This window comes from Phyllostomus discolor, chromosome 1 (genome assembly GCF_004126475.2).
Source record: "Phyllostomus discolor isolate MPI-MPIP mPhyDis1 chromosome 1, mPhyDis1.pri.v3, whole genome shotgun sequence".
NCBI lineage: Eukaryota > Metazoa > Chordata > Mammalia > Chiroptera > Phyllostomidae > Phyllostomus > Phyllostomus discolor.
This window is the reverse complement of record NC_040903.2, coordinates 130,626,584-131,780,016: the sequence shown is the minus strand read 5'-3', so window position 1 is coordinate 131,780,016 and position 1,153,433 is coordinate 130,626,584. Positions and strand designations below refer to the sequence as shown.

General features: G+C 38.6%; 5 protein-coding genes, 1 non-coding gene and 6 pseudogenes across 14 annotated transcripts; 5 read left to right on the top strand and 7 right to left on the bottom strand.

Annotated features, from left to right (window-relative positions):
* Positions 1 to 102,434: 102,434 nt before the first annotated feature.
* Positions 102,435 to 127,073, bottom strand: LOC114492061. 2 transcript variants are annotated; one of them, XR_004903949.1, is made up of 5 exons: positions 124,292 to 127,073; positions 123,841 to 124,127; positions 118,006 to 119,103; positions 103,109 to 103,265; positions 102,435 to 102,777 (listed from the first exon to the last, which is right to left on the bottom strand). It is a non-coding gene; the product is annotated as an uncharacterized LOC114492061 (transcript). The 2 variants fall into 2 exon arrangements; XR_004903948.1 differs by having other exon boundaries at positions 123,841 to 127,073.
* A 21,856-nt stretch (positions 127,074 to 148,929) lies between these two features.
* On the bottom strand, positions 148,930 to 153,174 carry NKX2-1 (NK2 homeobox 1). Its single transcript, XM_028508124.2, has 3 exons — positions 152,558 to 153,174; positions 151,481 to 151,866; positions 148,930 to 150,543 (listed from the first exon to the last, which is right to left on the bottom strand). The coding sequence occupies exons 1-3, from the start codon at positions 152,920 to 152,922 to the stop codon at positions 149,807 to 149,809; spliced, it is 1,488 nt and encodes a 495-aa protein (XP_028363925.2). The 5' UTR covers positions 152,923 to 153,174; the 3' UTR covers positions 148,930 to 149,806.
* A 67,749-nt stretch (positions 153,175 to 220,923) lies between these two features.
* On the bottom strand, positions 220,924 to 222,775 carry NKX2-8 (NK2 homeobox 8). Its single transcript, XM_028505419.2, has 2 exons — positions 222,430 to 222,775; positions 220,924 to 221,769 (listed from the first exon to the last, which is right to left on the bottom strand). Exons 1-2 carry the CDS (start codon positions 222,584 to 222,586, stop codon positions 221,213 to 221,215), a joined length of 714 nt encoding a protein of 237 aa, XP_028361220.1. The 5' UTR covers positions 222,587 to 222,775; the 3' UTR covers positions 220,924 to 221,212.
* A 4,123-nt stretch (positions 222,776 to 226,898) lies between these two features.
* On the bottom strand, positions 226,899 to 227,327 carry LOC114493003 (annotated as a pseudogene).
* An 80,268-nt stretch (positions 227,328 to 307,595) lies between these two features.
* Positions 307,596 to 336,916, top strand: PAX9 (paired box 9). 2 transcript variants are annotated; one of them, XM_028507190.2, is made up of 5 exons: positions 307,596 to 307,711; positions 312,881 to 313,265; positions 314,030 to 314,656; positions 317,544 to 317,686; positions 326,566 to 328,125. In XM_028507190.2, exons 2-5 carry the CDS (start codon positions 313,262 to 313,264, stop codon positions 326,818 to 326,820), a joined length of 1,029 nt encoding a protein of 342 aa, XP_028362991.1. In that variant the 5' UTR covers positions 307,596 to 307,711; positions 312,881 to 313,261; the 3' UTR covers positions 326,821 to 328,125. The 2 variants fall into 2 exon arrangements, with proteins under 2 accessions (XP_028362991.1, XP_035884997.1); XM_036029104.1 differs by lacking the exons at positions 307,596 to 307,711; positions 326,566 to 328,125 and adding an exon at positions 336,791 to 336,916 and having other exon boundaries at positions 312,863 to 313,265.
* SLC25A21 (solute carrier family 25 member 21) lies at positions 329,145 to 812,509 on the bottom strand. 4 transcript variants are annotated; one of them, XM_028506740.2, is made up of 10 exons: positions 812,001 to 812,509; positions 530,361 to 530,409; positions 468,472 to 468,555; positions 382,221 to 382,287; positions 375,143 to 375,202; positions 371,762 to 371,869; positions 358,948 to 359,112; positions 335,058 to 335,239; positions 334,036 to 334,088; positions 329,145 to 330,955 (listed from the first exon to the last, which is right to left on the bottom strand). In XM_028506740.2, exons 1-10 carry the CDS (start codon positions 812,068 to 812,070, stop codon positions 330,894 to 330,896), a joined length of 900 nt encoding a protein of 299 aa, XP_028362541.2. In that variant the 5' UTR covers positions 812,071 to 812,509; the 3' UTR covers positions 329,145 to 330,893. The 4 variants fall into 4 exon arrangements, with proteins under 4 accessions (XP_028362541.2, XP_035885015.1, XP_035885013.1 ...); XM_036029122.1 differs by lacking the exon at positions 358,948 to 359,112; XM_036029120.1 differs by lacking the exon at positions 371,762 to 371,869.
* Positions 353,509 to 354,211, top strand: LOC118501311 (annotated as a pseudogene).
* Positions 506,785 to 508,365, top strand: LOC114492447 (annotated as a pseudogene).
* Positions 812,510 to 844,946: 32,437 nt separating the features above from the next.
* Positions 844,947 to 1,153,125, top strand: MIPOL1 (mirror-image polydactyly 1). Of its 4 annotated transcripts, none has more exons than XM_036029064.1 (13): positions 844,947 to 845,069; positions 893,021 to 893,157; positions 893,741 to 893,819; positions 910,486 to 910,699; positions 914,535 to 914,670; positions 915,913 to 916,018; positions 933,366 to 933,495; positions 946,275 to 946,308; positions 946,568 to 946,738; positions 978,269 to 978,376; positions 1,042,212 to 1,042,306; positions 1,098,466 to 1,098,696; positions 1,152,383 to 1,153,125. In XM_036029064.1, the coding sequence occupies exons 2-13, from the start codon at positions 893,137 to 893,139 to the stop codon at positions 1,152,447 to 1,152,449; spliced, it is 1,392 nt and encodes a 463-aa protein (XP_035884957.1). In that variant the 5' UTR covers positions 844,947 to 845,069; positions 893,021 to 893,136; the 3' UTR covers positions 1,152,450 to 1,153,125. The 4 variants fall into 4 exon arrangements, with proteins under 4 accessions (XP_035884957.1, XP_035884959.1, XP_035884962.1 ...); XM_036029066.1 differs by lacking the exon at positions 844,947 to 845,069 and adding an exon at positions 845,225 to 845,489; XM_036029069.1 differs by lacking the exon at positions 844,947 to 845,069 and adding an exon at positions 890,580 to 890,604.
* On the bottom strand, positions 1,055,256 to 1,085,768 carry LOC114491469 (annotated as a pseudogene).
* LOC114491468 lies at positions 1,123,448 to 1,125,961 on the top strand (annotated as a pseudogene).
* On the bottom strand, positions 1,130,959 to 1,132,001 carry LOC114492259 (annotated as a pseudogene).
* Positions 1,153,126 to 1,153,433: the final 308 nt, after the last annotated feature.

The following is a 1,153,433-nucleotide window of genomic DNA, read 5'->3' as shown; positions in this document are numbered from 1 at the left end:
GCAGTTGTATTTTACTGATGAGGAAACTATACAATATAAGTAGCATTCAAGAAGTTAGTTGAGCTCTGGCTAGTGTGGCTGAGTTGGTTGAACATAATCCTGCAATAGGAAAAGTTTCCTTTTCAATTCCTGACTGGGGCCCATGTCTGGGTTACAGGTATGGAAAACAACCAATCCATGTTTCTCTGTAACATCACTGGTTCTCTCCCTGTCTTTCTCCCTCCCTTCTCCTCTTTTAAAATAAATAAAATAAAATAAAAGTTGAAAATGTAGCACTATTTAACTCACAGCATTTGGTTTATACACTGTGCTGATTTTGTTGTTCTCCAGTAGCTTAGTTGTACCTTGTCTTGTAGAGAAAAAGTTATGCGTATTAGTACATCAGTCCTCCAATTGTATCCCAAGTTTAGCTCATCTAAGTTCCATGGGGATTTAGTCCTTCTCAAAATTGTGTTACTTGTTCTTTCCTTATATTTGCTCTATACTTTGAGTATAGGAGATCTTAAAGTATGGTAATAAGTAAAATGAAAATGAAGAAATAAAATAGAAATCTATATTTAATACCCATAAGGTAGTAATCGTGACATTTTAGTTTGAAAATGTCCTATGAATATGCTAGAGGGCCATTGGCTTAATGGAGTATTGAGGTCTGATGTTTCCTCTGACTGGGTAGATCAGCACAATGTGGAACTAATGTTCTTAGTCTAAGCAATTATGAATAAATGAACAATGGTGATCATTCTCCTGGAGTATTTTACTTCAGTAGTTCCTTAAGAGATGGTCCAGAGTTTCTCTTTTATTGGAGCATAATTCACCGCTTACGTTTTATTGATCACAGATCTTGAAATGGAGTGTGTATGTGTGCATATGTAAAACTCACTTAAGGTGACAAAATAAATGTTCTGTGACTCAGTTGGGCCAGGTAAGTATCTCAGCATTAATGTGTGAAGGGGCTTTGGGACAAATACATCTGACAAGCCACTGAGAAAAAAAGAGCTTTGTTATTTGAAGTGAGTGCAGCTACATCATACAAACAAATAAAAAATGTACCCTAAAAAATAAAGAAAAAGAAAGAGAAAGGGGGAAAACACCACAGCTTAAATTATATATTTGTAAATGTTCTGCTGTTTTATAATTTTTCAGTTAAAACTACAGTTTCTTTTTTATTCTTCTATTTTTATAGCCCAGAAGATAGACATTTGGCAAGCCATAATAGACTGCTCCTTTCCCAGGTATGTCCTGCTTGTTTCCTTTATCTGTGAATAGGAAATGGCTTAAAGGCACCTGTGTGATGAAGGTCCCAGGGGCAGCTGCCTGACCAGTGAATGCCTGATTATGTGTTAACATGCTTTGTCAGATATTGGCAGAATCTGTTCTCTTCTTTTGCCTTTTCAGCAAGGGTACCATTGACAGCCTGGCTACCCATTTATAGAAATGTTGTCCATCAAACTGTGAGGAAGGACAATAGTGTTTTTCTGTGGCCAGTGACTGTGGGAAACTTTCCTTTGGCTATTCAGGCAATTTTTAGAGCTTGCTCTGAAGAGGAGAGACTGATGAGTGCAAAAAGTACAATTAAGCAAAGCCAGACTTCAATTGAAGGCTCTCGTGTAGTCTGCTGTTCTCATTTTTTTTTTTTAAATTTAGAGGGGAAAAAACCCTATGGGTTTTCATGTTGCTGTGTGGCATTCAGCAGGGGGCTATTACAATCCTAAATTTTTTTTCTAGACCACCTAATTCTAAGTTAAAATTAAATGTAATGAGAGCCACTTGGAGTTCTGAATATTTTAAAGCATAATTCCCACAGAAGGGATTCGACCTAAACTGCAGTGAGCATCAGTTGGCTAATTATAGCTGCATTTTATATTACAGCAGGTGTCAGATGCAGTCATCTCAATAAAGTCCACATAATACTGTGGGAAATAACAAAGACTTTTCTTTGAATGTGGGTACTAATTTCTGCTAGGTGTCATATGAGCCTTGATACTTCTTATTGGCATTAACAAGAGCACTGCAGCACTCAGAAATGCTTTTTGCTTGGGATGAATTGATACTGTAAAGCACTTACCAGTCAGAGTTGGCAGATGTCAGTAGTTAATACTAATGTTGCAGAGGTCGGCATATAATGCAAAGAGTCTTATGTAAATACTCTTAGATGATGGGCTGGTTTTGAGAAGGCGCCTGAGCACTGCACCAACTCACTTAATGAAAGTTAAATAGATAGCAGTGGGGTATCTGCATTTACTTTGGCTCCTGCTTTATTGCAACTCCTCTAGAAGTGAAAGGCAGATGGTAAAGCAGTAAACTAGGTGAACAAAATACACTGGACTTGGGTAAAGGCTTGTTACACTCACCATCTTTTCCTTGAACTTGTGTGGGTGATTTGAATTACTAAAGTGATAGGGCAAAAGCATGCCTGAAGATAAGAACTCCTGTTGGGTAACAGATAAAACTAAAATGAATTTAGACTGCTTATGTCTGCAGTTGAAATTATGTCTGCAGTTGAAATACATTTGGACAATTGGCTAGGCAAAAGGCATGTCACTTGAAAATCATGACAGTTGTCCTGCACGGACTGTGTATCTCCGAGAAGTTGTTCCATTCTTCTCGGAGATACACAGTTTATCCAACCTATTGCCGTCACATTGGATCATAGCAAATGCAATCAAAACGGAGTACCTATTAAAATCTTATTACAAAATACCAACTGAGATATGACAAATGTGAACTCTTTATACACATTCCTCTCTGGGATCAATGCTGTTTATTTTACCAATTCAGAGTTAATAAAGCAAAGGTGGTGTCCTTAATTATGACCCCCAAATCAGTTTTGGGATCTCATTTTGGCAGGGTACAGTTTAGGATATCACATAGCAAGCCCTGTACAGTGCTGTCAACGATTAGGCAGAACTTCAAGGAGTTTGACATTCATTCAACACTGGGTCAGTCAACTTTCGGCCATGGTACAGGCAAAACTCTGTTCAGCCCAGCAGGAAAATCTTAGATAGAAAGAGGACAATGTCTGTCCTCAAGTGCTGACCACTTATTCACAAAAGCAGCATCCCTTGCAGCTCTTTTGAAGATTTTTGTTAATTTTCATTTAGATCAGATATGTCTATGAATTTTGATAAAGTTTAGGACAAAATTGTAAAATAGTGTACGAAGTCAGAAAAATCACCGTAAAGGAGAACAGATAATCTGCAAATGGCAATTGAGTCCTCAATAATGTTCAAGTGTTTATAATACCTAAAGCCTCAATTGTGGGTGTTTTATTTTTTATTTTTCTTACACAAATGAAATCTTTATTTATTATAGAAAATTTTAAAGCCATATGTAAGATACAAAAAATCCATAATTTTACTACCTAGCTCAGATATTATTAATATTTTGCTATATATAATGTTTATCTCCATTTTCTTCTATTATATACATATAAAATATATATGTAGATTTTAAATAGTGGGAAATAATGGGAAATAATATTATAATATACTTAGAATATCTTTATACTATTATATACTCTTCCACAACATAATTTTTACTGATTACATAATATTTAGTGCATACATATGCCATGCTTTATTTTTAAATTTACTGTTACTGTACACTTAGCTTATTTCCATTTTTTGGTGCTAAAACCATACTTTAATGAATACTCTTGTACCTAGATGTTTTTCTAAATTCATAATAATTTGCTTATTCCTGGTAGTGGAAATGCTGGATCTAAGAATACTTGCAATTTTTAATTAAAGCTACAGGTTTTAAGGCAATTTTCACAGAGAAGAAAAATATCTTTAGAATGAAATTCTTCATTGTTTTCCACCTAGGTGTGAAATTTTAATTGTAGAAAGATTTTAAAACAAAAGTAAGGAGTTTAGTTTCAAATACTAAATTGTGAATAAAATAAGATCTTCTGCCTAGGAAATTGACCAGCTATTATCTGATTAGTCAGCAGGTGGCTTCTGTAGTTATGAGATCTCAGTAAAACGAATCTATATATTGCGAACTATAAATATGCAGTGCCTGGCAGCACAGTGTGAATATCCAAGGTGCCAGGGTCATTATTTAGACCTTTATGGGGAAAGAACTCTGGTATATATTTAAACATTATATATGTAAATAATTCTGGTGTACCTTGAAACACTATGTGTGTATGCATTAATTGGTCTCATGACTTTAATATTGCAAAATTAAATAAAGAGTGAAAGGGTCCTGACTAGTGTGGTTCAGTGGGTTGGGTGTCATCCTGTAAACCAAAAGGTCACTGGTTTGATTCCTGGTCAGGGCACATGCCTGGGCTGTGAGCCAGGTCTGCAGTTGGGAACATGTGAGAGACAACCAATCGATGTTTCTCGCACACATTGACGTGTCTCTGCCTCTCTTTCTCCTTCCCTTCCCCCCCTCTAAAAACAAATAAATAAAATCTTTTTTAAAAAAAGAATAAAAAGGCCATTAGTTTTGGACTGCCTCTAATTTAAGCTATTCAGCTTCAACTGGCCTGCACTGTGGCTCAGAAATCTTTTTGTGTGTCAATTCTAACCATGCTTTACATAATAATTATGCCAAGTCTTCTTCATTCTCCCCCAGGCTAATCCAAGAAAACTCAAAAGAACCAGAGAAAGCCACTAACTTCCATGCTTTGCATTGATAGTAAAATAATGTATATTTTGATTTAATAGACTATTAGAGATATTAAGTGAGCTTGGAGATATTGTTGGGCTTTAACTGCTTTCCAAGTAGAGTGCTGTAACTAATCATTGAACCTAAAGAATTTAATTAAAGAACTTGAAGATATTAATCCTACATCGAACCCTTGCAGAGAGCTGAGACATTCGACTTTTGAATACTTTCAGTTAAGTGTCAATGTCCTATCTTAGCAATACATTTCAGAATTTAATATAGTCACTTAAATCCCTGTAGTTATTTCATGTAGTAGACACACACTGAGATAGTTGTCTGATATTTGGCACACCTATAGCAGCCCATCTGGACTACCCGTCTACCTGCTTTTGGGGAAAGCCCTTCTCCTCTACCGCCAGACATTAGTGGGTGTTAATAGCTGGGCGTGATCATGGAAAGAGTGACAACATGTCCTGAGATATGCTCCCCAAGGAGCAACATCAGAGGCCTAAACACTGTGAGGGAATGTAGAATTCACTAAACTAATCCAATGAGTACAAATAAACAAACAATAATAACAAACCCCAAAGGGGAAGACCAGTACCTGTTTTATGTAATCCTCCTACCTATACATGATGATTGATTCAGAGATGGGCAAAATACCCAGTCAGGGCCCAAAAAAGCCTTCCCTGGCACATTTTATAATGGAGATGTTGGGTAAGATCACTTTCCTCCCTGTCTGAGAAGACCTGAGGATGTGAGCTTAGGGCTCCTGGCAGCTGTGACTCCTACCCTACACAGAAACTGCCTGCAACTGCAGAGAACAAAGCTAACATGGGAGAGAGAAATAGAACAAGAGGCAAAGAGAGAGGATTGAGACAAGGAGAGAGAATGCATGCAAGAAACAGCTGCCGGCAGACTGATCCATCTGATTCCACATGTCCCAAAGGCCAGCTTCAGCACCTCTCTTCTTGTATTATGGCAATAGATAAGCCACTTATATTCCTTTTTATTCTTTTACATTAACTGATTAGAATTGGTGTTCTATTACCTTCAAACCTTAGAGTTCTGGCTAATAAAGATACTCAATTGTTTCTTATTTGTGTACCCTCAGTAAAATCTTTATAGTTTACAGTGGGAAAATAGAAGTGGGTTCTTTCTCCCAGAGCTCTTGGTAGGGAACCAAAGAAAAATATTGACAGGGTTGATATTTGAGAGTTCACACATGACAATTCATAAGACTTCTAGTTTTTGTTTTAGTGACTATGTAGTTCTTATTTTAATTTCATCTTTCAGACTAAATAATTCTATCATTCATTCTATACTTATTTACTGATGTTTTCGTATGTGCAAGGGACAGTAATAGGTACTGTAGACTGGTAAATAAAATAGCTCCCCTACCTTGAAGACGCTTCCAACTTGGTAGTAATCATGATAGCAAATACATATCTGGGAATTGTTCTAAGTGCTTAACATATTTAACCCTCACCATAACACTATGAAACAGGAATTATTATTGCCTCCCTTTATGGATGAGGAGACTGAGCCACAAAGGTTATGAGTAGCTTGTCCATGTTCCACAGCCAGGTGATGGAGCTGGGATTTGAACCTGGGGTGTGTCACTCCAGAGCCCAAGCTCTTAGCCACTACTTGCTGCCTCCTCTAGTAGTAAAGACTAAACTATAAGAGAAGTCTTCATGTAAGAAAGTTCATGTTAAGTTCTTTATGTAGTAAGTTTCAGAGTGGCAATCTTAATTGTACCTGTATAAAATGAATCTATAAGTTGTTCAACTATTTATATATGCAGAAACCTAACATGGAGATAAATAACTTTATTTACATGTTTAGCAATTAAAGCTTCTCCTTATGAACACAAGCTTCTTTAGTGTTTTCTAACATGTAACCATTTTCTCTGATTGCAAAAGGATACATTTATTTTGAATATATAAAAATATAGAAAATCTTGAGAGTTACCCATAATTTCCCCATCACTGTATACCCGTTGGTAATATTTATTATTTAGATCATGATATTGTCTTATAATTTTTATTTTTCTTAGGTAGGACAGTAATAACAGTGAATCCTATTTCTTTATTTCACCAAGTATGAGAAAGTTGATTTGTTTTTTATGTTTGATTATTTTATGAATGTTCAATTACAGTTGTCTGCATTTGCCCCCTCCACTTTCCCCAACCCCAGCCAAACTGACCTCCCCTCCTTGCTTCTACCCTCCCCCTTGGTTTTGTCCATGTGTTCTTTATAGTAGTTCCTGAAAACCCACATTGTCCCCTCCCACCTCCCCTCTGGCTGTTGTTAGATTGTTCTTAATTTCAATGTCTCTGGGTATATTTTGTTTGCTTTTTTCTTTTGTTGATTGGGTTCCTGTTAAAGGTCAGATCATATGGTATTTTTTTTCATGGCCTGGCTTATTTCACTTAGCATAATGCTTTCCAGTTCCATCCATGCTGTTGCAAAGGGTAGGAGCTCCTTCTTTCTCTCTGCTGCATAGAATTCCATTGTGTAAATGTACCATAGTTTTTTGATCCACTCATTTACTGATAGACACTTAGGTTGCTTCCAGCACTTGGCTATTGTAAATTGTGCTGCTATGAACATTGGAGTGCATAGGTTCTTCTGGATTGGTGTTTTAGGGCTCTTAGGATACAGTCCCAGCAGTGGGATTGCTGGGTCAAAAGGCAGTTCCATTTTCAGTTTTCTGAGGAAATTCCAGACTGTTTTCCACAGTGCCTGAACCAGTCTGCATTCCCACCAACAGTGCACTAGGGTTCCCTTTTCTCCACTACCTCTCCAACACTTGTTTGCTGATTTGTTTATGATGGCCATTCTGACTGGTGTGAAGTGGTATCTCACTGTGGTTTTAATTTGCATCTCTCTGATAGCTAGTGATGCTGAGCATCTTTTCATATGTCTCTGGGCTCTCTGTATGTCCTCCTTGGAGATATATCTGCTCAAGTCTTTTGGCCATTTTTTAATTGGGTTGCTTGTCTCCTTGGAATGGAGTCGTGTGAGTTCTTTATATATTTTGGAGATCAAACCCTTGTCCGAGGTGTTGGCAAGTATGTTTTCCCATATAGTCAGTTTTCTTTCCATTTTAATGCTGTTTTCTTTAGCCATGCAGAAGCTTTTTAATTTGATGAGGTCCCATTTGTTTATTCTTTCCTTTATGTTCTTTGCTCTGGGGGACATATCAGTGAAGATGTTGCTGCGTGGAATGTCTGAGATTTTCCTGTCGATGTTTTTCTCTAGGACTTTTATGGTGTCACAACTTATATTTAAGTCTTTTATCCACCTTGAATTTATTTTTTGTATGGTATAAGTTGGTGATTGAGATTCATTAGATTCATTTTTTTTTTTTTGCATAAAGCTGTTCAGATCTCCCAACACCATTTATTGAAGAGGCTATTTTTACTGCATTTTATTCTTCTTTCCCCTTTGTCAAATATTAATTGACCATAGAGATTTGGCTTTATTTCTGGGCTCTCTGTTCTGTTCCATTGGTCTATGTGCCTGTTCTTATGCCAGTGACAGTCTGTTTTGATTACAGTGGCCTTGTAATACAGTTTAACATCAGGTATTATGATCCCTCCTACTTTGTTCTTCTTTCTCAAAATTGCTGAAGCTATTCAGGGTCATTCATGGTTCCATATAAATTTCTGAAATGTTTGTTCTATATCTGTGAAATATGTCATTGGTACTTTAATAGGGATTGCATTGAATCTATAAATTGCTTTGGGTAGTATGGACATTTTGATGATGTTAATTCTTCCAATCCACGAACATGGTACATGCTTCCATTTGTTTGTGTCTTCCTTAATGTCTTTCTTCAGTGTTGTATAGTTTTTTGAGTACAGATCTTTTACCTCCTTGAGAACATTGGTTCTAATACATCTTATACAATTTCTATTCCAATTTAGCTTTAAAAAGATGCTTTTCAATATTGGGGTTTTTTTAGTATTTACACTGAGATTGGTTTATATAATACCAATCTGCATTAACATGATTACTAAAAACTAAGAGTATGCGCTAATGGTACATTTCACAGCTACTATACCTCATTTAATTCAGTGCCTGTTTCCTGATACCCATAAGCAGGGCAAACAGGCCACTCCTTATTTGAGAAGCACCAATCAAATTACCTTTCTTCAAGAAATAATTCTACATCCTATTGGAAATAATTTTTAATTGAAGGTGTTTCATTTTTAAGATTTCATTATTAACATGTGAATATTATGGAATCTTAATAGTCCTAACTAGTATCACCCAACTTCTTTTTAGAATATTAACAGGAATGAGTTGAGTTAATTTTTTGGAAAGGAAACTAGTATCTAGAAATGAGGAGAATGAGAATCAATGGAAGTTTAATCCACTAGTGAACTGGCCTGGGTTAAAATCCTGCCTCTACTATGGCCTGATTGTATTCAGCTTCTCTGTACTTCAGTTTCCATAACCAGAAAGTAGGAGACACCCCTTACTATCCTTGAAGTAAGCTGCCATAAGATAGGTGGCCTTGTTGGAGAAGCTCACATGGCAAGGAACTGTGGACAGTCTCTAGCAGCTCAGGGTGACCTCAATCCTGCAGCAGCAAGGAAATGAATTCTGCAGACAGCCTGGGGGAGGTTGGAAGCAGATGTTTCCCCAGTAGAGCCTCTGATGAGACCACAGCACTGTCTGACACATAGAATTCAGCTTGGTCAGACCCAGTTAAGCCACTCTTGGACTCCTGATCCACAGAAACCTTGGAATTATACATATGTGTTATTTTTAGCTGTTAAATCATGGCAATTGTTATTCAGTGTAGAAAACAGAGTTATGAAAGTCAATGAAGGACTGAAAAACTGTTCCAGATTAAAGGAGACTGAAATGATAGACAACTAAATGCTTTGCATGATTCTGAACGGGATTGTTCAGACAATTGGGAAAACTTTAACGGGGTCTGAGAATTTAGCAGCAGTTGTATCAGTGTTATTTTCCTGATCCTGATGGTTATTTTGCAGTTAGGTAGGAGGACATGTGGTAATAAACATTAAAGCAGTCAAGAATGAAAAAAAGTAGTGAATGAAGGTGTTTTTTCTTTCTTTTGAAAGACTGATCATTTTTCTACCAAATTTAAAAAAGGAAGCATTGCTTTCTTCTACCTTTCTCCTAATTGTTAGGAAAGGGGATAAAATAGAGGAAATTAATATTTGGGGTTCAATTACTATGTGCCAAAAGTGTAATATCCATTTCACATGAATTATCTAAATTAAGGCTTACAACAGACGCTAAAGGAAATATTATTGTCCATATTTTATAGATCAAGTAGATTGGATTATTATTCCCTGTTCTTCACTGCCTCCCTCTGCCGTGACTTTTCAACACCTCCCCCAAGAGTAGGAAGAGTACATCTCCTCACCCCACTGCTGTGGAGATTATTAGTCATGCAACTTACTTTGACCAAGGGTCTGTGTGCAGAATTGATGTGAACCAAGGATTAAATGTACTTGTGTGAACTGGTTTCTTTCTTGTGCTTCTGCTATTCACTGTGAAAAGAACCTGCCTGCATAGCTACTGTTCTGAGGAGAATAAAGAGAAACATAAGTAGACCTGAACCTAATTCAAAGCCTGGAGCCAAGCCAAGCCAATCCTGGATGAGCCCATCAGAATCAAATCTCCCCAAACACTTGGTGTACAAAAAATATATGCTTATAAGCATAAGCAGTTGAAATTTTGGAGTTGTCACATCTTTATTTCAGTGTGTCTGACTGATACGCTGGCTCAAATTCATATTCTTAGTTAATGAGTTTGTCTGATTCTAAAACCTATCCTCTTTATCCTACCTTATACTACTACAGCTCAGCTAAGACTATGTTCATGGAAACAAAACCCTACTAGTGCTAGGTGAAATATTTTTGAAGTGTCTTGTAGATTTATTTTTGTTTCCTATACTATAAATTTATATTTTTAACCATTTTTAAAAACATTCTCAGGCATTTATCATAAAATCTAATATTTATATAGTCAAACTGGTAACTTTAGGACTGAGATATCTTTGTATAGGCTATATTGATCACATTTTTAAAATGGGAAGTTTTTACATAATTAGGATCTATATTATCAAAGGTATGTTATTATGGTTAGGATATATATTTTGGTTACTTAGGATTTTTTAGGATATTGCCAAAGCACTATGATCCAAAGAATTGAATTTCCAGGTGGCCCATGGGAGATTTAAAAATTCTTCAGGTGAAATTCTGTTGGTATAAGAGAAACCTCTGGCACCCCACTTTGCATACCCCCAGCCTGCCTATGATTACTGCCATGGCTGCGGTGGACAAGAGGTGCACATTCAGACTCAGGTTTATATTGTCCCACTTCAAACATACACTTGTATGTTTCATTTTTTGCCAGGTATCTACTCCAGAGATACAGGAGCTTGCTGGACCTACCTTCAAAAGCAGTCCAGAAGCAGATGGAGTTAATACCACCAGGATGTTGTCAACCAGGTGGGGAAAGTTTGGTGGATGAATACTGCCGCCTTCTGCCTTTGGGGCGGCAGCTCTGGAAGGCATTCTGCATATTTCTTGAAGACCTGTGTGTAATGGAGCCACCTTTGCCCAACAACCATCTTGATAACACACCTGCTATCGCTACTTCCTCCTTTCCCGTCCCACTTGCATCACTCTTTTACTTCTGCTTCCTAGAATCATCTCCCAAGACAACTTCTGTACCCAAATTCTTAACTGCAGGGACCCCAAACTAAGAGGCGTTTCCCAGAAAGTGAGAAGCAAATACTCTTCCCCCGAACCAATATGAGTTTGAACATGGTAAGGGAAATGGGAATGGCAAGATTAGAGCTCAATGAGGACACCTCCCTATTTTGTTACTTGGGTTACATTGTCAGATGGTCAGTTGCCAACAAGAATGCACCAGTTTCACATGCTGATCTTCAAAAGGTCCTGGACTAAGTTAATAGTTGCTGGCACCTGCTTGCCTTTGTTTATTTTGTGGGGACATAATGCTGTGACTCCTTTGAGCAATTAGGAGGAATGACCTCTAGTGCTCAAATCTTCTCTCTGTGACTCACTAGATAACTTTAGGCCTACCATTAAGCCTCAGTTTCCACATCTAGAAAGAGAGGATAATAATTCTACTCTCATTAATTTGTTGCAAAGACAAAGTGAAAATTTTGTAGAAGTGCTTTATTGATTGTAAACACTTTAAAAACATTGGAGCTGGCAGAGTGTGTGCACCATGGGCCTTGGGAGGCAGACTGCCTTTGCCCAACTTACTAGTTGTATGACTTTGAGCAAATTACTTTTTGTGCCCCCATTTCCTCTTTTCTTAATGGGGATAATAACAACACCTAGTTGAGAGGGTCCTTGGGAAGATAAAGTAAGGCAACGTATGAAAAGAATTTAAACAGCACTGGAAACATAATAGTTAATAAACACTAAATATTATTACTATTACTAAATATTTGTATAATCAAATGAGTTTTTGAGTGCCTACAGTAAGCAAACTCTGAGCAGGAAACAATAGTGTATTATTGTAAGCAGCTAATGTTATTTATCCAAATGAATATGTGAGCCATGTACTCACATATGTACAGTACCAAGCAGTATATACGGAATATTGATAGAGGGTTGGAGTTGAGCTGGGCAGGAATTGAGAGATGGTTACTATTTTGATATATGAAGGTGGGGGTTGAGTGTTTTAGTCAGTGAGAGGTGCATGAACGAAGTCACAGACAGGGGAGTGTCAAGAGATTTAAGGTTAGACAAATGTCTTGGGTCCAGGTTGTAGAGAGTCCAGAAAGGCAAGCCCTAGAGCCTGGATTCTCTCTGGAGAGCAGGAGAGAGGCACTGAAGGACTTTTGAGCAAATTGAGCACCACATTAGGAAAATTAATCTGATGGTGGTTTATGTAAAAGAATAGCAGATGGAAGGCTTAGATACCAAGAGATCATTTGGAAGAAAAGTGTGATAGATTGTAATGGTGAGGTAACTGATAAAGGACTGAACCAAAGTAGGGCGGTGGGAGCAGAACAATCAAGACAGATGTGAGAGGCATTTTGCTGAGCAAGTCAAGATGCTGATGAGTTCTTTACTCTTGACTCACAGAAGAGAGCTTACCTACCTGGTTCACCTCAACACATAGCAACCAATTGTGAAAAAAAACCCACAGGGGGCTGGGGGAGAGAGAGAGATGTGTACACGGCTAGATAATACATTCATTCTTATGGTATGCTTTTGTGGGATTTGTCAAAAGGTAACCTTTCTACTCTAAAACTTATGCTTTATCACTCCAAAGTGCTTTGAAAGGTAACCCTGGAAACATTTTTAAAATGAGTTGATAATAGGTAGTGGCAAGTATAGACATTCCTAGAGAAGTAACTGTTACTTCTGACCTACCCACAAAGTTGGCTTGACCCTGTGATCACCATTGCAGAGTAGTCTGGGCCCACTGTTAATATCCCTATTTTACAGACGAGAACACAAAGGTGAAAAATGAGAATTTTATAAACTCCCTTTACAAATCCCTTTCATCCTTCCAGTCTTAGCTCAAATGTCATCTTCTCCCTGAGGACTTTTCAGAGCCTAGAAGCATTCTGAACTCCTTGAACACTTTTTAGAGTCTTTCATGACATTTGGAGTTGGTATTACAGTCATTTGTATAAATCTCATTTACTCAATTATAAGTTTCTTTAAGGTAGAGGCTATTGTATTCATCTTTATATTCACCTTAGAGCATTGTCCTAGTGCCAGACACATAGTAGGGGGCTCAATAAATGTTTGTTGAATTGAATGAAGTATGAACACTAATAAGCCCTATTCTGCTATGGGTATGTTTATTTGAATATGTAAGTGGTAGTTTCCCCAAGGATCCCTTGAAGAGTGTGTTGATACCTTAGCAGCTCTTTGAAGTTCTGGTGCATTTAATTAAATGTGTAATCTTTTTAGAGTTCTTGTACCAAGAAGATAGATTGCATATTTTAATGTATTCATTGTTTATTGCAAAATAAAGGCTTATGCATCAATTAAGTATTCAGTTAAAAAAGACACCAACGATAAGAAATAACTGGGGTTCAAGTATTAACCAATTTCAGTCTCCCTAAAATTAGATATTTTATCATCTGTCTTTTATTTCATATTCTTTTTCCCCTTTTGTTCAGAAATGATCCCTTGCTAGATAATCCCACTTGCTTCTATTTTTCTTACTCACCTGTTTTTACTTCATGTAAGGATTTTTCAAAGAATGCTGTGGTCTGGTTCTCTGAAGTGCAGTTTATCAAGGGGGCTTGCTTTAAGCCACAGAGAGTGTGCTTACAAAGGATGGAGCCAGGAGGGCGGGTGTGTCTTGCAGGCCAATGTGCAGCTGCAGCCTGATGGACTGATGCTGCTGTGGGGCTCTAGGCTGCCAGCCCTCTAGTTAAGGCCATACCTACCTTTGCATAGTCTTCCAGCTGCCAGAATTTTCTAGGCTTAGGGATACAGTAATTTGGTATCCCAAATAGTAACTTCCTAGAAGCATCAGGGGAGGGGCTTGGAATATCTGTTTTTAACAAGCACCCAGATTAAATCTTATGATCAAGTGAATTGGGACAGTTTCATATAGTGGCTTAAAATAACTGGCTCCAGTAGCTTTCACTCACTGGCTATGTGACTCATAAACAAGCTACCTTGCCTCTCTAATTTAGCTTTCTCCACTGTAAAAAGATAATTATAGTATTTACCTATTATTAGGATTTAGAATTAGAGTAAAAGATAGTGTATGTTAAATACTTAGCATAATGTCTGGGACATAGTGTTCAACAAATGGCTGAGATGTAGTGAACTCTCTCCCCTTTTATGATACCAGCAATCTTGCCACCTGAGAGTGTTATAGATCCTTAGGTCACATGATCCAGGAAGTCTTTCCTGTCTAATTCAAAGAGATTAACTGAGGCCCTGTCCTTACTAAATCTGTAGTATCTCTTCTAGGAGATCATAGTACTTAGATTTGAAAAGGGTGTAGAGGTGTATAATCCAATACCTTAATAGCATTGGCTTATTTTTGGTCTACTCCTTACTCATTTTCAGTTAATTCTCTTTTCATGTATAGTTGTAGATTACCCTTCTAGGACCATTTCCCTCCTACCTTCTCCTTAGACTAGACGGCCTCCCAGAGAGTTCCAGGATCACTCTCACACCCAGAAAATTCCCTGCTTTGCTTGGTTCTTTGTGTTTGTAGGGTTTGCTCTTCCATCTAGCATCTTTTCATGGCATCTCTGCCTCCCCTGCCCAAAGAGAAACTCTGTGAATGCTTCTCCTGAATCTTAAAAACCAGTATGTTTTCCTTGGTTCTAGCAATCTAAGAGTCAGCCTTATTAAATTTTATTATATGTTTGTCTAGTTTTCTGTCTATTTTTCTGAATCAGTGTTGTTTCTATTAGACTGTATGTTTCTGAGAGTTGGGATTTTTATTGTTTTCCATTGTCATGGAAAATTTCTACACAACTATGTAATAAATACACAGAAATATGATGCCAATGTTGGTTGTAAATATAATGGAGTGTCTCAACTGACTTAAACTATTATATTGCCTTTGTTTCCATAAAATTCTTTTCATCCAAAGGTATATTTGCCTGATGACTTTTTACTTTAAAAACAATGAAATGTACAATTAATCTTTGCCTCTGCATTTCTCTAATTTTAAGAACCACTTCTTTGTGTGTGCTAATTTGACAAGCAAAACTAACAAACATCTCCGGGAAATTTAGAGTACAGAATTTAGAGGCATTCATTTGCTTTTCTTGGCATTTACTTCCTTAAAGAAGTCAAAAAATTGTCGAAGCATGACTTTTTCATTCCCGAGACTGCATTGGCTATCCTTAATCAAGCTGTGCTTTTCTCAGTGTTCCCCATTTAATCTCCTAAAATACTTCCTAAGACTTTGCCCCCCACAATGGAATCAAAACTAAATGGTCTGTAATTTCCTCAAGTGTTCCCAGATCCTGTTGTACATAATGACATTGTGCTGGCCACTTTCCAGTCTGAATGAAGTGACCTTATAAAAATGTCTGCTCAGTCTTCTATGTCTTTTTTTACATTCTGTAGGGCACTTAGATACAGCTTGGCAAACAATACCTATTCCAAGACACACCATTCTTCACCTCAGTCATGTTATTTCCTTCATATAGGCAGTGCTGTATCCAGAGCTAAAGGACTTGTGTATAAAAGTTAATTAATATTTCAAAATAAGGAATTATAGGTGCATTGTGGCAGAAGACCAGACTGAATGACTTATAAATATCTGAGTTGACAGAAAGAAAATTTATTGTGGTTTTGTAAACTCTTTAAGAAAATGTCGAACTTCATTCAGTCATTAGATAGCTTTTATTGTAATCATGTTCAGTACCTTTTTTTTTAATAAAACAAAAACCATTTCCTACTTTATAATACAAAAACATTTAAAATTAGTCATTCCATGCTGGCAATTGAAAAGGAAGTATTTCACTTTATTGGTAAAGATAGATGTTCTTTCTGAACAATTTTGTTACATTCAGATGAGAAATATTTAATGTTCTGGTTGTCCTAATGCTCACACCCCCTTCACCTCCCCATCAAAAATAAAAAAAAAACAACAACAAAAAAGAATCAGGACACCTGGCAAGGACTAGGGAAAAGCAGCTAAGCTCACTGAAGGGACAGGGTGCTTCTCACATGAAGACAGACTGAAAATACAAAAACCTATTAGTGTGAAATAACAAAGGCTGAAAGGGGAGAAGTAACTGGGACCTCTGAATCCCCAGCTATAAGGGGCCACCAGCTAGTCCAGCTAATTAAATTTAGCTGCCCCATTTTTGTTCATGGCCCATATAAGCATACAAGTTTTATAAATTAGATACAAGTATTACAACTAAGAGTAGTTAAATAAATGGAGATATTGGGAGTTCTCAGCCCAATGGCAGTAATTTTATTATTTTCTTTCAGAAAAACTAAAGGATAATAAACTTGTGAGAGTATTTTGAAGTTTAGGAAGCAAATCAAGAAATAAAGATATTTTGGGGAGTTGTAAAGCTAGTAAATAAGGTGGCAAAAATTTTTTCCTTATAAAGTAGAAGCAAATAAAAATTATTTAAAATTTGGTTGTTCGGTACTGGAGTAAAGTGAATGCTTTTGCTTGTGCTGGCATGACTACAAGCACCACATGTGTTAGTGGGGGCCAGTGTGCATTCACTTACCTTCCCGCAGCATTGTTCAGCTCTACCAAACACCTACAAACACAGCACCCCCTTTGCAGGAGATTGGCAGCAACATTCTATTTAATTAACTAATTAGATGACTCATCCTACACCTAAATTAGCATTATTAGGTCTTTTATAATGATTGTTGAAACATTGTAAATTAATTTCCTTACTGGCTATGACTATTATTTGCTGCTATCACAGTATTAAGAGAGAATGCCATGCACAGTAGGAAATCTCTATCAGCAGAAAATGAACATGGTCATCCTTGGATCACCAATTAGGAAACCTATTGTGTAGCAAAAACATCATTTCTATGCTGTAATATGATCAAATAACCATTAATTACCGTCACTAGTGAGAATTACCTTCTTTGTTGGAGAAGTAGTGCATTTCATATTTATAGTTCAAAGATGTCAGGAGAAACCAGCAACAAAAACATCAATTTCTAAAAATGATACATGTAATCCAAATCATATTAACCTAACATGGTACATGTCAGATTAAATTAGCATAAGCTTTGTTACTGAACCTGAATAATATAGCTTACCTCTTAGCCTTTAGATCTATTGATTAAATAGTTCATCTTCACCTGCCTACAAATACAAATATAATCAAACTGCACTGTTCTCTAGGGAACTGAATGGGAAAAAAAAGCCCTGATAAGTATCCAATCCAGATTCATGATAACTGAAAGCCTGTTTCCTTGCCTAATACACAGATGACAGAATGAAGGTAAGTCCCCAAAGGCTATTCTTAGGGCTGGTGTGTGAGTGTGTGTGTGTGTGTGTGTGTGTGTAAATATGCATGCTTCCTATAACCAGGCTCCAGGAACTTTTATGAGATCCTCAAGGGGCTCTGTGACAGACCCACACCCCCTCTGAAGTGCACCACCATAGAAGTGGTGTGTGCGATCGGCCGCTGTGGAGCGGGCAGACCACTCGTGTGTGATCGCACGGTTCAGCAGCTTTGAACCGACTGGAATGCAGACGGGGGCCTCAGGACTGCCCAGCCAGGCCTCTGTAGCCTCTCTGGGCAGGGGATGGTGTGCTGGTCAGGAGCGGGAGCCCTGGATTAGGTTGTCAGTTCGGTCCCAGCTCCTACCCTTTACCTGCTCTGTGAAGGCAAGGCACCCTAACTCTTCTGTGGCACAATTTCCTCCTATTTAGAATATTACTTCCTTTAAAAGTTTATTTTGACTTTATATATTCTCAATTCTCAAGGAGTTTCTGGAGACCTGAACACCAAATGAAAGAGTAGTAAATTTGACTGTACAAAAATTAAAGTTGCTATAGGACTATAATTATCACAGAAAAATAACATAAATGATATACTTATTATAAAATAATTTAGCAGGAAAGAGGAAGAAAGGTATTGAAGGGAGGGTTGGTAATAAGTGAATTCAGTGTGATAACATTGATAATGCTGGATATTTAGTCCATAAAATTTGTTAATCTATTTTTGTATATAATAAAATTTTCTGAGATAAAACACTTTTTACAAATAAAACATAAAAGTATATACAGTTTCTGAAGAATAATAACAAATTAAGGGAGAAAATATAAGATGTATACTACTAAGGAGATATTTCTCCTAATATATAAAGAGGCCATACAAATCAATAAAGTACAAAAAAGCAGCATTTTAAAAATAGGAATGAACACAATTACAGAAAAAAAGAGAAATGTATCAAGTAATTTTTATTTTATAAAATATTTATTTCTTATTTATTTTAACCTATGTTTAATTAATTTAAATCAATATAATTTATTATACATTTTCATTTATATTTTATGAAATAAAATTTAATTATGTTTAAAATATATTAAGTAATGCTCATTTTATTCATAATAGGAGAAATATAAATTTAAACAATAGTGAGAATCCATTTTTATCTTATCAGCTTGGCAAAGATCAGAAAGTTTGATAGTGCATTGTGGGTAGGAGTATAAAGAAGTATAACTTCTTTGAAGAGCAATTTTACAATATCTGTGGGAAGTTAATATGTACATTCATGTTAGCCATCAATTCCACTTCTGGGAATAACTTACAGAGAAATGAATTGAAAGCAAAACACATAAGGATATTCAATATATTTGATTGTAATAGCAAAAGATTTGCAACACCCTTAATGTCTGTTAGGAGGGAACTGGTTAAACAGTTAAAAAGAATGAGGCAGCTCCAAAACATGAACTGACCTCTAATATGTCAAAAATGAAAAGCACAAGTAGAACAATATATTAGTACATGACCATTTGCGTAAAAAAATGCATGTGCTCCAAATACATAGAATAGGAATCTCTAGAAGGATACACAAAAAACCAGGAGAGTGGAAATGAGGTAGAAGAAGATATAGGCATGGGAGGGAATCTTACTCTTCACTCTATGCCCTTCTATTTTTTAAATTTTTTATCATATACATATATCAGCTATTTATAAAAGTATTTTTTACACTTAAGTGTGTAGAATTGTGTTGGTATGTATTGAATGCTCAATAAGTGTTATCTGCTCCTATTACTATTACTTCATTGTTACTCCAGCCTCCATGTCAGGCTTAATTTTCCACAACACAGCACATCCCTTTTTACAATACCAAAGTGAACAGTAATCAGTCCCCAAATATGCCCTCTGCTCTGCTGCATTATTGTGCTACTTATATTCATGTACTAACCTCCTCTTAGATGTTCCCTTTTCCATTTTTACCTATTGAAATGCCATTTGTCCTTCAGGACCCAATTCAAATACCTCCTCCTCCTGAATTTAAAATTAGCTGTGTAATCTCAAGAAATTTATGTAACTGCTTAAACCTCAGTTTTCACATCTATTAAGTGGAAGGTGAAATAAGTAAGGATTAAATGTGATAAGGCAAGTAAATCTGCCCCTGCATTTACCTAACATACAGGTATTGATCACCTCCTTTGCGTAGGCACTGTGACACGCACTGGGACTAGAGCCATGTAAATGTTGATAATGTCTCTGCCCTCATGAAGTTCCGAGTACACAGAGGACATCTCCACCCTGCCGACAGGTGCTATGGCAAGTGTGAGCACAGGGGAGGGAAGTGCGGAGGGGGTGCACCTACCCCCAAATGGCAAACTCTTAGGTGAGAAATAGTTGGGTTGGAAGAAAAGTTTTAAACAAAATCTGATTTTAACTTTGAGTGACCCCAAAGAAGTTATAAGCGGAAGCAGTAGAGAATTTTAAAAGATTAATCTCGGCACCTTTCATGCCTGCAATTGTCTTGGGACATTGGTCTCTGTGTGTGTGATAAAGGCAATCCCCAGGAAGGAGACGGTGTTCCTCCACCCTTGCCCTGGAAGCTCTGAGAGAAGAAGTCCCCTTGCTGCCCCAAGCCTATCAGCCCCACAAAACCAAGACATAAGACAAACCTCTGGACCATAAGACAAAAAATTAAGTTATTTACTAGAGAATCATGTCCTTCTCTAAATGGTGTTGCAGGGAGAAATTAAAGTTTGATTTAGATGTTCCTTTGTACCAACCAAGGGACAGGGTCTTCCCGAATTAGGAGTACAAAAGGATAATGCCTCCCCCACCCCTCCAGCTGCCCACAGAGGTGACCCCACCTGTGTTCTCTCTCCTCCCTCTGGTCACCCCATCTCAGCCCCTATCTCAAACCCCTCTTCCGGTCTCCAAGCTCGGTGATCCCACTGCTCTCTCTGGGACCAGTCCTCCCTCACCTCTCAAAAGGAAACTTCTTTCTCTGACTCCTTAACAGCACTTGAAAACTCAAGCAAAACCTCAAGTATGACTCAGATATGAGCTGAAGTTCCCCACTCAGTCCATAGTACTCTTGTTCCCTGAAGAAAAGGTAGTGAGAGTATAGCCTCCCCACTGGTGAGAGACGTGTCACAGGCAGAGTAAGTGCAACTTGTAATAACCAGCATTTCCTTTATCAGACTAATTCTCCATAAAGGAAAGAATATTTCTCCCATTATCCTGGCTTTGGCTCTCATGTTTAGGGACTATGACTATCATCAACCTCTGTTATCATTTTGCTCAGAAATATTTTCTAACAACTGAGGCCTCACAGCTTTATGAAAAAACAAAACAAAACAAAACAAAAAAAACCCTTGAACTAGTTGGAAGAATGATTCCAATAAGATTATTTTGACTCCAGATATCCTTCTGATGGAGGTAAAGAAAGACGTTTGCCAGTTCACATGCCATGAATTGAATAACTTTCTAAATGAATTTAAGTTTGGTTTGTCTTTTTGAGGGGAAAGCCGAACACACACATGCACATGTACATCCACACACAAAAACAAAAACAAAATCAAATAAAACAAAAAACCCCACCTCTGAGCCAAAACTAAAACTGTAATTCTCCGAAGAATCCTACAGGGAGCCCAGCTATCTCCACACGGCTTCTGCAGCCATGCCAGCTGAAACAGTAGGCAAGCGAGTTTTTATTAGTTGTGATCAAGTAGCCATGAACTGGAGATGTGATCAGGTTCTGCAGCACACAAAAATCACATGGGGTCCCAGTGGCATCTGCCAGACACAGCCCTAGGCTCCTTTCTGCATTTATAGAAAGGGGGAACCCAAGGCCTCTCTGAGCATGTGCAAGGCAACAGATTTATGCTGCCCTCTACTGGTGAGCAGCCCTACTGCAAACTTTTCATAATGGGAACAGGGCCTGGACTGATTGACTACTGCCCCAATCCCAGCCCCATTTCCTAGCAGCCTCAAAGAGAAATAACCCGCTAAACGTAGAAGCTGAAGGTCATGGGGCTGAGGTGAGAGTGAAGTGGCTGAGAATACAGTCCAGAAGAAGCAGGAAGACTACAAACCAGAGAATGTCACTATTAGAATCCAGTGTAGCCCACTGAGTATCTATGTATTTGCTCTGTGGATGGAAATTTTTATTCGGACTCTCTGGTGACATTTGAGTTACTTAGTACTGAATGCATTCTGCGATGAATTCAGAAAATGCATTTCACTAATGCTTCCCTAATTCATGGGGGCTGCTGTTTTACCAGTCACCACGATCCTTAATCAGTGGAGTTGTATAGCATGTAGATAGTCTGTAAAAGTGCTTAATAAAAATAATTTAATTCTAAATTACATGAGTGCACTTAACCCTAAAGATATTAAAACTGATTGTTTGATGTATTGCCATGAGTAGGTAGAAATTCAAAAATAAAAGCTTCCTGCACTTAAATCAAAGAGTACCAAGCTCATAGCCACTCAGTGCAAGCACATGCACCAGTGTCATGAAGCTGGGCTATGATAAACTAACCCATTTTAGGCTTTTAAACTGTAAATATGAAGTACTTGAGTTTGATCAGTGATGAGATACATAAGTGAGTTTTTCCAAGCAAAGTACTGTATGACCCGATAGCCTGATAGAAGCCTGTGGAGATCACCTGTCACTTGTTTGCCGACTTGGCGAGGGCAGCAGTGGGGCCCGCCAGTGGTGCTGGGCAGGGCTAAGATGAAATGGCAGTCTAGCCTCCAGCCTAGAGGCAAGTCCTGTGTGAGCAAGTAGGGAACAGCGGTGTTTCCATTGGCTGTGTCTTTACCCTTGGGTTTTCCTCATAACCTGTACATTTACGCTTGCTTAATTCACTCAGCACAATACCACGCCCATGAGGAAACTTCAGTCCATTTCAATTATGGATCAAAATAAATTTTGGAGGGGTATACTTGTCAAATTTGCAATAATTTGAACTAATCCTCCAACAATTTGACACTTTTTACTCAAATAGTCTAGTTTATATGATGCTATAAATATACTGAACCAGTATGATGTTCTGTGGAACATTCTTATTTTCCAGGTACCCTCTTATATTAAAATGGGGGGTGGGAGAGTTGATGTAATCTGGATCAAGAACACAAATATGTACCACTGTCTGTGCCACATGAATGCATGCTGCTGTGATCCCACCAGCCAGGTCACTGGCTTCATGCTGTGTATCTAAGGCTGTGTTCGTCTCCCCAGCAAGGATACTACATCATACATAGCAGCTGCAGTGAGACTACTATTTGGTTGAGTTTGCCACAGTCCATTGCCAGCTTCTAGAATTCATCTACTTTTTATGTTGAGCCAGAGTTGTGAGTTAAAAGGGGATATGATGGGAACCCCTGGCCCTGCATCCTTTGTGCCTGTAAGGGTGACACTAATCTCTGCCACTCTCATCAGGATGTAGCAATGCTATTGATTAATAAGCTTGGCAGGTGGGGAAGCAGATTCAGAGGCTGTCACTTGGACTTTCCTACTATGATAGATCTTACTACACAGAAGAATGAACACAAGTGAAGGTTCTTGCCACTCCCAAATATGTCCATTACAAACAATCACCCAACAACTAATGAAATGAGCATGGGCTGCATCTCAGTTCCAGTGGTCCTGGAATGAGCTGGTCAGGAACTCCATCCTTTGTCTAGTTTTAAACAAATTCCCACTAATGAGAGTAATTCAAGCACTTCAGGCCTCTAGATATTAGTGTCAACTCAAACCCTGTGTCCAACTATCATTAGTAATGGCCACAGGCTGCACTGGGGAAGTATGAGGGGAGGCGCTACTATGTATACCAGCCATAATGCTACAGAATCATCGCTCCTCATCTGATGAATGGACCCCAGGTCTGACAGCTGGCTCAGGTCCAAAACTAGACTGAGGGCCATGACTTTTTGTTTGTTTTTGTTTCAATTGAATTATTTATTGGGGTGGCTGCTTTTAACTTCTTCATCATCCACCCTTGATTTCTGTTGAGTGCATAAATTAAGCAATGCTCTTGTCAGCTGTCCCTCTCTCCTGCTCCTGGGAAAACTGAGTACTCTTAACCATCTCCATAGCTCTCTGAGTATCAGACTGCGCTGGCTGCCACTTCGAGGTGACGGCTCATTGAAAGAACTGTGGCCCTGGCTGGGTGGTTCATTTGGTTGGAGTGCCGTCCTGTGCACCAAAAGGTCGCAGTTTCGTCAAGGTTAGGCTGCGTACAGGAGGCAACCAATCGATGTTTTTCTCTCATCATCTCTCTCTTTCTCTCCCTCTCCCCATCACTCCCTTTCCTCTCTCTCTCAAATCAATAAACAGATCCTTGGCTGAGGATTAAAAAAATAAGATGCACACTGTTCATCTCGCTTTGACAGTTAAAGGCCACAATGTAGCCTATGTTGAGGATATTGTCAGCCCCAGTCTACCAGTACCGATTGTTAATATTTCCTACCGTGAGCCATGGCTTACACAGGACAGACATCACTGAGCTTCTCAGCAATGCTGGTGGCCTCCTCACCAGCTCATTCCTTACGACTTTGGTAAACAGAGTTATACTTCAAGCCCTCTCCCTTTGTGCTTATTTCCAGTCTTACATAGAGTAGCTGTTCTAACACACCCATTTCTCTGTGTCTTTTGATTCCATCTTGTCAGGACTTCTTGTTTAATGTGGGCTATTGCTTTACCCAAGCTTCCCAAAGTGTATTAGCACTGTCTCCTGGGCTCCTTGCCAAGAATTAAATCCTGTGTCCCAGGTGAATATTCTTATGTTGGTAAACTCCCCTTTATCCAACTTTACATTCTACCCTCTTTTATCCAGAATTGTTAAGATGAAATCCATAATACTGTTCTGGCTTTTTCTGTTCATTCTGGGTAGGTCCCAAAGACCCTTCAGCTTACAGGTGTGTCCAACCTGTGGCCTGTGAGCCACATGCAGCCTGTGATGGCTATGAATGCAGCCCAACACAAAATCATAAATTTACCTAAAACCTTTTTTTGCTTTTCAGTTTTCATTAGTGTTTGTGTATTTAACATGTGGCCCAAGACACCTCCTCTTCCAGTGTGGCCCAGAGATGCCAAAAGGTTGAACACCCCTATATGCTCAAGTTTATATGCTAAAATTATATGATAAAGTTTAGCATATAATCCCTTTCTTCACTTACAAGCCCAGTACTCCCCTGGCTGGGTCGAGCTGTGACTTGCTGTCAGTTACTGGTCTGGTGGTCAGGAGGGAAGGTGGGTGTGGACCCTGAGCAGACCATGTATGATCCAACAAACAGTCCCCTGCATCATCTTCAGGTGCGGGTGAGGGGCAGTCGCTTTTGGCAGGGAAGATCGGCTCCTGTCTGCAGGTCTGGAGGCTCCTTTCTGCAGCACAGTGCCCACCAGGTGTGCTGTGCTGGATCAGCTGATCAATCAATGCAGGAAATATGTGTGCATGGCAAATAATCGAGATCCCAATACTTTAGTACTTAAATCTGTAATTCCTTTGGAATTTATGTGGGGTGTGATGTGAGGTAAGAACCTAATTTCATTTTTCAAAAGTTACAATTGACTAATATTTTTCAATTGAATAGACCATCATTTCCTTGCTAGCCAGAAATGCTTGTTATCATACTGTGATTTGCATACTGGGTGTGTCTGGGGACTTTCTATTAAGTTGTGAAGATCCATGTGTCTAGTTTGGAATTAATATTCTGTAATTCTTAAATTATGAAGTTTTTTTTTCAATGTAAGTATTGTTCTTCCTCAGAATTTTTTGATTATTGTCACCCATTTATTCTTCCAGATAAAACTTAAAACGTCTTCATACGCCCCCTAACCTCCCAAAATGATGACTAGTGTGTTTGTTAGGATTTCTAGGCTAGTCAGAGAGTGTTGGTATCTTTACAATACGAAGTTGTTTCCTCCAGGAACCTGGCTTTTCTCTCAAATTATTCCATTTTTATTTTATGTAGTCAGTAAAGCTTTATAGTTTCCGTTAATAGTGCTTGTGATGTACATGTGTGCACGTGGGTCTATTGTGCATGAGTTTTTCTCTGTCTTCTGATATTTTATCAAAAACAATTAATTGTATGTTTTTATTGTTTACCTCTTCCCCTCCCTTCCCCCCCGCAGTGGTCTAATTGCTTTTAAATGACTCTTTTAGACTGAATAAAGCTGAGCTGCTTCCCTCTCCAAACATGCACGTTTTTCCTGCGCACTGCGTGGACCCCCAGGGGCGTGGCCCCGCCTCCTTCCTGGCTCTGGAAGGAAGTCCCCGCCGTTTTCACCGCTGGGTTCGATGCCCGGAGTTCCTTTCTGATCCATGTTCTGAATCATTTTATAAAGTTTTCCTCTATTTCTAGTTTATTAGGGGCTTTAATAAGAATAAATATTGAATTTTATCAATTGCTATTGGGTATTAAGTTAATTATTAACCTGGAAGGTGAGTGGCAGGGCCACTCATCTGAAGGAAGAAGTACACTGAGCAATACCTCGGGATAGTGATTACCTTCCTGACCCCCTCAAATGCCTATCAGACACAGACCCCAAATGTGACAGTACACGTACGCCACCCACACACGAGTGCGGAGATGGAGAAAACGCACTGTGCAACCACACCTTGTTTGAGGGCAAAGGAACACCAACAAATAAAGACAGTCATGGCAGCAGCCAAAGACGAAGGAGAAAGGCCAGGTGGCAAGCGTATTCTTTTGCCAGCGCACTGGGAGCCTTGACCAGAGAAGGGCTCCGGGCTAGTGGGAAAGAGACTTGTGTGCCTTTATCATGGCATTAAAGGATGCTTCACTATGGCACCCACATCATAGTTCAACCCCCCCTAAATCTTTTAAACTCCAAAACTCCAGTCCCTCCCACCTCTTAGTAGTGGAGTCTGTTTCTTGGAGAAAATGAACTGTCCCAGAAATTGAGATTAAAGACAGCCCTCTCAAAGGCATAATGAATAAAAGTGGGCTTGTTAGTAAGCAAAGTAAGCAAAATATATGTGGGAATCACTAAATTGTCCTTAGTGGAAGCCCCATTTGAAATTCAGGTCTTTATTATCTTGCAACATTTCCATTTACTGTTTATATTGTGTGCCTGTACTTACTAAGCTTCTCTCTTTCCATGACTGGGTTATGCCGCCAGGTTTCCACAAAAACAAAACAAAACAAACAAACAAAAAAAACAATTAAAAGCTGCTATGTTTGTAGGGTGAGCAAATATCTTTATTCCTCTTCTTTTAGGAATGTAACCCAGCCAGGTCTTTCCCGTACTTGACGAGGGTCAAGGCAGCTGAGAAGCTCTGCAAAGGCAGGATGCCTTCACTCTGGTCTGCCCGTGTCCTTCTGCTGTGGTCAGAAGTGCAAGAAGGAGCTTAGAAAAGGTGTCAGAGGGAGATTTGCTTTAGAGCCCCTAAAAATGCCTTTGCACTAGGAAGGGCTGTCTTGGAAACTGAACCCTCTATCAACTTTGCTGTGGAACTCATTAAGAAGGACTTTGTTCTAAAGAGGTGAAAAATAAACAACAAAACTGGTGCTAGGGCAAGAAACAAGGATACAAACAAGAACCAAATTAGTCAACAGGATTAGCAATTTCATTATCTAAATATCTCTGACAAGCATCTCCCTTTCTCCTTTTGATTTTCATTTCCTTAACTTTAGACCCTCATCACTTTTCATCTTTTTTTAAAATTTGATTTTAGAGAGAGAAAAACATTGACCTGTTATTCCACCCATCTATGCTTTCATTAGTTGATTCCTGTGTGTCTCGACCAGGGATTGAACCCGCAACCTTGGCATATCAGGATGAGGCTCCAACCAACTGAGCTACCCAGCCAGGGCACTTCTCATCTTCATAATTGAAATAGGCAACGCGCTACAGCTTCAGGAGATCTTTCCCCATCCACCAGCCTTGTGTTCTCTGCAGAGGTCACGACTGACCTGAGAAACACAAATAATCTTCTTAAATATATATATCAGGTGCGTAGGTTCAAGGTCATGCCAGCCTTGAATGTTGTGGCTTAAAATTAGTCACATACCAAGTGTATGCACCCAATACGTGTAACAATATTTAAGAAAAGAGTTTGTTTGTGTCTCTCAGATAAGCCTCAAGCTCTGCCAGGTTAAATGCAGACAGGATCATGTTATTGTATAACTAACCCCCCCCCCCCCCGCACCTGCAGTAGCATTTTCCAAAGAAGGGTCTTGCATTAGAGTCATCTGGGATGCTGAATTTTTAAATGCCGATTCCCAGACCTTGCACATCAGGATCAAGCATCTGGGCGTGTGACATTTTCCAAAGTGTCCCAAGGCATTCCTCAGCACACGACAGTCGGACAGCTTGTGATCCACAGTCTAAGTGCACACTCCTCGAGCATGAGAGACCCTTCATGCAACTCGGCCTATCTCTGCAGCCTCATCTCTGCCACTCCCCATTTGTGCTTACAGCTGGATCCAGCTGAACTACTTGTGTTTCGTTGAAACACGCCAGGCATGTCTCTCATCTGTGCCTCTTCACATATCAGTGCCTCCTTTTCCTTTGACTGCTGAAACCCTTGTGTATCCTAAAAGTCACCTCCTCCTTGAAGTCTTCCCTGGTGATGCTCTCTACCAGAGTGTCTTTCTGCCTTGGGGCTCCCACAGCGCATTATTCTGTTTCAACACTCACCCCAAGCTGTTTCTCTATCAGTACCTGCCTCTCCCCTAGATGGAAAGCGTCTGACAGAGGGCCTGGGTCTTATTTATTTTAGCACATCAGGTGCTTGATAAACATTGGCTGAAGAAGTGAAAGCATGTAACATGAGCATTTATATAATTTTTATCTTTCCAGTACACATAGTAAGAAGAGTAAAAAAGAACCCAGTGAAATTAATTCTAATGGTATGTTTTTATTTTAGTCTATCCAAAATATTATCATGTCAGCATGTAACCCATATAGAAAACTATTAGATATTTTACATTCTTTTCTCATAGTGAGTCTTCAAAATTCCAGTGTGTAGTTTAAAATTAATAGCACATCTCAGACCAGACTAAGCCACATTCCAAGTACTCCATAGGCACATGAGGCTAGTGGATACTGCAGGGGACAGTATGATTCTAGACTGGACAGGATGCTGTCCAGAGTCTCAGAGAGAACCTTGGCACGTGAAGAAAGCTGCATGCTGGTCTGGAGTTCATCCTTGGTGGTTACATGTCACTGGAATGGTTTTTACCAAGACCTTGTTAACCTTGGTCTCCCAGCGCTGCACAGAGCTGAGGCCGAGTTCAACCGCACGGGCCCTGCCTATGAGCCGAGCACAGCCCTGCGGCTTCGGGACTGTCAGCAGCCGGCAAGCCTGCTTCTCGCCCAGCCACTTGGAGCTGAGACACTGCCACCGGTCTCGGGAACATTAAAGGCGTTCAGGGAGAATGCTGCATTCCTTGGCATGCAGAGCCACACCCTCCAATGCCATCATCACGGAGGCTCCAGTCACCGAAAGAAAAAGCCACAGAAATGTAAATACAGTTCATTTGTAGATGCCTGGGTAGAGGTAAGCGCCGGGTATCCACACCCTCCAGGGCCATCATTCCATCTGAGGGAGGAGATTAAAAATAAAGTCTTAAGCAGGAAACTTAGAACACTTTTAAGACATGAGCTGTTTGTCTTGCTCAGGCCTGTCTGCTGCCTCCCTCTAACTCAGACTGCAGTGAGTGTTTGCTGGTCCCAACCTCTGCTCTCTTGGGGTCAGAACTAAGAAAAGAAAATGAGTCTCCATCTCCCGCCCCATACTCTGGTGACCTCAATTGAGAAACCCAGTGCCAACTGGCACCGAGTGTGGGGTGTAGCTGAGAGTCGGCTTGGCACTCCCAGCCTGGCTCCCTCTCAGTGCGCAGTGACCCAAAGCAGTCTTTCCCTCTGCGTCCCCTCCCCTAGGCCCCACTTTCAGTTAAAACAGTCAGGTACACAAATTAGCATCTGAACCAAAATGGTTTCCTGGGAAACTAATGGCAAAAATTCCAGTTTTAAAACATTTCCTTTGCAACCTAGGGAGCAAAGCCATGCTTTTCACAGGCACAAAATCCCTGAACCAAACTCCATCTCTTATAAGGCAGCATCATCTACCAAAGAGTCTGGAATAGATGAGAAATGTGATTCTGAGCCAAGGAACTGCATCGCTTGTAAAGCAGCACCACGACCTACCGGACTCGGGAACCCAGGGAAAGTGCCCTTGGAGGGGTTCAGGACGCACTGTGTGCATTTCCTTCCGCCTTGCTCCCGCGCACACCTTGCCCACCATTCACTCATGCCTGTTTTTACAGACGTTAAGCATTTCCTTGTTAATTTTCTTTTCACAGCATCCTCCTTCCTGCAAGAAGTTGAACTCTATAGAGTGTAAGCAGATAGGGGCCAGGTCAGAGGTTTGCCATTGTCAGCGAGAGCAGACCCAATATCATGCCTCTGCCTATCAGAGTGCACCCTTTGGAAATTGTCCGCGGGCAAAAATTGCACTCCAACAACAACAACGCTTTTGTACAGTGGTTCATAGTTTACAGACTGCTTTCACATACATATTTTTTCAATTCAACTTCACAGTATTGGAGTAGAAACAACAGGTTTGGTCTTTCTATGACGAGTTCCACTGGTGAACACACTGGGGGCCTCTGGGGACCTGGACTGGACTTGTGGGGTGCATGGGGGTCAGGGCTGTCAAGACATCAGTCCTTTTGGGAGGAGCTGGGTCTTGTGGGGAAAGTAGAAAACAGACAATAAGTCCATATAACCTGACTGAGGCATGCAGCATGCTGTAGGAACTCATAAGGGGACCCTCAATGCAGAATTTTAATATCAGATAATCCCTTCATCTGAAGAAATTAAACTCCTTAAGGACAGAATATCTGGTATCCTAACAAGCTAGTAAGGGTACTGTTGGCAGAGGGTCTGCCCAAGGAGCCCTAAAATCCTACAGCACTGACTGCCTCTTCCCTGGAAGGTGTAACTATTGTGTGTATGTAACATGCACCGTGTGCACAGTTGCAGTGTGGAATGACGTGTCATCGTCATAACATCAGGGGTGGGTCTAAACTGACAGGCCCGATGCCCTGCCAACAGGACCCAGACCACACACTCTCCGAGTGGGCATCAGCCCCCAGTGCAGAGCAACTACTGGTGTGGTCGTTGCTTAACGCATTTTAAAGTTCCCTTTTTGGCATTTTCTGCAGAATCTGGAGGTAATGTTTCCCCCTCTCTTTTTCTCTTGTTTTCTAATTACAGGAGTAATACATGCACATACTCATGATAAACAATTCAGTATTACACAAATACACAATCTGTAATTTGCACAGACTATACAAGTTGTGTAGACTTAACATTAACTTAAATCACTGCACAGCCCTTCTCTAGAGACATGCACCATAGGTTATTTAAGCAACCTTCTGCTGATGAACACTGAGGTGTTTTTATAATTTTTCAATCTTGTGAACAATGTTGTAAATAATACCCTTATAAATATTTATTTGCACATTGCTTTGAGTATTTCTAGAAAATAAATTCCTAGATGTTGAATTGATAGCATATTTTTTACAGACCCTCAGTGAAGTCAAAGCTTTAACTTCTAAGAATAATAAATAAGTGGTCTGAAATCTGAAAAAATTTTGGTCCAAATAAAACTTGACAACACACGGGGAGGAGAGGGAAGCACTGTGCCAATGACAGCACTAAATGCTTGTGTCGCCATTACTCCTAGAGGTGCGGAATGTACTGACATTACTGCTCCCATTTCAGACACGGGGAAATTGCAGCACAGAGAGGCTATACTTTTCCATGGTCACACAGCCAGCAAATGGCAGAGCCAGGATTGGAACTTAGGTCTTTCTGGTTCTTTTTACTATGCCCCTGCCACCATGAGATGAGATGGGTTGAAAAAAATGGCGGGGGACAGGATAGAGGGAAACCAGGGGCCAAAAGAGCAGTATTCAGGTACTTCTGCCTCTTCTCTGAATGTTGTGTTTCAATTACTTCATTTTGGATCATGAACTCACAAGGCAATACCAATGTTTTCCAACGTAACGCTTTACTTGTGTAGGATTTCCTCATCAGCACTGGGTTTTCCCTTCGTTCAAAGGACTTTCCTGGCACCATTCTCACGTGTTTCCACAGCACCCTCTGCAAACCCCCATCACATCATCACTTATTGCCCGTGTCTTGTCCTTCGTCCTCATTAGAATGAGAGTTTCTTAATAACAAAAACCATTCTCTGTTATCTTTGTGCCCTCGGTTCATAACACAGCACCCAGCACATGGTAAGTGCTCAATAAATTATTTCTTGCTTGAATGAATAGCCTCAGGAGCATTCCTTCCCCTAGACCTTCTGCCTGATGCACTTTGAGTCAAAGAAGCAAACTCCCGAGGTGGCGTGATTTAAGGGGTGGATATACGCTCACAACGTAAAGGATGCCAGGCAATTTGATGGCAGCTCCCCCCAGATGCAGTCTGTTTTCTCCTTTTCCCAGTGTGAACACACAGCTTGGCACCTCTTTACACTCCCCAGAAAGGATTCATTCACAACACAGGCATTCGTGAGCAATGTCGAGTTCACTGCAGGTTTTGTAGGGATGTTAAGGGAGGATTGTGGATGACTTAAGAATCCTGATCAGACAGTTGGTGTCTTTAAAGAAGAAGGCCTCTTTACCCCCAGCCTTGAGGTCACCGTTCCAGCTGAGGCAAAAACCTACCTCACCTGATGGCTGCTATCTCCCTCTCTAGCTTTTAGGAAATCTTCCTTATTAATCTTTATAATTATAATGCCATGCAAATTTATTGATTCATTACTATGTGCCAGGCCTTGTGCAGAGGACTTTCTATACATTACCTTGCTTAGCCTCTAGAACCACTCTGTTAATTGTTATTATTATTATTCCCATTTCAGAAATAAAAATATTTAAGATAAGGGAAATTCAGTAATTTGCCTAAAGGAGCTTAATTCACATGGGGTTTGAATGCAACTCTGATTCCGAAGCCCGTGTGTGTGCTTGGACGCCAGTCTCTCTGAATACAGATCTGACATTACGTCCTTGGCTGCAGTGGTCTTGACATTCCCTTCTTTTCTATCTTGGGTTGTTCTAGGGTGACCCAGAGGTTATGACCTTACCCTTGCCCTATAGGCCACCTCTAGCCTGGTCTACTGTCTTGCTCTTAATTCAGGCAATGTGGCTTCTACCCTAGCCATTGGCACATATGGCTCTGGACCTTTCTTGAAAATGAATAATTTTTATTGTACATCAAGTAACTATAAAAAATCTCGGATTCATATTATTAGATAAAAAAGGCAAAGTGAAGAGAAATGTATATGATATACTACCATGTTTTACAAAGCATAGAAAATCTACCTGGTTCTGGTAGTTTTGGGGTGAAATTGAGATTTTTATTGATCAGATGATAATTAGGGACAGGAGGAGATTTCATTATAGACCTTTTATAATTTTTGATGTTACGACCATATGAATATGTTGCCAATTTTAAAAATAGATAGGTGTTTTAACACAAGTAGCTTTCATGATGGGCAGAAGAGAGCAGTACAGTAGTTAGTAAACAATAATTTAAAAAATAATAAATGAATAAAATAATTTTAAGAAAGAGCACAAAGACAAAGAACCTCTTCTAGAAGGGCATCTCACATAAACCTGGTTATCCCAGGCACCAGTATTACGGGTAATCCAGGCAATGGTCTGAGAGCAATGAGTTGGTAACAGAAGGTACTGATAGGGTTGTGTATGTCCCATTTCCTACACTACCATGGCTAGAGAAGGTCAGGGCCCTTCTCTCTCATACAGCTAGACCTCACTAAATATTAAGTAGTATTAGGGAAAGATTGCCACACAGAATCCCTTTAACTCAAAGAGGAACAAGAAGCCATTTCAATGTGATTTGCTGAGTCCTAGAAAGACATCAGAACCTTCTGGGGCAGAAATGAGTCAACATCAACCCAACTGCTATTGAATAGCACAAAATAAAGGGCAGTCAAGTAAACATCTGTGCCCTCACTCGCATTCTTGACTGCAGTCTTGGAGCATGGACAATCTGCCCTAGCCCAGTCCCACACAGCTCCCGACACAAGTGACTCAAGGAAGCTTGGATCGCTTCTCAGGGACTCTCAGAACTTTGCTAGCTTCAACTTATTACCTTCCCAATACTTGAGCACATCCTATGATAGAATAAATGCCCGCGGCCAATCCTAGAAGAGACTGGCCTTCTCCGTTTTCTTTGGTATGGAGACAACCATGGGTTGAGACCTACTGCCCCTCTTCCCAAGATCAGAATGGACTGGACATGACTTCGGGCTTTCTCTACATTCAGATCCATCTCCCCAGCATGCAGGAATCAGGATAAATGGCAGCATAGTTTCTGTCATATCACTCTTGTAGCAGATGGGATTTTATCCAGATAGTATTTTAAGCCTTATTTTAGAAATCTTGAAATGACAAAAAAAAGGGGGGGGGGGGTTGGGGGACAATGAGTTTAGAAAGCTGACTTGCAGCTGTCCCCAGGCCTAAGGCTGAGAGAAAGTCCAGTGGATTCAGTGAGCCCCCAGTTACCCCGGAGTAGGCTCCAGCAGGAGCTGGTGATGGATGGCTGGGTCCTTTCAGTCCAGGACCCTGAACCCGAGACAGTCACTGATGTGTCCGATCGTGAACACTGATGTGTTCAGATGAAATCTGAATTTTCATGTTTTTCTTTTAAAAAATATTTTAAACATAAAAACTTCCAAATAATCTTAGTTTGCATGCAGGTAGTTTATTTGGAGAATGCTGTCAGTAACAAAACAGTTAAAGAAAAACACAAGCGAGTAAGGGAGGCATGATGGAGCAGAAAGAGAAGCTGAATTTACAACAAATGCTTCAGCTGATCCTTGTGGAGCTCTGAACCTGGGGTGGCCCTTCAGAGCTTCCCAAAACTGAAATAAGAGGGTGAACCTTCCATCCCTGTGCAGACAAACCACTGGATATGGGCTACCTTAGGGAGGGAGTGTAACCTAAGGTAGGTTACACTGAAGGAAATTCCTGGGGACGGACTCAGCCATGGATCTTCCACAGACAGCACCCTGGTAGCTGAGAGAATAAGTACCTCAGCTTATGGGTCCTCAAAGGGGATCTGGACACTGCACAACAGCCTCTACTACATAATCAAACACCTAAATGAATACTGAACAAATGCTTCATTGCTCTGAAAGTAGCGTGCAGTTAGTGCAGAGTGCGGTAGTGTGAAATTTGGTGGAGCAGTGCCCTGGTTGTGTATGTTAGGAAAGTTCTTTACACCATATTTGTCTGTGTATGATTACCTTCTGACTATGAAATTGCTAGCTCAGTAAGCAAGAGGAAGCTGATTAAAAGTCCTATCTATTCTAAAACCCTCAGAGGCGGGGCCTCTCAGGGCCAATTCAAAAGGAGAATTCTTGCTACAGATTCTTCCACATTTTTTCTATTTCTGTGAATTCCATGAGCAGGTGGCCACTACCTGCAGCTGATAATTACAGGCTTTATGTATGCTGTTCCATGAAAGGAACTCGTCTGTGGTGCCAGGACTGGCAGGGAACTATGCAGCATATGTTTGACCTGGTAAAAGGGGAAAAATACCCTTTTGTTATGGGCCATAGGGTTTTCAAGGCTGCTATCCATGGCAAATGCTCACCACACTTAAAGGCTAAGGGCCAAGCATACAACCTTTTAAGAGCTTGTCAATAGAAAGTCCATTCACTGAAAGCCTTGGCTGTCCCACGCAAGCGACGGGTAATCAGAGCCATATTGTATTCCCCCCTTTGTGAAAAGGTAAGAGTTCTATAGCTTCCACCACTGAAAATATTTAATATTGCACCTTTAATTTTCAATGATGATGGTGGTGATAATAATAATAATAAAGAAAATGCTGCCATGGACTTTGTAGATTAAAATGGATATTTTGATCTTTAGGGCAATGTTTTCTCTTCTGGGACGGAGCAAAGCAGCCATTTCACAATACCTGAGGAAATGGCACAGCAGTTCTGGGCAGGAATATTGTGAAAGTTCCATTGGAATTACAGAACAATTGAAACAGGGAATTGGCCCCAAACTGGGTACTGATGCCTTCCCCTCTCATTCTGCTCCTGGTTCGTGTCCACTGATACCTGCCCAAATAGACATTTATTTAAGTATAGATATTAACTAATACTGCATCATTACATTACTATTATTAGAGGTTTTGTTCAATATTAATAGTCACTTATATAATTTATTATGTGATGCTCATAATCTAAATTAGGTCACAAAGTGATAATATGAAAAAGTGGAGTGAGTGAATTCCACTGTGATGGCAATAAATTTCATCTTTCTGATTTCTAAGATGATTATTTGAGAATATGCTAGAAACTACATATTTGTTGAGCCATATGAACATTTTGGGATTAGAGACAAATTGTAAAGTTTTAGAATTAGAGGATACCTTTGAGGTTATTAAGTGCAAGTTTAACTTTTACAAATGAGTGAAGAGGCCCAGAGAGGTGTAATTGCCTCGGGTCCTATGTTCAGAACAAGGATCCAGGCTTCCCGATTCCCTGGCAGTCTTCTTTCCACTAGAATAAACATGTGTCTTGCTTATTAATATTATCTGTGTGTGTTAGTTGCAAATTTTTATTGATTAGAAAAAAAGAAGGCCTAAATGCCTTTTTACTAGACCAGGTTCAGGATTGTTTCTTGTAACCCAGAGAAAACTGGATTCGAGACTGTAAAGCCAACTTGATTTCAGCCTCAGGCACAGCAGATTACTTAACTTTGACTCAGAGGAAGCTGGACAACATACGATTGCACAGGCTGGGAGCTTTGGCATTTCTGGCTCTCACATCATTGTGCCCAGAATCCTTACAGATGTTCGAGGGTGGTTATAACAGCAGCACCCAGTAAAGCTTCCAAAACCCCTAATAGACAACCAAGACACCTAAAGATCCCAACATCCCATTTTGTTCAGATTTCCACATAATACACAGATTCACATAATGATGGCTTGGACACATCATCCTACTAAGAAGTGTTGAATCATTGTGTTCTGCTAAGACCAACCCTACAAATCTGACCCTACCATTCCAATATCCCAGAAAAGTAGAAAAGATAACTAGAGAGGTCAAAATGCAAGTCACTGTGTGAGAAAGCTTCCCCCTTTATATGTGTACCCTTGCCAGTGGTGTGGAGATCTTCAAAATAAAGAAGCAGCTTTTCTTACCTTTCGTTCACAGGGCTTTTTTTCTATGACTGCTGATTCCTGGAGTGTACGTGTATTTCCCAGTTCTCCATAGTTCACTCTCTGTCTTGAAAAGTCTAGTTTGGGACATGAAGTCATGCATGAATACCATGCTCTGCAAGGCTGGATATTGATACATGCTAATTTATAAGCAATGTATTTATTTCTTCAAATGAGTGTGTTGCAGATTTGTGTCTGGGGACAGATGGCAGGATTTATCAGATGGTGCTTGACACAATACCCGTTGAGCTCATGTTAAATCTGAAAACACTGCCTTAATGTGCATCTATCTTCTGGATGGCTACAGTCCTCACAAATATGCCTTCTTTTACCTTCCCTTTTTGCTATTCCGGGGCCTCTATTATAGAAAAGAAGAGTTCTGAGAGAGCTTTGTGAGTTGTGAGTGTGAACCACAGCCCGGAACCTTTCAGCCGTAACTGAGCTGGACATGGAGTTAGGACCTTGGCATTAAGTTTAGGATTAGTTAACTAAGGCTCTATAACAAAGTACTACATACTGGTGCTTTAAACAATAGAAGCTTATTGTTAGTTTAGTTCTTGAGGCTAGAAGTCCAATATTAAAGTGTCAGAAGAATTGATTCCTTCTTAGGACCATGAAGTTGAAGCTGTTCCATAGTTGTTTCCTAGCTCCCAGTGGGTTGCTGGAAATCCCTGACTCTCTTTGGCTTGTAGGTATATCATCCTAATCTTTGCCTTTGTCTTTGCATTGAGTTCTCCCTGTGTGTCTATCTCTGGGTCTGAATTTCCCGTTTTTGTAAGGATGTGGTCTTATCGAATTAGGGCATACTCTAATGACTTCATCTGAACTTGATCATATGCAAAGACCCTATTTCCAAATAACATTCACAGGTACTGGAGGTTAGAACTTGAATATTTTGGGGAAGGGATACAATTCAATTCATAACAGAGCTTCTAATGTAGGTCCAAGAAAGACAATGAGAATAATAGGATTGGACAGATACAGTCCTAATTTCCCTTCTTTCCTACCCCATTGGGTGCTTCCTCATTCTACAGTCCTGCCTAGCTATTCCCTGGATGGTGTGTCCCAAAGGAAGCCCCCTGTTGGCCTAGGATGGGGTCAGGCTTCCTTCTGTCTGCTGAGGCCTTGGGCCTTTGCTCAGATTCTAGGCCTAGGTTTTAATGCTTCTGATACCCAGCATCTGTGTGGGCTTCTGATCCCAAGTAAAACAGACAAATTGTCTGTGATCCTGGTCCTCTTTATCTAAACTTATGGATGAGGCGATATCAGGGTTGAGAACATGGGCTTTGAAGCCAGACTGTCAGCTCTGAAACTTCCTAGATGTGTCTCCTGGACAATATGATTCAATTGTCTCCTCATCTATAAGCCCATCAGGCAGTTATATCAGTGCCTGGCACTTACAGTAAACACTCACTAACATTAACTGACATTATTAGCTTATCCCTGGCCCCATAAGCAAGCTCTGGTTCTTGGAAAGGCAGGCAGGACAAGGGCAATGGGTGAAATATCAGGGTGAGGAGAGGACCCCAAGGACAAGCAGTAGAGAAAACAAGCACCTGTGAGCAAACACCTACAGTGGGGATGAGAGGGAGCCATGACTCAACAGTGAAGGAGCAGGGAGATGAGCGGACAGCAAGGGGTCAGGAACCATCTGGGCAGCAGACCCTTGGAGACAGCCAAGCAAAGAGTCTGGGGAAATAGTTCAGAGCCTCTCGTGTGTTTCTTTTCTGAAAGTAGGATGATTTCAGAGTGTGGGCAGGCTTGAGCCTCAGCAGGCACATATGGAGGTAGACTGGCAGTATGGGTGTGTGTGTGTGTGTGTGTGAGAGAGAGAGAGAGAGAGAGAGAGAGTGAGTCATCAGGAAATACTTGGCTCCAGTGCCCTGTTACATAAACTATGGTCCTATATTCCATACTTACAATCTAAGAAGACTTTGGGGACCATCCTCACATTCACCCTTCAAACTTGTCCTCTGTTTTCACAATGTCAAGTCCATGTCTTTAATCCAGAACAGCTGCCACCCTGGGCTGCTGCCACCACAGAGGTGCTCTGCTTGCAAAATTCTCTGTTTCATTGTCACTGTTTGGCTATTACCCCACTGCAAAGGAACAGTTCAACAAATGAGTTTAAACTATTCACTTTTCAAATATTAGGTTAAGACTATCTGAAGTTTGATCAAGATATGGTGGATAAGAAATCACTGCCCCTCCTAAAAATTTAGGTTATGATTCAAGTGCTCTTTTAAGAAGCATTTCAGAATGTTGACTGTATGCATTATCCCAGTGCCCAGCAACCGTGGCATAGCTGCATTTCGGCAGTCTTTTGTGATGAGAAATGTATGTGGGTGAAGCGTTTGGTCATTCAAAAAAGCACCAACCTTCTCCTGACCCTGCTATTCCCTTAAGGTACCACCCTACCTCTCGCCTTCCTTCTATTCCTCAAATTGTCAAGAAGCTAGTCCGTGCTTGTCTCCACTGCCTCACCACCCACAATCACATTGGACTATATAATCCTTAACCCTTTGCATCCTCACCACCCAGCTAAAACTGCTCTTTGTAGGGTGTAATTATCACGTCACCACGTCCCATGCTACATAACAACCTCTAACCTACCTGAATTTTCTGTAGCATTGTATAAATTTAAAATTCCTCTTCTCCTGAGGCTCCATGACCCTGAGCCACTCTGGGCTTCCTGTTTCTCTGACTGCTCCCCCTTTGGGTCCTTCTTTAGCTAGTCTATTAGCTGTAAATGAAGTGTGTCCTCCTGCCCTTTTTCTCCCCCCTTGTATCTCTCCCTGGCTGTGTCTAGTTTATTAGACACTGAAGGGCTTCCAGTCAGTGGGGTTTTGGAAACACAGAATATCCAAAGCTAGGTATGTTTAGCCCTGGGACTTTGCAGAATCTCCTTACAGGAAATGAGAACAAACATAAGCCCAAGCACCAAAGCAAGATGAACCAATGTAGAAATGTGGCACTGGGGTGCCATGCTTGGGTGCAGCTCAGGATAGAGGATCGGCACCAAAGTGCTTAACCATAGGATAAAGGAGGAGTCCAAAGTGGTCTGTGGGCCAGTGTGCTTGAAGAAGCTTATTTCTGATCGTTGTTTCTAGCAGCTTCAACAGTGTTCCTTATCTCTCCACGGGGGGTAGATATTCCTATTATACTTCCCCAGCAAGTCTTTATTACACTGGGTACAGTGTATTATATACTTACTAGTCTACATCCACCTGTAGACTGTAAGATCTGTAGAGCAAAGACCATATATATCTTATACCATTGTATTTCCAATATCTAGACCAGTGCTTGTCCCATGGAAACAGCTAAATAAATATTTGTTGAATTTGCGAATGAAAGGAGCAGGAGGAGGACGTAGGAGAGGGTAAAGGAAGTATAAGTGCTGATGGATGGAAGGAGATGTGACTTTGGGGGGGCAAGCACACAATACAATATACAGGTGATGTATTATGAGATTGTATACCTGAAATCTATATAATTTCATTAACAAATATCCCAATAAATTCAATTAAAATTTTAAAAATTTAAATAAAAGAAATAATGAGTAAACCATGTTATTAAATTTAGAAATTAAATAGGTAGAAAGTATGGGAAAGAAATCATACGTAAACCAAGATAAAATTTGTATACATTGCATACCATGAAGTCATGTAGCAATGTTGGAGGTGAACTTCCTAGCAGTCAAAGCAAAGAAAAAAAAATCAGTTACAAAATTTATAGTGCCTGTAGGATTTAAAAGAAAAGTTGCTCAAATGATGCACAGCTATCCCTGTGTTGACTGAAGAAGAATGTCTCCATGGATTCTCACGAAGAGCCACTGGCCGGGCTGGAGACGATGCACTCGAGAGTGTCCCTGTGTCGGATGCAGCCGTGAATGCTTCAGGGCTCCTTTTACAATGCCTTTCAGTGTGGGCCAACCACATACCCTACAGTGGTTCTATGACAGGAAGGCCAGAGGCAGGTAGCCAGGTGCCTTTGATGAAATAGCTTGACCCAAGGATAAAATTTAGAATATGTAGAACAAGGTAAGATTTCTCTGGTCAAGTACCTTTGGGAAATATTGTATACTCAGATTATTTTGGATATTTGCATGCACATTAATATGTATTAAATGCTCTAAGAAGTCCCTTCAGTAAAGAAACTTGGTCTAACCAAGAATTTTCCCAAAATAATTTTATCTTTCTATCATCTAATACCTGTTTACATTTCAGGGAAATTCAAAGATGACATTTTGGGGAACGTTTGTCTAGGGAAATTGTCTTCAGGTGATATTCTGTGAATTTGGTTTCTCAGAACTAAGTTAGGTCAGAAGGTATCCAGAGTGCTCCAGGTTATTCCTTTGGGCAAGAACTTGGAGTGCGGATATGCTTTGCTGTCAATTACAAATGGGCCTTTTGCTTTGATAGTCAACTGATTGGCAGGTCATCTACGGGGAAATAAAAGCACCTATCAGTCCTTTTGCTGACACCCTCCTGAGGTAGGATGCAAGGGCAGGCCAAATAGCGTCTTAGGAAACAGTCATGACTCCAGCCTGTTTAAGCCCAGTGATAGAATCTGAAGCAACTCAGTGGAGCACAGTCTCAAAATCTAACTCAGTCTGAACTTCAGTGATGGGATTCTTCCCAAGAACTCCTGTGTGCTTCCAGCAGTGGTGAGGAACACACTGCTGTTGTTTTTAGAAATAACAGCTATCAGTTATCTTAACAATTGACTCTACTCACCATAGGTTAATGTGACAGCAATTCAGGATGCTTGGTTTTTCTACTGAAACTTAAGATTTCAATCACTAAATCATAAAAAATCATACAATGCATTGACCCTTCTATCTGGGCAGGCATGCCTCAAACTAACAATAATGGGTAAATATAATTTCTATGGCAAGAGGGAGGAGAAATGAAGTTTTTCTCCTGGTATATCCCTTACTTCTAACCAAGTGAAGAACCCCTCTGTAGTATGTCAGAAAATCATCAGTTAAATGAGGAACCAGAGACACTCACAGTTCAAATCACCCAGGCCAGATGGGAGAGAGCCCTAAGAAGGAAGAGGAAGACCTAACTTTCATTTATTTTTCTGTTGCTAATCTCCTGGAAATCTCTAAACTATTTCCTGCCCTAACTTACTAGGTTTCATAAAATCAAGAAAGATCAAGCATCATATAAATGTATCAGGTAAGTGAGCTAAAATCAATGTTACATTCTGTTCTGGAGTTCATTATATTTTTGGCAGCAAATTTATCTCCCTAATTATGTTTTACTTCAGCTGAAATTAATTTTAATTGGTATTTCCTATGAACACACTGAATAGAAAGCAGGAAAATCTGCCTGAGATTAAAAATTGACCTTGAATAATCTGAAATTCACACTCACTATGGATGGCCTACCTCATCTACACCCATGACTTCACCCATCCCTGAAGCTCGGAGGGCTTCCAAATCAGCATGTCTCCTCCACCCCCCTCCAGAGCTGTGCATCACATCCCCGCTGTCTCTTGGACGTCTCCATCTATATGTGACATGTGCAATGTGAGTTCGTCATCTTTCCTACAGTTCTTCATCTCTGTCCCCACCCCCATAATCCCAACCACAGTGACTAGAACCACCTCACACCCAACTGCCCAATCCAAAATCTGGAAGCCACTCTAGATTCCTACCTCACCACTGTCTTTCCTGAGACTAAAATACAAATTCCCTTGGCGTGACTTTGAAGGGCCTTCACAGTTTAGCCCAGTGTTTCCCAGGGAAGGCTCTGCTGGCAATTGGGGCACAACAATTTTCTTCTCTGTGCAGAAAGCCCTTCTTATTCCTAGACTACCTACTAAATGCCATAACGATCCCTAGTCATCATCACATCCAAAAAAATGAAAAATGATCTTTTACATTTCCTAATGCTCCAGTGGGGTAATTTTGCCTCTAGCCGAGAATCACAAGTCTAGCCTTGCCTGCTTTTGCTGCCTTATCTCCCACTGTACTCCTTCACAGACCTGGCATTCAGCCATATAGAACGATTTGCTCTTCCCACACATGCTGTGCCCTCTCAGAGCAGGCCTCTGTGCCTTTGCACATGCTGTTTCCTCTGTTGGTAACATCCCCCTTTCAGCCTTCTCCTTATTAGGTCAGATAAAGTTCATGGTTTAAGATCAAATTCAAGCCCCTTTGTCTCTGTGAAGTCTCCCAGCCAACCCCCAACCACAGTGACCCCTCATCCTTGTAAACTCAGGTAGTAATCACTTCCCTTTGGACAGTTCTAGACACGCCAAGCCTCAAAATAGCTGCCATGCCCATTCTGCTTTGAGGGAAACTGCACTCCCCAGAGCCCTGCCCTGTGTAGACCAGCTTTTTGTTGACCCTGTGATTGCCTTGCAACTGCTAGACTCGGAGAGGCTCCAGGTGTGGGAACAGGTCACCATCCACCAGTATTCCATGAAGTGTCCTACTTTAAAGAGATAAAGATAAACTAGGTCCATTATATACTTTCTCTCTCCCTCTTTCTCACTCTCATTTATATTAAGAAATACAAACAGAGTGTGCCATTTGTCAGGAGCCGCTGCTGCTCAGAGGTCATGCGGTAGGGCACCGTGAGAAAAAGATTAAGAGTTAAAGTCCATGTGGACCATGAGAGAAGCAAGGAGACCTGCAGAGTCACAATGTCGCACAACGCCTGGCGTCCTCGCCGCCATGCCCCACTGGTCCCCAGCAGCACTGGCAGCAGTGCCGGGGGCCACTGCCGAGAAGCACGGAGGGACAGCAGGGCACTAGGACTGCTGAGTAAATGAGAGTGACTCCTAGAGTGGAGGCGGAGCTCTTCACGCTGAGCTGCCTCCAAAGACCTGCCGCAACCAGACCGTGACAGACCCTTTTCCTTTTCGACGCTGCATGCTAACCCAAAGAGGACAGGCTGGCTGAAGGGAAAGCTGTTCCTACTCTGCTTCCACCCAGCCATCCCTGTGGTTGCAGGCAAGTGTTTCGGGAGCACATTTTCTCACGTGTAAAACGGATAGTGAGTACCGGCCCTGCCTGAGACCCTACTCAACGATCAATTAACAGCATGACCGTGAACAAGTCATTTGACCTCTGTGAGCTCAGTTTCCCTAATTTTAAAATAGGATCAATGAAACCCACTTCACATAGAGGGCACAATAATCAAAACAGAAACTGAATGTAGGAAATACCTTATAAACTGATAATTACCATATAGGTCTATACAGTTATTATTATTTCTTTTTCCCCAGACTTACAAGCATCATGGAAGATATTTTTATTGGTGTTTTTAATTGTACATAAAGCATATTTACTAGCATTATTCTAACTCTTACTCAATTCTACTGACTTGGTATTACTTAAACCTCAAACCTCCTTTTACACTATTCTGTAACTAAAGATTATCATTTAAACTCAACAGTCTCAGTTATATAAGGGATTACTATACTTATAAGACACATTTATCATTTGCTTTTTTATCACAACATTTTGAAATCCTTTTGCAGACTATAAATCAGTGCCTTTTTCTGCTTGCTACCCACTGTTTCAGTTTTTTTTAAATTTTTATTTATTTATTTTTTTATTTTAATCATTGTTCAAGTACAGTTTTCTCCCCCCTACTCCCATTCCAGCCCACCCACCCAACCCTCCCCCCTTCCCCCCATTACCCCCCACCCCTAGTTTTTGTCCATGTGTCCTCCAAATTTGTTCCTGTAATCCCTACCCATTCCCCCCTGGAATTCCCTCTTCTCTCCCCTCTGGCCACTGTCAGGCTATCCCCTATTTTAGTGTCTTTGGTTATATTTTGCTAGTTTTGTTTTGTTTTGTTTTGTTGTTTAGATTCCTGTTAAAGGTGATATCATGTGGTATTTGTCTTTCACTGCCTGGCTTGTTTCACTTAGCATAATGCTTTCCAGCTCCATCCATGCTGTTGCAAAGGGTATGAGCTCCTTCTTTCTTTCTGCTGCATAGAATTCCATTGTGTAAATGTACCATAGTTTTTTGATCCATTCATTTACTGATGGGCATCTAGGTTGCTTCCAGCACCTAGCTATTGTAAATTGTGCTGCTATGAACATCGGGGTGCAAAGGTTCTTTTGTATTGGTGTTTTAGTGTTCTTAGGATAGAGTCCCAGCAATTCCATTGCTGGGTCATAAGGAAGATCCATTTTTAGTTTTCTGAGGAAGTTCCAAACTGCTTTCCATAGTGATTGTACCAGTCTGCAGTCCCACCAACAGTGCACTAGGGACCCCCTTTCTCCACATCCTCTCCAACACTTGTTGTTTGTTGCTTTGTTTATGATGGCCATTCTGACTGGTGTGAAGTGGTATCTCATTGTGGTTTTAATCTGCATCTCTCTGATGGCTAGCGATATTGAGCATCGCTTCATGTGTCTTTGGGTTTTCTGTATGTCCTCCTTGGAGAAGTGTCTGTTCAAGTCCTTTGCCCATTTTTTAATTGGGTTACTTGTCTTCTTAGAGTAGAGTCGTGTAACTTCTTTATATATTTTGGAGATTAAACCCTTGTCTGAGGTATCATTGGCAAATATGTTTTCCCATACAGTTGGTTCTCTTTTTATTTTGATACTGTTTTCCTTAGCTGTGCAAAAGCTTTTAATTTTGATGAGGTCCCATTTGTTTATTCTTTCCTTTATGTCCCTTGCTCTAGGAGACAAGTCAGTGAAAAAGTTTCTGCGTAAAATATCTGAGATTTTCCTACCTACGTTCTCTTCTAGAACTTTAATGGTGTCACGTTTTATATTTAAGTCTTTTATCCACCTTGAATCTATTTTTGTATAAGGTGTAAGTTGGTGCTCGAGTTTCATTTTTTTGCACGTAGCTGTCCAGTTCTCCCAACACCATTTGTTGAAGAGGCTATTTTTATTCCATTTTATGTTGCTGCTTCCTTTGTCAAATATTAATTGACCGTAGAGGCTTGGGTTTATTTCTGGGCTCTCTGTTCTGTTCCATTGGTCTATGTGCCTGTTTTTATGCCAGTACCAGGCTGTTTTGATTACAGTGACCTTGTAGTATAGTTTAGTGTCAGGTATTGTGATTCCTCCTACTTTACTCTTCTTTCTCAAAATTGCAGCAGCTATTCGGGGTTGTTTATGGTTCCATAGAAATTGTTGAAGTGTTTGTTCTATGTCTGTGAAATATGCCATTGGTACTTTAATAGGTATTGCATTGAATGTATAAATTGCTTTGGGTAGTATGGACATTTTAATGATATTAATTCTTCCAATCCATGAACACGGTATATGTTTCCATTTGTTTGTGTCTTCCTTGATTTCTCTCCTCAGTGTTATGTAGTTTTCTGAATACAGGTCTTTTACCTCTTTGGTTAGGTTTATTCCTAGGTATTTTATTTTTCTTTTTGCTATTTCAAATGGAATTTTTTTCTTGATTTCTGCTTCTGCTGTTTCATTGTTGGTGTACAGAAATGCCTTTGATTTCTGGATATTGACTTTGTATCCCGCTGTTTTACCAAATTCATTTATTAGGTCAAGCAGTTTTTTGGTGGAGTCTATAGGATTTTCTATGTATACTATCATGTCATCTGTGAACAGTGACAGTTTTGTTTCCTCCTTTCCGATTTGGATTCCTTTTATTTCTTTTTCTTGTCTGATTGCTGTGGCTAGAACTTCCAGTACTATATTGAATAGAAGTGGTGAAAGTGGACATCCTTGTCTTGTTCCTGTTCTTAGTGGAAAAGATTTTAATTTTTGCCCATTGAGTATAATGTTGGCTGTAGGTTTCTCATATATGGCCTTTATTATGTTGAGGAATGCTCCCTCTATTCCCACTTTACTGAGTGTTTTTATCATAAATGGGTGCTGTACCTTATCAAATGCTTTTTCTGCATCTATTGATATGATCATGTGGTTTTTGTCTTTGCTTTTGTTTATGTGATGTATTACATTTACTGATTTGCGAATATTGTACCATCCTTGCATACCTGGAATGAATCCCACTTGGTCATGGTGTATGATCTTCTTAATGTACTGTTGGATGCGGTTTGCCAGTATCTTGTTGAGGATTTTAGCGTCAATGTTCATCAGTGATATTGGCCTGTAGTTTCCTTTCTTTGTTGTGTCTTTATCTGGTTTTGGAATTAAGATGATGTTGGCCTCATAAAAAGAGTTTGGGAGTCTTCCATCTTTTTGGATTTTTTGAAATAGTCTGTGAAGGATAGGTGTTAGTTCTTCCTTAAATGCTTTGTAGAATTCTCCTGTGAAGCCATCTGGTCCAGGGCTTTTGTGTGTTGGGAGTTTTTTGATTACTGCTTCAATTTCTTTTGCTGTTATTGGTTTGTTCAGGCTTTCTGCTTCCATTTTGTTGAGTTTTGGGAGGTTATATTTTTCTAGAAATTTGTCCATTTCATCTAGGTTTTCAAATTTCTTGGCATACAGTTCTTTGTAGTAATTTCTTACAATCCTTTGTATTTCTGTGGTATCTGTTGTAATCTCTCCTCTTTCATTTCTGATTGTGTTTATTTGGGTTTTCTCTCTTTTTTTCTTGATGAGTCTGCTTAAAGGCTTGTCCATTTTGTTTATCTTTTCAAAGAACCAACTCTTGGATTCACTGATCTTTAGAATTGTGCTTTTAGTCTCTATGTCATTTAATTCTGCTCTGATCTTGGTTATTTCCTTCCTTCTGCTTGCTCTGGGCTATCTTTGTTGTTGTTCCTCGAGTTCTTGTAGACGTAGGGTTAGGTTGTTTGTTTGAAATGTTTCTAACTTTTTTAGGTGGGCCTGTATCACTATGATCTTCCCTCTCAGGACTGCCTTGGCTGTGTCCCATAAGTTTTGGGTTGTTGTGAGTTCGTTTTCATTTGTTTCCAAAAACCGTTTGATTTCTTCCCTAATATCATTCTTGACCCATTCATTGTTTAATAGCATGCTGTTTAATCTCCATGAATTTGAGTGTTTTGGGTTTTTTTCCTTGGGGTTGGTTTCTAGTTTCAGTCCCTTGTGATCCGAGAAATTGCTTGGTATGATTTCAATTTTTTTGAAATTGTTGAGGCTTGTTTTGTGTCCTATCATGTGGTCATTCTTTGAAAATGTTCCATGTACATTTGAAAAGAATGTGTATTTAGCTTCTTTGGGATGGAGGATTCTGTAAATATCGGTAAAGCCCATTTCGTCTAGTGTATTGTTCAATGCCTCAATATCTTTGTTGATATTTTGTTTGGAAGATCTGTCCATTTTTGATAGAGGGGTGTTAAAATCCCCCACAATAATTGTGTTGCTGTCCATATCTTTCTTGAAGTCCTCTAAGATTTTCTTTATGTATTTGGGTGCTCCTATGTGGGTGCATATATATTTACAATATTTATGTCTTCTTGGTGAATTCTTCCCTTGAGTATTATGAAATGACCTTCTGGGTCTCTCTTTATGGACCTTCTTTGGAAGTCTATTTTGTCAGATATGAGTATTGCTACCCCGGCTTTTTTTTCCTGTCCATTTGCTTGGAAAATTTGTTTCCAGCCCTTCACTTTCAACCTGTGCAGATCTTTTATCCTGAGGTCGGTCTCTTGTAGACAGCATATGTGTGGGTCATGTTTTCTTATCCAATCAGCTATTCTATGTCTTTTGATTGGAGCGTTTAATCCATTTACGTTTAAGGTTATTATTGATAGGTACTTATTCATTGCCTTTTATGTACGTGTGATCCTCTCTGACTCTCTCTTTTCCTTTCTTTCCTTAAAGCAGTCCCTTCAGCATGTCTTGCAGAGCTGGTTTAGTGGAGGTGTATTCTTTTAGACTTCTTTTGTCTGAGAAGCTTCTTATTTGGCCTTCTATCTTAATTGAGAGCCTTGCTGGGTAAAGTAGTCGTGGTTGCAGGCCTCTGGTTCTCATTACTTGGATTATTTCTTGCCATTCTCTTCTGGCTTGGAGTGTTTCCATTGAGAAGTCAGCTGTTAGCCTTATTGGGGCCCCCTTGTATGTTACTTCCTTTTTCTCCCTTGCTGCCTTTAAGATTCTCTCTTTGTCTTGAAATTTTGCCATTTTAATTACGATGTGTCTTGAGGTGGGCCTCTTTGGGTTCCTCTTGATTGGGACTCTCTGTGTTTCCTGTATTTGTGTGACTTTTTGTCTCATCAAATTAGGGAAGTTTCCATCATCACTTGTTCAACTAGGTTTTCTATCCCTTGTTCTTCTTCTTCTCCTTCTGGTATCCCTATTATGCGGATATTATTACGTTTCATATTGTCTTGCATTTCTCTTAATCCCTCTTCATTTTTTCTGAGCCTCTTTTCCTTTTCTTGCTCTTCTGGGTGTTTTCTTCTATTTTGTCCTCTAGCTCGCTGATCCGATCTTCTGCTTCATCGATCCTGCTTTTCATTCCTTCTACTGTGTTCTTCAGTTCAGAAATTGTATTCTTCATTTCCTCTTGGCCCTTGTTGAGAGTTTCTATTTCCTTTTTTATGCTGATGTAGTTTTCGTTGAGTTCATTGTAGCTTCCCTGTAGACTCTCGTAGCTCATTGTGAGCTCATTGAGCTTCCTGACAATCACTGCTTTGAATTCAATATCTGATAGTTGAATTGCCTCTGTTTCATTCAGCATTCTTTTTGAGGCTTCCTCCTTTCCTTTCATTTGGGGATTATTTCTTTGTCTTCCCATTGTTTGTGAGACTCTTCTTGTTCGCCTCAGCTTCTTATATTGATCTGTTCTGGCTCCCTGGGTTTATGATGTGAACTTCTTTAGTAGAGTAGCAGTGAGTTTCAGTGGTGCCGTTTCCTTGACCCCCCACACTCGCTGGTCTTGGGCTGTCGTTTAAGTTGGCTTTGTGTTTGCCTTTGGGTTTTGATTGCTGTTGAGTCTTTCTTTGGTGGTTCCTTCCCGCCAGCTGGTTAAATGTGGGTCACTCTGTCCACCACCTTCTGTATTTTGCTGTGCTGGTGAGGGCAGGTTGTGTTGAAGCTGGATCTTCTGTGTGTACAAGGTTTAAAGAAATCTTGTTCAGTTGTTTGTATTGGGTACTGTCTCTACTGTTTAGTTGTATTTCCAGATAAGTCCTGGATTGAGGTTTGTGTGGTTACTACTCCCTCCTTCACCTTCTTCTGCTGTTATCTGTTAGTGGTTCCTTTGTTGTTGGGTTTCCTCTTCCAGTGGGTATCCTGGTGTTCACCTCCTCCACCTATTCTTTTTTGTCATCTTGTTGTAGCACTCCCCTTAGGATCCGTTCTTTGTTCTTTCGGTTCTGCCACAATCCTTGGTCCTCTGTTTTCAAAAATGCTGAATATGTTGGTTGCTTGCCTTTCTACTCCATAGATTGGTCAGGATTTTCTCCCCTGAGCAGAGGAAAGCAAATCTGCTCCTTCCTACTCCGACGCCATCTTACTACCTCAGTTTAATAATAAATGGTTTAGAACCCTTACATAGCTGTGGATCAGTTTTTTCAAGATTATTTATTATATGACTCCCATTAGTAACCACTGATATTTTTTCAAATTCTTTTGTGCACCCAGAACTCCAAAAGTCCCTGGAACCTGAGCATCACTCTTTATCTTTTTCTTTCCTACCCTTCAATCAATAGGATTTGTTTTGTCTGTCTCATACATATCACTATAATGAGTCCACTGCTGTTATCCTAGTCCAGACCACCTGTGTCCTTCGCCTGAAAGCCTGCAGTGGCTCGGGTCCCTGGCTGGTCTTCCCCTGATCCGTCCCCTGTGCAGGTGCTGTGGGTGATACAGTGAGTAACACAGGCAAGGCATGATGTTCCACTGCCATGGAGATATTCTATACCAGTGGACTAGAGAAAAAAAGGTCTTCAAGAGACCCTCAATTTGCAAATTGTGATGAAGGCTAATAGAGAAACAAAAAGCTGAAATAGAGAATACAGGGGAAGGGGAATTGTATAAAAGGTAGTCAGGGAGAACATCTCTGAGGAGGTAACTTTCAAGCTAAGACTGCAAGAATAAAAACGTGCCAGGAGCATGCCGGGCAGGTGCAAAGGATCCAGGAGGAGGGCATATTTGAGAACCCAGGAGCACCTAGGGCAGTTGCAGCTGTCATTCTTCATGTCTGCAGGTGGAGCCAGTGCCCCTACCCTCAAGCACATGCAGCAAATTGTGTGGAAGTGAGAAGGCGGCACCCACCTAGCTGGGTAATTGCCTGTTTGACAATGTAAATGTGATTATGTTACTTAAGCAGCATCATGACTTCCCATTGTCCCTAAATGACAAACATCTTTGTGTGTGTGTGTGTCAAAGGTTTTTCATTGTATTTTTTCCATTGCCATTTATCCCCCTTATGCCCTCTTCTGCCTTCACCACCCCCTCCCCCTGCAACAACCACACTGGTTTTTCCTACCCGATTCCCCAATCTCGCGTGTTCCCGCTCTCTTTCTCATTTTGCACTGACTTTCCTGTGGTTCCCTGAATGCACCATCCTTTCTTGTGTCCAGAACTTACCTCCTCTGCCCTGCTGACTAGGCCATCCTTCCTCTTCCCTTCACTTTATCACCCCTTTGTCAGGTTTGAAGCCTTAGCTTAAACATTACTTCCCCTGACAAAACCTCTCAAAACATGTGTCTGGGAACTTCTATATCATTCACACTGACCTTTAGCTACTGCGTGTCTGATTCCAGTTACTGCAGTCACTTCAGATCTCTAGGAAGGGGTTTGGGGTGTGTTTTATGACTGCTTCCGGTGTGGCTGGCATTGTACCCATCAACTATTCTATGGCTGAGGATCTCAAGTTGTTCTTCAATAAACTCATTGTCTTTTAACACTCTTTCTGATGGAGTGCCCTGTACCTTGCCATTCCAATATTCAGAACGGCAGCTCTGTCCACGCTCTTATCCAAAGCTGTTGCAGATGTACCAGAAGACTACCTCCTAAAGGAGACCCCAAGACAGAGTAATAAATAGTATAGTTACCAACTCTTAGTGTTAGCAAAGTCCCTTTGGAGGCTGTAAGCTATGGAAGGAGGAGAAGTGAGTCCAGGTTCCTAGTATCATGTTCCCAAACTAATACAGAAAACAAATGCTGACATTCCCCTTTGACAGAAACCTACAGATAGGATCCAAAGGCAAGGGCATGGATTTAAGATGCCCCAAATCCTGCTACAGTGAAATACTGCTTTATATCAATTTCCTTTCATTAATGCTTGTATGCAACCAACGCTTTCTAAAGCATCTGGTTTTCAGAAACATGACAGCATATTTGTACACCCACATGTTTTAACCCACATGCATGTGTACTGCTTGAGACCAAACCTTAAAATAATAATGAATATTTATGCTTCTGAGCAGAAATGCCATGAGGTAATGCAAATGCAAATTAATGATTTATTAGTTAACAAATACCTTACACTTGACATTTTGTCATATTGCATATTCAGAAAAGACAAAGGGAGAGTATAATAGAGTAGCTGCCTTAGGTTACTACGTGGTCCCAGAAGTCTGCTTCCCTTCAGTCTACTAGGAAACCACTTCAATGTTATATTCCAAAGTCGGCTTGTAAGAGATATTCCTACTGAAATGTCCAGCTTCTCCCATTAGTTCTAGAGTTATCAACAGTATGAGTGCTGTTTATTTTACATACACAATTACTTGTTTAAAAAAATAATTTGAGGTGATATAGGTATATGTATGCAGCAAGATTAAAAGTAAAATTATAGGAAAGTAGAGGCAAAGGGGGAATAAAAAGTAGAAAAGCAAGATCAGTGATTTTCAATGGGTGAGCCACAAGAATTTTTACTATTTGGTCAGGGGCACTGACCTCTTTCCCCTTAGATTGTCAAATAAAAAAATGACGACAGCCAGCACAACAATAGCTGCCCAGTGCGAATGAATCAAAATTATACCTATATTATACCTATTTTTTGTCAGATTGGCAAAAAATATATTTTTTGGTGTACCGCAGACTTTCAGTAATTAACTTGTGTGTGCCATGAGATGAACAAGGTTGCACATTGCTGAGTAAGATAAAGCTGGTAGTGAGCAATTACACTGTTTCCAGGGTTTTCAGTTTCACTGCTATTTGACATAATGCAATTTTTATATGTGTCTTAGAGAGATTCATTATTATTCCCCACTCTGCATATCATTATGTTTTTAAATTAAAAAACAACTTTTTCTAGCATTTACCCACATTCTTTCCTAATTTTATTTGTAAGCTCATAAAAATAGACCATAGCTGATTCTAATGTCAGCTTTGGGATCATTGGGAGTAAATACTCTTTTAAATTATTCTATATTTAATAAATATGGTCAATGAATGTAATGTTGATGATATTCTCAGTCACCTGAATGACGGTCCCTGGTGAAGGTAAAAGAAATGTGGCATTGTCCATCAAATCATTTGATTCTCCCAACAAAACCCTACAGCTCACAATTCCTGACAGGGCCCTCTGCCCTCTGCAGAACAGACACCTCTGAGCATCCTGCAGTGTAGCTTCCAGGGCTACATTTCCCCAGCCAGCCAAGGTGCAAATCATAGCCAGGTCTGAAGGCACCATAATGGTGATATCCTAGGAAACCACTAGGTGGAAGGGATTTGTTTCTCATTTCAGTAGACCTGTGTTCTCTCAACCCAAGCCATCCCCTCCAGTGTACCAGAGCTTTAGATTAAGTATTTGTTCTGACTTTTTGTCATTGCATCTTCTAGATAAGTTTGTTCTTATTGTTTTCTCTTACAAAGAGACTTATTTTGAAGGGCACATCGACACATGCTCACCAGTTACCCTGAAAGAGAAATGTTATATTTGAAATGAGAAGGGTTAATTATTCAGACCTGCTTTTCATGTGTGGGAGCTGTCCTCAAGGATAGTTGGTTGGGTCAGAGATCAGTGAGCAGGTTGTGTGTGACCAGTGAAGGTGGGGTCCTCGTGGCCATGGAAAGTTAATGCCAACAGTGCAGGCAAGCTGGTCCACACATGCAAACGTGACTGCAGTGAATCACAGGAAGGTTTCCTTGAAGGTGTGAGTTTTGAGCCACGCTTTGGAGGAGGATGCGGGTGGGGGTAGGGGCTTCTTGGGGCCAAAATGGACATCGCCAGGATCAAAAACAGGAGAGGCTGGGGATGGAGGTTCATCCTGCCATGGCACAGAGCAGCTGCTTCTGAGGAGGAGTCAAAATGGACCCTGGAAATATAGCTCCAGCCCTGTTGGCCACAACCACCCAAGATTAAGGCAAAAGTGAGAAGGATGTCCAATTCTAGACAGGACGCGTATCACTCAGCATTAAGCATGAATAAGAGTTCTGTAGCTCTTGTTGCCTTGATGATGAGGCGAGAGGTCTATATTAAGGAGCAATAAAAATAAGGATTACAATATGATTAGAAGGCTGGCCTGAGTACACGAGTTTACATTTGAAATGATCAACACCAGGAAGCCCTTGGAAATTCTTGAGGGAGATGTGACATTATGCAAAGGGGGTTAATGAAGCCTATTCCAACAGCTGTGTCCGATGAATTGAGGAGGAGAAACTATGTGTGTGTGGGGCGGGGTGAGTGAGGGGCAGCAGTTCAGTAGTTGTGTCTGCTGCCCAGGAGCACTGTTGTCTGACCCTGAAGCAAGTGTGCTGATTTGGTGCCAAACCACAGGATCAAGCTTCCTGGTCCAATATAGTAGGCATCAACTTTTTAAGTTTAAAAAAATTGTGAAAAGATTAATGCAGCCTATTGATCTCTTGCCTCAAGAAATAGTCCACAGTGCCCTGACCGATGTGGCTCAGTGGATTGGGTGTCCTCTGACAAAAGTGAAAGGTCACCGGTTCCATTCCCAGTCAGGGCATATGCGTGGGGTTTGTGGTTTTTGCGCCCCTGGGGGACCATATATGGAGCATCATCAATATTTCTTTCCCTTTCCTTTGCCCCTCCATTTTCTTCTCTCTAAAAATAAAAAAATAAAATCTGAGTGGGAGGGAGGGAGGGGGAGTGAGGGAGGAGAAAGAAAGAAAGAAAAAGAAAGAAAGAAAGAAGAAAAAGAAGAAGAAGCAGAAAACAGAAAGCAAGAATTAAGGAAGCACGCCCCGTCCTCCTTCCTCTCTTCACGTTCCTCCTTCCTTCTCCTCCTCCTTCCTCTCCTCCTTCCTTCACTCCCTTCCTTCCTTCCTTCCTCCTTCCTTCCTCCCCTCCCCTCCCCCTCCCCTCCCTCCCCTCCCTCCCTCCCTCTCTCTCCTCCTCTCTTTCTTTCTTTCTCCCTCCCCTCCCTCCCCTCCCTCTCTCTCTTCCTTCCTTCCTTCCTCCCGCCCCTTCCCCCACCCCCACTAAGTTGTGGCTTCTTGGTGTCATCCAGTTTGTCAATGAAATATTTCTATGGGGCCTGAATTTGCTAACAATGATGGTTAAAGCAGGAACTTTATCTGGAGGGAATAAATGATCTTGTAAAGAGAGCAATTGCATTAATTAAGATAGAGTTCAAAAACAAACAAACAAACAAACAAAAAAGATATAGAGTTCTATCTTTACTGTGTTAGCAGTGTTACTGTCAAAAGCGGCCTTACTTTAGGTATCACCCAGTGCCCACAGCCAGCACACGGACAAAGACACACGCCTTTCTTTGACCCCTGGATAACAATCCAAAGTGCTGAGCAGCTTCATAAAATTCCATCTCAGTGCAATCCTTTTGAAAAAGAATGGATTCATGTACATATGGAATCAGTGGCATCTGCGCAGAGAAAGAGTGCAAGATAGAATGTGACGACTGTAGAAGGTCTGCTTTGGCAGAAAGCCATGAACCGCCTGAGTGCCATGGAGAGGCAGCGGGATAAGCTAATAGAGGAGGGGAAATATAACACCTCCCCCACCCCACCCACTTGGGCAAGGGGGACGCTAGGCCCTGCGCAGAGCAACTGTGCTGGCTGGAGGCTGATTCCCATGTTCGTTCTTCTTTACTGGAAAGTTTGTGTACTGACAACCTCTTTGTGAAAGTGTCTAAAAATAAAGAATTGGTCCATCCTAAAAAAAGTGGCATTATTTTAGAAACAAACACAAGCAGTGAATTTAACAGACCTAAGAAAGCAATGACTATAGTCTATATATGCAATCAACCTGTCTTACTTCTGGTCACTGCAGTGTGGCAGGCAGCTGATTGATGCTCAGCAGAGCACAGAACCTTAAGTGGAGCCAAAGCTATTACGATGAGGCCTCCAGTGCCTGTTTTTGCTTAGACTTGTGATTCTCAGCCTGGTTGGGCATCCTAATCTCCTGGGGAGCTTTTCAAAGACAAGGGATGCAGGGCTCTTGCCAGAATCTGAATCTTGAAGGTTGGAACCTAAATTTATCTTTATGTATGTCACTTTTTTTAGGTTCCTCATATACTCTGGCATGCAGCTGGAGTTGTGAGTTGCTGGCTTAAATGGTAAAGATGAGATGGTCTCACAGAAAGCACGTGCATGCACACAAACATTTCTGCGATAGCCAGCCAAGCTCACCCTTTTTTTTCTTACAGACGGAAGTGTTCGCAGGTATTCTGAGATTGTCAGGTTCCCTAAATCTCCCAATTCTTCAATTCATAGTAAGATCAGCCTCCAGGGTTTCCTTAAAGCTGAGTGCTATTGCAATATAGTACCTTTCCCCAAAACTTCAAAAGCAGTTTTTCTAAGTGAAGATGAGCCCTCACTCACTGCTCAGTGAGATAACAGGAAACTTTTTCTTGTAGTTCTCATTGGTAGTCTGTCCTCTGCCCAGCAGTGCTCACTGAGATCCACATTCCTTGTTGATCTCTCTTCCAAAAATTAAGAAAGGGGGAAAGGAATAGTTTCTGGATCCTAGGAGAAGAATTAGCCTCCCAAGAACAAAGTCACAGAGAAGCTGCTGAATTCTGAAATAATCTCTATTAAATCAAAACACAAAAAGGGAGGCTAATTCAATTAGCAAGTGATTCTTTTTCTTAGAATCAACTTCTTGCGCTACTAAGGATGGAGGACCGCCAAGCCCTGGTGCCCAGACTGCAAACAGAGAAAAGATTGGCAATGCTGGGAGTCTGTTGCCCAAAGGGCCATGGCTGTTCACTTCAGTATTAGTTATTGAAAAATTAGCAAAGTGGTAGGCTCTGTAGGACCTAGAGCTGTGTTCCTAAGATAAAGTACACTGATCAAACATGGAAAAAGGGAAGGGGGAAAATATTCTTCAGGGAAGTGGGGATCTAAAGTGCAGAGGTTAAGAGCTTTAGGGGAACATTTCACGTTCTGGCTTTCAAGTGAGTTGAAAACACAGTTCCTGAAAGAAATGCATCTTGAGAGTGCACTCAGCACAGAGCAGGGAGTTCTTAAAAAACAGTTTTGGGGGGAAGGGGAGGCTACTTGTTTACCATCCAACATGGTGTCTTGTATGTAACAGAACCAGAGAAATGTTTATTGAATTGAACACTATTTCAATATAGATTGGAGTCATATTTTTATTCTCTATAATTTGAAAAAGATACTCAGAATATTAGAGCTGATTCTTTGATCTTAATATTGTCAAACATCTTACCCAGAGTCCCAGTGTCTGCTCTGTTTCCAGCAGATGCTCACAGGAGGTGCAGGCTCTGCTTGTGAGCCCCGCCCTCTACAGTGGTGGCGCCTGAGCAATCTTGAAGAAACCCAAGGGCTTGGGGAGCATGGTTTGGAAGTCTCCAGTCTCAGACCTTTGTTTTTATAGGAAGGAATGAAAATCCAAAGAGTGCAAGAGTTGGAGCCAAGTGCTCTTTGCACCATTACTTAGGTGAAGTCCTACTAGAGGTATTCCTATGTATTTTCTCCCATGTCTGTGGATGTTTCGTCTTGGACCTGTGAGGTACAGTGAAAAGAGCCTGGGTTTGAGGATCAGACAGACCTGGGTCTGAATTCTAACTCTGCACTTATTTGCCCTATGTTCTTAGCATATAACTTCATGTCACTGAGTCTCCACTTCACTTGTCAAGTGTGGCTAAAATGCACATTTCAGATCTTAGCAATGTATGGAAAGTACCTGCTGTGTGGTTCAGTATATGTTGGTGCCCTCTTCCAGGCAGGCAACTGAATATCTGAGCATGTAGACAAGAGAGGTGCAGGATACTATCATAATAACAGTAATGGTAATAGCCATACATAGCACTTACTGTGTGCCGTGTTATGTACTTGGCATATCAGTATGATAACTCATCTAATCTACAGGACAACCCCATGCAGTCGGTACTATTTTTTTACCCCCATCTTACAGGGAAGGAATCTGAGGCACAAACTGGTAAATTAACTTGTCCCAGGTCACAGAACTAAGAAGTAGAGAAGTTGGGATATAAATGGTGACGACATGATTCAGAATCATCCTTCTTTAAAATCGTTGACCCTGTTACATGTGTCTCCCCATTCCCCTGCCCCCCTTTGCTTGACTCCGCCCAGCCCCTGCACCACCCCCAGCCTTCACCACGTTGTTGTCTGTGTCCATGTGCTGTGTATGTTTTCATATGTATTCTTTGGCTAATCTCATCCAGTCCTCCCCTTCCTGCTCCCTCTGACAGCTGTCAGCCTGTTCCATGTATCTATGACTCTGATTTTATTTTGTTTGTCAATTTATTTTGTTGATTAGGTTCCACATATGAGTGAGATCATATGATGTTTATTTATCTCTGACTGGCTTATTTCATGTAACATAATATTCTCCATCCATGCTGTCACAAAGGTTAAGAGTTTCTTCTTTTTTACAGCCATGTAGTATTCCACTGTGTAAACGTACCACTGCTTTTTTATCCACCCTTTTACTGGTGGGCACTTGGGATCTTGGCTATTGTAAATGTACTGACTCATGCCTTTAACTGACATATCGTTTCTGCAAAGGGGAGGGATAGGAAGCAATGTTGGAACAATGTGGGCAGGGACATGGGGGGACTTGGCTGGTCTGGGTGAGAGGAACATGTCGATCTGGCATCAGAGGTGTGTTTACACGAACAGAGGCATCTGGAAAGCAGACAGCTCAGGATTCTGGAGCAGAGAAAGCTGAGCACTCTCTAGATATTAATAGATACATATTTTAATACACCAAACTACCATGTACAGAGCACTTGCTATGTGTTGTATAGAGCACAGGCTTGTCTTATTTAATTTTCACAACAGAATCCTATGAGATAGGGCTGTTACCCAGAACCTTAAAGGTAAAATCACTTGCTTACAGCCACATGCTCACTAAGCAGTGCTAGTATGTGAAGCAGCTAGTGGGCCTTTTCTGCTGCATGGGTCCCCTACTTTTTTTCAAATACTAATTATAAAACTACATGTTCTCATAACTACCTTCAAAGTATTTTACCCCTCAGGACTAACATCATCTATGGATGTTGATAGTTATGTAATTCTTCACTTAGCTCTTTCCCATGTTTACAAGTGACATCTTCATATTTTCCTTTGCTAGGAAGCACCTCTCCACTCGGGCACAGTGGCAGCACTCTTTAGACAATGACCTTTACCCTGTCGTCACTCTTCCACATAGCGCCACAGTGATCAAATCATCTCCCCTGTCCATGAACAACTGCACTTGTGCAGCAGAAATGACTATTAAGAGGACTGGTGCAGACCCCCTGTTGGGAGCTCTAATAGGCTCGGCCCAAGACCAGGGAACTTACTATCACGCCCACATGTGTCCTCTTACAGGGTCGGCCTCATGGAAACAGGCACAATAATAGATTCAGACAAAAGCCAGGGATGATATTGAACTCACTTTCTCAGGAGAAACCTTTCTCAGAAGGCCACCACATTCTTGATTAGGGACAGCAAGCCCAAGGGGAGACATAGACTTGAGATTTTATTTTTCATGTCAAAGCTAGTGAAATTAATTTATATATGATCCCCCAGGGCTTTTATTTGTTTTCCTTCAAACTTGGCCTTTAGTTTGGAGACTCACAGTGAGGGGATCAGCATTAGACACGAGGCCTGCTCCTCTCACTAAAGCCTGTTTTTCTTTTTTTAATTGCAAAGAGTATCTTGGAAAGTGTTATTGCCACTTATTGTTTAAACAAGGCAGGGAAACCTAAAGGCTATGTGAACCCCTATGTGAACCATATCACTCGCCTTCCTTCTCCTAATGTATTTGCAATCCCATGGGTTTTACTTGATTAATTAGATACCAGGTTTCCAAAAATGTTTAAAGATAAAGCAAGTTTGTTTGTTTTTTCACCTGGTTAAAAAAGACCATTTGATTTAAGCTTAGGATGATGGTGAAAAGTAGAAACCTGAGTGACATGCCCATTTCTATGGGACACATGAAGCAATTCTGCAAGGGCATTTTCTGTGTGATTCTAGTTTTCTTTTCTGTTGCAATGCATGTATTTTAGTTGTTGTGTGTCAAAGTTTATACTCCTGCTTTAAAGCATCTCTTCAACTTTAACAGCATAAGTGAAATCACCCAAGTGTATGGCCTCATTGGTAATATGGCTTTTAAAATATAAGCCCTTCTCCATTATTCCCCTTGTCATTAACTGGTAAATTACTAATTTATTTCCTATTAGAATTTATATAGTTTGCAGCAATTAAGAAGAAAGGCATAATTGCTGACAAACCCAGGGCACTATTTAAATCACTTCCTTGTTGACAACATATTTCTCTTTCCTCAAACTGAATGTCACTGAAATCTGATTTGTGCAGAACCCTTGTGGACGAGCATGCTGCACCTGTCACCTGGGCGCTAGCATTCTGCTAAGGATCAATTTACATAACCTCATTTAATGGTTCATAAATCATACCCATTAAGCCCAGCTAACAGGAACCAAGGGTTCTAATTTATGCTGCCTTTCAGAGCAGAAAATTGGGAGGCTGGAGCCTGTGGATAAAGAACCCAGGTCTTGCCTTTGATTGTTGATTGTGATGGTAAATGTATGGATGATGAGAACAGATTTTCACTTTATTGATTTCCTGCCAAAGCACAGCATGCTTTATTGTGAAAGGGCGCCTTTTGGCAGCAATGCTAAAAGTGGCAGTTGTTTAGGAGCCCTTTGCCAAGACGAGGTCTAAGACAATGCAGAGTGGTAAATACTAAAATAATATCAAGCTGAAATGTCATTCTTTAAAAGAAGAAAAAAGAATCTCTAACCTTTTGGAAATCAGTGACCTTTTCTCCTCAGCAGTACCTCCCCCCACCCACCCTGCCACACAACCCCCCAAAACACTCAAAATCAAGAATTGGGACAAGATGCTTTATAAGACATGAAAAAACAATACTTTGCATCCTCTACCCTAAGCCACTTGCTGATGAAGGCTCATGCAAAATAATGCAGATGTCTAGAATCCTTCAGATAATGATATTTCAACCCGCGTGTTCCACTGAGCCAAGTTTGCAGCCTCTGCTGTCTTTCTTCTGCCATGTTCTGCTCTTTGGTTGAAAACCCAGAAACACCATTTTTCTCTCTATTTTCCCCTTTAGGTCAAGATATTTTATCCAACTATATATAGTTCTCTGCAAAATGCAATGTATAAAAGGTCATCTTCTCACAAGTGCTTGGGCTGGATTTCAAAATAGCAAAAGTGGTCCTAAGATCATTTTCCAGATGAAAAACATCTCTTACGTATTGCTGAGGCATATCAGTTCCCTTCTCTCACCTCAGTTCTGCCCCATAATGGGCACTGTATATTCTCATTTTAGCTTGTTCTCAACATTTTTCTTAAACACGGTGATTTTTTTTCTGATAAAATGCAGTACCTTTTGCCCCATCTCACTCCTCAAGGCAGGGTTTTCTGAAACATTTCACTTTCATTCTGGGTTGTGACATTGCTGTGGGGGCTTATTGAGGTGGACTCCTCCCCAGCCCTGTCTTTAAATCCCAAACCTGCCACGTAGACAACTGGTTGGAGCAAGGCAAGAGAGTAGAAGCAAGCTTGGCAATCACTTCTGTCTGCTTTTCCATTCAACATGAAATGTCTCCTGCTTTGTTACGGGTCTCTTTTCAAAAGGGAAAAATCAATGGTATGTGTGTCTAGTCTGTTACCTGGAAGGGTTGATCTACAGCTAGTTACCTCATGCTACTAACAGAATATAAGTGGACGTGCAGAGTTTAAGCATATTTGGAACAACTTATCTCCACCCTCCTGGTAACAGAACCCTCCTTTCCCAGGGGAGCCCATTTATATGAGGAAGATGGGATTGACCCCGCTCCCCACCTCCATCCAAAGGGGTAGACTTGTAACCCAGGCCTGGCCAATGAGAGGATAACCATGCCACTATCCGGTGATGAGCTCAAGAACGGGCACCAGATATGACCCCAGGAGCTGTCTGGAATTGCAGTCAGGGAAGACTATCTGTGTTCTCTGGAGTCATTAATCTGGTGGTATTTAGAGTCTGTCCAAGAAATGGAGAGAGAGTGACAGAGCTTCAAAGGTGTCATTTAAGGTCCTGGATCCAGCCATGTCTAAAGGAAGTTGTACCTCTGGGCTTGCTATTTTCATGATTCATAAATCCTCCTTTGCCCACACCTCCTTTTTAAAATTAAACTGGGTGTCGGCCCTGGCCAGCGTAGCTCAGTGGATTGAGCGTGTTCTACGAACCAAAGTGTCGCAGGTTCGATTTCCAGTCAGGGTACATGCCTGGGTTGCAGGCCATAACCCCCCAGCAACCGCACATTGATGTTTCTCTCTCTCTCTCTCTCTCTCTATCTCCCTCCCTTCCCTCTCTAAAAATAAATAAATAAAATCTTAAAAAAAAAGAAAACTGTTAAAAAAAATTAAACTGGGTGTCTGTAACTTGCTTTAGTAGTTCTATACAATATGCAAAGGAGTTTCATATACAAAAATGTGATGAAAAATAGAACTTTTTTATACTAGAAGTGAGAAATCCAAGTTCTCAATCTTGAAATTGTCACTTAATCTCACTAAGTTTTGGTTTTCTCATTTAATAAAAGGAAGTTCTATATTGGATAATATGTAAGGCCCTTTCTAAATCTATATTTTACTCATTCATTTATCCAATTATTCATTCATTTATTTAACAGATATTTATTGAGAGCCTACTGACTGGCACTGTACCAGGCAGTGGAGATTCAGAAGTGAACAAAACAGAGAAAACCCTTGCCCTTGTGGAGTTTACATGCTAATTAGTAGAGGCAGACACACAGGTAAGGAAGTATCAGGGAAGGTCAACACAGGGAAGGTCCGAAATTTTAAGTAGTTCTTCACGTACTTATGACTATACAACAAACTTTACACTTAGTGGCTTAAAACAACAAGCATTTATTATTTTTTACAATTGTTTGGGTCAATCACTGGATCTAAGCTCAGCTGGGAAGTTCTGCTGATCTTGCCTGGGGCAATTCATGTGACAGTGGTTACCGGCTGTTTGACTAGGGCTAGAGGGTCTAAGATGGTGTCACTCACATGTCTGGGACTTGGATGCAGTGTAAGTACTCCAAGAGAATGAGGGCAGACGCTGCAAAATTTCTCGAGGCCTAGGCTCTGAAACTCACCTACGGCACTTTCACCACTTTCCATTAGTCCAGACTAGCCACCAGTCCAGCTCAGATTCAAGGAGTGGAGGAACAGAATCCACCTATTGTTTTTTTAAATTATCTTTTATTTATTTATTTTTAGAGAGAGGGGGAGGGAGAAAGAGAGGGAGAGAAACATCAGTGTATGGTTGCCTCTCACGTGGCCTGCACTGGGGACCTGGCCTGCAACCCAGGCATGTGCCCTGACTGGGAATCGAACCAGCGACCCTTTGGTTCACAGCCCGTGCTCAATCCACTGAGCTACACCAGTCAGGGCCATAATCCACCTCTTGACGAGGTAGGCTGCAAAATAGTGTGGCCATATTTTTCAACCTACCATAGGTAGGGTGGCCAGAGAAAGCCTCGCTGAAAAGATGTTCATGTAAAGACCTGAGGGGCTCAGGGAACAAGCCATGCATGTATCTCAGGGAAGAGAATTCAGAACAGAGGGAGTAAGTATTACCCGGAGGTGGAAGAAGGAGGAAATGCAGGGAGCAGGAAGAAGAAGGCCAGTGTGGCTACAGGGAAGTGAGCAAGATAGAAAGTAGGAGCAGATGAACTCAAAGGGATCATGGGGAGCTGGTCCTTATAGATGGTTTTAAGGCCTCTGCCTTTTACTCTGAGTCAAAGGAAGGTTCACTGCAAGGTTTCGAGCAGAGGAGTCATAATTTGACTTACATGCTGGATAAGGACCACTCGAACTGCTGTGTTTTGAATAGATTAAAGGGGCCAAGAGAAGAAGGGAAAAGAATAAGAAATAAGCTCAGAAGGTAGTCTGGAGTCAATTTGTGGAAGACTTGAAATGCCAAACAGTGGGTTGGTGCAGTACTGGGTCCCTCCAAACTGGGACCCAGAATTTCTCATCATCTACAAAGGAAGTAAAGGAAGACAGGAAGTGGGGACTACTTTCCTTCTATGAGTTTTATTCACTAGGTCAGAAAGTTTAACTAAGACATTACATTTCTTTCATTTTGGTTAGAGTTACATACCACCTTTTCCTTAGGAAAACCTTGGTTAGGCCATAGTGATGTGAGACTTGACTTGACTGTCACTGGCATCATAGGCATTTTGGGAATATGATTCGGACACTTGGCTTTGTTATTAAACTTACAGACTAGGTGGTTCCTGCAGGGGGAGTGTTTCACAAGGACCTGTGGCAACCACTATTATGGGATGCTTAGTAACAAACAGTGCTTAACTATGCTTTCCTAACTTATTATTGTTTTTTCACATTATAGATTATTGATTTTATATTATTCTGCAACCCTTTTGGCAATTGGTTATTTTTAAAAATTTTTAAATATTTTATTTATTTATTTTTGGAGAGGGAAGGGAGGGAGATAGAGAGAGAGAGAGAAACATGAATGTGCGGTTGCTGGGGGTCATGGCCTGCAACCCAGGAATGTACTCTGGCTGGGAATCGAACCTGGGACACTTTGGTTCCCAGCCCGCGCTCAATCCACTGAGCTACGCCAGCCAGGGCTGGCAATTGGTTATTGATGAAACTTGACTCAATACTGAAGTGGAAGTTTTGCCAGCACTTACTAAATGCCATTTGTTTTGTGCATAGGAGCTTTCAAAACATGAAATTTATAGGCAGAATATGTGTTGATTATTTTTAGTTTAAAAGGAACAATGGAAGTTTGGTGGTGTGGGGCTTAGCATAAGCAGCTCTATTTTTCAGCCTGTTGTCTTGTTTTTAACAGCTCTGTTAGAAAAATCTGTAAAAATAACTTTAAATGGACATATATCTACATATCTAAATTTGTGGGTGCTTGACTAGTTCACCCATCAAGATCATCTTTGCCTTTCATTCTCCTTGAACCATTTGACAATCCTTTAAGTTGTATAAAACTGATATTAATGCCAATGAGTCTTTCTGTATTGCAAATTTGTTGTGTCTGTTACAGTGCAATTGATTGCTCTGTGTGGATAGATAAGATTTTGAGTCTGTAAGTGAATTCATTTAAACTTTCCTTTACCTCATATAAATGTGTTTTTTTATTTTTAATATATTTTATTAAGAACCCATTTCCTTTTTCTTTTGCAGTAGAAGCACATTTTTAGATTTGGATTTACTGACGGCATTCTTTATTCATGACCTTATTCTGTGGTTATCCACCAAATCTGGGGAATATCGTTATGAGTTCCTCTGGGTCAAGAGGCTACAGAAGCACCTGCAGGTCTCAGGAGTTAAGTCGCATTTCAGGAACAATGCAGAAATAAGTTTCGTGTGCTCCATCCTTTCTCTCGTGACTTTCACTTAGAGCATTAGCACTATGTTCAGTATTATCTAATAACTAACATTCTATATTGGTATAGATATTATTTCATTAATGTTGATTTTCTTTGATCATGGAAAATGCATTCTTTCTCTTTAGGGAAGGATTTTTAGTCAGCTGATCTTGTGAGAATGTCGAGGCTTGAGATCATTGAGTTGTCTGTATTTCTTCTTTTAAATCGAAGTAGCCCTGATATCATTTAGCAATTGGATGATATTAAAAATCCCAACACAGCATAGCTCTTCTATTGAAATTGGATTGATTTCTTTAGAGACCATTTTATCTCAGCAGCAGCCTGCAAAAAAAAAAATCCTCTGGATTTTTTTTTAATCTAAGCCCTCAGTGTTTTGAACATGAAAATACCCCTTCTCCCAGTAATTTGCATCTAAAAACAAAAGTGAAAGTGTGCGTGTCTGTACATATAAAAACCTAACACTTCACTCTTGTGCTGAACTTTTTGATTTCTCTACTTACTAGAGAGAATTACCATATTTCAAACGTGCTAAAATTTTCCTTGAAATATCTCACCAACCTGTAAACCCAAAGTTCTCCAAATTGCATATGCTTTTTTAAAATGTGTAGTTTTTAAAAAAGGAACTATAATGTGCCCCCACACTTAAAGTGTGCAGAAACTCAGTGAGTATCTCTCCAGCCCTAGGTTAAGGTCCTCACCTGGAACATGTATGTTTTTCTCTTGAGGCAACTTGAAGCCAAACCATGAAATTTTGAGACATTGTGGTGATGGTTCAAGTTACAAAATGATCCATTATAGGCTCTTTTAAAGTAGTGACCTCTAAAAGCTTTAAAGCAATTTACTTTGAACACATTTGATACTTCTTAGAAATACATATATCGTTGGGAGCAAGATTTCCCAAATTTTAGTCTTTTGTAAACCACATTTTTTTGCTTTATCTGCACATCAGTCACTTATTATTTACTTTATGGTTTTCTTTAAAAGGACTTTAAACCAGGTCCCTGTCCTTTTTGTTATTTTTTTATCTTAAGACTTATCCAAAGAAATAATATTCATAATATTGTGGGATTGATATGTTGATAATTCATTTTTCTGACTCAAAATAAAGGTATAACCATTAAAATAAACATCTTTATGTTTATATAGCACCAAAAAACAGTGGTAAATATATCACGGTTTGAAAATACTGGTGTGAAGAAGGCATTAGGGTTTCTCTGTGATGGGTAATTTTATGTGTAAACTTGACTGGGCAAAGGGATATCCAATAACTTTGTTTCTGGATGTATCTGTGAGGGTGTTCTTAAAAGAATTAGCATTTGAATCAGTGGGTTGAGAAAAGAAGATCCGCCTGCATTGGCGAGTCATCATCCAATCCTTTGGGGACCCCTAATAGAACAAAACAGAGGAGGAAAGGCAAATTCTCTCTCTTTTCTTAAGTTGGGCCAATCATCTCCTGTTCTCAGACATCGGACATTGGATGGGTTCTTGGGCTTTCAGATCCTGGGACTCACACCAGCAGCCCCCTGGCTCTCAGGTCTTTGACCTCAGACTGAAGTATACCACCGGCTTTCCTGCTTCTTCAGCCTGCAAAAGGCAGATTGTAGAATTTCTCAATATCCTCCCTAACTGTGGGAGCCAATTCCTATACTAAATAAATAGGTAGGGAAGTAGGTAGGGAGGTAGGGAGGTAGATGATTAGATAGATAGATAGATAGATAGATAGATAGATAGATAGATAGATAGATAGAATCCTATTGGTTCTGTTTCTCTGGAGAACCCTGAGTAATATAATCTCATTGCCTTTTTTCTAAGTGGCATACAGTCTTCCTGTTTGCAGGTGACAACTAGTGATAAGACTTGTTCTCCACCTTCCACTATTACAATAAGGTCTGCAATTCAGTCCACAGTCTTCTAGGTTGAAGGCTCACAGAGTTCTTGGTATAAAGAAAAGGCCCTGTTTCCCAGCATGCCCGGAATAGGCTCTGCATACCACCAGCAGCTTTCTCCCCCTGCAGCTTCTCATTGCCCTGGAGAGGGATTCCCACTCACTTGGATAAGTGTCTCACTTTCCTAAGGTGACTTTTGGCACCTAAGGCCTAAGATCAACAACCCCAGTGGCATACTTTTCTAGGTCTCTGTAACTACCTTGCATGTCTTTTAAAATAGATCTAGACTAACCTAATGCTATGTGTCAAAAGCCTTAAAATGCATATGTTTTTTTTAACTTATAAACTCTACTTTTAAGACTCTGTTCTAGAAAATAATCAGAGATTTGGACAAAGATTAATTTATAGGATACTGATTGTAGTGTTTATATTAATGAACATAAAGAATATGAGAGTCAATCTAAACTATAAAAGGTTGATTAAACTGTTATACATACATGTGATGGAATATTATGAAATGTTTAAGAAATCAAGTTACAAGACTTATAAAAATATTCATGACATAGTTAAGTAAAAAGAATAAAGGTATGGGGATATATGAGCACACTGTATTTTTCACTTATTTTGCTATAAATCTAAAGCTACTCTAAAAATAAGATATATTAGCCCTGGCTGATATGGTTCAGTGGATTGAGCTCCAGCCTGCAAACCAAAGGATTGCTGGTTTGATTCCCAGTCAGGGCACATGCCTGGTTTGCGAGCCAGGTTTCCCAGTGAGGAGCATGTGAGATGCAACCACACATTGATGTTTCTCTCCTCTTTCTCTCTCTTCCCTTCTGTGTAAAAATAAATAAAATTTTAAAAATAATAAAAAATAAAAATAGAATATATTAATTTTAACTAAAAATGAATAGATAAACAAACAAGTTACAAAATAGTATGTTTATATGATCCCTATTTATAAAACAAAAAAACCTATATACCAAAATAATAGTGTTTTTTTCTTCCAGCATTGAGTAGTGCTAATTTTCTTCTGTTCCCCAAATTTCCAAAGGATAAACATATAAATAATTTTTAAAGAAAAGAAGAAAATTAAACAAGCAGTATATATTGTTTTAAAAAGTCATTAAAGTGTGATAGGTTTGAAAAACTCAAGTTCCGCGTAGTTCAGAGATAGTCCAGGCTGCAGGAACCAGATAAAGAAAACTTAGGACTGTATGAATCCTGCCCCTTATCTTAGTGAAATCTTTTTAGGACAAAAAGATCTTCTAAAGAACAGGTTATTGTTCCTAGAGGAAGTTCTCAGGATGTCACACGACCTTAAAGACCTGGATTCCATTTCAGCTCACCTCATGCCTGCTGCAACACCCTAGCCTTCACTATCCTCCTCGGCAGTGACCTTCTAGAACAGCCCATAGTGTCTCAGAAGAGGTTGTCTTGGGCAGCAAAGGCAGACACAGGGCTAGGAGCCCACAAACAGGAGAGGGCTTGTTACAGTCTTGTTCTGGGGTTAAGGGAGAGATTCCAGTTTCCCTCTGCTCTGCTCCAACCAGTTCTGAGAAGGAAAGAAGGCCAGGATTCCTGGAAGAAGCACAGCTCAAGAATAAAGCTTTACCTCTGATGCTGAAGTCTCTGTACTGGTTTTGAAATATCTCTGGTGTATGTTGTTTTGTTAAGGCAGAAAAGCAAGGGTCATAACAGCATACAGTATGCTACCTTTTGGTAAGAAAGAGAAGAAAATGTAATTTCTCATTTGTTTACATTTCCTCAAAGACAGATTGGAAGGATATACAATACACTAGTGAAAAAATTTACCGAAAGGGAGATGGGAAATAAGGTGGACTGCGACGGACCTATGAGCAATTCTCAATAAATATATTTTTATATCGTTTTGATTTTAAACTATGCGGCTATATTGTCTACTGAAAATAAGTAAAATGCAACCGAAAATGGAAGAAAAATAGGAAGTTTGGTACTTTGAGGGGGATAGAGGACTGGAAGCAGGAGCTCCAGCAGGCAGCACGGGGCCAATCACGTTCAGCACCAGGTGGGGGAGTTATCAGACAGCTCTTCTGATGGACAGGCTGTGGCCCCTTAGGGTCTGGAGATCAACCTCGAAGTTTGATGAGAATTGACTTGGTATCTTACCAGGTTCTGACCCTTGTTCCCAGTCAGGTATTGGGGCCCAGAGCCACTCCTTCACTAGTGGGGTGTGGAAGCTATTTGGTATATAAGCTATTGACCTGCAGTTCTGGGGTGCAAAGAAGTGGGGCCTAAAGCAGAGCACACCTATAGCTGGGCAGATTCTAGATTAGTGGCCATGACCTGTAGCTCCCCCTGCTAATTCAACAGTCCCTGGGGGACCCACTGCTGCTAATTTGCCTTATGTGTTGATGTGTTTAAAAGCATGAAGGGATTGCAAAACATCACTCATATATCTGAATGTGTTATGTTTATAGGAACACACTCAATTCTTGGTTTTCCACAAGTGAAATTATCCACCAGGCAAGGATGGGGTCAGCCAGGAGAGGGTTGGAGCTGGATACAGAACATTCAGATATACATGTATAAAGTAAAAAAGTGAGTGTGGAGAGGAAGAGGACAGAGGGGAGGGAGACTGCCTGCATGACAAAAACTGTAGAAGGGGTTCCGCCTCTCCTTTCACTAACCTGGATATGGAAAGGTCAGATCAGAGGCCATGAAATTTTAGGGACTGGAAGGATGTTAGAAATCAATTAGTGGAACTGCTTCAATTTATCAACATGGGAACTGAATGTAAAACATCTACGTGGTAGGTGGAGGAAGGCCCATTTGTGCACACAGATACAGCATAGGATGTGTTATCTACTCACACAGAGATACACCGTGGAATGCTTTTCTACTTCCCAGGCAACTTAATTTACATTTGCTTTCCTTTAAAATATTATTATTAGTTCATTCTCATTGCTGAAATCAGTCATGAACATCAGACTTCTGTGTTTGTTTAGTATTTTGAAGCAACCCTCAAATACTGTGGAAACGGTTTCATTTACCTCAAGAATTTGCCAAAAAAAATTAATGATGACTGTAACCAGTAATGACTATTTTCTACTTTCTTTTCCTTAAGTAATTGACCATTAATTATAATATCAATAGACAGTGGGTAAGAAAAGCAGACCCATGTTAGGGCTATATTTCATTTGTCACTGTTTTGTATATATCATAAATCTCTAATATTGGGCTATTGTCACCCATGATGAATTATTGTAAGCATGTCAGCACATGGTGGAAGTCAAGTACATTCAAATACTACTCAGTCAGAATTGAATTTGGCATGATAGTCTCATAAAAGGGGGCTCAATTGAGAGTTTCCACTTGCCTGCTCTAAACTTGTCACTTGTAGGTGCTAAAGAGCTTGTTGTGTTGGTTTAATTAGTCAACAAATCGGTCCTTACTTGATTGCGTGGTCGTATCACATATGTTAACACTTCAGTGTTTGATGGAGATATTAACAAGTGACAAGAGTCTCTTGGTCTGTGGACTTTAAAGAAGAGAAGCTCTTCTATATTATTTCATTTGGCCCTGCCAATATTTATTAGATCATGCAGCCCGCAGGCTGCCAGTGAAAGAAAGACAACACAAACATTTTTCAGGGTTATGCTCATCTGTATCCCAAAGAAGGGTCACTGAACAATTGATGGGAGAAGAGCATAAGTAAGATAAGTGTTTTCTTCTACAGCTTACAAATTCATTATTTGATACAGTTTGCTGCAGACCTCCTTTGAGCTTTTTTCACTTAAAGATAATTTATGACGAGAACAGAGAGGTTCTTGAAAATGCTATAGCAACTGAAGCTGAATGATACCACACTGGTGCAAGACGCGAGTCACCAGAGGCTGGTGAAGAGGAAGTTTGCATTTGTATGAAGAACTGTATTAGTTAACATTCACCCATGGTGGGTAAAATTCTGATATTAATAGTCAATAAGAGATTCAAAGAAAAAGTTCAATAACCAAAATGGTTATTCCCAGGAGTGGGGATAGTAGATAAAAAGTTGGTGCCCTGAAAATTTGCAAAAGACCCGTCTATTCACTTTTTCTATAGCAGAACAAACAAAAGGGCCATGCTTGCTTTGAGTGACAGGCTTCATTTGTTCTGTCACCATTCTGGATGGCTTTTATCTGTGCGTTAGCAAGAATTGGGTCTCCAGGCCACGTGCAGCAATGGCGCAAAGCACATGAACCGGAGCCATCAGGTCATTCATTTCGGCAGGGCATTGCTTTGCAAAAAAAAAAAAAGAAAGAAAAAAAAAAACAAAAACAACAACAAAAAAAACACGTTTACATGACTACTAACAGTTAAAAAATTACCAGCAGAGACTTAACCAGTGAATATGGCAGGATATAAAATTATGAGTGAAGGTTTTTCTGGGAAGTTTTAAAATCCAATTTATTTTAGGAAACTACTTGAAAACCCCAAAGATCTTATCTCTTTGCCTCACAAAGAATAAAATCTGCCATTCCTCTCCTGGGAATAACTCACATTGATTTATCCAGTGTTTGTTTATGTGGTGGTCGCCATGACCAACACTTATCTCCTCCTCAACTACCACCATGTGAAGGGGCCCAGCCTGTGGTCACCCACTTGTCGGCTGACGATTGTGTTGTAACTACGGCAAAGCACTGGGAAGAGGTGTATGTGAATAGTTGAGACAACGGTGTCTTTGCACAAACATTCTCTGTACACACAAAATAGACAGTTTTAAGGAAGCTTTTATGTAAATACTATAAAAAAAACCCCAGCAGCAAAACTCTTCAGCTAGTTACAGCATCTTCCTTCCCCAAGGCCACTTCATCTTCAGCTGAGCCCTGGACTGGGGAAGCTGCAATGTCTGTGATAAATAAAGCCTTGTCCACTCTAAGGTGAGCATGGAATTGAAAAGGAGGAGTGCACTCTCTCTTGCTTACTTTCACCTCAGCTTCTGCTTAGCCTAAGTGCCAAATAAATCACCTTTAGGAGGTGATCAAGCCTCAAAACTTCCTCATCCCATCCCCTGCCATCATAAATGCTTTTATATTAGAGTTACAAATCAGTTCTCAAAATCAGCCAATCAGGTTTTACTAGGAAGCAGGCCTTCAATGAATGCTCTTTGACTAACTGATTGATTGACTAAATTATGATTGTCAGTCTAACCAATAAAAACAAAAAGTAATTTGACTGAGTGACTGTTAATAATGAAAGGTTAAAGAGGCAAGATGGGGTGCCCTCTACAAATTTACATTAAGAATGTAAAAGTTTTAGCAAAATATTTTCTTTTGAGGAGTACGAGTTGGAAAATGGGTTGGTTGGCTTACAAAAGATATGGGTACCTTCAGTGCAAGAATTTTCCTTCACTGAACTCTAAAGAAAACAAGAAGAAAGGCAAAGGATGCAGAGAATGAAAAGGCATTTGATGTAAGATGAAGAGGGAGGATTAGGGGGAGGGGTGGGGGAGTAAAAGCTGCTATAAGGGAAGAAAAGGAAGGAAGAAGGAAGTAGGAACACGTGTGACTTAATTTAAGTCTCAAACTCCCAGAGCTCCCAGTGATTTGCTATTACCGGAATGCTATAAAGAACATCCTTAGACATAAAGCTTTGTGAAGTTCTGAAAAGTATTGGGAAGAATGGAAGTATAAGGACTTTTCTACCTACTTTTTGTAATTCTGCAATGTTGGAATTTCATGTAATCAAAATGGATTGACTTTATAGACAGAAAAATATTAATTCAGAAACATTAAATTAAAAAACACTCTTGGAGCTGTGATTATTCTCAAAGAGAGGAAATAGAAATATCAGCCTACCGGGTTTAGCGATATAATAACAAGCTGTGACTATTAAATTTTTTTCAGTTTATTTAGGAATATTTACTTCAGTACGCAGGAAGGTTTTTGTCTCTTTAAGCATGTCTACGTTCAAAGAAGTTCGTAATCTTCTTTAGTTCTAAGAGATTGTTGCTTGCCTCCTCAAACAAGGACAAAAACACTTTTTTCCTGAACGGGTAGAAAAACCCTATTTAAATTATTTTTCCAGCCCCAAACTTCCACATGATGGGAAACTATTCATAGAAGTGAAATGGCCTCACAGAAAGTACATCGTGTTGCCCGGGGCCATGAAAGGGGGAAGGGACCAGCTGCAAAGGGGTGTGTGGGAACAGTTGGGGTGATGTGCCGTATTGGGGTGGTGGTTATATGACTGCATACATCTGTCAAAATTCATACCTCAATAAAGCCTTTTAAAAGTAGCTTTTAAAATGAATTAGTGCTTTTCTGGGCGACCATTTACAAGAATATTCCAAATTTCTTTAAGGATCAGGATGACTTTTCAAATGTCCTAAAACTACCCCCAAGAGATGTTTTAGATTGAAAATCTAAAAGGATCTTCTGTATTTAAATGCCATTTTTATCTATCTGAAACTAGCATAAAAGAATAAAAGAAGTACACATTTTAAATTACAGACTTTTATTTAATAATTCTCGTAGTTCTTTTCTCTTTTAATTTCCCTTTGGGGGTTATCCTCATTCTGGTATTGATATTTGGATTAAGACAAATATCCACCAATTCATTAAAAGTTTCTCTCATATAAAGGAATTCCATTTTTTTTTTTGATTGGTGCTAGACTCACAGACAGACAGAAATAAACTGCCATTCTTCTGTTTGATAGCCAGACGCTGCCAGTTGTAGCCAGGGCAGTCATGCTGTTAAATTAGGTCTAATGAAGGAGTAATTGCTTTAGATATAGTGAACCATTTCAAAGAAAACAAGGATTCTAATTGATTTGCAATTTGTTTGGCACATTGCATTGTCTGCGGCTATTGATTAGTCTTCTGGATTTCACACCGCATGTGTTTCCCTTTAGCAAGGGAATAGCAGGTTACTGATTACTTTCTTTCTGGGTTTAATGCAGCGGTTAATGTCTACTTTGTTCTTGTGTCATGTCACAGGCGAGGAAGGAATAATAGGCAAGTGGGTGGCCCTTTGCTAAGCAACTTCCCTGCTGCTCTGAGCTGTGTGCTCCAAGACAGGCTGAAAAGCAGATCAAGAGAAAGGGTTAGAATAGCAGGACTCACAAGTTATGGCCTGAGTCAGGCTAGACCCGCTCGAAACTTGGCTTTCCCCTCCCAGTCAAAGCGTAGCATGGGACGAAGCAGCTGGTGGTAGATTTGTTCTTGTATCCTTCGATTATTTGTAGACAGGATATGAATCTATGCCCATTGTTTTTGTTTAATAGGTATGCATACTAAATGGGAGCAGAAAAAGAATATTTGAGGTTGAGGCCTTTTGGTTCATTTAACCCTTTGGGAAGTGACATTTTGTTGGCACCTGGGAAGCACTTGTTGCTGAGGTGTCGATATGATCATGAAAATGGCTCTTATGTTTATACCAACTGCAGGGGAGGGAGAAAAAGTTCTCAGGGTTGCAGTCATTTCATTGCCCTCAAAGCACAGCAGGAATTATTAGCTTACCCTGGCGCGCCCCTTTTGTTTTCCTAGGGCTTTGCTCCCTCGGCAGATACTCATTTAAGACGAATCCACTGCTTTCTGAAATGTGTTTTGCAGTGGTGCACAGAACAGGCACTCACTTAGCGGATCTAATCCTTTCACAGCTCAGCTTGTTAATGTAGCAAACTGATGAAAATGGGAAATGGATTCTTTAATGAGACCGGTCCCTTCTTGGCTTTATTCTCCCAGTCCAACCCCCAGGCATTCATTCAAGTGCCCCTCCTTGCCGCTCCGAACCAGGATCAAGCACCCCCACTTCCCACCCAGCAAGCAACCCGTTTTCAGCACGCAGCCCCCCACCTCTGGGCCCCTTGCCTCCCCACGACTTCCCAGAGCTCTTGGAGGCTTACAAACAACAAAGGGGTGTGGGCAGTGAAAGGTCCCTTTTTCTCTGCATCAGTCACTTCCTTCCTCAACCAGAGCCCGTCTTCTCCTGAGTTCTGGCCCTCACCAGCAAGATTGTGGAGAGGAGTGGCATTCAAAGTAGCAAATGCCCAGGGATTGCATCTAGACTTATCAATCAAACACAATTTTGCTATACTACCCAACATATTTATATATTTAATATTAGTTTATTTAATGCAGTTTTTGTGCCTATTGGATTTATAGTGATCCTGATTGAGAATAGACCCAAGCAGGGAAAGTAAACTTGGGCTCTGGTCTTAATTCTTTTCCTTTTACCACTCTTACCCCCATGGGTCTTCCTAAAACCTCTGTACTCCTCCTCCTGAAATCACACTGCCCCGCACAAAGTTCTCAGCAGGTGAAATTCAGGGTGAGTGGAATATTAAAGGCAGCGTAGGAGTCACAACAGGGCAGTCTGCAGCTGGACGTGTTTGGAAGGGAAAATGGGGCCCACTCCACACGTTTGCCTTGCAGACGGCTGACGTGGGAAGGTGGACTCCCCACAAACCAGCTCGGGTCTCCTCCGGGCCTGTCCCTCCATTGCTCTGTGTGTGGCACGGAAGCTCGGCAGCCTTATGACACCTCGTGGGTCTCGCCTGAGAAGGTTGTTAACGCTCAAAATAAAGTACCCAGGATTGCAAAGCAAACCAATTACATTAAAGTTACCAAAATATTTTTAAAAACAAATTTATATATAACAACTTCTTTATTACTTATTAGTAGCACATTTATTGCTTTAAATAATAAGATCTATGGATGTATCTAGCAACTCCTATAATTTTGAAGTAATAACAAGTAATCAAAATTCCAGTAACTGTAATAACTTCAATGTGTTATAAAAACATCTGAGATTTCTCTTGGTGACACACTCACAGGCACTGATAGTTACTGCCTTTGTTGCCTGCACCTATAATCGAAAGGAGTTATAAAAATAAAGATGTATGTTTTCCATCCAAATTCACAGACCCCGCACATTCTATCAGTAAACCCACAGGCCCCTGCCTGCTGTAGTCACAGCCTCTTCCAGGGCCCCATCAGGCAGGTGCCCAGCAGCCTGTCCTTGTGGTTCTAGAAACAGAGGAGAGATGAGCATTTGGAGATGTTCAGCTGGTGGTGCCCTATGTCTGAAACCAGCTCATATCTGAGTCACTAAACCTCGTGGAGCATAGATGTCCTCCATGCCTTCAGAAACTTTTGCTCCTCCCAGCGCCCCCCCCACCCCCAATCTATAAACTCATGCCTATATAGGTTAAGGCCATACACCATAGACCCATGGAGAGAGGAGACCTGGAAAAAGCAAACTTGAGTCTATATGAGTTTATATGAGTCTGATTTCAAGACATACAATTCAATAAATAAAATCTTTCTGGGGGTTGGTAAGATGTAAAAGTAACAAAGTAAAGATATTATCAAGGAAAACTTTGCTCACATTTAGTTAACTTAGGTTGCTAGAATTAGTAGACAAAAATACAAATATTGTTTGAACATACTTATGCTAAAAGATATTTCTTGTTTTTCTGAAATTCAGGTTTAACTGGTGGTTCTGTATTTTATCTGGAAATCCTACATTAACATATCATATAAGGAAAACAAGTAAATCCAAGTATAGATTATAGTTAAGTGATGTGAGAGAACTTTTACTGGTTAAACAATTTTAAATCACCAAGGTTTTGGTGATTTGTTTTAAAATCAAAGAGGATTTTTGGGATTGAAAGGAAAATAAAGAGACGAGGTGTTAAAAGACAAGGAGGAGAAATGTGATGAGCCAGACGCAGGAGGAAGGAGCTGGAGACAAACACAGAACATTATTCTGGACTAGAATTCAGGGCAAGTTAGCTTTTGGCATCTTACCACCAGCACTCTGCTCTGATTCTTTTTTTTTTTAATTGATTTTAGAGAGAGAGAGGAAGAGAGAGGGAGAAAAGGAGGGAAAGGGAGACACAGAGATAGAGACTGAGAGAGAAACATCAATTTATTGTTACACTTATTTATGCATTCATTGGTTGATTCTTGCATATGTCCTGACCCGATATTGAATGCACAACCTTGGCATATGGGAAGGACGCTCCAACTAACTGAGCTACCCAGCCATGGCTCTGCTCAGACTCTTGAAATGGATGAAGACAATGTTACTTGAGTTTCCCCTTAAACCCCACAAGACATAGAAGAACAAAGGCCCAGGGAGGGTAAGCACCTTGCGGGAAGCTTCAGAGCAGGGATTTGCACCCAGGGCTGGCACACCAAAGACTTTACACTTGCCACCATACCTCACTGCCTCTCTAGCAATTAACACTCCAGGATTTTGTTCTCCCTGAGTCTTCCATTTCCACCTCTCCTGTTTACTAGAGAGGATTAAATTATAGGGCCCATAAATGTGTGTTGTATGTCAAACTACGAAGGCCTTCCTCCCCAGGGCCCTTCCTCTTGTCCAAGGGAGAGCAATCAAATTAGCCAGCTGCAAAACTCACTTCCTGGGAAGGAAAAGACAAGCTCGATCTAATTCTTTACTAAGAACAGCAGCAATGGCAACAACAGCAACACAGCAAAGCCCCATTATGACAGCGTATCCTGGCCTTCCCTTTACTCCTGAGTCATGGGAATTTGGACTTGGAGTTTTAAACTTGAGGACGGTGTGTTCAGATCCCAATAGCCCCTGGGGACCTATGCAATCTTGAATGGCTCACCTGTCCCATGCTGGCACTACCTGCCAGAAATGTCTGCCGTACCACACTCATGAAATTCCCAGATGAAGAGCCCTCAGAACAAGGGAAAAGTGTTATTCTATTCATTCTTTTCATGCCCCAGAGCATAAAAAAGGCAACCAGAAGTGAGCTTCAGATACTCTTTGGAAGTCCAGACTTGCTATAAATCACTGGAGATGGCGATGTTGTGTCAGCCCCGATGGGGCCCCACCATCCTCTCCAGAGAGCTGGCCCGTCTTTAAAGCTGCTCCCAGAAAAACTTCCCTGGAGTCAAGTTCCAATGTCCTCCAACCCCGGGATCCCATCCTCTCCTGTTGATGTTCAGGTGTCCCTCCCCTTTGTAGAGGTATTTTGTCTTGCTTTATCACAAGTGGTGTCAATAGGTTATTTATATTTTGAACTTGAAAAGAGGATTATACCAGGACATTTAATTTTAGTTTAAAAATATAGAAATTACTCCCATGTATGAAAAGCACTGCTTTAAAATGAAACAAAATAGTTCACTTCTTGCTGTCACAGCAGTAGAACTGGTAAGTACTTCTAAGTACTTCTAAATTGCTCCACTTTGCTATTGTCTGAGGTCCTTGATAAGCATTCTGCATTTTAAGCTTTATCTATTTCTCATCATTAAAAAGCTCATTAGTTAGTCAGTGTATTGGTACTTTCTTTATAGTTCATAAATTCAGATTATAGCCTTGCACCCTATAAATGGTGCCACTCATTAAATCATACAAAACACTAGCGTGGAGACATTTACTGGTAAGAATTAAAATTAGATTTCTACATTTAGGAGTCATAATAAAATGCCCTGTCTAAAGATTTTAAAGAGAGACATAAAATCAATAGCATTTTATTGTGTAGCTGGACTCAGCTTCTCACTGAGCTATTGCAAAGCTTAGGTTAGAGAGCCAGTGAATGACACTGCCCGTACAGTGCCTGATGAAGATGTAAGGAGTATGTACACCCAGGCTTGAGTTTTTGATACCAAGTTCTTCTTTTCCTGATCTAATGTGAATAGTATTTCCAGTGTCCCCACAGTGGTCAAGTTTTGCAATGATGTCCCTTCTAATATGGCTTTATTGGGAAGCTAATGTGTCTTCATTTGAACCCAGGATTCTTGAACACTATTTGGACAATCTTTATACTAGAAGAAGCCCATAAGTCACAGACTAATAAGCTATGGTTCAGATAGGAACCCAGTGACCTCACTGACCTTGAGTCCACACCCAGCAACCTCAAGATGTGCAGAACCTTCCTAAGGCTATGGCACAGTGCCGAATGTCTTGCTCTGACAGTAGGGATGGGGAGACAGAGAAGAAAATGGTGAAGAGTGTGTTGGGAAAATGGACTCCGCAGACAAGACCTCGTTCTGTTACCCAGTGTAAACAAGCCGCAAATGCAGCCTTACCCATCTATGTTCTAAATGGAAGCAGAGGGAAAATAACCTCCCGTAAAAACTGGGACTGACACTGAGTGAAAAAAGAATTTTAAAAAGCACACATTTATTCCTGCGTGTCCCTTGAAAACATGCATACACACACACACATCCTCCTCTGTGTCCTTATTCTTTCTATTTGTCATTTTGCCCTGGACTAGATACCACTGATCTGAGTGGACCTGTAATACTGCCACCTTTCCCTGAAGTGGCCTACCCGACTTCCATCGCCACTCTGTGTTCTGACAGGGAACTGTCTCCTGGTGCAGAGGCATGAGGTGATGAGGCTGGCATGGATGATCACAGAGCAGCTTGGAGGAGGGGATGAGGGTGGGAGTGGTTCAGAGTGCATACCTGTGGGGCACGGAATTACCCAACAAAATGCTCTAGGCTAGGTGTAACGTTTCTCATACTGAGGAACTTTAGGAATTATGCTTTCTGCCCTGTGCAGCACTTGATGGGTAGGCAAGTTCAGTACTGTATTTTTTGGACTATAAGACACACTTAGGTTTTAGAGGAGGAAAATAGGAAAAAAATTTTTGAAGCAAAAAATGTGGTAAAATATTTAATAACATGAATAACATAATATTTCACCAGTGTAAATGTAAACAGAACTTAACAGCAGCATTAACAACCATTATTCCTCCCAAATTTGCAGGGGGGAAGTGCATCTTATAGTCTGAAAAATATGGTAATTTTACCATGAATGAACATGACTCTTTATTGCCCCGCTTACAAAAACTATCTAGAATGAGAATAGTAGTCCTGGCTACATAGCCCCCTGTCCTTTCATTTCCTTTCCTGTGCATTCCCTGACCATAAGGTAGCATTTGGTTTAATCACTTTTATTTATTGAAGCCCATCTTTGAGAATCTTTCGTGATGCCCATGATGCAGGGTAGCATGGCTCCTTGCCCCGTAAGAAGCATCTGAGTTCACTGTTTCCTAAATACCAGCCTCTCCCTCTCCCCTGCCATGCTCCCCATTGCCCATCTGCCACCTTCCATGTCCACACCCCAAACAACTGCCCCAGTTTTCACACCATCCCCATACTGTGAACACCCAGCCCACAGAGACCAACAGCAGAGAACAACTGAGGAATTCTAGTTTCTATTCCCAACTCTACCAGGCCTGCCTCTGGAAACCTAAACTATTTTCCAATACAATGTGTCTTGGCATCTCGAGGTAAAAAACAATGCTGACATGAGTACTGAATACCAGTGTGAAGCCAGCAGTGAAGCAATGGCGCTGGGTCGTGATACGGAAGGCTGCACGCTCGCTCTAAGCCAGTGTCGTCACTCAGTGTAACCACATGTGTTCCTATGTGAGACAGGGAAGGTCCCCTGCTGAGCTGTCTTCTCCTGGAACATCTTTTAAACGTACTGCTCAGCTTTATTGCTCTCATTCGGATCACATTGCCTCACCACTGGGGAAGTTTAGCCTTTCCCAAACTTTATCCCCACATGTTGGTCGGCCTCTTGAGTTGAGGCAAACACCATGAAATTTGAGCAAAGCATTTTGAAGTTTTGTCTCCATGCTTCTCAAAATTTCTCAGTCAACTGTTTTTCAAGAGCACTGGTTTGTGTAGATAGCTCACTTTACACAATAGATACGCTTTTGGGAGTAGACAGTAGATTTTCTTGTGGATACCATTCTGTTTTAAATAGTACAAAAGAGGATTCACTATAGCAACAACTCATTTGATGAATTATGTTGTAAAGCAAAGAATGAAACACATTGCTGTTTTGAAGAGTAGATTGTCTTAAGACAAGACACACCTCAACACCCCATGCTTTGTGCTGCTTGGTGAGGAACATCGGAGACTCTGTGAGGTCTCACCTTAGTTAAACTCAGTAGTGATTTGTTCTCTGGATGACGCCTGCCTGCCTGACTCTTCTGGGCAGACTCTGCTCATTCCAGTTTCCTCCCACTTAAACAAACAGAGGATGTTGCTATGTTTTACCACAAGTCTGGCCCCAACCTCTGCCATCTCTCACTTCCCTCCCGATCTCCTGCTAAGTCAGGCTGTGAGCTCAGCCTCTGCAGCCTGCAGCCCGTCCTAAGGTGATTCCCTTGGCTTATCCTAATGTCCACTAAAGCCCTTCTGAGCCCTGACATTTGGCTCATATGGATACACGGACAAGGCCTCAGCACTTCTCAGGAACCCAGCCCTTTGCCTCCCCTATCCCTGCATTTTAGAAGTCAGGGCTACAGTGGGCTGTATTTCTTCATGTAGTTCAGAGTTTCTGAGATAGCAATCCATGTCTCTCATTTGCACAGTAAGCCAGCCTGCTGCAGCCCAGCACTGCAATAAAGCATAGCACACGTGGTGATAGCTCTTACCCAGGCCAACCCCGTACTCTTAACTCTGTACCAATTGTCTATGGAAACCATGGAGATCCATTGCCCCTTGTCCTGGCCCCCACCACTCCTAAGTAATCTAGTTCCCTGACATTAAATGGGCAATGACTTACTCACAACTGTAGAGAAGCACAGGCTTACCGTATGTATATTTTCATTGGTTTGTGTGATAAGCAAAATAAGAGTCCTTCAAAAATGTCCATGTTCTAGTCCCTGAAACCTATAAATATGTCACCTTACACTGCAAAGAAGATGCTGCAGTTGTGATTAAATTAAGGACCTTGAGATGGAGAGATTGTCCTGGGTTATCCAGGTGGGCACAACGCATCACCTAAGTCCTTAAAATAGGAAGATCTTGGGGAGAGCCGTGACTTCAGGAGGACAGTGAGGGAGATGCAGTTTGCTGTCTCTGAAGGAGCCGTGAGCCAAGGAGTGTGGGCAGCCTCTAGAAGCTGGAAAAGGCAAGGAAAGGGCCTCCTGAAAGGACTGCAGCCCTGGAGACCCCTGGACTTTAGCCCAACGAGATCCATTTTGGATTTCTGACCCCTAGAACTGTATGATAATAAAATTTGCATTGTTTACACCACTATATTTTTAGTAACTTGTTAGTCACTATGGGAGACTGATACAGTTTGGATAGCAGTTTGCTTTATTTATTGCCACAATTTAACTGACTTGAATACTTTAAGAGTTTTCATTGCATTTCTCTCCAGAGGGTTTCTGGAAACGAATACTACCTGGCCTTTTCATTGTTTTTTCCTTCACTTATAGGCTGACACTTATTCAGGCTTATTCCACAGAAAGGCTGAAGCAAAAAATCATCTCAGCATATAGCCCGAGACAAGAACAATCCACACAGGATGCTACATTTTCTCCCTCAACAAGGAGGGTGCAGGGCGTTGTGCAGGGGCAGCGAATGCATTAACTGAAGACACACTCCAGGAAAGAAGAAAGAAAAGATGTTTTGACCAGCTTGACTGTGGCACTTCATCCCTGGAGTTGTTCCCTGAGTCTCAAGTGCTGCTGACTGGGCAGCTTTCCTCCTGAGAGTGTCTGGCTGTGCTGCCCTGGGGGAAGGCTCAGGGCAGAAGACGGCAGCCATGACAGAATCCCAGCTCTCGCCACACCCCTCCCCTGCCCTCCCAACCATGAAAAGTTAAGAAAACAACCAAATGTGTCCCTCGGAAAAATGCCTAGTCAAGCAGTTGTTTCACCCCTGCCTGTTGAACATTTGGGTCGCCCGATGCAAATGTTAAAGCTGTGTTCAAACCAGAAAAAATAAAAATAATAAGCTGTCAGAATAATTACTAAGAACATGCAAGGATTATACAAAGTAAACTGCAGCCTGCAAAAAAGAGAATTGCATGTTAGCTAATTGTTAATTTTAGCAATCGCAGTGGCTAATTACCACGGCACACAGTGACTATTAGCTAGATGCCCCAGCACCTGCTTTCCCCAATGAACAGATCTCTTCATCGCTAGAACAGGAGCAAAATGTGTAATTATTGGCCATCATTGGGGCGATTTTTCAGTGATTCTTTTGTGCGATGTGAATAAAGCATAATGACATATTTTATTAGAGGGCAAATAGCTGTTTGTTAATGGAAATGATGTGAAATCCAAAAAACTAGAAGCTAGGAGCATGTTTTCGTTATCAGCGTGAATTCAAATGTATTTTCTTTTAACTCTTTATAAAAGGAGCATAGAAATCAAATCTAAACTGAGTATAATATATTTAATGATATGTACAAACACAGCATTGATTAATTACCTCAAATGCTTTCAGCGGTACACCATTTATTTTGTTTCAGTCGTGTGTTAAATTTCAGTATTTCATATTTAAATTCTTATTTTTTGGTCTGAGAGTCTTGGTGGAGCTGGCCTGCGTCACACCTCATTTCCTGAAGAATTCTTCTCACTGGGGTTTGTGGCGCTTGCCAGGCTTTGTTGCTTTGAGAGCTGTGCGCACCAGCATCGCCTGAGGAAAGGAGCATGAATTGGGTGGGTTGTCCGTTGCAAATGAGAGACCCAGAGGACAAGACTGGGACTCTTTCAGGCTTGGAAATGACATTCTTTTCCCTTCCATGACAAAATTAACAGATCTACCCGCACTACAGGAAGCTGTCAAAGCATTAAATCGATGTCTGTCTCTATCTAAGGCATATAAATGATCAGGTGTGAGTGTGCACATGGGTGTGTATGTGTTGATCTATTGGAAAACTTCTGAATGGCAATGATGCAACATAAGAAATCGGGTTTTTTCTTTCAGTTTCATCTCTTGACAAGCCTCTCAAACCTCTGTCTGCTTCCATTCCTTCTTCGCCCCCCTCCCCCAACCCCAATTTGTATTTTTATAAAGGGATAATAATTCTAAATATGGTGCTATGGAACTGGAGTCTAAACTCCTCTGGAACTCACCAATGAAGAAAAGAACATTTAAGAATGGATTAATGAAGAATCAATACTAACATGACCAACATATCTATGTTGTTTGATTAGGCTCGGAGTGGGGGGAAAGCTGGTATTAAGAGAGTGTTTAATTCCACTACATATTTATACCTTATTTGTATTTCTAACTCTGAACACTCTGTGCGGAATTCTTCCTAAACCACGACACAAGAAAAAGCACCTCTTGTTCTCAGCAGGAAAGATTAAAGGGCTGTGCTTGAGATGTGTGTTTGCTGAGCTTTCGTCACTCCGTTCCACTCTCAGGTTCAGTTATGAAAGTTGTGTGTTTTCAAAGGTCACTGGAAGGCAACCCACCTCTGTTTTCTGAGTGTGGGGAACTCGCTCCTAATCGGCAGGCTTATTGTTTTATTACACTGTTTACAAACAGGGAGAAACCCCCCCGAGTGGGCACTTCCCTTTCTTACCACAGGCTCCCACTATTTTAAGATGTAGATAAGTTCAGTATTCAGGTTCACTGTTTGACCCATTAAACTGGTATTGAGGTATAATTTGTGTGTTTTCCCAGTACCGTTGCACATAGAATGGGGTTCATTTCCACACGTTTGAATAAATTTATCCAGTTCAGTGAACCTGTTGTGAAGCTCAGCAAAACTCAGTAGGTGGCTTTAAAGTCCTGTAATTAGCCCATTACAGAAAATCTGTACTTTGGATTTTTGCACATTGGTTAATAAGCATAACGTGCTTCATATATAAATAACATTACATTAAATGATGCAATATAAAGGAATTAAAGGCCAATGGAGTTAAACAAAATACTTGAAAGAAGTCTCAAATTAGCATGTTTAATTCCAACTCAGTGCACAGGAAAAGCCTCCTGCTCTTACTGTACGAGCCCCACAAGCCTGCCATTACATGGGCCCTGCCCAGGGTGCCAGCTCCCCAGTCACACACCCGGCCTGCCTGCTCAGCTTCGGGAGGCCCTGCACAGCCTTACCTGTACCTCATTTCCTTCCATTTGGATCACGGACAAGGAGAAAAGATAGGGAAAAAGAAGAAAACAAAACAAAAGTCAGCCCAGCTGGGACCTTCTGGAATGATATTTGTGTGAACATGTCCTCCCTGACTCATAGGGACAGAGTGGGCCTGGCTCTTCCTTGCTGTTTGCTGGCTTTTATCACTCACGTGTGTTTGACAATCATTTCAGAATGAAGTGCTATGTGAATGTCATGTATACAAAAACTTAACCTTAGAAATTTTACTCTATACCTCTGCAATATTCTCTTACTCTGGCCCATTTGAAAAGGTTTTTCACCTCTCTGTGGAACGAAGTTGTATTTCCATTTAAATGGCCCCCAAATATAGTGTATCAGTAATGTCAACCTGTTTCTAAGAATCCAAGTGCAAGTTCAGTACATAGATGAAGTCGATTGTGGTTACATAACTGGCAACAGAAAACAGTTAAACTACAGCTCACCCTAGAATGTGAGCTCCATGGAGCCGGGAGCCCTGACAGTCTTGTTTTCCTTTGTGCCCCTCACCTGGCACAGGTCATTCATTCATTTATTCATCAACTATTTAATGAGTGCCTACTGCATGCCACACACTGCAACAGGTTTTGGAGATGCAGTGGTAAATAAAAGGAACCCCCACTGAAAGAAACTAGCCAATTGGCCAAAAGTCAACCCTGCAAAGTTAATTCATCACTTGGTCAGTTTACTGAATCACTGTCAAATTTACCAAATGTAATTATTTACCAAAAACATATCTCTTTTAACTATTAATATAATTTGCAACAATTTGTTGCAAATTATGGGATGGTTTCAGGTGATAAATTTTCATTTGCTTTTTATAGCAGCATTTTAAAGAATTCTAATTTGCCAAAGCTAAAGGTAGTTTCAGTCTTATGAAAATATATTATATTCAATATTTCATATTTTTGGATATATGTTATATTCATAAAATAGTTCATATTTTACTCAAAGTTTTCATTATTTTCCTTAGAAATATTCAGTCATACAGATTTTTAAAAGTCATTTACAGTTTTATTAATTATTTAGTACTTAGGAAATTGTTTTTGCCAATTTTCTATGATGAATATTAGTATATGATGTTGCTTCATTATTTCCTAGTTAATTTCTTATTTTAGCTATCTTTTAGCATTTTTAGAATTTTAAACAAATTTTTAAAGTCTTTTTTTTTACAAACTTTAGTTTTATGGTAACATATAAATCAAATTTGAGGTTTTATGATTCATTTAATTATGCCAATCTCTTCCTAGCCTCCTAGTTTCCTTTGTGCATTTTTCATGCTTGAGCAAATTTCCCTCTTATTTCAAATCATTTGGTACATACACCTAGATAAAAATATCTCGACTTATCTTTGCTAGAAAATAAAAATTAAAAAATTGAGCATTTCAGCCCTGGCTGGTGTGGCTCAGTGGATTGAGCACCAGCTGGTGAACCAAAGTGTTACCAGTTCGATTGCCAGTAGGGGCTCATGCCTGCGTTCCTGGCCAGGTTCCTAGTAGGATGCATGTAAGAGGTAACCACACATTGAAGTTTTTCTCCCTCTCTTCCTCCCTCCCTTTCTCTCTCTAAAAATAAATAAATAAATAAAATATTTTTTTTTAAATTGAGCGTTTCAGCCCTGGCCTTGTGGCTCAGTTGGTTAGAGCATCATCCTATAGACTGAAAGGTCGTGGGTTCAATTCTCCATCAGGGCACATACCCAGGTTGCAGGTTCAATCCCCAGTCGGGGTACATACAAGAAGGCAACCCATCAATGTTTCTCTTTAACATTGATGTTTCTCTCTCTCTCACTCTCTCCCTTTCTCTTCCTCTCTCTTTCCCTCTCTCTCCTTTCCCCTTTCTCTAAAAACAATGAAAAAATATCTTCAGGTGAGGGATAAAAAAGATATATATATAATATAAGTATATTTTAAAAATTGAGCATTTCACTTTTTATTTCTAATTTCTGTAATTTTTCTATTTTTAAAATTACAAATATAATTAATATTCATTTTATAATTTCTTGTTGTATGGTGGACTTTAGTTTTGTTTTTAGCAGTTAAATTTTTAAATTGTGGCACTACACATGGAGTGAGATTGTTTCATTTGACTTAGAGTTTTTCCCCATCTTTCTGAATGTCATTTAGAATTTTTTTCCACTCTTTCACTGAGGCCTCAAATGGCATAACAGTCTTGATTTTATATGACTAGCAATTAGTATCTAAAAATCTCTGCAGTTCATGTTGATTTAGTTGCTCTAAATCCATCTTTAGCAATTTCGTACTTAAGGATATGAATGTTAGAATTAGGGTACTAATCTCAAGTAAAGTTTTGGTTACTGATTATTAAATACCCTTTCTTGAATCTTAAATATATATGCTAAAAGAGTAAACCATTCAGTGATCCTTAGCTGTTAACAATGGAATGTTCCTTAAAATGCTATTATAAAGACAAAATTGAAACCAATCAATTAAACCTTCAGAGAAATCATCAAAAGTGTTGACACATTCTATCCTACATAATTTGCTGTATAATTTATAAAGAGAAAAATAATCCATTCTGTTAGACTGGTACATTGCTAAATGTGACAAAGTGTGATTCAGAAAGCTGGATTTCAAAAAACTATTTTTATAAGGGACTCAGAGCTAAAAACAAACAAAACCAAACACAGTCCCTGCTTTCACAGAGCTTGTAAGTGAAGGAGACAGGCAGGGATCCAGGAATCTCATTTCACAGTAAATGATGCCATGAGGGCATACCCAGAGGACTGAACTCCTAGGGAGACCAGGTACAGCAGGGTCAAGTTAACCAGGCAAAGGGGAGTGGGGGCGGGGGTGGGGGACAGTGGCCTTTCAGGAAAAGAAAAAATATGTGCAAGGCCCAGGGCCTAAAGCAAATATATGAGGCCTCCACAGCTGTCAAAGGGATGAATGATCTGCTGTAAGAACTTGTTCAGGTCCTCGGAGCCCTCTTGCAGAAGATGGCCCTCCTTGAAGCCGAGGCGTCCTCATGCCTGCCTCCTGCAGGTTGTGCCTGGAAGGCCTGCATCGCGAGACCAGCAGGGAGCGCATCTGTGAGCCCTCTCTGGTGCCCACAGAAAAGCTTCTCTGCCCCTCACCTGACCCTCTGTCCTGTCTCAAAGTTCTCCTAGAAATAGGTGTTGAAGGAGTAAGAAAGCCTTGGGTGGTAGCTTCAGACATTGCCGGCCATCTCCAGCTCTGGAAAGATGAGAATTCCTGGGGAATATTATTAGTAAGCTTCACCCTAAATAATCCCCTTGAACATCAGCTCTCTCAGCACTTGCCTAACTCCAGGCTGGTTTCCTCAGAATTTACTTTTCTAATGAGAGACACGAGACCCTTCCACAGAATGAGAACTTTAGGAGAGAGGATCTCAGGAGATGTGTTTTAACAACTGCCTCCTCAGATTATTTTACACCCCAACATTTGAGAACGCCAGTATAAATGCTGGAATAAATAAAACTCAAAGAGAATATCATGGCAGGGTTAATCTGATGGGGTTTTATCTGTTTCTTGGAGTAAGTTGTTTATTTTTACTCTCGCCCTCATGTTGAAAAATCCATGTCAAGGTGGCAGACGTCGCTGTTCTGTCTCTCCTAACCCCGAGCCACAGGCTTCTCCACCGGCTGGGCTCTGGGCCCTGCTCTCAGCATGGACCCTCCTTGCACACTCTGGGGTTTGGGGTGTCCTGGACCTCAGGTCCACAGCCACAGCTCCCAGGTGGGCCAGGGGTTCCTCTCTTTCACCCTTGCACCCATGTCCCTGGTATAAGGCCATTTCTTTGCTTAGCTGTGTGAGATTGTCCTCCCGCAGAAGTGAGAGAAATGTTCGTGCCTTCACTCAGCTTCCTTTCATTCCCTAACGGCTATCCCCAACCTTCACACACATATATACAACCCACACCACATAGTATTTGGAGGAATGAGATCTTTGGTCAGTTATTTTTGATTGAAAGTGGTGTTTTTGCTAGATAGCCCATGCATCATTGCCCTTGGCCCCTGGAGTTCAGTTTGCTGTAGGTAAGCTCTTCCCATAAAGGTGTACAAACACCCCTCAGTTACACTACTGCATGGGCAGTTCACTGAGAAGAGGGATGGAGCTGGAAAGAAGGAAGAATAAGGATTAAGAGATCGGATTATGGATCTAAACAGACCTGGGTCCTGATTCTGCTGTTTCCCAGAATCGTCATGTCACTTGAGAAAACCATCAAGTCACTCAGTAATATGAGGATAACAATAGTCTCCACTTTGTGTGATGTTGTGAGCATCACAATGTTTGCTGCAGCTCCTAGCATACAGTGCTTAAAAATGTTTGTTAGCTTTTACTGGTATTTTGGGGTTTTTTTCTTTGTTTGTTTGTTTTTAAATAAACTGACTTTTTCTGCCAAATGAGCAGAATGGCAAATAAACATCTAGAAAGCAGGCTATGGTTAGAGTTTATCTGTCTTTAACCGTACCTGGAGGCACAGTGACAAGTCCCATGATGCTCCCCTCCCCGACATTGCACACCAACTTTTGTGCCGTAAGAGGAAGGACACTGTTAGAACCTGGCCATTTCTCAAAAGATGAAACAAACAGAAGCACAATGGACTTTTAAGTTTTTGGACTTTAAACAATGTGCAAAGTCAGGCTCAAAATAGCATAAGCATCAGAAAATAATTTTTTAAATGTTCAAATTTATATTGTGGATATTGAACATAAAGCAACATTTTTAATGTTTGAAGTGTTGAGGAAAGGAAAAACCAAGTATAGGAAATTATTTTTCTCTGATCCACATCTTAACCTGTCACCTCTTGGGTGTGTTGGGAAGAAAGAAGTAGCTGAAGTGTGGTGGAGATGTACACTCAAATATTCATTCATTAAACCAGCTTTTACTGAGCACTTACTAAGTGCCAGGCTCGATATTGACCCTTGTCCTCATGTTGTACACAGTGTGTAGTAATGGAGGTAAACTTTTTTTAGATAATTATAATGCAGTGAGATGTGTATTTTTTTTAAGTAGTCTGGTTTCTCAGAACTTTCTCAGGTTACAGGAAAAGTGCCAAAACTTTCTCAGGCAGTTAAAAATAAGAAGGATCCACTGTCATCACAATTATTATCACCAAGATACTGGGCAACCGTGCACAGTTGTACAGAGCAAAAGGGTGTGCCAGTCATTTCATAGACACCATTGATTTATATACTTATCAGAGTAATTTTCTGAGAGATAAGAAAAAGGCAAGGGTATCACATGACTCTTTTTAATTTTATTTTTATTGTTGACACTGTAACAGGTGTGTCCATTCCCCCACAAGTTCGCCCGCCTCCACCCAGCCCCTACCCCTACTTCCCTTCGGCCGTCACCACACTGTTGTCTGGGTCTGTGTGTCACATGATTCTCAATAGTCCTGCCGCAATGGGACCACTTTTCATTCCATTAGACATTTAATTATTTGATCTTTAAAACAATGATGTGAGTAGGCATTATTTCCCCCCAACTAACAGATGGGGAGAACTAAGGAATAGAAAAATTATATGGCTTGTTCAAGGTCACAAAGATCCATACATGTGATGGTCATGGTTGAGGGCTAATTGAGAAGAATTAGTAATTTATATTCTGAATTGCTTTGCACAGCAGTCTTGGGGGTAGCACTAGATCCCAGCTGAGTGGAGAACCAGTTTACCTTTGATCCAGACAAATCCAAGCACCAGAAAGTGCCTGCTAACTGGAAACTTATGAGAATAGTAGAGAATCTCGATGCTGTGTTCCAGAGCGTAGACCAAGTCATTCCTGGAACATTTGCATTCTCTTGGTTGTTCTGAACTCTTAGCCATATGTAAAAATGGATAACCAGTTGGAATCTTGCTGGTTAAATTTACTCACTCCAGAAGTATTTATTGTGTGCTCATAATGGCACTGGAATGAGTTTGGACACCAACCCCCCTGCCAGGAAACCTACGGTCAAACAGGGTGATGAAATGAATGTAAATAACCAAGAGGTAGAGAGGCAATTGCTCTCGTGGTTCTGATGAGGGAGGGACTCCTAAGTAGGACAGCAGGAAAATCTTCACGGAGGAGAGGCCATTCGACCTAGAACTTGAAAGAGCAGAAGGTGTTGAATAACCAGAAGGGGGAGTGAGGAGAAGATCCCCAAAGTGGCCCACCCCAGGTGGAGGCACAATATAGGAAGGACAGATTTGGAAAATGCAGAGTCATCTGGGTTGAGTGAGCTGCGTGAAACTGCCCCTCTTCCCTGAAGTTTCCCAAGGAAACTCGGGGCGTTTTCTTGGGTATTTCCTTGGGAAACAGAAAAGAAAGGCTATGTCTTGATGTAAACACTCAGAATATCCCCTACATAGGTACTACTCAGTTTTTGAAAGGGGAGGGTTATACCTTAGTAAATGTTCCACATGAAAATATTGTTATTAGGTTTTATGGCAACGATATCATAAAACTTCCAATGATGCTGAGACTAACAGTTCAATATACAACAGATTTTCACTATTTGTGCCACCCTTGTTTTACTAACTGTAAAGGCCCCTATTTACCTCTCAGGGCATGGTAAAGATCTGTCGTATGATCACAATAACATGAGATAATTTATGAAAAGGATCAACCAGGTGATACCAGGACTAGGCATTATTCTTCAATAACAGCAATATGAAAACACAGTTGCCGTTTCTCTGAGCCTTAATATACCAACATTTTGACATGTACAGTTGTTTACATGGCACTTGTACCCCGAAAAGATGTGGATGAAATTTTACCCCTGCTCAGCCACATTCTTCTCCTTTAGAAAGTTTCAGGAGGAATATTTCAGAAAGGACTGGTTGAGGAAATGTAACTCACACTCTTTCATTTCATCTATTTATGGTCCCCAACTTATGATGGTTGGACTTAACAGTTTTTTCAACTTTAACATGGTATGAAAGCAATACACATTCAGTAGAGACTGTATGTTGAATTTGGCATATGATCTTTTCCTGGGGCAGCAATACGCAGGACGTTACTTCTCGTGATGCTGGGCAGCGGCAGTGAGCCACCACACCCAACCAGCCACACAGTGACCGCGGTAAGCAATCAATACCAACAATATACTGTGTTGCCAGTGGTTTTGGGGATATTGTGTTCTGAGCATGTTTATTAAGGTCGTGTAGGCTAAGCTATGATATTCAATAAGTTAAATGTATTAAATGCATTTTCATCTTAGGGTGTTTTCAACTTATCATAGGTTTACCAGAATGTAATCCTATAGTAAGTTGAGGAGGATATATACAGTTTAGAAAATTAAATTTACTTTTGCCGTCAGCTGCCTGGGTTTACCAAATATCATTTTAAATAAACTGTAATTGTGACTTGTTCTTTGCCCCATTGGGAAAAAATCACAAGTAATTAAAAGAAGACAGAAATCACAGACAGTTTTTTCTGTTTGATCTTGAACATGACCATCAGGCAAAGACAGTGATGTCACGGCCAAGTCTTGTCAAGTCTTGTCTGTAGAGTGATGAAGGGCGGTATCCACTTGCTGTGTGAGAACACTGTGTTGTCCAGATCAGAGGAGCAGAAATTAGCTGAGTCTGTTTCCAGTTTTGTGGTGTCACAGGTTGGATTTAAAAGGTGAGCTAGGTCACGTGATAATGGGCTGCCTTCATTGTAACATCTGACAGACGAATTTTTGTCATCACTCAATGGTAGAAAGAAAATGGGTTTGACTAAAAAGTTGTCTGTGCTTAGGTGTTAGGTAAAATAAAAATTAGGTTAGACTGTCTTTTTATTCAGCTAAAAATAATGCAAAACACAATTTTAAATACAAAATTTCTTGAGGTAGACAAGTTTCCTAGGGAAAAATAAAATTACTGAAATGTAAGATATTGTGTAGAGTAAGTACAATTGGGATATGCAAGTAAAATATGTGAAGGACTGGAATAAGAAGAAAGGACTTAAAAGTGTGAAAAGTGAACATTTAAGAAACCGGCTGAAGTAATTACATGTGGTAGGAGCACTTGGGATGATGATGAATGGGTGAAAGAAACTTTTTTTTTACTGTTTGAATAGCTAAACTTTAAATGACTATATAATATCTTTAATTTTTCAGTTAAACACTTGCTACACATTAGTCAAGTGTTCATATGTGTATTGCTTGCTTTATTATTATTATTATTATTCACTTTGTATTTGCCTCAAATAACTTCTGGGAGTTGTTGGATTCCAAATGATAGTGAATCATAAACACAGAAAACCCTGTAAAGCAGTTGGGACGGGGCCAGCTGAGGGGCTCAGACAGAGTATTCCATTGCTCTGACACTTCCTCATCCCCCTTTTATGTTCCACACTCTAAACCTCATAGAATCTCTCTGCAGATTCTGTAATTTCAGTTTTACCCAACTCATCCACCTTGTAATTATGAATATATGGACATAATTAACTGAATCACTTTGAGAGAGAAAAAAATACCCTACTTAAGGCTAATTAGATGAATCACAAATGCCCGGAAGAATGCATTTCAATAAGGTGAAAAACTTTGGATAAAAATTTGATGAAGTTTCCCGTTGCAGTTGACCACAAAGAATATTGATAAGTGTTCATTCCGTGTAGATTACTAAGTTGTACTGATTTAGGGTTTCAGAGTTTAGACGCTGCCGGTTGCCTCCGGAGGAGACCTGGCTGCACTCACATGTCATATGCATAGAAACGCCGCGCTCTAATTGGGGGTCTCCCGCCATCTGCAGACTTGCTTCCGGGCGCGCACGAAATGATCAATGGAAAAGCAGGGTCAGTCCAGGCAGACTGTGAGTGAAATTAAAATAATAAAATGTCTAAACATTTAACTGCAAATAGGAAATCTTTATACCCACCCACACCCTATTCTGTAGCATAAAGCTAAGGCACAATTATTCATATACCTCAAGTAATTTGCAGGCTCCATACAAAATCTCATTTAAAATAAGAAATTGCTATTTCTGCACATTTATTCTACCAAATGCCAGCTAATTGCTGCAATGGCCATTATAAAGAATAATTTTCGCTTAGTGAAAAAAAAAGGAATGAAGAGAACATTTTCTGGTTTTGTTCCGCTGCGAAGGCTCTATTCAGTGAATACTGAATGCACAGCGTTTCACTGCTACGTTTATTATGCTGAGAGGTCAAGTATTACACAGCATCTTGTATTACGCTTTGCATGCTAAGTATTTCACTTCACAAATTGACCCTCCGGTGTATTTACTACATAATGCTTTAAAAACCCAGCTAAAACGCAGGACAATTAGCAATACTTTCACTTCCAGTTAACAATGGGAACACCAATGTAGGTGATTGCATTTACAGTGTAGCTTTCTTCACAAAACATTTTTGACACATTAAGGTACTTCGGAATTGTGCAGTACCAGTCCTCTCTTGTGAATGGCTTTCCAGCATTTGCAGAGAGAAACAGTTACTCTATGTTAGAGCTTAATTGAAAAGAATTCAGCCACGGCCTATGAAGCACCAATTAGGGTGATATTATATCATAAAAAGCTGTAATATCCATTTTCAGACGTGTGCATCAGCCAATACAAAGTAGGACACAATTAAAAAGGTATATAGTTTAAACTCTTGTAACTGTTCAATTTAATTAGGAGTTCGGTATGAGAGAAAAAAAAAGCATGAGGGGTGGTGGGAGCAGGAAGAAGGAAGTTACCTGCAGAGCAGAAGACCAGCAGGTACTAGCTGCCCAAGAAGACCACATAAGTTGGTCCTTTCCATAATGCAAGTGTGGCTGTTTGTTTTGCCCCACAACTAGTTTTGAGGTTAGATGAATATTCATGCTGGTTGGAAAGTCCTGCTCTCCAGTAATTCAGGTGTCTGATGAGGTCTGGGAGGGAAAGAAAGCAGAACCTGGACCAGAAAAGCGGGAGTGTGGTATTGATGTTCTCTTGCCCACACAGATCAAACACAATTAAAAGGGAGTTAACTGCATTGCTTTTCATGAAGAAAGACACAGATAATTGTGAAATAAAATGGACATGGCCAGATTGGTGTAAGTGTCTCTACAGGCTTGGCTCTGAATATAATATTTAAATACTGGAACCTGCATGAAATCCCACTTTGAGGTGACAGCCGGCAGGTAATTATCAGTAAAACAACGCTATCAAAGTTCTCGCACATAGCGCGTTTGGCTGCCTGGAGTGCTTCTCCTTCCACGTCCTGCTAATATCCATTTCAGTCTGCTTTAATATGTGCACGAGTTGGGGCTTATTTTGAATTCCACTGGGTAAATGAGGACAACACACTCCGAATTTACATACTATACTCGTTCCTTTCATTTATAGAAGGTTTCCAGAGTATTTTTTGAATGAAACTGCTAACATCCAGAATAAAAACAGAAATATCTCCACTATAACTACAATGAAAATAGAAAGCAGCTCCTTTACCTATTGTATTTATTCTATTTGAAGCTATGTAAGAGTTCTGTGAAAATGATCTTCATTATGTTTAAAGAAGGAAAAGTCATTTTAACAATGTATCAGTGTTGATGCAGTTTTCTAAGGTATTCAAGGTATTGGAATTAGAAGTTAATTTTTTTAAAAGTCTGTATTTTAAAAAATGCAGATGGAAAGTCCTCATCTCTGATTTGAGAAGGTCTCTCTTTAATCCACGGGTTACTTCAGGCCTTTTTTAAATTTCCACCTCTTTCCTGACCAACAAATAAGAGGAACTGAAGGGACATTTTATTGATGAGATACATTTCAGTTTTAGATGATCTAAAATCAGATATCCCATGTTCCCTTCTCCTTCAACAAACTCTTCATGGCCTTTAAAAAAAATTCAGCAAACGGATAGTGGTATCTCATGAAAGATCCAAGGATGCCCCACTCTCAAGCCCACTGGCTCTTGCAGAGAATTCAGGAGACACAGGCATCACTTTGGAGCAACATCCGATACCCGCCATGGCTACTGATACCTTGAATTAAATTAGGACATTGACAAATACCCACAGGTACCATGGAAGTCTATAGTAAAGCCACATGAAATGGTACAATACAAGCTGGTTTGGTTTTATTGGCTGTACGTGTAACAAGAGGCATGTCTTTGCTGGGAGATTCTACCTTTGAAAGCTGGGCCAGTAAGGTGGAAGTGGTAGGAAAAGATGCCTTTTCTTTTCATGAAAATGGAGCCAAAATGCTTGTGATTAACATAAGAGGGACTTTAAGGGGTATGAGTGTGAAGGAATTTAGATAACTCTCAAGCAGCTACATAGGAATTATACACTGAATAATGTAGATTCTAGACCTTTCTATCCAATCTCTTTTCTGTGTTAGATCCCTCTTACTAAATGGAAAGATGGGGGAGGTTCAGTTTGCAAGTTTTAATGATGATTTAGTAGCTTGTATTAAGAGTCTTCCAAGGTGACAGTCAATTTTGCAAATGTTTTTCTGTTTGTCTTCTGACTAATGGTATTTCTGTAATTCTCACCCTATGAGGGGCTGAGAGAATTAATTATCCCAGGTGGTCTAGAACTGATTTGATGATGAAAATTGCTGCTGAGGTATCAAAGACCTATTTTTATTCTTTTCTGTGGGAAAAGAAATGTCCCTTCCTCCACTCACAGTTTCCATCTGAAAGATGCCGAATGGCTTAGGCATCAGCACCCCACTGTTCCTTCCATTGTAGTGTTTTTTATCTTATTCATCCCTAGAGCTCACTCTACTTGCTACTCAAGAAATAATCAAATTTTCTTTCTCTATAAATACCCAGGGGTCACAGTTCATACACAAGCCAGGGGCAGTAGGAGACATAAATGGGCAAAGTGGATGGGGTATATAGAAAATAAGGCATGGCTAGGGAACACCGGGGAAGGAAAACTGAAAATAAAGTAAATCACAGTACGGCTACAACCCAGAAGTGGTAGGAAATGAAGCAGACTATACCAACCAGTTGACCTGGGGATATTCTCTTGAGTTATTCCCTAGTAGAAAAGACAAATGTAGGAAAAGGGTATATAATATGATCCTATTTTTCTAAAAAAGTGGCCCCCCAAACCCATGCATGGGAATGTATATATACTTCTATGTAGGTATATGTATGTTTATATAGGATTATATGAGCATGGATTACAAATATGCAAAGATTCAAGCCAGTTTGATAGCATGGGAGTCAGTTGGGCGGCAGGAAAGGAGATGCGGAGGTAGGAGGTTTGCAGAAGGAAAAAAAAAGAGTCTGCACTAAAACCCTCAACGGGTACACTCTAAACCCATGTATTCATTAATGCAAAGATTTATATATATTATATATGTCCAAATCATTTCTTAATATAATAAAAATGCAAATCTGGTTAAATGAAAAGAAATGAAACATTCCAAACTAATGGCACTTGACTAAGATTTAGACTTTAGACTGAGGCAAGTGAATTCACATCACACAGTAGAAAAACTTAAACCAATTGCAGGTGCTTCCCAGAGGTAGATGGCAGCCAGGCAGACAGACCAAGCTTTCCAATGTTTTTTTTAAATCTCCAAAGTATATGAATCTGCCATCCCCATACCCACCCAAATCCCGCTCTTCGGGTTCTTTCCAGAGAATATAACCTCAAACTCCTTGCTATCCAAATGAGCTGAAAGCTATCCCAACAGTCTCAGTCTCCAAACAGAAAAGTGGGTTTGTTACAGTTGCTGTTAGTTGATAATTTTAATAATGATGGCTTAACCTGGGTTTTCTTCTAAGTGATAGTTCTGGCAAACCTATCCAGGCAAAGGTTTGTAATGCAAATTGGTGTACATTTTGGACTGGACCTGCTATACAAAGGACACTACGTGTCTGACAACAAAGTAGACTCAAAGAAGCTGCTGAACCTGCTGCAGGTTGGAAGTTTTAATAATTAGTATTCTCACTGTAGATACTAAACAAATCATTTTCTTTAATTGTGGACTTTGTTACCTCTGCAAACCACTTTTGTCGTTCAGCCAGCCGCATTGCAAGCAGAGAGACATTAATCAAAGAAGAAAAGAATTTTCCAAATTTGAAGCTTCCATTCTTAGTGCAGATATTTAGGTGTCTCTTAAGGCTGCCCACCATTTTCACAGTGGTGGGGAAGCCAGGAAAGGAGCTCATAGATTTCTGATTTCCATCACTCACCCTGTGCTATCGGCCTAAACTTCCATAGCCCAGCTGGTGAGACAGAGCACGCGGGCCTGAGCCCAGTGCCGGCCCTGCAGTGCATGCACGGCCCAGTGACCCGAGATAAGTCATTTGCACCCTCTGCAGCCTCGCCTTCTCGTGCGTTCTCTCACATCAGATCTCAGAGAACCCTGTTCGTTTATTTAATAGCACTTATTAAAATTTGTAATTATATGCTTATGTGTCTGATTATCTAATTGCCGTCTTCTCCACTAAAACATAACCTCTACATAGATAGGGACAATAAGCCCAACACCTATTATAGTGGCTGACACACATTCATATTCAATAAAAATTTATTGATTTAATGGATGAGTAAATGTATAAAATGAAGAAATGATCTCAAAGTACCCCACTGACTCTTACATACTCTTAGTATGTAATTCTCTAAATGCAAGAGGCTTTGGTTTTTGAAATTAGGCTGTAATTCTCAGTTGGTCCAAACATCATCTAGTAGACTAAGTGCCTAAGTGAGCATGGCTCTTTTCTGTATAGTCACTCTGAGAAAGAGACCTGCTATAAGCCCGTATCCCTGTAGGGGTCTGCAAGATGCCACTTTACCCATAGCTCTCTCAGCAAAGGGAGCTGAGCCTCTCAGCAGAACTGTAATTCATGAAGATAGGTATTTGGTGTTTATTCTATAATTCGTGAAGGTAGGTATTTGGTGTTTATTCTAAAAGATTTTTAATTTTCCCTGTTATTTTGTTCCTGGAGCTTATAATCCTAATGGTAATAAAGAATTACTAGAAAGAATTCACAGAAAGAAGAGGACTTAGAATGGTCTAGTTCAGTCATTTTCAAACTATATTTTAGCAGTAGGACAATGTTTTTTAAAAAAGAAGTCTTATACAGAAACTCAGTACTTTTATATGTTACTTGATATCTATGTAAATAGATACAGATTTTTTAAGGGAAGGAGGAAGGAAGGGAAGAAAGAGAAAAAGAATAAAGAGAAAGAAAATATATGCCCTGGTTGAAGTGAGAAAGGGCCCTCTCCCTCAAGCTTTGCCTTGAGTGAATTTCAAGGTCCCAAGGGTGGTGGACCATTGGGCTCCTGGTCCACCACCCTCCCTGCCTTCACCTGTCCTGCCTAATGCATAATGCCCTCTATTGTAATCACTGAGATCAGCTTTGTTCAAATGATTTGAAAGCCACCAGTCCGAATGACTATCTCCTCTTTTTTTAAACATCTCCTTTTAACAAATAAGAAACTAAGATTTGACGATTGAGCCACATTGTTCTTCAGTTTTCCAAATCCTTCCTTCCAAAAGTAAACCCATCCTTTTGTGTTTCTTGTTAGTAGATGACTCTGTACAGTCTTCTCCAAAGTAATTTTATATGAATCCAGATCATCTTTGCTCTGCATAGTTTTCTTACAGTTACCTACCTAACTACCACAATTTAATTTTACTCATATAATTTTCTTTTAACAAAACAATTTTTGGAACTATAAAAGTTTCATAAGCACTGCTTTCCTGTTACAAAAATATATGATTTATTTTAAAAACAATATTGACCTTTATAATCACAAGTGTAATTTTTGCTCATGTTTATTATGAAGAAACAGGGGTGAACTAAAAGGAGATGTCATTTAACCCTGTCAAATGAAACAAAGACTTCCTTATCCAAAATGGAAAGCATGAGGTACAGTGACTTGGTATAAAGCAAAAGCTATGTCTACCGAAGAGCAGACATGCAGTTATTGACCTGGAATTGGCATAGTGACAAACTGCTCTGCAAAGCTTCCTTTTCCCAATTAAGGTGTCTCTCTTGAATTGATTGAAAGCTATTTGATAAGTATACTTTTTTTCAAGATGGTGTGCTCAGTTGGGGGTCTTTCTATGAAACTGAAATTCCATCATTAGCTTTGACTAGCACCAGCTGCTGTATATATTCTGTGTGGATGTAGACCTCCACTGGTATTCCAAATAGTACAGGTGAACCTGCGACTCCAAAATGCTCACACATACAGTATGAATAATTAACACCTGATAAATGCAGAAGAGAAAAAACTCTCGTTAGAAGACACAGTAGTGGGTTCACAATCCCATCTCAGCTCCTCAGAACACTGAACCAAACAGGACTTCAGTTGTTAAAATAAGAAGCATTTTAAAATCTCTCCACTTCCTAATTTTTCATTATACATGATCAGGAATGGGGAAGTTGGGACACAAGATAAAACGTTTTAGTCTTGCAGCAAAGTTAAAGACAGAATCCCAGACCCAGCACATTCTAACTTATGTTTACTTGAGTGTTCTACTTGCAGCTCAACTTCCAGGAATTTGGGGCTTGTACCAGTCATAATTTTTCTCCCTTCTAAATAGTTCACCATCCATCACTACTTTACATGAAAGAGAAACTGTATTTATAATTGTAATGTTATTTCTGTGGGATATATAGTAAAATAGCACAAAAGAGTTAAAGAAAGTTCCTTACAATGTTGAATTTCTAAAAGCATCTACTTTATGTACCAGGTGTGCTAGGAGGACTTCTCCTAAGTATAGTCAGTATGTTCAGGAGATACGTTTTAAACCATGACAAATTTGAACCCATGAAATAAATACATTTAAATAAAACATGCCATAATAATAGTAGTACAGTGGTTGAGAGAGGAATGTTCTGGAGTTCAATTCCTGAAGCTCAGTTTCTTTACCTGTAAAATGGGAATAATATTACTATAAGGCTAATAGAGTTACTTCAAGCTCTGAGAGAATGCATAGATGGTATTTAGCATAACAGAGTATATTTATTTCTATTGCTGCATAACATATACCACATACTTAGTGGCTAAAAACAATACTCATTTATTATCTCAAAATTTCTACAGGTCAGGGCATCGCTTAGATGGTTCCTCTTTTTAGAGCCTCCCAAGACTGCGATCAAGGTGTCAGCTGGACTGTGTTCTCATTTGGTGGCTCAACTGGGGAAGAAACCCCTTCCAAGCTCACTCGTATCCTTGGCAGAATTCATTTCCTTGAAGCTTTAAGTCCAAGGATGCCAGCTTCTTCCTGGCTGTTGGAGGAAAGCTACTCACAGTTCCTCACCAAGTGGGCTTCCCCAGCATGGCTGCCTGCTTCCTCAAGCCAGGACAGTCTTTAGGATGAGTATTCTAGTAAGACAGAATCCTCTATTATGTAACACGATCATAGGTGGAACATACCACTTTTGTCACATTTTATTGATTAGAAGAAAGTCATAGGTCCTACCCACACTCAAGGGCAAATACCAGGAAGCAGGCTTGTTGGGGCTACCACAGATTCTGTGTATAATATAAAATAAATGAATAGATGTGTGAATGAATGGATAAATGAGTGAGTGAACCTGAGTACCAATTTAGGGATGAATAGAGTAAGCCATAGACCTCTTAGACATCATAAAACATGCTAAATAGTTCTAAATTTAGGACAAACAAATGGACAGTGGACTCTACACAGAACTGCTCAGTTGAAGCCACAATACAGGTATTCAAACTTTGTGAAAATAATATATTTAAAAGCTATGGGACCTGGGCTCTGAGGCCCAGAGAATATCAGTATAATATCCCAAGGATGCTGGGGAATGGAACCCCGAGGGAAAAATAGGGTTCTTAATATCACTTTAAAGTGATAACAGTCTTATAATTGAAGCAAAAGGCGAAATAAGAAATGAAATAAAATGGTCAAATACTGTTACAATTTTTAACTTGTAAGCAATAAAAATAACAATAAAAACAAAAGAGAATATTTACCAAAAATGAAAAGTAGTTATGTCTAAATTTATTTAAACATATTTATGAATACTACCAATATCCCAATGGATAAATGGGCAAAGGACATGATTATGTGATTCAGGCACAGAAAGTGTAAGTAGTAAAATAATTAGAAAAATGGTTTAAATCTAATATGGATGGGGCAGAATTCTTACAAACAAAATTTTTAAGTGCCAATCTCTAATTTTTGTTTTACTAGCTGATTACTCCAAGATGAGAGAGTAAACAGTAAAATAAATTACATTAGCATTGTTCACCAAACACCTGCCATAACTTGTAACTCATCCTGGGTGGATGGATGTTTGATGGTAATTGACTCTCAGTTAGTTGTAAGAGAACTGAAATGGATGACTTCATAACTACATAATCAAAAAAAAAAAAACAGGTTCACATTAGCATGAATCCAATATAGAAAAAAGGTATAAAATGTTCTTTCTAATTTGTTTCTACTACCCTCATAGCTGAAACTCAGTAAAACAGGTACAGATCAGACTCAGAAAGAACAAAAAACTAGGGTAAGGGATTAGGTATAAGAAGACACCACTTGCCCGATACTGAAGTCAGTGCCTTTATTTCAGTGAATGTCCTTCTTGACAACGCCTTGACGTCCGACGCCCTCCCCCTTCTCAGCAGGCTCGCTGGATGAAGCAGGTCAAGCTCCATTCCTGCACTGGGCACAGGGCAGACGCAGGTGTGTTTGCTGCTTCCCCCTCTTCCTTAGGCCTGTTCTGGGTAAACACGGGGTATCAGTTTTGATGCCAGTGATAATGTGCTAATGTTTGTCCACATGTGTCATCCTATCTCTGAGTCATTACAGTATGTCTCTTGTCATTGCCAGAAATGGAAAGGCCAACAATTACATGAATAACAGTAAGCACTCACTAAATATTTGTTGTTGCTTTTAATGTTATTTTTATCGTCGGTGAGAATGACACCGACAAGGATGGGTTTGTTCCTGGACTCCTGATGGGCTCCTTTGGTGTGTGGGAGGGGTGCACTCACCACACAGCGCAGCGGAGGCGGTGGGAGGAGGCCCAGCTGACGAGCTCGGCACCTGAAGATGATGCTGACAGACAAGCGGTGACAGCCGTGGCCAGGGCCTGTGGTTTCCAAAGACATCTCCAGGCTGACTAGCTACAGGGGGGCTGGTAAGCTCTTCAAACCAGTGCCATCCACCGCCCTGCTGATGAAGGGCAGGGTTAGTCTGGGACCTGAATAATATGGGAAAGGTGGGCCAAAGGGGAGGAAGTTCGAGAACCAAGCATGTGGTGGTTACAGTACCTTTCTGACAGAGCCACGTTTTACTATGCACTGGAGGAGGGGAGGAAATAGGGAGATCTTACAAAAGAGATCTTCAGAGGGAATGAGCAGACCACACATTGGTTCTTTACATTTGGCCCAGTGAAGGCTGGGTGTCCCAGCTGGTCTGCATGGGTCTCTTCCTTCTCAGTCTCTGGCACACTGTACATGTATTTGAGTCCTGCTGCTTTAACTGTGACTGCCCTAGACTGCCCGCATCAGTATGGCTTTCTTAGACTGTAAACTTTTACAATGCAGAGACCAAATCTACATAGTTCTCTTTGAACAGTGCGTAACACTGTAAAGAGGTAGATGAAAATGGTGCTACTTACAAAATATAAAAAATGAATGCAATTCATAAAGCCATTCTTGTTTGTAATAGTATCGATGGGGCTTGAAATGTTAGTACTGTGCTAGTGGGAAAACAGCTGTATCGCTTCCAACCCTTAATGTGAAACTGGCTTTCTTATTCCTCTTAAGATGTTTACAATTGTAAGCCCACTTCTCAAAGCCAACTGAAAATAATCAGCAATATGAACAGATTTATTTGTAAACAGATGGACACCTTGCTAGGAAAAATGACCAAGTGAAGCTAGGTAAGATGAAATATCTAGCAGTCATCAAGCTCATAGTCAATAACATTAACAGGAAAATGCTCACATTAAAAAAGCAAGTAAAAAAACATACGAACAGTTTTTCAAAGCATAGAAACATTAGAAAGAAATATACCACAACGTCACAAAGTATGTGGCAGGGGGAGTGATGGCAGAGAAGTGGCTTAGAGGTGAGCAATGCAGAAACAAGGCTAAGTAATGGGAAACTAACATTTCTGAACACCGACTGTGTGCAAGCATTGGGCTAAGTATTTAACCATATTAATAATTATTTTGATAATTAAAAAAAAGAATTGGAACAAGGCCACTGGGAGAAGAATGACTCCACAATGAACAGAAGCCGTCCATCTCAGCTCAGTGAAAAGCGCAGGAAGGCTGAGACGCTCTGAGTGAAGTCCCAGTGAGCAAGCACATGACATGACTCAGATGTGGTTAGGAGCCCATCTCCACTGCGGAGCAGCTGAACATGACAGCGAAGAGAAGAGTAGGAATTAGCCATGGCAACAAATAACAAGTGTTGGAGAAGATGTGGAGAAAGGGAAACCTTTCTTGTGCACTGTTGGCAGGATTGAAAACTGGTGTAGCCACATTATAGGCGTGTCTCAAAAAAATTAAAAATGAAACTACCTTATGACCCAGAGATTCCATTTCTGGGTTTTTATCTGAAGAAAACAAAACACTAATTAAAAAAAAAACAAACCCAGGTCTGTCCAGAAGGTATCCATCCATGCAACATGAAAAATAGAGACATTTATTGAACAAGATACAAGAAACATTGTACATAGGACAATGATGATTCAGCCCCCTTCAAAGTAAGCACCTTGGGACCTCACACAGTTCTTCCAATTGCCATCAGCTGTCCCATCATATTTTCCTGAATCTCACTGACAGTCTGAAATCTCTTTCCTTTCAAACCTAATTTTATTTTTAGGAAAATCCAGAAATCACAGAATGCCAAATCTGGGCAGTAGCATGGCTGAGTCACCTGAGTGATTTGATGTTTCACCAAAAACTCTGCATGAGACTTGATGCATGAGTGAGCACGTTGTCATGATGAAGCTGCCAATCACCGGTTGCCCACAGCTGAAACCTTTTGAATCATCTAAATAGTTTCCATGGAGGAATGTTCAAGCTTAATGCAAAGTTTGATGAAGATTCATTGCTCTATTCTCTTAGTCATTTTGAATGCAACAGCCACACAGTACACATGCTCATGCAATGGTGTCTACCACCCTCACTGACTAGTACAGTGAAGTCATCATTGTTCACACATGCACATTCCGGTCCACTCTCCTTGGCTGCCAGGTTACATCAATGTCACAAAAACCTTTCTCATTATATTAACAATGGCTGGACTTTTTCCAGACAGACCTCATATGCACCCCTATGTTCATTGCAGTATTATTTACAATAGCCAAGATTTGGAAGCAGCCTAAATGCCTACCAATAGATGAGTAGATAAAGAAGATGTTATATGTGTGTGTGTGTATATATATATATATATATATATGAACATGACTAGGCCATAAAGAAAACAATGAAATCTTACCATTTGTGACAACATGGATGGATCTAGGGGGCATTATGCTAAGTGAAATAAGTCAGAAAGAGAATGACAAATACCATATGATTCATTTATATGTGGAATCTAAGGAACAAAATAAGTGAATAAACAAAACAGAAACAGACCCATAGACACAGAGAACTGACTGATGGTTGCCAGATGGGAGGGGTTTGAGGGTCTGAGTTAAAAGGGGGAAAGGATTAAAAACTACAAAGTGGTAGTTACAAATAATCACAGGGATATAAAATAAAATATACTATAGGGACCCTAGTCAGTGTGGCTTAGTTGGTTGGGCGTCATCCAACAAAGTCAAAGGTTGCCAGTTCGATTCCTGGTCACAGCATGGTCCCCAGTTGAAGTGTGTACAAGAGACAACCCATCAATGTTTTCCTCCTCTTTTTCTCCTTCCCTTCCCCAATCTAAATAAATAAATAAATAAATGTACCCCATGGGGAATATAGTCAATAATATTGTTGCACTTTCGGCCAAGAGGGAGGCATAGGTAGATATGCTTAAAAACAAAAAACAACCAGAACTGCAAGAAAAATCAAATTGTATGGAAGTTCTACAACCAAGGAGTTAAAGAAACATTCATCCAGACTGGTAGGAGGGGAGGAGACAGGCAGCTGGGGTGGAGAGGACAGGGTGGCAAGGTGACTGATTGTGGTGGGTAAGGCAGGGTCTGGCAGACCAGGCGGTCCCAGAAGAAACTCCAAGTCTCACAGGAGAGTCTATTGGAGGGGCCCACAGAACCCTAGAACATATACCAGCCCACTCACTTGGGAGTCACAGACCAGAAGGGCCCAATTTGCTTGTGGGAAGTGGGGTGACTGACAGCAGGACAAGAGCCAAGCGAGCTGAATTGTTCCATCTCTGACATCTCCCCCACATACAGCGCCACAACGCAGTGACATGGGTTGCCCCCTGGGAAAATATCTAAGGCTCTGCCCTTTACAATGTAACAGCTGTGCTGAGACAAGGAAATATGGCCCAAATGAAAGAACATATCAAAAATCCAGAAAAATAACTAAGCTATGTATCAGATCCAGAGTTCAAAACACTGGTAATCACGATGCTCACAGAAATGATTGAGTATGGATGCAAAATACAGGAAAAAGTGAAGTCCATGCAAACTGAAATAAAGAAAAATGTACAGGAACCAACAGTGAAGGGAAGGAAACCTGGAATCAAATCAAAGTTTTGGAACAGAAGAAAGAAATAAACATTCAACCACAACAGAATGAAGAAACAATAATTCAAAAAAATGACAAGAGGCTTAGGAACCTCTGGGACAACTTTAAATGTTCCAACATCTGAATCATAGGGGTGCCAGACGGAGAAGAGGAAGAGCAAGAAATTGAAAAGTTATTTGAAAAGATCATAAAGAAAAACTTCCCTAATCTGGTGAAGGAAATAGTCTTCTAGGAAGTCCAGGAAGCTCAATAAGTCCCAAAGAAATTGGATCCAAGGAGGAACACACCAAGGCACATCATAATTGAGTTACCCAATATTAAAGAGAAGAAGAGAATCGTAAAAGCAGCAAGAGAAAAGGAGCAGTTACCTACAAAGGAGTTCCCATAAGACTGTCAGCTGATTTCTCAAAAGAAACCTTGCAGACAAGAAGGGACTGGAAAGAAGTATTTGAAGTCATGAAAGGCAAGGACCTACATCCAAGATTACTCTACCCAGCAAAGCTATCATTTAGAATGGAAGGGCAGATAAAGTGCTTCCCAGATAAGGTCAAGTTAAAGGAGTTCATCATCACCAAGCCCTTATTTTATGAAATGTTAAACAGACTTATCTAAGAAAAAGATGATTAAGACTTATGGACAGTAACATGACAACAAACTCACAGCTATCAACAATTGAACCTAAAACAAAACCAAAAACAAACTAAGCAAACAGGGACAGAATCACAGAAATGGAGATCATGTGGGTGATTATCAGTGGGGTGGGGAAGGCAGGAGAATAGGGGGAAAAGGTACAGGGAATAAGAAGCATAATTGGTAGGCACAAAATAGGGGGAGGTTAAGAATAGTACAGGAAATGGAGAAGCCAAAGAACTTATATGTATGACCCGTGGACATGAACTAAGAGCAGGGGGAATGCTGGAGGGTGGGGGTGCAGGGAGGAGGGGGATAAAGGGGAGGAAAAAAATGGGACAACTGTAATATCATAATCAATAAAATATACTTTAAAAATATAAAAAAGAAAAAGTAATGTAATATCTATGTACGGTGATAGGTGGTACTTGAAATATTGGGGGATCCATTTGGAAATTATATAAGTGTACAACCACTATGCTGTATACCTGAAACTAATGTAAAATAATATTGAATATCAGCTGTTGTTTAAATATAAAATTAAAAAATAATTTTAAAATGTTTTTTAATTAGCCAAATGGGGATTAATTATAGGCACTGTGGAGGTATATGAGAAGAGGGGATAGACAAGACTTTAGTCTATAATAGTCCCTAAATCTCATCCAGAATACTTGAGATCTTTCTAAATCTACAGTTGTGCAACCGAGAAGGCACAGGCCAAAGTAGCCATATCAGGTTGTAGGTAAAAACAAAATAAGATAAAATAGTGGATGGACAGTGCATAGAGAATGGAAGAAACTCACAAGCCATTTGCATGATCTGTGCTTGATGCTTTATATAGGCTAACTCACTGATCCCCTCACAACAGCATTCCATAACAAGTATGGCTTTCTCCACTTAACCTCTCCTACACTCTCTCTTGGTTCATTTGTGACATATACTTTTCTACTGATGTATCCCAGCAACATTCAAATGTGTTCTTCTTTATCCCATACCCACCTTGAGCTACTGCACTCCTCTACTCTGCCCTCTCCTTCAAAGCCCAAGTTCTCTAAATGGTCACTCACATGGTCATTTCCTCATCTCTGTAGATTCCTCAAGCCATTACCATCTGGCACCTGTGCCCTCCTTCTTCCTAAAACTGCTTTCTCCAATGTCACTAGGAGATTTCTTATTGCTAAAAATAATTGCATACTTCTATTTCTTATCTTACCTGATTTTTTAAAATCAAATTTAACCTATGAGCTGTAGAGTCACATGTCCAGCTACTTAATGGACACCCCACAACTTCTTACCTCAAATTCAAATTCAGTATTTTCCAAGCTGCACTCATATTCCCCCCAACACACCTTATTCTATGTCTCTACATCAATACGTGGCACCACCACCAAAACCAGAAACATTTGCATTTTAGCCAGATATTTCTTCTCCTCCACCCCCAAAGCACTCTCCCTCATCCTGACAGCACTATGGTCACCACCCTCACTCACCCAGCATCCTCATCCTCCCACTGCCCACCACCGTCTCCAACCTATCCCCTGGAATGCAGTCCAAGGGAGCTTTCTAAAATGCAAGTCTGATTATGTTAGTGGCCTTCTTTAAAATTTTCTGTGGATTTCTACTGTTCCTAACAAATGTCTGAAGTTCTTAATGTGGCTTGTGAAATTCTCCACCAGCTTCATCTTCAACACATCCCCTCTGTACACCACAACCCAGCCATACTTCTTGCTGTTACTCCACTGTAAGTATATTCTCTTCTGTCTCTAGCTGTTTCCAGTGCCTCAAATACTATCTCCTGGATTTTATTCTTCTTAGGTTCTTCCAAACCTTTAGGTTTCAGCTTGTATTTACTTCCCAAGGCCAGTTAAATATCCTTGTTATGGGCATCCATTGTATTGTGAATGCTCTCAAAATGGACTTCCACTTAACCAGCTCACTTGATAGACACCATTTCCTTTTTGAAGCATAGTGACTCCAGCCCAGCCTTACCAGTGCTCAAAGGTGGTAACATACTCTCAGGACATCCACCTTACTTCTGCTCCCAGTACTTGAATTGCCTTGTAGACCTAACAGGTGTGAGATGTGTTTGTTCCAAACTTTCTTTATACCAGTTTTATTTGTTATTATAACTATATTATTCAATGAAACATTATGTAAATCAATAAAATATGACTACAGAAGGCAAGCTGTTATTTCTATGAAAAACAATGTAAAAAAAGAAAAATAATATAGAAAAATAAATGTGCACTGCTAATAAAAACTGCTGTTGAGCCCTGGCTGGTATGGCTCAGTGGATTGAGCACTGGCCTGAGAAGTGAAAGGTCACTGGTTCAGTTCCCAGTCAGGACACGTGCCTGGTTGCAGGTCCAGTGCCCCAGCATTGATGTTTCTCTCCCTCTCTTTTTCCCTCCCTTTCCCTCTCTCTAAAATTAAATAAACAATAACTTAAAAAAAAGAACTACTGTCGACTTCTGGTCAAGATGGCAGTATAGTTAAAGATGACTCACCTTCTCACAAAACCACATCAAAATTACAACTAAACTATAGAACAACCATCACTTGGAGCCATCAAAAATCAAGTTGAAAGGAAAAATGAAATTAAACCATATCCATCCAGACTGCTAGGAGGGACAGAGACATGGAATGGGCTGATTCTACAATCATGTGTGGTGGATAAAAAATTCAGAATTGAGTACCCTGGGAGTAAGGACTCTAAGCCCCACACCAGGCCCCCAGCTCAGGGTTCCAGTTCCAAAAAGATGAGTCCCCATAAGTTATGGCTGCAAAAACCAGTGGGAATTGAGTTGGTGTAAGAAACTGATGGAATCACAAGCAGTTCCCCTTAAAGAACCCCCACACAGACTTACTCAGACTCACTCCCTCTGAGTTCCAGCACCAGCGTAGCAGCCTAAGAGGCACCTGGGGCATACTGAGGAGAACTGAGGTGTCTGACATCAAGGCAAGAGCTGGGGGGACAAGTTTCTCCCAGACAGAAATGTGGGCACAAGCTATTGTCCGTTTTCTGAACCCTCCCCCGCACAGAGCCACAGAACCTGCAGGCAGGTACCATAACTGAGACTCCATCAACCTGGCAAACACTGTTTTCACCACCCTGGAGAACCCCTGAGACTTCATCCCACCCAAAATCAGGCCCACCCAAGCTGTTAACAGAGACTTTTCTATATGAATGGCTAGTCTTGGTGTATGCCTCACAACTTCCTAAATCCTCTCAAATAAGCAACAGCCAGCCTCAGTGAGTCCCCAACCCCCATATCTCTAGCAAAGTGGCCCCAGTCCTGGCACTGGCACTGGCAGAAGCCAGCCAGATTAAAGTCAAAGCTTGGCTTCGCCTGGGAATCTCCAATCTCAGCACAAGTAGCAGCCTTCTCAGATTGCTATATAGTCCAGGCAAAATGGACCCAGGCAGAACACAGGTGGAGACTGACCCTGGCCAGCACCACTCTGGAAACCCCAAATCCTGGGCAGCCAGTGGACAGCTACAAACCACATTGGAGCATCACCACTGTGCCCCTGAAGAGCAGATCCTTCACAAAAGGTGGAGGTTGGTGGTCAGTAGTCACACCCAGTCCTTGCAGCTAACTGGCCTGGGTAAATCCCTCCCATTGACCTACCACTAGTAATCAAGTCTCAACTACAAGAGGAGAGTGCACTCAGCCCACATAAAAGGTGCATCTTGAGTACCTAGCTTGGGTGATAAGGGAAGCTGTGCCACTGGGCCCTACAGGACACCTACTATATTAAGCCACACTACCAAGACAGGGAGTCATAGCAGCTCTACCTACTACATAGAAACACACACAGGAAGGCTGCCAAAATGAGGAGACAAAGAAATATGGCCCAGATGAAAGAACAGATCAAAACTCCAGAAAAAGAGGTAAACAAAATGGAGATAAGTCATCTATCAGATGCAGAGTTCAAAACACTGGTTATAAGGATCCTCAAGGAACTTAGTGATGCCCTCACTAAGTCATGTAGTCAGAAACAAAGGATTCATTAATTGAAATAAAGAACAATCTATAAGCAAACAACACTAGAGTGGATCAAGCTAAGAATTCAAATCAATGATTTGGAACATAAGAAAGCAAAACAAAACAAAACAAAACAAAACAAAACCATGCAGAACAATAAGAAGAAAAAAAAGAATCCCCCCCCCCAAATGAGGATGGTGTAAGTGGCCTCTGGGACAACTTCAAGAAGTCCAACATTCATGTCATAGCAATGCTAGAAGGAGAAGAAAAAGAGCAAGAAACTAGAAGTCCATTTGTAAAAAAATAATGAAAGAAAGCTTCTCTAGTTTGGTGAAGGAAATAGACATACAAGTCTGGGAACAGAGAGTTGCAAACAAGATGGATGCCAAGAGACTCACTCTAAGACACATCACAATTAAAAATAGACCACACACAAGAGTAAATTCAAAATCAATCAAAGACTTATGTATTAGACCTCAAAGCATAAGAATTATAGAAGAAAACATAGCCAGCAAAATCTCAGACATTACTTGTAGCAATATTTTATTAGATATATCTCTCCAGGCAAGGGAACAAAAGAAAAAATAAATAAATGGGACTACATCAAACTCAACGTTTTTGCACAGCAAAGGAAATCATCAACAAAATAAAAAGACAACCCACAGAATGAAAGAATATATTTGCTGATATAACTGATAAGGCATTAATATCCAAAATTTATAAAGTACTTAACAAAACTCAACACCAAAAAAATAAATAACCCAATTAAAAAATGGGCAAAAGACCTGAAGACACTTCTCCAAAGAGAACATACAGATGGCCAATAGACATATGAAAAGAGGCTCAACATCACTAATCATCAGAGAGATGCAAATTAAAATCACAATGATATATCATCTCACAATTGTCAGAATGGCTATCATCAATAAATCAACAAACAACAAGTGATGGTGAGGATGTGGAGAAAAGGGAACACTTGTGCACTGTTGGTGGGAATGCAGATTAGTGTAGCTTCTATGGAAAGTAGGATGGAGATACCTCAAGAAATTAAAAATGAATCTAATTTTTGACTCAGCAGTTTCACTTCTAGGAATATATCTGGAAGAATGCAAAACACTAATTTGAAAGAACATAAGTACACCCCATGTTCATTGGAGCATTATTTACAATCGCCAATATATGGTGGCAGCCCAAGGGTCCATCAGTAGATGAGTGCATAAAACAACTATGGGATTTTTATATAATGGAATACCACTTGGCCATAAGAAAGAAGAAAATTTTATCTTTTGCAACAGCATGAATGGACCTGGAAAACATTATGCTAAGTGAAATTGGCCAGTCAAAGAAAGACAAATACCATGTGATTTCACTGATATATGAAATCTAATGAACAACATGGACTAACAAGGCAAATGGGGACAGACTCATAGTTGGAGAACAGATGACAGCTGGGGGCCATTAGGTAGTGGAAGGATGGAGCGAAAAGGAAAAAGGACTTATGGATGTGGACAACAGTGTGGTGATTGCTGTGGGGAGGGGATACAAGGGGACTAAATGGTAATGGGAAAAATACAATAAAGATTAAATCAAAATAAAATAAATAAAGACAAAAAGAAAAAGAAAAATGACAAAGTTTAAAGATAAGGAGAAAATCTTAAATGCAGCAAGAGAAAAGCAGTTAGTTAGCTACAGGGGAGTCCTCCTAAGATTGTCAGCTGATTTCTCAAAAGAACCTTTGCAGGCTAGAAGGGATTGGCAAGAAATATTCAAAGTAATGAAAAGTAGCCAAGATTGCCCTACCCAGCAAAGCTATCATTTAGAATTGAAGGGCAGATAAAGAGCTTCCCAGATAAGAAAAAACTACAGGAGTTCATCATCACCAAACTATTATTATATAAAATGTTAAAGGGACTTAATTGAAGAAAAAGATCAAAACTATAAACAATAAATTGGCAATAAATACATATCTATCAACAATTTAATCTAAAAAGCAAACTAAGCAAACAAGAAGAACAGAGACAGAATTGTGGATATGGAGGTCTATTTAATGGTTGCCAGCTGGGAGGGGGATGTGGGGGAATAGATTAAGAGGTGAGGGGATTAAGAAGTACAAATAGGAGGATCCAGCCAAGATGGAGACATAGGCAGAAACACATCACTTCCTTGCACAACCAAAAGAAGGATAACAACCAATTTAATAACAAAAAGCAACCAGAACTGCCAGAAAATAATTTTCATGAAAGTCCAACAACAAAGGAGTTAAAGAAACATTCATCCAGACTGCTAGGAGGGGCAGAGATGGGTAGCCGGGGTGAAGAGGACACACAGCAATACAAGGCTGGGAACTGCAAGGACGATCCCATATTCATGCACAGATAATCCAGAAAGAACAACAGGGAGCAAGACAGGCCGCAAAGCCCAGGGTTTCAGCATGAGAAACTAAAGACTCAAAGCCCCTGGCTGTAAAAATCTGTGGGGGTTGCAGCAGTGGGGGAAACTCCCAGTCTCACACAAGAGTCTGTTAGAGAGGCCCATAGGGTCCTAAAACATACACAAACCTGCCCATCTTTGAATCAGCACCTGAAAGGGCACTATCCCCTTGTGGGAAGTGAGGGAAGCGACTGAAAGTGGGACCAGAGCTGAGCAAGCCACATTATTCCCTCTCTGACCCCTCCCCCACATATAGTACCACAACACAGCAATGTGGGTTGCCCTGCCCTGGCAAATACCTAAGTCTCTGCCCCTTACCATGTAACAGGTGAGCCAGGACCAAGAAATATGGCCCAAATGAAAGAACAGATCAAAACTCCAGAAAAAGAACTAAGTGACAAGGAGATAGACAACCTATCCAATACAAAGTTCAAAACACTGGTAACCAGGTTGCTTACAGAATTGATTGAGCTTGGCTGCATAATAAAGAAATGAAGGCTACACAAAGTGAAATAAAGAAAAAACATACAAGGAACCAACATGAAGGGAAGGAAACCAGGACTCAAATCAAAGATTGGGAACAAAAGGAAGAAATAAACATTCATCTAGAACAGAATTCCAAAAAGTGAGGAGAGGCTGAGAAACCTCTGGGACAACTTTAAATGTTCCAGCATCTGAATCATAGGGGTGCCAAAAGGAGAACAAGAAAAGCAAGAAATTGGAAAGTTATTTGAAAAAATAATGAAGGAAAACTTCCCTAATCTAGTGAAGTCCAGGAAGCTCAGAAAATCCCGAAGAAATTGGATCCAAGGAGGAACATACCAAGACACATCATAATTGAGTTACCTGAGATTAAAGAGAAGAAGAGAATCGTAAAAGCAGCAAGAGAAAAGGAACTCCTACAAAGGAATTCCCATAAGGCTATCAGCTGATTTCTCAAAAGAAATGTTACAGGAAAGAAGGTACTGGTAAGAAGTATTCAAAGTCCTGAAAGGCAAGGACCTACTTCCAAGATTACTCTATCCAGCAAAGCTATCATTTAGAATGGTAGGGCAGATAAAGTGCTTCCCAGATAAGATCAAGTTAAAGGAGTTCATCATCACCCAGCCCTTATTATATGAAATGTTAAAGGGACTTATCTAAGAAAAAGATAAAAAACTATGAACAGTAAAATGACAATAAACTCACAAGTATCAACAACCAAACCTAAAAAAAGAAAAATTCAAACTAAGCAAACAACTAGAACAGGAACAGATTCACAGAAATGGAGATCACATGGAGGGTTGTCAGCAGGGAGGGTGAGGGGAGAATGGGGGAAAGATACAGGGAATTAAAAGCATAATAGATAGGCACCAAATAGACAGGGGGAGGTTAATAGCATAGGAAATGGAGAAGCCAAAGAACTTGTATGTACAACCCATGGACATGAAGTAAGAGGCAGGGGAATGCCGCAGGGTGGGGGAGAGTGCATGGAGCAGGGAGAGAAAGGGGAGAAAAAAATTGGGACAACTGTAATATCATAATCAATAAAATATACTTTAAAAAAAGAAGTACATATAGGCCCTGGCTGGTGTGGCTCAGTGGATTGAGTGCTGACCTGTAAACTAAAATGTGTTGGGTTCGATTCCCCATCAGGACACATGCCTAGGTTGCAGGCCAGGCCCCCATTTGGGGGCACAAGAGAGGCAACCACACAGTGATGTTTTTCTATTTTTCTTCCTCCCTTCTCCTCTCTCTAAAAATAAATTTTAAAAATCTTAAAAAAAGAGAGAAGTACAAATACATAGTTACAAAACAGCCATGGGGATGTAAAGTACAGCATAGGACATGGAGTAGTCAAGGAACATACATGCATGACCTGTGGACATGAACATTGGTGTGGGGATTGCCTGAGGGAGTGTGGGGGGGGGGTGCTAGGTGGAGCGGGGCAAGCGGAAAAATTGGGGCAACTTTAATAGCGCAATCAATAAAATGTAATTAAAAATAAAATAAAAGCTGTAAATGGAGAAATCATATATCTGAACAGGTTCTACTCTGAGATAGATTTGCAGGTATCTGAGTTCTTATCCCAATTTTTGAAAAATTGATACTGGAAATCAAAGGATATATATCACAGGTGTGGTATATATATATACACAATGCTGGAAAGATGACTGGACCTTCAATTATTGGCCACATACCTAAAGAAAAGTTCTTTGCTCTTCATCAAAAGATTGATAAAAAAGAATGCACATTTGATTTTTTGAGGTGAAATTCACCTAACATACAATTAGCCATTTTAAATTGTACACACTCGGTGGCATTTCGTGCATTCACAATGTTGTGCCACCACCACCTCTTTCTGGTTTCAAAACTTCCTCATCACCCCAGGAAAACACCCAGCACTGTTTAAGTAATCACTCCTCATTCTCCCTCCCCGACAGCTCCTCATATGCTTAAGTTGAAATAGAACATTTAAAGCATGTAGATAACATTTTTAATGATTCTCTTGTTTACTGAATTGTTTGATTACTCTATTGGTTCAACTCAAGTTGGGTAAGTGTGTTACCCTTACAGCTCTGTACGATTTTCACTTTTTTGGTGGGCTGTGTCCCAACCTCCAGGCACTGAGCACTCTGCAGGCAGGGCCCACGTTCAAGCCCTTCATTCATGGTCTGCAGCACATAGCACAACGTCAGGCACACTACGTGCTCCATATTTGTGGGAAATTAACAAGAAGTTAACTTGTCCAAGGAGATATCGCTTGCAAATGATGAGTCACAATTTAAGCCTAGGTCTTTCTACAGCACACTAAGCAGCAAATGGGAGCTGTTTGGGAGGTGAATTTATACAGCAATCACACTAGGGCTGATATCGAGGAGGGCTTACAATGTACTGGGTGCTGTTCTAAGCCCTTTTCAAGTATTACATCATTTAATTCTCCTAACACTCCTACAAGATGAATAGTACTATTAGCCCAGAAATTCTGGAGTGGGAGGTGGATGTGCCTGGATTCAATCCAAGTATTACAGGAAACCAGAAGAGACTTTGAGTCCAGGAGTAGCTTAGTCCAATGCCAGGAAAGAACCATCATTTTTATTACTTTAGTAACAGGACAACACATTTTAGGACTGGATTAAGGAAAAAGGAAGAGAGATAAGATGGCTAAAATGGAACCTACTTTAGAGTTTGCCCTCCTACACACATAGAAAGCGGGGGGAGAGAGAGTTCTTGTGTTGTGTTTCACAAGTGCTTGACTAAAATTCTTTTTTTTAAAATACATCCACCTTCTCCTTTTTAAAAAAGATTTTATTTATTTACTTTTTAGAGAGGGAAGGGAGGGAGATAGAGAGAGAAACATCAATGTGCGGTTGCTGGGGGCCGTGGCCTGCAACCCAGGCATGTGCCCTGGCTGGGAATCGAACCTGCAATGCTTTGGTTTGCAGCCCGCACTCAATCCACTGAGCTATGCCAGCAAGGAGGTATAATTCTTTTTTTAAAAGAGATTTTATTTATTTAGTTTTAGAGAGAGGGGAAGGGAGGGAGAAAGAGGGAGAGAAACATCAACATTTGCTTCCTCTCATGTGGCCCCCACTGGGGACCTGGCACACAACCCAGGCAAGTGGCCTGACTGGGAATTGAACAGGTGACCCTTTGGTTTGCAGCCTGCGCTCAATCCACTGAAACATACCAGACAGGGCTAATTCTTTTTTTTTCTTTAATTGCTTTTAGGGAGAGAGCAACATCAATGTAAAAGAGAAACATTAAATTGGTTGCCTCCCAGAGGTGCCTGGACCAGGGATCATCCACACCCTGATCAAGGATCAAACCCACAACTTAGGTATGTGCTCTTACCTGGAATCAAAACTGCAACCTTTCAGTTACAGGATGATGCTCCAACCCACTGAGCCACACCAGTGAAGGCACTTAGTTATAATTCTTGTGGAAGGTGCCATTTTTTGGGGGGGGTTGTTTTTGTTTTTGCCCTGTTGGGTACTACTGCATCCTGTAGGTTCAACCATATCTGCTGTAAACTAGAATACTGCCGTCTTCCTGCTAGGCACACTGCACTTCAAGGCTCTACCATGCCTGTGCCTCTCAGGGACCACTGCCTTCTACACAGCCAACCATCCCTCTCCTGGGCACCACTGCTGCTGGTTATGCTGGGTGCTGCCCCCAAACCCTGCAGCACAGCCCTGCCAACATGCACAGAGATCTGTGGATAAGTGGAGAAGAACACCTCTTTCTCTTACTGTCCACATCAGATGTTCCTAAAGCAGTATGGCTGGCTCTGTGACGTCTTAACAGGCTTGGTGAAGATGGGTCTTCTGGTTTTCAGTCACAGTCCTCTCTCTCTTGCAAGACTCAGTACTGAGTCCATTAAATCTGGACCTAGGGCAAATGAGACTCACCCTGAGGTACTCACAGTGACTGCTCTGCTCTAACATCTAAGGATTGTAACTGGGCTGGGCTAGTCCCACCTGACTCCCTTCCCCTTAGTCCAAGACAAGGGCAGATGATTTGAATCCTAAAGTGGGGACACTTTTAGCCTAGACCTGGGACTCCATTTCACTCCCACTCAAGACCTAGGGTGGAAATTAGAAGTGCGGAAGTGAAAGAAGAGCAGTTTGAGGCCCTGCAAGAGGTGGAGCTCAAGATTTGTTAAACCCTGGATGACAGACCTGTAGCACTAACATTCTGAGTTTCTCTGGAAAAGTTTAATATTTTGTTCCAAACTTTAGAGAGTTCTGTGAAGGAAAACAATGGCAGTATAAGAAGTAGAATTTTAAAATCTAGTTCCTGAATTTCTATCCTGTCCTGTCATCACAGGAATTAGTGAGATTGTACTCAGTATGCCACTTTAAAGCCTTGATTGAAATGCGTTTGTGGAGGAACACCTCCGTGCAGAACGCCAGGGCTCCTGCGGGGGGTTCAGACAGGGCGGGATGAATTCTGATTCCTCACAGCACTCTTGTGTGGGGAAGCAGCAACACAAATTGATACCCTGTGAGCTTTTCAAACTTCTGGAAGGTAGTTAGGGTGATTATTGTATTCTCCATTTTGCTTACCCATACGCTCTAGTTTTCTAGCAGTCATATATATTGGTTGGGCCGTTTTTTTAAAACGAAGTAAATACTCTTTAATCAGAGTTGCCATCTGGTGCCCGGAAGGCTGAGTCCTCAGCCTTGTCTTACCCTTCTCCTTGATCACAGATACAAGTGCTCAAAAGGAACCAGAGGACCTCTGGTTCGATTTCTTCTTTTGTTCCCTCTGCTTTATCACTGAGCAAATGGATCCACTCGACACCTCATGAAGCCTTCTCTGTGCATTGAAAACTCCAAGCTGTTATGCTAAATAATAACAACAATAGAAATAACAATACTGTGTCTGGGGCTGTTACAAAACAAACAGGCTGGGTGTGGATTGAGTGCTGACCCAAAATCAAAGTAAAAAGCCTTAAACAAAATGTTTCTCAGTGTGCCTCTCTGCCATTCATTTTTCAATGTGATTCTAAATAAATAATTATTCTACTCCATTTTTTAACAAAGAAAAATCTTTTTTAATATATATATTTTATTTGTTTACTTTTGGAAAGAGAGAGAAACATTGATCAGTTGCCCCTTGCAGGCCCCGAACGGGGGACCTGGCCCACAACCCAGACATGTGCCCTGACCAGGAACAGAACCAGTGACCTTTCAGTCTGCAGGCTGGTGCTCAACCCACTGAGCCACACCAGCTAGGGCTAAACAAAGAAAAAATCTTTTTGTGAGCTTTCTTCTAAAAGCATAAGAATCAGGTTAGTTTTTGGTGTTTTTTTTTTCTTTTCTCAACTCATGAAAAAGATATTCTTACGTATATAACTCTTGTAAACCAAGTAGGTAATAAAATTTTAGAGTTCAAATTCAAATATCTCTCTATAAAAATATCTTTTTAATAACTGGCTTTCTGTAATGTCTGTTTATGATTCAGCCATCCTGTTCATCATCATCACCACCACTACAAACATCTAGAGTGAACTCGAAGAATCTTTCTGCATAGTTGCCCCACTGTCCCCATGTTATTGAGAAAACCACAGTGCATGGAGGCTGAAATGACTTGCCTAGAATCCCACAGCTGGTTTCAGGCCCAGAGCCAGGTGTCAGTCTTGAATCTGCCAGCTCTTTGTTTTTTATTCTTTATTGTACCACACTGCTGTTCCATCTCCTTAGTTACTGGGTTAAGTTAGTACCATTGATATTTGGCTTCACTTAGGAAATTTAAAAGACAACTGAGTGTCTACCTTTATCACAACCCCAAGAAACCAACGCGGGGGTATAAACTGAGTCTGACGGAGCCCTCCTATCTCACTCCACATCGGTCTGCCCTGGTAAATCTAGCCCCCAATCTTAAGGGCATGCCTGTGGAACATCAGCAGAGGATTTTAGAATTTTCTTGGTACTACAACTGGTGGCAAGGTGGCTATGTCTCCCTTCAATCAATAATTCTGTTTTAGATTTTATGTATTTATTTTTAGAAAGGGACAAAGAGAGGGAGAGAAACATCGATGTGAGAGAGAAGTATCTTTCAGTTGCCTCTCATATGTGCCCCAGCCAGGGACTGAACCTGCAACCCAGGCATGTGCCCTGGCTGGGAATCGAACCAGCAACCTTTCGCTTTGCAAGATGATGCCCAACCAACTGAGCCACACAGCTCGGGGCTCAATCACTGATGTTTAACAAATTCTTTGAAAATACACAGTCTGAACAAAATGTTCTATTAGCAGGCAGCAGGCCTAAGCAATAGAGGGTGAGGCAGCATCCAATGGGGCTAGATTGAAATTTTTGATTTGGGGGTTTCAAACCCGTGTGGCATCTTGCCTCAGAGAGTAAGCACATAAGACTAGGGCACATGCCTGCCAAAGTGTGTCACATGAAATATTTAGGACATACTTATAGTAAAAGCTATTCATCATTTATCTAGAATTAAATTTAATGGGGCATCCTGTATTTAATCTGGCAACCCTACTCTGGAGGCCAATCCATATGGCAGCTATGGGCCAGATGCAGAGAATGCTTGTTTGGGGATCTCCCTGATGAGCCCAGAGCTAGAACTGAGCTGATGTGAGCTCGTCTGAATTAAGTCCTTGGTGGTACACATACATCGTTTTCTTGTGTTTCATCATCCACACGGGCCTTTTGTCTTTGATTGAAAGTCTCTGTAAACTGTGCCTGAATACCGCAGCGTTAATCACAAGCCTCCTGAAGTATTTTCACATTGTGTGTAATAAATGCCCATATACTTAGGGCTTAAAGTAAGAACTACTCACCACAATATTTAGTTAAAATTACAAAGGGAGTACAAATTAAGCCATCGTTTTGTTATGGTGTGTATTATAAGTCTTATTTAATTTCCCCATGTTCTCATATGTGTGTTTGTATAATTGTTGTGTCAAAACTTTCACTGATAAAGTATTTCAATTTGCTGCTAAAAGAAATACATTTTAAGGAGTAACAACTGATGTACATTTGGGCTAAATACCTATAATCAGAGTTGTTTCTCACCTGAGTCCCTCTTGCTGATGTTATGTAACAAGTGGCCCTGATTGCTGGCAAGAGCTCACTTAACATGTTCACATTTGTGCAGTAATTGCATAAAAATAATGACTCACTAGCACTTCAAAAAAGAAACTGATACTAAGTTTAGGGTAGACAGGTTACATGGTCACTTTACCATATCTGGAAGTCTAATTCCTAAATCAACAGGATTTTTCAGATGCTTTTCCACAGAGCTGATTTGAGAGCAATTACAGTGGTGGTGAGTCACCTGCCTTCATGCTCACCCACCTCTACGTTTCCACCTGCTTGCCAATACCTTCCCTGGGTAAGCGGGGATTTTCACTTGGGTGTATCCAGTATCACCTGGATAAAAATGGCTAAAATGAGCTGGGCAGGGGCATTGGTAACAGCAGTAGTAGTGATGAGGAGATTCAGTGCAGAAGTGTACAGGAAGTGAAACCACCCCTCGCTCCCGACGAGGGCCTTTCTGTCCCTGTGCTGTTTGTGTGGTGATTGTTTCACTCTTCAACAATCTTCTGACACTGTCTTTTATAATCATCAAGTCATCAACAGTTTTTCTCCCAAATTGTTTATTCTCTACCGCTTTCCTTCATAACCTCATAGTCTCAGCTCATGCCAGTAACCAGAGAATTCTCAAGATCTAATTCTATCCCACTATCGTCCCCCAAACCACCTTAGTGTGTCTGGGAAATTTATGGAGCTGCAATCCTGTCAAAGAAAAGTAGCATTTCTGTGGCAAAGCAGCTAATCTTTTTTAAATTTATTATTTTTTTTAATTAAGCCCAGTGCCAAACAGGGAGTAAAGGTAAACACACACCTGGTTTAGAATCTGAGCAGAGAGGAAGACTGTGTAAGTGTGAGTGTGTGAGGACATGTACGACATGGTTCTGGTGCATCTTCGCCTCCATTCTCACGACTGTGTGAATGGCTCTTGATTCTGCTCTGCGACCCCAGTCAGGAAGGCTGCTGGCAAGGAGCCTTGCTTGGTGAAAACTCAGACTGTTGCCTAAGCTGCCGGCAGCCATGCTTCCCAGCTTTCCTGCACCATCATCCCAGGGCTGCCTCCTCCCCGGCCACGCTGCTGTCCTAGCACATAAGCCATGGAATATTCTCCCTCTGCACCCCATCATCCCAGCTGCCACTGAACTCTGTTCAGTCAAGTTTGAAGAAGTGGAATGGCAGGCAGATATGTCACACACAGAACTGAGCTCAAGAACTATCAGTGGAAGGCATATTGGGGCAACTTCTTTTGCTGTATCAATTATGTGGCAATATCACAGAAAAATTGTAATTGTGCTTTTATATATTGATTTTACTTTGGGCAATTAATTCTATAAATAACACTTATAAAAGTACACAAAAATATGCATGTTTGCCAAAATATTATTTGAAAAAGGAAAAAAGACTAAAAATATCCATCAATATGGGGATAGTCATATTCATAATAGCATATTACTTGATATTTTCTGTACAGCTTCTAGAACAGGGGTGTCAAATTCATTTTCACTGGGGGCCACATCAGCTTTGTGGTTGCCTTCAAAGGGCTGAATGTAATTTTAGGACTGTGTAAATGTAACTACTCCTTAACAGTTAAGCGAGAGCTCGGCGCTGTTGCCAGGTAGAAACAAGGTGCTGGGCCAGATTAAACAAGGTGGAGGCCAGGATTCAACCCACGGGCCTTCTGTTTGCCACCTGTGTTCTAGAAGAATGAGGTTGTCTATGTGTAGGGCATGGAACATTAGCCAGAATATACTGCTCAGTGAATAAAAGCAAGTTCAGTGTAGCAAATATATTGTATGATTTCATTTGTGATTTAAAAGAACATATGCTTGCATATGAAGTTTTTAAATGTCTTCTAAAATATATGGAAAGCATTATTAATGGCTACCAATGGGGAATGAGATTAAGGGAGCTGGGAGGAAAGAAACTTTTTTTAAACTTTATATCCTGTTTGTATTTTTTTAAAGATTTTATTTATTTATTTTTAGACAGAGGGAAAGATGGGAGAAAAAGAGGGGGAGCAACATCAATGTGTAGTTACCTCTCATGTGCCCCCTACTGGGGACCTGGCCCACAACCCAGGCATGTGCCATGACTGGAAATCAAACCAGTGACCCTTTGGTTCACAGGCAGGTGCTCAATCCACTGAGCCACACCAGCCAGGGCCTGCTTATACTGTTTTTACAATTAAAACATTCACTTGCACCCAGCCATTTATTCCTCAGGTTCCTATGGTGTGTAGGTTATATAGGGTTTAATGATCATTTTTTACTCATAATTAGCCCTCACTTTTAAAATTCTCCAAAAGAGTTCTTCATGACTGAGTAAAGAGCTATGGCCAACATTAACTGAAGTTCACAGAACTAATTTCAGCTTTGTGGACATAAGTTCAAAATCCAACTCATATAGAAAACTGAGTAAAATTTCCCATGATTACAAAAATCATTGTGTTGAGGCTTCAGACTGTTGATGAGGCTGTCAATAATTTTAATATTATTCTTGACCACCCACAAACTTCCCATCAACACTTACCTGTGCACATCTTTTAAGGAATGAATTTTAGTTTGTATCTTGTGCCTCCAGCAAGATTTTCCATGCACTAGGATCAAAAATCATGCAAAACTTCGTACCATATTTCACAAGCCTACAGGAAGTGAAGAAGAAAAGATGCTTCCATATTATGCAAGAGCCCTGCTGCTAAAGAAGAGACTACTCAGGGAAGACTTACACAAAGTGGTAGATTCTGAGAGTAAGTTTTCAAATCCTGATAATTGGAACCATTCAGTCAGTCTCTGTGCCTGATCCTGAAGAAAGAGAACCTGAGACAAGAAACGAGAAGATGAGAAAATGCTAAGGTGAGAAAAAAGTAGTTGGTAGATACAATTGACAATAAACTCCAAATAGGTTCTCTTGAAGCAACACTTTACTCATGAAACTTGAACATAGCGAATTTCATTTGGGGTATAAATTTCCATGCACCTACCTTTTTCAAGACTTCTGGTTGCTAAGATGATGATGTCTTTGGTTACTAATTTAACAAAGTTTTCTGGTATCAAGAAGTTTTGCAATTTGCCTTTCTGTCTGCAATGCAGGAAAAAAAGTTGAGGCTGTACAACATTAATTTAAATATCTTGCATGATTTTTTTTGTCTTTTTGTAATAGCATTTTGTGTTTACAAATATAGAAAAATCTACATTTCCTTGGTAGTAAGATGGTAGGTTTATACTAGAAGCTCCAAACAGACAAACCAAGCAAATAGATCATTAATCTTGCTGTGATTATAACCAGGTATAGTTTATAGAAGTAATCCAAGCCTGGAATTTATAAACAATTTTAAGAGATCTTCAAAACCAAAGCATACTTCTTAGGTTATCCCCCAAACCTTTAAGAATTTCCACTTGCAACTAAATGCACAATAACCACTGAAATAAGGAAAAGAGGGGTTAAAACATCAGCAATGAGGAAGAAATAACAAAAATTAAGAGGAAAATAAAGCAATAGTATAATACCTTTGCTTGCCTAATTCACTTATTACCAAGCAGTTCATCTCCAATTATGAAAATAAATGTAACTTTCCAAGAAAAGTTTGCTTCCACAAAACTTATTCTTACTAGAATAAGTTCTAATCATTTGGTAATTTAATGTCAAATATACGTGTTGGCATAACTTAGGGTTTAAAGACTTTCAATACCTAGAAGGAGGTGTCCAGAAATAAATTATCTTGACAACTAATGTAAAGTCCAAATGCTCATGGGGCCCTATTATTGGAGTTACATGGGTGGAAGTATAGTTTTGAACTCAATTCTGCAGACATCTTGCCCACACATACCCAAAGAAGTCCATAGGGTTCGGATACCTCTTCAAATTCATAGAACAATTTCTCCTTTGAACCACTAATCAATTTTATTATGTGCAGTTTCTAAAATACATCTCTTTGCCCCAATGTCTTAACATTATAGTACTCTCTCATCAGAATATGGGTCGGATTCCCTAGTGTGAATCACTTATCCAGTTGCTTGCCTGATTATTCACATGTTTTTGAGATTTGTGAAATGTGGCAGATAAACAGGTTTATGCTGTGTGCAGCTTGGAGGGCAGCCAATGTCTGTCTGCCTATATAGCATATTTACTCTCCTTCCTCGAATCTCTCTCCGATACAAAGAAGCTGTGTTTTAAGACTAAAATCAGTGTAGCATGCCATCCAGTAATGTCACTGCAGGTGCTCATCCACTCATTTGTGGTGATTCTTACAGTGAAGAAAGTGAATCAATGATTCACCCAATGGACAAAGAAACAGTACAGTGACTGTTTGGAAAAGTCAAATGCAGGAACGAAGCCATCTCATCCAAAGGTGTGCTCTGATTTTAGAAAGTAAAATCTCCTACAAGAAAATCAGGAATTCTGTTGAAGTGCTCTGGCTGTACCTGCAGAAAGCCGTGGCATGCACCCTCTCTCCCTGCTTCTTCTGTTTTATTGCTTTTGTGTTGTACTTCTAAAATAAATATCAATAAATCATTGCAGTTAGATACTCTAATACAGACAGAAATGTACTTGACTCCCTACAGTCATTACAATTGGAGGGGACTCTGATTAGGATGCTTTACTTAATTAAGTGATATCGTCTAAAGAGAGTTCTTCCCTCCATTTTCTGTTTAACAGTCTTATAAAACACCAACAGAGGAAATTCATTCTGTTGTTTGCTTTCCTTGTTGTAAACGGTTTCTTCTCATTCATAGTTTACAGAAGATGTTGCGTTAATGAAATGGCTAATAAGCCAAAGACTGAGGTTCAGCTCCACACAGAGCTTTGTCAAATCAGCCCAAGCTATACCAGGCTTAAGAATATTTTTCTCCCTCAGTCTCAGAAATGTATTTTAAAATTTAGTTTTATAATCTGTAACCTAAAATCAAGATGATTCAAAAGAATTTTTTTCTCTGAGAAATTGTTCTTCATCTGGTTTATGTATGGTTAAAAATCTGTTTCTTTGAAAAATAGAAAATATGGGCAAAGAATAAGCAATCCTTATGCATAAGATGTTATTTGTGAGGCACTTTAATTTTACTGAAAGAAGTCATTAAATTTGGATTGCCAATACAAATATGATTATATATGTTTTCTAAATAAAATGTTATTATGTTGCAACTGAACTCATCCATTTATTATTTGTTTACCTAATGCTCAAACACATGTTTTATTCATAGATGCCTGGGAGAAAAAATTTTGCCTGATAATCACACCAAGCATATTTAACAAAAGCAATTCTCCTTTATTAGGGAACAAGTTAAAGCAGAATGATTTCATTTTTTTCCATTTAGTTAATTCAGAGTTGCAGAATCCTCAGTATACAGCTTTTGTTTCTCCCTCTGCTGCCTTTTATGCTTTTAATGTATGCATGCCTGTCCACTGATGGGAAAATATCATTTCCTGCAACTCTTCCTTTTTCCTTCTTGATGATTCTCCCCAGTGATTTCTGGTTTGGGTTAGTTTTCACTAGTTAGTTCTGTCAAATCATTTACAAGACTGACAAATTAAAGCCACGTAAATAGTTCACTATCCTGTTGAAGATATTTAACTCTTTTATTAGGGTGATTTTGAATCCTAAACATATGTACTCAGTCTTTGAAAAACAAATAATATATTTATATTTTTAAAGAAATTAAAAATTAATATAAAGTAGTCAAGAAAGTGAAGACTTACTAATATCTGTGAAATTGTTTTCATTACCAAATAGAACATTTTAAGAAAATGTTTGCAATTTTAACAAAATACCAATGACTTATATTAAATTTAGTACATTTATTTCTATTAAAAGCAACATAAATGTAAGCATTTTTAAATGAACTCAACTAGTTTACAATAGATTTTTTTAAACCTTAACACAACATACAGATAATAGCATTTAATGGCCTGAAATTTTTAAATACGTATGACTCAAAATATAAAAATAGATATTAATGAATCACATGCAAGGGGATTTTAACTAATTGCTAAACTATTAAAAGAACACTTTATAACATTGATAAGAACCTGAATTGTTTTAATTCCTGATGTGTATAGCTTGGTCATTTTTCAAGCAAAATAATAATAGAAATAATAATAATCCATAATTGTGAAATGAATTCATTAATGTTGTACAACTCTAAGGCTTTTGTTTTTGTTTTGTTTCTAAATGCATTAACACTAAGTCCTGCATAAAACCAGTATCTGCAAACATTCTGAAGTTCCATGTTTTCTTACCTCCTGAGTTAAAGCAGATTTGCCACAGAAAACCAGAAAGACAGTAAAGCAATGTGCCCCTGGGCATGTTACCCAAAGTAAACCCCAGAAGTTGTTCATAATTGCTTTTATTTTTTAAAAGATTGCTCTTTATTAAAGACAAGCCTTATATTAGTTCTAAAGTTCATTAAATATTGGTCATTTTCTAATTTTGTAATCTAGATAGTTTTTAAAACCAAAAGCTTAGTTAACCTGCTTTCCATTAAATAAACTTCTTTATAGATTCTCTTTAAGCTCTTCATTTAAAAAGGTGCCTTTGTCCTGAAACTAAACATATGGCTTGCCTGTCCCTGAAGAAAAAATTTAAAGAACTGAATAAGAGTAAATTCTGTTAATGATTTTATTCCATTCTCCTATGTCTTTTTACTTCTTTAGAAATTATGTAATTAAAAAAAATAAAGAATGTGGCTTTTTTTTCCCCTAAGACTTGAAGATGAATGAGCATGGTGTCGAGTGAAGTCCCACTGAAGTCAGAGGAGCCACGGAGTCATTATCTGGCACAAGAATGTGTCCCGTTTCGCCCGAACCAATTATTTTTGTCAAATGAGTTTTCTATCTAAATTGTTAGCCATAAGAAATAATGACGTTAGAGATCAGCAGAGTGATTTCAATATGCATCTTAACAGCATTATTATTTCAATTCCTAGAAATCAAACTAAATGCAATGGGGCCAATTTTGCACTGTTATTTACTGAAAACTGTTTTTTATTGGATCAGTGAATACTTGTAGCTAGTACTTCAAACCTGACATGAAGATATATCAGATTTAAAATTTTTTAACACAAAACATCACTATGTATTTAATAGGCTCTTTAGTCAGAAAAGATATTTACATCCTAACATAGCCTTTTTCTGTATTTGTAAGCTGAGCATTGTAAAGTATTTGCCATCAAAACCATTTGTCTCTGTAAAGCAGTAGGAAGAGTGAGTTTCCTAAAGAGCACCCAGCTAGGAGACACCTTCCTGCAATGAAGTGGTCTAATCTGTGCAAAGAGGAATACAAAGAAAAAAGTTGAGTGCTAGAGAGGATAGTTCTTTAAAACTTATTTTTTTCTTTTTACAGAAATATAGAAGGAACATTGAAGAAGGAAAATATTTAGCAAAAAGCCTTTTTTGAGAGCAGGGAGAGAAAAAAATCTTATGTGATATGAAAGGAGAAAACATATAGACCAAAACAAACAAACAAGAAATGAAAATAGTCAAAAGTGAACTCTGTAGTATTTGTTTTTTTCTAAAGCCGGTTTCCTCTAGGCACGAGGCGACTGCAGTCTGGAGGTGCACTTTGTAAAGGCAGGAGAACCAGATCGGCTCAACTCATTGGGAAGACAATTCTCTTATTAATAGCACCAGTTTCACAGGCATTTTTGCCTCTAAAAGGGGCACCTGCTAGACATTTACAAATTAGCTTTTATGACAGCGATAAACTACCATCAAGATGTGTATATTTTTAATCCAAGTTAAACATTTTAACAAACCATCTTACAAATCTGTTTCGAAGCACCTCAGTGGCCCAGAGGGAGCTCCACCTTTAATGTGAGAAGACAACATAACAAAGAACCTGTCTCTCACATGCACACACACAGGAATGGCAGGGAGGAAAAACAAGCGCTGCTTACAAGGAACAGACTATGAACTTCATGAAAACATGACAAAAGCAACATTTTTGCCCAAGCAGAACAATTCCTGATGTAGAATAAATGAAACTAAAGTAAAACTTTTGAGCAGAACCAAGTATTGAATAAATTTTAGAACTATAATCATGTTAGGTATCGCATATTCTTTTAAGACATATGATACAGATGTTAATGTAGATTACTTAGTCAGTATTCTGTTAATATGAAAATAGCTAAAATGCAGTCCTCCATTCTTTGTAAAATACTAATTAATCATTTACAATATATGGCTCAGCAGTCCAGGAAAAGCCCAGTTACCTTCACAGATACAATAACCATGCATAAATCATATAGTACCTCAAATACATGCACTGAATTTTATTTTCAAAAATTTACATTTTTCCTCATGTTTAAACACATACAAAATTAAAACAAACAATGTAACACAGATTATCCATAATCCTAAAACACAAATGGAACAACATTTGGGGATTTTCATAATCTTATTTTCATAACCATGACCTAAAAATAATTATTGGGAAGAACAATTGAAATATATCATACATTTTAACAACATATATTTATTTCTCCCCTTTTGCCTCGACTGTGGGAAACTTGTATTATGAAGATCAGATGGTGTGCTGATGTGAGAAACGCTGCAGAGCACCCTGTAGACTGGTTCTAATTAACTGCAATGCTCTTGTGTTCTCAGTTTTAGCCGCCACACACTGCACAATGTCTTTTATTTTGCTTTGAATGGATTGTTACTTAAAAACAGCTGATCTCAATACTCACAGCATTTTGGCTTTTTATCTCTTAAATTTTTCCTGCAATATGCTCTTTTCAATTTTAAAAGATAAATTTGAAAATATTTCTAAAGCATAAAGTGTAATCAGTTAAATTAACAGCACTCGTGTGGTCTTTCACATGTATTTTGCATGTTCTATAGTACGTGATTACATTCTCAAACCACATCTAAATTCCTCTTTAAAAGTTACACATCTGAGCCATAGTTTATGCAGAAAAATCTGAAAAGCAATTTAGAGCATGCGGCTAGTATTTTTTTTTTTTATTTGTATAAGTAGGCTACTCACCAGAACAGAGCTAAAACAGAGACCATGAGCAAGGGACAGGAAGGATTTCAGAATTAAAAGTATTAAATAAAATTCTTTGCACTCACCTTTCTCTGATGACTTAAGCTCAAGCAGCCCTGACAGAGAAAAGTCATGAATTTTCATCAACTTCACACATGTCATACATTTAAAAACATTTTGATTTGCCGTGGGACCCCTGCATGTCTCTGAAGCACATTACCAGTGCTGTGCTGCTTTGTAGGTACAAACCTTATGAACTCCCAGAGCTCTAGAAGATATATTACTAATGTAAACAGGCCCTTAAGTGAAAAAAAAGAAAAGAAAAGGAGCATTAAGTAACAGGAAGTTTCCAAGGAAATGCAGAATTTAAAATAAGGAGAGTATTATTAGAAGCCATACACTTTCTATAGTTTTAAGAGCCACAATTTTATCCATATACTAACTTTCTGAGAACATACAATTATCTGCCTGAGAAGCACTCATTTTGGAAAGGAAAATCCATAACCTAAAAATTGGAGCTAAATCCTTAATTTAGGTAGTAGACATTGCAAGTAATGAAATAGTTCTCTTTTGGTTCACATGAGGATAAAATGTGACTTGTGTCCACAGTTTCAAGATGGCTACCAACATCCTACTCTTTCCAGGAGGAAAGCTGAGTGTATTTAGTGCTATGCATTACAAAACAGAATTTTTGCCCTAAATAACACATTCTGGAATTATCTTTCAAATATTTCTGTTCCTTTCAAAGTTGCGGCAGATCGTGAAGATGAGGTAAGAAAGAAATAAACATTAGAAGAGATTAACAACTGCAAACAAAGTCCCAAATCATAGCATGATATAAAGTGGCATTACAGATCATTTATATTGCACTCCTCACTTTATAACTGAGAAAACTGAGACCCAAAGAAGTGAAGTGACTTCCCCAAGGTCTTACAAAACTGAAGATGTAAAGCTGAACTAAAGGCAAATCTCTTGACTCCTAATAGCACTCTTTCTACGACACTACAGTCCTTTAGCGCAGTAACAGAAATGTCACCTCAGGTGGGTGTCAATGACACCATTAGGTAAAACAATGAGCAATGTACACTTGACCCTAAAAGATATGTACAGGGCATACAAAATTAATCGGCAATCTTTACCCAATGTGAACAGTCATTTTCCTTAGAAAGATGCCTCTGTGGAAAATATCTCAATGCCCTCATTCTTGCCAGGATTTGAGGATTGTTTCTATTTAGTGAAATAGCACATTCCCTCCAAGCAGGCAGGTAAAAACAACCACCATGTAGTCTCACTGACACTAATTTGTCCCCACTTCCAGTCCATTCTCTAGTCTGCTAACTGCATGTCTTTCTAAAATGTGCATCTGATTATATGTAAATTTCTTCCATGGCTTTCCATCTGCTACATGATAAATCTATACTTCTCAGTCTGTCATTCAGAGTCTTCAAAACGTTTCACCCATGCTACCCCTTCAGTTTCACTCCCCATACTTGCCTCACACTTTCTGCTCCAGCAATATAAACTAGGTACGATTCCATGGCCATGATATGCTTTTCATTGTCATGGGCCTTTGTACATGCTCTTTGCTACAACTGGAATACCTGATAACACTGCTTCTCCTTCAAGAGTGAGCTCAAGCATAATCTTTTCTCCTCCTGCCAAGAATAGATGCTCCTTTCCCTGAGGTCCCACTGCCTTTTACACAGCCCTCACATTACTTTACTCAATGCATTGAACTGTATTGTCTGTTTACCGGCCTGACTCCTCAGATGCATTGTCTTTGAGGTTGGAGACATATCTTTTTCTCCATGCCTAGTATTTTGCCTACTGTGAGCACTCAGTGAGTGTTTACTGACTAAAGACATAAGTCAATAAACAGGCTATCATATTTTTTCTTATCACAGAAGCTTTACATTTTAGGGTGATATCCCCTAGTTCCTTTGCATAACTCTAAACTGGATATACATTGGCAACAGGATATTTGTATAAGCTCTGTTTTTTGTTTCTATCAATGATTTTCTCTATAATTTTATAATCACTCTCATTACAGTGGTTTGATTTTGGCATGAAGTTGGCGATGAAATGTTGACTCCTATCTGCAGGTGAATGAAGAGAAGAATTTGGGGGCAAACAATGAGTCACCATTTGCTCAGACATTGGTGAAGAACATTCTGTTTTATTGAAAACACACGTTGAAGGATTACCTGTAACCCACTAAGAGCGTAAAATGCATGTTTGGATAAAAACAGTAGGTGATATCAGTGCCAAGTGAGTGCTTTAGACAGGATTTTTAGTCTTACATAAATAGAATTTAGATTTAAGATTTAGCTTATTAGGGTTCTATTGCTGTTCAACTCGCCATCTTCCCCATCTCACTGAGCAAATGCTTCTGGAGGCACGTGTCTTCTAGGGAGCCTGCTCAGTTGGAACCAGGGGTACCCTTGGTACATATACATACACTGGCCACTTGAAATAATACCCTCATATTGATAAAAGGCTTCACATCAAAATAGAAAAGAATCTGCCAGTATAGCCTTTCCTGAAGATGTACATATCAGACCCCAAATCAATAAAGAGAGGATCCCTAGGCATTTTCCCTAAGGATTTTCCTAGGCATTACTTGAGCCAAAGCAGGGCACAGGGAAAAGCAGGTTTACAGTTGTAAAATAAATAATAGTATGATAATTAATAACTAATACAAGAAAAACTCTGTTTCATGTGCTCACAGCTGTAAACCTACTTTTGTCCACCCCTGTATAAGTCACAGGGCATCCCAACTCTGAAGCTACTTGCCATCTTTCGATTACCCCCGACTCCTCTCCATTGGTTCCATTGTGCCTCAGAGCTGCAGCCCCTACTCAAGTGTGAAGGGTGCTCACTAAGGGACAGAAGTTGGGAACGCTGTAATAGTAGCCTTTGCTTCTGTGCAGTGAACGAATTCCTCTTGCCGGTTGGGCCACCTTTCACAGAGGAGCCCTATGTGGTAGACCATTATCAATCAACACCAGTTTTTTAATTCTTTTCTAGTGAATGATACCACACTGGTCAGCTCCCATTCCTACCCCCTAAAAAATGATAGGATTTGAGAATTTCTGGTCCCCTCACCACTTCAGAAGAATTTTAGAGTTTTAAAGGTCTTGAATAGTGGGTGTGCCATAGAAAGTTTAAGCCTGGACTGAAAAAAGAAACTAACTCTAAGGATTTTCCTAGGCATTACTTTTTAGGGTGTATTTTGTGTTACATCTAAGCTTTGGGGGAGTGTTTGTTTTAAGCATTACAGCATTTCCTCAGTTTTCATTTGACTAGACAGAAGAATGTAAGAGATTCCTTCTTTGCTAACTACATAGAATGAGGCCTCTTTTCTGTCATGTTGAGTCAACCTACCTAGAATTTAAAAAATTTTTTTTTTTTACTTTATTGATTCTAGAGAGAGGGGAAGAGAGGGAGAGAAACATCAATCGGTTGCCTTCTGCACACACCCCAGCTGGGCACCAAACCGGCAGCCCAGGCAAGTGCCCAGACCCGGAATTGAACTGTCAGCCTTTTGGTTGGCAGGATGATGCCCAATCAACTGAGCCACACTGGTCAGGGCCCACCTAGAATTTTGCTAATTTTTTTGTTCACATTAAAAACAAGAAAAAGGTTAATCATACTCCTTTATCTTTATATTTTTGCATATCAGAAAAGACTACGACAAGAAAAATAGTGAAAGTGTTTTATAAATTCATTAATTCAACAAACTTATAGAACTACTGTGTGCCAGGCCCCATACGGGCACTGACTCACAGCAGACACACAAAGGGGAAAAAGAATATGGCTGTTTACAGATTTAATTTAAGAACGTCAGATGCCACATAGGCTTAGAATTTTCTTGTCTATTTTTCTGTTCTCCTGAAAAAAAAAAAAACTTCTTTACCAGGGAATGCTATTCAAGGTGGAATATGTTCATCAGTATAAATTCTAACTTTACAACTTAGTAAGCAAGAAAAATATATCTGTGTCTCCAACTTGGGTGGGGCAATTTGAAAGTTCTTCATGAACTTAGAAAAAGACATAAGCTCTAGTTTTCTCGATCAACTGAAATGAATCCATTACACTAAAATGGCTCTTAGTAGCAAGAACAAGTAATGATTTGCATTATAAGCTAATAAAATAGGCATATCTGTACAATAAGATCTTTTTATTCACTCTTATATTCCTCCCATTCTCATTCTCTCCCATTCCTGCTTAAATGAACTTGGAAGATTGTTCACCATTCAGTATTGTTTAAATTATAAGGCACAAATCTGTCATCTGGTTTTAAAATATTTTCCCCTTTGATAATGTAGATGAGTAATATCTATCTCCATTCTTTAAAATATGCTAATGTAATGATAGTGCAATTTTGAAAAATATTAGTTTTTTATATCTCACATCCAGAAACCTCCTGACATATTAGAAAGTATAATATTCTTCTAAAAATACACTTTGCTAGTTTTTCTGAACACTCATACTTCAATGAATTGAACTTTTCTATCCAAAAAGTGCCAAAAGGCCTCTCACACAAGCAAATCACAAGTCAGTCTGCAGGTAACGGTACCTACTAATAAAAGTTATGGTTTTATCATCAATCACGATAGTTCATTCTAGTCCCAAAGCCACTTCCAATGTACGAGCGTGATGAAAGGGCCTATTTTGCCAGTAAGGGAACCCAGGACGTCTTGTTTCACCCTTATGATTCTTTTGTTTTACACTCCTAGATTTTACCTCCTCAAGAAAAGTCCACTAACATTAGAGAGAGGTGCATTTTGCTTTTACAATGTCCCTGTATGCCAAACACCTGCTTGTTGAGGTAGGAAAAAAAAATATTTTCATATAATTCAATTTCACATTTCTCTGAAAGTTGAGCACCTAAATCTTAGCAAGTTAGCAATAATTTCTCTATTAATGCAATGCAAAAGCCAGAAGTTTGTACCAGTGACAAGAAGAAATAATACTCCAAATTTCATTAAAAACTCTTGATTTTTTTTCCCCACTACTATCTGATAAGGGAAACTTTTCCTGATTTTTGCTCCCTGTTAGTAATGAGGATCTATTTCTATCTGTGGCAGATTTCAAAACTGGGACTATCAAGTAATGCACTTACAACTTACTTTCCAAGGTAACTGCTTGAGAGCACCTATAATGAAGTCACTTCTTATCATTCTCCTCCCTGCCCTTCCCATGAGTGAATTCCCCATGAATGATTTGTTTTATATATAAATTTTAAAATGAAGTTGATTGGTGGATTTGCTTGTTGCTACTAAAGTTTTCCTGGTACTTTCTAGATGCTACTGCAGGATTACATGACTAATTTGCTCCTCTCCTTGTCTCCTGGCAGCTAAATGGGAACATTGGAGAGCTGCCAGGAGGGTAGGTAGCCAACCTGCTTGCCCTTGATTGTGCCTGCCAGGTTTTTAATAACAGAAGTAGGGTCAAGTAAGTGAAATCACAAACTGAGGAGAGCATTCTGAGAATGCAAAGGCAGTTAATGTCCTTCCAAGCCTCAGATGGCTGGCAACCCTTGGCAGAGTAATCTATGATTTGTGGCGCCTGACCCTTCCACTGTGACTGTTATCTGTGTATTCACTAGAAACATATTTACAGAATCTCTCCATTAGCAAAGATGCCTTCTGTGTGATTACCCAATTGTCATGGTCACACTAGGGTTTTGATACAGTTCCTATTCACAAATGAAAAACTGCACTAAACTGCACACAGGACTGGTTTAAAGCAGGGATCCTCAATCAAATAGATCAAGACTTCTCTTGGTAGATCTCAGAGATTATCACAGACTTGCCTAACCCCAAGACCACCCCACCCCATCCATGGCAAGACAGAATCTCCTTTATTCCCTCAAAGTCTTAAGAATTATGCTTAATAAAGTTAAGCATAATTAGCTATAGGAATTATCCAGAGATAAGTCTCCTTAAAATAAACTCCGCCTCGGAAAACATGAAGAGAGCACCGCTTACTTAAACTACTTATCGTTGCTACCATTTACACAGTGTCAGCAAAGGACTTTCTTCTCATTTAAAATGTTTTAGTTGCAAAGGCAGATAGCAACCTTTCCTTCGCTCTCATGGAATGAAATAAAAAGAACATTTTTTTTGTCCTCTGTGACGGGTGATAATGAGAGCACTTGTTATCCAAAAGTTCACCGGGAAGTTTAAAAGTGGCGTCTCCCTCTCCCCCCATCAAATAACTAGCATCGGGGTCCTCCGCGCCACAGAATTCCTCTTGTTTACACCCTGTGTTAACTCCCACGTTAGTGTTAATTGAGAAAGACGAAGCAGTAATTTAGGGAACCGAAAGAAATTCAGTGGGTGCAAATAAGTGGTCATGAATCATAATGGAAGGAAAAAAACAGCCCCGAAGTCGTCAGGTGTTTTCCACATCAGATGTCTGAGGACGCAGAAGTGACAAAGTTGCACCAGATCAGAAGGCGATAACGTCAACATAGATCAAGAAATACTACTCAAGTGACCTGACTTGACAGTAGTAACCACAGGCGACCCTTGGGAACTGCGCGGGGGTTAAACGCCCAGACACTCGCTGAGATTCTGAAGACCTGGGCGACTGGCCTCGCGCAGCCGGGCGGGGCGGCGCCGGCCCGCGCTCCGGCCGCCTGGGGCCTGATGAGGAAAGGCCGGAGGCCGCCGGGGCCCGGAGGGTCGCCGGGCCGGATCGCCCGAGGGCTGCCGTGCGCCCAGAAGGTACCAGCACCGAGGAGGAACTGGTAGGGGCGAGTCCACCGGGTCCGCCTGCCTGTGCCGCGGGTGCGCGCCGCTGGCTGCGGGGCCGAAGCGACGCCACGTCGGGGCCTCGCCGAGTCCCTCCTCCGCCCGGCAGACACTCCACCTCCGCGGTCTCCGCGCCGCGCCGTAGCGGGTCTGCTCCACCACAGGCAGGGAGACTCAGACCCGCACACCCTGCCCTAAGCCCACGCAGGGACCGTCCCGCTGCGAAGGGCGGAGCGCGCGGCTCCCAGGCGGGACCTAAGGGCCCTGTCCGGGGCCTGGGGACTCCCGGAGCTTGGGCGCCCCTCGCAGCTGGGAATCATCTCAACGCAGTGCTTCCTAGGCGACCTGAATTCAGCCCCCGCGAAGACACTCCGAGCTTTAGTAGCATACAACCGAGAAGAAAGAAGAGTTATTTAAGTGGGGGAGGGGCAGGAGGGAGGATTGGGAGGAAACGAACCGAAAAAGAAATCTCATCACCACCAAACCCATTTCTAAGAAGTCCTGAGGTTGTACGCATGGAGATTTTACTTTAAAGGCTGAAAAAAATTATTCCACTGCTTTTAATTGAAGTAAACAAAGTGCAACAAATCCTAACTCAAATATGATTGCAGTGAGATTAGGGTCTAATTGCTTAGGGTTCAGGTGGAATCTGCGGGCTAAATCCTACAGGGCCAATCTGAATTTCACAATCGTTCTGTCAAAAGGAGAGCGATGAGAGCCCACACGCTTCCTAACAAGTCATTTTTAACAGTTACAAGCTTCGCACAAAGACCACACAGGGCGTCTAAGAGATGCAAATCTAATCCCTGGTCATTCTACAGGCCTTTAACAAAGATGTGCTAAACCCTAATAGAAAAGAAATCAGTTCTCTGTCACCAGCCCCTGGCAAAATCTATTAGAGAATGGACAGAGCCGCATCTACAGCGGTGGCTGCAGAGGTTAAGGACAAGTACAAATAAGAGAGACCCAGTTTTGTTTTCCGTGTGAAATATCGGGAGAAGCTAACCCCAAGTGAATGACGGGATTCGATCCGTGGTTTCGCATTCATTTGAATGCTAGGAAAAAATAATAATAAACACATACACATGAAGACGTTTGAAGACTCGCTTTCTTAATTTAGTAGCGATGAAACAAAAATCCCTCAAAAGTTGAAAATCTCTGCCTCTGAAATTATCGAAGAATATTGAAGAGGGAGAGCCTGGGCATCGGGACCCGGCCGGCTGACCTCGAGCCGACGCTCCCCGTCCTTCCCGGGAGGAGCCTCCGCGGGCCAGGCTCTCGGGCCGAGCTGCGGGGCCGACGGCGGGCAGTGCACGCAGCCACCTTCAGCCCCGACGAGCCGGCGGCGGCCCGGGTCGGTCTCCGGCCTCACCCGCCGGCCCGGGGCCTTTTGGGGAGGCCGGCGCCCCCCCAGGCCGGAAGTCGTCTCCAAAGTGCCCTTGTGTGGCTGCAAAACAAACGAGGTCCTCGCCGCACAGCGCCCTGCCGGGGCATTAAAAGGGTTAATGCGTTGCTGCTAAAATGCAGCACAGCCAGTGTGCAAGACCCTTAAAAAAGGAAGGGCCGGGGATCCAGGCTCGCGGGGAAGCCCCCGAGCTGGCTGGGGAGGGGACTGGGGGGAGGGGCGGGATTCCCTTCTCCACCCGCAGGAGCGCAGCGCACAGAGGCTGCGGGCCCGGCCTCCCCTCGCCGCCGTCGCCCGGCTCAGGGCCCGCGCCGGCCCGTACTGGGGTCGGGGCCGCCCGCCCGCCTCGCGAAGGGACCGCAAGAGGAGACGCGGCCTGCGCGCAGCAGAACGAGGCCCGGCCGAGGGCAGAGAGCCGCTCGCCCTTTCGGAGCCTGCCTTCCAACCGTGGGAAGGGGCTCACAGCCCGAAGGTGAGGGCAGCGGGGCGCCGGGCTCCAAGTCCCGGCGGAATCGCCCAGCCGTTTCCTCGAGCGGCCTGGGCTCGCTCCACGTGGCTCGCCGCTCGAGGCCGCGCTGGTGGGAACGGGAGGGGGCGCTGTCCACCCACCAGGGTCGGGAAAGACCCAGAGTTTCTCCTTTTCCTGAAGTTTCCTCTTCAGTTGCAGAAAGGAGTGGTGGGCACTTGTATGAAGGAAAGGATTTTTGTGTTTCCACAGAAGTTTCCAGAAGCCACTCTTCCTTCCCCCAGGGGCTGCACCTCCGCCCTCCAGGTTCCCCCAGATTTGTTTCTCCCCTGGGTGTGAGCCCCGAGCTGGCCAGTCTGGAGTCTGGCAGGCTAACCCCAGTCCCTGGCTCCTCAGCCTCGTCCGTGGCCCTTTAATTTGCTCCAGCAGAGATTCCCTATTCTTAAATTCTGGAGGAGGAAGGATGGGGTTGCTAGATTTACCTTTTAACTCAGAGGTAAATTACTATACACACATCTGCTTCCTCCTCATCCTGTGATTTGCCTAACCAGGCAAGGTATATGCCTCAAGTTCGGGGTGTATTCATTCCTCCCTATCTACTGACATTAATTGAATTTCTCTGTGGTACAGCTTCTCTTTGCTTATGTAATTTTTCTCGGTAGTCCTCTGATAGGGTGACCTTGGCAGTTCTCTGGTCTTCTTACCCCTCCCTTCCCCCACCCCCAGCCTCCAACTAGCCTCCCACATGGGCCTTACTGGCTTTCCTTCTTTATCTCCGAGCGCGGCCACTTTATTGGCTTTTCCTAGTACTGACATTAGGAAAATGATAACGAATTGCCCGTGAAATAAGACTGTGCCATGAGGTTGGAACTGGACAAGAAAGCAAGTAAAACATAGGCACTGAAATGTAGAAGTAGAAAATGAGGAGGACGAGAACACTAATAGAAAGTAGATAATAAAGTCACATCAGGTCATCCCTACAAGAACACGATGCTCCTGCAGGCGATCTTTGGGTCCTAGTGAAGGTTTCCCGTATCTGCCTTGGGAGACAGTGTGTGTGTAGGGGGGGCGGTTCCCTGAGGAAGACAGTCTGGGATTTCTTCTCCTTGACAGAGATTGTTCCTGATGAGGCAACAATCCTGAGCCTGTGTATCCTTGGTTCCCAGGGAGGTCCAAGAAGGCTGAAAGGAATTAGCACAAATCAATCACAACTCCTAGAAATGGTCGTATAGTTCCCATGTCTGTATGGAGCAGTCAGATGGCTGAAACTCCCTGAACCAGCCTGTTCTGGTTCTCTGCTGCTGCTGTGGGGCACATTCTATGCACCCACTCTATCTACCCGGCCACACCTATGCTGGGGCCCTGTCCACAGGTGGGCGGGCTAGCTCCCCTTTCACCCTTGCAGATTGGGTATTTTTGGTCCCAGACTCCTTCTCACTCCTGCCAGTTCTAGTAGTTCTGTCCTCCCAGTTTGTAGGAGGTCTGAACTTTCCCCCTTGGCTCAGGGTGAATTAGTGCCTCAGGACCACTTTTGTTTATCCAAAGAATGGGTTCTAGAGAAGACAAAATCTAGAGAGTTTACAGCTGGTGTGTGTGTGTGTGTGTGTGTGTGAGAGAGAGAGAGTGAGAGAGAGAGAGATGTGCTTAGATCTTTGTGGTTTCTATAATTTGACATGTGAGAGAACATCTGAGTTTTTAGGACAAATGTTGCAGAAAATTGAGCAATCTGGCAGACTTGTGCAGAATCCCCTCACCACCATTCTCTCACACACACCCCCTCCATCTTGGGTTCTCCTGGATCTTCCCAGAGGCAAGAAATGCTTTGCAAGGACGTCTAAAAATACACTTGCCCAGGAGGCACCAACTTGAGGTTACCGAATTAGTCCCTTTCGAAATACAAATGGAATGGGCGTTGAGCACACATTGTTATTAGATTGGATTTCAGGCAACGAGAAAGCTCCTTAGACGTTGGTGTCTGGGCAGGGACAAAACTTCCCCTTTCCTTACTCATCAGGGAAGCAGCAAGCAGTACATTTGTTTGATTTTGTTCATTTGTTCAAAGAAAGATTGTGTTTTGAGATCATTTAAACAATTCCTTCAAGTTAGGGTTTGGATTACTGTCAAAACGCAGTGAACCAGTATCTTTATATTCTGGCATCGAAATTCACAGGAAATTTCTACTCATTTGCACACCAGACTTTTTGGAGCGTCTCCACACCAGGGGTTGGTGGCCCGGTGGGCGGGCGGGCTTTGGGGAGCCGAGGTGGTTCGGGACGTGAAACCAGAAGGAAAAAAACTACCGCCTGCTCTAAGTCAGAGGTGGGTGAAGCTGGGTGGGAGCAGACAGTGAGCCTGCGCGCTGGGCGGGGGGGGGGGGGGGGCAGGCCGCTCGGTGGGGGCCAGGGAGGGGGCGCGGCAGCGGGGTGAGGCCTCGGGCGCGGGTTGGAGCAGAGCCCGAGAGCGGTGGGGGGTGCTGAAATCCCGGCTAGGAAGAGCGAAGTCCCGGAAAGCTGCTTCTCCTGGTCCTGAAAACCAAAACTTTCCACAACAGGAAACAGCTGGAAATGTTCAGTGCCCACACTGAGAGCTGAACCCCCTGACAACCAACTTGAAACTGCGGGGCCACGAGTGACTCCCAAGTCTGGGGCGGCGCCACGGGGAAGCCGAGGTGCCCACCCCCGGGCTTCGGTCGCAGCTCTGCGCCGCACCCCGAAAGCATCCCGATGGCCCCGCCGCACCCAGGCAGGGCTTTGCGGCTCCAGCCCGCGAATTTTAGTCCCGGACAACCTATTCTGGCGGCTCTTCTTTTATAAAGAAGTTTGAATTTCCCATCAAGTCTTGTACCTGTGCACTCTTCTCTAAATGACTCTTCACTAGAGCCCAGGAGAAGCACAAACATGGTTCCTTTCTCACCTTTCTTGCTGTTTTTTCCCCCCTTCGACCATGTAGTCTGACTTCTCTAAGCAATTAAGTTATATGTTCAACAGGAATATTCGGTCCAAAATTCAACAGGACCAAAGACTGATGCACAAGGTCTGAGGCTTGAAGAAAATATTTAGTGCTCGCCTGCAGATTCTGTCACCCATCATCTGCTGGGAAAGCACCGGTATCTTTCAGCATGTCCGGCTCTTATGATTGCAAATGGCCCTGTTTTCAAATGGAAATAAGACTTGCAAACTGATTATGTGTATTGAATCGGAATCACTCCCTAGATCCTCTTGTTTAAAATGTATTGAAAAAAGGATGATGGCTGCAGACCTCAGTAACCAGCTCTGGCTCTTCTCAGGGAGGTCGATCTATTTTGCAACTTTTTGCTGTTTGAGCATGTTTCAGCTAGATAATTACGTTGCCATTGTATTACTGGTCCAAGGCAAATAAATGGCACACACACTGCCTCCCAGCAGGCTCCCCTGCCATCCCCACTAGCATCACCACTGAAACACCACAAACACACCACACATTCTCCCACTGTGCCCCAACTCTTTGAACCAAAGACGAGCTACAACCAGCACGACTCAGCTGTATCAAAAACGCCAGCAGAATCCCACACACTTTCACTAGGTACAGTTGTCCCTCCCTCCCTCCTTCCCTCCCTCTCTCCCTGCCTTCCTCCTCCCTCCCCTCCTTCCAGTCCTCTTTCTTTTCCTCTCTTGTCTTACCAATGAGCAGAGCCACATACACACAAACTCCCAGCTTCCATAGACACCCAAACAACAAAATCTAAGTATTTAGCCATGCCAAGAATTTTTAACAACTAATTTTGGACTGGTGTGGCATTGTAGTTGTTGGAAACAGTTCATACAGGAAGGTTAATGTTAACTGTTAGGGATGCAGTGAAGGTGCTTATGTGTTCCCACAGACCTCAAAGATTTTCTCTTTGCCCCCCTGTAGTGCTAGATTATGGTTGCCTTTTTTGTTCAATATTTCCAAAGGTTCTCTTGTTTCATTTCAGGATGAAACCTATGTGATGTACAGACAGCTACCTGAGCTATCCACGCTGTGTAAGTGGTGGATATGACAGACTGCAGCACTGATGAAGTTTACTGCACCTAGGCTTCAGCCTCACCAGTCCTGCCTGGGAGCGGTAATTAACATTTCAGATAATATTGCAGGTTGGTGAATAGTCAGGACCTGGCTACAACTTCTAGCCTTGGCCAGAGGCGGAGACGTGGGCTCTGGGCATGCCTGTGGTACATGGGTTGCATTTCTTTCTGAAGCACACTCAGAAGGGAAAGATGAAGACTTCCAGCCCAGCTCGCTCCTCCTCCCTTAGTCCCCACCCTTGCAGACCTTGAGGCACCACGGAGTGGCCAGGAAAGGAGAGGGGTTTAATCCTCTGAGGCTTCAGAGTCTGCCCTGAAAGAGCCCACCACTCTAAGTCTATTTAGAAACGTGGTGCTCTGGGTGAGGGTGGGCATGGGGGTTGCTGCAGGACCCTAACTTGCAGGGTTCCCTCTGCACACAAGCACACCCAGATGTGTTAAACCATTGAGCTGGTCTCCTAGGTTAGAACAGAGCGAGCAGCTAGCTTAGAGGCACCAGGTCTCCGTCCTCTTCTGGTCATTATGGTAATTCCCAGGTTTACATCTGTGCGCACGCACTCAGCCCTGTGTGTTCTGGGTGAATCAGGTAAATCGGTGGCAAACAAACCAAATAAACCCTTGTATCCTAGAGCTGTGGACACCTTCAAGCAGCAGCATCGAGAGGGAGAGTGCTAGGCAATGTCGAGCCCCTGCTGTTCTTTGTGATTTTCCCAAGAAACACTGTGAGGCTTCACGACTGGGGAATGGTATCCAGGGACATTTTTCATGTGGCCTGACATCTATGATTTTGTAAAAATGACACTAGCAATAATCACCATAATCCCTAGAAATGCAGTGTTTGACACTGCACCAACAGCCTGGCAATCAAAGACAAAATTCCTGGAAATGAATGAAATAGGATAAGGGAGAAGGAGAAGTTTGTCTTTTTCTTTTCCAGCTACACGCATAGACCTGCCCTCTTATTTCCACTACTCTGTGAAGGCCAGGTTGGCGGGCGGAGAGGGGGCCGCTACAAAAAAAAAATGGTCAGAAAGCATTTCCATTTGTTTTTGTTAACTGGAAATAGTAATACATGATTTATATTAATGATTTTCACTAGTGGGTAATGTAGGAGCAGCAAATGAAAACAATTTTTGTTATAGATTGCTTCAAGAAGTCCCATCTGTAGCTGTATGTCTCGGGCAACAAGTTTATTTTCTTTAAGAATAAATTTTAATATGTCCCTATAACATAATTAGTTCTCCAGTTTCATGTGAAGGTAAATTAATGTTCGAATTTAAAGTTAGCAAAACTAAGTAAAGTTTTTGTTTGTATGAGTTTTTAAGGGAAATTTAGTTTCATGTGACATCTTGGTTGAGGTAATGAATGTGTTCAACTTTCTTGCATCTTACAGGTTTTGTAAGATTCTCTACTAAGAGAATTCTATAATAATTTTTTCTTTTAAAGTCTATTATAAAATACATATAAGATAGGTACATGTATGCCTGTACCTCTGTAATACACATACAGACAAGCGTCTGTATGCAAATTCTTACACCTACATGCAGAGTAAGCAGAACCAGATGCTACTATTATGTTGGAGGAAAGAGTCATCTTTAGCAAGCCCTATTGCCTGCAATTTTTTTAATGTTTCTTCCCATTTCAGGCAGAGCACTAATAGTGATTGATTATATTGCCATGTCCTGCAAGTAACTCAAGAAGAAATAAAACAGAAATAAATTTAAACCTCACACTTTCCAAAACTGTTGCAATTCATAATCACAAAGACAATACATGTTTAGGAAGCAGAGACCGAATGGGGAACAGTCTCAGCTGAGGAGCCTGGGGCCATTCCTACAAGCTCTCCGAGTAGGGCTTTGGGTTACTGTCCGAGGGAAGTGCAGCCAGCCGCTTCAGCTACGGCTTCAAATGAGGCAAAAGCTGTGCTGTCAAGTTGCTGAGCCTGCTCATCTTCCATTCCTTTGAGAATAATCAGGAAAAGTTTAGAAACACAATTACATGGGGGAGAAGGCATGCAGACCCTGGTTCCCCCCTTGAATGAAACATAATATTTCCTCTATTCCCACTCCTACCCAATTCTTCCAGCTACTTGGGTGGACAAGCTCACCACAGATGGTGACTCAATGTGGGACACTCCTTCCAGAAGCTACTGGCCAAAGAGGCACTAGAAAACTCTGTACTCCAAGTTGAGGCAGGGGCCCAAACTGGATCCCACAGAGGGTGGCCTGAAGCTGCAAGAATACGATTGCACAACCACGAACACGCCAGCCAGGAAGGGGGGGGGCAGAGGAAGTGGTGTCTGGGATTCCTTATAGGTACCTGGTTGAACAAGGAAAACATTAGCCTTATCCCTCTCAATGCTCATGTCTGTCACTTCCCTTCCATTCTAAAAGAAAGCCGAATTTGAAACAAACAACACAGCAAACCATGCCTAAGAGCCATATCATCTCAGATTCACATTTCCCAAAAGGCTTTCTAGTTCTTCACGAATAATATCCTTGCTCACTCTTCTCCCCCGCTAATAATTGGGGGGAGGGGTGATGTCTAGAGAGACTGGGGACATTCGATCAGAATTCACCGAAGCTTCTCACAACTCTCTTGTTTATAGAAAATGAATGGTCTGCCTGGCTTGCTTTTAGTTTAGAAAAGGGGTCAGTCTTTATTGGCACACGTCACAAGATCCTGGACTTTTTTCCCCTCCCTTATCTTAAATTGACCCGCTTTTAAGATAAAGACATAATAGACAAAGCATTGACCTTACCTGGTCCCTAATGAGTTGGAAGTCAGAAAACCCGCTCTCATTTCCTCTTATCTCGGATCGTCTGAGAAGAGACTGGAGCTATCTTTTGTGCACTCTCGCCCGCAGCTAGCTCCTCACCGACTCCCATAAGCCGGCTAGCGCTCTGGGAGAGTGTTGCGGCCTTCGAAGTCTGAGAATTCTTCTCTGGGGTTTCAAAATCGAAGACCTGGCTTCGAAACCTAGGCCTCACCCTGCCTCAGGAGGATTCAAAAACGCTGGAAGGCTCCGGAGCAAGTCTTCCTCTTTCAAAGGCCAATCCCTAGCAGTGGCGAGAAGAGCTGCCTCCTGCCAGGCCCTTGCACTGGCGCGCGCGCGCCGGCCTCCCCTGCAGGAATAAGCACTAGGAGCGTTTCCCGCAGAGCTGACTGCGGCCTGGCTCTGATTTCACTGGGGGGCCGAAGCTAGCTACTTCCCACCAAGCCAGCCACTCTCCTAGAGCCATTGCCCCGGCTGCTGAGGCATTCCCTGCCTCCAGCTGCTTCCTGGCCTTGAAGACTCCAGCTGTCCCCGCTCTTGCCCCTGCTGGGGGCGGCGGCAGTCCAGGCTCCCTGCACCCAGCTCGGAGCATCTGTGACCCGCTCTTCTCGCCTCCTCTGAACCCGGCCCAGTCCCTGGCCCGTCAGCTGAGAGGGCTGCTTTCCTGCGTCTCCGACCAGCAGATCCGGGTTCCCAGGCTGGGGCGGGGGCGGGGAGCCGCTCTGGGATGCTAAACATCAAACAAGCCAAGCCTGGGGTTTCAGGCCCCGAAGCCACTAGAGCCTCTCTCCAGGGCTCTCGAGAAAGTCCTCGTGTTTACATGGCAGGGTGGGGGAGAAGGGGGGGGGGATGTTGTCTGCAAAATCTCCCCTGTGCCCCCGAAGCCGCTGGGGCCTAGGGATGGGTGGGGTGCTTAGGCGGGGGCGCTCAGCTTTGCCCGGAACTCAGGGCGAACTACGTTGCCGCCACTCGTGGGCAAGCTTCCGGCTCTTCCAGGCACTTCAGCGGCAGGAGTGTCCCCAAAAGGCTGATTTCTCCCTCACAGGAGGCCAGAGCTGACCTGAACCAGAGATACTGGAGACTGAGGGGAGGTTCACTCCGGGAGAAGATACCATCCGCTTCGCAGAGGCTGGCCAAGATGTGGGACTGGGGCTTATCCCTAGGTTGCTGTCTTTTGCTGTGACAAGGACGAGCGTGCACCTATTTCCCTAACAAGACGCTTCTAATTGTTTCCAGAGATGCTTCCTGCGGCTACAGTATCCAGGCCAGGAGCGGGAGCTGGTGGACCCCCAAAGCCCTATTTTGTCTCTGGGTTGACGGATTGAATTTACCTTTCCCCAGGACAAGTAAACAAACTTCGTACTAGGCTGTCTCTTTCTAGATGGCAAGAAGAAAAATGCTTTTGATAGAAACTCCATCCACTGCAAAGGTTATAAAGCTGAGAGTAGCACGGCTCATTAAAAGTGTGACTGTCAGGAACCAACTCTGGGCCAAGAGAGGGTGTGGATAGCAACCACCCTAGACATTTACCAGGCACAGCCCATCTTGTCCCCATGCACGCTTGTGCTGGGCACAGGGCAGGTTCATCAGAAGCTCCCCCACCCCACACCCATGGAATTGGGACCTTAGAGCCAGTCCTCTCCCTGGCCTCAGCTGGGTGACCTGACCACTTACACACCCTATCCTGAGACCACGGGGGCCCATTCAAGCATAAGTGTTCAAACTTCCTGGATTTTTCTCAAGTGGGAAAAACTTCCCGAGTGGGTCACCTTGTTTTCCAAAAGGAGATATTCCCCAACTGGCACACTCCCTAGACCCAACCAACTTTTCTTTCTGAACCTCTAAGTCTCTTCTGGGTATTGGAAACATATGTCAGCAGCTGGAGTCCTTGGGGAGAAGCCTGCCCTAGTGCCCAATCCTAAAGCATCACCAGCGAGAAGCCCCCAAGGAATTAAGCAAAGGGGACTTGAGTTACAGAACAAGGCCTGAGGCCTGGCGAGTTCTCTGACAAGTTACTGGAGAGTGAGGGTAGAGGTCAGGAAGAGAAGTGGAGATTCAATGAAATAAAAAGAAGAGAGGAAGTAATGAAGGGGATGGGCAAGAAAGAAAAAAAGTTGAAATTCTAGACAAATAGTGAGTACAGGTAAATATGAAAGAATCCCCCACACTCAAACACTTTCAGGCCTAGGAAAAAACTGCCGGCAGGGGCCTGTGTCCGCAGCCCACTCTGTAGCTTTTCCTCGCAGGCTTATCAGGCTGTGACATGGAAGGGACAACAGCCTGTCTGGGGAATACGATTTCTCTGTGTCCACCAGCACTACTTTCTCCTCCCCTCCCCAGGGCAACCCTGAGAGTTCCCCAGTAGCCACATCTGGGCACCAAAGAGACCAGGAAATAAGAGATAGAAAGAAACATAAAAGATTTTTATTTCTTTTTTTTTTTTTTTTAACAGGGGGCAGGGTAGTCGGGAGAGGTAGAGAATTGGGAACAAGTGAAAGATTCGTTACTACAAAGATTTAGGAGCCCAGAGATGGAAACTGGTAGAATAGAGAGCAAAAGTCCAGCTTCCAAAGTCCTGCCTGATGGGGGCAGGAGGGTGTCCCCAGGCCGGGAGCCGAGCAGGTCACTTCCTGAGGCCAAGAGGCCCTGAACAGTGGGGATCCGTGGCCAACCTGGGGCGAGGATAGCCATTTCAGAGTAGAAGCAAAGCTGGGAGGGACTTCTCCACTTTGGAAAACAATTTCCCACCGAATTCTAATTCCCAGGAGAGTGGGCTATGGATTAGAATTAAAAGATGGATGTTAAAATCTACAGAGCAGTCAGTTCGGTAAAAATAATTGCTCATTCGGGGTTATTGGCTTAGCTGTGCAAGACCACAGTGGACACTTCTGAGGTTTAAAAAAGCAGAAGCCTGCCTCTAAACACTAGTCCTTTGGTCTAGTTCTCTCCCCTTTCCCCTTTCCTTCCTCATGGAAGTAGTTTAGCTTTTCTCCTCTTTATGGTCGAACCCCAGGGCTGCTCAAGGTTTGGTTCTACTGAGTGTGGAGGCAGAAGGCCAGGGCTGCTCAGCGGGTTCGGGCCCCTGTGAGCCTGTAGACAATCCACATCCCCACCCCATCTGGCCACTGAAGAGTATGCTCCCCCACCAAAAATGCCATTTAAAGCCAAATCAAAACCAAACAAAAGGTGGGTTTTTAATCAGAAAAGGCATCTTTTTAATTTGTATAATTTATTAGAAGCTTCTTAAGAACTATATTTAAGCCAGATATCTACATAAGTTACAACAGAAAAAGACTGACGTTTCAAATACCAAACTGCCAAATAATATACACAGATTTGTCAGTGCCCATAAAAAATATGATGGGCAGGGGGTGGGAATGGTTTTTTTTTTTTTTTTAACAACAAAATGTACAGATTACTAAAAACTAGGCGTTTAGTCCAACTTTTGACAGGGTTTTACAGCTACGAGTTCACATCAAACATAAAACAGTTTTAGCCAGGGCTGGCAGGCTGAGCCTGGGCAGCGGAGTTTGCTGGGAGGGGGCATTTCCTGTGTCACTGACAAGCGGGTTCTGTAGAACTGTCTTTCCTCTCCCCAGCCCCGACTCCCCTTCAAAGAAATTCTGGTATTTACAAGCGAGTCCACCTTGCTGGCACAGGGAACCCAGAATGAAGTTTGCGACCTTTGGAGTCCAGAGCCATGCCAGCACAGATCCCGCTCCAAACTCTGCCCGTCCGGGCGTGGGAGGCCTCTCTGAATCACCTAAAGGACACCCCGAAAGTTGCTCTTATGTCCGTCTCTGTTTAAAGGCTCTTTAAAGAACTGGATTCTCTTAGTTTTTATTTTCTTTTTTTTTTAAAAAAAAATCCCACACATTTTAGAAGAAAAAAGAAAAACGAAAGACGTCCAGCAGTTTGGCCTTTGTGTTTTTTCCCTTGGTCTAAACCGGACAGGTTCTTAAGAAAAGCCGAAGCGCTTGGAGAGCCGGGTGGTTGACGTGTGTGGCGGGCAAGAGGAGAAGCGATGAGGCAGTGTGCTGGGCAAGCTGCAGCCCAACGTCCTCTCACCAGGTCCGACCATATAGCAAGGTGGAGCAGGACATGGTGCCGTAGTCCGAGCCCGAGGAGTTCAGGTGGGACAGGCTGGAGACCTGGCCCTGCAGCGCCACGGGGCTGGCAGCGTGGTGCGCCAGGTCCGGAGACTGGCCGGCGCTGCCCGGCTGGTGGCCCGGGTGTGCACCCAGGCCGGGACCGCCGCTGCCAACCGAGATCGCCGCCGCGGCCGCCTGAGCCGCCTGCGCCTGCTGTTGAGCCTGCTGCTGCGCATGGCCTTGCAGGCTGGCTGCCCCAGTGGCCGGGGCGCCCGCTTGGCAGGGTTTGCCGTCTTTCACTAGAACCGGCACCGCCACACGGCGCGGCGACTGCTGCTGCGCTTGCTGCTGCTGTGGGCACCCAGCGCCCCCTCCGCCGCCGCCACTGTCCTGCTGTAGTTGCTGCTGCGCCGCCTTGTCCTTGGCTTGGCGCTTCATTTTGTAGCGGTGGTTCTGGAACCAGATCTTGACCTGCGTGGGTGTCAGGTGGATCATGCTGGCCAGGTGCTCCCGCTCCGGAGCTGACAGGTATTTCTGTTGCTTGAAGCGTCGCTCCAGTTCGTACACTTGCGCCTGGGAGAAGAGCACCCGGCGCTTCCGGCGCGGTGCACTTGGCAACGGGGCCATGTTCTTGCTCACGTCCCCCAGTGAGCCCAGGCCGCCCATGCCGCTCATGTTCATGCCGCTCGCCGGGCCCATGAAGCGGGAGACTGTAAGCGACAAACGCACAGCGTCGGCCGGGGGCCAGGCCGGGCCAGGCCACCTCTTCCTTCTGCGCCTTTGGCTGGCCGGGCCGGGCCCCCGACGGCGCTCTCCTCACCTAGGCCGCCTCACCCAGAGAGGCCCAGCTGGGGGGATCTCCAGAGCCTGCCCTGGCCATGCCGTCGTCGAGGGGCTGCCTGGAGAGCTCCCACCTCAAACCCTGCTACCTCCCTCGGTCTCAGTGCTCCACCCCAAAAGTACAGTTGTTCTGTTAGTACCCAAACCCTGGCTGGAGTTAACGGGGTTAACGGGCCACCGGCGGTGAACTGGGCCCAGGCCAGGAGGTGGGTTTCCACGGTAAGACTCAAATTTGGGGAGTTTAGGAGATAGAGGTATTTAGAAAGCTAGAGGCCCCAGACGCTTTGCTTTGCCTCTTGCCTGCGCTCGCCTGTCAGCCCCGGTGCTGGCACTTGCTTGGCCCATTGAGATCCCGCTCTGGAGCTGCGCGCCCTCCCACCTGATTAGACTGGAGAGAGGCCGCCCCGGAGCCTGAGCGCGTCCTTGCCTGGCAGCATCCCGCCCCACCAGGCCACATCTCTCTGCACCTGCTTTCCCCCGGCTCCCTAAGTTGGGGAGGCACCTTCTTCGGCACTGCGAGGACTCCAGCGCAGAGCAGAGCTGCCAGTTGGCTGCATCTGGGAGACACCGAATACTAGCGCCGGCCCCCCACCCCCAGGTCCCGATACTATAAGTCTGTTCTTAGACCCCTAAGCCCAGCAGGAAGAAGAATCAATCCTCAACTCCCGCGCCCGACTCCCTGGCGCCGCTGCCGGGCGCCGACCCTGATGCCCCGCGAACAGCCCGCAGGCGCCGCGCCCCTCGGGCGGCTCTCCCCGCTCCTCCCGCGCGTAGCACGCAGCCCCTCAGCAGGGCGGCCTCACTTACTCGCGGGGAAGCGCGGGTCTGGGTTGGCTCCGTACCATCCGGGGCCCGAGGCGGTGTTCCGCATGGTGTCCTGGTAGGGAGGCAGCTCGCTCATGTTGCCCAGGTTGCCGTTGCAGTAGCCCCCCACGGCGGAGTGCGAGAGCTGGGGCACCCCCGTTGCTGTCATGTGGTAGGCGGCGGTGACCGCGCCGTGGTGTCCCACGGCGTGCTGCTGCATGGCCGCGGCCGGCGGTGCCGCCTGGCCCTGCCTGTAAGCCGCCAGCGGAGCCCCAAGGCCGCCGCCCTCCATGCCCACTTTCTTGTAGCTTTCCTCCAGGGGACTCAAGATGTCAGACACTGAGAACGGAGTCGTGTGCTTTGGACTCATCGACATGATTCGGCGGCGGCTGGAGGAGGAAGGAAGAGGAGGAAAAAAAAGGGAGAGGGGGAAGGCGAAGACTCGCAGCTTTTTTTTTTTCTCCCTCTGCCAAATATTCTGGTGTTACCTTAACGCCGATCCTGTTGGATGTACACGTAACCGAGTGGACCGAGTCCGCCTTAATTGGCTTGAGTGGAGGCTCGGGGGCTGCCTCGCGTTTGTTTTAGCCCGGCGCCAGGTTTTAGGCAGCTACCAGAGGCGGGGCATAAGCGCTAAAGCAACAAGACAATAGAAGCCTACATCTTGCCCGAGATAATTAGCTTACATGCTGATGACAAGGTAAACACCTTTAAGTTTCACTTGTCAGGATTTTTAGGTCTCAAAGAGGGAGAGAGAGAGAGAGAGGCAGAGACTCGACCCAAAGCATTTCTTCCCCCCTCCCCCGGACACCCCCACCCCTATATTTTGTGGGGTGCCAGTGGCGCGCGGGGGAGGGTGAGGCGGGGGAGGGAGGGAGGAGGGCACGGAGAGTGGGAGGGCAAGAGGTGGGGTAGGGAGTAGCCGAGGAGGAGGGATAGTGGTGAGAAAGGAAGGTGAATGCTGCTTTGCAACCAACTTTCCGAGTTACAAAGTGAACCACTTTTCAGTTCGGTGGGGTTCCCCGGGGCGAAGACAGGTGTTTAAAGGGAGGGGGCTAAGGGCTGGGTTGGGGGTTTCACCTGAGCCGTCTGGGGCTGCTCTTCCCTCCCGCCGCGGCCTCCCAGCCCCGAGCCTTCCCACTGCCTCCGGACCACATCAGGCTTCTCAGCGCCGGGCCCCAGTCGCCACCAAGTGAGCTTGAGAGTCTGGGGACGAACCCTGAGGCCGCACTGTTGGCTGCGTGTCTGTCAGTCTGTCTGCTTCTTCTGCTACCGTCAGAGGGACACCTCTGATCCCCGCCCCCTTTCCCTCTACCCAAGAGAGATTCCCCAGCGGGCGCTGAGCAGGGGATCGGCTGCCGGCGGGAGGCAGTCCCAGATCCCCGCGTCCTCCTTCCCTCCAGCTCAGGGTCTTCTTTGGCGGAGCTGGGTCCCCTCCTCCGCATCACGCCACCCCCTCCTTACATTCGGCTCCCCTCCCCACCCCACCCCACCCCCGGCCAAGACAAACACATCACTGGCAGTTGGAGATGGGAGGCTGGAGGGGGATTAACGCGGGGGCCATAGCTTAAATTGCCCCACCTCGAACAAACCTGGTGTCCCCGACCCTCGCCCAGCGCCTGGACGCGCGGGGTTCTGGAGCTGACTTTCCAAGGACATCACAGCCCCAGCACCCGAGCCCAGGGCCACGCTGATTTCCCCTCTGATGCTTCAGGGAGGGTGCGGGCAGGGAGCGTCCTGAGTGAACTGAGCCTGAACCCCGGCGGGCCCAGCTGGCCAGGAGGGGGCGAATCCCGAGGCGCGAGCAGCCCAGCAGGCGGGAGGCTGGGCTGGGGCTCTCCTCTGCCCAGAGCTCAGCCATGCAAAAGTGCACTTGCTTCCCCGGGAATAACCAAATATCTTTGTTTAAAGTGGCGGCGTAAATGGCCAGTCGCTTTGTGGCCACGCTGGATATTAGTAGATGAGGATCATTCTGCTTCAATTGGACGCCTCTCATCCAGTGAGCAAGAAACTGCTTAGGAGGAAGTGGGTTTCCTGTCTGCGCGTTCCCAGGCTTTAAGTGTGAGCCCCGTGCCTTGAGGGTCCTTGGGCACCTGAAGAGGAGGAGCTGCGCTCCCCAGCCCCACCGAGGCATCTGCCTCGCTGCTCCGGCCAGGCCCAACCTTCCGGCGGAGCAGACCATAGAACGTAGCCCTGCGCGGCGCAAATCCTGAGACCCACTCCGATTTTTTTTTTGCCCTTGGATTTTAAAAGTCTTGTCCCTTTGTTTTATGTTCTTTGCCTGTTTTGGCCTCCTCTCTGCCCTAGGGGCTGGGAGGGGAAGCGTTCCCCGGCTGGGCTGGGGCCTCCAAGGCACCGCGGGGGCCGGTTATGGAGGCTGCTCGAATTTGGTTTTTGTTTTCACATTTTCTTTCCCATCCTTGTAAAGAAGGGACTCCCAAGGATGAAGAGGCACTTTGAAAGATATAATTCAGCAGGTTAGGCGCCTTTTCCATTAACAGCGATTGTAGTAGGAAAGTTTTTTTTATTGGCTTTTTATTTCAATCCTCTCCTTGAGGAGTGCTCTGCACCCCTCCACACAAAGCCAACTTCTATACTAACATTCACTTTCCTCACCACCTACGACCGTTCCTAGGGGAAGAAAGCTCAGAGCACCCCTACCCCCATCGTGTGGGCCCGTGTTTCTGTGTGGCCCCCTTGGCGGCTTTGGAGCCAGCAACCCTGCGTCTCCACGCCAGAGGCGCCTGCTGGTTGTGCTGCGAAGACAGGCACCTCGCCGGCTCCTTGCCCTTCCTTCCAATGGGGTTTCTCTGGGGGGCGCTCTCAGAAAGCACTTAGACTCCATCAATTGTGCTTTCGTCAATGCCGTTGTCTAAACCTAGGGAGCAACGAAGGAAGACCACGTTGGGCTCAGGTGAACGGTGGAAACAGCGCAGATCTTATCTGCAGGCAGGACCCCAGCCTCAGGCCTGTGCCTCCAGCGAGGTCTTAATGCCAAGGCAGGGGTGGGTTTCCCAGTTACCGGTCTTTTTTTTCCCTTTCTTTCTCTACGCTAGGTCATACAATGGGTAAGTGTAGGAAACACCAAGTGCAGAACGGTTCTCCCAATTTCAATGCAATTTAGAAATAAAGGTAATTCTTCACAAGATTTTTGTGAGATTCAAGTAAAATTGGGCAAACAAAAGTGCTTTGGAAGCTTTGAAATGTTTAAGTTCAATGTCAGCCCTGGAGATTTCTTCTCTATCATTACCATCAGTACCTCTCCATCCGTAAGACCTAAAGCTGAGTGAAGGGGTGAGTTGGGTGTATCTTCCACAGTCCCTGAGCCTTGCCTCCTCTGCCCTGGTCCCTCGGCTGATTTCCAGTTCTGCATCAGGCACACGGCCAGGGCAAGTGGCTGGCGGCTCCCCGCCTACACCCTCACCCCAGGCCTGCAGGGGGAACAAGCACTGGGAGCCACACGGCAGGGATTGGGTCAGGGCACTGAGCACGAGAGGGGGATCTTGAAGGAAGGGGACGGGTGGGCAGGCCACTGCTTCTGTACCACCCTCTCTCCGAAACCAGGATTGTGCTGCAACCTTCTCCCCCATCCACTGCTCACCCCCACCCCTTGCTGCCGCACACCAGTACCAACCCTCTTCTAGATTTGGGCTGGGTCTCTCTCTCTCTCTCTCTCTCTCACACACACACACACACACACACACTCACCACTCTACACTCTTTCCTACATGCACTGCACTGTCAAGAATGAGCCCGAAAACTAGTGTCTTGTGGAGAAAAGGAAGATATCTATATTTCCGAGCTTGTCCAAGAAAAGTCCAAAGTCCTTGAGAGTCCCTTTCCTGGCCCCAACACCACTGCCTGGTCAAAGAGTGTTCTTTCAGTCGCCTCTTGGACTCAACTTTAACAGGACGGACCCTAGCTAAACCAGTAATTTCTTGATATCTGCAAGAAATTAGGAACCCCAAGTCCACCCTGCAGGGCCCGCACATCTTCCTTTAGCCCTCAACTAACACATTCTGGGGCGGTGGCAGGGCAGGGCCCAGTTCTGATCTGTCAAGGAGCTTTCCCAGGCGTGGCTGCACACCCGGGTCTCAGTCCGGGCACGATGCTTTGCTACCTCTGATCCGCCCGGGATATAGGACTCCAGGAGGCACAGACCTAGGCCTGGTCAAGGATGTTTGGCATTGCCATCCCCTTTAGCTAACCACCTCCGTGGCCAAAAGCGACCACCCTTTTCTCCTTCCCGGGTCACTTCCTTGAGATTTTAGAAGAGCGGGCTCCTACAGAAGACGAAGCTCAGACCTGGGATGAGAAGGAAATACCCGTTCTCAGCCCTGTCTCCCCCAACCACCACATTTTTCTAATTCCCTTCTTAGTCCTTCACACCTCCTCTTGGGCAGCGGCGAGCGACCTTGTTTCCTGGTGGTGTTATTTTGCTCTGAGTTTTATCGCAATCGGTGAATCATTCCACAAACAATTATTGAGTGCCGGCAGCTCTGCCAGGCTCTGTGCCAGGCCTGAAAACCCAGCCTCCAACAAACAAGACGTGGCCCCTACATATGTTGAGCTTACAAATTAACAATAAATCACCCAAATAATATGTAGTTATTTGGTGACAATTGTTACTCCAGGATCCAATGGAGATAGAGTTATGAAGCTCTGTGTGGGTTTCTGCACCATTGCCCAGTCTTCAAGCACTCGGGGGTGGTGGGCAGAGCACTTGGATATAAGTCAGAAGTTCTGGGATTGCAGCCTGGTTTTGCCACTTTCCAGCTATGTGGGTGTAGCTCTTATGGACCCCCACCGCACTCTGGAGCCGCTCCAGTCACAGCCAGAATAAAACAGAATGTTGTTTTCTGCCTCCTTTCTCGGGGCAAGACCCTATTTTATTTATCTTTGGTGCCCCCAGTGCCTCAAGAAATGTTGAATTAAGAAAATAAAGCCTCTAAGCACCTGTTTCCTGAGCTGTAAAAATGGCTATAACATGCCCTGTGTTGTGCTAAAAATCCAAGTATTTAAGGATGAGATCATGTGTGTGAGTGTGTAAATCATAACAATCGATAGCAAACGGAAGGGGTTATTACTTCTAGTTCCGCACCTGGGGCTTATAGAAATTGTGAATCCAGGACTCTAACTCTGCATGAAGCTCTCGGGTCCCTCATCTGCTCCTGGGCCCAGGCTTATAGAGGGTGAATTTTCCTCAGCCAAGTGCAGGCTCCAGAGCCAGACTGAGCTAGGCTCCCGGGTGCCTTCCAGGCAAGCCAGCCCAGGGAGCAGAAAGGCAGAACGCAACCCGACGCTGGGGATCGCTACTCTCCAATATGATATATCCAAAGAATGGAAACAGAATTCTCTGGAGAGCACCTTCCTCATCCTTAAGGATCTCACAGAACCCCATTGGCCCTTTTCACAGGCACCAGGATCGAGAAGCTCTGATCGTGCGCAGCCCGGGGATGTGCAATAGGGCGGCTTTCTCAGGGAATCCAGGAAGAGATATTCCGAGACCCGCGCTAAAGTGCGCTCTCTCTAGCGCTTCCAGTCTCAGCTTGACTGTCTAGGGTCTTGGTGGGAGACCTGTCTTTTGGTGGCCCTCTACTCAAATCGTGGACGTTGGGTAGGCCCTGGGGGCAGGAAGGGGTGGGGTGGCCAGAGGACGTCGGACTGAGGCCCCTGTGCAGTTCCCTCTTTGCTCCGGCGTGCTTTGGGGTTGGAATAGGAGACGGGGTAGTGAATTGAAGGCCAGATTCCTCTTGGAGAAGAGGAGAGTCTCACCTTGAGGCCTTCAGGATCCAAGAGCCCTGTCCTCTGTCAGTCAAGCCCTCCAAGAGGTTGACACCTACGTGGTCTTGAAACCCACCTATTTTCATGTCTTACAAGTGAAGCCTAGATTCAACTTGTTCCAAGGTATGTGTAGTCAGAATCCCTACCCTCTTTAGTAACTCCAGGAGTGCCCCCTGGAGGGAAGGAGTCTGGGGTAGGAACGAATTTGGGGACTGGGTTACAATGCAGAGATTGGGGGACTGAGTCGGCGCTAGCAGCACTCTTTGAGATTCAGAGAAACCGAGGCAGAGGTGGGAAGTCGGGGATATGTGCCTCTAGCTGCTCTGAGACCCAGCGAATTTGCTGCAGGGCACTACAGGAGACAGATGCACAGAGCCCCACAGCGAATTGGCTTGTTTCTGCCCAGTTCCTCGTTACTGTTTAAATTAAGAGACTCTAAGAGGGTGAGAGAGGGGGTAGTTGTGATTCCATCATACTCTGGACAAATGGGAAGGCTCCATCCTACGGAGCAGGGATACCCTTGGAGGAATCTTGCGGTGCGCGCAGCTTGGAGGAAAGTTTTGCAGCCGCTGCTGAGAAAGGACAGGTGCTGGAAGGATTCTCAGGACAGTAAAGCTGTATTGCCCCCGGATCTGCACAATCTCATTCAACTTTAGAGAGCAGAAACCTGCAGTTTTTTCCACCTTCCATCTCTCATCAAACTGCAGCCCAGCAGTGCGCGCCCATGGACTTGAGTGTTCGCATTTCTCGTGGAGTCGCTAGCAGCACTACGGTTTCTTTCTCTGCTTTCTCCTTTCCAACCTCCCATCCTTCCCCCAGCCCCAAACATTGGGTAGGGAAAAATTTCAGGTAGCCGCAGTAGCAGCTCCAGGAGCTCTCCGGGACATCTCCACAGCTCTGGCCTTTCGGAGAAGTGAGTAAGGCTGGCTTCCCCTTTAGCAGTGCGGGACTAAGGATCTGTTTCTGACAATTGCTGACCGAGGATGTCCGCAGCGCCCTCTTCCGGCCATTAGGGGAACTTCATCCTTAGGGCAGTCCTGGGGAAGCTTTGTTACTAGATCCAGCAAGGCTGGTCCTCTTGAGATTGGTAATGGTTCAACCCTCACTAATTTGCCCACCTAACTATTCATCATATTCACCCGACCATTTTTCCGGCTGTCAGTCTGTCCACCCAAAGCCATTGCAATATAGGTTATGACTGACTATTGGGATCACCCAGCCTCCCGCACCTGTTTGAAACATCTGGGGTGTAGATCACGGTACCTGCTATGATACTTAAAGCCCTTCTCTAACGATACTTTGGATTGGAATCTCGTTCTGAGAATTTCCTCTCTATATCCGGTGGCTATTGAACACATATTTGGTGGCCAGTGAAATAGCTTGCACTTTCTTCATGTCCAAAGTCTGCAGAAAGCAATGGCTCTACTTGCTTGACACAAGGGGGCTCTGTTTGCTATTGCAGCTGTAGGTGCATAGTGTCTAAAAATGTTGGAGCAAGAATACTTCTGAGACTAGCTGCAGCAGGACCGGTCCCCTGTAGCCCTGTAATCTCTGGCATCAGCTCAACCAGCAAGGCTTTCTCCTCAGTTATTCCCCCCCACCCCCCGCACTCTTGTCAAGACTGAATTCTCTCCACTTCCCTCCCTGGATGCCTAAATTACTCTGTTTTTGCTCTTTTCCACTTAGCCAGAATATCATTATTCCCACCCCCACAACTAAGTCATACTCTTCTTTTGTAAAAGCCCAATTGCCTCTTCTAAAACTAAATGTCTGACACACAGTAGGAGCTCAATATGTAGAATGAATGAATGAATCTTTATTACAATTCCCTGTTACATAAGTAAGACAATTTTCCCTAATGGAATGATTTTATCCTATTTCTTCCTAATTTTTAAAAAAGATTTGATTTATTTATTTTTAGACAGAGGAGAAGGGAAGGGAAAAGTGAGGGAGAGAAATATCAATGAGTGATTGCCTCTCACATGGCCCCTACTGGGGACCTGGCTCAAAGCAACCCAGGCATGTGCCCTGACTAGGAATCAAACCAGCGAACTTTTGGTTCTCAGGCCGACACTCAATCCACTGAGCCACACCAGCCAGGGCTCCTAATTGTTTCATATGTGTTTGTGATTTTAAGATCCTTTATTTTAAGGGCCATGCCAAATATTCACACATGTTTCCAGAAATGTGCCCAGTGTGCTGCATCATTTGATATTGTTAATCCCTCTTTTCAAAATTCTCTCATTGGCCTCAGAGTTACCACTCAGTCATGATTCTCCTCTGTCTCTGGCCATTTCTTCTCCATTGTTGGTGGACTTTCCTCCTCCACTGTATACCCATGTCCAGCTTCAACTGCCACCCATTGCTGATGGTTCCCAAATATGTTCCTCTAGCCAACCTCTCTCCAGAGCTTCAGTCCTGTATTTCCAGTTGTTTATCTCCTCCTGTTAATGTCCACCAAATGTAACATACCCTGCTATGAGCTCATTACCCTACTCCAACTGGCCTCTTATACTGTGTTCCTGATCTAGGTGAATGGCATGAACATCACCCCCTCCCTACTACCCCACTATCCCTTAGCTTTTGTATTATCTGCTTGGGCTGCCATAACAAAATACCATAGACCGGTAGCTTAAGAAATAGAACTTTATTTTCTCACAAGGCTTTATTTTATTTTCTGGAAGCTGGGAAATCCAAGATCAAGGTTGCACAAGTTTCAGTTTTAGGTGAAGATTCTTCCTGGCTTGCACAAGGCATTTTCTCATGGTGTCCTCACATGATGGAGAAAGATGTCTCTCCCTCTTCTTATACAGCCACAGTCTTATTGGTTCAGATCCCACACTTGTGGCCTCATTGAACACATTTAATATTAATTATCAACTAAGTGCCTTATTTTCAGCTATAGTCACACTAGGGGTTTGGGCTTCCACATATGAATGTACAGGGACAAATTTAGTTTGAAGCAACTCACAAGTCAGATTCCTAAACATCAGCCTTTTTCTTCAACGCATCCAAATGATCATAAAGTTATATCAGTTCTGGCCTTTGTGCTACTGTTATCATACCTTTACTTCTAAATATATGATATACTCTACATTACACAGTTATCTCTTAATGAAATATAAATATTAAGGAAAAGAATCTTTTATATTTTACACATAGTCACTATTTCTGGTGCTCTTCAATAGATCCATACTTATACCTCATTATTTTCCTTCTGTCTGAGGAATTTCTTTTAAACATTTCTTGTAGTACCGGACTGATGGTGATAAATTCTTTCAGCTTTTGCATACCAAACAATGTCTTTATTTTATCTTTATTTTTTGAAGATATTTTCTTTAGGTAGAGAATTATATGTGGGCAGTGTTTTTTCCTTGCAATATTTTAAAGATGTCACTCCACTGTCTTCTGGCTTACATTGCTTCCAGGAACAGCACATAGGAGAGGAGCATGGGGAGGGCTCAGCTTTCCTCCAACTCCCTTAAACTCTCTTTAAACTCCCTCCAGCCTCTGACATGGAGAGTTGGCTTTTACTCCCTTGGTAAGCACGGTTCCATGGCCCAGCTGCCCTCCTGCCCCAAAGGCACACAAGACTGTCACCTCTCACTGTATCCAGTGTGAACTGCCACTGATTTTTTCCAGAATAGCAGTCACTATATTTCTGTGTAGAAATATCAGAGTTAGACTTTTAAGCCTTTCCAGGATGTGATTGCCATTATCATGCCTGTTCTTCTCTTGGTAAGGTCTCTTATACATCACCCATCAAGATGCATTATTTTGGGAAAGTGAAGAGTAAACTACCATATAACTTTTCAAAAAGATACTTTGTGTTTAAGTTGAAGTTGTTCATTGAAATCTTGTCCCCTTTTAAAAACAAAGTATTAGGGGAACATAGATTGAATTCCAAACCAATTGTAACCTGGGCTTTCTGAAAACAACACTTGCACACACAACACACTTAAATAAAGGGAAAGTCCTGGACCATTCCTTCTGACATGTCCTAGGTAATGTTCCAGGCATTTCTGCATTCATATTACCAGAGAGGAGTACTATTTTCCTAATATTTATAGACAAGAACACCAAGGCTCAGAAAACACAGGAAAATGCTGAAGATAGCAAAACTAGTAAGTAATAGAGCTAAGTGTTGATCATTAGTATGCCATATTCCAAAATACAAAAGAAGTTGTAGCCTAGACGAATGGGATCATTTAAGAATTCTCTACCTATCCTCCATTCCACATGTTTTAATTTTGTAGGGTTTTTTTCTTTGACAGTAACATAGTTTGAATGTCTACTCACCTGTTTAGAGAATAATCTTTTGTCTAGCTCAGTAGTTCTTAACTTTAATGTGCATAAAAATACTGTATCGAATTATATACACAACATTTTGTCACAATTTTATAGAATTTTCTAGGGTAGTTTTGATATGCATACAAATCACCTAAAAAGCTTTGTTTTGAGTGCATATTCCTGAATGGGAGTTCTGATTCTGGTAATCGAAAGTACCATAACTTATCTTAGATTAAGCCTTTCTCAGGTAAAAAATAAATTCTGGGGTCAGGGGGAGGAGTTCCAGCCAAGGTGGAGGCATAGATAGATATGCTTCATTTCCTCACACAACCAAAAGAAAAATAACAACCAATCTAAAAACAAAAAACAACCAGAACTGCCAGAAAATCAGAATGTATGGAAGTCTGACAACTAAGGAGTTGATGGAGAAACATTCATCCAGACGAGTAGGAGGGGCAGAGATGGGCAGCTAGGGTGGAGAGGGTGCTCAGCAAGGCAGCACCTGGCAGTCTGGGGCAGGCAAGGCAGTGGCTGGACGACCAGAATATCTTATATTCGCATGCAGAGAAGCTGAGAGGAACAAATGGGGAGCAAGACAGACTGAACAACCCAGAGTTCCAGCACAGGAAACTAAAGCCTCAAAACCTCTGACAGTAAAAACCTGTGGGGACTTCCGGCCAAGATGGAGACGTAGGTAGATGCACTGCTCCTTCTTGCACATCCAAAAGAAGGACAACAACAATTTAAAAACAAAACAAAACAAAACAAAAAAGACAAGCAGAACTGACAGAAAATCGAACTGTATGGAATTCCAACAACCAAGGAATTAAAGAAGACATACTCCCTCAGACCAGTAGGAGGGGCAGAGACAGGCAGCCAGGAGGAGAGGACTGAAGGCAAGGAGGTGGCTAGCAGACCCTGCAAGGTAGAGACTGGTGGAGCGGGTGGTCCCACATTCACTTGCAGATAAACCAGGAGAAACAACTAGGGAGCAGGATGGACTGTGAAATTCAGGGCCCAAGCTTGGGAAATAAAGCCTCAAACCATACATTGAAAACACCTGGGGGTCCGAGGTGGCAGTGGGAGAAACTCCCAGCCTCACAGGAGAGATCATTAGAGAGACTCACAGAGTCACAGAATGTACACAAACCCATCCACATGGGAATCAGTACCAGAAAGGCCCAATTTGCTTATGAGAAGTGGGGAAGTTACTGAAATCTGGCAGACATTGGAGCAAGCACCATTGTTCCCTCCTGACCCCTCCCCCACATACAGCACCAGAACTCGGTGACATGGGTTGCTCAGCCCTGGTGAGCACTTAAGGCTCTACTCCTCAATAAGTAACAGGCACAACAAGACAAAAAAAATGGCCCAAATGAAAGAACAGATCAAAGCTTTAGAAAAAATACAACTAAGTAACAAAGAGCCAACCTATCAGATGCACAGTTCAAAACACTGATAATCAGGATGTTCACAGAATTGACTTAATTTGGTCACAAATTAGATTTAAAAAATGAAGGCTATGCTAAGTGAAATAAAGGAAAATGTACAGGGAACCAATAGTGATGGGAAGGAAACTGGGACTCAAATCAATGGTGTGGACCAGAAGGAAGAAACATCCAACCAGAAAAAAAAATGAGGAAAAAATAATTCAAAAAAATGAGGAGAGGCTTAGGAACCTCCAAGACATCTTTCAACATTCCAACATCCGAATTATAGGGGTACCAGAAGGAGAAGAGGAAGAGCAACAAGTGGAAAAGTTATTTAAACAAATAATAAAAGAGAACTTATCCATTCTGGCAAAGGGAATAGAATTCCAGAAAGTCCAGGAAGCTCAGAGAATCCCAAAGAAGTTGGACCCAAGGAGGAACACACCAACTCACATCATAATTACATTAGCCAAGACAAAAATGAAAAAAAGAATCCTAGAAGCAGCAAGAGAAAAGGAGACAGTTACCCACAAAGGAGTTCCCATCAGACTGTCAGCTGATTTCTCAAAAGAGACCTTACAGGCAAGAAGGGGCTGGAAAGAAGTATTCCAAGTTATGAAAGGCAAGGACCTACACCCAAGATTGCTCTATGCAGCAAAACTTTCATTTAGAATGGAAAGGCAGGAAAGTGCTTCTCAGATAAGGTCAAGTTAAAGGAGTTCATCATCACCAAGCCCTTATTTTATGAAAGACACTTATCTAAGAAAAAGAAGGTAAAAAATATGAATAGTAGAATGACAGCAAACTCACAATTATTAACAACCACACCTAAAACAAAAACAAAAGCAAACAACTAGAACAGGAACAGAACCACAGAAATGGAGATCACATGGAAGGTTATCAACAGGGGAGTGGGAGGAGGAGAGAGGGGGAAAAGGTATAGAGAATAAGTAGCATAAATGGTAGGTATAAAATAGACAGGGGAAGGTTAAGAATAGTACAGGAAATGTAGAAGCCAAAGAACTTATATGTACCACCCATGGACATGAACTAACAGGGGGAATGTGGTGGGAGGGGGTGTGCAGGGTGGAGGGGAGTGAAGCTGGGGAAATAGGACAACTGTAATAGCATAATCAATAACATATATTAAAAAAAGTAAAAACCTGTGGGGGTTGTGGTGGTGGGAAAATCTCCCGACCTCACAAGAGAGTCTGCTAGAGAGGCCCATATGGTCCTAGAATGCACTCATGCCCACCTACTTGGGAAGTAGCACCTGAAAGGGCACTATCTGCTTGTGGGAAGCAAGGGAAGTGATGGAAAGTGGCTAAAGACCTGAGTAAGCTAGCAAGCTGCATTGTTCCCTCTCTGACCCCTCCCCCGCATACAGAATCATAAGCAGTGGATGTGGGTTGCCCTACCCTCATGAGTGTCTAAGCCTCCGCCCCTTATAACAGGGGTGACAAAATAAATAAATATGGCTCAAATGAAAAAACAGATAAAAACTCTAGAAAAAGAATGAAGTGATGAGGAGATAGACAACCTGTCAGATGCAGAGTTCAAAACACTGGTAATCAGGATGCTCAGAGAAATGATTGAGTATAGTCACAAAATAGAGGAAGAAATGAAGGCTATACAAAGTGAAATAAAGAAAAATATACAGGGTTGGAGAAAATTGTCAATCCAAAGTGTGAAGAGAAGCCATCTATGTATTGAGCCCAGGGCTAGAAAAGAAATAAATTACCAATACTTTGTGTGGATTTATACACACACACACACACACACACACACACACACACATACAAGGAACCAAGAGTGAAGGGAAGGAAACTGAGACTCAAAGCAACAATTGAGGATAAAAAAAAGAAATAAACATCCAACCAGAAAAGAATGAAGAGAAAGGAATTCAAAAAAATGAGGAGAGGCTGAGGAACCTCTGGGACAACTTTAAATGTTCCAACATCTAACTCATAGGGGTGTCAGAAGGAGAAGCGGAAGAGCAAGAAATTGAAAACTTATTTGAAAACATAATGAAGGAAAACTTCCCCAAACTGTCAAAGGAAATAGACTTCCAGGAAGTCCAGGAAGCTCAGAGAGTTCCAAAGAAGTTGGATCCAAGAAGAAACACACCAACGCACATCATAATTAAATTACCCAAAATTAAAGATAAAGAGAGAATCTTAAAAGCAGCAAGAGAAAAGGAGACAGTTACTTCCAAAAGAGTTCTTGTAAGACTGTCAGCTGATTTCTCAAAAGAGATCTTACAGGCAAGAAGGGGCTGGAAAGAAATATTCAAAGTCATGAAAGGCAAGGACCTACATCCAAGATTGCTCTATCCAACAAAGTTACCATTTAGAATGGAAGGGCAGATAAAGTGCTTCCCAGATAAGGTCAAATTAAATGAGTTCATCATCACCAAGCCCTTATATGAAATGTTAAAGGGACTTATCTAAGAAAAAAAAGATCATAACTATGAACAGTAAGATGACAACAAACTCACCACTATCAACAACTGAACATAAGCCTTGGCTGGTATAGCTCAGTGGTTGAGTGCCAGCCTGTGAATCAAGGGTTGCTAGTTCAATTTCCAGTCTAGGGCACATGCCTGGGTTGTGGGCCAGGTCCCCCATAGGGGGTGCACTCAAGGCATCCACACATTGATGTTTCCCTCCCTCCTTTTTCCTCTCTCTGAAAATAAATAATAAATAAAATCTTTAAAACAATAAAATATTGAAAAAAACCACCAACAACTGAACATAAAAAACAAAAACTAAGCAAACAACTGGAATAGGAACAGATTCGCAGAAGTGGAGATCACATGGAGGATTATCAGCAGGGATGGTGAGAGGGGAGAATAGGGGAAAAGTTACAGGGAATAAGAAGCATAATTGGTAGGTACAAAATAGACAGGGGGAAGTTAAGAATAGTATAGGAAATAGAGAAGCCAAAGAACTTACATATATGACCCATGGAGATGAAATAAGGTGGGGGCAATGCTGGAGGAAGTGGGATGCAGGGCAGAGGGGGAGAAAGGGGAGAAAAAATGGGAGAACTCTAATAGCATAATCAATAATATATATATATAAAAGAAATTCTGGAATGCATACACAATTGTTTGAAGGTACTGGAAAGTGATCAAAATCAGGCAGGAACTAAAGGGAGTTGTAGTCTTTAATGGAATCGCTCACAGAGTAACAATCAAGCATACAAGGCTATTCCACAGACGGCATGACTCAGACCACGGAGGACAGGGAAGATAGAAGACAATCATAAAAGCCCTACTGTTTCAGCTTGATGACATAGTTAGAGGCTGCAGGAATATCTGGAAAATTAAGGTAGATGAATCCCAGAAGAGAGGACCCCATGCAGGGGTGGGGAACAGCTGTGGTGGGGGATAACTAAAATTTGGATTTAAAGGCCAATTACACCACAGGCTAATTCCTGAAATGCATACGCCCAGGAGAGAGTCCAAGGAGCTTGGGAAAGAACAGTACATGAAAGAATGTACAAGCTGAGCAGGAGATTTAAAGTTTAATTCTCACCAAGTCAAACGAATTCAGTGAACACCTCTGACTTTCCATCAAAAGAAAGCTTGCTGTGGAAAGTAAGACAATGTCATCCCAGGAATAAAACATTGACCTCCAGTATAAGGGGAAAATAAATATACCTAGCAATGTGTAAAACCAATGCTCCACAAGTTCAAGGGGGAATCAACTGGTAATTTAACTGCTTGGTAGAACAAAAATCAATGCTCTTCCAAGAAAATAACAGAATCCAGAATCCAAAGACTCTAAAATGTATTATTCACATTGGCCGGATTATAATAAAAAAATCACTGGGCATGTGAAGACATAGGAGTTAGTCCCCAATTTCTAAAGAGAGAGTAGTTAATAAAAAGAGATGTCTAGAAGACCAAGCTTTTGGAATTCATCAAAAAGTACATTTAGAGGACTTCTGGTTAAGATGTCAGCATAGGCAGACATGGCTCACTTCTTTACACAACCACATCAAAATTACAACTAAAATATAGAACAACCATTACAAGTGAACCATCAGAAATTGAGTTGAATGGAAGTCTGACAACTATGGAATTAAAGAAACCACATCCATCCAGACTGTTGGTGGGGGGGCACAGACATGGAATGGGCTGGTCCCACACCCACATGTGGTGGATAATAATTCGGGAAGGATATCTTGGGAGTGAGGTGTCCCAACTTCACACAACGCCCCTGAGTCCAGGTTTCCACTTCCAGGAAGATAAGTCCCAGCAACTTCTGGTTGCAAATACCAGCAGGGATTGAGTCAGTGGAAGAAAATCCTAGAGCCCCAAGCAGTTCCTCTTAAAGAACCCACACACAGATTCACCTACCCAGACTTACTCCCTCTGAGCTCTAACACCTGGGTATCAGCCAGTGGTGTAAGGCACCAGTGGTATACAGGGAGAAACTGAAGTGTCTGGCATCAAGGTAAGCAGGGGCCATTGTCCCTTTTCTAAACTCTCCCCCCACAACTCCTGCAAGCTGGTGCCATAACTGAGACTCCATTAATTTGGCTAACACTATTTGAGCCATGTGGAGATCCCCAGAGGTTCTGCCCCACCCAATTTATAGACCCCCACCCCAAACTGCTTTTCCATATGAATGGCTGGTCATGGCTCCTGCTTCACAACTTCATAAATCCTCTCAAATGAGCAACAACCAGCCTCAGTGGGCCACAGGCCTGGCACTAGCAGCAGCCAGATTAGTCATGGCTTGGCTTCACCTGGATATCTCTAACCCCAGCACAAGTAGCAGCCATCTCAGATTGCTTTATAGTTCAGGCATGGTGCCCTGAGCAAAACAGAGGTGGGGGCTGACCTTGGCCTGCACCATCTGGGAAACTCCAGGGCCAGTGCACCCAGTGGACAGCCACAAACCATGTCGGAGAACTGCCACCCTGCTCCTGCACAGCTGATCCTCCACTGAGGGTGGAGGGTTTTGGTCAGTGTTTACAGCCAATCTTGCACCTGACTGGCCTGGGTAAATCCCTGCCATTGACCTATCAAGAGCAATCAAGGCTCAACTACAAGAGGAGGGTGTACTGAGTCCACACAAAGGGTGTACCTTGAGTACTCAGTATTAATGATAGGGGAGGCTGTGCCACTGGACCCTACAGGACACCTACTACATTAAGCCAGACTACAAAGATAGGGAGTCAAAGCAGCTCTACCTAACACATAGAAACAAACCCAGGAAGGCTGCTAAAATGAGGAGACAAAGGAACATGGACCAAATGAAGGAACAGATCAAAAGTCCAGAAAAAGCTAAATGAAATGGAGATGAGCAATCTATCAGATGCAGAGTTCAAAACACTGGTTGTAAGGATGCTCAAGGACCTTAGTGAGGACCCCAGCAGCATAAAAAAGATCCAGTCAAAACTGAAGAAGCCCTGGCTAGTGTGGCTCAGTGGATTGAGTGCCAGCCTGAGAAATAGTTTGATTACCAGTTAGGGCATATGCCTTGTGGGCAGGTCCCCAGTCAGGGCATGTGAGAGGCACCCAACACAATGATGTTTATCTTCATCTGTTTTTCCCTCCCTTGCCCTCTCTCTGTACATAAATAAATAAAATCTTTTAAATTTTTTTTAAAAAGAAATGAGGGATACACTAATTAAGATAAAGAAAAATTTACAGGGAAAGAATGGTAGAGTGGATGAAGCTGAAAATCAGATCAATGATTTGGAACATAAGGAAGGAAAAGACAACCAATCAGAACAACAAGAAGAAAAACATTAAAGAAATGAGGATAGTATAAGCAGCCTCTGGGACAACTTCAAGAGGTCCAACATTCCCATCATAGGAGTGTCAGAAGAAGAAGAGAAAGCAAGAAATTGGAAATCTATTTGAAAAAAAAAATAATAAAAGGAAACATCACTAAATTGGTGAAGGAAATAGACATGCAAGGCCAGGAAGCACAGAGAGTCCCAAACAAGATGGATGCAAAGAGGTCCACTCCAAGACACATCATAATTAAAATGCCAAAGGTTAAAAATAAAGAGAGAATCTTAAAAGCAGCAAGAGAAAAGAAATTAGTTACCTACAGGGGAGTTCCCATAAGACTGTCAGCTGATTTCTCAAAAGAAACTTTGCAGGAAGAAGGGTTTGGCAAAAAATATTCAAAGTCATAAAAAACAGGACCCACAGACAAGATTGCTCTACCCAGCAAAGCTATCATTTAGAATTGAAAGGCAGATAAAGAGCTTCCCAAACAGAAAGAACTAAAGGAGTTCTTCATCAAACCATTATTATATGGCATATTAAAGGGACTTATTTAAGAAAAAGGAGAACAAAACTATGAACAATAAAATGGCAATAAATACACATCTATCAACAATTGAATCTTAAAGACAAACTAAGCAAACAAAAAGAACAGAGGCAGAATCATGGATGTGGAAGGCTATTTGATGGTTGCCAGCTGGGAAGTGGTTGGAAGAGAATGGAGAGAGGTGGGGGGATTGAGAAGTACAAATAGGTAGTTACAGAGTAGCCATGGGCTACTGTATAGCCATGTAGCTATACAGTACAGTATAGTAAGTGGTGTAGCCAAAGAATTTATACACATGGTCCATGGATATGAACAATAGTGTGGGGACTGCCTGAGGGAGTGGGGGGTGCTGTATGGAAGAGGGCAAAGGGATAAAAGTCAGAACAACTATAATAGCATAATATATAAAGTATGATTTTTAAAAATTACATTTAAAGATGCAAATATATATAATAATATGTTTATATTCAAAGACAATTAATATATTGTAATTATAACTGAACAAATGGGAGAAACTTATCAGAGATACAGAAGTTATTTGAAAAATCAAATGGGCCCTGCCTGGTGTGGCTCCATGCTTGAATGCTGGCCTGCAAATCAAAAGGTCCTCGGTTCAATTCCCAGTCTAGGGCACCCTAGAGGGTGCATTCCCAGAGGGGCATGCCTCAGTTGGAGGCCAGGTCCCCAGTAGAGGGTGTGTGATAGGCAACCACACATTGATGTTTCTCTTCCTCTTTTTCTCCCTCACTTCACCACTCTAAAAAATAAGTAAATAAAATCTTTTTTTAAAAGATTTGTTTTTATCTTTTGGACACACTACTGGGAATGGGAGGAATGGGAGAGGCAGAGAGGGAGAGTAACATAGATGTACAGGAAAAACATCTCTCAGTTGCCTCTCACATGCCCCCAACTGGGTACTTGGCCCGCAACCCAGCCATGTACCTTAACCAGGAATCGAACTGGCAGCCTTTCAGCCAAATCTTTAAAAGATTGTGTTATGGACACAATGTGTCTCAATAGAAGCTCTTCTACCTGCCTCACTGGCCAATCAAACATGGGTCACTATTTCTTGGCCTGACTTCTCCTTTCAGCAGAAAATTTATCAGAACCATTGCTAAGTAGCTAAATGTTCCTCTTCCTTTTATCCAGGGGAGTGGGGAGAATGTTGTAAAATAAAATAATATTATATTTTTATCAACTTTCTTTAGTTGAATATCTATTTTTGAAATTGATGAAATGCTTCTTTCATCACTTTGTCTAGATCTACCTTTTATCTTGAAAGCCTGGTTGAACATTTCTTCCCAGTACAATGGGTATAGCTGTTAGTAACATGACAATGATCTGTGTGCACTGTGGGTAGTTGATATTTTCCAACATGGCTTCAAAGAGAAAGAAATTTCTCTCATATATGATCAAATCTGTTATATTGGTTGATATGGTAAATGCTTCCCAAGTACAATGGTACCATTGAGTGTTTTTTGTTTTGTTTTGTTTTGTTTTGTTTTTTGTAGGATCTGCTATGCATGGTCAGAGAATCCAAAGGAAGTTCTATTCAAAGACTCATTGATTTGATGCCTGTTTAGTCAACATCTTCCATGCTATTGAGGCTGCAAATTATCCAAGAGGAGTTGCTTAACTTTAGTAGGCATTGGGCTAGGTCCTGCTTAAATTGCTGGATGTTATCATTCTGATCCATGTACAAGTACAGAATACCTCTCATCCTATTTATAGAGAAGCTCATGGGTTCCTTTCTTGTCACAGTCAATGTGGCTACATGCAAGGTTAAAGCCCAAGCCCCAGAAACACAGTATAGATGGTAATGGATCTTGGTATCCTGGTCAACATCACATGTTTTAGTGGAAAAAAAGACCTGTGGTTGGACTTTGGAACAGCAGCAATGTTAACTTGACAATACTGTCATAGTTATCCAATTTATCCCATACAGTTTAATTATTAGGTCTTGGAAGATTAATGTTTTAAGAGGTTCTTTTAAAAAAGATTTTATTTTTTTATTTTTAGAGGGGGGGAAGGAGAGAGGGAAAAAAAACATTAATGTGTGGTTGCCTCTCATGCACCACCTACTGGGGACCCGGCCTGCAGCCCAGGTATGTGATCTGACTGGGAATTGAACCTGTGACCCTTTGTTTCTCAGGCTGGCACATAATCCACTGAGCCACACCAGCCAGGGCTCTTAAGATGTCCTTAAACTGAGAGAGACTTTGTGAAATTGAAGAATAGGACATGACTGCATCAGGTGAACTTGCAATTTCAAATTGTTGATTCTGATTGTAAGCATCACATGCTAAATTTAACTTTTGGCTTGGATTCTTCAGGCCTCCCGGCTCACTTTGGCCACGAGTCCTCCTGTGATCTTACCATGTGCTCAGGTTGCTGTCTTGACATTTGGTTCTTATTTATAGTTTCCATTCATTCTTATTACAAGCATTTTTTCCCCTTACGTCCTTGAGCATGATGTAATATAATAACAGCTTAAAATTCTTGTCTGATAATTTCAAATTTGAGTCATCCTTGGGTTGGTATCCATTGATTATCTTTTGTGTATGTTTCTCATTTTCTCTTTTTCTTTTCTTCTTTGTTAAGATTTTATTTTATTTTATTTTATTTTTAGAGGGTAAAGGAAAGAGGAGAGGGAGAGAAACATCAATGTGTGGTTGCCTCTCACACGCCCCCTACTGGGGGACCAGGTCCACAACCCAGTTATATATCCTGACTGGGAATCAAATCAACAACCCTTTGGTTCTCAGACCAGAGATCAATCCACTGAGCCACACCAGCCAGGACTCTCTCTTTCTTTATAGTATAACTGAATTGCATCTATTGTTAATGATTCATTGTAGAGGTTCTTTGGGTTTCTGAGTTTTAGTTTCCACTGTGGTCTCTCTTTAAGAAAAAAGCTGTAAAAGTGAGAAACTCCTTCAGTGCTCTTCTGTTCATCTAGATGACTCCCTTCTAGTTTCTGCCTGCTTTTGGTTACTCTCTGGGGTTTTTAGGTAGTTGTCTTTTACATTTTGTTTAGAGTTTATAATTATAGCCCTGGCTAGTGTGGCTCAGTGGATTGAGCACTGGCCTGCAAACCAAAGGGTCACCAGTTCAATTCCCTGTCAGGGTACATGCCTGGGTTGCAGGCCAGGTCCCCAGTGTGGGAAACACTGGTGTTTCTCTCCCTCTCTTTCTCCTTCCTCTCCCCTCTCTCTAAAATAAATAAATAAAATATTTTAAAAATAAAATTTATAGTTATCTGTGAAAGATTTGGTTAAATAAGAAGCTACTTAGCCATTATAAGAAGAGCCCCATACTCTTACTTTTAATGCATTTGTGACTTTATATTAATCTTTTTTTGCAGACGGCATATAGTTGGGTCTTCCTTTTTTTACTCAAATTGATGATTTCTACCTTTTAATTAGGGTATTTAAACCACATATATTTAAAACAATTGTTAACATGGTTGGTTTACTTGTACTGTACTGCTGTTTGTCTGATATTTTCCTCATTGTTCTTTATTCTTGTTTCCCCTCCTTTTCAGCCTTCTTTTGGTAGTTGAGTATTTTTTTAATAATCTGTTGTAACATCACCTCACCTACTTTGCTTTAAATATTTATGCTATTTATGCTAAATGCTTTAATTATTTTAGAAGTGGTTTTTCTAGAGGTTATAATATACTCTTTAATTTACCGTAGTTTACTTTAAAATATTATAACACTTCATATATAAAGATCTTATAATAGTATATTTCAATTTTTTCTCCACATTATTTCTGCTATTGTCATGCACTTGACTTCTATATATGCTATAAACATTCTTATTTCAAAATTAAATGTAAAAATCAGAGAAGCAATCTTTTATATATACTTACATATTTCTTATTTCTGTTACTCTATCTTTTGTGTAGGTCCCATTTTCCATCTGGTATTACACATTCCTTCAGTCTGAAAAACTTCCATTAACCTTTTTTTGTAGTGCAAGTCTTCTGGCAATGAAGTCTGTCGTTTCTTTTTGGTCAGAAAATGTTTTATTTTGCTTTCTTTTTTGAAGATTTTTTTGGGGGTATAAAATTCTAAGTTGACAATCTTTTCCTTTTCAAACCACTTTATTGAGTTGAAATCGACATTACAAAAAGCTGTACATATTTAATGTATACATTTTTTTATTGTTGTCATGTTTTTTTAATGTTTTTTTTTAGATTTTATTTATTTATTTTTAGAGAGGGAAGGGAGGGAGATAGAGAGAGAGAAACATCAATGTGTGGTTGCTGGGGGTCACGGCCTGCAACCCAGGCATGTACCCTGGCTGGGAATCGAACCTGGGATACTTTGGTTCCCAGCCTGAGCTCAATCCACTGAGCTACGCCAGCCAGGGTTAATATATACATTTTAATGAGATGAGACAATTCCATTTCTTTCAGCATTTGAAAGTGTTATTCCATTGTCTTTTGTCTTCTATTATTTTTAACAAGAATCCCCTATTATGATTATCTTTGGTTTTCTGGCTGCTTTTAACATTTTTCTCCTTGTCACCATTTTCAGCAACTTGTTTATTATGCATCATGGTGTAATATTCTTTTGTGATTAGCACGCTTGAAATTTGTTAAATTTATTGGATATGTGGGCTTATAGTTTTCATGAAATTGGAAAATTCTGATCTTATTTCTTGAAAAATTTTCTGGACTTTCCCTTTATGGACTACAATTACAAGGATGCTAGACTGCTTGAAATTTTCCTACAGATCACTGAGCATTATTCATTTTTCTCTTTTTAGTTTGGAGAGATTCAATTGCTGTGTCTTCAAGTCCTGTCTACTCTCCTCTTAAGCTCATCATGTAAATTTATAATTGCAGACATTGCATTTTTTTATCTCTAGAAGTTCCACTTACTGTTTTTATGTCTTCTCTTTCCCTGCTCATTATATGTTCATATTTTTCTTTAAATCCTTGAATATATTTATAATAGTTGTTTTAAACTCCTATCTGCTAACTTATCTCCATAATATCTGGGTTTCTTTCTTTCTAAATGCTTTTTTTTTTCTGGTTCTGGGTTACATTTTTGTGTTCCTTGAAATGCCTCATCATTTTTTAATGGGGTGCTAGAGATTGTGAATGTTACATTGTTGAGTATCTAGATTTTATTACTGAGTGTTGGATTGTGTTTTGTCAGACAGATAAGTTACTTGCTGATCAGCTTGCTCATTTTGAGAGCTTACTTGTAAGCACTTAGGGCAGATCTACCATAGCCTTACTCTATGGTTCAGTTACTCTACTACTAAGGTATGATATTTCTGTGATCTGTGACTGAGTGCCTTAGAGTCATAAAGGCTCCTCACTCTGCTTATTAGAACTCAAAACACTTCTTAGCCCAGTATGAACTATGAGAAATTTTAAGTTTCCAGCTCCATTGATTTCCTGGCCTTCTAGAATCTCATCCTATTTATGTGCTGCTTATATTTAGGCAAAAACTTAAGAAGATGCAATGCATATTTCAGGAGCTCTTTCTTGGCATAGCTCCCTCCTCTCTAGTGCTTTGTCCCACACATTCCAGCCAGCACATCCTCTTCAAACTGTGCTCTCTGTCTCCAAAAGTGAGCAAAACTACTTATGCAGCTTATGCTCCTTTCCCCATGCCATTGTCCAGATTGTCCAGATTGTCCTTGCAGGCATAAAGCTGGGGTGATTAGAGAGCTCTACTCATTTATTTCTCTTTTCTCAGGGATCAAGACTGAACTAGTGCAGTCCAATATCCGAGAAGCTGTTTCTTATGTTTTATCTAGTTTTCTACTTGGGACAGTGGGAGGGTATACTTGGTATTAGTTACTCAGTCATGGAAGTGGAACAAGTGACCTTTTTTTTTTTTATTCCTTGCAAACTTCTTTAAACCAAGAGCTAGAGTTAATAGCTTTTAACACTTTAACAGCTGTATGGACATAGAACATATAGAATTAGATTTGAGTGAACAACTTTTTTCTTCTCAGGAGGCAGCTGGAGAAATGGTTACATAAGTTCTGGCACCTAAATCCCTCACTGCTTGTTCATTGCTTCTAATTTACTAGGGAAAGATAATATCATGTGCCAGTAAAGTAAAGGTATTTCTGCTAAATATAGTACACATTCAACTGGACAAAAGGAAGTCAGTAAGTATTGATGTGAAAGCCCCCTCCTAAGAAACAACAAAATAACCACAAAGTTAAACTGAGAAGACTTAGGAGAAACCAGCTAGTGTTTCCAAATTTTGAAATAAGTAACAGGAAGTAACACAGGTCATGGATTAGGTGGGGAACTTTATCAGTCAAGGTTCAATTAACGAAGCAGAATCCCTAGGAGATAGATAGATAGTAGATAGATAAGGTAAACATATACAACTACACTGAGATATATTTCAGAGAGAGAGAGGAGGCAAAAGAGAGTGGGCATTTTGTTACAGGAATTTGATTACAATTGTGGGCATTGGTCTAGAAACCTTTGTAGGGTTGTTAACTTCACATCTGATATTACAGCTTGGAGTTTATAGGGTAGGCAGCAGGAAGGAAAAGATGAATTTAAAGTGCAGGAGAGAAAGGACAAGCATGATCCATAAGCATGGCCTGAAACACACCAGGATGAACCAAAAACTGTGTTAGTTCTCACTGCCTCTATTCTCGATGGCATAGATATACTGCAGGAGAAACTTGCCCTTGGCCACGGAACTAAACACACACCAGGCCTAGGAGTTGGAAAAGCTGAAGGAGCTGAAGGAAGATGGAGCTGTGGCAGACCAACAAGATGAGCTAGCAGGTAAGTGACAACGTATGCAAACTATAAAACAAATGTCTAGGACTCACTCTTGTCCTTCAAATTCAGTACGAGAATATCTCTTGTGGCCTGCCCTAACTGGAAACATACAGCAGAAAGAATTCTGTGAGATGTAGTGCAGCCTAGCCCGTTGACACATTACAAAACCACACAGGGGCTCTTGGTTCCATGGGACTTTTCAGCAGTGCTAATTAACAGTTATTTTAAAAAGTGGCAGCCCTGACTTGTGTGGCTCAGGTGATTGGAGATTCATCAGGCAACTGAAAGGCTGTGGATTCAATTCCTGGTCAGGGCACAAACCTAGCTTGTGGGTTTGGTCCCCATCCAGGCTGTACCATGTCTGGTCAGGCACGCACAATCTCTGGTCCCAGGATGTACAGGAGACAACCAGTCAATGCTTCTCTCTCACATCAATGTTTCTGTCTCTCCTTTCCTCTGTCTCTTCTTCTCTCTCTAAAAAGCAATGGAAAATTGTCCTTGGGTGAGGATAAAGACATAAATTAATTTAGATAAATAAGTAAGTAAGTAAATAAGTAAATAAATGGAGTGGCAGTGGGAAACCATCAGGCGCAGAACTATTCCAGTGGACCAGCCTTAGACCCTATGAAGTCTGCAGCAGGAAGGCACTTGGCGAAACATTTGTACTGAACATGAATGACTGGCTGAATGGAAACAGGATACAGTCAGACTTGGTTCTTGACTATCTCCCATCTCGAACAATTCAGTTCTTGATGAAGTTATTCATGGAAAAAATGTCTTGGTTGTCAAACAAAACTTCTGTTTTCAACTGGACGACCCCTTCGTGCTGATACCAGTATGATCAGTCACACGTTTCTCAGGCAGCAAACAAAAAATGCAATGGGGGAGCATGAATATGATTCTGTTTTTGAACAAATCACTTCTCAAAGAGCCCTCCTAAAAGAAGTAAGTTTGAGAACTGAGGTTCCAGTGTATTCATTTTCTGGATAAAGACATTTACTGCCCAGCATAGCAGCTTCACTAGACACAGGGGAGAGGTACCACAGGGATGGAGTTCCTCTGCTTGGGTTTGCCAGCTTTTCATTATCCTTCTCATGAGCCCTAGGATTCCAGTTTACTATAGTTATATCAACTTGACTTCTGACTGAAAACAAAAGTACAGCAACAACCTGGGGGATAATGAGGAAATCAAGTACAATATACCTTGTGTGTTTATGGGAAAAGCCAGGCTTAGAAAATGCTTCTCCATTGAGGATAATAAGAAAGAAAGAGAACTAACATAAAGAATATGAAAAGGTATTGAAAAATAAAAAATGAAGAAAGTAGTTTTGAGTGAGAAGAACATACTTAAAAAAATATTTTCTATAAGGCCAGAATACCTGATTATTGTTCTCAAAAACACTTTAAACTTATTCTATGAAATAAAACATAAAAGAGGATATAAAATAGCAGGCCCCCCCCCCAAAAAAAAATAGCAGACTGAGATGGAAAGGAAGGTGATTGAGAGGTAGGGGAAAATACAAAGGAACTGGGATGATTTAAGGAGAGACATCATTATACAATGAAATAGCTAGCATATACTAAATTTGTATTAAAAACAGAGACTTCTGGCCAAGACGGAGGGGTAAGTCAATACACTTAGCATCCTCACACAACCAGAAGAAAGATAACAACCAATCTAAAAACAAAACAACCAGAACTGTCAGAAAATCAGACTGTATGGAAGTCTTACAACCAAGGAGTTAAAGAAGAAACCTTCATCTGGACTGGTAGGAGGGGCAAAAATGGGCAGCCAGGGCAGAGAGGACACATGGTGAGGCAGTGGCTGGTAGACTGGGCAGTCCCACATTTGCCTGCAGATAAAAACCAAAAGGAACAACTGGGGAGCGAGTAATCCCAGCCCAGGACAGACCACACAACCCAGGGTTCCAGCACCAGGAAAATAAAGCCTCATAACCTCTGGATGTAAAAACCTGTGGGGGTTGTGGCAGTGGAAAAAACTTCCAGTCTCTCAGGAGAGTGTGTTTGAGGGGCCCTCGGGGTCCTAGAATGTACACAAGCCCAGCTACTTGGCAGTCAGCACCAGGGCAGTGATTGGAAGGGCACCAGTTGCTTGTGGGAAGGAGGGGAAGTTACTAAAAGCTGAGTGAGAGCCCAGCAAGCAGCATTGCTCCCTCTCTGACCCCTCCCCCACATAGAGTGCCACAACAGAAGAAGCAGATTGCCACCAACTAGTGAATACCTAAGGCTCTGCCCCTTACAACATAACAGTGTGCTGACAAATTGGGGAGAAAAAGAAATATGAACCAAATGAAAAAACAGATCGAAACTCCAGGAAAAGACCTAAGTGATGAGGAGATAGCCAACCTATCAGATGCAGAGTTCAAAACACTGGTAATCAGGATGCTCAGAGAAATGATTGAGTACAGCCACACACACACAAAAAAAGGAAGAAGTGAAGGCTATACAAAGTGAAATAAAGAAAAAGTATACAGGGAACCAAGAAGGGAAAAAAGTCAACAATTTGCAACCAAAGGAAGATGTAAACATTCAACTGGGACAGAAAGAAGAAACAAAAATTTTTAAAAATGAGGAGAGGCTTAGGAACCTCTGGGACAATTTTAGATGCTGCAACATCCCAATCACAGGGGTGTCAGAAGGAGAAGAGGAAGAGCAAGAAACTGAAAAATTATTTGAACAAATAATGAAGGAAAACTTCCCCAAACTGCCAAAGGAAATAGATTTTCAGGAAGTCCAGTATGCTCAGAGAGTCCTAAAGAGGTTGGATCTAAGAAGAAACACACCAACACACATCATAATTAAAATGCCAAAGGTTAAAGATAAAGAGAGAATCTTAAAAGTAGCAAGAGAAAAGGAGACAGTTACCTACAAAGGAGCTCTCATAAAACTGTCAGCTGATTTCTCAAAAGAAACTGCAGGCAAGAAGGAACTGGTAAGAAGTATTCAGTCATGAAAGGCAAGGACCTACTTCCAAGATTACTCTATCCAGCAAAGCTTTCATTTAGAATGGAAGGGCAGATAAAGTGTTCCCAGACAAGGTAAAGCTAAAGGAGTTCATCATCACCAAGACATTATTACATGAAATGTTAAAGGGACTTACCTAAGAAAAAGAAGATCAAATCTACAAACAGCAAAATGGTAACAAATTCACAACTATCAACAACTGAATCTAAGAAAACACACTAAGCAAACAACAGGAAGAGGAACAGAATCTTAGATATAGAGATCATTTGGAAGTTTATCAGCCAGGTGGGGGAGGGGGGAGAATGAGGGAAAAGATGTAGGGATTAAGAAGCATAAATTGGTAGGTACAAAATAGACAGGGGGAGGTTAAGAATAGTATAGGAAGGGGAGAAGCCAAAGAACTTATATGTATGACCCATAGACATGAACTAAGGGGGATATTGCTAGAGGGAATGGGGGTACTGGGTGGAAGGGGGGGCAAAAGGGAAAAAATGGGACAACTGTAATAGCACAATCAATAAAATATATTTAAAATATAATAAGCATCCCAAAGTATTCCTCCTTGATCTTTATGCACCACATGTGAATCGGAACCACCTGCCCTGCTGCCACCCCCTCTGCACTACACCTTGTCTGTGCACCTCTCTGTCCATCTCAGTCTCCACCCCTTCTGCCTGTCTGGATGAATGTGGCTTCTTTAAATCCTTGGTTGTTGGACTTCTGTACAGCTCAATTTTCTGATGGTTCTGGGTGTTACTTGTTTTGAGGTCTAGTTGTAATTCTTTCTGTGGTTGTGCCAGGAAGTGAAGTGCATTGACTCATACCTTTATCGTGACCAGAAGTCATGATATTGCCTTTTAAGCAAAAAATATTTAATAAGCATTAAGTGTTGTTGTTGCTGTTATGTATGGTTATTTCCATTTATCCTGTTCTGATACTGATTTGGAAAAATCTCTTTGTATCTCAGCTTCTTCTGAATGATTGGGAAAATCCCACTAGAATTTAATAAATATTATGTGTAATTCTTAAGGGACTTTAAATCATTTGGGAATAAATCGAAACCAGTCTATTCACATTACTTATTTTGAACTTGCAGTTTTGAATTTCCTCTGCATGAGGGTTTGTTGCTCTTGTTCCCTGCATAATCCAGTCCAATGGCACAGATTCTAATGGCCTCATCACATCCTAGATTCGACAGAGTTAAGTGTCACTGAGTTTATTTTTACAGCCCCAAACCCTGCTAGTTTGAATGAATGACAATCTTTCCTCAAATAATATCCCCAAGTTCAAAAGCTCATTTCATTCACTGATCTTTTTATTTTTTTGTAACATTATTTAAATTTAACAAATTGCTGCATGTGATTTATTTTGAATTTAATTACAGAGCCAAAATGCCACATATAATTATGGATGTAAGTAGCAGTAATTCTTTACCCTGATGGCTTGGGAAAGGCTGTAAAATGTAGCAGAGTCTTTATACACAATCTCCTGTGAGCCTTCTCTCTGTGCCATTGAATCGTGCTGACAAATAAAGTATCAGAATAGCAACTAATAAGGGTCATGCTTTTGTGCTGAGCCCACCCCTTGCTCCTCATTCATACTGATGTTAATGGGATGTCATTTAACACAGCCCAGGAAAATTCATAAAATCAGACTGCTTGGGAAGAACATTTGATCAAAGATAGGCAAATCACAGCACTTCAGGAACTAGTTTAAAATAAGTTATATGACATAGTTCCCTTTGTTATGAGTTAAAGATCTAAAGGGCATTTATATATTCTTAGGGAAGAGATTCAGCAATATTGAACAGAGCAGGCAAATATGAAGAAAACAATGACCTCACTGATGATAAAACCAGTTTTAATTCTATACCATACAACTAGAGGGTTCCAAAATGGAACTGCAGCCCTGACTGGTGTCACTCAGTTGGGTGGGCATTGTCCAGTAAGGTGCAAGTTTGCTGGTTTGATTCCAGGTTCAGGGCACATTCCTAGGTGGCAGATTTGATACCCAGCTGGGGAGTGGATGAGAAGCAACCAATCAATGTTACTCTCTCCCATCAATGTTTCTATCCCTCTCTTCTTTCTCTCTCTCATCTCCTCTCTCTCTCTCTTAAAAAAAAAAAAAAAAAAAAAAAAGGAACTGCAGGTCCCACCTATTCTCTGGAATTTAAGATGGACAAGTACATTTCTGGGATTCTTCACTGAATGAGAGGTCTGGTATCATCTTAACATTAGATACAGGGCTTTTAGTTTACTAACTCTGAGGCCTTGGGCAGGCTACTTAACTTCCCTGAGTCTCAGTCCCTCTATTTATATTTTAGAGGTAATAATACCCTACAGAAGTGTTGTTTGGATTAACTGAATATGCACAGTGCCTGGTCCATAGTGGTGGACAATAATGTCAATTGTTATTAATTTACATGTAGCTTTCTTCTGTTTGGGTTTTTTTTTTCCACCTCAGTTCTTGCAGCCAGGTAAAGAATATATGTTTAGGGACTACTTATATAGTCTAAGTTTTTATATTGGCAGCAACTTTGTCCCAGTGGTTGTGAAGCCTGGGGGACTCTGGCTCCACTGCCTCAGTGGGGGCACTCAGCAGCTGTCTTTGTTCTGGCTGCTGTAACGAATGCCACAGACTGGGTGGCGTGAACAACAAACATTTATTTTTCACCATTCTGGAGGCTGGAAAGTCCTAGGTGATCATGCTGACAGATCCAGTTTCTGGTGAAGCCTGGTTTGCAGATAGTCATCTTGTATTGTATCTTCACTTGGTGGAGAACTTAGAGAGAAGAAGCAAACTTTATGTAACTCTTCTTATAAGGGCACTAATCCTTTTCACAAGTGTTACAGAACACAACAAGGGGGGCCTGGGAAGATATACTATTATTGAAAGAAGGCCCCGGGTCCGTTATGTCCGCCGCCAGAGGAAAGACGTCTCTCAATGCCAGAGATTCATGAAAAGGAAAGGAAACGTTTATTTAATGCTATACAAACTTAAAGTAGTGACCTAATGTCTTCACCAAAATCCCAAAGTCCCTTAAAACACCCACAAACAGACACAGTCCTTCCTTCCTTCCCCCTTTGCCCAGTCCAGAGTACCGTATCTCAGGAAAGGAAATAGAAGTCCTTGGCTCAGGCAGTCCTCTGGTTCTTCCCAGTTAGTACTCCATCTCGACTGGGAGACCTCCCTGGGTTCCCGGCACCCTCAGCTGAGTCGCCGGGATCTCTGCTAAAACCAGGTGGTGGTTCCCCCTTCTAAAGCTGCGGGGGGGGGGGGGGTCTCCACTCTGTCAAGGCCGCGTGGTTCTCCCTCTCTCAGAGCTGCGGGAGTCTTCACTCTGCTAAAGCTGTGTGGCTCTCTCTCCAATGGCCGTGATCCTCTCTGCACCTCCACGGCCACATGGTTCTGTCCTCTCCGGGCTGCGCATGGCTCTCTCTCCTAAAGCAGCATGGTTCTCCTTCTCCTCTCAATGGCCGCCAAGTCGGGGTTTTAAATCCCCGTGGCCAATCTTCCTCTGCAGCCTCATTTCCGACTCCTCCCACACTCGGCTTCACATGCCGGAACTCGTATCCTTCCAGCTTTACTGGGCTGCCATCATGAGTCTGGGCAGGTGTGGCCCCATGTCCTGGAGCCAATCCTCTCTGAGCTCCCACGCAGGTGCTGTAACTCAGGGGACCTGCTCCCCCCAGTTACATCTGGGTGGGGAAGTTACTTCTGGGTGGGGAAGTTACTTCCATTCCCCTGGCTTAGAGCTGATCACAGCTACTTAACATATCTATGCAACCAGTCAAAGGTTATAGATATGCCAAATGACCACGCCAGAGCTTAGCTGCAAGGCTGTTGCTATGCTAAACAGCTCTCAATGGCCCTGCTCCATTTGTCCCTTCCCCCAACCCACACCCTGGGGTGGGGGATGGAGACATCTTAAAATCTCCTGGACACCTTAAGTTCTGGACCGCATTTCAAATGCCCATTTGGGGTACCCCCTCTTGGCTGCACCCTGTAACACAAGGGCCCCACCTGCATGACCTAATTACCTCCCAAAGGCCCCACCTGTGAATGCACTGCATTAGGGGTTAGGGTTCAACACATCGTTTGGGACAACACAAATATTCAGTTCATAGCGGCAGCTCTCGTTTGGGCCAGCTCCCTTCTCTACCCTTGCTCAGACATTTTTCATAAAACAACTGAGATGTTATAAGAGGTTAAATAACTTTTTAAACATAAGGGCATGTTTAAAATTTGTTAGTCAAATTTGCCAATTTAAGGGAACTAGGGAGGCCCTGGTCAGGTGGCCCTGTTGGTCGGGGTGTCACTCTATACACCAAAATGCTGTGGGCCTGATTTCTGTGCAGAGCACATATCTTGGTGGCAGGTTCCATCCCCCATTGGGGTGCAAACAGGAGGTAACTAATTGATGTTTCTTTCTTACATTGATGTTTCTCTTTCTTTCTCTCCACCCTCCTCTCACCCTAAAGCCAAAAAACATATCCTTGGGTGAGGGTAAAATTTTTGAAAATTTTAAAGAAACTAGGGAAGATTTCATAAAATAAATAATAATTTTATACCTTGTCTTTGTGTCTCTGTCCATATTTTTCAAGTATTTAATGCATTTTTTAAGAAAATTTGGGATATTCTCACTTCTAAATTAACAGGATAAGTTTTAGAAATCTATTCCACAAGGTAAAATAGGTAGTTATGAAAGGGAAGAAGAAAGGAAAGACAAGAAGAGAGGGAGCCGGAATTAAATGTATATGTCCAACAGAGGCTCATACCCATTGATTTTATTTTCTTATTTTTTAAATTGTAGTAAATTTCTTGGGATGGCATTGGTTAATAAAATTATATAGGTTTCAGGTGTACAATTCTATGATACATCATCTGTACACTGGATTGTGCATTCACCACCCCAAGTCAAGTCTCCTTCCATCACCATTCACCCCCTCTTTACCCTCTTTTACCTCCCTGCACATCCCTTTCCCTCTGGGAATCACCATACTCTGATCTGTGCCTATGAGGTTGTTGTTGTTTTTTTAAGCTTAATCCTTTCACCATTTTCACCCAGCCCTGTAACCCCTTCCCCTGTGACAGCTGTCAGTCTGTTCTCTGAGACCGTTTCAATTTTTTTGTTAGTTAATTTTGTTCATTAGATTCTGCATATGAGTGAAGTCACATGGTACTTGTCTTTTCATTGATTTTATTTTTAAACCACTGTATGGAGAGAAAATTTCCACACCATAAATGTTTCCCATAGTAAATGTGTAATTCAGTGGTTTTAGTATACTGACTGAGTTGTGTGGCCACCACAACAATCCAACTTTAGAACATTTTCATCGGCTTGAAAAGAAACCTTACAAACATTAAGAACCACTCTCCATTCCTCACCTTCAGCCCTAACCAATCACTAATCTACTTTCTGACTCTCTATATTTGCCTATTTTGCACATACAGTATATGGTCTTTTGTGTCTGGATTCTTTCATTTACTGTAATTTTTTTAGATTTGACTACATTGGCAGATCGTGTAGCAGTTCTTCATTCCTTCCATTGACATTTTAAAGATTTTATTTATTTATTTTTAGAGAGATGGGAAGGGAGAGCGAAAGAGAGGGAGAGAAACATCAGTGAGAGAAACATGGACTGGCTGCCTCACGCACACCACCAACTGGGGACCTGGCCTGCAACCCAGGCATGTGCCCTGACCAGGAATCAAACCGGTGAGCAATTTTCCAGTTCAGAGGCTGGAGCTCAACCCACTGAGCCATACCTGTCAGTGACTTTCCATCGATATTTTAAAGAATATTTTATAATTTTATTTTATGTTTCAGGCAAAAATGTCTGATTTTAAGCCTCTGATGATAAATATAAGATATGATATATACTGTATTTTGCTGTGTATAATGTGCTCCCATGTACACTGTGTACCCACTTTTTTGGCCTAAACTTTCAGAAAAAAAAATCTTCCATTTTAATTTTTCAATTCAATTATTTATTTATTTATATTTAGAACCAAAGCAGAGTATCATATTCCAGGGTGTTATTTTGCATATGGATATCATTATTGTTTTCTAGAGTTAAACTTTTAACATATAAGCATAATTAAAGAATTAAAAACATTTATATAGATACAGACTTAGTACTACCCATATATAATGTGCATCCTTATTTTTCCTCAAAAATTGGGCAAAAAAGTGTGCATTATACACAGGAAAATATGGTAGTTACTTATAAAATAACAACTCATAAAATTTGCACACACTAGTGTATTGAAATCAAATTATGGTGACTTTAATAAAAAAGAGGAAATAGTTTCAAACAGACAGTAGAACTGATCTTTAAAGGTTAAATAAGGTTGCTTGGTGCTAATGTTAGTTGAGAAAAAAAATGCCCTGGATAGAGGAATTAGAAGAGATAGAGGACAGAGAATCTTTTCTCGGACAATTAACACAGAGCTTGTGTGTTAATTAAGGCCTTCTGTGGGTGACAGTGAAATATTGGTGCTGAAAGTTTTCATAGACTGTTGGAAGAAATGAGATGAATCGATAACTGATATAAGATATAGCTACAATCTACCTGAGGAATAACAGTGGGCAAAATTTGCTAAGGGGACAATTCCATCTTCCATGTTTTAAATAGACTTTGCTTTTTAGAGCAGTTTTAGGTTCACAGCAAAATTGTGGGGAAGGTACAGAGATTTCCCATTCACACCCTGCTCCTACACAGTCCTAGCCTTCCTCATTATCAACACCCCACCAAGAGCTGTACATCTGTTACAAATGATGAACCCACGTTGACATAGTATCGCCCAGAATCCACAGTTTATATTAGCGTTCCATCTTGTACATTCTACAGGTTTGGACAGATTAATAATGACATGTACTCAGCATTATAGTGTCATAGAAAGAAGTTTCATGGCCCTAAAAATCCTCTGAGCTTTCATTATTCAACCCTCCCACCCCACTAACCTCTGGCAACCATTGATCTTTTATCTTCATGGTTTTGCTTTTTCCCGGAATGTTATACAGTTGAAATCATACAGCATGTAGCCTTTCCATGTATATACAGTAATATGTATATAAGTTTTCTCCATCTCTTCTCATGGCTTAATAGTTCATTTATTTTTGTTGTTGAATAAAATATCAATGTATGGAGATATCACAGTTGACTTATCCACTCACCTACTGAAGGGCATCTTGGTTACCTCCAAGTTTCGGCAATTATGACATGCAGATTTTTGTGTAGCATAAATTTTCATCTCCTTTGAGTGAACACCAAAGAGCTCAATTTCTGGGGCAATATGGTAAGGAGACTGTTTGGTTTTGTGGTGTTTTGTATTTACTACTTTGGTGGCACTGCGCTCCTCCTTTTTCAACAAAGTGTCTGCCACTTTCATTTTGCACTGGGCTCTCCAACTTATGTAGTCAGCCTTTAGGGTCCCATTTAAAGGGCAAGAAACTGGGGTGGAAGTAGAAGACCTGCCTCAGTTCAGAGGGAACAAAATAGCTAAATAAGGGCCAAGCTTGTAGGTCATGGGTACCTAAATGATGGACATGGGAAGCACACTTGTGGGACATCAGCTGACGTGTGGATGTGAACATATGGGAGGGTAACTATTGCCAGGAAACCCAGCATTACATGGTGGGAGTCCTTTCTTTGCTTTGAAGGTACATTTCATTTTATTTTCCTCTTTTGCAATTAAAACATAAAGAAAAAAATTAACAAAGGCTTTTTGAAGTGTTTTGCAAGAGATCCAGAATGTGTACATGTTTTCCTAACCTGACCTAGATTTTTTCTACATGTATTATTCAGCAAAATCATGAAATAGCAGCACAGAAAGTAGGCTCAAAATTATTTGGTGATAAAAGCAACTTTTTGTGGTACAAGAAATAGAATCAAATGGTAATTGAAAGTTTGAGTGATCCTTAATTCAATGCACACATAACTACAAAAGTGAGAAGTTCTCATCATATATATATATATGACTTATTTTATATAATATTTAAAGTGTTATTATTAAAGGCTATTAATTCAGAATAAAACCTTAAAAATTCATTCAAAGTCCAACTTGTTACATTCCAATATTGAGTTTTAGTATTTAGAGTGCTTGCAAAAATCACTTTGCTTCCTTCTCTGGTAGCATGCTGGCAAACTCCAGGTCACCTTAGTATGTTAAGGATGGAATTCTTCAGCTGAACTCTGCATTTTCTCAACAGTTCAAGGTGCCTCTTGATGTATTCTCCTGATACAGAGGGATTTACACTTTTAAGTCTTAGAATATTGTGATGAAAATATCCTTGATTTTTTTTATCTATGAAGAGATCATTGTTTAATTTGGGTTGAGCATTTGAATTCCAATTCTTATCTTAGTTACTATGGCATAAATAATATGAAAGTAGCCAAGTGAGAAAATATATTTTTCTCCTTGACATTGGTCTTGGAAAATACATTTTTTTTCTTGATTTGAAACCAAAAGCAAAAGCAGCAAAAGCAAATAAACAAGTGGGATTGTATCAACCGTAAAAGCTTTTGTACAGCAAAGAAACCATCAACATACTAAAAAGGCAAATTACTGAATGGGAGAACATATTTACAAGTCATGTTATATCTGATAAGGGATTAATACCCAATATGTATAAAGTACCCATTCAACTCAAAAGAAAAAACATCTAAACAGTCAATTGAAAAATAGGCAGAGGATCTGAATAGACATTTTTCCAAAGAAGACATACAGATGGACAACAGGTACATGAAAAAGTGCTTAACATCACTAATATCAGAGAAATGTAAATAAAAAGCAATGAGATGTTACCTCACTCTTGTTAGAATGACAATTATAAAAGAAGACAAGAAATAAGTGTGAAGATGCGGACAAAAGGGAACCCTTGTGCATCATTGGTGAGAATGTAAATTGTTGCAGCCAGTATGAAAACAGTAGATAGTTCCTTAAAAAATTAAAAAGTAGAACTACCATATGATTCAGAAATTCCACTTCTGGGTATTTATCCAAAGAAAATGAAAACACCAACTCAAAAAGATATGTGTACCCCCATGCTCACTGCAGCATTGTTTCCAATAGCCAAGACATGGAAGCAACTTAAGAAAGAGTCTATCCACAGATGAATGGACAAAGCAAACATGACATATATGTATTTCAGCCATAAAAAAGCAGGAAATCTTACTATTTGTGACAACATGGATGGACCTTGAGGGTGTTATATGCTAAGTAAAATAAGTTGGACAAAGCTAAATACTGTATAACCTCAGTTATATGTTGAAAATAAAAAATACAAGCTCAGAAATACAAAGAACAGATTGGTGGTTGCCAGGGAGTGGAGGGTGGATGAAATGGGAGAAAAGAGTGAAAAGGTACAAACTTCCAATTATAAAATAAGTAAGTCATGGGGATGTGATATACAGCATGGTGACTATAGCTAATAACACTGTACGTATATTTGAAATTGGTAAAAGAGTAGATCTTAAAAGTTTTCATCACCTGGCTGGTGTAGCTCAGTGGATTGAGCACAGGCTGTGAACCAAAGCATTGCAGGTTCGATTCCCAGTCAGGGCACATGCCTAGGTTGCAGGCCATGACCCCCAGCAACCACACATTGATGTTTCTCTCTCTCTCTCTCTCTCTCTCTCTCTCTCTCTCTCCCTTCCCTCTCCAAAAATAAATAAAATCTTTAAAAAAAGTTTTAATCAAAAGGAAAAAATTGTAACTATGTTTGGTGATGGATATTAACTAGCTTTATTGTGGTAATCATTCATAACATACACAAATATTGAATAATTATGTTGGTCACTTGAAACTAATATAATATGTCTATTATTTCTCAATTATAAAATACTAAAAAAAGAAGATACATTTTTCTTCTCTTGCATGGCCATTATTTTTTGTCAGCAAAAGTATGATATATTAACTTAAGGTCATTAAACTTTCAAGAGAATTGAAGAATATATAGATATCTTGCCACATTCCAATATTTCTAAATATTTAAGGCTGTATTTCATATAAAAGGGAATGGTGTTCTGCTACTACGATTTTCAATTCCTTCTTGGTCTCTTTTGCTTTAACAAACTTGCTTGGTGATCTTATTCCATTATTCTGACTAAACAGTCTTGGGGGCTGGGCAGGAATGGCCAACCAATGAGTCTCTGAGTGTGAGGTCAAAAATGGTGGTGCAGAGGCCAAACTCTGCTGTTTTTGTAAACAAACTCTGTTAAAACACAATTACACCCGTTAGTCTTTTCTGTTGTCTATGTCTGCTTTTACGTCAGAGCAGCAGAGTTGAGTCATAGAGGGAGGAAGATCAAATGGCTTGTGAGGCTGAAAATATTTACCACCTAGCCTTTTACAGGAAAAATTTGCTGAATCCTGCCCTGTCTTATTTTCCCTGTTTAATAAGAAAATCCACCACACATTCAGTTTTAGAAGAAAAATCATGTGAAGTAAGCACTATGTTCCAGTTTTGTCCACTTACTTTTGTCATTCATACATGGACAGAAGAAGTATACTCTTCTCATCATTCTGTTCTCCAGACAAGTGAAAAGGGTAAAACATTATACAAGATGCTTCAAACCTAAATATTACTTTTGAAGCTGAAGGGTCATGAATAAAACCACTGTTATAAATCAGAGTTTTCTTTACATTTCTTTAATATTGAAAACCAGAGGTTTGGGAGTTCAAACTTCAATGCACTCTGAGGAATATTATCTCATTTGAGCTTAAAAATGAGATACAAACTCCTGGCTGGCATAGCTCAGTGGACTGAGCGCGGGCTGGGAACCAAAGTGTCCCAGGCTCGATTCCCAGCCAGGGTACATTCCTGGGTTGCAGGCCATACCCCCCAGCAACTGCACATTGATGACTCTCTCTCTCTCTCTCTCTCTCTCTCTCTCTCTCTCCCTCCCTCCCTTCCTTCCCTAAAAAATAAATAAATAAAATCTTAAAAAAAAAAAGAATCAAAAGACTGAAAATGGCCAGGCAATATTGATTAAAAAAAAGAGATACAAAATGAGCTCCAAACTCTTTTGATTTTGCATAAATTATTCCCATTTTACAGATGATGAAACTGAAAGTTAAATTGTTAAGTATATTTCAAGGTCAGGTTACTAAGTGAAAAGTTTGATTTTTTTTACATGATGTAATTTTTTAAAATTTTCAATTACAGCTTATATTCAATATTAATTTTGTATTATTTTGAACTGTACAGCATAGAGGTTAGATAATCATATACTTTACAAAGTGATTCCCCAGGTGTTTCAAGTACCCACCTGGCACCACACATAGTTATCACAATGTCATTGACTATATTCCCTGAGCTGTACTTTTCATCCCAGTGACTATTTTGTGACTCTCAAATTGTACTTCTCATTCCCTTCACCTATTGTTGGGAACTGCCCTGCCTGGTATGAGAAGCTGTAACCCCCACCAAGGCTAAGGCTGAGGGAATGACCTTGGACCATAAGCCACCTGGGAGACAAAAGCTTATCTCCCTGGCAGGAGCACCACTTCTGCTCCTTTTACTTCATCTTGCCTGGCCCCCAATGCTTGATCAGTTAGCCAATGATGGGTAAGAGTCCCCAAGGGGGAAATGATCTAAGACAGGCACGATTATGTGGGAGGCCCCCAAGGAAGGACTTTGGGGGCTATAGCAAAAGGGGGTGATGGACCCTCACCCCTCAGCTTTGATGTAGCCTGAGTCCTTATTGTCTGGGAGAAAATCTCCTAATCTTTTGGCTGCCTTACTTTCCTTGCTCCACCTAAGCCTGAAACAATGACAGAGGGGGGTGCAGCTCTGCTGGAAAGGGCGGGTTCCCTGGGTGATCAGGCCTAAGAAAGAATATGTAAAATCCTGTGAAACTTGCTTTGTTTAGAATGCTCTCAATTGAATGATAAGGGTCCAGGGAAAAAGTAAGTTTGTTTTTCTTAAAGTTTTACAGCTCTTTGACCCTGACTCAAAATAGGCCCTCAGAGTTCCTTGTTATCTAATGTTTGATCCTTATTTTCTGGCAAAGAGTAATAAGTTTTACCTGAATTCTTATGCAAACGAACCCAATAAAAGCCATTGAGGAAAAGGCTGTTGGTCCTTCTCCTATGAGAGATCGGCCACCTTTCCTCTCCAAGCAGATCATGTCTTGGTAGACTTATTCTCATCTGTGGTGGATGGGGGGGCTCTGCGGGCAGAGTCCCCCACAACCTGTTTCACTCAGCCTCCCAATTCCCTTCCCCTCTGGCAACCATCAATCTGATCCCTGTATCTATGAGTCTGTTTCTGTTGACAAGCTTGGTCTTAAACTTGCCTGATTCAGTGATATTTCTAACTACGTCTTAGCACCATCCGTTTTTATGGTTAATCATGGCATGTGCCAGTTCCTCAGGGTCTTCTACTCACCAGACAGTTTATATACAATGTTATTAGATCCTCACACAATTTCTTAAGATAATTGGTATTGTATGCATTTCATACAGAAAGAAACTAAAATAAGAAAGGTGTGGAACTTGCCCCAAATCACACAGCCATGAAAACAGTCTGACTCTGCAGTGCAAACTCTTTCTCCTCTGCCACAGCTGGGCTTCAGCTCAGGGCTGGCTTAAAAACGGATGATTCAAAGGAAGGAGGAATCTGTTTAAAGTCTATGATAATATATATGCACTTTTTCAATTTTTAAGAATAAATCTTTCTCATAATTTTTACTTCCTTGAATATTAACTAAATGTAGATAATAAAAACTCAAGTAGATAAAAACAATAAAGAAAAAGGAATGATTTTTTTTGAAATTCAGTGAAGATTTGTCATAGATTGATCTCACTCATCTAACTAGTTAGGTAGCTAGCTTTGTTTCTCTTTTAGAGGCGGAAGAGAGGGAGAGAAATGTTGATTGGTTACTTCTTGCATGTATCTGCAACCCAGGCATGTGCCCTGATAGGGAATCTAACTGGTGACCTTTAGCTTTGTGGGGTGATGCCCAACCAGCTGAGCCACAGCTAGGGTAGCTAGCTAGCTTTTAGCAATTTGGCAACTAATGTGATCAGAGACACATAAAATAATGAATTAACTAAACTTAGTTGTTTATAAATATTTATCATTTATTTGTTTGATATCTTCACTTGTTATATATCGCTGTCAGTTAGGATGGCAATTTCATGTATATACTTTACTGACTTTCTTTACAGGGACCCATACTCAATATTTCACACAGTGCTGCCTGTAATTAAAAGTATTAGAAATTTCTGAAGCTGAAAAAGGGACCTCTAGTACACTGCTGGTAGAAATGCAGAGTGGGGCAGCCACTGAAGAAAACAAGATGGCATTTCCTCAAAAACTAAAAATGGAACTCCTTTTGATCCAGTGATCCCACTACTGGGATTGTACCCCAAGAATCCTGAAATACCAATTTAAATGAATCTATGCACCCCAATGTTCATAGCAGCACTATTTATAATAGCCAAGTGCTGGAAACAGCCCAATTGCCAATCAGTAAGTGAGTGGATCAAAAAACAGTGGTACATTTACACAATGGAATGCTACGCAGCAGAAGGAAAGAAGGAGCTCCTACTCCTCGTGTCAGCATGGATGGAACTGAAGAGCATTATGCTAAGTGAAATAAGCCAGGCAGTGAGGGGCAAATACCATATGATCTCACCTATAACAGGAACATAGTGAACAAAACAAACAAGTGAACAAAATAGAACCAGAGGCATGAAAACAAGGAACAAACTGACAGGGACCAGAGGGGTAGGAGGAGGATGATAAAGGAGGGAAAAAGGGGAACAGCCTAGTTAAAGAACAAGTATGAATGAGCCATGGACGTGGACAACAAGATGTGATTGACTGTGGGAGCAGGGGCTGGGTGGGGCAGGGGAGAGCAACAGGGGAAAATTGGGACAGCTGTAATAGAACAACAATTAAAAAAATGAAAAGAAAAAGACATGAACCATTGATACATGCAACAGTGCAGATATATCTTAAAATAATGATGCTGATAAAAGAAGCCAGGCAAATAAAACCAGGTACACTGTACAGTTGCATTGATATACAATTCTAGGAAATGCAAAATCAGGTATAGGGACAGATCAGTGGTTGCCTGTTGATGAACAAGAGGAGGGTGATGCAGAATGGAGGGGTTACAAAGGGTGTAAGAATAATCTGGGAGGTAATAGATATGTTCATTATCTTAATTGTAGTCATGAGATATGCCAAAACTGTCAATTTTGCACATTCAATATAGGCAGCTTATTATATGCCAACTGTAACTCCATAAAATTGGTTAGCAAAACTCAAAAAAAAAAAAAAGAAAAGAAATTTCTCAAGCTGATAACCATTCTATGTGTTTGAAGTCTCATCAAAGTTATGCCTCAATAATTTCACCCTTTCTTTTCTATTACTGTTATAGTCTGTCTGACCTTATAGGAGAGAAGAGCTTTTGTAGGACGACCATCTGTCCACTACCCAGGAATGTGGCCCTCCCTGGCATGCAGGACTTTTAGTACAAGGACCAGAACAGGAGGAAAATTGAAAACAGTAAATTACCATATAACTGTGTATTGAAATTTTTAAAATCTGGGGCTGTAATTTCATTTTTGTTTCCAGTCATCCAAGCTATTTAGAATAATTTAATATTTGACCTAAAAGTGAGAACATTTATGTCCATTTTACATTTTTTATAAGATATGAAAATATATCTTATCTTTTTTAAGTGAAAAAGAGGTTTCAACAAGCAATCTTATACAGAAGAGTCCCCTAGTCTGTCCTCTCTTAATTGATACACTCTATACATAAAAAAGTGAAACATTGAAATTGGGGGTTCCCTGTGATTTATTAAGATTTTTGCCAGGGCCATTATTAAACCATTCTCCTCTTACTGAATTGAAATAACACATTTACCATATGAACTTGGATCTATGGTTGAACTTTCTAATGAGTTCTTTGCCTATTCTAGTTATATGTCATAATTATATTGTTTTGACCACAGTAACTTTATAGGTTTTTATATTTGGGACACATTTTACTTTTTCAAAAATATTCATTATATTTGTTATTTCACGTGAATATGTATGTGCATATAAATACATTTATTATTTCATATATGCATTTCAGTTTCAAGAAAAAATACATCTATTATTTCTGAAAAAAATCCTATTGGGATTTTGACTGGACTTAAATCAAGTGTATACGTTACTTTGGAAAAGAGTTATATTTTATCATGTTATTCTCTCAACCATAGCATAATGTGCCTTAATATTGACTCATGTTTCTTTTATGTCCTTCAGTAAAATGCTATGATTTTTCTCTATAGGTTCTTTTTTGCTCAATTTATGCCTGAGTATGTTTTAGTCCACTGTCTAGCTCATTTTCATGATCTGAATCCAACTCTTCCACAGCATACACTAAATGTGTGCTGACACAATAGCCACTAGTCACATACAACAGGCAAAATTTAAAGATTAAATAAAATTTAAAATTCTGTTCTAGTTTTATTTAGTTATTACTATGTTTTCTTTAATACCAATTTAATTATTGTTTTTTAAATTTTTATTGATTTGAGAGAGAGAGAGAGAGAGAGAAGAAAGAGAAAAAGAAACACCAAGTTGTTGTTTTGCTCATTTATCCATTCCTTGGTTGATTCTTGTATGTGCCCTGACCGAGGACTAAACCCACAACCTTGCACAATGGGATGACAATTTAACCAACTGAGTTAAGTGGCCAGGGCCCAATTTAATTATTCTTATCAATTTTTATTTTTAATAGAGTCTCATTGATTTTCTAAATATGTAGTCAAATCATCCATGAGTATTTTTTTACTTTAAAAAGTACATTTTACTGATTATGCCATTATAGTTGTCCTAACTGGACCCCTTTGCCCACCTCCACTGGGTACCCCCCATTCCCTCCAGCAATCCCCTGCTTAGTTCATGTCCATGGGTCATGCATTCAAATTCTTTGGCTATTCTATTTCCTATACTCTTCTTAACATCCCCCGTCTATTTTGCACCTACCAATTTGTACTTTTTAAAAAATACATTTTATTGATTATACTAGTTATTTGCTTAGTTTGCTTTTGTTTGTTTTTTTAGGTTCAGTTGTTGATAGTTGTGAGTTTGTTATCATTTTACTGTTCATAAGTCTTGATCTTCTTAGGTAAGTCCCTTCAACATTTCATATAATGAGGGCTCGGTGATGATGAACTCCTTTATGTTTACCTTATCTGAAAAGCACTTTATCTGCCCTTCCATTCTAAATGATAGCTTTGCTGGGTAGAGTAATCTTGGATGTAGGTCCTAGTATTTCATGACCTCGAATACTTCTTTCCAGCCCCTTCTTGCCTGCAAAGTTTCTTTTGAGAAATCAGCTGATGTCTTATGAGCACTCCTTTGTAGGTAACTGTCTCCTTTTCTCTTGCTGCTTTTAAGAATTTCTCCTTATGTTTAATCTTGGGTAATTTAGTTATGGTGTGCCTTGGAGTGTGCTTCCTTGGGTCCAACTTCCTTGGGACTCTCTGAGTTTCCTGAATTTCCTGGAAGTCTATTTCCTGTGCCAGATTAGGGAAGTTCTCCTTCTTTATGTTTTCAAATAATTTTTCAATTTCTTGTTCTTCCTCTTCTCCTTCTGGCACCCCTATGATTTGGATGTCACATCATCTAAAATTGTCCCAGAGGTTCCTAAGCCTCTCCTCATTTTTTTTTAAATTCTTGTTTCTTCATTCTGTTGTTTGATAGTTTGTTTCTTCCTTATGCCCCAAACTGTTGATTTGAGTTCCAGGTGTCTTCCTTTCATTGTTGGTTCCCTGTATATTTTCCTTGATTTCACTTTTCAGAGCCTTCACTTTTTTCTCTATTTTGTGACCATACTCAACTATTTCTCTGAGTATCCTGATTACCAGTGTTTTTAACTCTGCATCTGATAGGTTGCCTATTTCTTCATTGCATAGTTGTATTTTTTCTCTGGAGCTTTAATCTGTTCTTTCATTTGGGCCATATTTTTTTTGTCACAGTGTGCCTATTATGTAGTAAGGGTCAGAGCCTTAGGTATTAGCCAGAATGGGGCAACCCACGTGGCTATGCTGTGGTGCTGTATGTGGGGGAGGGGTTAGGAAGGAAGAGTGCTGCTTGCTCCACTCTCTGCAGGCTTTCAGTCACTTCCCCTGCTACTCACAAGCAAATTGGGCCCTTCTGGTGCTGATTCCTGGGTGGGTTGGTTTGTGCATGTTCTAGGACCCCGTGGGTCTCTCCAACAGACTCTCCCAGTACTGCAGCTGCTGCCTTGCCTCGAGTCCTCCCCACCTGGTGGCCTGTGTCTGCCCCTCCTTCCAGTCTAGATGACTATTTCTTCTTTAACTCCTTGCTTGTCAGACTTCCATACAGTTCAATTTTCTGGCAGTTCTGATTATTTTTTGTTTTTAAATTTGTTGTCCTTCTTTTGGTTGTGTGAGAAGGCAAAGTGTATCTACCTATACCTCCATCTTGGCCAGAAGTCCCCCGTCCATAGTTACTTAGGAAGACATCTGGATAACTTTGAGGTGGGGAAAGAACTGCTCACATAAGTTAGAAAACTCAAACTGATATAAATGATGGGTTTGCTATCTAAGATTTTTAAATCTGCAGATAGTAATAACTGGCATACACTGAATATTTTTTTAAGAAGTTTACATTTAGAAAGTGCTCGGGATAAGCTAGCTAAAACTTGGCTGTACTACTTTTGACACCTATTAGGATCAGCTATGCTTCATCATAGGTACTTTGAAAGTTTTCCATCAAGAAAGCAGGAATCGTAGGATTGACGCCCTGAAAAGGTGGAATTCATGAACAGGTAAGAACAGCCAGAGAAACAAGAGGGGGCACTTGAATCCCTGGAGAGTGAACATATAAGGACTGTGTTTTGGGTAATTAGGGCTTTTGATGGCTCAAGAGGAAAACAAACAGTATGGATGGCAATAAGATTACAAAGGAACCAAATATATCTGCGAACTCCATATTATGGAACACAATTTAAGAGAGGTTTAAAAGCCCAAAACCTCTTCTTTTGAAGTGACTGTAAGGACACTGGGTTACTGACAGTATACGGAGGCAACTGTGTGTGATGTATGTCGGTGAAAAGGTGGAAAGAACATTGGCATTTCTTTTCTAGTCAATAATCAAACAGCCATTGTCTTGAATCTAGTGGAGACTTTGGCCAAGCTGTATCATCTCTTAGTTGATGTCATACAATTTGAGACCATCATCTATCCTATAGAATGCTTCTAGGACATTCCATTACTTCTGCTGGACAACCAAAATACAGCACGTCAAGCCCATCTTCACTGCCCCACCAGTGTACTGTGAATATTCTAATTATAACAGACACTTGATATCACCACAGTGAACATCATTCAGTACAAAAGTTAGACCCTGAAACCTTTATTATTCAATCTTTTTAATGCTTAGAGAATTTGCATTTTACACTAAGTGGTGGTGTTAGCATCAAAATATGTGAACAATCCTGGAATATCACCCACCTTACTAAGTTGTGCTCCTGTCCTGCAGATAATAGTCCCCTCCACCAGGGGTCTCTAGCTCACTGACATTATCAGCATCTAACTCCTCCATCCAAATGCTAAACCTGTGCTGTCCAACACAATAGCTACCAGCCACACGTGGCTATCTAAATTTAAATTAGTTAAGATTACATAAAATTTTTAATTCAGTTTTTCAGTTGCACTAACCACATTCTAAGTGCTCAATAGCCAGATGTGGCTAGTGATTCCCATACTGGACAGTACCGATATCTAACATTGCAGGAAGTGCTGTATTAATCCTGTAATTTTAATTCCTCAATGTAGAATACTAGCTTAACTCATCAGTTTAGAACCCTAGGATCACACCATTAAAAGGACAAAGAGGCAGCACGTGTCCTGCCTGAACTGCCCCCACTAAGTCTTTAGTAAATCTTCCCTTTTTCCAGTTGGTGTCCTGGGTGGATGATGAAAATGGGTTCTCTGTGAATACATTCAATTTACTCTCCCTCACAGCCAGCATGTTATAGCTCTTTAATAACTCATAAATATCATTTCTTTTTTTCTCCAAGAAATGTGGTTTTGAAAAAAGAATCAGAAGGCCTTAATTTTTCCCCCCAAACACACCCTTACCAAGCTGAGAGACAGAGTGTCACTGGATTTCTCGGGGCCTACATCTGCTCCCTAGTTGGGCGGCCAGGTGTTCTCTAAGACCTAAGACACTGGAACCTACACCTAAAGTGCAGCAGGACTGTGGTGTGTATTCCTTTAAGTAAAACTAATTTCTGCCCCATGCAAGAGGGTCCAATATGCCTAGACCATGTGAGCATCTTCTGCCTCATGTCACAGATGAACTCAAGTCACAAAGTGATGTGTCTTCAGAACAATTTTGGTAAATAGCATTAGATAATTGTTGAAACCATATTAGAAGATAATTACCAATTTTAGTATAAATAGCATTTTTTCTTTTATTTAAGATTAGTGACTTTAAGAGAGAATACTAATTCCATTTTTTTGTTGCTAATGCATCACAACTAGTATGTCACTTCAGTAAGAATATTTCAAAATAATGATATGGCTGCCCTGGCTGACGTGGCTCAGTTGGCCGGAGCATTGTCCTGTAACCTAAGGGTTGCAGGTTCCATTCCCCGTCAGAGCACATGCCTAAGTTGTGGGTTTGGCCTCCAGTCTGGGTGCTGATCCCTGGTCCAGGTGCATACAGGAGGCAACCAATTGATGCTTCTCTCTCCCATCAATTTTCTCTCTCCCTCTCTCTCTAAAACCAATTTTAAAAAGTCCTCATGTGAGAATAAAAAAATGATAAAAATAATGATGTGGCTTTATTCTAAGGATCTCACTTACAAACTTAATCTAATATCTTGGTCATTAAAAAAACACAAAGCCTCCCTAAAATGGTTTCATTCATTGTTCCTCTCTGTAAGATACCACTCCTTAAAACGAATGCTACTCTTTCAATAGAAATGTAGCCACGGGCTCTGTTGTCTGTTCTGTCACTGACATTTTGAACAAGTATTTTAAAAATCATTTTATTTTAAATTAAAAAATGAATTTCTTTTCAAGCTTAATGTTTCCACTCTTCTCAAACTCTAGATGGAAAAAAATATTTTTAAATCCTCACTTGAGGATAATGTTTATTGATTTTAGAGAGAGGGGAAAGGAAAGAGAGAAACATCCTTCAGTTGCCTCTCCCTGACTGGGGTTTGAACCCACAACCTAGGTATGTGCCCTGACCGAGAATTGAACCCACAATCTTTTGATGTACAGACAATGTTCCAACCAACTGAGCCACCCAGCGAGGGGAAGATGAAAATGTTTCTGTATCTGGAATTTCTGTAGTGTTCATCCTTCAGTGGGTGGGCCAATCCTCGTGCATTTACATGTCTTTCATTGCTTATCACATCTATAATTCATAGTGGGCTGAATACAGGGAAAATCAGTGATAAAATGGGGTTTAAGAAGAGAAAACTATGGACAGGAGGAAACATGATTAAAATGGAAATGGTGGTCAGGAGTCTCAGTTGTTTTCCCCATGTGCTTTGTTGGGAGAAATTTAAAAAATAAAAAACTTTTCTGTCAAACTCCACCTGAATTTTTTCAAGTACAATGATATAAAGAAAATACACGCTAATTATGAGCAGGAACATTATCTATTAATATGTTAATGAGGCAGGTTTGCTAATGGTGAGAGACCTGAATTTTAATAAAATTTTAAGAGCTTCTTGATTACGTGTTTGTTAGTCGATATGATCATTTAAAATTATCTCTAGGTGGCTTGACGTGGAATAAAACCTACATTAGAACTGTATTCTAAACAGGCCTTAATGAAGCAGGTGAGGATACCATCTGTGACATAAACACTGTCAGCCAGAAATTCACTTCAAAAGAAATGTAAACTAGTTAACAGGAAACATGTTATCATATCTGCCAGTGACAGTTTTCAATGTGGGTAATTTATTTATGCATTTACTTGCTAATTTTTTTAAACATATTTGCTTATGAAAATAATGTTCAATTGAATTAATAGATACTGCCTTTCAATATTGGAAGGGTTATTTTTCATTAAAAAAAAAACAATTCCAGTGTCCTGTTTTGACAACATCCCATACATAGATGAAAACTGTTTTATCCACCTAAATCCAGACACCTTTTAGGAAAAAGTGCCACAAAAAGTCCAAAAGTCAAACCAGAATTAGTAGAGAAACCTCTCTGATGTGTCTTCTTAATAGGAGAAACTGTGTTACCTTGTTGTTCAAGGTGGTTTCAGCATTAAAGTGGGTGGTAATCCCTCCCTGTCTCTACAACATGTGTGAAGAGGCACCTGGCACCCTCCTTCATTTTGATTATTTGAAGCATGAGGCCCTGATTGGTGGTAAAACCTGGATTACAACCCAAGGCTTCTGAAGAGAGAGCAGATGCTGAGGGGGTCAGAATGGAGCCCCAGATGTAGACTCCAGCTAGATGAGCCTAAGGAACCCAGGGCCAAGCTGGCTCAGAGTCTCTGCAGGATGTGTGCAATAGGCTTTGTTGTCTCTTTGCAGGGATGTGGCCTGGATGTGGGTGGGACTTGTGGGTATGAGGCAGTGATGAAGGTGTTAATGAGGCAAAGCAAAAGTTAACGCTAGAAACCAAGGAAGGACAGCTGAGAACCCAGTCTCAGCTGCTGGAATCAGTTGCTTATGTGCTTAATAGGCCAAGAATGAAGAAAAGTGAAGGAGGCAGGTGGTGGGATGAGGAAGAGCAGCGACCTCTAACTCTCACCTGTCACTATGGCAGTTTGAAGAGAGGTAGCAGAGGAGAGGTTATGACAGTAGACCACGTTCACAGACTCAAACCCCATCTGAGAAGCCAGAGGTGCTTCCTCCATTCACCCAGCTTCTTAATTTCCCAGGTATTGTAATGCGGTTTATTTCATGAAGTCAATAAAACATATTTCTGTGGTAGTTATTAGAAATTGATAATAGTCTCATAAGTTTTTGATAGTGTCTCTAGTGAAATTTCCGAGGGTCTTTTTTAAGGTCTAAAAGAAACAATTTGAGAAGGTTAATTGGCCATTTCAATGGCTTCTAACTGGGACCTGTGTGGGGTTTTTTGAGGGCATGCTGCCCTCTAGGGGTTGAAGCACGCGGCGTAAGGGAGGATATCACGCATGTACGAGCCTTGTTTGTTTGGAGGAATGAAATACTTTGTTAGAGGAGTTTGGTTTTTTCATATAATAGATTCATTTTTTCCCCATCAAATTGTATTTCAGCTCTAGAAAAATTTTATTTTTATAGAAATGATTACCTATTCTAAAGGAAGCAATATCAGATTCAGTGCAGTCCTTTTTAGTCCTTTTTCAAGATTTAGTATTCGCCATGAGGTAAGGTGGATGGGACAGAGAGAAGTACACAAGCATTTTTAAAACCATAATACTCCCATTCTTGTTCATTCAGTGCAGTCTTTCCCCCTTTGCAGGCCGCGCTCAGATGGTCTGTCCCCACGCAGCCGCATCTGATTCTCGCTTCGATGTTACTGAGCTGTTCAGGTCCTGCAGTCAGGATTCAACAGGACCTCTATTTGAACTTAAGTCTCCTTGTTTTAAAATCAGTGCGCTTCCCATTTGCCACCAGAAAAATACAGCTGGTTGACACTTAGCTTTTAAACAACTTGTTATTTGACACTTTTCTTTTAATGCGTCTCTGATTTTGTACAATAATGATGGCTTTAACTTTTTAATAAATAAAAGGATTCACAGGTAGATAAATATATGGTAACCATACATTTTATCATTTGGCAACACATTCATCCAAAACCTCAATTTTGCTAACATAGCCTTGAAAAAAAAAACCGATTGTGAAAATTAGTGTTGTGGCATAGGTCAGGGGCCACAGATAGTCAGGTCTTAAAGAAATTCAGGGATTGAGCCAGAAAACTTAAAATAGCAATAGAAAACCAAAGTGGAGGCACGGGGCAAACTAAGGAAAATGGCGTATAAAGTAGTTAACCAGTTGAATCCTGACCTCCTGCAGCTAGGGTGCTTCATGCGTCCCAGGAGGACGGAGCAGAGAATCACAGCCCTTTCTGAGCGGGCTGTGTGCTCCCGCCCAGGTGGTTGCTCCCAGCTGGGACACTTTTGTTCCTTTCCCCTGCCTTCCACCCCAGCCCACACTAAACAGCATGGGAAACAAAAAGGTCAGGGCAGGCTGTAAAGCCGTTGTTCTTGCTGCTACAGAGGCTGTATTAGTGGAGAGGGAGTTTGTGGAGTGGAAAGCCACAGCACAGAGAAGGGTAATTCTCGGAGTCATAAACAGCTGCAGCTGGCACTCTACATTCAGCGTGCCCTCCAGACACATGCGCACACACACACACCTGAATAAATAAATACCAGCATCACAAAATCTAAGAATTGGAAATGACTTTACAAATAGGTCTTCTAACCCAGCTATCTAAAATGCACAAATCCTTGTCTGAGCTTCCCTAGTAATCCTCTAACTTTTAGCAAGTCCTTGCCTAATTACATTCACATAAATCTGCCTTTATCTTTAAATCCTCCAGACCTAGCTCTGACTGATGCTAGTGGATTGGATAGCAAATATTTCAGTCCAGTATATCTTTCTCAAATCCTGGCCCCTTAGACATAATAACAAGAATCCTACCCAACCCTCCGTCATGGCCTTAGTGACCAGCCTGCCCCACTCCCCGCTGTCTAGTCCTAATGTATTATGCAGAGGGCACTCCCAGCATGGTTGCTTTTGTTTTTAATCCTCACCTGAGGATATGCTTATTGATTTGAGAGAGAGAGAGAGAGAGAGAGAGAGAGAGAAATATTGATCCGTTGCCTCCCAGGGAATCAAACTTGCAACCTAGGTATATGCCCTGACCGGGGATTGAACCTGCAACCTTTTAGTGCACAGAACAACACTCCAACCAACTGAGCCACCTGGCCAGGGCCAGTGTGGGTGCTTTTCTAATGATGGTGTTGATGTCGTCAGTGATTTTCTTTCTTTTTCCACAACTTCTAAAATCATCTCCTTGAAGTGGAAAAACCAATGCTGACAAACTTCTAAACAGGAAAAATCGAACTGTCTGGGTCCTCTTCTTTTGTAAAAGAACTGACCGAGGAAGAAAAAAACCTGTTATTTTATACCTGAAGTTGCCTTAGAAAGTTGCCTGATACCCTTTTTTAAAATAATAGAACCACCTCAAACAAACTAGTTATAAATCTATTTGCTAGTGAGTGTGTATCTGAGGGGAGGGAGGGAAGGGGAGAGAGAGAGAGAGAGGTGGGGAGAGGTGCTCACTTTCCCTGCTGTCTAACCTAATGGGTCCTGCTAAATTTCAGGCCACTTCCCCAAGTCCAGGCCTCAATCAAATGGACTCCAGCTACTCAACACTTCCACACCCTCCTCCCCATCTCTTTTTCCCTTGAAGGTGTTTGAATAACTTGTTTTTCTATAGAAAGCTTTCTTTAGTCTTTGGGGATTTTTCCCCCTCAAATCTTTTATAACTATCTTTCTCTGGAAAATATGGCTTAGATTATATGTTCAGAAAAAGGAAGATGTAATATTTATCACCTCTATACCTCATGCTGAAATTAAAGAAGAATATCTCAAAGTTTTTAAAGCGCTATAAGTTTTACTGTTTCTTAGCAACACTGGATTTCTTTAGGCTTATCTTCTTCCTCATGTAGTCATCCCTAATTTCATTTTAAACCAGTTTAAAATCAGAACACTCAAATTCTAGATGGGTGTATTAACTTGCTTGGACATAAAGAACTCAATGACCCAGAGTGAGCACACTAAGAAGGAATTTTTACGAGAAAATGCTGTATTTCCTCTTCCTTCTTTCCCTGGAGAGCAGTTTGGTTCTCACTCAGGGTCAGAAGTAAAGGTCTATGATCTTCCCACCCATGGCCCCACCGTAGTCCTCTGAGGGGAGAAAGGATTAGAAGCCTGAGGCACTTCTCAAACCAATGTCTCAGCTCAGACCTCTCTGAGAAAACCTTGATCTCATCCCTGCACCGCACAGGCCTGGTTCTAGAGCACTGCTGCCTAATCTATTCATACAGATTTTACATGTATATCCTGAAAGGCTGTCATGTTCCAAGCACTGTACTAGGTGCAAGTAGTACAGAGACGAACACAATTTATATGGTCCCTGTCCTCATGGCAAGTAAGAGAAGTAAATAGGTAATTACAGAAGTGCACTTAGAACTGTGATGGAAAAGCAGAGTGCTGTATGAAGAGTGGGCAGATCCCTGGAAACTGAATGGGATTGAGGACAGTCAGGAAAAACCTCTCTGAGGAGGATACCTTTAAATTAAGGTCTGAAGGACCCTTTAAAGATAGAACAAGAGGAATAAATGTGAAGAACTAGAAAGAGGAGTTTGATGTTTTTAAAGAACTGAGGGATGTCTGCTTTCACCTCTCTTATTTGACATAGTACTGGAAGTCCTCACCACAACAATCAGGCAAGAAGAATTAAAACAACTAAATCAGAAAGGAAGAAGTAAAACTGTCTGTATTTGCAGATGATATGGTACTGTACATAGAGAACCCCAAAGATTCCACCAAGAAACTACTATGGCTTATAAATGAATTTAGCGAAGTAGCAGGATGCAATATTAATATCTGGAAATCAGTTGCATTTTTATATGTTCATAATGACTAACAGAAAGGGAAATTAAGAAAACAATCCCATTCACAAGTGCTTCAAAAAGAATAAAATACCTAGGAATATACCTAACCAAAAATGTAAAAGACCTATCTATACTCAGAAAATTATAATATACTTAAGAAAGAAATTGAAGAAGATACAAATAAGTGGAAGCACATACCATGTTCATGGATAGGAAGAATTAACATCATTAAAATGTTCATACTACCCAAAGCAATCTATAGATTCAGCACAATTCCTATCAAGAGTCCAATGGCATATTTCACAGAACTAAAATAAATATTTCAAAAAATTATATGGAACCACAAAAGGTCCTGCATAGCAACAGTGATCCTCAGAAAGAAGAACAAAGGTGGAGGAATCATGCTACCTAATATCAAACTGTACTATACGAGGCCATAGTAATCAAAACAACATAGTACTGACACAAAATCAGCCACATAGATCAATGGAACAGAACAGAGAGTCCAGAAAGAAACCCACGTCTCTATAGTCAATTAATATTCAACAGAGGAAGCAAGCTCATACAATGGGCTAAAGACAATTTATGCAACAAATGATGTTGGGAATGGACAGATATATGCAGAAAAACCAGATCACTTTCTTACACCATATCAAAAGAATAAATTCAAAATGGATCAAAGACTCAAATGTTAGACCCCAAACCATAAAAATCCTAAAAGAAAACATAAGCAGCAAAATCTCAGACATTGCTCACAGAAATTTTTTATTGGATATATCTCCCCAGGCAAGGGAAACAAAAGAAAAAATAAACAAAAAAACTAAAAAATTTGCATAGCAAAGGAAATCATCAACAAAATAAAAAGACAACCCACAGAACGGGAGAACATATTCGCTCATACATCTGATAAGAGGTTAATATCCAAAATTTACAAAGTACTTACAAAACTCAACAGTAAAAAACAAACAGCCCAATTTGAAAAATGAGCAAAGGACCTGAATGGACACTTCTTCAAAGAGAGCATACAGATGGCCAATAGACATATGAAAAAATGTTCAATGTCACTAGTCATCAGAGAAATGCACATTAAAACCACAATGAAATATCATCTCACACCTGTCAGAATGGCCATTGTCAATTAATAAACAAACAAACAAACAAGTGCTGGCTAGGATGTGGAGAAAGGGGAATACTCTTGCACTGTTCGTGGGAATGCACACTGGTGCAGCCACTGTGGAAAACAGTATAGAGACACCTCAAAAAATTAAAAATGGATCTGCCTTTTGACCCAGTGATTCCACTTCTGGGAATATATGTGAAGGAACCCAAAATACTAATTGGAAAGAACATAAGCACCCCTATGGTAAACACCACATAAGCAGTGTTATTTACAATCATCAAAATATGGAAACAGCCCAAGTCTCTATCATTAGATGCATAGATAAAAAAAACTGTGGGACATTTATGAAATGGAATAGTACTCGGCCATAAAAAAGAAAATTTTACCTTTTGCAACACTTGGATGTACCTGGAGAACATTACGCTAAGTAAAATAAGCCAGTCAGAGGAAGACATTTACCACAGGATTTCACTTATACATGGAATCTAATGAACAAACTGAACTAACATGCATAACAGAGACAGACTCATAAATGGAGAGCAGATGACAGCTAGTGGGGGCAGGTTAGAGCGTGGAGGAATTGAATGAAAAGGAAAAAGGACTCATGGACATGGGCAACAGTGAGGTGATTGATGGGGGAAGAAGGTATAAAGGGCTAAATAGTAATGGAAAAATACAATAAATATGAAACTAAAAAAATTCACATCAAACAAAAAAATAAAGAACTGTGAGGAATTCAGTATAACTGTTTATACTGTATATGTGTGTGGGGGGGGGGTGGTTTGGTGAGTGTAGGGCATTTGGAGGAGAAAGTGGCTTATGGCGAGAAATGAAAGTAAATAACAGCTATATCCCATGTTAGGAAATTTGGGCTTGATCCTACAAGAAGTGACTAGCCACTGCAGGGTGTTAAGCAGCTGAACAACATGATCAGACATGTATGATGTAAACACCACCATGAATACAATGTGGAGATGGAAAGTAAAGCCAGAAGCAAGGAGGAGACTGCAGTAACCTGTTGAAAGAAGACAGTGGTCCATACAGCACCATGCTCTGACCCCAGGCTTCTAGACCCAAGACTGGACCAGAGCTTCCAAGAACCATTATAGTTCCCCTGTATCATTCACTCATGAAGGTAACACTCTGTGAGGCAGGTCAGCTTGTTATTGTTGCACATTAACATGCTTTTTATTATATGTATTTTATGATGCTTTGACATCTTGAAACTTTGTGGATAGGGGAGGGACTCCTCCCAGGGTTAGCTAATTCCTAGAGACTGCAAGCAGCTTGCCTGTAAGCATGCCTTCCGTATGCAAACTAATCAATCCAGAGCCCCTACTCCAAACCACCTTCTCCGTCTGACTTTTATGCTCCAAGAAGCAGTATCCATCTGTGCCAATTACCCCAGGACTGGGTACTGGACAACTAGGGACCACCCCTAGAGCTCAGAGCCCACTGAAATTATTCAACCTTTCCAATCCTATGCCCAATCAGCTGCTTATCTTAACTAGCCCCTTCCTTCCCACAAAAACCTTAATAGAGTCTTTTGTTCATCATTTCCCCTTGTTCCTTCTGCCTCCTGACTGACCCTGGAGATATGATATGCCTCACTCCTTTTGGAAACAGTGACTAACAAACTGCCTTTTCAATGACAATTGTCTCCCAATCTGTTGTTCTCGCCATACCTGAATAAAAACAAAATCTCAGATACATCTTAAGATAAGTTACATTTCACCTAGGTGAGTCCCATCCTAATGAAGTCTTGAGACTCCATGACTAATTTTATTTAGGTCTAAAATGCTCTACAATTTTATTGAGTGCTTTTACATATTGTCCTGCTTATGTCATCTATAGTAGTTTTATGAGTTCTGTAAGAGAGTTAAAGTCTTTTGTGAACCTTAAACACAGATAGTATTAGATTTAGCAATTGGAAGATCATTGGTGGCCTTGATGCAAAGAGTTTCTGCAGAACTGTGGAGCAAACGCTTATTAGAGTAAGTTTACAGGAAACCAGGGGATTTCCCCTTGGACCATAAAGAATTAGCAGCAACAGGAATTACCCTTCAGCTATAAATAATAATGAACTTGATAAAATAGGTGAAACAATGGTTTTCAGACATTGGGCAATAGGCAACATAAAACAGTAATCACTAAGAGAAGGGAAACAAATGAGATGAGCTTTAGGATTTCCTACTTTTCTGTTTAGAGCCAGTTTCAGGCAATACTACAGGGAAGGTGAACCTGAAGAACCTAACACTCCTACTGAATTAAAGAGAATTAGATCAGAGTTTGAGGATACCAAGATGCCTAGAATCTATGAGGCAAAGTATTGAAAAGGAGGGTGCTTCATTAAGGAAAAGCTCTGAAGATCAGCAGAGGAGTCCTCTTGAGTCTTTGGCTGAATACTCACCTGCACATAAATGAGAGAAAACTCCCCAAAGCTGGGGACAGAGTAACCAGGACAATTCCTGGAGATCACACAGTGCTGGAAGGAGTTCATGTTCCCACCAACCAAGACAGAAAGATCCCATAATATGTTGGTTAGGGTCCTCAGAAGGGTTATACTTCAGTGATAAAACTAAATTAGTTCCCCACATATAGGCTGTTCTGGACTCAACCTAACAAAGCTTAAAATCCAGCCTCAGAAGAACCAAACTGATTCACAAGTACCTTAAACAGATGCCTGGGAAAAAAATCCTTAAAGGAATACAACAAAATACAGTAGTAAATAAAGCAAAATTCAAAATTCCACTTAAAATATACTAGGCATATAAAGAAGCAGAGAAATACAGCCCATAACCAGAATAAAAAGTAATCAAGAGACAGAACCAGAAATGACAAAATCATGGGAATCATAAATAAGGACTTTAAAACAAGTACTATAAATCTTATAAATATGCTCAAGGGTGTTTAGAGAAATATAAACTTGATAAGGAGAGATATGGAAGATATATAAGCATAGCTCATTTTATTGGACTTGACTTTATTGAATTTCACAGATGTTGCTTTTTTTTTTTTTTACAAATTGAAAGCAAGTCCTCCCACCAGCAAAAAGATTATGACTCACATTGTTTCAACACTTGCTTTATTGTGACACTCACTTTTTTGTGATCACCTGGAATTGAACCCACAGTAGCTTCAAGATATGTCTGTATATTTAAAAAAGGACCCAAATAAAACTTCTAGAAATAAAAATACAATACCAGAAAAGATAACTGAACTTGAAGATACTGCAAAACAAACAAACCAACAAGAAACACACACACAAATCCACACCACTAATTACTTTCTAATATACCTGTAACTGGAGCCCCAGAGGAAAGGAGACTTGGGGAAGATAAAGGGACATAAAATATAACTGAAGAAATAAGAACAAAACAATGCAGATTTGTTGAAAATTATAGGCCCATAAATCCAAAAGATCAAAAAAACCCAAGCAGAATAAGTTAAGCCATTTCAAGGCACATCATAATCAAATTGTAAAAATGCAGTGGTAATGAAAAAAAATGTTAAAGCATCTAGGGGGAAAGATACATTATCTAAAGAGAAATAAAGGTAAGGAGAAATAAAGGCATCAGGCCTATTATCAGATGTTGCACAGGCCAGAAGATGACAGAACAACATCTTTAAAGTGCTGAAAGGAAAAAAAAAATTAACCTGGAATCCTACACCCAGTAAAAATATCTCAAACAGAAACATGATCAATAAATTCAAAGTAATCCCAATCAAAATCCTAGCAGACTTTAAAAAATACAAATTGACAAGCTCATTCTAAATTTTATTTGAAAATGTAAATTACCTAGAATATCCAAGCTGATTTTGGGAAAAAACACAAAAGTTTTAGAATTCACAATACCTGACTTCAAGATTTACTATAAAGCTGGGTTATCAAAAAAGTGTAATAGTGGAGAGTTCCTGCCAAGATGGAGGTGTAGGTAGAAACCCTTTGCTTCCTCACACAGCCAAAAGGAGGATAATAACCCATCTAAAATCAATAAACAACCAGAAGCGCCAGAAAATCAAACTTCATGGAACTCCGACAGCCAAGGAATTAAAGAAAAAATCAACCAGAACAACGGGACCAGGCTGCCCCAGAAAAACCAAAGTGAGGTAGTGGACCAGGTGGGCAAGGCTGGCTGAGAGTGAAACTGAGCCTCAGAGTTGACTGTGGACTATGGTGGTAGTTGCCATGGTAGGAGAAACTTCTCATGGTAGGAGTCTCACACGGGAGTTCCTCAGAAAGTGGCTTGAGACAAGAAGGCGAGCTGCAATGTTCCCTCTCTGGCCCCTCCCCACAGCACAGGAAGGAGTGTTGCCCAGCCCTGGTGAATACCTAAGGCCCCGCCCCCTTACAACTTACTAGGTGTGCCAAGATAAAGAAATAGGGCCCAAGTGAAAGAACAGAGCAAAACTTCAGAAAGAGAACTAAGCGATGAAGAGAATGCCAACCTATCTGATGGAGAATTTAAAGCCCTGGTAATCAAAATGCTCACAGATCTGATTGAGCTTGGTTGAAAAATGAAAAGGCAAGTGAAAGATACCCAACATGAAATAAAGCAAAATATTCAGGGAACAAACAGTGACAGGAAAAAAACCAGGACTCAAAGCAATGATTTAGAACATAAGGAAAAAAATAAACATCCAACTAGAACAGAATGAAGAAATGAGAATTTAAAAAAATGAAGAGAGACTTACAAACCTCTGGGACAACCTGAAATGTTCCAATATCTGAATCATAGGGGTGACAGAAGGAGAAGAACAACAGCAAGAAATTGAAAACTTATTTGAACAAATAATGAAGGAAAACTTCCCCAGTCTGGCAAAGGAAATAGACTTTCAGGATGTCCAGGAAGCTCAGAGAGTCCCAAAGAATTTGAGCCCAAGGAGGAACACACCAAGGCACATCAGAATTACATTAGCTAAGATTAAAGAGAAGGAGAGACTCTTCAAAGCAGCAAGAGGAAAGAGAAGAGTTACCTACAAAGGAGTTCCCATAAGCCTATCAGCTGACTTCTCAAAACAAACCTTACAGGCAAGAAGGGGCTGGAAAGAAGTATTCCAAGTCATGAAAGGCAAGGACCTACATCCAAGATTACTCCATCTAGCAGACCTATCCCAAATAAGGTCAAGTTAAAGGAGTTCATCATCACCAAGCTCTTATTATATGAAAGGTTAAAGGGACTTATTTAAGAAAAAGAAGATCAAAACTATGAACAGTAAAATGACAACAAACTCACAGCTATTAACAACCAAACCTAAAACAAAAACAAAAACAAACTAAGCAAACAACTAGAACAGGAACAGAATTACAGAAATGGAGAACACATGGAGGGTTATTAGTGGGGGAGTGGGAGGGGGAGAGAGGGGGAGAATGTACAGAGAATAAGTAGCATAAATGGTAGGTAGAAAATAGACGGGGGGGGGGGGGTGGTTAGAATAGTATGGGAAATAGAGAAGCCAAATAACTTATATGTATGACCCATAAACATGAACTAAAGCAGGGGAATGCAGGTAGGAGGGGGTGTGCAGGGTGGAGGGGAATAAAGGGGGGAAAATGGGACAACTGTAATAGCATATCAATAAAACATATATTTTAAAAAATCAATAAATTGGGGTTCATCAGAATTTAAAATTTTTGGTTTTTGAAAAACAACCTTAAAAATAAAAGTGTAAGCCACTGACAGAGAAAATATTTTCAAAACTCACATCTGATAGAATCGACACTTTTGTCCACAATACATAAAGAACTCATAATAACATAGTAACAAGAAGACAAAAATATCCAGTTTATTTTTTAAATGGGCAAAGGATTTGAAGAGGCACTTCACCAAAGAAGATATTTGTTAGCAAATAAACACATCAAAAGATACTCAAAGTCATGACTCATTAAGTGAATGCAAATTAAAAGTATGAAATATGTCTGCAACTCACTAGAATGGATGAAATGTAAAAAGACTGACAAGCCCAGTGCACACTGAAGATGTGGAGCAACTTGAACTCTCATTTTAATTGTCACTGAGAATGCACGTTGCTGCGGCCAATTTGGAAAACAGTTTGGCAGTTTCCTTCACAATTAAAAGAATACTTTTATATGACCGAATAGTTGCTTTTGTTAAGTATTTACCCAAGGGAAATGAAGCCACTTGTACACATACAGACTTGTTCATGAATGTTCATAGCAGTTGTGTTATGACCAAAATTGATAATTTAAAGAAATGAAAACAACTACAAGAAACCAAACAATGACATAAATACATCACAAATTATCATGCTGCATGAAAGAAGTCTTACAAAAGGCCTCATGCTTTATGATTCCACTTATATAAAATTACACAGGAGGCAAAACTATAGTTACAGAAGTTGGGTTACTGTTTCCCAGAAGCTGGCAGGTGAGGAGAAGGAAATGACTACAAAGAGGCATGTGGGAGCATTTTTAAGGTGATGGAAATGTTTTATATCTTAATTCTGTGGTTTTACATGACAGTTTATACTTGTCAAAACTCATTAAATTGGTAAATGCTACTGTATGCAAATTATACCTCAAAAAAGCTTAAAACCAGAGAGAGTAGAAGAGAAATGGAAGGCTGTGAATATAGACAAGCATTTGAAGAGTTTTGCTGAAAGGAGGTGAGAGTTGGCAAAGGAAGTAGGGTCAAGAGAAAGTACTTATTTAAAGATGATCTAGCAGCATGTTTGTATGCTGGTGGGAATGATGCAATAGAGAGGGAAAATGATCATGTATACGCAAGAAATAAACATTAGGAGAGTGAGATCCTTGGAGGAAATAGGAGCAGGGACCACGCATCTGTGATAACAGTTGGGAAGACAGAGTATGAAGAAGCACTGACTATTAAGGTAATGATGTGGTGGCACAGGCCTGTGGGTGATGTCTCTTCTGGTTACTTCAGTTTTCACAGTACAGTTGGAACCTGATGAGGCCTGGGGAGGAGGTGGGAAGTTGAGGAAAAACAAAACGGTATGAAACAGTCAAGGAGGATAATGGGGGGGCGAATGATCTAGAGACACCTAGCATGATGGCCTGGCAACATTAAGGACTCATTTGACATCAGTAGTTATAAATTTAAAGTAAGTCCAATCGGTGTGGTTGTGTGTTTTCCTCCAGACATATGATGCTGCCTGGGTTTGCAGAATAGATGGAGAGTTGGATTTGGCAAGAACTATAGTTTTGCTTGTGTACAATGAAATGAGAGGGCCAGGGTATTGAAAGGGGGCTCAGGGAGATGATTATGATGATTGGCCATGGAATTAAAGTTGGGTAAGGAAGGAAGTGAGGGCATCAAGGGATTGGGGAATAACGAAGGGTCAGAGGACCAATGGATTGGAATAAAAAACCTGAAAGATGTACACTCTGCTTCAGTCAACAATCTGCATTTAGGAATTCGTCCTTGAGAGGTATTGTTGCATGTATAACACCTATAAAAATGTTCATTTCCGTATTTTATATAACAGTAAAATCACATGTAATACAATTATATAAATATCAATGAGAAGTGGTTAAATAAATTATAGTTGTAAGTTAAAAACAGGTTTTGTGGTGTTGTGTGTTTTTCTATCAGGTAATATACGAGGCTATGCTGTGGATTTATATGGAAGCTGGACTGGAACTTGGCTTCTGGCATTTCAAGTTAATGTTGTTTGTCCTTCCATTTTTCTGATACCATATTAGGATATAGGTGGACTTCCTAGAATAGTAATAAAGTAAAAGAGAATGCAATTAGTTCTTGCAGTGATTTTTTAAATCACCTACAGAGGAATCACAGCAGAAGAATCTTCACAGGAATAGCCCTCACATTAGGCAGCTAAACACAACAGCCTAACTGAGGATCAGCACTTGTGGTGTTTCCGATGCCCTCCTACCTGCTTGTAAAGTTGGGTGTTGACCGCTCTTCTAAATGTCACCAAAAGCCTGTGGCATAGACATTGTTCCACATCATGGGAATGGACATATTTCCTACTCTTCTGAAGACTATAGTATTATTTATATAATATATGCAGTATGTACTTTATAGTATGAAATATCACATTGCATATTTTCTTCCAGAAGTTAAAAGGCATAATTAACATTGTAAGCATGTGTATTTGGTCATAAATTAGACAGTTAAGAAGAATACAAATGTATTAGATATGATATTATGTCTGTGCAGAAGTGGACCCCTGTGGACCCACTATAGTCATTGTTAGTAAGAAATACCTAAGTTTAGATAAGCTTCTCAGGCTCCCTGTGTTGTCTGCAAATTAACTGACTGAGGATCACATAGTGACAATGACAAGAGAATGTCAATGTGAAACACATTGCAAAGGTGCCTCTCCAGAGAGATTGAATGCAACTAGACATCCTAAAATCAATTTAGAATTAATCATTGCCCTACTTTCCAAGGCTTCACAGACATGGGCTTTGGGTAATATAACCAACTAATAACCAGCTCCCCTATGTCTTTTTGTCCTGTTTCATAGTTTGTTTGTTTTTTTCTTGTTAAAGGCAGAAACAGATGTGGCTCCCAGTCCATGACTGTCAGCAGAGGGAACAATCCGAGGCTGCAGAGAAGAGGAAACCGAAGGCTAGAGAACTGTCTTTCCCAAACCCATATGATCGCAGTCATTTCTCTTTGTAGTTATAACTCATAATCATACAAATGAAATATTTCCCCTGCACTTTTAATAGCTTACCTGAGTCTCTCATTCATTATAACGTTATTTGATTAATGAGGAACCAAATGTATGAAAATAACTATATTTCTGAGCATGGCTTATTTATACACTTCTGTGTTTTCCATACTATCATACAAAGAAAATATGTTATTTTTAGAATACAAAAATCCACCCTACCTGGTCTCACAAGTGAGATTATAAATTAGTTTTTCCTCCTCACTAAGAAAAAGAACTAAACATTTTCAAAATCTGCTACATACACTCTTGCAATTAGTTCTTGCAGTGATTTTGTATGAACTTTGCAGCTCTATGTATGTATTTTACATGCATACATAGAATATTTACACACTAAAGACAGTTGTGGAATTAGGTTGTTGAGCTGTTAGGCATATGTGAAGTATGTGAGCGCATGTTCACTTTCCTCTCAATCAGTGACAAGTCAGGTGAAAAACAGAGAATATTCCTGCAGCATTTCCTGGACAACAAAATTCTGGGAGCTCTGTTTTATTATTAAGTTAGTCCCTTCTGTTCCTTCACACCCACAAACTGATAGAGTCATTAGCTTTATTTAAGGCAATGTTTCATCCACAAATCTGGGAAATCATAAAGTTTCACTCTATCTCTACATTTGACTTGAGTTAAATATTAAATGTTTGCCCCACTGAATTAGGAGCACCATTAAACACTTGGTCCAACAGATGACGGAATTCATCATTGTGATTAGATAGTAAAAACTTTCCCAGAAAAGTGGTTACTTATTTGCTCACCATCCTAGGTTTCTTTTGTCTTTTCCGGGTGCTTTGTGTCTCTTGCTCTGAATTTCAATTTTGTTGCTAAAAAAGCTTTCTTGTCATTTCACTGATACTTATCTAACTGTCAGACCCTGACCTGTTATGATGATTCTGGTTTGAGGTTGCTTCTGGTTGAGAATTTACCTTCCAAGAAGTAATTAAAACCTAAACTGATAACTTCTTTAGGAAGAAGAGTTGTTTAAAGCACTATTCTTTAGCAAAGCTGGTGGAGGAACAGACAACTCAGGTCCTTTTAATGGATGTTTGGCACTCTCATCTCCAGTTTAATTTGCAAGCAGCCTCCACTCCCTGTGCCATTGAATTCTGCCAAGTATCCCATCCAGCCTCTAGGGAAAGGGGAGGGGAGGGGGGGGCAGTTGGTATTAGGAGAGAAAAGCCTTCAGACAGTCCTTCAGAGCTTTTAGCTGGGGAAATACATTTAAAAAGCTGTTGGCTTATAAAGGACCACCCGGTGAAAATGCAGGAGGAAATTAAGCATGACCAAGGTCCCCTCGATGTTCTTTCCATAACACCCTACTCACAGAAGCTACAGTGAAACTTCAACAGCTTTGGAAATTACATGACCTCAGTAAAGACCTGGATACTTTTACTGGTCCACAAAGCAGGATATTGAAGATGAATTGATCTTTGACCTCTAAAATGGGATGTTACTTTTCTGCATAAATGATAAAACCCCTCCACTGGATGTGTTTAGAAAAACATGAGAAACCCTGTGCTTGGAAATTTGGGATAGATGTGTGACTGTTCAATAGCCTAATCGAATTTCCCTGGTCACACCACCATTCTATGGACCAACATTGGAAAGAACACTGTTTGCTTCTTTGGTGGGCTTATAGACTAAGGGACCTGAATGGTGGGTACACAGGAGGGATAGGTCACGTACCTTTAGTTGTTAGCTTGGGCTCGGGGTTAGAGGGCAGTTAACAGGTGCAGAATTAGAATTGTGAAAACAATTCAGGTACCATGTAGTAAATGCTCTCCTACTTCATGGCCTGAAAAAAGATGAGTGACCTGGAGGGATACACTTTCTTACTGCAGATTTTTGAATACTAAGTGATGCAATCATATACATGAAAATGATCGTGCCTTGACATAAGTACAGTACTTTCTCAACATCCCAAAAGCTCCTTTAACTGTCTAGTATTCATGTTTACAGATATCCCGCCTGGGCTGGTTAACTGAAACACCCAGAAAGGATAAACACGGTTAAAAATTTAGCCATGCTAGGCCCCCAATTATCCGGCCTGGGCATTTTATTTCTAAGTCTAAAATGTTTTAAAGGGGAAAAAATGTTTTAAAGGTAGTGAAGTGTGTGTGTGTGTGTGCACACGCATGTGTGTTGACGAGGCAAATTAATTGTGTAAACAAGGCAAGAGAACAATTAACATCTAAACACCACTGTTAGAAGGAAAGGTATAGGTTAACCTGGGCTCAGATAACTTCCTTCTAATCCATCAGGAGCACATTTTCTAAGATTCTAGAGAGCTAAATCGGTCAGATAAGAGATGTGCTAAGATGTAAGATCCTCTGAACAATGAGAAAAGAAAATTGAAGTGAAAATTGCCATCTCCACCCACAAGAGACTTAAGTGACATGAAGTGAAAATGTTTGCCATGGAAGAAGAGAGAGGACGATAGAGGATGATATTTAATAATAAAGATAACACTGGAGACTTAGGAAGGAAGAGATGACTGGGGAAAGGGCTGGGGAAGACTCCCCAGGGGTCTGGGCCTGGGGAGAGAGAAAGCTTAGAGGAGCTTATCAGAGTCAGTAGCAAACCAAACCCTGAGTAGACAATCGGTGTCAAGACAGGAGCAGCAGATGTTTTCCTGGAAGAATGGTGGAGTGATAGTCACAGGAAAATATTGTGACTTGCTGACAAGAGCTGGGCTTCATTGACAGCTGGATGAGAATGCACACAAGCAGACGCAGGGGAAGACAATGGCTCTGTCCAAAAGCTGAGGTTTGGGAGATGGGGAGGGAGGGAGGAGGGTAGAGGAAGAGAGAGAGGGAAAGAGACAAAAGGACACAAAAAACATGTCTTTTAGAGAAGCGTCTATAAGGTAACCAGGTCTGTGAACTGGGGAAATCAAATTAAACAAAGAGTGGGAAATAATTCCCACCACACGGTTCAAGGCATGAGATCCAGAGTTAGCTGCTGGGTTCAGATACTCTTTGTCACTTTCTAGCTGTGCGACCATGGACAAGTTACTCATAACCTCTTTGGCCTTCAATGTCTTCACCTGTAAAGTAGGAACTATAGTACCATCCCATGGGGTTGTTGTGAAGCTTGACTTAGTTAATATGAGTAAAGGAACTTAGAATATTGCCTGGTCTACAGGATACATTGAAATGTTAACAACTATGGTGCTATCACGTGATCAGCTTCTGTGAGCAGCCCTGAGCTGTGTGGTGTGCTTTTGGCATGCCCTCTGATCCCTCCAGACCATCCATTAGACATGCTTATGATGGTCAGGTAGTGCATATAGCATCACCACATCAAGACTGGGATTGTTCTCCTGCAGGGCAGTTTGCAGGGTGGCTTAAACGGGGGTTAAGCCAAGGACAATGGTGACACCCTGTGAGGTTTACAACTGCTTTGGACAAGTCACTCTCACATTGAGCCTCGGTTTTTGTTTTTGTTTTTGTTTGTTTTACCTTAAAATGGAGGTATTACTGTCAAAGTGCCTAGAACAATGCCTGGAGCATGCAAGTTTCAATACAGCCAAACCTCCATTCTTGAACGCCCCCATCTCGAAAACTTCAGTTCTCTACCCAAGTCATTCACAGAAAAAATGTCTTGGCTGTTGAACGAAACTACAGTTCTTGACCTCACAATCCTTTCATGCTAATACCTATGTAATCAGCCACACATCTCTCAAGCAACAAAGATTTAGTTTTCAAACAAATCGCTTCTAGAACAGCCTTTGGGAACAAATTAAGTTTGAGAACCAAGATTCCACTGTATAAATTTGCTGAGTGTGAATCTGCCTTGTGACGTTGGTGATGGGTGACAGATCTGAAACGCTCTCATGTAGGGAGGGAAACCCTATCTTTATAGCTGCTGGTAGAGAAGCCTTGGTTTTAGCTTCCCCTGTCAGAGCCTGGAAAACTGATCTGTTAGGTCAGCAAGGAAACTGAGTTATCTTTTCTGCTCATCACAGGTGCAAACAGAAGAAAATGACAGCCTGAGTCTCTAAAATGGGTCAGTAATGATGGGAGTGTATTTTTTAAAAAGTTTTTATTTATTTACCTTTAGAGAGAGAGGGAGGGAGGGAGAGAAAGATCTACATGTGCATGTGCGAGAGATACATCTGGTCAATCTGTTGGGCTGCCTCTCTCACACCCCCAACTGGAGGCCTGGCCTGCAACCCAGGCACGTGCCCTGACTGGGAATCAACCAGCATTCTCCAGAGCGCAGGCTGGTGCTCAATCCACTGAGCCATGCCGGCCAGGGCTGGGAGTGCATTTTAAAGTCCCATTTTAACTCCCATTTATGGCTTTTTTTCTCTTTCTCTAAAAGAAATGGTCTAAAAAATAGAGAGAGAAAAAGAAATCAGATAACAGATTACACTTTATGGCTCCTGATACTAATGTTACAGGAAATCACTGCCCTCCTCCTGCCCAGGACACAGACAGGCTTGCTCTGGGCATTCTGCTGTGCTCTGAGCACCTTGCTGGGAAGCAGATAAATGGTTTGTTATTGGTTAGACCTTTGGATGAATTTGGTTGAGGACATACTTTCCCAAACAGCCTCCTGGGAAGAGCTTCTCTCCATAGTCTTATGGGCCTCATTATTTAATAGGGTCTCTCTGCTTTGCACACCCTACTTAGTAAGAGTTACTTTCTCTGGAGCTCCAGGAAAAGAAAATGCAAGAAACTGAACAGGTAGTGATTTTGCACTTTCTTCCCAAGACATTTACAATTCTGTCACCAATAGCAGAAAACAACCTACTGTACCTCCATCCTTGAAGTAAACACCCCTGCAGGAGGAATCCAGCAACCAGCCAGCTGACCACAGGGACAAGTCCCAACTCAGGCCTTCTTCGAAAATTCTTCCCTCCTTTTGTTTCCCATCTCCTCTGCTGGGTTTAACTAGGAAGTCCCAGGGCAATTTCCAATATACGTCTTACAATGTCCATGATCTCTCCACAGTAATCATTTATCGGAATGATGTTTTATGATACAAATTTGATAATCTCCCATGCACACTGGCACCGTTCTAATTGAAGTTGTAAGGCCATAAATTTTGAGGCCTTTGTCTTTCTGAAGGCCACAAGGTTTAAAAAGATACTATTGTACTTCCTAACACCCACTACATTGTCACCAGGGACTGATTAAACAGAGTCCTGAATCGAAAACAGTGCGGATTTTGTCTAGGTCCTTTTCAGGCCTGACAATGCCCTTTTCAGTTCCCAAGACAAAAGGAGGTTTAAGGATTGAGATTCTTCCAAGATAACCACATCCATATGGAAGGCAAGGTGGCCAGCAGCTGAGACCCAAACACCCACTCCCTTCCCCCTCTGTCCTCCTTTCCCTCCCCATCGCCCCCCCCCCCCCCCCCCCCCCCCCCCCCCGCCCCAAACCCCAGGTGATAGCACCATCTAAGCCACCCTTCCTCCTCCTCCTCCTCCTCCTGGAACAAGAAAGGGGCCCTAAACAGGCCCAATGGCTACTCCTCACTGAGCCCTTGCTCCCTTCTTTGGATCTGTTGCCAGAACTGCTGGCCTTGCTCAGTGCCCTGCAGTGGGTGCCAGGCGGAGAGGTCCTCACTTCCTCTCTAAAGAGTGACCGATGCACAGGAGGCTGTGCAGTTCTATTGACCACGGCAAAGCGCAATTAGTGAGGGGTGAAACGCTCGCTCCCCCAGCCTAGTGTGCTATGGGACAGCTGATGAATTGAGTCCCAGCATGTCCTACGTTGATGTCATGCCATCAGGGCTCTCCAAACTGGTCCTCCTTCAACTGGCAGCCCCAAGGTGGGTCATTCTCCACCACTCTTTGGTTTTTTCACCACTTCACCCACCAGGAGTAGTGCCAAGAACAGGCAGGGAATCACAGGTACCATGATAGGCACTGAAAGGCTTAACTGGGGGTTAAAAGGTCTGCTCTCCGAGGCCCAGAGCACTGGCCGCTGCACTCCGGAAACCGACGACGGCTTGCAGCCAAGCCTCGGCTGCTCCTGCTCCCGCGCAGAAAGCCCCCCCCCCCCCCCCCCCCCCCCGCCGCCGACTCCCGCCCCCGGCCGCCCGGAGCGATTGCACATCTCTAGAGAATCCACACGGAGAAGCATATGTCCTGTCTTGGTCTTGGACGACTGGATTGACTTCTGGTGTTTGAACCTGCAGCAGCTTGGGGAACCCAGAGGGGCCTTCGAGTTCCTTCGGGCCAGAACCACCCAAAACTAACAGGGACCCCAGAGTTGCTCTGCTTCCTCGCTCTCCCTCCCCTCCCCCCTTATATTCCTAAAGCCATGTAAGGACTCCAACCCAGCTCAGGGTGGGGCTTAATTCACCTGGTCATAGAAAAACACAGCTCCCACCTACATTCCTGCAAGAGCGCACGAGGACCCAACCCTACACATTTTATTTTAGCACCACGTAGAGGAAAAATATTCTATTTCTTTTAAAATAAGTTGTTTCCCATACAAATGGCTATTTTAAAAATATACAATGAAGGTTCAAGCAATAAGATCTAACTTTGGGGCTGGCCGTCCAGGAGATGAGGAGATGGGGCGCGGGGGAATATGACGGAAATTCCCTGTGCGCTGGCTGGCTCGTGAGACCTGGGCAGGGGACCTTGGTGCCAAAAGACATTGAGCTTGCTGGGTGGTGAAGCCCGGGGAGCGCTCCTGGTCATGGGCCCCACCCCTGCACCTGCCTTCGTGCGTACTACAAAGTCTGGGGTAGGCCCAATGCCCTCGCCCCGCAGCTGCCTCACCAGTTCCAAGAGACCAGAGAGGGGGTCGCTAAGTGCTGGTAGGCGGGGAAGAGGCCGAGAGCCGAGCCCGGCCCGAAGGCGGCGTAGCCGGGCAGAGGGCAGGAGGCAGCTGAGAGAGCGCCGTTTTTGTCCTGGGCAGCGGCTGTGCCCACGTCGCTGCTGCCCCCGCACGGCTGCCCATCGCGCACCAGCACGGGTACCACCACACGGCGCAGCAAGCCCGGCGCGCCGCGCAGCTCTGCAGAAGCTGCCAAGTCGGGCGACTCCGCGGCCCCGGGCGCACGCGTGCGCTTCAGCTTGTAGCGGTGGTTCTGGAACCAGATTTTGACCTGCGTGGGAGTGAGGCGCAGCACGCGCGCCAGCTGCTCGCGCTCGGGCGCGGACAAGTATCGCTGCTGCCTGAAGCGCCGCTCCAACTCCAGCGTCTGAGCTTTGGAGAACAACACCCGCCGCTTCTTCCTCTTCTCCGCGTCCGAGCTCGGAGATGCAGGCTGAGCCGGCGGCCGCTGCGTCGAGTCCGGCGGGCTGGTCTCTGGGCTGCTCTCGTCCGAGGCTAAGGACGGCAAAGGAGACAGGGCCTGGTGAGGCGCCGGCCGCTCTGTGCGCCCGCTGCTTCTCGCGTGCCCGCGGAAGCCCAGCCACCTGCCGAAGGGAGCACCACTCTCCCGCAGCTTTTGAGATGAAGCCATTTCCTTCCCTGGTCCCACACCTGGGCAACCACCTCTCCGAATTCAGTGATCTTTTTATACTACAACTTGAGACCGCGCCCCCATTCAGGGCCCTCTTGAAACAAGTCCACACTGGTCTTGTGGTGATGCATTTACCTCAAGCTGGCTCACCAACACTGGCCACCTCAGGATCCAGTGCACCACAGTTTGCAAAGGTTTGCAAAACCCTGAATCCAGGAGAGCTAAGTTCGCCAATGCTACCATCCCACACTGAGGACTGGAGAACATGACCGTGTTTTCAGCATTTCAGGGCCCGGCCCTAAATATTTAAACATTCCCGCCCCTAGAAACAGAAGCCCAAGTACCTGGCGTCAATTCCAGGCGCAGGGATCTGCTCTCAGGATATGCCTACCGGGGGATGCAAGGCGTAAGGGTCTGAGGACAGAGCCTACGGTTTCAACCCTGGGGTAATCCACCCCCGCAGGGGCCGGGCGCGGAATTCTATTCGCTCCCTCCACTCCCGACGCCGTCCTCCGCTTACTCACACGCGTAGCTGCCGCGCTCGGATCCCAGCCAGGTGGCACAGGATCTGGGACAGGGGGCACGTAGCTCGGGCTCCCGCCTCCGCAGGTGATGGGTGTCCTGCTCGGGTAAATCCAGGAGGCTGCGTACGGTGAAGCTGAGGCGTCCAGAGGTGGTCATGGTAGAGGAGGGGAAGGAGGCGAGGGGCAGGTCAGGCTGTGAACCAAGCGACGGCCGCTCCTACTGGCCGGCGTGAGGGGCGCACGCCATGCGCTGGCTGCCGAGATATTAGCGCGTTTACAGCGGAATCCCTTTCTATATAAACAGTTCTTCCCACCCAGGACGCTTTGAAAGGCGAGGTCCTGGTCTCCAGCGTGTTAAGTACCTGAATGAGTGCTGGACCAAAGCCCCCGCGAGCCCGGAAGGTGCCACCTCCGCCCCCTGCTCCGCCCCGTCCTCCGCCCCTCGGCTCCCCGTTACCTCCCAGAGGCAGCAGGAAGCAACCCTCGGCATTAGCAATTCTGTCTGATTAGCGCAAAGTGTGGACAGATAATGGGGATTGTTGCCGATGAATAACAGCTTGGGTGGCGAGCGGTGGCCAACACCCGCCTGCCCATCCCCAGCTTCCTCCTTCTCCTGGCTGACATAGGGCCTGGCCCCGCAGGAGCGCAGGAATGGGTGGGAGCGGCATGGGTAGTTTTATGAGCACCCAGGAATTTATTCCCTGTCTGCTGATTCCTCGAGCTTGTTTGCTAGAGTGTTTGTTTCCCGCAATTATCTAGAAAGTGATTTACAAGGCGGCGTTAAACTGGCGGGCTCTCGTTCTCTTTTTGGTTGGGCGCCTCTAAGGACTGAGGCGAGAATTCCTGTGGGCACAGAGGGGTCGCCTGGCCCCACCGGCATCTGGGCCAAAAGTGTTGAAAGCTGCTTGGAGACTCCCCACACCCCAAAGGACCCCTGCAACTTCAGGGGTGCTGGGGAAGGGCTGGCAGCATCTGGGGAGCCCTGGCTCGGCGCGCGTTTCCCCATACCAGCCAAACAATTTATTACAAAGTGGCAAACTCGTTGGCTGCCCATCGCGCCCTCCTCAGAGCTGAGCCCAGACCCTACTTAGAGTTCACGGGCGGCGCCGTTTCGCAGGGCGGCCTGCGAGGGCTTTGCAGCCTCTTTGGCGTCGCTAGACCCTCTGGCGCCACTTGTAAGCCCTAGCTCCTTGGCCTCAACATCAGACCCAGTGCCAGGAATGTGGCCTCTGCCCAAGAGCAGGCCTCCAGCCGGGGTTCCTCACTCGGTCGCTGCTGCTGGCCTACTCAGGTAATGGGCTGATCCGGATAATTAGACGTGCAGCAAAGACGGCCTGCCCAGGGTTCCCCGGGATCTTCTACTCCTCACAGACCAATCCAAGGAAATGATCGATGTAGAAGGCTCAGGGAGCCACGGGAATTGCATGCATTTTGATGGCCCGTCGTTTCGTCAGGGCCGCGTTTCAGTGTATGACTCAGCGGGTGCATTTTCACAGGTCTCTCCTTCGGCACGCCACTGGTTTGGGTTTCTGTTTGTTAAATTTAGTGAGGGGCGCGGTGCTTGGGTGGCCCGGTCCACCTGAGCTGAACTCGGACCTGGCTCCTGTGCAGTTGCCGCGGCGCCGCTGGGCCTGGCGCACCCTCCCAAGCGGCCTCCCTGTCAAGCGTGCCCAAAGCGCCTGGGGCTGTGCAGCGCGCTGGGTGGTCGCACGGAGGCAACCCCAATACAGGCCAACTGCTAGGCCCTGGACAAAGGGGAAATGGAGCTCGACGCCCCGGACCTGTTGGAAGCATTTGTTCCAGTCAAGATTTTGCATTTGTTCAGTCCGAAATAATGCGTGATTGACGCCTGCTCACAATGCACTTTAGCGCGCCGGGATAAATCAGAGCTTGTCCGTGTTGTCATGGTTTTCAATGGGGTTCAATGGGATTGGGAGCAAGATCGACTCTGCTGGCTGTCTCTCCGCGGCCTCGGCAATAGATTTATTAGTTATGTCTTTTTAAATAAGATTAAATTGAAATGACTTGGTTGTCCTCTCTGAGATGGGGAGGAGAAAGGAACAGTGGGTAGGCCAGGGCAGGGCAGAGCGGGGAGGGCAAAGGCAGAAGCTGGAAACGAGGCTCCCAACCGCGCCCCAGCCCCAGCACCTAAGCTCCAGCATCCTAGAGGTTGGTCAGGTCACAGACCTGCCTAGAGCCTGTGGAATGCTCTTTGGCTAGAGCTCCAGGCCTGGCAGCCTCTCCAGCCCACCTCTGAGAGAGGTGGAAGAAGGGCAGTGGCAAAGGCTGTCCTAGGGAAGCAGTAAGACAGACCTCAAATTAGGGTCTGAACTTCCAGGCGTGGTTAAGCAAAAGCTGCTCTGGTTTGGGAATGGTTTGTCATCCCAGCTCTGTCCCCAACTAACTCTAATCAGCTCCTCAATCTGAGCCTCTTGTTTTTCTCATCAGAAGTAGAGAACAAATTTGGTAACTTCGAAGAACTTTACCAGTTTTATGATTCCATGTCTCTCAATTTTTCCTAAAATCATCATTGCATTACCCTCGTATGCTGGAATTCTCACCCCCAGGACACTGACTCCACACTCTCCAGAATGTCCTAGGACCTGGTGTGCCATCATTTGCGTTTCCAAAAGACCTTCCACAAGAGTGGCATGGGTGGATAACAATTTTGTAAAGAGAACGAAGTCAGTAGAAGGGAAAGAGGAATCTTTCCTGGACTGACTGACCTCTCTTAGCCTTTTAATCTATTTAACATCCTAAGCCCACACTGACGTGTAGAAATAAGTAAACGGCACTCTTCAGTTCTTAAGAGCTCTTTAGCACCAAATATTTGTTTTTACTCTTAGTATTAGGCTCCCAAAGAGGAGATGCATCCCTCATCCAGCAGTTGTGCTGTGGGGAGGGCCTAGTCTGAGATTAGCTCCAAATATTCCTTCTGGCCTCACCACCCTGCCCTGGGAACAGTGCTCCCAGGCCCCAGCGTGTGTTTTGAGTATCCCAGGGAAACTCTGTAACTCCTTCTTCCAGAAAGCACTGCACCTTCCTGGCTTGTTCTGGGATTCTCCCCTCTTTGGTGGGTGCCTTTGTGCCGGTTCAGTCTTCCTCTCAACTCTGCTTTGGGGCTTTCTCTAAATTATCTCCAGCAGTCAGAACAGTCAGGACCTGGGAGTTCCAGGAGGTTGCTTCATTTACACTGTTCCTTCCGAAGGAAGGCATGGAGGAAAGGGGGTGGAGAGCTAGAATTGCTCGAGAAAGGTTTCTTTTCTTTTTTTTTTTAAACGGAATTCCCTTTTTTAAAAATATTTTATTTATTTATTTTTTAGAGAGGGAAGGGAGGGAGATAGAGAGAGAGAGAGAGAAACATCAATGTGCGGTTGCTGGGGGTTATGGCCTGCAACCCAGGAATGTAGCCTGGCTGGGAATCGAACCTGGGTCACTTTGGTTCCCAGCCCTCACTCAATCCACTGAGCTACGCCAGCTAGGGCCAAGAAAGGTTTCTTTATGGCCTCCTCACATCAGATGAACTAAAAGACATGGAAGGAGAAAATTATTTTGACATTGGGCCAATAGAAAAAAGTAGTCAAGTTATTAAGTCTTATACATATTGGATATAATCTATATGAATTGCCTCCAAGGCATAAGTAAATATCTAACCAAATAGTCTTTCCAGATATTAAAATACTGTTTCATGTTCTGGACACTTATTTTGCAATTCAGTATAACTTGTGAGTATTATTATATAATTAGATAAGGAGCTACTTCCCTGTAATTGGAGGCAGTTCCTCGTAATCCCAGTCAGGGTTTTTAATCTTTAGGTGCCTGTGCCACAGTGAAGGCATTTAAGCCGTCTGCACTGATCATCCTTTCACAAGTATTGTCTCAGATGGTCATCACTGCTGTGCACTTAAGAGTTTAAGACTAGAAATTTCTGAAGCAAAACTTGAGTATCTGTTTTTTTTTAAATGACTGCATCTATGTCTCACATTCTGTTTTTAAATCCTTCCATTTTGGTTAAGTGTCTCACAAAATCCTGCAAATCTGTACAGGACTGAAGAGAGGCAACTTTGCAAATTCCCCTTGATAGATGGAGGGCCCTCAACTGCCAGGACATTTTTCTCTGCCTCGTAGCAACTGCCCTTCCCTTTTTATCAGTATTCTGGTTAAAATGGCAAAAGGAAAACAGAAATGGGCTTTTGACACTTCCAAGAAGAAGTGAATGATCTTGATCAGCTTTAAGATGGAAAGAAAAGGCAGCATTTAAAATCAGACCTCTTTGCCTTTCCTTCTGAAAACTAGTGGCCGTGAATAAGTAAACATTTCTCTTTTAATGGCTGATAACCAGTTGCATGGTCATAGTCCGGGCCTGGCTGCAATCTCCTTTAGCTGTGCTGATGATGTCCACAGCACACGGGACAAGGGGCAGCGTCGGCGTTCGGCCTGGGACTTCAGTGCATCTTCAAAATGGCCTCTTTTTTTGCCTTTTAATTATTTTTATTACTCAAAAAAGCTTCATTTTTTTATTTAGCTTTCTGACTCTGTGCTTGTGCCTTCAATACTTTCACAACAAGTTTCTGCTCCTCAGTCAGGAAAGCACGCTCGATCCTGTCCCAGACACTTTTAGCACCCATGGATCCACGATAGGCCCTGCTGACAGGTTTTTTCGTTTTAGACAACTTCATTAGAACTTTAGATCTCACAGCACGAACTCCACGAAGTCGGCCTGTGTACATACCACATGCAGATTTTGGTGCTTTCCCAACCTTTTTGGTATGGAGGTAAACCATCCTATTGCCAGGGGTTCAGGACAGTCTAGTTTTGTTAGAGGCTGTATTGCAGGACAGCCTCTGACAGTATGTCAAATGCTGGACCATTGTGAATACCTAATGGCACTGTTCCCAGAAGAGCTAAAATGGCCTTTAAATTGTATCGTTTGGTGTCAGATGACAAGATTTGAAAGATCCCACCTTAAGTTCCTTAAAGTATTGACTTTACATGAACTTTTGGTGGTTATTCTTCATCTCTAGGAGAAAAGTTTTTCTCTCTTAATATGTTTGTCTGATTGTTTAGGTATATACGTGAAAAAATAGGGGGTAAGATGGTTCAGTGAATTAAAAAGTAAATGTATTTAATTAAATGTCTGTAGTTTCCATTTCCTAAAGAACCAACAGATAACTTTTTAATTTCTAAATTAGTTTATTAGTTTATTTAAATGTTTATCATCTCTCCCGTCCTTTAGAATGGTATAATAAGGTAGCTGTGATAGCACGGGACGTAAGTTGTCAGAATGAACATAACAGCCCATTTGGGGAGGGTGCCAAATCTTATTTGTCCAGAGCTGAACTTCTCATTTTTGTCTAACTTTTTATTGTAAGGTACCAATTTATATTCCCTTAACTGACACAAATATAGTTTGTATAACACAGGGTCCTTACTGATGTTTCACGGCACAGGTTCAGGCCCCAAGTCACACTCACTGTCACGTACAGACACTAGCAGAGGAGACTGGCCCCAGGGACTTGTTTGGTGATATCTGCCCAAGACCTCACACAGGTGTGCCAACAGTACATACGCATACTGAGCACCACTTCCATACAAGCCAATTATTTTATTTTAGTTGCCCCAAATGAGGCACCTTTTTTATACCTTTACTTTGTTTGACATTAACTTTGTGATTTTAAAAGGGTTGCATTATTAAAATGAGATACTATATGTGTCCTGTTTGACAGCAGTTTAAACACCAAGCCAATGATTATTCTGGAGAAGTATTTGTCCATATTTGGTGAAGACAAGGACCACAGTATCTCAGAAGGCTAAAGAATCAAATATTCCATTTTCTTATTAGTGATGATGACAGCAGTAGTAATGAAATATCACTTTATGTTTTGTGCATTTGAGAAGGTTTGCATTGTGCCCTCATACCTGTTAGCACATCCTGAGTCAGGAGAGATTACCCAGAAGAAGCAAAGCTTAAGGAGAGACTTGGAAGCACATGGGCTATGGTAGCCCTAGAACTGAAATTAGGAAAAAGAGTGAAGAGGGCCTAGGGAGGAGTAAGAGAGCCTATTGTTATACAAGGTGGGAGAAAAGAATGATTAAAAGGTGAAAGGGAAACAGAGCCTGCTTCTTTAGAGCTACAGGTTCAATTCATCTCAACTCAGAAAGAAAAAAAAAATGCATGAACATGAAGGCTCCAGTCCATAGCCGCTTCTGTATTCTTTCACAAAGCTTTTATATTTCTAAAAACTAATGACAATAGCTTCCAGTTGTAAGAAGAGTAAGCCCTGGGGATGGACTGTACAGCCTGGTGACTGTGGGTGACAGTATTTTATATGTGAAAGTTGCTAAGAGAGTAGATCTTAAATGTTCCCATCACACACACAAAATACTTGTAACTGTGAGATGGAGACTGTTAACTAAACTAATTCTGGTAATCATTTTGCAATTGACACATATATCAAATCATTATGATGTATACCTAAAACTAATATAATATTATATGTCAATTATATCTCAAAGTTTTAAAATATAAATGACAATAGATAAATTTCAGCTTTTAAAGCACTTCAAGTTTTTCTAGGTTTTTATTTAGTTTATGCTTAAATAACCCTTTGGAAATTTTTTTCCCTCTTCCAAGAGGAGGCAAAAGTGCACAACAGGAGCATGAAATAACAACCTGCAGGAATTTTCCCACAAAAAAAAATGGTAAAAGAGAGTTGTATATGTTTACTGCCGTCTCTGGAAACCCCTTAGCCAGCAAAGGTGGCTGTCTTTGTATTCTTGATTAAAAGGGTATTTGCACTGAAGTCACATACCACACAAAGGAAACAAAACAAAATAAAAATGTCCTCCGTGTTCTGTTTTTCAATCATTTGTGAGAAGGAGGTTCTTGGCCTTTATCACTGTCACTGAAAAGTTCTTCATTGCAAGAGACATTCCACTCGCCCTGCTTCCCGCTCACAGGGAGCTTGCCATGGAAACTACCTCTGCAGACACGGGGCAGATGTACAGATGACAAAGCTCACCACCGAGCATTTAAGGTCTAGCTTTATCTCAGCAGCAGTGTATGAAGAACACTGTTTAGAATTTCTTGAGAAATTTATTGTTCTATTTGTCTTGCTCTGAACCTTAAAACCCATAAATTGGGCTTATTCAAGTTAGGAAACAACTACGTAATGACTTTAAGGAAATTCTGATACTGAAATATGTATGTTAGGTATTGTTAGGTATTTAACACAAATATATATATGTATTTATCTACATATATATAATAAAGCTGTACTTTTTTTAGATGATGTTTTAAATGATAGCTTGAGTATCCCCTGATAAAAAAGTCATCTTTAATATATGTTTGTATTTTTTAATTGGTCATGACCTTTAATTAAGTGAAAAAAAGAAAATTCTGCTACTGGACAAGTTTCTTATGTTTAACAAGATCTATCTTAAACTGTTGTGGGCTTATCCTTAAAATAACATTTTGCTTTGTAACACGAACCTGAGGAAATTTAATACAGAGTGCTTCACTTATGTTAAAAACTAATATTGAAAAATTACACACAAGAATCATATATTTTTATTCCACCTGTTTGTCAATTTTCATTTAATTTGTACATTTGTAATCAGTTCCAGGTCACTCTCCTACCACGTCCCCAAAGTCTGTCTCCAGCTGTGCTCTCTGTCCACGGCCCACACAAGCCCGACACGGACCGCGTACGTCCATCACTCATCTTCATCGCCAGCTCCTCAAACAAATGAAGCTTGTAAAAGCTAGGTTGGTATGTTTTTGGACGGCTGTGGTGTCAGGCATGCACATTTTCTGAATGCATATTTGAAACTCAGTACTTTTCTTGGTTGTGGTGTGAGAAAGAAATGGGTGGTCACACATCGCATTTTAGTTGCTTCTTTGGCTACTTAAAAAAAAGAAAATCTTTTTTTCTTAAGCAAAAGGATTGGGCTATAAAACAAATGTAGGGGGTTGGGAATCAAAGAAGTAATATATGTACCTAAAGTTAGATGTTGTATTTCTTACATGTTAAAATGATTAGTAAAAAGGACAAACTGTGGAAAGCTAAGATGGCAAAGGCAGGGGGTTATAATAAGTAATAAGTCATCTGTGGTGAATTTAGTTTCTGATTTCTTCTAAAATAAAATAAAAATAAAAACCACTCAGGTTTCATGAATTATCATCTTAATCATTTCTTTCATAGAAACACTAGGAAAAGTACCTGAATATCTCTTTTCACGATGCACACTTGTGTTTTTTCCTCTTATTGAGATTTTCCTATTATTTGAATCCTAGTAAGGCCCTGATGCTCACAGCAGCTGATTGTCACAAACGGCATCCTGGAGGGGCAGGCAGCCTGGAAGGGGAACCTGCTAGTGTCCCTGATGCACGGAAGTGTTTGCATAGACCAGGTGTAGAGGTGACTGGGTGAAGGGAGGGAAGAAGGGAGGAAAAAATGAGAGTGGGTGCCTGGTCAGCTTGGTGGCACCCATGTCCATGCCACCACGGTTTTGACCAGCTGGATGGAGGTTGGTGAAAGGAGGCCCTTGGCAGGGAGCTGTGACTGTCCTCTCTGGAGGTGCAGCACCAGGAAGGGCAGAGAAGGTAGAGTGGTTTTGTTCAGATAACAATGAAGGAACTTGAAGGCCTGTGAAATTTTAAAAGTCCTTGTAGGGAACCAGAGGCCAATTTCTAGGAATCCTGTTGTGATTTGCTTTTTAGCAACATCTCAGTGACTAGCAGAGTGTGATTTCATCTGGTCTAAGTTGTATTTGTTTCCAAACAGCTTAACAATGCTAATTGGGCGGCACAGAAACCCTTTGTAAGTTGCATTTTTTAAAAAAAGATTACTCACCCCAGCAATGAACATAGATTGAAAACCAGTTAAAAGCCAGTGAGAACAAATGTGTCTTAAATGGAGGATGAAACAAAGGGAAGGTGGGGGTACATCCCCTAATGTCAATAGGCAGAAAGCTGCACGCGCATAATGGCCAGGAGAGCGACCACCCAAGGTGGTCCCAGTCAATTCTGGGGACAGAGACCTGGAGATGGGGCGAGCGTTGGGGGAGGGGTGTTGGCAGGCCAGCTACCCAGAGTCCTGCTCAGGAGGGAGCCTAGGTGGTAGGGACTTTCTTATTTCTGTCCACTGCCATGCTTCTAACTACAGCCAATTTCCTTCATCCAAATATAACCCCGATGGCAGGAGGCTGCTCTGGCTGCTGTGGCCATCAGTCGCTCCTAGCAGATCCAGAAGGCTTTCATGAGAGGGACTAAGCACTAATGAGAGTCAACTGAATTACTCAAATATATAACCCCCTTCCACTCTCCACCACAAGGCTGCTCACCCACCCAGCCCTATTATCAGTAACATACAAATCCCTCAAGAAGCAGAATTTTTAAGAAAATTGTAATCCACAAATACATGAGTAACTAATGAATACCAGGCACTGAGCTAGTACTAAGGCTGATCTAGGGAAATGCAAGGCCCCGTCCAGGAAAAGCAATCTGATTTTTCTTTCCAACATGTGCAAGATTTGGGGATCAGACAGGAAGAACCAGACCTGGATTTGAAGTCTGGCTTATGCAATAAAATCTGAGTGATCTGGGCCAACATTTATAATTTCTTGGAGCTACAGTCCCTCATCTATAAAGTGAAAATAATAATTGATATGGGTGTTGTGAGGATTAAAAAGATATTTGATGCAAGGGGGTGCCTGTCAGGGTGCTTGCCCATAGTTAGCAGGCTCTCAGCCAATCGTGGCAGCTGTGGCTCTAGCCATACCTCAGGGGCGGGAGGTGTGCGGAGAGGGTGGGTGTGGCACTCACACAGCCTCTCGGAGTTTAGAATTGTCAGTCACAGAACTGAAGCAACCTTTATCTAGCTCACAGAAAAAGAAGCTGAGGCACAGAGAAAGGATGAGTGACTTGCCCAGCACCTCACAGAGTCTGACTTGGATTCCATATTTTCCTAATGGTTCTCTCTTCTCTAGCACACCCCATGTTACAAGTCCCTGAAGTAACTTCTCCCAATAGAGTGAGGAAAAAGCTGCTCACAAGAAATTTCCTTAAATTCATTGTCATTATCCAGACCCTCTAGTTTCAAAACTTTAACCTTAGGCCTATTTGCTCCTTGTGGCTCTCAAATTTCTGTTCGCCTTGCGAAGACTCTCATTGCACTTAATGGAAGGTTAGAGGCTCCTCCTCCCAAGCCCTCGTGTTTTCATTTCTGGGTGCTGCTGTAGCTGCTTCAGGTGTTTTACCCCAGTCCCTACACTTCATCTTTCTCAGAGCATGAGTCCCTGAAGTAGCATCTGAGTCCTCTCAACTCATCCAGAGCATCTCCTAGTAAAGTTCTTTCTTTAGCACATATGAAACACCACATAAGTACAGAATCAGATGAATTGGAAACAAAAGCATTAGCTTGGAGAGGACCAGAATCAAGGCAAATGTTGACTACTTTAAGAAAGCAAAGGGAAATGCAATAACACTTTTTTTTAAAGGATAGAATTCTTTGCCTCCTGCAAAAAATGGAGAGAATGGTGCTTCACGGCAAGGCTGTCTGTCAGTCATGTTGGTTCCTGGGATCTCCCTGGGCGGCTGTGTGTGAAAGCGGTGGGAAGAAGGCTGTACATTTGATTCTGCGGGTCCTGTGCGCCTCACCTCTGGCTGCCTCACAGCGTCCAGGCAGCCTTCACTCTACAAGAGGAAGTGAGCCAGCTCCCAGAGTCCTCAACACCTAGGCACCCCTGCCCAAGGTCACACATGCTCTCCCATTCTGTGGTTTTCTAAGCATCCTTAGCTCAACACTGTCTGCTTTTCCTTTTAATTGCTCTCAGAGCATTTCAAATGTGTTAATTCCATCTTCCTAATTCAGTTACAAGCCCCTCAAAGACAGGCACTGTGCTCTACGTCTCTTCTGTACTCTCGAAAGAAATACCTGTCCATGTATTTGACTGGCTTAAGACTGTATTGTTAATATAAGACTATTGGACATTTTAGGTATGAAAGCACTCCATTAGAAGGAACAAGTTTCTTCTTTACCACAGGTATATTTAGTTAGATAAGAATATGAGTCAGAATTAATTTCCTACCCAATACAAAATCATTTCCTACTGGAGGTATTGTGAAATGTCGTGGGCAAGAAGTATGTTGAGAGATGTGACCCCCAGTTTGAGAGAACTGACAACCCTTCCAATCCCAGAGCAAAGGGATTCTGTTGTTTGTACAAAAAGTTCTCTTCCTTTGGTCTGTTATTAGACACAATAGATGGTAACAGCTGATTCAGAATAGTTACAGTCTAGTGTATAAATATGTAAACATGGGTAAGTATCTATTTAGACAATTTAAAAGTGTGTCTCATTTACCCAATTATAAACAGCTGTCTGAGAGCAATTACAATTTATCATGTAAATGCTTATTTGCATAATTTGAAATATGAATATTATTTGCTTGATAAAGACTGTAAATAAAAGGCAACTTCAACTTTCTCTTACTTGGAGTTTCATGCTAAGTTTTTACCTCACTGGGAAAAAATTTGTTCAAAATGGGACTTCATTTTGTTAATTCTAGCAGGTCCAGATAATAACCAATTTAGTAAGAAAAGAGCGAAAGTTTTAAAGTAAAGGTGGCTGGCTGAGAAGCAATGACAAGTGTTGCAGTCCTCAGCTACATTCACTCCTGACAACTTCCCCTGCGGGGGCAGCGGATCGCCTTACGACGGCTCTTACTGAACGCGTGTGTCTAATGGCGACTTCTTTCAGGGTGTTTAGCATATTATTCCATGTACTACTATTTGACATACATATAACTTTGAAATAATATAGCCTTATTTTTAAAAATAAGTATGTTTCCAATTGTACTGAGGACCATTTCTCCTTAAAATGTAATTTCAACTTTTATGAGAAGATGTAATAAAATGGGGACATCAAATTTTTCATTCAGGAATTACCTGATGTATTTGTTTTTTAGGGTTGCCTTAACCAATTACCACAAGTGTGGTGGATGAAAGCATCTGAAACATGTTCTCTCCGACAGCTAGAGGCTGCAGGTCCGCAGAGCCATGCTCTGCCTGAGGGCTCCAGGGAAGAATCCTGCCTTGCCTCCTCCTGGCTTTTGGTGCTCACCAGCCGTCCTTGAGTCCCTTGGCTTGCAGCCACAGCATTCCAGTCTCTGCCTCTGTTGTCACATGCACTTCCTCCCTGTGCGTCTGTATTTCTGTGTCTCTCTTTTTATTAGAAGGACACTACTTATTAAATGTAAGGCCCATCCTACTCCAGTGTGACCTCATCTTAACTAAGTACATCTGCAAGTTTTACTCTTTCTGAATAAGGTCACATTCACACAGACCTAAGGTTAGAACATGTGTTTGGGGAGGGTATGAGTCAACTCACCATACTCAAAGAGCACTAATATGCAAAGTAATGTCTCTGAGCACTGAAGGAGCCTGAGATATTATCCAAATTGCCCTTCCCCAAAAGTAATTTGTATTTTGTGTGATTTTGACATGAAAAACAGACAATTATATTATTTGAAAAACTAAGAATTCATATGTGATATACATTACATAGTATATTCTATAATTATTATATAGTATATTCAGCAAATATTCAGTTTTCAAGTGAGTTCTGGCCAAGTGGAGGTGGAGGTAGAAACGTTTCACTTCCTCACACAACCAAGAGAAGAATAACAACCAATTTAAAAACAATAAACAACCAGAACTGCCAGAATAGCAAACTGCATGGAACTCTGACAACCGAGGAGTTAGAGAAACATCCATCTAGAACAGGAGGAGGGGCGGAGATGGGCAGATGGGGGGGCAAATGGAGGAGAGCGGGGGAGAGGACCTGTGGCAAGGCAATGGACCCCACAGGCCAGGCAGTCCTACCTCACTGGGAAACTAAAGTCTCAAAACCTCTAGATGTAGAATCCAGTGGGGTTTCGAAGGCTGGAGAAACTCCCAGTCTCACAGGAGAGTTGGTTGGAAAGTAGGGCTAGAGCGAAACTAGTCAGCGGCACTCTTCCCTCTCTGACCCCTCCCCCACAGACAGCACCACAACGCAGCAAAGAGGGTTGCCCCACCTTGCTGAATACCTAAGGCTCCTCCCCTTACAACATAACAGGTGCACAGAGACAAAGAAATATGGCCCAAATGAAAGAATAGATCAAAACTCCAGAAAAAGAGCTAAGTGATGGGAAGATAGCCAACCTATGTGATGCAGAGTTCAAAACACTGGTAACTAGGATACTCACAGAATTGATTGAGCTTGATCACAAAATGAAGGAAGAAATGAAGGCTACACCAAGTGAAAAACAAGCAAAATATACAGGGAACCAACAGTGAAGGGAGGAAACCAGGACTCAAAGCAATAGTTTGGAACAAAAGGAAAAAATAAGCATCCAACCAGAACAGAATGAAGAAACAAGAATTCAAAAAAGTGAGGAGAGGCTTAGGAACCTCTGGGACAACTTTAAACATTCCAACATCCGAATCATGGGATTTCTAGGAGGAGAAGAGGAAGAGCAAGAAATTGAAAACTTATTTGAACAAATAATGAAGGAAAACTTCCCCAGTCTGGCAAGGGAAATAGACATTCATGAAGTCCAGGAAGCTCAGAGAGTCCCAAGGAAGTTGGACCCAAGGAAGCAACACCAAGACACATCATAATTACATTACCCAAGATTAAAAATAAGGAGAAAATCCTAGAAGCAGCAAGAGAAAAGAAGAGAGTTAACTACAAAGGAGTTCCTATAAGACTAACAGCTGATTTTTCAAAAGAAACCTTACAGGCAAGAAGGGGCTGGAAAGAAGTATTCCAAGTCATGAAAGGCAAGGACCTACATCCAAGATTACTCTATCCATCAAAGCTTTCATTTAGAATGGAAGGGCAGATAAAGTGTTTCTCAGATAAGGTCAAGTTACAGGAGTTCATCATCACCAAGCCCTTATTATATGAAATGTTAAAGGAGTTTATCTAAGAAATAGAAGAAGATCAAAAATTATGAATAGTAAAATGATAACAAACTCACAACTATCAATAACTGAACCTAAAAAACCAGAAATGAGACCAATTAAGCAAACAACTAGAACAAGAACAGAATCACAGAAATGGAGATCGCATGGAGGGGTTATTGGTGGGGAGGGGTAGAGGGGAGAGTGGGGGAAAAGGTACAGGGAGCAAGAAGCATAATTGGTAGGCATAAAATAGACAGGGGGATGTTAAGAATAGTACAGGAAATAGAGAAGCCAAAGATCCACTTCTAAAGAGGAAGCTAAAGTATGCCAAGCACAGTGCTAACCATTTCATGAAAGGTAGCTCATTCAGACCTCATAACCTGGGAGTTATGTTTTATGATATCCTCATTTTAGAGATGTAAAAACTGATATTCTGGTGGGGTCCAAAATCAAACAGCCAGTAAGTGACAGAACCAGTGTAGAAATTTGAATGCTTCTGTTTCCAAAGCTTGCAGCTTTGTCACATATCTTGAAGGCTATCACAGTGTGCCTGGCTGCCTGCTGTCACTTCCTTGGCTGTCCTACTCTCCCAAAAGTGCTCAGGAAAGCTTCCTGTCCATTTCAGCAACATGTTGCTACATCTCCACTAAGTGACTCCTGGTTCCTGGGAGGATACACTGGCCAACTGGGAGCTTGAAAACCTTCATTGACCAGGAGGGGGAAACATAACACATCTCCATGGGGCCCCTGGGAAAATCAAAGCAGGAGAAATCAGGACACCACAGTGATGAAGGGGTGAGAAAACAAGCGGGGGAGTCTGAGGACAGGCACTCGAGTTGCCCACTTCCATGAGCAAGACCCTAAATTTGAGCTCATCAGAACTGAGGTGAAGCGGCAGGTTGAGAGCCTATCCCACACTGGGGGTGTCCAACCGTGCTGAGCAAGCAGGAGAGAACTACTGAAATCTCATGCCCATGTTTGAACTATCACAGCCCCAAAGTATTGCATCTTCTCTCAGCTTGTGTGAAATTTTGCTTCTCTGCCTTTTTAAAATTTTATTTTTTTAATCCTCACCTTAGAATATGTTTTATTGATTTTAGAGAGGGGGTTGGGAGAGAAAGAGAGAACATCGATCAGTTGCCTGCTGCATATGCCCCAACCAGGGACAGCACCCACAACCTAGGTAAGTGCCCTGACTGGGGATGGAAACGGAAAACTTCTGGTGTACAGGAAGATGCTCCAACCGAGTGAGCCACCCGGCCAGGGCTTCCCTGCCTTTATCATGTCTCCACTTGTTGCAAGTTTCCCAGAGCAGGGGATTGTTGTCACCACCTGTCTATTGTGTGTGTCCTGTCAGCTCAACGCGAAGGCAGGCCGACTGAAGGCGGAGTCTTCCTCTCCTGCAGTCCCCACATCACCCGCAGTTCCCACAGGGCCGCAAGACCACATCCTGTCTCAGCCCTGGACGTTCAGAGAGAACCATATCTCAGAAGCATAAATAAGGAAAATCAGTCATTGACCAGCTGGGTTTTAGTTTTTCTAAGTTAAAATTTTTACTTTTAGAAGAAAAGGCATGTTTTGCTCATACCCAGTTTCACTCAGTGAAAGATCCCATGGCTTATATAATCTGTGTGGGGCTTCCGTGCCTCAGAATGCCAAAGGACCAATTGGTTCAGGGTCAATTCTAGTATTCACAGAAATATGCAGAATCAGTATTTAGCACTTTTTGGTCGAGATTCCTCTTTTTTTTTGTCAGGATCTTTTTCTTTTTGTTCTAGCTAGTGAAAATTAAATCTAGTACAGGAGTCTGATTTCTGTGACTCCAAAATCATACATTCTAAAGCCCACACTGAGAAAAAATGAACTTCAGTGCTTTCTTTTCTAATTGTGCTTTCCCGTTCAAATCACAAACAAAGGTCCATTAGCATTTCATGGTGCCTGTTAGTGAGGGACCAGTGGGGTCATAAAGTGCACCAGGCAGAGAAACTTCCACACGGGCATAAAGACGAAGTTCCCCTGGGTCCTACATGGCTCCTGAGTTACAACAAAAGTCAAGAAACCCAGTTGGAATCACCACTCTGTCTCAGTACTCTCCAAAGATTAGGACCTTTACCAGAAAACCAGGTAGGGTAGGTCCTGTCCCTCTCTTGCCACATGTCAGTCTGAACTCCTTGTACCACCTTCAGCCATGCCTCATTTACCATAAGTCCTAATACTTTTTAATTTATTTCCTTACCAGTCTTCATAGCAAGCCTGTGGAAGAGGCTCATTTTTCTAGCTCCTTTATAGATTAGCTTCAGGGTAGGATTGTAAGTCAGTTTTGGACACTAAGTATGACATTTGAATTTTTGAGAATCAATCATTTCCCCACCAAGGGCTATTAATTTATTATTGCTAGTTTATTCATCTATTCATTCAGTCACAAGCATGTTTGAAATGCCTATCTACCATGTGACAACTGCAGTAAGTTCTGGAAAATTATAGTTACATAATATTTCACAATTCCCAGAACAGAAAGTGAATATTTCCTTTGCTTTGTTTGCAGTTCTAGAAGGTATGTTTTATTATCTCTACTTTACAGATACAAAAACTGACAGTACCCAGAGGGGAGGTGGGAAGGGATAGTGGGGGAAAGGGAGAAGGGTTGTCGATGAACACGTATAAAGACACATGGACAAAGCCATAGAGGGGTAGGTTCCGGGGTGGGGGGTGGGGATGGCTGGGGTCGGGGGAAGTGTTAGAGTGAAAATGGAGACAAGTGTACTTGAACCACAATAAAAAGGAAGAAAACGTTAATAAGTTTTTATCATAAACAATTTTTCTCTAACAACTTGAATAATTTAGATGAAAAAAACCTGAGGTTCAGGCCCCAGAGCCTTAATGAGGACAGGACTGTCATCTAAGGTTAGACTGTGGTGAGTACAAGGAGCAGATGCCTTTTTGTGAGACTGTGCTGGAAATTTATAGTAAAAAAAATGAACCGAGCCCCTGGCCTTGAGGGGTTGAATGTTTAATATACTCAGATATGCTACCACAGAATTTGCATGAAATTTATGATCCAAACAGACACTTCGAGAGGGCAAATGGGCACTACAATAATTATGCCAGGAAACTGGTACAAACTAGGTGGGATGATTTTCCTTCCCCCCAGCCTGTCTGTCTGTCCAAGGAGAAACATATTTGCACTCACAGAAGCTAAGCACGGCCAAGGAGTGTGAAGGGGGCCAGAGTGGGGGCAGAAAGACCGAGGCAGAGAGGACTGAGGGGAGCAGGAAGCAGTACCTGGGTTGAATGCATGCACCAACCCAGTAGTCAGAGATGAGCCCACCACGGGAGGCTGGTGCTGTGATTGGGGTGGGCAGAGGCTTTATTTTAAGCTGCAACAGAGAAGAGGGAACGTGAGCAGAGACTATATTCTCCAGACAAAATCAGTCCATCTCGTTTTCCGTTCCCTTTCAGTAAAGCCAAGCTCTGTAGTGGGTGAAAATCTTCAAGATCTCCTTGTTTTGGCTGGGAGTCTTTTCATATATGCCTCCGACTCAGGAATTTATTCTCTAACTATGCAGTTTGATATTATTAAAATAATTATTCCCATTGAGTGGGTGCTAACTATGAAAAATTGCAGAGGGCAGGGAAGCTACCTTCCTTTGGTCACTGACTGGATGCTAATAAATGGAAGGAGCACAGTGTGCCCAAGACTGAGACTGAGTGTCTGTGGTCCTGTGGCAATTGAGTCTCCGAGCTGGAAGGAATTTGAGGCGATTATTGGTTCAGCCTTCTGCCTCCAGACAGTGACCACACACTGGGAAGAGAACTGTGGGTGTCAGGGAAATGTACACCCTTCTCAGACTGTCCCCGAGGGCCCTCCTTGACCTTTTCCTGCCCAGCCCACAGCTCCCACCACTTCCTCGCCTGTACTCAAGGCTCCAGCTGTGCTGGCAATGCTGCCTGACACCTTTGGAGCTCTTAGATGCCCTGGGCAGTTTTCTGAGCATTTTACACATGTTATCTCAGTTATTTTTCCAGCCCTGTGAAGGAGTTTATACTGTGGTATTTTTTTATAGATGAGGAATCTGAGATACAGGGAAGTTAAGTAGTTGTCCCAAGGCCACAAGTGGAGACTTGTGTCAGCGCCCAAGGCTGACCTCTACTGGGTTCAGGTCTCTGTCTGACACACCCTTCACCTAAGGGCTGTGCCTCCTGAAGCTGGTTCCACGTCCTGGTCTGGGGGGTGCCCGCATCCCCTGTAGGCACCCGTCCTGGCAGCTTCAGCCACTCTGTCCTCCCCACTGGTTTGCTGACTATCTCCCTGTCTACACTGAGAAAAACTCTTTTACCTTTGGTTTCTAGCACATGGCCCATTATCCGCAACTTAGTAGGCTTTCAGATACATTTAATACAGTAAGATGTACATAGTCAGACAGCAAATTTTAAAATGTGCTGACTTGCCTTTGCAGTGCCCAAGCGGGGACACAGCCGACACACACGGAGCACAGTGATGGAAAAAACACGGCTGCAGGAGGCGGGGCTGTGAGTCCTGTTTGTGACTTTAATTTAGAAATGGTGTTTGGCAGCAACTATTTTTCACCATGGGCCAGTTAAGACTGAATTAATAATAAAAATGAGGTACTATTTTTAGAAAAATACCCTAAAAAGTACTCTGGAGCCTGTTGCTAGACGTGACAGGTGGCATCACCTACCTGGAGAGCAACTGGGTAAAATGTATTGTAACCATGGGAAACTGTAACAGAGGGGAACTGTAACTCCTCCCACCAGTCTGTTGACATTGTTTCTGTAAGTGCTGACCCTGACTAACATGTACCTTATAAAAAACAAAGCGTGTTTGTGTAAGATTTCTAGGAGCTATTGCTCAAAAGATATAGACTTTGACCTCCAGGCATCCCAGCTCTGAGAGATTTGCTGACCTGCAGCTGTGGGGCCAGGATGGCATGAACTCAGAACATCATGAATCCAGGGTGACTAAGCCAGGGTGATGCCTGCCCTACCATCACCTGCCTTATCGGAACGGACAGTGTTCGCCAGCATGTAGAGAACTTTTCAACCTCCTTTCTTGATCTTTTTGTTCTGTTCCTTTTCCCCTTCTTCTAAAACCCCCTGCCTCCACTGAGAAATGGAGATGGGCTTTGAGATGTGAGTCCTCCATCTTCCAGACACCTCGCATGTGAATAAACCACTTTCATTTACATCAGCACCTGCCTCTTGATTATTGGTTTTCATAGCAGCAGACAATGGGACATGCATTCAGTTTCAGTATCAAGGCCCTTAAAAATGTAAATAGCTTTTGACACATTCACTTTTTAGGAATTTTTCCAAGGTAACATTAGGAATATACAAATATGTCTGCATAGCTATTATTGCAGGACTGCCTTAAAAAATGGAGAGTTAGAAGTAACCTAGATGCCCAGGGTCAAGGGCATGGTTAAGGTCACTGTGTTACCATCATATGCCATGTGCCCATAGAATCTATGATGATACAGTATAGGTTTACAGTAGCATATTAAACAAATAAACAAAAAATCCTAGAATATAAGACTCCATAAACAACATGATTTCAACAATGTAAGAAGTGTATGAACACTAGAAGGAAATACACTAAAACATTAAAAATTATTATCTCTGATTGGTGGAACTGAGTAATTATTATTTTTATAGATTCTTTTACTTCCTAAGTTTTATACATTGGACATGTATTACTTTAACATTTAAAAAAATTAGGTTTCTAAAACACTGCATGAGACATATAATGTTATTACAAATGAATAAAGTTGAGAGATAATATGTCATTTTATAATTAAATAAAAAATATATCATTCTCTCTAAAACTAAAAATGAATGAAATCAGACAAATATTTAAAAAGAGTTATAGTAAGTAGAATCTAGATGGTTTCATGGAAGGATAAAAGCACTTTGGATATCAGATAATCTAATTATAGTATTTGTGTCAATAATTGTACAACTTAGAAGACTTATTTAACCTCTTTTTAAGTTTCTTCATTTGTAAAAACGAACTGGTTGGTCTGATGATGTCAAGTTTCCTAGTTTCCTGCTGGTCCTAAAAAGTCTATGGCCATTATCTATTGATTAGTCCATCATTTATCTCAGGTGCTCACAAGAAAATCCCCATTCATGGGCTGATTTAACCGCACTAGATGAGGTGCTGAGTGCGAATGCCCGAAAACCTTCCTGAGCAGCCGAAGGTCGGTGTCTAATTCCTTAGATGAGAGGCAGTGCGGCTGCGAGGGCCAGAGCGGAGAACAGGGTGGAGGAGGGATGGTGGGGAAGGCGTGGAAGTGATGTGAGAGGCCAGATGGGCAGAGGAGGAAGATTCCTGTTCCGATACAATCAGCAAGGGCTGCGTAGTAGGCAGGCTGTGGTTGGGCTTGATTGATCAATGGTTGAGAGGCTGCCTGACAACTCACCAAAGGAAGGACAGAGGCTGGAGGAAGGACAGAGGCTGAGGGTGACCTTTCACCCTCAGGTTCCCAGCCCCAATTCCCTGAAAACCCAGGGTCTTATCACCCTGTGGAGTTAGGAGTGAGTGACTGAAAACAGAGTTCCACCCAGGACATGGCCAAAGGGTAGGTTTTTGACCTATGGTTGAAGACTAGTGAAAGAAATGCTTTTCACCAGAAAGAAAGAAAGCATTTGGCCCAAAATGTAAAAGAGGGGTAAAGAGAAAGGAGGAGCACTCTGCAATTCAAAAAAACCTGTGTCCTAACCCTGACTTTGCTTCAGTCTCACTGGGTGGCCAGCAGACCATTCAGCCTTTCCTGCCGCACTTGCTCTGGCAAGTGCACTTGCTCTGTCTCAGTAAAATGGAGACAGCATTCCATGTTCCCAGCACCATGGAAGGTGTTAGGGGAGTCACAGGTGCCATGAGTAACGGTACTGTATAAATCCAGAGTGTCCCAAGTTCTATTTTTCTTTCTCCTTGGATCAAGTGAATCTGGCAAGGGGTGAAGGGAAGAGATGAAAGAAGGGGAGGGAGAGACAGACAGAGACAGAGACAGAGAGACAGCGAGATCAGTTTCCTTTGAGCTAAGGGGCCAACCCTCTTCTAATCATACTTCCCAAAATAGCAGATGTTAAAAAACAAAAAATCCTACAACCAAAATTCAACCCCAGATTATATACATTCTTCTGAGTCAAAGAACATTTAAATTCTGTGAGAAACACTGAATACTCGGAACACCCACATTACTATTACGTGCGGCAAACAGTAGCTGTTCATTTCCTTCTCGACATTATTTTAATCTGCTGCTGGCTCAGTCACTGTTGCCCTTTGTCTTGCCCATGAAGTCTTCTAGCTTTGTGCTTTACCTGTTGTTCTAATAATATTTGATTAACATGTCCTCAAGGGTAGAGGCAATGATTTTTGCTCCCCTTGTATTTTTAGAGGGACAATGTAGATACTTAAGTTCATGTCTCAGTTCAAACCTAGCACATTCCTTCCAGGGCTGTGACTCCCAGCATTTGCATGTGGCTGTGCCCTAGTGAGCGCAGTGAGCCTGTTTGTAACTCCTGCATGATGCAAGGGTCGGTCAGGTGAAGGTGTTCAGCACATTTTTATTTACGGATTTAATTGATCCTAATCCAGAAATCTCTGAAACCACAACAAATCTGTGCCAAGTACCTCCCATGAAGGAGGATGGTTTAAAGGCCTCTGTCAATCACCCAGCAGAGGAGATGAGTGCCCAAGTATTTTTGATTTTAAGGAGCCCCTTTAATCCAATCAATTTCAGAGACTCTTACTTTCTTCCTCTGAGCCAGATGGATTAATTCTATAAGAGCATCTTTTCCATTAAAGAAACTGATTGCAAACTTCCCTTCTAATTTTGAAAATGCTCACCTGCTTAAAGCAAACGGTTCTGGAAAGGTACCTTCATTTTGCTTCAGTTATTTGGCCAAGGAGAGTGGAGCTTCAACAGAAGTGTAAGAAGTTAAAATTCAACATTCATCTGCATTCACAGAGCAATTTGTGCCTCAGGTCATGGCAGAAACTATAAAGTGATCTTGACCTCATCAGCCACTTTTCATGCATATTAATTATTTGGTTATGATAATATATATTATATATTGAGTTATGAATATATATAAATATTCCCTAAGTAAGGGAGCCATGGGGATGGTGAGTGTAAGAAAGCATTGAGTTGGTTTTTAAAAAGAAACAATGATCAAAAATGGAGAATGACCTAAATATCCAAAATCTGGAGAATCAGTAAATGAGTTATTAAATTGTTTTAGAACCACTGACACCAAAGAAATACAAAGGACTGTAAGAAAATATTACAAACAACTCTATGCCAACAAATTAGACAACCTGGACAAAATGAGTCCATTTCTAGAAACATACAATCTTCCAAAACTAAATCAGGAAGAAATAGAGATTTGAATAGACAGATTACACCTAGTGAAATTAAAGCAGTAATTTAAAAATTCCCAACAAACAAAAGCCCTGGACCAGATGACTTCACAGGTGAATTTTACCAAACGTTCCAACAAGAACTACACTTCTACTTCTCAAACTGTTCCAAAAAATTCAAGAGGAGGGGAGGCTCCCAAACTCGTTTTATTAGGCCGGCATTATTCTAATTCAAAACCAGGAAGCCCTGGCTGGTGTAGCTCAGTGGATTGAGCGTGGGCTGTGAACCAAAGTGTCACAGGTTCGATTCCCAGTCAGGACACAGGCATGGGTTGCAGGCCACGGCCCCCAGCAACCGCACATTGATGTTTCTCTCTCCCTCTCTTTCTCCCTCCCTTCCCTCTCTAAAAATAAGTAAGTATTAATCTTTAAACAATTATAAAATAAACATATACTTAAAGAAACAGGTAAATACACTAGAAAAAAATAAAATTGTAGACCAATTTCCCTGATGAACATAGATGCTAAAATCCTTAACAAAACACTAGCAAACCAAATACAGCAATGCACCAGAATGATCATACACCATGATCAAGTGGAATTGATTTTGAGGATGCAAGGCTGGTACATTTGCAAATCAATTAATGTGATACACCACATAAAATGAAGTACAGAAACCACGTCATCATATCAATAGGTGCAGGAAAAAAGCTTTAATAAAATCCAGCACACATTTATGATAAAAACTCTCAGCAACATGGAAATAGTGGGAACATACCTAAACATAATAAAGGTCATATATGATAAATCCACTGCCAGCATCATACTCAATGCGCAAAAACTACAAGCTTTCCCCTTAAGATCGGGAACAAGACAGGGATGTCTGCTTTCATTTCTCTTATTCATCATAGTCTGAGAGTTCCAGCCACAGCAATCAGGCAAGAAGAAGAAATAAAAGGCTTCCAAATTGGGAAAAAAGAAGTAAAACTGTCATTATTTGCAGATGACATGATACAGTACATACAGAACCCCAAAGATTCCACCAAGAAACTACTAGAACTGATAAATAAATTCATTAAAGTAACAGGATAGAAAATTAGTATCCAGAAATCAGTTCCTGTACTCAGAAAATTATGACACTGAAGAAAGAAATAGAAGAAGATACAAATAAGTAGAAGCACATACTATGTTCATGGATAAGAAGAATTAACATCATTAAAATGTCCATACTACCCAAAACAATCTACAGATTTGACACAATTCCTATCAAAATTCCAATGATGTATTTTACAGAAGTAAAATAAATATTTCAAAAATTTATATGGAACCACGAAAGATCTTGCATAGCAACAGTGATCCTGAGAAAGAAGAACAAAGTTAGAGGAATTACGCTAGCTAATATCAAACTATATTATAAGGCCATAGTAATAAAAAAAGCCTGGTACTGGCATAAAAACACAGACACATAGATCAGCAGAACAGAGTAGGGAGCCAAGAAAGAAACCCACACCTTTATTGTCAATTAATATTCAACAGAAGAAGTAATCACATACAATGGGCTAAAGATAGTTTATCCAATAAATGGTATTGGGAAAATTGGACAGATACATACAGAAAAATGAAACTAGATTACATACTTATGCCACACATAAGAATAAATTAAAATGGATTAAAGACTTAAATGTTAGACTTCAAGCTGTAAGAATCCTAGCAGTAAAATCTCAAACATTGCTTGTAGCAATATTTTTTCCGATATATCTCCTCAGGCAAGGAAAACAAAAAAATAAAATATAAAGAACAAATGGGACCACATCAAACTAAAAAGCTTTTGCATAACCAAGGAAAACAGCAACAAATAAAAAGAAAACCCACTGAATGGGAGAACATATTAACCAATATATTTAATGTGTTAACATCCAAAATTTATAAAGAACTTACAAAACTCAACACCAACCCCCCCTGAAAAAAAAAATCCCTAATTTAATTTGAAATGGGCAAAGGACCTGAATAGACTTCTTCACAGAGGACATACAGGTGGCCAATAGACTTATAAAATGATGAAAATGACAATGAGATACCATCTCACACCTGTCAGAATGGCTATCATCAATAAATCAAAAGAACAAGTGCTGGTGAGGATGTGGAGAAAGGGGAACCCTTCTGCACTGTTGGTGGGAATGCAGACTGGTGCAGCCACTATGGAAAGTAGTGTGGAGATACCTCAAAAAAAAATGGAACTGCCTTTAGACCTAGTGATCCCACTTTTGGGAATATATCTGAAGAAACCCAAAACACTCATTCAAAAGAACATAAGCACCCCCATGTTCGTTGCAGCATTACTTATAATCACCAAGATATGCAAGCAGCCCAAGTGCCCATCAGTAGATGAGTGGATAAAACAACTAGGGCACAGTTACACAGTGGAATACTATTTGGCCATAAAGGGAAGAAACTTTTACCCATTTGCTACAGTATGGGTGGACCTGGAGAACATTATGTTACGGGAAACAAGCCAGTCAGACAAAGACAAATACCATGTGATTTCAATCATATGTGGAATCTAATGAACAAACTGAACTAACAAGCAAAAGAGAGACAGGCTCATGGGTAGAGAGCAGGCTGACAGCTCTGGGTGTTGGGGAGGGTGGTGGTGAGGGAATGAGGGACCAAGCAAAAGCAAAAGGACTCAGGAACAAAGACAACAGTGTGGTGACTGCAGGGGATAGGTTTGTTGGGTGGAGATGGAAGAGGGATAAAAAGGGATAAGTGGTAATGAAAAAATACAATTAAAAAATAAATAAATAAGTTGATTTTAGTATATTTATATGATGGAATACTGTCAAATTATGAAAATCATGCTTCCTGAAGAATATGTAATGAGATGAGAAAATATTCACCACATATGTAAAATGAAAAGAGAAGTGTACAAAATAGTATGTACAATTTGTGAGACTCTTTAGTCCTAGGGAAAAGGTTGTGCTCTGCAGAAGTTCAAAAAAAAGTGAAATGGGTATAAATGTAGTAACATTTAGGAATGATTCCTAAAACCTGACGGCACGCCATGGAAGCCTGTTTCAAAGCAATGTGAAGCACCTTCCCTCTTGGTATGGACTTCAGACCGGGAAGGTTAAAGGGGACTTCCATCTACATCCTTTGAATTTCTGACATGACAACTTGTACTTGAACAACAATAAAAAAGAATATATTTGTATATTGTGAATTTTAAAATCATATTTTTAAAATTTAAAGCAGAAGATGTAAAGTACAGCATAGGGAAGGAATATAGTCAATAATAGCATAACCACCAGGGATGGGGACAGGTGGGCACTTGAAATATTGGTAAAATTTTGTAAAGTGTATGATTTTCTATCCACTATGCAGTACATCTGAAACTAATACAGAATAATATTGATTGTAATCTAAGTGAAAAATAAAAATAAAAAATGAAGCGGGGGGGGGGGGGGGGATACCAGAAGAAAATATTTCCTAAATGTTAATAAGAAAATACTTCCCAAATGTTAAATCTCTGACTGGTGTGATTGTGGTGAATTGATGAAACTGAAGACCTTGCAGGGTTCAAGGTCTTCACCCCTTGACAGTGGATTCAAGATTTAACCCTGGTTCTCTGTGTTCTTTCCACTCTATATGATCTTTCTAGTTATGTGTCCTTAGGTGTTCTGTGGTCAGGTTACTGCTAGGGGGAAAGGGGGGAAGAACAACTCTGGGAGGTGGGTGGCTGTCTTTATTCATGTACTTTAAGGCTCCAAGTTCAGCCGTGGGAATTGGGCACCAGGCCAGTAAACCAGACAATAGGGAAGGAGATGGAAATAGCGCCACCAGCTGATAAAAAAAAAAAAAAATCTGCAGCCTCTTTGCCGCTCTGGTCCCAGCACGAATTCCAGGACGCGCCCCCAGAGACTGTTACCCAGCAGGTCCGAGTGTGGCCCAGAAACTCTGCATTCGCACAAGTGTTCCACGTGGTTCTCAGAACATTTCATGAGAAACCCTGTTCTAGAGTTCTTATGAATCCAGAAAACAAATGCGGGGAGTGCCACTCTCTCCCTTCCGGACTTACAAAAATACTACCTTCTGAGTTCTTTTTTCTTTCGGAATGGTCTTTATGCCCATATAAAGCTGATTCCACGGAATTAAAATGTTTGGTGGAAGCACGGGGGTGACAGGAGGGGGTAGATGGAACGGTGCAGTGTGACTGAGTGGGGAGAGTGTGTAGAAGCAGCGGTGGCTCAGGGAACAGGCGAGGCAGCAGCCACATGAGCGCAGTGGGGATTAAAAATAAATAAAAATATTCTGTCTAGATAATGACACTGACAAATACAGGACAAAACGAAGTATGATCTGTTAAATAAGTCATTGTCAGAGGATTGTAGAGAAAATAGTTAGCATTTAGGCCCTCATAATTAACTTAGCTCGAGAAAATGCTATTAGTTCACTAGGATGAAGAAGAACCGAAATAATCAGGTTTCCTCCCGAGAACGTCCAGATCGTGGATGCCCTGGAAAGCAAAACAAAGGTCCTGTGTCGCCACCTAGAGTCCAAAGCTCAGAAGTATTGGCTGAGGAAATTTAGATCTGGCTGGCTCTTTAGAGAGCCAATCTCTCTGTCCAAGTTTAATAACAGCGCTTAAAAGCCACCAGCTTCAGATGTAAAAATGTTAACCAGTCCTTTTTTTTAATAAGACATAAATATGTGTTTGAATGCAAGCCTCCATGATGACCAAATCATTTCAGGATGGAAAAAATATTTCTAGAACCGTGATTAAATATGAAATTGAGCATGTCCGTGTATGTGTGTGACTGAGGGGGTGGGGGCCAGTCTTAACTGCCACTATCTAACTAGATGACTTTAGCAAAATCACTTAACCTCTCAGGTCCAGTTCCTCATACATAAAATAAGAGGACTGAACTAACTTGACAACACTACAAGCCGTCTAAGCCCTAAAATTCTGTTTCTAACAATCTGGAATCTATTGGTAACCCAGACACTGGTTTAAAAAAAATTGGCATCATGTGCAGAAAATGTTGGTAGACTGCACTATTTTGAATGTGACCTTCTGCATCAAGGAACCATGCATGTCTTTGCTGCCCTCTAGAGCTCTCCCTGAAATTTGCATGAATATAATACAAAAATCCCCAAATGAGGGACTGGCTAGCTTGAGATTTAGAGCCTGGCAAACCCCAGCAGTCCCAGGCCCATTTGTTTGTTTGCTTTTAAAAGGAAGATTTATTTGACAAGTTTCATTTAGTGCAACACACCTAAAAGGAAGTCATGACATAATGAAATATTCAAATCAAGGCCTTGGAATTTTGTATAAATACCAAGAGCAAAATCTTGAAGTATTGATATCGAGCCTCAAATTTTCCTGATAAACTTAAAAAAAAAAACCTTAAACTTATGTGCCTTAGAAGTTATTAAATGAAACTAGAATTAACAAACATGCCAAATGTTTCACATTTAATTGTAGACACAGCTCCTATGTTGAATTTTACAAAAAAAGCATGTCTTTCAACATGCATCCAGTGATCCATGTAATGTGGTGTAAGAGCAACATTTAACATAATTCAACTACTTTAACCTAAATATACTTACTGCTTAAGTACATCTCACAATAGAGCTAACTTGAGAAAAGCCAAAAATTGTTAAACAGTTATAGTTTAGTCAACTTTAGTTGTTACATCCTAGATGAATATCCATGTTCAAAAATACTGAAATTTAAGTCTTTAAAACAATCCTGATTTCCAATTAGAGTAAACATAAATCACAAGCTGGTGTTGCCAAACTGTTAAACTTTAGTTTTTTTTTTCTTTAAAATAATGTTGACCAAGAGTGTGTGATAAGGATCAATGACACTCCCCATCCGCCACTCATACTGGACGTGCTGGAAATCCCTCCCATTCTGTTCACTCCCATGGACACATGGCTTCCACTGCTGCAGTAGCCACTATGCACTGTTCCTTGGATTCCCATGCAACCTCTGATTGAAAAACTACTGGAGGTTTCCTGTGAAGCTTGGTTACATCTGCTCTGGCCACCATAGCCGCCGCCATCACCACCACCCAGCTTCTGGCTGTCTGGGCCACCCTAACCTAACGAATGGGTTTGACCAGCCCATGTCTCCCATCATTTGACTACCATGATGAGCACCACCACTTACCCTCGCTGTAGAGTTCGAGAAGAGTTCTACATGTATGTTTTTTGTATTTGCTTTGTCTTTTGATACATCTGCCACAGCATCTTTATGAGTTGCAAACTAGGCATCTGCTCTCCAGCTACTCTGTCATCAGGGACAGTTTCAATATGTACTCTCACAGGGTTGAGTAGTGACGTTTACATGTTGCTCTCACTAGCTCTTTAAGGTCATCCCCGCATGTGTACAGTGTCCCCATTGTACGCCACCATCCCCAAGTCTGTGGTCAGACATTCCTGAAAATCAATAATTGAAGCCTCTTCCAAATCTATCTGACCCAAAACCATAACTGTCTTTACAGCCATTGTGATCATCACAGCTTCCCTAACCTCCTCTGTAAGCACCATGCCTCATCCTTTCAAAGCTAGCCCCCACCAGTGCTGTCCTACTGTCCACCAGCTTCAGGTCTGTCTGTCCTAGGGACCTGGCCCCAGCATGGCTGGTTGCTTTGGGGATGGATTGTAGTGAGTTCTAACTTCATCTCTACTGCTCTAAAAAGTTTTGATATACCTGTGCCCGATTATTTCCTTGTGTTTCTTCAGGGCCTTTTCAGCTATTTCCTGTGAAAAAAACAGCACAAGGGTCTTCCCCTATCCCTCCTCTGGTAATCCACTGGCAATGTTATCCCATTTGGCACAATTTCCAGCCTGAAGAAGAATTGAACCACTTCTTCCTTGCAGCATCCAGAGCAGAGTCCTCTAAGCCGTACAAAGCCATCATTGGCTATGTCAGGGCTGTTCACACCAGTGTGCTTCAACACGCAGTCCATTTCAACATTGCTTCTCTGGAATACTTAAAAATGTGTGTCCCATAGTTTCTCTCTTTTTTTTTCAGGGCCAATCTGACTTCATCTTCTGATTCGAGTGCAACAAAAGCCTTGCCACTCAGTCTGCCTTCTCTACCGTAGATGAAATGAACTCCTTGACCCTCATTCTGAATCTCACAGTCAGGAACAAACAAACAAAAGTGCTGCACTGTCCGAGGAACAAGACAAGGGAAAGCCCGGGACCTTCCCCAGGAATCCATCTCTGCCTTTGGGCAAAACAGACTGGTCACACAACTTCAGTGCAGCTGAGCAAAATCCCAGGCACAGTTTTTTTCTGCAACATATTATTCATTTTTTTCCATTCTTGTTTCATTTACATCTTCTGGTCCAATTCAGTCCAATTCAACCATTTATTTCAGAGTTCTCTCCAAATTCTTCCCGTTTATGGCTTCTGGCTATTAGAAGTTAAGCACACACCATTTATTTGGAGAAAAGGGCCAATTTTTCTGAAGGATTCTCCGCTCCATAAATGTGTCTCCTCTGGGTAAGATGTACAGCATCACCAGGGAGGATTACCTGTTCTGATTTCTGGAGCCAATGCTTATAAAAACTAATGCCAGGCTCTTTCTTGTATCAATTCCAAGAAACATGAGCACCAAACCTCCACTGCTCTGAAAGCACAAGACCTCTGCTGCAAAACTGCCAAAGAAACATGGGGCCATGGAGTTCAAGGTCACCAGCTGAGTCACAGAGGAGCCCCATTTTGTCTTTTCCTGGAACTATCATGCAGTTCTAAATATTCTCAGAAATATAGCCAATCTTTGATTCATTTGATCAGCTAGTTCATGGGCTATACATAAGGGACAGCTTAGAGAAAAGTGGAAACAATGCCTTTTGCTAGTTGCATCTTTCTTAACATTGACAAAGGCAGGAGCCTTTAAGGCAGGAGCGTTCCAATTCAGTTGAGATTTTTACCAACTGTAAACAGCAGAGACTCCTGCTGTTGATAAAACAGCACTGACACGTTTCAAAATTTATGGTACGCCCAAAGTTGAAGTGTTGATAGTGACCTATCATAAACACAAACACTCCGTAAAGCCAGTTCTAGGCTACCTAGAGGTTATACAATGGCCCTTTCAGGCTTACTGCTGAAGAGGAGACCCAACACCCCTCATTTCTTGATCTATGGCCTCTTCAAAGTCTAATTAACTCTAGGGGCCAGGCCCCTGCAGGGTGTGAACTCAGGCACAGAGGGGACTGCAAAGCTTTTTAGGCATTTGTATATCAGGAAGTGGATGAGGCTTTGGAGAGAGATTTGCAGAGCTGCAAATGTTCCTCACTGTTCATAGTCATAAAAGGATCTTCCTGTAGTTAATCTTAAGGGATTATTAGTGTTTACTATAGCTCTAAAAGGACTGCCCATAAATTTGGCTTTTCAACTTACCTGTAAAGCAGCTATTGGGACAGCCTAGCAACAGCCGTTTCCATTGTTTAGTTAAGGCGCAGCACCCTTAAATACCCAGGGAACAGAATAGTAAATAACCTATGCTGTTGCTGGCCATGTGCTCCACTTTTAGGCTCTCAGAACCCCTCTTCCCTACCCTTCCCAGAGCCCTGACCCCTTTGCTTTGGCATGGTCCAGAGGGCATCCTTCGTCCCACCCACCTAGACCACGATGACTGTGGAGAACTGAGGAGTAATCAAACCACAGAGGCTCCAGAATAGGTTCTACTTAGAAGTGAAAGGTCAGATAAAGCCCCCCTTTTTACGGTATATCGTCATTGTATATGGCCTAAAAACATGTTCAAAGTGTCAGGAAATGCAGGCTAGTGGCAGAATTGAGGAAGAAGGTAGAAGTACTTTATGGTGGGCATTACTGCTGCTTGCTGATATTTCCAAGCCCCTCTTCTTCCATGTGCTCTAGACGGCTGCTCCTTCCCACTCTCTCAAAGCAAGTGACTCTGTGGCTTGTTTTGGCAAGTGAAATATGAGTGAAGGTGAAGGTGAATTTTTCTGTATCACTTCTGTACGGAAAAATTTAGAGTTGTGTGAGACTCTCCATGCCCGTCGTCCCCTTTATGGAAGCACATGTTAATGTCACAAGGCCACAAGACTGAAGTAAGCAGGAATGTTGAGCATGCCTCCCCTCCCCCCAACAAAGGATAGTCACCTAGAGAGCCAATGGGTCTGCAAAGAACTTTGTGTGAGAAGTAGGCCTTTGTGGTTTAAGCCACTGATTTTCTTGCAGTTGTGTGTTACAGCATATCCAGGCTCTCCTGTCCAGTACATGTCTTCATGCCACTGTAAATGCAGTCTTTTTCATCTGAACACCATTCTCCCCAACGAGGGAGACAGGTTCCTATTTCTCTCTGATCTCCATAAACATCACAACAACAACCTAAACATTTGGCCTATGGGGGAGCTCCACCTGCAGAGTCCCCCCCACCCCCGTCCACCACGGATGAGAATAAGTCTACCAAGACAAGATCTGCTTGGGGAGGGAAGGTGGCTGATCTCTCAAAGGAGAAGGGCCAAGAGCCTTTTCCTCAATGGCTTTTATTGGGTTCATTTACACAGGAATTCAGGTAAAGCTCATTACTCATTGCTGGGAAGTAAGGATCAAATAACAAGGAACTCTGAGGGCCTATTTTGAGTCAGGGTCAGATAGCTAAAGAGCTGTAAAATTTTGAGGAACAAACTCACTTCTTCCTTGAACCCTTATCAGTTAATTGCGAGCATTCTAAACAAAGCAGGTTTCACAGGATTTTACATATTCTTTCTTAGGCCTGATCACCCGGGGAACCCGCCCTTTCCAGCACAGGGCAGCACCACCCTGTCATTGTTTCAGGCTTAGGTGGAGCAAGGGAACTAAGGCAACCAAGAGACAAGGAGATTTTCTCACAGACAATGAGGACTCAGGCTTTGTCAAAGCCGAGGGGCGAGAGTCCATCACCCCCTTTTGCTGTAGCCCCCAAAATCCTTCCTTGGGGGCCTCCCACATGATCGTGCCTGTCTTAGGTAATTCCCCCCTTGGGGAATCTTACCCATCATTGGCTAACTGACCAAGCATTGGGGGCCAGGCTGGGTGAAGTAAAAGGAGCAGAAGCGGTGCTCCTGCCAGGGAGATAAGCTTTTGTCTCCTTAGTGGCTTATGGTCCAAGGTCATTCCCTCAGCCTTAGCCTAGGCGGGGGTTATAGCTTCTGATACCAGGCAGGGCAGTTCCCAACATTGGCCTACCCTACTTTGATCTTTCTTGCTCTAAAAATATTTTCCTTGCTCTGAAAATTAATTTCCCTTTTAGCTGTCTTACATACTTTTTGTCAGACTCGCTTCACTTGGGACATTAATGTTTCTAGCCTGGCCATTACATATCTGGGCCACCCTCTTAGGTTTGCACCCGATATTATGTCTCCTCCCCACACATGCACACTGCCCATCAATGGTACCTGTTGTCCGTAAGTCTGGACTCATTAGGGTTTCTTTGTGAACTTCCTTTTATTCTTCCACACCAGAATCATGTAAAAGTGCATTTTTGAACATTCTCAACATTCTTAAACGGCCTTCCCTTCTCGAGATTCCTGTGATGGAACTATGTCTCTTTTGCCTTTTTCTTTAAAACCTGTTTCCCACAAGTCCAGGACCATGGTTTCCCAGCTGTGTGCTAGGGTACACTGAACACTCCTACAAACTCACAGGCTCACTGCACAATATTTTAAACTGCAAGGAAAACACAGGGATACCCAATATGCATCAGACATTGTATGAACTACCAGCCAAAGGTTGCTTTACATTTTGCAGGTATCATGTCTTTGCAAAGTTGGATTTCAAGTGATTACTGTCATAAAAAGTAAGTAACATATGAAAATCAGCACAGAGCAGAAAACGAGGGTGGTAGTGCCATATCCGAATCCAAAGTTTGGAAAGTTATGCAGTGGCAAGCAGGTACACCCATTTAATAACTGTCAGTTACTTAAGAATAAAATAAAAATATCATCTTCTCTTGACATCAATATTTCAATTAATATTTTAAAATCAGCTATAAGTTGTTAGAGCATAAATACTTGCTTAAGTTGTTTGGCCCTAACTATTTATAAGACATGAAATTGTTAGGTATCCCTGAGACATTGAGATCATCACGAACTGAGAAAATCTGAGAACTTCTGGTCTAGGAATTGTCCAACCATATTCAAAAACTTGTCCTAGTACATCCTCAAAAAGACATGGTTCTCTCTCTTCAACAAATGGTGCTGGGAAAACTGGATACACACATGATACAGAGTTATGTTCAGCTCTTACCTCACACCATATGGATAACTTAACTCAAAATGGGTCAAAGATCTAAGTATATGACCTAAAATTGTAAAACTTTTAGAAGAAAATGTAAATGTAAATCTTCATGACCTTGGATTTAACAATGGTTTGTTAGCTATAGCATGAGCAGAAAAATAGTAAGTAATAGATGCATTGAACTTTGTCAAAATTTTGTGCATTTATCAAGAGAGTGAAAAGACAGCCCACAGAATGAGAGAAAACAGTTGCAAACACATCTCTGATAAGGGTCTAGTATCAAAAATACAGAAAGAATTCCTATAACTCAAGAACAAAAAGACAACCTAATTTTAAAATGGGGGGAGGATTTGAATGGAGATTTCTCCCAAAATATATACATAGCCAGGTAACAAGCAATGAAAAGAGACTTATGTCATTAGTCATTAGGAAAATTCATGTCAAAACCAAACGAAATACCATTTCCCAATCACAGGTTGGCCGTAATAAAAAATAGAAAATAACAAGTGTTGGAAAAGATACAGAAGAATTGAAACACTTTTTCATTGCTGATAGGGAAAAAAATGTAAAGTGGTGTAGCCACTGTGGAAAATAGTTTAGCAGTTACTCAACAAATGAAATGTAGAATTACTGAGTCATAGAGCGATGCAGATCCTGGCCTACAGGATTCATGTATGTTGTGGTTGCTCGTGAACAAATACACACGGACAACAGAAGTCCTGTAGAGAAAAAGGGATGGCATTGCCACTCTCTGAGAGAGAGAGGGCCAGAGGGCCAGAAGCCCAGAGGCCCCCAGCCACTGCCTGGACAAGTTTTATTGCTTTTCTGGGTACATTACGTCAGGATGGTCCTCATTTACTCTGCACAGGTTCGCTGCAGGTGATTACCTTTTACAGATAACAAAGGAAAGAATGTTGCTAATCACTTCAAAGAGAAGGATGTTGCAGATCAAGGGGAAAAGTGGTTGAACCGGTCACACTCCATACTTGGGAGGTTTAGCTCAGACTTTAGGAAGTTGCAGTAAGCCCTTGCTGCCTCAATTCGAGGTGAGGGAGTTTTAGCAAAAGCAAGTCTCATAGTGACCTAGGTACAATGCAGGCCTGATTCCCCATGGGAAAACCTATCCGTGGGCGTGGTCCTGTGTGCTGACTTGCTTCCCACTGGTTTTCCACGTCAGAGCTGAGCTACTTTTCCACACCATGCGAAATGGTTCCCCACAATAGAGCAATTCCACTCCTTGATATATACCCTGAAGAAGATAAAACAGGTATTAAAACAAATACTAGTACACAAACATTTATAGCAGCACTATTCGCAATAGTCAAAAGGTAGAAGCAACCCTAAAGTCCATTGCTGATGACAGGACAAACAAATGTGGTGTATCCATGCAATGGAATATTATTCAGACACAAAAGGGAGTGAAGTACTGATACATGAATAGATGTAGATGAATCTTGAAGAGTTCATGCTGTGTGAAATAAGCCAGATGCAAAAGGCCACATGTTGTATGCTTCCATTTATAGGAAATATCCAGAACAGGTATATCTACAAGAATAGAAAGCAGACTAGTGGTTGCCAGGGGCTGAAGAAGAAAGAATAGGGAGTGACTGCTTAATGGATACAGGGTTTATTTGGGAGTATTAACAATTTCTTGTAACTAGACTGAGGTTATAGTTGCACAATATCATGAGTGAACTAAATCCTTACTGTATTATATACTTTAAATGTCTTATGGTTCATTTTATGTTATATGAATTTTATCTCAATTACATATGTATATACTTTGACTCTGCTATCTAAATGTTACCAGAAATAAAGACCAATGTCTCTAAGCCAAATCAATTATCTCCTTAGCAGATGTGTTATATTATCATGTGGCTTATTGCCAACCATTCTCTACCAGTGGTCCAGTCATTTTGCTGCCTGTGATTTCCACTGATTCATCATCCTGAAATATTTAACTGGAAACTACACTGCTTAAAACTAGAAATTCTATGTGTATTTTATTGCGAGTTTTTTTTTCAGTGCCCATGGCGGGTGGTTGCTAACATCTGCTTTGAAAATTTGCAGGCTAAAATCATTATGGCCTTAGGCAATGGCTTAGGACTTTGGACCTCAGTCACCTGCTCCTCAGAGCAGGTTCCAGGTCTGCTTCTTAGGACTATTTCTGACCCTGCCCATAGTCTGTATCTTATCCCACTGCCAAGTAGAGGTGGGTTTTGGTTGGACCCCTTCATTTTCAAAGGATCTTGACTCTACTCTTAGCCAGTGACTGCCTTTTCTTTAATTAACAATTTAAAACATTTGCCCTTCAGGTTATTGCCAGAAATTACAATTTTGAACTCTCTGCTCTCCAACACTTATCCAAAGTTTCAGGAAGCAGTTATAGGAGCTGGCTTGAAAACACAGGCAGATGTTTCTCTAGATATTTTTAAATTTTACCATAGGATTCTCCCAGACCACGTGAGTCTCATGCTTTTTGTAGAAGTGTGGATCTGTGCTTTGGCCTACTCTGAAGGGTTTTATGAGAGACTCACTTTAGAATTTAGTGGGGCTGTGGTTGGGAAACCATCCGTCATGACTGAATTCCCTCTGTAAAGGTCTTCCAGTTATAAGGAAATTATGTACTTCCACTCATGACCTAGCTTGTTGGTAACTAGTGGAAAGTATGAATCTCAAATCTCAGCATTTCTTCCTCTTTGAAATTATCAAAAATTTCAAAGATAAAAATTTCAAAAATGTGTGACTCACCCCAGCAACTGCCAAGACCTTAGGATATGCATTTTCCTCTTGGCCTCACTTGTTTGTACCTACTGAAAAGTATTCATCTTGAGGCTCTTTTCACTGAATTATCAAAAAAATGTCAAAGTTAAATTTGTGATTAATCCATAGCAACTATGGATATAAGATCTTTGGATATACATTTCCTGTTATTAATATTATGATTTTTCTTACCATTTATTTGCCATATGCTCCTTTCATTATTTATTTTTATCATTTTATTTTATTTGTGCATATATTAAATCATTCGTAGAACATTGGTTATAAATAAAATAAAATAACCATCTTAACTCCAGTTCCATCTCTTCTTTGCCTAACCACATATTTCATTTGACTTTTTAGAGCATTTTTTATTGAGTCTAATTAAAGACTTAACAATAATGATGATGATGACGACAACAATTATTGGTTGGGAGATTCTATGAGCAAGACTCTTGACATAATACATGTCTCATTTAATTTTTATGACCACCTCTCAAGGCAGGTACTATTTCCCTATTTTACAAAAGGAAACTAAGACACTGGAGATTTAAAGTATTTGCCCAAAGGTAACATTAGCAAATGACAAACTGAGGACCAAGTACTCCAAAGCCCCCATTCTTTTCTCCGTTCCAGTCCACCCACTCTGTGGGATGATGCTCTTTTACTTTTTTATAAGAATCATCATTCTGCTCTGGCTGGTGTGGCTCAGTGGACTGGGCACCAGCCTGTTACCCGGGGGGGGGGGGGGGGGGTGTCTCCAGTTCGATTCCCAGTCAGGGCACATGCCTGTGTTGCAGGCCAGATCCCCAGTAGGGGGCACTTAAGAGACAACCACACATTGATGTTTCTCTCCCTTTTTCTCCTTCCTTTCCCCTCTGTAAAAATAAAATAAATAAAATAAAATAAAAAGAATCATCATTCCATGTGTTTGAGCTGATACAATGACATGTACCAATAAAAACCCAATGGTTTATTTCTTCATTAGTGATGGGAACATGGGGTGGGATCTCTTAGTCATTTAATAGGTTATTGTCCTAAGTGATTGAGCAGAGCTCCACCATCATCCTCTTTCTCCTTTACAGAATTGAAGTTAGAGCTTAGACCACAGGTGGGGATGGAGGTAAAAGAAGGAAGCAGATATATATACATATATATAAAAGGATGTTGTACTAGATTCCCAGTGCAGGGCTAAAGAATGAGAAAGGAACTGGGGGTTGTGTCTTCATTAGCTTGTAGGGTTAGCTAATTTGGTTAAACTTTGGTGGAGTAACAAACAGAAAGCTGTACTTTAGTATGTTTTAAAGTTAGGTTTATTGAGGAATAATTTATATACAATAAAATTTACCTTTTGAATGTAGCATTGGATGAGTTTTGATAAATGTGTTCAGTCATATAGCCACCATCATGATCCAGATGCAGAATATTTCCATCATTTCACGAAATTTTCCTTCTGCTCCTTTGCAGTCAATCTATTCCTCCTGACTCCTCATCCTTGGCAACTACACAGTGTTGCCTGTTCTAGAATATCATATAAATGGAATTGTACACTGTGTAGTCTTTCATGTCCATCTTCTTTTACTTAGCAAAATGCTTTTGGAATTCATGTATGTTATTGCATGTGTCAATAGTCCATTCCTTTTTACTTCTGAGTAGAATTCTATTGTGAATAGAATTCACATACATGGAAGTACCAAAACTCTTTTACCCCTCACTACTTGATGAACATTTGGTTTGTGGCTTTTATGAATAAAGTTGTTATGAATATATGCCTGCAGGTGCTTGTGGGAAAACATCCAGGAACAAGATTGTTGGATTGCATAAGTGGATATTTTACTGTAAGAAACTACCAAACTGATTTTCTTTCTTTTAAAAAAAAATTTCATTTATTTATTTGTAGACAGAGGGGAAGGGAAGGAGAAAGAGAGGGAGAAAAACACCAGTGTGTGGTTGCCTCTCATATGTCCCTTACCTGGCCTACAACCAATGTACATGCACTGACTGGAAATCAAACTGGAGACACCCCAGGTTGCAGGCTGGTGCCCAGTCCACTGAGCCACACCAGCCAGAGCACCAAACTGTTCTTTAAAGTGGTTATACCATTTTATATGCACACCAGCAATCAGTAAGATTTCTAGTTGCACCCTGTTTTTGTCTGTACTTGCTATTTTCAATCTTAAAAATCTCAACCATTCTAGTGGATCTGTAAAACTGTCTTACTGTGATTTTAATTTGTATTTCCCTAAACAAAAATGATATTAAGTACAATTTTTAGCTCTTCTTTTGGCAAAGTATGTGTTAAAATCTTTTCTCATTTTTATCAGATTATTTGTCTTTTCATTATTGACTTGTAAGTACTCTCTATATTTGGGATACAAGTCCTTTATCAGATTTGTGTTTTGAACATATTTTCTCCTAATTTGTGGTTGTCTTTTTCTTTTTCTTAATATTATCTTTTAAATGGGAGTTTTAAATTTTGATTAAATCCTTTATAGTTTTTGCTCTTAAGTATAGAGTTATGATTCATTTCAAAATAATTTTGTATCTGGTAAAAGGTAAAGGTAGAAATTCGTTTTTTTTTACATGCAGACATTTAATTATTCCAGTTGTTCAGTACAATTTATTAAACATCTGCCCTTTTTCTAATTCAATGACTTTGGCACCTTTGTCAAAAGTCAGTTGACCATATGTGCATGGATCTATCTATCTATCTATCAATTTATCATCTACCTATCTATCTGTCATCTTCTTACATCAATACCATATTATCTTTATTTGTATTAGACATCAATATCAGGATATCTGTAACATTATAGTAAGTCTCAAAATCAGGAATTATGGATCCCACAACTTTGTCTCTCATTTTCAAAACTGTTTTGGAGGTTGTAGATTCTTTGTATTCCCAGATGAATTTTAGAATCTGTTTTTTAATTTCTAAAAAACCCAACCTCCTGATTCTTTTTAGTATTTGTTGACTCTATTGATCAATCTGGGGAAGAATTGATACCTTAAAAATATTGAGAATTCAAATCCATAAACTCAATGAGTTTATACGCTATTTATTTAGATCTTCTCTGTTTTTCTTAGCATAAAAGTCTTATAAACAGTTTGTTAAATTTATCTCTCAGTATTTCATTTTGATGTTATCATAAATTATACTTGTAGTTCAATTTCCAATTGTTAATTGATAGTACATAGAAATACAATTCATATTTATAATGACTTTCTATCCCTTTACTTGCTAAACTCACATAGAGGTTCAGTAATTGTTATAATTCTTTTGGCATTTTCTATGTAGATGATCACATCCTCTATAAGTATAGTTTTGCTTGTTTCTTTCTAAAATATATGACTCATTTACTTTTCTTGCCTTATTGCATTGACTAGGGCTGCTGGTATAACCTTGACTAGAAGCAGTGAAAGGAGACATCCCTGCTCTCTTCCAAGCTTTGGGGGTAAAGCATTTAGTCTCCCACGATTAAGCATGATGTTAACTGTAGGCTCTTACTGATGCCTTTTTTCAGGTTGGACATTTCCTTCTATTGCAGAATTATTTAAAGTTTAATCATGAAAGGACTTTGTAAAATGTTTTTTTCCTGCATCTTTTTGGATGATAATATAATTTTTCTTTTTAAGTTTATTGATAATACTGAATTACATTAATTGATTCTCAAATGTGGAACCAATCTTATATTTGCATGATAAATTTCACTTTATTTACAGTGTTGATATATTATCATTTGTATATATTACTGGATTCTATTTACTAATATTCTGTGGAGGATTTTACATATATGATAATGAGGATTATTGTTTATTATTTTTCTTGTAATGTCTGATTTAGGTAGCAGAATAATATTTGTCTCAGATAATTAGTTGTAGAGTATTTTTTCCTCTTTTATTTTCTGGAAGACTTTGCAAAACTTGCATTTTTAAACTCATATATTCCTATTCATTTTGCCCCTGACCTGCCATCCTCATCTCAGGTCCTTTGTACATTATTCTTAGAAGTATTTTAAAATTGTCTTCATTGAACTAAGAAGACAAGGGTTTTCTACACATAGAAGGGGTTCCAATGCCCTGAAAAGGGCACATGTGTGTCTCTGTGTGTCTGTGTTCATGTGCTTCTTTCCAAGAATTATTGTATGACATGAGACACCCTCTTTCATCATTCAGCCTTTCTTTTCATAGTGGAAGAGGAACTCATGGAGACAGGCCATATATGCATGTGGCATTTTCTTTGGAGAGTTACTGGGGAGCATATTATGTGGGAGCCAAGCTGTAGGAGGAAAATGAATGACACAAAGCTATTTTCATCCTTGCTTAATGAAGGTGGAGAGCAATGATGAGAGTCAGTAAGAACATACGCCTTCAAGGCTCTTTACTGGTGTACGTCTACATCATCTTTAGCACCGACCAGCACAGCTTTGGGGTTGTTCAGGCCATGGAGGGAAATTTGCTAGCAAATCAGAAGATTCAGCATCCAGTCCCTGAGTCGCTGTCATCTAAGTGTAAGAAAGAGAGCCTTGCCAGAGCAAGGGGATCTGGATCCATTCAACTTTACCAGTAAACAGTGGGCTGCATCCCTACCCTCTGACATAGGGGTGGGGGTATTGCTCTCCCCTGCACATGGCAGTCTAGGCTCGGACCCTGGCTGGTTCCCTCCCTGCTCCCAAGGAAAGACAGTTTGTTCTGGAAGATTTGCTTAGCCAAGGATAACTGTAGCTTCCAGGGAACAGATAGTACAATATCTCAAATTATGATAACTTGAGATATCAATAAGCAAAGCATTTGCAAAAGGGTGGACAAGACAGATGAATACCACTCCATGACTAGTAATAGTGCAGTTCCATTATTGCTCCAAGTCTGAAAAGAAGAGGGGAGGACATGGGTTCTAGAATCTGAATGAAGCAAACTGTATGAAGAGGGTCTCCTGGTAAGAGCTGCAACCCCATGGGACAAGGGTGAAGAAATGATACCCCTATCAGTGTTCTACACTGGCCAAACCAAAAGGGCAACCAGAGATCCAGGGATCCAGTTGATGTGGTCCACACTGGTGAGCCTCCTGGGGCCCAGAGGGTGGAAGAGGGAAGGGAGTGCATCTGGAGGGACAAAGGGAAGACACGTGGTGGGTAGCTGTGGACCAGAGTCTTTCCCACACTCCCAGCCCCTCATCAGTGGGTACATGTGCCTCTCCATGCCCTTCTTGGCATCTGCTCTGAGGAGGGAAATCCTCTGAGGGTCACCATCTCTGGAGTGGAACCAAAGGGCCCATCACTGGGATCTGGCTCTTGGCACAGCAGCTGGGCCACCAGGTAAGGCAGATTGGAAGGAGCCAGAAGCCACACTCTTTCCCTCAAAAGAAAAAAAAAAAAAAAAACAAAAAACAGGCCCCTGGAAAAAGCTAAATGACTGTGAGCAAAGTTCAACCCCTGCTCATTCCTGTTAATATCCTCTGGCAGCCAGGGCCACTGAAAGCAAGCAGGAGTCAGGAAAATTCCAAGAAGCTTTCACTAAAAATAAATAGCCTTTTCTTACAAGATGACCAGCCACTAATTTGGCTGCAGTACTTCTGTCTGAGGAGAGGCCCTTTGGCTACAGAATATGAATTTAAAAACTAAGCTCCATCCAAAGTGGCAATTAAGGGCTTTACTCAATCATAATAAACCTTGGTCTTCCTTTCCTGAGCAAGCTCCACATCTCGCTGCCAGAGCAAACCTGTCAGCTCGTTCCTGGTTTCCTTCTTAAAACAGAGCAGAGCCATTTCACTCCACAGAACAAATGCTCCCAGATTGCTCTTTCCAGGCTCCCTGTGTCACCGGAGCAGCTCTCAGAGTGCCTTCACAGTGCTGACATGGACTGACAGACCCCAAGCCTCCATCACCTTCTGGCCTCGCCCAGGCTTCTGGGAGACCTTCCACTAAGGCCGTGCAGCATGGCGGGTAAGGATGCAGGCTTTATAACCCCAGTCATGGTGTGTGCAGGAACAGAGAAAAAATCTATACTCTTTCTTTACAGTATTTATCAAAATTTGCAATTTTACATGTAATATTGACAAATATTTTTATCATGTGTGTATTCACTGCCTCTTTCTCTCCTGGCACTGCCCACTCACCACCCTCTGGTTTCTTCCATCTTGGGATCAGCGTTGGGAGGTGGTGTGAAGCTGGAACAGGAGCCACAAAGTGAAATGTTTGCAGGGACAAGGCAGAGACTCCGTGGATAACAGGAGCATTGCAGAAGCTGCTGAGAGGGGACGTGAGAAGCAAAAGGCAGTGAATCTCTGAAGTCAGCTCAGCCAACTATTGCCAGGCCAGAATGCAGCCCCCTTGGAGCCAGGTCTAATCATGTTTCAAGTCAAGTCCAAAGTTTGGATTTCTGTAAAAAATTTCTTGATTGTTACAGAAGCCAGACAAAACAACCTGCAAGCCCACGTGGTCTTTGCTGGCCAGTATGTGACTCCTGGGCACGATGATGCCCATCGGAAATAAACAGCAACAAGGTAGGGGGACAGCAGGGTGACAAGCTAGGGTTAAAAGAGTCCTAGGTGGGGAGTTGAGAGGGTATTAGGAGGAGCAGCTGCCAATGGTGAGGACAATTTTGAGAGTGGCTGAAATGGAGAGACGTGATTTTAAAGATGCTTTGCTATTCATTAAGAATGGACTCTGATGTCCCCTAAAGCAAGGGACATAAAAGAAAGAATAAACAAATGGGACCTCATCAAATTAAAAAGCTTCTGCATGGCTAAAGAAAACAGCATTAAAATGAAAAGAGAACCGACTACATGGGAGAACATATTTGCCAATACCTCGGACAAGGGTTTGATCTCCAAAATATATGAGGAACTCACATGACTCCACTCCAGGAAGACAAAAAAAAAAAAAAACAATTAAAAAATGGGCAAAAGACTTGAACAGACTCTTCTCCAAGGAGGACATACAGAGGGAACAGAGACATATGAAAGGATGCTCAACATCACTAACTATCAGAGACATGCAAATATATGAGATACCATATCACAACAGTCAGAATGGCCATCATAAACAAATCAACCAACAAATGTTGGAGAGGATATGAAGTAAAGGGAACTCTAGTGCACTGTTGGTGGGAATGCAGACTGGTACAGCCACTGTGGAAAACAGTATGGAATTTCCTCAGAAAACGAAAAATGGAACTGCCTTTTGACCCATCAGTTCCACTGCTGGGATTATATCCTAAGAACCCTGAAATACCAGTCCAAAAGAACCTATGCACCCCAATGTTCATAGCAGCACAATTTACAATAGCCAAGTATTGGAAGCACCTAAGTGTCCATCAGTAAATGAATGGATCAAAAAACTATGTTACATTTACACAATGAAATTCTATGCAGCAGAGAGGAAGAAGGCACTCCTACCCTTTGTGACAGCATGGATGGAGCTGGAAAGCATTATGCTAAGTGAAATAAGCCAGGAGGTGAGGGAAAAATACCATATGATCTCACCTTTGCCTGGAACATAATCAACAAAAGAAAAAAGCAAGCAAAATATAACCAGAGACATAGAAATTAAGAACGATTTGACAGTAACTAGAGGGGAGGTGGGAGGGGATAATGAGGGGAAGGGTTTTCAGGAACTACTATAAAGGATCCATGGACAAAACCGGCAAGGGGAAGGATGGAAGCAAGGGAGGGAGGCTGGTTTGGTTGGGGTTGGAGGGAGTGGCTGGGGGAAAATGCAGACAACTCTAACTGAACAACAGTAAAATAATTATTTTAAAAAAGAGAGAGAATAGACTCTGCACTTGGATGTTACCTCAAGAGATTAAATAAAGATTTTAACTGACAACTCTAATTGAACAACAGTAAAATAATTATTAAAAAAAGAGAGAGAATAGATTCTGCACCTGGATGTTACCTCAAGAGTTTAAATAAAGATTTTAATTCTTTCCATCATTCTTTGATTGGCAGACTGTGTGGTTCTGAGTTGACTCACTGTCATGCAGAGCTGTGAGGCTGCTAGCCGTCACTAAAGATGACTCCCATTCCAGTATTATGGGCTGTGCCCATTGCACTATGAGCCACCTGCAGGCAGGAGGAGGGCTGTTTTGCTTCCCATTGTTCATTGCACGATCGCTTCTGCCTTCGTGCTGCTTCCTTATGAGACATAAAAATTTAGTTTAAATTCTCCTTCATTTCCCCAGTCAATCAACATAACCAATTGTGGTAAAATAAATAAAGTAGGAGAAAGCTGAAAAACCCACAGATTAACAAAGATAGAGTGGACTGCTCCTAAGGCTGCACCCTGACGCCAGCTAGGCTGGTGTTCCGGGGACAGGAAACAGCCTGAAGAAAACACACTTGCCACCACTGCTTGAACCAGCGGTATTCACAGATGGGAGGAGGCTTTACTCTCCTTCCTTCAGCCTTAGGTACTAGCTGTCTGTGCTGTGCGGAAAAACTACAGCGGTCGCCGTTAGCTGCAGGGCCTCCAGTGGCTGTCTGAAACCAAGGATAGTGCCAAGCTCCTTATATACTGTGTTATCCTGTGCATAATACCTGCAATAAAGTTTAATTTATAAATTAGACACAATAAGAGAATAGAACAATACCTAATAACAAAATAGAATAATTACAACAATATGTTGTAATAAAAATTATGTGAATGTAGTCTCTTTCAAAATATTTTACTGTACTGAACTTACCTTTTCACTTAAAGGAAGCACTTAACAGCTTCCCTTTGGTATATCCAAATTGCCAGTATCACTACTCTTAGACTTTGGGGTCACTATTAAGTAAACTAAGGGTTACAAGCACTGCCACACCGTGACAGTAGATCTGATAACCCAGATGGCTGCTACTAAGTGACCACAAGGTGGGGAGCATATCCAATGAGGATACACTGAACAAAGGGATGATTCATGTCTAGGGCAGGACAGAGCAAGGTGGTCTGAGATTGCATTATGATACTCAGAACAACATGCCACATAAAACTCATGAATTGTTTATTTTTGGAATTTTCCATTTGATACTTTCCAACCACGGTTGACTGTGGGTAATTGAAACTGTGGAAAGCGAAGCTGCAGACAAGGAAGGACCACCGTACTCCAAAACTTAGTGATCCAAAACAAGAGTTACTATCTTGCTTTCTGATTGTTAGGAATCCAGGAGCACCTCAGCTGGGTGCCCCAGACTTTAGGTCTTTCACAAGGCTGCAGTCCACTTGTTGGCAAGGGCTGCAGTCACCTCAGTGCTCAGCTGGGGGAGGAGCCACTTCCAAGCTGACCTTCCTGGCTGCTGGCAGACCTCAGGTCCTCGCTGGCTGTTGGCTGGAAGGTCAGGTGGACCTCTCCATAAGGCAGCTCACAGCAGCATGGCATCAGGCTTCCTTCAGAAGGAACCATTAAGAGAGTGAGTTTTTCTGTAATCTATTGTCAATACTGACATCCCATGAAGTTTGCTCTATTTTATTTATTAGAAGCAAGTCACTAGGCTCATCAAACAATGAAGAGGAAGGGAACCACAGGGCTAGAATGCCACAAGATAAGGATCCTTGAAAGTTTTAATCTAGCCTTGTTTTTCAGGGTCGACAAAGAGCATGAGTAGTGATGTGATGACCCTACACCTGTGGACATAACACTGGCTCATCCCTTAAAATAATCGAGAGAATACACATAATTATCCGTATCAACTATCTTCCTAAAAGCCAAGCACTGATGTGTTATAGGCATGCACCATGGACATGCACCATGGACATGTCTTGGGGAAAGTTGAGTTATATCACAATCTGTTGAGGAGAGTGAGCCTAAAACATAAATCCAGTGAATTTTCTCCACTTTCTCCTGTGACCCCTGGGTTCGAGTTCTGTTCTGCCTTTTACTAGCTTTGTGACTCTCGGCAAGAAACTTCTCTAAAGCGCCATTTCCTCATCCATGAACTGGGGTTAATAATACAATTCATGTCACTAGGTTTTGGGTGGGACTAAATAAAAATAATTACAAATATGAAGATGGTGCCTGGAACATTATAGGCGTTAAAGAAATTTTGGCATCTATCATTGTCATTATTATTCCATCTCTAGTTTTTAATCTAATGTTCTTCTTTCAAACTGTCTGCTCTTAAAGCCTGGTGTGCCTCCCCTTCTGATGAATAAAAAATTGGTCAGTGCTAAAACCTCAAGGACAGTTCTTTCTGGCACCAATGTGTCTAAATTATAATCATAGCTTTTGGAGTTCTGATGCTGGTATTTGTTTGGCTTCCATCAGAATGAAGCATCTCAGAGACAGAACAGACTATCACATAAACGTGCAGAGAACAAGATGTCATTCTTTGGAAGAAGCAAAGTTGATCTGTCACGCTCTACCTCTTTCATTATTGTCCATGTCTGAATGGGTGGTTTCTTGGGGAATCCAGACAGAGAAAGGGAATATGCTCTCAGATCTTATCACTTGAAGATATGAGGCCCCAAGTGTTTGAGAAAGATGGCCCACAGACATTTGCTCACCAAAGTTACACTCTGGAGCTCAGCAGAGTAGAGTGTCTTTCACTGCTTGCCTGAGGCTATGTTAGTTGCATTCCAAAAGTTTAGAAATACATGGGAGGACATAAGAGCGATGAAATAATTGTTGACTTTTCCATGTGCTTTGAAAAGGACTAAGGAAGACAAAGGCACATTTTTTTTCCTTTCTCTCTCAACCTTTTTTTTTTCCCCTGAGAAGCTGCATAATTTTGACCCACTTCACATCCGCCTCCTGCCTCTGGTTTTGAAATCTGCAGCCTGATGGCTTGTTTGCTTGTTAGCATGAAAGGCTTGCTCTGGGTCTGTGCTTGCTTGTTAGTAAAGAACCAACAAGCACTGCAGTCCAAAGGTAATCACACAGTGAAATCACTTCCAGATGCCAAGCCCCACTCCTGATGGTGAAAGCAGACTTTACAATTGCAGTGGACCAGGTATTCAATGGCTCTCACCCAATCCCATTAGGGTTCTGAACACGCACATGTGTTCTCGTCCTCCTTTCTTCCTCTCCCCTCTCTCCCTCTTATTTCCTTCTCTCTCATTCCTTGCTTTCTTCAACCCGGGTCAATTTTAATCTGAAGAGCAAAATCAAAGCTGGCTATAACCCAGGCTCAATTCTGCTGTAAGCACCCGAGCTGCTGTTATCCTGGGATCTGTTAGATGATGATAGCTCCCTGTCAGAGCAGCAGCTGTCAGAGACAGAGGAGCAGCTCTCTCTTCCAGCTCCATCCTCCCAGCCTGTCACAGGCAAAGTGCAAACACAAAGACTGTTCTCCAGCGGTTGGTAAAGTTGTGACCAGAAGGATCATCCTGCCTGCAGAAAAGAGGTCACCACCCGTGTGCAGCCCAGAACTGGCACAAATGAGACCGTCAGGGCCAGAACTCACACTGGTCAAACACGTGGGGGTCAGCAGAGACATGGGAGACAGGGTTTCAGGTCCCTACATGCTGAGGAGGGGAGAAAGAGAGAGTGAGACCAAAGGAAGAAAAAGACTGAGCACTACAAGATCATTTTTAGAGTTATTTTATTACAGTGCTAAAGTCTGAGAAATTACAGAATCCAAAAGGCTTTCAAAAGATGAATTCTTCATAGACATATCAATTTGTCCCCTCAAAAAGTGAGTACCATGAAATCCAATTTTATGTCCCATCTCAGCTCAATCCCTGAAAGAACTTAAAGTGGCAGAATCTTTCCTTCATTCACTTTTTAATGCCCTTCCTCCATGCTCCAGTGAAAGGCGTGGCCATTTGCAAAGACAGGAATCTGTAGGATTTGATCATACAGATGTAGATAGAACACGAATGAAGTACTTCTATATAGCCAGTAGAAGGGCTTTTAAAAAAAAACTTCTTATTTTGCTTGTATGTAGTTAGTATACTTATTAAGTTATTACTTCCCTTGTGAATAATTCATTAAATTTTAAATGCAACACAAATGTATTTCTTCCCAGGCAGAATAGCATGTAGCTAGCAGTCAACCATTCATTCCCAGATGTTTATATCCACAGGGTCCAAGAACTCCATAAAACTAGGATAATAGCACATTGAAAATATCTGGCCACAACCCATAAAAGAACGTGCATAATAAAACTGCTTCTACCCTCCAACTCTCCCCCCAATGCAAACCTTCCAAATGTTTCAAAGTAATTTTCCAAAGGTGTAGTGGGGGTGGATACCTAAAATTCTATATTCTCACATTACTGAGACCAGAGTTCAAGATCAAATTGAAGAAATAGAAGTATCCAAACCCTTTAAAAAGAATCTCTTAAAAAATAAAAACCTAGAAAAGAATTTTAAATGGCTGGTGAGCAGTTAGCTTTATTATAAAAAAAAAATAAAAGGGGTGTGTATGGGTGTGAATATTTACCCCCAAAATAATTAATGTATTTTCCAAATGGCAAGATTTTCATCATGTTGTTAACATGTAAGCCCCTGTTGCTTCTTCAACCATTTGTTAATGCTGTTTTTATTTCCTTATTTGGTTTTGGAAATACAAATTATTTTATATCAGCTTCTTAAATAGCTACTCTCCTTAGATGCACAATAATTTATGCCAAATAGCAAAATCCATTCATTTCTGGATTCCTGTTAGAAATAAGAGAGATCCAAAATACTGACAGATTAGGTGCCCCATCAGTCATGTTATCTCTTGGGCCTTGTCTGCTTCCGAGGACAGACTTAGCTATATAAAGAAAACTTTGCTTCTGCTTCAAGGGAGGTAGTAAGGCAATGATAAGAAACTGGTTGGCATCAAGCAAATGGAAGGAAGATCTAAAATATGAGGATGTCCATTACATACCATAGCTACCCAGGGTGGTATGAATAGTAGTGTACTCAGGGAGGTGGGAAAGGTGAGGGACTTGAGTCCGACAGTGGAATAAGGCTCAGGGGACAGAGGGGAGAGGGGATGTAACCAGTTTTATAGTAGAAAGCAAACCGTATTTGAAGTAAAAATCTGAGGTCAAGTTAGGCTTTTCCTCTTAGTAATGTGACTTGGGCATAGTTTCCTCATCCATAAAGTTAAGATAATCACTCCTACTTTGGATGGTTGCTGAAGAGACCAAAGGAGCTAAGAGGCTTGCAAGTTGTGAAGTATCATGAACATTTGCCTTATCAGAGTGGATAAAATTATATAAAGAGTTAGACAGTTGATGAAATGAAAACATCTTAGAATCTAGCCTCACTTTTATTGATGCTCAACACATGCTTGAGTAATGTTTTCCATCTCATTTCTTTATCTGTTAAATAAGGATTGCAATAGTTGTCTCACATGGTTGTTGCATGATCAAATGAGAGACTATGCACATGAGATGTGTGAAGGGTGAGGAACGATGCAAACTTAAGGCACTGTCCCACTCAGAGGAAACACAACATATGCTCATTGGTTCGTTCACTTGTTCAACAAGCATTCTTTGGGCATTCAGCTATGCCAGGCTCTGTCACACCCTAGGAGTCTATGGTATACAAGACGGACCTGACCTTGTCCTCATGGAACTTAGTCATGTTTATTAAATTACCTGCAAAGTGAAATAGGTAAGCCTACTTTTTTGAACTACATATTTCACTATATTTGACTACACTTACCAAAACCACAGAGTCAACTAAGTTTAGTGGAAACATAACACAATAAAAATTAGAAAATAAAAATTCAGTTTCAGATCTTCTTGGGTATATCACTCAAAACCTTTGTGGTCTTGTTTTTCCATCTTAAGACTGGGCTAGTACAGGTTCTGTGTGCTTCAAAGGATTTCTCTTAAGAGAGTAGGTAGGTACCCTTATTGTAAATCTGATAGATTTTAAAACAACTACAAAATAGACTACTGGGCAATTGACCTGATTTCTTCAGCAGCCAATGGCATGAAGAAGAAAAAAAAAAGAGAGTGTACTAAAAGATGCTTGAGAGATATAACAACAAATAATATGTTGACTTTGGATTAAACAACCATCTGTAACAGACATTTTTAAGAAAATCATGCAAATGTGAATGTTACCTGAGTTTTGGATGATACCAAGGAAATACTGACAATTTTTGCCAGGTATGATAATAGCAATATGAGTTTATAAGAAATGTCCCATAATATTTAGCATATATAATAATGAAATGACTTAACATCTAGACTATTATGAAGTAAAATACTGAATAAACAAAAAGATGAGTATAGCCCTGGCTGGTGCAGCTAGGTGGACTGAGTGCTGGCCTGGAAACCAAAAGTCACAGGTTTGATTCCCAATTAGGGCCCATGCCTGGGTTGGGGGCCAGATCCCCAGTAGGGGACACATGAGAGGCAACCACACATTGATGTTTCTCTCCCTCTCTTTCTCCCTCCCTTTCTCTAAAAATAAGTAAATAAACAAATGCAATTTTAAAAAGATGTGTATAGAACAAAAGAAAGGAAATAGAAGTTTTCATCAGCCATGTGCATATACAGACACACTTTACAGTCTTATCTTAAAGCCAGCATCACTCACCCATTTTTCTCACTCCTCTGATACACAAAATAGATTACAAAACTCTTTAATGTGGAAAAATTTTACCTAATTACTTGAGCTCATTTTGGGGTGGGAAAAAAGAAAGGAAAAGAAGTTTCCAAACTTATTTCTCTATGATAAGGTGTCATTAAATGTATGGATTCTAGACTCAAGCTAAGTGATTGAGAAAATTTGGGCATGCATGGCACCGTGTCTGACCTTTGTGTGGTTACAAAGAGGGAGGCTAAATGGGTTAAGCGGGGTAGAGGTAATCAAATCTTTCCATAAATCATTTGATTTCTTCAGACTCAATAAATCTGAAAACGCAAGGCATTCTTTTGAGTTTACATTTAAGCCAGGCACAAGTCTGCTTAGCTAGTGCAGACTGGCTGCTGAAACTGAGTACCATGCAGTTTGCAGCATCTTATCTCCTTCACTATCCAAAGTGTAGTCCTCAGACCAACAAAACTGGCATCTCCTGGGAGCTCGTTCGAGATGTAGTAGGTCAGATCTCACCCCAGAATTACTGAATCAGAATCTACATTTTAACCTGATTTGCAATCATTATCTGGTCATTAAAGTCCAAGGTTCTAAAGCTTAGATAATCATCAAAAAAAGTACCACAAGGAACCACAACATTATCATTTGCGTGACTGTCAGGAGAAACAAAGCAACTTGCACCAGGAAAATTTCAGAACACCACTTGGTCTTGAGATAGTCACATAGTGAAAGAGTTGACCTTACACGTACAATTTCCCCAAATCATCCTCCACCAGCTGCCATTTATGATAGACCAGCGTGATGACTGTGTAACCACCTGGGCGTTTGCCGCTTCCCCGCAGGTGTCTTTCTTGCTCTGAATGTTGGAAACCACTGACTCCCCTGAGAGTCTGAAAGTACAAAACAACAACACCAGTAGCCTTGCAATACTTTGTCTCTTTGAAATTTGGAATTTCCCCAGAAGTGTTCTTAAAATATTCTGACCTTGACTTACTCAACCTTTTCTAACGACTCATACCCCCAGGGGTCAATATTGTGTTTCTTATGAATTCTTTTCTGCATCATCACAGCCTAAGAGCCTGCAAAGGAGGAGAAGGGGCTATGGCAACGATCCCACCGACCGGCTCTGCTACCATTACCACTTTCTCCCTCGCCACCACCTCTGGGGATTTCCCCTCAGCAATACAGCCCTTACCTTACCTTTAGCCAGCAACTGTGGCTGTTGTAATTTCTTACTCTTCACCTGCGAAAGGGATGACCTTCTCTTCGCCAAAGCACACTATCAGATTCACTTATTCTGCTGAGATCCATTGTGCAAGCTCGGCATGTTATTCTTTGATGACATTTATTAAATATTGCCACCAGCAGTCTACTCCATTTATGGCTGCTTAAAGGACTTTCCCAGCTCTGTTTCTCTGCAATAAAATGTTGTCAAGTGGAATTAATGCCAAGAGTTCAAGACTGAATGATAGTAGTGCAAAGCTGATGATTTGTGTTACAAGCAAAAGCACACTCCCCTTTAAAAATGCCTAGAGTCTTTTGTTTTCTGTAGTCCTGGAAACCTGGAGGTTCGAATGGTGAGCATAATAGGAACATCCTAGGTGCCATAACAGCCCCATAAATATCTCCTCAGCAGAGCTGTGCATCTCCCCCTGGACTTGAAGAGCTTTCTTTGAAGTCATAGGGCAGAGGTTGTGCCCGTGGAAGAGGTATGCAACTTATTATCATTATCCACCATTGCTTTAGAAGCTTTTAAGTAATACTAGATTTACCACATTTTTCTTAACAGCAAATTTTAGTTTCATCTAGTGTTTCTTCTGAAGCCTGAACCAATAAACTGGTTTGTCTTTGTAGTTGATCTGCCACAGTAGTTCCCATATTTTTCTGCCAAGAAGCCCTTTGGAATCAGATTAAATGGGTAACATGACATTTATAGTCTTAGAGATTAGAACACCTGGAAAGAGGCCCAGAACTTAGTCTCTTGGGGGACCTCCTAGTACAAAGCAGACTGGATGTTGTTGGATGGATGTAACTCAGAGTCAGCCTTTTGCCACTGTCCCCTCCTCAAGTCAAGCCTCACCTGGAGCAGCACCATTCGGTGGCAGTGCCTAGGACTGTCCACAGGAATTGTTCAGTAAATATTTCATCTTCTTGATTTGATTTTACTGAAGTGCTCATGCAAAGTTAGTGTGCGTGTAAATTGTTTGCATTGAGTTTCATTGTAGGGAAGGAGGAAGACAGTTACAGACCAACTGAAAACCTCTGTTGCTGGGTAAGTTTATGCTCTAGCTCTCTCTGTTGACAAAGCCATCATTTCCCTCACACACGCACACACACACACACTCTCTCTCTCTCTTTTTAAATTATCATTACAAAAGTAAACTATGAAAAAAATTAGTAACTGTAAATAAGCATTCTACTACCCAGGATAACCTGCGTAGAGTTTTTGCTACACTATAGTTCAAATATTTCTCTGTATGAGTATCTATGAACACACTCTTTTGGACTTTTCAGTAAACAGTGTGCCTTGCCCTTCTGCCCTGCCACACTGTGCCCAAGGTCCCATTGAGATGATTAAGAAAAGGTTAGTTTTTAAATTCAAACTGTTAGAGCAGTGCAAAACAAGACTAAGGTCTTTAATTAGTCAAAATACGGGTAGGGACCCCCCCCAAAACCAGAATTACCTTCTGGAGGCCAGGCCCCTTGTAGTACAGGCTTCCCCTTCTAGGTGAGTGTTCTAGAAACTCATCTGTATCAGTGTACCAGCTGCTGTTGTTGTGAGAGGCTACATTCAGCTTCAGTGATTTTTTTTGAAGACTCTTTCAATGTGTTTGCCCATTTCATGATAGGTGATTTATGAGCCCACCTGCCCACACGCACTGAGTGTTCAGCAGTTTTTGACCAAAAATGGCCTGACCCTCCTGCCCCAGCTTCCCTTAGCCACCTGATTTTTTGTGACTAACTTTGTTTTGTTTCCCCAGATGGAAGAAGTCCTCAAAGGGAAACATTTTGCCAATGTGGAAGAGGTGAATTAAAAAATGGCAGAAGCACTAAAAGGCATAGAACTTGACAGGTTCAAAAATTGTTTTGAGAAGTGGAAGAAAAGTCTCAATAGATGTATTACATCAAATGGAGAGTACCTTGAAGGTAACTGAAGTTTAAACATGTGAGAATAAATATACAAGTTTTTATGAATAAATTGCATTTTTGGGTCCCCCCTCATATTTGGAGAATTCTGACCAATAGAAAAGAAAAGCCATTTGGTAAGCGGAGGAGTTACAGTAGAGGCAACAGAAGCCCAAACTTCAGAGATAAAGGCCTTCATCAGGGGATATTTGCGGGAGAGTCACTCAGGTGATGCTCGCTTCGAATTTACTAATCAGTCTGGGATGTTAAAGAATTGCCTTTGGGACACCTGGGATAAGCAGGGCTCACTCTTTCTTCCTCTCTAAGTAGAATGAACAGTGAGGCAGCTTTTGTCTTCCAGAGGACTAGGAACTATATCTGGAAGGTCCACTAGTGACTGAGTTGGGGGCTAAGGAAAGCAACACTAAGCTTGAGATAAATCTGAACTCCCACAGCAGTTCAGGAAAACAGGCAGGGCTGCCAGGAGAGTTAACTCTGAAGAGCTACCCCAGAGAAATGCCCTCCTGCCTTTGACCGATTTCAAGACGCCCCAGCTCAACCACTGTCTCATACTGAGAACATGGAGTCCCAGACCAGACAGTAGTAGAGCCCTGGTCCCAAAGTTCTGAGGGGAAATTACTCTGAACCCAGTCAAATTTCAAATGTGAGGGCTAAAGAAAGGCCCTTGCAGACACACATGAATTCAGTAAGTTTAGAAAAGCACACACCCAATAAGAAAAAATTACTTCTAAAATAATCCAGTGAAACCTCAAAATAAGCCAAGAAGGAAGAAAACATGAGATATAAGAAGCTGCAGCTATTGGATATGACCTAGAAAGATCTAGAAGTGAAAAGGATGATTAAAGCCAATCCCTTACACAGAGTTGTGTGGAAGATTCTTGTTTGAGTGACAAAATGTTCAAGACTGAGGATTATATTTTCTTTTCTAGGGAGATTTATATTCATGCAGTAATAATTTTCTGAATGTTCCACATAGTTTTTTAGTTATTATAGTCAACTTATTGATAAAGGACATAAGACTAAGCTATGGTTTAAGAAGACTGTAATCACTATAAATACAAATGAAATTATATTTTGGCCAAGATGGAGGCATCAGTAGATATACTTTGCCTCCTCACACAACCAAAAGAAGGACAAAAACAAATTTAAAGATAAAAATAACCAGAACTGCCAGAAAATCGAACTGTATGAAAGTTGGACAGTCAAAGAGTTAAAGAAGAAGCATTCATTCAGACAAGTAGGAGGGGTGGAGATGGGCAGCTGGGGTGGAGAGGACTTGCATCAATGTGTCAGCTGGCAGACCTGGTAGTCTCACATTTGTGTGCGAATAAACTGGGAGTAACAACTGAGGAGCGGGACAGAATGTGCAATCCAGGATTCAAGGGCAGGGAAATAAAAGCTCAAAAATCTGTCTGAAAAAAACCTGTGAGGGGAGAGGTGGTAGGAGAAACTCTCAGCCTCACAGAAGTGTTCATTGGAGAGACTCAGAGGTTCTTAGAACATACACAAACCCACCCACACGGGAATCAGCACCAGAAGGGCCCAATTTGCTTGTGGATAGTGGGGGAAGTGACTGAAAGCCAGTGAGCTGAGCAAGCAGCACTGTTCCCTTTGGGATCCCTCCCCAAGATACAGCACCACAACAAAGCAAGGTAGGTTTCCTTGCCCTGGCAAATACCTAAGGCTCACCCCTTACTACATAATGGGCATGCCAAGATAAAAAAATATGGCCAAATGAAAGAATAGATCAAAGTTCCAGAAAAAATACAACTAAGCGATAAAGAGATACCTAACCTATCAGATGCAGAGTTCAAAACACTGGTAATCAAGATGCTCACAGAATTGGTTGAGTATGGTTGCAAATTAGAGGAAAAGGTGAAGGCTATAAAAAGTGAAATAAAGGAAAATGTAGAGGGAATCAACAATGAAGGGAAGGAAACCAGGACGTAAATCAACAGTTTGGAGCAGAAGGAAGAAAGAAACATTCAACCAGAACAGAATGAAGAAAGAAGAATTCAAAAAAATGAGGAGAGGCTGAGGAACCTCTAGGACAACTTAAAACATTCCAACATCTGAATCACAGGGGTGCCAGAAAGAGAAGAGGAAGAGCAAGAAATTGAAAACTTATTTGAAAACATAATGAAGGAAATCTCCCCCAATGTGGCAAAGGAAATAGACTTCCAGGAAGTCCAGGAAGCTCAGAGAGTGCCCAAGAAGTTGGATGCAAGGAAGAACACACCAAGGCACATCATAATTACGTTAGCCAAGATTAAAATGAAGGAGAGAATCCTAGAAGCAGCAAGAGAAAAGGAGACAGTTACCTACAAAGGAGTTCCCATAAGACTATCAGCTGATTTCTCAAAACAAACCTTATAGGCAAGAGGGGCTGGAAAGAAGTATTTGAAGTTATGAAAGGCAAGGACCTACACCCAAGATTACTCTATCTAGCAGAGCTATCATTTAGAATGGAAGGGCAGATAAAGTGCTTCCCAGATAAGGTCAAGTTAAAGAAGTTCATCATCACCATGCCCTTACTGTATATGAAATGTTAAAGGGACTTATCTAAGAAAAAGAAAAAGATAAAAAATATGAACAGTAAAATGACAATAAACTCACAATTATCAACAACTGAACCTAAGAACACAAAAACAAAACAAAAATGAACTTAGTAAACAACTAGAACAGGAACATATTCCCAGAAAGGGAGATCACACAGAGAGTTATCAGCAGGAAAGGGGAGAGAGGATGATGGGGGAAAAGATACAGAGAATAAGAAGGATAAATGATAGGCACAAAATAGACAGGGGGTAGTTTAGAATAATATAGGAAATGGAGAAGCCAAAGAACTTACATGCATGACCCATGGACATGAATTAAGGTGGAGGAATGATGGTGGAAGAGGGAGTACAGGGCAGAGCAGAATAAAGGGCAGGATAATGGAACAACTGTAATAGCATAATCAATAAAATATATTTAAAAAAGAAGATTGTAATCAGCATAAATATGAATGCAGCAATATTATATTGTATTTTATTATTTATTGATTTTTAGAGGAAGATATTGATTTGTTGTTCCACTTATTTATGTATTCATTGGTTGTTTCTTATATGTGCCGTGACTAGGGGTTGAACCTGCAATCTTAGCATATTGGGATGACTCTAACCAACTGAGCCACCTAGCCAGGGCTCAGACTAATGCAATTTAGAAAAGAGGAATTGAAAACAGAGGGAGAGATGAAAGCCATTCAAGTTCCAAAGTCCTTACATTTTGTACCTAGAGGCCAATGTATAAGGACTGACTTCAGTAAATATAAGAAATAAAAGGATACTTATGTTTTTCTAAGTTACAATGATAACTGCTATAGAAAAGTGGAACCAGAAACTATTAACAGGGTCACAGGGACAGTGAGGATCACGGAAAGGGAGAATTTAGTTTTTATTTTACTTAACAAAGTACATGTTTTACCTTTATAGTTATACATCTTGAACATCTTTCCAGGTGTAGCTCAAATGTTACCAACCTGTGGATATAACTGAGATCACATTTATATTTATGTCCAAATTGTGATGGTCTAGAGTCTTCATTTACCCATTTGGGAACTTAGGTCCATTTAGTATCTAGCCATTATTTCTGGGGCAGTAGCAAGAGGACCCCTCTCACATGGCCACAGTAAACTCCCCCAGCTCCAGCCATAATGATCTTTTTACTGCTCTCTCCCCTGTTTCTTGGCATTTCATCTATTTTTTTGCACATCATTATTATTTCTTGATCTTCACAAAATCTTCAGGTACTTATTGTCTCCTATGCCAAACCTTCAATTCAAAAGTAAAACTTCTAATTTAGAGGAGACAGGAGAGGTAGAGGGATAGTCTACACAGCATCAGGAGGAAACGGGCCTAACACAACCAGAAAGGGCGCCAGCCTGTGGGGCACTCGGCTTAGCCTCTCGCATGTCTGTACGGTAGTGGTGTTACATTCAAATGGAGACTTCGGGGACAAGAGCAGATGCCAGAGGGGCCCTAGGTTCGATCCTGTATATGGCATTTTGGGGTCACTGGGAAATTTGAAGTGCATCTAGTTATTTCATGGAATGAAAACTGAATACATCCTAACGTGGAAAGAGTAAAAAAGCAAGTGTGATCTCATTTAGCAAGTGCACATAGAAATAGATATAAAAAATACGCTAAAGATTGATAGTGGTTGTCTGTTGTTAGTAGGAATATTTTTTAAATTCACATTTGTTTTTATTTTCTACTTTGTTACCCATATACTCCTTTTCTAATAATAAAAGGCTATAAAATTCCCCCTGAGACTTTTTTTTAATGAAGTCTAGTCTCTGTTTCCTTTTCCTGGATCTTGGATCCATTCCTCCTCTATCAACATCTAACTCATGAACAAGAGAACAGGTCCTCCTCTCCAACAGTATTTTCCCCCTTCTCAATCAATATTTTACTCTTGGAAATATGGGGGCTCTATAGATAAGTGACCTGGGTAAGTAAGGCTGGTGAGTCATACAAGTGGAAGTATTCTGGAATTCACACCCTGGTCGGCACAGATGCAGACTTCATGGGCATATCTTGTGTTTTTAATTTCTTAGCCTCACCATGGGAGACGCATGAGTATCTGAGGGTCAAGACATAGCACATTCATTCCTCAAATCATAACAATGCGCCCAAGTTAAGATGGACTTTAACATCTCTTATGCTATTGCTGACAAATAGCTGATTGAAACCTTAAGGTTTCCTCTGTCGGAAAAACATACACTAGTTATGAATGGCATGTGAGACTTCAGCACGAGGCCCCTCTTGCCTCACAATGTGAGCTGCACATGTGCACCCACACTTGACTCTGACCCTTAAGCATTTCCAACACTAAGGATGTTAAAAGTGTGCTTTCTTGAAACAGCTCTTTCCCAGGTATTCACAAAAGACACATAGAATGGAGGTGTATTTATAACTCTTTGAAACCAATGCGAGTTCCACACGAGCAGAAAAAGACGAGAAAAAAAATCACAAAACTAAACAATAACTTTTCATGTTATCCATACAAATGTCCGGTCTTCTGAGAATTTGTGTAAAGTCACATGGCTGGAAGCAGCAACACATAACAACTGCTGGGAGATTTATATGCTGGATGGGGGAAGGGGGGACAAGGCTGGAAGGGATGCAGAAGGTAATAATGAATAAAGAATTTTAAACAAATTCAAGTCTAAGTAAAATAGGCATTTCATATGGAAAAGAGTGATAGAAAAAAAGCACTTAATAGACAGGTTTTCCAAATCCTCACATGTACAGAACTCCTACACCACAGCCCTCTTCAGCAAATGTAATATACAGTCCCAAAGAATTAAGCCCTTGTTAAAATAAAGTTAACCTTAGAATTGTTTTATAGCTTCATTTGTCCTACTGTAACTTAGGTGCATTCTGGCACAGGCTACTGCAATTGGCTCCCAGAAAGATTTTGATAGAACAATTTTATCAACAGCAGAGATGGTAATCCTGATCTCCAACATCTCCATCTTCTCCTCCATTCTTACTGTGAGTAGTCAAGTCTAGGGACCTTGTAAGATAAAAATGTCTCTCAATGCAAATTGCTGTGATTTCTTTCCTTATCTTTAACCTAAGGTAAGCTAAGGGTATTAGAGTTCAAATGGTCTTTATGGGTCATTTATTTAAGCCTCAAATTTTACAATTGATGCAGAGAGGGGAAATGGCTTCCCAAAGTAAAAAACCAGACCTGAATCCAGCTCTTCTAAATCCCAAGTCCAGAGGTGTTTACAATCAACCCCACAACTTCAGGATCACTTGCAGATAGGATACTTTATACACTGTGCTTAATTTAGTCCTCTTCTGAGTAAAGCAATGCAAAACAAAACGAAAATGAACAGAAGGCCTAAGAACCAGCCCCCGCCTCCACAGACAAATACACCCTTCTCTTAAGAGCACGCACAGCACGACCACAGTGGTGTCCATAGATTAATGTATACAGGCCTTTATTTCAGCCTGCCAGAATTAATTGTGTCTTCCTAGCCCCTCTCACATAAACGCTTAGTCTATTGTTTAACTCTTCAAAATGATCATTGTATTCTCATTATCCTAAAGAACATATTTCAAAATGAGGAGTGAAATATTGCTCCTCATTGTATAATTTGTAATTAGTTGTTCGCATGGATGTTTCTTCCTGAGAGTTGTGAGACCTTGGACTGCAGGCAGCTGCCGAATTTGTCTCTCTGGGCTAACCATGTAGGAGAAAGAAGGAACAAATCAGATCAACAAGCAAACGGACAGTCACATCTTCTGCATGTCTCTTCCTTCCCTTTCTAGAAGATAATTTATTATAGTTACCAGGGAACTATATTATACAGAACTCCAGTTTAGATCCTTAAGGTTTTGCCACTAAATATTCCTAAAACAACTAAGACTTGGTAAGCTTAGAAACTAAACTTTAGTAAGGATTTGAAACTACTGGCATTAAAATATATATCTATGATGTAATTACTCTTCATCTGAGAGTCTTTTCTACCTTGTGGATTGTACAATGGTTTTAAAACTACCTGAATTTGACTTTCACTCTGCCTGGCATCTAGGAAAGAGTAAAAGCTCAGAATGCTGAGGCAACGCATTCACTTTTGCATAGCAGTTTGTCCCCAGGAACCACACTGCTTAACCACACTTTAAAAATATGTTTTCATCCCATGTGTCCTTAGGCTCTTCAGGTCCCATGCTGCACGGGCCTAGACCTAGACCTAGCTGGACCTAGAGGTCTGTGCAGCGCTGTGCTGTTTAACAGCTGGCTCTCTGGGAGGAACAAAAAAGCCTTGTTGGGAGCAACTTCTGATTTCTGTGGTGTCACTGCTCGCCCACAGCAAATTTAAAGCTTCCAATGTGATGTCACCGAGCATGGAATTGGAAAGGGATGCATAGTAGCACACAATTGTATTAAATAAGTTATCGTGTGATTTTCCACCAAATGCACATAGGAGACACAAACAACCTCAAGAACACAGATGATAGGCACATGTGGCAATATAATTAGGAAGTAATAAGTTCTAAATATTTATTACCTTGTTTAAAAAACTAATTGTAAATGTATGTAATGTAGTTGTTAATAATGGTCGAGTTTCACAACTGGCTCACTAACTTCCTGAAATCTTAATAACCAATCGCCCAAGCCTACAGCACACGACTGGGTCTACCCCACAGTGCCATGTGTCTCTCATGCGAATGTGGACTCACTATTTGATCTTTCTTGCCTCTGTTCCCTCACATGAAAAATGGGACTAATAATAATACCTGCTTCACAGGGGCTTTGTGAGTGCTTAGAACTGGGGCTGGCATAGGTAAGCACTGCGTAAGTGCTATCTATTGTTGCTATTATTTTTCTTTTTAAGAAGCCTAAGGGGTTGTTTCTAGGATTCAGAAGACAAAGGGCAGTTTAGCTATTGGAAGAACTTTCAGACTATAACCATGGCTCAGACAAAAGCAGCATCAAAGGAAGCAGATACAGAATGTGATTAAACTGAATATAACTTGATCAAATCCAACACTTTCCAGACAGAATTACATATTACAAAATGCAGCTTCTCAAGGCAGTTGGATAGCCAAGGAATCTGTGTAATTGAAACAAACTGAAATAAAATATGAACTCTTATGCAAATGTATCTTTTAACAATAATAAATTTTAAAATAAAAATAAAATGATGGCCCTCGCTGGTGTGGCTCAGTGTTTTGGGCATCATCCCACAAACTGAAAGGTCACCTGTTTGATTCCAGGTCGGGGCACATGCCTGGGCTGTAGACCAAGTTCCCATTTGAGTGTGTACAGGAAGCAACCAATCAATATGTCTTTCCCTCTCTTTCTCCCTCCCTTCCCCTTTCTCTAAACATAGCAAAATTTTTAAAAAATAAATGACATAATAGCTAAAAACCAAGTTGTATGACACAATGGAATACTAAGCAGCAAAAAGAAGGTATCCTACCTTTTGTGACAACATGGATGGAACTAGCAAATATTAAGCTAAGTGAAATAAGCCAGTTGGTGAATGACAAATACCATATTTATTCTCTTATGATAGGAATCTAATGAACAAAATAAACTAATGAACAAAATAGAACCAGAGACATGGAAACGTGGAAAAGACTATCAGCTGCCAGGGTGGGGGAAGGAGGATGATAATGGTAGAAAAAGGGGAAGGGGCTAGACAAAGAACATGTATGAATGAGCCACAGACGTGGACAACAGAGTGGGGATTGACTGTGGGAATAGTGTTGGGCTGGGCAGAGGAGGGCAAAGGGGGGAAAATTGAGACAGTTTTAATAGAATAATAATAAAAGATAAAAACCAAGTTGCATTCTTTTAGTTTCCATCTCATCTTTATAATAGCTAGCATCAGAGAAGAATAAGAAAATCTTCACCTAGCAATGAAAACTCTCTGAATTATTAGTCCACCAGTAACACCTATGTGACCTCAAACAAGTTATTTAATTTTCCTGCATCCAGGTTTCCTTGTCTATGGAATGAAGATTATAACAGGCCCTCCCTTACAGCATTGTTGTGAGGATTAGGTAAGAGCTGTTATATGATTTACACAATGCCTGGCAGAGAGGACACACTAATAAATATTAGCTTTTATTATTATTACTGCTTGTATACTTTGTTATTGAGATAGTTACATGCAGCATTTAAGGGAGAGTTTTGATAACTAATTCTGTTATGAGGGGGGATGGAAGGGAGACTACAACGAATTTCCTTCTTAGCAAAGTTGGGCCAATGACATTTTTGTCTCTCTTCTCCTATTCTAATGTTAATCCACAAATATTTTGAGATACTCCATAGAAAGCAAATTTTACTGTTTTAGGGCACAGGTACTGAAGGAACTTATGTCTCACACCTTTCTTGAACTTGATATGATGGAGAAATGAAGTGAGCCTCTTGAAGGCCAGGGTTTAGCATCACTTGCATCATTCACTTCTCCTCTATCTTCATGAGCTGTAAGAACTCACGAGCCTCCAAGATCTGCTGACCTACTGCAACATGTCTGACTTGAAGGAGATGTTACTTGCTAAAGCTCTGAATAACTACCAGTAGAGAGAATAATCAATAAATCCACAAATACAAGTGTTGGTGAGGATGTGGAGAAAAGAGAGCCCTTGTGCACTGCTGGTGGGAATGCAGATTCCTCTGTTCATGGCAGTGTTATTTACAGTAACCAAGCTATGGAAGCAACCCAAGTACCCATCAGTAGATGAGTGGGAAAAAAAGATGTGGTACATTTACACAATGGAATTCTACACAGCTATAAAAAAATAAGTAACTATTACCCTTTGTGACAGCAGGGATGGACCTGGAGAATATTAGGCTAAGTGAAATAAACCAGTCAGCGAAAGACGAACAAACACCATATGATCTCACCTATAAGTGTAATCTAATGACCTAAATAAACTGATGAACAAAATCAGAGGCATGGATACATGGAACAGACTGACAGATCTCAGAAGGAAGAGGGTTGGAGGGGACTGGAAAAGATTAACCAAAGGACATGTATGCATATATGCATAGCCCATGGACACAGACAACAATGTGGTGAAGGCCCAGGGGGTTGGGGAGTCATGAGCAATAGAATATTACTCAGCCATAAAAAAGACTGAAATCTTACTATTTGCAACAGCATGGATGGACCTAGAGAGTCCATCAGTGCTGGACTCTCTAGCTGCAGTGAATCAGTGAAATGAGTCAGTCAGAGAAAGATAGAGACCATATGATTTCACTTATGTATGCAAACTAAAGAACAAAATAAATAAACTGGTGATTGCCAGAGGGGAAAGGAGCCTGAGGCACTAGGAAAAAGTGACGAAGGAACTAAGAAGCACAAATTGGCGGTTACAACATACTTACAAAGAATTAGGTAAAGCATAGAAAATATAGTCAATAATATTGTGATAACCATGTATGGTGCCAGCTGGGGTACTGGAAATATCGAGGGGAACACTATGTAAAGTATATGACTGTCTAACCACTAAGCTGTACACCCAACACCAACACATAATTTTTAAAAAAGACTAGAAGAGAGAAATCAGCAAAGTTTTTTGATGAATTTAAAAATCAACATTTTAGTAAGAGCTAAAAGTCTTTCTATCCTAATTGAATTTCACACTACACTTTGGTCAGGGCATGTGGCCATTTATCTGGGGAAAAATAGGTCAACAGTTTAGAAAAAGAACCCCCTGAAACCCCAGGGCTACTCAGTCCTTCTACAGCTCCACACCCAGGGGTTATTGCTATCTTTTTTTATCCTCACCTGCAGACATGCTTATTGATTTTAGAAAGAGGGAAGAGGAGGGACAGAGAAAGGGAGAAAAACATCAATATGAGAGAGAAACATTAATTGGTTGCTTCTCATAAGCACCCCAAATGAAGACTGAACATGCAATTTAGCTATGTGCCCTGACCATGAATTGAACCTGCAACCTTTCAGTTTACAAGATGACGCTCCAACCAAGCCACACCAGTGAGGGCTCACTATCATTTTAAATTAAATTTATTGCTTGAACAACAATAAAAGATAAATAAAATAAAATAAATAATTTAAATTCATTGGGGTGACATTGGTTAATAAAATTATACAGGTTTTTTAAAATATTTTATTTATTTACTTTTAGAGAGAGGGAAGGGAGAAAGAGAGGGAGAGAAACAGTCATGCATGGTTGCCTCTCACACTCCCCTCACTGGGGATCTGGCCTGCAACCCAGGTATGTGCCATGGCTGGGAATCGAACTGGTGACACTTTGGTTCACAGGCCAGCACTCAATCCACTGAGCCACCAGCCAGGGCAAAATTATACAGGTTTTAAGTACACAATTCTATGATACATTATACTACTGTGTGTGCCCACCACCCAAAGTCAGAACTTTTGTCACCATATATTTGACCCTCTTTCCCCTTTTCTATCCTTCTACTCCCCTTTCCTCTGGTAACCACCATGCCATACTGTTGTCTACGTCTATGAGTTTTGTTTGTTTTTCTTATTTATTCATTTGTTGCTTTTAGTTTGATATCACACATATAAGTAAAATCATATGGTTCTTGACTTTTTCTGTCTGACTTATTTTGCTAAGTGTGATATTGTCAAGATCCATCCATGTTGTGGCAAATGGTAGTGTCTCGTCTTTTTTATGACTGAGTAATATTCCATTGTATATATGCACCACATCTTTATCCAATCATATATCAAAGGACACTTTGATTGCTTCCATGTCTTGGCCACCATGAATAATGTTGCAGTGCATAAGTACTGCATATATCCTTGTAAATAAATGTTTCAAATTTTTCAAGTAGATATACAGAACAGGGTTTTCTGGGTCATATGGTAAATTTATTCTTAATTTTTTGAGGAGCCTCCATACTATTTTCCATAGCAGCTATACCAGTTTACCTTCCCACCAACAGTGAATGAGGGTTCCTTTTTCTTTACAACCTCTCCAACACTTGTTATTATTTGTCTTGTTGATAACAGCCATTTTAACAGGTGTGAGCTGGTATCTCACTGTAGCTTTGATTTGCATTTCTCTAATAGCTAGTCAGTTGAGCATATTCTCATATATGTTATTTGTATGTCTTCTTGGAAGAAGTGTCTATTCAGGCTCTCTGCACATTTTTTAATTGGATTGTTTGTTTGGTGTTGAATTGTATGAGTTCTTTATATATTTTGGATATATACCCCTTCTCAGAGCTATTGTTTGCAAATATTATCTACCATTTGCTTGTCTTTTCCTTTTTTTGTCATTTCTTTTGCCAGGCACAAGCTTTTTAATTTGATATAGTCCTATTCACTTATTTTGCTTCCCTTGCCTTTGGGGTCAAAGTCATAAAATCTCTCAAAGACTAAATTCATAATTTTAATATCTATGTTTTCTTCAGTGTAATTTATTGTTTCAGGTTATATTTAGATCTTTGACACATTTTTAATTAATATTTTTATGTGGGGATAAACAGGGTAGTTTTATTATTTTGCATGTGGCTTTCCAGTTTTCCCAGCACCATTTATTGAAGAAGCTTTCTTTTCTTTATTACTTATTTTTAGCTCCTTCATAAAAATTATTTGCCCCTATACATGTGGGATTATGTCTGGGCTCCCAATTCTGTTTCATTGGTCTTTGTGTTTCTTCTTCTGCTAATACTGTGCTGTTTTGATTATTGTTGCTTTGCAGTATAATTTGAAATCAGAGAGTGTGATACTGATGGCATTGTTCTTTTTTTTTTCCTTCAGGATTACTTTGGCTATTTGGGCCTTTTGCTCTTCCACATGAGTCATGATTTTTTGTTTAGTTCTATTTCTATAAAAAATGCCATTGGGATTTTGATGGGGATTACATTAAATCTGTAAATTGCTTTAGCTAAAATGATTAAAACAATCAATAAAAATAGGTATAGGAGGCTGATTCAAGATGGCAGAGAAGTAAATAGAAATTACACTAACCTCCTCCCAGGACTAATTAGGAATTACAACTAAATTGTAGAGAAATAATCCTGAATAACCAACTGAACAGTAGCTGGAAAGAAGCCTAATAACTAAAGGCAGAGAGAAGAAACCCCTGCACCAAAATGAGACTGGTAGGAAGTGTAGAGGCAGTGTGAGAGGGCTGGTTGGGGTCCCACAGGTGGCAGCTGAAGATTCAGAGGGATATTTCAGTGTCTGGGGGGGTCCCCCTGAGAAGTGGGGGTCTATATCCCGAGTTGGGCTCCCCAACCTCAGCACCAGAGCTGGAAAGAAACCCAATAACACCCAGCTATGAAAAGCAGCAGCATTTCTCTCTGCCAAAGAAACACAGAGAGCCTCTTAATGGGCCAATACACAAAATTTCATTTGCAGTCATTTATCCTGGGATCCAGCACAGGGAGAGCAGAGAGGACTAGAGACACTTGAGGAAAGTCTGGGGTTGGTGGCTCTGGGGTGAGAACCGAAAGAACAGCCACCAAGGTCCCTGTACTAAGTCATTCCCCATACTGCAGAAGCCACCTCTCTCAGGCAGAGCACTCCCCACCAAGTGGCATCAGCTTGAGGGGAAGAAATAACTCCACCCACAGGAGTTACTCTGCCTTACCCTGTGGTGCTTAAGCCAGTCTGTTGATTACAGCTTGAGGCTATTATCATTGATTAGTTTAACAAATAGGGTGGAAAATACAAAGAAGGAGCCAAAGTGGGTAGACAAAGAAAGAGACCCCAATGAAAGAACATGAGAGTTCTCCAGAATAAGGACTAGGTGAAATGGAGACAAGCAGTTTATTAGAGAGTTAGAGGAATCATTATAAGGATATTCAACAGCATGAAAAAAGACATAGAAACCACAAAAAAGGACCAGTCAGAAATAAAGAATGCAATATCTAAAATAAATGATACATTGGAAGGAATAAACAGTAGGTTAGATGAAGCAGAAGATTGAATAAGTAATTTGGACACTCAGGCAGAGAAACAAAACGCAACAAGAATTTTAAAAAATGAGGATAGCTTAAGGAATACTGTGGACAACATGAGGTATAACAAATGGGATTACCAGAAGGAGAAGAAAGTGAGCAAGGGATCAAGAACCCATTTAAAAAAAATAAAGACCAAAAACTTCCCTAATCTGGTGAAGGAAAAAGACACAAACCAGGAAGCTCAGAGAGTCCCAGACAAGTTGGACTCAAAGATTGGGAAAGATCATAAATGAAAAATAGCAAAGCCTAAAGACAAAGAGAGAATCCTAAAAGCCACAAGAGAAAAGCAGGTAGTTATATACATAGGAGCACCACTTAGACTGTCATCTGATTACTCAAAAGAAATATTTCAGGCCAAAAGGAGTGGCATGAAATACTCAAGGTGATGTAAAGCAAGGACCTACAACCAATGCTGCTTTACCCAGCAAGGCTATCATTTAAAATCAAAGGAAAAATAAGGAGCTTCCCAGATGAGAAAAAGCTAAAAAAGTTTGTTAACAACAAATTAGTACTGCAACAATTGTTAAAGAGAAGAAGAAGGAGAGGAAGAAAAGAAGAAGACAATGACAAAGAAAGAGAAGAAGAAGAAAAGAGGAGAAAGAAAACAAAGGAAAATAGTCTAAGAATAAAGGGGTAGTAAATACGTATCTATCAATAATCACCTTCAATGTAAATGGCTTCAGTGCTCCAAGCAAGAGACATAGGGTATCAAAAGATACACACAGATTAAAACTAAAAGGATGGAAGAAGATATTTCATGCAAATACAAAGGACAAAAGAACTGGGGTAGCTGTACTTATCTGACAAAATAGACTTTAAAACCAAGGCTATAGTAAGAGACAGAGAAGGACACTACATAATGATAAAGTGAATGATCCCACAAGAGGCTATAACTCTAGTAAACATTTAAACACCCAACATAAGAGCACCTAAATATGTGAAGCAAATCTTAATGGACATAAAGGAGAGATTAACAGAAATACAGTGATAGTCAGGGATTTTAACACTCAATTGACTTCAATGGATAGATCTTCCAGGTAGAAAATCAACAAGGGGACAGTGGCCTTAAGTGACACACTAGATCAAATGGAGTTAACTGATATCTTCAGAGCATTTCATCCCAATGCAGCATAATATACATACTTTTCAAGTGCACATGGAACATTTTCTAGGATAGACCACATGTTAGGGCACAAAACAAGTCGCAACAAATTTAAGAAGATTGAAATCATATCAAGCATCTTCTCTGACCAAATGCTATGAAACTAGAAATCAATCACAAGAACACTAAAAAACACACAAAGACATGGAAGCTAAACAGCATGTTATTAAACAATGAATGGATCAACAACTAGATCGTGGAGAAAATCAAAAGATACCTTGAAACATATGAAAATGAGGGCACAACAATCCAAAATCTGTGGGACACTGGGAAAGCATTCCTGAGAGGGAAATCCATAGCATTACAGGCCTATCTCAAAAAAAAAAAAAAAAAAAGAAAAGAAAAGAAAAAAAACACCAAAAAAAGCTCAAATAAACAATCTAACTTCACACTTAAAGGAACTTGAAAAAGAAAAACAAACAAAGCCCAAAGTGAGTATAAGGAAGTGTTGCACGTGGGTCACCGGCCAGCAGTGACCACGGAACGCTGTGGATGGCTTGCCGAAAAACACGCGAGAAACAAACATGCACAGAGACAAACTAGTTTCTGTGGGGAAGTAGGGACGAAATGGCCACCCCCCCTAGTGGGGGGCGCCCCGATTTACTGTCCATACATGCTTTTATTGGGCTTATTTTGCATAATAATTCAGGTAAAGTACAGTACTTATCAGGGGGAAGTAAGGAACTATAGAAAACAAGGAACTCTGCTGGTCTATTGAGTGGGGGTCAAAGAGCTGTAAGGCTTTGAGGAACAAACTTCCTCCTTGGACCCTTCTCATTCAACTGAGAGCATTCTAAACAAAGAAGGTTTCACAGTAATTTACATGTTCTTTCTTAGGCCTGATGACCCAGGGAATCTGCCCTTTTCAGCACAGAGCTGCACCACCCTGTCATTGTTTCAGGCTTAGCACGGAAACTAAGGCAATAAGGAGATTTTCTCCCAGACGATGAGAACTCAGGCTATGTCAAAGCCGAGGAGTGAGAGTCCATCACCCCCTTTTGCTGCAGCCCCCCAAGTCCTTCTTTTGGGGGGCCTCCCAAAGTGATCGTGCCTGTCTTAGGTCATTCCCACCGTGGGGAATCTTACCCGTCTTTGGCTAACCGACCAAGCTTTTTGGGGTTCAGCAGCAGAAGCAGCATTCCTGCCAGGGAGATAAGCTTTTGTCTCCTTGCTGGCTTCCAGTTCCAAGGGCGTTCCCTTAGCCTTAGCCTAGGCAGGGGTTTCAGCTTCTGATACCAGTCAGGGCAGTTCCCAACAAGGAAGGAAATAATAAAGATTAGAGCAGAAATAAACAAAATGGAGTCTAAAAATTGCTACAAAAGAAAGATCTATGAATCTAAGAGCTGGTTCTTTGAAAAGATAAACAAGATTGACAAACCTTTAACCAGACTCATTAAGAAAAAAAGAGAAAGTATGCAAATGAGTAAAATCAAAAATGAAACGGGAAATGACAACTGACACCAAAGAAATACAAAGGATTGTAAGAAAATATTATGAACAACTACATGCCAACAAACTGGACAACCTGAACAAAATGGATATTGTTCCTAGAAACATACAACCTTCTAAAACTAAATCAAGAAGAATCAGAAAATCTTAATAGACAGATTACACCTAGTGAAATTGAAACAGTAATCTAAAAACTCCCAACAAACAAAGGCCATGGACCAAATGGCTTCACGGGTGAATTTTATCAAACATTCTGACAAAAACTAACACCTCTCCTCAAACTATTTCATAAAATTCAAGAGGAAGGAAGGCTCCCAAACTCATTTTATGAGACTAAAATTGTCCTTATTCTCAAGCCGTATAAAGACACGACAAACAAAGAAAAGGCCAGTATCTGTGATGAACATAGACACCAACATCTTCAACAAAATATTAGCACACCAAATACAAAAATGCATCAAAAAGACTATATGATGTGATCAAGTGGGATTTGTTCTGGGATTCCAAGGTTGGCACAAATCAATAAATGTGATTCACCACATAAATAAAATGAAGGATAAAAAAATGAATGATCATATCAATAGATCTAAAAAAGCATTTTATAAAACCCAGCACCCATTTATGGTAAAAACTCTCAGCAAAGTGGGAATAGAGGGAATATACTTAAACATGATAAAGGCCATATATGACAAACCCACTGCCAGCACTATACTCAACAGGCAAAAACTATAAGCATTCTCCTTAAGACCAAAAACAAGACAGGGATGTCCAGTTTCACCTCTCTTATTCAACATGTACTGGAAGTTCTAGCCACAGCAATCAGACAGCAAGAGGAAATAAAAGGCATCCAAATTGGAAAAGAAGAAGTAAAACTGCTATTATTTGCAGATGACATGATTCTGTACACAGAGAACCCCAAATATTCCACCAAGAAACTACTAGAACTGATAAATGAATTCAGCAAAGTAGCAAGACACAAACTTAATATCCAGAAATCAGACAGATTTTTCTATGCCAATAATTAAGGAAAATTAAGAAAATAATCCCACTCACAATTGTTACAAAAGAATAATTACCTATGAATAAACATAACCAAGGATGTAAAAGACCTGTACTCAGAAAATTATAAGACACTGAAGAAAGAAATAGAAGAAGATACAAGTAAATGGAAGCACACACTGTGTTTATGGATAGTAAGAATTAACATAATTAAAATGTCCATGCTACCCAAAGCAATCTATAGATTCAACAAAATTCCTATCAAGATTCCAGTGATGTATTTCACAGAACTAGAATAAATATTCAAAAATATATATGGAGCCACAAAAGTTCCCACATAGCAACAACAATTCTGAGAAAGAAGAACAAAGTCGGAGGAATCATGCTGCCTAATATCACACTACTATAAGGTCATAGTAACAAAAACAGCAATGTACTCAGTGGATTGAGTGCCGGCATGTAAACTGAAGGTTCGCAGGTTGGATGCCAGGTGAGGGCACATGCCTCTGTTGTGGGCCAGGTCCCTGGTTGGGGGCATACCTGCAAGTGGCAGCTGATCAATGTTTCTCTCCCTCTGACTCCGTCCATCTCCCTCCCTTCCCCTCTTTCTAAAAATAAATAAATACAATCTTTAAAAAACAAGAGAGAGAAAGAAGTAAAAGGCATCCAAATCGAGAAAGAAGTAAAAGTGTCACTTTTTGCAGAGGAAATTACTTTTTATGTAGAATCATTATACAGAGTCTTTATAAAGACTCCACCAGCACTGGCTGGTGTGGCTCAGTGGATGGAGTGCCAGCTTCCAAACCAAAGGATCGCTGGTTTGATTCCCAGTCAGGGCACATGCCTGGGTTGAGGGCCGGGTCCTCAGTAGGGGTCACTCAAGAAGCAACCACACATTAATGTTTCTCTTCCTCTCTTTCTCTCTCCCTTCCTCTCTCTCTAAAAATAGATAAGTGAAATCTTTTTAAAAATAAAAAATAAAATAAAAGACTCCACTAAAAACTATTAGAAACAATAAACAAATATAGTAAAGTTGCAAGTTAAATAATCAAGGTACAAAAATCCATTGTGTTTCTATATACTAACAATAATATTTCAGAAAAAGAAATGAAAAAACAATTACTTTTGCAATTACAACAACAACAAAAAATACCTGAGAATAAACTTAACAAAGGATGTGAAGGATCTATATACAGTAAACAACAAAGTATTACTAAAAAAAAAGATTGAGAAAGACACGAAGTAATGCAAAGATATTCCATGTTCATGCATTGGAAGAATCAACATAATTAAAATATCTCTATCATTTTTCACACAACATGCAAGTCATCCCTTTGAAAAATTTTGAAACCCACTGAGCTAACAAAGAACACAGCCAAACCTGAATAGCCTTTCCCCTAAATGACTTAGATACTCTTGGGACCACCTCTTACAGGTGTAAAGTGCATCTAAGATCAAACAAGATCTTATTTAGGCCCTCCCTCCTTCCCTATGTTCCTCCCATTCCCAAGGAGAACCTATGTATTGGTGAGCAGTCAGTATATTAAGGAGCTTAAAGGCCAACCAAGGTCCAGTAAGACCCATTTACCTCCTCTTTATGTAATATTTCTTAGGGAGGAATAAAAATTAAGGATAGAAAAGTACTTTTCCAAACAGGTGAGTGATTATTGAAATAAAAAATCAGAATTATACATCTTTCCTTACATCAATGATCCTAATTAATAACCAAATTAATTGACTTCATTTATCGTCTAGCTTTACACTTTTGCCCTTGTGTCTCAGTTCTGTCCTTTGGAGCCACATGGAATAATTCATTTAGTTGCTCCTGCAACAGAATTTCATTGACTGCCTTCTGTGAGCAAGGCATTGGGTTACTGAGCAAACAAGATGGATGTGGCTCTACATTCATAGAGCATCTATAAGGAAAGGACAGTCAAGTTTGTTGAGGATGGCTTACCCCATCAGTCTCTGAATTACAAACTGAGAAAACCTTAACTGTATTATTTTGACAGAATAAGCTCTACATGTTTTCTATGTCTTTCAAGTATTTGAGGACAATTATGCCATCCTTCCCGAGTCTTCTGGTTTCTGTTAACAATCCCAGTTTCACCAGCCATTACTAGACTTAGTTTAAGGTCTTTCACCACTCTGATGGCATCACTTTGCACACACACTTCCATTGCCAACCTCTCTCTTAGATATGTAAAGACCAGAATGTGTGAGACATGTTCTGATTCCAGTGAAGCAGAATAATCAGCCTTACGTTAGATGTGCTACTTGAGCACGAGCTAAGAACATTAATATACTAGGCTTATGTTGAGCTTGCAGTCAACTGGAGGCCTCAACGTCATCTATGCTGCTATCTTTGACAGTCCATATATCTATGCAATTATTCTGTATCTGAAGGTAGAATTTTATACTTACCATATATTGATTAGTGTCACTTATGACTAATTATCCTATCTACTTAAGGTATTTTTATACACTGATGGTATCCTCTTCCATATTTCTTATCTTTTCTGTCCTGTTTTTCACAACTACGAGGGCATGCCAGCAGCTTATCAGCCTGAAAACCATCCTTTGGGTCCCTCTTGCATTCCCATAGCATTTTGTGACAACATTATATTCTTTTTTATTGCTAATATACATGTACATGTCTCACTGAAGACTATGGCTTATTTATCTTTGTTTCTCCAGTAATGAGCCCAGTTCCTGACACACAGCAAATGCTTAAAAGTATTTTTTTGAAGAATGTAATGAGTAAATAAGCTATTCAACCAATTATATCACTCAGGCCACATTTATTAATCTTAGCTCCAAGGCTGACATAAGGAACTATTTCAAATGCCTTATTGAAGTACAAATCTACAGCTGTACTAACTTTGCTACTTTCCATTTTCCCTCCATTTTGAATAAAAGTCACTTTATTTCTTTATGCCTCAGAGATCCCATATATAGACTGTCAAAGCTTTTCAAGATTGATAAGTGAAATAGTATGTGTAAAAGCACTTTACAAAATGAGCAAATGTAAGAAGTAAGCATTCCCTCATTCTAGAAGCCTTATCAAAAGAGGAAATTATGTTTATTGACCTTGCAAGAGCTTGTGGTTTGTGGCTTTCAATTAGGGGCAGGAAGTTAAGCCTCTGAAAAAAGTGGCAAGGAAAGGTTCAAGGGTGAACCCTGGAACCAAATCCACTACAACCCCTCTGACTCCCTGTGGAGCCTGGCTTTGAGAGAAGGCTGATGCCTTCCATCCAGAGCTTTCCCTCTTGCCTGGTCTTTGGGGGCTTCCCAATGTTCATGTTGAAGGGTCCAGATAGGGTTCCTGCAGATCTTTGTTTGGGTGGGCCTGTGGGAGACTTCCAGTAAGCTATCAAAATTCACACTGTGTGAATGGGGGAATTGTACTTTGCCCTAGGAAAGAAGAAAGGAAGAAAAGCTGGGAGATAAGCAGGGAGGTGCCCGTGCCCTGCCAAGTGGGTGCCAGCATGTGCAACGTTTGCTCTGTTACAACAGGATATCCTTGAGAGGAGCCAGCTGTCTGCCACTGTTTATGAGATTCTCTTCTTCAGTCCGAGCATCTTACTGCCTTTGATATTATTGTCTTATTGAAGCTATAAAGAAAGACCACACATTTTGGATGAATCATCCAAAACCAGAGGTAGAGCCTCAGACACCTGGATTCTGCTATTTGGAAGCGAGGTTCAGCTTGGTTGTAGAATCTACTTGTCTTGTGGCCACCCTCTCCTTGACTTACAAAGAGAATTGGAGGGTGCCTGAGGATGGAAACAAAAATTTGCTTTTGCCAGGGGGAAATAGTTGGCCCTATAGAGAATCCCAAGCTAAGAGCAGCATTTTATCATCCAAATGGTCCAGTTAGGCCATATCTTTATTCTCTGACCTTGTATCCCCACACCAGTGATTAACACATAGCCAGTACTCAATAAATATGAATATATGAGTGTGCCATTCCAGATTAATGAGGATAGCTACTTATAGCCCTTTGGTCAGAACTTTAAAAGCACAGCAACTCCTCTCTAGGACTGTTCAGAGAGCCAGATAATTACAACAAGAGCATAACCCAGAGCAATTCACCAGAGATAACACAGACGGGAGGATTCCACCTTGAGATTCTGAATCCCTTCACAGCCATCCTGGGCTGATTTTCATAAGATATGCTTAAAGTTGCTATTAATGTGTAAAGAGAAATGACCTACTAATCCGCTACTGTTCCACTCAAGTGAACGATGTTCACTAACAGAAAAGCCCAAGTTTTCAAAACAAGGCAAGAATAAAGGCAGAGAAAGGAACTCAGGAATGGTGTGTCCCTGAAAGTGGGAGGGAGGACGGGAGGAGGGGGGTTGGTGTTCGAGTGTAATTAACTTCAGAACCCTAAATCTGAAAATGGTTCTTTCTGTATTTCTGAATGTATTGTTCCCACTTTCACGTAATTTCTTTTTTAAAACGTTACTTTCAAAAATGTCTAAGCTTCTTGGTACAAACAGAGAGGAAAAGCCTTCTTTTCCGTGGAGGTGCAGATAGCGGCCTGGTGACCCCCGGGGGAGGCTGGCTCTGCTCAAGTCCAGTGAACGGAGCTGGATCCCTTCTAAAAGGCTTGACTCCACTGCAACCTGAAGCCTGCCTTGGGGGCCGCAAACACCCCTCAGCTCAGGTCACCTCCTCCTACTTCTTGCTGGAGCCTAGGGGCCCGAGATGCCTTGGTAACTGGTCAAAGCGGTCTCATCCTTCTGAGCCTTCCTCAGGCCGGGCGCACAAGAACTCGGATGTGTGCTTGTTCGTAAATCCTCCGGGAGCCGAGGACCTTCCCTTCATCACTTGGTGGGGACACCCACCAACGGGGAGTAGTAGCTGTTGCCACACGTATTTCGCGTTGTCACTTGGGGAAATAGCGCGGGCTAGGGCACTAGCGCGACGCCAAAGTAGCCACGGCCGCAGGCCACCCGGGAGCCGCACTTCCTGCGAGGTTTCCTCGGGAGGTGGCGCCACAGCCCGTGCGTGCGTGCGTGCGCCGCGGCTTCCCGCCTCGCCTTTCCCCGCGGAACTCCCGCAGTGCGAACGCCAGGTGGAGTGAGTCGCAGTCCCCCGCCCGAGCCGCCGCCGGGACGCCCGCGGCTGTGCTTCCAGGAAGCTCTGACGAGGAGCCCGCGGCGACCCGAGTGTGTGGCGCGGGCCGCAGAAGCCCTTCTGAGTCTGCTCCCGCGGCGATGCCCTAGGCGCCCTTTGTTGGGCCGTGTCTGCTCCGGGCGCCTCAGTGGGAGCGCCCAGGACAGGGCCTGGATAGGAGAGGAGGGGCGATTGGGAGCCTTTTCCCCCACAACACCCCCTTCGCCCTGGAGATCCCAAGCCCACTCAAGGGGCCACGAAACATCTTAAAGAGACCTTGAGCTCCGAGCTCTTCAGGGATTCTAAGCAGGCAGTTCTCAAGTCCTATGAAGGGCAGCTTGGTCTCCGGCCGGCGGCGGACGCCACAGCCCCGCTGGCACCGCCGCGCAGGGTCCAGAGCGCGCTGCCCTGGGAGGCCGGTCCGGCGGGTGGGGCTGCTCTCTCCTGCCCCCAAGCGTCGGGGCAGTAAAGGGCTCTGGCCCTTTGTTCTCAGCAGATATGGCTCAGGGTCCGAGTCCCCGACGCGCGGCTCCAGGGGCTTAGGCCCAAGGGAAAATGAAGTGCAGCGGGCACAATTTCATTGAGCTGGAGGTCCCTTTCCGCCAAGTGCCGGACGCCGAGCCTGGGAAGTGGTGGGAGAACCGGGGAGGGCAATACCCACCGATAACTTTCCCCAGAGCAACAGCGTACATTGGAAATTGCTTGGAGTGGAGATCTGCACAGGTCCGTACGAAAAAGTAAGGGGCCGATGGTCTTCCCTCTGGGGGAGGGGGAGATTTATTTGTTGTTACACTTATTAAACATTCATTGGTTTATTCTTGTATGTGCCTATACCCCAGGCTTGGAGTATAGGGACGAAGCTCTAACCAACTGAACTACCCCACCCCTGGGCTGCCCCAGCAAGTTACGGAATTCAAGTCCGGATATGGGTCGAGTGCCTGCGGCCGATTTCCCAGGTTTTCTCTCGCCTCTCCTCCCATCGCTCTGCCAGAACTCCTGCTACTTTCTCTGTCACAACCCTCGCCCGAAGGGGAGTAGCTGTCTGAAGAATGCATAGAGCAGAGGCTTCGTTTTTTGTATCAGTTTTCGTTATAGCTCTCTTCATCCAAATCGCAGGACACTATTCTCGGCTTCACTTCCACACCATGTTTGACAGCAGACAAGGTAGGGCTGGTGGTGTACGCGGACTTCAATCTGAACATGAGAGCTGACGCTGTGAAATAGACACCTGGAGTTCTTGGTTTGACCCTGGGGAGCGTTTCTGAGAATGTGTTTGGGGACAGTCGGGCAAACGAGCTCTGGCCCACTCCTCCTTCCCTTCTTTGGGACAGTTTGGTAGGACGAAATGCTGGGTCTCCTAAATCGTTAAGATTCTCTCATTGGTTAGAGAAGTCTTGAGAAACTTGTTTTGTCTTTGAGAAGACTATTATCCACCCCTTAGCGCTTAATTATTTAATGACCGCCCTCTGGGCTGTACAGACATACACAGCCTAGCATTCACTGCTTCTGAAATAAACTCTCCTCAGACCCCCACTCCCACCAAAGACCGTCATTTAGTTTACTTGAGTCCATTTAAAATCTAATTTTAGAGTCTTGATACATATTCTTGCATTTTGTTATATGTGTCATTTCATTGTGAATAAATAATTTTCACCAAGTCTCCAAATTGCCAATCTGATGAAGGAGAGCAGACTTGAGGCCTTTCCAACCTTTAATAAGAAGAGGAAGACTTCATGACAGGGGTGAAAAGGGGCTGGGGAGCTGAGCCAATGGGCAGCAGGCCTTTACTATGTGCAAAAGCATTCAGACACATGGCGACCCTTTCGCAATAAAACTTTATTGATGATCGTTTGAAAGTTATGGCAACTCCAAGGTTATAAAACTTGTCATAAAATACCAAGCAGTCATTAGTTTACCTGACCTCATTTCAATATAAACTTCCACAAAACATTTTATTTTGTTCCTTCCTATAAGTGGGGAAAAGAAATGGAGGTTAGACACAGTGGCCCATTATTGAAGACCCAAGATCTGCAATTTGACAATCTGACCTTCATCCCTGCAAATAAAGCAGTGAAATTCACATTGTTCTTTGCTGGAAATATTATTATGGAAGAGTTCATAATAACAGTCCAACCATACATTTGATCCAACCATACATTTTTAGCACATACATATCCTGGGTTCAGATTTGGATGGAGACTTGTTCGCTTTTGGAAGGTCTTGTGAAGTACCTTTAACAGTTGTTAAAGAGTACTTGTTCCCTAAGCTGTGCATAAGAAGTCTAAGAAGCAAATAGCCAAGCTTTATTTGGCAACTGACCTGAGGAGTAAGCTGTATAAAATATTCAGTTGGTATTCAAATCTGAGAGGTCAGATGAATAACCATCCCCTCTCTACTTCCAAAAATGACCTCAAAGGAACACAGCAGCCCAAAATGAGATCAGCACTTAAAATTGTAATGCAGAAAAAAACCCAAACTGATGTTCCAAGAAAGCTCCAGGAGATAACTGGCTGGAGCTGTGTCAAAATCATTGTTTCTGGCACAACTGTAAATGTGGACTTAAACCACTGATCACCAGCCACAAAACACTGATAATTTTGATTAGCTTCTCATCTCCCCAAACTCTACTTTGGATTACAAAAGGTCATATTCCCCTAATGCTATATAACTAAGGTCATTCTACCTGATTTTAGGACAATGGCACTTGTGAGCAAGTACAGAGGGCAAAGGTTGACCTTGTGTTAGCTTCATTCTAATTTCTCCTAAACTTGTAAAGGTCTGGATATACTTTTCACGGCTTGTTTAAAATATAAGCTTCAAGATAGATCCAGGCATATATGCATTTATGGTGGTTTAAGCATCTAATGTGAAGAATGCTAACTGCTTTATGACCTCACTGGAACTTATCTTAGTAATGTTATGCTTAGTTTCCTGGTGTGCTTTAAGATATTTCAGGGATTTCATGGAATTTTAACTAGAAAAGAACATTTTAAAAATCAAAATCTTATATAAAACACTGCTTTCTTCTAGGGAGTGTATAAGATAGGGGTGTGTGTGTGTGTGTGTGTGTGTGTGTTTGACAGAGAGAAATTAGTGTATCAGAGAAAGGGGTAGAGATAGAGCTAAAGGAAGAGACAAGTGTAAGATACAGTACTAATGAAAGGGCAACCTCTCCTGGTGTTCACAGCTTCCTCTAGTTGGTGGGTACAAGTTGCAGTAATTTCATTTATCACTTCATACCCCCATGTTCGTGGGGATAGTGAGGTCATGCATCAAAGAAAGGTTCTGTTTCCTCAATTTAGCACTGACTTCTAGGAGAGGTAGTGGGAACATGGTTTGTGGACCTACAGAGCAGCCCTTAGGCTAGACTCGGTATTTTTTAATCAGATTTAGAAGCACATACTGGATCTAAATTCAGCCCTTTGAGTTTAGGACATTTCTGAAAACCTAACAAAGTTGTAAGAGATAAGTTATTCAGAGATAAGTTGGCAAATTGTTCTTATAGCTGAGCTCATTGGGTTTATTTATTGAGATACACAGACATACATACATAAATGCACTGGAAATATGTGTCGTGGCAACAACAGCAATGAATTTAATTTGCAATGTTTGTATCCCTCTGCTCTTAATCCCATCAGTTTGCTTTTCCTAGGTGCTTTAAGTGGATGATATAAAGGAGAAAAGTGTCTCCATTTTAATTAGTGACAAAAATATTTCACTCTTCTTCTATCGTCCTGCTTAAAATAACTATTCTTCACACTCCCCCCTGCCAAATAAGGTCATTTAGACTTTATCCTGATGCACACTATCTTCACATTCACATTTGGCTGTATTTATGCATACTTACCAAAAAGGCTTGATTATTAAAGAAGCATTCATTTGGATTCATCTTTTTGAGCTCTCCCTTACAACAATATTCTGGGAAAGGCATGGAAATTACCTAAGTGAATTTAAAAAATGCTTTCAGTGTCAAAAAATTGTAAAAGGACAGCACATCATATACACAGTTTCTTCTTACAGTCTCTTCTGTTTAGAGACATGAAGTCGTTAGAAAATGTGCCCAATGCACTATGTGCTCCTTCACATCTCTGCCACACTTGCTTTCCTGGGTGATCTGGTTCATTAAGACTTAACCATATGATGAGAATTATGTCCTTGGGGGGACTTACAAATATATTTGTTTGAAGTTTTTTGGACAGTTGGCTGATAGAATTGTGAAATACCAAATTATGCCTTGAGTTTTGTACAGATGACATGTACAGACTGCATAGCTTTGCCCTCACTATTTCTATTGACAGAAGAAACTTTCCCTTATGAGGAAAAAATGAGGCTTTTATGTAGTATCATCTGAGTGTATGTAATTCATTCCTTCTATATAACTCAATATATATTTTACCCAAAGGCATATTTCCCCCAATGAGACTAATTTGCTCTGATAGGAATAATAATGCCTCCACTGCACTAATACCTTTATCCCCCAAACCCTCATGTGACTTAGCAGCTTGATGATGAAACACGCAGATCATGTGCACGTGTGGCCAGAAGCTGTGGTTCATCTTACACATAACTCTACAAGGTTAACCCTCTAGGTTCTCTGTCTGTCTTTCTTTCTTTTCTTTTTCTTTTTCTTTTCTTTTTTTTTTTTTTTGTCACAGGACAGGGAGTTCTTGAGAAACAGAAAGTCTTAAGGTGAGTTTGTTTCACAGCTGAAACATAGAAAAAAATCTGATTCCAAAGGAAAACTTATGCACACTTTTTTGACTACCCTTACACTGAAAAAGGATTTGGAGGAGACTCTGGAAGTCATAATTTATATGTAACTTAGCAATGTCTGAAATTCCAAGCATGGAACTTAACACATCTTTCTATTATATATTCTCCTCTTGGGAAAACTATGGATGGATACACACATTAAGTTCTAAAATTAAAATTAAGTACAATACACCTTACTTGCTACTTATGCCAATTGCTATTTTATGTCAGAGTTGAAGAAATGGAGCTGAAATGAATGATAAAACTTTCTGGGTTTAGTGTCCGGAAGATCTGGGAGGTATGTAAACATTTACATCATACCTCTGTCTTGTTTTGAGTTGACTGCTAGTTGCCTACAAGTTAATTTGCTTTCTTAAATATTTAAGCCCATTTATCAATACCTGCAGTGCAGTGCTTTCACCTAGCAAGTAACCATCGAAATCTATTGGCATGAAATGCTCAGTCTACAAATGGAAAATGTACCCAGTCAAGTGGCACTACAATATCCCCCTCCCAACTTTAAACATAGCAGCAGCAGTGCCTGGTGGCTGGAATGGGCTTTCTGGGGAGGCTTGTAAATACACAATGTATTATATAGCCTGAGCAGTGAGGGTGATTTAACCCAAGTAAAAGAGTTTTGATTTTTCTATTTCCTGACTTTCAGGGGTTAAAAATTTTAACCTAAACTGGCATTGTGGAAAGTTCTTTACATTGAGTAATGGGATCATTATTTCTTCCCCCACTGAAAGGGGTGTCTCAAGAACAGAACCATGTGGCTAGGCAGAATGCAATCCCAAAGGGAATAGTATATGAATCGCTTAGGCAATAAAAACTGCTTTGGGAATTTGTGTTGTCAGCTCGCCAGTACATCAGATTCACACCTCTGGTTCTGCAAGAAGGTGCTAGGGGGTTTTAAAAGGTCCCCTGTGGTCATGACCTTGGCTTTCTGTCCTTCTAAGAAGTGACTCCCAGGCCAGCCACTGTCACCGGTTAGCGTCTTGATCCTGCAGGAAATGGAACCAGCCTGTTCTCCCAATCCTCTGTTCCCTGGGAATCTAAGAATGACAGCCACACTGTTGTGGCCTCCACACCATACATAAGAACTTGGCCCGGCATTTCTGGTGCTAATCTCAGGTTGTTGCAATCCTGTCTCTCCCCCCTGCAGCCATTAAACCTAGAGGCTGGATATAATTCAACAACTGAACCAAAATTGTACCATCTTAATATGTAAAAGCTGAAATAACATAGAACTGTAGGAATTAGGATCAAATGCAAAATGTTGGTATTGTCTAAAAAACCCTTCTTTATCTTATTAATTCTTCCCTCAAGAAGTTTTTTTCTTTGTTTTTACTATGCTCCTCATTATTACTTATGTTTTTATTCTTGATGCTCAACTAAAAATGATTTCATTAAGTTCGCTATCAAAGTACATCTGTGAAACTAAAATATACTCACCCTTAAACATCTTTTTTTAAAATATGTGAGTAGTTTTTAGATGTGAAAATTTCTTTACAGCTTAAACAAGCCTTGAAACATTTTCCCCACACCTGCACAAATTACATACATGTCCCGAACAAAACCAATAATATTTACTCAAGTTTTCCTGAAAAGTAATTTGGACTAATTCACATCAATTTTAAAATGTTTCATTTGGATGAAAAAGACAGTGAATCATAAAGGCAGTAATTTTCCCCCCTCTGTCCACGGATGTGGTGGGGATTGAAATTAGTTTACCTGCAAAAATGTACCATGCTTTATCTCTCATCTCAGAAAAGAAACACTTTGAAGAGGCTTTGTTTATATATTTATTTAGTTCTTCCATTACATGTTTCTCCGTTAGCCACCATGTAGTCACTGAAAACCGCATTGTTGGGTCCCTCATCAATTTCCCCAGAGCTATCCTCCAGTTGTGTCAGGGGAAAGGTGGTTACACTTTTCGTTCCCACTGACTCTTACATACAGCTTGTCTCAAATGCCACTGACAGTGCGGAGGAGACGGGAGGTCAAGTTTTCCCTCTAGTAGTGAGCAGATTTTCAGTTTTTAGACTGACAGGATGCTTGACTGGCAGAGGGAGGCAGAGAAGGTGAGCTCTGGATGCTTCCAGTGGGCCTCTTGGGGTCCTGGAGCAGAGAGCCTACCCGAACTTATCCATTCTCGGGAGAACCGAGCCCAGACAGGACGATAACTTTTAGGACCCCGCGCACCAGCAGAAGATTGCTGGAATAAGGACCCTTGCTGCAAGAATAGTCCGTTTCCTCCTAACCTGCAAAGCGCTGGTGATTCCGATCAAGATGTGGGTGGCCAGATCCTGGTGTGGAGCACAATTTCTGTCCTAAAACTGAAAACACCAGCTTGGGATTTCGCAGCCCAGCTCCTGGTGTCCAAGCTGGAAGAAGTCCCGCACCTCTAGCCCCCATTCAACAATGGAGCGAATTCCGCCCAAGCCACAGCTAGAGAAGATTTCCCCAGGCCAGTAAAACCTTAGCCCAAAAAACCTGGTGGTTTTCTCTTTTCCTGGTTACCACCTCTGTCAGGGTGTGCTGAAATCTTTTTATTATTACGGTGTTTTAAAGGAAATATTTATTTCTCTGCTGTATCTAGGGTAATGAGAAAAGAGTTGAGCTGACTCCAAAATGCACCCCAGAGCAAGGGAAAGCCAGGGAGGGAGTGTGGCTAGTTACCACGTGTACTTCAGAACCCCTTAGGTCTAGCTAGCTGTGTTAATTAAGGGTTCTAATTTTATTGCTCCTCGGCTTCTTCTGTTTTGTCGCCACTCCAGTGGTCTTAAAAAGAAACGCCTACAGGTACACACCAGAATGAATTCCCAAGAAAGACAAACGTGGATTTCTCTGCCTGCTGGTTGATAGGAGAGCGCACCAGGTGGGCAGGTCCAGTCAGTCGGGGAACAAGTGTCAGTGAAGCACAGTTCATGCCCAGTTCTCCACGGTCTTCGTCCAGCTTCCCTCGAAGCCTTTCAGCTGCGGTACTCCAGTGGGGAGGGGACTCTTTGGGTCCCCACAGTCTCTGAACTCCGCGCCTTCATGCTCCGGTTAGCCCAGACCAGCAGGGGACAGTAACCGCAACTGGATCCCTATCCCAGTCTCCCTCCCTCACCCCTTCAGTCCGACACGCTAAGTTGTCTGGAGTCTGTGCTCAGGAGAGGAGGGTAGGGTGCAGTCCCACTGTGCCTTTGCCGCAGGCTCTCAGTACTGCCTTAGGCAGGTTTCTCTAACTGTTAGTGGGGAGTGGGAAAGTCCACTTTCCGTGCAGACACCTGGGGTAAGGAGGCTCCTCCTGGGGCTTCAGCGTGAGCTGTTCCTGCAGAACAGAGAGATGGGGAGAGCAAGGACACTCGGGTCATGGTGGGGTTCACAGCCCCATCTACTTAACCAGGTGATCTCATTTAATCCTAGTGTCTTGTGTGTTCTTATTTCATCTAAGTCTGTTTTATCTGTTGTGAAACGGGAAAGATAATAATACTTCCTTTGTAAGATTATTGCGAGCCCTCAGCAAATGGAAGGATGAGTTGGAGAAGGGTGGGCCCATTGCTCCCTTTCCCCGCGCGGAGCCTCCGCAGTTTCCGGCTTTCCAGCCGCAGCGCAGGAACAGCTCCCAGCCCAGAAAGAGCTCACAGCCCATGGTCCTTAGTAGCCTCTGGAGACCGCGAGACGATCCAGCCTGGGATCCGGTGGGAGATGGGCTTTTGGTGAATCATGAAAAGACTGATACTGGGGTTTGCCTCGGAACATGGTGGAGATAGGTACCGGGATTTGGAGCCTAGTGGAGTCGAGGGTGGAGGAGGAATTGGAATGGGGAACTGAATGTTTCGGGCTATCAAAGTTCTGTGGACGTTCAAAGGCCTTTCCCAACCCTGGCAAAAATCATTTAGGGAGCGCGATCCCCATCTGCCACCTGTAGATGGCGCTGTGACGAGGTACCTCCGGGGGAGGCCGACGGGGCCTCGAAGACCGCGGGAAATTTTCCAGGCCTCGGACCCTGCCTCTCTGTTCCCGGCCACCGCTCACTGTTTCGCGGGGGGCAAGCGAGGACAGTGCAGCAGGAGTCCCCGTTCTCGGGGTCAGCGCGGCTGGTGGTGGAATAGCTCGGAGAAGGTGGCTCGCTGTAAATCCTGTGCCTCGAGAGCAGCGCGCGGCGCGGGGCGGTCCCGCCGTCCCGCCGGTGGCCCGGGCTGCAGGGCCCGCCAGGCGTCGCCGGACGCCACGCGACTCTCGGTCACACCGCCCCCCACCCCGCCCCGCAATCCGAGGAGACCCCGAAGTGAGCGGGACACGGTTCCCTGCATCACTGAAGATAGGAGGCATGCCCGCGCTTGGCACCGGGACTGCGGCCGGCCCGCAGGTGGGTTCCCGCGCTGGGAGCCCGCGGGCAACGAGGACCTCGCGGGAAAGCTGCAGCCCCGGAGCCGCCGCGAGGCGGGGCGGGGCGCGGGGGCTGCCCGCGGGCTGGGCAGTGGCTGGGGGGCCGACACCGAGGCGCAGAGGCGCGGCCTGGTTCGCGTTTATCTTTCCCAGACAGCCTTTAGGCCAATCGGGTCTTCGAGAGGAGGCAGCGGCCCTGCTCTCTCAGGGACCCTGTGGGCCGGGTCTTTAAAAACCCCGAAGCTCTGCTTTCCCCACTCGCAGCTGCAACCCTCTCGGGCCGCCTCAGCTCGGGGCTGCACAAGGGCCGCAGACGGCGTCCTCCCGGGTCGCGGGGCAGCTGGAGGCTGCAGACGCTGCGCCCCGGCTGAGGGGAGCGCACTCCCCCGGCGGCGAGAGGCTCGGCCTAGCCCCCTGCAGGGACCCTTCTCGCCGAGGGCCCTGACCAGGACCCGGTTCTAGACGACACTGACCGGCCCGCAGCCGCGAGGTTCGCCCGGCGCGCAGAAATGTGTTCTCTTTCATTCGCGGACTTAATAAACACATGTAACCATATCACAAGGGGCCCCGCGCCGCCCTTCTGAAAGTAATTCCGCTGTTGAAAACTGAAAAATGGGTGTAATTTGCGTTCAGAAAGTGATGCTGGGGTCACGGCAATTTCCCGGGCCGTTATTTATTTTTACTTAAAGTCTTTAGGGAAGATTTGCTTATATACTCAGAAACCTTCCAGTGCGAGCAATCCTGCTCGCCTTCGACTTTGGGGGAAGGGGTGGAGAACAATTACTGAGTGACGCTAATATGGGGAAACTGAAAAGAAATGTCGATTGTTTTTATTGTAACAGAAGGAGTGAGCAAACAGAAAAACCAACCCCGAGTGATCGGAAACAGGCAGGCGGAGAATTAAAAGCGGGTTCCAGGCGGCAGCAGGCCCCTCCCCTGCCCACGGCAGGAGACCGCGGGCGAGGAGCGCTCGCAGCCCTGGGGCCGACCCCAGGCTGGCAGCCGGATAGCCGCGCTCTGGATCGCCTTGGTGGGCTACTGTCTTTTGGGGAAAGGGTCTTGTTTCGGAGCATCGTCCGCAGGAAGGCAGAGAGGCCGCAGGGAGGCCTTGGCAACTCTGGGAGAATCCCCCGGGCCTCTCCGGGGGCCCCTGCGGCCTCTTCTTGGGCTGCTGCGTCCAGTCGCGTCAGCAGCCCGGGAAGCCAAGCTGGCAGGTCAGTGTGCCGGCGCCCCACTCCCCCAGCCCCCACCCCGCCCCGGCTTGGCTAGGGCTGAGGGCCACGGAGGGCCATCTCTCCCTCGCTGCTCGGCCTTTTCCTCCAGCTGACGCCCCTGCCGCCCCCCATGCCGCCCCCCACCCGCCTTCCAGGCGCTGATCCTTCGGCTTCAGCCCGGGGTGGACCCTCCCTCCCTCGCCTCCGGGACTGCGTGCGGTGCTCGCTGCCACTCTGCAACGGTCGCTGGGGGGTGGAAAGGGCTGAGGAGAGGCCGCTGACCCTGCGAGACCAGGACCCGGCCGTGGGCCTATCGGTGTTGAAACCCACGGCCGGTGTTGGCAGCACAGCTCCGTGAGGATCCGAGAAATCCAACTTTTTTCTCGCTGCACCGCGCGCTGTCCTTTACTTACCCTACGAGAGCCGCTCCGGGTGCGGGAGCCGGATGCGGGATCTCGCCTCTACCTCGTTCCTCCCTCAGACGGATGAAAGAACTGTGTTTTGCTCTGTGTTTCAAAAACCCACCCAGGAGCTCATATTCTGACTGTTACAAATCCCCGAAACTTCCCCGCAGGGCAAGCTACGGGCACCGCCACTCCGGCCTTACTTGAAGTCCTATTTGTTCTGGCAGGGGGCTAGTTGGAGGAGCCTGATGCCTAATGTTCGCCTGTGCCAACTCCGCTCTTCGCTCTTCGTTAAGTGCGACCGGGAACAGCAGACCCCTCTCCAGCGCAAACACGGGCCGTTCTCTAGCTATACCCGCACCCCTACCCGCAGCGGTCGTCTCTGGCTCGTAGACCTGGGTATGCAGGCACCTGGCAGAACAGCCCAGGGCATCCGTTGAGGTTGGAGATGCAAGGGAGGGCTCCCTGCTCCCAGCAAAGCATGTTGCACCCGGGTCGGACCTCGGCATCCCCCAGGCGACTCTGGCCAGGCCGCGCTAGGGCGGAAGGAGCTGGATTCTAGTCCACGGTCCAAATACCTCCTCAGACAGCACTAGGGCCAGGAGGGGGTCGCCGCAGGTGACCGCCCGCAGCACTGGGCCTGCTGACAGATTTATGAAGACTTTAAAGCACCTGGCCTCCGCCCGCAGGTGCAGGGTGACAGTCCACCCCAAAAGGCGCGTTGCGGAGTAAAGTTCTCCAAGCCGCAAGCCCAGGCGGGACTGCCTCTGGAGTCCTGAGCCTCGGCTCCCCTCGGGCGGAAGTACATGTTTGCTCCCTTCAGTGCTGAGCATAGGGATTCTCTCCAAACCCCGTAAACCCCTTGCTTCACACTCTCCCGCCCGGCCAGTTTCTAGTCTCCCACTGAGTAAATATTTACCCAGAGAGTGGGTCTCTTCTCAAAGGAGGCCTCGACAGCGCCCTGGAAAGGGCTTTTGGCTTCTCCCCAGCCTGCATTAGCTGCAGGCCGTACTGGTTGTGTTTTGGTTTTGGTCTTAAATTTCTTTTAGTCGAAATTCTTCCGATCTCTGTGTGATCTCCCGGGTCCAGAGAGGGCAGTAACCAGGGGGACGCTGACCCTAGCTGACCCCTTGCTCTTTTTCGAAGTGCTGCACCCCTATGCCCACCGCCTAGGGTTGCTGCTCCTCAGACTCTCCTTTCCTCCTTTCTTCTCTCCTGTCTTCCCCTCCTCCCTCCCTCCTTTCTTCTCTCCTGTCTTCCCCTCCTCCCTCCCTCCCTTCTTCTGTCTCTGTCACTCTTTCAGGTCATTTGTCTGTGTTCATCTGATGGCCTAATACCTGGCCACAGCACTCATGCCTCCCGTGGAGGGTTCAGAATCAACCCCTTCCTCTAGGATTCCCTGAAGCTTCCATTTCTCTTGCCCCAGGAGCCCCATTCTGGGCTTCCCGGGTACTTGAGTTTTCCAAAACACCAAAGATTCTACTTGTACTGTCGGGAATGCGGGGAGCTGAGCGCGCTGTACCTCCTCTTTGTCCCCCAACCCACCTACTGGAGGTGTGATGAGGCCTTGTCGGGCTACCACAGAGCAGAGAGTCCCCGCAGCTATGACCATGTGCCAGGCCAAGGCCAAGTCCAGCAGGTGGAAACGGACAGATAGCTGCGGACCTGTCCATTCAGGAGCTCCCGGAGATGAGGCAGCTGCAGGAGATGAGGGAATGGGAGTGTGTTAGGTCCACCTAGTCAGAACTCTGAATAAGAGTCTCTAGGCCTTTCTATGCTGGTGCTGTAGATCCAGCTATAGCCCTCAAAGAGAGCTCATAGTTTACATGAAGCACTGGGTCTTGCCAGCCCCAAGGCAGAACAGCTTTTTACTGACACCACAGCCCCTCAAACCCCAAAATGTTCACTGGGTGCGCTGGGGCTGAGCAGAGTCCGCCCACAGTAGGTTGCTACTCACTGTGTGTTTCTGAGGGGGAAGGGGCCAGAGGGATTCCTGATCAAGATGCCCAGCATGTTTCTTCCTACCAAAAAGCCTAAGGCAGAATCATAAGCTCTCCTCAGACATTTCAGTCTCAACTAATTTGTACCCCAGCCCCAAGAAGGAACTGCTGCTGCTGCTGCTGCTTTTAAAAGCTTGGATTCCAAAAGACCTTTGCGTTGTAAAGTGCCTGTCGGTGTGACTCAACAGGTATTGGGGGTCAGGACCAGTGAAATCCCTATCAAGTCAAACTTTGAGATTTGAAACAGTTGGGGAGAGGGCAGGCAGATAAGTTCAAGTACTGTATTCCTAGTTATGGGAAATGGATTGTAAAGAATGAAGTGTAATCAAATTCATCTTTCCTTTATCTTTTAAATCCTTTGTACCTGGAAATTTGAGCATAGAATGCCTGCCATAGAAGAATAAGAATCTGAAGATTGCTCTTCATTCCAAAAAGCACAGAGGATCGTTAGTTTCTACTGGGTTCTTGCCACTTACTTCCCCGGGATCTTGGCCCAGTCAGCTTCTCCGTAGACCAGAGTAACACACATGCCTTGAGACTGTGAGAGGATCAGCCCAAGTCCTGGAAGGAGCAGTCAGTTAATAAACAGTATGCGTATCATAGACCTGAAGCAGGACAACTGCAAAGTTCATTTTAAAACAATGTTCCCCGTATTGTAAAATGTTGATAAGCATTCTCTATAACTCACACTCAAAAGGAGAATAATTTGACCACCCAAGAGAGAACTGTACACTTTAGAGTAGATTTAGGGTGAACGAAGTGGAAACTCAGAGGAAGGCTGAACCCCGGGGCCTCTGGTAGGTAAACCGAAGATGCGGGCATTGCATACACATGCAGACCAGGTGTTCATCTTCCCGGGATAAAGTATTTTTTATATTTAAACAAAACCCCTTTGCAGTGGTTTTGTGGTGGTGGGGGAAACCGGCAGATGTTTGCACCGGGCGCCAGTGGGCCGGCACCTCGGCGGAGCGCAGGGGCGCTCGGGCCTCCCCTGAGCGCACCCCACGCGCAGGCATCAGTCCAAGGTGGCTGTGCGCTCGCTTCAGCCGCGCGTGGTTATGTTCTCTGAGCCCCGCGTGGCCTCTGTCTGCAGCCTGCGTGGCTGCAGTGTTCCCCGAGCTCCTGGACGCACCCTCCGCTAGAGACTGTGGTGTGGCGCTAGTCCCGTGGCGGGGGGGGGGGGGGGGGGGGGGGGCAAGGAGAGGTTTCCCTCTGGTGGTAAGCGTGGCCTCCTCCTCTGACTTTGTCTCCCCTATACCTCCCAGTCTCTCCGATGGGCCCACCTTCCCTCACCTTCGCTTTCATCTCCTGGGGTGAGGTAATGTCCACACGTAACAATTCTAAGAACTTCGTAGGCGCCCCCCCCCCCCCCCCAAGTCTCCTCAGCCCCTTCTCTCTTCGAGTCTGTCATATGGTGACCAAAAGCTTTAATTTGCTTATTCAGCATTTTCATCAGCCTGATTTTGCTGTCTACTTGCGTTATTCCTCAGAAGGTGTCAAACACCAATTTCCATTTTATTGAGTCACCCAGGTGCGGAGCAAGCATGATGAGACAGCGGAAGGACTTTCCCGGACCGTGCTGTCGCTCACCGGCCCGCACCAATCACCACGCAGCTTGCCCTCGGGCCCTCCTCTGTGAGGGGCGTGTCCACAGTGAGTGATAGACAGAGCCGCCCGCCCCGCTCAGCCCAGCCCACGTTGCTGCTTAGATTGAAATGCAGAACTCAAGCCACTTTCTACGGGGCACAGACTTCCTTTTACTCCTTCCTTTTGCACTCTCGCCGCCTCCTCCGGGGAAGAAGCGGAGGCACCCACGGCCTGGGGCAGCGACGGGCTGGGCCACTGAGGCCGTGCGAAAAGTTTCTTTCTGGGAGCTCGGAACTGGGGCCCGGTTGGTGTGCTGCTCGGAGCAATGGGTGAGTGGCTGCGGGGGACGCTGTCAGAGCCGGAGAGGGAGGGAGTAAGCAAGAGAGGGAGGGAGAGAGAACGCGAGGGCGCGCACCTCTGAGCGCTCACACTCTCCTTATTGACTTTGCTCTACAACTTGTAGGAACACGCTAAGGGTCAGAGGCGCACAGCAGTTCAGTCTAAACTCTGGCTACTGGGTTGCTGTTGATGCCATTTTCTGATTTTAAGAGAAAGGAGCGGTGGCATCCGCAAGCGCCGCAGCCCCAGTGGCAGACCAAGTTTTGTTTCACATACACGCACACTGGCAAACAAAACAGAAAAAACAAAAACAAAAAAAAAGAGCTTCCCCTAGAGCTTGTCTAATTGCGCAGGTCCCCAAGGCGGGGCGCTGAGGATCAAGGGGGAGCAGCCCAAGGGTTTAAGCGCCCGGTAGCCGAGTAGGAGCCAGTTGCAGGCGTCAAGACCGGTTTCCCCGACTGATTCCGAGACTTTTGAACACTCGGAGCGGCCCCGCGTCTCACCACTTTATTTGTTTCTAGCGGCCGCAAGCACCACCGGAATTTGGGAGGGGGTCTGATTCGACCGCGGTGGTTTGGGGCCGTTCCTCAAAACTCAGGGGCCGTAGGATGTGAGGAAAGCCTGGGTCGTCAGCCCTGGGCGGATGCAGCCACCTTGCCCCCCGCCGCGCACGGAGGCCGGAGGAGGCCGAGTGGCAGGCGACTGTCCCAAACTGCGGGTGCGCGTCCCTGCGCGCCCTGTGTTTGTTTTGCAGAGCCAGCCTTTGGGGAGGTGAACCAGCTGGGAGGAGTATTCGTGAACGGGAGGCCGCTGCCCAACGCCATCCGGCTTCGCATCGTGGAACTGGCCCAACTGGGCATCAGACCGTGTGACATCAGCCGCCAGCTACGGGTCTCTCATGGCTGCGTCAGTAAGATCCTGGCGCGCTACAACGAGACAGGCTCGATCTTGCCTGGAGCCATCGGGGGCAGCAAGCCTCGGGTCACTACCCCCACTGTGGTGAAGCACATCCGGACCTACAAGCAGAGGGACCCCGGCATCTTCGCCTGGGAGATCCGGGACCGCCTACTGGCCGACGGCGTGTGTGACAAGTACAACGTGCCCTCTGTGAGCTCCATCAGCCGCATCCTGCGTAACAAGATCGGCAACTTGGCCCAACAGGGCCATTACGACTCATACAAACAGCACCAGCCTGCACCGCAGCCGGCGCTGCCCTATAACCACATCTACTCCTACCCCAGCCCCATCACTGCGGCCGCCGCTAAGGTGCCCACGCCACCTGGGGTGCCAGCCATCCCCGGCTCGGTGGCCATGCCGCGCACCTGGCCGTCCTCGCACTCCGTCACCGACATCCTGGGCATTCGCTCCATCACCGACCAAGGTAAGGAGGGCTCAAGGGCCGCTGTGAGGATGTGCAGAGCCTTTCTCCGCATCCTCGCTAGGGTCTCAGTATTTGGGGCCTCGGCCAGTGTCTATCCCACCACCTGGGGCTTTTTCCTTTGGAAATATAAGGAGTCTTCCCAGGGGGTGTCCTGATCTCATTAACTTGAAATTCATGCCCTCGGTTTCCTTGCCACACACAGTCTCCTGCCTCATCTCAAACTACCAGACCCATAACTTCCCCCCATCCCCAACACATGGTTCGCATTTTCCACCCTCCCCCGCCTCACCCGCCACCGCAGCCTCAGACCTGCTCGCTCACTTGGGGAGCACGGCCGGGGCCGGACTTGGGGCGCAGCCCGAGAGATCACAGCCCGCGTTGGGCTGCTGGCTGCAGGCAGCTTGTGTGGGGATCAGATGCGGCCGCGAGGAGTGGAGCACCCTGTGGAAAATGCAGTATTCTTCTTGAGGATTCTAGCAATCAGGCCAAATTTGCTCAGGCAGGAAGTTCAAATGTCAGCTAATTGGTTTCATTCTTATGCTTCACTTCGTTTTCCTCGGAAACGGAGGTCCGAAAGTTACTACTAGCAACTTGCATGTTACTGCATTGCCCATTCTGGGACAATTTTCTGCTATGTTTCTTTCTCTCCTTCTCTCTCTCTTAGCTGAACAGACATCACTATATACATATCTTAGAAAGTGCCACCAACCACCGCCGCGGTGGAGACAAAATGCTCGGCGATTCCCTGCTGTCCTCTCTTCTGTTCTTTTCTGTTTCTCCGCTCCTGCTGCTTCCTTCTAGGCTCCTGAGGCCCCCGGAACTGCAAGTGGGCATCTAGCCCCTGCATGTTTTCAACGGTGCCACCCCACAGTTCCTTTCCTTTCTCACCCTTGACCTTGCGGTGCTCTCAGTGTCTTTTCTGCTTGATAAGAACGATTCCCGGAGCCCTTCTGTTCCCTCCGGCTTCCTCAAGAGCCCCGGGTTTGTTTTCTTTTACTGCGTTGTTAAAATAAAGCAAAACAAAAAAAATGGCATAAATTTCTTTCTCGGTAGGGCGAAAAGAAAGTCAGAATATCCCAGACACAGAATTTAAATATTGCGGAGACAAAGAGCCTACATTCTTAATTTCTCAGCCAAAGTTTAAAATGTGTGGAGGAAAAATTAAATAGGAAGGGGTGGTGGAGGAAGTAGTTCCTTTGATTAGTTCCTGCCTTTCTTATTTACCACCACATTGGCACAATTATCTTTTAAATCATTAAATCAGAGCCCCAATTTCTCATCTTCTTGTTCCCTGTGAATTTACAAGACCCTTCTAGGAGTTCAGAGCTGGTCTGGAGCTTTAGTTGGAGAGTTTGCCCTTGATTTATAGGATAAACTGACCTCACTGACATTTAAAGGAAGCCCCTGTTCATGGGAAAGTGTGAGATCAGCAGAAATGGGGGCTCACCGGGGGATCTCAATTTCTTAAGATAACTTCAGGCTTGTGCCCACCGATTGCCTTTTGTCTGGGAAGGCAAAGACAGACTGGCAGTTCTGGGCCAAAATACAGTTTCCTGGTGCAAATTGGAACACAATCTAATTCTTTGGAGAGGGGGAGGGACAGTGAAAGGAGACCGACAGAGTTGAAAAGAAAACTTTTCTTCTCTGGGGATCCTACAATCAGACCAAATGTCAGTTGGAAAAGTATTGGATTGTTGAGAGTAGTAACTCTTCATTCTAGATGTTGTTGATTCTGGATGCTAGCTATAAATAACCTGTTTTCTGACAAATCTGTGAATATAAAAAGATTGTTTCTAAAATGGACCATTTCTACAAAACTTCCAAGCACTGTGTCAGATGGAAGTATTTAAAATCAAGTTGTAGTGGCTCTGTCAAACTTTGGTCCTCCACCCATAGGTCTCAAAGACAGAACACACTGTTCACAGTCTTCAAACATCTTCTGCTTAAAATTGCACTTGGTCACTTAAAGATGCCAATGATTCAATATGCAGTCCCTTAGGTGTTGTGGTAGTCAGTCTACGCCACATAACTTACTTGCATCTCTATTAAGAACATAAAGGATAACTGGTGCCTTCATTCCTTTAACAAACATTTAATTCTACTTTCATTTTCTTGACCTTTTATATCATAAAATCACCACAAAATGATGTGCATGGCATTTACAATGGTAATTGCAATCCTTTTTTTTTTTTTTTTGAGTCATGTGCACATACCCTCATATTCCATGTATAGAGAAAGGGTATCGAGGCTGGTCACACACAGGGGAAAACCTATGCACATGTATTTTGCATGTGTATTGCAGGCAGCATTTCGTTGTGTTTGCAAAGAACTCTGCAGGCCTTTTGTTCCATTCATTGACAGAACTACCAGGTCCCTACTCTAGAGAGCATTACCTGGATGTGTCTACGCCCAGCACGGAGGTGGTTCAGCCAGGATGCTCCTCTCTCCCTTGTCAGTCCTTTCCATTCCCAGATTGTTGTAACCCCCAGTCCACGCTGGGTTAGGACTGGGGAGAACGGTACAACCAGCTTCACGGGGGCTTACCCCGATTTGGAAACATTTTCGCAAAACTGTCAGGTTCCTTCCACTGGTTTCTCTGGGGGAGCCAGGGAAAATCAAAGACCGGTTGAAAAGAAAAAAAATCTTTCCGAAGGCGGGCGGGTGAGAGATCTGGGAGAGGCCTACTCTGAGGCAGTCCACTTTACCGGGCCCTGGGCAGCAAGCCGCAGAGGCCGCGCGTAGGCCCGGCGCCCGTGGGAGGCCGAGGGCCCGGGGTGGAAGGAGGTCGGAGCCCTAGTGCTCGCTGGTCGCGGGTCGCGGGTTCGGGTCGCGTGTCAGGAGGGGGCACGTGTTTGGGGCCACCAGCCTGAGGTCTTCTCCTCCCCAGGAGTGAGCGACAGCTCCCCCTACCACAGCCCCAAGGTGGAGGAGTGGAGCAGTCTGGGACGGAACAACTTCCCCGCCGCCGCCCCGCACGCGGTAAACGGGCTGGAGAAGGGAGCCCTGGAGCAGGAAGCCAAGTACGGTCAGGTGAGGTGCGAGGGGCGGCTGCGGCTGCGGCTGCGGCTGCGTTTGGGCGCTGGAGGAGCGCGATCCCTTCCCGACCTCGGCGGAGGGAGGGGAAGCCCAGGCCGCCCGCAGGCCCCCGCGCGAGCCGGGCCGTGCCAGACTGCGGGGGGCGGCGGGAAAGGCTCCCCCTTCCTTCCTGGGCGCAGTTGAGGCGTCGACCCCCGCCAGGGTCGCGGAGGCCTGGAAGCGCCTCCGCGCCTGTTCGGAGCCCTTTCCGCCGGTCGTCTGGGGGCCAGGGTTACCCGAAGAGGGCCAGGGGGCGCTTCCGAGAGGCTGCGGGGCGAGTGTCCCCCACGCCCGCCCGTGGAGCGTGGAGCGCACGTGGGAGGTCGCGGCTCCGCAACTGCGGGGGCCTCGCGCTCCGCTCCGGCGCGCGCACACCGCGGCTCCCGGAGGACTAACCAGCGTGGCTTGTCCTGTGGTAGCGGGAAGAGGGCAACCAGATAATCTTAATAAAGTTACCATTTCCCGATTAAAGGTCACGTCGGAATCTCCCAAGGGAGCTTAGTGAGAAAACCTCAAATTATACGGACTGGCTGTGGACCGTTTAATTTTTTTCCCTCTGTCCCTCCCCCGACACTACTAAAGAAAAATTAAGCCACCCGTGTTTCTTGTTTTCTATTTTTTTTTTCTGAGAAAGATCAAGCAACCACAACAATAAAAGCCCCAGAGTTTGGAGTCTAAATTCATCACCATGCTAAAATCACGAGTTCAAAGCCCAAACTCTCTCTCTCCAAACAAAAACCAACAAAACAAAACAAAAGACAACAACAACAACAACAAAAACCCACCAAACAAAAATTTAAAGCAACGTAAGATTTTTTTCAGCAGATGAAAAATCCATACCCTGGGCGGGTATGCAATTTCTTAATATCAAACTCGAATTCCAAAGCCTCAAAATATCCAGTTTTCACTTCATTCTTTTGAAGTCTTAACACATTCCATGTTTTCTTATCTGTAAAATCCAACTTTTTAGGTAGAATGGAACTTGTCACTTTTATTTGCTGGAGAGAAAAACTTAGTTGTTATTTTCTCTAACAAACCCATTTTCACTTCCTCTTCTCTCCCTTATTTTGTTAAAGTGGAGTCAGATACATATTAATAGCTCTCCCATGATAAATATCACAGAAAGTAACAGCAAGGAAGGAGAGTCCTATTCCTGAGTCTATTCCTACTATAAAGAATGCCAGTGAGAAATTCTAAGAGAGTTTGTCATTTTCTTTTACAAAAGGGCCGGTCGTTTGTAAAGAAGAGGCAGTATGTATAATGGTTAGGAACTCTGATCTTCTGGTACCACTGCCACTTATGCAAGTCACTTAACCTTTTAGAGCCTTCATTTCTTCATCATTGAAGTGGGGAAATAATACAACCTTAAGAGATGTGAAGATTCAGTGAGATAATGCAAACATATGGCATAGAAAGCATTCATTAAATATTACCTGTGGCTATAAGTGGTGGTTAGAGATTGACCCTTGAAAACAAGCAATTAAAAAAATCAGAATATACTTTGTTCAGGGGACTCATAGTCAAAAAGTGACAAGGTATTTTGTTACAAATAATAGCAGTGCATATAAAGTACCTAGCATAGTAGAAAGCATTTAACAGGTGCTCAGTAATTTTTATTAGGTCATCATTTCTTAGAATAACATTGTGAAGAATAGTTTAAAAAGTAGTCTCTAATTTCCATATATAATTTGATAATCCAAAACCTTTATGTTATTTCCATAATCCAGAAATCCTTATGATTATTTCTACTGTTTTGAATTACAGAGCTAGTATTTAAACTTGTTTAGAAATGGTTAATTTATACATACACATACCTTTAATAAAGAAAAATAGAACACTTTCAAATTAACTGCTTTGTAATTCCAAACATTGAAAAGCAATTACATTTAATACAATGAATATTAAATCACTAAATTATTAGATTTATAAAAGCAAGTAACTGAAAGAAATAAGTGACCAAATAAATATTGTTCTAAGAGAACAAGTCAAATTTTTTTCCAGAAAAAATATTTATATCAAACTTATATTTGAAAAGTTCTTAATTGAAATATACTAATCTTCTGCACTGGCATATAGTAAGATAATTCAAATGATATAAAATTTCAAAACCTGAAAAGTTTCAATGGACAATTAAATCAGCAGTTACTTTATTATAATTATCAAAATAGTGCCTATTGCTGAAGATGTGCTAAGCAGGCACATAAATTTAGACTGTCATTTTATGAGCAATTATGGAATTTATTATTTTAATATGAATTTATTATACATTTTGAAAAATAGCATGGTTTAAAGCAAAGTTAAAGAAGTACACCTAGCTCCAATTAAGTAATTCACTAGAATTCAAATATCCTCAATAGAGGCATACCTAGCAATTTTGGAATTTAGACATTCATTTCCTTGAGGGTAAAATTATACATTAATATTTGCTTGTAAACATGCAAAGAGGCAAGGAGTGTTTTATATACATATTGTTATATATGTATATATAATTTTTGTATTTGAACAAAATTTGAAAGTCTTTGGTAAAAAATACTCTTTAAAAAATTGCCATAATACTTTCAGGGCCTTTATGGTTGTTATTAAATAGTGCAATATTATATGATTCCAAATTTATTTTAGTATATAAAGGAGGAAATTGAGAATTCAGAATTATAGGATTTAGAACATAATCTATTTCCAGAAGACACCTGTAAAATTACCTAAAAGACTGAACTGACAACTGATTGTAGGTAATCCAGTTTCCATGTTCAGTTTAAACTGCAAAGAAAGATGCCCGATTGCTAATAATTAGAACCTTATGCACATTTGTTACACACGCACCCCTACCTTTTGTTTTCAAAGTTAGCCCATTATTAGTTTAGAATATTCAAACTTGTCTTACACATTAATATTATACTGCAATTTATATTGTCTACCTCTGTGGACAGGAGAAAAATAGTATTTATCTACTTTTGTTTTTTTTCCACCTACATTATATATTAGGTTAGAACTCTATAATCTCATGTTATTCTGAATGGTAACAATGTTCTCTGGTTCTTAATTGCTGGTTTTCTTCTGCTGAAATCATAAAACCTCTATTGAATGCAATTGACTGGCAAAAATATATAAAGAATAATGGGCTGGAAATAGCTATTCAAGTTTTTACATGAGAGTGAATCATTGCCTCATTTTATTTAAACAGTTTATAAACAGTTGTATAGCATTTGAAAAATATTCTATAATTGGGCATACTTTCTCAGAAAAATATATTGCATGTCTGGTGCTTTATTTAAAATATCTGAATTGTAGATTTATAAGCTTTGAGTATCTTCATTTTGGGGTAGCAGATACTTAACTCAGACAGCAAGTTCAGTATAATATTAGTTACAAACTGAGATGTAAGAAATGAAGAAGAGTCTATAAATACTTGAACTTAAGAAAACATTCAGAGGTATGAAAATATTTGAATTCAGAGACATAAATTAATCTGAAATAATGATAGTAATTCAGAATATTGAATATATTTATTACTATATTATTTTAAAAACTGGCAGTCCTTGTAGACATAGTATTTTATGAAAAAATAAGTTAATTTGCACTGGGTTTTTCTTAATATCAAATAAAGTTAATTTTGTGTTAAATAATTTATTATTTTGTAGAGAGACTGCAGTTTAGGTAAATGCCAATAGAGAGTCTTTGAAATTCATAATGTTACCTATTATATAAAACATTGCTTGACCTGCTTAGATTTTAACTATTAGTGTTCTAAAACAAAATTAATGATTATGTATCAGTAAAATGTGTCATAAAAACTGCAAAAAATATTTTTTAAAATTTAAGACTACATCTATTTTAGTAACATTTAGAAACATAAAACTTAGGAAAAAACCTTAAATAGTAGTTTTGGATTACCTGGAGACATTTAGATCTGCCTTGGGATAACTAAGCATAATTAAGATCCTTTTGAATGAATGTTGATACCATATTTATAACTGTCATTTTATCAGATTTGTTTTGCTAAGTCATTGCATAATTAACTAAGTTTAGAATGACAGCCAGAAATATGATTTCACCATAAAATGAGAGAAAATCTTGTTTATGTTCAGATTTGAACTACTTTCTTGTTTATGATATATATTGAGGTTGAAATTCTAGGTGAAGCACATCTCTGTGGCTACATCGACTTCATTATAAAGCCAAGGTAAACTCATTTTAGTGCAAGAGGAGGACCAGGTGGAACTGATGAGTGGATGAAAGATTCTGGGTAGAGAATTTGGCACTACTATTTGTATTTTCTTCAAGAGTGAAAATGTTGAGTAGACAATTTCCAGAATTTGAAGAATAATAGTTTATAACCTCTAATTGCCAGACAATTGTCATACAAGGGTTTTTTTGTTTGTTTGCTTTGTTTTGTTTTGGTGGCCATTAGTGTTAGGGTGCTAATGCATTTCCATTTTCTCAGAGGTGGGAATAAATGGACCAACCATCAAACAAATAATGAAATGGCTAAGTTAGAAGTTTATTTACTTTTTTCAACAGCTTTATTCATTTTGCTTATGTAAAGTGTAATACTTGTTCTGTGATAAAGGATGCCTACTTTTTTTTAAAGCAAGAGTATCATATGTTTTGCTTTCAAAAGGGTGCCCTAACTGAAGTACACAAATGATTTTGAAATACCTATAATGTGTCCTGTTTTGTGAGGACATGAGATGATTAAGGCAAGTCTCTGTCCTCAAACTGTTTATAATCTAGCTCTCTGCCAATATAGCTTCTCAACATATTCATTTAAAAACATATTCTCAAGACCTGGCAAATCTGCATTTCTAAACTTTTAGAACAAATAAAATGAAAACTCATACTTTTCATTCATTCTTGTGACAACCTTAAACTAAACTACATTGCAGCTTACATATTTTTTTTTCTGGACAATTTCCTTTAATGTCAGTGGGATAAAATCTGTCTTTTCCTAAAAATATTCAACAAAGTAAGTGACTTACTTTTTCTAGGATATGTATTTTGGTCTGTTTCACTTTGTATTATTAAATCTCATTCTCAAAATTAGTCCCTCATTCAGGGAGGACCCTTGTACAATTCTTTGGAGGAAAGGATTGTCTCATTGCTTTCAAGGAAGATATCCATACAAAAAGAGGTGGATGGATTGAGGTCTTATTTATGGAATCTTTAGGTAAAGTCATTTTCAAATATGAGATTTCCATTACATGCCCATTGCTGGGGTTTCATTTGGAAAATTTGTTTACTCTTCCCCAGGGATTCCATATGTTGGTTGATTTATAAATCATATTTACAATCCAATTAAATAGAGTAATTTAGCATGTTTGCTCCCTCTATATTTATGGTGTACATTTGGTAGTCTCTACTCAGCCTAACTAGCTTTTCAGATTAATTACATGCCCTTCACTGAAAACATTAAACAGATTTGGGGAGTTAAAGTCATGTACTCTTTTACTTGAAAGAATAAACAAACATCAATGCTACCTGTGTTGCTTTCCTTTGTGGTGGAACATTTTACTCTTTCAGTGATTGCCTCATAAATAACAATTACTTTATCCAGGAGAGATTTATATCACTTACTAATGTCATATTTCAAAATTAATAGTGAGAAAGTTGATGTGTTTATTGAGTCACTAGAATGAATAGTGAAGGTGGCAGTTACCTATGAAAGTATGTTTATTTTCTTATTTGCTTAATGCCATTTCCCCCCTAAATTTCTAAATCTGAACTTTAAAAATAAAAAGAAAAAAGATGATAAAAACTTTTCATTCCAAATCTGGGTCATAATTTAACCTGAGGGAAAGTTTAGAGCTATTTTTATACTGTTTAAAGTTTTTTTAGCAAACATTTTAGCCTCCCCTTGCCTTTTTGTGGACATCAAACTTCTCTCAGCTTCCCTTCCTACCCTGCATTTCTGCAACACAGAAGATGCCAAATCTCTAAAATTACTTTATATTGCAGATTTTATAAAGCTTTGAGATATTTATATTAATAAGAATAATAATATAAAAGCAAGTTTGGTGCCTTCAGTGTGAGAAATTGGACAAACATGGAAAAATTAGTAGAGTTTTCACACTTCAAAAACACATGTAGTCATAGAATCAGTAGGGCACCTGAAGGTAACTCAGGCCTGAATCCAACGGTGTGCCTCCCTCTCAGCCCGGGGAATGCTGTCTAAGATGAGACTGTCATCCAGCCTGGTTTCTCAGGGGGAAAGATTCTGGGCAAAAAGAGTATAAGGGGACTGTAGACATAGCAACAAAATAGTCGAGGAGCCCCAAATAAAAGGGGGCATATCCAGAAGCAATTGTTTCAAAAGAAGGGTGTAAGAGGAAGAAAGGGAAGATAACAAAGCAAGCATTTCAGAGAGAACTGTTATTTGGATAACAGAAAAATACAAAGATTAAATGAAGACATAGAAAAAAGTTAGCTATGATGACAAAGAGATCTCATCAACAGATTTTTTTCCCTGCTAACTAGAATGTTGTTTCCATCATGTATAATATTAAATAGTCTAACCTTATGTATTTATACATTGCTGAGCAAAGGTTTTCCTTATTTTAAAAGTAATCATTATTACCTTAACATTTTAATCTGAACTTTCCTATTTTACTTTTCATGCACATTAACCTCAATAGTACAAAATATTAATTCATGGTGGAATTGAAGAGGCTGAGTGTGGATGCAAATATCATCCTGCAACTGAACTGGCATGATTCCTTTCCAAGCTAATTCCTCATAGGTTATTGGCAAAATCCTAAATAAACATGATCAGAACTATAATCTTGATGCAATGCTAGATTTCTTCTGCAATTTGATAGCTCACTATCTTCATACTCATCTGCTGAGAGCCTTACAGTGCCTCCTTTGAGCCATTCTCAGAAAGAAGGAAAAAAGATTTTTTTTTTAAAACTTAAGAAATAAAATGGGGCTATAGCAATGGGAATTTAGAAGAAAGAATCTTTTTTGTTATCTCAAAAGGAGCTCCAGTTTCAGATTAAATTGTGCCTGCCTTTTAACTGTCCAACAAAAGCAGAAAAATATTTGCTACAGAAGATTCTGCATCAGACAAGGGTGATAACTTCTTTTAACACATGGCCATGGACTGGCCAATTGCACTAGGGTAAACGACTGAATTCCTCAATCCACATTATTGTGTACCAAAAGAGAGTAAGATTTCATTTATGTTAGATAATGATGCGCAATAGTTTGTTTCTTTAAAAATATAGTATCATGCTTTGGGACCCTTGTAATACATTTTAATTTTAATTCAACGTTGTGTTGTGCTCCTTATATATTATCTTATAATTAGTGTAAACTCAATAGTACAACACAGTCCTCATTATTCGATGAAATATGATGAATATTTCTCCATGCCAGGACACATGCTCCCCTTCCCCGTTTTTCCAAGAACAGGCACTCTGGCAAAGGGAACGGGAGGAACGTGCCCTTACAGACCAAGGGCACAATGTTTAACCCCTCTACTTTTATTCTTATCTTGTCAGCAGTTCATGAGCAGTGTTAAATCATAGCCATGTGTATATCCTACTCTAAGCATTAACCCTAAATTGAGAAAATCATTTTGAGACCCCATCACTGCATTCTCAGAGATGTGGAAGTGAGAATAATAACCACATGAATTAAATTAGAAAATAATTTCTATGTTGCAATTGAATTGGAAAAAGCATCTAATTAACATATGCCTGTTTTACTTACCTCTAAGGATTAAATCAGTTTTACTAATAATAAATCTATTATTTGCATTTTTACTTTCACTAGGAAATATGTTGCTATGTTAATTCACTCACATCACTACCAGGAAAAAGGATGTACTCTTTATTTTTAAAAAATGTAGAAATTGAGGGAAAAATTTTAAGTTACTTGAAGAAGGATGCTGAGTGTTCATGCCAGAATCGGATTAGAAATGAGGGTGTTTTAGTGTTGTTAATAGTAACAATACCAACAATAATCAGATGCCAAGAAGGGTACTGTTTCTAGGCGCACATGCCTGTGAGAGCTGCTGCATTTTGTTTGCAAACTGAGATTTTACATTTAAATTCATTTCAAGAGATTTGTCCATGTGGCTTTTAAAAATTCACATCACAGGGCCCCAAAACTTTGCAAGCCAATTTTCCAAATTCAAAACCACACATATGCAGATTTTTTTATAGTTGAATCTCCGGTTTCTTTTTTGATAGAATAGCTCTGGAAAAAAATGCCCCCAATGTTCATTTAAAAACCCTAAAAAGACAAACAGCCTGATTTTGCATGTCCTTTGTCCAATAAGTATTTACAACATGACAATTTAAAATACTGACCATGTTTTATTTAACAAAGGTTGTGCTCATTTTGAGTTTCTAAACTGCCAGCCCACGCTCTGTGCCCATTTTTACTGGAAATGAAAGCTGCACCAACCAGGCCCTACACAAATGTCTCAACAAAAAAGCCGAACAAAACCAAGGTATGGGGAAGGCTGACAAAGGCATATCGATCGAAGAACAGATTCCAACACTATTTAATCACTGCTAATTCTTTCCGCACCCTGCATAGCCTTCCTATAGTTCTGAATGGCAAAGCAAATACTGTGAATTTTCTGGCCATAGCCTCCTCAAAACCATTGTGGAAAGAATGATATCTTGTCTTTTGGCATTGTGTTTGTTTAAGTAGCAAGACTGTGAATTTAGAACAACTTAAGTTCAAATCTGAAAAAAAAATCAGAAAGTAGAGTCAGAATATTGTTAGTTGTTACTACTCAAAACTCACGGTCTGCTTCTAGGAACCTGTGAATGCCAATTGCTGTAAGGTGCTTATTTTCACCTCCTCTCTTTTCCTGCTCCTCTTAGGCACCAAATGGCCTCCCGGCTGTGAGCAGTTTCGTGTCAGCATCCACCATGGCTCCTTACCCGACCCCGGCCCAAGTGTCACCTTACATGACCTACAGCGCTGCTCCTTCTGGTTATGTTGCAGGACACGGATGGCAACATGCCAGTGGCACCCCACTTTCCCCCCACAACTGTGACATTCCCGCATCGCTGGCGTTCAAGGGAATGCAGGCAGCCAGAGAAGGTAGTCACTCTGTCACCGCTTCCGCACTCTGATGGGAAATTCCGTCTGCAACAGCCTCACCCAGCCGCCCCCTTCCGCACACCCTCCCCCTCCTGCCCTCCAACCCTTTTGCCTGGAGAGCTGGCTGTATGGACTCACATCCTTTGTGCTGATGACAATTATTTCTTGCCATAACTTCTCTCTCACAGAAAACCTGACAGGACGTTAGAATTTAAAAACAAAAGCAATATTAAGGACTGAATGAGACATTTGTGCTGCCCACACACTGTTCTAATGTAGTGAAGAAACCTGCACCCCTCAAAGGGCTTAAGGAACTTTTTAAACTAGTCTTTGGTAAAACCACATGTGTATATTTATTCTAAATCGACCTAAACTTTTGAAATGTGCAATTGTTGAGATTTTGCAAAATCAATAAAGGAAAATACATATAGAAAAAAGTTATGCTACACCCTCTAATCAAATAAGGTGACCAAATAAGTCTTAATTCGTCATTAGGAAACCAATCAATAATTGATTTGTTTGAGTGATCCTTTGTTTATTTTTAAGAGGTGACCTATTTTGTTGGAGAATATATGTATAACACAGCAATATCTGAATTTAGCTTCTCCCGGTGTTCTGACTTGGTTCCAAATATGACAATGTTTATATTTCCTATTAGTTTGTAAATATGGACTCTGGATGGTGCATTTGTGTTTTCATTCCGTGGGATACCCCTCTCCCCCAACCCTCTCTATTTTTTCTGTCTTTTCACAAAGGTGACTTTCTGGCAATGTCTTTGTCTCTGTTTGGTGGCGGGCTGCTCAGGCTCCTGGACCTGGACTTGCCATAAATTCTGTGTGTGCAGTGAAGGCTTCCACATGTCATGAAGGACGTTTTCTTTCTACAGCAGAGGATTCAAAAAACAGCCTCAACAAGCCAGTCTCCCATTCTGTATCCTACCTAATCCAACAACACACACGCCAAACATGCAAAGACAAGAGAGGGTGGAAAATATCTGAACAAGAAGGCTCTAAGGGAAGTCACTTAGAAACTTACGTTCAATGTGAAACACTTTGCAAAGACACTTAAAATGAACTTTATGTTAAGAAAACCACTGTGAAACTAAATTGTACTGTTATTGTTGGCTTACCTGTGTGTTCAGCAATCTCAGCCCAAAATTATGTTGTAATTTAAAGAAAATGGAAAATTCTGCTCTAATGAATGTACAAATGGCTTGCTGTGAAGTTTACATTGTTGTACAGAAGTATGTTTCACATGTAGGTAAACTGGTGGTGGTATTAGAAATACAAATCCTATTTAATTTTTAAATTTCCCTTTATTCATTTCTGGAGTTACAGGACACAGTTTAACTGATAAGTCTTTCTAGACCAATTTTAATGTTAATAATAGAGCTGTGGGGTATATGTGTGTGTGAGTGTGTGATTATGTGTTGTATTTTAAAACAACTGATTTTCCTGGGCAAAATTCTACACTTTTTATCTCTTCTGTTGAGAACGTTCGTCCTGTTTGGCAATACAGGCTTTAAAATACATTTTTAAAACATTGGTACAATCCATCTATTGGAAAATTAATATATTGCAAGTTTTCGGTATTCTGTGCAATAACGACAAGGGCACATCACTGGACGTGGGTGTGACAGATGTGTTCGTTAGGCAATTTCGACGTCTTCCTGTCTGTGCTGTGCACAGCCCACGTGGCAATCCAGCTCCCTCACATTGGTTTCGTGGCTTCATTTAAAACTCAGATGGCTAGATTAGCTAGGTTTTCAAGTCACTAGGATATAAACAGTAAGCAGATTGCTGACCTACAAGTTATGTCCGAGGAGCTGCTTTCTTCAAGCAGCAGATATCATATAGAGAGCTTTGAACTGCATTTATTTCTAAAGCAACCGAAATTCAGTGCTACAAACAGAGGATTATAACTTCAGGAGAAGAATAAGCAGAAGGAGCAGATGAACTCTCAGGGCCATAGTCTTCCTTTGATCTTGTAAAACTCCTGTTGACATCTGGAGTTCCTAGTCTGGTGAGAAAATAGACTATAAACCTAGTGAAACAAAAATACCGATCCAATATCTTGGTGGAGACTTTAAAACCATACCATACAGGGACTCTCCTGCTGCCCAGAAAAAATGACATAAGGTACAGGATTATTCCTTATCAGATGTTTTTAGGTGGCTATTTGTAGTCTTTAAAAAACTATCAATTGTTTGTATGGAAACATAACTAAATGTTATTTTCTTTATCTAAATTAAGAAATCTCTTGTTATGCTATTTATAATTTTTTTCTGGTTCTGTGTGCTTTAAAAATCTAATATTAATGATATCAAAGTCTTCTTGTTTTCTTTTCTTTTCCCCCCTCTAGGTCTTTTCTTAGTAACAGTGAATTCACATGAAATAAATTAAAAAAAACAACAGAACCCCAAATACAATTTGCTATATGGAGCAATTATGGTTTAAAGCTACTTTTAAAAATAAGAGAAGGAAAATGGGATGGGATATGAGGTTGAGATTGTTGGACTTCTAAACATTATTACTATTGAGTAATGTTGACATATTTCCTCTGTTTCTTAGGGGGTGAAAGTGTTTTTTAACTGGCAAGTGCATTCTTCAGAGATTCTCTTGCATCCCATCCACACGGAGAGGTGGAAGAGTCAATTCCATGGGCTCTCTCCCCGCGGAGGGAGAATTACCTGCAAGGACAGGATGCAGTTGTACAATAGACACATTCTTATTTCTCTTGTTTTTCTCCTACTTTCGATGACACTCTTTTGAATATTGGGCTGAACTATAAATTAAAGAAAAACACGCTGGAAAGGATGTACAACCGAAGGCTGCGTATGTATATACAGCATGTCAAAAGCCTTTATTTTTATACTTCAAATTCTCTAAGTTAATAAAAAGTAATAATTACCATGTTATCTTTTATTTTTTATTTTCAAAATGCCTTAGTGACATAGCTTCATGGTAGAAATACCCCACAGTCATAGTTAATAACAGGTGTCACCTAGAACATGCAGATATTTTGGGTGATTTTTAGCTACTGAAGTAGCATCATTTAAGGATGTGGATATAAAATTCTGTGCTTATATCAAGGCCAAGAAGATATTTTTTGAAGTGTGTTAGAGCAGGAATCTTTGGAAATGCTAAGAATGTACTTCTATTTTGAAACGTTATTTTTCCCAAATAATACATATCTTAACATTGCAAATAGACTTCATAGCTTGAAGCTGGTACTTATAACTAGTAACCTGGAAATGTTCTTTACTTGAAACATCCTTTTTAAGAGTGGCATAGTAAGAGTAGTTAACAGAGGTATTTGGATGCAAAGGCAGACAGCACAAATGGGCCCAAAGAGTGGTTCCCACGCGTGACTCAACATGAGCGCATTTCAGCGGCGAAACTGGTTTTCAAAGGGAACAATGTGAAGGAAAGCAGTTTAATGTCACTTCGTGTTTTCTATTTGTCATGAGAGACTGCAAATATCTAGATTTTAAAGTATGACCTGCTTTAAACAACATTGCAAAATATAAAATAGATTTTTAAAAGTAGAGCTGAGATATGTATTATTACTAAAAAAAGATTTACATTTTAACATAAAAGTCAATATTTTTAAAAGACCATTTTAGTGCACTTCAAAAATATTTTCATTGTGACTTTTAAATATTATTTATGGAAGACTTTAATTCTTATCAGAAATATTTTAATTTTGGCTTTTTTTAACTTTAAGCATTTCTTGGCCTCTTGGGAAAAAACAATCAAACAATGGATTTTCATTGTGTAATGATGTAGGTTAAGCATAAGTCACAAAATTTATATTGCTTTTCTATGCTATTTTTCTATATTCAGTCTCCATACTTTATGGTTTTATATTATTTTTCTTCTTACAATTTTATGGCTATAGCCAGAACTACAGTCTCAAATTATGTAGACATAACTTTTGAAGTATCATAATAGGTTTTGTTCTTAAATTGTTTTCCCCTTTATAATTATATATAATTGTTGCATAATTATAATTCGTAATTGTGTCAGCTTAGCTGATTGATAGTCTCAAAGTGCTATATAGCAAATATGAATTATCTTAAGGGGTAAAAACACTTCATAGGCAATCACCAGTTCTCCTGAAGCCATGAATAGGTGTATTCATAAACCAGCAGCATCACTGCACCACCTAGAAAAGAAAAGAGCTGGCTTTTATCACAAATCCTGTAAAAGTGTTGTCTTTCTCATAGAGTTTCCAAATCCATGAAGTCCCATGCAGCCTATTGGGCCAGGGCTGTTCAGAGCCATCCGTTCTTGAGCTCTAATACATACACATAAAACTCTGTGGAAAATTCTCAGAGCAAAATCGAGACCATCTTGAGTCTCCAAATACATTTTTTCCCCATGAGTTTCTGTAACTTTCATCATTTCTCACCAGATTCTTTTTCAGGCACTTTTAATTTTTAAAAGTAAATAAATATAGACATTTAGTCATGTAAGGGCATGTGGCTTTCTTGCGAACAGAAGCCTTCAGATTCTTCATATGTAGGCAAAGGATTTATCTTTTTCAGCCCATAATTAACATTGTTGTAATTGCATGCAAGAAGAAAATCTCTAAGATGGTGCTTGACAAATGAATCTGGTTTTCTCTTACAGCTTTCAAATTGGATTGCAATGTGAAAAATAGCTTCTGAATATTAAAAAAATATGAATTGCAAAACTAAGCTAGCTTTCAACCTCCTTTTGTTTTCATTCCTTTTGTCTGCCTAGGACATATGTATCATTTGAAGATTTGGTAGTAGGGGTTGGGTATCATAGGATCACCATTCGTCTTGATAAAGAAAAGTTATATAGCTCTCTGAAAAGAGACTTACTATGTAATATGTCAAGAGGAATGTGATACAGGAATCATATTCCTATATGTGATTATAGGAATCAAGCCTTCTGAATACCTAGCCATCAGGGGAGCATTTGTATGTGGGTGATTTTGTGTTCTATCTGATGCAGTAAATTGCACATGTTCTGTGTCCTTTAAGACAATCTCTATCCTTTCATGTCTGTTTGAAAAATATCACAGAGTCAAAATGTGGATAAATATCCTCAGCACAATAGAGAAGACTTGGCTGCATGAACAGAGGACTGACTTCTGATGGAAAGAAATAGAAGTTGATCTTGGTTTTAGTTATTTTGTACACACTGCCATATGCTTTAAAAAAATATACAGGCTGCACATGTTTGTGTAACCATATACCAAAGATAATGATCTGCCTGTAATTTTCATTTTTAACCCATGAAGATGCTCTATTACACCCGTCTCACTGCCATAGCCCCCTTGGCATGGTGGCAAGCCAGGAAGGACACATGGCAGAGGATTGTTAAGATGTATGTAACTGCTGTGGTTGCTCTCAGTAACTATTCACTACATAAGACAAGAACACACAGAATTAGGATAGTTTTCAGCCTACTGATATTTAAAGTTTAAACCACAGACTTTGAGATTCTCCTTTCACAGGAGGTACCTATCAGTAACTTCACAGAGCTACTAAGGCTGTTACAAAAGCAAGATGAGATGCTTCTCCAGAGTGAAGGATGGAAAGGCCAAGTTCATTTTTCTTTCTTTTTTTTTCACTTTCTCTCTCTCTTTTAAATCTTATCCTTAACTCAAAAGTCTTACCTTTCTATCTACCTTTCTTTCCTTTGGGTCAGACTTGGATGTTTGGATTGAGAGTGGAGGCCAGGTCTTTGAATGAGATTCCCAGTTATTCAGTGTTGTTTATTTTGGACAGTACATTCACAACAGCCCTTTGCATTGGATATAACACCACAGCAACTCAGGACACCTTATGCAAAAACATTTTAAAGAGCCAACCAAACATTTGCAAGCCTCCAACAAAACTTGGGGTCAGATCATTTAAAGAGTTTTGGATTAAGTTTCTAGTCAATGACCACTGTAGTTAAACTCTCCAGGGTCTTTACCCTTTTCAGACCCATCACTCCTGAGAAAGATGGGTTAGAGCCAATCCTCTGATTTTCCCTAATGCTAGGTTGACTAGCAGGTTTTTACTGTGTGGTGAAGGAAAAACACCACATACTTCCAGAGACAGTTGCAAAAATCACCAATATTCTCATTATTGTACTCTTTTATACACATGGGCCAGTGACTAACAGAGGCATGTCTGAATCTCAAATGTGAAGCAAAATCTATGCTCAAATGCCTAGAAAAGTTGGGACAGATGGTTTGGGAATTGAGCAAGTGTTTTCTAAATAAAAGAAAGCATGAATTGTTTACCAGCTTCAATTTACAGACTGTTCTATATCTCAGGTTGGTAGAAATGCTGGTTTACTGGGTTGAGATCTAAGGGTAAGTGTGCATGCACAGGAGGGTGGTAGGGGAGAAGGATATGAGCGTTACCTAAGAATGGGAAAGGGAGAGAGAGGAGCAGGGGAAGGTTCTAGGGAAGATTACCAGGATGTCTAAGTAGGTGAGTGTGGCCTGCTAAAAAAAATGTGTGGTCTAGTGTATACTTCTGTACTTATTCACAGCATTGTTTATAATCCAAGACTATTTGCCCAGGCGGTTGAGTCTGTAGCAGCTATTTTCTTATCTATTTACATTGAGGCAGCTGACTCTCCCTCAGGGAATGGCAGCTGTTTTTTTTTTTTTTTTTTTTTTTTTTTTTTTTTTTTTTGTGGGCTGGCGTCCTGAGGTAAGGCCCCGAGCCAGGAGCCTCCACCAGTATGCTGACAGAGGCTGAGAAAATGAGCGCCAAGCTCCACCACTCCCTGGAGGTGACTGTGCAGACAAGTGGCTCTTGCTGTTCCTGGAGGCAAAGTTGCCCTCCTTTTCTCTTTCGGAAATGGAGTTGAGGCAGGAGTAAGAATAAATTAGGAGCACCAAGAAAAGTTTTATTGGACTGGTCCCTGACACACTGAAAATCCTCCTGTCCAGCCAGATGCCACAATGTATATACCTGAGTGCTCACTCCAACTCCAACTGGCTGTGGATCCTTTCCTATTGACTCAAGCTGGCCTTTGGCTTCTATCAGCCTCCAGCAAGATCATAAATAGTACCTTATAAATACAGGTAGAACATTTCTAATGGACACAACTTCAGTAGCTTGAATACTCACAGGCAACTTTATATCCTCAATGTTTCTGTCTTTCACAGCGGGAGAAACTTTTATTGTGTTGCTGATAGACATCCATAAGAAAAAAAGAGACACTAGAACAATAAAGAAGGAAGGGTCTAAGTAATAAAAACACCATTACCTGGTCCAAGCCTCATAATCTTGGGAAGCAGGCCTTTGTACAAAGCTAGAATCCTGTAAGTGAAAGGAAAAGAGCAACATTCTTATTCTGAAGTCAAAATGGAGTTTTACCTCAGCTTTACTGAGGTGCTGATCCAGCATTTAAAAAAATTGTTTGAGATTATACACATTCTAAACCAGACAGTATCTGGGTAAACAGTTTCTGCAACAAATTGGACAAGGGGAAAGACTTCATTAATTCTTCATGACCCAAGCTATGCTGGTCTTGTCCAATCAGAAGTGTGATTTCCATCAGCATGATGGCTTTTGCTTTCAAGACACGTCTTACTTTCGAGACAGCTATGTATAGGCACACAGTGATTTTTGTCATTGAATTTAAAAGGCCACCAACTGAGTCTTCACATAAGGAAGTATGATTCAGTTTAGATCAAAATAACAAAACAATACTTGTTTACTTGAGAATAAGACTTAGGTGAGGAGGGATGAAGAGACAAAAGTTAAGACTTAAAAAAAGACCAGCAGAAAAAGGCACATACTTCAAATTTTTTCGGTATTTTTTAATGTAAATAATATTTATACATACTTTAAATTTTTAAAAGAAAACTACTTTCATAGAATTTTCGTGTTTAATTCTCCCAAGAGAATATAGTTAGGATAATTAAGTGACATTTTAAGTACATTCACACTCAGAAGACAATGATTCTCCTGCCCGTGTGTCTTAATAGGACATATGATATGCAACAGCGTATTGTGCAAGCTAGCAAGTCAAAAGGGCACCTCAGCATTTTAAGACAGACATGCAGCATATTGTGTGGTGGTAGTTCGTGGTTCTTGATGGTGCAAGAACGTCTTGTCAACAGGTCATTATTGCGTTGTCTCTCAAAGTTTGCCACCTATTCCCGAGAGCTTCTCAGACACACACCCAATTTAAGAGGTCTTAATGGCTGTCAGCAAAACGGAAGTACAATAAGATTTGAACAATCCTTGAAGTTTTGCTCATTTATTAAAATAAGAATGTGTTACCCTTCTTCCTGATAGACTGTTGCCATCGTTTTAAAACAGGTTCTGTACTTGATCTCTCCAGGAACTGGCTGAGGCCCTTGAATCCTACTTTTGGCAACATCAAAAGGGATGTTAATGACTGAGGCTATTGTGCCTGAGAGAAGACCAATCCCAAATTTTCTCAAAAACTCCAAGGTTGGATCCTAAAAGAAAAGAAGAATAAAATAACAGAAAGGGAAGTGGAAGCCCCTGAACCGGTTAAACGCTACAAAGTGATATGCACGTAAGCAGAGCACCGCACTCCCGGCACCCTCCTGTTATTCCAGCGGAACACATTAGGACTTCCTAGGCTGGAACTTGTTTTCTTGACAATCCCATTGGCTATGTTTTTACACATGGTCTAAATTGCTGAAGTACACATTTCCTCACACAGGATTTATAAACACAGTTCATAAAGAAAGACTGGTATGGCATATGGGGATGATTTGTATAATTGGGCTTCACAATGTACTTAGTATTACTGTATCAAAACAGGAGAAATCCAAGCACACTATTAGCTAATTGGCCAGAATATTTTACAAATGACAGCAACTTCCACCATGAAGCCTACTAAAATGCTCATTTGTGTGTGGACCCCCAAACGTTAAATTAAATCAAGGCTACTCTCGGTCTGCTTCTATTCCTCTCCAGGTTTTTTGCATTTATTTTCACGTGTAGCTGATCCACTGTACTGAGAAGTGCTAGCTTCCTGTTATTAACAAACCAACTTGGGGAGGCCGCAAAACAGCCTGTGACATTCTGTGCGTTATAAACAGTAGTAAGTCACTGGACTAATTGGCTGAAGAATTTACAACCCATTGTTCCTGAATCTTATTCTTCCTTCATGGCAAAGGAAGCAAAGGAGAGACAGAGAGAGAGAGAGAGAGACAGAGAGAGAGAGAGAGACAGAGACAGGGACGGGGTCGGGGAGGGGGGAGAGAGAGAAAGGGAAAGTGGGAGGGCCAGGGGAAGAAAGAGAGAGAGAGAAAGGTTAAAAGAGAGAGAGACAGTTCTTTCCATTTAAATTTAGGTCCTTTACTTTGGTCTGATTTGATTTTCCACCCCTCCCTGCTCTGCTTTCCAACATCAAAGTATTTAATTAGGTCTTATGTAGGAGTCACTTTCCTTCAGTCTGTTTTTGTGCCCAGTGAGCTCACATTATGTTTCGTTATAATGAATTTGCTGGGAAGTTCTCATTATGTTTTCAGCCTCAGTCTTGCCCCAAAGACAGGTCATCTCATATACCATAAGCTGCCAGAAGAAGAGAACCCCACTTCCACATCTGTCCCCTGCCCTCTCTTCTGGTCAATATTTCAGAAGTATCTTTACAGAGAAACAATCTAGGTTATGCCACACTACTATTTTATGTAGCAGGGGAACTAAAAGGGGGAAACATCTCAGCCTAATTAAAAAAAAAATGCAGGTCTGAGCATTGCATGCTTCTAGGTCTACAGGAGAAGAAAACCTCTGTAAGTTTTGAAATTTTCAACTGAACCAAGAGCCAGATACCATCACAGAAACTTCTGTGTGGCTAGATATAAAAAAGCAAGAGGATTGGTAATAATTCTTGGATCCAGGCCATACAGGTGCTGGGTAGATTTAAAGGGATTTAAAAACCAACAGGGTGTTTCAACGGGAAAAACAATGCAGTGATTGCAGTGTGAGTGAGGTGTGCTTAAATAATCCCTGCACTCTGTTTTTTTCTCTTTTACAAGGAGAGAAAAATGCCCCTATGTTGGCCTTCTCCATTATGGCACAGAGCAGAGCTGGCACTCTGGAGAATGGCGGACTCAGGACCTGCTCTGGTTGTCTGACCTTGCACAAGTCACCAAATCACAGTGTGTAAAAGGGATGTTTTTTACATCTGCCTTACCTTTGAAGTATATAATTTTTCTGAGAAATAAAAACAATAATAGCAATGATAGTTCTATGGGTGTTATACAGGCCTGGCAGAAAATGGGTAGTATTTTTATGAAGCCTGTTTTCTAAAGACTGAAAGCACCCTATAATAAGACTCTCTCGTGATGTCTCTGTGATGCAGCCAAGCTCTCTTCCCATTTCAACTGAGGACAAGAGCAAAAGGAATGGCTTGTATGCACAATGTCCTTCTGAAAAGTTCAGGGGAACTTGTCAAGCATGCAGCCTCTTCTATCTCCTGATGTATTTGCTGAGGATTAGAATTGAAGATGAAGGGTAAGCTAAGACACCCAGTGAAGGTCATGGTGCTTGAGACACTGTTGTAGACCAAAACCTAAGGTCTTTGAGCCATCGTAGTGTTCACTGGCTCTGTGTGTTGACTCGGTGTTTTCTGTACATTTCCCAGCACAATAGTAAGGTCCCACAGTAGTTCCCAAATCCAGCTGTGCATCAGAATCACCTGGGAGCTTTATAAAACATGGATGCCTGGGCCCCACCTCAGATACATGTTGGGTTCCCAGATCAGATTCACCTGGCAAAGTGCCTGAAAACTGTTTTAAAAGACCTTCAGTATTTCTGAAGTTGCTGGGCTGAGACCCATGTCTGGATTCAGTGGCTGTGATATTTCACAGGCAAAGCAGATGGTCAGCTGCTCCCACTCTGGACATTCTAGAAAGGAGAAAAGTCTTCTTGGGATGGTTGAGAGGTATCCTTCACCACCTGGTCTTAGAGCCTCTAGCCAGTCTCTTCCTCTGAGACCATGGTCTGCCTCAGGTAGCAACCTGGCCTGGGTGGGACCTCTCAGCTCACCTCAGCTTTCTTTGCTACTTTTTGTCAGTCATTCTCAAATGAATGCAGCCCCTCAAATGCCCCTTGTCTTCAACCCCTCCATGCTACTCCCACTCCTCTGGCTTTAGTTCAGATTCCCAGCACCTTCTCCAGGTCTTGCTTTGTTCTTGCCTTCTACTATCTATTCCTCACCAAGATTCTCTTTTCATAAAAACAGATCTGCTTTGGGTATCTCTCTACTCAAAGACCTTCAGTCTTTCTCTACTTCATGGAGATGAAAGGCAACGCTCCTTTGGTTTTTTTTCTACAACATGCTTCCGACTTATCTCTCTAGCAAGTTCTATACTTTTACCCCCAAACCCATACCACAGTTACACTGGTTAGATCATAATACTGCAAATTTATACTAAGCTTTTCTCTAACTCCATGCTCTTCCTCAAATGATCCCTATAGCCCAGAATGCCCTTATTTATCATTTTTACCTACAGCAGGGTCCAGCTGAAATATCATGTTCTCCAAGAGATTTATGGATCCTGGTCAAAATTAATTTCTTCCTTACCTGTATGCCTGAAACACTGTCTGAACAACCACTGTTCTTGCTATGGCTCACTTTGTGTTTGTTTTATTTTGCTCTATCTATCTTGCCTGTTGGATTGTGAGTCAGCACAGCATAGAAGACTCTTGTGTCATCTCTTGCACAGTGTTCAGAGTAGGTGCTAAATAAATGCTGATTGGCCTATCAATGTACTTATTTACTCTTTTCATTTTTAGAGAACATGCTTATTGATTTTAGAGAAAGAGAGAGAGAAAGGGAAACATTGATGTGATAGAGAAAACATTTATTTTTATAGACACTATGAGAATCAAGCTTAACCTTTAATCACTATTTCTCAAGAATCAGTGTCTTCTAGCCTGGACGTGAGCTCCTATTAGAATTTTATATTTCTGTCTTTCAGTCAGGAGGCATTAACATGGGGACATGAGAAGGCACTGGACATTTGCAAAGCAGACTATTTTAGGACAAATGAATTGATATTTTCAGGTCACAGAACCAGGTCTAGAGCTTGCTTGACTTTACTGTTCAGTGACTCAGAGAAAAAGCCGTAATATAGCAGACTGACCAGATTTTAGCAAAATAAAGAAATGGGTACAGAGTAAGCTCTTGAAATATTATTCTTTGGGCTTCTTTTAAAAAATTCTCACCCAAGGACATGTTTATTGATTTTAGAGATGAAGCGGGGAGGTGGGGGGAGAGAGAGAGAAACATTGATGTGAAAGAGAAACATTGAACAGTTGCCTCCTGTGTGCCCCAAACAGGGGTTGAACCTGCAAGCTAGCTATGTGCCCTGACCAGGGATTAAATCTTCAACGCTCTGGTGTATAGGATGATACTCCAACCAACTGAGCCATCCAGCAAGGAATGGGCTCTTCTTTTTTTTTATACTTCCTGATCTTTCCCCTAGCAGGGAGAGGCATCCACTTGCCTCAAGAATGAGGATTGTTGGACTTATGGCCAAGATGGAGGCATAGGTAGATACACTCTGCCTTCTCACATAACCAAAAGAAGGACAACAATAAATTTAAAAACAAAACAACCAGAACTACCAGCAAATTGAACTCTGTGGAAGTCTGACAACTAAAGCATTAAAGAAGAAACATTCATCTAGACTGGTAGGAGGGGTGGAGATGGGCATCCAGAGTGGAGAGGACTTGTGGCAGGGCAGTGGATGGAGGAGTGGGTGGTCTCACATTTGTGTGCTTATAAAGTGGGAGGAACAACTGGGGATCAAGACAGACCTCACAACCCAGGGTTCCAGTGTGTGGAAATAAAGCCTCAAACCTCTGACTGAAAACATCTGTGGGAGTTGAGGTGTCAGGAGAAACTTCCAGCCTCACAGGAGAGTTTGTTGGAGAGATCTGCGGGATCCTAGAACATACACAAAACCACCCACCCAGGAATCAGCACCAGAAGGGCCCAATTTGCTTGTGGGTAGCAGTGGAAGTGACTGAAAGCCCGGAGAGAGCTGATCAAGAGGCATTGTTCCCTCTCAGACCCCTCCCCCTACAACGCAGTGATGTGGGTTGCCTCACCCTGGAGAATAGCTTAGGCTCTGCCCCTTACTACATAACAGGCATGCTGAGACAAAAAATAAAAAAAATAGCCCAAATGAAAGAACAGATCAAAGCTCCAGAAAAAATACAACTAAGTAATGAAGAGATAGCCAACCTATCAGAGGCACAGTTCAAAATACTGGTAATCAGGATGCTCATAGAATTGAGTATGGTTGCAAAATAGAGGAAAAAGTGAAGCCTATGAAAAGTGAAATAAAGGAAAATATAGAAGGAATCAACAGGGAAGGGAAGGAAATTGGACTCAAATCAAGGATTTGGAATAGAAGGAAGAAAGAAACATTCGACCAGAATAGAACGAAGAAACAAGAAACAAAAAAATGAGGAGAGGCTTAGGAACTTCCAGGACAACTTTAAATGTTCCAACATCGGAATCATAGGGGTACCAGAAGAAGAAGAGGAAGACCAAGAAATTGAAAACTTATTTGAAATCATAATGAAGGAAAACTTCTCTAATCTGGCAAAGGAAATAGACTTCCAGGAAGTCCAGGAAGCTCAGAGAGTCCCAAAGAAGTTGGACTCAAGGAAGCACACACCATGGCACATCATAATTACATTAGCCAAGATTAAAGATAGGGAGAGAATCTTAAAAGCAGAAAGAGAGAAGGAGACAGTTACCTACAAAGGAGTTCCCATTAGACTATCAGCTGATTTCTCAAAACAAACCTTACAGGCAAGAAGGGGCTAGAAAGGAGTATTTGAAGTTATGAAAGGCAAAGACCTACATCCAAGATTACTCTGTCTGGCAAAGCTTTCATTTAGAATGGAAGGGCAGATAAGGTGCTTCCCAGATAAGGTCAAGCTGAAGGAGTTCATCATCACCAAACCCTTATTATATGAAATGGTAAAGGGACTTACAAAAGGAAAAGAAGATAAAAATATGAACAGTAAAATTACAACAAACACAACTATCAACAACTGAACTTAAAACAAAAACAAAAACAAACTAAGCAAACAACTAGAACAGAAACAGAGTCACAGAAATGGAGATAACCTGGAGGGTTATCAGCAGGGAGGTGGAACAAGAAATGGGGAAAAAAGTGCAAGGAATAAGTAGCATAAATGGTAGGTATAAAATAGACAGGGGGAGGTTAAGAATAGTATAGGAAATAAAGAAGCCAAAGAACTTATATGTACGATCCATGGACATGAACTAAGGTAGGGGGAATGTGGGTGGGGTGGGGTGGGGTGTGCAGAATGGAGGGGAATGGGACAGCTGTAATAACATAATTAATAAAATATATTAAAAAAGGAATTACATAAAAATATTTACAAGAATGAGGATTTTTGTAACAGAACTACAAAGAGAGAGAAAAAGATGATATTTAGTGTTTCTGGTTTTTTGAATTAGATTCTTCCATTTATTACATCAGTTAATTTTTATAATCTTTGAGGTAAGAACTATTACTATTATTTTTATTTTACAGATGATTGTACTTAACCTACGGGTTAAGTATAAGGGGGGGATTTTTGTTGTATTCAAGTGAACCCAAGTTCTGCCTTAGGGCATAGTTTTTCTACTGATACTTCTAGGGTTTGGGGGGTGGGCCAGTGGAGAAGGTGTCCAAGAAACTCCTGAAATGATAAGCAATGCATATGTGGGTTTTTCTGTAGAGTGTGTCTATAGATTTTATCAGGCTCATAAAATTAAAAAACAATTTCGTGAAACCATTCCCCTTCCAATAAATTTAAAAAGTAAGGTAAGAGCAGTGCAGGGTTGAAAATATGGGGACTAAAAGTAGGAAGGCCTCATTTTTACAGGGGTTATCTGACAATTCACTTAGTGGAAAGATTTCTGCACATGTTCTGCTCTGGCATCAGGTTACTCATACATCAACTCTATCTATGATGTCAGTGGTTCTCATGGTGTGGTCCTCAAAATGCCACCATCAGTATCATGTGGGAACTCATTAAAAATGAAAACTGGGGTTCTACCCCAGGCCTACTGAATCCAAAACTTGGGGGGTAAAGCCCAGCAGACTGTGTAAACAGTCCTCCAAATTATTTTTATGGGTCTTAAAGTTTGAGAACCACTGCTGAACTGAAATTATGGTCCATCTCTTTGGATCCTTGGGCTCAACAAGTGATGCTTTAAGTGGCTCTAGATGCACTGGGAAGCATTTTAAAGATTTCTTTGGTGGAAGTAGAGCTTTGTTTCCTTAAGGCTGTAGAACTAAAGGCAATGGTGTTAAACTGTTTGACCTCTTCTACTCCCAGCTCAGTCCAGTGCAAGAATGCACATCTGTGAGGTTGTTGGGTCCCAGGGATACTTATCACATAGTCCTAATGGGTCATTCTGTACTGGCTACCAGTAAAGCACTCCAGCATTACTATCAATAACCACAGAAACAAATAACAAAAAAATAATAGCAAATAAATAGAACCAACAGAAGGCCTCTCAGGACTTTGGTCTAATTCAGCATCCAAGGAGATCACCTCTCAGTCCAAGTGGTAGAAAATAAAATCCTAGAATCACAATATTGGAAGTGAACTCAGAATGTCAACTAATCTAAAGAGTGACATCAGTAAGAAGCCTTGAATCCTCTTTCCTCCCACAAATACACTGATTCAATAACAATTTGTGAACAAATTTTCTGTGCGAGACATCAAAAAATTATTTGAAAGTTTCCTGCACCCTGGGTGAACACAAAACTAGCCTCATAGAAGCCAGTAGGGATATTCCAGAGCTCCTACCCCTAGTGTAGTGCCATACAATCAGGAGGACTTCCCAGCTCTCAGCTTCTCCCAGGGGAAGGAAGAATTGGTTTGCATGCCCAGCACCCCAACTTTTCTAAGGAGATCCCCCAGAGGACTGGCTTCTGTATTGCCAGGCTTGGAACTCTGATGGGTTCAGCACAGTCTAGTCACCTGACGTAGAATAGAGATGACAACACGGGCTGGTAGATGCCATAGATCCTTCTCACTTCTCAACACAGAGTAAGTGGATAAAAAATCCCAGCTCTCCGCTTCCCCTTTGGGAGTCAAAGAGTTGATCTTTGTGCTCAACACTCCAACCCCTCTGGGGTTTCCCAAAACACTGGCATTTTTCTTTCCATTTTTGGAGTCCTGATGAGTCCCTGCAGTCTAGCCCCCTGGGGGAGAACTGAGATGAAGGTTTGGACTGGTAGATATCGTAGCTCTCCACTTGCTCAGCACAGGGTGAGCAGACAAAAACAATAGCTTCCTGTTTCTCTCTGGGGATGAAAAGACTTGGTTCAGGACTCCAGAATCCTTTAGTCTGACTGAACCGTAGCAGTCTTCCCTTATATGAGGCCTGTCCATGAAGACAGAGAAATGTGCCTGCCTTTTGTAATGCACATATAATAAGACAGAAAGTTAGATAAGACCAAGAATAGCCAAATCAATCCTGAGACAAAAGAATAAAGCTGGAGGTATCACACTTCCTGATTTTAAAATATCTTACAAAGCTACAGTAATCAAAATAGTAAATAATGGCACAAAGACAGATATATAGACCAATGTAACTGAATAGAAAGGCCAGAAACAAATCCAAGCACACATGGTCAACTAATCTTCAACAAGGGTACCAAGAATACAAAATGGGCAAAGGAGAGTCTGGAGAACAAATGGAGCTGGAAAAAACTGAATATCCACATGCAAAGGAATAAAATTAAACCTTCATCTTAGATCATACACAAAAATCAATTACAAATGATCCAAGTACTTAAATATAAGACCTGTAACTATAAAAGTCTCAGAAGAAAATGTATGGGAAAAGCTTCATGACATTGGTCTTGGCAATGATTTCATGAATATAATAGCAAAAGCATAGGCAACAAAAACATAAGTAGACAAGCTTCTGAATAGCAAAAGAGTAAAAAGGCAACCTGTGGAATGGGAAAAATATTTGCATGCCATATATCTGATAAGGCATTAATATGTAAAATATATAAGGAACTCCAATAACTCAATACCAAGAAAACAAATAACATGATTTAAAAATGGGCAAATGGCTTGGATAGATATTTCTCCCAAGGAGACATACAAATGGCCAACATGTATTCGAAAAAATGCTCGCTACTAATCATGTGGGAAATGTAAGTCAAACCACAATGAGATATCACTTCATCTCTCTCATACTGGCTATTATTAAAAAACAAAGGACAACAAGTGTTGGCAAGGGTATGGAGAAATTGGAACCCTGTATACCATTAGTCGGACTGGAAAATGATGTAGCCTCTATGAAAAACAGTATGAAGTTTCTCAAAAATTAAAAACAGAACTATTATGTGATCTAGCAACCCTACTTTTGGGTATTTATCCAAAAGAATTGAAATCAGGATCTCAAAAAGATATTAGCAACTCCTATGTTCATTGCAGCACTATTCACAATAACCAAGATGTGGAAACAACCTAAATGATCAAGAAAATGTGGTATGTACACACAATGGAATACTATTCACCTTTAAAAAGAAGAAAATTCTGCAATATGGGACAATATGGATGAACCTTGAGGACACTATATTGAGTGAAATAAGCAAGTAAGAGAGACAAATCCTGCATAATTCTACTTATATGAGATACCTACAGTAGTAAAATTCATGGAGTCAAAGCGTGGAATGGGCTGCCAGGGGTTGAAGAGGGGGAAATGGGAGTTAGTTACTAATCAGTTGGCATGAAGATTCATCTCAGCAAGATGAGTAAGCCCTAGTGACTCCGTACCAATAGTCAACAATAAAGTACACTTAAGAATTTGTTGAGCCCTGGCTAGTGTGGTTCACTAGATTGAGTGCCAGCCTGCGAACCAAAGTGTCACCGGTTTGATTCCCAGTCAGGGCATATGCCTGGGTGGCAGGCCAGGTCCCCAGTGGCGGGGTGTGCGAGAAGCAACCACACACTGATGTTTCTCTCCCTCTCTTTGTCCCTCCCTTCCCCTCTCTAAATAAATAAATAAATAAAGTCTTTTAAAAAATTAAGAGGAGAAAAGCATATGCATTTTAAAAAAAGAATTTGTTGAGAGATCTCATGTTAAGTGTTTTTACTATAATAAAATAAAATAATTTAAAACATTGATGGAAAAAGAATGTCATCTACCCCAAGTAAAATATTTAAGAGGTATCATATCTTAATTATGTAAATAGATATTAATGTTGATGAAAAACTATATTTATTAAAAATTTCCAACTTATTACCATAATTTACTCCAACTGCTATCAATAAAAAAACTTTCTTTGTTCCTAACCCACATTCTGCATGCATAAGCATAAGCTATTTTACTCTCATTTTTTTGCTCAATTGCAAGGGCAATCAACTGTCACCATTCTTGATGTAATCTATCATATTTTAAAAACCATTATTAAAATAACTTTTTCTTCCTCATGCTTAAAACACACAGCTCCTTTCATATTTATGTATGTGTTATTTCCTTATCTACAGATGAGTTTTGTTATTTTCTTTCTTTCCTTCTTAAATATTTTATTTATTTTTTAGAGAGAGAGGAAGGTGAGGAGAAAAAGTGGGAGAGAAACATTGATATGCAAGAGAAGCATGGACTGGTTGCCTCTTGCGTGCCCCCAACTGGGGATCTGGCCTGCATCCAGGCATGTGTCCTGACCAGGAATCAAATGGTGATCTTTCGGTTTGCAGGCTGGTGCTCAACCCACTGATCCACACCAACCAGGGTTGTTATTTTCTTCTAAATAATTTCCAGTTTTTCTCATAAAATATAACTCAACTAGATCTGAGTAGCCTGAAATGTTAATGAATATTACGTGTATTGATAGTAATACAAAATCCAATACTCATAGTTAAAGAAAATTGATAATTCTCCTGCAAACATATTAAGGTTGAGGTTACCATTTCACTTTACAAATGAGAAAACTGAGACAGAGAGAAGGCATAACTTGCCAAAAACAATGGCTAACTGATAAATATCAGAATTGGGAATTAACAGAATTCTCTGGCTGTTTCCCACACTGTGATCTTTTCATGAATGTGGACCTGAAAAGATGTATTTACCAGCCTCTCTTCAGGATGATTGATGAATTTCCCTGACAGGACATATTATTTAGAGACTCCCCAAAGCTTAACAAGAGATTAGTAAGTGATCCTAAAACATTGGCAGCCATGATGTTCCACAAGTTCTAAAAATTCAACACAAGGCACCAAGTCATCAGAAATGAGATCATATGACTCAAATAATTAACAATCAACACAGTACATATTTGTAACTAATTTAACCATTTAATCCAACTATACATCTAAATAGCTAAAAGCAGCAACAGTAATTTAAGGCAGTGGCACTTAAGGAGTTAATATGCAGAGGGGTAACATGTCTTCATCCAAAAAAGCATATGCCTCCCTTTTTACCTTCCCTGGCATGGGCTTTGATGCCTTGCTTAGTGATGGGCCAGCTGGCTGCTAGCTAGATAAACAGAGAACATTTGCCCATCTTACAGGCTTTTGTGATTAGGGTCTGGCATCTTTAAGAAGACATTCCTCACAGAGAAATGCCAGAAGGAGGGGGTTAGGAAGATGGGGGAAGTAGGAATTATTAGCTAGTGAGGACTGGGGGTGTGAGGGAGATGGGCCAGGAAGCCTGATGTTCCCTGCAAGGCAAGATTGAGCAGAGTTCACTTAAAGGAGATCAGCATGAACATACACATTAATGTGAAGTCTTCAAATCTTCCTGCCTTGTGTCAGCCCAAATCACATTGCCTCTGCTCTCTGCAATTCACTTACCCTTTAAATTTTTTTGGTACCACACCAAACCTGAGATCCTCTCTATGTTCGCTTTAAGCCATTTTTACAGAGTTCCTAAAGCCTGAACCAAGTCATTAAACCCTGGTAACACAGACAACCTTAAAATGAGCACATGTAGAGAAATGCTCTCTGTTCAGGATCGGCCTTGGATGATCCCAGAGAGGATGTAATGTTGCTCATCAAAAATTGCTAAAACAGATTTGCCATTTGAAGAACTAAAATTATCGTTTATAAGTGACTGAGAGGCATTGCATAAAATGCTTTGGATAAACAAATTAAAGGCAATATGTTTGTCTTTCGAGGAGTCACATGATTTTCAGGATATCACAAAACATTTCTTTGCAGAACTCTTTTATTCTTCTCCCTCTTCCCTGAGTGGGTGAGTAAATTGTTTGATGATGATATTGGCATGACCATAACAGGATGGTTCAAAAAGAATTGAACATTTTAATAAATCTGCTACTCATTAATTAGATTATATATAAACATGTGATCAAAATCCATCTTAACAGGCTTTATCACATTTATTTCCACAATATTAAAAATGGTCAGTTTGTGCTAATGGAACACATTCATTCTATACTTAAATTCACTCCACCTCCTTTATAGTACATCACAATCAACAGGTAGGGGTGGTTGTGATGCAGTTCTTCATTTCCTTAAGACTGTAAGCAAGAAGTGCCATAAACACGAAGTTTGTGATATACAGAGAAACTGCAGAAAACCCATTCTGGTAATACACTTTTGAAAGTCTCATTTCCTTTTTGAATCACCCTTGATTTCAGAAAATCACTTGAAAAATTCCCCCATATTATCCTGATTAATAAGACATCAAATTAATGAAACACTGAATGGAGGATGGAGGGGAGTATAGCTGGAGAACCCTCATCTGGCGAAACGAATGGCTCTGTGACAGATGCGTCCACATGGCAACTGGGTGAAGATGTGGAAGGCCTGCTTATCGGCTGTGCTGATGACAAAAGCCAGGAGGGGAAGCTGGAATGATAGATGAGCAACTTAAAATCAACTAAAAATTATCATCACAGGCTCCGGCACTGGACTGGTGCCACAGGATTAAATTTAATTTCAAGATGAGAGAATCTTGACTGCTGTTCACATAATCTGGGATTTCAATTGACCATAAAGATTCATACATGCCAACAGCTTCATGTAAAAGCAACACCCATTCTATCCCTGTCCAAGACCCTGACAAATCCCCCAAGAATTCACCTCTGTCCAATCTTTGGCTGCATTAAGAAAAGGGTGTGTTCAGATCACAGGAAGGGTTGATCCTAGTGTACTCTGAATTGATCAACTTATAACATAGCACTGTGTTTAGTTCTAACACTGACATTGACAAATCTGGTGCATGTATAGTTGGAGAGGCAGAGCATACAGAGAACCAGAAACAACATCATTTTTGAAAAGGGGTTGAGAAACTGTGAATACATTCTGAAGAAGGAAGGACTCAAAGGCTCACACACCTATACAGTTAAAGAATTATAGTACAAAGATTAAGAGCATGGCTCTGGCATCAGACTGCCTGGGTTCAAACATTGACAGGATCTTTTGGAGGGGGCACCAAACTTTTGATGCTCTTTGTGAAGACTCCTTCAAAGCCACTTAAAGTGCTGGGCCATGCCACATTCATATTTGTATGTATACTGGGCCTGACACATCACAGGTGTTTAACGAATCCTTTATCTCTCCCTTATAAGCACGTACTACACAAAGAATCAAGGTCTCAGAAGCAATTACAAAGGAGGTAAAAACATGCACTGGGTAAGCACTTAGTAGCAACCACAAGGCAAATAATACCCACTCGTCACTGTCTGCCCCCCAGCCATCATGAAAATGATGTGGTGTGTTGAAAGCATAGTTGTCCCCTGGTAACTGAACAAGGAGGTAGTTTGAGTGAAAGTGAAGTGCCTTCATTTAAAAAAAAATTGCATTTTAGATATGAGTTTTAGTGGGTCCAAGTCAACTAGGAGTAAAGTCAGCTATCAGTATATACCTTTCATTTTCTCTAATCTTGGTTCTCTTTTGGTTTTTGTTCATAAACTTTGAGAAAAGCATTTTCTCCCTAATGTCATGACATCATGCTATTTGTCTCCCAATGAAAATACTTATTTTTGAAGCTTGAGGAAAAAATACATTTGTTTCCACTTCACAGCTATCAGAAGAATCTATTATAGTGTTTGTTTTTTCTTCATGTGAGATAATCTGGGGAAATGCTAGCTCCTCACTCCACAGAAGGTCAGCAACTAAAATGAGATGGTTTAATTGATAACCATTTTTTTAAGGAATGTGGAGTATTCCCAAGATCCTATCCTTGCAGGGCTCTGGGCTTTGGAATGAAATCAAAGTGTTGTTAAAAGCTCAGCATCTAAATGTAGCCACTCAGAAAATAGCCATGAAAATTCCTTCCCCCTCCAGCTATCTGTTCTTTAAAGTGTTGGGAAATGTAAAATAATTTTAAGGGCCTTACTCACTTAGCTCAAATTATAAAATACATACAATGTCAAAATGGGTTGGATTTAAGCATAACATTTCTCACGTGATTATTTCACATATATTATGTATATATGTATATACATATATACATACAACTCTGTCTCTCTTATCAATGTTATATATATGTGTATATATATTTTATTTACATGGGTAGATAATATCTTCTGAAGGTCAACTATATCACTGAGTACTGTCATACAAAATGCAGGAAAGTATTAGTATATTTCCTTGGGAATCCTGTAGGATTTTTCTGTTTTGGTGTGTTTTACCTATTCCTTGCCTCAGTAAAGTCACTGAACTCAAGGAAAACTAACAAACCAGGTTCCCAAAACAAAATCCTAATGGTTGAGAAGTCAGGGCAAAGACACACTGAGACGCTTTGATATGGAGGTAGGCAGATGTTCAAAAAGTCTTTGAACTAAGTTATTTCATGAGATTCTAATTCTAGACTTTTATAAATGAAACTTTCCCATGCCCACTTAGTTCCACTTATGTATTATGTTTGTTCAACATGACCCTTCAATTAAATCTATTAAAGGGGAGTCAACTGCCTTACTAGTGCTTGCCTAAAACATTCTGGTGCGGTTACCTTCTGCAGCCTCCACTGCCTCATTTTCCCCACTATTCACCCACATCCTTATCTTCTCCCAGCCTCCCCATGCCTCTTTCTGCTTCAGGGGTGTCACTCATCCATTCATCTTCTTCATCTTGGTCTGGTTAATCCTCATCCTTGAGCCCCAGGCTGAACATTGCCCTAACCCTCCATAGGTCTAGATTAGGGTCCTTGGTTAGAAATTCCTACAGCTTGATCACTGTCTTTCATGGCACTTGGCATGATTGCCATGAGAGTTTCCTGTGTAATGACTTGTTTATTATTGCCTCCTCTACTAGAATGTAAATCCCATTAAGTCAGAAGCAGTGCTGACACTTAGCCAGTTGGTGCTTGGCACATGGTAGATGTGCCACAAATACTTTTGGAATGAATGAATAGACAGAACCCACTGAGAATGTAAAGGTACCTGTACCTCATTTCCATCCACTTGGAAAATTTTGGCCTGAAGTTTATTTAAGAAAGTGTCTGAACCCCAGCACTTCTCCTCTCTGCCCTCCCCATATCCCTCCTTCACAACACACGTGCCCCAGGGTGTCTGTGAAAACTGCTGATGAAGGACACTGCTTTTCACTGCAGGGTCTTGTCACATATCCTGAAATTTTACGGATAATACATACTTGTAGTTTTAGCCCACTGGTCACCAAAAAGGAGAGCTGTTCTTAACTGTAATGAAACTGTAATGCTTTTGCCCTTCCCATTACCAGATGATTGGTAAGACCAATGATTGAGTAAGAGAAGATCAGAAAAATAAATGGTCTTAAATTAAAACCTATTATAACCTAATTCTACTGGGATTCTTCTTTTCAAAATACAAGCAGCTCTGTCTACAGTCTCAGCCGGAACCCAAATGGGTATTTTTTGTTCAGCTTAGTGCACACCTTAGGGAAGGATATAACTCTAAATTATAAAACAAACACATTTCCACATTTCTTATAAACTGAAGTGGGCCAGCACCACCCTCAGGCTTTCTACAGAATTTACAGAACAAAGAAAATATTTTAAAAATCAAAAGAAAAAGAAAAACATTTGCATTTCTAAAAGGCAATCTTGTATAAATATTACCTCAGGAAAAAATAAAGTATGTTTGACTTAATGCTGTCTGTAGTAAAATGACCACAGGGACAGGTCTAAATGCTTTATTAAGTAAGAAAGATTGAACATGTGAAAAATTGTTCTCTATTAGAGTATTTCTAACCCACACATGAAATTTCTATCATAGAGAAATGCAACACGAAAAGGTCTATAGTTTTGGCAAAATAACCTACAAACATGCTTAATTAGGATGCACACTAACAGCACATTTTATATTGTTGACAGTCATAAGCTGTAGATAGTGATTTTGACCACCACCACCGCCACTTCTACTATTTTACTTATGGAAATGTGAAAACCAATAAATGCAGAACTAGAGGACAAAGTTATTAAAGACATGCAACATTTTAATCTCACAATTCTCATTTGTGTGTCAACGTCACAAATATTATGCTCCAAATATCTCCAACTTGGAAGGGGAATGAAAGAAATTGTTTTTTGGGGTGAAATCTTACTCTCATGGATATTTGAAAAAGATGTCAACATTTAAGTCACTTGATATCTGTTTCTAGTAGGCTTTACTTTGGGAAGTGATGGCCTCTTTCTGGGGAAAAGGGATCAATTCTTTATTCTGACATTTCATTCCATTTATTGCAAGATATAAATGACACCTTCATTAAATGAATTCCATGGCCAGTTAATACCCATAGCAGTCTTTCTCTGTTGTAGCTGGTTACTCTCCATTTAGTAGGAACAGCTAGATCCCAAAAATAAATCTGAGAGAATGTAACACAGGTCACAATTTCAAGCTCTTAATTTCTAGATTTTCCAGGACTGTGTCTTACAATTCTGTGTTCTTATGGATTATAGACTAAGGACTGAATGAGGCACAAGTGAAATTTGGTTATATTATCTGAATATTCTAATTATTTCACTTATTTAAACTTTATTAACCACTTTAAGAGATACATGAGATAACTATGTGTGACGAAAGACCAGGTAAAATGTAGAGTTAAAGCATTACATGGTTCAGTGGGAAGAGTTCTGGCCTCCATTTCTTTCCCTCCTTTGGTTATATGACCTCAGATAAATTACTTCAGTCAATTTCAGCTCTGGGCTTTAACTAACCATTTGGTTTCCTTATCTGAAAATGACAGTTACTATAATGAGAGTCAGGCAAAATCAGGGAGTCTATAAAAATGGTTTTAACAGTATGAAGTGGCACAGAAGGTCAAGATATTTCTGTGATAACTTGAAAAATTTATCTATGAGAGATCACCCATCAGAAGAGTTAAAGTTAAAAACTTTAGGGCTGGGGACTTCTGGTCCAAATGAAGCCATTGACACACTTCACCTCCTTTCTCAAACACAAAAAGAATTACAACTACATTTCAAGACAAACAATGCCCAGAAGTGTCAAAAAATTGAACTGTGTGGAATCCAACAACCAAAGATTTAAAGAAGCCACATTCATCCAGATGGGTAGGAGGGGTGGAGAGGCAGAGACTGGTAGAGAGGCATGGTATGGCATGGAGAGGCCACGGCGATGGTGGAATAGGCACAGGGAATCCCTAATTCATGTGTGGTTGATAAAAATTGGGAGTGATACCTTGGGAGGGAGTGATAACAGCCCCAGGCCAGAATGCACAGCCCAGGGTTCCAGTGACGGGAAGATAAATCCCCATAACTTCTGGCTGTAAAAACCAGTGGGTGTTGGGGTGGCAAAAGAAACTGCTGGATTTTCAGGAAACTCCGCTTAAAGGGCCCGCTCAATCTTAAACTGTATGCAAACCCACCCACCCTGAGATTCAACACCAGGGCAACAGCTAAAAGGGCTTCAGTCCACATATGGGGAGTGAGTCAAGTGACTGGAAATGGGATGAATGCCAGGCAAACCTCCAGAGGCCAGGCAGCAGCAGAGTCCTCTCCCCAAGCCCTCCCCCAACACAGGCCACGAGGCTGTGAAGTACATTTCTCCTTACTGGCAATCACCTAAGGCTCCACCCCACACAATTTACAGGTGCCTTTTGGACAACAGGCCATGCTACTAAGACAGGGAGTCAAAGCAGCTATACCTAATACACAGAAACAAACACAGGGAGGCTGTCAAAATTGAGGAGACAAAGAAATATGGCTCAAATGAAAGAATAGAAAAAAAAACAGAAAAAGAACTAAACAAAATGGAGATAGCCAACCTATCAGATTCAGAGTTCAAAACACTGGTAATCGGGACACTCAAAGAATTCCTTGAGTATGGCAACAACATGAAGAAATGAAGATTACACTTAGTGAAATAAAGAAAAATCTATAGGGAACCAACAGTGAAGGGAAAGAAGCCAAGATTCAAATCAATGACTTGGAACATAAGGAAGAAATAAACTTTCAACCAGAACAGAAAGAAGAAACAAGAATTTAAATATATGAAGTTTGTCTAAGGAGCCTCTGGGACATCTTCAAATGTGCCAACATCCAAATTGCCGGGATACCAAAATGAAAAGAGTTAGAACTAGAAATTGAAAACTTGTTTAAAAAATAATGAAAGAAAACTTCCCTAGTTTGGTGAAGGAAATAGACATGTAAGTCCAGAAAGCACAGAGTCCCAAACAAGCTGGACCCAAATAGGACCACACCAAGATACATCATAATTAAAATGCCAAAGGTCCAGTCCAGCTCACTCATAGGTCAGCCTCCTGTGCTTTCCTTTGCAAATGGGCTCCATGGCCCAGTGTCCCCCTTCCCACCACCTGTGATGGCGTGCGAGGCTTCCCCCAGTCCACAAGTAAGAGCATGGCAGCCATCCTCTCCAGTGGCTTGCTCATGGCTACCCGTGACTACTGCCAGCACAGCCTGGCCTCCACTTCCTGTAACAGCTCCTGCAGAAGAACCAAGTGTCCTGCAGAAGCCATCCCCCACAACCCTGGTCTCCCCAGCTGACCCAGGTCACTGGTGGGCGAGCCTCTTTTTCAGGAAGTCCACTCTCCCATTAGTGGCCACCGTGTTGGAATCCCCAGAGTACTCGATATCTCCCCAGGCCTCCAGCAGAGGAGTGATCACCTGTGACCTGGCTCAGGAAGCAACAAAGAAGCTATCTGGCAGCCAGCCCAGTAAAGTCAATATTAGGCCTCCATCCTGAGTGGCCGCCAGCACCCACTGGACTTCCAGAAGTGCTAGGCTCTTTTGAGCCCCTCCTCCTCCCTCCTACCATGCCCCTCCCCCTCCTCACCCCACCCTGGACACCAGGCAGGCAGAAGCAGCCCCAGCTGGGCTCTTTCAGATCAAAGCAGCAAAACACCAGAAAGAAAGTTGAAAGAACCCTGCTCTTTACCACTCAAGCCACACCTGAGCTTTCCTGACACCCCATAACTGTGTGCCTTGCACCAAGTGGGAAATAAACAATGAGCAGCCCGTGTCAAAAAAACAAAAAAGCCAAAGGTAGAAGATAAAGAGAGAATCTTAAAAGCAGCAAGAGAAAAGCAGAGAGTTACTTACAAAGGAGTGCCCATAAGACTATCAGCTGATTTCTCAGAAGAAACTTTGCAGGCAAGAAGTATTCAAAGTGCTGAAAAGCAAGAACCTACATCCAAGATTACTCCATCCAGCAAAGCTATCTTTTGGAATGGGAGGACAGATAAAGTGCTTCCCAGAGAAGGTAAAGTGAAAGAAGTTCATCACCATGAAACCATTATTATATGAAAGATTAAAGGGGCTTATTTAAGAAAAAGAAGAAGATCAAAACTATGAACATTAAAAAGTCAACAACCCTGACTTGTGTGGCTCAGTGGATTGAGTGCTGACTTGAGGACCAAAGGGTCACTGGTTCAATTCCAAGTCAGGCCACATGCCTGGGTGGTAGGCTAGGCCCCTGGTGGGGGGCACACAAGATGTTTCTCTTCCTCTCTTTCTCCCTTCCTTCCCCTCTGTCTAAAAATAAATTTTAAAAAGTGAACAAATTCACAACTATCAACAACTGAATCTAAAACAAACAAACAATAAATAAACAACAAACAAACTACGCAAACAACCAAAACAGGGAGAGAATCATAAGTATGGAGATCACTTGGAGGGTTATCAGCCAGTAGGGGGAAGGAGGAGCATGGGGAAAAACGTACAGGGATTAAAAAGCATAATTGATAGGTGCAAAATACACAGGGACATGTTAAGAATAGTATAGGAAATTGAAAAGCCTAAGAGCTTATACACAAGAGCCATGGGCATGAACTAAGGGGGAGATTGCTGGAGGGAATGGCGGTATTGGGTAGAAGGGGGCAAAGGAGGAAAATTGGGATAACTGTAATAACATGAGCAATAAAATATACTTAAAAAATTTCAGGGATGGATATCTGAGCTGAATTATCTGGGCTTACTGTTTTAAGCGCTTATTTTATCTCTGTAGACATAGCCCTAGAGTTCAGTAAAATGTGAAAAAGCTAAGTAGGTACTCTATTTTATGAGAGTCTATTAAATTTTTCACTGATTTATTACATGCTTATTACAGACGCTTCCAATAGCTCAGAATTGCTATTCCCTCTACTGCTTTCCCTCTACTGCTGCTTGCTTTCTCCTGCCTCTGCCCCACACACATGCAGGCACACATGCACAAATGGCTCCCAATTTCCACTCCCCAGAGGCAAGCTTTACAGACAGTTCCTTATAAAATAAAATACTTCAAAAATGAACACACTGAAAGACAATTTATAGATTTAAAAAATATGTTAAATTAAAGAAAAATCTAGAATTATACCGTGCTATTCAGGGTTGGTGAAATCTCCAACCCCCCTGGAACAGTTAAATGGCCGATGGCTGGGTGAGGGCGCTGAAACAATAGCCCTGTGAACACAGGGCTAGAGCCGACCCGCAGCAAAGACGGAACACAGACTTCAAGGAACACCACCTCCTCCCCATGGTTAACAACTTGATGACGTTCTTCAACATGTTTTAATGATTATCATACCTTCCTCTTCACAAAGGATTGATTTATTATGGTTTAAATTTAAAGAATACTGGTTTCCCAGTTTTGAATCAGGCTTAGATTACAGAACACATAAAATCAATGACTTTGTTCTAGTCAAGAAAAAACAGTGTTCGTTTAAGTGCAAAAGAAACAGTCCTGGGGAAAAATTCTTCGTGCAGTTTTCCACACTAACTATTCCCACCACTAGTTTGCACCCTCTACTCCTTCTTCACCCCTGTCATCAGCACTGCCACAATGAACACTTCTATAGCACCTTAAAATTCACAAACAACTTTACATACTATTTATTTTAATCCTCAAAAAATTTTGTCAGGTAGAAAGAACAATAGTACTTCCTTAATTTGCAGATAAAAAACAAGAACAAAAGCAAACAACCTTGAAGCTCAGAGCAGGGAAGTGATTGGCCCAAGACCATTCATTCTGTACAGGTATGCTCGCCCAGGTACACTGACGACTCCTGAGTGACCAACTACACTTCCGACTCAGAACCCTCTTCTCAAGCTCCAGGATCCATCACATACACAACATCTGCACTTTGGAGTTTGTTCCAAATGTGGTGAAACTCAGTTTCCAGGCTAAGCTCATAATATTCTCTCATAAACTTTTTTCTCATTCAAAACTTTTCTTTCTCAGTGACTGACACCACTATCCTTCCAGTTGTTCAAGCCAAAAACTTAAGCATCCTCTTTAACCACCACCCCGTTCTCAATATACATATCGATCTCATTGCCATGTCCTATAGATTTCGCCTTCTGAAGATTTCTCAGATCTGTCTGTTACTTATTGTCTCCATCATGAACACAGTGGTCCAATACCCCGGCATCTCACATTGAAGACATTTCCATGTTACACCTTGCCTTTCCCTCACCCCCATGACTCCACCCATTTTCCAAGCTGCAGCAGTGAGAGTAGTCGGGTAATTTCCTCTGCTTAAATTCTTTTGTTGGCTTCCCAGTGCTCTTCAGATAAAGATAAGACTCCTCAGTGGGGCCTATACAGGCCAGTAGGGTCTCTTCCTTGTCAACTGACAAGATGAACGAGCCCTTTCCAGAGTTTCAGAATACCATGATGTCATTTAAAAAATGAATATTTAAGTTTCTGCCTTTTTTAAAAATAATGCATAACATTTAATAAATTCATAGATTAATTGTTGAATGAAGTTTGCACTTGTGGCTATTTTGAGTAACATATAACCATATATAAGTCTTATTGATCTTTCTGAATTTCTTTCTCAAATATAACCAAATTCATTATAGTATAACATATGCATTAATATACATGCACAAATACAGGGTCCAGCAGAAGTAATGCCTCCTTGAGTGTGGTTGGTAGGGTAATAATACAGGTATAATAATTTACAGTTTTAATTTGAACATTTAACCTAGAATGTCATACAGTGTGCTTGAGTGTGATATTGTTATGTTACAGAATTACATGCTTATGATTATGTAATAAAACATTTTATAATAAAAAGGGGCATTATTTGTGCCAGATCCTGTATATGTAATGAAATGAACGGAATGGGGCAAAGGTGGGTTTAAAGTTGTGAGTATATGAAATAGTTTATTCTTATATGATTATTTGTTAATTATTGTATTATTTTCCACACAAACTGTAAACCTACTTTTGCCCACCCTGTATAATACTGATATAATATATGCAAATAATTATATAATTTATTTCATTGTGTGTATCAAACCTTTGGATAACTGGAGAAAGCGGGGCCCAGACACTTCCCCCGTGTTGTATGGATTACTCCTCTAAGGCTCTGAAAAACAGGGTCAGCTTCACGGGCATGCGACCTGTGCCGTCACCAGGGTCTGCACTTGGAAGGGCCCAGTGCTTGGTTTGTTGCTCTGCCCTTGCTGTCTTGAAATTCTTAAGTTTTGAAAAGAAGGCCTCGCATTTTTGTTTTGCCCAGGGCCTCGCATTGCTTAACCAATTCCAGCTAGAAGGGATCTTCATGTGTTAAACTTGAAGTCTCTCAAGTCATCCAGGACCTGCGTGTTTACTGCACTTTATTTCTCTATTTCACGAACTCGACAGGAGAAGAGCTCTGAGGACCACCAGAGTCAGAATTACCAGTCAGTGGGGGGATCTATATATATTGTGGTCTATTATAGAGATTTTGGACCAGCGAAACATAAGCTTCTACTCAATAAATGAGATTTCCAAGCACAGTGAAACCTGCTTAACAACTTGGGCTGGTGAGTGAGGTAGTGCCAACAGATGGTTAACGCAGAACATGCCTTGGATTCAGCTGTTCTCATTCTTGAGATAAATCCTGGCCTAGAATATGGGGAATAGCTGGGCAAAGATAGGTAGAAATAACTTTACTGAAGAGTCTGGTGACAGCCACATGAGAAATAATTTTATGACATAAAAAGTCCTTCAAAACTTTTGTATTAAGCAAAATGAAGACCTGAACCCCTGCGGGAAACTGCCTGCATGTGAAAAATGTTTCCCTAACTGCTGCTTCCAGGATTGCAATTTTCATCGCAAGCAAGCAAATGATGGCATGGCAGACTCAGTGCAAAAGCTCACAGATGCTCATTGTAAAGCACATCCCGTGCTACTTTTATCTTTTAGAAGTTGAAAGGCTGTTGGCATCTGCATGTTACCATTTAAAAAACAATAATTATTAGTATTTTGCTTCAAAAACAAAGAATCCTAGGAGAACTTGTTTACTACTTGCCCTCATTAATTTAGGGCAATTTAAAAATTAATACCTAGGTAAGATTTAAATTTTAGGCTGACCGTTTTCCCCATGAACTCAGAATTTATTTAGGATATGAAAATTTAAATTTTCTGAGAAAGTTATGCTTTTCAGATAGAAATTAAGTAGTAACATAGTTTCTAGAAATTCCCATTAGGGACAAATGGGAAGCACTCAGTTAGGATAGTACATTCCAGTATAATGTAATTGGTATCAGACTTGGGTTCAAGTCTCTGCTTTGCTACTTACTGTGTGACCCCGGGAAGACTACTTGACCTTTCTAAGGCTCACTTTCCAAATTCAAAACAGGGATAACAGCACTGAATAAATGAGGTGGATGTGAGCATCAAAGTGTAGCACTGATACAAGAGTTCAGCCCAGTGACCAGTAGATGATAAACACTCCACAGATGCAGCTGTCATCATTGACAGGATTCTTCTAGGATTTTAATCTATGAAATAGTTACCTTATTGATAGGGATAATGTTTTTGACATTGTAGTAGAAGCCAAAATAAACCATGTTGAAAACTCCATGACGTCCCAAAGTTGCTGTAAATCCCTTGTTGAGGCCCTGGAGGCCCAAGCCTTCCTTCTTAATGATGTGTCTTGCATAACTCATAGTGGATGGTTGCTGCAGAGAGAGAGGGACACAGCCAGAAAGATCATCTTTGGGAATGTGAAACAGAGTAAATTACTATTGAGCTACCCTTCAAGCCAGAATTATTAGGGATTGTTTTTTACAAACATGAACAATCAGGCCTAAATCCGTGCTTTTAAAACTAGGAAACCCAAAAAGTAAACAAAATTGCATGTATAACAACAGCCTTAAAGGGAAGATTGTTGGCAAAGAAAACCATCTTTGGTGGAATTAGTGAAACTAATGTCATGTAATAACTATCACCACTTTCAACATGTTAATAGTTCTATCCAGTTCTGGATTATCCACACAAATGGAGGGGATTAGCTATATGGATACACTAGTAATCCATAACTGTGTATAATCCAAAAGGAATTTATATCTGGTTCCTGAATTCAGCGTGTCTACCTTTCTAGTTATGTTTTCTAAAGCAAGTGTTGCATTGTCTCAACAGTTTAAACTGATGCTAGGTTAGAAATTGGGCACGTCTCTCTAAAAATAGATAAATAAAATCTTAGGAAAAAAAAAAGCAAGCCCTGGCTGGTTTGGTTCAGTGGACTGAGTACCAGTCTGCAAACTGAAGGGTCGCCAGTTCGATTCCTGCTCAGGGCCCATGGCTTGGTTGTGGGCCAGGTCCTGGGTTGGGGGCATAACAGAGGCAACCGGATGATGTCTCTTTCCCTCTCTTTCTCCCTCCCTTTCCCTCTCTCTAAAAATAAATAAATAATATCTTTAATAAAAAGAAATCAGGCGTGGATAAATAGCAGTTGACTGTAGACTTCCTCAAAAGGGTGGGCAATCTGTTTGTACTCGCTATGATAAATGATAAATTGATAGTGTTGGGAGTACTGAGGTACTTTACTTCACTCTTTTCCAGTCCTCTGATTGGTTACCCAAGGCTGAAATACCTTGACTGCTGGATCCAGTCTATTGCTGCTTCTAGAACATGCTAAAGAGCTTGCTGTAGTTTTCCCTGAGGTTCCTAGTTTATTACAACATCTTATGTGGGTTTTTAGAAAAGGTTGTTTCCCTCTTTGGAGGTACAGTACAAAGGATATCTCTTCTTGTTAACTTTTCAATAGTAAAGAGAGAGAAATATTCAGTATTTATTTATTTATTTTGCCCATAAGGCAAGCGGCTGGCATTGTATTCATTTGTTATTTCATGGGGCCAGGCTACTGGAGCGGTCGTGGCGGTCTGATGTGCTTTCTGACCACAGAGAGTGTGTGTTTTCTTATCACATGCAATTAAAGCTTCATCAGCAGAACAGAACAGACCAAATCAAATCAAGACTTTTAATCTAATTTATATTTACAGCTATGTCATTAACACGATACATTAAATGAGCTTGTTTATATAGTAAGTTCTGTAGTTTTTGCTCATAAATGTTTTTTTAAAAGTTGAGTGTAGTTAGCTACAAGCCTACACTCAACTTCATCTTTTCATTTTAGAGGATTAATTAAAATAAATTATATTAAGCTTAAGGAAATACTTTTATGTCACATGAAAAACCTCACATGAGAACATGTCTTAAAACAATAAAAGAATTTCATATAGGAAAACCAAAAATTCTCAGGTTACAGTTCACTCTGCCTTACAAAATGGAACTTTTTTGTTTGTGTTCTGGCAAATTGAATATCAACCCAAATTGTTTGTTTTCGTTTTCAAAATAGATGCGAGGACAAGTTAAACAGGAGTTCATTTCTGCTGGAGGGACTCCGGAAGTGCTGAGCAAACTGCTAGGCATGCTCTCTTGATCCGAGGAAGGCGGCCTAGAGGGCAGAAGAAAGGAGATGGGGAGGGTCCCCTGGGTGTGGAGGGAACTGGGCAGGAGGAGGCCGCCTGGGTCTAGACTGATGGACACTGGTTTTCCCTGTGTCTAGCCCAAGCTTCCTCTCCATCTTCACCCAGTCTGAGGCCTCAAGTTCCAAGAAGATGAGAACTCACAGGCCACCTAGATTCTAGAGCAACAAAGGAACAGACAGCTTTGAATGAAAGTGCAGATTAACATGGTTTTCTTTAAATAAAACAGATCTAAAAGTTGTTTCTGTTGTTTAAAAATCCTAGAATGCTAAATTATTGGTATTAAAAGAGAAGACTTCTACTAGATCTTGCTGAAGATGAATAAATATTCAAATGACATTTATGGATGGTCGACTGATTTTCACTGCTTGGGTGTTAGGTGGTTACAAAGAAGCATAGTACATGGATTTTGAATTCAAGTGCCTTGCTGAGTTTGAACTCTAGTTACGAGTCATTAAATAAATCAAAGGGTGGTACAGTAGCTAGAAATAGTGGGGTAGAGCTAGACAGCCCCAGGTCTGGGTCTTAGCAATACCACTTGCTAGTCCGGGCAATTATTTTACTCTTTGATTTATCCTCACTTTACTCATCTGTGAAATAAGGATAATAATACAATCCTCTTCATAGGATTGTTGTGATAAGTAAGTCCATGAACTTTGTCCTATGTAAGAATTCATTGTGTGCTAGCTGTTAATAACAAGAGCAATTATGTTGATAAAAAATAGTTATAATAATAAAATAACAGGTAATTATTTTGTTAGTTGAAGACAATGACAATTCAAAAGGTGGAGGCTGTTTCAAAGAAGAGGAAGGACATGAATAACCAGCCTCTTCCTTCACATTCCTTCTGACTCTCCTTTCCCTACCCCAGAGGCCTGCGCACTTGTGACAAAGTCCAAAAGAAATGCACCTAGAATGCAGATCATAGGTCTGCTTCCTCTGAGGCTCAACCAACTCCAACCCCTGGGCTAGAGATCTCCTTCCAAGGTTAGCTCCTTACCCCAGAGGCTTGCCTCTTTGGAGCAGTAGATCCTGTAAATTGGCCTCTTTCCTATCCCTCAGTAAGAATCATAGGTAAGAACTCTTGCTTGATAAATTTATGGACTGTAGAAGCAAGGCCACCCAGGAGCAAAAGTTGGGAATGGGAAAAATTCTAATTAGACTCCACCTCACATGGTTTACAACTTAGAAAGCATATTCATGTATGTTACCAGGTACCTGGAACACAGTAAGTGATCATTAGTATTATTCATTATCATAGACTCTTACTACTTTATATATATCATCTTATTTAATCCTCTCAAAGAGTGCGTGAGCTAGGTATTATCATTATCCCCATATGACAGAAGGGGAAACTAAGGTTCAGTAACTGGGCAAAGATGACAGAGTGAGTGTCAAAGATGACAGAGTAGTGTCAAGTGCAAACTGAGCTCCCCCTCACCTCCCCACAACTCCAAGTTCAGACTTTTATACAATGCATGGTTTTGCCATCCTAGCATATATGATTGCTTCTGTCAAAAACCCTGTAAGGTGGGCAGCAGGTATATTCTCCTCATTTTGCAGGTGAGGAAACCATGGATTGTTAAGTACCGTGATATCCCTACAGTGAAAACGCTGGTAAATGGCTTAACCAAAATTCTCCTTGTAATCTGGTGCTGTTCACATTCTGTGGGCTCATTCTTGTTATACAGTAAGATTTTCAGAGTCTGATAATCCAACTTATACAGGTAATAGATACATAATGACACAAGTATATATATATTTTTTTTTCTGGCAATTTGGGGCCTTGAGATTAATGAAAAACTGAACTCTAGCTCCCATATGAATTAGAACTGGGTTTCTCGCTTCATTCAGTGATATTGTGTCATATACATGTAAGCAAATATGTAATTAGAAAGGCAAAACATGACTTCCACTAGGATGCTTAGATAGGAAAATAAAGAATCATTTTGACTAGATCTCTGTAAACACAAGGAATTTTACTAAACTTATTTGATTACTGGGCTTCCATTTCAAAACCAAATAGAGACTGTTTAGCATCATCAGCCAAATGATTCCAATACTATCCAACCCAGCAGGTCACCCACGATTCGGTTTCCTTTCAATATTTAGATTCACTCCAATTTTCACATTTGGTTACCAGTTGTGGGCCAAATGGCATTCTAACTTTCCTAGATGTACCTTTTATTGACTGTATCAGAGTTGCAAGAGTGGAAGAGTAATGGATCAGGATGCACCTAATATTGTGATACCACATTGCTTTCCATATTGGTTTACAGAAATCATAGTTCACTGGTCCAGAAGGAACTCAGAGTCTTCCAAACTTTGATTTCTGCTATTGCCAACTGCTAATTCTTGGAACTCCCTGTTCTTTCATGCATTATTTATTCAACAATATTTATGGAATGCCTCCTAGGTGTCATGCACTGTGCTAAGTGTCTAGTACAGTACTTTGCTTATATTCTGGAAACTTAAATGTTTTTGCTTTGACTTTTATTTGGAGAGATATGCTGATAAATTTTATATCTACCCATGAGAACATTCCATAATTATGAAATATGGAACCAAGTTTCTGTTTTAAAAATCCTTAAGCAGCTTAAAGAAAAGAGAGGATCCTTTGCCTATACAATGCTCCCAGGCACCACTCTGGGGCACTGATTCCTTACTCTCCAAGAGCCCAGTATTACCAACAAATCACTGAGATGACTTATGGCAGCCTGAACTATTTTTTCTGGAGTTCTTCCATCCAACGACTGACCATAGCTGGCTCCGATTAACTTGTGAGATCACAGGCAGAGGTTTTAGGTGGCACACACTCTTTCCTGGGTAAACAACTATCAGAGAATGGCCAGTAGGTACAGGTGAGGGGTGTGTGTCAGTGGATTTCTCAGTCCCTAGAGCCAGGGGAGAGCCCTTAGCGCACCATGTCAAAACACAGCATGCTCCACATTTGTTCTTTTACTTGCTTTCTATGGCAAGGCGAATTTTGTTGCATTTTAGAGTCAATTGAATAAGGCTGTTGCGCTGGATTTCATCAAGCAGCTGAAAAGCAAACTGGATGAGACCTTCATACAATGGAGCAAGTGTCCAAACTCAGGCCCTCAGAAAAACACTGCTTTGTTAAAAAAAGAGAAGGCCCAATTGCTAGGCTAAAGTAGGAAAATACCCTTGCTCTTCAGGAGATAGATGATCACTTATGCTTTTCATTACTCAAATTAAGTCTTGAAGCATTTTCATAAATTTGGGGAAAAAAGGGAAAACCTCCCATTTATTTGAAAACAGAATGTAAGTAAAAGGAGAGGAATCTAGCTAAAAAAATCTCACATTTGCAATTTCTTTTAGCTTAGATACATCACTAATTCATCATTCCCGTTTATTTGAATAGGGCATGATTATGGACAAAAAGACACCCAAAATATAATTATATTGTATCTAGAGTTTTACATTTGATAAACAGGTCTATTTTAAAACAATCAGTGAGTGCAAAATGATTTGCTATAAACAAACTCTCCCACATGCTGAGCCACAAAACTCCATTAACACCAGGCTGATGCCAAATAGCGTCCCAGGGAAGCAGGGGGCCTCTGGGCCACCAGATGCCGGCAGTTCCCTGCCCCTGCACTATCTCAAGAGCAGGGAGGAGGTGGCCACAGCACAGGAGAAACTGCTAAGAGGAAACCAGCAACATGGTTGCTTTCTCATGGGTCCAGAAACACTTTTGATTTTCTCTTAAGCTTCTTAATTAACCACATTTCTTTATCCCAATGAAAGCAGTGTGTCTGATCAGAAAGAGACCTCTATGTTAATGCTATTTCTTAGAGTCATTAACTTCATTGAGTTTTATTTTTCTAATCTGTAAAATAGACATAAAGCAATCTTGTGGGGACAATGGGAGGGTTTGAAATATCAAGTGTGTGTGAGCAGTTACCACAGCAATGGGATTAGAGGGAGGTGTTGGCAGAAATCATCAGTTATTTTGTCATTAGATAGCTCTGTATTGCTTGTGAAAAAAAAAACATGTATTACTTTCGTAATACAGAATGACATGATTTTTTTTTTAATCAAATAAAGGTAAAATCATGTAAGGCATGCTGCGCAGTATCTGGCATGCAGTAGATGTTCTGTAAATGGTAGCGATTATCATTACTTCAAAGTCTCAATTCTGAAAGCAAAAATCTAGGGTTCCTGGCAGAGCTGAATGGAAGACTGAAATCTATTTTCTGTAAATGATAATAGAGAGGCAACTTGGCTGCTGCTTTAGCTATTGTTAAAAGATAACTATAGGAATGGATTTGTACACATAATTCACTTTTCTGCCCTCAAGAATCATAGCTGGAAAGAAATAATTTATGTACTGAACAGTTTCCAGGCAGTGTTTCACATAGTAATGCAGGAAAAACTTGAACTTAGCTCAATACATCATTCATGAATGTGGACATGCCCTTGAAGCTGGCTTCTCACACCGTCTGTAAACAGAGCCACACACTCACTCTCTGTATAACTCAACTTCATCTTCTTGAAATAGGTGATCACAAAATGCAATCCTTTTATTCGTTTTATGTTAACTCTACATAATATATCTAAGTTTAAACATTTGTTAATTGCCTATGGAGAATATAATTACTAAGCTTTGTGATATCATATAAAATCTAATTGGTTTCTATTAGATTATTAAGCTCCCAGGATAAAGTGTTTAGAACTATATTTAGTGGTAATATCCAAAACCAGATTTTAAAAAATGCCTAGCTTTAAACATCCAATTAATGACGTATTTGCTATCTATTCATTGATCCTTAAAATTATAGTCATAGAGCATATGTAGAAGACTAATTATTCCTTTCTTGGGATGAACATCTATAAAAACTAAAGAGTGGTGGAAGTGGCTTTTGCAATTCCCTAAAGGTCTAGTTTTACGTTTGGGGGTGAGAATGATTATGTTCATGTGTAAAGCAGATAAAAATGACAGACTCTAGGAGGAAAACCTGTGCCCCATCCACACATTGCAGGCCAATCCTATAGACCTCAAGGGAAGGAAAACGAAACCTGCTAGCCAAATAATAACTTTGAAGTAGATTTCAAAGTAGAGAGAAAAACTGGGAAACAACTCATACAAGATTTTGCTCCTGGGGAAAAATTCACATTTTCCAGGCTAGCAGAGAGCGTGCCAGCTAAATACCACTTGGCTTCACACAACTGATTCGAGACTTGCAGTTCTTATAAATATACAGATAAAAAATCATGCATCCACTGAAGAGGGGGAGAAAGTTCCTATAAGGACAACAAGCTACAAAGTCACACTTTTGGCAAGACTGGATGTGCAAACCACCCCCAATGGAGAAATCCCTGGGCAAGCCTAGTCCTAAACCAAAAAGACTACAAACCAGAATGACACTTGGCTTGGATCGAGTTTGAGGACAGGGAGAAACTTGGGTCTATCCGGGTTTCATCTGAACATGTTTTTACACCCACTGAACCAAGCCAGAGCATGACAAAGCTATGATTACTCTGTTACCCACAGAAGGTCAAGCATATTTAAATTAGAGACAAGTTTTCTTCTCTTTTTTCTTTTTCTTTTGAGATAGATTTTGGTATTCACTGTGATTTTTAAAATGCTGGCCAAGATTCTGGTGTTGGAATTGGAGGAAGTGTGGCAGGGCTTACAGTTTTTGGCTGATATGGTGGCAATTTTAAAAGTGGAGAAGAGACAAGCACACTGGTTGAAACACTTTATACAGAAGCCAGAATATGAGAGAAGTATCAGAAAATGAATTAACCGCAATTTCCTTTAAATTGTTAGAATAGTTTATGACTAACCTGGCAGAGGGAGACATATTTCATGGACAACATACTTTTGACTGGCTAGAGAATCGGTCCTAGGCCACAGAGGGGAGAAGCCAGAGGTTGGAGAGCACAGAGCGCCTGCCATTCCCAGGAAATCCTGATGGGAACTGCACTTGGGGCTCCAAGAACCTAAGAGATGCAGCCTCTGTTCTCGGCCAGTAATGCCCTTGAACCCCAGCTAGAAGGGGCCAATCCTGGATCTCATGCTTCACAGGGCCCCATTCTGGCTCTCTGCCAGCCATACTCTCCCCACGGGGCTAAAGGGCCATCTGCATACATCCCACAACTTCCTTCTAGGCATGCTGGGTCTGGCACTCCTTTTGCTCCTACTTCACCATTCTGCCATTGCCTCTAAGACGTAAGTGTAACACTGACAACTCTTGAGTTAGCCTGTCTTCCACTGAAGAGTCCCTCTCAACTGTAGCAACTTCTTAGGAAATTTCATGTTCAGAGGACCAATTCATGACTCTCATCCTCATGTTGACAAAAATAGGAAAGTCCACAATTACTGTGTAGCATCCAGGATGTTCATATCTAGGAGGGGGTACATGCTACCTAAAACACTCATGGTATTGGCAGAACAGGAGTTATCTACTTGCAAAATAAACCTCTGGGGAAACTGCTTTGCTTTCTTAAAGGTGTTGTCAAGCCATCGTCCTGCATCCGCCCATCCATTTAGTGTTCCACCACAGCTGGTAGCTGCAATTGACTGAAAAGGCTGAGAGTGACCTTAGTTCACACCTCCATGTGAAGTGACTATGAAGGCTTGATCAAGAACCCACGCTGATCTCATACAACTATTCCAGAGGGAGAATATCTTCATTGTGGTAGAATTCATTCCAAAGCAACTTCAGACACATTTAGTTTCATCTCCCACTTATGCTGCTGTATATGCTGGCAGACCTGCACCTGAGTTTAAAGACCTTGTCAATAGGCACTGTAACTAGGCTGCCAGCCCTTAGGCCTTGACAAGGAATTCAGGCTCCATGGATCATGCTGGCAGCTGAGAATGACCTAAAGAACAGACTGACCATTGCTCAGTAAGCTGTTTTCATGCCTCCATTGGAGTCAGCTGGGGCTGCTCACTGTTAATCAGGACAGTACCTCAAGATAAATTTTTTTCTACTTAAACTTAAGGATTTGTAAGATCAGCTTGCATTTAGAAACAGATGAGGTGTCTTTGGTGAGGTGTCTACCATGTACCAGGCGCTGTGTTAAGATTGTTGCATATTGCATCACATTTAAATTCACATAAAAAGCATGTTGTAATAATAACCACTAACATTTATTAAACCCTTACTATACACCAGGCTCTATCAACAGCTTTACATACGTGCCTCTTCTAACCCTCGTGACAGCATTTGATGTGGCCATTGCTATTATTCTTCCCCAACAAAAGAGGAACTTGGTGAATCCCAAGATAGGCCAGCAAGTCATTCCCACCCGGACCAGCTGGGAAGCTTCCCCTCAAAGGCAGGCTTGATCACGGTAGAGCCGTTGGGACATTTCTTTTGGGTCACTCACTTTTCTTTACACTGGTCTGTTTTTGAAATCTTCTAGGATGAGCAACTGTTATTTTTTAGAGTAAAAGTTCACAAAACACTGAATCCATTCTCATGTTAAACGTTCAACTATACAAAGATATCCCCTTAAATTCTTGCTTTTCTCTCTCCCACTTTAATCTCCTTTTCAGAGGTACCCAGTGAGAAGTTTGTATGAATTCCTCTAGACCTGCATTTTCTTATAAGGATGGCACTACCCACATGTAGCTATTCAGAACTTGAAATGTCCTAGGTCAAATTCAAGTGTGCTTGTAAGCATAACATACCAATGAGATTTAAAGACTAAATATGAAAATAGAGTGTAAATTATCTCATATAATTTTTACAGTGATCGCATGTTGAAATGATAATATTTTGTGTATATTGGGTTAAATAAAATATAGTACTAATTTCATCTGTTTATTTTTACCTATTTTAATATAGCTACTACAAAATGTGGCTAATACTGCATTTCTGTTGGGCAGTGTTGCTCTAGATTATTTTAGTACATTTGTACATTTATATGTAACACAGAAATGCATAGTTATTTTGGTGTTTTCTAACATAAATATGCATTCCCTTTATACTTAGATTAAACCTTTTTTCTTAAAAAAGTGTGCTTTTAAAATACATTGGACATTAAATTAATTTCTTCCCCTCTTTCTTTTTCACTTCCTCTTCCTCTTCCCCTTCTCCACCCCCACCCCCCAACACTTCTTGACAACCTACAAAGCCCCAGAGTGAAGAAAGCAATAATTATTCCTGGCCATACAAATGCTGAAGTGAGCACACCTAATATTCGGATGAATTCAATCCAGGTTCAGATGAACAAAAGGGTATCCCTTTGGTGGATAAAAGAAAGCGCTAGTCATTGGAGAAAGGCTCTGGAGTTAATGGGTCCTAGACAAAAGACATGAGAAATAGTTTATTGCCAAAAGTGATGGGTAGTTATTTTTAAGTGACTAGATCCAAATTTGCTATTCTTATGCCATCATCTCTTTCACATCATTTTTTGCAATAGGTATAGTCCCATTCCTTTATGTTGGGTAACTATGTATTAGCAACTACTTTCGCTTTGATCAGTGTTGCCTGTAAAGTAGCACCTCAGGTCAGCTACTGAATCCTGATAGTTGCTGACACGTGTGACCAGAATGATTCCTGCTTTGCTAAGATGAAGTAATACTGCAAATATTTTATAATGTACCTCATAGATTTTACTTTGTTTAAGTAAATATCTGACAATGAATCCAGTTCAGTGGATTATGCAAAAGAAATGATCCCAAACAAATACCCCTTTCTTCTCCGCTTAAAAAATGGCAGCACATACACAAACAGTTTACGCAGACTGCACAAGTGCAAACGAGCTGGGAACGCATGCACATGCAGCATTCTCGTGTTGGGCTGGGAGGGTGTTTTCCATGTTCTAGCAAGACCTTAACACATGCAAAACATTCACAGCTCTTACTTGGCCTCAGTGTAGAACCTTGTTGAGGGCAGAGGAGAAAGAAAAGAACAGTAGACATGAGCAGAAGTGCTATGATAACTCCTTATTTTCATTCCTGAGAGCGCTCCTTGGTGGTTGTCCCACTGGGTCCCTCTGGTTACAGGTTGCCTTGATAAAGGATGCAGCTGAAGGCCTGTTCATTCCTTTGCTTACTCATTGTTTCTCTAAGACAAGCTTCCCAACAGGTAAAATGAGGAAGGAATGAACAGGAATGAGGAGGAATTGGATGAGGAGCTCCAAAGTTTTCTTCTAGTTCGTAATTCTCCCTGTCTAACAAGTCAAATTTTCCGTGAGCAGATTCCATGGGTGCTGTTTTAAATACTCCATAATGATAGGGCATTTGAAAGGTGTTTCTTTCATTTCTTCCTATTCCTCATTGTTTTTTTTCTTCCATCAGTCAAGGAAGAATAGAAAGAAAGCACACAGAAACAAAGACTAGGGTAATACAAAGATTTTCAGTCTTTTCTGAAATGCTATATATCACTGCAATTAAGACAATCGTTTGAAACTTAAAAGGAAAAAAAAAATCTCCTTTAATTAGGATTGACTTCAACTGAGTAGATACCATCTGCTGTAGCGGACTAACCCTCTCTGCCTCAGGCCTGGGCTGCTACAGGTGAGTAGGCCCCCTCCTCTCCTTTCCCACACCTCTGCTCAAGAAGCTGCCAGGGAACTCTCAGGCAGGAAGTGGGGTGGGAGTGAGGGGGCTCTCCACCCACTAGCAGCTGCTTAAGTAGTAGGCAGGGGAACTTCTCCACAGAGAAATTCAGGTCAACAGATACTCCAATTTATACCACATGCTACTCAGTTGTGGAATTAAATTAAAATGCTAAGAAAGGACCTGGAATACAATTTTTCCCCTTATTTTTTCTCTACCTTATGCTTGGCTCCCAAAAGAATAAAGCAAGAACAGTTGGACTTGGTGGTTTAACAGGAATTATTAGGCAACTGGAAGGAAGCGAAGTCAGCACACACCAAGGGAAGCTGTCTTCACAAAATATCATGTACCAGTGATTAAATGCCAAGACCCATCATTGTCCAAGTGGTGATATCTCTACAGGTTTAGTAACATGCTCATTCAGATTTAACCCAAAGACAAGCTTGACAGATTATCAGAATCTCTGGGGGAGGGCCATGGGTGGAGTAGGAAAAGGGTTGAGGTAATTTTTTTAATGATTTCATAATTTTGTTCTCTTTTTTCCATTGTTGTTGAAGTACAGTTATCTTCATTTCCCTCCTCCACCACTCCCCCCTACTCCAGCCATCCCCCGCTCCCACCCTCAATCCTACCCTCCTTTGGCTTTGTCCATGTGTCCTTCATACATGTTTCTTGATGACCCTTCCCCTTTTTCCCCTATTATCCCCTCCCACCTTCCCTCTGGTTACTGTCAGTGTGTTCTTTAATTCACTGTTTCTGGTTATATTTTGCTTGCTTGTTTGTTTTGTTGATTAGGTTTTACTTATAGGTGAGATCATATGGTATTTGTCTTTCACTGCTTGGCTTATTTCACTGAGCATAATGCTCTCCAGGCCCATCCATATTCTCGCAAAGGGTAGGAGCTCCTTCTTTCTTTCTGCTGTGTAGTATTCCATCATAATTTTTTAAGAAACACAATAATATTCTAACCTCAGTGGTTTTTGCTGTAGTCTATTCTAGCATAATGTAAAATAGAAGTGTTGCCAAATGTAGGGAAAACATTTCCAAATAAGTCATTATAGATTACATTAGAACTCTAAAATAAAAGTGTGTAAACGTGTTTGTCCCTCAGACTTGAATGAGTTTTTGTTAGCATTTTCCTTGTGGGAGAAATTTGACTTTTCCTATGCTACTTCTCTACCAATAATTTTCTATGACTTTAGCAAGTGAATATGAGCTGGGTTCATACTTTTTTATACACACTTAAAATGTTTGTTTTTACAGTCTCTGAACAATAGGAAAACCTTAAATCATTACCTCTGCAAATTTGTTCCGATTGGCTTGCAAGCCAACTTTTACTACCTCAAAAGGGTTAACCACGATGGCTTCTGTTAGTCCAGATCCCAGTCCAGCAATGGCAAATGTCTAGAAAAATTAAATCAATCAATACTTTAAAGCAAATTATCATGTGCACTGGGTAAAGCATCCTACTCATAACACTATGTAGCTGAATGTTATGATGAGAATGGAGAAACTTATGTAAGTGCACCATATACCATTACTAAACAGTCTTAGTTCTTGATTAGATGCTGACAATTCATGAAGAAGAAATTACAGAAGCCGCAAACCACAACCTAACAATTCAAAATAAAATGTCAAAACCCCATCAACAATGACTCTTTCCACTCATAAAAAGAAAGGTTGTTTTACTGATTTAAGGTGAATACTAAAACATCTGCACATGTAACAATTAAAAGAGAGTTTAACTTGTAAAAGGAGAGCTTCATTTTAAAACATCTACTTAAATACATTTATTGAGCAGATTAAAGAATTCAAGGAACAGAACCACGAATAGTGTTCATAAACAGCAAAATTTCAGGTACCCAAACAGTGTAGCTGAACACATTTAAACTTATAGCTGTATTCTTAGATTCACTATTTTAGACTATTATCAAACAAAAAATATTTTTATTCAGTCTTTCTGAATATTTTTAAGAAACTGATAATTGTCCTATTCTTCTGGACCCAGAAGCCAAGGAATGAGATCAGAAATGACTAGATTGTTTTGAAGGCCTCAGCTAAAATCAAGAATATTATTTGCTCTCCTTTAAGAATTTCTGCAATAGGAAAGAACAACTTTCTAGAATTTTTCCCTAAGTAGAACACTTAAAGGTTTTTCAGAAAATCCTTATCAAAATAACCACAATGATAAAACACGCTAGAGAGAGAGAGAGACAAGAGACAGAGACTGACAGAGACAGAGACAAAGAGAGACAGAGAATGAAAATAAAATTAAACAAAGCCTTAAACCTGCAAAACAGATGTGAAAAAAAATCATTCTTTAGTGCTGAAGCTTTAATTCTAGAAGAAGAGGTAGTACTATGTACAACTAAGAGGAGAAAAAGCACAGATAACTCTTATTAGGAGTCTTTAATTTCTTCAAAGTAGGAAACTAAAAGAGAAAGGGAAAAAGGATGTTCCACGGCCTTAGCAGTGGAGGAAAGTCCAGAGCCAGGAGGTCTGGGTTTAAGTCTCGGTTCTGCCTCGGTTCTGCTGATATACACCAGAGCTGGCATGTACATTAGTTTGTGCACAATGGTGTGTGTGGAGCCTGAAGTCCAGCTTGCACCCCTTTTGCTGAGCTGGAGCCCTGGAGAGGCATCAGTCAGAAGAAAGGGGTGCCTTTTCACACTTCACATAAAGACACCACATGTACTAGCTGCAGCTCTGTGTCTTAAGTCACTGAATCTTTTATAAGCCACAGTTTTCTCATCTGTAAAATGGAAACAATATCTAACATCCCTACCTCATAAGGTTATATGAGGGTCAAAATCAGGTGTGAAAGCCCTTTGAAAAGTGCTACACAGAAACCATTCTTACTATTGCACATACAGATGGACAGGAAGAATGGCTTTGGACAGAGATTCCAGGAGAGAGGGAGTGACTAATGACGTTTTCCTTTCATGCCCCGTCATTACAATTTTAAACATCTTTGTATAGGGTAACGGACCAAATATTTTATTCATGTATCTCAGACTTCCATCATGGAAGCCAAAAGTAGGAAAAAAAATACTAGTCCCCAACTTTTCTGACTGAAAAAGCTAAAATCCAGATGTTCAGGTTTTTATTACTACATACAATCTTCCAAGTAATTCACTTTTCTGTTCTATAAACTCAGCTACATTTGCTGTCAGAAATAGCATTCAGCAGTCCCTTGTCAAAAGAATTGATCAGCTATCAGCAGATCATATTACTTAGACTGTTCCAGAGACCAGCAGTAACTGTCGGGTTCCCAGCCTCCTAGGCTTTTCATGTGAGAGCACCAGGGGACATTTAATGGCTGTTTAAGTGTCTAGCTGTATCAAAAAAAGAACACAAAAAAACCTGGAATAAATGAGTTCAAGAGAAGGGGAAAACTGTATACAGTTTGCATGCATTCAGTTATGGTGGCTGGAGTGGCCAAATGCTTTTCTGTTTCAAATCCCAAGAGAGCCAAAAGAACTGCATTTCTCATGTGGCACCAATGCTCTGCACTGGAACAGCCAGCTGGCCCTCTGGAGGCCGTATTTTATTGTCTTTTGCTAGAAAGGTTTTTAATTCTCTTTTTAACAAGATATTTTCAAAGTTAAGAATGACATAACAGGGAGATACCGAGGAATTAAAAAATAACTCAGGGCTCATGCTGCCACTTCTTTTATGTGAGGCCACACCTTGGATCCATCTTTTTAGGTAGGAGGCTGGACAAGAGGTTTCTTTGTCATAACATTAAGCCGGGCTATTAGTTTTCTTAATAGAATCCTTCCTATAAAAGGGACATGCATGACTTTTTAAATAACAGATATTTCTTAGACAGTCTTCTTCGCAGAGTAAATGTTCTGAAATGAACCTTTACGAGTAAAGTAATTAAAGAATTGAAGCTCAGAACACTACCTTTTTGGTTAAGTTTTGAGGTACACTTCACCAGGAAAACAGGGGCAATTTTCAATAGGAAAGCCAGTGAGATTTTACTTTGTTTTGTTTTAAAGATTTGAAGGGAGAAATCAGTGCATTTGCTCTCTCTGGAGCTCCCGTTGCAAGCACATATTTGTAGAACCCAATTGGTCAATATAATTTAAGTCATTTTGTGAAAAGCAGCAAAGTCACTCAGAAGGAAAGAAGTGGCATTGGAAAATATTCTGATCAGCAAGTGATTTTCATGTAATAGTTGATCTGTGTCATTGTATGATCATTATTCTCCCTGACTATAAAAGGGTTGCTCTTTAGTCCGTCTCTGACCACAGAACACCCTGAAGTTCTATTATTTATTATTTACTACAGCTTAAGTAAGAGCTGGAAAAGTGACCTGCTAGGAAATAATTTTAGGCATGCTGACTTTCACACAGATAGGTGCATGTAAACATGCATGTTTTTGCTTTTAAAAAGTCTGACAAATATACTCTTTATTTTACATTCTTGACCATATCTCATCTGAACCTTTCTACACATATCATTATTATCATAAATTCATCACTGGCTGCTATAAAATAGCCAGATTGTGAGTTATTAGGAAGATGGCTTTCAACAAGTAGCTGAACATTGAATAGCTTGAATTCATATTTTAGTAGTAGTTGGGCTTGGGGAATCAAAAGGCTTTTTGTCTCCAGATTTTGCTTTATGAAATAACACACTCACTTAAGTATAATAAATATTCTCACTTACCAATGCTGGTGACAGTGACACAGATCCTAGCAATTTCTTATACTGCTCAAAGGTGAAAAACTGTGAAACGAAACCAAACCCAGAGAGTTATAACAATTTCCTGCAACAAACCCTTTAATTGACTCAAATTTCTTTAGTAAATCATTATATTAATCAGCATTTAAAAATGATAAACCATTGAACATAGTTCTTAATCTCGTCTCGGGTAGTTGCTATTGGTTCTTACTTTAACATTCACATTTTCAAATGCAGCTATAATGACCTACAGAAGAGCTGATGGAATCCTTTATAGCAGTAAATGAACCATACAGCTTCCATTTACCATGACCATTTCCAGTTTCCCCAGACATCAATAGACTTCTTTTTTTATGGCAGTGATTCAACATTATAGGCACAGAGACCTGAAATCTTTGGTCTCCTCTGTTTTCTCTATGAATTGCTTTCCCAGTGAATGCCCAATTATCTAACTGACTTGTAAAAGACATCCGCTTCTCAGCTTTAACTTTCATTTTTATCACCGTGTCTCTACTGTTCCATGAAATATCCAAACACTCAGCAACAATGAAGATGTCATCATAAATGAGGAAAGGACACAATGAGGTCATCTGGTCCATCCCTGCTTAAAGGCACGCTGTCCCCCACCTGAGCAGAGGAGAGCTGCTTAGTCCTTCCTTTAAGATACGGTGATAATGAAGATTTTGTCGGGCTTCAGTAGATGATGTTTAATATAATTTTCCTGAAAATGAGTTTCTAGGAAGGCAAATCTAATCAATCACTTTGTATAACATACCCCAAAAGCATTTTTTCTCCAACACTTTGGGCAACAACGTTGCTTGAACATGATGTTTTGCTCCTGGGTACTCTGTTAGGAAGCCACAAGCAGCTTTGAGACACTCTCTTAGGTTCCTGTAACCTGTTTCTCAAGACCAGAGAAATGGCCCTGGTATTTTGTGATCACACATGTCTTCTACTCTATTACTTTTTAATCCAGTAAAATATAGCAAGAAAAAAAATGTACATTTGGGGGCCAAATAATACTCTGCTGTTAGAAAAAAGGTAGTTCTGTGGTGTAGACACACCTTGAATGAGTCTTTGGGCATCCCAAGAGTCATTACATCACCAGATAGACTTTTGTTCTTCTAAAGACCCATGGACTACTTTGTGCCATGCTTCTTTAGCTTAACTATAGTTGTAGACTTTTCTAGAAATGAGATTCATTCATTTACTAATTCAACAAATATTTTATTGGATGCCCCCTGAGCTCTGAGAGGCACAGGGGATGCAGCAGTAAACAAAGAGAGCCCCTGCCTTCTTGATGCAACATTCCAGAGGGTGGTGATGACCCTCAGACTGTATCCTGGGGTTACAACAGAACCACCAGGGGCCACCACTGTTTTGAGGAGAGATGCACTAGAAACCATTAACTATGGATGGAAATGCATTGTAGTTTTAAGCTTTAAAGATAATTTATCTTTTCTTCCTTTTTAAGCTCATCATCATCACTGTTTTTGACAATGACCTTGCTGGTATTTTGACAGGGGCAGTTCTGAGTCTGACTCCTGGCTATACTACTTAGCTGTGAAAACATGGGTGAGTTGCCTGGCCTTTCTAATCCTCCAGAACACAAAACTTAAGTTTTAGCAAATTCCTTAAATAAGAGCATTTGAGTAAGATTTCCTGACATGTTTGGCACATAGGAGACTTTCAGAATATTTTAGTTTCCATTCTCTGACTTCACTTTGGCTACTAAAGGAACCATAAATGCCTTAGTTATTTGTATCACTCAGGAGAGCTTGCTATCGTCCAAGAAACCTGCTAAGACCTTAGTGTGTTCTCCTGCATTTAATTCATAAAACATTGTCAGGTCACAGTTACAACACAGCCATGATTCCATTTTATAGGTATATGTCCTGTAGCTAGTGAAGGGAAGGGTTCAGATTCCCCCAAAGTCTAACACCAAGGCCTATGCATGCACTTTACCATGGTACTTACTACGCTTAACCACAGCTAAGCTGTGACCGTTAGTGGTTTGGGTAGAGATTCTCTGCCTTGGAGTTCTCTTGCTGCTGAGGTCTTCTTGCCTTTCCTGACCCTGGAATCCCAGTGTCCCTCAAGGCAGATTTCAAACCTTTTCAACCACAATCTACATAAAAAAATACTTGGCCAATACAGGCGCATGTATGCACATACACGCACACAGTGTGCATTTACAACTGAAACAAAACATGGCTATAAAACAATATGTACCCTTTACTGTGTGTAATTCTGATCCTATCCTACTTTATTAAAAACATTTCTTGTCATGACCCACTACATCTAGTGACTCACTAAACTGATTTCATGACACACATTTTAGAAACGCTGCTCTATGTGATCCTCACTGAGTTAAGGGAAGTTCTGGGAGATGACAAACTTTACAAAAGCCTCCCTACCTTGTTCCCTTCCAGTGGGAAAATGTGTTTTTTTTTTTTTCTTTTCTGACTTTCTGTCATTGCATTACTATAGAGGCAAATGTTTCTGAGTCCTCCTCACAGTGCTCTTTGCATTCTGAAGCCTTCTGGTTTGGCTGGTTAGAACAGGTCCTTCCTTCCTCCCTTCCTCCCTTCCTCTCTTCCTCCCTCCCTCCCTTCTTCTGAAGTCTATTTTATTGATTGTGCTATTATAGCTGTCCTATTTTTTTCTCCCCTTTATTCCCCTCCACCCTGAAACCCCTCCCACCAACATCCCCTTAGTTCATGTCCATGGGTCACATATATAAGTTCTTTGGCTTCTCAATTTCCTATACTATTCTTACCATTTATGATTCTTATTCCTTGAACCTTTTCCCCCATTCTCCCCCTTCCCTCTCCCTGCTGATACCCTCCATTTCTGTGGTTCTGTTCCTGTTCTAGTTGTTTGCTTTGTTTCTTTTTTGGGGAGGGGGGTTGTTTGTTTGTTTTTTAAAGATTTTATTTATTTAATTTTTAAAGAGGGGAAGGGAAGGAGAGAGGTTGTGTGTGGTTGCCTCTCACATGACCCCCGCTGGGGACCTGGCCTGCAACCCCGGCATGTGTCCCAGACTGGGAATCAAACCTGTGACCCTTTGATTCGCAGGCCAGCACTCAACCACTCAGCCACACCAGCCAGGGCAATTTTTTTTTAGGTTCATATTTTACTGATGATTTTACTGTTCATATTTTTAATCTTTTTCTTTTTCTTAGATAAGTCCCTTTAACATTTCATATAATAAGAGCTTGGTCATGATGAACTCCTTTAACTTGACCTTATCTGGGAAGCATTTTATCTGCCCTTCCATTCTAAATGAAAACTTTGGTGGATAGAGCAATCTTGGATGTAGGTCCTTTTCATGACTTCAAATATTTCTTTCCTGGCCCTTCTTGCCTGCAAGAATTCTTTTGAGAAATCAACTGATAGTCTTATGGGAAGACTTCTATTCTCAACCTCGTGTAGCTAGAGCACTGTTCCCTCTAATTCCTTGGATGGCTCTTTCTCAGGCCCTGCTAGTTTCCTTACATGTATGCACTGGTCAGTTCTCTGCTGAATACTTAAGGGGTCTCTCTGCAGATCTTAGGAGTTCCTGCTCTGTGCAGCTCTCTCTTCTCTGGCACTTTGTCCACTGAACTCAAGCTGCCTTGCCTTCCTACTCCTTCTCAATCCAGGGAATCCATGGGACTCTACTGCATTTCCCTTGCCTGCCCTTGGGCCTGGCAACCCTTTCAAGGCAGTAAGGTGGTGCAGTCTATACAGCTCATCTCCTTTGTTTCTCATCTATCTATCCTTTCTTGTCTGATGTCCTGTGTCTTGAAAATTGTGGTTTCATATTTTGTTCATTTTTTATTGTTGCTGTTTCAGGCAAGAGAGTAAATCTGGTCCCTGTTACTCCATTTTGGCTGGAAATGGAAGTCTGGGCCTTCCAGAAATTCTGAATAGTAGATGTGGGAATTTCTGAGAACAGGATAGGAATGTTTCCTGTTAGGAACCAATAAATTTTCTTTCTGTTTCTCTCTCTAGATATATTCCATTTACTCCAGTAATATCAGCTGAACATCTACTATACGTAGACACTATGACAGGCATAGTGATAGTGGTGAACAAATAGCCTTCACAATTTGTAATCTCACCAGTTTGCTTAGCAATAGGCAGTCCTTGAGAGTCTGATCATGGAAAAAATGGTGTTTCTGGAACTGTGGCGCTCAAGGTTGGACTCTTGACCCTGGAACGTGGTGCCTCCCATTTCCGAGGAACCAGTCAGTCTCTTTCTGAGGTCTTCATTTCTTTTTGCTAACTGCAGTACTAACTGTCTTGATTTGTAAAAGAGGAAGTTTCCTTTATTCAGCATCAACAATTCTTATTATTTTCATGATGAATCTTATTTCAAAAAATCAAGAACAGGAAAACCTTGACATTATCTGTTTCTGATTATAGTAGTGTTCATAACTGAAGTGTCAGTTCTAAGGACGATCTGTATCTATATCTGTGTATGTATAAAGAATTCATAGAGCATATATATCTGTAAATGTGTATGCGTGCATATGCACACACATATATAGTTTCTGAATATTTTTTCTGAAGTAAACTTTGATGACATACAATGAAGCAGTTTATGATGTATGAAATTGTTACTATCAGATGATCGCTTTCCTCACAAATCCTAAGATAAATATCTATAAAATGAATGTTTTCATACATTGTGTTGAAAAAGCAGTGCTATCCATCTGGCAAAGATACACTTTTAACTCCAAGTTATACTTAAAAAGCCAACGTACTTACCATATGGCTCAATAATTTTAAGGTAAAAACTACTTGAAACAAGATGTCTGGGACACATATACCATATCCAGTTGCCCAAAAGTTCATCTGTTAACCATTGTACTGACAGGGAGCGTTGCTTTTTTTTTTTTTTAACTAGAGACTAACTCAGCTTTGCAAACCCCAACATTTCTTTTTTTCTTCAGTAAAAGAGTGTTCAACATTGATAAACCTTAATCCTCTTAAAGTTTAAATTGTCTCCAATGTATAGTATTAAGGAAAAATATTCCAGGAAAAACTTTAATTACAATTTACTTTATTTATACACATAAAACACTGAACAAATGAATATATTATTCTACGGAGACAAAATGACTTTCCGTTTGAACAGGAACTCTGCTCTGTTTGTTTACTTGGGCAATCTTTTATCAAGTGAAGCCATGTCATAATTCAATTCAGCCCTCGTGTGTACTTTGGTGAACTTTTTCCAGATTCTCTACTGAGATTCAGATCCTTATAATGAAATTTGTATTGAAGTAATAATGCATAATCACCAAAACTATGGCAAAAAAGAGAATGAATTAATAAAAGTGTGTTTTAAAGCTTTGCTTTCTGAATCGAGACCTGAATTAAGTTCTATTAAATTACCATTGTAAAAATATTACTACTTTAACATAATGTAAAAGTTTCATGTTTGTGTTTATAAGTGGTTATTTTATCATAAATTTTAACCCAGCCACCCTCTTAACTTGCTGAGCAAAAGTACCCTTCTTACCTTTCAGGAATATCAGGAATATGAAGTAAGCAATGTATATGAAAAAAAGCTTTGCCATTAATTGGAAAGGAAGTCTTTCAGTCTAAGTTTATGTAATCTTTAACATGGAAAGACAAAGCTGTCAGTGGTGTGGGTGCGGGGGTCAGTGCCAGCTAGAGTCACTGTGATCAGGACTCTTGTCTGAGAGAACACATAAAAATGTGATGAGATTTAGTTCTTTCTTTTGTGGAAGTCCTGCTAGATCCTTGTGTTCCTGGCCAGATGAGCCAGTAAGTGGTACATGAACTCCATAGCTATGCAGTTAAAGAGATGGAAATCAGGATAATGAAAGTAATAATTTTGTAAAAACCAGAATAAAAAAATTTAACAGAGGAGATGGGGAGGTAGGGGGAATGAAGTAAGCATGCCAAATAATGAGTTATATGAGAATCATGTCAAAGAAATATAGTGTATTAGTCTGCTCTGTTCATAAAATGGGAATGATTTAGAGAGAAAGGTTTTTCCACCTGTCTCTTCTCCTTGTTTGTCCTTTTCTCTTTCTTTAGTAATTATTGCTCTAAACGAAAACTTATGAATAGCTTTGAGAAAAAGTCCAAGCTATTTTGTGGCTACTATGTTCTGATTAGTGAATTTCATTCACCATTGAGCTCTTTATTTAATTTCCCCATTAGAAGGGAGTGCCTTCACCTGAAAAAGTAATCCACAAACCAGTATTGGAGAGATTGATCAAATGTAATTAGAATAAAAGTTACGCTATAATTTCTGCAATAAAAATCTTATGTTTAATTCACATTCATGTCCTATAGGTTAGTGTTGGATGTCTTAATGCCGAAGTTGTCTCTGTAGTGTATTTTCACCTGGTTGGAAAGCATATGAGGTCTGTCCAGAAAAAGTCCAGCCATTGCTAACATAAAGAGAACACTTTCCACGACATCAATGTAACCTGGCAGCCAAGGAGAGTGGACTGGAATGCGCATGTGTGAACAATGATGACTTCACTATACTACTCAGTGGAGGTGGTAGATGCTGTTTAGTGAGCATATGTACTGTGTGACCTTCACATTCAAAATGACTGTGAGAGTAGAAAAATGATCTGCATCAAATTTTGTGTTAAGCTTGTACATTCCTCTGCAGAATCTATTTGGATGCTTCAGAAAGCTGTAGCTATGGGCAAGTGGTGATTGGCAGCTTCATCATGACAGCATGCCTGCTCATGCATCACATCTCATGCAAAGTATTTTGGTGAAACATCAAATCACCCAGGTGATTCAGTTCCCCTATAGTCTGGATTTAGCTGTGACTTTTGGCTTTTCCCAAAACTAAAGTCACCTTTGCAAGGGATGATTTCAGACTGTCAATAAGATTCAGGAAAATATGATGGGAAAGCTGATGGCAACTGGGAGAACTGGGTGGGGTACCAAGGTGCCTACTTTGAAGGGAACTCAGACGTCATTGTTCTATGTACAATATGTCTTATATCTTCTTTAATAAATGTCTCTATTTTTTATATTACATGGCTGGATACCTTCTAGACAGACCTCGTACATTGCTTACCTTCACTGCTCTTTTTGGTGTTTCAGCCAATATGGGTGGTAGAATTCCCTTGTAAAAACCAAAGAGCCTGTTGGAGAAAGAAAATCTTTTATTTAAGAAAGGGAAGTAAAAAAAATGGGTAATTCTGCCTTTGTTTATAGAAAAAGCAACTAATCTTAAAGTACTCCCAATTATTCAATGTAGCACACCAATTTTGAAGTTCTTTGTTTTAATTCTAAAGTAGAGTGATTATGGAAGATGGAGGCATAGCCAGGTATACTGTATCTCCTCCCACAACCAAAAGAAGGACAACAACAAATTTAAAAACAAAAAACAACCAGAACTGTCAGAAAATCTAACTGTACAGAAGTCTAACAACCAAGGACTTAAAGATTCATCCAGATAGGTTGGAGGGGCAGAGATGGGCAGCCAAGGTGGAGAGGGCCAGAGGTAAGGTGGTGGCTGGAGGACAAGGCGAGGTGATGACTGATGGAGCAGGTGGTCCCACATTTGCATGTGGATAAACCAGGAGGAACAACTTGGGAGTGAGACAGAATGTACAAGCCAGGGTTCCAGCACTAGGAAATAAAGCTTCAAAACATCTGACTAAAAAAACCTGTGGGGGTTATGGTGGCAAGAGAAACTCCCAGTCTCACAGGAGAGTTCAGTGGAGAGACCCACAGGGTCCTAGAACATACACAAAACCACTCACCCAAGAATCAGCACCAGAAGAGCCCAATTTGCTTGTGGGTAACAGAGAAAGTGACTGAAGGTTGCCGAGAGCCCAGCAAGTGTCATTGTTCCCTTTTGGACTCCTCCCCAATGTACAGCACCACAATGCAGCACTGTGGGTTGCCCCACCCTGATGAATACCTAAGGCTCCACCCCTTACTGTGTAACAGGCATGTGGAGACCAAAAAAAAAAAAATTAGCCCAAATGAAAGAACAGGTCAAAGTTCCAGAAAAAAATACAACTAAGCCACAAAGAGATAGCCAACCCATCAGATGCACAGTTCAAAACACTGGTAATCAGGATGCTCACAGCACTGGTTAAGTACAGTTACAAAAGAGAGGAAAAAGTGAAGGCTATGCAAAGTGAATTAAAGGAAAATGCACAAGGAACCAACAGTGACAGGAAGGAAACCAGAACTCAGATCAATAGTTTGGACCAGAAGGAAGAAGTAAATATTCAACCAGAACAGAAAGAAGAATTCAAAAATATGAGGAAAGGCTTAGGAACCTATGGGACAACTTTAAACATCCCAACATCTGAATCATAGGGGTGCCAGAAGGAGAAGAGGGAGACCAAGAAATTGAAAACTTATTTGAAATTGTAATGAAGGAGAACTTCCCCAATCTTGCAAAGGAAACAGACTTCCAGGAAGTCCAGGAAGCTCAGAGAGTCCCAAAGAAGTTGGACCCAAGGAGGAACACACCTAGACATATCATAATTACATTACCTAAGATTAAAATGAAGGAGAGAATCCTAGAAGCAGCAAGAGAGGGGACAGTTACCTACAAAGGAGTTCCCATCAGACTGTCAGCTGATTTCTCAAAAGAGACCTTTCAGGCAAAAGGAGCTGGAAAGAAGTATTCCAAGTCATGAAAGACAAGGACCTACATCCAAGATTGCTCTATCCAGCAAAGCTTTCATTTATAATGGAAGGAAAGATAAAATGCTTCTCAGATAAGGTCAAGTTAAAGGAGTTCATCATCACCAAGCCCTTATTTTATGAAATGTTAAAGGGACTTATCTAAGAAAAAGAAGATAAAGAACATGTAAAGTAAAATGACAGCAAACTCACAATTATTAACAACTACACCTAAAACAAAAACAAAAACAAACTAAGCAAACAACTAGAACAGGAACAGAACCACAGAAATGGAGGTCACGTGGAGGGTTATTGGCAGGGGGAGAATGGGGGATAAGGTACAGGGAATAAGAAGTATAATTGGTAGGTACAAAATATTCAGAGGGAAGTTAAGAATAGTATTGGAAATGTAGAAGCCAAAGAACTTATATGTGTGACCCACAGACATGAACTAAGGGCAGGGTGAATGCAAGTGGGAGGGGTTACAAGGTAGAGGAGAACAAAGAGGGCACATGGGACAGCTGTAATAGCATAATTGATAAAATATATTTTTAAAATAGAGAGATTATGAATGCTATGCTTATTAGCATTATTCAGAAGAAGAATAAATAATACTGAGACTGGAATCCCTTAGTTTAAGTTGCTAAATACAACCGTGAGTTGTGCCTTAAAGTTGACAATCTTCAATCTAAGGATCTTGAATTTATTTTCTCAGTTGTATGGTAGGTAGCTTCAAGCTGTCTATAGTCTTGCATTTCCTCCCTTATGGTAACCAAATGAGGTTAGGGTAACACCTAAGCCCACTAGACTGAAACTTTCTGAGGCTAGCTGGTTGATGAAAATCTCAATTTTAGCTTTACTAACACAAGGGAACTAACAAGCTGTATGGCTATGGAACCTGGGTTCCTGGGTATGTTCTGATTTGTCATAATTTTTTAACTTCCTTCATGGAGAAAGAAGTAGGTCAGGGACATACAATGCTGACAGAAGAAATGCCAAACTCCCTTGCTGATACGCAGTTTCACAGGGCCTGGGACAGCTATTGTTGCCATAGTTGATAAACTTGTCACATATTCTGATGTTTTTAGAAAAACATTAGTAGATATGTTTATGATGAGATTATAATACATCATCACTTATTTCATATTAGATTTTATAATTCAAAGTTTTAAATTTGTCCGATCTAGAATCTTTATATATATTATCTGTAATATATATTATCTTTATATAGAATTATCTGTAGGTAGACTGGGCTTTCTGTGTATGTGTGTGTAGATATATATAGATGATACAGATATAGATATAAATATAGATATAGATATTTCACACCCTCATTTGAAACCTGGAAATACATAAATAGAAAAGACTATTCTGCATTATTTTCTGAGATAATCCATTTCCCTGATGAACCCATGCATGACTACAGATAAAGGCAGGACTCAGTGTGTCCCAATGGTAGGATGTCCATTTTACATGGGGCTGGAGATTCTTTGACTGACCCTTCAAGCTTCACTGCTATTTCTTCAAGTTAGGTTCTGCTTCTAGCTGTGCTTCTGGGACAAGAAAGTTAAGAGTTTATTCAGACTAACTCACTGTGCCACCCAGTCCAACATGGTGACCAAGTTCTTCCTTAATTAACTCGATCCTCTTCAGTGAGGGGAGCAAAGACTTGTCCTCCAGCTTTTAAACTGTTAGCTTTTTGAGGGCTGAGTGTGCATTAGAGTGCTTACCCCAGGCTGTCTATGTGCGTATAAGCAGAACATAAATGTTTGTTAAGTATGTGAATTTCACGAAGAGGAAGAAAGGAATCAAATGATCCTCTGATATGGGTTTACTCTGAAAACTATTTTTCACTTAATGGATAGTACTAGCATTATGAATAAGAAGTAAAGCAAGCATGTGATTTGAAGAACTATGGGAGCTCACAAATTTCCCCCTACCTGCTTTCATGCTAATTTCAACTACTGATCCCTCAAATTCACTTGTAAAATTTAAATGCCATTAGCTATTCATCAACATTTAAATTTCATTATAAATTAATTATTATATAACTTTCAGCATGAGAGTGACTGAGCACAGGTTTAATCTTCTTAAAAGATAAACGTGATTTTCATGAAGTTCTACATTGATATTGAAAGACATTATTAGTTCTGTTCTTTCTGTTCTGATTTTTCCACATCTGGAATATTATGCCTGGTTAATGGAGGGGGTGACATTAAAAACATTTAAGTAATTAAAGCTTCTAGATCAGAATGTCCTAGTTAATAAAGGTACTTGAAATCCCATATGACAGAGAACAGTTAGACGGAGAATAGTTGCTCAGCCTGAAGAAGAAAGGTCAGAGGTAAAAACATAATGTGATGGATCTCTTGGCAGGTGAGCACGTCAGAAAGAGATTAGACTTGTTTGTTTGTTTCCAGGTGGCGGAACTTGGATCAACAGGTGCAAACAACAAGGAAAGACACATTTTTGTCCTAGGAGGAGCTTACTATGAGGAAGTACTCTTAACAGACAGAATTATCTGCAGGTAATCTGGGCTTTCCTGAAGAGTGATGAGTGCCCCTTTGTGGTATGTGGTCAAGCAGTCTGGATGGCCCCTGGGCATGGGTGCCAGCCCTGGGCTATACATAGTAACAGATGGACTTGCTGGCACTCCAAGTTGGTCTCCTCCAACCCTCAGATTTTGATATTCTAAGAAAAAGAACAAGAGGACATGGGAAAGTGCTTTTCTGAAAGAGAGAAACTCTGCCTTGCTTCAAACTTTTGCTTAAAGTAGAGCACTGCTTCTATGGAGGACAGAAGTCTTATGCCTGACACAGAAAGTCCTCATTTTAAAACTGATGGGAGAATATGTTAGAAAGAGGTGTAAGGCAAGAGAGAAGAGAGGCAGCTGGGGGAACCAAAAAGATTTCATATGAAAAGATCTGGAAGTTCCAGATCTTCATGTTGGCAATTCTTCCTTGATGCACCCTCCTTCCCTTCTCCCTGTTCCATTCCTTTCATGTGCCACCATTCCCCCCTCATCTCCTGCCATCCCACCATCCTGAACTTTCTAACAGTGAATTGATAGTACTAACAGAAAACTCTCAAGGACTATAGGCAGTCTTTGCTGGCAAATGGGAAGCTAGAGCTATCTACTTCCTTGCAATGTATTCTCAGATGTCCATGTAACAGTGGACAGCTCTGGAATAGTTAGGCCAAACCTTTTCTGGTGAGAACTGCTCTACCCATTTTTTTTTAACCACTGAAACTGATGTATTAGTACAATGATATTGCTTGTAGGCAATGACTGATTGGCAGCTCATCAAATGGATCTAAATGGTATTCTGTCTCTTTGCTCCAGTTAATCTGATCCAAGCTGGACCTAGGTGAGTTTTTTTTTTACCCCTAGGATTTGGAATTAGAACTGAAAACGTCAGTCTCGATCTGTGTGGGTGAAGCTCTTACATATAAAGCTAGAAAATCAACGGCAGTCTTCTGTCATTTGGAGGAAGTCAATGTGCACTGATGAGAAAGAAGGGAGCTACCCTTCAGGAAGACACAGAAGCAAGATGGCGAAGAGAAACCCCAGTGATGTGAGAGGGACTCCGCTGCCAGGATTTCTTTAAGCCTAGTTACATCTCAACCCTTCTTGAATATTAGCATTTTCCTTTGTTTTTGGTTCTTTGGGATACCCAGTTGCATTGATAATACATTTGATTTTTTACTTAAATGAGTTTGAGTTGGGTTTATTACTTACAACCCAAAGTTGGAAGTAAGCCCCTCCTGCCAAAATGGCTGCTGCAGCACCTCAATTCCATGCCCTCTCACATGAAGAGACTTTGTCCGTTACCATGGGCCCTTGGGCCAATCAGAAGAGACACATCCGATATTTGAGCAAGAGAATGCAGGCAAAAGCTCAGGCTGGTGAGCTATTTTTCTGACTTGATTAGAAAATTACTGAAGTTTTCCTAATGTAAAGTATGGTATACAGATTGAAGTAAAAGGAATTGCAGTGTTTTATAAAGGATATACATTTCTTTTTTCTGCTAAGGAACTGATGTTTATATCCACATGCACTGTTCATTCTGCCAAATTTTTCTGCCTTCATGTAGTTTTGGCTTGAAATATAGAACATGTAGCTTACTGGGACAATAACTAGGGAATCTGAGAGATTTGTGACACCGTATCAACATGTTCATACTGCTTTCTTCTCAAGAAGCAGAGTGACACTCCTTGGATCAATGGAAAGGGGGATTCTAACATTTGTGTAGCATCAAGGGCAGCTCTTTTCCCTGAGAGGACAGTAAAGCCACCACTCTGGTTTTAAGTTTTGACCACATCCAGTCAATTGGAGAACCTTTCAGAAGAGGCACAAGAACCAATGCCAGGCCTCCCATAGCATTGTAGCATAAACTGTATGGCAGCTCTTGTATTGTTTCTCAAAGTTGTTACTTCTGAAAATTGTGAGTTTGATTTTAACTATCACGTATAGGAAAATGTTAACTTGGATGTTTATAAACTTTTGTTGGTATTGTTATCAGGAAAAAATAGTCAAAATTTGTTGACTGCTTACTCTGTACTAGTAAGAATAAATATATGATGGCATATGGATATATTTTAGTCTCATTCAACTGCCACAAAAAAGCCTTTGAAGTAGGTATGCTTTTGTTCTTCATTTTGTGGGTGAGGCCTCCCATATCATCACCACCAAGACGGACACAGTGACTCAAATCAAGTTCCATTGTCCTCACAGTCTTAGTCCTTGACCACTGGGCTGGGCTGCATTGCAGTTTTCCTTGAAATAAAACTATTTCTCTTTCTCTTTTTGAAAGTTATTCCTGTAGCAAAAATATCTCATCATTTCATATTTTAGGAGGAAGCAGAAATGGCAGTTAAAAAATCAGGTTTGTATTCTGTGTCCATTCTGTTCTAAAGTCACATGAAACACTACCTGCATGACTGGCAGATTGGGCTGAGATGAACAAGATCTTTATGTGTGTGTGAAAGCCTTTGGGTTGCTGATTAAATATTTTCTAGTTGGATCAAAGTGGGAAAAAAATTAGGCCCTAGGATAAATGTTCTTCCCTCCTAGGATAACTTTTGCCCTTAAGAGGCTCACCAGGATAATTCTGTCAGTGTGGGAGAAAGACAATACTTGCTTCAGTAGTATAATAAAATGCAGAAATACTAATATTGTATTAAAATAAAAACTCATACAAAAAGTCAGTGGGGAGCACTGTTGGTTGCTCACCTGACAGATATCCCTCAAATTCCTCCTTGTTCCTTGAGGTGCAGATATTCGCCATCCCCTCTGTCCAGGGAAGAAAGCCCTTCTGCAGTCCAGGGGATGAAGCAGAATTCTTCAAGCCAGTCATGGTGGTCCCATTCCCTTGCTAGTGAAATCCTGTCACTTGCATGGACATATGGCCCAACCCTAGTCCATGACACCAACAAGGGGGAGGACCGTATGTGGCAAGTCATGGATTTCCAACCTAAGACAAAGAGGCATGTAGGAAGAAAAGCCCCTCTTCTTTGCTAGATGTTGCCCTAGCTGCATGAAGCCAAGTGAGATATCATCACCCACAAGCTGAAGATGGCCAGTGGAAATACGGAAAGGCCTGGAGCTCATTGAATGAATTAACCAATCCTGGCACCCTACTTCTAAATTTATGATTATGTGAAATTAAAAGTAAATCTTTACTATGTGATCTTTCAACTCCTTCTCCTATTAACCTACCACTAAAAATATTCTGACATACATAGCCTTTAACACCCCCATTTCTGAAAAAGTCTTAAGTGGTAATTCTTAAATCACAGCAAAGATGGTTGTTAAATGTTAAGGAAAGCTTTTAGATGGAGACTGTAAGAATCATTTTAGATGATTGCTTTGAGGAGGCCATCACACACTAAAATAAAACTGTATCCCATCAGGATGATTACCTGTGAGAGAACCCCATATCGCAGATGGGACATGGAGAAGCTCATAGGCAAATACAAGGATGGGGTTTTAAGTCTCTAAAGTATTCAGATCACGATGGTTCATATACTAATGAGAGTTGTTGGTAGAAACATAAGTAGACACAGTCCTGCAATATTGGATCACATTTGTTTTTAATTGTATAATCAAAACAGACCTTGTATTACTTATGCACATCTATAAAATGAAGATCAAAACTGCACTGCATGTGTTCTCAAAGATGCAGCTCACACACAGCTTATTTGAAGTACAGATTTGTGCCAAACCCCACAAAATAATTTTACCCCTCATTTCCCCCATTCCCATTTCACAGTGTGAAGCTATTTAACATATTGGGTGGCTCCAAGATCATACATACACCAACCAATGAAAAGATGTTGATTGTATGAAGCAAGGACATGTGGAATTTCCTCTGAGTTCAAGTTTTCGTCCCATCTTGGTGGCTCATTTACAGCCATTCAACACCCTAAAGAAGCCTTCCTGCTGTCTCTCATTAGTAGGCTCCAATTTTAGGCTTAAGGTCCAAACTTTAGGCACCCAAAAAGAACAGACAGATACTTAATTAAACATCTTATACCTGACAACATATTTACTCCGTTTGGATGGTTGAAAAAAAGTTACTTGCTTTAAGTCAGCTACTGAAATATGAAGACTTTATGGTACATAGTGAATAGACAGAAGAGTCAAAATTTGACTCAGGTAAAGAAACCAAAATGGAGTGGAAAAATCACATGTTCTGTCTGTGTCTCCTTTTTCCCCTCTGAGTTGGTTTTGCTGTTATTTTCCTACTTTAGTATGTAGAAAAAGTTTGTTTGGAAGTCATTTGTACTGCAGAGTTGGACTGTTTCCCCAGGCAGGCTGAGAAGTTTCCGAAGTCGCTAGGCTGGTAAGCAGGCTTTGGGTGTGAGGAGCAACATAACAGCCCCTTTTCTCCATTGCAGCCTCAAGGCGGAAGGGAAACTGCAGCTGCTTCACAACTGACCTTTAGAGCGGGTCCTGCCCTGCTGTCCATCAGAAAGGCTATAAAGCTCACCTGATAGATTACTGAGAAATGAGTATAAAGAGCCCATGAATAAATTATCTTCCCATTGAAGACAAGAAGAGATCAATGTACAAATCTGCGTGTAGAATCCGAGGCTTTCCCTGGTTGTTGGAGATGGAGGGCTTTGGGGCCCCGACTGCTGAGGTTCCTGATCTGGGTCCAGCTACCATCACACTGAATGCCAGAATCAAGGTGCACATCACCCGAGCCTGGAAAGGCCAGTCAGAGAAATGATTTCCAAGTTGCAAAGCCATTTCCAAGCACCTGCAGCATACTCACATGCAGCATGAGAAGGATGCCTTCACCTGGATCCCCACTTCTTTGCCAAAAACCTGGCATTCAGCAAGCGTCCAGGGCAGCAATAATGCTCACCGGTGAAGCATGAAATAGGAACGACAGGGAAAGTGACACCAGATCTCCAGTTGGGGAAATTGGAAAGCATTAACACATCTGTGTACCTAACAGAGCACAATTACTACATTTTATTTTGTTTCAACAGTCAGGACCTAAATGAACATCACCATTCAGTTTTGTTCTGGGCAATGATCCAAGCTCATCTTGGTACAGTTGATTTTGAAGCCTCACAGTCAATCATATCTTCACAATTTGTTCTTCTTTCAGGCTTCAGGCATCCTCCTGATTTCCATTTCTTGTTTGGAAGCCTTGAGTCATCTGTTCTGGCAACATGACCAACCCAAATCAGTCATTTTCTCCAAATTATATTGAAATAGGGATCTTGCTGGTTTGTTTTCTTCCTACTTCTTTCTTTCACATAATTTTGCCTTTAAGGATCTCCTAATACAAAGCTGATTGAAGGCATACAATATCCTCTTTCTTTTGCTGTTGTCAAATCCAAGTTTCTTCCCCACATGCTGTAGCTCTGTAATCAGAACCGTGAGGGCAGCAGTGTTATGAGTGCTCGGCTCCCACTGCTGAATGGGAGCAGAATCCTGGGGCAGAATTCTCGCCCTGACACTGCACCTTTAGGGCATTATCCTGACATCACACTGATTCACAAAATCCAAATGAAAGGGTGAGTTTTCATGGCTCTGTCATTTGAATTATGTAGAATCTTCAATCTGAAGCTCTCAAAATTACATGCATCTTGGTGCCTTTTTCATTTAGGCAAAGAAGAGAGGGAAAACTATGTATTCTTCAAAGAAGAGAAAAAACAGCTTAAAAAGTGACAGATTCTTCTTTTAAAAGAATCAACTGAACTTCAAGGAAGTGTAACATAATTAAAGTTTTAGCTAACATCCTTACATAAAATATCAAAAGTTTTCCCTGCTTCAACTCACATCAGGTCTTCAGAGTTATTATTTTTTGTTATAGAAAATTAATTGAATTAAGTTTGTGCATATGGTCCTTGAATGTATTTGTTACCCCAAACCATACCACTTTCATTATATGCTGTATGAAGGAATTCTTTAAAGTTTTCCTGAACACACGTTTTTAACTGAACTTTCAGCATGATTTTGCCATGACAATTAAACTCTGTTGATGTGTCTAAAATAAACTACAACTTTGATTTTCTAAGACACGAAAAATTAGTTTAGCTGTCAGTACCACTTAGGAGGTAGGCCCCTGGCCCCACGCCCTGGAAAGTTGGCGGGGCGCTCGCTGCACTGAACATGTTGCACAGCTCAGCCCAGGAAAGCATTAGGGTGATATAAGATCCAGAACCCTGATGGAAAATGCTAAGGAAAGAAAGAGCAAAAAAGATATTTGAGACACAACTAAAGTAGTACATAATATGGGTAAAATGTGGTGTTAATTGCTCCATTAATCTATAAATGAAAAGACTTACTTAGAACTAACTATGCAAAAACTGTATTAATTTTCAGAGACAGCAGATTGCCTTGTAAAGATGAACTCATTTCCACTAGGAAATAAGAATCATAAGAGCAGTCATTCACTCATATGGATGGCAACTATGAGAAATAGGACTTGGGGGGCGGGGGGGAAGACTGGGACTGAATGAAAGCCAGGAAAGAGGAAAGACCTGATTGTGGAGTCAAAAAAGTCCATCTCTGATAAATAAGTCCCACCAAAGAAAGTCTTTTCTCCATTCAAGTCACCCTCATCCTCTTACTAATCCCCTTTTTCTTATTTCCATTAAAATTTTTTATTTATTAATTTTAGAAAGAGAAAGGAAAGAAGAGGGAGAGAGAGAGAGAAACACTGATTTGTTGTTCCACTTGTTGATGCATCCATTGGTTGATTCTTGTATGTGCCCTGAGTGGGGATTGAACACACAACCTTGGTGTATAGAGATGATGCTCTAACCACCTGAGCTACCCAGCCAGGGCTTTACCTCCATTTTTAATTTGTTTTTCCCACTCATGAAGTAATTATCATCTATTCATTCACTCACTCACTCATTCAATATGTTTTGTTTCAAGCACTAAGCTAAACACATTTTTCTAGGGTCAAACATTGATTTAGGAGTTTCATTATTCCCAAATCAACTGAGACAATTTTTTTCCAAGAATTGCTCTCTGAGGTGGCAGACAAAATCTTCATATTGCACCTGCCTGCAATATTTTAAAGATGTTGCCTTTCACATTTCATTATGTATTTAGCACATAGTAGCACTCAGTTAACATTATGTTGAATATACTTATATTCAAATTAGAAATGTATATACTTATGCATATACACACAGGGATTAGCAAAAGTAGGTTTACAGTTGCTTGTATAAAAAAAAGACATGCAGGCTACCATTGTCACAATTGCTTTATTAACTCAAAGGAATGTCACTTGCGAGTATAAATCTACTTTTGCCCACCCATGTCTGTACATATACATACATACATGTATATAGGTCCATCCAAACACAGACATGACTCAGTATCCCATGTTAAGAGTGAATGACTTGTATATTTTTAATCAAATAGAGTACCTATTATTCACATGATTATCATGTTTAATCCAGGATATAAATTGCTTGACAATGGACACTCCTGTTCTTTATCAGCATGAGTTCAATGCTACCTGTGAAGAAAGGCCGTGTCATGTAGTGGGCAGGAGTGTGGGCTCTGGAGCCAGACTCTCAGGTTTGAGTACTGGCTTAACCATGTGTTAGCTGTTTATTCACCATGAAAAGCTGTGGTGTGGGCAAAAAAGGTGAGCAAAGTGATTCTAAAGCATTCCTGCCAGAATAGAGATTTTTTTATGCAGATCTCTTAAGAGTGCTTATGGAAACGAGTTAGTACATTGTTGTAAGTAACATGATTTAATAGCTTGACCTAGCTGCAGAGCTATATATGACCCCAGTTGGGACCCGAAAGCCTCAGAATTAAGATATGTCCAGATATGTCCTTCACAAATGGAACCTTACCTAAGTGTGTGACCCAGTGCATCAGGAATTCACACCCTACTGTAGAATTCTGCTGCAACCAATTAGAACATGCATGAGGTCAAAGATGTTGTTCACTAAGTGCACTGAGCCGACTACTCCCAAAGTGTAAGTCACATTTGGAAACACGTTAACTCTTTTTACTGCCCCAGTTACTATAGTAGGCTCCAAATTAATTTCTTGAGGTGCCCCCTGGTGGACCTCTAACAAAACTGAGAAATGAAAATAGTAATCATTGTGCTAAATGCTTTACAATTATAATCTCATTGTACTCTTTTCATTTTATAGACATGCACTCAAAGACCCAGAGAACCAACCAACCTTCCTACTAGTCAGACAACTGGTAAGCAGTGGAGTTGGGATAAGAACCGAAGTCTACTCGACTCCAGAGCCTCCACCCTTGATGCTATGCTTGACGTCTGTGCTCTGAGAGAGAGAGAGAGAGAGAGAGAGAGAGAGAGAGAGAGAGAGAGAAAGTCCACTGCGTAACATTGTTTGACCTCCTAGCTCTAGTGCTCCTTCCATGACTGTATCTCTAGTGCTGAGGCCTCAGGCTCTGCTCGGTTTCTGGGAGGGACTCAAATGCTGGTTTTTGAATGGAGAAACAGCCAGCTAAACTGGGGTTGTTTGTAGTCTCCTTGGTCATCTACAGCCTCCTGAACCAGAGTTTTTTGAACCTGCTTCTTATTGAACTGATTGAAACACAAGTTAAATGTAGCCACCAAGCATTTTCAGAGTTGGATTAAAAAGTTAGTCTGCTGGATTGGGAGTAAAAGGGAGAAAACTGTACTTGAACAATGATTAAAATAAAAAAAATAGTCTTATAGGTAGTTTATGGACTTCAGGATATGCACAATTTTCCAGATCACTTTGAAAAAATTTTCCTTCGTAACACATCATTACCGATGAATGCTTAAGGCCTATTTTTCTACCTGACTCTTACAATCAATGTCCTAGAAAACCACAAGCTGGTTAATTTGTGCAGAATTCAAGTTGTTCGGGAAAAAACAATGCAGAAGACAACCCTAGCACTTAGATCCTGGACTGCGGCTGCCTCTCCCTGGCGATTTCACCCAGTCCTGTTACTTTAATTACATCCACATGCTGACAACTGTCATATGTCTGCAGTTCACCCACTTGTCTCCTCAACATCTCCTGTTGAGTGTCATAATTAGCGTGTTCAAGATAAACTCCTGATTCTCCCTCCACAAACTTGCCCCACCCACAATAGTCTTCAGACCAGTTAATAGCAGCTCCATCTTTCCAGTCACTCAGACCAGCAATTTTGAAAGCATGTGCTTGAATTCTCACTCTTATTCATCTCTGTTACCCTGGTCCAAGCCTTGATCACACCTCACTCCGGCCATTGTGACAGCCTCCTAATTAGTTTCCCTCCATTCTATTCTCAATGAAGAGACAAACTAGTCCTATTGAGATAAAAGGTAGGTCATGTGACTCCTTTTTCCCAACCTTCCAATATTGTCCTATTTCCCTCAGAGCAAAAACCAAAGTCCCTTCAAAGGCCCCAGGCAATATGCTTCCACCACGCTGTACTATGCCTTCCACCTCATCTCCTCCTAGCCTGTCCTTGATTTACTTTCCTCCTACCCCACTGATTTTCTGGTTTCTTGGACCAGGCACACTTCCATCTCAGGGCCTTTGCCCTTGCTGTGTCTTGTCTGGGATTCTCGCCTCCACATACCCCTGTGGATCACTACTTACCTCTTTAAACTCTGTACCAACGTTACCTTCTCAGTGAGCTTGATCTCACCTCTCTTATTGAAAATTGGAACACTCTTGCTCTGGCTGGTGTGGCTCAGTGAATTGAGCACAAGCCTGCAAACCAAAGGGTTGCTGGTTCCCAATCAGACCATATACCTGGGTTGTAGGCCGGGTCCCCAGTAGGGGGCGCATGAATGGCAACCACACATTGATGTTTCCCTCCCTCTTTTTCTCCCTCCCTATCCCTCTCTCTAAAAGTAAATAAATAAAATCTTTAAAAAAAATAAAACTCTCATCTTAGTACTACCTATCATTTCTGCCTGCATTATTTTTTTCTTTATAGAACTTATATTTACTTGTTTTATTTATTCTCAGTTGCTCCCACTATGATATCAGCTTCATGAGGAGAGGGCAGGGTTTTTTGCCTATTTTATTTACTGGTGTTTCTAGGGGCTGAATACAGGACCTGACATATTGGTGCTTGGTAAATATTTGTTGAATAAAAGAGTAAATGCATTATATTACGACTGACCCAGTCTGACAGTGCTGTGAAAAGAAAATTGTATCTGGCATTTTGAACTAATGCTAGATCAATCTCTTTTATTTTCCCACTAAATGTCAATTCTTCCTGTTTTCTTTGGAATCACCTCCACTTCACCAAAATGGCTATGAGCAAGGACAATGTTGGGCATTTGATCTAGTGAACGTGAGTAGACTTCAGGAAATGACAACCGAGGAAGCCTGGATTTCATGTGAGTTATCCCGCATCAGCTCCCTACCTGTGGTAACAAATGGCACTTTCACCCACCCAGTCAGTCTTGTCTCTTCTCTCTGCTGGCAGAACCTAACCCTAGTGTTCACACCTCGGAGGCCATGTGCCCAGGGAAGAGGAACCCTTCCTGGCATAATTGACTTAATCACCTGCTCTTATTCTCCTGGCTCTAATTGTATGAGACATGAGCACAAGACTTAATGTTAGCCAATGAAACTTGAGGGGGCTTTTGAGAGAGGTTTTTTCCTCTCTAAAAAAAATAGGGTTTTTTGTGTTTTATCTCCTTAGATGTGAATTTCGTAGGTCTGAGTAGAGGTTCAGGAATTTGCATTTTAACAGCACCCTAATTCTGATGTAGAAGGACCAGGAACAACACATTGAAAAATAGAAAAACATACTTGCCTATTGGGTTCATGACCTAGAGCTGCTCTTACCTAGATGTGTGTCTGTTAAAAAGCAGGCTAGAAGCCCTGGCTGGCATAGCTCAGTGGATTGAGTGTAGGCTGGGAACCAAAGTGTCCCAGGTTCGATTCCCAGCCAGGGTACATTCCTGGGTTGCAGGCCAGAACCCCCAGCAACCGCACATTGAAGTTTCTCTCTCTCTCTCTCTATCTCTCTCCCTTCCCTCTCTAAAAATAAATAAATAAAATCTTAAAAAAAAAAAGCAGGCTAGAGTACTCAGTGCCATTATCAGGCAATTTCCCTAGGAACTTCATGAAGTCACCCTCACTCTCCTCTACTTTGCAGCCTAGAGTGAACGCTACTAATTACAGGTGTCTTCCATGTCTCTGAAACGGCCAGCTCGGGGCTTGAAAACCAGGAAGCTACAGATATTCTTAGGATCAGTCACTGCTGAATGGGGTACCAGGTAGCATCCTCCCAGTCCCCATTAGAGGGACTGTGTTCCTACTTCTTTGTTTTTTCTTTAGTTTATTTAGGAACTGCATTGAGACATGCCAGAAACAGATTATTATCTTGCCCACATCTTTTTAAAGGAGATTAATATTTCATTCCACTTCTGTCTATCAAGAGTAGCAGAAATCTTGGTTGGCATAAATCATGTTTTGACTGTTTAAACACAAGAACAAAATTTAAATGAGGGTACTTTTCTCAGAACAGGTATGACAGGAAGTAGCCTCCACTGTAAAACAAGCAGGACCACACCTGTGGCTGTTAGAGCTGAAGAATGTAGAAAAATACCTTCCTTATGCTTTATAGAATGAACCAACAAAGAGGTCAGGTTTCTCTGGGGTTCTGCAGGTGATTGATTTTTAGAGAAGGAACACTGCATGGGGAATGTGCATATAGATTTAGCTTCTAAATTGACTACTTATGTGAAGAAAGAGACCTGTGAATTACCAACTAATCTTGGTGTTTACATTTTCCACCAAAGCCATTAACTGTCCCAAGGAGTTCCATGCCCCTCACCTGCAGCCTGTATTTTTAGTTACCATTTTGGGGTCCATTCACTTATTGATGAGCAAGTATTTCTTGAGCTAATATATATCTAGTGTTAATTACCAACAGTACATCTAATTTGGTCATTGAAATAGCAACATGCCATAATTCTGTCAATTATCATGTTTATAACCTGGAGAGATCCAGCCACAGTATTTCATTCATCTGTGTAATTTGTCCATGAGGCAGGAAAAGCACAAGAATATTTTTCTTCCATTTTTCAAGGAATACTGAATAATGGAAAGGTTACATTTACTTATTATCTCAGGCAAGTAATTGGACGCCTAGAGATTAATTTGAATTCTGTATTTGGAGTTTGAATGTTTTCCAGTAAATCCATCTATTCATTCACTGAATCCTGAGTGTCTGCTGTGTTCTAGTCATGGCTCCCTGGGTTAGAGATAAAGCAGTGAGCAGGTCTGACTCATTTCCCATACTCACAGAGCCTAGGTCCTGATGGGGGAGCCTGACGATGAACAGGCAACAAACAAATGGATAAAATGATGCCAGATCAACAACATTAATTATTAGAGAAATTAATGAGATATTACTTCACATCCATTAGCATGGCCATTACTAAAAAGAAACCCTTTGAAAATAGTAAGTGATAGGGAGGATGTGGAGTGATGGCAATCCTTGCGCATTGCTGGTGGGAATGTAAAGTGGTACAGTTGCTGTGGAAACCATGTGGTGGTTCTTCAAAAAACTAAACATAGATTTGTCATATGATCCACAATTCTACTTCTGGATATATGTTTCAAAGTAATTGAAAGCAGGGACTCACACAGATATTTGTACACCAATGATCATAGCAGCAGTATTCATAATGGCCCAAAGGAGACAACAGTACAAGCATTAATCAACAGCCCATGGACAAATGGACAAATGTGATGTAGTACATGCACACAACAGAATATTATTCAACCTTAAAAAAAAGGAAACTCTGATACATGTGGCAACATGGACAAACCTTGAAGATATTATTATGCTAAGTGAAGTCACATGAAAAAGGACAAATGTTATGATTTCATTTATACGGAGTACCTAGAGTAGTCAAATTCATAAAAACAGAAAGTGGAAGGGTAGTTGCAGGGGCTGAGGGGAGGGGAAATGTTAGTATTTAACTTGGATAGTTTCAGTTTTGCAAGATGAAAAGAATTCTGGGGATGGATGGTGGTAATGGCTGTACAACAATGTGAATGTACTTAATGCCACTGAAGTGTACACCTAAACATGGTTAAAATGGTAAAATTTAATATTATGGATATTTTACCTCAATAAAAAATGGTGCCAGAGAGTGAAAAGTTAAAAGGCAAAAAAGGAGGGTAATCATTTGCTATGTGGGAAGGAAGGAGGCAACTAATTCTGACTGGGTCTCCAGGGAAGGCCTCAGTGAGAAGATACTTGCTGAGTCCAGAGGACTTGTATTTACAAGAGCTACAGTCTATTAGAAAATGAGAGAAAGTTTAGAAATGGAGCACTTAAGGAAAAATCACTATATTTTAGGAGAATCAAAGGCAGCAGTTGATAAGCTTTTACTTTGTTTTTCAAGTAAGGAGAATGGACAAACCATGATTTCCAAGGTAGGCTCTTGGGATGTCCTAAAAATTAGTCTTAAACATAGTTCATGCTCTTCAGATTTATTCTTCTCCCTATAGGGAACTTCATGTACAGTAGTGGCACACTGTGATGATTCCAAAAGTTAAAACAAAATCATTTGGTAAGACCCACCAGAAGCAAAGGCAGTATTAAATATAGAATTCTAGAACCATGGAATTGCCCTTCAGAGTCCTTAATGCTCATTTCTGAAGCTAGATATTCTCTACAATGTCCCTGTCAAGAAACTCCACATCTGATCAGCGCATGCCGAGATCTGACATCCTGTCAAGAGTGTTCTTCCAATCCAGGTGACTTTGCCATTGGAGAGAGAGACAGACCCTCTTGTCTTGAGCTCAGTTCCATTTTCAGGTGTCTTTCATCTGAACCTAATCATCAGGTGTGATGGTTAATTTTATGTGTCAATCTGACTGAGCCACCAATTTGGTCAAACATTAGCCTGGTGTTTCTCTGAGGGTGTTTTCTGGATAAGATTAACATTTATATCAGGAGACTGAGTAAAGCTGATTGTCCTCCATGACATGGGAGGGCATCATCCAAGTACCTGAAGGCCTGAATAGAACAAAAGGTGATCTGCTCCCATATAAGAGAGAATTCTACTTGATGGCCTTCAGACTGAGATATCAGCTCTTATTGGTTCCAGTCTTTGGACTTGGAGTGGAACATCACCTCTGCAGAGTTTGAATTTGCCAGCCTCCATAATCTCATGAGCTAATACCTTATCTATCTATTCATCCATCTGTCCATTTGCCTGTCCATCCATCCATCCATCCATCCATCCATCCATCTTATTGGTTCCGTTTCTCTGGAGAACTTTGACTAATATATCAGGCCATATAAAAAAGTATAATTCCATCCCTCTTAAGAAACTACAAAACATTTGAAGATGATTATTGGGCACTATGATGCTTCTTTTCTTATAACAGAATCCCAGACCCCTTATTAATCTACCTTGGAGTCCCTGGACAAAAATCCGCATTTAGTGTGGGCTGACAGAGGCGTGGTTGAGCAAAACTATTACCTACTTGTTCTAAATGTTAAACTTCTATCTGTGTGGCCAAAGACAAATTTAGCTTTGTTTCACCCATGTGCCCATTGTTGTAAACCTACCACTCTTCTAGCTCCTTAAAGCCATAATAGAAGAGAGATGGGTAAGAATAAATATGCCCCAAGTACATTAAAAGGGAAGGAGGTAAGGTTTAAGGAAGGTTGTTTAATATACATAACCTATGTCATCTTTATTTACAGATGCAGAAACCAAGTGACTTCTCCACACTGACATAGGAAGTACTGGAGATGAGGCTGAAGCCCAGGCCTCTCTGATATGAAACCACGGTCTGTCCAGGGCCCCACACCATAGAATATTTTCATGGATGGCATAAAATAGGAGAGAAAGTGCACAAAAAAGGGAAAAGGGGAGAAATTATAATATGAGGAAAAATTAAATTTAATAGCAAGGGTATTATAAACTCTAATTTTTTTTGTATGCCTTCCTACAGAATTCAAGAATTTTCAGAGAAAAATTCTTACTACCAATAGCAGAATGTGTGGAAAAGCAGGAATAATTTTTCAGGTGAACTTGGGGGTGAAGAAACAAACAAACAAAAGACCCATGCACACTCAATAATCATAACTTAACTTTAAAATTGGTATTTAAGATGCAAACTGTAAGGACTGGGGAAATAGTGTAGAAAAATAAAAAAAATTTAATTGATATAAACTGCTATCTACAATTCTAAACTAAAGAGAAAAAGGAAATTAAAAAAGAGAATTCCATTTAGTCTTGACCCTTGAAAAACTGTGACCCACACTGTACCCCCATTTATATGAAATGATAATGAATGGAGACAAATCTGCCATCTGACTATGTTTTAGAAAATCTTACGTGGAAGGGTTTCCTCCAGCCATAGGCATGGAGGTTTCTTATTCACCGAAGAAAGCAATAGTGTGCTACCTGAGAAGAATTCCATTACCACCCGCCCTGAAAAACTAACACTGCATTCAGAAAGTGGGCATTCTGCATGTAAAACAACCCATGAACCACATACATGCACATGTATAGGCATGCTCACAAACATGGTGGTTTTCCCCTCCATCTCTGTCAGTGCCCTGTGGTGACAGTAACTGATCCCTTGGGACCCACACTCCCATGGGGCTTGGAAACATTCTATGGAGTCACCAGCTGACATTCCTGGTGACAGCCTCAGAGGCTCTTCCCCTGGAGACCAGATGAATTATGTGTAAGGGCCTGGCATCCCTACCACAGTGACAAATGAGAGAGCCTGGGATTCAGGGCTGAAAGTGGATTTCCTGCACGGCTGAGCCAAGCGCTTCCAACTATCCAGCCAGATGTTTCTCTATATGGTCCTGGCAGCCATGGCTTGAGAACGAGCCAGAATTTGGCCTGATTTCTATACTGAAAAGCTTGATGGAATGCTGGGGTTGTGCCATCCCGTAATAAAAGAGGTGGCCCTTCACATTGGCACACCTTTCCCATTTGCATTGGGAGTCCCTCCAAAGGGAACAGGGGCTTGAGAGAAAGTGGGTGTGTCCATCCAATCCATGCCAGAGCCTGGGGGAGGCATGGAGGGGTGGGGGCTGAGGGAAGGTGGACAGAGAAGAAAGGTTCTGAGTGACTGGAAGCTGTTGCCAGATGGGCTGGAAGAGGTGCTCTGCCGCCTGCCTCGCACACCAGGGGATTGCCTGGCTATGCACGAGGCTTCACATCTGTCAGCTGAATCAAAGACATATAATTGAAGATGCAAAGCGAGAAACTTACGTGGTTCACAAGGCTCCCTGAGGGTTTCTGGATCTGTAATCCAGTGAGGAGATTTTAATGAGAACTGAGCCTAGTGCTCTCATCTGTGAGAGAAGATCTCACCCCAGCTGTGTTTAAGGATGTGGAAAACTTCTTTTGCAAAATGGGCAGTCTTTCTGGATTGGTCACTGCCTTCCCATTTCTCTAGGAACCCTTTGGCCTTCTTTCCAAAGAAGTGTTTCTTTTTGAAGCTTGGGCAACTTCTGAGCATGAGGACGGCTCAAGAGATGCTGTGATTGGGCTTTAGGACAATGTGTCAAGGAAGGCTGTCTAGATAAAACCATTAACCTGGTATGATTTCTTAGAGCCAAATTTAAACACTTCCAAATGTTTAATCATAAAAGTCATACATATTCAAGGTAAAATTCCAACAATATATAAGGATGAAAAGGATGAACTAAAAGTATAAATAGAATCATTTGCTCATGTTCCTAGAACAGTGCTTCTCAAATGTTCTGTGGTAAAAGAATAATTTTTTATTTCCAATTTTCATGGACCAATACTTTTGTAAAATACTATAAAAATGAATTCTAGCACAATTGCAAAAAGCACATAAAGGCATACAAAATACTAACTCATTAAAAGTATTTCAAGTTCAACATAGCACACATGTGGATGTAGTGGCAATATTGAAGTGCCATAACACTTTTAACAGTCTCAATTTCTATACTTATGGTGGACCACACTTTGACCATTCATTTTCTTCTGGAGATTTTCAAAAATTTATATATATATATGAACACACACACACATATATATATATAAAACATATGAACATACAGATAAAATTTTGAAACATAACAGGAATCATACTATACATATTGGTCTATAACTTGCCTTTGTACCTAATATATTTTGGCGTCTTTCATATTAGCCCATTAAAGATCTACTTCATTCTTTTGTGTATGCACTACATGTTTTAAAGCTGATCTCAACATCTGTGAGTATGCACATGGATTTTTGATTTTGCTTACAGTCAAAATTTGACGGCATGACCTCCAGAAATGGGCTGGTATTAATTCTATATACCTTTTGATGCCGAAGTCACCACTAGCATTTGTTACAATTTTTGCTTTGTGAACAAAAGCAAAATATTCTGCAGTCCAAAGGTTCTTTGCCTTCAAACCAACTTGTTAACCTCTCTGAGTGTCATAATGGTGGTGACATGATTGGAATAAGCATTTGTCACCATGCACAGCATGAGGCACACCCTGCTCCCAAGGAGAGGGCTAGGTCCTCACCAAAAAGTGGTAGGGACAGATACTTGAATGAACAGGCTTTGCCTCTTCCAGTAAGTAGCAGAAAAGTACACATGCTTGGAGTCCCACACACCACTGCCACTCAGAGAACAGTGAGGTCTTGGTGGCTCAGACCAGAAAGCCTGCATGAAGGGGAGGTTACACTGGTGACTAACTTCAGCTTAATGCCCAATTCCTCTCTTGCAGTATTTTTTTGCTGGAGAAGTGAATTTATGGCCTCTGTGATTACTTGCATGGCTTTTAACATTACTGCTAGGGCTTTAAGTGGTCCATTGAGGGAGCAGTTAGTTAGCTGTGTGTATAAACCTCACTCCAGGGCAGGCAGGTCTAGTCAAGATGAATCTGAACACTTGGCCCCGTCACAGGGCACAGCCTAGGAGATGGGTGTAGTGCTCCTGATGTTTGTACTTTAGATGTCTCCAATGCAGCCAATTATGTCAGGTCTCTGGGCATGTCTGGAAATTCTGGAAAGGCTTCATGTTGAAGGCAAAACTGCTCAAGCAGAAAGATGAGTTTTCCTTTCTCCTGGGTTAGCCCGGTCAAAAGGCAAAGAAGATTCTAGTTTTCTCCCATGAAGTTCATCAACCTGGGTTTGGTTAGCTCAGATGGGGGAAAACCAGCAGAAACTCCCATCTGCACTTTCAGTGGAGAAGAGAAATAATCTCGGTTTTTCCAAGGCTCACGAGGGCCTGAAATTCTCTTCTGGCATGAGAACTACATACATATTGAGAGGCAGTGTGGGAACCTAATTCTCTGACCTTGCTAAAAGTTGAAATGGTCCCGAAGACAATAGCCGTGAGTAGAAGCATCTAAGCTAACAACCAAGACCAAGTTACATGGAGGACAAATGAAATTCATTAAGGGCTGATTTAGCTCGGCTTCTGGAGCATGCACTGTTCACATCATAGGAAGCTCAGGAGAAGTTTGGGCAAACCATGCAGCTCTGTGTAAACATTTTCATTATCATCTTGTGCTCAGTCTTGGCTCCGAGATGGCACCTGAGCACCAGCATTGCCTGTACCCAGAGAGGACTCAGGGTGCAGCATTTCATCAGTGACCTTCTGCCCCTGGTGAGCAGCTCCTGAAAGGTGTTTTTTTTTTTACCCCTGCAAAGAGCCCTTTGAGTGGAAACCTGCCCCAGCAGGCCTACCTTACATATTCCTTCAGAAATGTTTTCTTTTATTCTGAGAATGCTCTTTAGAGTGGGCACCCTTCCTACATTGAACCTATGTTGTGTGAAAGTGAAGTTGCCATCTGAATCTAGGGAACGATTTTAAATGCGTACCTAGTTCCTTCTCAGAATCCTAGGAGTTCCTCTCCCTGTAAACATCATCTCCCTTTCAAAGTTCTTAGATGGACAGATTATTGTGTTGGCATGGAAAGTCTTATTCTCATCTTTGAACTCCTTGATTTGACAAAATCTCCACGGACAGGCTGTAAACCTGTTGTGTGGCTGACACAATCCCTTGGTGACAAGTGAGCCCTCAGAGCCCACATTCCTTCACTGCTGTTTGGCCTAAGATGACCTCATTTATGTCTGGCAGAGGAGAAAGGGCAGGGCCTCAGAATAACTCAGTTCATGGGGGCAGAAAGAGACCACCCACTTCCCCCTCGCAGAGCTCTTGTCTCCAGATGATAATGACAAAAGCAATTACAAAAGTAAAATATTAAGTCCCTGGGCAATTTTTTCCTTATGTCATCCATTCAATGATTCAGCATACACCTTCCCATGCATGCTTTCTCTCTGGGGAAGTGAGGAGGGAACCTGGGCTGCTGGCAGCTCACCGAGGACTTGTGTCTGAGAGACGCGGACACTCTAGTTCCAGGGGTAGAAGGGCTGCCTCCCCTGTGACGGAACCTCTGCACTACCGTGTTCTACAGTGTCACAGGCCATGGAAAAGCCAACCCAGGTCACATTTTACCAGTCGTGACTAAATAATTACTTGACATTATTACCATGTTGATTTATGAAGCCCTGGTAGATGATAACACCTGGAGAAGAGATGTGACAATTTTTTTCATTGCATGTCTTATAGAGGCGAGGAGAAACTTGGTCCCTATGAAACAAGGCCTTTAAAATGTAGTGGGAATGAAAATTTAAAATTAAACACAAAACTAAGAACCATTCCCGGTCTGTCACAGGGAAGGAACCACCAGCTCCATACTAGCACATCCAGATTGTAAATACTGGAGATTTTTCTGTGCTAAAGGGAATGTCTTAGTCAGAAAGGTCCAAGAGCAAAGAGCTGCCTCACACATAGTTATAAAAGATGTTTTCACCTCCCATCTAGCTCCCACACTCATGTCCACTACTATAGCCAATAGTAGACAGGGAACGCTACAGTGTGTGTCTAGAATCCTCTTCAGAAGACTGCCTGGCTCCATTCGAAAGGGAGAGGGCAAGAGGAAGGGAGGAAAGATGATCACAGGAGAAGAGAAAGGGAGGAAAAAAGAAAGAACAAGAGGGAAAGAGGAGAAAGAAAGGAAAATACAAAGAAAAGGGTATCAAATGGTTTCTGCCTCACTGTTGTTTTTCATTCTTGCCCAAGATACTTGGCAGATTCTTAGAGACTGCAGAGCCTGTTCCTTGAAAACCAAGTGGATGTCTAGACCAGGCTTAAAGGCATCTCTCTAATTATAGCCACAGAGATGCTCCTCTTCCCTTTCATCTTGAGCCTTTGTGGGGCTCAGCTCAGGCCCTCACCATCATCTTCTGAAAAGTTATGCATGCCACATCACCATTCAATTTGTGCATCCAAACAGAAACCTTGAAGCATTTTTCTCTTGCTTAGGTTGGCACAGCCAGCCCATGGGGTGTGACTTCACTGCTCTCCCTTGTCCTTTCCTTTTCTCTCCTTGAGCACTCATCACATTAGTGTCCTGCTCTTTGCCAGACATGTCTTCATGGTGGTAGTCACTTCAGACAGCTTCCTGGAAGGAGCAGCAACTATGCTCCTCTCGCTCAAAAGATGCAAACCAGGAAAATATGGGCCTCTCTATAGAGTTGGCTCATTTTAAAGCTGACCTAATCAAGTTGCAGAGCTTATTGATGAGCATTTTTAAATAATTTGCAAAAGTTACTGAAAATAAGTTAATTGACACAAATTTTCATGAAGGAGCGTAAGATGCATTTTGCACATAAGCAAACCAATCATTGTAACCGACTTTTCATAGGCCACACAGCAAGCTGGGAAAGAGCCAGCTTGAGAGCTCAGTTTGTGAATCACTATTCTGGTCCCTCGACATTATATTTGCTGAGAGACATTTTAAGAATTAATATGGGATCAGTCTGGGAGAATAAAAGATAACACATAAAAATGAGAACTATTACAGTGTTTAGTAAACTCTGATCAAATTATCAAACAACTATAAAGATAAGCAGATCAATGCATGACAGACTGGGCGATTTCAAGGGCATAGTGAACTCTTGGAATTAGGTGCCAATTATATTATTCATCATGTATAATAATAACTGTGATCGATTTTAGTTTTTGTTCTTTTTTCTTTCTTCCTTCCAGGGGTCTGTTTATATTATTGCTTAAAAGTGGGCTATAGACAAGAGAGGAGGAAATGTATAGCTCAAATCTTCTCCCTTTTATAGTGTCAAAATCTTTCAAAATATGGGAAGCCATGAGAAATTCTATGTAGCTTTCAATAATATGAGCTGTATTTGCACATGTAAAAAGGTATCATGTAGTGATAAACTTAGTTAAAGCAACACCACCAAAGCTAGGAAGTGCTCTTGCAGAACCGAGCTGCTCTTCTCTCCAGCGACCATGCGGAATGCACCTGTCATGTATTCAGAAACCTCAGTAGTAACAATAATCCTATCAGTGCCAATTCATATTGGGGTGCTTATGACATCTTAGGTACTGAGTTAGTTATTTTATATACATTATGTCACATTATGATATGCACTATGATAATCCTGAAATAGATTTTTTTGTGTCTTAATTTATTTATTTTTAGCCAGAGGGGAAAGGAGAAAGAGAGGAAGAGGAACATCAGTGTATAGTTGCCTGTTGTGTGCCCCCTGCTGGGAACCAGGCCCACAACCCAGGCATGTGCCCTGACTGGGAATTGAACTAGCAACTCTTTGGTTCACAGGCCTGCACTCAATCCACTAAGCCGCACCAGCCAGGGCTGAAATAGATTTTCTTAATTTTATTTTTTCCGTATGAGAAAACTGAGCTCAGTAACAGTGGCATCAAGAGGGGAGAGGCAGCCCTGTGTTCGAGCGCTGTCTTTCATTGAGATCTGCTCTCCGGGCCCCGCCTCGGTGGAAACTGTGTTTCCTCTTGGGAGAGGCAGTGAGGAGACTTGTCCAAAGGCATATAGACAGCAAAAATGTGAAACCAGTGTGTAACAGAAGAATCATGGGTATTTTGACACTCAGACTTGCCTGAATATTGGAAATTTACCCGAGCTTGAAATTATAACTTGTAATCAATTCCAGTATAAAGAGGCCATCAAGCATTTAAATTTGGAGTTAAATCTTAATTTAAGTACTAGTCTGACTACTTAGTTGTTTTGTAACCTTAGACATGGATCCCTCTGAGTTTTAGTTTCTTCATCTGTAAAATGGGGCACTATGCCAGTCTCTTTGGGTCGAGATAATGTTTGTAAAGAGCTTACACCTGTGCTTGGTGCCTAGGAAGCCCTCAAGAAATGTTAGCATTATTATATCTCTGTAGCATAAAGTAGAGTTTAAGAACATGCCATTGAATTAATCCAATAGAGTTATTTAGATGATTAGCAAAAACAAACCCATTACCTAAATTACATAAATGCTGGTAGTTATGTGGATGCACCAGCCTGCAGTCACTGTAAAAAGGTGAACATTGTGTCATAATTATCTTCCTCAAGCTTCAGAAAAGTCTGTTAAACCATGGAAAGCAAAGAAACTAGGTCATGGAATTTTAAAAAATTAGCATTGCGGGTCGGAAGATGGCGGCTTTACTCTAGGTAGCGTTTTTCTCACGTTCTGTGAAGAGGAGGGAGGGAAACTTGCGGATCGGTGGAGAAACAGAGCAAGTGGACTAGATTACGGAATCACTTTTTTTTTAAAATTTTTATTTATTTATTTTTAGAGAGGGAAGGGAGGGAGGGGGAGAGAGAGAGAGAGAGAGAGAGAGAGGGAGAGAGAGAGAGAGAGAGAGAGAGAGAGAGAGAGGGAGAGAGAGAGAAAGAGAAAGATTCAATGTGCGGTTGCTGGGGGTTCTGGCCTGCAACCCAGGAATGTACCCTGGCTGGGAATCGAACCTGGGACACTTTGGTTCCCAGCCCGCGCTCAATCCACTGAGCTACGCCAGCCAGGGCCGGAATCACTTTTGAAAGCAGGACATCAAAAATTATTGCAATCACTGAAAAACCAGACGGTAAGGAGACTGCTTCAGGACAAAAGGGGCCCAGGGATCAGCTTGGGGTCTAGGGGTGTGCAGTCCCCAGGCCCGGTGCTCCTGGGTCTGCCTCAGGGCTCCCAGGAGAGGGGAGTCGCTGCTCCCTCCCCTGAATACGGGGGTGAGCAACTCTAGGGGAGAATGTGTTGCTAGAAGGAACAGATTGGCCAGTTGGACTGGGAAAAAATCGCCCAGGGACTATGAACACCCGCCCAGAGACCTGGGATAAGTGAGAGCCTCTAGCCAACAGGACCAGGGGCAGCCTGGAAGAGCGCCTGCACCCCTAGCCCAGTGGAAGTGCGGATCGGTGGAGAGCACAGAGCCGGGCCACGCTCGGCTTGAGCCCCATAGGGAGGCCTGATTCTCGCGCTGTGATCCCGGGAGGGACGTGGCGCTTGGTGCGTTCCTACAGTAGTGGCTCAGAAATTTCCAGCCAGCCTGGCCCGGGGAGCAGGGAAAGGCGCCAACACCCCTAGCCTGGTCGGAGTGCGGTTTGGCGGGGAACATGAAGCTGGAAAGGGCTCAGCTCGAGCACCATCGGGAAGACTGACTCGCGTGCACTATGAACCCGGAAGGGTCTCGGCGAGGCGCTTAGGACGATCCTAGACCCCAATCTCAAAAGTTTGGGGGAGGGGCACGCCCTTTTACCATTCCCAGGGAGGGCGCAGTGAATCCCAAAACGTCGCAGGCGCCTCCTGAGATCATAGAGCTGGAACCCTGCAGGACCCTGGAGTCCAGAAGAACATGGAAGTGAGATCCAGAGAGCCAGTGTGCTCGGGAGCCCCCAGGGTACCTGACAGACCAGCTGAGATCTGGCTGGGAGAGAGAGAAGCATTTCAAAGGTCCCTCAGCCAGCTGAAGCCAGCAAGATCAGAAAAACTGGTCTGGCCAGTTAGAAACCAACAAGAGTTTTGGTTTGTTTGTTTGTTTTGTTTTGTTTTGTTTTTGTGGCTGTTGTTGGTTGATTGATTTTATCTTGTGTTTTATGTGACATTTTATTTTTCAATTCTTATTATTTTTATCTCGCAATCCCTTATGTTTCTCTTCCATTCATCCTAATATTATTCTTTCCACTCCAAATTTATCTCTCCTGCACTACATCTTCTGCTTTTCTTTCCTTTTTTTTAATCTTGCAAGTTACTGTAAATTTGTATTATCTTTTTCTCACTTTTCCAACATTTTTTATTTTAACAGTATTTTGGTATTCTTTTTCTTTCTGTATAATCTTCTTTGCTTGGCTCGTTATACTGTCATTTGATAGGTTCCCCATGGTATCTCAGTCACAATGTGTTGATAAGTTACTATCCTTCATCTGTGATCCACTAATACACCTCTCAAGGTTCTACACTCTTTATTCTTGTTATCTAGACCTCATCGATTCTGCCACAAGACTGTCACTTTACTATTACTGTTAGTAAGACCTAGTCTATACAATTGTAAATACTACTCAATACCCCTACCTGATCTCAGCCCACCTTGCAATTTTCTGAACTATACTATTGTGGGGGTTGTCTCTATTCTTTTACACACTACTCCTATATACTAATCTTTAATCCAACCCTACCTTAGAATCTGACCTCCCACAGCCTCACAGCTTCCTAGATCCAACTAACAATCCTCTCGTCCCCAATAAGAGTCTTACCTTCTTTCCATCCTTTCTAAAACGTGGATAGTGTGGTGGAGGATCATGGTTAACACTATAAGGAGCCAAAGGATAACCCATCTCTTCTCTATGGCTGCTAATGTAAATATCATAGTATACTGTCTTGCTGTCTTAAACTATTTTGCCTTACTCCTCCAACTGATCACAAAAAAAAAAAGAGTAGGGGGAAGCTGTGAACACCAGGACACACGAAGGAGATTGCACCACTGAATCTCACAAATATTCTACCACAGAAGTTCACACCATAATTACAGGGAATCAGAAGAGATCAATTTAACAAACAAGAAGAAAAAAGAAGAAACCCACGAACAATGAGAAAACAAAGAAACAACCCCCAATTGAAGGGAAACGAGGAAGCCTCAGGAAAAATGCTAAATGAAATAGAGGCAACTCAACTATCAGATAGTGAGTTCAAAACAATGATTACCAGAAAGTTCAATGAACTCACAATGAGCTATCAGAAATTGGAGGGAAACTACATCAATCTCACTGCAAACTATATAAACATGAAAGAGGAAATAGAAACTCTCAACAAAGGTCAAGAGGAAATGAATACAATTTCTGAACTGAAGAACACAGTAGAAGGAATGAAAAGCAGGATTGATGAAGCAGAAGATCAGATCAGTGAGCTAGAGGACAAAGTAGAAGAAAACACCCAGAAAGAGCAAGAAAAGGAAAAGAGTCTCAGAAAGGATGAAGAGGGATTAAGAGAAATGCAAGACAATATGAAACGTAATAATATCCATATAATAGGGATACCAGAAGGAGAAGAAGAAGAACAAGGGATCGAAAACCTAGTTGAACAAGTAATGAAGGAGAACTTCCCTAATTTGATGAGAGAAAAAGTCACACAAATCCAGGAAACACAAAGAGGCCCACCTCAAGACACATCATAATTAAAATGGCAAAATTTCAAGACAAAGAGAGAATCTTAAAGGCAGCAAGGGAGAAAAAGGAAGTAATATACAAGGGAACCCCGATAAGGCTAACAGCTGACTTCTCAATGGAAACACTTGAAGCCAGAAGAGAATGGCAAGAAATACTCCAGGTAATGAGAACCAGAGGTCTGCAACCAAGGCTACTATATCCAGCAAGGCTCTCAATCAAGATAGAAGGCCAAATAAGAAGCTTCCCAGACAAAAGAAGTCTAAAAGAATACACCTTGACCAAACCAGCTCTGCAAGAGATTCTAAAAGGACTGCTTTAAGGAAGGAAGGAAAAGAGAGAGAGAGAGAGAGAGGAACACACATACATAAAAGACAATGAATAAGTACCTATCAATAATAATCTTAAACGTAAATGGATTAAATGTTCCAATCAAAAGACATAGAATAGCTGAATGGATAAGAAAAAATGACCCACATATCTGCTATCTACAAGAGACCCACCTCAGGATAAAAGACCTACACAGGCTGAAAGTGAAGGGCTGGAAACAAATCTTCCAAGCAAATGGACAGGAAAAAAAAAGCTGGGGTAGCAATACTCATATCAGACAAAATAGACTTCCAAAAAAGGTCCATAAAGAGAGACCCAGAAGGTCCTTCATAATACTCAAGGGAAGAATCCATCAAGAAGACATAAATATTGTAAATATATATGCACCCAACATAGGAGCACCCAAATACATAAAGAAAATCTTAGAGGACTTCAAGAGAGATATGGACAGCAACACAATTATAATGGGAGATTTTAACACCCCACTATCAAATATGGACAGATCTTCCAAACAAAATATCAACAAAGATATTGTGGCATTGAACAATACCCTTGATGAAATGGACTTTACTGATATACACAGAGTCCTCCATCCAAAAGAAGCTAAATATACATTCTTTTCAAATGTACACAGAATATTTTCAAAGATAGACCACATCATAGGACACAAAACAAGTCTCAAGAATTTCAAGAAAATTGAAATCATACCAAGCATTTTCTCAGACCACAAGGGACTGAAGCTAGAAACCAACCCCAAGGAAAAAACCCCAAAACACTCAAATCATGGAGATTAAATAGCATGCTATTAAATAAGGAATGGGTCAAGAATGATATTAGGGAAGAAATCAAAAGGTTTCTGGAAACAAATGAAAATGAACTCACAAAAACCCAAAACTTATGGGACACAGCCAAGGCAGTCCTGAGAGGGAAGTTCATAGCGATACAGGCCCACCTAAAAAGGTTAGAAACATTCCAAACAAACAACCTAACCCTACATCTACAAGAACTTGAGGAACAACAACAAAGGCAGCCCAGAGCAAGCAGAAGGAAGGAAATAACCAAGATCAGAGCAGAATTAAATGACATAGAGACTAAAAGCACAATTCTAAGGATCAATGAATCCAAGAGCTGGTTCTTTGAAAAGATAAACAAAATTGACAAGACTATAAGCAGACTCATCAAGAAAAAAAGAGAGAAGACCCAAATAAACACAATCAGAAATGAAAGAGGAGAGATTACAACAGATACCACAAAAATACAAAGGATTGTAAGAAATTACTATGAAGAACTGTATGCCAAGAAATTTGAAAACCTAGATGAAATGGACAAATTTCTAGAAAAATATAATCTTCCAAAACTCAATGAAAAAGAAGCAGAAAGCCTGAACAGACCAGTAACAACAAAAGAATTTGAAGCAGTAATCAAATAACTCCCAACACACAAAAGCCCAGGACCAGATGGTTTCACAGGAGAATTCTACAAAGCATTTAAGGAAGAGCTAACTCCTATCCTTCACAGACTATTCCAAAAAATCCAAAAAGATGGGAGTCTCCCAAACTCTTTTTATGAGGCCAACATCATCCTAATTCCAAAACCAGATAAAGACACAACAAAGAAAGAAAACTTCAGGCCAATATCACTGATGAACATTGACGCCAAAATCCTCAACAAGATACTGGCAAATCGCATCCAACAATACATTAAAAAGATCATACACCATGACCAAGTGGGATTCATTCCAGGGATACAAGGATGGTTCAATATTCACAAGTCAGTAAATGTAATACATCACATAAACAAAAGCAAAGACAAAAACCACATGATCATATCAATAGATGCAGAAAAAGCATTTGATAAGGTACAGCACCCATTCATGATAAAAACACTTGGCAAAGTGGGAATAGATGGAGCATTCCTCAACATAATAAAGGCCATATATGAGAGACCTTCAGCCAACATCATACTCAATGGGAAAAAATTAAAATCTTTTCCACTAAGATCAGGAACAAGAGAAGGCTGTCCACTTTCACCACTTCTATTCAATATAGTACTGGAAGTTCTAGCCACAGCAATCAGACAAGAAAAAGAAATAAAAGGCATCCAAATCAGAAAGGAGGAAACAAAACTGTCACTGTTTGCAGATGACATGATAGTATACATAGAAAATCCTATAGACTCTACCAAAAAACTGCTTGACCTAATAAATGAATTTGGCAAAACAGCGGGATACAAAGTCAATATCCAGAAATCAAAGGCATTTCTGTACACCAACAATGAAACAGCAGAAGCAGAGATCAAGGAAAAAATCCCATTTGAAATAGCAAAAACAAAAATAAAATATCTAGGAATAAACCTAACCAAAGAGGTAAAAGACCTGTATGCAGAGAACTACACAACATTGAAGAAAGAAATCAAGGAAGACACAAACAAATGTAAACATATACCGTGTTCATGGATTGGAAGAATTAATATCATCAAAATGTCCATATTACCCAAAGCAATTTACACATTCAATGCAATTCCTATTAAAGTACCAATGGCATATTTCACAGACATAGAACAAATACTTCAAAAATTTATATGGAACTATAAACGACCCCGAATAGCTGCTGCAATTTTGAGAAAGAAGTAGGAGGGATCACAATGCCCGACACTAAACTATACTACAAGGCCACTGTAATCAAAACAGCCTGGTACTGGCATAAAAACAGTCACATAGACCAATGGAACAGAACAGAGAGCCCAGAAATAAACCCAAGTCTCTATGGTCAATTAATATTTGACAAAGGAGGCAGCAACATAAAATGGAGTAAAGACAGCCTCTTCAACAAATGGTGTTGGGAGAACTGGACAGCCACGTGCAAAAAAATGAAACTTGAGCACCAACTTACACCATATACAAAAATAAATTCAAGGTGGATAAAAGACTTAAATATAAAACATGACACCATTAAAGTTCTAGAGGAGACCGTAGGTAGGAAAATCTCAGATATTTCATGAAGAAACTTTTTTACTGACTTGTCCCCTAGAGCAAGGGACATAAAGGAAAGAATAAACAAATGGGACCTCATCAAAATTAAAAGCTTTTGCACAGCTAAAGAAAACAGTATCAAAGTTAAAAGAGAACCAACTGTATGGGAAAACATATTTGCCAGTGATACGTCAGACAAGGGTTTAATCTCCAAAATATATAAAGAACTTACAAGACTGCACTCTAAGAAGACAAGGAACCCAATTAAAAAGTGGGCAAAGGACTTGAACAGACACTTCTCCAAGGAGGACATACAGAAAATCCAAAGACACATAAAACGATGTTCAATATCGCTGGCTATCAGAGAGATGCAAATTAAAACCACAATGAGATACCACTTCACACCAGACAGAATGGCCATCATAAACAAAGTGACAAACAGCAAGTGTTGGAGAGGTTGTGGAGAAAAGGGATCCCTAGTGCATGTTGGTGGGACTGCAGACTGGTACAACCACTATGGAAAACAGTATGGAACTTCCTCAGAAAACTGAAAATGGATCTGCCTTTTGACCCTGCGATTCCACTGCTGGGACTCTATCCTAAGAATATAAAACACCAATTCAAAAGAACCTATGCATCCCAATGTTCATAGCAGCACAATTTACAATAGCTAGATGCTGGAAGCAACCAAGATGCCCATCAGTAAATGAATGGATCACAAAACTATGGTACATTTACACAATGGAATTCTATGCAGCAGAAAGAAAGAAGGAGCTCCTACCCTTTGCAACAGCGTGGATGGAGCTGGAAAACATTATGCTAAGCAAAACAAGCCAGGCAATGAAAGACAAATACCATATGATCTCACCTTTAACAGGAACCTAAATAACAAAACAAAGAAAGAAGCAAAATATAACCAAAGACACTGAAATAGAGGTCAGGCTGACAGTGCCCACAGAAGAGAGTAGAGGGAATTTAAGGGGACAGTGGGAAGGGTTCACAGGAACAAACTTAAAGGACAGATGGTCATAAACTAAGGGGAGGGTAGTAATGGGAGGGAAGTGGGGAGGGGGAAGGGGGGGCTGGATTGGGAGTATAAAGAAAAAAACTGTATTTGAACAATGATTAAAATAAAATTAAAAAATTAGCATTGCAATTTTATAAAACTAGTGCAACATGCTAATTACATTATATTCAATATAGACTTCTGAATATCAAGTAAAAAACAGACATGCTGATTCTGGGGTGGGATTTGAATGAGTGCCATCGAGGCCCAGACCTGGATGTTTCTCTGGGAGGATTTAGAGAGCACATTCGTTTGTTTGTCATCCATCCTCTCTTTTGTTCATGTAACAAATACTTCGAGTGTTGCTAAGCTGTGCTGGGTGGTGCTAGAAACACTGGGGTGAATCACAGGACTTTTTCCCCGTCCCTGTGGAGTTTACCGTCCATTGGGGAGGAAGAGGATATTACACTATTAACAAATAGCTGATTAATTACTGAGGTGAAGAGTGCTTTCAATGAGAACTATGTGTCACTTAGTCACTCTGCCACTGGAGGTGACACCAGGAAGAACCTTGAGCTGCTTGTGCAGGGGGAGAAATGCTCGCTGGCCAGTCTCGGGTGTTCGAGTGGGGGTGGTAAGCTTGAAACAGATGTTCACTGTTGCGGTGGAGTCTCTGCTTGTTTCAAAGTGGTGCTCACATAGGAGCTAGACATAGTGGGGCATACTGAGTAGACCAGAAGAAGCAACCCCATCAAGTCCATTACCATAGACACTGTGTATCCACCCAGGACGAAATGCATCCCAGAGGCAGAGCCATCTGGGGACATTCTCTTGGTCCGATAACAATGCCCCAGCCCTGGGTCACTGAGATTGCCTCTGTGGCCCAGCCCCCAGTAGCAACTGGGTTTGGGTGCTACAGCCTCCTATTAAAAACAGTAACAATGGAGAATAAATGTGAGTCCAGGAAGTGTGGTTTTCACATGCAGTCTTTATGACACATTAAAGCATAAGGTGCATTGCTTGGACACCAAGGTAATAGTAACAAAAGGGACTCCAGACTCACACTCCACACACACACACACACACGTACAGAACCCAGCATGACTTGTGTTTAGAGCTCCAACAGTGACAATGGCATTTACAGTAAGGAGGGGAGAATGCTCCTAAAGTGTTCCTTGTATGGCAGGACCCCTAGCAGAGTCTGTGACAAGGCAACCCTATGGCTTCCATAGTTGGAGGAGCCCTCCTGCCCAGGGGATCTGAACCTGGAGGAGGAACCTGGGACCACAAGGTAACTGACTGTCTTGCTTGGGCACATTATGACCCTCTGTGCAGACTTCTGGAACTATGTGAGTAGGAGGGTATTTGTCCCTTCTCTTTAACTCTGTGTGGGCTCTGTGACTATTTTTTTTATCCTCACTTGAGAGCATTTTTATTGATTTTAGAGAGAGGGGAAGGGAGGGAGAAAGAGAGGGTGAGAAACATAGATGTGAGAGAGAAGCCTTGATGGGTTGCCTCTTGTCTGTGCCCCAATGTAGGGACTGAACCTGTAACCTAGGCATGTGCCCTCCTGACTGGCAATCGAACCTGCGACCTTTCAATTTCCAGGATGACGCCCAGCTGAGCCACACCAGCCAAGGCTCTGTGACTATTTTGACTCATAGAATATGGCAGAAGTGATGCTGGGCCAGTTTTGGGGCCCAGGGCTTATGCAAGTAGAACTTCCACTTCCTCTATTTTGAAATGCTTGCTCTTGATGGTGTGACTGCCAAATAAGCAGTGTGACTACCTTGAAGTCACCAAGCTCTGAAAAGCCCAGGTCCTGGAGGATGAGGCTCCATATGGAGAGAATTAAATGCCAAGGAGCCCTGATGCCCCCACCATGTGGGTGAACAAAACACCTTGGAAAGGATCATCCAGCTCCAGCTGCCCCAGCTGACCGCATGGACCAGAGGGGAAGCACCCTGCAGTCCTTCCCAGACTCCTGACCTGCAAATCAATCAACCAAATAATGTGGTCATTTCAAGCCCCAGTGTTTTGGGATCATTTTTTCCAACAGAAGAAGATGACTGATCCTGGGAGTCTGAAGGAAAAGTACAAACACCAATGATTTAGGCAACGGGTGTGAGAGAGCAGATGCCAACATTGTTTATCACTGTTTGCTGGTTTGTTTCCAGTCTGCTGTAGCTTGGAAAGCTCAGAGTATATTAGAAAAGATGAAAAATTACAAAAGGAAGGAGTTACATACTACACTGTTTGACTTTTCATCCTGTGCTGTTGTTTTTCTGGCTCCTCCTGTGCATCCTTTTCCTCTGGTACCACCCCTCCCCCCCAACATCTGTGTTCAAAAGGAGCTGTCCCTGGACTTGTTCCTTCTCTCACTTGGACATTATTGACTGTCTTCAACTTCAACTACTCCTCCATACAGATGGCAATGCATGCTGCTCAGCAAACGATACTCAGCTCCAGAGTCTACCCTGGTCCACAGGTTCTTGCTCTTGACTGCCGACCAGATGCCCCTTAGAACCTGAAACTGTCTTCTTGGGACTGGAGACTTAGCATGTTGCAAATTAAACTCTCTTCCCATATTAAGCTGGACAAAATTTCCTTATCTCTAAAAGGGGACCTTGTTGGGTTGGCACGAGATTACATGAGAAAACACACATACTGCACCCAGCATACTGTGAAGAACCTGGGAGGTGTGTAGGGACCTCAGCCTGTGTCTGCAACGTGCCAGCACTGTGCGATGACAATCACGTGCCCCGTGGCACAGCCATCAGTCACGCAGCTGTGAGTATGGACAATCAGGACATAGTATTGGGCATGTTGGAGACACTCAAATATTAGTTCTTTCTTTTGTCTTACTCCAAGCATTTATTCTAATTTTACTCTATTTCATAGTCAGTGATTCTTGTGCTTGTTAATCATTTAGTGGACTTAACACTCCTAGATTAGGAATTAAAAATCTATCTGGTACCTCTCATTGTGCTTCGTAAAGTGGCTTTTATGTAGGAAGTGCTAACAAAACAGAATGGAACTGGGAGCAGAAGTGCTTCCACCCTGTATTCTAGCCAGAGAAAAGTTCTACAGCTGTGGGTGAATCCTGCGTCAGTCAACTGAGAATGAATCCTGACTCCTCTGATTGTGCTCTGGACTCGCAGGATGGTGGCATGTGCATATATAACCACTGAGGACCTTTTCTTAAGAGTGGAAAGCAGATTGTGGTGTTACAATTTGCCTTGGACTGAGGCTATGAAGATCATAAATTCTGTGCGGTACTTTGGGAATGTGAGCATAAAAGTAAAAAGCGAGAATCTGAAACTAGTTATTTTAGGGAAAAAAAGGGACCATCAAATCTTGAAAAGTTGGAGTGAGTCAAATACCCAAGGATCAAATGTGCAAATCCCTGGACTGCACTTACTCACTTCTCATAGTGAATGCTCTTTTCCTCCTAATCCATTATGCTAATACATATGCCACATTTTATGAGGCCAAGGTGAAAACTAATCAGGCTCTATTGTAACTAAGCCTGTTTAGCTGACACATGACACCCAAACGGATTTCTAGCCCAGCAAATCAAGCCCGCTGGTATCTGCTGGGAGGTGATGAATAATGAGGTAATCACAAAGGACTGTCTCACCAGGGCATTTTGCAAGGAGGTGGCAAAACAGGCTTCCAGGTGATCTGAAGGTTTAACCCCTTTTTACTGGACATCTGGTACTGCAGACAATGCTGTGATGGGCTGTGGTGAGCCCGACACACATGTGGGCTCACTCCTGTGGTGCTGTTTCAGTGAGTCTTTCAGTGTGGAAAACGTGTAGCTGCCTGCAAAGATCAACTCTAAGAATCTAGGGGATTTCAACTGGTTCTTCACATACCTGTGGCCCTGAAATCACCCACTGACAATAGCCTTTGTTTAAGGGCTGTGCCGCATTTGGGACGGGCTTTGTATTTGAAGCATCGGAGCCGGAGGGGCCCAGTAACTTGCTCACCTAGGGAAGGTAGTGGAAAAAAGCCAGCTGCAGTTTGAGAACAAGCAAGCAAGAGAGACGCGCTTAATGTCAGAGTCAGCATCAGAGTGAACAAGGAGAGAAGCAACTGTGTCACTCCCCGTGAGTGCTGACAGCCTTGGAACGCAGAGAGAAAACCAAATCAGTCAACTGATGATGATATGGGCTTAACTACCTATTAATTTACTTTTAATTATTTTAATGGCCCACTTTAAAAAATGGTAGCAGGACAAGTCTCATTCTGATTCTAGCATCACCCCTTCTGGATTACCTTGGTTCTCTAATTGTGGCTGCAGCATCCCTACCACATCTGGAATCCCTCTGGCAGGGGCAACAAGACACAGATTGCTTTCAGCTGACCAAAAGCTGCTTTCAGACAGACCTGAGTGCAAATCTCTCCAGATTCTACGACAATGGTTACTTAAGTGCTCTAAATCTCAGCTTCCATGTCTATAAAAGAGACAGTAACAGAAGCCATACTTCAGGGTTGTTTAGAAGATAAAATGAGTAAAGCAGGCACAAGGCTAACACGATGCCTGGCTAAGTACCTCACAACTGATAGCTACTATTGTAAGGACTTGAGGTTGTAAAAAGTCATGTGCTACATGGTCTTTATTCTACACTGCCTTCACAAAGCAATATGGTGTCACTTGTGTCACCTGGTATTGTTACAGCTGAAGACAAGGGAAACAATTATGAGAAGGTGTTCGTTACCAAAAAGCCTGTGGATAACACAGATTTATTTGGAAGTGTAATAGTGAGACTCTTCTCTCCATCATGCAATTTAAGTTTCTTTGTCTTTGTTTTCTATTTTGGTTCTTGTTAACATTTCTATTATGTTTCTAAAAATGACATGTTTTTTCTTCCTCTGGGAATTGTTAGGGCAGGCATACATAATTCACCTTCTCCCTTCAATATTCCCATGAATGGAAGAGCTTGTTTTTGAAGTTTTCTTTTCTTTTTTTTTAAGCACTTCATTGCGGTATGATTGACAATCAGAAAGTGGTACATAATTTGGCTCATACAACTCGGTAAGTTTGGGGAGGTGTAAACACTTGTGAAACAATTACCACGATCTACGCCACAAACGTACCCCTCACCTCCAAAAGCTTCTTCGTGCCCTCTTTATTTCTTTTATTTTTAAAAAGAGGTTTCAATAGCCCTTCAGGTATGACTGCTTTTAAAACTGTATACGTTTTGAAGGTCGTTCACAATTTAGAAATTTTTTATCTATCAACACTGAAAAAGGACTTTAAAATAAAATAGTAGTGATTACAAAACAGAGCTAAATTTCTAAAAATTCCAAGGAGAATCTGCTCTGATCACATTACTTCCATATTACCCAAATGCCTAACAAGGATGGCAGTTTCTCTTTGGAGGGCCCATATTTGCAAATTCCTTCTCCCAAGGGTGTATCAGGATTTTAAAACTTTCCTTAGTTGTTTCAAGTTCTCTTTTAAAATATGTAGACCCATGTTTTTCCTACAAAAATAGAATTCATGACAAGGAAACTGAAGAAATCTCTCAGAATATGAAACCTCAAGGAGCAACACAATACTTAAACTGTTGTGTCATACCTATTTTTACATTTCTTTAATTAAGACTTCTTACTCTTACTCTTCTAGGGTGAACATGTTTTCTACCCTATGTAGTGTTGCATCCTCACAGGGCCTGGCACAGGGCCTTCCTTGTCTGAAGAGTGGACAACCTCTATTTCCTGTCAGGTCAGAGACTTTGGCATTGGCACACAGCAGCCACGTCTTTGGAGAGCTGTCTAGCACCCATCCCCATCCAAGTCAAGGCATTGCAGTCTAGACAGAGCTCGTCTCTAAGACTGGGACCAGAAGGATCGCCCCACTTTGGTTTATATCTGTTTCAGAGAGCATTACACTGTGTATACACAGCATTTGTTGTTGATTATTTATGATCTCTAGAAAACATTAGGCAGCATACCTCTTGGTGAGGCATATAATCCCCTATTATAGCTGTTACTAAGAGGAAATCAGATTTGACTTACGTCTTTCTTACTTACATTCCCCTAATGGGACATAGGTAGATTCAGAGGCTGCCTGTATTTCATTTTGCCATATGTAATTATGTTATATGTATAACCAGTCTCAAAATTTTGTAGGCTCTAGTCTATTACTCTTGATTTTCGGCATACCTGTTTTATTTAGATGTTGAGCTTACACTCTGATGTCCACCGTACACTCTCTTGTAATATAAATCCACTTCTCCTCCTTATCAAGTCAGTCTAACTTTAAAGGCCTTCCCTGGGGATCACGTCTACAGTGGTGCCTTCTGATCCATCAGTGCAGTAACTGATAGGTCGACATTCCACTGCAATAAACAGCAGGTGAAGATGTAGGTTTTCAAGAATAGTATCTTGTTAGCTCAAGTTTTGTTATCTGACAGCCCATCTGCTCTTCAGCCTGACTGCTATATTTAAATCTTTAATATGCTTTTAAAAATGATTGCCTAATAGTTCCCTTAATTTGTAAATCTCAGCATTCCTTAAGTACTGTATGTGTCCTACAAAAACAGAAATACTACAACTAAAAAAGGAAAAGATACAAAATAAATCACCAATTTAATCTTAGTTTTGTAATTGTCATTTTTGGATGGGAGCCAAGAATGAATTTTTTTTTTTGATGTGGCTTATGAACTGAAGTACAACTCCCTCCATTGTTATCAGAACAAAGATCACTTACTTCGAATGGCTCAAGATATGTAAACACAGCTGGTTGGATAGCTCAAGCAGCAATGAAACACACTGCCGAGGAAGAGCTGGGTTCAGGTGTGACCTGAGGACTCTGACGCTCTTGTGCAAAAAGCCCAGAGGCTGTACTGTGTCTGTTACTAACTGAAGCAAAAGTGTGTGCTCTCTAGAGAAGTTTCCCCCTAGCCAAACCTTAGAACTACAAAGAGAGTTCCTAGATAAGCAAAGTTTAAAAAATATTTTTTTGATAGGTCTTACAAAAAAGTCATAAAGTTCCTAAATTTTAATCTTGTCAAGTAAGAAACATTAAAAAAAAAACACCCTACCAGCTACAATCTCCATCATTTTATTTAAAAGCGTATTTTAATATAAAAATATTAATAAATTACACATATATCCCTTTATTTTGCTTTATTTTTTTTAAAGATTTTATTTATTTATTTTTAGAGAGGGAAGGGAGGGAGATAGAGAGAGAGAAATATCAATGTGTGGTTGCTGGGGGTTATGGCCTGCAACCCAGGCATGTACCCTGGCTCGGAATCAAACCTGAGACACTTTGGTTCGCAGCCTACACTCAATCCACTGAGCTACACCAGCCAGGGCCATATATCCCTTTAAATGAAATACATTTAAACTACACAAAACTCTCTTCTTATTTTGCACTGTGTCAGAGAACACTTGTCACACGCAGAGTGCTGTTTGGGCCCTCTGACCTCATCCCTTGTCTGGTAAGTGCTGATGCACAGAAGTCTAGGCTCAGAGGCAGTGTTAGGCGGGACTCCATTCTCCTCGGGCCAAATGATGGGAGAGCTTCCCATACCCAAGATTCCACATTCCCAAACTGCACCTCTTCAAGGCCACAGAGCACTGCTCACAGGCTGCGTGGGCTCCTTCAGGAGCAAGTCACATCACCAAAAGCCTCATGGGAGGTGAGAAAGAACTCTGGTAGGCTGGCACTCAGCAGGCATATTTCAATGTATCAGAATCAAAGCAAGGAAATTCTCATCCAGACCCTCTAAACTACATGTTTGGAAATCCTTGTTCTTTGCAGTGGATAAAGCCTGAGACATAAAAAAGATCTCCAAATCTATGAATAAGGAGATATTTGCACTGGCTCCTCACTTTTTCGTTTGTTGTTGTTGTTTTTGAGACATATGTATTTCCAAAACATATCACCTTTCCTAACCAAGCAAATATTTCTGGAAGATTTATTTATTTTTCTCTTTCACATGATGACTCTTTTTCTTTTCATAGAAACCAAGTTTTTAATCACCGAATTATTGCCTACGTCAGGAGCAGAGAACAAAACAATCGGATTAGAGAGGGATGCTGAGTGGCTGCCGAGGCTAACTCACTAGCTCCTCAATCATTCCCTAACACTGGCTTCAAAGTACATGTGATTCGAATTTGAACCTCAGCAAAACTGCCAATTAACACATCACAAACCTTCATGGTCGATTGCAAATATTCAAAACCTAGAGTGTTAAATCTGTGAATACCAAGGGTCTCCTGCATAGTTCTCTGGCAGTTCAGTGTTACATAATTTAGGGTGAGAAACCCACACTGCTGTTGGGAATGGTAACAATCACTAACTACATCTTCGTCTGCTGCAAGTCAAAGCATAATAAAATAAAAGCAAAAAATATTTTTAAAAACAAACACAGCAGTTGCGTATATGAACATCTCTTGTTTTCACTATGCACTAGTGTGGCAGTGAATGCATGTTATGAATTAAGAAATTGGGAGATCACGGAACATTGTTCAGAAGAAAACGCTGGTCGAAGGTCTCTCTATTGTTTAAGTACTATGCTTAAGAAAAAATATTTCACATTTACCAACATTCTTGAGGATTTCATGTTCTTTCAAAATAAACTTAAAATACCTTGCCTGGTTGCATGCATGATGACAGACTTGGAGAAGAAAAAAAAATCTCTGGGTGGCTAAACAACAACATGGAATGTTTGTGTCTCCTCAGCTGTGGGTGATGAGTTAGTGCCCCCAGACACCGCTGTGACACTAGGCTCGCCATCTAAGGTGCCCATGTTGCCAAATTAACATTCATTTGGAAAGACCCCTAATGGACATAAAAGTGGTGAGTCAGAAATAGAGTATGTGACAGAGAAAGCCTTGGTGCCTGGCTCACCCTCAGATTTCACCAGTTGCAGAGAGAATATGTTAGAAAGTTTGTTTATTTATTTATTATTAGAGAGAGGGGAGGGAGGAAGAGAGGGAAACACTAATGTGTGGTTGCTCTCACGCACCCCCTACGGGGGACCTGGCCAGAAGCCCAGGCCTGTGCCCTGATTGGGAATCAAACCAGTGGCTCTTTGGTTCTCAGGCTGGTGCTCAATCCACTGAGCCACACCAGCCAGGGCTGAAAGTCTAAAAGTCAAAGCAACATACATCTATTACATATTTGAAATCTAGAACTATGTTTTAGATGTTTTTTAAAAGAAATGAATGGTCCCTATACTGAAGGAGCCCAAAATCTCACTGAATTAATAAGAAACAGCACACTAATAGCAAATACAATAAGTAACATTTATTGAATGTCCACTGCTGTGCAGTTTCATTTAGTACTCATGATAATCCTATGTGGAAAGTCCTAAGGTTGTCAACAGGATATAGATGAGAACATTGAGGCTTAGTGAAGTTAAATAACCTGCCACCTGGTATCTCTGACTTTAAAGAACATGCTTTTAAACATTACATCATACATGCATACATACATACATATGCATATGCACACATACATGACAGTGGGAAAAAAACAGAACAGTAACAAGGTAAAGGTTCAATGGTATTCATTGATGCTCTATGTAATGAATGAACATGAGTTATATTAAATGGCTATTTGACAGACATTTGTAGATATCTTGGATTAAATATGTCTACATCAACTGAATAAGTGAGGGGAATGCCCAGATATCAGCTCAAATTCCTTCTTTCCTGTGCGGAAGGAACTTCTAGGAGTGCTTTCTTTGTATTCTTATAACAGTACATGTCACCATTTGCTATTTATTGTAGTAATTTATGTAGGTATTATAATTATCTACTAAACTGTAAACTCTTGAACAAAAAGGATTTTGTTACTTTCTTAATACTCAGTAAGTGTTTTGTATATAATAGGAACTTGACATTTGTAAATTCTAACAGTCTGACCAATTACTCAGCAGGTGTAGAGAGTAGTCACTCTATGTATGCTTTTGATTTCTTTGATTATCTTGTTAGTTTCTACAAATTGCTTTAGCTTACATGTTAGCAGGCATTACTCCTTGTTACACTGGAGAAAATATTTAAAAGCAAACAAAAATAAAATGTCTTTTTTCAGTATTTTTCCTGAGCTTATTTCAGGTAAGGTCAGAAAAAGGAAAAGAATTGATATAGTTTGCTGGATAGATTTTGATAACATACTCTGGACTTCAAATTCTAAAATGAACAAAAGTTTCTATATCCATCTTCCCAACAAAGTTGAGTTATTTTAGTGACTAGTTTTAAATCACAAACAAAAAGGTACAGTAAGAACTCAGATTATCTGTTGGCTTTTGAAGTCATTGACTAATTCTAGAAACCTGTCTTTCCTTAGTTATGTAAGTTGTGTCAACTGTACTGTTATTTTATTTAAACAAATTGTTACAAATCAAAGGTAAATGCTGGTGTTCCTATTTTAGAAATAATCTGTATTTAAAATGTTTTAGTGAACATTTAAAACAATTTGAAATTGATCCCACTGGTGTTTATGCACAATCTTATTTTAATCATTTGTGTAGTATAACAATATTAATAAATATAACAACAGTAATCATATACTTCATTCTTACCATCCATGAGATTTTACTCCCTTCACTCTAGAATTGCAAATGAGGCATTTTGTAATTGCTCATTTCCAAAGAACCATTTGAGCAGAAATTAAATCCCATAGGACTTGTAAAAAGAAGTATTTAGTGAATACTTAGTGAAAAGTAAATGATTGCCACTCAGGAAATCACCAGTGGAAAATGGGAAGAGTAGAAACTCCATCCTATGTTTAAGCATGGTTCCCAGGATACTCAGGTTTATCCTTAGGAGCCACACATAAGAACTATTTAAAGTAACCAAGGATGTGAAGTCTGAAGAGCCTTCTACAAAAGATCTTTCTCGTTTATTTATAAAATTTTTCAAATTGACAAATACTTAAAGGCTTTGCAAGTCAAAAACAGTCAACCCTAGTTGTGGAAAAAGAGACACTGGTTTCAGCATTGGGCTGCGTGGGGTTCTCCATTGCGGAAGTCATTGGCATAGACATTGAAAAGAGGGTTTGGAAGACTGTGTGTGTGTGAAACCCACTCAATGAGAAAGAATCTCTTATGTTCCATAACCAAGCAGCCATTTGGTTGGATACTTCTTGACCATCTCCCAACAAAGGGTACTCATTCTGCTTTCTCCCATTGCCCAGGCCAGTGAGCGACTTTTGTGCCAGTTGTCCACACTCGGTGAGGATTGAAATTCTTTCACTTTGTACTCATCAATGCTAACCACTATATTTAAGAGGCCCCCCAGATCCCACCCAAACCCCCTAGATCAATATTTCCTTGACTTCTAAATTTCAAAAGTCTTGCCCACCACCTCAGTTTAGCAACTTATTCCCAAGGCCTGGGCATTGCATCACCTGAAATTGAGACACTTTAAGATATCAAGCACCACCAGCAATCCAGCATTTTTTCTGTCCTTACCCTGCCCCTCTCACTGCTGTGGTTCAAAAATATCTGCCTTTTAACCTCACCTGGACCTGCTCTTTTCATCTTTCCTATTCACCTCCATTTATTAGAATTTCCCATGGATTACCATCTTCCCTCATTCTTGTTTTGTTTGTTTGTTTGCTTATTTTTTGCTATCACTCTCAACTCACTGATTCTTAAAATTTTTCATCAACTGCTTTTTTTTTTGCTTGTATCCTTAGGCTTTGGCATCACTGGGGAATATCACATGACCTAAAATTTCATGCCACCCCAAATGTATGGTGTCCAGGGTCAACTGGGAGCTCAGAATGACTCCCAACAATCCTGCTAGGAGTTCCTGGTCTTTTTTCTATCCTCACAGGTGCTATTTCTAACCTTCACACCACTTTTCTCAAGTTCCCTCTCCATTCTCAGCAGATAATCTTGCCTTCTATTTCACAGAGTAAATAGTGGTTATCAGGGAGACTATCTGTCAACAGCTAGCTCCCCACCTTCAGATCTGTTTACCTTCACACATCCTGTCTCAGAGGATGGGAGATGCCTCCTCCTGCTGGAGTGCATTTCTCCAGTGACATCAGCGGCTCATGCCTCCTCAGAGGTTTGATCTGTCCATTATTCCCTTTCTTGCATAAAACCTAGCTTAAGTTCCTCTCATCTTAAAACAAAACAGTAACAGCAACAAAACTTGGCCTCTGTAGTGGGTTGCATAGTGGTCTCAAAGAAAGATGTCCAAATCCTGTTCCTGTCAGTGTGCCCTCACATGAAAATATGGTCTTTGTGGATATAATTAAAGGACCTTGAGATGGGATCATCCTGCATTAGAGTGGGCCCTAAACCCAATGACGGGTGTTCTTATATAAGACAGAAAAGGAGAAGACACACAGGGAAGGCCGTGTGAGGATGGAGGCAGAGGCCGGAGCTCTGCTGCCACAGCTCAGGAACACCAAGGACCGCCAGCAGCAATCCAGGAGGCAGGAGAGAGACCTGGACTGGATTCTCCCTCCTTCAGAGCATCCACAATGCACAACTCTGTCTGGAACATCTGTCTGCATCCAGAATGCACAAGCTGTCTGAAACAGCCTGATTCTAGACTTCTGGCTTTCAGACTGTGAGAGAATAAATTTCTGCTGTTTTAAGTCATAGGGCTTGTGCTAATCTGTGACAGCAGCCCTAGGAAACTAACACAATCTCCACAAGTCTCTCTACTTATCAATGATTTCATCTTTTTTATTCCTTTTTTTTTAAGATTTTATTTATTTATTTCTAGAGACGGAAGGGAGAGAGAGAGAGACAGAGAGAGACAGAGAGAGACAGAGAGAGACAGAGAGAGAGAGAGAGAGAAACATCAATGTGCGGTTGCTGGGGGTTCTGGCCTGCAACCCAGGAATGTACCCTTGCTGGGAATCGAACCTGGGACACTTTGGTTCCCAGCCCGCGCTCAATCCACTGAGCTACGCCAGCCAGGGCTTCTTTTTTATTCCTTTTTAAGAGAGTCTGTACTCCTATCTCTTGCCCTGTGATGCTGAAACTCTGTGCCCAATGTCACTGTCTTTCAACAAGCGTATGGAATGGGCACTCCCATTCCTCCAGTGAGCGCTCTGCTGTATTCACAGTGAGGATGCCTCCTGTGCTTTACAACTCTCTTCTCCCTTGGCTTCCACGATAGCTCCCTTCCTGGGGTACTTCCCACATTCCTGATTGCTCCCTTAAGGTCCCTTCAGTGGCCTCACTTCTATTTTTGCCTTAAATTTCAGCACACTTATTCCTTGGCCCACTTCTCATTCTCCAAGGCATTCTGACCCCTTCTCGCACACATATCTCACATCTACTTCTTTCCTCCCCACTCCTATAATAAGTATCACAGAAGAGGATGGTGTGTAGAAAGATGAATGGAATACTCACAAATCTCTCTGAGCTTCAGTTTCCTCCTCAGTATTATAGTGAGGCCATCAATTTACAGGGTTGCAGAGAAGTCATGAAAAACATGTAAAGACTACTCAATATACACTAGTTCCTTCCTCTGTCCCATCTCCTTAGTTCACGTATTCATTTGTTCATTCACTCCAGAAATATTTATTGACCACTACCATGACAGGCCCATTCTAAGAACACCACATGGATGAGGTAGCTTACATCCTAGTGAAAGAAAAAGAAAACAAACACACAAATCAAAAGGGCATTTTGGACTGCGATGACGTCTATAAAGGAAAAACTAATGGACTGATGTCACAAAGGGTCATCACAAAGAGGGTTTAGTTAACTAGAGTGGTCAGGGAATATCTCTTTGAAAAAGCTACTTGCTAACTGAATACCGAATGGTGAGAAGCCAGTCCTCCTGCAAGGAGCCTGGAGAAAGATCATTCTGGGCAGAGGAAGTTACAAGGGCAGAGGAATAAGTGAGGGGTGAGCTTGGTGAGGCTGAGAAGAGAAAGGAGGCCCCTGCACCTGGGGCACAGTGAGCAGGGAAGGGCCACAGTCCTTCCTCACCCCGAGCCAGGATGACTATTACTGCTTTCTGAAGAAGCTGTCCTCACAGGTCTCCTTATACTTTGAAACCTTCCTATTGTTGTCAGAGTGATTTTATTAAAATAATAATAATCAAGACCCTGGCTGACATAGCTCAGTGGATTGAGCACGGGCTGTGAACCAAAGTGTCGCAGGTTCGATTCCCAGTCAGGGCACATGGCTGGGTTGCAGGCCATGGCCTCCAGCAACCGCACATTGATGTTTCTCTCTCTCTCTCTTTCTCCCTCCCTTCCCTCTCTAAAAATAAATAAATAAAAAATCTTTAAAAAATAAAAATAATCATAGACAACATTTATGGAGCATGCTACACATATCAGATACTGAGAGCTTTACACTTGTTGAGCAATTTAATCACATCACAACATTCCTCTGAAGCAGGTATTATTATCTGTTATCTCCACTTAAGGGATGGGAAAACAAGACACCGAGAGATCAACTTACATGAGTCACAAAGATGGTATGTGATGCAGCTGTAATCTGAAGCCCCAACGTGGGACTTGAACATAAATCTGGATGTGTCACTCTCCTGTCTTAACTTCCTCAGTAGGTCCCCTGGACTTTCAGGATTGGAGTGTGAGCTATTTCATCATCTGCTTCTGTCTCCCTTCCCAGCTGTGACCCCCGCCACCCCCTCCACTCCCTATCTTCTGCACATACCAGATCACTTATTGTCCTGGGACATGCCATGTGGTTTTTCCTTGGCCTAGAACACTCTTTCTCCTTTCTCACCTGGCTGTTTCTACCATTTGGTCAAGATTCAGCTTAGGTGTCATTTACTTTTGTTTTTAATGCAACAAGGAAAGAGGTTATTTCAAGAGGCAGCCAAATGAGGAGACAGGGAGAAAACCCAAACCTGCCTCCTGAGGTGGAAAAAATGATGTCTTCTAAAGAGTTTGAAAGGAAGCATGCAAAGGGAGAGGAATGAAATGATTCTGAAATCTGGTAAAGGGAGTTAATGATTTGGAGTGAAGGGCAATTTTTCCAGGCCTTGCACCAACTCTTCTTCATTGCCATGGTCCCTGAGGAGTCACCTCCCGTTAGTGTAGACTCCTTGGAGTCTGCGGGGTTTTCCTCCATGTTATTCAGTAAGTGTCCTGATTCCCAATGTTGCCACTAGGCCACGTTCCAGCATCTCAGAGCCTCAGTGGCATCTGCTCACATTTCTTTCCCTCTTGAATCACTTCTTCTGTGGAAGCCAGATGCCAGGAAATGAAGCCACTGAAGCAGGCCATGGAGGGGTCAATGTGTCAAGATCCCTGGCCAATACCAGTGTCGATGGAGTCCTTGCCATGCACCTGGCTGCGCTTTCTTGCTTTCTCATGTAGACATGGGGGTATTACACTGAGGCAGCCAGTGAGTAGATATTGCCACCGGCTTTCCTCACTATACAAAAATATCCTAAGTCTTGTCTGCTTCAGTGTCATTCCCATGGTGACAAAGAAGGCCATGTAGGCTGTTTGGTCCTTAGACAACAGGGGCAGTTTGAAGCAGGTGTCATTTGCTCTTGAACACCATGCTCACCTTTCCACCTGTAGGCACACCTACCACTGTAGTCACCATCAGTTAATGCATTTCCCCCTGACAAGGCTGCTTATGGCTTCAAGAGAAAGGAGGCCCCTGCACCTGGGGCACAGTGAGCAGGGAAGGGCCACAGTCTTTCAGCTTCAAGGTGAACACTGTCAGATTCACATGTATCTCAGCACTTAATATATTGGGTTGTCCAAAAAGTCCACTTTTTTCCTGTAAGAATAAAAGACACATTTTTCATTTTCACCAATAACGTTATCGGTTTGGATATTTTGAGTATGTTGGCTATCTCCTGCTATTGGCTTCTAGTGAGTAGAGGCCAGGGGTGCTGCTAAACATCTTCCAATGCAAAGGACAGCCCACAGCAAAGAGTTATTTGGCCAAAATGTCAGTAATACCAAGAAATTTTGCAAACCACTTTTGACATGTTTGATAAGGCACAGCACCTTATCCATACACTGCAAAAATTTTCTTTTTGCATTTCAGTTGCATTTTTACCCTTCTTGAAATAATAAAGCATATTACATCAAAAATGTTGACTATTTTCTCCCATTTTCAATATTAAAATGGCTACACAAAAATTAACCAATTGGTTAACCAATTAACCAATTTTTGTATGCTTTTTAAAATGCACTGATATGACAGCTGTCACAATACAATTTAACAAAATTGTTTCAAATGAAGTTAAAGAAAATTAAGCACTACTAGAGTCATCATACTTAAAAAAAAAGTAATGGACTTTTTGGCTAACCCAATAGTACCAAACACATAGTAGATTCTCATTTAATGGATAATGGAGAGGCCAAGAATTTATATGTATGACCCATGGACATGAACTAAGGTGGGGGAATGATGGTGGGAGGAGGGTAAAGGGTAGAGAGAATTAAAGGGGAGAAAAAAGTGGGACAACTGTAATAGCATAATCAATAAAATATATTGATTTATTTATCAAATATATCAACTATCATTAATATATATCATTGGTATATATTGATATATCAAATATATCAATAAATATATTATCAAAATATATTTATAAAATATATTGATATATTTTTCAAAAAAAGATGTGGTACATATATACAATGGACTGTTACTCAGCCATAAAAAAAATGTAATCTTGTTATTTGTGACAACATGGATGGACCTAGAGGGTATTATGCTAAGTGGAAAAAGTCAAACAAAGCTTATACCCTATGATTTAACTTATATGTGGAATCCAAAAATCAAAATAAACACAACAAAAACAAACTCATAAATATAGGGAAAAATTGATTGTTGCCAGATGAAAGGGGGTTGGGGAAATGGGTAGAAAAGGTGAAGGGATTAAGAAGTGAAAATTGTCAGTTAATGAAAACAGTAACAGGAATGTAAAGTACAGCACAGAGAATATAGTCAATATTGTAAAACTATGTATGGTGTCAGATGGGTACTAAACTTATCAGGGTAAGCACTCTGTAAATTATATAAATGTCTAATCACTATATTGTACATCTGAAACTAATACATTATTGTATATCAATTGCAATTGAAAAATTAAAAAAATACTGTTGAATGAATGAATGAGGGGCAGTGAGGGACCTGCCATATTTTGAATTCTTCATGCCAGAAACTGGGCTAAACTTTTTACATACTATTATGAACTGAATGTTTGTGTTCCCCACAAATTCATATGTTAGTGCCCTATCCCTCAATGTAATGATATTGAGAGACAGGCCTTTAGAGAGGTAAAGTTAAATGAGATCGTAAGGGTGGGACCCTACCCGAAGAGTGTGATGTCCTTATAAAAGAAGGAGGAGACTCCAGGGAGCTCGGTCTCTGCATGTGCACAGAGAAAAGGCCCTGTGAGGACACCCTGAGAAAGTGGCCATCCACAGTCCTGGAAGGGAGCTGTCACCAGAAACTGGCCCTGCTGACACCTTGATCTTTCCAACCTCCAGACTGTGAAAAAATAAATTTCTCTTGTTTAAGCCCTCCAATCTGTTATGGCAGCTCGAGCATATAAATACAAATACTTTTCAATGTAATGTTCACTGTCACCTGTTAAGACAGGTACCTCCTATTTCCAGAGAGAGTAATGGAGAGAATGTATGCATTGGGTTTCACAAGGTGGTACAGCCAGGCTTTAAACCTGCATTTCTTGAACCCAGTGCTTAAGAACAAGAAAGATAGAAGTGTCTGTCCTCCAAGACCTTAAAAATTAGCTTTAGGGGCATGACTAAAACACCTGAACAAGACTGAGTGGGCAATGCCCAAATCTCTCTTTTAATTTCTTATTCTGTGTCGATGACTCAGGGGACATGTCCATTTTGATGTCTCCTTTCCCCCTCCAATTCAGTCCGACACCCCCTCTCTTCCAAAAGCTTTCTTTGGTCTTGGATGCCAACATAGCACACTTCCTCACCCCATTAGGAACCCTTGGGATCACACAGCTGATTTGTTTCTGTCTTCTATCACTTCATGACTGTTATACCCCTAACCCAGCCAAAATCCAATCATTTCTTTCTTCTCATCAGGCCCCTTCTCTCCATTCTCCCAGCACCTGCATCCACCACAGCCCACATGATCTCTTTCTTAGGTTACTGCAAAAGCCTTCCAACTTGTAGCTCCAACCAATCAAGCTCTTGACTAAAATTCTATCCAGTTGCTCCATGCGCAGCTAGGTTTAGTTCTCACTAAGGCCCCAATATACCCCAGCTGGTGTGGCTCAGTGGATTGCGTGCAAGCCTATGAACCAAAGTGTCACCAGTTCAATTCCCAGTCAGGGCACATGCCTAGGTTGTGTGCCAGGTCCTCAGTAGCTGGGTGCCCGAGAGGCAACCACACATTGATGTTTCTCTCCCTGTCTTTCTCCCTCCTTCCCCTCTCTCTAAAAATAAATATGACCCTAATAACACCAAGGGCAGCCACAGCCCATAATATTTCCTTTATCCCTTCTAATGGCAATTGTGGTTCTAACCTTATTTCCCCCCTCCTGTCATGGGCTCTTTTGAGAAGCAGTGAAGATTCTCAAAAGAATGGATTCTCCCCAGAAAACACATGTACACACAAAAACTGGTTAATGATGTCATACCTCCAGAAGTCTGTGAACCCCAGATTAAGATCCCTATCGCTGAACATCAATGACCAGACTGGAAGGTCAGTATGTCAGCTGACCCTGATTCCTGCCCTCAATCTTGTGAATTTAACTGAAAATCTACTTTGTGTATGAAGGTTACGGAGGGCAGAAGTCATCTGACAAGGCTCAATTAAGGTGGGGCTCAATCTAGATTTTTAGGTATGGCTAGCATTGAATCAGTATGGGAGGTTAAAGGGTATCTAAGGAAGGAGGAAAAGTATGAGTAAAGGTATCATGTGAAGGACATCAAGGTGACCCTCTTGAAGAGATGGAATAGGCTGCTTGAGCAAGTGAAAAATATATAGGAGTAAAGTAAAATCTGATCCGACTTGGCACAGAGGGCAGTGAGGAGCCTATATAAATTTCTGAGCAGGGAAAAGACATGATGGATAGTGCTGTTGAGACTAGTGGACACGAAGAGAGGAGGAAAAGAGAGAAAGGCTGGTTAAAGCAGCTACAGTGGTTGCAGTGGGAAAGGAGAAAGAACAGAACTGAAGAAATGTTCCAGAAGAACCAGGAATTGCCACAGGATGGAGAAAGGGATCTAGAATTGGAAGGCATCTGGGAGATGGCAGGACCAATGGAGCAGGGGCAAACGCATTGGTGGGACCTCCTCATAGGCTGGTACGCCATGCTCCTCACTAAAACCAGCACAACGGGTCTCTTTACCAGCTTACAGTCTAACCCAGACACCAATGTGGGCATCCAACATACTTCTCAGGAAAGGTGCAGTCAGGTCTAACAAATTCTGTTAAGTGAATTAAATACATGAGTGACATTTTCAGGATGTCCATCAAAATGCCCACATAGAAAACATCTCAGAGAACAGTGCCCTGCACAGAGCCTGCTTTTAGTGTGACAGCATCAAATCATTAGCCATGTTTGCATTGTGCTGCCTAAAGCATTCACAACAATTGTGGCATTAACAATGCCCACCAGCATTTCTATTGGCCTTACATAGGTTCACTTACTTTCTAAAGAAGGCATGCCTAGGGTTTTCGTTATTGGCATCATCTAAACGTGCACAGTTTGCACCTAAGGATACTCTGACAGGTGACTGTCACTTGTCACAAGCCATAGGCACAGAAATGTGTTTAAATGGCAGCAGGAGTAGCATCATTGGTCCCCAGGTTCCCCATATGCATCAAAATTGCCCTCTAGGGCCAAGCTGTGTATCTGTGTGCTTGGTAACAGCTGCAGGTAGAAACTCAGTGAGTGGGTAACTTTGCTAACTCTGGAAGCTATGAAAAATGTCTAAAACATTCTCCATTGTGCCCAATCATTTTAAGTTAAAATAGGCATGAATTTAAATTTGGGGCAGCGGTAAGTGGGAAGGTCAACTCAGCCTCCCTTTGTTGCTTAAAGTAACGAGTTCTAATTGTTCAGAGAAAGGCTAGACTCGATAAAGACATTCAAACCACCACTGGACAGGGCGCAGTGTTACTCCTAGAATGCAGGCCCAAGGGTGCCTGTCTGGCCCCAGGCTAGAAAAGGAGTCAGTGTGAATTAGTGCAAATCAGAAACTGCATCCCAGGTTCTGTTCCTCCCTCTCTCCCCCAGAGCCTTCAGCAGTCGGTGAAGCACATCGCCCCAAATTATATCGTGTGTCTGGGATGGGAAAATGTTTTAAAAGTAAAAAAAAACGTGAAAGAAAATTTAAGGACTTGGACATTCTTTTCACCTTTTTTGTTGAAAGTCTTCCTACACCATCAAAAATGATTTCTCAGGTTGTCAGATACTTTGCTGCTGAAAGTTATTAGTTTTTAGCAGAGAAGCCCAGGCACCATAGGTGAGCTCTTAATGACAGATTTGGGGAATGTTTAAATCAAGCTGTGGTTTCAGGCATTTTCCAGCTCAGAATTCAGTAGACACCTTTGATCAGCTTGACTATTAGCGCAAGAGTTAGTGTTTTAAATCAGGCTTGTTATGCTCAGAGTTCAATAGTTCCCAATAGAAACTCCCATATTCGAGCCGCCTGGATGACCCACGTGCTGCCAGAAGGGCCTGGCTGCTCCTCCTCTCCCAGCTGGAGGTATCTGGGGAGTTAGTTCCCTGACTGTAATGGGCCTATGTGAGAGCAGTCTGGGACCATGACATGCACCTAGAACTACACTCACTTCCCCAGCTTTAGCTCTGAGGCCAACCTTAATCCCTTTCAGGGTTTGAGGGGGCTAGACTGGATTAGGGGTCATAACCTCAAGTGTCCCCAGATGGGAGCACCTATCCCTTCCTTTTAGGAACAGACTGGAAAGCTAAGGCTAACCAGACAACTTCTAGACATAAAAGTGGTAGTTACAGAAGGGGCCAAATTGGATAGGTTCACCATTGTCTCTCTTCTCCCACCACAAACGTAGGGGAGATGTGGGAACAGAAACACCTATTGAGCACCTACTACGTGCTACTTGCTGTCTGATGCTGTCTGACGGCACGAGTCGGCTATCCTGAGTCCCACTTTAAAGATATGGAGACAAAGTCTTAGGGGTCTGTAAGATGACTGTACTATATCTGCTTTTGGCAGTTTGCTTTCTCAAAATGTTTTGTGTAGGAAGCAAAGAGCTGCAACACTGGAACCGATAGCTAAAATGAATTATTTGGATACTCTGTAAATGTCACCTATCCCTACAATTCCCTGGGCTGAGGAGCTAGGGAAAGATGGTCCAACACAGTGTCTCAATGAGTTCTGTACCCTCAGGGAGTACAAAATAGGCCCAAGAACATGTGGTCAGTCCTTCTATAGCAATGTATCAGGGAAATCCATTTAAGAGCTAGCCATTCCTCTCCGGCATGAGGGTGGGGCACTCCTGAAAGGCAAAGAGTGAGCCGAATGTTTCCCAGCCACTTCGTTCTTTCCCAAGGAGTTCTAATTCTGTTTGAGCCTTGGGTTTGACAACAGAACTCAACTGACCAAACCAACTAGCAAACAAAAATATGTTTGTTGGATTCATCAACATATATTTAGTATTCTGACACATCCCTCTGCCAGTCACCTGGAAAGGAACTTTGTGGTGCCTGACCTGAATGTGAAGAGTGGAGAGGTATATTTTTTTCCCTCATCTACCACAGAGGGATGGTGAGAGGATTACTGAGACAATTGCCATAAAACTATTTGAGCTTCTTACCAAAAGGTGCTACTGGAATACAAATTGTGATTAGCCATTCCATTGTTATGTGTTTAAAAGTAAAATATGAAGAGCAGGGTATATAGATCAGTGTGTCAGCATCCTACATAACTTAAGTTCAATTTGAAGTTGGTTGTTTTCGCACGCTCAGGTCCTATATTAAAGCATTCTTTTGATGAAAGCACATACAAGGGGCCAGATGTAGTCACCCTGCAAGAAGAATAATGAAGGTGCAAGAACAGACATGCACAGGTAACACCTGTGGAAATGGATGTTTGAGCTTTCATTTCTGTAATGCATGTTTATATTACAAAGTCCCACCGCGGTGAAGTGGGGGAACACTTACACGGCTTTATTAAGTGCTTAACGTACAGATCATGTCACCTGAGATCAGCTAGAGATAGACACTGAAATTTTGCTTTAATAAGGGAAGGCTTTTTATAGAAATTAAAAATGTGGTATCATTGACCATTCTTGGGGACAAGTGGGATATTTCTACTTATTTAAGACTCTGCCTGTAAGTTGGATCCTCAGGAGGCACCCTGGTGCACAGGCAAGGGCTCGGGCTCTGGAGTCAGACACGCCTGGATTTATTTATTAGCTGTGGGACCTTGGGCACCTCGGTTTCCACCTATAAAATGGGGACAATAAAATCTACCTCAAAGGTTGTTGTGAAGATCACATAATGTAATGTGTATAAAGAACCCAGCACCAGAGTAGGCACTCGTTAAAGATTATTCTGGTTCCCTGCTGTTTGGCACGTTTCAAGCATCTATACTGTTCTTCAAATGCAATCACTATGCTGGCCTTAAAAAAAACCAAAACACCGATTTTTGAGTAGTTGAATCTAAATGCTGGACAACCCAGGGGCGATTTTCTTTTCTGTAAATAACTCACTAAAAAAGATATTCTGCAATATTTCTCCGATTAGGACTGGCCCATTCAGAGCAAGCTGATTAAAACAGCTCTATTGGAAAACTAATCATGAGAATAACTACTAAATGAATTGCAGAATTTTCTTAATTTGTGTCTAAATTCTCAGGAACATCATTTCATGGGCAGAGCAGAAGTTCTTAGACAATTTCACCTCTCCAAAGTCTCCACAAAGTTCCTCCTCAGGGTCCTGAGGTCATGCTAATTCTCTTCTTTTAGAACACAGAGGTTTTGTACAATTTACTGCTCCCTTCATCCTCCTGGATGTCCTTGCACTTTAAAATCCCTTTTAAGGGCCATATGAAAAAGGAGAAAGAAATAGCATAAAAATGGGGGTGGGGTGAGGTGGGGAAACTTTGAAAGAGTTTGGCATATCGCCCTGCGCCCCAGGCCCCAGCCTCTGCACAGGAAATGTTTTGAGCCATGCTCCGGCCTCAGTGGAGGCCCACAGGCTTTCACAGCAATTAGAACTGATGGAGGTGAGGCCCCTCACCTCTCTGGCAATTATGAGCCTGTGGTAATAAAATAAACACACGCAGCCACTGTCCTCCACAAGTTTTCTTGCTTGAGGGTTGCAGAATTTACACTGAGAGCCTGGATAAAGGAAGCTAGAGTGTCCGGGCAGGACCCCGCTCTGTGACATTTCCTCGGGGGCCCTGGAAGAGCTGGATTCATGCGTAATGCTCAGGCACCTGCTCTCATGACTGGAAAGAGTTCTGCATTATTTAGTGAGAGCAGAGGAGAGGAGGAAAAGAGAGAGGCAAACAAGACAGAGCCAATGAAGTGCCTCTTCAAATATATTCTACTCAGAAGGTCCTGAGAAGCCGTGAAGGCGATGGTGGAGTGGAATAGGGAACAGCCATTTAGTCTAATCCTGGGTGGGGTCCCCTTTTATTATATACCTCAGGACTATGACTACTGATTTTCTTTTTTTTTTTTTAAACAAAGATGCCAAATGAAACTGCTTTTTAATGACAAAAAAACAATAGATGAAATTCAAATGGTTTTAAAATATACTTAGACTGCCAGTTCTAGAATTTAATTTCTGGATATTTTCAAAAAAGGCAAACTTGTTGAAGAATTCAAAAATTAATCCTGGAATTGACATTAATGCAGAAAAGATGAAATGAATAAATAGCTCATTTTATACTAAATGGAATTATTATTATTCTAAATAACTATAAGTATGTTAACAAAATAGATGCAAATGTTCTGCACACAATCATATCTAGTAGAATATAATTTTCTAGAAACTATCTCGTACTAAAATATATTAAGAAGTCTCTAAAATGATTACTTCGTCCTGTGATGCAGAAACATGTCTTATTACTGCAGGAGTAACTAAGATGGAGAACTGCTTTGGCTCCATGCTATTTTTAACACCTACACTCCACGTTTGGGTTTTTTTTTTCATGTAGGAATAAATGGTTTCTTTGAATAGTTCTTTGCAAGCTTGCCTGTTTTAATCAGAAGGTTGTATAGCGTGTAAACTTAGCTGTATCAAACGAAGGCAAAGCATGGTATAGACACTCTTATTTGTTTGATGTGAACCCTACACAACTACAAACACTAACGTTAAGCACATTGCTCTCCATACTTTGAGAGAAAAAGACTAGCATTTATGGGGAACTCTGCGTTTATTTCTCAAGAAATAGAAGAAATAAAACGACTACTTTTATAAGTTTAGACATATTTACAGCATTGCTTTCTTTTCTTAGAGCATAACGGCATCCATTCATCACTTGAGAGTCACAAAGCAGAAACCTGATATATGACAAATACTATGAGCTTAATGGCTGATGTCCATTACCGATGGGTCCCGCTCGCTCTTTGGAGGAGATTGGCACTGAAGGATTACTGAGCAAACAGAGCACCTGAAAAAACTTGCACTCCACAGTCTGTCATCGGGGCTCTGATCGAGGGCATTACCTGAGAACAGCGGCTCTTATCTGAAGCTGCAAACTGCTGCCACTGCCAAAAATTCTCAACAAAGAGCAGCGGTCATGGAAGGATGAGCCACCGAGGCCGGCGCCACGACGCTGCCTCCCCGTGGCCCACCCCTTCATGGATCACCGGAGCCCAAGCACCACACCACCCTTCAATCGCGGATGACCACAGCACTGAGGACAGCCATCCTGTGTCTGCATGTGTTGAAAAGCAGAAAGGCTCCAAACATTCTCTCGTAATACTGTAAAATATTTAGCATTTAAATTGCATTTTTAATTTCACAACCAACTAAGGAATGTGTCTGTGCGTATGTTTAACATTATGATGGAAACCTTGGGAGTCTACCAATATTGAAAATATGTGCTTTGCTGTCATCTGTCTTTCTTCTCCTTTCCTAAGAAGACCTCATATTCCTGAGAAGCTAAACTTGTCTTACTGGTTTGGCCCTCATGAAAAGTAAGTCACCGCTTTCTCTCTGTAGTTATTTTACTTAGAAAAGATCAGTTTTCCAACCATAAGAGGTTATGGCTTAATGGACTTGTCAACTTTATAAATTCCATGTAAAGACAAGATTTTTGTAGATTTGGTCTTACTCATTTTACCGTGTCTGCAACCAAATAAAATATCTACAGATTTCCTAGCAAAAAGATATTTACCTAATGTTTCCTTGTTGTTTTGTACATGTATTTTATTTTAATTATGTATTAACATTTGACTTATTTCCTAATAACCACTTAATTTCATTTATAGTCTGATAAGTATAATACATACAACTATTAACTCTATGACAGAAATAAAAAAGACTTTACAGGAAGTTTCATTATTTGGAGTTAATATTGACATTGCGCTACTATAATCATTCATAAATAGTTAAATTCAGTGAAATGAATAGTGGAAGTCATTTGATATATGAAGTACTGCTCCTGATAATCTGTTTTCCTTAAAGTACTTCAAAGTTTTTACTTGAGGGGGGCGGGTTGGAAGTGGGAGAAGTGAGTATCTTCAAGGAAGAAAGGACAAGGATTGGACAGAGGGAAGAACATGCAACTTATTTTTTAAAAAAGCTATGAGGAGTTTGATATACACATGTATTTAAAGTCACTGTGCTTTCATTTTGCCAGCACCGTTCCCTCCTGTAAAATTCAATTCTATCAATCCTCACCTTAGAAACCAGGCAATGCTCACGGTACCCCACGCCTGTCATTAGGCATATACTCATTTGCAGGGAAGGTCAGATAAATAGAAAACGTTTAAGAAAATATACAGAAAACTAAAACACAAGCTTGAAAAAATGTTCATCTTGCTGATATAAAAATTCATCTTCTTGCTATAGTTAGATTTCATGTTTTTCCTAGTGGAGAAGAATACTTCCAGCCAAATCAATAGTTGATAAAAAGAGAAAGATTGGTATAAAGCAGTGTTTGGAGCTTTCAAGATAAGATCTGTAGCTTCATGGAGAGGCATTTATCATCCATTGGCCCCTGAATATAGGAGTGTTTTTGTTAAGGTTAAATTTTCTTTCTGAAGTGTGGTGGCATCTCAGGATGTAACTATATTTATAGTAATAATTCAAAAGCAATAAGCAGAATAATAATTATTAACCTGCTCAAAGGAAATGTCCAAACCAAAATAAATCATCATCATTGAAGATTTCAGATCTATGCAAAAAATTCATTTTTTTCCAAACCTAATTCTTGAGGTTTGGTGCATTATTCCATGTAAATCTGTAAATCGTCTATATTGTTCCTTCTGCCTTTGAAGTTCTGCCACATCTGCTCTTGCCAGGTAAATGCTGAATTTATTCTGCTTTAGCTCATAAAAAAACAACAACTATGGAGTAAGCATTCTTAATTCACAAAATTCTTTTGCACATGAACCTTTCTTGGCTATTCAAAATGGATGATGTTGTGCTCACATTTAAACCGACAGTCCACTCAATTATGAATTGTTGGGAATTTTTGTTCTCCAAAAAGCCTGCAACACTTTCGAAGGTGGAAAAATAAGTCCTCTGTTAGAAAAACCACAAAATAATGGGATTTGGGAAATCCGTTTTAAGATGAAAGCTTAGCTAGCACACACAATTGCATGGTGATGATTGCCCCACACTTTGAAAAATAAACTTTTCAAAGCAGGAATTTTGGAAAGTTGGACTATTATAATACTACATATATCATAGCATTATGGCACTGGAAGCAAGGGGTTGTGTATGGCCAAAATCTATATTACATCTTCCAAAGATAGTATTTCAGTAACAAAAGGAACATGTTATATATCTATTTTCATTTAGTAATAGAGTTTAAAATTAAATGCAGCAAGATATACCATCAAATGACCAGCCTTTCCTTTTTAAAAAAATTTCAAAATAAATAACAAGAAATAGTGAACATAATCAAATGGCTATAGGCTTTTATCACTTTCTATACTTATATTAGAATGGTTAATCTAATTGGTCTGCTGTATATTTCTAAAAGGATCCTCCCAGAATTATTTAAATCTAAAATTTTTTAGATCAAAGATATGTTATATGTTGCTAATTAATAAGTATCTTTTCAAACTAAATTAGTCTTATTAGGCAACACTTTACAAATGCATGTATTACTTTGAGTTTAACTTAAAACTACTCCATCAAATCACCTTTCACAGGGAAACATTTGCCCTTTACAATAATATGCTTGTTCATTACTTATTTACTTCCCCCATCTAAATAAAAACATGTTACCTGCCTTTTAAAGTCTAGCAATTGATTTTACAAATCATAGAAAGCCTCCAGGTTTTAGCATCTAATGTCTATGGAGGAAAACCTGGCTTCATCACAGCTCTCAGCTCTACCAGCAGCCACTTTAAACAGAAAACTGGTTCAGTTGTGTTGACAATCACATTTTAAACTGATTCTTTCCAGATGAAAAGATACTTTTTCAAACAATGTAATAAAAATGTAAACTCAGCTGTTTCACAGACATAAAAGTGATTTATATCACATGTACTGTGCTCATGGAGTTTTTCTCCTTACACAATGGAAGTTTTATTTTAAGGAAAAGTTAATAATTAACAGCTAGAAAAATCCCACAATGCAAAGAAGTCAGCCATAGGGGATTAAGCACCCCCCTTTGCTCTCCCACAAAAATCAGCCAATAAACCTGGTGAGAAAACGATGTGATATTTGAAAATTAAAAAGAGTCCACACTGGGATGGCCCTTACCTTCGGTGGGGGCGGGGTGCCACGGGGAACGCTGGGAGGCACAGGGAGGCTTCTGGGAGTGGGGAATACGCTGTTTTTTTGACTGGAGTGCTGTGTACAGAGGTGTCTAGCTTATGAAAATTCGCTGAAATTGTACATTTATGTGTACTTTCTGCGTTATACTTCAATGAAAAATATTTTTGTAAAAAAAGAGATATGCTGTCTTTTTTATGACAGCATGGGAAAAAATTTGAGTGTAACTAGGTAAGTGCTCTCTTTTTCATAAATACTCTGAGGTATAGCTGGACCACCATTATTCCCCCGCAGAACCAGATTGCTAGAGAACTGAAACTGCGCCCGCAGCTTTTGTGAGGAGTCCCGTGCCAATCCTAAGGAAGCAGAGCTCTCACACTTTAGAAGGGAGAACAGTGTGTGTGTGCGAGAGTGTGTTTCTGTGGTCTCATATCTGAAGTCTTCACACGAACCCAATCTTTTTGAAGAAACTTTAAAAGAAGTCTGTAAAATTCATATTTGTAGCAGAATTTCTGATGGCTGTGAATCTGTTTTCTGTACATCCAGTTCCCAATTAGCCCTGTTAATGGGAGGCAGACCACATGGGTAATTGAAACCCCACAGTCACAAGCTGGAACACACCCCTCCCCCATCAAAATGGGGGCCCAAATATTAAATAAATAGAAAAATTGGTCTGTGTTTTAGTTGCTAATAAACTGTGAAATGTCCAAAGTGTAGGCAACTGCAGGGCAAGCCAAGAATGCTATTCAGCTAATGATCCTCTGAAAAATCTAGAATAGGACACATTAAGTGGATACCTTTATGTATCAAAAGCTTAATTTGTACACTTTCGCTACTAATTTCAGAGTTTCAAAGTCTAAGGTTTAATCCACCAGCACAAATACAATGACCACTTCCATTTCCCCAATACACAGGGTGGGCAAAAGTAGGTTTACAGTTGTGAGTACACGAAACATATAGTTTATTCTTGTATCATTACTTATTAAGTACTGTATTGTTTTCTATACAGCAATTGCAAATCTACTTTTGCCCCACCCTATAATATTTCTTCTCTCATTAAAAAATAAAAACAATGTAGAGGGTTAATTTTTGGTCTCATGCTTTCTGAGACAGTAATCAGCTGCCCAGCACCACCAGGATTCCCATGGAGGACAATAGTCACCAGCATCACAGGTCCCACGGTATCTTATACCCCACATCTCAAAGGCTGTTCTCTCCACTTCTCTTTTCATGAAACTTCTCCTTCATGTTATTTGTTAAACCCTGTCTTCCTGTAGTGCCCTTACCCCTTGAAATAGGGCCTTATACTGGCTTTATTTTTCTGCTTTGTCCAAATCTGAGTAAAATAAAAATATTGTCTTTAAGCATACACATATGTATACATGTTTAGCTGAAATAAAACTAACAGATCAGGAGGTAAACAGGCAACATGCAGGCAAAGATCCTGTGATCCGATCTCCTCCCCACATGGTGTAGGGAAGGCAAAAGGGGAATTTCCTCCTAATTTGAAATCACTTAATCAGCTATGTATTGAGAGAAAATAGAGGTAGGGTGTGGGGAAAATGGGGATAGAAGAGACATATAGGCAAATTGCTTTTGGTCCAAGCGTGGTCAGTAATAGAAAAATCTGAATAAGTAGTCTAAGTGGAAGAACCTCCAAGCGGCGAGGAAGCTGACATGTTATTCTGCATCTCACAGTCATCCTGAAGCAGAAGCCTCTTCCCACACCTCTTTACCCTCTGGCCCCACTGCTGCCCCAACAGACACACAAGAAATCCCTCAGCGTGAGTGCCGTCATGGTCTCACATATGTCATGTGATCTGCAGTTAGGAGTTAAGCAGAAGGACAAGCATAAGTATGTGATGAACCCAAAGTTAATGGACCAACTGTTTTCTGAGTTACTTGTGTACATCCCCAGGGTCAAATTCAGTCCTTAGAAATCCACGTGCAGTCTCCATAGAAATAACTATAAACACCAAGCAGGGAAAAATAGCTGCAGTCAGTCTTTTCTCTGTATTGACATATGGCCTTTATTCCCTCCTGGCTTTATCTTTTGAATGGCAAGTTTTGGCTTGGTTTTATTTATACAATGGAACTTCATCAGATCACACACACCTTCCAGAGACCCAGAGTAAAATACTCATTGTGGGGCTCAGTAAAGAAGTAGAAAAAACTTGGCAAGAAGAAACAAATCAAAGAAGTTCATGAAACACATTTATTTTATTGGGCTATGAAAAAAAATACAGACTCGGAAAGTGAACATGATGTTACCTCAAAGGAAAATAAATAGTTAATAGAGATGAAGGCGTCAATCAGCAAGAATCAAGGCAAACACATAAAAAAAGGTCTGTGGCCGAGGCTGGTGCAGATAAAATACTTCACAGGCAATGAACACACAGAGGCAGGGCTGGCACACGGGGTGTTAACAGGGGAGCGAGAAGCTGTTTCCTAGCTAGTGATGTTCACTCTTTCATTTCACTCTAAAAGTGTTTTCATTTCTTCAAAAAATGAAAGGAGATAAAACATTTTTAAAAAACCCTCATTTTCAATGAAGTTTTAATCAAATGAGCTGCAGTGAGTATTATAACAGACATACAACACCAATATGTAGTATTCTTGTTTCAAACTGAAACAGCATTAAAAAATATGATTATGTAATAAATCAAAAACTTAATTGTATAGCTGTTTATCAATGATATGTTTAAACATCCTAGTAAAATAAGACTCTTGTCCAAGTAATAAAAAGTAAAGGTTTGTTTATGTCAATGGCTCATGCATAAAACTGACTGAAAAATCAACAACATGAAAATATCATAAATTTTAATAAACCCAACTTTTGCTTGCAGCATAAGTTTATGCATTTGCTGCCTTTGTTTTTACCATACATCATGCTTATATTATTGGAGGCGACTAGACTGTTCTGGTGAAAGCTTTATTTATTATGACTTTGTGAGCCAAGGGGAAATGAGGGAATTCTCAGCCACCTATCTGATTATAGCTTATTATAATAACCTTAATAAGATACAATAAAAATTCATCTATTTCAGTTGCTCTTTTTGTTATGGAGATTTTGGGGGAAACTGCTTTAAAAAATTAGAACATAATTTTTAAATGCCGTTGAGTGGTATACAGCTGAGAAAATGATTTACTTTGTTATTAAGTCCTAAGGATCATAAATAAAGCAGTCAGTTTGGTCAATTTAAGTTACAAGCAAACCAATCCACTGTGATAACAATTTTGCTTGGGGCAGTTTGATTATGTAGGTCCATTTCAGAAGTCCAGCCTCTCCAGGAGAGACTGGCACCACAAATCTGCTTGCCTAACAGAGTCTATCTAAGGTCCAGACATCTGACAGAAAGTATAAAATAAAATGTGAATCACTTAGACTTAGCGAGTCACTAGAGGTTTTTGGTTTGGTTTTAAAGAAAGGATGGATTTATATAAGGTTACTTGCAGCCTCTAGATTTCCAATCACAGAAGTCCAAGACAGAAGAAGCGTTTGTTTCTGAAGCTGAGGCCAATGTGAATCCGAGACTGACAGTGTGGATCTGTGAATTGTTTGTACAGCGTGACTCGGTTTCCCTAATTAAACCCATCAATACTTCTTGGGACAACAGGCAGTCGCCGACTGTTTGCCATGCAGAGATTCCTGTCACCAACCCGGAGGAGAAACCAGGAACCCAAGTCTCAGAATGAGGGAGAGAACCATGCAGGAACAAGAGTGGTGCCTGAAAAGTAATAGGCGGTTCATGCAGACTGGCTTGGAGGGTGTGGGGAAGAGGAGCAGAACTCAGTATTTGCAACACAGCATGGACACAGCCCCCTCAGAGCAAGAACAACCTAGTGCCAAGGAGTCGTTCCAGTGCGTGAGAAACACGATACAGGACAACTGTGGTGCGGGTCAGGGGAAGAGATGGCTTTCCTCATTTATTAAGAAAGCAAAGTGTTGCACTACATAAATCAGAAGGGCCCACAAGCCCTGAAGTCAGTTAACTCTCAGGAAAGCTAACAAGCTGATGCTCTAGGAACAAAATAAAAATTCTGTGAACACCGCACCTACCACTTTACTAGCAATGTCTGCATGACAAAACATTATAACACTTTAAAATGTAGGAAATCATTGCCACCATGCACATGATACAGAAAGGAATTAAGAATAAATCAAATAAATGAAACTGACAAATGAATTATGTGTTCTACTTAGTGAATAAAAATTTCTACTTAGTAAACAAAAAATACTATTTTTCTTTTTCAAAAAAGACAAAATCTATTTAAATAGAATTAAATTTTTCAATATAGTTTAGTTGAGTTCAACAAATATTTGTTGAATTCTATCTATGACTCAGGCATCACATCAGGTCCCAGGGACACCAAGATGGGTCCAATAGGATCCTGACCCTTGAGCAGCTCACTACTGCCTGCTGGTGACATGTTAATCAGTTTTAGGTGCATTCTTGGTGTATGATTCCTTGAAAAGGCTACCTTTCAGCTGCCGCAAGCTTGAAATTCCCAGAAACTCTCTCGTCTGTTCACATTGTGTGCATGACACACAGCACACTCACACAAAATCCTCCCCAAGTCCAGGGGGTCATCTAGTTGCAGTGATGAACTTGAAAACTGAGCTACTTGTATGTTCACGTATCAGCTTTGTTAGCATATACACAGCTTTTTCAAGGGAAAGAGCCAATGAACTTTACTTAACTGCCTCAGGGCACTGGACTCAGCTAGTAAACCTGGTTTCCATTGCTAGCTCTGTAGCCACTGCTCAGCAACCTTTAACAAGCTGCTTAATTTTTTTCTCCCATTTATTTTGCTCTATGTAAAGTAAGATCAGGTGTGGGTATGTGTGTGTGTGTGTGTGGTGGTGGTGATAGGGAGAGGGATCGTAATAGCTGGCCTGAAGCTTCCTAGGATGTTAGATGAGTACAGAATTCTTGATTATTCTTTGGAGGAAAGATGTTAGGAAGAGTATTAGTGGTCATTTTAATTACTATCAAGTTAAAAAAAAGTTAAGCATTGTTAATCTGACAATAGTTTAATGAACTATTTTAATAGACTATTTCCAAATGGGTAACATTTCCACTTAGAAAGAGAATAGTTTATTTTTAAACCTTTCAAATGTCAGTTTAAAATAAAGACAATGGCCTAATGCTATTGATGCTCAGATAAAGGCGAAACTGAAAACACACAACTCCTTAACAGTTTAAAACCAGTTTTAAGACAATTTAAAGTAATTTCTGATCCTCTTTCCCATCAACAATAATTAAAAATAACAGAAACAAAAAACAAAACCAAAAATTTTAAGAGCTCTCATTATATGTAAGTTATAGGAAACAATAGGAAGAGCAGTTTATATTACAAGCAATGTGGTTTGGCTTTTGTTTTACTGTTATCTAGAAAGTTTGCATGGTCCATGTAGATTCTGCACAGAATGAATCTCTGCACAGTAGCATCTTCCTTTTCAACATTTTACTTCCTTCAAAACTCCTGTTGTAAAACACAATTTAGGAGAGTGAAATGGAGGGGAGTGGATGGGGGGACAAATGAAGGGAGGAGCGTGAAAGAAACCAACACAGAAAGTTTTAATGTAGTTGATCCCAAACCTTATTTGAGAAGTCTGAATGGGATGAAAAGGTTTTCTCTATTCAGTAGTTTCACTAAATCCTCAGTCCAAACATTTGCCCCAATAAACATTAGATTATTTTTATGTTAGCTATAAAGCTGTCAGTCCTCAATAAACAGATACACTCCTGGTGGCTTTCCCCTTGCTGTCAAAGAATTGTCAATATGCACACTGGCTCTTAAATTAAAACAAACACACAGGAAAAGAAATGTAAAATAGAATCACGCAGCAGAGTTTAGCAGGAGGCTGTTGAAATCCTGAATAAATGATGGTCCAAGCAGTGGATGGTGATTAGAAGTTCACTATACTGCGATATAAAGTAGTCAGTGCGTTGTTAGCACCTTGCTGTCTCTTTAATGGAATGCTGTAACCCCTCCTATTCAGGTACGCCAGACCCCTACTTTAGTGTCTCTCAATTAAATTTTATGCCTGATGTGTCCATTTGTCGAAGGAAAAGCAGCAATTTCAATGAAAGGGACACTTTGAAGATTTTTATTTCCTATGAGGACAGTTTACTTCTGTCTGGAAAGTCCGTTCATAGATTTTGTGGGTCTTTCTCCTGTGACCGAGAAAGGCCATAGAAGAGATATGAAGAGATATGGAGGTGTTGAAAATGCAAATCTGTTTTCCAACTGGTCAGATCTCTACCATTTTTGCAATTGCTTTCAGGAGGATTTTTCCACAAAGACTAATAGAATCATGTAACTGAAACAATAATTTTTGTTTATTCAGTCCTTTCTTTCATTGCAGAATTAAGCTTTTAGATGGTCAAAGCTGTGGTTTGTTGTTGTTGTTGTTGTTGTTTTTACATATTCTGTGTGCTGCCTGACAGGGGACTGTGTACACATAAATAGCCATTAGGTACTATCTGTCTGCTGAGTTATGCATTCTTCTCAAACCGATAGAAAGCAGCATAAACACAGAAAAGATGGAGGTACCTATTCTTGGCTGAAACAGTGCTGTTGTTTGCCCTTCACCTCCTGTATTGAAAACCTTTGTGATCTTTAGGGAACTGGGTCTCACACCAGGGAGAAACTAATAAATACTTAATGATATGACTGCCCAATATCACAAAAGGAGATATTTTTTAAGTTTTGTTTGTTTTAATCCTGTCTAGAATTAGTAGCTCTTTTTTTTGAGAGAGAGACAGAGAAAGGAAGGCAGGCAGGCAGGAAGGAAGGGAGGAAGGAAGGGAAAGAGGAAGAAAGAAAAAGTATTTTATATTGGAGGGTCCAAAATAAGAGAATAAAATAAGATGTGGGACATTTAGAAATGTAACCTAGGTGAAGAAAGACTTTGAGGGAGAGAGAGTTAAACACAAGTATACTGGGAATCTTAAAGTCCTGATGAATACTGTCTTTGTTCTATGTAGCAAATGTATGATGTTCCTTGCCAAAACTGAAAGAAATGGATTTCCCCAAGGAATGTCCCATCACTGCAGAAGAAATTGGCCATCAAAAGCCATCATGCTCTGAGGAGGTGTAGCAAAAGAGATTAAACATGTAAGACAGGTGATGGGGTAGAGGAAGAAGTGAAGACAGGGATGTAGAAAAGGTAAAATGTCAGCATCCTGAAAATGAGATCCACAAACATGAAAGGAGGAAATTGAAAGTGTCAGCTTTAAACCCCTGGTTTATATTTTGTGGCCCTGAGCAATTTGGAGTTTAAGGAGAAAGACGGGACATTCTGTTCATTGTGGTGGTGCTGCTTATGCACCAAACACGCAGAAGAGAGCCCATGCCAAAACATATCAAGTGGTGCCTCACTGTCCACAAGGAACATCTGAAAAAATGTAAAGGTCACACTGCAAGAAGAGTTTAGTGCCCTAGCAGATGTGACCAAGCAATTTGGTTTATTCATTTTCCATTTACATTCTAAAATTTGCAACTAGCCAGTCAGCCAAAGCAGAACAATTCTGTTTCTTTAATATCTTTAAAAATAATGTAGAGGTAAAAATCTTAAGCCAGATTACCTGGGTTCAGATGCCTCCAATCTATGGAACATTAGACATTAGACAGAAGTGGCATAAACTTTTGGGCCTTAGTTGACTTATTTATAAAGCAAGAATGATAAAGCAACCCGATGGGTTGTTGTGAAAACTGAGTTAATGTATGTAAAGCACTTAGCAAAGTGCCAGGCACCTGGTAAATCATTTTAGTTGCTTAAAGTGAGATTTTAAAAATTTTATTACTTCTCTCATCAGGAATATATGTATTGTTATCATTCCTGTCCTTATGCAATCAAACAATTACAATATTGAGTAGCTACTATTGCACTATGGTCCCTAATATTTAAGAACTTACAAAATGATTAACACTTTACATGCTGACAATAAAATTCATGGGTTGAAAACCCACCTATTGAATTTTTATTTTCTGTTGTATTATTTTTCAAAATTCACATTTGAGTATTTTTAAAAACAGATTGCATATATCTGGTGAAATTCCCTATTTTTTATTTTACTTTCTTAAACATATTTGCTATATCTTTTAAAAGAATTCCCAGCCAGTTATATATACCATTATCATATGATCCAGCAATTTCACTTCTGCATGTATACCCAAAATAAATGAAAGGAGGGATTCAAAGAAATATTTGTATGCATATGTTCGTAGCAGCACTGTTCACAATAGCCAAAAAGTGAAAACCACCTAAATGACCACTGACATGTAAAGGGATGGATACACAAAATGTGGTTTATACATAAACGGGGTATTAGTCTTAAAAAGGAAGGAAATTCTGACACATGCTACAACATGAATGAATCTTAAAGAAACCATACTAAGTGAAATAAGGGGTCACATACAAAGATATAATATGTATGATTCTCCTTACATGAAGTACCTAGAGTAGTAACATGCATAGAGACAGAAAGTAGAATGGTGGTTGCCAGGGGCCAGGGGGAGGGAGAGAGGAGGAGTAATTGTTTAATGGATACAGAGTTCAATTGGGAAAATGAAAAAATTCTGGGGATGGATGGTGGTGATGATTTCACAAAAAGGTGAAGGTACTTAATGCCACTGACTCATGCACTTAAACATGGCTAAAATGGCAAATTTTATGTTATGTAGAGTATATTTTACCTCGATGGAAATTAAAGTCCCAGTCTGATAATTCAAAATTCTTAATCACTTATTGTTTCTATTTCTCTTGATATTTGGTTATTTGGTCTTTCCCCTCCTAAAGTTCTATAATTTTTATTTTTTTAATTGAAAGAGGACATTGTACATAAAGAACAAATCGAAGAGCCTTTGGATGATGGTATATTTTTCCAAAGAGGAATAAACTTTCTCCTAGCCAGATGGAGTAAGCAGGTCACCTTCATCTTGCTGAGGCTTGCATTTAGGCTTTGTTAGGCCTAAACAATGTGTTATATTTTTCCCAGATTTCTAGGGCAGAGCCCTTATTTGGGAGTGAACGTTCAGGGTCTCAACGGAAAACCTGGAGTGTTTACTAGAATTCTTCTGTCTGGCGGGGCTTGAACTGCGACAAAACTTTGTCTCCCAGCATCATGGGGCTGATGAAATTTCTGCTTATCTCTATAGCTCCCCAACTTCTGTTCTTTGTGTTTTTTTTTATCCTCTACTGACATGCAGCTTAGGAGTGGGCAGACGCCTCAAGGGGAAATTATATATACATCTTTGGGTTCCCTTCTCTGCAGTTGTCCTTCTCTGGGATTTGTGATCCTCAGGTCCCAGCCATTTGGCAGCTTGAGGGCCAACTCTAACTCTTCTCCTCAACCAAGGCTTGGTCTCAACTCCTTTCCCAGCCTTTCTTCCAAGACCAGACTTTCTACCAGAGCCTTTAGGGAAAAAGCCTGGGTTAATGTAGAGCTCACTGAGGTGGGCTTCCTGCCTTCTGCTGTTGTAGCCCTCATGAGTTCCGTCTGCTTTGCTGGTTCTCTGATGTCTTCAAACAGTACTTTTGTGTAGTTTGTTCAATATTTATAGTGGTTTTCAGCAGGAGAGTTGTAATATAAGCTATTCTGCGGTGTGTTAATAATGGCTTTTTAAATTTTAACTCTTGATTTGTCTCTGATTCTGTTTGAAAGATTCTTTTGCTTTTACTCTATTACATTTTTTATTGACCAGAACATTGGTTGTTATTTATAGTGTTTTGGGTCCCTGCACTTATGAAACTCTAGGCAGGCAGTGTCTAAGTATAGCAGTGAATACAGGACACATTCTAAGCAATGGGGCTACATTGCCCTTCACTTGGGTCTCCACGTCCCTTCCAGTTTCCCCAGTTAAAGCCTTACAAATCACCCAGCAATACCTGTCAATGGTGGATCCCCTCAATCTAAAACCTATTTGCAAAATCCAACCCCCTACTTTTAGACCATTGCACAGCCATTAACAATATTCTACTATCTTCCTGAAGCTATTACAATAATGCTATATTTTGGAGACAGAGATAAATTATTGTCTTTAGAATCTTGGTCTTAATGATACCATGGGGGTAAAGTTTTCTTCATATTAGTTTTGACTTGACAATATTTATTTTCTCTATTAATGTGGCTAGAATAGCTGAGTACATGAGGTCTATATGGACAAAGTCCAGCCATTGTTAATATAACAAGAACAGTTTGAGTGACATCAGTGTAAGCTGACAGCCAAGGATAGTGTATTGGAATGCACATGCATGAACAATTACGACTTCACTGTACTAGTCATTGGGATGGTACATGCCATTGAGTGAGCATGTGTACTGTGTGGCCATCACATTGAAAATGACTAAGCAAGTAGAGCAACGAATCTGCATCAAATATTACTTGAAGAAAGAACATTTCTTCATGGAAACTATTCGGATGATTCAGAAAGTTTCAGCTATGGACAACTAGTGATTGGTAGATTCACCACAAGATACCTGCTCATGCATCATGTCTCATGCAGAGTTCTTTGGCAAAACATCAAATCACCCAGGTGACTCAGCCCCTCTGCAGTCCAGATTTGGTATCCTGTAACTTCTGGCTTTTCCCAAAACTAAAATCACTTTTGAAAGGGATGAGATTTCAGAGCATCCATGAGATTCAGGAAAATACAATGGGGCAGCTGATGGTGAGTGGAACTGTGTGAGGTCCTAAAGTGCCTACAATAAAGGGGTCTAAGGCATCATTAACCTATGTACAATGTTTCTTATAGCTTGTATCTTCTTCAATAAATGTCTCTATTTTTTTATAGTACATGGCTGGATACCTTCTGGACAGACCTGGTATGAAACCACCAATCATTCAATTAAATTCAGAAAACTTAAATCAAATGATAAATATATACAAAGAACTGTGTGATATACTTTAGGAGCCCCAAAGATGATTTTGTCAGAGTTCTACTTGTAATTACAAATAATTAACGATAATATTTATTTACTAATTTACATACCATCTATTATGTAGAATGCTAGCAACACAGTCAAATAGGTATCACTATGTCTATATTACAATTGAAGAAATTGAAATATAATGAGATTGAATCATTTGCCTAAGGTTCCAAAACTTTTATGTGGGATTCTAATCCATGTATTCCTGGCTGCAAAAAGAAATATTGGCACAGAGGATCAAAGTACCTTAAGAGACAGATGGAGAAAATCATTTCCACTTTGGATGATGAGAGAAGACATCAATGAGCAGATAGCATAGAAATTGGGCATTTAAGAATGACCAGAATTTTCTTAGCTGAACAAAAGGGGAAATACCATTCTTGGCTGATGAATGTGCACAGAAAAATTGTTTAAGGAATTATAATTGGTCTAGAAGTGCTTGAAAATAAAATGCATGAAATGACTCTAGTTAAGATAAAGCTTGAAAGATTAGAATCAGATATTGTGGGCCCCAAATAAACATGTCTAAGTTTTCATAGACATATTTTGCTCTTGTAGTACCTAATTACTGTGTAAGTAAATTTCTTTAACACCTAGTGGCAAAATTCTATTACCACACAATTTATGTGGGGCAGGAAACTAGGTGTGGTTTAGCATGGGCCTCTGACTCAAGGTCCCTTGACACTGCAATCAACTGTAAGCTGAACCTGAGGTCTTATCTGAAGGCTTGACTGGTAGAAGATTCACTTCCAAGCTCACTCATGCAGCTGTTGACAGAATTAAGTTCCTTCCAAGTTGTTGTTGGACTGAGGGCCTCAGTCCTTATTGGAGACTGGTCAGAGCTACCATCAATTCCTCGTCACATTGGCTTCTCCCATAGGGGACCTTCCTCAAAGAAATGGAAAAGCCAGACACCAAAAGACCAAGCAGAGTAAGGCAGGGCCACCAAGATGAAAGCCAGTCTCTGAGATAGTTATCTTGAAAGCGGTATCTCATCACTTCTGTCATATTCTTTTCATTGGAAGAAAGTCTATAAACCTAGTCCATACTCAAAGTTAGGGACGATACAACAACATAAACACAAAGAAGTGGGGATCGCTGGGGTGATTGTTGTGGCAGCCTAGCATAGGGATCAGTGGGAAATCATCAAAGATCTCTGAATGTGCAAGTGGCATAGTTTGTCCATTACCAGACATGCAGGCCAAAAGCTAGAAAGTCATTTGAAATTTCTTTCACTCAAACCCATATCCATTGTTAAATCATTCCAAGGAGTTTAATTGTCATCATTTTTTTCTAATGGTACAAAAAATAATAGCACATCTTACAATCATCAGTGTCTCATATTCTATGCGGAAGGATAGGAGGCCCGTGGTGGCTTCTGAGAGAGCGGTTTGCAAATGTAGGCATAGACAAAAGTCAGATCATGGGGATTACTGAGTGACCAAGTGGTTAAGAAATATTTGCATAATCTAACATATTTTATTTTATTAATGAAGCCAGATCTCTAGTTATTGATACAGTGGAGCTTTCCATGTTTCCAGTTACCCATGGTCAATTGTGGTCTGATATAGTAAATGGAAAATTACAGATATGAAAATTCATAACTTTTAATTTTTGCACCATTCCAAGTACTGTGACGAAATCACACAACACCTCACTCGATCCCACTTGGAACACGAATCACCCCTTCTCCCTGCATATGCTATGTGCCCATTGGTCACTGAGGAGCCCTCCAGGTCATCAGACTGACTCACAGTGCGGCAGTGCCTGTGGTCGGACAGCCCTTGTTCTACTTAGTAATGGTTCCAAACTGTAAGAGCCGTGATGCTGGCAACTCGGATGTGCCAACGAGAAGTCGCAAGGTGCTTCAAGTGAAAAGGTGAAAGTCTTTGAATAAGAAAAAAAGTCTTATGTTGAGGTTGCTAAGATGTACGATAAGAACAAATTTTTCATCTGTGAAGTTGCTAGTTTATTGATGGAACTTTATCACAGTTCTGTGGGTAGGAGAAATCGCACAGACAGGGCTCGGTGCTGTGCGTGCTTCCCGGCACACAGTCACGGCACAACTTCTCTCTGACTGGATCACATTGCCATGTTCTTTTAATTTTGGCTCCTTTATAAATAGTGCCAACTTCTCGGAATTTTGTTATTTGGATTATCAAATGCACACTGACATGCTCACTGAAAATGTAAGGGACACAGAAAGATAATGACACAAGAACACATTCTTTTCTTTCATTTTGGTTCTTGACTTTTCTAATTTAAGAAAGGCTTTATACAAAGAAATCAACTCATTCATCTAACACAAACTTACAAAGTCTCTTAAGAATTTCCAAAACTCATCTCACATTTTACCTCATTTTTTGTTACCAGTGAGACTATGTCCATGTTAGAATTCTTATGTTGGGGCTTTGTTTTCCTGTAAGTTCTCTGTGGCCAGACAGGACGACTACAAACACGGTGTTTCATCAGCAGGAGAACAAGGCCACCGCATGTGGCAGGCATCTGCCCTAGGGTTTAGTGACCACATATATCAACATATATTGCAATTAAAAGATAGTTTTCACCTCTTCTGGTAATGTATCCAAGGAATTTAGGTTAAATGCCTTATCTTGTGCTTCATGAGATTTTCCTGGTTATTACCCAATATCCAGGTGAGTTAGGCACTGACACCGACAGGTCAAATAACCGAGTTGAAATTCATGCACTGAACCATAACCGTAAACTGAGTTCTGTGACTTCCTTTGGAGTCAACTCTGTCCTGATGATCATGGACCACTCTATCTTGGTCTCATCAGGTGATGGTGCCACACTTCAAAATACATTGTAGTCCAAATTCATTTGCCCAAGATACCATTAAAAATTATTTTTTGTATTCGGTGAGTACTAATCTTAGGATCTCATCTGTTATTCTGGGAATCTCACTAAATCCTTTCTCCTGAAGTTATCTGGTTTGCAGAAGGTAACCAACTATGCCTCCCCCACGTGCTGCTCAGCAGAGAGAGATCTGTGACAATGCCCTGAATCTATAACAGTGGGAACAGTGTAAGTCTTGGGTGCTGCTTCTATCATTACTAATGTCTCTATTGAGTTATTGATAGAGTAGGGAGCATGATACAGGATGTGGAAGAGCTCAGATGAATACCCTCTGGGCAAGTCCCTTAACATTTTATCAATTTCTTAACTAAAAAGCTAGAGTTCATACTCCTCACCTTGCTACCTGCCAGCACTCTTGTTAAGTATCAAGTGAGGTAACACATTCCATAAACGGTGACGATGGTTCTGAATACAATCACCATTACAACCATAGTGTCTGAATTTTTTCCTTTCCTGTAGTTTCAAAACACCTGAAAGACCTGGAGGAAAGGCAAAGCCAAAGTCATGAGACCAGACAAAAAATTCACGGACGAGGGATGAGAGCAGTGTAGCTGGGTCATTACACAGATTCCTAAGCAAGAACTGAGTAAAAGCTCATCATAATTAACACTCATGGGTTCTTCAATGGCATCTGACTCATAGGCTTCACAGAGAAAATGTAACAATCTATAAGCAATTCAATTAGAATTTAAACACATATATGTGTGCACATAACTTTTTATGTGACCATTTATTTCTGAGGAAAGTAAGATGAGATTACATTTGCATATGAGTGGGAACAGAAGATCCTACTAAAAAGATAGAATGTTAAAGGAAGTGAGTCTACAAAATCAGAGACATTAGATGAAATCAGTGATGAAGATAAAGCATTAACTTCGTTAACCTTATCTGTTTCAAAGCAATCCTAAATTACTTTGTACAATAAGAGACTTAGAAAATGTTAGAAGAGTTTTTAAAAGATTTTCTTTCTCATTCTCATCTGAAAACATTCAGTTTAACCACCACTAGAAAATGGATTTTGTTTTTGGTAAAGATATATTATTTTTCCCAAGGTGACTATGATTCTAGCCCATCAGAAATCCAGAAAACTCAAAATAAATGCCTAAAAATATTTCCAGTGGGATATCTCCCATTGACTGTGGAATCTCCTCACCTCCCATTAACACCCTATAAAACACAGGGAATATCTGCTCAGGCTCCGAATTGAGACACAAACCTTCCAGAAAGACAACTCCTTCCACCCAAACAACTGGCCCTCCTTCCCCTCTTGTCAGCACTGAAAGCTGAGAGAGGCTGTGTTTGGTCTCTTAATCAGGCCTTGCTGACGGGCTGACATCACTGCAAACGTTTTCACTTACTCTTTGGCAACAGTTAAATCCTTGCCAAAGGCCAGTCAGTAATTCAGAAAGCACTGTCAGTGAGAGGCTGGGGGAGTCGGAGTGTGACTGTCAGCTAGCAATCCGTGGTGATGACAGGAGGGGAATCTAGGAGCTGAAACCATTTTAAAGGTCGCTCTGTGGGCAGAACAAAAGCCCTCTGATTTCAGAAAGGAAACAAAAGTCTGGGACATTGAAGGAGATGCTGCTTTCTGGGCACCTGAGCATTCACTGCCCACTCCCTGACTGTGAAAACCACTTTACAACCCAATACAGCTTAAGTCCACAACTGTTCGTCCTCGTGGTGGTGTAAAACAGTCTGGAAAGATAGAAATGCCAAATAATGTAGCAATAGTTCAACTTCCTGGCTTTTAAAAAATATTGAAATAAGCCACTCACTATGCTTCTTCAGTATTCTTTCTCCTTACCCTTCATCCTTTCATTTTCAACCTTGGATTGCTAAATAATCAGAGTTTAAAGTTCTTAGCAACATCACATAAGCTTTCTGTGGAAGGCAATTATATATATTTTATGACTAAAAATTTATGAGGATAATATATGGGGGAGAACCCCCCATAGAAAAAAACAGAATTGTCTTCTGGAGGGCGGGCCCTTGTAGTACATACAGGCTTCCCCTGCTAAGTGAGTGTTCTAGGAATCCATCTATATCAGTGTACCAGCTGGTGTTGTTGTGAGAGGGTACGTTTGGTTTCAGTGAACTTTTTTTGAAGATTCTTTCAAAATGTTTGCCCATTTCATGATGGGTGAGTTACCAGTGCACCTGCTCAAACTGCACTGAGTGTTCGGCAGTTTTTGACCAAAATTGGTATGACCCCCATGCCCTACCCTCCCTATTTACCTGCTCTTGCTCTGAGCAACTTTTTTTTTTTTTGTCTCTTCAGATAAAAAAAGTTCTCAGAGGGAAATGGTTTGCTGATGTGGAAGAGGTGAAACAAAAAATGGCAGAAACACTAAAACACATAAAAATTGATGAGTTCAAAACCGGTTTTGAGCAGTGGAAAAAGATGTCTTGATAGGTATATTGCATCAAATGGAGATTACTTTGAAGGTGACTAAAATTTAAACGTGTAAGAATACACAATTTTTTAAAGATTTTATTTATTTATTTTTAGAGAGAGGGGAAGGGAAGGAGAAAGAGAGGGAGAGAAACTTCAATGTGTGGTTGCCTCTCACACACCCCCTACTGGGGACCTGGCCCGCACTCCAGGCATGTGCTCTGACTGGGAATTGAACTGCGACTCTTTGGTTCACAGGCCTGCACTCAATCCACTGAGCTACACCAGCCAGGGCTAAATACACAATTTTTTATAAATAAACTCCAGTTTTTGGTCCCTCCTTATACTAAAGCATTGATAAGCCATTTTTTAAAGGATCACAATTATTTAAGAAAAGTAATAGTAGGCCCATGACTGAATTGAGATCACCTATTTTCTCTTTCTAAAACAGGGAAGGCTAGGAAGAGGAAATGGCTTCAGTGTACTTATAAGACCTGCCAGACAGATTTGCTACAGTAATTCTGCAAACTCTCACATGCTGTGTTGTTTTTTTTCCTGGTTTCCTTTCTTCTATCCCTAAAGAGGACACTTTGCCATTATCCAAAGCTCAGACAGGCCAGGGCTGAACTCTGTAGTGTAAGAGCAGGAGCAGCTGGGACTTTCTGCTTTCCTCCTTCTCCTCCCCCAAAACAAAGGAGCAGGGATCTACAGTTACCAATACTTTATTGTATATGTGAAAGTTGCTAGGAGATGTTGCTCCTAAATATTCTCACCACACACACATACATACACGGTAATTATGTGAGGTGATGGAGGTGTTAACTAACCCTGTGGTGGTAATCATATCTCAAAATATATTTGTATCAAATCATCAATCACATTGCACACCTTAAAGTTATACAGTATTATATGTCGATTAGATCGCAATACAGCTGGGAACAAAGCAAAACAAAGGAGCACTTAAGGGAAGTCCAGTGGGTTCCAGGAAGGGCCTCTTTGGTAAAACAAAAGGGAGATAAGGTGCTCAGGGCACCAGGAAGCTCACGACAGACGTGGCGCACACCTGGCCCCCAGCCCCCAGCAGGGAATGAATTCACTTGGGCAAACCCAGTCAGCACTGGGTGATCTACACACACTCAATCTGCACCACAGATGATCTGTTTCGGGCCTGGGGTACATTCTGCAGTCTCGTCTACGTGAAAACTGCATTGGTTAAGGCGCAGTGAACCCACAGCGACCAGTGTCTCAGCTGTGTGTGAACTCCACTGGGTCTGCGGGCAGATCAGAGGGACAGGCCCCAGGATCCAGAGAACAGTGGTGCTGAGAACCACGTGCCCACTGCAGTTTGGCAATGCTGGGTAGATGAGCTGGTTTCTGTTGGATGATGAAGAGGGTAGAAAGAAGAAGGAAAAAGCAGCAGCAACTATGGGGCCCTGTGAGGTTGAAACTTGGTTTACGTGGTGAAGCCGCTGATTGCTCAAAGACCCAATCCATGCTCCTCCACTGTCTCTTCAAACCCATGCTTGTCCCCACGTCCAGGTGAGAGTGAGGGACAGTTTCCAGAGACTGCTTTCCTCAGGGGAGTTTCTACAGGGACAGGTCTTTCTATTTTCAGAAGTCTTTTTTATTCTCAGGGTGGTTTTCAAAATCACCTGGCCATGTTAGATGGCATAAGCCACTTTTTAAAAAGTAGACCCACTAAGACCAAATTAAGCCCAAGATCTTGGAATGAGTTCACCTGTAAAAAGAAAATGTCCAAATTTTACCAGGTTGTTGTTGATTTTGAGCTGTAGACACCCCACTTCCTTTGTCTGTGTCAAAAGCCACTCATTGCCGTTCTTAATGAAAACAAGAGGGAGTGATTATACCTCCTGCGGCTGTGCCATTCATGCTGTCTGAAAGGCACTTAAACGAGTGGCACATTATCTCACACATCTGGAGTTTACCAAATTAGCCAATTATGCTGGAGCTCATAAAACAAGGCCTTAAATGTCATTTAACTAGAAAATATTATAATCACCAAGTGGTCTGATTGTAAGATGATACTTGGGGCAGCATCAGTGGTTACAGAAAACAAATCGTGAAACAGAGCACAGTTCAAATGCACCCCAAATGCAACCACATAGTTTCTACTTTCCGAAGAAGACTGTATTTCTGAAGGCACCAGCAATCAACATGTTTCTCATTTGAAACTAAGTTTAATCTGACCTAGTCGTTTCCTAGTTATTTGCCCTGGGCAAAGCAATGCCCAAGAATTTTTCTCATAAGAAAACCAAGGAGCATGCAGGATGAGAGTAGACTGATGGAAAACCATACACTTTTCCGAGACATGGAGCTGTCTGCAAGGCATAGGGCAACAACTGGATTGACTTCAGTTGTTAGAGGTTTGTGGTACTGCCTCAGAATCAACAAGATTTGGTTGACTGAACATATTAACAGTGGCCGGAAAAAGTCCTGCCATTGTTAATATAATGAGGATGGTTTTTGCAACAGTGATGTAACCTGTCAGCCAAGGAGAGTGGACTGGAATGTGCATGTGTGAACAATGATAACTTAACTGTACTAGTCAGTGGGGGCGGTAGATGCCACTGAGTGAGTATGTGTACTGTGTGGCCATCTTATCCAAAATGACTGAGCAAATAGAGCAATGAATCTGCATCAGATTTTGCTTTAAGCTTGAACATTTGTCCGCGGAAACTATTCTGATGATTCAGAAGGATGATTCAGATTGGCAGTTTCATCACGACAACACACCTACTCATGCATCATGTCTTGTGCAGAGTTTTTTGGCAAAACATCAAATCACCCTGGTGACTCAGCTCCCCTACATTCCAGATTTGGCACCCTGTGACTTCTGGTTTTTCCCCAAACTAAACTCACCTTTGAAAAGGAAGAGATTTAAGACCATCGGTGATATTCAGGAAAATACAACAGGGCAGCTGATGGCAAATGAAAGAACTGTGTGAGGTCCCAAAGTGCCTACTTTGAAGGGGACTGAGGAGTCACTGTCCTATGTACAATGTTTCTTATAGCTTGTATCTTCTTTAATAAGTATCTCTATTTTTTTATAGTACATGGCTGGATACCTTCGGAACAGACCTTGTATACTGGTCTCTTAGAGTTTTCAGGCTTCACTTGAAGGAGAACATAAAGCTACTATAAATTGCTACAGGATTTGAGGGAAGGTATACAGCAAACATATTTAAAAATTAGAGGTTTCCAACCACTACTTCCACACTGTGTTCTTTACATTCAACAAATAACAACAAAATGTGGTGTTCAGTGAAAGGTAGTATGTATAATGGAAAGAGCGTGGTACGCCACAAACACCTGGGTGACTTTGAGCAAGTTATTTGACTTCTCAAACCTGCCGTTACCTCATACAGAAGACAGACAGAATGATGCTGTGTTGTGTTGAGAACAGTGTGGTCTTGAGAATAATGAATGAGAAGGTCCCTAGAATAGTGCCTGTGCACTGAAGAAATAAATATTAGTTTTTCCTCTTTACTTATACACCAAAATACCTTCAGTTATTTTTAATGCCTTTTTTTCTAGGCACTTTTAGGGGAGGAAGAGAAAGGGGGTGGGCAGTCCCAGTTTTTCCTAGCATATTTACAATCCCCTCACCCATCGGCAAACATCTCAATCACTACCTTTAAAGGGAGGACGAGTATGAAAGAGACTATGAACAGGCCCATGAGGTCCTCTGCACAAACGGAGTGAGGCATGATGCGTGAACACATGGCAAACAGAGTTACCAGCTGCTTTTCGTTAGGAGAGTAAAAAATTAACTTTATCAGTTTTAAAGGCAGTTAATCAACTAAGCTAAATCTCAGTGTCTTTCTGGGCTCACAATTACAGTAGATGGACCTGTTAGTTTATTTTTGTCAAACCAGAGAAAGATGAAGAATCCTGGTGTTGCCCTGGCCTGTGTGGCTCAGTTGGTTGGAGCATCGTCCTATAAGCCAAAAGGTTGGGGTTTGATTTCCAGGCAGGGCACACACCTAGGTTGCAGGTTTGATCCCTGGTTGGGGCGTATACGGCAGGCAACCAATCAGCGTTTCTCTCCCACGTGGATGTTTCTCTCCCTCTCTCTCAAATCAACAAACTTTTTAAAAAAAGGATCATGGTGACATTGAGGTGCTCTCAACAGTGACAAATTCCTTTCCTTTGAGTTCTCTCTTCTTTTTTTAAAAAAAACAGTGATGGCCTCTTTGATAAAAGTTAACTAAATATGATGATTTCATATTATAGAAATGCTTACTCAGAATTTGGAAGGTATATATTTTTGACTTAAATTAATTTCAGCTCTGTTAAAGCTGGGTTTACAAACTATGTCTTTAATGAAAGTACAAAGAAAAAGAATTTTAGAACCAGTAAAAGATTTTGGACCCATGTGGTTTAGCTATTGTCTTTTGGAAATGTGAATTCTTCACAGAGAGGTGAGGAATTGCATCTCCAAGAACTACCACTTCACGTTCTTACAGAGGGGAAATAGGATATCTGTGGAAATTTTGTGGCTTACCAGAGTTTAATGTTTTCAAACAGAAGAAAAGGACTAGCTTTCAAAACCTTTAACTTGAGGGAGGTAGGAAAAACCAGGAGGTATGTATTCTCCTAAATATGCTAATAGTCAAGTTGACTGGTGCTGTCCTTCTTGCAGACTGCAGACCAAACTGGCCTCTGTGAACATCTTTGAAAGCAGAGTGTACTTAGTCTAAAAGGTAAATAAGAAAAAAAAAAGTAGCCGTTTTTACTAGGAAAAAAATTCAACACGGTATGTGTTAAAAGTTTTTCTTTTCTTTTTTAACCCAAGACAATGAAATGCTCTCACTCTATATCAAAAATAACAGGCAGCTTTTTTCTTTTCCAAATATTTCCATCTCTAAGAGTAGAGCATTCTGGCTTTTGACTAACTGCATGCCCAGATCTAAAGGCAGTACAGAAAGAATGTCAATTTGCTATAGAAGCAATTATATGTCCAGTCTAGGAAAAGGCCAATTTTACTATGCAAGGACCACACATACCGTATGTTTGTTACATTACTTGATATCAAAGCAGAAACATCAAATTCCTCCTAAAACACACATGAAATGAAGAGCCTGGCTAAGGAACTCCCACATCCAACTCAGAGATCTGTTACAGCTTACAGGACTTGGCTTTGCTGACACTACTGTTTTAATGCAAAGGGACGCGTTTACAGATTACATAACACGCTATGACTTCTTCATGTACGTTTTGGGTAAAATGAACATGCTTTGATCCTGATTGTTATAAAACAGGTACACTACCAATGTATGGCACTTAGGCGTCACGTTGCCCGTGTAATGGCAAGAACTTGCTAATCCTATGTCACTAGGTGAGCTTAAAATCTTTAATCAGGCATCCAGACCATTATCATAACTTCAGCAAGAACTATCATCTCCATTTCATTTTGCATCATTCTGATGTTGTTGTGATGACATTCATTCATTTGGTCAGCACACACTTACTGAGTATCTCTAGTCAGTGCCAAATAGAGGCCTCAGGAGTACAGAGCTAAATGAGACACGGCCCTTAGGGAAATGTGTACTTGGGGTGTGGGAGGGGAGACAAAACGAGCACAATAAATCAGGGCGATGCATACTATACTTTATATAGCATATGCATATATAGAAAGAAAGACTCATAAAGAAAGCATGTGGCAGATGGTCAGACAGGGTGAAATGGGAAGGCACCCTGGAGTGAACAGCAGTCATTTCCTGTGTGGATTAGGAGGTTGGTCCTCCAGGGACAGGGAACAGCACACACAGCCACAAGAGTGTGAGAGCCCAGGGGCCGAGACGTCTGCCATCCCTAAAGCAGGGCTGTGTGTCAGAGATGAGCCGGAGAAGAGGGACGGCCGTATTAGAAGGGCTCTGCGCGCCATGATGTTTCTCAAAATACTCTAAAGGTAAACTAATAAACACAGTTATGATATTGGCTTAGAAACTGATAATTAATGAGACAGAACAGGAAATGGGGAAAAAATAGAAAGATTAGATGACGTACGTGAAAGTTTAATACGTGAAAAAGCTAGCATTTCCATTTAGTGTGTAAAGGAAGAATTTTCAACAAGTGGAATTTGGGCAATTGACTAACCAGTGAAAATAAAACTAAATTCCTATCTATCATACTGCACATGGAAAAATTCTTATATGAATTAAATATTTAAATGTAAAAAGTACCAGAAGAAAATATGTATATTTTTAAATGTGACATCAAGATCAGACAGTACAAAGGAAAACAGACATATAATCACAAAATCACAATCTTCAAAAAATACAAACTTCTGAAAGGTGCAAGACACTGTAGTTGTAAGACAAATGACGAGCTAGGAAAATATTTGAATTCTATATAAGAATCAAAAGATTAGCACCTACAACAATATATGGTACTAAACTCCTACAAATCAATTAAAAAAATTAACCTATGAAAAAGTAGGCAAAGGACACAAATAAGCAATTCATAAAAGAAATGATACTTTATGATATTATTATATAAAAGTATGCTCAATTCCAATTACATTGAAGGAATGTAACAGTGGGACATTGTAACCCACTGCACCATGCTTTTGACATTGTTTCTGTACGTGCTGACTCTGACTAGTAGCTTGTAGATAAATAGCATGTTTGTGTAAGAATCCTAGGAACTACCTTCAAAGGTACAAACTCTGACCTTCAGGCATCCCAGCTCCAGGAGATTTGCTGGCCTGCCACTGTGGAGCCCGGATGATGTAAAGTCAGGATGATTAAACCAGGATGGTGCACATCGTGCCATCACTTGACTTATAGGAATGGACAGTGTTGGTCTGCACTTGGTAACCTCCTGCCCTGATCTCTTTGTTCTATTCCCCTCTCCCTCCTCATAAAAACCTCAGCCTCCATTGAGATGGGGAGATGTTGGGCTTTGAAACATGAGTCTTCTATCTCCCCAGGGACATGGGCTTTGAGGCATGAGTCCCACACCTTCCAGGTATTGGCACCTGAAGAAACCACTTTCCTTTACATCAGCACCTGCCTCTCAAGCATTGGCTTGGGTAGCGGTGGGCAGCAGAACCTGCATTTGGCCACAGGAATAATATTAAGATAGTTTCATTTTTCACTTATTAGACTATAAACAAGAGATGCAAGTGAGCGACATATACCAAATAATGGTTGGTAATGTCCAGTGTTTGAGAGGTTGTGAACAATGAGAACTCTCAAATACTAAGGGTATAAAATCATTATGTACTTTTTAGAAGATAATTTGGTAACATCAAATCCTGTAAACCCATAACTTCATTTTATATAAGTATATACATATGTACACAAACATGCAAAACTAATGTAAGAATGCTCATTGCATTGCTCTTTATAATAGTGAAAATCTGAAAACAATCTAATGGTCCGAGAAAAGGATTAATTTAATAAATTACAGCAGGTAGATAAATAAATTACCATGCTGTTGTAATGTAAAGATGTCCACAATATATATTTCACTAAAATAAACACTTTCTCAGAACAATATCCACAGCCCAATCTGCCAAGAGATGTGGTGAACCACCGCAGGCAGGAGCGTGGGCTCCAGGGTCAGGCAGACCAAGATTTGCGTCCCAGCTCCACCACCCACACTGGATGTGTGAAAGTTACCAGCTTCTCTGAGCCTTGGTTTCTTCACCTGTCCACCTGGAATGGATTCTAACAGAACTTACCCCACAGAGTAATAAGGAGACATAGTGAGGCTAAATATACTTGCTAGTTACATAGTGAGGCTAAATATACTTGCTAGTTATTATCACTGTTATCATTTTTGTATAATTATTTTCAACCAATTCTCTTATGAAAACAACTTAAACCAAAAGGTAAATCTAACATCCATTGGAAGATTATGCTGGATGAAGTCTTCAACTGAATCTATACATCAGAGATAATTTTAGCTTATAAAATCAAAATATTCTACTTATTTTTTTTGTCAACTAGGGTGAGGAATTTGGCACATCAATTTCTGACATAGATCAGTTCATAAACCACAATGCAAACAGGGAACACATTTGGGCAATAGCATTAAGAATAAAAGTGAAGAACTGTCACACATACATAATCCTAGGTATTGAGCACTCTAAAAAGTCTTCATGGAACAAATTAGAGATTGTCCTCTCTAGTCATCAAACTGATCATTAATATATTTTTGTGGTATTTTCTATTGTATACATATTAATTTTTGATTATATTGTCAAGAACAACACAAAAAAGTAGGAAGGCATCCCTTATTTTTCTCTAATAAGACTAGGAAAATATCCCATTCAAAATGAGAAAATGTGTCATGTAGTAATATATTTAAATGCCTAGATCAACATAGAATCTATATATGAAGAACCATACATACCCTTCACTTCGGAAAATTGTTAGAAAGCTGTCTCCTAAGCTTTTATAACTGTTTGGATCAGTTGAACATCTCTGGATTTGGAACCTAAAAACAAAATCAAACAAAAAAAGAATCCAAGTTAAGGACTTTGTCAAATGGTTTTCTCATTTTTCAAAGTCTGAGGAAACTCAGCTTTTATAGATTAATCCAAAATATTCTTTTTTGCTATAGATTTCATTGATTTATTTTTATATAGCCTTTACCTTATTTTTGTAACCTATAAAATTATATTTCTCTGAACTTTAATAGAAACTGTAGAAAGAGTTTTTTCCCCATCTGTTTCTCAGCCAGACAGATGCACCCAGAGGCATTTATGCTTTTTTGCTTTTGTAAAAAGCATACACAGATGTCATAGATTGTGTTAATGTACAGTTCAGAAATCTGAAGATGCACATGAAACAAAGCTCTATTTTTTATCTTAATTAGTGCTCCTTGATGGCAATTTAATACAAAAGTTAAAAATACAGAGCAGCTGATATGGCCACTTCGATCCTGACTGTGAATTTGGCGTCTTTCTGGCAGACAGGAGCCTGTGCTGAGGGCAGGAGTTGGCGCTGTGCTGTGATATATCTCACTCTCACCATTTCATGACGTGGAACTGGCCACTGTGGGTAGTTCAGGCTACTGGGGCCTTTACAGAAGTACAATGCTCTACAGACAGTTGGTGCCCAAAGCAAGTATGTCCCATTCTAGAATGCTAAGTTCTTTTCCTTTCTTTTTGTGTATGGTCATGGATCTCAGAACTCTAAACTTCAAAATATGGAAGTTTTCAAGTATGAGGGTCCTAACTTCGTTTTGTATTCTACCCTGGGGTTTGTTTCTAAAGAGATTTATGACAGGTGTTTTCATTTCCTGCCACCCCAGCTGTCCTCTGTTTTGGGGTTTCTGTAGTCTGCCTCCTCCTTGTGCTTAACTTCCTCGTTCCAATTCTGAATTAAGGCCTGTACCCCTTCTGTACTTTTCTCCACAATTTTACCAAGCATTTTGAAAAAGAATTTTCAAAAGCATCTCTAATATTGTCTACTTTGAGATGTTTTTCTCAGACTGTTGGATTTATGATAGGAACACAGCCTCTAAGAGTGATTTATTTTGTAGTTCTAGACCCCGGGGAATTATGCTGAGAACTGACACATATATCACAGAAAAGAGTGAATGATTTACTCTGATTGAAGCAGTTGGGCATACAAATGAAACAAGTACAAAATAAGATTGGAAAGGGGGATTGACTTACATTTGATTTTGTGAAGTGGAGAGTTGTTGAATGTGATTGTTTAGGAGACTAGCCATTCTGAAATGAGGGAGGTAAGTCTTCCAGCAGAGTACTCAGCACATAGGAATCCCCTAAACTACTTACTGCTGATTGGGTGGATTAGAATGAGAGTATAGAGGGCAGAATGTGAAAGCAACCCAACAGTCTAGGTGAAGATAATGATGTTAGACTATGAATGGTGGCAACAAAAATGTAACGAGAGGGATGTATTTGTTTGTAATCCCTTTTTTAATAGATAGGCTTTTAAAAACTGATACATTCAGTGTGAGCTGCTTTTGATCCTCTTCAACCCAGCAAGTAATATTCTGCAGCCCAAGACGGGCTACTGTCGTCAACACCTAAAATGTCCTAGGCATTCATCCTCACAATGGTTTTGTTTATCAGACTTGTAGCTCTATCAGCATGGTCAGTTTTAGAAGGTTCATTTCTAGGCAAGAGCTACACCTCTAAAATTTAAATTTCATGGAGCTTATCAGTAGATACGACCAGATCAGCTAACTCATTTAAACTAATCTCGATTCGGAGTTGCATTTGGTGTGTGTATCATCACTGGCCCAGAAGACACAGTAAGCAGTCCTATCTAGAATCCAGAATGTGATTTGCTGGTCAGGTAGATGGACCATGTTTCATATTTCTGGATTATGGCATGTAGTTGAAATAATACAATCTTCATTTCTGCATTTGCATATCTGTAATCTATAGTCATTGCTGAGTTTGAAACATTTTCTTATGTCTAGTTGGGAAGTCCAAGATTCTTCTCTAACTATTCTTTCAAGAAAATAACTTAAAATAGTTTTACATACTATAAAAGCATTATATGCTTATAGATTTTTCTCATAATAGCTACAATAATTTTTATTAAGTTCATTTACCTCTATTAAATTCCTTTCTAGATGCTTTTCATCCAAATTACCATGTATTTAAAAAATATTTGCCATGTGAAATAAGATGTCACAGGTTTTACAAAAACCTAGGACATTGTTTCTCAAGAAACTCAATACATAAATAAATGATAAAAGGTAACAACAATATAAGGGAAAATAGCGAGAGATGTTACGGGGCATCAGCAACACATCACCCAGGTGTTCACCAGAGGAAGTAATTACTGCTTTCTGCAGAGGACTGGGCAGGGTTTCAGGAAGAAGGGATTTGAGCTGGTCCTGTAGGGTTCAGAGACACAAAAGTGTAAGCCCGGAGGAGGCACTGCAGTGGGGAAATGAGAGAAACAAAGTCCAGTGAGGAAGATGTGCTTTCAGGGGAAGTGAAGAGAAAAATCCCCACCAGAGCAGCCTCCTGAGCCCCCTTCAGAACAGATGATACAGCCCTCCACCGGTGCCATCCAGTTACTCAGAGTGAGTGCAGACCTGAGAGGTTCTGAGGAGGGTATTTGTGAGATAAAAGTCAAAGCCCGACATAGGTCATTTGACTTTTTCCTGTTCCTCAGCGAAGTACTTCAGCTAACTCTGCATGGCCTTCTCTCAGTTACGTGGCTCAGTTATGTTACCCACCCATGTTAGAACAGGCAACAAAGACAGCCGGTGGAATCCTTGAGAAGCGTCCTATTCAGAAGCTGACTGCCTGATGAGTGATGCTATGTTAATTACAAACAGGAGTGGCAACATCAAAATAGCATTACATGAGGAGAGTCCGAAACTGCCTTGTCAAGCAATGCAAGGAGATGAGCCGGCATGGTAAATGCTAATTCCTCAGTAAGGTCTCCCCACCATTCTTTACTGCTAAAGCAGCTGGAGGTCCCATTAAATAGGCTAAGGCAGGAACAGCTGTCTCTTCGATTGCACATCACACATACTGCGTGTCTACACTTTGCAGAGAGGGTACATGCGGCATTTCGTTCCAGTTCATGTGACTTATTCTGATCACAGAGTTATCAGTTCTTCTAAGGGATCTGTTTTAAGTTGATATAATTACAGTGTATTTTGGTCAATCATGTAGAACAGCAATTTCCTTCTTCCTCTCCACTACATTTCAGCAACTTAAAAGGTTTCTCTCTTGGATTGAAGTTTTACATCAGCATTTTCCAAGCTACATTCTGTGTTAACAAATTCTCTCTATGCTTGAGGAGACAATTTTCCACTTACGTAATTCAACTCTTTGTAAAATTATGGAAATACAAACGCAAAGCTGTATGACTCTTGATTGTACTTAGAAGAAAAGGTTGGACCTTTCCATTGTCCCAATAAAAGCAGCTTAGACATATCTGGAATCTCCGTCTGAGTAACTTCTTTTATTAGAAGGAAAATTTCCTGCCAAACTGGAAAATTGGACAATGAAATATAACACTTGAGAAATATTCAGTGCCTAACATCCGGTCAAAACAAAACACAGGGGAAAGGAGTGCGGCTCAAACCCTCCACCCCACTGCCCAGGAGCCAGGCATCCCGTCAGCCAAGACACCAGGGGCCAGAGCACTGCACACCTTCCAGATGGAAGGGACTGCCCTTCTGGGGCAAGGAAGGACTGCTTAACATTCACAAAAGTGTATTTTTAAAAGCCAAAGAATGATCTCACTCACTAAAACAGCTTTCTCTACACTGGTCAAGAACCATGACTGCGGCATTTCCCACTGACCTCACTTGGTCAGTGATACCCAATTTTAAACTAGTCTGCTGCTGACTCTCGGCACAATCAGAAGTGCCACTTTAAGTGTTCAGCTCACCAGAGCACTTCTTAAGATACAGCCACAAGAAAGACATGTCTGTAAGAAATAAGATAGCATTGCTGCCTTCAAAGCCATAGGATGAGGTTGCTTGAGAATTCCAAAATTACAAAGTAATTTTGTAATCTATCATCTTCTTTAAAAATATTTATGTCTAATGGAGTCTGTTTTTGGGAGGAAAGGCTTTAGAACCTACACACACACACATACACACGCACGCACAAAATTTATATATTCGTATGAAGGGCAGCAATTGAGTTGCAAAAATCAGATTAGGGTAGGTAATGAGATTTGTCCTGAAGCTGTATTTGGATAGTGTGCACTCTGCTTTTTCTTTAGATCATACGACTTTTTTTGTGCTGCTTTACTGTAGGGAACTGATGGCTATTTGGGGGGTGGGGACAAGGGGCAAAAGCCAGCCCATGCCATCCTTTTGACACCGTCACTAATCTCAAGTAAAGCAGTAAGATAGGTGAAGTTTATTTCTAGCATCGTTTATGGATCATTTTCCAGTTCAAAAGTATTTTTGTACTCTGTCCTACCTTCCTCTATTCAACCTTGCACTCAGAAAAGCACTCACATCAATCGTTTATCCTCCTTGTGGTTTTTAATTTGATATACTGTTTCTCAGGACCTGTCCCTGTTAAAGGGATTTCGGTGATCAAAGATGAGGTAGGCAGATTTGGTTTTGTTTAGGGTGGGGATGCAGGGGACCTTTACTACCAAGACAGTCCTAAATGGCACTGTTTTTTTCTGAGTGGAATTTTATGTTACCATAATGCACTGGGCTTCATAAAAATAACACCTTTGTGTCAATGGAGGTGAGGAGGCACTGTGGGGAAGGGCAACACTGACTAGGAGTCACCAGCTCTAACTCCAAAGTGGCCACCAATAAACAGTAAACACTGGTGAGATTTGTCATGTAATCTCCCCTTGCCTTTCTTCTAGCTGTAAAAAAGGACAGCAGACATTAGAGGACACTGTGATTTTGAAAGGATAGTGACACGCAGACTTAATATTTGAGTTTGTTAGCCAAAAGAGAGAAGAGTTTTCATTTTTGTTTTGTAAAGCCCCAAATTCCACATTTTATGGGGGTGGAGACTGCTAATAAAAATCGTACACTGATAATAAGAGGCGATGAGCCTAATGAAACTCCCTGCAGAGATCTTTGTAAATGTGATATGAACAAAGATTACTAGTAATTACCAGAATGTTACATGTGCTCCTTAACAAACACTTAAGAAACCCACTAATGAATCAGAGATTAGCAGACTAAAGGTTTGCAATTACAGAACACATTAAAAGTATAACTGTAGCAAGATTAAATAAAGATTTTAATTCACTGTAATTAGTCTATCTTGCCAAATAAGACGCTACTCCTAAGAAATATGTTTGTTTTCTTGCTGGTTGATTGAGCATGGCCAAAGTCAGACTGAACATGCAAAGACACGTCTAAGGGTTTGAAATTTAGGTGTACACACCTACCTCACACACGTTGGGAAAAGACTTCAGAAAGCTCATCTTTAGAAAAATTCCCACCACGAGATTTGTTTTCTGAACTCTGAAAAGTCACCAGGGAGGCTTCCCCAAAAGAAGCAGCCCCTGTTCCCACGAAAGGCTGACCGCGGACTGAAGGGAGCAGGGCCACGGCCCCTGCGTCCCTGCAGACAGCCCAGTCGGATGGTGCGGAGAACAGGCCGCTGGCTTCGGAGAGGATTCTGACAGGTTTTTTTTTTAAAGCAAGTGCTGGAAGGAAAGATTTCCTTTTAACATTTCTCTATGTCTGTAGTTTTATTATTCCAATTTTAAGTGCCTGGTGAATGTGAATGGTAGTTAGAAAAAAGTTAGCTATGGGTTTTTGTTTTACTTCAAATTATAATGCTAATCCACAGAACACTGCCTTGGCGCAGGGAAAACGAGAGCCCCGACACGCTGGGAGGGCTCAGTCCACAGGTCCAGACACACAGGTCTGTCCCAACATGCCCTGAGGTCCCCATCTGCAGAAGGGGCAAGGTGAAGAGTTTGGGGAACCCAAATGTGAATAAACTGCAGACCTTACCCTGTAGAAGGGAACAAACAGGTGGGTGGCAGGGACGTGTTTGTAAATAATTATAAACTATGGCAGAATACAAATATTAAATAGAGAGTCTAGGACTTGGTTCACCTGTGCTTTAAGCATTGCTTTTGCCGGCTGGGTTCACAGCCTGGGCCTGGCATCAGTTAACAAGGTAAAATAATGCTAACAGACCCACAGTGTCTCAGGTTTGGCTCTGCCCCAGCAGTGATCATGGACTGAAGTTCAAAAGCTGTACTCATACATATTTGTCTGTTTATCGAATTATTCTAAAAATTCAGGGAAAAGAAAGATACTTCCCAGATTGTTGCTTAGTCATCTACGATGAGAGTCTCTTTATAAAAGAAGTAGAAACCTGTACCCGGTTAAAAAAAAAGAGAGAGAGAGAGAGAGAGAGAGAGAGATGTCCTTTGCCTGTTTAAAGTGTGAATGTCTTCACTAGGGGTAGGTAGGGCTAGGTGGGCTGGGCATGCTTTGGCTTAGGGTTTATGATACTATAAATAAGACCAATAAATTGCTCTATGTAATTATAAAACACTTTATAATTTGAAGAAATGTGTAACCTGGAGTGCTCAGTCAGCCTAGATAATTACTACAGATAAAGCAACATCTTGGCAAGGGCACAAAAACAAGGAAAATCCATGCTGTGTAATTTTGAACACGTTTTTTAACAAAGCCTCAAAAATATTATCTCTCTGAAATATCAGATCAACTCGGATAGTCTGATTATAATGTAAGTAATTTCCTGTGATCCTAGACACATCTAATTACAGTCTCATTTCACAAGCCAAGGAGATTTAAAGTCTGATATTCTGTGACTGTACAGTTTACAATTTATACTTTAACAGTACACTTAAATATCCCATAAATGGTTCATCATTTTGCCAACCATAAATTTTGTTACAATAAATAATTACCTATGTGTCCCTGATTATTGTGATGGAATACAGCTAGTTTTGTGCATTTTACACAATTATAAGACATTTGGTATTTTTAGTATTTAGAATGTGCATGACATTGTAAAAAGAATCATGATAAGAGAGTTTATTCTACCATCTAGCTGTATATATTCCTATGGGATAATAATTAAGTGTACTGACAATATAATTCTAAAATTTATTTTAATGACAATATGCTAGTTAAGAAGTCAGAGGCAAATGATCACCAGAGATTACAACCTAAATCTAATAATGATAAACCACAAGTAATAACATAGGCTAATTGACATAGCTGTATAATTAATACGCTCTGAGCATAAACTAGTCTCAATTAAACAAAAGCTTCACCAGCGTGACTTTCAGACATTTTCCTTTGTAAAATTCATGTCACATTATAAAACTATGCTTAGTTTGGGTGATAGTGCTGCTGCTCCTTGAATATACATGTATGAATTATATATATATTTAAGTTTATATTTAATGTCAACAAATGACCTCACACCCAGGTGTACCCATCTACATTTTCCCAAGTGCACCGAGAAATAAACTGGCCGTTACATGGTTAGTTAGCATGAAACCAACTCATACGTGGGAATGAGGGAAAGGTGGCTCACAGACTGGAAATAACACCCATCATCATTCTAGACAGTGAGGACGGAGAGAACTACATCAACTTTGTCATGACCAGTGTCAAAATTTTTCCACATTCCCCAAATGAGTATAGTTTTAAAAAATGACTCAACAAAAGAAAGGGAAGAGTTAGCACTATCCTTCCCCTCTCTAATCCTCCCCACCTAGGTCCTTGGCTGCCAGCACTCACCGGCAGCACCTGCCATCCGGCAGCAGAGAACATGACGCCACTCTTAGCTGTTCCACATCAGCTCATTGCTCAGGAGGAGACTGCAGTTCTCGGTTTCTCACCCCCATAAAAGATTTTCAGAACAGGGAATTAGAAAGCAGTCAAATCTGGCAGAACCCTCTCACTGGCCCTGGGAGCTGAGCCACTTCATAGAAAGTAATTACGCACTAGAGACCATAATCCAGGGTCCCAGTGAGGGAGCTGTTGGAGAATATAGAGTCTCTGGAGACCTAACGTACAAGTCCCCCTTATTTTAATTAATCCAATGTGCCTATATTATGGCTTATTTAGCACTGATAAGGAAGGATACTCTTCAATAATGTCAAAGACAGAAAGATTAAAAGAATGAGTTGTTTCTTTGCATTTGTAAGCATAAATGCTTATGCTAGAAAGAAATTGGGGGAATGGAGATAAATAAACTTGGCTGGTAAGGAAGAAAACATGCTGTTTATCACAGAGGAAGAAAATTTCAAGGAATGTTTTTTTCTTTATTCCAAGATTGACCTCATATGTTATCAAGATTTAGATGAACTGTTATCAGTTTCAAATGTGGGCATAGTTTTCAAAAGCTTTTCATAGATGGGCAGAACCCCAGAATGACAAAGGAATAGTAATGGTCCTGCTTAGCTGTACATCATCTTTAACTCCGAGAGCACTTTTACACATATGATCTCATTCCTGCCTACCCCTTAGTTTCACAGTTCCTTATATTTGTGTGGTTAAAATCACTGGAAAAAGAAAAACAAAGTATCAAATTGGAGCTAGAGGGGCATCAGATTAGAGGGAATAATAGGTTTACGGAAGTCTCCCAGTTGTACTATAAATTTGTCTTTCTAGTTCAGTGAATGGCCGATAGAGTTAGTTCAATGTACCCAAGCTTTTTCACTTGTCAAAAAGGGAATACTGTTACTTGCACATCAGCCACATACCTTTGAGGTTTATCTCTAGAACACTAAAGAAATGAGCCCTGAATTAACTATTCTGGGGAGTGCCAGGTTTCAGAAATGCACTAGTCATGCACGTTTAATTTGATTCTTCACTGTCAGGGGTATAAACTGTGGAAGGAGAGAGATCGCTTCATCAGGAGGTAGGATGGACAGCTTCATAGAAGAGTTTCAGTGACATCTTATTTGAAGAGCAAAAGACATCATGTGATCCCTTTCAGCTCTCTCATTGTGGACAACTGGTTTGATATACTCTGGACCTCCAAAATATCTTTCGATATTTATTTAGCTTCTATTCTATGAGGCTTATTTATTTCCAAATGGTTAAGTACCTACTGTGTGACTGGGAAACATCCTCAAGGCCAATATCAACTAATGAGCTTCAGAACTTTCCCCTTCTCCCCCTCTCTTCTCCATCCTCCCTCCTTTTTTCCCTCAACTAAATGTTTGGATAATGAATGTTCCATTATGTCATGAACCCACAAGAGCCCCAGTGGAAGAGTGTGTTTTCCTTATTATCATCAAATAACATGCTAAAAATAATTAAAAATCACTTAGAACACAGGCGACCAAAGAGATGCGTGAATATTCCCACCCAGGAGCAGGCTTAACTTGTCTACAGAACTTGTACAGAAAACTATGCTTCACCAATTAACCAAATGTTCAATTAAAAATAACAAATATTTTTGGCAGAATCACAGATGGGTATTTTGGCAGACAGCAAAGCAACTACAAGACAGTTCAAGTCATTTAATTTTATAAAATGCTGACTTTATTCCAACTAGCAGCTTTTACATAAATGTAACTTTGCATTTTTAAACCTTAAAAAATAATTAGCTTAAAAAGAACTCTGTTCCACAAATTAAGATGTAGATATTTGGATGTTTTGGTTAATTTAGGTTCCCTAAAATCTTAAACACTAAAAAATAAAGCATTCATTTGAAATGAGACCCAGGTAAGTAACTGATGTGCATACATGAGATTTAAACCTCTCCCTTCAAACTTCTGCTAGGGCAAACCTGGTGGTGTCTATGAAACTCTGCGCACTCTCATTCAATTAATCATCAAGTAAGTATGGAGGTTAAATTTCAACATTTGGAGATGTAGCCCCTCCCTTCACAAGTAAAACCTTATCACTGAGTACAAAAGAGCAAAAAAGTGTTCTGAAACAGTGAAATTTACAGAGAATTCCAGCCAACTAACATATGTTGAGTGCCTACTCTGTATAGGGCCCTTAGACTTTACACTCTGCTTCTCTAAGACATCAACCGTCTTATTCAACTTTGTGTTCTAACAGGGGTCAAAACAGGTAGCATCAAAGCATTACTAACAGGCAAGTCTTCCCAGATTTGTCATATTCTTGCTTGCCTCCTTAAACAGCACACAGGGAACCCAGCATAACATCTTTGTGGTGCCCAAGGCTGGTGGGGACCTTCGGAAAGGGAGTTACCCTACTGTATGTAGTGTTGCATAGGGATCTCCTCAGGCCTCACAAGGCTTGGGCAGGCCAATCCATACTTTAACGGCCTCACCGTGCTTTGCTGGTGTTTTGTTTTCTCTGTAGGATTTTGTCCTACATGTGCCTAAGCCATTCTCCCTGCTCCCCTCACTCCCTCCCACTCTTCCTCCTATTTCTCCTATGACTTGTAATTTGTTTCTTAAAACCAACAGTGAACTAAGGACCAGATAACCCAGCTTGATCAAGGCTCTTAGTGAGGGCCTCAGGGCCCATACTATGAGTCGTGAACATCAGTTTCTGGCTTTTGCAACATCTATTCTGGTTGTTCAGAGACCATTTGTGTGTGTGTGTGTGTGTGTGTGTGTGTGTGTGTGTGTTTGGACCAGAGAGTTGAGGTTCTGACATAGGCAGCCGCTGGTGAGTTTGAATTCTCCCTGAGAAAAAGCTGTTCTGACAGAAGGGAAGAGACAGACAGCCTCTATTTTGCTCAGACCCAGGCTCTGTGGTCAGGCTCAGGTGGCACTCCCCAGGTACGGGAGGGCGGCTTCCCTTCCTGGTCTCACTTTCAAGGGCTTCACGAAGAGTCCCGCTGCTCCTGGAGCCCCACTACAACAAATTTATAACTTGAGAGTGAGGGTGATGACACGAAGCACAGTGGACTCCCCCCTTCCTCATTTTGTCCCATTTGTTTTGTGCATTCCACTTCTGTTTGGTTCCCGTGTTTTTTGTGTTTGTTTTCCACTTCTTCCCTTTGGACTGTGTGGTGACTGTTATTTAGATTCTCATAGATGCATGTTTAGTTTGAAAATTTGAGAAAAATATGAAAATGACTTTTGAGAAACCTACATATTTTCAAAATTCTGACTAAATCGCTGTGGTTTTTTTGTTGTTTCTGGTAGGATCGCACTATTTCTTTTGGGGAGAGGAGGAAAGAGAGAGCAACAGCATTGCAAAGGATCCTACTTTCCAGTAAAAATACTTTTGGAACTGCCTAGCCCACTCCTACTCATGTGTGTTAGGTCAAATTTTGGCAGAAATGGAGGAACAGCTGCAATTCCATACTTTCAGTTGTCTCTTTAAAAAATCTTCATAAAATTAATAGAATTGTTGGCATGTATTTCCTAAATATTTGATTCACTTGAATGTAGACAACTTGGAAAAAAAAGGATTGGGAGAAATGAGTATTTCAATGGTTTAGCCATTATATTCATGACTTTAAATATACAAGAGAACTTTCTGCAATTAAGGTTGGTTCAAATAGACATTTAAAAAATATTATTACTTCTGTCAGATTGAGTTTCAACTATCAAGATAATTAAAAAGCTATACAATTTCTGTAATATTTTATGACTTAAGAAAAACAATTTACCATAGGTAAACAAGTATACAATTAACGGTACCAGACTTTCAGATAAAATGAGATAAAGAAAATTTTCTTTAAAATCCCATGTATGCATATTCTAGAAATATGTTTCATTTTGCAACATTGCAATACCTACCCTAAAGGAGCATGGCTTCACCAAGGGCTTTGGTTGCTAGAATCGATATGGCTCAAGGTAACATACATTGGAGGGAGGAATGGGGCTATCAGAGAGACCACGTGTGACCAGGAAGTATAATGAGGTCTCCTGGGGCCTGGAACTGGGACAGGAGAAACCCATCAGGGACTGTGGTAGAAGCTATAAGCTGTCCATCTAAAGTCTCCTTTTCCATTGTGTGAAGCTGATGCTGGGAGGTACCTACACAGTCAGGTAGTGAGTAGATCTCCAGCCCCCTGTACATACAGGTGTAGATAAAATTAGCTCTTTTCAGTGGAATCTAAGTAAAGTGATATATGTCACTTCTAGACTGAGACTTTTAAGAAGTGAGTGAGGATTCTTCATTCTCTCTCCTGTTCCACATGCAAGATATAATTTGCAAGGTGCATTTTACATCACAACTCGCTACAGCTTACATCAAGTCTGTATCACCTACAAGAAGGAAGCTTTAGTGGGTGCAGAGCCACAAGACAAAAGGAGCTACACTGAGAAAACTTTCTACAACCTGGTAATACTCACATTGGACTATTACATAAGTATATTTTATTGGGGTAAACCACTGAAATTTAGGGGTTTATTTGTTACTGCAGCTAGATTTGCCTTAACTGATCCAAGAATGAACAATCTCCATCTCTCTCTGCATTCTCTCGTGAGACCAACTCCTTCTGGTTCTTCCTGCTCCCCCACAGCACTGACTTTGATAGAGCAACCCAGCCTTGGTGTAATATGACACAAACTTAGTATCCACCATTTACTCCTTTCTGCCACCACAAGTGCCAAATATCTTTCACTTGCTTTCCCAGATTCACTTTCTACCCTTTTCTACTCTGTTCACTGCCCTGGGAAGTGATCTGCATGGAACACACCAGGAGGCTCCTATGCTCTCTGCCTTCCAGTTAGATTTGGTCACGAAAAAGCCCTGGCAGGTGACAGGAGGAAGGGAGGAAAATGAGTTCGTGGTATTTATTTGTCTGGTTCCTTCCTGTGAGGCTTCCTCAGGCTTGTTTCTGTCAACAGACGTTCACTGCTCCTCTTAAGGAGCCCTGTCTTCATGACTTTTAACTCTCAAGTTTTGGTAACCTTTCCCGTCACACGTGCATTGAGCTTAGAGGTAGTGACAGCTTCACCTCCTGCTTGGTAGTTCGGGATCCTGAGTTCTTCCTTCTGACTTCCTTACACCGTGCCCATACCTACATTTGTAATAAATTAGCCACTTATATATATATATACCCTCTTCAAATTATCCTAATTTGAGAGGTCACCTGTTTTCTGTAGATTTTCTCACTACAAAACCATATCACAGTTCAAACTCTCCAGGGAGGCAGCTGTCTCCCACTGGCTCGCTTGGCCACATGCAGGGGCTGGTGTTCCCACACAGTGTGGCTGTCACGCTCTTTGCTTCGGCCCAGGCTGTGAGTGACGGCAACTGACACAGGAGGAGGAAGCTTGCAGCCACCTCAAACCAGGTTTACCAAAACGTACCCTTCATTTCCTCTGAAAAAGTTTCCCTTCTTTTCACTCCTCCTCATCTATGTGGTTGCCACCATCTGCTCTCGTGTTTTTACCCCTGGTGGTTTGCTTCACCGCTGAGAGAGAATGTTATTGCTTTTTACAGGATTGTGCCTTGTACCCAGTGCATAATTCTAGTACACCATTTAGAACCCAAGTCTTTACATTTAGAAACAGAAATGTTTGTAAAAACAAAAGAGAGAAAAAGTATAAATAAACACAGAATCATATTTTTGCAATGTTATTTCTTCGGGGGAAAACACCTTTGTGCCAACCTAGATATGCCAAGGTTATGTCATACAGCATTTGCATTCAAAAGGCTAATCATAATTTTCTCTTTCACATTTATTTGGTATTATTCTTTCTACTGCCATTAGTTCCCAACAAGCAGATGCTACATAAGCATCTAAATGAATAAAAAATGATTACTATACCAAACATCTCACCACTTCCACGCAGAGTGGGTAAAAAGTGTCCCATACCTGGAGCGCCAGGGAGTTTTGGTCAAGTGCCTGCCCTAAGACATTGTAAGATGGTCTGTGTGAACACCCTGGTACAGGATTCCAATATTTTGTTTTTAAGTGTATTGTTTTCTCTAAATGGTTTAGCCTGGTACAGTAGTAAGTCTTTGATGATAACAGTTGATTCTTTTTTCTTATTTCAGAAGGGAACCAGAAAACACTCACATTCCTCTGTTAAGAGAAGAGAAAAAAATATATTTTCACTCTATTTAGTTTTAAAGTTTCATGTTTTATATAAGTTGTAATGAGCTTAAGATTGAAAGAGTTATTTTTCCAAATCAAACATATTCTTTTTTAACTTTAATATTAAAATATCACTTTATTTTTTATTAAATTTATTGGAGTGATATTGTTTAATCTATATGGGATCATATAGATTTCAAGTGTACATTTCAATGATATATGGTCTGTATTTTACACACAATGCAACATATAAATTAACATATTATGAAGGAATATCACCATTGCCCTTCACCAAAGATAGGAAACCCATGCTGACCCCTCCTCAATATCCCTCATCACCAATTTCCTGATTTGGAGCCCATGCGAAAGCTCCAGCAAACAGCCCGTCCCTGCCCCCTGGCCACACCGCCTCTGCCAGGCCTCCCAGCACACACCCATGTGCAGCCAAAGCCAGGGGAGTAAGTGCGCTTAGAAGTCAGTCCAGCGCAAAAGCAATTTATTTACACTGATTTCTAGAAGATCTGTAGAGAGTGATTTATCTTTAGTTGATCATATTTCTTCTAAATAATAACTACATACAAAAAGAATATTAAAAAGCACTAGAGCTTTGTGTAAATCCACAAAGGCTTAACACTGCAGGGTCCAGCATGGTAGTCACCAGTCGCAGGTGGTCACTGAGCAATAGAAATATGGCTAGAGCAACTGAGGAAATTAATTTCTTTAAATCAATTTAGATTTAATTTAAAAGCTAAAGAAGTGTAAAACCTTTTGCATTAAACCTAACTTCATCATTTTGCTAGGACTAAATGCACTTTAACCATTGCTTTCCATAAGAAGTATTATAGTAAGCATGGACTTTTCACTATTTACAATGTGGCTAATATCATATTTAAAATTATATGTATAGCTCACTTTATATTTCTGTTGGAAGCTCTGGCTCAAAAAGCTGACTTAAGGCTAACAGGCTAGGTTTCCTGTTTGCTTGATTTTGCGCGCAGCTGCACCTTGATGTATGTGGCATTACCAGAACTCACGGGGAAATATCTCTCGTACGGAGTAGGGACGAGAGTTAGGAAAACATTCTGAATTTCAAATTCAGTTCTCCTCTTATAAGTGTAGTTTCACTTTTTATATAGTTCTCATGACTTGACTTTAATATGTTTAAAAAAAGCTCCTGCCACTAGGTTATTTTATTATGCCAGTTTTCAACTAATTAAAGATGAAAATGCATCCTTGGTGTCTCTTGAACATTATTTTATGAGATGTACCTACCCTTAGAATGAAGCTATGGTGCCTACAGGGCTGGCAAAATGTTTTCTGAGAAATTTGTAATGGAGTCCACCAAATCAAATTCCAAACCAAATTAGGAACATTGAAAAGATACTTAAAATACACAATGTTCTTTTCCTTTTAGCTGTTTGAGTCGCAGCTGAAGAGACCAGTGTAGTCTTTCCAAGTATAAAATCTGAGAAAGATCAATACATAGATATGCTCAAGGCATTACCAAACCTGTGTCTTTGCTAGTTTGATAAAAATTAAATAAAATCTTCCACACATAAGGGATTGTCAGTATAGTCTTAAGAAAACCAAATCCCTCACTAGAAAACGAAAATAGCCAATTTCTCAGGACAGGACTGAGGAGAAGTTGGAGCTGTTTATGTAAAGATAGTTACTTGAAAATCACCGGAGTGTGATGAAAATGAAAAAGTACTTTTTCTTCCAAATCAGCCTAATGACTTTCACAAAATAACATGCATATCTTCATTATAATAAGTCATAACACTGATGTGAGATCTTTCCGTTTAACTGTGCGCCTCTTTGTGGTTCCTTAGACAGGACGAGAGACAGAAACTGGAAAGTTTGGGTCATATGGATCATGGCAGCACTGCTATGTCTGGAATTTTCTTATAAATATCCTATTGCTTTGAGGCTCACAGGCTGGCTGGAACAGCAGGGACAATCTCATTTGCACTTTTATAGTTGTAGAGGGATTTTCAAGAATTAAAACAATTTTCCATAATATTCTGTATTAACTTAATGGATCTGAAGTGTGATTATTACACCTTTTCATGCTTCTCTGCAACCTGACAATTTGGAAGTAGTTTTAGAAAAACAAACAAACTTATAAACAAATGCCAACAGGAAGGCATTCTTGGGTGCTCAAAAGAATTTACTTTGTAACAAATTTTTACTGCCTGTTTGCAGCTTTATGCCTTTTTAAGATTATTTTTTAAACACTATAAATGACTGTTTCTACCCTCATGAAAACTGTCACTTCAAAGGAGCATTCTGTGGCACTCCATATTGACCAAACAAGTATCAGTGAACAAAGTGGATGCCATCCTTCCTCGTGTGATTAAACAACAAATAACATTTTCTCAGAATCTATTTTTACTCTACTAAAGTAAATGGTCATGTTTACTAGTTTGAATAATTTACTTTGCTTAAAATTAAAAGAAATAGTAATTTCCCTAAGAAAACTTCCATATGTCTACCAAAGATAATTTTTCAATCCCTCGATAAAGTACATAGTAAACTATAAGGATCCTAAAAAAGACGAGATACAAGGCAGTTTAAAAATCACAGTCAATGAGAAGGGAATTCAAAGTAAATACAGAGTACTATTAAAATAAATTTTATATACACACACAAAAAATAAATAAATGCTTAAAGGAGATAGCATATACAAATCAGTTTGATGGATTGGAGAACAGATGGGGTAAAATAGGGAAAACTCATTTGAAGCAGTTAACTTGCGATGCCAAGAAGGAGGGTTCTGGGGCAGTGAGCAGAATGCTTTCGTGGGTGCATGGGATGTTAAACCAGCACAGAAAAGACCTTGTTACAGTTTTAAAGGAAGTTATGCATAACATCAGCAAGGGCTAATAACCTTTTCCTAAGAACTAAACGTATGATTTTTGAAAGTTCAGGAGGAATGTTCTAGAAGTTTAGAAGAAAAGGTACATGAAAGTGAAAAAGAAGTAGGTACCTAAACAACAGGCAGAAAGGAGAGTAAATGATCAAATAGCTGATTTGTATCTACTTAGGAAAGGGCATTCATCAGCTGCCACCGAACTTGGCTCTGCGAAGGGAAACTGTGCCAGACCAATGTAATTTCCTCCCATAGAAGAGTGACAGGCCATCCCAACCAACAGGAAGCAATAAGTATATAAGGATGTTAAAAGAGCCCAGCACAAGAGAACCAAAATCTGTAACACAAATTTAATAAGGGGTTGGCAAAGTAAGGATACACTCAGGTTCAGTTGTAATTCTTTTCAAAGTCTGCCTTCTTTATGCAAACATCATTTAAAATTGTGTAAGGCAGACCAAGCTAGAGCAGACTTCTAATAAGTGTGCATTTGCCAAATTAAATTAGCAAATCAGATATCTTTTCTAAATTCAGAAGATCTTCAAATTTTAAAAAAATCTAGGCATAAAGAATAGTCTAAATTCTAGGGTAAACTTATCCCCAACCCTTGGGACTTTCATGCATTTATCTCCCAACTATCTTTTAAAGTGCTGTGAGTGTAGGAATGGGTTACTTTTGTAATAATGCAGTATATAGAACAACAAGCAACCTAAGAATATGGTAAAAATAGTCATCATGTTGCATGAAAAGAAAATACAAATTAGCACAAAGAAACACTAATATTCTAAACTGCAATTAGGTAAACTGCAAGGATCTCTTGCATTTGGGGGAAAACAAGTGAATTTCAATAAGGCAAGACCTCACTGATTTTTCAAATCTTTTAACTTTTCTTAGGATCAGGTTCTGTGATACAATGGAAATAGAAAAGGCTCTGGAGTTAGACAGACCTGGGTTCAAATCCTGAATATGTCACTTACCCAATGCACAAACTCATACAGGAAACTTAAATCTTTTTTTTTCTTTATCTGAAAAAGTGATATCTACTTTGCTATTTGCAGTGAGGATTAAATAAGACAATTTGTGTAAAATGATTGGTATGCATATTTCTTGGTAAATATTGGTTCTCTTCCACAGCTTCTCAATCCTAAGCTGTCCTCCCTTCTCTCTCGCTTACTGCCCAGGCACCTTGGAAAGAAGGAGAAATAAAAAGGCTAAGAATAAAGCCCTGTCTTGTGAAACAGGAAAAGGGACACAGCCTCACTTCCTTTTACTCTTAAACCCTTGTTAAAGGTTTCCTGACTCTACAAGGAACCATTCACACTCATTTGGCATTCTCAAGGTGTGTCCCAGCTTCTCTGTGTCAAATGTCCAATAAGCTGAGCAAAAGAGGCTCCTTGTCCAGTAATATTTTTTTATAAAAATTCTTCATTATCTAATCTATTAGGTAAAATGCAATGCAAGCATGAATATGATCACCAACAAATGGTTACACTATTAGTGCTTAAAAATCAGCCATCCCACCATGTAGGGTTTTCAGCTGCAAACTTGAAATAAGAAATCAGTCTCTTTGTTTTTATAGATTTGTCCAGTTTTCTCACGTAAACAAAAATCCATTTCCTAGCATGCTCTATAACATCTTGATAACAATTTAGCACCTATGCAAAAAGAGTTGGAGATTACAAAATCACTTAAAATATATTATTTCTAGACAGAGCAGACATAAGTCTTTGAGGATTAATTTCATGCTGAGGGTTAAATTTCACTTTCACGATAGGCTAACCATTGAGGCTAACCATTGCCCGGGGCTGCACAGATAATGAACCTGCCAAGGGATTAGCAAGGAAACACTTGTGTTATTATAAAGCGGGTACACTTCCCTTTCTAACCAAGTTCATCCTACATGACATTAACAAATTACTCCCTCTTTCTGCCCACATTTCAATATAATGTGAGCCAGCAAGTGACCCTGAACCAATAGGGACATGAGATAAGATCTTCTCAGTGCCTGAATGGCTATTAAACTCAGCTGAGAGAGCTAGACCTCCTGTAGGGAAACACAAGGCATTTTATCTCCAGAGGGTGAGGCCCCTGCCTTCATTGCTGCGACCTTTCTTTGGTCATAAAACCTCTAAATGGACCTGATGCCAAGAGGTGGAAATGTCTCAATACAAACATTTAGCCCACAAAAAGGCACTTTCCAGAAAAAACGGATGACACAATTCATTTTTGACAAACTTACAAAGACCTAATATTTTCTAAATAAGAATTTAATGGCTTAGCATTTGTTAAAATATGTATTCAGAGATATTTCTGTTTTTTAGATAAAGGTATCTTTTCTCAAACCCTTTCTTAGACAATAGATATGTTCATAGAGGTCAAATCTGTTTGCTTTTTCTCAGTCTTCATTCTCAGAGTAGCATCTGCTGCTGGGGGTTGGAGTGGAGTCCCCTCGAATGTTGTGGTTCCTCCCTGCTCAGAATGGCACTCACCATTGTCTCTGTCAACTGTGGTCCCCAGGTCTGGTTTTTACTACTTGACTGTACAATCCCTGAGGTCAGGGAGTTAACCTCAGTTTACCTTTGCTTCCCTTCTAGAGTCCCACCAAATATCTTCACAGAGTGAACACTCTGCTACCGTTGGCCAAATGAACCAAATCAGCCTCTGCATTCGAACACATCCTGATAACATTGCACAATGTGTGGAGCAAAGAACATCTAATGGACGTGCAGAATCTGTTCTCCGCGAAGTTACGATTTAGGAGAGTCTAGTATAAGTTAAGAGTGCTTTTGTTAAGGAGCTCTTCTGTCACTGAATGGACCAACTGCTGCCAAAGTGAGACCTTCTGCTTCTGGAACATGCTAATAATAAGCAGAAAGAAGGGAAAATGTGAAATGCTTAGGACAGCCACTGGTATTGCTACCATCCAGCTTGGCTCAAACCACGAATCTCACGGGAAAGCACAATACAGTTTTCTTGTGATATATTAGTGCAACCCTGTTCAAAATATTGTCTTGTGAACAGCAGAAAATGTTTCTATGAATTCACATTCTCATTTGCCAGTCTGAAGTCTTTACAACTAGGACAGTTACAATCTTTTTGCATTTCCTGTGTGTTCTTGGACTAATATTACGTAGCTCTTAAACACAGAGGTGTAGGATGGTAACATGGGGGCATTGTGTAATGAAGATGGAGGGCTTTAAGCTTTGACTTCTGAGCCCTGCCAGAGTGAAGCACTACATGAGCCCACATCTGAGAAGGCAGCTTCAGCAGAACGGGGGAGGTGGGCCTCAGAGTCCCTGGGTCTGGAAATGAGCAGGTGGCAGAGAAAATGGGTGTTGATGCTAAGTACTCTTCATCCAAATGTTTGGTAGTTAAGAAAAGGGGAGAGAGGAGAGTTAAAAGAAGAATTAATAAAAAGTATTTTTAAAGTATGGGGTAGATGAGCATATTTGTAGTTAGGAAAATCAGATTAGAGGGAAAAAACAAAGACGCAAAAGAAAGAAGGGATAGAGTACATCCTAGAGATGTAGAAGCAGGAGAAACTGACCTTAGAAAAGAAACCAGATACTTCCTCTTAAGAACAAAAATAAGTATTGTGTTGTACACTTGAAACTAATATAATATTGTATATCAACTGTAATTTAAAAATTTAAAAAAGAAAAAGAGAAAGATAAGATAAGTGACACAGGTTTAAGCCAAAGTAGAGGATTTTTGAAGGAAATCCTATCATATGTCCCAAATTTCTTCAGTAGAAAGGAAGGCAAGTTCGTCTGCAAAGAGTAATGGGACAGTGTGCCACTGATTGGTGGCTTGTGGAGTAGGAGAGAGCCTAGACAGGCTGCTGTGCGGAGGGACGTGGGCAGTCAGAAAAGAAATTAGTTAGAAGTATTGTGAAGTTGCTGTGGGACCAGGGAATGTGGAGCTGGGGTTATATGTGACTGAAATGGCTGGCTGTGGGCATCCAGACTGAGAGCCAAGTGAAGTCAGAGGGAGTGGAGGACAAGGAGAAGGAGCTGAGGGGTAGTGGTCCTAAACGGAGTGCAGCCCACACAAGGGAGAGGAACAGAGGAAGAGCAAGAAGAGGGGGCATTTCAGATTTGACATTAGGTAGGTAAGTTTTCCAGTCATGGAGAAGAAAGCCAAGGCTAGTGCAGGGACTGTGAGGACAAGAGGTTAAACGCTTGGTTGGAAGGCTGATGATGTCATTGAGGAACGGGCTCTGGCATGTTGGAGAGTTGTGCAGCCATGTGCAGGCACTTGGTGAATGACCAAGGCGTAAAAGAGAAAGATGTTGAGTGAGGGTCAAGAACAATGGCAAAGGCAAATGAGGAAAGTGCTTGCCCTTGTGTGTATGTAACAGCATGCAGCCAAGAGGGTGCCCCAAATAGGGATTTGTAACAGGGTCCAGAAGAGCCTGGAGATAATTGGCTCCACACCACAGGGCCACACCTGCCCAGAATGCTGGCAGATGTGGCCAATTGTGGGAGGAGCCAGAAATAAGGCTGCAGAAGATTGGCGCTGGGATTTAAATGGGTGCGGCAGCCATTTGGCATCTCTCTTTTTGGGACCATGCATCTGTTTAGGATCGTGTGGCTTTGGTGTCTTGGTTGGGACCATGTGGCTGGGGTGAGAGTCAGGACTACAAGGCTTTGGAAGTGGTCCCTTTTGCCACGTGGAGGGTGCTGGGAAGACTGTGTGCATTTGTGGAGAACTTTAGTTTGTATTATTTCAAATACAAACTAAATAAATAATAAATTCCTTTCCCTTTCACTGATCTCTGGTATTAAGGGACATCTGTCCTCAGGCAGCAGGCAAAATGAACTCAGTAGGTGTGGAGGAACCCCCAGAGAAAAAGGGGGGTCTTTTATATTGTTCAGTGCTCCCCATCAGTTCTGTAACACATATAGAGAAGAGGAGAAGCAGCAGACTCTTCTGGAGGGTTGTGAGGCATTTCAGAGAGCATCAGACAAAGGGGTAGAAGAAGGGGGTGAGGAGATGTCTTAGGAGAAGGTGGATGGGCTAGTGAGCAGTAGCTAGAGGTGGAGCAAATTTAGGGAGACCTAGGGCTGATGGAGCCTGGGTCAGAGAGCAGGAGGTGGCAGTGGACACCGTGGCTTTGCAGTTCCTTGGTGTCTTCAGCTCCTGTGACCTGTCTGTACACTATACTTCCACAATTCACCCACGTGGCTAAAGCCTGTCTGTGTCACACTAATATAATATTGTATAGGAAAACTTTCTAAGACCATGATCTCAAACTTTGACTTGCTGCTCTCCTGTTTCCCACTTCCTGGGCCATCTCCACCGCTCATTCCCACAGCAGCGGGGCCTGGGGGTGGGCTCCAGTCTACGAGGATATTAGCGAGGAGCTCTGGGAACAAAGTCATCACTGCAGAGTCAACAGAAGAGATTACAGCTACAGGTGTGTCACAGCTTTCCTCATGGAAGGTCCCAAACCAACTAGAACGACAAACACTAAGAGGGAATTAAGTCAGCGTCAAATGTTCTAGGAGGAAACAGAGATGGCCAGCGGTGGGCAAAGTGCTCAGAGCTGCCAGTGCCCTCACCTTCCTTGGGGTAAGAATGTCGGTTTGTTGATGGGGAGTTCAACTGGAAAACAGGTCCCAGATATCTGTAAAGATTCCCTGCCTTTTTCCTGAAGAGTGAAATAAGTGCAAATTTTAAAGAAACTGAAGTGCAGCATAACAGTATCTTCTCAAACACGGGTACTGGGTGCTGCAGAGCTCTGTCGGGGTCTTGGGGAAGCTGTACTGGGACACAGCACCCACACCTCCTCTGAGTGGTCACAGGGCATCTACTAAGATTGTGTAGCTTTTGCTAAATAGATCAGGGGCTGTAATATAGACTTTTCAGAGCATGACTGCATGCTCTGTCCCAGCCAGGCTGTAGCTACTTGAGGTGATGTGGCTGAGGTGTAAAGGACAGAGTGCAATACCATAAGCCTGACACCCTAGGAAGATGGCCTGGTTTGGAGAAAATCAACTTCAGAGACAGGCGGAATAAATTTCTGGGAGGCCGGAAGATCATTGGTAGAAGCAATCTGTATTACTTAGACTGTTACCAGACTGATACTCTGGGCGACAGTATCAGGGAGATTTTATGGTGTACATCAGTCAGCATTCCTGGTCATAGTAGCATGAGATGTTGATGCTTATCTCTGGGTTCAGTGAGAGAGTCTTATTCATTTGTTAGTGATCACTAGCTGCCAGAAGAAACACACCTTTCCCTTTTATGAAGCATTTCAGTTGGTTATGTACATTATATCTGTACATCTACTAGTCTCTAAATGGAAATTTCAAGTTGCTACAAGGTTAGTGCTTTTTTTAATATCTCACTTGCTGTGGAGTGTGCACTCTATAATCTGCCAAAACCACTCAGCTGAATGAAGTTCTTTAATCCACGTAATTACTATATAAAATATATTTACAATATTTTTATTTGATGTTTTCTTTAAAGGAGTCACTGAAGTTTATCCAAGATCACTTACAGTAATTCTCCATTTTCATATGAAGGTTATTAAACCTTAATTAAAGTGCATTTACAGTCAACTGTGAGAGGCTCTCATTTAAATTACACTGACAAATTATATTATAAATCCCCACTGTCTTAACACATTAACTCATCTCTCAAACCACATTTTGGAACAGAGAGCACTTGCATTTGTATGCAAAATAAACATTCAATTGAGTATCTTCTATGAGGTGGGTATTTTCCCCAGAGAACATATAACTGAAAACACAAAGAACTAATTTGTTTAAATGACAACTGTTTTTTGGCTGATAGATCATGCCCATAGCTTAAATGGCACTGGCCAAGGAAACTAAATTAACTTCCCTATAGCTCAGCCTAGAAGAAGGCCACACTGTACATAACATTAGATGACACCCTTTGACTCTGAGGAATTCATTTGACCTATCAGGATCTAATTCCCCTATCTGCCCTAGAGTCAAGCCAAACAATGACAGATACAACAGAATGAAACACTGATGCAAAAGAAATGTACTCTGAGATTCAGAGGGTCCAGTTCACTGCTGGGAGATGGTCAAAAGTTGGTGAGAAATGAACTGTGACTTGCAGGGGAGCTGTGACTCGAGCCCTAGCTGTCCTGCAACTGCACCACAGAGGCGAGCTCCCGGAGGGAACGGGCTCACAGAGCTGACTCCGAGGGAACGTTCTTTGACCAGTTTCATTGTCATAAGTCAGAGTGGGACTGAAGTCATGGTCAAGAATAAAAACAAGCATTTTAAAAGAAAAATTATTATTCAAGAAGTCACGGGGAAAAGCCCTTGGGAGTCAGTCCCTCTGTGATTAGAGACAAGAAACTTCTATTATGGATAACAAAAGGAAGTTTATTTCAACCACAAATATATTTGTTTGTCTTTATCTTTGGAAATTCCAATGCAAAATAACTGTTTTGTTAGCCCTATTTGCAATGATCTTTTATCTACCAAATATCTCAGTGTTTTCAACATTATTTTTTTTAAAGTCCTCCAAATGGGTAACCTGAGAAAATTCCTTACTAGCCACATTAGTGAGAACAGACAAATCAGTTTGTTTTGGACAGCCTTTACTCACATAACATTTCTGAAAATGCATCGTCCTTCAAATAGTTTGATAACATCAAGTTCCTTAGATTAGGCTTTGAAAAACCAAATATCTACCTAAAAGTTCCCTCACTTAATATTGTAAAATAGAATCACATAACACACAAAGTTTTTAAAGTCTTTCTAAATCTCAATAAGCTGTCAATTCCAAAAATTGCAGATGAATAATTTTTCATTAGATCTGACATCTGATGTGCCAGAAAGAAGGGAGAAAGAACCAAGAAGATGAGCAGGATAAAACAGCAGCAGCTTTGACATTAGTGTTTTGGGATGGAATGCCAGTTCCACCACATAGCTGTGTTACTTGCTCTGATTCTAAAATTAAGATTATTGGAGGATGAAATGAAATCCTGCCTGGCAATATACTTGACAGAAAGCAAACACCAAATAAATGCTAATTCTCCATTGAGGAACTTTGAGTAAATGAAACTCTTTTCCTTTCTTACGAAGAATTAACACAGTAAGCCTTGAGTTTCTTGAAGTCTAAAGTATCAACATGTCCTTAGTTTGTCTGTTATCTGTAGTACATGATGATTTCAAAAATATGACTTGTCTCTCTCACAAAGACATTATCCTTAAGAAGAATAGTGGGCACCTTCTCACTGAAAAATAGACGTAGCTAAACACAAAAGCATCACTCGGGTCTCAATGAATTGAGTAGTAAAAACTTGGGGCTTTCACTTCTATGACCATTATTAATGACTTGAGTTACATCTCTTCTACCCATTCTTCACAGTTCTTCCTCAAATATACAAAGTTCTCCAGAATTTATAACTATCCACTTTGCCCAAAAGCTCTACTATTCTCCCAGAACAGAAACCTCAAAATCATCCTGTATTTTTTTTCTTTCCTTGCATTCTCTAATCGTCAACTGTTATTTCAAACAGCTTTCAAATGTGTCCTTTCCTCTCCTTTTCCACTGATTTCTTAATACAGGGTTTACACTCATTCACACCTATGCCCATTTATTAATTCCAGTCTCTTTTTTGACTGGAATTAATTTGTGACTGAATGTCTTCCTATAATACCATTTTTACCTAACTGATACCCCGTGCACAAACTTACAATGGCTCCCTGCTGCCTGTTTCATCAGGATCAAACACTGCGTCTTGGGATCCATATCCTCTGTAATCCACCCCCATTCCACTTTCATTGTAGTTTCTGCTCTTCTTCCAGCCATCCCTTCTGTCCAGGTAAGTGAGGCCAAGGCACTGACCCAGGCTACTCATTTCCTCTGTGTTTTACTTGTGCTGTTTTTCCCCTTGGACGATTCTCCTACCATATCTATTACCTAAACCTTATGCACAGTCAGAAACCCTGCCTGAAAACTTCGGTTCTCTCTCTCTTCTGCAAGTTTCATTTAGATCAGCACCAAATTTTCTTCTAATTTTCCCACATATTTTGCCTCCTTAAATAAATTGTAAGTTGCTAGGGGAGATGTGTCCTATTTTTTATGCATCCCCCCAACCCCCTGCCCACCAGCCAACAGTCTATACTCAGGTAGCTGGCTCAGTGATATACTAACAGATGCTGGAGCACCAGATGGCTAGTTGTCTAGCCAGTCAGTTCTCTTTCTCCTCTTCCTCCTAATAAATTCCCTGATTTTATTCGGGGCAATAATATGCCCAAGGGAAAGACTACAGTTCTCAACCTTCCATGCAAATTGGTGAGGTGCTGGCAGAAATTATTAGGTGAGGCTCCCAGGAGATTACTTTGAAGGTATGACTCAGCTGAAATCATATGACTGGTATGAAGGTATGAAAAAGCATATGAAGTATATGCTTTTTGCCTTGAAGCTGGACCTTCAGGTGGAGCTCTGGCAGCCATGTTGCTCTATGAAGTGACTTTGCAAAAGACTAGAAGCCACAACAAAGAATGGAGAAATCATAAGACAGAAGGACCTTGGGTCCTGAAATTGTAGGATTACACTCCTGCTTCATTTGGAAAGGAGGACTCCCTATTATTTACAGCTAAACACAATACCTGACTGACACTGGTGCCAATGAAGGAAAAAGAGGCTTGAGTGTAAGGTGATATAAAGTGAGGAGGAAATCACAATCTTTTGTATGAGCAGGAAAAGAATAAAGTAGGAAAGATTAAAAACACGGAGCATCAGGGGCTGTACCGATATGGCACTCCCAGCACATGGCTGCAGAAGCAGAAACCGAAACCTGAGCAGGGGGAGGCAGGCAGATGTGGAGCTAGTGGACAGGTGTGCCTCGATCCATTATTCTCAGGGGACTACCCTCAATATGAAAAGGTAAGAAATTGCTAGGGGACATGCTTGACACCATATGGACTGGAGCCTGGCCAATGCTATACAGATATTCTTGGTTAAAAAAATGCATATGCCAAGTAAGAATATTCACAATGGCTGTCAATTCAATCTGAGGATACTACTCAGGTAGGATGTCACATGATCAAAACTCCATGGTGACCTAAGGAAGGCAAGGCCTCTATTCACTTTGCCTCTGTAATTTTAATTTAATTATTAAAACAGTAACCAGAGGGGAGGTGGGAGGGGCTAATGGGGGGAAAGGGAGAAGGCTTGTCAAGGGATATGTATTAAGGACACGTGGACAAAGCCAAAGGGGGGTAGGATCCAGGGGGGCAGGTGGGGACGGTTGGGGTGAGGACAATGGTGGGGGGAAAATGGAGACAACTGTACTTGAACAACAATAAAAATATTTTAAAAATAGAATATAAAAAACAGTTTCATGAGGTAAATATTATAAACCTCATTGGTAAAAGTCATCTAGAGTCATCGGTTTTTAATATTTTGCCACACATTTTTCCCTCTTTCACTACATATATGTGTGTATATGTAAAACATGAATGTTTTGCTGAGTCACTTGATATTACATTGAAAAAATCATGACACTTCACTCCTAAATACTTCAGATTAATATCCTGAGAGTGAGGACATTCTCCAATAAAACCAAATGCCATCATTTTATTCACAAAATCAGCAATTCAGCACCAGTACAATAATGTTATCTAATATTCAATCCACAAACTGCCTCAGTTGTCCCAATGACATCCTTTGTCATTTATTTGTTTACTGTACCTAGTACCATAGATCACATTTAATTGTCATGCATCTTTCCTATCCCTCAGTGTGAGATCGCTTCCTGACCTTTTACTTGGTCTTTCAAGACATCGACCTTTTTGAAGAATACAGACAAGTTGTTTGTAGAATGTCCCACAATTTGAATTTCACTGATTGGTTCCTTACAATTTTTCAGGTTAAACATAAATATTTTTTATAACAATGCTACATAGGCAGTGTGTCCTTTCCATGTATCACATGAGGAGGCACATGAGGAGGCACTCTGTCCGCCTAGAGGTGGGCAGAGCTGCATATGGCAATGCTCCACAGTACTAAAGAAGTCAGCTATTTCAAAAGCAGCTCACTTATTAACATGTGAATCAAGAACTAATCAGGTTAGTTTCAATTTACTCAGCATTCATTTTCTTACCCACTTTAAGACCATGTCCTCCTTAATGACAACTCCCCTTCAGTTACAGAAATAGTGTTTTCTTATTTTTAACAAGTTTTATGCTGAGGAGAATTGCTGCTGCTCCAGATAACATACGGGCCCAGCATCACTCATGGCTTCCCTGGTGCCCGGGCTAGAAGCTGGGTGCAGGTGGCACGAGCACTGCCAGCCACGCGCATGGGGAGAACCCAGCAAACCAGATCACACAGCACTGTGCTGCCCAGAAAAGGAGGCAGGAAGAGATGAAGCCAAATCTGAAATATGACCCCTGAGGACTCAATCATTTCCATTTCATTTTACCTAATGAGGCAGGAGTTAGAATGCTGACCTGATCAGAGTCAGATGGAAGCCTGAGAGAAGCGAGACCCCCACTGCCCTCCTGTCCCGACACCCTTTGTTACCTCCAAGTGAGCTGAGACCAGGCTGTGAACCATGTAAATAGAAGGCTTCCAGGTTAATGAAAAGCTTCAGCACCATTCAAAAATCTGGACAGAGGGTCATGCCGTCTCCTAATCCAGAGAAACTTCATGCAGCTCAGTAATAAAGTTTAATGAATGCTGGTCATTTTGAATCATGGGGCTGAGAGCCTAGCCAAGGGCTAATAGTTTCCTTACAGAACCTCTCCTCTGGCGGGGACACAGCAAGTATTCGAAAGCTGCACGGGAAGCCAGAGTCGTACATGAAATGTAATATTCCATATGCCCAAATCCAAGGGGAAGTTCTTGAAAAGGGCAGTAAACATTTCTCACAAGCTGATGTTTTTATTAGGTGGTGGCATGCTTTGTGCGGCATTTCATTAATTAGCTGCAAAAGGAACCTTCTTTCAACACCATGTCAGATTTGACCTATTGTAATCATGTAAACACAGTACAAAGCCAGGCTGCAGAGTAGCTTCTCCGTCTCTCTAGGAGCACATGCATACAAGGCAAGCTAACAATTTAACTAAAACTGGCACTGGAAAAAGTCACTTCTCCCAGAGAATCAAGCATGGATTTGTTTTATATTAATTTTAAAATCTGACTATCCTAGTGGCCTAGAAGAGCAACCCAGAATGGGGTGGATTTCTGAAAAAAGTAGGCATCATTTTCAGAGTACATGAAAAAACCATATAGAAAAATATGGAGATCAAATACAACTTTCACATGGATGGATGCAAATCTTACATCCTTGAGATTCATTTTAAAATGTAGTAGAAATTATACTCCAGTTAACTAGAACATAAACTTAGATATGCCATCAGTCAAACCATGTTCTAAAAATGTTCTTGCTTACACACTGGAGAAATCTAAAATGCGCCAAGCCATGCTGAGGCACTGGGACTTTCAGGAATGCAGAGAACTTTTCCACATTTAAAAGCGCCTCAAATTGAACTATTTCAAACAAAACTTCTATAGAAGAATATGACCCAATTGATGGCCAAATTATCAGATTTGCCTCAAAATCCTCACTCAACAAATAGGACTTGCTATTGGCTTCCACCTATTCTTGTAAAGCAATTAGCTAGGATTTTAGACATTCTCTTGACAGGCAAGTCTGGGAATTCAGTGTAAATGTGGATTTGAAGATTTATGGGGTGAAATATTGTGATCGCACACCGGCGCTTCTCCAGTTTTCCAGAGATCATAATTCCTGCCTCTGTTTATTATTCAGTTTATGGTTGGAGCATAACAGATGATTCATTTTTAATGTGATAAATGTTTGGGGGTTTGTTTGAGGGAAATAAAAGTTTATAGTTCAGCACTGGACATGGATAGTAAACTGGAGTGTAAGGCAATATATTTCTAAAACATGGTGATTAGGATATTTATTTGCTCCTTTATACCCAGGACTCCAGTGAAGAGTGACTGATAGTGTTTACTTTCAAACCTCAAACCACATTACTCTGCTTTGCAACTTAGTGAACCTTCTAGAAAGGATTTCAATTTTCTCAAAAAATTTCAACTACTATTTCTAGTTGTAAAAGGAATTTGTAGTTCTTTATGTAAAGATAACACTTACTAAAGTACACAAAGCATAAAAAGAGAGGACAATGTGATCAAAACAAAGTACCCCAGACTCATAAGAACTTAGAGTCTAGGAAAAAAAATAATGCTTAGAAACACATAGTAGTCTAGTGGTCTCCATTATTTGGATTATCTCTACAATGAGACAGACTTTTGTTTAATTCATGTATCCCTCTCTCATCCACGAATTCAACAGAATTTTACTGAGCACATCCTAAGTGCCACAGTTTCCAGTACTAGTGACACAGGAGTGAACAAGACAAGATCCACGGTCCCAACGAGTTTACACCCTAAGGAGGGACACAAACAGTAACGGGCAAGTACACGTGTGGGTCCCAACCCTTTTCCACAGCTCCCAATCCAAACTCTCAAGACATCCAAAAACCATGATTTCCCCCTACGTCTGTGGCCAGCTCATTTGCTGACAAACCTCACCTGAAAAGGAAGTGCAGCTGTCCATATTTTGTATTCCACTCCGTGTGAATGTGGCTATGTTTAGGGTCAGAATTACTGTGTTGGATTATGGAATGGTGCCCGAGACTCTACTTGTGTTTGCAGTGTACACGGTAAGTAAGTACACTATGGCACTTTTACAAAATAGAAAATTTCTGAATTCTGAAACATTATCTGTCCCCAAGAGTTTTTAAAAACAGTTTCATTGAGGTATAATTGATATACAAACAACTGCACATATTTAATGTATATAGTTTGATGAGTTTGGACATAAACATCCACGATGCTATCAACACAAGCAAGTTAACGGACATATCCAACTCCAATACCTGCTAGAGTTTCCATGTGTACCTTTGTTTTTACTTTTTGTGATAAGGAGACTAAACTGAGTACAGCATAGTCTCCATTTTTGTAAACATACAATATAGTATGGGAAATAGATATGGGAACAGAAGAATGTCACACAGATGTGATAAATGCCACAATTACCCTATTCTACTTAGGAGAAGTGGACAGAGGAGGTGACACTTGAGACATGTTGAAAGATGAGTAGGTGTTTTCCGGACAGAAAAGGTAAGCGAGGACCCTCCGGGAGGTGGATTTTATGTGTAGAGGCTCACAGAATGTGAGAAGTGCATGGCGTGTTTGAGGGAAAGGTGAGAAGGTCACTGTGACGGTAGCAGAGTGTGTATGGGGTAGATAGCTAAGAGGTAGAAAAGACAAACCGTGAGAAGCTCTTTCTGTGGCTTTGATGTGTTTATAGGATGTTTTTAGGCATGAGGATGAGTGAAATACTCAGCTTTTTTGCTTTATTTTTATTTTTTCTTTATTTTTTTTGCTTTGGGAAGATAACTCTGGAAGCAGTACAAAGTTATGTTTGAATAGGGAACAAGAGTGCAAGGCAGGCCTCAGGGAAGAAGTGATAAAGGCTAACCTGGGGAAAGGGCAGTGCGAGCAGGAATGTGGACTCAGGAGACATTCGCAGTAGATGTGTGCGATGAGGGGGAGAGAAGAATAGGGTGTCTAGGTTGGAAGACTATGTGGAAAAACCAGCTAGAAAAAAAACACTATAAACTGAAATAATCTTAAGGTATTACTAAGTATGATTTATCAACCCCCGGATATTCTCCTTTTTAAGGTATCCCCCACCTCAAAGGTCAATAATATACTGTTTTTACACAACTGTAGACCTATTCATGAGGCACAAAAAGATTAGAATTTTTTTTTCTTGTACTTAGGGACTTTCCAGTGGGACAAGCAAAAGAATCAGACACTAAGTATATTCTCCATACTGTCAAGGCCCAGCTTCGTTTCCAGTGTCAATAAATCATCATAATTAACAACCTTTCAGCCGAAAGGATCCCAAAGCACTTTCCAAATTATGCAACTCTGGAGGTGAACTGCCTCAGCTGTCCAACAGCTGTCAGCAGCATTCTGCCACAGGGACAGAGCATGAGGGAGGATGCAGAATCTCCACGGAGCTCCTTGCAGCACTTAGGTCTGTGGAATGCAATTCCCCAAAACCGAACTTGGCCCAGAGTAGGGTCTCATCTACTCTTGGTAGAAATGCAGTAAAGTCATTCTTATCCTCAAATGGTCAACAGATTTCCCTTGCTTACAAAAGATTCCTGTGAATGGAATCAATACCAGTCCTTGGCCTAAGAAAATCAGTTATACATTTATTTCAAATTACATTTCATATTTTTGTAATGGCTTCCTTAATCGTTGATCAGGGCATGGTGGGGTTAAGTGGAACCTCATTTCTTTTTCACATATTAAGAGATCACTAAATAATTGTGAAGTTGAATTCAATCAGGATGTTTGGAATCCCATGTGCTCAAACCCATACCACTCGTGTGTGTGTGTGTGTGTGTGTGTGTGTGTGTGTGTGTTTTGTTTTTGTCTAAGTTTGGAATTTTGAAGGGCTATTTTTGTAACCTGATCAAATTCCAACTTTTGTTTTCTTTTTTTAAAAGATTTTATTTATTTTATTTTTAGACAGAGAGGGAGGGAAGGAGAAAGAGTGGGAGAGAAACATCAGTGTGTGGTTGCCTCTCTCATACTCTCTAATGGGGACCTGGCTGGCAACGTAGGCATGTGCCCTGACTGGGAATCAAAGTGGCGACACTTTGGTTCTCAGGCTGGCACTTAACCCACTGAGCCACACCAGCCAGGGCAAATTTTAACTTTTCATTTCTCTATCTGTTAGTTGAGGCTCAGCTAATCACACTAAATATCCTGAAATAATTCTCTTCTATGCTTTTCCAACTAAGAAAAGCAGGGGATTTGCAAAGTTGTAAAATTGATATTGTAAATATTCTTGGAGCTCCTAATATATTGTGATATTTGGGATAAATACAAAAGCTGATATATTATGAAGTATAATGTAACAAAATAAATCTTAAAGATAAAATATGGGAATTTGAGTTTGTGTGGATTACTCAGGTACATCCCTAGGTAGTTCTCCTCTTACTCGTCCCTGTCCCCATTTACCCTTCTGCATTTGTACCCCTTTCACTTGATACGAAGAGGACTTTAGGGAATAACTCTATGAGACACTGCCACAATGAGTGCTTTTACTTTTAAAGCATGGCTGTCTTGGACAGCAGGGAGGTGAATTACACATTTTTAAAATGTCAAATCTGATGTTAAGGAAATAACAGTGATGAAAGGTGCTTATACCACTGCAAGTCTGAGCATAAGTCAAAATAATCTAACTGAAGTTAGATTTATTGATGCTGTTCTAAAGGGAGAAGTAAGAACTTGATTGTTTGATATCGATTTAATAAAATGAAAGTTTCTGGATTGCCTATTACATACAAAGCACTCAGCTAACAAGTCTAAGAGACACAGAGTAAAATAAGAAAGAAATAACATCTCCAAAGCTAATACTGGGGACAGTCTATCTGTATCTCTGGTGAATCTTAGAAATCAGTTACCCAGAGCTTATTTCCTGTTAAAACTTATGGCAGAGCTATAATGGACTCATTAGGCCCTGTTATCTTGCTGAGTTAATTTCCCAGAATCAAGGACTTATAAAAAGTTACACTTAATTTTACTTACTTTCAATTGCTTGTTAATTTACTGCTTAATTAATTAGTTAATTTATCCATTAGTTCATATCTTTACTGTTCTCCAGCTATGTGCCAGTCTCTAGATCAAGTGAATGACATATGTCTCCTGTAGCCACACAACATTTAATCTCATGTGGATATAGGTAAATAAACACGTAACTGCCAACACTTTGTACATGAAGTGCGGTGATAAGGCAAAGTCAGGGAGGACACTGTTGCAGGTGGATACATGACCCTAACATGAGGGGAAGATGGCCTTCCAGAGAAGTGATGTATAAGCAAATAGCTAAAGGATGAGGAATTAGCCAGGGAAATGGGGGAAGGAATGAGGTGGAGGGAGAATACTGTTCCACACAGTATGGGCAAAGGAACGCCGAGCAAAACCAGAAAGTGGTGTTTGGGGCACAGAGTGCAGGAAGGGGAGGTGGCAGGAGAGGCGGAGGAAAGAGCATGCAAAGGCCAGCGGTGACTGCCCTGTAAACAGGGCTGAAGAGCGTGGATTTTATCCTGAGGGTAAAGGGGATCCGAGTCCCCAAAAGCAGAGAGGAGCCTGTAGACTTCACCTAAACAGATGGTATCCTGACTCCCTGGCTCAGAAAGCAGACAAGATATTTATGTATGCTCCCTATCACACAATCCATATTTTCAGAGAATAATGATTGCTGCCAATGACTGACTCTTTGCCAGTCATTGCCAGAAATTTGCCAGAAATTTCATGGAATTTTACATACATCATAGCATCTACTACAACTATTGCATTAGGTGGATATCACAACCTTTATTGTACAGATTAGAAAATCTGGCATCAGTTAAGTAATTGGTTAATTCACGCTGTTTGTAAATTGTAGAGTTAGGACTCAAACCCAGGCCTGTCTGCCTCTAAAACTAAAATTCTCTCCATACTGTAGCTTACCAGCTACACAAAGCAGAAGATGAAAGAAAGTGTTCGCTGACAGTTTCTCTTAAGAAGAAGGCTTGTGATCACGGAAGCTACTTACACAGAACTCAGATTTGTCTATATTTTCTTTCAATCTCTCAAAAATAATGTTCACCAGAGTACCTTGTAACCACACTGGAAAACAAAACAATAGTTTATTGCTTTGTTATAACATAGGACTATCTTCATATTACCTGTACTCCCCAGGCATCTAATAGAGCCATAGCACAGGGCACAAAAGCCTCCTAAAATCCCTGAACAGATTTCAGCGCCACTCCACCAAAAAGGAGAGCAGGGGTTCAGCATCTATTTAGGAAGCAATATTTTGGTCTTGATTATGCTCCATGGGACTTTTGCATTCACGACTAGAAATTCAGACTTAATGCATAACACAGGGGTTACACAGAGGGCCCAAGGCAGGTGACAGAGAATCTTGTTTCTGCACTGATTCTTTCCCAGTGGAAATGGTGAAGGTTGTGACATTCTACCATCCTCTTTAAACAAGAGATACAATTTAAGATACAATTTTAAAATACAGTGTTGAAAATTGCTTGGTATCTTTATTTAAAGGAAGATATTCTACTTATGAACAAGCTAACAGATGCTGGAGTCATTAATCGTTTACTTAAATTTACTCTTTATTATGCACAAAATAAAGCATGTGAGATAACCTGGGAGCCATATGTGTCACATGGTGTGGTTAGGGCCCAATCACACCTAATTTCAGTGGCTGAAGAAAGAGAGGCAAGCAATTAAGGCAGAGTTTGGTCAGCTTCTGTTCAACCAAGGACGGAAACCTGCACAGCTGGAGACAATTCTGAGCAAATTGATCAGAATTCCTTTACCTAAGCAGAGCCTAGCTAACAAGTTGATATCCATGAGTTCCTATAATCAAGCAGCAAGAATTTAAGAACCCAGAAGGCAAGTCACCTTGGACTATTCCATAGCTCTAAACCGTGTCATATAAGAAATAGGGACACCTGTTAGTAAGGGCTAAGGCAGACTATTTTTTATGAATAATATAATTTGCTTGGTAACAAAATCCAGTGTCAGGAGAATTAATCAGTTGAATGTAGCTGATTATAAAAATAACTGATAAACTAGACAAGAGATGGGGGCTAGAAACAGTATGAAAATTATTACTCTTAATGGCATAATATTTGGGTATTCAAAATGTGTGTCTCCTATTGAAAAAACAGAGACTTACATTTTCATGTGTGTCCTCCAAATGAGCAGCCAAGAGTCTCATATGAGCTGCTAATCCCCAGGACCCTATGAAAGGTTGCTTTATATACACTGAGTTTGCTTGCTCGCTTGCTTGCCAACATCATGACCAAATCCAAAAAACAAAGTCTTTTCCTGGGCAGACCAGCTACTTTAGAGGAGGTTTCCCTACGTCCTAAATAATGAACATGGTACTCTGGAAGGATATCAAACACATTAAACATTTGGAAGAGTTAGTGAAAACACTGTTACATATTTTTTAGTGATAAAATAGATCTACCTCCCCCCAAATTTAGGATTATTTTTGCAGTTGCAGACTTTAACTCAAAGACAAAAAGAACTGGAAATGCACTCACTGCTATCCACAGGAGCATGCTATGTAGCTGTTCGTCTATTGCATGGAGCAGGAAAGACCTACCAAGCAAAACCACCTACACAGAGAAAAACAACAAAAATGAAGATAAGCCAAATCTGTTTCCACCCGTCAGCTAAAGTGACCCTGGTTAGTTTGCTTTAGCATGGAAACACTTGCCCTCAATTCTACATCTTTTCTTAACTATACCATTGCTATTTAGGGGGGAGAAAAAACAAAACCAACAATTAGACACACCTGCTTAAGTGCCCTGCGCTCTGTTCACACTTCATGGTGTATCTTAAAGTGACAGCATATTAAAACGTCAATGCAAATTCCCTGTGCGTTATGTGGCTATAATGGCTGAAAAGTACAATTAGAGTTCCTAGCATTATGTACTAAATTTGGCTCATTTAGATGTGCCCCAAAAATCATATATTACATGAAATATGTAATTTTCACAAGATATAAAGCCAGAAAGATGGAAGTGTACTTCTCATAACTTCTAAATTCTTATTGGCTCTTTCATTTGTGTGTTAAAAACACAGTCATAATATTCTTTGGGAGTCTACCATCATGAGTTAGGCATAATACATAAAACTTTCGATAGAGAAAATTGCCACTCTGATATTTCCAAGACAAACACACAGCTAACCATATTCAGTATTAAATATATATATTTAAAAACCATACAGGAAACTGTCCTAAAATTTTACATGGAAACCAAATATACTGAATTTAAATATAATGAATATCATAAACATGAAACGGGATCAAATTGCTTCCATGCACTGAAAAAGGAAAACTGTAAATCTGTTACAACGTATATCCCTGCTAATAAAGTGCGACATTCTTATTGTGAAAATCGGGAGTGCTGCAAAGTACTTATACCAGAAGGCTGTCTCAGTAGCCAAAATAAACGGAATATTACAAAGAACTTTGGCACTAAAACCGAGATAATGGTTCAAGAGGAAACAGTATGATTAAACCATTCATTTAAAAATGGTAATGCTAAGATATGAATCGCATATTCCAGATAAATGTTTTGTCAGCACTCTGTTTCCATTAAAATCTCCCAAGGACAATCCTAAGACTGCAAAACCTGAGAAGCTGTCTAGCGAATGTTGTATTCAAGTATGGCATTTCACAACAGACAGCGCTTCTCAACAGGGACACTACTCCATTTTATTTACCAGCGTCTTATACACCACCACTTAAACCCTCTCCAAAGTACAGTGTGGATAGAACACACTGTTTGGATTTTTATACATGAGCATTCATTTCTAACTTCTAGAAATCATTTCCTAACTTGCTAAGCAGTACCAGGACTGGCCTGACTCCCTTAACTCCCTGCCCCCTGCCCCAGCCCAGGTCATCACCCCCAGTTCCTGTGCATGGCCTGGCTGCTGTCTCACTCCTGAGAAGCCCCTACTCCGCCCACTTGGACATGCAAATGCATGCTTACTCGACTAAATAATTGGTCATACAGGGAAACGTGTTTTGACGGCTACAGTTTCAGCTTGGCTACTCCTGGTTCTGCTGGACCAGTGACAAATGCACAGCTTTTTAATGGTCTGATCCCTGGGACTTTATCAGCCAACACCCTATTTTTCAGAGGTCTTAGGTGTCCTCTGAGACCCTCCAACAAACAGTGCTGTATTATACATCTCATGCTTTTGTTCCACTTGGATTAGAGAACACAGTCCATATATTGTCTGTTTTTCCCACTTTTGTACTAAAGTAGGTAGAGTAAAAATCTTTTAAATTCTAGACACCAGAAGTGTAAGTGTTCATTTCAACTCAGGTTTGATAACTGGTAGATTGATGTGACTTTTGTTCATTGAAGGTAATATTTAAAGTTAAAGTGATCATTCCTTTAATTTACCCGCTCCTTCAGTTAGCACTTATATAATGTCCATTTGGTACCAGACACAGGGCTAGATGCTAGGAATACATATAAATGTGATGTGATCTCATTTTCACAGAGGGGACTACAAAAATCCAATAACATTATGGTGAGAAACATACATGTTATATATATTACAGATACACATACACACAGTTTATTCAGTGCCAGAGGAAAGAATGATTAATTCAACCTGGAGATGTAGAAGAGGATTCATGGAAGTAGTCATATTTGAGCTGTGTCTTGAACAATGACAGAATTTCCCCCAGGAGAAGCTGCAGAACAGTAATCATTGCAAGTCAAATTGTATATATAATGCTTTACACAGAAAATTAAAGATGGGCCCACTGTCACCACCGCTGAAATGAGCTCCACGCAGTTCAACAAGGGGCCCTTGTATGGGCTTTTGGCCGAGGTCAAGAACTGGCTCCTATCCAATATGACCCTCAGAAGGGGTGGAACTCTGCAGCTGGACTGAGGGACTCACAGGCCCATCTATTGGTTCTGACTTCCAGAAAGGTCTGAAGGATGGGATTATCCTGTGCACATTCATGAATAAGCTGCAGCCCTGCTGGGTCCCTAGGATGAACTGCTCCATGCAAAACTAGCACCAGCTAGAAAAACTTTCCAACTTCACCAAGTCCACGGTCAGCTACAGCATGAACTCCATAGACCTGTTTGAGGCCAGTGACCAGTTTGACAGTGGAAACATGACACAGGTACAGATGTTCCTTCTGGCTCTGGCAGGAAAGGCTGAGACAAAGGGGCTGCAGAGTGGTGTGGACGTCGGCCTCAGGTACTCGGAAAAGCAGGAGAGGAACTTTGATGATGCTACCATGAAGGTGGGCTGGTGCATCATTGGGCTCCAGATCTGCACCAACAAGTGTGCCAGCCAATCAGGCATGACAGCATATGGCATGAGAAGACATCTGTACCACCCCAAGAACCACATCCTGCCACCCATGGACCACTCAACAACCATCAGCCTCCAAACGGGCACCAACAAGTTTGCAGCCAGGTGGGCATTGCAGCTCCCGGGATCTAGTGGCACATCTATGACACCAAGTTGGGGACTGACAGTATGACAACTCCTCCATGTCTCTGCAGATGGGCTACACGCAGGGCACCAACCAGAGTGGCCAGGTTTTTAGCTTGAGCCGCCAGATATATGGCCCCAAGTACTGCTCACAAGGCTCAGTGACCAAGGGGGCTCCGGAGTCAGCAGGCGACTACCCAAGCCCAGGGAAAGCCCTGGAGTATCTTCCCGCTACTACCAAGAGGAGACAGGCTACTGAGTCCCCCTTTGTGAGGTGTCTCCCTATATCATTACCCCATCTGGGATTTCAGGTTTTCTGTGTCTTCACTTGTTTTCTATGTGTTCAAGTGCTTCCAGCTGAGGGTTTATAAAGGCCAGATCCAGATGCTTGTGGGGTCAGGGGGTCCCTGCCAGAGCACATCCAGGTAGCAAATTTCCCAGCAGGCTTTGGGCCAAGCTGTGGGTGGAGGAAGAAGCCTGTACAGGGAGGGAAACTGGCCCTAATGGCTTCCGGTTGCTTCTGCCCCTCTTCCCTTTTCTCTGCTGATCAGTTTGTGGTTTCTGGCCCACAAAAGTTTCAGGCACTTTTAACAAAAGTCATGTTTTGTGGGGGGGATGGGGTGGGGATGGTGGAGGGTGGGAGTGCTGAGAAGGAAGTCCCCTGGGAGAGAGCCAGGCCACAGCCCCCAGATATTTTAGGTATCATGAGGGGCTGGATTTCCCCAGGACCCTCTCAGGGGCCCAGTGAGCAAACCGAGGCACAGACAGAACAGTGAAGTTCTAAGTGGTGAGGCAAAGCTAACCACTTCCCACCCCCCTTTCCATACTAGTCCCTTCTTCCCCATGAAGTACTGTGCAGGGACCACCACCAGGAGGCCCTCTCTGGGACCAAACCCAGCCAGGAGCTCTGGGGAGAAGAGATAATGCAAAATAATAACTGTGAACTTTTAAAGAAGGTCTTTATTGCAAGGAAGGAAGGAAGAAAGCAAGCGAGTGAGGGAGGGAGGGAGGGAAGGAAAGAAGAAAGAGACAGAGACAGAGAGAAAAGAAAGGAAGAAGGAAGGAAGGAAGGAAGGAAGGAAGGAAGAAGGGAGGGAGGGAGGAAGAAAAAGAAAGAGAGAGAGAGAGAGAGAGAGAGAGAGAGGAGAGAGAGAGAGAGAGAGAAAGAAAGAAAGAAGAAAGAAAGAAAGAAAGAAAGAAAGAAAGAAAGAAAGAAAGAAGAAAGAAAGAAAGAGTTAAAGATGGAAGGAAGAAGGCTTAAAACAATATAGCTGCCTCATCTGTACCTACTTCAACATTGGTAGATTAAGTAGCAGCCCAGAAAGCCCTAATGTGTAGAGTCAGACTGCCTAGGTTTGCATCCTGGCTGTCTTCTTTACTTTATTTTCTTGACTCTTAAGTTCCAGGTTTCTCACCTGTAAAGTGTGGATAATAATAGTGCTTCCTCCATGGGCTTGTTGGAAGGATTAAAAGAGGCAACTTAGTAAATAACTATACATAGCACATAGCAAATGCTCAATGAGGTCATTGCTAATGGGTTTTATTACTATTATCATCATTATGAGTAGTTACAGGTGGGTTTGTCAAACAACAAATGACAGTCTAATGCAGATACGATATATATGCACCACAGTCGATTCTGAAAAACCTAGGTTTGGGTCCTCCTCAAAAGGCCTCATGTCACAACAAGGAGTCTGGGCTTGATCTCATCAACAAAGGGGGACCTTGGAGGATCAACACTACTTCAGTGAAGCACCTGTTAAGAAACCTACCGTGTACAGAAACCTGCAGTACAAGGGGGAGATTCTGTTTTTTATAATTTTATGGGTGTGAGGCATGTGAGGCATTCGACCCCCCTTGGAAATCACCGAGGGAGAGTGGTGACAGCAGTTTGCCTGATGTGCAGGCAATAAGGGGGTATGTTGTCTGTACAGAATTTTTTAAAAATAATAAACTACAGCTTGCTTTTTAATGTTATCACCATTTCCTGGTAATTGTAAAAAAAATGTCAGTGGTAAAATGTTCTTCTCTGCTGAGCCAGCCACCCCTTCAGGATTCCATGGCTGGGGAGTGTGTTCTGTGAAATCAAGGAGGCTTAACAAGCACCCAGAAGCTGGGTGCCCATGAGTAATTTCTGATGCTGGGGCATGGGTTAATTCAGGGCAGGAAATGGACCTAAGGGTCAAGCACCCAAATAGAAAGTTTCAGAGGAGCCAAGTATTTGGGAAAAGTTAGGGACAGGTCAAAGGAGGAGACACCATCAAGGGAAACTTGGGAAAAGAGGCTCAATGACACTGGATGGTGGGCAGTGAAGAAGAAGATACAGACATATGGAAACTTCAAATAAAGCAGCTTCCTCCTCACCACTAGTCAATCCAGAAAGGGACAGCCCAGTCCTTTCTGGAACACCAGCGTCAACATCACCTTGTGAGAAATGGCAAATCATCGGCCCCACCCAGAATGGCTGAATCAGTGACCCTGGGGTGAGGCCCAACCACCTGCTTTAACCAGCCCTCTAGGGGACTGGGACATACACTGAAGTCTGAGAATCACGGCTCTCCCCATCTGCAGAGCAGCTTCCTAAGGACAATTCCATGTCTCCCAGGTCATAATATCCCATTCTGATGCCTAACTGGTATTTGTGACATTAGTCACATATCAGTATTTAAGCCTATTATATTGTTGCTCAATTACAGTTGTCCCAGTTTTTCCCCTGTTGCTCTCCCCTGCCCTGCGCATGCATCCCTGACCCCTCAGTCAGTCCCCACCCTGTTGTCCATTACCATGGATCCTCTATACATGTGCCTTGGCTAGCTCCTTGCCCTTCTTTCCCTTGTATCCCTCTCCTCCATCCTCTCTGGTCACTGTCAGTTCTTTGTTTAACCCAGTGGTTCTTAATGGGCTGGGGGCGGGGGGGGCATGTGGAGGGCAACTTTGTCCCCAGGGGCTATTTGGCAATGCCTGGAGACATTTGGTTGTCCCACTGGGAGGAAGGTTACTGCCGGCATCTAGTGAGTAGAGACCATGGGTGCTGCTAAAACATTTTGCAAAGCCCAGGACAGACCACGACAAAGAATTAACCAGCCTGAAATGTCAACAGAGCCGAGGCTGAGAAACCGTGCCTGGTTAACCTAACAAAGAAAGAGGCTTCTTTAGGATCCCTATTAAACTTAATGTTGGGGGAAGGAAAAAGCAAGGTGGGGAAGGCGAGATCCAATCTGATGTCTTTAAACACAAATCTGCACTTGTGTGGGGAGGAATGTTTACTGATTTGACTGACTGTTTATTGTTGGTCCGTAAAGGAAGTAGGAGCTTTATGACCCTAACCGGGAACTGCTGGCTTTGTTTGCTCTCTTTCTCTTGAGTTTGTCCTTCTGTATATTGTTTCTACCCCGACTTCATTCTTTGATTCCAAAGCAGTCAGGCTGGTCATGATCTGATCTCAGCTAAGTCTTCAGTCCTGGCTGCTCAGACATGGCTTGTAAGAAGGGGAGATTTGGAGCCTACTAGTTCTAGTGGTGGGCACTGGGGGGGACAACCTCACTGAGATGCTGAAACCAAGATACCCTCCCTCCTTAATTTGGAGAAGCCTGTGGAAAGGGCGCCACTGGCACCAGTTTGCAGAGGTCTGCAGCTAATTAGGGCTGTGCCAGACACGAGGTGGGGAGTACCCAGTGTGCGGAAGCCCTGAGATACCCACACCCTGGCATGTCGTTGGTACAGCAGCGGCGGGTGATAGGGCATGTACTGAGTGAATTCAGCTAGAATCTGACTGAGGCAGGAACTGCGCTCAGTTGTGGGGACAGGAAGGAGGCCGCAGATTTACGGAGACTGGAAACTGGGTGCTGGAAACATGTCCCAAACAGAAAATGTGAAGTCAGATGTAAAGAACAAGTGAGAGGCACAACTATTTGGCTTGTGTTCTTTTATGTAATTTGGGAGAGGCTTGTCTGCTGTGCCGTCCAAGGAAGCTTGCTGCTGGTACAAAAGCCATTTCGTTCCTGGGAACAACTTTTGGTGTGTTTTTTTTTTTTCCTTTTCACAATGATTTTTACAGGCCTCACATTTACCACTGTTTGATGACTCTATAATACACTCTAGTAGCCAACTGAAATACGGTCCTATTTTAGTTTTAAGGAAATTCTTTGTATTTAAAGTCTAAAGTGTGCTTTATCTTCTGCTTTGGGACCTGGATTCCAGATTTCTCATCATCAACTGCCAGGGAGGTGGGCAATCGAAGGGTGCTCTGGAGGACAGGGCCAGCACGGGAAGCTTGCTTCCTAACAGACACAGAGAGCAAGTGAGTGAGAGGCCCTCCAGTAGAAACACCTTTCAGGCAGCTCCACGGGAGTCTCTATTTAAACAGGTGACCTTGCGGAAAGAGGCTCCAGATCCCATTACCGACTGCCCAGCTAGGAGCAGATTTGTTTTTACGAGCTCTCAAGGCACCACACTGGGAACCAGGCGCAAATACAGAGAAAACATGCAGAGATGTTGCTCCTTTTGCACATAGTATAAGGAAAAGAAAATTTTGCTGAGGCATTTTGAGAATGACTATCAGTAAATGGCAGCGACCAAAGTGGTCTTCATTCATTTAAAGTTTTAAATGATCTAGGGGACTCGAAAGGAGGGTCAGATATTTCAGCCCTCCTGCTTCCTTCAGGGAATGGCAGGAAGAGGAAAACAGCTGCTTGTATACGAAGCAGTTTAAGGGTCAAATATTGCTCTGCCCAGTGGTGCTGACATCACTTAACTCCCCCCAGGAGAGGGGCACTGGCGTCACTTGCTGGGCGGGGGCCACAGGCCTCAGAATGGCCCGGTTGCAGCTCCCATTTTGTTTCTCTCCAGCTCCTACAGGTTAACGATTGCAAGTGAACGTTGCAATCAAGAAGAAAACTTTGTTTTTATTGGCCTTTACAGGGGAAACATTTTTTTTTCACAGTTTATGAAAACACCATGTAGCCAGTACGTTAAAATGTGAATTTCAAACTTTGCATAGTCATTAGATTAATCGTTAGTCATTCGTGGTTGACAAGGAAGGTTATAATTTGACACCTGGCAAAAATCAGGCAGATTTCAGAGAATTGAGAGTTGGGAAATGAGATGGAAAAAACACCCTCTTTTCCACTAGGAGGTCCCATGAAGTAATGTTTGCAAACCACTTCTCTCTCCATAGAAGTCAACTGCCTGTGATCCAGGGCTCTGATGTCTCTCCATCTCTGGCTGCTGGACCTCCTCCCGCCCCCTCCCGGAGCCTCGAAAGCACTGGCCAAAGAATTGGCTCAGAAGGTTCCCAGAAGTGAACCTCTGGGAGTTAAGAGAAAGAGATAAATAACTTCTCAACCTGATGTTTAAGTAACAAGAGGCCACCAGAAAGTTTCAGCGTCAATTCTGGAAATGTTTTCTGAAACATCATAGAGTCATGGGAGAAAAATATTTTAGAATGACAGAATTCTTAGTTCCCAACCTCTCCATACTGTCCATGACCATGTTCTTTTGTGTAATGTGATCAAAATATTGAACCCTGAGTTTGTATTTTCTGACCCCTGACCTCTCACAGGTGTTCTGGCTCATTTCCTGTGAGTTATGTTTGATTTGGGAATGCTTCTCTCTTTTCTCCCATCCCCTCATTACAGTTGGGAACCTGGAACACCCCGCGTTCAAGGCCCTGGCTGTGCTAGACCTGCCCTCTGCTGCCCAGAAACACTCTGAAATGTTCTCTCTGAACTTGGCGAGCATCTGGGTAGGGACAGTCTTCTCACACTCTGGGAAATCAACATGTAAAACAATAGTTCTTTTCCAATTCTTCAACCGGAGGATAAATTTTAGGGTCATTTCTTTTTTCCTTTTAAGCCTCACACTTTCCCCCATTTTAGTACTAAAAGAATCAAATAAATAATTTACGTAAGTTTTCAGTATGTAACAAGGAAACAGAGATGCTAATTTGGAATTCTTTAGGACCAAGTGTCAGCATAAGTCAAAAATTATTCCAAGATTGTTGGTTCAGAAGCATCAATTAACATTTTCTTTTTTTAGATATATTTTATTGATTATGCTATTATGGTTGTCCCATTTCCCCACTTCACTCCCCTCCACCCTGCACACCCTCTCCCACCCACTTCCCCCCTTTTAGTTCATGTCCATGTGTCATACTTACAAGTTCTTCAGCTTCCACATTTCTCATACTATTCTTACCCTCCCCCTGTCTATTTCCTACCTACAATCTATGCTACTTATTCTCTGTACCTTTACCCCCTCTCTCCTCCTCCCACTCCCCCTGTTGCTAACCCTCCATGCCATCTCCATTTCTGTGGTTCTGTTCCTGTTCTAGTTGTTTGTTAGTAGTTAGTTTCTTTTGGTTTTGCTTTAGGTGTGGTTGTTAATAATTGTGAGTTTGCTGTCCTTTTACTATACATGTCTCTTCTTTATCTTCTTTTCTTAGATAAGTCCCTTTAGCATTTCATAAAATAAGGGCTTGGTGGTGATGAACTCCTTTAACTTGACCTTATCTGAGAAGCACTTTATCTGCCCTTCCATTCTAAATGAGAGCTCTGCTGGATTAGAGCAATCTGGGATGTAGGTCCTTGCCTTTCATGACTTGGAATATTTCTTTCCAGCCCCTTTTTGCCTGCAAGGTCTCTTTTGAGAAATCAGCTAACAGTCTGATGGGAACTCCTTTGTAGGTGACTGTCCCCTTATCTCTTGCTGCTTCTAGGAGTCTCTCCTTCATTTTTACCTTGGCTAATGTAATTATGATGTGCCTTGGTGTGTTTCTTCTTGGGTCCAACTTCTTTGGAGCTCTCTGAGCTTCCTGTATTTCCTGGAAGTCTATTTCCTTTGCCAGAATGGGGAAGTTCTCCTTTATTATTTGTTCAAATATGTTTTCAATCTGTTGCTCTACCTCTTCCCCTTCCGGTACCCCTATAATTCAGATGTTGGAATGTTTAAAGATGTCCTGGAGGTTCCTAAGCTTCTCCTCATTTTTTTTTTTTGAATTCTTATTTCTCCATTCTTTCCTCTTTGGTTGTTTCTTTCTTCCTTCTGGTCCCCTCTACTATTTTGGGTCCCAGTTTCTTTCCCATCACTATTGGTTCCTGTGCATTTTCCTTCATTTCTTTTATGGTAACCTGCATTTGTTCATCTAATTTGCGATCAAAATCAACCAATTCTATGAGCTTCCTGATCACCAGTGTTTTGGACTGTGCATCTGATAGGTTAGCTATCTCTTAGTCACTCAAAAGGATGAGTTTGGGGGCACTGATTTGTTTTTCTGTTTGAGCCATCTCCCTCTCTTTTTTTTTTTTTTGGTCTGGTCACTCCTGTTACAGTGAGGGGCGGAGCCTTAGGTGTTCACCAGGGCTGGGCACTCTAGTTGCTAGATTGTGACATTGTATGTGAGGGTGGGGTCGAGAGGGAACAATGGCAGTAGCTCCATTCTCCGTGGGACCTCAGTCCCTTCCCTGGGATCCTTGGTTGCACGCTCTGCCCTGCTACACAATCGCTGCCTCACTGGGTCTGCCAGCTGCTGCTTGCATACTCAGGGTCCACCAGGTGCAATCTCACGTGCCCCTGATGCCTTATGTGCCCAATTCTCCATGTTCTCCTTGCTGCGACCCGCACCCAGTGCTTGTCTCCGCCCCTCCTACCAGTCTGGATAAATGGGTGTATTTCAACTTCCTGGCTGTCCAACTTCCATTTAGATAAATTTTCTATCAGTTCTGGGTGTTATTTTGCCTCTAAATTGTTGTTGTTCCAATCTTGGTTGTGCGTGGAGGTACGGTGCATCCATCTATGCCTCCATCTTGCCAGAAGTCCACATTTTCTTAATATATCTTTCCTGCTCCCTTCCCTCCCCCTCAGGTTCTAGGGGAAGAGTGTAGAAAATATTACTTTTGGAAGTTATGCATTTTTTTTGTTTTGAAATAAAGCTGGAGCCCTGCATGACACTACAAATTTTAGTTGTCTCTGAAAGAGAAAAAGTTTAAGATACCTAACAAATACTGATTTAAAAAAAAGATCTTTCTACACCTTTTAATTCAATGAGTTAGGCCAATTACTAATCTAGGAAAAAGAACAACCTTGAGGAATGCAATAGGCTCTGCCTACTGCAACTGTCATTATTCATTAAAAAATCAAAACAAAACAACGAGGCTCATGCACTGTGTAGGCAAAAATAATGTACTATGTACACTAAAAACACTTCCCTAAGGAGCATCCAGGATGGCCTCATGAGGCCCATCTGTCACTACCGTCTTACCTACCCAGCCTCACATCACCCAGAGAATGAGTGGTCCCCTTCCTAGTCTACTGGGTGGGGTGGTCATCCATGTATTAGACCGAAGAAAGAGGACTGAACCTTGGCAGAGGAGAACAGACAGAATTGAGAGAGACTCAATCATCCCAGGTCCAGATGACAATTTCTCCATGTGCCAACACTCTTCTAGACACTGTATACATACAGCATAAATAAAAGAAAGAAGTGGAGGTGGGTGGTTAATGAGCACACATACAAATCAACTTGACAAGATCAGAAGACTAGAGCAAAGATAGATAGGGTAAAGAGAAAGAGGAACACAGAAGGCCACTTTAGGCGAGACGGCCAGGGGAGCCTCTCACAGGACATGACACTGAGCAGAGGTATGAAGGCTGAGAAGGAGCCAGTTGTTCCAGGAAAAAGGGATACCAAGCACAGGGGAGAGCTTGGCATGCTCAAAGAATAGAGAAATCCACTGCTAGATATGTATGAAGACCACATTATTTTTAAGCAATGAAAACATGGCTTTAGAAACATAGAATATCAAACTGGAAGCTGCTGCTGAGATCATGTGGAGGCATACCCTGAATTTCCAGGTGAGAAGTCAAGTCCCAGAGCAGTTCTGTTGACTCACACAGCTGGGGCCAGTAGTGTTAAACGGAACTCTGGTCTCCACTCATCATCTTTCTGCAAGACCCATTGCCTCCCTGTGCTGATGCATGTTAATCACATTCTCCTCGGACACGGAAAGCCTGGGCACAAAGGGATCATGTCTGCTAACCTGTCCCATGGAAGTGAAAATGGTCAACGGTTTCTAGCCAGCTCCCACTTTAAACATCTAAAAAAAAAACTCAACAGTTTTTCCTTGTGTGTACTTGCTATGTTTAAGAATTTAAAAGGATGCAAATACAGAGATAAATTCTAAAGCCTTGAGTATTTAGCAGCACTGAATTACATCTGATAATGAGACATCTACCATGATATGTTGCTTTTTACTAAAAGAGAAATGCATATCTTAGATAAATTTTCATTACCAAAAACTGAGGATATTCAGTTCGATTTTGGATTGTTTTTGCTATAAAAGGAAAGTATGTAACCTATTAGGTACTCAGAAAAGTTTCACTGGAGAAAATATTATTCAATAACCCCCAAATGGGAAAATTTTCTTCTGTAGGAACTTGGCCCAGAGTATGTGGAATTGCATCTAGAGAATATACAGCTCTATTTATCATCTTGCAAACTTCTTCATTATGTCAAAACTAAATCTCAGCTGCGCCCTGACTGCAAAGCAAAAACAATAAGGCTATTTTAGCCATTTCAACAAGAATATTTTGAGAATTAATCGATTTTCCAGGAATGTTAAACAGTTTTATCAATTTTTGGCCAAGGTTCACAGTTAATGACATTACATTATCAGCCTTAAATTTGTTTGTCTAAAGAAATTTATGATTCTTATTTTTGCTTCACAAAGAGGAAAAAAGATCATGTAGACTATCTGTGATAACCAAAGTTTAAGCTGTGCTACAGCCCCAGCAATTTAGATTTCATTAGGCTTGATTCCCACTCCAACTCAACTCAGAGGCAGCTTTCCCGTGGGCACCATCTGAGCTTCTAGGTTCAGCTCACAGTCAGAGCTTTTTCTTCTCAAGCAGCTTCTTTCTCAGCACTTACAAGTTTTCTCACATTACAGGAAGAGTCCAGCTAAGTAAGTATCCTAAAGTGTTTCCTCCACAATACATGACATTTTAAAGGCATATTCCAGCCCTTTTAAGACAAACACCTGTTTTTTGTTTTTGTTTTTAAATAGACATGGCTGTGGAGCAAACACCCTGGATAAGACTATTTATTTTCACTGGTAGCAGAATGCTTAGAGCTTAACTAGAATCATTTATAATAAAATAAGTACTATAGCTCCGCAAAAAGCAAACATTTTAAATTTCATTTTGTCTCTTGAATTTAGAGCTAGAGTTTATCTCAGCCTTTGAATAGCCATGGAAAATAGACAGGTATTAGTTCCAAATCCACCCCCAAAGCTGTACTTAAAATAGGTTATGTGAGAGAAGTTCATGATTGCATAAAATACACTGAGAAAAGTAACCCATTTGTTTTTAACCCAAAATGATCCCAATCAGTTAATTTTATTACTTTATTTTATAGTCATGTTAAGTTCTAATAATCCAAAATTGGAATCTAAGCCATGGCTAAGGCAAAAAATATCTCATTGTAGGGGAACCTGTGATGAGCACTGGCTCAATAAGTAGATGAATGAAGCTGCTGAAAACTTAAAAGCACTTGGGATAAACCCCTAAATGGCTCTGAGGGTGGGGGCAGGGGAAGAATAGGAGATAATCAGTCCTCGTACTGCTGTTCACTTTAGAACTTACTTTCCCTTGACAAAGGTGAGAAATATATTTAAGAATTATTTACCTCTCAACTTAAAAAAAGAAAAGATATTTGGAGAAGTCCATTGACAGGCATGAAGAATGAATAGGTTAAGGTAATGCTGTATTTCAACTATATTAAAAATAAAAAGAACACGTAGGCACTTTTCCTTCTCATGCTCTTGGGCTGCGACTGCCAGTGCAGTAAAGCAGAAGGAAGACGGAAGTATCCAAACAGAACACACCGTACGCTATTAGCTAAGGGGGAATCTTCTCGGATTATTTAATTAATTAAGGAATAATAGCTACTGTCCTTTAAACAAATACTGAATCTTTACTTAGAAAATTTATACAGAAACACAATTTAAGGAAAGATTAAACACTTTACAAAGGTTCTACTATGTGAGTCATAAAAAAAGCATGCTCCTCTAGGGAGTGATTTCTAAAAGAATTCCATATACAAAAAAAGAGAGGAAGGAAGGAAGGAAGAAAGAGAGAAAGAAAGAAAAATTAGAAACAATAGTTCAAGCTTGTAAAGTGAGTTACAGTTGATTTAACATAATAGAACTTTGTTATTTTATGTGGGAGGAACTGACTGGAGTTTTTTAAAGAAAGGATTATCTCCTTATTCATAAATCTGAAAAATAACTTTCACCTATGGCGGCAAGATTATTCTGCCTAAGATCTTTGGGACCGGTCATCCCCCACCACCTCAGAGCAACAGGTCCTTATTTCAGTCTGTCCCCTCATTATTACTAGGCCACCGGAAAAATGATTCAAACTGTTCAGTAGTAGCAAAGGCCAACATGTGTGGAGCACTCACTATGAATAAGGAAACAATTGCAACCTGGCCTTGTGTTGAGTGGGAAGGATGACCAAATACGAGAGAGCAACAAGACTTTCAAGTGTGGGTCCTTCTGAGTTTTCCACAGTTCTGACACAACCCTTGCAATCCCAAAGAGAGGCAGAGCACTGTCCAAATATAGATCCCAGAAGAAATATTAATGAAATCTTTTCATGGGTCATGGCCATTACACCCAAACCCTCTGCCTTGGTCCAGAAAGTGACACCTACCCAGAATGCAGACGTGCAGCATTCTGAACGGTGCACAAAAAGGATCATTTTCTCTGGTTTTAGGGTCATGCTGAGGTTATATTAGTCTTTTGAATGAAATCACTATACAAATGTGGGACCTTTTAAAGTTTGCCATGAACTCATTAGCCATAATGAATTTAATTTGTAGTAAGGCACTTAGGTGGTAGCAAATGTCATTTTAAAGCACATATTTATTCACTTAACACATATTCAGTGCAGCCCTACAATGTGCCAACCAGAATGTAGTTGTCACCTCGATCTCTTCCAAATTTCTTATCCATTTTGTGCCCCACTTTTATTTGATCACGTTCATAAATAAAATCCTTACTGATGACTGCATGGAAAAGAATGACATAATCAATGCAGAGTTGCAGTGTGCCCTCCACCCCGTGCTCCTTGCTTTGACTCAGTAACTGAAAAAAGACATCTCAATTATGAAATAAATCCCAAAGAAACCCTAAAAGAGTCATATAACTTCAAAAGCGAAATTGAACTTACACTCACACGTATTTGGGGGTCCTGTAACATTTCATACCATTATATGTGGCCATTGATTGAATTAGCTACATGACAGAGTCCCAATGAAGATATGGTTTATAGGACTGTGGTTCTACTCCTTGCTTATTTTACTTCAGACACATTCTCTGCATGATTAGAAACAAGCCATGACAGTGGTTGAGCCCTCAATTTCTATGCACAGTGCGAAATCAGGCGTAACCATGGTCTAACCCTGAATGTGATCTCAGTGTTCTATAACATGGACAAATCATGAACATACAGAAAAATAACCCTCTCAGCTGGCCTGTTAAGTATTTTTTTAATCTTATAGACTCTACTGCCTTTGCTCTAAACTCCATTCTAACTTTTTCCCACCATTTTCTCCCCATTTTAAAAGATTCCTTTCCTTTTTAAAAAGAGGTTGTTTGGAGGAAAAGCATTCTTCATTCCTTTGTTTTCATCCTGCTGTTCCGTTGGCCCCAATGGTTGTTCAACGCCCCTGTCCAACCTCTAAATTAAGTGTTCATTTTCAAGTTCACGGCTTTCCTCCTCCCCACCCCACCCCCCGCCCCCACGGTGAAGGGAAGTTGTAGATGTTCCCAAGTCCTTGGCTCTTCACTCTCTGCTGAGCTGCCCACAAAGCAGCCTTTCACCATAGCCCATCCTCAGATTTCTCTTTTTATTAAAGTTTGTGGTGGGCTTATGCCTCTAAATCATTTTTACCCATCAGAGCCATTTACCTTCTCTCCATAGCAACTAATAGTAACTCTTCTCCAATCTTCTGGCACTGATTTTTGCCCCTGTAACTCTGCTCAGTAGGACAAAATGTGTTTTTTCTGGCTGTAAGTAATATATTCCCATATCATTCTCACAAACCACAGAATGAACTCTGCAAGGAAACTTCAGTTCTTCTACCTCCATTCACTGCTAACAAAGTAGTTTACATAAATGAAACCAATGAGAGCCACAGGTTAATGAGATGTTCAACACACACACACAGATTCTTTATATCAAGAGTTTTTACTGAACTGTCTATAGGGTATTCAGCACTGATTTCCAAAGGCTGACCCAGTGACCAGTCTGAGCTCGCTGCTTAAGCTTCACCCAGGAGGACGTCGAACATAAACATTGGTAGGCCCCACCCCTAGAGTTTCAGATTCGGCAGGGCTTGGGGGCCGCAGATAGAGAGTGTAAATCAGTCTCAACTGCTTGAGTAAAAGCCCCACAAGCACATATATAACAACACATGGATGCCAAGTTTTTAACCCATGTGAGCCTCCAGAATTCACACAGTGATTAATACGTTTTGAGAGATGTATGATAAGACTTCTCAGTGCAAGTTAGGTCCTGATGGGAGGAAGGATGAAAGCCAAGGTATGTGTTGGCCTGTCCACTCACCAACAGCCGATGCCTATGTGTCTGTGAGGAGATGTGAAATGCCTCCCCCTTTCTCACCTTCTCCAGCACCCACAAGAACACATGCCTTGCAGCTCTTTAACAGCACATGCTTTTAAAGGATCAGTCCTTACAGGATCAGTAATTAATTCAGTTTGCACCTGATTTATGCCCCTTTCAAAAATGAAATAAACCAAAATGATGAAAATGAGCAGGCGGGGGTGAAACAGAACGAATACCTCAGTAATTCTCTTTTCCTGAAGCACAATGAACCATTTGCCTTCCTGGAAACAAAAGTGTGAAAAGGATGTAAGCTAAAACCCCTTGGACTGTGACTTCAATAAATCTTTGAGGCTTTGAATGCCACTCTCCACACACAGGTACAACCCTTCAAATGCATATGCAGTAAAATTCCCTCCCACCTCAGCCCCTGCTTATGTACAATTGTCAACCCCATTCCAAGAATATTCTTCTTATAAGGAAACCTGTGGACCACTTCTCCTTCCTCTAAAGAATTCCTTTCCCATCGCGCTCCAGGCCTGTGGCCATTGAATTTGAAATGTGACTGACCAGTCAGTACTGAGATGTGCTTTGGGTGTAAAATATGCACCAGATTTGAAGGATTGGTATAAAAAAGGAAAGAAAATGTCTCATTAACAATTTTTATATTGGTTAACATGTTGCTATGACCGTGTTTTGGGTATATGAAGTTAAGTAAGTTAAAATTAATTTTACCTGTTTCTTCCTACTTTTTAAAATGTGGCCCTTAGAAAATTAAAATGACATATGTCATGCATTTTATTTCCATTAGCCAGTGTGGTCCTAGATGAAGTCCATCTTAAAGCTTGTCACAGCTCCCTCGGCACCTTCAATCCCTCCTGCCAGCTCAGTGCACCCACTTCTCACCTGGCACAGTGGAAACCTCCCACCTCACTCTTTCCCAGATCAGTCACTGAAACTCTACCACAGTTTCGGATGCTTGTGCCCACCATCCCATCAATTAATTTCTCCTTTTCTATTTCAATAGATTCTTACTTCTCACATTTTTCATAAAATCTTACATTTTTAAAAATGAAGACAACAGAGGTACATATTGCTCACATTCTAGACATTCTAGTTTGGCCACAGAATTCATAGGGCTATTATTTCTGATTGTTACCAAATATTCATTTATTCAACAGCATTCACTGGGCACCTCCAGGAGGCCAGGCACTGTGCTAGTCATGGGGGTTAACTAATAATGTCAGCACACAGCCCTGAAATGAAGCGTGGAAAGATGCCAACAGGAACATAGACTAAACCAATGCTCTCTGGCCCTCAGACCCAGAGGACGCTCTACTTGCAAATACCCCTCTCAGGAAGGATTTAAATGCAGTGCTCACATAACACAAATCTTCCGGCTCAGAAACTTGAAACCACCTGACTCCATAGTAAGCATTTCCCCTCTCCCACACTTGGTATTCTCCCTCGTGTTTCCCTCCATTTGTCTTTGTAGTCTCCCTTTCTTTTCCTTTGCTGAAACAGTATTAAACCTGATATATTTAGTTTTCACAATAATGCAGATACCATTATTGTTCTCATTTAAAGATGAGGAAACTAAGGCACAGAGAAGTAACTTACCAGAGGTTATACAGGTAACTGATAAAGAAGCAAGATCTTAACCCAGGTAGCCTAACTTTAGAGTTTTCTGGTTGGGTGGATTCTTTCTAGACTTCTTAACTATTAGATTATGCTCAGAGAGAGTACAAAGAAATGCCAAGGACCATGTAAGCTTGAAGCTGTTGGGGACACTGGGTGCCAAGTGAGAGAAGCCATCCTAAAATGAACCCTATAGACAAAAAGGGAAGCTAAAAGGAAAGGGAGAGAAAGGAAGAGCATGAGAGTGATAGCGACTGAGGGAATGAGAGATAATATGAGACACATGAGACATCACTGACTCTTTTATTTAAATTCCTGGAGAATACAAAGCCAGAAACTACCTTTGGTCTTCCTAGCTATACAAGTAAATAGGGTCTTTTGTCATTTGTAGCTATAGGTTCTTAACCAGATGGTTGTAGACCCTGAGAAAGAAGATACCTACTAAAAAGAGCTCCTGGTGGCTAACTGAGCTCAAATTAGAAAGATCCTAGCAGCCATTTCTACACAGGGGCCTCTCATAAAAATTACACTTCAGGAAGAAGCCTGCACTGAACAATCTGCCCCTGCACTGAACTGCCTGCCTATACTGCATTTCTGCCATCTGAGCCAGCTCTTATAAAGGAGCTCCTAGAGTCCTATTTCAACCAATAGGACTCAGGCTTTCCCCATCCATTTGGAGCTGTGCAGCTATATCCCCATCAACATCTTCAGTGACCAATCAGAGCAGCTCCAATCTGACCAATCAGGACAATGTCTTTTAGACCAATCAAATTGTGAGTATTTGGAATCCTCATTTGCATGAGAACAGACCATCAGGAACCAGGCATGGGGACTTCTCTCAATATAAGTAAGCTCCCCTCTGTCTCTGAAAGCATGCTTTTCTTTTCCACCAACAACTGAGTTTCCTTGGTTGAGTTAAAGCACTAAAGATGTCTACCAGAGCAGAGTGAACTGACACAGAAAGGAGCAGACTAGAGAGGTACAGAGCAGGTCTAGCCAGAGGGGGGCCTGGCCCCAGGGCCACCTCATAGCCATGTTGTTTTCACAGCAGTGCTGTATCACTGACTGAGCTGTTTTGCACTGAATAAAGTTTCTTTCTTCACTGCATCTCAAACTGGAGATTCCTGTTGGCACTGAATGGGTGCCAATGACCATGAGTTGACAAGGTCCACCCACAATTGTACACAAAGTTCTCTGTATATGAACAGAACTATAAAACAGTATATACACACCTCAAGGGAGACTATGATTCTACCTAACTGCCATGTGTACAGCATTGCAGCCAAACCCCCTCTGCTAAAATCTGGTGAGTACAAAGCAACTTTCATGTGGCTAGCCTATGCTTACATTAGGTCTACTCCTGGACTTATACTTTCATGGAGCAGAATAAAGTATTTCCTATATAAAGCCAAGTGCCACAGTGCCCAAAATCTCTCCATAAAAGATTTATTGATTATAACTTCTAATTATCTTTTAAAATGCAGAGTGTGTTCCTGTTAGGCATGATGCATTGAAAATACATGCTTACAAGTTAAATGTGCACTGATGAATGAAGAAGAAAATGTGATATGTATATATATGAGAATGTATAATGGAATATCATTCAGCCATAAAAAAAGATGGAAATCTTGCCATTTGTGACAACATGGAAAATGAATGGACCTTGAGGGCATTATGCTAAGGGAAATAAGTCTGACAAAGACAAATATCATGTGATCTCACCTATGAGTGGACTCCAAAAAAGAAAAAGAAAAAGCAAAAAAAAACCCCAAGCTTATAGATACAGAGAGGAGACTGGTGCTTACCAGGGCCTGTGGGTGGAGAATGGGCACATGGATGAAGGTGGTTGAAAGGAAAAAAATTTCATTTGTAAAATAAATAAGTCCTGGGAATGTAATATACAGCATGGTAACTATAGTTAATAATACTGTATTGTGTATTTAAAAGATGGTAAGAGACTAGATCTTAAAATTTCTCATTTTAAGAAAAAAGTTTTAATTATGTGTGGTGATGGATATTAACTAGACCTACTGTGGTATCATTTTGCAGTGTGTGCATATATGGAATCATTATGTTGTATACCTGAAACTAATATAACATTACATGTCAATTATATCTCAATAAAAATACGCATGCTTATGTCAGCTTTTTCTCCAAATCCCACTAAAATCGCAGTATGTCAGTGCTAGTTGTGTCGTCTTCAGACCCATTTCGCACTCCTCCCTTGTTTCGCTCTGCACTGTTATGCAGGAGTTCTGCCCTCTGCTAGGCTGGGCTTCCATGCATTCAGATATGGAAGCACTGACGGGAGACTGAAGAGTGTGGAAAAGAAGAGACCCAGAGTATTTCACTTCCTCCTTGTCTGCCTCAGGCAGTGAATTTCAGGCAGTGGCTGGTGCTTCTCTGAGCCTCCAGCTTTCACTAGACAGATTTGCTACAGCTATAGCTCCTACTGGGAAACCCTGGCCCCTGGCCTCAGGTAACACCACCACTCCCCTTGATCAGTCCAGCCTGGGGTAACAGAAGCAATCATTTACAGAGTGAAATAAATAATGAAAAAAAAAAAAAACCCTGTGAAAGAAGATACATATACATATTTGGAAATACATATTTCCAAATTCATATTCAAAAACATATTTAGAATCTGTTGTCTTTCATTCAACAATGAAAAGGATTATGCACAGATATATTCCCCAAAGACTAGATTTTAAGAAATAAACACATTTACTTTGCCATACTCCAGCACATGAGATATTGTAAAAAAACAAGCCATTTCTATACTCAGGTTAATTCAATGAATCACCCTTCAAGTAATAATATCTAAGGAGGGCAAAAACAACCCACAAAGAAACTTGTAAAGCAAGTGAGGTTGGGCCTGATGTACACCATGCCCCACTTGGACAATGTCTACAATGACTTAGACCCCAGTGCCCTTGGAAGTCATTTACAAAAGTGACCTGCTTAAATAACTAGTGCTACATCATTTCATCCACTATCTTTGACAGTGTACAGTTTATTTTATTTAGAATTATAGTTGTGTCCTAAACCACATAAGAGTGAAAAAGAGTTTAGCATTATTTAGTCTGCTCTGTCTACTCCTATTACCCATGTGTTACTGTCCAGTGATAAGTCCTACCAATCTTACATATTCTACTTCTGTTGCAAAGTTAGTTACACATATATTGGACTTTCAGTTTACTCTGTGGTTGTGGGGTTTTATTCAATATGCTCTATATTATTATGCAGGTCAAATACCAGCCAGTGTCTAGTTCCCTTCTCCTTTAGGGCAATTGGAAGGATTATATTTTCCATCCCTCTGGAAGCCAGGCAAGGGCTTGTGACTAGTTCTAATAAATGAATGCCATTTTCATGAAAACATCTACATAAAAAGGGAGATATAAAGCACCAGTAGCTTTGTACATCCATTTAAAAAGTTATTCTACTCATCTCCAGTACAAGGAAATGATATAGTAGTCATATGCAGATTTTTGACTGTGGGAGAGGTTGCTGTTCATTACCCCACTTTGTTCAAGGATCAATTGAACAATAGCTTTTCAAATTCATTGTGATGAGATTCTTATTAGCTTATCAGATTGTGAGTTCTTTGAGGGCAAAGCTAGTCTGGAACCCACATATACTAGATAGTCAGTACATTTTTATTGAATCTATGAATGAAGGATTGAGTGACTGAATAATCATAATTTCAATACGATGTCTTGTTTAAATCATTCTTGTTTCTCTTTCATGCTTAATCTAACACTTCACAAGTTTAGGCAATTGCCTTTAAGTTACACTTTTATTCCTCAACGAGACTAGCAAAAACATTATGGCTTTTCAAAGAAGATTAATATGAAGTCTAAGAAGGAAATGCCAGTGAATTTTGCTTTTTGTTTATGAACCCTATAAAAAGATAGTCCAGGGAGTGTACACATCTTATATTTAAATATAACTTGTGGTTTTGTTCTTTCTCTGTTTCAGTTTGGTGACTTGAGGCTGCTTTGGTTGAATGTGTGCAAACTCCCAAATTCATATTTTGAAGCCTTAACCCCCAATGTGATGGTATTTAAAGGTGGGACTTTGGGGATGTCATCTAAGCCTACTGGCTTAGATGAGGTCATGAGGGTGGAGCCTCCATGAATGGATTAGTGACCTTAAAAGAAAAAGAAGAGACATCAGAGCCCCTTTCTCTGCCACATGAGGCTAAGGCAAGGTGACTGTCTACAAGTCAGGAAGACAGCCCAAACCAAGGATGAAAATGATTGGCACCTTGATCTCGAATTTCCCAGCCTCCAGAACTATGAGAAACAAATGCCTGTTGATTAAGCCGCCCGGTCTATAGTATTTGTCATAGAGCCTGAGCTAAGAACGAGGTCATAGTCTCATCCTCACTACCTCTATTAGAAACATAATATGAATGAATTCAGCAAAGTAGCAGGATACAAAATTAACATAGAAATTAGATGCATTTTTATATGCCAATAATGAACTAACAGAAAAGGAAATTAGGAAAATAATCCCATTTACAATTGCTTCAAAAAGAATAAAATACCTAGGAATAGACCTAACCAAGGATGTAAAAGACCTGTAAATGGAAAATTAAGACACCGAAGAAAGGAATCGAAGAAGATACAAATAAATGGAAGCATATACCATGTTCATGGATAGGAAGAATTAACATCATTAAAATGTCCACAGTATCCAAAGCAATCTATAGATTCAATGAAATTCCTATCAGGACTCCAATGACATATTTCACAGAACAAGAACAAATATTTCAAAAATTTATATGGAACCACGAAAGGCCCCACATAGCAACAGTGATCCTGAGAAGGAAGAACAAAGTTGGAGGAATAATGTTACCTAATATCACACTACACTATAAGGCCATAGTAATCAAAATACATGGTACTGGCATAGAAACAGACACTAGATCATTGGAACAGAATAGAGAACTCAGAGATAAACCCACACTTTTATAGTCAGTTAATAATTGACAGAGGAAGCAATCATATACAACGGGCTAAAGATAGTTTATTCAATAAATGATGTTGGGAAAACTGGCCAGATACATGAAGAAAAATGAAACTAGACCACCTTCTTATACAACACACAAGAAAAAATTCTAACAGATCACAGACTCAAATGTTAATTCTGAAACCATAAAAGTTCTAAAAGAAAACACAGGTAGCAAAATCTCAGACAGAGCTCATGGCAATATTTTATCAGGTATATCTCCCAAGCAAGGGAAACAAAAAATTAAATAAATGGGACTACATCAAACTAAAAAGTTTTTGCATAGCAAAGGAAATCATCAACAAAACAAAAAGGCAACCTACAGAATGAGAGAACCTATTTGCTGTTTTATCTGATAAGGGGTTAATATACAAAATTTATAAAGAACTCACAAAACTCAACACCAAAAAAACAAACAACCCAGTTAAAAAAGTGGACAAAGGACTTGAATGGAGTCTTCTCCAAAGAGGACATACAGGTTGCCAATAGACATATGAAAAGATGCTCAACATCACTTAGTCATCAGAGAAATGAAAATTAAAACCACAATGAGATATCTCACATCTGTCGAATGGCTATTATCAATAAATCAACAAATACCAAGTGCTGGCAAGGGTGTGGAGAAAGAGGAACCCTCATGCACTGTTGGTGGGAATGCAGATTGGTGCAGCTACTGTGGAAAGCAGTGTGGAGATACCTCAAAAAATTAAAAATGGGTCTGCTGTTTGACCCAGTGATCCCACTTCTGAGACTATATACAAAAGAACCCAAAACACTAATCTGAAAGAACATAAGCACCCCTATGTTCATTGCAGTGTTATTTACAATCACCAAGATGTGGAAGCAGCCCAGGTGTCCATCAGTAGATGAGTGGATAAAACAACCACGGGGCATTTACACCATGGAATACTACTTGGCTGTAAAAGAGAAGAAATTTTTACACTTCTACAGTATGGATAGATCTGGAGAATATCATGTTAAGGAAAATAAGCCAGTCAGAGAAAGACAAATACAGTATCATTTCACTCATATGTGGATTCTAATGAACGAACTGAACTAATAGGCAAAATAGAGACAGACTCATAGAGAGCAGGATGACAGCTGGGTGAGGGATGGTGGAGGTGAAGGGGTGGAAGGATTGAACAAAAAAGAAACAGGACTCATGGATATGAACAACAATGTGGTGATTGTGGGGAGTGGAGGGAGGTATAAGGGAACTAAATGGTAATGGAAAAATACAATAAAAAATTAAAAGTAAAAAAGGAAAACAAATGTAATATGATATGCACACGATAGTCACCTTCCCTGCTTTCAGCAGCAAGCCTAAGATTCTGTGGACTCTTTAGGTAAATTAGCAATGTGTCCATTCACTGATCAGCCTAGCTCATTAAGTACAGCAGTCCCCCTTATTTGTGGGGAATCCATTCTAAGACCTTCAGTGAAGGCCTGAAACCGTGGATAGTACCAATCACTATAGATACTCTGCTTATTCCTATCCATGCATACATATCATAAAGTTTAATTTATAAATTAGGCATAGTAAGAGATTAACAACAATAGCTAATAATAAAATAGAATGATTATATGAAAACACTATAATAAAAGTTATGTGAAATTGGTTTCTCTCTCAAAATACCTTATTATACTGCACATACAATGTGGATATGTTAGACAAAGAAGTAATTCACGTCCTGGGCAAAACAAAGTGGGACAGTGTGAGATTTCATCATATTACTCAGAAAGGTGCACAATTTAAAGTTTGTAAATTGTTTATTTATGGAATTTTCTATTTAATATTTTCAGACTGCAGCTGACTGTCAGTAACTGAAACCTTAGAGAAACCGTGGCTAAGGGGGGATGACTGTTTCCTAACTGTGGCAGTAAGGGTTGTTCCGCCCTCTCATTACACGGCACTTTTTGCCATTACGCTACAGTCTAGGTGTAGTGTGCTTGGGTTTTGCACAATACAAACGGAAACTTGCACTACATTCTCAGAGCTTCTAATCTGAATAAAAGAGAGTCCCACAATTCAGCTACATGTTTAACTTTTTAAAATGTTCCAGATCATATTAAAACTCATAAGATTTTTTCTCTTGATAAATAGATTTAATATGGTGCCCTTATTTGTATCTGCCTTGAATAGCAAATGCATTTTTCCTGGAAATATGGCATTTTGCATTGGCAAACAGTTATAGGAATAAATTTGTTAAGCACCATTTAAGAAGTTTACTTGAAATTTTGGAGTCTCACACCAAAATGCTGACTATTAAATAGCAATCTGTTATGTGCAATGCCAAATGAAAGTCTGCTGTAATAATTCACTGGGCAAAGTTTAGTTTTTACATCATTTTGATAAATTTACCTCACTTAACCAGTTTAGCCACAAGTCATACCTCATGGTTGCATGTGAAGGCGGTAAAATATATACTTTGAGATGACCTCAATCCAAAAATGCTTTTCACTGTTCACATTTTATCTGTCAAATAGTATTTTCTTTAAGAAGTAAATATAAATGCCATTATTGGGAGAAGCTACCGGTTTGGGACAAGTTCTAGCATTTAGTGTTCTGACAGACCTTAATTTGGATATCAGCCAAAGTCAATAAAACTTGTTCATGCAGAACCTTACCTGGTTTTCACCACATCGAGGGGGTGCATCAGGCAAATTTCTACAAGACCTGAAAGATGATAAAGAAAAGTCTAATAAACACTTATGTAAGCACTGGTTCTTATTTCCTTAACCCTATTGATTTCTCAAGTATAAAGATTCAAATAAAAAACTTGGAACTTTGGACATGAAAGCTAATAGTTGTAGGCTAGTGGCAAAAGACAAAGGTATAATATGATTTCATCCCAGTGGAAGCAAGGTATGTGAGTGAGTACTTATTGGTGTCCTGGCAGAAGCAGGAAGGTAGTGCTGCAGGGAAAAGAAAGTGAAAAGGAATTAGATGTCCTAAATTCCAATCAACTAGGCAGGAATTATTGTATATTAATCCAGTCCAATAAGTAGATATATGAGGGAGAAAGAGATTAAAGACAACAAGGAAGAAAAGAAGGGAGAGAAGATCTTTCAGCATCCCCTATGGCACCTACTAACATGGCAAATCAAGAACCTCAGTTTCAGTATTCACAAAATAAAGATAACACTTGATAACAGAGAACACATCGTAAGTGTTTACTATATGCTAGACATTGTCTAAGTAGTACTTAGCTTATCTCATTTAACCCTCACTACAACTCTTAGTGATAAAAGGTAATATTATCCACGTTTTACAGCTGAAATAATTGAGGCACACAAAGTCAAATATATTTTTCCTAAAATCTCATAGCTAGGAAGTAGTCTTAATCTCATATAGCCCATAATCTAAACCATTGTACAGTGAGGAAGGATTTATATGGCTTTTGCAAATTCATTGGAAAGCCCCTTCCTATCGTCTGAGTAGATAAGAAGAAAAGTAATAATCATAACAGTTACCTTACCTGCAGTCCCGACACAGTGGTGGTCATTTACCATATTACCCCCAATATGCACAACTACTGGCCAAGGTCAGTATTATTATCATTACCTACTTGAAGACAAGCAAACTAAAGTTGATAATGTTAACTGATTCGTCCTAAAGCCATCTAACAACATTTGTGGGTAGTTTCTCTTTTTTCCCCTTTTAAATAATATTTTATTGATTATGCTATTACAGTTGTCCCAATCTTACCCCCTTTGCCTCTCTCCACTCAGCACACCCTACCCCCACTTCCTCAGGAAATCCCCACACTATTGTTCATGTCCATGGGTCATGCATGTAAGTTCTACATGGATACTCCACCTCCTATACTGTATTTTACATCCCCATGGCTATTCTGTAACTACCAGTTTGTACTTCTTTTGGTAAATTTTATCTATTTTTTAACATACAGGTATTTTATTGATTATGCTATTACATTTGTTCCAATATTTCCCCTTAGCCCACCTCTACCCAATACCCGCATTCCCTCCAGCAATCCCCCCTTTAGTTCATGTCCATAGGTCATGCATATAAGTTCTTGGGCTTTTCCATTACCTATACTGTTCTTAACATCCCCCTGTCTATTTTGTACCTACTAATTGGTGATTCTTAATCTCTGCACCTTTCCCCCCATTTTCCTCCTTTCCTAACTGATAACCCTCCAAATGATCTCCATATCTATGATTCTGTTCCTGTTCTGCTTGTTTGCTTAGTTTGTTATTTGGATTCAATTATTGATAGTTGTCAATCTATTGCAATTTTAATGTTCATCACTTTGGTCTTCTTCTTTTGCTTATATAATTCCCTTTAGCATTTCATATAATAATGGCTTGGTGATGATGAACTCCTTCAGTTTTACCCTGTCTGAGAAGCACTTATTCTGACCTTCAATTCTAAATAGCTCGGCTGGATGGAGTAATCTAGGCTGTAGGTCCTGGCTTTTCATCACTTTGAATACTCCTTGCTAGTCCCTCTAGTGTGCAGAGTTTCTTTTAAGAAATCAGCTGACAGTCTTATGGCAACTCCTTTGTAGGTAACTCTGCTTTTCTCTTGCTACTTTTATGAGGCTATCTTTATCGTTAGCCTTTGGCATTTTAATTATGATGTCACGGTGTGGTCCTCTTTGGGTCCATCTTGTTTAGGACTCCCTGTGCTTTCTGGACTTGTGTATCTACTTCCTTCACCAAATTAGGGAAGTTTTCTTTCATTATTTTTTCAAACAAGTTTCCAATTTTATGCTCTTCCTTTTCTACTTGTGGCACCCCTCTTATTCAGATATGGGTATGTTTAAAGATGTCCCAGAGGGTCCTAGGCCTATCCTTGTTTTTTTTTATTTTTATTCTTTTTTTCTTCCTGCTGTTCTGATTGAATGCTTTTTCCTTCCTTGTGTTACAAATCGTTGATTTGATCCTCAACTTCATCCTTTCCACTCTGGGTTCCATGTGGATTTTTACTTGTTTCACTTAATGTAACCTTCATCTCTGCTTGGGTATTTATTATAGCATTGAAGTACCCAATGAGTTCCTGGAACATCCTGATAACCAGAGTTTTGAACTGTGCATCCCATAGGTTGCTTATCTCCATTTTATTTAGTTCTTTTTCTGGAGTTTTGTTCTCTTTTTTCACTTGGGCCATATTTGTTTGTCTCCTCATTTTGTCAGCCTCCCTATTTTTTTTTTCTGTGTATTAGATAGAGCTGCTTTGACTCTCTGTCTTAGTGCACCTGTTAAGTTGTATGGAATGGAGCCTTAGGTAATCGACAAGGCAGGACAACCCATGTCACTACTCTGTCGCTCTGTGTGGGGGCAGACTAGCAGAGGGGACATTGCCGCTTCCGGGCCTCTGGAGTTTTACCCAGGAGGAAACTGTCTCCCCAGATGCACTTCACTTTCTCCCCATACGCCATCGGTGCCCTTCCAGCTGTTGCCCTGGTACTGAATCCCAGAGGGTGTGGCTCTGCATAAGTCCTAAGTATGCTGCAGACCCTTTAAGAGAGTGCAGTTTCTTCTACTGCCCCAAACTCTACTGGTTTTTACAGCCAGAAGTTATGGGGACTTATCTTCCTGGCACTGGGACCCTGGGCTGGGTGATTTGGCCTGGGCCTGGGATCCCTCATTCCTGAGGTATCCCTCCCATTTTTTATCTACCACACATGGATGTGAGACTTCCCATTTCCACCTCTGTGCCCTTCTGCACCACTCCACGTCTCCATATTTCTCCATGACTCTCTGCATTGCCACTCTTTCTACTTGTATGGATGAATGTGGCTTCTTTAAATCCTTGGTTTTCAGACTTCCACACAACTCAATTTTCTGACAATTCTGTGTGATATTTGTTTTGTAGTATAGCTGCGTTTTTTGCTATATTTGTGCATGGAGGCAAGGCATGTTTACCTATGCCTCCATCTTGACTGGAGGTCTCCAATTTGTACTTGTTAATCCCCTCACTTCTTCACCCATTCCCCCCCATTCCTTCCCATCTGGCAACTATCAACTGCTCTGCATGATTCTTTCCCAGTCCTTCTATTTGCTTAGTTTGCTTTTTAGATTCAGTTGCTGATAGGTAAGTATTTTTTTGCCATTTTATTGTTCACAGCTTTGATCTTCTTCTTTTTCTTAAATATTTCCCTTTAACATTTCATATAATAATGTTTTGTTGATGATAAGCTCCTTTAGTTTTTCTTGTCTTGGAAGCTCTTTATCTGCCCTTCATTCTAAATGTTAGTGTTCTGGGTAGAGCAACCTTGCTATAGGTCCCTCCTTTTTTGACTTTGAATATTTTTTGCTATTCCCTTATAGTTTGCAGTTTCTTTTGAGAAATCAGCTGACAGTCTTATAGGAACTCTTCTGATGGTAACTAACTCTTTTTTTCTTGGTGCTTTTTAGATTCTCTTCTTGTTTTTAACCTTTGACATTTTAATTACGATGTGTCTTGGAGTGGGCCTCTTTGCATCCATCTTGTTTGGGACTCTGTACTTCCTGGACTTGTATGTCTATTTCCTTTACCAAATTAGTGAAGTTTGGTTTCATTATTTTTTCAAATAGATTTTCAATTTCTTGCTCTTTCTCTTCTCTTTGTCACACCCCTATGATGTGAATGCTGGAATGCTTGAATTGTTCCAGAGGCTCCTTACACCATCCTTGATTTTTTAGATTCTTTTTCCTTCTTGTTGTTCTGATTGTTTTTTTTTTTTTTGCTTCCTTATGTTCCAAATCATTGATTTGATTCTATGCTTCATCCACTCTACTGTTGTTTCCCTGTAAATTTTTCTTTATTTCAATTTTGAATATTTTGCTTCTGACTGGATCTTTTTTATGCTGTTAATGTACTCACTAAGTTCCTTGAGTATCCTTATAACCAGTGTTTGAACTTTGCATCTGATAGTTTGTTTATTTCCCTTTTGATTAGGTCTTTTCCTAGAGTTTTTATCTGTTCTACATTTGAGCCATGTTTCTTTGTCTCCTCATTTTGGCAGCCTCCCTGTGTTTGTTTCTATGTAGTAGGTAGAGCTGGTATGACTCCTTGTCTTGGTAGCATGATCTAATGTAGTAGGTGTCCTGTAGGGTACAGTGGCACAGCCTCCCCTATCACCCAAGCTGGGTACTTCAGGTGTGCCTTTTGTGTGGGCTGAGTATACCCTTTTCTTGTAGTTGAGCCTTGATTGCTGTTGGCAGGTCAATAGAAGAGATATATCTAGGCCAGTTTGCTGCAAGGACTGGCTGTGACTACTGACCATCAGCCTCTGCCCTCTGTGGAGAACCAGCTGTTCAGGGGCATGGTGGTGGTACTTTGACATGGTCTGTAGCTATCCATGGGTGAGCAGGCTCTGGGGTTTCCCCATTGGTGCAGGCCAAGGTCAGCTCCCATCTGTGTTCCGCCCAGGGCCATCCAGCTTGAACTATAAAGCAATCTGAGATGCCACTACTTGTGCTGTGATTGGAGGTTCCCAGGGAAAGCTAAGCTGTTTACGTAGGCTGGCTGCTGCTAGTGCCTGACCTGGAGTCACTTAGCAGGATGTATGTGGGCTGGGGGCTCACTAAAGCCAGCTGTTGCTTGTTTGAGATGATTTAGGAAGTTGTGAAGCATGAGCCAAGACCAGTCATTCATATGGAAAAGCCACTCTTAACAGCTTGAGTGGGCCCATAAGTTGGGTGGGATGGACCATCAGGGGATCTCCAGGCAAGGGCAAATGGTGTTAGCCTTGTCGATGGAGTCTCAGATATGGCACCCACCTGCTGACTCTGTGGCTCTGTGGGGGAAGAGCTCAGAAAAGTAGCAATGGCCTCTCCCCAACTTTCTGTCTTTGAGAAAGCTGCCCCCCAGCTCTCACCTTGATGCCAGACACTTCAGCTCCTCCCCATATGCCACTGGTGCCTTTCAAGCTGCTACCCTAGTACTGGAGCTCAGAGGGAGTGAGTCTGAGTAAGTTTGTGTGAGGGCTCTTTAAGAGGAACTACTTGGGACCCTGGAAGTTTCTTCCAGCAACTCAATCCCCACTGATTTTTGCAGCCAGAAATTATGGGGACTTATATTACTGGCACTGGAACCCTGGGTTGGGAGGACCTGGTGTGGGGCTGGGACTCCTCACTCCTGAGATACCCCTCCTGAATTATTAGCCACCACATGTGGATGTGGGGTAGCCCATTCCATGTTTCCGTGTCTCCATGTCTGCACCCCTCCTACCAGTCTGGATGGATGTGGTGTCTTTAATTCTGTAGTTGTCAGACTTCCATTCAATTCGATTTCTGATGGTTCTGAATGATGGTTGTTCTATAGTTCAGTTGTGATTTTGATGTGATTGTACAGGAGGCGAGCTGTGTTTACCTACACCTCGATTTTGGCTGGGAGTCTGTGGGTAGTTTTTTAGGGACTGACCATCTACCTCTCTTCATTTGTAAACTAATTCAATTTGAGCTTCTCTGTAATTTAGTTCTTCCTCACCATATTTATAGGCACAAATGTCTTTTATTCCTCTACTACTCAGGTCCAGAAAGCTCAGAGGGCTTGTACCTTCCGAAGGCTGGCTTTGCTTCCAAAGAAGCTTAAGAGGTTCTTCCTGAGTAAGCCTGCTGTAGTTTACAAAGTCATATATATTGACCAAAAATGACTGTTTTATTTTGGTTAACACTACCAGAACTCAATATCAATCGATTTCATTCCAGCAGGAGTGCTCCTTAGTCATTTGTAACTAGGTCACTGACCCAATCAGAGTCAGGGCCTGGAGCCAGGAGAAAGGAGCAGAGATAAGGGGCAACAGAGTTATGGGGCACAATAGCAAGCCTTTGTGCCACTGTTTTAGAGTAATGAAGAGGCCCTGTTATTCAAGATTGCAAACAGTAAGGTCTCAAAACCTTTTTGCTTGAAATTTCACATTCACCTTGCACCTGGAAGTAAGAATCAGGTGACCAGAGTTGTTGTCCTGGTGCCTTCAGGAAATGGTAATTTACCCCTGGAGGCATCAGTTCCTTTTCTGTAAAGGGAAAGGTTAAATGGTCTTGAATACCTTGGAACTCTACAATAGTATTCTATGTTTGTGTCTTCATTCTTGAATCTTATAATTCTAATTTGTGTTTTGTTACATTAGCTAAAAAAGAATAAAGCTCTAATCCCATAAATAAAGATTTGCCCTGGAAACTCAGACTTATAGAATAACATTCTCACCAAGCACTGCAGCAAGTAGAGGTCTACTAAGGGCACTTCCTTGAATCTCAGGAGCATAAAGGAATAAGACACTGACAATCAGTTTATCAAAGAAAGTGCACACAGCTTCTTCCATTGACTTGGCAATAGAAAAGAAGCAAAATAATAAACACTGAACAGCACTAATTGGTACATCTCTTAAAAAGCTCACCAAAAGAACCAATAATCCAACTTCAAAAAAAAAAAGAAAAAGGCACCCTGGCTGCTGTAGCTCAGTGGACTGAGCACGGGCTGTGAACCAAAGTGTCACAGGTTCGATTCCCAGTCAGGGTACATGCCTGGTTTGCAGGCTATGACCCCCAGCAACCGCACATTGATGTTTCTCTCCCTCCCTCTCTCTTTCTCCCTCCATTCCCTCTCTAAAAATAAATAAATAAAATCTTTAAAAAAAAGGCAAAGAGCAGATGGAGAGAAGATCCAAAAAAAAGTTATAAAGTAGCAATTTAAAAATGATAGAAATAAAACACTAGAAAAAATGGTACATGTTATATATGATTATAATTTTATGGACATATTAACTTTTATTTTTATTAAAATTGATAAATATTCAATATAGAGCATTACTTTAGAACAATGTGGGCACAATGAAAGTATGTCAAATGAATAATATTTCATATGCTGAGTGCATTTTGTTTTATTTTTAACCCAAATATTTGTAGAATGAATCAATGCTACTTTGAAAAATAAACTACCTATAAAGACACACACACACACACACACACACACACACACACACAAACCAACAGCAGAACTTGGAGAATCTGTTCACATTTATATGTACCAATTTGTTTATTCGCAAAGTTGTTCTTATTTCCTTTGTGCTAATGTGCATTTCCAGTAGTAGGATGTTAATAATTTCTCTTTTCCCAGAGAATAGTTATTTTCCTTTGAGACAATTGCTTATTTATCACAATAACAACCAAGCAAGAATTGCTATTAAATTTTTTTTAATTAGACAAAGAATAATTTTATAAGACTTATGCAAATTAAGAAAGCCCAAAGCAGGTTGCTATTGTGAATTAATCATATCATACATATTTTTAGTCTTACAAATTCATACCACTTCAGTAAGATTCAGATGAAACTGGTAATGCTACCCTATCATGGGCACAGAAAACCATGGGCTAGCCTATTCACCTAAACCTTGGGATAATCCCTGAATTCTCATCTCTTTGAATTGGCTGAAGTACATGCCTTCACCTAAGCAAATGTTTCAGGGAAGGATTAACACCTCTCTGTCACAAACTTTCCCTCCAGCCTCTAACCCTTCTGAGAAGGTCTCCTGGCCTGTTTAAGCACAAATATGCACTAAACATCAATTCCATCCCCTTCCTCTATTATAACCTGAACCACACCTCTTTTCTGAAGAAAAGTACCAACACGATCATGCAATGATCAGCCATAATTGGTGAAAGAACAGTTTCTTCTTAGTGTTCTGTTCCCTGGGCTTTTCCTTTTCTCTGGAATATTGTCCTTCTATGACAGCACACACACACATACACTTCTGAGAATCTTACTTTCCTTGAGTTCTCAATTTGGGCAACCATTTTTCAAGAAATAAATGGGGAAGAGACTGTTAGTTGCCCCCTGTACTCACCCCCATTTCTTTCTGTCTGCACAGAATAAATATTGCATTTTCTAGCCTCCCTTGTTGCTAGGCATTACTGTGTGACCAAGTCTGGTCAATGGAATGTCAATGAAAAGTGGTTTAAGCAACTTCTGGGAAGTCTTGGGAAGGTAGGGAACCTGGTTCCCCTCCCTTTTCCTCCTTCCTGCTGGTAGAATGTGGACCTAGGGTTAGAGTAGCATCCTAGACAATGAGGTGACTTTGAGCACTGAGGCCACACACAGCACAGCAACAAGGTAGAAGTAGTCCCTGACTTAGTGGTATTCTGGTCTGTCTACCTCCAGATGGTCATGTTGGAGAAAAATGTCTACTTCCTTGAAACAACTGCTATTTGAGTTTCTGTCATGTGTCCCTGAACTTAATTCTAATTGTTAATAGGAGCCCTGTGATGTGCTCCTGCAGTACCGTGAACTTGGGTTATTACATGTTACTGCAACTGTTTTCTTGTCGGAAAGCTCCATGAGGACAGAGACTCCACCTGCCTCAGTCCCCTTTGCATTCCCATCACTTTACACAGTGGCTGGCACTCAGTAAGCTTGATAAAAATTTGTTGAATATATAAATTAATGTTGATTTGGGTTACTGTACATACCATTACACCAACTGATTCTCAAGATAAACTGAACTGGCAGCGATTTATTCTGCACTTACTTCACTAGTTTGAACATCATACAAAGAAGCAACTAAGTACAGAAGAAAATTGGTAAAATTTTATGAAGTACAGCACAGAAAATGCTTGAACTAAAACTACAGAATTGAAATATTGTTAATATGTGAGAAAGCAACTAATCAATCATCACCTAATGGATTGTCAAATGATTCTGAGAGCCTTGCGTGTGCAAGGGTACCGTGCTAGGTGCTGAGGACATACCCCGATGCAGTATGAAGAGTGCCTGCAAGGCTGAATGACTCCAAACATGGGCACAGATGTGGCCCACTGAGAATGGCCTTTTATGTAAAGGTAAGATGTTGAGCTCAGAATAGAAAAATGCATAAATAGAAAAATAGAATAAAAATGCATATGTTTCAGGCCCACTGATTCAGTGCTGCTATTTACAGTTATTGCTATTTATGTTCTATTTATGTTCTGCATTATTCTAGTCTTGCATTACTGTTGACTTTTATACCAAATTGCCAACTCTCTTCAAGGAACTGTGTAACTAATAACAGAATATATGGACACATATTTTTAAATGTTTAAATAATATTTTAATTCATCTGTTGCCTGGGTTTCCTTATAATTGAGATTACTTGTCCTAAGTCATAATGTTGATTTATATGAGGTAAAGACCATTTGAAAATATATGTCACATGTAAATATGAATATAAATCTCACCAGGGAGCAGTTCCTAGAGTTTTTACCTACTTTGTCAATAACCACTGGCACATATCTCCTAACTCAATAATATCCTTTTTCTTTAGAGCTGGGAGTTGAAAACCACATTAAAAGTATCCCTTGCCAGAAAAGATAGGATTGCTCTTTTTCTGGAGAGTACAAAATGCTTACAACATAAAGCAGACGATCCATTAATTTGTCCACCCCTTTACAACCTGGGCCACAGAAGGAAAAGATACAGTGGAGGGCACATGGCCACATTGGTGGACTGACTGACTATGCGATGTGCCCCGCCCCTGCTCCCCTGATGGAACCCTAAAGTACAGAGACTGGGAATGAGGTTCATTGCTGTGCCTCCCTTTCTGCTCCACCCTGCCCCTCACCCAGGCAGTGTTGCAATGGGCTTCAGGAGCCTTTTTAGCCATAGGATGGGAGAACGTGGAAGACAAACTGGGTATCTGAAAGTTGACCTATATATAGATTATTAAAGAATAATGTCAAGTGATCCTCACTTAAAGTCTTAACCTTAATTTTAACTATTCATAATGTTATTATACATTAATCTGTTCTGAGATATATTATTTGAGAACAGAGTATTCTAAATTTACTCTGCCCTCTTATTACTACATCAATTTACTGTTCCTTTCTCTATAATTTCATTATGTAACAATTACTATATTACATTTTATATTACTAATTATATCACATTATATTGCATTATAAATATCAATAATAGCATTTATCATACCATGCTGTGGCTAGTAATATATAGAAGTATATAACCAGACATTGTAGCCTATGTGAATGACATCTTCTAGATTTGTGAAAACATGTGGTCAAATACCAACCACTAGCTCTTTAAGAAAATGGAGTATTTAACTTTATAGGGTCACTGAGTAAATAATGTCAAATACATGAAATGTACTCAAGAAGTTTTCTATCCACACTAACTTTTTTGGTGATCCCAATCCATGGTTTTAATTACCACCTATATGCTAACAACACACCAATTTACATTTACAGTCCAGACTTCTTTCAAAGTCTAAACTTAAACAACCTATTGCCTATTTGACATCTCTGCTTGGATATTTAGTATCCATCTCAAAATACACATGTCCAAAACTAGAGCCTGACCCTCCTCCCTCCACTCCAGAGCAAAAATAAATAAATAAATAAAAACAAAAACCTACCCCTTCAACCTTATAATCATTGTGGACTCTTCTTTCTTTCAAAACCCTCTTTCAATTTATTTGAAAATCCCATTGGCTCTGCTTTAAAATTTGTCCAGATTTCTCCCATTTCTCACTTGCTACACAGCCGCCTGTCCCCCTCCATCCAACATCATTTCTCAGCTGATTAAGTGCAGCACCTCATTAACAGGTCTCCCTCCTTCCACCTTTGACCCTTTCCATCTGTTCTCACCCTGTAGCCAGAGTGATTCTTTAAAAGTGTAAGTCACTTCATGTCATTCTTCTGGTCAGCAATGGCTCCCCATTTCACTCAGAGAAAAGACATACTGTATTCTATCTCTCACCAACTCATACTACTCTCCCGCTCAGTCATTCTGTTCTGGCCAAATGGGCCTCTTCACTGCTTCCCAAACTTGCCAGGACTGCTCCAGCTTTCAGCCTTTTCACTAGCCGTTTCCTCTGCCTGGAATGCTCTTCCCCTAGTTCCTGCTTGACCAACTTCTTTCCCATAGTTGGTGAGTAACCCTGACCATGCCAATGCAGAAGCCTGTCCCTCCTTAGCCCAGCACTGGTAAAACCCTTCATGCTGCTCTGTTACTTCCTTTTTTTCACAGCATTTATAAACTTCTAACACATTCCATTATTTACTTATTATGTTTATTGTTTCCTATCTCTCCCGGTAGCATATAACCTTCACCAGGGCAGAGATCTTTGTACTCCCCTCCAATGTGCACCATGTACTCAGAACATAACTGATATACATAGCATTTGCTCAATAAATTTGTTGGAAAAAGAAACAATTATATAAAAGAATAAACCTATGACCATGATGAGATTCCTTTTCAGTGGTTTATAGAAGCTTAATGAATTTAGTTTATAGAAGGGGAATGAACTCAGTCACTCAAGGAATCCATGATAGTGTTTAAATAGGAAGTAAGTCTACTGAGAGGTTCTCAGTCCATCCCTGCCCTCCAAGTAGGACAGATATATTCCCAAGATAATTTTGAGGGTACCCAGCCAGGGCCTTGGTAACATTTTATAAAGCAGAAGACATCTTCATATCTCTGGGAGCTGCAAATGGATATAGTGCAGGCAGAGAACCGAAGCATTCAAGCATCCCCAAGATGTCAGTTACAGATAAACCTATGCCACCCTTTCATCAAGCCAAAAAATCTCTGCATTGCACTACAGCCCCTTCCTGGGCATTTTCAAACTTAATCTAAGACTCCTCTATTGTTCTTTGAAATTCATGCTGTTCTAGCCATTACCTTAACCTATTTTGTCAGACATGTTTAACTCTTTAAAATATAAAAGAATCTTTTTATTGTTTAAAAGAGAACCACAGAGGAATAAATGGTTTCAAACTCTGCAAATTTGAAATTCAAAAATAGAACAGCTTCAGACAGAACTGATATTTTTTCATCTACTCTGCTAGTCAAGCAAATCATTACAACATCCTATTTGATAGCCTGCCCAGAAAATGTGGTAGCCCTATTGAATTATAAGCAATATGAGACTCATAAAAGGAAATCAAATATATTATGCTTCCCCCAATAACAGTTAAGGCGCACTAGCTTGTGGCACAGTAAATTAATATTATGCACACGGAATTGGCTAAATAGGCAATGTGATTTGGCAGGTTTGAAAGATGTTGTTAAAAGTTATGCTTTTGGGCAAGCCACAGCCTTCCCTGAAAAATTTGAAGCAAATATTTTCATAGCCGTTTACTATTAACCATACTACTAGTATGTATTTTTCTAACAGAACTATCACTAAGCAAGAGCTGTTAGCATGTACCTGAAGGGAGTGCAGTGATCTCCTCAGTGTGTCCTTCCTCTTATACAGTTTATTATCTAATTTACTTGGAATTTCAGAAAATATATTTCAGACGCATAAACATATGCATACATTATGGTCTAGAAATCATTCAGGGGTGTCAAACTCATTTTCGCCAGGGGCCACATCAGCCTTGTGGTTGCCTTCAAAGGGCCAAAATAATTTTAGGACTGTATAAATGTAACTGCTCCTTAACTGTTAAGGAGTTGAAATTACACTGGGCCCTTTGAAGGCAACTGTGCAGCTGATGTGGCCCCGGGTGAAAATCAGTTTGACTCTCCTCTATAGAACAGGTACATGTGAGGGAGAAAAGTTGAGGCAGAGTTCAAAAATAAGTGAGTTTCTAAAATATTAAAACCCTGAACACAAAGACAGAAAGGTTGAAAATTGTTAAACTAATAAAAATCTCACTTGTAATATAAAGTTTTCGTATTAATTTTTTTACTCAATTTCAGCTCAATGGAATACCTTTAAAAATTATTGTTTGGTATTTTAATTCAATGGAAATTATTCTTTCATTTCTATTTTTTATTAAACTCTATATTAGACCCCAAGCAAGTGCCAAGTGTTACTTCAGTAAATGGACCAATTTTGGGATGTGTTGACCTTCATGGGAAGTTAACTGCTATATATGGGCCTGAACACAGTCAGTGATGCAAAGAGAAACATCAGGGGAAAAATAAGTTGTGGATTAGGATGGTAAATGGTAAAATACCTTTAGAAGTGTATAAAATGTCTTTAAAGGAAAGGAAATTAAAATAAAAAGGAGAAATAGGTATCACTTGAGTTACAGATTATATCTCTATATAATAAATATGAAAACAGGAAAAGGTTGTGTTGTGTTTTGTTTATCTAAAGTAAAAAAATAATGTTTGAGCTGACCAGAATTTCAAATTGGAAGTTTATGAAAGTGCCGAAGGGCAGCTGACAGAGGCGTCAGGACTCCGTGGCCAGAGGCGGGGGAAGCCTGCCGGGACCTCTCTTTCTACTCCAGAGAAGACTTGCCCGGTTCCGGCACTCTGTTTTCTTTCTGCTTTGCTATAAACCAGAAAGAAAAAAAAAACCATTTTGCTTTATCCCAAAATGTTTTAAATTTTCTTTATTTTTATTATTGACACTATTACAGATACCCCCATTCCCCCACCCTTTGCCCTCCTCCAAGCAGCCCCTGCCCTCATTCCCTCTGGCCACCAGCACACTGTTGTTGTGTCTGTGGGTCATGCACCTACGTTCTTTGGCTTATCCCTTCCCCTTCTTTCATTAAGTCCCCACCTCCCTCTCTTCACCCGACAGCTGTCAGTCTGTTCCCTGTGTCCGTGCCTCTGTTTCTATTCTGTTCATCAGTTTATTTTGCTAATTAGATTCTACATGTAAGTGAGATAACATGATATTTGTTTTTCTCTGAGTGGCTTACTTCACTTAGCATAATACTCTCCAGGTCCATCCATACTGTTGCAAAAGGTAAAAGTTCCTTCATTTTATGGACACGCAGTATTCCAACATGTAAATGACCATGGTTTTTTGCTCACTCATCTACTGATGGATGCTCAGGCTGCTTCCAGACCTTAGCAATTGGAAGGAACACAGCAATGAACAGAGGGATCCATATATTCCTTCTGATTAGTGTTTTGGGTTACTTTGGATAAATTCCATGAAGTGGGATCACTGGGCAAAAGGTAGTTGCGTTTTTAAATTTTTAAGGAAACTCCATACTGTTTTGACATATAACATTGCATTGTGTAAATTTAAGGAGTACAACATGTTAATTTGATACATTTATGTATTGTAATATCTAGGGTGGGGCAAAAATAGGTTTACAGTTGTGAGTACAAGAAATAGAGTTTACCCACATATTGTTATTTATTAATTAGTGTATTATTTTCCCTATGAAGAACAGTAAACCTACTTTTGCCCCATCCTGTAGCTGCAATTATAATAATAATTAGCACCTCCATCATATCCCATACTAATCCTTTCTTTTACGTGGTTGAAGTACTTAAGTTCTAGTCTCTTCGAAAGTCCAATAACTTGTAGAATATTGACCTTCCTTTCTTTTTTATTGAATTGCTTAGGAAGAAGGAGCCCTCTTTTTGTCATAAGAGTCAGGACAGAACTTGGTCCCTCCCAGTCACCCCTCCAATCATGTACAGAAGCTGCCTCTTACAGGCCGGATGGTACACCTCTCTTCACTTTTCATTTGTAACATCAGGTGAACAGCTTGAAACTAACCATGGTGGGAGTATTCACACTAAGGAAAATGGCAGAGGCTGTATATCAGAGTTTTTGTTTGTTTGTTTTCCAGAGAGCCATTTCTTAAACATTTTCTAGCACAGCACTGCCCAAGTCTAAGTACAAAGTCTATTGCCTAGCCTATTAGGTTCAAATGGTTTTAAAAGTATAATAGTCAAAGGAGAGTTTTTAATTTCCAGCTTCTTTCCCTGCCCTCTTTCAAGGTTATGAGCCCTTTAAGAGAGGAGATGAAATGTGGCTACAAAGCCAGTTTCACCCTTAGTCACTGCGCAGAAGTTCAGAGACAGGAAGAAGGCCTTAGGCAAATACATAGCATCTTGCAAGGGGAGGAATTCAGATTTTTAGGTTACAAGTACCTAGTTCTTTCTTTTCAATAAGTCACTAACGGCAATTGCCATAAAAGAAAAACCAGGATAAAATTATTATGTGGTTTTCCCTTTTCCAATTATATTATTTCTTGCAATAATATTCATCTTGATAAAGTAAAAGATTTACAGCTTTTGAAATATTTGCCACCATTGCCTTAATTAATATATAGCAAGTTTCCTGTGTTTAATCACACTGCTTTAATAATTGCCTTTAGGTATGAGCTGTTAGTTTCATATTTGCTGGATAACCTAGAACCATTACTATACAAAATCTTATTTTTGAACTGTTCATTCACATCAGCCTCTGTGCCACGCTCCCAGGAACTCCAGCTCACTCAGACCAAGGTCCCAGGTGAGTTCCACATACCACACTCTTTGTCCAGGTTTGGCTAAGGGGGAAAAGAAAGTTGACTCAGTTTCAGGGACTCCTCTTTCAGTTACGAAGGCATCCACACAGTTTAATCACACAGGATTTCTACTAAGAATACATTATGCTAATCTTTGTTTCCACGTGAAAAACTTGCAAAAATGAAGCAGATTGCACTTCATGTAAAATAAGTGTTGGCTAAGAACAATATTCAGATACTAAAGAGGCTAAAATATAATATTTGGACATTATATAAACACAAAAGCAGATGAATTTCATACCATGAATATTTAGTTGTGATAGCATACTACATAAAAAACACTACCCAAATAATAATCAATGTTTGAGTTCGGTTAGTATTCTTAAATTACTAATTCATGAGAAATAATATTTGCCTCCGTGGCTTCCCTCCCAGCAAACACCATGGATGTTTCTTGCTACTGTACCACATTAAGTGTGCTTCACCTCAGGTACACATCCAAGAGGTTCTCATTCACCAAATATTCTTTTGAGTGCCTACTCTATGCATAGTTTTGCCAGCATAGTTCTAGATTCTGGTTCTCTTTTGCTTGCCTCCATTTTCTCAGAATAGGAAGGAGGGTCATCAACTGAGAGTCAGAATGAGGGAAGAGAAGTCTCTCAAAACAAAAGAGAAGGTGTGGAATAGTCATTTGTGGACGTGAGGGAAGGGGTGACCACGGAAATGTAGTATGGTTACTGGATACCATTAAGGGTCCACTTGAGGTCAACAGTCGTGAAATTAAAAATGTCATTTCCTTTGGCTGTTTGGGTGCAGGCAGAATTAAGACGAAACCAGAATGAAGCATTTGCCAAATGCACATGAGAATGTGAGAGGTGGCAAAGGAAAGATCGTGTACCAAAATAATGGTTGAATGTGTGACTGGAGCTAGGAAGGAGGGCAGTGAGAATATGAGGGGATGAGGATATTGTTGGCTCTGTTTGAGTCAGGATACTAGAGAGGAGAGCTGGAAAGATAAAGGATGGAGTTGACATTGACATAACCATTAAGTCCCATTTTTATTAGTAAATTGTACCCAAAGTTTGAATTTTTTCTCTGTATCTCTAGTGTCTTTGCTTTGATTTGATCTTCATGGTTCCTTTGAGTTTATGGTTTCCCAAATATTTAACTAAGATTTGATAATGACCAGAATGGGCACACCCTAAGAAGTTAATATATTTAATCACCAATATACCATATTTTGCCATTTATAATGTGCATCCATGTTTTGGGGCACCTTACACATGAGATTATTATACCTATTATGATACCCATGGTATATAATCATTATATCCATGTATAATGTGCATCCTTATTTTTCCCTCAAAAATTTGGGCAAAAAAGTGCACATTACACATGGCAAAATATAGCACATCATTTAGAAATGTTGAAAGTGTGAAACACTGAATAAAGCAATTATACAAACATGCTTATCTTTTCAAAGAACCAGATCTTGGATTCATTGATCTTTGTATTATTTTTTTATACTCAATCTCATTTGTTACTGCTCTAATCTTTATTATTTCCTTTATTCTCACTTTGGGCTTTGTTTATTGTTCTTTTTTAAAAAATACAATTATAAAAACAAATGCAAGCCTCCAAAAATGGGTTATTTAAGACCCCAAAGAAAACTATTTTGAAAGATTTTGAAACTACAGTACTAAGTGCTCAGAAATAAATGAAAACACTCATGTTCACATTCTCAGGCAAGGTTAAAGAGTAACTGAGGAAATACTATTTTAAAACACTTAATCATCCTTTCTAGGGAAGGCAGAGCTAACACTATGTCAAACAACTTAAAATGTACCCTCACTAGAATCTCTTCATGGTTGATGACTAAAACTATGACAGTGTTCCCTGGAATCCTACAGGGTGCCTACAAAGTCTAAAACACAGACAAATGAACAAAATGTTATGAGGGTATTGTCAATTTGGAAAAAGGTAAATTAGTGTTATCTGTTTTCCAGACTTTAATCAATATTCTGTTGATGACTTCTTTGGAGAGGAATGACTTCTATATCCACTCAAGGGCTAACTTTGGCTACCAAATAACTTTTGAATAAGTAAAAAGTGAAGAGCAATATTTCTGTTATAACTCCAATTTCTTCATGTTTTACTTTGATGCTAGAGGATCAATGTATTCATTTTTCTCTTACACACTAAAATAAAAGAGGAGACATGAAACAATGGCAGCAACAAGAACAGTACCTACAGTCCCGAGAACAATACTGGTACTCCACCAAATTCCATTTCTCTTTCTTCCATGGTCCATGATGTATCTGAAAGAGGGCTTTTCCCAACATGTTTTTTGTGTGGCTATGTGACTAAGTTCTCACCCATGGAATGTGAGAGGCAGAGACCCTAAGACTAGGGGTATGGCTCTTTCATACCTAATTTTCTCTTCTTGCTAACTGGAACTTCAGTGTGGTCATGACTCAAGTTACATCTCACAGATGACAAGACAGTGCCCTAGGGTATGACGGAACAACCATTGGGAGGGACAGTGACTGAGAAGCAGAGATTCTGTGCTGACCTGAACTGTTAATAGTAAGCTTGTTACACAAAAGAGAAATAAACTTTGTATTTTTAAGCAATTGTATGTTGAATCTCTTTGAAGCAGTTAAGCTTTAACCTGACATACAAATACCAAGTCAAATAGCACCATCACGCAGCTGCTAACCATACCATGAATTCACAATGGCAACTTTTCTGAACTAAATTTGACTTACCACCAAGAAGGAAAAAGGATTCCCCTCTCTTCCAAAAAGAAGGGTGACATTATGTAGTATATGAAGACCAAGATTGTGAGGTTACACTGGGTTTACACAAGCTGCACCCAAGGCTTCTGTTGCCTTGGAGCACTAGTAATGAGGACTGAATTTAAAAACAAGAGATTTAAAGTTGACGTGGATGGCATGACTCAAGTTGAACCACAGTACAATTATTAAAATGGGCAAAAAGTCTAAAATGCCATTGTCTAAAAAAAGGAATCAGCACTGTTTCTTCCACAGCAGAGTTTTGCAGTGGCATTCTCCAGGGTGAATACATGTTCCATGTTTTCTGTTTTACTTTACCAGTGAACAGCTGGAGAAATTTGTGTGAGATAAACAATGCTTTTTATTCATGTGGGTAGTCAATTCCAATGAAAATAATTTGTCAGATCTCTTTTGGTTTTTTGAGACAAAATTCAACACACATCAGTTTGAACACAAAAGGGGAATTTGTTGGCTCATATTTGAAATGACAGAAATGGCAGGGATGCTCGGCTCCAAGACTTTGTCTCCCCTTCACTCATCTGCTTGTCTCTGCTTGTCTTCATTCACTCCCGCTACAGAGCTTTGCTAGCACAGAGAGGTACACTTCCTCAGAGAGCCCCCAGTTCTCACCCTGTCATTTTAAGATGCAAGAGGTAAGTAGGACTCTTCTCTGTGGGCACACCAGAAAAATTGCTGAAAGGCCTTTGACTGGCTTCAGTTTGACCACATGTGAACCCTGGGCCAGTCGCTATGGGAGGAGTTTGTGGACACCTGAGGGGTGGTGCTCTGGTCATCAGTGTACCCCTAGGTGGAGGGCTACAGAAAAGAGAATTTCAGACTGTTAAATCTCTTTGTAATATCTTTTTCTTCGTAATTTGGAAAACAAGACTGGGTTAGAATATTTGAATAATACTCTTGCTGCTTTCATCTTAATTAACTGACTGCTTTCCCACGTTGCTAACCATTTAATGACAACAATTCTGGGACTAATGAATTGCACTTCATCGCAGAAAAACTTTCCTATAAGGAGCTCTAGTTTATAGTTTGGTTATTCTATATTCCTGTGAGATTAGCAAACTTGGAAAGGAAATGAAAGGGCTCAAGTTTTAAATATGAATATACAGCATAAGATGTTATGTCAACTTGTAGATAAGGCCCCTTCTAACTTGTCATTTATAAAGTATTTACTATATCAGGAAAGGTGTGCAGAATAGGGAAGACATAATCCCTGCTTGAAAGGTTTACATAATAACTCTGGAAACCATTGCAATTGGGCATCATAATTACCAAAACTGTAAACCGCTTCCTGGAGTGGCAAACAGAGGCACCTTTGGCTGCATGTTACAATCCACAATTCAGTTTGGCATAGCATCTTGCACAAAAGTGTATCCCAAACCACTTTACAGAAGTTAAATTTCCATTCTCAAGCCAATATATGCTATACATTACAGAACAGCTGTGTGCAAACATTGCCTCATGGAAAAAAAAAAAGAAAAAGGAAAAGGGAAAACCTGAGGCATTAGGTCATGAGATGGGAATCCAAAGGAGAACTTAGGAGGCATGGGCCACTAGGGTGGGAAGGAGCGAGAAGAAACACTTATGAGGAAAGACACACGTTAATTTACAAGATTTAAAAATAGATCTGTGATAATTTAAAGACATATCACACACTTTTTCACTGAAAGAAAGTTGAGAATGAGACAATCTTTTATGAGAGTCAAAGAAGCAGTAGCGGAAGTTAAATAAACAGAAAAAGTATGAAATAGAAGCTAATAAACTTTCAAAGTGGTAGTATTAATAATCTCAACTAATACGGGGTAAAAGCAGTAAAATGATGTATTTTGAGTTAACCTGAACTGTGGTGAACTACTATCTAGAAAAGTTAGAGTAAAAGATGTACTGTGAAAGCTAACTCCATAAGCATAAATACTATACATGAATTGTGCATTTAAAAATGAATGCAATTTTATAAAATATATTTAGTACTAAGAAAACCAATTAGACCACATACTTTTAGAATCTTGCCTGTTTAAAAAAACACAAAATATAATTTTATTTTATTTTTGAGTCCTGGAAGTACCAGTTAATGGGGAAGTGTATTTAACAAATGACAAGAGTTTGTTGTACTTAAACTGTATTCATAATATAAAATCCTGCTTTTAAACTTAAAATTTTAAGTAAAAATTACTCCCAAGAATATAGAGGGGGAATATTTGACTCTTTATTTAGATTTTATATCATTTAAATAACAGTAAAAATTTTAAGTTTATTTTAGAGAGTGAAGGAGAGAGGTGGGGGCAGGGAGAGAGAGAGAGACATTGATTTGCCGTCCTGCTCATCCACGCACTCACTGATTGACTCCCATATGGGCCCCAATCAGGAATCGAACCCTCAACCTTGTTGTATTGGGAGGATGCTCTGGCCAACTGAGCTACTTGATCAGGGCAATAGTAAAATATTTTTACAAATTCAAATTCTCCATTTTGGATCTTTACTTGAAACTTAAGTTTCTATTTCAAGGATCATCCACATAGCAAATTAATCTTCTATGCAGTTTGCATAAGAAACATTATTCATGTTCCATGAGCTCCAAGATTATTCATTTAACCAGAGGTTTACATAACTCATTGAAAGTTATGAACTTCTTAATTGGTAGTTACAAAACAGTCATGGGGATGTAAAGTGCAGCATAAGGAATCAGTTAATAATATTGTAATAGCTATGCATGGGGCAGAGTGGGTACTGGAAATGTTGGGGGGAAAACTTTGTCAAGTGTATGATTATCAACCACTATATTGAACACCTGAAACTAATACAAAATAATATTGAATGTAAACTGTAATTGAAAAATACAATGGAAAAAAGTTATGTACTGCTTTTAAGGTGGTATATTCTTGAGTCCTGAAGTTTTCCACATAAAAATATGATTAAGTCTCCTGGCTGGTGTAACTTAGTGGATCGAGTGATGGTCTGCAAACCAAAGGGTTGCTGGTTCAATTCCCAGTCAGGGCACATGCCTGAGTTGCGGGCCAGGTCCCCAGTGAAAAGCAACCACCCATTGATGTTTTTCTCCTTCTATTTCTCCCTCTCTTCTCCTCTCTCAAAAATAAATAAATAACATTTAAATAAATAAAAAGATTAAATCTGTATCTTGTGTAACTTTTGTTTTTAGCATCTGATCATTTTAACTTGGCAGGTATCTCATTTTCCATGCCACTGCAATATACCTGGAAAGTAAAGAAATTAACTGCATGATGTATTATTTCCCCCAACTTTTGGAAGTACTGGATACTCACTGGGTTGCAGATGAATTTGTCAATATTTGAAGAATATTGAAAATTACACAGATATCACTGATACTGGCAGCTTAACAAAGTTTAGTAATGACTGATTTTGTATATAAGAAAATTCCCCCTAGACTGGGCACAATTAAGTTTTTTTTCTTTACCTTCTTGAATGTACAGTATTTGAAAAAAAATTATTGTGTCTTAGAAGAAAAAACAATGGACTTCTCAGGAATTTTATACTATTATGCATTTTAAGAATGGCAGTAGGACAAAGGACGTGGCCCTACATCTCCTCCTCTCCCATATGTTCACTCTAAAATAAAAACAGAATCATGAGTGGTTAGCGGTGTCAGATCCAGAGTCAGGATGACCATCTTGGTTTAGCTGTTTCCTTATCTGTGTGAAGGAGGTAAACACTCTATTGACTTCGGAGCTCAGCACAGTGCCTGGCATACAAGCCTGAGGTCAACAGTGGCTACTCTTGTAGTCGCTGTTACTATTTGTAATTCTGAGACCTGAGACAACCATGAGATTTCTCAACACTATGGTGATGAGGGTTCCAGCTGCACTGCCCAGGTCATGCCCCTCAGACCCAGCCTCGTCTCAGAGTCCCCTGCCTTCCAGCTGGGGTTGCGTGGGTGGACTGCAGGTGACTCTTCAGCCTGGGCAGGCTCTTCTGGTGGCTGCTGACTATGCTCTTCTCTACAGAGGGAAGCATTATGTAGTAGAAAAAGACACACACATGTATACACAGAGCTTTGAAAACCTCAGCTAAAGTTCTGTATCAGGTTTCCAGGGGTTCTTGTGTTGGACTTTAGAAAGAGGAAAATGTCCATGAACTCCTAGCATTATATGCTACATATTCTTCAGTGTTCATTTTTATGCAAGAGAAGTCCATAACTTTCAACAATTTCTCTAAAAATTCTGTGTCTTAAAAATGATCAATAACCACTCTTTGAGCTTGAATGTTCTCTTCTGTAAAATGAGAATTAAAAAAAAAAATAGTCCTGTTAGCATACGGGGTTGCTCTGAGAACCCATCTAAGGAGCATGAAAGCACTTTGTAAGTCATTCCTATGCAAGCATTTGCTATCACTAACCTTGCTACCATTTTTTTTCTGATTACACAGTGTCATCCACAAGGAACTCAAAATCTTCTATCTACTTTTTAAAAGCCATGTCATGGCTTGCCCAAGCAGTTGTCAGGGGCGTCCAACCCATGGCCTGTAGGCTGCACGTGGCCCAGGATGGCTATGAATGCAGCCCAACACAAAACTGTAAATTTACTTAAAACCTTTCTTTGCTCATCAGTTTTCATTAGTGTTTGCATATTTAATGTGTGGCCCAAGACAACTCTTCTACCAGCGTGGCCCAGAGACGCCGAAAGGTTGGCTACCCAACCCCCACCCCCCGCCCCAGCAATAAACATTGAAAAGAAGATTGAAGTACTACCTTCAGAAAATAGTCTACAGAGTTTTTTCCATTCACATAGTGTTCTTTTAAAAATGAATTGTCGTTAACTTTTAGAAATCAGGAGTTTTCATATTAAAAAAGATCAGATTTCCAGGTGAGTTGAAAAACTGAAATATTTGGCACCCCTGAGTCACCTGCCTGTAAGGCAACAACTGGCTGAACAGAGTAGGGACATATTCCCCTCCTCCCTCTTCAGGAGAATCTTGTTCTCTCGTTCCCCTCCCAGGTCTGGCCACATGAGTGCCGCTGGCCTATAGATGTTCATTCTAAATTTCAACTAAGTGTAATTGTTGTGCTTTGAAAAGATATAAAGTATCACCTTGCCCTCTTTTTGTTCTTAGAAAGTTCTTTCAAACTTCAAATATAGGAGAGTTAGAATAAACATTCAGGTAACCAAGGACAAAGTGTCTATATTTTCCACATACACTGCTTTTCCTGCAGTGAATTCTTGTCCTTTGAAAGAATATCTTCTAACAGGAATATTGAATGGCAAGACCCACAAGATGATTATAAGATCCAAGAAAGAGGCAAGTGATGAGACTGGGGAAAAGTCACAGGTGTTGCCAAAGAGAAGTCCTGCCTGACTCCTAATTTGACCATGCACACTTCAGTCGGTATGAAGAAATAAATGGACTTATAACATATCATTTGGGAAAACTTGAAATGAATCAGCAACTCAGAGAAATTCCTACTTTCGTCCTGAATAAAAATGTCACTTTTAAGGATAGAAAAAATTGTGAAATACAGGATGGTATCTGTTTTCCTTAAATTTCATAGGTTACAAGAGATTTCACAAGGTTGGTATTTCCTGAAACTTACAAGGAGGAAGAGTCACTATGAAAATTGAAAATGCATGGTGAAAAATTAGGGGTTGGGAACTCCTTGGTCTTTTCAAATCAATGTTTTCTCACATTATTAAGGGTCCCTAAATAATGCATGGGCTGCTATAGATTACAACACAGAAGAGACAATGACAGAGGGAAACCCATTTACATGATTAGAATGGGCTTTCTTCCACAACACTTCGTAGACTCTAGTACAAGATTATTTGCTCTAAGGAACGCTCAATTTTTTTAAATTGATGATGTCAGCATTGGAATTTTGATTCAAAAGAAGACAATACCAATTACCTAGACCTCTGAAAGATTCCAAGATTTATAAAGTCATTACCAAACTAAAATTTATGCTGGATCATGTGTACAATAGTAAAGACTTCTGCAGAAGGGATGTGGTATGGCAGAGGCCATCCGTTCAAGCAGTATACCCTGTAGGAAGTTTTTCTAAACCTAATTGCAGGGGCCACTTGGGTTAGTGCAAGGTTGCACAGTAAATCTGCCATTCTTAGAGGGCCAGATTTCTCAGTGCATACTGAACCAATATTACTTCTATGAAACTGTGTAAGCTAGATTGTGTGCCAATGTAGTAAAATGCTCTTCAATAAACTTGTTTTCACAAGAAGTTTGCCCACTCACGCGTCCCAAAGCTGCTGTAATCTTCATTGTTGAGGCCGATCTAGCGGCAGGGACGCTATTCTATTTCTGGACATGTTTGAGTCCTCTAATGAATAAAGCTAACAGCGCATGGCTGCTTGGACTGTCACTTGATTACCCCAGAGGGATTTTCTTTTCTTTTTCTTTTTTGTCTTTAAGATTGGCCTCCTAGTTTGTTTTTAACTACCTTGTGCACAGAGGTCTGAAGGGGAAAGCAGATCAAAGATCAGCTCCACACATAAAAAGCAGCTGTAGTTAATTAAAGGCAAATGAAGGACATCTGACTAGATTCTTTATGAGCCGCCTTGTCACACATTCAACAGTCTATAATCTCTGTGACCTTGTCCCTTGGTCCTGAACTGTCGCCAGACCTGAGAAATGGATACATCTCAAATTTATATACTAATAGTAAAAAGGGAGGAATGTTCAGGGTGTCACTGAAGAAAGAGGAAGTGATGTGGCAGAAGAACACAGTGAAAGTGGAGTTACCTGGGATAATGGGAAGTCACCTGGGGTTTCCATTGTGAAGTGTGAGTCTTTTCTCACAGTGAAAACAAAGTGGTTTGTTAATAGAGAGGTAGAGGTAGGTAATCAGATTATAAAAGGCAACATTTTAGAGGTGAAGTGTAATACTTATCCTGCTCTGATTTAAAAGAAAATGAACTAACAATACTCTTAACATTATCTAGTATTTAATTTTTTTAAAAAATTACAAGTGGTCCTATTTCAAAAGTGTTTTAAAATCTAAATCATTCAAGTGAAACGATTAATATTTTTTCTAATTTTAAAAGCAATACATGTTCACTCTAAATACTTGAAAAATATCAGAGACATATAAGGAAGAAAATAAAATTCCCCCCAAACCCAGACTCTGAGAGAGTCCTGTTATAATTTATATTTAAATCAAGAAAAAAATTTGGGTACACACTACCAAAAAAACAAAGAGCAGCCACAAAGCATGTGTGGTGAAATGAAAGGTCTGGGTTCTAATAAGTCAACGACCTCTGTCAATACCTGGAACATAGTTATTAGGGTCTGCACTGGACCTTTAAAAATGCCTGTCCAGCATGGATAAAAGAAAAGCCACTGAATCCTCTCTAATCTATAACAAACTTACTTCTTATAGACCCAGAGTGGTGCACTGCATGCCCCAGCTTCCATTTTCTCTTCACTGGAGATGGGGGACAATTGGGGAAAATCCCTACTTTACAGAAAACCTGAGATCATATCTCTAGGAATGCTCTGGAAATCACAAAGTATTAATTATTAACTATTAGCAGAACTAACAACACAAGTGAGAGTTATTCTTTTCTAAGTTGTCACCTTCACCATCTACAAACACATTAAAAAGGTATTTTCACTGTTTAAAACATTGTGGACATTCTTGGGTTCCCTTGAGCCTGGGATATATAATTTTCAAAAATGTAAAGTGGTAACTTGGGAGTTAGATTCAGTTTCTAGAAAGAATAAAGTAACAGATGAAACCAAGAGTGGTGAATACAGATGCTGGTCAGGCTGGATCATACCACCTTAGATATCAAAAGAAATGCGGCCACAGAATAATGTGCTGATCATTGTAGAGACTACTCATTTCCACAGAGTGTTCCAAGAGTGAGTGTCCAAAAAATATTTGAAGGCAGTGCCTTGAAAGAAGCTACTAGTTAAAAAAGCAATATTCAACTGAGTGAATACATTCTTATTTTTTCTTCATTTAAAGTAGTACTGGCTGCTTTGTGTTCACACTCCTCTGTAATTGCACAGAACTCTAGAGGGGGAGATATGGGAAAGCTTCTTAGTCGAATTTGGACTTGATGTGCTGTTGAAGGTAGAGAAGATGTGGTTGGGAGAGCAGACGGAGTGGATTTCAGGGAGATGGGATCGTGTGTAGAAATGATGGTAACACAGAGGATTTTTAGGGCAGTGACACTATCCTTATGATACTATAATAATGATAGACACATGTCATTATACATTTGTAAAAAGCTGTAGAAGGAACACCAATGAGAGTGAACCCTAACACAAATTGTGAGGGTGATGATTGTGTCAGTGTTGACTCTTCAACTGCAAAAAACATACCATTCTGGTGGGGATGTTGAAAGTGGGAGGTGTAGTCTGTATGTGTGGAGATGGAAAGTATACGGGAACCCTCTTACTTTCTCATTTATAATCTAAAATATAGCTTATTTTTAAAAAAAGATGGTGGGAAAACACAAGGCCTTGAGGGGGAATGGGAGGAAAAAAGAATTCAAGAGCATTCAGGCAAAGGATTAAAGACCACAAATGAGAGAATATAAAATTCTGGGAAATGCAAGGGTTGCAGTGTGCAACATGCTGTCCAACAGAACTTTCTGCAGCAGTGGAAATATTTTATAATCCGTGCTGTCAAACATGGTAGCCACTAGCTTCATGTGGCTACTGAGAGCATGAAATGTGGCTAGGATGAATGAACAAATAATTTTTTGTTTTCACTTTAATTTAAGTCTAAATAGCCATATGTGGGTAGAAGATACCATACTGGATGGGGCAGGGTAGAGCATGGAGTGGGTGGGGGTCCTGTGATTAGGAACGGAGAGTTCCCTTGTACCTAGGTACTAGAGAATCTTCCTGCCATATTAAGGGCCATTAAATGTATCCCAAGGAACATAAAAAGCCAGTGAAAAGACTAAGAGGAGGAGTAACTAACATGATCAGTATCTCTGGTTTTTGGCTGTAGGCTTCAGTGAAGGGGCTATTTTGGAGTTGGGATAATGATTTACCTAGAGGCACAGGAGGCCAGGAAAAGACTACTGGATAATTCAGGTAGGACATGTCATGACCTGAAAGGGTAGAAAAGGAAAGACTTGAGGGGTATTTGGGATGTGGAGGAAAGGATGGATTGGATATTAGGTACAAGGGAGGTGGAGGGATGGATACATGAGGCTTGAGAGTGGTAGATGGCAGTGCCATGCACTGAAGAACCGAATAGAGGCGATGATGAGTCTCATGAACACACTGAATGTGAGGGGCCTGGTGGCATCCGAATTGGATGATATACCTTTAGGAGCTGTGCACATGGGGGTGGCCACTGTCACCACAGGAGGGGATGAAACCATCGGATCTGCAAGGGAGAAGAGGGGGCACAACACAACTCTAAAAATCACCGATACCCTGACATGATGTTTTAATCAGTTTCATATTCATTCCTGCATATTGTGGCAAGTCATATTAATCTGCACTTGTGCTCCTTTTAAGTAAAAACCCCAAGCTCACAGTCTTGATACCCCACAGCTCTCTCTCAGCAGGCAAGTGTTTGGGATTCTCTTCCCACCCACACCCATTTTCAGGACACAATGATGTATGAAAAGTATTATTCTAAATTCAGTTTTTTAAAAATTCAGGACACAATTTCATATAAAACAGAGTGAACTCTAATGCAAAAAAGTAATGGTGATAGAGACTGCATTAGTTAAGCATTTCTAAAAGAAGTTAATAAAAATATAGTCATCAAAAGAATCCATGTTTCCCTCTCCTGTAAATTTATTATCAGATGTATAGTACTCTTCATCCATCTGGCAAACTACCAAATAAACTACCAACAACTAATTACCTCATGAAAGAAGGGAATACTCTGATTTTTAAAATTGGGAGCATAATACAAATTCTCCTAGCTAAGTACAAACATTGATGATATCACTCCAGGGCTGTAGTTTACTTTGCTTTATCAACAGTTTTTACTATGCAAACCAGAGACTTCAGAGAGGGTGCCATTGTTCCTACATAAAGTTTGTCATCATACATAGTAAAGGTGTGTAAGTGCTACTCTCAGTTATTTAGTTCATATCAAACTGTCAAATGCTCTTATTTGGGGAAAGCATAGCTAATAAATTACCTGAGATATTACTTACTGCATCTTAAATGTTTTTTAAAAACCTAGCAGACAATGCAAGTATAAGTCTAGGGACCACTATAGACCATTCTGATTTTGAAGAACCCAGAGACACTTCTTCATAGATAGATTATGATAGGTCTGGTGTTGGGTCGTCCTTTTATCTAAGATTGTTTTGAAGCATTTAGTAAGTATCAAAGTATAGAGTTTTGAACATCATATGGAGCAGTTTGGATTTTACAGGTGTGAAAAAGGAAGGTATCAAAGTGTTAGGAGATGAGTTATGGTATGGTAGTAACAGGGTCTCATCTATGTTTTCAGAGAGAGAACAGCAGCAGCAGAATTAGAGTGCAGAAAGACTGATTTGTGAGCTCAGACAAGAGGCTTTTACATTAACTTGGAAGAGAAAAGATTAGTGCCTGAAATTGGGAAGTGCTGGTGGAGAGAGAGAGAGAGAAAAGGATTAATCAAGAAGATATTTAGAAGTTGAAATGGGAGCTGAGAAATAATCCTGAGGGTATTACCTGAGGGGATTGAGTAGATGTTTTTGATCCCACTAATATCTAAAGATATTACAATTATTTCTTAGCTTTTATTTGTGGTGCTGCCCTAGAAGCATCATGGGAGTGCTAAGCCCTTGTTAGTAGCTTGTTTTGGAATGACAGCGATTTCTTCACTGAACAGCACTGTCACATAGTCGGTGATCTGCAAAACTCTCACCTGAGCCAGGAAGAGCTCCTTAAATTAAGTCTGTAAATCAAGGCTCCATTTATCATATTTTGTAAATTCTTATTTGTTTCTCTAAATGAATTGGGCCTATCAATGAGTGTTCTCTATTTCCTGAACTGTGAAGAATATTTTAGTAGTTTTTAATGTGATAAAAGGAAAGTAGCTTGACCTGTTAGCATTCTATGAATCAAAATACCACAGATTTTAAAAGCCCCAGTGAAACTAAGTCAGCAGTCATCATGCAGCTCTGTTCTATTTTAAAGATGGTACTTCTATTACTGCTTTGACAGCAGCCCCCCCCTTATCCACGGGAGATACACCCAAGACCCCCAGTGGATGCTTGAAACCACGAATAGCACTGAACCCTTTATAGACACTATGCTTTTCCCTATACATACATGTCTATGATAAAGTGTAACCAATACGTCATGCACAGTAAGAAATTAACAATAACACAGAACAATTATAACAACATACTGTAATAAAAGTCATGTGAATGTGGTCTCTCTCAAAATATCTTATTGCACACACGTTTTCACTGAAAGGAAGCACTTTAGAGCTTCTCTTTGACACATCTGAATTGCCAGCATCACTACTCTAGTGCTTTGGGGCTGTTACTAGGAAAAATTAGGGCTATTTGAACATAAGCCCTGAGATACTGCATCAATTGATCTAATAATGAAAGGGCTACTAAGTGACTAATGGGCTGGGAGCTTACACAGTGCAGATACACTGGACAAAGGGATGATTCATGTCCCAGGAAGGACATCACAAGATCCCATTTATGCTACACAGATCAGCCTGCAATTGAAAACGTATGAATTGTTTATTTCTGGAATTTTCTAGTTTATATTTTCAGACCATGATTGACTGTAAGTGAGACTGTGGAAAGTGAAGCTATAGATAAGGGTGCCACTACTATACTGTTACCACTAATAGGAACTCTATAATTACTCTTAGTAGTATAACTACTACTATCATTGCCACCCCTACTACTGGCTAACAGGGAGGAGAAATAATTTGCCCAAGATCACACAGCTATTAAAGGGCAAAGTTGGGATCCAATCCTTTAGTAGAGACTGTTACCTTAGTGGTCACCAATAAACCAGACTTCTCAGTATTCCTGCCCTGGGAAAATGTCCTCTTCAGGTGACTTGCTTTGAACAGTAAGATATTAAGTACCTGTTATGCAAGCAAAGCTTGATAAGCCACTTACATACTGGCGTTTGCTCACAGGCTGGTACATTTCATTTTGGGACCCAGCTGCTAGATGCCGAAAAGCCGAAGCCCAATGGGGAGGCCACTCTAAAGGGACCAGAAACCCTCCAGACCCAGCCAACAGCCTGCACCAACTTCCGGCCATGTGAGGGAGTCCCCTCGGTCACTGCAGCCCCAGCCACCACCTCACTGTGCCTAACTGCATGAAAGACTCCAAATGGAGCCAGCAGAACTGCCCATGTGAGTTCCACCAGCCCACAGAATTGTGAGAAATGATTAAAAATGGTTGCTGTTTTAAGCAACTAAACTTTTGGGTAATTTGTGTGTTTTTTTGGTTTTAAGATTTTATTTATTTATTTTTAGAGAGGGAATGGAGGGAGAAAGAGAGAGAGAGAGAAACATCAATGTGTGGTTGCTGGGGGTCATGGCCTGCAACCCAGGCATGTACCCTGACTGGGAATCAAACCTGCGACATTTTGGTTCGCAGCCTGAGCTCAATCCACTGAGCTATGCCAGCCAGGGCTTTGGGTGATTTGTTTTTAAAAAATTGTTTGTTCCAAAGTCTATGCTCTTAACCACTTTGCTACTCTGAACTGAAGTTACCTTCTAAATAATCATTATGTATATACATACACAGGGCGGGGCAACATCGGTTTACAGTTGTCAAGACATGAAGCACAGTTTATTCTTATATTAACATTTATTAATTATTGTGTTATTTTCTATACAAACAACTATAAACCTACTTTTGCCCCACCCTGTGTATATATATGTATGTGCAGACATATATATAATTATGAGTATCTCTTTATTGTGTACTTATTATAATTACTTGTTATTTTAAATCTATATATTTATAAAATTTGTCTTCTGTTATTATTTTTAATTTAAATACAAAATATACCCTAGGAATTAAAAACTAACAAATGACCTATCCATGGCCAAGAAAGTTCAGTTTTACCACAAGAACTAAATTGTAGAAAGGGTTAGTTGTATCTCACTAACTCTTAAGAATTTATAACAATGTTCAGTTACTAATTCTAGCACTCAACAAATAGTTAACATTTACTGCACAAGTACTGTGTGTGGGTGAGCATGCTGAGACATCTATATACATTTACTCCTCACAATGGAGGTATACCAGGATCTGTGCCTAACGTTCCAGCTGGTGAGTGGCAGAGCCTTGTCCAGCCCCAAGTTCATCTAACTTTAGAGCCCAAGCTCCTCCCCGACACTCTGCTGCACTGGGTGCTGCTGTAGGAACATCAGGCAGTAATCAAATTCTACTGGATTATGACTGAAAGCAGTATTGAATAGCTAGTCTCATTCAAAAAAGCATTCAAAAGTGCCTATTCCTAGTTTCAATTTGAATTGATACAGTCTGCATTTTAAGATAAATCTATAGATTATCTTTAAACTAATGTACATACAAATGCAAATTAATGTTTAATGCATAAAATCTTTTTTTTTTGCATTAAAGCTTACCCACATGTGAGTTTGCAGGAATTTTAAGCCTCTGCCTGATAAAAGTCTGTGCTTAAATTACTAGCTTGATCATTTCCTCAGACAAGTGACCAACCTGGAATATCCCAGGGAGGTTGGTTGCACACCTTATCTCTCATATAATGTACCACAGTAAATTCTAGTGTTCTTTTCACCGATCTACTTCGAAATTCTCTCCACCCACACTAGACTGTGAGGACTTCAAGAACAAGAAATACACTTATAAAAAAATCTACGTTGTCATAGCATCTTTGGTGAAAGAATAAATCCCTGGATAGAAGGCAGCTTCCTCCAACATTTCTCCCTCTTCTCCCCATCAGCCACCCACTGGGGTTGCCCTTCCACCTGCCACCGGCTGAGATAATGTGTTCTGTTGAGAGATAACAGTAATAACATAACTTCAAGTAATAATGAAACTTTAAGTTTTCATTATTAAGGTCACTATCTTTTTCATTTCAAAAGAACTTCTACTTATACAGTATGGGTTTAAGGATCAGAAAATGATATTTTATAAAAAGGGAAATTCTTGACACAAAGGTTACTGTATAAGCCTCTACATTATTTAGATAGCTAACATCCAAAATTTATCTTAGGAAGAGAAAATACCTTGCAGTAGAGGTAGAAGTAGCCTGATGTCTGAGCTGACTTTTGAAGGATAAGAATGAGTTGTCTGAGTAGATGTTTGCAGTCCCTTCCACCATTAATGGTAGAAAACCAAGGGTTAAGAAGACTGAGTGAAGAGATTTCTCAGTCTGCGGTAAATCATATGTTGTCAAAAGAACACTTTATGGATCATTAAATTCTCACGAGAGTAAAGTACTCACTGCAAGTATTAAGTATTGATTACCTTAAATATCAAATTAAATATTCGAACATGAATGGAAAGCAAAGTTGTACATGGGTACAACTTTGATAGACATGGAAATTCAGAATTAGAGGAGTCAGAATATTTTACATTATTGTAATAAAGTAAGGTTTGAGGAATAGTCTAATAAAAATCAAAGGATGCTGAGAAATATTAGGCATTTACAACACGTGATTAGACAGAATATTGCTAAGTCATGTAATGAGAAGTCATAATAATACGGTACAATTGCAATTATATAAGGATTTCCCTTAACAAGTAACTTTTCCAAGGCAGATATTTTACCTAAAAGCTAAATGCTAAATATATTGACATTGGCAGAAGGTGAATAAGAACAAATGAACATAAACTTTCTAAAGATTAAAATGACTTTAAGGAAACCTTCCAGCTTAGAATAAATACATGTTTAATTTGCTTCCAGCTTCCCTTATACCTGACTGGCTTTAATCACCATCATGAAAATTAATAAATGATTTGCCAGTGCTTTAGGAGACAACATAGTCTCCATCTGGTATATTCGAGGCTTGTGAAAACATTTTCCAGTACTACCAGTGACAGAAACCGTTGGCCAGGTAAGCTCTTACAGCTGAAACACAGCCCTTGATTGCCAGTGGAAGCTACAGGAAAGGATGATTAATATAAACAGGCTTTTGCCTGGGCTTCACGGCAACATTACATAAAGCAGCGCTATTCCAAGAGACTTTTATATTTTCATTTCCAAGAGTCCATAGGGTAATGGATTTGTTCCTTCATCTTGTTTGATCTTTGATATTTAAGAGCAACTTCTGTGTTTTGTTTATTTTTTCTTTGCATTGGAAAAAGAACATAAAGTGAGTGACAACACATAATCAGGGCTAATTGGTATTTTTTTCAGAGATGAAAAAAAAGAAGAAAACACCTTTTATGATGAGCCAAATGCAAACATTTTACAAATAGGCTATCTTGCACCAAATAATCATGTCAGTAAAAAGAGTGGTTACGTTGCATGCATGCAAGTATTTGTTAGTTTCAGATTTAATCACAGCAAGTGGTTTTAATTTATATTTTCCTGAAATTTGGCTATTACACAAAGCAAGTACTTTAAAAGACTAAATGATTGTCTTTTCCCCCAAGGAAAGAAACTGAAAGTTGATTTCAAACTGCAAGGAAGAATAGAGACAAAGTACTTTAAATAAAAATAAATAAAGGGGGTAGGTAAACCATCCGGTGGCGGGCTTGTTTAATACAAGAAGATTTAGTTTCCTTTTTAAAAAAAATTACTATTTTTCATCCTAAACAGGATCATAATGATGCAAGCTAACTCTTCTCCTTAAAATACTATCAAATATATAGGGGTCTTCTTGTTGCACTTTTGGTAAGGTCTGTGTTTTCGAAACAGGTGATGACAGCAGTACTATTTTGTGTTATTTTAGCCGTCACTAGCCTTCCTAGCATTTTTCACCACTCCCACTTGCTGGCAGTATATCATGGCACAGTTTCAACAGAATTCTACTATGAGCTGTGAGCTAACTGGGAAATGTCAACATGTAAAGCCATGTCTAGAATTAACCTGTCTTTAACAAGGGCAAACTCCCACACTCTTTCTTCTCTCCCAAAACTTAATTACACCAGAAGTACAGCAAAAAGGGGTGAAGAGGGGTGGATGAGAAGATGCTAGAGACAATTCTATGACCAAAAGACAAGATAATCACACAAAATCCACCATCAATATTTTACTGTGATACTAGAAAATAATACTGCCCATCTTGTAAGAGAACAAACTCTTCTAATTAAGAACCACATGGCCATATGAGTGAGACTCTGTCCCCGCAAAGTGAAAGGATCATGCCGGCCAGCTTACTGTGACACATGCCATGTCCCTTCCTCTGCAGAACATCTGACTTTAATTGAATAGTTATTGGGGTTCCCGCTGCGACATCCTAGAGGTATCATTACACTTTCAGGCATTGGCTTTGGCTGTGTAATCTGCCTCATGTCCCCTCTAATGACAAGAGGTCAACATTCTATGTAGAGCCAAGTTACACACTATACGATAGCTTCTCTTAGCACTACTCCATAAGCCTGGTGACCTTTTGAAATGACCGGTAGCCACAGGACAAATCATCAATGTCCCTGAAGGTCATGGCCTCCATGGAACTTAATCAGCATCTTTAATTTGTCAGAGTGAAGTTGAGAGTCATCCACTGGAGGGACATTGCTGCCTGCATACCTAAATCTTTTCTTAGATAAGAAATGGATTCAAGGATTTCTGTGGAAAGGCTATGGAAATAAAAAACCATGTCCAAAACTTTTGGTAAGATTTGAGAAAACAAAGAAATAAAAGGTGGTTTTCGGATCTGAAAAAATAACAATTGATTAAAGCATTTCCTGGATTCTCAGTAACATGAGAAAATTCCACCAAGAAAAGAACAGAGGTCTAAAGGTCTGGACGGTTGTGAGTACAAATGGCTTCTAAGGATGCTGGTAGCATCCTTGGGACCATAGAATGGCATGAGAAAGAGCTCACATGTTGTCTCTTGAAGAGATCACTCCTTATTCGGCCTATTTTTCTTTGTCCTCTCAAAACTTATATAAGCTATAATATTATTTTATATCAACTTATTTTATACTCCACTGTCAGGGAGAATATATATATAATATATACATTCCTTATTCTTTCTTGTGCATTTATAGTTCAAAGCTACTCATACTGTTCTAGTATAAAACAAACAAAATGCTATGTTTTTCCAATGTAATTTTGATTGAGGCTTCATTTAAATCCACTATTTAACAACTGTGGATAATGTGAAGACACTGGTGGGGTCTATGGAAACCCATAAAAAGATGCTATCTAATTGTATGCCATAATGGCCTAAATTGTTGATTTTGTTTAAATAGCATAAATTAGAATTTCAATTAATTTTGAAAGAATGGGTACAGATCCTGACAGAGCTATAGTAACCATTAAGGTAATTAGCATATAACTACTGCCTTTGAATTGTTGACTTCCAGATCTGTATATCTAGATTTGATTTCTCTAAAGTCCAGGCCCAGCTTTTAAATTGCCTCCTGGACAGCTCCACATGGATGTCCCTCAGGCACCTCAACCTTGATCTGACCAAACCAGAAGAATCTCTATTTCTCTTCCCAGAGCCCTCCCTGCTCACCATCAGTCTGCTCCTCTGGCTCTCCCCATGCATTCAAGTCAGAAACCAGGATTTGATCCTAGATGCCCTCGTGTCCAAGCTTATCTCTATATCCTGGGATTTCTAACTCTGATTTCTCTCAAATCCCTTCCCTTCTCTCCATTTCTACTTCCTTCATTATGTCCTGACTGAATTTTAACAATAGCCTCTACTATGGCTCCTTCTGCTTTACATTTCTCTTCGCTATTTATGTAGCTCCATTGTTGCTGTTCCATTACCACAGAGGTGGCCCCCTGCCCATAGGAGAATTACTCTTCCAAACCCCATCTCTTTGTCTAGGACTCTAATCTTCAACTCCCTCTGCTGTGGGCCTCCTGCTTTCTGGCCCTGCAAAAGTAACTGCAGGTTTGTTTTACGCTGGCCCTCTAGACACCAGGGGTGGGAAAGCCCTGTGTGCTTTGTCTCTCTGAGGAATACCACCTGGGAACCTCCAAACAGTATGAAACCCTCTTTCCAAAGTTTCTTGTTTATACCTTGTTTTGCATAATAATCTTGCACATATCTCTCCACTTACCCACCAAACTGTGAACTCCAAAAAAGTCAGACTCCATGTACTGTGATAGATGTTCAGCATCAATCACAACACATGGTGCATACGAGGCAACTGTTGAAAGGGTAAATAAACAAACAAATCAATAAAACACTGAAAGATGCTTCAATTATTGGATTCGAAGCTATGTAAATAAGACAGGAAATATACAGGCAAACTGATGGTATCTATGCTTTGAATAGTTCCTAATAAAACAGAGAAATATTATTTACAAAGAAAAAATTAAGTATCTCAGATACAGAATGGTATTTATATGAAAAAGCCAGCGGTATCTCACATTTGTATTGTACCATTAGTACAAAAGATGAAAAATATTCCCAGATAAAGTTGAAGACTCAGAAAATGCAGATTTTATTTTCACTCAGTTACAACCTAAGGGCAAATTAAATGTTCTCATGTAGAAAATGGAAACTGGCATCATAACCCTATCATTCTTGATTATAAGTGTTTTCAGGGTCTGAGGTGTGTTGCTTAGCATTGCTTTTTCTGTGTAAAAATCTAGTGTTCAAGGCAATAGACCTTGAGGAAGAGACAAAGACTTCTTACGTGACGGTGATGCAGAAGTGCACTCTCTACAAGGGAATGTAACACAGAAAGCCCATAAGTTCCTTAGCTCAGGCCAGCCTTCTTATTGCATAAGATTTACCATAAAGATTGAGCTGAAAAAGTTGCAAAAAATCTTAACATCAGTATAGCAGATGTTAGACATCCTTTGAGCTCCAGATGTCCAAAACAGCCTGACTACACTGAGTCAGACCCATGGGTCACCCACCCAAAATCACATGTCTTAACAGAGATCAAGGGACGGTTGTGGGATGCCATGGTTTTCCTCCAAAATGCCAAAACTCAACATGCTAAGCAAGTACTTCTCAAACATTCCCAGTTTCCTAAATAACTTATTGAAAAGCTATCATCCTCAAGTTGATTTAAATTCTTCCTGAAAAACAAAATTTATTACAGACTCCCGATCTGGACCTAGGGAATTGGCTGGACTTGAATCAGAATTGTTTTCAGAACTGCAGGATGAGAAAGCCCAACACAGGGCTTTAAAGGGATTTCTCCAAGGGCAGGGAAATACTGTCCACAATAATTGTGTAAGTCCAGAGTCATTTTTAGAAATCACCTTCGATTTAACATAAATAAATGTCATATTTTCTCACTGTAAACGATCAGAAACCAATACAACTATAAAAACAGAAAAAATGGAGAAGCTATAACTTTGTCACACATGTTTATTACCTTTAAAAATAACTAATGAAAAACATTCACACACACACACACACAAACACCAAACCCAAAGGAGGGGCCATGGAGAGAAAAGCTGTAAAAGGAAAAGCCCAAAAGATCCTTTTAAGTGTAAGACACATAAATTTTTCTTTCTCTCTCTCTTTTTTTAACAACCCTCCTCTGTGAAAAAAGATTTTATGTGATCAATCAGAACTTCTAGATAGTAACTAAAATGGGGAAAAAAGTAAAAAGAGGAAGAGTTCAGTGCAGAGTTCATGTTCTTCCCATTGCTCCCATTTCTATTCCTTAGAAATACTGATCTCAAAAAGCTACATAAGATAAATCTATCATTCTTATAAGGTCAGATGCTAAAGTCCTCTCTAACTTCCTTTAAACCAATATTCTTTACCAAATCCACTTTGGAATTAGACATTATACTTTAATTTAAACTGCTTCACAGTACTATTTAAATAGGTATTTCTATGTTAGAAGTTAGGGAACTGTTTATTAGGTTATACATTCATTAAGTTTCTTTCATACATGTTTGAACATGATTTGTTTATACAGTCATTTTTTTGAGGGGTAAAAACTCTTAATCCACCTTCAGAAGCACTGAATCAATTCTAAGTGTATTTTAACCTTTGATGAATTCCTGCTAAGAGTTATAACAAACTAATAATGAAATAACATGTTACTCCAGAGCCAGAATATCATAACAGTACTTCCTACGTCCAAAGCCTGGACATAAGTTCCTCTACTTCCTGAAATTTTGAAATTCCTCCTTACTATTTTTTCCACCAAATGGCAGAACTGTGTGCATGTGTGTGTGTGTGTGTGTGTGTGTAATAGTTGAAATATTCAAATGTCGAATTTTTGGTAATGATTCAGGATGCCAAATACAAATAGTAGGAATTTTGTTTGAATCAGAGATATACCCTCACTTGATTTGCAATCAAAATGTTTCCTTACTAAAGATCACAGACCATATTATTGTATCACATACTTAAAGACAAAAAGACAAATAATCGTGATGAATGAAAGTAAAGATCTTGCCAATGAACTTTATTCTCTGTAAGTGAAATTCTACTACCACAAAAGCTCTCGTTCTGTAGAGATGTCCTGAAGATATTTTGTCTTGTCAGGTCTCCAGAGTTTTCTTTTCTGATTGCTCATTTCAACTCTGGAAATCAGTCAAACAAACACAAACACTCAAAATGTATCTGAAGAAGCAAGTTTTGAAGTTCTGCTATACTGGGGAAGTAAACATTTCTTACAGATATTGTGTTAATTTTATAAACTTTTCTTTCTAGTTACATTTATGGCAGGACTATATATATATATATTCTCCTATTATAGAGACATATGCATGAAAAAACTATTGATTCAGGTAAAATAACTCTTGGTATAAAATACACTCCTATTTCCATAGAAAATTTAGAATTATAAAACAGGCTTCCTTTAAAATTTTGTTATACACAGGTGGCAGGAATGTGATATAATTTTTTAAAATATGGATTCAAGTAATTTTAACTATGTTTATATTTATGTCATTTAAAAATCATGGCAAGTTAAATATTCTTTATAATCAGGACAGCTACTCTAACAGACTCTCTAAACAATCTTATGTAAATATTATTTGAGAGATTCCACATGTTGAGAAGGTACTATGTGTCTTCAAAAAAACTGGGCCATTCCCAAGCAAAGACCTTCCATCACAACTTCTTCATTGTCTCAGGAAGAAGCGCCATGAGATAGGGAAGACAAATGTGCTTTATACAGTGATGCTGCACTGAAAAAAAATTTTAATTATTTTTACCTCTATTCTTGCAGTTTTGGTTTTACAGATAATTGCAGTAGATAAAAGCTACAGAAATAGAAGAGGAGGAGCAACAGTAATTCCACTATTAGGGGAAATGTTATGACCCTTACTCCAAAAGAAATTCTAAAATTAACTAAAGTTAACTCACTTGTCATTTTTCTGTTCAATAAATATTGTTCACATATGACTTGTATACTAGGAAAACAAATTACATTGTTAATAGTGATTCATGATCTACAATCAATCATATATGGGAAAGTGAATCTGCTTGCCTTTAACTGTTCCATAAAATAATTTAAGGATTTTAGGTCTAATACAACCTTAAAAATTGAGTCCTACTAAAAACACTGAGTCCTTCTTTAATGTTTTTTAAAACATACAAGCTAGAAATTGTGATCCAATAAACTTTGTCCTCAAGTAAGAAAATAGTAGTAATTATTTCTCCATTAAAGAGAATATGATTTCATTTGTTTATTCACAGAACATATAGTGAGCACCTTCTACATATAAGGCACATACTAGGTCTTAGAGATTCTAAAATGAAATTACAACATAATAGAAAATTACAATATGTTTATGAAAATTTGACAAGTTAATTCTTGTCATGGAAATGCAAAATATACATGGAGATGAAAAAGCCAGGAAGACCAAGGTGAGCATGATAAGGAACAAAGTCAGAGGACTTACACTGCTACACAGAAGATGTGTGATAAAGCTATGGTAACTAAGACAATGTCATATTGGCATGAGGATAAACAAATAGACCAATGAAATAGAATTTTAAAATCTACAAATAAATCTATGCATGTAGGGTCACATGATTTATAACTAATGTGCCACTAAAGAACTGTAAGGAAAGGAAGGTCTTTTCAATAAATGGCACTGGGGCAATTGAATATCCACAGAGAAGAAAAATCAGTCTTGAATATTATACCACACTATCTATAAAAATCAAGTCCATATGGATTGCCATCTAAACATCAAAAGTAAAACAGTAAAACTTTAAAGAAAAGCCATAGAAGACAATCTTCAGAAACTGGAGGTAGACAAAGATTTATTAAGCAGGTCACAGAAAGAGCTACATAAAAAATGATAAATTCAGTTATATTAAAATTTTGAAAGTTCACCAAAGGAAAAATTAACAGAGTGAAAAGAGCCATTGTGTGGGAGAAGTATTTATAATATGTATACCAACAAATGACTCCCACCTTGAACATGTAAATGATTCTTACAAATCAATAGCAATCACTCTGAGAAAGGGGAGCAGAACATTTAAGTCTTCTCATAGAAGCAAACAGTTCTTATGAAAAACAGAACTTAAGAAAAAGTTCTCCAATTCATTAACCATCATGAAAATGAAAACTAAATCCACAATGCAATGCCATAAAACATCCATCAGAATGGCTAAAATGGCTAAACATATACACATTATCAAATGTTATTGAGGATGAGGAACTGAAACTCTCATATATTGCTTAACTATAAATTGGTAAAACTACTTTGGAGAACTGTTTGGCAGGATCTGCTATAGCTGAACACACACATACTTTATGACACAACAGTTCCATTCTAGGAATATACCCAACAGAAAAAAATGAATATATATATTCTGCAAAAGATATGCATAAGCAAGAGTATAATAAATGTAATTTCCTCAAACTAGACCACCAGAAGTAGAATGCATGAGTTAACTTACATTATAATATTCTATTGTAATAAAAAATGAATGAAGTAGAACAGTGATTTTTCAACTGGTATGCCATAAAAATTTTTAAAACATGCAATAACTGACTATTTAGTCAGGGGCACTGACCTCTTTTCCCTTAGACTGTCAAATGAAAAAACGACAACAGCCAACACAGTAGTAGCCATCTAGTGTGAATGAATCAAAATTATACATATTTTTTGTCAGATTTGCAAAAAATACATTTTTTGGTGTGCCATAGAATTTTAGTAATTACTTTATGTGTTCCATGAGATGAAAAAGGATGAAGTAGCTAAACAAGAGAGCTATGTAAAATAAAACAAGTGAATCTTAAAGAATATAATATTGAATTAAAGACAATAGACTTCTAAAAGCACATACTGTATGACTCCATTTCTATAAAGTACAAAAGATGCCAAACTTAGGGAAGGTAGTAGATATTAGAATAGTAGTTAAACTCCCTGGGGAGGACATACAAGTTGAAGGGGACAAAAGAGGACTTCTGGGGTGCTAATCATGTTCTGGGATGTAGGTTTAGGTAGATGTGTTCACTTTGTAAAAATTATATTAGGCTGAACATTTAGGATATGTACACTTTTCTGTATGTATGCTATACTTTGAGTTAAATGTCACTTTTAAAATTACACTATGGAAACTTCTAATTCTGCCCATGATTTGGTCTCACAACTGAATTTGCCCTCCCATCAAAAACAACTAGAAAACCAGGAAAAATAAGAAGCAGCTGTTTCCAGACAATTGATAACCAGCTGTGCAGGGCTCTTTTCCCTAAAACAAGGGAAACAAGTAAAGTTGTCTCTGTGGTCACCCCTGCATTTCTCCCGGAAACTATATATAAACTGCAGTGCAAAAAGGGCAACCCCACCAAAGCACTGTGGTCTTGTTGAATTGAGGAGACAGAGATTAGAACTCAGGAAGGCCAAGACATCTCTAATTTGGAAGACAGAATACCAAATAGAAATCATCTATGCAGGGAAGGAGCTCCAGACATCTTCACGGGCATCCTTTTGGTTTTTTCCTAAATCATAGGAAGTATATTTTTATGTATACAAATGTACATATTTATATATACAAATATATATTTATAGGAAATATAGATTTTATATATATATATATATATAAATAATCTCCTGTAAGGTGCATATATAGCCTGTCCAGAAAAAGTCCAGCCATTGTTAATATAAGAACGATTTGTGCAACATCAATGTAACCTGACAGCCAAGGAGAGGGGACTGGAATGCGCATGTGTGAACAAAAACAACTTCACTGTACTAGTCACTGGGGATGGTAGATGGATGCCACTGATTGAGCATGTGTACTATGTGGCTATTGCATCCAAAATGACTGAGCAAGGAGAGCAACAAATCTGCATCAAATTTTGCGGAAAGCTTTAACATTCCTCCATGGAAACTATTTTGATGATTCAGAAGGATGAGTCAGAAGGCCACAGCTATGGGCACCTGGTGATTGGCAGCTTCATCACAACAGCATGCCCACTTATGCATCACATCTTGTGGAGAGTTTTTGGCAAACATCAAATCACCCAGGTGACTCAGCCCCTCTACAGACCAGATTTGGCACCCCACAACTTCTGTCTTTTCCCAAAACTAAAATTACCTTTGAAAGGAAAGAGATTTCAGATGGTTAATGAGATTCAGGAAAATATGATGAGGCAGCTGATGGCAATTGGACCTATGTGAGGTCCCAAGGTGCCTATTTTGAAGGGTACCAGGATGCCACTGTCCTATGTACAATGTTTCTTGTATCTTGTATTTTCTTCAGTAAATGTCTCTATTTTTCATATTACATGGCTGGATACCTTCTGGACAGACCTCATATATAGTAAAATTCTACAAGACCAGGCAAAGAACTATGAGGAAACTGGAGCTATAGTTTTCATAGAGCTCTCTGGGGCTGGGATATGTTCATATAATTTACATAGCCAGAGTAGAGATGCCATTGAAAAGATGGAGCACTCAGTGGAGACTTCAAAAGGGTCACACCTTTAGCAGGGCTAAACTAGCTCTAGAATAAGAGATAAACTAAACCATCCTTTAAAACATGAAAACAAGCTTTGAAAGAACCAAGATGATCCACAAATAATTTAATTGCCTAAAAAACAAACTAAAAATCACTTTTTAAAAGAACAGAGAAATCCAGACACTCAACAATGCAACATTTACCATGTCCAGCATCCATTCAAAAATAAAGATGCTCAAAAACAAGACTCATACCCAGGAGAAAAGTCACTCCACAGAAACACACCAGAAATAAGAGATAATGAAATTAGCAGCTAAGAACCTCAGAGCAATTTTGGTAAATATGATCAAATTTTAAAGGACAGCTGTAAGCCATGTATTTAGAAGCACACACACACAAAAATACCAACTAGAATAAATAGAAGGAAAACCATTCCAAAAGAAATTATATTCAAATTAATATAAGACAATGATAAAGAGAAAATCTTAAGTGCAGCCACCAAAGAGACATTATGTACAGAAGAACAAAGATAAAAATGACAATAGAATTTTTATCAGAAATTTATAAATCAAAAGCAAAAACCAAACATCTTTAAAGTAGTATAAAAAAAACCCAAGACAACCTAGATTTCTATCTCCAGGGGAAAATAACCTTAGAAAACAAAAGTAAAATAAAGATTTTTTTTCCACGTAAAATTTGAGAGCATTAAAATTTTCCCAGCACCACCCTGTACTATGAAAAATATTAGAGGAACTCCTATAGGCAAAAGAAAAATGATAACAGATGGAAATCTGGACCTACACAAGGAAGTGAAGAATGTCAGAAATGATAAATGTGTGAGTAAATGGAACTCATAGACACAGACAACAGTGTGGCAATGGCTAGAGGGAAGGGGAACTGGGGGCTGGGTGAAAGTGGGTAACAGGGAAGGGGGTAGGAAAATCTGTAATAGTGTCAACAAAAAAAATAAAGAAAGAAGAAAGATTTGTTATTTTTAAATTTATGTAAACAACAATAGACCATTTAAAGCAAAAAAAAATGTAACAATGTATTGCAGGGTTTATAACATCGAGTACTGTGCACGATAGCTATAGCACAAAAGACTATAATGTGAAAAATGGAACTTTCTGTGTGAGGCTCTTACAGAATACAGAATGTGGAATAATACTAGTTGCAGGTAGACTACATTAAGGTAAAAATGCATATTGACATTTTGTAAACCCTTAAGCAAGCATTTAAAAAATAAAGCAAATTCATGAGCACAGGATGCATTTCCATTTGTTTATTTTTAGTGTCTTTCATCAATGTATTATAGTTTTCAGTGTGCAAGTCCTTGATCACCATGGTTTATTCCCAAGCATTTTATTCTTTTTGCTGCTGTTGTAAATGAGACTGTGTTCTTAATTTTCTTTTCAGATCATTCATTGTTAATGTATAGAAATGCAACATATTTTGAATGTTAATTCTGTATCTTACAACTTGACTGAATCTGTTTATTAGATTTTTGGTGGAGTCTTTAGGGTTTGCTATGTACAAGATCATGTCAACTGCAAACAGAGATCATATTACTTCTACCTTTCAGATTTAGATTCCTGTTATTTCTTTTTCTTGCCTAACTGCTCTGGCTAGATTTCCAGTACCATGTGGAATAGTGGGCATCCTCATCTTGTTACTGATTTAGAGGAAATGTTTTCAGTTTTTCACCATTGAGCATGATGTTAGCTGTGGCCTTGTAATATAGTTTTGTCCCATTGGGGAGTAGTCCCCCATACCAAGTTTGTACAGGAAAACTTGGATCCCTTGTACAGTGTTAGTGGGAATGTAAAATGGTACAGCATCTATGCAAAGCCATGTGGAGGTTCCTCAAAAAATTATAAATAAAACTACTGTATGATCCAGAAATCATATTTCTAAGTATACATCCAAGAGAATTAAAATCAGGAACTTAAAGAGATATCTGCACTTCCACATTCATTGCATCATTATTTACAATAGTGAAAATATGGAAAAACCCAAATGTCCATCAACAGAAAGATAAATAAAGAAAATGCAGTATGTACATACAATGGAATATATTTCAGCCTTAACAGGTATATTTATTTTCTAAAAAGAAGAAAATCCTACCATTTTTGAGAGCACTTATGGACCTGGAAGACATAATGTTAAAATAATGCATAATGCTGAAATAAGTCAGTCACAGAATGACAAATAGTACATAATCCACTTATAAGAAGTATCTAAAATAGGCAAACTTAGGAAAGCAGAGTTAGATTAATGTTTGCCAGGGACTTGGGGGGAGTGAGAAATGGGGAGCTGTTGTTCAACTGGTGCAGAGTTCCATCTATGAAAGTACTAGAGATCTTCTATACAATATAGTGCTTATAATTAATAATGTGGTATTGCGTGCTTAGAAATTTAAGAGTGTAGAGTTCATGTTAAGTATTCTTAACATATACACACACACACACACAGCAAAGGGAGACCAGGAAACTTTTGGAGGCAATGGATATATTTATTACTTTGACTTTGGGGATGGAATTATGGGTGTATGCATATGTACAAACTCATAAAACTGTACATGTTAAATATGTGCAGCATTTGTATATCAATTAAAACTGAATAAAGTTATAAAAATACACCAAAAAATGTAGAGCTAATGAGGTGATAAAGATAATAAAATTCAATAGTAAAATATACTCAATCTAAAATCAAAATGCAAGAATAGAGAGGTGAAGGAACAAATAAGAGTAAAAGAAAACAATCAGCAGAATGTAATCTTCAACCCTACTATGTCAAAAATTACATTAATTATAAAAGGTTTAAACCATTATATGACAGGGATTGTCCAATTAGGTAATAAAAATGTAAGCCCCAATTATATTCTGTCTAATAGAATATTTATTTAAATATAAAACTACTGATAGACTAAAAGTAAGAGAAAGATATATTGTGCAAACACCACTTAAAAAAAACTGATATGGCTATGTTAATATTAGACAAGGTAGACTTCAGAATAAAGAATACTATCAGAAATATAGACATTTTATAATGATAAAAGGGTCAGTTCATCAAAAAAACACAATAATCATAAAGGTGCATTCACCTAATAACAGAACTTCAAAATACATGAAACAATAACAAACAAAACTGAAAACAGAAATAGACAAATTCATAAATACAGTTATTAGTTAAAGACAGAAAATCAGTAAGTATATAGTATTTCTACAACTCTCCACTTAGTGTTATGCATAATACATATTCTTTAGAGTATATATGAAACATTTACTACACAGACAGTATGCTGAGCTAGTTTAATAAATTTGATGAACCTGAAATCAGGGGTATGTTCTCTGATCATAACGAAATTTAAAAATATCAGTATACACAAGAAATTAAAGAATGAAATTTAAAATAATTCAGGTCACAAAAAGAAATCATAACACACATTACTAAATATTTTTAGCTGAATGATAATGAAAACACAACATATCACAACTTGACCTTGGGGTAGGCAAAAATTTCTTAGGACACAAAAAGCATTAACTGTTTTAAAAAAGTGTTTTTTTTTTAAACAAAGACATTTGAGGGAGAGCAGAGGATGAAGACCCTTGGAGGTGGAAGAAGAAAAATAAGTCAGTAGAGGTAGGTGTGATACTATCAGGGAATTTGTCAGAACTATCTAAGGATACAGGTGGAGTTACATTTATCTTAAGATGTCAAATAAAATAACCAAGGGGTCCAGTAAAAGACACAGCAGAGAGGGCAGACAACATAGATGATGAAACTCAGTAAGATTAATGTGCGAAAGAACACCTGGGTGAGAACCAGTTCAATGGATTTGGAAGAGATCAGTAATTAGAATGCTGGCTCCAACATAGTTGGGGTATTTAACTATCTCAGCACTTGTAGGTTAAATATTTTAGAATACATCCTTAATCTTTTTATGCCACCACCCCTCCAAAAGAATGAATTGTAAAAACTATCTTTTTTGTTTCCAACTATATCTAAAAGGAGCATTAATTTAGTAATTTTCTATTACTAAATAGTATAATAATTAAGCCCTTACAAAATATGCCTCACCTCTTCATTTTGGCACATACAGCTATTTCCTAGGTTATCCTGGGGCCAATGATGGACAAAAACCAAGTTAAATTACTGATTATATAAGATGATATTTTGGACATTTAAAATATCTGAACATTTTTTTTACTTTCAGTCAAGATGGAGGCATAGATAGACATGCTTCACCTCCTTACACAACTATAAAAAGAATTACAACTAAATCTCAAAACAAATAACATCCAGAACTGTCAGATAATTGAACTATATGGAAGTCCAACAACCAAGGACTTAAAGAAGCCACATTCATCCAGATGGGTAGGAGGGGTGAAAACATGCAGATAGGGTAGAAAGGTGAGGAGGTGTGATTTGGTGCAGAGAGGTGGTGGTGGAATGGGCGCAGGTGCTCCCACATTCACCTGTGGTGGGTAAAAAATGGAAGTGATACCTTGGGAGTGAGCAATCCCAGCCCCAGGTCAGACTGCACAGCCCAGGGTTCCAGCACCAGGAAGATAAATCCCCACAACTTCTGGCTGTAAAAATCTGTGTGAGAGGGGGTGGTAGAAGAACTGTTGGATTTTCAGGCAACTCCACTTAAAGGGCCCACAAGGTTTTAAAGCACATGAAACCCACTCACTTTGGGATTCAATACCACAGCAACAGCTGGAAGGTGGCCGGTTGCATACAAGGAGTGGGTGAAGTGACTAGAAATAAGTCAAGTGCCGGGCAAACTCCCAGAAGCCAGTCAGTGGCACAGTCCCCTCTCCAACCCCTCCCCTGACACAGAGCCATAAAGTGGTAAAGCAGATTGCCCCACAATGGCGATTACCTAAGGCTCTGCCCCATACAATGTACAGGTGCCTTTCATAGGGGGGTCAAAGAGGTCTACCTAATACATAGAAACAAACACAGGGAGGCTGCCAAATTGAAGAGACAAAGAAATATGGCTCAAATAAAAGAAGAGAACAAAACTCCAGAATAAGAACTAAACAAAATAGAGATAGCCAACTTATCAGGTGCAGAGTTGAAAACATTGGTGATCAGGATGCTCAAAGAACTCATTGAATATGGCAAGAACAAAGGAAGAAATGCAGGTTACACTAAGTGAAATAAAGAAAAATCCACAGGGAACCAACAGTGAAAGGAAGGAAGCTGGGATTCCAATCAATGATCTGGAACATAAGGAAGAAATAAACCTTCAGCCAAAACAGAAAGAAGAAATAAGAATTAAAAAAAGTAAGGATAGTGTAAGAAGACTCTGGGGCACCTCCAAACGTGCCAACATCTGCCTCACAGGGGTGCCAGAAGGAGAAGAGGAAGAACAAATTGAAAACTTATTTGAAAAAATAATGAAAGAAAACTTCCCTAATTTGGTGAAGGAAATAGACAGACAAGTCCAGGAAACAAAGAGAATCCCCAACAAGTTGGACCCAAAGAGGCCCACACCAAGACACAACAAAATTAAAATTCCAAAGGTTAAAGATAAAGAGAAAATCTTAAAAGCAGCAAGAGAAAAGCAGAGTTACATATAAAGGAGTACCCGTAAGACTATCAGCTGATTTCTCAAAAGAAATTTTGCAGGCAAGAAGGGACTGTCAAGAAGTATTCAAAGTGATGAAATGCAAGGACCTACATCCAAGATTACTCTATCCAGCAAAGCTACTATTTAGAATGGAAGGACAGATAAAGTGCTTTGCAGACAAGGTAAAGCTAAAAGAGTCATCATCACCAGACTACTACTCTAGGAAATGTTAAAGAGACTTATTTAAGAAAAAAGAAGATGATCAAAACTATGAACATTAAAAAGGCAACAAATTCACAACAATCAGCAACTGTATGTTTAAAAAACAAACAAACTACGTAACTAACCAAACCGCCAGAACAAGAACAGAATCATATATATGGAGATTATTGGAAGGGTTACCAGCTGAGAGGGGAAAGGGGAGAATGCGGGTAAAGTTGCAGGGATTAAAAAACAAAATTGGCAGGCACAAAATAGACTGAAGGATGTTAAGAATAGTATAGGAAATGAAGAAGCCAAGGAACTTATATGCAGGACCCACGGACCATGAACTAAGGGGAGGGATTGCTGGAGGGAAGGGGGGTACCTGGTGAGGAGGACAAAGGGAGAAAAATTGGGGCAATTATAATAACATAATCAATAAAATCTGCTTAAAAATAAAATAATCTGAACATTTTCAATACATATATAGGTATTTCAACCCACAGATAGCCTGGGCCTTCTATCACTTGTTCTCCCTTCCAAGGGTCACCTCTATGTTTGGAGCTCTAAAGATTAAAAGGTGAAGGGACACATGGCTTCTCTCCTGTTTTTGTTTTCCTGGAACACATGGAGGATATGGATAGCTCTGTGGCAGGGCCAGCCAGTTGCTTAGGCCAGCTGTAGTAACAGCATGCATTTGAAAATTTTACTGTGTCCCTATTTTACTCAATATAGATTCTGACACTACCTCTGTTTAGATGATCAGGAAATAGGCAACTCTACTAATATGGAGTCTAGCATCTATTTTGTGTGGGAAAAACTTTCTCTTAAAGCAAACACACTATAACCACAATGTTCTTGCTTAATCCAAGTATGGAAAAGGCAACCAAAAGTGACTTGAATCCAGTGTCATATTTGTCCTCAGACAAATGATGAAAATACAAATAATGAAATACCCACTCTGTGGTATCTGAGATCACAGATAGGACAGCTAAATCCTCAGCACTAGAGAATAAGCAACCACTTGAAGAAAAAAAAAAAAAAAAAACCCTCCCATTCTCCTTACATTGTAGAAACCAGCCTTCATTAGGAATTTTTGGTACCTGGCATACAACTTTAGGCAATGGAAGGCAGGGCTCTAAAACAGTGACTTCTTAATGACATCCCAGAGGCTGTGAGCATAAATGCTGACTTCCTAAAGCATATAATCTTTCCCAGGGAGAGGTAGGTTCTCCCTCCTGGCATATAGTCTGGCTCATTATGACAACATCAAGTGAATACCCTCACCTCTAAACCAACTCAGAATAATTCATAAATCCCAGCAATATTCACAGCATAAGAAATTATAATAGTCACATGTGAAAAATAAACAGGTACTCTAAAGAGGACTAATTCACTTAAGGAATAATGCCAGAAACATTAAATGTGATAGTTTTGCCTTTAAATAAAATGTGGTTAATTTGATTACTACTTATTTTATTTTTTTGCCAGATTTCAATCAATTTTTATGAGAGGATTAAGCTTCTAAGTAGAGTGTTTTTTTTTTTAAAATAATGAAAGCACTTTTCCAAACTTTACCATGGTTAACTAATGGGAGGTTAAATGCTGTACACTATGGATCTGTGTTTATCCTCAGACGTATTTGTCCACAACGCATGCACATTCAGGTCTGGGTTAGAATGAGTAGGTATGTGTATTGCGGACTCTCATTAATTCATAACAGCTTAAATTGTGATTTTTATTTGGCATCCTACTGTGGAACCCAGTAGAGAATGCTGAACTGCTCAGCTAAACATTTTCAAATCCGTGACTCTCCATCTGGTTATTCAATCAGAACAAAATCCCTGCAAAGAAAATCCTCTTCCTAAAATGTACCCCATTTTCCTGGCTACGAATCATTCTGGAGAAATGTGAACAGTTTGCCTAGTTGTTCAAGGAGTTTATTTGCAGGAAAAACTAACACTATAAATATCAACAGCACTTAGAGGGAAGTAAAGAAAGAATTCCCTCATTCTGCATAATGGTAGGCTTGTTAGAAATAACTACACATAGAAAATGGAAATGTTGCACTTATTATTTTGAAGCATTTTTGAAAACTTCAAATCATCATAAAACAATCTCATATGACGCTACTGACATATAAGGAACAGCTACATTAACATCATCATGTTTATAGAAGGTCCAAATAATGGTAATTTAGTACCTAACACCATGTTAGGCCTCCATAAAAAATAAATTGAAAAAAAAATCTGTTCTAAACAAGTAAGCATATTCTGAGGTTCCTGGAAAAGAATGAACTACTCTCTACCTAGCAGGATGCCTGAGATATAATGGTCTGTAGTAAATATTTGTCAAATGAATACTGGAATACCCCACTCACAGTTCGTGGGATTTTTGTTCCTAATAGAAAGGTAGATAATTAGACTCCCACCTTAAGTAGTTTTTAACAGGGCCTTTTATAGAGATACTCTATTTAGATTAATAATGTTTCAATGTGTTTTTCATTGCTTTAGCTCATTGGCCGTCCCTGACTTGGAGAAGAATGGAAAAAGTAAACACTGTAATTATTTGTTTTCTTCTTAAAAGGTAAGACTGTTTCCAATTAGACAATGTTAAACAAAAGAAGTGGGTTTTTTTATGTGTGATAATGTAAAAGTGATAGAAATTCTATGGGTTAGAAATAGCAGGCTTGGCTATAATGTTAAATAGAATAAACATTATGTAAATATTGAATGTTGGAAAACATCCTTTGTTTTTAAGTGAAAGGTGGTTCTCTAAGTCTTTTACCTTTAGGATACAGAAAAAAATATTTAAGGGAGAAAGGTGAGTCACCTTAATTCACTTAAGAAAGAACTGTGACATGAGGTTGTAATATATCTTTTCTCCAAGAAGCTGCCATCAATTCTTCCCTTCCATGTATATGCAACCATCCCTCCTTTCTGAACCGGAGACTATTTTTTTTGTGCTCTTGAATCTGAGCTGGTCTAAAACTACTTTGATCAACAGAATATGACACCAGATGAGTCCCAAGATTCATTTATAAGATGACTTACAGCTTTTACCTGATCTCTTGGAACACTCACTTCCGGGGGAAGCTGACCTCCATGTAAGAGGTCCAGCTACTCAGAGAAGCCACACTGCGAGGAAACCCAAGGCAGCCACATGAGTGGACCCTTGAGAGAGAAGTGTCCAGCAGGTCATTGTAGCCTGGCACCGGACATGTGCATTAAGAAGCCTTCAGATGGTTCTAGCCTCAAATGCATCTCCCTGAACCCCACATGAGACCTGCCTTGCTGAGCCTTCCAATTCTGAGAAACAGGAGACATATTAATAAGTTGTTGTGTTAAACCACCAAGGTTTGGCAAGCTGAAAAACACCACAAAATTCAACATTAGTCAGGTTCTCAGGATAACAATGAACAGTATTCTACTGCTGAATGTTTAAAAGAAAAAAGGTGTGATATTAGAATAATATAAGGTAGAAACCTAACATTCACTATGCCACAAGTTTCTAAAATCAGAACACTGGGAGTCCTATTAAGTCTCTGCTTTTGTTCAGACCCCTCATCTAAATCAGTTACCAAAATCTCCAGTTTACCTTCTTGCTATCATTTGATTCTATCTTCTCCTCCTCACTCACATTGCCACTGCCTTCTATAAAATTTGAACTTCTTGTTTAATTATGCAACTAGTATTCCTTCGTTAGACCATCTAAATCCCCATCAAACCCTTGCCCTATCATCTATAACCTAGCTTTGTATATTCTCCATACCACTACTCTAAGACTCCTTTTATGGAAAATTCAAGCCTCTTATCTTTCTACTTAAAATCCTTCCATGGCTCTCAACCACTGTTCCAATGAAGTTTCAGCTACTCAATGGAACACGAGGGCCTTGGCGATCTGACATCCTCCTGTCTCTCAGGTGTCACCCCCACCCTCTCTTCCCCGTCTGTCTGTCTAGCCTCATCAGAGTCCTTGTAGTTATGGGAGGCAGTTAGGTACACAAGTATTGACTTTACCAAATGCTCTATATTCTGCTTACATCACCCATCCCTTTGCCTTTTTCAAATTTAATTCCTATTTGTTCTTCAAGATTCAGCTCAAAGATGACCTCTTCCAGGAAGGCTTCCCTGAACTGGTCTATCTAATTTTGACACCTCTCCTCTGGACTCCCATGAATTAGTTCGCTTTTCCACTTATGCATTCAGTGCACCTTGAGTTAGTTATGCTTGACACACATTAGGCCCTTAATAAATATTCCTTGAAGGAATAAACAGATTATTGAAAGCCATGTTATTTTCGTTTATGAAGTGAAAAATCACAAATATCACTTTCCACTGCGAGTAGGAAATTGTTTCTCTGAGGAAGAGCATGCAATTTAAATTATATGTGGAATCTAATGAACAAAATGAACAGGCAAATTAGAGACAAACTCATAGACAGAGAGCAGGCTGACAGTTGTTGGGAGGGGTTGGAGGCTGGGTGGAGGGATTGAGCAAAAAGGAAAATAAAAGAAAACAACCTCATGGACACAGACAACAGTGTGGTGACTGCTGTGGGGAGGAAAGGAGGGGGAGGTAGAGGAGCATACAAAGGGATAAATGGTGATGGAAGGAGACTTAACTTGGGGTGGTAAACACACAATACAGTGCACAGATGATAAGTTGTAGAATTATGCATTGGAAACCTGTATAATTTTGTTAACCAGTGTCACCCCAATAAATTCAATGAAAAGGAAAAAATTATAGGCACATTAAAAGCTTCTCAGAGGAGGTTACCTGAGCCATGATGAGGCTAGCTTGCCAGACAGAGTGGAGCACAGGCATGTCCCAGGAATGTGAGGCTGGCATGATGGGCAGAGGCCAGAAGATAGAAGGTTCTGAGGACATTGTGCTTTGTTATGGAGGCGATGGGGAGCCATTAAAAGGTGCTAAGAAGAAGAGAAACACTGAGGTTACATGTTAGAAAGTTTGAGTGTGGAAAATTTATTAAGGGAAGAAAAGCAGGGAGGAACAGTTAGAAGTGTAAGCCAACAATTCAGGTAAATTCAGAAGGCATGGAATTAGAATTGAGAGAATTTATTAGTGACTGGATATGAGGGGAGCAGCAACTAGAGTGCCTCTCAGAATTTTTGCTTCACATCATTTTGTGGGTGGTGGTGCCAGATTAAAATACAGTTCAATTAAAAATGGAGTGGAACTTGGAAATGTTGCTACACTGTTGGTTAGGAGTGTACAAAGTACAACTACTTTGTGAGATATTTTGGCAACTTCTATCAAACTTTAAAATGTATATTACATTTTAAAAAGTCTTTTCTATAGAAATGATAACAACTATGTACAAACATATATGGTTCAAAAATGTTCACTGTAGCTTCTGTAATCCTGAAAATTCGGTAAAAATTCTTATGTATATCATTAAAGGAATAAATAAATTTAAAGTTTGCCAGTTATAAAAATAGTCACAGTGATGTAAAGTACAGCAGACAGAATATAGTCAGTAACACTGTAACAACTATAGATGGTGTCAGAGGGGTAGCAGCCTCATTGGCATGACCACTTCATACAGTATATAAATGTAAAATCAATATGTTATACACCTGGAACTAATATAATATTGCATATCATCTGTAATTAAAAATTAAATTAATTTTTTTAAAATTAAAATTATATCGTTAAATTAATTATCACGGGCTTTTGAGAATTTAACCATATATTCTGAGCTAATTGGAGATGTTCTGTAATATAAAAGCCATGGTGTTTTGAAAGAGGTGATTCTGACCCTGGGGTCCATTTGCTATGAAATAGCCATGGAATATGATTCTTTTGGATTGTTATGGATTCTCTGTGTGATGCCAAAGAGTCACTTAAACTTTCTGCATGTACCTCAGTCTTGAAAATTCTTCCATACAAATATATATATATATATATGCCTCCCAGATAACTCAATGAAGCAATTCAAAAGTAAATTTATCAGTGCGGTAATTTCTGTTTCCTGAAGGCAAAATGAAACACAATCTCAATTTCAAGCTCTAATAAAAAAATTTTTTTAAAGGAGAAGGCTTACATGATTTCAAATGGCCCTTTCAGCTCTAAAGATCAATAACTCCATAAGTCAGAACACTCGGTTGGAGCTACATTCCACCCAGATCAGTGGTTGATCCTCAACAAGAACCAAGGGATTTATTTGGAGGTAGGTGTCCTATTTAAGCACTTCCTGCTGAGTGAACTAGTACTTCCTTTTATTTGTTGTCTTAATAATCTTCTGTTCTTTATCATGCTACTTTTTAATAAGATGTTTTCATTTGTTTAATCAACATTTACTGAGTGCCTACTATGTGCCAGGTACCACACTGGGTGCTGGAGAAACAAAATAAATAAGACATGCACACTTTTGTTGCATTTTAAAAATTATAAACCATATTCAAGCCAAAATACATCCCTTATAAAGTAATATTTATCATGTACATGATCCTGCTCTAGGAACCATGCCAGGCTACCCCATTAAACTTGATGGGCCTGAGAACAGTAAAACTATACACTGTGTAACATATCTGCAGTATATAGCAAGGCAACAAGGGCCTCTGGGAAGGGAAGAGAAGGGAAGGCAGGGAGACTGAAAAATCATCACGAGTGCACTTGGAACTCAGAACACTCTCAAACTCCCCAACTATTTTGTGACGCCATTTCTTTATCTACATAATGAAGATAATAAGGCCCACTTCTAATATTCCTAACAAGATATTATAAGGATTAAATAAGTAAAAACACATTAAATACTTTGAGCACTAAGTAAATATTAGGTATTGTTGTTTGGTAGCATTACATAAAATCCCATTAAAGTCAAAAGCCTACTGTAGTTGTTCTAATGGAAGTTTAAATCCCAAGATGAAAGCAGGGTGAGCTGAATAAACTAAAATCAGGACACACCCCTAATCAGATCTAGTTAGACACCAAAATTAAACTGAAATTAGCTGCATGACTGAAAGATGGCTCCTCAAACAGGACAGAACTTACCAGATACCTAGTTTGCGTCTATAAAGTTGGGAAGGCGAGCTTGAGCTCTAGTTGCGTTGGTGACTTTTGGATTTTGAAAACAAATATTCATGTGGTTGCAGCTTTCAGAGAGAAAGCCCTAACTGGTGGAGATCACTGAAGGTCTCGAGTGCCAAACAGGGCCAATTCCACACTAGGGCATTTGGATTTGGTGCTTCAACAGCACAGCCATTTGTTACTCTTGAGAGGTCAACTGTAATAAAGGTCACTTGTCTCTGCTCAAATACTTTACTTAGGTTTTGTTCAAACATCTCATTATCAAATATTCAGGCCCTTGAAGAAGATAATTTCTCACAATTTTTTTTAATGTAAATTTTTTTTTAAGATTTTATTTATTTATTTTTAGGGAGGGAAGGGAGGGGGAGAGAGAGAGAGACAGACAGACAGAGAGAGAGAGAGAGAGACAGAGAGACAGAGAGAGACAGAGAGAGACAGAGAGAAACATCAATGTGCGGTTGCTGGGGGTTATGGCCTGCAACCCAGGAATGTACCCTGGCTGGGAATCGAACCTGGGACACTTTGGTTCCCAGCCCGTGCTCAATCCACTGAGCTATGCCAGCCAGGGGTCTCACAATTCACAATTTTTTTTTTGCTAAGATACTCAAAGCTAAAGCAGACACTAACACCAAATAGAGAAGCTACATTTAATTAAACCTCCAGCCACCTCCACGTTAGAACTGTGTCTGAGCTCAGCAAGAGGAATCAAGAAACTAACTCTTCAGCTCCCTCCTTGAGTTCCAGGATGGAAAGCATTCCGGACTAGGGAAATAACAGACTCAGCAATATGGAGATATTTCTTTCTCTTTCTGCTTCTGTGCTGCAGATATGGGGGTAAAAGGAACAGAGCAAGGTTTCCCTTTTGTTTTCACCTCACTCACAGCAATTCTTAAGTTACAGAAAAAGGAAATCAGTAATAGAGATGGGCAAGAAGATTTTTGAATTCCAACAATTTAGGACTATAAGATTCTCTGGTGCTAAGCATGCCTAGAAGTTGAATGCAAATCTTAGGAACAGCTTTCAACTTCAAACTAGCACTCAGGGAGGGTGGATAAAGGAAAAAGGATTAGCTAGAAAAGTGTCAAACTTTAACTAGATTTTTTAAGTTAAAAATAGTTTTTAAAATCTGTATTTGGACAGACCCAAATTGTTTTAAAAAGAGCCTTATTTGGATAACAAGTAAATTACATTATTACTAATCTTTCAGGACTTGAGTAGAGAAGGGCTGTTTGAACCTCAGGCAAAGCACGTGCCTTTTTACTGCTGATTTGAATCCAGGGGATCTCACACACTTTTTGGAAATGTGAATAGATCTCTTTAGAAAGGTGAATCTCTATATTAAAGTAAGCAAGAGCAAGCCCACAAATTCTAATCATTTACACGGTTTTCTAAGTTTCACATTCCAGGGTTATAAAATTAATGGACTCAAATTCTTTTTTATACCAAATCTGTATCTCTTTTATCTTGGGAGATAAAAAAAATTAAAAGAATGTCATCTCTTGAGAATTAACTCTTCATTTATATTAAAGCTATAAATCATCAGCCACCAACCACTGACTGAAATTAATGATCCTAGTTCCTATGCCATTTCCTCTTAACTTCCAATTCTCTAGGACTTACGGGGTAAAAAGAAGGTGGTAGAACTCTGCTTTTAGTTTATAAAATGTAGTTATTAAAGTTCTTACTCTTGCTCTCTAGCTAGGTTTTACACACTCAGTTGAAGAGCTGAGATTTTGAAACTTTTATATGCTTAATGTCTTTTACTCCTAAAACTTTTTTCAAGATACATTTATTAAGCATCTACTATGTTTTCTAGGCACTATTTCCATGTTAGTAGTCTTGGTTTTTCACTTTTGGGGTTTCATTTCATAAGATACTTCAAACGACCTAGCCACAATACCCCTGTCAAATGCATACATACATATAGACAGACAGACAGATATATAGACACACACATACATATCCAGTAGGTAAAACCTCCTGGTTCCTCATTTTTCTCCTGAGGCCTGTCACTAAGACTCTCAGTAAACTATCAGCATATTTTAAGTGGGGATGATTAATTCAAGCGATCCCAGATGGCTTTCAATCCAGTCTGAATTCCATACTTTGCCACTGCCACCTCCAAACATCTGGTTCAGAATCCTAAAGCTTCGAGCTGGTCTAGATTTTCTAACTGTCCACACAATACCTGGAATGCTGTTCTGGCTAAGCCCCTTCATCTTCTACAGGAATCTCCTTGCATAATGGTCCCGAATCACAGTTAAATTTCTCCATTCCTCACACCTTTCCATTTCAGTTTACCCTCGCACAGAGCAAGCTGCCCAGGCCAGGGATGACCCGGAGCCTAGCTTGAGAGGTCCCGCATTTGCTGGCACCAACTCCAACATGATAACTCTTTTAAAGGATTCTCACCCTATGCGAAGATGGTGTCACCATGCACGCTATGATTCTCTTCCAGGTCAGCCCTGCTAACTAAATTATTTTTAGGAGCAAACAGATTCATATGGGAGCCACTTAATATATCTACATTCACCATGAATTTTTAGTGAAATAGAGGCACATTATTTCATTATTGTCACTGTTTAACATCTGATTTTCCTCACTGCCATCTCTTTGAATATAACATATTTTAAACAGAACAAAACACAGTTTGCAAATCTAGCAAAGAAACCTGCAAGTGAGAGAGTACTCTTGAAGTTCTATTGTGGTAAATGTTCATATCTAACTCTGAAAAAAAAAGTTATGTACAGTCACAGAGCTTTCACCTTCTCCATTTTAAATTTCAGAGTCTCTTTAAAATAACATATTTTAGGCTTAAAAAAACACAAATATATTTGGATCCTCTAGAGACAAAAAAAGAAGGGGTGGGGAGCATGTTACAGAATCCTAAAAGTTAAAAGACTACTGTCTTTGTGGTTTGGATGTCAAGAAAGACACAATTTGCTTCTAAATGATGGGATGAATAGTTTCTCCAAGGTAAATTATTTCACATTTCCTTCAGCTACTGGTACTGTGCTTTTATCTACCTGTATCATCAGTTTTGCAAACCTCAGGCTAACAATCACAGAGGCTGAGAGAGCCCCATCAGAGGAAATCAATCCTACTCAGGCTAAAGAAACTTGCATCTGCATTTCTTCCAAGCTGAATCACAAACAGTCCACACCCATCATGATCCCTCTTCAAATAATTTCTTCATTTACCTGTGTGTGGCACTTCCTGAAAGTAAGGAATGGGCTTGACTGGATGAGCTATTATCTCCTTTCGGATTTGTGAAGGGCCCAAACAGTCTGGAATGTTTTTCACGGCCCCTCCCCCATCTCCCCTCCCCATTTCCCATACCCTGGCCACTGTTCGTACTGTTTGCCTTTTCTCAGTTTCTGCGTTGCTCAAGGCAGATAGATAAGCCCTTTAAATGATTACTACCACTCTGCATTAGCTTTCAAAGCCATTGACAATTTTTCCACGTTTGGTAACTGATCTGTGATAGAGGTGTTGACAATGTAAAGTGATAACTACATCACAGACCAGAACTTCCCAGAATAAATGGAAAATCACCCAAAGCCTCTCTGGGAACCTTGTCCTAAGGATTTCACCCACAGATCTGTTCAAAGCATGTGTGAATTGTAAGGCAAGATCTATTTCCATTGTTTATAACCAGCAGAAAGACCAAGAACAGTAACATCAGTACACATGCTGGGGTTTTCTTGGTGGGGGTGGGGGCAGGAGGTTCAATATGATACTTTTAAAATTTATTTTATTTTTCCACTGTATTCTTTTAGATTATCCAGAAGAAGATAATAAAATTTCTCGATGTGATATTCTAGAAGAATTACTAACTTTGATTTTCATTTAGATAAATAATAAATGCTTACACAGGAGGAGATCAGCTTTCCCTTCACCCTTTGCATCTATACTCATGCTCCTTGAAGTTCATTGGTAACAGTGTGAGTGGAGGTGCAAGGTTGCAGCCAGAATTCTTTCAACCTAGGCAGATAGATATTATGTTTCAGCTGGAGAGATAAGGCAAGAGAGTTTTCTAAATATTTGCTCCCTTTCAGAGCACTGCTAAGTTTCTTTTGCTGGTTGATTGAATGCCTGTTACTGGACAAAACCCTGTAGTCACATTGTAGAAACGGCTATGTCTAACTAAACTGCCGTGACGCTGACGGTGCCCTGTCCCACACTGTCCCACATTGTCTCGCACACCTAAAAAGAATGCTGCCAGTGAAGAGCTCTCAGGAGGGTTCTCACTGGGGTTAATTTGGAGTGGACAGGTGTTCCTGCCCAACCTTTTCCTTCCAAGGACACCAAACTAAATTAAGAATTCCTGCACAGATAATGCCAAGGAAAAAACAAAGATGCTTTTGCTTTACCATATTCAAACCAATGACTGGGGCAGCAGAATAGAAGGTAACATTGGTCTCCTCTGGACACAGGCTGCCTACTGGTGACATGGATGTGATGTGTGAATGTAAAAGGGCAGCACTCATTCCTCTGACTCTCTTTCAACACCTGCTCTGTGCCTGCACTGTTCGAGATGAAGGAAATATAGTGGTAGAGAGTGAGAAACAAGAAGGGAAACCATATCAAGAATCATAAAGGAAACAAACAAAATAATAGATGGGTTACGGGGTGGAGAGAAGCTAATCCAGATCAGAAGGTCTATCCAACAGAAAAGAACTAGCAATGCAGAGAGGCCAAAGAGCAATCCAGGCAGCACACAGCCAACGCCAAGGCCATGAGGTAAGAAAATAAGGAAAATGCTCAGAGACTCATGACACAGAGGAAAAGGATATTTGTTGTTGTTTTGAGGGCTGAGTTTCTAATAGATAGCTAAGAATGAAGAAACAAAGGCATCTAATAAACAAGTATAGGTTAACTAAATATATTATTTTTAAATCAACCTGTCAGATATTTCCTGGAGAGAATTTTTTTTCAGGAACTAAATATAACATTTGGGTTTTTCCCCCACTTTGAGTGCTCAGGAAAGGCTGTGACAAGGCCTGAGAGGTATATATTTTCACCACTGATTAATTTCTGAAACATAGCCTCTAGAAGCACGTTGTTAAGCTTTATACTGGTCCCACCATTGAACCTCTTCTTACATTAATTTTCTTAGAGAAGCCTTCTTCTGGCAACACCTAGACCTTGATTTGAACCAACCCATGGACGGCAACAAACCAAGTGCCCGTGACACAGGGCAGATTGTGCCCAGGGCTTCGACCCGGACTCCACCGGGGCCTACTGATCTAGACTCTAACTAGACTCTAAGCAGGTTTACTTCATGCCCGTGACATAGCTCTTCACAAAGGAAAGACCCCCTTGCTGGCATGGACTGGGTGAGGTACCGGTGGAGACCGGCAAGTCCTGGCAGCGTTAGTGGAGCAACGAGGCGGGCCCTTGACATCCTGTGTCACCCCCTCCCGAGTCTGCACCCCACAGAGCTTCTGTCTCTGTGTGGGTCTATTTAGACTTTTTTCTGCTTGATTGATTTTGATTTTTTAATACATAATAACAAACAATTGCCAAACAATCAATTGGATCACTGAACAGTCAATCCAATTTGATCACCAAAATCACATCTGGTTATTTTACTCATTTTAATGACCAAACAGAATTAACCATGAAAAAATGTGGGCTCTTCAGCAATCAGTAAATCTCATAAACTTCTAAACAAGAACCTGATGAAAAACAGTCTAACTTAGGATTGTATATACAGTATGGCTTATGTGATGAGTAAAACACAAATTCATAAAAAACACACCAGAAACTTTTTTTTCCTCATTGCATCATTTAAATATATCAACCTGTAATACATTCAGATTTAACTCTCTCATGCTTAAATAGTAGTTGTTCACAACTTTCAGCTTGTGTTTCTGGAAAGTTTTGTTTTAAACCAAATTTTTGTGAATGTAATCCTATTTAAATGCATTAACAGAATTATGACTTAAACTATGACTCTGTTTATAATCAATGAAGTCTGCTCAAATATGTGTCTGGTATATATATTAATTTCATATAACAGGTTTTGCTTAGTAGTGAGGTTTTGTTGCAAAACTCTGTTTCCTATATAATTTGTAACAATTTTTAGTAAGCTTAATTTGTGGTCAGGACATTTATAGAAAGAAAGAAAGAAAGAAAGAAAGAAAGAAAGAAAGAAAGAAAGAAAGAAAGAAAGAAAGAAAGAAAGAAAGAAAGAAAGAAAGGGAAAGAGAGAGAGAAAAAGACATGTTTCTCTATATAAAAGAAGTGAAGAAGTGAATAGGGACAGTTTGTTTTTTTCTTAATCCAATAACCTGGAACCAGAGGGGAGAATGTAAATATGAGTCCTCTATCATGCATATTTCATTTTGTGAGGGTTTTGACTCAATGTGATTAAAAAGAATATATTCATGTGCATTGCTTGTTAAGACGGCATTTTTGTTAAAGGGCTCTGTCAGGTAAACATGACTGTCCCTCATTCTCATCCCCATAATCTTTCGTGGTCCTCCTAAATCTTTCTGCCGAACCAGCACCCGGCTACCTGGAGCTGTCTCAGATCTCGCAGCATCCAGTGCCTCTCCTTTCTCGCACTCCACAACCATCTGCCTCCTGTTGTCTCACATGAAGAAGCCTTTTTTAAAAAAAATGTGTTTTATATCAATAGATCAATGGGTTCTTTGAGGGGAAAGTGTGCAATACTTATCCAAATATGTAAATAAGTTGTACATGTATAGTCCTACTTATATTTTACTCACCAAAGGGAACAAAATGGATTCAGAAGACACAGGGGACTTAAATCAGCAACACTTAAAGAGCGAACATTTCAAATGAATAATAGAAAACATGGACAATTTATATGGATATAAATTCATCAAGAATATGAACTCCAAGAAATAAGAAAATCTAGTTTTTAACTATTTTGCATTTCTTGTTTACACTCAGGGTCCTTTTTCACTTCAGATTTCCTTAGAGATCTGCGTCACATTAGCTCTCTCTGATGTACTGAAGGAGACTCTAAAAATTACCGCAGCTGTGGACACACCTCCTTCCCACACAGTTTTATAGAAAGGAAATCTAACAAGTAATTTTAAAATGTAGACTCTAAAATACTTATTGCAAAAGTTTCATAATTATACTTAATTTCAGTCAACTTTAAAAACTAGCAGTAGTCTCTTTGAATTAATACTTATAACATTGTCTTACCACACAACTAACTAAGCTAGTTGGAGTTGAAAAAGAACAAAAATGTATTAAAAACCACTGATATTTTTTTCATTTTGTTTCCTTTCAAATTTAAAGGAATAAAACTATGTTCATTTCAAGACTTTAGTAAAGTTTTATGTCAGATTAAAAAATTACTAATCTGAGTGTAGGTTAGGATTTTTTTAGATGGTTGAGCTATAAACTGAAACTCCTAAAAATAGGAGTCTATGGTGGAAATGACAGCATTTTAACTATAAAGGCATGAGTGGTGTCCTTTTACAGACGCCTAAATCAAACACAGAAAAAAGTGATGTATTGCCAGGACATTCAGTGCACTTTTCTTTAATTGCCATATATAGTTAATAGCCTGACATATTTTTTTAGAAAATAAATTGCAAAGATGCAAGCAACTCAATTACATAATATCTTCCCATGCAACATATCAAAAACAATGAATTTAATTATTCTGTGGTCTGGGTTGAATTCAACACTAAAATCTTTTTATTGAACTTCACAGCAACAAAGAATTTCAAACTTACAGATGACCATCTTTGAAGTTAGATAGGACCCTGACCATACTATGATTGCCTGATACTGGAAACGGACAAAGTACAGAATACAGTGTTCCAACCAGGATTCGGGCCAATCTGAGAAACTCGAGAAAAGCAGTGGGAAGGAATTACAGATATAGAATGACTGGATAGATCATTTGATCTTGCTTCTGAGACTGAACTTAAAAAACCTCTGTTTCAGATTAAACAGTATTTCGTTGCTTTCCGTTTTCTTTTTTTCTGAACACAAAATACCTTCTACAGATTAAAAGGAACAATCAGAATGGAAGTAATAGAGTTATGCAGTATTAAATCTACATAGGTCCAGAAGGTTCCTGAAATTTGAATAATCCAAGGTTTACTCAAAATAATGAAACTAAGTAGTATCAAAACCAAACTCTCAGAGTACACAGTGGTCCTTTCTCCAATGTGTCCGATCGGTAACATCAGTGATCTTATCCCAGAATATACCATAAAGACAGGAAAGAAATTACCTCACACTTATAGAAATCAAGCCATTCCATTAGCCTAAATATACAGCTTAGGCAGTCAACATTTTGTGGTTCTCATCATTTTCAAAAACTATCCTGCACACAATTGTACAGAAATGTTTTCACTATATAGTTGCCATTTGAAAAATAGGAATGACAACAACAGAGATACTGGTTATAGCTTTAATTTACATTATCAAGAGAATATCAAAAAATGAAATTTATAGAATTTTGACATAAATCTTGAATTATATTTTACCATTTAAATGAACACACTTACCACATTAATTTGCATTATAATAACATTTTTTAGGTAGATGATCTATGGTATATATTTAATCCTGGCATGCAATATTTTTATTGGATTTTCTTATATACAGGTTAGGATATACAAAATTAAGTAAAGCTATCCTGTTGCTCACGGAATAATTTTACATGCTGTTTTGTTTAAGTAGTCAAAATATTAACTGCTAATTATTAAAAAGTTCAAGTCTTTATTTGGGAGGTGGGTAAAGAATAGAAGAGGGTATGGAGTAAATGGTAATGGGTAAAAATACCAGTAAAAATGAAAAAATGAGGAAAAAGAAAATAAAAACAAAGAAAATTTGAAAAAATTAATTTTCAAATAATGAAATCTTTGAGAGTAGGTCAACAATAAATACCTAATTTAGAGGTTGTTACACACATAGAATATGGGTATGATTGAATGTAAATATAGTAATAATATATTCATTTGAAATATATAAGAATTTGCCAAGTAAATGTGAACATGTAGTTAGATAAAGCAAAGCAAATGATACATCAGATTACATATATGACTCTAAAGGAGAGATAACTGTTTTCAAGTTGAAAAACTAATTCCTGAATAACAAACTGGTAAGCATCTACAATTTTGTTCTTATTTAGAGATATGCCATGCCTCTTTAAATTTATTTTATTACACAGTTGTTTAATTTTCAATGGTTTGACTGTTATTCATTCTTTCACAATTAATACTGACTTCAGACTAAAATAAAAGAGCTTGCTACCTGTAATGAATTAAATTCATCATACCTTGAACAGTGGTTTGAAACTGCAATTTTTAAGCGATTAGAAAGTCAGTCTAATGAGAATCTTTTTGGTCAAATTTAGTAAAAACAAACAAACAAAACAAATAAGCCATAAACTCAAAGTCCATGTTATCACAGAGGACGGTGGATTAGCTGAAATGCCGTTTGCAGAAAAGAACAAAAGCCGGAGCAGCGTGGTGCTGGCATCTAGTGGAGAAGGCGGACAAGAGTCCTGTACTCTGGGGTCTCAGAGGCACGCTGGGGAGAGAACACGTTATTTCAGTCTCCGCTTTGTGTCACACACAACTGAAAAGAGATACATGAAAAGTACCTGGGATGATTCATCCTAAGTATGCAACCACATTTTATGATTTTAATTTTCTGCAAGACAAAAGGAAAATTTGGAGGGATGGGGGTAATGAGGAGTAACAAAGCCAGCAGTGGTGAAAAGTATTACACAGTAAAAAACAAGGATTGTGCGATTTTCTTTTCCCTTGATATGTTCTGCCAAACCTAGTCACAACCTCTGTTGGGCAAACAATTTTTATGAAATCAAGTGACACCCTGTTTGTAAAGTTCTGTCTGTATTTGAGACATAAGTCAGCAAACACAACTTATACCCATCTTTTAACATTAAATTTGGAATTTTCAAATGTCAATATTATGTGCAGAAGTAAGTTATTTTTTCCTTTACAGCCTTTTTCGTAGAAGGGCAAATTTAAATGTGAGCCTTGCCTCCCAAAGGTGTGTGTTCCAGCAGAGAGCTTCTGCCTCTGAAGGCAATTAGTCCCCACTTCGATGTGAGCAAGCAAAGGCAGAATTACTGTTACTCTCGAGGGGAGTCATCCGCCAGTTAAGTTTCCCAATGACTTTTTGGTTTCTTCCAATTGTGAGATAGTATGATTTCCTAAAGAAAAGGTTTTATTATATTCTTCTACATTAAGAAGTGGATTTTAGTTCACTCTCCCTATAAATGTTTCAAGGACTATATCTATCCCCTAATCTCTTGTCATTCATGGGACGGTCAGTAGTTATTTTATGATGAGGACACAGGAGGATCCTCATCATAATCCTTCTAAGTTTATAACAAGGACTTACCTTGTGGTGAGTTGGGTGCCACGTTTTCCCTGACTGCATACTGACTTAGGTTGCTGAAGTGCAAGTAGCCCACTGTTAACTCTAGATCTGCTTGGCGTTTTCAAGCAGCTACATCGTTTTAGAGATCTGGTCTAGTTTTTAGCTAACACACGGTGAGAAAGGTTCGCACACACATTCTTCCCTATTAATGACATTTTCCTCATCTTTAATCATGGAGCACAACCTGTTTTCATCTATGTATTACCTGGTATCTCACACCTGACCACGTACCTAAGGCTTATCCTATGTACTACACTGATGCTCAACTTTAAAAACTAGTATTTTAGCTAATTTAATTGGGTTTATTTCATATCATATTTTAGGCATCTGGAACTTTATTCAGAGCACGTGAATGAACTATTCTCAGCATCATGCTAGTGGAGGGCTGTCTCTGCCCCTCGAGGTCCCAGCTCTGCTGCAGTATGAGAGAACAAGATCAACTGCCCCTGGTGGCTTTGGCTCACAGGAGATGGCAGGAACTGCCATATCGCCCATGTTCATACCAGCATAACCCCTTTGGCTCCACAAAACTTACTTACAGATAGAACAGGACTCATGTCCTAGACCACCTGACTGTACCTGCCAGTTAGCAAGTACCCTTTGGCTGGCTAGGGAAGGTCCTAGTAAGGAGTTTGATAACTTCACTGAGAAAATAGATAGTAATAGACTTTCTATATTGCTTGAAATTATTATTAGTAAATTTATATGAGAGGGAATAAAAGGATAAAAAATGAACTGATAGGTCCTAGTTCACTGGTATGAGAGGAATCCTTCAAAGGACATCCTAATGCCCTCTGAAATCCCAAATTCACATAAATACAACCTGTGTCCTGCTCTCACTCTGATTACATCACAGAGCCACAATCTTGTGTCTGCCTCTGTACTTTTCCAGGTGACCTTGATGAAGAGGTAAAGGATTCTGTCTCCACAGGCCAGTTGTCAGGATCAGGTCCTGAAGCCTGTCCTCATGTGGGACCCTGGTGCAGCGCGCTATGGGACAAGAGCAGCGTCAACCAGAGCCAGAGGCTGCCATTAGTGGGAGGGGAAAGACATGTGACAAGTAGCAGAAAAAAAGTGATAGCCACAGTGGGCTCAAATCAACTGCTATGAAAATCCAGGGCAAGGGAACTGCCTTCAGCTCGGGGTGGGACTTTGGGGAAAATGGTGTCAAAGAAGACTTCCCGAAGGAGGTAGAGACAGTAGAGACAGTTAGACTTGGGAAATTGTGATGGGAGAAGAACAAACTGCATAAGAGAAAAACTTGCAGATGATGACAGTATATTTTTTCCCTCTGGGCCATAGTCGGAAGAGAAAGACATCTCTGCTCCAGCACCAGAAGGGTGGGGCTCCAAGTGGCCAGTCAGGCACAGCATGGACATGTGACTACAAGTAAAAACCATTGCACATTTGTAAACAATTCTAAGCCCACAAAATTTACCTGTGGCCTCATTGGCAAAGATAAATTTTATGTTCCTTTCTTTCTTCCAATCCATTTCCTCTTTTGTCATTTTTTAAAAATACAGTGAGCATTAACTTCAGAAACCAAACCAACAAAACAGAGAACCAAGCTGGAGTGTGCTAAAATTAGGTCCACAAAAACCTTCTTTCCTCTGACCAAGATTAGTTTTCTAGTTCTTCAGGACTACCGGTGACCGTGAAAGCAGAAGTCATCATTCATTCTAGAATGCCTCTGTACTTGTTTCAAAACTACTGGATAGTGAGGAAAATTATCTTCATTTAATGAAGAAAGTGAGAATTTTAATAAAGAAAGTAAAGTTAAGAATATTGCTCTAAAAAGAGGTAGAAATGTTCATTGATACCCTGTATCCAAGTAATATATCTCATTTTTAGCCTATATGAACCAATTTCAACCACATGATCAAGCAAGTGCACTTCTGGTCATATACCCAAGCAACTGAAAGCAGGGGCTAGAAGACATATTTATTCACACATCTTCATAGCAGCACTATTTACAATAGCCAAAAGGCAGAAGCAACCCAAGTGTTTGACAGATGAATCGATAATCAAAATGTGGTATAAATATGCAATGGAATATTATTCAGCCTTAAAAAGAAGGGAAATTCTGACACATGCTTCAACACAGATGAACCCTGAAAACATCGTGCTAAATGAAACAAGCCAGTCCCAAAAGACAAATACAGTATGACTCCACTTATGTGAGGTACCAAAGTGAGGCAAATTCATAGAGATGGAAAGAAGAAGGGTGCTGGCCAGGGGCTGGGGGGATGGGAAATCTGGAGAGTCCTTGTAGAATGAGGGCAGAGTTTCAGTTCTGCAATATGAAAGAGAGTTAATGATTACAAAAACCAATGTGAATATATTTAATGCCATTGAACTGTACACTTAAAAACATGATTAAGATGGTAAATTTTATGTTATGTGTATTTATCTCAGTGAAAACATACTTTTATTTACATACAAAGAAACATATGTTTCTTTATTATTCAATAAAGAAAAAAGTTGAAAAATAAATTTCACCACTCAAAATCTAGGAGTTTGAGTGTGTGAATATAAGCAAGCTAGTGACATGCTTTCTAGTCCTATAATGTAGCTATGAAGTGGATGATGCTCACGCTTCTGACAGCACAAGATAAAAGCATCAGGTAAATTAGTGGATATCTACCTCAAAGATGTGGTGAATATAAAAATATTAGATTCAGAACAAAACCCAAGCAGAATGACATTAGCAATCATGAATAATATATAAACAAGTTTACAAATGCAAATTTACTTCTTTGTTTTAACACTGTACTAATATGGTAAAAAGTTTATTAAAATAGGATGTTAAAATCTTGAAACAATGTCTGAAATCCTGCACACTGTAGGTTCATTCAAGGACTAATTCCTCTTGCTTCAAAATAATTTTTGTATTTACTAGCCACTAGCGGTTATTAGCATAGGATGAAGAATGTGCACATGGTTATTTTAAATGTAATTCATTAAGTTTAATTAAGTGTACCAAAAATAAACTCATTTTATCAGTTATTAATGCTAATAAATATATAATCCCATAGTAAGTAACAGCAATAATAATTCCAATGAAAGCTTAGCATGTGCATTTTTAAATCTTCCAGTGACATTCACATGTGTTCCCTTAAACTTCTATTTTATATATGCATCTGCCTGCCTAATATAATCAACATTAAGAAAAAGATCTGCTAAATATTGAGTAGGTAAAATTTTTCTTCCATAAATCATTACTTCAAATGTGTTGTCACAATTCTCAAATGTCCAATTAATTAAAATCCAAGTAACAGTTGGTTTTGCTCAACAACTGTCCAGCCTAGCAGGCCAATGAAAGATGGCCACCCCTGTAATCTTAATAATACCTCTAAGCTGTCAGCGTGTCATGGCCTGAGCATGAAATCGAACTTGACAGATAATGGAAATGAGCTATTAACACAAACCAACCTGTGCTCAGACCATGTTTTAATATTTTACGTGTTTATTTGGCATAATATTACAACTTTTTTCAGTCTGTCATGTAGCAACTCCATTCTGGAAACTATTTCTCTTTTATAATATGTTTTTTTTTCAATGCTGGGAACTTAATTCCATATCCTTCAATCCTCTCTACCTCACCCCACATGCTCAGCAAAAGATTCTAAAAGTTATTTAGTATTTTGCTCTTAGGCTGTTCCAACTCTCGCCCTTTGAAACAGCCCATAAGTGATAATGAAATGCCTAAAGGAATGAGAAAGAGAATCCAATTACATCTACCTGCATAGCTCAGCTGCACACCAAGTAACAATAAACAGGCATTCTTAAATCACAGCATTTCACTGGAAATGGGGCAGAACCTGTGTATTTTAACAACTTTTTACAACTAGTAACCACTACAGCATTTATTTTACTTTCTCAAAGAAAACCAGAGAAGGTTCATAATTTAAACTAAAGGGTCTTTCAGCCTTGAAGACAAAAAGCACTTCTGCTTCGCACCTGAGTAATAATGTGGGATGTATGCAGGTGAATTAAGAAGACTGGATTCAAAGATAGTTTGTCTTCGGCCAGTCTGAAACATATGACTCCTTTCCAGCCCTGCGATCATTTATTATCCAGCAAAGAAAGGCTGGGATTTTGCTCCACAAACACAGTGGTGGTCCTCAGCTTATGATGATTTATCATGTCTGCTCTGAAATGCATGACACAGACTGTTCCAACACGGCCTCTCTCACATACAGACACCCACAGCTGAGGGTGTTTTAGGTCTGTTTTACTTTTGCGCCACTAAAACCAGAGAGTTTTGGTCACCTGCACACATTTTCCCTCTCAAATGTGATACGCAAAACACATTTTAGGGAGTACTTCATTTTAAACGATATATATCTGAACATATATAGCAAAAGCATCTCAGGTTTTATTGAGTTAGTAACGTGATACTCATTTTTCTTCTTAGAAGGGACTGTTTTTAAGACTTAGAAGTATTGCACCCAAAACACAGTTTAGGCATTACTCTATTTTAAATGATATGTATGTGGAAATAGTGAGAGCTTCTGAGGGAATGTTGGATTAGTAACTAGATACTTATTTTTCCTCTAAGAAGAAACCATCATTACTCCAAAGTATGAATATTTTGTAAGAGCACAGAAAAATATAGTATTAATAAGAGAGAGCTTTAGCTCTGAGAGAAATTTGGACACATCAGTTTAGAAATTCCAGTTCCTAAGTGTGCAAATATGCCTTCAAATCTATATCATGCATACATTCAACAACAGACACGGACTGTTCAATATAGGCACTGCCTTATGTGTGATATAAGTGCTCAGAATATGTACATAAAATCAAAGTTTCCAACTTTTTAAAGTTTGTTGCCCTAGTTAGCTGGGATAATGCAATTCAGAAAACAATAGATTTTTAGAGTTAACTGGTGTGTAGATTTATATACTTTCCTGAGATAAACACGGTAAAATGAGTTTTGATACTAAATTAGAATATGAGTGGATTTGTTAAGCTTGCCATTCTCAGCAAGGGGATAAGTTACAAATCCATCACAGATAGTTGGCATAACTGACATAACTGACAAATCTGTACTCAGAGAAAACTATTCTGTAGTGCTAAGTAGAAAAGAGGTAGGAAAAACATAAGAAACCATTAAATGAAAATCTGCCTGAAAATAATGGAAGTAACTAGACACCTAGTAGAATATAATAAAATAACCAACATTGAAAAGCAGAGTAAAGTTACTCCAGGGTATCAAATCGTGATGAAAAGTTTGGCTTTCTCATGCTCCACGTCTGAGCCTGTCCAGCCAAATATGACAGCTACTAGCCATCAGTGCTGAGTGGGCACTTGAAGTATGGATAGCATGATTTTTTTTAATGTGACTACTCAAAAATTTGAATTTACATATGTGGTTTGCATTATGTATCTGTTTTATAGCAATTGACCTAATGGATAAAAGCCACAGAATGTGAAAACTGGTTGAGAACTTAGAAATCACCTTGGCCAAACTCCATATTTCACAAACAAGAAAACTGAGGCTTAGATAAATAAAGTAATGGGTCCTGATTAAGGCAAGACTGAGCTGTAGACTCTTTAAAAGGCCAGAGCCTACCAAACCATCTCTCTTCCCCTGAGAGTATCACAGAAGAAAAACGATGATTTGTCTCAACCACCACAATCAAAAGCATCCTATTTTCAGGTGGTTTCAAAAACCTTGTCTCATCTTTTGAGATGCCATGTAAGAACCTCTCATCTCGACTTACAGTCACTTGTCCAATTGTCTTCATTCTCCTCTTGCTTCTGGTGGTGAACACTGACCATGAGTCATGTCTTTTATGTACTGTTACCAATATTTGTATGTATTTCAATGAAGATTTTAAATTCATGTCATACACTAAAATAAGTTAATTAAAAAGTGAGGAAGTTTGTAAATCAAACAAATTTAAGATTAGCTTTCAACTTGTCTTTGAAGCACAGTAAAGGTTAAATCATCTTTCGAATGAGCTCCCTTTCTTCCTCAGGAGTTCACAACCCTCTCCCCATCCCCTTCCACCACCCCTCGAAACCGAAAAAAGGGTCTCTCCTTTCTACAGTCATTTGCACATTTATGGGATAAATTTTTACCTTAGTTAAGCAACTTTCATTTTTATCACTGTTGCCATGATATCAATTTTAAGTTTATACAGTAATGTCCATTTCCAGATTCTCATTCATTGTCTGAAAGTCTAAAGTTGGCATGCAAATGAAAAACAGGATAAACTAGAAACTCCCCCTAGCCCTGAGAATATTGCCCCTCAGCATGGGTTGAAGCACTTCCCAAAGTGGGCAAATAGACAGCAATGGGCTTCTTTAAGACAGAAGCAGCAATGGGTTTCTGGAAGAACATCTACTGATTACATACATGTATGAATAGAGCGGGGGGGGGGGGGACTCTGTATCCAATATGTGGGTACAACTTATGGGACCCCAGGTTAAATACAGTAAAACAGCTTTCTTTTCTGAAGTACATCTCAGAAACTTTAATATGCTGATGTATAATATAACTCTCCAAGAGAGGGATGTAGTATGCAGAGTTCCCCAACCTATTTAAACTATGTAAATCTTGTTCTCACAAAGCATCTCAAGAGTACCCCAGAGGAGCACATTTGGAGAAACCCTGGATCATGGAATTTGCTGCAACATACCTTTACAGAAATCATGTATCATGTATGGTTGCAGAATAACACCATTTGTTTTATCCAGTAATTTAACTTGTATTAGCTTATTATAAATTGTACTGTGTCCCCTCCTCAAACTCATATATTGAAGCCCTAAACCCCCTAGTATGGCTGTATTTTGGAGATAGATCCTTTAAGGAGGTAGTTAAGCTTAAATGAGGTCAAACTGATAGAACTGATGTCCTTATAAGAAGAAGAAGAGACACCAGTGATCTCTCTTTTTCCAAAGGCCATAGCAAGAAGGCAGCTGTCTGCAACCCAGGAAGAGAGATCCCACCAGAAACCAACTCTGCTGGCACCTCGATCTTGACCTTCTGGCCTCTAGAACTGTAGAAAATAAATTTCTTGTTTAAGCCACTGACTCTGTGGTACTTTGTTACTGCTAACCTAGCAGACTAATACAAGGCTCCTATCATGTTTTAGGGGATACAAATGGTGAACAAACAAACACAGTCCCTGGTTACTAGGAGTATTCATTCTAGTTCAAGGGCAGTATGGGAAAGATTGAGTAACTTTCTAGTGTTACACTAATCAATTACTTGCTCTAGGGTCAGCAACAACTTGCCCCACAGTTTAACCTCCAACTTATATTTTCATTTCAGGGAATAATCAAATTATCTGTTTTATAATTTCTTACTTAGAGAAAGGGACCAGTTGCACACACATGTTAGCTCTCTCTCATTTTCTAGAAAACCCTGGAATCAATGGCTGAGTTGATTATAGAGTCTTGCCGTAGAGTGTGGGAGGATATTCCAACCAGACAGTGAGGAATATACATTTCTTGCTCCTCCACAACAGCTTTCCAGGAGTTTAGATGCAAAGCTCTATATCCTAACAGCTAGATTTCCTCAGCTATGGTTGCTAAAACCACACCGTGAGCACTCTCTGCCCTTGAACCGCTAGAAGCAAAAAGGAAGCAATCTGAAGTCAACCCCATCTACCACACCCTACAGAGATGGACCTCTCTATCTGTCTCAGAAACAATGTTCTGGTGACTAAGCCACACACTGTGAACTATTCTTCCTTCCTTTAAAATTATACAAAAAGAATGATAATTTTACTTTTGCCATTACAAAAAAAGGAGAGTAGCAAATTATTACTAACATGCATAGCCTATTTTTAAGCAATAAAATAAAATAGAGTGGGAACATTAAAAAAATAATATAACAGGGAATTGGGGGTCTATTAGTTAGTTATATTATTTCTACTACTTTTTCCACAGCACTATCTCTGAATTGCTGCAACATTCTACACCTCAAAATTTCGAACTCCCTACTAGACTCTGTCAATGACTCTGTCCACGTCACCAGAGCAAATAAAAGAAATAGGGCTTTCCTTATCCAAAGATGTGTTCATTAAACAGAGTCATTTATTTTGTCTAAATATTTGTGAAAGAGACAGATTTTTTTTGCAAAGAATTATTTTACAAAAGCATCCAAAACGATTAAAATGTAACAATATTAAAGCAATTCAATTGCTTCCCTGGTTCAGTTGGTTGGAGCACGGTCCTGAAACTGAAAGGTTGTGGGTTCAATTCCCTGGTCAGGGCACATACCTAGGTTGAAGATTTGATCCCTGGTCTGGGTGCATCTGATCCTTGGTCAGGGAATGGAAGAGAACAAATCAATGCTTCTCTCTCACATCAGTGTTTCTCTATCTCTCCCTTCCCCCCTCTCTAAAAGCAATAAAAAAATGTCCTTGAGTGAAGATAAAAATTTTTTTAAAAAATCAAACCAATTGCTGTTGAGATGATAGAGTCTAGATCTAGTTATGCCTTCTTGAAAAGCTTATTTACCTTCTCTGAGCCTCAGTTTCCTCAAACTCAAAATGAAAGGAAAAGTTCATTTAATCTCTAAAATATCCCAAAGTGCTGTGATTGAATAAAAAATTTTTTCTTGAAACTTAATTAACTGTAAAACTACCTTTAAAACTCCATTCTCTCTTGCACTTAGCAGTTCTAAAGTTTAGGCACATCATGATACACTGAAAAAATAGCTAGTTCTACTTAAATTTTAGCCATTGCAAAATTGTTCGGTTGAGCTGTGGTTTTTATTTGAGTAGCAAGAAAAAGCAAAATGATGCCAACTCCTTGCTACTATTTTCTTTGTAGAAATAGAGACAAGGTCAGTCTCTTGGAAGAAATGAGTCTGAGATTTGTACAAATAAACTAACTATGTGTGTGCTTATATAAGAACAGTTAAATATTTTATTTTAATAGTTAAATATCACTGTGCACGCTCACATTGTTTTCAAATACTCTGCCTTGTGGTTGGGTAAGAATTGGCATTATCCCTTTCAGGACATATTTATTGTTCTTAATCCCTGTTGTGTACTGGACGTGCCCAGGACCCAGAGGACATGGGGCTGTGGCATCGGCCTTTTGTCTGGCATTCACTACCTGCATACATGAGGGCCCTGAGCGTGAGACTTGTAACCATGTTGGTTACATCTCCAGAGTTATGCCATGACTATGGATCACAGTGAGGAAAACCTGGCTTTTCACATAAGTGATAGATGTTAGTAAACCTTATCAACTTCAATGATTCTTTATCAATAAGGCAGGTGAATTTGGATTTTTTATGATTATAGTGAAAGCACAAACAAATCTGCTTATGCAGAAATATATCTCACTGAAGTAGACATTAGTCCATGCTACAAATTTTTCTGTCTCCAATGTTGAACTAGGGTCAATTTTGTGGTAAAGCATGGTTGACCACCATGAGTTCAAAAGGAGGACGAGAAGAGGAGTGCTGGCCAAAAGCTTATTCGATGATGACTTTGCCTCTTAAGAACTGTCTGTGAAGACACTTTACCCTCTTTAAAGCTAATTATATTTTCACACAGTTTAACCTTTTGAAAAAAATAAACAGTCTGGATTTACTAGCTTCTGACTATCATCAAAACTTGGGAAATAGGAAAACCTAAGCAAAAGCCACCTCAAATATTGGGGGTCCCAAACTACGACATTTTATATACCAATATATTTATTTTCAATCTTGGGGAATAACAAAGAGTTACCAACTTTTTATTCTGACAAGCAATAAAAGATTTTAGATTACCCTTATCTACTCTCACCATTATTTCATGGAAGAAAAATTTTAATAGTACAGAATTAGAAAGGACACAATCTTTAAAATGGCAATCCTTTGACTTAAAATTAATTTTATGAAGATGTAGTCTTTACTTTTCTTATTTTACCCCACCTAGTAAAGACTTAATCATGAATAGGCATGGTTTAGGAAATAACATTTGGGAGTCACTAACAGACACTGGATAGCCTTTCCTTAATCCTGCCCCATCAGTGTACTTTCTTTCTCCACTTCCCTTAACATTTTGCTCATATTAGTTCTATTTTACTTAAATGTGTCCTACTAGACAAGGATAAGAGTTATTTTTTCATCTTCTGACTTCAGTGCCTAAGATAATAAATTCTGTAAATTTTTGATAAATAAATGAACGAGTGAGTGAGTGAATGAGAGGCTAAATCAGTGGAGGAGTAAATGAATGAATGAAACCCAGGCACACCAAACACACTTACTCAAGCCCATGCATCAGCCTCTTTTTCCCTGCTGTGGAAACAGATAGCTGTGAGAGCCTGATATCTGCTCCAAAAAAAGTGTGTAACTGAGAGGTCAATGAGTGTATTGTGGTATAGGGCACAGTTGTATACACAAACACAGAATCAGTTCAGAGCTTCAGATTATAGGCGTTTGGGGTACCCAGAGATTTCATCAGCAACCACTCTGCATTCTGGAACCCCCAGAGAATGATGATTTACTGGTTACAGGCAGCTTAGGCAGGGGCACTTGAAATGGCTTCATTTTTGCCTGTGCTTTAGGTAGTCTTGCCTCAGGTAGAATGAATGCAGGGTAAACATGAACCAAAAAATAAAGGATCACAGTGGAATGAAAGATTGTCTTCATTCTTTCAGTTCTTGGCACTATAGATATTGAAACAGGAAATAGAACATCTATTTTGGGGGGAAAGCAGGGTTATCTATTATTTGATGTTCTTAAAGATTCATATATTTACATGTCTCTTGGGCAAAGACTACACCTTCTACAGTTTGGGCTCAGTCTCCAAGTAGTCATGTTTCAGGTATGAAGAACAGGATATTCAAGAAGAATTTGCTTAAATGACTGGGTATTTACAGAACATTTAGATCTGGTTACTCATCTATCATCAAGCTGTGGCTACCCAGTGTTCTCTGGATCCTTCAGCGGTGTTATGGAATTTGATTTTTATCATTTTGCTGTTCTATCTCTACCTCTACCTATTTAGTTTTGAAGTATCAAGTGCCTGCATATGGTCCATGTCTAAATACAGCTTTTGTTTATCAGGGGTTGAATGTCAGAAAATATTTGGTTAACGATAATAAGACATACTATAAGCTATTACTAATCAGCAATGTGCCTGAACTTTAAGATGTTTCTTAATCATCAACTTTTGAATTTCATATAAATACAGCAGAATACTTCCGTGCTACTTCATGTAAATGGCAGGCTGGGTTAAATAACAAAGATTGTATTAATATTTCTGTTTTGTAACCCATAAGATTCACATTGAATATCAATATGACATAAACACGAATGTGGCATAAACAACTGATAAAATCAAGTCAAAAATCCTAAAGCATACATAAAGTTAGGAATATGGAATACCAAGGAAAAGTCAAAACAGAACAAAACAGCATCTAAAAAAATCATAACTTGCTAGCTTCAAACTGAAAAACGTGACTATGTGTCTACTCAAATGAATATTCATTAGATAGCAAAACTAACAGGAGTAAAAAGTTTTAGATGATTTTCTTTATTTCATATTGTAAATAAATGGCTGAAAGTTAATGTTCTTCACTGGCAGAAACTAATTTTGGTAGAGTTTTTCAGCATAAGACCATAGATTTCAAATATTGTGTTCAGTATTAACCAGAAAGAGAGGGTATAAATCTATCAGTTTGGGAATTATAACAATAACAGAGAAATTTATTTACCATTTATGCATTTTAACCACTCTTATGGTTAAGAAATAAAACTTTTTAGATATTTAATACATGCTTAAGTGTACATTATGTGAATAAAGAAAATACATTATGAATCATTTGCTTTTCCAACTGCCTACTGGACATCTTCACATGGGGCAATTTGTTTGTTAAATAACATTCTTCGCCCACACTTTGCTTGAAATCGAAGACTCAAAAATGGGGAAAATGGAGGCAACTGTAGTTGAACAACAATATAATTAATTAATAATTAATTTAAAAGTTTATAGCATGATTCTGTAGAACCAGACTATACTGGTATCCAAAATTGAGTTTATCATTCTCTCTTTTCTGAACCTGCTCACATTTTTACTGACTCTCCCAGTGACTCAGCTGAAACCTTAAAAGTCAACCTTGATGCATCCCCCCTAGTAAAAAATGCCTCTGACCCTCTCTTGTGGCAATGGCCTTATGTTTCTACTCCACTGACCTTCCTTTTCTCCATGTTCTTTTACATGAATTATTTCCCTCTCCTCAAGGCTTCCCAGCCGACCTCCCCAATTTTGGTCTCTTCACCCCATCCTAGGGAGCTCTTCCTTAGCACAGTTCTGATAAAGTTGGTTTCTGCTAAAGATTTTAAATTCTTCCCTACTTACTATGGAAGAAGACCTGAAATCTTTGGCTTGGGTTCTCAAAGTCCTTACTGAACTGGTCCTAACTTATGTTTCCATTATTTTCTGATTCCTTCATTTCTCCCTTCCTTTCCTTCCTCTGTGGCTTTCTTCATTTTCCTTGTGCCTGATCACCTTTCTCTACTTTATCCTGTTCTCCAGAGGTGCAAACTTCAGGCATCCTTTAAGGCCTGCCTCAAATAGTGCCACTTCTACAAAGTCTTTCCAGGGACCTCCAGTAAGAGCTAATGATCATTTCTGCATCTTTACCTCCAACTCTATCTGTAACCTTCTAAAGAGATGGATTGCATGCTACCTTATATTTGCACCTATTTCATCTACCCTGCTAGTTTTTAAGTCATTTGAATGTTCCTTGCCTGATGCATTTTTGTATCTTCCCCAAAACTTGGCACAGTGTAGGCATTCAAAAATACTTATTTCATGAATAAATGAATGAAGGAACAACTGAGCAAGCAAACTAAAAGTGGCTGAAGATGGGAACAATAAAATTAAATGGAAAGGTATGACCATGAATAAAGAAGAATGTTCAGCATCGTTCAAGAGGTTATAATAACCTGGTATAATGGCTGACAGTTTAAAGAAATAATTTATGCTAAGTACTTAGAAAATTTTCCCAAAGGGGTTAGTTTTGTATAGTGATAATTTCCTACTAAGTGATGAAAGAAAATTATCACTTGGGCTGATACTAAAAGTTTTCCCAGTTTTCATGATAACTATTTCCATCCACATGGGAAAGGGCACGGGGGGGCGGGGGGGCAAGTCTATGCTGTCATTCAGATGGCCTGGTTGACTTGTGGGTCTCTTGTATTTCTGGGTTTTGTGATTTTATCTATAGGTACTCTCAGTAGCAACTCACCATTAATCATAGGAATTTTAATTGTAGACACATTAGAGATGACAAATCAAGATTAAAAATCTATGATAAATGTGGTAAAAACCTTCTCTGCTGAGTTTTTCATATTTACCCATCAACAATTGCACCTCTGGTAATGAATACTTAGGCTGAAGATTTTTTTAAGAGGGCAATCCATCTTGTGGAATGATATCTGTGAAACAACTTAAGAACTGTTGCCTGTAAGGGGGTGGGACATAGAAAACAGTTTCCACAGAAAGAAAAAAGTAGAGACTGTTCAAATCCCAGCTTGGCCCTACCCTTTGGTGCTGGTCAATAAACTCGGTACCAGATATAAACAAAACATTCCATTCAACATTATGTCAACCTTCAGCAAAAAGGTCATCATCCATCACTGTACACGGAGGTTCCGAGCACCTGTAAAATCTGACGTGCATTCTTTCAGGCCATTTTTTTCAACTTTGTGTCTGTCAGAGATACCCCCCACCATATTCATATTATTTATGTTGGGAGTAGCTTTCTAAATGTCACCCAAATGAATTAGTATCATGCTGAGCCTCGGAGTTAAGAGAGTCACCATGTGCATTTATGTGTTTTCTCTCCCCGAATACTGACACATTTATATCCTTTCCCCGTCTGCTCTGGCTTTGGCAGGGATGCAGAGTACAAGCAGTTTATTTTACTATGACATGGTGACAAAATAGAACTTTATTTATGTGAAGCTGGTTAAAAATGCCCTGGCCAAAAAATATGACAGCAGTTAAGGAAATCTAATAAAACCTCTTGCAGAAATGGTGTAGAGTTTTATTTGGAACTTAATGAGGTTAGCAATGCATACTGTACCTTATTGTGTCTATCATACAACATCCAGCTATCGTTGCTAATTTTTTTTAAGTAGCCCAATCCCTGTTAATGTAGTCAGCCCCTTTTAGCTCCCTAGCATTCCCTCACTCATTTATTCATTCATTTTTTCAACAAATAGAATATTTATCATATACCTATTTTATGTAGCTGAAGAGGAATTATGTTAGTTTTTAGATATATGGAGTCTCAAACCATTTTTATCAATATTTATGAGTTCCCTAAGGGTCTCAGCAGAAGTAACTCACTAATCACAGAAATATCCATGAAGCTGAAAGGAAAAAAACCCTGAAATTTGGTTTCATGGAATTTTTATGCCAAATGGCTTATCATCTAACAATTATTTTTCAGAATGATGAAAACAGATACCTTCAATTACATATGATGGCATGTGGCTTGTGCATAGTGACATAAGCAGCTTGTACAAATAAAAGGCCACAATTCTTAGGCACCCCTAAATTCATGTCTCTGCATGCATACAAACAGAAATGAAATCAGAGTTTTCCAAATTTGTATTAATTTTGAAAGGCACTACCCTGAAAAGCTGAGTGCACATTCAAAGGATGCTGCCAGCTGCTTGGAGCATTTTGGCCATCAGAGAGCCTTCCCAGGTCACAAAAGAAAGTCCATCTCATTTTAGAGATACAGGACACTCTTCCATGGTCATCCCCCCCACCCCTCTTTCTAGTCTTATTTCCTGCCCCCCCTCATTCCTGGGCCAGTTGCTGCTACTCACAAAGATCCACTTAAAGAAGGAGAACCACAACCTGCGGAGGCCTTAGGAAACAAGAGGTGCCTTCATCAGTGTCACCAAGATGCCGGTGGGAAGTGTTCCCAGCTGATGCCGGGGTGAACTAGGATGGCTGAGGATGGAACCCTGAGTTCCCAATCCCAGTCTACTCACTAACGTGCTGTGTGAGCCTGGATAAGGGAATCTACCTTTTCAGATTTTTTATTTATTCTATAATATAAGCTCTTTGCGGGTGAGGATCCACAGATCCTCTTCCACAGTGACTTCTGTGACATAACAGCCCCTCTCCAGATAAGCACCAATGGGCAGAAACCATCTTGCCTCAGCCACATCTAGAGTGACATAAAACCCCTGAATTTGAGAAACTAATCACATTGCCTGAACAAAATTTAAGTTTGATTAGGATTCAAATGCAGCTGCTATGTAAATATCACATAGAAACAGTAATATTTCTTATGAGAAAAAATGTGCCTACTAATTGATCTTTTCAATGTAATTCATTATGTTCCCCTTAACAATTAGCATCAGGATAGGCTTCTGGCCATGTTATAAGGATTATTGTATTGTATAGACCTTGTTCTTATATGATATTCATTTATATAGAATTTTGCTTATGTTCAAATCTATCTATCTATCTATCTATCTATCTATCTATCTATCTATCCTTCTCTCCTCAATAACTCTAGGCAAAAGTCTAACATTTCCATTGGAAGTGGTAAAATACAGTGTTGATTACTTTGAACACATATAACATAGGACATGACTGGGTTACATGTAACCAGAGAAAAAAGAAAGAAGGTCTTCAAAAATTATTTTTTAAGTCTTGTTTTTTCCTTAGCCAGTAGGCCTTTGCATACACATAAACAGTTACTGAGGATAATTCAATGAGGCCATTTCTAGGTATGTTTCCCAGAGAGCCAAACTGCCAAAACACCTACAACCGCCTCCATCATCCCACGGTGCCTAGCTGCCCATGTGCACAGAGCACAAGCAGGTAATCAGGCCCAGCTCCCTGGGCCTCCTGTCTAAGGCAGAAAATGCTCACTCAGAAACACAGACAATGCAGCTCTAGCAACATTCAACTTTCCATTTTGCCTTATGTAATTGGTACACACACTTATTTCACATACTGAAGAGTAAAGTGAGTCTAAAAAAAGTTTCATAATTAAGAAACTATTTAAGAGATTGTCTCTTTAGGAATCTCAAAGATTAAACTCCTTTGAAGTCCTCCTGCAGGTATGTGTTTCATTATGGTCCTTTACGCAATGAATAATGCCAAGCACTAGTTCAGAGGCAAGCTTCCTGACATCGGAGATATTAAGAGTTATTAACTATGCCTTGTGGAAACTAGTCTTGTCACCAGGTGTTGAGGCCTTACCCAGATATGGGAGACTGACAATCTCCTCCCACATAATACTGTCAGGCTCATACATGCATGTGTGTAGACAGACATGCACACACACACACACACACACACACACCCCTGCAAAGAAGCCAGAGTTAGAAGGACACTGTATGCAGCCACTTGGTTTTCAAGAGCTTACACAGGCCGCCATACAGATAAATTTGAACATAGTAGAAAGAGCCAAACCACCTACAGGAAGCCTCCAGAAACAAGACCACACTCCAGAGCTGCCTTCTGCAATCAGCCTCATGGTAGATTAACATACTTCTTCAGGACTATTTTTCAAACTGTCTTGCTAGATTTGCATATTGACTTCACAAACTTTCAGCCCTTCGGTTGCTTAGTAAGTAAGTGATTCTATCATTCAAAACATGGAGTAAGAAAATCACTGTTGTATACTTCTTGTGATTGCTTTATCAGCTGAAAATGTGTTTTGAGGCAGTCCAGCATGTGTGGTATGAATTCAAGACTTAGTTTTGCTTCCAGTGGGTGTTGCTGTGCCCAACTTCTCCATGACACACTGAATGAGAAGGCAGCCATCCTACTGCTTCCCCCACCAAACACCCCTCGCTCTCCTCACTTCCTCTCCTCCACTAGGAATCCTATGATAGGGTGAAGACACATGGAGTTGAATGGCTGGACTGCTAGATCCCAAGCCCTTTGTATCTGATTCTACTCATTTATATCAGGACAGTCTCCTCTCCCCTTTTTCTAAAACCCTAAGAAATATCTTTAAATATTCTTATTTTCTATAATCCCACACTGACTGCAGGCAGAGGAGGTGATACTGCACCTGCTTTTATAACTTTGGGAATAAGAGGGAATAAGGTCTCTGAGCCTGAGCATGCCCCATCTTTGCCCATGTTTCCCAGGGCCTGTGGACCCATAGAAAGGATAGGCTCTCCACAAAGGCAAAGAGATGGTGAAGAAAGGACACATGCCACCAACTGGCCTGAGACACCTGTAGAATAAATGAAAGGAGGAAGGACAACCCAATTTTTTGCTCATTTTCATCTTTTAATTTCCTGCATCTGGATTTCACAAATTAAACCACAATTCCTCCATTTGGTCCCAAATAAACAGACCAACACATATATAATGGATGTTCAAGTAAATATTTAGTAATAATATAATCAGTGACTAGAAAGTAGTTTGAATGTCTACCTTCTCCTGAATAGTAATCCAAGAGAAAAGACAGCACACTGGAGTGATGATCTATTGGTCATTGAACTCAGAGCCAGAAGAAATGGGTTAGGATTCACCTCCTGCCATTTGCTTATCATAAAATGTCCAGTGGGTCACTTAGGCTTTCCTGCTTTCAGGTTCCCCATCTGTCTAATTAGGACAAGGACTCACTCCCTGCTTCTCTGTAGGTGTGAATGCCTAAGATAGAGAAGTGCATGGCTGTGCCTTTGTCATTTTTGTCTTTTTTTAATTTAGAAGAGAAAATGGAAATCTAAATATTTAATCTAAAATATAGTCAGGTGTTTACATAACCACAATCCATTTTTACTGGCCAATCTGTCATCCCTGTTTTTAGTCTTGTGAATCCTATTCCTATCTAATTATACTTTGTCATTTCCGTAGTTTGACCCCTTAACCACACATAGACATGTGTTTGTGACTGAGGAAGTGAGCTGAAATTTCTAGGATAACAATGAAGAACAAGTCAGAATTAAAAAATTGCTTTCGTAAAACAGAACTGGATCTCTCTGTTTGGGGCTAGCGATGAGAAGTATAGAGAGAAGATGAAAATAGGTAGAGGTAATACCAGATAAATGCCTATGTTTTTTTCAAATCATAATGATATAATAATTATTTCTATTTCTCAAGAGTACCTTTTTCATATAACTTCCTGATGTTATAATGTGACCTCTGTGCTGATGTCATGCCTTTGCTATCTCTTTTGTGTTATATTGTATCCTCCTTGCCCCAGCCTGCCCCCTCAGTCCTTTCCTTCCCTGCCTTCTCTGAGCCACTCTCCCTGAAGATGGCCTCCTCATTATTCTCTCATTTCTTTTCTGGCCAGTACCTTTACAGCAAATCCCTCTAGAGCAAGAAATGTAAAGCTGTAGGGTAGTTATGTGCACAGTCTTGCTCAGCAGCATCAAACACAGTTACAGCCAAAATAAGCAAGAAAGTCCATGGGAACACCTATGTAAACAGTGCTGGTTGATCCCACTCTCCAAGCACCCTGAGCACGCAGCCACACTCACGATGTTTAACTCTTGCTTTGTGCCAATAATCAGAACAAGGGAGGTTCACACAGGAGCCTAATTGTGCACATGGAATTCTGATAGCTATAATGCTGTCATCTCTGTATCAATTTTAAAACTAATTTTTGTAAAATCTGTGAAGGTGAGATTTAAGACAATGATTCTCCAACTGTCATGTGCAGAATTATCCAAGAGAGCATGAAAAACCCACCTCATGGAGTCTGATTCTAAAGGTCTGGGGTAAGACCTGGGAACTGATAACTTAGCAAGCCTTCCCTAGGTGTTTCAGATAAAAGACACCTGAAGGCCACACTTTGAAAAACACTGCTGTAAGGCTTTGCTGAGCATGTAACCACTGCTAGACAGGCTCGCAAGATCTTGTAAGAAGGCATGGTCCCAAGAGGGTCACTTTGGCTCCAGGCATGGTGCTGACCCCCTTACTTACCTTAGCTTCACTCTTGTCCCACGAGCTCTGAGCCGATTCCCCTTCCTGGCCTCTATGCTCCATTGCTGGTGAGGAGTAGATGGCATCTGGGCTCTCTAGTTGACACTCAAAGCTATTGTCTATGTTGGACAAGAGCAAGGGAAATGTAGGCCCTTCCAGAGTGATGAAAGAGTATCTCAAAAATGTTCTTTACACATATTATGCTAGAAGTGGAGAGGCAGGTACTCTCCTAAAGTTGGGGAGATAAGAAGTGTTCCGTAACTCTCTACTCAAAACTCCTTGAATCCACCAGATGCTGAGGCAGTTGTGAGGACTATCTCTGGGACAAACACGTTCCCTCCTTCCTCTATGTCTTAAAACATTATTTCATATAGAAACAACATTCCCCCTACAAATGACAGAAGGGGAATTAGATCCCCAGGCCAGCCTATGAACAAGGCCAATTCTTAGAAGTATTTCAATCCACCTCCACAGCCTTGGTTTGAGACCTCTTCATCATTTGGACAATTGCAATGGCTTTCAAAGTGGCCTGCTGCCTCTGTTCTCTTCTACCACTCATCCTTTCTCAAGCCTGCTACCAAAGTTATTTTTCTTGCATATAATTTTTTTATTGGTGTTAATATCCTTGTTTCTGTCAACTAGGCTCCATGCTATTCCTTAGTGCCATGTTTTTACAACATAATCAAGTGGCATTAAATATAATCAGTAGCTGAAATATGTGGAAAATAGCTGAAAAAGATAGTAATAGTGTGTGTTTCATCAGACAGGAATTAGAAACTATTCCCCAGTTTTATTAATGACAACAGAATGCCATGTAACCATACAGCCTTCCTTGTCTCTAAAGGTTAAGTCTCCTTTAAGGGTTAGACAAACCAAATACAATGAAATTCACTTTTTTAAAAAAGATTTTATTTATTTATTTTTAGAGAGGGAAGGGAGGGAGGGGGAGAGGGAGAGAGACAGAGAGAGAGAGAGAGAGAGACACACACACACACACACACACACATCAATGTGTGGTTGCTGGGGGTTATGGCCTGCAACCCAGGCATGTACCCTGGCTGGGAATCGAACCTGGGACACTTTGGTTCCCAGCCCGCGCTCAATCCACTGAGCTATGCCAGCGAAATTCACTTTTAATAATTTATATTTACTGGTTTCCTTAGTTCTAGAATTTGAGTGGAGGTAGTAGATATGTTGTTTTGATTAAGCCAGACTTTTCTTTTTTGGTAGTGCAGTAGAACTATTAATATAAATAGCAGTAATTTTAGTTTTTGGCACAAAAATTATTGTGACACCTGAGTTGGCAGCCTTTGAGTTTTTATTTTATTATTCCATATTTTTTTAAGTCTTTCAAGAGGTTGAAAGAAAGTCGAAATGCTCCAGAAATATTTTTCAGTTTCTTATAGTTACAAATAGGCCTCCCTTTCCACCGAAGGCTAGTACATATCCCCTCATAGTATATTAAAGTGGTTAAAGAAACGATAAGTGAAAAAGCCATTAAGCTCATTCTATTTTAAATATTTCCCCTGTTTCCTGTTTTATTCCCCACAGTCACACAGAAATGCTGCTTAGATCATGTGAACAGAGGATATAATTTGGCCCTCCTCAGATTATGGTGATTCTGAACAACGGCATGTTAGCAAAGAAGCTATTTATGGCTGGCAGAGTAATGGGAAAATTTACATTTTAAAATAATACTTTATGCATGCAGGGACCATAATAGCTCTATCTGCCTTCAACACAAAGAGGTACAAAACCACGCATGGGGTTGTGATGAAAGTACTTCAATCAACATGCTTGGCCATGCGGGCTAGTGTACCTGGTATTCTGTACCCTCTTGAAAGAAGGCATGTTTTGACTCTTTATTCATGTGAAATGGGGTCACTACAACCTTTAAGCTTTCCTGCAAAATGAGCTTCCAAAGGTTCATGCGGAGAGGTGCATCCACACTCATTCTGAACCAGGCCAGGCTCACTTGACTTCACAGTCCTGCTCAGTGCCAGGAGCACCCAGCTGCCCCTTAGTACCTGGCACAACCCCAAGGGATCCCAGATAAAACATCACTGCTTTTTGTTTGTGAAGAAAGTTGCTAACTGAAGTGGAGATACACTCAAAATACTTGGTGAAGAATGGCTTTTCTTGTCTACTAGGTTCCTGCATTCACAATTCTACAGGACTCTTCTCCATCTTTCCCTTGAAAATCCTTTTTGAAATTGCACTTTTACTACATATACAAAGAATATTTAGTGCTTTTAGTTTCTAAGACTGCTTATGCACATATCCAATTTCCTAGTCTAAATCCATGAAAAACTAAAATGGGTAAATATATTTTTAATGGATATAGTTTTATTACTTTCTCATAAATGTCAATTATCATGGACTCAAACCAAATATCAATAAAATGTTTCTAATTATATGCACCCTAATTTGTGAATCAATAACTTGTTTATAATCAGCATATTGAGTGTATGCCAATGCACATGAAATGCTTGGCAACCTTCCTATGCAGCAAGTTAACCATTTACATATATATATATATATATATGTGTGTGTGTGTGTGTGTGTGTGTATGCATTACTTCATTTGCTCAACACACCCTTTATGCAAAATGGATCTCTCATGTATGTTCACAAATTCTTAATTTAATGGGGTCCACATGATCATTCTCTCTGGGTGCCAGCCATCACAGAATACCTCCTTCAAGTGTTAATCTCAAGGGTGGAGCAGTCAAGCCCTAAAATCAGAAGCCGCTTTGTAGCTACATTAGAGACTTGGTCTGAGCCTTTGAACAAGTTACTTATATCCATGGGAAGCAGTTTTCTCAGTTATAAAACAGGAAGAATAATCCTGGGAATAACACACTAATGTGAGTAAAGCTCTTAAAGATCTTCTCATGAGAGGTGCAGTAAAAGGACTAAGTAATATTGTTGGTACCTTGTCAACACTCAACAATACACTTAGGTATTAAGCATTAGAGAATATAAATATAAGTAGAATTGGTGCCTACAGTATAATCACATAATCCTACTCAGTGTGCTTACCCAGAACTATAATTTAGTTACACATATTGAGGAGATAAACTATTTAATATCGATATAATCTATTCAGCTTCACTTTACCAGAACTACAACCTTGCTTGTGAAGGGGAAGGTAATGATTTTCTCGTATCTGTTCCATCAATTTAGTTCTGATTTGTTTTACTAGTTTAGTTGGTCCTTTTTCTATCCATGTGGATGTTTCTATAAATTGAGAAAAGGCTTTTCTAAGTTACTTAAAAAATGGCTGTAGTTGGGCTCTGACTTTGTCTTCCAATTATCTACTCCATATTCAGTTTTAAATGTTTGTAGTTACTTTCAAAAGATATGGACCAATTAGCTATCAGATATGGAAATTTGATTCTTTTTGCATATATTTGTTAGCTTTGTTCCCCTTCTGGAATCCTTGGAATTTATTAAACTGAAGTTAAACTGCAAATGCTTCCTTTGGCCCTGGCCTATGGGATAGAGTTAGGCTTAATCAGAGGACATCATATTTCATATCACAAATACTCTGACTTTCCACGTAAACACAAAGTCACAGTTACTGTCCATCTCTTTCACTACACTAAGTTTATAATCTTAGGCTAGCTTATTTTTAAAATAATTCTCTTCTCAACAAGATCAGTGAATCTTGATTATAATCATTGATAGTTTAAGATGTATACTTTTATTATTTTTAAGAATAGTTTAATAGACATTTAAATTTCTTATTTTTAATAAAGAACAAAGTTTCCCATGAGATAATGATACTTACAGAGAATTTCATAATCTCTAGCATTCCAAGTTTGAATAATTTCATTTTGGTTTTGATATATAGATGCACACAAATTACATATAGAAATACTTTCCACATAAAAACTGTAGCATTCCTATTTTATTCTATCAGAAATAAAAGTAGAATATCCTGGAGCAAGTCTAATATTTCTCAGAGTACATTAAATCAGAAATAGTTTCCTTCTGGGTTTATTGTCTGTTCTCACTCTGATAAGTTTCCGTTAAATTATGACAAATAATTTTCATATTCTGATGAAAGCATAATATTTCCATTTAATGTAATACTCAAAAATAAAAATAAAGCACAGCCTACAAGAGAGCCCTAACCATCTGACAATATGTAAATACACCTTTGATTTGGGATGAGAACTACAATGAATGTAAGAAAGTGAATAGCTTGGTGGTGTCTCAGGTCTGAGGAACAGCTGAATCTCCATTTTCAAGGTGATTTCTCTCCTCTACTCTTTCTGCCTCATCTACTATCCCAGAGAAACATTTCGAGGAAGTGTCCAAAACAGTGGGGGGCAGTTGCCCATGAACACACTGTTCTATGACTTCACAGATATTCCACCCCTCCCCGCTATTGTAGAATGGACCTCCAACCAACATAAAGGCAAATGTGAGGAAATTTCTGAGTTAATCAAAGGAATTGTTTTGAATCTTTTTTTTCTGTTCATCTCAGAAAGAACCCTGTGTGTTCTGAAGTAGATTCAGCACAGTCTGTCCTAATATCTCAACTGATCAGTGAATCAGTGTCAAAATCTTATCAATTCTTTGCTTTTCTTACAGGAAATGTTACTACTTCTCTCTTTGTCTACACACTATACTCACACCTCCCAGCTTATTAACGTTCTGCTCTTTTGACATTCAAATTGACTAACTACTGTCATCTGTCCTGCTCAGAATTCTTGGACTCTGCAGTTTAAGTAAAATTAGGAAATCACAGCAGCAGAACTCTTTCTTCTAATGAGATTCTAAATGAGATTCTAAAATTCTAAAACAACACGGAGCCATTCTTGTTGGAGGACTGGGAGGGACCAGACCTTTGTCCCCTGAGTTTCTCCTTTCCAGATATCACCTTCAGAAGCCCCTGCAGGGATTTCACAGGGAATGAAAAACCTCTAAATTAGATAGAAAGGGAAACCTCCACGTAATTTTTTACTTCCCTGAATACTTAACTCCTTAGCTCCATCTAAACACAACAGCCAAAAAAACAACAAACAAACAAAAACAAACAAACAAAAAACACTCTTGCTGCCATCCCAATATATCTATCCTCCTTTGAATACTTGGTTATTTTAGAATGAAATCACAAGATTTATGGGTTGTGGATCAATATAAGTCACCACTAACTGTGGGTCAGTTACATTTTTATCTTCATGCCTCCACAGGGACCCTCTACAAGGGGAGAGAATTAGACCTTCCTCTCCTTCATGTTCTGATTCCCCCACATTCTCACAAGTGAACACTGTCTTCTCTGGTCTTTATCTGACATTTGCTATTTAGATGCTAAGCCTCAGGAGGGTGGGGTCTTGTCTCTGTTAGTCTCTCTGCACAGAAGCAAAGGACTATCTATCCTAAACACACACCAACACCTGGGAGCCATTGTTTGATAGGGTCAATAAGAGAGAACTTTATTTGAAATACAGATATTTATTTGACATGCAAACACTGAGATATTTTGGTTCATTAATTATGAGCAACCTTTCCTCACACACAAAAGGAAGAGACTCTATATTTGTTACTAAGGAAGTAGCTTTGGCCTTGCTCTTAAAATGTACATCATACCATGAATGTTGTATATCTATTTATGTCTTGTAAAGGATACAATAACAAATTTATGCTTCCTTTATAAAAAATCCTCAACTGAGCATATGTTTATCGATGGAGAGAGAGAGAGAGAGAGAGACAGAGAGAGAGAGAGAGACATTGATGTGAGAGAGAAATTTCAATAGCTTGCCCTCCCATTCGTGCCCTGACCAGGATGGAACCCTCAACCTAGGTATGTGCCCTGACCAGGAATCAAACCCATAGCCTTTTGATGTACAGGACAACGCTCCAACCAATAGAGCCATCCAGCCAGGGCTCTGCCTTCTTAACGATATAGAGATTAAATGTCAACTGTATCCAGCAGAGCAACAATGTTCATTGAAACAGAGGGCATTGAAGGTACAATGATGTCTTGTACGATGAAGACTAACAACCATTGTCCCTGTCCTTGAGAAACTTGTTGTTGGAGCAGGGGGAACAGTCATTGCTGTCAAGGGAGGGACATTGTCTTATGAGCAACTAGAGCTGGGAGCTCCAATGTGAGCAAGAAGGCTGGGGGGCTTCTTCACCAGCTGAGAGTGGAAAGATGAGTAGCAAGCAGTAAAGAAGGCAAATCAAGGAGGGAGAAGCATACACTATCAAGGGAACGACACACCCAAAAAACTCTTTAGTAGAAGCTAGCTTGGCAAGTACCAGGGCCTGAGAGAAGGCCAGGGAGAAATCATTTCCTAACTTGAGGTAAAGTGAAAATGTTTCTGAAGGCAAAAAAGGTCAAGCAAATTCCAAAGCAACTTCTTCTGTTATTCATCTTTATGCAACCTGATTCTTTTCCCTCACTGCCCTTCTCCCCTGCTCAGCTCAGCCCCTCGTCTGAGAGTGGGAGGTCCTGCTGATTGACAAGCAGTCACTGGTGAGCCACAGTCAGTCATTCCTGACAAACCCAGGTTATTATTAAATGTAGTGGAGCAGTGAATTCAATGGTTAGAAACGGAACAGAGAAAGCCTGAGAAACTCGGCGAGTCAGCTTAGAGGAAAGCCACCGCCATGGAACAGGAAGTCTTTTCTCTTTTCAGAGCATCATCCATCATGCTGGGGGAAACGGCAGGAACGTAACCTACTACTTCTTAATAGGCTTCTGCACAGAGAGTGGCTTTGAAGCAGCAGCTGCCCACAGTAAATTTCACTGACCCTTAGAGCCTTTCCCCAAGTTTTCCAACTGTTTTGTCTCCTGAGCTGCAGCTCGGTGTTGGGTCCAAGTTACAGCACCTGACAAACTAAGGAGCCTCCACTGAATGAGAATAGAAAGTGTTCAGTGATGTTGTCTTTTCTGTGCTACCCCCAACAGTGAGACATGATGCCATTCCATCTGGCCATAAAGTGTATTCTTTCCCAGGGAGAAGAAGCTCAACAAGGGATTTTATTTTAGGGTCTGGATTTTCCTGAACATATATCATAGAAAATACAGTGAAATATAGGCCACTCCCAAGATAATGCAGCCAAGCAGGTCAAGTCTTCTCAACAAAGTAGAATTAATAAGTCTAATTTGACCAAAGGTCTTTAGAGTTCATTCAGGCTTGATTTCTTCTAAATTATGAAGTTGCAGAGACAAAAAGATTCAAAGGATGGTGCCAAAAAAACCGTAGTGTGGAAATTAAGGAAAGTTAGGTTTTTCCTCTTCTGAACAAGTTTTATACAATTCCAATTAAATATGATTCTTGCCTTGGCTGGCATGGCTCAGTGAGCACCGGCCTGTGAACCAAAGAATCCCTGGTTCGATTCCCAGTCAGGGCACCTGCCTAGGTTGCAGGCTGGATCCTTGGTAAGGGATGCACAAGAAGCAATCACACATCAATGTTTCTCTCCCTCTCTTTCTCTCTCCCTTCCCCTCTGTCTAAAAATAAATAAATATTTTTAAAAATATGATTCTTATGTACAGAGCAGACATAAATTAATTAAATAAGTAAGTAAGTAAATAAGGAACCAAGGTTGGTGTTCCAGGTTCCTGCCCTAGAGCTTATGGGCTGAGCTGCTTTTCCCACTGCAGGAATAAGTTCATTTAGCTATTGTTATCCTGTCTTACAGTCTGGTTCCCCCATGGGCTATGGGAAGACTTTCATGAATGAGGTTCTGGACCACAGGGAATCTACTTGACACTTAGGGGCCTGAAATCACACTGTGGTTTTTCATTATTGCCTTCTGAGCTCAGTATTAGGGTCTTCAAATGCCCTAGACACTTACTCTTATATTTCAATTCTTCCATCCCAATCAGGTGACAGAGGCAAATACAAACAGGAGGGTTTGGGTGCTACAGGTTTTGAACCATGCTCTCACAGGTGAAGTGTTTCTTAGATGTTTAGAGCCTTAGGACAGAGCAGAAGAGTAGGCGAGGTGCTGAATTCCATTGTTTCTGATGACGGTGAACAAAGGTCTAAATACATTCCTATGAAGCTGATACAACTGAGCATTTACTTAATGAAGCCATGTCCTTTGGATTCTCCTCCCTCTCCTTAGTCATGGAAATGTCAGAAGAAAAAAAACTGATATATCAGTGAATTTTTTAATTTTAAAGATAAATTTATTTTATTTAATTTTTTAATTTTTTTCCATCACCACTTACCCCCCATATTCTTTCACCTCCCCTCCCCCTCCCTCCAACAGTCACCACGCTATTGGTCTGTGTTTGTGGGTTCTCTTCTTTTTTTTTTTTTTTTGCTAAGACCTCCCCAACCCCTAGCACTCCTAACCTGAGCTGTCAGCCTGCTGTCTATCTATGAGTCAGACTCTATTCTGCTTGTTAGTTCAGTAAATTTTAAAATATAGCTAACTTTCAATCAGGACTGTGACCATCATTATAATAATGATTATCATGGTAGCTGACAGTTGAGCAAAGATCATAGGCCAGGCACGTTGTATACCTTGTCCCCTTGAGGTCAAGAACTGTATGTTGCTTGAGATGGCATGTCTCAAGTAGGTACTCAAGAGACGTTTGCTGATGAAATCATAAATGAGTGGATGAGCCAAAGAGCAGAGTTCACCACAGGCATGAAAGTTACTGAGTCAGGGTCATGACATGGCATGTGTATACCTTTAGTTCAACTTCAAAGTAAAGGAAATACTCAATTAATTTTACATTTTAATTACTAGTATAATAAACCCAAGTAATTATGAACTAATATGAACCATAACTAGCAGAGAATAATTACCAGTAATGACAAATGAATAGCATTACTAATTAACACTCTATCTCCAAATGCTGAGTCAAAAGTAAAATAGCAAACCAGTTTAGAGTGCAGAAAAAAACCAGCTCCACATAGATCCTCAGCATTAACATTAAGTTCTAGAGATTCAAGACTGACCCCCTCCATGCCTGAGTTGGTTGGCCATGTGAAATTACTGTTTTTGTTAAAATACCTCAAAACATCAGCAGTTCATATAGTTCAACCTAATATTTTCATGTTATGTATCTTTGTACTGAACTAACAATAAAGGAAACAAATTATCACAGGTCAGTTCTATTACTAATCTTTGCGCTTTGAAGAGATCTTAAAAGAAATTATGTTAAAAGTTCCAGCTTTTTACATTTATACAAACTATATTATTTATTCACTTGTACATTCAACATTTACACATTGAATATATTCAACCTATCTCTGCCCATAGGGACTCAGATATTTTAGCAAAGAAGACAAATGTATAAACAAATAAAGCTCTTCAAGATTTTTAAAGTTCTGACAAATATATAAGCTTGCTCAGCAAGGCAACTAAATGAATTTTCCAGGTTCCGCCAGCATTTCCCCATTAATCTAGGAGCGATAATAACAGGCTTTCCAGGGATTCATTCCCACTTTCTTCCTCAAAGTACAAATCCTGGTTGGGAAAGGAAGGCCCTGAATCTTGGAATATTACAAAAGTATGAAACACTGGCTGTATGCACTGTGTTAAAAAAAGAAAATAATAAGAGGAGGTATTGGAGATATTGTATATTAAAATATACATATTTATCAAGTACCAAGCACATATAAGGTGTTTTCTGGGCACCATGGAGAATACATGAATAATTAAGGCAATAGTCACTACCACCATAGGTCTTAAATTCTAGCCAAAAGGAAAGAAATAAACATAATTAGCTATAAGGGGAGGTATCGACTGACAGAGTAGGAAAAGGCACATGTAAAGTGAAGACTGAGAAATAGGCCTGGAGACACATAGCAGAGTCAAGAGTGGCTTTATTGAGTAGTATTTAGCAGGCCGTGAAGAATGAAATGACCAGTATCGTGGCAGCTGACGATTGAGGAGGGAGGTAGTAAGCAATACAGAAGCACTGAAAGATTGGGGGCAGAATAAACAGCTATTAGAGCCCAGTTTAGGAAGAAAAACCTGGCAGCTGTAAGACGGATTGGAAGTGGAAGCAGGCAGGGGAGCTGAGGCTGATACGTGTGGTGGGGATGGTGGGTAATAGCAGGAAGAGAGTTACAAGTCAGGAACAACGGAGGAGGGGAAAACTGGTAAGGGGCTGAACAAGTTCAGTGCCACAAGCAAGGAACTGAGCAAATCAGTGTAAGAAACAGGAAGCTGATTTAATAGGATGTGGTGACCAGTTGAATGTGGAACAGAGGAGGAGGCATAAGGTAAAGAAAATGCCAAGTTTGCTGGCTAGGATGACTGAGTGGTTTCATTACCAAACATGGTGACGTGACAAACTTATAGTGTTGGAGGGACACCAAAGTACGGATGCTCAGCAGGGAATGAGCAAGACAGATTTGGGTTCAGGGGAGAGGTCAAGATCAATTTTGGAGTTGATCTCTTAGAGTTGAAAACTGACCAATTTACTGACTCAAAAATATTACATAACTAATAAAGGAAAAGGTTTTCCCTATAAGAATTAAACTTGAAGTACAACAAATTATAACATGTGGTTAAATAAATCCAATTGGTTCATAGAATAAGTTTTAAAGATCAAAGGAAACAAAGTAAATGTAGAAATGAACTGAAAACTCATAGGAGAAAGAGGAAAGAAAATAGCACAAGAAATTTATTTAAAGGATGAAAGTTGGGAGTCTGACTGGGGCAGAAGGTGAAGGAAGTTCAGCAAACCAAATTTTGAGGTCAAAACTTGCGAGGACGAAGTCAAACGTGGTGCTCAAGTTAGCTACGAATAGGTAAGCCTCTGGGACAACCCTATCCACATTAGCGTCTAAGGGTGAGTATGAGGGAGAAAAAGAGCAACATATTAATAACAGGATTTGACAAACTCCAAAAGAGTTGAGTGGAAGTGAAATAAAAGGACACTTGGATGGGCTCACCAGAAATATTTGTTTGAAAGATAGAAGGAGATTTGTTTTTCCAGTGTTACGTAAACTAATCACCAGTATTTAAACTTTACTGACTCTCAGTAATCCAACTTCTAGAATGACTTAGACGTTAACAGACGTGCTCCTGCATTGTTTCCACACAGAGTCAGTGACTGCCTTTTCTTGTTAGAAACATGAGTCACTCTTTCTCTTAAATATCCCTCTACTCCTCCCTTTTTATTTGCTAATATAATTCTGAAAGAGTGGCGTGTACAGACCTTCATTTTGACAACTCTTCTGTACTGAGAACTTGTCTTTAAAAGCTGTAGGCACATGTATTATTCTTTTTTCTAAACTTCAGGAGGCTACTGAATATTCTGAAAAGCTTATATTTCCTGAGCATCCAAATACTTTGCTATGAAAAATTACATGCCCTACAAAATTGGGCCATTTTGAAGTCTGATTTTGCAAGAATATGAATGGACATAGCTGCATAAAGCTTAAATTAAATGGCCCTGGCGTAGTTTGGCCATCATAGTTTGGCATAGTTTTGACACACAGAAGCAACCCAGCATGCATGCATGCCGGCAATTTTGCATCATCACAGTCTGTGCAGGTCAGAGGTAGAACTCGGGTGAGGACATGAGCGATGGGGACTACAGGGAAAGGCACAGGGTTCTATGCATTGCACTTCAGTGTGTCCCGGTCTCCAGGCGACAGTTCAATAACATGACTATTTTGGTGACGGTTAATAACATGACTCTATTTTTTTTCTTTTGCCAACAACCAATGGCAAAGATGAGAATAAACCTTTAAATGTGATAATTATTACACCATGTTTAAGTTACAGGTATGAACCTGGTGGTTCTTTAGCCTAAAGCTATAATATTTATATCAATGAAATTTTTAAAAATCCCAATAACTATATCTGAGTAATGTTTTCTAGAGATATTATAAAATTAACATAGAGTTGAATACATAAAGCAGGAAACCAAGTAGATAATAAAAGGAAATCAAACTTGGACCTGTGATGAAAAGAAATAATAACAGTGCCAAAAATTTCAGCAAGGGAACAATCAAGCTGGGTCTTCTGACTTCTTGACCTACTAATGATGCAATAATGATGATGATGATTGCTATTTTAAAGGCACTTTCTGGGCATATATTATCTCATTTAATCCTCACAACAATCCTAAAAGGAAAATATTTTAATTATCCCCATTTTGCAGATGAGGAAATTAAAGCTTCCCAGAACTCAACAGGACACACAAGACCAGGCAGAAGAAATAAAGACATACATAAAGAACTTGACTGATGACAACAAAGAAGAAACACCTACCAAAGAAAGATGCTAGAGAATGAGGAAGTACAACAGATGACTAAATGCTATATTACAATGAAACATATACATTGAAAATCTAATATAAAACAAGAAAAATGTAAGGAAGATATTTTTTCTTCCAATACACATAACACTCCATCTAGAAATAAAGTTGCAAAGAATTTTTTTTGCATATTGTGCTGTTTAAAAAGATAACAGTGGTTCAATGGGTATAAATTTAAAAGAACACATACATTAAAGTTTTACAAACCCAACTGTTAAAAATATACTTTTAAGATGGTCTTCTTTGGCTGACGAAGCACCTAGAAAATGCTTCATAGTTCAGCTATTTTCCAAATAATCTTATTTAGTCCACAGCACGTACGTATCTAGTGTCCAAATCCTGAGATACCCAGACAGACAGTACTACTGTCTCCTCTTTGGCAACACTAGTAGAACCCAACAGGTGACAAATGGGAGGAAACCTGGGGACCATGGTCAATATCAGTGGGGCGATCAAGTAACAGTCACAGGAGGAAGAATCAAAGTTCAAGACACCCTGCAGAAGTAGAGTCATGGGAAGAAACAAACTGAAACGAGAGTTGTAGAGAAAACATCTGTAGGCAGTGCTACTGTTGGGGGAGGCAGCCCCTCAGGCAGCCCCTTGCCAGGCAGCGTCCTTGCTGTAAACCAACACCTCAGCCATGGGAGTTTCTGCTCCAGATCAAAAGGACAGCAGCAATGCCATCTGCTGTTTGCTTAGAAAAATGGTAAGAGCAGATGTTTCCATGTGCTGACCTGCCATCCCTTGACTAAGAGGCCACTTGAAAAACAATCATGAAATAGCACAGGAGAACATCTGCACAGTATACAGCAGACCACCAATTGTGCAGCACAGGAGAGAAGGAACGTGCAATGAGCCCACTAAATAACTGTAGGCAGGTCCCCAGCAAGGGGTGGGGGACCTGTCCTGGACATGTCTTATGAGAACATATAAGGGTGAGACCAGCACTGGGCATGGGATGGCCAGAATATTCCCTGTGGACCTGAGTAATTTCAGTGGGCAAACCCTAACCTATTTTAAATATCTTCAAACTCACTTCTCAGACTTTTCTCTGTTGTTGCCTATAATATTATTTGGCTTTGTTTAACCCATACTTTAGGCATCTCTGAAATTAAATGATTAGCTATTAGTGGTACCTGAAGCACAAGCCATGGCTTTGTAGATGAAAAAACTCAAGTGCAAAGTGCCTGTGCAATGTAGGGTCAGGATATGGCAAGAGGATTTGCATCTCACCTCTCCTGCTCCTGCTACCCCAAGCTTCAGGAGGACCTCACCCCTAGGGTGAGGCCGTTTCAAACTAGGGCTCTTAGAAATTGCTGAGTCACTCACCAGGCACCAGTGGGACAGCAGAGCCTCAGTCTCAGAAGGAACCAAGTTTCATTTAGGATTCGCACCTCAGGCGTGCTCCTCTTGCTTTGCTGCCACACCTGCCACTCTGTGCGAGAGTTTGTCCTCTTGCCTTGAGAGCCTTGTACGAAAAGTACTTCCTGCCTCCCTGCTGAACACAACTCCTTGGGCCCCATTTCCCACCAGCTAATCATCACTGCAGCCTCTCAAGTAATTTCTCAGCCAGAGCACATGTACTAACTAAATGTTACTCAGAATTTTTCAAAATCATTAGTTTTCCCTTGTGCACATGGAGGACAAAATGTTTACATGGCCTCTATTTCCTCTTAAACCTGTTACACTTTCATATTTGAGTTTGCTTTCAAGGCACTAATTTTTTTCTAACTTGATTTAATTGCCTGTTCCATGCTCTGTTCATTTATTTCTGATCTAGCAATCTACTATCTGATCTACCCTCAACAGTTTGGTCCTGGTTTTGAAATTTGGAGGCAAAGTGTGGTGTGGTGGTAGGGTTGACTCACTTTTAAACAAACACTTCCTTTCTTTACCTGATAAAAATGAGGTGTGTGTGTTTTTTTTTTTTTTACTAATCAGGGAGGAAAGACTTAGTTTTACTTTCTTTGCTTTGCAGACCCACTGCCACATAGTAAATGCTCAAGTGTTTTAAATAAGTAATTTTTAAAAGATTTTCAGGAGAGTTCTTACTGAAAATGTCTTCTATACCATAAAACCACCAGAAATAATATAGATTTTTTCTAAAAAATAAAACACAAGCACTGGTGGGGATCTTGTCTTGAGCTCTGGACTAACTGCCACTGGCTCATCCCAAGCTCTTGATGAAACAGAATGGTTGTTGGTATCTCATAGCAAGATACCTTTGGAGGGAGATGTTATGACATAATAAATTTCTGTATGTTTTAATGTAAGTGGAGTCTTTTAACAAATTTTGTTTCTTTTTAAAAAAGACTTTATTTATTTATTTTTAGACAGAGGGGAAGGGAGGGAGAAAGAGAAGAAGAGAAACATCAATGTTGTAGTTGCCTCTTGAGCCCCTTACTGGGTACCTGGCCTGCAATCCAGGCATGTGCCCTGCCTGGGAATCGAATCGACTACCCTTTGGTTCACAGGCCTGCACTCAATCCACTAAGCCACACCAGCCAGGGCTAAAGTTTATTTTCTTAGATCTCATGATATAGCACAGTGTATGGCACTATTATTTACATCATACATCATTCTCAAAGAGAGACAGAAGATACTACTTAAAAGATAAAGATATTATTTAATTTCAAAAATCATACACTTTGTCTCCTTCAAAGTTGTGGTCTTGTTGAGACAAGTACGAAACATTAGTGTTCTCTTTTCACATGGCACATTAAGGAATTCTTTTGAATATGTCCTCACAGATTTCCTTTCCTCTGTCTTTTCTTTTTCTTTCTTTCTTTCTTCTTTCCCTTCTTTCTTTCTTTCTTTCTTCTTTCTTTCTTTCTTTCTTTCTTCTTTCTTTTCTTTCTTTCTTTCTTTCTTTCTTTCTTTCTTTTCTTTCTTTCTTTCTTTCTTTCTTTCTTTCTTTCTTTCTTTCCTTCCTTCCTTCCTTCCTTCCTTCCTTCCTTCCTTCCTTCCTTCCTTCCTTCCTTCTCTTCCTTCCCTTTACTGGTCACAGAGCTTTTTGGAGAATTTATTTAAATTTTGTAAAAAAAAATCCAGATATCACTTGGAGGCAATCATGGGAAGTAACATGATCAAGCTGAATATCATTTGGTTAAAGTCAAGGTGTGGTTATCAAGTACCCCTCATTTATATGAGCAATTAGTTGTTTGCCTCTGTGACTCGAACCAGATCTAAGGGTATAACAAAAATGTTTTGAGCAATGACAGAACCACTGCAATACTTCAAAATGGCGATTTTAATGGATAATATTTATCTGTACATATAAAGTCCATTTCACGATGATACTCATGCCTCAATGTAGAATGTAAAATCAAATCTAATATACAGTTATAAAATATAATATCCACAGACTTTTAGTATGCCCTAGAATATTAAACTACTTGATTTGGAAGATTGAGTTTGCATATTGTACATTAATTCCTAGTCAGACTTGGTTATACTCAACTAGGTAGAAAATTAATGTCCTCTTCCCCAAAGAGATGATATCAGTGTTTAAGCCATTCACTGCCCAGTAATTAGGCCCATTGCTAGGATCATTGCATGGTTAGCCAACTTTGATCACTGCTATCAAGGAGCTATTCCATCTTGCAAGGACAGTTTACCATAAGACAAAAATATGCTGTAACAGGTTAGGCATCATGATGCTGGTACTTGCCAAACCCAAGTATTTGCCAAATACCTGGTTCTTTAAGGTACTCAAACAAACTAGAATGGGAGGTCTTTTCTCTCAGAGCACATAATAGCCAGCCAACATTTTCGGTAAAAACTATTATAGAAGACTGGGAAGTAATCTAAACAACCAGCTAAGGTAGTACTTTTAAAAATTTGGTAACACTGTTTAAAGATAATCTTCTAATTGATTAAGTGAATAATCAAACATGGAGAAAAACCCAGGCTCTCAAAACCTGACTGTAAAATGTTAGTGTGTAAATTAAATATAGTGCTATCATCTCTATTTGTAACTTGTACCAGGAGAGAAGAATTCTGTGCAGAGTAAAGATCTGTGGACATATAGCCAACAAGCTCCTAGGCCACAAAGACTCATTAGAGGGAAACATAAATTCCTAACCTGCTGCCTGGAAGCTAATCCTTTTGCAATTAAACAATGACATTTCCTTCACAATAATTAGCCCCTATAAAACCCTGGAGGGCAGGGACAGTGTATCTTCTGAGTCCAGTGCTTTAACTTAATATTAGTTCTCTGAGGGCGGTCTTAAGGGCACTCACTGATGTTTTCTTTTCTGGCTTGCAGGATGAGACCATCACAGAAGAAAAGGTTGTTCTTTACATTGTGTTTATGTAATAAAGCATAGGCTGGGTATATACAATGCCAAACAACTATTAGAAAAATACTGAACTGAGCATTTGCTCTATACGATACCCAACAGGCTGATTTATTAATTTATTCTTTGTTAGTTTACTGAACTGAATGATTGTTTTGGTGCTGGGCAGACAACAGCAGGCTTTCTACTAGTCATCCCTACCATTCTGTGCCCTCTAGGGTGTGACTGTAGTGATCCTATATAGTCACATATTCTGTATACTGTTTACAAAATATGGATAAGTGTCTGTTATTGTCAACATTATGTGGCCTTATTACTTATAAGCAACAGTAAAAGTTCAGCACCAAACTGAACTTTAGAACTGATTTTAGAATCCTTTAAACTCGTTTGTAAAGAATGCATGCTATGAAGAAATTGTTATAAGAATATACCATCACAGAGAGTGTGACTCATTTAAGAATTAAAACTATTCATTGTGCATTATTCATAGTATCATTCTTAAAGTGAACACTCCTTAATGAGCAAACTCTCAGTGTATAAAAATAGTAAAATATTACTAAAAAATTATATAACACAGTGACTTGATTTTCATCCCGTTGAGCTTGCAAACAGGAAACAAAGAACAAAATTCTTCTCAAATATCTTGATAATTTTTCCTTCTTGAAGTACAAAATGTGTTCTTCAAGTTCCTTTGGTAGATGGAGAGACCTACTTGTTTGAATTTGCTACAGTTGCTAAAAGGCTCCAGACTGGGTGGTTTGAGCAACAGAAATGTATTTTTTCATAGCTCTGAAGGTTAAAAGTCCAAGACCAAGGTACTGACAGGGCTGATTTCTTCTGAAGCCTTCCATTTGGTTTGCACATGGCCATGTTCTAGCTGCTCTGTGCTCACACGGCAATCCCTCTGTGCACAGAGGGACCCCTGGTTCTTAATCTCTTATTTTTATAAGAACATCAGACAGTCTGGATTAGGGTCCACCCAAATGGTCTCATTTTAACTTAATTACTTCTTAAAGGTCCTATTTCCAAATACATTCACATACTGAGGTACTGGGGTTAGGGCTTTAACAGATGAATTTTGGGAGTAAATAAGTCAGTCCATAATACTAATACAGATAAACTCTGTTTTCATGTGAATGTATCTTTACTTCACTCTCATTATTAAAATAAAGTTTTGCTGGTTACAAAATTCTACGTTGACAGAATAGTATAAATGTTTTTGCATGGTTTCCTGGCTTTCCCTGTTGCTGTTTAAAAGTATGCTCATTTCCAACTTCCATTCCCTTTCAGACAATTTGTCTCTTCTCTGCCTATTTCTTCTCTTTGTCTTTGGTGTTCTGTAGTTTTATTATGATATAGCTATATATAGACTTTAAAAAATCTCTGTTTGGTATATGGTGGCACTACCTTTATTTGTGGAGTTATATTTTTCATCTGTTTTAAACATCAGCTACTTTTCTTTAATACTGCTGCTTCCCTGTTATATAATCTGGACATGCTAACAGACATATAGTGGACCTTTACATTGCATTCTCCATGCCTCTTAATTTTCAATTCTATTTTTAATCTTTTTTTATCCCCTTGAGCCACACTTTGATAATTTCTTCAGCTCCTTCCCATTCACTAATATTATCTCCAATTCTTTGACCTTCTGTCTGGCTTGTACATTGACTTTTTAACATCAACATTTTAATTTTCACTTTTACAAATGTAATTGTTTTTCTAATCTGAATAGTACTTTTTAAAAAGTCTCCCAATTCCTGTGCACATTTTATTTTTCAACTTTTATTGAAATATTTTATAACAGCGGTTAAAAATTTTACCTTATAATTCAAATATATAAACCTTCATAAGTTTAAGTCTCTTGTTTTTTGTTTCTAATGGTTCTCATTCCTTATTTGAAATTTTAAATTTAATGATTTTTTTTAAATGTTTTATTTTGAAATAAATTCACACTGAGAAGAACAGCAAGAATTAGAATTTTCCTATACCCCTTACCCAGAGATCCCAAAATTTTCTCCAAATGTCCCAATTATGTACTCTATAGCAAGAATACAACCAAGATCACACAACACACTTAGTCCTTATGTCTCTTTGGTCTCAAATAGTTCTTTAATCCTTCCTTAATCTTCATGATGTTATGATTTTTAAGATTACAGGTCAGTGGTTTTTGTAGAATGCTTCTCAATTTGGGTTTTATGATGCTTTTTCATGTTAATATTCAAATTCTAAAACTATGAAGGTGTTACCTCAGGGAAACATGGGAGGCAAATGGTATCAAATTTTAGGATATATTGCTATTTCATTTTTTTAAAGATTGATTTAAGAAAGAGAGGGAGATTGGGGGGGGCATTCAATTTTTGTTCCACTTACATATACACTCATTGGTTGATTCTTATATGTGGCTGACCGAGGCTCAAACCCACAACCTTAGTGTTATCAGGACAATGCTCTAACCAAGTGAGCTACTTGGCCAGGGCCATATTACTATTTCTTGACTGAATTATTAATATAATGGTTGCTATAATTTTCTAAATATATTACCCCTTATACATTTAGTGGTAATCATTCTGCTATAGAGCTTTCTCTTATCTCCATGTTCTTATTTATTTACCAGTGAGAATTCATAGATTCTTATTTTATTCAATGTGATAGAGTCCATTAGTACTTTTATCTTAATGTTCAAATTGTCCCAGATTTGGCCAATTAGAGCCCTTTCAAACTATTTTATGTATCCTGTTCCCATATCCCCATCATTCATTAGGGATATCCTTACTTTTTGGTATAAGATACTCCAAGCTTATCTTATACCATCCCTGCCTCAACCCTTGAAATTAAGCCATTTCTCCAAAGAACTGTAAGTATTTCTTAGTGAAGAACAGTCATTAAAAATAAAGATCTAGGTATTAGGTGTGCTCTTTGCTACTGAGATCTCTCAGGAACTCTCCAGTGGACAGAACAACAAAATATAAGTATGCAGATGCATACACGCATATCTATAGACACACAATTTTACATTTGTATTGATTCCTGTATCTATCTACGTATATTGAAAGCCATACATTCACCCAGTGTCTGCAGTTTAATCCAGTGCCACAAAGTACATTCTACATTTTTCTCTTTTCATATTAGGGACATCCATCTCCAAAAATGGGAACTATTATTCCCATTATCCTTAATCCATTCACTTATTTTCTCAACCCACCTGTCTGTAACCAATGTCCTGACCCTGCTGGGCCTCCACCCTACTTGGCAGATCCTAATGAACTCATATTTAATTGGACTCAATCTGTGAGAATCCTGAAGGTCCACAGTGAGGTCACTTTCCTATAAGGGATTTGGGTTTCCTTCTACCAGGAGCCTCATAACTAGTATGAGATAATGTAAACTCCCCAACAGAGCATCCTGGTGCATTCAGAAGTTTCAGGTTAGCAATCTCATATTACAGCAAGTTTCCATCTCTGTCTCCTGATCCCATCATTTACTGCTACCCTTTCTGATTTCAGTTCTCTGGTGATTAAGGGAGGAATTTGGTTTCTTTGGGGAGTGGGTGTTTGGTTTCTTTGTTTTTGTTATTTTTTGTTTTATTTTGTTTTTGTGTTATTTGATTTTTGTTTGTTTGTTTATTTTGTTTTGGCTGTTCTTTGTGTTTTATTCTTTTGGTTTTTAACACTGAAGACTTTCACTGACTTCTAATTTATCAAGAAATAATTGTACTAAATAGTGGATATTTTCAGAGTATCTAATCAGCCATACCTTGCCTTTATGTGTCCATATGCTTATTGAATTGATGTTTCCCTATGTCACAAAACTATTAATGCCCTTGAAACACCGTGGGAATCTCTGTGATAGCCCGGTTACTGTTTCAAGGCAGAAAAAATGTCAGACTAGAGAAATTATTGGGCAACACTTCTATTTTGTTCCTATCAGAAAATAGGAACTCTATAACAAGGTTGTGATAAGAATAAGTCTTTTTAAAAATCTTAAAGATAAAAAGGTCTTTAACATTCCTCTGATTCACTTTCCTAATGTAAACATGGGGAAAATGTAGCCCAGAAAGAAAGGATTTCTATCAAGCCAATGGCATTTTGGGGGGCTTGCTCAGATTTATTTAGAACTCAGGTCTCTAGTCTACTAACCCTAATATAGTTCTGTACAGTCTTCTTTTTTAAACCAAACTCTACGATTCTTTATTTCTGAGCATGTTTTAATGTTTAAAATAATACACTATCATTTTAGAAAAAAAATTAAATGCATAAAAAGTATAAAGAAACTATATTTATAATCCTAATACCTGGAGATACTACTGTTAACATTTTGGAATTTTTAATGCTTACATCCTTTATTTTCATAGCTGAGATCATACCATATATTTTGTTGTCTTTTTTTCACATAATATCATTAATATTTCCTCACTTCATTAAAATCTCTTCATAAGCATTATTTTTGATGCTACATAATATTTCATCATATGGATGTACTTAAGTATAGTGAACTATTCACCTTCACTAAATATTTAGATTGTTCCCTTTTTTCCAACTATTCATAATGTTCCAAAGAATATTATTTTTTATTTAATGCTAGTCTACACTAATGATTATTCTCTAAAAACAGATTCTTAGAAGAAGAAGTACTATGTCAAAAAATGTGAATGTAATTAAGATTCCTGATATATACTGCCAAATGACTTTCCAGAGAGACAGTAATAATTTATGCTACTTCCAGCTGGGATAAGAGAGCTGGTCTTATCACGTCCTTACCATGGTTCTTCCACTCGGGTTTGACCATTCACAAGTATTCTCTTTCATTATTTTCCTAAAGTTGCAACCTAAAGGTCTCTTGAATTATGAAATGAAGACTGGGGACACCATGGACAACCCTCCAACTAGAGGGGTCTGTGTAAGAATGACCACAGGAGCACTTGAAAAGCCCAGTTCATGCAGACCAGCCCTTCTATCCCTCCCTGAGGCAGCATAAGCTGTGGGGAAGGTCAGAGGCTCGTGAGTTAGACAGAACAGTAATGTTCCATTCCTGTTACCTGTGTAATCTTGTGTAAGAGAGGTAAGCCTCACTGAGACTTCTTTTCCTTATCTATAACATAGAATTTTGATGCCTATCTGATTAAATATAAAATTGACTGATTTTTGTATTCCCTAATCAGTCCTTCCTATCATGCCTGAATATCTACCCTTAAGACAATTTGATGACCCAGATGAAACATGATATGCTTTTTCTACAGGTCATAGTTAGTATATATACCCTCCTACCATTTATCTGACTGGTGAGTTGACATATTGGATACTTGTGTGTTTGCAGTATATAAAAGTATGAGGCTTTCTAAGGACTGTCCTAGGGAAGTGGGCATCCAGGACACAAAAGCAAAATGGGAAGTTTTCATAAGCTATTTCATCACATGCCAATTAGTTAGATCAGGTTGTTTAATCTAGGAACACAGAAGGGCTCGACAGTGATTAACTGTGTATTGTAATCTCACCCCTGGTTGTACATCTACTGTTTAGAAGCTTTTAAAAGCTTCACCCAGACCTACTGAATTGGAACCTCAGTGGGATGGGGCCCAGGTATCTGTAATTTTTAAAGCTCCCTAGTTGATTCTGATTCACTGCCAAGGTTGAGATTTAATGGATAACATGATTCACAGATTCTGGAATGCAAAAGCTGGAAATGGTCATCTAAACCTTTAATTAAACACCCTTGATTTATAGATTAGGACCTAAGGCCTACTGAGGTTCAATTACTCGCTAACCACCACACAGTTTGGCAAAAATAGGATAAAACCTTAGAATTCTAGCACATCGCCAGAATGTCTTCAAGAAGCATGTGAGATAGAAGACAAATGACTCAAAGAATGTAAAAATCAGTTTTTTAAAAGCAATTACTGCCATTTGGCACAGGGTCTTTAGTGCTCTCATTTTCAAATGATCATATTTCATATTGTATGTATATGCAGGACGAAGAAATTAGATCTCTGTTTTCACCTGGATGAAGGGCCAAAAAATGTTCGCTTTGCCATTTGCTCTCCCCAGGAAGTGAGCAACTGCTGCTGCAATGCAGAGTCTTTGTTGTCCTCAGTACGATAAGTCCTCTTAACATTTTCGGTTTTCTAAACTGTCTGCATGTGCGGGAATCAGGGTTTAGATGTTGTCAAAAAGGTTCTCCATAGGCTGCCACTTCCAAAACACTTTTTAATTTGTAAAGTGTAATTATTATTATTATTATTATTATCAAGAACTTTATAAAGACCCCCTTTTTTAACATATACTGTTTCTCCTCTAGCTATTAAGAGCAGGAGCAGTGAACGGTGGCAGGTGCTTAGGTACACGATAGTGGAGGTACGATGATGTCAAGACCTCAGGTAGGAAAAGGACTCAACCCAACCAATTTTTTACAGTTTAATTTTGACTATGGATGGCCTGCTAATAACTTTTAATCACATTATTTATGAATTCTTAATTGAGACTTTATTTTAACTTTTTTAAAGTTTCCAGAAAAAAAAATACCTAACCATACAAAAATGCTCGGCTAATTTTTATTCATTTGGGGCCATGCTGAGAAGTGCCGGGTCTTAAAATATTGCTTAAAGGCTCTGATTCACAGCTGACACGTTCTTAACATTTATAGTGATCCTAGAGACCCTCAGCATCTAGTGCTACAGTTCCTTCTCTCAGTGTTTTTCTTGGATTGGATTTACAGCCAACTGGTTGTAATTGACCCTCTATAGGGACAAGTTAGGATATGAACGTATGATTTTCCTTTTTTTAAAAAAAAGAGAGAAAGCAGGGGAGAGTGACCAAGAAAAAAAATCACCATTGATATTTATCTTAAACTTCCTTCATTTCCAGCGTCTCTGGCAGCAAGTCAAGCCGCTGTCATAAAGTCGAACTCTCAGTAAAAAGTTCCTAGCAAAAGCAGGCACTACTGAATGCAGACCCACACATGAAAGAGCACAACAGAAAAGACAAACATTTGATGTTCTTTAGGGCGCACACAGCACCTGACCTACCCAGCGTCTGAACCTTGCCACAAAAGTAGGGTGTTCCACTTGAGATTCAGGCTGTTATTTCCACATAGGGGAATTAGTCATAAAGAGTCTAAGGACAAATGGGGACAGGGGGAGAAATCTCTTTCGGCTCTTCAAGACAAGCAAGGGCCTATCAATATACACAACCACTGCCCCCGGCCCCTGACATCACTGTCCCCATGGAACTGGTCCCCACTCTCCTTGTGGAACCCATCTGTGGGTCCTCCCTGACTTCCTCATTTTGTTGGCCACAAGCCTAAAGAAGGAGAACCTAAAGTTTCACCTACTAAATGAAAATCTGAAATTCCTTTTAATTTAATCTACCATGGTTGGTTTTGAGGAAAGGAAAAAAAGAAATAGAAATAATTCTGTATGGGGTGCATGAAATGCTTCTAAATTTATACCCCAAAGAAACTTACACTACCTTGCCTATTATACAAATTACAAAGTACCGATTTGTAAGAATCTTATTTTAAGAATCTAAAATCAGACATGTTCCTAGCTCTTTAACCTATAGTCATGGGCTTTGAGTTCCTATCCATTATGTGCTAGGAAATGTAATGCAAACCATTCTGTCCAACAGCTTCCAGTTTTCCCTTGAAATGAATGCTAAGAAGTTAACTACAACTGAAGCCTGTTTTATGTTAAAGTCCTAATAGTGTAAATAGTTCAATGGAGCATTTTTAGTGTCTAGCACTGAAAGAATATCACATACTCGACTGCTTCAGCTGGGGACGAGCAAGGAGCACTGCTTTCCCTACAAAGCAGTTCACCAAAATGGGAGATGGCCCATCCGTCTGATTGCTGAATAATGCTGACAGGCTGGTAACAGTGGCCACCTGATGCAGGGTTGCAGTTCATCTCAGTTTTGGCTCCTTGAACTTCATACCAGCCTTACATTCTGCCAGACTGAAGCAGAAGAGAGGTGGCCCTGGCCCACAACATTCAATACTTATAAACTTGGCTACTGGGTAGAGAAGGGCCTATAGCAGCAGACCCTGGGCACCACTGACTTCAAAAAGCGTTTCTTAAGTACTGTGCTCTGTTATGAGAACCCCTGCTCTCTGGTGATAATAGGAGCTGAGAATTTTTGAGTGCTTCACTGTGCTAAGGTCTTACCAGCACTATGTCACTAATTCCTCACAACTCAGAGGGAGGTAATACCATTACTCTGATTTTATACACAAAGAAAATGAGGTTTGAAAAAGTTAAATAATGTGCCAGAGATCACACAGCTAGTAGCAGAGCCCAAATTAAAAACCAGGCCTACCTGATTCCCAAATCCATGCCTTTAACCACTACATAGTACAAAGTTAATGGTCTCTTCAATGCTGCTGTCCCCCAACCTGGACTGTTCACGCTGCTTCCACTGTAACAGCAGGTACACAGACAGAGAAGTGGGCAACCCCCAGAGAGACAGAGCAATGAACTGCTTTGGGATACTATGTCAGTACCATCAGTGCCTTGGACTCCATATACCTTCAATGAGACCTATGTTTGTCCTGACAAGATCCCGATGAGATTTGGGGGACATATCACATTTCTATGGAAGTGATACAGTAGTTTGATGTTCTATCAGTGGCTTCTCTTTTTCTCATTTAGCAGGAGCCCAAGCTATTTTCTTTTTCATATAAAGCAATAGCAAAATAATATTAATGACTTATTAAATGTCTGTACATATGAGGCCTTGGGCTGGGCACTTTGCAACTTGCTAGAGGCTGCAATACAGCATCAGTAACTAAATCATCTGCAAGAATTTAACCACATATGGGTGGACCCATGTGCCCTTCCAATGGATAAAACCCCTGTGTTGACATGCAGAGAGGTCATACCACCTGAACCCCCAGGATACTGAGAATAGCACTCTACCTTGGACACTTGTTCTGAGAAAGGAGGCTTTTTACATCTGGCTCAAGCCCTGAGTCAGCAACTGGATACATATACTCAAGGTATACTGAGGAGAAATTATTAACCATGCAAACAAGCCCCAAATGGCTTTTCTGATTATTTGCTAGCATGCAGGTGGCTTGGCGAAGAGGACTGCAATTCTAGAATGTTAGTTTTTGTAGTATGAGAAAATCATAACTTTTTTTTTCCAGGAACTTGTTTTGCCACAGATTTAAAGCAGTAATTTGTTACAGGCAAGACATTTATAGGGGCTGCGTTATCGAAGCTAGAATCATCAAGAAATTCTATCAGAAGACACAATGTTTAAGTATAGGTCTAATTACTGCAATCATTTCTTTTTTGTTTCCTTTGCAGAGATCCACTTAATCCCATCTCTTAGTGTGGGCACAAGCTGACAGTTGCATGACAAGGAATGTTTCCCTTTGTAAAAAACCCACTTCCTTTCTGTGTAGTTTTAGCCTAATTGAAATGTTTCCTATTAAGCTCAATCAAGGCAGCAATTATCTAATTACTCACTTATGCTTTTCCAGCCAAAAATTTGCCTAAGCTGGTATATTGGAATGAGAGAACGCATATTTATTATTGCTTTAACATTTTCCTGTTTGGCTTTAGACAATAATCATAAACATTCATTTTGAGCTCACCAGAATATATCTGATTAATTCTGCTATTTTCTATAAAATTGTATCACTGTAAGCTACAGCCCAGTGCCAAACACAGCCCTGCCAACGACATGTGCTTTAAAAGGCTTGTGGTTGCGCTGCAGGAATGGTGTCATCGGAGAAGGGTAATGAGGAAAGAGGCTAGTGAAAAGAAATCACAAACATATATTCAATCATTTCAGAGCCACGGGTTTTATGGTTTTACAAAATAAAAAGTCAGTAACTTAGATTCAATTGAGAAAATAATTTTTATAGGATTTCTTTAAAGAAACATGTATCCTGCATTTCTGGATTTTCTCTTGATACAAATCCCTCAGGTCTTGAGATGATCACAACCAGTCAACAACACAGGTGGTCCACACTTTTTAGGTATAAATTAGAGACATATATCATTAAAACCAGAATTAATTTTGCAGTTAGTGACCCTATGAGGTCATCCCTGATTGACTAAGTTTTGATTGAGGTTGTACCAAGCACAGCAGACAAATTGGGTATGAGGGACTGATATTTTCATTTCCAGACAATAAATTTTATTATTGTTTTCATCATAAATGTTAACTAATTGTAGACTAATACAGCTCTCTTCATGAAAAAAGATTCCCAGGAAATTTGTGTACTTCAGGGTGAATTTATAAGGAGAGAATGGACCACTTCATCAATCTCCCAAATGTGGCCACTTCACAATCTTTCAACTAAATTTACCATGAACCCAGAAAATGACTATCCTCAGTGAGAACTGCAACAACAAGTGTATGAGGAAAACATTCTGTTTACTGGAAGGAGATGAGTTTTGCATTGCACTGGTAAGGAGAAGAGCTTTCTTCTACTTACTCATAATGATGCATCAGCCACAAACAATATTAGTAATCTCAGAGATAAAAGTTCTCTACCAAGAAGATACTTCACTTTCTAATAACTGATTCACCTCAGGTATACTCTGAGTGACCAGACAGGGAGTTGGAGAGATGTCATACCCGAAGTCATGCTATATTATCTGCTTCACAGTTTGAGAAAATGTCTAGAAAGAAATGCATTATATCCTAAAGATTCCCAAAGATTCTGCATTCTACTATGTTTGTGTAGTCCCTTTGGGGGAGGAAGTCAAGAACAAAAGGTAGAGAGTAAAGGATATGAATCAAATTCTTGGTGACAATGGGGAAAATAAAGTAATGAGACATTTCCCTTTCACTGGTCCTTACATAAGAACTTAGAAGTTGTGAAGTGCATTCAATAAAATGGCTGGAAAATAAAAGTTATTTATGCATGTGACCATTCACTGAAGAGGACATGTGAGTCTTAATATTCTGTCTGCAGTGTGATGCATCCTCACATCCTCATTGTTCTCTGCTAATCAGCTTTACATGCTCTGGGGGTGGGGACTAAATCCATTTTACCATAGCTGAGCGGGAGCCTGGGGTAGTAGGTGAAGCTATCAGTCAGGGAAGAACAAACACAGAGACCAGCACTATCACTCTTCTGTCTGGATCTGGCCTCAGCTGACCCTGAGCAGCACCAGGAACAGAGCAAAGCAGGTACATTGAACCTACCAACACCCCTTCCATACATGGGCCCAAACCTCTTGCTTAGTGCTGAGTAATAAACAAAAGAAAGCAACCCATTAAATCAATGTGGTGCTTGTTTCAACATTAAACTCATGAAATTATTTTAAAATCTGTTTTTATTTGTTTGTTTTCTTAGAGAAAGAGGAAGTCAGAGAGAAAGAGAGAAACATATGTGCCCTGGCCAGGGATCAAACTCACAACGTTGGTGTAGTGGGATGGGACAATGTTCTAACCAACTGAGCCAGCAGGCCAGGGTTACAAACTCTTGAAATTTTCAAGTTGAGTTACTACTGCCTTTATTTTCCCTCTTACTTTGCACTAGTTCTCATATTTCTCTTTCCTCCACTGCAATAATTCAATAGAACTAATTATGTCTTTAAAAAATAGTTAAGTAAGCAAATGACTGAAATTCTCTTTCCGTTCTCCCTGATGCTGGGTCAAATGGCTCCTCGAATTTGTCTGAAGCGATACCCTTGCATGTCTGGCTGGAGACTTCTTTTGGGATTATTTTTATGACATCCCCAAATACTTCCCAAAGTGTGTTGAAGTGGTGTTGTTTTATCCAATTTAAAGTAATACCCACTGGCAACAAATCTTAAGATCATAGAAATTTAACACCAGAAAAAGTAAATGTCCCACAGTTTCTTAATTTCAATTGTGAACTATACATATATGTTATGTATATTCTAGGTTTTCCATTTGTGAATTATTTTTCTGTTTTCTGCAATTTTAATATCTACTTGGCCTGTTACTTATTTTGCTTCTACACCCAATAATGTTAATACATTTCAGGGTTTAAAAATACTAAAGACTTTGACAGAGAGAATGTGAACAAAATCGAAACTTGTCCTCTATTGTTCTAAAAATGCAAATAAACGATTGGTGTCTTTAAGTCTTTGACTATAGGTCACGGGTTGCCTTTGATAAATGAAACTATTGACTATCCATCAGCCTATTAAGATCTTACAAATCAAGTTAATCAATACAAAGAGCACCTACTATGGAAAAGTTTAATGTTAAAAGCTTACCACTTGTCATTGCCCAAGTTAAAATATATGTCACATTGTTTAAAACATATAAAACATTTAACCCTGGCTACATGTGGGAATCACCCAGAAGTGTTTTAAACCATGGATGAGTTTCAGTCCCAGAGATTCTGATTTAATTGGTACTTTGTGTGCCTGTGTATCAGGACTTTAAAAGACTCTTAAGGTTATGTAAGTGTAAGGCTGAGAATGAAAGTATATTTAAAATGAAGTTATACAACACACAGGTACACAATGAATGGATTTGTAATTTTCCCATGTGTCCTACCATTAGCTTGAGGTGACATAGAGTGCTTCATTCATTCACTCATTCATTCATGCATGCATGCATTAATCCATTTGACATCATTTATGTTCACAGTACAGGTTACAAACTGCCACCTCTTTCATTGCCTAACTGGTCACAAAAAAAAAAAAAAAAAACAAAAAAAAAAAACCACCTTCTTACAATAAAAGAAAAAAATGAGGGAGAAATTTGGGAAGGAAGCTAATTTGAAGGGAAAAATAGTGTGGCAGGTAAAAAGTGTCCCATCTTAACCCCTGGAGCTTGTGAATATATCTCATTACATGACAAAAGAAATTTTGCAGATGTGAATAAATTAAGGACCTTGATATGGTTGAGAGAGCATCCTGAATTATCCATGTGGGCCCTTCTAATTGCATGGATTCTTAAAACAAGAGAACTTTTCCTTGCTAAGCTCAGAGGAGGTCCTGATTATGGAATAAAGACACACAGAGATGCAACAGTGCTGCCTTGAAGGTGGAGAAACAAGACCATGAGCCAAGGAATACAAGCCTCCAGGAGCTGAAAAAAGATACATTCTTCCTTAGAGCTACCTGAAAAGACCAGAGCCCTGATGATATTTTTATTTGGACAAATGAGGCCCATGTTGGACTTCTGGCCTACAGAGCTATAAGATAAAAAAAGATGTTGTTTTGAGACCCAAGATGACAAAGGAGTAAGTGGAAGGTACACTAACCTCCTGCCAGGACCAAACATGAAATACAACTAAATTATAGAAAAAAAATCATCCTGAATAACAAACTGAACACTAGCTGAAGAGAAGCCTTATAACCATGGATAGATGGAAGAAGCCACATATCACAACATGACTGGTAGGGAGTGCAGAGGAAGTGCAAGAGGGCTGGCTGGGCTTCCACAGGCAGCAGCTGAAGTTCTGGAGGGATATTTCAGCAGCTGGGGATTTCCCCTGAGAAATGTGGGGTCTAAACCCCAAGCTGGGCTCCCCAGCCTACATCACCATAACAGGGAAAGAAACCAAAATAACATCCAGCTGTGAAAAAGCAGTGGGGTTTCTATCCACCAGGGAGACAGTGGTGGAGATACAGAGACCCTCTTAAAGGGTCAACACACAAATTTTTTTTTGCGGTTACTTACCCTGGGCGCAGACAGAGGGAGGGCAGAGTGGACTACAGGTGTGTGAGGAGAGTCTGAGGCTGGCAGATCTGGGGATAGAACTGAAGGAACAGCCGCCAGGATCCCTATGCTGAGTCATCCCCAGTACTGCAGGAGCCATCTTTCTCAGGCAGAACACTCCCCTCCAAGTGGCAACAGCCTGAGGAGAAGCAATAGCCCTGTCACAGGAATTACTCCCCACCCTGTGGTGCTTAAGCCCTGCAGGGAGTACAGCTGGAAGACTTTCACTCTTTAAGCCTAACAGAAAGCCTACAGACAGAGCTGAATTTGGGGGAAAATGAAGATTTTAGCTGAACCTCCCCCAGGCCTGGTACTCTGGTAAAGCAGGCCCTGGTGTGGGGCCTGGTTCTTTCTGCACAGAATCACATCCAACAGAAGGAACCACATGCTGTATATCACTGATAGCTCCAAAAGGTTGCCCAGGGCCAGTCACAGGCAGGGTTTGACATAGGCCTATACCAGAGTATTTGCAGATCTACCTAACACATAGAAACAAACACAATGAGGCAGCCAAAGTAGGAATACAAGAAATAAGCCTCAAATGAAAGAACCTATTTGAATAAATAAAGACTAAAAACTTCCCTAATCTGGTGAAGGAAAAGACACACAAGTCCAGGAAGCTGAGAGTGTCCCAAACTAGTTGGACCCAAAGAGGCCTATACCAAGGCACATCATGATTAAAATGACAAGGCTTAAAGACAAGGAAAGAATCTTAAAAGTTTCAAGAGAAAAGCAGGTAGTAACCTACAAGGGAGCACCAGTTAAACTGGCATCTGATTTCTCAACAGAAACATTTCAGGCCAGAAGGGAGTGCCATGAAATACTCAAGGTGATGAAAAGCAAGGATCTAAAACCAAGGGTATTATCATTTAAAATCAAAGGGAAAATAAGGAGCTTCCCAGACAATAAAGAGCTAAGCAGGTTTTTTAAAACCAAACCAGTAATGCAACAAATGTTAAGGGGCTTGTTTCAAGAATAATAAGAAAAACAAAAAGAGAAAGAAAAAAAAGGAAAACAGTCTAACAGTAAAATGGCACTACATACATATCTATCAATAATCACCTTAAATGTAAATGGCTTAAATGTTCCAACAAAAAGACATAGAATAGCTGAATGAATAAGAAAACAAGACCCAAATATATGCTGTCTCCAAGAGACACAACTCATATCAAAAGATACATAACAACTAAAAGTAAAGGGATGGAAAATAAATTTCATGCAAATGAAAAAAAAATGCTGGGGTAGCAGTACTTATATCCTGCAAAACAGACTTTAAACCAAAGCTATAGTAAGAGACAAAGAAAGACACTACATAATGATAAAGGGAACAATCCAGCAAGAGGATATAACCATAGCAAACATTTATACACTCAAAAAAGGAGCACCTAAATATGTGAACAAATCTCAATAGACATAAAGGGAAAGATAGACAGAAATACAGTCATAGCTGGGGATTTTAACACCCTGTTGATGTGAATGGACAGATCTTCCAGGCAGAAAATCAACAAGGAGACAGTGGCCTGAAATGACTCACAAGATCAAGTGCACAGGGAACATTTTCTAGGATAGACCACGTGTTAGGACACAAAGCAAGTCACAATAAATTTAAGATTGAAATCACATCAAGCATCTTCTCTGACCACAGTACTAATAACCTAGAAATCAATCACAAGAAGAGTACTCAAAACCACACAAAGACATGGAAGCTAAATAACATTTTATTAAGTAATGAATGGATCAACAATGAGATCAAGGAAGAAGCCAAAAGATACCTTAAAACAAATGAAAATGAAAACACAACAATTCAAAATCTGTGGGACACATGGAAAGCAATCCCAAAAGGGGAATTCACAGCACTACAGGCCTATCTCAAAGAACAAGAAAAAGCTCAAATAAACAATCTAACTTTACACACAAAGGAACTTGAAAAAGAACAACAAACAAAGCTCAATGTGAATAGAAGGAAGGAAGTAATAAAGATCAGAGAATTAAACAAAATAGAGTCAAAAAATGATACAAAAGATAAATGATTCTAAGAGCTGGTTCTTTGAAAAGACAAGCAAGATTGACAAACCTTTAACCAAATTCATCAAGAAAAAAAGGGAGAAGACCCAAATAAATAAAATCAGAAATGAAAGAGGAGAAATAACAATTGACACCAAAGGAATACAAAGGATTGCAATAAAATATTATGAACAATAACATCCCCAAAGCTGGACAACTTAGACAAATGGATAAATTTTTAGAAACATACAGTGTTCCAAAAATAAATCAGGAAGAATCAGAGAATCTGAATAGACAGATTACATCTAGTGAAATTGAAGCAGAAATCAAAAAACACCCAACAAACCAAAACCCTGGACTGGATGGCTTCACAGGTGAATTTTACCAAATATTTCGGGAAAAACTAATACCTCCCCTTCTCAAACTATTTCAAAAAAATTCAAGAGGAAGGAAGCTTCCCAAGCTCATTTTATGAGGCCAGCATTATTCTAATTCCAAAACCAGATAAAGACACCATAAAAACAAGGAAATTATAGGCCAATATCCCTGCTGAACATAAATGTTAAAATCTTCAACAAAATATTGGCAATCTGAATAGAGCATTGCATCAAAAAGATCATACACCATGATCAAGTGGGATTTATTCTTGGAATGCAAGGTTGGTACATTTGCAAATCAACAAATGTGATTCACCACATACACAAAATGAAAAATAAAACCATGTGATCACATCAATAGATGCAGAAAAAGCATTTGATAAAATCCATCACCCATTTATGGTAAAAACTCTCAGCAAAGTGGAAATAGAGGGAACATAGCTGAACACAATAAAGGCAATATATGACAAACCCACTGCCAGCATCATACTCCATGTGAAAAAACTACAAGTGTTCTCCTTATGATTGAGAGCATGGAAGGGATGTCTGCTTTCAACTCTCTTAATCAACATAGTACTGGATGTCCTAGCCACAGCAATCAGACAAGGAGAAGAAATAAAAGGAATCCAAATTAGAAAAGAAGAAATAATAAGACTGTCTTTTTTTGTAGATGGCATGATACTACATATAGAGAACCTCAAAGATGCCACCAAAAAAAAAAAAAAACACTGGTAGAACATATAAATGAATTCAGCAAAGTATCAGGATTCAAAAGTAATACCCAGATTTCAGTTGCATTTTTATATGACAATAACAAACTTACAGAAGGGGAAATTAGGAAAACAATCCCATTCACAATTGCTTCAAATAGAATAAATATCTAGAAATTATCCAGAATGTAAAAGACCAGTTCTTGGAAAATTATAAGACACCAAAGAAAAAAATTGAGGAAGATACAAATAAGTGGAAGCACATACCATGTTCGTGGATAGGAAGAATTAATATTATTAAAATGTCCATACTACCCAAAGCAATCTATAGACTCAATGCAATTACTATCAAGATTCCAATGACATATTTCACAGAACTAGAACAAATATTTCAAAAATTTATATGGAGCCACAAAAGGCCCTACACAGCAACAGCAATCCTGTGAAAGAAAAACAAAGTTGGAGGGAATCATGCTCCCTAATATCCAACTATACTATAAGGCCATAGTAATAAAAACAGCATGGTACTGGCATAAAAAACAGACACAGAGATCAATGGAACAGAGTAGAGGACCCAGAAATAAACCCACACCCTTATAGTTAATTAATATTTGACAGAGGAAGCAAGCACATACAATGAGCTAAAGATAGTTTATTCAATAAATGGTATTGGGAAAATTGGAAAGATATGTGCACAAAAATGAAATAAGATCACTTTCTTACATCACACAAAAGAATAAATTTAAAATGAATCAAAGACTTAAATGTTAGACTGAAACCATAAAAAATCATAGAAGAAAATAGGCAGCAAAATCTTGGACATTGCTTGTATCAATTTTGTCAGCTATATCTCCCATGCAAGGGAAACAAAGAAACAAATAACAAAAACAACAATAACAAAAACAAATGGGACTACATCAAACTAAAATGCTTTTGCACAGCAAAGGAAAACAGCAGCAAAATAAAAAAAAAACTGACGGAATGGGAGAACATATTCGCTGATACATCTGATAAGGGGTTAATATCTAAAATTTATTAAAAAACTTATAAAACTCAACACCAAAAAAACAAACAACCCAGTTAAAAAAATGGGCAAAGGACTTGAATAGATGGTTCTCCAAAAAGGACAAATAAATGGCCAATAGACTTATGAAAAGATTTTCAGTGTCACTAATCATCAGAGAAATGCAAATTAAAACTACAATGAGATATCATCTCACATCTGTCAGAATGGTTATCATCAATAATTCAACAAACAAGTGCTGGCAATGACATGGAGAGAGGGGAACCCTTTTACACTATTGGTGTGAATGCAGATTGGTGCAGCCACTGTGGAAAGCAGTATGGACATACTTTGAAAAATTCAAAATGGATCTGCCTTTTGACCCAGTTCCCACTTCTGGGAATATGTATAAAGGAATTCAAAACAGTAATTTGAAAGAACATAAGCACCCCTATGTTCATTGCAGCATTATTTACAATTGCTGAGATATGGAATCAGCCCAAATGACCATCAGTTGATGAGTGGCTAAAACAACTATTGGACACTTATACGATGGAATACTACTCAATGATAAAAAAGAATAAAAGTTTACCTTTTGGGACAGCATGGATGGGCCTGGATAACATTATGCTAAGTGAAATAAGCCAGTCAGAGAAAGACAAATACCATATGATCTCACACATGTGTGGAATCTAATGAACAAACTGAAGTAACAAGCAAAATAGAGACAGACTCATCGAGAGCAGGATGAGAACTAGAGTGGGGGAGGGTAGGGAGTGGAGGGATTGAGTCAAAGGTAAAAAGGGCTCATGGACATGGACAACATGTGTTGATTATGGGGGAGAGGGGTGAATAATGGGACTAAATGGTAATGGAACAATATTTTTTTATGTTTTTAAATTTTGTGTTGTTTTAAACCACCCAGTTTGTGGCAGTATGTTACAGCAGCAAGAGGAAATTCATGTGGATACTCATGTTAATGTGGAATCTCCAGAGTCATCAGGCAGACCTAAGAGAATGTTATGTTGAGTCCTGACGTTGTGTCTCACAGACCTCCAACAGGGGGTGACCTAGGGTCCCTGCTGCTGCCCTGAACTCCATCTTGGTGTCTGTGCAGAAACCACGTCTCCCACAGCTGCCCCCAGACAATGACTAAGCCAGTGGCAGTGTAGAGGCAGGAAGATTTCTGGCAACACTGAGTTCCAAGTTCCTCTGACTGCCAACTTGGCTTGAAGAGTCCCACCCTAAGATGGGCTTGCCGAACATTCATCAGCTTGCACTGCAGTCTAGGAGCTTCCACCCTGTCCCTGTTCCACTCCTCTCATCTTCACTCAAGGTCAGATTTGTACAAAGGTCAGCCAAAGCTACTCTACCCACCCTGGCTCTCTCCCCATTCATTTTCTTTCACAGGCGTTTCCTCCAGGACCAACTTTATAATTTGAGGATGAAATAAAAATGTGGGATACTTTGTTCAAATATTATCACGAATTCCAACAGTGTGTGCATGTGGTTTGCCACATCTTCATGTTGTAACCTTTTCTTTTTTCTGAATAAATCCATTTCAGTATGGGGAAGAAAAGGATTTCAAGAGAAGAACAGCAGAGCAGTAAAGCACATATTTTAAATGCAGTGCATGAGTAGCTCACTCATGAGGCTGGCCCTGGTATCTTCTAGTAAAAATCTTGCACATCTCATTTCCTTTGGTGTCTGCTTGGAGGACCCTGACTAAGAGGATATTGTAGGTCTCTTGCCATAAAGTTGGCTGCTTTGGGCATTAAGCCTGGCTGTGATCAAGTGAGGGAAAGTCAACACTGAGTTTCGTCCTGCCATTCTATAAGGCTCCAATATGGTTTCAGAAGTAATTGTATTGATTCAAAGTAGTTTTCTGTTCAGCTTTGAGGCTTCCCTTTTCTACAATAAGTAGTATATAATGTTTAAGAAGCAGTGTGGGTTTTTGAGCCAAACTAATTAGAAAAAGATATGTAGTGAGAAGTATAGCTGTGATTGCAACATTTCACTTGAAATAAACACCAAGGCAAAATTCAGGCAGCAAAACTCATAAACACATTCTTTCACTTGATGTTTAAAAGGAAAGAAGCTGGAAACAACTAAAGCCCTGCTTAGGGGAAAAAACTAAATTCCCTCCTCCTGCTCCATTTGCAATTCCAGGTGCAATTATTGTTCTGAGAAGGTGTTTTCTAAACATTTGGCAATTTTAAACATCATGGCAAATTTCTGTGGCCTTTAGCAACTTCTCTAGGCTTCAATGGGCAAAGCAATTAGAACATACCTAGTCTCTGAGATCTCTTCCAGCAATAAAATGCCTTGAAATCATAAAAAACAATCTGCTTTGGTCAAGTCTGTGAGACTTTTTTTCTTAAGACTTTACTTATTTATTCTTAGAGGGGAAGGGAAGGAGAAAGAGAGGGAGAGAAAAACTTCAATGTATGGTTGCCTTTCACACACTTCCTACTGGGGACCTGCCCTGCAACCCAGGCATGTGCCATGACTGGGAATTGAACCCATGACTGAGCCACACCATCCACGGCTCAAGTCTGTGAGATTTTGTAACATTATTACATATTCTTCATTGGTCTATATTCTACCTTTCAGAGTTTCCAAAGAAACTTTTTTTGCTTAGTACTCTTATCATCAGGATCTATTGAGGTATAAATGAGACACAGAAACTTAAATGAAAAATGCAGCTGATACAAGGTGCAAATGATTAGCCCAAATCACCAGTGTTGATTAAAGATAGGTTCTGTGTCAGTACACTTGCCTGGTCATACACTCTCTCATTCGTTCAATGTTGCCTCTATATTTTGTCAGCATGAAGAACCAAGTTTTTGGATTTAGCATTTTTGCAGTATCAAGTTAATAGAGTCACATTTGTTGGTTCAATATATTCCCTTAGGTAGTTCACAGCTTTGAGCAAAACATTGGATTCCCCAGGGACCAAAGTAGACTACTAATTAGGCCTTTTAAACTGATTTTATTTAAATATTTACCTAACACTGATGTGAACCAAGTAGTTAGCAAGAAGCAAGCACAGGGGGTTGGAGGACCACCAGGTCTCCATTTGTGCACCAAAAGGCCTGCAGGTAACAGGACCCACTGTCCTTGGAAGTCGGGCCCGCAGCAGTCATCTGTCGTTACTTTGGCGTATTCTTCATGGGCCCACCCCGAGCAGCTCATTCACAGAGGTGACCTTCCATGTGATGTGTTGGTGCCCAGGGTAACAATCTAACTGTTCCTTCTCTTTATCCAGCTTTGACATTACACAAGTTTTCCTTTAAGTCCATTTCCTTTTTATACTGCAATTTGAGGGGAAGAGTAGGGATGAAATGATGGCTCCTACATTCCCAATACAAATTTTGAAAACCTCTGTTTCAGGTTTTTCTCTGTATCCAGGTAATTTTTTTAAAAATCACAGAGTTCTAGATATAGAAAGAGCTCCAACATCTCTTTAAGTAAAAAATTACCTCCCAGACCAAAAGCAAACTAGATCTATATATACAGTGTTACTAAAAGGCTATATTTATTGAGTTGAAGACACAGAAAATGTTGTTTTATAAAAAGACTTATTTAATATCATATTTTGAGACTATTTGGCATTGCCTGAACCAGGAATGCTAATAGGGACATAGGACATTTAATTTCGTGTAGGGTCTATGCCAGCCACTACAAATTGTACAAAACATCTTTTCTCCTCATCGGGACTAAGATGCTTTATTAGGTCATCATCCTGCCCCAAACATGACAACTTTATCGGAAAATAGTGTAGGGACTCTAAATACTTGGAAAAACCTTTACAAAAGCAGTATATGAGACAGAGCCAACACACCATTCAGATCTCGGAACAGTCAACTATTACATGTTGAGCAGCATTGCAGATAAGTCACCTGCAAGTCAGCTAAAGTGGGTAGAGCCTGGTTTCCAACCCATGTCCCCAAAGTTTTTAACCATTCTACATACCAACTATCCAACTACTCTTTGTTTCTGTCTTACCATAGCTGGCTTCCACTCCTCCTACCCTCACAGTCTATCATACCCCTTGTGTCTTCTCCTGGTTAATGTCTTCATTAATATCTAGCATTGTGTTCAGCTAACTTCTCTTGGCCCACCAAATGTTCATCTTAGTTTTCTGTGCTTCATTTGATCAGATCAAAGTCGTGCTAGCTGGCTTTCATCAGGTCCTCCCAGATGCTCAGCATCAGACATTAATAACTTCCTACTACATATGCTGACAGTACAACACCATAGGTAAAAGAAAGGCCTCTGGAGCCAGATGCCCAGGTTTCAAAGCCTGGGTCCTCTGCTTTCTACCTTGGGAAGTTACTTAACCTTTCTGTGACTCTATTTCCTCATGTGCAAAATAGGGATAGTAATATATTGTTGTGAGTAGCAAATATAAGTTGTTAATTAATCACAGCAGCTATGAGAGATCCTTTTTGTTCTCCTTTTGTCTGTTCCTTAAGTCTCCTTAGGTTATTGCCTGTGTGAGGAAATGGCCTTATAGAGAACTTATAAGCAAAGAAACCAAAACAGTTAGGTGAAGAAATAAAGGAGAAAACAGTGGGAGAAAAAGGGAGAATGGCTTCAGAAATTAGTCAACTAGGCTGTCAGCATTTTCTTAAGACTAGAGATGAAGCAACAAGGCCATGGGCTCTGTCTCCTACAGGTGTCTTTACACAGGAAAGTGGTGACAAGTACACAGAAAGTGCATGAAATTTAAAAAGAATAGTAATGGGGCTCAAATGAGGAGCAATTATTTCAAAAGAAGGGAGGAAGAAGGAAGCTTTGGAGTTGTTCTTACTTCTACTGATTAGTGTTTGCCTTCACTGAGGGAAAAAGAAGGAATGAGAGGGAAGAGACAGCCCAAATCTCAGTAGGAAAGCAGGCGGTGCCCTGAACCACAGGACAATTTGTTCTCAGAACTAGAACCAAAGCAAAGTCAGTCAAGGATTATGTTGTGGGAACCCTGATGATAAACACACTCAAGATGAAGGAGACACAGCTCCCCTCCCCCAATTTTGTGGATACCAAAATTGAAAACAGAGTGATGTAATTCTTAGAAATGGAGCAACTTAGGATTTGGTGCAATATTAATTGAGCCTTTGCAGAACCACATACCAGAGGAGAGACAGATTTTCTCAATGACTGACCAAAAGAATAAAGAGGGGAGAGAGGGGAGGAGGCCAAATTGAGGATGAATTCCTGTAGGAGGAGATAGTTTACACTTAGCTATGGATAACAAGTACAAATTAGATTGCTGGTGAGAGAAACTTGGCAATAAAATTACTATGTAAGCTAAAAATAATTATTACTTCAGAATATGCATGAGATGGAAATTAAATGCTTGACTGAAGAGACACAAAAAGTAAGATTTAAACCATATAACTTAAATGTGATACTAGGGGAAGCCTAAAGCAACCTGCTATTACCACTATTTTACAAATGAGAAATCTAGGGAACAGAGAGGTTAACTGCCTTGCTTAAGGTTACATAAACAAAGCCAGCTTCAATACTGGAACCCATTTCTCTGTATTTCTTGCCTACAATGCTGTCAGCCCACTCAGCATTTTCCCCAAGTGTGGACTCTGGAACATTAGTTCTGCAGAATGTTAGCAAGTTCCTATTTTATGATAAAGTAAGCCTTAGGAGGGCTGAGCAAACAGAGTTTCTCATTGTGAGAATACTCAGAGCCTTAAAAAAATGATCATGTACAATGTGAATTTCCAAGTGAGGTATATAGAATGTGGCTTTCTTAAACTTATTTGATCACTGAGCACTTTTTTCATGGTCTGTCTCTTAGACTCAGAATGATAGGCAACACACAGGAAAATGCTGTACCAATGAGTACTGAGGTGAGCAAGAAGCTATACAGGTTTGGAGCATGGTCAGAGAAATACAAATCTGAGGTAGAAAAATCCACAAGATGATTCTGGAATAAATTACCCACTTGGAACAATTTACCATTAAACAGGAAGGAGCTGGTACCCCTAAGCTAGACCACCACACCTCCATAAATATCTAGGCAACACTGAGTCTGCATAAGCATGCACATGTATATTTCATTAGAGAATTCAGATACAAATAATATCTAGTGATTGCATTTGATGTCAGTTGTGATGCCAAAGAAGAACCTATTTATTGCATCTGAAGAGGACTGAGAAAAAAACAGATGCAAATAGGAAAGAATCATCAGAGACAACAGAAGATATTGTGGCCCAAGGGCTCCAGAAGCAAATTGTTTGAGAACTCACAAGGGAATTGAAGCAGTGGCAGCAAATTCACTTACATAGTATTTATTATTTATCATCTTTCCCCATTTGAATGAAAACTCCTGAAGGGAAGAGATTTCTTCATTTTTTTCCCTCACTGATCCACACCAAGAGTCTAGAACAGTACCTATCATATAGCAGTAGATCAATGAACACTGAATGAATAATTAAATAAAAGAATACTCAAATAAGAATCTTTGATCTCTTCTCCACCATCCTCTATCACCCAGAAGAACACCTTCCCCATCTTTTCCGTCTTAGTTAATGATAACTCCAGTTTACCTAGTTCCTTGGGCCCAAAATCTTGGAGGTAACCTTCGCTCCTTTTTCTCTCTCATCCTATCCATTCAAATGGCAAACCAAAAGAAGTCTACGTGTATATGTATCCCAATTCTGATCTCTTCTTCCCATCCCCACTGCTACTATTCTGGTCTGAGCCACCATCAATTCTTGCCTGTCCTAATTCAGTTGCCTACTAATTGTTTTCTGTTTCCTCTCACACCCTGCTACAATCTCTTCTCCACATAGCAGCCAGAATTCTCCTTTACAGTGATAAAGCAGGCTCCATTATTCCTGTTCCTAAAACCTTTTAGTGGACTCCAGTCAAAGTCCTTCCAAGGCCATGGTCTAGCTTCTGCTCTCATCCAGCCTCAGCTCCCCTCACTCCTTCACACTCCTCATGTTCCAGGCTCAGTGGATACCTGGCTGCCTGGAGTTATATCCAGCAACACCCTGCACTGCAAGACCTTTCCATCCACCACTATGTAAAATAGCAGCCTCACCACCACCGATGCCTTCCATCCTTTCATCTTTAGCTTTTCTGACAGCACTTGATGCTCTCTGATTTTACATGCCTATTCGTTTTCTGCCTCCATATCCCACTAGAACATAAGTTCTATATAACTAGGGACATTATTTTGCTAAATTCAGTTGCTTCAGCACGAAGAATAGTGCCCAGCATGTTGTAGCCCCTGATAAGATATGCTAAATGAATGAATCACTGTTTGTCAAGTAATTGTTATATGCCAGGATCTTTAAATGCATTATTTCATATGATCCTTAAGAGGTAGTTGGTATTATTGAACAACATCATAGATAAAGATTGATGCTCAGAGAAGTTAAGTAACTTCCTCAAGGGGCCACAGCTAGCAAGTAAGGAGTCACAATTTAACTGACGTGTATCAGTCATTCTAATGTTACTGCTTTAATGATAATTTCCAGACAGCTATTATCTCTCTGCCTTTCCTTTTCTTTTCTCTTCTTTCTTTTTTTCTTTCTTTCTTTCTTCCTTTTTTTCATACATTCATTCATTCATGCACCCACATGTTAAGCGCTGTGATTGGCTCTAGGGATAGTGGGCATGTTATTTCAAGACACATGCCCCACTCACAGAAAGCTGCCTTGTTTGGAGGGGGAAGGCAGACGTATAAACAAATATTTCCAAGACATGTATTTATTTTCTCTCAGGAGTCATTTTACTTTGCACTAAACTGAAACAGTTTTTTAGTCAAAGTCACTTCCTAAATGTCAAAATGTGCTTATCTCAATTGCCCTAAAACATATAAATAGCATATTTTTTTCATTTTTCCTTGCAAGTTGGTTTCTGGTTCTTTGGAAAGTAGATAAGGTACAAATAGCAAATAACATAAAATATTAAGTATTTCATTGTTCCTCACATAAATACTTATTGATATTTATCATCAAGGCATAGCACCAGGCACAATGAGGGAATAAAAATGACCATCACATGACACCTGCTCCTCAGCGAGTTCACAGTCAGGCAGAGAAACACAGAGGAAGGAGCTGCAGTCCAAGACCCCAGCAAAAACCACCCTGAGGGAAGTACAGGTCTGACGCCTTTTCCACAGAGGACCAGATTTTTTGGGTGGAGTGATGGGATTTAAACCCAGGTCTAGGGCCCTTATTCTTAACCATGTCTCTCTGCTCTTCTCATCGAGGTTGCTGTGAGTTTAGCATTGGTAAATATTATAAGGCAGAAAGTTTTCATCTCAGATATTTTCATGTAAACTGTCCAAGTGCTTTGTCCTCTGTGGAATTAAGGGCTCTACCAGCCCTTTAGGCTTTCTCTGCATACAGGTCTTGTCTTTAGGATTATACCCTGGTCAGGCTTTTAAAGATCTAATACAACTCACACGTGAAAAAGGAACACACATCTCTCCCCTACTTCCTACATATGCAACTTGAGTAAGTTACTTAACTTCTCTGTACCTTGCCTGTAAAACAGAGTTAGTAAGGGTATCCACAGCATAGTGATAGGTAGCTGAGGGTAGAAAGATGATTAAAAAGCAAGAAGAAAGACAACAGCAGTTAATTAGACAAAATACAGTAACATTCAGGTAACACTATTACAAACTGTACATAACAGACTAGTGAACATAGTTATATAAATACATTGTCCTTATTAGAGATAAAGGCTAGTCCATGATATTCTGGTGCAGTCTTTCCATTAAGTCTGTGGTTCAGAAACCATGGTGCAGCAACAGAGTTTCAACAATTATTTGCATTTTAAAATGTAATAGATATGATAAAAAAAATTGGATCTGCTGAAGCTAAGCACTTCAGTTCTTAGTAATTTCCCCCTCATCATTGTATACCCAACAGAAATGTTCATATGTTCACCAAAAGACATTTATAAGAGTATTCCTAATGGCAGTATTCATGATTGGTAAAAACTGGCAACTATCCAAATACTCATCAACATAAACTGCAATATAGTCACTCAACACTAGACAGCTTTATAATGGACAAATCACAACTGTATGCAACAACATGGATGAATTTGCAGACACTATGCTGAGCAAAGAGGCCAGGAACAAAATGTACATATTCTGTGAAGGCATCTCAATAAAATTCAAAACAGCCAAAGTAATCTGTGGTGTTGGAAGTTAGGTTAGTGGTTTCTTAGAGGGTATAGTAATTAGAGGGAGTTTCAAGAGGGACTGCTGGGGTTTTGGTGATGTCTGTTTCTTGCTCTGAGGACTAGTCACATAGGTATGTGCAGATGGTAAAAATTGGCCAAACCATGCACTTAACATATATACTTTTTAAATGTATGTTATTTTTCAATAAAACACTACCCACAAAATGTTACAGTCTTCTTCACTGTCCCAACACCCATGCCACATGTTTCTTCCCTTTGTGTGACACTCCACCCAAAACCAAGCAAGCACTCTGAGAATCCACCCAGTTTAAGTGTTAATAACCTTTCCTTCTGTAAGCATAATGCCAGTAGAAAGTATTGCTGCAAGCCACTCTTAGAATCAATGTTTTCTTTGATTATGATTAGCTCATTGGTGCCACATGTTCTATGAGGCATTAAGACAACATTTTTAAATGGCAAAATAATGAAAGGCACTTGGTGGTAAAGCAAATAAATAGCTTGTCTCTATTTTCCAAAAACAACCTGCAGCCATCCACCAAATTCTATTTTGAAATGTAATCAATGCTTGGGGGAAAAAAACTATCCACTGACAACTATTATTTATAAAAGACCCTGTAAAAGGTATTAAAGATGTCAAGAGTGTTTTATCTACTACCCTGAAACCTGTCTCAGACAGAAATAAAAACGGCTGCAGAGTCAACACATGGATTTCATGTTAGTGCTGCATTTGAGGGCACCTGGGCCAAGGTTATGTGTTAAGTCAGTGAAAATGTGTAATTCATGAGGTAACTGAAAAAGCCACTAGGCAGAAAGATGGATAGATTGAACATTTTCTGTGCCACCATTTCTGTGCTAATGATCAGGTAAACACCTGTGAAGAAAACAAAATCCAGAATTGTTCCAGCCATGCACTACCCACCTCCTGCCTGTGGCATAAGTAGCCATTAGCCTGCTGAGGGCTTCTCCAGAAGAGGGACCAGGTGCAGAGCCCCTGGGAGGCCACATCTTCCCCCTTACCCTTCAGAGGCCAGTGACTAACTCGTTAGTCAGAGGCACCTGCTCCAGGGAAAGTAGTAGGGGGCACGGCCAGGACTCAAAGCAAGTTTGCTGATTCCAAGGCCTAACATAACTATTACACATTACTGCTCTCTAATCTAAAATAACTTTTTTGCCCCCTTCTAGAGAGAGGAATAAGAATGGGGCAAGGCCAAGAAATTCATAATGATCCATACCCAACCCTTTAAATCCCCACTCTGGGTCTCAACCCTGCCATTTAATGGGAAGAAGGGGGCCAGGGTGACACAGACTTATGTGGAATCACCAAATCCTCTTAGAATACTGTTCTCCATAATGTTACTTTCCAACTATTTCATCTAAGTAGCTGTCCTTCACACCTCTGTGCAGACATACACACACACAATGAAAAGAATTCTGTAGGCAGTGAAGGCCAGAGATCCAAGTCTTCTGGTTCAATCTCATTTTGACTGACTTCCACAGGAAGCTCAGGCAGCAGTTCAAAATTAACCTCTTGGTTTTGGTTCTTAGCTCCCATCTGTAGCCAGTGTGGTATCTTGTTTGGTTTCTCTATTTATCCTTCAAGAACTATGTCAATATTCATCCATTATACTTTATTAAGTAGCCAGGATTGGATAGTATAATGATAAACAAAAGTTAAAGGAAAAGCTTTGTTATATACTATGAAACAATAATACAGCATCTGTTAAGAATTGAGCTCACTTACTTAGTTATCATACATTTTGTTTTCAAATACAGCACGTATGGATTAGATTCATTTTATATATGTTTTGCAATTTGTGTTCCCTTATGAGTAAATATATTGTATACTTTTCACACACATATACATATATGATATACATATAGATGCGATTCAAAGTTAACATTTTTCAAAGATATACATACAAAATCAGTGCATGTGGAATTAAAGCATATCATACACAAAATGAAAAACTATAGCATAAAATATAGATGGCATGCACCTTGCCTATATAAAACAAAATATATGCCCATTGTCTCTATAGAATATTTTTTCGTTTTTTAAAAAAAGAACTAAAACCCATTATCTACTGGTTGAGTAAATAACAATGTTTTCTAAAAAATAATTTGCTAAGTAATTATAAATTTGTTGTGTTCTTGTCTTCAACCAACCAGCTATTACAATGAGATTTTTTAAAAAATTATATGAAATACATTGTAGAATATTTAAATATTATATATATATATATATATATATGATAGCCCTGGCTGGTGTGGCTCAATGGATTGAGCACTGGCCTGCAAACCAAAGGGTCATGGGGCTATATTTCCAGTCAGGGCACATGCCTGGGTTGTGGGCCAGGTCCCCAGTAGTGGGAGTGAGAAAGGCAACCACACATTGACATTTCCCTCCCTTTCTTTCCCCCTCCCTTCCCCTCTCTCTAGAAATAAAAATGAATAAATTCTTTAAAAAATTATCTTTAAAAAATAAATATCTGAATAATAAACATAGTTCCATATTTGAGAAGTATGATATTTTTCCATTGTTGTCTCATTAATGATAAAGTGCAGTCATTGGCCTCCTTTTCTAAACTTTTTAGAATATTTTCAAATGTTGAATAAAAATTTCATGTATTAGTTTCAGAATTTTATTTTGAAGGATAATAGCCCTACATTTCTCTCTACACTTTAAATTACTCCAATCTTAAAATATGTGTGTAACAGCATACATATTTATGTACTTATTAAACAACTTGCTAAATAAGGTTCCTGTCAAAAGATTTCCCCAAATTTTGCAAAACCAAGATTGATGATGAGAAAACCTCTAGCACAGCCATTCAACAATTTATTATACAGACTGAGGAAAAAATGAAAGTGTACAAAATTCCATATTGTCCAAATTGATCAATATTTAATTTCCTAAGATACTGTTCCAGAATCTCAGACAAACCTCAGACAAAATTATTTCCTTAATACCCATTTCCTCCCACACTTTAATATTTCCAAAATTGGAATTATTTTACAAAAAATATATATGTTTTATGGTAGTCCCCTTTAAAAAAAAGAGCTATATTAAATGGATGTCAGATCTAACAAGAGATAGAAATTCAGAATCACAGAAATATAGTTAACATAGTATTATTCATCAAGGGAAACTTTAATTTAAATACTTTCTAATATGCCATTTTTCCCATAATACTTACTAAGGTTACTACTATTCACCCTACTCACAATCTCCTAAAATAAAGAAATGGCATAACACTGGAACCAATAAATTTTTAACATACTTTTTTCTGCAAAGGTAACTAACACCAAGTCATTTTATCACTTACCAATGTGAAGAAACCAGGGAGTAATTTAGAGAGTAGAAAGATAGATAATAGGTTGTTTGTTTGAAATGTTTCTATCTTTTTTAGGTAGGCCTGTATCATTATGAACTTCCCTTTCAGGACTGCCTTCGCTGTGTCCCATAGGTTTTTGGTTGTTGTGAGTTCATTTTTGTTTGTTTCCAGAAACCTTTTGATTTCTTCCCTAGTTTCATTCTTGACCCATTCATTGTTTAATAGCATGATATTCAATCTCCATGATTTTGAGTGTTTTGGGTTTTTTCCCTTGGGGTTGGTTTCTAGTTTCAGTCCCTTGTGATCAGAGAAAATGCTTGGTATGATTTCAATTTTCTTGAATTTATTGAGGCTTGTTTTGTGTCCTGTCATGTGGTCTATCTTTGAAAATGTTCCATGTGCATTTGAAAAGAATGGAGTAACAATAGCCTCTTCAACAAATGGTGTTGGAAGAACTGGACAGCTATGTGCAAAAAAATGAAACTCAAGCACCAACTTACACCATACTCAAAAATAAATTCAAGGTGAACAAAAGATTTAAATATAAGCTGTGACACCATTAAAGTCCTAGAGGAGAACATAGGCGGGAAAATCTCAGATATTTCATGTAGCGAAATTTTTACTGACATGTCCCCTAGAGCAAGGGACATAAAGGAAAGAATAAAGAAATGGGATCTCATCAAAATAAAAAGCTTCCACACGGCTAAAGAAAACAGTATTAAAATAAAAAGAGAACTAACTGTATGAGAAAACATATTTGCCAATGATACCTCAGAAAAGGGTTTAATCTCCAAAATATATAAAGAACTTACATGACTCGACTCTAAGACAAGCAACCCAATTAAAAAATGGGCAAAGGACTTAAACAGACACCTCTCTTAGGAAGGACATACAGAGGATCCAGAGACACATGAAAAGATGCTCAGTATCACTAGCTGTCAAAGAGATACAAATTAAAACCACAATGAGATACCACTTCACATCAGTCAGAATGGCCATCACAAACAAAGCAACAAACAACAAGTGTTGGAGAGGTTGTGAAGAAAAGAGGACCTTAGTGCACTGTTGGTGGGATTGCAGACTGGTGCAGACACTGTGGAAAACAGTAGGAAATTTTCTCAGAAAACTAAAAATGGATCTGTCTTTTGACCCAGCAATTCCACTGCTAGGATTATATCCTAAGAACCCTGAAACACCAATCCAAAAGAACCTATGCACCCCAATGTTCATAGCAGCACAATTTACAATAGCCAAGTGTTGGAAGCAACCTAGATGCCCATCAGTAAATGAATGGATCAAAAAACTATGGTACATTTACACAATGGAATTCTATGCAGCAGAAAGAAAGAAGGAGCTCCTACCCTTTGCGACAGCATGGATGGAACTGGAAAGCACTATGCTAAGTGAAATAAGCCAGGCCATGAAAGACAAATACCATAGGATCTCACCTTTAACAGGAGCCTAAACAAGAAAACAAACAAGCAAAATATAACCAAAGACACTTAAATAGAGAACAGGCTGACAGTGCCCAGAGGGGAGAGGGGAGGGAATTTCAGGGGAAAAGGGGAAGGATTTACAGGAACAAGTATAAAGGACACATGGACAAAACCTAGGGGAAATGGAAATGGCAGGGAGCGGGGGAGGGCTGGAGGGGGGTGGACTGGGATGGGAGGAAAAGACAGAAAATTGTATTTGAAAAACAATTACAATAAAAATTAAAAAACATAGATAATAGAGACAAAGAAAAACTTGCTGAAAAATAAAGAAGTCAGTATGAGTTATATCTGTTGCATAGGAATCTTATAAGATGCCACACTGTTATTCCAAGAACTGGCCATATGATTACATGCAGCTACTTTCTGCAACTATCCATGCAAAAGCCTTGGCTAATGTGATCTCTGATGACCTGGAACTTACTCCAGACCACTCAGTATAACTTGTCCAGGAAATCTATTTTTCTTAATAAGAAAAAAAGGGTTGTTCATTTATCTTGGTTTTACCAGCACACTTTAAGGGAAGAAATTATCAATAGTTAATTCATTTATATATTTATTCATCTTTTCAACAAAAGCAGGATAGATACATTTAAAAGTATACCAAATTCCATTTAAACTCTCTACCATCTTAAGGATTTTGCATTTACTTCTGATAATTTTGAAGAACTTGTCTGTGTGATTGCTATGCAATCTCCCAATATCATTTCTCACTGATCACCCTCAAGTAAACCATCAAGCTAAAAGGATTGTACAGATTTTCAAACTGCCTAAATCTGGCCATTGGAAAAGACTGTCAAACTAATTTGATAGTCTTTTTATTGGTCCAAATATCACTGCATGTATTCTTTTCTCCAGAACAAGAGTTTATTCTGCTAAATTACTGAACAGAATTCTAGATTATTTGCCTCAGCTATCTTTATCAAGATTTGTGTGAAATATGTACAGGTTAGATATATAATCTTGATGCTGCTCTGACCCTACAGCACCTGACAAAGGAGGTGTGTATATGTATGTGGGGAGGGGGGTCCAGCCACTGCAGTGGAGGACCTGAAGCCCCAAAGCCTCACATAGTCTCCTGCAGGCAACTGGATCCACATCAGTATAAAGGCACCTCCTCTACCTATTGATGTTTAAACTACGTCTTATATGGATTCACCAAAACCACCCAATCCACCTGCTAGAGTGGCACCCCACAATTTTAAACACCTGGTATAATGCAGAGAGAGGGCCTTACAAAGAGATACAGTTCAGCTCATCGTCAATTAATAAATGATGCTGAAGAAAAAAGAGATACTTTGATTAAATGCTAATGTTTTTTCTTTCTTCTTTGAAGTTCTTCCCTCATTTTATGTCTGATTTATTTTGTGGTGAAGTTAGATAAAGGATTGTTTACAACATAAAATAATTCTATGTAAAAAGCTGCAAATATATTTTATTGCTTCTGATACATCTATTCCGGTGTGACCAAAGAAATCCAGCAAAGAACAAATTAAATGGAAGGTAAACTGAGTCTAAAAGAGTAACTGTTTATAGAAAGAAGTGCATGGAGAAAAACCATACAGGAGTCGTCGAGGTCCAGGTGAAAGCAGGAGCACAGCAGGGCAGACATAAGCCTTCTCCTAGTCCTTTCCTCCTCTCCCACACCTGCTCTTGTTTCTCCCTTTTCTCTTTCTTAATCTCACTTCATCAGCTGCTCAGAGCCATTATATTCATTTGCCTCAATGACAGGCTTAATGCTTTTCTTTTGAAATAAGGGATACTAAAGATAAAGATTAGAGATTAACTTGGTTTTATATGGAAAATCTTTTTAAAAGAATTTATTGATTTATTTTTAGAGAGAGGGGGAGGCAGGGAGAAAGAGAGGGAGAGAAACATCAGTGTGTGGTTGCCTCTCGAGTACCCCCCACTAGGGACCCAGCCTGTAATCCAGACATGTCCCCTGACTGGAAATCCAACCAGTGACCCTTTGGCTCACAGGCCAGCATTCAATCCTCTGAGACACACCAGCCAGGAGTATAAGGAAAATCTTAATTTAGAAAGATCTGGTGGAAAGAAGGAAGAAAAGAAGGAAGCTTCCATTTGTTCCTAGATGTTAACTTACCATCGTTGGTGACATCTATGAATTAGCGTGGTGTCTTAAATGTGATTAAAATCTTCTGAGTCACCTGTTGACCTCTAAACAACTTTCTCCCTTAGTAAAAGCAACAGCCTCATCATGGAATGCTCAATGAACACTACAGAGAGATTGATGTCTTGACATTATCTGTTCAGTAGTCCAACTAGTTCAGGCATTAATGTTTACAAGACAGGATAGGACAGGCAAAATCAACTATAAATCAACATTATAGATAGTGGGGAGAGACAGGGTTCAGGAAATATATCATAGCTTTGTAGGCTTTAACAACTTAAAAAATTGACATAGTGTGAAAAGTATCTCTAGAGCTCAAATAAGTGCCTAGTCAAGGTGGAATGAGAATTAAAAACTTGGTTTGAATAGAATGGTGGGGAGAAAACTCAGAGTCAGAACATCTGGTTCAAATCTTACCCTGCCACTTATTGCCTGTGACTTTGGACATACTGCCTCCCTTTGTCTTAATTTCCTTATCTGAAAATTAGGAAAATATAAGTACATACATGATAGGATTGTCGAGAGGATTCAGTAAGATGAAACATGTGAAATGTGATGGCATAGTAACTGAAGTGCAGTAGATAGATACTCAATAAATATTTTACAAAACCAACTCTCCTCCACTGTAGCTATTCACTATCAACTAATAAAAAATCTTTTGAGGGGGGGGACTTTTGGGAGGAAACTTACATTCTTTTGATATGTCCAATTCCTGACACATGCATTGCTTGAAATACTAGGTCTCTCTTAATCACCTATTGTCATATGTGAAGTGATTTGAGGTTAATTCACATATTTGGTGTTGGACCTGCTTTCTTCCTCAACAGGCTTGCAGTCTAGCTAAGAGAAATGCAAATTATTACAATCCAGGATGTCACAGCCACACAAGGCAGGCTGCTGGTGCAGTGATGGAGGAGGGGCCATGGTGCAGGGGTGGTAGTGGGGGATACATGAGCCCCAGGGAGCATGGAGGCTGAAGCCAGAAGCAGGACCTACACTTGGGCTTGGGGATCAGAGAAGGCATCTGCAAGGCATGAGTGAAAAAGGAGAGGTGTTCTAGATGGAACATAAAGAAGGATATCCAAACTCTAAAATATTTTTAAATGTTGAAAATGATATTTTTGAATGTGCCTAAATTCTATATTCATAGGGATATGTGTTAAAACATTCATCATTACATACATTTTTCTCCAGTGACTCTAATTAAGATACTTTAAAAAGTAATAGCAATATTTGTCTTTTGAGATTCATGAGAACCACTATAGGAATAAGCAGTGATGGGAATACATTGATTAAACCACATCAAATATTTTACTTTTATATACTTGTAATTGACTGGGGACAATATAGCAGACCCTCAACACCTGGTGTGTGGAAATGCCAGTAGAAGTCAGTTTTCTCTGAAATCACAGCTCCAGCCAGAATCACATCATCATCATCATCATCATTATCATCATCAGAGCTAATACTTATGTAGTATTTATGTACTAAAAACTGTTGTAAGTACTTAATAGATGAGAACCCATTTATTCTCCCAAATGGTGAACATTTTCTCATACCAAAGTCAATGGCCTTTTCAATTTTGCTGAAGATATCTTACTTAACGAGACACCTTTACTTTGGCTAGAGCACTACCAGCATGGAATTACAAACCACTTCTTATTTCTTTGTAGAGCATATAATAGGGTCACTGCACATAATTCACTTTTCATTGGTTTTTGCATTCTCATTTCCTATCATACCACTTAGCTCTCAGCTTTTTTCTTCGGATAACTTTTCACAAATAAACTAAATTTTTACTCTTCACAGAAGTTACAATATAGTGACCACCAGACTGAAACAACCAGGTTGCACTGGTAAGTTCTTGTAGAGTAGACAGCTGGGCTCATTCCCTAACTAAAGTGATTTGCATCTACCCAGGACAAGCAATTCCAATCCATGCTTCAGAAAAATGACAAATTAGTACCTGTCAGGACTTGGGGCCATGCATGAAGAGTGAAATCAAATATATTAAATCCAAAGGTCTATTATTATATACAATCGCTGATGTTGGAAGACAGCATGATATATTGTCTATATAATGAAAACATAGCTGTAATATTTAAGAAGAAAGTTTAAAAGCCACTGCTATCAAATTTCAGTTTTATGTTATCTTGATGCATCAAATGTGTATTTTGTACATGTAACTCACATATTTTATCACACCTGAAATTAACCTGCTATATGAAAAATTTATCACTGTAACTTCTGCCTTACCACCCTTAAAATTAGATGATTAGGGAATTAGAAGTTAAATTTTATGTCTGAATAATTATGTGCTCACAAATAGTATAAACTAAATATGCAGAAAGTAGTAAATAACAATGATCGTAGATGTTAATCTCAATTTCAAGGCATCAACAGAAAGTTTAATACTTATGGAGTTTTGATAAATTTTAGTCAAATCTTGAGTCATTATTTAATGATACCATCATTTAATACATACAATATTTTATTTTTTAATTTAAATTATATTTCATTGCTTATGTGATTATAGTTGACCTATTTTCCTCCCTTTGCCCTCCTCCACTCAGCACCCCTGCTCCCTCAGACAATCCTCACACCATTGTCCATGTTCATGGGTCTTGCATATATGACCTTTGGCTGCTCCATTCTCTATGTTGTACTGTACATCTCCATGACTATTCTGGAACAACCAATTTGTACTTCTTCATCCCTTCACCCATCCCACTGGCCAATCACCCATCTGGCAACCATCAAAACATTCTCTGTATCTATAATTCTGTTTCTGTTCTCTTGTTCATTTATCTTGTTTTAAGATTCAATTATTAACATATAAGTATTTATTGCCATTTTATTGTTCATATTTTTTAAGATTTAATTTATTGATTTTTAGAGAGAGGGGAAGGGAGGGAGAAAAAGAGAGAGAGAAACATCAGTGTGTGGTTGCCTCCTGTGGGCCCCCTACACGGGACCTGGCCTGCAACTCAGGCATGTGCCCTGACTGGAAATCGAACCAGTGACTCTTTGGTTCACAGGCTGGTACTCAGTCCACTGAACCACACCAGCCAGGGCTTATTGTTCATATTTTTCTTTTCTTCTCCTTCTTCCTCCTCCTCCTTCTCCTCCTCTTCCTTCTCCTCTTCCTCCTCCCCCATCCTCCTCCTTCTTCTAGAAGACCCTTTAACATTCCATATAATACTGGTTTGGTGATGATGAAATCCTTTAGCTTTTCTTGTCTGACAAGCTTTTTATAGCTTTGCTGGGTAGAGTAATCTTGGTTGTGAAGTCTTTGTTTTTCAACACTTTGAATAGTTCTTTTCATTTCCATCTAGCCTGCACAATTCCTTTTGAGAAATCAACTGACAGTCCTATGGGAGCTCCTTTGTAGGTAACGAACTGCTTTTCTCTTGCTGCTTTTAAGATTCTCTCTTTGTATGTAACATTTGGCATTTTTATTATGATGTGTCTTGGTGTGGGCCTCTTTAGGTTTATCTTGTTTAGGACTCTCAGTGCTTCCTGGACTTGTATGTCTATTTCCTTCCACAAGTTAGCAAGTTTTATGTCATTATTTTTTCAAATAGATTTTTAATTTCTTGCTGTCTCTCTTCTCCTCTGGCAACCCCACAATGCAAATGTTAGTACACTTGAAGTTGTCCCACAGACTCCTTACACTACCCTCACTTTTCTTATTCTTTTTTCTTCTTATTATTCTGATTAGATGTTTTTTGCTTCCTTATATTCCAAATCACTGACTTTGTCCACTCTACTATTGATTTCCTGTAAATTGTTCTTCATTTCAGTTAGTGTAAACTCTATTTCTGTTTTTTTTTTTTTTTTATGGTTGCTGTGTCCTTTTTTACACTGTTGAAGTTCTCTCTGAGTTTATCTTACCTTCCCCTAATTTCTTGAGCATCCTTATAACCAGTGTTTTGAACTCTGCATCTAGTAGGTTGCTTGTCTCCATTTGTTAGTTCTTTTTCTGGAGTTTTGTTGTGTTTCTTCACTTGGGTCATGTTTCTTTGTTTCCTCATTTTGGCAGCCTCCCTGAGTTGTTTTTTTTTTTTTTTTTCCTATGTATTAGGTAGAGCTGCTACAATTCCCTAGCTTAGTAGAGTGGCCTAATGAAGTTCAGGACGTCCCCTAGCACCTAAGCTGAGTGCTCAAGGTGTATCCACTGTGTGGGCTCTGTACAGCCTCCTGTTATAGTTGAGACTTGATTGCTGTTGGGAGATCAATGGGAGGAATTTGTCCAGGGCAATCAGCTGCAAGGACTAGCTGTGACCACTTATCATCAACCTCCAACCACCATGGAGGATCAGCTGTGCAGGGGCCCACTGCACACAGCAGGACTTACTTCAGCAGGGCTCTGGTGTCCGCTGAATTCACCCCTAAGTGTGTCACTTATGGAGGTGGTTGGGTTTTGATGCTCTGACATGCTCTGTAGCTGTCCACTGTGTGCACAGGCTCTGGGGCTTCTTCTGAGCTGCAAACCAAGGTCAGCCAACACTGGTATTCTGTCCAGGGCCCTCCAGCATAAGCTACCAATTAATATGCAGATGGCTTCTACTTGTTCTGGTGCTGGAGGAGCCCAAGTGAGGCCAAGCTGTGAACCAAGGCCAGCTGCTCCTAGTGCCAGGCCTGAGGCCACTTAGCAAGAAGTACAGGCCTCTCTGAGGCCAGATATACTTGTTTGAGAGAATTTTAAAAAATCTGAAGCAGGAGCCAAGACAAGCCACTGACATGGAAAAGGCACTGGAAACATTTTGAGTGGGCCTGAAAGCTGGGTGGGATGGAACCTGAGGGAATCACCAGGGTGAGGCAAATAGCTGTGAGCCAAATTGATGGAGTCTCAGGTGTGGCACCCACCTGCCAGCTCTGTGGGGGTAGGGCTCAGAAAAGGAACAACATCCTCCATCAGTGTTTCTGTCTGGGAGGCAGCTGTTCTCCAGCTCTTGCCCTGATACCAAACACTTCAGTTAATACCTATATGACTCTGATGCTTTGCAAACTGCTGTCCTGGCACTAGAGCTCAGAGGGAGTGAGTGTGAGGAAGATCATGTGTGGTCCCTTTAAAAGGGGCTGCCTGGGAATCCAGTAGTTTCTGTCTTCCACAGCCTCCATTCCTACTCTATGTAGTTTTTATAGCCAGAAGTTATGGGGATTTATCTTCCTGACACTGGAACCCTGACACTGGGGGTCCTGGTGTGGTACTTGGACCCCTTGCTTCTGAGATAGTCCTCCCAATTTTTATCCACCACATGTGGGTGTAGGATCAGCCTGTTACATATTTCCACCCCTCCTACCAGTCTCTTTGTGGTTTATTCTTTAATTCCATAGTTGTAGGACTTCCATTCAGCTTGATTTTTGGCAGTTCTGAATAATGGTTGTTCTGTAGTTTAGTTGTAATTTTGATGATGTGGTGTGAGGAGATGAGCCATGTTTACCTCAGCCACCATCTTAGCTTTCTTCTCCACATCACATTTTTAGAACTGTGTCTGCATGTGTGTGGTAGCCTAACTTCCCAGATTTAGTAATAGTTATTTGGCTTAATGGACTCGGTTTTCATAATAGACCTACCACTTAGGACATTCAGTGTAAAACAACTGCTCTTCAAGTAAGAAGGCAAGGTTCACCACAAAGAATCCACAGTGTTGGGCTATGTTTAACTTGTCATTCGTAGTATTAGAATGACAAAATGTATTTGATCAAAAATAGTCTCAAAAGAAGGCCAGTGTGCTTTGGGGACATGCCAACTTGGTCCAATCATCATGAACTTGTAACACTGAGAGCATAGTATCAGAATTGTTGGAGGGAATGTGGAGCTCAGAGTCTAAACAAAAGTTAAATTGCTTTTTTAATTAAAAATATATATTCAAGAATCCTAATAATTGGAGTAGTATTTGAAAATAATAGCTTCAACAAATAAGACTTCTTACCATTCAGACCTGCTGTTCTATGAGTGTGAAATGAAACACCAGACTTTATCCCACTGAAATCTGAGAGGCAGGGAGTTCGTTTTAGCCATGCGTATGTCTGTGTTGGCTTTACAGATAAAGATCAGCTCAATGGCATTTTAGAAAATTAGTTGTGTCTAATCCCCAGTGTCCTAGTCGACATTTCCTTTATTAATAGAACAGGATACACATGGCTGTGGAAGACCTCTTACTGTGTTTTCTATAACCATCATAGCAGCCTGCAAAGTGGAGCTACTCTTATGAAGTACACAGGGCTGCTCCCAGGGAAAAAAACATTTCTTTAGGCTTCGTGTTAATGTTCTCTTTAACCATCAAAGTTTCTTGAGCATTTACAGATTTGTTTTTAAATGTCTCTTAAGATATGGGCAAAAAAAAAAAGAGGAGACATTAAATGTTGAGTTCTAAAATGCATTTTAAAAACAATCTCTCATATTTTGTTAAAAGTACAACTTTTACAAGCAAAAGCATGTGATAATTTTTGCAAAATAACCTCCCCCCTACCAACCACTCTCCAAAATTCTCATGTCATCCAATAACAAACAAACAAACAAATACTTATCAGGCCTCCGTTTCTTTCCTTTATTCTCTCCTATTACCTACCTTCTTTTCACCTTTTCTTCCTTTATTTTTAAATTTCTCATTTTTGTTCTCTTAAATATCTGAATATTATTTTGTGGTTTTTTTTTATTTCTGGAACCATTTGATATATTTTTCACAAAGAACCAAAATAAATGGAATGGCTAATAAACATATGAAAACATAGTCAACTTCATGGATCAGGAAATGGTGAGGTAAAATGACACTGAGATAATATTTTCTCCTTTCAGACTATAAAACATAATATAAATTGATAAAAGCCAATCTTAGGGAAATTGACATTATAACACATGGATAATGGTGCAGTTTCTTTCAAGGGTGGCAATTTTTATCTGGATTCAAAATGTGCATACATTTTGACCCAGCAACTCCACTTTTCAAAATCTATTCTACAGAAATACTTGTAAAATTATGTAATACTGTCCATTATAATGAGCATGAATGGAAATTGTTGATTAAATTATGCTATAATAAACTAATGTGCAACTTTAAAAAATAATGAAGTAAATCTATACTGCAGATATAAAAATTCCCATGATTTGTATTTTAAGCATATTTTATTGATTATGCTATTATAGTTATCCCAATTTTTTCTCCTCTTTATCCCTCCTGTGCCCTGCACCTTCTCTCCTCCAACATTCTCTACCCCCTTAGTTTGTCTCCATGGATTGTACATATAAGTTCTTTGGCTTCTATATTTCCTATACTATTCTTAACCTCCCTTGTCTATTTTATACCTACCAATTATGCTTATTATTCCCTATTCTTTTCCCCTCATTCTCCCCTTCCCCTCTTCAGTGATAACCCTCCATGTCATCTCCATTTCTGTGACTCTGTTCCTGTTCTTGTTGTTTGCTTACTTTTGTTTTTTTTTAGGTTCAGTTGTTAATAGTTATGAATTTGTTATCATTTTACTGCTCATAGTTTTTAATCTTCTTCTATTTCTTAGGTAAGTCCCTTTAACTTTCATATAAGGGTTTGGTGATGATGAACTCCTTTAACCTTACCTTATCTGGGAAGCACTTTGTCTGTCTTTCCATTCTAAATGATAGCTTTGCTGGATAAAGTAATCTTGGATGTAGGTCCTTGCCTTCCATGACTTCAAATATATCTTTCCAGCCCCATCTTGCCTGTAAGGTCTCTTTTGAGAAATCAGCTGATAGTCTAATGGGCACTTCTTTGTAGGTAACTGTCTCCTTCCTCTTGCTGCTTTTAAGATTCTCTCCTTCTCTTTAATCTTGGGTAATGTAATTATAACATGCCTTGTTGTGTTCCTCCTTGAGTCCAATTTCTTTGAGACTCTCTGGGCTTCCTTCACTTCCTGGAAGTCCATTTCCTTCACCAGATTGGGTAAGTTTTCCTTTGTTAATTGTTCAAATAAGTTTTCAGTTTCTTGCTCTTCCTCATCTCCTTCTGGCACCCCTATGATTTGGATGTTGGAGCACTTAAAGTTGCCTCAAAGGTTCCTAAGCCTCTCCTCATTTTTTTTGAATTCTTGTTTCTTCATTCTTTTCTGATTGGATGTTTATTACTTCCTTTTGTTCCTAATTTTTTATTTGAGTCTCAGTTTTCCTTCCCTTCACTTTCGGTTCCCTGTATATTTTCCTTTATTTCACTTTTCATAGCCTTCATTTCTTCTTTCATTTTGTGACCAAACTCAATCACTTCTGTGACCATCCTCATTACCAGTGTTTTGAACCCTGCATCTAACAGGTTGTCTATCTCCTCATTGTTTAGTTCTTTTTCTGGAGTTTTGATCTATTCTTTCACTTGGACCATATTTCTTCATCTCAGTGCACCTGTTATGTGGTAAGAAGTGGAGTCTTAGTTATCCTCTAGGGTGCAGCAACCTCTTTGCTGCATTGTGGTGCTGTCTGTGGGGAAGGTGTCAGAGAGGAAATACTGCTGCTCGCTTGCTCCACTTTAGCCCCAGTTTCCATCATTTCCTTCATTCCCCACAAGGGGATTGTGCCCTTTCAGGTGCTGATTCACAGGTGGGTGAGTTTGTGTACATTCTAGGATCCTGTGGGCCTCTCCAATGAACTCTTCTGTGAGACTCAGAGTTTCTCCCACCTTTGAAACCCCCACATAATTTTACAGGTAGAGGTTTTGAGTCTTTCGTTTCCCAGTCAGCCAGCCCCCGCCTTGCTGGCAGTCCTCTGGCTGCCATCTTGCTGCATATCCTCTCCTCCAGCTGCCTATCTTCACCCCTCCTACCAGTCTGGATGAATGTTTCTTTAACTCCTTGTTTGTCAGAGTTTCATGCAGTTTGATTTTCTAGCACATCTGGTTGTTTATTGTTTTTAAATCGGTTGTTATCCTTCTTTTAGCTGTATGAGGAAGCAAAGCATTTCTACCTACACTTCCATCTTGGCTGGAAGTCTGTCAGAGAGCCCATGATTTGTTTTAACAAAAAAGATCATACAGCAAAATAATATTCATAGTATAATCTTCCCCTAATTTACAAATATGTATAAGCATGTGTATTTTCAGATTCATATATTTAGTTGTCTACTTAAAAAATTCTCTGTTTAGGCATGGATGTCTCAAATTTAATTTCTCCCAAATTGAACTATTGATCTTTCCTTCAACACTGTTCCCTATCTTACTAAAGGAAACCTCTATCCACTCACTTGTTAACTCAAAAAAACAGGGATATCTTCCTGTTTCATATTTCACATCTCAAATCCAATCTTAAACATGTTTCAAATCTGTCTTCCTCCTCTCTATCTCCATTGCCATTACCCTGTTTAAGTCCTCATTATGTTCCACCTCATTTTTGCAATTGCCTCCCATCTTGTTTTCTTCTACTATCACAATTTTCTAATCCACTTTTATACCCTCTTTTAAAACACAATTTGAATCATGTCCCTCTGTGCCTAAAACCCTCCATGGCATCACTTCACATATACAAAAAAAAATCTACTCTCCCTTTCTTAGGCTATACCATGTACATTATCTCAATATTGACTACTTCTTCAGCCAAGGGGACTATTCTTGTAACAGCAATAATTATATTGTCAAATATTTCCTTATCTAGATTTTGAAACAGAGAAACAACTATTAGTAACTACTCTGAAGATAGCAGTGGGTTTATCCCAGGAACAAACTGTATCAAAGTTATCTCTTGCCCAGACCTACATAATAGCCTCCTTACTGGTTCCCCTGAGATTCTTGCTCCCCTCCAATATATTCTCTACAGAGCATCAACAGATGTATTAAATTCACCACATTCCTTTAAGCCAAAGAGGGGTAGGATTGAGAGTTGGAGGTGGGGGTGACTGGGGCAGGGGGAAAGTGGTGGAGGGAAAGTGGAGACAACTGTATTGAACAACAATAGAAAGAAAGGAAGGAAGGAAGGAAGGAAGGAAGGAAGGAAGGAAGGAAGGAAGGAAGGAAGGAAGGAAGGAAGGAAGGAAGGAAGGAAGAAGAAGGAAGAAGAAGGAGGAAGGAAGGAAGGAAGGAAAAGAAGGAAGGAAGAATGTTTAAGGAAGGAAGGAAGGGAAGGAAGGAAGCAGGAACGGATAAGGAAGGGAAGGAAGGGAAGAGTAAGGAAAGAAAGAAAGAAAGAAAGGAAGAAAAGAAAGAAAGAAGAAAAGAAGAATAAAAGAAAAAGAAAGAAGAAAGAGAAAGAAAGAAGGAGGAAAGGAAGGAAGGAAGGAAGAAGGAAGGAAAGGAAGTAAGGAAGGAAGGAAGGAAGGGGGCAAGAAAAAGAGAGGATGGGAGGCGAGGGGAAAGGGGAGGGGAGGACAGAGCCTTGAATGGTGTAGACTGACTTGTCTGGCCCCCATCCAGCTGTCCAATCTTATGCTTTTGTCCCCTTGGCTAATATACTTGAGTCAAGTGGGCTTTTCTCAGTTGCTCAAATACACAATCTCTTCTTCATCTTAGAGGTTTGTATGTGCTTCTCTGTCTGAAACATTTTCCTTCCATACTTTATATGGCTGGCTTCTTCTTATATTTTTGGTCTCAGCTTAAATATAATTTTTTCAAACAGTCCTTCCTTGACCAGTAAGTAGCCTGCCTCTACTTTTCTTTCTCATTGCACATACTCATTCCATTTATATCACTTGACATAAGTTGATATTGTTTGTTTACTTGTTTGTTATCTATCTTCCTAATACTCTGGAAATTTTATGCAACACAACCATAATAAAGGCATTGTAGTGGGAGCTGTGAGCCATACCTGCAGAGTCAAGAAGACCTCGTGGAATATAACCTTCAGTCCTGAATTTAAGGGAATATGCTAGGAAAGGAAATCAGGAAGATCAAGGGGACAATTGGTGAAGCTGAAGAAAAGCATGTAAGAGGATATCAAATTCCAGAAGACTGTATATTTGCGGCCTATATAGGGAAGTGAGGAAGACAGGAGGGGAGCACTGAAGCTGGAAAGATAGGTGCAACCAGGTGATGAAGGACTAAGGAGCCTCTTCTTATCCAATAAACACTGGGAGCCACAGAAAGCATAAGATAAGGAGAGTGAAATACTAGATGTATGATTTAGATGGACTAAGAGGGGAAAAGACTAGAGCTTACCTTCTAAAAATCAGATGTGTAGTCCCAACTCTCCTCATTAATAATAAAAATATGGAATAACAGTCTAAAACATGAGATGAAATAAGTATAGTTTTAATTAAAGTTAAATATATACAAAAAACACATGTAAATATTTAGTATAAATTCAAATATTTTGAGAAGTTAACTTCTTTTTTAAAAATGGAGTTTTGAGAATGTTGGCTAATTTTCCAAAGGAACCAGTGCCAAAACTGTGCTAAATAAAAGTCAGTCAATGTAGCCAGTATATAAGAACAAGGGTAGAATTATTTGCTCTAAATAATTTAAAATTTTTTTGAGGAGTATAATCCATATATCACTTTGGTAAACTATTTAGTAAGACTGCTGGACTTAAAGAAAAATGAAAACATCTCAAGATACTTGTACATAAACAAAATCTATAAATTGAAAACAATTTAAAAGATTTGGAAAATACATGAAACTTACTATTTCCAATTTAGAGATTAATCTAGTAATCTGGGGAAAAAACCTAGTCAATATGAAGAAAGTCACATTTTTTCAAATCACAGAGTTTGGATATGACCTGATTTGACCCCAAATTCCACTGGACATTCTGTTACAAAGTAATTAGAAATACACAACGTGCTTGTTCAATTTGTTTGTACTATGTAAAATTGATTTTTTTCTTTAATACTAAAATTTGGTCCATCTGTTGGGAAAACAGAAAATGTTCTAAATATATACAAAGAGTGGAAATGCTTCATTCCTCTGGCTGTATCCTGTGGTATATGCATTTTCATCAGTATGTTTGTCTTGCAGACAAAATGAATATCAGATGGTGGTTTTGAAAAAGGGCAGACCTAACATGAGGTGATTAGTTTCAAAAACAGATTTTTATTCTTGATAAATTATTACCAAATACAATCATCTGTTGATTGAGGATATAAAACAGATTGGTCATACTACAACCCACAGGTTAAATGAAAAACGGAAATAATAAGTTTATTTAACATGGTCTTGCATTAGGTTCCCAGCAGTGCAAATCTAAGGCAAATAATTAGATTTCCAATTTAAAGATATACATTTGTTAAGCCAGACATTTCCTGAGGTCATCTATTTCTCTGTTGGCTAGTTTCATTGCACTGGCAATGTATGTAGGACATTTTGACTTAGAACTTCATATAACTACACCTTGTACATTACCTGATCAAGCCAATATTGTAGTTTGATTCAGGGGTAATGCAGCGAGAGCAAAAGGCAGATTGTGATGACTCCTGGCTGCAGATCATATCCAAATACACTGCCACACAGACTTACAGAAAACTAATGCCTAAACAATAGATCCAGGCAGGGTAGGGGATGGAGGGTGGGGGAGGGGGAGGGAGAATTTACTAAAAGACAACTGGTAAACCAAACAAATCAAACATTGTATACTAAGTAAATGGACAAAAAAATACAGCACACTTGATTTCTTATATATCCACTCTTCTTTCCTCAGGACAACCACTTACTTTTATGGTAAGAAATAAAAAGTTAAACAACAATTGCTTTGATCAATAGTATATTTTTACTGAGCATACTCCCCCTCCCTCCTCTTCCTCCTCCTCTATTTCTTCAGTAATTTACAGCTCCACTAAATAATATCTCTCCAGGGAGCAAAGAATCCCATTACAGATGATTCCTCTGTTCAGGCTTCAGCTCTGCAAATCAACAGGCTGAGCTCTAACAGATTTTAAATCCCTGCTTAAGGTGAGCAGGGACAACTTGCAAACTGGTGAGGCTGTGAGTGGGAAGAGGCAGGAGAGTTTGGTATCAGAGTAAGTTCCAGAAAAGAGCTTATAACACAATCTATGCTTTTCTTAACTTTATCCAGTAACTATTGTGCTTTGATATAGAACAAGGGAGGTCCAGAAATAACAGAGATTGAAAACGTATATCCAAAAAAGATTCTCTTCCCAGAAGAACATTCCCAAGAGATTCTAACAAATCCAGTACAGTGGTGGAGTGTATCAGAAGCATAAAGTAAATCTCTTTGGAGATAAAATTTCTAAGTGAAATACAGAATCTTAAAAAAAATAGTGATGGATAACAAAGATGGAGGGATTGTTCCAAAACACACCTCTGAGAATGAGACAGGTCATAGGAAATTCATTTGCCTATGTGCCTTTATTACTCAAACAATGAAAAATCCTCTGGAAATCCATTGATGAAGTAGAAGAAATTTAAGATATTTCTATTATTCTTTTTTGTATAGTACCAATCTCACTAAAATAATGGTTATTAATAATAACAACTAATATGTAAAACATAGCTAATTATATAAAAACTTATTTTGTAAAAAGAATATTTTACATGTTATACCAAAACTGAACAAATTCAGTAATAGACTGTTGTGTATTTCCATTATTAAAAAGTTAACATGAATGTGATTTTAAATGTTCCTTATGAAAAAAATTTACATTATGCACACATTTCCAATTAATCCTCCTAAAACATTAGGTTACTCATGGAATCTGGAATCTGAGATGATTGTCTTTACTCAGTTTTGTGGTCTTAGAGAACAACCTTTGACATTGCCCAAATATTCTGAAAACTAATATAATCTGTAAATGAATGAGAAAATGAATGGACTGGGACAAATCACTTCTTCCAGACAAACTATTCCAAGCAAACACTTTTATTAGTCAACATTATTAAACTGGAAGAGGTTCTAGAAGATAACCTAATGGAACCCCTGATGCAGGCATGAGTATGAATTTCCAGTATCACCTCTCCAGGGTACCGGCCCAACTCTCAAACTTTGCCTCTGATGACTGGGATTACCAACAGGCTGACTACACCTCCAGGAGGGAAACACTTCTCTGGTGAAAACTTGAGTGACATTCTATAACAATCTTTGCTACAGTTGGTTTTCTGGAGGGGATCTCACTGTCAATCTTTATTCCAAAAGTCAGTCTTTTCCTTAGCATGTATTATTATGTAGGGACTTTTCTGTGCTGCCAGAAACTTCAGACTGAATTTTTAAATGGAAGAAAAGGCCTTAGGGCACAACTGGGTACCCTTCTGCTGCTTTAGGAATGTCTGTTTGTTTTAAATTGGTGCTCCATCTCTAAAGTTCAAGAAGAACCTTTTAAAAAAAATCAGTGTTTGTAAAGATCCAATTTCTTTGCACCTTTGGTCAAGAGTTCATAGTTACTGCCTCTGTTAGAAGGAGCACTAACTTATCTTCACAATAGTAAAGAAATTAAAAACAATAGATTCTCTTTCCTCTATCATTGATTCATCAGTATCTTATTTTCTAAAATGATCTTTGCCTTATATGCAAGAGCTTTAATTATCTACTATTTGACATTTGTAATCACAAAAGTAAATAATGAATGCTGAATTTCAGAACATCCTTCCAAATACTCTTTACTCTTGCTTCCATTTACTTCAAATAGTACTTCTTTGACTTCTGATTAACAGCTTTCCTGTGTGTGCCCTCACCAAACACTGCCCCCCCCATCACTAATATAGCACTTACCACATTGTTTTACACTGGTGCTATGAGTTTGCTTCCTCCCTGCTGGCATGGTCTGTGAGCTCCTGAGAGACAGGGACTATGTTTTATTCAAAACACAGTATAGTAGTTAACATGTACTAGGTGCTCCATAAATTGATTTGCTGAATTGAATTGGACTGACAAATTGCTATGCTAATTACTGGCTATGGCCAGGCCTCTTCAAACAGAAGACAGCAGCAAAATGAAGTAATTATCCAGATCACTGAGGAAAAAAAATGTGCTAATTTGGGCAAAGTGAGTAAGCAGGATTTTGCCTAACTGAACTAATCCATCATTTCATTTCAATGCTTGGCTTTACTAATGGAAATCTGACCTGTATGAGGCAGTCCTATTCTCCCCTGTGCTTTGTGTTGTAACTGAGTCATCTGTTTTATATTGATGATGAACATACCCTACACCTCTTGTGCACAGAACAAAAAATCACCTCCTAATCCCTTTCAACTGTCTCATGGGAGTGCCAGTGGTTCCAAGCAGGGTCATTTGAAGGCAGTGTGTAGATGGTTCTGCAGAACTCATGAATGGAACCACATTTTAAATGTCCTGCCCCACTAGCATAATGAGTCACTGGTATCTTTTCTATACACCAAAGTCAGAAAGTTGCATAATTCAACTTTTAGCACATGGTTTCTCTGAATGAAGTCTGCATAATCCTCTAGACAAAAACCCAGAGGGGTCTCTCAATACATTTACCTTTTGGGATGAAGAGAAAACTTCTACTGAATTTTAAGAATTATTAGAAGAAGAAAATAATGTTGCTTTTTACATAAGCTGGTACCTTTGTTATTAATAATACAGATATATATTTGTTGGCATCTTTTCTTTTCTGGTTCATTTGTACTTTATCTAAGAAGGAAAAACAAAGTTACACAACTAAGCAATAGATTAGAAATGTAGATACTTGACATCTAATCTTTTGTCATTCTTTTTTATTTTATTTAGTTATTTGTTTATTTATTTAGAGAAGGGAAGGGAGGGAGAAAGAGAGGGAGAGAAACATCAAGGCATGGTTGCCTCTCGCCCACCTCCTACTGGGGACCTGGCCTGAAACCCAGGTATGTGCCCTGACTGGGAATAGAACTGGCGAGCCTCTGGTTCACAGGCCAGCACTCAGGCCACTGAGCCACACCAGCCAGGGCATGTCATTCTTATATACATGTGTCTAGCTTCAGAACTGGAGAGAAAAATTTTTATTGTGTTTCATGAAAATTAATTTCAGAAAACTCTTTACATTTGTAAATTTTAATCTTTCAATTTACAAGCTATTTAGTTTGCAAATAATTGAGAAAACTACACTGAATATGTAACTGTATGCAAAATCAATAGTGTCATACTTAAAGGACTTTTTAAACACCCTAAAGGCTTTTAGGTGTAGGATGAGTAATTTTTTAAGTCAGTGGCAGAGAAAAAATATTTAATGAAAACTGCAAGATAGGACTACACTACTTTAGACAGTATAGAGCAGTAGAGGGAACCTGGATGTCAGAAAATCCTAGTTGGAGTCAACTTCAACAGTCACAAACTTTGGTGACAGTGGGCAAGTCACTGAAACTTTCTGAATTTCACTTAGCTTACACCTCATGTAGAAATGATAGTTTCAACCTTATCTAATTCTTGAGGTTGTTTTAAGAAGAACATGAAATAACATAAGTGAAAATAATTTTGACACAATGGAAAGAAATACAATATAAAGATGTGGTTATTATTGTTTTGGTTTGTGACTATTTATGGTGATGATGGCTGTAAGACCTGATACTGGGAGTCAGATAGATCACTAATGTTCTGCTGTTAGTTAATGCGATTATCATAACAGCAAATTAATTTTCCTTCAGATTCAGCTATCTGCAAGGCTGAAATATTTGTTTCAACATCAACTGAAAAGCAACTTATATTAGTTTCAACAGAGAATGCCAAACAAACACATGTACAATACAGCTATGCCTGAAAAAGATTAAAAGGTATATTTCTTCAAATTAAAGTGTGCTCTTCTCATTGGGCTCCCTCCTCACTGTTATAGGAAAAACTTATTAGCAAATGTCAATCACATTTTATTAAATTGAGTATAAAAGGGTAAACTTCAAACTCGGGCTTAGGCTCCCTTGATTTGCTTGTTGTAGATGCAATTTTAGCAACTCCTGTTCAAGCTTTCTAATAGAGAAGAGAGAGAGAAGGAAGGACAGACAGATGAAGGAAGGAAGGAAGGGAGGAAGGAAGGAAGGAAGGAAGGAAGGAAGGAAGGAAAGAAGGAAGGGAGGAAAGGAGGAAGGAAGGGAGGGAGGGAGGGTGGGAAAGAGAGAAGAAAAGAAAGGAAAGGAAAAGAGAAGGAAAGAAAGAAAAGAGGGAGGGAGGGTGGGAGGGGAAGAGAAAGAAGAGAAAAAAAGGAGAAAGAAAGAAAAAAGAAGTGATATAGAAAAGATTAGTGAATACATTTAAATTGGTGTAGGAAAAAATGAGGTGGTCAATACTAGAACCTGCAACAAAAGAAAGAACCCTTAGTCCAGGTGTACAGTCATTCACACTCACTACGGGGGTCAGGAGCTAACCTAGACATAATCCACTATAACAGAAAACTACCCAGAGGACACCAGGCATCTTCCTAAAGACTAGAATTCCTAAATAAAGAAGCAATCTTCAACTAGTTTTCTCTCTCTGTGGATTGCTAACCTCCAAAATGTAATCCATGACTCTTGGTAAAGATTTGTTGCACCACAGGAAATAATCTTTGTTGTGTACATATCATTAGTTATGTACATCTCAATTATTTTCAGTAAGACTCTTCCCCAACACTAACTGCTATGAGTTTAGAAAAAGGTGGAGGCATCACTGTAGTTCTCTGGGTTTTGCCAAAATGATTACCCTTTAATAAAGATATTATTAAGATTCTTGGTAATCTCCTGTTGGCTTTCTTAGCAGCAGCAGCAAACATCTCTGAAGTAAAAAATAGGAACCAAAAAGTGCTCCTTTCCCCCATGAACTTTAAATCCCACATATTTTTGCATATGAAGAAATAATTAAAGTAGATAATATCAACATAACATGTGCCCCAACCTAAATTAATGTCCAAAACTCTTTTGTGGGGCATTATAAGTGTCATGTGGGGAAAAAGAAGTGTTTCCTACTCAAGTAAGTTTGAGAAACACCAAGTTAAACTAGGTTTAAAAGATTCTGGTGGATTTCTCAGAGCTGTAATACGCTATCATGAACTGTGATTATTCTGAAAAGGTGTTTACAAAATTTATTTAACCATGAAATTCTTTTTCTGGAAGAATGTGGTTAAGAAATTCAGGTCTGTAGCATGGCAGAAATATGTCAAAGAGTTCATCATGACCATTTAGTCTTTGTGTGGTTAATTCTGCTTAAGCCAATCCATGTAGCCACAGAGAACCTATTGTCTTGCCAGGTTCTGTTTATTTAAGGAGTGATACAGCTTGCTTTGAGGGAAGAGAAAGCCAGATTTAATCAGCACCAACAATTCCAAGGATTTTTTCCCCTCAAGTGACAGCAATCTTATATGGTTTAAGCTACCTTTTCCATTAAGTCACACGGTGCTGACATTGTCTCACCTTCATTTCTCTGGACAGGGTGGGCACTCCACATCTGTAACACTATAAAAGTCATGACACAAACCACAAAATTCTTGTGCATCCTCATTTCTAGAAATTCTAGGAAAACTGGTTTCACAATTTAAAAGAGGACATACTATAGCATGTAAGAGATAAACTTTAGGGGTAATGACTTAATACCTAATACATCTGTATCTAGCTTCCAGGAATGCGTATTTGAATTCAAACTTCCTATCTCCACATCTCTGACATTCCTTTCCCTAGTTTCCAAGACAGTCCAGCTAGGACACAGTTGGTGACAACTGTCAGATGATTGTTAATGCTACTATGCAAATTCAAACTAGCTATTCATTCTAGAAGACGTTTCTATCATCAGAATAATGATGACCATTTTTTTTCTTTTTTTTTTTCCTAAGGGTGGCGGGAAGGACCTAGATTTTATCTGATTTCATGAAGCTCATTTTCCTGAGCTGGAGTGGAGCCTCCCACAGTACTACAGTAGCTCCGGAGCGTGTTCAGCGGCTGTGGCAGCTCAACCATGCAATTTTACAGCAGGCAGCAAACAAGGCAGAGAATTCAGGGTTAAAAACTCAAGTGAAGTTTTGTCTTCTACAGTAATGAAAGCTGACTAAAAGAGTAAATCAAATGGATCTCCTAACAAAATGAAAACAGCTGTTTGGCCTGGCTTGGTCTCTGATTTAGTTTAAGTAATTATTGCTCTAGTGTGGTTCAAGGTTGTTCTGTATTAGTGAAATAGGATATCACATGAAAATCATCCAACTTTTTAATTTACTGTAGCATCAGAAATTCCACTGTATAAAAAATTCCAGAAATGTAATCTTCTAAAAACTTTACCTATAAACCTTTTCAAATACCAATTGATTAAATCTTTCAAGACATAATTATTCAATACATGATTACATTACAGAATAACTTTAGTGTCTATGCTGAGAAAATATTTTAAATTTTAACTTTAAAACACTGTTTTTCAAGTTTTCCCAAAGTGATATATCTCGATTATCAAATATCTATAAAAATCATTTTCTGTACAGAGGTTTTCCTTTGAAGAGTAACCAGTGAATAACTATGTCTTGAGCCTCCAAACAAGTCTATTTAATAATGTAAATCTTTTTATTTTTGTAATTCAACCTTGGCATACCATAGTGATTGAGAAAAAATTATAATGAGGAATCAGAGCAAAGGAATATTCTTGAAGAAGAAGTTTCTGTGTTTAACACTTTCAGAGTAAAATAGATTACTCAAGTCACCTCAAACCTGAGGTGACATTTCTTATTTGTGAACTTTTGCTTTTGATTTTTCTATCATTAGCATCATTCCTCCCTTATTTAAACTCTATTTCTGTTCATGCTTGCTTATGATAACAAAGTACAAATTATTACAGGTTTTTGGTGTTTTTTAAAAATGAGGCTCCAAAAATATGTACTTTTAAATGGCTAAATTAAAAAAAAACTATCTGATATAAGATGTTATGTACTTGAAGAAAACAATGACTGAAAGTCTTGGCTACTGCGATTTTTTAAGTCAACCTCCATTACATCACTGGATCAAATGCTTAAATGTTTGAACAATAGCGTAAAATATTTTCTAACACTAACAACTATTTAAATTATAGAAAAACATTGCTTCAATAAAGTGACATCTTTTGAGCATTTTGGTTCACTAAGGTACATTCAACTTAGTTTCCAACAAAAAAGAAGAGAGAGAAGACTGCATCAGAAAGTTAATACTTTAAAGAAAATTACTTAGGTAGTGTAAAGCCCAGGGGAAAGCCTCAGATGTTCTTGTTATAATTGTTATTGTTGGAGCCAAAACATGACATATTTACCTTTCCAGTGGGATAGTTTTGTAGCTTTACCAAGACTAAATAGTATTTCTTGCTCGCCCTTGCCAATTAACCTAACTAGTGCTTTCCAACATATGAGAATAACAGAAAGAGGACTTACACGTTTCTTATTTCTCCAAAATGTTTTCCTATTATGATTCTTTTTGGGGAATCAATATTCCTTAAATGGAGCATATGGCTTGCTCGCCCTTGCCATATATCATGTTTGGGGTTTCCATTCAGAAATTGTGTTGTGTAACTAGATCAACAGTGTATGATTAACCTAAGGATTAGAGAGGAACTCGGGGAAAAGCAATATTTTTTAAAAAAGGTTAAAATTTTCCCCTTTAGATAGTCAATGTAAATTATATTAACTGAGATCTTCCAAGATGATAGGGCCCAAGAAACAAGTCTACATTCTTAGCTGTCCACAGTCTGAGGAGGGTACAATAGAGGAATGGTCCCACCACTTGGCATAGTCAGTGTTTTCCTTTCAAGAAGCACAAAGCCTGTGGTTGTTACTACATAATAAATCTTGGTGAATAGGCAAGTGTCATTAACTCATATTTTATCAAGAAAATCAGCATAGTTGGAGCCACTTAAACAGTACATCTTTAATTACTGAGTCCAAGTATAAGGTCAAATTCAATTCAGTTCTCTGCAGACATTTTCATAAGTGGTGTTAAAGCAATACTTTCAGATAGAATCCCTATGTTGAAAGAAGAATCTCTCTCCCTGAAAATCACTAGTCTTCTTTCAAATACTTCTTATGAGGCCCTGATCTCTCTCCAGCTCTCTCAGTTACTCCTGATATTTCTCCACCTTTGAATAATCCTTTAGTTGCCACATTTTCATGAGTTCTATCTTGGGAACAAATGTTTTCTGGATCTACACTAAAAAAAAGCTTGCCCCATATTTATACTTTTTCCTAATTTTTTTCTGGATTAGTCTCCTAAAATATGACTATTTCATTTCCAATCTTGAAAGAATTCCAAGGATAAATCTAGTAGAAACTAAGAAATTATTATTTTGCTCATTTAGAACATTGTTTCTGACCTAGTGCTCAGCTCCAGAGAGGACACATAGCAGGAGGGGAGAAAATGGACACCCATAGTGACCAATGTGATAGATAGATTGAGGGCTTCATATCTTTCATATATATTTATTGATAAGTGTTCCTACAATACTTGGTTGGTCAAGTTGTTTATAGGCAGGGGTGCAGGATTTTCTGGGTTTGAACAAAGGTCTCTAAATCCCAGTGGTTAAATTGGCACCAGGTGGCTCAAGGTAGTTGAAATCAACCATCCAACATTTCAGCATGGGTACCTAGAGATTGGGAATCTGATCCAACTTTGTTTTGAAGAATTTATTCAATAAGGGAGTCCTCTGTTAGGAAGCAAAATCCATGCCAAATGGTACTTTTCTACTTCCTTTGTGTCCTTGATCATGTATGTTTACCCTGAGGGTAGGCAGGGAAAAGGGAAGTGGAGTTTCCAAAGGCTGGCATTCTTTAGGCTCTTCCTCCACCTTCTTCCCCTACAGAGCCACTTTCCATCTGCCCAGAGCCTTCCAAGCAGCAAGGCTTTGTGTACATGCTTATTAAAGAAAGAATGACACTTGTATGAAAATGAGATCAGATAAGTGGAGTACACAGGCTACTCTGAAGGACATTTGCTCTTGAAAGGTGTGAACAGTGTTTCTTACAATCACACAGTTTACACCATTTCAAAGCCTATTTCTCACACATTTTCCTTGTCCTCTTAAGTAATCTAATGAAGAAAGTCCTGTTCTAAAAAATGTCCTTGATTCAAAGTAACTGAGTAACTCATTAGTTCACAATATTTCATTATATATAATTTTTCACTTTAAGTTTAAAACATTTAAAAAATAAAATGGACATAGAATATAAAATGCCATTTTATCATATCAACTTCTATAAAACTTTAAAAAAACTTACAAAGGAGGACTTCCAGACAAGACGGAGGCACAGGTAGACACACTGTGCCTCCTCCTACAATCAAAATCGGGACAACAACAATTTAGAAACAGAATAACAACCAGGACTGACAGAAAATTGAGCTGTATGGAAGTCAAACAACCAAGGACTTAAAATAGACACATTCATCCAGACCAGTAGGAGGGGCGGAGTCGGGCAGCCAGGCAGACAGGGGTGGCAGCACAAAGAGTAGTGGGACAGGGCACCTAAGGCATCCCAGGCACAAAAGGCCTCAGCGGGTGGACCGTGGGCATGTAGGTGGTAGCTGGCAGACCCGGGCGTGAGGTGGCAACCAGCAGACCCAGCAAGGTAGCGATTGTGAAGCAAGGCACTGCATACAACCCAGGGTCCCAGTGCCAGGACATAAAGCCTTGGGGCACTGATTGAAAACACCTGTGGGGATTGAGGCACAGGGAGAGACTCCCAGCCTCACAGGAAAGTTCATTTGACAGACCCACGAGGTCCTAGAACATGCACAAGCCCACGCACACAGGAATTAGCACCAGAAAGGCCCACTTTGCTTAGGGGAAGTGGCAGAAGGGATTGAAGGCCCATGGAGAGCAGAGCAAGTGCCATTATTCCCTCTCGGACCCCAGCCCCACATACAGTGTCACAACCCAGTGACTGAGTTGCCATGCCCTGGTGAACACCTAAGGCTCCGCCCCTCATACTTAACAGGTACAACAAGACCAAAAAAATGGCCCAAACAGAAGAACAGGTCAAAGCTTCACAGCAAATACAACTAAGCAACCAAGAGATTGCCAACCTATCAGATGCACAGTTGAAAGCACTGGTAATCAGGATGCTCACAGAATTGGTTGGATTTGGTCACAAATTAGATGAAAAAATGAAGGCTACACTAAGTGAAATGAAGGAAAATGTACAGGGAACCAATAGTGATGGAAAAAAAACTGGGACTCAAATCAATGGAGTGGACCAGAAGGAAGAAAGAAACAACCAAACAGAAAAGAATGAAGAAACAAGAATTCGAAAAAATGAGGAGAGGCTTAGGAACCTCCAGGATATCTTGAAACATTCCAACATCTAAATTATAGGGGTACCAGAAAGGGAAGAGGAAGAGCAACAAGTGGAAAAGTTATCTGAACAAATAATAAAGGAGAACTTCCCCAATCTGGGAAAGGAAATAGATTTCCAGGAAGTCCAGGGAGCTCAGAGAGTCCCAATGAAGTTGGACCCAAGGAGGAACACACCAAGGCACATCATAATTACATTAGCCAAGACAAAAATGAGGAGAGAATCCTAGAAGCAGCAAGAGATAAGGGGACAGTCACCTACAAAGGCGTTCCCATCAGACTGTCAGCTGATTTCTCAAAAGAGACCTTACAGGAAAGAAGGGGATGGAAAGAAGTATTCCAAGTCATGAAAGACAAGGACCTACATCTGAGATTTCTCTATCCAGCAAAACTTTCCTTTAGAATAGAAGGGCAGAGAAAGTGCTTCTCAGATAAGGTCAAGTTAAAGGAGTTCATCATCACCAAGCCCTTATTTTATGAAATGTTAAAGGGACTTATCTAAGAAAAAGAAGATAAAAAACATGTATAAAAAACAACAGCAAACTCACAATTATTAACCACCACACCTAAAACAAAAACAAAAACAAACTAAGCAAACAACTAGAACAGGAACAGAACCACAGAAATGGAGATCACATGGAGGGTTAGCAACAGGGGAGTGGAGGAGAGAGGGGGAAAAGGTACAGAGAATAAGTAGCATGGATAGTAGATAGAAAATAGACAGGGGGAGGGCAAGAATAGTATGGGAAATGTAGAAGCTAAAGAACTTATGACACATGGACATGAACTAAAGCAGGGGAATGTGGGTGGGAGAGGGGGTAATGAGACAACTGTAATAGTACAATCAATAAAATATATTTAAAAATAAAAAATAAAAATAAATGTTAAAAAAACTTACAAAGATGTTTTGGCAACTATTCTCCATTAATGTACAGGCTACTTTGCATCCTAGATACTTCTTCACTTGATGGTGGCTGAAATTCAAGATGATGCCTCAACTTTTATAACCTGTGAATAGTGGCAACCATGTCAAATACTAGGGCCTTTACAATACAGAAAATTCGGGGGAGAAAACTGTACTTGAACAATGATTGAAATAAAAAAAAAATACAGAAAATTCAGCCATGATTTTAACCACTTAAAACCTTTTGTAGTAAAATATTTACTCCTACTCTCAAACCACAGAATTCTCTAATTGAAAGGCCCTTAGCAGCTATCCTTTCCAAAGCTGTCACTTTATAACTGAGGGAATTAAGGCCCTGGAAGATGAAGTGACTCATCCAAGGTCACCCGGCTGGTCAGTAGATGAGCCCAGACTAGCTCCTTCTTTCCCCCCAAGCAGTAGTGTTAAAAATAACCACATTTTAAAGAAGATTTTACTATTGTGTCCAGAAGAAACAAATATGGTCTCTTTATAGAACTCCCAATTCCTAAAATTAAACATTTTACTCCTGTACTCTTTAGCACTTCCTAAGCAGTAACAAATTTGGTCAGAAAGGTTTAATCACTCCTATTCAACACCCTATTCCTTGAATTTGACCCAGAATTTCCCCCAGTTTTTCCTGTACAGCTATCTGAATTTTTGTATTTAGAGAAATTAAGGTCTTAGAAAAGACATTACATACAAATTACAAATACTGCTTTTATGTGACAAGATTTTTAAAAAACACATTGAGTTTCTTAAATAAGTTCCCAGTCTACAATTAAAACTTAATTCATTTATGGCTTTTAAATTCTCCAGGAAAAAAGATAGAGAAATATAGGAAACAAGATTAGCAAAATTAAAATTTAATTATAATTGTTATAAAATTACAGTTGGTAATGGATATATGGGGTTTATTATACTATTTTATTCAGTAAGTATTTGAAATTTTTCATAATAAAATGTTTATTTTAAAAACCAATCCATATACTTACTGCCTTTGGGGAAAACTTAAAGTTACTAAGTCTTGGGGTATACCATCACGGGCTGTTCCAATCAATAGTGAAGAGGTAGAGGAAATAAATTCAGTGTCTTCATCTTTTCTTTTAATTGTGTAAAAAAAAAACATATAACATGACCTTAGCCATCTCAACCATTTTTTTAAGTAACAAGTTCAATAGTAAAAATAATCACATCATTGTGCAATGGAACTGTTTCATCTTGCAAAACTATAATTCCACATTAAATAACAACTCATTAAATAATGCTAGAACACCACATTAAATAACAACTCCCATTTCCCTTTTCCTCAGCCCCTGGCAACCATTACTTTCATTTCTAAGAATTGGACTACTTTATCTCATGTAGGTAGCACCCTATGTTATTTGTCTTTTTGTGACTGGTTTATTTCACTTAGCATAATATCCTTAGGTTTCATCCATGTTGTAACATGTGATGAGATTTTCTTCTTTTTTAAGTCTGAAGGACATTCCATTGTATATACATACTATATTTTTTTCTTTGTCTATTTATCTACCAATGGACATTTGGGTTATTTCCACCTCAAAAATCATCTTAATATATTTTCTGAGGAAACTGAAAAGACACTGTGAGAAAAATTCAACTAAGCAACAAGAGAAAAAAGTGGATGCACAATAATTGGAACAAAGTCTATCAACTTGATATTCATCACTCCAGACTCTGCAAGAAGTTGGGCATACCTAACAGATATTAGTCAGTGGATCTACAAAAACTATATTTATTTTTATCTACTTTTGTTTTCTAGTCCCCTTTTATTTTGATATCCTTTGTTGATGGAACTATCAGAGGATATTGATAGATATAAATATATTTTTACTCCCTTAGTGTAGGAAAATAGCTATAAGCTGTGTGGCTTGACGAGAAGGTAACATGGATGCATAAATGGATAAGGATTGGGAGAGTGTCAAATTCTTGAGACTAAAAAATGTTGAATAACAGAAATTACATTTAAATCCCAAATTTGTCAAAAAACACCCCAGTGTTATGGATATTCCATGGTTTATTTTGACGATGAGTTTAATAAACCATTTGCTTTCTAAAAGGCTGAGCACTGTATTCCATTTAGCAACTTAAAAGAGTTTCCTAAATGATACCATGGAGGGATAATTATTTTATTGTTACTAGAGACAATGAACCTACCATAGAGGATGTAGCTCTTTACATGATTGGACTCCATCTGATTCCATCTAGGATAAAGTCCGTCTAAAATCACCTGAGTTTCTTGGGAACTGAGAAGCCACTGCCATCTTATCTGGAGCCACTTTTGTATTTTGTATTTTGCCTCTAGTTCTCTTTCTCAGCTCTCACTCCAAGGGGTCGCTGATCCCTTGGGCTCATTAAATTTCTGGCTTGAATTATGTGGAGTGATTAATGGTGGTGAACCTGGTACGTGTTGAGGTCATCGTGCTGAGCATCCTGTATGTCAGCAACAAATACAGCAGTGTACATCCACCAACTCACTTTTCCCCTTCGCGACTGTAATTTATTCATCCCAGAGTACACTCAACCATCTGCTAGTTATTTTGTTTTCTTTAAGCATTATATCCTCCTATTGGCTAAGCAAGGGCACAGGTGAAAAGTGGTAAGAAGCCAAGGGAAGTTGCTGTTGTTGGACGCAGGAGGGGTGAGTTGAGCTCCCCAGGAGGAAGAGCATTCAGCTCCACAAAAGGGACCTAACTGATTGTTGAATACTCAAATCCCTGTCTAATAGGAGCATTTGGGCCAGACCCAATCATAACTAGCTAAGGCTAGACCCCTGGGGTGAGCAGTGTAAAGCTGGGGAATTTTAAGCATCCTTAATAGTAGCCCTGTAATAAACTGATGCTCTGAATCTTTGCTAGAGTCTGTACAAGACTGGGCTATAAATTTTACATTTGGCTAAGTGACTCATAAAGAAACACCCACCTGATTTCAGACATGCATTTTTGGCAGTCAGGGCACTGGCTAAATTAGCTATGGTTCTATTTTTAACTGCTTTCTTTCTCTGCCTAAAATACAATGATTCCATCTGAACAGTTTTACAACTATACCCTCTACTATTGCTTATTAGACAAACTCTTGGGCTGTGAGATTACTTCTTTTTTAAATGCCCAAAACATCAGAATAAATTTTATTTTTTATTTTGTTTATAAGCTTCTGACCCTGTGAGCTGTTTTTCCTGAAAGAAACTATAATAAATGATTGATCAAAATGCATTTCAGCTTATTTGCACTTTAGCAATCTCTGTTATTACAGAGTGATAAAAATATAGAAACACTTTTTCTTCAGGAAGACTTGAAGTATCTCTTGTCTGGGGAGGTCCAGTGTTGACTTGAGGAACTTTGGTCAAGCTGGTATTTGACCTTTGGCAGGAGGCTGCCCTGGGTCTTATATTCTCAACAAACTGGACCCAAGACAATAGCATGCTTTATAGCCCAGAGCCTGATCAGTGTGTTTCTCCAAGGAAGACCTCAAGCTGAAAAGCCAACATGCCTGACAAGCACCGTCAAGGTACCAAGGGCATAAGCACTAGACATTGGAAAACAAATGGAAAAGCACACACAGCTACATCTGGAATCCTAATGGGCCGCCAATGGTTCCCAGCTAAAGGAAGAATTACCCGTGTTATTTTATCATCCCTTGCGCTAACTTTGCTGTTTATGTACAGCAATAAATGATTTTTTAAAAACATATTTGGGTCATTATGTCATATGCCACCAGCAAGTAAGGTTGTTTTATTGTGCTTGGAGTCAAAATACACTGCTGTACCCAGATGGACGGGGAGTTTAAAATCTCTTGTCCTGTATTCATTCCTCTTGGATAAATGAGTTAAGTTTTTAAAAGGGAAATTGAGAATTTTTATGGCTTCTACTCCCACCTCACTAGTAAAATTTGCACCAGTATTTTTCTACCCAACAAAGGTGCTTGGCCAATGATAACACAAAATAGTAATGCAGAAAGCCAAACAGCTTCTAACCAACAGGAAATGCCAGAGACTTTTTTTAACACTTTTAGCAAGTTGGATTCTTCTGCCAAGGCTGTGCTATAATCAAAAAGTAACTACCCATCAAGAATATGGCATGAAATCCAGAGGTTCAAGCTGACTCTTCCCATGCAATGATACGTGGATTTCTTCCTTCCCTTCTGGTTACTGCAGGCAGTTTTAAAATACACCTGCTCTATTAATTCCTTGATCATCCATACCCAACATTTACCAACAAGATGAACTATTTCCTTATTTTATAAAAATTCCATAATGCCTATCTCTTTATAACTTACTCTTCTGCAGGCTCTTCAATCAATGACCTGGTTGGTTTCTTTTTCTATCCTTTCCAAAATTTTAAAGTTCAAGTCTTTCAGTCCTCCTTCCATTTCCTTATTAATAAAAGAAAAAAAAATTCTTCACATGAATAAAGTTAAGGACTTTATACATCAAGGGAGGGAAAAGGAGAGGAAAGGCCAAGAAAAGCAGATGTTCAGACATGACCCACCTACCCAGAGAATTGGTTCTTGTGTGAGTGTTTGGTTTCTGACGCAGAGGATGCTGGCTTTCCTGTTTACTTAGCTAGCCTGTCACTGGTTTACAGGTGGCCTGGAAAGGAGATTTAGGAAATGTTTTCTCTCTCCATAAATGAACATCAAATTATTTTACAATGTGCCCTGGTACATACATCATGACAGGTTGGAAGCTAAAGACAATCTCAAAGCAGAAATGAGGGCGGTGGGGGTGGGGAAATACACGGGATTTAACTGAGTGTTGAGGCAAGTTGTGAGGAACTTTGCTTTAGAGTCCTTGATGAAACAAAAATGTTCTCTTTTTATTACTGATTTTAGAGAGAGAGAGAGAAAGGGAAGAGACAGAAAAACACCAATTTGTTGTTCCACTTATGTATACATTTATTGGTTGACTCTCGTCTGTGCTCTGACCCGGATCAAACCTGCACCCTTGGCATATTGGGACAATACTCTAACTAAATGACATACCTGCCAGGGCCACAAAATTGTTTCAAATTTTTCAAATGTTTACTAAGATATAAGTCATTTTACTCTTTAGTCTGGCACACACATCCATCCTAACCCCCTTCTTAGTAATTTCTAAGTCCTGGTTTTTCTTGCAATGTAACAGACTTTAATTGTTCAACAGGTCCACTTTAGCATATGGTACTGTGTTCCCTAGAAGCATGACCATAACTTTTCACTACTAATGATCAATCAGTCTTTTTAAAGAAGCAGCTAACTTGATTCTGAGTTTCACCCAAATCCTCTACATGAGGAAAGCCTAAAATCACCAGCATTGCTTCCATGTCAAGAAGCCATTACTTGATACTTTATCAACTAAGGCTAGTGTTCCATCTCTTTTTCTCCTCCCCTTTTCATGCTAACTATATTTATCATTTACTTTTGTCCTATTAACCTTTTTTTACAAAAATGCCAATGGTAATTTATTCCCCTATTTCTTGATTATGTTCTGACCCTGTCCTCCTGACACATTTCTAGCTTACATTTCAGCAGTATCTGATTCTCACCATACTTCATCTTTCCAGAGAATGTCAGAGTCACTTGCTCCTACCTCTATGTTCCTACCCAGTCCAGAAATCTTCACAGATCATCTGTACCAACTCATGGTCCCTCCTCCTTCAGGATGCTGCCAGAAATCATCTCCCAAACTAACCCCATATGGCTCAGCTCGGCTGAATCGCTTCAACAATCCTGTTCGCACACTGACAGGAGAAATCACTTAGGAAGATGTTTCTACAGTGTTTGCAGATGTTTTCTATGATTCTTCTGCTCCTGTTCCTTTGTTTTTCAATTTGCATATATCTTCTTGTCTTAATTTAAAGTTAAAATTTCTTATGGATATGGAAAGATGGTATAATACTTTTTGTGTTTCTAGAATTCTCTGTTCTATGTTCACTATATTATAGGAAGAAAAATCAAGAAATATGGCTACCTGACTGAACCGAAGTCTGAAATTGCTTTCCTGGCTGTTATGCTCTTTGATCTGGTATAGCCAAGTATATCTTCAATGATCACTCACTGACCTTTGTTATGACCTAGGCATATTAGTCATGTTCACTGGACTCAAGATTTCTGAGGTGATATAGGGTACACCCACCTTCTATGTGTCAGTATAAAGTGAAGAATAAGAGAGCTGAAAAATTTATAATATCTGAACAATTGTTGTCTCTAACATATATTGTGTGCTGCCTTAATTAATAACTTCTCCAATAAAAACAGCAAGATGTTACATTATTTAAATTTTAACTAAAATTAATTATCACAAAAAGTAGTCACTCTTTAAAGTTTTCCATTTTAAACCTCATTTCTTGTTATGGAATTAAGTATCTCCAGAGAGAGTAGTTTAGAGAATATTCAGAAAATGAGAAAAATATTGGGGTAAGAGGGGTATTTTGGGTCTTATGGACTATAGAGTAAACTTACTTTAGTTTGGATGGGGCACTTTTCTCTATAAGGGACTAGGAGAGCATGTGACTTTCCATTTTCATTAATACAGAGATTGTTGTGCCCTACGAGTCACAGATACCAGAGGTCCTGTACCCCAACCTAGCCTGGGCCTCCTAGTACCAATGCCATTCACACACCCCATTGCCCCCACCACAAGCATATGGACAAGGCTGCTCTTTGCTTCTTCTAAAAAATAATCCATAATCCCATGATTCAAAGTTTCAGTTATTTCCAATACCCCAAACAACTGAATCTGACACCAGGAAGCAGGGAACAGCTGCTAACTAGTAATCAAGGGAGGCACAGTGATAGTAAGGTGGGGTGGGGACCATCAGCCCAAGTACACACATGGTTCCACTGTCGATGCATCATGGTAATTAGCAGACACGATCCTGCCTTTTTGCCCAAGTCCCTGCTAGTGTTACCCAATAAAGTTTAAAGGCATTCATTGAAACACTCATTCCTCTGTCTTATTGGCATTACTTTTAACTGAGGTATAATTAACATGCAATAAACAGCATATACAGGGGTGGGCAAAAGTGGGCTTATAGTTGTAATACAAATAAATAATATAGTAATTAATAAATAATAATACAAGAATAAACTCTGTGTTTTACATCCTCACAACTGTAAACCTACTTTTGCCCTCCCCTGTATTTAAAATGTACAACTTGATAATTTTGACATTTGCATACATCTATGAAACCGTTACAATTCAACATACTAATGAACCTATTCATCATCCCACAAAGTGTCCACATCCCCCTTGTTGTCTCGCCCTCCCATTCCTGCCTCTCCCCAGGCAACCACTGATTTGTTTTCTGTCTCTAATATTCATTTGTATTTTCTAGAATTTTACATAAATGGAATCTTTTTGTATGCACTTTTTTGTCTGACTTCTTTCACTCAGCACAAGTATTCAGAGATTCACTGGTGTTGTTTTATGTATCACCAGTATATTTACTTTTGTTGCTGAGTAGTCTTCCCTTGTATGGATGTACCCATCTGAGAGGCATTTATTGAGCCTCTTGTATGTGGCAGGTGCTGTGCCAGATGCTGGAATATATCATCACTAAAGGCTAGGTTCTAGCCCTCAGGGATGTATTTGGTGTCTAATTTAGAGACAGAAAAATAATTGGATGATTATAGCAAAAGTTTCATCTGTGCTGTAAGGGAGGTAAACACAGGGCTTTTGGAGCCTCAGCAAAGACCATGTAAATCAGACATCGGGGGAGGCTCAGCCAAGCCTTCTGGAGGAACTAGTGCTGGAGATGGGTTTTGAAGGATAGGCAGAAATTTGTTTCAGGGTGAGGTCAAAGAGCTCCAAATAATTCTATATGCCTGACATGATGGGAATAAATGAAGCAAGTGAGAAAGATCTTTTATGTTGGTTAAGAAATTGATTATATGTTGAAATATATTAAAGGCATTTAATTGGCAATTGAAGGGCATCATTAAATTTACTTTTTACTGTGGAAGAAGACAAGGCCAGATATAGGAAGACCAATCGAGGGGCTATCAAAGTAGACTACATGAGAGGGGATAAAAGCTTAGGTTCAGATGGTGGATGTAGTGACGGGGGAAGCAGTCTAGAAAGAAGTGATAGAGGAAAGAGTTCTAAGTACTCCTTGACTGAGTAGGTGTGCAGGGAAGAGTCCAGTATATTCCCATAGTTAAGCTTGAGCAACTAGGTAAATAGGCAATGAATTAAAAAGTGACAGTAGGGTTGGGGAAGTTGGCAAATTCATTCTCATATTTTGAGTTCAAGGTTGTGTGGGACATTCAAAGGGTGAAGTTCAGAATTTAGATGGATGTAGATATGGGTTTAGACTCTGCAGAAGTTTGGAGATGGAGATCTTCATTTCCTTGTATTTGCAGGCTTGGAGGAGAACGAGGACAGACAGTGGAAAAGAGCAAAGGACATAAAATGCAGCTCTTGGAAATGCTGCCTCTGTGAGGAAAAATAAGCTCATGTGTCTTATGTATTTATTTGTGCTACTTAACTAGTTTGAAAGTTCCAGAAGGAAGAAGCTTTGCCTTAAACTTTTCAATAACTCAGTGCCTCTGACAGAGAAGGGTTAAAAAATAATTCATTATTTGAAAATGAGGAATATGGTCAGTCTGGGTCTATAACTAGCTGTCTCTGAGGGACTAATCCACAGGGTGTACTAAAATGCTGAAGCAATTGGTTTGTGAGGGCTGGGGCATGAGTTTTCAGTACCACATAGATGTGATCAATTTCTGTTGAGTAGAAGGAGCAACATGTCTAGTAATAGAATTTTCTGATATTTAACTAAATATGTGAAAGAGAAACATGCTTCCAGTTTCAAATCCAGTAAGATGACTTTAGCAGAATCCATGACAGTCAAGCACAGCAGTGGGCTTACATACAGGTCTGGCACAAATAATGCCCCCCTTTTATTACAAAATCATAAGCATGTAATTCTGTAACATAACAACAGCACACTCAAACACATCATATGACATATTAGGTGAAATGTTCAAACTAAAACTAAAAATTGATACACTCATATTATTACCCTATCAACCATACTCAAGTAGGCCTTACTTCTGCAGGACCCTGTATATAGCTAAGTAAAAATTCAGAGAGCAGGTTAAACACCAATTTTGACATTTTTTTCACATCACACAGAATTTAGCAGGTGACAATTTAGATATATTTTTGCTTAAATGATTGACATCCTAGTTTCCTCCACAGCACCATCACCAAAACTAGGAAAGCCTTCTAATCCAAGTTAAATCTAAAGATTGTAAATATTCTATCTTTAAACTAGACTAACTTGAGGTAAAAGAATGTAAGAAGATCAGGAAAACTTCAGTGACTCAATCCTCATTTTTCTTACCACACCAAGCAGAGAAGCTGGGGCTGAAGCAATTTCTACTAGGCAAAGTGCTTTCCGTGTACCATTCCTCCTCCATGGTCTCTCCCTCACAATACATTAAGGGGTAACCTTTACATGCCATAGAAAAACAGACATGTGAATTCAATACTCTCAGTTTGTTGATATGTTTTTAAAGCTGGCGAGCAAATGGAGTGCAGAATATTTTTGCTTCGACTGCCACATGTTGAGCTGGAAGCTGAATTCAAGACATAGCAAGCTGTCTATTCTGATTTCCAAGAACAGCAAAAATATTAACTTATGTTGAGGGAGAAAAGTTCTTCTTGATGTCATCAAACTGTTGTTTCCAAAATGCCCTCCAATTTCTTTTAGGTGAAAAACTTTACAAGTGAAACAAAAACAAATTTAATTTTACTACCTTTAAAAGATGACTGACAATTGTCAAAGGACTTTCTTAGATACTCTTATTTTTTTTTCATTTTTTTTTTAAGTAGAAAACAACAGTGTAGTTTGAGTTCCAGGTACACTTCCAAACTGTTTACAGAAATATCATTTAGATATAACTTGATTTTAAAAAGTTAATATGCAAAATCTTTCTGAAGATAAATTAGAAGAATATTAATTGTATTTAAAAAGCATTCTTCACATTACCAGATTCTTTAATATACTAATCTTTTCAGTGAACTTTTTAAAATTTAATTTATAAAACTTTTGCTTTATAAATTAAAACTTTTGTTTTATAAATTAAAATAAGGTGTTCCCTTTTGGGGAAACGCATTTATTGCGTAATCCAAGGCATGTGTGAATATTTTTTATAACAATGAGTCCATGATACTCAAACTATTGTTCTATTCTGTTTCCCTTTACACATCGGTTTTCACCTAACATGCCACAGTCTACCAACTCTGTAGCACCCGGTGAGATAATTTTTCCTGTTCTCCAAACCTGAGTATTTTACTCCTTATGACACATTGCCACTTTTTAACAAACCTGTGCATTTTATTCCCTAGGACACATTGCTACTTTTTAACACTTGGAAATCTAAATTTGATGCATGCAAAACTGATAGCATCACTCCATTTTCCAGATCCTGCTCCCCTTTAAAGTCCTCCTCAACCAGCCACCAATAGTCTAAGTCAGGAACCTAAGGTCATCTTCAAATCCATTCCACTTTTAACCACAGATACACTACAAGTCTTGTTATTTCCCACCTCCTTAATATTAGCGAAATGCATCTACTTCTCTCTCTCTCCACTTTTCATCTTAGTTCAGATCTACTCCACTCTCCTTATACAAATGCATAGTCAATGACCCAGTTGCACCCTTTTTAAATCTACTTCCCATATCACAGCCAGTGATCTTTTAAAGTAAATCACTCCTGTTTCAATTCTTTTCTTTATTTTAATTTTATTTTTCATTTATTTTCTTTGTTTTTCAATTAAATACTATATTAAGTATAATACAATATTCACATAAATGTTATATTAGTTTCAGGTGTACAGCACAGTGGTTAAACATTTATATACCTTGTGAAGTGATCACCCTGAATAAGCCTAGTGCCCATCAGCCACCACACACAGTCATTACAATGTTATTGGCTATATTCCCTATGTTGTACTGTACATCCCTGTGAGTGTTTTTATAAATGGAAATTTGTACTTCTTAATCTTTGACTTTTCTCATTCATCCCCTTAACACCCTTTCCATCTGATGACCACCAATTTGTTCTCTGTATCTATGAGTTTGCTTCTGTTTTGTTTGTTTATTTTGTTTTTCAGATTATATATATATATAAGTGAAATCATATGGTTTCTCTTTTTCTGTGACTTATTTCACTTAGCATAATACTCTCTAGGTCCATCCATGTTGTCACAACTGGTAAGATTTCATTCTTTTATATGGCTAAGTAATATTCCATTGTATATATGTACCACATCTTCATTATCCATTCATCTATTCATGGACACTTAGGTTGCTTCTATAGCTTGGCTATTGGCAAGGATGTGGAGAAAAGGGAACCCTCGTGCACTGTTGGTGGGAATGCAGACTGGTGCAGCCACTGTGGAAAATTGCATGGCAGTCCCTCAAAAAATTAAAAATAGAACCATATGACCAAGTAACTCCACTTCTGGGTAGTTAGCCAAAAAAAATTTAAAACTGTAACTTGAAAATATATATGCATCCCTATGTTCACTGCGGCATTATTTACAATAGCCTCTGTCTACTCTTCTCCACATTCCCATCTGAGCTTCAACCACACACAGCTGCCTGCAGCCCCCTGTGTGCCCCCTCACTGTCACTTCACTTGTTCTGCCTTAGCTGAATTTGCAGCCCTCCTAAACTCTTTCCCAGTTGCTTCTGCTTGCTGCCCTTGATGTCTCACTTCAGGATGTTACCTTTCCAGGAAACTTTCCCAGACTAGTCTTCACCCCTTACACATAGAAGACAGTTCCTGTCCTATATGTTCTGGAAGTTCCTTGTATTTACTCAGACTACAGCACTTATCACCCTTTACTGTAATTTCTTCTTCACTTGCCTGTATCTCCTCTTTTCACCTACAAGCTTCTTAGGGGCAGGCACTATGCTTCCCTATCCCTTTCTTTCTGTTACATCCCAGCGCCAGAATCAAAGTCTAGCATACAGTGGACACTCAGCAGTTAGAAAAATAAATAAAAGTATATGAAAGAAAACATAAGCCAAAGATTAAAGGTAATTTTTCCCATTTTGTTATTAATGATATTTTTAACTCAATGTATTTAACTTTTTTGTATAACATCATGACCTTAGTTCCCCAATATATAAAAAATTTAAAACAAAAATACAAAATGTTTACTTTGTCTTATTTATTTAAATACAAACTTAAGCATGTTTCTTCTCCTAAAAACTAATAGTAGACTATAACTTTAAACTACAGGAATACTTATATATATTCATAGAAATTTCAATGCAAGTATTTTGATACACAACATAAGGTGATCCTGAAAGAGTACAGGTAAGTAGATTTTAGGAATACTATCAATTTTCAATGTACCATTGTAATCTTTGTCTCAGTATTTACAGGAACACTGGCTTTATATAAAATGTAGTTCTTTTTAGTTTTAGTAACTTGAATTTTTATGTACGGTATTGGGCTTTCTTCAGGTAAGGTACAGTCATGAAGTAGTAAAATACAAGAAACATTTCAAGTTTGTGAAGAAAAAAAGTATATTTTGAAATCTACATTACCAATCCTGTCTTAGCTTAAGTAGTAATCTCCAGATTTTTTGGTTTTTAAATTTGTGGCAAAATCCCAAAGCCTGAAGAATAAGATATTTATTTCCCATTTGTTTCCTCCTGGGGAAAATGAGAAAATTGGTCTAGATCAATGTTTCCCAACCATTTTTCCAACAGAAAAACATTTTCTTTTTTAAAAATAAATATTATGAGATGACCAAGATATGAAACATTCAATATATATCTTTATCTATATATACGTATCTATATATAAGAAATACAAAAGAAAGACGCGTGTTCTCTACCGCCTGTACCACAGCATGCTGTTCTGAAGCATCAGGAACTCCATGGCACATGGCTTCAAAACCACTTGTTTGTGCAAGCTCCAAAGACCCCTTTCCAATCTGAAGTTACATGACTCTAATATTTACAAACATCTCTACAGTTCGCTACAAAAGAGAGGCTAAATAATTAAACTTCTATACTAGGAGTTTTGAGGGAATATGAAAGTGTGTCATGTAATACAGGTGTGTTTTAAATTACTAGTTACGAAGGAGAGATCTCTGGGAGTCATTATCATAGAATTAATGGATTCTATAATTTTTTCATAATTATGTTTTAATGTATTACTTTCCATCATTTCAGGGAGTCTGTGAGAGTATGTATAGTTGAAAGAAAAGACCAACTGCTGGAAAAAAACTTCATTAATATTTCAAAATTGGAAAGTGGAAAGAGAGCATTTCATTGAGAACCACAAAATAATGACAGGAACTGAGTTTGAAGAAACCCCAAGGCATTCAGACTCAAAGTAATGAGTTTAATTCCCCAAAGTCTCAAGCAGTTTCCACCCCAGGGCAACAAAAACAAGAACTCATGTTTGTTTGTTTTGGAATCTCCATTTGGACCTGGAAGGTCAGGCTCTGAACAGCAAAGCCATTGTTCAACGTCATTCACACTGATCACGGTGCAGCACCTGATGAGGAATTAGGAAGCCTGGGTTCTCTATCTGATTCTGTGATTGATCCACTTTGGGGCTTTTGAAGAGTCCCACTTACTCCCATCTAGAGTATCTGTGAAATGGCCTTTCCCCTCTGGATGCTGGAGGAATTACAGGGATTATGTCGTGTTCTAGCACTTAAAAATACGCTAAAGATGGTTATGCTGATACTTTATTACCAATGTTTTCATTTCAACATCTAAAAATAACAACAGCCATCACTTTGCTGAATGATTATTCTGTTCCAGAACCTGTTTTAACTGCTTTACATAAATTAATTTGCTTAATCTTCACAACAACCCCATTAGTTAGGTATATTATAATCTTCATTTTGCAAACGAGGCAGCAAAATTACAAAGTTCAGTAACTTGACTAAAATCACACAGCTAGTCAGTGGCAGAGCCATAGAAGTTGTCAAGTCTTTCCAGACCTATCGCTGTGACTGGGAAGGCCTGAGCATGTATAATGTCTTAATTGCCTGTCTAATCCAGTGATTTTCAACTGGTGCACCGCAAGAATTTTTAAAACATGCAATGTCTCACTATTTAGTCAGGGCACTAACCTCTTTTCCCTTAAATTGTTAAATAAAAAAATGACAACAGCCAATACAACAATAGATGTCTGATGCAAATGAATGAAAATTACACCTAGTTTTGGGGGGGGGGGTTGCCAAATTGGCAAAAAATATGCTATACTTTTTGGTGTGCTGCAGAATTTTAATAATTAGTTTATGTGTGCTATAAGATTAAAAAAATAGAGTTGAAATTGCTGGTGTAATCAGATTAACTGGTTTGCTCTCACACTATTAGAGACTATGGCATGTACTGCTGGCCTTACACTCTTTTCTTCCCCTAAGGAAGGATGTCAGTGCTTTGCACCATGCAGATGGCTGGGACACGGGTGTTAAATAGCTTCAAAATGGCCTTTTTAACTAAGCTGAACGGTCTCAATGTACATGTTTTTAGAATAAAAAAGGATTTGAATATGTTGTTAAATATTACTTCCTACGATAATTTTAATAATAATGGTAAATCCTGAAGTTTTGGTTATAGATACTTTGCAATTAATATCAAAGTGCCAATAAGATAACAACAGCTTGTAAAGTGAAACCTGCTGCAGAGCATTCTCTGATCCAGTTTCCATTAAGGAGATATTGGACTGATTTCTTAAAATATGTATACCTTTGTGATTGTGCTCTGCCTTTACTTTTTCCCCTCCCCCACCAAGTAAAAGTTCTATCATCAGATTGTACAGGATAGGGGATTCTTAAGTCCCAGCAGAAATAAGAAAACCATTGAAAGTGTATCATGCTGTTAAAGGCAATTGAAATGATGAACTCTTGTATTTCTGCCCCATGCAAGGCCTCTGGTCCTACTCCCCAATGGTTCCCTGGGTCTGTCTTTAACAGGACAATGGTATCTGAAACATTTGGTCCCATTGTTGTTTGTTTTAAGACACTGCAGTTCAAAAGCCTCTAAGGAACTACTGAGTTGCACTAATCACAAAGAAATCTCTCATACAAGAACTAGGACAAAATTTAACTAGAGTCTTCCTTCCAAGAGTTCAGTAACTTCTAAAAGTCACAGTGAGTCAAAGAATTTGGAAAGCATTGAGGCTAAAGAAACACACCCTACAGGAGTTGTATTAACCCCAAACCAATCTGGAAATCAATTCACATCAGTTTGGGAAGAGCACACTGCAAGGCTAGAGGAAATAAACCCTGAGTGTCAAGTCTTGATCCTTGGAACATGCAAATAAGACTCTTCGTCCAGGCAACTGAGATATGTTTTGGAGTGTACATTTTGTGCAGAAACACATGATAAATTATATCAGTCAACTGCTGTGAAACCAGAATAAAGTCAGAAGTATGGAAACAATAAGAAAATCATGACCTAAAGTGGCAATGCAGCAAAGAGCAGGCCATGGACCATGGCAGAACTTTGCTCAGAAGCAAAAGCAGGAGTCTCTGGGTCTCACCAAACCCAGATGGTGGTGCAAAAATAAATGAACAAATGCCGAGTAATTACTATCAAACAGCACAATCATTCCAGAAACACAGAAAATATGTAACATAACAAGAACTATTAAATCAGTCCCAGCAGAGTTTTGAAATGGGGCAGTAGAGAAGTTCAAATTGATTAAAAAACAAAATGCAATCTAGTGCTTTTGACTTGCTTTGCTCTTAGATAACAAAAGTGTTTTCTCAATATCCACATGTGACAGAAAGCAAAACCTTTCCCAAATTTCATGCAAAGTAGATGCAGTTTTCAACGTATTGCCCATTCTATGTCAGGCTTCGAATTATCTTTATCAGGCTTATCAAGAAACAACAAGATGAAAATATTAAGAGCACAAAATTGTAGGTGTTAAGTTTCATACCATCCCTAAAAAGAATATATATTATGGTTTGTCCATATTTTTAAGGAAACAAAAGCAAATTTTTTAATTAATGTGGAACTCACCATAATTATCCAAAGAATGAAGACTCTTCATGTTTTAGACAGAAACTTATTCACAAAAACATCTTTCTAGGACCCTTCATAAAGTTCTTCCATTGTTTATGATGCTTGTGTATCTATTCAGGCTCTTTTTTAACAAATGACCACTATTTCTATCCTTCCCTCAGCATGTCTGAAAGGAAGCCAAGGAAAACCTTCAGGAAAAATGCTATCTCCTGAGAACTCATGAGAATAGTAACATATTTAGATTTTGCAAGATTAAGGTAGACCATACATATTTCTCCCAGTGGCTGTGTCATTTTTCATATGCTAACCACCACTTCATAATAATACCATAGGTGGGAAATTACTGTCATTGGAAAGTCGGTCACGTGTCTCAATCAACTACTACCCAAGGAATGCTAGGGGGTTGGGGGAGACGAAGAGGCAGTACAAACTTGCCACATCTTCCTGGTTTTCCATAAAAAGTACAGCTCTGAACTCCAATGGGAAAGTGGCACCACCTAAAGAGATCTACATTACTCCACAGACTTTCAAAATGCATAGAGTGTCTGTAACCATAGATAGGTCACTAGCTACTTGCCTATGATATTTGACAGCTAAAATCTCCACAGAAAGGTCTAAAGTCTCACTCTGGTATGAGTTGAATGCGAAAAGTACTTACCTAAACTCTCTTAGTCTCGGCTTTCTCATCTGTGAAACACAGGCAGGCAAGTCTGCCTCAGAGTTCTTGAGAAGAACCAAGGGAGCTAACATCTGGGGAATCATGCATCTTTCATGCATATTCACATAACTCCATGTAACTACCTGGGGAGTTGCTGACCAATTTTTGCACTGAACATAGATTCACAAAAGAGAGGGCCAGCCAGCAAGCCAGCTCTCCTTCTGCTTATCAGTTGGGGAGGTTCCTTGGATTCTTCTCCTAACTCATCAGCCTAGAGGACCACCTCTACTCTAACATAGCAAAACAGGACCATATATTCTTATGGTTGTCCTAAGTCTTGGAAGCACAAGCAGTTTTAATAGAATTCATTCACTTAAAGAGAAGTAGATGACAAATCTAGCCCATCCTCCATACCTCCCAAGCCAAAGCCACTCAGTCAGGGTAGGTAAGAAACAGATGGCAAGTCAAAATAGGGTAATTTGAGAAGAGTTTAAGAAAGTGGCCATGTATTCACAAATATGTAGGCAGAGTTTAAGGAAATGAACAATGGATACTGCAGTACCCTGGGATAAGTGAAGCCATTCCCACTACTGAACCTAAAAGGTCAAGGGAGGCCAGGCCCTGAGAGGACACCTGCATGGGAAGGCCTATGGTCCTTATCCAAAGCCCAACCACTGTGACCAGGTAGGGAGGGAGACAGTGGGTAAATACTTTGACCTTGCTCTGCATCCACCTGCCTGCTCTCCCACAGGGCTTCCCATTGGCTTAACTCAACTGGAAGTCAGAGGACAAGGAAGCCCCCTGAGCTTTCAGCAGCAAACCCAAGTTACAGAGCAGCAGGAAAAGAGTGAAGAGTGAATGAGAGGGGATCCAGCACACCCTGTGAAATGCAACATGAAAGGAGGTTTTACTTGGTCTCATCTTTCACTCTCAGGTTAAAACTATTCTTTGCATTACTTACACATAGAATTGTTGCCACTAAATCCAAAAAGGCAAGTTATATACTTAATAAATTTCCCTTACCATGATGAAAGCTGAATTCAAAGCATTATAGTTCCATTAAAGCATTTCAATGAAGGACTACAGAAAAGTGTTTTTCATCGTATAACTCGATACAATGGTGAAGTTTCAGAACACTGAAGAGCTGAGAACACTGAACTTCAGGCCAGTGGCTCCAAACATGGCAATGCCTCAAAATCACCTGGAGAACATTTCATTTATTTATCTTTTAAAAATACAGAATTCATTTTATTTATTTTATAAATATGGAATTCATTTTATTTTCTTTAAATTAGATTTTACTAGCCACTATAGGGGGATATTTCTAGCTAATGTCTAGGCCAGTAACACAGGTGATCAATTTTAAAACCAGCAGTTCTAGGACCCACACATCCCACCCCTGACTGACTCCTCAGGGGAAGGGCACAGGGGTTATTGCACTCAGATTCTGGAACTAATATTTTAGAATTTCCCTTATAAATATCCTGGTTGTTTAAAAAATGTTTTTACTTTTCCATGCTTGTTTGCGTGCTGTTTTAAATTCAGTATTCATCAGAGACAATTTGTTATTCAACTTTCTAAAACCAATCAGTAAAATCATTAATAAACATAAACATTTCATAAAAGGCTTCTGGAGGTTCCACTCATCTCCTCTCATGACATGAAATATTAACTTATTTTTAGAAATACTACCAAATAAGGATTAAAAGAAAGGGTTAAATATATGTAAAGACCATATACTCTGAAAATGTAGATACAACTACTTCTTTAATGAAGGAAATGGAGAAAGCAGGTATAAAAACAACTTTCTTCGCTGTTTTCACCATCCTTTTGCTAGAAGCATTCAATTTGTAGTAGTAAAATACTATTTTCCACTAAAAGATACCTGGACTTCTTAAATAAATGGCTGACTCTAGGTCTAGGAAAGAAATTTATAAGATAAAGCCTGAAACATTTTGCCATACCAAATAACAAAAAAGCTATCAAATGCTATTAGGGTCAGGTCAAAAGCATTCCGATGTCAAGTTTGGGAGGCTCGTGTTAACCAAAAATAAGATAATTTGAGCATAAATTAAAAAAAAATAGCTGCAATGCTTAAAGCACATCAAATATATTTAAATCCATGAATTGGTAATGATCCCTTTTTTAAAAAGGTCACCTTAGAATAATAAATGTGGAAGATTAAAGACGAACACAAATTCTTTGTTATTCTTCCCATTGAGACATGAAATCTAATTCCCTTCCCTTAATATGGGTTGGCTTTAGGGACTTGCCTGAGCAATAGAATGCAATGGAAGTAATATTCTGGCAATTAAATGCCTAAGCTATAATGAGCTCCGCAACCTCCTTCTGGCTCTCTTAGAACAATCTCCCTGGAAGACCTGAACTGTGATTATAAGACAGTCCCAGCTGAGCCTAACCTTCCAGCCATCCTTACCAAGCCATCAAACATGTGAGTAACAACATCTCTGATCTCTCAGACCAGCTCATCTACATCCAAATACCACCAAGGACTTCAGCTGATGCCACATGGAGCAAAATGAGATGAGCCCTGCCAAATTCCTGACCTATAAAATCACATGATATAATAAAATGATTTTTGTTTTAAGCCACTAAGTTTTGAATAGCTCGTTATGCATCAATAGATAACTAAAACATATTTTTATACCTAAAAGTAGAGTCTGCAGTAACAAAAACCTAAGTTATGTGACATTGGTTTTGGGACTAGGCGGTAGGTAGAAGCTGGAAGAGCTCCAAGACAGCCAAAGAGTCTGGGGAGAGTATTGGTCAGGATTTGAAAAATAGTAAGGAAAAAACTAGCAGAGTTTGGGAAAAGGGCGACCATTATATACGGTCAACAGCTTGACAAGTGCCCTTCAATAATTCAGAAAATAGAAGAGAAATGAACTAAAAAAAGAAAAAAGAAAAAGAATTGTTTCATGTTTTTAGCAGAATTTAGAAGGGGAAAAAGATCCAGAACTTTCTATTTTTAAATAAAACTGTGCTCACTTCTAATGTCTCCCAGCAACATATTCTCAAGTTAAAAATGCTTCAGGGCGAAGCTCAAATCCAGAGCTCTACATGTAATGCATGACCTCAGAACAAAGATGTTGAGTGTGACTCTAAAACCCTTTGGTGAGACTGACAAAACACTTAAGCATGTGCATAGTAGAGTTTCAAAGCGTCATTCAGTTGTGCCTCTTAGACCCCCTCTGCCACAGAATCAAGCATCCAGAGTCTTCAAGTCCTGCCTGCCAGACCTTTTCAACTAAATAGGCTTCTAAGAATTTTAAAGTCATTGTCCCAAAGTCCTCAAACATTCAGCTTAAGGTTGAGAATGGAAAGATTTTAGAGTAAAATGCAGATGTGGCTTTTGTCGAATTAAGTGGATTATAATCTGATCCACAGGAAACTATTTTTAAAGAAGTTGTATCAGCTTTGACTAACAGGCACAAAGACAATCCAAAAATAAAAGAATTGGATCCCCGAATTTCTACTAACAGGAATGAAACTGGCAAGGTTATTCCTTTGCAAATGTAGAAAGAAAAAGGGAGAATAACTCAAGGGTGTGAAAACAAAAGCCCAGAGAACAATGTCAAGAGCCTCAGAGAATCATTTCCAGGAAGAAGAACTGGGCCCTTGTAGGGAACCGTTTTGAGTGGCATGGAAATGCAGCTCAGTCTCCACATGAAAAACCAGTGGTAAGTCAGTGGCACGCAGGACCATGCCCACAAAGAGGTTTTCCCATGGGGAATCAGGCCTGCATTGTGCCCAGACTGCTATGAGACTTGCTTTTGCTAAAACTCCCTCACCCTGAATTGAGGCAGCAAGAGTTTACTGCAACTTCCTAAAATCTGACCTAAACCTCCCAAGTATGGAGTGTAACTGGTTCAACCACTTTTTCCCTTGATCTGCAACATCCTTCTTTTTGAAGTAATTAGCAACATTCTTTCCTTTGTCATCTGTAAAAGGCAGTCCCCTGCAGTGAACCTGTGCATAGTAAATGAGGACCACCCTCCATGTAATGTACCCAGAAAAACAATAAAAGCCTGTCCAGGCAGGGGCCTCTGGCCCTCTCGCCCCCTCTCTCTCTCAGAGAGTGGCCATGCCATCGTTATTTGTCCACAGGACTTCTGTAGTCCGTGTGTATCTGTCTCAAAACCACAACACATGGATCCTGCAGGCCAGGATCTACATCAGGCCCTAATCAAGAAACGGGTAACATCCACCCAGGTGGAATGCAAAATTGCTATCCAGCAGTGTTCAACATTTTAGCATCTCTGGGCCACACTGGAAGAGAAAGAGTTGTGTTAGGCCACACGTTAAATACACAAATACTAATAAAAACTGATGAGCAAAAAAAGTTTTTATGTAAATTTACAATTTTGTGTTGGGCCCCATTCATAGCCAACCTGGGCCACCTGTGGACACTCCATGGTTACGTGCCTCCTGTCTTACCTCTTTGTGAAAGGAAATGTATATTGAGACATCTTATACCTTTGTCACCATGATATGTTAGATGTATTGGGTGGGAGTAAAGGAAACAGATAAACTTGTGTCTAATTCACAGACTTTTAGACCAAAAGGAACTGTGCCAAAGAATGCTACACCTGAGAAATCACAGCCAAGGAACTTCATTAGCATCTGTACCTGATTTAGGTAATGTCTTTGTTTGGGCTGTTACAACAAATTACCAGAAGAGTGGATGACTTAAACAACAAACACACAGAGTAGGGCAAAAGTAGATTTACAGTTATGAGTAACACAAAACAGAGTTTCTTAGTTTTGTATTATTATATATCATTATATTATTTCCCATATGAACAGCTGTAAACCTGCTTTGGCCCCACCCTGTATTTCTTACAGTTCTGGAGGTTAAGAAGTCCAACATCGAGGTGCTAGCAGATTTGGTTCCCATGAGAACTGACTCTCTTGTTTGCAGATGGCTGTGTTCTAGCTGTGTCATCATGGGGCAGGGAGCAGAGAGAGAGGAAGCAAGCTGTCTATTGTCTCTTCTTATAAGGGCCCTAATGCCATTCATGAGAGTTCCACCCTCCTGTCCTAACTACCTCCCAAAGGTCCTAGTTCCTAATACCATCACATTGGAGGTTAGGATTTCAATATATAATTTTAGGGGTCACAAACTTTCAGTCCATAATAGATAGTGAGTATTAGACTTCAGGAAGATGTCACAATAAGATCAGAGTTTGGGGGAAATTGGGATGATGATAACTGACTACATCCTGTACACGGTAGGAATGTAGGCATATAAATACTCTGCCACAGAGGGCTGTCTGAAGTAGATTATCTATAGCCACAAATTCTCACCACTTCTCCCATTAGAAGGTGGAATCCCATTTCCTTCTTGAATCTGAGCTGGCTTTAGTGGTTTGTTTGGCCAGAGAATGCTGCAGAAGCGACATCTTAGGATTTCCTATGATTTAAAAGCCTAGAAACTTGCTCCTAACCCTTTGGAGACATTCTTTCTGATAGACCTGACCTGCCATACACAGAAATCCAACTACTCTGAGACCTCTCTGCTGGAAAGGCAGAAGGTAGGCTGTCCAGGTGACAGTCCTAGATGAGTGTCCTAGATTTCTTCAACCATCCCCATTAAGGACCTGGACCTGAATGACCACCCAGGGCTACAGACTGGAGACAAAGATTCCTATCTCATTGTCTGGTTTTTTAAAGATTAGTAAAGGCCTAAGTAAAGACGCCATGAGACCTCACAAGTATTGTAAATTCTACAAAAGAGCACACGCAAACTGTACACATAAAACGACACACACACACACACACATCTCCATAATTTACATGTTCTTCCACTAATGGCCCACACCCTTTCCCACCAGGCCCACGCCCAACAGGCCTGCCACACATTCTGGCTGCCACCCAACTGTGTGCTGACCTCCAACTGCAGACTTGGAGTCTGTAGCCAAGTCAACATTGAAAGATCCTTTATTTTTACACACAAGGGTCAAGCATTCATCCACACCCATCACACCTTCCCAAACCATCAGGCTTTTTTCTACCACACAAACTTTCAAAACTCTTTATCTAGCCACGGTATAGATTGTAACGCTGGATCCAAAGGGACTACAGACACTTCAAATTTTCTCATTTCCCTCTCTGGAAGCATTTAAATAAATTTCTATACACTAAGAGTTGGATTTTTGCTCAACCCCATCTCAAAAGAAGGTCAAAGACCATTTTAGATAGATTTCACACATTTTTTATTTCGGATTTAATGTAAATCCTTTTCTGAATTTTTACCATCGTATCTAAAGCAATGCAGTACCATTTTCTTCTTGTCAGACTTAGAGCTTTCAAATATGTGTACATGGCCACAATAACCTTTCTTTAGTCATGGGCTCTCTAACTATTTTTAGCTTTTGCAGTCTCCACATTCCTTACCCTCGCTCTTTTTCTGAAACAATTTTGTTTTTTTTCATCTGTGATACAATATGACAGCTGGAAACTAAAGCAATATTCCAGGTGGATCCTGAGTTCCTTGTCCTTTATATAGTATTTTTTTCTCTGACCAATCAATTTTATGATAAATTTAAGTTGGGAAAATTTTAGCAAGTTCAGCTACAAAAAGGACAAATTGTTATAAATGGAGAACTTTCATAGTGAACTATGCAATTTCCTTTGATTTTTTTTAGCTCCCTTTTCATATTCTCAGCCAAAAAGTTACTGGATCTGAAATCTTGTGAAATTCTCCCAGCTAAATCAACAGACATTTAGCAACTATAAGATAAAATATAACAGTCCTTTGAACATAAAAGGCTTACAGCATCGACTGCTTCTAATGAATATTTATGTACAACTGGAAGTAAACCCAACTTTATTCTTTTTCCTCTCTACTGTTGAATTATATTGTTGCCATTTCTTTTTTGATTTTGTTGTGTTGATTTGAGTTTTCATACCAGTAAAAGCTTCTCTTTGGTAAAATATTTTATTCCTGGATTTTTAGCTTTATCTCATCAGTGGATGTTTCCTTCAGTGTTTTGAGTGCATTTTCCATTTTAACAACTTATGCATATTAAGATCTAGACACCAATAATATCTTAACAATTTAATGTCAAGAACCCAGATGCCCACAGATTGCAAAGATGAACCTTCAGCCCAAACCTCATAGGGTTTGGAATGGTTTGCATTTTTACATTTGGCATATGAACAGCTTCCTACCCATACAGCAATGATCATATCCGTGTAATTTGAACTTGGAATGTGTTCATGAGATCCTAGAGCCAGACTTTCCCAGACTCAAGTCATCCAAAACTTTCAAAATTTTATTAAATAATTGGAAAAAAATGAATGAAGCATAGCAATGGCAAATTAGTATCCACATTTACTAAAATATTTATACAGTTCAGTCAAATCTATTGAAATCAATTCAGCAAATATTTATTAAATGCCAGAAATTTATTAATGAAAAACACAGTCCATACTGCCTAACAAAGCCCTTATATCTGCTACCATTGGCTAACCCTCACTTTTTTGGAAAACTTAAATTTGGTACCAGTACAACTCATTTGACCAACCTGTGTTCAAAAGTGCTAAAAAAGACTCTCGATGGCTATCTTTGTTTTATATTATTTCCATGAAATAACACTTCTTTTGGGTCCAGGCATATAAGATATGGTAGTTAATCATTTTATGAAAGTTACTTTTCCTCCATGCTTTTTAATGTTCTCAGATACAAGATGAAGGGATGGGACCAGGCAATAACTAAGGTCTTTTCCAGTTCTAGGGTACATGATTCTGTTCTGTCACAGGTAAGAAGGAGCATTATCTGGTCTACACAGATGTAGCTCTGATATGTACCATAAGAATATATTAAATACAGGTTGGATTTGGGGACATTTGGGTTTGAAGGCCATAGTAAGATCTTCTGAGGCCCTACTGCATGCAGTCAAGTTTTGCAGAAGCCAACTGTTGGTCTGAGGGACCCGCCCTTTTCCACTCAGAGGAATGTACCACCTGCTCCACATGTCCGTCTGTCCTGAGAGCCTTGCTTCACCTTGCACTCCTAGATCAGATGAATGTGAATGGTATCCAAACTGGTGGCAACCCCTTTCTCTCCCTCAAATTTTTTTCTAAAGAATTTTTCCCTGGAGGAAGTTTAAGCATCTCCTTGAAGCCTTCTATAAGCTCTCCGGACTCAGGTCACTTTCTCCCTGGTCACTATTAGAACTCAAATGTATTGTGGTCATGCTCATACTTTACTGTCATTTAATTGTCTTCTGATATATTAAAGCATGTGCTCCTCCAGGGTGAAGAGTGTGTCTTATTTATCTTTGTGTCTAACACAACATCCTACAATATAGGAGACATTCAAACAGCAGTCATAACTTACGTTTGTAGCATTTTTACTAAGTGGAAGGGACTTTATAAGTAGCTTTTAACCTTTGCACCATCTCTATGAAGTATATACTGTTATTACTTTCATCATTTTACAGATGAAGAAACTGAGTCAAAAGGTTAAGTGAAGTCACTGGTCCCAGTTATGCTCAGCTGGACAGTGGCAGAGTAAGAATATGAATCCAGAGAGTCTGGCTCCAGAGTCTTCACTATTTAACATTATGGAGTGATCAATTATTATGTGATAGCACCTTCCAATATGTTACCATTGATATAGTATCACTTGAATTATTCTTCCCCTTCTCTGAGACAAGGCATATTGTTTCTAGGTTGGGTTTCTCAATGATGTATGGAGGCATATGAGTTAGAACTGTGCTTTTAAAATGAGCTATAATTCTATTTGGGAGAGGTTAACTGAAACAAACAAGCAAATAATTAAAAAACCACAAGAAATAGATTTGGGCAGGGGGTGTTTACTACTGGGAGAAAATGACCACAAAAGTACACCTATAATCATCACCTTCTATAATGAAAGTCTTTGTAGAGTTGACAGGTATCAACAGGGTCCCATGTGGATGGAATCTGGCATCTGAAAGGCCATCCTGTGCTACTGCCACCCAGAGGGAAGGCCATTAGCTAGTCTGGGACAGCCATGTGACGGCACCGGCAGAGCACGTACAGTCAAAACTAGAGAAGAACCATGTGGCAGTTCTGGAACCAAACCTCAAGCTAACACCTAGCAAGTAGCGGTCACAAATTCACATGCTTTAAAAGGGATCAGGTGTCGTGGCTAGCATAGCTCAGTGGATTGGGCGCGGGTTGCGAACCAGGCATCACAGGTTCAATTCCCAGTCAGGGCACATGCCTAGGTTGCAGGCCATGGCCCCCAGCAACCACGCATTGATGTTTTTCTCTCTCTCCCACTCTCTCTCTCTCTCCCTCCCTCCTTCCCTTCCCTCTCTAAAAATAAATAAATAAAATCTTTTTAAAAAAGGGGACTAGGCATCTAACAAGACTGATGGATATCTTCTGAGGAAAACATTTACAAAGAGTGGAATAAAATAAATATCTCATCTCTCTCTTAACTCTATTATACTAAAATATAATGACAGAAACAGGGCATGGTGGGAAGTATAAAGAACAAAAGGAAGACACTGACATGCCAATCCAGTCTCTGCCTGCCAAACCTTTCAATTTTTCATGGGACAATAAAATCCAGATTTCAATGTGAAATTTTCTCATTGTTAAAATATTAGCAACTGATTCCAGTAAAACACACACACACACACACCATGCAAATAAACCCTATGCGTGTCAACCAAAGCGTAAATGAAGGTCAGATTTGGTCCACAGCCCATCAAGTCTGCAACCTTGGAATAGAGTCTCCAAAGTTCCCCAAAATTGAGAAAACAGGAAACAACTACATGGGCAATCAGGGTTACTTGTGGTCAGAAATATAAACACAGAGTAGAATTCAGCAAGTTAAATAAGGTGAGAAGCACAGGAATCCTGGAGGTAAAAGAAGCGAGAGCCCAGAAGCCAGGAAGTTCAGTGGGTAAAAAGAGTGGTAGCAGAAATCCAAACCACAGAGACAGCAGCCTAAGCCAGGGGATGTTTTGCCCAGGAGAGCCATTTTTTGTAGCTGTCAACCAAAGCTGGTAGTGGGTGGTAGCCACTCCTGGAGCCAAAGTATGCACCAGGAAGTGAACACAGGTGGTTGGAAGAGACAGCCCTCTCCCTGCAAGTGTGCTGTGATCCCTGCTAGTGCAGGGACAGTCCAGCTGGGGTTCCAGGGAGGTTCTTATGGTAAGGATCTCTGAACCTTCCGTTCTAGATAGGCTGCACACCTCAGAGACAAAGAGGTTAAGCCCTCCTATATTTCAGAGCTTTCCTCATCTGCCAGGGCTCCTTGAATGCTCTACAAATAGAAGACATTCTTCTATGACACCAACATACAGCACTGGTCCCAAGCAACAACATTCAGGCTGATTCCTCAAATGTCACTTTGCACAATCTGCCCTCTTTCTCGTAGACCACCCAGCCTTTTTATAATGATTCTACACTGTCTCATTTATTTTCTTCATGGCAGCAGAGATCCCAATTTCCTTAGCTGAATTTCATTCCCTCCCTTATGCAACTGCTGATTTATTGGTAATTCCCTGGCTCTTTATTAGTCATCTCAGAATGATTGTGTTTTCTCTCTCATCGGCTGAAAAATACAGTAAAATTGATAAATTCTTACTTTTCTATTCCACCCGGAGAAAAGTGAGGAACAAAAATAGGGAGAGAAAAAAATTAAGTACAAAGAGATCAGAAGAGAAAGGGAACAGGAGGGCAGACGCACTACACAGAGGTAGTTCCCAGCTTGGAGTGTCCTTCTCACTGAGTGCTGCAAAAGAAATGGACACGAACACAGTCTTAATGAATTTACTCTATCATTTAGGGCAGCCCATGTTATTGCATTATTGTAATGAAAAACACATCAGAATATGTCTAGACACATGACATACTCCTGGTAGAGTGTTCCCTGCACTTCAAAAAATTGTGGTTCAATTTCCTTCTGGGAAACGCTCCAATGGCAACATTTCAGGTTCTTGAAAGGCTCTTCAGAATGACCGCCTAAGGGGAGGCCACCTCCAAAAGTAGACTTAAAGCACCAGGGCACTGTAGAGGCTGGCAGAGCTTTCCATGGGAAAATGGTCAGAAGAGCATGGCCCCCCTGTAGAAACCCCATGTGCAATAATCCACTGATAGGTTTTGCTATATACAGAGTAGCTGTGACAGTCTAAATAAAACACTGAAAAGAACCTGTAAACAGAAGAGGAGTAATGAAATACTTTGTTTTGGTAATTCTTTAATTTTAACTACATATGGATTAAACAAATCCAATTGGTATAACTTTCACCAATGTGTTGATTTAAACCAAGTTCTATAGGCATTGGAAGTTGGAAAAGGAAAGCAATGCCACACCCCCATGGTATGTTACCTCTTACAGGGTAATGATGCTGTGCCTGTGTTCTCACAGAAGAGTCATGAAAAGAGTAAGTCCTAAATTGCAGCCATTATCCTTAGATTGTAATTCTGGCTGTGCCACTTTCAGAGACTTAAGTCTGTGAATGCCTGAAGCTGGGAAAACCACATGATTTCCTATCATACATTTGTAAAATAAGGATTATAAAATAAAACATAGGGAATCCTCTATTCAGTTTGTCTCCTTGAATTCTCTGTGGTTTGAGCACACATGGGACAGGATGATTGGAGAGGTGAGGGGATTGTTCTCTATCTGTACTCAACAGGTCAACAAGCATTTCCTGAGTGCACAACAGGTACCACAACTAGACCAGTGGCCCTCCAGGCTGAATATGACACTCTTTAAGGGCCCAACAATCAAGATTGGGAAAGAGGAGTAAATTTAAGATTGGGAAATAGTGAAGAAGCAGGGCAAAACTGAATATAACTAAATGTAGAATGCTGAATATAATCAAATGTATATAAGTTATAGGAGTTTGGTCAGTGGGATGGGGTAACAGACAGCGTATCTTAAGAAAGGTGAAATTTCATTTGGGCCTTAAACCCTGAGTGGACACAGAGAAAGGCATACTAGAATGGAGAAACGTGACAGAAATCACACAAACTGGGGAACACATTGCATAGGGAAGGCCAAGAGCAGCATTGCTGTGGATTCGTGGACACTTCAGCTTGATTGGCACTTATGGAAAAGGGGCAGGCAGGTGAACCAGGCTAGAAGTAGTTGAACTATAAAGCCTTAAAAGCAGGCCTGGTAGAAGTAAAATCACCCTCCATGCCATGGCTAATCCAAAGGAAGTTTGCCGTGCCCTAAGAAGCAGCCCATGTATTGCTCAAAACACACAACAGTCCACATAACAAACAAATGCTAAGACCAGATGCAAGCAAGCCAAAGAAGATACTTTCTGCAACTACCTCCATTGTGCCATTGAATGTTACCACCTAACTTTCCTAGTTCTGGAGTTGGTTCAATTCTGCCTTCTATCTGGATCATCCTTCCTAGTCCGAATCTCTGAACAACTGTGAATAATAAATGACAAAACGTTATATACTTGCTTCTCTTTCTCTAGACAAACCAGATTATACCACTTCAGGACTCATAGTATTTCTACCACTATTGCTACCACCATCACCAAAACCCCATTCTATGAATTAACCTCCTCATGTCTCCTGGCCTGCATACTGCACTAGTCATTCTGTCCCTTACCCTATTTCATTTCCAGGTTGAAAAAAAGTTCTGTCAACAAATAGTTACTAGACACTTACTATGTGACAGACACAGCATTAAACACTGAGGTCACAAAGACAAATAAGACACCAGTTCTCAAAGAGTGCAGTCCTTTGGGAAGTTGGATCTGCCTTCATTCATTCATTTGATATCTATCAAGGGCCTTTGGTATGACAGCCACAATACTAGGCCTTGGGGATATAAAAATGTATGAATATGGTACCTGCTCTCAAAGAACTTATGGTCTGTTTGGAAGAGAGAGGGAGGAAGGCAAAACAAACCTCATAATAAAGCAACATATATGCTAAAGCAAACTGGAGTAAGAAAATAATTTATTGTTCCTTGGGGGACACATTTGTACAGGAAAGTATTTATGGAAGAGGTGACACAGGAACTGAGATTTGAAACCTAAGGAGGTGTTTGGGAGACAGAGCAGGTGGAGAAAAACACTCAATGTAGAGATGATAGCATGTGGGAATATGGCAGCCTCTGTTATTCAGACCAGTCTTCCCACTGAAAACAACAATATTGGATAGAACAATATTGCTCTAGGACCTTTGTCAATTAGGTAACTAAGTGTTCATTTACAGACCTCTTGGGTGAGAGAAAATAAAAATCAAAGCTAAGGTCCTGCAAGATAAGCAGACCAATCAAAGACATTTATACATTAAAATCTTTTCCCAAAGGGCTACACCCTCAGGGAAAGGGTGATCTAGAAATAAACTCACCTGATACCTCAGGGGACTGAATATAGTTTTGGTTTTTCCTGAGCAGCTTAAGGGAGAACATTCTTGGGTAGTGACCATGAAATGTCCTTTGAGTAACTCTGAAGACTAAACTCACATCACTTAAAAATAAAAAGATACCCTAGCAGGAACCGGCCAACTCAGTAAAATGCAAAAACAAATCTTCAAAGACTTCAGGTATTGAATCATTGGGCATAAATTATAAAAATATTCTTACTATGTTTGAAGAAGTAAAGAAAAAGTAGGATAAAATCTGAAAGGAACGGATCGAAATGTCCCCTAGCAAATTCCAAAAGAATTAAATAGATCACTTAGTATTCAAAAATAAAAACAAAAGAAAGCCTATGTCAAGTAGAGCATACCAAAATCAAGTAAATAATTTAGCTGTGCATGCAAAATCAAACAAAAATGACAAACCCCAATATCCTGCTCCTTATAAAAATCTCACCCTAAATATAGCATTCACCGATGACTTACCTGATGTAATCCTTACTACAATTGTTGCAAAAACTAGCCATTTTAAATTAACTTTATTTTTGAATTCTAAATGATCTATGCATGAGATCTACCCTCTTAACAAAATTTTAAGTGTACAATACAGCATTGTTAATTATAGACACAATGTTATACAGCAGATTTCTAGAGTTTATTCTTCTTGCATAACTGAAATGTTATACCCATTAAACACAAAATGCCCACTTCCCCCTCCCAGGAGCAGGTTATTTGTATGATTTTAAAATACTATAACTCAAACTGCTTATTATTGCAAGGGGGCAGTAATTAAACTGTGGGGAAATTGGATAAATTGACTGATCAAAATTAATATCACCACCTCCAGATATGATACCCTGAGAAAGACAGTATCACTCACTGATGCAGTACTTTTGGCAAAAATGAATAATCTGAATCTAATCACAGGGAAATATCAGAAACACCTCAAATTAGAAATATTCTAATTTTAAAAGTTAAGCATCATGGCTATGGTCTCCCAAAATGTAAATGTCATAAAGAAAAAGAAAGGCTAAATAAATGTTCCAAATTAAAAGAAGCTTAAAAGAAGTGACAACTGAATGCAATATCTGACTCTAGACTGGACACTGTAGTGGGAAGAAAAAAATGCTAAAATGTTCATTATTAAATCAACTGAAAAAAAAGAAATACGGCAGTAGGTGAGATAAAAAGCATTCTACCAATACTTTCTAATTGTTAAATTTAAATTTACATTTAAAAGTTAATGAAAATCATAACTTTACTATGGTTACATGAAAATATCTTTATTCTTCAGAAATAAACTGAAGTACTCAGGGATAAAGAGCCATGATATATGTAATTTACCACAAAAACTTCAGAAAAAATTATTTATATATATACATATATATCTGTGTATTTAATATCTATGTATAAATTATATGTAATAATTATATATCGAGAGAAAAGACAGAGTAAGAGAAACAGAGCACAAATGATAAAGCAAGTAGAGCACAATCTTGTTAACAGGTATATCTGGGCAAAGGGCTTACAGTTGTTCTTTGTACTATCATTATTTTTGTAACCTATTTTATATTTTAAATCTTTAAAGTTATTTCAAAATAAAAAGGTTAAAAGGGAACCTCAATAAATGAATTCAACAACAGTCTAGGCATACACAAGAGAGAAACTAGCACACTAGAAAATAGGGCAGAAGAAATTATTCAGAATGTGGCACAGAGGAAAAAGATGGAAATATTGAAAGAGAGGTTACAACACATGAGATAAGGAGTGAGGTTTAGCATATGTAACTGGAATTCTGGAAGGAAAGGAGAAAAAAATAACAAGGCACAAGCAGGGACAAAATTTGAAGAAGTAAAATTTTATCAGTTCTGACAATTTGGAAAGACACCAATCCAAATTCATTAATGAATTAATCTAGAGCAGACAGATAAAGTGAAATGCACCTGAAGAAGCATTATAGGAAAACTAAATTATACCAAAACAGTAGTTTGACAGCTGACTATATAAAAACAGTGAAAGCCAAAAGACAGTGAAATTATATCTTCAATGTGGTGAGGAAAAAAATACCAACCTACAATTCTATACCCAGCAAAGATATCCTTATTATAAAGATGTTTCAGGCAAATAAAGAGATTTTTCCTCTAGAAGACCCTAACTAAAGAAATCTCAAAAATTTATACTCCAAGTAGAAGGTAAAGGATTCCAGATAGAAAGTCTAAGATGCAAGAAGGAGTAACAGCAAAAGACATGCTAAATATATAAGACAGTGTGAATAAAGACATAGAGGTAGAAATCAGTCTATTGTGTCCCGAGAACTACCACGAGCTTGGGTGTGAATAGACTGAGCAGGAGGTTAGTTTCTCAACCATATTGAACACAAATTCTAGCAGTAAAAAATAAAATTAAGCATGTGATCTGAATATGAAGATGTTTTGAATGAATATATTAGGTATATTATAAAAACATACAAAAAGTTAAAATTTGTGAGGATGTTTTCTGCCCATATGTTAAGGGATTGACTTGTACACAATTAAGGTTAGCAAACTGTCCTGCAGGCCAAATCTGGCCTACTACCATTTTTGTAAACAAAGTCTTATTGGAACACAGCGATATTCATTTGTTTGCATATCATCTATGACTGCTTTCATGCTACAACAACAATTGCATAGATCTGGAAGATATATAGACCACGAAGTCCAAAATATTTGCTCTCTGGTGCCTTATAGAAAAAAATTTTCGAACCCTGGATTTGAACCTGGAGTAGGTAGGTTCAGGTGAGTAAAGGGCTCCTAAGATACCACTTTGTGTGCATGAATATATAGGCAATAGGGGGTCTTCAAAGGATTTTAAGCAGAAGAAATGCCACCCTGGCAGCCATGTGGTAAATGGAATAAAGAGGAGAAGCCTGAAGAAAAGGAGGCCAATTAGAAGATTTTTGTGATGTTGATTAAAGTGCTTTCTCTGACACCAATTTCATTGTCTATAAAGTGGGGGTGATAATTCACACACAGTTTTTGGTGAGTCAAATAAAATAATATGTAATGAAATGCTTCTTAAACTGTTAAAGCACTATGACAAATTAAGGTATTATGATTTTCCTTATAGTAGATTTTCATTAAATGAATGTTTTTAAAAGTGTTATATATATTTTGCCATCTCTGTTTTCATTGCATTCTTTGATATTAATACATCATGTGTAACTGTATCACATATATAGAAATCATTTAGTATCAAATCTTAGATGTGATTTGTACTAATTGATTTAAACCCATTTTAGTCACTTGACTGAAAAAATATTTCTAGATGCTCATATTCCATCTAATTTATTTCTGTTCACTTGAAGAATATATTGCACAGGACTTCACTCCTTATTAACACCTAATATGTATATCTCATGTGAAAGACATAAGACCATAAAGAAATAATATGATAGAAAGATTTCTAACCACAATTTTACATTTTCTACTAATTCTTGAGACTCCCAAAACATTAGGAGCAAAATAAAGAAATTCAAGTCTTCTAGCTCTGGCTGGTGTGGCTCAGTGGATTGAGCATGAGCTTGAGAACCAAAGGGTCACCAGTTTGATCCCCAGTCAGTGCATATGCCTGGGTTGCAGGCCAGGCCCCCAATTGGGGGCATGTGAGGGACAACCTATCAATGTATCTCTTACACATGGATGTTTCTGTCCTTCTTCTTCCCTCCCTTCCTCTCTCTAAAAATAAATCAATAAAATCTTTAAAAAAAGAAATTCAAGTCTTCTTTAAAAATATCTTGTTACTTCTCTAACTACTATTTATGATACTTCACAGCACCGTAAGTATATATGTATGAAAGATGATCCTTTTAAAGATTTAGGGATATGGTTTTCAAAAGCACCCATCTGCACGCACCGTCTCATAAGATGAAGATGAAGTGCTGAGAGCCTAACCTGGTTGTGACACATCATAGAATATCTGTTGCAATAACAGATTATGCCCTCATAATTTTTACTTGTCTCTGTCCCTTATGTGTGTGTACATATATGCTTAGAAACACATGTGGAGATGTCTTTTAAAACATGCTAGCAAATTGGTAAAAGAAAAAAATACATTATCATCAGTGAAGATAGAAGGTGAGAAACAGTACCACATGTATTCTAATAGAAAGGCAGGCTGTTTTAATTTAAATTCGTTTCAGCCTTCTTCGTTGAAAACAGAAGTAAATCATGTAAGGAACTAATTCATACTGGGAGAGACAACAAAGAATGCCAATAAAATTTATTTGTAAAAAAAATTGCTACAAAAATATTTCTACCCACATTTCCAGGGTTGTTTTAAATAAAAGAATAGAGGCCCTTTTCCAGGAACATTTTAAAAGGATATAGCTTAAAGGAAACTTTTATTTCTTTTTTTATATAGTATATGACTGGGTCTAATTTATTATGCATTAATTGCAGACAAAACCTTGATTCTCTGCACAAAAAAGGCTCGACACAATCAACATGGTGGTCCACGCAACAGTTGCGTGAGCCCTAACTCTGGCTGCGCCCAACACATGTGCGTTACTGTCTGATCCTCTGATAACGAAGATCACTGCTCCTGGGGTGAAGGGCACATGCTTTCACAGCTTTCCACCACCACTGCCCTGGAGTTTGCCCGGTTGTCTTATTTACATGTCTTTGGAACCTGGAAAATTCAATGAGTCCAGTTCCTCAGCACCGCCCCTCCCCGCCCCACCCCGCATTTTGGCAGTTGTCTTATTTGCTTAATTAGCCGCTAATATATATCCTACCAATGGCTCATTCCCCATAATATTCCTTCTTTGAAGGGTACACCAAGGGGCATGTGGTGAGTATGTCTGATCTCTTTCAAGAGTTGTAGACATACCCCCAAGTGTCATTGTTTCCCCAATCTGCTATTCATGAGCTTGTCTAAACTTTTAATAAATCTATGTATATTTTCAATCTGCACTGCATCCTACAATAATGCATTCCACATATTTCTACTCATCTTAAATCTCTTTTAAGCTTCTGAGAGTACCCTGAGTTCTAGTATGCCAGGATTCAATAAATAAGAAAGCATATTTTTATAAATTTTAATCATATTTCCTTTCTTAGCCTTCTTCCTTTGTAAGGAAGAGTCCTTCTCTTTTTATGCCATAATCAGAACAAATATAATGAATGAATCCACCAGTTTAAGCTAATTAATCAATATAGAAGCCTCTTTTTTTGCCCATGTTTAGTGAACTTTCTCTGGACCCTTTCATTTTTTTTTTTTAATTTTAATTGTTGTTCAAGTACAGTTTTCTGTCTTTTACTTGCATCCCAGCCCTTTCACTTTAATCATGTCTTCATTGAGGGCTGCTGACCAGAACTGCACACCATGTTCCTCATACATAGTGAGGTACAAAGAGAGATTGTTTATTCTAAAACAATTTATAAGCAAGCCTGGAAATGATTAAGACACTTGTAGAATCACCACATACACCGGAATGAAGAAGGACTCTGGGTGAAATGGTGCTTGTCAGTAAAGACAGGGTGTAGAGGTGAGAAGCAAGTTGCCCTTGTCAGGTTCACCTCCTCTGAATCCTGGGCTGCCTTCCTCATGGGCTGGGCTGTCACATCAGTTTTTCCAGGGTAAGGCCTCTCCACACGAGAGTTTGAACTATCAAGAGTCTCTCTTGAAAGCAGAATTTTCTAATAATTTTGTAAGACAAGCTAAAATACAGTGACCATACAAAAGAAAAAGGAGAAGGATATTAGGATATTTGTCCATTTATGATCATATGAAGCCACATTCCAAAGTGATTACCCATGTATAAAACATCCAATAGAAGTTCAAGGGCATAAACCCCCTGGCAAGCTAATTTAGGTTTCTTGGCAAGTACAGAAACAAAGCAAAGACGCTTATGTGGTATTGATGAAAATGAAAAACATGCTAAATTAACCCTAGCTCAGAATACAATAACACATCAGTGTCATTACTAGATAACTCAGGTCCATCAGGCACTTTCTAAGAGACCTGGGCAATGCTCAGCAGTTATAAATTATCACTTTCTGATTCCCTTTTCTATATAAACTCCATGTAGACAATTCCTTTTCAATTACTTTATAAGAAAGAATATAAATGCCTGTGTCACAGGCACTTTTCTATTTCCCACCCATTAAAGACCTGTCTTAGAAATGAAGCAAGCCCCAAGCCAGAATGCAGCTTCAGCATGCCTCTTAATACATACAATATTTTTGGTAATCATGACAAAATTATTACCAGGTTAACTAGTAATTAACTAAGTTTCAGCTTTCTTGCCTTATATTCTCATTCTAAAGATATAGTCTAGTTCTAAAGATATATTCTGATCATTCTAAATGGAGACATACTCAAATTATATTTATAAACGTTAACTTCTTTTTAAAAATCTCATTTTTATTTTAATTTATTTTTACTGAATTTATTGCGGTGACATTGGCTAACAAAACCATACAGGTTTCAAGTGTACAACCCAACAAAACACCATCTGCACACTGCTTCATGTGCCCACTGCCCCAAAGCACAGTCTCTTTCCATCCCCACTTTCTCCTCCTTTGCCCAATTCCACCTGCGCCTTAACCATTTCCCTCTGGTCATCAACACACTGTTGTCTGTGTCTATGTGTTGTTGTTGTTTTGTCCATACGTGTGTGTGTGTGTGTGTGTGTGTGTGTGTTTTACTTAATCCCTTCAGCTTTTTTCACCGAGTCCCTCAGCTCCCTTCCACTCCGACAGCTGTCAGCCTGTTGCATGTATCCATGCTTCTGTTTCTGTTTTGTTCATTAGATTCCACATATAAATGAAATCATGTTGTATTTCTTTTTCTCTGAATGCCTTATTTCACTTAGCATAATAATCTCCAGGTCTATCTATGCTGCCTCAAAAGGTAGGATTTCCTTCTTTTTTACAGTTTCATAGTTCTCCATTGTGCAAACCCACCACTGCTTTGTGTGCCATCTAGTGATGGGCACTTGAGCTGTTTCCAGATCTTGGCTACTGTAAATAATGCTGCAATGAACATAGGGGTGCATATATGTATTCTTTTGATTTGTGTTTCAGGTTCCTTTGGATATATTCCTAGAAGTGGGATCTCTGGGTCAAAAGGCAGTTTAATTTTTAATGTTTTAAGGTAATTCCGTACTGTTTTCCACAGTGGTTGCTCCAATCTGCATTCCCACCAACAGTGCGAAAGGATTCCCTTTTCTCTATATCCTCACCAGCACTTGTTGTTTGTTGATTTATTGATGATGGTTATTCTGAAAGGAATGAGGTGATATTTCATTGTGGTTTTAATTTGCACCTCTGTGATGATTAGTGGCATCGAGCATTTTTTAAATATCTCTATTGGCCATTTGTATGTCCTCTTTGAAGAAGTGTCAAATTCAGGTCCTTTGCCCATTTTTTGATTAGGTTGTTTGTCTTCTTGGTGTTGAGTAGTATAAGTTCCTTATATATTTTGGAAATTAACCCCTTATCACATGTATCATTGTTGATGGTTTCTTTTGCTGTGCAAAAGCTTTTTAATTTGATGTAGTCCCATATGTTTATTTTTCCTTTGTTCCCTGGCCTGGGGAGATATATTGGCAGAAACATTGCTACAAGAAATGTCTAAAATTTTACTGCCTATGTTTTCTTCTAGGAATTTTATGGTTCTGTGATTTAAATCTTTAATGAATTTTGAGTTTATTCTTGTGTATGGTGTAAGTTGGTGGTCTATAATTTTTTACATATATCTGTCCAATTTTTCCAATACCATTTACTGAAGAAACTGTCTTTACCTTATTGTATATTCTTGTTTCTTTTGTCAAATATTAATTGACCATGAAGCTGTGGGTTTATTTCTGTGCTCTGTATTCTATTCCATTGATCTATATGCCTGTTCTTGTGCCAATACAAATGTCCTTTCAAGGCTCAGTTTTTAATGCTCAAAGATGCCATCAGTCATCACATGCATCATTGTTTGCATGGCCACGAAGGGAGAAAATGCTGATAATCCTGTTGTAAGGCTACAACAATTATAAAATGCACCCTGATTTCAAGGAAATGTATCTTGAAATCTGTGAAATCTGTACAGTGTTTTCATTCTCATTATATTTTTCCCAGATCAACCTCACCCAGGCACCCATTGTCTGACTTCCAAATGTTCTCAGGATTCCTACAGGCATCTTCGAATTAGTGAATTTGGGGAAAGTGTATCACTGTCAGAAGCCTCCCACACTCAGTCAGAAGTAAGTGACAAGCATGGATTTAATTGAGGTAAGGCTTCTGGTTGACTACAAAAGAGAAAGAGTAGTGCCCTAGTCACATGGCTCAGTTGGTTGAAGTATCATCCCATACACCAATGGGTTGTGGGCATATACATACATAAGTTGCAGGTTCAATCCCAGGTCTAGGAACGTATGGGAGGCAATAGATCTGTTTTTCTCTCACATTTATGTCTGTCTGTCTGTCTGTCTGTGTGTATGTGTGTCTCTCTCTCTTTCAATTTCTTTCTTTCCCCCTTCCTCTCTCTCTAAAACCAATAACCATACCCTCAGGTGAGGCTAAAAATTACACACACACACACACACACACACACACACACAAAAGAGGAAGAGTTATAAGAAGTTTCTAGAAATATTACATAAAACAAAAAATCAGAACTGTCTAGCAGGTTTATAAGAACCACTGCTTAAAAAGTAGCTGTTTTTCCTTGACTGGTGTAACACAGTTGGTTGGGCGTCATCCCCCAAAGCAAAAGGTTGCTGGTTCACTTCCCCATCAAGGCACATGCCTAGGATGTGGGCCCCATCCTCAGCCCCAGGTTGGGGCTCATGTTTCTCTCCCCCACCAATCTTTCTCTCCCTCTCTTTCTCCCTGCCATTCCCTCTCTCTAAGAATAAATAAATAAAATCTTTTTTAAAAGTAGCCCCTTCAACCATGCATACATATGTAAATAACACCGTCACCATTAGATATATTGTTAAGTAACAAAAATAATAATAACAATAATAAAAAGCACACACATGTATGTGACATATTAGTTCTGGGAATAGGTGTCACTCTTGAGCATGGTTCCCAGATTCATCCTGTCCAGCCTGACCCTGCTGCCTAGGCTATCTCCTAGCATCATTTCTGAAGCCAAAAGGCTCTTCTGGGCTCTGGAAACTGCTCTAGTTAAATGCTCTGCCTCCCTACACTCTGGCATCAGTTCAAGGAAAAATGCTGTCCTATCCTATTTGGGCATAACCCAGGGTGGCCTCCTATGATCCCACTGCTTCCTCGTTGACCATGGAAGTTAATAATTTCTTCAGACTTCTGTGCTCTTCGAATAAGTCTATGTTGTCCAAATATCCTCCTGCCTTTCTTGCACATTAACAAAACAAAGCAGTCTTTGTATATCTGAGATACAAAAAATCCCTGGAAAGCTCTGGAAAGAGGCCCAGAAATCCAGTTCTTTAATCCTCTCTAGAATCAATCTTCTTATCTCTCCAATGATGTTAATCTCTGTCCAAATCTGTTAGGTAGCATCTTACTTTGGAAAATAAGAAAAGAAGAAAATAACTATTACTCCATACAAATCGATAAGTCATTAACCCTTTCTGCAGCATTCCTAACAATAAAACCCCTCAGAAATAGTAACAAGAAAAACTGTTTTCCTACAACAAAGAAGATTGTGTCTAATGACTTGTTACGCTTTTCTAGGGTCAAAAATGATGCTTTCTATATTCAATAACATACTACCCATATCTATTATTGAATGAAAATGGGACAGCCGTCCACTGATGGAATTAGAAACCAGGATCCTCAGTTGTGCTAGATAGTCTTCTTTCGCCCCTCATGATCTACTCTTCTGAACCTTTCAATCTGGCTTTCTTCCCTGGAAGCTAATTTCAAGGACTCTGTCAACTGCATTCCCTTTTGTTTTCTGACTTCCAGTTAGGTAGAGCAATCTGAGCATTCAAAGTCAGGAGGAGGAGGAAGGTTGAGTATTTTCCCAGGTCCATCCTGCCCAGGCATGGCTTCAAATTGTTCCCCTCTGGTTAAGGTTCACCTCCTATAAAGCAGCCTTCTCCTCCTGCTTTAGCCATTGCCGGGGTGATAACAATTTCCCACTGTTGCCAGTCCTTAGTGCTGCACCATCCTTTGTTGGTTCCTTAAATCTGCCCAACTTTGTCAATAGTTCTTCCATTAATCTCTCTTCAGTTATGCCTTTTCAGTGTGACATTTCCTGCTGGGACTTGACTGGTACATTAGATTTTACAATAACACCTATCATCTGATGCTTACAGTGGATCTTTTCTTCAGTCTAAAGCTAAGGATACCTCTTCTGCAGGTTCTTGCCAGTAACTGCAATTTTCAATAATTAAAAGGACTTCAACCATCCTGCAACTGTCAAATCCTGCCTGAACTACCTGACAATCGAGGTCCACTCTCTCTTCAAGAATCCAAGTGTTGTTATCCCTGCTTTGGCCAGAACACAAAAAAGCTACATACCTCTAACTCTGCACACTCCGAAGAGCTGCTTTCCTGCAGGACCATGAGTCTCCCATTTCCCTTGTCTGCATTAGCTACTCTTCCAGTGGGTTCTCACAGCACTTTGAACTCATCTATTATCTCTCTACAGTATAGCTGGGTTTTCTTTATTTACTTCTTTGTCACATAAGATTATAAACTCCATAAAGGCACAAACTGCCTTATACATATTAGTATTTACACCACCTAAAACTGTGCCACATTTGTTTAAAAATATTAATAAACTAAACATCATGCTCTTGATTTAGTGGGCAATAAGACAATAAGAAATAATCATAGAACACCTGTACATTGATTCATTCATTGATTCATTGATCTCATTGCTTCATTCACTACTTCATTCATTTATTGTTCTATCAAATGTGTTTAGGGCTATTGGACAGCCAGGTCCTGGAAACACAAAGTTGTATGAGGCACTGTCCCTGCCGCAAAGCAGCATTGTTAATTATGTGGACCCTAGGAAGGTTGTATTTTGACTGCAGACAAAGGTTTTCTATGCAAATTAGTCGCAAAGGAACTGGTATCCTTTTGCATCCAAGTAAGAAGGAAGGGCAAAGACCACATTGAAACTTTATGCAACGTTTTATATCAAAGGGTATTGCTTTCCAACACTGGCACTTCTTGACTTCACATTTCCCTTCTCTGAATAATTTCCCCATTCTTTCCTTCACACTTTGTGAATGCTTCTCAGCCATGTTTCCCTTTGCTCTGATTTTTACTGTAAGCTCCTTCAAATGCCACTTGAAAGAATTTGAAGAATAACAAAAAAATCAGATTGCTTTATTTTTCCCACTTAAATTGTATATACCTTTCAAATTGTTGATAGATCCAGCTAATTTTTCATTTAAATTAATTTTATAAGGCCCTCATTGTATTACTACAGTATTAAAATTGAAAATTCCACTAATCATGAAGAAGGAATTGATACATACCAAACTGTTAACAATATATCAATATGTATGTCAAGTGATAGGAATTAAAAAGGCCACCACTGGTGACTTCAGTTTTCTATATTATATCATTTTCAAAAATTTTCAAGAATTTTACTTATTTATGCAAAAAATATATTTAGAAGGGAACAAAGTAAAGACAGCTTAGATTATCTTTGTTTCCCCACATTCACATAGTAGTCAAATGAACATGCAGGTTTAAGACATACAGGGTGGTGATTTGATTACTGGATCATGTGTGACCCAGCTGAATGAAGGTAATAACAGACAGAAATGGTTCATGTCAATGATATGAAATAATTTCCCTCGTTTCATATTTTAGCAGCCAGTCATTTCCAGAATTGGCTTAGACCCTAAAAATGTCCTCAGCAGGGATGCCGTTCTGAGCTTGGGACTTTCTCTAACAGCTGGAAGGCATTCAGGGACTCCAAATGAGGAGGGCCAGTGGGAGCCTGTGAGGATGGGCACCTGTTTTGGAGCTTCCCTGACCTAGCAAACACCTTGCTCTGCCAATGAACTCTCCCATGGGTTCTTTTAGATATTAAGTTTCAGATGCAAATATAAAAAATAACGGTTCATTTGAAATAGCCTTCACATCTATAGACCACATTTTAAACATTTTAAAAGTTTAATATGAGTCTGCTTTAGAGAATAGGGGAAGGCATGAGTGTGCATAGACAGCCTTATTTTCAAATTCCTAGGCCACTTTCTTCAAAGAAATTGTAAAAATTAATACAGCAGTTTCTCTCTATACAGAGTAAAACAAAGTATCCATAAATATAAAATTAAATATAAAGTGTGACAACAATAAGAGACTGAGTTTCCACATTTGTATTCTTATAGCACAAAATATTTAAGCTAACATTAAACCCCAGAGACCTAATGAAATAATACCTAAGTGACTCCAACATTATAAGTAATTTCAGTATTGCAGCATTATATTTGCCAGCAGATATAGTCAGTTCTTTTACCAACTGAGATATCATTTATTCTATAACTTGAGCAGCACTGATAAAGTTTTTTACAAAAGATGCTATCAACAAAACAACAGAAAACTTTGTATTACTTCAAAGCTTATTTATAATATGTTTAGAAAAAATTCAATGGAAACAGGAAAATAATGTCTTGATTTTCTAAACTTTACAACATCTGCTTTTACTTACTTTTCGGCAATGGAAAGGTCTCTGGATTTCAACTGAATTGCTTTGTTTTGCCTTTGTCTATTCCTTTACTCAACTATCTTCACACTAAGTTATACTCCGAAGCACAGTCTATGAACCCATGAAAACCTCTGTGGCATGAATTACAAAGGAATTTTAGAACATGAGACACAGTATATGTAAATATGCCTCAAAAAAAGGCCAGGTGTATAAAAACAGACCCCTCCATAAAAATACTCAAATGCATGTATTGTTTTTTCTCATACCATCCAAAACAGGCTGTTTACATGTCATTCACAATCTTTTCCAGACCATATAAAAAATATTTCCTAAAGGAAATGAAAGAACTTCTACTCTTATCTATGTGTGTATATGTAAGTATGTTTATTTATTCTTCCCAAATATAATAGTGTTAATATAAAGTTTAATAAATCCCTAGGTTTTTACCAAAACAAAGAAAAAAAAGGCACTGAAATCTGCTGGGAATTTCATCCTCAATGTTAATCTACTCCATTGGGCTTTTGCTTTCCTTCTTGGTAATTCAAAGGATTTAAATCCAAAAACATTTTGGAAATGTTTTCTAAATTTTTAAAATAAATATATTTATTTACATTCAGTGAGAGTTGTCCATAAAACACACAAATATCCAACTACTTTGGAGGGCATACAAATCTCTCATTCCTTGATTTTTGTCTATCTGACTATGTATTCATTCATTTCACTTAAAATAAGCTACCTTAGAGAAGAGCAACCATGTCTTCTACTACATTTCTTGATTTGAAATTTCAATAAATTTTGCATCAACAAGAGACAGTGGGTAAAAAATGAAAGCTGATATATTGGTCATGATACAAAAACAATTTTATTCAGGACATTCTTGGAAGCCCTGTTGAAATGCTTTAAACATTTGTTGGTGGCTTCTTATGAAGCTGATTTAAAGGCTGTGGGTTATTTGTGGTTAATACACAAAAGGAAAAAAGAAAAACAGGGAGAAAATGCCCTTTGTGGAGCATACTCCCAAGGTTTCACCACTGGGTTAGCTGACATTCTTTCCTTCACTTCCCTGGTTGGGCTGACCTCAACATTCTTGGTGTCCAAGACTTCTAAAAGAATGTAAACCACATTATCTTCCCCAGAGGGGAAAACAGAAACAAAGTTGGATGATATGTCAGGATAAGGAATGGGTCCACTGTGTGTTTAAGAAGGAGGAAGAGCTCCACTGTAATCACACCAAAGATCAAGTTTTGTGGACATGAGTTGGTCCACATAAATAAGAAGAGTGGCTTTGCTATTCATCCAGGTCCCTTGCAAGACTTAAAGAGCAAGTTGGGAGCCATTATTCTTGGTTTCTGCCACACACCTGTAAGATCATGACAGGAGACAGAATACCTCCCCAAAACTTTTACATTGAAAAGATATTGGAAATCAGGAGTAAAAAGAGGTAAAGGAAACAAGGTCCTTCCTTGGCCATCACTGAATGTTGGCAGCATTGCCTTTTATAATTGCTTTGATTATGCGCTAAATTCAAAAAGTTTTAGGCATGGATAATTTGATGCTTTGGTTTTCCTTTTTTTCAAAAATCAATTTAAACCACAACAGAAGAAACTCTGACTTAGAATCTGTATGACTTTACTTGAGGTAGAAAAAAAGCAAATAAATTCTGAAAAAGAAAGGAAACTCTCAGACTCACAAGACTTCCTCCTTTTCTTAAAATTATTTTTTAAATGTTTTCCCCTAATATTATCTTTAAATCACCACTTTGAAAAAGATCCTATAAACGTCAATCCTTCTCTGGGGGCTTAGTCACAGGCTTTCTGTTTTTCTCATTCTGTGCTCTTTCGGTAACTGCATTGACTTGCGGAGCTTCATTTAGCATCCATGTACTGGTCACACTCACATTTTTATCTTTGAACCCACTCACCTAACTTCCTAATAAACAACAGCTTATCTGGTATCTCATTAGCCCTCCAATGCATCATGTTCAGAAGTGAACTCATGGGCCAACATGGAGATGTAGGTAGACACACTGTGCCTCCTTACACAACCAAGATAGGGACAACAACAATTTAGAAACAGAATAACCAGAACTGACAGAAATTGAACTGTATGGGAGTCAAATAACCAAGGAGTTAAAATAGACACATTCATCCAGACAAGAAGGAGGGGCAGAGTTAGGCAGCTGGGCGGAGAGGGGTCATGGCACAAAGAGTGGTGGGACCAGGCACCTGAGGCATCCCGGGCACCCAAGACTGCATTGGGTGGACCCTGGGTGCGCAGGCAGAGGCTGGCAGTCCCTGGGCATGGGGTGGCAACCAGCAAACCCAGCAAGGTGGAGATTGTGAAGCAAGGCACTGCACCAGGTCCCAGCGCCAGGAAATACAGCCTCAGGGCACTGATTGAAAACACCTGTGGGGGTTGACGGGCCGGGAGAGACTCCCAGCCTCACAGGAGAAGTCGTTGGAGAGACCAACAGGGACCTAGAACCTACACAAACCCACCCACAGGGGAATCAGCACCAGAGGGGCCCAGTTTGCTTGGGGAAAGTGGCAGAAGGGACTGAAGGCCCACGGAGAGTGGAGCAAGCACCATTGTTTCCTCTCAGACCCCGCCCCCAAATACAGCATCACAACCCAGTGACTGGGTTGTTGTGCCCTGGTGAACACGTAAGGCTCCGCCCCTCATATGAAACATGTGCAACAAGACGACAAAAAAAAAAAAAAAAAGACCCAAATGGAAGAACAAAGTTCCACAGCAAATATAACTAAGCAACCAAGAGATCGCCATCCTATCAGATGCACAGTTCAAAACACTGGTGATCGGGATGCTCACAGAATTGGTTGAATTTGGTTGCAAATTAGATGAACAAATGAAGGCTACACTAAGTGAAATAAAGGAAAATGTACAGGGAACCAATAGTGATGGGAAGGAAACTGGGACTCAAATCAATGGAGTGGACCAGAAGGAAGAAAGAAACAACCAAACAGAAAAGAATGAAGAAACAAGAATTCAGAAACAATAGGAGAGGCTTAAGAACCTCAAAAACATCTTTAAACATTCCAACATCTGAATTATAGGGGTACCAGAAGGGGAAGAGGGAGAGCAACAAGTGGAAAATTCATTTGAACAAATAATCAAGGAGAACTTCCCCAATCTGGCAAAGGAAATAGACTTCCAGGAAGTCCAGGAAGCTCAGAGGATCCCAAAGAAGTTGGACCCAAGGAGGAACACACCAAGGCACATCATAATTACATTAGCCAAGACAAAAATGAGGAGAGAATCCTAGAAGTAGCAAGAGATAAGGGGACAGTCACCTACAAAGGCGTTCCCATCAGACTGTCAGCTGATTTCTCAAAAGAGACCTTACAGGAAAGAAGGGGATGGAAAGAAGTATTCCAAGTCATGAAAGACAAGGACCTACATCTGAGATTTCTCTATCCAGCAAAACTTTCCTTTAGAATGGGGCAGAGAAAGTGCTTCTCAGATAAGGTCAAGTTAAAGGAGATCATCACCAAGCTCTTATTTTATGAAATGCTAAAGGGATTTATCTAAGAAAAAGTAGATAAAACACATGTATAGTAAAATGACAGCAAACTCACAATTATTAACCACCACACCTAAAACAAAAACAAAAACAAACTAAGCAAACAACTAGAACAGAAACAGAACCACAGAAATGGAGATTACATGGAGGGTTGGCAATAGGGGAGTGGGAGGAGGAGAGAGGGGGAAAAGGTACAGAGAATAAGTAGCATGGATGGTAGGTAGAAAATAGACAGGGGGAGGGCAAGAATAGTATGGGAAATGTGGAAGCTAAAGAACTTAAAACACATGTACATGAACTAAAGGGGGGGAATGTGGGTGGGAGAGGGTGTGCAGTGTGGAGGGGAATGAAGGGGGAGTAATGAGACAATTTTAATAGTGTGGTCAATAAAATATATATTTTTATAAAAGAAATGAACTTATGTCCTTCTGCCCTATCTCTCTCTCTCTGCCTATCCCAGCTTTCCCCCTAAACTTCTTGCCTTCACTGTCTACTAATGTAGCCCAAATCATTCATCCAAAGAGCTCTTTGACTCTTCCATCTCACCCAATTAAGGACCAAGTCCTGCCTTCTCAAATACCACTTTGATATCCATTTACCTCCATCTCCATGGTCACCCTAAGTCACTGTTATCTGTGACAGATATTGCTGAAACAGCATCCTAGTCAGCCTCCTTGTCACAAACCTTAATCCTAACCAATCAATTTACACTTGGCTTAGCCCTTGGAGTAATCCTTCATGAAGGCATCCTCATAAAACAAAAATCTGATCATGACACTCCATTAAAATCCATCAGTAATTTCTCATTGTCCTATAGTCAATTCTAAATACATTAACTTAAAGATTTACTATCTAGCCTGTGCCTACTTCCCAACTGCTAAGTTTTAGTTGCCCTTCCAGTTACACTGAGCTTCTTTTAGTCCCTAGAACATGCCATACTTTCAGCTAAAACATGCTGTTCTCACTGCCAATCCCCATTTCAAATGTTACTTTTTAAGGGATATCTGTCTTTCCCCTAAACTAGACTCAAGGGCCCAGCTATGCTTATAAATCACCCTAACTTCTACTATCTCATTCATCACATACCTGTGAGATCCTGTAATTGTGTGCAATGGCTTCCTCACTTTATTCTAAGCTCCATGAGAGCAGGGACTACATCTGTCATATTAACTACTACTAAGTACCTGGTACTTGGTAGATATTTAATAAATACTGTTTTTCCCCCCACCAGTACAACAGGCCATATGATCTGCTGTATACTTATTGTTGACTGGCTCATTCACCAGAGAGGAAGTGTGAGACATCTCAGATGGAAATTAAGATTCGAGATAGTCCATGATCAAGACATCTCACAGGAATTATAGGCATCCTTTGCTCTAAATTGTGCCTAGTTAATAGGATAGTAACACAGTCAACTAAGTTTGGCAAGGTCCAGAGACATACTTGCCTTCCACTAATCCAAAAGTCATGGATAAAATAACTGAAGTTGTTTAATGGTTATTTACTACCTTTATCTATTCTCCTTGATCTTGTCACCTAGTTTGGAGAAAAGTTGGGGGTTACTCAAGATGCTATTAAGTTGGAGGAATATTTTACCCATCCCCTGAATCTAATTCTAAGGGTAGTTACTACCAATGATATTCTTAGACTCTGACCATGTTACCAGTACCATGCCTTTGTGAATTTTCTCAAATTTATTTGAGAACTTAAGAAAAATCATGGGGTTATACATGCATTACAATGACATTCAAGTTAGAAGATTTTTGGGTTTTTTTAAAGGCATATTTTAACTCTCTCTAACCCTTGGGTATGTTTCCTCCTGATGTTAGATGTAACCTCTTAAGATCATTGTAACTGACAGAAGATGCAATGTGAGTGACTCACCATCAAAACTGTGGAAAAATGGTTCAATGCATCAAAGTTGGGTCACAAGACACTATTTAAACAAAAGGCACACCATCTGCAATGGTCTCACCTCATGACCAGCAGTCTGTCCACTTAAAACATTCTGTTCCTGCTGCTATTCATCATAATAGCACCATCTCCAAATAGTCACTGTCCCCCAAAAGTATTACATCAAACAGGAATTTCTCATTGCTTATTTATGCATATGGCCTACTAATATAGGGTTACATTATTAAGCCAAAATAATTATTGGTTTAACAGTTTTGTTACTCTTTATTGCTTAGGGAGATAAAATATGGTAACAATTAGGAATTAAAATATATTCAGTGTTCTCTTTGATTATGCACTTCAATTACTAATGCTTCAATTTCCAGCACCAAAAATTATCAAGTAAGGTGATGCATAAAATTGAAAATCATGGGATGAATTGGATCATCCCTGGATAAGTATAAAGGCTCAACAAGAAAAAATCATATTCAACTTATCACATCAGAATTTCTTCAGTACCTAAGTGTAGGTCTGGTTCCCCATGGGCTGGCAGTATCAGCAGCACCTGGGAGCTTGTTAGAAATACAGAACCTACTGACTTATAATTTCAGGGAGTGTGGCCCAGCCATGTGTTTGGACAAAGCCCTCCATGTGATCTTCTGCCTGTTCAAATTTGATAAGCACAATTCTAAACCACCACACTGTACATAATGTTCAGCTTCCTTATTTCACAAATTACTAATGGTGTTGAGTTACATTATTGCTCACCTGCATTTAAGAGTTTTAGCTCTCATCACAGTTGTCCTTTGGGGTTGGATTCTAAAGGTAGTGAAAGTACAACTTTGTGCCATATCCTTTAGGCAGGGTAACCATCCGTCCTTATTCTCTGGGGACAGGCCCATTAAACCTATTGTCTTGATATAATTAACAGTAACCTTTCTCTCTCAGAAGTGCCATAGTTTGGACTATAAATCATATGGTGACCCTACCTATAAGCCATTACTTGCCCTGGCTGCCACTGTCTCCAACTTCATGTCCTCCCATTCACCTATCACTTCTATGCACTAGCTAAATGACAGTTTTTTCCAGTTCCTTAAATTTCCAATCTCATTAGTAATGAGAGGGCTTAACATTTCTGTTCCCACTTGCTGGGAGGCTCCTCCTCCAGATCTCTGAATGCTTTGCTTCTCCTCAGTGGCATCCCAAGGGTGGGATGAAAGAAGCAGTCCTCCTTGTGCACAGGCAATTTAGAGAATTGTATAACAACAGTAAAACCAACTAACACACAGACATCAGCAACTTTATCATTAGTGAAAAAATACTGCTCCCCTCCAAAAAAATGTTGTCACTTGTCCTTTAATAAACATTGTATTTTACATGGAAATTGATTTGGAGAACTTCCAGGTATACAGGTCGCCCTCAACAAACACAGACATTGATACTTTCATTCATCTCAAAAGTAAATTACTAATAGACTTAGAATAATTATGGTTTTTTGGGGGTGGTTTGTGTCTGCGACCCCCTGGTTACCACAATCTACAGTTTAAACAATAGATTTGGAATAAATTGTGGTAGCACAGTGATTGAAATAGATGAAGAAACAGAACTTGAGTTACTTGAGTTCTGTCATGTTATTTAACTTCTTGAAATTTTTATTTGTGTTCAAGATTTAAAACAGGGAAATCCAAGGTAGACAGAACAGCCAAAGTAGTCTTCGGAAAGAAGAACCAAGTTGGAAAATTCACACTTCTCAATTTCAAAAATTACTGCAAAGCTACAGTAATCAAGACAATGGCACTGGCATAGAATTGTCACATATGTCATTGAAATAGAGTTGAGAGTCTAGAAATAAATGCTTATATTTACACTCAATTAATTTTTGACAAAAGTGCCAAAACAATTCAATGGGGGAAATAGTCTTTTCAACACATCGTGCTGGAACAACTGGATATCCACACGCTAAAGAATAAGTGGTACCCTCATCTCAGGTCAACTCAAAATGGACCAAAGACCTAAATACAAGAGCTAAAACTATAAAACTTTTGTAAAAGAACATAGGTGCACATTTAGGTTACTTCCATATCTTGGCCATTGTAAATAATGCTGCAATAAACATAGGGAGGCATATATCTTTTCAAATTACTGTGTAATTGAAAAAATATAAAAATGAAAATTGAAAAAATGTTAAGTATAAGTAAATAATAAAAGGACATAGGTATAAGTCCCTACAATCTTGGGTTATACCACAGTCTCTTAGATATGACACCAACAGCACAAGAAACAAATGAAAATTAAAAGATGGATGCCATCAAAATTAAAAACTTTTTCCTTGAAAGGACATCAAAAAAAAGGAAAGACAACCAATAGAATGTTACAAATATTTGTGAATCATATATCTAATAAGGAACTTATATCTAAAATAAGATATAAGTTCCTTATATAAAGAATCCTTATAACTCAATAATAAAAAGGCAAATAATGCAATTAAAAATAGGCAAAGAAGATGCATACATGGCCAATAAAAAATGAAAAGATGCTCAACATCATTAGCCATCAGTGAAATGCAAATTGAAACCATAACAAACTACCACTTCGCATCCACTAGGATAGAAAGAATCAAAATGTCAAATAATTACAAGTTTTGAAAAGGATACAAAAAAGTTAGAACCCTCATACATTGCTGATGGGAATGTAAAATGATGTAGCACCCACTTTAGAAAACATTCTAGCAGTTCTTCAAAAGCTTTAACATAGAATTGCCATGTGACCTGGCCATGCCACTCTAGGTTTATACCCGCCCCCCCCCCCAAAACAAAGATATGTTCACACAAAAACTTATACATTAATGTTCACAATAGCATTAAGTATTCTTAATATTAAAACTGTGGAAACAACTCAAATGTCCACCAACTGATGAATGTGTAAATAAAATATGGTATATCCATACAATAGAATATTATCCAGCAATAACAGGAATGAGGTGCTGACACATACTACAATATACATGAACATTAGAAATGTGATGCTAAGTAAAAGATGCTGGTCACAAGTGAGAGCAAATTTATGACATTTATATGAAATACAAAAAAGAAGCAAACCTATAGACCTAGGAAGTGGTTTCCTAGGGCTGGGGGAAGGAGTGGTGGCATGGGCAAATGAGGGGTGATCAAAAGAGTATGGGGTTTCCCTTTTGGGGTGGTAACAGTGTTCTAGTATCATGCTAATAATTGCATAACTCTATGTGTACACTAAAAACCACTGCATTATATAACGTAAATAAGTGAATTATATAGTATGTGTATTTCAACAAAGCTGTTCCAAAAGGCAGAGATTTAAAACAGTAAAACATGGTTCAAACTGCATACAGTGTGAGGTATGGTATTTTTCCCTTTTTTATAAAAAAATACAAAGATGTAATTAAAAAGTAGTAATCCATTACCCTTTTGTAATGTTTATTTTATTTAAATTAATTTTGTTACTGGCATGATAATATATGAAGTTCAATACTGTTTTTCCTTGGCTGTGTTTTGTTCTAGTCATTATTATCATTCTTTTCATTGTATAATTATTACTAAAAATAATTTTGGCTAAAGAGAGGAGTATTAAAAATTATTTATCCTAGGTAATAAATATGCTAGAAATGCCACTGTTGTTTTGTATTGTTATTTAGAGTTTGCTCAAATATCAGCATCTCAGAGAAGCATTCCCTAACCATTCCATTTAGAATAGATACCACTCCATGTCCCCAAATGATACCACTTTCTATCCTCTTACTTGATTAATTTTCTTCATAACTTATTTTTAAGATTTTATTTATTTGTTTATGTTTAGAGAGGGAAGGGAGGGAGAAAGAGAGAGAGAGAGAGAGAGAAACATCAATGTGCGGTTGCTGGGGGCCACGGCCTGCAACCCAGGCATGTGCCCTGGCTGGGAATCAAACCTGCAATATTTTTGTTTGCAGTCCGCACTCAATCCACTGAGCTACGCCAGCCAGGGCTTAATTTTCTTCATAACTTTTATGATTCTATAATATTATATTATTTATTTGTTTATTCTTGTCTCCTTCACTAGAATGTTAGTTTATATTAAAGGGGTATCTGCCTTGCTCACCCTGGTATCCTCAATGCATAGTATACATTCAATAAACTGTTGGTAAATAAGTAAGTACTAAAAGTTATATCTACTGCTTACATTTCTTCACAGGAAATATTTACAAAGTTTTATCTTTGTGCACAATTTCTTTTTCTTTTTTTACACTGAGATGAAAACACTGACTCTCACCCTTCTCATAGGGTGTGTGGACATCACATTCTACTAGATACTTCAAAGACACCTGGATAATCAAAATTCCTTTGTCCAGCAGTTAAAAATAAAAAGTATGTATGGAATTTTATAACTACACATTCATTATCTTGAATGAGGTTTATGAGCTATAATCCACTCAACTCTGCAATGTTTCTTTCTTAAAGTTACAAAAATAAAACATAATTTTTAAAGGTTAATCAGCTTAGATTATCCCAGAATTCATTACTCCAGTCTAGTGATAAAAACCAGCCTCCTCTATTGAACCTAAATTTCTGGACTTTGTTAAACAGGCTTCAAAACACTTACTTTTGAAAACTTGACAAATTTTTATAGAAACTACCTCTTAGAGTCTACATTTTCTTTTTACTGTTGTTGCTTATCTCCTTTTCAAAATAATAGTTGTATTTTTTAAAACAAAGCAGAACTTGGTTATAATATGGTTCTATATTACAACTGTTTAGTTAGGCCATAGGTCAAATCCTGTCCTTCCTAAAATGTGACAACCACTTATCATACAAACCTGATCACACTGTTAGCCTACAACCCTTTAGTTAGTGATGATCTGGGATATGAAAGTTAAGAAAAAAGGGTATTACTATGTGTATAGTTATGTTAATATAATATTCCTTCCAGAAAAGAAATATTTCTCTTGTTCTTTGGAATCCTGTTCCAAAATGTCTTTTGAATAATAAATTTGGTGGATTTAGACATTTATGTAGAGGACCTCAGCTACTTAACCAAACTAACGGCTGCATTACAGAATGGGTCTAAAGTCAGAATGCCTATGTGCAAATCCCCAAACTAACTGTGTCATGTTGGCCAACTTACTTATCCTTTCTATTCCTTACTTTTATGATCTTGAGGTGAAGTTAATAATAGTACCAATCTTAAAGGGTTGTGATGATTAAATAAATTAATTCATGTGGGTATTTAAGACACTGCTCGTTATATAGGGCACTATCAATAAGGGCTACACATTGTTTTTAGGTTGAAAGGAAAACGACATTTAAAATTAAAGTCTTAGTTACCACTAATATATCAATTAAAAATAAAAAGATACAATTTCATACATTTTAATATAAAATTAGTAGGAAGACTTGATTTTAGCTTCAGGCTTTCCATGTATAATTATATTTTATTTGTGCAGCTAAAGTAAAGACTTTCTGAAATGAAAATTTATGCAGTAACCTAAAAGATGCAAAATTATTTTCTTATACTGTTGCAGCCTAGTAGAAAAAAAAAAGGATCCATGGCCCTCCTGCTAAGTTTAGACTAGACGCTTTCTTAAACAGTCACATATTTCTTCATTAAACTGTTTTTTAATGGCCCTTTTGATGACTGCCAGTTTCCTCCACAATAAAAGAAGTTTTGACCTGTGAATTCATTTTTTTAATCTAGTAATAACTTTGAATACATTAACTGAGCATCGTGGACCAAATAAGGAGCCAATTAGTTATGTTTTCCATCATCTGAATGAAATAAAAATGAATCAACTTCATCACTAAACTTAAAAGTTTGTCTTCATTGGCAAAGCAGTCTAAATATTGTTCTGCTAATTCAAGTTCCTTTTAGAAAGTAAGAAAAGTTGAATTATCTGTGACCTGAAAACAACTAAGTTTCATTTTCCCTTTCCCTCTGTGAAGACTAGTCAAGTGACTTAATACTATTCTCAGAAGCACTCCCCATAAAATTAAGAACTCATTACTCAAAGCACTACCTATCAGTTATGACCCAGCACAGTATTCATTTTCACAAATAGAGGCTATCTATTTTTCTTTCCTCATTCATTCTTTCTTTGCCTGTCTTACTCACCTAGATATTGGGATGACATAATGAATACATATACTCATCAAGCTACCATCTTTATTAAACAGACCTCACAGATAATCAAGTCATCAGCTAGTTACAACAAGTCAGAAATGAGACAACCATGAGTGAGTCTGTAATCTCAGTGCAAACACTCACCAGCCATGTTGGCTTTTTGTGAAAGCACTTCCTTTCTCCCCAAGCCCTTAGTTTTTGTACATAGCAGCTAAAAATATTTTTAAAAATCACACACATCAAACACAACATCACCATCTTATGCCTCTCCAACTACTCTGTGAGAGTTACACATGCCCAGCTGGAGGTACATTTTGTCTCACCAATACACTTTGAGAAAGATCCTCATTTTCAGGTTCACTTTCTTTGGTGTTGCAAAAGAGAAAGTGAAACATCAGTTTTAACATTAAATGTGTCACTACAGATTTGGGAATTTTCATATTATAAAATTAAAAACACAGTTGGGACTCACTGATAACTCACAATTGAGTGCATGAGTATATGTAAGCATTTTTTCTCTTGAAAATATCTTTAGATTCAGATAGCCTTTCATAGTTCTAATTACTTGCTTATATTGTTGCTAAAATATCATAACACCTTCATCCTCTAATATAAAAATATTTCTGCAGCTGTTGTTTTGCAGAAAAATTTGTGGAGTAATGCAGCTAATATAAAGATAATTAATAAATCATTTTACATTTAAAATGAATTAACTAACTAGGCAGCTAACTAAAGAGAATACAAAAATCTTTTAATACTCATGGGTTCTTATTGTGAACATACATTCTGTTGCATACTTTCCTGTCAGGCAAAGTCTCCGAGTTGAGAATGGGCTCCTGCCAAGTCTCTGAAAATCGATTGTTCAAAAATCGTAATTATAAGAAAGTAAACAAAGAGCGGGTTGAAGTAGTGCAGAGTTCTAATGAGTTAATACAACAAAACTCAAGCAAAGTCAACTCTCTTCAAAGCCAGCAGGCTCGGCTCTGACAGTCATCCATCAAACTGAAGGTCTCCTTAATAAATGCCAATTACAGGGCATATATGCACAAACGTGGCTAGCATAAGCCACAGGATCATTTCCTTCTGAGAAAACTAGTGACCAAGTAAACAGGCAGGCAGTGCAAGCCACCAGCCCACCCGACAGTAAGGCTTGCTTCTGATAGGAATACTAACCATTATTATTTCTCCCCCTCTTTTTTCAACTTAGGAAAAGTTCAGAACCACACAGAATTTTGTTTGGGGTTATACAAATTCCTTCAAAATTTGTATAGAAGTCTAACATAACTTTTTAAAAGCCATGACATGCCCATAATGTATACAGAGTCTCTGACTTCCGCTGTAAGCGAGGCTTTTTCCTAACTTAATCATACTCAAATTTCACCCCTTTTAAAGATCCTGATTCAAAAATGTTCACTCATTCTCCACAGTCCACAAATTTATACCATCTCTTCCTGTGGTATTTTATGTGCATAAATTAAAAAAGAATGGCCTCCAATGAGGATTAAAAGGTTGAAAAATATCATAGACTTTCTAAATTTAGTTTCACTTTTTTATTTTAATTCTCAAAATATGTGTTAGCAAAACATATATAACATATATATTTTCCTTCGCTCTTATAAAATAATCCATTCATGTTAACCTTATTACCTAGAGGAAATGCTGGCTCAACTCAGGAAGTTACATCTAGGTTTCTCATCATATCACTATGTAATCCAGCATATATGAGAAATAAACATATGACAACTCTGGAGAAATAACTAAAATATGCCCTACCAGCATGTTAGCTGTTATCATGGAGTTCAATAAGAATGCACACCATTTGATGATTCCCAACTTTCGAAAAGGTTTCTCTGCCACCATTTTTTATTATCTATCTGGCTAGGTGCTAAGTCCACCCTCCAACAGGCTTCCCAGTGGTACCTGACGACATCGGGGGAGGGGAGGAAACTTTCTTAGAAAACATGCCACAGATCTTGTCCAGAAGCCAAGGGCCGAAATTTTATAACACAACATTAGTTCTTAATGTAGATAGATGGATTTTCAGAAAGAAGGGCTCTTACATTCTCTAAGAGAAAGATATTCTCTTATACCGACAGAGATAATTAATAGAGTAAATGAAAACATTCATGTTTGATATTTTTTATGCAAATGGATTAGAATAGTCTGCTTTAGTCCCAAGTTGATGTCTTATCTAATTGCCCTATAAAGTGACATCTTCCATCACACATGTGGACCCGTGCTAAATTCATTTATTCCCATCTTGCCTGATATTATGATGAATGGTCTGAGCTCCATTCAATTATTTAAAATGTGCAAAGAAACAGAAACAATGAAACTGGCAAAGCCCTCTACATTCTTAGGAACAATTTAGGCTAATTAGCATCAACTTCTCCCCCATTCATCATACCCCTTTAGAAATATAAACAAACTGTCAGCTCTAACCTAACAAACAGATCACTGAGCTACTTAACACAAATTATTCTTACATGAAAAGCTCCTTCTCAGGCAATATTCTCCTTTAGGGCATCTGGGAAGCTGAGCTATTAAAATTGAAGACATATGTTCCAGTCAAACTCAACTCCCGGATTGTAATGATCGCTGTTGTGACAGTTTTCAGTCAGCATACTTGCTGCTGGCAACACAGTCCCAACCCTGAGCGAAACAAAAGTCAAATGGAATGATGCAAGCAGAGCCCCAGATACACAGACACCTCCTCACACTGTCCATCCTGATTTGGTTAGCGGGGCTCGCTCTTACGACCTCCTGCTTGCTCCTACTGCAGCTCGAAGTTTTATTGTTTCGTTTAGGGTATTAGGGAAAGGAAGGCATCAAATGTGGTCTGTGACAAGACTGTGAATTTCACCATGTGTTATTTTTAATCACATCTTATGAGGCCCATGCTACTTAGCTCTCAATATTCAGTTAAAGCCTCTATGCCCCAGCCTATAATTTCAGAGAAGCTAGAGAGGGTATAGTTGGAAGGGTCCAGAAGGATATGAAAGGTAGCTTGTGGATAGACTGGGTATGACCCTCAAATGGGCTAGGTAGAAATTCTGAACTCCTTCCTTTGAACACAAACAAAAATGGATTGTTATACCTTTACATATCAGAACTCTGTAGTCAAATTCCTTCACAGATATTGGACCCACATTATATTTCTTCATTTGTTTAAGTGCAGCCACATAGGCACCGATTCTCATTATTTGCCTGAGTTATGCTCTATAAAGTCACCATGAGCACTGCACTAGTAAGTTCTGGATCCATGGCTCCTAGGGGAAATACAAGGTTAAGTTCCCGCCAACCTCTGGTCACAACCTTTTCATCAACTGATCAGTATACAATCTTATTTTATGTGTGTTTCTGTTTAAAGACACCTTATTTGATATATATGGTTGATTTATTAACACTGACCTCACAAGCGACGGCACTACAACTCATGCCTGAATAAAGCTTATTGTACACACGAATTTTCTCATGACACATATCAGCCTCCTTGTGTTTAGGAACACTAGACAGCACTTCAGCACGTGCCTGGTGACCATGTGAAACAATGAAATCACCGACCCAGAAAAAGCACAAAAATGTGGAAAACATGGCACTAAATAGACCATGAAAGGGACACTTATTTACAGTATGAGAGCTAAACAGGAAGGCAGAGCATCATTTTATTCAACTTCAGCTGGAAACATGCACCTCAGATGACTGAAATTTTTCACCATTCTGCACGTGCCTGTGAATGACCATGAAAGCACCACCAGTATTGATTTTGATGTTACAAATACATTTTGGAAAGTAGGCAAATTCATAAATACTGTAGCTTCAAATAATGAGGATCAGCTGCATATATGTGCAAACAAATATATTCCCCTCAGATTTCCCTTTGAGTTATTTCTCTAAGTCAGCTAGAGTCATAGTCTGAAAATCAAGCAAAGCCTTTTGTAAGCTAACTGCTAAGTAGTTGCTCATGGACTTTCTAGTAACATGGTAAGCCACAAAGCCCTGCTAATATGTTCCTATTTTAGCATCCTAAGAATATGAACATTGATGGCACCTATAACTACTGCAGTAACAGGGTCAATCCATACACAACCCACCATACACAGGACTGTGTCTCTGTCTTACTGCAGCACTAGTATTACTAGTACTACTAGTATTTGTTACAGTGGGTAGTTGCTGTTACTAGCCTCCATCTCCCCCTCCACCTAACTACCCAGGTCTCAGAGTTCCCATCCACACTGTTTAAGCAGGGTTGTCTCTAGAAGTGGGTTGTTGGCCTTTAAGCCAATTAGTGCATGCCATCTCCTTAGCTACCGTGATTTGTTTAGGGATGAGCACATGACTCAATCTGAGCTAATGACACAAAAAGAGGTTTTTCTCTGAGTGCTTCTTGGAAAAATGGTTCTTTCTTCTCTGTGAGTCATGGTGTGAACCAGCCTCGGGAGGAAGCGGGCACTACAAAGAGCAGAACCGAGAAACGTAAAGAAACTGGTCCTTGGTGCTAATATTAAGCCACTGGAAAATGTCTCACATTTACCACACCCTATTTTTAAATTATTCAGTTCAATAACTAATAAATACCCTTCACTGTTTAAGGCAACTTTGGTGAGGTTCTGCTTTTCTTGTACCCGACAATTTTGATACATTTATATACTAGTTTTTATCTGCCTGTCTTAAAAACACACACTTGTATACACACAGAAACATTAATTACCTGGATTATCTTTTGCTCGTCTTTTTATATACTCTTTCCTGGAATCATGATTGATAACATCAGACATTGATAAATATATTTAATTTAACTAGTAGAACAGAGGATACTGTCTGTGGATGTCATCGTAAACAGCATTCATTACCCGTAGAATGGTTAACCAAGATGGTTGCTGTCCACATCGCTGCTCCCTCGAGAACAACGTTCTCAATACAATTACCTCAAATACAAAGTGGCTCATTTTATATTATACACAACTGTACTACAGAAAAGTAAAATCTTAACATTCATTTTTAGTTTATCAAGTAAAGTGACATGGGTAACGTGTCTCCTGCTCACCCCTTGAAGTAAAATAACTTGAAAATACTTGTACTTCAGTATTCTTAACTCCAGTTTCTTTGGATTGGGATAAAATGAATAGGACTGACTGTTACCCAAGCATCATTTATAAATGTATAGCAATATCCCAACTTCTAAAAATTTCTGCCCAGCCTTTTCTTTTTCTATGGGTGGTTTCAACTGCCATAGTTATGTGTGGATGCAAAACTGTGTATAATAAATTGCAACTGCAACTGACTAACCTCAGAAGGACTGACAAGTAACTAATTACTCCCAAAGGTGGCCAACTGCTTTGGCAATTAGCCCACTGTAGGCAAAATTCATAGTGTATAAGAAAAGGTTTCCTTTTCAAAATATCCATACCTCCTTTTTGGAGGATAAATGGAGGGGAGAGATTTCTAGGAAAAAGGAGGAAGGGGATGAAGGGAAATGGGGTAAATGGAAAAAGTAATGGTTTCTTCAACAAACAAACTATTTAAATCTGATTGTTTTCTCCCAAGGTGGCAGAATTCCACACAACCACCCTCCACCAAATAAATGTCAGTAATACCTCAAAGCAAAATCAGGCCATCTAGCTAAATAGTTTAAATAATTCTAAGGTCACCTGCAATAAATAATTTTTTTAGTTTTATATGTTTCAGAAATATTTGAGTGATACTCTACCAATTTTGGAGACTATTTTAACACATCCTTCATATCTTATAGAAAATAGCATAAAAAGAGTTCTGTCTAAATGTACTTTTTTTAGTCATTTATGTATAATTATACTATTTCACTAGCTACTTACTTAAATGTCTCTAAGCTCTAAATAACACTCCCTATATCATAGCAATGTGGTCAATTGTATAATTTAAATTTTAAAGATTTCTTTTCATAACAGAGTTCAAACCAGGTGTCAAAATGTCTATACTACCCAAAATTATCTATAGATTCAATGCAATTTCTATCGAAATTCCAGTGGACTTTTTTTTTTATTTTAGAAAAATCAGTCCTAAAATTCATATGGGACCACAAAAGATCCTCAGTATCCAAAGCAACCTTGAGCAAGAAGAACAAAGCAGGAGGCATCACACTGCCTGATTGCAAACTATACTACAAAGCTATATTAATCATAACAGTATGGCACTGGCATAAAAACAAATATATAATAGCAACAGAACAAAGTGAAGATCTTAGAAATAAATTCACACATTTATATTCATTTGATATTTGACATAGGTGCAAAGAATTCTCAAAAGGGATAAGATAGTCTTTTCAATAAGTGGTGCTGGGACAACTGGATCACCATGGGCAGAAAAATAAACTTGGACCATTATCTCACACCATATATGAAAATCAATTTGAAATGAATTAGAGACATAAACATAAAACCTGAAATGAAACCTACTAAAAGAAAACAGGAAAAAAGCTTCATGGCCTTGATCTGGGCAATAATTTTTTGTATATAAACCCCAAGGCTCAAGCAACAAAAGCAAAGGAGGTGGTTGCTCCAGTGCCACCAAACATGGCTGTCATGCAGCCCGGCATCAGCAGCAATGGTGGTGAGGTCGGGTGGGAATGGGAAGTAAAAAAATAAAAATAAAAATAAAATAAAATAAAATAAGTAAGATAAAATAAAGTAAAAACAGGTAAAGGACCTGGATACACATTTCTCAAAAGAAGATTACTACTATATGAAAAGGTGCTCAACGTCACTAGTCATCAGGCAAATGCAAATCAAAACACAATGAAATATCACTCCATACCTTATATGAAACCACTGAAGTGTTCATCAACAGCTACATGGATAAAGAAAATGTGGAGTACATGTAAATGTGATGCAATATTATCCAACCTTGAAAAATGAAATCTTGTCATTTACAACAACACAGATGAACCTGAAGAACACTATGCTAAGTGAAATGAAACCAGATATAGAAAGACAAACACTGCATGTTCTCATCCATGTGTGGAATCTAAAAAAAGTTGAACTCTTAGAAACAGAGAATTAGAATGGCGATTACCAGGGGCACCAGAGTGTGGGAAATGAGGCATTGTTGGTCAAAGGCTGCAAGGCTTCAGACATGTAAGATGAACAAGATCAGGAAACCTAATGTGGTACCTATAGTCCACAATATTGTACTGTACACTTGAAATTTGCTAGGAGAGTAGATCTTAATTATCCTTACATACACAAAAATGGTAACCATGTGAGGTGGCAGAGATGTTAATTAGGTTACTATGTTAACCACTTCACAATGTATACATATTTCAAAACACTACATTGTACATCTTAAACACATAAAATTTTTATTTGTCAATTATATCTCATTAAGGCTAGAAGAAAAAAGAATTAGGCAATTTTTCTGAAGTAGCCACCCTGTGATCAGTCTCTGTTCACCAGAGCCAGGTACTTTGGAAGATAAGACTCATAGCACCACAACAAAACAGGCTCTTTACATACCACATTAGGAAAAATTGGACTCTTTATTACCATGCAGCTAAGATGGTACCTATTAGTAAAGATGAAAACACTTGATGGTGTCCAATTTGGTGAGAATGGGGTTATGTAAGTACTGTACTAAAAACAAAATACACTTTACTGAAAACAAAAATTAGAGAAAAATGGTAGTATCTAGCAAAATGTAAAAACCAAATTTCTTAGAACCATAATTTATCTCCTAAGGAATTATGCTGCAGATAAATGTACACACACACATTTACAAACAACCATACATATTCATACAATCACATGCAAACATACACACATATATAGATATACACACATGCAACTAGAAGAATATACCACATTCACATTGCAGGGTGCTTATCCGAACACAGTGAGTAATAGCAAAGGAAAAAAAAAACAAAAACTAGCTAAATGTCATCAGTGGATCAGTGGTATATAAATGCAACAAAGTAAAATACTAGTATCCAGTTTTTTAAAAAACAAAATAGCTTTACATACTGAAATACATTTTGCCCATTTTGATCACTGCTATATCATCTGGGTCCACAATAGTGTATGGCATGTAGGTCTTCAAAGATATTGTTGAATTGAAATAACTATCATATTCACTAAAAACATTGCAGAAAGGACATGAATTAAAAAGGTAGCAATGAATAAAACCTTGACTCGGTGTTCAAAATTGGCATCACAAATGAGGCACACATGAACATGTGTGCCTCTGGGTGTGATTTCCTGGAAGAACAGGTCACTTACGAAGTATTCCACCCAGGAATACATAAAGACACATCAGATAAACCCAAAACAAGAAAGTCAGTTAAATTCTTCAAAAACACCAATGTTATAAATAATAAAGCACTGCTTAAAAACTGTTCCATATTAACAAGGGCTAATGAGATATAACAACTAAGTGCAAAATGTGATCATATACTAGACCTGGTACCAAAGGGGAAAAAATACCAAAAAGTACATTGTCGGACCAACCTTGTAAAAGTTTTGTATCAATTGCAAAGTTATTGAAGTTATATTGAAGTTGATAATTGTATGGTGCTTATGAATATCCTTATTCATAAGAACAACTGAAATATTTAGGGATTACTATAGATTAAATGAAATATTTAGGGAAATAAATAAATGATTATGTCTCTACCAAAGTCATATGTTAAATCATAATGCCCAACATAAAGGTGTTTGAAGGTGGGCCTGTGGGAGATGATTAGGTTATCAATGTGGAGTTCTCATCAATGGCATTACATGAAAAGATCCCAGAGAGCATCTTCCCCCTTCCACCACTTAAAGACACAGTCAGAAGGAATAGGACCATTTATTGGCCAGGAAGCAGATCCTCACCAGACACTGGATCTGTGTGTACTTTGACCTTGGATTTCCCAGCCTCGAGAACTGTATGAAATCAATTTCTGTTGTTTATAAGCCACCCAATCTATGGTATTTTGCTATAGCAGCCCGGAGAGTGTAAGACAGAAATAAAAGGCCACATTGTTTGCAGTTTACTTCCAATCAGTTCAGGAAAAAAAACAATATCAATGGATGGATGGATGAAAGGGGGATGGATGGATGAAAGGGGAATGGATGGATGGATGGATGGATGGACATAGAAAACAAATGATAAAGCAAATGGGGCAAAATGTCAACAGCAATGAATCTGGGTAAAAGGCTTTTTCTGTAATTCTTGCAACTTTTTTGTAAGTCTGAGCTTTTCTTCTAAATAAAAACTTTTAATTTTTTTGTTGTTCAATTACAGTTGTCCCCATTTTCCTCTCATTACTTTCCCCTGCCCTATCCACCCCCACCTCTCACATTCAATCCTCCCCCCACCATTGCCTTTGTCCACGTGTCTTTTGTACAAGTTCCTTGATAACCCTACCCTTTCTTTGCACCATATGATCTTACCTATAAGTGGAACCTAATCAACCAAACAAACAAGTGAGCAAAATAGAACCAGGGAAATGGAAATAAAGAACAAACTGACAGTAACCAGAGAGGTGGGGGAGGGGCATAAGAGTACAAATAAATGTTTTAAAAAATATACATACACCCACAATTTCTGAAAGTAAATACCAAAAAAAAATGTTCACAGTATTTACCTCCAGGGAATGGGAATACAGAGCTTTTGGGGGTAGGGGTGGGATATAGGATTGTTGAAAGGAAGGGGGACTCTTAGCTTTCATTTAATATCCCTTTATACTGTCATAATTTCACATGAACTATCTTTATAATAAGATAATGCTTAATTAATTGAAAAGCACCAGTGTAGAATCATAGAAAGTATTTGGCCTTTGTAGTCAGAAAGACATTGACAGAAACCCTGTGAGTACCCACTTTGCTCAGGGTAAGACCTTGACCAAGACAAGTAATTTCCTTGAGTGTGAAATTCCTTAGATGACCTAAGTTTCTATTCCCATCTCTGTCACAAACTCCATGGGGAATGTTAGGTAGGTCACTTCACCTCCCTGACCCTCAAGTCTCTTGTCTATAAAATGAGAGGCTGCAACCATGATTTCTTTTCAAGTCTATTTTTGCTGCAAAACAAGTTTGGTTTTTCAGTCTATTATCTCTTTTACAAGAAAGAGTTCTTTTGAATTTTATCATTCACATGAAGAAAAGATAATCTACCATTTTCTGGGTCAATGGCTGTTACCTAACCTCCTAACATAACTTTAACTGGTTTTTATTTCTTTTCTTTTTACTGTATCTATATTAGAAGATGGATATTATCCAAACCTATTATAGTCATCATTTCACAATATATGTAAATCAAACCATCATGCTGCGTGTGACTGTGTATAAATTTATAGTGACATATATCAATTATTTCTCAATATGACTGGGGGAAGAAAAGAACTTATATGTTTTTTAATTAAATGTTTCTTAAACTTTTGGAGCTGAGCCCATATTGAATTGTAATAATTTAGACATCCCCAAGGTAGGACTAAGGGTATGACATTCTTCCCCTGCTCCTTCTCCTGCCTGCCTTCCCCAGGGAGCATCTCTCAGGCGTTCTCTGTGAGTCTGCCTAAAAGCCTCCTGGGGAGAACATCAGAGAGTTCCTAACCCAGGAGGGCCCTGTTTTCATGTCTCTTTCCCCTTAACGTTTAAGCCTGGACATTGCTGAAAGGAAATTTAATCCATATGCTTCTGAGTAATTTACACTTAGCACATCAAAATATTCCGTTGTAACAGTCATGTGTTGTCACAAGAATCCTCCCGAGTCTTTTTAAGCCCTTTTACTCTTAGTGCCCTCAGTTTAGCAGTCATACATGGAATTTGAACTCCAGAAGGATAGTTGTTTATTATTCCTCACTTAGTTGGTAGACCTTGCCCAGCTTTTTTCACCCCAGGTAAGAAAGTCTTTGTTCTAAGACACCTTATGTGTTCTTTTTGTCATACAAATGGGGTGTTAATAATTACTATTTGCTGGGCATCAACAATGGCAGGCTCTGTACTAAGAACTTGTAACTAACTTCTTTAATCTTCAATGGAGACATAATTTTCCCCTTACTTTCCCAGATTCAGAACCCAAAATCCTGAGAGATTAAGTTATTTGTCTAAAATCCCGCAGGGGTATCCAACTGTTTAGAGTGTCTGGGCCACACCAGCAGAAAAAGAGTGGTCTTGGGCCACACATTAAAAACACAAACACTAACAAAATCTGATGAGCAAATAAAAGGTTTTACATAAATTTATAATTTTGTGTTGGGCTGCATTCATAGCCATCCTGGGCTGCATGCGGCCCACAGGTCATGGATTAAACACCCCTCTGCCTACTGGATAAGAACTGAAGTGAAACTAACCAAATACAGCACTGGACTCTTCCTAAATTAAATTAAATTTTTAAACAAAACAGGTGATGGTTCAACATCCCTAGCTAGAAGCATTGTTAGCAGACCCTCTCACCCTTGTTTTCCTGGCAAACTTTACGCATCCCAACTCAAATATCACATCCTCTCTGAAGGTTCCCTCTTCTTTTCTGTCTTATATACCCTTCTTTCCCTTCTTTGTCATAGCATAATGTAATATAATCACAGTTTCCGTCTCCATTTTCATTTTAGACTACAAGCTACATGAGTTCAGGGTTATGGCTTGCTCATTTTTGTCTTCCCAGAGCCCAACCCAGAGTAGACATTTACTAGATGTCTGTCAGATAGGCTATCTCCTAATTAAGACTGATTATCCATTCTAGGTGTTGGAGATATGGCAACTTAAAACAATAGATCACCTCCTCCACTCCACACCACTCAGGTTTGGAACCTAATTCTCCACTCTCTGTTGACAGTCCACTCCACTCTCTGTATATCCCTTTTTTAGCACAGATCAGTAGAGCATAGCTGTATATCAGGACAGTGTAAAACAGTAGTCAAGTGACTGGATGATGGAGTCAGCTCACATGATTTGGACAATTTACTTAACCTCAGTTTCCACGTGAATCAAATGAGGAAAATACCTACATGATTGGGTGGCTGCAGAACACAATTTATATTGTAGCATTACATGTGGAATTAGAATAGTGCCTGGACCACAGAGTTCAATAAACAATAGCTAAGACTATCATTCTTTGTCTCACCCAGCCCATTCGCTCCTCTTTTACTGCTAACCAATTAGCTAGCCATTACAAACGAAGAAAGTTAGTGAAATGATCTGGTGTGATTAATATGTTTCACATACTATGAAAGGTCGTTATCATGTATTGTGAAGTAATGAATTAATGCTATCTAAAATGCCTAGAACAAACAGGTCTGGGATGTCAAGAAATTTTATACAACGCACAATTATTAATTGACCAGACACTCTCTCACTTTTTCCCTACACAGATATATCTCTTCTTTTCCACCTCTAAAATTTCTACTACTTAAACTCTACATTTTAATTTTTATGTTCCCTTTCTTGTTTCTTCTAAATCTATTTATCTGACCCTGTGTGAACACACAAATGTTGATGAGGCCAAAGCCATAAACTCACTCCCTTTGCAAGTAGATTATTCATTGTTTGATGGCTGCAAAATATACCCCAAAGCTTGGCCATTGCTACGAGTGAAGGTCATCTATCACAGGAGATGCCAGTGGGTGAGGATATCACACTATTCCTTAAAAACTTTCAATATCTAATAAAATGCAATAACTAGGTAAATGGAAACTATTCACATGCAAAGCCATTCATCACAATGTTATTTTTAATTATTAAAATTGTTAAAGTAAATGTTCAATAATAGAATGGTTTAATAAACTTTATAGTTGTGCAATAGAATTTAAATGACTTGCAAAGATTTGTGATATTAAAATAAAATGATAATTTTTAAAAGCAAAATACAGAAATTGTTTTGTTAAGTCATACATTTAAATATGTTTATATAAACACCCATATATGTATAAAGAAAGCAAAATTTAAAAATGCACTAAAATGTTAATAGTGGTGATATTTGGGCAATAAAGTAAATTATGGCTAATTTTTATTTTCTTCTTTATTATTAATAACACCAGTTTTTAATTTTATTGACTGTGTTAAATGACATGTGGATTCTCTCATTTTTTCTTCATCTGTAAAATGAGGACAATGAGAATATCTCTTTCACAGTATTATAATGTATAAAATGAAATAACAGACAAAAATAATTGACACATTTTTAAAGTAATGTTTAAGTATTAAATTATTAGAAAACAATATAACTATTATATGTATCAGTTACAGCCATTAAGACTGGAAAATTTACTTTGTTTAAAAAGTGTTAAAGAAAATGCATTACACATGTGGTTCTTTCTTCTGGGACTTTGCTAAGTTCCCTAGGATTTCCTGCCCCTTTCCCTCCCCTAGATGTGGCATTGTTATCACCAGGAAGGCTGGGGAAATATGGAGAAGGGTTGGTAGTGTACGACAGGGGACAGAAAAGAAGTCAAATTAAAAATTCAGAACTGGGTGCCATTTTAGCCACATAATGGGGAGTAAAGCCAAATTCTGAAATAAAGGAAAATGTTAGATTTAGGTTCATTTGTGTGCCAAACAAAATAGATAATGAATATCTCGGTGTATTGGACATCAAATCACCCATGACTTTAGGCAGAGGTAGCCTGACTGAAAAGGTGCAAACCAAATGAGCTAAAAGGGAACGAGGTGACTGATCCCAAATACAGAACAAGCAATAGGTGTCCCAGTGGGAGCGGAGGTGTGCGTCATTTTTCTCGGGGCAGAATCACCATGATGCAAACCGAAGGACAAATGCCTTTCTTTGTGTTCCCCATCTTAGATTGTACCTTTTTACTTTACTTGTATTTATTTTTTTACAGGCAAAAAAATTAATTCTTTTTTTATTTTTAAGTCATTTTTTAATTCAGATAGTGTCACCCAACAGCATCAGCACAGACATGAGTAATTTTAGGTAGGGATATTCAAATTGCAAAGTAGGCAATATTCCAAAAATTGATTCAGAAATATGCTCCAGAAATAAAATGAATGTTCTTAGCTAAATAGCTCCTAAGTTTTCTTATTAAAAAATAGTTACCACAGTCAATATTCATGTTTTTATTTATCAAACACATATAGTGCCTACTAAGTGCTAGACACTACTCTTTCAAGAATTTTACTCATTCAATTCTTATAACTTCCCTATAAGTAATATTATTATCATCCCCATTTCAGTGAGAAAGAAATTGAAGCAGGAAGATGTTAAGATGCTTGAGATGTACCCAAGAACTCACAGCTAATGTGACATCCCCAGAATTTAAACCTAGCTATTCCCTCTCCTATAACAATCATATGTATTTGCATATACTCGTGCACACAGCACAGGTGAAGTCTGAGAACCACAGAAAAATGAAAATATGTAAGAATCAGTTGTGGAGCCTAGTAAAGTGACAATGGGTCTCAGTTTCCCTGGGACAGTCCAACTTCATCCCTAGTGTCCCAATATAATTACTGATAGTAGCTCTCGTCATTCTCAGTAGTGTCCAAGTTCGGGCAGTATATTACAAAGTTGACATATTAGAAAGGCTCTGTTGCACTATCATAGGAGAGCCACTTATCCTTTGTTATCCATAACTCTCTGAATGCAAACTAGGAATGCTAATGTTTGTTCTCTTGCTGCTTCCCAAGATCATATTATTGTAGTATTATTGAGAAGAATATAAAGGTAAGATACTTTGAAGTGTTATGAATGTCAGATTGCTGTATTGGAACTTCCATAACTGCTGAGTTCCTATCGTGTGCACTGTACAAAGGTAGATGCTTTAAATCTGTTAACAGACTCATTGCCCATGAGTACATAATGCTTTTATTTTTATTCTTACAAAACAAACATTTGTGATAGAAATCTTGGTGTCAGGATAGAGTACAAACAAACAAATTATTAAGTCACTCTTACCGATCATTACTAAACCAAAAACTACATCAAGCAACTTGAAAAGGAAGCTTTGCTAATTTTATTATATAACACCCACTTTACAGTTGACTCATTATTTCCACATAAGCAAGAAAAATTACAAGAATTAAAAAATAAACTGTTTTGTTATTTAAAATACAGTTTGAAAAGTTAGTACTGCTACATAATGCATCAGAAAGAAAAGTTATAGATTCATTTTACCAAAATAAAAAGGGTATTGAGACCTTGTTGGCTATAGCAATGAGTCAAAATTTAGAAAATCACTTTCATATAGGGGATTAAAAGGTATAGGCTCTATCATCATGGGGGGTGTGTTTGTGTGAATCTCTTTGTGTTCTCACTTTCTGATCTGCAAATTCACAATAATAGAAGGCAGAAGATCTAAAATAAAGGTGTTATAACCTCAGTATTCAACTTTTTGTTCCCTATCTCCATCCATTCACTCCCCACACCCTAATTTCTGACATATTGACCATTTGGTCATAGTCTATCAATTCATTTACTCCTTTTAAATTTATCATCTCACTAAATGTACTGCTTGATTAAAAATAAGAGAAGAAATCAAAATATATTCATTGCATTTATTATTTTCTTACATTAGCCCTACTTCACCAAAGCAGAGTTTGGGTCAAAGTTTCCTCACCTATAAATTGAGGACTTTCAATCAGCTAATCTCCATGAAGTTCACAGCTTTGTAGATCACAATCTATCATGTGAACAAAGGACTTTAATAAATGCTTTAGACTGGGATAAGGATAAAGATATGATGGTGTGGATTATTCTATCTTGTTTTGGATGGGGGTGAATACCTTAACAACTAACTCTGCTTCGGTTTAGCAATAAATCTCTGATCAAAAATATATAGAAAGAAACAAAGGAAGAAAAAAGAAAAGGAGGGACAAGAGGAGAAATAGAGGAAGGGAAAGAGGGAGGGAGGGAAGGAGGGAGGCAGGGAGGAAGAGAAAGAGAGAGAGAGGAGGAGGGAAGAGAGAAGAAACCTTTTAGTATCTAAAAATATATGTCAGATTTGGGACATTCCCTAATTTCTTGCTCCAGTGAAATTTGATCTGTTAGTTATTATAATGTGAAATAGAAAGCCAAGATATATGAAGGCAATTTTGGCTTTTTGAAAAATCTTTTTATCTTTATCTATCATAAAGAGTGGTTATGAAAGTAAATGATGTCTTACAGCCAGGAGACCCACGTGCTAGCCTTCATTCTACTTCTAATTTCCTGCCCAAGAGCAAACAAGTCATTTGGTCTTTAGTAGGCCTGGGTTTTGTCATAGTTCCTGACGCATCTCTCAAAAAGGGAAATAATGGTAGGGATTATATCTTCATTCCTTCACAACTTCTCACATTGCAAAACTGTCATATGGTTGACTCTTTTTATTATTTTTTTTCATTGTCGTTCAAGTACAGTTGTCTCCATTTTCACCCAACCTCAGCCCCCCGCCCCACCCATTCCCACCTCCCACCCTTGAACCTACTCTCTTTGGCTTTGCCCATGTGTCCTTTTTTATTGATAATCTGGGGTCTTTATAAAAAATAAAAGCAAATTTCATGTATAATATCTTGCCAGTTAGATTTCTCACAGAAATGTGAAAATTAGTAATATTGCATGTCTAAAGCCAAAATGGCTTAAATTCATATCATGAAAGTAAATGATTACAATAATATTAAAAATACTCTAGGAGTATTTTTTACAACTTCATAGTATTCCTAGAACCAAAACTTCTGACTTTAGGTTGACCTGTGCTTTCCAAGTAACATGTAGAACATTTCGATACTTGTGAAAAAATGGTGTAATTGATGTAAAACAACAGTTTGTGAACACTACTTCAGACTTTCTAACCACACTCTAGGGACTCCAAAAGCTCATTTCCTATGAATTTCTATTACCTATGTTTTATGGTAAGAGGTTACATTGATTTGCAAAGACGTTAGTTAGCCAGAAAATTAGTCCCTAGAGAACTTGCTTACTATTAAGTGCAAAATCAGATACTAAATAGCAACATGAAGGCAACTTTCACATTTACCAAATTACCTAATAGCCTTACAGAGAACAGGTGATTATCATCAGATTCTAGAGTATTAAGCACATCCTCTTGAAATAGGGCATATATAGGCTCTTTTAAGCATGAAGGGATCTTTATATTTTATTTCTCAAAACCCAAAACATGTACAGACATAAGTTATGATACAGATACAAGGAAGACGTGGCCTGCTTGGGTTGAAAAGCGCAAAAGAGAGGGTGATGGGGTCACTTCTAACCCATTTCTCTCTCTCCAGGCCCACTGCTGCACTTAACCAGGGTCAGCTCCACCCACACAACCTCCCCAGCACCATAATTCATTTGCATAATGGACCCCAACATATTACGCTCATTCAGTGTCCGTTAAATCCATGACAATAAAAATATTTCATTCCCAAAAAACTATTTATTGGTAATTGACAACATGCACAATGGAGAAATAGCTTGTTTGAGCCAACACGCATCAACATGTTACTTGGCTTTCAAGAGATTATTGGAAGAACTTGTTTCCTGTTTTATGCCAAGCCTCACTATATAATTCCAAAAGAGAAAACTGCTCATTTTTTGAACAGCAGCAAGTCACTGATACAAGGACGCTTTGGAGCCAGTGCATGCACAGTGTTGCAGAAAGATATCCAGCTCAGGAGTAAGGAGATACAAATCCTGGACCTGGCTCTGCCTTTGGAATCTTTGAAAAAATTATTCCTCAGTGTTTAATCTATAAAGTAAGGAAGTTGAGCTCAATGGGAGGTTTCTTAACTTTTGTTAAAATAAGAACCTTTTTTTCCCAACAAATTTACTAATGAACTCAACCTGTTAAAATGATGAGTGAACCTGCACTGGTTGAAAAGAGCACAGGAAACCTGAGCTTCACCAATCACCTTCGCGTGTACCCACCACTCCCATTCAGTCTGCAAACCACTAAGCTTCAGAATCTCTAAGGTTCCTCCTGTGATTCCATGTGCATGGGAAAGAAAATAAATAAAGCAGCTGTTAGTTTTTAAAGGCTGATAGTGAGCTGTCTGAGGTTCTGGAAAAGAGCTTAAGATAGAAAGGAAAGGAATTGATGGACATCTCTTAGGGGTTCTAGAGTCTGACTACTGGGAGTAGGAGTTAGAGAACTCCTTTTCATATGCTGTCACTCACTTCTACACTAAAGAGCCAAAGTGGTCAAATAATAGATCAATTAAAAAGAATACCTTTATTGTAATGCATGTCATATTCTTAGCTGTACCAATTCATTTTCCTCAGAAAAAAATTATGTTTACAGTATAGGTTGCCTCCTATACATTTACTTTTGTATATAATAAATCTATTTCCAACACTTCTTAGAGAAACTATTATAATTTTATTTAAAGCTGAAACCCAAATTAAAACAAATTAAGTCTGTTATTAAGAGGCAGTTTGAGACAATACTAAGCTGAATTTGCAAAAAGCAAATTCCTACTATTTATCATTCAGTAAAGTTTTTTCTAATGGAAAACTGGCGTGTTTGATGAACTGAAAGTTTAAAACAAACTTGGGGACAAAGAGTGAGATTAAAAATAATTGGTTTATTGATTTATTTAACAAATATAATTTGAGTACCAACAATGAGCTGGGCAATATTCTATATGTTGGAAATACATCCATAAACAAAACAGATAAAAACCCCTGCCTTCACAAAGCTCAGGTATTCTCATTATCTTTCCTTTCTTTTCTTTCTTTTTCTTTCTCTTTCTTCCTCTTCTTTCTCTTCCTCTTCTTTCTTCCTTTTTTCTATCTCCTTTTTCTTCCCCCTCTCTCTCCCTGCCCCCTCCATTTCCTATACTTCACTTTTTCCACAAAGAATTGAAGGTGATAAGGGTAATATATTCTATGAAATAAAAAGTTAGCCTAAAGTTTTCAGGCCTACAGAAATAATATAGGCTCCTTCATAGGGAACAGGGCACTGGTAAACACTAGCTATTTAGGTTAAATATTAGCATTGTCATTACTATACTATGAAATAAGGGAGGGAGTGAAAGAAATAAACAAGAAGAGTAAGAATGAAAGGGGAAAAGAAAAGGGGCGAGGAAATAAAGCAAATCAGAACACTGAATTAGAGAAGATCCCAATTGTCAGAAACAGCTTTGGCAGAGACCAGTAATAGCCCTCCAATATTCATTCTCCTCTTCCTTCCTTCCTTCTGCTAATAGAACAAATCCACTGTCATCTCTAACTTTTAGCTGGACACATAAATGCATCTCTCCTACTATACACCCCAGAGTCCTTTGCAGCTAGTCATGGCCATATGACCAAGTTCCAGCCAATGGGATGTGACAAGAAATTATGTAAGCAATTTCAGGTCACATCTTTATTAAGGAAATTTCTTTCCTCCCTCCCTAGGACTCTCCCACTACCATTTCAGGCTGGGACAAGGACATAGTGGTGGTGATCCAACTTTTACTATGTATATGGGGATCATATTCTAGGAAAATCAGGAAAAATTAAAATAACCTATATTCCTTGACCTTATGGAACAAAAACTCCTATACACCTTTTTTCTTGTTTGAGTCACTATATTTTAGAGTCTCTTTGTTATTGCAGCTTAGATTATACTCTAACTAACTCAAGTTCCTCCTACCTTATTAATGATTTAAAAATGAAAACAAAAATATAGGGACAGATAAAAAGAGATAGCATCCAGTAAGTGCCTCTGCCTCGATGCTATAAGGGCTAAAGTCCCCTGGGAGCCTTACTCTAGCTCAGTTCTTAGAGCGTCAAGTCACACTGGGAAAGTTTCATAAGGTGATTTTGAGGGCTTCCACATGCAGCTCAGACAGGTCAGATTTCAACAGGCCAAAAGAAACTTCAACAGGAGGCTGAAATCATTCACAGTACTCATATGTTAACTATGGCTGTCTACTAGTTCCTGTTACATGGAGCTTAAAAATACACCTACTTTTCCTTCCACACAAACATCTCTACCTTGCCATTTTGTTTAGAGGGATAGATTTAGTACAGAATTAACTATTTCTGGTCTCTTTACTCTTTAATTCCATTCCTCATAACAATAAAATAGTAATGGAATAGATTACACAGATTGTGTATACAAACTGGGCAAATACACACACAGAATACAGTATACTCATATATACAGCACAAACCAAGTATATTTTACCACCGAGATTGCCTCTTTCCTTAGAGTCTTTTCTTTAGTTATTTGGAGAATATCATATATAATTATTAAATCATACACTTTGAACCAATAATACTAAACTTTTCTCTTACATTCATTATATTTTGTACAGGTTTGTATATTTGCTGCCAAGATATTAAAAGCTATTTATGTGTCCAACATGAAAAAGATTTATATATATTTTAATAATCCAGGTAATTAAGCATCAAAAGTGGTAGAGAAAAGAAAGGTTAAACATGGTGATGTAATAAAAATGTTTAGCATGTCTCAACATTCCATTTTTCTTCAGACTTTTAATTGTTTGCTTTTCCTCCTATGTACCATAGTAAAGCATAAAGTTACAATCAACGTGTGATGACAAATGGTCTCAGGGTTGGGTTTGCATTCTTCTAAATATATTGGCATTTGTAAGCTGGAAAAGATAGATGTAATCAACCACCCTCAGACAAAAGTAGGACGACTACTCTGGCAAAATGTTCAAACCACATTAAGCCCTAATTTGAAATGATGTTTGAAAGAAAGCAATGCAACTAGGGCCAATTTATTTGTACAGCAACTAAAAACTGAACTTGCTAGACATATTTAAGAGATGGAAACAATTAACTGCATTTGTTTTCTAAATAGACCAAGTATATTAAAAACTTTGAAGGTAAAAAAAAATCCAATTTTACTAGACACTATTATTTGTTGCTGTGCAATACTGAAATTATTTTTCTAATGGTTCTCTGAGGTTGTTCTAATAAAACACGCTATGTTTAAGAGTGAGTAAACAATCTGTTTAATTTCACATTATCAATATATTGTAGAGTTTCATTCTAATTAGCATATGGAAGGAAGGAGCTGTGAGAAAGTGTGGGATTAACAAACAGAATGTCATTTTATTGGAGGGGTTGTTGTTTGTTTTCATTTTTGTTTTTCAGAAAAGATAAATTTTGATGCTTTCTCCTTTGTATTGAAATCAAGTTTCTATGGTATTCTTGTAAAATTATGTGAGTGCTTTTGGGTACATATCAAGATACCATAGGCACTTCAGCTAAAGAAAACAATTGTTCTGGCTCTAAAGGGATTAAAATAATGCTGTCTTATCCAGAATAATATCCTGCCCCAAATGTGGGATGGCCAGATACCAGTATATTATCAAGTCTTTGGCTAATGTGTTCGCCCTGACCACTCCATCGAGGGGAGTTTCTTTAAGACTAAATGCCCTAGACTCTTTGGCGTCTTCTCCCTAGGGCCATATTCTGACAGGCCTGGCTAAGAGAGGTGGCTCTTTACACACCATAATGAAGTACAGGTCTGGGGGGCCGCACTGCCAAGGCCCCAGTGAAGCTGGCCAAGAATCGATGCTACAAAGTATTGAAAACAGGACAGGGCCCTTCTCAGTTCTCCTCCTCTGCATCATTAGTCTGTAGAAGAGTCTGATGAACAAATGAATGAATAAACATCAAGAGGAATGTTTTTCCATAAGGATCACACATCACTAGCAAGAGTGTCTAAGGCCTTCCCTTACATGGAAGATGCAGCAAGGACTGGTAGGAAAGGGAGAAAATTCACTGATTTCTTTAATTCACAATTGCATAATTCCAAAGTACTCAAAGGCTCTTCTCAGCACTTATTTATTTCATTTAGAAACACTAACAATTCAAATGTACATCATTTTCCTAACATTAGTTGTTCCTCCTAGAAATCCACTTAGGGTTAGGAGACTATATTTGACTATAATATTGTGCCTATTCCAGCTGCTGACAAAAGAGTTAAGGAAATTCTGGTAACTATATTCAGCCTCAAGATATTTAAGAAGTTAAAATACTGGTAAGACAACTAAAACATGACTAAAACATCAAGTCTAATAAAGTGCTTCATTGTATACTAGTGTAAGATTTCATATCTAGCAAGTCTAAAGCACATTCTAATTAGGCTAAAAACCAATGAGTGTTTCAGATACTATCATTGTAATTATTCAGCATTTCAACTAAAATATTTAAAGATTTCAAATGTTTCCTCTACTTAAAAAGTACATTCAGAATTAAAATATATAAAGCACCCTGGTCAGGTGGCTCAGTTGGTTAGAGTATCATCCCCTACACCGAATGGTTGCAGGTTCGATTCCTGGTCAGGGTACACACTTAGGCTGCAGTTCAAGCCCTGGATAGGGTGGTTTGGGATGTGTTTGGGAGGCAACCTATCAGTATTTCTCTTACATCAATGTTTCTCTCTCACTCTCTCTCCCTTTCTCTCTCTCTAAAATCATACACATATGCTCAGATGAGTATTTTTTAAAAGAATTAAAATATAAAAATACATGTAATAAAAACATATTTAGATTATTTATATCAAATAGAACTTGTCCAGAAGAACAATTCTACATCATAAAGGATAAGAAAGTTGAAAAAGATTTTTAAAAGATAAGCTCTTTAAAAACAAGTTGAAATTATTGAGCAAGGATAGTCTTAAAACTTATATCATCCAGCAAATATTAGGTAAGCATATGTTTATGTAAGACACTTGTTTCAAGTGTCACAGCAGACAGCATGTAACCTCTTCTACTCACCTCACAAAATGAGCTTGGCACTAAATATATAGATCTGTGTGGTAGCCAGAATAGCTAATCTTTAAGTAGTGTGATGCTTTTTAAGATTTTTATTTCTTAGAGAGGAGAAGGGAAGGAGAGAGGGAGAGAAATATCACTGTGTGGTTGTCTCTCACACGCCCCCTACTGGAGAGCTGGCCTGCAACCCAGGCATGTGCTTTGATTGGGAATCAAACCAGCGACTCTTTGGTTCACAAGCCAGTGCTCAATCCACTGACCACACCAGCCAGGGCTAAGTAGCCTATTCTTAATCAGAGCTTTAAGAATAGTAGGAACTGCCTTACCATGACTATAGGTTTATTTTGTGCTCATCTTACAACACACAAGACACACTGGTACTAAAGGCCTATGTTACATTCTCCAACTTCAGTATTACATTTTTTAGGTCCTTAGACACACTGTTGGAAGCCCTTACTAGACAGGCCTTTCCAAACTAACCAGAACATATCCTTTTAATAAAAAATAATAGCTATGTTCTCATTTTCAAAGTTTGCGATTAAAACCTACAGTGAAAGAATCCAGCTGAGAAGAAATTTCCTTTTGGTTCAAAAAAGAAATAATGTCATTAAATTTATCGGAACAATATGAAATGAAGATGTTGTTGTTGGGTCCTTCACTTATAATGGAAACCAAATAGGCGTGCTGGCTTAGTTAAATCCATAAATTATTTGTCACATAACATTTCAACAACAATTTTAAACATAAAAATTAAGGTACAAAAGAAAATCTCACGCTCAGTGATAATCAAGCTAAACAATTACACATCTTTTGCATGTGATTTAATGCCCAGATTTCAAAGAAAACCACATAATCACACATATTTCTTTTACATATTTTAAGCAAGGACACTGTTTCAAAACATCACTCATAGCATTGGGTGCCATTCCCACTGCCGCTTCAGATCTTTTGACAGAGCAGCTTAGTTTGCTAATCTTGGCTTATACTTTTAAAAACAACTTACTACGGCTGTACGTGATGGCATTCTATCTTTCTCATAGTTTGTAACCTTAAAAAATGCACTGTTAAATTGCTTTTGATATTGACAAAGGGCACTGTTACTTATTTTATTTTTCAACATGGAGCTAAAAGGTTCATGAATCACCCTTTTGAAACTTGGAATGCAGGCAAAACAGTGGATGTGAATGGAGACTAAGTAAATAATTCCTCTCATCATCTAAACTTTTTTTCAGGGTATCAGCCCTGGAAAAAGTCATTCTCTTAGCAGTAGCCTATTGCCCTAAAAAAAGAAATGGTGAAAAATTTATTCTCAGAGAGCAGTTTATTTACCATAAGATGCGGCTCAGTGAAGTGTTCTGTGTTTTGGAAATGTAAAGTTAATTCTTCCTGTCAAAGCCTTAGGAAAACAGGCACATTGTAAATATACTTTTGCATTTTAGAGTTGGGCCTCATTTTATTCTAGAAGGAGGTTGTTTCTATGTGTCCTGTAAATCGGCTTCTTATACGTGCAGAAATGAGAATAAGTAATTTAATAGTATCTTTGTATGAGAGATCTAATATAACATATATTAGAGCACTCTTTCATTCTCCATATGGAATTACAAAGGGGAATGATGGTGAAATCCCAAGGGATGAAATGGAATTTAGATAAAGTGATACTTCTTTATGAAGAATTTTAAGCTCCTTCAAAGTGTCAAGTCAGAGCCAAGGCTCAATACTGCCATCTCCTTCTTAAATGCTGAAATACAAAGAAAAAAATCTCAGAATAAAAATACAGAATAACAAAGCAAAAGAGAAGTTGCTAGTGGACACATACAATTCCCATAATTTTTATATTTGTCAATTTGGAAGGAAGGTCCAATCTAAGATAGTATATATGCTCTATAAAATTAACAAATATTTTAACTACAAAATGCCTAATTTTTTGTGGATTCCCCCTCCTAAAAAAGGCAAAATATACATACAGCTAACTTATCAATTTTATTATTGATAACAGTCCAATTTATTTTTCTCATTTTGAAGATATTTAAGAATTGAGACAACTACTAAGGTAGGCAAAAAAGTCAGCCTTAAATGTAGGCAGAGTACTTCACTGAACTGTATGTTAAAGCTCTTCATTCCCTGACTCTGATGGTTTCCTTACGTAGTATTTGATACCCAATGATCCAACATTGTAATGCTTTTTTAAAAACTTAAAGCTTTGAGCTCTATTAAAATGCAAATAGAAGAGAATTTTTAATGTATTATCAACTACATATGAGGTCTGCCTGAAAAAGTCCAACCATTGTTAATATAACAAGAATGGTTTGTGCAACATCAATGTAACCTGGCAACCAAAGAGGGTGGACTGGAATGTACATGTGTGAACAATGACAACTTCACTGTACTAGTCAGTGGGGGCAGTAGACACCATCAAGTGAGCATGTATATTGTGTGGCCATCACATACAAAATGACTGAGTGAGTAGAGCAACAAATCTGCATCAAATTTTGCATTAAGCTTGAACATTCCTTCATGGAAGCTATTCAGATGATTCAGAAGGCTGCAGCTATGGGTAATGGTGATAGGCAGCATCATCATGACAACATGCCTGTTTATGCATCAGGTCTCCTGCAGACTTTTTTGGCAAAACATCAAATCACCCAGGTAACTCAGGCCCCTACAGTCCAGATTTGGCACCCTGTGACTTCTGGCTTTTCCCAAAACTAAAATCACCTTTGAAAGGGAAAAGATTTCAGGCAGTTGATGCAATCCAGGAAAATATGATGGGGCAGCTGATGGCAGTTGAGAGAACTGTATGAGGTTCCAAGGTGCTTACTTTAAAGGGGACTGAGGCATCATTGTCCTATGTAGTTTTTTGTATCTTGTATCCTCTTCAGTAAATGTCTCTATCTTTCATGTTACATGGCTAGATATCTTCTGGACAGACCTGGTAGATCTCACTGAGCGTTGTTCTGCTTTAGGGTGACAGTAAATTCCTGGACATGCCAGCCGCCGATGCCTCTTCTCCCAGAATAATTATTAAAAATTTCACTTTATCAATCTTGACAAATTACATGGTTATCCTAGTGTTAGGTTCTTCTTGAGGCTATGATTTGGCAGAAGAGGAAACCACTGTAGCAGACAGGGGCCACTACCAAACTGCGAGGGTAGAGAGAAGTAGCATGGGAATGTTAAGGGGAAGAGTGCTTCTCAGGGAATTATTTCGGTATTCCATTAGTAGGACTTAAGGGGCAAAACCTTTGCAGTATGAAATGCAAACACAATCTCAATTGACTATATTAAAAATATATTTAGCTGAAATAAATGTTAAAGCACCAACTGGATTTGTCAAAGCACCAACTTTCTGAGCAATTTATCTTTTTCCAAAAAACAAAAATTTTTCAAAAAAAACACACAAAAATGCTAACTTAGAATCCCCCTTCCCCAATTGGAATAGATTATTATTCTAGCCATTTCTCAGATCCAAAGCAAAGAGGAAAGAATACACTCTGATCAGCCTGAGGGAATCAGAGGCTGGGGGAGGCACTCTTCCACCATTTGCAATCTCACCCTGATTAGCAAAACACCTTTTCTCCCTCTGGTATATTGAGACCTACAAGAGAAGCCTTGAAGGAATGAGGAAAATTACCTTCTTGTTAGGTGTTGGATGGGTTACTCATTGACAGAGCAGCTCTGTTGACCTGACCAATACACATTGTTAAAGGTGGGGTTCAAACTCAAGAAGGGTCACTGACCCAAGGGGGACAAAGAGAATGTACTCACTCTTACAACACAGTCTTAAAGGACCAGTGCTGCAACAATGGAAGATGCATGCAGTGCTCAGACTTCAGAAATAGAAAACAAGATAGAATATTTCTGTGAATTTATCAAATGAAGAACACACTTCATATAAGCCACAATAATTATATTAGAATTTAATGACAAAATTATGTTCAAATTAAACTTGAACCCCAAATTATAATAATGTGATAATGTGTTATACCTTCTGAATTCAGTAATTTAAAACTTTGGAAAGTTTTTCTTTAAGTAAACTGACCATGAAATAAATCAGAATTAAGAGAAGTTTCCCCTTCCTTTAATAACTAGGAATTTTTATGTAAAAGTTGCTGGAGCAAATTATCTCTTCACCTACCACTTCCAAGTTTAATCTGTGTTTTTTAAACATTTGGGCTTTAGATGTTTTAATGAGAAGCATATATTTTATATGCATTTAATGACATTTGAACAAATTTCTCTTGGAAACTTATAAAATGTATTACAAAAAGTAAAAATGACATGTTTTTAAATGACCAAAGGGGACTGACTTAATATTTATCAATCCAGCCTTTAGTTCTCTGAGAAAGCAATGACTATCTTAAGTCCTCTCAGATTTTATTCAGAGGTAAAAACAAAGAACACCAAGCACAGTGGCCACACTCCACAATGCAGAGGACACAGGTGAGGCTACTGATGCAGCACGAAGAGCACCAGGTCTGAGGACCTCACCTTGTTGTCCCTCAGACAGAAAGATGCTGCAGACTACAGTGTCTACCATTCCTCGAGTTTCATTCCCATGCATGTTGGCTCAATTGCAGGGAAAAAATAGTCAAGGGAAAATATTTAGAACTTTTATCTAGTGCCCTGTTCTTGGTGCTGGAAAGTGGCAGCATTCCCATTGGCAGGCCCAGCGGTAATAAGAGAACACAATACAGAAGTTTCTCCATATATAAATCAGTAGAAAAAAATATGCTGCACCTTGAAAAGTGAAAATGTTCTAACTGGTTAAGCACTGCCAGCCTCGTCCTTCTATTATTTCCTCTTATAAGGGAAAATTGAAAGAGTTGTGTGGGTGTTAGAGAACTGAGGTCACTTGCTAAATGAGGACAGGACAGTCTGAAACTAATAAAAGGGCCAAATAAACATTTCTTCGCAAAATGCAGTATGGGCAAGGTCTTTTAATCTTTCAGCAACTTCAGGAAATGCCCAAAGGGCATACTGAGGGTGACTCTGCACCCTTCACAATGACTTTCAGACTTTTTCAGAACTCCAGACCACTTGTGCTGGGCAAAGAGTTGAACGACCACACTTGCTCCTAGATACAGCTTATGAAAATTATTGAAAAGAGTAGCCCTGGTTTTCATGATACCCTATTGGAGTGATCATATCTTTGGTTATTCGCTCCTTTCTTTTGGCTAATTATATGATGAGGCATGATTTTCACCCCGTGGTAAGTATATGTACATGAGTTCAATTAATTTAAAGTTCCTAATCTTGCTGACCTATTGGGTGGGATTAAAATTGCCTGTAAATGCAAACAAGTAGAGGGAGAAATAAACAGAGCAAGAAAGGCACATAATTTATAAATATGGATACCAACATGTAATCCATTTTAAATTAAAATGGGCTGACTTCATTACACACCAGGAGTGGGGAATTCATGTTACAGAAACTAACTCCCTTTCTCGAACCCCATCTCATTTCATGCTCCAATCTTTCTCTCTTTTAAGAACCAGCTCAGAACTCATGTTCTTCATTGAGTATCCCCTAATGCCCAGACACAGGACTCAACTCTTCAGATTTCTGCTGACAATTTTTCTCTTTCTATCCCCCCCCATCATTTCATATCTTACATTTTTATTTCTTTTCACTCCCTAGTTTTATTGAGATATAGTTCACATGCAACCTTGTATTGCTTATGGGACACAACATACTGATTTGGTATCTGCATATATATCATGAAATGATGACCGCAATTAGTTAACATCCATCACCCCACATAGTCACTATTTCTTCTCTTTTGAAGAGAACTTTTGTTTTCTTATTATGAGAACATTTTTTTCTTTCTTAAGAGACTTAACCATTTTGATTATCTCTAGAACAGCTAGGATGATGCCTTGACCTTATGTCTTCAAACTCCTTCTGACATTTCTGAGAATGTCTTTTGATAAGGAATAAATCTTTTTTTCCTTGTTGATTCTATTATTGTTTATAAGCCCTTTCTTATGTTAAACCACTTTGTAACTCTTAACCCATAGATCCAATTTATGCACTGTAGAGTTATGCAGAAGTCTAATCTAACTTTCACGGTATAATCCTTCATTATGTTTTATTTTCCAAACTAAACTTCCCCCCATAAGAAATGGCTTCTAAGATCCTTTATCATCTTTGTCATCCATTTAAATGTATCTTTCATTTCAACGATATCCTTAAAATCTCCCCATGAGAAGTGGGAAAGAAAGATTTATTAGATAGAATCAATATGAGGACAGTAACAAATACATGAAATAACAAAGCACTTAGAGAAGCACAGTGGAAGGAAATCTTATCTGACTTGAGAAGTCATTCATTAATGATCAGTGAAATAACTGAATAAGAATGAACCAACATCACAGCACCCCCTCAGACACCTACCTGTGAGTCACTGTTTTCCAAGGCCTAGCAAATAGCAAACAAAACTTATAACAGCCAACATGAATTGAGCATGAAGCATGTACCAGGCATTATGCATGCACTTTTCATGTATTATGTCATTTAACTCTCACAATAATTATTTAAGGTAGATATTATCATCACATCAATTCATAGGTGAGGAAATGAAAACTTAAAGAAATTATTTGTTAAAAGTTATACAACAAGTAAATGGCAGAGCTGGAACTCCACCCAGATATATCTGGGTTCCAAAGCCCAAGCTTTTAACTCTCACAATATATTGCTTATTCTTAAAAATAAGCAGGTAGATAGAAGGACAGACAGACATACTGACATAAAATTAAAAAGTAGATGTGGTCATATAAATTTGGAAAACTCTTAAGTTAATTAAAAAACATGTAACTGCTCAAGTTCTCAGACTTGTTAGAAATGCTAATTTACATTGCTAATCTCCAACAGGAGGGTGTAGCTAGTCATGTTTCCCAAACTTATTTAACCAGAAACATTTTTTATCTAAGAGTTATCTTGCAGGACTAGTGTTCCAAAGAACACATTTTGGAAAATGGCTGCATTCAGTTAAAAACAACTCTTTTTATTTTTCAAGAACAACTCGTTTTTTTAAATATTTTAATAGTTTATTTTTTATTGTATTTTTCCATTACCATTTATTCCCATTATACCTCTCCCACCTGCACCCACCCCCTGCCCCAACAATCACCACCCTGTTTTCCATGGCCATGAATTTTTTCTATTTTGTCCGATCCTTCCACCCCCCAAAACAACTCATTTTTTAATTACCTTGCTAATTTTAAAAACCTTGTTTTTTAAATAAGGTAACTGATTTACCTTGTTTAATTAGTTCTGACTCTATCCAATGGTGACTGTGCAAGTAAATTTTTGTGACTGTGCAAGTAAATTTTTGTAACTAAATTCTTAAGTTGGAGAAACCAACTACCAAAATATAGTCTGTGGAGCAGAAAGTAGTGTGACTTGACAGCAGCCCATTTTTTTTCTTTATTCAAAAGCTAGTACATAATGAACAGCTACCACGAGCCAGGCTCTGTGCTAAGTGCAAGACACACGAAAATGTCCAGACACCAGTTGCCTCTGTTGAGGTACTGTTTTCTGGGGGATGTGGAGACACACGGTGCACATCTGCACAGGTGGGACTCGCTTGCACGTTGTATACACAGAGTAGCTCATGTAGAAGTTTTGAATGGAGACATGTAAAGAAATAATATGATATAGAATAACAAGTACAACATTTGAATACTAAACAAAGTTTAGATTCCACACAAAAGAAAATGTAATTCTATTTGAGTCTCTCAGGGAAAACTTCAGCAAAAAGGGGCTGCACCCTCCTTCTTGACTTGATTGCTAACAGTGGTCCTAGTGTTTGATTGACTGTCTTGTCCCCCAATGACCAAGAACCTATTTCCCAAAATAACATAAGTGAAAGTATCACTAACCTCAAAATTGCTCAAAAATTACTTTTTATAAAACAATTTGAATACTTATGCATATAGGTCCACATACCTGATAACAATTTGCTATTATATCTTCAGTATTTAAAATCCAATATTGAATAGACACTTGTTTCTTGAGAGAATAATATTGGAGTGAATCATGTGCCCTATACACAGTTAGGGCCTATATTCACAGATAATGGGAAATTACTTATATTATATCATGAGTGAGAAGATGATGGTATCATGATCTTTACTCAATATCATGGTAAAAAATAGAAATCAGTTCTTTTCTAAAACATTTTAATATCTAAAATGTCAGCATTTGGAAAAAGAAAAGACTTCAAAAATTACTGCAAAATGCCCTAAGTGACACCTTGGACTAATTTAACCTGGAGGTCACAGGAGAAGGAGGGGATAAGGGGTCAGGCTGAAACAGAGCCAGGCTTGGTGAGCCTGCTTTGGACGAACTGTCCTTCCAATTCCTCAGCTTCAGTCATCAACAATTAAACAAAAACAAGCATGTATAACCGACGAGATAAGAAGGTTCAGGTTTACATAAAGTAAACAATGCAATTTTCCTTATTATGGAATAATTTTTCAAACTAAAAGAACCCCCCAAAATGCTGCCAAACAACATGCCACCTAATGTTCTCCACCCCACTAGACACGCCCTCTGACTAGACTCGCAACAGGTCTCATTTGATGTGATGATGTGTTGTTGCAGGTGGTGAAAACTGGAAAGAACAACACATCCAACACAGGAGGTTGATTAAAAACAGCGTGGAATACCTTCATTAAAAAGTAGTATCCAGGCTTGTAACATGAAGTGATAGAAATATCCTTACTTAAAAATGTGAAATTTTATAGACTGTATTATGAGAATCCTGTAAATATAGTTATAAACACACAAAGACTAGAAAAATGTATAGCAAAGTAAATATGACTATCACTGGTGGTAGAATTATTAGTGATTTCAATTTTCCTCATTATGCTTTTTTATCTGTAACAAATTCCCCAAATTAAGTTGTATTGGTTTTAAAATAAAGAAAAATAATATTCTCTTTAAGGTACTTCCTTTTTATTTTATTTTTTCATCATGAGGACCTGGTTTAAGACCTTGAATAGTAACAGAATTTTCCATTTCATATCATCTTTGTCCAAGGACTTACATCAATATTTCTGTAAACAGAGGATTCAGTTTTTTTTAATCCTCACCTGAGGATATGTTTCTACTGATTTTTTTAAAGAGAGAGGAAGGGGGAGAGAGAGAGAAACATCAATGTGACAGAGAAACATCAGTAGGTTGCTTCCCATATGCGCCCCAACCAGGGATCAAGCCCTCAACCTTTTGGCATATGGGGTGATGCTCCAACTATCTGGGTCACCAGTCCAGGGCCAGAGGAGTCAATGTAAAGACTACAGACCTGAGATTAATACCACAGAGTATAAACACCAGGCAGGCTTTCCCAGTGCATTATCATTACCTGTAGCAAAGATAAAAATCTATTTCTGTCCCGACTGGTGTGGCTCAGTGGGTCAGGTATCGTCCCACAACCCAAGGTTGCCATTTGGATTCCCAGTCTGGGCACTTGCCTGGGTTGAGGGCCAGATCCCTGGTTGGGGGCGTGCAAGAGGCAATCAATTGATATTTGTATCCCTCTTTCTCCCCTTTCCCCTTTCTCTAAAAATAAATAATAAATAAAACATTTTTAAACAATCTATTCCAGAGTATATGGCTATGCTATAATGATTTCTTCCTTAAGCTGGAGGACTTTATTTCCAGCATTGAAAATATTAATAAGACCTCTTTGGGGGTCTTTTTACACACAGATATTACTATTATGCAAATACAAGGTAAACTGTGAATGGGATCTTGATGCATGACCATCCACAGAAAGAGCTCTGTAGTCAGGTCTCCAAGGCTCCAGCCCTGGTTACACTACTAAAAAGATGTGTGACCTTGGACAAGTAACAACTTCTTAGAGTGTCAATTTCCACACCTGTAAAATTAGGGAATTAGACAGTTTATTTGTCTATGGAGGGACTCTACTTATAAGAGTGTTGTGAGTGCATAAATATTGGAGAGTTACAATACAGAATGGGGTGATAGGTCAATGTGAATGATTATTGAAAGATTCTCCAAGGGTCCAGAATCTATAATCTAAAAGTCCCTGGTCTGCTACTAGGTAGCTGTATGACTTCTGAAAATCATTTGATTTCCTTAGGCCACTGTAAAACCAGGTGGGTAGATTAGATGATTTCTAAGTTCTATACTACCTCTAACTTCTATGATTTGGAATTCAAATATGAATCTAGAGAAGACAAAAGGAAACAAGATTAAAGGGATTTAAACATGTAATTCTCTGGCTTCTTTGTTTTTTACACTGGGTTAGATTTTCTTTAATTGTGCTATTTGGTGGAGGGATAAGTGAGGGTAACTCCTGAATTCCAGTTGATGGTAGGATAGCAATTTTTTAAAAAGAACAATTATAATTAGGTTAAAAGGAAGAAAATCATTTATCCAAATGCTAACTGTGACTTTACATATAATAATTAGCTCCAGAAGATCTATACACCTAGCACTTTTTGGCAACTAGTAAGCACTTAATACATACACTGTCTGGCACAAATAATGCCCTTGTTTTATTACAAAATCATAAGCATGTAATTCTGTAATATAACAATATCACACTCAAGCACACCATCTGACATTTTAGGTGAAATGTTCAAATTAAAATGATAAATTATTACACCTATATTATTACTCTACCCACCACACTCAAGTAGGCATTACTTCTGCTGGACCCTGTATTTACATTATGAGTTATGATTACTGTTGTTCTAGTTGAACAAGGATGATTAGCAGTAGACAGTCTTTGGTAGAGGATTCCAGTGTTTAAAATCCCTTTCTGGACATCTGGCAAGATGGAGGCATAGGTGGACGCCCCGTACCTCCACGCACAACCAAGATTGGAACAACAACAATTTAGAGGCAGAATAATACCCAGAACTGATAGAGAATTTATCTGAATGGAAGTCAGAGAGCCAAGAAGTTGAAGTAGACCTGTTCATACAGACCAGTAGGAGGGGCGGAGAGGAGGAGTGGGTGCGGGGCATGGCACAAGGAGAACAGGGAGAACTGGGTGCATAGGGCAGCCAGGAGTGAGTAAGGCATCTGGGGTGCATAGGATCGCAACGGGTGGACCCTGAGTACGCAAGCAGCAGCTGGCAGACCCAGTGAGGTGGTGATTGTGGACCAGGGCAGGGAGCACAGCCCGGGATCCCAGAGAGGGGACTGAGGTCCCAGGGAATGGAGCTGCCGCCATTGTTCCCTCCTGCCCCCACATACAACATCACAATCTAGCAACTGGGGTGCCCAGCCCTGGTGAACACCTAAGGCTCTGCCCCTCACCATAACAGGAGTGACCAGACTCCCCCCCCAAAAAAAAGAGAGAGAGAGAGAGACATGTCTCAAACAGAAGAACAGATTAATGCCCCAGGACTCATCCTTTTGAGCGACCAAGAGATAGGCAATCTATCATATGCGCAGTTCAAAACACTGGTGAGCAGGAAGCTCACAGAATTGGTTGATTTTGGGCGCAAATTAGATGAAAAAATGCAGGTTACCATAAAAGAGATGAAGGAAGATGCATGAAGAACCAATAGTGATGGGAAGGAAACTGGGACTCAAAACAATAGAGTGGATCAGAAGGAAGAAAAAAACAACCAAACAGGAAAGAATGGAGAAATAAGAATTCAAAAAAATGAGGAGAAGCTTAAGAGCCTCCAGAACATCTTTAAACGTTCCAACATCCGAATTATAGGGGTACCAGAAGGGGAAGAGGAAAAGCAACAGATTGAACACATATTTGAACAAATAATAAAGGAGAACTTCCCCATTCTGGCAAAGGAAATAGACTTCCAGGAAATCCAGGAAACTCAGAGAGTCCCAAAGAAGTTGGACCCAAGAAGAAACACACCAAGGCACATCATAATTACATTAGCCAAGGTAAAAATGAAGGAGAGAATCCTAGAAGCAGCAAGAGATGAGGGGACAGTCACCTACAAAGGAGTTCCCATCACACTGTCAGCTGATTTCTCAAAAGAGACCTTACAGGCAAGAAGGGGCTGGAAAGAAGTATTCCAAGTAATGAAAGGCAAGGACCTATATCCCAGATTCCTCTATCCAGCAAAGCTTTCATTTAGAATGGAAGGACAGATAAAGTGCTTCTCAGATAAGGTCAAGTTAAAGGAGTTCATCATCACCAAGCTCTTATTTTATGAAATATTAAAGGGACTTATCTAAGAAAAGAAGATAAAGAAAAAACATGTATAGTAAAAGGACAGCAAACACAATTATTAACAACCACACCTAAAGCAAAACCAAAAGAAACTAAGCAAACAACTAGAACAGGAACAGAACCACAGAAATGGAGATGACATGGAGGGTTAGCAACAGGGGAGTGGGAGGAGGAGAGAGGGGGAAAAGGTACAGAGAATAAGTAGCATAGATTGTAGGTTGAAAATAGATAGGGGGAGGGTAAGAAAGTATGGGAAATGTAGAAGCTAAAGAACTTATAGTATGTCACGTGGACATGACTAAAGGGGGGATATGGGTGGGAGAGGGTGTATAGGGTGGAGGGGAGTGAAGGGGCGAAATGGGACAACTGTGATAGCACAATCAATAAAATAGATTAAAAAAATAAAATAAAATATATAAATAAATAAATAAAAATAATTTTAATCCTAAAAAAAAAAGAAATCCCTTTCTTTTGGCGCTTCAGAAGCTTCCAACTCTATGAGCGCATTAACTACTCATTGTGCTTTTATGGTCTAGCACAGCAAGGAGCCCACAGGGATACACAGTATGTCAGTTACTTTGATGGGTGTCCAAATCTGGGGCAAGATTTCACTGTATTGAGTAAGTGTCAAAATGAACTCAAGGAACCTAACAATTTAAAAGAAATACTCTTTGTCCTATGTATTAGGAGCAATTATGTTTCTCAACCTATAGTCTCACAGATGATAACATCATTTTCAAAAATATAGGTAATATATAAAGAAATGGTCCCAAGGTCTTTCATCACATCTCTTTTTATCCTATACACAACTTAGGTTAAATATACTATCTAAATTTTTTTTTATTCACAAGTCAGGGCATTCCCCCACTGTAGCCTGGCTGATGGCTTTCTTCCCTGCTATGTATATGCTATGATCAGGGGTTCAATAGCTTTGTCATCGATAAAAGCTGGAATGAGTTATTAGTTGTAGTGACTGTCACAGAAGTGGCAGTTTGCTAACAGTGGATTGACTGAACATCATTGTAAAACCTCCCATCAAGGCTTGATAGCACCGTGCTTTACCAAAGCCACTGAAATGAAAAATGACAGATATCAGTCCTCTTGTCATTACATACTGAAATTAAGGGAGGGAACTCATATGTGGAATTTAATTATACATACAGTGTTTATACTTCATTCTCTCTTTGTGATGCCACATTACCATTATAACTACATTTCACATTACAAGCTACTGAGACATTGAAAAGAATTTGTAGCAAGGAAGAATGTCCATGTATATAATTTTATATTTTTGGTAAAATTATACAATAATATGATGCAATGTGAAGATAAGACGCTATTTGTTACCACATTGATTTCTGTGTACAGTTCAACTACAGCAAAGAGCTCACAGGAACATGTCAGTCTGATGCAATTCAACAAGATACAAAGTGGCTGCTAAATACAGGGCACAAAGGGACATTCAGAACGTGTTAATCACCTCCCTGCCCTCAAGGAGCTTACAAGGACATTTTAGTTTCCCTTATTTAAAAAAAAATCCTAAAAATCAATGGTTCTTTTATTTTTTCTTTAATGGAGTTCCCAGAAAGAGGTTCTGCTAGAAGTTAATAAATTACATTTTTGCTACAAGCCTGTGTTTGGGAAGAGGACCATGGAACTGGATCTGGTTTGAAAGAAAGTAGCCAGGGTCTAGTGGAAACAACTAAAACACATGTCTCTACGACATTCATATTAAAGGGATACTGCTTGCCCAGCCTGGTTCTGCGAACACTGAGTTCTAATGTAAAACAAAAAGACAAGCAAGACAGTCATAGAAGTAGCACTTGTTATAATCATACAGCCTTAGGTTAGGCAGGACTAATAAATGTAACTACTCTTTTCTGAACACCAACAAGTCCAAAGCACATTGCAAATATTATCCTAGTCACCCTCAAAAGTGGGCATTTTTACCCTCATTTCTAAATGAAGAAACTGAGGCTCAAAGGGCTTAAAAATTTTGCCTGAGGACACACAGCTATGAGTGGCAGAACTAGGATTCTAACTGGGAATGTCTCTCTCATTCCAAACACAATTAATTTCTGCTCCAGAGACATACCTCAATGGATACCTGCCATTTAGCCAAAACAAATTTCTTTGACTTGAACTTTAATTTAATGCTGCATAAAGCATTTTGGCACCCTCTCAGTCTTACTCCTCTGTAACTGAATGCTTGTCTTAGACTTCCAGTGATTTTCTTGCCTTTCCCCCCGCCCCCAAAGGCTTGAAAGAATATGTGGCAATTACTGATAGTTGGCACAGAGTCAGAATGGGATTCAAATTGTTTTATTTTACTTGTATAAAACTAAAATCCAGTATTTTCGTCAATCAAAGGCAAAGTTTTAAGAGCACAAAGACAAGTTCTTTAGCTCAGCTGTCCCCTACCTTTTTGGCACCAAGGACTGGTTTCATGGAAGACAATTTTTCCACAGCCAGGACAGGGGCGGGGGAGATAGGTCGGGGAGAGGGAGACAGGAGGAGGAGCACAGCAGTAAGGCAATGGAAGCTTCGCTTGCCAACCCCACTCCCCACTCCTGCTGTGCGGTGGGTTCCTAACAGGCCAGAGATCGGTACCCATCCATGCCCAGGGACTGGGGACTCCTGCTAGCTGACTGCTATATCCAGTCGTCTCATATGAAGTAATACACACTGGCACATGGAAAACTCAAAATTAAAAATATGGTCAGGAAGCCTGAAGTAGACTAAAACCAACACAATCTCTTATTCCAATTTTGAATAGTTGTGGAATTATTTTGGTAAAGGAGTACTCAGTACCTTACTGGTACTCAGTAAGGGCCATATGAAGTTGTCATAAGGAAAAAAGGTTATCATTTTTTTAAGGACTAGGAAAAAACAAATATTTTGCTATTAGCTAAAAAGCAATGAGAATGCAATTCTAAGATAAGAGACCTAAGACTTCAACAAGTAAGCTTACCAAGAGAAAACTTATGTTACAATCTATATTTAATAGTTGGAGGATGATTTTCTTGTCTGGTGTGTGCTAAATACAACCAGTGCTATAAAAACAGAAATGCCTGTTCCATATCTCCTTACTTTCAGGTCAATAGGCATTCCTCTTTAAGAAATGTCCACACTACAATGGTTTAAAAATATATCGTTTAAGCCAAAAAGTGCCTAGCATCACCAGCAACCACAAGAAGCTAGGGGAGACATGGAACAGATTCTCCCTCAGTGCATCCAGAAGCAGACGGCCCCGTTGACACATTGGTTTTAGACTTCCAGCCCTCCAGAAGTGAAACAATAAACATCTGTTGTTTTAAGTCGTCCAAACTTATGTTGTTTAGCAAGAATTTAATCTCTTATAGTGAAGCATGAATTAAATTATTTTATTTTGATGTATTAATACAAAAATATTCCCCAGTCCAAAGTAAACCTACAAGCCAATGGAGTCCATTATTCTACATGTTAAACATATTTCTTGCTTTTCACAAATGCATAATCTAAGTGGTGCTGTCTAAGACAGTAGCTAGTAGCCACATATCACTATTTAAATGAATTATAATGAAATAAAATTAAAAATTAATTTCTTCAGTCTTAATGACTGCATTTTAAATGTTCAGTAACCACATGCGGCTAGTAACTACTATAGCAGACGCACAGATACAGAGCGTTTCCATCGCTGCAGAGAGGGCTGGAAAGTGCTGGTCTAGAAGGATGAGACAGAGAGTAGAGAACCGCTACTACAACCCCGGCTTCTCTTCCAACACTGACTTCATAACACTCACATAATGACAGCTATACTCCACAGTCCCATAAATTTCACTTTCTTGGATTGACAACCTAGAGAAACCTAACAACTGGTGCTTTATTACGCACAGTGTCAGGTCAGCATCTCGTTTGGAAATGCTATTGTCCTGACCTTTTTGTTGGCAAGGGTTATCTTATGCAGTTCCATTTGTCTGGATTAGAACCCAGTCGGGGTGAGAAAATGGAAAACATGATGCTCCCCGCTCAGCGATGACCCAGACTTGCCCAGTGTTCCTGTCAGGATTGTTCCTAAGTGACTAAGAAGCACATTTTACACCAGCAACAACCCTGAACTTTTCAAAAACCATAATAAGGCCTGAAGATCATAAAAGGATTGACCTGAATAGAGGAAAGCTATGCATTTCCCCAATTCCCGTATTCTGTCATTGAGATAGAAACAGTGTATTAAATACATTTTAAATGAGTGAGTGTTCAAAACATTTCACCTAGACAATCAATATTCCTTAGGGTGCCTATAGCTCTCAAAATAGGTTTTCAGTCTTTCTAGTTATATCATAGGGTTTCAAAGTTCTCATAAATATAGTTAAGCAATGTATATTTATTTCTTGTTGAATTAGAGTCTCAAAACAGATTTGAAAATTATTTTAATGATGTTTCTCAAGACCAATATTTTTGGCATTTATCAAAAATTTTTATTTTTTAACAGTTATTTTTAATTGTATTTTTTCCATTATGCTTTACCCTCCTTTCACCCTCTTCCACCTCTACCCCCAACCCCACAATCACCACGCTATTGTCCATGTCCATGAGTCCCTTTTCTTTTTTTCTCCATCTCTCTACTCCCCAACACTCCCCACATTGAACTGTCAGTCCACTCTCTATCTATGAATCTGTCTCTATTTTGCTTCTTAGTTCAGTTTGTTCATTAGATTCTACCTGAGTGAAAGCATATGGTATTTGTCTTTCTCTGACTGGCTTATTTCACTTAGCGTAATGTTCTCCAGGTCCATCCATGCTGTCACAAAGGGTAAAATTTTCTTCTTTTTATAACCCAGTAGTATTCCATTGTGTAAATGTCCCACAGTTGTTTTATCTTCTCACCTACCATGGACACATGGGCTGCTTCCGCATCTTGGAGATTGTAAATATTGCTGCAATGAACATAGGGGTGTTTATATTCTTTTGAATTAGTGTTTTGGTTTTCTTCAAATAAATTCCCAGAAGTGGAATCGCTAAGTCGTAAGACAGTTCCATTTTTAATTTTTTGAAGTATCTCCACATTGGTTTCCATAATGGCTGCACCAATCTGCATTCCCACAAAGTGTAAAAGGGTTCCCCTTTCTCAACATTCTCACCAGCACTTGCTGTTTATTGATTTATTGATGATAGCCATTCTGACAGGTGTGAGGTGAGACCTTGTTGTGATTTTAATTTGCATTTCTTTGATGATTAGTGACATTGAGCATCTTTTCATATGTCTATTGGCCATCTGTATGTCCTCTATGAAGAACTATTCAGGACCTCTATTCAGGTCCTTTGCCCATTTCTTAATTAGATTGTTTGGGGTTTTTTTTTTGGTGTTGAGTTTTATAAGTTCTTTATAAGTTTTAGATATTAACCCTTTGCCATATGTATCACTGGCAAACATGTTCTCCCATTCTGTGAGTTTTCTTTTTATTTTGTTGATGGTTTCCTTTGCTGTGCAAAACTTTTTAGTTTGATGTAATCCCATTTGTTTATATTTTTGTTTCCCTTGCCTGAGGAGATATATCAGAAAAAATACTTCTATGAGCAATATCCAAGAATTTACTGTTGATGTTTTCTTTTAGGGTTTTTATAGTTCCATGTCTAACATTTAAGTCTTTAACCCATTTTGAATTTTTTCTTGTGTGTGGCATAAGGTAGTCTACTTTCATTTTTCTGCACATATCTGTCCAATTTTCCCAACACCATTTACTGAATAAACTATCTTTAGCCCGTGTATGTGCTTGTTTCCTCTGTCAAATATTCATTCCAGACCCATTTTGTAACAGACCGCCCCCACTAAAAGAAGGCAATGGCCTGTGTGAGTCCAGAGATGTCATGACATGGATCCTGAGATGGCAGCCAGACATGCTTGCTCTGCATTAACACGAGAACTGGGGCTATCCTTTGATAATTGTTAACTTTTCTATTTATTATGAGCTTATGCAACATGTTATGATGCTTAAAGCATAAATCTAAGGAAAAATAATAAAGTATATTACTACAAATACAAATATGTAGAAACTCTGACCTAGCAAACATTAAAGGAAGTCATTTATTAAAATTTACAGAAGCCTGTGCATATGGCATGGCTCTTTTGAGAAACAGAGGCCCAAGAGACACTTACAGCCAAAGAAGATTTGATGGTTTCTCACTAAGCCCCTGGCAGTGACTATTTCAGAAAATTAAGAAGTTTATGGAGCACATGCTCTTGAGACATTCCCTTGCTTGATTAGATGAGGCAAGAATACAATGTGGATGTGAATTCTAAACAGATGGGGAAAATAACCATAGAAAAGGAGCTGCTGGCTTTGGCCAGATTGTAAAAGTGTTCCCCTAATGGGCAAGCAAAATACACCCCTTCAAAAAAGAAGTTTGAGATCTAGTCACTAAAAAGAGAGTCAAAGTTAAATGCCCAACTGTTGGGGGAGAGATAGGAGGGAGGTGCAAGGCGAGGCTCTTGGATTGCTGGTCATATTCTGCTTCTGGACTGGGGCAATGGCTACACAAATTTATAAACTTGAAACAATTCATCAAGCTCTTTGCTTAAAATTTGTGTATTTTTATGTATATATGTCATACTTAATTTTTTTTTAATGTAAAGAAGTTAAACATCCCTCTCCTCAACAGAGTCACACAGACTAACCTCAGAATCTTGGTGGGTTACTATAAAGGAAGCAACAAAAGGGAATTTGTTTAGTGCAACACTAGGCCATGTCATTGAGTCAGACATGTTGTTATGATGACATTTCTTCCTATGAAGTCCCTTCGGTGCTGTTAGGCCAAGCCCATTGCTGCATACTAAACAAGATGCTTCATGTTCAACAGCTTGTTCGGCACTAAGCAACACAGTGTTCAGTCAGAGACACATAGATCTGGACACTGATCATAGCACTAGTGAGTATAGTTGATTCCATCACTGCCGACGATGAAAAAAAATGACTTATGTCTTTTTCCCATAAGGAATATATCAGCAAGTGTAAAATAATACAGTTCGCACGAATCAGGTTTAACATTCTATGTGTCTTCCACAAGTCACAGCAAATTTGCTCAACATCATTTTTGTTGGATCTCTTCCACCCCACTTGCCAGTCTTCTCTAAATTTGAATCCTATGGCACCCTCTTCACTGACCCAAACAGTATATTTAACACCTTCTGCACATAATTTAGTAAGTTAGTTTAATTGGAAAAGTTGTAGAATTTTGTGATTTCGAGGGAGGCCTCTGCAGCCAAACTATCTGAGAGTCGATTCCAGTGCTGCCACGTACAACATGAGCAAGAGCTACTTCCCTCCACTCTTCCTGTTCCCTTATTTGTGAAATGAAGTTGTTGGCAGGCCCCACAAAACTTGGTTCTGCTGTCATCTTTATCATAGTGCCTGGCACATAGTAAGTGCTTAATAAATGTAAAGCATAATAAAAATTACTATCATTTATATAGTTGTGATAGTTCAGCACTAAGTCCATCTTGAATACCTATATTAATGGTATCTGCCTTAGCTTAAAAATTCCTTGGTTGTCCAGGATGGAAGGTAAAAGGATGTACATGTAATCAAAGGCTTTGAATGATACTTAGCACAAACTCTGTTACTGAATTCTATTATAACTAACTTACAAACAGATCTCCGGTAACCTAGGGAAACACTCCAATCTCCCAATCTCCTGACTATGCTCTAGTAGTAATTTTATTATGTGCTATGTTTGTCACTATCTTTAAGATGACCCATCCTCAACTATTCATTGTAATCATCTTATCAAATTTTGAGTTTATCTGACCTTGAAATATTATGTTAAAAAAATAAACATACAGTGGAAAGTATTCCACTGTAATGCTTTCTTATGCTTAAGAAAGCATAAATACATTATTTAAGGCATCAACCACTTTAAAATGTATAGTCTGCTATCATTTGGCATGTCTGTCAGTGAATTAATTTTATATGCATTCATTAACTACTGACATTCAATAGACTATGTAGAAAACAATTCAAGTATGCTGACACTGTATCATCCATTAAGGACATATTCACCAATATAAAAAAAATAGAATTCCCGTTTTAAGTGTTTTTACTTATGTTGCTTGCATTCCTAGATTGTTTTTGCCTTCAGTTTACCCCAAAATTTGTTTCTTAAAATATTTGCACATATTCTACTTGCTTTTCTCCTAAGTGATTATCAACCACTTAGGGAGTTAACAGTCACTTTGTTATAATGACAACAGAACCAAATACAATATCTCACCTCCCAAAAGGCATTTATTCCCCAGGTGATTTTTTTAAAGATTTTATTTATTATTTTAGACAGATGAAGGTAAGGAGAGAGAGAGGGAGAGAAACATCAATGTGTGATTGCCTCTTGAGCACCCACTACTGGGGATCTGGTCTGCAACCTAGGCTTGTGCCCTGACTGGGAATCGAACTGGCGACCCTTCACAAGCCGCACTCAATCCTCTGAGCCACACTAACCAGGGCCCCAGGTGATTTTTCAAAAGCTACTATATAGAAACATAATCACACTTTCAGAAAACTGAGACAAGCAGAAAGAAGAAATAAAGAAAAACAAAAGAAACAAACAATAGTTCTAGAAGTTTTATGTCATGAACTACCTCAATCAGATTATGTACTTTGGCATTCAATAAAGTCGTATTCAAAATTTATAAGGCCTTTAAGTCTTATCTATTTTTATATACATTAATTTTCAAAATAAATAATTCTTTGTAACTTTAAAAGTTCAGAGAAAATGTTAAGGTTTTCATTGCACCAGGTTTTTAAAAATTATAATTTCCATAGCAATGTGATTTTCAGTATAACATTCTAGTTGCTACTGAAAATGACAATATGCTAATAACTACATAGTTCTGCTTTAAACACATTTGTCACATATATTAATTTATTTTCTTTAAACAACATCTCTCATCTTTTATCTGTTGCACTCTACTCAGTTGCCTATACATTTCTAATAGCTCTGGCTGCTAATTTCTCTTCATTGAAATGTTACATATTGTTTATGAGCTTCTTAAAAGCCTTCCCTATAAACTAACTACATATTATAGTTACATTGATTTTCATAAGGAAAAATTAGTTTTTGAAAAAATACTTTAAATATTTATATTATATCCTATGAAAAGTCTTGAACTGAACTTTTTTGGTAAACCATGTTGCAGCCTTTTACCAATGTTCTCTGGTTTGGTATAAATGATATGGTACATTTGCATTCAAATTCATGGAACTTTTCAAATCTGTTTCTCATTTAGCTGGCCAGCCAAAAACAATATTTTCATTTGTAAACAGCTGTTTCATAATCAGCTCTTTTGTACTATGTGGAATTCCATAAAAGATAGAAAATTTTATTTAAAATACAGGAATTGCATTAATCCACTGCAAATCATTGATTAGTTTTTGTATACCACCACACAGTTTAACTTATAAGGAAAGATTTTAAGGAAAATTTAATCTTGTGTCCAAATATAACATTACTTTAAACATGAGGTCATCTAAACATCTGTCTCCAATATATCACTAGGGATTTAAATCAAAAGTCTGCTAAACATGTACAATCATTTTGAAAATAAATAACAGGACAAATTTTGTCTTGATTATGATTATCATGCATTTTAAAAGGAAACATTTATTCTAATAAGAAAAGTCTGAAGTAATTTAAACTTTATTGACATTAAGTTAAAATAGTTTCATATAAGAATAAGATATTTATTTGCTACTTACAATACTTATATTTTAACTTTTCAACATTATACCCTATTCCTTTATCTCAGTATATTTTTAATTGCAAAATATTTAAGAAAATTTTTGAAGACATGAAATGTTTCTACTCAGTAACTGACAAACTAATAATAATCCTTCTGAACTTCCCTTCCTTTAGGGCAGATATGAATCCTCAACAAGAACTAAAATAGTTCTATACATTTAATTGACTCCTGCTTCAAGATTTAAAAAAAATAAGTATGGCTAATTACAAAAGATAGTTAAGGCAGTAACTTCACTCCTAGACTGTACAATCAGCAAAAAAATAATGTATTTTAAAAATAAACATAAGCTCTACACCTTACTGTAGAATTTCATTTGTCTAGTGAGAGTATTTTAATTCAGCAACAGAATTACTTTTTTAAAAAATAGCTAATATGAGATAAATTAGCATTGAAAATAAACTAAATGCTTAATCTTCAAATGAGTTTCCAAAAGTAAACAAACATTAACAGTTGAAAAGCTGGAGAAAAACAAATTAAAACATCACTGAATAACACAGCCTAAAAAAAGCATAGCTTTCCTTAATGTGACAGAAATCACCAAAAAATCCAACTGAAAAGGATATTAGTGTCCAGACTGATCTTGAGTCTAGTAGGTTGTCACAAAATATAACTGCAGAAGGTGGTAGTTATGGGTTTCAGAACTACCTCAATTCTTTTCTTCTTCCTGCTTGTGTTTTGGAAGAGTTGATAGCATGAGCCATGGCAATCTCGGGTCGTGTTTTCTGCCTTGGTAATAGATTCAGGCTAAGAACTTCCCTGCCGTGTGTATGGAACTACTTAAAGGCAAGAAGTGTGTCTTACTCATCTTGGATGACCACTGCCTAGAACTGCATCTGGCACATAGCTGCAGCTTGGTAATGCTCGGTAAATGCATAAATGAGATAATGAAAGGAACATCTGACTAATAACCAAAAATTTTTGCCCTAGTTCAGTTGAAACTGCCTACTAATAAACTGCCTTGGTTTTCCCACTTACAAAATGAGGACAATTTTTGATATCTACCCTTACTGAGGTTTTGTGAGAAATAAACAGCAATATACATTCAAAAGTATCTGGAAAACTCATAGTAGTAAACAATTGTAATTATTATGGTAACTAGCAGCAATTCAGTGTGGGGCAAAAGTAGGCTTATAGTTGTAAGTATGCAAAACAGAGTTTATTCTTGTATTAGTAATTATTGTATGATTTCCCATACAAACAACTGTAAACCTACTTTTGCCCCACTTTGTATATCTAGGTTAAAATTGTATATGCAGAGAAACAGACACTAAATGTGAGCTAAAGAAATTATTTTAAAATTCTTTTGAAGAAGCTTAAAATTGAATTAACTTGTTTACCAAAATAATGTGATAGGTTGAAATACAGATAAATCCACTTGGAAAATAAAGAAACGAGGGCTAAGATATCCCTTAGGAAATGTTAAGTCTTATGGCATCATTGTTTTAAACTTTATAAGAGCTAGAAATTTTAATAATTAATGTTTTTTGGATTACCAAAAAGAAATTTAATTGTTTTTATATAATTAATACAACTGAGTTTATCCCAGATCTTAGCCTTCCCATTCCAAAAAGCTTAGTACTATATTAAATGGCTAAAGACACCTACTCAGCATAAGCAATATAAAAAGCATGTATTCTTGTGTTGCCAGTGATTTTCCCAAAAATTTAAATAAGCAGAGATATTTTCTAAGTGTAAAGTGTTAGAAGTTATACTGATCTTTGTGTTTAAATAGAACAGATTTATCTTTATTATTAATTCTGTCAATTAATTAATTCAATTTTTTAAAAACACTAAAATATAAAAATAACTTGGCTTTAGTATAGTTTCCATTTGTATAACTCTCACATTCAAAGTTTGGGTTCCCACATTTTTAATAATTTTCCATTTCTTTCTTAGGGGATTTGCTCTAATCTACATGATGTTGATAAAAAGTGGGCCCTTGAAAAATCACCTAATTTAGCTTTCCCCTATCCAGTTATTCAAAATACCTATAACAAGATATATATGCAAGGTAATCAGTGTCACTGTTCCTTTTTTTCTAGATCATACTGACTTTTATTTCTCAAATTATCCACTTCAGCAAGTTTTTTGCACATTTTCACTGGAGTGCTTTCATATAATACACACCCCACCTTCAGGGACAGTGTTTCTCAACCTGATTCCACTGGGCTGCACACTGGAATCAGCAGGAACAATTTTTTAAATCCTAAGTCCTGGCCCCTCCCCAAAGTTGCTGATTTCATTGATCTGGGGTGTAGCCCTGACACCAGAATCTTTTAAAGTTACCCAGATGATTCTAAGGTGCCATTATGGCTGAGAACCACTGCTTTGGAAGTGGACAGTCTTGGAGGGAAGATTACTAACAACAGCAACAAACCACCCATTTATGGGGTACATACTTGTGCCCAGCAGCAGGCTAAGTGCTTTATGTATCATATGTCATTTAACTCACAACAACCTTAGTGGGAAAGATTGATACTAATTCCTGCTTTATGAATAAGCACATGACAATGAGAAAGATTTAAGAACTCTCCCAAGATGCTACCGCCATTCAGGGGCTGAGAGACAACTCAAGGGCAGTTCTGTCCCCCACCCCCAGGGGGAACTCTTCACCACTGACTGCATCACAGTGGGAGCTCTGCCATGAACCAGCTTCTTGTTTAAGGGCAAGTCAGAGTGCTAGTGAATACAAGTGACAGAAGGATTACCTTCAGGGATACAAAAACACAAAAATTAACAAGATATTAAAAATGCCCATTTTTCTCCTTATCCCAATTGTCAGAATTCATTGAAAACTTTCTCAAAAATAGTAGTATTTGAGGTAAAGAACACTTCTAGGCAGTGTTCTGGTCTAGCTGCATACATCTCAGTTGTCATGGACACAGGAAAGAACAATGAAATCATTATTTGACTATTATTTCTTAGTTGCTAGTCAGCCTATGATTCTGCCTGTAAACTGCATCTCTGCACTCCTTTTGGATCAGGGGAGCTGTCCCTCCTGGTAGTGACAGAATAACCACAAACAAAACAGCCTTTCTCAGGGGAAAGCCATCTTTATCTGTCAATATTAGTCACTTGAGAAACAGAGATGCAGCAGCTGAAAAAACAGTTTGACTGTTTTAAGTTTACAGGTGGCCTTATAATGGAAAGTTTTACACACTGAAATTCCTTTTTCAAGTTAAAAAAAAGTTTGGGTAAAAAGGGACAAAATTTGGCAGTATTTTAATGCAATGTTTCTAGCCAGCTTACAAAAGCAAAATATCACATTTTAGTGAAGCTTGGCGAATTGAGCGCCAGCCTCCTGGCAAGTGGACTCAGTTAACTGTTACCACCCTTTCTATGCTACACATTCCTCATGGTTAAAATCAGATCAGCCACACGTATGTGTTATCACAAGACACTTAAGAAATGTTTTCTGAATGAATTCATGGACATTGGGGAGAACTAATTCAAAAAATATTTCTGAGAATCAAATTGTATACACCATAACATAATAATAATGTCAGCATGCAAATAATAGGTCAGCAGCTTAAAGTGGAGCTAGAAGTATTTTGATGTACATGTTTGCTTGTGCATGCGATTGTGTGTGTGTGTGTGTGTGTGTGTGTGTTTGTGTGTTGTTTGTTTGGGAAAAACCAGAATGAAAAGACAAGAAGGCATGTGACTGATAATTCTATAAGCACTAGCAGCAAGGGTCAGATGCTCCGGGTTCCATCAAAGACATTTGTTGCACTTTCCCCCCAACTGGGGCAATGAGGCAGACAGGACCAGTTTAGTTTGTAGGTGGCTCAAAGCCATTTCCTGATTGGCTCATCAGAACTTAAACTTTTTATAGGAAAAGGCACTCCAAAGGAGGCTACCCCACAGAATAAAGGACAATTAGCTAAATTTATTGATTTAGCTACTAGTACAATAACATTTTCCTAGAATAAAGTCAGGGTTTTAAAAAACCTGATTAAGCAGCTATTGACAAGTCAGAAAAGTATGGGACACCATAATGGACAGCCCTGGGCAGTCCCCGAGTGAGAACACTGAACCATGGGTTTGAGGGGTTAGAAAAAAATACAGAAACTAATGAGAAAGGAGAGACAGTTAATTACAGACTTGGGTAATGATTTTGCCTTCAAATCCTGGGAAAATGGCTGACAGACCCTAGTTAAACTATAAATCAGCAGTTGTCAATTAGGTGGTCTCTTTATAGCTGGGGTGGGATTCTGAAATAACTAAATTAAGGACAAGATCTTTATTATGTCTTGGTTAATAATGCTTGATAAAATTTGCTCCAAATAATACTCCACAATTTTAAGATCCCAAAAGTTACTATGAATGACAAATATAATCAAATACCTACCAAAATATAAATGTCTTTCTCTTTTAAACAAAGTAGGTCTTGGGTAAAGGTAGTGATCCAAGTTATTTTGATAGGGTGACCCATGAGATGTGAATTGAGAATCACTCCTATAGACCCTCTACAGAATACTGAAAAGGAAATTTCCAGAAGCCGCCTAATAACTCTGTTTTGGAAATGGAAAGACCACTACATCTGGTGAAAACTATTATATTAATGATATCCAGGTTTAAGAACAAAACAAAACTCTACCACCCCAAATTAGAATTAAGCAAAAATAAGATTAGGTTTCTAGAAGGCAAACAAAATATACAGTTTATATTATAAATTGTAGAACAGAATTATAGTTAGCATATGTTCATATAGTGTATCACTCATCTAGGAAGATATTTTTAAATGTTTGGAATATGCCTAAATACTTCTATATTATCCCTCTCTGTTAATAATAACTAACACTTACTGAGTGCTGGGCACAATTATAAGCACTTTATGTCTATCAACCCAACTGATCCTTCCAACAACCTTATCAAGTAGATTGCAATGTATCTCTAGTTTACAGCTGAGGCACAGAAATGTTAAACTGCCTGCCCAAGGTAACACACCTAGTGGGTGTCAGAGTCAGAATGTTATGCCAGGTAAAGTGTCAGAATCCCCTCATCACACCCCCTCCCTGTATTACCTCTACTCCCTTTGCAAGGTAACACTCACTATTAAAGCATGGATGCCTCCTGATAGGGTGTCTTATTTTCTTTTTTGTTGATCTCATTGTACCTATTTCACTGTTTAGCTCCCATAAATGTACTCAAAAGTTTGCCACCTAGGCAACTATTTTTGGAAAGCTATATAATTCCAAAACAAAGATCTGAAAACAAAAATGAGGAATGTCAATGTTTCCACATATGCAGGGGTGGGCAAAAGTAGGTTTACTGTTGGAAAAAACATGCAGGTTGTGATTACTACAATAGATTTATTAACTTAAAAGAACATCACAATGGCCCAGTGCACTTAGGTCCATTCATGTAAGTGCTCAAATTGCTGGCCTTCATTACACATTCTTGTCATCTACTTGCTATACTCAAGCACACTTTGGCACAGAGTTCTTTTTTCTCATCAGTAAACTTACTTTTGCCCACCCTGTATATGTACATATAGTTTTTTTTCTATACACACACACACACACGAATGAATTAAATAACTCCTTGGGACACCAGAGTAGGAACTTCATAAACCAGAAGAGAAAATTAAGATTATGTTGCTGTGACCCCACTGAAGAAGTACACCATCATGTGGCTACATGCTTCTCTCTGTGTCTGCAACACATGTGGAAGTGACTCAACTATTCCTGAGGGAGTGTGGGGCAAGTAGAAAGATTGACTTAAATAAATACAACTAACACAGTGACCTCTGAACTTGAGAAAATAAACCTACCTCCAAACAATAAGCAACTTAACAATCAGATAGTCTATGCATCTTATTATCATTCCTAGGAAACCAGGTATGGGAAGAAACAGGTCGACATCCATGCATTGTCAAGGTCCAGGAAGACATGTATGATGCAAGCTTGCAGAATCAATGGGAATTTAAGTACTGAGGATTAAAGTCCTCCAAGATTGACTCCTATTTAGAGCAATCACAGCATGGACACTAAGACCCTTTGGACTTCCTTTCTTTCCCTGTGCAGCTGTCAGGAATAAAAGGAATAGCACATCTGAGACAGTGTGTGGTTTCTGGGCCAATGTCCAAATTTGGTGGCGGGTGAGCAGCAATGATTCCCCTCACCAGCGATGACATGCATTAGGCACGAGGGCAGGGGGAACTGCACCAAATCCTTCAGATCACTTATGACGCACTACGTGCTCTAGTACCTTAATGGAATGTTTAAAGTTTTTAAAATTAGCATTTGAAACTGAGAACAAAAATAAAATGCACATCCATTCAGTCATCTATCTGTTCATTCAACAAATGTTTCTGGAGTACCTACCCTGTGCCAGGCTTTGTGTTGGGCACTGGGGATATAGAAGGGCATCAAACAGACCATGATTTGTATCCTCAGGGAACTTATTGTTTGTCAGTAGAAATAAGAAGAGCATGTTTTAGTATCTGTCACTATTCTATATCAAGTTTATTTAACAATTAATATTATGTTTTCTTAAATTTAAAAAACAGGTCAGTGTTACAGCTTAATACAATATAAAAACAATGCTAATAAAATATATGTATTAAAAGTGTGACTTCCCTCATGTTTATTCAAATGCAAGAATACCTAAATTCATATAAACTGCACAAATCATAACCAAGAAGCAGACATTTTCCAATGTAGAAATAGTTAATTTGCTGACAACCTATACATACTAATGACCACTGCAACACCCGTTTTCTCCAACCTTGAAGCCTTCTTTATGACACTTTTTTGGGTTGAACTTCCCCTTTGTTTCTCCTCTGCTGTCTGACTATTCAACATACATATGTACATCCACTCATTCACCCACCCATTTATTTATTGCACAAGTATGTGCCAGGAACAAATGGAGTGAGAACCTCTGGAATCCATTTACCCTTGTCCCTTAGGACCAGAGTCTCTCAGAGGTTGAAAGAGACCTAAGATGCTTCTATTTACTAAGACTCTCAGTATGCAAAAAAGAAATGTCAACTAACAGACTGATTAAAATGTACTTCATTTTTGATAGCTACATTTTACACATTAATGCCTTTAACACACAATTTCAATGACAAAGGCAATGAGTTTATGTCTAGCTTTATTTGAAAGAAATGTCAAAATTTATGATGTCCTCTGTGAATGTGAGGCCCCATTCAAATGGTCCTCCTGGTCCTGCTTACACCCTTTTCCCCTTGGCTTCTGGCACATTCCTATTTCACTGCCAAAGAAAAGACACCAGGCTATCTGCCTATATGAGCAGCTCCATCTAATTCTCTATTGCTTACAGCCCTGGGCATCTCCAGGAAAGCAAACCTCAGAAGGGCACAGTACCCTAGAGTGGGGCTTAAGGGTCTTAAATGCCCTGGGCTTCAGAGCTCCTATTAGTGGTATTTCACACTTAGTACAAGTTTAAAAAATAAGATTTTTGTGGCTTACCCACAAATTACATAACATTGTCCTAGGGGGAAATGCACCCTGATTGCAAATCACTAACCTAAAACTACAGATTTCTGGAACATGACTTACACACTTACAGCATTACATGAAACCATACTCTTTCTCCATACCCATGGTAACTGCATTTCTTTTTTTTTCTTATATATTTGTCTTATATGTTTTTTTCTATACAAGGCAAGAATCTTTTTTAAAAAATTTAACTTGCCCACAAAAACACTTGTCATCCATTTCTAACTTCATAAATCATGGAAAGTAATAGACTTCCTTTTTGAGTTTATAATGTAAAATATTTCTGTGTAGGGCTGCACACAAGCAGCAACTGTACATCTCATATTGATTATATGCTTATATTCCATTCTACAAAGCCAATCATATGTTTAGTATAGTACTATTTGCATTGAGATGCACCTTAGAGCAAAAAATAATAGTTTTATTTTCACTGATACTCTGGAATTATCACTCCTACAAGAAAGATTCCCTTCACAATCAGCAAAATAAGATGCTCAACCTCCTCCACATTTACGGCACATAAGCAAAATAGGTCTCAATAGAATTGGACTGTTTTGTGGTAAATGCAATTTGAATAAAAACAGATTTAGTGAGTGGCTACTTAATCTAAACTGTGTGCTAGGCCTGGAGGTAAAAAAATAAATAAGACTTGGTCTTCAACTGAAAGGGACTCATGTCACAAGATTTAAAAAACAAGAAATAAATCCAGTGTAATCTTTTAAATCAATCACAACAAATTTTTAAATTGTGAAAAGCATCCATGTAGAGTGAAACATAATACCACCTAGTATGTAAGCATACCAATGAAAGTATTATAAATATACATAATAATGGCTATTTAAATATCCACCATTGAATGAATAATACATTTTTAAACTATGGAATATATAAATCCAGCAAGGGTAGCACAGACATTATTACCACTGCTTCAAGAAAAAACGTAGGTGCTAGGGTCTCTACTTTTCTTCCTTTTATTTCCCCTCTTTGCTTCCCTGTTGACCTCCCAATCTCCAGCATATTCCTGCTGCAAAGAACAGAAGTCATAAGCCAATGCAGATTGCCATGTAAACATGAAGGAAACAGTTCTTAAAAAGTCTTATTTCTTGATGCTCAATCAGCAAACCATGAGGCTATATTCCTCTGTAAAAGATGCTGATATGTCTCTCAATTGTGATATCATCACATTCCTACTTTCAACTTAATATAAAATAAATGCTTTCTTAGTGCAACTAAAATTATTCAATGAAAAAATTCTCTAAAAAGTCTTAGTATTTATTATGTCAAATACTTTCATTCATCTTCTTTGTGAATTTCCTAAAATTTCATAGCTGTAATGAGGTTTCTCATTAAGAGAGAAAGAAGTAATTTGTTTTAATAACCTGTTTTTTTGTTTTAAGAAATGGGAAAGTTATACTGCCATCTTGTGGTTAAAAGTTCATTGACAGGAGCAAGGACCTGGTATTTCCCATTAACTCCAAAATACAATGTGTATTATATTAATCTTTTTTAATAAATACTGTTTGCAACTTTTGTTTAATAAAAATATATACTTTACATCTCACTCACTCTTATGTTAAAGCCCACTAGATTAATATGAGAAGTAGCATTATGAGTGGCTGCCTCAGACAAATATAAAAAGAACTATACATTTGGCACTCTAGATCCTTCTCACAGCTTATAATTTACTATCAGTGCAACATACACTCCAACACTGAAAATTTATGGAGACAAAATTATGTTATCTAGGAGTTTCATCTCACAAGGTGATCTCCAAGACCTACAAGTAATTAATATGACATTTATGCTAAGCTTATCAAAATTTTTTGTTTGATCCAGGACTCTAATTACAAAAGCAAGACCACCACAAAGAAAATAAATTTTATAGCAACATGGTTTCTTCCATTTTTCTTACTTAGATACATAAACCTATTTTCCATATATAAAGAATCATGATTACGAAAAAAGTCAGTTGCAAAAGTACAGTCCTCTATATTTTCCAAATGTATAATCCTCCATGATCTATGCAAGGCACCTGTTCCAAATGTTTTACAATGATGGAATCTATTTAAAGGTTAACACACTTGTACTTATGTCTACAGTAAGCCTTTTTCTTTTCTCTCGCTTTTTAGCAAATCACCAAAATTATAGGAAGACAGCGCCATCTATGGATATGCACAAGTACTGAATGGTGTTCTTATATTTGGATGTGATCGCTCAGTTTTTACACTAGCCAAGCAAATGTACTGCCCTAGGATAAAAACTACAAAATAACACTGCTCATTCTTGAATCTCTGGAGAAGTGTCTGTAATTTATTTCAAAATGTATTTAGGCCCTGGCCAAGTAACTCAGTTGGTTAGAACACCATCCCAATTCTCCAGGGTTGCAGGTTCAATCCCTGGTCAGGGCACATAAAAGAATCAACAAATGAATACATAAGTAAGTTGAACAACAAATCAATGTTTCCTCCCCCCTCTCATTTCTCTCTCTCTCCGTCCCCTCTCCCTTCCTCCCTTGCTCCCCCCCAACCTTTCACACTCCAAAAATCAATAAATAAGGTTTTTTAAAAACCAAAGTGTTTTAATCTATCTTTATAATTATTCACCAGAATAATAATGACAATAATAACAGCCACAGCAACAATAATAAAAACTAATGTTTCCCATAATTATATGTCTCTGATTTTCGTATACTTGATGACCTACAAATATTGATAACTTTTCAAAAATTTAGTGTAATGACATGACTCTTCTCTCTCTCAATCTCTCTCTGTAAAACTTTTGGCCACAATTCTATTTTAGGTATCATTCAATTCTATTGAAATATATATTTTATTATTATTTCTCCAAAGTTATATCTCCCCCCCAACAAAAGTCCAGTCTAGCTTTCATAGACATTTAATTAAACTCACCCTTGCATCTAAGCTAAAGCTACAAGATTCATATAAACAAAAAGCTCAAGACACCTATTTTATGCCACTTAAATTCCCTTGTTTTTCACAGACAGCTTTGTCCACTCTGATTTGGAGTTGTTCTCACTCCAGTTAGTCATTCTGATGTCTTGCCTAGTTACATAAGGATTCAATTACCAATTACCTGAGGACTGAGGCTCAGTTCATTCCTAATCAATTGCCTGTAGGAGTTGGCAGAAAAGGGGGACTGCATCGATGTTGACAGACCACCTGCTGGGTAATGTGGAGAATTTCATGCATGTGCTATGTCTGACATTTAAAGTTCTGGCTAAAACAAGAAAGGTCCTGTTTCATCAAGGGCAGACCCAGTTTGTTCATCAATACTCGAGTTCCAGAGTACCTGCAATACTTAACCCAACCAGAAAGACAAGAGGCCTTCTGAAGGTGATACTCTGTATGTAGCTGCCAACCTGACTTCCCTTTCTGCACACTATGAGGCAGGACAGGGTAGTGCATAGGAGTACAAGCTTTGAAAACAAAGAGAAGGTTTTGAGCCCCTTCTCTGTCACTGGCCTTGAGCAAGTTATTTTTCTGAGCTTCAGTTTCCTCATCCTCAAGAAATTATACATTAATATCAATGATTTAAGCAAAATAAGGTGCTCTGACCATAGTAATTACTCAATAAATGTCAGTACTTAAGACTTATCTTACAGTTGCTCATTTGTCTTATAAAAATTAATGACTAGATAATTATGTAGGGTCCACCTAACCCAAACAAACACCCCGAGAAATTCATGTGTAACTTCTTGAGATAACAAAAAGAATGCATAAAAAAGGCTGAGCTCAAAATAAGGATGAGTACAACTATATAAAATGACAAAATGGTATTTGAGGGTCTAATATCAGTTTCAAAATTTATCTCTGAAATATTTTTGAAAATTGTTAGAGTCCATGTGACTCTTGATTGCATATTACGTTACTGTGTGAGTTAGAAACTTGTCTGCAGGGCACAGAGGGTTATCTGCAAATGGATAATGCTGAAGCCAGAGAAGCAGATGGGCTTGTTCAGGGAGATAACAGAGGGTGTGGGGCAGAACACTTTGGAACCCCACAGAGCATAATTTTTTTCCATTTATTTTTCAGTTACAGTTTATGTATAGTATTACGTTAGCTTCAGGTGTACAGCCCACTGATTAGACACTTATACAACTTAGGAAGTCTACACTTCAATAAAACTAATACCCATCTGACACCATATATAGTTATTACAATGTTACACTATATTCCCTATGCTGCACTTCACATCCCCGTGACTGTTCTGTAACTACCAATTTGTACTTCTTTACCTTTTCCACCCATCCTCCCATCCCTCTCCTATGTGGCAACCATCAAAACGGTCTCTGTATATATGAGTCTGTTTCTATTTTGTTTGTTCATTTATTTTGTTTTTTAGATTCCATGTTAAAGTGAAATCTTATGGCATCTGTCATTCTCTGTCTGACTTAGTTTACTCTGCACAATCCATGTTGTCCTAGATGGCAAGATTTCCTTCTTTCAATGGCTGAATCATGTTCCACTGTATATGTGCCCCACTTTTTCTTTATTCATTCATCTATTTATGGACAATTAAGTTGCTCCCATGTCTTAGCTATTGTAAATAATGCTGCAATGAACATATGGATGTATATGTCTTTTCAATTTAGTATTTTGGGTTTCTTCAGATAAATACCAAGAAGTGGAATTTCTGGGTTCTTCTTCGCTTATTGTTATAGCCTTTGTCTGATAAAAGTATTTCTACCCAGCATTTTTGTCTGTTTGTTTCCATTTTCATGAAATATCTTTTTCTATCTTTTCATTTTTAGTCTGTGTATGTTTTTGACCTGAAGTGAGTCTCTTGTAGACAGCAAAGTAGGTGGGGCTGTGTCTCAGAGAATCATTGGGCGGGGGGGGGGGGGGGGGGGGGGGGGGGGGCTAACAGTATTAAGTTGATGGAGACTCAGATATGGCCTGGCCTGCACCCGCAGAGGGACAATTCAGAAAAGGAACAATGGCCTCTGTCCACACTTGTCTGGGAGAAAGCTGCCCCTCCAGCCCTCACCATAAAGCCAGACAATTCAGTTCCTACCCAAACATATCTGGTTCCTTTCAAGATGCTGCTCCAGTGCTGGAGCTCAAAGGGAGTGAGTCCAAGTAAGTCCATGTGTGGGCCCTTTAAAAGGAACACCTGGGACTCCAGAAGCCCTCTGTCTCAGCCACAATTTGGCTCGTTTTCACAGCCAGAAGTTATGGGGCCTTCTTTTCCCAACACTGGAATCCTGGTTGGGGCAGGGGGAGGTGCTGATGAGGCTGGGGCCCTTGCTCTTCAGAGGCAACTTCTGCAGCCAAGATATCCCTCCCAACTTTTAGCCACCACATGCACATGTGGGACCAGCCAGACCCTCGTCTTCACCTCTCCTACCACTCTGGATGTGGCTTGTTCTTTAATTCTCTAGTTAAAGGACTTCCATTCCTCCAGAATTCAGGCACTTCTGAATGGCTCTTCTGTGGTTTAGTTGTAATTTAGATGTGGTTGTGTTTCTGAATACTACATTTACCTATACTGACGTCTTGACCAGAAGCAGAACATCAATTTTTAAGGAAAGGGAAAAAGAGGAACAATAAAAAAGTGGTGAGAGTCCTGGCTGGAGGGCTCAGTTGGTTGGAGCACCATCCTATACACCAAAAGGTTAAGGGTTCTGTTCCCAGTGTGTGCACATATCTAGGTTGTGGATTTGATCCCTGGTTAAGGTGCTAAGGGAGGTAGCCAGTTGATGTTTCTCTCTCTCTGTCTCTCTCTAAAACAATAAGCCTACCCTCAGTGAAGATTTTTTTAAAGTGATGAGATATGAAGAAAGGGGTAAAAAATCAATAGCATAGACAACTTTAAAGAGAAAAATTGGTCAGAGATGCAAAATTCAAGAAATATTTGGTAAAATTAGGAGTGAGAATCAGTAGTTAATAGTTTCAGCAGAAAGGTAAAGTCAGATATGCCAATTATAGCAGGTTGAAAACTGGGTGAGAAACTTTTCACAAAGTTTTACATTGAAATGAAAACAAATACAAAGCCATATCTAGAGATATGTGACATGAATTTGAGAAACAATATGAAGAGAAAAATACAACTGAATGCCTGTTGTGGGTTGAATTGTGTCCCCCCAAAATATAATAATATAGGTTCAAGTCCTAACCTCTGGGATCTGAGAATGGGGCCTTATTTGGAAATAGTGTCTTTACAGAAGCAATCAGGTTAAGATGAGGTGACACTGGATTAGAGTGGGCTCTAATCCAATGAGTGGTATCCTCCTAAGAAGAGGAAAGTTTGGGCACAGAGACAGACACAAATAGGGAGAGAAAGCCATGTAACGACAGCCCAAGAACACAAGTTGTTAGGGACTTCCCTGCCTGGTCTCTGGAAGCTGTAAGCCCCCGTGACTTAGGCTGAGTGAAAGACCTCCAGACCAGGAGCCACTAAGGAGACAAAACTTATTTCTCTGGCATGAACGCTGCCTGTTCTAATGCCTGTCTTCTCTTTTGCATGATCATCAGTCAATGAGGGGTAACAATTCTCTAGAAAGAGAATGAACCTAAGACAGATGGGATCACGTGGGAATGCCCTAAGGGAAGACAGTCGGGACTGTAGATAAGAAGGGGTGATGGCATCATCCCCTGCCCCTTCGGCTTTGTCAAAGCCTGAGTCCTTGTGAGAAATCCTAGTATGCTGGCTGCTTTTGTCTTCTCTGTTAACTCAGGCCTGCGGGAAATAGCAGGGGCAGTGCAGCCCAGACCAGAAACAGCGGACCCCCGGGGTAAGCAGGCCTGGGATATACAATATGCAAGATACTGTGAGATCTGTTTGCTGGAGGATGTTATTAGATTAGAATTTGAAGGCACAGACAGGAAACCAAAAATGCCCTTTGAGCCATATGTTAAAACCCCAATCTCTGTCCAGAATCATAGCAGGGGTTCTGTCTGCACCTTTGTAAGTCACCTACTTCTTTTGATCTTTTCTGCCAGAATGTGAATCCACAAACTAAGTCTGTATTCTCAATAAAAATCTGCTTAGGAATGAATACGGCACGCTCTCCACTAGAGAGAGTGACCATGGTGCTCTCCCCACCAGAGAGTGTGGCCATTCCGTTTTTACTTCCCCACAGAAACTGCTTGTCTCTGTGTATGTCTTTCTCGTGTTTCGACAAGCCAACCACAGTGTTCCTCGCTCACTGCCGGCCGGTGAGCACAAATCAACAAGTATTGTTGACAACTGCCAGAAGCAAGGAGAGAGGCTGGAACAGATTCTCCCCCAGGGCCTCCAGAAGGAACCAGCCCTGCCCACACCTTGATTTCAGACTTGTAATCTCCAGAACTCTGACACAGTAAAGTTCTATCATTATAAGCTGCCCAGTTTGTGGAACAAACAGCCCTCGGAAACTAATACAAGGACTATGAATGACAATCAAATGCTACAGAGCTGCCCTGGCCAAGTGGCTCAGTTGGTTGGAGCATCATCCTGTACACCAAAATGTCATGGGTTCAATATCCAGTCAGGGTGCCTACAGGAGGCAACCGATCAATGTCTCTCTCCCACATCAATATTTCTCTCTTTTTCATTCTCTCCCTCCCCTCCTTCTTCCCTCCCTCCCTTTCTCTCTCTTTCAAATCTATACACATATCCTCAGATGAGGAACAGATGAATGAATAAATGATACAGACTTAACTTAATACTCACAATGGGCATAAACCATGATCACATCAAAGTATGGAAATAATTTACATAAACATAATTTAAAGCAAAAGGAAAAGACAATAGGTAAAAAAATCAGTTAAAATCTAGAATAATTAAGAATCTTGCAGACTTCTAGCTCAGATGGATGTGTAGGTAGACACACTGTGCCTCCTCACACAACCAAAATAAGGACAACAAAAATTTATAAACAAAAAACAACCAGAACAGACAGAAAATTGAACTATATGGAAGTCCAACAACCAAGGACTTAAAGAAGAAATATTCATCCAGACCAGTAGGAGGAGCGGAGTCGGGTGGCCGGAAGGAGAGGACTCGTAGCAAAGCAGTGGCTGGCAGACCCAGCGAGGCTGCAGATTGTGGAGCGGGTCACAGCGCACAAGGTGGCTGGTGGACTGGGCGGTCCGACATTCCCACGCAGACAAACCAGGCAAAACTGGGGAGCAAGGCAGACCGCACAACCCAGGGTCCCAGCTCGGGGAAATAAAGCCTCAAAACACCAATTGAAAACACCTGTGGGAGTTGAGGTATCAGGAGAGATTCCCAGCCTCACAGGAGAGTTCATTGGAGAGACCCACAGGGTCTTAGAACCTACACAAACCCACCTGCCCAGAAATCAGCACCAGAAGGGCCCAGTTTGCTTGGGGAAGCAGCAGAAGTGGCTGAAACCCAGCAGAGAGCAGAGCAAGTGCCATTGTTCCCTCTTGGACCCCTCCCCCACATACAGTGTCACAATCCAGCGACTGGGTTGCCCCACCCTGGTTAACACCTAAGGCTCAGCTCCTCATATGTAACAGGTGCTTTCAATACATTAAAAAAAAAAAATTACCCAAAGGAAAGAACAGATCAAAGCTCCAGAAAAAAATACAACTAAGCGATGAAGAGACAGCCAACCTATCAGATGCACAGGTCAAAGCACTGATGATCAGGATGCTCACAGAATTGGTTGAATTTGGTTGCAAATTAGATGAACAAATGAAGGCTATGCTAAGTGGAATAAAGGAAAATGTACAGGGAACCAACCAATAGTGATGGGAAGGAAACTGGGACTCAAATCAATGGAGTGGACCAGAAGGAAGAAAGAAACAACCAAACAGAAAAGAATGAAGGAACAAGAACTCAAAAAAAAAATGAGGAGAGGCTTAGGAACCTCCAGAACATCTTGAAACATTTCAACATCTGAATTATAGGGGTACCAGAAGGGGAAGAGGAAGAGCAACAGATTGAACACATATTTGAACAAATAATAAAGGAGAACTTCCACAATCTGGCAAAGGAAATAGACTTCCAGGAAGTCCAGGAAGCTCAGAGTCCCAAAGAAGCTGGACCCAAGGAGGAACATACCAAGGCATACCATAGTTACACTACCCAAGATTAAAATCCTGGAAGCAGCAAGAGATAAGACAGTTGCCTTCATTCCCGTAAGACTATCAGCTGATTTCTCAAAAGGGGCTTTACAGGCAAGAAGGGGCTGGAAAGAAGTATTCCAAGTCATGAAACGCAAGGACCTACATCCAAGGTTGTTCTATCCAGCAAAGTTTTCATTTAGAATGGAAGGGCAGATAAAGTACTTCTCAGATAACGTCAAGTTAAAGGAGTTCATCATCACCAAGCCGTTATTATATGAAATGTTAAAGGGATTTATCTAAGAAAAAGAAGATAAAAAATATGTACAGTAAAATGACAGCACACTCACAATTATTAACAACCACACCTAAAATGAAAACAAAAACAAGCTAAGCAAACAACTAGAACAGGAACAGAAATGGAGATTACATGGAGGGTTAGCAACAGGGGAGTGGGAGGAGGACAGAGGGGGAAAAGCTACAGAGAATAAGTAGCATAGATGGTAGGTAGAAAATAGACAGGGGGAAGGTAAGAATAGTATGGGAAATGTAGAAGCTAAAGAACTTATAAATATGACACATGGACATGAACTAAAGAGCGGGAATGTGGGTGGGAGAGGGTGTACAGGGTGGAGGAGAGTGAAGGGGGGAAATGGGACAACTGTAACAGCATAATCAATAAACTATATAAAAAAAAGAATCTTGCAGAAGACCCTTAATGTGGTTTCTACTATTGCCATTTTAAGATACCAACTACTTTAATCAGAATGCTGAAATGATTTGTTCATCTCTTTTAAGTTTGGGGTCCTAGAATGAAAAATGATACATAAATTTTTAAAAATTATCATGGGCCTCTCTCAGAAAATGGAAGAGATTTTAGACCTGAAGGTAATTTTTTTCACTTAGATTACACTGAAAGAAAATATCATATTATTTCAAGTATCAGTTGTCTGATGATGAGAACCCTAAGAATAATATTCTGTGGCTTGTGCTTCTGATATTTATTCATTAATATAGTCAAGAAACCTTCCTGAGCACCTACTGTAGTATACCTAAAACACCAGGTTCTCATTGCTCTGAGATGTCAAAGTCAAGAATGGGGAGGGGTTTACAGGGGGTGGAAAGTAAGAAAGGGCTGCTTTAATGAGGTGTTCCTCAAATGCCATGTAGAAGTTGTTTTATGTCAACTGAATCATGTATGCATATACTATACTTACACTTTTTAAATGTCTTTCAGTTAAGGATAGTAAAATGAGAAATTCTTTAAAATATGGTTATGAAATTTGTATTTTAACTGTTCTTAAATTCATGTTTTTGAGATCTAGGTTTTCCCCTAAGAGATACAAGACTACATTTTAATTAAAACACATCCCTTAAAGGTATTTTATAATTAATTTGACTAGTAGAGTTGCTTCCTCCTATATGGTAGAAATAAGGGGAATTTTTCCTCCCTAATTACCCAGATAATGGGTTCCAGCCTCCCTTTGATGTGTCATAAAGGCTCACCTGTTTCTCCAACCTGCTATTTATTATCAAACAATTGCAGTTTCCCAAATCCTGAATTTCCAAAGGTGCCATTTATCCAAATCACATGTGTCTCCCCTTTGCACCCATTCTGAAAAAGAATTCTCCTTAAACAAAATTCTAACCTTGATTACCCCCTGGTGCATCACCTCTTTTATTACCTAGTCCAAATTAAAATCCAGAGAACTACTAGTACCATACTGCCTGTTAAGGCATTTCTTTTAACTGCATTTTAACTAGGGCAATAATAGGTATAAATCTTGTGAAAAAGAAGATCTGTAACATCAGTGGTTTAAAACATGAGATTCAAAATTATCCCATATCTTTTTAGTAACCTTTTTACATCAAAAGCCTGGGACGCTCTCCCAACAGTGCAACGGACATTTTACTTTTACTCTCAATAGTTCATCTCCCCAGAGCCTGTCCATGAATACAGGTTTCCCTTCCCCCTAAAAGGTCTTTCCTTTCACTTTCTCATTTGGCCCCTTGAAAGTGACTAATGAGATAAGCTGCACAAAGACTTGAAACTGTGTCTAATGCAAAAGTGGGAAACTAGTTTCCATAATACTTTGAACAATTTGACTAAAACTTCTCTGTGCAGTGACTGAAGATGCCTGGGAGGTATGCCCACAGGATACAGGGTCTAGTGTAGAGCTGGAGAAGTAAGTCAGCACCCTGCCAGCCTGGTGATCATATAAACAATAAATGAAGGAGGAAAGTTCTAGGAAACATTGAGTGGAACTTACAGTCTTTGAGGAATATGAGTATAAGATTCTGAGAGGCAAGAGTAGAAGGATCCTAGAAATGCCACTGTGGAAGGGATTCAGTGTGAACAGGGCCAAAGCATGCCTTCAGGAAGGAGCCTGACAACCCCTGGTAAGAACAGGGTCTCTCAGGAGTCCAAGAGGACTTCTCAGAGACCCTGGGAGATTCTGAAGTTGGGGTGCAAAGCCCTATGAGAACCTGAAGGAGAAAACCATCTGAGTGGGCCTAAAAAGTTCCTGCATGACATTAGATAAGAATTCCATGAACTTTGGAAACACATGAAAAGCCCAAACTAGTCTTTAGCAAGCATGACCAGGTCTCAGGTGGAGCCATTCTCCTGGCTCCAAGGAAGAGATATGCATAAAAGAGAAATCTTCTAGAGCTCTGCTGATGGGCAGTGTAATGATGTGGTATCTAGGGATATTGAGGCCCAGGGACCTTAGGAGCACTAGCAAGTTTAGGGAAACTCAGTCAGTGTTGCTATCAGGTTGGCTGTCAATCAATTTGGTGCTTCTGTGAGAAATAGAAAAAGGTGTCCATTCTCCCCTGGGTGGAGGCATCTCAGCTCTGGAGTACACAGATGATGGATCAGAGCACGGTCTAGATTTCAGTCCCCACAGGCTCCAGTGATCAGAGTCCTTTTGCAGACAACTATCTGCCCAACTGCACATAGAAGCCCTGAGTGGATTGATGGTTTTCTTTTGGCTAAAAGCTAATGGTGCCCACACACAAAGAACTATTTGAAAAGAGCAAGATACTATAGCAGAAACACTATAAGGATTGTATTTATAGATAAAAAGTTCTCCTAAGGGATGTAAAATAATAAGACATAGATAATAAGGGATAGCATACTTGATCTCTCCAATAAATATCTGTCAATAGGAATAATATTTTTCTAGTCCCTTCCCTATCCTGATTTTTTGTGGAAATGGTTACATGCTTGTGCAGCCATAAGCAAGTTAATTAGACCCTCTGTACATCAGTTTCTTTATCCTGGAGTTGTGGTAAGGATTGAAAATGTTAATACACATAAGCTTAGAACTGGGTCTGGCATTAAGTGTTGACTCAATAAATGCTAGCCATTTTCATTATTTGTACCAGTCACATGTTAATGAGAATGCTAAAGCTGGATAGGGCTGTAGAGACCATCTGGGAAACATTTATGGAGAAGATAGTTTTTCAAGCTAAGCCTTGGAAAATGGATAGGATTTCAATAGGTAGAGAAAACAAGGGGAAGATATCCCAGGTGTTGGGAATAAAGGTGGAAAGGTACAGGCAACATTCAACTATGGTTAGCAGATTTATTTAGCAGAAACCAGATGGAATGTGTAGGAAAGGGGTAGAAAATAAATATGAAAGCTATATTGAGGGTACATGACACAGCATACAAAATTCATTCTCTCTCTGGTCAGCAATAAAAACCAAGAAATTTAACTTGCAACCCTCTGATTGGGCTCCCACTCTATGGGCTCTCTTTTCTCAGAGGTCAAGTGCAATACTTCTAAAACTTGGAAGTAAACCAATGACTTGGGGACCTTCCTAAAATGCAGATTCTGATACAGTATGTCTGGAATGTGGCCTGAGAGCCTACATTTTTAACAAGCTTCCAGGTGCTGCCATGCCCCTACTGCTTACCCCCGGACCACACTGATACCAAGGGTCTAATCCAGTGGCCTCTTCTCACTTTCATCCTTAATCCCTCTACATTGTTAGACCTCAGTGATCTTCCTGAAGCCCTCATCATTGGATTCTATTCTCTCACCTGAATCTTATGGCTACTACTTGAAGCTGATAATGCAGACGAGAAGCCTGTAAAACTTCAGTACATACTGACTTGTTTTGAGCACAGCTTTCATCATACAACACAAAGTTGCCATTGGTTATAGTATCTAAATATAATAGTTAGCTATAAACTCAAAGTTGGTCTTTAGATGTATATTGTCCAAGCAACTGTCAGTGCATTAGTCTCTTTGATTTTTTTAAATACAAATATTACAAACCATCTTTTAATAAAAGATAGGTTTACGTAATTATAAGAGACACCTATTGCCCATCTCATGACGTGTGTACCTCCTCTGGGGAAAATCTCCCATGAGTTTCCATCCCACCCCTGCCCCAACATCCACATGGGCATTGGCTATAATTGGTAAAGAGGTGGGTCCCTGACCAATACTGGGTTATTTTGGGTCTTTCTTCAGATTTTACACTAGAACCAAAAATAGCATGTCAGTCTCCTCTTGCTCTCTCTACAGAACAGAAATCAAGAAGCATGTAAGTGCAGGAGCTATTGGGGAACACCTGCCATGTGGACTCCAGAGCAGACAACAGCAGAAGGAAGACTGATGAAGTCACCAGAAGAACATAAGGAAATAGCTCCATCCACAGTGTGGCACCTGACGACCTTGCACATTTCCACACAGACCACCTGGGCAAGGCTTACCCACAATCTGACCTGAGTCTTGGCAGATGTCCTGTGATTTCTTCTAGCCTAAGGGAAGATTAGCAGCCTGCTGAGGACCTTCTGAGAAGCTGTTTCTCCCATTATCTTGTGGAAGGCTTCCACAAGGCCATTTCTCATCAATCTGCCTAGTTTCACTTGAGCATAAGATTTTCCACCTCACTCCTACAGCTTAGAGTTAAGCTGCAGACTTCAGTGAAGTCTGTAAAACTGCTTGGCTGTGGTTCTGAGAGACCAATAGCAGAGGGACCTACTGCTCATACCATTTACCATCTGGTCTGCTCAGTTTGGTGTTACCTGTAGAACAAGGGACACAGGGAACTGACACCATAATTACTTGCTTTTGTTTTCTGGGTAAGTAATTAACTGTCTGAATCCATTTGCGCATATTTATTCCTTACCAGGCAAATTTATGAAAGCGATACTAACACCTGTAGTAATATTACTTGTGGCCCGATTTTTAGCCACCACCTTGCTGCTTTGGGAATGCTTAACCATTTGACAAAGAGAAAAAGAAAGACATGGCAAGAGTTCACTTCCTGAGTTCCCCTCAGTGCCCCATTGTGGAACCTGACCAAAATGGTGAATAAATTGATGCAGATTCATCATCAACAGGGAAACAAATGGAAAAGTAGACAGTGGAGCCACTGACATCTTAACAATGGATAGACATAGCATAATTACATATAATAAATTCATGCCTTGATTTCCATATTAATAAAATATCATCTTTGGGAAAGTATACAGACTGTAAGTGATACATCTGGCTGCTTGCTATACCCCTGAGATGTAAGTAGTTCATGACATGATGAAAACTGGTCATAATTTGTAGTTGTCCCTTTTATAAAAAGTTCAAATTTGTTTGAAAATAAAGTAAATTTTACTAGTGGAAGTTAAACACTAGATATCTAGTCATTGTCTTAATATAATTTATCACAGTTACCATAATATAATTCATTAAGAGACTATCTACATTTATATAAATGTTATATGGTAACAAGTGAATTATATAATAATTTATGTTTATAATAAGAATGCATCACAGTATGTAAGATTAATTTTTCAGTCATCTCATAACTTATATTTTAAAATATGTTCACATAACATAATCTCACGAATAACTTTCTCTAACCACACTTAGTAATTATTTCCATTATTAGTAGCACAGATTTTCTCTAATGTTTTTCCCCACACTATAACTCTCCCTAAATTAATGTGAGCCCGCTTTATCAAAGGTGTTTGTATGTGTTAACAGAAGCATTTGATTTTATATGTCTATTTAATGCACAAATAGCCCCAAGCAAGCACAGTATGCAATAAGAAGACCCGTAGAGTCCTGAGGTACACATTTTAATGAGGGAGGTAGGAGTTATGCAAGATCTGAATTAACTCAGAAGAAAGAGGCTACAACAGAGAGCAAAGCTAAGTCTGGCAGAAGCTGGATGGTTTCGAGTAAAATAGCCAGCAGGCAAAAAGGCCTCCTAAAAGTCGCAGGCCTTGGGGCTGCCTACACTGCTTGGCAGGCTAGGAACCGAGGAGAAGGGGAACCCGAGAGCGGCCGACGGGAGCGCCTCGGCGCCTTGACCGCAGGACACCCGCCTCCCGCTCCCGCCCTCCTCGGCTCGGGTTCAGCCGGCCTCAGGTCCTGCTCTCGCGGCGCGGAATTTAGAGGAAGATGGCAAAACTTCGGTTGGGAAACTTGCCTGAGAAACGTTTGCAAGCAAAGATGAAAAGCATCTGCCCCCGACGGAGCGGACTTACCAGCGGAACCACCAGCTACGATCTGCTGAGAAGCCTCCTTCGCGAAGCAGACCTCGGCCTTGGCCGTCATCTTCGCAAAGCCCGAGGGCGACAGCAGGCCGGGCCGAGTTGAGTGGACGGGCTCGCGGGCCTGCAGAGCTTCTCCTGATCCGGAGAGCCCGGCTGGGTCGTTCCTTAGGCCGAGTGGCTCTCTGAGGCGGCGATCCCGGGACTGCTCCTAGGCGGCGGTTCCGGGCGCAGACTTCTGCGGGATTTCCCGCGAGTCCAAACTTGCTCGCCTAGTTAGTCCAGGGGCTCTTTCTGGTGCCCGCGTGGCTACCGCGGCTCCACGAGGGTGCCCAGGAGGAGAAAAGACTCGCGGACGGGGTTGGGTTGGCGGATTGCAGCAGGTGGGGTTTGGTCTCCTAGATTGGCGCCCACAGGCTCCCCTATCAGGAGCCTCCTGGAGTTTGTCAAGCTGGACGTGCTGCCTCTGATAGTGCAAGTAAAGAAATGACCCTGGCCTGGAGTCCCAGCCACAGAGCTGGGGTGACCCTTGCTCCTGGCAAGCCAGAGCACAGCGCAGTTCTAAAGATGGGACAGGTGGATAAATTCCTTAGAGTTACTTGCACTGAAGTTATGGGCTGCAGAAACTAACTCAAAGCAAATCCAATTTACAATTATCATAAAATAGAGCTAATGTAGTACTATAATAAAGAATAGTTTGGGCTTAAGGGAAAAATCGTTTTGGCTGAGGTATTTAATACTTCATCAACTTGAGTTTTATTTTACTGAATTTTTTTAAGAGGCCTTATTACAAGTAGGTCTCTTCTGTACCACAGAGGTTAGTGGTTCTCCAAGTATGATCTTAGGACCCAGCAGCATCAGAGTGATATGCGAGTTTGTAAGAAATGCAAATTCATGACCCCACTCAGAGTTACTGAACCAGAATCTCTGGATATAGGGCTCAGAAACCTGTGTCTTAACAAGTCTCCAGTGACTGTTGATGAACCACTGACCTAAATAATCAAGGAACATAAAGGAACTACCAGTGTATTCTCTGTATAAAAAGCTTAATTATACTATTCTTTTAGGATAGTTGAAAAAAAGAAAAATAACTAATTTATACTATCTTTAAACCACAGCTTACAAATGCTATGCAGGAGAAAAACAGTCTCAAATTTTAATGGACCTAGAAGGTATTGTGCTCAGTTAAAAAAGACAAGACAAATACCATATAATTTCACTTATAAGTGGAATCTAAAGAACAAAATAAACAAAATTGAAACAGACTCACATACAAAGAAAGAACTGGTGGTCACAAGAGGGGAAAAAGTTTGGGAAACTGGGTGAAAGGTGAAGGGATGGACAAGCACAAGTTGGTAGTTACAAAATAGCTATGGGGAAATAAGTAAACTACAGGAAACATAGTGAATAATATTGTGATAACTGTATGATACCAGTTGGGGTTCTAGAACTATGAAACGGAATACTATGTCAAGTATATGATTATCTAGCCACTTAGCTGTACAACTGAAACAGTAGAAAATAAAATTGAAAGAAAAAATCAAATTTCAGAGACATACCATACCTGTAACAAACAGGAGATGATATAAGAGAAAATGAGAAACTTTGGTGCCCCTATTGTTATATTACTTTTTAAACATGGAATATAGTACTAAATATATTTAGTTTTGAACCATATAAAATTGAAATTAAAAAAATATATATATTGTTGTTCAGTCACAGTTGTCCTGCCTTTTTCCCTATTGCTCACCCCTACTCCTATCCAACCCCACTCCCATAGTCAATCCCCCCGCCATTTTCCATGCCTGTGAGTCCTCTATTCCTGTTCCTTTGATTGCCCTTCCCCTTCTTTCCTGCCTTTTCCTCCCTCCACCTCTGGTCACTGTCAGTTTGTTCTTAATCTCCAAGTCTCTGGTTCTATTTTGCTAAGTTGTTTGTGTTGTTGATTAGGTTCTGCTTATAGGTGAGATCATACAGTATTTGTCTTTCATCATATAGTATCTTGGCTTATTTCACTTAGCATAAGGCTCTCCAGTTCCATCCATGCTGTCCCAAAGGGGAAGAGTTCCTTCTTTCTACTACATAATATTCCATTGTGTAAATGTGCCAGTTTTTTGATCCACTCATTTACTGATGGACACTTAGGCTATTTCCAGCACTTGGCTGTTTTAAATAATGCTACTGTGAACACTGGGGTGCATAGATCCTTTTGAACTGGTGTTTCGGGATTCTTAGATTATAGTCCCAGCAGTGGGATCACTGGATCAAAAGTCAGTTCCATCTTTAGTTTTTTGAGGAAATTCCATGCTGTTTTCCACAGTGGCTACACCAGTCTGCATTCCCACCAACAGTGTACTAGGTTTCCTTTTTCTCTACAACCTCTCCAGCACTTATTGTTTATTGATTTATTAATGATGGCCATTCTGACTGCTGAGAAGTGGCAACTCATTGTGGTTTTAATGTGCATCTCTCTAATGGCTAGTGATGTTGAGCATTTTTTTCATGTGTCTATGAGCCCTCTCTCTCTGTATGTCCTCCATGGAGAAGTGTCTCTTCAGGTCTTTTGCCCATTTTTTAATTGCATTGTTTGTCTTCCTGGTGTGGAGCCATGTGAGTTCTTTATATATTTTGGAGATCAAACACATGTCTGAGGTATCATTGGGAAATGTGTTTCCCCACACCATTGATTCCCTTTCCATTTTGTTGATATTTTCTTTAGCTGTGCAGAAGCTTTTTAATTTGATATAGTCCCATTTGTTTATTCTTTCATTTATTTCCCTTGCCCTAGGGGATGTATCGGTGAAAATATTGCTGCATGGGATATCTGAAATTTTCCTGCCTATGTTTTCCTCTAGGACTTTTATGGCATCACAACTTATATTTAAGTCTTTTACCCACCTTGAGTTTATTTTGGTGTATGGTGTAAGTTGGTGATCTAGTTTCATTTTTTTTTTTTTTTTGCATATACTTGTCCAGATCTCCCAATACCATTTATTGAAGAGGATATTTTTTGCTTCATTTTATGTTCCTGCCCCCCTTGTCAAACACTAACTGACCATATTGACATGGGTTTATTTCTGGGATCTCTATTTTGTTCTATCAGGTATGTGTCTGTTCTTATGCCAGTACCAGACTGTATTGATTACAGTGGCCTTGTCATATAGTTTGATGTCAGGTATTGTGATCCCTCCCACTTTGTTCTTCTTTCTCAAAATTGCTGAGGCTATTTGGGGTCATTTATGGTTCCATATAAATTTTTGAAATGTTTGTTCTATTATCTGTGAAATATGTTATTGGTATTTTGATAGGGATTGCATTGAATCTAGATTGCTTTGGGTAGTATGGACATTATGATGATGTTAATTCTTCTAATCCATGAACATGTTATATGCTTCCATTTATTTGTGTCTTCCTCAGTTTCTTTCTTCAGTGTTGGATAGTTATCTGAGTACAGGTCTTTTACCTACATGCTTAAGTTTATTCCTAAGTATTTTATTTTTCTTGTTGCTATAGTAAACAGGAATTTTTTCCTAATTTCTGTTTCTGATATTTCATTGTTGGTGTACAAAAATGCCTTTGATTTCTGAATGTTGACTTTGCATCCTGCTGCTTTGCCACATTCACTTAGTAGGTCAAGTAGTTTTTTGGTGGAAACTATAGGGTTTTCTATATACACTATTGTGTGATCTGCAAATAGTGACAGCTTTACTTCCTCCTTTCCTATTTGGATGCCTTTATTTCTTTTTCTTGTCTGATCACTGTGGCTAGAACTTCCAAGACTATGTTTAATAGAAGTGGTGAAAGTAGACACCCTTGTCCTATGCCTGTTCTTATGGGGAAAGCTTTTAGTTTTTGCCCTTTGAGTATGTTGGCTGTAGGTCTCTCATATATGGCCTTTATTATGTTGAGGTATTCTCCCTCTATTCTCACTTTACTGAGTATTTTTATTATAAATGGGTGCTATACTTTATCAAATGCCTTTTCAGCATCTACTGATATGATCATGTAGTTTTTGTCTTTCATATTGTTTATGTGGGATATTACATTTATTTATTGATTTGTGAATATTGTACCATCCTTGCATCCCTGGGATGAATCCCACTTGATCATGATGTATAATCTTTTTAATGTATTGCTGGATCCAGTTTGCCAATATTTTGTTGAGGACTTCAGCATCTATGTTCCTCAGCAATATTGTCCTGTAGTTTTCTTTCTTTATTTTGTCTTTACCTGGTTTTAGAATAGGATGATACTGGCCTTGTAAAAAGAGTTTGGGAGTCTTCCCTCTTCTTGAAATTTTTGGAGTAGTTTGAGAAGGATAGGAGTTAGTTCTTCCTTAAATGTTTGATAAAATTCACTTGTGAAGCTGCCCAATCTAGGGCTTTTGTGTGCCAGGAGTTGTTTTGGGGTTTTGTGGGGGGGTTTTTTTTTATTACTACTCCAATGTCACTAGCTGATATTGGTCTATTCAGGCATTCTGCTTCTTTTTGACTCAGTTTTGGAGGATTATATGTTCGCAGAAGTTTGTCCATTTCACCCAGGTTTTCAAATTTCTTAGCATATAGTTGTTTGTAGTAATTTCTTATGATCCTTTGTATCTCTGTGGTATCAGTTATAATTTTGCCTCTTTCATGTTTGATTTTATTTATTTGGATCATCTCTCTTTTATTCTTGGTGAGTCTGGTTAAAGGTTTGACAATTTTGTTTATCTTTCAAAGAACCAGCTCCTGGAGTCATTGATCCTTTGGATTGTTCTTTTAGTCTCCATGCCATTTATTTCTGCTCTGATCTTGATTATTTCCTTCCTTCTACTCTGGGCTTTGTTTGTTATTCTTCCTCCAATTTTTGAGATGTAGGGTTAGATTGTTTATTTGAAATTTTTCTGTATTTTTTAGGTAGGCCTATATTGCTCTGAACTTCCCTCTCAGGACTCCCTTTGCTGTGTCACATAGGTTTTGGATTGTTGTGTGTTCATTTTCATTTGCTTACAGAAACTTTTTGATTTCTTGCTTGATCTTCCTGTTTACCCATTCATTGCTTAATAACATGTTATTCAGTCTCCATGTATTTGACTGTTTTTGAGTATTTTCCTTGAGGTTCATTCCTAGTTTCAAGCTGTTGTGATCTGAGAAAATGCTTGATATAATTTCAGTTTTCTTGAATTTGTTGAGACTTGCTTTATGTCCTATCATGCTGCCTGTCTTGGAAAGTGTTCCATGTGCCTTTGAAAAGAATGTATATTTTGCTTCTTTGGGGTGAAAGCTTCTGTATATATCAATTAAGCCCATTTGATCTAGCATGTTGCTCAGTGCCACAATGTCCTTCTTGATTCTTTGTTCGGAAGATCTGACCATTGTTGACAATGGGGTGTTAAAATTCCCTACTATAATTGTGTTGCTTTCTATATATTTCCTGAAGTCCTCCAAGATTTTCCTTATATATTTGGGTGCTCCTGTGTTGGGTACATGTATGTTTACAATGTTTATAGCTTCCTGATAAATTCTTCCCTTTGGAATTGTGAAATGACCTTCTTTGTCTCCATTTATGGCCTTTGTTTTGAAATCTCTTTTGTCTGATGTAAGTATTGCTACCCTGGTTTTTTTTCCCTGTCCATTTGCTTGGAATATTTTTTTCCAACCCTTCACTTTAAGTCTGTATAGGTCTTTTATTCTGAGGTGGATCTCTTGTAAACAGCATATATGCAAATCATCTTTCCTTATTCCTTCACCTACCCTATGTCTTTTGATTGGAGCATTTAATCCATTTACCTTTAAGGTTACTACTGATAGGTTACTCCTGTCAACCTAATGGATAGGTTACTACTATCCATTGCCATTTTTTCCTGTTGTACCTGTGTTCTCTCTCTCTCTCTCTCTCACTGAATGCCTTCATCTTCTTAAAGCAGTCCCCTTAGCATGTCTTGCAGTGCTGGTTTGGTGGAGATGTGTTCTTTTAACTTTCTTTTTGTCTGGGAAACTCTGTATTACACCTTCCATGTTAAATGACAGCCTTCCTGTATAGAGTAGTCTTGGTTACTTTTCATTACTATTTCTTGCCATTCCCTTCTGGCTTATAGTGTTTCTGTTGAGAAACCAGCTGCTAGCCTTATTGGGGCTCCCTTGTTTGTTACTGTCTGTTTCTCCCTTGCTGCTTTTAAGATTCTCTCTTTGTCTTTAAAGTTTGACATTTTAATTATGACGTGTCTTGGAGTGGACCTCTTTGGGTTCATCTTGATTGGGACCATCTGTGCTTCCTGAACATGCATGGCTTTTCCCCTCTCCAAGTTAGGAAAGTTTTCTGACATTATTTTTTCAAACAGGTTTTTTATCTGTTGCTCTTCTTCTTGTCCTTGTGGTATTCCTATGATTTGAATGTTGTTACATTTCATATTGTCCTCAAGTTCCCTTAAGCTATCCTCATACATTTTGGATCTCTTTTCATGTTGTTGCTCTACATGGGTATTTCTTTCTACCTTGTCTTCAGGCTCACAGATTTGGTCCTCTGCTTCATCCAGCCTGATTGTAATTCCTTCTGGTGTAATTTTTATTCCACATATTGTATTCTTCATTTCTTCCTAGTTCTTGTTTACAGCTTCTGTTTCCTTTTTCATCCAGTTTCTTATAGTTGTCACTGAGTTCCTTGAGCATCCTTATAATCATTTCTTAGAATTCTGTGTCTGATGGATTGCTTGCCGCAATTTCATTTACCTCTTTTATTGGGGACTCTTCCATTCCTTTCGATTGCTGGTTTTTTCTTTGTCTCCCCATTTTAGGTGACTTTTTTTTGTTTCTGCATCTCAGAATGATGCTCTGCTTTGCCAGTTGTCTTGATAGTGTGGACTCCTGTGGTAGCAGTTCTGTGGGACTCAGCAGTATGATCTCTCTGATCTCGTCTGGGTTCTTTTGGGTTGCCCTTTCTTCCATTTGTGTGGGTTCTTTTGTTGTACTTGGGCTTTACTTGTTGGTGGCTACTTTGTTGGTTGGTTCTCCTCTCTAGCAGGCTTACTAGTAGTCACAACTCCTGCCTTGACTTGTATGATGTTGTACAGGTGTTGGTTAACAAAGCAGTATTACCAGGCAACCAAACCTATACCAGCAAAAAGAATCCCCTTGCCACCTAAGCAATCTCACCTGCAACTAAGAAAAAATTAATAAAGGTGAAGAGAGATTACAAATATTATAAGATATGACAAAAGGAATATGAAATGACTAAAAAATGGGTAAATGTTATTGAGGGGGAATAGGTAGGAGAATTGTTAAGAGTAGGGATAGAGCCGAGGCGAAGAAAGGGAGAGAACAAGATTTAGAACAAGTAAAACATGAAAAGGTGATGGGAACAATGAGGTAAGAAAAGAGAAGAGTATACTGTGGGGTTTGAGGTAAACTGACAAGGTATTTGACCAACAGGAGCACAATTGCAGAAAAACCACAGCAGGGTTAATAGCAATGACAGCTGAATAAAGGTGGAATGGGAAGAATATTGTATAAAATCGAAAAGTGAGTATGAGATGTCTACAGCATAAAAGGATTTTGAGAGGATGAGGGAAGCAAACTAATAAGAGTAAGGAGTTAAGCCCAGGTTGAGAGAAGGGGGGGAAATGAAATAAATTCCTCACTCAACTGATCAGGGGCATGGAGAAGGCAAAATGAAGTAAGATGGGGAGAGGATTCTCTGAGATTTAAAATACAAACAAATAGTGAACAAATAGGAGTTACATTGGAGAAGTACAGCAATTACTGTGGTATTTTGCCCAACTAGCCACTGTTGATAAAAGGTAGAAAGGAAATAAGACTCTTGTAAGGGGAAAAAGAATGTGAGCTGACTTAAGAAAATAGTGCTTATGCAAGGTTAGATGGAAGAGAAATAGTGAGAGTAAGGGATAGGAACATGGCATAGTGTGAGGGAAAATAAAAGTTTACAACATTGGTAATAAAGATCAGGAAGATGGTGAAATGAAATAAGATCAGGGAAGGGTGCTGTGTGGGATTTGGAATAACAATAATATGATAAAAGTATATATAGTCTGAATAAAAAAAATGAAAAATAAAAGACCAAGAGTAGTGAGTTACTTGGAATATGAGTGAAGTGAGAGAAGAAAAATTAAAATGAAATATGAAAGGGAGAAACAAGAAAAGGCAAACTAAAAATGAAAAAAAGAAAGAAAGAAAAAATACACAAGCTCTGATGAAGGGCAAGGTGAAATTTGTCTCAGATGTTGGTGTTTACCTTCTGGCTTGTTTCTTGGATCTGTCTGGTTTTCTCAGCTCCAGGTCTTACTGCATTACTCTTGGGGGGGGGGGGGAGGACGGAGGTGGGGGAAGGCCCCCTATAGATTGTTAAGCCTGCATGGCCAGTTTGGCAAATCTTCCCAGCTCCTGTAAGTGTAGTGGGTTGTGCTCAGTTCCCCTTCTGGTGGTCCCCCCAAGGAAGGGGGCTCAGTCTGAGGTACAGTAATCACAGGTGCTCAGTTTCCAGCAGCTCTCCCAGCACCCTGTGGCTCACACTCTCCACTCTGCACAGTTGCACCAGGCTGGCATCAATATACCACCTTGCTTTGTACCCTTCTGATCAATCTGCAAGGTGCACTGAGTGGGGGCAAATCTCACCCACAATCCTCCCTCCTTGTTGGCAGAGCAGCTGTGTGTGCAAGTTCCCTGCCCAGCACCTTAGTTCCACTTTTGAAAAAAAGTCTCTGTGGGCACCATAGCTGCTCAGAGCCACTGCCTGGCTTTCCACACACTCCAACTCTGCCAAGTGAAGACTCTATCTCAATCATGGCCAGTCGTGGCCCACCTCTTCTCCCAGTGCCAGGTGCTGCCAGGATCCCTCCCACTCTCTGGCACCGTTCTGGCCAGCAACTGGCACCCTAGCTTAGGTGCTCGGCCTGCCATGTACAGGTGTGCTGCCTCTTCCCCCACCCCCCGCCTCCCCACAACCTTATGCATTCAAGTCTCACCTGCAGCAGGTCTGCCATTTCCCTGCCCTATCAGCAACCCGGCTCCCCACTAATGTCCCTATGGCAGCTGTGATGCCATTCCTGGGGACTTTCCCATCTGCCTTGAAAACCTCCTTACTGCCCATTTTGAAGCATCATTTGCACACTTTGGTTTTCATACTTCATATTAGCTAAGATTCTGTCGACTGTTCACTTTGTTTTTCAGAAGACCAGCTAAGTGTCCCAGTTGGGTACACATGTAAGTGAGCTCAGCTCCCAGCTGATTTGCCGCCAGCTTCTCCTCAAAATAACTTAAAATTGCCATTTCTAAAGACCAAAATCATTGAATATCAGCAATATAATATGGTTCAATTTATATTATTTTCAATTAAATACACAAAATACAAAAACTGGTCCATACATTGTTTTTATTTCTTAGGCTGAACTATTAAAAGCTGTTAATCATGATATCTAACTGGCAGATTTAAAGTGATAAATTGGGGAGACTTGCTGCTTATGTGATTACATATGCAAAAGTAAAGTTTCTCATATTTGATTACATTTTTATTAGAATTATTATTTTAAATGTTCACCAAAAAATAATTTTCAGAAAGATTTTGAGCAATGTGTCAATCTTTTACTAATTAAATATGTCTTGAGTGCAATATAGCATCACTCAACAAATATTGAGAACTTATTATATATAAGCACTAAAATGAAAATCTCAGAACTCAAAGAAAACATTTCCCTCATTTTCCAATGAAGAAACTGAGTTTTCCAAGATCACACAATGAATTAAGAGTAAAGCTGGAATTCAATTCCAGAATTCTCTCTTCCAACAGCAATGGGATTGTATATTTAAATATCAACCACAGGCCAAAATACATTCTGTCACATAGAAACCTAAAATAATTAAGTGCCTCTTCAAATTAGCTTTATTTATTCATATATAAGTAGGAAACTTTTAAGGTAAAAAAATTATCCAAGCTATTAAACCCCAAGACACACTCTGAACCACATCTATGCACATTCATTGAGAGCTTACTAAGTTTCAGCACTTTCCTACATGCTGGCAATGTGATAGTTAAAATCCCTCTTGGAGTATATAATCTAATGAAGAAGATCCCACTATATTGCCATGTAAGTAAAATATTTCCTTCCCTAAGTTATTTCAGGAAGTACAATAATACTCCCAGGGCAAGATTTAAAGTCAGCCTTTTGACATTATGTACCTTAATCTCGGAATCTTATCCTGAGGAGGTGGATGCATGTTTGTGATCTCACTAAACCCTCAATCTCTCACGACCTCTATGGATTCATTCAGAAGCCTCCCAGACATCCTTCCAAATACCCTGTTAGAAAATTGCTACCTCTTTTTTAACATCTCTGGGCTAGAACAGATATATATATATATATTTGCATAAAAAAGCAAGGCCTGATATTACAAGTCATTTAGTCCTACATCTCTAGAATAGTTGAGGAGATAGAGCCTAAGTATAAGAACATCTGGAGCTTGAGAATCAGCCCGTGTCCATCCAGAGGCAACAAATATCCAATGTGCTAGGAACTCTGATTATGGGATATATCTCATCTGTAACCAAATTTGACCATGGCCAATATTGTAATGCTGGGAGGTCTAGCACTGGGGGGAAAGTGACAAAATTTCACCTACTAATTCAGTTTCCCTAGACTCAATCTATCACATTACTCTTATTATTTTATATAATATGTAATATCCTGATATTAGAAAAATGCTGAAGTATCAAGCTTATATTTTTAAATTATTGTTTTATTTACCTGATCTTGGTTGACAACTACATAGTTAGATTATTGATTTATCAGTTTACAGAGTGGCTGGAAACTAAACCTTTAGAAACCTCAAAATATTCACTGAACTTAAATATCTGATAATTTCTTCAATGTCTCTTTGGACTAAGGTTTTCATGTTGGGCTATTGGATCAGCTGTTGTTCAAGACCAAAATAATAATATCTTACACAAGATAGACATTTATTTCCCCCTCATATAACCCACCTATAAGCCAGAGATAAGGCTCCATCCAGCAGAGTGGAAGAAAGGTAAGAATGATAAAGAAAATCCTGAAAATTACACAAATCTCATTGGTCAGAACTTAGCCATGAGGGCTATACCTAGGTTGGGGTAAGTAGTATTTTGCTAGGTGGCAATATATGTTTTAAAAAATTATGGAAGAAGGGGAAAATATACTGAGAAACAACCAGCAGTGCCTGCCACAGTTGGGGAAACGTTTAGGAATGAACTTTTAAAATATTCCTACCTATATTTAGGAATATTTTTAAATGACCATATCTAATCATGTTGAAAGATTTTGTTCTCAAGTCTAAAGTTTGCCTTCACAGTGTCTAACTAGAAAATGCAATATAATCCCATGGTACTCAACGTACTATGAATGGAAACACATTTTGGAAATACCATTCACTGTAAGATACATAGCTGTTGTGGGCCAAGAGATTTCCTTTATGTGTCTAATCATACTGTCTGCACACATATAGGCACACAAATGCAGAATTTGGCATACTTGGAGGCCATCCATGGAATAGGTTTACAACTGTAAGTCTACTTTTGGCCCATCCTGTAGAAGAGATGATAACTCTTGCACTCTTCAAAAAATCTATCAGTGTATATTATTCTTAGGTAAAGGCATTAGAAGTATTTTTTACAATCCTGTTTGCAAGTAAAAGATTCTTAAGCATTTTAAAGTCTGTGGCTCTGAGCATCACTGCTGTAAGGTCTCAGTGGATTATAACTTTCAAATACCAAGGCATCATGTTATTATTTAGAACAGATATTAGTTTCTGGTTCATTCAATTATCCCATCACTTAACAGAACATTTCTATATTCCAAGGGCCTTTACTGGGCATGTGAACAAAATAATTACTTGGAAAACTTTTAAAATGTTTTACTGTGATAGACTAGGAGAAACACACAGGTCATTTATGCAGGGGTGGGCAAACGTAGGTTTACAGTTGTTCATATAGAAAATAATACAACAATTAATAATACAAAAGTAAACTGTGTTTTTGCTACTCACAACTGTAAACTCACCTTTTCCCACCCCTGTATGACAGAGTTCTATTATTTAGTATAAGCTGGGAACCTAGAAGTTATGGCCTCTGAGTAATCAACATGCATAAATCCATGCAGTTTCCTCCTAGGAGCTTCCTAGGCCTTTGCTTAGAACTAATTTTATACACAATTCTTAAAAGGTTGGTAGGGTGGATATCTAATATATTGGTCTATAGGGAACCAATCCAGTTGGCAATGGCAAATATAGCCCAGCCCTGTCAGAAATCCAGCAGACTTGAGACAGCACCAGGCCCACAGATCGGCTTTCCCGTTGGAAACCAGGTCTGCATTGTACCTAGGCTGCTTTGAGGCTTGCTTTTGCTAAAACTTCCTCACCCTGAATTGAAGCAGCAAATGTCCACTGCATATCTTTAAAGTAACTTCCTAAAGTCTGTGCTAATTCTCCTAAGGATGGCGTGTAACCAGACCAATCACTCTTATTGTTCCCTTACATTTGCAACATTTTTCTTTGTTAATCTGTAAGAAGTAATCAGCAACATCCTTTCCTTTATTATCTATGAAAGGTAATCACCTAAAGCAAGCTTGAGCATAATGAATGAGAACCTTCTTTGATGTATGCTATTAGAAAGCAATAAAAGCCTGTCCAGGCAAGGGTCGGGCGCTCTCTCACTCAGAGAGTGGTCATGCTGTCCCTTTTTCTCCATAGAATGTCTGTAGTCCGTGTGAATTTGTTTGCTGCATCCACAACATACAGACTCTCCTGGATGAAGTCCACATCATCAGTCCACAGCAGATTAGAAAGAACAAATTAAACGAGAATAGGAGCCCTGGCCAGGTGGCTCAGTTTGTTGGAGTGTCATCCCACGCACTGAAAGGTTGTGGGTTTGATTCCCAGTTAGGGAACATACTTAGGTTGCAGATCCTTGGTTGGGATGCATCTGAGGAGTAACTAATTGATATTTCTCTCTGTCATCCATATTTCTCTCCCCTTCTCTCTCTGAGATTAGTAAACATGTCCTCAGGTGAGGATTTAAAAAAAGGATGGAATAAGGGATGGAAACTTGTCTTGGGGTGGTGAATACACAATACAGTGTACAGGTCACATGTCGTAGAATTGTACACTTGAAACCTGTATAATTTTGTTACCCAGTGTTACCCCAATAAATCCAATAAAAATAAAAAAGGTAATAGAGGAGTGAAACTAAAAAAAAAATTCTAGAAAAGTAAAAAGCAACCTTCAACCTCCAGGACACATTCAGCCTACATAGCAAATTGTAATAATTACAATAGTTATTGAATGCTTACCTTATAGCACACACTAGCTAAGCATTTTGTAACTATTTCACAAATTCCCTGTCACATAGGTATTCTTATCTTCATCTTACAAAGGAACACACTCTGACACAGGTTAACTAATTTGCCTGAAATCACATTGAGTATTTGACTGAGGTATTATTTGAACCTAAGTATGTGTTATTTAAGAGGCCTTCTTCTGAGTCACTAACTGTTGTTATTGTGGTCTAATTTTAATTTTGGCTTTTTTACCCATACAGCAAAGAAACAAGATGTAAAATTATTCAGAGTAAAAAGCTTGTGGCATTCTTGACTTTGATAAACAATGAATTAATTGACAATCAGGATCAAGATACATATATCTGAAGTTAGAAAAGTACTAACTTCACTGTCATAAGTTATATAAGTATAAATGGTGTGAATTTTCCATTTATTAATTCAGAGTTTCTCAACAGCAACATTAGTATTTTGGGATAGATAATTTGTTGTGAGAGACTGTCCTTTGTAATGCAGGATATTTAGCAGCATCCATAGCCTCTACCCACTAGCTGCCAGTAGTAACAAACAAAAAATTCTCTGGATACTGCCAAATGTCCCCTATGGGGAAAAATTGCCCTTAGTTAAGAATCCTTGATTAAGTGTCCCAGGTTCGATTCCCAGCCAGGGTACATTCCTGGGTTGCAGGCCATAACCCCCAGCAACCACACATTGATGTTTCTTTCTTTCTCTCTCTCTCTCTCTCTCTCTCTCTCTCTCCCCCCCCTTCTTCCCTCCCCAAAAATAAATAAATAAAATCCTAAAAAAAAAAAAAAGAAAGACTTGGAAAATTAAAAAAAAAAGAATCCTTGATTAAGTAAAAGACTATTTTAACTTTCTAGAATCATAGAATGACAGACATGGAAGAGACTTTAATCAGTTCCTTATATGACAGGTGAGGAGACTGAGATAACATGAGATTGAGACCCTTACCTAAATTACCAAGCCACTTAGGAGAAGAGTTGGGTGGGAAAGCCAGACATTTCCTGATCTTAGAAAATATATGCAAAATGCATAGATACAGACTATAGTGTGGCGATGGCCAGAGAAAAGGGGACAGGGCTGGGTGGAGGCGGGCAAAGGTGGGTGGGAAAATGGGGACATCTGTAACAGTGTCAGCACTAAAAATAAAAAAGTTCTAATCACAAGAAAAGAAACATAATCTAGACATTGATGTATGAGACATTTTCTGTAAATTGAACGGAATATTGTGGTTACAGCACCCAGAGTCATTCTTTTAAAGCATATTTCAGATATTTCTCACCTGAACTAAGACATCTAGTGGCTTCCTGTCATTCTTAGAATGGAATCCAAAGTCTTAGCCATAGCCCAAATGATCTTACAGAATTTGGCTTCTGGCCGACCTCCCACACTTATTTTCTAACACTCCTTTCATCCTGCTCTTGTTACACCAATTTTCTTGGCTTTCCTTTGAACACTCTCAAGCATACTCCCATCTTTGCATTCTAGGAATGTTCTTTTCCTAGACATTTCCATGACTTATTTCTTCACTTCCTTCAGTCATCTATCTGAACACGTATTACTCTAACAGGCAGGTTCCACCTGTCTAAAATTGCACTTCTCAAACTCTTCACTCTTTATGTAGCTTGATTTCTCTTTATTACAATTTTCAACACTTAGATATAGTCCATATTGTTTATTCTTAGTCTTTTCCTCCTTTTGAATGCAAAATCCACACAGAACTGAGTAAAATGCTGCCTGGAACATAGTAGGCACATAATAAACATTAATTCAATGAATGGATCACAGTCACCTCAGAAAAACAGTTCATACCCTTTTAGTAATCACTCTTTATTTACCTTTCTTCCAACCTCTAGCAATATGACTTGATTTGATTTGCTTATTCTGAATATTTCATATGTTCACCTACAGCTATAAATTTTCAATTTAGCACTGCTTTTGCTACAGCATATAACTTTTGGTATGTTGTATAGGAGACTGTTCTGCATAGCGTGGGCCCAGCTCCCACTCAGAGATGCACAGGACCCACGCCCATGGATAGGTTCTCCCATGGGGAATCAGACCTGTATTGTACCTAGACTGCTATGAGACTTGCTTTTGCTAAAACTCCCTCACCCTAAATTGAGGCAGCAAACATTTACTGCATATCTTTAAAGTAATTTCCTAAAATCCATGCTAAACCTCCCAAGGACAAATGTAACCAGTTCAACCACTTTTCCCTTTGCATTTGCAAATATCCTTCTGTGATGTGATTAGTGGCATCCTCTCCTTTGTTTTCTGTAAAAGGAAACCACCTAAAGTGAATCTGTGCATAGTAAATGAGGACCATCATGTAATGTGCCCAGAAAAGCAATAAAAGCTTGTCAAGGCAAGGATCGAAGCTTTTTCCTCCTCTTGAGAGTGAAGCCGTGCCATACCTTTTCCTCCACAAGACTCAGTGAATTTGTCCATGTGAATTTGTTATGTCTCATCCATAACACCTTGGACCCCATGAGCCAGGGTCTGCATCAGCTGGCACCCAGGAACAGGGACCCAGGGCTATGAGCCATTGTTGGACAACACAAAAACTTGTTTGGAGTACATGCATCAGCCCAGGTAAGGGCCGACGACTTCGAGTGATTTTCTGTTAGGTAATGGGGTGTGTTGGATTTCAAAGGAAAAGGGTTTTCTTCTTAGGTCACCCTCTCTTGCGACCACTTTGCAACTATACCTTCTCTAGTAAGTTAGGAGCCTTGCTCTCTCTACCAAGTATTCGCTGCAATCTGGAGGGTACAGGTCAAGCAGTTAAAAGCCACAAGGGCACTCACTCCTAGAAGTCACCCATGACAGGATTAGCTAGGATGTGGACCGGGTTACAACACTAGGTTTCCTGCGAGCAGCAAGCAAAAGTTCACAATGAGAGGCACACTGTAAAAACACTCACAACCCCATCCCCACAGTACAACCCCCAACTAGGTCTAAGCTTGAGAGAAAGAGCAAAGATTTTCCCTTTAATGGGCTTTAAAAACATCAACTAGTTACAGGACAATTTACAAGCATCTCAGCAAATTTTTTCTTTTAAGCTGCTTCTTATAGTCCTTTCAATTTTGCCCTTTCCTTCTGTCTACCTGCATAAGGAAAAAGCAGATAGTGAGTGAGTGTTTCCGTTTTGAGCAGAATCCCAAAGATTGCTTTCCAGAAGAATTTAGTGTTAGTCACAGGTTTTGTGTGAGAGCTTTTGACATTTGCCAAGTTCTGAAGTCAAAAGGCACTTCTTCCCCTCAGCCTGAGAAATCAGGTATTCCCATATGAGTCGGAACCTTGCAAGGGTGTCTGGGATCAATTCCCGAGACATGCAGGGGCCTTAATAGGGACCTCCAACACTGCTTAATCTAACTTCTGGCTCATCTGGGAAGCACCATATAAAGGTTGGACACCTAGTGCTATGAGCCCCTCTCACAGTCCTAAACGCTGGGGGAGAACCCGAAACCCATAAGCGGGGTGAGGGTACTTGGAAAGTCCAGTAGGCCTCTCCCTGACTGTCTTTCACCAACAGCACATTATATCCCTCAGTAGCTAACTAGTTAGGGTTCAGCACAGGTGGTGGAATCTGAAAATACAACAATTGAAAGTAAAAATGAGCCTTTTAATAGCAAAAATGGGCTCTGGTTCATCTAAAGAGCAGAAAGTTTATCCACGGATGTTACAGCAGCTCCTCAGGGGAGTGGATTGCAAGGTGAAGGAACAGCATGTCATTCAGCTTTTACAAACTATAAAGGAATACTACCCTGCTTTTCCTGACAAGGAAACCTTAGATATAAAGATTTGGGAAGATGCAGGTGATAGATTAAGGTTTTGACAGGATGTTGGTGCTTCTATCGGAACTGAAAACTTAGCAATCTGGAGGCTAGTCAGGACTGCTTTCCTGCCCATATGGGCTAGGAGACCAGAATTAGTCAAAACAGAGGATAAAGAGTCTAGTTCAGAGGAGGAAGTCGAATGTGATGTAGTAGAAGAACCAGCTATGAAGCTTCTGCCTACAGTACCACCGAAGGACCTACTTCATAGCCTTTGCTCCTTACTTCAACCCTGGGAGAGTTCCTCCTTGCAGGATGACTCACCACCAAGAGAGCCAGAAAATTTAGACAGTTATCCTGTGAGGGCCGTAAGATGGTGCCTTCGGCAGGCAGCAGAGGCTGGGGATTTAGATGCCCTTTCAGCCTTCCTTCCCCATTATAGTCAGGGGTTAAATAAATGTCCATGAACCCCTTCCTTTTTCCCTTTACAAGGATCTAAAAAAAACAGCATTAGAGAAAATGGGCTTCAGACTCCTTATACTAATGGGATATTTCAAGCCATTACTGACAGCTATAGAATGGCCCCTTGTGACTGGATTGCTCTGGCCAGGACAGTCTTAACCCCAGCTCAGTTCACAGTCTGGCATTTGGAGTACTCTCAGTGAGCTGGCCGCCAAGTGGCCGAGAATGCACAAATGAATAATCCTGTCACCTTCCCTATGCTGCTAGGGCCTGGTGATTTTGCCACCACTACATCTCAAGCCAGGCTTGATCCTCATGGTTTTAGTCAAAGTGCTCAAATTGCTCTCAGAGCCATTGGAGGCTGTGCCTGATTCTCAGGCCAGGGAAATTTCTTCCTTTACCAATATCCATCAGGGTGCTTCAGAGGCATATATTGACTTTATTGATCACCTCCAAGAACATATTGAAAGGCAAATAGATAATGACAGAGCAGCCAAATCTCTTTTGTGGCAGCTAGCTTATGAAAATGATAACAAAGACTGCAGGACCATCATAGGACCCCTGCGACCTACCACCAAAGACATCAGTGAGTTTATCAAGGCTTGGCAAGATGTTGGCACAGAGTAGCATAAGGCTTCTCTCTTAGCTGCTGCAATTAAGGGAGATCCCAGATGTTACAACTGTGGAAAGCCTGGTCACCTACGCAAGGACTGTTTGTCCACAATGGAAAGAGGAAAGGGTAATTACAAGCTTCCCCTAAAGGACTGTCTGTGCTATTGTCCGCACCGTGGCAAGGGCAGACATTGGGCAAAGGAATGCCACTCTAAATTTGACAAAAATGGCTAACGTATTCACGGAAACTTCTAGGGGGAGCCCCTCCAGTGCCCCCAACCCCAATTGGAGCTTTCAGAATCACAATCAATATCAGGGAATGCAGAGAAATGCACAGTTTCTGACCTTTGTGCAGCCGCCCATGGAAGCACAGGGCTGGACTTAGTCACCACCAATGAGATCATCTTAAAGGAACAGGATCAAATAATCATAGCTCCCACGGGTGTCTGGGGACATTTACCCCCAGAAACAGCTGGTTTAATCTTAGGGATATCTGGTATTACTACCAAAGGCATTTTTGTTCAGCCAGGGGTCATTGACTCAGACTATTAAGGGGAAATTAAAATCATGCTTAAAGCTTCTGGTTATCATATTATTCCTGCCCAAATGCGTACTGCCCAGCTGCTCCTACTCTACGTAATCTCAAAGACTCAGAATACAGTGAGGGAAGAGGGAGTCTTTGGTAGTACAGACAATCAATCAGTTTTTTAGACAGAATCAATTAAATTAAATAAACCAATCTTACAAATAAAGATAAAGGATAAGACCTTTCACAGCCTCATAGATAGGGAGCTGACCTCTCTGTTATCTCAAATCAGCTTTGGCTTGGGAATGGCCTCTAACAGACAGCAGAATGCCTGTAATAGGTGTTGGAGGAGTTTCTCAACCACAAGTCAGTGTATGGTCTCTTAAACGTTATGGACCAGAAGGACAGGTAGGGAGAATTCAGCCATATATCCTGCCTATGCCCCTCCATGATTTCCTCAGTCATTGGGGGATGCAAATCTCTCTGCTGCATTTTCCCTAATGGCCACTACTCTTATAACTCTGCTACTGCTTACCTGGCTCTCCAATACATCAGTATGGGTTGATCAGTGGCCACTTCAGGGAGAGCGACTTGAACAGACCTGCCTTTTAGTTAAGCAACAATTAGAAGCAGGCCGTATTGAATCCTCTAAAAGCCTTTGGAATACGCCTATTTTTGTTGTACCAAAGAAATCTGGCAAAAGGAGGCTTATTCATGATCTAAGAAAAATCAATGAATCCCTCCAACCTATGGACCCCCTGCAGCTGGGAGTCCCCAATCCAGCTTGCATTCCAACTGATTAACCACTTTTAGTTATTGACCTAAAGGATTATTTCTTTACAATCCCTTTAGCAGAAAAGGATCTGGAGCTTTTTGCATTTTCCCTCCCAGTCATCAACAATTCTCAGCCTTTACAGAGGTTTCATTGGAGAATTTTGCCTCAGGGAATGCTTAACAGCCCAGCTATCTGCCAGCATTTTGTTCATACAGCTATTCAGCCAGTAAGAGATCAGTTTCCTGATTCAATTATCTATCATTATATGGATGACATCCTCATCACAGCTCCTTCACAAGATACTTTAGCAAAAACTGCTTCCTTTCTTAAAAATTCTGTAGCCTCTGCTGGGCTAGTAATTGCTCCAGAAAAAATCCAGCATTCAGAACCTTGGAAATATTTAGGCTATATTCTTTTTAGTAGGACAATTCGGCCTCAAGTCCTTCAAATTAATCCACCCAAGGATTTGACTCTTAAGCACCTCCAACAACTTCTGGAAGCAATCAACTGCTTTCGACCCAGCCTTGGAATACCTACCCAACAATTAACTGATTTATTTAATGCCCTTAAAGGGGACCCAGATCTTAATTCCCCCAAAAAACTGTCCTCTGAGGGCCTACAAGAATTAACCATAATAAATCGACATATTCAGCAGCAACAACTAACTAGAATTAATTTAGTTTCCTGTCCGGCTTTTCTGTTTCCCAAACTTAGGCACTCTAGCGGGTCTTACAGGACAGTTGTCTCCTCACTTAGCTATGATAGAGTGGCTTTTTCTGTCTCATCAACCACAACGCACTATTATAACCTATATAACTACATTGTGCCATCTTATTATAAAAGGATGTAAGCGAGCACAGCAGTTATTTGGATATGATCCTGCCTTCATTCATGTCCCCTTAAAGTCTATTTACAACAATTGGCAGCTCAATCTTTAGAATTTCAGTGTGCCATAGCTGACTTTGTAGGAGGACTAGAAATTAACCTGCCCTCAGATAAATTGCTTCAAAACATTCCACTCCTTCAAATAAGGCTACCAGAAAAAGTCAGCCCAATGCCAATAACTGGGGTGAGAATTGTGTTTCTTGATGGGTCCAGAAAAACCAGACAAGCTGCTATTGCCTGCCAAGGGGGCAAAAAATGCAGAAGTTTTGTATCTTCAGGACATTTCTCTACTCAAAGGTCTGAGCTTTTTGCTGCAATCATGGCCCTGTGGCAATGGCCCCAAGAACCTCTGAATATAGTCTGTGACTCAGGATATACTGTTTATACTATTCTGCATCTAGATCAGGCATTAATTAAGACTTCTATTGACCCCAATCTACTTAACCTATTTTTGACCCTACAGTCCCTCCTTGACAAGCGAGAACACTCCCTCTTCATTACTCGTATTCAATCCCATTCAGGCTTGCCTGGCCCTTTGGTGGATGGTAACAATAAGGCAGACGCCTTAGTCAGTGTCCTTACTGTATTCCAGGAAGCAGCAGCTTCTCATCCGTTTTTTCATCAAAATAGACAGGCACTCTGAAAACAATTTAATGTTCCTAGCTCCCAAGCTAAACAAATTATTAAAGAATTCCTGATTGCCAAGCCTTTAGCAAGGCACCCCCATCCACAGGAGTTAATCCTCAAGGATTAAGTTCTCAAATAATTTGGCAAACAGATGTCACTCATTAGGCTCCCTTTGGAAAATTCAAATATGTTCATATTTCTATTGATATTTACTCTGGTGCCCTACATGTACCTGCCTTGACGGGGGAATCTGCTAAAACTATACAAGCCCATTGGCTTGAGGCCTTTCGTCATTTAGGATAACTTCAGCAAATTAAAACTGATAATGGCATTGGATACCTTGCCCATTCTACTCAGGTATTTCTTCGGCATTGGAATATCCAACATAAAACAGGAATACCTTACAATCCAACCGGTCAGGCGATTACAGAACAGGATCATCATACTTTTGTGGTGAATTACTTTGTATTCCAATTGAGAAACATTTTCAGAAGATAGACCCAAAGTCATCTTATCCTCAGGTTTTATATAGAGATCCACTGGGAGATGGCCCTTGGCAGGGCCCTAGCAGGCCAGATGGCCCAGCAGACCCTGAACAACCAGAAGGAAAGTGGACACCCACACTGTCCATCACTCACGGGCCTGGGTCCGCCAACAGAGGAGGATAGGGCCTGCCCCAATGACAGGGCCTGAGGCTCAAGTGCCTCCTGCAGAGGGCAAGAATGTTCCAGTGCCCCATAATGTTCCCTTTAGGCATGTCCCCACCACATGGGGGAACATCAAGGCTCTTAATGCTCAAGCAAAGGCCTCATTGAACAAAAAATGTTCTAGACCCTCCACAATAATCTACAATGGCTGAACCCTAAAAACTGGTTCAATGGACTGAATTTACGAGTTTGGGTCATGGCAGCCCTTGGATGCCTCCTTGTCTTAATCCTTATTTGTGCTTTATGATATATATGGAGGTTGTTTTCTTAAGATTGCATTTGGGAAAAGCAAATAGGTTTCACAGGCTTAACAGCTACAATTGCATTCACAAACAAAAAAGGGGGAGATTAGATGTTGGGAACTGCCCTGCCTGGTTTCAGAAACTGTAACCTCCCCATGGCTAAGGCTGAGTGACAGACTTGGGACCCTAAGCCACTGAGGAGATGAAGCTTATCTCCCTGGCAGGAGCACTGCTTCTGCCCACTTTACTTCACCCTGCCTGGCCCCCAGTGCATGATCAGTTAGCCAATGACAGGTAAGGTTCCTCAAGGGAGGGACAACTTAAGACAGACACAATCATAAGGAGGGCCTCAGGGAAGGACTTGGAGGGCTACAGAAAAAGGGGGTGATGGATGCTCACCCCTCAGCTTTGACATAGCCTGAGTCCTCTTTCTGTTTGCAAGAAGTCTCCCAATCTCAGCCCTGGCTCGCGTAGCTCAGTGGATTGAGCACGGGCTGCAAACCAAAGTGTCCCAGGTTCGATTCCCAGCCAGGGTACATTCCTGGGTTGCAGGCCATAACCCCCAGCAACCGCACATTGATGTTTCTCTCTCTCTCTCTCTCTCTCTCTCTCCCTCCCTTCCCTCTCTAAAAATAAAAATAAATAAAATCTTTAAAAAAAAAAAAAGAAGTCTCCTAATCTCTTGGCTGCCTTACTCTCTTGCTCCACCTAAGCATGAAACAATGCCGGAGGTGGGTGCAGCCCTGTGCTGGAAAGGCAGTTTCCCCAGGGCAATCAGGCCTGAGAAAGAATGCATAAAATCCTGTGAAACCTGATTTACTAATATCCTCAATTTCAATGATAAGGGTCCAAGCCTGAAATGAGTTTGTTTCCCCAAAGTTTTGTGGCCCTTTAGCTATTTGACCCTGACTCAAAATAGGCCCTCAGAGTTCTTTGAATGTTATCTATTTGATCATTACTGCCTAATAATGATTGATGGGCTTAATCTGAGAACATGAGCCTTCAGAACTCCTGGTTGCTTACTGATTATAATAATGCTCTGTGTACTTTCATGCATTTGCAAATTATTTTCCCAGGGTTGTGTGAGAGTCCAGCAAGCAGCAAGCATTGTGGGATCTACAGTGATTCTAACTAAAAACAAGGGGGGAAATATAGGAGACCATTCTGCATGGCGTGGGCCCAGCTCCCACTCAGAGATGTACAGGACCCACGCCCATGGATAGGTTCTCCCATAGGGAATCAGACCTGTATTGTACCTAGACTGCTATGAGACTTGCTTTTGCTAAAACTCCCTCACCCTAAATTGAGGCAGCAAACATTTACTGCATATCTTTAAAGTAACTTCCTAAAATCCATGCTAAACCTCCCAAGGACAAATGTAACCAATTCAACCACTTTTCCCTTTGCATTTGCAAATATCCTTCTGTGATGTGATTAGTGGCATCCTCTCCTTTGTTTTCTGTAAGAGGTAACCACCTAAAGCAAATCTGCGCATAGTAAATGAGGACCATCATGTAATGTGCCCAGAAAAGCAATACAAGCTTGTCAAGGCAAGGATCGAGGCTTTTTCCTCCTCTTGAGAGAGAAGCCGTGCCATACCTTTTCCTCCACAGGACTCGATGAATTTGTCCATGTGAATTTGTTGTGTCTCATCCATAACACCTCGGACCCCAGGAGCCAAGGTCTGCATCAATGTTGTATTTTCATTTTTGTGTTTCTCAAGGTATTGTTATGGGTTGAACTGTGTTTCCCCCAAAAGATGTGTCAAAATCCTAACCCCCAGAACCTCAGAGTACACCCATATTTGGAAATAGAGTCTTTACCAAGTAATCAAACTAAAATGAGGTCATTAGGGTTACCTTAATCCAATATGAATATATCCTTATAAAAGAGGGAAATCTGGACACAGATGCATTCACAGAAGGAAGACTATTTGAAGAGACATGCAAAATACCACTTGATTATTGTTTCTATAGCATGTTTTGAAATCAGGAAGTGTGAGACCTCTTTGTTCTCATTTCTCAAGACTGCTTTGGCTCTTTGGGTTTTTTTGTATTTCCATGAGCATTTTAGGATTTTGTTTTTCTAATCTGCGAAAAAATGCGATTGGGATTTCAATAAGGATTGCATTGAATCTATAGATTGCACTGGGTAGTAGGACCATTTTAACAATATTGTCTTCCAATTAACAAGCACAGATATCTTTCCATTTATTTGTATCTTTTTTATTTATTTTCACAATGCTTTATAGTTTTTTTAAGATTTTATTTATTTATTTTTTAGAGAGGGAAGGGAGGGAGAGAGAGAGAGAGAGAGAGAGAAACATCAATGTGCGGTTGCTGGGGGTCATGGCCCGCAACCTAGGCATGTACCCTGACTGGGAATCGAACCTGGGACACTTTGGTTTGCAGCCCGTGCTCAATCCACTGAGCTACGCCAGCCAGGGCACAATGCTTTATAGTTTTCAACATACAAGTATTTTACCTCCTCAGTTGTCTATTTCTAAGTATTTTATTCTTTTTGATGCTATAGTAAATGAGATTGTTTTCTTAATTTTCTCTTCAGATTGGTCATTATTAGTGTATTGAAACATAATTGATTTGTGTGTGTTGATTTTGTATCCTTCAACTTTGCTGAAATTGTTTATAAGTTGTTAGAGTTTTATTGGGGAATCTTTAAAATTTTCTGCATATAAGATAATGTCATCTGAAAAGAGGGATAATTTTGATTGTTTCCAACTTATGCCTTTTATTAGTTTTTCTTGTCTGATTGGTCTGGCTAGAATTTTCAGCACAATGTTGAATAATAATGGCAAGAATTGGCATCCTTGCCTTTTTTCTGATCTTAGAAACGCTTTAAGTTTTTCATTATAGAGTATGATGTTTGCTGTGGCCTTTTCACATATGTTTTTTATGTTTAGTTTTTTTTTCTTAGTTGTCTGCTTTTTTTTTATCATGGAAGAATACTAACTTTTGTCAAATGTTTTCTCTGTATGAATTGGGATAGTCATGTGGTTTTTGTTCTTAATTTTGTTATTGTGGTGTGTTACATTGAATGATTTTTATATATCAATGCTTGCATTCCAAGGAAAAATACCACTTGGTCATAGTAAATCCTTTTAATGTGCTGTTGAATTCAACTTGCAAATATTTTGTTCAGGATTTTTCATCAATATTCATCAGAGATATTAGTCTGCAGTTGTCTTTTTGTGTCTTTGACTGATTTTGGTATCAGAGTATGCTGGCTTTATCAAATGAGTTTTGAAGTATTCTTCAATTCTCTGATAGAGTTTTAGAAAAATGAATGTTAATTCCTCTTCTTTAAATGTTTAGCAGAGTTATGAAGAGAAGCCATCTGGTTCCTAGACATTTCTTTGTTAGGTTTCTGATTACTGCAGCAATCTCCTTACTAGTTATAGGTCTGTTCAGATTTTTTAAAATATTTCTTCTTAGTAGATTCAGTCTTCAGTAGGGACTGAACCTTCTCAGTAGGTTCAATCTTAGTAGATTATATGTTCCTAGGAATTCACCAATTTCTTCTAGTTTATTCAATTTGTTTAACTGTTCCCAGTAGACTCTTATGATCCTCTTTAATTTGTGATGTCAGTGGCAATGTCTACTTTTTCATTTCTAATTTTAGTTATTAGAATCATCTCTCTTCTTTTCTTAATCTAGCTAAGTGTGTATCAACTTTTTTGATCTTGTTAAAAATCAACTTTTGGTTTGATTTTTCAATTCTCTATTTCATTTATCTCTGCTCTAATCTTTATTATTTACTCTCTTCCTATAACTTTGGATTCCTTTTCCTCGTTCCTTGAAATGCAGTTAGGTTGTTGACTAGAGATCCTTATCTTTAATATATGAATTTACCACTATAAACTTTCCTCTTGGTACTCCTTTTGCTTCATGCATCCCATAGTTTTAATATGTTGTGTTTTTATTTTCATCTGTCTCCAGGTATTTTCTAAATTCTTTTGTGATTTCTTCTTTGACCTACTGATTGTTTAAGAGTAAATTGTTTAATGTCCATATATTTGTGAATTTTTCTGGTTTCCTTCTGCTATTTATTTCTAGCATTATTTCATTGTGATCAGAAAAGATACTTTGAATTATTCAATCTTCTTAAAATTTTTAATACTAGTTTTGTGGCCTAACATGTTCAGAGAATATTCCATGTGTGCTTGAGAATATGTATTCTGCTATTGGCAGGTAAAATGGGCTTTATGTCTGTTAGGTCTAAGTGATCTATAGTGTTAAGTCTTCTGTTTCTTTACTGATCCTGTCTTCTTATAGGCATAATTGAAACTTAAATGTTGAAATCTGCTTTTATTGTATTGTAGCCTATTTCTCCCTTTAGTTCTGTCAATATTCACTTCATAGACAGCGGTGGGCAAAATTAGGTTTACAGTTGTTCATGTGAAAAAGGACATAGGTTATGATTATTACAATTCATCCTCTCATACTCACAACTGTAAACCTACTTTTGCTCACCCCTGTATTAGAGAATACTGATGTAGGTGAATGTATATTTATAATTTTTTATATATTACTAGTGAATTGATCCTTCTATCATTATATAATGCCCTTCCTTATCCCCTGAGACAGTTTCTGACATAGTATGACCACTCTGATCTCTTTAGGTTCTTGTTTGCATGCGGTATCTTTTCCCATCCTTTTACTTAGATCAGGTGTTTCCTTAGATCTAAAGTGTCCTGTAGGCAGCATATAGTTGCATCTTGTTTTCTCATCCATTCAGCCAACTAATGTATTTTAAATTGAGCATTTAATATTTACATTTAAAGTAATCACTGACAGGAAAGGACTTACTATTGCCATTAAGTCTTTTCTATATGTCTTTTAGCATTTTTCCCCACTTTTACCTTATTATCACAATTTTTTTGTATTTTATTTTTTGTAGTGATAGGTTTTGATTCCCTTTTCATTTCCCATTGTGTATATTCTATGTTGTTTTCCTTGTGGTTACCATTACAATTACATACACCAACTTAGAATTATAATGAGCTATTTTAATCTGATAACATTAATTAAAACACATATAAAAACTCTACTCCATTACATATCTGACCCATCATTTATGTTATTGATGACAGAAATCACTTATTTTTATGTTGCATATTAATTAACATAGATTTGTAATTACATTTTATTTTTAATTCATACCACATTTAAAAGTGATTTATACACCTACGCTAAGGATTCTATGTATGTCTATAACTTTTTCTTTTACCAGGGAGGTGCATATTTTCACATGGTTTTGTGGTGCTGTTTACATCCTCTTGCATCGACTTGAAGCACTGAAATACCAGCATTTCTTATAGTGGTGCTGTACTACTTCAGCTTCTTTCCTCTGGGAACATCTCAATTTCTTCTTCATGATTGAAGGACAGTTTTGCAGCATATAATATTTTGTATTAAGTTTCTTTTCTGTTAGCATTTTGAATACATTATTCCACTCCCTTGTAGCCAGCAAGGTTTCAGATGAGAACTCTCCTGATTACCTCATAGAAGCTCCTTTGTACATGACAAGTTTGCCTTTTTCCTACTGCTTTCAAGGTTTTCTTCTTTGTTTTTGGTAGTTTGGTATTATGTGTCTGAGCATAGGTCTCAACATTTATTCTAGGTGGAGTATTTGAGTCTCCTGAATTTATCTGTTCATTTCTCTCCTGAAATGTTTTGACTTTGAGGTCATTATTTCTTCAAATAGATTCTCTGTCCCTCTTTATTTCTTCCTCTTCTGGGATTCCCAAAATGTATATGTTGTTCCACAAGAGGTGTCTTATAAGTCTTTTAGTTTCTCTTAATTTTTCTCCATTCTTTTTCCTTTTGCTCCTCTGCCTTGGAAATTTTGACAGTCCCATTTTGCAGTTTGGTGATTCTTTCTTCTGGCTGGTTATGTCTGATACTGAATTCCTTTAGAGAATTTTTTAATTATTGTATTCTTTAGTTTCAGAATTCCTATGTGGGTCTTTCTAGTTTCTCTGTCACTGTTCTCATTCATTTTTGCTCATTGTCAATGGTGCTGTCTTTTAATTCATTGAGAATCTATATTACGGTTATTTTGAATTCTTTGATAATCTATATATATGTTTCTTTGGGTAGGTAGCAAGAGACTTAATTTGTTCATTTCAATTGGCCATTTTCCTTGTTTCTTTGAATGTCTTTTGCTAGGACTCCAGCATTTGAAAAATCAGCCACCTCTCCCAGGTTTTGTACAAAGAGGACTTTCTCCAACCATTCTGGCTAGAGGTTCTGGAAGCCTTTTAAACCTTATTTGGGGATATGACCTCTTTGGGTTTGTGTATGTAATCTAATAATTGAACGGGTTTCATAGTTTGTACTTAGGGTCTCCCTTTGGCATCTGTCTGCTGTACTGCAGCCTCTGTGACGATAAAGAAGGGCATTATGTAATGATAAAAGGATCAATTCACCAGTAATATATAAAAAATTATAAATACAGATGCACCTACATTAGTAATCTCTAATACAGGGGTGAGCAAAAGTAGGCCTCTGTGACACTGCAGTGAACTGTGATAATTGATTTTCACCTAGCTCCAGTCTGTGGTACTGTGGACTCAGATGCACATTGATTGCCTTTGTTCTCAGCAACTTCCAAACTAAGCACTCTTTCCTGTCAGAGCTTAGATTCAGGTAAAATAGAAACCATTCCCTCAGGCAATGCCCTAAAAAATCAGAACATGGGACATACATTCTACTCCTTTCTCTCCCCAGGGACAAGTTGGGAGTTGAAAGCTTCTTCCCACATCACGTCATGTTGTGGGGCAAGCCACTTGCAAGTGAGTGCTATGAATTTTCTTACAGGGCTTTGATGCAGTTGGTTTCACACTCGTCTTCAGTGCAGAAACACAAATGTAAATGGTCCATGTATTTTTAAATTTGTGTCTTCATGGGAGCAAGCAGGTCTGTAACTTCCTATTCCACCATCTTGCTGATGTCACTCCTGATTTGAATCCTTTTAAGTGAATTTGTATTTGTTTTATGGTCTGTCCTGGTAAATATTCCATGCAGACCTAAATGTATGTGTATTCTGCTGTTGATAGGTGATGTTCTATAAATGTCAATTAGGTAAATAGGTTGTTAAAGTTGTTCAAACCTTTTATCTCCTTACTGTTTATATCTGTCTGCTTTTTCTATCAATTGTTGAGAGATGAGTTTGAAATCTGACTATAATTTTATATTGTGGATTTCTCTTTGCAGTTCTAACACATTTCGCTTTGTATGTTTTGAAGCTCTGTTATTAAGTGCATCAGAAATGGAATGGTGGAGGATAGAGAGATACATGTTGAGATCAGGAGAGAATTAAGTTCCGTTTCTAAAAAATTACATATGTGACAAACAAAAGTGAATCATGAACATATATAGATTGAGAAGAAATAAAACTGTTTTTGTTCACAGAAGACATGATTGTCTACATAAAATTATTTTTAAAACATCAACAAAGAAAACTTTGTTGAACTAATAAGTCATCATATAAAAGTTGTAGGAGACAAGGTTAATATACAAAAGTCAATTGTTTTCCTACTACCAGCAAAGAACAATTGGAATCTGAAATTAATAGCATAATACCATTAACATCAGACTAAAAACCAAACTTAGGTATAAACCTTAACTAAATATGAAGATCTATATGTGGACAACTACAAGACTATGATGCAAACTATCAAAGAAGATGTAAATAAACAGAGGCATTACACAAAGAGTAGACCCTTGAACAACATGAAGGTTGGGGCACCAACCACTGACACAGTCAAAAATCTGTCTATAACTTAAGGTGGCTCTCTGTATATGCAGTTGGTTGAACCCACAGATACAAAACTTGAGAATATGGAGGGCCACTGTATATTTATTTTAAAAATCTGCATGTAAGTGTATCCTTGCTGTTTAAATCCATGTTGTTCAAAGGTCAAACAAATGTAAAAGAAAGCTAAATAGTGTCCAAGATATCGGTTCTTTCCAACTTTATCTGTAGATTCAATGCAATCCCAATCAAAACCCAAGCAAGTTTTTCTGTGGCTAGTGATAAACCGATCCTAAAGCTTATATGGAGAGGCAATAGCCAACGCAATGTTGAAGGAGAAAAACAAAGTCAGAAGATTGACACTACCCAGCTTTAAGAATACTATAAAGCTATAATTACAGTGTGGTATTGGTTAAAAAAACAGATAAACAGGTCAACTAAACAGAACAGGAACCCAGAAGTAGACCCACACAAATAGAGTCAAGTGATCTTTAACAAAGGAGCAAAAGTAATTCAGTGGAGAAAGGATAGTCTTTTCATGGAAGGGTGCTAGAACAACTGGATATCCACAGGCAAAAAATCTAGATACAGAATGTATTACACATGTTTCATAAATATTAACTCAAAATGGATCATAGATCTAAATATAAAATCCAAAGTGATTATGATTCATCTCCTAGAATATAACAAGGGGAAAGTCTAGGTGATCCTGAGTTTGGTGATCTCTTTTTAAATACATCAAAAGTACAATCCATGAAAGAATAAATTAGGAAGTTAGACTTCATTAAAATTAAAATTGTCTGCTCTGTTAAATATATGATTAAGAAAAGTGAGAAGACTAGCTACAGACTGGGAGACAATGTTTTCAAAACTCATATCCAATAAAGGATATGAATCCAAGTATGCAAAGAAATCTTAAAACTTAGTAAGAACACAAGCAATTATGGGCCAAACAATAAAAAAATGGGCAAAAGATCTGAACATACACCTCATCAATGAAGATACACAGATGTTAAATAAATAAGAAAAATGCTCAACATCATGTCATCAGGGAACTGCAAATTAAAATGACATCCCTTACATAAAAATTTCTGTGTATTTGTGTATGTGTATGTATTTGTGTAAGTGTTGTTTCCATTTCTCTAGAGAACTCTTGAGTAATATACAACAAACTCAGCTACTTCTGTGCATTTTTATTCATTACTTCATTTCTATAATTGACTGATGTGTTTGGCACATTTTCAGAGGCTAATGATATTTATGAACTTTTGAGTATTCACCATCTGACCTTCTTTTCGTTCCTGTAACGAAAGACAGGTTCACTTTCTTTTCCTTCTCATCCTCATCCATATTTCTGCAAAAGGACTACTTGTAGGAGGATTGAGAGTACAGACATCTTTGGTAATTAGCTTGAGAAGAGGAAAGAGAGCTGTTAATTGGTCTCTTTCACTTCTTGTAGACTGGCAACTGTTAGCAGGATGGAAAATAAGAAATGAGTATGTGAGTGAAGGTGGTAGTGAAAGGGGGGTGGGAAGAAATTAGCCATTGTCACCTGAAAAGTTCAGGAAAACAGCATTAAAAGTTATCTCAGTTGGAGGTAGGACTAGAGAGAAAAGGTTGAATGTCTGAATTCATTGAAAAGAGGAAGAAAGAAAAAACGGATCACCAAAAGAAAACTTGGATTTTCTCTTTACCCTGAAGACTTTCAGCACACAAATAATGAGTTTTAAAAACTAGGGTTAATAATGTACATTTATCCAAAGAAAAATAGTATAACCACTTTCTCTAAGTTTAACCTATAAATTCATTATTTGAATTTTCTTAATGTTGTGGTCACTCTTCCCATCTTATTTCTGTTATTCCTTAGCTAGAAAAAGCAGCTTTCCCTCTTTCTTTTACACATAACTTTAGTTGGTCCTAAACCTTTTCAATAAGTCATTGTTCCTTACTGGAGTGCTCTTCCCACCTACTCTCACAAACTACACCACTCCTCTGTTTGTTACATATATTTTTATGGTACCTTGTGTCTATAAATATCTTTTTCAAACTTTGACTGAATCAAAGAAAAACATGCATTTCAAAGCTTAGTATGTAATAAACCTCTTCAGAACAATTTCCATTAACAAGAGTTTTTGAATTTTATATCCTATTTGGTTCCAACTAATTTGCATCCATTTTTTCATGTCTTATTTATTCACTCCCTTTTTTACACTTACTAAAGTGTAAGTTCCTTTCATTAACTTTTACTAACTTGGGAAACTGCCAACACTTCATATTACACCTATTGTAATATGAAAAAAAAAACTGTAAAAGCTAATATTGCTTATTATCCAACACCCAGAAGAGAACCGGCACATCGTATGTGCTCAATAAATATCTGATGTCTGAAGGAATGAACGTGACATTTATAAAAATAATACTAGTCTGTGGGAAAGAACCACACTTGAATTACATACCAATAGCTAATTAATTATGCCAGTCATTCCTTGTTTCAACATAGAAGCACACAAATTAAACTTTTTGTTTGTTTAATTCTGGAAGGTTCAACATTTTGTCTTAAAGAACGCACATATTGAAAACAACCAACCAGGTCTCTTTCTAGTACTTAACTCAAAAAGATTACACTTCCAACTTTTGGTTGAAACTTCCCTTGGTCAGGAGTTAGGTACCACTTGTGCTGACCGAACTGGAGTCCAACTTTTACCCTTTTCATTCAACCATCAATTCCCAACAAGCCCCTCTCTCCCGTCCCTGGCCTCCCTTCCTCTCTTTCTCACCTCAAGCTTCAAACAAATAAAACAGGAAACCACAATTCCGCCAGCTCCCGTGGAGATTAGGCAACACTAAAGATGAAGCTACCAGACGCGCTTTACAACCACTCAATTTTCCTCCTTCAACCAGATGGGGTTTTGTCTAGATAATATTTTGCTCTCTCAGGTTGCGTCAGTTGTCCCGGTCCCGACAAGCGTAGGATTCGGCTAGAGAAGCCACAAAAGGCTCTTAACACCGCTTTCTTTCTTCTCCCAAATCCTGAAGACTCCAGGCTAGCTCCCTCGCCCAGAGACCCCGCCTCGCAGCCCCAAGGGGGCGGCATGCGCATGCTCGGTGCGAACCGCCGGCCCCCGCTTGGAACGCGTACATTCCGGCTCCATTCCCCTTGGGCCCTCGCGCGCAGCTTGCGGCGGCTCCCTCGACCTCGGCGCCCCGCCCCGTCGTTTGCAGGGCGCGCACCACCTCGCGCGAGTGAGCCCCGGGCCGGACGATCCCAGAGAGCGTTGATTGGCTGACGCAGGGGCTGTGTCGGCGCGGTGAAACTCCAGGCTAGCGCGGAGTCAGCTCCGGGCGGTGCTGGGCGCATCTCAGGTAAACAGGTTTGCTGGGGAGTGTTGGGCGACCGGAGAGGAGAGGTGGGCTGAGAATAGCACTGGAAACTCGGGTTGCAGTCTCCTTGGACTAGGTGACGGCGCAGAGCGGAGTCTGCACAGATGAAAGTTGGCCCGGTTCGGCCGGTAGTGATGGGGTCCTCTGGAAGATCAGAGTACACAGGTTCTTTTTCTGGGTATGATTTCGGCATCTTTACCAGTTTCTCATTATGAGTTGAACAGCTGAGCATTTTATTCGAGGGTGTAGGTTTTTGTTTGTTTTCCCCTTAAGCGGCGGTGAGTTAGAGGGTATGTTCTGGTTCAACCTAGGATTGACTGTGCCCTTGAGAGTCATTAAATCGTTTTGTACTTCAGTTCTCACACTTGTAACTTTCGGCAAAGAACGCAGTGCTTCTTTAAGGTACGTAGAGCCATGCTGCAGAAAGATATTGTTTGAACATTTTTGGTTTACAATGTCTGTTGGCCCAAATTTCTCTAACTGGAAGGCGACACCACCCAACAGTATTTGTGAAGTACTTAAAGCTCCATGGATGGAAGGAACTGGATAAACATAAGATAACAACATCATTAGGATGGTAGAAAGAAAAACTTTCCACAAGAACAGTCTCTTTGAAAAGTTCCATTGAACATTTTATCTGCATAAATCGCTGTATTACTAGTAGACAAAGGTAAACCAAAAGCAAGGGAAGTTTTCTTTTCTTCCCCGGATAATTTTAACATACCATCGCATAGTGTTGTGTTTTTCAAAGTTCCTCCTTGGGAACTACTGTGGAACTAGCTACATATTCTTTTGGGTATCCTATGCAGTAGTATACCAAGACAGTTAATTAAAACAAAGCTGACTTTCTGTATTAGGTGACAGGAATTAAAGGTATCTTATTGGTGAGAGATTATGATGGCAAATCAGAAAAGTGGATGGGAGATGTACACAATTTACCTTCAAAGGCAGAGTTTATAGAATTCTTTTTAGTGTGTTCATTTTTGAAGGGTAACAGATCTCCAGAAAAATTCGTGAATCATAAGTGTACAACTCACTGAATTTTCACAACGGATATACAGCACCTAGATCAAGAAAGAGCATTACTTGACTTTTATGACGTCCAACTTTGTGCCCCTTTCCCAAAGATAACCGTTATCTTGATTTTTAATGTCATCTATGAATTTATCTTATTACCTTTACAAAAACGGAATCATCAGACTTTTATGTTTCACTTTTGCCCATATTGTATTTGTGAGGTTTATACAAGTTATGTAGCAGTAGTTTGTTCTTATTCTGTATGATCTTCCATCCAGTTTTTAGCTGTTACCAATAGGGCTTCTTTGCACATTTTTATAAGTATTTTAGTGAACATACGTATACATTTCTGTTGGCCATATACCTACTAGTTAAATGGCTACATTGTAGAATATGCAGTATGTATTTCTGGTATAACTACCAAAAATTTTTTCAAATTAGTTGTCAATTAGCACTCCTTTCAGCAGAGTTTGAGAATTCTGGTTTCCTTAATGCTTCCAAAGCCAAATGCTTACAGCACTTAGTATTATCTTACTTATTTTAGCCATTTTGGGGGTAATATGGTGATATCACATTGTGGGTTTTCCCTGATTTCCTTAATGACTAATAATATTAAACACCTTTTTACATGTTTATTGGCCATTTGGATATCCGTAATTGCAGTGTCATCAAATTTTATGTACAGAACCAGATAGTAATAGAGGCAGTTCTTGCTGTGTAGAGGTTCTGTTAAAACAGTACTGTGTGAAGTTAGGGCTGCCTGTATTTTAGGTTGGGAGACCATATATAGTCTCTATTTTCTTCCTTCCTTCCCTCCTTTTCTTTCTATCTCTCTGTCTCTTTCTCTCCCTCCCTCCTTTCCTTCCTTTTCTTTTCTCTTTCTCTCTTTTCTTTCCTCCCCCTCCCTTTCTTCCTTTTTCCCTTCCCTCTCCCTTGCTCACGCCCTCCCTCCCTTCCTTCCTGCTTTCCTTCTTTTTGGCCTGCTTTCCTTCTTTCCTTTCTTTTTCGCTTGTCTGCTTGCCTCCCTCCCTCCTTTCTTTCATGTTTCATAGTTTTCTAACCCCTGCTATGACAGGGGTTAGAAAAATGACAGTTCAGAAATAACCCTTTAATCTTTTTGTTGGTAGTAAAATAATTAACTGAGGTGGGCCATATTGGAAAAGCATAAATACATAATAGTATTAAGTAATGTGTGCTGCAGTATTTTGAAGTTACGTTTTAAATCCATAAACTTCTTTTCTTTGCTTTTTACCACTTTTACCTCAAGACTAATTAGAGACCTGTTTGAGATTTCTCTTAACTGTTCAAAAGAGAGGTAAGAAGAGGGAAAAGAAAGGAGATGAACATCTTCTTTGATATTGCATAAAACCCTAGGGAAAGGGCGAATGTCCAGATATTCCTGCACAAAAATATAAAGCATAAAAAAATCATAAAATACTTTTTTCACTACTTTGAGGTGGGTGTTGTCTTTTGAACTGTTTTATCTTGGTATGGCTTGATTGAAATTTATATCTTCTGATTGTGTATATTCATAATATGGGAAGTAATAGCCAATGGCTTGGGCTATGACACTCAGTTGTGGTACTCCTGCCCAGGATGGAGGTTCCTTCTTCCTTAAGTGTCCCATTGGGCTGTCCAGGTCATCTTCTCTTACTTTGGGCTCCATGCCTTTCACTCAGTACCAAAAGTATCAAAAGTCTTTTGAAAGTATCAAAAACTTTCTTTTAATACTATTTCAGCCTATGTTAACATTTTAAGGTAACACTTTAGGTGGTTTATAGAAATGAATTTAGGTTTGTATTTAGATGTTTATATGCTAAAGTAATGAGAAGTTTTCAGGTAGTCTTCATCAATGTGATTTTTCTTTCATATAGATAATTAATATTTTTCCAATCTTGATTGTTATGCAAACACAAATTAGGATAAACCACTAGGCCTCGGCTTCTACCACCATCAACCCACTGCTATCCTTGAGCCATTCTTAAGTAGAAATTCTGAGCATAGGCATTTATATACATGTATATACACACACACACACACACACACATAATTTGACTAGTATAGATACCTTTCTGCTTTATAATGCCACATATAGCAATTGTACTTATATGCAATGTTTTCACTGCACTTCTTGAGCCAGAGCTGGAATTACTACAGATTATTATGGCTTGTAAAGGGTATGTGCTATGGAGGCAGTTTTCTAACAAGTGAGTCCTTTCTCCCCTCACTCCCCTTGGTTTTTGACCTCATATGGGAGCAAATAGGGTATTTATGTAGTACAAATGTTTAATGGTAGTGCACTGATTGTATGACTAGGAATATATCTTCTGTATGAATAAGAATATATCTGGCAGTGCAGTTGTTATTGTTAGCTTCCTAGAGTACCTACTCCCTGGACATTGCCTGCATCGCATTGTTATTGTTGGCCTCTTGGACACCATTTTTCAGGTTTCAAGTGGGGACAAAACTTGCGTTTTCTGGTTGTAGTTTCTATTTTTAGATACTTCATTTAGGTTTACTTTGTTTAAGGTGACTCTGCTATGCTCTATTATCTGTTGATTTTTATACTTGACTTTTAGCAAAGAATGTTAATACTGCAACGTCCAGATACCTGGGACTGGGATGGGCAGAGGACAGCTGACTTTCATCTCACATGCCACCTACAGAGATAGCTTTAGGGCTGCTGAGAAAAAAAGAAGTAACGCACAGTATTAGTGAATTGTTGCTGCTGCTCTTGTTAGTACAGTATTACTCTCTTTACCTTTTGAATTGAATGGATTTTGAAACTTAAAGAGAGGATAGGATTTTTTTAGGGCATTAATTGAAAAGGTGTACACTACAGTGAAAGAGCACTGGGCAGAAGAGTAGAGTAAGCATGGCTTATTACCTGTCTGTGTTAACCTCTCCTGGAACTTGGCTCTCTTTTGTAAAATGAGACATTTTGACCAAGTATCTGATAGTGATCCTTTCCTAAAGATACAGAATTTAGAATGTAGAATTTAAATGACTGTGGGTGTAATTTTGGCTACCCTGAGGGTTTTTTTTTTTTTTTCTTTTTTTTTAGCAAAAACAGTGAGGCCTTGAGAGATTGTATTTACTAAAATCCAGTTCGCCTAACTTGTATTCCAGTTGCCTTTTCCATTATGTTACTTGTGATAGGCTGCCTTCTAAAATAACCCTGGTATTCAGACACCTGTATAATCCTTTTTCCTAAGGGTAGACTGGATCTAGAGACTCACTTCTAAACAATTGTATGTTGGGGGTACGAGGGAAGTTAAGGGGTAGAGAGATTGAGCAAAAAGGAAATGGACATGGACAACAGTGTGGTGTTTGCTGGGGGAGGGTGGTATTAAGGGGTATAGTGGAAAAAATACAATAAAGATTAAGTTGAAAAAAGAATATGGCAAAAATGGTAAATGTCACTAATGAGATTAAGTTACAAAAGTCTGTAACTTCCTTTTTGCTGGCATTTTCTTGCTCACTTTGATGAAGCCAGCTACCATGTTATGAGCTGACCTGTTCAGAGACCTGCCTGTCAAAGGCTTAATGGGGGCCTTTGTGAAAATCTCTTCCTTATGGATTTATATGTGTATAACTGATTGACAGTTACTGAGTGTTAAATCTCCCTGGATAATTATGGATTTTGTTCTTTCTTATAGTTCTGGTTTTTATTTATTTATTATGAAGTCATGTTATTAGAAGCATACAATTTTATAATTGTTTTTTTGCCCTATGAATTGAACCTTTTTTCCATTAATAAGTATCCCTTTTTACCTGTAGTAATGCTTTTTCTTTTATAGTTTAGTATGAATTTTTAATAAACTTTTTATTTTGAAATAATTTTAGACTTACCAAAAAGTTGCAGAAATAGTACAGAAAGTTTTTGTAAACCCTTCACCCTACTTCTAATGTTAATGCAATATATAATCATAGTACAATGATCAAAACCAAGAAATTAATATTGATGTAATAGTATTCACTAAATTATACGCTTTATCCAGGTATCACTGGTTTTTTCATCAGTGTTGTTTTTTCTGTTCTAGGACCCAACCTGGATCCCATGTTGTATTTACCTGTCAGGTTTCCTGAGTCTTCTCTAAGCTCTGACCTCTCTCTGACTTTGATACAGCTATGTCAGCCTTCTTTTGGTTAATGTGTACATAGAATTGGATTTTTAAAAATCCAGTGGGACATCTTTGTTTTACAATTGGAGCATATAGTATTTGGATCACTTTATCCTTTCATATTTTGTATTATTCTATTTTTATCCTTTGTTACTTTGGAAATTATGCATGCTTTACCATTCTTTTAGTGGTTATTGTAGAGACTATTGCATCCTGAAATGTATCTTTACAGACCTTTCTTTATACATTTCCTTACATGTGTATATGTATCTAAATACATAGTTTTGGGAGTTTTTTGCTTTTTTATTTTCTTAATATAATGATAGTTATGTTTTATTATTTTATAACTTCCCCTTTTCATTTTATAATATTTTATACATATTTCTATGTTAATTTATGTATGCATAGTGTTTATAGTGTTTATGTAGCATAATTTGTTTAACTAGACCTAAATGTGTAGCTATTCATGCTATTTCTAATTTTTTAGACTACGAACAGCACTGCAGTTTATATTCTTGTATGTCTATGTTTGCACCCTTGCTAGAATGCAGATTTTTAATAGAATTATAGAATCAAAGTTTGCATGTTTAAAGCTTTAATTAACATTGTAGGCATTGTTGTTATTTTTTAATGGCATAGTTTTTTATAAAAACAGTATATGCTCTTTATAAACTCTTTCATGTGACATAAATAAAGAGATGACAGCAAAACATTACTCCAAATTCTATAACCCCAATCAAAACAACCATCATTTAATACCAGATGCATGACATTTTATGTTTCTGTCCTTGCAGTATTCAGTATTTTTTTAAAAAAGTACCCATAGAGACATGTTTGTAAAACTTCACACCACCAAAAATTAAAAAAAATACTGAAGGTTCAGAAAGAAAACAAAAATGGGCTCCCTGAAAAGAAAAAAGAATTGAGTGAACATACCAGCATTAGTCTTCTTGACCAGCATTATCATTTGCTAGAACATAGTGTTGCAGTGATTTCAAAGTTTTGAAGGATAGTAGTTTCAACCCCCCAATTCTTGGCTAGTCAACAGCCTTTGAAGTATGAGAGTAGAAAAAAGACTTCCATACCAGGAGATCCTCAGAAGTTATGCTCTAGCAAAAGAAAGATGTAAGAGAAGATATGGAATATAGGAAACAGTAAATCCAACCCAGGAGAACAGTGAAATGATGTCCCAGGCCTAGAGTACAGATGGTCCAGATTCCAGAGAAGCCTCTTAAGGAAGGAGGTTTCCAGGAAATAACAGCAATTTAAGAGATCTTATCACTATAATATCTGGATCTGGAGTTTCTATGTTGGAAGTTTTCTTGAAACTGTGAATTCAATTCCTTTAATAAATACAGGACTATTCTGGTTACCTCTTCTTAATTGAGTTTGCTTTGATAGATTGTGTCTTCTAAGGAATTTATCAAATTTATGGGTATAAAGCTGTTTGTGATATTCCCTCTTTATCTTTTTAATACCTGTGGGATCATTTTAATGTCCTTGTCTTCTTCCTGATAATTTGCATTGTATGTCTCTGTTTTGATCAATCTGGCAAGAGGTTTGCCAATTTCATTTTAAAGAATCAGCTTTTGGTTTCATTGATCTTTTCTATGTTGATTTTATATTTTCAATTTCATGGATTTTTGCTTTCTTTTAATTTCCTTTCTTCTGTTTGACTTGGGTTTAATTTTCTCTTAATTATGTATTTTTTAAAAAGTGGAAGCTTAAATATTGAGAGGCCTTCCTCCTTTTCACATATATGTGTTAGTGTCATAAATTTCCCTCTGAGCACTGCCCAGGCTACATACCATACATTTTGGTAATCTATCTCCATTTTTATATCATTTAAAATACTTATAATTTCCCTTTCTTCTTTCTTTTTGAATCATGGGTTATTTAGAAGTGTTTGAGGATTTTCTAGATACTTTTATTGATTTCTAGTTTATTTTTCTTCTAGTAAGATAACATAATTTGTAAAATTGCAGTTTTTATAAATGTGTTGAGGTTTGTTTTATAGACTAGAATGGGTTCTTTTCTGGTAAATGTGCCGTGTACACTTGAAAAGATTATGTATTCAGCCATGTTGGATTGAGTTTCCTATAAATGTCAGTTAGGTCAAGTTGATTGATATTCTGAGTCTTCTATATCCTTGCTGATTTTCTGAACACTTGTTCTCCTGATTGCTGAGAGAGGTGTGGTGAAGTTTCTAACTATAATTAGGGATTTGTCTGATGATTTTTCATTATAACTTACGTATTTTGACATCCTTAGTAAATACTTACATATTTAGGATTGTTTGTTTTGTTAGTGAATTAAACTGCTTAATGTACTTCTTTAATCTTGGCAATATTTCTTGCTTTATTTTGTTTAATATTAATATGGCCACTCATTTCTTTTGATTAGTACTTGCATGCTTTTTTTTCCTACTGTGCTCCATTATCCTAAATAAAATATAATTCAGAAAGGGTAATATGTATGACATTTTCATTTTGTGTGGAGAAGTGTACATGTTCTAAGACATGTACACAAAAGGACTGAATATGGCACTGGCATACTTAATATTTTAAGCTGAATACCCTGGCTGGGTGGCTTAGTTTGTTGGAGAGTTGTCCTGTGCACCTAAAGGTTATGGGACTGATCCCTGGTCAGGGTGCATAACTAGATTGCAAGTTTGATCCCTGGTCAGGGCACAAATGGGAGGCAGCCTATTGTTTCTCTCCTTCCCTCTCATCCTCTCCATAAAATAAATGAAAAAATATCCTCTGGTGAAGATGAAAACATATATTAACAAAAAGACTTCTGAGACTTTTGGTCAATATGGCGGCATAGGTAAACACAGCTTGCCTCCTCACACAACCACATCAAAATTGCACGTAAAATATAGAACAACCATCGTGTAAAACAGTCAGAAATTGAGTTGAATGGAAGTCCAAGAACTATGGAATTAAAGAAACCTCATCCATCCAGATTGGTAGGAGGGGCAGGGATGTGGAATGGGCTGGTCCCACATCCACATGTGGTGGATAAAAATTTGGGAGGGATATTTTGGCAGCCAGGAGCCCCAGCCCCACACCAGGCCCCTCCATCCCAGGATTACAGTACTAGGAAGATAAGTCTCCATAACTTCTGGCTGCAAAACCCAGCAGGGATTGAGTCAGTGGAAGAAACTTTTGGAGTCCCAGGCAGTTACCCTTAAAGAACCCACACACAGACTTACTCAGATTCACTTCCTCTGAGCTCCTGTGCTAGGATAGCAGCTTGAAAGGCACCAGTGACATACAGGGAAGGACTACAGTATCTGGCATCAGGGCAGGAGCTGGGTGACAGCTGTCTCCCAGTGGGCAGAGGTCATTGTTCCTTTTCTAAACCCTCCCCCTACAGAGCTAGTGGGCAGGAGCCATATCTGAGACTGTAACTAACACTATTTGTTAGACCTGGCTAACACTGTTTGCCCTGCCCTGGAGATCCCCTGAGTCTCTGTCTTACCCAACTTACCAGCCCACCCAAGCTGTTAACAGTGGCTTTTCCATGTCTGGTCTTGGCTTATGCTTCACAACTTCTTAAATCCTATCAAACAAGCAACAGCCAAGGTATAGAAGCCCTTAACCTCTATACCTCTTTTTTTAAAAATATAAAGTTTTATTTATTTGCTTTTAGAGAGAGGGAAAGGGAGGGAGAAAAAGCGGGAGGGGAATAGCAATGTGTGAGAGAGATACATCAATTGGTTGTCTCTCTCATGCCCCAGCCAGGGATGTGGCCACAACCTAGGCATGTGCCCTGACCGGGAGTCAAACCAGCGACCCTTTGACTTGTAGGACAGCACTAAGTCCACTGAGCCATACCAGCCAGGCCACTTTCACAGCTCTTATTAAGTGGCCACAGGCCCGGCACTGGCAGCAGCCAGCCTAGATTTACAGCTTGACTTCGCCCGGGGTTCTGTAAGCCCAGTGCAAGTAGCAGCCATGCCTGATTGGTTTATAGCTGGTGCAGTGTGGCCCTGGCAGAACACAGGTGAGGGATGATCTTGGCCTGCACAACCCAGGAAATTCAGGGCCTGCACACCTAGTAGACAGTTACAGACCGCAATGAAGCACCACCACACTGCCCCTAAATAGCTGATCCTCCACAGAGGGTAGAGGTTGGTGGTCAGTGGTCACAGCCAGTCCTAGCAGCTGACTGGCCTGGGTAAATCCTTTCCATTGACCTGCCAACAGCAATCAAGGCTCTGCTACAGGAGGAGGATGTACTTAGTTTACATGGAGGGTATACCTTTGTTACAGAACACAGGCCAAGTGGGGTACAACATACTATTACCAAAAGGATACCCCACTAGGTTTGCGTATCTGCCACCATAGGAAAGATGTCTCTCAATGCCAGAGATTTGTGAAGAGGAAAGGAAATGTTCATTTAAAGCTATATAGACTTAAAGTATGACCTAATGTTTTCATTAAAATATCAAAGTCCTTTAGGATACCCACAGACACAATACAGTGCTTCCTTCTCCCTCTGCCCTAATTTGGGGTACCATATCTCAGGAAAAGAAGTAGATTTAGGCTCCCAACACCATCTGCTGTGTCACTGTCCAGGATCAAGCCACGTGGTTCTCCCTGGCAAAGCTGCGAGGGGGTCTTCACTCTGCCAAGACTGTGTGGTTCTCCCCTTAATGGCTGCTGTGTCTGGGTTTAAATCCCCGCACCAATCTTCCTCTGCAGCCCCATTTCTGACTCCTCCCATGATTGGCTACACTTGCCAGCACTCCCGTATCCTTCCAGCTTTACTGGGCTGCCATAGTGAGTCTGGGCAGGCGTGGCCCCATGGTGTGGAGCCAGTCATCTCCAAGCTGTCATGCAGGCGCTGTAACCAGGGGGACCTGCCCCCCAGTTACATCTTGGGTGGAAGTCCCTTCCATCCCCCTAGCTCAGAGCATGGCCAAAGCTATTTAACATATCTATGCAACCAGTTAAAGGTTATAAATATGTTAAATGACCACACCAGAGGTTAGCTGCAAAGCTGTTGGTGTACAAAACAGCTCTCAATGGCCCCGATCGATGTGTCCCTTCCCCCAACTCACACCTGTGTGCGGGGAGGGGGGGTGAGGACATCCTTTATATCTTTCTAATATTTCCTGGACTCCTTGAGTTCTGGACCCCATTCCTAACCCTTATTTGGGGCCCTCCTCTTGGCTGCACCCTGTTACACCTTGAGTGTACAGCTTAGGTGATAGGGGAGGCTGTGCCACTGGACCCTACAGGACACCTATATTAGGCCACGCTACCAAGATAGGGAGTCATAGCACCTCTATCGGATACTTAGAAATAAACAAAAGAGGCTGCTGTAAAAACAAGGAGGCAAAGGAATGTGGCCCAAATGAAGGAACAGATCAAAACTCCAGAGAAGGAACTAAATAAAATTGAGATAAGCAATCTGTCAGATACAGAGTTAAAAACATTGTTTATAAGGATGCTAAAGGAACTTTGTGAGGATCTCAACAGCATAAAACATCCTGTCACAAATGAAGGATACATTGATTGGAATAAGGAACAATTTATAGGGATACAACAGTAGAGTGGATGAAGCCAAGAATCAAACCAATGGTTTGGAACATAAGGAAGCAAAAGACAACCAATCAGAACAACAAGAAGGAAAAAGAATCCAGGAGAATGCAGACAGTGTAAGCGTTCTCTGGGACAACTTCAGGCATTCCAACATTCTCATCATGGGGGTGCCAGAAGGAGAGGAGAGGGAAAAAGAAATTGGAAATCTATTTGAAAAAAAAATGAAGGAGAACTCCCTTAAATTGGTGAATAAAATAGACATGTAATTCCAGGAAGCACAGAGAGTCCCAGACAGGGTGGATGCAAAGAGGCCCATTCCAGGGCACATCATAATGAAAATGTCAAAGGTTAAAGATAAAGAATCTTAAAAGCAGCAAGAGAAAGGCAGTTGATTATCTATAGGAGAGTTCCCATGAAACTGTTAGCTGATTCCTCAAAAGAAACTTTGCGGGCTAGAAGGGATTGGTAAGAAATATTCAAGGTCATGAAGAGCAGGAACCTACAACCAAGATTGCTCTGCCCATTGCACATACCATTTAGAATAGAAGGGCAGATGGAGAACTTCCCAGACAAGAAAAAAACTAAGGGAGTTTATCATCACCAAACTATTATTATATAAAATGTTAAGGGGACTTACTTAAGGGAAAAATGAAGAGCATCAAGACTATTAATAAAATGGCAATAAATACATATCTATCAGCAATTGAAGCTGGAGAACAAAGGAAGCAAACAAGAATGGAGACAGAATTATTGATACAGAAAATGTTTTGATGGTTGCTAGATGGAGTTGTGGGGAATGAGTGAAGAGGTGAGGGAGTTAAAAAATACAAATTGGTAGTTTGCTGAATAGCTGTGGGGATGTAAGTTACTGTATAGGAAGTGGAGTAGCCAGAGAACTTACATACATGACCCATGGACATGAACAAAGGTGTGGGTGTGCCCGAGGGAGCTGGTGCTTGGTGGAGGGGGGCAGAGGAGAAAGAATTGGGATAACTGTAATAGCATGGTCAATAAAATAAAATTGAGAAATAAGCTTATAGAAATTCAAAAAATATATATATATATATAAATATTTTAAGCTGAAAAAATTTGGCAAATTGGCAGATTCAAGAAGGACTCTCTGACCTCCCTCTTCTTCCCTGAAGAAGGTCACATATGACCCTGTTGTGAGAGGTGTCCTCCATATACCCAAAAGGAAGGAGCATCCTTATCTCCAAAGATAGAAGGATTAGGATACTCAGAGGAATCCAAAGGGACAGGCCTTGCTGTGTTTCCCCCAGTTTACTACTCTTGGCTCCTGTACTCTTTGTCCTACCATGTTTTCCAGTTTTCATCAGACCTAGTATAAGAGGGTTTAGGCTTAACTATTTCTGGGGTCGTTATTTGTTTGTGAAGGCTCTTTTGTCATGTAAAACTTACATTAAATAAATTTATATGCATTTGTCCTGTTAATCTGTGTTGTTAGTTTAATATTCAGTTCCAGCCAGAGATTTTAAGAGGATTGAGAAAAAGCTTTTCCTCCACTATGGTGTGTATTTTGTTATTTGTGTATTTATTTATTTTAAATAATGTTTTGATCTTAAGAAGTATGTCTTATTCCTAAGATCATGTAAATCTATGTTAGGATACAATGATAAAAGTGTGCATCACATAATGAGAAAACTTTTTGCATTATTACTCAGTTGGAATTTTAATGGTAATTTCTATAGATACTATTTGTATCTGAGTGTTGAAATGCTGTTTTGCATTAAGTCTCAACCATATACATGTAACCTAAACATTTTTTTTTAAAGATTTTATTTATTTATTTTTAGAGAGGGAAGGGAGGGAGGGGGAAAGAGGGAGAGGGAGAGAGGGAGAGAGAAACATCAATGTGTGGTTGCTAGGGGTTATGGCCTGCAACCCAGGAATGTACCCTGGCTGGGAATCGAACCTGGGACACTTTGGTTCCTAGCCCACGCTCAATCCACTGAGCTACGCCAGCCAGGGCTAAACATTTTTTAAATGTTTAAATTCCTTTTTGTGAAATACTTTCTGAAGTATGACAGACTTTTAAAGCAGCATGTCTTGAAACTAATTAGTACTGTAATACCTTTATTATCTTTTAAATTTAATGTAAATTGAGCTATTTCCTTAATTTATGTCAAATAACTTATTACCAGATTGGGAGCTGCAGGTATTGTGTGATAGAGCTTATGATATCTCAAAGTAGAACATTTTATTCAGTGGCATGAGCTGGCACAGTGGGCAAGATTATTCTAATTCATTTGGGTAGGTGAACTGTAGCTTAGGCAGTTCTTATACAGAAACTCACTGAGTTTCTTTGTCATTCTTCATTGGTAAGAAATGCAACTTCAGATTTCAGTGGCTTAATTTCTATTGTCTTTATTTCATGCAGATGATTGATTTTATTTCCATTTAAATTAAAATCAAAGTTTACATCTTTAAATGCCTATGTTTTTGGTTGTTAATTATCTTAGATTTAAAATTTTATTTAAATACTTTGTCACATGATTACTAACTGGCCTGAAAGTTCATATTTGATCTACATGTAAATGTATCTTAGATATTACAGAAATTATTTTCTTCACTAAAGGTTTTTTTAAAATCATTGTCTTCTAAAATATGTTCTTAAGTATTTTATGAAAAACAACCATATTATTTGCCTATTAGTGGATAAATATTTAGACTACTTTTTAACATTCCCACATTAAATGTTAATGGTATTTTTAAAAATGTCCATAAAGGTGTTCTTTTTAGTGCTGTTGGTAACAGAATATTATGATATTGCCATCAATCAAATACTGAACAGCCATTAAAATGATTTGAAGAAAAACATTTATGATATAATATTGCAGACAAAAATCACATATCTGTAGACATTGAGTACACATATGTAAATACGTAAAACAAAAATGACCAAGTCACCATACTAAGACTTTAAGAATAGTTTATGTTTTGGTAGTGAGTTTAAGGGGTGATCTTTTTTTCTTTCTTTCTACTTTTGCTGGACTGTTTTTTATAGGATATGGTCATTTGGGCAGTGTCTAGAATTTATAGCTCCATTTTTTTATCATTAGCAATCTCTACAAAATCAAGAATTCAAGTATCATTTGACATTAACAGTGGATCATCTCTGACTTCTAGTGATTATAGTTAGAGTATAATCAGTGTATTTGTTTTAAAGGAAGTAATGATTTTAAGCCCTTTGAAATCTTCCAAATGAATTGTCAAAAGATTGAAAAGTAATTATATAGAAAAATGTTTCCTGTTACTTTTGAGAAATAGCTAGTTCTAAGATCTGGGAATGAAGTGTGAGTGAGGGAGTGGGGAAGAGAGAGGAGGAGAGGAGAAAAATGAGAGAGAATAGATGTGTATTTTTAGAAGAGGGAAATGGGAGGGTGGGATGAGCTTGGAGTTAGAGAGTTTCAAGCACCACCGGATCACTGTTGCACATTTGTTGTTACTGTACCAATGATCTCCTATGATTAGAATTGGACAGGGAAGACGGCAGCCTCTGAGTTGTGCACTAGGATCAGAAAGGCTGTGTTGCAATAATAACACCCAAGTTGTGACTTAAGACACACAGGTTTATTTCTCACCCATACAGAATTTGGCTTAGAGATCAGAGTTCCTTCTACCTTATGAGGTCACTAACTCAAGTATGATTTTTAAGGTTGTTAAAAATCAACCTTAAAAAATTTTTAAGGCAGGAGGGGAAAAGGACTAAAGGATAAAGGATATCATAGAGGACTAAAGGATATCATAGAATGCCCTGCAGGCGCATCTTGAAATGGACTTGTATCACTTCCGCCCACACTACTTTTGGTATTGAATACAACTCAGTCACATGACCCAAATGTAAAGACAGCTAGGAAATGCAGTTTTCTTGTATATTCAGGAACATTAACTGCTATGGTTATAGGTCAGTCAGTCTGGTGTTTGGAAGGGGTAAAGGTAGAATAAATAAATGATGGTTAGATCTTGTAAAGAATTAAATGTTTGTGCTCTGCCCCTCAGCATTCATACATTGAAACCTAACTCCCTATTAGGATGTGGAACCTTTGGGAGATAACTAGGATTCCATAAGGTCATGAGGGCACAGCCCTTAGGAATTAAATTAGTGCTCTTTTAAGAGTCACTAGAAAGCTTGCTTCCCCTCTCCACTCTCTACCATGTGAGAATAATGTGAGAAGTGAGCCGTCTGCAGCCCAGAAGGGGACTCTTACCAGAACTAAACTGTGCCAGTGCTGACCTCAGACTTCAGGTTCCAGAAATATGAGAAGTAAATGTCTGCCCTGAGCCCTGGCTGGCGTAGCTCAGTGGATTGAGCATGGGCTGCGAACCAAAGTGTCTCAGGTTCGATTCCCAGTCGGGGCACATGCCTGGGTTGCAGGCCATGGCCCCCAGCAACCGCACATTGATGTTTCTCTCTCTCTCTCTCTCTTTCTCCCTTCCTTCCCTCTCTAAAAATAAATAAATAAAATCTTAAAAAAAAATGTCTGCCCTGGTTGATGTGTCTCAGTGGATTGAATGCAGGCCTGTGAACCACAGGGTCACCTGTTTGATTCCCAGTCAGGACACATGCCTGGGTGTGGGCCAGGTCCTCAGTAGGGGGAGCATGAGTGGGAACCACACATTGATGTTTCTCTCTCTCCCTCCCTTCCCCTCTGTCTAAAAATAAAATAAATACAATCTTTAATAAAGAAATATCTGTTGTTTATAAGTCATCCACTTTTGGAATTTTTGTTATAGAAGCCCAAACATTCTAAGACAGATCCCATCTGTTTTCATTACCCCAGTAAGATTTTTGCTCTCCCTTAATATTACCCCATTGCACTTGCAGCTTGGGTTATTGGGTTATATTGGTGGGGCAGACACAAATTGTTCTAAGGCAACATGGCAGATGTGAGCTACACAAATTTTTCTCTAACTTAATCTTCCAGCATCGCCAGTGTTTGCTCTTCAGTCAAGGTTGTAGTCCTCCTTTCCCACAAGCTTCCTTCCAGACAGCTAACATTTACATGAATTTCTTGAAGTTTTTGGTTGGTTCCTTGGGTCTGTGATGCCCTCTCTTTTTTCTAGTTTTTTTTTTTGGGGGGGGTCGGGGGGAGAGGGCCAGCAATCTTTGAGTTCACTCACTGTCTTAAGGCTTCCTAATTTTTGAACAAAACTCCCTTAGGAAAAAATTCCAACCTTGCCTTATCTGAAAAGGAAACAGTTTTATTTCTTATTCCTATAAACGGAATAAACAATTAATTACTAGGGTCTAGATAAGATGGTAATTTTGATAAACCAGGAACGTTGAGTGTCTGACAATTACCAAGGATAGCAGAAGACTTTTATTGGGTTATTGGTGGAATATGATTCTTACTTTAACAAGCTTATTCCCTTTCTTCCAATAATTGATACTGTTGTTACCCACTCAAGTCAGGGAAAAGTCTGCAATAATTTTTAAAAACTGCTTTATTAAAGCAAATACATTGTTTCAAATTTTTAACTTCTCATGGCATCCAAAAGGAAGAAAAATGAAAGACAATTTGATTTAATAAAATAAGCACCCCAAACAAAGGAAAGTTATAAAGTTGAAAGTGTTCACTTAAACATATACTTTTTTACTAAGTACTATGCTCAACAGGCACTAGAGATATGAATTAGAGCTGTATTAAATCCTTAGATATTATTAAAATATTAATGTATGATAGCCTTATTCATGTGAATTGATGTTGCAGAATAGTGAACTAATTAACATTGATTTTAATTAAATTAACATAAAGAGAAATATGCTTAAATTATATATTGAATTTATGTAGAGATATGGAAATAAAAATATTAAAGGGAAAAATCTGTATGTTATCATTGATTGTTACTCTTCATTCTGGTGCCTTATTTTAGTGGGCTTTTATTAAGTTAAATTTATATACTTTTGTATCCAAAAATAGATTTTGATTTGAAGTTTAGTTATATCAGTGATTAAAATGTTTTTATATTTTTTAAGAGTTAGGTATTTAAAAATACTTATTGAAGAGGGAACTTTTAATAGTCTTTACACCATTAATATTTTTCAAAAAACTTTTGAAATACAAAAAATTTTTCATTATTTTTTGTATTATTGGGAAAAGGTCAACAAAATGTTTAGAAGCCCTGCTTATGTTTTTGTCTGTATCTCCCTAACTGTTTTTTATTATGACCATAGGGACTTTGAAGACAGTTTTACATTAGCATTTGCTTGTTGGTTGTTGTTTCATACTTATATCCCTGTGGAGTGAGTTTTGTGTATATAATTCTCTTTAAAGGAACAACATGAATACTGTTTCCTTTGCAGAATAAAGAGCCACCATTTTTTTTCCTATGAAAAATTTTGTTAGAAGATGTTGAAGAAATCCTCATTTAAAAATACCACCAATCAAATGGACAGTGTTTGTTAGCAAGTTGATTAGGAAAAATGTTGTAATTACCTGTTTGGTGTGAAAAGCTGGCCTTGTTAAAAGTCAGTTTTGTTTAGTTTGTTGTGAAATGAGTCAGACTGAAACATAAGCTCTGGACAGGTTTGTATATTTTCCCACTAGATGGAGCTATGCATTTACTAATGTTATTGCTCTAATAGGAAACAAGGTCAGTATAGTTATCTGATGAGATACAGGCATACTTCCTTTTATTGCTCTTCTCTTTATTCTACTTAGCAGATATTTTGTTTTTTAACAAATTAAAGATAAGACCCTCCACCATCAAAAGATTATGACTTGCTGAGACTCAGATGATGGTTAGCATTTTTAGCAGCAGTATTTTTTAATTAAGGTATATACATTTTTTAGACATAATGTTATTGCATACTTAATAGACTGCAGTATAGTATAAACATAACTTTTTTATGCACTGGGAAATCAAAAGCTTCATGTGACTTACCTTTTTGCAGTAGTCTAGAACCAAACCTGCTATATATATCCAAGGTATGTGTGTATTAGATTAAACTTAAGGAACCCATATATTAATACAACTAAATAATTTGTGTATTTGTCATATAACTTTAAGTAAAATAGAATTTTATCCCTTATGTTGTTTACTAGTCATCTGTAGGGAATATATACAGTGGTTTCTTTTCTTGATAGAGTTGGTAAGTTTCTCTTGGTCTATCCTTATACTTTGTCAGTACCCTAATGGCCAAAAACATTTTTAAATAGTCCCTCTACAGTTTAAATTACCTTAAATATCTTCTACTTAATGATTTACTCGAATAACTTGAGTTCTTCATTCCCTTTGTATAAACATACTGATGGATGTCTATGGTATGCTTAGTACTCAGGTTAGTGCATTTCTCTTGTAGATACTTCTGCCCCTACTGATTCAATTTATTCATGTACTTATCAATAGTTACTTGTGTTTGTCCCAAAACTTGTTCATGTCACTTATATCTGTGATAATCAAATATTTAATTAAATATTAATAAGCGAATGGAAATATAAAAAGTATTCTCCCTATGAAAACTTAGGTGAATATTTTGCAACACTCAATAAAAGGTGAATTGCTAAAAAAAAATTGCTGTCACACATTAGGTGTGTGTGAGAAAGCTGTGGAAAGATAAACTAGATTTCAAACTTGTTGATGGGGCATAAAACACTTGGAATTGTGTAAATTCTGAATAAAAGGTGCTTTTATTTAACAGTGTGATTACAGATGCACAGGTTTTACACAATAAAACCTGTGTTTTATTGAGACTTATAATTGAGAAAAAATGGTCTAGGAAATTATTACTTGAAAATGCCAACTGTCCTGAATTAAAGTTATTTTTAAGTTAAAGAATTTACTTAAGTGCTTAGTAACTTTAAAATTTGTTTCTCCCAATATTGCTATGTTGCTATAGCTTTATATGCTTGTTTTAACTGATTATTATTTAGAGGACATCTAAATAAAAAGTTTAAACTAGTAAGGGGTTGTCTTTTTTGGTTCAGTAGTCAGTTCTTTAGTAAGAGCTTCTCCTTCCCTGCTATAATCATATGGAAGTGATTTCATTCTCAAAAAAGGAAGTTTTTTTTCTATGCTTATGAAAAGAACTCTGCAATAGGAATCAGAAGATCTAGGTTTTAGTTCTAGAATCTAGGACCTAGAACAATAAATATTTGCTGAATAAATAAATTGAGTAGTTTTGCTTCTTAGTTGTCAAATTATCACCTGGTCAATTAATATTTCTTAGAGCCTTATCACTAAACTGAGATTTTATTAATATGGAATACATTTCTTAAGTGTTATGAGTCAAACAATGAGAAACACATGCCTTCTTCAATTCAGATTGCTTAATTGAGAGGGACAGGTAAGTAAATAATTTATATACCCTGTGACAAGTGCTCTCATGAAGGTATGTGTAGATAGCGTAAGTGGGTAGCCTTTTCAACCTGTAAATATTGGTCAAACATTTATTTAATGAGGGTAGGGAGAAACAGATTTTATGATCTTAAAAGTATTATACAGAAACAGATTAAAATACTAATTTTCTTTCACTAGTTGAAGGAAACACATCTGAAAAACAGTTTGTAAAACCTTTTTCAGTTTTCTGTGGCTCTTGTTTTCACTTCTGAACCAACATTTTCTTGGTAAGCATGTTTATGAGTTTCACAATTAGGTGATATGTCCCCAGAAGGTGCCAGGTATTATTTTCGTAATTTTAATTAAGTGCAACTAACTACATGTATAGTAGATGTTACTGAGGAATGTTGTTAAATTTTCAGGTATGTAAAGTAACATATGGAAACTGTAGTTTACTGGCATCATACTTCTAATCTATTGCAGTAATGTTTCGTGGTGCTCATAGATTCCTTTACCCATCCACTCTGCCCCTGAATCCAAACTGGCTTGGCTGCACTTAATTTGAATATGACTGACACTTTGTAATTTTGAGTTTTCTAGTCCATAATCCTGGTAAATATCTCCATATACTTAGGTTTTCTTTCTTATCTCTTAATTAAGTTGTATTTTTCCCTAGGGATTTTTCTTTGTTGTAATGGCAAGGACTTAAATATAAATGTTGAAAGAAATGTCAACAGCCAAGATTCTTGATGTGTTCCAGTATCAAGGGAATGGTTCTTAATGTTTTACTATTTTTAGAGCATTTTTCTTGGTGGTGGTTTGTTTTAAGATAACCTACTATGGAATTATTGCATTTTTAAATAATACAAGTAGTTTTTTTAAGAAATGTGGAATTTTATCAGATGCTTGACCTCTGTCTATAGATTTTTGCCTGTCCGTTGATGTTCTTCTGCATTGTTAGTGTAATGAGTGCATTAATTTCTTTTCAAATACTGGATAAATCTGCAATGGGATAAACATAACCTAGTCACAATATCTTATTGCTTTTCCTCTATTTCTGGTTTCTGTATGTTAATATTTTAATGCATTTTGCATGTGTTTATTAATAAAATTTGCTTTTTATTTCTTGTACTATTATTTTTAAAGCCTTTTCATTGATTATGCTATTACAGTTTTCCCAATTCCCCCCTCCACCCTGCTCCCCAACCCTCCAGCATTCCACCCCCTTTGTTCATATCCACCAGTTGTACATATAAGTTCTTTGAGTCCTCTGTTTCCTATACTGTTTTTTATCTCTCCCCATCTATTTTATGCCTGTAAATTATGCTTCTTCCCTGTACTTCCCCCTCCCCATTCCTCCCTTCCACCTCCCCACTGAAATCCCTCCATGTGATGTCCATTTCTCTGATTCTGTTCCTGTTCTGGTTGTTTGCTTAGTTTTTGTTTTCATTGTTTTTCTTTTCTTTTAGGTTTATTTGTTGATAGTTTTGAGTTGCCATTTTACTGTTCATACTTTTTATCTTCTTTTTCTTAGATAAGTCCCTTTAACATTTCATATAGTAATGACTTGGTGATGATGAACTCCTTTAACTTGACCTTATCTGGGAAGCACTTTATCTGCCCTTCTATTTTAAATGAAAGCTTTGCTTGATAGAGTAATCTTGGATGTAGGTCCTCACCTTTCATGACTTGGAATACTTCTTTCCAGCCCTTTCTTGCGTGCAAGGTTTCTTTTGAGAAATCAGCTGATAGTCTAATGGGCACTCCTTTGTAGGTAACCCTCTCCTTTCCCCTTGCTTCTTTTAGGATTTTCTCTTTATCTTTAATTTTGGGTAATTTAATGATGATGTGCCTTGCTGTATTCCTCTTTGGGTTCAACTTCTTTGGGACTCTCTGAGCTTCCTGTACTTCCTGGAAGTGTATTTCCTTTGTCAGATTGGGGAAGTTTCTTTCATTATTTTTTCAAAAAAGTTTTCAACTTCTTGATCTTGTTCTTCTCCTTCTGGCACCCCTATAATTTGGATATTGGAACTTTTCAAGTTGTCCCAGAGGTTCCTAAGTCTCTCTCCATTTTTTTGAATTCTTGTTTCTTCCTTTTCTTCTATATGGATGTTTGTTTGTTTCTTTTGTTCCAAATCATTGCTTTGAGCCCTGGTTTCCTTCCTGTCACTGTTGGTTCCCTGAATATTTTGCTTTATTTCACTTTGGGTATCCTTCATTTGTTTTTTCATTTTTTGACCAGGCTTAATCAGATCTGTGAGCATTTTGATTACCAGGACCTTAAATTCTCCATCACGTAGGTTGGTGATCTCCTCCTCTCTTAGTTCTCTTTCTGAGGCTTTGCTCCCTTCTTTCATTTGGGCCATATTTCTTTGTCTTGGCGCACCTGATAAGTTGTGAGGGGGCCGGGCCCTAGGTATTCACCCAGGCAGGGCAACTCTCTCCTGCGCTGCCTATGGGGGAGGGGCCAGAGAGGGAACAGTGTGGCTCGCCTGCTCCCTTTCTAGAGCACTTTTCAAGGAACTCTCTTGTGAAACTGGGAGTATCTCCCACCATGGCAACCCCAGTTGTAGCTCACAGTCAGCTCTGAGTCTCAGTTTTCCCTTAAGTCAGCTCTCCTGTGAAGCTCAGCAGCCAGCCCCATCCTTATGATCTGCCAGGCCACTGAGTTTTTCTGAGTCAGCCTGCAGGGTCCGCTGTGTTACCCGTCTGGTTGTTCTGGTTGATTTTGTTCTTTAATTCCTTGGTTGTCAGAATTCCATGCAGTTTGATTTTCTGGTGCTTTTGGTTGTTTTATTGATTTTAGATTGGTTGTTATTCTCCTTTTGGTTCTGCCAGGAGACGAAGGGTTTGTACCTACACCTCCATCTTGGCTGGAACCCCCCTATTTCTTATACTATTCTTATATGGGTTTTGTATCAAGATTCTTGCTATTCTCATACAGATTTTGCTATTATTTTCAACTCTCTGAAAGAAATTTTTAAGTAAGATTGAAGTAATTCCAAATAAGATTAGAATAATAATAATTTTAGAATATGCTACTTTCCAGGAATATTTACCTCTTCTGATTGTTTTAAAAATTCTAGGATTATTCAAGGTTTTTTTAATATATTTTATTGATTATGCTATTACAGTTGTCCCATTTCCCCCTTCACTCCCCTCTACCCTGTACACCCTCTCCCACCCATATCCCCCTCTTTAGTCATGTCCATGTGACATACTGATAAGTTCTTTAGCTTCTACATTTCGCATACTATTCTTACCCTCCCCCTATCTATTTTCAACCTACAATCTATGCTACTTATTCTCTGTACCTTTTCCCCCTCTCTCCTCCTCCCACTCCCCTGTTGCTAACCCTCCATGTCACCTCCATTTCTGTGGTTCTGTTCCTGTTCTAGTTGTTTGCTTAGTTTCTTTTGGTTTTGCTTTAGGTGTGGTTGTTAATAATTGTGAGTTTGCTGTCCTTTTACTATACATGTTTTTTCTTTATCTTCTTTTCTTAGATAAGTCCCTTTAACATTTCATAAAATAAGGGCTTGGTGGTGATGAACTCCTTTAACTTGACCTTATCTGAGAAGCACTTTATCTGCCCTTCCATTCTAAATGAGAACTCTGCTGGATAGAGCAATCTGGGGTGTAGGTCCTTGTCTTTCATGACTTGGAATATTTCTTTCCAGCCCCTTCTTGCCTGCAAGGTCTCTTTTGAGAAATCAGCTGACAGTCTGATGGGAACTCCTTTGTAGGTGACTGTCCCCTCATCTCTTGCTGCTTCTAGGATTCTCTCCTTCATTTTTACCTTGGCTAATGTAATTATGATGTGCCTTGGTGTGTTTCTTCTTGGGTCCAACTTTTTTGGGACTCTCTGAGCTCCCTGGATTTCCTGGAAGTGTGTTTCCTTTGCCAGAATGGGGAAGTTCTCCTTTATTATTTGTTCAAATACGTGTTCAATCTGTTGCTTTTCCTCTTCCCCTTCTGGTACTCCTATAATTCGGATGTTGGAACGTTTAAAGATGACCTGGAGGTTCCTAAGCTCCTCGTTTTTTTGAATTCTTATTTCTCCATTCTTTCCTGCTTGGTTGATTCTATCTTCCTTCTGGTCTACTCTATTGTTTTGAGTCCCAGTTTCCTTCCCATCACTATTGGTTTTCTGTGCATTTTCCTTCATTTCTTTTATGGTAACCTGCATTTTTTCATGTAATTTGTGCCCAAAATCAACCAGTTCTGTGAGCTTCCTGATCACCAGTGTTTTGAACTGTTTATCTGATAGACTGACTATCTCTTGGTCACTTAAAATGATGAGTCCTGGGGCATTGATCTGTTCTTCTGGTTGAGACATCTCTCTCTCTGTCTCTTTTTTTTTTTGGTCTGGTCATTCCTGTTATGGTGAGGGGTGGGGCCTTAGGTGTTCACTAGGGCTGGACACCCCAGTGGCTAGATTGTGATGTTGTATGTGGGGGCGGGGGCGGAGGTGGGGTCAGGAGGGAACAATGGCAGTAGCTCCGTTCTCCGTGGGACCTTAGTCCCTTCTCTGAGATCCTAGGTTGTGTGCTCTGCCCTGCTCCACAATTGCCGCCTCACTGGGTCTGCCAGCTGCCACTTGGGTACTCAGGGTCCACCTGCTGTGATCTTGCGTGCCCCAGATACCTTACGCGCCCCCAGTTGCCTTATGCGCCCAACTCTGTCTGTTCTCCTTGCTGCGACCCGCGCCCAACTGCTCCTCTCTGCCCCTCCTACTGGTCTGGATGAACGGGTCTACTTCAACTTCTTGGCTGTCTGACTTCTATTCAGATAAATTCTCTGTCAGTTCTGGGTGTCATTCTGCCTCTAATTTGTTGTTCTAATCTTGGTTGTGCATGGAGGTACTGTGCGTCCACCTGTACCTCCATCTTGGTCAGAAGTCGGATTATTCAAGTTTTTTATAGTTACTAAGTCAATTTTGGTGGGGGTTTTTTCCTGGGAATTTGTCTATCACATCTAAATTTTCAAATATGTTGCTACAGAGAGGTTAATAATATTCTCATGATTGTTCGTGTTATTGTCTCTTTGCTCTCTCTTTTCTTCATAATCAGTTTTCTCAGTTTTCAGTTTATCCATTTCTTTGGAGAACCAACTTTAGATTTTGTTGATACTCTCAATGCTATGTTTATTTTCTATTTAATTGATTTTTGCTCTTAATTCCCCCCCCCTCTAATTTCTTTGGATTTATCTTGCTTTAGTTCCGGTTTATTATGTCGGATGCTTACCTCATTAATTTTCAGTCTCCTTTCATAATACAGTCAAACCTCAGTTCTTAAACATCTTGGCTCTCAGACAATTCGGTTCCTGACCACGTTGTTCATAGAAAAAATGTCTTGGTTGCTCAACAAAACTTTGGTTTTCAGTTCTCAACCTGACAACACTTTTATGCTGATACCTATATGGTGAGCCACATGTCCCTCAGGTGACAAACAAAGGATATTCAGTTTTCAAACAAATTGCTTTTGGAACAGCCTTCTGACTCCAGAAGGCCGTATGAGAAGTGGTTTGTTTGAAAACCAAATCATATAGGTATCAGCATGTAGGGGTTGTCGGACCAAGAACTGAAGTTTTTTGTTCAACAACCGACACATTTTTTTCCATTAACAGTTAGGTCAAGAACTAAGTTGTTCAAGATGGGAGACTTTTGAGAACCAAAGTTTGAGTTTAAATGTTTTTAAGGAAATGAATTTGCCCCCAAGTAGTACTTCAGCTACATCTTACAGGTTTTGCTGTGTGGAATTTATTATTGTAGAATTGAAAATATTGTCCAAATGTCATGGCTTTTTCATTGATTATTTCTTAATTTCTAAGCATATGGTAGCTTTGTTAATTTCTAAATATGTGGGAATTTTAATTTCTGAACATGTGAGGGTTTCCTTTTTGTTACTGATTTCTAACATCACAATGTAGTTAGAGAAGGTGCTCTGTCAAGTTTTAAATATTTTAAAATTTTAAATCATTTTTAATTTTTCAATTACAGTTGACATGCATTATTATATTAGTTTCAGGTGTAAAGCCCAGTAATTAGACATTAAATAACTTACTAAGTGATCATCACAATAAATCTCATGCCCATAAGGCACCATCATGCATAGTTATTAGAATATTTTGAACTATATTTCCTGTGCTGGACTTTACATCTCCATGACTGTTCTGTAACAGCCAATTTGTACTTCTTAATCCCTTCACCTTTTTCACCCATCCTCCTAACCCCCCTCGTACCCGGCAACCATCACATTGTTCTCTGTATCTATGAATCTTTTTCTGCTTATGTGTTTGTTTCACTTTTTACATGCAATTATTGATGGATATATATTTTTGCCATTTTATTGTTCCTGTTTTTAGTTCTTTTTTTCCTTTTTATTCTTTCTTAAAAAGACCCTGTAACCTTTCATATAATACTGGTTTGGTGGTGATGAACTACTTTTGCTTTTTCTTACCTGAAAAGCTTTTTATCTGTCCTCTGATTCTAATTGATAGCTTTGCTGGGTAGAGTAATCTTGTTTGCAAGTCCTTGCTTTTCATCTCTTTGAATATTTCATGTCAGTTATTTCTAGTCTGCAAAATTTCTGTTGAGAAATCAGCTGACAGTTTTATGCAAGCTCCCTTGTAGGTAAGCAATTGCTTTTCTCTCTCTGCTTTTAAGATTCTCTCTATGTCTTTAACTTGTTGCATTTTAATTACAGTGTGTCTTGGTGTGGTTCATTTGGGTTCATCTTGTTTGGGACTCTCTTTCTGGACTTGTCTATTTCCTTCATCAAATTAGGGAAGTTTTCTTTTATGATTTTTTCAAGTAGGTTTTCAATTTGTTGCTTTTCCTCTTCTTCTGGCTCCCCAATGATGCGAATGTTGGAATGCTTGGAGTTGTCTCAGAGGCTCTTTAATCTATCCCCATTTTTTAAGATTTTTTTTAGCTATTTTGATTGGGTGTTTTTATTTGTTTTTGTTTTTTTATTTCATGTATTCCAAATTGCTGATTTGATTCTTGGCTTCATCCATTCTACTGTTGATTCCTGTAATATATTCTTCATTTTATTTAGCATAGTCATTTGTTTCTTTTTTATGTTTTTATATTTCTATCTTTGTTTTCTAACTCTTTGTTGAAGTTCTCACTAAGTTCATCTACTCTCCTCCTAAGTTCATTGAGCATTCTTATTACCATTGTTTTGAATTCTGTATCTAGTAGATTGCGTGTCTCCATTTTGTGTAGTTCTTTTTCTGGAGTTTTGTTTTGTTTTTTTTCATTTGGGATATGTTTCTTTGTCTCCTCATTTTGGTTGCCTCTCCGTGACTGTTTCTATGTATTTGGTAGAGCTGGTTTATCTCACAGGCATGTTGGAGTAGCATTATGCAGTAGGTGTTCTGTAGGGTCTCATGACCCAACCTCCCTGATCACCTAATCTGGGTACTCCACATGCATCCCTCGATTGGGCTGTATACACCCTCCTCTTGTAATCGAGCCTTGATTGCTATTGGCACATCAGTGGGTGAGATTTACCCCAGGCTGATCATTTCCAAGGATTGGCTGTGACCCCCAGCTACCATGGAGGATCAGCTATACAGAGACCCACCTAACAGAGCAGGACTTACTATAGCTGGGCCCTGGTGCCTCTGAGTCATCCCTTGAGTATGTCTCCTGTGGAGGTGGTTAAGTATTTTGCTTTGACATGGTCTGAAGCTGTCCACTAAGTGCACTGGCTCTGGGTCCTCCTATCAGGTGCAGGCCAAGATCTGCCACTGCCGCTTGTGTTCTGTCTGAGGCCACCAGGCATGAGTCACAAATCAAACTGCAGATGGCTGCAGATGGGCTTGGAAGTGCCCCAGAGAGGCCAAACTGTGAACCAAGACCTGCTGCTAGTGCTGGGACTGGGGCCACTTAGTGAGAAAAGTATGGGGCTTGCTGAAGCAGATGCTGATTGTTTGAGAGATTTTAGGAAAATCTGAAGCATGAACCAAGACGGGCCAAAAACATGGAAGGACCACTGAAAACAACTTGGGTAGGCTGGAAATTTGGGTGGGGCAGGGCCTCAGGGAATTACCTGGGCAGGCAAACGATATGAACCAGGTTGATGGAGTCTCAGTTATGGCACCTGCCTGCTGGCTCTGTGGGGCGAGGGCTCAAGAAAAGAAGAGTGGCCTCTGCCAGCACTTCTGTCTGGAAGAAAGGTGCCCCACCCATCTCTTGCCCTGATTCTCAACCATTTGGATCCTCTCCATATGCCTCTGGTGCCTTTAAAGCTGCTCCCGAAAGTACTAGAGTTCAGAGGGCATGAGTCCGAGTAAATCTGTGTCCAGGCCCTTTAAGGGGAATTCTCTGAGACTCCAGAAGCCATCTGTCTTGCTCAGCCTCAGTCTTTGTTGGTTTTGCACCCAGAAGTAATGGAGACTTCTCTCCTTGGCACTGAAACCCTGGGCTGGGGGGCCTGGTATAAGGCTGGAACCTCTTATTTCTCAGGAGGGATTTCTGTAGACAAAATATCCTTCCCAACTTTTACCGACTAAATGCAGGTATGGGGACCAGCCCATTCTACATCTCCACTCCTGCGAGTCTCCATGTGGCTTCTTCTCCAATTTCCTAGGTGTGGGACTCCCGTTCTGCCAGAATTCAGGCACTCTGAATGATGGTTGTTCTGCAGTTTTGTAATTTTTAAAAAATTATGTTTTACTGATTATGCTGTTAGAGTTGTCCTGAATTTTCCTCCTTTGCCCCACTTCACCCAGCACCCCCTACTCCCTCAGGCAGTCCCTCCCACCATTGTTCATGCCCACAGGTCATGCGTATAAGTTCTTTGGCTTTTCCATTTCCTATACTGTACTTTACATCCAAATGGCTATTCTGTAACTACCTATTTGTACATAATCCCCTAAACTCTTCACCCATTCTTACCCTCTCCCCTCCCATCTGACAACCATCTGCTAACTAACTACTTTTCTCTTGCAGCTTTTAAAACTCTCTAACTTTTGGCCTTTTAATTATGATGTGTCTTGGAGTGGGCCTCTTTGTATCCATCATAATTGGGACTCTCTGCGCTTCCTGGACTTGCACTTCTATTTCCTTCACCAAATTAGGAACGTTTTCTTTCACTGTTTTTTTCAGATAGCTTTCCAGTTTCTTGCTCTTTCTCTTCTCTTCCTGGCATCTGTAAGATGCAAATGTCAGACCTCTTGAAGTTGTCCCAGAGGCTGCTAACACTGTCCTCATTTTTGTGGATTCTTTATTCTTCTTGTTCTGCATGGTTGTTTTTTGCTTCCTTATGTTCCAAACCATTGATTTGATTCTCAGCTTCACCTACTCTACTATTGTTTCCCTGTAAATTGTTCTTTATTTCAATTAATGTATCCTTGGGTCTTTTTTTTTTATGCTGCTGAGGTGCTCACTAAGTTCCTTGAGCATCCTCATAACCAAGGTTTTGAACTCTGTATCTGATAGATTGCTTATCTCCATTTGTTTAGCCATTCTCTGGAGTGTTGATCTGTTTTTTCATCTGAGCCCTGTTTCCTTGTCTCCTTGTTTTGTCAGTCTCCTTGTGTTTGTTTCTATGTATTAGGTAGAGCTGTTTTGATTCCATGTCTTGGTAGTATGGCCTAATGTAGTAGGTGTCCTGTAGGGTACAGTGGCACAGTCTCCTCTGTCACTCAAGCTGGGTACTCAAGGTGCACACTTTGTGTGGGCTGAGTACACCCTCCTTATGTAGTTAAGTTTTGGTTGCTGTTGGCAGATCAGTGGGGGGGACTTACCAAGGCCAGTCAGCTATAAGGATTGGCTGTGACCATTGACCACCAGCCTCCATTGTCCATGGAGGACCAGCTGTACAGGGGCAGAGTGGTGGTGCTTGATGTGGTTATGCTGGCCCTGGGATTTCCCGGATGGTACAGGCCAAGTAACCCCCACCTGTGTTTTGCCTAGGGCCACCTGGCCTGAGCTGTAAAGCAATCTGAGATGGATGCTACTTGTGAGGGGGTTGGAGATTCAGAGGCAAAGCCAAGTTGTAAATGTAATCGGACTGTTGCTAGGATTTACCAAAGCCAGCTATTGCTTGTTTGATAGGATTTAGGAGCCAAGACCAGCCATGCTTATGGAAAAGCTGCTTAGGTGGGCCTGTAAGTTGGTGGGCCAGAGCCTCTTGGGACCAAGACAGTCAAACAGAGTTAGCCCGATTATTGGAGTCTCAGATATGACACCAGCTTAGTGGCTCTGTGGGGGAAGGGTTTAGCAAAGGGACAGTGGCCTCTGCTCAATTTGATGCCAGAAAGTTCAGTTTCTCCCTGTATACCACATGTGCCTTTCAAGCTGCTACCCCGGTGCTAGAGCTCAGAGACAGTGAGTGTGAGTAGGTGAGTCTGTGTGTCAGCTCTTTAAAAGGAACTGCTTGGGACTCCAGAAGTGTTTTCCTCTGACTCAATCCCCACTGGTTTTTGCAGCCAGAACTTGTGGGGGCTTATCTTGCTGGCACTGGAATCCTGGGCTGGGGAACCTGGTGTGGGCCTGGGACTCTTGCTCTCAAGCTGTCCCTCCCAGATTTTTATTCATGTGGATGTGGGATCAGCGTGTTCTGCATCTGCACCCCTCCTACTCATCTGGACAGATACGGTTTCTTTAATTCCCTAGTTGCCAGACTCCCATTCAACTCAATTTCATAGTTGTCAGGCTTCCACTCACCTTGATTTATGATGTCCGAGTGATGGTTGTCCTAAATTTTAGTTGTAATTTTAATGTGGTTATGGGAGGAGGCAAGTACCACATTTACCTATGCCACCATCTTGACCTATCTAATTTCAATTAGGAATTTGATTTTATTTGATTTGTGTCCTAGAATACAGCCAGTGTTGTATTAATAATAATTCATTTACTTATAAGAATGTATATTCTGGATGTTGGGTAGAGCATTAATTTATGTTCAGATTTGTTAGGTCAAATTTGTTAATGATATTGTATAAATTTTTTATATTCTCAGTTTTCTGTCTTGTTCCATATTGTGGATTTATGTATTTTCACCTCTCAGTGTTATGAGTTTCTGCTTTACATTATGAGGCTTTTACTTTTAATATTACATTTTAATTATCTGTCATATAGATTGACTTCTTTTCATTTGTTGTATATTCCTATGAATATTTTCTTGTGGTAAAGTGTATATAACATAAAATTTTACCATTTAAGCATACAATTTTATGGCATTAACTATTCATGTTGTTCGGCATCATTACTGTCACAGGTGGGTACAGGTAACCAGGTTCTTGGTGATCGAGACAAAGAATTGGACCAAACACCCAGGTTTTATAGCAGAGAACATGGGAGCAGGCCAACTCCAAGCAGAGATTGACCTCATGGGCTGGAGGGACTCTATTCTTATAGGGCGGATCCTTGCTGGCTAGTTTTGGCAGGCTTTCCCCTGATTGGCTGCCAGGGGGGTCCCACAATGTTAGCAAATTGACCTCCTGGTATTCTCCTCTACTACGTTCGCCTTTCCCTTCACCAAAGAATTATAGCTCTCCATGTTAGAGATTAGTGAAAAGGAAAGGAATTATTTATTCAAGTTTTACAGACTTAAGAGTAATGACTTAATGTCTTCATCAAAATCCCAAAGTCCCTTAAAACACCCACAAACACACACAGTCCTTCCTTCCCCCCTTTGCCCAGTTTGGGGTATTGTATCTCAGGAAAAGAAATAGAAGTCCATGGCTCAGGCAGCCCCTGGTTCTTCCCAGTAATCCACACTCAGCTGGTAGGCCTCCCTTGGTTCCCAGCACCATCAGCTGTGTCGCTCTCAGGATCTCCAATTAATCCAAAGTTGTGTGACACCTTCTCATGGCCCATTGGTTAAAGTCCTTTCTCCTTTTTATTCCAGGCAAAGCCTCTCCTGCTTCCTAAGCCTCGTGGTCAAAGGGAGCACCCCAAAGCCATGGGGTCCTCACTTTTGCCAAAGCTGCGGGGGGTCCCCTTCATCAAGGCTGTGGGGGGTCCCCACTCTGTCAAAAGCTCGTGGTTCTCCCCTCAGTGGCTGCCGCATATGGGTTTAAATCCCAGTGCTAATCTTCCTCTGCAGTCCGATTTCTGACTCCTCGCACAATCGGCTACACTTGCCAGCATTCCCGTATTTTCCAGCTTTTCTGGGCTGCCATGGTAAGTCTGGTCAGGTGTGGCCCCATGGCATGGAGCCAATCATCTCCAAGCTCTCAAGCAGACTCTGTAACTAGGGGGAACCACACAGTTACATCTTGGGTGGAAGACACTCCCTTCTCCCTGGCTCAAAGCCATGGCCACAGCTATTTAACATATCTATGAAACCAGTTAAAGGTTATAGATGTGTTAAATGACTGTTCTAGAGGTCATCTGCAAAACTGTTGCTATGCAAAACAACTCAATGGCCCTGCTCCATGAGTCCCATCCTCCAGCTCAGGCTTGTGGGGGTGGGGACATCCCATATTTTTAATATTTCCTGGATACCCTGAGTTCTGGACCCCATTACTAATCCTTCTTTTGGGGGCCCCCTGGCTGCATCCTCTTAAATTACTACTATCCATCTCTTTAATGTTTCCATCGTGTCAAACAAACTTTGTACCAATTAAACAATAAGTCCTTTTTCTTCCTTCCACAGTCACTGGCAACAGTGTTTAACCTTCTTTATGAATTTGACTATTCTAGGTATCTCATAAAAGTGGAATCATACAATATTTGTGTTTTTGTTTTTGTTTTTGTTTTTTTGGTCTGGCTTGTTTCACTTGGCCTGAAAATTTCAAGGTTCTTCTCTGTGTACTGTGTATCAGAAGTTTGTTCCTTTTTAATACTCAATAATATTCCCTTGCTTTGACACACCACATTTTCTTTTCCATTCATCTCTTGATGGACAATAGGATTGTCTCCATCTTTTACCTATTATGAATAATACCGCTATGAACTTCAGTGTACAGTCGTATGAATTGTAACACTTGTAATGAGTCATGTAGCTATCATGACAGTCAGAATACAGAGCAATTTTATCACCTCAGAAAATACCCTGGTGCTATCCTTTAGAGCCACATCATCCCTTCACCCACTGTCCTTGACAAGCGACTAATCTCTTTGTTGTACATGACTGCAGTTGCGTAAATCTAAGAGGTTATATAAATGGAATAAGTGTACAGCTTTTGAAACTAGCTTCTTTTATTCAGCTTAACATCTTTGACATTTACCCAAGTTGTTGCATGGGTCAAGTTTGTTCTTTTATTGCTGTGCAGTATGCCATTCATTATATGTATGGACAATAGTTTGTTTATCCATTCACATGTTGAAGGACAAAAGAGTTGTTTTGAGTTTTTTACTACAGATTTTTTTTGTAAGGACATGAGTTGTTATTTTTAGGGTAAATACCTAGTAGTCTACTTGCTAGATCAGATGCTAAGTATATGTTAAACGTTGTAAAAAAATTACCAAATCATTTCCCACATCGTCTGTACTATTTTGCATTTGCACCAGTGGTGGTTCTTCATCCACACTAGATATTGTCAGTATTTTTTACTTCAGTCTTTCATCATAGTTTTAATTAGTATTTCTCTAATTACTGATTATGTGAGTGTAATATACTTGCATGTGCCACCTTTAAAACCTCTTTGCCAAGTGTTTTTTCAAGTCCTTTGATTCTATTTTTTATTGTAGAGTTTTGATAGTTCTTTATACATTCTGGATATAAGTCCTTTGTCAGAACATAATTTGTACATATTTTTTTTCAGCCTGTAATTTGTCTTTTAATAATCTTGGCAGCTCTTTGGCAGATCAGAAATTTTATGTTTTGATAAGGTGAAATTTATCATTTCTTTCCTTCATGGATGGTTCTTTTGGTGTCATTCCTAAGAACTCTACCTAATGAAGATTTTCTTATGTTTTCTTCTTTAAAAATTGTAGATTGTTGCTTTCATTTAGATATATGACCCATTTTTTAAAGTTTTTGAGAAGTTTTAGGTTTATAGTAAAGTTGATGGGAAGTTACAGAGAGTTCTCGTATAACTTCTTACCCTCCCACCCTCCAATTTCCCCTGTTATTAACATCTTGCATTAGTGTGTCTTATACTTGTTACAGTTGGTGAGCCAATATTGATACAAAATTATTAACTAAAGTCCATTTTTACATTAGGGTTTGCTCACTGTGTTGTGCATTCTATGGGTTTTAGAAAATGTGCAATGGTGTATATCCACCATTATGGCATCGTGCAGAATAGCTTCACAGCTTTAAAAGTCCCCTGTACTCAGTATTCATCCCTTCACTCTACCCTCCCACTCTGTCCCCCAGCCTCTGACAACCACTGATTATTTACTGTTGCCATAGTTCTGCCTTTTCCAAAACATGATATGTTTGTAATTCTACAGTATGTACTTTTTTTCAGATTGTCTTCTTTCACTTAGAAATATGTACTTAAGGTCCTTCCATGAGCTTTCATAGCTAGATAGAGCATTTCTTTTTATTGCTAAGTAACATTCCATTATATGGATGTACCACAAATTAGTTATCCATTTACCCATTGGAGGACATCTTGGTTGTTTTGAAGTTTCCATAATTATGCATAAAGCTACTATTAATAGTTGTGTATACATGTTTGTGTGGATATATGTTTTCAACTCATTTGGGTAAATATCAAGGAGTATGATGGATATCAAGGAGTCCAGTTGCTGGATAGTATGGTGCTGGATAGTATGGTAAAGTAAGTTTAGTTTTGTAAGAAATTTCCAAACTGTTTTTCAGAGTGGCTATACCATTTACATTTGCAACAGTAGTGAATAAGAGGTTTGTTGTTTTTTTTTTTTTTTTTAAGATTTTTATTTATTTTTAGAGAGAGGAGAAGGGAGGGAGAAAGGGAGAGAAACATCAGTGTGTGGTTGCCTCTCGTATGCCCCCTACCAGGGACCTGGCCTGCAACCTAGGCACATGCCCTGACTGGGAATTGAACTGTCAACCTTTTGGTTTTCAGGCCAGCTCTCAGTCCACTGAGCCATACCAGCCAAGGTGTGAATAAGAGTTCTTGTTGTATATCATTGTTAGCATTTGGTATTGTCAGTATTTTGGATTTTAGTCATTCTGATTGTGTGTAGTGATATCTTATTATTTTAATTTGCAGTCACCTAATGGCACACAATGTTCATCCTTTTTATATACTTCTCTATATCTTCTTGGTGAGGTGTATGGTCATACCTTTTGCCCACTTCAGACTGGGTCATTTGCTTTTTTTTTGTTGAGATTTAGAGTTCTCTGCATAATTTGGGTATCGGTCCTGTGTCAGCGGTTTGTTTTGCAAATATTTGTCCCAGTCTGTGGCTTATTTCATTCTCTTAACAGTGTCCTTCACAGAGCAGAAGATTTAAATTAAATGAAGTCAATTTTATCAATTTGTTTTTCATGGGTTGTACTTTTGATGTTTCTAAAGAGTCATGACAAACCCAAGATTAGTTAGATTTTCATGTGTGTGAAATATTCTAGGAGTTTTATCACTTTGTATTTTACATTTAGGTCTGTGATCCATCTTGACATAATTTTTGTAAAAGGTGTGCAGCCTCTGCCTAGATTATTTATTTATTTATTTATTTAGCATGTGGAGGCCCTGTTTCCCAGCACTGTGTTGAAAAATCATCCTTTTTCTATTGAATTGCCTTTGCTCCTCTGTCAAAGATTACTTGCCTCTGTGTGGGTCTATTTGTGGACTCTCTCTTCCTTTGACCTGTTTGTTCATTTGCTAGTACCACATTGTCTTGATTATAATGGCTTTATATACTAAGTCTTGAAGTTGGGTAGTGTCAATCCTGTGACTGTGTTTTTCAGCATTGTGTTGTCTATTTTGGGTCTTTTGTCTTTCTATATTAACCTTAAAAGGAGTTTATCAGTAGTCACACAAAAAAAACTTGTTTGGATTTTGACTGGATTGCACTGAATCTGTAGATCAAGTTGGAAAGAATTGATATCTTTTTTAAATTATACTTATTCATTATACTGTTACAGTTGTCCCACTTTTCCCCCTTTGCACCCCTCCACCTGGTACCCTCCTTCCCTTCAGCAATCCCTGCCCTTAGTTTGTGTCTGTGGGTCCTGTGTGTAAGTTCTTTGGCTTCTCCCTTTTCTATGCTATTCTTAATATCCCCCCTGTCTAATTTATTCCTGCCAGCTATGCTTCTTAATCCCTGAACCATTTCCCCCATGCTCCTCCTTCCCCTTCCAGCTGATAACCCCTAAATGATATCCATACCTATAATTCTGTTCCTGCTCTGATTGTTTGTTTAGTTTGTTTTTGTTTTTTGGATTTAGTTGTTGATAGTTGTGAGTTTGTTGTCATTTTAGTGTTGATAGTTTTGATCTTCTCTTTCTTAAGTAAGTCCCTTTAACATTTCATGTAATAATGGTTTGGTAACAATGAACCCTTTTAGTTTTACCTTGTCTAAGAAGCACTTTATCTGCCCTTCCATTCTAAACGATTGCTTTGCTAGATGGAGTAATCTAGGTTGCAGGTCCTTGCTTTTCATCCTTTAGAATAATTCTTTCCAGCCCCTTCTTGCCTGTAAGGTTTGTTTGAGAAATCAGCTGATAGTCTCATGGGAACTCCTTTGCAGGCAACTCTCTTCTCTTACTGCTTTTAAGATTCGCTCTCTTTATCTTTGACCTCTGGCATTTTAATTATGATGTGTCTTGGTGTGGTCTTCTTTGGCTCCAACTTGTTTGGAACTCTCTGTGCTTCGGGTACTTGTATGTCTATTTCACTCACCAAATTAGGGAAGTTTTCTTTCAGTATTTTTCAAATCAGTTTTCAATTTCTTGCTCTTTCTCTTCTCCTTCTGACACCCCTATGATTCAGGTATTGGTAGGTTTAAAGTTGTCCCAGAGGTTATTAAGCCTTTCCTCAATTTAAAAAATTCTTGTTTCTTCTTTTTTCTGGTCAGGTGTTTATTTCTTCCTTTTGTTTCAAATCATGATTTGTATCCTGTCTTCCTTCCCTTCACTGTTCATTCTCTGTATATTTTTCTTTACTTCAATTTGTATAACCTTCATTTCTTCCTTTATTTTTCTGCCATACTCAGTGAGTTCTCTGAGCATCCTGATCACCAGTGTTTTGAACTTTGCATGTGATAGGTTGGCTATCTCTGTTTTGTTTAGTTCTTTTTCTGGGGTTTTGTTCTGTTCTTTCATTTGGGCCATATTTGTTTGCCTCTTCAATTTAGCAGCCTCCCTGTGTTTGTTTCTATGTATTAGGTAGGGCTACTTTACTCCCTGTCTTAGTATCATGGCCTGTGTAGCAAGGGCACCTGTAAATTGTGTGGGGCAGAGCCTTTGCAATTGCCAGGGCAGGGAAACTCACTTCACCACTTTGTGGTTGTGTATGTGGGGGTCTCTGAGAGGAGCCAATGCTGCTGCCTGGCTTCTGGAGACTTACCTGGCACTTCATTTTCAGTCATTTCACCCTCTTCCTGTATGCAGTTGGCACCCTTCCAGCTACTACCCTGAGGTTTGCATAGGTTTTAAGTCCATGGGGGCCTTTAAGTGGTGAAAATCCAGCAGTTTCTTCTGCCATCCCTACTTCCAGTGATTTCTTCAGCCAGAGGTAATGAGGATTTATCTTTCTGGTGCTGGAACCCTGGGCTGTGCAGCTTGGCCTGAGGCTGGGATTGGTCGCTCCCATAGTATTCCTCTCTCCCATGGTATTGTTACAGAAAAGCGACTCAGACAGCGTCGGAGTTTGTGAAGTGGAGTTTTATTTACACATGCGGACCCAGAGGAGATTGTCTTCAAATTCTGGGCCCCAAGCTTAGGCTGGGGTTTGCTTATATTCTTGTTACAAAGACAGAAGGAGGAGGGGGAAGGAGTGCAACTGCTGAAAGCAGGCATACAGAAGCAGAAAGCAGGGATTAGCGTATGACCTTGAGATAACTGCTTATCTGGGAGTGGCCGCTGTCTGAGAATGGCTGCTGTTCAGCTATGTCCTGTCACAGTATTTCTCCTGATTTTATCCACCACATGTGAATGTGGGACCATCCATTTCACCACCACCGCTGCTTCTCCACACCATACCACCTCTGCCCCATTTCTGCAACTCCACCCCTCCTACCTGTTTGGATGAAGGTGGCTTCTTTAAATTCTTGGATGTCAGACTTCCATACAGCTTGATTTTCTGATGTTTCTGGGTGTTATTGTTTTGAGGTATGGTTGTAATTCTTTCTCTGGTTGTATGAGGAGGTGAATATCTCCTGGTTATGTATCTATACCTCCATCTTGACTGGAAAAAGAACTGGTATCTTAGCAATATTGAATCTTCCTTTAAAGGTGTGTTGTGGGCCACATGTAGTCCAATATGGCTGTGAATGCAGCCCAACACAAAACTGTAAATTTTGTTAAAACATTATGAAATTTTTTTTGTGATTATGTGTCACAATGTATTTAATGTGTGGCTCAAGACAACTCTTCTTCCAGTGTGGCACAGAGATGCCAAAAGGTTGGACATCCCTCCTTTACATGTATATGTAGTATCTTTCTATTTATTTAGCTCTTTGATTTATTTTTATCAGAGTTTTATAGTTTTCCTCATATAGATCTTGTCCATATTTTGTTAGATTTATATCTCATTTCAAGTACCAATTGAACATTGCTGGTATAGAAGAAAGTATTTTATCTGTTTCTTCTAAAAATTTTATAGACTTTCTTCTTTCATTTAGATCTATGACCCATTTTATTACTCCTACCTATAGTGTAAGTTTAGTCCATGGGTAATTTTTTTTTATACATGTAGATGTTTCAACAGTTATTTGTTGGAAAAATAGTCTTCACTGAATTATTTTTGCACCTTTGGTAGAGTTCAAATGGCCAGATTTATTTAGGTATATTTCTGGACTCCCTCATCTGTGTCTTTGTCCTAGGTGTCTTACCTTTTGCCATTACCATGCTGTTGTGATTACTGCTGCTTTACAGTAAATATTAAAGTTGGTTAGTGTGCTCTTCCCAGTTTTGTTCTTTCATTTAGAGATTGCCTTAGCAATTTTTGTTCCTTTGAGTTTTCATTTAATTTTTAGAATCACTCTGTGTCTATATCTATAAAATATCCTATTGTGATTTTAATTGGTGTTGTATTAAAATATTGATTACTAGGACATCTTTTCTATGTTGAATCTTCCTTCATGAACATGGTATGCCTCTCCGTTTATTTAGATCTTGATCGCTTTCACCAGTGTTTATTTTTTAGCATACAGAATGGTTCATGTATTTATGACTCCAAAAAGGATAAACATGATTACTTATATTGCAAGTCAGTAGGATTAACTAACTAGGATATCATTTTAGGATGTAGCAGATGGTCCCTAAGTAGCTTGATGAGGAAAGTGTTTGCTAAAGGCGACAACGTGTACTTAACCTATTTGCCATATGCACTAGGTTATTGGTAACATAAGGTCTTAGCTTCAGGAAGTTGCTAAATTTAAGGTCAGGGAATAATTCCAAAGCATTTTAATAAATAAAGTACATATCCCTCTGCTGATAATATTTTCTTTTTCAGTTCCTACATGCTAAAATGAAATATATAGGCTTTTTTCTAGATGACATGCAGTATAGAATCTATATGAGGAGTATGTATATATATTTCTGTGAAAGATGTTATGCAATATTTGTTGCATGATATATTCTGTATGTCTGTATATATGCATGAGATTGATAATGTTTCATAACACTCTAATATCAAATGAAAGTCTTGTTGCTGGTTCTGTAAAAGACTATTTGATGACTTTTGCTAGAAGGTAAATAATGCTGTATATTCTCTTTTTAACAGTATGTTTTTAAAGTACTTATTATGGAAAATTGCAAATATTGAAGAGTAGAGAAGCCACTGTGTACTCATTACCCAGCTTCAACAATTATCCTTCAGGGTTCATGTTAGTTCATCTTATTTCATGTACGCCCTCATATTCTACCTGCCCTGGGAATCCTGCTCTCCTCCCGACCCCCAGCTCTCCATCTCACACTCCCATCCCAGAACAATGTTTAGTAGTTAGTGCTACGAACACTTCTGTCGGGAGGTTTGTTGTGTTTGATTGCTGCTTCATAATATTTTAATATCTATGACAGGATAAAGCTCATGAAGACCCTTCTCTTTATTTTTTTGTTTTGTTTCTCTTCATTATTTATAATTTAAAAAAAGGTTTTCTTACATAATTAGTATTGTAAAATGTCAACTTATTCATAAACCTTTTTCTAGTAATTGTGATTATTTTATATATATCATGTCACAGAGATGTGCTGAAAGAAGTAAAATTTTAATCTTTTAAAATAAAAGATCAGTATTTTTTGAAATATGTCTTAAAAATTAACATCACACATTGCTTAATCTACTTAATATTTGGAACATTGCACAATTATATTACTCTTAATATTATAAGTAATGTTTTAATTCAGTTGATTTACCATTTGGGATTTTTTAAATGTATTTTATAAAATAGGTTTTTAGTGACCATACACTTCTAGGTGCTGAGAAACTCTAGAGTGTGATGAATAGAAGGAGTAGTATAGTACTTAACATATAATTTATAGTTGAAATTATAATTTTATTTATTTATTTTAAGTATATTTTATTGATTATATGTATTACAGTTGTCCCATTTTTTTCTACCCTTTCTTCCCTTTTACCCTGCACAACCCCTCTCTCCAAACATTCCCCCTACCCCTTAGTTCATGTCCATGGGTCGTACATATAAGTTCTTTGGGTTATCTGTTTCCTATACTATTCTTAACTTCCTCCTATTTATGTCTACTAATTAGGCTTCTTATTCTTTGTATCTTTTCCCCCTCATTCTTTCCCTCACCCTCCCCACTCATAGCCCTCCATGTGATCTACATTTCTGTGATTCTGTTCTTGTTCTAGGTGTTTGTTTTTGTCTCTGTTATTTTTTAGGTATAGTTGTTGATAGATGTGAATTTATTGTGATTTTACCCTTGATAGGGTAAATCTTATTATCTTATTAATCTTATTTTGCTTAGATAGTCCCTTTAACATTTCATATAATAAGAGCTTAGTGATGATCAACTCCTTTAACTTAACCTTATCTGGGAAGCACTTTATCTACCTTCCATTCTAAATGAAAGCTTTGCTAGATAGAGTGATCTTGGTTCTAAGTCCTTGCCTGACATGATTTTGAATACTTCTTTCCAGGCCCTTCTTGCCTGTAAGGTTTCTTTTGAGAAATCAGCTGATAGTCTAATGGGAACTCCTTTGTAAGTAACTGTCTCCTTTTCTCTTGATGCTTTTAAGATTCTCTTATCTTTAATCTTGGGTGATGTAATTATGATGTGCCTGGTGTGTGCTTCGTCAGGGTCCCACTTCTTTGGGACTCTCTGAGCTTCCTGCACTTGGATTTCTGTTTCCTTTGCCAGATTGGGGAAGTTTTCCTCCATTATTTTTTTCAATAAGTTTTCAATTTCTTGATCTTGCTCTTCTCCTGACACTTCTATGGTTCACATTGTTGGAATGTTTAAAGTTGTCCTAGAGGTTTCTAAGCCTCTATTCATTTTTTTGAATTTTTTTTTTCTTCATTGTATTCCAGTTGAAATGTTTATCTCTTCTTCTGTTCCAAATTGTTGATTTGAATACCGGTTTCCTTCCCTTCCTTGTTGGTTCCCTATATATTTTTCTTTATTTCACTTTGCTAGCTTTCACGTCTTCCTTTATTTTACAAACATACTCAGTCATTTCTGTGAGCATCTTGATTGCCACTGTTTTGAACTGTACATTTCATAGGTTGGCTATCCCTTCGTTGCTTAGTTCTTTTTCTGGAGTTTTGATCTGTTCTTTCATATGCACCATATTTCTTTGTCCCAGCACACCTGGTACATTGTAAGGGGCTGAGGCTTAGGTATTCACTAGGGCGGAGCAACCCATGTGGCTGCATTGTGGTGCTGTATGTGGGGGAGGGGGTCAGAGCTGGAACAATATGACTTCTTTGGCTCTTGCTCAGCACTCAGTCGCTTCCCTGCTTCCCACAAGTAGATTGTGTCCCTTTCAGGTGCTGATTCCCAGGTGGGTGTGTTGTGTATGTTCTAGGATCTTGTGGGTCTCTGAAACGGACTCTCCCATGAGACTGGGAGTTTCTCCTGCCACCAAAACCCCCACAGGTTTTTATAGCCAGAGATTTTGAGGCTTTGGTTTTCCATGCTGGAACTCTGGATTTCGGAGTCTCTCTCACTCCCCATCTGTTCCTCCCAGCTTATCGCATGTAAATGTGGGACCTCCCATGTCTGCCAGCCACCGCCTCACCTGCCCCAGTCTACCAGCCGGGCCTTGTCACGTGTCCTTGCCCTCCAGCTTCACGTCTCTGCCCCTCAGCTCCTCCCACCAATCAGGATAAATGTTTCTTTAATTCCTTGGTTGTCAGGCTTACATACAGTTAGATTATCTGGCAGTTTTGGTTGTTTTTTTGTTTTTAAGTTGGTTGTTATCCTTTTTTTGGTTGTGTGAAGAGGCAAAGTGTATCTACCTACACCTCCATCTTGGCCAGAAGCTCTGAAATTATAATCTTAAATACAAGAAGCATAAAGGTGTTTATTGAAGGAAATTTCTCTATATATTTTGGCTTCAAATATTTTTCCTTTTCATACTGTACCTTTCTACCTTAACTAAAGAATATGTATTTTAGGAACATAGTATTAAATAGTTTTCATTTAGCTTGTTTTCAAATAGAAAACATTCATGAAGCTTTTGCCCTGATCATGTGACTCAGTTGGTTGGGCATTGTCCTGCAAAGCTGAGGCTCATCGGTTAAATTCCTGGTCAGGGCATATGCTTGGGTGGTGGGTTTAGTCCTTGTCAGGTGCATGTGAGAAGCAACTGATGGATATTTCTCTCCCTCCCTTACTCTTTCCCTAAAATAAATAAGTAAATAAACAATTTTTAATAAGAAAGAAATTACAAGCTTTTGTAGTTCTTCAGATAACTGAGGCTGATGACTCTGACTTTTCTTTGTGTTGAGTAAGAAATTAGAGCTGGAAACCTAACATTTATTTTACCTGCTTTAAAGATTTTGTTTCTAGTAATTATGTTTTGCAACTAAGAAGTTGTTTTATCATTACATGTAAAAGTAAAATGCACAGGAATGGTTAGATACTTTAATCTTAGCAGATTGTATACACATTGTATTAATTATGTAGTGTGTGAGTTGCTATCAGATGTTCAAAATGAAAAGTATAACTGTTTTTATTAGAATATATTGATTTTCAGATATATGCTTGTTGATAAAATCTGATAGTGTGCAATATGATGTATGATGTATTAAGACCATGTATGATTTTTACCTTATTTTAGATTGACATTTTCTGATTGCTGTTGTCTGATTTTATTTTAAACTATCACTCATACAGGTTGTCATTACATATCCACTTAGCTTTCTCTAATACTTTTTTATTTTTATTTACCGAGAACTTCATCTGGTCGTATGGAAATGCGAGCCTTTGTGGGAAGGAGTGTATGTCATTGCTTCAGAACTTGGCACCCACATGACTCTTAAGAAAACAGGCTGTTTGTTCCCTAGAGAAACTATTCTATAAACTGACTTTGTTTTTATATTTTGTTCTGTGCTAGATTAAGTGATTTAGTTTAGCTTGGCCTAGGGCAAAATATTTTAGGACATTTTAGAAACTCATGTATCTAATAACTCTTTGAAAATAATACTAGTTTTAAAGTGTTACTTTTTAAAAAAATCTCAGTAGACTATGCAATGCCATATTCATCCTCAAAGTGTCATTTGTAACTGGCACTGAAAATTGTTGCAGTATTCCAAGTGGTATATTGCATATTGTTTTGTAAAAGCCATGCGTTTTAAACACTAAATACTGTTCCCTCTTAATTTGATGTCCCCCTGAACTTCAGTGATGGGGAAGGAAAACATTTTTGATAGTAACTTCTTGATTACTAAAGCATAGGGGAACTCTCTGTGACAAACATGCACTAGTGTCATAACACAGAACAACTTACTATGCTAGAAGCTTTTAAACATTGGAATCCTGAACACTAAGACTGTTATAAATAATCCCCAATAGAACAACAAAAAAAGTGGTTGCTTTAAGAACTATTTCCTTAGCTCTCAGGATATTCAGTCATTTTTAACTTCTATTTCAAAAAATTCCTGCCATATATTAGTTTAATTTGAACTTTTCCCTGTACTTAAAGCAAGTAAGCAAGGAAACAGCCATACGAAGTATAAATATAAAAGGTTAGACAATAATAATTTTTCAGGGTTTCAGGAGAGTCATAGATTACTTCTTTTGTTCATTTTGGATCTCTCAGCTGTAATTGGCTTCCTGCTCAATTCCAAAGTTATTAATAAATATTTAATTATTAAGTTAAAAACAATACATGGTTTAAAAAAGTCAAATTATGATGATATATATAAGCTGAAATAGAGATGTTTTGTTTCCTCATTCTGTCACTCCACCTCGTGTCTTAGGCTGTTTCTTCATAGTAACCACTGGGAATAGTTTCCAAAGTATTGTTCTCAGTAAAAATACTATTTAATCATGTATGCACATGTAAGTATAATTTTACTTTTTTCCATTTTCAATTTATCCATATTATTTGCCTAATTGTTTTGCTGAAAGACATATTTTGGGTAAGAAATTCATTTGTCTTATTCACCATTTTCTATCAGGCTCCTATAATAGTGTCTGACAAGTAATATATTGGTGCTTAACAAATGCTTATTGAAAGAATCTTCCATACATAGTGTGTATTTCTTGCATTTCTTACATTTTATTTGACTGGTTTTCTATTCATGAACATTTATGTTAGGCCTGTTTTTTTTTTTTTGTAGTCATCTGTCTGTCCATGTAACTGTCTGTCCAGCACATAAGTACTGAGTACTTGTTGTAGGCCAAACACTCTGCTAAGGATGCAGATGAAGAAGACCAAGGGTTCTGCTTTTGCGTAACATTGCTCGTGCATGGTTGGCTGAGTTATATCAAAAACAATGAAATAAACTCGGAAAAAATTAGTTTCCTGAAGGCAGTAGCATAGATAATGTGATGAGAAAGGAATTTCTACTTTAATGGGATGGCCAGGCAAAACATTTTTGAAGAGATCATTTTTGAGCAAGACCTAAAACGAGAAAAATGGTTTACACATCTAGAAAAGATGATTTTGGGCAGAAGGAATAGTAAGTATGAAAGTTCTAAGGCAAGAAAAATGCTTAGTGAGTTCAGTGAACAGAAAAATGTTCAGTATTACTAGAGCAGGATAAATACTGCTTTAATGAGTATCTTTGTGTGTTAAATATGTTGTGCATACTTCTCTAAATATTTTTAATAGTGGGAGTGAGAGATCAAATAGTATATGTAGTTTAAAATTGAGAGTTGAGGTGTGGGGCCACTCTTATCCCTTATCCTCTCTCTCTACACCTCCTCTTGCTTTCCCTGGCTCCGAGGAGCTGGGATTGTCTGGAGTTTGGGCTGTGATATGGGGGCACAGTGAGTAGGATTCTTTGGGGGAGAGAATGTGCCAAGGATTGTGAATGTTTTAGAGACTTTTGTCTATTAAGATGAAAATCCATTAGTAGAACAGATCTATACATTGGTTTATGTTGTGTGATAAAATATTTGCCTCCCATTTGACCTTTTAGTGAAATCATTTCAATACAGAAATTATCAACATTTCCCAATCTAGGAAATAAGAAATTTGGAAGTTTTAAGAGTTATGGTTGGATATGAGGCAGTATTATAAATGATTTTTAGTTTGACACTATTGGATTCAATTTTCACAAATGTGTGATTAAAATAAGGAGGCATTAGGAAAAGAAAATGCTGTGAATCAGAGTCAGCCAAAAACCTTTGCCACCATAATGTGGCTTTTTGGAAGGAGGTAGGAATGGCATCTCATACTTAAAATAAATTTTAAAAGATCCTGAATGTTGTTATATTGGGGAATGAAATCCCATTTTTGAATGCCTCTTATCAAAAAGGCACTTTATTTTGAATGCTAAATGGCGGGAATCACATATACATTTTTAGGGAAATTTGAAATTTTAGACTTGGTCTAAGAACAAATTTTGTTTCATGTCATGTTTTACTGCTAAGTTAACTGGGAGAGTCAAGTCACGTTGAGAAGTTTTGTTTATAGAGTTTTGTTTATTTGTTATGTCTATGACAAATGTCATAGAGAGTTTTGTTTAAAATTTGTCAATCTACATTTTTTTTGACAAGATGAAGTGACCAAATTTTGGCAGATATATTCGTATTTGCATGTACTTACACAGAGAAGGGAGTATGCGGTTTCCTTAATAATTCTTTTTTCTTTTTTTCCTACATACAAGACTCACTTCCTTGGAGAATTAAAAACGATTTGGAATGAGGTCAGGAATCTGTGATGGAGAAGATTTTAATTTAATAGATGCTAATATGATATGTCTGTTATGTTAAAGATATTCTTTCCTTTTTTAACGTGGATAATTTTTTTCTGCAACAGCTTATAAACAAACTTTACTTGCAAATCAATTTTACTTTGTTACTTGAACCTGGTACATTAATCATGGTAAAGCAATTAACTTTTATTTTGTCTGTGCTGTAGTAAGTTAGCATTTTAATTAAGAAAGCTTAATTTATCTGATGTTTACTATCAAATCACCCCACTAGTTTAAATGCAGATATGTAATTTTTTATTAAAACAAGTTATTGATATCAAACCTTTGAGTGTAACAAAATGAATAAGTATTTTATTAGTCTCAATCCTTTGTTCTAAAATGAATAGAAGTGTAAAATATGTTGCATGTTTACAGAAATCTTCTATTCCTTTTACAGTATGTAGATACATAAGTTGTAATTACTTGATTCATTAGAACATCTAGTTTTTGCTTGACAATATGCAAATGTGCCATTAAATCTGTTTTTTAAGATTTTTCCAGTTTAATGTTAGAATCCAAATTCATAAAGAGTTGGAAAAATGAGATGTCTGAGCTATAGGATTCACGGGGATTTCATATGAAGCCTATTTAATCAGGATAACACTGTTATTAATATTCATAATGTCAGCTGGAACACAAATCACAGACTACAGAGCCTAAAAATTTTTCTGGGTGAATTTATTAAAAGTAGCTTAAAAAATTAATGGAATTTAAGTTAGTGAATATGAAAATCTTGTGTTAGCACAAAAAAATCTCTATTAGAACTTTCTTTAAGATCATTTTGCATTGATGTCTTTTGACAGATTTCATTGGTACTTAAAGAAGAAAGATGCACGAATGGTCATTTAATAGGATTTAAACACATTGGCACATTAATTTTTACATGAATAATAAGTACATTCCAAAAGCAATTAACTTACAGTGTACAAGATATGAATTGAAAAATAAGACTGTGACATCAAGGGCAAAGCAAATGTGCTGTACATTTTAAACTTAGTGGGAGGATTTTTTAATATTTTGATTTATTTGTATAATTTACATAGGATATGACTTAGAATATGGTTATTTTAGTGCATTAGGAAGCATATCAGAAGGACAGTAATGTTCCCTCCCTCCCCCCAAATATTAGTAATATTAAACATTGTCTTCTGCAAGTACTATTTGCATTAATTGGAGAATTAAGTATTTGTTGTGTTATTAGTAATATTTGAGAATATGTTCAATTTTGCAGAAAGTCAAGGGGTGATTCTGGTTGTTAGTACTACAAATACTAACACAGACTTACTGGTTACAGCATAACTTAAACGTATCATAAGTGAGTTTCTTATGGTTTAGTGAGTTTAGTTAAGAACCATCTCAGTAGTATACTAGTGAATTTGTTCTCTATTTTAGCCTAATAAAGTAAAATGTTGGGGATGGCTTTTCCTTATGGTTTGAAATATTATAATGACATCATACTAGTGTTACAGTTTTTTATTACTGAAGTTCATTAAAAACAATTCTAGATCATTATGTACAGTCACAATAAGGAACATTTTGTTTTATACTTTTTCAGAGATTATTTTTCTTGAGAATTTTAGTATTATAAAAGCATAGTTTGGTTATTCTCTGTAACAGTGCACTTAGGGTTCACCAGTAAGAAAATATAGGCATTGGCCTGGCAGTCCAGATGGGTACTAGAAGTTTCATTGGCAATCTGTCATGTTACATATGAACGATCAGGTTCATTAGACATATAGGAATACCCTGGTATGTTTTACAGTTCGTATTTAGAGTTTGATTGGAAAAAGTTTTAATTACAAGGATGTGTAGAAATTATCACAGTATAAGAGATACATTAATTTTTTGTATAAGGAGTTAAATCAAAATGATACATTGGCCATTATTATTTTTCCTAGTGGCTTTTTAAAAATTAGGTTTTGGGCAAGGGGATGATTTTGTTTTCCGCTCTGAGATATTCACTCATATGGCCAGCAGAGGGCAGCATTTTTCTATGTCAGCTTCCTGAAAAGAATTAGCCCTGCTTAGACTGTCAATGTTTCTTGTAATTACTCCCAGTATATTTGTTGCTTGCTTATGAATTAACTTGCATTTATGGAACTAAATCATTCCAATCATTTAATTACACCTGAGGAGCTGAACTATAATTGCTTGCTTCCAACTAGGATCTGATATGGCTTGAGCAGTATTAATTTGGTGTTTACTTTTCTGAGTGCTAAAAGCATTAAAATGATTGTGCAATGGGATTACATTTTACTAATTGCTGGCATTCATTAGCTGGGTAAATGATGAGGAAGAGTGACTGTATATTACAGAGGGATAAAATTATGGTTTTAAATAGTATATTACTAAGTACATTAAGGCCTGTAAGACATGTTTTAAAATACTCCAGAGGTTATTAAAGACTGTATTTTCTACATGTCTTGCTATATGAATCTCTTATTAAAAGACTGCAATTATTATTAACCTTTTTGGGCAATATGTAGGGAAATGGCTTCATTGACTAGAACATATTTCTTTGATATTAATAACTTCCTATATTTTCAGCTAATCCAAAAGTAAATGAGGAACTTAGAAACGATTGCCAACTCCAGATCAACATATTTAGAGAAAATTGGAAAAGGAGAAGCTTACTACAGCTTTATTTGAGGACTTTTTAAAGAATGCAGAGTTCTAGCTGTGAGGTAAATCTAATTTCATTCTGCCTAAAAGCATGCACAAAAAATACTTGCATAGCTTTTGTCATGTTTATCTTGAAATCAAATGCAAGAGAGAAATGCTCATAATTCCAGAAGTTAATGATAGTCTTTATGTTTTTTATAAAAATTGAAAAGCAGTATCAATTATACTTTCATTATACTTTTACGAGTATAACATATTTTATATGAAGATGTACATTGTAAATTTAAATTAATAAATTTGATATTTTTGGTATGAAGTGTGTGACAAATAGACTAGAAATTTTATTTTTGTTATATTATTGAAGTTATAATTGAAGAAGACTTAAGTTAAATAAATTAAATGGTTCTCTAATCAAATGAGCAAGCTTGACCTGAACTGCATCTACTACACTATAAATGTGAAGGGAAGAACTTTTCTGAGAAAAAAGATTTAATTTTACCTGTTGAAATGCTCAGTTAATTGTCCCATTTTAAATGTTTTAGAAAACCATTTATCCTGTAAATTCTCTGTTAAATAAAGGTAAGGCTTAGGTGTGTTCTGATATATTGTTTTAAGTTTATTTATCTAGACTTGGCTTTATTTTAGCTTCAAATCTTGGAGCAAAACCCAGAGACATTGCCAGAACAAACAAGAACAGAAGTACAAATGGAGGACTGGTCAAAAGGTAAGGACTTTTAAGGTATTAATACCAAACCCCAGGTGTTGTGCTAGTTCAAGGCACTGAATGAAGTATGTTTGTTCTAACCAATATATTAGACAGGGGCAGACAAACACATACGCACCCGCACAAAGACAGAGGCACACACAAAGAGACCCACATACTGCAAAAGAGACACAAAGAGGGACACACAGAGAAAGAGACACACACAGAGGAAGAGATAGTGAGGGAAAAAAAAGGGAGACAGACACACAAGGAAAGAGAAAGAAACATACAGACACACGCAGTAGTAGAGATTGAGAATGACTGGGGGAGAGATGTGTAAAAGTAAGGTGCACTCAGAGAACTACACAGAGATGCAGACACTGCAAGGGAGACACTACACTCAAGTAGGAAGACAGAAAGACGTGTATATGGATGTATTCACAAAAACACACACATTCAGACTCAGAGAAACCAAAGTAAGAGGCAGTAGAGACAGAGACATACAGTGAGAGAGAGAAAGAGAGAGAGAGGCATCTGTATACACAAAGACACACTCAGGAAAAGACATCCACAGAGGCAAGAGACACAGAAGATAGACACATTTACACACAGAGAGGCCAACATATACACATAGAAACAGAGAAAGAGACCAAGACACATACAGATGCATAGACCCATGTAGAGACATGTGCACACCCAGAAAGAAACAGCCACAGAAAGATGGAGTCAGAGGGGCCAGAGAGAATGAGAGCAGCAGAGACAGGCAGAGGTGTGCAGGCGAAGAAAGAGAAAGAAACTCCAAGACAGAGACAGAGACAAGGGGCGAGACAGAGAGAAAAAGATGCACACATGTATGCGCAGAGGGAGGGAACAGTCAGGCACAGAAACTCATTCTGAAAGACAGACTGGAGATGGCCTGAAAAGAGAGGGAGAGAAGAAGAGGTAAAAAGGGCACCTCTGTCTGTCTATAGAGCAAAATAGAGCCATTGAGAGAGGTTTTTAAATATTAGGTTTTTAATTGAGGTCTCTCACAGTAAAATGCTGCAAATCTGGAATCCTTGCAAAATGGATGCTGAATATAGTGTTACATGTACTCCAAAGCTTAAACCTATGTACATTGTTTTTATTTCCTCTTATTTGAATTTTTAAAAATAAGATTATTACCAACACATTACACATACCCCTCTCCCTCTCAGTTTTGATTCCCCTTTCCTAACGGGGATTCTTTTCACATATCAACATAACAGTTGATTTTCAGTTCTTTTTTAGAAAGTTAAAGGCCATTTTAGGGGATTTGAATATCCCTTTTTCTGATTTCTACATTTCTTTTTGATTTATATACTGTTACAAATTTTCTTGTAGTTTATATCTACCATTAGCAACTTTTCTTATGTGATTTTAGGCTACTTGTTAGGAGATTAGAATCCCGATAACTGAATTGTGTATAAGGTAATATCAAGTTAGGTAATTAAAGGTTTTTAATATAAAATTAAATCTTTTAGTAAATGGACTTTGTGACACTTAATTTTGGTCTACTGTCTTTATATTCAAGTTTGTGATAAGGGTACAAAGGTGTGAAGCTGGGAACTAATTTATTATAGCTCTTTTTATTCATTCATGCAAGTAAACAAGCAAACAGCCTTCTTTTGAAGAGCTCAAAGCACTTTACTCAATTTATGTACAAAATAAGAAAAGAGGAAGTAAATAATGATGTCCCTGTTACTTACATTCCCTATTCGGAGGTCATGTTGCTGTGAAAAGTCATGTTGTGCAAATTATAGACAAACAGACCTTTAAGCCAAAGGAATTATTTTTAATATATCAAGGGGGAGAGAGGCTATGGAGGAAATTCTTCTCATAAATGTAGAATAAGCCAGAAAGATGCAAAGGAAGGGAGGTGCTGAAGCCCTAGGACCCTTAGGAAAAGGATGGTTTTAGGGCTAAAGACATGGCTGCATAGTTTGCACCCAACAGTCCACAGCAGATGTGACTAAAACATCATTAGGAAAAGTTTCATTTTTGTAGGCATGTTTTTGACATTTGAGATAGGAATAAGACAATTACATATTTTACAAAGGGCCTGTAATGAAACAGTATTAAGAAATAAAATTAAACAGGTAAATGTAATATCTTTTGAGTATAATGGTAACTCGTGTTTTCAAACTAGTGAAGTTTAACATGGTCATTTCCTTGAGGTCAAGGGTCATGGGGTTTATCATGAAACACAAATGCTTCAAGATGCTCTTATGCAAAATGTTCAAGTCTGCTCTCATTGTTATTTCATTTAATGTTATTTATTTTTGTAAAATTGAGCTAAATTAAAAACTTATATTACATGAATATACTTTTGTGGCATCTTACAAATGTCATTATAAGAAGTGCTAAAGTGGTTATTCTTTTCCTAGCTTTGCTGTAAAAACATTGCTGAAATATTGGAAATCAAAGAATTGATGAGGTATATAATGGTAACAGATAGGACGATTTATGTTTTTCTTTGGTTTTGTCATTAAAGATAGTTTAGAAAATGCAAAGATGAGCTGGGTAGGTTGGATGGGTGAAGACATCTACAAAACACGTGCAGGTTTCTTTAAGTGGTTAAACAAACAAACCTGAATGATGGAAATTTTCAGCTGATGGAAGCAACATGTGAGTGAATGAATAAATGTGTGTTGCCAAGTGAGCATTAGTAACATCTTCCTGCTTCTTAAGAAGTAAATGCTGTTTTGTCTTTTTGTGAAAATTTTTTCAGGATTATTTTTTCCTGCTTTTTAAGAAAAAAAGTGGGAGGCCATAAAGTATATATGTAAAGTCAGCCTTCAGAAAGAATGATTTGTTATGTGGCTGGTTGTTTAGCCCTATTTAGCTTTTACTTATTTACTTAACTGTATAAGAAAAAGGTGTGGAAGTCAAAAATTTTTTATGAGTAATTAATTAAAATAGTATAAAAGCTTTGTACATGTTTTTGATATTAAATCTAGGGGTGTTTTCTTAAATTAGAAACATAGTTTAGTGTTCTATAGTACACAACAATCCATTGCAGATAGCTTGCATATTACTTATGAAGAAATGTGTATGCCATAAGTATACATACCTACAGTAATATAGGTAAATATGAGGTCTGGGTGCTAGTTAAATATAGAATATTATAAAACATATTTGAGTTTAGAACCTTTAGGGGTCAGTGTTCCCTAAGAAAGGTTAAAAAAGGTTACTATGCCTACCCAAATTAAATATTAAGTCTGCTCTACTTTAAATATTTCTTGCCAATTGAAGGTAAGAATTGTACAGCTTGAACAAAGGTTTTTAGACAAAAACCTTTCAATATTATGATTTCTTCGAAGTTATTTTTAGGTTTTTTATTTTAGTAACTTACATTTAATATGTATTTTATGTTACAGAGTAGTTTTTTTCACTTAGGTATTATCTCAATTTAAATATAATAATTTTAATACTATTTTCTGTTAAGTTTAAAAAATAAGCATGATTCTAAATCATACTCATTTGTAATTTGAGATGAAAAACTACCTCTAGAACTGCTTACATTCATTGAGTCTTTACATGTTGTGTTTTATTGGAGGCTAGCAAATATCAAAAAAATCTTATCTTGCTGAATTTAGGTAAAAAGCAAATGTCTTCTTTATTTTAGAATTGCTAGTTCTTTTAGTTATAAAAGGAATTACCTTTTATAGTCATGATTCTTATGGGTTTTCTGCCATACAAAGTAAATAACTAAAACCAAAATGCAGCAAAAGGTAACTTGGTAAGTGCCTTATCAGTTTCTCGTTGAGTCAGAATACTGTGTGTTTCTGCTTGGCATTTGCAACTTGTGTGCCACTGTCAGTCTCTCCTATCACTGCTTCATTTATCTTTGTCTTCTCAAAGTCTGTGTTCTTTTTACCTTCTCTCCAGTTGTTGCTCTGTAATTGAATTATATCTAAAACTATTTCATGATTTGCAAGCATTTTATAAAAGAAGACATCTGTAGGAAAGCATCTAGCATGCTTTTAAATGTCAGCCAGGGCTGATAATGGTTTTTACAGATGAAAAAGAAAAGATTGTTGACATCTTTTACAGGGCCTAAATAAATGGTGGGGGTTTTGTCATTGTTACTTCATTCCATTGTGAAAGTAGGTGTATAAAAAAAGTTTTAAAAATATTAGGAAACATAAATAACAGTATTTGAAATAGTTATTATTAGTTTTGTAAGAAGTCTGTTCTCTTCAGATGTAATGCTCACAGACCATTATCAGAAACTTGATTTTTTTCAAAGTAGGATAGCTCATATTTAGTGTATTTATATTTAATACAATAGACTATAAAATCAATAATATTTATTTAGGGAAAAATCTAATTTTACTTGTATTGAAATCCCAACTGCAATAAAAATCTTCAGACCTTTTCCTTTGGGCAAGTGAATTTAAGGATGCATTTTAAAAATTTTCCATATGCCATACAGGAGTTAAAAAATAACTTTTCAGAGGTCTCATTAAATTTACCATTCATCTCCATAGTGTCTAACTTAATAGAGTACTTGGGAGCTTCTTATATATGACTGAATATTTCATGTGGGATATTTGAGAGAGTCATTTTAGGACTACTAGCAGGTGGCCAGCAAGGATCAATGCATTTCGAGAGGAAAGGCCAAGGCAACTTTTAAAAGAATGATTTAGGTTATATTGTTATATTTATAAAAATTCTCTTACTTTAAATAAATTTATTAAAGTAAATGGGATTCTAAGTGTCTTTATTTTTAAGTTTGATATGAGTGATTCTGATATTACTCTTGGCCTCAGTAGGAAAGGGGAATGAAAAAACAAATGTTTACAAGGGCAACTTAGTTTTCTAACTGGCTATAAGGTTTGTTATGAACTGTATTTTGAGATTTGTCATTTCTTGTAAATATATGCCAAAATTATATGCTTGGCAGTTTTTAAAATAGACTTTATTTATAGAGCAGTTTTAAGTTCACAGCAAAATTAAGCGAAAAGTACAGAGTTCCCACCTGTCACACACCCGACTCCTTAACTTTACATGCAGCCTCTCCACTCTCCACATCCCCACTGCCGTGGGGCCGTCGCTGCACTTGATGAACCTGCCCATAAATCTTTAGTAGGGGAAATGTTTGTGAGACGATAGGAATCCTTATTTCTTTTCATTAAATTTAGAGTGTTTTAAATTAAGTCAGTCTGTACTCATGTAGAATTCTTACTCTACCTTTCTTGCTTTATTATTTTGTAAAAATAATCATTGCTAAGGAGAATAAGAAAAATGAAAAATGGCAAACTCATTTTTAATAGAACCACTTCTCCCCTATTTCTATACTATCGATATGAGCTTCTCCTTGTACAACCTGTGACTATTTCTTTGATTTATGGAAATCCAACTTTACTTTCAGTATGCAAACTCTTTCAAATTTTTTTGTGGCAACAAAAATACAAATTTTTTGAAATAGAAAAACTACATGGATTTCTCAAAAGTTTTTGCTGTGTTTTAAATTCTTTATCCTTTCTGAGCTCTTTGATAAAAGTCCTCATTCCCTTATGATTGAGAACCTTTGTGCCAGAGAACTTCATGGAACATGTGTTTACAATACAAATGTTGATATAACATTGAATCTTCAGTTTTCTAGAAATTAGAATTTCAGTTTATTTGAGGTGAGTGTTGTGCTCTCCATAGTGACTATATATGTCAATTTTAGTATGGTTACTATGTTACTATAAAGTCCTGAGTGTACATCGGCATTTTCTTGATTTGCAGATCTGAATTAATACACACATGTAGACTGAATTTATGGCCATTTACACAGATGGTTCATGTTGACTGGCTGTAGAGTAGGTAGGACTGATGTGACTATATTTACTGCATTTACTCACTACTTTAGTTTTTAAATAAATTTAATAGTTGAATAAAATACTTAAGGGGGAGTTACCAGATATTCCCAGTGTGTATGTGGGTGTGGGTGTGTGTGTGTTAATAAAAACTTACCATGTAGGACAATATTTTCATCTTTTGGGGAAAAGTTTTAGATATAGTTTTTCTTTGTTTTGCCTTTTGTGTTTTGATTTTTTCTTGGGTTTTGTAGAAAAGGAAATGGAATAATTCAGACTATAAAATTTTGAAGTTGGTTTCATAGAATTTTGTATTCTAAATGATTGAATTAAAAATATTCTTATCTGTAGCTTTGGGTAAGAGTCATAATCTTTCAGCAAATGGTAAAACTGTGCTGACAATGTATGGCAAAAAGTAATCATTTTAGAAATTTTATTTTGACTTTCATTTTTATTTTTGAGTGATTCCAGCCTTTACACATTGAAACTTTTTGGTACTTTAAATTCAGGATGCTAGTGGGTAAAAAGTTCAAAATAACCAGTTGATATTGATAAAATTATACTTGTAGAAATAGTGTTAGTTTTTGCAAATTTAATATTTTTAATTAAAAATTCTCCTTCCTAATAGTTTCATTGGCTATACCTGTGGTAATTGATATACTCTAAGGTATAGTAATATTTGTTAATTTTGTACATTTTTAGTATAGAAATATAATCAAAGTCAAGCATGAGATATCCTTATTTACTTCATTAGTATCCTATCTTTTATGCCCCTCCCCTCAGTGTTCAAGATTTTCAGGTTAATGTTGATTCCTTACAAATTGGGATAGGTAGGGTTTATTCAGCATTAGTTTGCTTGAACCAACACAGGTATTGGGGGAAATGTGATAGGAAAGACAGAACAAATATGTAGTCCTTATGGATTCAGGCTTTTGTATAACTTCTAACTTTTGAGTATGGAATGTAGAATATCTGTATTCTTTCTATAGATTAATGTAAAGAATTTGCAATTCGAATGTATTTTTATTTTAAATATGTTGCAAAATTTGGAGTCAGTGAAGTCGTTTCCCCAATTGCTTTTAAGACTTGAAAGTTAAGGAGAAAACTGTATTTGAACAATGATTAAAATTAAAAAAAAAAAGAGTTGAAAGTTAAAAAACTAATGATTTCAGCTCAGCAAATCTAATTGTTTCCTTTCAGAAACCTTCATTGCCTGTATTTATAAGCAACTAGTATAGAGTTTAAGCGGGGACAAGACTGCATTAGTCCAGGTAAGAAGAGCAAAGACAAAACAAAATTTTCATTAAAAAATGCAGTCCTCGATCTCCTGAGAATGCAGTAGAGTCTAGAATCAGAGACTTCCTCTGCATTTTTAATAGGCTCTCTGAGATGCTCTGTATTGGTCCTTTATTACCTTTCTTTTTTTAAAGTCTCTGCCCCTCTCCTGAGTCATTTGAAATAAACACATTATTTTAAAGAAAACAAATAGACATTTTTCTCAAGCCTTTTTTTTTGTCCCAGGAATTTAATGTTTTTTTAAAAAGTTAAAATACTAATAAGGAGCTAATGATGCTATATTGTAATTGACTAATACAACATTGTTAGAGTAGTCAGAGTTGATTAATGAAATGTGAATTTTACCTTTTATGCTTTTTCTTTCCAGAAAAAGAAATGAATTCAAATAAAGCACACATCATTTGCATAGAAAGTTATGTAATGATGCCATATAAAGTATAATGATTTCCCAAAACCTTGTATTTAAAGTAACCTGAATTACAATGAGAGATAAACAGAATATTTACCCATCCCTTATGAGCTGCTGCTGATATGTAAATTTATTCTTCTACTTTGCACAAATATACTTTCAAGCTACTGCTTAAACACTTTGAGGTCCTTAGTCAAACAGTTTTAATGATGCCTCCAATATTGTAAAAGTGTGACATTTGATGAATGTCTCATATAGTTTTGATATCTGGGTGCATGTCAACAAAAAAAATTGAACATTGGTTTGTCATGCAACACCTAGATAATTTATAATTTTACTGTTTATATCCATCTTGACATTTTTTTATCTGCCAAAGGCAGGTTTCATTTGGAATCTTAATCTGAGATTTATTTGGTGGATCTGGAAATCATAGCTAGGGTTCCCACAGGAAATGGTCCATCTACCAACAGATTAAATGGCAGTCCTGCAGTTGTTAGGGGAGCTCTGCATTTAACACACATGCATACTCATTCAGGCAGCACTGTGGAGAAAAATTAAAGTAGTAACCCAGGTTTAGGAACAATGTAGCTAAAAAGTCCCATATTTGCTGAATGACAAAGGGTTATATAGCAGCATTTCATTTTATTATTCGTGCTTGAATTTCTTGTTTGCTCTGTTGAGTCTGCTGACGAATACTAATAAATGCCTGCAACAATCCAGACGAGAGATGCCTGGCAACAAAGCTATGCGGTGGACCTCCCTGATCTTCTCCAGTTCACAACCTGACCTTTTGAAAAATTGGCTGGGCTAAGCTGCAGAATTTGGGTGTAATGGTTATTGTTAACTCCAGCTTTAGGATTTATTAATTTGTGTGATCAAGACTTACCTATACTTCAAAGTTTCAAAAGACCAAACACAATCATTCATCCATTAGAACTAACTGTGTTTCAGTGATTTCCCCTTAGTGTCTGCCTGGTGATTCTTCTATTTTGTTTTACAAATCTAAAAGTGCTTGTAGAGAAATGAAAGGCAGATATAAAGAAAATCTGTTTTTTTCTCTTTTTACTTGTTACTGGAAAGATTGCCTTCTGTAAATGATTTATGAAATTGTTGAATACGTGAGCAGTTGGTATGTGTTCATACTTAGAACTTATATAATTGTGAATCCTATTTTACTTGAAGTTGTAGAAATTTAAGATTTACCTAGTTCATTTATATTTTTAATTGCTTTATACAAATTATTCTTATAGTAAGAAAAATTGAGAAAGACTGAAAAGGTTAGGAATATATGGTAAGTAGCCAAATAGTTAAGATCACTAGAGGACAACAAGAATAAAGATTACTGTGTTAGGTAATCAGGTTTTAGGATAGTTGTCACAATCGTTTCAGCCTAAATAATATTTGTTATGTTTTGAATAGGATGATAAAAGTTTTACAAAGCTTTATTTTATGTGATATGTTAATAAGTTAATTAGGTAGCCTAAGCTTTAGGAGATTACATTATTATACTGTGTTCATGGCCTAGAAGGAAAGATGTTAAAATTTAAAAGCTGAAACATTACAGTGCACTTAGTTTTTACACAGAAACCTGACCTTTTTTCTATAAGATGAATGAATATTGATGTGTTCATAACTATTTGAGATTCATTGAAACAAAAACTTTAAAAAATTTGGTGCAATGACACCACTTCAAGTAGCCATGTTATAATGAAACAAGTAACCAAATTTCAGTAATTTCCATGACTAACCAGTAGAGAATTTTTTAACATGATATTCTGAGTCATTGAATTATCTTAATAAAGGATTAAATGACTTCATTACCACTCATTTTGACATGTTTATCTAGATATAAAACCATGCATAAGAATGTAAAAGATGTAGTTCATTTTAAATATCTTGCCCTCATGTCCAAGTGATTTTGTGATACTGACAGGTTTCATGGTAGTCCAGCTTTATACACCTTTTATAAAACCTTATTTCAGTATCTTACAGCCACATCCAGCTGTGCTTTCCAGCATGGCAGCCAATGGTTCCATGTAGTTTTTTTGAGCACTTGAAATGTTGGAAATGAGTATGTAGACCAATGAAAATGAACTTTTTTTTCTTATGGCTGTTCAAACCAAAAAAATATTTTTTAAACCCCTGAGAGAATATGCAGAATATACAGTTTCTAGATAATAAGTTTGCATTTTTTAAGTCAAGAATCAAAAGTTACCTAATTTCCTATGACTCCTAAATTAAAATTTGTGAATAATAAGCAACTGTGATCTACTAGCTGTGATCCTTATTATATCTAATATCATGTGCCAGTAGAGTGAGTGCTCAAATTGTGTCTCAGAAACATGCTATTTGCATTTTGTATTTGCCTGACTTGGGACTGAATTTACAGAATTATACTATTAATTTTGTATCAGTGGGATTGTATATTTTTTGAGGATCTTCTGCTAATCTCAGGATTTTAAAGTTTTGAAGTCCTATTATTTCTGTAGTTTATTTGTTTTATAATCAGATATAAACTTTATTAAACCACTATTTATTAATTACAGGTTTTAACCTTATTAAGTGTTTCTATTTATTATGTTTCTCTTATTGAATGAGGTAGCATTTTCCATGTCCATGTCTTCTGATGTTTTAATAAGAAATTTTTCTTGTTATATCTTATTACTTACTCTTACTATATTTTAATAAGTATTTTGCTCTTAGCAAAACATATTTTCACAGATAATAATAACATTTATTGAGTGTGAATTCTGTTCTGACACTTTTTTAAGATTATGTGATTTAAATAATCCTCATAACCTTTTGAAGTGGTTGCTATATTATATACTTTTTATTGATGGGGAAGTTGATGAGAGGCTAAATAATTTTCTAAAAGTCATACAGCTACGTGGTAGAGCCAGAATAAAGGGCAGAAAACTGTACTTGAACAACAATTAAAATAAAGAATAAAAAATAAATCCCCCCCCCCAATAAATAAATAAATAAATAAAACCCTGAAGTCCGTCTTCAGAGCTGATGCACTGTTTCTGCTTGGAAGATCTAAATACACCAGTGTTCTAGTTGGAAGTTCTCAACTTTTCTCTTGTATACACTATATTAGGTAGGATCACTGTGATGTGGCAGAAGTTTCTGATGCCTCTTTCTTTTATGTTTTGGGGGAAAAAACTCATATGCCTATATGTAAAGCAAAACCTCCCTCCCACAAAAAAGAAACAAATAGTTAGATATTTAGTAGAAGAAATAAGCAGTATCTGTACACACATACATATTGATAGATAACCTACATTTATTTAAGGAATTGGTAGAAGTTATTAGGAGCCACTAACTGATACTGTTGCTCTGATTATGTTGAAACTAATATTCATTTAGAAAAATCTTAACCATTGAGGAAAAGACATCTTTTATTTAAATATGGATTTGTTATAGTAATCCCACTATTGTATCACATTTATACCTACTAGTAAGTAAATATATTTTTCCTAGAAAGTAAAAATATTTTATATAATTTTGATGTTCTTACATAATTTGGTGATGGACAATACACAAAAGAAAGAAGCAATAAACATGAGGGTTTTCATTCTTTTTATATTTGTAATCTTTCAAAAAAAAGTTTAAGTAAGTGTTGACCACTTGTGTTAGCAAATGTCAGAGAGCACATTAACAAATTGCTTCCTTTATGGTTCATTTTAGATACAAATTTCTCTGAATAGCACCTGCATCTGAAGGAGCAAGAGATCTATTCATTTAAATGCACTTGCCTAGTTATTTAAATGTCCTTGCCTATAGTGCTTCTGTTCCTCTTTCTCTTTTTACAAGTGAGCTCTCAGGTAGCTGGGACTTTGCTATTCTGAGTAACCCTAGAAGATCCCCAGAGACAATTCTAGCTCAACCACTCTGAAGAAACAGCTCTGTAAACAGCATTGACCCCCCCCGCCAGGGGACCATCAAATCCGTTTACACAGATACCAGTTGTCACAAACTATTTACAAAGCCAGACAGAATAGAATTTCCCAGCCTCTAAGAATCCCTGTTTGATTCTAGCCACCTCCTCACTTCTGTATAGTAGTTGTGAAATAACAGTTACTTTTGGTCACAAGTCATGATTTCTTGGGTAGCAGTCAATTCAACTGAGTATATTATACATTGACTAATGTATAATTGTCTGGAGAATTGAACTCAAAAAGGATCCTAAAGTTTTTGTTCCTAAAATATGGAAAGGTATATTACTGCTAATTTTCTAGACCAAGAAATTGAGAATTGAATAACAAGGCTGTAAGGTAGTTGGCAATACTGATACCTCCAGAAGTAAAGAGAGAGTTTGTTAGATCATGAAAAGGGTCCATTAGAAACGCTTGAAGGATACTAGAGAGATACGCAGTTTTCAAAGCATATGTTGTGGCCTACCTAGGCACATGTGTTAAGTATCGATTCCAAAAAATATCTTCACTAAATCCACCCATTTTGCCTAAATGAATAAACTGTCTCTAGCAGTAGCTGTAGGTGCCATTGAGGAATACCTAGCAGTATTCTCGATAACATCATTTTCAGATGGCCACAGGATAAGTTTACATGGCAGTGGTAGCATAGTAATAGCAAAAATTGGGGAATATATTTGGTTTGAAGTGGTCAAATTCTTATGTCCAAATAATACAGTGTGCCTGTAGAAAAGCAGATAAATAAAGGGACTGATAGTCGTCATAAAAAATTTTACTATTAACTCTAGGAAAGAAAAACCTCATACACTTAGGAATTATGATGAGATTGCTAATTTATTCTCTAAATAAATGGAGAAATGAAATTAAGTAGTAATAATCTTAATGATGAAACAATTAACAGTGACATTGATTAGAAGCAAATTACTAAAGAAGGTGATAGAGTTTCCATTTTAAAACTTACAAGAGAGAAATCAATAGAATAGTTTTAGTTTTAAGCTTTCATCTGCCTACAGATGAGAGTTTTAATCAAAATTGAATGTGTTCTTTTAAACATTTATCTAATGGACTAATGTGTAAAACAGACTCATAACTTCACTTTTGTTGCATCTTTTACTTATATGTTTATATGCCATTATGTAATTCTTTTTTAAATGATGGACGAACAAACAGCTCAACTAGATTTTTAAAAATAATTTCAATTAACTTTTTTCTACTTCTTTTTTTCACATTTTTAAAATTGTTGTCCAAGTACTAGTTTTTAATAGCTTCATCCCAATATCACTTCATAAATACCTTTCTCCTAGGTTGGAAAGTTCAGGAAAAATACTTGAAGACTGACTTAGAGTCACAAAGTGCTGTTTTCTTCTCTTGGTTGGAGAAGGTACTAACTCAGAAATTGAATTTAAGTTGGGCTTGGAATAGGTAAAGGCAATTTGTCAAGATGCAATAGAACAGAGTACTATCTTCAAATGTGATTTGAGAAGTCAGAGTGCATCATGCTTGCAACTTACTTTCAAATGTTTTAGAAGAACTGTGTATGTGTAGGTATGCAAATAACTAGGTAGGTACTGAGAGAAGGAGTTATGAAGCAAGTATAGTAAAGTGTTAACATTTGGAGAATCTGGGTGAAGGGTATATAGGGATTCTTTGTACTATTTTTACAACTTCACGTAAGGCTGAAATAATTTCAAAATAAGGAGAAAAGAAATTACTATTATCTGCAGTTATTTCTTGTCACCTTTCTTGTCTCTGGTTGTTAGCCTGTTTATGCAGTCCATGGAGCCTTTTACATTTGGCTCTCATTTCTCCTCTGTTCTTACCATTTTTCTGATGACTTTAGTGTCTTCAAAGTTGACGCTTTAATTATCTTGAATCCTTGATTTCCTTCTCTGCACATACCTTTACCATCAGTCTATTTTATTAGTTCATTCCCAGATGAACTACATCTTGGACTTTGTTTTTACATGTTGCTCATTTTAGCTCATTTTGGCAATTTTCACTTCCTGACTATAACATCTTATCATTTTAACACAAAATGTTTTTCATAAAGATACTCTTTTTTCTCTGTTCCTATTCTTCCTGTTCTTTTCTTATTCTTACAGTGTCAACTTTTGCTTTACTTCTCCTAACTCAAATCCTTTGGCAGTTCATTACTTTGCATATTCCTACTTTTCCAACTTGTCATTTTTTTTGTAGCAATGACTTTGTGAAATCTTCCCAGAGTTTACAGATGAGTATCAGTATATGTGGCTTATTTTGTATTTTGTCTCTATAGCCCTAGCAGATTCCTTCTTTGTCACCTTCTTTTGAAATCATTAGATTAGTTTACCTTCTTCAATGTCTACAGAGTCCTCACGGGGAGGGTCTGATTCCTACTTGTCTTTGTCTAGTTCTTATTACAGCACATATCACACTGTAGATTTTCCATGAATTACTAAATTAATGAATAAACTAAGTAGAGGGGTGAAACTTTCTATACAAATGGTTGAATTCTGATGTAGGATAAAGCAGTATGGCATAGTAGAAGAGTATTGAGAACATTCAGAGAATTTAAGCTATGTATTTGTTAAACAGTCGGTCAAAAATCAGGCAGCTACACCAGTGGTGTGGATCAGTGGATTGAGCACCGGCCTGTGAATCAAAAGGTGGCCGGTTTGATTCCCAGTCAGGGCGCATGCCTGGTTTACAGGCCAGGTTCCCAGTTGGGGGGGTGTGAGAGGCAACCACACATTAATGTTTCCCTTCCTCCCTCTCTCTCTTCCTCTTTCTCCCTTCCCCTCTCTCTAGAAATAAATAAATAAAATCTTTAAGAAAAGAATTTTTAAAAAGGCACACAGAAAGGAAAATTTTATAAGTCAGCCTTTTTACTCTAAAGTATAATTAAGGTCTTGGTAGAAGAGTATGGGCAGTCTGATTTGCAGAGCAGGTTCCAAATGTCTGGTGAACAGTTATATTTAGGAATCTAAAAACAAAGCAAGAGTAGAAACATTCAGATTTTTAGAGCCAAATCACACAGTACAGTGTTTGTAACAATATTAAACCCTTACCACTGGAATCCAGAAGTGTGTTAGGACTTGTTGAGGTCATTAGGGTTATAATTGCTATAGTGCAGGAGGTGGCAGCAAGGAGTCCTCTTACTGGGGAGCTCCCACCTCTACTCTGAGTTTGGAGGTGAAAAGGCAGTGATTTACCAAGGACTCAACAAATCACAAAATTTGACATTAGGTAAGCTGAAGTTAGAGAAAGTCGTAAGTGTAGTCATCAAATGGCAAGTATAGATTTCAGCACTTGGGTAACCTAAACACTGGAAGATTAAGAATAAAAAACTGAAAGGAGAAAGATGCTAAACTAGACCCAGAAATATAGTAAAAACATGGGACAATTTGTAGATAATGACAATTTTGGTCTCAAAAACAGGCCAAAGAGTCAAGCCTTAAGATTCTGAAGCAGTTGGTCTAGTGTTGGCCTAAGCAACTGGGAGTTATTTATATTTGGCCCATCCTTTACTTTTTCGTGAGTTTGTACCTCATAAACTGGAGAATAGTATAGGTTCTAGTAGTTACTTTTTGATATGTCCTTGGAGACAATTTTTGTTATCTGATAATTGCTTTTAGCAATTAGTTGTAATTTCATTTGAGTTACTTGTAAGTTCTATGTGAGTGTTGGAAAGCATGGTTTGTTCATGATATTGTGGTGTTCTTTAGCATTCATTTGTAACATCCTCTCATTCAGATTTGGAGGGTTGAATGCGACCAATACCAGTGTATTCCAGAAACGTAGCATGATGACCATCTAAAGGCAACCAAGCAAGCATTTTGAAATGTCAAGAAGCAGCATATAATCTCCAGAAACCTAAAAACCATAATATAATATAATATTGAAATTTTATAAATATCTTACAATTATATACTTATGATAGCACATTCTTCCAGTCTGTTCCCTCAAATAAAGTGAAATCAAGAGTAATTTACTAAAAATGGTTTCTGATCTAGATTTAGCCACCAATAAGATCCAGGACTTGAAGTTTTAACTGGCTATACCTAATTTCAGCATATGTACAAGAAAAAAATGTCTTCTTAGAGAAAGAATACTTTGTGAGAGCTACCATATTTACAAGTTCCCCATTTTGTTTTTATTTTGAAAAGTACTCTCTCTGCCTCAAGAGGATTTTAAGTTTGGCAAGTCAAAGACAGCATCATCAATAAACAGATGAGATTTACCTGCTTTTTACAGTTTTACTTTTTGAAGTTTCTGCTGGAAATAGTTAGAGTGGGGATGTGTGCCTGTTGACCTGATTTACCAGGGAAAAGTTTGTTTTGTGCACCTGTGTGTGTGTCATTTTCTTCCAAAAAATTAGATATACAGTATTCTTTTGAAATAGCTATTATCTACTAGTTACAGCTTAAAATAACTTTTATGAGATAGCCAGACATTGCAAACACAGATTTGCTAATGTATAATACATATCTGGTAAAATGGGAGTAAAAAATAATTCTTACATTCATTTTATAATATGATGATGGTGATTACAAAAATAATAGCTAACATGTATTGTCTGTCAATGTGCCAGACATGAGGCCAAGTATCAGTATTTTGCATGTATTAACTCAGTTAATCTTCACAGGTAAGTGAGGTAAGTGTTGTTACATTCCCATTTAAAAGCAAGACCTGAGGTGTTATATGGGTTAGGTTAGTTGCCCAAAGTTATGCACTTGGCAAAGCTGGAATTCTGATCCAGGCAGTCTGGTATCAGAGTTTCATGCACAACATCACTTTACTGTAATCATTAACTTATTGCAACCTAGTTTTCAAAATTTAGGGGAAAGAGTAATCTGAAAATAAAACCTCTAAATCAGTGTTGTTGTTTTTTTAAGTTTGATTGAATGCTGGAGTCATCTGACCACTCCCAGAGATTTTGCTTTAATTAATATAAGGTGTGATCTGGGCTGTAGGGTGTCTAGAAACTCCTCAAATTATTCCATCCTGTTGCCAAGATTTAAACCACAGTCCTAAATGCTCACTCACTGTGGGAATGGAAATAATTAATGGCAGAACCACACTGTACATTCTTACATAATTACAGTAGGAGTAAAACTAATAAGTACATGTTTAAAGCTATGAGAGTACTTATTTCCATAAAAATTATTCATTTGAATGATTCAATATGTAGCTATAGTGTTTTATTTATCATGTGGTTTTTTTTGTTTTGTTTTAAATAGCTCATAATTATATTGAACAAGAGACTGCAGGGAGAAATAAAAGTACACAGCCAGCTGAGCAACTGACTGAGAGTCCTAAGGGCAGCATGCATAAGAAATCCAATGAATTAGTTAATGAAGCCGCATATGAGGACACAGAACTGCCAGAGCAGAAATCAAGGAATTTTCCTAATCCAGGTGATGAGACATCTTCCTGCACTACTGAAAAATCCAAGTGAGTGCCAGCAGCCTTAGACTTAGAGTGTAAGAACTGGGAGGGCTCCTTTGCCTTCCTCCTTTTCATTCTCCTTTCCTTGTTTTTGGCGTGAGCTAAGTTTGACACATCATTAACATATTAGAATTGGGGGAATCTACCAGAGGTTTTTCCTGTTTTCCATTCCATCAATATGATGTGTCTAGATCAGCAGTTTTCAATTTTTTCATCTCGTGGTACACATAAACTAATTAAAATTCTGTGACATGTGAAAAAATATATATTTTTTTGCCAATCTGACCCAAAAAATAGGTATAATTTTTATTCATTCACACCAGACAGCTATTGTTATATTGGCTGTTTATCATTATTTATTTGACAAACTAAGAGAAAAGATGCCAGTGCCCCTGACTACGTAGTCAGGTATTGCATATTTTAAAACTTCTTGCAGCACAACAGTTGAAAATCGCTGGTCTAGATTGCTAAGTGAAAAAGCATTTGAATAAAGGCCATGAGGTTTTATTCTTTGTAGTTAAGTATTATTTTCTGTGACCTTTCATTATGGGTCTAGAAATAACTGTTCGATTTACATTAATGGGATTTTTTTTTTTTTATCAGAGCCCAAACCTGGTAGGTCCAGAACAAAATAAACCCAAAGATGTGGTTTTGCTTAGCAGTATTTTTCATTTAAGTGAATTTCAATACTTTTAGAAGGGCCTTGCACACTTCCATTTGCCTTCTTTATTATTTTACATTCATGACATCTGTGACTTTTCCCTGTGGCATTGAAGTACTTTGATCCTTACTCATGTATTATGAAAATACTACTAAATTAGAAAAATTTTAGTGACTAATACAATTATAGTTTCAGTCCAGATGAAATTTTATTTTATAGAATATATTTTAACAATTTTACATAGGAACAGCTATTTCTAATTACTTAAAAATTATTCAGTAGGTACCATATTTTTCAGACCATAAGACACACTCCCCCTCCCCTCAAATTTGGGAGGAAAAGGGGGGTGCATCTTATAGTCCTAATGTAGCTTACCTGGCTCACTGTGGAGCTGGGTCACAGGTTATTAAATATTTTACTACATTTTTTAAAATATATTTTATTAATTATGCTATTACAGTTGTCCCATTTCCCCCCATTCACTTCCCTCCACCCTGTACACCCTCTCCCACCCATATCCCCCCCTTTAGTCATGTCCATGTGTCATACTTATAAGTTTTTAGCTTCTACATTTCCTATACTATTCTTACCCTCCCCCTATCTATTTTCAACCTACATTCTATGCTACTTATTCTCTGTGCCTTTCCGCCCTCTCTCCTTCTCCCACTCCCCTTGTTGCTAACCCTCCATGTCATCTCCATTTCTGTGGTTCTGTTCCTGTTCTAGTTGTTTGCTTAGTTTCTTTTGGTTTTGCTTTAGGTGTGGTTGTTAATAATTGTGAGTTTGCTGTCCTTTTACTATACATGTTTTTTCTTTATCTTCTTTTCTTAGATAAGTCCCTTTAACATTTCATAAAATAAGGGCTTGGTGGTGATGAACTCCTTTAACTTGACCTTATCTGAGAAGCACTTTATCTGCCCTTCCATTCTAAATGAGAGCTCTGCTGGATAGAGCAATCTGGGATGTAGGTCCTTGCCTTTCATGACTTGGAATATTTCTTTCCAGCCCCTTCTTGCCTGCAAGGTCTCTTTTGAGAAATCAGCTGACAGTCTGATGGGAACTCCTTTGTAGGTGACTGTCCCCTTATCTCTTGCTGCTTCTAGGATTCTCTCCTTCATTTTTACCTTGGCTAATGTAATTATGATGTGCCTTGGTATGTTTCTTCTTGGGTCCAACTTCTTTGGAGCTCTCTGAGCTTCCTGGATTTCTTGGAAGTCTATTTCCTTTGCCAGAATGGGGAAGTTTTCCTTTATTACTTGTTCAAATACGTGCTCAATCTGTTGCCTCTTCCCCTCCTGGTACCCCTATAATTCGGATGTTGGAACATTTAAAGATGTCCTGGAGGTTCCTAAGCTTCTCCTGATTTTTTTGAATTCTTATTTCTTCATGCTTTCCTGCTTGGTTGTTTCTTGCTTCCTTCTGGTCCACTCTATTGTTTTGAGTTCCAGTTTCCTTCCCTTCACTATTGGTTCTCAGAGCATCTTCCTTCATTTCTTTTATGGTAACCTGCATTTTTTCATGTAATTTGTGCCCCAAATCAACCAATTCTGTGAGCTTCCTGATCACCGGTGTTTTGAACTGTGCATCTGATAGATTGGCTATTTCTTGGTCACTCAAAAGAATGAGTCCTGGGGGACTGATCTGTTCTTCTGTTGGACACATGTCTCTCTCTCTCTCTCCCTTTTTTTTTTTTCTGGTCTGGTTGCTCTTGTTATGGTGAGGGGAAGAGCCTTAGGTGTTCACCTGGGCTGGGCACCCCAGTGGCTAGATTGTGATGTTGTATGTGCGGGCGGGGGCGGGGGCAGGGGCGGGAGGGAACAATGGCAGTAGTTCCATTCTCCTGCGATCTCAGTCCCTTCTCTGGGATCCTGGATTGCGCGCTCTGCCCTTGTCCACAATGCCACCTCACTTGGTCTGCCAGCTGCTGCTTGGGTACTCAGGGTCCACCACTGCATCCCAGAAGGCTTATGCGCTCCTGGTTGCCTTATGCACCCAGTTCTCCCCATCTCCGCGCACCTTGACCCACGCCCACTCCACCTCTTAGCCCCTCCTACCGGTCTGGATGACCGGGTCTACTTCAACTTCTTGGCTGTCCGACTTCCATTCAGATAAATTCTCTGTCAGTTCTGGGTGTTATTCTGCCTCTAAGTTGTTGTTGTTCTAATCTTGGTTGTGCGTGGAGGTATGGTGCATCCACCTATGCCTCCATGTTGCCGGAAGTCCTAAATATTTTACTACATTTTTTACTTCAAAAGTTTTTTCTATCTTCTTACTCTAAAACCTAGGTGTGTCTTATGGTCCGGTGCATCTTATAGTCCTAAAATATGGTATATTAATATGTTCCTACTGCTTAGCTATGAGTTATATTCTTACTGATGTGTAGATTGGAATACACTTTTGGAAAGTAGGGGTAGAGGTGAATGAAAAGGTGATAAACATTTTATAACCACATAGGAAAAATAGTTGAGACTGGGCTGAAGCCAGAGTATGAGCTGTCTAGTACAAGTGCAAGAGAAGGTGCACATGGTGAGTAGAGCTGTGCCAACTGTCCCAGGTGTCACTGCTTAATTTCTTCTTAGAGACTCTAAGATGTACCTATGCTTAATAATATAATATAATGCCTTCAAAAATAGCCCATGTCTTCTCCCTTCTCTTGCCTTATACTACTTATTAATAAGTTGATACTCTTCTCAAATAGCATGCAAAATGTAAAACAAATTTTTTTGGCCTACCCTTAAATGTTACAGGAAAAAGTTTCTATTTTTAATGTTTTAAATTTAATAATGAAAATACACTGTCAACCAAATTGAAACAGTTCTCATTTTCAGAGAAGTGAGAAATGTATCTAGTCCTGACTAAAAGTACAAATTGAATTAATATTCAACACCCCAATACCTGAATTCTTCAAGTACACTGAACCACGAGTCTCTACAGATGTTACTAAATGCCCTCCACGGATTTACCTTTTTCAGTTGATAAAGTAGCACCTCCATGAAACTGATACATTTACTCTTTTTATCCATAAGATTTTCTTATTGCACAAGAGAAATTTAAAAGTAAGTAACTTTATATATTTATTCTTAAAATTAAATTTGTCTCCCCCCATTTGAATGGTAAAATGTATTGATCCTGTAGAGTAGAAATAATATTCATCTTGCTTAATTGTTTTCTTTATTACAGCATTATAGAACATACAAATAATGATTTGCATTATGAGCGTATGATTCCTTGTCAAGTTACTTCAGACTTAAATAAAGAGAAGACTATAGCATTTCTTCAAACAGAGTTGGACATTCTCAGAGCAAGCAATAAAAAGGTATCGTTTAGAAAATCTGATAATTGTACAGTGTGTTTTAGCTGTTGACTTTCTAAATTTGCTGTGTTGGGCATTGCAATTCAGTTTTGTGTACTTTAACCCTTTAACAGTAGGTCTGTACTGTTGCCATATCATGCCATCAGGGGTCTGAGTGAGTTGAGAGATTGGCTATAAAAAGCAGGTTCTTTGATTACCTGCCTCTGCTGGCCTGTGATGTCACCTCCTTTTTCCTAAATCTATGGTATCTCAAGTAGGTGCATTAAAAAAAAGATTTGTTCAGGTTTTACTATGGTAAAACTATATTTCAATATTTTGGAGAAAGAGAAATGTAATATACTGGTTTCATACTACTTTCTTAACCACTTACCTTTTTTCATTCATATTTTTGCGCTATATTTTGCCTCAATAATATATGTAATTAAACTTTAAAGTATCAAGGCTTGGCAATAATTTCATTTACCTTATACTGCTGCATTTTGTCATATTTTAGCTTTTCTGACTATTTCTAGTTACATTACTTTGAGCATTACATAATGTTATTAAATAATACTCAGTTTTGTATGCCTTCCTCTTTTAAACCTCTATATACTAGTCTGATTTTAATATTCTAGTTGTTGACCTAATCAAATTGAAGCATGATATTAGGAAATGTTGCTCATATGTGATAGAAAACAACACAAATGACAAAAGCTGAGGGAGGAATTAAAGAAAAAAACAAAAAACATTTGGAGGGATTCTGTATGAGAGCTGGAGATATTTCCCGTGCTTTCATTTAGCAGTTATTTATTATGTGCCAATTATGAGTCAGGTGCCAGTGCCAATTTAAATGAAATATGACGGGATAGTATTCTCAAAGGGTGATTTGTTTCAGATACTGAGATTATTATCTTAATTAATTTTGTTTCAAAATATTAGAAATACTAAGAGAAGCTGTAAAGCTCTACTGCCCATTATTTTGTTAGAATGGTCCCTCCCAAGTCATTGGCTTTAAGACAATGGAACAGACAGCTTTTTGCCATAGTTATTTTGAATCATTATGTTGTTCCCTCTTTAATTTTTGTCTACACACACACATAAAGTGTATATCAAAATGTTTTTATAATTTCTATGTCCTTACAAGTAATTATTACTTTATAAAATGTCTTAAAACTTTACATACTGTGGGATTTTTTTAATTCCTGAAATTATGTATTTGTGCAACAAATTTGTCAGATAGAATCTGTTTTTTTTAATGTGTTTAAGCTTCAAGAAAAACTGTCTAAAGAAGATAAAGAACATAGAAGACTAAAGCTTAAAGTGGAACTCCAAGAGAAAGCAACAGAAGCTCAAATTGCTGAAAAGACAGCAGGTATGGTAGATGAGTTTTAACATATAGCCTTAAGAAATGTGCACAAGGTTATTATATTATGTGGCTTGATAAATATTTAGCATACTAGCTATTTGCCAAAGGAGGAGAAGCTCTGTCTTTTTTTTTTTTTTTGGCTGCTTAGAAAATAGGTGGCTTTAACATCCTGGCTCTGGTATTAGTGAGAGCTTTACCTGTATTCATACTGATTTGGGCATTAAATGCATTGTTAACACCATGTCAATCCAATCACAAAAAGGTTGTTTGTTTTGTTGGAAGGGCCTGAACAAACAAGGGAAAATAATGATTACCAGTGTGCCTCTACCTTTCAACCAGCAGTTCAAATACCACTTACTGTTTTAGCTTGTGGAGAGGAAATACTTCTCCTTTGTATGATGATAGTCATATATTCATTGCCAGTGGAAACCTACATTTGATTTAAAAACCTGTTTTGTGAAATTAATGAATTTTTATCTGACAATATGGATGATGATAGAGATAATGTTTTCTCTAAGAAGATTAAAGTGAAAGATTGTCAAAGTTTAATGTTATAAATGACTGCCTTAAATACATTTTAGAGTCTATCTTACAGATCTTTGCAAGAGGAACACTTCTAGTATGATATATTACAGATATCACACAATTCTCAATAGTTATGATCTCATGTATATATATACATATATGTTACTGTGACTGTCTTCCTTACACTTTTCTAGTGTGTCAAGGAAAAATAAGTTTTATAGAATAGCAGCAATTAACATCCAGAGGAATTTAGAAATTACTTACTTATTTTAACATTTTTATATCAACTACAATGATTTTAAGGAATAATTATATTTTGTGATTGGTTTGAAGTAATACTCATACCCTGTGAGCCACTTAACTTTGGTTTCATATATGAAAGAATTGTTATTTCAGGTCAGAGACACTAGCAGATAAAGCCTGTCATCAAAATATTGCTGTACAAAGCAGGACTAACATGTCTGTGAAAATATAGCCAAAATGAGCATAAATAAATATTCCAGTTAAATACCAGATGGTTGCTTTTCTGTTAATGTTAAACTGCCATGACTTTTTAAGTGGGGAAATATGAGCGTAATATATTTTAAGGAAAGTTAACAGTATAATAAAAATGAATAATTCACATACAAATTTAGAACAATTTGAAAGTTTCCTGGCTTCTTATAATCAAATATATATACTCTTTCTATTGTAAGTACATTTGTTTTAAGGTGTTTGCATCATAATTTAACTTTGCACATTTGTTGCAGAAGTAATTTACTAAGATTTAGGTGATTGTAACTTACTGAAAATCATGAATTAATATATCTGCATGGCTCATTTATCTCTTGGAGGGGAAAACCCATTAAAAAATATTACTTATTCTTTAAACTTTTGTATAACATAGCTAACCATATACTTCAGATATTTATATATTGGTATATATTTAAGGGTTTGTTTTGACTAAATATGAACCATGTATGCATAAAATGGAAAGAACTTGATTGTCTTATAATTCTTATTATTCAAACATATCATTAAATATATTTTTTTAGTACATGTTAAATGTTAGAATCACATTTAGTAAGTTTTCGTAGCCTCCTAAATTGATGAAAATAAATGTTATATAGTTTTTTGAACAAAGCAGTCTAGTTAAAATAAATGGCCAACCACTTAGTTTTTAAAGTATAAATTTTCAGAATGTATCCTTCTTAATATTTCAATTCTATTTAATTGAAAAAATGTAAAATATTTACTATGACTTTAGAGAGAATTATTGTAATATGTGAAAATAGGATATCTGAATTGCTTAAGAAATTCAGTGGTTTGAAACTACAAGAAATTTATTAACTGACCCTTGGTAGATTCATGAACTTTTTCATATTTTTTCATTATACATACAGTTTTAAATAGCTTATCTTCTACCTGGTAACTAATACCTAAAAACAAAACCATCTGATTTGTTTTTGAGGTCAAAAAACAAAACACCATAACAAAAACAACTATGTGAGCACCTAAATAGAAAGAGAAACACTATAAGACTGCGATTATATGTTTTACTTAATGGCATGTGAAAGAACAATAATCCACATAAGCATAGGTGTTTGTTTCTATCACTGCTCATTTTTATATTTGAAATAAAAAGTGTATTTGATAAAGTATATTAAAAATAAGCACACATATTTAAGTATTATAATATACTTAATCAGAATATAAATATCTAGTTAAGATATTTCATTTACAAAAATACATGGAAAAACATCCTGAACTACACATTGTAAATTGCAAATAGAGGACTTCTGGTCAAGTGAAGGCATAGGTAAACACACCTTGCCTCCTTGCACAGCTAAAGTAAAAATTACAACTAGATTACAGATATCATCCAGAACCATTGTAAAATTGAGCTAAATGGAAGTCCAACAACCAAGAATTTAAAGAAGCCATATTCATCCAGATGGGTAGTAGGTATGGAGTTGAGGGGAGGCACAGAAGGTGGAGTGGCATGGAGACACAGAACAGACAGTGCCTCATCCACATGCGGTGGATAAAAATCAGGGGCAAGGGATCTCAGCCCCAGACCACATCATTCAGCCCAGGGTTCCATCTCCAAGAAGATAAGTCCCCAAAGTTTCTGGCTATAAAAATCACTGGGGATTGGGGTGGCAGAAGAAACTGTGGGATTCTTAAGAGACTCCCCTCAAAGGGCCCACAACAGACTTAGAACTTAAATAGACTCAATCTATATGGTATTCAACACCAGGGCAACAACAGGAAGGGCACAGTGGCATATGAGGAGAAATTGAGGTGACTGGCACTAGGTCGAGTGCCAGGAGACAGCTTCCTCCTGGGCAAAACTCAAGAGACCAGCAGCATTGTTGTTCCCTCTCAAGTCTTCCTCAACACAAAGCCATGGAGCAGTGACACAGGTGGCCCTGGCCTGGCAATCACTTAAGGCTCCACCTCACACAACTGACAAGTATGCTTTTCTACAATAGGTCACACCCCTAAGACAGTCAGTCAAAGCAACTCTACCTAATTCACAAAAACAAACACAGGAAGGCTGCCAAAATGAGAAAAAGAAATATGGCCCAAATGAAAGAATAAACAAAATTCCAGAAAAGAAACTAAATAAAATGGCAATAGCCAACCTATCAGATGCACAGTTCAAAGCACTGGTGATCAGGATGCTCACAGAATTTGTTGATTTTGGTTGCAAATTAGATGAAAAAAATGAAGGCTACACTAAGTGAAATGAAGGAAAATGTATAGGGAACCAATAGTGATGGGAAGGAAACTGGGACTCAAATCAATGGAGTGGACCAGAAGGAAGAAAGAAACATCCAATAAGAAAAGAATGAAGAAACAAGAATTCGAAAAAATGAGGAGAGGCTTAGGAACCTACCTCCAGGACATCTTTAAACATTCCAACATCCAAATTAATAGTGATACTGTTGCGGAAAAGAACTCACACGCGAGGGAGATGGCAGAGCATGATCTTTAATTATGCGAATGTGCTTAGAGGGGTAAAAATTCCAAATCCTGAGCAATGAGCTCAAGCTGGAGTTTCCCTTATATGCTTGTTACACAGGCAGAAGGAGGAGGGGAAGGAGTGCAGCTGCTAAAATGGGGGTTAGTGTATGACCTTGAGATAACTGCTTATCTGGGAAATGGCTGCTGCCTGGGAACGGCTGCTGGTCAGTTCCTACCTAAGAATGGCTACTGCTCAGCTATGTCCTGTCACAGTACCAGAAGGAGAAGAGGAAGAACAACAAGTAGAAAAGTTATTTGAACAGATAATAAAGGATAACTTCCCTAACCTGGCAAAGGAAATAGACTTCCAGGAAGTCCAGGAAGCTGGGAGAGTCCCAAAGAAGTTGGACCCAAGGAGGAACACACCAAGGCACATCATAATTGCATTTGCCAAGATTAAAATGAAGAAGAGAATCCTAGAAGCAGGAAGAGAAAAGGAGAGAGTTACCTAGAAAGGAGTTCCCATCAGACTGTCAGCTGATTTATCAAAAGAGACCTTGCAGGCAAGAAGGGGCTGGAAAGTAATCTGGGATGTAGGTCATGAAAGGCAAGGACCTACATCCCAGGTTAGCTTTGCTCTATCCAGCAAAGCTTTCATTTAGAATGGGAGGGCAGATAAAGTGCTTCTCAGATAAGGTCAAATTAAAGGAGTTCATCACCAAGCCCTTATTATATGAAATGTTAAAGGGACTTATTTAAGAAAAAGATCAAAAACCTGTACAGTAAAAGGACAGCAGACACAACTATTAACAACCACACCTGAAACAAAAACAAACTATGCAAACAACTGGAACAGGAACAGAACCACAGAAATAGAGATTACATGGAGGGTTAGCAACAGGGGAATGGGAGGAGGAGAGAGGGGGAAAAGGCACAGAGAATAAGTAGCATAGATGGTAGGTAGAAAATAGACAGGGGAAGGGCATGAATAGTATGGGAAATGTAGAAGCCAAAGAACTTATAAGTATGTCTTATGTACATGAACTAAATTGGGGGATGTGGGTGGGAGGGAGAGTGCATGGTGGAGGGGAATAAGGGGGGGGAATGGGACAACTGTTATAACATAATCAATAAAATATATTTAAAAAATAAAAGTAAAATAATTTCTGTAGAATTTTTGATGATATGAGAAAATCTTTATGAAAGTGTTAAGGGAAGGAAGTAGGGAAAACTGTGCTTATGATTTTTAAAAAGGTTTTATATATTTACTGTAGAGAGAGGGGAAGGGAGGGAGAAAAATAGGAAGAGAAATATTGATGTGAAAGAAACATCAGTCATCTGCCCTGATGGGAGTCCAAACCCCTGCAATCTAGGCATGTACCCTGACCGGAAATGAAATGGTAACCTTTCACTTTGCTGGTTGACATTCAACCAACTGAGCCATACTGGTCACGGCCATATGATATAATTTTTAAAGTATATATAAACATATATATGTATATTTTATAATCCAAGAGGCAAATTTTGGTAGTATTAATGGATGTATTAATATTTCAACTAACAATGTTCTGCCTTTTCAGGTTTTCTTCAGTAAGCATGGTTTAGATTTTGTTTTAGAAAAAGTAAATGTTACTTTTAAAAGATGTGATTTTTTAAAAGAAAGACACTTGCTTTCTAATCTTAAAATAATTCCTGTGATAAATTTGACACATGAAAAACCAAATAAAGTTAAATTTTATGAAATTTATATGGTTGTGATCAAATCTTACCATTTTACCTGTGCCATTTTTTTAGTGTTTCAGATTTGCCCTTTATTTGTTTTGTGTCTTTGTCTGTATTATATATCTTATGTATGTGTTAACCACCTTGTCTTCTCAGCTGATTTTGTAAGAATAAGAATCTGGTGTGAGAGTCTTCAAAACCACATAAAACAAAAAGTGCTCAGTTCTTTGTGACACAGAATGAAGTAGTGGAAAGATGAAAAGCCTTGGAATCACATTGACCCAAGTTCAAATCTCAGCTTTTACTTATTAGGAATTGATTTTGGGCGAGTTACTTAGTAGCCTCTCCAGATTTACTTTCTCCCATGTAAAATGTGAATATTAACTAATTTACCAGATTATTTTAAGGGCTAGAGAAAATATATTAAGTTCCCAATATATAGCTGGTATGGTACTCAGTAAGTTGTAGCTAACATTAATATTAGATTATTCTTTCTATATGAAATTCTTAAACCTTTGATAATGTCAGAAATCTTGAAAAGATTTTTGTTTTGTTTAGCTTTTAATTAAAATTCACAGTTCACTGTTTATTAAAAAATAGAAAAAATCAGAAACAAAGGATTAGATGATGAGGAAATTACTGTTGATATATATATATATATGTGTGTGTGTGTGTGGATATATATATGTGTGTGTGTGTGTATTTATTAGCACTAGGGCATTTTACTTACATGTGAATCTGACATAAAAGAAATGGGATACATGGAATTTGGGCTTTAATCTAGGTATACCTACAATAAAACTTTACATAGACTCTTTTAATAGCATGAGTCCTATTTCCTTTGCTTCCCTGATGGTTTTACATGATGTGAATTCTATCATTCTACTGTGATGTCATGAGAGTTTGAAACTGAGTTGTATCCTTTATCATGTTGAAATCTCAAATGATTTACCTTTTTACCTTTCCCTCTTCTATTGACATCACTATCATTATTACTATTGTTTTAGGCAAGTATAGGAACTGTGCTAACTTTTTAAAAATTCAAACTAGAAATACTGATGGGCCATTATGTACAAGGACTGTGTTAGGCACTAACAGTACATCAGCAGATAGACAGACTTGTAATTTCAAACATTTCTTTTTGTGAGCAATCACTTCTTACTCACATACCATTGCAGTAGATGGTGGTGATGAACTGCTCACACTTCTAATTCAGACCTTTGTTCTGTTATTTTTATCATGTTTCTTGTGTAAGTGGCAGCCTCACTAAGCTTTTGCTAAGCCCTACTTTATAGGTTGCTGTGATGTTTAAGTGAGGTAATGTTTATGAAGTGTTTCACTCCCTGAAGCACTTGGTGAGTGGTAATTATGATGATAAGATGAGGATGTCACCTTCTTATTTTTCCAGACTTCTTGATCTAAGAGGGGCACGTGAACCCAATATAAATAACTTCCCACAGCTATTTTTAAAAGTTTTTATTTTATTTTAAACATTTATTTCTTTTTCTTTTTTTATTGTTGTTCAAGTACAGTTGCTGCCATTTTCCCCCCACCACTCACTCCCCACCTGTCTCTACCTCCCACCCTTGGTCCTATCCCTCTTTGGCTTTGTCCATGTGTCCTCTATACATGTTCCTTGTTCAGAATGAATTCATTTCTGTTTAAAAATAGTTTTAAAGTATTTTTAATTTTATTCTCTATAGTTTTTAGTTTTCTATAATTTTCATATTTAATTTTTTTAGAAAGTTTGAAAATATGAACATTGTTTTCAATGTCTACAAAAAAAGTAGGTCATCTTTACTTAAGAAAGCTAAAATGAACAGTTTACTCCCTATTTGTTAGCATTGGAAAAAATGTACCTCATAGTAGCTGTTTACATTTTTACTGTGTTTTGACTCATTATATCTGAATAATATTATTTAAAAAAATTTTAGCATATATGGCCTTCAAATACTAGGGAATGTTTTGGAGAAGCATAGCAGAAACATTGACTCTTTGTCTTAAGCATCTCTTCTTATCTGAATAAAATGATTAAACCACAGACACTTCAAAATTTGTTTTACATAAGTTGAATTTGATAGTGAGACAGTATTGTGTGGCCTGATTTGCACTCATTAATTTACTCTTAGGTCAGCAGTGTGGTTATAACTTTTAAAAATTACTTAATTCTTATTCCTCTGTTATATTGACAGTATACAGATAATGTTTAATTTTATACAGAAAAGTACTTAGTTTTTATAATTTTTTGTGTGTGATATTTAAAGTATTTATGTTTCTTTGAAAGTGTTTTTCCTTTTTTTTCTTATATTACAATCTCTGCTTTATATGTTATTTTTCTTTCTTGCATGTCATCCATTAAAGATTAGCTGTGGAAGGTTGGAGCATGGAGAGATTATGAATGACAGAACAACTCCTGTAGAATAATAATCAGTTTTTAGTATTTAATGCTGTTTGACTTTTGCAGACACATTTCTTATTAACCTTTGGTACAAAGATAAATCCAGGTTCCTGATATCTCATGAAGAAGATGAATTTGAGATCCTCTTCCAATTAAACTGAAATAAGGCCAATATTGGGTTTTAGCCAAAAGAACTCCTTAGTTCCTAAGTCTTATGTTTATAAATCTATCTATCCATCTATCTATCTTAGTTACATTTTACATATAATTCAGTGGGTACATAATTTGCTTAGCTTACTGTATTGTTTCTGCAAACATTTAATCCGTTTTTTTTCCTTTAAACATAAAATCTTTTCTTTATGTTTAAATTTAGAGTGATATTTTATAAATAAAAAAACATTGTCAAGCCCTTTTTATTACAGAGAATGTTAATTTGTTTATATTCTGTTGCCCAAGGCATCAGAACATAGAATTCCTGAAACACAGGGCTTAACTTTTTCTTTTCAGGCTAGCATGTAAATGTTAAAAGTATAGACATGTAACTGACCATTATACCAAATACATTAAGACACCCTAATTAACATGGAAATAATAAAAATTACTATGTAATAGAAAATGTTTACATTGTTCTCTTCTAAAAAAATTACTCGTTACCTATACCATGTCTCAGATGATGTTGATGGCCTAATGATCAAGAAGAACAGAACAAATTAGTTGTATATATCAGGAGAATAGAAAATAACATAATATGTGCTCCTAAGAAATAACACGTATTGGAGTTTCATTTTTCGGTGTATATAATAGGCATAAATAAAAAGTGATAACCTTTAATCTTATACTTAAATGCCTTAACAGTATTAAATTATAATGGAGCATCAAATATATATCTATAGCTACACATTTTATTTTGGAAGGAAAAAGGATTTCAAGAATATAACCAGTCATTTCAGATAAAAACAAAAGGGCCCATCTCTGAGAAATACAGTAGCTAGAAATATTTATAGGTAGAGGTTGATTATGTTACTATCTTTGGCTGCAGAATCCCAGGACATGAATCAGGATTAATTACAGTGAGTGCCAGGTCAAATAATACTTGAGGGTAGATTATGGCCAATGTCCCTCCCTAGAAAAGTATGTTTTTTTCTGGAGAAAACAAAAGAAGCATTGAGGAAACAGAGAAACTAGTATGTATAACAATATCCACCAATTGGCAATATTTTGTTATATATAGCATACTATGAAATTTAGCATGTTAAGCATTTTAGAACATATCAAAAATAATTAGGACATTTAAAACAAAAATAACAGAAAACTTTTCAGAAAATGACTCTTAAGTCTTTTCCCACATGTGTAATTAATTCTAAAAAGTTTAGGTAGCAGTTATATTTCACAGAATTTTTATACTGGCATCTATTAAAATTTATAGTAAATACTCTGCAGAAAATAATTTAAATATTTCTTAAAATTGTATTTCAAAAGTGCATAAAATAATTGGTAGTAATTATAATACTTTAGGGAAGAGCTTATTTCACATTAAAAATTGTAGTTCTCATATGAGATATATGTTTGAATGTAAATAACATATTTTTAGAAAGTGTTTTTATATAGTCTTTGAGTTATATGTACTAAATACTCGTGTGTAGTAATTGGGGATTTTGCAAAAAAGTTCTTGTTTTACAGCTTTTCTATTTAAACATTTTGTATAATTTTCTTATTAATTTTTAGCAGTTCCTGTACCATTGGTAAGTATAGTAGGTCCTCGATAACATTTTGTATAACATTGATGAGCTGCCATAGGAACTTAACTCTTGTTTATATCAGTTAGCCTATGGTAAAATTGGTGTCCTTAATCATCATCTTGCTTAAAGCCACAGAACCTATCAACTACATTAAGTAAGGACTTATAAATATATAGCAACTTTACCAAAGAAAATTTTAAAGCATATACTAGGAGGTAAAATGCCAACTTTTAATGTAGTAGTCGTACTTCTAGGAATTTTCCTAAGTAATTAGCTAAGTACATGTATAAAGATTTGTGTACCCGGATGTTCATTACAGTGTTATTAACATAGTGGATAATTGGGAACAGTGTAAGATCTTATATTAGAAGCATCTTAGTTCAATCAAATATGATATGTCCAAATAATAAAAATCCATGTAAAATATAAGATATTTTATATTTTTGAAGCATATAGGACCATATTCTGTCTATTTTAAATATATGCAGAATATTAGAAAAGATATAAAATATATTTGTCTCTGTATTTGTATTATAATGAACCTAATTACTTTTTAATCAGAAAAGGTTATTTACCAAATGATCATATAAACTATTGAACATTCAAACCCAATTTTAGAAAATTATAATCATCTCTTTTTTAAAAGAAATTCTGAAGTAAAAATATGAACCCAGGATTTTAACACAAAAAAAATGGGAATATCAACTATGTGAAATAGGTTGGTTAATTTGCTACTGGTGTGGTACATTTACTATGTGTGTTTAAATTTCTATTAACCAACTTATACAAAGAGAGAGAAGTTACAATTTTTAAGTAAATTAAGAGACCTCAGGTAATGTTTGTGGTTCTGGAATATATATTTGGTGGTTTCATAAAACACTATCATATTTTCAAGGAATGCATTTAACATCATTTAAAGTAGCAGTAGTAGCTAATCAGACAATGTGAAATTCTTTTTTTTCTTTTTTTAATATATTTTATTGATTATGCTATTACAGTTGTCCCATTTCCCCCCTTCACTCCCCTCCACCCTGTACAACCTCTCCCACCCATATCCCCTCCTTTAGTTCATGTCCATGTGTCATACTTATGAGTTCTTTAGCTTCTACATTTCCCATACTATTCTTACCCTCCCCCTATTTTCAGCCTACATTCTATGCTACTTATTCTCTGTACCTTTTCCCCCTCTCTCCTCCTTCCACTCCCCTGTTGCTAACCCTCCATGTGATCTCCATTTCTGTGGATCTGTTCCTATTCTACTTGTTTGCTTAGTTTCTTTTGGTTTTGCTTTAGGTGTGGTTGTTAATAATTGGGAGTTTGTTGTCCTTTTACTATACATGTTTTTTCTTTATCTTCTTTTCTTAGATAAGTCCCTTTAACATTTCATAAAATAAGGGGTTGGTGGTGATGAACTCCTTTAACTTGACCTTATCTGAGAAGCACTTTATCTGCCCTTCCATTCTAAATGAAAGCTTTGCTGGATAGAGCAATCTGGGGTGTAGGTCCTTGTCTTTCATGACTTGGAATATTTCTTTCCAGCCCCTTCTTGCCTGCAAGGTCTCTTTTGAGAAATCAGCTGACAGTCTGATGGGAACTCCTTTGTAGGTGACTGTCCCCTTATCTCTTGCTGCTTCTAGGATTCTCTCCTTCATTTTTACCTTGGCTAATGTAATTATGATGTGCCTTGGTGTGTTTCTTCTTGGGTCCAACTTCTTTGGGACTCTCTGAGCTTCCTGGATTTCCTGGAAGTCTATTTCCTTTGCCAGATTGGAAAGTTCCCCTTTATTATTTGTTCAAATATGTGTTCAATCTGTTGCTTTTCCTCTTCCCCTTCTGGTACCCTATAATTCGGATGTTGGAATGTTTAAAGATGTTCTGGAGGTTCCTAAGCTTCTCCTGATTTTTTTGAATTCTTATTTCTTCATGGTTTCCTGCTTGGTTGTTTCTATCTTCCTTCTGGTTCACTGTATTGTTTTGAGACCCAGTTTCCTTCCCTTCACTATTGGCTGTCCTCCGTGTATCTTCCTTCATCTCTTTTATGGTAACCTGCATTTTTTCATCTAATCTGTGCCCAAAATCAACCAATTCCATGAGCTTTCTGATCACCAGTGTTTTGAACTGTGCATCTGATAGATTGGTTATTTGTTGGTCACTCAAAACAGTGAGTCCTGGGGGACTGATCTGTTCTTCTGTTGGAAATAGGTCTCTCCCTGTCTCTCCTTTTTTTTTTCCAGTCTGGTCTCTCTTGTTATGGTGAGGGGAGGAGCCTTAGGTGTTTACCTGGGCTGGGCACCCCAGTCACTAGATTGTGATGTTGTATGTGGGGGCGGGGGCGGGGATGGGTGCGGGTGCGGAGGCAGGAGGGGACAATGGTGGTAGTTCCGTTCTCCCGGGAACACAGTCCCTTCTCTGGGATCCTGGGTTGCGCGCTCTGTCCTGGTCCACAATCGGTGCTTCACTGGGTCCGCCAGCCGCTGCTTGCCCACTCACACCAGTGCAATCTTGCGCGCCCTGGATGGCTTACAGGCCGAGTTTGCACCCAGTTCGCACTGAGTTCTCCCTGATGACCGAGCACCGCTGCTGACCTGCGCCTGACTGGCTCCGCCCTGCCTACTGGTCTGGATGAACGGATCTACATCAACTTCTTGGCTGTCCGACTTCCATTCAGATAAATTCTCTGTCAGTCTGGGTGTTATTCTGCCTCTAAATTGTTGTTGTTCTAATCTTGGTTGTGCGTGGAGGTACGGTACGTCTACCTATGCCTCCGTCTTGCTGGAAGTCCCCACAATGTGAAATTCTTTTATATACAGTAAAGACCTGTCTTTTAAAACTCTTATCTATGTTATGTTTGTTCTTAGAATTTTGGAACATGAATTATAATCAGTGATTATTTTATGTGTTTCAAATTCAAATCCTAATGATTTCTTCTTTCCTCTCTTTATGTTCAGCCTTTCCTATTTACATAGCTATCTTGAAGATGTTAACAGATTCTTTTTCCCAGGAAATGTCTATTCTCCAAATTATGTTATTTAGAGAATAATGATCCAATGTTTAAACTAGAGTGTTGTACAATATACTCTCTTCTACTGTATTTTAAAAGTAGTTTGAGAAGTGTACAATATGGGTTTGTCAATAGACTTGGGTTCTACTAAGAAAATATGTACTTTGTCTTGACTCAATAAACTCATACTTAGTATGGTTCAGCTTCTTCATATTTACTCTTGCCCATATTAGAAAACAATTAGCTTACTAAACAAATTTGAGTATTTGGTGATGGTGGTAGGGGGTGATCCTCTCTGAATCATTTTTGAATTTGACTAAGTATTATAGGGTATTTGATAACCATGTTTAAAAATGGAGATATCCAAATATTATTGTAAACACCCAATGATTTGTTTTACCTACAATATAAGTATTTTACTTGGTTGGCTTACATAGTAGCTAATAATATTTGTTAATGTAATTTAACTGCTGTGAACCTTTACTGAACAAATATTGAAATTTATTCAAGTCAAAGAAAGAGAATCTCTAATGACTTTTGTTAAAGCTTCTATTTAATAGTTAAGGACAAAAGTTTGTATGACATACGAGATGCAATTAACAGTAGATTTTACATTTAATAAAAAGAAAGAAGCATGCGTATTTGCTTTATTCATTCCATCATAATTTGCAGTAGAGCTGTGGGTGTTTAATGAGCAAATTCCAACTAAAATGCTATATTGATTTTCTAGTGAACTTTGTAATAGTCATCCACCTTGGAAAAGCTCAGTGTTTACAATTAAGTTTTCTTTACTAAAAATGTTTGAGAGTTGCATATTGATCCTTTAAAAGTACTGAATTCTAGAAAGAATCATGTCTTTCATAATCAAATATTACACAAAATCTAATAGGAGTTAAAATTATCATTCAATAATACCTTAATTTTGGAAAAATTTAGCATTTATGAAATGTCTAATCTGATTTTATGTGTGTGTCTTATGGCATTTTAAAATTTAACCTTAGAATACTCAGAGGATTATCTTCTTTATTAAATACATACATTATTTACATCTTTAGAGTTGATACAGATTAGAGAGGAAAAAATAATTTTTTTTTATTATACAGGAATAAGCCTTTGGTGCAAAGCATTTACCTATAAGCATAGAGATAACAAATACGGCTAGCCTTACCCCTTCCATCAAATGTTACTATATATACAGTGGAGCATAGTTTGCATTAAATGTCACATAAAGATCTCATCAAACTCTATAAAAGTTATAGGAAGCCTATCAGCATTTGAGATTTAGCAATTAGTATTTGAAGATTTCCACGTGCCAGAATATTTCAGCATGATGTCATATATAAGGTCTGTCTGGAAAAAAGCCCAGCCATATTGTTAATATAATGAGAATGGTTTGCATGACGACATAACCTGGCAGCCCAGGAGAGTGGACTGGAATGCACATGGGTGAACAATGACAACTTCACTGTATGAGTCAGTGGGGGTGGTAGACTCCATTGAGTGAGCTTGTGTACTGTGTGGCTCTTGCATTCAAAATGACTGAGTGTGTAGAACAATGAATCTGCATCAAATTTTGAGTTAAGCTTGAACATTCCTTCATGGATTTTTCAGAAGGTCACAGCTATGGGCAACTGGTGATTGGTAGCTTCATCACAATATGCCCACTCATGCATCACATCTCATGCAGAGTTTTTTGGTCAAACATCAAATCACCCAGGTGACTCAATCCCCCTGTGGCCCAGTTTGGTGCCATGCAACTTTTTTCAAAACCAAAATCACCTTTGAAAGAGAAGAGATTTCAGACAGTTGGTGAAATTCAGGAAAATACAATGGGGCAGCTGAAGGCAAATGGGAGAATTGTGTGAGGTCCCATGGTGCCTACTTTGAAGGAGACTGAGGCATCACTGTCCTATGTACAGTGTTTCTTGTATCTTGTATCTTCTTCCATAAATGTCTCTATTTTTCATATCACCCAGCTAGATACCTTCTAGACAGACCTTGTACATGTTAATCTGTACTTTGATCACTATTTAGCATCCTTTTGTCTATCCTATCTGATTTACAAATTAGAAGTGTTTTAAATGTAAAAATTTAAAAATGTCTTAGCATATCATGATATTATTTATAAACTATTATAACATGCAGTATGCAGTGTAGAATAGGTTCTGAGTGATTTTTCTTTGAATCGCTGTTTACAATCTTTTGCATGCTAGGGGAAAAGACTAAAAAGTGAGGAATTTTGAATGGTATTTTTACATACATAAATGGCCCAAATTAATCAAAAACACATTTTTCATAAGTCTAGAAGGGAAGCCACACTGGGAGTCTGTGGATTGAGAGTGGTGACAGTAGTGATGGTATGGAACTAATGTTTGTTGAGGATTCATTTTATTTGGCCAAGAGCTTTCTTTATTTTCTCATTTAACTTTTTCCTCACAACCGTGAATGGTGGTATTCTCTATTTTCTGCACCTGAATTGCAACTAAAATAATTTAATAAATACATTGTATTGAAAAACTAGTTGCCTAAGTTTAATATGATAAACATCGGATCTGAATCAAAGTCTGTATTTTTCCTAATACACCATGTTGTTTTTTCTAAGCTTTTATGAGTATCCTACCTAGAAGGAGATTGTATACAATTAGAAGGGGAAAATAAGGCTCGTTATTGTGTACTATGTTATGGGCAGAAGTTTCCTTGAAAATAGTGTAATGAATTCATATGTGCTAACAGAATAGTATAGCCACAGAAAACCACAGAGCAGTAAATGATATTACCTTAAAAAAAAAAAAACTATGAAAATTGTGCTGAAAAGTACTGGTTCTTCCAAAAGCTGGGTTCATAATGACAATCTCTTAACCTTCTCCATATTGTCAATTAAAATCATTTGATTTTATGCAAATAGATATCCAGTTGTTTCAACATAATTTGTCATGTAGTTTGTTTATGCATTCATCTGTTGATAGAAATTTGAGTTATTCTAGTTATTGGCTATTATAATGATGCTTTGAATATTTGTGTTTAAGTCTTTGTATGGACACATGCTTTAATTTCTCTTGGATAAATACCTATGAATGAAATAGCTGAATCTAATGGTCATAGGTGTATGTTTAATTTTTTGAAGAAACCAAAAAACTGCTTAGTCTGTTTGCCATTGGTGCAAAGACTCTCTCACACACCCTTATTTTCCTTCAAAGCCTTTACTACTATCTGTTATTTATATCTTTCTGTCTGTCTAGCTACCTCCCTATCTACCTGTGTATGTGCCTACTTAATTTTTGGCCTGTTTTTCTCTTCTCATCTCATCTCTTCTCGTCACTTCTCATCTCTCTCTTGTCTCTCTCTGTAATAGTTCTCTCCAGAATGAGAGGGATGTTTAGACCATGAATAGGTATTCATATTACTTGCAACTCAATGGATGATTGCCACAGGACTTTAATAAATATTTGATGGATGGATAAATGAATGAAAGAATATTTCTCTTCCCCTAGGCTCTGTGTGTTGGAAGTGGTTTTGGCTTTTGCTTTTCTTGATGTTCCATTTTGTACTCTATTATACAAAAGACAGTACAGTTAGCCCTCTGTATCCACAGGTTTTGCATTTGCATTCTACTGACCACAGATCAAAAATATTCAAATAAAGTAAATCCCTAGAAATTTCCAAAAAGCAAAACTTGAATTGGCCATACATTGAGCACTATGCTGAATCCATGCACTATGCCAAATCCATGCAAAGGAAGTAGTGTGTAGGCATACCGTACTGGGGACTATATACAGATATAGGTTATACGTAAACACTATGCCATTTTATATAAGGGACTTGAGCATCTGAGGATTTTGGTATCCATAGGAGTCCTGGTACCTGTCCCCAGTGGATACTGAGAGATGACCATAGTTGACTTATTCTCAGTGTTTGTTTCTTTTCTACTGTGTATGATTTAATACAAAATAAATGTTTTGATCAACTGTGTATTAATTTATAACAGATCCTGGTAGACCAAAGATTTTATGAACTCAAAGAGCATTTAAACATCTTTTCTAAGTTTATTTTGTGGTTTGACAGAATAAATAAAATTTGGTTCAAGTAATCCAGGTATTTGCAGTGATATTTTAAAAATTATGTAAGATTTCAGGTAGAAATCATGCTTGAGAAATGATAATTTCAGATAACATCAAAGATCCTCTATAGCACTACACAAATTAGATGATGCCATTTGTATGAGCATCTATATAAATGTTGCCTCTGGCGATGAGCAGGGTTAAAAGCAGCATAGCTCTTCCCCTGCTTCCTCTTCCCTGACCCCTCTTCCCTGACCCCTCTTCCTTTGCTCTCCTTCCACCATCCTTCTGAGGTAACTGCCATCCTAACTTGGGTGTTTATCATTTCCATGCTTTAAAAATTTTTTTTTGATAATTGTGTCTATCTATAAATAATACATAGAGTTGTCTTACTTTGCAACTTTCTATTTTTGCCAAAATTTCATTTTTGAGGTTTGTCCAGAGTTAATTAATTTTAAATGCTGGACAGCATCCCATTTTGAATATAAAGGTATTTATTTACTCTTCCAGTTATGGTATATTTGGGTCATTTCTAAGTTTTTGCTATATGTAATACTTCAATAAGCATTTGTATATGTGTTTTATTGTGCATGTATGCAAGAATTTCTGTAGGCTACATACCAAAGAGCAGATTTGCCAGGTATAGGCTATGCACATCTTTAATTGTAATAAACATTGTCAAATTCTTCTTGATAGTTGCAGAAATATATACACCTATCTGTAGTATATGTGAGAGCATCCTTTATTTCACAGCCTTACAATATTTGTTATTTGGCCTTTTAATTTTCATTGTATGGGTGTTAAATGGTATCTCAATTTTACAGTAGCTTTTAAAATAATCTTTTCTCAAGTGGTTAATTGATACAAATTTAGGTGAATAAAATAAAATATTTTTGCTTTTTATTTTTGCTAGAAGTATGCATTTCTCCTTTAATTAATTATGGATTATGTATTTTGGTAGCTCTGGTTGAAGAGGTGTATTTTGCACAAAGGGAACGTGAAGAAGCTATTATGTCTCGACTACAATTAGCCAATGAAGAGAGAGATGAAGCAGTTGCACGAGCCAAGCGTATGGAAGAGTCTCTAAAAGTGTATGTACACATTTAAAACTATATATGAGATTAGAAGCATTTATAAAATGCATGCATTATATAGTGGTTACATATTCAGAAATGTTACTTATTCTTGTATGTTGTAGTGGTATATTCCATATTCCCACAGTCTTTCTAAAACTTTTGGCATGCTATACTAGTTTGCATGTCAGAAATAACAGTTACCACTTTCCCCCAACCCCAACACCCAGCCTTGCCAAAAAATAGAAAAAGAAACTTATTTTCTTCCTCATAGTGCTGTTGTCAGCATCCCCACTCTACTGTCCTTCATAATTTCTCTTTTCTTCCCTCTTTGTTGTTATCACTTTCTTGATTTATTTCAGCTATCTGGGTTCTTTCACTGCTCTCAGCTTAATCTGTTCATTCCTATTCTTCACTACATTTTACTTCTTTAGCTGTGGTTCTTACATTTTAGTGACACCTGAAATGGAATGAAGCCTGGGAATCTACATGTTTAACAAGCAACCCAAATGATTCTAATATAGGTAAATAATAGATCACAATTAGAGAAATGATACCCTGAAAATAAGTACGTCACCATTTTTAATGTTCATTCCATTCACTTGGGGGATCTTGTTAAAATTCAGATTCTTATTCAATAGGTCTGGAGTGGAGCCTGATATTCTGCCTTTTTTGAAGCTCCCAGATAATGGAAATGATGCTATTCTAAATGGTCCACTTTGGGTAAAAAGGCCCAACAGCATCTAGAAATATGTTACTTGTAAGATAAATAACATGTAACAATACAGTATTTTATGATCCATCAATGTACTTTGGTGTGTTTTCTCTCCTCAGCATTGTGCTGAGGGATCAAGTAAAGTCCTAATTAAAACACAGCTTCTTAGGGAGACAACAAGTTATTAAATAGTTAGCACGACAATATTCAAGTTGTGATTAGGTAATGTGATTTGTTTTTTGCTTAGATGAATGACAGTTTTTCAGAAGACTGATGCAGACTTGTGATAAAAGCATTAAACCTGTTAAAAGATACAAATAAAGGAACAAAACATTCTACCTAAATTCTACATTACTGTCTCCCAAGTAACTATCTTAATAGGGAAATATTCCAAACATTTCTCTTTGTTTGTATACTTAAACAGTATTATCTGGAAGGATGGATAGTTGATGATAGAAAGGATGTATAATTTGGTAAAAATCAAATCATTCTCTACATGTTTTATTTGAGAGACATTATAGTGTAGAGGTTAAGAGCACAGATTCCAAATCCAGATATCTGTCTTTGAATCTTGGCTCTGTTGCTTCCTAGCTGTACAGCCATGGACAAATTACTCAGTCTCTAGGACTCAGGTTTTTGGTCTACAGAATGGATAAACAGAGCCTGTTTTATAGTGGTTGTTATGAGGACTAAATGATTAAATACTGAAAAGTACCTGGCTCGTAGCAAGTGCTATCAATATATAAGAATTCAGGAGTAGTAATTAGTTGAAGTGAAACTGAAGAAATTTTTGAACTTCATGCAATATTTTCTTTCAGTAAAATATATTCATTCCCTAAAGAGCCATCTACATTTAAGAAAAGATACTGAAAAACATTAAGGCGTTGAAATTGTCAACTTTTTTTAATTTTTGGAAACATGCAGTATTTCAATTAAATAGTACTTGACTCAGTTATGAAATAAATAAGCAATTTTAAACTTGTTTTCTTTTTTTATAAATTCTACTTCTAAAATATTTGTAAAACTTGTGTTAGATTTTATAGCTAAAGTGCCCCCTTGTTTTTTAATTGTAATCTTTAAAAGGATCGAATAATCAACACAGGCACTTATATCATAAATGACATTTTTATGCTTGAGCTTTTTATTGTGAGGAATTCCTGGGTAACAGAATTTTATTTTCAGACAGCTTTTTGAGCAAGGCTCACAATCTCTGATTTAACATGCTCCAGACTGGCTGTGTGTTATTTTTATGTTCTAATTTGTTTTAAATAAAATTCTTGGGTTAAGTATTTTTCATTTAAACATCATAAAAGTCTTACTCTTTTTTCTTTATTTAATATATTTTATTGATTATGCTATTACAGTTGTCACATTTCCCCCCCTTTTATTCCCCTCCACCCTGCACACCCCTTCCCACCTGCATTCCCCCCCTTTAGTTCATGTCCATGGGTCATACATATAAGTTCTTTGGCTTTTACATTTCCTGTACTATTCTTAACCTCCCCCTGTCTATCTTCTACCTACCACCTACCATCTGTGCTACTTATTCTCTGTACCTTTTCCCCCTCTATCCTCACCTGGTGATAACCCTCCAAGTGATCTCCATTTCTGTGATTCTGTGCCTGTTCTAGTTGTTTGCTTAGTTTGTTTTTGTTTTTGTTTCAGGTGTGGTTGTTTATAATTGTGTTTGCTGTCACTTTACTGTTCATATTTTTTATCTTCTTTTTCTTAGATAAGTCCCTTTAAATTCGTATAATAAGGGCTGGGTGATGATGAACTCCTTTAACTTGACCTTATCTGAGAAGCACTTTATTTGCCCTTCCATTCTAAATGAAAGCTTTGCTGGATAGAGTAATCTTGGATGTAGGTCCTTGCTTTTCATAACTTGGAATACTTCTTTCCAGCCCCTTCTTGCCTACAAGGTCTCTTGAGAAATCAGCTGACAGTCTGATGGGAATTTCTTTATAGGTAACTGTCTCCTTATCTCTTGCTGCTTTTAAGATTCTCTCCTATGTTTAATCTTGGGTAATGTAATTATGATGTGCCTTGGTGTGTCCCTCCTTGGGTCCAACTTCTTTGGGGCTTTCTGAGCTTACTGAACTTCCTGGAAGTCAGAATGGGGAAGTTCTCCTTTATTATTTGTTTAAATAAGTTTTCAATTTGTTGCTCTTCCTCTTCTCTTTCTGGAACCCCTATAATTCAGATGTTGGAATGTTTAGAGATGTCCTGGAGATTCCTTAGCCTCTCCTCATTTTTTTGAATTCTTATTTCTTCATTCTGTTCTGGTTGAGTGTTTCTTCCTTATGGTCCAAACGATTGATTTGAGTCCTGGCTTCCTTCCCATCACTGTTGGTTTCCTGTACATTTTCCGTTATGTCAGTTAGCATAGCCTTCAGTTTTTTATCTAATCTGCAACCATATTCAACTATTCTGTGAGCATCCTGATTACCAGTATTTTGAACTGTGCACTTGGTTGGTTGGCTATCTCTTCTTTGCTTAGTTGTATTTGTTCTGGAGCTCTGATGTGTCCTTTCATTTGGGCCATTCTTTTTTCTTGGCCCAGTTGTTACATAGTAAGGGACAGAGCCTTAGGTGTTCACCAGGGTGGGGCAACCCAGTTGCTGGGTTGTGACACAGTATGTGGGGGAGGGGTCAGAGAGGGAACAATGGCGCTTTCTCAGTTCTCTGCCGGTTTTCAGTCACTTCCCTCACTTCCCACAAGCAAACTGGGCCCTTCTGGTGCTGATTCCCAGGTAGCTAGGAAATTGTACGTTCTAGGACTCTCTTGGTCTTTCCAGTGAACTCTCCTGAGAGGCTGGGAGTTTCTCCCCCTGCTGCCTCAACCGCCACAGGAGTTTTCAATCAGAGGTTTGAGGCTTTATTTCCCCATGTTGGAACCCTGGGTTATGTGGTCTGTCTAGCTCCGCAGTTTTTCCTCCCAGTTTATCTGCACACGAATGTGGGATCACCCAGTCCACTGTCTGCCTGGCTGTCAGTCTCCGCCCCTCCTATCAGTCTGGGTGACTGTTTCTTCTTTAACTCCTTGGTTGTTGGACTTCCATATAGTTCGCCTTTCCATCAGTTCTGGTTCTTTGTTTTTAAATCTTGCTGTCCTTTTTTTGATTGTGCAAGAAGGCATTGTAAAAATCTTACTCTTTTTTCCTTACATTGAGAATGGCTGAAAAGAAGTCTGTGGCCAGTCAGATTTTTCTCTACTCAAGGGTGGTTTGTTTTTTCTGCCTGGATACCTACCTGAGTATTTCTGTCTTTATTCTTGAAGTAGAGAATAACTTAATCAGGATGATTAAGCATGAGTATTACCTACACCTCAAGGAGTTGTGATAGTACCTAAAAAATTGATTTGTTATCTTTTTTTTGTGTTATTCTGTAATATTATTTTTGGAGCCACAACATACCTCCTTGAGAACTATTTGATTTTTTATTTATTTCATGGGAATTTTAGATTTGTGGATTTTTCTGTTCTGTTTATTTAGGTTTTCTATTTTAGAGAATCTAATTATTCTTATATTGGTACATCCTTTTGATTTTTGAGCATTTTCTTACTCTCTGTCACTTCAGGGTGCTCCAGGTTCATGTTTTATAAGGATGTATAGAGATGTGCTTCTCCCCTCCCCCATCCCTGGAGTCAGCCATTGCTCTAAGGAGCACTGATTCATTTTATTGGAAAATGGTATTAGAAACCAAGATCTGGATGCCAGGTGTGCTCATTGTTGCTGGATGCGATTACTTGTAAATCCAATAAGAAGAAAGAGCCAGGAAATATATGTATGTATACTAACTGGTGTATACACATATAACTGTAATTTTGTGTCTCTCCATCTGTATCTTTATTAATCTAAACCTGAATTCACACTAATGTCTCTGATTCTAATTCACACTAATGTCTCTGATTCTAATATAGTTCATTGTAGCTTTCCCCTTTTTCTGATGCGTAATTTTCCTCTTCAACAGTAAAAAACCTGACTCCCACCCCGCACCATCCACTTACTTACATATGTACAAATTAAAGTAGATTGACCAAGAGGGTAAAAATATTATAGTAGATGGATAGGCTGAATTTATATATATATATCAATTAAAGAGAGAATGAACAAAACTAGGAGACCATTTTAACCGGGGTTCCGAGATAGAAGTATTGAATATGTATACAGATGGATGTGCCACAGTCAGGATAGGAGATTAAGGAGTTTTAAGAATGAATTAATAAATTTCATTTTGGTTATGCTTAGTTTGAGTTGCCTGTGTAGATCTGAAATAGACAAGTCCCATTATGTGTAATTGATTATCTGGCTCTTTGGACAAGTAGTCAACCAGTTGGAGATTTTTTTAAGTATAAAGCATGAGTATTACCTACACCTCAAGGAATTGTGATAGTTCATAAAAATTGATTTGTTATCTTTTTTTGGATGAATGTGATTTTTGAAAAGCAATATAATCTATTGAGAAGCAAATTTCATGAATAAAATTGGCACTCAGTCTAGGTGACATGATTTATAGTCTTAAATTACATGTAAAATATAGTGCTGTGTGACCATCGATGACTTGAATGGGAACAGTATTTACAATCCCCAAAGAGGGGTTCTAAGTTATAATGGAAGTGTTACTGAAACACAAAAAAAGCTATCTACTTTGAAAAGTATGTTGAAAACACATGGCCGAAGCAGGTATTTTTGTAGATATAAACAAATTCTAAAAGGTGTATGGAAAGGCGCAGGTACTAGAATAGCCAAAAAATTCTATAATAGGAGCAAAATTAGAGGAGTGACATTATTCAATTTAAAGACTTACTCAAAGATTCAGTAGTCAAGACTGTGCTATTAAAGAGCTGTGAGCAGCCACGGCAGTGGCGGATTGCTCCACCTGTCAGGAGCAGAGCGGGAGGGGAGGGGGCTGCTGGGGGAAAGGAGGAGGGGTCGTCGTGAAGCCGGAGGCCACAGAGACCGCCCACCCACCCACCAACCGTGGGAAGAGAGGCGAGGCTGCCCTAACAGCCACACATCCTCCGCTGTCCGTGCTTGCAGCGCTTCACCCCATGCACTGAGGGCTCTCCAGCGCACACAAACCCGCTGCCTGCACATTACTGCCCCACAGCCTCGGACTGTGCCAGAAAACCCTCTGGCCGCTGGGCCGGGGATACCGGGCGCCACCCCCACGGTGCTCCCAGCGGGCCCACCTGCTCCCGAGCCCGCTGGAGCCCCCAGAGCTGCCTGGGCCGCGCTGGAGGTGGGTGAGAGAAGACCATGTGAATGGGTTCCGGAGCCTGAGCACCGCACAAGAGTCTCCCTCATTGAACTAAGGATGCCATTACTTTAAGGGGAGGACAGACTGTAGTCTAGGACACAGAAGACATTGTTCAGCTTGACTTTCAAAACAGGCACTTGAAACATGTTTCAGAGATCAGAGTTAGCCCAAGCCTTCCTTTAACAGGCAGGCTTTGGACTTCCGGCCCAGGTGGAGGCATAGGTGGACCCACTGTACCTCCACACACAACCAAGATTAGAACAACAACAATTTAGAGGCAGAATAACACCCAGAACTGACAGAATTTATCTGAATGGAAGTCGGACAGCCAAGAAGTTGAAGTAGACCCGTTCATCCAGACTGGTAGGAGGGGCAGAGAGGAGCAGCCAGCATGGGTCAGGGTGAGGAGAGCAGAGAGAGCTGGGCGCATAAGGCAACTGGGGGGTGTAGGGCATCTGGGGTGCGTGAGATCACAGTGGGTGGAACCTGAGTATGCAAGTGGCAGCTGGCAGACCCAGTGAGGCAGAGATTGTGGAGTGGGGCAGAGTGCACAACCCAGGATCCCAGAGAAGGGACTGAGGTCCCACGGAGAATGGAGCCACTGCCATTGTTTGCCCCCGCCCCAACATACAAGGTCACAATCTAGCCACTTGGGTGCCCAGTCCTGGTGAACACCTAAGGCTCCGCCCCTCACCATAACAGGAGCGACCAGACAAAAAAAGAAGAAGAAAAGATATGTCTCAAACAGAAGAACAGATCAGTGCCCCAGGACTCATCATTTTAAGCGACCAAGAGATAGGCAATCTATCAGATGCACAGTTCAAAACACTGGTGATCAGGAAGCTCACGGAATTGGTTGATTTTGGGTGCAGATTAGATGAAAAAAATGCAGGTTACCATAAAAGAGATTAAGGAAAATGCATGGAGAACCAATAGTGATGGGAAGGAAACTGGGACTCAAAACAATAGAGTGGACCAGAAGGAAGAAAAAAACAACCAAACAGGAAAGAATGGAGAAATAAGAATTCAAAAAAACGAGGAGAAGCTTAGGAACCTCCAGAACATCTTTAAACGTTCCAACATCCGAATTATAGGGTACCAGAAGGGGAAGAGGAAAAGCAACAGATTGAACACATATTTGAACAAATAATAAAGAACTTCCCCAATCTGGCAAAGGAAATAGACTTCCAGGAAATCCAGGAAGCTCAGAGAGTCCCAAAGAAGTTGGACCCAAGAAGAAACACACCAAGGCACATCATAATTACATTAGCCAAGGTAAAAATGAAGGAGAGAATCCTAGAAGCAGCAAGAGATAAGGGGACAGTCACCTACAAAGGAGTTCCCATCAGACTCTTAGCTGATTTCTCAAAAGAGACCTTGTAGGCAAGAAGGAGCTGGAAAGAAGTATTCCAAGTCAAGAAAGACAAGGACCTACACCCCAGATTGCTCTATCCAGCAAAGCTTTCATTTAGAATGGAAGTGCAGATAAAGTACTTCTCAGATAAGGTCAAGTTAAAGGAGTTCATCATCACCAAGCTGTTGTTATATGAAATGTTAAAAGGACTTATCTAAGAAAAGAAGATTAAAAAAAAACATGTATAGTAAAAGGACAGCAAACTCACAATTATTAACAACCACACCTAAAGCAAAACCAAAGAAACTAAGCAAACAACTAGAACAGGAACAGAACCACAGAAATGGAGATGACATGGAGGGTTAGCAACAGGGGAGTGGGAGGAGGAGAGAGGGGAAAAGGTACAGAGAATAAGTGGCATAGATTGTAGGTTGAAAATAGATAGGGGGAGGGTAAGAATAGTATGGGAAATGTAGAACCTAAAGAACTTATGACACATGGACATGACTATAGGGGGGGGATGTGGGTCATAGAGGATGTGCAGGGTGGAGGGGAGTGAAGAGGGAAATGGGACAACTGTAATAGCATAATCAATAAAATATATTTAAAAAATTTTAAAAAAGACTGTGCTATTCACAAAGGGATAGACATACAGATGTATGGAACAGACTAGAAAGTCCAAAAATTAACTGATACAAATACAGTCAGCTGATTTTTAACAAAGGCACAAAGGAAGTTTAATGAAGAAATGATAGCCTTTTCAACAAGTTGCTGAAATAAATGAATATGTAAAAAACAAAAACAAAAGCAAAAATCCTCCGCAAATACCATATATCTTACCCAAAAATTAACTCAAAATAAATCACAGACCTCAATGTAAAACAACATTTATAACTTCTAGAAGAAAATACTGTAGGAAAAATCTGTGTGACCTTACATATGGCGATGAATTTTAAATTCAATACCAAAAGTACAGTCCATGACTTAAAAAAATTAATACATCAAATTTTGTCAAAATGTAAAACATATGTCCTAGTAAACACACTGTTAAAAGAGTAAAGAAAAAAAGATTGTGAGAAAATATTTGTCATATCTAATAAAGGACTTACATGTAGAATACAGGGTGGGGCAAAAGTAGTCTACAGTTGTTCATAAGGAAAGTAATGACAATAATTATAAATAATAATACAAGAAGAAACTCCGTGTTTCCTGTACTCACAGCTGCGCACCTACTTGCCCACCCCTGTGTATACTGTGTGTCAGGTTCAGTTCTACCTGCTCAGAGCACAGCGTTACAGTCCCAGTTTGGGGAGAAAGTAGACATTAAGTAAAAAATTACATAAATACTTACATTAACTAATATGAAACATTATTGGTTCTTAGGAACAGCTTATAGTCATCTCTTAATGAATTCTAACCTAGGGGCACATGTGGTGGGGTCAGGAAAAACTGTAAATAAGAAGAAAAGCAACAACAAAGACTAATGCCAGCATAGTTTTAAATGGCACTGTAGAGGTTTCTTTCTACTTAGGTGAAGTCTCTAGGTTCTGAACGTTCCATAGTTCATTTAAACTAAATCCTTGTTAATACAGAACCTATTTGTAACTGAGCTTTGCTGACGGAAATCGCATTTGGAGGCATTGAGTGTAGGTTGAAGTTATACATAAATTATTTCACATCTCTTTGTTTTAATGCACTGTTTATGCTTCCTACAGTCTTCAGATTCCTTGTCTTTTTTCTCTTCACCGTTTTTGATAAACTTTGCATCTTTATACTTAATGTCTGTTTTATTACTCTGCCACTTCTCTGTTTCCCTTATCCCTTGAATCATCAGTGCTTTTTTCTTTTTTACTTTTATCTAAAAACAGGGAAAAAAGCCAAAAGGATTGAAGTTAAAATGACTTACATATACCTAGTAATACATGTATGTTTGCATATGTATATTCCAACTTTGAGATCATGGTATTTTTTTTCAGTCACTTCATTGTTGGTGGTATATTCTTTAACATATTATTGAGGATAGTAGCATTTAAAAATGCAACAGAGAATGAAAACAAGCAATTCAGAATTTTCTGATTAGCTGATCGCTAGTTCTTTTTATCATGTGAGGTCAGAGTTTAGCTTTTTACCATTGAACAAGGTGAATGATTATAGGTTCAGAAAGCAAAGACATAAAAGACATGATATTGAGTGATTTAGGGATAAATCAAGAAATGTGACATTTCATGCATGGGTCTTTTCACTTAGAGTGCAAGGTTGTCAGTCAGAATTTGCATGGTATAGGAAATCAATTGAAACTTGAGCCCATGGATATTTACCTCAGCAAAATTCTTACTAATTATCATGACTATGTCTAGTTAGACTGTTGTAGGCATAATTGAGAGTTTACAAAAGGTTGAGATTCTTGTGTATAATTGTAAACCTCATGTTAATTATGTATAATTTATAGTTTCTGAGATATGTTTCCTGTAACACTATTATTTTGTCTTTATTAAGCCAGTAAAGCTTTATATGTTGTGCATGCTGCTAGTAAATGTTAAACTGAAAAAATCAGTTTACATAGAAAATTGAATGCCTTGTATTGATGTTTTATATTGTCTTTTTTGTAAAGGTCTATTTTTCATGTAATTTTTGTGTTTCTTTTAATTGATAAAGTAAGTAATGTACTTACTGTAGGACTGAATTTAACTTTCTGAAAACCACTGTTTTTGATGATTAATCTTTAACTAGGAATTGAATGGTTCAGCTCAGAAAAATATGTCAAATATGCTAAGTTGGCATTTACAGTGTATTTGCATCAAAAATCTGGTCTCATTTTTCAATACTGTATATCGGGGATCAGCAAAGTAAGGACCTGTGGTACAAATTCAGCCTTCTCACTGTTTTTGTAAATAAAGTTTTATTGAAACACAACCACATCTATTCATGTACATACTACGTATGGATGTTTTTGTGCTATTAAGGCAAAGCTTAGTAGCTGTGACAGAGAACATATGGCAAAGCCTAAAATGCTATCTGACCCTTTACAGAAAAAGTTTGCTGATTCTTGCTCAGTATAACCTAGTTAAAACTAAATTATGATGTAGTTGATCTCTGATATCTGTGGCATGTATTTTCTGAGACTTTTAAATGAATATAGAGAGAGAAATGCAAGTGTTGGCTTTTTCTGTTTCGAAATTTATGTTGGTATTGAAAGTTACTTTGCTCCTATGTAAATTTTAAATCCCAAATTAAACATTTTCTCACTGTTACTAAAGTTTTGTTTTTCTCCAAATGATCATTTACTACTGACTTCAATTTTAAAATATAATTCAGTAAAGCAAAATTGAGATCCAAATGCTAAGTGGTTGACTTAGGTCACTCATGCCCTGCATGTTGGACCTAGCATACTTACCAAACATTCAAATTCATTCATCAGCAAATGATAAATCACTATGTATTATGTACTTTTAAGGGCAATCACATAAATTATTTATAGTCTGAATGCTAAATTCATGTGCCAAGAATTTATTATAACTTTTGATAAGAACATTTTATTTTAATTTTTAAAAATTTTAGTTGTTAGTAGGTAATTTTGATATTATACTACATATAATTATCTTAACCATATTCTGTTGAAAGATGCTAATTTAAAACATTAAAATACCTCTAGTAAAGTAATTTCTTAGATTGTAGTGCCTGAAAAAAAAACTTATAAGTATTACATAGGAATTCCATAAACTTTTTGTTGTGTTGATGTTTGGAATATACATATTAGGTAACCTACCTATACTGTTATTTTTCTTTCAGATCATATGTAATGCTTTGAAACAGAAAAGGGAAATTTAAAACCTCAAGAACTAAATTTTTTGGCAAAAGTTGCCAGTAATCTACCAATCTAAATGTTCAATTTTAATGTATCTTTTTACATTTTAAATCATCAAGTTTAATAATTTAATTGTGAAGTTTGAGGACTTGAGTCTTCTGTAGCAATTGCCATAATTAGTCTAATTTCAAAAAAAAATTAATGTACATATTCTTCACCACATATGGTTCCCTTTAAAATCATATTTAGCCAACCAGTAACTAATAGTTAAATGCCACTGTTGTTCTTCAAATACTTTTACATGATCATACATAACTGTAAGAATTCTGTTATCTTTTACTTTTCCACTATGTTTTTTAATTGAGTAAAAAACAAGTGATTATCTTCACAGTTCTTGCAGAACCAGGTTTTATGAAGCAGGGTATTTGGAGACTGTTGATTTATTTTGAGAGAAAAAAGAGAAAAGATGAGAGTGTTTGCCGTTGTTGAAATGTGAATCCAAGCAGACATTAGTAGTTTGAGACAGAATAAATTTATAAAATTTAAAATTACTGTACCTTCCTGTTAACCTATACAGCTTAAGTATGTATAGAAATAGTTTTTTGATGTTTCTTTTCTGTTAAGTTATAGTGTTCAAAAATTTATACTTTCCATAAATGTAGCTATTTTATTGAACTGTAGGGTTTGGAAAAATCTTGTAGCAAAATTTTTGAGTGTCTTCTATTATCTCTTCCTAGTGTCCATTTTTTTGGTGGTAAATGTTAAATCATAGAAGCATAGAAGTTGGGGGCAGGGTCTTGCACAGTCAGGAACTTGGGTATCTGAATTTTTCTAAAATCTACAGCATTTTACTAATACCCATTACAGATTTTCATTTAATTTATCCATTTAATTTAATGGTTGCCTTAATTATATTATAGACATTTTCTAAGATATGTTGTTTAAACTCTTTTTTCTTTTTACTATATTTTTTCAATTTACCAACATGAACAATCATTTCTATAAGCACTGTGACTCACAAAACAAAGTGAATTTTATGAGGGGACCTAATTTGCTTTTTTTTATCCCTGATTGAATAATTCTATATATGTAATTAAAAAGAGAAACTAATATTAGTCTTCTAAAAATGTGGTTCAGTTTTGGTCAGTCTTTCTATATAGTATATTTATTTTAAGTAGGTAGCAGCAGGAGATTTTCAGGTCAAATTTAGTAGTAATTATTTGTCATTGCTTTTGAGGTAACATAGTTAAAACTTGTAATAAAAATACTTGACTTGTTTTATTTGTGATGATGTCCGAAAAACAGAGAGAATACAGTTTCTGGTGAGAATGGAAAGCCCAGGAATAAATATAATGATGAGAATGAGTGCTTCCATCACTGGGGAACTTTCTTCATCTAAGCACATATGAACAATTGATCCTTGTAGTCATATATAGCAGTAAACATTAATAACTTAACAGTCTGAAGTCAGTGCAGAAGATACGGAGCATTATTGAAAGATGGAGTCGAGCAGGTGGCACTTTAATATGTTCAGTGTCATGGCTGACTCTAAAGACTAGTCGAATGAAATTACTAGAGGTTCTAAAGATTTAAAAAGCGAACTCATTTTGCTGCACTAAGGAAATGCTACTGATCAGGCTTTCTGTGTCCCTTTTTTCTAGGCTAGAAAATATTAACCCTGAAGAAAATGACATGGTAAGCCATTCTCTGAGGAGATTTCTTGATGTCAGTCTTATATCTTAGAGGCTTAAGTTCAATTGAGTGGGTTTCAAGAACTAAGATGTGGGAAAAAGAAGAATTGACACACTAATAATGTACATCTTTGCTGCAATATGAAAATTCAATAACTTCACTCAGTCAATTTACAATTCACATGTGTCTATTAATTAAAACCCTATATTAAATAAAATATATTAAAACTTCATGTCTGACTAACATATAATGGTGTTGGTAGACATTACAGGAATTACTGAACAGAATAAACAATGCAGACACAGGGATAGCTATTGAGAAGAATGGAGCTATAATTGTGGATAGAATCTACAAGACCAAGGCATGTAAAAAGAGAATAACTGCAGAAGAAATGAATGCAGTGATAGAAGAACGGGATGCTGCTTTGTCTCAGGTAACTGCATGTATCTGTAAAAGCATATACTTAACCGTTTCCCCCTTCTTTACCGTTAAAAAATGACTTTCTCCCATTGTATGCTTAGTTCAAATCAGCTATTACCATATAATTAATATCACAATGATATATTAAAATAATCACATATTTTGTTATATCATTCTTAAAATACATGTATCCTCATTTCTTAATAAACTGCCAGCTTGTTATAAAAATATAATTCTTTAATGTAATCACTCATATATGAGACTTCTTACTCTAGTTACAGTTTTGTGAAGGCTGAGATTATATCTTTATTACTCTTTTATTCCCAATTACTAATTCAGTGCCTTTTAGTAAATATTGGTAAATGAAGCAAATTACTAGTGTATTCTTTCCTGAACATTGAGTACACCTTCCTACTCTGACTGAAACCTGGCTACCTCCCTGAGGATACGGCATCCACGGCAGTCCTCTCAAGTGGCGATCGTATTCCCACGCATGGCAGTTACACCAGTGGATGCAGAGGCTTGTTCCTCATTAGTGCTTTTAGGTCATTGTTTCATTTTCCTGTGTAACCACCTCCAGCTTTGAAGCTCAGACGTCAGACTGTACCACCCAGGCATACTCCTATTGCAGTCACGTACACACTCCTATGTCCCTTCCCTCATTTCTTAAAGATTTCAGGATCTCTTTCACTGTCTCTTTCTTCAACCTACTCCTGTCATAATTCTTGCTGATTTAAATATCTGTGTAGATGGTTTTTTCCATATCCAGTCTCAGTTTCAAGCATCCCACTTTCTGACCACCACTTAATATTTTTTTGAGCTCACTTACTCTAGATCTCTGACCCTAGCAAGTTTTCAACTTTACTGGCACCTACTTCTATTGCTCTTACCCCACCTATTCCTATCCCTTAGACCTCTTATGTCCTCACTACCCTCACCATCTAGCTTAAATGCTATGGCTCACTATAATTATCAGCAACTTGAATATAATGACTTTAGTCCTCTTGGCCCTCTCTTTCTTTGTCTTACTCACCCAGCAAAATCTAAGCCTTATAAATGTAACTTTCTGCCTATTCTATACCTTCACAGACTTATATGGCAGGACAATATCACATAAGTCTGCCAGCTGAACTTACCTTACATTTATGACCACTGTCTTCAAGTAGGCCCTTGGTGTTATTTGACAGTCTTCTTGCTTTTCATTAGTCCATTTACTCTTCCCTCTAGAGGACTATTTTATTTCTTTTCCTTTCTTCTCAGATATCTACTTTCTCCTTCCAAATGAAAAGAGCTGCATGTCACCACCATTTCACCCACCAGCCTACCTGCATTTGCACTCATAGGTTCTCTTTGACTTTTCTAGTTTCTTTTTTTCTTTTTACTGCGTGTATCTGTTTAAGACGACCTCTATTTCTACACTAGTTCACATCTGTTCTTGCCTGCTTAAGGTTATCACTTAACCAGCTATCCCTTTCTCTCCTGGTTCATAAAATATTTCCTATTAGCTTATTTCTGTCATAGTCTAAAATTCTTTAATATCTTTCACAGATAATAGCATGGTGTTTTGGTAAGTCTTGGTCTTCTTGAGATTCACCCAGCACTTTTTCCTTCCCAAACTGAGAGCTGCATAGTCACTACTCCTGACAGATCCTGTATTTCACTGTTTGTCTCCTCAGCATTGAAAATCTGTGGAAGACTCTATCATTCTTCTCAGAGGTTTTAGGAGTTTGTTTTTTTCAACTTCAATCCCCATGCAGGTTTGGGATTTAGCAAATGATTTAAGGCAGAAACAGTTCTCCAATCTCCAGTTTTCTCACTTCAGTATAACTGCCAAAAACAGGTAATTTCTCTCTCCTCCAACAGTAGCCATCCCTGTGGTCAAAGCCTGCTTTCTCTGTCCTTGCCCATGCCTTCAGTTTTTAAAACTTGGGGGCTGGGGAGTGACTGCAGATCTTCACATTGCCTCTCTCCACAGATCAGTCACTCAGCAGCAGCCTTCAGGTTATGGTTTAATTCATCTGGCTTCTCTTGTTCTTGGCTAGAGCATTCTTCTGCCACAAATGATTTCATCCCATCTAGATGTGAAGATCTGACATTTATCTTCAGATTAGAATTGGAAACAGCCCTTAAACTTTTAAGACAGGCAACTGTTTTTACCATTGTGTTTTTCTCCCAAGTGTATTTAATCGGGTCATTCAGTATGTTGTTGAAGAGAGAGCCAAACCTACTTTTATGTACTTGGAAGTAATTATAGTATAAAGTCAAACATTTGATTTTCTATCATTTATTTTTTAAGTTAACTAAAAATAAACACATAGAACCTAATTAAATATTGCTTGCTATTCATTTCTACTTCCTCTTTTATTTGTGTACTGCCTTTCATAGTATAAAATATAAAGAAATTGATACTTGGTTATTTTACCATCATGTCCCTGTTTATAAAAAGTTATTATTTATCACTATATATATTTATTATGTTCATTGGAAAGGCAATTCTTATTTATTTTAGTTATTTTAATTTACATATTTGTCAAGCTCTCTGGCCCACGTAGTATTCATTATAATTTTTGTCACAATCATTGTAAACTTTTAAATTATTGTCTTATAGTTCTTAATGGAAACTAATTTTTACATAAAATTTTTTTAATATATTTTTATAATTATGCTATCCCATTTTCCCCCTTCACTCCCCTTCACCCTGCACACCTTCTCTCACCCACATTCCCCCCCTTAGTTCATGTCCATGTGTCATACTTGTAAGTTCTTTAGTTTCTACATTTCCCATACTGTTCTTACTCTCCCCCTGTCTATTTTCTACCTACCATCTATGCTTCTTATTTTCTGTACCTTTACCCCCCTCACCCTCCCACTCCCCTATTGATAACCCTCCATGTGATCTCCATTTCTGTGATTCTGTGCCTATTCTAGTTGTTTGCTTAGTATGTTTTTGTTTTAGGTGTGGTTGGTAATAGTTATGAGCCTGCTGTCCTTTTACTGTACATATTTTTTATCTTCTTTTTCTTAGATAAGTCCCTTTAACATTTCATATAACAACGGCTTGGTGATGATGAACTCCGTTAACTTGACCTTATCTGAGAAGCACTTTATCTGCCCTCCCATTCTAAATGAAAGCTTTGCTGGATAGAGCAACCTGGGATGTAGGTCCTTGCCTTTCGTGACTTGGAAAACTTCTTTCCAGGCCCTCCTTGCCTGCAAGGTCTCTTTTGAGAAATCAGCTGATGGTCTGATGGGCACTCCTTTGTAGGCAACTGTCTCCTTATCTCTTGCTGCTTCTAGGATTCCCTCCTTCATTTTTACCTTGGCTAATGCAATTATGATGTGCCTTGGTGTGTTCCTCCTTGGGTCTAACTTTTTTGGGACTCTCTGAGCTTCCTGGACTTCCTGGAAGTCTATTTCCTTTGGCAGATTGGGGAAGTTCTCCTTTACTATTTGTTCAGATAACTTTTCCACTTGTTGCTCTTCCTCTTCTGCTTCTGGCACCCCTATAATTCAGATGTTGGAATGTTTAAAGATGTCCTGGAGGTTCCTAAGCCTCTCCTCACTTCTTTGAATTCTTGTTTCTTCATTCTTTTCTGATTGGATGTTTCTTTCTTCTTTCTGGTCCACTCCATTGATCTGAGTTCCAGTTTCCTTCCCATCACTGTTGGTTCCCTGTACATTTTCCTTCATTACACTTAGTGCAGCCTTCATTTTTTCATCTAATTTGTGACCAAATTCAACCAATTCTGTGAGCATCCTGATCACCAGTGTTTCGAACTGTGCCTCTGATAGGTTGCCTATCTCTTCATTGCTTAGTTATATTTTTTTCTGGAGCTTTGATCTGTTCTTTCATTCGGGCCAATTTTTTTTGTCTTGGCGCACCAGTTAGCATAGTGAGGGGTGGAGCCTTAGGTGTTCACCAGGGCAGAGCAAACCAGCTGCTGGATTGTGATGCTGTATGTGAGGGAGGGGTCGAGAGGGAACAATGGTGCTTGCTGAGTTCTCTGCTGAATGTCAGTCCCTTCCCCTGATTCTGTCAAGCAAACTGGGCCTTTCTGGTGCTGATTCCCATGTGGGTGGGTTTGTGTATGTCCTGGGACCCTGTGGGTCTCTCCAATCAACTCTCCTGTGAGGCTGGAAGTCTCTCCCTGTGCCTCAACCCCCACAGGTGTTTTCAATCGGTGTTTTGAGGCTCTATTTCCTGGCACTGGGACCCTGGGTTGCATGGTCTGTCTTGCTTCCCAGTTTTGCCTGCTTTATCTTCGAGTGAATGTGGGACTGCCTGGTCTGCCCTCTCACAATCTGCCACCTCACTGGGTCCTCCAGCTGCCACCTGCATGCCCAGGTTGCCAGCTGCTGCCTTGCGTGCTTGGTGTCCGCCAGCCGTCACTTTTTGCTTTTTTTGCCTCGACCACTCCACCCCTCCTACTGGTCTGGATGAATTTGTCTACTTTTAACTCCTTGGTTATCTGACTTCCATACGGTTCAATTTGCTGTCAGTACTGATTGTTTTATTGTTTCTAAATTTTTGTTGTTCTTATTTTGGTTGTGCAAGGAGGCACAGTGTATCTACCTATGCCTCCATCTTGGCCCTACATACATTTTTCAAATGTTTTATTTTGGAATAGTTTTCAAGTTGCAGAAATGTTTCAAGGATAGCAGAATACACAGGGTCTGTATACCTTTCACCCAGGTTTAGTATCCCCTGATTGTGCCATCTCACATCAGTGTGCGACATTCGTCAGCATTAAGAAACCTCCATTGTACATTACTATTTATTCCAGACATTATTCAGCTTTTACCACTTTTCCATTAAAGTTTTTCTGTTCCAAGATTCACTTCAGGAAGCTACATTGAGTTTAGTTGTCATGTCTCCCCAGTCTCATCTAGTTCTTTTCTATGACTTTGGCAGTTTAAAGATACTTGTCAAATATTTTGTGGATTGTCTCTGATGTTTTCTTTATGATTAGACTGAAATTTTGAGCTTTTGAAAAGAATTTCAACAGAAATTTCACTTTAATTTTAAAAGTATTATTAAGCATCAGATATTTTTATTTATGTTTTAATCCCCACTGAGGATATTTATTGATTTGACAGAGAGCGAGAGAAAGACACATCAATGTGAGAGAGAAACATCAATTGGTTGCCTCCTTTACGTGCCTGACCAGTGATCTAACCTGCAACATAAATATGTTCCCTAACCTGGACTTGAACACACAGACTTCTGGTGTATGGGATGTTGCTCCAACCAACTGAGCTACCTGGCCAGGGCCAGATGTTTTCTAATTGTACTATGTCTTCTTTGTAGTACCAGGATAAATTTATTAGTCTCTTTCTTCTATGTATCATTGGAAGTTTTCAAATTTTGTGATTATTTCTTGATTTTGATACATTTATTAACTTTATTCTATAAATTAAGTTAAAATCATTTATTTATTTGAACTGGCCCTGTCAAAATCTTATCTTTTTCAGATGAATGCTTATGCTCTTATTTATTCATATTCTTCAGTATCTTTTTTGTTTCAGAGAATTTAAAGTTTTAAAATTTTTCATAGGTGAATTAAAATTTTTATAGTTACCATTTGTTTGATAAGGAATTGTTTTAACATCTCATATTTGTTCTTTTTTGTCATTTTTTGGCCCATTAGTGCTTGCATATTTTATTAAAATTTTAGAAATACCTATTTTTAACTAATTTAAAAACTAATTTTTTAACCTGTTTTAGAAATTTCCTTTTTTAAAGTAACTTTTCTGAATGTTAAGTTTTATAGGACTCTAGAAGCTCTCTAGTTAAGCTGACCACTAAGTTGAGGAATTGTATCTATGATTACTTTTCAGTTTGGCCAAATACTCATTTCTTCTTAATGTCTAGCCATTGTTACTGTTATTGGCCTCAGCATTTGACTGTTAAATTATATTCAAATATATTCAAGCATCTATGTGACTAATAATATTCTAAGTCTTATAGGCTAGTTCTAGAGACACAGTTGGATCCAGGTCAGATGTCAGTATGCAACAGAAGAATCATAGAACTAACCAGGACTGACAATTTATTAGCTTTTAAGGCTGACCTTATTGTGAGCTACAGTAATTCAGATAACCATTTGTATGAGTCTGGGTTATCCAGAAAAACAGAACCAATGGGAAATAGAGATTTTCTGTAAGGAATTGGTTCCTGCGGTTGTGGAGACTGAGAAATCCAAAACTGCAGTTGGTCAAGCTGGACACCCAGGAGGATCAATACTGTATTTCCATTCTGAGCCTGAAGGCCTGGGAACCAGGAGAGCTGATGATGTAAGTTCTAGTTTTAGTCTGAAGGCAAAAGAAGATCCATCATTTCAGTTTAAACACACAGAGAGAAAAAAGTCTTTCTTATTCAGTCTTTCATTTATTCAGGCCTCTAGTGGATTGCATGAGACTCACCCACATTGGGGAGGGAAATCTGTTTTACTCAGTCTACTATTACAAATGTTAATATCATCCAGAAACAACATTACAGACACATCCAGAAATAATGTTTAGTCAACTCTCTGGGTATCCTGTGTCCCAGTCAAGTTTTCGCATAAAATTAACCCTCACACCATTCCTAAAGAGTTCTGGCTAAATTAGGTTACTTTTGATTGGCAAGGGTATGCGTAGATAGGCAAGGCCTAACAGTAGAAAGCTTTTGACTTTATTGATCTTTGTAGTTGATAGGATAATATTGGAGCAATTTTCATTAATTAGACCCCAGCTGGCATCTGGTGCATAGGTGAGGGGCCAAGCCTTTGAGAGTTGAATAAATTAGGCACAGAATCAGGTTGGGATGTGGACTTTAGCCAAATGGGCCAGAGGGATTAGTAAATTATTTTTGAAATACTAAAGCAAGACATGCAATACAGCAGGAATGAAGGAAGAAAGTGGTAAATTCTATGTGAATATGGGTGTTTGGAATCTCCTCCAGGTGTAATAGGTGATATGTCTGTGGCTCTTGAACCAATTTCATCCCCACTAACTGATAAGGATGGGACTCTGTATTGCCAGGCTCGATCATGATTAATTCTAGAATTACATGAAAAGGAGCTTACAAGATAAAAAAAAAAAAAACAACTTTTAGGATCAGAGCACAAGCAGGCAAGAGCAGAAACTAGCACTAGCTTCTCTTTCCCAAGTTAAACATCTCAGCATTCTTCAACCTTGTCCTGGGTTTCCTTTTAGTTTGTTGTCTTCTACATGCTCATTTCCATTCATTGGTCTATCAGAGCTGAATTAGTGATTGTAAATTTCTATTATCAGAACACCATGCAGAGAATCTTCATTCACTGCTATATTTGCAAGTGAGTCATTCCAAATACCAAAACTTTATATCAACTTGTACTTTTATTTATTGTTTTTGTTGCTGAAATTGTACTACATTATTTAAGTGCCTTCTTTAAACAAAATATAATTAGCACAGCTTTTTTGATCATTTTGTTTTTGTCAAATGCTATAATGAAAACTCATCCTGAGATCCTTCAGGTCTAGTGTTGACATATTCAAAAAACATAGAAGGACCAATGGGTGATCATCAGGGAAATTAAACAAATTCATCTAAATATTTCACTATGTTACTTCTCTGTAACCTGCAAGCAATACCAACATTAAGCTCCAGCTCCAACAATATGAAAAATAAACCAAAAAGAGGAAAATATGACTGCAGTGTAGTAATATAACAAAGAAAATTCTAGGAAGATAGCCAAGCAATGCACAGAAAGTACAATTGATCTGTTGCTTTTTGACTCTTTCTACCTTCAGGGATGTTTTCCTCCCTCACTTGTTGCTCATATGTCTGCTTACTATTTCAAGTCTCATCTGTTGCATAAAGTTCTCTCACATGAAACAATACCAATAAATATCTTCTTGGTACTCACATTTTACGTTGTATCCTGTTACAGTACTTGTCACATTGCATTAATGCTAATTGATTTTATGCCTGCCTTCCCTAGCAGCATGAAGATAGGGACTGTTTTTTGTTATCTGTGTCTATGATAATCCTAAGGACAGTGTAGGCACTTAATGTATTGTTGTTGAATTAATGAACTGATGAGCTTAGCTATTTTAGACTTATTTTAAGATACACTGAACTAAAGTTAGTGAAATATTCATTCATGTGATACCTGTTATGTGCCTTGCATTGGGAATTTGGCAATGATCTAAATATAGAAGGTTCTTACTCTTATGGAACTTACATTTTAATATGGAAATACAGTGATGCCTTGGTACTCGTTGTCAATTCATTCCCAGACTCCTGATGAGTGCTGAATCTGACGAGTATCAAATGATGAAACATTTTCTCTTGTGGGGCAGTGTCGTGACTTATACCAGTTCTAGCAAATGGACCAAGTCCTAAGCAAGTGCCAAGTGCTGCAACATTTTTTGCTCATCAAAATGGTATGAGTACAGGGGCTGACAAATTTGGAAGCCTGTGAGTGCTGAGGTATGACTGTATAGTGAACAAATGAATAAAGATAGTGATAGGAAAATTAAAGACAAAAGAGAGTAACTGTAATCGATAGTGGGGTTGTCACTTTAAATAGTGTGATCAAGGCAGACCTCTTTGTCAACGTGGATGATTGAATTGGACTTGAAAGAGGAGGATCCAGCCACACAGAGAACTGTGGAAAAGATCAACAGTGCCCTGAGAGAGGAAACATGCTTCCTGTGTTTAAGGCAATGATATAAATGTACCAGGCTTATATGTAATTGAAGTGTAGTGAGCAAGAAAGATAATAGCAAGTGATGAAGGAGAAGATACAAGCAGCAGACAAATCTGTGAGGTCTCTTACAGGACATGGTAGGAAGTGGTGTACAAATTATAACTTAATTCAGAAGGTATTAAGGGAGAAAGGCTATTGCAATTGTCCAAGTGAAATACAAAACTCATAGTGGCTCAGAGGAGCAAGCAGAGATTTAGAAAAGTAGACAGATTTGGGAAATATTTAAATAGCACAGTGAACAGGTCATGAAGACAGATTGGATCTGGGCATAAAGGAATGGGAAGAATTTAGTCTGGCTCCTATATTTTGGGATTGAACACCATGTAGATATTTGCCCCATTTATTGTGATGAGCGAGTTTTTGGGGGGAGATCAACATATTTGGGGAGGGAAATTATGTTCTCTCTTGGATGTGGTATATTTGAGATGATTCTTAAGATTTCAAATGGAAATATTGAGCAGGAGCTTGGTTATTGCAGCTAATCAGCATATAGATAATTAAAGCTCTGGGATTAGATGAAATAAGGAAATATCATTGAGAAAAAAAGAGCCTAGGACCAAGTTCTGTGATGTGCCAACATTTAGCAGTTGGGCCCACCTAGCAGACTGGAAATGATGGCAAATGAGGTAGAAGGAAACTGAAGACAGTGTGATTGAAGGCAAGAGAAGAAGGTGTTTGCAAGAGATGAAAATGATCATTTTCCTTGAATGGTGTTAAGAGGTCAAGCCAGATGAGGATGGAACACGGTCAGCCATCTATATCTGCTGGTTCCTCACCAGTGGATTGAACCAACTGCAGATTGAAAAATAGTTGAAAAAAGTTACATTGTTGCTGGTGTATATTATGGAGTTAGGCCTATGACATGTGTGTCTGTACTGAAGAGGTAGACTTTTTAAATTCTCTAAACAAGCCCTGGCTGGTGTAGTTCAGTGGATTGAGCGCGGGCTGTGAACCAGTGTCACAGGTTTGATTCCCAGCCAGGGTACATGCCTGGGTTTCAGGCCATGACCCCCAGCAACTGCATATTGATGTTTCTCTCTCTCTTTCTCCCTCCCTTCCCTCTCTAAACATAAATAAATAAAATCTTAAAAAATTCTCTAAACAATATAGTATAACAACTATTTACATAGCATTTACCTTGTATTAGATCATACAGTAATTTAGAGATCATTTAAAATATACAGGAGGGTGGTGTGTAGATTTTATGCAAATACTGCACCATTTTATATGAAACTTGAGTATCTGAGGATTTCGGTACCATGGGGATACAATCTCTTACAGATACTGAGGGAAGACTATAGTTATTTTTAATTTGATCAATGGAAGATGTTGAGGGCCTTAACAAGAGTTTTGTCCAGAACAGAGGCCACGTGGGAGCAGTTGGAAGAGAGAACGAAAAGTGAAAAAGGCAAGACAATGCATGTATTCAGCTGTGTTTCCCTGTAATGGAGATAGAGCTGTTGGCATTAGATGTAGAGGGGACTTTGGTATCATAGAAGTTTTCTTTTTTTTTAATGGGAGATTTTAGAACATGTATTTGGTACATTGAAGACAATGAACCAAGATAGAAGAAAAGGTAATTTTAAGGGAGAAAAAGGATAATTACAGTAGAAAAATTCTGGTGTAGAGGAATTTGAAAGGGGGTAGGATCTGGAACATAAGTGCAAGAGTTGTCTTTTGCTAAGATCAGGGAAACTACTTTCATTGCAACAAAAATACAGAGAACTTGGATGGATGCATGCTGGCAAGTTGATAAATATAAGGGGTAGGGTGTCTTTTTTCTCAATGAAAATGCTAGGTTAATTTAGAATCTCAGCGTGATGGGTCAGTGAATGGTTGTGAAGGTTTATATAAAAGGAGATAATTTGAAATTATTGTCTTCGATTATGTATAAATGAATGTAACTGGAGAAACATAGGATTTTAGGAAGAGCAGAATGCCTATTTGAGAATAAGGGTAATGAATTTAGAGTAAAACCTGTCAGGAAAGTTGCATGATTTCTTCTAGCAACATCGAGATCTGGAGTGTAGTGTGGAGTCATATATACTTAATTTTAACTGGAGTTGGCATTTTAGTGGGTGAAGTGCTGGGGAGTCATTACAGTGGTGAGCAATGGACTTTCTCTTGCGTAAAGAGGAAGAGGAGTCATGAGTGATGCAGAAGGATCTGAGGAGAGTGTAGTGTAACAGAAGGCAGTACCCAGGACAATAAAACGCTAGTAAGTTCATGTTTTAGCATTCTTTGTCTTATTGTGCTGCTTTGAGTTGTAGTCAAAAGAAACAGACACTTGAAAGAAAAATTTTGAAGGTATTGCAATTAATAGGATTAATATATTCCAGATTTTCTGGTATAATTTTTATCTAGGTTTATGGGAGGGAAATAATGGTAGAAATTTTATCACTTATCAGCAGGAGAGATCAAGAATTGTTAAGAGAGAACACATCTGAAGAGAAGGTATAACTGATTTAGAGATTAGAAAATGTTTTTTCTTTATTGTACCAAGCATAGAAATTAAGGTCTGAGAAGATAAATATAATGACATATTTTGAGATCTAGAAGTTTGTTTTAGAACATTTCTGAGCTGGTTATGAATTTCTCACTTGATATTCTGTATGACCAAACGTCACTATGGAAAAGCAGATTGAGATTAGGGAGTGTAATCCACTGGAGGAGCAAACCCAAAATCTTGGCCAGTGATGTAACCATCCAAATTAAACTTCCATATTAGCAGAGGAAAAGAAAACCTAGTTTCTTAACTTTTCTGTTGTTAATATGGCCTTCATTTTGTATCCCTTATAATTTGCATATTGCCTACCACATATTAGAAGTTTGACAGAAAGCTTATACCTGAAAAGAAAATAAATCATTACATTTAGAGTTTCATTTTTCAGGAAAAGTAGGAAGCATGTTTAACATTCTTTATTATAGTGACTGTAAAATTTTTATTAATATTTTTCCCTTGTCAATTTGTTAATTTGCTTTCCTTTCATGCAATTATTTGCCTGTGCATGCCTCTTTTTTAACCAGTCCATCTTGCTAAAATATATTGTTGATATTGATCTATTCTAATAACTTTTCACTTTCTTATTAAAATTTTTACAACTTTTTAAAACTATAGATAACTTTAGAAAGTACAGATAAACAAGAAAAAGGGAATTTTTTCTCATAAACTCATTTCCTTAATATAAAGATTGTCTTTTTTTCAATGTATATTATATACATCTACTACTTGGTAACTTGATTTTTCAGTTTGATTTTCCATTTTGTCAGATATTCTCATAATTTTATATTGTGGATATATTAAGATTTATTGAGCTCATATGTCATTTGAGAGGATGTTTATTTTTATTTCTTTTTTTTGATAGTGTGAATATTTTATAGCTAAATTTGTATGTACATCCATGTTTATCTCCTTAGGAAAAAGTCCTAGAGCAGAAAAACTGGATCAAACAATATAAACATTTTAGAATAAGTAAATATTTAAAAATTACCTAATTAGAAAAATTGTACTGTGAAAGCATCTTTATTTTACATATATGACTTTTTATAGGGAGCTGAAATTTTGTAGTAGCAAGAATTCTTAGAAAAATACTTGATAGTTGATTGTATAAACTGTTATTTGGGCACAAAAATTCAAATTACTCTGGTTTTTTTTTTAGTACCTCTCTGATTTAATAAGGAAATTATCCAGTTAAGATTGTATTGGATTATATTTATGCTAAATTTTATTTTAAAAAATACAAGTGTGTGCAACCAAGTAGCTAATAAAATTATATGCCATGCTTACACAAGTATTGCAGGAGGAATGTAAAGATATGGCTGTATCATTCACAGCAAATTACTCATCTTTAGTCCAAAGTGTCAGGACCATTAAAATAAAACTTACACTCTCCACATAGTAAAGGCCATATCAAGGCCTTTACTCTTCTTTTGAAAATGACTCTGACTGTGCTTGTACATTTGCATGCAGGTTTGTTTAATTGCTACTTGACTCATCTGTCATAATACTAAGCTCTGGGATCACAAAAGATCAGATTCCCAAACTGCTTCCTAGAATTAATTTAAATATTAATGTTGATACCTTGAAAAGATTCAGGGGAAGGTGGGTTTTATTGTTACTAGTAGCCTGTTTCAGTATTATAATCCCTTGAAAAAATTCTAAAATTATGTATTAACTCATCATTAATGTTGTCCTTTTATATATTTAAACTGTAATTTTGGGGGAAAACATCCTCTAGAAATATAATTATAAATCATAGGTGTATTATACATTTTCATGAGTATGTTTTTGGTTTAGTGATCATTATGACACATTGAGTTTTTCACTGTTAATATGTTTACCTTTTATCTGTTCAAATTTTTTATCTCAGATAATTTTTTTAATCATCACCCGAGAACATGCTTATTAATTTTTTTTTGAGAGGGGGAAGGGAAGGGGAGAGTGAAGAAACATTGATATGGGAAAAAAACATCGATCCAATTTGTTGCCTCTCTTACATGCCCTGACTGGGATCGAAACCTGCAACCCAGGCTTGTGCTCTGACTGGGAATTGAACCCCTGACCTTTTGGTTTATGGGATGATGCTCCAACCAACTGAACCATACCAGCCGGGGCTCAGATAACATTTACACAGAGAAATTAAATACATAAATATTAAATCAGTAATTTGATGAGTTTTGACAAATACCTGTACCCATGTGACCACATCTTGATAAAGATACAGAACACTTTCATAACCCAGAAAGCTCCTCATTTGTTTCCCTTCCATGCCAATTATCCTGGTTACACCAAAAAAACTTTTCTGATGTTTTTACCCACAAATTTATTTTGTTTATTCTAGAACTTCATAGAAGTGGAATCATACTGTGACAGCAAAATATTTGTAATATTCATCCACATTGTTTTTATATAAGCAGTTTATTCTTTTTGTTAAATAATATTTCATTGTATAATGTATTTATTATTTTTTTTCTTGATGATGGATATTCAGAGCTGTCCGGTTTTTGTCTATTATGAATCAGACTACTATAAGAATTCTGTCTTTTTGTTGAAATGCATTTTCATTCTCTTGGTTAAATACCTAAGAATGGAATTGCTGGGTCATAGGTTGGTAAGTATTTATTTTTAAAAGAAATTAGCAAATTGTTGGAATTTGCTGTATCATTTTACATTCTCGTCAGAAATTTATGGTAGTTCTGATTGCTTCATAGACTGACCAATAATTGGTGGCATTAGTATTTTTAATTGTAGCAATTTTAGTAGGTGTGGAGTGATATCTTACTGTGGTTTTAATTTGCATTTCTCAGTGACTAAAGATGTTGAATGAATTTTTATGTACTTAGCCATTCATGTATTTTCTTTTTTGAACATCTGTTCAGGTACTTTACCTATCTTTTAATTGGGTAATTTAACCTCTTATTATTGATTTTTAAGAGATCTCTTCTAAAGTCTTTTGTCAGGTATATGTATTTAAGAATACTTTCCCCTCATTTTCTTATTTATTTTCTTAATTCTATATGTTGATGTACGAAAGTTTTCAATTTTGATGAAGTCCAGTAAATCAGTTTTTAATGTATTTTGTCTAAAAAATCTTTCCTCACCCCAACATTGCAGAAATACTGTCCTATATTTTTCTACAAGTTTTATTGTTTTAATTTTTACTTTTAATCTGTGATTTACTTTGTCTTAACTGTTGTATATGGGGTAAGATACAGATTGGTGTTCATATTCTTAACAGGGTTAATATTCAGTTCCAGCACTATTTGTTGAAAATGTGTTTTTTTCCCCCTTTGAATGGCTTTGGTGCCATTATTTTACACCATATAAGTATGTGTCTATTTATACACATGCTATTTTATTGTGGCAATCTTTATCCATATGCAAATGCTACACTTCATTGATCGCTGTGAATTTTGATGTCAGGCATTGACAATCATCCAACCTTGTTCTTTATTAAGGTTTTAGTTATTATAGGATCTTTGTATTTTCCTATAAATATTAAAATCAGATTTTTATTTCCTTAAAAAGCCTTTGGGGGTATGATTGGATCTCTAGATCATTCAAGTGAAGGGAAATTGATATCTTAGCAATTCTGTTTTTTAAGTATATTTTATTGACTATGCTATTATAGTTGTCCCAATTTTTTCTCCTCTTCCCCCCCTCCAGCACGTACTCCCTACCCTCCAGTATTCCCCCCACCTTAGTTCATGTCCATGGGTTGTACATTTAAGTTTTTAGACTTCTCTATTTCCTATTCTATTCTTAACCTCCCCACTATTTTATGCCTACCAATTATGTTTCTTATTGCCTGTACCTTTTACCCCATTCTCCCCTTCTCTGCCCTCTCCTCACTGATAACCCTCTATGTGATCTCCATTTCTTTGATTTTCTTCCTGTTCTAGTTGATTTCTTAGTTATTGTTTCTGTTTTTTTAAGTGTAGTTGTTGATAATTATTAGTTTGTTGTCATTTTACTATTCATAGTTTTTGATCTTCTATTTCTTATACAAGTCCCTCTAAATTTATCTGGGAAGCACTTTATTTGCCCTTTCATTCTAAATGATAGCTTTGCTGGATAGAGTAGTCTTGGATGTAGGTTCTTGCCTTTCATGACTTGGAATACTTCTTTCCAGCCCCTTCTTGCCTACAAGGTTTCTCTTGAGAAATCAGCTGATAGTTTTATGGGAACTCCTTTGTAGGCAACTGTCTCCTTTTCTCTTTATGCTTTTAAGATTCTCTCCTCATCTTTAATCTTGGGTAATGTGATTATGATGTGCCTTGGTGTGTGCTTCCTTGGGTCCAACTTATTTTGGACTCTCTGAGCTTCCTGGATTTCCTGGAAGTCTATTTCCTTTGCCAGATTGGGGAAGTTCTCCTTCATTGTGTTTTCAAATAAGTTTTCAATTTCTTGCTTTTCCTCTTCTCCTTCTTGCACCCCTATGATTTGGATGTTGGAACGCTTAAAGTTGTCTCAGAGGTTCCTAAGCCTCTCCTCATTTTTTTGAGTTCTTGTTTCTTCATTCTGTTCCAGTTGGATGTTTATTTTTTCCTTTTGTTCCACATTGTTGATTTGAGTCTCGGGTTCCTTCCCTTCACTTTTGGTTCCCTGTGTATTTTCCTTTATTTTACTTTGTATAGCCTTCATTTCTTCCTTCATTTTGTGACCAAGCTCAGTCAAACTGCGAGCATCCTAATTACCAGTATTTTGAACTTTGTATCAGACAGGTTGCCAGTCTGCTCATTGCTTAGCTCTTTTCCTGGAGCTTTGATCTGTTCTTTCATTTGGGCCATATTTCTTTGTCTCGATGCACCTGTTATGTTGTAGGGGGGTGGAACTTTAGGTATTTGCCAGGGCACGGTAACCCTCTTTATTGTGTTATGGTGCTATCTGTGGGGGAGTGGTCAGAGAGGGAACAATTCCACTTGCCCGGCCCTTGCCTCAATTTCTGTCACTTCCCTCACTTCCCACAAGTGGATTGTGCCCTTTCAGGTGCTGATTCCCAGGTGGGTGGGTGTTTGTACATTCTAGGATCCCATGGACCTCTCCAACAGACTCACCTGTGAGACTGGGAGTACCTCCCGCCTTCGCAACTCCCACAGGATTTTATTGTCAGAGGTTTTGAGTCTTCAGTTTCCCAGTTAGCCAGCCCCTGCCTTGCCAGTATGGTCCGCCACCTTGCCACCAGCTGTAGGAGCCTGTTCTGCATGGTGTGGGCCCAGCTCCCACTCGGAGATGCACAGGACCCATGCCCATGGCTCTCCTGTGGAGAATCAGGCCTGCAATGTACCTAGGCCACTATAAGTCTTGCGTTTTGCTAAAACTCCCACCCTGAAATGAGGACTATTATGTATTGGGTGGTGAAACCCAATAAAAGCCTGTCATGACAGAGGCCATGGCTTTTGCTCCTCCCAAGAGAAAAGCCATTCTGTCCCTTTTCTCCACCGGACTCGGTAGTCTGTGTGAATGTCTCATTTCATCCATAATGACACAGACACTACACGCTGTTGTCTGTATCAACCAGCTGCATGTCTCCACCCCTCCTGTCGGTCTGGATGAATATTTCTTCAACCCCTTGGTTTTTGGAGTTCCATGCAATTTGCTTTTCTGGCAGTTCTGGTGGTTCATTGTTTTTAAATTGGTCATTATCCTTCTTTTGGTTGGTTGAGGAAGCAAAGCGTTTCCACCTATGTCTTCATCTTGGCCAGAACTCCCAATTTTATTTTTTCTGTTAATGGTATTTCTCACAATCTTAATATTAAGAAGCATACCACATGATTTAAATTGTAAGAATATTAAAATAGTCAAATTTCATTTTCCTTCATTCTTTATATATATTGATATGTATTTTAATATTTTTATTCAAACAATAAATTGTCTTTCAAAGAAATTGTAAGATGTACTCATATGTTTGTCTATACATGTATCATTTTAGGTGCTTTTTATTTCTTCATGTTGGAATGAATTTTCATTTTGTGTTACTTTGCTTAACTTGAATAACATCTTTGAGTATTTTCTTTCTCCCTTTCTTTTCTTCTTGCTTCTCTCTTTTTATCTTTCCCTCCTTTTCTTTTTCTGTTTTCTATTACACATCTGCTGTTGTCAAGTTCAGATCTCATGTATCTTTGGTATTCCAGATATATTTTCTTCTTACCCCATTATATGGTAGCAACCTAATTTCCTTGGTAGTCAGCATCAGCTGCCTCAGCCGGTTCAGTAACCACCTTTCTTACATATTGATTCAGAGGCATGAGGAGCCTTAAGCAGCCAGGTGACAGTTTCAGTTTCCAGTTCAATAGAATTTTTATGTCTCAGGTGGAAGTTTTTCTCTCTTTGGAACTGGGATCACTGGATCAGCAGGACCTGTTTGTAGAAATGAAAAGCAAAAATTTTCTTAGTGGATAACTATGGGTAATAGTGAATGAAGCCATCATGTTTCTATCCCTTGATTCCTGGACCTGTGAATTCTGTGTGCATAAAAAGAACCACATATTATACTCTGATTTAGAGCATATACATTGTCATGTGGAACCTTAACCTAGCCTCGCACGATATTGGCACCTAACTGGTACCATAACCAAGTGTTGAGAAATCCATTCCAATGTCTTTTCAAGCCAGCTACATCAAGATAATGGGGAACATGGTAAAGATCACTGAATTCCATGAGCATGGGCCCATTGTCACACTTGGTTTTCTATGAAGTAAGTTCCTTGATGAAACAATGCTATGTGGAATCCCATGATAGTACAGGTGCTCTATAAAGTCTGTGAATGGTTGTTTTTGCATAAGCATTGCATTCAGGGAAGGCAAATCCATATCAAGAGGAAGTGTTTATTTCAGTAAGAACAGTAAAGAGTAGATTTAGTAAGATGGTAGAAGAATAGAATGTTGGGATCCAAGAATAGGGCTTCAGGGATTAGGGATTAAAGAGAACTAAGAACAAGATGCCAGTAGATTTTATTAGAATAAATGATTCAAGAAGTTGTGGAAAAGTCTTGCTTTTTGTCTGGAATGTTGGCAAGAAACTTTATTTTATTTTTTTTAAGATTTTAATTTATTTTTTGGGAGAGGGGAAGGGAAGGAGAAAGAGAGGGAGAGCAATGCCAATGTGTGGTTGCTTCTCGTGTGCCCCCTACTGGGGACCTGGCCCTCAACCGAGGCATGTGCCCTGACTGGGAATCAACTAGTGATTCTTTGGTTCACAGATGGCACTCAATCCACTGAACCACACCAGCCAGGGTAGAAACTTTCTTTTAAAATGTAGGAAAGGAACCTTGGTTGTTAGATCAGAGTGGCACAGATAAGTAGCATTTCATCCAAATCAGTGTTTCTCAGACTCTCTAGATGAAAGACCAGTTCTTTCAAAATATTTTCCAGGGTGTTATGAACCACAGCTTTTATAACATACAAAAATAATTACCAAAAAGTGAAATGGAAATATATATAAACATGCAGTATTCAAGCATACATTTTTGTTGTTGTTGTTATTGGGTTCAACAGCCATAAAATTGCTCTGTGACATTCTTCTAAATGTTTCATTGCCTCCTCTTCATTTTAGTACCAGCTTCATTGTGGTATCACTTTCAGACCTGTAGTAGCCTCTGGACCATACACTCTAAATGCATAACAGAAAGTTGAAAAGTGAAAGGGTTGTTTAGTGAAGGACTAGTGGGCTGAAGATGACAGCTGGGAAGCAGGAAAACAGAAGTCCTTATTCCTACCTCTGAAGAAACGTCATGTGAAGAAGGAGTTATATATGGACTACTTGAGAGGGTTCATATATAACCCTCTTCAGAGAGAAGTGTCGCTGAAAGTGAGATGGGTGTTTTTTTTAATTGAGCTGATATATAAAGGGTATTACACTTAAGAATATACGAAAGTATCTTAGAAATGAAAAGGTTCTTCCAAAGACTACAGGTGACAAAAGTGCAAGGAAGGTAGGTGAGAGAAGCAGCTAAGACAAAAGAAAATTAGAGTTTTAGTTGACTTAGGGGAATTGAATATAATGTAAACTGTTTTTCATTGAGATTGCTCTTCAATAAATTGCTTTTAAGTGATTTAGATGGTGTTTCTGGTCCTGTATATAAACATCAATAAAAGAATTTCAGGGACATTTTTATTAAAAATGTAAAAAGTATAATTGATTGTCCTATTGAAAAACTAGGTAGGAAGTGTCCTGAGGACTGTATCAAGTTTCCAAAACTTTTGGTGCTATAGTCAACAAATCAGTCCACAAGTATTTACTTGTTTTTGATGAAGAACACTAGTTATATTTATAACAGTCAATGATAATTAGAGTCTTATCTCCAAGAGAAGATGCCTTGTATATAATATTTAACTTGTTGATACTTTGATTTGTCATAAAATTTTTTAGTTTTTCCCCTGTTGCAATCTTAGAAATTGGAGTGGCTTATTTTAGGATTTAACATTGTATGGGCTATAGTTATTATACAACAAGAAAATTAAGAATGAGCACTTAAGTAATTGACTGCTCTATTGAGATTACAACATTTATAATAGCAAACAAAGTGTGCAAACCAAGAGGGGAGGCATCTTTGATTCCAGGAATACAGCTTAATAAACTATTAAACTGTGGCTAGCATCCAGTGAGTACTAATAGCATTTCCTGAACTCTGCTTTGTTGTTTTTTACAATAGCACAAGAAGCATCTCTATCCTTTTGTGCAATAACTGCCAACTTAACATCTAGGTTATACCATTGTTTGTTTATGGATTTTGAGAAAATCTATTGAAGTTTACTTAAGAACCAACTCATTACAATGGTATTATTTACTGAATTTTGTTTTGCTGACCACCAGCTAACTATAGGGTTCAGCATTACAAGTTTATAACTGTACAGAAAGGATCAAAATACCACATCCTAGGAGTGGCATTAGCCAGAGAAGTAAGTTCATCATCTTAGAAGTAAATGCCTTGCAGCAGTGAAGAGATTATACAAAATAACTTGTATCAGACTTCTTTCATGTGATAATTTTATAATTATCTTTCATTACTTCAATTAAAAATATAGGTTTAAGCCCTGGCTGGTGTAGCTCAGTGGATTGAGTGTGGGCTGCAAACCAAAGTGTTGCAGGTTCAATTCCCAGTCAGGGTACATGCCTGGGTTGCAGGCCATGACCCCCAGTAACCGCACATTGATGTTTCTCTCTCTCTCTATCTCCCTCCCTTCCCTCTCTAAAAATAAATAAATAAAATCTTAAAATATATATATAACTATATATCTTAATTACTTTTTCGTCATATTAAATAGCAGAGATACAATACTTTTCTGATATAATTCATATAAAAAATTCAAAACAATTCTAGAACTTTTATTCAAATTGAAGAGGAAGTGTGATTAACAAATTAGAATTTTTAATTGTAATCTACTGGAATTTGTTATCTCAAGTCTATTTAACATTTTAGATGACCGTCTTAAACATCTGGAAACTACCAACCAACTATTATTAAATTCTATACTAACATATTTCAAATTTAACTGTAATGTATTAAGTATGATTTTAAATCCATATAGTTAATAATTATTAATATAACTAACAAGTCATACATTAGATATGTAAGGCCTTGTGCTTAGATAGCCATGTTTCTTTTATTAAACCTGAAGGCTGCCCCAGCAGATTGAGATCCTGAGAAACTGTGGGTGTGGTAGAAGGTGTGCCTCTTCTCAGGACAGCAAATACTACTGAAATCAAGGGATTGAATAGCCTTTATTTTTGGCTCTCCATTTTCTTGACAATCTATTTAAATTAATTCCTTGGATTTATCATCCTACCCTTCTTTTACTCCCAGAACAAGGCCCATATGCAGTGCTGTTTGATATAACATTCTACAATAATGGAAATGTTTTCAGCAGTGTTCAGTTTAGTAGCCATACAGTTGTTTTGTTTTGTTTTGTTTTCAGTAGCCATACAACCAGTTTTGAAAACTGTTTGGCAGTTTGTTATACAGTGGAAGAATATCTACTCTGACCTAGCAACTCCATGTCTAGGTATTTATCCAAGGAAAACCAAAACATATATGCTGTAAGACTTTTAGAGGAATGTCCATGGGAGGTTATTTATAATATCTAAGTATTGAAAACAACTCGTGTCACTTCATTAATTGGAAAACAAATAAATTGTGTTACATTCCTAAAATGTAATATTTTTCATGAAAAGAATGAATTTCTCATGCACACAGAAGCATTGATGAATCTTTAATACATATGTTGATTGAAAGAAGTCACACAAAAGATTAGAGTTAAAGGCTTTGTTTTTATAAAGTTAAGGAACAGGCGAAATTATCCATGATATTACAAAGCAGAACAATGGTAGCCGATGGATATGGGTATAGATTGGCTAGAAGAGGGAGCCCCAAGACCTTTTGGTGTGACAAATATTCTATATCATGAACAGGGTGATCACCTAAATATGTAAATTTGTCAGAAATCCATCAGTTATACAATCAGAATCTGCATTCTACTCTATATAAATTTTGCGTAAAATAAAACCCCTACAAAACAATGGTTTGGCCTATGAGGTATGTTTTGTAAATAAGTTCCCCATTTATCATGATAATTTTTTTTCTCTACTTCCAAGTCTGTCTTCTGGTTTAGGCCCTATATTCCCTCTGTGGAATCTTGATGTTTTACTGCTTTCCTCCTGATGGTCCCACCTGTATTAGTACATTGCAGCTGTATCCCAAGCTTTAGATGTTTAGACTTACGCTTCTTATGTGGGAGTCAGTTAAAGGGCATATCATGAAATAGCAATTGTTTACATTTTTTATCTTAGGAAACATGACACTCACTTTGCATATTTCTGTGCTTTAGAAATTCTTTATTTTCATATAATTTTGCCCGGTTTTATACTCATATGTTTATAAGTTAATAATTGCCTAAATATTGTTTAGTGGCATATGCCTTTAATTTTAGAAGGAAATGAATATGGAAAAAACAAGATTTCTGTAAACCAAATTCAGATCATTTCTTTAATAAACAGCATTAGATAATTTTGAAGAACCATTTCATTTGGCACTGGAATCAGAAGTGGATGTGAGGGAGAATGCCAGGCAAATGATTTCCATGAGAATATGTAGGAGGAAGGACAGTGCACCCATAGAAGCAAGGAAGGCATGGTATTTCTGTGAAGGGCTTCCGGTGAGAAAGGGTCTGATGCTGTGTAGATAAATCAGATATGTGTAAAAACTTGCACAAAGACAAAAAAGGTTGTAAGAAATATCTGTATTTGGTAACTGTGGATAATTTAGCATGTCTGAAGTACAGCAATGTGTGCATGGAATTGGGGAGGAATGAGAAAATATTTAATAAGTCTGACCGGTTCATGAAATGTCACTGTCATTCTCCAAAACTTGCTGTTAATTCTGCAAGCAGTGTAAGCCAATAAAGGAAATCAAGATTGGATAGGTAGGAGTTAGTGTAATCAATCAGTGTTGTATTTTAGACAGTGCTCTTTGGAATATTAATTAGCTCTGAGATGCAACCCCAAACCATATGCATGCACACTCACACAGATTCTCTTTTTTTAATTAATGGATTTAGTATATTACATTGTAAATTTTTAAAATTTTATCAAATTTATTGTGGTGGCATTGGTTTCATGTGTACAATTCTGTGATACATCATCTATAGCATAGTGTGTTCACTACCCAAAGTCAGGTCTTCTGTCACCATATATCTGATCCTTTACCCTTTACTCCCCATCCCCCATTCTCCTTTCCCTCTGGCCACCACCATAACTCTTGTCTGTGTCTCTGAATTTTTATTTGTTGTTCCTCTGTTTCTTTCAATTTTATTTTCCACATATGAGTGAAATCATATGGTTCTTGACATTTTCTGACTCATTTTGCTTAGCATCATATTCTCAAGATTCAGTCATGTTATAGTAAATGGCAGTATTCACCTTTTCTTATGGCTGAGTAGTAATTCATTGTGTATATATGTACTACATCGTTTTTATCCAGTCATTTGGCGATGGATATTTCGATGGTTTCTGTGTCTTGGCCATGGAGGCTAATGCTGCAATGAACATAGTGTGCATATATCTCTCTGAAAAGTTGTTTTCAGGTTTTGGGGTAGATACCCAGAAGAGGGGCTGCTGGGTCACATGGTGATTCTATTCTTAATTTTATGAAAAACCTCCATACTGTTTTCCATAGTCGTTTTACCAATTTTCTTTCCCACCAGTGTGGTGTACAAGGGTTTTTTTTTCCTCCACAGCCTCTACAACACTTGTTATTACTTGTTGATTATTAGCCATTCTAACAGGTGTGAGGTGGTATCTCATTGTAGCTTTGATTTACGTTTCTCTAATAGCTAGTGAAGTTGAGCTTTTTTTCATACATTGTTGGCCATTTGTATGTGTTCTTGGAAAAATGTTCAGGTCCTCTGGCCATTTTTTAAATTGGTTTGTTTGTTTTTTGTTGACTTGTATGAATTCTTTGTATATCTTTTAGATGTTAACATCTTAACAGAGATGTTGTTTGCAAATATCTTCTCCCATTTGGATGGTTGCCTTTTTTTTAAGATTTCATTTATTTATTTTTAGAGATGGGGAAGAGAGCCAAAAAGAGGGAGAGAAACATCGATGTGAAACACAATCAGTTGCCTCTCTAAGTGTTTCTGTCACAACCCAAGCATGTGCCCTGACTGGGAATCAAACTGGCTGCCTTTTTGATTTTTGATGGTTTCTTTGGCTGTGCAGAAGCTTTTTAGTTTGATTTAGTCCCATTCATTTAATTTTACTTTTACTTCGCTTGCCTTTGAGGTCTAATTCATAAAATCCTATCAAAGCTGAAGGTCCACAAGTTTAGTATCAATGTTTTTTCCTATGTATTTTGTTTCAGGCCTTAAATTTAGGTCTTTGATCCATTTGGAGTTAAATTTTGTGTATAACAGTTTAGTTTGATTCTTTTTTAAACTACTCTGGTAATTTTGATTTGCAGCCAGCTTTGGAGACTACTGCAGTAGAGAATAGTTTGGAGACTGGGGGCATGACACTTCCCAGTTAATGAGAAACTTAGAGGCCAAATGAAAAGTATGACAGTGGAGATAAAGAATAAAGCACCTTGAAGGAATAGGACTTGGTTTGATTTCAGGATAAAGATAAGAGGGAGCTTAGGATGATTTAATGCCATTATAAGCAGAAAATACAGTAAAGAAATATATATTTAATATCACTTACGTTTTAGGTACCTTGTCCACTACTTAGCAGTGAACAAACACACTTGGCTCCATCTTCTTCAAGTTTGCAGTTTGTACAAAGGAGAAGTAATTGGGTTTTGGCATTTTCATGTGAAGACCTGATGATTTCAATTTTATACAAGTAGTGTCTTTTTGTATGTGATTTATATTAATATACTGAGTATATACAGGTATATATGTATACATATACACGTAGCTTTTATAAGTTCTTCATTTAAAAGAAAGCATTTCCAGTGTGATAAAAGGATAGCTACTTTTTGTTTTATATTCCTAAAAAGAGCATTATGATTTTATTTAAAAAAAATTTTATCCTCACCTGAGGACATACTTATTGATTTGAGAGAGAAAAACATTGATCGTTTGCCTCTCGCATGCACCCTGACTAAGAACCAAACCCACAACGTAGGCTTGTGCTTGACTGGGAATCTAACTGTGACCTCTTGGTTCATGGTATGACACTCCAACCAACTGATACACACAAGCCAGGGCAAGAGCATTATGATTTTAAATACTATGTGAGCCTTAGAATGTGCAATTAAAAGGAAAGAAATAATTGCCTATGTGTTTTTCATTAATTTAGCATAGATTCTGTTGGGTATAAATGAACTGAGGTAAAAGGTAATAAATCTATATACTAGCTTGTCAGTATTTCATTTTGATCTGTATTGACTATTTCCTAATATCAGGTTAATGTACTGTTTACAAATTCTTTGAATGTCTAATTGCTCAAAGTTCAGATTTTTAAAGTTTCTTATTATTAACTTTCTCTGTAGTTCTGTTTCTGTTCCTTTTGCTACTATACATATGTGTGTATACTATATATTTTGTTGATAAACTAAATTATACTGCCTGAATTTGAATCCTATTTCTTATTAGTTGCATGACTTGAAGGAGTCATACTCAGTGCATCTGCTTCCTTCTGTAAAATGGGATAATTTCTAACTCAAAGGACCCACATGAAGATTGGCTGACTTAATGCATGTAAGGTGCTTAAAGCAAGGCCTGGCACATACTAATTAAGAGTTGATTGACTGTCATTAATGATATGTGTGTTAACCTTTATGAAATAGAGACTCAAATCACAGTTTTTCAAATGAATAGCTTTTTGTGAATATAGCTAACATAATAACTTTAAACAGCATTACAAAAATGCCACTTTAATAGCATAATATACTAAATAAATACCTATATACATGTTGATACCTTTTTAAATAATTGTCATGTTTACTCATCCTTTTGCTTTGTGGTTTAAAATGTTTCTTTACATTAATCTTTTTGAATAAGATGATAAAACACTGCATTTGTTATTAAATCCCTAGTTATTTACTCTTATGTGGTGTTTTTGAAAGTTTTATATAATTAAGATATGTATGTATAAGTATGTAGAAACATGTTATTGCCTGGCATGTTGCCTGGTGGGTGCTGGTGTATGGCCTGGTGGATGGATGCTCAGTGACTGTTTACTGAATAATTTGTGTTTCATACACACAGACATCCTATGTGGTTTCAGAGACTCATTCACATAATTACTGTTTTTCTTTTTTAATCTTCAGTATTTTTAAGCCTTTGAGTATAATATAAATACTCACTTAAAGCAAGTTGTTCATATTTTGCCAGGGCTTTGAAAAAACAAGTTACCTTTTTGAACTTGAAAACCCTTTATTCTAAGTTATTGTAATGTGAGAAAAGCACTCTAGTTATTTTTAAATCTAAAATGAAGTAATTTTTAAAACTTTTTCTAAGTGAAGAGAAATGAAAACTTACTTATATAATCTTAATTACTTCCAAACATCTGTAGTTCAAAGTGCATAATTCACATTGACACCAAAGTTTATTTCTGTTTTGACTGGAAGAGTCTGGTATTATTTTTTGTCTGCAAAGGAAAAAGCTCTATGACATCCAAGTGGGAAGATGTTTGATTGTCCCGCTGGCTGGCGTAGCTCAGTGGATTGAGCGCGGGCTGCTAACCAAAGTGTCGCAGGTTTGATTCCCAGTCAAGGTACATGCCTGGATTGCAGGCCATGGCCCCCTGCTACTGGTCATTGATGTTTCTCTCACTCTCTCTTTCTCCCTCCCTTCTGTCTCTAAAAGTAAATAAATAAAATCTTTTTTAAAATTAGGTAATAGTTTAAAAAAAAAGATGTTTGATTGTAATACAGTCAAAATGATTTGTGACAGAGCAGATTGTAGAGGAGGAGAAACAGCAGCTGTTAAAAACTATTGTCTTAATAGTAGAGAACTTTTTATTGAAAACTTAAAGCATGTTATCTTTCAAAAAGTCAACGTGAAGTAAAACAATCACAATGTATTGCCTGCTTGATATAATTCTTGCAAATTGACTAGTAAAAGGAGATCACTGGTGAGAACAGATTTTGTAGTAATTATAGGCCAAATTTATTTTATAAAAGTTGCCATTGATTTTTGTGTTTTATATGTCTAGGTTAGTCATATTGTAGAATCAGTTTTGTTTGTTTACAGAGGCAAATGTATTTCTTTTCTTTATGAGCTTAAAGAGCACAGAGTCATAAACCCATGATATTTTTACCCTGCAGCAACTTTCCAACTTTTTAAAATCCATATTGCCCCACTCACTTACTCCTATTATTTTGTAGGAAATCCCAGACAAAATATCCTTTTTATATCCAATTTTTATTGTGTATTTTTAAGAGGTAGGAACTATTGTTTAAAATATAACTACAATCCCATTATATCCCCAAAAATATGAACAATAACTTTTTTTAAAGATTTTATTTTTTTATTTATTTTTAGAGAGGGAAGGGAGGGAGATACAGAGAGAGAGAGAGAGAGAGAGAAGAGAGAGAGAGAGAAACATCACTGTGCAGTTGCTGGGGGTTCTGGCCTGCAACCCAGGAATGTACCCTGGCTGGGAATCGACCTGGGACACTTTGGTTCCCAGCCCATGCTCAATCCACTGAGCTACGCCATCCAGGGCTTGAACAATAACTTTTTAACATTGTGAAACATTTCATTGGTTTTCAAGTTCAAACAATTTAACTGTCGCAACTTTTCCATCTTTGTTTTACATCAGTAACTAAGTAAGAATCATACATTGTAAACAATTGAACTATTAACACTTAATAGACTCCCCTTCAGTCTCTTTTCTAAGTATTTTTTAAACAAAATGAGTTAATTTCTTTTTTTTAATAAAAAAAAATCTTTTTATAGCTCAGTGGATTGAGCTCAGGCTGCGAACCAAAGCATTGCAGGTTTGATTCCCAGTTAGGGCATATGCCTGGGTAGAAGGCCACGGCCCCCAGCAACCACACATTGATGTTTCTCTCTCTCTTTCTCCCTCCCTTCCCTCTCTAAAAATAAATAAATAAAATCTTAAAAAAAAATTTTTTTTACTTAATTTTTACTGTGTTTATTTCCATTGCCATTTAGGCCCCTTACATCCCACCCTTCCCCCAGGGATCACCACACTGTGGTCCATGAGTCAGTTTTCTTACAGTTTCCCAGTTTGTTGCATCTCTGTAGTGTCATTAAATATGTTCCTGATTTCTCTTTTCTCCTGCAAGTATGAAAGTTTAATCTAGAAGCTTGATCAGATTTAGTTTTATTAACAAGACTACATTATAAGTAATTTTGTGTTGTTTCATCTGGAAACACATGTTAAGTTGTTAAAGAGCTATGTTATTAACAGGTCTCAGTGTCTAGATCTCTTAGTATATTGATTTCAAAATTGCGATATTCTAACACTCCCTTTCTTTATTACCTTGAATATTTTTATAGTCATCATCTTATCTATGGTTTGATTACATAGTAGTGAAGTTTATATAAGAAAAAGTGGATGAATTCTTGGCCTACTATGTTTAGTTCACTCACATTGACAATTCCCCCAATAATCACAACTATTTCTTAAGTTTTTATCATTATAAATTCAGTAATTTAAACACATTGTATTGTATGTGTCAATACATATATATTGTAGTTACTACTATATTTATTGATGCTCAAATTGTCTTTAGCTAGTGGGGAGCTTTTCAAGTTGGCTCCTGAGTCCTTTCTGATGTTTCTGAATCATATTGTGCAATTCTTGTCCCAGACCTGGAGTAGGCCACATATCCATGGAGTCCTTTATTTGCAGTCAGAAATAGTACTTGCAACCCGCAATAGGTACTAGGGGTGTTCATCGCCACTGCTTTACTATTGTTTTTAACCTTTTTCAATGGGCAAAACTAGGAAATACATACACACACCACACACACATTTCTAGAAGATAAAACTCTTTGTATCTTCATCCTGATATTTCCAATTCAAACTCTAAATTAAAGGAATTTCACTTAAGCTTTTAATCTTTCATCTGTATCTTTTGCATCTTGTGTTGAGAATCCTAGTTCTCAAGGACACTATAATAATATACAGTTAGCATTTACTTAAGTTCGATTTGAGTAATACAATTTTTTAAGTATAAATAAGTATATATAAGAAAACTCTTAGGCATTGCAAATTCACGCATTGCAACTCTTAAGAACTTTAATATTTGGCAGTATATGAACAGGGATGATGATGGTGTTATTTTAACGTGTCAGTTGAAAAGAGAATTATCTGAAACCATTATATGTTACTTTATTTAGGGACATACATCTTATCTAATATCTTTCTTGGTGTTTTCCTTCATTAAGGTAGGAGTGATCGTTAAACACCTGAAAGTGGAGCCTTTTGGAACACTTGCCACTTTGGTCCCTGGACCTTGTCTTCTTTCCCCCTTACACTGCATGACCAGGGAAATAAATGCCCTCAGTGCAAAAATAGTTTTATTGCTCTTAAGCGGTACTTATTTCTTTTTTGCAGTACTTTTAAAAATTGTCCTGGGAGCACTCTCCACCCATTTGTTCAGAAGGAATGAAAGAACATGAAATGAAGAAATAATAGAGGTTTAAATAAATCTAAAGAAATCTTAAATATAGTTAAATCCAAAAGTATATTTGACAAGAGCATTATGTATGTTTTTATTCAGTTCAGAGTTATTGTTGGCTCACCACAATTTGATTTCTAGGTCAATGTTAAATTTAAATCTCATGAAGAAATTAAAATAAACATTTCTGAAGATCAAGCGAGTGAATTCTTTTTTTATATCTTGTAGATAGGGAAGAAGTCTCTATTCCTGGGTCATTTCTAATTTACTTAGGAATACAAAATTAGATGGTCAGACAACTTGTGACGATGCTCTCTCACTTTCCCCAGATATTTCCACCTCCATTCCTCTTCTCTTGTATACTTTCTCTTTCAGCTTTTAAAATGATGTGCTCAGACAAGCCCAACTCGGATGTAATCTGGTCCATTAAACATTCTTTTACCCCCATAGCCAGCATTATCTATCTCACCTTTGTAACTTCATAGTTTATATGTAGTAATTTCATTTTAATACTTAATGCATAATTATTTTGTACTAAAATTGAAAATGTACAGGATAATTTTAGTAGAGAATATTTCTGTTAGATTGTGGTACTTACTTCTGGGTCTTACTCGTTTTCATGCCTCATGATGTGTCTTCACTAAACTCACTTGTTCTTTGCATTTCAATGAAATGTTTTGTTAAAAGCTAAAAAAGGACAGTTTAATTTGTAAATTATGTGTCCCCTCCAAATAAAAACCAAATGATATCAATTCACAAAGATTTCACTCATGTAATTTTTTTAAAATATGACCTGTGAATTAAGGTGTCACACAACACAGGTAGAATAGACATGGCCATAGAAGGGACCTGCCACTTTAGATTATATTTGCAGAACTCAGTTTCAGCAAAAACTGTCTGGTTAGTTAATACTAATTTTAACAGTTTTGATTTTGTGATTAGTATTTTACTTTTTTGTAAATGTGTTTTTGTTTCATAATTGTATTAACATGCTGAGGCATGTATATATACCCCATTGTATTTGTACATAAACATCATCATATAATTAAGTCACTATCAAGAGCCTGATATCCTTTTTATGAAAAAGATTTGTATGTTACTCAAAGTTAGGAAATGATGATACAGACTGCAGGATATTACAGAGATTAGAGGCAGAAGGAGTCAATGTTAGAGTAGTAAGAAATGCCAGTTTGGATTATGACAGCATCTTGATTATAGCCTAATAATGATTTTTAGTTCATTATGGCAACTAGCCAAAATAATTGAGAAGTAGCTCTGCCTAGACCTTGAAGCAATATGTATGGTTACTTATTGGTTGTTAATTAAGTATCCTAATTTAAAAAGAGATAAAGTGATCTTTAACTTTTTCCTGAAAGATGGAATTTAGCACTTGTTTCTTTAGCCAATTTCTTCATTGTGTTCATATGGGCCTGATTTCCAGCATAACAGCTTATATCCTGTACAATTTTGTGTAAAATCTTTGATATGATCATATTAAGATCTTATATGCAAATGGCATGATATTTCAATGTTGTTTTGAACATAGACACTTCTATTAGCCCATTTTTGCTTTTATTTATAATGTCATCACTCATATTCTTATTTATTCGCAGTGTGTCAGAATGTCATTTCACATTTGTTATCACTTGATTTACTTCAAAATAAGATGTAGCTAAATAGAAATTTAAAATACTTGTTTTCTTAGTTATTTCCAAGTCTTAAAGCATACTGTGGCTGTCACTTTTTTCCCTGCACAATTGTTTCTTTAGATATTTCTAAAAAATCCCAGAATAAATATTTTATGATACTTTTAATCTTTAGAATTTAATGAAAATTCAAAACAAATGTCATATTATGGTTTATTTAGAATCCAATATGATTTTAGAAGTATTCTTATATTCAGCCAGTAGATGCACAATGACAACCATTGGTTCAATGAAAAAAATTAAATGCAATTTGATCTTAATTTTATGAAAATGATCATTATTTTCTAATGTATATTTACAAACCAAATAATTACAGTTGAATAACCAGAGCACTATAAACATTAATTTTATTCATATCCAACATTATTTTTAACTTAACTATTCTTGCTGAAAAAGATACCTTGTCTTTTAGAGAATACAATGGTATTATTTACATTAATTCATGTGGCTTGGTGAAAAAAATGCTACAACTCCTTTACTTAATGGGATTCTTCCCCTGTGGCAGTGCAAACGGCTGGAGCAGGAGCTTCATCATTTGAAAGAGCAGAACCAGACTTCAGCAAACAACATGAGACATCTGACTGCTGAAAACAATCAAGAACGTGCTCTGAAGGTAAATCTCTGTTCCTTCTTGCAGGCAAATTAAGGTTGTAAGCCCTTGGTGCCAGCTTTCTGTGCTGCATATATCAGTTGTGTACATTTCAGCAGAAGTGAGCTGTGGTGTTTGCCAACAACCCCTTCTTTAAACACAGATACAGCACCCTTCTGCTATGGTATTATTTTATCTCGTGTATGTGTACATGAAATACAACAAATTTCCTGAATTTTGAGTGGTGGTCTATTAATAACTTTTGGTACATGTTTATTCTGATTTTCATAATATATTGTTACTTTTTGTAGTTAATAAAAAGTGACCACACTAAAAGAAAAATTAAATCATGAGTCTTTTCTTTCCATCAATACTTACTACTCTATTTTTTTTAATGATTTTTAATATTAGAAACCCACAGAACTGACAGTTCTTGAAGGGTATGTGAATATATTTGGGAATTGAAATAGTACTTAAAGATATTACTTATTACCAAAAGGAAAAAAAAAAAGGAAAGAAAATATATTCTACTAGAATTCGAAACAAGTATACATTTCATGAGAAGAAATTCTATTTCACTATAATATAGATTTAATAATCATGAAAAAGGACATTATTTTGATTCTATTATACATTTTTTTCCTCAAGATGCTTATGACTTTCTATTCTCCTCTTGTGTCTTTGCTCCAGATCCTACCATAGTGCCTGTGACATAGTAGTGTCCCTGCCCTCAAGGTGCTGACATTCTCATGAATGGGTTAAAAATAAAAACAAAAACATACTCATGAGAAACAGAAAGAAATCCATCATTTTTGATATTGTGCAGTTAGAAAAATGGTATGCTATCTGGAGGATTGTATAGTGCTTTTTTGTCTTGAATTCACATTTTGCTTCAGGTTACAGAATATTATGGCATTAGCATAATTATGGCATTAGTAATTCACTAAGCATGTATCATCTACCAAAATTGAGAAAACGTCGGCGTTCTGATACGAAAAATTTTTTTAATCTGTCCAAAAAGTATGAGATTTGGATGAAATCAGATTTTTTAAATGAAATATATTTAGCTTCAGTTAGTGATGGGCTTTGCTGTAATTGTTTAATGTACTTTCTCTCAAATTTATATAGACCAGAACTATAAATGGGAAAGAAAGGACTTATAGATTGCTGTGACTGTTAAATTAATTACCCCAAGTAATTTATTCTTGTATGAGTACAATTCAGTATACTAATTTTAAACGTATACTTGACAGTGACATTGTTTTAAGGCAATGTCCGTTATATGTTAACTTATTGTCAGCTTTAGAGGACAGACTTCTAGTTCCATGTGATATAGCTATTTCCATTTAAAACAGACCCTACAATGAAAAGTTTAGTTTGCCAACTTACATTTTTTTTTTTGTAAAATACAGATGGGAGGAAGAATTAATTTTTAAAAATGCATCAATTTAATATTTTTAAAGCCCTGTGCTCATTTTAACTCTTTTAAAATTGTCTCTTTTGTATTAACACATTTTTTAGTTTATTTTAGGCTGTATTTCCTCATGTGAAACCTTAAATTTATTATGAAAATCGGGTCGTTTACAACACACCAACTGTATCCTAAGTCATTTAAAAGATTTCTTTCACATTTTGTTCCTTAGTGCTTTATTAGCTTTATTATTGCATTTTGTATCTTCAAGTCTCCATATAAGTTAGGAATAATAAGTTTATTACCACCCTATTTGATTAATTTAATTGTTCATCTCTTTTCTGAGCAGTAATACTTGCCTTTTACAATCCACTTACAAGTATCATTTCTTTTGTTTGCTACCTGGTTTAATGTTTCAGTAGTATTTATTTAGTTAGTATTTAGTAATATTTAGTAAATGAACTTTAGGAAGAATTTTTAAGAAGAGTCACTTTCTCTAGAGCTTTCAGTCTGCCAAATATATTTCTAGTATTTTATCATAAATTATATTATTATTAATTGTACTAATAAAGGTAAACTTTAATAGAGTGAGAGCTAAAAATTCATATTTTACTTCATTTTATTATACTGAAATTCCTAAAGGAAACAATTCTAGAGATATGTCTAAGTTAATGGTCATACATTGCATAGAACTTTCCAATTTATAACTATGGCAATTACACAATTGTCATTAGGAGATACTTTTTAATAATCTTATGCTATTTGAATAACAATATGTTTATTCTAATAACCAGGAATTCATTCTAAATTTTTGTGGTACAGCATGAAATTGGATTTTTGTTGATCATTTGTACATTATTTTTGAAGTAGGGTGGAATAATTTATACTAGCTATATTGCTAGCAGGACACTGTTTACCAAATAACAAGTAAAATTGGTGGTACACACAGGATAAGAGGTTGAAGAGTTACATGGGAAAAAAAACAGCTTATATATTCATTTAAAATGAAATTTATCCAATTAAGAAATTGGTTTCTCAAACAACACAGTATTGGACATTTATTGATTTTAAAATAAATTTTGAGTAGATATAAGTATGCAGATATCAGACTTAAAAAATTTTATATAAATGCCTTTCTTTCCTCCTTTACTATTTTATTTATTTACCTGTGTTATCACATATCTTTCTTAAACTCCCTACATTTGGACTTCTCCACTATAATTCCATTAGAACCCATTCTTTCTGACCTCTGATGATTAACCTTGTGAAAGTTATCACTCCTTGTCCCACTCAATATCCCAGTCAATTTAACTAGAACACATTTCAGTCTTTTTGGCTTCACCCTCTGAAATACATTTCCATAGTTCTCTGTTGCTATATCTTCATTATTTTTTCTTTCATCACTATTCTTTAGCTGTTTCTTCTTCTATGTATAAGAAATGATCCCCTGGGTTATGTGATTAGTTCCTTATTTTTCCATCGTTTAAAAAAATCTGTATAATTTAGAGGAGTTTCAGGTTCACAGCAAACTTGAGCACAAAGTTCAGAGTTCCAACATATTCTTTTGTCCCCTGCATGCACATACCCCCAGCATCTAGCAAGAAAGTGGTACATTGGTTGCCATGCATGAACCTACATCAGTGTAATCCAAAATCCATAGTTTACATTAGGGTTCACTCTTGGTGTTATATATTCTGTGGGTTTTGACAAATGTAAATGACATGTGTATGCCATTATAATATCATATAGAAGAGTCGCTTCAAAAACACTCTGTGTTCTACCTATTTATTCCTCCCACCCCAAGACCTGCCAACCATTAATCTTTTGATCATCTCCATAGTTTTCCTTTTCCCGAATATTATGGAGTTGGAATTAATACAGGCTTTCCAGTGTGTAGCCTTTCCAGATTGGCTTCTTTCACTTAGACATATGCATTTAAAGGGTTTGATTGCTTCATAGGTCATTCCCTTTTAGTGTTTAATATTCCATTTTCAGGATATACCACGGTTTATTTACCCACTTACCTACTAAAGGAAATCTTGGTTGTTTCCAGATGTTGATAGTTATTCATAAAGCTGCTATAAATGTCCACATGCAGGTTTTTGTGTGGACTTAAGTTTTTCAATTCATTTGGGTAAATGCTAAGGACTGCAATTTCTGGGTTGTATGTAATATGTTTACTTTTGTAAGAAATTGCCAAACTGTGTTCCGAAGTGGCTGTACCATTTTTTTACTCCAGTCAGTAATGAATGAGTTTCTCTTGTTCTCCTTTCTTGCCAGTATTTGTTTTGTTGTTATTGTTGTTGTAGGCTTGTCTCTTCTAATTTCATCCATTCCTATATCACCTATCATATATGTCCTAATGACTGTCTTTATGCCTTCTACTTGGATATCTCAATGTCTCCTTAACCTTAAGTTTGAAACCAAATTTCTGATTTGAGACCCTAAGCATACTCTTCTTAGAAAGGAGATGGGACCTGAGTCAAACACTACTGACTATATATTGTAAAATTTATTCCCAATTATGTTTTTCTTTGTTTGCCTTTACTATAGAAGCTGTTGAAGTTAAACAATTTCTCAGTCTTTCTTTTTGCCAAATGAGGCATAAGAGGAATTCTACAGTAGGGGTAAGAGAAGTTGGAGTCGCTGAAAAAGTTTTTGTCTTCCTGACAGATGCATCAGACACCATTCTTCTCTTCCTTTTACCTGGAACAATAAGTTCATTGCCTGGAACTGCAGGAGCTGGTTTATAGCCATGAAGAGAAGTTGGCCTTTAACATCCTTGAGCCCCTTAGCCAGTGAATCTCTTTGAGAGCGTTAAGCACCTATACCCTGATTTCTTTTTCTGGTAACAGAAATAGTACCCTATATTTTATTTTTATTGTTCAAGTACAGTTGTCTCCATTTTCACCTCACCACACCCCCCTGCCTCACTCATCCCCACCTCCAATCCTCATACCTACCCCCTTTGGCTTTGACCATGTGTCCTGTTTACACGTTCCTTGATGGCCCTGCCCCTGTTATTTCTCTGTCCCCTCTTCTCTGGTTACTGACAGTTTGTTCTTTATTTCAGTGTCTCTGGTTGTATTTTGCTTGCTTGTTTGTTTTCTTGATTAGGTTCCACTTATAGGTGAGATCATATGGTATTTGTCTTTCACTGCCTGATTTATTTCACTTAGCATAATGCTCTCCAGTTCCATCCATGCTGTTGCGAAAGGTGGGAGCTCCTTTCTTTCTTTCTGCTGCATAGTACTCCAGAAATAGTGCCCTATATTTTAAATCACTTTTAATAGTTTTCTATTTCTATACTTCCAAATTGATCAATTAACATCTATTAATTAATGATACTACCATACTTCTAGACAGAACCTAATACATTTAACAGAATCTTCATATCCTTTCAAGGTCTCACCCATCACAAAGCAACTTTACATCCAATTTTGTCAACAGTAATTTCTTTCCTGCTTTTTCTCTTAATTATTCTACCTCTACCCTATATCAAGTTCATTATCTATGTAATAATGGTGCCCTCTTAACTTAACTTCTTTGTCCCCAGTTTCTCACCTTTTTAATCAGTTATCACACTTCCATTAACTAACATCATAGAACACAGGTAACACTTTTCTACTGAAAAACCTTTAGTAAGTCTTGTATTTTCCACAGTATAAGAAAATAGAGATATCCTGAATGACTCTCCTGATAAAAACAATGAAAAAGGATGGTTAAAAATTTGTATTTTAAGAACATTTTAATTTATTTGTTAAAGTATATTGTATTGATTATACTATTACAGTTGTCCCAGTTTTTCTTCCTTTGCCACATCTGTCATGTACCCACTTTGCTCCAGCACTCCCCCAACTTAGTTTATGTCCATGGGTCATACATATGAGTTCTTTGGCTTCTCCATTTCCTATACTGTTCTTAACCTCCCCCTGTCTATTATGTACCTACCAATTACGCTTCTTAATCCCTGTACCTTTTCCCCTTCCCTGCTGATAACCCTCCCAATGATCGCCATATCTGTGATTCAGTTCCTGTTGTTTGCTTAGTTTGTTTCTGTTTTTGTTCTTTCAGATTCATTTTTTGATTTTTGTGAGTTTGTTGTCATTTTAATGTTCATAGTTTTTATCTTTTTTAAAATAAGTTCCTTTAACATTTCATATAATAAGGGCTTGGTGATGATAAACTCCTTTAGATTTACCTTGTCTGGGAAGTAATTTATCTTATCTGCACTTCAATTCTAAATGATAGCATTGCTGGATAGAGTAGTCTTAGTTGTAGGTCCTTGCTTTTCATTACTTTGAATACTTCTTGCCAGTTCCTTCTTGCCTGCAAAGTTTCTTTTGAGAAATCAGGTGATAGTCTTATGGGAACTCTTTTGCAGGTAACTGTCTCCTTTTCTTTTCCTGCTTTTAAAATTCTCTCTTTATCTTTAACCTTTGGCATTTTTTAAAATATATTTTATTGATTATGCTATTATAGTTGTCCCATTTCCCCCCTTCATTCCCCTCCACCCTGCACACCCTCTCCCACTCACATCCCCCCACTTTAATTCATGTCCATGTGTCATAAGTTCTTTAGCTTCTACATTTCCCACACTATTCTTGCCCTCGCTGTCTATTTCCTACCTACCATCTATGCCACTTATTCTCCATACCTTTTCCCCCTCCTTCCTCCTCCCATTCCCCTTTTGCTAACCCTCCATGCAATCTCCATTTCTGTGGTTCTGTTCCTGTTCTAGTTGTTTGCTAAGTTTCTTTTGTTTTTGTTTTAGGTGTGGTTGTTAATAATTGTGAGTTTGCTGTCGTTTTACTATACATGTTTTTTTAATCTTCTTTTTCTTAAATAAGTCCCTTTAACATTTCATAAAATAAGAGCTTGGTGATGATGAACTCCTTTAACTTGACCTTATCTGAGAAGCACTTTATCTGCCCTTCCATGCTAAATGAAAGCTTTGCTGGATAGAGCAATCTTGGATGTAGGTCCTTGGCTTTCATGACTTGGAATACTTCTTTCCAGCCCCTTCTTGCCTGTAAGGTCTCTTTTGAGAAATCAGCTGCCAATCTGATGGGAACTCCTTTGTAGGTTACTGTCTCCTTTTCTCTGCTGCTTCTAGGATTCTCTTCTTAATTTTAATCTTGGGTAGTGTAATTATGCTGTGCCTTGGTGTGTTCCTTCTTGGGTCCAACTTCTTTTGGACTCTCTGAGCTTCCTGGACTTCCTGGAAGTCTGTTTCCTTTGCCAGAATGGGGAAGTTCTCCTTTATTATTTTTTCAAATAAATTTTCAATCTGTTGCTCTTCCTCTTCTCCTTCTTGTACCCCTATAATTCGCATGTTGGATCGATTAAAGATGTCCTGGGGGTTCTTAAGCCTCTCCTCATTTTTTTGAATTCTTATTTTTTCATTCTTTCCTGGTTGTATGTCTTTTTCTTCCCCTTCTGGTCCACTCCATTGATGTGAGACTCAGCTTTTATTCCATCACTGTTGGTTTCCTGTGCATTTTCCTTCATTTCACTTATTGTAGCCTTCATTTTTTCATCTAATTTGCAACCAAAATCAACCAATTCTGTGAGCATCCTAATCACCATTGCTTTGAACTGTGCATCTGATAGGTTGGCTATCTCTCGGTCACTTAAAAAAAATTGGCTCTGGGGCTTTCAATTATGTTTGAGCGATCTTCTCCCCCGTACTTTGGTCTGGTTGCGTCTGTTACATATGAGGGGCAGAGCCCTAGGTCTTCAGCAGGGCAGGGCACCCCAGTCACTGGGTTTTGACGTTGTATGTGGAGTCAGGGTCTAAGAGGGACCAATGGCTCTTGTACCGCTCTCCATGGGACCTCAGTCCCTTCTGCTGCTTCCTCATAGCAAACTAGACCCCTCTGGTGCCAATTCCCGTGTGGGTGGGCTTGTGCATGCTGTGGGACCCTCCAAGGACCTCTCCTGAGAGGCTGGGAGTTCCTCCCTGCTCCTCAAACCCCACAGGTGTCCTCAATCAGTGCCCCAAGGCTCTATTTCCCAGCGCTGTGATCCTGGGTTGTTCTCAGTGCCTTGCTTCACAATTGCTGCCTCGCTGAGTCTGCCAGTTGCCACCCCTTGGCCAAGGTCTGCCAGCTGCCGCCTGTGTGCTCAGGGTCCAACCAGTGCGGTCTTGTGCACCCCGGATGCCTCATGCACCCGGTCCCAAGCTCTCTGCTCTCTGCTCTGCCTCGACCTGTGCCCGGCTGCCTGACTCCACCCCTCCTACCAGTCTGGATGAACACGTCTATTTTCTTGGTTGTCCAACTTCCTTTCAGATCAATTTTCTGTCAGTTTTGGTTGTTATTCTGTTTTTAAATTGTTGTTGTCTCTATCTTGGTTGTGCGAGAAGGCACACTGTGTCTACCTATGCCTCCATCTTGTCTGGAAGTCCTTAACCCTTGACATTTTAACTGTGTCTTGGTGTGGTCCTCTTTGGGTCCACCTTTTTTGGGACTCTCTGTGCTTCTTGGACTTGTGCGTCTATTTCTTTCACCAAATTAGGTAAATTTTCTTTCATTATTTTTTCAAATTGGTTTTCAGTTTCTTGCTCTTTCTCTTTACCTTGTGGCCTCTCTATGATTTTAGATTTTGGAATGTTTGGACATGTCCCAGAGTCTTCTTAATCTCCTCATTTTTTTGAAGTCTTGTTCCTTTCTTCTGTTCTCGCTGACTGTTTATTATTTCCTTATGTTTCAAATTGTTGATTTGAACCCTGGTTTCTTTCCCATTGCTGTTGGTTTCCTGTGGTTGTTTCTTCATTTTACTTAGTGTAGCCTTCATTTCTTCCCTTATGCTTTGCTGTACTCAGTGAGTTCTCTGAGCATCCTATCACCAGTGTTTTGACCTCTGCATCTGGTAGTTTGACTATCTCCATTCATTTAGTACTTTTTCTGTGGTTCTGTTCTTTTCCTTCATTTGAGCCATATTTGTCTGTCTTCACATTTTGGCCACTTCCCTGTGTCTGTGTACTAGGTAGAGTTGCTGATTTCCTGTCTTAGCGCACCTGTTAAGTTGTATAGTGCAAAGCCTTGGGTCCTCACCAGGTCAATGCAATCTGCTTCACACATCATGGCTCCATATGTAGGGGAGAGGTCAAAGAGGGGACAGTATTACTGCTGGCCGACTTTTGGGGGCTTGCCTGGCATTCACCCCTTTTCCAGTCACTTCACCTACTTTCCTTATATAACTGGTGCCCTTCCAGCTACTGCCCTGGTTGTGTGGTTCCCAGAATGGATGGGTTTGCTTAAGCTCTGGACTCTCCTAAGAAACTGGCAGTTTCTTCTACCACCCCAACCTACCCTGGGTTTACAGTGAGAAGTTACGAGTCATTATTTTACCCAGTGCTGGAACTGTGGACTGTGCAGTCTGGCCTGAGGCTGGGATTGCTCGCCCACAAAGTGTCCCTCTGATTTTGATCCACCACACACAAATGTGGGACCACCTCTTCTGTAGGCCACCACAGCCTCACCAATCCTGGTTCACTTCTCCCACACCGTGTCCTCTCAGCCCCAGTCCCCTGTCTTCACCCTTCCTACCCATCTGGATGAATATAGCTTCTTGAAATTTTTGGTTGTTGGACTTCCGTACATTTCTGGGTATTTTTCTGGGTGATTTTCTGGCAGTCCTTGGTATTTTTCATTTTTAAGTTACTTGTGTTCTTTCTGATGATTGTGCAGTGAGGTGAAATGTATCTATCTGTGACTCCACTTGACTGGGAAAGTCTATATTTTAAGAACATTTTAAAACAACATTACTGAGAAGGTGGGAAAATAAGGAATTTGAAAAGGCCCAAAACAAAATGGAAATGAGGGGGGGAAACATGGAAAATAAGCAATATCCTGAAGCAGTCTTTTACCCTGAGTGCATTCTTGTCAAACCTGAGTAAATCTGAGCTTCCATTTTAATGGTTTCAAGGGGAAGACAGAGAAGGAATAGACCCCGGAACCTATGTAAGCTGGAGAGTGCAGCGATGTATGCTCTCCTGAAGCTGCTCACAGTGTTAGTGTTCAGGTGAACAAGAGTCAAGCCCTTGATACAAAACAAGACAGTGAGGTAACTTGACTTTTTTGACTGTGGAGGGGGAGAAAAGTAGCACTGAGAATTTACCATCCATGGCTGCCTTAGAACTACACAGGTTGCCTGAATTCTTGTTGTGTTGTCATCTAAAAGCTGAGGATTTAATTTGAAGTAGTCCTACCCCAGAGGATCCCATAGACAACAGACCAAGTGAAATTACCTTCATGTTGGGCCTTTAATATTTCTTACAAAGTTTCAAAGACCCTGAACTATCAAAAAAAACATGAAGGAGAAAAAGACACTTCTAACGAATGTCAGTAAACACATAAGGCAGCAGAATCCTGTACTTCAACAAATAATTCCAATATTGTATTTATCAGTCACAGAATATAGCATAAGTGTTTAAGCAAGCAGGGAAAATGACTAAAATCAATCAAGTAAATTTGAAAAAAACCCTAGGTTAAACTTATAGGAAATAAAAATAAAATAATTAAAATTAAACAGCAAATAGGTTGAACAGCAGATTTGACAGTTTAAGAAACTATTAGTGAACTGGAAGATAGAGTTGAAGAAGTATGGAAATGGAAGCCAGAGAGACAAAGAAGTAAAAAATACGAGATTATAAAAGACACAAAAGGTAGAGAGAAAAGAGCTAAAGTAAATATTTTCAGAGTTCTAGAGCAGTTAATATAAGGAGCAGTGAAAAGACACACTACAAAGAAATAAGGACTGAGATATTTCCAGAATTTTCAAATGACACAAACCTCAGATCTAGGAATACGAAATGAATTCTAAGTATGACAAACCTAAAAGAAATTGCAGAACATTGGATTTAAAGGCAAACTCTTAAAAACAATCATTAGAAAAGATATATTTTTGAAGGAATGGCAGTTAAAATTACTGCTTTCTCAACAGTAATTTAGGAAATAATATTTTAAATACCCTGAAATCGACAAGGGGAATAATTTTTTAGACATACAAAGAGGAATTAACTGTCAGGAGCAAGAGTGAAATATTGTGTAAAGTTAGATAAATAAAACTTTTCAGTTGCTTTCTATTGTCTAGGAAATGTAATCTAAACCTCCCAAGGATGAAATTTAGGACTTTACGATAGTTTTAACCTGATTTTTCTTTTCTCGTTTTTTTTTTTGGGGGGGGAACCATTTCTCTCTCTTTAGTGTTGATAAACCCCAACCATCCCCCGCTACTTAGAGTTTACTAAATGTGTCATGTTCTTTAATTTTTTTCTAGTCTTTACTTCTGTTACAGCTTTTATTTAATTTTTTCCTGTAATATTAATGGATAATTTACATGTCATCTTCCCTAAGTCAAAAAATTGGGCAACATGAAAAGGGATAGCAACCTTTTCATGTTGCTATCCTCTTGCAATTTAGACCACTATTTAACTGATATTAAATAATCAGTAAGTTTTTTAAATCAAAAATAAATTTTAGCTATCATAGCTGAAGTCAACATATTTATTGAATATCTACTAAGTTCAAGACATGGAGGTAATGGAATTATTCTGGTATAATATCGTCTTCATAGTCACTAATTGCCCAACTAAAACTCTCTGAAAGGATTTTTATTTTTTGTTAAATTTTCTTTGCTCATGAATTGAACAGTATCAGGAATTTTAGTTTTTTACTGTTAGCTTAAAAATATTAATAAAATAGATGTTTATTTGTTATTTTGTTCTTTGCTGTTTAGAGGTCACTGCAAGATAAACTTTTAGGAGACTGAGTAAATAGCAAGCACCCTTTGTACTTGATAGTAAATAATAATATAATTTCTTATGATGAGCTAATATATTGGGTTAGTTGTTAGTCATTTTCCTTTGTTAGCCGTTAATGGACTGCCTTTGATAGGCCCAGATAAAGCTACCCTTCTGTCTGTGAGGTATAGTTTTGGATGATTTTCTGGTAGATAACTCTAGTAATGGATTTTGAATTTACCACTTACTGTTGTAGAGTACTGGGTAAGTCAGTTAACTTCCCTGAGTATTGGTTCCCACATTTATGAGATGAGAGCAGAGATACTGTTACAGTCGGTAAAATGTATGAACAAACCATTCACGAAGTATGACACATTATGCCTGCATTCTGTTGGGTGTGGTGGCAGAAGGAATATTGGTTTAAGTGTCAGACCCTGGTTTTCTTGTCCTTGCTGTACCTTTAACAAACTACATCATCTCTGTCAAATTATCTTATGTCTTCAAAATGAGAAGGCTGAAACTGAAGCAAATGTAAGGATATACATACTCTAATGGCATGCTTGTATTCAGGCATTTTAAGTTGTATTCTTTTTAATTTAAAAAAACCTAATGATGATTTTGACTCTAAATTAACCATGTTGGGTGACAGCTCTCCCATGGGTTGTTAGTATTTCTATATTGCGTATACTATATGGAGTGGGGCAAAGGTAGGTTTATAGTTGTTCATATGTACAATAATTAATAATACAAGAGTAAACTGTGTTTTGTGAACTCATAACTGTAAACCTACTTTTGCCCCACCCTGTGTATTTAGCATTTCTAATGTTCTTTGTTCTGAACTATGTTCTAAGGGATATTTGTTTAGCAGACAGCTTAGGAAGATACAGATAGTGTCTTTCTCTAAAGCACAGTATTATTTACTGTCCAGTATAATAAAAAACAATATCTCCCCAGTGATAAGAGTATCATTTATTATCCAGTGTAATAAAAACACTATCTCCCTCTGAAGCAGAAGTCAGGAGGTTTGCTTATAGCATGTTATAACAGCTTGGACTTCCTAAGCTTGGTGTTTGTTCTTCGTGTGTGCATTGTCCACTGGGTCCCTCCTTGCTGCCCCCATGGGATTTGGGGCAGGAAGACAACCTATACAGACATGAAGCCTATGCTGTCTGTGCTGGGCCTGAATAAATAAAAGTTCTCTGTGACCCAGAATTCTTGCATCTCCTGCCGAAGTGCATAAAACTGGCAGGCAAAGTTAGCCTGCAGTTAGGATACAAATCTTAGACTTGTTACAGTTCTTAAAAAAAAACAAAGTTTTTTTTTAGTACTTTGTCTTCCTTAGAATTACAGTCTGGATTTTTAGTTTGTATACTGTGTGTCTATCACTAGTATACCTGTATTCTTTCCACTAGATATATAGATCTCTTGTTAATACATTCAGTTATAACAGGGGATCTAAAAACACTACCCCCTTTCTTCTCTCTGAGCATCTGTATGGATTGCTCTGTAGGACAGTACCAGTCCTGGAACCTGCCTTCAGTGTTATTTGGTACATTCTTTTAGTTCCCTGCATTGAGTCACCTGTTTCCTGGATCCTATTTTTCTTCTACTTGATGTGCGCTTTCATTTTGATAGAGTATATTCTCTAATAGTTTCCAGAGAAAGGACACTTATGAGTTGAATTTTTAAAGACTGTATGTTATTTTTTTCATATAGGTTTCCAGAAACAGAGTATTTGAATGAACACCATGAAAATGGAAGTTCAGACTCAATTTCAAGATTACTAAAGCAGAATATTTAACAAAAGGACCCAGAAATCTTACAATCTAATTCTCTTATTTTTAAAACATTGTAAAATTAAATTTCTCTTCTAAAATTTACATGTTCATTAAAACAACAGTGAGCTACCACATCACACTATTGGAATGGCTAAACAAAAAATACTCTTAATACCAAATGTTGATGGGATGTAGAGAAACTGAGTCTCTCATACACTGCTGGTGGAAATCGGTGCAAAAACAGTTTGCCAGTTTTTTATACACATATATTAATTACCATACAACCCAGCTACTGCATTCCTGGGCCTTATCCTGAAAAAATGAAAATATCTATAAAAATAATATACAGAAATATTCATAAGAGCTTTTATTTGTATAGCCCCAACTAGAAAGAAGCCAGATATCATTCAGCGGGTTGATGGATCAACATCCACACAATCAGCAATTATTACTTAACAATAAAAAGGAACAGTTGATTGGTACATGCAACAACCTGGATGCTTGCTTCCCCAGGGCACTATGCTGGATGAGAAAAGCCAATTTGAAAGGGTTTTATCTATGTGATTCAATTTATGGAAGTACCAAAGTAGCAAAATTATTAGGATGGAGAGAAGATCATTGTTTTTTTTTTTTTTTTGCAGTTAGGGTGAGGAACAGTGTATGACTATTAAAGGTAACAGGTTTCTTTGTAGTTTAGTAACCCTTCTGTATTCTGATTTTGTAATTTTAAAATGTCATAGAATTATATACCAGGAAGGGAGGGTAGGAGGGATGGAGCATATTAAAACAGATGGAATTAAAATAAGATCTGCATCTGACATTACACCAATGTCAGTTTCCTGATTTTGACAATATGGTATGGCACATATATGATGTCATCACTGGGAGAAGCTAAGTGAAGGCCATACAGGAATACTTATTGCAAGTTTTTGTGGGCCTTGAATTATTTCAAAATAAGCAGCTATTAATTAAAAAATTATACATGTCCACCCTAGCCAGTGAAAATAGTGTGAAGATATGTAAAGAAAACTAATAATATCCCCCTTTCTCCTCCCACAGTTCCTACACCTGCCTAATTAACCTTCACTAGGAATTGTAATAGTGAATATCCTTATCTTTTACATAATTTTAGTGGGAATGGATTCTATATTGCACCAATTAGTTTGACATTTACCATGAGACTTTCTATTATATTTTTCTTCATAATTTAAAGAGTTTGATAGTTCCAGTATATGGATCATCTCTGTATCTCCTTTTGTGATTGCCTTGTCATTTGATAGTTTTGTTTTGCTTTTGCTTTTCATGTGTCTCATAATTTTTTATTGAATGCTGGACATTGTGAATAAAACAATGGCTTTCCTTTTAGGCCAGTTGTTTAAGCATTGAGTTGTTCCAAGGGTTTTGTTGTTGCTCTGGTTATTGCCTCTGCATCATAGGTCTCAAATTGTTCTAATAATAAGTTGCTGTTACCTTATGTTCAGGATGGAAGCCTGGGTGCTGAAGGGTTTTCGCAGTGTTCATGCTTTACCCTTGATTTTCATTTGACTGTGTGATTGAACTTCAGAGGATGCTCATTCTACACTCTTTTCCTTTTTCCAGCAGGAGAGTTTTGTTGTGGTATGGTGTTGCAGGACTAAGAGTTCTCTGCTTTAATTTTAGGACAGTCTCTTCGTGCTTGGCCTTCAGGGGTGGGTCTTCTCAGAGTTCTATAACAACCAAACTCTCACTTGTATCTGTGGCAGGTGTTCTATGGGACTGTTCCTTGCCCCTTTCCCATTGACAGAAGCTATCTAATGGTATTGGCACAGGATCAGGGATTGAGGTCTGTGTCCTGCCTCTCACCTCAGAATGGAGGTGGTTCTTTATTTTACAGTTCCAAAACAGTGTGGTTTCCCAGTGCCCTGATGGTTTTGATGACCTTTTTTCAGTTATGCATGGATTTTGCTGTATTGACAGAAGGGTCTGTTTGGGGGAGGACAGAGGATTTTGCTCCTTTCATAAAAGCAGCCAGTCCCCTCCCCTATACACCCTGCATGCGAACATCACCAAGGGAAGCTATCCAGTCACCTACTCTGCCCTTGATATTTCCCATGAGCACCTAGTAGAGCTGTGTGGGAAAGAGCCTACCAGTAAATGCAAATCTCCATTTCTCCTTGGAGCCTTGTCCATCCTTGAAATGTTGACTGGTTTTCCTGTGAGCTTTGCTCTCTAATGAGCTTGAGAAAGTTACAACTTCGTGCTTTATTTAGCTTTTCTTATTGGTAACATACAGTGACAGGAGTTCCAACTGTTTGCATCCTAGGCATGGGCATTATATCTGCTGTTGGACTGTGATATATATTTTGTCATATTTCAGAAGTAATTCTTTCTGAAATTATTTTAAATGTTTATTAATGGATGTACCAAATTTTATTGAGTTTCCGATGTTGAATAATTCCTTCAATAAACTGTTGGATTTGATTTGTCACTGTTTTCCTTTCATTGAATTTTTAATTAATTTATAATGGTCTACCTTCAGATAACACTGAGTGCCAGGTGCTATTCTGATGCTTTACATATGTTAAAGTATTTAAATTTCAGAGTGACCTTATGTGGTAGGTGGCACAACTCTTCCTTTGGTTCTCAGGCCAGTGCTCAATCCACTGGGCCGTACCAGCCAGGGTACAACTATTCCTAATTGTGCTGGTGGAGAAACTGAGGGGCGTGAGTTAACTAATGTAACTGATGGCATGGACAGATGCAGCTGGTGGATCTTAGATCTGAACCGAGGCAGTCTGTCTCCAAATTCACATTCTTCAATATAAGTGAAATAGACCTAGAAGGTTTTTTTGTACTGTATCAGGACTTTTTGTCTGTTTTTTGTACTTCTTTAATTAAGCATGTTTGAATGTTTTTCATTTGTCCAGGGTATATATTTATTTATATTCACAGTGTGAATATATTTATTTATATTCACAGTATTTGTTCATGTTTTCCCTCATTTTGCTATTTGTTTGCTATTTTTCTATTTTATTTACTTTTTTGGTCCTTTGCCCCTCAGTAATTTTTGTATTTTGCAGCTTTATTAATATATATTTTATATACCATAATTATCGACTTATTTAGTGTGCCATTTTAGTATATTTACAATGTTTTCAACCATCACCACAATCTAATTTTAGAACATTAACACTCACCTGAAATGCACACATTACCTGCCATTTCCCCAAATATCTTCTGTTCATCTCAACCACTCATCTACTTATCCTTTTCTGGATAATTCATATAAGTGAAATCATACAACATATGGTCCTTCATGACTAGCTCCTTTCACTTAGCATACAGGGTCCAGCAGAAGTAACACCTGCTTCAGTGTGATTGATAGGGTATAATATGGGTGTAGTAATTTATAGTTTTAATTTGAACACATCACCTAAAATGTCATATGGTATGCTTGAGTGTGATATTGTTTTGTTACAGAATTATGATTTTGCAATAAAAGTTTGTAATAAAAAGGACATTATTCGTGCTGGACCCTATATAATATTTTCAAGGTTCATTCATGTTATAGCATGTATCAGTACTTAATTCTTTTTTTTTTGATGCATACTATATAGTGTATATATATCATGTGTTCTGTTTATCATTTCATTCGCTGATGAACATTTAGGTTGTTTCCACTTTTTGGCTATTATGAAAAATGCTATGGATATTTAAGTACCATTTTTTTGTCTGAACATATGGTTTCATTTCTCTTACTTTTATATACCTAAGAATAGAATTGCTGGGTCATAATGTAACTCTATGTTTAACATTTTAAGGAATTACCATACTGTTTTTCAAAATAGTTACACCATTTTACATTCCCATCATCCATGTGCAAAGGTCAAAATTTTAAACATGTTTACCAATATTGTCTATTGTCTTTAATATAGCCATCCTAGTGGGTGTGAGATGATGTCTTATTAAGGTTTTGATTTGCATTTCCTTAGTGACTAATCTTTTTTTTTAAAAGGTTTTATTTATTGCTTTTAGAGAGAGGGGAAGAGAAACAGAGAAAGAGTGGGAGAGCAAAATCAATGTGTGATTGCCTCTCATGTGCCCCCTACTGGGGATGTGCCCAGGCATGTGCCCTGACTGGGAATCAAACTGGGGACCCTTTGGTTCCCAAGCTGGCATTCAACCACTGAGCCACACCAGCTAGGGCCTTAACAACTAATCTTGACCATCTTTTCATGCATTTATTGGCCATTTGTACATTTCTTTGGAGAAATGTTTATTTGGATCTTTTGCCCACTTAACAATTGGGTTATTTGTCTTTTCATTGTTAACTTAGAGAATTACTTTATGTATTCTGGATACAAGTCCCTTTTAGGTATAAGATTAGCAAATAATGTTTCCATTCTGTGGATTGTCTTCACTTTTTTAATGGTGTTCTTTTAATGATATGCTTTTGATTCTCACCTAAGAAGGCTTTGCCTAACTCAGAGTTAGGAAGATTTACATAAATGTTTTCTTCTAGAAGTTTTATAGTTTTAGCTCTAACATTTATATCAGTGACCAATTTTGCATTAATTTGGGAATATTATATAAGGCAGAGAAATGCTTTCTTTTACATTTAGATAGCTAAATACAGTTGTCTCTGCATCATTTGTTGAAAAGATTATTCTTTCCACATTGAATTGTCTTGATACCCTTCTCAAAAGCCCAACTGACTATAAATATGAGAGTTTAGTTCTGGACTCTCAGTTCTATTCCATTGATCTAGTATGTATCTCCTTAAGCCAGTACCACACTTTGTTGATTACTGTAGCATTATAATAGTGTGACATCAATACCTTTGAAGTCTTTTTTTTTTAAGATTGTTTTGACTATCAGTTTTGATGCTAATGTTACTTACTAGCTTAATGAATGACATAAATTTCTACCTTTAACTGTGGTCTTAAAGAGTTTGAATTGGAATGATCTTACTTTAAGTTTTAAATAGAATCCAGTTTTAAAATCATATATTCTTGGTGCCTCTTTTGTAATATAAGTTTTAAGTACCTTTTAATTGTTTTGATATGTGTATCTAGTTTTTCTATTTCTTAAGTTAATTTTGGTGGTCTATATATTTTGTTAGGAAAGTACCCTATTCCCTCACATACCAGATTTCCTATGATTCCAGATTTGGTATCATAAAATTATAGGTAATTTTCTTACTGTTTATTGGGGGGACATTGGTTAATAAAATTATATAGGTTTCAAGTATACAATTATGTGATACATCATCTGTATATTGCATTGTGAGCCCACTACTGAAAGTCAAATCTTCCTCAGTCAACCATTCTTTTTTTTATAAAGAAGCTGATATGTGCCTGTCTAACCCAAAGCTAGTAGTGACAACCTCTCTGTCCTGGTTCAAAGAGATTGGTAAGTCAGATAAAAGTTTAATAATTTGGAATTGGAAAATGAAGAAGCTATGGGCCAGTAAGCTTTGAATGCTGAGCAAAACTATCCTCATTAGGGTCAGGACCAGGTAGTCTGCTGTTGTAGGCCATGTGCAACCTGAAATATTGAAGGAGCCATTTGCAAAAGTTGGGGCCGATGTTTTAAAAAACACAAAATTCTGAGCATGAGACATGGAGATTCTGCCCTGGTTCCTAGCAGCAGTCTGTTACCATGCCAGATTTCGTCTTCTGTACTGTAAGTTTCTTCTTGAGGGAGTCTTTCTGTATAAGCAAGACTCTCAGCTAGACAAGGTTTACAGTTTTGTATACCAAGTACAGAATTGCTATGACAGCATTTATTGTAGGCTTGCTGAAATGAACAATGACTTTGAAGGGTGGCTCTGTAGATTAAGCACCAGGTATAGCCAAATCATCAAAGCTTGTATAAGTTCAAGTCCATCAAGATGCAATAAACACTGATGAGATTCAAATGAAGCAACTGAACTATAACTCCTTAAATGGAAGGAATACTGAATTACTGTGGGAAATTTTTGTGGAGATTATCAGTTGCAAACCACAAATGTAATGCTTCTAAATACTTACATTTAATTTCTCTTAACACTAGCTATTAATATTTTTCTAATTTTTAGTTTCATACCATTATTTTAGGAATTTGAGATTAGTAGTTTGATATATAATAATAAAAATATAAAGTCACATTTCATTTCTTTCCTACTGCCTCATACATTTTGTAATATGCCAAATAATTAATCAGAATGATTACTTGAGTAAAGGCATAAATTTTCAGGATAAGACAGACTTTTAAGCATACCAGACAGATTTATTTTTATGTGAGCTGGTTTTAGATACATCCTGGAACCTTTTCTAGTCTTTGTATCACCTTCTCTTTGGACCTGGTATCTCTGACTAAGATGCCTTTTGCCCTATTTCCTTTGCCCATACAGGAATGGGCAAAAGTAGGTATACAGTTGTGAGCACACAAAACACAGAGTTATTCTTATATTATTATCTATTCTTGTATTATATAGTCTTCCATACAAACAACAGTAAACTTACTTTTGCCCACCCCTGTATAAGACCTCCTCATCCTGTCTTTAGTTTGGCCTCAGTCATCTTGTCTGTGGCCAGACAGGAAAGGGATTTGGGGGGAAGAATGAAATTGTTGTAATAACAAAAGTAGCACTGATATGGAAAGAAACGGAATATTTGAGAAACCCTCAGTGCTCCCAGGACTTCCAGGTCTTTCATTTTTCTGCTCACATCAACAGCAGCACTTTTCCCCTTGCCTTCAGTTCTTGCCTCAGTGTCTCTTCCCATTTTTTTCCTGATCTGTTCATTTCCAGGTCTGTTCATTTTTATTATTATAGTGGCCAAGAAGGTATAAAAGAGCAGATATTCATGATACATCATTGCAAATAATACCCTTGATACCTTTAAAAGGAATGAAGGCCCTCTTGATTGTTAGGTAGTGAGCATAGGTTATTGGTTCTTCACAAAGGCATGTATTGGAATCATTAAAAGATGTTTTCAAAATAATAAATCTGAGCCTGACCCAAAGCCAACTTTTTTGAAGTATCTTACACTAAATTCAAAAACTTGCTGACATAGACTTGTTGTTTGGAAGTAAAATAGGAACAAAATAATTCCCTAATTTTTTATGCTTACTGATTTTTTGGTTCTGAAAATAATTTTACCAATTGTGCTTTTTAACTTTAGTTCTAGCAAATTTTCTACTGATTTCGGTGTTGGGTTGACGTCAGTATTTTGGTCATTTATCAGTTTTATGTCTTTTTAAACTGATTTCTTGGTATTTTGGGGGTAAGCTGGATGAGGCCAGAGAGAATGCTGGCCAAATAAAATTTTTCTTTCATTCTTAGTGTTTACAGTAACCAAATTTTATACAAGGTTATAGTGATTTGGAGTGACATATTAAATTCTTTTCTGAATTTCACAATATTACTGTACTACGAAAAGTATAGTGCAAAATCCAGATCATTATTTAAGCTACTATGAAATTTTAAATTTTGTTATTTCTAAACTAAAATATGTATATATTTTTTACATCAAACTTTAGATTATTAAATTCAATTAATTTACTTTGGCTACTAAGTAAAAATGTTCCTGAGTAGAGACATGATCATGGAAACCAGTTAAGCCCTTCATTAGAGATTGCATAACATTCTCAGTAAAAGTCACTGCGTTTAACAACATGGTTTTCTGTGCCAAGAATATTCTATTAACATTTTTGACATGAGTATGTTTTTGGACACACCGTTTTTAGTAATGCATCTACAGAACTTTAGTATGTACATTTATTATTAAAACAAAAACTTTCACAAATTAATACAACTATGTTATGCCCTCTACACCAAAATGACTTTATTGTGTTGTTCAGTGTTGGTTAGTTTTTCTGTTATGTTGATGCATTAAAACAGATATTAAATTTTATCATTAATTCAGCGCCTGGTCTCTCATCAAATCCCCTTAATTACAAATTGACTCCAAGGATTAGACAGCATGGATTTTAATTTTAACTGAAACAAAAATAGGCATCTTGAAAAGTCACTCTTGCTTAGTGACTCAAAGACACATTTTAAAACATTCTATAATTTATTGCTTAATATTTGAAGTTCAATATATAAAGCATATCACCAATTTTTTATTCTCATATATTTATATATATATATGCATTTTACAATATATTTCAAAGTCTTGAAAAAACTTTGAGCATTTTCAGAGTTACCTCAGGAGTTTTAATAACTTGTAACCCTTTCTTTAGAAAATATTAACTTAGAATCTTGCACAACCATAATTGTATCTGGATGATATTTATGTATCTTGTATTTCTACTTAATTTCACTAAATCATATTGTATAGTTTTATATATTCCATGAAAACATTTGCAGTGTAATTCAGTATCTCATTTCCAGTATTATTTCTAGTTTAGGACCATTTAGTTAAATCATTACATCCTTTTGATACTTGCTATTTTAAGTCCAGAATCATTTTTTGTACATTTTATTTTGAAAATATATGAGCATTTCTGTCCATCTTTCTAAAAGTGCCAATTTTTAAAATTGAAGATTATTACCTAAATTATTCTTTTAAATACTAGAATGACTGTTTTTACTAGAATAAAAGATAGTGAAATTAAGTCATGATCGCAGTGATCAGAACACACATTGGTCCACTATTTTTGCTGCATTATATCATCATCAGCTTTTAACTGTAGGTTGCCTCTTCAAAAATTTAGAATATTTATTTATATCCTAAATAGCTTTTCTCAGTCAAACTTTTGATAGTTACTTATATTGATTTTTATCTAGACCCATAAGTTTTCAGGTAATCACTTTACTTTTAGACCAAGAAAGAATTACTAATAAGACCTAAAAATTCTAAGGTAAACCATTTATTTTTTAATGAATTCTGTTATGTTAATTAGCTTCACTTTTTGAGAGGTTGTAAAATATATGTAATAGTGTTCTTTCCATTTAAGCAAATGTTGTATAATCTTATATTTTTTGTAAATTTAATTTTTAAATGACATTCCTTTAATGGGCTTTTGTTGCTGTGGCTGTTAAGCTGGATTGCTATATGCTGAAAGATATTTAGCGTCCAAATGAACTCAGCTCATCATGTTAGAGGAAAAAATGAATTGCCTAGAAACGGATTGTTTATGTAATATTAGATTGTAATATAAACCAACAAAAGCCAGGAAATGAACTTCTAAGGCTGACACACTGCCCTTTCCTTGCTCCTTTGTGGCTGTAGGTACTGTGTGTGTTGTGATACCAAAGTACAGGGGACTCAGCAAAGAACTGTCAAACTTAATTCTAAATTTCTTTACTTTGTTGGTTTATGTCAAAACTTAACATTATTTTGTCTCTTAACGCTATATGATGTCCTTCACATGTGAGGTGAAGCAATACGTGGGTGGATCTGAACAAGATGGGAAAATGTATTTGTTTTTCTCTCACTTACAGTTGATTGCCTCTGATTAGCCAAATAACATATAGCTCTGATATTAGTTCTTTACATTTTGAGAGTTACAAAATATATGAGAAAATGTTTGAAAAAATGTAGACATTAATATAGAATTGTTAATTCACTCTTCATTTTAATTTATGATGATTAATTCTTGTTTTATTTTCTTATTTTGAAAGGCAAATATCATTTTATTAAAAAATTGACACAGTGAGAAACTACTTTTTTATTATAAATAATCAAATACACATATACGATTTCATAGAGCAGTTCTTACGTGAATTGCACAAAGGAATTGCATGTGGAATTCTGAGGGTAGGACTAAACCTGTCAAAACAACCTCCAAAATTAATTTGGGAACTGAGAGATACTTGGCCGTTCTCTGAACAGCACCTGTTTCTTGATGACTATGGTAAAGTATAAACCATTCATTCCATTTCATTTTTATATTCACTAGTTAGGTAGTAGCTCATCAATTGTTCATGAATGTCATCCTTGGAGGGGGGCTAATATATACAATAGGAACTAAGTGGTATTTCAGTATTAGAAAATTCATCTCACATTTATGAATATGAGTTCCATGTCTAAACCAGTTTGGAAATTATTTTGCTTTTTTTAAATCTGTAAACAATTTCTACACCTATGTAAATATCCTTTAGGACACAGTATTCTAAAAGAGAATTACATATTTTCAAGTTTTGAATTTTTCTAATTTTAAATCTTACCTTGTATGGTTACCAAAGGTGCTTGACTACTTTTTAAAAATTCTTGTTTATATCTGGTTTGTGTGTTAAAACATACAGGAACAGATCAGATACTTTCTGTAAAAGTTCCATGACAGAATAAACCATCTAAATGTATTTAAACAAAAGATTTTGCTCTTAAAAATTAAAGAAAATCCTAAACATATGGTGGAATGGGGATGAAAGCTTGGGGCTATTGGTAATCCTTTCAGAAATTCTACTTTTTATTTTATGCAATTAATATTTAATTGGCCTCGTTTAAAAGTAGTGAAAAAATTATCTATTTGCTAGAGATTAGCGAAACAATACTTTAAGCTCTTACTTATTTTGAGGTGTTGAAAGGTGAAACATTTGACATTTTCTTTTTGGGCATTGCTTTAAAAAACAGAGGGCAGGAAAGAGGCGTTGCCACTCGGAGTTAAGGGTGTTTGTGGTTGTCCGTGACAGCAGTTCCAGTTTTAAAACACCTGTGTTTACTTTCCAGCTTTTCAGACTGTGCCTGAAAGTGGCCTAAGAATGGCACAAGCTTTTATGGCTGGGTTTTTTATAGTACAGAAAAAGAACTAAACTTTATACTTCAGTTTTCTGTTGCAAGCATTTACTTCTCATGTATTATAGCTTTTATCTCCTCATAGACTTACGTGTGTACATAAGGTTATGCACGACTTTTGTAATCTATGGATTATAACAAAGCCATATATATATACATACACACATACATATATATATATGCTTTGCTTTTAGTTCACTAACTAGAAAAAACTGGTGAAAATGTTATTGTACGAATGTATTTTCATTCATAATTTAAAGAATTGATGGAAAAAATGAAAGGGAAAATTTAAATGCCTCTTTGGAGAGAAATGAACCAGGCCTGACATTTATTCTATTATTTTGTCAGTTTGTTATCCTATAATAAGAATTTCTCAATCCTTTTGATATTTATATTTTTTGCTCTATTGGGATTTTTAAAGCATTTTAATAAATCTACAAATGTAATTTTCCCTTTAGGCTAATTTATGTCTTCTTTATGTATGTTTGCTTAGTGGTCACTGTTTCCAATTTGTAGACATGTGCTTTTTAAAGATTATTTTCTACATTTCTTTTTATTTTATAATAGTCAAATGAAACCTACATATTAATTAAACCATATTATTTTTAAAGTTGAGATATTCCTAGCTTTGGTGCTTTAGGTTAATAAAATTTAGTGGTTTTTAAATTTGTTTTGATTTTACTTTTGTTTTCAGACCTATTAATTCTTTATTATAGAGAAAGAAGGCAGATATCTTATGTTCTGTAATGTGTTTCTTTTACATTCAAATTCTTGATTATAGTAGCAGGTCATTTCCATGAGATTACAGTTAATTTCAAGCCTAGTTGATGTATAAAAGGAGTAATTCTGTCTTTTGATGAGAGATTGGAGTTCTTTTTTTCTCTGTGTAACTGTTTTTTAACATTTTGTTTTGAAACCCTTTTGAGAAACCAGTACAGTTTTTGAAATTCCTTCCCTGCACAACACACATACACAGAAATTCACATATAGTTACAAGGAGTTTATTCCCCCTTCCCCAAGCCCATCCATGTGTCCCAGATTAAGAATTCCTGTTCTAGGACTTGCTTTCTTTAGATGTTAATTCTAGTTAGTTAATTCTAGATAGTTCTTCAGTCAGTTATTCCAGTATATCACAGAACTACTTATTCAAATAAAGAATTAAGTGCTTGCTTAGTACAAATTACCACATTAGGTATTGAACAAAAAGCAATAATTGATTTTACGCATGTTAAATTATAAATACTGTTTTAGTAGTATATGGTACTTCTTATTCTATAATGGCTACACAGACATCACTGTCTTAAACCCAGCACTTCAATAGATTTGAAATACAAGCTATAATTATCTCATTTTTCTAGGCAGAAGCAATTTATAATATATCTACTATATTACATTTTAAATTAATTCGACTAATATTATATAAAAGCTGTTGGCATCCATCAGGGTGGCTAACACTTAGCAGTATAGTACCCTGCAGGAATTATATATGATAATAATGTGTATCACCTTAAAGATAATGAAAACCTGAGAAAAATAACTAATAATTGAGTCTTTAGAATGTGAAAGCATTAAAAAAGTGTTTTCAACATAGGAAAACTAGTAGAATGATTTTAAGTGGCATAAGTCATATGACAAATAATTAAATGGTTTAACAGTGATTTATAATATTACTATATTGTGTTTAACATATATCAGAAGAATTATTTTGATCAGATGAAACCACTAAGAGAAAGAATAATTTTATTTACAGTCTCTCATTTTCATTCTTTTCTGTGACTATAAATGAGGAAGTAAAAAGGAGAAAATGTTCTCTTAGTTCTGTTAGCATATTTGTTTCCAGAAACTCAAATTGCTTAACTTAAATCATGAAATATGATACAGGATTTCTATTGGGTGTGTCAGTTTTGTCCTGGTGGCAATTTTGATTAGAGAGTAGTCTATACCTGTGACCTGAGTTTCAGCATAATTCATGTGTAGTCACTTTATTGTGTTATGTAAGACTCACAATTCTGTAACGAAAAGTTTATGTATGTGTCTCAAGCACACTTTCAACTTCCCTAGTTATAAGACCATAGTTCTCTATACGTATATGGAAGATTTTATGGATCTTGAACTATTAGGTATTTAAAATTCATATTTCTCTAAAACTAATATTTTCCCATATAATTACAAAAGGGAAATGGTAAAACTTTAAGATCCAAAAAGTGTTCGAAAAATTAGATAAGCCTTAAGATTGGAGTTAAGACAGTTGAACCAAAAAGAGAGAAAGTAAAAGATGTGGCGTATAACTGTGCAAATGTATGATAATGTTATTTAAAAAGCTATACAAGGTGGGCAAAAGTAGGCAAATAGTTGTGAGCACATGAAACACAGTTTATTCTTGTATTACTTATTAATTATTGTATTACTTTCCATACAAACAACTGTAAACCTAATTTTGCCTCACCTGTATATTATTTCATGTCCAATTAGAAGTAAACATGAACAGAAAAAAGACTAAGTGAATGACCAGGGAAATCATTAAGTAACAATTCCTAAAAAATGTAATAGCTTAAGAAACACTGTCTAACTGTCTTAGAAAAGATTAAAAATAAAACTTGAATTAATGAGCAGTATTGGAGAATCACATATTTAATTTAAAAGTAAGCTGAGTCATTAAGTATCTGTAAGCCTTTTTATTCAACCATTATTGTGACTGTCTTTCAAAATAGTATTAATACATTTAATTACCATAGTAAGTTCTGTGAGCTTGATGTAATTGTGTCATGTAGGGTTTGCTTGTTTCAAGTATCAGAAAACCACACCCAAAATTGCCAAAGAAAAAAGAAAATTACTCACGTAACCAAAAGGTCAAGGACAGGGATAACTTCCCCAGAGTACTTTTGTTCATTTGTTACCTTTCATTTCGGTTAACTTCACTGCAGTATAATTTAGATACAATACATTGTACTCATTGCAGGTGTACAGTTTAATTCATTTTGACAGATATGTGTCCACCATAACAATGATGTAGAGCATTTCAACCACCCCAACAAGTTTGTTTGTCCTGCTTTCCAACTATTCTTCCCTCTACCAGGTAAGGTCTGATCTGCTTTTTGTCACTATAAATACATAGTGAAATGTTATATTAGTGGAGTCATATAACACATATTCTTTTTTTTCTTTTTTCTTTTTTTTTTATTTTAATCATTGTTCAAGTACAGTTTTCTCTCCCCTACTCCCATTCCAGCCCACCCACCCAACCCTCCCCCTTTCCCCCCATTACCCCCCACCCCTAGTTTTTGTCCATGTGTCCTCCAAATTTCTTCCTGTAAACCCTACCCATTCCCCCCTGAAATTCCCTCTTCTCTCCCCTCTGGTCGCTGTCAGACTATCCCCTATTTCAGTGTCTTTGGTTATATTTTGCTAGTTTTTTTTGTTTTGTTTTGTTGTATAGATTCCTGTTAAAGGTGATATCATGTGGTATTTGTCTTTCACTGCCTGGCTTGTTTCACTTAGCATAATGCTTTCCAGCTCCATCCATGCTGTTGCAAAGGGTAGGAGGTCCTTCTTTCTTTTCTGCTGCATAGAATTCCATTGTGTAAATGTACCATAGTTTTTTGATCCATTCATTTACTGATGGGCATCTAGGTTGCTTCCAGCACCTAGCTATTGTAAATTGTGCTGCTATGAACATCGGAGTGCAAAGGTTCTTTTGTATTAGTGTTTCAGATAACACATATTCTTTTGTGTCTGGCTTTTTTTTCAGCATGATGATTTTGAGATTTATCTATGTTGTGTGTAGTACTAGTTCATTTCTTTTTAACTTTAAAAAGGCCTTGCTTAGGACGTAAAAAGTTTTGTTCTTTCTTTGGATTTTGTTTGTTTTCCTCTATATATTGGCTTAATTTTTAGGATATATGGAGGTAGAAGTAGCCTACATGTTTCCCAGTTGAAGTCTGGAAGAAAAAAACAAATTATCTAAAACTGAAATACTGTTGTTGAGTCTTGATAAATTGGATTAAACTCTTTGAGGTTATGTGCTCATTCACTTATCTCTGAAATAATTGCTTTGGCCAGGGGAATGCAATATAGTGACTCAAAATGGATTAAGTACTGAAATGAGACTCAAAACTATGGAAATCCTAGAAGAAAACATGGGCAGTAAAATCTCAGGTGTTTCTCATAGCAGTATTTTTTCTGATATATCTCCTTGGGCAAGGAAAACAAAAGAAAAAATAAACAATGGGACTACACCATCCTAAAAAGTTTTTGCACAGCAAATGAACCATCAACAAAATGAAGAGATAACCACTGAATGGGAGAACATGTTTGCCAATGATACACCTAATAAGGGTTAATAACCAAAATTTATAAAGAACTTACACAAGTCAACACTGAAAAAACAAGCAATTCAGTTTAAAAATGGGTAAAGGACTTGAATAAACATTCTCCAAGGAGGACATACAGATGACCAATAGACATATAAAAAGATGCTCAATGTACTAATCATCATAGAAATGCAGATTAAAACCACCATGAGGTTTTACCTCATACCTGTCAGAATGGCTATCATCAATAAATCAACAAATAACAAGTGTTGGAGAGGATGTGGAAAAAAGGGCACCCTCATGAACCTTGGTGGAAATGTAGACTGGTGTAGCCACTGTAGAAAACAATATAGAGGTTCCTTTAAAAATTAAAAGCTGCCTTATCATCCAGCATTTCCACCTCTGGAAACATATCTGAAGAGACCTGAAAAACTAATTGGAAAGAATTTATGCACCCTATGTTTATTGCAGCATTATTTACAATAGCCAAGGTTTGGAAGCAGCCCAAGTGTCCATCAGCAGATGCATAAATGAAAAAGCAGTGGTACATTTACACACTGGAATACTACTCAACTATAAAAAAGAAGGAAATTACCTTTGGTAACAGCATAGGACCTGGAGAGTATTATGCTAAGTGAAACAAGCCAGTCAGAAAAAAGAAAATACCATGTGTTTTCACTCACTCCAATGAACAAAATAAACTACAAACAAAATAGAAACAAACTCGTAAATATAGAGAACAGTCTGACAGCTGTCAGAGGGGATAGAGGACTAGGTACAAAAGGTGAAGAGACTAAGCAAAAAAGGAAAACTCGGAGACACAGGCAATAATATGCTGATTACCAGAGGAAAAGGGAAGTCAGGGCAGTTAGAAGGCAGCAAATCAGGGATAAATGATGATGGAAAAAGACTTGACTTTGGGTGTTGAACAAATAATACAACATATAGATGACATATTATAGAATAGTACACTTGAGGCCTATATAATTTTATTAACCAATATCACTCCAATAAACTTAATAAAAGTTAAATAAAAAGAAATACAGTGACTGCCTTGAGACAATCTAGGTCTGTCCCTAAAGTTGGACAGACTTAGAGTTAGTGGGGTGGCATGGTGTTATGGTTAATTTTATGTGTCAATTTGGCTAAGTAACAAGGCACCCAGATAGTTAGCTAAATGTTATTTCTGGATGTGTCTGTGAGAATGTTTCCAAATGAGATTAACATATATAAGCCAGTGAACTCAGTAAAGCAGATTGCCCTCCCAATAGTGGGTGAGCATCATCCAATCCATTGAAGGCCTGAAGAGAACAAAAGGCAGAGGAAGTTTTTCCTTCACTATTTGACTGTTTGAACTAGAATGTTGGTCTTCTCCTGCACTTAGACTGGGATTTACACTATCAGCTCCCTTACTTTTTAGATCTTCAGACTCAAGCTGGGATAACACTGACTCCCTGGTTCTCATGTCTTCAGACTCAGACTGAACCACGCATTCAGCTTTCCTGGGTGTCCAACTTGCAGATGGCAGATCATAGGATTTAGGAGTCAGAACTCTGTTGGTTGTGTTTCTCTGGATAACTGAGTAATGCAAATAATTTTCCAAAAGAAATTTGAAATATTATTTTACCAGAAGAACTATAAAAGAATGAAGGCTGGTAAAACAAACCAAAAACTTATTTCCACTGTAATAATACATGACTAAAAATATTTGTGCTGACATATAGTAAAACTGAGTTTAGATTCCACTTTCAACTCTTAAAGATAATCACAAGTTTAACAGGTATATGTTTTTTGTGCATACATTGATATATTTTTGTAGATAAATATATAGTCTCTAAATCACATGTTCTGCACGGATTGTATCTGTGGTTTTAAATTGTATTCCTTGACTTTCATAATCTAGGTCTTTCTTTATTCTTTTTTCCCATTGATTTTATGGTATATATTCTACATCCTATTTTCTGATTTTTTTTTATTCTTAATAATTCTTTATTTACACAAAAATGTCATTTTTAAAACTCAAAGGCTGTAGCTCCTGGTTCTAAGTGGAAAACAGTTGTTTGCAATACTCCAGCAGTACTCTTGATAACAACAAAAGAAAAATCATGTGTTTGACAACATCAGAGGCCTATGGAGAAATGAGACTAGAGTGGCCAAGATAGTCGAAGCAAGAAACCTAAAAGAAGAGCTGATTTCTGCAGCCATTTTTACCTGCAGGCATTTGTTAATAATTATCTACAGGCAGAAATCTGAAAATTCCAGCTTTATACTCATATAAGGTCACTGTTTGGATACAGAAAAAATAGCTGCTTTTGGATGGTGATGTCGAGAGAAGAACGCATTAAATATACATGCACTAGTACCTTCAGGACATACAGAGCCACACAATTTAGGAGATTAAAATCAAACAAAGTCCCTGAAAAGCAGGATAGACTTTACAGTCTTTTATATGGAACAGTGGCTACAAACTGGCATCTACACTGCACATTTCTTGTTTAAATGGTCAGCTCCCTTTTCCATCTGCCAGGTATAGATAGGGCTGCACTCTTTAGAATAAATAATACCTTGAATCTTTATCATTATTTTACACACAATAGCTGACTTACAGTTGAAAATTACAAGATACACAAAAAGATAAGACCATATGACCAAAACTAAGAGAAATGCATATTATATAGACGAACTCCAAGTTGATCCAAATGTTGGAGTTATATAGACAAGGCCTTTGTAATAGCTATGATTAAAATATTCAAAATAAAATAAGGAGAAAATGGATCATCAAATTAAGCATTTCACCAGAAAATTGAAATCTCTATAAAAGAATCAAATAGAAGTTCTGGAACCAAAGAACAAGATATCTGAAATTACAAATTTATTGCATGGGTTAAATAATCAAAGACAGGATTAGTAAACTAAGATAACAGGTTGAGAGTAAATTTTAAAATTGAATCAAAAACATAAAAAGGAATTTAGGGGGACTAAAACATAGCTGAAGAGACAGGTAGGACTTAAACAGCTCAGTGGATGTGTAGTTAGAATCCCAGAGGGAAGTGAATTCAATGGGAAAGAAGCAAAAGTTGAAGAGAAAATAAGCCAAGATTCTTCCCAAACTGATGGAAGACTTTTAAATCACAAATTCATGAAGTTCTAAGAACTCCAAGAAAGAATTAGTGAAAACCACTCATACTCACAATATTGTAAAGTGGTAAACTTTAGAGATAAGGAGAAAAATCTTAAAAGCAAGCAAAGGAAAAAGGTTGTCAAAGAACAACGGTAAGATTTGACTGTGCTTTCTCAATGTATATAAAGGAAGCCAGAATAGAGTAGAATGACATCATTAAAGCTTTGGAAAAAATTACCAATGTAGAATTCCATATCCAGATTACTACACTTCAAAGTATAAAATGAAATATAAACATATTTCAGACAAACAAAACCTGAAAGAAGTTACTCATGTGCATTGGAAGAAACAGTAAACAGAGTTCTTCAGGCAGATAGAAAGTAATACAACATAAAAAACAGAAATGTGGGAAGGAATGAAGAGCTACCAGAATGCATAAATGTATTGACAAATATTAACATAGTAACTTAATGTAACCTATTCATAGCAATTAACAATACCTTCTGAAGTTTAAAGTATATGTTATTTACAAATCAGGAAAAGGTAGAATTTCTAAGATAAGTATGCTAAACAATGTATATTTAGGAACCAATAGAAATGGTTGCTAGTAGAATAAAAGATACTTGAATAATCCAAGAGAAGATAATAGACAGAAAAAGAAACATAAAAAAACATGGGTCAGATGAAATAATGGATGAAGAAAACCTAGTATTTGAAAAACAGAAGTAACCATAGAACTGAAAAAGAATAAATTAAGAGGGACTATATTCAAAGAAATAATAGAATACTCACTCAAAGTAAAGAAAAACTCAGTATCAAATTGAAAGTATATGGAGAACTGAGTGGAATAATTTTTTTTATCTCCACCAAATGCATACTTACTAATTTTTGGGAGAAGGGAAGGGAGATAAACAATGATGTGAGAGAGGAACATCAAAGAGTTGCCTCCCTCACGTGTCTTGACCAGAGACTGAACCTAAAACCTAGGTAAGTAAACCAAACCTTTTTGGTTTACAGGACGAACACTCCAACAAACTGAGCCACACCGACCAGGGCTAGAATAAAATTTTAAATGACATACTTACCTATGTCAGTTTATATACACATGTTAAATGTATAGACATATCTGGGAAAACCTGTACTTTAATACTGAAGAGAAAGGTTACACCTTTCTAGTATAAAATTATGAAGAAAAGAGCATCATACTGCCATTAAATTTCTCACTCGCAGTTATAGGATTTAAGGATCCTATAACTAGCCAAAATATCACTTATACAAGAGAACTTAATAAAGACTTTTTTTTAAAATAGGTACAGCAAAGTAAGAAAGTACCTATTTATTATTTCTGGGGAATAACTTAAAGTACGATAGCCAAAAGAAAAGTATGACAAGCCTTAAAAGGGAGGGCAACATACAGTATAATAATTAGTGAAAGCCAGTATGTCTTAGAGCAGTGACAATTTTAAATTGTGGTAAATTGATAAGGATTCTTTAACTGTGTTACTTGGAACAAGAATAATCCCAAATATGGCATGGGTAACTATTTCAAGTAAGCTGTAAAAGTGGTAGGTGAGGATAAGGAAGTTTTTAAAACATCTTATTTTTGCTGGTCAAGTTTTTCCTTTATTATGTACATCAATTATGGGGGGGGGTGTAAAATGGAATTAGCATCTTCAATATGAGATTCAGTAAAGACAAATTGATTTTTTCGGTAAGACAACAGATTTTCCTGTTCATGAGGATATGCATGGTAAGTGAACCTAGACTAAATATATCTTTATAACAGTTTACTTTTGAACAATCACTAGGCAAAGATACTTTGTTATTTTTTAATATTTATATTTATTCATTGAAAATGTTTCATGAACGCTTTTGAGGGGGGACCAAAGAAACCAGAATCTATTCAGAAAAAATTATGTATTCTTACATATTTAAACTTGTGTCACCTTCAAAGTATTCTCAATTTTATGTAGTAAAGCTATCAAAATGTTTTTTCTGCTCAGAAGTTTTTTATTATATTTTATTTATTATGCTATTAGAATTGTCCCAATTTTTCCTTCTTTACTCCTCTTCACCCCGCATCCCTCATTCCCTCAGGCAATCCCCATACCTTACTTAGTTCATGTCACGAGTCATGTGTATAAGTTCTTTGGTTACTCAGTGTCTTATACTGTACTTTAAACAACCCCATGGCTGTTCTGTAACTACCAATTTGTACTTCTCAATCCCCTCACCTTTTCACCCATTCCCCCACACCCAACTTCCATCTGGCAACTATCAAAATACTCTCTGTATCCATGATTCTGGGTTTGTTCTTATTTTCTTAGTTTGCATTTTACATTAAATCATTTAAAAAATTTTTTTTTATGCTGTTCAGTTCAGCTGACTTTTTTATTTTTTTTTAATTCATTGTTCAGGTACAGTTTTCTCCCTTTTACTCCCAATCCAGCCCACCCACCAACCCTCCCCACTTCCCTCCCATTACCATCCCCCCTAGTTTTTGTCCCTGTGTCCTTTAAATTTGTTCCTGTAAACCCTTCCCATTCTCCCCTGAAATTCCCTCTTCTCTCCCCTCTGTTCACTGTCAGCCTGTCCTTTATTTAAGTGTCTTTGGTTATATTTTGCTTGTTTCTTTGATTTGTTGTTTAGGTTCCTGTTAAAGGTGAGATCATATGGTCTTTGCTTTCACTGCCTGGCTTATTTCGCTTAGCACAATGTTTTCCAGCTCCATCCATGCTGTTGCAAAGGGTAGGAGCTCCTTCTTTCTTTCTGCTGCATAGAATTCCATTGTGTAAATGTACCATAGTTTTTTGATCCATTCATTTACTGATGGGCATCTAGGTTGCTTCCAGCACCTAGCTATTGTAAATTGTGCTGCTATGAACATCGGGGTGCAAAGGTTCTTTTGTATTGGTGTTTTGGTGTTCTTAGGATATAGTCCCAGCAGTGGAATTGCAGGGTCAAAAGGCAGATCCATTTTTAGTTTTCTGAGGAAGTTCCATACTGTTTTCCATAGTGGTTGTACCAGTCTGCATTCCCACCAACAGTTCACCAGGGTCTCCTTTTCTCCACAACCTCTCCAACACTTGTTTGTTGCTTTGTTTATGATGGCCATTCTAACCGGTGTGAAGTGGTATCTCATTGTGGTTTTAATTTGCATCTCTCTGATAGCCAGCGATATTGAACATCGTTTCATGTGTCTTTGGATCTTCTGTATGTCCTCCTTGGAGAAGTGTCTGTTTAAGTCCTTTGCCCATTTTTTAATTGGATTGCTTGTCTTCTTCGAGTGGAGTCGTGTAAGTTCTTTTTATATTTTGGAGATTAAACCCTTGTCTGAGGTATCATTGGCAAATGTTTTCCCATACAGTTGGTTCTCTTTTAATTTTGATACTGTTTTCTTTAGCTGTGCAGAAGCTTTTAATTTTGATGAGGTCCCATTTGTTTATCCTTTCCTTTATGTCCCTTGCTCTAGGGGACATGTCAGTAAAAAAGTTTCTGCATGAAATATCTGAGATTTTCCTACCTACATTCTCCTCTAGGACTTTAATGGTGTCACGGTTTATATTTAAGTCCTTTATCCACCTTGAATTTATTTTTGTGTAAGGTGTAAGTTGGTGCTCTAATTTCATTTTTCTTCACGTAGCTGTCCAGTTCTCCCAACACCATTTGTTGAAGAGGCTATTTTTACTCCATTTTATGTTGCTGCCCCCTTTGTCGAATATTAATTGACCATAGAGACTTGGATTTATTTCTGGGCTCTCTGTTCTGTTCCATTGGTCCATGTGCCTGTTTTTATGCCAGTACCAGCCTGTTTTGATTACAGTGGCCTTATAGTATAGTTTAGTGTCAGGTATTGTGATCCCTCCTACTTTACTCTTCTTTCTCAGAATTGCAGCAGCTATTTGGGGTTGTTTATGGTTCCAGATAAATTTTTGAAGTGTTTGTTCTATGTCTGTGAAATAAGCTATTGGTATTTTAATGGGTATTGCATTGAATGTGTAAACTGCTTTGGGTAGTATGGACATTTTGATGATATTAATTCTTCCAATCCATGAACACAGTATATGTTTCCATTTGTTTGTGTCTTCCTTGATTTCTTTCCTCAGTGTTAAGTAGTTTTCTGAATACAGGTCTTTTACCTCTTTGGTTAGGTTTATTCTTAGGTATTTTATTTTTCTTGTTGCTATATCAAATGGGATTTTTTCCTTGATTTCTGCTTCTGCTGTTTCATTGTTGGTGTACAGAAATGCCTTTATTTCTGGATATTGATTTTGTATCCCGCTGTTTTGCCAAATTCATTGATTAGGTCAAGCAGTTTTTTGGTGGAATCTATAGGATTTTCTATGTACACTATCATGTCATCTGCAAACAGTGACAGTTTTGTTTCCTCCTTTCTGATTTGGATGCCTTTTATTTCTTTTTCTTGTCTGATTGCTGTGGCTAAAACTTCCAGTACTATATTGAATAGAAGTGGTGAAAGTGGACAGCCTTGCCTTGTTCCTGATCTTAGTGGAAAAGATTTTAGTTTTTGCCCATTGAGTATGATGTTGGCTGTAGGTCTCTCATATATGACCTTTATTATGTTGAGGAATGCTCCCTCTGTTCCCACTTTTCCCTATGTTTTCCTCTAGGACTTTTATGTCATCACAACTTATATTTAAGTCTTTTATCCATCTTGAGTTTATTTTGGTGTATGGTGTAAGTTGGTGGTCTAGTTTATTTTTTTGCGTGTACTTACCCACATCTCCCAACACTATTTATTGAAGAGGCTATTTTTGCTCCATTTTATGTTCCTGGCACCTTTGTCAAATATTAACTGATCATATTGACATAGGTTTATTTGTGGGCTTTCTGTTCCGTTGAATTGGTCTGTATGTCTGTTCTATTGCCAATACCAGACTGTTTTGATTACAGTGGATTTGTAATATAGTTTGATGTCAGGTATTGTGATACCTCCTACTTTGTTCTCCTCTCTCAAAATTGCTGAGGCTATTCAGGGTCATTTATGATTCCATATGAATTTTTGAAATATTTGTTCTATATCTGTGAAATAACATCATGGGTATTTTGATAGGGACTGCATTGAATCTGTAGATTGGTTTGGGTATAGGTACTCTGGATATTTTAATGATGTTAATTCTTCCAATCCATGAACATGATGTATGCTTCCATTTATTTGTGTTTTCCTCAATTTCTTTCTTCAGTGTAGTTTAGTTTTTTGAAAACAGATCTTTTACTTCCTTGGTGAAGTTTATTCCTCAGTATTTTATTTTTCTTGTTGGTGTAGCAAGTGGGATTTTTTCCTTAATTTTTGTTTCTGATATTTCATTGTTGGTGTACCAGAATGCCTTTAATTTCTGAATGTTGTTTTTGTATCCCACCATTTTGTCAAATTCACTTATTAGGTCCAGTAGTTTTCTGGTGGAATCAGTAGGTTTTCTATGTACACTATGATGTCATCTGCAAACACTGAGAGCTTTACTTCCTCATTTCCAATTTGGATGCCTTGTATTTCTTTTTCTTGTCTGATCACTGTGGCTAGAACTTCCTAGACTATGTTGAATAGGAGTGGTGAAAGTGGACACCCTTGCCTTTTTCCTGATCTTTAGGGGAAAGTTTTTAGTTTTTGCCTAGTGAGTATGATATTGGCTGTTTCTCACATATAGTCTTTATTATGTTTCAGTACTCCCTCTATTTCCCCTTTGCTGAGTGTTTTTATCATAAATGGGTGCTGTACTTTATCAAATGCTTTTTCAGCATCTATTGATGTTATCATGTGGGTTTTGTCTTTCACATTGTTTATGTGGTATATTACATTTATTGATTTGCATGTATTGTACCATCTTTGTATCCCTTGGATTATCATGGTTTATGATCTTTCAGTGTATTGCTGGATCCAATTTGCCAATATTTTTTTGAGGAGTTTAGCATCTATGTTCATCAATGGTATTGGCCTGTAGGTTCCTTTCTTTCTTGTATCTTTATCTGGTGTTGAAATTAAGATGACACTAGCCTCATAAGTAGAGTTTGGGAGTCTTCCCTCTTGGATTTTTTGGAATAGTTTGAGAAGGATAGAAGTTAGCTCTTCCTTAGACATTTTGTAAAATTCTCCTTTGAAACTGTCAAGTCCAGGTCTTGTGTGCTGGGAGCTTTTTTGATTACTGCTTCAGTTTCACTAGCTGATACTGGTCTATTCAGGCTTTCTGGTTCTTCTCAACTCAGTTTTAGAAGATTATATGTTTCTAGTAATTTTTCCATTTCACCCAGGTTTCCAATTTTTGGGGCATATAGTTGTTTGTAGTAATTTCTTATTCTTTTATTCATGTGGAATTGGTTGTAATTTTGTCTCTTTCATTTCTGATTTTATTTATTTGTGTCATCTCTCTTTTTTTCTTGATTCATCCGGTTAAAGCCTTGTCGATTTTGTTTATCTTCAATTCTTGATAGATATGCATTGTTGCCATTTTGTTCATAGTTGTGATCTTCTTTTTCTTAAATAAGTCTCTTTAACATTCTATATAATAATGGTTTGGTGATGATGAACTCCTTTACTTTTTTTTTCTTTTGATTGGGAACCTGTTTATCTGCCCTTCTATTCTAAATGATAGCTTTTCTGGGTGGAACAATCTTGCCTGTAAGTCTCTGCTTTTCATGACTTTGACTATTTCTCTCTAATCCCTCCTAGCCTGAAAAGTTTCTTGAAAGAAATCAGTTGACAGTCTTACGGGAACTCCCCCTTAGGTAACTAACTGCTTTTATCTTGCTGCTTTTAAAATTCTCTCTTTATCTTTAAACTTTGGCATTTTAATTATGATGTGTCTTGACGTAGGCCTCTTTGCATCCATATTTTTGGACTCTCTTTGTGCTTCTTGGACTTACGTGTCTATTTCCTTCACCAAGTTAGGGAAGTTTGTGTCATTATTTTTTCAAATAGATTTCCCATTTTTTGCGTTTTCTCTTCTCCTCTGGCAACAATAGAATGTCAATATTGAAACACTTAAAAATTATCCCAGAGCCTCCTTACACTATCCTTATTGTTTTGGACTTTTTGTTGTTGTTGTTGTTCAGATTGGTTGATTTTTTCTTCCTTATGTTCCAAATTATTGTTTTGATTCTCAGCTTCACCCACTCTACTCTTAATTCCCTGTAGACTGTTTTATTTCAATTAGTGTATCCTTAATTTCTTTTTTAATATATTTTATTGATTATGCTATTACAGTTGTCCCATTTCTCCCCTTCACTCCCCTACACCCTGTACACCTTCTCCTACCCATATCCCCCCTTTAGTCATGTCCATGTGTCATACTTATAAGTTCTTTAGCTTCTACGTTTTCCATTCTATTCTTACCCTCCCCCTATCTATTTTCAACCTACAATCTATGCTACTTATTCTCTGTACCTTTTCCCCCTCTCTCCTCCTCCTACTCCCCTGTTGCTAACCCTCCATGTCATCTCCATTTCTGTGGTTCTGTTCCTGTTCTAGTTGTTTGCTTAGTTTCTTTGGTTTTGCTTTAGGTGTGGTTGTTAATAATTGTGAGTTTGCTGTCCTTTTACTATACATGTTTTTTCTTCATCTTCTTTTCTTAGATACGTCCCTTTAACATTTCATAAACTAAGGGCTTGGTGAAGATGAACTCCTTTAACTTGACCTTATCTGAGAAGCACTTTATCTGCCCTTCCATTCTAAATGAAAGCTTTGCTGGATAGAGTAATCTGGGATATAGGTCCTTGTCTTTCATGACTTGGAATACTTCTTTCTAGCCCCTTCTTGCCTGTAAGGTCTCTTTTGAGAAATTAGCTGACAGTCTCATGGGAACTCCTTTGGAGGTGACTGTCCCCTTGTCTCTTGCTGCTTCTAGGATTCTCTCCTTCATTTTTACCTTGGCTAATGTAATTATGATGTGCCTTGGTGTGTTTCTTCTTGGGTCCACCTTCTTTGGGACTCTCTGAGCTTCCTGGATTTCCTGGAAGTGTGTTTCCTTTGCCAGAATGGGGAAGTTCTCCTTTATTATTTGTTCAAATACGTGTTCTATCTGTTGCTTTTCCTCTTCCCCTTCTGATACCCTTATAATTCGGATGTTGGAATGTTTAAAGATGTCCTGGAGGTTCCTAAGCTTCTCCTCGATTTTTTGAATTCTTATTTTTCCGTTCTTTCCTGTTTGGTTGTTTTTTTCTTCCTTCTGGTCCACTCTATTGTTTTGAGTCCCAGTTTCCTTCTCATCACTATTGGTTTTCCAAGCATCTTCCTTCATCTCTTTTATGGTAACCTGCATTTTTTCATCCAATTTGCACCCAGAATCAATCAATTCTGTGAGCTTCCTGATCACTAGTGTTTTGAACTGTGCATCTGATAGATTGGCTATCTCTTGGTCACTCTGAAGGATGAGTCCTAGGGCATTGATCTGTTCTTCTGTTTGAGACATGTCTCTCTCTCTCTCTCTCCCTCCCTCTTTTTATTTATTTATTTATTTATTTTTCGTCTGGTAGCCCCTGTTACAGTGAGGGGCAGAGCCTTAGGTGATCACCAGGGCTGGGCACCTCAATCTCTAGATTGTGACGTTGTATGTGGGGGCGGGGGGGGGGGGGCGACAATGGCAGTAGCTCCGTTCTCCTGGGACCTCAGTCCCTTCTCTGGGATCCTGGGTTGCACGCTCTGCCCTGGTCCACAATTGCCGCCTCACTGGGTCTGCCAGCTGCTGCTCACATACTCATGGTCCACCCGCTTTGATCTTGTGCGCCCCAGATGCCTTACATGCTCGGTTGCCTTATGTGCCCAGTTCTCCCCGATCTCCGCTCGCTGTGACGCCCGCCCACTCCTCCTCTCAGCCCCTCCCACCGGTCTGGATGAACAGGTCCACTTCAACTTCTTGGCTGTCCGACTTCCATTCAGATAAACTCTCTGTCAGTTCTGGGTGCTATTCTTCCTCTAAATTGTTGTTGTTCTAATCTTGGTTGTGTGTGCAGGTACGATGCCTCCACCTATGCCTCCATCTTGCTAGAAGTCTGTCTTACTCCATTTTTATTCTGTCCTTAGTTTCTTACTGAATATTTTTTATGCTTACTAAGTTCCTTGGACATCCTTATAACCAGAGTTTTGAACTGTGCATGTGATAAATTGCTTTATGTCTCCGTTATATTTAGCTCTTTTTCTGGAGTTTCGATCTGTTCTTTCCTTTGGGCCATGGTTCTTTGTCTCCTTGTTTTGGCAGCCTCCCAGTGTTTGTTTCTAGGTATTAGGTAGAGCTGTTATGAAACTGTCTTGGTAGTGTGTCCTAATGTGGTAGGTGTCTTGTAGGGCCCAGTGTCACAGCCTCCCATATCACCCTAGCTGGTTACTGGTGGTGTGCCCTCCATGTGGACTGAGTACACCCACCTCTTATAGTCTGGCCTTGATTGTAAGTTAATGGGAGGGACTTACCCATACCAGCCAGCTCCAAGGATTGGCTCTGACCACTGACCACAAACCCCCATGTTCCATGGAGGATCAGTTGTGCAGGGGCAGGGTAATAGTGCCTCTGACATGGTCTGTAGCTGTCCACTGGGTACACAGGCTCTGGGGTTCCCAGGTATTTCAGGGTAAAGTCAGCTCCCACCTGTATTTTGCCTGGGTCCACCCAGGTTGAGGTACAAATCAATCTGAAGATGGCTGCTACTTGCTGGGCCTGGAGGTTCTCAGGTTAAGCCAAGGTATGAACCTAGGCTGGCTGCTGCTAGTGCCAGCCCTAGGGCCACTAGCAAGAGGTACAGGGCCTAGGGGCTCATTGAGGCCGGTTTTCCTTATTGGAGAGGATTTAGGAATATATGAAGCAGGAGCCCAGACAAGCCATTCATTTAGAAAAGCCACTGTTAACAGCTAGGGTGGGCCAGTAATTTCGGTGAGGTGAAGCCTCAAGGAGTACCCAGGGCTCTGCAATTTGCATGAGCTAGGTTGATGGAGTTTCAGTATGGAACCTCTCTGCTGGCTCTGTGGCTTATTGGGGGAAGGTTCAGAAAAGGAACAGTGGTTTATACCCACTGTTCTGTCAGGCAGGAAGCCATCCTCCAGCTCTTGCCTTGATACCAGACACTTCAGTTCCCTCCTGTATGCCACTAGTGTCTTTTCAGCTGCTGTCCTGGAGCTGGAGCTCAGAGGTACTAAGTGTGAGTCAGTCTATGTATGGGTCCTTTAAGAGGCACTGCTTGAGAATCCAGAAGTTTCTTCCACAAACTCAATCCCAGCTGGTTTTTACAGCCAGAAGTTATGGTGACTTATCTTCCTGGCACTGGAACCCTGGGCTGGTGGACCTGGTGTGAGGCTGGGACTCCTCGCTCCCATGATATCGCTCCTGAATTTTTATCTATGGCATATGGGTGTGGGACTAGCCCATTCCATGTCTCCGTTTCTCCACCCCTCCTCCCACTCTGGATGGATATGATTTCTTTAATTCTATAGTTGTTAGAGTTCCTTTCAACTTGATTTCTGACAGTTCTGAGTGATAGTGGTTTCATAGTTTAGTTGTAACTTTGATGTGGTTGTGCGAGGAGATGAGCTGTGTTTACCTCACCTCCATCTTGACTGGAAGCCCTCAAAACAGTTTCTGAACTTGTTGATTTTGATGCCTTTTAGTGCTTCTGTCGTTTTTTTGTTCCACCTCTTCCACATCAGCAATACATTCCCCTTTGAGGACTTTTTCATCTACGGAAACAAAGAAATAGTTGTTCTGGGCAAGATAGGTAAATAGGGAGTTTTGGTCTCGGGGGTCATACCGTTTTTGGTGAAAAAGTGCTAAACACTCAGAGCAGTGTAGGAAAGTGTGCTCTTAAATCACTCATCATAAACAGGGCAAATGTGTTGAAAAAGTCTTCAGAAAAATTTCGCTGAAGCCAAACACAGCTTCTCACAATAACACCAGCTGGTACACTGATACAGATGGGTTTCTAGGACATACCTAGTAGGAGAAGCCTGTACTGCAAGGGGCTTGCCCTCAGAACACAATTCTGGCCTTCTTTTGTCCCCCCTCATATATATGCTATATTCTGGGAATATGGAAAGCAAAATAAATTTGCCCTCTATTGGGGAGGTAAATGTATAAAAAAATGCAGGTTATAATTAGATTGATGCTATACTACACAGACATACTACACAAAGCAAGGTGAAACATAAAAAAAAAAAAGAGTAATCTTAATGGGGAGGAAATTTACGAGTCAGCAGTGAGCAAGGTGGAAAAGTCATGCTGACCAGTGAGAACATATGTTAGAGATGAGAAACTGTAGGTGTTTGTCCCAGGTAATTTAATCATATAATAATTTTCTGAAATTGAAATTGGTGTGAAAATTAGATATCTCAAGTATCCCCCGTTGAAAGCAGTCCTGAATACTTCAGTATTGTTCTGGGTTAAGCCTGGGTATTTTTAAATTTCAAAAATATCAGAATTCAGAGGAATTATGTACAGCAATCAAATGTTAACTACAAATTGCCATTCTTTTTTTTCTTTTTTTTTTTTGTGGAGGAGAGAGGATATAAATTTCTTGGCTTATTTTTAAGCAGCAATGAGCTTAGGAATTACAGCCTCAAAATGGGTTTCACCTCTTTCTGGGTCACCTAGGCTGCAATAAGAGGGCAGCACTCTGGCTGCAGGAGGAGCCATGGCTGTTCCACGTGGTTAACAAAATGTGGTGGGCTTCTTAAGATGGTAAACACAGCCTGTTCATTTCCACATAGAAGAGAGGAGGATGATCAGCCACTATGTCATGTTGTACTTTTCCGATACTCTTACATAGTGCAGAGGAATGGAGCGTTGCTCCAGGGTCAGGGTAGAAGGTATTTGCTCTTACTGCTACTGTGCTGAGAAATTTGGTCTTTCCTTAGAACTGAGAAATCACAGAGTAAATTCTGAGGCCTAATGAAGAACAGTTTGTTATTCTACTTACTCATTTTACTAGCATCTGTATCTCAGGAGATTTCCTATAAATTATAGAATTTTAAATATTACAAATTTTCATGGGAAGTTGATTTTATTGAGAAAGAGAATCTTTTGTATTTATGTGCTTATCCTTTGTAATTATAGAAATGCTGAAATTCCTATTTTATGATCCATAATTACATGGAATGTGGTAAGAGAGTTCTCTGGCAAAGAGTTTTCCTTTTGGAAAGCCATAGGGCCCAAAAGGCCACCTAAATAATATTGCTTTAGAAAGTCTTTGTTCATTATTTTTTTATTGCAAAGTTTTTTGGTGAAACAACTTATTTACCTGTTATTTGACGTTTCTGTCCCTGTTAATTGTCTTCATGCTTAACTGAGGCATCAGAACTGGTAATTGGTAGGCCTTTTCTCTTTAATGCTGGAAGAACAAGCTGCTCATGATGACCCAACAGAGACATGAGGAAGGTTTGTGAAAAGCGTGTATTCATCCAGCTCTAATCCTTGTTTTCAGCGAGGCAGTGTCTTTAAGTGTTCTCTAATTAGTAAAGAGATATGGTTGTAAATTCTTGTAGACACCTCTTTTGTAAGACAGAGATAGATGCCTGGCTTGTTTAAATCTTTGTTTTACATTTCCTTAAGTGAAATTTAATATGAACATTTGACAATAGAAAAGAGGAAAAGTGATTTTGAAAAATTTTTACTGTTGACGTTATTACAGATGTCCCTGTTTTAGGAAAAGTGATTTTTAAATATGTAATGAATGGTATTTAATCAGTATGCTTTATTGTTATATTTCTTTTTTAGCATCATCATATTTAGGAACTTGAATATTATATATATGATGGTGCCTACAAAATAAAATATGGTTTTATTTTTTGTTCCTGCTTGTTTGTTTTTTTCTGCTGATCTCTTTGTATACATAAAGTAATGTTTACTGCTATGAAATAAATTCTTTTTGGGCTTGGTAAAATTGCTTCTACATTCACCTAGGAAATGTAAGCTAGGGAACAAGACACTTATATTTAGGCATACCAAGAGGAAATATATTGCTTCAGTGAACTGAATATAAAACATGATCAGTGAAAACACCTGGAAATCAAAAAGAACAGAGTTTAGTTATGCTTCTCTTTTTCAAAGAACTTAAGTGCTTAGCTATTATTGTTAGTACTAGAGAAGTAAGTTGGCAGTGATATTTGAAATATGATAAATAAAAGCCTACAGAATGTCTGCCTCTACTTTTAGCACTTGTCTGATTCCTTCTCCAGAAATTGCATAATGGAAACTACCATAGAGTTAATGCGACTCTAATATACAGCCTTCCTTGTTGTAATAAATGTATTCTCCATTACTGTGTAATGATAAAGCCATAGTTATTGAAACTGCCAAAGTTATTGAAACAGAGGGATAGGAGCTTTTGCCTTTATCACCTGTATTATTAATTGGAGATAATTACTGCAGAGCAGCTGGCTGTTGGTTTTAGGGAGCATCAATTGTTCTTCTCACCCAGCTGTTGACTAATAAGGATAGTCAACACATCTGTTTCAACAGCTGGTAATTAACAAAAGCCTAATTGCTGCAACTCTTTTAACATCCAATCTGTGAAAAAGAAGGGATGTAGAAGAATATTATTTACTTTGTGCTTTGCGCTTTCTGAGACCAGTTTCTCTTTTTTCTTTCTCCCTCCACTTTTTTTCCCTTACTTTGAACACCACTGCCTTTGTATGGAGCATTGAATGGCAGGAGAACACAATATGGTAATCCAGAGCTTAACTGTTTCAGATCTTTGTTGGTGCTTCTTATTGCAACATTTCTTTGCTAACTTGCAAGATAAAATGGATCAAAAGCATTTTGAGTAGTTCCATACAACAGTTAAAATCCGCAGCAGTGTGCCCTAGGCTGGGTTGCTGTTGTCTGCAGCATCCAAAAGGAAACGGGAAATCTCTTTTCTTATGCTTTTCACATGCTTAGACACAACTCTCAAGTAATTTCCATAGTCATATACAGAATTTCTGTTTAAGTTACTACATATATGTTGGTTAACAGAAATGAAGTCAGGTTTAGAAAATTTCTCTTCCTTTGGTTGAAAACTAAACTGTCCTCTTAAAACTTTGCTTTTTTTTAATGCCAATATGTCAACTTAAATTTTTAGCTTATTTATTCAATTTTGCTTGCCCTACTTTTCTTTAAAATGTGTTTTTTCTTATTAAAAATTGCCTTTAGTCCAAATAATTTCAATTATTTCTTGTTGATTTTTGTAATAAGTGAATAGGAAATTTACTGGCTTAGTTTTAGAAACCTGAGTAACACAGTTTCACAAATGAGAGACTTGTAAATTAACATTTCTTTTATTCTTTCAGCACCATATTTAATTATGGCCGATTTTACTAAAATATCTTTTGTATAGCCTTAGTTGTAAAGCTTTATATTTATGTCTTTATAATTATAAATGTTTGCTAGTTATATATTAATTTTTATGTATTTAAATTTCTGCTTGTCTCCTACTTTAAAATATGCATGTAAAATATAACTTATTAAGAAGTTTTCTTTCTTTACGAATACAGTTTTCTAGTTATCGTGGCTGATTTTTCAATAGCCTTTTTCATAGTCTTTTACATTGTCTTCATAGCATGTATATATAAAAACTTCATAATGAATGAAAGCTTTCTTTTCATTTGTTAATTTACATAATACATTCATAAATTTTTACATTAATGTTAAGGTTAATTGGATACAAAACAATTATTGTCCTTATTTTAACATGAGTATCTGAAAAGTCCTCAGCTACACTGTTAGTCAAGTTTACCTGATTAAATCCGCTTCACTAACTTTTCAGTTGGCAATATGTCTATGCAGGCAGTTCTTTAATTGTTGTTAGGTATGTTGAAAGGTATAGAAGAAATTCTACCCAAGTGCTTGCCATGGACTGAATTGCCGATTGCATAATTTTAAATTTTTGCTGGCAAGACAAGTTTTGTTCAGCAGGTGTTCAGGTGTTGAAGTGTATTATAGATGTAGTGAAAAAAACATACATGATCCTGAACAAATAAACAAAATACTGCTGACTGAAATTCTAACTAAATAGAAGGGCACTGGCATGTAGAGAAATGTTTACAACTTGAGTGTAAAGGAGGGGAATATTGTCAATTTGGGAAATGTTTGCTTCTTGAGTTTAAATAAGAATTTAATTTTCTCTGTGTGCTCATGTTCTTAGGTAGCACCAAAGAAAGAAAGCTTAGGGGAAGGAATGTATTGTGCCTTCAGAATGGACTTTTGGGGGAACTTACTTTCCAGCTGATGCTTTAACTGTTTTCTTGCATATATTTTTTTTCCTTAGGAAATAACCTTATGAACAAAGTGATGTGGTAGAGAGAATCTCAACCATTTCATAGGTGTTTTCTGAGGACTATATATACTACTTGATCAACTTGTTTTCTAGATATTAAAAGAGGCAAATACCATTAAATGATGGATAAGTTACTAGTGAAACCAGTAAGGTGATCAGTGATTTTGTACATATCAGTATGAAACAATTTCAGGCATAAAGTCAAGAAGTCTCAGAAAACAAACATCTAATTGGATCCAACTAGGAACAGACTTAAGGTCATGGTAGTATTTCCTGAGAATAGGGTTCATTCAATAAAACATAAAGATTCCAAAGTCTGAATTAATGCACAAGCAATGATTCAAAACAAATATGTTAAATTACATATGACTTAAAATTTAAATAATATACAAATATTTTATGACATAATAAAAATTAAAAATACAAAGGGAAGATTTGAAAGTAAATAGCACTGAATGGAAAAAGAGCTAGAAATTGGAGTGAAGTAAATATCACTCCTGGAGTCATAACATTAGGATGTAATGGTACATTTAAATTTGGAGAAGCAGTTGGCAGAGCAGTAAATGCACAGATTCAAGATTATTTACTGAACTGGTAGTCAAGGGTTCTGAGTTCATATTCTGGTCCTGACACTTTTACTTATAACCTGAAAAACTGAGAAGATTTAAGTAAATCATTCCTAACACATGGTTCTTCCACCCTGTGCATTTTTCCCCCGATGACTTCACACTGTTAAAGGCAGTTGTGGGGAATGTTTTAATTTCCACTTTTCAGCATTTATCAAGTAACCTATGGTATATATATTATATTAATCTCCCTTTTTTAAAAAGCGATTGTATGAAAACCTCTGTGTTAAATTAGAATATGTGACAGTTATTGGAAATCAGACACACAACAAGTTTATGTCACAGTTTATCACTCAATTGTGCTCGCTGTTGTAGTGATTAAGACCATTAAACTGTTTAAAGTAATTTAATTCCTAATTTAGATAGTGTTTAGTGGAGAACAAGAGAGACTGATGTTTAAAGACACGAAGCAAAAGAAATGCTAATGTCACACAAGTGAATGCAGAATTTAAAAGCAATGAAATTGGAAGTTTATCTCATAATGCTCTTAACCATTTGATCAAAATTATTATGTAGCCAATCTTTATATCTCAGTACTTCCATAAAACAATTTTAAAAGAGAAAAATATTGTTGGGTGATAAATACCAAATTTTTACTTGTTTTTCATATATTTGGATTTTAGATCAGATAGCCCTATAGTGGGTTGTTTCAGAGAAGGGCTTTCAAATGGCAACCTGAAACTTTTCTTATATTTATTTTTAAAACTTCAGGAAAATTATTAAAATAAATAAGCCCAACTAATGTACCAAATGTAAAAATTCTAAACATTAAATTATAATGACAGTTTGGTCTATTTTTCATGGGGTAATATGTGTTAAATTTCAGTATAGACATCTCCTTCCTACAGTGTGATGAGAAAGGACTTTTCTACTGATAATCTTCCAGGTCCTGTACAAAATGTAAATTTCTTGCATCACTCGATTCAGAATAAAATAGAGGAAATCTTCCAAAGATTTTACTTCAAAAAATGGTAGTTGAACCTCCCATTAGTGGTAGTGGTACCTCCTCTCCAATAGTAAGCAGACAGATGGTCCGTAGCTGCTCCAAGGAAAGACATCTGTAGAAGTACTTGGATCTTCAGTTAGGGCCCTAAGCCTTGGACTAGCAGCAAGGATAGGAAGCTCAGCCAGAAATATCAGCATTAGTCCAGGCTTCTTGAAATTTATTTAGGAATCATCTCCCCTGGTTCCCCAGGGAAACAGACAAAAACCACTCTTAGTAAAAGGCTTCATCAGTTTAGTCTAACAGGATTCCCACAGATGATAATCAGGAAAATAGGAATTCAAAACCAAAGATCAATCAAGTACATAGGGAAGGAACCCATCATGAGTGAAAGCCAACAGACACAACAAATCCAGTGGGGGACACACATGCACATGTGACTGCACACACCAAACAACAATTTTCTAAAGAATGTAGAACAGATATTATGAAATGCTTCAAAAATATTTGAATAAATAAAGTATGAATTACAACCATGAGTAAACAATAGTGTTTTCTAGGAAACTCCAGGAGACAAATCTAAAAAAAAAAAAATCACATCAAGTTTGTAAAAGAACTTTTTTGAGGTAAAACTCTCTAGAAGAAGTCAAACATCAGATTACACACAACTGAAGAAAGAATTAGTGAACTGGAAGACATGTATCAGAATATACCTGAAAAATTACCCATAATGTACACCAACAGATGAAACAAAGTTAGAAACTCAGAGTAAGATAGTAAGATACCCCAAACATTTAACTGGGCACCCAAAATGAGAGAATATAGACAACCAAGGAAAGAGCATTATTAGAACAGAGAATGACAGAATTTTTTGAAACTGATTAAATATATTCATCCACAGGATAAAAAAGAGATGCATACCTAATCACATCATGATGAAATAGAAAAATTCTATATCAAAGAGAAAATCAGTAAGTAGCAAGCTAAAAGAAAAAGACACTACTTTTGAATGAGCAATATTTAGGCTTGGATTCATTTAGGCAGTGGAAGTCAGAACACACTATAATAATACTTTCAATTTCCTGAAAGGAAATAACAGGCAATTTAGAATTAAATACCCAGTATGGACCTCCAAGAATTAATGTGAAATAAACACATTTTCAGACAACTAAAAATTGAATTAGTCATCTTTAGGTTTGTATTAAAGAAACTTTTAAAGCTGTTGTTATAATTAGGAACATGGCCCTGGCCAGGTGGCTCTGTGGGTTGGAACCAAAATCCTGTACACTGAAAGATTTTAGGTTTAGTTCCTGATCAGGACAAGTACCTAGGTTACAGATTTAATTCTTGATTGAGGTGCGTACAGAAGGCAACCAATAGATGCTTCTCTCTGACATCACCATTTCTCTCTCTTCCCCTGTTCTCTAAAAATCAATAATAAAAATAAAATAATAAAATTTGAAACATGACTTTGTCAGGAAGCTCCCAAGTGGAAGTAATGAAGCATTAAAGTGACAAATAATACATGCACATTGTCTTTTTTAATATTTTTATTGATTATGCTAGTACCATTGTCCCAATTTTTTCCCCTTTGTTCCCTTCCAAATGGTATCCCTATTCCCTCCATCAATCCTCCCACACTTTGTTCCTGTCCATGGGTCATGCATACAAATTATTTGGCTACTCCATTTCCTGTACCATACTTTACATCCCCATTTATTCTGTACCTACCTATTTGTACTTCTTAATCATGATATCTTCCCCCATTCTCACCCTTCCCTTTCCCAGCTGGTAACCCCCAAAATCATCTCCATATCTAAGATTATGTTCCTGTTCTGCTTGTTTGCCTAGTTTGCTTTTTAGATTGAATTGTTGATAGTTGTGAATTTATTGCCATTTTAATGTTTCATAGTTTTGATCTTTTTCTTAAGTCTCTTTAACATTTCAAATTATATGGCTTGGTATAATGAACTCTTTTAGCTTTACTTTATCTGGGAAGCAGTTTATCTGCCCTTCCATTCTAAATGATAGGTTTGCTGGATAGAGCAATCTAGGTTGTAGATCCTTGCTTTTCATCATTTCGAATACTTCTTGCCAGCCCCTTTTTGCCTATATAGTTTCTTTTAATAAATCAGGTGGCAGTCTTATGGGCACTCCTTTGTAGGCAACTGTCTCCTTGTCTCTTGCTGCTTTTAAGATTCTCTCCTCTTTAATCTTGGCTAATATAATTCTGATGTGTGTTGGTTGGGTCCAACTTCTTTGGGACTCTCTGAGCTTCCTGGATTTCCTGGAAGTTTATTTCCTTTGCCAGATAGGGGAAGTTCTCCTTCTTTATTTTTTCAAATAAGTTTTCAATCTGTTGCTCTTCCTCTTCTTCTGGCACCCCTATGATTCAGATGTTGGAATGTTTAGAGATGTCCTGGAAGTTCCTAAGCCTCTCCTCATGTTTTTGAATTCTTGTTTCTTCATTCTGTTCTGGTTGAATGTTTCTTTCTTCCTTCTGGTCCACACCATTAATCTGAGTTCTGGTTTCCTTCCCATCACTGTTGGTCCTCTATACATTTTCCTTTATTTCACTTTTCATAGCCTTCACTTTTTCCTCTATTTTACAATCATACTCAGACATTTCTGTGAGCATCCTGATTACCAGTGTTTTGAACTGTGCATCTGATAGGTTGGCTATCTCTTGGTTGCTTAAGTCATATTTATTCTGGAGCTTTGGTCTATTCTTTCATTCGGGACATATTTTTTTGTCTTGGCCCAGCTGTTACATAGTAAGGGGTAGAGCCTTATGTATTCACCATGGTAAGGCAACCCACGTCACTACATTGTGGTGGTGTATATGGGGTATGGGTCTGAGAGGGAACAATGCCGCTTGCTCAGCTCTCTGCAGGCTTTCAGTCATGTCCTCTGCTACCCACAAGCAAATTGGGCTCTGCTGGTGCTGATTCCCGGGTGGGTGGTTTTGTGTACATTCTGGGATCCTGTTGATCTCTCCAATGAACTCTCCTGTGAGGCTAAGAGTTTCTCCCACTGCCACAGGGTTTCTCATTGTGAGGTTTTGAGGCTTTATTTCCCTGCACTGGAACCCTCGGTTGTGTGGTCTGTCTCACTCCCCAGTTGTTCCTTCCAGTCCATCTACACATAAACGTGGGATCGCCCGCCCTGCCAGCAGCATCCTCTCCTGCCCAGGTCCTTCCCCCTCTACCTTGCTGGGAGTCCTCTCCACCTCAGCTGCCCATCTCCACCTCTCCTGCTCGTCTGGAATATTTCTTCTTTAACTCCTTGGTTGTTGGGCTTCCCTACAGTTTAATTTTCTGGCAGTTCTGGTAATTTTTTGTTTTTAAATTCGTCATTCTTTTGGTTGTACAAGTAGGCAAAGTGTATCTACTATGCCTCCATCTTGGCCAGAAGTCTCCCAATGAGTTCCTTGAACAACCTGATAACCAGTATTTTGAACTTGGCATTTGGTAGATTGCTTATCTCCATTTTGTTTTGTTTTTCTGGAGTTTGTTCCGTTCTTTCATTTGGGCCATATTTCTTTGTCTCCCCATTTTGGCAGCCTCTCTGTTTGTTTCTATGCATTAGGTAGAGCTGGTTTGATTCCCTGTCTTAGTAGCATGGCCTATTGTAGAAAAGCACATCCGTAAATTGGATGGGTTGGAACCTTAAGTAATCACTAGGGCAAGGCAACCGTGTAAACCAGGTTGATGGAATCTCAGATATGGTGTCTCCATTCTGTCATTCTGTGTATTGGAGAGCTCTGGACACATGGATCTCTGGGGTTTTGCCCAGAAGGAAGCTGTCCCTTAGTACTGCCCTGATTCCAGACACTTAAATTTCTCCCTATATGCCACTGGTGCCTTTTCAGCTGCTGCCTGGGTGCTGGAGCCTAGAGGGAGTGAGTCTGCATAAGTCCTAAGTCCATTTCAGCCTTTTAAGAGGAGAAGCCTGGGAATCCTGCCACCCCAACTCCTGTTGGTTTTTACAGCCAGAAGATATGGGGACTTTTCTTCCTGGTGCTGGAACTCTGGGCTGAGTGGTCTGGTGTGGGGTTGTGATCTCTCACTCCTGAGGTATCCCTCCCAACTTTTATCCACTAGACATGGCTGTGGTTCTACCTGTTCCCACTCTCTGCATCTCTGCCCCTTCTTCCCATCTGGATGAATGAGACTTCTTTAAATCCTTGGTTTTAGAGTTCCATACAGCCCAATTTTCTGATGATTCTGAGTGATAGTTATTTTGTAATTTAATTGTAATTTTTGCTATGGCTGTGTGAGGAGGCAAGTTATGTTTATTTGTACCTCATCTTGACTGGAAGTCCTTCTGTGCACATTATCTTAACAAAATAATATTAATAATGTTCTTTGAAGTTTAAACCTCAATGAAGTGAATAATACTGTGTGTTTTAAAGTACCAAATAAGTAAGGGAAGATGTAAATCTAATTAAAGGCTTTTAAGGTTCCTTCGTTTTCCAGAAGTATTAATATTAGATTTTTATGTTAGTCTTATGTGTTATAATTTCTGAGACGACCACTAAAAGAATATAATGTTTAACATTAACAATTGAAGAGTGGGAAACGGGGTGACTATAAAATAACCCAAAAGATAGCAATAAAACGTTATTTAAAAAGACAAAAGTAATGTAACTAGTGGGATAAATAGAAAACATGTAAGATTAGATATATAATCCCAGATTTATTGGTGAAGTAATGTAACTAGTGGGATAAATAGAAAACATGTAAGATTAGATATATAATCCCAGATTTATTGGTGACTACATTAAATGAGAAAGGATCAAAAGCTCCATTTAAAAGAAAAGAGTGTTAGAATGGAGTCAGAAAAAGACAAAATGCCGTATGATTTCACTTGTATGTGGAAACTAATGAGCAAAATAAACTAACAAAATAGACTTATAGATACAGAGAACAGACTGACAGCTGTCAGAGGAGGTTTGGGGGACTGGGTGGGAAAGGTTAAGGAATTAGGCCAAAATAAACCAGACAGACAACAGTAAGGTAGTAGTTGCCAGAGGGAAAGGAGGGTGGGGGGAGGTGGAAGATGGACAATGAGGGATAAAAGGTGTTAGATGGAAACTTGACTTTGGGTGGTGAGCACATGATACAGTGCAGATCATATTTTATTGAGTTGTACACTTGAAACCTGTATGGTTTTATTAACTGATATCACCTCAATTGATTCAATTTTTATAAAAGTGTTAGACTGGAAAAAATACGACAGGCTAGTTTTAATCATCATATCTAAACTTAGGCATAAAAAGATTGAAATCAAAAGGATATATAGAAGAAATGTCATACAAATACTAATAAAAAGAATGTTAACATCAGGTTAACTAAAACTAAATTAATAATTTAAAGCTACAGGTTTAAAAATTTTTTTTGCTTTGTATATAATAGGTGAAATCATGCCTCCCTGACAAGATGGTTTCCTGTCACAGTGCAGTGCTACCAGGCCAGCATGTGGTCACACACCACCACAATGAACTTTTTCCTTTCAGTGATTAAATGTCCTGAAGAAACTGTTCTAGAACAGTGTGAATTTCAGGTATTTTGCTTTGTTAAAAACAAAAAACATATCAGAACATGTTAACTTTAGACAGAATGTGTATATTGAAAATGTAGTCAGCATTTCCATTTTTTACTTTTTTAGATGCCTGATGACTTAATCAAAACATGTGAAGACAACAGAGATATTCTGGACTTTATACATACCTGTAGTTTATGATAATCTAGATCCATATCCTGCAGACTATGGCCTCTGGGACAGCGGCCTGTTTTTGTAAATAATGTTTTATTAGCACACAGCTATACCTGTTCATTTACATGTTACCTATGGCTGCCTTCATCTACAACAGTTGATAGTTGCAACGGAGACCGTAGCTCACAAGTTTAAACTATTTACTATCTGGCTCTTAATGACCCTGCTCTAGACTGCCACGTGGCTTTAGCTTGCACTTTAAGCCTAATCCCTTCTGCCCTACTCGTGTGTTACTTGGTATAATATTACTCTTTACTGACATCAGTTTTCACAATGACTTAACATGAAAGGTTCAATTGTGTCTATTATACAGTTTACATATTTGTTCACTTTGATGTGCCTTTAAATTATCTCATTTTATCTTTGCTTCATAATCTTGTGAGATAGGTATTATCATCTCTATATTACAAATGAGAAAATTGAGTTTTAGAAGCCTAAACCTCAGTTTTCTACTAGTCAAACCAAAGTTTGCTTTTAATCGTTGCACTATACTCTTTCTGCCATATTTGTCTCGCCTCTCCCTTGCTCTGTTTCATAGATTCTGCTTACTGCCCATGGATCATTTCCTCACTATGAATATTTTATTTCTTCTTCTGTTCTGAACTGTTTCCTTTCTCATGTCATTAAATCACTAGACAGTGCATCTATGACTGTTTTTGAGTCGGGAATGTGATTATCTCTGTCTGGGAGGCATGGGATGAGGACAAAAAAAAACCCTTAAGGGGTCAGTTTTAAATACCAATATAATATACTTTGGTAATATACTGTGGTAAGCAATACAAGTCTTTCTGTAAAGGGGAGGTGTAATTGAAATGTGGTTATTTTTATTCCTCCGATACTAGCTTTTAATACTTCTAGATAGCCTTTCATAAGATATTTAGTTATGTTTCTCTTCCAGGTTCTTAACCTGCTTCTGAGGCTAAAAAGACAAATCCTAGGAAGGCAAGAGTTATATTGTTTGAACAATTGTCTAATTAGTCCTACTGTTTGAAAATATCTAATTAGATAAGTTATAGATGTGTTTAATAATATAGTCTATATAGTTACTCTGTAAAACAATTATGTTAAAAGAACATACATATTAAATAATACTATATGAAATGCAGTCTCATATAGTAGAATAAGTAATGTTTTTTGGATACATGTATTCTACTTCCTACTTTCCATTTTAACCAGCTGAGAAACCTTGGGGGATTTCCAAATGTTTCCCTAAACATGTTGTATTAGCAACAATTTTCTCATCTATTAAAGTAGGGGACTATATTACCTCTAAGATCCTATTCAGGTCTAAAATTACTTGGTTCTGTGATTTAATTTGTACTGTATGTTTCTTTATTTAGCAGATATCACACATAAGATCAAATGCCTCTGTTCTCTGATAAAAACAGAGTTCCATTAATGGTCTTGGAGTTACCAAAGAAGGCTTAACTATATAAAACTATTAACATTAAAAACACATTCAAGACAAACATAACGAGATTTTAAAGTAAGATAAAAGTGGTTTCTCCACAAAACCCAAAATAGTGGTCAGTGATATGAATACTGCAGTCTTTTCTTTGCCTGTCATAGTAAATGACTAGGAAAAACTCTAAGGAAACACCACAGTTCATTTCTAATGCAGTGGCAATGTATACAGTTGTCCTATTTAGATGGCATTGTTTAAGATACATCATTTAGAAATAATCAAACATTTAATTATATGACTAACCTAACACAGTTAACCAACCTTTTTTTCAGTCAGTTAACTTCAGTAGTTCTGGGGATGTGACGTAGAGCATGGTAACTGAAGTGAACAGTACAGTATCATGTATTTGAAAGTTGCCAAGAGAGTAAATCTTAACATCACAAGAACAAAATTCTAACTACGTAACATAATGAGTATTAACTAAACTTATTGTGGTACTCATTTTGCAATATTTACATTAATTAAATCACTATACTTTTCAATTAATAGAGTGTTATATGTTGATTATATCTCAATGGAAACAGAAAGAAAAAAGACGTTACCAAAAAAATTTTAAGGCATACTGAGAGATACTGAAGATATAAAACATATACCAATTATACTGTAAGCTTCTATTATGAAATGATTATTTGATTTCATTATTTCACCTGGAATTAGCTCAGCTGTTCCAGGCATTTTAAACAATACCTTTCATTTTTTAATAGTTCATTTTTATTGTAATATGCCATTACTATTTAACCCCCTATACCCTCTTCCACCTACACTCACCTCCCTCTCCCTACAGTCACCACACTGTATCTGTGTCCATGAGTTCTTTTCCTTTTTTCTCAATCCCTCCACCTCTCAAGCCCCCACCCCCCAGAGCTGTCAGCCTGCTTTCCATGAGACTGTTTCTGTTTTGCTTGTGAGTTCAGTTTGTTCATTTTATTCCATGTAGGATTGAAATCATGGTTCTTGTTCTTCTCTGACTGGCTTATTTCACTAAGCATAATTAACCAATACCTCTTACATGTTAGGAAGCAACTGTGAAGGATAGTTGGAAGACACATAAAGTTGTAGAGTACACCACTAGAGATAGGAATCAAAACTTCAGCATCTTCCTTATATAAAAACCAAAAGAGAGGGTTAGGAATGTCAGGCAAGGTGGGGATTTTATGTGAGTGGGGTAAGGAGATGAGAAAATTTTTAAACACATACTAACAGGAGGGAAAATATTTTGGTATTGCTCACAAGAGAATTTTATTGTTTGGGGGGAGGGAACTATATTGGGTTAATATTTCACATTGTAACATTGCTATATGCTTGTTACAATGGATGATATCTTAGAAGTAAAATTGGCTCAATTTTTCTGCATTAAATTACAGTGTGTTTGAAAATCTATAATATCTTAGATTCAGTAAAATTTATTGATAAGTTTATAAAGTTTTTTTAGAGAGTGTTAAACATATAATTACAATTATATATGTTTAGGAATATTTTTTGTGACAATAGTAAAATTACTGAATTTAGAAGGACATCTTAGTTAAGACAAATTTTTTATAGTCAACTTTTGGTGGAATAAGCAGCAGAATATTTATATTCTCACTGCTATTAGGGAGAGGTGCACCAGTAACACAGTTTGAACATGACCTGGAGAAGCAAAAGACCCACATAAGACTAAATGCAGTCATGACTCCCAGTCATCCTCCTTCCTAGGACAAAATACACACTTGACTCCCTGTTACAAGACTCTGTCATGCCAATAACATTATATGGAACAAAACTGAATATAAATGATGTGCATAATTATCAGAAGTACAGCAACAAGTTTCTCGCATGTTTACCTTGGGCAGGAGTTGAGCATGACTGAAGAGTTGGAATAAAGAACAAAAAATGCAATTATACGTGGGAAGTCTCGAGTGATAGGTAAAAAGGTAGCATGAGGAAGCCATTCTGCTTCTCCAAGTCAGGTTTGACCTGTGTTGCTTATGGACCTCTCCTTAATACCAGTGAGAACATAAAGACTCTGGGCCTTACTCCACCAAAATTTGCCTGTAAAGACCCTGAAATCACTACCTCCCACAGGCACAACAATGCACAACTATATATAGAGCAATTTCCTGTGAAAAGAACTTGAGAACTAGCAGAGACACACTCTTACCAAAAACCCCTCCCCTGGTACAGTGAGTGGCCCACCTTCAGGGTTGGGGACCTCAGAACACAAAGAAAAAACATATACATAAATAAATTTTCTTCTTAAGGAGCAGAGGTTCTGTACCTCACATAGGTATACTAGCCCTCAGCTCCTGCACTGGAGAGATGAGTCCCCAAGATACTTGGTGTTTCGAAAACCACGCTCACACTCAGGACAAACACAGGACTGTAGGGAACAAAGATTCTACTCTTAAAGGGCTCGTGCACAGACCCACTTGCTCTAGGACACAGCACAAAAAGCCACAGTTTGAGGGGATCCTGGACTGTAGGTGAAAGAATTCACCTGTGTTAGGCTTGAAGCATCTGCCAGGAGGCAGAAATCTGTTCGGGTTCACTCCAGGAATGGTACACTAGCAGCCACCATTTTTACCAGCTCCCTTTACTTTGCTGACATGGGTACAACTTTACACCCCCATGTTAACTTGCTAACAGAGGCAGGCAAACATCACTACCCACACCTCATATTATTCATACAACCTGACAGACTTGGTTGGCAAGCAGCTCTGGCCTTCAACACAGCTCACTGGACCCTGCCAGAGCCAGTGTCACACAAAGAGGACATGGGATGCCCACTGAGTACTGGGGTCAGGCTGCCATGGGAGACTGCATTTCTGGACATAACAGGTCTGAAATAATCAGAGAAAGAGCTTGAGAGACAGCCAAGAGCTAGGGCAAGGTTAAATGGTAACATTCGTCTTTTGTACATACAGCCATTTCTTCAAGACATGAGAGATTGCTGTTTAGCATAATGCACAGAAACAAACACAGAAAGCTACACAAAATTAGGAAACAAAGGAAAAGGTGTTCCAAATGAAGGAACAATGTAAAATCCCAGAAAGAAACCTCAATCAAACAGAGGTATTTTACCTGCTAAAGAGTTCAAAGTAATGGTCATAAATGTACTCACTGAACTAGGAGGAAGAATGGATGAACACATTGAGAACTTCGTTAAAGAAATAGAAAATATAAAAATACCAAATAGTACTTGCAGAGATGAAAAAAAAAACTGAATAGAAAAATACACAAGAGGGAATCAGCATCACACCGGAGGATACAGAAGACTGGATCAGTGACCTGAATCACATGGTTGTGGCAATTACCCAAACAAAACAACAAAAAGAAAAAAAAAATTTTTAAGATGAGGCTTTTTTAAGGGGCCTCTGGGACGACGTCAAACTTATACACATTCATATTATAGGAATCCCAGAAGGAGAAGAAAAAGAGAAAAGGGCAGAAAACTTATTTGAAAAATAATGGCTGAAGACTTACTTATCCCGGGAAAGGAAACACATATCCTTGTCGAGGGAGCACAGAGTCCCAAACAAGATGAGCTCAAAGAGATCCACACCAAGACACATAATTTAAAGTCACAGTGAAATTTTATAAAGAGAGAATCTTAAAAGCAGCAAGAAAATAGTTACATATAAGGGAAACATCAAAAGACTGCCACCATTTTTTTTTCAGTAGAAATTATGCAAGCCAGAAGGGATAGGCATGATATATTCAGAATGCTGAAGGGAAATAAGCCTCTAACTAAGAATATTCTACCTGGCAAGGTTATCATTCAGAATTGAATAAGGAAGTTTCCTGGACAAGCAAAAGCTAAAGGACTTCATCACCCCTAAACCGGCCTTACAAGAAATGTTAAATGGACTTTATTGAGATTTTTTTTAAATGTCATAACTAGAAATAAAATATATAAAGGAAATTCTACCATGTAAAAGAAAGGATATAGAAGAGGTAGTGGATGGACCACATATAAATCTAGTATGAAGGTCAAAAGACAAAAATAGTAAAATGAACCATAGCTATAATAATTAATTAAGGGATATACAAGATAGGAAGATGTAAAATTTGACATCTAAAACATGGAAGGGAGTAAAAACGTAGTGTTGATAATAGATATGCAAACAATAACTACCATATGATCCACCTCTACATATATATCCAAAGAAAATGAAAACACTAATTTAAAAAATATATATGCACTATTATGTTCATTGCAGCATTACTTACAATAGCCAAGATATAGAAGCAACACAAGTATACATCGATAGATGAATGGGAAAAAAGATGTGGTATATATAAACAGTGAGATATTACTCAGCCATGAAAAACTAATGAAGTCTTGCCATTTACAACAAAATGGGTGCACCTTGAGAGTATTACGCTAAGTGAAATAAGAAAGAGAAAGACGAATACCATATGATTTCACTTACATGTGGAATCTACCAGAAAAAATAAAGAACAAACAAAACAAGTCTTAACAAATACCATATGATTTCACTTATGTGTGGAATCTACAAGAAAAAAAAAAAAGAAACCAGTCTTGTAGATACAGAGAACAGATGGTTGTCGGGAGATTCAGAGGTAGGCAGACTGGGTCAAGGGGATTACAAGGTCCAAACTTCCAGTTATAAGATAAATAAGTCATGGAATGTAATATAAGGGAATACAGATGATAATATTTTACCAGTTACCAACAATATTTTACACAGATGCTTTAAGGTTACATAAGTTAAGACAAGTTTGTCAGCTTTTTTATAATGTATATAACTATAAAAATATATATTTACATACAGTATATAAACACATATATATCATAAGGGTCAGCTCCTTGAAGAAGTTCCACTCCTTGGTGTGACAAATGGTAACTAGACCCCTGAAATAAATGGCATTTATTTCAGAGAAATGAAGGTATATTTCCACAAAATTACCTGTATGCAATTGTTTATAGGAGCTTTTTAAATAATTACCCAAAACTGGAAACAACCCAAATGTCCATCAACTGATGAATTGATATACAGTTATGGTATATCCATACAATGGAACACTACTCAGTGATATAAAGGAATGGATTGATACATGCGATAATGTGAATGAATCTCAAAAGCACTGAATTAAGTGAAAGAACTCAAAATCAAAAGACTACCTACTATATGAATCCATTTTATGACATTATAGAAAAAGCAAACTTAGGGACAAAAATCATATAAGTGGTCAATGGGGTGGATATCACATGAGAGCATTGGCTGTAGTGGTGGAGCACAAGGGAAGATTTTGTGTAAAGGTAAATATTATCAGAATGGGTAATTTTGTCAGTAAGAATAATAGAAATATAATACCAAAACAGTTGTTTATGAAATATGTAGAGTATCTTTTATATAATGTTTAAACACTTGTAAACAATAAGAAATGTTATCTATAAGTATATAACTAGGTAGTGAAAGTGCTGAACCTAAATTCATGCATGTCTTTCACTTAGGGAGTGGGAGGGGAGGGAGGGAATGTGGTTTCAGTGTGATATGTGGGTTGAGGTGGAGGATGTTTTCAATTTAAAATAAGGTGTATAACTGCAAAGAATGCCATCAATATTGTAAAGATATTGTATATTTAGTTGCAAATATGCATATATGTGCACACTGTCTCTGGAAGGATATACAACAAACAGGTAACTGGTAGTATCAGGAGAGGATTAGCAGCATTGTGGGTTGGAGGTAGAAATATTTACATTGTATTTTTATTATTTTAGAATTTTGTTATTTTGTATTTACACAATGGAATATTATGGAGTTGTAAAAAAGAAAATCTAACCTTTTACAACAATATGGATGCACCTGGAGACTGTTATGCTAAGTGAAATAAGCCAGTTAGAGAAAGACAAATGCCATATAATCTCATTTATAGGTGGAATCTAGTGGACAAAATAAACTGATGAACAAAATAGAAACAGAGACATTGAATATATGGAACAGACCGACAGCTGTCAGAGGGAGTGAGGAGAGACTAGATGGAAGAAGGTGAAGGGATTAGCCAAAGAACGTGGATGCTTGACTCCTAGACACAGACAATGATACGGTGATGGCCAGAGGGAAGGGGTGGGGCAAGAGTGAGTTGGGGAGTGAGCAAATGTGGGGGTAATGGGAACATCTGCAACAGTGTCAACAATAAAAATAAAGTGAGAAAACCAGCTAGAATATATATATATTATCTTTGTTGCATTTATTTTCACATGGTTTAGAAAAAATAAATGCTTTTATATTTTTATGTTAGTATAAACAAATGAATGCATGCAGTTTTTATAAAAATAATTGCCAAAAATATTGGAAATATGGCAGAAAAACAGGAATAATGTTTGTTAATTTCTTAATGATTGTGACATAAAATTTATTTTTTACTTGTAATGTGTTGGAATTATATATTATTAATAATGAGACTAGGAGATGCAGTAGCAACAGCATATTTAAATTATTTATGGGATTTTTGTAATTATGGTTTCCTACATTACACATAATATAAATCCAACTCAAACTGGCATAAACCAAAAAAAAAAATTACTATACCCAGGAAGTCCAAAAATGGATCTGGATTTGTCTGGCACTTGGGGACATAGGTGTACAAATTATGTCATCAGAATTGTTTTCTTCTTGGGGGTTAGTGGTATAGAACAATCTGGATCATATCTGCCTGAGGTCATGCTAGCCCCAGGACTGAACAGGATCACTGTAGCATAAGGTAAGGATGTTTCCCAAACAATATGTAGATGTGCCACCCAGATAAGAACATACCTAATAGAGGAAGGAGGTTATAAAGTCAGAGTTTATCATAGCTTTGAAAGTAGTCTCCAGAGCCTAGACAGATTAGATGTTTAGAATTGATAAAGTAAGTTGAATGCTGTGAAGCAACACTAAATCTTCTTAACCAACTAAATGTGGAAAGTGAATTATTCAATATTACCCAAAACTCAAGAATTTAAATAAAGTTTGCATGATCCCTTTTTTACTGCAGAAATTTCTTAAACAGAATCTTCATTATGGCATTTTCCTGCTAGAACATTGCTGGGTTTATATTTTTGTTTTCTTTTTCCCTAGAAGTAGCAGGTTAAAAAAAATCAGAATAATCAGTTAAGGTAACATTTACCAAATTCTCTGTTACCTAATATTTGATACATACATCCAACAGGATATCTGACATTTTGTGAGATGAATGTGATCTGTCCTTTTTTGTACGATTCTTTTTTTACTTGCCACTGTTACAGTGGGTATCTCTGTCTTCCAAGTTACTATTTCAATCACATTTTGTAGTATACTGAAAACTATCAAAGTTGTTAATTATTGGCATCAAGAACCAGCCACCTATTTTTATTTTATTTTAATTCACGAGAATGTTTCATCTCTGATTCTAGAATGTGGCATGTTAAAGCAAGCATGAGAGATGTAATGTAATCTTAATTACATTAAGATGAAACATCTTAAATGTAGTTTAAAGGTATCTCTTTGTTAGAATTTGCTAGCCCAGGTAGAGAACAAATAATTTAGTGCCTAAATTTATACACAAAGACCCAAACTTCTGCATGTTTTTATAATTCTCCGTTATCAAAACAGAAAAGCAGCATTGTCTGCTGTTCTCTTGTATTACAACACTATAATCAGGATTTCACAATTTATGATTTCATCCTTATACGTGAAAATAATTCCAGTGAAATCATGAGTTTAGCAAAATTAGTGAATTTTTGCCTCTGTTGACATTAGCGTAGTTTGTGAGGTGTATGATCACCGTTTGCTCTGTGTTATCAAATACCATTTGAAATGAAAGATAACATTTTCATGCAAATTAAACTCTGAATAAACAACTGAAACCTGAATTTACCAGTACCATAGTTTGTTTTTTTAATTGAATCTTTATTAACTTTTTTCCATTACCACTTAGTCCACTTACTACCCCCCACAAGCAATCACCACCACTCTGTTGTCCATGTCCATGAGTCCAGTGCCATATTTTGAAAGTTACATTGAGAACATTTTCGCCATACCTGAAATCCAGTGGGAATGATGGTTAGAAGGTAGCAGTTCTTTTAAAATTATTAGTTTGAACCCTTTTGAAAAACATTGCGGAGCCTTTAGAATTTGACTGTTATAGGCAGAGAAAAACAATAGTATTTCTTGAGTAAAATATCTTTAACATTCAAGCTTGGTCCCATTCTCTGTTTACAGATTTTTTTCCTGCAGAAAAGGAACTGAAAAGGTTAAATCATATCTGTAAGAATCACCCTTGTGTATTTTTTTCATGTTAAATATCAAAGATGGCTTAACAACATATTTAGAATTTTCTGAGTTTTACTATTAATAAAGTTAAAAGAAAATCTAGTGTGATCAAGCAGTGGAGCCACATTAAATTTGTGTCTGAAACACCCAGTGTGCTTATCTGTACTCGAGATATTGCTCTGAACCTATGTTCCACATTCTGAATTCTGTGTGTAAAGTTAAACATTGCAGAGGGCAAATATCTGATGATAGAGATGAATAAGGCTGAAGTTTTGTAATGAGCAAAGTTGGTAAATTAAATATGTTCAAGTCTGTAGTATATCTGTTATTGATATAATTGGATTATTTTGTGGGAAATTATGAAATACTCCTAAAAATACTGATAAGGTTTAAAAGTACCAGAAATTTAAGACTCTTATTCGTATAATAGTACTGTACTTTAACATATCAAATTAATAACTAAATTTCTTAAAACTCTTATTGCTTGCAGGCAAGGTTGTTAGCCATGCAAGAAGCCAGAGAAACTGCAGTTCAGCAGTACAAAAAACTAGAAGAAGAAATCCAGACACTTCGAGTTTACTACAGGTAAAAAACTCTTTTTAGCTGGGGCATGAATAAATGTTGGTTTGAAAAATGCTTGTGCCTAATTTTACAGTGGTTAGTGAGGAAATGCCTCAGTGAAATTAAACATCACGCACTTAAGACCTTTTTGTAATTTTACAATGATTCAGATATAAAATATTTATTATTTTACCTCTTTTCCTGCCTACATTTGGTAAGTTTTGAGTTTAGACTCCCATCAGCTTTATAAAACATACAAATGCAGCCTGGTCAGCAGTTGAATGATTGACTCATTTAAATGCCACCTCTAAAATGATGACATATTTTCAAAATAGTACATGAATATCAGTAATAACAGCCTTTCACCTATTATGATATGAGAACTTTCTAAAGGATTTTTAAGATTTATTTAAATAAAGAGTAGTTGTGAAATTAATTCAGTAGGTCACACCGGCAGTTTTAATGGAAAGAAATAAAATTGAAAATGGAAGAGTGCGTCTCCTGTAGTAAGGGTCAATACTGTTTTGTGATGCTTTTGTTTCAGTTTTGAGTTGCATGAGAGAGAGAGCTAAGGTTGTGCATTGGGCTGTGTATACAATATATATCTGCACAGCAGATCAAAGTTTTAAAGAAAAGATTTGCAAAATAATGTACAAAGACCTGTATATTCTTTGATACTGAGATTTTAAAACAACAAGAACAATAAAACCCTTAAAGTCTGATATATAAGAATTCACTGACAGGGGATATTAAGTTGTTGAAATATTTTTTTGAAATTTGGCCTTCTTTTCAGAATGTTAAGTGCATAAATGGAATAAATCAAAATCACTTTTACTGAAATACAGTTCTGAAAGAATTGCCTTATGGTGTATTAGTATATATATGCATCACTGATACATTAAATAATCAGATCTAATAAGCAGGTCTGTGGACAACTGTGATTTCAAAGCAGCGATGACTGTAAGTGGACTTGGGGGGTAACTGCCAACACTGAAATGTGACATGAAAATACCAGTAGCTCCTATGGGTACAAACTCGTCACAACCACCAATATCACTGTCGTAATTTGTTGCCTATGTTCTTAACTGTAGGAAATGCTGTATTTACATGGGAGTTAATGAAAAACAGAGATGAAGTTTTTTCCCATGTCCAAATTAAGAACCCTCGTTTTAGAGCAGTGTTATTGACCTAGATAGTAGTTAGTTTCTGTTTTGAATTGAAATGTGGCCCTCAAAGAAGCCATGTTGGAAGTCCTAACCTCTAGTACCTAGGAATTTGACCTTTTCTGTAAATAGGGTCTTTACAGGGGTGATCAAATGAAGTCCTTAGCATGGGCTCCAACCCATTATGAAAGTGGAAATTTGGACACGGAGGCACATGCATAGAGGGAAGACAATGATGAAGACACAGGGAGACAATAACCTTGTCCCTGGAGTGTTGCAGCTACAGGCCAAGGAGCATGAATTATTGGCAGAAAACACCAAAAGCTAGAAGAGATGTGGGAGGATTCTCCCAAATAGCCCAGTAGACATCTGGATTTTTAGCTTCCAGAACCATGAGGCAATACATTTCAGTTCTAAGCCCCACAGGTTGTGGGACTTTGTTACAGCAGCCTTAGGAACCTAATAGTTATCAGATACCAAGTATGCTTGGTTGATGACTGTAGGTGGGGAATCGATTGCTTGCAGTTGGAGTAAGTGTCTATGTGTGGCCAAGTAAGTAAGCAGAACCCTGATAGTGGATGAAGACATCCCACCCACTCACTCTTTCTAAAAACTGTAGAGTGAATATGATAGTTTTCTATATTTTATACCAGTGGGTTCTTAACTGTAGCTGGGCATTAGAATCACCTGAGGACCTTCTAAAAATCCTGATCCCTATCCCATCTCAAACTTATTAGAGCAGCTCTCTTGAGATAGGACTTGGCTACCAGTGTGTTTTAAAATTCCCATGTGGGCCCAAGTATGAGGGCCACTGCTTTACACACACATTTCAGTTAGCTTCATTAAATTAGGATATCCTTTTGGTAGAACAGAGGCATATATTAAACCCTTTTTTATAATAGGGTTTTATATTTGTTAAGTGCTTTGAAAAGTGCCTAGAACGTAGTATCATGTAAGTGTAAATAAGACAAGTAATATGTCCCTGGGGGAATATGTGGAAAATAAAACTTATGTTTCTTAATTAAAAAAAAATATGTGAGTACTGTGTGATTTGTGAGCATACCTTAGATATTGCAGTGTGGTACGTAGTAGCTTCACCTAGTAGAAAGGAGAATGGTTACAGAACCTTCTTCTGCCATCCTTGTGAAATAGGACAGCGTGTGAGTATCATGCTGATGAAGGTACCGTGTCCAAGGGTTCCAAGAGGCATATGATAGTCTTGCATGAACTTTTTTTTAAAAGATTTTATTTATTTATTTTTAGAGAGAGAAGGGAGGGAGAAAGAGAGAGAGAGAGAGAGAGAAACATCAATGTGCGGTTGCTGGGGGCCGTGGCCTGCAACCCAGGCATGTGCCCTGACTGGGAATCGAACCTGCGACACTTTGATTCGCAGCCCACACTCAGTCCACTGAGCTACGCCAGCCAGGTTGCATGAACTTTTTTAAAAAATGAAACTTTGTTGCCAAATCTTGTCACTCCTTCTCTTTGATAAATTGCAAAAGATTATGGAAATATTTTGAAAATTATAAAACTTTAATAGTTGTTTTCAAAGACTTTTTTAACCTACATGTATTTGGTAGAGTTAAATGACCTCTTCTAAATAAAGAGTTAACAATCACTGACTCAAAAATATACTTCAAGTACCCCTATCACTGTTACTTTCTAAAAAATTGCTGGTAGTGAGGGCCTAGAGAATTATGAAAAGATGCTCAGTACACTAGCCATCAGAGAGATGCAAATTAAAACCACAATGAGATACCACCTCACACTGGTCAGAATGGCCATCATAACCGAATCAACAAACAAATGTTGGAGAGGATGAAGAGTAAAGGGAACCCTAGGCACTGTTGGTGGGAATGTAAACTGGTGCAGCCACTATAGAAAACAGAATTTCCTCTGAAAACTGAAAATGGAACTGCTTTTGGACCCAGTAATTCCACTGCTGAGATTATACCCTAAGAGCCCTGAAACACCCAATCCAAAAGAACCTATGCACCCCAATGTTCATAGCAGCACAATTTACAATAGCCAACTGCTAGAAGCAACCTAAGTGCCCATCAGTAAATGAGGTGATCCAAAAACTATCGTACATTTACACAATGGAATTCTACGCAGCAGAGAGAAAGAAGGAGCTCCTACCCTTTGGGACAACATGAATGGTACTAGAGAGCATTATGCTAAGTGAAATAAAGCAGGCCATGAGGGACAAATACCATATGATCTCACCTTTAACTGGAACATAATTAACAAAAGAAAAAGCAAACAAAATACAACCAGAGACATTGAAATTAAGAACAATCTAACAATAGCCGGGGTGGGAGGGAGGACAGTGGAGACAGGGGTTTTCAGAAACTACTGTAAGAGACATATGGATAAAACCAAGGGGGAGGGTGGAAGCAAGGGGAGGAAGGTGGGTTTGGATGGGGTCGGTTGGAGTGGTGGGGAGAGAATGCAGACAATTGTAATTGAACAATAAAGGAATTTAAAAAAATTGCTGGTAGCGTAGTAAGTCCACTGTGATTTGCTGTTAGACATCCCTGCCTTCTGTGACCTTGCGTAAACAGACCTAAGACCATCTCCTTTTTGTAAAGTGAGAATTATAGTACTACCTAGTAGAATTGGTTTAAGTACAGATCTTAGCCATATCTGTCTTCTTGTTAGTGTTCAACCAATGTTAAGATAAATTTATTTTTACAACAAAGTGAGGTAGGAGTAGAGTCAAAAACTATGTCACTGAAGTCAAGGAAGGAGATTTCAAAAAAGAGAGAAACATTGCTAAACAGTGAAGTAAGATAACAAAAAGTATTCTTTTTGTTTGAAATTAGTTAATGACCACCACAACAGTAGTTTTAATGAAGTATTAGATATAGACACCAATTTTCTGTGAATTGAAGGGTGATTTGAGGTAAAGAAGCATAACACTTTGGACATTGAGCGGTTTTTGAAGAAACATGAGTAAGAACAATGAGATGAAAGGAAGGTAGGTTAAGGAATTTTGGTCATTTGTTTTTGAAAAATATCAGGTACTCAAGCACATTTATAACTAATTGAAAGGAGTCAATGGAGAGAGTTTTTATGAAACGGTTTCTAAAGAAGTAGGATGAGATAGAATTTAGAATCTACTTTGCCTTGAACAGGAAGATGATCACCTTGTGCTCAGGAGTGAAGGAGATGAGAATAGCTGTGAATGTAAATAAATTTTAGTTCACAATTAATAGTTTCTTTTTTTTCACTGAAGTAAGAGTCAGTGTGGGCTTCTGAAGTAAGGAAGCAGGAAGCTTTGAAAAGAAAAACTAAGATTAGCTACCAAAGGTAATAGGAAGAAAAACTGAATAAAGACAAGGAGAACAAAGTCAGGCAATCTCAAAGACTGATGGTGGGAGTGGATGCCATAAATTTGTAAGAGTTCTAGTTTGTACAGTTGTATAAGTTAACATATACAACTGAACTTGTATAGCAGCACAGAAGGCAAAGGGTGGAAATGATTCAGGATTATGAATTTGCAAGATAAAAATTATAGAGAAGAGAGTCATTGAGGGCACACTAGCAGGAAAGTTGTTGAAATGATGAATGATAGTCTTAAGCTAAATAGGGCAGGAAATAAAATTGAAGAGACATGTATACTGAGAGCAAAAGGAGGAATCAAGAAATCATAAATCTTGAGATTATAGAATAAATGTAGGGGGAATAAGAAAATTTAAGAGCTGAAAGGGTTGGAAGTTAAAGTCTAAAAGTGGAACATTGCTATTTAAGATCACAGAGGTGAAGCACTCAATCTGAGCAATGACTACCTACCTACCTACCTACCTACCTATAGATAGATGTCACCAGTGACCTGGAGCAAGTCAGTATGTAGCTGGCATGTATATCATGAAACAGTAAAGGAATAAGCCTCAAGAATAAGTCTGGCTCTCAACTTTGCAACAGCCAAAGCAGAGGAGGACAGTTTAAGGGCAGATTAAAATATGCCAATTGGTGATATTGAAATGTATTTTTTCAAAAATTATTTTCTTTTGCTGGGTTGTACTAAGAGCTACGATTACTTAAGCATTGCATTTCCCTTTGTGGAAATAAAGAATATGGAAATACACTTTTCTGAGTTTCTCTTTTCTGTTAGTTTGAGTTGTAGAAGACTTTGGGTACTAAGAAAAGGAAATGTTGGCCTTCGTTTCCTTTGGTGGAGTTAGGGACAGGGCAAGTGAGGTGTATGGGTAGAGATATTAAACTTACCATGATAACTGACAGCTCTTTCACATAAAACAGAGGGGTAGTGGGAGAGGACAATATAAAATTTAAAATAAATTTCATTTAGCCCCGGCTACATGGATTCAGTGGATTCAGTGTGGCTCAGTGAATTGAATGCCAGCCTGCAAACCAAAGGGTTGCTGTTTCAATTCCCAGTAGGGGCACATGCCTGGGTTGGGGGCCGGGTTCCCAGTCCGGGGCACACGAGAGGCAGCCACATATTGATGTTTCTCTCTCTCTCACCCCTCCCCTCTTTCTAAAAATAAATCAATGAAATCTTTTTAAAATAAACAAATGAATTTATTACAAAAGTGCTAATAAAATACTAGTACTTTCTTGTTGCTGTGCTGAATGCTGAATTCATTTGCAACAGCTTTGTTACTCTAAATCTAAACAGTTTTAACCGGGAAGAGTCTTAAACTGGTAAGGGTTAGATCCGTATTTGGTAATAACTTTTTCCTGTTGTTGTAAACCTGTAGTGCTGCATTCCTAAGTTCAGGAGGCATAATAATAACAAACTCATTTCCAATCGAGAGAATGCCTAAGTTTCAATGTTGGTTGACTTAATAGAGCTTCCTTATATTTTCTTTTGCTTAAAGAGTGTAAATTCAAATGTATATATAAGAATTAGATCCTGTTGTTTGCCAATAGATGAGGATTTAATATACTTACTTCTAATAACAGCAGTTTATGTTTTAAATTTTTATTATGTGTTATTGCCTGTGGAAAGTTGTAATACCTTTCAGAACATGGTAAGTTTCATTTTTGACCAAAATTATTGAATAGAATGCTCAAGATTTTAAGATAGGAAGTTCCTATGAATGTACTAGTATTTTTTAAATAAGTAAATAGAATACTTATTTGTTTGACATAGTGAAAACTAGACTAAACATGAACCCTACTTAGTGGGTTCATAATATAAATTTCAAAGTCATAGAAGTCATAAAGATAGAGGCCATGTAAAATATACTCAAAAAGAGCAAAATTCTTAATTCTTCTCTATATTCTTCTCTTATAACTTTAGTGTGAGTCTTTGACATTTTATATACACTCTTTGCCTGGAAGTACACAATTCTTAGCAATCAGAAATATTACTGTCACTAGGATCTGCTTGGGTTTTTTTATGGCAGTAATAGTTTCTCATTGAACCATAAATTCTCTCAATCAGAACTACACACTGATAAGATAGCACGCAAACTCCAGCCTTGTAAGAATGTTTTTCTCAATGCAAATCCCTCCTCAAGAGCAGTTGAACACTGGCTCCTGACCTCATTAGTGCTATGCTCTAATCATGTGTGCTAATCGAGCTACCCTGTGACATAAACATTGTGTCACATGTTGCTGTATTCTGGTTCCATACTGCTAAACCAGTGTTAAAAACAAAAATAAAAAATGTAGGCAAGCTCCAAACTTTATAAGTTTAACTTTAGTTAACTTTGATATGTGGGGCTTTTACTAATTCTAATCTTTTGTGAAATTTTGTCACACTTTCAAATGAGGTAGACTAAATTTGGTTAGTGTGTTTAGAATCAAGAACTGTCTTCTTGTACCATTTAGAGGTCTCTATGTTCCAGGCCTTTTTAATGTATAGCTTGCTTCACTTTCATTGTTCAAGTCACCATATGTATTGCTTGGTGGCTCTGAAATGCAAAACAAAAAGAAAATTAAAATGAAGTTTGAAACACAAAACACAAGTTATTTTTATCAGTTCAGTGGTTTGAAGTGTAATTAGAGATTCTTTCCTTTCTCCTCTTGACTTTATAGAATGTGATATTTAATAAGTTACTTAACTTCCGAATGTCAGTTTCTCTGCCTCTAAAGGAGATAATATCTGACCTGCATATTATGAAAATCAATGAGATGATATAATTATATGCTTTTGAAAACTGTAAAGCACTAAAAAAAGTATAGTACTAATAGTATTTTTTATAAAATTACTTTAAAAGTTTTAATTTATTGAGAGATAAGACAACAATTAAATTAGTACAAGGGCTATTTCTACTGGAATATTTTATATCTTCTATATTGTTAATTATCAAAATAAAAACTGGAATATCTGCCAACATGGGTCCCCTAGGATTATGGCATGGCACATGCATTTGTCAAGGTTCAGAGAGACAGAAACAATAGACTGTGTATATCCAGGGAGGGGATTTATTTTAATAAATTGGTTCATGCAGTTGTGGAGGCTGGCAAGTTCAAAATGTGCAGGGCAAGCCAGCTGGCTGGAGACCCAGGGAAGAGTTGATATTGCAGTCAAGAGTCCCAAGATGCAGCATCCCTTCTATCTCTAGGGAATCTCAGTCTCTCTGTTAAAGCCTTCAGCAGATTGGCTGAGGCCCACCCATATTGTGGAGAACAATCTGCTTTCCATAAAGGTATTCTGCTTTAACCATATCTGCAGAATACCTTTACAGCATCACCTAGACTGCTGTTGGAACAAATATCTGGGTACTAGATATTTGTACCCAGCCTAGATGAGTTGAGACATAAAGTTAACCATCACATCTGTGCATTTCAACAATTTTTGAAGCTAAAAAAAATAGGGATAATTAGAAGCTACTTTGTGTAAAATGGGCATGCCTCTCTCCTTGTCACCACATTTCCCATCCTGCCTACCTCGTGCATTTTAATCATGTGCTTTTGTCATATAGGCATATAAATTTGGACCCCAGGTGTATGCTGTGGTCTTATTTATTTGTAAAGGAAGTATTTGTAAAAATTGGAATACACCTTGGCGCCTGGATGGATACCTCTCTAATGTCATTTCTCTATTCTTTCACTCCAGCCTCATTAGCTCCTTATTATCTCAAACATTCTAAGAGCATTCCCATCTCAGGGCCTTGACTTCTTTTTTCTCTACCTAGACTTGATCTGTGCCCACAGAGGGCACAAGTCTGCTCCTTCACTTTGTTCAAACTTCTGCTTAAATGTCCCTGACCGGCCTACCCATTCATTCCATCCCTCTACTTGTTGCCCTCCTTTATTTTTCTTCATAGTAGACACACCCATATAGCACAGTACTATATTTGTGGATTGTCCTCTAGAAATTAAATCTTGGAAGGACACAGATTTTGCTTCTTTACCACTGTATCTGACACCTGAATCGGTGCTTGGCACATCTTTAATGGTCAATAGAATTTCTCTGAATTAATATATGCTTAAGTATTGTGATGCATCAGAAGTTTAACAGCAGGTTTTCTGGGAAGTGGGACTGAGTCTAGCAGTTAGATTTATTATATATGTTGTGAGTGAGAGGTGAGGAAATTTTAACTTGCACTTTATACCCTAATAAAGTTTGCACATCTTATGTGTTACTTTTATATAAAAATGAGTTTATAATTTTTAAAAATGCCTTTATTCATAATAATCTTCACAACTTAAATTTTATGCCTAGAAACAAATAACCATCTCTGAAAAATAGATATGTGTGTATGCATGTATGACAGCAAAATTATTTTCACTAATAGATTAGTGTTGTGATTTACAAAAATGATGAAATATGTAAGGGAATAACAATCCAAAGCAGATTCACCTACATTATGAGTTAAATACCTATAAATGATAACCACACGTTTAAGTTTACCAAATATTTTATACTATATTTAAAGTACTTTACATTTTATAAATTCAAATACTTTTAAAAATAAATTGTTAAGAAAAATGCTTCCAACTTTAAAAGAGGTATTATAACATTAACATTCTTCTAGTACTTGGTAGAAGCAGGGGCCCAAAATAGGTTATGGAGGACAAGAGTGGCTTTTAAAAAGCTTTAATCCAGTGTTGCAGGTTCGATTCCCAGTCAGGGCACATGCCTGGGTTGCAGGCCATGACCCCCAGCAACTGCACATTGATGTTTCTCTCTCTCTCTTTCTCTTTCTCCCTCCCTTCCCTTTCTAAAAATAAATAAATAAAATCTTAAAAAAAAGAGCTTTAATCCTGTGAACATTATTGTCAGAAATGATGATAGGAGAAAATTCCTTTATTTTTCAAGAGACTTCACTCAGCAAACTAGATTTATTTAGCATATTTGAATTATAAATCTTTCTCTTTGCTTTCTATACCAGACATATATGTGTTATTACAATCATTAAAATTTTATTGAATCTAAACTATAAAATATTTGACAAATGGAAATAATAGCTAATAATTGAAGACCTTTGTTTTGATTAATTGTAAAAACAATACATAACAATGTTAATATACAGAATACAGAAAAGATATAGTAAACGGGGAGATCTTTCAGCTACTCTTGATTTCTATAAACTTTCTAATGCCACTGTTGTCATAAAGAGCTTAGCAAATATTGACTGAGCACAATGATGATCCAGCAATATTTTTAAGACTTGGTAGCACGGGCAGTACAGTCAGATATCCCGGACTTAACATTGTCATTTTGCCATGGGCCCCTTCCACCTGGGCCTCTCCCAAAAGGATAAATGTTTACCTGCAGTTAGACATTTAGAAGTGTAAATATTCCTGGCTCAGTTATATGTGAAATAGCTAGAGTTTGCACTCTCTAAATCATGAAGCAGTTATTCTCTGAAGTTTAAATTGATGTTCCAAAAGTTTGCAAAGGTAAAAATAGGTTTAATTAAAAGTTTTCCCATAATTCCAAACAAAAATTTGTTTCATGAGCTCAGGTCAGTATAAAAATATTTTGTTCCTCTTACTATTTCAAGATACTTATGAAACTTCTGAGTTTATTAGGGTTTAATTTACTATTTTGTTTAGCTGTTAAGTTTCAAATGTTGTTGTTCAGTATGTCTTTTCCCTTTGGGCTTGTAAGGGCTTTATGATTGGTTCTGATCAGATCAGAAACAAACAATATCAGTTTCTATACAAAACAATCAAGAAATTTAAAAGCCTGGGGATTTTTGTTAGCTTAGTTTTATTAAACATTATTGATCTGATAACTACTTTAATTCACTTTAATCCATGAAAAGTTTAGTTGACCTATCAAGCTCAGTTTGCTGTTTTGAACTGTAAAAAAATTTTCTAAAACATCAATTTAGAAAAGAAGTTCTAAGAAGTCAAACACATTGTTGACTCATAATTAAGCTGTATACATTTTCTGATTCTGTTTGGTTTGCTTTCACTTGTTTTTTTGTATATTTGTTTTGTTGCATATAATTCAGAATTGAAATAACCACTTACCTACTTATTCTACTCTTACCTGAAAACTAAGATGGAACCAAAAAGTCAGGTAGTTTTTTGTGTCCTGATTTGATTTTTAATAGATATTTCTTTTTGGTTTATAATCAGTAACATGATTAACAGGTGACAAAAATAGACTTAAATTATAATTTGCATAAAGAAAACTATTTCTCAATGTCATTTAATAAGGCCTTTGTTTATATTTTTATTTGTAAAATTTTTATGTTGCATTCATTCTTTTGGTACAGTATAGTGTTTTGTTTTGTTTTTTTTTTATTTCAGTCATTGTTCAAGTACAGTTTTCTCCCCCCTACTCCCGTTCCAGCCAGTATAGTGTTTTAATACAGAACTAACACTGCAAGAAGACAGATGGTGAAGATTCTGGTAATTCACCTCTCCAAACCTCAATTTCCTGACCTGTAAAATTAGAACTGTAGTAATATCTGCCTCATACTATTTTTGAGAAAAAAATGAAATAATGCATGTCAAAAACAAGTCCAGACTTAGATATTTAATAAATGTCAACTTTTGTTATTATAATTGCTATGCAGAGTTTATACTGAGTTGTCATTCACTTTTCTTTGAGATTCTATTAATACATTCCCATATTTTTTAGCATTTTGGCTCAAAATACAATATTGTAATTGCAGTATGGAATTATTTTATTTTTTATTAGTAAAAATTTTCACTGGAATTAGAGGGCTTATCTTTTTGTTGTTGTACGTTACTTGGAAAAATATTTAGTCAAAATGATGTGTTTGAACTTACAGTTGGCCCTTTTTGTATAACCAGTTATTTTCCGGAGTTGTTTAGTCACATGGGAACATTTTAATGTTCAGAGACCTTAGAATTAGAAAATTAATATTTTTACTTTTCTTATATCTTTTTAAAAACATAGAGTGTAAATTCAAAATATACCATTTCTCCTGCTTTCTTGTATAAAATCTATCTACCAGGGAAAATAATAAGGATGTAAATTTAAAACAATGTTTCTAATTTTTTCTGTCTTGCATCGTGGATTTCCCTACATACCTTAACCTTCTTTAATCCCTTCAACATCTTTGAAAGGTATTATCCCTTTTTACAGATGAGGAAACTGAAACACAGCTTTGAACTAACTTGCCCTAGGTCACATCAGGGCCAGTTGTAGAAGTACAAATATTACCTAAGCTATTTGCTACTTGGGCCTTTTACTCCAGCTACTAAACAGCTTCCCCCAAGCCCTGCTTGTCTCGGAATTACTGCTGAGGCAAAACTGGTACTTCAGCATTATTTCCTGATTTGGATATGCTTGATATGTTTATCACATAAAACACACCTCAGAGACCAGGTGAAACACATGTTAAAAAGATAATAGGATCTGACCTGCTTCGGAGTTCAACAGTCTTTGTCTGTGTTCAGCCAAACTATCCAGATTACAACCACAGTCAATGTCTTGATTTATAAATAGACTACTTCTGAATTTCTTTTAAAACATTTAAGCTTCAGCATTAGATCATATATCAGACTACAAAAGGTAAATACTATGCCTGAAAGTAATTTTATCCACACATTCATTATTTTTACTTGTGTGTTGTAGTATTGATATCGTTGTTTTATCAGTGCTCTAGCACAATCACTACTGTAACATTAACCATACTTACAAGTAATCATTAACCAAATAACCATTTTCAGTCCTATATGAGTTTAATAAGAGCATACTTTTTACTATAGACTGTGCAGTCTCCTGTGGAAAATAGAATAACAAAAAATAAGATGCAATTGCTACACTTAAATAAGTTATAATTAAGTAAAAAGAAAAATATACTCACCAGGAGCAAACTAAGATTATATGCTGTTAAATAAAATAATTTGGTATTACATTGGAAAGTCACAAAAGGGAGAAATTACTGTAGACTGAAATAGACAGAGTTGCATGAAATGCTTGGGAATTGAGGTATGAACAAATAGAATTCTGATAGAGAGATAGGAGGCAAAAGAAGAGCATTCCAGTCTAGAAGATCCGTATAAGTAAGCAAAAATGAAGAAGTTGTAATGAGCATATCATGTTACATTATAGGGATGAAAGAAAGTTGCAAGAATTTGAATGCTGACATGTGTTTAATTTTAAGTCTGTGTTTCCTGGAGACATACAGCCTTGGGAATCTGGTAATTTTTCTTTAAAACATTAAAAACAATATACTAAAAAATATACTTTGTAATTTATATAAAATTTAAAGCATTTTAAAAGCTTAAATGAATTTTTAAATTTTGAGTGGATACAAAAACAGACAGAATGAACTCCTCATGTCCCTATCACTTGCTCCTGAAAACATTAACTCCTGGTCAGTCTTGTTCTGTCCACACCCTCATGCACATATGTACATGCTCTGGTATTTTAAGTAAATCCATATGTCATACTATTTCATCTATAAATACTCCAGTGTGTATCTATGAGATACAGAGAAAATAAGAACTCTTAAAAGAAATTTGACTGAAAATTTCCCTAATCTGGTGGAGAAAAATGACACAAGTCTAGGAAGCTCAGAGAATCCCAAACAAGATGGGTACAAAGAGGCCTACTCTGAGGCACATCATAATTAAAATGATAAGACTTAAACTAAGAGAATCCTAACAGTTGCCAAGAGAAAGGCAGGTAGTTACATATTAGGGAGCACCAATTAGAATGTCACCTGATTTTTCAACAGGAACATTTGAGGCCAGAAGAGAGTGGTGTGAATATTCAAGGTGATAAAAAAAACAAGGACCTACAACCAAGGCTACTTTACCCAGCAAAGCTACCACTTAAAATGAAAGAAGTAAGGAGCTTTCCAGACAAGTAAAAGCTAAAGGAATTTGTTAACACAAAACCAGTACTGCAACAAATGTTAACGGGCTTGTTATCAATAATCACCTTAAAAGCAAATGGCTGAAATGCTCCAACCAAAAGACAGACAGTAGCTGAATGGATAAGAAAACAAACCCATATATATGCTGCCTCCAAGAGACCTGCCTCAGATTGAAAGATACACACAGACTTAAAAACAAGGGATGGAAAAACAAGGAATGGAAATTTCATGCAAATGGAAAAAAAAGATGGGGTAGCAATACTTATATGTGACAAAATAAACTTTAAAACCAAGGCTAAGAGACAAAGAAGGACACTACATAGTGATAAAGGGAACAATCCAGCAAGAGGATATAATCCTAGTAAATGTTTATACACCTAGCATAGGAGCACCTAATATGTAAAGCAAATCTTGATGGACATAAAAGGAGAGATCGACAGAAATACAGTCATAGTCAGAGATTTTAACACCCCATTGACTTCAATGGATAGATCTTTCAGACAGAAAATCAACAAGGAGACAGCAGCCTTAAACAACACACTAGATCAAGTGGATTTAATTGATATCTTCAGAGCATTTCACCCCAATGCAACAGAATATACATACTTTTCAAGTGCACGTGGAACGTCTTCTAGTATAGACCACCTGTTGGGACACAAAACAAGTCTCAATAAATTTAAGAAGATTGAAATCATATCATGCATCTTCTCTGACCACAAAGTGATGAAACAAGAAATCAATCACAAGAAGAACACTAAAAAACACACACAGATATGGAAGTTAAATAACATGTTATGAAACAATGAATGAGCCAGCAATGAGGTCAAGGAAGAAATAAAAAAATACAGTGAAACAAATGAAAATGAGAGCACAACAATCCAAAATCCATGGGACACATGGAAAGCAATCTTAAGAGGGAAATTCATAGCATTTGAGGCCTATCTCAAAAAAAAAGAAAGAAAAAGCTCAAATAAACAATCTAACTTAACATTTAAAGGAACTTGAAAAAGAACAACAAACAAAGCTCAAACTGAGAAGAAGAAAGGAAAAAATAAGATCAGAGCAGAAATAAATGAGTCTTTAAAAAAATGGTACAAAATATCAATGAATCCAAGAGCTGGTTCTTTCAAAAGATAAACAAGATTGATAAACCTTTAACAAGACTTACCAAGAAAAACAAGAGAGGACCAAGTAAATGGAATAAAAAATGAAAGCAGACAAATAATAATCTACAACAAAGAAATACAAAGGATTTTAAGAAAATATTATGAGCAACCATATGTTAACAAACTGGACAATCTGGATGAAACAGACAAATTCCTAGAAATGTACAATCTTCCAAAACTAAATCACAAGGAATCAGAGCATCTGAATAGACAGATTCCACTCAGTGAAACTGAAGCAGTAATTTAAAAAAAAAATGTCAACAAATCAAAGCCCTGGACCAGATGGCTTCCCAGGTAAATTTTACTAAACATTACAAGAACATGTCTCCTTCTCAAACTATTTCAAAGTAAGTCAAGAGAAAGGAAAGCTCCCAAGCTCATTTTACAAGGCCAGTAATATCCTAATTCCAAATCCTGATGAAGACATTACAAAAAAAATGAAAATTATAGGCCAATATCCCTGATGAACATAGATGCTAAAGTGGTCATCAAAATATTAGCAAACAGAATACAGCAATGTATCAAAAAGATCATACACCATGATCAAGTGAGATTTATTCCTGTAATGCAAAGATGGTACAACATTCACAAGTCAATAAATGTGATTCACCACATAAACAAAATGAAGACTAAAATACACATGATCATCATATCAATAGATGCAAAAAAAAGCGTGTGACAAAATCCAGCATAGATTTATGATGAAAACTCTCAGCAAAGTGGGAATAGAGGGAACATACTGAAACATAATAAAGATCATTTATGACAAACCCACTGCCAGCACCACACTCAATTGGCAAGAACTAAAAGCATTCCCCTTCAGATGGAGGACAACAAAGGATGTTCACTTTTACCTCTCTTATTCAAAATATTACTGGAAGTTCTAGCCACAGCACTCAGAGAAGAAGAAGTACAAGGCATCCAAATTGGAAAGGAAGAAGTAAAACTTTAGACAACATGATATGGTACATACAGAATCCCAAAGATTCCACCAAGAAACTACTAGGACTGATAAATGAATTCAAGAAAGCAGCAGGATACAAAATTAATACCCAGAAATCAGTTGTATTTGTATATGCCAATAACAAACTGACAGAAAGAGAAATTTTTAAAAATCCCATTTGCAATTGCTTCAAACAGAACAAAACACCTGCAAAAAAATCTAACCAAGGATGTAAAAGACCTGTAATTGGAATATAAGACATTGAAATAAGTGGAAGCATATACCATATTCATGGATAGGAAGAAGTAACATTATTAAAATGCCCATGCTACCCAAAGCAATCTATAGATTCGATGCAATTCTTATCAAGATTCCAGTGACATATTTCACAGAACTAGAACAAATATTTAAAAAATGTATATGGAGCCACAAAAGACCCCACGTAGCAACAGTGATCCTGAGAAGAATAAATTGGAGGAAATATGCTACCTAATATCAAACTATATATAAGGCAATAGAAGTCAAAACAGCCTGGTACTGGCATAAAAACAGACACATGGATCAATAGATCAGAAAAGAGGAACCAGAAATAAACCCACACCATTATAGTCGATTAATATTGGACAGAGGAAGCAAGCACATACAATGGGTTTAAGATAGTTTATTCAAGAAATGGTGTTGGGAAAATAAAAACAGACCACCTTACACCACACAAAAGAATAAGTTCAAAATGGATTAAAGACTTACATGTCAAACCCAAAACCATAAAAAATTGTAGAAGGAAACATAAGCAGCAATATCTCAGACATAGCTCGTCACTATATTTTATCAGATATATCTTTCCAGGCAAGGGAAACAAAAGAAAAATAGCCAGTGGGACTACATCAAACTAAAAAGTATTTTCACAGCAAAGGAAACCATCAACAAAATAAAAACAACCCACAGAATGGGAGAACACATTTGCTGATACATCTGATAAGGGGTTAATATCCAAATTTTATAAGGAACTTACAAAACTCAATACCAAAAAAAAAGCCAGCCAATTAAAATATGGACAAAGGACCTGAATAGACACTTCTCCCATACAGATGGCCAGTAGACATATGAAAAGATGCTCAACATCACTAATCATCAGAGAAATGCAAATAAAAATCACAATGAGATACCATCTCCAACCTATCAGAATGGCTGTTATCAATAAGTCAACAAACAAGTGGTGGTGAGTTGTGGAACCCTTTTGCACTGTTGGTGGGAATGCAGATTGGTGCAACCACTGTGGAAAGCAGTATGGAGGTACCTCAAAAAATTAAAAATGAATCTGCCTTCTGACCCAGCAATCCCACTTTTGGCAGTATATCTGAAGGAACCCAAAACACTAATTCAAAGGAAAGTAAGAACCCCTATGTTCATTGCAGCATTATTTACAATCACCAAGATATGGAAGTAGCTCAAGTGTCCATCCATCAGTAGATGAGTGGATAAAACAATTGTGGGACATTCACACAATGGAATAATACTGGCCATAAAAAAAGAAGAAAGTTTTATCCTTTGCAACAGTATGGATGGACCTGGAGAGCATTATGCTAAGTGAAATAAACCAGGCAGGAAAGGACAAATACAATATGATTTCACTCATATGTGGAATCTAATGAACAGACTAAACAGGCAAAAGAAAGACATATTCATTGATAGCAGGATGACAGCTAATGCAGGATGACATCTGCAGGATGATGGCAGAGGAGTGTAGATGGTAGAGAGATTGAGTAAAAAGGACTTATGGGCACAGACAAGTGTGGTGATTGTGGCGGAGGGGTAGGAGAGTATAAGGGCACTAAATGGTAATAAAAAATACAATAGAGAAATTATTTTTTAATAAAGAATTTTGGACATCTTCAACTTCTACTCTTTGACATACTGACAATCTCCTTGTGCTGATTTTTCTGCCATTAACTGATTTACAAGTCAATGTAGATTTGAATTTGCCCATCCCACTTCCACCAAATGACTTAGAAGAAAATGAAGTGAGGCTACCATGATCTAGTGAACCAAAGGAAGTAAATCCTGTGTCAAAAGAAGAAAGTTTGCCTCCAGATGACAGAAATCCACCAAAGGTGGAGAAAAATTACCCTCTGTCCTGGCTCCTGCTTGCATGGGAGCCTTTCTGATTCCCCAAAAAGCCCTTAAATGGGTCTTTGTAGTAATCAAATGTAAATGAGTCTCCTTTACCAAAAAATTCCCTAAAGGTGTCATCTGGGTTACAGAATGTGAAGCTCAACAAAGGAACTGACAAAATGATTTCCACTTCCACCTTCACCATCTCATCCTTCTTTACATATTTGTGATAGATGCCATGTTTTTTGGTTAACAATTCCTATGCCTCAAAAAAAAATGTTAATCTCATCCAGAAACTACCTTCACAGAAACATCTAAAATAATGTTTGACCAAATATCTGGTCAAGTGGCCCAACCAGGTTGACATATAAAATTGACAGTCACATTTATGTGCATATCACATACACATTAATATAAAACTAAACAAAATGATGCATAAGTAAAATAAATAAAAATCAAAACCCATATAATCATCCCAATAGATACAGAAAAGCATTTGACAATATCCAACAACCTTTCATGATTTGAAGAAATAAAACCTCAACTGACTAGGAATAGGAGGGAATATTCTTAATCTGGGAAAGGGCATTTATGAAAACCCATAAGTAACATAATATTTAACAATAAAATGCCGGTTGTTTTGTTCCTTCAATCACAAACAAGACAAGGAGTCCACTTTCACCATTTCTGTTTAGCGTTGTACTAGAGTTATTGCAGGGGCAATTAGGCATGAACATGAAATAAAAGGCTTCCAGATTGGAAAAGAAGAAGTAAAACTGTAACAGATGACATCATCATTTATAAAGGAAATCCCCCAAGTCCACTAAAACCCTGTTAGAACTAGTAAGTTTGGTAAGGTTGCAGAATAAAAGATCACTATGCAAAAATCAATTGTATTTTTATACATTTGCAATGAGCAATCCAAAAATAATTTCAAGTAAACAACATTTACAATAGCATCAGAAAGAGTAAAATCTTAGGAATAAATTTTTAAATAAGTGAAAAATTTACCTTTAATTTTTAAAACATTCTTTTAAAAATTAAAGATTTAGATGGAAAAACATCCCATATTCATGGGTCAGAATACTACATTGTTAAGATGGCAATACTCTTCAAATTGATTTTTAAGTTCAACATAGTTCATGTCTTTGTAGAAATTGTGTATGGAATGGCAGGGGACCCTGCACAGCAAAAATAACCTTGAAAAAAAACAAAGTGCACTGACAATTCCTAATCTCAAAACTTAATACACAGAGGCAATATTATGGTGATTACCAAAGAGAAAGGAGTGTGGGGAGAGGCAGAAGAGGGTGAAGAAAAGATAAATGGTGATGAAAGGAGACTTAACTTGAAGTGATGAACACATAATGCAATATATGTATTATGGAATTGTAAAACTGAAACCTATATAATTTTATTAACCAATGTCATCTCAATAAATTCAATTAAAAATATGACAAAGCTACATTAATCAAAAGAGTATGATACTAGCCTAAGGACAGACCTCTAGAAAAATGAAATGAAATGAAACTGAGAGTCTAGAAATAAACTCATAAATAACATAAGGAAAAATGGAAACTGTGAACAGCCCAGTGCCTATTAAAGAGATGGGATTCGTAATTGAAAACATTCTACAATAAAACTTAAGGCCCAGGTGTCTTCCTGGTGGATTTTGTCAACCATTTAAGAAAGATAATAACAATCCTACTACTAACTCTTTCAAAAACTAAAGGAGACAGGAATACTTCCCAACTCAGTTGATGATATGAATATTACACTAGTATAAAAAGCAGACTGTGGCTGGTGTGGCTCGTTTGGTTGGAGCAATGTCCCATAACCAAAGGTCTGCAGGTTCTATTCCTGCTTAGTGCTTGTACCTTGGTTGCATGCTGGATCCCAGTGCTGACATATATGATCCCCCAATCTGGGCATGTACGGGTGGCAACCAGTCAATGCTGCTCTTTCACAGCAATGTTTTTCTCTGTCCCTTCCTGAAAAAATGTCCTTGGGTGAGGAATAAATAAATAAACAAACCAGGTGAAGACGTAAAACTACAGGTCAGTGTTTCTCATGAACGTAGACTCAAAAATCCTCAACAAAAACTGGGAAATCGAATCCAACAACATATAAAAAGGTATAGTGCATTATGCCAATGCAGCTTTGGTTTAACATTTAAAAATCAATGTGATTCATCTTAGCAATGTAAAAGAAAAAAATTATCTCAGTGGATACAGAAAAAAAACATGATAAAATTCAGTTCAGTTGCTCAATCTGTGTGACAAAGAACATCTAGGGGAAAACTTAAGAGTTATCATATTTAATGATAAAGAACCAGTGCTTTCTATGTAAGACAAGAACAGGATGTCCACTGACCATTTCAATTCGGCTTCCTGTAGGAAGTAATCATTAAAAGTTGAAAAGGAATAAAGGTGCTATTATTCACAGAGAGTATGACTGTATACATTAAAATGTGTCCCCCCAAAATACTAGAATAAGTGAATTCAGGTCAGCATACAAAAATCAATTGCATTTTGATTTATGAGCAATGGACAATTGGGAAATGAAATTTCAAAATTTAGTTTCTTTTACTGTCACATCCAAAGTTATGAAAAATTTAAGGATGAATTTAACACTACACTGAAAACTACAAAAGGTTATTAACAGTAATTATGGAAGCTCTAAGAAAATAGAAAAACACAGTTGTTTGTAAATGGTTAAGACTTTTCTAAGTCTTAAATACTGCTAAGATACTCATTCTCTCCAAATTGATCTGTGTATTTAACACTGTCCTAATAAAAATTATATCACCCTTTATTATAGGTATTAACAAGCTAATTCTAAAATTTATATGGAAATGCAAATGATTTAGAATCACCAAAGGAATTTTATAAGAGAAACAGTTGAAGGAATTATGCTGATTTTAAAATATATTTTATAAAGTTCCAGATAACAAGGAGCTGGTAATGGTGAAACGATACAAGACCACATTGATCATTGCAATAAAATAGAGTCCCAGACTGGATGGATGGTTTGTTTATTAAGAACAATGAAGACAAGGTCAGTTCATAGGGGGGGAAAGTCTATTCAACAAATAGTGATAGAACACATGAATAATTATATATAAAAAATTAACATTGCCCTGACTGGTATGGTTCACTTGTATGGCTATCATGCCACAAACCAAAATATCTCTGGTTCAATTCCTAGTCAGCACAGAAGCCTGGGTTTTTGGTTCAGTTCCAGGTCGGTGCATGTACAAGAGGCAACCAATCAATGTTTCTCTCTCACATCAATGTTGCTTCCTCCCTTTCCCTCTCTCTAAAAATTACTAAAATCTTTAAAATTAACATTAACCCTAATCTCACATTATTCACAAAAATTACCTTAATGGAGACTCTGTCCTATTTGAATTCTTATTCTAGTATCTAATTTACTGTCCAGATAATAGGAAATGCTAAATAATTATTTGTATGATGAATATATGATTAGACTGCAGTTCTCCTGATTTCTGGCTCTGATCTCAGTGAGAGATGCTTATCACACCTTTTGAAAGCTATACAAACTTTATGTTTTAGCTTCAATAAGATAGACCTAATTAGACAGATTCTAGTTTCCTCATTTCACTATGTCAGTCTGGGTAGCCTTCCAGTCATAGCTTACAGATACACTCACATAGCACGGAAATACTTAATAGTTTTACAGATTTTTTTGTTGTTCTATTTGCGTGTATTAGAAGCGGCAAGAATAAGAACATGCTGAGTAACAAGAGGCACAACAGTGATACACAGTGCCTGTGGTTAATTCATCGCTGTTGGCATTTTAGCCCCACTGGCAGCTAGCGTCAGCAGGACATATTTATTTATCTGAATATTTAATTCTAGGAAGTTCTCCTTTTTAATAATGTAAACATAATGCAACTATTTTGCTCAAAGAAGTGAAAAGATATTGGTACCTATCTCTTCAATACATGGGTAGACAGTGATTAATGTTGGTAGATGAACTAAAAAGGAAAGGTGACTTGACCACTGACACAGAAGAGCAAGATTGGGGGTAGAGTTCAGAACTCCTGATGGTTGATTTTATAAAACAATTCTTAAAGAAATAGGCTATATCATATAATACTTCCTTCATCACATGGCTGCAAACTGGATATGCTCTTAAATTAAAAACAAAAAAAACCTTACTATCAGAAAACAAAATGTTTCTCTTTAAAGCTGTTTCATGTTATTACTTTAATTGCTTCAACAGAAAGAAAATCCCAATTAAATCCAATAGTCTCTATTTTTTAATATATTTTATTGATTAAGCTATTACCATTGTCCCATTTTCCCCCTTTCTTCCCCTTCACCCTGCATACCCCATCCCACCCACATTTCTCTGGCCCCCCTTAATTCATGTCCATGGGTCATACATATCAGTTCTTTGGCTTCTCCATTTCTTATACTACTCTTAACCTCCCCCTATTTTCTACCTACCATATATGTTACTTATTCCCTGTACTTTTCCCCCCATCCATTTCTCTCCTTCCCCATTGATAAGCCTCTAATGTCAGGGGTGTCAGACTCATTTTCACTGGGGGCCACATCAGTGTCATGGTTGCCTTCAAAGGGCTGAAGGTAATTTTAGGACTGTATAAATGTAACTACTCCTTAACTAGGGGCAAGGAGCTCAGCGCTGTCGCTGGGTAGAAACAAGGTGCTGGGCCAGATAAAACAAGTTAGAGGGCCAGATTCAGCCCATGGGCCTTGTGTTTGCCCCCTGTGCTCTATGTGATCTCCATTTCTGTAATACCGTGCCTGTTCTAGTTGTTTGCTTAGTTTGTTTTGTTCTTTTGTTTGTTTGTTTAGGTTCGGTTGTTGATAGTTGTGAGTTTATTGTCATTTTACTGTTCATATGTTTGATCATCTTTTTCTTACATACGTCCCTTTAATATTTCATATAAGAAGGGCTTGGTGATGATGAACTCTTTTAACTTGACCTTATCTGGGAAGCACTTTATCTGCCTTTGAATTCTATATGATCACTTTGCTGGATAGAGCAATCTGGGATGTAGGTCCTTGCCTTTCATGACTTGGAATACTTCTTTCCAGCCCCTTCTTGCCTGTGAGGTTTCTTTTGAGAAATCAGCTGATAGCCTTATGGGCACTCCTTTGTAGGTAACTGTCTACTTTTCTCTTGCTGCTTTTAAGATTCTCTCTTTATCTTTCATCTTGGGTAATTTAATTATGATGTGCCTTGGTTTGTGCTTCCTTGAGTCCAACTTCTTTGGGACTCTCTGAGCTTCCTGGACTTCCAGGAAGTCTATTTCCTTTGCCAGATTAGGGAAATCCCCTTCCTTATTTTTTCAAATAAGTTTGCAATTTCTTGATCTTCCTCTTCTCCTTCTGGCACCCCTATGATTCAGATGTTGGAAAGTTTAAAATTGTCCCAGAGGTGCCTAAGCCTCTCCTCATTTTTTTTGAGTTCTTGTTTCTTCATTCTCTTCTGGTCAAATTATTATTTCTTCCTTCTGGTCCAAACCATTGATTTGAATCCTGGTTTCCTTTCCTTCACTGTTGTTTCCCTGTACATTTTCCTTTATTTCATTTTTGATAGCGTTCACTTTTTCCTTTATTTTGTGACCATACTCAACGATTTCTGTGAGCATCCTGATTACTGTTGTTTTGAACTATGCATCTGATAGGTTGGCTATGTCTTTGTCACTTGGTTGTGTTGTTTTCTGGAGCTTTGATCTGTTCTTTCATTGGGCCTTTTTTTTTTTTTGTCTTGGTGCACTTGTTATGTACTAAGGGGCAGAGCCTTAGATATTCACCAGGGTGGGGCAACCCAGTTGCTACCCTGTGTTGCTGTATGTGGGGGAGGGGTGCAAAAGGGAACAGTGCCCCTTGCCCAGCTCTTACGATGGAGGGGAGTGGCTTTCAGGCACTTCCTCTGCTACCCACAAGCAAATTGGGCCCTTCTGGTACTGATTCCTTGGTGGGTGGGCTTGTGTACATTCTAGGACTCTGTGGGTCTGTCCAACAAAGTCTCCTGTGAGGCTGAAAGTTTCTCCCTCTGCCTCAACCCCCACAGGGTTTTTCAGTGTGAAGTTTTGAGACTTTGTTTCCCAATGCTGGACCTCTGGGTTGGGCAGTCTACTCGCTCTCCAGTTATTCCCCCAGGTTTATCTGCATGCAGTTGTGGGGCTGCCCACTCTGCCAGCTGCCACCTTGCCCAGTCCTCCAGCTGCCACATTGCCTCTCCCCATCTCCACCCTGGCTGCCTATCTCTGCCCCTCCTACCAGTCTGGATGAATGTTTCTTTAACTCCTTGGTTGTCAGACTTCCATACAGTTTGATTTTCTGGCAGTTCTGGTTGTATTTTGTTTTTAAAGTTGTTGTCCTTTTGGTTGTGCAAGGAGGCACAGTATATTTTCCTATACCTCCATCTTGGCTGGAAGTCCTCCAATAGTCTTTATAGCTCTTAAATACTTGTTCACCTTGCTTTGAAGGAGGACAGTTTCTGCCATAGTGATAGCAGCAATAGCCAGTGTGGGTTAATGCAGGACTGGAGATGTATTGCAGGAGGCAACACATTCTGAGTCAAAAATGTGAATCAGGGTGCCATGTATATGCTGCTGAATTTGAAACTTGTCTAAGTTCTGTATTGTAGTAGTTTATTTGTAAAGTGCCTGCTGAATCATTGGCAGAAAATTATTTGTTTTGATTAATGTTATTATAAATAAGTTCTAATATGTAGGAAAGTTCTTATTTGTTGATTTTTTCTTAAATGATTATTTGATTTGCAAATAAATATGTTAATAACAACTAGCAAACTCATTAGCAGTATTCAAAATTTCAGTAATTTTACTTTATTCCTTACATATTCAGTAGTCTTAAAATCTTTACAAGGAAGTTAATATTGTTTACTGTGCTGTTGCCTTTTAAAATCAGTAGGGTAGGGTTAAGCAAGGGGACAAAACTTCCTAAAGGGATCTTAGAGAACTAAAAATCTTCCTGTACACTATGTATTATACTAGAAGAACAACAGGATCTCAGATTTCAAAATCATTACTCTTTTATGTGTATGAAGATCACTCAGTTTTTGCATTAATCAATATTCATTAATGAATATATACTGTGTTCACGTTCTATGACGGACATGTTCCTTTATGTCTTCAAGTTTAAGTTCTTTAGTTATTTATTTTTATGTGACTCTTCAAAATTTTCTAACTCATATATGACATTCTCAAAGACCACCTTAAAATAATTTCTGTTGGCTTATGCCAACAAAGAAGGGAATGACAACAAGATCACATTCTTTCTTCTGTCACCTAGGAGTATTTTTCACATTCCACACATCAGTACTTGATCAGACAGGTTGCTGAAATTTTTGCCATGTCAAAGTCATTTTCTAAGAATCTATAGTTCTATTTCATTTTCTTTTAATCTCCTTGTTAATGGGTTCTGCAATTGGTATTATCAATTTTTAAAATGGAAAAATATCTTTGGCAAAGATAATGTACAAAGACATACCATACTACTCAGAAAAGGCATATATACACTTAGATGTATTTTAAATAATTAGGTATGTCATATAAACATCAAAAAGTGTAGACTTCTGGAAAGTATTGAAATGGCAAACACATAGGCATTTAAAGAACTCTTATTGTCGTAAAAAACTATTCAACAGGTTGAATGATGGTGGAAAATTTGAATTTTATTTTCTCTCACTTTTTCTACCTGCCCTTCAGTGGAATTAGTAATGAATTCTCCCGCTTTATGTACAAGTTTTGTTAAGATTTAAAAGTTTTCTATTTGAAAAATAGAAAGCAACAGCATTGACCATGATGACCATGTAGTATTCAAGAATTATAGTTCCTGTCTTTTTTTAAGATTTTATTTATTTATTTTTAGAGAGGGAAGGGAAGGAGAGAAAGAGAGAGACATCAGTGTGCAGTTGCTGGGGTCGTGGCCTGCAACCTAGGCATGTGCCCTGACTGGGAATCGAGCCTGTGATGCCTGTGTTGCAGCTTGCACTCAATCCACTGAGCTACGCCAGCCAGGGCTTATAGTTCCTTTCTTTGGATTGAATTTGTGAGCCCTTGTGCCAAAAGAGAATGTTCTTTGGATTGAGACAAAAGGATTTTTTTACTCCATCAAATGCCATATTTTGTTTCTTATTTGAGCCATGACTTTTTTTGTACAGTTATTTTATCCTGTTTGAAATTTCTAATTACCTTTCTTTTTCTTGGATCTTGTGCTTTATTATTTCAGCTTTTTTATCTTGTCACTCTTATTTCCTGCTTCACGCAGTTCCCTTTTTCACCAGAGCCTCTATTTCCCTGCAGTAACCCAGACCTGTTGCCAATGTCTAGGCTGCCACTCAGGATTTCTCTTCACTGCTCCACTGGGCTGGCGTTAACTGTTTCTATGATGTTTTCCCTGTTCAAGTTGCTTCCCTCAGAAAGGGTAGATGGCAGAGTTTTCTGGATATAGAATTCCAATTTAAAAATGACATTTCTTCAAAACTTTCTAAAATTACATTTTATTGATTATGCTATTACAGTTGTCCCAATTTTTCCCCTTTGCCCCCAACTCCCTCAGGCAATCCCCACACTGTTGTCCATGTCCATGGGTTATGCAGTATGTTCTTTGGCTACTGTATTCCATTTGCTGTACTTTACATCCCCATGACTATTCTGTAACTACCTATTTGTACTTCTTAATCCCCTCACCTTTTTTCCCTACCACCCTGACCCCCCTCCCATCAGAAAATTCTCTATCTATGATTCTGTTTCTGTTCTGCTTGTTAATTCTATTTTTTTTACAGTCAATTGTTGACAGATATGTAATTATAGCCATTTTATTGTTCGTAGTTTTGATCTTCTTAAAGAAGGCCCTTCAACATTTCATATAATACTGGTTTGGTGGTGATGAAATTTTTTAGGGTTTTTTTTATTGCTCTTTTCTTTTTCTGCTTCTATTAACTGATTCCAGAATGATTCAAATCAGTCTTTCTTTGTAGATTTTTCTCTTAGAAGATACTAAGTTATTTTTCAGCTTGGTGTTCTTAAATCTAATCAGGAGGTGTCAGAGAGTGGGTCTTCTTTCATTTACTGTGTTCTGTACTTATAGGCGCTTTCAATTTGACGATTCTTGTCCTTCATCTCTGAGAAATGCTCCTTAAGATTATTTGATAGTTCATTCCCTTCCTGTTGTCTTTCTTTCCAATGTCTCTCTCTGGTTTCCTAATTGCCAGATGTTGTAACTCTTGGACTGATTCTTTCATAGTTTTTTAATATTTTCTAAATCTTTAACTTTCTGGTACATGATTTTAGAGATCTCTTCAACTTTGAAGTCTTGGGGTTGTTTTGGTCAGTAGACTTGAAACACATATTTATATAAATATTAAAAGGCAGTATCCTTCCTCATTGTTGCTTTTAAGTACTTTGCATTTCCAAGAATAAAAATAATTTGTCTGTAGATACAAAATTTCTACCACAGCTACTGGCTAAGAGAAGCTTCTCTGGGAAATATTTTCTCATTGGCAAGTTGCATAAAAGTTCACACATTTGTTTATTTAAATTGTGGTAAAGTGTATATAACAAAACTTACCATTTTAACCATTTTTAAGTGTGCAGTTCAGTGGCATTAAGTACATTCACATTGTTGTGGATAGGATTGTTTAAAGAGGGAGGAGGTAGATGTATATAGTAGAAAAAGAATTGACACTCTACTAATTTTAAAAATCAAAGTATGACTTACAGCAAAAGACTACTTTTAAGGGGCCAAATATATAAATGTTCTGCTTAGTTGTATTTGTCAAAGGATATCAAATGAATCATTATGAACCTTGAAGCTCTTTTGTGAATTCTCTTTGCCTAGCACTTGACCACTGAGGACTTGAGATGAAAAGAAAGAGATATGGCTACTCAACAGTCTCTCTCTTCAGTGCAGTTGGAATAACAAAGTATGAAACCTGGAACACAGCCAAGTGTTAGTTATTAATATCTTAAAATGATTTTAATGTAGATTTGCATTTATTAAAATTTAATATGGCAGAAGAGCATGAATTTCAAAAATAGTCGTATGAATATGAACAGCAAATGAAAACTTGATTAAAGGTGGCCATATCAAGCATTCCTCACTTGAAGTATCTTGCCCACTTCTGAGTAATGCTTTGATTTGGTTCGAAGCTTTTGTATGTAACAATTTTTAGAGCAAGTTACTACAGTTCTTTCTGGATAGTACAGGTCATGAGAAGTTCATTTATAGGTGGGGCAGTTGTACTACTTTGGGGGACTGTCTTAATAGATCCATTTCATTAATTGTCATGAATTTTTTATTAACAAAACCAGTACATCAGGTTTAGCCAGCTAAAAACTGTTCTCGTAGTTGTTATCTTTATTGTCAGAAATAATATTATAAAATAGGGAATTACTGCACATGCTTTAACTCTTGATTAAACAGAGGAATGGCATGTCCATGAATAATAACTTGGGGGCATATTACATACATTGTTTTGGTTGTGCAACTCCCATTAACTTTAAAGCCGTGTGTTAATTTCAGTGTCTTCCAGTTAGGAGTAATGCCATAGCTGTCTGTGAGGTACTCTGAGTTAAGGTGATTAATGTCAAGTAGCAGGATGTTCATTCTTTCTTCCTTAAGCTTTATTCCTTAGGTATTTTTGGTTAAATGGCCTTCTAAGGAGTTGCCTTTTAGAAACTAGGCAGTGGTATTAAGAAACAGCAGTAACAAATTGAAAAATGAATTATGTTAACATGTGTATTTTATTTACCTATGGAAGAGAATTTTTTTTAATTTTAAGAAATTTCAAAAGCTTTCTTAGACATATGATAGGCAGTTATCATTCCCAATCTTTGTGTTTTCCATATCATGTTCATAAGCACTTTTTATTTCCCACCTCTTATGAGGTTATTAATAGGATGGGTTATTATCTTTGTAAAAATTATTTAAAAAGTGAAACAGGGAAAGGATTAGTGATTTTCTTAGGCTCCAATAGCTACATAATAGAATTTAGAACATGTGCTCATTGTATTTGATTAAACACTGAACTTGTGAAATCTTAAGGCTAATTTTGTCAGTAAACAAGCATAACATAACTTTGGAAGAAGGCACATCATGATTGGAACCCTGGCTCTCCCATTTGCTTGCTTGGGTAAATTACCTAGTCTTTTTATTCTCCATTTTCTCATTTAATATGACAATGATAACTGCCTTTCAGGGTTATTTACATAATGTGTATAATGCATATACAGTGCCTAAATGAGTACATAAAACATCAAAAGCACTCAATAAAACCATAGGTATCATTTTTATTATTATCTGCAGATTTAGAATATGACCTAGAGAAGTTCAACAGGATTAGTCAAGGTAATATGGCTTATTAGTGTCAAGGATAGAATTAGAACCAAAGTGTCCGAACCAAATTCATTGTTCTTTGTATCTGCAGTGTTATCTCTTAATTGCTGAAATTGTCTAGGCTATTGGGTCAGAATTATTTATTGGTGAAAACTCACAGTACTTAATATTATTTTCTTTATCTGTCCCCAAAATTTAAGATTTGAATGTCTGTCATTTAGGCTAGAATCCCCTTTTTTTTATGATGTGTGATTTAAAGGCTCCTGTTCTTTTTTAAGAGATAGTATTGAACTGTTATAATCAAGAGAGGTTTTTTCACACACTGATCAGAAGGGCCATCATAACCAAATCAACAAACAGATTCTGTGAGGTTGTAGAGAAAAGGGAACCCTAGTGCACTGTTGGCGGGACTGCAGACTGGTGCAGCCACTGTGGAAAAGGGTATGGAATTTCCTCAGAAAACTAAAAGTCGAACTGCCTTTTAACCTGGCAATTCCACTGCTGGATTATACCCTAAGAATCCTAAAACACCAATTCAAAAGAACCTATGCACCCCAGTGTTCATAGCAGCACAATTTACAATAGCCAAGTGTTGGAAGCAACCTGAGTGCTCAGTAACTGAGTGGATCAAAAAACTATGGTACATTTACACAATGGAATTCTATGCAGCAGAGAGAAAGAAGGAATTCCTACCCTTTGCAACATCATGGATAGAACTAGAAAGCATTATGCTAAGTAAAATAAGCCAGGCAGTGAAAGACAAATACCATGTGATCTCACCTTTAAGTATAACCTAATCAACAAAACAAACAAGCAAGCAAAATATAACCAGAGACATTGAAATCAATAACAAACTGACAGTAACTGTATAAAGGACACATGGACAAAACCAAAGAGGGTTAGGATCGAGGGTGGGAGGTGGGGATGACTGGGGAAGGGAGCAGTGATGAGGGGAAAAATGGAGACAACTGTGCTTGAACAACAATAAAAAAAGAAATACAGAAAAAAGAAAAAAAATTTAATATCCATTTATCAGAATCTGCACATTGGGTCAGTTTAGCTATGACATTCCCATACTAGGTCATACAGTTGCCCCAGTATTAAATACCTGCCAATCCATGGAACCTTGTGTTCTGCCTACTTGCAATGTTCATGACTCTGCATGCTCTCTGACCTGAACATGCTCCTAACTCCAGATCCCTTACTTTTACTGGATTGCAGGCTTCCAGTTCTACCCATGTTCAGCCTTCTTTCGGACTAGTTTTTTGCCAGCTTTCATATGGATCTTCCAACACTCACTTCCCATGCTGTCTAGGTAGTCCCCCACAGAAGGTGTAGTGATGGTGTTAGCTAATACTTACACAGAGCTTTACTTTTGGCAGAGTTCTTTCATAATCATAATCTAAGTTGATCTTCTAACAGTTGTGTGAACTAAGCAGTATTATCTGTCTTATAATTACAGGATCTAAAATTCAGTTAAGTCATTTGTCCAAAGTCAGGTAGTAAATGGATGAGCCCAGGTCCCTTGAGCACAAACCCCATGTTTTTTTCACCTCTTAATCACTGCTCGTGATCCTGTTGCTGATAAGTAATAAAACATAGTGTCCTAAGATTTTTTTTTGAAAATATATAATTAAAGTTCTGTGTTTTGAGGTGAGAGCTATGTAGAAAAAGCAGCTATATGTATATATCCATGTGAGAAATAAAGTATTGCCAAAGTGTTGACTAGGAAGTAATGCTTACATTTCTCAATACTGAGCATATGGGAGGTAGATGATAAATATGTTTATTTCATTTAGAATATCAGAAAAAAGGCAATTTCTCTTCTAGGGGAAAAACATCTTACTATGATTCTATTGCAGCTATCTCTTAGCAATTTTTATTGTTTGTGGTAACTTTTCTTTGTCTTTTCCCTGGACTGCCTCCACTCACTCCTCTGATTTTCACCTCACCGATATGCTAGTGACTCCTAAATGCAGATATGCAGCCCAGACCTTCCTCTTTAGTTTCAGTTTTTATAAGAAAATTATCTTCAGGACATTTTCAGATATTTCTTGGGTACCCCAATAATATCTAAAACCCAATGCAGCAAACTTCATTTAAAAAGCTTCTCTTCCTTCTGAATGCCTCAGTCAACAAAGTCCATGTACTTCATTTCTTAAATATTTCTTGAATCTGCGTTCACATTTCTATATTGACTACCGGTACCCTATTCAGATCCTTGTTACATTTTACTTGAACTACTGAAATAGCCCCCAAGTAATTTCTCTACAGCTTTGTTCTCTTCAGATCCATTCCCCACTCCTGACTGCCATTTCCCTTCTCAAAGCCTTTTGGTAATAGTCCTCCATTTCCACTACATAATGTCCTAGTTTTTAAGACTCTTTAATGATCTACCCCACGACTGCCTCTTCAGCTTTATCTTTTGCCTTTTCCCTGCCAGTTACTTGAGGCTCCATCCACACTGGACTGCTTACAGTTGACCATTGCTATTCTTGTTCTTGCCACCATACTTTTATTTATGCTGCCCCATGGTTTTTTCAGGAATTGTTCTCTTCTAAATAACTTACTGCTTCCCTCATCTCCCATTCACCAGCCAAATTAGATGTACCCTTTCCCTGTATATGTTACATATAAGTGTTCTCAACTGCATTATGAATTTCTTAAGGGCAGGGCTGCTTTTACTCATTTTATAATGCTAGGGCTAGTAGTGTGTTTACTACATTATAGACACTCAGATATTTTTGAAATGCATGTATTTTTAGAAATTGTCTTATTCATGATGACTATGTTTTTAATTTTTAAAATTTACTTTATTGTGATATCAATGATTTCCTTATAGCTTAAATTTATAATATTAATGTTTACTAAATTGGATTTATTTCATTCATATGTCATTTTGTCATTAAAATAAATAGCCATTTGCCATTGTACTCTGTTTTGCAATGTGCTTCAATAAATTACAAAAAAATAGTATATGCTGACAATGTCATTGCAGAAGCCCCATCTCATTAATATCATATAGATGAAAATATAGGTTTAATCTACATTATATTAATATTGGCAGCTTTTTATTTGTGAATTCATACCCATAGCAGGAATAAACAGAATAAAATAAATTGAAGACCAGCTTTCAATTCTTTCCTCATCTAAATCAGTGTTCTTCTATATTTTTTCCTAGTTGAATCTATCTTTCAATTAGCAGATATTTTCTTAAGTATTGAGCAAAATCAGATGCATATTCCCCAACCTAAATAAATATAGCTAAGTGATATTTGTATATTCTCCAAGTAAAGAACAAAGTATAGTTGAGAACATATTTATACTTGTATTATGGATAACTTCAATACATACCTATAGTAGGAACTTAACTAAATAAAAAAACATGCATGTTGTAGCTGTGAATTTTTCAGCTAAAGGTAATACAGTCTTGCTTATTGGAAGGAGCCTAATATTCTTTGTTACAGAAAGCTCAGGAGCAGTGTTATCTCACCCAAATCTGCTATTCCAATCTCAAACTAGGGAAATACTCTCCTTTAAGGACAAAAAAATAGAAAACTTCCTTGCTATATCATTTAGCTGTTAGTTTGTTAGCTGTCAATTGGTTGGTTTGTATTGATAATTTACTTGCTTCAGAGAGATCTAGTAGTTGTATTTGTCACTCCCAAAAGTAAACCTCCTGTAGTCAGAGATTAGCAGAATATAGAGATATTGAAGTATTACAAAATCTAGTATTTATGATTTCAGAACTTTTTGTAGTATCAAAATATTTCAGTTCACCCTAATTTTTTTTCATAATAGTAGCACATCTTTTGGAAAATAAGTATAGATATATGAAAATTCCCTTTACAGGCTACCTTCAAGGAATGGCTTTTACAATTGAATCGTTCTCAAAAATTGTAGCTAATATTATTTTTGGTATTTGCACAATATTCTGATAAGTCTTTATTATTAAAAGGAACATTATAGCAATATGTACTTTGTTCACAATAAATTTATTTCACAGATATAAATATAAAAAGAGGGCTTATCATAAAAATGTAAAATTTGAAATAAAGCATAAGTTATAAAAACTAACCAATTGGTATCTGGGAGTCTTGATGTAGAAGGCAGAGTGGGAAGTAGGTATGAGGTTAGAGCCTCTTGGACTAGGGCTGTAGGTGAGGTCTCCAGAAAGGACCTTACTTGCCAGATGGGTCTTTGCTAAAGCTGGATACACTTCCTTCTCAGAATTCCACAAAAGTGGAGATCATGGTCTGTTTTGTTTATTGCTCTATCCCTAGTGCCTAATACACAGTAGGTGTTGGGTAAATATTTGTTGAATGAATGAATGATATTGGTGAAAATGAGCAGGTCCTCAATGAGACCCAAGAGTTTCCACACATTGGCCTCCTAGCAATCAGAGCTCCAGTCATTCTCACTCTTGGTTTCAGAAATTACTGGAAAGTAGTGGAAAGTAGCAGACTACTCTTATCCCTTAAGACAATTTCTCCCTCTCCCAGTTTACGCGGATATGAAGGTTTCTGTTGGGACTAGGCATATTTGTAAGTGCATAATGAGTTATATATTTTCTGCAAATTTTTTCTCATACCATCATGCTGATACACATAACCTTCATTAGCTGGAATACCCTTTACATACCCTTGTTTGATTGAGCAACTCCTACTTGTTTTTCAAGACTCAGCTTACACATCATGTGTTCCAAGAACACCTTCCCTCATGGTCCCCTATTGTGTATTCCCGTAGCTTCTGCTTGTCTTTGGAAATTTTCCAAACCAGACAATTTCTGAAGAAATGTGGTAAATGGTTTAGAACTAAATCACCCATAGTATCACACCATATATTATTTTGTCCCAGAAATTAGCTGACTGGTAAAGTGTAGGGGATGTGATTTGTCATTAAGCATTATAATGTGCGGTTGTGTATCAGAACCAGAAAACATTATTTTCATTTTCCAATTTAGGTACTCACCTATTTCAGCAGCAGTACATCCAATGTTCATTTTTTTTTTCTATTTACATGAGTAATCAGTTACCTGTTCAACATGAGTTAACTAGCACCATATTTTAATTTATTCCGGTGAGGGTTTTGTAACCATTTAAACTGAGGTCCCAGACATGTACCTGTTGGCCTGACCCTAGTCCTGATCTGACCTGGGTTCCTGGCCAAAATTCGAGTAGTGAAATATCATCATATCACATAACACTTCAGAGATCAAAACTAATGTAGGCATGTCTTTAAGAGATGAAACCAGAAATACTAATTTAAAAACATATTCTATGCCACCTTTCTAATCTTTGACATACCGAGGTCAGCAATATATAAAGTGAAACTCCTTTTAAAAGTAGATCGTGGTACCTTGCTCTCTCCAAGTATACAACATCATATTATTAATTATTAGGACTATAGGAAAAATTCAGAAACCTTGCCTTCAGAGCAATTGGACTATCAGCAGTAATATCTTAAATATTAGGTTCATATGCCATTGATAGCAGGAGACTCTTTCTCTTCCATATACCAGCCATGTCAGGCAAACAAAACAAAACAAAACAAAACAAAACAAAAATAAAACCCTAAACATTCCTTTCAGATCACCACAAAGTAAAATAAAGAGATCATCCCAACATTGCAAAACCCAGTGTTTTCAACTCAGATTGGGAACATTTGTAATATTTTCCCATCCGAAAACAACTTTAACCTTTTTGCTCTCATACTTTTTTAAAATTGTAACCCTTTGGATGGCGGGTGAACCCTGAAGAATTATTAATACAGCAGAATGCTTTGAGTCACCAGCTCTTATTTGATACTTAGGAAATAATTTATGACCTCCTACAGTTAGTCTATTAAAATTCATTCTTCATAGGTCAGTTTTTACTATTAAATTTAGTATTACATTTTTAGACAAAGGTATGTGCCAGAATTTTTTAAAATGTGTTAACTTTCTTTAAAACCTGAAAGCATGAAATAAGTATAAATTTAAAGAAATCAGCCTTCTTTTTAGAAAGATCCTAAGCAATTATCAAGTATTCTCATAAAACTTAAGTCTGAAACCATTTCTTATTTAAAAAAATGAAGCTGTCATTTTTGTTTTCACCTAGTTAGGAGTTAGAGTAAGTAAACAAGGAAGCCTAAAACAACAGATAATTTAAAAAGTAAAGATATAAAACCCAACCTTTACTGTGTTGAATAAAGAACAAAAATCCAAATGTCTCTGATTTTTACAGAGCACGTGGCAGCCATATGGCAACAGAAGCGTTGCAGCATTTCCTTATGAGAGCAGCTGCACAGCGGGTTCTAAACAAGTCTGGTGCAGGCTTTAGTCGGGAGAAAGGGCCTGGGCTGTTTTATGCTTTGAGTTGGCATTTCACCAAAGAGAGAAGTTTGGGGGTGGTTTGTTTTTCTTCTTATTTTTAAGTGACATAGTACTGATTAAAATGAGCATTTTAAAAATATTTATTCTTTTTAGGTCTTTTTCTGAGCAATATACTCAACAAAATGAAATCCAAACACCTTTATACCTATAAACAGTATCGCTGAGCAGAATATTTATGGAAGGGGAAGGCAAGATAAAGTCGCTTTTAAGAGTCCTTTATATATCAGTTTGATAACTAGCAAAACACCTTTACTGCCATTAAATATTTACCAAGACTTGGCTTCGGACAGGGGGGCCGTTTAGTGCAACAAATTTGACTCTGTGCAATGCCATTGATTAGCTATCAGAAGGACATAGTTAATAAGTAACTTGAGGTATTACAGAGAGCTCTACATTCTTGTCAAATCTTTTCTCTGAAGATGACCTAGAAAAAGCCAGTTACACCCCAGCAATGATTACACAAGCACAACTGTGAAAAAAAAATAAAGGCCAGGCAGATCAGTTGAGCAGTACTTGAGCAATCTTTCCTAGCGACTGTTGTCATTGCTGCTGGACTTTAGAACTGAACATGTTTACATTTAATTAGAAAGGACATACAATTTACAGCACAGTAGCTATCAATATCGGATCAGAATTGATTTCCGCTTTCTCCCCAGTGATTGCTTCCTTCAAGCTAATTAAAAAAGGCATATAATCAAAATGACTCACATAAATTTTAAAGCAAAGTAAACAACATTCCCTGGAGACCAAAACAAAAGTAAATGACATTCATCCTGATTATTAGCTACATATTTTGAAAGAATTCTGATGTCTATAAATGTGATGTAAGGCATGTTTTAGTGTTATCAGACTGCTGATAAACCAAGTACTGCCTTTTGAAGAAACCTGAATGAAGGCTTTACTGAGTAGTTAGCTCTCAAAGAAACAATAACCTTACTTTTATCTTTATAATCCCTAAAGCATGTAGATAAAGCAGTCTGAGAGGAGCTCGAGCTGATTTTATTCAAGTCTTCATTTTTTACAAATGGTACAGAGAAACTGCTAAAAATAAGTGTGTGTGTATATATATATAATACACACATATATATAACAAATTGATTTCTTCTTAAATAAGGTGTATAGAGCATGTGTGAAATTTGCTAAAATAAGGGATTATCCTAGAATGTGTGGATAACATTTCTGTATAATTACCATAGCCAGGATCATCAACAAGTAATGATGAAAGATAATTTCTTACAACACTGTTCACTAGAAAGGGACCTGCTTTAAACTTTACAAGCTAATGTTTACTATGATTATACTAAATTATAGTTTAAAAATGATTTTAAGATCAGAGAAATATGGAAAATAGGAGAGATGTGGAGGTTACTTCAAGGAGAATCCTGTCACAGCCCTCTTCCCTTCTCTGTGGACCTGCCGTGTGGTGCCACATCTAGAACGAAAGGCCATCAAGATAGAAGGAAGTGCAGAATGATTCCTGTTAGAAGCTGCCTTAAGACACACTGATTAATTCATAAGTATTTAGTAAAGAATTCCTTCAAGCACTTGTGATAAAATAATGAGCAAAACCTATAAGGTCAGACATTCTTATCTGCATTTATTACTGTTGTATCCCCACACACTTACTATGTATTTAGCTATATATGTATAGATATAGGTAGGTAGGTAGGTGGGTAGGTAAATAGATATATATCTAGATATAGATATAGATATATACATTTAAATATATAGTTGCTCAATAAATATTTATTGAATGAATGACCCTTTTCAAGGATTATTTCAAGGGTCACTACCAGCAGATGTTCACTCAGCCACCAGGGGGCCTCCAGTAGCACTTGTTTGTAGTATTCCAGAAAAACGACTGAAATGCACAATGATGCTATGGTAATGAGAATTGATTTAAAACCCCCCTCTAAAATAGTGTAACTCATGGAAGTTATTTATGCTTACTTTTGTTTCTTTTATTTCCTTTTGAAATCTTAGACTTTTCATTACTCTTAGTGTTTACAAAGTAATTAACCTGTAAGTCTTATTTTAACTACAGACCAGCACTAGACATCCATAGCTTATTTTGTCTGTAAGGCTCACACCAGTCACAAAGATAGCCATTAAGACATAAAAAATTAAGAACCACATGAAGCAGGCCTAAGGAACCAGGAATTAATCAATTCCACAAATATTTAGTAAATACTTTTCTAAGCACTAGATATCAAATGGTTGGCGGGGAGTGGGGAGAGCTGTTGTTTGGCATCTATCCAGCTAAAAGGTTAGAATACTTTAAAAACACATGAGAGGACCACCTAATCCAGACAGCAGGTCAGATTTCTTAGAGAAATTCAAATCCACACTGAGGTCTGAAGGATGAGTAGGAGCCAGTTAAGTAAAAGTGGATAGGGTCAGTGTTCTAGGGTTGTTCATCCTAGTGGTTCGTCTTGGCTGGAGTGTAGAGGTAAATAGGTGAATAATGAGAAATGAGCTGGAAAGAGAAGCATGAAGAGCACTGCAGATGACATCTAAGGAATTTGGACTTTATCCAAGGAACAGTGAGCAGTCATTGAAGAGTTTTATTCCAGGTAGTGATGCATTACTATTTGTGCTGTAGAAAATTCACTAAAGACAAAGAACAAGGGAAAGACTGTTGCTTTAGTCCACTTAAGAAAATAGTAGCAGGCACTCTAAATTAATATAATGGTAATGGGGCTGGAAAGAAACAAAAGATGCAAGGGAGATTTAAGTTTCAATCAAAAGGATTCATTCAGTTGTGTGGTGAGAAATAGATGTCAAAGATGATGCAAAGGTTTGGAGCTTGAACACATAGTGGTGCCCAGTGAGAGGGAGGAAGAGTAATGGGCTGATTTGGAGAGGAGAATACAATAAGACCGTGAATTCAATTTTAGACATACTGAGTTGTAGATACTGGCAGAATGGTCAAGTGGAGATGTCTACTAGATGGTTATGTGTATCTGGTGCTCATGATAGAAAACTGAGCTGAAGGGAAATCCCTCAGACTTAGGAGCCATTAGCTGTATAGATGATTAAATGAAGTCATGATAATGGGTTGAAATCAAGTGAGAGTGGGTAGAGAGGAAAATACACCAGTAATTAAAGGTGGGATAGAAGAAAACAAGCCCCAAAAGAGGATTGAGAAGCATTAAGAAATACTCTCACCCTTGAATGGTGTGGCTCAGTTGGGCATCGTTCCACAAAGCAAAAGGTCGCTGGTTTGATTCCCACTCAGGGCACATGCCTTGGATGCAGGTTCAGTCCCCAGTCGACATAGGTACAAGAGGCAACGAGTCAATGTTTTTCTCTCACACCAATGTTTCTTTCCTTCTCTTTCTCCCTCCCTTCCCTTCTCTCTAAAAATAAAAATAAATAAATATTTTTTAAAAGGAATGTTTTTGACAAAGCAGAAAGCCCAAAGTGTGTTTTCATGGAAAGCACAAAAAGAAAGCATTTCCAGGAAGAACTGGCTTCAGATAGGTCAAATAGGATAAAGATTAAAATGTCTTTTATATTTGGCAGCCAAGTCATTGGAGCAATTGTCAACAGACCAAATTTGAGAGCCCTGAATAGAAGTTACAAAGGTGAAAATAGCAAGCACAATTTGATTAGAAAGGAGGACACTCCAACTAAATCCAACAGAAATCCCTTCTTTAAGACCATAGTGGAATATCTTTAAAACTTAGTGAATGAGAATCTCTGGTAGAAAACAAACAAACAAACAAAAAACAACTTTATAAGTAGTATATATGGCACAAGTAACTAAAAGGTGAGTTCTAGAACTTTATTTTATTTCCTAGATTTGAACCTCAGTATACTTCCATGTTTTCTTGAAATTGCAGAGCTATCATACCCAGAAAAGAAACAAGGTAAGTTTTATTAGTTGGAGGCTGTTTGTACTGTCAGGTGATAGAGAGACACAGAACACCCCCTAGCAAGAGCAGTTTTTTAAAAGATAAATCTTGCTCTGGCCAGTGTGTTTCGGTTGGTTAAAGCATCATTCTGTAAAAAGCAGAAAGGATATAGGTTTGATTCCTGGTCAGGGCACATGCCTAGGTTGTGGGTTCAGTCCCTGGTCAGGATGTTTATAAGAGGCAACCAGTCAATGTTTCTTTCTCTCCCTCACCCCCTTCCTGTCCCTTCTCTCTAAAGTCAATAAGCATATCCTCAAGTAAGTATTTAAAAAATCTAAAATAAAAAATAAGTTTTGTTATCCTCTCTTTAAAATTCTTTAGTAGCTTCTTGTTTGCCTTAGGACAAACACCAAAACACTTCTTAGATTCCAAGAAGTCCCTCTGGGACCTAAGCCCGACCACTCTTTGGCTGGTCTCTGAACACCACCACTGGCACAACTAGGCTTCATTTACCTCCTTGGCTATCCTTTCTCTTATTATAAGTCCTTTGCACATGTCTTCCATATGTCTTCAATTCTTCCTCTACCCTTCTTCTAATTATACCTACCCTTACCTTTAAATCTAACTCAAATATCACATCCCTTCCTTTATAGCAGTTATAATAATTTGAAATGTGTATGTAGTCACCACTGTATTTCTAGCTCCAGCAGAGTGCCCATTGTACGTAGTCCTTCATTTATGTGAGGAAGGAAAGCAGGTCTTTAGTTATCACAGTACAGCCACCCAGTTCCAAGTAAAACAAAGCACATGCTTCTAGTGTGCATGTACTGACTGACCCCTATATTCAGTACTTCAGATAACCAACTAGGTCTTCAGCACAGCTATGTATCACACAGTCTGAACTTACAATGGTCTCATAAAATGAATTTAGTTAGACCTCACATCTGAGATCAGTTATCAGTGTTTATTCTAAACTGTACATAATGTGAAATAAAACTATATATTTAATATGATTTGATGTATTCTTCTTAAGGAAGTTAATTATGATCCTTCACTCAAAATATTTGCACTATGTAAGAACAGTTGGTTATTTGCTCTTTGTTTATTTTTAGTGTAACCATTTTATATATGTATATGGTATAGGACATAATGTTCAGTAGCTGAGCAAACTGCAGCTACTGTAAGTGTGTACTGAGCTCCTCAAAATTCCTTTTGTCTAGAACTGACCTTATGCAGACAAAACTCTTCTTTTGTGACTCTTCTTAGATGGGGTACCCTATCTTATCAGAATTAGGGTGACAAATTATGATATCTGGCCTTTAGCCAGGCCTAGGCTTTGGGAGATCACTTACACTAGAGGTGATTGAACCCAACTTTCAATATTGTGGTTGGGTTTCTTCTACACTGTTTCTAACAAGTTGTCTACTGGCTGCATAAATATAGTGATACCTGATCACAGATTTAGCTTACCCCACCAGATAAGTTCTCCTGTAGAGGTGCTTTAATTTTTCACTGATAAATTATAACAGACATAATGAATTCAGGTGTGATTGGCCCTGATTTGACACTGTACTGTTGCGGGTACAGTGCCGTGCTTGCCCTCCTTGCCGTGTGTCTCATGTCACCTTTCATTCCAGCTGAACCTACAGTTAGCTAATCTTCACTCCTGCTCTGTGTGTGTGTTGGGGGCAGATAATTAATAGGCTTTATTTATTAAAACAGTTTAGATTTATAGTGAAATTCAGCAGATAGTACAGAGTTTTCATATACTTCCTCCCCCCTTACACACAATTCTCCCTATTATTAAAATATTTTATTGGTATGGCACATTGTTACAAATAATAAAACCATATTGATACATTATTATTACCTGAAATCCATAGGTTACTCTGTTGTACAGTAAGTGCAAAAGATCATGTATCCACCATTACATAGTTTCACATCAGTTAAAAAAATGTATGTGTTTTGCTTTTTTATCCTTCTCCCCCTTCCCCTGAATGCTTGGCAGCTCTTTGCCTTCTCCACAATGTCATGTACTTGGAACCAGATGGTATGTAGCCTTCCAGACTAGCGCCTTTCACTAAGTAATACAGGTTTAAGTTCCCCCCATGTATTTTCATGGCTTGATAACTCTTTATCACTAAATAATATTCCCATATATGTGTGTACCAGTTTATTCATACATTTACCTATTAAAGACATCTTGGTTGCTTCCAGTTTGGGGAAATTATGAATAAAGCTGCTATAAATATTGATGTGCAGGGTTTTGTGTGTGCATAAGTTTTCATCACTATTGGGTAAATACTCAGGAGCACATATTGCAAGATTATTTTTAGCTTTGTAAGAAATTGCCAAAATGTCTTTCAAATTGTGCCCTTTTGCATTCCCACCACCAATAAATGAAAGTTTCTGTTGCTCTGTATCTTGACCAGAATTTTGGAAGATTTAGCCATTCTAATAGGTGTATAGTGATATCTCGTTGTTTTAATTTGCAGTTTCTTGATGATATATGATGTTGAGCGTCTTATCATATGTTTATTTGCCAAATAATAAAATCATATTATTTCTTCTTTGGTGAGGTGTCTGTTCAGATCTTTAGTTCATTTTTTGAGTGGTTTGTTTTCGTATTGTTGAGTTTAAGCTCTTTGTATCTTTTGCATACTTGTCATTTATCAGGTATGTGTTTTGAAAAGGTTTTCTCAGTCTGTGAATTGTATTTTCATTTTCTTAACAGTATGTCTTACAACAGAAAATAATTTTTTTTAATTAGGTTTAATAGATCATGCGTAGGGTGCTGCATTTAAAGCTCATTAACAAACACAAGGTCTCCTCAATTTTCTCCTATGTTATCTTCTAAAAGTTATATACTGTTGCATTTTACTCTTTAAACCTATGATCCTGTTTTAGTTACTTCTTATTAAAGATGTAAGTTCTCTGTCTAGATTTATTTTTTTCTCCTATGGACATCCAATTGTTCCAGCACCATTTGTTGAAAAAAAGGCTATCCCTTGTTTATTGAATTGCCTTTGCTCCTTTGTCAGAGGTCAGCTGACCATAGTTGTGTGGATCTGTTTCAGGGCTCTTTGTTCTCTTCTGCTGATCTATTTGTCTGTTCTTTCCCCAGTGAGTTCTAATAGCTTTACAATAAGTCTCAAAGTTGGGTGGTATCAGTCCTCTGACTGTTCTTCCACTGAGCTGGCTGTTCTGCACCTTTTGCCTCTCGATATAAACTTTAGAATCAGTTTGTCGATATCTAAAAATAATTTGCTGGGGTTTTTATTGGAATTCCATTGACTCCATTGATTAAGTTGGGAAGAATTGACATCTTAACAATATCCATGCACATGGAGTATCTTTCCATTTACTTAGGTCGTCTTTGATTTCTTTCCTCAGTTTTCCTCATACAGATTCTGTACATTTTTTGTTAGATTTATATCTAAATATTTCATTTTGGGAGTGATCATAAGTAGTATTGTGTTTTAGTTTTAAATTACAATTGTTTGCTGCTGTTACATGGAAAAGCAATAGACTTTATATTAACTTGGTATTCTGCAACCTTGCTACCATTGCTTATTAGTCTTAGGAATTGTTGTTTTGTTTCTTTTGAGTCTTTGAGATTATCTACATAGATGATCATGTCATCTGTGAACAAAGAAAGTTTTATTTCTTCCTTCCTAAGTTTATACCTTTTATTTCCTTTTCTGGTCTTATTGCATTAGCTTGGAGTTATAGTATGGTGTTGAGTCAGGGTTGTGGGAGGAGACTTCCTGATCTTTGGGGAAAAGTATTTATGTTCTCACCATTAGGTATGATATTAGCTTCAGGTCTTTTGTAAATATTCTATATCAAGTTGAGGAATTTTGTCTTTATTTCTAGTTTGCTGAGAGTTTGTTTTTTTAAAATCATGAATGGGTGTTGAATTTTGTCAAGTGCTTCTCCTATCCTTATTGATATAATCACATATTTTTCCCCCATTAGGCTGTTTTTTGATTAAGTACATTAATTTATTTTAAATTTTGTACCAGCCTTGCATACCTGGAATAAATCCCACTTGGTCATAGTGTATAATTCTGTTATCTGTGTTATTGGGCCTGATTAGCTAATATTTTGTTGAGGTTTTTACATCTATATTCACAAGAGATATTGCCTATAAGTTTTCCTTTCTTGTAATGTCTTCATCTGGTTTTGGTGTTAGGGTAGTGCTTACCTCATAGGTTGAGTTAGGAACTGTTGTCTCTGCTTCTGCTTTCTGGAAGAGCTTGTAGAGAACTGGTGTCATTTCTTTCTTAAATGTTTGATGAATCCATCTGGACCTGTACCTTTTTTTGGAATATTATTGATTATTGATTCAATTTCTTTAATAGATAAAGCTTATTCAGATTATTTGTTTTTCCTTGTATAAGTGTTGATAGTTTATATATCTTGCAAGGAATTTGGACCATTTCATCGAAGTGGTTAAATTTGTGGACGTAGAGTTGTTCATAACATTCTTTTATTATCCTTTTAATGTCCCTGGCATCCATAGTGATGACCTCTCATTTCAGATATTAGTCATTTATGTCTTCTCTCTCTCTCTCTCTCTTTTTTTTTTTTTGTTAGCCTGGGTAGAGGTTTATCAATTTTATAGATCATGGTAGACCATAAATGGTCCTCTACATATATCCACATTAAATCACTGGAACCTTAGAGTGTTGCCTTACTTGGCAAAGGATGTAATTAAAGAACTTGAGAGGAATGTTACCAGGGAGACCCAAGTTAGGGGGCTCCCCCTCCTCGGTTGTTGTCTCACTCACAAGAGATGAGTTCAGGTATGAGAGAAAACATAGAGTGGAAATGAGATAGCAAGTTTACTTATGAAGTACTCTTGGGCACCAAGCTGCAAGCAGGCACCAAGCTAGTCCAAGTACCCCCGACTGTTGGATTTTAGGGGTTTTATGCTTGTAGCCAGCCTCTAAATCCCCTTCCTCCTCCCTTCTCCAGACATTGAGATTAACATACAATTTCAAAGGCTTTCTTTCCCAGATAGTGGAAACGATGCACACAGAATTTCAAAGTCTCCCCTCCTGCTATGCTATCATGGTTTTTCTTATGATTTCTGGAACACCTAGCAATCTTATTTAACTGGGCTCAGGACTGCTGAATTAATGGGTGAGACATACCTCCCTTCTCAATTTGCCTTGATTTGCTGTCTACAAGGTCTCTCCAGAAGGTATCCAGCCATGTAACATGAAACAGAGTCATTTATTGAAGATACAAGAAACATTGTACATAGGACAATGACACCTCAGTCCCCTTCAAAGTAGGCACCTTGGGTCCTCACACAGTTCTCCCAGCATTGCTTCCACTGTTCAAACCACTCTGCAAAGTCCTTTGTTGGGATCACCATCAGCTGCCCCATCATATTTTCCTGGGTCTCATCGACGGTCTGAAATGTCTTTCCTCTCCAAGGCGATTTTAGTTTTGGGAAAAGCGAGAAGTCATAGGATGCCAAATTTGGGCTCTAGGGGGGCTGATTCACCTGGGTGATTTGACATTTCACACACAAAAAAGCTCTGCACGAGATGTGATGGTGCATTGTTGTGATAAAGCCTCCAATCACCAGTTGCCCATAGCTGCAGCCTTCTGAATTATCAGAGTAGTTTCTGCAGGTGAATGTTCAAGCTTAACACAAAATTTGATGCAGATTCATTGCTCTACTTGTTCAGCCATTTTGAACACAACAGCCATAGACTACACATGCTCAATGGCATCTACCACCCCCACTGACTAGTACAGTGAAGTCATCATTGTCTATGCACGCACATTCCAGTCCACTCTCCTTGGCTGCTAGGTCACATTGATGTCATGAAAACTGTTCTTGTTATATTGATGATGGCTGGACTGTTTCCAGGCAGACCTCATATTCTGTCTAACATCAGGAGTTTATTCTGGATTTTCAAGGTAGGTTCTAAATGCAGTCACATGTCTGCTTATAAAAAAGAGGCAGAGGGAGTTTCGAGAGACAGGCACAGAGGAGAAAGCTATGTGAAGAGATTAAGAGTGGCATAGTCACAGGCTAAGGAAGAATACTTACTCTTTTTAAATGCCCACAGAACATATACCAAGGTAGATCATTTTCTGAGTCGTAAAAAACCTCAATTAACTTAAAAGGACTGAAATCATACTGCCTCCAATAGAATCTGAACGGAATCCAGGAAAAGAAAGATAACAGGCAAATCTCCAAACACTTGGAAACTAAATAACACATTTCTAAATCATCCATTAGTCAAAGAAGAATTCTCAAGGGTATTTTTTAAAAAATACATGGAAGTGAATGAAAATAGGAATACAATATGACAAAATGCACGGGGCACAGCTAAGGCAATGATGAGAGGGAAGTTGATAGCACTAAATGCATACATTAGGAAAATTAGAAATATGTCAAATCAGCAATCTAAAGTCCTACATCAAGTATCTAAAAAGAAAACAGAAAAAAAAATGCAAAGCAAGTAGAAGGAAGAAAATAATAGCAGAAAAATGCACATAAGAGCAAACAGAACACACATTACCCACATTAGGGTGAAAAAGAGGCTATCACTATAGACTTTGCAGACATAAAAACTATAAGGGGTTACTATGAACAACTCTACACATGTAGAACTGGTGATTTAATAATAATGGGCCATTTTCTCAAAAAACATGGGCAAATGATACATGTAACAACCAAGATGAATCCCCAGAAAATAATGCTGAGTAAAAAAAGAGTATCCCCAAAATATTCTTTTCATTTCTATAATACTCTTAAAATGGGGAACATATTAGTAGTTGTTAGGGTTTAACAAGGGGAAGGGATGGTAGGGAAGTCAGAAAACATGCAGAATCTTAACTGATGAACTTTCATATCTTGACTGTATCAATGTCCATATCTTGGTGGTGCTATTATACTATAATTTTAGAAAAAGCATTGGAGGAAAATGGGTAAAGGGCACCAGTGACCTCTCTGTATTATTTCTTGCAACTGCATATGAGTCTACAAGGATCTACAAGGATTACAAAAGCTTATTTTATTTTCAATTTTTATTAAATTTATGGTGTTATGTTGGTAATACAATTATATATAGGTTTCAAGTGTGCAATTCTGTAATAGATCATCATGTATGTTGTATTTCGTGTTCACATTCCAAAGTCGTCTCCTTCCATCACTATGTATCCTCTTTACCCTCTTCTTCTTGCCCCCACCCCCTTTCCCTCTGGTAAGCACTATACTGTGGTCTGTGTCTCTGAGGGTTTTTTGTTTGTTTGTTTGTTTGTTTTGTTTTGTTTTTGCTTAATGCCCTCAACCTATTTCACCCAGCCCCCAGCATCCCCACCCCTTTGTCTGTTCTCTTGTTCTATGAGTCTGTTTCTATTATGTTTGTTTATTTTATTTGTTAGACTCCATATACATGTGATCATATAGTATTTGTCTTTCTCTTACTGGTTTATTTCACTTAGCATAATACCTTCTAGGTCCATCCATGCTGTTGCAAATGTTCATTCTTTTTTGTGGCTGAGTAGTATTCCATTCTGTAGATGTACCACAGCTTATTCATTCGTCTACTGATGAATGCTTGGACTGCTTCCAGATCTTAGCTATTGTAAATAGTGCTGCAGTGAACATAGGGGTACTTATAATCTTTTAAGTTGGTATTTCAGGTTTCTTTGGATATATTCCCAGAAGTGGAATCACTGGGTCATAAGACAGTTCTATTTTTAATTTTTGAGTAAAGTCCATACTGTTTTCCACAGTGGTTGTACCAATCTGCATTCCCATCAACAGTGCATGGAAAGTTCCCTTTTCCCGCTCTGGCTGGAGTAGCTCAGTGGATGGAGCACGGGCTGTGAACCAACGTGTTGCAGGTTCGATTCCCAGTCAGGGCACATGCTTGGGTTGCAGGCCACGGCCCCCAGCAACTGCACATTGATGTTTCTCTCTCTCTCTCTCTTTCTCCCTCCCTTCCCTCTCTAAAAATAAATAAATAGAAGCTTTAAAAAAAAAGAAAGAAAGAAAGTTCCCTTTTCCCCACATTCTCACCTTTTTTTGGATTCGTTTTCCTTCTTGTTATTCTGAATAGTTGTTTTTTGCTTCCTTATGTTCCAAGTCATCGATTCAATTGTCCACTTCATCCACTTTACTGTTGTCTCCCTGTAAATTGTTCTTTATTTCAATTCATGTATCTTTCATTTCTGACTGGATCTTTTTTATGCTGCTGTGGTCCTCACTAAGTTCCTTGAGCATCCTTATAACCAGTGTTTTGAATCCTACATCTGATAGATTACTTATTGCCATTTCGTTTAGTCCATTTTTTGGAGTTTTGATCTGTCCTTTTGTTTTGGCCATGTTTCTTTATCTGCTCACTTTGCCAGCCTCCCTGTGTTTGTTTATATTAGGTAGAGCTGCTGTTATGACTCTCTGTCTTTGTAGTGTAGCCTAATGTTGTAGGTGTCCTGTAGGGTCCAATGGCACAGCCTTCCCTACCACCCAAACTGAGTACTCAAGGTATGCTCTTTGTGTGAGCTGAGGATACCTTCCTCTTGTAGTTGAGCCTTGATTGCTGTTGGCAGGTCAATGGGAGGGATTTATCCAGGTCAGTCAGCAGCAAGGGCTGGCAGTGACCACTGACCACCAACCTCTGCCCTCCATTGTAGGATCACTATTCAGGGGCAGGGTGGTGGTGTTCTGATGTTGTCTATAGCTGTCCACTCGATCCACAGCTCTGGGGCTTCCTGAGTGGTGTGGGCCTCCACTTTTGTTTTGTCCAGGGCCACTATGCATGAGCTATAAAGCAATCTGAGATGGCTGCTACTTGTGCTGAACTTGGAGATTTCCAGGCAAAGCCAAGTTGTGAATCTAGGCTGGTTCCTGCTAGTGCCAGGCTTGGGGTCACTTAGCATGAGGTACAAGGGCTGAGGGCTTACTGAGGCCTGTTGTTGCTTATTTGATAGGGTTTAGGAAGTTGTGGAGCATAAGCCAGGATCAGCCATTCATATGGAAAATACCTTCCATGTGAAGGTAATACCTTGGGTAGACCCTTAAGTTGGGTGGGAGGGAGTCTCAGGGGATCTCCACTACAAGGCAAATAGTGTGAGCCAAATTGATGGAGTCTCAGATATGACACCTGCCTGCCAGCTCTGTGGCCCTGTGGGGTGAGGAGTCAGAAAAGGGACAGTGGCCTCTCTCTGCCTTTCTGTCTGGAAGAAAGGTTTTCCCCAGCTCCTGCCTTGATACCAGACATTTCAGTTCCTCCCCATATGCTGCTGATGCCCCTCAAGCTGCTACCCTGGTGCTGTAGCTCAGAAGGAGTAAGTCTGAGTAAGTCCATGTGTGCGCTCTTTAACAGGAACTGCTTGGGAGTCCAGAAGTTTCTTCCACTGACTCAATCCCCACTGGTTTTTACAGCCAGAAATTATTGGGGCTTATCTTCCTGGTAGTGGAACCCTGGGCTAGGAGGCCTGGTGTGGAGCTGGGACTCCTCACTCCTGAGATATCCCTCCCAAATTTTTATCCACTAAATGTGGAGGTGGGACCAGCTCTTTCCATGCCCCCCCCCCCCCCGCCTTACCAGTCTGGATGGATGTAGTTTCTTCAATTGCATAGTTGTCAGACGTCCATGCAATTTTATTTCTGAAGGTTCTGAGTGATGGTTGTTCTGTATTTAAGTTGTGATTTTGATGTGGCTGTGCAAGGAGGCGAGCCATGTTTACCTATGCCATCATCTTGACCAGAGGTCCACCTGTATTCTGCAATATTTTTTCTGATATATCTCCTCGGACAAGGGAAACAAAAGAAAATAAACAAATGAGAGTACAAAAAGTGTATTTTAAAAATATTCTTCAAAGTGTATTGAAATGGAAGGTGGGTAAGGGAAAGCAGTGGGGCATATGGGTCTGCACATTAAGATAAGGAGAAATGGAAAAGAAATAAAATTGATGTGATTCTTTTAGAATACTAGAGTCCACTTGCTCAACTAGATCAATAAATACTTTTTATAAGTCTCCTATAGAGAACCATTGTGTCAGGCCCTGGAAGGAAACAAAGAAGAGTAAAGCATGGTCCCTTCCTTCGACAGTATTAGACTATAGTAGGGAAGATTAAACAAGTATACAACAGCTATAAAAGATGGCATAAGTGATTAATATATTTTTAAGGGATAAGGAAAGGGAATGGGAGCGTAGAGGTAGGGGTGTCTCTTTGGTCAGGGCATAGAGTGTGACTTCGTGGTGGCTGTGGCAGTTCACTGTGCCTTGTGTGATGACATGTGGAGGGGTGGGGAAGAGCACTCTTTTGGACACAGTAGTGAGCAACAGTCCAAACGGAAAAGTGTGAGGGAATCTTCAAATAGTTTTTATTTCCATTTGGCCAAAATAAAATGTTTTCGTACAGTAGGTAGGAAGAAGTCTGAAGAGAAAAGGAGACAGAATTTTGGATCACTTTGCATGTCAGGCTGACACTTGGGACATCAAGCTAGAATTCTGTATCCAATGAATTTATCCTTCAGAAGTGAAGGAGAAGTAAAGACTCTCTCTAGCAAACACTGAAGGAATTTGACATCAGTATACCTGCCTTGCAAGATATGTTAAAAGAAGTTCTTCAAAGAGAAGGCAGATCACATACATCAGAAAGTTAGATCAAACTAATTGATACAGTAAACCAGGAAATAAAAAAAGACACTGTCCTCTCAGGAAATGTGTACTTAGGGCAAGGTAGCACATACTTCTGCCTTTCATACTTGCTTTGTCTTTATTTATTTTAATTCAGTAAAAACAAGCCCAACCTGCCTCTTTTTTTCCCCCCGAATGGTTTAAGAATGTTATCAGTTAAGTGATAAAGGTTAGGAAAACTAGTTTACCTCTCCCAATTCATAAAAAGCCTGTAGAAACAGGCAATTGTTTTTTATAAAAGTATTTATAAAATGTCTAGTATTGTATAAGAGTTTATACAAAGTCAGTTATTTCTTTTAAAAATTATACATGCCTGTATAAATGCCTGTTCTTTGTCAGGTATTATGCTAGCTAATTTCACATAGGTTAGCTAATTGTGTTCTCATTTTAATTCCATGGGATTTTTCTGTTTTAGAGTTGAGAAAATTAATAGGCAAATGGGTATTTTTTTGAGGTCATACCGAGTGAATGACAAACCTGAAATTTAAATCTACTTCTTCAAAGTAGATTTAACCCAACATCATTTCATTGTACCAGGCTTGGCACTTTCGACATATTAGACTGGAGGATTGTTTGTTGAGGGAGTCTGTCTATGCATTGCTGGATGTCTATAAACATCTCTGGCCTCTACCTAGTGAATGCTAGCAGCATCCCTGCCTCCATTTGTAACACTGAAAAATGTCCCCAGATGTTGCAAATGTAGAACTGTTCATCTGTACCAGCAATGTTCAACTGGTGTGCCCCAAGAATTTTTAAAACATGTAATACTTGACTAATTAGTCAGGGACACTGACCTCTTTTTCCTCACATTGTCAAGTAAAAAAATGACAACAGCCAACATAACAATAGCCATTCAGTATAAAAGAATTAAAATTATACATTTTTGTCAAATCAGCAAAAATATAAAATATTTTTTGGTGTGTCACAGAATTTTAGTAATAAGTTTATGTGTGCCATGAGATGAAACAGGTTGAAAATCATTGGTCTGTATTATGGTGCCTTACCACTACATTTTTTTATCCGAAAATACTCAATTTTTAAAAAGAGTGTATATGGACACATTCTTTTTTTTTAAGATTTTATTTATTTATTTTTAGAGAGGGAAGAGAGGAAGATAGAGAGAGAGAGAGAAACATCAATGCGCAGTTAGTTGCTGGGGGTTATGGCCTGCAACCCAGGCACATACCCTGGCTGGGAATCGAACCTGGGGCACTTTGGTTCCCAGCCCGAGCTCAATCCACTGAGCTACACCAGCCAGGGCCTATGGACACATTCTTGATTGAGCAATTACTGTAAATAAATGAAGCCAAAGCAGAAGAGTAAGTAGCTATTGTGGGATGGTGAGTAAGGTGATTGCATACAAGGACTTAAGTAATACCTGATCATGGAGACAAGAGTGGAAGCCAGGAAAGTAGCATAGAAAGTTGGTATAAATGGGCAAGTACTAGTTGTAAGAACAAGCTGAATTCATGTGTGACATTACAATTAAGAGATTTTAACAAGCTAGTTAGCAGACAGGCTGAGGAGAACAAAAATAAATGTCTGCAAGCAAAACATGAAAGTGGGTCATAAACCTGAAAATTGCAAGATATTTTAAGCTGAGGCAGTATAGAGAGCCAGGGACCAGGGAAACAGGACCACAGACATGAGGGAATAGACAGAGTCCACTTGGGAAAGGAACTCTGTCACATGCCACTTGTTGGTGCGATGCCCATTGAAGGGTGCTTCCTCCCTTCGCCTGCTGTTAGGCTCAGCGTGGGGAGCAGCACGGGAGAGGATGTGCGGGCTTGTTTGATGCGGCTCGGAACTGTGATGATGTGAAAGTCCTAAGTAAGAATATTTTTAAAGTCTTACTTTCTATACTAAAGTAGAAAATTTATGTTTATTAAGAATTACATAATTTTAAAACTAGAAGGGTGAATTGAAACTTACGACATTACCTCATGAACTTCATTACAATCAGGTTGTTGCCATCCTGTCAGTATTTATGAGCCACACCATTGGCTCGTTAGGCACTTTGGAAATTTTGAGAGTAGTTTAATGGCTCTTCTGTTGTTGTTTTATCATGATTCTTACTATAACTTAAAATGTTTCCTCATACAAACATCATTTTAGTGCCAGTAATTGGAATGCTGCTATCATGCTGAAAATGTACCTGAAATCAAGAACTTTGAAAAGAAGTTAAATGTGAAATGACTCTGTGAAAAGAAGCTAAACAATGTGGCCCTGCTGTCAATTTTGGGAAGAGAACTCGGAGCAGCAAAACAACACTGAAACAAAAATGTGCTTCAGTAATTACAGATTTATGTATTCTGGGAATGTATGTCCTGTACTTCACCTTATTCCTATAAGAAAGTTTCTTTAGAATTATAATCATTTTGATTTATTGAAGTTCTTAAGGAACAAGTGATTTCCATAAAATAAAATTGCCCTATGTAAATGAGTATTAATATGTTAGAATTGAAAAGTAAATCATAAGCTGAAACGGAAAAACTACAAATTATTATAAGTTCTTTTTAAAAAATCATGTTTATTGATTTCAGAAAGAGGAAGAAGGAAAGAGAGGGAGGTATGTGCTCTGACTAGAGATTGAACCCCCAACCTTTTGGTGTACAGGTTGCTGTTGCCTCCAGTGAAAATGAGTTTGACACCCCTGTGTATAGGATGATGCTCTGACCAACTGAGCCACACCAGCCAGGGCAAATTATTATAAGTTCTAAGAGAGAGAAGGTTAGGGTTAATGGGACAGAGTCACAAAGACGGAACATCCAAATTTAGATTGAAGAGTCATAAAAGGTTTATCTGGGAAAGCAGTGTTTGTGCTGAGACCTCGTTTGCCAGGTAGAGGAGGGAAAGGCATTCCAAACCAGTACCTCAAACAGGAAAAAGCTTGATGCACTTGAGAAACTTAACGTCTGGCTAAAAGGTAAGGAGGTACAGATGACACAAGGGCTTTATAGCTCACGTTAAGCAGAGACGAGGGTTCCCTCCCAAGAAGAAAGACTGTGGGTTCAGGTGCTGGCTCTGCTAGGTATGTGAGGTTAATTAAATTGCTTACCTCTCTATGTTTCAATTTCTGCATCAGTTAAAAAAAAACAAAGTAATATTGACAAGACTTCTCACAGGTTGTGAGGTTTAGTGAGTTAAAGTATGTAATTTGTTGTATGATTTTTAGAGATTTATCCCAAATCTCTATTAACATGCAATTACAAGATTTTAGGTGTCATTATTTAATTTATCTTTTAAAAGGTTACTCCAGCTACTGCTTCTATTTGTGAAAGTCTTGATGGAAATTTAAAGATTTCCAAGGCAACCCTGGCTGAGTGACTAAGTTAGTTGGAGCATCATCTCCTACACCAAAGGGTTGCAGGTTCCGTCTGTGGTTAGGGCACATGCCTGTGTTGTGAGTTCAGTCCTCGGTCAGGTGCATACAGGAGGCAACTGATTGATGTTTCTCTCTCTCTTCCCACCCCCATCCTCTCTCTCTAAAAATCAGTAAAAAATATTCTCAGGTGACGATTCAAAAACAACCCAAAGATTTCCAAGGCATTTTGAATGATTAGCTTTTTGAACATTAAAGTCACAGGTTCATCTGAGAGAAAAATCAAAATTAGGTATAAATTTACCCCCAAAATAAGATTAAATGATAGAAGACTAGGACATGATGAACAATTAGGGAATTAAGTCAGGAAGGATATCATGATCTTAATGATGAGATTTTAAAAACCTAATTATTGATTTTTAATATTTAATTGGTTAGCATATACTGAATAGTATTTTAGATATCATAGACAAATACAGAATTCCCAAACTAAGCCCACTGTGGGTTTTAAGTGAGATCATATGAAAGTTGTAATTAAGAATATGTTTAAAGTCTTATTAAGAATATTAATAACATATTAAGAATATTTTTAAAGTGAGATCATGTATGTAAGATTAAAATATAAAGGAGTAGGTAGGCTAAGATTTTTTAAATAGGACACAAAAAGTACTGCCATTAAAGAAACAATGATGAATTGGACTTCATTAAAAATAAGAACTTAAATTCATTGAAAGACAGCCTTAAGAGAATGAAGAATCACTACACTCCTATGCAGGGGCTGAAGTTAAAAGGTCTGGTATGCCCACTCTGAGGGAACATGTCTGAGCAACTACCACTCCCTAGGTTGCTGAGGGGAGTGTGAATTGGTACGACCACTTTGGGAAACTGTATGCAACATCTACTAAATCTAAATGTACATGCATTCTATACATAAATTCTTTTCCAGAAATGAGCATTTAATATCAATTATATCTCAGTAAAGCAGGAGGGGAAATGAGTACTTAGGTCCATGAAAACACGGACAAGAATATTAATAGCAACGATAGTGAAATGGTTAAATAAGTTGTGTGATATTTATATAACAGAATACTTCATTGCCATTAAAAATAACTACCTGCAACAAAAGAATGAATCTCATAAATCTTATACTAAGAGAAAAGCCAGACAAAAAAGTTCAGAAACAGGCAATACTGATCTTCATAGAGGATGGACTGGTGATTACATTGGGGGAGGGGAAGCACTGGGAAGCTTCTTGTGGATCCATTCTGTGTTTTGTTCTTTACATTTTATCAAGCTGAATACTTCAAATTTGTACACTTTTGTAATTTAAAATATAATTAACAACTAAAGGTGAGTTATAATGTTTTAAAGGTAAAAATCATAAGCAGACTTGTCTTTCTAGAGGTTTTTTGTTTTGTTTGTTTTTAGCTTCTTTCTTTCTTGGGTCTTTCAAATAGACAAAGAGAATGGGCTGAAGGAAATTGAAGTTGGAGTAGGAAGGATGCAGAAAGTTCGAAAGGACATAGAATAGGAAAATGGACAGGAGGCAGGTGTCTTCAGAACTCGTGGTTTGATAGAAAGAACTGAAAAGAAATGAAATGAGTTAAGTAAGTGAAAACTATAAAGATAGTTTTTTATGCTCTACAAATGTGGCATTGCACATCATTTTTAATTTATATGTAGTAAACAGATAATGTAGTTTGTAAATACTTTTCACGGTTTGTAGCTTGTCAGATATTTATTTAGAATTCCTGACAATTGACCACAGTTTGGCAGCAGTCTCTCTTCTTAAGAACTAATTCGAATCCTGAAATGTCTTGTGGAATGCTAACTGTTGTGCCTGTTTCCTTCTGACAGCCCTTCTGACCTCTGTGTGGTGCCTTCTCCAAATGAGCACACTGCAGAGGCCCATAGGTTACTTAAACAAAGTGAAGAAATTTATCCTCACTTTAGTTTGAACAGTTTTCAGTAAAGTATCAAACCAGATATTTGGCCAGTGCTGAAGTCCCTCACTACCTCTTTGCAGATTCAAGAATTATATTACTTTCTTTCACATTATCAATCTGCATTATATAGTTAGATTGTTTTACTTTGTCTCCCATTGACATTTCTTTTGTATGCATATACTGAAATGATTTTATTTAATAAAAAAGAACATCGCCTGTGTGGATTTTAAATTTCCCTTATTAAATATTTATATTTTCAAAATGTCTTTATTTAATTGTGTGAGGTGCTTGGTGCCATTTCAAAATAATCTCAGGTGGTAGGTGTAATGACATATCAAAGATTTGACCTTTAGCTTTTTAGGATTCTATTTGTCTGCATTTCCTCTGCATTCAGTCTTAATTTATATGCTATTTCTCTGTATAACTTAATGAATGGATGTATTTGGCATAAGATTCATTAACAAAAGAAAATATACCTGAATACATATTATTCTGTGCAGTCTGACTAGTGATTTTAACTTCATTTATATCTCAACTATGACAAGTAGAAAATGCTTTGTATTCAGCTGATTGGTATTTGTACAAACCTCATTCATGCTCACTAAGTGAATAGAGCCTGGATCTCCTAAATTGATGATGCCAATTCTCTTACCTCTCATTTCTTTGCAGTCGGCTTATTATATTTTTATTTACCTAGAGATACTTTTTTCCCAGTATTCTATTTCTTTTTTTAAGAAAATTGAATGTAATATTTACACTGATATGATTCAATTAACATGTTACAGTATCTTTTTGTATGCCCTGGTAGCATAGATAATCATTTGGGTAGTTTTCAGCCTAGAAGCAGAGAAGAATAATTATTATGTATAATATTGCAATGTAAAAATTATTTTCATTTATTCATCTAAGTATGTCTTTATTGATTTTTTAGAAATGTATATTTCTAACTGGAGATTTTTGTTAAACAGCTTATTGATCATTCAGCCTGCATATTTATGTTTAAATTGTTTATTCTTATATTTTCTCAGTTTACACAAGTCATTATCCCAAGAAGAAAACCTGAAAGATCAGTTTAACCATACCCTTAGTACCTATGAAGAAGCTTTAAAGAATAGAGAGAACATTGTTTCCATCACTCAGCAACAAAACGAGGAACTGGCTACCCAACTGCAGCAGGCTCTGGCAGATCGAGCAAACATGGAATTAGAGCTCCGGCGCGCAGTGGAGGCCTCCCAGGCGGCCAATGACAGAGTGCAGAAGTGAGTGAAATGATCTTGCACTATTTCAAGAGTATAAAACAAAGCAAAAACACTTTCTTTTAGCAACTATAATATGTTATTTATTACTCCTGCTACTAATAGTTTAAGATAAAAATTCATTGAGCCAAATGGACTTGTTTAGACTGCCTATCATATCCGTATTTGGGATCAAAAACCATTTAACTTTGGAATCACGGTTACTGTGCAAGGCAAACCATTTTTATTTGATATCTGATCTTAGTTCATGGAAGCCATACTATTAAAATCATTTCATAGGTAATAAGGTTATTAGTGAGGGGAAGAGGCAGTGAAGTTACCAACTTGACTCTTTAGCTTCACAATAATCCTGCTTGAATTCAGGTCATCTGTAGTTTTGTAATCTGAGACCTCTGGGCACACAGAATATGGCACAGTGTAATCGTCATGTATTGTTCTGAAGTATTCAATACGGCTTTTCACAGTGCATAATTTTATTTGTTTATTTTCAATGATATTTGCATTTTTATTAAAACTTAAATAAAGCTGCATAATAAGTCAGTCCTTATGATAGCCAGCAAAATGTTAACAAGTAATTTATCAGACAAAGAATTCACTTGTTAATCTATGGGACTTGAACATTGTAGCAGAATTTTCTAAGGCAGCTTGTAATAGAACTTGTCATTGGAATTGAGCCCTTCTTAATGTATTGTTTATAGCATTACATCATTCAACACACCTAATCGCCTTCAGTTTCTAAGACATACATGTTTCCTAAACAATTTTTTTTAGTTTCACAGTATGAAGAAGTAGTGCTGACTTCAAAGTTTCGTATTTCTCACCACTTTTTATTTGAAAATAAGTTATCTTATCCCTTTCTCAACATCCCTGAAATTATATTTTGTGTAATAGCCCCAGGTCAGGTAACTCTGTAGTCTAGAGCATTTTAAGACACATTAGGATTTATGCTTATTAATCTGTACTATCAGTGTGCCTTGAAACTTGTGATTTATGGTGTTATCTTTTTTGCAGATTTAAAGATTAGGTTTATATGCAATCAGAAACTGTAACAGTTACTCACAATGTACATTAATATTCTAAGAATTCCAAGGTATATAGGTAGATCTTGTTTTCTTATAAAATATACATCAATAACTTTTCACAGAATCTGATATAGCTCTGTTTGCTTAAAGTCTGTAAATAATTACAAATTTCAAGTGTAATTATTTTTACATTTTATTTAATTCTTTGTATGTAATTTTTAAATTTCTATACATAGCTAAAATTGCCTACAAATGTTTCCCAGAGAGCAATTAGATTTCTAAAAAAATATTTGGAAACATTAGCATATAATCCTTTTATTTTTAGATCTTATCAACTATCATTATCATTTTATAAGAGAAATAATTTTTTTACTCCAAAAAGTAGATATAACATCATCTCAGATAATGCTTAAAATTGAATAAGTTTAAGCTTTTGAAAAACACAGTACATAACGCCCTTATTCTGCACATTTTACCACACAGATCAAACTTTTTAATGGAATGGCATCAATTCAGGGACAGAGTTTTACAATTATGTCATTTACAAGAGTTAAATGTTAAATTTTAATTTAAATGTTTAATTTTTTATTTCGACTTCTAGCAATAAACCTGGATGAAATATTATCAGGCTTCCATTTTCACATTCAATCCACTGTGTTTCATTTTTAATTACCCTCAATTGGGCAGTATATCTTCATTGCAGTTCATGTGAACATCAGCCTATTTTATTGAATTTAAGAAGATAGCCTTCCACGAAACCAATTTATATGACTTTGTTAGAGGTTATTAGTATTCCCTAGCCAATCTTAAGTTTCTGTTATTAGCAATTATTTTTCAGGCTCCTTTGTAAATATCCCAGTATTCCAGGTAATAATTACAATTTACACTTTAAAAGTCCACATTTCCCTTCTCCTGTCACAACCAAATTTCTTGAATAACTGATTTATATTCACTATCTTGAGTTTTTTAGTTCCCATTTACTCCTCTACTATTCAGTATGCTATGGCTAGTTCCTGTACTACAATTGTTCTTAAGTTCACCAGTAGTTTCCTAACTGTCAAATTTAATGGCCCATTTCTAATTATATTTTTAATATAAAATTAATACATGATCACAGTAAAAAATAAGTAAAGGTGGTCATATCTTCAGCAGTATAACATAGTGGTCTAAAAGCTCATCTTCCAGATCCAGAATGCATAGGTATGTGAATTTTGACATTTTGTTTCAAAACACTGTTCTGATTTGGGTAATAATATTTTTCTACCTCATAATGTTATGTGAATTAGATGAGATAATACCTGTAATGCTTTTAGAACCATGCTTGTGACATAGTCCCTTCTCATCATTTTGCTCCACAATGCACTCTCTCCTGCTTCAGAAGGGCTCTGCCTTTTCAAGACAGAATGCCTTTATGCATGTTGGTCTGTCTGGATGGAGCCTTTCGCCCTTTCCCCCCACCATGAGAAACATGTTCATCCTATGAGATTCAGTGCAGTGTAGAGGATAGAGACAGGCTCTGCAGTCTACTCCTCTCACTGGCACCTCCTCTCTTTATAGTCTCCTCACAGTTGGGATATCTTACCTCCTAGTGATCAGCTTTTAACTCGTGTTCTGACCACCAACTTCCATCAAGTTTAATTACATTGAAAAGGCCTGAAGTCTTTAGTAAACAGTGGAGAGAGAGACCTTGTACTATTTCTAATAATAGTAGAATTTTAAATTTCTATTTTACTTTAGCCCTGGCCAGTGTAGCTCAGTTGGCCAGAGCATCGTCCCATACACCAAAAGGTTGCAGGTTCAATCCCTGGTTGGGGAGCCAGGGGCTCCCCATGAGGGGCAACTGATCAGTGTTTCTCTGTTACATTGATGTTTCGCTCTGTCTCTCTCCCCCCTCCTCTCTCTCTAGAAGCAATGAAAAAAATGTCCTTGGGTAAGGATAAAATAAATTATGTTCTGTTTTAATTCAGAGTTAACAATTTCTTAAATTTTTTAACCTATAGATTTCTGGAAAGGAAAGTTGCACACAATTACCATCCATAAGTCAACCAATATTTATAGGTAGATAGTCACTTACAGAGTAAAATATAATGAATGCCAGATCTCATTATTCAAAAATAACTTCTTGGGCCAGGTGTTATAAAGCCTATAGTTACACCAGCAAAAATCCATCCCCTTGGGTTTTTCTCCTTATGTACATCTCTTTAAAAATGTGTATACTCACAGAAGAAGAGCACATTGTGGTTTAGCTTTTAGATTGCTCTTTTGCTGATCCTGGATGCCCTCAGTTTGGGAGAATTATGTCGAGGTAGGTGAACTAAAGAGCAGGTTAAGAACACAGGAATTTTGTAAGAAAAACTCTTAGTACTTTTTCTAAGGACCATTCATGATCCTCATTTACTAAAGAGAACACTGACACACCAATTCATTCATTGATGATGTTCTTGTTATCACAGGAGATTTGAAGCTCTATGGTTCTTTATACTGTCTTTATTTTCTATCAGTCCTTCCATTTATAGATAGGTTTCTTATGACCTAAAACAAAAGTTTTCCAAAGGATTTTTAAAATATATATTGCTATATTTAACATGCCTAAGTGACACATAGTTACTTAAAAGTATTTACAGTCAGGCCTACAAGGTCAAAATATCTGTCAAAGCTCTGGGTTTTACAATAAAATATCTTTTATCACATATCATCTTACTTTGGGCCAGATTTATGCTGATACAATTCAAATTCCCTCATATATTATAACTATACAATGAATATATAAGACAAAAATATGTGGGAAAAATTGTAAACTTTTGAACAAATTTTCAAGAAAAAATGTATTCACTCTTTAAATTTTCTTTCTTTTAATATTTTCCTTTAAAAATTAATTACTTAAAATTTGTATGTGTTCTGCTAATTTTTCATTGCTTAATTAAAATATCTAGGATTAATGTAAAATATTTTATTTTAAATATGGGACATACTGCATTTTTTTTAGTGTTATGACAGGAAAAAAAAAGAAGAAGAACCTGTAAAACTGACAATATGTCTTTCCTTCCTTTGGCCAAATACTGATTTCTCTGTAGAAGTTGAAGTTACAAAGAAATTGTGAATGTTCAGCCTGGTGTCCCTGCTGATGAGTAAGACCTGTCTGTAGTTCTCTTTGAGGTATCGGGGGAGTCGCCATAGTGTCACACAAGGGTTTTCTAGCGTAGAGCAAACATACTTTCCACAAACTCAGCTGCTTAATCTGTTTGCAGGTTGAATTATAAAACAGGGTAGATGGCTCTGGGTGCAGGGAAGGGGAACAGAGCATTTCCACTGTTTCTTGATTAAAAAAAGAAAAAAAATCCTGCTAGTTTTTTAAGCCTATGATTTTCATCAAAAGCTTTCACCAAACTTTTTTATTTAGTTGCTGGTTTCAGAACGTGATTTTAACCACAATGAAAAATAAGTGTGCTAAAATATTCTTACATAGTTTAATATGAAAGCTATCGGTTAATTTTTTTATAACTACATTGTCTTTTCATTAAAATTACTCTTGCTTCTTGCCAACTTTACCTGTAATATTTTTCCTATAAATTCTTGGTTGGACTGTAAGTTGCAAAGTAATATTAGACATGTCTGAACATTTTGGAAATACTTGTTGATTGAATCAAAGAGTAAGTTTCATAAATTCTCAAATCAGCACAAGGTTTAAATCAATATTTACTATAATGTTGAAAGTTGACTTTGAGTTTTTAGTATTACTAATAAATGGGCCATTTCAAAATTCTTCTTAAATTGCTCTTCAAAAAAATTATTGTGTTTGCAGTTTAAAAGCTCTGTATGTTTATAAAACATACTTCAGCAAATAATAAGCCAAATAGTTCATTGATTTGTAACTTATGTACAATTGAACGTCCCAATCAGCTTTAGGAGACATTTTAAATCTAGCTCTAATTAAACATAGCTTTATTGTCACTTATATATGGAAGATAGACTTAGATGACTCCTAAACAATCATTGTAAGATGTACATCTAACATATTTAACTTTTATTCTTGAACAATGATATCTTTTTAAGAATTTAATATTCTAGATTTATAAATCATACGTGTCTTTAAATACATATTTGACTGAGAAAATATGTCTTGTATTTCACTAAATAAGTACGTATTTTATTAAAAATTTAATTCCATTACATATTATGTAGTGGATCGCTTTTCTTATCCATTGAGTATATAAAGTAGGCTTCTGTAGAAGTACTTTTATTATATAGAGATACCTACCATGTTTTGTATATATATAAGGTCTGTCCAGAAAAAGTACAGCCATTGTTAATATAACAAGAACAGTTTGTGCAACGTCAATGTAACCTGGCAGCCACGAAGAGTGGGCTGGGTGTGTGAACATCATGTGTGAGCAGTGATGATTTCACTGTTTCACTGTGCTAGTCAGTGAGGGCAGTAGATGCCATTGAGTGAGTGTGTGTATTGTGTGGCCTTCACATTCAAAATGACCGAGCATGTAGAGCTACGAATCTGCATCAGATTTTGCATTAAGCTTGAACATTCCTCCACGGAAACTATTCGGATGATTCAGAAGGCCACAGCTATGGGCATCTGGTGATTGGCAGCTTCGTCATGACATGCACCTGCTCATGCATCACATCTTATGCAGAGTTTTTTGGCAAAATGTCAAATCACCCAGATGACTCAACCCTTCTACAGCCCAGATTTGGCTCTGTGACTTCCAGCTTTTCCCAAAACTAAAATCACCTGTGAAAGGGAAGAGATTTCAGGCCGTGGATAAGATCCAGGAAAATATAATGGGGCAGTTGATGGTGACTGGTGAGGTCCCAAGGAGCTTACTTTGAAGGGGACTGAGGTGTCATTGTCCTATATACAATGTTTCTTGTAACTTGTATCTTCAGTAAATGTCTCTACTTTTTGTAATACATGGCTGGATACTTTCAGGGCAGACCTCATATGATTATATTTATTTCTTTATAAAAACTAAAGAATTTTGGCTTACATATTGCTTCAGGAAATGTCTAACTTTGACATGAAAAAGAAACATAGTTTTAATTATCTAGCTCATTCTTTTTCACCAAGGAAGGATTAATGTAGGATTATTAAAATTGGAACCTAAACCAGAATTTGAGAAATTCCACTGCAGTGGCAAGTGAAGGGTCCAAACTGAAGAAAAAAAGGGATTCTCCAAACCTAAGAATTAACACTTTCCCTATAAGTTCCCCTTTGTAGTTAACTGTACGGAATCAATCATAGACAGCATAAAAGTGGGGGCTAAAATTTCAGTTACCACACCATGTCTCACATTTGATCTCCTTTGTGAGAAATTCTGAATGGATGACCTGGACTTGGGCTAGTGTCCATGTCTGCCTTCAAGTGTAGATGAAACGTGTTTCAGATGAGCACAATGGAGAGAAGGGAAACAGAGCAAAAAACTAAAATAGTAGAGAAATCATAGTTTAGGTTTAAAACTAAATAAAATACAGGAATTGTTATTGTTTTTCATTAACTCCAGTGTTCCAGTAATTAAAAGTCAGAAATGGAGTTTCTGTTATTTTAGGGAAATTATAGGATCCATCTAGTGATGATATACATTTTTAACTGCAACTTGACGGGCTGAAAAAGTACAATAGGAGTTCTTATACCATGGAGATGTGATTTTCACACATATATATGACTTGTACCTTTCTTAGAGTGCCCATGGGATCTGACAAAGTATCCCTTTCCTTGATTCTGTTCTTAGCTCCACTTAAAAGCCTTCTTACTGTTTAACCCTTGACAGGCTACATAACTCCTGGACACTTCTGTGAATATAAGAGAACTCATCCATCTTACCTGAAAATAGTTTTAAAATTGGTAAAAATAAGATATAAATGATTTGAACTTTCTAGGACAGATAACAATAGCACTAACCACTAGTGTACTGCAAGATACTTCTGTTGTAGTAAGAGGGGAAAAGGAAGCAATTGGAGAAATTTTAGAAGTCTTCATCATTTTTCTTGGATGTTTCTCAACCTCATTATATCTGAGAACTCAAAACTTCCTGCTTTGCTTTCTCTATTCTTTTTTTTTTAATTTTTTAAAAATGTTTGCAAATCACACATCTTTTTTTAAAAATTTTTTTTAATTTATTTTATTTTTATAGAGGGAAGGGAGGGAGATTAAGAGAGAGAGAGAGAAACATCAATGTGCGGTTGCTGGGGGTTATGGCCTGCAACCCAGGCATGTGCCCTGGCTGGGAATCGAACCTGCGACACTTTGGTTCACAGCCCGCGCTCAATCCACTGAGCTACGCCAGCCAGGCTTTCTCTATTCTTAAACACAGAACATTAGATATGATGTACCTGTGTGTTAATGTAGAAAGTGTCTATATTTTTATATTAAAGTCCTTGGTATACTTATCTGAAATCTGGTGGACACTTTCTTAGTAGTTATAGGTTTTTTTTATTTTTTCAAAATATAATTGTAAAAAAAGGTAAATTGTACCACAGAGCAAACAGAAATACAAATTTCCCTTAGATTCTAAGATTCCACCTTCATTTCTCCCCACTTGGTCAGAGATTTGCCCATGTGTACATTTGGCCCTTGATAAATGCAGACTAAAAGAATCTTTTGCTTATTTCAATATAACTTTATCTGACAGTAAAATAAAAAATACTGTCCATACATAAACTTTATTCTTTTTTATTCTTGATCATTTACATTAAGAGTGAAAAATCATTCTGTAACAATGTAGTGTATACATTTTCTTTCTTCTCTTTATTGTTCTTCCTTTATTGTTATATACTGGAGTGGGTAAAAGTCAATTTACAGTTGTGAGTATGCAGAGCACAGAGTTTCTTGTATTGTTAATTATCATATTATTTATTTGTATTGTATTACAACTGTAAATCTATTGTTGCCTACACCTGCACTCTTAAACAACTCAAGAGAAAAAGTTTTTTCCTTTGGTCCTTAACGTAAGTGTAAATTTAAAAAATAGTTACACTTCTATAAATTATTCTTTAGGTGTTTCTGAAGAAAGGCTTACTAAAAGTGAAAAATAAGACTCCAAATATTACATAGTAAACAACATTTCAGAACTTACTAAACTTACTAATTTTAATTTTTTATTACTTTAGCATCTATACCATTCAAACTGGTAGTTCTTGGAACATTATCATTATTTGACTTTTTCCTATGCCACATTTAACAGTATCTCAAAGCATATGAAAGCATATGTTGTTTTTTATGTTAACATATGCCATTTGACAAGCTACATAATGGTAAAAATAACAAACATATTTAAAGTTTTGAAACATCTTCCTCGAATTAAACTGGTATGCCTTTTGAGCAATGCGTATTTCGCATTAGTCTTCCGAGAAGTTCTTTACTACTGACTGGAGAGCCTAATCTTTCCCAGAATGATAGGGGTAGCACAGTTCAAGAACAAGAATGAATCTCTGTATAATCACACCACAATGTGAGTGACCCTAAGACAGAGAATTGACCAGATACACATATGGGTTTTAGGAAGACTTTCTGATGCTCTTTTTTAACACAGCTGTGAGAAGAATGTGGCTAAGACCCAATAGTCATTCTTGAGTAGAGCTGGCAAAGGAAACCATGAGGAGAAGAGAATGTAACACATGGGTGTAAGAGAGTACAGCTTCATTGATGGGATCTGAGGGGAATGCCTAATGACTGGAAGAATCAAACTTGGCAATGAAAACACAAAGCTCTTTTCATCAATTCAAACGCAGACTCTAAAGCTGCAGATGGTCACCTCCAGCCTTGTCTATTCAGTGTGAGGTTTTATAAAATGGTACTTTGGTGAATACTAATAGATCAAAACAAAGATTTAATAACGTAAAGATGTGGTGTTCACTTTTAAATGAGTATACAGGTCAATGTCTCAGAAAAGGATAAAAAAAAGTACTTTTTAACATGTGGGTCTAAAGCCTTTTTGTTATTTTTCAACTTAAAAAGTAAATGACATTTATCTTCAAAAATAAATAACAAAGGTACAAATTGTGTTTCATGGAAAAACAATTTACATTGTGAAAAAGAGACCAGAATTAGGGTTTAAAATTACTCTCAATATATAGTGTTTGTTGTTATCCTTTAATATTTTCTTGAAACTCACTGGACAGGATAAATAACTATTTCCATTCTCAAGGATGAATCAATCTAGTTAAAAATTTAGGCCAAAATAGTTAATACTTGAAATAGAACTTTTTCCCTACGTCTCCAGAGAATGCAAAGGAATGTCATTTACTTCAAGGGAAGTCTTTGAACTTTAATGCAGTCTTGAAATTACATTGCTGTTACTTTACATTTGATTTGTGAAGATTTTAGAAATTTATTATAATTGTTTATACATTAAAAGGTATTTCACTGTATTCAGCTTGTTAGTTATGTTTTCATAACTGAATCTTTAATTAAATATGGTGTATTTTTCCAGAATAAATTTTATCATTAGACTTGGTTAGCACTTGGTTAGTTTGTAAAATTCTTGAGCTAAACCCCCCAAAATTAAGCTTAATTATACAAAATAAGTGTAATATATAAACTTAAATAACTTATCAATACTATATTTCTATTATTTTTGAAGCAAACATAATGAGTAAGTCTGTATTCCAAATGCTTTTATCTGGTGACACTAATATATAATAAATTAAAAGGCTAGAACTGAAGGTTAAAAGAAAGGCAACTTAGTGTCTAGTAGAAATATCAGTAAACTAACAGGACTCTTGACTGTCATACACTGGGTATGTACACATCATTAAACTGTATTTCTTCTCAGTTTCCTCATCTGGAAAATAGAGCTGATATTCTTGCCCTATCTACTGCAGAACCTGATTGTGAGGATCAAATAGAATGCATATGCATGAAAGTACTCTGCAAAGTGTAATGTGCTCTATAAATGCAGGCCATTGGCTGAAGAGTATTTTCTACTTCCACAGTTAAATAAAAAGTTATTATTACCTCACTGGAGCCAGAAATAATAAATGAGAAAAATGATATTTTAGTCTCAGAGACAATAGCAAAAAGACACAACCCAAATAAATAGGAGAGTAGTTGCAACTGGAATACAACCATTAAAAAAGGGACTGAAGCAGTTGTCTACACACAGGCAACAGTACGGTGGTGACCAGAGGGAAGGGGGTGGGAAGTAGGAAGGGGTCAGTGTGGTCAAATGCGTGGTGACGGAAGATCCAACTTTGGGTGGTGGGCACATGACGCAGTGTATCATAGAATCGTGCTCTTGGAGCCCATATAATTTTAACTAATGTCACCGCAGTAAATTTAAATATAAAGAAAAAAAGATGTCTATAAACAGATATTAAATGATCTTTAGGATATTATGCTAACTGGAAACTATCTAGTATTTATAATGTGCTCCTTTTTATGTGAGAAACAAAAATTAAAAGGATCAGGAGGGATAAACCAGAAAGAAATAAAAAATGGTTACCTTTGGAATTAGATGAGAAACAGATGCAGGCTTAAGATAGCAGTGCGACTTTTCTGATTATAATGTTTTGTATAGTTTTCACTTTTGAACCATGTACATGTTTTAAATATTCAGAAATTAAAGTTAAATAAAATATTAAAAACAAACCCTGATAGTGAATATAAATAAAAGTAAATGTACTTAACTGTGTATCAAATTGATAAGATACTTATAAAGAGAAAATAATTTGAGTATCTTTTGATCAGCAGACTTTGACTATATATCCTGAGTGGCATATATTATAAGGACAAAAATGCAAAGAAATCTTAAATCTTGCTGAGTTGTACTATTGGTGGTTAAGATTTTGAAACTATTTTATGTACATTGTTAGAGTAAGCAATTTAGTAGAGAAATAATATTAGGAGGCAAGATTTTCACTGTAAAATAAATGGCATTAGGAAAAAGAAACTGTAACATTAAATTTGCATTGAAATTATCCATATGAACTCATCTTTTTAAAACTATATACTTTTTCTTAGCTCTATCCATGGAAAAGACCTTAGAAGCAATGGACACACCTAACACCCAGATTTTCATTTTTAAATACACTGCCCATTAATGGGTACCAGAGCTTCCAGGCATGTGGCAAAAAAAGTGCAGAGTCTAGAATATCTTTTTGTGCCAGAAAGCAAGAAAGTACTCAAAGAACATAGGGATATGTCAAAAGGAATTGGGAACCAGCTTTAAAGGGTTCCATTGCTCATTAGTTTATTTTGTACATTAGACTAATGAGCAAAATAGAACTAGAGGCATAGAATGATGGAACAGACTGACAGCAGTAAGAGGGGAAGACAAAGTGGGGACTGAGTGAAAGAAAGTGAAGAGATTAGTCAAAGAACATCTAAGAAGGATCCATGGGCAACAGTGTGAGGATTGACTATGGAAGTGGGGGATGGGCTGAGCAGAGCGGGACAAAGGGGGGAAAATTGGGACAATTGTAACTGCATAAACAATATTAATTTTTTTAAAAAAGGTTTCCATTGACCAAATTTGGGACAATTTATGCATCAAAAAATTATTTGATTATAGACTATTTGTTATATCTTAGATTCTATAAGGTTACTAAAAAGAGCCCTGGCTGGTGTAGCTCATTGGATTGAGTGCCAGCCTGTGAACCAATGGGTCACTGGTTTGATTCCCAGTCAGGGGACATGCCAGGGTTGTGGGCCAGGTCCCCAGTGGGAGTGCACTAGGGGCAACCACACATTGATATTTCTCTCCTTCTCTTTCTCCTTCCCTTCCACTCTCTCTAAAAATAAGTAAATAAAATCTGTTAAAATAAATAGAAATGGAGGATGGAAAGGAAGAATCCCTTTTGTACAGAAAAATGACAGTTAATACAGATAGATAGATGGATGCTAGAATAATAGAATTAGAAAATCACCTTGTAATCATGTAGCTAATTCAAACAGTTACCATCCATCAGCCATATAATGAGTTAAAAAAAGCTACTTTGGCACTAGAATCAGTCAGCCTAGTTTGGGAAAACTTACTTAGCATATACCAATAAATTTAAAGCTTAAAAATCAGTGAGGGCTTAGACATGGGGATTTAGGATGTCAAGTGCCTTTGAACAATATTTAGGGATTTATTAAATTTACTTTAGGAATTTTTCTTATTCAAATATATGCACTTATGTAAATGATAGCAGATAGACCTAAACCATTCAGCCTTTTATCAAAAGTCATCTTTTAAAGAAACTCACTATGCTATGGGGAGGAGGGTATAAGGAGACTAAATGGTAATGGAAAAAAATATAATAAAGATTAAATAAAATTTAAAAATGCAAGAAAAGCCCCTCACTACAATATAAAGAATTTTTGCCTGAGGCTTTATCAATATTAGACTAGGTACTGACCCTTTATTTAAATTTTAATATTTTGTTTATCATAGAGTTATTGTGTTAATTTTGTTTTTTATAATATTATTTGTCTTGATTAATGAGGGTTTTTTTAATACCTCCTTAAATGTTTCATCTAAATTTAGTGCCTCATTCATCTCACTGTAGTTCTAACCCTAAATGCTCTGTAAAAAATTAAAAATATACTCATGGAGGAAAAAAAACACTCCTAGTTTACTCTTATTCAAAAAGTAATAACAATGAAAAGTAACCCCATTTGTATGATTTCTAGTGAGGGGTGTTTCATGTTCGGAGATGATAGTGATGTTATGGACTTGAACAAATGTGTTTCTTTCCACCCTGTAGCATTGGGCCAGGTTTTTACTTACATACTGTCCAGAAAGCCTACCACTGTCCAAATTTCTGTTTCTTATGTCATGGTCATTACCTACACTTTTGTCAACTGTTGCTTGTCTTTACTTCCATCATCTGCGTAGATCAGTCCTCGTATCTATCAACAGTGGGGTTGTAATTGTATTCTAGACCCTAAATGTTGATTTGAATTTGAGAATACATGGTTTTTATGAATCAAAGATAAATCAGATAGAGAAAATTGCTGTGACAATGCTAGCTTAATAAGTTGAATATTACTTTTATTGTACTTTGTAGGCCCCTGGCTTATTCTGAAGTTTGAAGGTGCATTGATATATTATCTCTGCTAGTCTCCCAGAGGATGTTGCCTGTCATTTGAATTAATCTTGAATAAGGTTGATTTGTATTCCCTGTTAATCAAAATTTGAAATGTTGACATTAGAAAATTTCATTCAGTGCTAATTATATATAACTTTTATGAAAGTTAGGAAGGAAAGAATCCTACATTTTAAAGTTTAGTATCAGCCTAAAGCCCTGTGAAAACAACAGTGAGTAGCTTAGTAAGCCATCTTAATAAGATACCTTAATAAAACTAACCAGCTATTCCAGCTTGCTGCATTTTACTTGGCAGCATAAAAATCAGTGACTCACTTTCTTTATCCTTAATTGAAATTTTTCTGGGTTTAAAATGATCAAGAACCTCAGCAGTGTTACAGCAACATTTCCCAACTTTTTTTTACTCTTGAATCTCTAGTTGTAAGACATTTCCTCTAGATAGAATTTTAAGCATTTTTAAATTGGTATAAGATAAAGTGGTTAATTTGCACTGATTGTTTTATAAATTTTATTTAAATACAATCGTTAATATGTATAATGTGTAACATCACATGGTATTAGCCTTCAGTTGTGGTAAGAAAAAGCATAATTTGCCCTGCCTGGTGTGGCTCAGTGGATTGAGCACTGGCCTGTGAACTGAAAGGTCGCTCGTTCAATTCCCGGTCAGGGCACAAGCCTGGCTTGTGGGCCCAGTCCCCATTTGGGGGCATGCAAGAGGCAACTGATTGGTGCTTCACTTGAATATCCATATTTCTTTCCCTCTCTCCTTCCTTTCCTCTCTCTAAAAATAATTCAATAAAATCTTAAAGAAAGAAAAAGTATAATTTATTAAATTTTACAATGTATTAAGTGTGGTTTAGGGACTAAATACACATAAGAAAGTAGATTAAAGTTAATAACCTGTTATGACAATAAATAACTGCTTGTGAAATGATATTTGAAATTCTTAATATCTTTTAAAATAAAATAATAGTGGTTTTTCAGTCTCCGTTTAGTAGAATAGTTCCACAAATAGCATATTATGGGTGTTTTGGTTTTTACTTCAATATATGTAAAACTAAATTTAACACACACATACTATTACTATTCCAGTATTTTCCCTATTTAACTTTTTTTTTTATCCTTACCCGAGGACATTTTTTTTTCATTGCTTTTAGAGAAAAAGGTGAGAGGATTTAGAGAGAGGATAAGGAAAGGAGAAAGAGAGGGAGAGAAACATTGATCAGTTGCCTTTCACACATGCCCTACACATGAGCCCACAACCCAGTCTTGTCCCCTGACAAGGAATCAACCCTTAACCCTTCAGTTTCTGGTACAACACCCAAGCAACTGAGCCATACTGAGCAGAGTAACTTTGTTTTGCTTTGTTTTGTTTTTGTTTGTTTGTTTTTGTAACAGCTACTAAATTGTTGATCTGAGTAGTTTGATCAAATGAATGCAATTTAGAGATCTGGTGAAGAGATTCTTGAGGTGAATTTATAGATACGTTTTTATGCCCCTCATTAATCTGTATTTCAATATCAGTGTACTTACTACTTCCTCTAAGTATTCAGTGGTCCAATAAGGGTGGAAATTAAACAGCTTACAACTGAGAAAGAAAAAAAATTATGTTTAAAAACAACATGTTGACCATCGATGTTCAGCTGTATGATAAATCAACTCAGAGATAACATCATGAACATACTGAACTTCACTTAACCTCCACTTTGCTCGTTCATATGCATTTAGAAGTCCTTAAACTTGTGCATTTTAAAAGTTTTTATAAAGAAATAAAGTAAATGAGTAGATCAAAAAACTGTGGTACATTTACACAGTGCAGTACTATGCAGCAGAAAGATAGAAGAACAAAGACAAAGACAGTAGTGGGGGGAGGCACCAAGGGGGTATTGAATGTGGGAGGTGGGGTAGGTAGAGCAGGGGACATTACTGGGGGGAAATGGGGACAACTGTAATTGAACAACAATTTAAAAAAAGAAATATTCCTCTCAGTTAATCTCTACCTATTATCTTTTTCCCCCTATTTTCAAATAAAGAGCTCTCCTTTCCTTCAGTCTTTAACCTTTTCCTTTAACCTTTTCCTGACCATTTTAGTTCTTTGAACCATCTTCATTTCTGTTAGTAGCCAGACCATATTTAGAACCCAGAACTTTAAATAAGAACCTGATTTGTCTATGTGTGTATTATCTGCCATGAGTAATATATAGTGTCTTCTTTAAGGCCAATGATTTCATTAAGTAAAAACAAAAAACAAATTTCAATCCCTCACTGTTAATTTTCTTCTTTTTAAAATAAAATATATTTTCAAAAAAAGAAAGAAACTAAAGTAAAATAAAGGAAAAAATATGAATACTAATTTTATGCTCTGGCTTCAAAAACGGAAGTCAGAACAGATACTACCAGCATGGGCTACATGATCTCCTGTGAATTTTTAAATTACACATGAAAAAATGATGCTTTATAGATTTTAACACATACAGTGTTTAAAACTTGTGTAAAAAACATTTCCTCTAAGATATATTTTTTAAATGGGCAAAGGATTTGAACAGACACTTCTTCAAGGAAGGACATACAGATGGCTCAGAGACAAATGAAAGGATGCTCCGCATTACTAGCTATCAGAGAGATCCAAATTAAAACCACAATGAGATACCACTTCACACTGGTCAGAATGGCCATCATAAGCAAAGCAACAAACAACAAGTGTTGAAGAGGTTGTGGAGAAAAGGGGACCCTAGTGCACTGCTGGTGGGATTGCAGACTGGTGCAACCACTATGGAAAACAGTATGGAATTTTCTCAGAAAACTAAAAATGGATCTGCCTTTTGACCCAGGAATTCCACTGCTAGGATTATAAATCATTTGCTAGAAAATGTATGTTATAGTGTCGGATCTAAGGATCCTTAGAAACGCTAAGGATCTAAGAAACGCTTAGATCCTATAACCGTCGGATATAGGATCTAAGATGGCGTCGGAGTAGGAAGGAGCAGATTTGGCTTTCCTCTGCTCAGGGGAGAAAATCCTGACCAATCTATGGAGTAGAAAGGCAAGCAACCAACATATTTCAGCATTTTTGAAAACAAAAGACCAAGGATTGTGGCAGAACCGAAAGAACAAAGAACGAATCCTAAGGGGAGTGCTACAACAAGAAGATCCAGCTTCAACACAACCTGCCCTCACCAGCACAGCAAAATACAGAAGGTGGTGGACAGAGTGACCCACATTTAACCAGCTGGCGGGAAGGAACCACCAAAAAAAGACTCAACAACAATCAAAACCCAAAGGCAAACACAAAGCCAACTTAAACGACAGCCCAAGACCAGCAAGCGTGGGGGGTCAAGGAAACAGCACCACTGAAACTCACTGCTACTCTACTAAAGAAGTTCACATCATAAACCCAGGGAGCCAGAACAGATCAATATAAGAAGCTGAGGTGAACAAGAAGAGTCTCACAAACAATGGGAAGACAAAGAAATAATCCCCAAATGAAAGGAAAGGAGGAAGCCTCAAAAAGAATGCTGAATGAAACAGAGGCAATTCAACTATCAGATATTGAATTCAAAGCAGTGATTGTCAGGAAGCTCAATGAGCTCACAATGAGCTACGAGAGTCTACAGGGAAGCTACAATGAACTCAACGAAAACTACATCAGCATAAAAAAGGAAATAGAAACTCTCAACAAGGGCCAAGAGGAAATGAAGAACAATTTCTGAACTGAAGAACACAGTAGAAGGAATGAAAAGCAGGATCGATGAAGCAGAAGATCGGATCAGCGAGCTAGAGGACAAAATAGAAGAAAACACCCAGAAAGAGCAAGAAAAGGAAAAGAGGCTCAGAAAAAAATGAAGAGGGATTAAGAGAAATGCAAGACAATATGAAACGTAATAATATCCACATAATAGGGATACCAGAAGGAGAAGAAGAAGAACAAGGGATAGAAAACCTAGTTGAACAAGTGATGATGGAAAACTTCCCTAATTTGATGAGACAAAAAGTCACACAAATACAGGAAACACAGAGAGTCCCAATCAAGAGGAACCCAAAGAGGCCCACCTCAAGACACATCGTAATTAAAATGGCAAAATTTCAAGACAAAGAGAGAATCTTAAAGGCAGCAAGGGAGAAGAAGGAAGTAACATACAAGGGGGCCCCAATAAGGCTAACAGCTGACTTCTCAATGGAAACACTCCAAGCCAGAAGAAAATGGCAAGAAATAATCCAAGTAATGAGAACCAGAGGCCTGCAACCACGACTACTTTACCCAGCAAGGCTCTCAATTAAGATAGAAGGCCAAATAAGAAGCTTCTCAGACAAAAGAAGTCTAAAAGAATACACCTCCACTAAACCAGCTCTGCAAGACATGCTGAAGGGACTGCTTTAAGGAAAGAAAGGAAAAGAGAGAGAGAGGATCACACGTACATAAAAGGCAATGAATAAGTACCTATCAATAATAACCTTAAACGTAAATGGATTAAACGCTCCAATCAAAAGACATAGAATAGCTGATTGGATAAGAAAACATGACCCACACATATGCTGTCTACAAGAGACCCACCTCAGGATAAAAGATCTGCACAGGTTGAAAGTGAAGGGCTGGAAACAAATTTTCCAAGCAAATGGACAGGAAAAAAAAGCCGGGGTAGCAATACTCATATCCGACAAAATAGACTTCCAAAGAAGGTCCATAAAGAGAGACCCAGAAGGTCATTTCATAATACTCAAGGGAAGAATTCACCAAGAAGACATAAATATTGTAAATATATATGCACCCAACATAGGAGCACCCAAATACATAAAGAAAATCTTAGAGGACTTCAAGAAAGATATGGACAGCAACACAATTATTGTGGGGGATTTTAACACCCCTCTATCAAAAATGGACAGATCTTCCAAACAAAATATCAACAAAGATATTGAGGCATTGAACAATACACTAGACAAATTGGGTTTTACCGATATTTACAGAACCCTCCATCCCAAAGAAGCTAAATACACATTTTTTTCAAATGTACGTGGAACATTTTCAAAGATTGACCACATGATAGGACACAAAACAAGTCTCAACAATTTCAAAAAAATTGAAATCATACCAAGCAATTTCTCGGATCACAAGGGACTGAAACTAGAAACCAACCCCAAGGAAAAAAACCCAAAACACTCAAATTCATGGAGATTGAACAGCATGCTATTAAACAATGAATGGGTCAAGAATGATATTAGGGAAGAAATCAAACGGTTTTTGGAAACAAATGAAAACGAACTCACAACAACCCAAAACTTATGGGACACAGCCAAGGCAGTCCTGAGAGGGAAGATCATAGCAATACAGGCCCACCTAAAAAAGTTAGAAACATTTCAAACAACCTACCCCTACGTCTACAAGAACTCAAGGAACAACAACAAAGACAGCCCAGAGCAAGCAGAAGGAAGGAAATAACCAAGATCAGAGCAGAATTAAATGACATAGAGACTAAAAGCACAATTCTAAAGATCAATGAATCCAAGGGTTGGTTCTTTGAAAAGATAAACAAAATCAACAAGCCTTTAAGCAGACGCATCAAGAAAAAAAGAGAGAAAACCCAAATAAACACAATCAGAAATGAAAGAGGAAAGATTACAACAGATACCACAGAAATACAAAGGATTGTAACGAATTACTACAAAGAGCTGTATGCCAAGAAATTTGAAAACCTAGATGAAATGGACAAATTTCTAGAAAAATATAACCTTCCAAAACTCAACAAAATGGAAGCAGAAAGCCTGAACAAACCAATAACAGCAAAAGAAATTGAAGCAGTAATCAAAAAACTCCCAACACACAAAAGCCTGGGACCAGATGGTTTCACAGGAGAATTCTACAAAGCATTTAAGGAAGAACTAACACCTATCCTTCACAGACTATTTCAAAAAATCCAAAAAGATGGAAGACTCCCAAACTCTTTTTATGAGGCCAACATCATCTTAATTCCAAAGCCAGATAAAGACACAACAAAGAAAGAAAACTACAGGCCAATATCGCTGATGAACATTGACAGTAAAATCCTCAACAAGATACTGGCAAACCGCATCCAACAGTACATTAAGAAGATCATACACCATGACTAAGTGGGATTCACTCCAGGTATGCAAGGATGGTACAATATTCGCAAATCAGTAAATGTAATACATCACATAAACAAAAGCAAAGACAAAAACCACATGATCATATCAATAGATGCAGAAAAAGCATTTGATAAGGTACAGCACCCATTTATGATAAAAACACTCAGTAAAGTGGGAATAGAGGGAGCATTCCTCAACATAATAAAGGCCACATATGAGAAACCTACAGCCAACATTATACTCAATGGGCAAAAATTAAAATCTTTTCCACTAAGAACAGGAACAAGACAAGGATGTCTACTTTCACCACTTCTATTCAATATAGTACTGGAAGTTCTAGCCACAGCAATCAGACAAGAAAAGAAATAAAAGGCATCCAAATTGGAAAGGAGGAAACAAAACTGTCACTGTTTGCAGATGACATGATAGTGTACATAGAAAATCCTATAGACTCCACCAAAAAACTGCTTGATCTAATAAATGAATTTGGTAAAACAGCGGGATACAAAGTCAATATCCAGAAATCAAAGGCATTTCTGTACACCAACAATGAAACAGCAGAAGCAGAAATCCAGAAAAAAATCCCATTTGAAATAGCAAAAAGAAAAATAAAATACCTAGGAATAAACCTAACCAAAGAGGTAAAAGACCTGTATTCAGAAAACTACATAACACTGAGGAGAGAAATCAAGGAAGACACAAACAAATGGAAACATATACCGTGTTCATGGATTGGAAGAATTAATATCATTAAAATGTCCATACTACCAAAAGCAATTTACACATTCAATGCAATACCGATTAAAGTACCAATGGCATATTTCACAGACATAGAACAAACACTTCAACAATTTATATGGAACCATAAACGACCCCGAATAGCTGCTTCAATTTTGAGAAAGAAGAGTAAAGTAGGAGGACTCACAATACCTGACACTAAACTATACTACAAGGCCACTGTAATCAAAACAGCCTGGTACTGGCATAAAAACAGGCACATAGACCAATGGAACAGAACAGAGAGCCCAGAAATAAACCCAAGCCTCTACGGTCAATTAATATTTGACAAAGGAAGCAGCAACATAAAATGGAATAAAAATAGCCTCTTCAACAAATGGTGTTGGGAGAACTGGACAGCTACGTGCAAAAAAATGAAACTCGAGCACTAACTTACACCTTATACAAAAATAGTTTCAAGGTGGATAAAAGACTTAAATATAAAACGTGACACCATTAAAGTCCTAGAAGAGAACATAGGTAGGAAAATCTCAGATATTTTACGCAGAAACTTTTTCACTGACTTGTCTCCTAGAGCAAGGGACATAAAGGAAAGAATAAACAAATGGGACCTCATCAAAATTAAAAGCTTTTGCACAGCTAAGGAAAACAGTATCAAAATAAAAAGAGAACCAACTGTATGGCAAAACATATTTGCCAATGATACCTCAGACAAGGATTTAATCTCCAAAATATATAAAGAACTTACACGACTCCACTCTAAGAAGACAAGTAACCCAATTAAAAAATGGGCAAAGGACTTGAACAGACACTTCTCCAAGGAGGACATACAGAAAATCCAAAGACACATGAAGCGATGCTCAATATCGCTAGCCATCAGAGAGATGCAGATTAAAACCACAATGAGATACCACTTCACACCAGTCAGAATGGCCATCATAAACAAAGCAACAAACAACAAGTGTTGGAGAGGATGTGGAGAAAGGGGGTCCCTAGTGCACTGTTGGTGGGACTGCAGACTGGTACAACCACTATGGAAAGCAGTTTGGAACTTCCTCAGAAAACTAAAAATGGATCTGCCTTATGACCCAGCAATTCCATTGCTGGGACTCTATCCTAAGAACACTAAAACACCAATACAAAAGAACCTTTGCACCCCGATGTTCATAGCAGCACAATTTACAATAGCTAGGTGCTGGAAGCAACCTAGATGCCCATCAGTAAATGAATGGATCAAAAAACTATGGTACATTTACACAATGGAATTCTATGCAGCAGAAAGAAAGAAGGAGCTCATACCCTTTGCAACAGCATGGATGGAGCTGGAAAGCATTATGCTAAGTGAAACAAGCCAGGCAGTGAAAGACAAATACCACATGATATCACCTTTAACAGGAATGTAAACAACAAAACAAAACAAAACAAAAACTAGCAAAATATAACCAAAGACACTGAAATAGGGGATAGCCTGACAGTGGCCAGAGGGGAGAGAAGAGGGAATTCCAGGGGGGAATGGGTAGGGATTACGGGAACAAATTTGGAGGACACATGGACAAAAACTAGGGGTCGGGGGTAATGGGGGGAAGGGGGGAGGGTTGGGTGGGTGGGCTGGAATGGGAGTAGGGGGGAGAAAACTGTACTTGAACAATGATTAAAATAAAAAAAACAAAAAAAAAGAAAATGTGTGTTATAGCGTATTAAATAAATGGTTTCTTTTTGTATCTTCAGAAAACAGAATATTTTTCAGAACAAAAATTTAAGTGTATTATAAAACAATTGACTATATCCTTTAAAATACTAAGTACATATTTTTTCATATCAAGTCTGTGCTAGTTCAGTTTATTCCATTTATCTTTTCTGTGCCAACACTCCAATTTTTCTCTGAAATATTCCACAACTTGTTATCATATACCAGCTCCAGTGCTAGCTTTTCCTGTTTACTGAGCATGCTTAGTATGTTCTGTAACTAATAAATTAATAAAACCTTTGTAATATACAAATATCTCATAACTGAAGTGATTATTAGGAAACTGTATGTGAACACAAGTCCAAAAAAGATATGTTGTGATTATACTGACTCTGAAAACATTTGATTTTCATAGAATGCATCATTTACTGTATTGTATAAATTGATTGTAGTATTGCTCATAAATTGTGAATAATAAACCCAGTGAATAATAAACAATAAAAATATTTATATCCTAGGAACACAATTTAAGTAATCATGCCACGGACTCCATGTTAGTGGCATCTTTGAACAAATGAGTACATATGAGTCATAATCATATTTCGTGTTTAGGGAATGAAGCTGGAACCTGTTAATAAAATTTGTATTCTTAGTTAATTTAATTTTATATTGGTTTCATATGTTTTCTATATCATATCATGATGGATAGCAAAAATACACTAAAATTTTTAAGTAGCATTTAAACAACAATTTAAATATAATAAACTCTACATTGATTAAATAAATGTATTTAGAAGTGAATAAAATTAATACATCAAAGAATTTACTTAGCAGTCATGCCTTCCTGCTCATTTTAAAATAATTCCTGCCTAATGTAATATTGATTACTAATAGAATTTGACCAAATCTTATGTTTTAAATTTTTTGCACAGGCATTATTGTTCATATCATTTTTTTTTACTAAATTGATTAGGGTGATATTGATTAATAAGATTATGTAGGTTTCAAGTATACAATCTGTAATATATTGCCTGTATATTGCATTGTGTGCCCACCACCCAAAGGCAAATCTTCATTCATCACCATTATGTTTGACCCTCCTTACCCTTTACTACTCTCCTCCCTCAAAATTTGCCCAAGCCTTAAATAGCTAACTCCTCTGTCTGTCTGATTCTTTAATTTCTTTAATTAGACTCTACTCTTTTGGTATGACATAGCTTTAATACTGTTTTCCTGATAGATTTTATCACTTTCAAAAATAGCCCTTTTGACTTCTAGAAAGCAGTTGTTTCTATTTATAATGGATTGCTGTAGATGTGATATTAGTTATTATAAAGTGAAAACTAAGTACAAATAATTACAGTTGAATTGATTAAGGAAGTAAATGAGTTATAATAACCATGTCAGATAACCATGTCAAAAAGAAATGGTTTTCATTTTAAATTTAAAAAATGAAAGAAAATTTCTAGTAGATGAAAGGCCATGATGTCACTGTTTTTTCAATTATGATTGCAGTAAGCAGGATCTTAAACAATTTTATTCATGTCTTTATTCAATAAATATTTTTTAAATATGTACTGCGTGTTAGGCAGTCACTACGTCAGGTACTGGTGAACAAAATCAGACTGTTCCTTGACTTCATGAAGCAAAACTTTCTGGAGAGACAAGTATTAAATATTCATACAAATAAGTATGTAACTAACTACAAATTGCATTTAATTCAATAAGGAAAAATTCCTATGAGCTGAAAGGGAATAAACGGGGAGATCTAATTTAGATTTCTGTTAGGGGAAGGAGTTTTCTTCTAAGCTGGGACCAGAAGCATAAACAGGAGTTAGCAGGGGGAAACCTTGCATATGGAAGCCAAAGCAAAGAACATGGCACGTTGGAGAAACTGAGGGAAGATTTCAGATATTACTTATAACAAGTAATTCTTCAGAATTGTCCATAGGTCCACTTAAGAAAACATTTGGGATTTATATCTTATATTTATTATAAAAAATTCTAATGAAAGAGGATTACCTGCAGTTCTCTCACATGATGTCCTTACCATTAGGCTATATGAAAAGGCCAGATTACATTCCATAATATGTTTGATATCTGAATTACCAGGCATAACATAACACTATTTAACTGCTATATTTTTCCTTCCAATAGAATAGATAATTTTTACCTAAAAGTTTTCATTGAACCATCTTGCAGGCATATCTGGCAAGATATGTTTGATATCTGAAATACCAGGCATAACATAACACTATTTAACTGCTATATTTTTCCTTCCAATAGAATAGATAATTTTTACCTAAAAGTTTTCATTGAACCATCCTGCCAAGAATCAGTTTCTGTTTTAAAAGTCTGTAATTCACACATATGGGTCAATGTTTTATGCCAGGACTCTTCTTTGCTCTATATATTCCCTGCTAATAATGAACTCATATCATATCAAAAGATCTAATGGACTCATATTAACCGACAAGTTTATAATTTGAAACCATAATTTTATGTTATATTTTGTTTTAGGACAAAAAGTTTTGTTTTTGAGGTGTATATTGGTTTGGTTATCAATTGATGTATAATAAATTACCACCAAACTTAATGGTTTAAAACAGCTATTATTATTTCACAGTTTCTGTGGGTCTGAAAACTCAGTGCAACTTAGCTGGGTCCTCTGGCTCTGGGTCTCTCATAAGGATGCAGTCATCTCCAAGGCCTGAGTGGGGAGGTCTACTTTCTAGATAACTCACAAAGTTGTTGCCAGAATTCAGTTCTCACAGGCCATTAGACTAAACCCTCAGCTCCTCTCAGATGCAAGGCATCAACGCCTGTGGTTTTGTTTCTGTGTGGTTTCTGGAAATAATAAGCAAGAGGGGATGAGGGGGGAAGTTAGCCAAATGGGAATCACAACCTTCTGTTACCTAATCATAAAAGTGATATCCTATCACTTTTGCCATGTTCTATTTATTAGAAGCAAGTCACTAGGTCCAGTCCACACTAATAGGGAGGGGATTACACAATGGTGTGAACACCAGGAGGCACAGATCATTGAGAGCCATGTTAGAATTAGAAGCTGCCTCCCACAAAGTTTTTATAAAGTTGTTATTTTTATTAGGCCTTAGGAAGCTGAAAATTGGTTGTCTGTAAGACCTTCAGTTAATTATATTGCTTCATGAGCAGTGACAATTGTGGGAAAATGGACAACCACAATCTGACCTTAGGATACTATCACAATCCTCTGAAAATCTACAAGATCCTGTCTAAAGAAACCAAAGGTCGTGGCAGGTCAAAACTTCTAAGGAAACCAAAGCCTGAGCCAAAATTAAGTACCAAGAATCATGCATATTCAGAAACCAATGATCATGAACAGGGCAGTTAGCAGGATCTGTCTGTGTTGCTCTCAGTTCTGGCCAGCTTTCTACTTAGAAATTTAAATTGTAAAATTCCAAGTGCCTCCAGCTAGTATAAAAAACAAGGAAGGAGGAATTGCATTTTTACCACATTCAAATCAAGATGAATTCAGAGAATCTAAGTCAAGACTTAAACTTGTCCTACTAGTAAAAATGACAAAAGTAAGATAATGAGGGATGGGAGGTAGAGGCAGTGCCCACTTAAGATGAATGTGGAAAGTCAATCAATATTATTTGAATATATTCTGAAGTGTAGCAATTTTATTGGTACATCAAGTCCTCTTTTGCTGAAATTCATGCTATTAATAATGAGCATAGTGTTTTTTTAATTGAGTAGCAATGGAAATTCAACAAATAAATTATGTTATCAAATATAAATATTTAAACACTGAAGGTTGTTTTAAAAGGACAAATAATTGTAATCATTGACCAGAAAGGTTACCAAGAATAAGCTAAAATAATAACATGATTATTACCACAGTAGAAATGTCAGTGGATGGTTAGCTGTCAAAATAGTTTGGTAAAATAAAACTAAAAAGAGCTTTAAATAGTGAAAAGATGGAAGTTGAATGACAGTACTGCCTGACCTTTTCTAAATACTTTACATTACTTAAAAGTAATTAGGAAATTTTTTGAAATTCTTATCTCTGTCTCTCCAATTGAATTAGTATTTTAATCAAGTATGGACTATTACCAGTTATTGAGTTAGACTCTGGTAAATAAAACTAAAGAAGCAGCACCTGCCATCACTGAGATTATACTCCAGCAAGGAATATTGACAGCTAATACAGGGGAAGTGTGTGGTACCATGGCAGCACTTAGGAAGGATAACTATTTCAGACTTTGGCCTGTCAGGGGAAGTTTCATAGTTGTGAACAGCATGTATGTTCTGTTAATTTTGAGGGTTGTGTTCCTAGACATCTGACTGCCTGTTAGAGAATGGCATAAAAATGGTCTAAAATTAATAATTCAGGTCCTCCCTCTTTTTTTCTTCAGAAGTCTGGTTATATGTTTGCCAATATTGTTTATGTTTCAAAGAACCAGCTTTTGGTTTCATTGATATTTTATATATTGTTTTTTTGCTTTGTTTTGTTTTTTAGTGTCTGTCATATATTTCCACTCTAATCATTATTGCCTTCCTTTTACTTACTTTGGGATTTGTTTGTTGCTCTTTTCCTAGTTCTTTTAGGTGTAAGATTAGATTGAGATTTTTCTTGCTTCTTGAGGTAACCCTGTATTGCTAAGAAGGTCTATGGATTCAATTCAATTCCTATCAAAATACAAATGGTGTATTTCACAGACCTAGCACAAATAATCCAAAAATTTATATGGAACCACAGAAGACCCCAGATAGCCTTAGCAATCTTGAGAAAGAAGAACAAAGTTGGAGGTATCATATTACCTGATACCAAACTATACTACAATGTGTAGTAATTAATACAGCATGGTACCAGCATATAAATAATCACATAGATCAATGGAACAAATAGCTCAGAAATAAACCCACACCTTCATAGTCAATTGGTATTTGACAAAGGAGGCAAGAATATACAGTGAGGTAAAGACAGTCTAGACTAGCTCCTGCAGAAAGGGAGGAGAAAGCAGCAAGTTCCAGAACCTTCCCAAATCTAGCCAATCTTTGCTTCAGTGATCCTGGCTGCTGAGATGTGGTGACAATGGGCGCAGCAGACCCAAGTGAGTTGGAGGGCAGGCTGCTGAATGAGATTTTCATGTCGCTGCTCAACCTGCTGCTGCTCCGCCTTTGCATGTTCCTGATCTACAAGATTGTGCAAGGGGATTAGCCGGCGGCCAGCAGCTACAGTGAGGATGACAAGCCGCCCCTGCTGCCCCGCCTTAAGTGGCTCAACTTCACCCTGCTGAGCTGCCACCTTTCGAGGGTATCCAGGACCCGCGCATACTCATGGCCCTCAACCGCAAGGTGTTTGACATGACCGAAGGCGGCACATTCTATGGGCTGAGGGGCCGTGTAGGGTCTTTGCCAGAAGAGATGCATCCAGGAGCCTCGCCACATTTTGGCTGGATAAGGAAGCTCTGAAGGACCAGTATGATGACCTTTCTGGCCTCACTCCTGCCCACCAGGAGACCCTGAATGACTGGGACTCTCAGTTCTCTTTCAAGTATCATGTGGGCAAACTGCTAAAGGAGGGGGAAGAGCCTACTGTGTACTCCAATGACAAACAACCAAAAGATGAGAATATTTGGAAAAACAATTAAAGCATTCAATGGAAGCATACCTATTTTTGTATTCTGCAGAATCATTTGTAACATTCGTCTGTCTTAAAATGTGGTGATCTCAATATTTAGAAAAGTTTTGAACTTGCTGTAAATTTCTTTTAATTAACATCACTAGTGATACTATAAAATTAATTTAGACTGCATGATGATTGTGTGTAGTAAATCCAGAAAGTGAGCTACAGTGCTGTAATACAAATGTGAGTACTGTTATCCTTCTATCTGTAGTTACAGGCTGAATTTAAATTTGTTTTTCCTGAAAGACAGGTTAAGACTTGGGTACTTCTCCCAAATAGGTAGAAATGTAAAATTTGCAAAGACCTTCAAGCACCAAGAACAAAGGATCAACTTTTAGTCATGGTTATTCTCAATTGAATTAAAGCAGATCTGCAATGTCCCAGAGGCTTTGATGTTCATTAAAGAGAGCTGTCCAGGAAGAAAAGGAAAGCTCAAAGCTGGGCTTAGTTGTTTCTAGGTGGAATTTTTGTTCTCCTTCAGAACTTGGACACCCTCACTAACAGTTCTCTACAGCGAGGATTAGAACACAATTTGAACATTCAAAGAAGCTTTGGGGAAAATCAGCCAGCCTGCCTAAAAACCCAAATACATGAAGATCATAGGACTGTCTTCCCAATATCCATGTTCATGGTGGGGCAATGGTTATTTTATGTGATTTGACATGAGGGGCATATAGAACAGGTCTTTGTTCCCCAAAGAGCCTGCACCCACTCCTGAATAGTGAGGAAACAATACACATTACTAGACAAGTGGTTTTTGAAATAAAGTATATTCATAAGGTAACAGTTAACTCTTATGTTGTTGCGAAACTAGAGCCACTGCAAGAACAGTAGTCAAGTGTCTAGGTCTTTGATATTGGTCTTATTAACAATAAACTTTGCTTAAGTAGGCTGTACAGTTGTATGAATTTGTAAGTGTTGTGTGAACAACTAGTGAGGTTTCAAACTTGTATTTAAGTAGTATTTTCCTTGTATTTTCTTGTGAACCATGTTTGATGGTTTTACCTTAAATCAGAAAACAAAATGAAGTGCTTTGGTCAGTTAATAAAATGGTTTTACCACCCCCCCCAAAAAAAAATACAGTCTATTCAAGACTTCTGGCCATAGGAGCACACACTTCACCTCCTCACACAACAATAAGAAGGATAACAACCAATATAAAAACAAAACAAAAAAAAATAACCAGAACTGCCAGAAAATTGAACTGTATGGAAAGTCCAACAACCAAAGAGTTAAAGAAGAAACATTCATTCAGATGGGTAGGAGGGGCCAGGACCGGTGGCCGTGGCAGAGAGAATGTGCAGCAAAGTAGCAGTGGCAGTGACAGCTGGTGAGATGGGCAGTCGTACATTCATGTGTGGTGGATAAAAACCGGGGGGGGGGGGGGGGGAGGAACAACTGGGGTGTGAGCAATCCCAGCCCCAAGCCAGACAGTGCAGTCCAGGGTTCCAGCACCAGGTATAAAGGCTTATAACCTCTGGCTGTAAAAACCAGTGAGTGTTGCAGAGGTGGAAGAAACTGCTGGTCTCTCGGGAGAGTCCATTTAAAGGGCACTCAGGGCCCTAGAACATATACAGACACACCCACTCAGGGAATCAGCCTCAGGGCAGCAGCTAGAAGGGTGCCAGATGCTTACAAGAATTAGGGGAAGTGACTGAAAATGGGACAAGATCCAAGCAAGCAGCGTTGTTCCCTCTCTGACCCCTCTCACACATACAGTGCTATAACACAGCAAAGTGGGTTGCCCCGCCCTGGCAAATACCTAAGTCTCTTCTACTCACAACATAACAGGTGCACTAACATGGGGAGTCAAAGCAGCTGTACCTAATACCCAGAAACAAAGAGACTGCCAATTAGAGGAGACAAAAAAATATGGCCCAAATGAAAGAACAGGTCAAAACTCCAGAAAAAGAACTAAATAACACAAAGATAGCCAACCCATGAGATGCAGAATTCAAAACACTGGTGATCAGGATGCTCAGAGAAATGACTGACTACAGCTGCAAAATAAAGGAAGAAGTGAAGCCTATACAAAGTGAAGGAAAGGAAGGTGTGATTCAAATCAATGATTTGAAACAAAAGGAAAAAATAAACATTCAACTGGAACAGAAAGAAGAAACAAGAATTTTTTTTAAAAAAATGAGAGGCTTAAGAACCAGTGGGACAACTTTAAATGTTCCAACATCCAAACCATAGGAGTGCCAGAAGGTGAAGAAGAAGAACAAGACATTAAAAATTTATTTGAAAAAATAATGAAAGAAAACTTCCCCAGTTTGGCAAAGGAAATAGACATACAAGTCCAGAAAGCTCAAAGAGTCCCAAACAGGGACCCAAGAAAGCACACACCAAAGCACATCATAATTAAAATGCCAAAGGTTAAAGATAAAGAGAGAATCTTAAAAGCAGCAATAGAACAGAAGAGAGTTACCTACAAAGGAGTTCCCATAAGAATGTCAGCTGATTTCTCAAAAGAAATCTTGCAGGCCAGAAAGGACTGGCAAGAAGTATTCAAAGTGATGAAAAGCAAGGACCTACAACCAAGATTACTCTATCCAGCAAAGCTATCATTTAGAATGGGAGGACAGATAAAGTGCTTCCCAGATAAGGTCAAGTTAAAAGAGTTCATCATCACTAAGCCCTTATTATATGAGATGTTACACGATTCATCTATGAAAAAGATCAAAACTATGAACAGTAAAAAGATAAATTCACAGCTATCAACAACTGAACCTTAAAACAAAGCAAAAACAAACTACGCAAACAACTAGAACAGGAACAGAATCATAGAAATGGAGATCACATGGAGGGTTATCAGTGGGGAGGGGAAAGGGGAGAATGGGGGAAAAGGTACAGGGAATAAGAAGCATAAATGGTGGGTACAAAATGGACAGGGGGCGTTAAGGAAATGGTATAGGAAATGGAGAAGCCAAAAAACTTAGGTACAACCCATGGACATGAACTAAGGGAGGTGATTGCTGGAGGGAATGGAATTAGTTACCAGGTGGAGGGGGCAGAGAGGAAAAAATGGGACAGCTGTAAGAGCATAGTAAAATATACTTAATGTTTTTTTAAAGTCTCTTCAATAAATGGTGTTGCAAAAATTAGAAAGATATATGCAAATGTATGAAACTAGACCACCTCCCTACACCACACACAAGAGTAAACTGAAAATGTGGTAAAGACTTAAATGTAAGACTTAAAATCATAAAAATTTCAGATATTTATCATAGCAGTATTTTTTCATAGATATCTCAGGCAAGGGAAACAAAAAATAAATAAACAATTGGAACTACATCAGACTAAAAAGCTTTTGCACAGCAAAGGAAACCATCAACAAAATGAAAAGGGAAGCCATTGAATGGAAGGACATATTCGCCAATGATACATCCAATAAGGGGTTAATATCCAAAATTTATAAAGAACTCAAACAACTCAACATCAAAAAAAAAAAAACAGTCCAAATAAAAAAATTAGCAAGGGACCAGAATAGACACATCTCCAAAGAGAACATACAGGTGACCAATAAACATAGGAAAAGATACTCAACATCACTAATCATCTGAGAGATGCAAATTAAAACCACAATAAGAGATCACCTCACACCTATCAGAATGGCCATCACCAATAAATCAGCAAAGAGCCTTGAACAGTGTGGCTTAGTTGGTTGGGCGTCAACCAGCAAAGCAAAAGATTGCCAGTCCAATTCCTGGTCAGGGAACATGCCTGGGTTGTAGGTGAGGTCCTGTGTCAGGGCGCTTGCAAAAGGCAACCAATTGAAGTTTCTGTCTCACATCAGTGTTTCTCCTTCCCCTGTCTCTGAAAATAAATAATTAAATGAAAATCTTTAAAAAACAAATAAATTAGCAAATATCAAGTTTTGGTGAGAATGTGGAGAAAAGGGAGCCCATGTGTACTGTTTGCAAAATACAGATTGATGCAGCCACTGTGGAAAGCAGTATGGAGTTTCCTCAAAAAATTAAAAATGGAGCTGATTTATGACCCAGCAATTCCTTTTCTGGGAATATATCCAAAGAAACCCAAACACTTATTCAAAAGAATATATGCACCTCTGTGTTCATTGCAGTGCCATTTACAGTAGCCAGTATTTGGAAGCTGTCCAAGGGCCCATTAGTAGATGAGTGGATTAAAAAGCTGTACTACCCTGGCTGGTGTAGCTGAGTGGATTGAGTGCCAGCCTGCAAATCAAAAGGTCACTGGTTTGATTCCCAGTCAGGGCACATCCCTGGGTTATGGGCCAGGTCCCCAGTTGGGGCTGTGAGGGAAGCAACTGATGTTTCTACCTCCCTTCCCATCTTTCTAAAAATAATAAATAAAAAAAATATCTTGATAAAATAAGCTGTAGTATATATACACAATGCAATAATAGATGGTTGTAAAAAAAAGGAAATCTTACCTTTGGCAACAGCATAGATGGACCTGGAAGGTATTATGAAATAAGCCAGACAGAGAAAGACAAATACTAAATTATTTCACTTATATGTGGAATCTAATATACAAAATAAACTAACAGACATAATAGAAACAGACGCATGGATACAGAGAACAGACTGACAGCTGTTAGAGGTGGGGTCTGGGTGAAATAGGTGAAGGGATTGAGGGGGGAAAACTCACAGATGCAGACATCAGTATGGTGATTACCAGAGGGAAGGGAGTGAGGACAGGTAGAAGAGAGGAAAGGGAAGATAAATGATGATGGAAAGAGACTAGACTATGGGTGGTGACCACACAATACAATATACAGATGATGTGTTACACAACTGTACACTTGAAACCTATTTAACTCACCAATGTAACTTCAATAAATTCAATAAAAATATATAAACAAATAAAAGACTTAGGGTCAGCCCAAAATATGATTTTAAAATGTTCAAAATATAAACAACATTCAATTACTAAGGAAATAACAGAACCTAATCAAGTACACATTCTTTTCTTTCTCTTTCTCTCTCTCTCCTTTTTTTTTTCTGCAAAAAGCTTTTCTGTTTCCATTTGGTCCAATGCATGAGAGAGGGTTCCAGGGTGAGGCTCAGGCAAAGCCAGACACCAGGGAAATGCAGAGGGGCTTCTCGAAGGTCTCTGGGCTCCAGAGGCTTTCTAGTCATGCTTGAGGGTGAGCCTTTCAAAGAGACACTCACCCATCCCAGCCTGGGGGCCACCCTACCTATGGATGTTGTGGTCACCCACCTTCTTTAGGAGCCTCACCTCATCCAGGAAATGGTTCTCCAGGAAGTCACAGAGATGAGGGTCTGTGCAGGTAGAACCCAAGGCATGCAGATCTAAAAGGGCCTGGTTCAGGGTCTTCTCCAAAGCCAAGGCTGCTTCCATGGCATCCTGAGTTTTATTCCACTCATCTTAGGAAGGCTTTGCCCTATCCTGGAGGAGAATGTGGCCACCACACTAGTTTTGCAGCTTTAAGAGGCACTCAGAGCCCTCACACTTCTCCTTGGCCAACTCTCTGAAGAAGTGGCCCGTGCCCTGCAGAGCCACATCGTCTGGTGGAAAGAGAAGCCCAGAGAGTGGTGGGTGCAGGAGGCCCGCAGATGTAGGTTGGCCAGGTGGTTGACCGCAGCCTCCACATCAGTGGAATAATTCTGGCGAATTTGGGAGCTCATGGTTGTTCAGCAATGAAGAATTAAGGTCGAAAAAAAGGTGCCAGCTGGTCTCGGAGGCTGAGGTGGTTTCGAAGATAGTGACTAGAAAAGAGGATGGAGGGTAGTTGGAAATAAGGGGCATCCCTAAGTCTGTTCCGTCCAAACCCTGCTGAAGCAGGAGACGGATACCAGGACCCCCGAGGGCACTCCACACTCTATTTAAAGCCCTTGGAGCTATATGTGTTTCCAAATTTAGAAATTTTAAAAATTTTATAAAGGTGCTATGATTTACATTCTCTTTATTTTTACCTTCAGTTGTTATAGAAAAGCACTTTACAACAAACACATGAATATTTCTATAGCGAAATATATGAATTGTCATCCTAGATCAGATTTTTGCTGCTACATGACTTTGTAGCAAACTTGTAAAAGTATTTCTGATTTTTCAGAACTCTCAGAATTTTGAAATTGTACATTGAAGGATTCTTGAGATGGCCTTTTTTCCCATAAAAAAGGTACTTGGACCTGATAAATTAACAAATGGGTACCCAATAAAGACTACATCATTTTTGTGCCTACAGTATCAGTCATTGAATTGTAGGGGAGAGATTTGTCTCATTCCTCTGTGATGGTATACTAACTACTCGTCAGTGGTGGGGAGGACCAATGGGAAAAAGAGGAGAATATTCCTAATGATGTTTTTACCACAGTATTTCTAAGAGATTTTGGCATATCAAACATTTAAGTTTTAGAAACAGAAATTTCATAAAAGTGATAAATATTTTTAGGTAGGATTTTTAATAACTTTTTTGAATAGTTGTCTCTTCAAACTAATATTTATGTCAAGACTGGTGGATGTATGATATATGCTGCTTTATACTAGCAGATCATGTAATTTAGTGGACTGGGCTGAATTTATTATGAGCATTTTGTCACATTGGGAGCTTTTTGTATTTCAACATTTCCCAAAGCTTTATTCCTTTGTTGTTAAAGATTTTTTTCTATAATCTCAAGTTAGATGAGTTTTATGTTTACTGAGATGCTTAATCACCTACTAGATGGGTTAAGTGGAAAGAAAAAGTAAAATGCCACACTTATATAAAGGATGTTTTTTGAAAAAGGAGTTTGTGCTATGGCTGAGGTAGTTCAGTGGTTTGAGTGCCAGCCTGCAAACCAAAGGGTTACCAGTTTGATTCCCAGTCAGAGCACATGCCTGGGTTTTGGGCCAGGTCCCCACTGTGGGGCATGTGAGAAGCAACCATACACTGATATTTCTCTCCCTCTCTTTCTCCTTCCCTTCCTCTCTCTCTAACAATAAATAAATAAAATCTTTTTTTAAAAAAAAGAGGAATTTGTGATTTTCTCTGGAAAAGGTATCCTTTTATTACAGCCTTCAGATATCTTTTGAGGGATGGCCCACAAAAGGAGAGAACAAGCTATAGAAACAAATAAAAAGATTTTATAGCATCAAGTTCTCATTATAGGCCAAATGTGAGCTGTTTTGACTTTCTCCTTAAAACCTTTCCTCGAAATTCTGTGAATTTGATCTGTTTTAAGCAAAGCATTTTGCTTTCTCATGAATAAAAATTTATACTGATGTGCCCAAGAAAGGTAACAGTGAATGTGTGTATCTTAATAGTGCTAAAAAAATTAACATTGAAATTTCAATCTCTAAAATAGTATGAATTTCCTTACAGATTTTAAAAATATAAGCATTAATTGTTAATTTCCAGCCAGTACAAAACATTGTAAAATTTTAATATCAATCTTAAAAAATTACCTTATATCTATATGTTTTATAGACTGGCATGTAAATTATGTGAGAAAAGAATTTGGTTTGCTTTACTTTTTTTTTTAATTTGCTGTTGCAAACATTGCTATTGTACAAATGAACAGCCTTTTTAAAACATATTTCTGTATAGTTCTTTCAGTGGAGCTATAGGACAAATTCCTAGAAATGAAAAATTTAAGGTTCAAAACATTTGTGTCTTTTTAATTCCAAGTATTGACAAATTGTTCTTTTAAAAAAGCTTAATGAACAAGTGATAATCTGTGAGAATGCTGATTTCCCTCAACTTCACCACTATTTAGGGTTATTAAAATTTTTAACCTTGCAATTTGAAAGATGAAAAATTATCTCATTTTAATATGCTTATTTAACTTAAGTTATGAATGAAGTTAAGCAATTTTTTATATTTTTATCTGCAGTAAACTGCCTATTCATGACCTTTTCCCATTTTTGTACTAGACTATTAATTTTGTTGGTTAATCAATATAAACCCTGGGTAGTAAATAAAATAGCTATTTATTATATGGACTATGAACATTTTTCCCTATGTAAAGCTTTGCTTATGTTATTTTGTTTAACAGAATGTTTTTTCTTTTACATTGGCAGGTTTATTTGTTAAAGTGCAGTACTCTATGATATAACTAAAGCAGTTTGACTTCTCTTGAGTTACCTACTAGAGGTTTTTATTTATAATTAAGTGCCTAGAAAAAGTATGGGAACTATTTATAAACTTGGTCTTTGTGTGCTTTTTTCTTTTAACAAAAGGTTGTTTTTATTAATTAGTAGTTCAGTGGATAATAGTTTTTATACCTTAATACTAATTCAGGGTGGTTTATCTTAGCAAATAAGCAATTTAGTCATAGTTCTTCAGCCATAAATCTCCTCTTCCAAAGCAAATATCCTGCAAGGATAGAACAAACAGGATCAAAACACAGTGAGAGGTTTGAACTCTCGTATGCCAGATTGGCCTCATCTGGGTGTGGGAGATTAAAGGAAAGTACCTGAGATAGCTTTGACTATATAAGGAAATGTCTCTTTCAGTTCAAATAAGTTTTTTATTTGTAAATACTTAATTAGCAAAATTGTACAGCCTTGATTCATGATGTTAAAAAGCACTGAAATAGTTCTTTCATCCTCATGTACCATATGTCCCCTTAACTTATTTTTCTAGGAAAATTCTAGGTAGTAAATAAAATCGTAAAGCCTGTGTAAGGCATGTACCGAATATAAAAACTTTATAGCTACATGTAATTTTTAAGCCGCATGCTTTCTGTGAGCTTTGTAGAGTACCCACACCTGTGGAAAATTCAACAAAAAAGTAAGTGGAAATGGGAATAGATAGGTTGCATTTTTTCTTCCAAATGTCATTATTCACTTTAGTAGTTAAGTACATTGCTCATCTTTACTTCAGTAAATATTAAATAATGTTTTAGATAGTCCAAATATTTTAAAAATACTCTTCAGTGTATATATATATATGTGTATATATATATGTGTATATATATATATATATATACAAAATTACTAAAGCAATATGCATGAATTTTTAAAAAATTTTTAGTCTTGGCTGGTGTGGCTCAGTGGATAGAGCCACCAGCTTGCAAACCAAAGGGTCGCTGGTTCCATGCCCACTCAGGCACATGCCTGGGTTGCAGGCCAGGCCCCAGTAGGGGGGTTGTGAGAGGCAACCACACACTGATGTTTCTCTCCCTCTCCATCTCCCTCCCTCTCCCTCTCTAAAAATAAAATAAATAAAATTTTTAAAAATTTTAGTGTTGCTAAGTTGGTATTTTTACAAAATATTTTTATATAGTACATACAATATAAGCTGATTCACTTGATATTGGGAATTACTTTCCATATCATTAAACATTATATCTTACTAAATAATTTTAATGAACTTAAACCTATTGTGTGGTGTACTGTTATTTATTTAATTCATTATCGTTACTGGTTACTTGTTTTAAAATAAAACTGCAAGGAACATAATTACAGGTAGCTATATGCCTAAACCTGCAATTATTGCAGGGAACACAAATTCCTGGAAGTGGAATTGTTAAGTTAAAAAATTATTTAGAATAGTTAGGAAAGGTTCCTATTAATTAGAAAAACAATTAGGCTCTTTATAGAGACGCAATTGAAAAAACTACAGATATTAAATCTCAGGTATATGGAAAAAAGGGAAATATGGTGCCGGGTTCTTTATGGTATATATATTAATATTATCTTGCCCTCTAATTATAAAACACATTATCATAAATACTTTCTATGGTAAGAATTACCTGAATTATAAAAGCTGAATATGTAAGGACATATATAGCAATAGCTAGAATTTAATTTAGATGTGCTTCTTAAGGTACACAGACTGAGAATTTTTATTCAAAATTTCTATACTTTTTAATATGGCTTTTTTATATCCTTCAAAGACACTGGCACATAATAGAGCAGAATGATGTAAAGCTGGAGAAGGCAGAATGTGCTCCCCATCAAAAAGTTGCCCTGTAATAATAGTTCAGAGTAAGAGAGAAAGTTTAGACAGGAGTTAATAGCTTGCTTTGAGGATAAGTCATCCTCTGTTCTCACAAGCATGTCAAAATAGTGGACCAGCACTTCTGACAGATTAATATGAATGACTTCTGTCTGTGGGTGTGTGTACAGAGCATCAGAAGCACACTGCCTATGGAAACTTTTTTTACAAGAAGGTAATAATGTGAATAAGTGAATGCTTTTAACTTGTTCCATTACAGCTTGCAGTACCTTCTCTTCTAGCTATTTCATTGTAAGCACTCAAACAAAAAGTTTCTTGTTAGCCTGACTACATAATATATGGAATTAAAAATTGGAAAGATAGAGACTTTTCGTGAGAAATACGGACCAGTGCAGGGAGAAAGAAAGCAACCAATTAGGACTATGTTTTTCATCTCTGTTACTGTTATTACAAGATATAAAGACAACTCACACAAAATGTTATATGCTTAGCTCTCTGTTAAATTTGGTGGAATCAATAAAAGGCGTGCTGTGCTGTGTGGCTCTTGCCCACCACAGCATTGGTATTTAGTTATTTCCAAATACTACTTCCTTGTACATAGCTGTAGCTAAGTATTTAGGAAGGCACAAATTCCTGAAAGTGGAATCATTGAGTTAAAGAGTATTTGACATCCTGCTGGTATAATGTTAGCAATATATGAATAGATTTTGCCTTATTATTATTTTCTAGAACAGAATGGTACTGAATAATCTATTAATTGTGCAATGCAGGTAACACAAGAGAAAAGGAAGCCTCAGGGAAATTGAATTTGGCCCTGCGGAATGAGTGGGAAACAAATAAGCAAACAGGAAAGAAGAGAGGGTAAAAAGGAAAGAGCAGCTTGTTGGAAGCAGAGGTACTGAGAGGAGACAGTACAAAGGTCAAGCCTGGCCGGAGCCCAGCTTCCTGTGATGACATCAGATGGTCTAAGCTAGGCTTAATTACTGAATGCCTGCAACAGTATGCAGAGGCATTTAGATTTCATGTGACAGGGACTAAGAAGCCTTTATAGAGCTTTGTTAGCAGCAAAGGTTACTTGATGGAAACAACATTTTAGGAACACCAGTCTCACTTAGCATTTTGGCTTATTTGAAGCAGTTTTGTGTTAGAGGATAGAGTAATAGCTAAGAAGCCATCATAGTAATATAGTATAGCAGCATAGACAACTGGTGTGCTGGTGTAAGCTGGTAGCAGTGAGGAGGGAAGGAAGGGATTTGGATCAGAAACACTGCAGAGGAAAACAGTATGATATGGTGGCTAAAGAGATGTGAGGAGTAAAGAAGTCTTCAGTGTTTTCAGATTTTTCTGCCTAAGAGATAGGAAAAGCAGTGCCATTAAAGAATGTTTTTAGTTCAGTGCTAAGAAGTAATTCCATTTCCTTTTTGTGTAACCCTAACTTATAAACTTATGAGAAAAATATTGAGTTTAAGAACAGTACTGTGTGATGGTAGATATAAAACTCATCAAAATTGGCTTCCAGAAACTGAAGAGCAAAAAAAAAAAGATGGGCTTCTAAGGCTTCTTCTTTGGGAATAATAGGAAAACCCACGAGAGTGTCTTTGGAACGACAGCAATTTAGATTATATAATCTAAATTATACTTAAATTCATTCTGTAGAGTTTAGTGCTGAAAGTCAGAATGTCCAAAGTTATTCTGAATGATAAAGATTATTCTTCAGAGCTGTATCTCAAGCCATTCAAAGACTGTGGTTTGAAGTATCATTCTTCAAAGGACAGTGTCTGTCTCCTCTACCGGGGCAGACAGCGGGTCAGCACCTGAGTTGGTATCATTGGGAGGAGTTGTGAGGGTGGAAATCTGTAAGTCCAGATATCTGTAGGTGAAAGCATGGAAAAAGAATTCTTATAATTATTTTGTTTAAAAAGGCACATGTTGAGGATGGGCTACCAGCAAAGATTTGCAGCAATTATTCATTAATATCATCTAGGTTATCTACATGAAATGCATATTTCTACAAAATTTTGATAACAAAACATATACCAGAAGATGTAAACACTACTACGTTGCCCAAACCTAAATTGATCTAAAGAAAAATAACAATAAATTATAACACTCATGTATCATGCTTTATAGAATATTTGAAAAACCTTTACAATTGTATCTATTTTACCCGGAGGCAGGACTGAGGCGCTGTTCTTCATACCCAGATGAAAATGCTCTACCAGTTAAGATAAACAAATAGTTTTTATTGGCCCTTACAAAATGTTATCTATTACTCTGTAAACCATAATCATTATAAGCATGAATGGCCTTATTTATTATCTTTATTGTCAAATTTGAGGTAGGTTCTAGAATATAAAAATCTATATACATTGTTAACAGTGCAAACACTGTAAGTCTAAAGGAAATCATATGAAAAATCCATCTCAGTGAATAAACTACTCACTGTAAATAAATTTGAAGATAACTATAATTCACATTTAAGATCACTGTAATTCAGTCCACTAAGGCAATTTACTAGTGTCCTGTCAGCTCCAAAGAGTTAATATATTCTTATGTCACTAACTTAATACCAGTGAATCTGGGTGCTGAGAATAAAGCCTGTTAATCCTTAATACCAACCCTTTAACACATAAAAGAAAGATGCATGTGATTTATTTTCAAGTTTTCTGTGGTGCTTGAAAAGTATTAACTGTGAAGTGAATATATGTTAAAGAATGGAAATTGCATTTACAGGTGGCAGTAAAAATCAGAAATCAGAAAGAAATGAAACTCAGTCAGAAATACTTGTCTTTCTATGCATCCAGAATTCCTTATCTATAAAGTACAAAACATGTATATGCTTGGAATATATACTATTTTTGAAATGTATGAAATATAAATGTTTCATTCTTTTACATAGACCTTTATAACACTTTACCTTTTATAGGTTGTTGTGATGGCAATTCTAATTGAATAATGTATGTTCTCTATGACTAGTATGATTATATTACTTAGCTAAATTTTAATGTTTTAGGATGGTTAATTTCTTTTATTCATATAAAAAAGTTTAGGACTTTATGTAAAACATTTAAGTCTGATAACATTTCATTTTAAACTGCCAGAAAGAAGCAGTGACTGCAGAGCAGTCTAAAAACACCATGAATGAGATTAAACTCCAGACTTCTATTTACTATATCCTTATCTCGAAAACAAAGATCAATTCCCCAAAGGAAAAAAACTTTTAGAACAACATAATCCAGTAGTTTTCAAAACAATATTTAAGAAGGGATTAAACAAAGAAAAAAAACCTCATAGACACAGCCAAGAGGAAGGTGATTACCAGAGGAAAAGGAGGGTGTGGGGCAGGAAGGGATACAGGGGGATGAATGGTGATGGGAGGAGACTTGACTTGGGTTGTTGAACACACAGTACAGTGTACAGATGATGTATTACATAGAGAATCATACACCTGAAACCTATCTAAGTTTATTAACCAATGTTACCCCAATTAAATTCAATAAAAAGGAGGAAATTACATCACTCTTAATTTTTAACAAAAGACTCTAACAATGGTGAAAATGATATTTTAAATAGGACAATGATATAACCAAAATAAAAATCCATTTCAGGCTAAAAGAAATAAAGGTCCTCTTTGTGGCTTCATGTGTAACTTATGCAGAGATTCATATGGACCGTCCTTTAACCTGCGGGACAAGGCAAAACACAAAAACCATAATTAAAAAAATAAAAAGAGGAACCACCCCACTGATCCATATTCTTTTTCAAAATGCCACTAGCAGACCCTGTTTCAACTCTTAGAAATCAGAAGAGTTTTGAACGGAATAGTTAAATTGCTTGTCCTTGTCATCAAATTTGTTCCTATATTGGGTCCTGTGGCTGCTTGGTTTTGACTTTGATGCTTTTTCCATAGAACATGCATAAGTAATTCATATCTATGGCAATTTCATTCCTCTGTATGCTTCATTTTTCTTCCTGATAAGCTAGGAAATCTAGAAGAAAAGGTGAAGATGCTGATTTTAAGAATTAGTAATTTATTATCACATTAACTAAATTCCTCTTGATACAAAAAGGATAACCTTAATTTAGATCTCACTTGGGGTGAAATTGCACTTAACATCTTTTCAAACAAGCCCCTAAACTCCCTCCATTTGAAGTGGAAGGAATCCCTTTTTTTCAAGTAATTCTTCTTCATTTAATGAACTGCAAAGGCCCTTGACCAAATGAAATATTTACTTCAAATCTTTACATAAAATAATTTTCTTTCTTTATTCTTGAAACCCACTTTTAGGATTCATCATCAAAATTTTATTGTATTACTTTAGAATTGAAACTATAAATGAAATTACTCCTAATTTTCAGTATATATGTGTGTGATATTTATTCATAAATAAACAATTTCCCGTTGATTTCCTAGAGACTGTTCTGCTAGTAACCAAGAATACATGATGAACAAAATGCACATTATCCCTGGCCTCCTAGAGCCTCGGGGCTTGTTACTGGTGTTGAGTTTTCTTAGGACTATTACATGGATTAAATATCCTCTGACAGACAAAGTGAAAGAAGCCAATACGTTGACGCAATTTTAATTCACCCTTCTATCTCAATCACTTTCCGGTACTGAGTTAGGGGCATGCGCAGAGTACCTCCATTATCTCCTGCGAGCACTTTCCTGACGTGGCGTCGTCCACTGCACTGGTGCTGCCATAGACCCACTGGGATCCAGCACACTGTCTAGACACCTGATTAACTAACAAAGTCTTAGTTAAGCCCTTTGGATAAATTGGATAAATTATACAAAAGTAACTTAAAATTCTAAAACTTAGACATATATAAAGAAGGAAATATAGTTTTAATCCTTCTCCTTATTCTAAGTTTGAAATGGAGTGAAACAAAAGTAAAAAATGCCAAACTTTACATATTTTGATTGTTCCATGTCTACCTCTTATTTTTATTGATCATATAAATTGATAATAACTGAAATCATGATTGATTGGTGAGCCTAATTTTTCAAGGTTACCTACAAGGGAGCAATGATAGTCTGTTTAAAATATAGGTAACTTTTCAGTACCTTGTCTAACTTAGATATTAGTGACATTGAATAAGGAATATCACATTTCTTTTAGTGGGGTTTAAAACAACATAAATGTATTATCTCAACAATTCTGGAGGTCAGAGGTCCAAAATCATTTTCACTGGGCTAACTCACATCAAGGAATGGGCAGGCCGCATCCATTCTGGAAGGTCCAGGAGAATCTCTTTCTGGAGACCACCTGCATCCTTGGCTTGTGGTTCTTCCTCTGTCTTCAAAGCCAGAGAATAGCATTCTTTCAAGCTTTCCCTCTGACTCTGCTTCTATAGTCACATCTTCTCTCTTAGGAATGTCAGATTTCTAACTTAAGCATAGTTGAATATACAGCTGTTAACTTTTTCTATGTTCTATTTAGTCTGGGAAGTAAACCCCAGGTTTTTGCTTAATTTCAAGCAGTTTCTTGGTGTTACCAAGCATGGTAAGTTAAATGACCCAGGCATGGTGATGTCTGAATACAGCATACTCTCACTTTCTCATCATCTTCCTGTGTAACACACCCTCTTGTTCACAATGTTTAAAACCTTAGAGCTATTTTCAAAAGGTATAACCTAGAGTTCACTATATTATAACTTGCTACAACTGAGAATTTTTTATACATTCATCTTTACAGAAGATTTTGTATTTGTAAAAAGACTTCACATGACATATATCTACAGTAGGCACACCTAACCCTTTGTAGAACACAACTGTTCAGAATGTGGCATTTGTGGAATAAGCACTCAATAATATTTCTGAATAAATGAATGATAATCCTTGATATAATGGCATATCTGAGGAGATAAATTAACCTATCCATATTATTTCTTTGCATCATTTATTCTAATGACTGAAAATATCTTTTTTATACAGCAAAATAGTTTGGGGGAAACGATTCAGTTAGCTTTATTAATATGAAAGTTATGGTAGAAATCAACAAACTTATGTAGTAAATGGTTAGTAATGATGGTTTGAAATTAAATGTCATTGACTGCATGTACCCATTTGTTTTTCTTTCTTCTTCTTTTTTAAATAAATGTACACCCAGTTGACAACAAATGGGAGCAATCTTGAACGTAGGACAAAGATGGTAGTCACACCCAAAGACGGTATCACTTAAGAGCTAATGTGATTCTCAGAATACATCTATTTTGATACCTACCAATTGATCCCTGAAATTCCTCCATGATATTCATAAATTTGGGTTAAAGCATTATGTAATAATAAAATGGATATAATTGGTAGCCTTTTTTTCAATCACATAATTTTTTTTAAGAAACATGTTTTTAAAGAATAGTATTTAGGTTCAATGGGAGGAGAAGGTGAAGGGGTGAGATTCTTGATGGGAAGTCGGAGATGTGCCATTGGATACATTTCTGCTTGGCATTGGTTTTGTTTTTTTGATTTTTGCTTTTGTTTCTCTCCCTCTAGAGTTCTTTATTGCTTTTGGGGTTTCATTTTAATAATTATCATTACAAGTTATTTTAGGCATAGCTTTATGAGAAATAAAGACTAACTTTTCTCCCTTCACAGTTCTGCCATGTAACGGGCCCAAACAAAACAAACATTGTGGAAACCATTCCACGTGAAGTGTAGGAAAGACATGGCCCACATTCACTTCAAGAACTATAACGATTTTGTAAGCTTCATTGCCTGACTATCATCTTGTGTTTAGAATGGTAGAGGTTGTGGAAACTATGTAAACTTAATTCACAGTATTGATTTGAAAGTTATACCTAAGCATATACTCTGCTTCAGCTTACATAGTTTATAACTTTACCAACATTTCAGTACTGATGGCAATTCTCAGATCTCATGACGGCTGTTTCTAAAATATTGGAGAGACCTGAATGCAGTGGATCAAACAAATAATAAAAGATCCTGGCCAGGTAGCTCAGTTGGTTAGAGCATCATCCGAATACACCAAGGTTGTCGGGTTGATCCCTGGTCAGGACACATACAAAAATCAACCAATGAATGCATAAATTAGTGGAACAACAAATTGATGTTTCTCTCTCTCTCCCCCTTCCTCTCTCTTTTTAAAATCAATAAAAGAATTTTTAAAAGAGAATAAAAGAGCCTTTTTATAATACATACAATCTTTAGTCTCTTTAACCTCAAAGATTTTGATACAAGGATTAACGGGGAGATGAATGCTTGATTCAGATTGTTAGAGCATATCCATGTAAATCTTATCAGCGACATTTTAACTAAGCTGAGATTTTTAACTCAATCTTTTGTTGAAAAAGACATTGTCCTACAGAGAACAGACTGACAGATGTCAGAGGGGAGGAAGGCTGGGTGAAATAGGTGAAGGGATTAAGCAAAAACAACAACAACAAAAACTCACAAACACAGATAACAGTAGAGTGATTACCAGAGAGAAAGGGAGATGGGGGCAGGTAAACATGGTGACAGAAGGACACTAGACTTTGGATGATGAACACACAATACAATATGCACATGATATGTTATAGAATTGTACACTTGAAACATAATTTTATTAACATAACCCAAATAAATTCAATTTTTAAAATCTATTATTTTTAAAAAGACTTTATTTATTTTTGAAGAGAGGGGAAGGGAGAGACCAAGAGGGAAACATCAGTGTGAGAGAGATACATAGATTGGTTGCACCCCCTGCTGGGGACCTGGTCCACAACCCAGGCATATGCCCTGACTGGGAATCAAACCAGCATTCAGTTCATAGGCCGGCAATCAATCCACTGAGCCATACCAGTCAGGGCTTAAAAAATCTATTATTAAGATAATGCCCAATGCCTTGGCCAAGTGGATCAGTTGGTTGGAGCATCATACGTACACCAAAAGGTTGTGGGTTCAATCCCCAGTCAGCATGTGTTAGAGGCAACTGATCAATGTTTCTCTCTCACATTCATGTTTCTTGGGAGCTCTCTGTCTCTCTTCTCTCTCTCTCTCTCTCTTTCTCTCCAGCCCTCTCCCTCCCCCCTTTCCTCACCCCTTCCTCTCTAAAAACTCAATAAATACATCCTTGGGTGGGAATTTAAAAAAACTCCCCAAAATATAAATAAATAATAAAAGTAAATAATAATTTCACTAGCTATTTGCATTGATAATCTGTTTTATAATAAAAATCTTAAAAGTATTCATCTACAATCCCTATTTATTATGTACTTATAATGAAATTTCTGTGGCATCCTTTTCAAAATATTTCATATGAATTTATATAATAAATAATTGTCCTTTATCCTCTTTTTCCTCAATTTCCAAGTAAATTGATCTTGTGATAATTACTTTGGCTTCCTACATCTCTGATATTACCAATGTTTTCCTCATTTTCTCTAGTATAATTACAGTTGAAATCTTATTTTAACTATCATTATTATACTGTTCAATTCTAGATAGATAAATTGTGCCCATGTCCAAATCCACCACAATTTATTATTAACACTGACTTGCTGACAATAATACCAAAAAAATGTTTTGGGCTTAAAGTTTTATAAAAATGAGATCTATTGTTTAAATGAGATCTATTTTTAATCCTTATTTATTTAATAGTGAACCTGTTCAATTTTTTAAAAAATTTTGGGGGCTAAGGCAAAATGCACAATACCATCATAGTATTGTTAGGTTGGTAATATTTTCTAATATATCATTTAGTTTTGATAAAGAGTGACTCATAAACTTTTTAGTGAATATATCTTGACTGCTGAAACATAAAACAATCATTAAGTTTTAATTTAAAAAGAGAGTAAATGCTGTGGGCAGTGAACCGTGATAGGTATGACGTCAACTTCAGCAAGCAATGCTCTGCAAACACACCATATTGTCCAGGTATCATCCCAGTCCAGAAAGCCTTGTTTCCGTGCCACTGATGATCAGAGTACAACATGCAGCTTCACCACTCTCTGTCTCTCCACTTCAGTGCTCTCTACTGATCAGTGCCATTCCTTTATTGTGAGTTTCAGGCACCTGATCCCTTGTCTCTCCCTCCCTTCCCTGACTTCTGCATTCATGCTGAGGAACACCAGTATCGATACCAATCATCTGTCCTATTCTTTTGCCTCCTATGGCTAATGATTTTTTCCTCTTCTCCACTTCAGCTAGTGGCTGTTGTCATCACTCAGAACTTTTCTACATCTGAAATCCTAAGATAGAAGTTGCTTCTTTGACAATAACCACAGCCTCCTTCCAACTTCTCTTGCTGCTCAGCTTCAGCACAAATAAGACTACATCAAGTCTCTTGCTCCCTCCATTTTTTCCTGCACTAACAGCTCCTTGCAGACGCGCCTTCTTCTCCACCTAATCTGGATTCTAGGTTTAATCTCCTTCTCCCCAGGACAGTCTTCTTACACCCTTGTCATTCTTGACTCACATGCTCAGTAAGTCATACTTATATGTAACCTCTTTTTCTATAATTTGCTCTCACCATATATACCTCCAAAGTACAGAGCTAAGGAAGAAAAAAAGTCATACTACTATGATGGTCAATGTCTCCTACAAATTTAGTAGTCTCTAGCTGCATCTGGGTCATCACTACCACCTAACTTTCCTTTCACATGCCCAAGGTGACCTCCCTTGTTTGTCCCATTAAATTGTCACCATTCTCTGCCAGCCTTTTTTCCCACCCTCTGCTTTCAGCAGAAATCCATGCAGCAAACTGCATCTAACAAGTATAAGCTCCGTCCATTAACTTCCTTTACACCCACAAAATTATCTACAGTTATATTTTTTCCCCTGTAGTCTCCAAGGGAAAGTTGTCCAGTCTGATTTTGAATGATTATTCTGCTAGGCATGCTTATAACCCCATCCTCTGAGACCCTCTTGTAAACGGTGTCATCTTTATTTCTTATGCTGTAGTGTCTTCCTCTAGTTTTCCCTCCCATAGTTCATAAACATATTCCTGGGCCATCTGTTTCTTTAAAAACACCTACAGCCTAACATCCCCCTCTAACTGCAGCCCTCTTTACTTTCTAACCAAACTGTTACAAAACAGCCTATAGTCGGTCACCACTTTTTCACATTCCATTCAGGCTTCCCTCTACTTCCATCATGCCATTAAAACTGCACTAAAAGGGTTGTCATTTCTTAATCAAATGAGCACTTTTCACTTTGATCAGGTTTAAGTATTTGACTCTGTCAGTCAGTCCCTTCTTGAAATTCCCTTTTCTGGATTCTGTTACAGCACCCACTCTTCATCCATTTTTCATTTCCTTGTTTTCTCAAATTCTTTTGTCAACCCCTTTCCTTTAAATATTTGTATTCATTTTGGTTCTGTCATCTTTCCACCTCACTTCTCCTTTTATGTTTCTCTCTCTAAACATTTCCATCCACTTCTATGGCTTCAGTTGCAATTTAGAGCGAGGCCTAGTTGGTCATGGCCCACCAGCCTCATTCCTGCTGCTCTCCGCCTCCTACTCCATGTGTCATAAACCTAGAATTCTTTCTTTAGCACGTACCCTTATATACAGTGTCTACTTAACATCCCCACTTACTATCCTACCAACATCTCAAACTTATGTGTATCAAACTGAATTCATCCTGCACACACATATACTCCCCAACAAAAATCTGCTGCTTTTCCTCTCCACTGTCTTGTATATTGGTGTCTGTCTAATCAACAAAACCAGACACCTGGGAGTCACTTTCCTTGACCATGCCATCTCACTCCTGCCTACCCTCAAAAGTCTAAGTCCTTTTGATTCCTCGTTCTAGATAGCTTTCAAATTCATCTCCTCCTTTCTGTCTGCACTGCTGCAGCTCTGATTCAAGTCTCACTATGATTACTTTTTTATTGTGGTTTATCTTCAAAACATAAAATTTACCATTTTAACTATGTTAAGTGTACAGTTTTGTGGCTTTGAGTACATTCACATTGTTGTGCTTAATAGGATTATTTTAATAAGAAACTATCTAGACTTCCCACCTATAGGTTAACCTGCCTTCATCCCATTCCTATATTCTTGCCAGTATGGTCTTTCTAAAATGAAAATAATGGTACTAGGTAGGTTAAAACCTTTTCATTACTTCCCACTGTCTACATTAGTGGTCTCATCACAGTTTTCACAGGTCCAAGCTTAAGTGAGAAAAAAAAAGTATCTAGTTTTTCTAAATTTTTTGAACCTAATGGTGGAGTGAATTAATGAATGGCAACATTAATCCTGGTAAGAAATACTGAAACATACGAAGGAGGTAAGATAAGTTTTGTTTTACATATGCTGAGAATCATATGCCTTTAGAAGAAGCAAGAGGAGATGTCTTGAAGGCAGTTGGATACATGAGTCAGATTCAGGAGAGAGTTTGGAGATGAAGATCGGTATTTGGAAATCATCGGCATTTTTTAAAGATTATATTTATTTATTTATTGAGAGAGGGGAAGAGAGAGAGAGAAAAATCAATGTGTGGTTGCTTCTCACATGTCCTCTACTGGGGACCTGGCCCACAACTCAGGCATGTGCCCTGACTGGGAATCAAACCACCAACCCTTTGGCTCACAGGCTGGCACTCAATCCACTGAGCACACCAGCCAGGGCTGAAAGTCATCAGCATTTAAGTGGAATCAAGGGAGCAAATAACATCTCTTGAGGAAATCATGAAAAGTGTAAAGAAAAGTTGATAAAGTAAATTGACATTAAAAAGATTAGCAGAGAAAGAACAGCCATAATAGCACAAGAAAAAATACATTTAAAGGTTTCTCGTGGTGCTGCCATGATTGAAAGAGGGCAGGTCTTTGACACTAATGGCAGACTATACAGGTAGCACTTGTCATGGTTTTTCTGTCTCTTCTGCTAAGGATGATTGTTATCCATCTCTTGAATATCCCTGGTTGTTTCTCCATGAAAAAAAAGTATTTTATAGCCAACTCTATTTCATGGGGCAGCCTCATTGCCTAAATAATAGGAATGGTATTTCTGGAGAAATTTGAACAAGAAGAATGCTACTTTCACATTGACAAATACAAAACTTACTCTCAAAAATGGAATTTTTACTTCAGTACAGTCCAGTTGATGAAGAGGAATTTCTTCTGTTTTTACTCCTTTCTGTCACTTTGCAACAAAATTATCAAGTCAATAAGAGTAATTCAAGCCCACAAAAATGTAAAAATAAGGCTTAAAAGTCACAGTACTTTTGGAAATGGTATAGCACAGTGGAGAAGGCTGTTGTAGCTACCGAGTATCGCATCAGAACTCACTAGCAGTGTAGCTCTGATCAAATTACTTTTGGTTTTGTTATGGGGTTGTAATGAAAATTACGTATGTGCATATATCACTTCTCATAGTTCCTGGCACATAGTATGTATCCATTGCGTATTACTGCCTTTTAAAGTATATCACAATATTTTTAAGAGTGAAAATTAGAAAGTAAACCAATTAAGAAAATTGTAAATAACTTAATGGTTTATCTACTTGATGAAAAACTATGTATTTCTATAGACACAGACAACAGTGTGGTGATAGCCAGAGGGAAAGGGGGTGAGGTGGGTGGAGGTGGGCAAAGGATGAATAAATAGGGATGGAAAGAGATTTGCCTTTGGGTGATGGGCACATGATGCAGCATGCAGATGGTGTTTTAAGAATTTGTACCCTTAAAAACTGTGTGGTTTGGTAAACTATTGTCACCCTAATAAATTCAATAAATAATTAAAATCAAAAATAAAACTATAAGGTCTGTCCAGATAAGTCCAGCCATTATTAATATAACAAGAATGGTTTGAGCAACATCGATGTAACCTGGCAGCCAAGGAGAGTACACTGGAGTGCACATGTGTGAACAGCAACAACTTCCCTCTCTAGTCAGTGGGGGCGTTAGACACCTCTGAGTGAGCATGTGTACTGTGTGGCCACCTCATTCAAAAGGGCTGAGTAAGTAGAGCAACCAATCTGCATCAGATTTTACTTTAAGCTTGAACATTCCTCCATGGAACCTATTCAGATGATTCAGAAGGCCACAGCTATGGGCAACTGGCGATCAGCAGCTTCATCACCCTAACAAGCCCACTCATGTGTCACTTCTCATGCGGAATTTTTTGGTGAAACATCAAATCATCCAGATGACTCAACCCCTCTGCAGCCCAGATTTGGCATCCTGTGACTTCTGGCTTTTCCCAAAACTAAAATCACCTTTGAAAGGGAAGAGATTACAGCCCTGGTTGGTGTGGTTCAGTGGACTGAGCACTGCCCTGCAAACCAAAGGGTCACTGGTGGGATTCCCAGTCAGGGCACATGCCTGGGTTATAGGCCAGATCCCCAGTGGGGAGTCTGGAAGAGGCAACCACACATTGATGTTTCTCTCCTTCTCTTTCCACCTCCCTTTCCCTCTGTTTAAAAATAAAATAAAATCTTAAAAAAAAAGAAAGGGAAGGGATTACAGACCATGGATGAGATTCAGGAAAATATGATGTGGCACCTGTTGGCAATTCCAACAAAGGATTTGGTGGAGTGTTTTGAACAGTGGGAAGGACTCTGGGAGAACTGTGTGAGGTCTCAAGGTGCATGCTTTGAAGGGGACTGAGGCATCATTGTCCTGTGTATCTTGTATCTTCTTCAATAAATGTCTGTATTTTTCATATAACATGGCTGGATACTTTCTGGACAGACCTTGTGTGTATTTCATTGTACTACATACCTATTATATAGATACATAGAAAATACAAAAATAATGTCAATCAAAAAATAGGATTTTGATCTAAAACATAACTGTAACTATATTTTTCAAGTTTATATAGAAATTATAGCAAAACTATATAGAAACTGCTAATTCTTAATTATGTGCAGTGTCACCAACTCACTCTTCTATAATGTGTTACTAAAATAGCAGAAGAAATACACCAACAAATGTGCTCCCAATTTGACTTAAGTAACAACTTGAGGAAAACTTTAATAAAGCTATTCAGACAAATAATCCATTAACCCATAATCTGAAATATTTGGTTCTCCAGTAACCCAGACTCTAGTGGAAGTAGCTTTGAAGTAAGAACAAGGAAGCCAGGCCCAGATTTGACACTTTTACCACAGAACCTTGTAATTGGGTTTACTTATCTACACTTCAGTTTCCTCATATTTAAGATGGAGAAATTCTAATCCTAGCTCTAACCTTTTTTTCTATGTCATGAAGCCCTTGGGAAGCTATTGTTGAGTAAAATGTAGAGTTGTTGGGGCCTATTTCAGTAAGCGACATAATTTTTTAAAGGATATTATCGATTTGGACAGTAAAGAGTAGCCTACAGGCAAATCCTGCAAGGTGTTTCAACAGACACACACACCTACCTTCCTGTTGGCACAGTCGGCGTTTGGCAGGTGTATTTCATTCCTTACAGGAAGGAATAGGTGCTTCATTGTGTTTCAGAAGTCAGTGAGCTTTTACAAAACTAAGTAATTGACATTTTTCTCATTTCTGAGATCAAATTTTCATAAATCATTCAACCTGGATAAACTGAGAATGTGGTTGATCTAGTAATTGTTGAAATACAGTAAAGACATTGCAAAACATGATATTTAAGTATTTCCTCTTAACCTCTTCCCTTAGCAAGATGTACTAGTTCTAAATGGGAAAAAAGTCCTAATGTATAAAAAGGAAACAAAAGTAAGAAGAGCCTACCTGTAAAGGAGAAGCCAAAAGAAGCACACGGATTTATCTCAGTAATGTCGGATTCCACTGACTCAGAATTTGTAGTGATAGTAACAGTTATGCAGAATAGAGCTCACTTTCATAACACATTATCAGGAGGTTTTTTATTGGGGCAGATGATTTTGTGGAGGAGGCTTATATTTAACCAACTTGAAAGAAATTATTTCCTGACTTTTTATAATACATGCAGAGAAATGCTCTTAATGTCTTCTCCAGATTTCTGCAGGCAGCTATTTGTCAACTGTTAATTCAAGTTCATTATCTTTTAACAATACATTTAAAAATTTTATACTGACTTTTTCCTCCCCCATCCACAATCCCAGGTAGTGAAACTTTGTCTACATCAAAGGAATTCTGTAATCCTAGGAATCATAATATTCAGAGTGTGTAAGACAGCACTAGTTTTATCACTAGTCCAACTTACACAAACTGCTGTCTGAAGAGAGTGAATTGTCCAATGAATCTTCTAGTTCAAGTATTTGCACCACTAGGCCAAAGGTCCTTTGGTGAATGTCTAATGCTTATGTATAGCCATCATTCGAGAAATTTGTAGTAACATAGGATAGATTTGCCTTTTCACTCATTACTACATTTCTCAAAGCAAAGGTTTTCAATGTACCAAATTCTTTCACTTCATATTCCTGTTTTCTAACAGGACTCTGTATATGCAGAATCATCCAATAATCTGGTGTGAGTTTTCAGTATTGGATGCAGTGTCCAACACTGTTGGATGATGAGTCATCTGAATCTGTGTATGACACTAAGAATGCCCTCATTCCTTTAGTGTCTAGCTCTGTCCTAAGTTTATTTGCAAAGGACTCTCATGCATGGATCCATATAAACGAGGCAGGCTGGGGCAGACTAGACGGTGTCTCTCAGCAGTCTCTGAGGACAGAAGCTTGTGTATATTCGAACTGCTGGGCATGCTTTCCACTTACAATAAAGATTTCTCTGTGCATAACACCAAGCACACTTTCAGTTAACATTTTACACTTTCAGTAAAGAAAGTAAAAGGAAAAAAATGAATGGTCTGATTCCATCATCTTTTGTCAAGCAGAATTCTCACTGATCCACATGAATGTTATCTCCCTCCCATAAAGTAGCCTAAAAACTTCAGAATAGACTTCGGAACTTTTCACTCTATTTTCAGTATAACTGGTAAGCTTTTAATGAACTAAACATCACTTATCTTTGACTAAAAAGCCTATTTACCCTACTCTGGAATACAAAGTTTTTAAATGTGCTTCAGAAAGTCTGGCTTTATTACTGTCAAATCATTTGCATATATTTAAATTATTTTCATGCCACTGAGGCATGAAATTTTTCCCACTCAGCCACCTAATTCCTGGCTTTATTTTCATCAGGTGACTGTATGAAAAAGAAATATAATGCATAAGAATTGTGCAGTATAGCCACATGTCACTATTTTAGCTAAGTAACAGGCGTAAGATTGCTAGTACTTCTGTACTGAAGTGAGCGCCTCTTAGGCAAAAATCAGTTTGAAGCTGCTCTGCGTCCAGCATGCCGTCCTGTCAGTGCATAGGAAATGGCAGATTCACAGCCGTGATGCATGTCGGTAAATGTATTGAAATGAGTATCTTATATTTTGCATGTAGCATCTAATGCTGACATAATCTGAAAGTCTGGGTTAAAGTTTGTGTTGTTGCTGTTTTTTAACCTCAAATACTTGGCAGCCTGCACCAGTGTCATGCTTACATTGATGCTTTGTTTCTCAACATGACTACCAGGACTGCTTGGTCACAGGCAAGTACTGTCCTTTTTCAGCCAAAACATTCCTGACAATAAGTGCACTTTCTATATTCATTTTTTCTCTTTCCACCCTCCCCACCCCCCGCCCCTAACTTAGGTTGGAAAGGCTGGTGGACGTCCTGAGGAAAAAGGTTGGAACAGGGACCGTGAGGACAGTGATCTGACTGAAAAAACGACAGTCTGGGAAGCAATCACATCTGGTGACCAGGCTGCTTCATTCAACACTGTGTAAACACTAAAGCCTTAACTTAGCAAACAGTTGTTAGAAGTGGGACACTCCAACCACATTCCAAGCTGAGATAAAATCAAATCACAAATGTTTAACCACTTTGTTGCTGACTTGAGTTATTTATCCAAATGTATTAACTACAGACTTTTACCAAAGGGTAGCTATAAAGTTGTAGTTTATTTTGTAATTATTTTCTATCTCCCTATATTTAATACAACTCTTTTTACTGAGAGACTATTACAGAAACATTGTGAAGTTGGTCAGGATCGTATCTTCACATATGGTCCTTTCTGAATCAAAATGCAGCAAAGTAAATATTGTCTAAACCTTAATCCACTGTGTTAGGTCAAAACTTCAAAAGCAGGTACTTTTTCAATACAGAGTTTATTTCTTACCTAATGAGAGAAGCTGAGACATAAGAATATATAGTCTTCCTTCAATGCATTCATGTAATCTTTGTTAGTATTAAAGAATATTAAATATAGATACTAAGAATTAAATGTATAATTTCTTTTGATTAGAGTTTGGTACATTAAAATTAACCAAGGCATGATTTCTTTTCAATAAAAATATTGCTGACTGTTTTCAATAAAAAGATATTGTTAATGTGTGCTTGTAAATTCATGTCAACATTTTTTAATGTTTGGTCTGAGTAACTATCTGAACTTTATTTAAGCTGTAGAAGTTGCCAAGTCTTTCTAATAGACTGGGACATTTTTGGCTTAAAAATCTGTCTGTGCCAGCATGCAAAAGGCCATCAAACATGTTAAGTATTCTTGTTTATTATTTTCATTTAGATTACCATTTGAATTTTTGTTGTGGAGGAGAATCCAATATGTAATATACAATGAAATTATAATGTAAAAACATGTGGTCTTGGAAAAAAGCAAACCTACAACTTGGTTCAGGTTACCTACTT

Bases quoted from the DNA above. Each gene is read 5' to 3' on its own strand.
- PAX9 (XM_028507190.2), top strand. The intron at 314,657-317,543 runs GTAAGGAGGGCT...TCTCCTCCCCAG, and splicing joins TCGCTCCATCACCGACCAAG to GAGTGAGCGACAGCTCCCCC. The intron at 317,687-326,565 runs GTGAGGTGCGAG...TGCTCCTCTTAG, and splicing joins AGGAAGCCAAGTACGGTCAG to GCACCAAATGGCCTCCCGGC.
- SLC25A21 (XM_028506740.2), bottom strand. From the start codon at position 812,070: ATGACGGCCAAGGCCGAGGTCTGCTTCGCGAAGGAGGCTTCTCAGCAG. The intron at 530,410-812,000 runs GTAAGTCCGCTC...ATCATCTTTCAG, and splicing joins CGTAGCTGGTGGTTCCGCTG to GTCTTGTAGAAATTTGCCTG. The intron at 382,288-468,471 runs GTATGTATGGTT...TTTCTCCAACAG, and splicing joins ACAATTTTCCGAAGTGAAGG to GCTCTTTGGTTTTTACAAGG.
- NKX2-1 (XM_028508124.2), bottom strand. From the start codon at position 152,922: ATGCGGAGGAGGGGACCCAGCTCCGCCAAAGAAGACCCTGAGCTGGAG. The intron at 151,867-152,557 runs GTGAAACCCCCA...TTCCTCCTCCAG, and splicing joins AGCAGCCCCAGACGGCTCAG to CCGCCGCCGAATCATGTCGA. The intron at 150,544-151,480 runs GTAAGTGAGGCC...TGTCGCTTACAG, and splicing joins AGACCCGCGCTTCCCCGCGA to TCTCCCGCTTCATGGGCCCG.
- NKX2-8 (XM_028505419.2), bottom strand. From the start codon at position 222,586: ATGACCACCTCTGGACGCCTCAGCTTCACCGTACGCAGCCTCCTGGAT. The intron at 221,770-222,429 runs GTGAGTAAGCGG...TGCCGTCCTTAG, and splicing joins CGAGCGCGGCAGCTACGCGT to CCTCGGACGAGAGCAGCCCA.
- MIPOL1 (XM_036029064.1), top strand. From the start codon at position 893,137: ATGCAGAGTTCTAGCTGTGAG. The intron at 893,158-893,740 runs GTAAATCTAATT...GCTTTATTTTAG, and splicing joins TGCAGAGTTCTAGCTGTGAG to CTTCAAATCTTGGAGCAAAA. The intron at 893,820-910,485 runs GTAAGGACTTTT...TGTTTTAAATAG, and splicing joins AATGGAGGACTGGTCAAAAG to CTCATAATTATATTGAACAA.